This window comes from Eptesicus fuscus, chromosome 14 (assembly GCF_027574615.1).
Source record: "Eptesicus fuscus isolate TK198812 chromosome 14, DD_ASM_mEF_20220401, whole genome shotgun sequence".
NCBI lineage: Eukaryota > Metazoa > Chordata > Mammalia > Chiroptera > Vespertilionidae > Eptesicus > Eptesicus fuscus.
Genome location: NC_072486.1, coordinates 69,545,562 through 70,698,994, shown reverse-complemented (window position 1 = coordinate 70,698,994; position 1,153,433 = coordinate 69,545,562). Strand labels below are relative to the sequence as shown.

The window sequence follows — 1,153,433 nt, the reverse complement described above, 5'->3', positions numbered from 1 at the left end:
GCTGGGGTCTCAGCCTGGCCAGGGTTTGATCACCTTCCAGCGGTGGCAGCCTGGGGTCTCAACCATTGAGTCACACCAGCCAGGAAGATATGGAGGAATCTTAAATATTTCTTTTTTTTATAATATATATTTTATTGATTTTTTACAGAGAGAAAGGGGAAGGGATAGAGAGCTAGACACATCTATGAGAGAGAAACATCGATCAGCTGCCTCCTGCACACTCCCCACTGTGTATGTGCCCCCAACCAAGGTACATGCCCTTGACCAGAATCAAACCTGGGACACTTGATTCTGCAGGCCAATGCTCCATCCACTGAGACAAACCAGTTAGGACTGTCCAATATGCTAAAGAAAAAACCCTATCTAATAAAGAGGGAATATGCAAGAGAGGGCATTTGGGGGTGACTGGGGTATCAAGGGAGGGCAGTTAGGCTTTGATCGGGCTGACAGGGGAGTGGTTAGGGGGTGATCAGGCTGGCAAGCAGAGCAGTTAGGGGCAATCGGGAAGGCAGGCAGGTGAGTAGTTAGGAGCCAGCAGTCCTAGATTATGAAAAGGATGTCTAAACAGGCAGTCAGACACCCCCCAAGGGGTCCCAGATTGGAGAGGGTGTAGGTTGGGCTGAGAGACCCCCCCCCCCCGCCGTGCATGAATTTCATGCACCAGGCCTCTAGTATTTCATAAGCATTAAACCCTGACAACAGTTGCATTTTACATCCTTTAAAGTCAGAGGTAAAAGTGAAGCAGAAATCCATTAACTTAAGCCTCTTGCATTTCTGAAAAGCAACACGGTTAGTATTTCCCTACAATGGCTGATCAAATGGAGCTAATTCTTGAATCCATTAAATATACACACCTGAACTATAAATCTTGTCTTTTGATACAACCTAAAGAGAAAAACTCATATCTCCTTTATGTGGTTCAATGTCACTTCTGAGAAGTCGTTTTTTTTTTTTTTTCTTATTGTGCGTATAAAATTAGGATATTACCAAGACGCACAATCAGACTTTTTAAATGTAAGATGAAATATTTTCCAAAAGTGCAACAGCAATTCAAATAAAACCCCAAGAAATAATGCATCCATGTCCTTCTTTTTAAGAAATGTGTAGCCCCTCATACCATAAAAGAAAAAGCAAATAAGCCTCCAATCCATTTAAATGCTCTGTTCAAAGAGAAGTTACCCAAGTAAAAAATCAGACCTGCTCTACTGCTTAACAAAAATTCTCTCAAAATAAAAATGAAAATACCATGAGATACACTTCTTATTAAAATGTGATATAAAATTCCAGAGCAGCCATTCTTACTTTTATCCCAAGTGTCATATTTCCATCATAAGAATTGAATTTGAGATGCAGTTTGAACATTTTTTAAAAGTCTCAGCCTGCTAACGTCCTAGAAGTGGGCCCTGTGGGTGACCTCATTATTCAGTTTTAAATTTAGCAAAGAAGGAACTGACAGAGTGACAAGGACCATGGGCAGAGGTGGCATCAGCGGAAGGCAGAACCTTCTGGAAAGAATAGACTCTGTCATCTCTGTGAAGAGCTCAAAATTAGAAGGCCATAACTGAAACTTGAAGTATTCCAGGGCTTTTGTATATTTGGTGCTGAATGACAGTGTCTACAATTTTTCTTTCCTAGAAAGCCTGGTTATTAAAAATGAGGTATCCAACTAAGACTTGCTCATCACAATGAAATGAGAATAATCTGTTAAAAGAGGTTGAAGAATTTTTAAACCAAAGGCTGGATTTAACTGATGTCACTGCTATACTTTTCTGTTTAAAATTTGTACTAATATATTAAAACTTTTGAAATAGCATGTAACATACAAAACATTCAGATGACAAAAAAATGTAACTTTGATAGTGTTTAACAGTCCAAACTGATATGCTATCTCCACATTTAAGCACTTTAAAAAAAAATTATGCACCCAAAAATTATTCTTGGAAGAGCATAATGCATACCACTTATTTTACCAATGCAAAACCTAATACTCAGAGAATTTGATGTTTCATCTTAAAATTGTTAACCAGCCCAGCCTATGTGGTTCAGTTGGTTGAGTGTCGTCCCATGCACCAAGAGGTTGCTGGCTCAATTCCTTAACAGAGTAGAAGATGGAATGAATGGAATGATTTCAGCATTTCCATAAAAATTATGAGGTCATCTGATAATAAATTGAACATTTAGATAATTTGTTTTTATTGTTTGTTCTTTCTTGTGTTAAAATAAATTCTTAAAACTATAATTTTCCTTTTCTCTAAATATTAATTAAAATGCAATGCTAAATTTTGTATTAATTTTAATAATCTTTTAGTTAGAAGTATATTGTAATTATCATTATAATTTCTCCTTTCTATCAATACCCCTCCATCTTACCACGCAGGCCAGAGTGTGCATGTGGCTTGTCATGTCTGCATGCACTGAGTTGTCACTTTTTCTTTTTCCCAAATAAATCCTTTTTGATGAAAAACACCTACTCAACATTATTCTTCAGTCGACACATTAGAGTTTGCTGTAAAACAGTATGCCATGTTACGTCCGCAGCAGGCTCATACTTCTCTAATTTATTGTCACTGTTGACTGCATCGTTTCCTTTTGCGGTTGACTCAATCTCATGTTTTCTGCAGTAACATGCCGTACAGGTTTTTAGCTTTGGAACAATAGGCTACACCACATAGTCTATGTGTGTAGTAGGCTATACCAGTGGTCGGCAAACTCATTAGTCAACAGAGCCAAATATCAACAGTACAACAACTGAAATTTCTTTTGAGAGCCAAATTTTTTAAACTTAAACTATATAGGTAGGTACATTGTTATTAACTTAATTAGGATACTCCTAAACTGGCCTTTGCTAAAAACTCAAGGGGCCGAAGAGCCTCATGTGGCTCGCAAACCGCAGTTTGCCGACCACTGGGCTATACCATCTTGATTTGTGTAAGTAGACTCTGTGATTTCACACAAGGGCAAAATTGTTTAATGACACACTTCTCAGAATCCATCTTTGTCATTACAGAGCACATGACTGTATACCCAGTCAGTCAATCCCCAGACACCAAGCCGACTCTGGAATTTATACTTATTTGCTTATTCATTCTCACTCCAAATAAGTTAACCGTGTGGCCCCAGCCAATCAGATATTTTACATTTTCCTCTTTCTTGTTTTTTATTCTTTGTCCTATAAAGCTTACTGCCTTATGCCCCATTTTGCAGTTCTCTGAAAGGAGACTGTCCACTCATGAAGCATTAAAGTCTGTTTATAACACCTGAATTGTTGTTTTTTTAAAATAATTTTTCATGGATTTAGTGACAACAATGAGATATGAAGCTGACTGCTAAAGGTAATGGGACATTGAGCTCACTGCTCCTCTTCACATTAGGGAGGGCTGTGGGAAAGTCACTCTCAGATTTGCGCTCCACTGTCTGGCAGCTCTGATATATATAAAAACAACAACAACAACTTTAAAAACATGTATGTGTATGTACATGTGTGTATGTGCATTTATGTGTGTATGTCATGCTGATATAAACAAAACTATTGTGCTACTAGTTATAAAAAGGCATCGCAATACAATTATGCACAGTATATAATATTTGACAATGATAATAAACAGCTATGTTACTAGTTTATGTGTTTCACACATTTGGCCCCAGCAATGGTATCTGAAACTGACTAATAAAGGTGCATAGGCCACGAAGATGCACAGGTCAGGCTTCACTGAACCCTTTGAGTGATATATATTCCCCCCCAGCAATGTTCTGGGGCACTGGAAAAGTTGTGGGGCAATTACACAGGGACTCCACAGCAGATGCCAGCCATTTGTGAACTCAGAAAGCTTCAAGAAAGTCCACAGCGTAAGCAGCGTGGGGACTTTCAGCAAATAAAGACAAGAAATCAGATTGCTTTGACCATCAAAATCTACACAGGCACACATTGGACCATGAAAAGCCATTAGGGTATCTGCCACTATAAACAAGTATTCTAGTGAAAGGAATAATATATCTAAGAGGACTCTCAGAAGCAAAGCTGCAAAATTAATGGGCACAGGTCGAGCCCTTGAAAGCTGTTAGAATGCTATGAGCTAACTCTGAGACGCCCCTGCTAGAATAAGTTGCTCGTAGAGTATGTTGACACCGGGTCACTCACCTATGTTAAGAAACTTTCAATGCAGTGAGGTACACTGTAAAACACTACAAAATCCCCAACCAAATACATATCCCCTGTAGGCGTTAACTTGTTTATGAGAAACTCAAAGTTTCGCTCAAGAAACGGTACCCTCATGTTTCAAAGAATTGAGCACGCCATCGGCTTATTTTATGCATAAGAACATTAAAATTCATAATGGAAAAGTTTCTGAATTCCGGTACACACGGGGGCTACACTTTCTGCTTTAAACCCCATTCGCTTGGAAGCCTGCAGATTGCATCCTGGGAAAACTGGCAGAAGTGCCAATGGGTGAGACTTCTTACCAAGTGTGCGCGCCTGGGGCTCTGTCGTGCCTGGTCAGGGAAGGGAGCTAACATTTTGTAGTGTCTTTTTCAATCTTATGAATGTGCTTTTGGAATACTCACTGGTGGGCATCAATCCTTCCCGAGGGACAGCTACTGCCTTCCTGCTTGTCTTGTTTTGTGTCCTGAGAACTTGGGCTGGCTTTCTGCCTGATTATGTCATGCAGGCTGTTAGTTTTTGTGTGTACAGTCAGCTCAGATGCTATGATTGGGCCCCAAAATATGCTGAAATAAAAATGTGAGTTGCATTTTTTTCTGGCGTGGGTCCTCCTTACTGTTGCCAGCACTTGGGGGAATTGTCCAGGTTTTTCTCATTTTTTTTTTTTTTGCTCTCTGTAGGAGTCATTTTGGGCCTTTGGGAGGATAATAACTTTTATTGTATCTGTTAAGAATTTGTCAGCAAGAAAAAGAATTTAAGATAATGGTTAGCTGTTTAATGCCTCATGAGTTTTCATGAGTAATTTAAACAACAAGTTAATAGGTATAAGTAAGATAAAGTTTTGTGATTGAGTGATAAAATTTATAATTGAATTTTTCAACAATGATTATGTGCAATATTATATATACTTAAAAATAGTTTCCAAACTGTTTTTGGTAACTTGAAACCTTAAAGGGATAAGACTGAGAAAGTTAAATGATAGATATTCATTACATATCTAAATCATTTCCAAATTAAATAGAAAACTGAAAAATTAATTGCTGAATATAGGTTTATGCACTGTGGGCTCTCTTTTACAGAGTACCTAAATATGTTTTGGTCTGTTAGTAAATATGTTTTGTGACACATTGAAAAATTTACTATGAGGAAAAATGTACTTCTAGAAATTATAAAATGTATTTATACATTAGCCAATTTACAGAATGTTAGCATAACAGACAATACACAATTTCCTTTTCTTTTTTTATTGTCTAAAGTTTTACATATGTCTCCTTTTCCCCCAATTAACCCCCCCCCCACCAGCCATTCCCACCCCAGGCAAGCCCCCACTGGCCCAGTGTCTGTGTCCATTGGTTATGCTAATATGCATGCATACAAGTCCTTTGGTTTCTCTCTAACTCCAACCCCCTCCCCGACCATTTGTCTCTGCACCGTTTCTTAATTGTTAGTTTTTATCAGGGGTAATAAATTATAAGGGTTAAGATCTAATCAACACACGTAATTAAATCTACTTAGAAATAATAAGGGTGCAAGGAATCAACTGTGTAAAAATTAGGTAAAGTAGGTAAAATGCCTGTGTGTTCAAAAAGAGAAAACAAGCCAAAACCAGTTTGGCTCAGTGGATAGAGCGTCGGACTGCGGACTGAAAGGTCCCAGGTTCGATTCCGGTCAAGGGCATGTACCTTGGTTGCGGGCACATTCCCCAGTAGGAGGTGTGCAGGAGGCAGCTGATCGATGTTTCTAACTCTCTCTCCCTCTCCCTTCCTCTCTGTAAAAAATCAATAAAATATATTTTTAAAAAAACCACAAAAAACAAAAAGAGAAAACAAAAACAAAACAAAAGATGTAATACAAAATTTGAATCAATATAGAAAATGTAGATTTGTGGGAAGGATATTTTCTATGTGGTCATGTTGGCTAAATTGAAATGAATTTGCATAAGCTTTTTAAAATACAAGTTGTAATGTAAAAACTGCACTAGTGCAAAATTAGAATTTTTGTTTTTCTCTGTTAAAAGAACAGGTTTCTTAGATTATTGGTCTGCTCTGAATAAGAAACTGTAAGCAAAGGGTGTTTTTGATTATTTGATTGTTTTTAACTTTTAGGTAACCTTCCTGGACAGCAAAGAATTTGTGTCTTACAAAATAACTTACTGTGTTTCACATTATGTTTATAATATCTTTGATGACTTAGGAAACCCAGTGTTCTCAGTATTGAAAGAGCTAAGTTGTATTCACAACTGTGTAACATTCTCTTTCCCTCCAGTCTTTGTTACTTTGTTTATATACATATTTTTTTAAAAAAAAAAAACTTCCCCAAAGTCTAATTCTAAATAAATTCTTTTTGACATCAAACTAATTTGGGGATTTTATAGAGGGTCTCAGGAACATCTTAAAGAATTTGTTTCTCCCACCATATAATATTTGGTATGTTACATTATCTGGGGAGCACTATCAAATCAGAAATTATGTTAAACCTTCTTAGGTTATATGTGTATGCATATCTGATACTGATATAAATAGTCCATAAACTGTTTAAATTCTATAGAAATTTGTCACTATCTCATTGTCCAACTATTATCTTAAATTATTTCCTGCCGAGGAAATAACTGCATTTTCTTATCCAATGAATTCTTAACAGATTTTTAATCATGGGCAGTAAGTCTTATCATTTACAGATAGTTCTTATTTCACTCTGATGTTTTTGCAAAAGTGAGGCTCACTGACATCATTGCCAAATTTCAAGGTGCTGAACCTTGGGTACCTACTTCACAAATAAAGAAAGCTCCCCCTGACATTTGTATTATATAAATGCAGGGGCAGCAAAATCAAATTCATGAGGAATAGGAGTACCTGACATTAGGGCAAACTATTTTATCTAAAAATGTCAGATCAAGAATATTTCCTTCTATTCCTCCTTTTGTCTGTAACCATCCTTACCCTAATTCTTACACCATATAATTCTTTGTCTACCTTTGCCTTGTGCTTGCCTGGAAAGATAATACCATTATTCACATATATCAGGCCATTGCAAAAGTGGGTCATGTAACCTTCAACTGACTGTTGGATTTGCTACTACGTTAGTAGTTCTTTCTTTCCCTCACAAACTTCTCCCTGATTTCCAATGCCTCCCTTTCTCAGGACAAACTCACTGGATAACCACTTCTGGAGAAACAACACACAGCCACATGATGAAATACATAAACAGGCCAACTGGCTCAAAAGAGTATCTCTCTCTTTGGGATTATTTCTTGACCTATTTGATTCCAGATGGTGTGGGTCATGGGGGATCCTGGCTCAGGAGTGCTCTCCAAACCATGGACATTGTTTAATTGCTAATAATTATTATTACCTCCCTAATATGCTGTATTCTCTCAAAAGTTTTTAAATACATTTGGGCAACTATCAGCCAACAGGTGGTCTCTCTCCAACAGGAATGACAAAAAAGGAGCAGGAGAACATAACTAGCTCCAAGACAGGAGCCAGATATCATCTCTCCTAAATACTAAATTGAGATCCAAAAGAGGCAATAGTAACTAAAAGTCACACTAAAGCCAATATTTTTTTTTAATCAAACCTCTTAAATGGTCAAGAGGATGTTCAAATGAGGTGTCAACAAAAGAATATTCAGCCTATAGAATCATCTTAATAGTTTATTTGATCCAAATTTTAAGACCATTCCTGGAAGCAAAATCTCAACAGATTGAGAAAATACTCAAGAAAATTTCTGTTTTGCAGCTTATCTTATACATTAAAGGAGAAGACACAAGAAGGGTTACGTGAAATTCAGCAGTGGTAGATTAAGGAGACAGGAGAAAGCAAAGCAGGAAACCTCTAGAATTTGGTAAAAAGCAAAATGGAGTGACACATGCATTGGTTACATTGGTGTGCAAAGGATAGTTCATAACATTTACAGTGCATAGAGGTGGTATGCGGGCTGCAAAGTAACAGTGAGGGGTTCTGTGGCCTTGTGTTCTGTAGTCTTGTGCTTTGGTGCCTTTGAGGGGAAGGAAAAGAAAATTACTCTATCATTTCAAAGGTATGTTTTCTTAGATAGACAAAAACAATAAACAGGCTCACTTAAGGTGAAAACAAACCTTTGTCAAGCACGATACAGGCCTAGGCTGTGACTACCCATCATGACCCACTATAGTTAGGAATGTTTTTAATGTAAAAATTATTTTCAGTTACAGTTTACATTCAGTATTATTTTGTATTAGCTTCAGGTATACAGCATAGTGATTAGATAATCATATACTTTATAAACTGCTCCCCCCAATATCTCCAGTACCCACCTCAGAAGATCTAAGAAATGGATTGATCAGGGGGAAACCCGTCACCAGCCTGCAAAAGCGTGGGAAGTTGATTGGTCAGTTTGAAGAAGTGCCTGGTCCTGCCCACGCCTGAGATAATATAGTCCCAGTTTATCAAAGAAGCTCTCTGTCTCTCGCACAGTAACACGTGCTGCCCCTGTCGTTTGCATTTTGTCTCCATGGCTGGGATATGGCCCTTCCAGAGACCTGGGGCCCGTGGCAGACTCAGGGGCCTGGCCACAGAGCCAGCTGAAGTGCAGTGGGGAACCGACTACACTAGCCAGATATGACAGACATGGACTGAACCAATGGCACAAAATGCCCAATCCGGCCTTATTTCTGGGCCTGACGGAGACAATATTTGACTTTTTCTATGCAGAGGAAAATGGGACACTTTTGATTTTGCTTCTACAATGAATCTTACCATGAAGCCTCAACCTCCCACGGTGAGTGTCCTGAAATGCTTTTCTTGTGATTCAAAGGACTCCATTTCTAACGGCAGTATATTTTTTTCCTTATTGTCAAAAAACCAAAACTCGAAATCCAAAGCAAATTTCTTTACTGTAATGTATAAGAAATAAGTAGCTGGTCATTCAGATATTCAAAATATAATTCTCATATAAATTTGGTCTTTGTCCAAGATTCCTGGCTCCCCAGCTCCCCAAACCCTTGGAATTTCCTAACAGGTAAGAACAAGGGGAAGCATCTTGTATAATATTTGGTCTCTTGCCCTCAGTTTCTGAAATATCTTCTGAGCCTTAAAGGTGAAATATGAGTTTTGTTATTCATAACATGTCCCTTTTCATTACACCTGGATTATATTAATGAGGTGACTTTAGGAAAACACCTAAAAATGGGTGCTGGTTGCCAGGGGAACCAATTGTGACTAGAGGGTTGGAATTCTTATTCCCATCCCCTGATTTCTAGGGAGGGGAGAGGTGCTAGCGGTTGAATTAATTACCAATGGCCAAGGAGGAAATCAATCATGATTATGTGATGAAGCCTTCATAAAACCTAAAAGGGCAGGATTTGTATTATTTCTAGGTTGGTGAACAAATGGAGATTTGAAGAGAATGGTTTCCTCAGAGAAGTTTGGAAGCTCCGTGTCCTTTTCTTATACCTTGCCCTATGCATCCCCTTTATCTGGATGTTTCTGAGTTATATTCTTTTATAATAAATGAGTAATCCAGTGAGTAAAATGTTTCTTTCAGTTTTGTGAGCTGCTTGTGCAGGGTGTTGTTGGAATCTCTGATTTATAACCAAGTCAGAAGTACAGGTAATAGCTGTACTTAACAACTGAAGTTGGAGGAGGGGGTGTGAATGTGTAGACTGAAGCCTTAACCTGCGGGATCTTACACTATCCTCAGGTAGATAGAGTCAGAATTAAGATGAATTGTAGGACACTCAGTTGGTCTGGGCAGTGTCAGCTCGTGTCTGAGAGAATCGCTTATTGGTGGTGAAAACCCTGTCACTCCCAGACACTTCTATAAATATTTTTTTCTTACAACCTTTTGCTCATCTTGCAAGCACTGAAGAATTTTGTTAAAATAGTTTCTGTTTCATTAAAGGAAGGGTAAAAGAGTATGTAGTACAAATATATTTTTAATATTTCTTAATAGTTTCCTTAAATTTGTATGTGGTAATAAGATTGTCAGGTAGAATATGAAGAATTTATTTCTTATTTTATATAGAATTTTTTAGAATAATAAGTTTATTTAAAAGGTCTTGAGAATCAATGTGCTATTTATCAATTTGCATTGTACTTTCAGATCTTTAATCTCTGTCATATAAGATATATTACTCAAATCTACATTCACATTTCAGTTGAATTTTTAAGTCTCATATAATTAATCTTCATTCTATATAGCTACTATAGTTTACCTTTCAAAGTTATATTTGAAAACATTTGTTACTTTTGAAGTTAGCATAAAGAACAGAACAACAGTGAAATAGCTTTTTCTGTTTGGTTTTACAGTAGCAGATCCAGTAATTCTTTCCACTGTTGATCTTTGTATGGTTCAGTACAGGATATTGATTACAGCAAAACTATTTATATATTATTTTCCTTGTCAAAACAAGTTGACTCATCTGTGGTTGAATAAACACTAACCACAAGTAGATTCTGGGCAAAATTAGCCCCCAAATTTATTCATGATTGGTTAGTGTTGATGCATGATTGGTCATTTAAATGAGCAAAAATTTCTTGGGGAGTGCTAATCCAGTTTTAGATTTTTCTTTAATTTGTCTTTTTATGAGTTGTGTAGGCCTAAAATCTTTAGGAGCACAAAATACACAGTAACTTTATTACAGTCAGCTTCTTCTAGGAAGTATAAAATGTGAGTTGATATATTTTTCTAAATAGGTTTATCATAGAGATCAGTTGGCTAATAGATGGTGGAAGCAGATTTAATACAGTAGTCAAACTGTCATCTTATTAAAAGCAAAACTGTTTCAAGGTATAAGGTTTCACCCCTAGTATTGGGTCATGATACTTACCTATAAAAGATTGCAGAATATAAATTACCCCATGAACACCCGTTCCCCTTATTTGGAAAAGAAAGCCTGAAGTAATGTATAGTATTCACTTGCAAATAAATTTCAAAAATATTAATTAATCAATTAATCAATAAAAACTAAGACCATCATTCAATCATTCCTAAAAATGGTGTTATTGTGAGAGATAGAATGATTTATTTATTGAAGATTATACTAAAACTAGTGAAAAAATACAAAAATTTCTAGGTTGAAATGATTAATAGTGATTTAAGTAAATAATAAATTGGTGTGGGAAAGTCTATAAGCTTTACAGTAATATAATCTTAAAAAATATGATATTCCATCACACCATTTACTCTATCTGCAACCCTCCTCATATGAGTTCATGGCAACTCAGACCATGCTTTGGCCAATAAACAATGGACTTATTCTTGAGGTCACTGCCATTTCACACCACAAAAAAGATGCTGCCCACAAACTCTCTACAGCCCAACCATATCCCACTCTCTGTCCTGCTGTTAGCCCTGTCCAAACCAACAGGTTTTCTTACCTGGAACCCTAACTCTTCTTTCCTTGCCTTTTCACTGTCCATCCCTATGGATCAGCACAGTTCATTTACAATATTAGTTTGATCATTTTCATCCTGACAGTGATGTCCTTTCTCAAAAAAAAAAAAAAGTCCTTAAAATTGCCTAAAATTCCTACATGTTCTGTCTTTTATGACATTTTGTGATATCCTTTCCTGCTGCTCTCCCTGTTAAACACACCTTTTAATACACACTGCCTTCCATGTAATTTCTGAGACATGCCAGGCCAGTGTCCGCCTTGTTCCAATGGTCCTCCCTGCCTGGAGCGCTGTAGCCTGAAATAAATGCTAAATGATCTTTTCCTAGAGCTTTGAAATATGCTTTAGCACTTGACAGTCTTCATGAAGGCGTACCCTAAGAACTCTATTTTCAGTTTAGCCTGACTCCTGCAGTTATTTTCCCATTGGGAACTCCAAGTTGTACAATGTATCCATTATTCATTTTTATAAGTGCAGATACTCCATTGCAGGTATAGACAACACTTTTTATCCATTCACTGGTGTTGCTTCCCCCTTTTGAATTCTGTGAATAGTGTTATGAACTTGTGTATACTTGTATTTGTTTCAGTTCTTTTGGTTGCATATCTTAGAATGAATTTCTGGGTCATATGTAATCCCATGATTAACTTTTTTGATAAAACTCCAAACTGCTTTTTTAATGGCTGAACCATTTTTGCTTTCCCAAAAGCAAAGTATTATGGTTACAATTTCTCCACACACTTCCCTTTTGCGGTCCTCATCGAAGTGCCAGCGGTCAAATTGAAATTCGGTCCCTTTGTAACTTCTGACCTGAGCCAGAACTAAAAGGCTTTTCCATGCATCTTCCCACATTTGCAGGAAGATGAAGCTTTCTCCCCTTTTTATTTTATTTTATTATTTTTTTAATTTCTTTATTGATTAAGGTATCACATATTTGTCCTCGTTCCCCCATTCCCATCCCACCTCCCTCCCCACACATGCCCCCACCTCCCTGTTGTCCTTAACTGCCGGTTAGGCTCATATGCTTGCACACAAGTCCTTTGGTTGATCTCTCCCCTTTACCCCCACCCTTCTCTACCCTCCCCCCGAGGCCCGACAGTCTGATCCATGCCTCCTTGTTTCTGGGTCTGTTCTTGTTCATCAGTCTATGTTGTTCATTATTTCCCCTAAATGAGTGAGATCATGTGCTGTTAGAAATACACTTATAAGAACCGAAAATGAGACAAGCAATAATGGTTATGGTGACAGGCAAATGAATCGGTCTGTAATGAGTTTCTTTCTGGGCCAACAGTTCATTTGAGACCCAATTTCAATGTCCAACAATTCCTTATGTGTACATGTCAGCACTGACATTTCAGTTCTGGATGGTGGACAAATGGTGGTAATGCAGGTCCGACTCTCTCTGGTTTGGTCCTGGGCAATCTGCAGTGATGCACAGCTGCTAACTGCTAGTATGGGAAGGCCACGTCAGTGTCTTCCATCTCTGGACTGCTTCTCTTCTGTCTTCATGGCTGGAGTAGTCCTGTAGATTCCTCTCTGTTGCTGGAATCCACATGGTCTCGGAGTTGTTTTCTGAAAATATACAAACATATTCTTGACCAAAAGTTAATAAAGGAATATTTTCTATAAATTTGACTGGGGATCCTTTTTCAATTTTTGCCCAAATGATTTTCCTCTGGCTTGTTTTGTCACCTTGTGTGTTTTTCATGGGTGTCTTGCGTTTAGCCTTACAATTAATTTTCTAAAGTATTAATTTTCTAGATGTAATTTACTTACAAGATATTTTTCCTTACATGATATTCCTCTACTATCCCTTCCTTTTTTGATTTAAATGTTAGGAGGCTTTTGAAAATTTTATAATGTAGTCTTGATGGCTTTTAAATTTTAATTTTTTGCACTATAATATTACTGTTTTAGGTTCATTATATGGTACACAATTTTATCGTGAGATGAAGTACCAATAAAAATTTTAGTTGACACTTTAGGAACACCTTTTTGAACAATGTTTGATCCAGGCGCCGCTGAAAGGATGATGAAGTTCAGGTTGTTGAGGACATTACCAAGGGCAGCAAATTGGCAAAATACGCCAGGTTTACAGGAAGAAATATGTCATCTACATTGAGAGAGTGCAATGGGAGGAAACTAACGGTACAACTGTGCATGTGGACATTCACCCCAGCAAGGTGGTTATCACTGGCCTAGAGCTAGACAAAGACCGCAGAAAGCCAAATCTCCCCAAATAGGAAAGAAAAAGTGCAAATACAAGGAAGAAACAATTGAGAAGGTGCAGGAATAAAGTAACCTTATGATAAATATCATATGATCTCACACATTTGTGGAATATAATGAACAACATAAACTGACAAACAAAAACAGATCCAGAGACAAAGAAGCATCAATCAGATCGTCAAACCTCAGAGGGAAGGTAGGGGAGGGTGGGGGTAAGGGAGGTGATCAACCAAAGGACTTGTATGCATGTATATAAGCCTAACCAATGGACACAGACACCAGGGGGGTGAGGGCATGTGTGTGTGTGTGCGGGGGGGGGGTGTAATGGGAGGATAAGGACACATATGTAATACCTTAATCAATAGAGAAAAAAACTTAAAATGAAAAAAACACACACATTTCTCCACAGCCTTGCAAACAATTATGTTCTGTTGGTGTTTTTTTTATTTGTTTGCTTTTAATCATGGTCATCCAGTGAGTCTGAAGTAGTATCTAATTGTCATTTTGATTTGCATTTACCTAATGACATAAATGTTGAGCATCTTTTCAAATGTTGTCGGCTATTTGTATTCTTCTTTGGAGAAATATATTTTTAAGTTTTCTGCTCATAGTTAGGTTGGTTTGGTTGTCTTTTTGTTGAGTTGTAAAAGCATTTATATACTATGGACATTAGACTTGATGTTTTTCAAGTATTTTTTTTTCTTATTCTGTGGCATTTTTATTTGCATTTTCTTGACAAGATCCTTTGATATACAAAAGTTTTTACTTTGGTAAAGTCAAATTTGTCTACTTTTGTTTCTCATACTTTTTGTCTCATATCTAAGAATCCATTACCTGACCCAAGGTCCTAACAATTGACCCTCAGGTTTTGTTATTTTTAAGGCTTTAGGTCTTAAATTTATTTTGTTAATCCATTTGATTTAAGTTTTATATATTATGTGAGGAAGAGGTCCATATTCACTGTTTTGTATGTGGATATCCCGTTGTCTAAGCAACATTTGTTGAAGCGAGTACTCTTTTCCCACTTAATGAATGGTCTTCACATCCCCTTAGAAAATTATTTGACCATATATGGATTGGTTTATTTCTGGACTCTCAATTTTATTCCATTTATCTATATAACTATACAAATGCCAGTACTACATCGTTTTGATCACTTAGCTTTGTTTTAAGTTTTGAAGTAAAGAAACATAAGTACTCCAGATTTGCTAATCTTTTAATTAAAGATACTTTTGTTTAGGCGGGGGGCTTTAAATTACATATGAATTTGAGGATTGGTTTTTTCATTTTTGTGAAAAAATAAAAAAGGTTTGGGGGGGTTTAGTAGGGATTAATTGATTCTATAAATCATTGTGGACAGTATTACCCTTTTAACTAAGTCTTTCAATAGGTGGACACTGGTTGTCTTTTCTTTTATTTAGGTGTTGAATTTCTTTTAGCCATGTTTTATAGTTTTCAGTATACAGTTCACTTACCATCTTGGCTAAATTTATTTCTAGATAGTTTGTTTGTTTAGATGTTATTATTAAAGAAATTGCTGTCGTATTTTTTTGAATTGTTCATTGCATATTTATAGAAATATAATTGATTTTTTGTGCACATTGATCTTGTATCCTGCTATTTTGATGAATTTATTAGCTCCAGTGGCTTTCTTTTGTAGTCATTGGAATTTTCTATAGGTAGTACTATGCCATCTGTGAATAGAGAGAATTTTACTTCCTCTTCAGTTTACATGCCTTTTATTTATTTTTATTTTCTAATAATTTCTTTCTAGAACTTCCAGTACAATGTTGAATAGCAATGGTTCAAGAGGCATTCTTGTGTTGTCTCTTTACAAAAGAGGGTAGATAATTTCCAAAATTATATAAGTATTGGCAATAAAATTGAAATGCAAATATTTAATTGGCGCAGGGAAAATATACATAAGAAAAAATATCAGAAATGAGAGCTGCATGTGGACTTGGGTATAATTATTCTAAATTATGGCTGCAAATTTGGCACTCACTTTTTTGGTATCCAAAGAAAATCAGGGAAAATCTCAGTTTATTGTTCAAGGAAAATGGCAGAACAGATAGTTAGACAAAAGCAATTACTTCCCTGATATCTTCATTGATAACCCTTTTTGTTCTGTGAATTGTTATACAGGGCACTCTAAATAATGCAGTTGGTAATATTCTCAAATACTGTGCTTTAAAATAGGTCAGTAGTGAAGTTTTAATAGATTATTATAGGAAGTGTTAATGTAGCATAAAGACACAAACCATTAAAAGCACTAGGAGGTATGGAGAGAAAAGAAGCAAGATACCGTGGTTTTAAAGAACAGAGCATATCTTTGTGATGCTGCCCTAATGACAAAGGAAACGTGCTGGGCAGGCACGGGATGAGACTGTCACTAGATCAGAGCATCTGCTTTCCGCTGAGAACAGCTTGGTTTGTGTCCTGACTGTCAGTAGGACCAGTGGGGAGGGAGATAAAGGAGATACATAAGAGGCAACTAATCAGGAAATCAAACCTTAGAGAGTGTAAAAATTTGGCAAAATGTACCAATTCCTTCAAATATATTCAGTCCTTAAACTTGTTGAATTTGAGATGACCGACCCGTTATTCATTTTTGTACATGGTTTTGTTTGTTATGTGTCTTGCCTTGTTTTAATAATGTCATTTTGCCAATATACCTGAACACCCAAACATCTGGGCTGTTATCATTTCAAATTCACAGCTAAGGAATGTGATGGTTTTTAGGATACAGTATCACTCATTTAATACAAAATTGTCTGACTAAATGAAGACATCTATTAAACAAATCAGTTCTCGCTGAAGCATGGTCTGAAATGTAAGTAGTAAATATTAAATTCAGCTGTGTATAGATTATCAACAGTTTTTATTTATTTTTATTTTTATATTCATTGAGATATAATTGACATATTAGCTTCAGGTATACAACATAATGATGCTATATGTGTACATATTATGAAATGATCACCGCGTTTTTATTTCTAAAGTACTTAGGGAGGTGTTTCTGATGATAGTCTACTTTTTCCTGTCTGGATTTTGCTCCTGACAAATCACAGTAATTGTGTGAAAGCTTCCATAAAAAACTATGAAAGAAGTCATATGCTATTGTCTTCTTGTGAGAGGAATAAACATAGGGACTAAAGATAAAAGGAGGATGAAGTATCATGTGACAAATCAAAATTAATAAAGTATGATGGTTTCTCTTCAAATTTATTTAGCTCATCTTTATAGGAATATAAACTGTAGGGGAAGAGCAGTGTGTTCAATTTTATAAGGCAAATTCATGTGTTCTTGAATCTAAAATGGGAAGGATGGAAGGAGGTAGAGATAAGTAGGAATGAAATGATAATTTGGGCAGATACAGCTTTTACAGTGAAAGAGTTTTTAAATATTGCTTAATTTGGCTCTGTTTTATTGGCGGTTAATTAGAATATCTAATGATTTTTACATATCAAAGATCTCAGGAGTCGCCCTAGCCGGTTTTGCTAAGTGGATAGAGCGTTGGCCTGCAGACCAGAGGGTCCCAGGTTCGATTCCAGTCAAGGGCACATGCCCAGGGCTGCGGGCTCGGTCCCCAGTGGGGACATGCAGGAGGCAGCCAATCAATCAATGATTCTCATCATTGATCTCTCTCTCTGTCTCTCTCTCTCTCTCTCTCTCTCTCTCTCTCTCGTGCTCTCTGAAATCAATAAAAATATATTTTAAAAAAGAACTGAAAAAAAAAAGATCTCAGGAGTTATTTACTTTGTGGCTTGTTTTAATTATTTCATAAAAGCAAAACTAATAAACTAGTTTATTTAAAATAAATGGTGGGTACATTTCAAGACACTGCAACTCAGTGAATATTTTTAACTCAAAGACTCTACAGAGCAGAGCAAAAACATATCCAGAGATAATTAACTGCTGTTTATAAGCAGGTTTTTTACCCATTCAGTTTTATGTATACTGTACTAGACCCTTAAATATAGCATTTTCCCTCATCTGTCTATGCCATAGAAATATACAAGGTTATTACCAAAGTCATGGCATACTTTTACTGATGTTCCCCCCACAGAAAATTTGAATCCTAAAATTCAAGGAAAAGGCATATTGTAATAAACTTAAGGTCATTTCTGAGTTGGTGATTAATTAGTGTCAGTGGTATACACACAACTGGATAGAAAACACATAACTAAGGCACACTTAGACCTACTCAGTTAGAAACCTTGGGACAAAGTTAAAACATGTGCATGTTGAAAAGACGTTCTTCAAATGACTTAGAATGATAATGATCCAAGACCCAGTATTACTTACAAAACAAGCACATAGAAGAGGATATACATCAAAGAATAAAATAAAAAGTATATAACAAATAAGATAAAAAGAAACATGACACAAAAATGAAAGTAATATGGCATAAAATGACAGGATTACCAGATCCAAGTAAACCTGATGAGAAAAACATCAAATAGGATTTAAATCTAAAATTGGGCAGAGCATTTATCTTGGAGTGAAAATAATTGAGGTAAAAATTCCTGTCTGTATTCAACTTTTAACCACTGCAGTCTGCCACATATTTGATGCTCAATACATATTTTCAGGGCAGACAAATGCTCTCTAGCTAGTAAAGTACAAGTGAATTCACACAGAAGTGGAGGAAGCACTGATTGTACTTGTGTCACTGTACCAGGTATACTCAGAGCCCATGTGCTGTCCCAGATGCCTGGCAGTTCACGGGACAACAACGTGTGGGAGGCAAAGTGCAGCTCTTTCCAAGAAGGCCACCAGGAGAGTCCAATGCAATTGTGCCAGGACCACTCCTAACCTCCATCAACAGTCTCACCATCTTAGGGCGTTCCCTAATGTAACCAAAAGCTCTGCAAATGTGTGGAGAGATAATTAGACTGCAATTTACAATTTGAAATAAACAGTGCTTGAACATTTTTTGTACGAGTTAATTTGCATGATGTCCTTTAAGCAAACACTGTATTTGCTATGTCTTCTTTTAAACATACTGACATCAATAGTTTCTGTAAGTATGTCAGTATGCAATATTTCTGAAGTTACCCCTAATTGTCAAGTGCTTAATGTGAGTAATGCATACAATTTTAAAAGCCTGTGGATTGGAGAATAAAAATCTAATGTCGAATTTCCTATTTTAGATTTCAATCTCTACTTTTAATTAACAGTATTATGGGGGGAAAAATGCAGACAATTGAATTAGTTTTAGCTTTATTTTCTTCAGATTATTATAAACCAATGTCATTATTACAAACTATTTTCTTCAATAATATAATGTTTGTTATTTAATCTTAAAAAGTCTTATTTACATGTATAATTATTTCCCCTTTAACTTTGATTTTTTTTGTTCTTTCCCTTCTGTACTTCCAGTCTCCTTTCTTCTCTCCTCCTCCTCCTCCTTTCCCTTCTTCACCCCACCTCTCTCTCTCAAGCAGGGGTCCTCAAACTTTTTAAACAGGGGGCCAGTTCACTGTCCCTCAGACTGTTGGAGGGCCAGACTATAGTTTAAAAAAAAACTATGAACAAATTCCTATGCACACTGCACATATCTTATTTTGAAGTAATAAACAAAACGGCAAAAACACCCACATGTGGCCCGCGGGCCTTAGTTTGAGGACGTCTGCTCTCAAGAATGAACACATATGCACACTCACACATAGACACACGCACACATTCACATAGTCACAAGTACACAGTCAGTAAGCCTCCATTAAGCAGAACATATGAGGGTACTATCTACAATAATAAAAGCGTAATATGCTAATTAGACTAGACGTCCTCCTGGACGATCTTTTGGACGACCTTCTGAATGAAGTCCGGGCTGTGAGGGAAGCCCAGGTCCTGGGTGCCGGAGGGAAGCTGGTGCCAGCAGCCAGGGGAAGGAAGGCCTACTCTTGCATGAATTTCGTGCATCGGGCCTCTGGTATTATATAAGGTAGTACAGTGAGTAAAAGGAAACCCTAAACATCCTAACAGCCCAATTGATAGTAGGGATTAGTGTATAAGTAATACTAAGGACATAGTACCTGCCAGGTCTTATATAATTTACTTGACTTATCTCACATTTATTAAAATCTCTTGGTGTTTGTGTGCTGCCTTGGAAGACAGCATGGACGGTCATTTTATTTTAGACAAACACAAGAACACTGAAGCCCAATGAGGTTCAAAAATAGACCCAAGGCCACACAGCTGGTAAATGACTCAGGTTGACAATAAATCCAAAATTTGTCAGACTTGGAAAGCCCACACTCATTCCCCTGACATGACTGCTTTTCTCCCTATAAAATAGTGCCATATATATAACTTTTTTTTTCCGGACAAGTGGGGGAATGGCTGGCTTTGTCTAGATCTGGCATTACTTAAATATACCTCTCCACTGAGGACCCTGGCCCAAATTTACCTAATCATATCTAACTTACAAAGGTTGCCAGGACAGATTTTATAAGACAATAAAATACTAGAAAAAAAGTTAAATGTGTTATCATTATAAACCAAATTTACAAACAGGAGCCAACTTAAGATTAATGCCTTGATTTCTCATAATAGAAAATGAGTCAAGTTCTTGAAGCTAAATATATCTAATGTTTGTTCAAACAGAAATACCTCCAGCCCATACGACTTACTACACTGTAATTTTCTTATCATACCAAATTTAATCAGCTAGCTATGAAATCACCTTGCAATTATAACAATGTGAATGAAGGATAAATATTTTAATGATGAAACTTTATTTCTGAGTGTGATAGAAAAAAAGATGAAAAATATCTATAGTAAGATAGATGTAGATTTGTATCTCAAATTTGACATTAACACCTTGATCCTTGACAATGATGTAAACCAGTTGAGGAAGTCTGCTTATCTGTAAACATGGGAAGAATTCTTACAATCTGAATGTGTTTTAGTGTGAATTAAGTAGATGATATTTTAATGTACTAAGCACTCTGCTAGCTACAAGTATCATTTATTGGTGTATACTATTTACAACATTTATAATAAATTATTAAATTAATGTTTTTATTAGTTACTCTGCTCAGAAGAAGGACTATTTGTTTGTTAGTAGTATAGTTTTGGTTCTATAGACAGTCAAACTCATAGAAATTATACAATTAAAAAATTCTGATTGGTCAAGCTCCCATCTTTGGGTACGGTCCCAAAAGTTTGGACATTTGTGTATCTAACAGTAGGAAAAATAGTGTCATCCTTATCTAAAAGGATGGTTAATACTATCTGCCAAATATCATTATTCCTGGAAACTTCCTGTGCAGTAAGAAGGTTTAGGAGTTCTCATTTAACACCAGTGAAAGTCTAGTATCCCATCTACTCTCAAGTAGTAAGCCAGAAACAGGATAAATTTGGTTTTTGAAGGTCATTGATTTTTATAGGAATTTGGTAAGTATTTCACAGTTTAGCTTACACAGTATTGAAGAACTAAGAAATTTAAATGTGGTTTGAAGCAAAATGAGACATGCCAATCAACCATGTTGGCTTTTCAGTCAGTAGTGGCTTAGAAGAGGAAATTAGAGAAATATGCTATTTAGAGAGTTTATTCTAGTGAATATTGACCCATTGTTTCTCACAATAAGGAGGATAATTATTTAAATTACATTTTAACTGAAACAATATCAGGGCTACTTGGTTAATTACATGAGCATTGAAGCATACAGATCTGAGTTCAAAGCATACAGACCTGAGTTCAAATATTGGCTCTTCTTCCTAATAACATATGACCTTAGCTTCAGAGAATCAAGGCTCAGTCCCTCACCAGTGAATTAGGGAAGGTAATAACCAAAGTTGTTTTAATAATAAATAAGTAAAAACCTATATTTAAAATGTATTGACCCATCTGGAGTTAATCAATTATTATTATGGATAAAAATCTGCTTATATCCATTTCACCCAACATTATTAGATATAATTGATAGATAATATTGTGTAATTTTAAGATGCACAACATGATGTTTGAAACATATATATTATAAAATGATAGCCACAGAAAGTTAGTTAACACATCCTTCACTTCACATAATTTTTCTGTACTTGCTGTTTAATATTCTTACCATAATGAGAATGTTAAAACTCTACTCTCATAGCAACTTTCAAGTATATATTACAGTATTGTTAATTATAGTCACCATCCTATATAACAAAAGGCTAATATGCAAACTGTCCCCCAGGGTGTTCGACCAACCTGGAGTTCAACCGCTCGCTATGATGTACACTGACCACCAAGGATGTCAGTGTACGTGACAAGGATGGCGCGGAATGAAGGACCAGGAGGTGGCACAACATGAAGGAAAGCTCCGGCTGGCAGCTGGCAGCCAGGGGAAGGAAGACCCTGGCCAGCAGCCGGAAGGCCCCGATCAGCCCTGATTGCTGGCCAGGCCTAGGGACCCTCTCCGTGCATGAATTTCATGCACCAGGCCTCTGGTGCTGTATATCAGACACTGAGGCTTGTTCATCTTATAACTGAAAGTTTATACCCTTTGAGCTATATCTCCCATTTCCTACCTCTCATACACTAGCAACAGCAACCACCATTCTACTTTCTGTTTCTAAAAGTTCAATGTTTTTAGATTCCACATATACCAGTAAGTTAGATCATACAATATTTTTTTTCTTTCTAATTTCACTTAGCATAATGCCCTCAAGGTCCACCCATGTTGTTGCAAATTACAGGAATATATAGTTAATTCATCTATAAAATAGTATGAAAAATGTGATATGTATCACATCCATTTATTATATATCACATATATATGTCACATTATCATATATTATATAGGTGGGAAAAAGTAGGTTTACAGTTGTGAGTACACAAAACAGTTTCTTCTTGTATTATTTATTAATTATTGTACTATTTTCCATATGAATGACTATAAACCTGCTTTTGCCAAGCCTTTTATATAATACCAGAGGCTTGGTGCACGAAATTCGTGCACTTGGCGGGGAGGGGTGTCTCTCAGCCCAGCCTGCACCCTCTCACAGTCAGGACCCCTCGGGGGATGTCCACCTGCCGGCTTAGGCCTGCTCCCCACAGGGTGCCATTAGTCGGACAACCTTAGAGCTGCTGTGGAGACGGGAGAGGCTCCTGCCGCCACCGCTGCACTGGCCAGCCATGAGGCGGCTTCTGGCTGAGCAGCGCTCCCCCTGTATAAGCACACTGACCACCAGGAGGCAGCTCCTGCATTGAGCATCTGCCCCCCTGGTGGTCAGTGCACATCATAGCAACCAGTCATTCCCGGTCGTTCCGCCGTTAGGGTCAATTTGCATATTACCCTTTTATTATATAGATAGATACATAGATATATGGAAATTATATGGAGTATATACAACAAGTCTTAAGAATCTTGGGGGCAATCTTAGCTTCTGCTTATACCTGAGACTTTTAAATTTATTTGTTGTTAAATGGAACATTATAGTTCAGAAAGGAATCTCTTCATTATTTCCAAAAATAATGTATTTGTAGAAATAATTATGAGTATAGACTTGTGGCATTTAATGAGAGTAATGAATTATGTCTTCAAACTGATAGACAATATTTCTGTCACCCAGCTCTAAAATCAGTTTTAGAGGTCAAATCACATGTAAATAAATAAGTTATCTAGAATCTCTTGAAAAAACTGGGATGAATTGTTCATTATGTTTTATCTATATATAATTTGGATGTATGAAGATAGATATATATTTGTATGTATATACATATATCACTATATATATCATACATTTTGATAAGGTAATATCACTATACCATTTCTAAGTAATATAGTAAATGTTCTTAAGTTGTTCTATGTAATAAAGCAATATATATCTTTTGTGCTATAACACATCTCAGTGGCACTAACATCTGTTAGGAATGAACAGAAGTGAGAAACCAACATTATAACAGAAGAAGATAAAGATTTTGAACTATTTTCAGAATAGTAGAATTTAACTATTTGTGTGCTGAAAGACAATTAAATTCATACCCACTTATTAGTATATGGTGTTTATATACAATAGAGAACAAACTTCTGCTTAACAATGTATATCCCTTCCCAAGTTTCCAAAGTTTAGAATTAGATGGAATTTAATACTTTACTTTGAATATGTTATAAGAACTTAAGAAACTACTTTTAGAGCTAAAGTTTATCCATTCTAATACTGGGTCTCTGATAGTATCACTGTCAGGTAGGAGACAAGGTAATTTACTATGAGAAGCTAAACAAATTTTAATACTCTCTGGAGTAACTTTTGCTTATTTGTTTATATAAAACTTTTAACACTTACTCTATTCCATGAACTGGTCCAATTACTTCCAATGAATTAACTTACCTAATCTTCACCACAAGCCTTTTAGTTAACCATATTTGGTCAAAATATAAAAAGTTACCTGTATGTGATTTTCCTTCTTATTATTAAACTAGAGGCCCGGTGCACGAAATTCGTGCACTGGGGGGGTGAGGGGGTGTGCCCCTCAGCCCAATCTGCACCCTCTTCAATCTGGGACCCCTCAGGGGATGTCCAACTTCCAGCAGTTGGATATCCCTCTCACAATCCGGAACCACTGGCTCCTAACCACTCACCTGCCTGCCTGCCTGATTGTCCCTAACCCCACTGCCTGCCTGCCTGCTCACCCCTACCTTGATCTCCTGCCAGCCTGATTGCCCCTACCTTGCACTCCCCTATCAGCCTGATCATCCCAAACTGCCTGTGCCTTGGCCCCCCGTCTGGCCTCCCTCTGGAGGCACCACCCCCATAACCCCAATGCTGCTGCCACTGCAGCTGGTTATGGCTGCCTGAGCCTTGGCCTTCGTAGCCACTGCGGCTTTGTCTGGAAAGATGTCCGGAAGACAACCACTCTAATTAGCATATTACCCTTTTATTAGTATAGATTTGGGGACCATTACAACCACGCAGAACTTGAAGAAAACACATGGCCCTGGTCAGTTTGGCTTAATGGAGAGAGCATCGGCCTGTGGACTGAAGAGTCCAGGTTTGATTCTGATCAGGGGCACACATGCCTGGGTTTCGGGCTCAATCCCCATTAGGGGGCCTGGGGCGGCAGCTGATCAGTGATTCTTTTTTTTTTTAAATATATTTTATTGATTTTTCACGGAGAGGAAGGGAGAGGGATAGAGAGAGAAACATCGATAGAAACATCGATGAGAGAGAAACATCGACCAGCTGCTTCCTGCACACCCCCCACCGGGATATGTGCCAGCAACCAATGTACATGCCCTTAACCGGAATCGAACCTGGGACCTTCCAGTCCGCAGACCGACGTTCTATCCACTGAGCCAAACCGGTTTCGGCTGATCAGTGATTCTTATCATTGATGTTTCTATCTCTCTCTCCCTCTCCCTTTCTGAAATTTTAAAAAAATATATTTTTTTAAAGAAAACACATCATCTTCACTTTGGGCTTTGTCATCTTACAATATCCTTTGTGCAGTGTTTTAACTTCCCTCAACTTTCCTTTACCCACCTTTAAAGTGCAATCTATTTTGGGGAAGATGATCAGGAAAGTGATTCCAATGGGTAGAAGTTTTTTTTGGAGGGGATGGGTCATGAAGATATTTAAAAATTGAGCATGGTGATGGTTGTACCACTCTGAATTTACTTTAAAAAACCAGTTCATTGTACACTTTAGGTGACATGTACAGTATATGGGTTATATCTCAACAAAGCTGTTCTTTTATTTCTTTTTAAATAAAGACCAGTCTTATAATCAGTTGCAGATGTTTTCAGAGGCCCCTCAAGATTTGCTCACCATGTCCCAAATCACGGCTGTGATTCCCAGTTGCCTCCAGTCCTGGTGGATCTGGATGGTGTGGTTTGCAAAGGAGAAGGTGGCAAGAGGCTTATGGAATTTCGGCAACCCCATTTCCCCGGTCTCCTCATAGGGCACCAGGGCCATTCCCACTGGGCCAGCTCTGCTCCCTTTAACCTGTTGGGCAAAAGAATCCTGCGTGCTCTGGCCAGAAAGTGCATTCTTTCTTAGGTGGCCCGGATGCTTTTTTTAAGGTCATTTTATGGATTCAAAAGAATAAACAGAGATGTGGAAAGCTTTTGTCAAAATCCTTTCACATGGTTCTTCCAGTCTCATGGGAAATGAGATGTGGCTCTGAATTCATCCCAAAGTGTGTCTTTGGGCAAAAGCACTCAGAACGGTACAACTCCTGCAGAATGCCCCACACACTTTGCTGTCAGGACTCAGGGGGGCTTGAGGGTGAGCGAGGCGGCAGTGCCAGCACAGGACCTGGGAGAAGGTAGCGCTTTCTACACTGCCCAGGCCACGTGGACTACAGCAGTACCTGCCCAGGTGGGCAGGGTGTTTCTGCTGTTTTGTTTTGGTCTGGCCTCCACCCCGTCAGCCACGGACCTGTGCCTGCACTGAGACTGAATGCTTTGATGGCCCTACTTTTTGGTGGACAGTGGATGCACTCCCAGAGACTGGCAGTTAGACTCTGGTGGCTTCTGAGTCCCTTGCGGGGAGAGCCCGGCCCTAGGTCAAGAACAGACTCAGGCGTCCTCGGCCAGGAGGCCTCCTTGGGCTAGGGGCCGCCACAGTTTGAAGGCTGGCCATGACCCCAATCCTGGCAGGGGTCTCCTCTGGGGTGCTGGCAGGCCTGGTCTAGGGCTGAGGGCGGTTTAGAGGCTGGTCACGACCCCGATCCTGGTGGGGATCTCCTCTGGGGCGCTGGCAGGCCTGGGTTAGGGTCACTGGCGGTTTGGAGGCCGGTCACGCCCCCAATCCTGTTGGGGGTCTCCTCTGGGGTGCTGGCAGGCCTGGGCTAATGGCCACCCTGGTTTAGAGACTGGTCAAGCCCCCGATCCTGGTGGGGGTCTCCTCTGGGGCGCTGGCAGGCCTGGGCTCTGGCGCCGCAAAGGGAGAGGTTCCTGAACCTGCTTCCCACACACCTAGGCTAGGATCCATCTTGTAGGAGGCGGCTTCAATGCCCGGGGTCGGTGACCAAGGTCCTCCTGAGCCTCGCTTTCTGGGCTGCAGTCCCACGTCTCCCAGTGCCCCAGCCTCGGATGCGCCCACGCAGTTGCCCCCACCACCAGCCACCTCAGCGCAGGCCACAGCAGCTGAAGCCAGCCTCTTGGAAGCCAGGCCACCACACCCACCACCCCTAGTAGCTCTCTGCTGCTTGCTCTGTGCCCTGTCCACTGGGGTCGGGGAGTGCTCCCAGCCCAGAGGCCCTCCCTCCCTCCGCAGTCTGGCTTGGGAAGCTGGCCTCATGCTGGGGCTACTATGCCAGCATGCCCACTCGGCTACAATGGGTGTGACACGGGCCCCATGGAGGCCAACCTGGAGAACGTGGACCCCAACTCTGCATCCGGCTGCTGCAGATGGCCTCCGTGGTCAACTACCACCTGCTCCTTCCATTGGCCCCATTGATCCCTCTCAGCACCAGCCATTTAGGCGAGGGTGGCGATCGCCGGGGACCCCGCCCCGGGAGGCTGCTGGCCGTGCCCGGCCACGCACGCCCGGGTCGCGATGCAGCCATGGACCCCAGGGAGGCTGCTGGCAGTGCCCGGCCACGCCCCCCCGGGTCGCGATGCAGCCCTGGACCCCGGGGAGGCTGCTGGCCGTGCCCGGCCACGCCCACCTGGGTCGCGATGGGTCCCGGGACCCCCGGGAGGCTGCTGGCCGTGCCCGGCCACGCCCCCCCGGTCACGATGCAGCCCTGGACCCCCGGGAGGCTGCTGGCCGTTCCCGGCCACGCCCCCCCGGGTCGCGATGCAGCCCTGGACCCAGGGGAGGCTGCTGGCCGTGCCCGGCCACGCCCCCCCGGGTCGCGATGGGTCCCGGGACCCCAGGGAGGCTGCTGGCCGTGCCCGGCCATGCCCCCCCGGATCGCGATGCAGCCCTGGACCCCGGGGAGGCTGCTGGCCGTGCCCGGCCACGCCCCCCCGGGTCGCGATGGGTCCCGGGACCCCAGGGAGGCTGCTGGCCGTGCCCGGCCACGCCCCCCGGGTCGCGATGGGTCCCGGGACCCCCGGAGGCTGCTGGCCGTGCCCGGCCACGCCCCCCCGGGTCACGATGCAGCCCTGGACCCCCGGGAGGCTGCTGGCCGTTCCTGGCCACGCCCCCCCGGGTCGCGATGCAGCCCTGGACCCCGGGGAGGCTGCTGGCCGTGCCCGGCCACGCCCACCCGGGTCGCGATGGGTCCCGGACCCCCGGAGGCTGCTGGCCGTGCCCGGCCACGCCCCCCCGGGTCGCGATGCAGCCCTGGACCCCGGGGAGGCTGCTGGCCGTGCCCGGCCACGCCCCCCGGGTCGCGATGCAGCCCTGGACCCCGGGGAGGCTGCTGGCCATGCCCGGCCACGCCCCCCCGGGTCACGATGGGTCCCTGGACCCCCAGGAGGCTGCTGGCCGTTCCCGGCCACGCCCCCCCGGGTCACGATGCAGCCCTGGACCCAGGGGAGGCTGCTGGCCGTGCCCGGCCATGCCCACCCGGGTCGCGATGGGTCCCGGGACCCCAGGGAGGCTGCTGGCCGTGCCCGGCCACGCCCCCCGGGTCGCGATGCAGCCCTGGACCCCGGGGAGGCTGCTGGCCGTGCCCGGCCACGCCCCCCGGGTCGCGATGCAGCCCTGGACCCCCGGGGAGGCTGCTGGCTGTGCCCGGCCACGCCCCCCCGGGTCGCGATGCAGCCCTGGACCCCGGGGAGGCTGCTGGCCGTGCCCGGCCACGCCCCCCCATCTCGATCCAGCCGGGGAGCCCGGGAGGCTTCTGGCTTTTCCCGACCACGCCCCTCTAGGGTTGTCATCGCTCCCCAGGACCCAGGGAACTAAGAGGATTTGGCGGCCGCCATCTTGGTTTTCTCAACGGCCAGATAGGCACCCGGAGTCCCGCCCCCTGCCTCTCGCAGGCCCAATCATGGGCATAGCAGAGGTGCGGTCAATTTGCATGTTACTCTATTATAAAGTAAGACTAGAGGCATGGTACATGAATCATGCACCAGTGGGGTCCCTCAGCCTAGCCTGTGGGATCAGCTGAAACTGGCTCTCCAACATCCCCCAAGGGGTCCCGGGTAGTGAGAGGGCACAGGCCAGACCAAGGGACCTACCGGTGCATGATGGGGGCCAGGGAGGGATGTGGGAGGTTGGTCAGCAGGGAGGGACCGAGGGACAGCTCCAGGATGTGTCCCGCAAGTCTGGCTCAGTCCCTATTGGCTGGACCCCAGCAGCAAGCTAACCTACTGGTTGGAGTGTCTGCCTCCTGGTGGTCAGTGCACATCATAGTGAGTGGTTGAGCAGCCTTAGCATATCATTAGCATATTATGCTTTGATTGGTTGACCAACCGACCAACAACCGGACAATTAGCATATTAGGCTTTTATTACATAGGACTAGAGGCCCGGTGCACAAAATTCATGCACTCGGGTGAGGGGGTCCCTCAGCCTGGCCTGTGCCCTCTCGAAGTCCAGAAGCCATCAGTCGGACATCCTTAGCACTCCCACGGAGGTGGAAGAGGCTCCCGCCACTGCCACTGTGCTAGCCAGCCGTGAGCCTGTCTTCTGGCTGAGCAGTGCTCCCCCTATGAGAGCACACTGACAACCAGGGAGCAGCTCCAGCACTGAGCGTCTGCCATCTGGTGGTCAGTGTGCATCATAGCGACCTGTCATTCTACTGGTCGGTTGATTTGCATATTAGCCTTTTATTATATAGGATAAAATAAATGACATTTCAAGAGTATTGGGTGGGTATGATGTGGAGGGGATTGATGGGGGAAAAAAGGAACAGGTGTAATACTTTCAAAAATAAAGATAAGCCCGGCCAGTGTAGCTCAGTGGTTGAGCACTGACCTATGAACCAGGAGGTTCCAGTTTGATTCCAGGTCAGGGTACATGCCTGGGTTGCTGGTTCGATCCCCAGTAGGGGTGTACAGGAGGTAGCCCATCAGTCAGTGATTCTGATAATTGATGTTTCAATCTCTCCCTCTCCCTTGATCTGAACTAAAAAAAAAAAAAAAAACCAAAAAAAAAAAAAAAACAAAAAAAACTGAAGTAAAGATAAATTTTAAAAAAGTATTTACTTGAAATATAATATGCTAAGAGTCTTTACTTTTATGAAGTTCTGATTCGATTTTAAGAAAGATAGATAGCTTGCTGGTGGTTAAATAATGAATGGAACTGATTGCATAGTTAGGCATTTTCTTCATATTCTTCTCATTCATTTTTCTCTGTCTTCCTCATGCCTTCACTACCAGATTATCATCCCCAAAATGAAAGGTAGGAAGAAAGAATGAAAAAACCAAACTGAAGATTATGTCATTTTTCTCCACTACATCAACTACTTTTGTTTGGCTTGGTTCTTTGTTCACTTTGTGTGTTTCCAATCCCATGTTCCATCCAAAACAAACAAAATGTTTTTATGTGACAGTGATATTCCTCATGTACCCTTTAAAATAATTTTGAAAAACCTAATATTCCCTTTTATGTTTTAGATGCCTTCTATAATTTTCCATTATTAAAGTGTAAAAGGTTATAATTCATACATATTGTAATTGATGACATGTTAAATAAAAAAATTAACATATTTCTTTTTAAACTTGGATAATGGCATCATTAGACCCTGAGACAGTTATGTGGTGTTAAGCACTTTATTTTGGAGAAATCAGGAAAGCAGATGAGGGATTGGGGAAATGAGGTAGTTGGCAGAAGAAAACAATAAAGGGTGTGTTCATGCGTGGGTTACTGTTATGCTCAACAGTAGAACAACTGTTTCAGCTTCTTTTGAAATCGTTTTGAGAGACTGACCGGTACGTATATTGCAATTATTGCATTGAAGGGCAAGAAACATGGCTTATTCATCTACCTCCTTCCCCCAGTGTGAGATGGTTTCTCCTGAAGACAGTAACTCCCCATCTTGTCCCTGCCTTCTTAAGCTTGGGTCCAGCAAACTCCTATAGCCAGAGGAATCTCTAAGGCAGAGAGATGCAAATCTGAGGCAAAAAACTCTCAGTGTGCACAGGACATACCCACCAAATGGCAGAAGACACTTGGGTGGTCCAAGAACTAAGGGTCTCATTGAATTTCCATTAAATGTTTATTAGATAAAAAAAAATACTTTTAAAGTAAAATTTTAGTATTCAAACTATAACCAAAATTGTTATCAGTCCAGAAAGAGCAAAACTTTTTTTACTCTTCAATTGCAATTGACATTCAATATTATTTTATATTAGTTTCAGGTGTACAGCATGGTGCTTAAATAATCATAATTTATGAAGTGACTCTCCCCAATAATTCTAGTACCCACCTGGCACCATGCATAACTTTTACAATATTACTCACTATAAAATTTACATCCCTGTAACTATTTTGTAACTACCAATTTGTGCTTAATCTTTTCTCAAATAGTCCCTCAAAACCTCTTCCCTCTGACAACCATCATTCTGTTCTCTATAAGTATGTCTGTTTCTATTTTGTTTGTTCATTTATTTTGTTCTTTAGGTTACACATGTAAGTGAAATTATATAGTATTTGTCATTTTCTTCCTGAACATTTTCATGGAACATAATACCCTTTAGGTCCATTCATTGTCACGAATGGTAAGATTTCACTTTTTTATGGCCAAGTAATATTCCATTGTATGTATATGTACTAACTTTTCTTTACTCAGTTGTTCATTGATGGGCTCCTGGGTTGCTTCCATATCTTGGTGGCTTTTTAGTGACTGACTTCCTGTAGATGACTTGATTCCTAAAACCTTTTTCTTTGGTTTTCACTGCTCTCTTCCTCTGATTGACTCCTAGTCAACCTTCAAGCCTTTCTTCAGTGTCAACACTACAAGAAGTCTTCCCTGATGCCCTACTTATATTAGACACTCTGTCCCCTTACAGCTCCTAATGTGAGAACGCCTAGTAGCATGAATAATGATTCTTTTCCACAGGTCCATGAGCTCCTTGGTTTTGCTATCTATGCAGTCTCACTGCTGAGAACACACTGCATTCAGTATTTATTGAAGAAATTAGTGAATGGGTGAGTGGATGTTGAATAAATCAAAGCATATATGTATCACATACTTTGCTTGCTTAGATTTCATCTCATCACCCTTTTATATAAGGGCTATTAGGATTCAAATGAAGTGGCAGCAAGAACCATTTCCTTTGGTCTTAACTTGAAATTTATTCCAAAAATAATAAATAGTACAGAAGTGTTTTGTTTTTAGAAACCCCTATATATGATTTTGCTTACATTCAAGAAAAGAAAGAACAATATATTCACGAGATTCAGCAGTTTTATAGTTGTTTTATTTTGTTTTTCTATCATGTTATAGCACTTGAATGAACTTCCTATCAGATGTATTCGGGTGAAATATTTAGATTTGTTATCATTGATCAAAATCGCTTTAGAAGAAAGACACTATTTTGTTAAGAAGACTACTTTTGGAGCTATGTTTTTAGTTTGTATATGTGCAAGTTTATATCCAATCTAAAGCCAGAGTAGCTGCTTTTGTCTTTTAACATCATTAGTTTTCTCACAGTGCTGTTGTTTCTTTAATAGTTGAAGAAACATTCCAAGAAACACTAAAACTGTGTTTGTAATAATTGCATTGAGTAATTTTCAGAGCTGCACATTTGTTCGAAAATAACTAACGATGTTGGACTTCTTCCAGGCATCATCATATACAATTGGAATATTTATTTTTATACAGTCAAGCAATGTAAACACATGTCTTCTTTCTTAAAGAAAAACTGTCTTAGTTCACCTCACGCATAGACTTAATAAACTCTCCAAAATAAAGTAGTGGAGGTTATTGCTTTGCACAGTTGTATCAGCCTCATTAGTTTCCCTACATAGCTTGAAATGGTTTCCTGCCAAATTAAAAATGTAGGTCATTCAAAGGACTAATGGTGCTAGTTTAGCATGAAGTGATTTCAAGCTTATGCATATCCAAATATTTATCTTATTCTGTTGCAAACCTCCTCTCACAATGTTTATAATTTTATATGTCACTTTTATGAAATCATATATAATTGCATTGTTAGAAACATATGCTTTACATGTTCACCAGATTATGGAGTTTTTAAGGCAATAATTTTCAGTGTATGACAAAGTACTAAGAACTTTTCCCCTTTAGTTTTATGGAATAATTTTAATAATTTTTTGAGTTCCAAAAGTGTATTCCATAGAACACTACTTTTATTGTTTGTTAGTATTGGGCTATTTTAAGGAGATACAAATGGTCAAGTAAATTTAGGAAAGTATTAGTTAAGCTCTTTTTTGTGTGTTTCAATACTGCAAGAAGTCTGATATATGCATTGACAAATCTCACTAATGCATCAATGACAATAAAATATTTTAAGCTTTTCATTCCTCAATTCACTTACCTATTTAAAAGTATTTATCATCATTAACTGCTCATGCTATTTTGTTTCAAAATTCAAGTTTATTATCTAATTATTAAAGATTTATACAGTTGTATACTTAAATATTAAAAAGTATAAAAATGTATAAACTAAAAACTTTACTTATGCTTCTCCATACTCTTTTTCTCTGATTCAGGTATTCACTGTCATTAAATACTGTCATTTTTATATATTGAAAAACATGCACACACATATCACATTTATATACATACATATATATGTGTATATAAATATATATGCAGATATATATAAATACATGTTTTTCCTTTTAACATGAAGATGAACTAATTCACAGAATTTAGTGCATTCATTTTAAAGTTTTCAGAATACATTCAAGTTCTAGTCATGCTAATAAAGGCAGAATGTTCTTTTGTATAGACATAATATGCTGTTCTTTTGATGTAAAAATTTATTGAGTCTATCCTGGATCCATAGACGTTTAGTAAGTTGTTTTCAGTGTGCTACTACTGTGAACATTCAGTAACCATGTTCACACATTATTTCACACATGTGTAGTATATTGGGTTGATTTTCCTAATGTAGAATTGCTGAGCACAAAGTTATGCATTTGTAATTTTGATAGATATTAACAAATTGCTATTTGTAAGGGTTAAGAGAAAGCTTGTTTCTACACAAACTGGCCAAGATTATTTACCAAATTTTAAAAATGTATTTTCCAGTCTTTTCTCTGATTTAAAACTGTCTTCCTCATTATGTATTCTTTTTTTTAATGTTCTTATGCATGCTGGTGTTAATATTTAATGTAGGATTTTTGAACTGAAAGCATTAAGCAAAGTTTCTTTGTAGTTTTATTTTTTATACAATTTTGGCTACATATTGGTATTAATGTTATATTTGCTTCACAAAATTTGGACAATTAAATTAAAAACTAATTTCTGACATAATTTAAATAAGATCAGCATTGCCTACCTTAAAGAGTTGGTTGAGTTCTCCTGTGAAAGCACTTGGTGGTGGTGCGTTTCTGGTAGGCAGCTGTTGGTATAATTTCTGTATTGGGTGGAAATTGAGTGAATAGATTGCATCTCTCCAGGAGACAGTTTGGGTAAATTATATTTTACTAAATATTATCCTCTTAATGATGGCTTAAAATATATTAGTAAATAATTGGGCAATTATTTTTTCATAGCTTTACTTTTATCTTAACTTTTTAAGCATTTACATATTATCTTTTTAAGTAGTTGTGGTAGCTCCTAATTTTATTGTTAACATACTTTTCAATGTAAAAATTATTAGAAATGTTTATTAAATATCTTTATTTTTTTAATCTTTCTTACATGCTAGCTTCTGCTCATAATATATATATATATATATGTATATATATATATATATATAAATTTGTTCCATCTCCTTTTTAAAGAATACTTTCTAATTGTTTTTCTTGCTCAAAAGTGATTTATTTGCCAAATCATGGAAGCCCAATGTGTGAGTCTACAAACTAGCATCCTCCCTGATCTGACCCTTTCTTTTATTTTTCAATTACAGTTGACATTCAATGTTATATCATTTTCATGGGTAAAGCATAGTGGTTAGACATTAATATCCCCCAGATAAGTCTAGTACCCACCTGGTGCCATACATAGTTATTACATTATTATTCCATATAATAAAAGGGTAATATGCAAATTGTCCCCTTGACTAGGAGTTCAACCAGAGTTAGACCAGGGGGCTGGGCCAGCCCACCAACGCCTGGGGCCCCACCCTCCTAGGGCCCCACCCCTGATCTGCTTCCCACACCCTAATCAGGGCTGGGCCAGCCGGCCAACCTACCGTGTTCCTTCCCCCATGCTAGCCCAGCCCGATTGGCCCAGATCAGGGTGGGCCAGCTGGACCACACCCCTGCACGAATTCATGCACCGGGCCTCTAGTTGACTATATTATCCATGCTGTACTTTATATCCCTGAGAAAGAATAAGTTGGAGGCATCTCACTACCTCATATCAAACTCTACTATAGGGCTATAATGATCAAAACAGCATGGTATAGGCATACAGGTAGACCCACAGATAAGTGAAACTATGTGTCTGGGTACCTCATTGTCGTTTTGATTTGCATCTCTCGGATGATTAGTGACTTTGAGCATGTTTTCATATGTCTCGGCTTTCTGTATGTCTTCTTTAGAAAAGTATCTATTTAGATCTGTTGCCCATTTTTTGATTGGATTGTTTATCTTCCTTTTGTTAAGTTGTATGAGTTCCCTGTAAATGTTGGAGATTAAACCCTTATCAGAGATAACATTGGCAAACATGTTCTCCCATGCAGTGGGCTTTCTTATTGTTTTGTTGATGGTTTCTTTTGCTGTGCAGAAGCTTTTTATTTTGATGTAGTCCCATTTGTTTATTTTCTCTTTAGTTTTCATTGCCCTAGGAGCAGTATCAGTGAAGATATTGCTTCAGCATATGTCTGTTATTTTGCTGCCTGTGGATTCCTCTAAGATTTTTATGGTTTCCTGTCCTACGTTTAAGTCCTTTATCTATTTTGAGTTTATTTTTGTGTATGGTATAAGTTGGTGGTCTAGTTTCATTTATTTTTATTTTTATTTTTTTGCCAATTTAACATCAATACAGAGTTTCTCTTTGAGTTCTGAGATGTGAGTATCCTTTTGGAAATTCCAAATGAATTGAAATTCAATACATACCAAACTGGCCTCATAAACTTCTCCTTATTTGCAGACATTTTCTCATATCTCCCATTGTAATACACCTCATCATTTCCATCCAAATCTGGAAGGCAAAGGTCTCAGACATTGTCATTGTGTTATCCCACTCTCCATAGTTATTCCATTAACTGAGTACCCAACAAGGGAGTGTCCTGTGCTCAATTTCTACTACTGTTACTCTAAAATTAATTCTATTTGTTGTTATTATCTCTGTAGTTATCTACATTTGCTATTATAATATCTTGTTTATCCACATAAGTTATGAGTTTTCCAATATTTCCTTAGTGCTCATTGTACTTTTTAATAGACATTAGTTTAGTTCAGTTTTAGTTTCATAGAAATATGAAGAGGAATGTGAACACATGTTCTTTATGGACCCAGCCTTCACACATGCATAGTCTCCTACGTTATTAGCATCAGCCACTGGAGTGGTACATGTGTTACAATTGAACATACATTGAAACAGAAGAGCTTAGATCTAGTCATAGCTCTGCTATGTGTTAATTACTTTCTGCACCTTTTTCTATATGAGTACAATTTCCTAATATTTAAAATAGAGTTAAAGTTATCTGTGTTGCCTACCTCCTGGATACCTGTTGTTCTGTTATTTTGAAGCAAAGTCGGGGCATTATTCTTTATTGGCTATGTGAGGTGAAATATTCAATCTAGTGATATGAATAGTTTAATTTCAAATACATATTTATCTAGAGAAATCCTAAATTAACTATTTTTTTCCAACATGTAAGTCTAGTTTACAGAGGTTACAGCTATATGAAGAAACATATATATTGTACACGTATACCTTAGAAAAGCAGCAGTTTGTAGAAGTTTTCATGTGAACGCTGGAGCCAAACTTCTTGAACTAGAATTCTGCTGTGCCACTTAATACCTTTGTGTCCTTAGAGAAATAGCCATTTGTACCACAGTTTTCTCATCTGTAAAACAGGGATAATAATGTCATCTACATGGTAGGGTATTAAAAAGGATTACATGAGTATTAAGCTGCCTGAATTATGCTTCTCAATTATAATATTAATTATTATTACTTAGCTGTGCATTTGTAAACGTGTAAGGAACTTTATGCAGCAGTTTGATGTGGTGTAGTTTTTCTTCCCGTCTGTTGAGAAATAGAGTATAGTGTGAAAAATGTGGACAAGAAGAGAAGTCTAAAATAACATGTGTAAGAAAATGATGCCTTGTCACATGCAATTTATCTATTTATTATGCTATACACATACTTTAACTTACTCAAGACTCACAGAGCTAATTCATTTCTTTACTTCTTTCTTTATCCAAATCTCTTTGGAAGAAGGATATGCAGTCAAGGAAACTAAGTTTGTTATTCTAGCTCTACTGGCTACAGTATCTTGGTCAAATCCTTAAGCTTTTGTGAATCTCAATCTTCATGTTTATAATTAAGGTTTATTATGGGAATTTAATAAGACAGTTTGTTTTTCATGAATACTACTTTAGGACATAAGCCATAAAAAAAAAACTAATAACTTCATTAATAATGAAGATGATGCCCAGAAAGAAACTCACTACAAACTGATTCATTTGCCTTTCAGCATTAAAAAAAATAATGATGATGATGATGATGAGGAGAAGAATAATAAGGTGTTTATTATTATTACTAGGAGCCCAGCTTGAAATCGTGTGGCACCGCCCACCCACCTGCAGCCCTGCCTTGACACCCGAACCTGTCCATGCAGAGCTCCAGGGCGCCTGGCCCAGCCCCCAAGCCCTGTGGCCTTCTCTGGCTGCTTCAAGCCCCGCCCTCAGTCCCTCCTTCTCTGGTCCCACCTTCTCTGTCCCACCTCCCCGATTCTGCCCCATCTCAGAGCAATGCAGAGGCTCCACCCATCATGGCGCCAGAAGAGAGCGTGGAAGCCTCCTGCCTGCTGCGCTGTGCTCCTTCCCCTGGCAGGTGGGCCGCAGGGCACTCAGAGTGTGAGCAGTGGGTGGCGAAGGACTGGTGAGGGGGGCGCTATGGGCTCTCACCCCTGCCCTCCCCAACATGGCATGGTCCCGCCTCCTCCCAGTGCCTCCCACTTCTGCCCCATCTCTGGAGCAGCACCCCAGCTAATATGCTAATGACCTGGTCATTACCCATTACAGCATCCCGACCATTAGCATATTAGCTCTTTATTAGTATAGATTATTAAACATAGAAATTGTTTGGGGTTCAATAGTTCATTTTCTTAAGGATTTTAAACATTGAATCAGAAGTGTCCCTGGCACATGGTGGGTGATGACTGAGTGATTGAAGAACTGGATGAATGGGAGAGATCCTTGTGATACTGCAGAATGAAAGAACATAAGAACGTGATGTGTGTGGATGAGGCATTTCCAAAGCTCCCCTTGTTCTCTAATTGCATTCTGGTCATGCATTAGAAAATCAATTAAGCAGAGTATTTGCAACTGGCCTATTCCTAATTAGCAATATATTGAGTATTTAAATATTTTGATGCAACAAATAAAATACTTTGATCCATTAAAAAGCACACCTTGCTTCCAGATGCAATATGTGAAATTCTTAGAATTGTCAGAACTCAAGTATTGATTGCTCATTGACAGTGCTACACAAAACTTTCCACTTAATTATATTTCAGTTGTAATAAGAGTATTATCTTTAAAATAGATGATCAAACTTTTTGAACCATCATTTTTTTGATGTTTAAACTTTCAATTTTGTGGCTAAATAATCTATCTATGTTGTCCAAATTATTTTGTTGTTGTAATCATTTTGTTAAATGTCTCTGACAGCTTGATGCTAAATTCTTCTAATGTGAAGATTATAATTTTTTTTAACTTTTTCCCATTGGGGAATATATAAAAATATATAAAACATAGTGTGCATCTCAAGTAATTATTAGAGTTGACAGTCATTTAACTATAACCCCACACAAGCAATAGGGTTATACCAACACTCAATATCTGCCTTTATTTAAGTGGATTCACCATAAGTTTCATATGTTATCAAGTCACTCACCTTTTTGTTTCTTCAAGAGAGTGTTGTAAAGAAATGACATAAGGATAGCTAATAATACCAAGGACAATGATGGACTTTAAAGAAAAGTCTTGAGTCAATTGAATAGCCATAAGAAAAACAACAACAAACAAGTAAATAAACAAAAAATTGAATTCTCCATTAAATGAAACACAAAGTTTATATGAGCAGAATAATTTTCTTAAATGTGACAGATAACAAAAATAAACTTTAAGGGGATAGTTCCATGATATAGGATAGCAGAAGAGATCTTACACATGATTCAAAATATGCTAACCAGGTAAGAAAAGATTGATAGATTTGACTTCATTACAATTAACAATTTCTGTTCATCAAGTAAACACTATTAAGAGAGAAAAGGTAAACAGTAATAAGAAAGAAGATACTTGCGCTAAATATATTTAACAAAGTACACATATCCTTAATATAAAAAGGGGAGTTCAAATTAATTGTAAAATGACAGTCCAATTTTTAAAATGGGGAAAACAATGGATTATTTGAAAGTTTCAAAAATCCCCAAATAAAGTAATAACACCTTTAGTTGAATATAATTCACAGAGGAGGATCGTGTATTTCACTGCAGGGAACACATTATCAAAAACATTATGTAAAGAATGTCAACTGCTCAGCTGATTTTTCTCTGAGTCCATGTAATCCAGGTAGAGTTCATGACTCTGCCCGGTGAGGAAGAGAGAATTACTTAGGTAAGACCACATCACTCTGTGGGGATGGTGGCAACTGCTTCTGTTTGGTGTGAAAGATTGTACACTAATAAAACAAACTTAATGGACTAGGTCACTCTTTTTCAATCACCTTGTTAAAGTTTACTGTTGAAATACTGGCTCTAGGGAGTTACCATTCATTCAGTTTGTTTGTAGCCTCTGCCTTGTATATCAGCAGGACTATTCTTTTTTCCTCAGAAAGATGAAATTGCTACAGCACAGTGAATCTCAAATAACAAAGCGATTTTATTTTTAAAACACTGTTTGAAGACTTTTTACCACAAATAATAGATTTAAAACAGATTTAAGACTGTGATTCATGTTATTTGTTTAATTCATACTGGGATTAAAGGGATCCTGAAGGTAAGCAGTGAAGCTCTGTAATAAACAAACTGCATAGAAATGTCTAACATCACAGAAATACCCTATTTTATGAGTCTTATCTATTCATTGATAATAAATAAAAGAGACCAATTATTCTCTATTTTTCCATATAGTGCTATTTTATAACTAACAGAACCTTCAACTAATGGCTGTCAACTTTGATATCATTATTCTTTTTCCAAACTCACAAATAATAAAGAGTCAATGACTATTATGATATGTTTTTTAATAAACCTAAAATTTTCTGTGATTCACATGGGGATTATTCCCTTTAGGTTCATACTTGTTCTGTGTCTTTTATCTTTCCCTTTGTTCCCTTTCCAATGAATTCCTCTCCTGTGATTGAAGTGCTACCCCAGCAACTAAAACCTATAATTAAAATTGACATGAACCCAAAAGAAAAATGGGTCAAAATCCTTCAGCCAGCACTTCAAAAATTATTATATAAATGGTTCATAACTATATTAAAAGATACCAAAATTATCTAGTTTTTAATATTAATTAATTTATCTATAATGTGTACATGAAGTGTATTTTTTATGACACAGATTATTTATTATTATTTACATGGTAGTTTGTTAGCACCCTTTCTCAATTGCTTACCCCTGGGCTAGTATTACAAAAGCCAAGTGGAAAGATTAGTGTGAAGAGTATGATCTTACACATTTATGATTTATAAATAAGTTCACTTAGAAAAGGACAGTCAATTTTATTATCAAGCTAGAGGTCCGATGTATGAAATTCGTGCAAAGGCTTGGCCCTCACAGCCGTGGTGGCTTGCCTTGGCCCTCACAGCCCCAGCTTTGTCTTGAAGGTCGTCCAGAAGGACATCCGGAAAGTTGTTCAGCTGTCTGGTCTAATTAGCATATTATGCTTTTATTATCATAGATTGTTTATGTTGTGTGATTGAGTTGTGCAAGTTCCATGTACTATATTTTGGATATCAGTCCCTTATAAGATATATCATTTGTGAATACATTCCCACATTCAGTAAGCTGTCTTTTTGTTTGGTTTCAGTCATAATGGCTATTATAAAAAAGGTAACAAATAACATGTGTTGGTAAGAATGTGGAGAAAAGGGAACGCTTAAGCACTATTAGTGGAACTGAAAATTGGTGCAGCCACTACAGAAAATAGTATGAAAATTCAAAAAACAATAAAAAACACTAAAAGTACTAGTATACCATACAACCCAGCAATTCCACTTCTTGGTATTTATTTGAAGAAAACAAAAATGCTAACTTGAAAAGATAGAAGCAACCCTATGGTCAGGCAGCATTATTACAATAGTCAAGATATGGAAACAAACTAGGTGTCCATTGATATATACTAGGTGTACTGGTTAACAATGGTGGATTTTGTAATAAATGAAAACACGATAATTTCAAGAGAAGCATCAAAAGTACTTTATTCAAAGTAATGTCCATTACTAGTTACACATTTCCCCCATCTTTCAGGTAATTTGTGGATACCGTCCCAATAGAACTTTTCTTGTTTTGAGGCAAACCATTCAGAGACCCAATTTTCCACCTCTTCATATGTTTTGAAGTGCTGCTCAGAAAGTGCGGGTGCCATCGATCAGAACAAGTGGTAATCTTGAAGGAGCAAGGTCTGGTGAATACAGTGGGTGGGTTATTACTTCCCAGGCAAGATCTTTTAACGTGTCTTTAACTGGTTTTGAAGTATGTGATGGTACATTATTATGAAGTAAAATTACTTTGCCGTGTCTTCTGGAACATTCTGGTCGTTTCACAATCAAAGCATGGTTCAAATTATTTGTTGTCAGTAGTGATCAGTATTAATGGTTTCACCTGGTTTTAGAAGCTCATAATACACCACACCTTCCTGATCCCACCAAACACAGAGAATTGTCTTCTTTCCAAAGTGATGTGGCCTTGCAGTCGATGTTGATGACTGGATCAACCCTTGATTTTGTGCATTTGAGATTCTCAAAATAAATCCACTTTTCATTGCCAGTAACAATTTGATGCAAAAAAGACTTTCTTTCATGCCGTTGAAGCAACATTTTACTGATGACTTTTGGGTTTTCCATTTGTCTTTCATTCTGCTGATGTGGCACCCATTTACCTTCCTTTAAAATCTTTCCTATTGCTTGTAAACAATTGGAAATTGTTTGCTGAGCAACGTTTAATCTTTCTTTAAGTTGTTTTTGAGTTTGACATGCATCTTCATTCAATAATGCTTGTAATTGTTGGTCTTCAAACATTTTGGTTGACCTAGATGTTCTTTGTCTTTCACATAGAAATCATCACTTTTAAAGCATTTAAATCAGTGTTCACAAATATCTTGAGATGGAGCATGTTCACCATAAGCTTCCCGAAGTGTACAATAACTTTTTCTTCAAAATAAAGTAATGAATTATAACTTCCGCAAATGCTCTTTTTTTTTTGGCACAAAATTCAACATTTTTAAGTGTAAAAATATCTATGATGTTAACACCTTCAGCAAATTTGACTTTTGAAGTTTTGAAGTTTGCTGTCAATACAATAAAATAGCACACATATCAAATCGCATATATATCAACATATGTGTAACTCCATCTATTGAAAAAAATCTGCATTATTAACTGGTACACTAGTAAATGGGTAAAGAAGAGGTGGTGTATCTAATCTAATAATAGACAAATATGCAAATTGACCGCACCTTTGCTACACCCAAGCCACGCCCACCAGCCAAAGCCACGCCCACAAACCAATCAGGATGACTATGCAAATTACCCCAACAAAGATGGCAGCTAATTTGCATATCAAGACAGTGTCGAAAGAAGCCAAGAGCTGCAGAAGGGAGTAAAGCTTCGAAGAAGCAAGCAAGCCGGGGGGAGTGGGGGGGAAGGAGAAGGGAGGAGAGAAGTCAGGGCTGGGGGTGAAGGGAAACGCAGGTGGGCTGGCGGAGAAGGCGGGGCGGGTGACAAGGGAGGAACGGAGGCGGGGTAGAGTGCAGCAGGAAATCCTATTGCAGGATTTTTCCTGCAACGGGAACACTAGTATGTATATAATTTAATTGATGTTTTATATATATATATATATATATATATTATTGATTTCAGAGAGGAAGGGAGAGGGAGAGAGAGACACAAACATCAATGACTAGAGAGAATCATTGATCAACCACTCCCCAAACCCCTCCAACTGGGGACTGAGCCTGCAACCTGGGCATATGCCCCAACTGGGAGTCCAACACATAACCTCTTGGTCCATAGGTCAACACTCAACCACCATTTAGCCATACTGGCTGAGCTATAATGAAGGTTTGTGTACAAATAAAGAAGAATGTAATCTTGCAATTTTCAACAACATGGATGAACCTAGAGCAAGCATGTCAAACTTGTGGCCCACAATGAATATTTTTGTGGCTCAGCCAATATAATGGTATGTAAGAAACGTTTTAATAAACATTTCATAACTTAATTTTTATAATATCCTGTTATACATAATTATTAATAACAAACTACAATGTTCACTAATGACTGATTACTATAATTGTGTTGCATTTGTTACGGAAATTTCCAGATGACCAGAAAACACACAACAGTACTCAGAAGATTTAAGGAAGAACCCTTTATCTTGCAGATGTACTAGTACAGTGACTCAGGGGGTCAGTTCTCCAAATCCTGAGTGAATCAATATGGAGGAAGCCTTCCCTTTATGTCAGGCTTCAGGACCTTTCACAGGCCTTGCAGCCCCGCCCCTGCCCCGTGGGTTGGGATGAGGGAAATGAGATTATACTCAGAGGCTTGGCCTACCAGGCACCAGCCCCTCCAGGGATTGTAAACTGGTTCTGCAAGGCAGGACAGGTATCAGGTTACTGGCAGATTCAGATAGCCCTCAGATGTCTTATTTCCCCTTCACATTCACTTCCCTTATGCGCCTTGTGCGCAGGCGCACCATTTCTCTCCACTAATACCAGCAGCGAGTATTTTAGCAGCAGATGGCCACGTCATTAGTCTTGGACTGACTTGTTTGGTGTGCCCAACAGGAAATATTTTGCTTTTGAGAACAAGAAGAATAGGTTTATTTGCGTTACATTTATTAATTTGTGCAGTTATTCTGTGTCTGGTAAGTGAGTGTACAAGACAGAATATTAATTTTTATTAAAATGTTCTATTATTTTATGTTAATGATTACTCATTTATTTTAGCCCTTTGTATTCAGCACGTCTCTATAGAAACAAACCTGTGATTCTATGAAAATTGAAGTTTTTTTTTTTTTGCAGCCCACATAAACTTAAACCTTGTTTATTTGACCCATGTTAGACTTTGAGTTGGACATGCTTGACCTAGAGGGTATTATGCTAACTGAAATATTTCAGACAGAGAGACAAATACCATATGGTTTCACTTACATGTGGAATCTAAACACACACACACACACACACACACACACACACACATGAACAAACAAAAACAGACTCACAGAAACAGAGATCAAAGGGATGGTTGTCAGAAGAGTCAAGGGAGGGGCATGGGTGAACAGGGTGAAGGGGAATATAGTCAATAATGTTGTGATACATTTGCAGTGACAGATGATTACTAGAATTAGGTGGATTGTCACACTGTAAGGTATAAAAATGTCAAATCACTATATTTTATACCTGAAACTAACATAACTAAGATAATACTACATACCAATTTTTTTTTAATTAAAAAAAAAGAAAAAGTACAGCCACATGATAGGACATAAGCAGCAACTGACTTTGGCCTGCACCTCCCAAGTAGCCCCAGAACAACTTCCCAGGGTGATATTTATATCCTTCTATAATACAGAGATTTTTTAAACTTCATATTTTTTAACAAAAACTGGAAACAAGTTGATATTTTCAATAAAACTGATATTTAACAAGTTAGTTGTGCAATTAATAAGTAATGATTGAAAACAAATGGAAGAAAAAATTCAGAAACTATAAATTTAATTTTGCTTATTCATTGGCCAAATAACAAAATGTAAGTTCACTACATACATGATTTTTCATAGCAAGCCATTGTTATGCATGCCTTTAAATACCTGGTTAATGTGTCACAACTAGATTTTTTTAGCAACTTCACTGGACCATATTGAACCTTACTGAATAAATATAACAGTGTTGTTTAAGATGTAATTCACATACCTCAGAATGTGCTACGTATTGTCAGTAAGATATGCAAAATCATATTTTAGATGGAGGCTCTTTTATACAGAAAAGTAACTAAAGGAAACAGAATTAGTAAGAGGGCTAGTACAATCACTCAGACAAAGAAAGATTGACATGTACCGTATTTTCTGGCATATAAGACGACTTTTTAACCCAGGAAAATCTTCTCAAAAGTCGGGGGTTGTCTTATACGCCGGGTATCATCTTATAGGGCGGGTATATCCCAAACTCTATATTTTAACTGGAAAAGTTGGGGGTTGTCTTATACGCCCAGTTGTCTTATACGCTGGAAAATACGGTACATATGGGCAATGAGTTTGGAAACAGGAAGGCTTGAAATGTTTAAAAATGAAAATGAAAAAGTGACCAGTTGTTTATGGCAAGAGTGCAGGAAGAAGTCATTTGTGACTTTTAACTTTATGAAAGAACTAGAGGCCCAATGCATGAAAATTAGTACAAGAATGGGCCTTCCTTCCCCTGGCTGCCAGCACTGCCTTTGCTCCAGCCGGAGCCGCCTTTCTGCCTTCACTGCGGTCCAGAGCCACCTTTCCACCATCCCACATTGCCCAGAGGCCCAGAGCTGCTGGGGCAGTGCGGAACTCTTGTGTAGTTGCCCCAGGCCACTCGGCACCTGCGTATGCAAATTAACCCATCATCTTTGTTGGGTTTATTTGCATACTTATTCCTGATTGGCTGGTGGGTGTCACGAAGGTACAGTCAATTTGCATCTTTATCTTTTATTAGTGTAGATGTATCTGAGTCAGAGTCAATAATGCTTTGAGGATGAATTGTAGAAGTTTCAAAAAAAAGATAGATAATATAAATTGAAGGGTTAGAGGAAGACTCATAAGCAGTAAAATTGACTTTTAAGATGGGCAAAAAATATTTGTACCTTGAGAATATTGTTAATCCTATTCCTTATCAACAAGAATCATGCATTTTTTCTAATGACAAATGGTATTCATTGCATAGAGCTTGTAAAATATGGAAAAATACACAGAAAGAAATAAAAAGTACTGGTATGCCCCAGAGACAACATGTGTGATTCCTATTCAAGATATTGAAGAGAAAGCTTTTAACATGTGATTTTAATGTGTTTAATACATTAATTTGCATTGATCAAATCATATGGAGATATAGTCAAGCAGTGAAGGGCTGACTGATGATCCTCATGGGATTTTTCTTCAGATATACTACCACACACTTAGATCCATTTGAGAAATGGTTATTCCACCTGAGAAAATGGGGTATTTTCATATCCCCATAATTAGTGTTCCATATTTTGGAGTTTTCAAGAAGAAACCTACTTGTTATAAACATTAAGATACCCTTGGAATGCTCATCTGAGAACAGAATGCAGTTTTAAAAGGCTGGTTGTCAAATATATGTTGTTAAATTAGCTTTGCACAGTGACCTCTGCACTGTTACTTTTTCAAGTTAAAATTATTCTTAAAATAAAGTTTTCTAAATTCTAATTTTAATATAGTTTTTCTAGTTGTTTGAAATACTTAGGTTTCATTTATAATAATTTAATATGTGGATTAAATTATTATAAAAATTTAAAGAACATATTAATCATTTAAATGAGAAAAGTGCTGAAAAACTCATTCATTTAAAAATATTTCAACTTACTACTAATGTGTTATTCATTATGAACTCTGAACTTCCATTATTAAGATATGAGTCTGGCCACGAGCCCCTGGGTCCGGGTGAGGCCTCGAGCACTTAGGTCCGGGTGAGGCCACGTGCCCCTGGGTCTGGGAGAGGCCATGCGCCCCTGGGTCCGGGTGAGGCCATTTGTCCCTGGATCTGGGTGAGGCCTCGCGCACCTAAGCCCGGGTGAGGCCACGTGCCCCTGGGTCTGGGAGAGGCCATGCGCCCCTGGGTCCGGGTGAGGCCATGTGTCCCTGGATCTGGGTGAGGCCTCGCGCGCCTAGGCCCGGGTGCGGCCACGTGCCCCTGGGTCTGGGAGAGGCCACGTGCCCCCGGGTCCGGGTGAGGCCATGTGTCCCTGGATCCGGGTGAGGCCTCGCGCGCCTAGGTCCGGGTGAGGCCACACGCCCCTGGGTCTGGGAGAGGCCATGCGCCCCCGGGTCCGGGTGAGGCCATGTGTCCCTGGATCCGGGTGAGGCCACGCGCCCCTGGGTCTGGGAGAGGCCAAGTGCCCCTGGGTCCAGGTGAGACCATGTGTCCCTGGATCTGGGTGAGGTCTCGTGCACCTAGGCCCGGGTGAGGCCACGCGCCCCTGGGTCCGGGTGAGACCACGCGTCCCTGGATCTGGGTGAGGCCATGCACCCCTGGGTCTGAGAGAGGCCACGCGCCCCTGGACCCAGGTGTGGCTGGGTCCCTGGGCCCGGGTGAGGCCACGCGCCCCTGGGTCCGGGTGAGACCACGCGCCACTGGACCCGGATGAGGCTGGGTCCCTGGGCCCGGGTGAGGCCATGTGCCCCTGGATACGGGTGAAGCCGGATCCTGGGTCCCGGTGAGGCCGTGTGGCCCTGGATCCATCCGGGTGAGGCTGGGTCCCGGGCCCGGGGGAGGCCACGCGCCCCTTGGGTCTGGGTGAGGCCACGTGCCCCTTAGTCCGGGTGAAGCCGTGCCCCTGGGTCCGGCGGAGACCAAACCAGAGGGAATCGGACCTCCGTTACCACCATTTGTCCACCATCCAGAGCTGAGGGGTCAGTGCTGACATGTACACATAAGGAACTGGTGGACATTGAAATTGGGTCTCAAAAGAACTGTTGGTCCAGAAAGAAACTTACTACAGACTGATTCATTTGCCTGTCAGCATAACCATTATTGCTCGTCTCACATTCAGTTCTTATAAGTATATATCTAGTGACATATGATCTCGCGCATCTAGGGGAAATGATGAACAACATAGACTGAGGAACAAGAACAGAACCAGAAACAAGGAGACATCGATCGGACTATCGGGCCTCAGAGGGAGGATATGGGAGGGTGGGGGGAGGGGGAGAGTTCAACCAAAGGACTTGTGTGCATGCATATGAGCCTATCCAACGGTTAAGTTCAACAGGGGGTTGGGGCATGCGTGGGGAGGGGGGTGGGATGGGAATGGGGGGATGAGGACAAATATGTGACACCTTAATCTATAAAGAAATTTAAAAAAAATTAAAAAAAAAAAAAGATATGAGTCTGAATGCTGTGAAATCAACTTTACTAACATAGGAAATATTTAGGATAAATGGGTGGCCATACATCATCAAAGAAGATTAAAGTACATTATTAGTATTAGGAAATTCTGTTGGTAACAGGTATAGTTACAATACAATATTAAATCTACCTTTATAGTACAATTGCACTGAGAATGGTTTGACAGATTCTTATCAAGTTAAACAGATTCTATAAAAACCAGCAACCTCATTTTTAGATTTTATCTAAGAGAAATGAAACTTATGTTCAAACAAAAACCTTTCCACAGAGATTATAGTAGCTTGGTTCATTTTTGTCAAAACCTGGAAAGAATGTTCAATGTGTAAGTGAATAAATGAACTGTGATACATGTATGCAATGAAATAGTGATTCAACAGTGAAAAGAAACAAACCAATGATACATAACACAACAGCATGGATAACTCTCAAATATATTTTTTAAAGGTAAAAAGGCAGATAGAAAAGGATACATCCAATATGGTTCTAATTATATGACATTCTTAAAAAAGAAAAACTGTAGGAACATAAAACATATAAGAACAGATCAGTGATTATTGAATTACAGCTGGGTGTAGGGATTAAAACACAGAGGCACAGTGTAATATTTTGTAGTGATTGAAGAGTTATGAGTACATTTTTCAAAATTCACAAAACTATACATCAAAAAGAATAGATTTTCCTGTATGTACATTATACTCCATAAAAGAAAATTATTTTTAAAATTATCCTAATTGCTAAAATATTACTTTAAAAATAAAAATGCTACACTTATGTTATTGACATGATATATAATAAAGTATGCCTTACTATTTTAAACTCAATTTAATGTTATATGATATTAGACATTTCTCCTAGTACATAAAGATGTTAATACCAGTGAGTAAAAAGTTGAGGTCATTATAACAAAAGTAGTTACTATTGACTATGAGGCCAGGGCATGACACAGTGGGATGAGCAAAACATACAACTAGAGAGAAATTTAAATTCCAGTTCTGACATATTCTTGCTCTATGACATTGAAAGAATCACTTTGCCTTTCTGAGACATGGTTTCATTGTACATGGGGTTAAACTATTAACTTTCTTTGTTTATTATAATAACTAGAGGCCAGAATTCGTGTATGGATGGGGTCCCTCGGCCTGGTCGGCGATTGGGACCATCTGGGCTGTGAGAGGTTGGCTGGGGGGAGGGGCCGTGGGAAGTTGGCCAGCTGCCTTGATTGGAACCATCAGGGCTGGCTGGCTGTGGGGAGAGGCCATGGGAAGTTGGCCGGCCAACGGAGGTTGGCTGTGGGAGCACACTGACCACCAGGGAGAAGCTCCTGCATTGAGTGTCTGCCCCCTGGTCGTCAGTGTGCATCATAGCGACTGGTCGACCAGTCGTTTGGTCATTCAGTCATTCCATTGCTTAGGCTTTTATCTATATAGATTAGATAAGATAATGCTATACAAGACCCTCAATAAAAATGTTTCCTAAATATCAACTCTTTCCTATTTTTTAGGGATTTTAAATTATTGGCAATGTTTACATATATTTTCAAAAAAGGCCTGGAAATATGGATTACTATATAATAAGTCAAAAAGTCACTTGTAGTGCACAGTTAGTTCAAATAAAATGTTGAAAAAATTTATTTTAACTGATTGCTTTATCATTCTAGATTAATATTATTTAGTAGCTTTTAACTCAAAGGTAATGACTCTAAAGTATAAGTTCAAAAATAGAAATTTAAATATTCTCTTTAAGTACCTATTCACAATCATAAGCGAACAGATTTCTGATCTCAATAAAATATTTTTCTAAAACTATATTCTATTATCTCCTATTTATTTTTTAAAGTGTCATTAAAATTGATTAAATGTTTGTATTATTTTCTACAGGAATCTCAGAAACTCTATTCCCTCACCATGAGAAAAAGTTTGACTGAAGAAACAGGAGCAATATCAATGTAATACCTATAACCCTACATCCAGGGAGTATGAAATGCTATAAAGGAGAAGAGAAGTAGTAAGAAATAAAGTCAAGGAGATATAAGAAAGAAAGGCTCAGAACATGTTGGACATTGGTGGGCGTTTTTAAGTAATTTTAGAGATACTGAAAGCCATTATTATTGGAGGCAGTTCAACAGAGGAGGGATAACATTTGTTTGCCATTTAAAAAAAAAAATCACACTAGCTTCCACGTTGAGAATAAATTTTAAGGAAACAAGGGTAAAAATCAAAAGACAGTTAGGAAATTACTGCAATAACTCAGGTGAGAAAGAGTGGTGCCTTAACCACAGAGCCTTACAAGATTAACCAGTTACTGGGGGGAAATTGCATGGAACCAATAGAGAAAAGTTTTGTAATGGTCTGTATGAGTAAGTACATGATGTGAGAGAGAATGTAGGGGAAATGAAAATTACAGAAAAACTAGAGGCCTGATGCACGAAATTCATGAAAGAGTAGGCCTTCCTTCTCCCGGCTGCCAGCACCAGCTTCCCTCTGGCACCCAGAACCCAGTCTTCCCTCCAGCCTTGGCTTCTGGAAGGACGTCCAGAATGATGTCTGGAATGACATCTGGTCTAATTAGCATATTACCCTTTTATTAGTATAGATATAAATATAGGAGACATTATTAAAATACTAGATGCTTGCACAAAGATAAGTGTGGGAACCACACCAGATTCCTCAAATGTCCAAGGCTAATTAGAGCGTAGAGGCCTTGTTGATAGTATGCCTGATGGCCAAGGTTGCTCTGAACATAGGAATCTTAATAAAATGTCCAAGGCTGAGATACCATAAATATCTGCAAGGCCACATCGATCCCACAGTACGCTGTGCCCTCTGTAATCCAAATGATTGGTGTCACTGTTGGCAACTAGCCTTCTTTGTCTCTGGAGTAGTTATACAGGCTCCTGACTAGCTATTCTGCTAAAGAGCAACTAGGAAGGGAAAAGACTAGGGAGCTCAGATGGAGCTGAGAGCTGATCCTGCCATGATGTAAGGCTAAGAGCTCACAGAGAGCTCAGGTATAGCTACCATGTTAACCAGCCAGTGTGCTGGGCAGGAGAGACAGGAGAAGCTGCTGAGCCAGAGAGCTCAGGTACTGTTACAATACAAGGCAATGAGTTTAGAGGCAGCGTGTGGCTGCTCAGATAATAACTGTGGGAACAGAGACTGCTACTACTATGTGGGAAAGATAGGTATTTACCAGCCGGTGTATGGCTGCCTGATTGGGACACTGTTATGAAGGACTATCTTGTCTAATGGCTTCTGGCCACTGGCTCCTGCAATAAAGACTCATTCTTATATACCCTCAACTTCTCATGGCTTCTTCATCTAAGACCCGGTGTCTAAGGAGGTCCAGTCCCAGTAAGGGGGACTCAGACCCAACACCTGTAACTAGTGAGCAGAGGATAGGGAGGAACATGGGCTAAGTTCCCAAGTGTTAGTACAGTGGGCAGGGTTTGAGAAGGGACCTGCCTTGGCATAGTCGGGAAGAATTTAGAAGAATATATGGACTCAGAGCAACGCAGAGCAGCGGTGCTCATGCAGGGCTCCAGCTATCTCTGACAATAAGTAACAAAAAGAAAAAGTAAGAAAATAAATACTAAAATATGCTCTATAAAGGAGAGCTAACAATATATAGAACAAACCTCACAACAAATGTCACTTTAGGAAACCTGCCCATCATGGCCAAAAGTAACTGGACACTCTTGCCCACTAACATGGCTTCAGTGAGGTCAGCTGTCAGAATGATATGACTCCCATCAATGTTACCAGATTCATGGGCCATGGGGGCCAACCTAAAATGGTTTTGAGGACTATTCAGAGAATATTGAAAGTTACCAGAAAACAGAAGTGAAGTATTTTTCCCCTGAAGATTTCCAGAGCAAGTTTTGCAAACTCTTTTGAACCTCTGTGGAAATAGACTGGACTGTGTTCTGTTCTGGATTTGAACAGTTAGAACCCCCTGAGACCTGTAGGAATTGCTAACAAGCTCTTAGCTGCCTCCATTGCTCCGGTATCATTTTCAGAAAGACCAATTTGTTGCATCTGTGAGCAATGTACTCTACACAAATATCTTTTTTTATGTTTCTTCTCTAATTTATCTCAGCATAGCTTGTGAACTATTGAAGTTCTTTGGCCTTTATCAGGTAGAAATAGGAAATCAAGAAACTCTTTTATTTCCAACACAGGATTTTTTCATTACTTTGAAGCTGTTTCATATTCTGTTTTAGGAAGTTTTGGTAGGTTTTGTTTGTTTGTTTTATTTCTTTAATAAAAAGTGAAGGCTATATACAGCTGTTATACTGTTATAATGAATTATACTTCATAGGTGTTATGCTGCTGTAGCTACTTATGGTCAACTTGGAAATTTTAAACAAGTGGCCTTTTTGGCATTTATAATGTATGCTAATTGTATATTAATTTCTGTTTACATTAAACTATAGATAAAATGTAAATTATAATAAATAGCAATGTGTTTTCTAAAATTTAATCATAATAAAAAATACACTACATCAGACTGTAGGGGAAACTTAAGAAAGTGGCCAGATACAGTTTTATAGCCTTAAAGTTTTATATACAGTTTTATAGCCTTATATTTTTTAACATTTTCTCAAAAATGTTAAAGAATATAAGTCCTTCCCACACAAATAAATACTCCAATTAAAAAATGGGCAGAGGACTTGAAGAGATACTTCTCCCAAGAAGAAACAAATAGCCAACAGGTATATGAAAAGATGCTCAACTTCATTAGTTATTAGGGAAATGCATATCAAAACTACAGTGAGATACAAGTCACACCTGTTATAATGTCTATTTTCAACTAGAAAGTGAAACCAGAATTCACTGTTGGTGGGAATGTAGACTGGTACAGACACTTTGAAAAATAGTATGGTAGTTGCTCAGAAAATTAAGACCCAGCAACCCCTCTTCTGGGTATCTACCTCAAAAATTTGAAAACATTTATTTGTAAAGATATACATACCCCTATGTTCATTGCAGCATTATCCATGGTGGCCAAGACATGGAGACAACCAAAGTGTCCTTCAATAGATGATTGAATAAAGATGATGTGGTACATATAATAGTATACAATAGAATACTACTCAGACATAAGAAAAGATAAAATATGCTGTTTGTAACAATGTGGATGGACTTTGTTAATATCATGGTAAGTGGAATAAGTTAGTCAAAAAAAGCTAAGAGCTATATGATTTCACTCATATCCTACCTAATAATAGAGTAATATGCAAATTGACCGTACCTTCGCTACACCCACAAGCCATGCCCACCAGCCAGGGTCACCAGCCACGCCCACCAGGAAACCCTCGCAGGGACGCTGGGGTGCAGCCGAGCCCAAGGCTGGGAAAGCCTACGCCAGAGGCTTTCCTGGCCTTGGGCACCAGCGGGGAGCCTGCACGGATCGCAGGTAACCACTGGGGGTTGGCTTCTGCGATCCTTAGCAGGGACGCTGGGTGCGGCCGAGCCCAAGGCCGCCGCCCGGGGCCAAGCCCCGACCCTGAAAGAAGGCAGAAGGCGGTGGCCACAGCCAAGGCCTGGGTCCCCGGTGTCGGCAGAAAACTGGTGCAGGCAACCAGGTGAATGAAGGTCTATTGCATGAATCTTCGTGCAAATGGGCTGCTAGTATGGGATATAAAAGGGAAACTCATAGACACAGACAGCAGTATTGTTACCAGAGGGATGGGGGATCAGGAAGTAGTTTAGGGTAAAGGTGGCTAAATATATGGTGACAGAAGATGAGTTAACTTTGGGTGTTGGGGACACAATGCAGTATACAGATTCTGTATCATAGAAATGTACACTTGAAACCAATATAATCTTATTATCAATGTCACCCTAATAAATTTAATAAAAATATAAGTAAATAAAATTCCCAGCTTTAAAAAAATGGGAAAAGAAAAACTCGCAAAATAAAAGAAAGAACAAGATAGGAAAGAACAAAGACAAAAGCAAAATTCAACAATGTAAAGATTGGGAAACAGCTGGTATATAATTAATAAAAATGATTTGTTTTAGTAAAAATGTATTCAAAAAGACCAATTATCAGACAACTTAAGGGAAAAGATGAAAACATAAATTATAAAAAAAATTAAGAAGAGACAAGGAGGAAGTAATCATTGAAACAGAATACATTCTTTTAAGACTCTAAGTTCTCTCTGCAATATATTTGAAAGATAAAATGATCATTTCCTAGGGAAATATGATTTGTTAAAACGAACCTTATTATGGATTAAAGCCTAAGTAGGCTAATTTCCATTTAGCATATATTAATGTGTTAAGAAACATCCTCACAATAAATCATCAAGCCCAGGTACTTTTGAAGGAAAATTCTAATAAAATTTCAAAGACTGGATAATCCCTGTGTTTTTCCAACTTTTCCAAGCTCATAGAAAATAAAGGAACACTTCTAAATTTACACTTAAACCTGATAAAAACAGTTAGAAATAAAAATTACAGACAAATTTAACATTAATACTGATTTAAGTTTTAAAAATATTAGCGAACAGAAGACAACATCCAACTAAGAAACTGATATACCGTAATCAAGTGGATTTATTCTAGGGATAAAATGTTGATATAATATTAGGAAATTCTCTGCTAAATTTTAATTTAGCACCTTATGTGTTGGAGATCCATAAGATCAGCCCCAGTTGGATGATTTGCTAGGAGAACTTACAGAACTCAGCATACAGTCCATCATTTATCACAGGGTCATGACAGAAAGCACAATCAGCAAAGGGAAAAGCCCTATGGGACAGAGTCTTGATGAAACCAGGTGCATGTTTCCGAGTTCTCTCCCAATGAAGTCACAGAATCGGTGCCTATTTCCCATAACGACAAGAATTGACAACACATGTGAAATGCTACCTATAGGAAAGTTCATTAGGGACTTAGTGTCCAGGGTTTCTAGGAGGGGCTGGTCACACAAACACCCTCTGCCTAGGCTGTGTCAAAATTTGACTCCTAGGAGAAAAGAAGGGAGTACCCATAACCCATGTATAACCAACCCATAACCCACATAGGTTATACAAACAGGTTAGGCACAGTGAGCCACTCTTATCCATTAGAGGGATAATAATCCCCGCCCCCCCACTACCCCCCCCCCCCCCCCCGCACCACCACCACCAAACCCAAGTTCCTGGGCAGGGCACAAGCCAGTGGTCAAACTTCTAAGCAGGCCTTTCAGTTACAATCAGATCTGCTATGTTAACGCTTTTTTGCCGCTTTATTAATAGATCGAAGGAGATTTTCTCCACAGGGGATGGAAATACCTTTGCATAATTTGTAACCATTTCGGGAAAACAAACAAACAAATTAAAAAACACCTTCAAGGAAATAATAAGTGATGTTTAATTTTTTAACATGGCATGCATAATTTAAATAATCTTAACCCTAAAACCAGTATTTTACTAAGTACAGAAATTCAAGTGATACTTCCATTAAAATTCTTTAAAAAGATACCACACGCTTCTCATTAACAGTCAACATATTAGCAGATATTAGCCAATGCAAAAATTCAAATTAGTAGGCACTGAATTCAGATGGGTTCATTAGTGAATTCTACCAAACATTTAAGGAAGGACTTGTATCAATTTTCTATAATCTCTTTCAGAAGACAGAAACAGAGGAACTGCTGTTTATTCATCACTTGAGGCCAGCGTTACCCTAACACCAAAACCAGTCAAAGACATAAGAAAAAAGAAGCAAAACCTATAGATCTATATCTCTTATTGAGAAGGTTAACCCTATTTTGTAAAACTACTGTTTGAAATTCTCTGCTATTTTTTAGACAAATATTCTGAAAAAACAACTTTGCTTTCTAGCCTGCTTGCATAATAAGGAAGATAAACTAAGCTGTCTGACCTTGTAAGGCCAGAGACTAGATATGCCCATACTCTCATGCCATCCCGGATGTATTTTTCACTTGGATAGAACTGTGTTGTTTTCAAGGCCACAAGAGAGATAACCACTAAGCACACATAGGGGTGACTCTTTAATAAAAAGGGTAGTTCTGCTTAGAATTTGAATTAATTTTTCTCTAAGCCCACTGGTGAATAAAGTGTGACTCCAAACTCTCTGAATGTTGTTTAATTTTTTTTCCGGTTTTCTGCAACATTATGAACAAAGATGCAAAAAAATTCAACAAAATAGTAGCAAATCAAATTCAACAATTTATTAAAATAATTAAACAAGAAAAACAAATAGGATTTCTCCTAGATATGTAAGGCAGGTTCAATATTTGAAAGTCAATTAATGTAATCCATAGCATCAACAGGTTTAAAAGAAAATTACATGTTAATGTTAACTGATGCAGAAAAAGGATTTGACAAAGTCCAACAACCATTTCTGATCAAAGTACTTAGTAAACAAGGAAAAGCTTGATAAGGAATATCTACAAAAAACCTACAATTAAAATCACTTAGCGGTAAAAAACTTAAAGCTTTCCCGTAAGATAAAGTATAGGACAAGGATGTCCCTCCTCTAACCACTCATTTTCAACATTTTACTGAAAGTTCTAGCGAATCGATCAAAATAAAAAAAAAAAAAGGGAATAAAAGTTATACTGTCTTTGTTTACAGATAGCTTGCCTATCTATATGGATCATCTGAAAAATTGACACACAAAAAGAACACCTTGAACTAATAAGTGATTATAATAAAATTACCATAAACAAGATTAACACACAGAAGTTCATCACTTTTTTATATACTACCAATTAACAAGTAGAATTTGAAACACAATACCATTAACATTAGCACAAAAAATATACATAACCAGGGATAAATCTAAAAAAAATGTACAATAGCTATATGAGGAAAACCAAAAATGTTGAAGTAAAAAAAAAATAAATAAATATAAATATATTTCAGGTTCATGAATAAGAATACTCTATATTCAAAATGTCACTTCTTCCCAACTTGATGAATAGACATTATACAATCCAAATAAAAATCCCAGCAAATGATATTGTGGGTATCGACATAGTGCATTAAAGTTATATGGAGAGCCAACAGACACAAAGTAGCCAACAGAAATAGCACTAGGCAACCTCAAGACTTACTATAAATCTACAATAATCAAGACAAAGTTGTATTGATGAAAGAACAGACTACGATTGATAGAACAGACTAGACCCCAGAAACAGACAAAGAGTAGAGAAAATACAGTGGAGCAAAGATTTTGCTATGAACCAAAAATTGCTGTGTCAGAACAAGATAAGCACCACATGATCTCACTCATATGTGGAATCTGATGACCAAAGTAAACTTATTAACAAAATAAGTCTAGAGACATAGAAGCATGGAACAGACTGACAAATTTCAGAGGGAAGGTGGGGGTAGAGTGGTGGGGAGAGATTAAACAGGGGAATTTATATGCATACTAGTAGCACATTTGCACGAAGATTCGTGCAATAGACCTTCATTCACCTGGCTGCCTGCATCAGTTTTCTGCCGGCACCGGGGACCCAGGCCTAGGCTGTGGCCACCGCCTTCTGCCTTCTTTCAGGGTTGGGGCTTGGCCCCGGGAGGTGGCCTTGGGCTCGGCCGCACCCAGTGTCCCTGCTACGGAATGCAGGAGCCGACCCCCTGGTCGTTGCCTGCAATCCATGCAGGCTCCCCGCTGGTGCCCAAGGCCGGGAAAGCCTCCGCCCGAGGCTTTCCCGGCCTTGGGTTTCACCACACCCCAACATCCCTGCAACAGTTTCCTGGTGGGCGTGGTTTGGTTGGTGGGCATGGCTTGGGCGTAGCAAAGGTGCGGTCAATTTGCATATTTGTCTTTTATAAGGTAAGATATGCATAGCCTATGGACACAGACAATAGTGTAGTGAAGGCCTGGGAGGGGCAGGTGTGGGCTGGAGGGGTCAATGGGGGAAAAAGGGGAACATCTGTGATATTTTCAACAATAAAGATAAATTTTTAAAATAAATAAAAAGATTGTTTTAAAATATAAAGAAGTACTAAATATGGGCAAAGACTTAAGCAGAATATATAAAAATGACAAATAGGCCCTTAAATTGTAAGAAAAGTTGGTAACTTTACTTATAATAAGGGAAATATAAATTAAAACTATACTGACATATTGTTTTTACTTACAAGAGTGAGAAAATTTAGAGAAATTACATGGATGGATGGATGGATGGATGGATTACTGGATAGGTGATAGATAGGTAAATAGATAAAGTAATAGGATATTACAAATCACTCTGTGATGAGGTTGTATTGAAAAACAACAACACTGGTATAAATTGCCAAGGGATGCTAGTTTGCACAACTCTAATGAAGGGAATTTGGGAATATCCATCAAATCTACTTATTACCATTTGCCCCAGTAATATTTCCTCCACAAATGTAATAGGAAGACACATCCTCATTATTTGTAATTGAAAAACTAAATGTCCAAACATAACATATTAGCTAAATCATCAATGTATGTAGACAGAATGGTGTCTTTAGCATATTTAAGTAAAAAAAAGTTCAAAGCAATATAGATATGTTCCATATTGTGTTAAAAATATGGTGTGAGGGGATCAGAAAATATGCTTCTGTCTCCTCTCTAAAAGAAAAAATGGGAGTATAGTAATAAACCAAAGCTGCAGAGCAGTGGTTACGCACAGGCAGATGGATGGGAACATAGGTGAAAGAATAGAACAAATGAAGGGGTCTTCTTTTGGCAGTTCTGTACATATACATTATGGTCTGGTTCTGATTATAGAAATTATGTTAAAATTTTACATAAGTGGGAGGGAGAGAGAGAGAAAGAAAAAAATCAATAAAAGCAATGAAAAGTTGTAATAATCTATAATAATAAAAGCATAATATGCTAATTAGACCAGAGGACCTTCTAGATGATGCTTGGGCTGTAGCTGCAGGATTGAGGAAGCCGCCACGGCTGTGAGGGATCCAGGCAGCCGCCCCTGCTGTGAAGACCTACTCTTGCACAGATTTCATGCATTGGGCCTCTAGTCCTCTATAATAAAAGCCTAATATGCTAAGTGTGTGGTAGAGCGGTCAGCCGTTCAACCAATCAAAGTGTAATATGCTAATGATATGCTAAGGACACTCAACCACTCACTATGACGTGCACTGACCACCAGGGGGCAGACACTCTGACTGATAGGTTACCTTGCTGGTGGGGTATGGCCGATCAGGACTGAGCAAAACAGGCCAGACATGCCCTGGAGCCCTCCCGCAGTCCCTTCCCAGCTGGCCAACCTCCCGTGTCTCTCCCTGGCCCCAAATGTGCACCGATGGGGTTCCTTGGCTTGGCCTGCACCCTCTTGCAATCTGGGACCCCTCATGGGATGTTGGAGAGCAGTTTCAGCCCGATCCCACAGGCCAGGATGAGGGACCCCACTAGTGCATGAATTTGTTCACCAGGCCTCTAGTTGTAAATAATGCTGCAATCAACATGGGAGTGCATGTATTCTTTCTAATTAGAGTTTCAGGTTTCCTTGAATATATTTCCAGAAGTGGAATCACTGGGTCATAAGGCAGTTCCATTTTTAATTTTTTTTTTTTCTGTGAAGTGTTTTTTATTATTTTTTTAAATAAGTCTTTATTGTTCAGATTATTACAGTTGTTCCTCTTTTTTCTCTCCATAGCTCTCCTCCACCCGGTTCCCACACCACCCTCTGCCCTTACACCCCCCACTGTCCTCCTCCATAGGTGTTCGATTTTTGTCCAATCTCTCCCTGAACCCCTGACACCCCCTTCCCCCCCAAGAATTGTCAGTCCACTTTCTTTCTATGCCCCAGATTCTATTATATTCACCAGTTTATTCTGTTCATCATATTTTTTTACTCGATTTTTAGATTCACTTGTTGATAGATATGTATTTGTTGTCACTTTGTTGTTCATAATTTTTATCTTTACCTTTTTCTTCTTCTTCCTCTTCTCAAAGAATACCCTTCAGCATTTTATATAATACTGGTTTGGCAGTGATGAACTCCTTTAGCTTGTTCTTATCTGTGAAGCTCTTTATCTAACCTTCAATTCTAAATGATAGCTTTGATGGGTAGAGTAATCATGGTTGTAGGTTCTTGCTATTCATCACTTTGAATATTTCTTGCCACTCCCATCTGGCCTGCATAGTTTCTGTTGAGAAATCAGCTGAGTTGTATGGGTACACCCTTATAGGTAACTAACTGTTTGTCTCTTGCTGCTTTTAATATTCTCTCTTTGTCTTTTGTCTTTTGCATTTTAATTATGATGTGTCTTGGTGTGGACCTCTTTGGATTCCTCTTGTGTGGGGTTCTCTGGGCTTCCTGGACTTATAAGTCTATTTCTTCCACCAGGTTGGGGAAGTTTTCTGTCATTATTTCTTCAAATAGGTTTTCAATATCTTGCTCGCTCTCTTCTTCTGGCACCCTTATAATTCGGATGTTGGTATGCTTGAAGTTGTCCCAGAGGCTCCTTACACTATCTTCATATTTTTAGATTCTTTTTTCTTTTTGCTTTTCCGGTTGGGTGTTTTTTGTTTCTTTGTATTTCAAATTTTTGACTTGATTCTTGGGATGCTCTAGTCCAGTGATGGGCAACCTTTTGAGCTTGGTGTGTCAAACTTTGCCAAAAAACTGAGCCTAACTCGGGTAGTGTGTCACTTTGAGGAATAAACTAACTCCAAGACTCTAGTCACAAATGTTTCATCCTCAGGAGCAGCAAATGTTTCATCCTTGGCATGCAGCCCTCTCAGCGGCCGCGTGTCAGAAATGGCTACGAGTGTCAGTGCTGACACGCGTGTCGTAGGTTCGCCATCACTGCTCTAGTCTGCTGTTGGATCTCTGTATACTATTCTTTATTTCAGTCAGTGTATGCTTAATTTCTAATTGGTCCTTTTTTCATATCCTTGAGGATCTCACTAAATTTCTCGGAGGTTTCTAGAAGATTCTTGAGTAACCTTATAACTGTGGTTTTGAACTCTATATCTTGTAGTTTGCTTTCCTCCATTTCTTTCATTTGTGACCTGTTTCTTTGTCTCCGCATTTTGGCTGCTTCCCTGTGTTGAAAGGGTGGCTTTGTGTGCTAGGTGTCCTATAGGGCCCAGTGGCTCAGCCTCCCCAGTCACCTGAGGTGGATACTCTTGGTGCACCCCTTTGTGGGTTGTGTGCACAGTCTTGTTGTAGTTAAGCCTTGATTGCTGTTGATATCTCTGGGTGGAATTGACCTCCAGACCAATTGGCTGTGTGTCTACAGTGGGAGAATTGCTGTGTTGGAGACACCCTTATAGGGCAGGACTTGCTTCAGTGGGGCTTTTGTGCTTACTGAGTCTGCCTCCTGAGTGTGTCTCTTGTGGATCTGAAGAGTTGTAATCTGGTGTGGTCTCACTTTGACCACTGGGTGCCCTGGCTCTTGGATCTTCAAGGAGGTGGTAAGTCAACCCTGCCTGAGGCCACCCAGCAGGAGCTACAGAGAGATCTGCAGTTTCCTCCTCTTAATTTGGGGGTTGGAGGTGCCCAGATGAGGCACAGCTGTGAAGCAATGCAGGTTGCTGATGAGCCTTAGGCCATCTTTTGGAAGCTCTGGGGTTCTTTGACCCAGCTGCAGCTTGTAAGGTTAGGTTGCAAAAGGCCAGGCCATTCATATGCAAGTGCCTCTGCTCTCAGCTTGGGTGGGGTTGTAAATTGGATGGGACGTGGTTTCAGGGAATCATGGGGCGGTGCAAACAGCAATGGTTGCCCATTAGCCCTGCCTCGGATAGGTCTCTGGATCTCTGTGTCCTGTGGCCCCGTGCAGGAACAATGAACGCTGCGACCACCTCTGACACAAAGCCGCCCTCGTGTTCCGGCCCGATGCCAGACAGTCTAGTTTCTCTCCATATGAGTCTGGGTCCCCAGAGTCTCACCCGGTACTGGAATTCAGAGCAGTCAGGAGTTTGTATCTCCCTCCTGATTGAAAAAGACCACAGCGTACTCAGTTGCCAGCCCGTTTCCGTGCGCACCTCTGTATCTTCACTCTTCTGTACTTCTGTACCTCCTACCAGTCTAGATGTGCTTTTCTCTTTCCTTCTTGCTGTAGAACTTCCTCTCAGCCAGCCTTCCCGTGGTTCTGGATGATATCCGTTTTTTCTTTCAGTTGTAGTTTTGATATGGTTGTGTAAGACAACAAATTCAGGTGTTTACCTTTGCCACCATCTTGGTTCCTCCTCCCATTTTTAATTTTTTTGAGGAAATTCCATACAGCTTTCCATAGTGGCTGCACCAATGTGCATTGTCACCAAAAAGGCAAAGGGATTCCCTTTTATTCACCTCCTTGCCAACTCTTGTTGTTTGTTGATTTATTGATGATAACCATTCTGACAGGTGTGAGGTGGAATCTCATTGTGGTTTTAATTTACATTTCTCTGATGGTTAATGACATTGAGCACCTTTTCGTGTCTATTGGCTGTCTGTATGTCCTCTCTTCAGAAGTGTCTATTCAGATCATCTCTCTATTTTTTAATTGGATTGGTGTTTTTTGGTGTTAGATTGTATAAGTTCTTTTTAAATCTTGCATATTAACGCCTTTTCAGACGTATCATTGGCATATATGTTCTCTCATTCAGTGGGCCATCTTTTCATTTTGTTGATGGTTCCCTTTGCTGTGCAAAAAACTATTTAATTTGATGTCGTACCCTTTGTTTATTTTTTCTTTTGCTTTCCTTGCTGGAGGATATATATAAGAAAAAATATTGCCATGAGAAATGTCTGAGATTTTACTGTCTCTGTTTTATTTTAGAATTTTTATAGTTTCAAGTCTAACAGTAAAGTCTTTAATCCATTTTCAGTTTATTCTTGTGTATATTGTAAAAAGGTGGTCTAGTTTCATTTTTTGCACTTATCTGTCAAATTTTCCCAACACCATTTATCTTTAACCCATGTTCTGGCCTTCTTTGTTGAATATTAATTGACCATAAAAGCAGGGGCTTATTTCAGGGTTCTCTATTACCTGGTATGTTTTATTGATATAATAGAGGCCCAATGCATGAAATTCATGCAAGAGTAGGCCTTCCTTCTCCTGGCGGCCAGCACCAGCTTCCCTCTGGCACCTGGGACCTGGGCTTCTCTCGCAGCCCCAGCTTCATCTGGAAGGTCATCCGGAAGGATGCCTGGTCTAATTAACATATTACACTTTTATTATTATAGATGTAGTTGTTTATATGCCAGTACCATTCTGTCTTGATTACTATGGCCTTGTAGTATAATTTGATATCAGATAGCGTGGTTCTCCAACTGTGTTTTGCTTTGTCAAGATTGCTGTGGCTATTGGTTTTGTTTTTGTGATTTCACATAAATTTTGGAATATTTGTTTTAGTTCTGTGAAATATGCCATTGGTATCTTCCTAGGGATTGTGTCGAATCTATATATTTCTTTGGTTAGTATGGACATTTTAATGATATTATTTTTCCCTGCCCATGAAAATGTTATATGCTTCCAGTTACTCATATTTTCTGCAATTTCTTTCTTCAGTGTCTTACATTTTTAAAATATAGATATTTTACATACTTGGTTAAATTTACTTGTAGGTATTTTATTTCATTTTGATGCAATTATAAATTGGAATGTTTTCTTAATTCCCTTTCTGATTCTTCATTATTGGTGTATTAAAATGCAACTAATTTTTGGATATTTTTTGTTTCATGCTACTTTATTGAATTAACTTATAAATTCTAGTAGTTTTGTGGTGGAATCTTGGGTTTTCTATATACAGTATCATGTCATCTATGAATAATGACAGTTTTAATTCTTCCTTTTCAGTTTGGATACTTTTTATTTCTTCTCTGATTGCTGGGGCTCAGACTCTCAAAATTATGTTGAATAAGAGCGATTAAAGCAGATATGCCTGTCTTGTTCCTGCTCTTAATGGGGGAAAAAGGAGGACCTATGTAATACTTTCAGCAATAAAGATTAAAAAGACAGTTAACAAGATTATGGTTTTCTTGAGGAAAAGGCTTTTAAAAATACCTATTAGTAAAAAATGTACCAGGCCCATATGATTTGGGGGGAGTTCAAATTAAGTTTCATAGAACAGAAATACCAATGTCATAGAAATGTTTATAGCACACCAAAAATAATCAATCCATCATTAGTGTAACATAAAGCTTGACAAATATAGTACATAAGAAATGTGAAGAAATTTTAGTAATGAAATTAAATACAAAAATTTAATAAAGTAAGATAAAATTGAATTCAATATAAAAATTCACAATAATAAACTTAGACTTATTATAAAAATGCACTTTTTAAAATTTTAGGGATCTTATAAATGCAAATTAAGAATTATGTTAAAACAATGTTGTACAATAGTTGAGTGCTTAAAAAGCATTTGATGAATTTGAGTAAATATTTTAAATAAAATTTTAAATAAAATTGAACTATAAGAAAAATGTCCAAGTATGTAAAGAAAATATTTTCCAAAATTTACACATCATCTAAATCTAAAACTTTGGTCATAAATATCAGAACCAGAAATAAGACATTCATACTTCTTATTAACACAATATTTTTAGTATATTCTAAATTTTCTAGCCATTTCTGTAAGAGTAGAAAATGGAATTAGTAGTAAAAATACTATATAAGAATAGAAATAATTATTATAAATAGCAGATCTTTAGAAAACCAGGGTGGCTGGATAAAAATAAAACCTTCTCAGATCACACAATATCTCTGTGTCCCCAGCTACCATGTTGGCTAATTCTGGGAATACCAATATTTCTCCAAGGAATTTCAAATACTAGTACATTTTAGCAGTGTGAATTTAATATGCAAGATGAAGGAACCAAGGAGATATATTCTCTGGATGTTATCAAGCAGTTTATAAGGCCAGAATGATGATATCCCTAAAAGCAGCAGTAGTCATTTATTTTATACTAGAGGCCCGGTGCATGAAAATTCATGCATTGGAGAGGGGTACCTCAGCCCGGCCTGCCCCCTCTCACAGTTCGGGAGCCCTCAGGGGCAGGTGGCAACGTGGTGATCAGGGGAAGGCGATGCACCTTCACACCTCAGATGCTGCCACTGCTGGCAGCGCAAGACTCGGCTGGCCCTGAGTGGCTGGGCAGCTGCCATCTGAGGCTTGCCTTTACCTCGGGCCAGCTCTGGGCAGCTGGGGGGCTGAGGGGACTAGGGGACTCTGGAGGCAGGTGTGCACCTGCCGCCCCAGTGGGACTGAGGGGACTGGACACCACCATCTTGTGGCTGTGGGCGCTTCCATCTTTGAGGGCGTGGCAGTCAATAAGCATATTCCCTCCTTATTGGCTGTGGGCGCCACCATCTTTGAGGGCAAGGCAGTCAATTAGCATATTCCCTCCTTATTGGCTGCGGGCACTGCCATCTTTGTCATGGTGTGAGGGTCAATTAGCATATTCTCTCTTTAGATAGGACTAGAGGGGTGTCCCTCAGCCCAGCCTGTACCCTCTTGCAATCTGGGACTGCTGACTCCTCACCACTGGCCTGCCTGCCTTCCTGATCAACCTTAATCACTCACCTGCCTGCCTGATCGCCCCTAACTGCTCGCCTGCCTGCCTGTTCCCCTAACTGCTCGACTCCCTGACTGATCACCTCTAACCACTCTGCCTGCCTGCCTGATCACCCCTAACCACCTCTGCATTGGCCCCCACCACTGCATCTTTGTCTGTAAGGACATCCGGAATGATGTCTGGAAAGCTGTTCAGCTGTTCAGTCTACTTAGCATATTATGCTTTTATTACTACATTTAAAACTAAATCTTTAAAAAATGCATTTGAAGTATTTAGGTAATTAAAGATGTAACTTCTGTCTAAATTTTTTCCATTTTTTACACCAGAATTGTAAAGATAAATCTGAATTTCACATTGTCTGTAAAGATAATTACTCCTTTTGTTGTAAATAAATTTAATTAACTTTAAAAAATATTTTCTCCCTAAAAATGTAACAGAAAATAAAATAAAATAAAATAAAATAAAAACACATTGATTTCATTTTGGCATTACACATAAATACAATTTTATTAATGTTTGCTCAGAGTATTATGATATTTTTACCTTATCTATAATAAGCCATTTTTATTTCTCTATGTGTTCCTCATCAAGACTATATTTAATGTGTGCATAATAGTTCATAGTGTTGGTGTTGATGATTTAGCAGTTTAATGTTAAATACAATTATTTCTAAATTTAATGCAATATGTACTATAAGGAAACATCTTTGTGATAATAAACTTTTTATTTCTCTTGAATTATTATCTTTAAAAATAGAAATGAGCCTGGCCAGTGTCACTCAGTAGTTGAGCATCAAACTATGAACCAGTAGTTGAGCATCAAACTATGTATTCAGAGTTCAATTCCTGATTAGGGAACATGCCCAGGTTGTTGGCTGGATCCCTAGTAGGGGACATGCAAGAGACAGTTGATCCTTGATTCTCTTTCATCACTCCCTCTCCCTTCCTCTCTGAAATCAATAAAAATGTATATTAAAAATAAAAATAAAATCATTATAGATTGTTGAATTATTATGATAACTAGAGGCCCAGCACATACAAAATCGTGCTCTGTGAAACTCCCTCCTCCCCACGACTGCTCTGCAAGGCTCCCCCAACCCCGCAACTGCTCCATGAAACTCACTGCCACCCAGTCACTGCTCCGCAAAACTCGCTGCCACCTGGTGACTGCTCCGCTAAGTTTGCTGCCCCTCCACAAGCATCCCACCGCCGCCGTCACTCAACAGTCCCTAGTCCTGCCCGCCACCACCCTCTCATGGCGAGGGGCTCGGGGGCCAGCGGGGGAGGGGGAATATCGAGAGGTGCTCCATGCACCTCATGGTGATCAGTTGTCCATTCGGGTGTGATGGCACCTGGCTCTTTATATATATTAGGATAAGTTAATTATATTAAAGAAAACAAACATCTTATGGCTTTTGCTATATAATGCCATTTATTTGGAACAAAAATGTAGAATTTATAAATTCTTCTTTGTAAGGAATATGTATACTAATATCACCACAATATTTCTAGTATACCTTTTTATAATGTCTGCTTTAGTCAGTGTAAAATATCTCAAGGTAGTATTAATTTGCATTTTTATTAATGCTGATGAGTGCCAATAATCTTTACTTTCATATAATGTGGATTGAGTAATTTTTTAAGTTGTTTATCATTATAAGTAGGCAAATTAAATGATGAGTTGCATTCACCTAAATAGTTAATTGCATGTATTTTCCTCCCTAGCTGGTATGGCTCAGTTGATTGGGAATCGTCCTGTGCACCAAAAGACTGCTGGTTAAATTCCTGGTGTCCAGAGTGTAGGTTAGATCCACATTAGGGGGTGTGCAGGAGGCAGCAGATTGGTATTTCTCTCTCTCTCTCTCTCCCCCACTCCTCTCTAAAAATAAATAAAAGAAAAATTGTTTAAAAAATAAAATAAATTGCATTTTCCAAGACAAGTGAGTTATTAAAGCAAGGACTTGAATAGGCAAAATTATCTGCAATTCTATTTTAAAATGCATTTAATTTTTGTTTCTTGTGCATTTATTGAGTTTTTATTCTTAGCTGTACAGCATAAAATATTTCTTACCTTATCAAAGTGATGTATGTCTCTTTGGGTATAGATCCTTTAAAGAATATGACACTTTAATGAGTATGACATATGAGCTCTTACCAGTCTGATTTTTAACAGATCAAGTTAAATTAAATAACAAAGAGACAGGTGCCATATGGTAAACTCCTAGGAGAAATTACAGTACACTGCTACACTTATTATAATGGCCCCTTATGCTCATTCTTATATGAAATAAGTGAAAATGAAGAATCATTATGAGCAAAGATAAAAGCATGGTAGAGAATATTATTATGTTTAACAAAATCTATTCTCTTGTATTCATCTAATTTAAGTTTTTGTGACGGGCTAATGTGGATAGAATGTAGTAAAATTCTATAGACTGTAAAAATCCTCTTGGTCTCATACTTCCAGTTTTTCCAGGTCATTACTGCCAGAATTATGTTAAAGATAGAAATCTGCTTTAAAATGCAGAAGTCCAGCTCTGGCTAGTGTGCTCAGTGGTTAGAGCACTGGTGAGGTACCAAAGAACCACTGGTTTGATTCTGGATCAAGAGCACACATCTGGGTTGCAGGTTTAATTTCCCAGCCTGGTAGGGGCATGTGCAGAGGCAACCAATTGATATGTCTCTCTCTCACACAGATGTTTCTCTCTACCCCACTCTTCCTCCCTTCCACTTTCTCTAAAAATCAATGGGAAAAATATCCTGAGGTGAATATTAACAAAATCAAAGGCAGAAGACCTGCGCCTGGCTGTGAGTAACCTAATTTGCCTCTATGGATATGACTCTCTCCGCCAACCCTTCTTCTATCTGACTATGGGACTCCAAACCCTCCAAACCACCCCCTTCTCTAAATTGGTTATGCTTTAAGCCTTTGCATTTTGCAGATTCTTCTTTTCAGAATGTCCTTTCTCACCTCTATTCATTTTCTACTGCTGCTCTAACAAACTTAGTGATTTTAAAACAACACAAATGATTGTCTTACAATTCTGGAGAAGTCTAAAAGTGGGTCAGCATGTCTGTGAAGCACTGGCGTCTCCTGAGACTGCTTGTCTGGGGCTCCTTTCCTTTCATTCCCCTTCCCGAAGGAGCACTCTTCCCTTCGCTCCACATTTTATGCATGAACTTCTCGCCTGAGGACTGTGAAAACTCACTAGTTTGAAAATTAAAAACCAAGAAACAATAGATTATTGTCAAAATACCTAATAGTTTATTATGTCACAGAAGTCAATTTCAGGGGGAAACGAGTCAAGCTTGAAAAAACAACATACATGGTAAAACTATAACTTGGGAAACTGAAACACACAACCAGGAAAAGGTTGTAATGTGGGTGTCGGGGAATCCTCATGCTGGAGAACTCTTTATTATGAAGATGTCCTTCTGGCAAATGTGTCCTTCCAGTTGCCAAGGGGAGGCTACTGCCTAGAATGCCCCATAGTTCACATAAACGAAAGAGAAAGACCAGAAGCTTTCCTGAGGAGCTTGAGGAAGAAATGAACTATTAAGATGTTGTTGCTAAATGTTCTCCGGCTGTATGTATGGATCTGAAACAGGAATTTTGGGGGTAAAATAGGACAGGTTTAGGAAATTTTAGAAATTTTGGAAATTAAGGGTACCATAGAGGAAGCACAGGGCTGTAGAGCAGCAGAAGGTATATTTCCATAGAATAGGGGAGCTGAGAAGCTGCAACAGGTACATTTCCATAGAATGAGGGAGCTGGGAACAGCAAAAGGTCTATATGTACAAAATAAAGAGAAGGAAGCCCTTCATCTAGAAGGAGAAGAAGAAAGCACAAAGGGAATAGGAAAACAATAAGGAAGGAGCAGGGAGAATCTCACATGAGGTTCAACCTTTGAGCCCAGGAGTTACTATGGTAACCAGTCTAAGGGAATAGTGACCCATCAGAGGGATATCAGGCACCAGGATCTGCAGCCTTTATAAGCCCTAGGGAAGAGGAACCCAGTGGGACCCTTTTCCCCTCCCTACTTGGGAGTCAGTTCTGTGGGACTCTTCCCTCTCCCCACGTGGGAGTCTGTACTTGTTCTTCAATAAATCTCCACCTTTGCTATACCACTTTCTGTCCGTGTATTCATTCTTTGATTCTGGCAGACAGAGAATCTGGGTTCCAGTCCAAAAATTTGGTATTAGATCCAGGTTTCTCAAACTACACCACAAACATCATGACAGTAATGATTCACGTTGATGATGCTGAAAAATGTAAGGCCTAAGCCACAGCCAGGGGATGGAGGATTTGTGGGAGTAATTTATTCACCAAAGAATGACATGCTACGGAGCCTTGATGTCCTGGTGGCTGAAGAACATATGACAATAAATGCCTGAGTCGATTCCTATACTCTGGGGCTGAAACATGCACCAGAAAGCCATTTGAAGTGCCATTCCTGACATTTTAAGGCCAAAGGACAGTGGCCCTGAACCCATAAACAAGCACCCAGGTTTGTTTTCCTTTGTATTCAGCTTAATGTAGAAGTAAAATTAGCTTTTTCATGAAGTCAAAGCAACACAGGATTTTTTTTTTTTTAAATGATGTGAGTGGAATTTGAAACAATGATAGAACATAAATATTTGCCTCTGGGAAGAAGCCAAAAAGACGAGATAACGTTTGTTCAAAAAATTGTCAAGTCCAGTTCAGTGCTAAGCTGGTATTTGGAACAGAACAGCTATGGGAAAATGTAGAATGAAGTTACGGAGGTGTACAGCCTCTGAAGTGAAAAGGAAGCTAATGGGAATGACAGACATCTGTCATTCCAGGATTTTTGCCTAAAAGTTGATGAAGAACAGGAACAGGGCCCTCTCATCAGCGTGGGTGGAGAAAGGGCACCCAAAAATCCAGTCATGAGGTGGAGGGATAGTCTGCAGCTTGAGAGAATGGGAGCAATCATTAGCAACTTCTTGGAGTTATACGAGAATACACACCTTTCTCAAGCCGCTTTTGTATGGATGCTGACAAAGTAGTGACTGTCCTTGAGGTAAGTAATGATCTCAGAAGTCGTTTACCTATAGCAGGAATCCTTGACGACAATTTAAACCTTTGAGAAAGACACCCTAACTCATAGAGAGCTGCTTATGAATAATGCGAAGTTGCCTTTTAGATTTAAAACTTTTTCTACTGATGAGTTTACCTAACAATACACCAGCTTACCAGGCTTCGATGACTATTGACCAACAGACCCGATTTTTGAACAATTAAATCTCACTCTCAAGGCACACCTGGCAACTTTACTGCTGTTAATGATTCTTAAAATTGACTATAAGGCAGGGCGAGGCCTCTACTGTTATCTAGTTTCTAGTGTGAGATTCAGGCTCCTGCAGGGAGATTGAAACCAGCTGGGGTTTCCCAACAACCTTAAGGTAGTTGTAAAGGAGATTCTCTTTAAGATTCTTCCTGTGTCAAAACTGATGCTTTACCACATGCAGTGGCAACACCTGTTTGCACCCCTGACAACCTGCCTGTGGTCATGTCCCCGGTTTCAACTTTTATAATTACAGTAGAATTCTTATTTCTTCTAAGGAAGGGGCAGAGGCAATTTAGGAATGATGGGGCAGAATGACAAAAAATAAAACTCTAGAATAAATGCTTTACCTATTTGTAGGATAAATAGCATTCTTTTAAAACTAAATGAAGCTAATGTTTTGTCCGATCAAGCTCAAATTCACTTTTGGATCAGAAGCACAATAAGGGATTTCTAAATTTCAGTATCCTCTCAAATACAGTCAAAATATTACTCCCACACAAAATAAACATATTGTGTCCTAATTCACCTATTATGTCTGTGGCCTATTAGTAGAGTCTTTTTAGTAATATACAGAAATTACTGATCTTACTTAGGTGAGTAGATTACATAAAAATTAATACTAACTGAAATACACTTGAAATAACCAACCCTTTTCGACTAGAGTAAAGATTACAGAATAAGACATAGTAGTAGTAGCTTTGCATATGATCCAATTACTACTTAATAACTTATGCATATGTAATTTGCAAAGTTCAAAACATTGCATCATACTTTTAAGTATGTCTCTGTCCTTTATCATGACATTTACTTTAAATGCAGTAATTCTTTGAATCTATGATTCACCACTATTTTATAAGCCAATAAGAACAAGGACATTATGCTTTTTAAAATGACAATTATTTATTTTATTTTAAAAATTTAGTTTCTATTTTTTTTAAAAAAACACAAGATGGTTAGACAGATCATACATTAAAATAGGTCACATTTTGCATATATTAAAATAAAAGCATAACTAACATTAATTATTTCATATGCCTAAAATTTTTCAATTCTGAGACCAACTCCTGAATCAACTCCAATTCTTAACCATTAATGTCTGTGTTTTTCCACAAATGCTATTTTTTTCAAGTAAGTTATTCATTAAGCATTTCTAAAAGATTATTGCTTTTTTAAAATATTACATCTACAGGAAAGCCATTATTTGTCTTGGAAATTAAATTAAAGTAGGTAAAGGAGAAAAACAGTAAAGGGAATGATTACCTGAATGAAAATTTCTTAAGCTGAAATTAGTGATCTAGAAGATTGAACCAAAAAAATCCTCTGTGAAATCATTGCAACATTACAAATAAAAATAATATATCTGAGAAAAGTTAGTAAGATTTGAGGATATATAAAAAATTATATCATTATTCAAATAGGAGTCACAAGAAGACCTAAAAGAGAAAGATGAGGATGTACGAAATAATAGAACAATTGTTAGTGCTGAAGAAACAACTCATCAGGTTAAAAGTCCCAATGAACACCAGGCAGGATGTACAGTTATCTCCATTAAGGCATATCTTAGTAACATTTTAATACCAACATTAAAATTTAAAAATGAACATATGATCTTCAAAAATGTTAGAATTAAAAATATACCAGTAAATTTTAAATATAAAAATCATTGCTTATGACAACAGAACAGTTCCTACAAAAGTATGTGGAAAATGATTAAATTGATCCTATAATACTATAGTGTGTATGTCAGTGGCATAGAAATATTTTTCAAGACTAAGGAAGTTTATTTATCACCAGCATACCTGAAAGAATATACTGAGATGCTTCCATGCAACAAAATGAATTTAAGAAAGTATAAGAAAGGTAAAAAATGATAGTAAACAGAAAAGAAATCATAAATTACAAGTACTTCCAAATACTCCTATATAATAAAAGGGTAATATGCAAACAATCAAAGCCTAATATGCTAATGATATGCTAAGGCTGCTCAACTGGTTGCGATGACATGCACTGACCACCAGTGGGCAGATGTTCCGACCAGTAGGTTAGCTTGCTGCTGGGGTCTGGCCGATCTGGACTGAAGGAAATGTGCTGGACATATCCTGGAGCCCTCCCTCGGTTCCTCCCTGGCCCAATTGTGCACTATTGGGGTCCCCCAGCCTGGCCTGCGCCCTCTCTCAATCCAGGACCCCTCAGGGGATGTCGGAGAGCCAGTTTCAGCCTGATCCCGCAGGCCACTCCCCTTGGGAGGGCGACAGACACAGGGCTCATGGCTGGTGAGCACTGCTGTGGCAGCAAGAGCCTCTCCCGATCAGGACTGATTGGGCGAGAGCCCGTGGCAGGCACAGTGGGGCCAGGATGAGTGGGAGCAGCAGGTAGGAGTTTCAGACAGCGTTGGACTGTAGGTTTTGGCCCGATCCCTGCAGGCTACCCTGAGGGACCCAACCCATACACAAATTCGTGCACTGGGCCTCTAGTTGTTAATAATTCTTGTTTAAAAACTTAGCAATAAATAGTTCTTAAAATCTCCAGTAATTTCACAGGTGTGGTCACATGACTAATTTTTTCTTTGCTCTGTTAACATAGTGAAAGATATTGACAGATACCCTAACTTTTTAAATATTTTATTTTAATTTATTGTTTGATAATGTGAGAATTTAAAGTTATAGATTTTCTATTAAAGCATTTTTAGCTTGATTTCATAGGTTCTATTATGTAGGGTTTGTTCATTTTTTTTGTGTGTGTGTGTGTTTTTAATATTTTTATTGATTTTAGAGAGAGGAAGGGAGAGGGAGAGAGAGATAGAAACATCAACAAAACATTGATCAGCTATCTCCTGCACACTCTCTACTGGGGATCAAGCCCACAACCAGGGCATGTGCCCTGACCAGGAATCAAACCATGACCTCCTGGTTAGTGGGCCAATGCTCAACCACTGAGCCACACTGGCCAGACTATGTAGGGTGTTTTTTTTATCATTGTTTTCTATGTATTTTGATACATAAAATTTTAGTTCTTCTTCAACCCAAGGATTATTTGAGAGGGAATTTTTATTTTTAGGAAATTTTAATGTAACCATGTTTATTAAAAATATGCCTAACCAGTGGTCACGGACAACAGGGGGGCGGGGGCATACGTGGGGATGGGTTTGGGATGGGAATGGGGGGATGAGGACAATTATGTGATACCATAATCAATAAAGAAATTTAAAAAAATAAAATAAAAATATGAATATACATTCAGTCAAATTATGAATATACTTTCAGTCAAATAGTATAGTTTAATTTCCAATTTTAGTGATCTCTCACCCTATTGATTATTTTTTCTTTCATTGAGAATCTGGACTTTTTTCTATTCTAGTATTTAAAGGTTTATAGTTTTACAAATTACTTTTAGTTTTATAATTTATACCACTTACCATAATTGCATTTAGCCTTAGTTCTAAATTTAAAGCTTAATTATTACAATCATTGGAGTTATCATTTAGAAATTTATTGGCTAGATTTATTCTTTGAATAATGTCACTTTTATTCCCTTTTTTTTCTGTGAATGGCCTAAGTATTATAAATTATTCAAAAAATTGATGTATTCAACTAACTCAAAAATAGTGTAGCCATAGATTTTATGTACACATAATAGTTTATTTAACTACTTAAGAATGGTTACCTTAAACTATTATGTACACATAATAGTTTAATTAACTACTTAAGAATGGTTACCTTAGTAAAGAAATTAGTGTGCAGATTAGTAAATTCAATATATGGTACTAAGTTTGATATACCAGTATGTTAACTGGCTAAGGTATTTTAGAAACACCCTTCCCTTCCCCCGACATTAATGGGACCAACTAAGAATCTACTCATCCTTGTATGTGTCTAATATTCAGGCATCGATCTCCATGCTTGACTGTGAAAAGATTTAGTCTAAAGAGGTTTGGTCTCCAAAACCCACCCCTAAAATATAGTCACATTTGCCTTAGGTAATCTTTCATGAAAAGTGATTTTTTAAAAAAAAAAATTGAATTTATTGATGTGACATTGGTTCACATAGCCATAAAGGTTTCAAGTGTACAACTCGATAAGCCATTTTCACACTGCATTATACTCATCATCCCAAGCAAAGTCACTTTCCATCTGCCATCCCCACCCCCTTGGCATTAAGTGAATTTAAGTTTTGAATAAGGACTGTATTCTTTCAGGAACACTGATGGTTAATAAACTTTCTGAGTTCTTGAAAGTCTAAAAAATATTTTAATCATGTTTGCCCACTTAATAATTTACTATAGAATTGTAGGTTCAATTTAATTTTTCCACAATATTTTTGTAGCCATGGATCTGTTTTTATTAACTTTGTCTCCAATAAAAATTAAGTTTACAGTAGCATTTTATTGAATAATTGCATTATAGAGGAAAAGAGGAAAAACTGAGAATAGAAAATAAAGTAGAATGTTTCTAATATCCCTGTTTCAGAAAATTAAGTCTACTGGAGACTAACCAACCAACCAAACAAAACATAATAAAGGACCTCCAAATTCACACACTTTTTTTATTTTTCATACCCATCTTCAAGGTCTCAGTGGATAGATCATTTTGACAACTGCGAGGCTGAAGGGGAGTACAACCCAAGCGGGTTTCATCATAACAAGTATGGCCTTAGACCACACATTTTGTTTCTCTCCTTTTTTTGTTTGTTTGTTTAAGAGATTTAGTGACAATTATTTATCACTTTTTCCAATTCTGATGTCCTATGAGTCAGTATCTTGGTGTCTTTGAAAGTTAGAATATCTTCATATGGACACAAGTGATAAGGGAATAGAATTTGGAGGAGACAGATATGGGTTGAATCTTGGCTTTTTCATTTACTACTCATATGACTGCGGAAGTCACATACACTCTCAAAATCTTTGGCTTCTCATATATAAATAAAAGTCACATTTTAAAGAGTTCTTAAGGAATTTATGGATCATTCATACAAAATGCAGAGGCTCTTGTTAGTCACACATAAGTACTACAGAAAGGTAGCTTTTATAAATGACTATTTGCCCATAATTGGAGTTTAGGCACTTGACTATCAAATCTTTAACGTTTAAGCATAAATTATTGGAAATATTTCTACAAAGGATTGTCCTTTATATCCTCCATGAACAGAGTAACATATCAGGGTTACACTGGGTCAGAAGGACCCTGGCTTCATAGGGCTGGTGCAGAGAGCATACAAAAAGAGATAGGCAAACAGCCACCTCTGCTCCAGGCCACACAATAAAAGAGAAACATGCAAATTGACCGTACCATCCCATCTAATAAAAGAGAAACATGAAAATTGACCGTACCTCTGCTACGCCCACCAGCCACTCCCACCAGCCAATCAGGAGCAAGTATGCAAATTAACCCAACAAATATGGCAGTGGTCACAGAGCTGGAGAGAGCAGGAGGCTTGGGTTGCCCCTGGCAATGGAGGAAGCCAAGCTCTCTGCCCGCCCTGGCCTGCTCTGGCCTCTGCCCAAGGCTACAAAGTTTCACTTATAGAAGATAAATAAATCCCAACAAAAATGGTGGCAGCCACAGAGCTGGAGACAACCGGAGGCTTGAGTTGCCCTGGCGATGGAGGAAGCCAAGCTTCCCACCTGCCCTGGCCAGCCCTGGCCTCCGCTCAAAGCTACAAAGTTTCAATTATAGAAGATAAATAAATCCCAGATACCAGGGCCTCTGCTTGGGTTGCCGGGGGGCGTGGTTGGCCTGCAGACCACCACAGGCCCCTAGCCCAGGTCGTCCAATGCCCCAAAGGAACCCCAACTCTGATCCAGGACATCCTTCAGGGCAAACCAGCTGGTCCCTATCCGTGTACCAGGCCTCTATCCTATCTAATAAAAGAGTAATATGCAAACCAACTGTCATTCCAACACACAAGATGGCTGCCCCCATGTGGTCAAAGATGGCCACCACAAGATGGCCAGCAGGGGAGGGCAGTTGGGAGGGACCAGGCCTGCAGAGGAGGGCAGTTAGGGGTGACCAGACCTTCAGGGGAGGGCAGTTAGGGGTGACTAGGCCTGCAGGGGAGGGCAGTTAGGGGCAATCAGGCTGGCAGAGGAGGAGTTAGGCATCAATCAGGCTGGCAGGGGCGTGGTTAGGGGGTGATCAGGCTGGCAGGCAGAAGCGGTTAGGGGTAATCAGGAAGTCAGGCAGGTGAGCAGTTGGGAGCCAGCAGTCCTGGATTGTGAGAGGGATGTCCGACTTCCCGTTTAGGCCCAATCCCAATAGGATAGGGCCTAAACGGGAAGTCGGACATCCCTTGAGGGGTCCCAGATTGGAGAGGGTTCAGGCTGGGCTGAGGGACACCCCCCCCCCCCCCTGCACGAATTTCATGAACCAAGCCTCTAATCTATATATATAAAAGCCTAATATGCTAATTGTCCCCCCGACCGTTCGACTGGTCGCTATGATGCGCACTGACCACCAGGGGGCAGACACTCCAACTGGTAGGTTACCTTACTGCTGGGGTCCGGCCAATCAGGACTGGATGAGATGGGCTGGACATGGCCTGGAGCCCTCCAGAGCTCCATCCCCAGCCCCTGTCGTGCACCAGTGGAGTCCCTCAGCCTGGCCTGTGCCATCTCACAATCTGGGACCCCTCAGGGGATGGCAGAGAGCCGTTTCAGCCCCAATCCCCACAGGCCAGGTCAAGGGACCCCACCAGTGCACGAATCTGTACACCGGGCCTCTACTATCTATATATCTGTTTATACATCAAGGCTTCTGTAGGATTTGGGGGAAAATTCAGTTTTAATGGTTAAAAATAAACAAATAAAAATCCAAACAAATATCAGTACTTACATTTTTTTTCATCTTTTTTAGACATTCCATAAATTTCACATATTTAATACATACATGTTGTTAAGTTATGACATGAGTGTATACTGTGAAAGCATCACTAAATGTAGACAATGAAAATTTTATCACTTCCCCATAGATACTTATTAACAGCAGAAAAAGCTGTAGGAACTGATTGGTACATGAAATAAATATGTATATTAAAAATCGTTTTTCTCGAGATCTTGCTCTTTGTGTCTTTTTAGGTTTCCTATCCCTGCTAGGCAGAACAAAAGAAAGTCTTATAGAATTTTCAGATGACCTGCTTTTCGACAAAGTTTGCTGATAAACGGACTTTGCATGCCAGTCTAATCCAATCAGTAAGGATCCATGTAAATGAATAATAGATGAGCCCTTATTCTGGTCTAAGCAATAATGAATTATGAGTTTGAACCAACAATTTTGCAAACTGATGTATAGTCACACTTTAGTTGGTGCTTAGTGAATAAAGAAAGACACGTAATAGAAACTGACATAAATTTGTACAGATAATGTATCAGTTAAGGCCCCAGCAGAAAACATATGGTCTTCAAAATGTTTAACTGAAGTAAGTTTCATAGACAACTCTACACAGAGGTGAGGGTGAAGTTAAGGTCACCAAGAAGAGATAAACACCCAGAAACCAGTAACAGCATGAAGCTAGGACAATCCTGGGTGGAAGGTGAGTATCTCCCAGAGCCCAGCTCCAGCTAGGTCTCTGGAGGAGGCACAGCCCTCAGGATTCGTGAGCACAGAGGAAGGGAGCCATGGCCAGAACAGTAAGTGTAAACACCCAGACCAGTCTTCCCTCATAGCTTTCATCTCCTTCAAGAGCCTTCCCATTGGCTGAATCCAACATACAGCCAGACAACAAGGAAACTCACAAAGGCTGAAACTCCCAGAGCACAGATGAGGGCAGAGAGGGGTGAGAAAAAGGATAATCAGAAAATAAAAAGAAGTAAAATGTGGTTGGATTGCAAGCTTAATTTTAAAAGTGCCTGAGAGTGATACTATAAAAAAGATGACAAAACTTTTCTTTATGGTAACTGTTTTGCAATATGTATGAAATTGCTTCATCCACCACATTTCAGCTTTCGTATTTTTAAATTCATACAAATGCATGCAATAAAATGCAATTACAGTTCAATTAAAGTCCCAGTGCAATTAAAGCACATAGAAAAGATATAAAATTAATAAATAAAAAAAATATAAACATAATGTTAAACTATTAAAGAAAAGTACAGTTTTATTTTAATATAACTTTGAGCCAGTTCATGCAACATTAAACCTTTTGTAAAGATTTCTGAAATTAGCTTGGCAATGCAAACCTTTTTACTGAGGGGAATTAGATTCAAACATCCTTTCTATTTAAGGGATTAGCAGTCTCACTGATGACTAGTCAATTGTTGAGGTAAGTAGAAATCTAAACCAAGAATGATTGCTTAAGTGCACGATTCAATTTTGGCTTACATTACAAGTTAGAGAGAGCACTGTGAGTTAATCCTAACACTCCGTCAAACAGTATTGAAGTGCTATATGCTTGTCTACTATGTTAACCCTGGAGGAAAAAAAATCCTTGAAATCTCAGTATATATATTTTTTGTTCATTTATATGGAATAGATTATTATTTCTGCCAAGAGGCAAGAGTGTAATAACCTGATTAGCCATCCAAATAGTCTATTTATAAACATTTACCCTTAAATTAAAACACAGAATAAATTAACCCCATGAAGGTACTAAACTGCCCAATTAATTTGTTACTTAATCTGACCAAATTATTTAAAATATAACAACCTGATTGTACCTCCTGAGACTTCAAAATATGACTTTTTTTTAAATATATATTTTTTTATTGATTTCAGAGAGTTCGGGAGAAGGAGAGATAGAATCATTGATGGGCTGCCTCCTGCACGCCCCCTACTGGGGATCAAGCCAGCAACCCGGGCTTGTGCCCTTTGACTAAAATATGACTTTTATAAATCTAAAACTCAAATTAATTTATTGTGATTTTTAAAATAACTTCCTTATACTTTTTTATCATGTCTTAGATGCACACAAAATAACCATCAATAATAATAGAAGAGTAATATGCTAATTAGACCAGACATCCTTCTGGATGTCCTTCCGGATGACCTTCCAGATGAAGCCAGGGCTGCAAGGAAAGCCTGGGTCCCAGATGTCTGCCAGTGGCTGGAAGGAAGCCCGGGTCCCGGGTGCCAGAAGGAAGCCAGTGCTGGTAGGTGGGGGAGAAAAAAGACCTACTCTTGCAGGAATTTCATGCATCAGGCCTCTAGTCCTAATAATAAAATAGTGTTCTCTATATATTCTTATTCCATAGATCAGTGGTCAGCAAACTCATTAGTCAACAGAACCAAATATCAACAGTACAACGATTGAAATTTCTTTTGAGAGCCGAAAACCGACTTCTGCGCATGGGCCACAAAGTTTCAATTGCACTGTACATGTGCGCCCACACATGGTATTTTGTGGAAGAACCACGCTCAAGGGGCCAAAGAGCCGCATGTGGTTCGCAAGCCGTGGTTTGCCGACCACTGCCATAGATGTTTGATAGACATATATCTAAAGTAATCATAAAAAGAAGGCATAAACAGCCCTGGCTGGTGTGGCTCAGTTGGTTGAGCATTGTGCCATGCACTGGGGGGTTGCCAGTTCCACTCCTGGTCAGGGCACATTCTCAGGTCATGGGTTCAATCTGCACTGGATTGGGGTGCGTGCAGGAGGCAACCGATTGATGTTTCTTTCTCACATGGATATTTATTTCTCTCTGTCTCTCCCTTCCCTTCCTTTCTCTCTAAAATCAATTATAAAAACACATAAAAAAGAAGGCATAAACAATTCTACTTTTACACACAAGGATCCTTTCCCTATTTAAGAGAATCCTTATGGAAATTGTGAATTCTATATACATTTATAGTATACAATGTGATGTGGGGGGAGGGAATAACTTAGAAACCCTCTGACAAAAGATTATATAACTATCAAATACCATATCTTAAATAGTTTTGCTTTTCAAGCCTGTTGTTATAATTCATTAATGTTGTGTTTTATAAGGTAAATACAAAGGAAATTTTTAAGCACTCATTCTCTATACCAGCTAATTTCTGATTTTTTTGAATAAACAGATTTTATGATTAAAATTATAAAATAAAGGCATATAATGAATTCTGCTTATTAAGCAGTATGCTAAACTATATATAACATTTAAAAAAAAGATGATGATAAAGAAAAATATTATCAAGATATATTAACCCTGTGTAGTAATGGCTTTTAGTAAGATATTATTAAAATACATTTTGTGCCAGTTTTTGACTGTGTTAAAAATAATAAATGTTTAATAACATATCAAACAACAGGCCTCTGGTATTTTGTGATTCAAATGTAAATAAAAATAGCTTATTTTGAGTGTTATTTGAAAGTCAACATTTGCAAGTTGCATGCATATTCTTTGTCTCATCAATTTGTCTTATAAAAATGAACCTTAATGATAAATTTGAACAAATTATCAAAACATATGAACAAGATAGCTTATTACAACATTAACGATAAAATTTTTAAAAACTGGAATAAGTTCATGTATATAGAATGGATTATTACTTCTATACAATTCAGTACTAAATAACTGTTTAAAATGTTGAATTATAAATATTAATGTGAAAATGTCAAATTAAAGACTGTGAAATGCAAAGCTCATTTAATATTTGTATAGAATGACCATTCTGTATGTACTTTAAAAAACTAGAGTCATAAATATGCTCTATATGTATACACAATTATAATGATACATAAGAATGATTTAATGCCATTACTTTAAGAATATAGGTATTTGAGTGGTTTGATATCAGATTCAGACCTTTAAGTTTTACTTCAAAATCTTTTATAAAGTTTAGTGTCAACTTTTCATTTTCTAAGCCATCTCCATGGCTTGCAATAAACATAATTGGTAAGAGGAAATTTGCTTTCTAAAAATATTGTCTTATGGTTGGTTGTTAGGTATTCTCCCCTGCCTAATTTTGGAAGAATTCTTTGAACCTGAATTGGCATATTATATCATGTGGTTAAAAATTAAAATTCATTTTTGGAAATTAAAATAGAAAATGAAAACATGAAGCAAAGAACTCAGGTTTCCTACTATTAATAAAACTTGCATCAAACATTCTTGGAGCTTCTTAATGAGACCAATAAAAGATTGATAAATGGAGGCATTTGGGGGGAGGGGTTATTAATGCACAGAACTAACAGTGACCCAAATAGAACAAACTTTCAAAATTTAATGTGTTACTAAATTTTGCCTGATGAAACTGAATTCATTAAGAATAAGTGCTATGGCCAGTGTGGCTCATTCGATTGGGCATTGTCCCATTCACTGAAAGTTACTGGTTTTATGGTTTGATTCCTGGTCAAGGTAGATACCTAGGTTTCTAGCTAGATCCCCAGTAGAGGCAGCCAATAGATATTTTGCTCTCACATCAATGTTTCTCTCCCTTTTTCCCTCCCTATTCCTCTCTGTGTCTCTAAAAAGAAAAAAAAAAAAACAACAACAATAAAAAGTAAGCATGAGCATAAGTAGAATAGCATTAGGTACCTGTAGAAAAAGCCTAGGCCAAGGTCATATAACCAGTAGTGTTCTGACAGTTTCTCAAAAGACTGTGGGGCTTCTCCAAAAGTCCACCAAATATGGCAATTTAAAAAGTTTAAATGTAAATGAGATTAACTAATTTGTGGTATAGCTATATCGTGGCACAGGGTAATGGTGAATTAGTGTAACAAAATACCACAAGTATAGGAAGATGCCAGTTATCCAGACAGAAATAGTCTTAGTTGTGGGAAAAAACAAACAAAAAAAAACCCAATAACCCAAAAAAACAATTCATGATATTCTCATAAATAATCATCTTTTCCTTTTTTGTTAAAAATTAAGCTTGCAGGTCTTACAATTTATATTACTTTATAAATATATTAAAATTAGAAATAGCAATTATCTTTCCATATATAAATTACAAATTAATACATCATTTTTTCTAATTATAAATTAGAAAATTAGTTAACTTCAGCATGAACTCAATACCTTTCTATGAATAGATGTTTATCTTCTGAATTTAACAAAACTGAAGAACAGTACTAAGCTTAGAATATTTTAATAAGATTCAAACACCAGATGAGACCAGCTGGCCAAACAGCCTGAGCAGCTGGTCAAACAGCTTCTAAATTTCTGTCAACTTATTCACAGAAAAATCCCAGGCATGATCCTGGTTAAGTGCTATTTGAGTTCTATTGAAATTGTATTCAGTTTTATTGAGAAAAATATTTCTTTCTTTAGTGCTTCATCCATAGATAAAATAAAATAGGTTTCTATTTAATGAAAATAAGTCTTGCTACTACTACTCAAGGCTTGAAAAATACAATCGTGAGCAAAAGATGAACAGAAACTAATAAAAACTACAACAAATTATTTTCTTTTTTTATGACTTTAATATATTTTAAAGTTTACAATTATCTTTCATTTTATTTATTTTAAATCTTTATTGTTGAAAGTATTACATATGACCCCTTTTCCCCACATTGATCTCTCCCATCACACCTCCACAACCTCATCCCAGGCCTTCACCACTCTATTGTCTGTGTCCATAGGTTACACATATGTGCACACAAGTTTATTGGTTGATCTCTTCCCACCCACCATCCCCTGTCTTCCCTCAATAGTCTGTTCCATGCTTCTCTGTCTCGGGGTCTATTTTTGTTCATCAGTTTATGTTGTTCATTAGATTCTACATATGAGTGAGATCATGTGATACTTATCTTTCTCTGACTGGCTTATTTCACTTAGCATAATACTCTCCAGGTCAATCCATGTTGTTGAAAATGGTAAGTTTTTTTCTTTTTTACTGACAGGTAGTATTCCATTGTGTAGATGTACCACCGTTATTTTAATCCACTCATCTGCTGATGGGCACTTCGGCTGTTTCCAAATCTTAGCTCTTGTAAACTGTGCTGCTATGAACATAGGGGTGCATATATTCTTTCTGATTAGTGTTTCTGATTTCTTAGGATGTATTCCTAGAGGTGGGATCACTGGGTCAAATGGAAGTTCCATTTTTAATTTTTTGAAGGAACTCCATATTGTTTTTCACAGAGGCTGCACCATTCTACATTCTCATCAACAGTGTACTAGGGTTCCGTTTTCTCCACATTCTGGACAACATTTGTCATTTGTTGATTTGTTGATGGTAGCCATTTTGACAGGTGTGAAGTGGTACCTCATTGTTGTTTTGATTTGCATCTCTTGGATAATTAGTGACATTGAGCATTTTTTCATATGCCTTTTGGCCTTCTGTATGTCTACCCTGGAGAACTCTCTATTTAGGTATTGTGCTTATTGTGTAATTGGATTGTTTATCTTCCCTTTGTTAAGCTGTATGAATTCCCTATAAATTTTGGAGGTTAACCCCTTATTGGATATATCATTGGCAAATAGTTCTCCCATGCAGTAGGCTTACTTGTTATTTTGTTGATGTTTTCTTTTGCTGTGCAGAAGTTTTTTATTTTGATGTAGTCCCATGTTTATTTTCTCCTTAGTTACCATTGTCATAGGAGATGTATCCATAAACATATTGTTACAAGAGATGTTGCTGCTAATAGTTTCTTCTAGAACTTTTATGGTTCCACATCTTACATTTAAGTCGTTTATGCATTTTGAGTTTATTCTTGTGTATGGTGTAAGTTGGTGGTCTAGTTTCATTTTTTTTGCATGTACCTGTCCAATTTTCCCAATACCATTTATTGAAGAGACTATCTTGACTCCATTGAATGCTCTTGCCTCCTTTGTCAAATATTAATTGAGCATAATGGGTTGGGTCAATTTCTGGGTTCTCTGTTCTGTTCCATTGGTGTATATGTCTGTTCTTATGCCAGAACCAGGCTGTTTTGAGTACAGTGGCTTTGTAGTATAACTTGATATCTGGTATTGTGATCTCTCCAACTTTGTTGTTTCTCAAGATTGCTGTGGCTATTTGGGGTCTTTTTTGGTTCCATATAAATTTTTGGAGTGTTTGTTCTATATCTGTGAAATATGTCTTTGGTATTTTAATAGGGATTTCATTGAATCTATAGATTGTTTTGGGTAATATAGACAATTTAATGATGTTGATTCTACTAATCCATGAACATGGTATATTCTTCCAATTGTTTATATCTTCCTCTATCTCTTTTTTCAACATTCTGTATTTTTCAGACTACAGGTCTTTTATCTCCTTGGTTAAGTTTTTATTCCTAAATATCTTAAGTTTTTGTTGCAATGGTAAATGGGATTGTTTTTAGTTTCTCTTTCTGAGAGTTCACTATTGGTGTATAAAAATGCTATGGATTTTAGGGTGTTAATTTTGTATCCTGCTACATTGTAAAATTCATTTATTAAATTTGGTAGCTTTTTTTATGGAGTCTACTGTACATAGTTTTCTATACATCCAATTTGGATGCCTTTTATTTCTTCTTCTTGTCTGATCACTTTGGCTAGTACTTCCAGTACTATGTTGAATAAGAGTGGTGAGAGAGGGCATCTCTGTCTTGTTCTTGTAGGTTTGTCATATAAGCCTTTTATTATGTTGAAGTATGGCCCCTCTATTCCCACTTTGCTAAGAGTTTATATCAAGAAAGGGTGTTGGATTTTGTGGAATGCTTTTTCTGCATCAATTGATATGATCATGTGGTTTTTACTTACAATTTGTTTATGTAATGTACTACATTTATTGATTTGTAGATATTGTACCACCCTTCAACCCAGGAATAAATCCCACTTGGGTTATGGTGTATGAACTTTCTAATGTATTGCTGAATACAATTTTTTTAGAATTTTCTTGAGGATTTTAGCATCTATGTTCATCAGTGATATTGGCCTGTAGTTCTCTTTCTTTGTAGTATGTTTATCTGGTTTTGGGATTAGGGTGATGCTGGCCTCATAGGAAAAGCTTGGAAGTGTTCCTTCCTCTTAAACTTTTTAGAGTAGTTTGAGGAGGATAGGTGTTAGTTCTTTGAATGGTAAAACTTCTCCGTGAAGCCATCCTTCCTGACCAAGGCATTTGTTTGCTGGAAGTTTTTTGATTACTGCTTCAATTTCATCAGTAGTTATCTGTCTATTCAGATTTTCTGATTCTTCCTGATTAAATTTTTTAAAGATTGTATTTTTCTAGGAGTATGTCCATTTGGTCAAGGTTGTCTAGTTTCTTGGAATAGAATTGTTCATAGTATTTTTTTTTTTACGATCCTTTGTACTTCTATGGGGTATGTTGTTAGTTCACCTCTTTCATTTCTGATTTTGTTTATTTGGGTCCTCTCTCTTTGTTTCTTGGTGAATCTGGCAAGAGGTTCATCAATCTTGCTTATCCTTTCAAAGATCCAGCTCTTGGTTTTATTGATCTTTTATAATGTTTTTGTTTCTTTGGTCTCTTGTCATTTATTTCCACTCTGATCTTTATTATTTCCTTCTGTTTACTCTGTGCTTTTATTTTTGCTCTCTTTCTAATTCTTAAAGTTGTAGTGTTAGATAACTTATTACAAGTTTTTCTTATTTTTTAGGTAGGCCTATAGTGCTATGAACTTCCCTTTCAGGACTGCTTTCACTGTGTCCTATAGATTTTGGATTGTTGTGTTTTCATTGTCATTTGTTTCCAGGATGTTTTTATTTCTTCTTTGATCTCTCTGGTAACCCATTCATTATTTAATATCATGCCAGTTAGCCTCCATATGTTTGACTGTTTTTTAATGTTTTTATTGTAGTTGATTTCTAATTTTATTCCATTATGATCTGAGAATATTCTTGATATGATTTCAATTTTCTTGAACTTGTAGAGACTTAGCTTGTGTCCTAACATGTGATCGTCTAGTATATTTGAAAATGTCCCATATGCACTTGAGAAGAATGTATATTCCATAGTTTTGGGGTGAAATGTTCTGAAGATGTCAATTAGTTCCATCTGATCTAGTGAGTCATTTAGGATTGTTGTTTCCTAGTTGATCTTTTGTCTAGAAAATATATCCAATGATTTCAACGGGGTATTAAAGTCCCCTACTATGATTGTATTGTTGTCTATCTCTCCCTTGATACCTTTCAGAAGTTTTCAATGTATTTGGATACTCTTGTATTGGGTGCATATATGTTTACCAAAGTTATATCTTCTTATATATCAATATATATTGTATCAATCTCTTTATTATTGTGAAGTGGCCTTCATTATCTCTTGTTATGGCCTTCATTTTGAGGGCTATTTTTGTCAGATATAAGTATTGCTACTGCAGCTTTATTTTCACTTCCATTTGCCTCGAGAAGTTTTTTTTTCCCCATCCCTTCACTTTCTGTCTGTGTGAGTCCTTTGTTCTGAGTGGGTCTCTTGTAGACAGCAAATATATATATATATATATATATGGGTCATGTTTTCTTATCCATTCGGGTACCCTATGTCTTTTGATTGGAGCATTTAATCCATTTAACATTAAGATTATTATTTATAGGTACCTGTTTGTTGCTATTTTTATTCTTTATGCCTGTGTTCCTTCCTCCCCTTTTATTCGTCTTTTTACAATAGTTCCTTTAGTATTGCTGGTTTGGTGCTAATAAACTCCCTTAGCCTTTTTTTTTTTTTTTTTGTCTGTGAAGCTCCTGATATCCCTTTTAATTTTGAATGATAGCCTTGCTGGATAGAGTATTCTTGGATTCAGTGTCTTGCTTTTCATCACTTTGTGTACTTCATTCCATTCCCTTCTTGCCTGATGTGTTTCTGTTGAGAAATCATTTGATATTGTAATGGGAGATCCCTTGTAGGTAACTTTCTGTCCCTATTCTGAAGCCTTTAAGATTCTTTCTTTGTCTTTTACATTTACCAATTTAATTATGATATATCTTGATGCAGGTCTCTTTGGATTCATCTTGATTGGGAATATATGTGCTTCTTGGACTTGTGGGACTTTTATCTTCCTAAAGTCAGGTGAGTTTTATGTTATTATTTCTTCAAACAGGTTTACTATTCATTGTTCAGCTTCCTCTCCTTCTGGCACCCCTATAATGTGGGTGTTGTTTCATTTTGTGTTGTCCCAAAGCTTGCTTTGACTCTCTTCCTGCTTTTTAATTTTATTTTTATCTAGTCGCTGCTCTGCGTGGGTGACTTTTCCACCTTGTCTTCTAACTCGCTGATCCAATCCTCAGCTTCTTCTACTCTAGTGTTGAAACTTTCCATTGTGTTCTTTACTGTAGCTATGTCATTCTTCAGTTCCTCTTGGTTCTTACTCATGTCGGTCTATTTCTCATTCAGCTCCTTATAATTTTCATTGAGTTGCATGTATTCATCATCAAGATATTTAGCACTTTATAATTATTACTCTGAATTATGTCTATGAAAAATTAATTTCCTCCATTTCATTTAGTGCATTTTCTTGTGATTCTTCCTTTTCTTTCCTTTGTCTCCCATTTTTCCTGTCCCATTGCATTTGTTTCTATGCATTAGATCAAATTGCTATGCCAACCAGATTTTTGGGGGTGGTCCTATGTAGTAGGTGCTTTGTGGGATCCAATGTTGCAGCCTCTCAGATCTCCTGAGCTGGGTGTTCTAGGAAAGCTCCCTACTTTAGTTATTTGGGTTCTCCTGATGTAGTTAGGTCTTTAATGTCATTGTCCCATTCATGGATGGAGTCTCTTCACAGATTATCTGAGTATGTGACTCACCCCCGACTTCATGCAAGCTGTTGTAGATGTACTCAGAGGCCCAGAACTCGTGGGATGTGTTGCCTGACATCTCACTGGCTTGCAACTTACTGTGCAGTCCTGTTGCCTGCTGCCAGAGTGGTGCACAATTCTTTGACTCACTGCGGGGTCCCTGTGAGGACTCACTGTGGGGTCCTGGAGCCTGTGGCTGGGCTGGGGTGCACTATGCAACTCTTAGCGTGACTCTGGCCAGTGTGGCATGCATTCTGGGACTCATTGCAGGGGTTCTGGAGTCAGCAGCTGGGGTGACGGGGGTCCTGATGATTGCAGTTGAGGTAGCACAACTCTGGTGGGGTTGGGTGCTCTCTGAGGCTCACTGAGCAGCCTGGAGTAGTGTCCTAGGCTAGTCTGGATGGTGCTGAGGCTGCGCTTCTAGTCGTGGCTGCTCTCCCCTTTAAGATGTTCAAGATGGCATGATTTCTGTGCCAGAGGCATGCAGCCCAGAGAGTGCCCACTGTGGTAGCAGGGGCTCCCTGTCCAGAAGAGCCTGATTCCGGCAAGATCTAACTGTCCCTCCCTCACACACACATACCCACCAGGAACATCCCCTCTCACTCACCTACTCACTCACACTTTCTCCCTCACTCCAGTCCTGCCGGCTGCCACGTTTTAGCCCTTCAACAAATTATTTTTTATTTTAGTGAGAAAATATGTCCCATGGAACTTTTTAAAACTCAAAATCAGATGAAATTTAAACTCTTCTTTAAAGATTTTATCTCCTTTAAAAAAATCAATTTTTGTGGACTCTCTAACCCAGATATCATGTCAAACAACAAGAGGAAATTTTGAGAATAGCCCTATGTCTCTGGTAATACTTTCAAATCCCAGATCCCAGTTAATATCGACAAATCCCACTTTTCTTATATTTTATAACATGAGAAAAACTACCCTACATTTTGAAATTTCCGGACATCCTTCTAATTGTATAGAATAAATAATTTTTCATATATATATTTTTTCAAAATTAAATTTTAAGGATTTTCTATAACCAGAAATTTTTAATATCCACTTTATGTTATAATCATTAATTCTTACCCATTTGTGTATCCTGATTCACTCAATGAGTGTTTTATTGCCTAGATGGATAATGACTTTCAACTCCAGTTTTTCAAAGGGCAGGCATCTAACATTATAGGCCTGTCATTCTTTTGTCCACCATATTCTGTCATCACAAATTACAAATTCAGATCTCTAAGGCCAGTAATCATCATAAAGACCAGGTATCTTTCAGTCGTGGCTACTCCACAACTAATCATTGTTATTCTCTCAGACTGCTAGCAGCATCATTCAGGGATGACTAACTCTGACTTTATTTTATTCTATGAATCAGAAGTGGTTATGGATTATATGAATACTCAATATTGAATTATATGAATTAAATGTCAGCATCCAGTTAGAGATATTAATAACAGCCTACGTTTTACTATAAGGGTTAGTATAGGTTTGAATTAGATATAAAGCAAAATATACTGAAAAGTACATATCAGAAATGTGCTTTGATCCTTAATCTTCTAGGTTTTTTATTTTATTTTATTTCATTTCATTTTTTCTTAGACATAACATTTATTTGTTTTCCAAGTACAACAGAAATAGAAACATTTATACATATATATATATATATATATTAGAATAAGAACAGTTTATGTTAATTTTTATAATTTGTGTTCCTTCTGTTAGTAGTGCCTGATTCTATTAAAATTAACAAATTTAATTTCAGTACTATTTTTAATGAATAAAAAATCTGATGAGAGGCTAATTTGCAAAGTATTCAAGAATATAATTTTATAATAAATCTTTCCAGTGTTCGCTGTAACTGCATTACATGAAATGTTTCCCTTCACAGAAACTCGGAACAGCTCTTACAAAATTAGGCGAAGCATTCTGTGTTCATCTCTGGCGAGCACTGAACGAATACCACTCACAACTTCCTAAACGGAAACATGTCTTTCCTCACAAAGGATCTAAAAGTGCTGCCTCCAGAGCATAAACCACACTGATATGCTGTATGGTGAGTGGTTACTATCCGGGACCTCTCCTCTCTTCTCACACTCGTGAACCCGTCTCATATGAAGCCTAAGAGAAAACTAAAGACATTGAAGAAGTGAAACTCAGCATGCTCCACTCAAATATTTCTAAGATAACCATTCTAAAGCAAAATTGGCAGATGTCATCTCTTTTATACACACACATACACACAAATGAAACAACACACACCAAACGGCAAATGTTGCAGTTCAATCATCAGATGGACTTTCAGAGGCCAAACATGTGACAACAGCAATAGTTCAAGTAAATCATATGTGAAAATTTAAGCATGCCACTTTTAAGTTATGACATAAGTGAAAGGAGCTATGATCTTTGTGTGTCAGTTAGAAAGATTAGGCATTATCTCCAAATGCTAATCACTTTACAGTCATCAATGAGACTAATGTATATAATTTTGCATCTTGCACGTGTAAAAGCAGATAAAATATTGAATGTAATTTATAATGTATTTTACCAGCTCAGCATATAGGATGCAAATAGATTATATCAAAGTAGTAGACAGAGGCCTGTGCAAACCCTGCAAAAATAGTATTTTGGGTTTCTGCTACTTAAAAAACAAACAAAATCAGTTTGCTCTTTGGAAGTGATGCTATTCAAACTGCCACAAAATACAAAGGGCTGCAAAATGTATACCATTCCAACAACATGTACTTATTAAATAAAGATTTGATATAAAGAATATAAATGAAGCCTTTAAGTAGTTGTTTTCTACATGCATATCATCCCTTATTAAAGAAAATAATATGTGAAAAAAGCCATTGGTAATTGCTTTGTCAACAGTTATAGAAAATGCCAAATCTCTGCTAACAAACTCCACTAAGTTGAGCACTAAAGGTCTCTGCAGTTTTGTACACATAATTTAAAATATTGTTAATGTTTCCATTGGTAATGTGACTTGGAATATGACAATCTTCATGTGGAGGGCAATGATCCACAGTTTGTGTTTAATTTCTTAGGTGTGAACAGTTATCCGGAAGAACAGCACCCTCCATCATCACTAATCTGTACCCCTCTCCTGGCAGCTCCGGGTTGACTCGAGCCACTGCCCTTTGCCCTCTCATCCTCCTGTGCTGTCTCTATCATCCTTTTACAAAGGTCAAGAAAGAGTTCCTCAGTTCTTTCGTTCTGTTTGGCTGATGCGTGATAATGTTTTGCTCCCACAGATTCCACATATGATTCTGCTTCCTAACTGCAAACATGTCTCTCCTTTTCCAAGTCTGTTGTATGATCAACTCTACATACACAGATTTCATTTCCCAGCACTTTCTGTAGTTCTTTGACCATGTATTTTACCTTCTGAAAAGAATCTTTGTCTGTTATATCATAAGATAAAGTAGTTTCGTTTCAATCTCTGTAGGAAATTTGATCCAATATATGGAATCTCTCTTGACCTGCTGTAACCCATATAGCAAGGTTTACTCTTTTCCCACCAGTATTTAACCTCTTTGTTAAGAACGATGCCTGCAAAGTGGTGATGTGTTTGTCCTTGAACTCACCGGTGAAGTCTTCCCCACGCTCTGAGCTCCCTGCAGCCCTTGCAGTGCCTTCACAGTGGCAGCCTGCACAGGCCCCTTCGCACTGGCCCCCTGACCCAACCCCCCTAACCTAACCCTGGGTGCCCTCTCCACTGTCTCCTGGGGTGGGGTCTGGAAAGGCCCAGGGAAGTCTGAGAATGAAGGGCCCTAGCAACCACCTCAGGCAAAGGACAAAAGGTGAACTCTTCTAGGTTTTTTATCATTTCAATTACAGTTGATGTACAATATCATATTAGTTTGCTGTTTGAATCAGGTCACTAGAAAAATTTTGAAAGATAACCTAATTGCATTTATCAAAGTTATTGACACTAGAAATTAAGTAATTTGTTCTCACTGCTTTTGCTACAGTTTTATTATTAAACACTGGAGATAGTCTAACCAGATAATCAATACTACAATTAATTATTTCTAGAAATACTGACTTAACATGAATTAGCCTGAAACCATATTCATTGACTTTGGTATATAACTTTAAAACCTAAATAACTTAATTTCAAACACTAGATAGCATATCAAAGAATTCAGTTGCTTAGAGTTATAAACTGGAACCTAGTTGATCTTTGAGGTCTTCTCAGATAAATGTATTGTTAAAAATGTGATATCTCATTGATATTTTAATACTATGCTTGAGTTATTACAATGAATGATCTGAGTTGTTAATATGGGCTGAACAAGCAATACAGACTCATATTGTATGTGGTTTAAGCCTGAAAAGATAATACTATTTAGGCTATTTGACCTGTAAAAGACTGTTTCTAATTTGTAAATTATGGACAGTAATATTATTTACCTCTTAAGTTTTTATGAAGGGTTAAAGTAATATTTATAAATTGTTTTTATAGCATTTCGATTTTAAAAGACCTAAGTCCATACTTAGTGATCATTCTTATGGGCATATTTCTTGATTAGCATTCTTTTTAAAAAATTATCTTTATTGTTGAAAGCATTACAGATGTCCCCTTTTCCCCCCCACCCCCCACAATTAACCCTCTCCATCTTGCACCTCCTTCCCCCAGGCCTACCACACTATTGTCTGTGCCCATGGTTTATGCATATATGTTCTTTGGTTAATCTCTTCCACTCCTCCACTCCCCTTCCCTCTGAGATTCATCAGTCTGTCCCATGATTCTGTGTCTCTAGATCTGTTTTATTCCTCAGCTTATTTTGTTCATTATATACTACATATAAGTGAGATCATGTGATACCTGTCTTTCTCAGACTGGCTTATTTTGCTTAACATAATACTCTCCAGGTTCCTCCATGCTGTCTCAAAGGGTAAGAGATCCTTCTTTTTTACTGCTGCATAGTAATCCATTGTGTAAATGTACCACATCTTTTAATCCACTCATCTACTGATGGGTCCTTAATACCTCAAAATGTTCAAAAATTCTACGTAAGGTATAAAATATATATGAGCTATATGTGTCAAAATATTCTGAGCTTCCTTAGTACTTACACCCTAGGGGTGGGGGCACAGGTAGCAGCTTTACTAGTGCTATTAAGAGAATATGGAGCCCGGCTGGTGTGGCTCAGTGATTAAGCATCAACCTATCAACCAGGAGGTCACGGTTCGATTCCCAGTCAGGGCATATGCCCCCGCTGCAGGCTTGATCCCCAATAAAGGGCATGCAGGAGGAAGCCGATAGATAATTCTCTCATCACTGATGTTTCTTTCACTCTGTCCCTCTCCTTTTCTCTCTGAACAGAAGGTGAGTTCAGAGTTTGGTGGTGAGACAAATATTATGGATAGGTAAACAAGGGCGAAGTTTTTAAAGAACTTGTAATTCATATGGTTATTATCAATGTTTAGGGCAGAAATAAGCTTTTGTATGATATAAACAAACTTCTTAGGTGATTATTTTTAAATAGAATATCGGATGATGAGTTCCAATGGTTTGGATAGTGAGTGTTTGTGGTATAAAGAAGTATAATTTGAAAAAAGAGAGACCAGTTAGGAAGCTGTATATACAAAAGGTGACAGAAAGCTAAGTTAGTAAATTAGGGCATGGGAAGGAGAAGACGAAAGCAACCCAGGAGATGAACAGAAAGCACAATTGATAGCACTTAATGGTTCATTGGAATTTTAGATGGGACTAGGGGAGCAGCTAACGATTGTGTGTTGTAAAAACAAAGTAATTTCATTCATTAGGGTAAAGACTATAATTTGGACAAAATGAGCATCAGATCAGTTTCGCTTATAATAAAATTGTCAAGGAAAATGATCTGACTTTGGGTGGTGGGCACATAATACAATATACAGATCATGTATCATAAAAATACAATATACAGATCATGTATCATAAAAATGTACATAGAAACCTATATGATCCTATATGTCACCCCAATAAATTTAATTTTAAAAAATTCCAAAGACAAAATTGTGCAACAGAGATGCAAACTTGTGACCTACCTCTATAACTATTCAACATGATGTGGAATGCATTTTATTACATATGTAAGATTGTGTGTCTTTTGCTGATTTCCCCCATTCTTTATTTCATCCATATATTTCACATATAGCATGTTTTGAACTATTATGACTCAGTACAAATCAAAATCCAATACTCTTTTTTTCTCTTCTAAAGTTTTTTTTTTTTTTTTAATTTCATTCAGTGAGAGTAATCTTCCTTATCATTGGATGCAAATACTGCCCTTTTACTTTTTTGTGTTTATTCTCAAATACTACCACAATACCAGCATCTCAAAGTTGCTAATAAATAAAAATGTCTGGTCCTTTGTGTTAATCATTATCTAGTGCTTGACTCTGGGTTAAATCTTCTCCCCTCCTCTAGTGTTCTGATTTCTACTCTTCCCTGGTCCAATTGTAACTCTTGCTGGATGTAGTTCTATCTTCTTATAGGAATTAAGCCAGAGGATAGTGGAGAGGTAGGGACAGACAGAACAATTCTAACTTGGTTGATGATATACTAAGTGTTTCTTCCAAGGTTTCCTGTTGTAATTATCTCTCCTGAGTTCTAATGCTATTGGTAAAGGCCTTGAATGACAATTTTGTAAATATCTGCCAAACTCTCTTCTTTCTCTTGAGGATCCCATCCCTTCTAGACAGTAATCTTAGACAGGACAAGAGATGACCACATTCACCTCTCCCTTGTTGCCATGTCTTGCCCATGGTAAACTTCCCCACTGTCTCAGCAATCACCAGGATCTAAGGCTGTTACCAAAACAGCATGACTCCCTCAGCCCCTTGCCCTCAAGCATTTAATCAACCAGGCCCTTTTACCTAGCTGTTTCCATGGAGGTCAGATTCCAAAGGAGCAAATTAGCCCTTCCAGGCATGAGTCAGGCACCAACCTTTCTCCATAGTAGAGGAAGGATATTTCATAACTTTTCAAGCAATTTCTTCAAACTTTTCTCAGAAAGTTGTGTGTTCTATTGCCCACCATGTATCCTCTACTGTGGGTAAGAATCCAGGGTAACAGTCCTCCAAATAGAACTCTAGATTATTTTCTTATTTCTCCAATTTTCTAAAATGATTTATAATAGCTAAGATCTGGAAACAGCCCAAGTGCCCATCAGTAGATGAGTGGATAAAAAAAGCTGTGGTACATTTATACTATGGAATACTACGCAGCAGTGAAAAGCAGAATATCTTACTCTTTGAGACAGCATGGAAGGACCTGGAAAGTATCATGCTAAGTGAATAAGTCAGTCAGAGAAAAACAAGTATCACATGATCTCACTCATATGTGGAAGATCAGTAACAAAATAAACTGAAGAACAGAGTGGATCCAGAGACACAGAAGCATGGAACAGAGTGCGGAATCTTGGAGGGGAGGTTGAGGAGGGTGGGTGGTGGGTGGGAGGTAATCAATCAAAGACCTTATATGCATACATTCATAACCCCTAGACATAGACAATAGAGGGGCAAGGAGGGCTGGAGGGAGTCAAAGAGGGAAAAAAGGTGACATATATAATATTTTCAACAATAAAGAATTATTAAAAATACATAAATAAGTAAATAAATAACTAAATAAAATACTTGACAACTTTGAAGAATTCCAAAGACAAGAAATAGTATTTTCTAATGATGCCATTATACATTCTGAATGTATATAGGTATGTATATACATTCTATCTGTATGCATATACATCATATATATGGTGTGTCTTACACACACTTACATTAGTATTTTGTATGTAAGGTAAGAATTGCCTCATTCTAACATTATTTAACATTGTTATGTCTTTTATCGTCAATCCCTTATAGAAAAACATCCACACTACTACATGCATGAATTAGGAGCTGCGGCTACAAAGCCCATTAAAACATGATTAATTTCTGTCCTTGAAGTCTGAAAGAGAGGTATATGAAAAAGAGCTATACATGCTGTAAAGGAGAGATGAACAATGCATTGTGGAAGTAGTGAGGAAGAAATAGGAAGTTTTTAAATGAAGGTAGTTAGAAGAAATTTCAGAAGCTAGAGGCAAAGGCCATTTGGAAGCTAGAGCTACAAAACCTGTAAGAACATGATTAATTTCTGTCCTTGATGTCAGGAAAATAGGTATATGAGAAAGAGCTATAATGCTATAAAAGAATACACTGTGTTATGGGAGTGGAGATGAAGAAAGAGCAAATTTTTAAAAGAAAGTAGTTAGATAAAATTTAAAGGTAAAACAAAATTTGAGTGGAACCTTACAGAATTTATATGATTTAATTAGTGCATTTCATCTCCTCCATAATTGGAAAGATGATTTCTACCTTCCATTATTAATTACTCATTTCTGATTAGAACCAAGTTACTAAAATTAATCCAGATAAATACATAGGAGTGTTTTAAGAGAACAACCTTTGTGTCTACTTATCTTCAACTATTCTTTTTAGGATATAAGAAAAGTGTAATTTTGGTAGATGGAAAAAAAAAGCCCCATTGTTAATTAATCTAAAATGAAATAAGTCATTACATAATATTTTCTCAATATTTCCTTCAGTTGCCCTAGCTGGATAGAGCATCAGACTTGGGAGTGAAGGGTCCTGGGTTTGATTCTGGACCCTTGATTCTGGCACATGCCCAATAGGGGCTCAATCCCCAGTAGGGGGGCGGGAAGAGGCAGCCGATCAATGATTCTCTCATCATTGATGTTTCTATCTTCTCTCCCTCTCTCTTCCTCTCTGAAATCAATAAAATTATATTTTAAAAAATTAAAAAAATATTTCCCTCAGTTTATTTAATTACCATTTACCATTACATAAACTATATATGAAACTACTAAAATGGTTGTGGTATTTCCTGATTTTTTTAAAGCGCTGACATTGAATAATAGTACTTTATGTAAACCTCATATGCCAAAAAAATTTTTCTCTTATTAAAAAGAGATAACTTTTAACATGGATTAAAAACCGCTATAATCTCATCTGGCATTTAGTAGTACATAATGGATGCTGAATGGGTTGGTGGATAAAGAATGAATGAATGAATGAGTCATGCTCCATAAGATTTAATTAATATAATTAATATGAGCGTGATGTTTTGTGTGTAAATTATATTTTACGTAGCTATAATACAGTCAAAGAAACATATACATACCCCTATTTACCCATGTGAGATTGACTATGTAGCTGACATTTGTTTCCTTTTCTTCCTCTGATTTTTTATATGGCTAAGTCTTCATCAGTATGCTTGCTGTTGCTAAGATAAGTACTTTTCTGTATTTTTATTGCTTTTTCTCTCATATATATGTGCATAATATGTGTGTGGTTGAGGAATGAAGGAGAGTAGCTAATGTCTCTTTGTCTCCCTCTGACCCCCCCCCCATCAGTCTCTCTCTCTCTCTCTCTCTCTCTCTCTCTCTCTCTCTCTCTCTCTCTCTCTGTGTGTGTGTGTGTGTGTGTCTGTCTCTCTCTCTCTCCCTATCATAGGTATAACACTGGCCATGAATACCATTGTTTTCTATTTTTTACCTCTTTGAAGTATGTATTGAGTAAATATTTAAAGGAAGGGTTGAGGAGGGAGGTAGAAGAGGGTATAGGGGGTATAAATGGTGATGGAGGGAGACTTGCCTTTGGTGGTAAACACACAACACAATATACAGATGATGTATTGCAGATTACATACCTGAAACAAATACAATTTTATTAGTTAATGTCACTACAATAAATTCAATTAAAAAGAATAAATGAAACGTTTTGCACAAAAAATAAAGATTATCCATTTGAAAGCCATCGAATTATCAGCCTGCTCAAGTCAGCTATGTTTGGGTCCAACCCGTTGGAACAGGACACTGTGAAGCCGTGTTGCACACCCTGCTGAAATGAGAGATTATGTCAGTAATTAGTAAATTACCACCAGGCATGAAGAAGTCATTCTAATTTACTAACTGCAAAGAAAAAAATCAGAAAACTCACAAAACGTTTTATTGATAGGATTGATGATTTTAAAATGAGAGTGCTTGGAGAGTGCTTCAGAAGGCATTGTGTGTGTATGGATACATGCACATTTGTTCTGATATTACAGTCATTACAGGTAAGTTTCATTTTGTTGTTAATCACTGCTGAAAAGGAAAGCTGGCTTACTTTGTTTTAACAGAAATCAATCAGATAAAACTCTTCTTTTATCAATATGCAGACAGCAGTTTTTCTCACAGGATAGAAAACAAATCAGCACAGAAGAGGAGCCAGCCCTACTGCAATAAAACAAAAATGGTGTGTGCTAACACAGACATAGGTGAAAAATAAAATTAATGGACACGAGGAAGCAAGAAATGTCAATGTCAGCTCTCACTGCAGTGGTTAAAGGTTACCCAGTTTATAGGAAATCTATGATTGAGTCTCATTTCTTGGAAGAATTTTGTTATACCCAAAGGGAGAGTTAAAGGATTACTGCTATTATCACAATCAAAACACCAGGAATGAAAACCCCACTGGGAAAACAAATGTTTTAATAATCCACATTAGTAACACTAAAGTAAAATGTCATGAATAACCAAGCTATTTCAACTTTTAAATCCCACACTTGGGCTGGCATTCTAAATCAGACAATGAAAAGATCCCTAGAGCCATGTGCTATTAAAACCAAATTCATTTCCAGAAAGTGCTCTGCTGTAGTTTTACTATTCAAAAAACACTGTGGACTAAGTTTAACAGTATTGACATGGGGTTTATGGTTTCTGCTCTCTCTTATATGTTCTGTATGGATAGTAGGCTATGAATATGACTACACTGACTGATTTCCCCACAGATTTGTAAAATCCTAACAAAGCTATTGTTAAATTAATAGTTGGTTGCATTAACACAGGCATGTTATGTGCCAATGCCAATTATAAAACAAAGAATAGATTCTTTTAATTTCCTAAGAGTAGCAAAATGAATGACTATAAAAATCAGATGGAGGAAGCCAATAAGTGTTTTTTTTTGGAAGATTTAGAAAGCTGAAATGAAAGAATGAAGTGAAATATTTGTCAACAATTTCTTGAAGGTCAGGTTTAACAGCATCAACTAATGCCTTTCAAACAACCTGCTCTAGAGGATCATAAATTTAAGAAATAAAGTTGGTATTGTCTTGAACAGTGACTTTTACTAACCTCAATAAAGCATATCCAAATGCTATTTCAACAGAGAACATCAAAGTTAATCAACTGCTTTTGCAACCCCTTATTGCAAAACAGTGAATCACTACCTTTTGCATGAAAGAAAAAGCAAATGGTGTGAAGACAAGGGATCCCACCCAAGTAATTAGATTAGGTTGGCATAGACCAGCCAGCAGCTGACTGCAGTATTTTGAAAACACTGTTTTGGTTACTGAAACCATAAAAATGAGCTGCAGTTTGAAATGTGCAATCTTTAACCAGGTCATTTCAAGAGTAAAAATACTGAAACTTAAGAACAAAAAAATATGTATCCCTCTGCTGGGTTTGATATTGTTAAGCATTCTCAACATTTGAATGAAGCAGCAAAATAATTAGTCACCTAAATCTATTTTTGGCTCCTTTTCCAATAAGTGGACACTCAGTTGAAAGTGAAATAGGTAATAAATTATAAATTCAAATGCCCCTTTCCACGTAACAGGCACATAGAGAAGGAGTTGAATTACTATTCAATTCTGGAATAAGTCTAAGCATATATCTGGAATAAGTTGTTCCACCCAGATTTCTGTAAAGATATGAGTAACTGTACAATAGTAACAGGCTTTAACTATTGCTGCCAAGAAATTTACACAGTCACCTGACAGATTCTGGAAAAATGGCAGCTTAAGGTGCATCTGCTAAATTGCCATAAACATTTCAAATTATCAATAGCAAGAAAAATGTTATCAAAGAAATATTAAAAATTGATTGAGTATAGACAAATGCTTCTCAAATGATGCTTGATAAATCTCTTCTCAGATGAATTCCTTTCCAGCTTCAATAAGTAAACTGGCAGATGGGGTTTTTGTTGCAGTACAATCAGGAATAACACCTGCAAATTAAATCAAACTCCGATTATCAGGTCAGCTAATGGTCTGACAGGTGCAGGCATCAACTATCACCTATAAAAATTAAGACCTACCCATACTCACACAGTTTGAGCATATTTATTTAATATGTAACTGGAGCCAACACTCATTAGTTTAACATTTTAACTTAAGTCATTTATAAGAACCTTCTTTCCTGGAAATTTGTAGACAGCATTTCATAAAAAGTACAGATGTGATTAACTTAACTATATAAAAAGGATAAAACAGATTTAGCAATTTATGGAAATAATGTAGGAGGGGATATAAATAGCATATCAGTGTTTACTATCAACTATCAATACTAATATGTATTCTTTTTAATAACACAGATTTTCCTAAACGAAGCATATATGAAATATTTAACCCTAACCTCTATTGTTAACGTTGGCCTTTCTAACTAAACTGGAACTGACCTGTCAATCTCAACTTATCAGACTACATTGGAGATAATGAAGAAAAAAGTTAAATGCTCTGTAAAACAGCAAATTGATATCCTTAGATATGTTTCTTTCAGAGCATTTTAATTCCTTCTACAAAAGATTACTTCCTTGGTTTGTGAATACATAATGAATAAAAGGGGGGGATTTTCTTTTACAATAATTTTCTCTGGCAGTAGCTGAAAGGAAGGAAGATTCATTCAACATCTATGAAAAAATTAAAGTGCAAACCAATAACAAGACAAATAGTAGCCTTTTGTAGTCCTCTTATATGTTGGAGAAGACCTACCTTAGGTTTTGTGAATAGTGTTATTGCAGAAGAGTATATCAGATGTAAAGAATAAAAATGTATTAAGTGATACATTTATTTATATTTTATCATACACTTCTATTAAGAACATATGCATAAAGGGCCACAAAAGCAAGAATTAAACCACAACTGATGTATTACAGACCTTGGAGGAACTATTATTGAGGAATTGGCATAATATATTACCAAATCTTCAAGAATAATAAAATTCAAACTCCCCTGAATGGAAATAGGATATAAGGGTAGGAAAGAATACTGATCAGTGAGACCAATTCTGTCTCCTTAAATTGTATCTCACCTGTGGGAGGTTCTAGGTTACAAAAAACTCTTCCTTTTGTTCCTCTTAGTTAAGCTGATAAAATCTGAAACTTTCAGTCTTCCCAAATACAAAGAACTACTCAAAAGTAAACATTATAAATAAAAACAAAATACTCCAGTTTACAAAATAGATCCCCATGTTTCCATAGTTAAGTTTCCATAAGGTCCTCAGAGTTTGAGGATTCTATGCCAACCAATTACTGTCAGTGTGGTTATCTCTGGTCCCCAAAGTGCTTGTATAACCTTTTAGTTACTTGGGTGCTTTTACTTTCAAGCTCCTACCTAGTCTCCACATTCGAAATTAGCATTTCAGCAATTCCTCAGCAAAATTTGTCCACCAAACATCTTTATTCGCTAAAGTCACTATCAAGGGAATAAGAGACTCATTCTTTGTCTTGATTCTCTCTTAGTTTGGATTGTATGTGCATACTTCACACCTGGGTATTCTTCAAGAGATGGGCCCCGTGAATAATTTCACTTTCTCCTAGGATCTCAAATTCAATAAATTTTTAAAAAAACTGGCTCTTCTCTGAGTTCAAGTCCAATTACAAAACGAAAACAGAAAATACAACTGGCAGCTAAAGATTCGTTGCCTCCTCATGTGTAAATAAGAAATCATAATGCAAATAGTCAGGGAAGCATGCTCGACAGCCAGAGGCAGGAGTTGAGGGAAACTTTGAAGAAGGTGGACATACCACTAGGTCATAAAGAATGAGTTGTACAGGCCTTCCAATAGCTGGCATTAGAGGACAGTCTAAGCAGAGGAAATAGCATGTAAGAAATATTGGAAATATACTTTTTTTCATTGAGCAACCCCAAAATCATTTTATAGCAACATTCATTTAGAAAATGGAGATGTTTCATGTAGCTGGGACATGGACAATTAAGAGACTAATGGAAAATCAAGTTGTGGTAAGATTGCAATGGCTCTTTTATATCATACTCAGTAATGTGGACTTTATGCTTTGGGCAATGTGTGAAATATAAAGGTGTTTTAGATTTTATGTGTGTTTAATTTTTGTTTTTTAAATATTGTTAGCAATTGTATTTTAATTATTGTATTTTTTAAATTTCGTATTCAATTTTGTGTTATAGAAAGATAACTTTAGGGACTGTAATGTATTGGTGTGATGAAGTACTTATGGTTAGTTAAGGGATAATAGCTGTAATTCACATTATTGTGGTCTGAATCAAAGAGGTAATGAAAGAAAGGAAAAAGAAAATGTATATGATATTCAGAATGTATTATGTAAGTAAACAAGAGTATATATAAAGTTTTTGAGCAATTTATATATTTTGATAATATTTTTACATTAAAGGAAGCTTTTTATTCTATAGAAATTTTATACTTATTGTCCAAACTATGTGATGAATGAGGTATAAATATGTTACATTTCTAATAAATTTTATGAGAACCCATTATACATTTGGGGCATTCAAAATACAGAATTATACATGAACCCTCACACATTAACATATTTCATATACACACATTGCAAAAATTGGAAATCTAGAGAAAGATAGAGGTAAAACTAAAATAAAAAATTAGCTAAGTATAAATATAAAATCTTCCTTAAATAAGTAATCTTGAAGTATATAAAATTATATATGTAGAAAATGCTTATAATTAGTGTATAGTATTATGTTCTGGCATGATATGAATTCAGGTATGTTCAAATTAACTAATGATAAAACAGGCAGCCTTAGAATTCCTGTACAGAATAAGAAAAGAGATATGCATGCTATTTACATTTTCCACTGCAAGCAGATTTCTAACAATATGTTCTGCCTCACTCATTTTATAGTCTATCCTCAAACTGGCTTCATCATGGTGAGCCAATCTTCCATCTTAGATGCTCTACTCATGCTTCAAATACTGAATGAATGAATAAGACATGGGGTCTCTTCTTCAGGACCTTACCAAATGATGCATGAGGCCAGCGTGTGGCAGGGATGGTGGGATGAGGCACAAAACCAGTCCCATGTCCTGACTTACAAACAAACACTGAAAGTGATAGGAACTTTCAATATTTTGTAGATTGTTGCATTGATCATAATGTTTAGTGATAAGCGTTGGGGTGGGTGGAGAGGGTCAATGTGGGAAAAAAAGGAGACATCTGTAATACTTTCAACAATAAAGATACATTTAAAAAATGTTTGGTGACTGGCATTTATAATTGAAATAGTGGCAGCAAGCAGATGTGTACGGTTTGGAATTTTGGCTCTGCAAGTTGAACCAATTTTAGGCTTTCATGTGTTAGAGTTTGTCACGAGGTTCTGTTAGAAGATGCCATAAACTTAGTCAGGTCAAAGAAGAATGAGAGATATGTTGCACATCTAAAAGCAGCTTTCTTTAATGATGACAGTCTACAGAATTGGTTATGATTACAAATATCCAGGGAAGATGAATGATTCAGTAAATCCAATAGTCCACATTACTTGAAAATATTCAGAATGTATAATTCCTATACTGTGTGTTCCTTGAGGCAAGAGCCATGTCTTTTTAATCTTTTTGTGATCTAACACATGCATATAGAAGATCCTTCTTGAAGAAAAGAATACAGGACCATTAATAACTAAAAATATGAACATGCCATTTATTTCATACATCCTGACTAGTTTCAGTGTATTAATGTAGTATTATTGTTATAAATATATAAATGTTGTGCAATCTATGGTCAGAAAATATTAACTAGATACTAGAGGTGTTTTTTTCTTTAGTCCTGGTACTTATCATCCCATGGCAAAGTTCAGTAAAGGTTACTTGTTTATTTAGTTAGGCTTAACTTTGATTAGCTTCTTAAGATCAGAAATAGAGTTATCTATAGTAAGTAAAGTATGCAAAACATACAGCATTTCTTCCCATTTGAGATTTCTGTGTCCTTGTTAAAATTGTTGATGTACAGTTCCTACAAGTCCTCTGTGGCATCTGGGTAGGAAATATAGAAGTTAGAAGTAAGTGTTCAAGTAATAATTAGTATCCAAGTGTAATTTCTATGGCTTCAAGAGTCTCTATACACCTGTTTTATTGCTCATCTCCCCTTGATTTTCTTGGTTTCCATCTAATTTTCCCCTTTTACTGTCAGTTCACACATAGAATTTATGTTAAAAATGTGATCACTTGAAGAAGTTCAAGGAGATGCTGGCTTTTGTGCATGAAATACAGCAAATGATTGGTCCCCGCAGCTCCTGCAAAGAAGTCGTGTAGCAGTGCTGCTCACAACAAGAATTCAGCAGCTCTCAGTAATGTCCCTTTGTTGTTTATTGAATATTTCATTATGTATGAGGATATGCTCTAACTTTGCTTACCAGACTGCTTCCTTTTGCTAAATTTCACAATCTTAAAGGTCTTGGGAGTTGGAAACAACTGAACGCCCTGTTGAGATTTGTGACTGTCACCCGTCTGGTTAGAATTACTCATAGATTTTGTAAGAATATCAGCTAGGCATGGCTATCACTGTCAGTTAGGATGGGCATCAAGCACTTTCTGCACCTAGATCACTGTGCCAGGTGGTACTTCGGGAACAATAATGCACTTCAAAGTGCCAAACATTTGTTCTGTGCCATTTTAACTTAGGACTGGGAGAAGCATACAATAAAGTAGAAGTTCCTATGAGAATAAAACTCCTAGAAGCAGCTTTCTAGCCCAGGGCTCTCTTATTTACATATTAGAGGCCTGGTGCATGAAATTCATGCACTCAGCAGGGGAAGGGGGCATCCCTCAGCCTGGCCTGCACCCTCTCGCTGTCTGGGAGCCCTCAGGGGATGTCTGACTGATGGCTTAGGCCTGCTCTCTGCAGTTGGGCATCCTTAGCGCTGCCACGGAGGTGGGAGAGGCCACTTCTGCTGCTGCACTCTCCAGCTGTGAGCCTGGCTTCTGGCTGAGCAGCGCTCCCCCTGTGGGAGCCCACTGACCACCGGGGGCAGCTCCTGCATTGAGCATTTGCCCCCTGGTGGTCAGTGCACATCATAGCGACCGGTTGTTCCACCTTTAGGTCAATTTGCATATTAGCCTTTTATTATATAGGATAAGAACAAATCAGTTCCTCTATTTAGAAATGCCTATTGTCTAATATACATTTATCCATAGAGACCATTAGTTTGTTTACTAAGATGCAGTTCCCCTTCTGCTACTATAGCACTTTATTGAAGTGCTATTTGATTGTTTAATAAGAGGGTCCTTTAGGAGCAACATGAGCTTAATTTACATCACAATAACAAGGGGTCTATGATAGATTATTCAGCAACTAAGTGATAAATGGTTACTAAATAATACATAATGATGGATAAGTGTTATTTGTCCTTTAAAACTTCAATTATATCTTATAACCACCTGTGTTTTGCAGGATATACAGAATCTCTGAACATGTTCAAAAGACAAAAGTAGATCTCATGGGGTCAAGACTTGATTTCTCACCTGGCAATGGCAGTTCTCAATCCTGCCACTCTAATTCATATAAATTACCTTAATTCCCTATATTCTCTAGTTTATTCTACAAACTCAGTTGTGTTGTTCAATCTGTATCCTCACTATTATGTTAAGAGCCCCCTTGAGGTGTGTCATCTCTTGTCTTCTTGGGTTTCCTTTCCTAGTTCTGTTATGTTTTTCAAATATCCTACATATCCTTCAAAAATCCCATATTAAATCCCGTCTTTTCAATGAAGGCTTCTCAATTCCCAATTCAACGGTACTTTTTTTCTTTCAGATCTATTCATTCCTTTTGTAATACTTTTGAAGTGACTTATAAACATTGTGAAATGGAGAATAATTATTTTTTAAGAATTTAAAAACCAGCCTGGCCAGTGTGGCTCGGTGGTTGAACATTGACCCATAAACCAAGAGGTCATCAGTTTGATTCCCAGCCAGGGCACATGCCTCGGTTGTGGGCTCAATCCTCAGTAGGGGACATGCAGGAAGCAGCTGATCAATGATTCTCATCATTGATGTTTCTCTTTCTCTCACTCACCCTTCCTCTCTGAAATCAATAAAAATATATTTTTAAAAAGTAAAGTAGATGAAATGTAGAGGGAGTGAGAAAGGTTTCTGTGAAGGTAGCAGCTCAAGTCTTCCTTATCCTCTCTTAAACTCTAAATCATCTGCATCTTACAAGAAAATAGCTTTGACCCCAGAAGGTCAGTGTCCTAGACCTAGAATATCTTAGACCTCAGAGCTTCCAGGAATCTAATAGGGCCAGCAAGTGCAGACAGCGCAGACATTTTTTCCCTGTCCACTATAAATAAACATGCAACAGTTATAGCACCAGAATCTTCGAAAGGAACAAATCATTGATTAAACACAGGTAAACTGTCCTTGGGGTACCAGATCTCTTGGCATACTGGAGTGGATAAGAAGCTCAACAAGTTTGCTGTTTTCTCTTCCCTGGCTATAGAGTTGAGAGAAGGCATGAAGATTAGACAGGAGAGAGTCCACCTTCATACATCTGCCTGAAGAACAAAGTCAGCCATAGATCCTTGTCTAGTGTGCCTTCCAGCTCCACAAAACACAATATAAGTCGCCCAACATCAGGACTTAATTTCCAAAGCTCAAGCTAACTAAAATAAAATGTATTTATAAAATAAACAAACACAAGTCCATGTTTTTCTCTAGATTCCAATGGGATCTTGGGGAAGTCACAATTAATACTATGTCTATGCTCTCTGCCTTGGATTAGAATCAGTTGAGATTGACAAAGGAGTGCTCATGTGAGTGGGCTTCTTAGGGTACCTCTGGGATAAGCATTTCCCGAGGCCTCCATGGGAGAATGATGTATAGTAGAAAGCTCTATTTTCATGGAATTATACCCCTCATTTCCAAAATCCCATGTCCCTTAGTCCAGTCATGAAAGAAGTGTAGCTGGGGTTTCAGTAGAGCTAAAATCAAAGTCAGTGTCCAGAGTTTCTCTCCCATGTTTGAGCTGGGTCTAGTTCCACATTGGTCTAGCTTAGCCTGCATTTATCCACTGCAATCCATTACTCCACTGTTCTTGGGGTCCACATGGCCAAGGGCCATAGGGGTGAATGCAATAGAGTAGGAGCAAAAGAGCCCCATAAGCCAACAGCCCAGTGCAACAAGAAAGTGAATGTCTTTGTTTCTGGGATTATGTATTCCCAAATTTTTGCTACCCTTGCAATGGCCATGCCCATTCCGGCCAATCGTCTCTGTCCCTAGGTGTGATTGACAGGCAAGAACCTTCTCTAGTCACCCTAACTTTACTGAGCATGCATCTGTCTTTCCTTTGTTGGATCCCTCCCCCAGTGTTTTGCAGGAAACATGCTCATAACCTCTGGCCTTCTCTATTCTCCTTTCTTGTTATTAACAACTAGTTCATTACAATGGTATTAAAAGTATCATTTATTTTACTAAAAACATAGATACTCCAGGATAAAGTTTAGATGTGCAGTAAAAATAGGTCTGTACCCCAAATTATATAAACTTTCTCAAACACCTATGTCAATGATTAGGCTCTGCACGAGAGTCTGTCTCTATTAAAGTCAGGTGACCAGAATGTATCTGTATACGTACAAAACTCCCAGAAGGAACAAGGATGGAGAAAGCTGAGTTACACATGCCAGTTATTTCCAATATTCAGTGATCAGATAATTCATTCTACCTTTATAATGAAAAGATAATGGATGGGGCAAAGGCTTAAGGGTTTGAAGAGAAAATGTATCATAGGTATGTGGATGACCCACTCTCCCAGCATCCCACTGCTACCTCAGTTCTAATATTCAGTAATTGGTAACATAGCTATTGACATTTTAAAAGGTTATATACAAATGTCTTACATAATTAAGAATATCTTACCTAATAATAGACAAACATGTAAATTGACCATACCTCCGCTACACCCACAGCCAATCAGAGTGAGTATGCAAATTAACCCAACAAAGATGGCGGTTAATTTGCATATGTAGGTGCCAGCCCCCTGAGTCCCGGGAACATCCTCGGCACCCAGGTCACTCCGAGGTAGGCCCCTTGTGGGCCCTGAGCAACCTGGGAAGGGCCTGAGCCAGGGGGCCTGTGGGCAGGGCCGAGCCTGCAATTGGAGCCGAGGGGGGCGGAGCCGGCGATCGGAGGGTGCTTTAGGCCTGGCCAGGGTTGGAGCCAGTAATCAGAGGGAGCTGGGAGTTCCCTACCCAGGCCTAAAGACTCTGGCCAAGGCTTTAGGCCTGGGCAGGGGCCAAGCTGGTGATCGGTGTGAACTACAGAGGAAATACCTTTTCTGACTGCTCATTGGCTAAGCTCCCTGTATGCCACTGGTAATAGTCTTAGTAACTTGGGTAATAAGAATCCAAAAAGGTGATCTAGGGTTTTTCCACTACACTCTTGGAGAAAAAAACGAAGGTCCGCTGCTGGAGGGTTAAGAAATGTCATATCCTGCTCTAGCTGGTTTGGCTCAGTGGATAATGCCTCGGCCTGCCTACCACAGGGTCCGGGTTCGATTCTGATCAAGGGCATATACCTAGGTTGCAGGCTTCTCCTTGGCTAGGGCCTAGGTCAGGGCTCATGCAGGAGGCAACCAATCAAAGTGTCCCTCTCACTTTGATGTTTCTCTCTGTCTTTCCCTTTCTCTTCCACATTCTCTAAAAATCAATAGAAACATATCCTCAGGTGAGGATAAAAAAAAAAAATAAAGAAATTTCATATCCTATGAAAGACACATCTTGAAAATGCCTAAAGAAAGTTGTCATTTTTTCTTGGTGAAGGGACTGGAGTCCATGTTGATAAACACCTTGGTGGCTGTGGTGACTGTCAGTGGCTGCAGCAGCGGGGTGATGGGGCTGGTGCCTTCCCCTGATCAGCCTGGTCACCTCCCACAAAGGGAGGCTAGACTGCGACTTAGGCCCACTAAGCCATCAGTAGGACATCCCCTGAGGGCTCCCACAATGTTAGAGGGAACCCCCCCCCCCCAGTGCACAAATTTCGTGCACCGAGGCCCTCGTATTTAATAAGAAAATCACAGTGCTTACAAACCCTAGTGAAAGACAATCTGAATAAGACATAACTTGAATAGTATTAGAAGTTTTTATTATAATATAACAAATTTAAGTGTAGCAGTTTTATATTTCTTTAAAAATATGTTTTTATTTATTTGAGAGAGAGAGAGAGAGAGAGAGAGAGAGAGAGAGAGAGAGAGAGAGAAGGGAAAGAGAGATAGAAACATCAATGATGAGAGAGAATCATTCATCAGCTGTCTACTGCCCATCCCCTACTGGGGATCGAGCCTGCAGTCCATGCATGTGCCCTGACCAGGACCTCCAGGTTCATAGTTTGATGCTCAAACACTGAGCCATAGTGGCTGTGCTAAATGTAGCAGTTTAAAATGGTTTCATTTATTATCTCACAAGTAAAATACATCTTATGTTAATTTCATTTAATCCATCCTGTAAAAGATCATTTAGTATTCAATAAAGTATTCAATTTTTTATTAAGACCAGGCTTTGTACAATATAAGTTTGGAATAGAAATGATCTTGCTTCAAATTCAAATCTACTTCTTAGAATGTAGTGTTGTATAAATTACTGGAGTCTAAGAAACCCATTAAAAAAATAAATCCAAGTTTAGAAGTACTTTACAGAAGAGTTGTGAAGATAGTCTAGAGAGTTTCCATATAGCCTGACCACAGTTTCTTCTATACCTTCAAAAACTTTAACTGAGGTGTGCTAAAACTTTAAAGAGTTTAGATGAACAAAATTTATTTGAACCAGGGAGTCAAAGTGGAAGTGGTTAAGAGAGTTCCAATAACAGGAGCTGTAAGAGACATTATGTAGAAAAGACAGAAGCAAAGTAAGAAAATTTTGATTGACTGGCTATAGCATAAAGCCTAAGTGGCTGGTTTTGATTGGCTGTCCTTAGGTTTCGATTTTGTAACCATGAGGCATTTGCAGGTGTAGATTTTGATTTGCTCTCGTGTCCACCAGGACATTAGAGCCACCTCAGTCTAATGGTCTCTTTGTTTAATTAATATATCCTATATTGGTATAGTATATTTGGCACAACAAATCAACCAATATTACTAGATTTTTAGTAAAGTCTATATATTTCCTTAGCTTTTACCTGTCTTAATTCTGTTTCAAGATCCTATCCAGAATAACACATTACATTTAGTCATCATATCTGGTAGGTTCCTCTACATTGTGAACATTTCTTAGCCTTTCTTTGATTTTGATGACCTTACAGTTTTGAAGAATACATGTAAGATACTTTGTAGAATAATCCTTATTGGGATTTTTTTCTGATATTTTCTTGGTTAGGCTGGAGTTATAGGTTATTGGAAGGAAGACCACAGAGGTAAGGTTCCATTCTTATCACATCATATCAAGTATACATGCTATCAAAATGATTTAGCACTGTTGATGCTAAACTTAATCACCTGACTGAGGTAATGTTTGTCAGACTTCTCCACTGTAAAGTGATTCTTTCCCTCCCCCCCTTTCATACTGTACTCTTTGGAAGAAATTCACTATGAACAGCTCATACATAAAGAATAAGATTAATGCTCCATCTCTTTGAGGGAGGTGTATCATAAATTATTTTGAATTCTTCTGCTAAGGTTATTTATTTATCTCCTTTATTCACTTATCTGATTATTTGTTTCTATCAATGTAGGCTCATGGATATTTTTTATACTTTGGGTTATAATTTAGTATTACATTATTTATTACTAGAGGCCCGGTGCATGAAATTTGTGCATGGGGGGCGGGGGGTGTCCCTCAGCCCAGCCTGCACCATCTCCAATCTAGGACCCCACTAGGATCGGGCCTAAACAGGCAGTCAGACTTCCCTCTCACAATCCAGGACTGCTTGCTCCCAAACGCTCACCTGCCTGCCTACCTGCTTGCCCCTAACCACTTCTGCCTGCCAGCCTGATCAACCCCTAACCACTCCCCTGCCAGCCTGATCGACACCTAACTACTCCCCTGCTGGCCCGATTGCCCCTAACTGCCCTCCCCTGATGGCCTGGTCACCCCTAACTTCCCTCCCCTGCTGCCCTGGTCACCCCTAACTGTCCTCCCCTGTTGGCCTGGGTCCCCCTCAACTGCCCTCCCCTGCAGGCCTGTTCACCCCCAACTGACCTTCTCTGCAGGCCTGGTCCCCCCTAAGTACCCTCCCTAGCACGCCTGGTCCCCCCTAACTGCCCTCCCCTGCAGGCCTGGTCCACCCCAACTGCCCTTCTCTGCCAGCCTGGTCACCCCTAACTGCCTTCCTCTGCGGGCCTGATCGCCCACAACTGCTCTCCCATGCTGGCCATCTTGTGGTGGCCATCTTGTTTCCACATGGGGCAGCCATCTTTGACCACATGGGGGCGGCCAGCTTGTGTGTTGGTGTGACAGTCAATTTGCATATTATCTTTTATTAGATAGGATGTTGCTCAAATTGTTCCAGCTTTGGTTATTGGTAACACTTTGAGGTGGCACCCATGTCCCTTGACATAAGGTCATAATTGTGCTTTTATTTTTTAGCACTTTCTTACTTTTTGGTACTAAAATATTCTCTGGGATCATCTAATATTCTCTCCACTCATTTCCAAAGTCACTTAGGTCAGAACCATTTCAGCCTATCTTCTTACATGATGTCATATCAAACTTTTGTCATGCAGCAAGATTCATTTGTCTCAATCCACATTCTGTTCTGGGATCTCCCTACTCCATAGATGACTTCTTAAAATTTGCAGACACTAGAATTCAACTCTGTGTGCTGTAAAGTTCTCTGACTTTTGACAAATTTATAATATCTAGTATCTGTCATCCAGTATCATACAAAAGAGTTTCACCACCCCAAAAGTATCATCTGTGCTTTACCTGTCCAACTTGCAAACTACCTGTAAATCACTACTCTATTGACAGATTCAATAGTTTTGCATTCTCTACAAACATATAATGCAATCATGCAGCATGTAGCCTTTTCAGACTGGCTTCTTTACTTAACCCCAACATGACAATGATAATTTTTGTGGCTTGACAACTATTTCATTTTTATTGCTGAATAGTATTTCATTGTTTTAATGTTCCACAAGTTACTTGCCTATCTACTTATAAATTGGCCTAAATGGCCATTTCAATTGCTTCCAGTTTTTGGTGCTTAAGACTATGGCTGCTATAAACATTCACTGGCAAGTCTTTTGTGTGGCCATATGTTTTAAAAGCTGTTGGATAAACATGGAGAATAACAGTTGCTTTACCTTATGGTAGGTATGTTTTCCTATTACTTTACATCCTCACTAGCAACTGATGTTGTGAAGTGTTTTTATTTTAGCCATTCTAGTAGGTGTTTATTGATAACTCATTACTTGAATTTTCAGTTCCCTCAAGCCAAATGATGTGGATCATATTTTCATATGCTTATTTAGTATCCATACATCTCCTTTGCTATAGTGTTTATATGGGTCCTTTATGTGTTATTAATTTTTTAGAGTGGTGTTTAATAGTTCATTGTATATTTTGAATACAAGTCTGGTACATAAATTTCAAATATTTCTCCCAGTAGTGACTTGTCTTTTCATTGTCTTAACAGTGTTTTTTACAGAGCAAATAATTTAAATTTTAATAAGGCCCAACTTATTTTTTGTTATTGTGCTTTTGTTATTATATCTACAAACTGATTTCTAAAATCAAGGTCACATAAACTTTATCTTACGTTTTCTTTTAAAAGTTTTAGTTTTTAATTTTAAGAATATGCTCTATATTGATAATTTTTAGGTAAGGTTTAAACTGCATTAATTTTTAGTTTTGCATATGGATGTCCAAGTGTTCCATAATAATTTATTGAAGACTTTCCCCTATCTATTGAATTTTCTTTTTGCTTCTGAGAAAAACAACAACAACAAAAAAGCAAACAAACACATTTTTACTGTTCTATTTTTGGGTTCTCCATTCTGTTTCATTTATCTTTGAATCTCTTATTTCCTCCATAATGGTATGTTGATTGTTTTAGCTTTGTATTAAACCTCAAAACATAGTAGTATGAGTCCAGAAACTTTATTTTCCTTCTTTAGTAATTTTTTGGCTATACTAAATCTTCTTCCTTTCCATATAAATTTTATAATCAGTTTATCAATATCTATAAAATAGCCTGCTGAGATTTTGAGTGATATTGCATTGGATCTATAGATCAAGTTGAGAAGAATTAATATCTTAACTGTTTTGAGTCATGTTTTCATAAATATGGTAACTCTCCATTTATTTTGTTCTTTTATTTTTTTATCAGTGTAGTATTGCTTTTTTCATATATATCCTGTACATACTTTGTTAGATTTATACCTAGGTATTAGGTATAAAAATAATATTTAAAAAGTAATCATCTGCCTCTCAAATTTTCTTTGACAATAATTATTTGTCATATCTAATCACCTGAAAATATAGCCAGCCTAGAATACTGTATTTCAATAAGATACTGAGTTCTTTTCCTAACTTCTTACTCAATAGCCAGTTGACATGAGCACCATGGTTGCTTCATTCTGGAGGGAAGCTGACTGTTGCTTTGCCCATTTTTCCTACTAAATGTCAATCAATGGATAGGGTAACTCATATTAGGACCATATGTTTTTATTTAAATAACCATAGTGTTTAAGACACAAATAATACTGAAATAAAAAGAATAATTCTGTTGGTTTTTATTATTGATTACCTATTTCAGGATGCTCTAATTCAGTCACCTCTTGCTCTTTCATTAAACCAGAATACATTAAGTATACATTTATTTAAATATTTTAAAAGGTGGTAAATCTATTCCATATGACATAATCCAAGTTTGGTTCAGTCACTTGTGGTTTTTCTAATAGTATTTAACTTCAATTCGTCATTGCCATTGTTTGAAATTATTTTATAGTTGTAGAAAATCTAAGCACCCAAAATTCAGACTCTCATTTTCAGATATTAAAATAAAATAATTACATGGGATGACCAAAGTTGTGTGTGAATCAGTCATAAAAAGGAAAATAAAAATTTAATTACAAATAAAAGATTTTGTTTCACAAAGTTCTTCATTATTCTTATTTTTTCAATTATAGTTTTACATTCAATATTATTCTGTATCAGTTTCAAATGTGCAGTATAATGATCCGATGATCATGTACTTTACAGAGTGGTCCCCCCTATATTTCAAGAGCCCACTTGGCCTCATACATGGTTATTACAATATTATTGACTGTATTCCTTATGCTGTAATTTACATCTCTGTGACAATTCTGTAGCTACCAATAACCCCCAAAATCTTTCCCTCTGTCAATAATCACTCTGCTCTCTGTATCTATGAATCTGTTTTGATTTTGTTGCTTATTTTGTTCTTTAGATGTTTTACCTTTTCATAATTTAAATAAAACTTAAAATGACTTAATTCAAAGCTTAAAAGAGGAAAATGACAAAGGAACATTTTACTTTTATTATACAATGTTGTTTCTTCTCTGACAATGGGTTATGAAGTTGAAGGGTTTTTTTTCCCCCCATTCATTTACTATATGGATTACATAATAACAATAATATAAGCTTAAAACCTAGCAATGAGTCAATAAATTTTTGCTGGAAAGCTGGAAGTTATTAATTTTATAAATTTTTTTCATAACTCTCCAATTCATCAAGATGGAATGCAGCAATGCAGATAGAATTTGGGCAATGCAAATGGAGTATAGTCATTAGGAAGTAGTCAAGAGCCATTCCACTTATAATTAAATGTGAATTTCTCAAGGTTTTATTTTTAGGCTGTGGCGCCTTCCAACCACTTTTTGTTCAAGTCTTCTTTGAGCTTTATATCTGCTTTATGAGCTTTTTACTCCATCTTTGGAACAACTAATCTATTCTTATTTCCTTTTTGCAAACTACTGGTGAAGGAAATGAAACTGTTCATGAGACAATAACTCTAATTGTGCTCTCATTTTTCAATCTACAGTTGCTTTGAACTAATTTTCATATCTTAAGCCCAGATTTGATAGATGAATATAAAATTATTTATTATGACGATGACTAAAATAGAATTCCAAGAAGTAAAATGATATAGTTTATCAAATTCATGCCTCAAAAATATGTTAAAAATGCCTACAATTAGATGAATGAACTGCTTTTATATCAAACATTTTAAAACAAATAGCAAAAAACTGAATTACTCATGAGTCTGAAAATGTTTCCCTTCTCCTCAGACTTAGCACCAAAATTAAAATACTAAAAATGTAAAGATTTCAAACTAAGGATTCTAGAAATATTTGAAAAATGAATATATATTAGTTAAGTGTCTTCACAATAAGAGCTAATTTGAAATTTTATGTCTTTAGCTTTACATTATATTACAGCAAGTATATATAAATTACAGCAAGTATATATATTACAGCAAGTATATATATTTATATTACAGCAAGTATATATAATGCTGACCAAGTCATTGGGGTTTTGGGTGATAATTAAATATTAGAAATAATATTCTATTCCTGATACTTTTCTGGTTTACTGAAAGATCATTCAGATTACATACAGATATTAATTTAATAAACTACTTGGCAAACCACATAATTTAATGAGAATCTTACACTAACATGGTAACTGCATGATTCCCATATGAGCATTTAGAAAGGATGAGAGCACTATGGAAAAGAAATCCATCTTATAGGTACAACAATTGTTTGGTAATGAACCTACAAAGCCTGTAGCACAAGCAAATGATCTGGATGGCAATGGTGATGATGTGTTTAATCAGTTCAGTTGAGTGGCTTTTAGAGAAGATAAACACACTGGAAATGTGTTTTAAAATGTGTAAAGAAGACAGGCGTATTGGTTTACTGAACATAGAATTTAATTTTATATGATTTTTGCAACTAGCATTTATAAAGATAAAATAGATATTTATGACTAGACTAATCCCATATCAGGCTCCCAAAGGGCAACATGTATTACTAACAAATTTTTATTTCCTTTTATTTCCAAAACTATCATATGCCATGTTGCCTAACAGAATGTGAACAAGAGCCTTTTTCAAACTCCTTATTTTTTAAATCCTTACCTGGGGATATGTTTCTATTGATTTTAGAGAGAGAAGAAGGGAGAGGGAGAGAGAGAGAGAAAGAGAAACATCAATTTGAGAGAAACCTCAATCGGTTGCCTTCCAATGCACCCTACCAGTGATCGACCTTGTAACCTGGGCATGTGCCCTGACCAGGGATTGAACCCACAACCTTTTGTTGTACAGGACGATGCTCCAATCAACTGAGCCAAACTGGCCAGGGCATACTCATTTTAATGATGTTAAATATAATTAAGATGAAACCATGGTCAGTGTCTTAAAGTCTAAACTAAAACACAAGAAATGAATTAAATTGGATTTAAACTTATAATAGAAGGAAAATATTTCTAAAGAAGAACATTCTACATATTAAAATTAAACACTATTAGAAAAATCACAAGTGATGATTTCATGGATATCCTTTATCAGATTGAGAGTATTTCCTTCTGATGTTTGTTTGCACAGATTTTTTTTTATCATGAATAGTGTTCAACTTTGCTAAGTGCATCTTGCAGCTCTTGAGAAAATTGAGTTTCTTTGTTTAATATAGTTACTTACATTGATTGTTTTTCAAATGCTCCCCAACTTTGCATCCCTACATTAAAACTCAATGGCATGAGTTATTTCTCTTTATAAAAAGTGGTATGCTTCACCTCTAAAACATTTTTTTTTTACTATGGCTTCTACAGATGTTTTTTTTTTAAATTAAATTTATTGAGGTGACATTGCTTAATAAGATTATATAAGTTTCAAGTGTATATTTCTATGATACATGATCTGTATATTGTATTATGTGCACCAAACCCAAAGTGAAACCATCTTCCCTCATCACATATTTGACCTCCATACCATCCTGAATGCACCCAATCTTGTCTAAAACTTTATTAAGCAATGTGTGTCAAAATTTATCAAATATACTATTTAATAATTTGCCTTTCCTATAAATTTGTTTGGGGAGTTTAGAATCATGGTTCCTCTGTCTGTTTTGATAAATTTTGTTTGTCAAAGTGTTTGCCTTTTTCAACTGTGTTCAAATTTATTGGCATACAAACCCAGACTAATTTTCTGATGGAAAGGAAGGTGTGAGTGAGGGAGAGAGAGAAACACCAGTGTGAGAGAGACACATCAATTGGTTGCCTCCTGCACATGCCCTGACCCTGGTGGGTATACAGCCTGCAACCTCAGTACATGCCCTTGACCAGGAGTCAAACCCACAACCCTTGGGTCTATGGGCTGATGCTCTAACCACTGACCAAAATTGGCTAGGGCTTTCATTTTTTTTTTTAATAATCTGTCACTCATATGTAGAATCTAATGAACAAAATAAACTTATGAACAAAATAGATCCAGAGACATAGAGCATGGGAGGAAGGAAGAGCTTACCAAGGAATTTATATGTATGTATACATAACCCATGAACAGAGACAAGAGTGAGGTAGGCCTAGGGAGTGGGTGTGGGGTGGAAGAGGTCAACAGGGAAAAAGGGGACATCTGTGATGTCAACAATAAAGATAAATTAAAAAAAAAGGCAGCAAGCCTTTGGTGCATGGGACAATACCCAACCAATTGAGCCAAAATGGCCAGGGTCTATTTTTCAATTGTAGAATTTAGTATGTTTATATTTTATATAAATACTGTATAGATTTTTGTCTATCAGCTCTAGATATTTGTTTCTTATATTTCTCATCTTTTAAACTTTTTATTCACCTTAATTTTTATTTAATTTTCATCTTAATTGACTTTCTAGATATACCTTTCCAACCATTTTAGTGGTTGCGCTCTAAAATGAAATAGGTATCTTTAATTTATCATTGTCTTTTCAATGATACTATAATGTATAAATCATAGAACAAAAAGTAAAATTCTATTTATCTCCTGCATGCAATTGATGCTCTTGTTGCTCTATCTTTTAAATCTGTATATATTGTAAACCCCATAAATTTATATTTATGAATTGTTATTGATTTTAACATTTTTATTGCTATTATTTTTAGTTTCATTATTTCATGCACATAAATATTTGATAACATTTAAAATAATTATGAAGTATGTTTGCCTATATATTAAATAAATATATATATACATTATATATAATTTTAAAAATATATTTACTGCATATTTAATTTACTGCATATTTAATCTTTCAGTGCATTTAATTTTTTTTTTTTTTTGGAATTCCAGTTCATTTAAGAAATTCATGTTTATAATTTCACCCAATTCCTTAATAAATCATGTTTTCTAAAATCCCTAAATTAAAATGGTAATGTCAATATGCTACTAACATTTTAACTATATCTCTTTTTTCTAGTTCAGAAATAATTTAATTTAGTTTTTAAAAATCATAAAGTGAAATAATGGGGATGCTGGCTACATGCTTGGATACTCAAATGTTTAAATGCTTTAGAAGTGTGGGAAATTACACATCCCTCCACAAATGTGCCTGTTCTAGGTAATTTTGCAATGTTAGCCTGTACTCTGTGAATTGTTTAGGGAGTGTGATTTATTGACATAATGTATTCATAGGGGAAATGTACAGATGGAGTGCAAGCAAGGAGTTGAATAGGAAAAATATTAAATACTAGAGACCCGGTGCACAAAATTTGTGCACGGGGGAAGGGAGGTTTCCCTCAGCCCAGCCTGCACCCTCTCCAATATGGGACCCCTCAAGGGATGTCCCACTGCCTATTTAAGCCTGAAACCACCACTAAATGGGCAGTTGGACATCCCTCTCACAATCCAGGACTGCTGGCTCCCAACTGCTCGCCTGCCTGCCTGCCTGCCTGATTGCTCCTAACTGCTTCTGCCTGCCAGCCTGATCACCCCCTGACCACTCCCCTGCCAGCCTGATCACCCCCTGACCACTCCCCTGCCAGCCTGATCGATGCCTAACTGCTCCCCTGTCGGCCCAAGTGCCCCTAACTGCCCTCCCCTGATGGCCAGGTCACCCATAACCGCCCTCCCCTGCTGACCTGGTCTCCCCTAACTGTCCTCCCCTGTAGACCTGGTCCCCCCAACTGCCCTTCCCTGCTGGCCTGGTTGCCCACAACTGCCCTCTTCTGCCGGCCATCTTGTGGTGGCCATCTTGTGTCCTCATGGGGGTGGCCATCTTTGACCACATGGGGGAGGCCATCTTGTGTGTTGGAGTGATGATCAATTTGCATATTACCTCTTTATTATATAGGATATCTGTTAAATAGAGGTAAATCATCTTAATAAACTTATTTAGCATCAAGAATATGGAAAATAAGCAGGTGACAAAAGTTTGGTTCTTGAAGTTGGTACAGCAGAATATGTTAGTGGCTGGGACCCTAGCTAAGCCATCTCTCATTTCTGCCTGTACACAGACTTGTCTAGACAAGGTGATACAGTCCATTATTGAGATCGAATACAGAGAAAGTCTGAAAAAAAAAGAAATTACATTTATTACCTCTTAAAGATAATGGACTCTATTTGGGGGAGAAAGAGGAAGCAGACTCAGATGAGAAGTGTTCAAAATAAAAGCTATCATGCAGAGAGCACATAAATCCTACCACAAAGCACATTGAGAGTTAATCCAGTATGCTCTGGCACTCTCACCCATGCAAAACAGAGACTGTTTTTAAGTTGAGAATGGAAAAACTTTTATGTGTTAACTAAAGGCCCGGTGAATGAAATTCATGCATGGGGGGCTAGGGTCCCTCAGCCCAGCCTGCACCCTTTCCAATCCGGGATCCCAGATCTCACAATCTAGAACCACTGGATTCTAACTGCTCACCTGCCGGACTCACTAATGCTCCTAACTGCTCCCCTGCTGGCCTGATCCCCCTAACTGCTCTCCCCTGCTGGCTTCATCTCCCTAACTGCTCTCCCCTCCTGGCCTGATTGCTCTAACTGCCTAACTGCTCTTCCCTGCCAGCCTGATCCCCTTAAATGCTCTCTTCTGCTGGCCTAACTCTTCTGATCCCCCTAACTTCTTCCCCCTCTGGGCCTGATACCCCAAACTGCCTAACTGCTCTCCCTTCCTGTCCTGATCCCCCTAAATGCCTATTTGCTCTCCTCTCCTGGCCTGATCCCCCTAACTGCCTATCTGCTCTCCCCTCCTGGCCTGATTCTCCAAACTGCCTAACTGCTCTCCCCTCCTGGCCTGATCCCCCAAACTGCCTAACTGCTCTCCCTTCCTGGCCTGATCCCCCTAACTACCTAACTGTCACCTTCTCCCTTCTGCCTTCTCCCACAACGTCACCTTCTCCCTTTTGCCTTCTCCCTCTGCCTTTTCCAGCAGTGCAGGCCTTCTCACCTTCTCCCTTCTGCCTTATCCTGCAGCGCTGGCCTTCTCACCTTCTCCCTTCTCACAGGGTGCTGGCCTTCTCCCTTCTCCTGAGGTGCTGCCTTCTCCCTTCTGCCTTCTCCCGCAGCCTGCTGATCAGTGAGAGCATCTTGACTAGTTTGCATATTACCCTATTATAAGTATAGATTAGGCAAACTGCTAGTTACGCCTCCCAACTTTCTCTATTCTCTTATGTGAATCAGGAGTTTGACCTTCATGGTTTGCTTCAACTCAACTATTTGGCCTGCTAGCTCCTCCTACTTGAGTAAAGCCTATGCAAAGTATAAGAAGGGGAGAATTTAGGGTATTTATTTCACAATGTCTTCCCTGGGGCCTCAGGTAGGCAGTGGTTCCATGCCTTTACCTCTGACTACATCTCCTGTACAAGTGACTGCCACTATATCTGCAATTATGTCTGGGTTCTTATAACCGCTCCCTCTTTGTCCTTGTAAAGAACTTTTAAACTTAATTTGAACACTAAAGAAACTGCCATAAAATATATTAACATAAATACTAAGGGAAATAATTGAAAGTTCTAGTCAAAATCATAAAGGATTTTATTTTTATATGTTGTGTCTTTCATTTCTATTTTTCTCCAATTACATAAGATTTTTTTCAAAATTATGAGGTTTTTTAAATATATATAAACCCAAGATTAAACATTGCTTCTCATTTTTATCATAAATATACTATGTTCATAAGCAAAAAAAAGAAGACTTGTAAGGTTCTATATGTTTTAATAAAATTTAGGAAAAGAACTACATTATCAACATCATTTGATGGGAATTATACCTATGTAGTTTTGTTTAAATATGTGAACTTTTCACTGTAAATTTTTTTTTTCACTTTCCTCATGTTCTTTCATTATGGGAGCAGTTAGGGTAAGAAACACACTTTGAAAGATTATATACCTTTTGCCCCAAATGAATTTCAGGAATGTATCATCTAAGAAGAAGGAAGCACTTATAAGATGATGCTCCCTTCATGAAGGGAAAGGTAATCTCTCAAAGAACTATCCCAGGAAAAAAAAATTAAATAAAAGAATTTAAAAAACAAAATGAGGAGATATATTATAAAAAGCGATAAGTAAAAATGACCAGAAAACATTTTAAAAATTGTGACATGTGCTATCACATAGATATGATTATCAGTTCAGACTCATACAAGTCATAGATCTTAACCAGAATCTAATTTTATGAAATAAATTGAAGAATAGGATAATCAAGACACTCTAACAAGGAACAGGGAAATCAAGAACATCCAGGGGCTCCCCAGGTACTTCTTTCACCCTTCTCTGGCCCAGAGTAGGTGAGGCCTCGAAGTGAGGTTTGTGGGGTTCCTCACATAATGGGAAGCATTTACTTAAAAAAACGTCTCAATTTTACACTGTGATGTTCCCCAGGGATTCATGCCTCGTTGAACCATAGATCATAGGTCTTAGATACTAGGTAGCATCCTTTAGCCAGGATCATTTATACTAGGACCATTTTAGAGATAGAATATCTTTCTCCTGGCAAATATCATTAAGCGATTTCCTTGGGAGTCTAGTTGACAGAAAGATTAGACCAGGTATTATGCTTTCTTATTTTACTTCCCTAGACACATTGGAGTGAATAAATAGATTATAGTTCATCTATTTTAATTCCTTCCTCTGAGGACATAAAAGAAAATGCATTAAGAATTGTAAATTAAAAGATTCTTATTCAATTAGAAGAAAATTTAATCGTTTAAGATTCCAACTCTATGGATTCAGTTATACTACTTTGTTAGATAGAGAATAGCTATGAAACACAACATTGCAATATGTGATGATCTTATATACCTAGATACAAAACATAGAGTGCTTAATTAGTTATAAAAAAAAACTATATACAAAACATGAAGTGCTTAATCAGTCATAAAAAAACTAGATGCCCATTCGTGCACCGGTGGGGTCCCTTAGCCTGGCCTGTGGGGATCGGGCTGGAACCAGCACTTCAATATCTCCCAAAGGGTCCTGGATTGAGAGAGGGCAGTTCTCAGGTGATGCACCCCAGAATCAGGCTCCCTCCTTTCTGGTTACGGGTGCGTCACCAGAGAACTGCAGCTGCCTAGTCACCACAGCTTGGCATCCCCTGCGTTGAGTGTCTGCCCCCTGGTGATCAGTGCATGTCATAGCTACCGGCTGGTCAGCTGGTTGGCCAGTTGCTTAGGCTTTTTATATATATAGATAGATAGGTAATCCTATAAATATTTAAAATATAAAACTAGGGTTCCAGATGCAGATAAGATAAACAGATACCACCTTTTATCTCTCACTGAACTCAACTATAAAAACCAGGCAGAATAGAGAGCTATTTGAGGATTCTAAAAAAAAAAACACCATGATCAGTGGTGAATTGACATTCTAGCTAGGAAATACCATTTTCTAATAGAATCAGAGGGAAAATAACCCATCAAGTGGAGATATTCCAACACAATTACTGCAAAATCTCCACCTGACCAGCCAAATAATCAGCTTAAAAACTATAAAAAAAATGTTGATCTAACCCTTTATTGGTTAATGATTCTATTATGGCTGATGAGTTTAAAATCCCCTCATTTAATATCATAACATCAAAATCGTATATTTGCACACAAATTGGTCCCTTGAACTAGATAAATATTGTAACAATCAACAACTGCCTTTTTCCCTATACTTGGCAATGACTTTTTTAAAAATACTCTTCAAAGAATTGCCTTTGTTTTTAACTAAACTAGAGCACTAATTTCTGTTCATGCCAAGTTTATATATTTATTTTATGACATTTAGTAGAAGGTAATTTTTAATGTAAATAAATATCATTCCTCTGAATAAATAAAAATATACCCTGCAAAACACAAATATAAATGTCTATTATTATTAGGAAAAAAGAAACTGTCATAGAAATCATTAAATTTCAAAATTTTCAAAAAACTATTAATATCTCACTACATGTAAGCTGCTGGGCAAAGCCCTTCTACATCAGGTTCACTCTTCCCAATAATCTTTTGCTCCTCTACTAGTAAATTTATTTTTTCCAGAGCATATCTTGAATGTTTTACCCAATATACTAGTAGTATAAAAAATGACCCCCAAAAGCATCAATTTCTTAGACACCTGCTATTTAAACCTTAAAAAAAATGAGAACAGATGCAGTGTCTATTATAATTTATTAAGGTTTCATGGAAAAATAATACATAAATAGTACATACAGATTGTCCTTGAAAAAAGTAACTTCATAGTAGACTTTCATATTCTCTTTGATAAAGTGCTTTGTTTTATTTCATACATCTTAATACAATATTCAGTCAATTAATTATTGTGTGGGCAGTGGTTCCCTGATACATAAATGTGGAAGAAAAAATGAATACTAATTTCATTACATCATATTTTAGAAAACCCATGATTTAAGCTATAATTTGCCAAACATTTTATTGAAAGTGTGTTTTTGGCCATAGCTAATTTCACTCAGTGGATAGAGCATCAGCCTGCTGATTGAATGGTCCTGGGTCTGATCTTGGTCAAGGGAATATACCTCCATTGCCGGCTTGATCCTGGGCCCTGGTCTGGGAATGTGGGGGAGGCAACCAATGTCTCTTTCACATTGATGTTTTTCTCTCTCTGTCTCTTTCCCCTCCCTTCCACTCTCTCTAAAAATCAATGGAAAGCCCTGGCTGGTTTGGCTCAGTGGATAGAGCGACAGCCTGCTGATTGATGATTCCTGGTCAGGGCACATGCCCAGGTTGCAGGCTGGATCCCCGGAGGGGTTGCATGCAGGAGGCAGCCAATCGATGATTCTCTGTCATCATTGATGTTTCCATCTCCCTCTCCCTTCCTCTCTGAAATCAATAAAAATATATATATATTTTAAAAACTCAATGGAAAAATATCCTTGGGTACGGATTAACAACAACAAAAAAATCTTAAAGTAAGTTTTTGTAGGAGGTAACCATTCATGTAGAAGTTTCTTTTACTGCCACAGGTCAAATGCTCATCAGGTTGACTTCTACTCTGTCTGCTTAAGATATCATCAGAAGAAAAAGGCAAGTGATCAATCTCTCTCTCTTTCTCTCTCTCCTCCCTTCCTCTTTCTCTAAAATCTATAAGCATGTCCTCGGGTAAGGACTAAAAAAAACAAAGTGTGAAATGGGATATTGAGAGACATCAAGGAGAGGAATCAGACCTCTCCACTGTAGCCAGAGGCATCGGATATGAGGATGAGACACTTTCTGTGATTAAGGTCCATCATCCCAATCAGTATCTTCTATTCCTAGATTGTGAAGGATGAATTTGCTTCACTGTATTAGCCCTTTTATAGTCAGTACAGAAAATGGAATTCTGAATAGCAACTGCCAGTTGGTTGTAAGAATTATAAACTAATACCAATAAATGTTATAATTCTGAAGAATTTTAAATATATTTCTAAAATGAAGCAATCTATTTTTATTTACCATTTAATTCATCATCTATGGGCATGACAGTTAAATAACAAAGTACGTAAGGTTGTCATTGTGCTTTTAGTATTTAAAATGAATTATTAGCTTTTGTAATATTTAGAATGATTTCATGCATCTAAATGTGAATAAAAAATGAAATAACTAGAGATCATTATATATTTTTTTAAATATGAAACCCTAATGTGACATCAAAATGTCACAATTCAGAAAGTACATTAGATTGTTTCTCACAAGATGATGCACTCCCAGAATCATAGGTAGTGATCCTTTAAAAATCAGCACATTGCCACCTCATGAAAGCTTACATCATCCTGATGGTTCCTTGCAGTCTAAACACTGTCACTGCAGGGCTGTTCTGAACATAGCCTGAGGTCCCAAAGTGAAGAAGGACACTTTCGAGGCCTCTGCTGTGTTTGGAGAGAATGAGGTTAATATCTTCCCTCAGCTGTGAGTATGCGCAGGCCCATGTCATTGATACACAGACAGCCAGGGAGAGGGAAGCAACACTGGAAATTACTTTTGCCCTTTGCCTTTTGTCAACAGTATGAGGAATATATCTAAGAGGTTAAGACGATTTAGCTTGGAAATACAGCAAAAGATTAAATTTCTTGTTTTTTCTCCTCTTTGCAGACGAAAACCCATCTACTACCTTGAGGGCAACAACTTGTCTTTGAGATTCAACTATTTTCTCCAGGGAACTATAAACACTAACTTGATCTTTATTTAGCGGTTAGCTCTACACTGTAGCACATGTACAAAATTACAATGACGTTGTAGCCGCTCTCTTGAGTTTCCTCAGCACCCACAGAGAATAATATAAGTGATATTGAACTAATCACATCCATCTTTCAATTAAATCTTTATTGTTGAAAGTATTACATATGTCCCATTTTTCCCCCATTGACCCCTTCTAGACCGCCCCTTTCCTCCTGTCCCAGGTCTTCACCACCCTACTTATTGTCTGTGACCATGGGTTATGCATATATGCATATAAGTTCTTTGGCTGATCTCTTCCCACCCACCCATTGTCCCCAGCCTTCCCTCTGAGATTCCAGTCTGTTCCATGATTCTATGTTTCTGGATCTATTTTGTTCATCAGTTCAGTTTGTTCATTAGATTCCACCTATGAGTGAGATCATGTGATACTTGTCTTTCTCTGACTGTCTTATTTCACTTAGCATAATACTCTCCAGGTCCCTCCATGCTGTCTCAAAGGGTAAGAGATGCTTCTTTTTTACTGCTGCATAGTATTCCATGGTATAAACGTACCACAGTTTTTTTATCCCCTAGTCTACTGAAGGGCACTTGGGTTGTTTCCAGATCTTAGCTATTGTAAATTGTGCTGCTATGACCATAGGAGTTCATACATTCTTTCAGATTAGTGTTTCGGGTTTCTTAGGATATACTAGTAGTCCTAGAAGTGGGATCACTGGGTCAAATGGCAGTTCCATATTTAATTTTTTGAGGAAACTCCATGCTGTTTTCCATAATGGCTGCACCAGTCCACATTCCCATCAGCAGTGTATTAGGATTCCCTTTTCTCCATATCTTTGCCAGCACTTGTCATTTGTTGATTTGTTGACGGTGGCCATTCTGACAGGTGTGAAGTTATATACTTCATTGTCATTTTAATTTGCATCTATCTGATGATCAGTGACTTTGAACATTTTTTCATATGTCTCTTGGTCATGTGAATAACCCCTTTGGTGAAGTGTCTATTGAGGTCCTTTGCCCATTTTTAAATTGGCTTGTTTGTCTTCTTTTTGTTAAGTTGTATGAGTTCCTTATGTATGTTGGATATTAACCCTTTATCAGATGTAATATTGCCAAATATGTTCTCTCATACAGTAGGCTCCCTTTTCGTTTTGCTGATGGTTTCTTTTGCTGTGCAGAAGCTTTTTATTTTTATTTTTTTGTAGTCCCATTTGTTTATTTTCTTTTTAGTTTTCTTTGCCCTAGGAGATGTATCTGTAAATATATTATTATGAGAGATATCTGAGATTTTGCTGCCTATGGTTTCTTCTAGGTTTTTTATGATTTCATGACTTAGATTTAAGTCTTTTATCCATTTTGAGTTTATTCTTGTGTATGTTATAATTTGGTGGTCTAGTCTCACTTTTTTGCATTTGTCTGTCCAATTTTCCCAAAACCATTTATTGAAGAGACTGTCTTGACTCCATTGTATATTCTTGTCTCCTTTGTCAAATATTAATTGAGTGCAATGGCTTGGGTCAATTTCTGGGGTCTCTGTCCCATTCCACTGATCTATATGCCTGTTCTTGTGCCAGTACCAGGCTGTTTTGAGTACAGTGGCTTTGTAGTATAATTTAATATCTGGTATTCTGTTCCCTCCAACTTTGCTCTGTTTTTCTCAATATTGTTGCAGCTATTTGGAATCTTTTTGGTTCCATATGAATTTTTGGAGTATTTTTTCTAGATCTGTGAAATATGCTGTTGGTATTTTAATAGGGATTGTATTGAATCTATAATTTGCTTTGGGTAGTGTGGACATTTTTATGATGTTAATTCTATCAATACATAAGCACAATATGTGCTTCTACTTGTTTATATCTTCCTCTATCTCTTTTTTCAATATTCTGTAGTTTTCCAAGTACAGGTCTTTTACCTTCTTGGTTAAGTTTATTTTAAAATATCTTAATTTTTTGTTGCAATGGTAAATGAGATTATTTGTTTAATTTCTCTTCTGAGAATGTATTATTAGAGTATAAAAGTGCCATGGATTTCTGGGTATTAATTTTGTATCCTGCTACATTGCCAAATTCATTTATTAAATATAGTAGTTTTTGTGGAGTCTTTAGGGTTTTCTATGTACAATATCATCACATCCATATTTTTTGTTTTTTCAATAGCTCATTCAGTAGTTCAGTCAGTCTTTACAATTGTCATTCAGCAAGAATCAAGTATATGACAGACATGTAGGTATCCAGGAAAAGCATGTAGGTAATATCTGCTCCATATCTTCTAGGTGTTTAGTGCAGGGAAAGGGGAAACATGTGAGCAAATAATCAACATGTGACTCACAAGTAGAATGTTAACAGTGTGAAAAAACAGTGGAACTGGAGATACAGATTTCTAATACCCTAAATCCTACATATTTTTACACACACACACACACACACACACACACACACACACACATACACACACACACATGACAGAGTCAAGAAAACAAATAGTTTCTACTTGAGCTTCATAGACTAGCATCTTTTTTACTAAAATATCCAAATAGACTCATGGTGATTGGCATTGGAACACACAGAGGATATCTCTCTGTGAGAATAGTGAAATATGCCAGAGCAGTCTTCTTCTTAACAAAGCCTGCCTTTAGGAGAAACTAGTTAATCAGAGCCAACCTACAGCTTGGGTATTATCAGAGCATAATAAACCTGGGGAAGGCAAATACCCAAAGCCAGCCCACTCTAGCCTTCCATGTGAGAGGAGGAAATAACATCTTCAACTCATTTTGGCCACCCTTTCCCAAGTAAGGGGAAGAGAAAAAAATGAGAAACACTTATGAAGTTCACAGTCCAAAGGCGTCGTTTTTCTAAAAGTCTGAGGCCTAACCATACGACTCCAGAATGCTTTCCCCACATGTTACCACCACATCACTAAAAGCCTACTTAAACAGTTTCTTTTACTAATTACAACAGGTCCTACAATCAAGAAAAATCACAAGCATACTAGAAGTCAAAAAAACATAATTTGAAGAGACAGAGCAAGCACAGGCAACAATTCTAATTGACACTCACTTACGGAAGATTGATGTGCACTCACACCAATGCATTCACGTTGGTCAAACTAATCATCTTTGAGTTAATGTGCCTTTAACTAATGTACTTAGAGTTCAAGTCAGCTAAAATGTTCACTTACAATGCATATAAAACAGCACAGTATTTAGTCATTCTATTAGATTGTTTGGGCTGCTGTCACAATGTACCTTCCACAAACCAGTTGGCTAAAACAATAGATATTTACTGTCTCACAGAAGTCTGAAATCAGTATTTTTGCAGGATTATTCCCTTCTAAGCATTGTAAGGCAAAACCTGTTTCATCCCTCTCTCCTAGCTTCTGGCGTTTTCCTCACAATCTTTGTCATTCCTGGCTTGTAGGTGGCATTCTCACTGTGTCTTTATGTCATCTTTTTGTGTGTGTCTTTTTTCGTCATATTAATTTTTTTTTGTAAGGACATCAAACATACTGATTAAAAGACTACCCTACTTCAACATGACCTCATCTTAATCAATTACATCTGCAATAACCTTATTTCCAAATAATGTCTTATTCTGAGGTACTTCAATATCTGAATTTTAAGAAAGTATAATTCATCTCATAACAGTCATCTTTACTTTCAACTTCTCACTCAACATCTATTAAAGTTAACAGAATATGTCTCAATTTAGTTATGTTCCAAGTTTAAATTAATATTTAAGAGATTATTTTTGCATTGCTCTCACTGATGAGTGTGGATGTATATATTATATACATATATACACATTTATATATACACAAGTATACATTATGTATAAATATGATAGCGTAAACAAAAGTAATATTTGTTTCTCTTCTCACCTTAATAAAACTGCTAGCATTATTTTGTTTTTACTAGAGGTAAGAGTTATCATAATGCAAATAAATAATCCTATCTAATAAAAGAGTAATATGCAAATTAATCATCACTCAGCTACACCCACAAGCTACGCCCACCAGCCATGCCCTCCAGCCAATAGGAGCAAGTATGCAAATTAACCCAACCAAGATGGCTGTGGCCACGGAGAGAGCAGGAGGGAGGCTTGGGTTTCCCTGTTGATGGAGGAAGCCAAGCTTTCCGCATACCCTAGGTGGCCCAGGACTCCACTTAAAGCTACAAAGTTTCAATTGCAGAAGATAAATAAATCCCAGATACCAGGGCCTCCGCTTGGGTCGCCAGGGTGTGTGGCTGGCCTGCAAACCACCACAGGCCCCTCGCCCACGCCACCCCACACCCCAAGGGAACCCCCACCCTGATCCGGGACACCCTTCAGCGCAAACCAGCTGGCTCCCACCCATGCACCAGGCCTCTATCCTATCTAATAAAAGAGTAATATGCAGATTGACCAGCACTCCAACACACAAAATGGCTGCCCCCATGTGGTCAAAGATCCTGCCCCCATGTGGACACAAGATGGCCACCACAAGATGGCCAGCAGGGGAGGGCAGTTGGGAGGGACCAGGCCTGCAAGGGAGGGCAGTTGGGGGCAATCAAGCCTGCAGGGGAGGGCAGTTAAGGGGTGACCAGGCCAGAAGAGGAGGGCAGTTAGGGGCAAACAGGCTGGCAGGGGAGCAGTTAGGCATCAATCAGGCTGGCAGGGGAGTGGTTAGGGGGTGATCAGGCTGGCAGGCAGAAGCAGTTAGGGGCAATCAGGAAGGCAGGCAGGTGAGCAGTTGGGAGCCAGCAGTCCTGGATTGTGAGAGGGATGTCCGACTGCCTGTTTAGGCCCCATCCTACCGGGATCAGGCCTAAACAGGCAGTCGGACATCCCTTGAGGGGTTCCAGATTGGAGAGGGTGCAGGCTGTGCTGAGGGACACCACCCGCCCCCCATGGACAAATTTCCTGCACCGGGTCTCTAGTAAAAAATAAAGTTAAAAATTTTTAAATGGAAATATCTGCTCTGGTGAAATCCCTATTTAGCCTGTACTAAGACGTACATGTAAAGCTCATATTTTAATATAACATATATAGTTTTGATGTTCATATCATAAGATTTGTTTTCTATGTAATTATAATAAAATATATCATTTTGCACATAGAAGAGCACATTAATCAGCATTCACCTTACCACCTTTCCAGATATATTCATTCTGGAGTTCTTAAATACCTTAGTTATGAAAAGTAGAACATATCAAGCTAATAAATCATTCCTGGGCTTATAAAGTCATTTCATGGCTTGCCCTTCAGAACATATTTATTAACAATGACAAATATACTCAATACCAATTCCCAGCTCTCTATACTACCAATGTAAATTATTAATAGATAACATAAAGACAAATGTTTAATCTACCAATGTGTTATTTTATTCCCAGGTGCTGAGACATAAATATAAATAAGAATGTAAATTTCTAAATCTTAAAATAGGTTTTCCATATTAAAAGAGCCTAAGTGTCCTTCAGAATTCAGTTCTAGGTTCATGTATTTACTCAGTCTATTGCCAGAGGGAGTGTGGAAGGAGAAAATTTATTTGAGAAGAAAATTAGATACTCACTTGGGGGAGTTGATTGAATGCTGACAAAGTGTCAGCAAGTTGTTTCTTTAATTTATAGCTTTAATCATAGAAAGTTGGCCAGAGCTTAGAAATGTGCGCATACTTTAATGGATATGCCAAATTTCACAGGGCTTAACATTAAATTTTGCTCAACTGAATTATTAATACTATATTCAAAATTAACTCATTCATTCATTTCTCCATTATATAATTAATTACTAGAGGCCTGGTGCACGAATTCATGCACGGGTGTGGTCCCTCTGCATGGCCTGCTGCATTTGGGCCAAAATCTGCAGTCCAATGGCACCTGCCACTATTGCCTGCCACTCCTGCTCATCCTGGCCCTGCTGCGCCTGCTGTGGGCTCACACCCAGTCAGTCCCAATCAGGAGAGGCTCATGATGCTACAGCGTGCTTGCCAGCCGTGAGCCCTGTGTTTGGCGTCCATCCTGAGGGGGTTAGGGGAGGGCCCCGAGATGTGATGGGCCCTCCAGGTGGGCAGTGGGATGCCCTTGCCAGCCGGGATCTGGATCTGTCCTGCTGATGTTCATACTGGTTGTAGAGAGCCACCTGGTGGCCACTTTTATATAATTTTTTCCTTGCGGAGCACCTAGGGAGGGTAAACGGCTGCAGTGCCCAAGGCCAACTTCCAGGAGGCTGGTGGCACTGTTGGGATCATGCTGGTGGTGCTGGTCCATTGGTGCCGGGCCTGTTCTCCGGAGATTGGACCTGCAGGACTGAGTGGCTGCCACCGTGCTGGTGGGCTGCCTGGACAGGTCGGTCAGCTGAGCATCCTGCATTGAGCATCTGCCCCCTGGTGGTCAGTGCACATCATAGTGACCGGTCGACTGGTCAACGGTCCAGTTGTTTGGTCATTCAGTCACTTAAGCTTTTATATATAGAGATTGAATACACACAGTACTTTGGAGCTCTGATTGCCCCAAAGGTTAATAATACAATGGGAGTGCATAGCAGGAGCTTTCATTCTGAACGACTTCAAGGAAGGCTTTCCAGAGAATATGATAAGTCTAAAAGGATGATTAGGAACTAGCTAGATAAAGTCAGCTGGGATAGGGGATACATTGTTGGATGATGTAAGGATGTAGATGTTGCAGGCAGAGAAAATAACATATAAAGATTTGGAGCAAGCAAGAACATGGCACATTCTGACTTGAGCTAGCTGGCATGTAAGCTGGAACATGATATGAGGTGGAACATGATGAAGATACATAGCAGTTCATCCATGTTCAGAAAATTAAAATGTATAGTGATTGAAATGGAAAGCCATCAATGAGGTTTAATCTGTGAAGCTGGTAATCAGATTAGCATTTTAGAAAGATCACTTCAGCTACAGGGTGGAGAATGTGCTAAATGGAAGAATAAATAGAGGCCAGAAGATTGCAAGGTTGTTGGTGTAAAATATAACAGAGGTGCTTTTCGCCTGGCAACTACGCTATAGATAGCAAAGATACTAGTTTTGAAAGTACATTTTGTGCTGTTGTTGTGAGTGGGGGGGGAAAAGAATTCAAGTCAAGTAATATGGAAGCTTTGTAGTTTTGGAAAGAAGTGATTATTCTATCCAAACCAAGAATGGCAAATCAATACTGATTTGCACAACTGCAGTCCTTTGTCTCAGTCTATTTGGATTTGCTGTTACAAAGTATGACAGACTGGGTGCCTTATAAAAAGCAGAACTTTTTTTCTAACTGTTCTGGAAGTTTGGGGATTTCAAGACCAAGACACCAGCAGATTCCATATCTGGTGAGGTCCTGCTTTCCGGTCCACAGGAGGCATCTGCAAGTGGCACCTGCGGTGGCAGAAGGGACAGGGAGCTCTCTCAGACCTCATTTATACGGGCACTAAGTCCCCCTCCCAAAGGCCCCATCGCCAAAGCCATCACCTCGGGGGCTAGGATTTCAACATGTAAATTTTGGAAGGAAGCAAACATTCAGATCAAAGCAGCCTTGTTCTAAAAAATGGCATTATTTAAAAATTATATATGTATGTAAAGTGTTGATATTAGATTCAAGAGGTGATACCAGTGATAAGAATGCCACAATTTTGGCAACTAATCCTCAATTTTTCCTTTTATTTATTTGGCCTCACCATATACTCCGATACTCTCTCCAATCCTTCTTATACTAGATTTCACCATAATGTGTTGTTTTACAAAATGCTTTACAATTTACATATTAAACTCACCTATTATAAGTATAAAATCAATATTTTCTTACAAAACTTACACAATTGTACAATTACCATAATCTGGTTTTAGAACATTCCTTCACCTTAAAAAGGTGCATTGACTACTTTTCAGTTAACCTCCAGTCCCACATCTCCCTCAGTACAACCAATAATCTGTGTCTAGCTTCATAGTTTGCTTTTAAGGGCCATTTAATATGAATTGAATTGTACAACATGCAGCCTTCTGCCTTAGTATAATGTGTATGGATTCATTCATGTGGGGGCATGTTTCTGATCTGATGAACCAGGCTGTCAGCATCTTCACCATTAAGTTTAGTGATAGCTGCTGTTTTTTCATAAATGTCTTTTACCAGGTGGAGGAAATTCGTTCTACTCTTAGTTTATCGAAAAGTCTGGTGTTGTCAAATGCTTTATCTGTATCTATTGAGATACAATTGCTGTTCTTTGTTCTATTAATATAGTATATTGCATTAATTGATTTTTAGATATTAAATCAACCTTGCATTTGACTTGGTCATAGTGCCTAATCCCTATTACATGTTACTTACTTAGTGAATTATGCTAGTACTTCATTAAGGATTTTTGCGGGTATGTTCATGATGGACATTAGACATTAATTTTATATTCTTGCAATATATTGTTCTGATTATTGTATCAGGATAATAAATACTGGCCTCAGAATAAATTAGTTGAAAAAGGTTCATTTTTTTTAAAAGTGTGTTAGTGATTTGGTATTATTTCTATTTCAAATCTTTAATATACTTGATATAATTCATCAATAAAGCCATAGGAGCTTTACTTTGGGGGAAGATTTTTAATTAATAATTTTATTTCTGAATGTGTTAGTCTACATATGTATTTTATTTCTTCTTGAATTGGTTTTGGTCATTTGTTTACTTTGAGGAATTATTCTATTTTAACAAAGCTATTTAATTAATGTCCTTCAATTTTCACAACATTCCTATTTCAATTATAATAGTCAGTAAAAACATCTTTTAAAATGTTATTACTGGTATATTTGTTGCTAGTTGAAATGGGCTCTTTTCATGTAGTTGTGAGAAAAGCATTCCCAAGGATCCACACTTGGGAGGGGGGAGGTAGTGATAAGATTTATTGGGATTGAAATGGAAGGCTGCACCCAGGCTCCTAATGTCTCCTCTTCGTCCGTCCCACTGGGAAACAAGTCCAACCTCGTCTTCACCAGGCCCAGAACAAAGGCCAGTGTCCAAAAACTCTCTGCCATGACTAAGCGTAGGCCAGGTTAGTCTCTGTCCCTGTCCAGCTAATACAGTCTCTGCTCCTGGCCACGCTCATGCTGGCACTGCATTGCTATACGCAGGTTCGCACTTGGAGCTGCTCTTGGAGCCCACACAGTTGCAGGACCCCAGGCAGCTGCTAAGCCCGCATGGCTGCTATGCAGAGAGAAAGGGGAGAGTGCACACGACTGGGTGAGAGAGAGTTTTGTTCATCTGTATTCTACTTTCTTGGGCTTGGGAAGGACCATGTGCTTTTTCAAACTAACCAATCAATTTCCCAATCCTCTTGGACTTGCATTGGGTTCCTCTCCCAGCCAATCCATTTCCTAGAATTTTCTGGTTCTGTGTTTCTTATCCAACCCCATCTTTTTTCCCAGGCTAGGTATGGCCCTTAGGTTGCCATCTTAGTTCCTACTGTGCATGCCTTAGAAAAAGCACTGTCCTCTTCACCATCGTTTCTTCTACTGCGCATGTGCCTAGCAGAGGCATTTTCCCTTTATTGCTTATTCCTTCCCCAAATAATAGCCTGGGCGGGTGAAGTGGTTGTACCCTAGAGAGATTGGAAAGCTGGGCCTTCCTCCTAGGGGTGTTAGGCTCCTTGGCCAGGCAATGCTGTAATCCCCTGGGGTGTCTTGAATGGTCTATATTGCCACCTGAAGCTTAGTTTGTATCATAGTGTTAATTGTAATTTCTATTTCAGGTGTAAATATTCTAATCCTACTATCTCAGCTTTTCTTTGAAACATTAACACATTTCTGATTTTGCTGGGTCCAGTCAGCTTTCCCTGTCAGGATTATTTTGGAAACAAATAGAGCACAGAAAATCTTCTAGAAGCACATAGTTGCTTAACATCCAAATTGTATAAGAACTTTTTAAAGATTATTAGCTAAAGTGTTTAAAACCATTTTGGAGTATGTAATATTATTGCTTAAAGTAAAATGAGTCTCATCACTCTTGCTAACCAGTGATGGCAAAATTTCACCTATTTTGAAGGTGTGACAAATTATTTAAAAACAAACAATGAAAGCCCTAGCCAATTTTGCTCAGTGGTTAGAGCATCAGCCCATGGACCTAAGGGTTGTGGGTTTGACTCCTGGTCAAGGGCATGTACTGAGGTTGCAGGCTGGATACCCAACCAGGGTCAGGGCATGTGCAGGAGGCAACCAATTGATGTGTCTTTCTCCCTCACTCACACCTTCCTTTCCACTCTCTCCAAAAAACAATGGAAAAATATCCTTGGGTTAAGATTAAAAAAATAAAAATAATTTTTTAAAAAATGAAAAAGTTAATAAAAAGCAATGCTGAGTTGAATAGAAATCTAATTTTACAGTTTAAAAGAGTATTGCCTTTTAAGAAGATGGTATTCAACTTTGGATATAATATATCTGAATAATCTAAATATTTTGATTAATGTAAATGTATTTGAAAATTTTTATACTTGGTTTTCAAATTTATGAATATTTGTTGGAATATTAAGCTATATCAATGTGAGGAAACAAAAATATATGGGAAAGCATTAGAAGCTGAACTAAAAAATCAAATTGGGGGAAAACATATTTTCTTTGTAAAAATAAAATGTGGATAGGCAGAATTGAAAGATTAAGGAAATGAGTACAAAAACAGTGTGTATCTTCAATCAATTTCTATTGCTAAAGGAATAAAGCAAAACACTTCCTCAAAAGCTAAGTTTCATTTATAATATTTCTTGTTTTTTAAATATATATTTTTACTGATTTCAGAGAGGAAGGGAGAGGGAGAGGGAGAGAAAGATAGAAACATCAATGATGAGAGAGAATATCATTGATTGGCTGCCTCTTGCATATCCCATACTGGAGATTGGGTCCGCAACCCAGGCATGTGCCCTGACCAAAATCAAACCATGACCTGCTGGTACTTAGGTAGATGCTCAACCACTGAGCTACTCTGGCTGGGCTATAGCATTTCTGGTACCTAATTTACTTTCAAATTGAAAATTTGAAGCAATAGGAAGACTACATGTCACCATGCAGGAAACTGAAAGTAACTGAACCATAACTAAATGTATATAAAAATATTAACTGTATTAAATATACAATGTGCATGTATATTGTGGATGATGTCAACACGAGTCATGTTGTCTATGATATGGCTGTGTGAACAAAGTTTTATCCCTTGTCCCATATGAGCACCACAAACCCTATAACAGTATATGATTTTGTGAGTCTTTGCTGAACATCTGCCCCAACCCAGGTGTAATTGGTCACTCTCTCTTTTTACTACATAGCAAAATTCAGATCTCTACTATAGCTTAATTCACAAAATGATTGCAACAACAGATTTACATGCTTCTTTATTTTTTGTAAAGTTTCTGAAGGCTGTGACCACTTCCTATTCTATTTCAGATATTTTTCAGACCTTTAACACTTACACAATGCACAATGCAATGCCTGATAAACTAAGCTCTACTAAAGAATTAATAGTAAATGCATGAATTAAATATATACAGCATATATCCCCATAAAATATTCATCTTCACTTTCTGGACTAAATTAAAGATGAAGTTCTTGTCAATACATTTATTTCCCATCTGTAGATGTATCAATATTTTAAAAATATATGGATAAGGACAAGCTATGTATGTAGATTGCTATCTACTCATGTTCAAACTCTATTTCTCTTCCTTAATTTGTTTTGTGACTACCCCACTGAGAACAATCCAGTGTCACTTAAGCCTAAGTGGGTATGTGGAGAAATGAAGTGGTGATTTCTTCCAGGTAACATCTAGTACTTTATTGCTCATTCATTAAGTAAGCAAGTGTCAGCAACTAACATCAGAATACATTTCCAAGTAAAATGTTATTTCACTGTTTCTAGATATTGATACTGACATATCAATGGTACCATGACTAAGGAAAATGTAGAAATTTAGGTCATTGTACTTTGGAATCTTTTCAAAACTTGGTTCATCCAAAGGAATGCATGATATTTCCTTTCCAATAGCTCTAAATAAAAATAGTGCCTCTCTCTCATTGAACTGTCTTACAGACTTTGCCCCTGGAAAAGCTGTATCTGTCCCATAACCTTTAGCATAGTGCAAATCTTTACCTCAGTCACTCTGAATTATTCAACATCTTATAACTTGAGATCCAAACATGCTGGGGAGAAAGTATCCACTGTCACTATGTGAGAAGATTAGCAAATCCTTTCCATAAAAACAACCATACAGATGGACAAAATTTATAAAAACAACCATTTTAGCATTCTGGATATCCACCAAAGCTTACATATAATATGGGAAACATTTATTCTTAAAAATTGCTTAATATCAGGTAGGAACAATGGTCAGTACAAACAATCACTGAAGAAAATAAGGTGACATTTGGCAAGTAGACATAACTCAATGAGCTGTGAAAATCAATTAACCAAATATAGTCTGTTCCAAAGAAATAAAAGATACAAATGAATAATACATTAACCATTTTTTCTTCTTCTTTTATTGTATTTATTTTGTAATTTGTCCTTATTGTTTAAAGTATTACCGATGTCCCTTTTCCCCCGCATCGACCCACCCCTCCCAGGCCTTCACCACACAGTTGTCTGTATCCATGGGCTGTGTATATCCTATATAATAAAAGGCTAATAAGCAAATAGACCATCCAGTGGAACAACCGGAACAACTGAACAACCATTCGCTATGACGTTTGCTGACCACCAGGGGGCATGTTCGAAACATGGCAGGTGTTGGCCATGGTGGGATGGTGGAACAAGTGAGTGGGGGCGCCAGACCAAGACGGGGCACCAGTCATTGTCATTGGGGCGAGCCTCTGATGGTTACTGAAAATTATTTGCTCCTGTGCGCCGGGGTCCTGCCCAGCGCTTGCACCTGCTGCTGGCACCAGCCCTGCTCACACCCGCAGCCAGCACTGGAGCCACTGCTCGCACCCACTGCCAGTGCCCAGCACCAGTCCCGATCACTCAGTGCCATCAGTGGGTGTGAGTGGTGGCTGCTGGCCTGATCACCCCTGAGGGCTTCTCCACCACCCCCTGTTCCTGAGGGTCAATCGGGGCAGCAGCTGCTGCTCACACCCATTGACAGCGTGAAGCAATTGGGGCTGGCACCAGCAGCGGGTACAAGCAGGGCTGGTGCCATCAGTGTATGGGAGCGGTGATAGCAGAAGCAGGGCTGTTGGTAGACAGGGGACCGGGGGCCAGGGCGAGAGGGGCCAGGCAGGGGTGTGGAGGATGGGCCAAGACCTGCCCCTGTGCCTACTGCAGCCTTGTGACCCACAGTTCCTTTCAAGGCGTACGAATCCGTGCACTGGGCCCCTAGTATGCATATAAATTCCCAGGTTAATCTCATAGAATACTGTGCAGCTATAAAAAAGAAGGAACACTTACTAGTACCCTTTGAGACAGCATGAAGGTACCTGGAGAGTATTAGGCTAAGTGAAATAAGCCAGTTAGAGAAAGATAAGTATCACATGATCTTATTCATGTGATACTTATCTTTATGTGGAACTTAATGAACAAAATACTTTAAACTTTAACCCAAGTTTGTCCTAAATTATACTTGCTAGACAATAGATAATAATAGAAAATTTTCATGCCTTTTCCCAAAAAATATTTTATATTTTAACTTTTATTGTTGAAAGTATTACATATGTCCCCCACCCATTGACCTCTTCTAGTCCACCCCAGGCCTTCACCACCCTATCTTATGTGTCCACAGGTTATGCATATATGCATACAAGTTCTTTGGTTGACCTCTTCCCACCCACCCTACTCATCCTTCCCCCTGAGGTTAGACAGTCTGTTCCAGGCTTCTATGTCTCTGGATCTATTTTGTTAATCAGTTTATTTTATTCATTAGATTCAATTTATGAGCGAGATCATGTGATACTTATCTTTCTCTGACTACTTGAGAGCTAAGTGTGCAGGGACAACACCCTGCCTACACATACATATACAGAGCACACACACATTCAACTACATGTATGTAGCTATTAGCAAGTGATAAATGAAAATAATAAAAACAAATTTTAGTTTATATATGATAACTATTTTAGGATGGTTTTATATCAATTGTAAAGTTTCAAATTTTTTTAAAAAATCTTAAACCCAAATAGTTTAAGAAGCAGTCATTACAGTATAGAAGCTGAGATTCAATCATGGAGAAGTCCTCAAGGATGTTTAAGCCTATAATTCAGGGGCTGAGGACTCAGCGCCAGTTACTAATGACCTAAGAACATCTTTCCAGACAAAATGTGTGACCAAACTCTTCTATTCAGAAAAATCATTTCCCTTGAGGTATTTTACTATGCTTATATTATGTTTAGATTTAGATTCTTTTTATCATAAGCATTGGTTGGGATAGATTGCTATTAATTGCAAGGCAGAAAATATATATCTAAAGGTAACTTACTATCAAAGTAACTTACTAGGAGTTGACTATTGCAGAATTGATTATTTCAGGGTGTCTTGATGCCAGCTAAGGCCGAAGCTCTCCTTAGGTTTTTGCTATTCTTGGTGTAACCACTTTCCTCCTCAGGCTACCATTCATGGTTATATGATGGCTACTAAAGTTCCAATCATGATATTTACTTAAAAACGTATCTAAAGACAGAGAGAGGGGTAGGTGGGATGTAGATAGATAGATAATGATTTTCTCCTTATTTCTTTTCTTTTTACTTCTTCATTGTTTTCTGGTTGACTTAACTTCAAATTATTTTTTAATTAGGGAGATAAATTTTCAAATCACACATGATTCTATTTATTTTGTGTCAGACAGTGTTTAGCACATTGTTTCTTCAAATGATGAAATTAAGATGTTATCCTATATAATAAAAGCCTAATATGCAAATTGTCCCCTCAAACGGGAGTTTGACCGCACACTATGACACACGCTGACCACCAGGGGGTAGAACATGGTGGTGTTGGTGGCGCAAAGCTGGCAGCGGGTGGCAGTGGAAGTGCTGCTGGCCCCGATGGACCCCAACAAGAGCGGGACCATAGGGGGATGGTGGAGCAGGTGAGCAGACAGCGCCAGGCCAAAGCAGGTGTGAGCAGGGCCCAATCGCCCTGCTGATTGCCCCGCAGACAGTGACCAACAGTGGTGGTGGGGAGGTGCATGGGGGCCTGTGGGCCCAGGTGCTGCCCAGGGCCCAGAGGTCAGCTGGGACCTGCCCTTCCACGCCAGATGTTCGCACTTTGATTGCCTGCCAGGCCTAAGGACCGTGCCCGTACATGATTTTCGTGCACCAGGCCTCTAGTTAGAATATAAGGAAGGAATGGATGTTGGTCTGGTGAATAACAGTGCCTGCCGTTGTGTGCTTTATTTTAAAACAGAAACTTGATTTAAAACATTTTTGAGGTGACAAAGAGCAACTCATGTGTAATAGCACTATAAAGTAGGAATGCTAATCTCAGAAGTTATGAGAGGTAATGTGAACTGGCAGGAAGAAAATGGAGACAGAAACATGTAGACTATATTCTGATCCTTAAAATTCATAAGTATCTGACCTACTAAGCTGAGACATGGAATGCTCATCCAGAACATGGCAAAAGGAAGAAGCTACGCCTGAAATGTGAAAGAGTATATACTTGAAGACTTTATGATGGTTACAGGAAAGCACAGAGATAATGAAGGAAATACTCTTCTAATGACACACTTGGTAATTTTGAGCAGATCATAAAAAAAAAAATTATTTTCTAAAAGAGCTGCCATGGATCTAGAGTCTGTTGGGTAAGTGCTTTATTTACTGTGAATTGCTAAGAAAGTTGCTTTGCAATTCTTAGTTCTAACAATCAAAGGGACTTTTTAGAAAGGGATAGTGGAAGTTATGTATTTACCTCTAGGAGTTACTGCTGTTCTGAATAAAAAATGCCTTTGTGTAAGCAGCAAATCCAAGCTAATTTGGGGGCCACTGTCACCACCAAGAGTGCCAAACAACTGCTGGGTTATTGTCAAGAGCAACTGCTAAGATTGCTTGATGGAAATAGTAGTGGAAGTCTCATTGTGGGGGGTTGAAGGTGAGCCTAACTACTCCTTTCAAAATATTCAGAACATGTTAACTTGAGAATGAATCATCTCGTATAGCATTCTTATTTGGGGATTGGGGATTAACATTGGTTGATATTTCATTGTATCCTCAATGAGAAGAGAAAAGTACACTGCTTAGAAAGAATCCTGGTAGAATAAGAAACCCAGAAACATCTATTGAGTTTTTAGATTATCCATATGGACCATAAAATCTGTTTCAGATTGCTGGACAGAAGCATGTGTCCTGGAGAAAGGACAATACACATATGAATAAATAGCTTATTATTATCATCATAATTCATTTTCATAATTAGACTGATGGTAATCTTGAAGTGTTTTTGGTGATTTAGTTCACATTTGCATGGACTCTGCAAGTTTTTTTAAATATGTGAAAATGTGTGCTACAGTGATATTTTTAACACCAAGTGTTCTCACCAGAAAGCAGGCATTTTTTTAAAATTCTCAAGAAAATTAAATACATTAGATTATGGCCCTGGCTGGTGATCTCAGTGGTTAGAGCAACTGCGGAGCACCAAAAGGTTGAGGGTTTGATTCCTGGTCAAGGGCATGTACCTGGGTTGCAGGTTCGATTCCCTGCTTGGTTATGGCACATGCAGGAGGCAACGAATCAATGTGTCTCTTTCACATCCATGTTTCTCTCTATCTCTCTTTGTCTATCCCTCTATCTCTCTCCCTAAAAATCAATGGAAAGAATATCCTCAGGTGAGGATTAAAAAAATAGATTATGTTCATAATGCTACCATGATTAACTGAAAGAGTAAAGCACAACTATTAATAATGTATGTAAGATATGCAAGTGATAACATATTTAGGGATAATCTGTTTGCCCTTTTGACATGAATTTAGGATAAGTTAACATTAATAATGCCAAGATATTTGCCTTGTAAGAAGCCATTGTTTATTATTTTGACTTGAACAAATTTAAGATTGTGAATATACTTCATATTCAAGCACTCATTTGGTTTCAAGCAATACATTCCTAATATGGTTCTGATAATTGTTTAGTGTTATCATCTCCATTTTTTAGAGTTTCAGTGAGCACACATAGCTAAAAGTGGCCCTGCCTTTCTAATGCCCTGTTGCCCAGATAGACCTCAAAAATAAGATACAGTGTCTCTAGGAGGCAATACCCTCTCACACTGTGATTCTCAGCATCCACTGTGTTCAAAATGTCTCTTCCTTTCCAATGCACAGAATATCGCTTACAGGAATTTCACGTGCTTTTGCCAGGTTAATTTTCAATGTGGTTCTTCTAAAACTTTACAATGCAGAGTGCTTGTGAGTAGATGCAAAATACACATTCTGACCATTCAAGCACTAAAATGCCTAGGAAAGTAAAAAGAAAAAATGACATGCAATCTGGCCTTTTGAATGTGTATTGTTGGTAAAATAAAATCATGTCTCCTGACCTTTGTCTAATATAAGATCCCTTTATTTTTAAAGCTGTTCCACATGCATTATATTTTTAGTATTAACATACTTGCCAGCATCAACCATACTGGACAACATTAGTGAAAGCAAAATTTCCACCATTGGAATTTGATTGTTAAAAAGCATAACAATGTATGTTTGTTTAATGCATATATTTTACACATACACACACACACACAGAATTTCTGACTCCTAGGAAAATGTTCATTTGATCATAGTTTAATTAGTTGTTTTTTATTTGTTACTGGCTGAATGTGATCTAGTAACCCCCATTTGAGAGTTACTAAGGGCCAGTAATCTATACAATTCAGGTATTGATTAAGTCTATTATTTTCTTCTGGAATTGTTTTATATGACAAGGAATCTTACCATGCCAAAATTATTCCACTACTTTTGCTATTCCTCCTCCTCTGTCTCTACTTCTTTTTCCTCTGCCTTTATCTCTCTCTTTAAATACAGTTGAGTTGTTAATTTTCTAAGGGCTCTAGCATATGACCTGTGCTTACCTGGATTAACTATAAAATCTGTTCAAGATGAAGGTAGCCTCTCTCCTTCATATGTGTATGCAATAATCCTAGGCAGTTTCCTGTAGGCCACAATATACTATGGATTTGTCCCATATTTTGTCATCAGCTGATCTTTAGTGCTCCTTGGGTGAGCAATCCATAATGATTATCATTGTTCTTTTTCTTTTATTTGACTGGGCTCTTTTCTAAATTAATTTTAATTTTATGGTTGACAATATTACAGATGTCCCCCCTTTGCCTACCTCCACTAACTTCTCTTATCACAATTCTTGCTTGCAATTCTGTGCTCTGGTATTATTAAATCTTCAGTCTGATAACTCAATACTGATTGCCAATACTGAGAGAGATATATATTTTTTCCATTATATTGACTATAATTGCTTATTTCTACAAGCTCTAATCTTGTCCAGTTTTTCATTTATTTATGGTCAGTCGGTATTTTTAATAATTGATAATAAGTCATAACCCACAAAACACTTTTAAAATATAATGACCTACACTATATTTAGTGTCAGGGGCCCACTTTTCCCTGTTTTGTCGGGAAGCGAAGGTAATTTATTTAATTTATTACTAAGAGTTGTATGACTGTAAATGAAAGGTGTGGAGGAGAGAGAGAGAGAGGAAAAAAGAGAGAGAGAGAGCTTCTCACACAGAAGAAACACTTTGAGGAAAGGCTTAGGAGTGGAAGATTGCAGAGCATGTTAGGGAAAATGCTAGTGGCTTAAAGCAGAAAATGTTAGGGAAAATGCTAGTGGCTTAAAGCAGAAGTGCATGGGAAAGAGAAAATGTGGTTCCAGTTAATTTAGGACAAATTGCAGAAGACTTATCAACATCTTTAGGCAGTGGAGTGGACTTAACATTTACAGTTTTTAGGCAAATTTAGAGAGTAGTTGGGAAACTCATAGTCAAGGCCATAGTCAACCATCAGTGGAGATTTAACTCTAGGACACTGATGATTAGTGCATACTTGAAAAAATAAAGTAGTATATTTTAATTTAGGTTTGAGGTTCAACTGAGGCATTTGTGTAACAGTTTAAGTTTGAGGTTTGATAGTCTAACTTTGGGGTTCAACAGGGACATTTGTATAATGTCCAGTAATAATTCCAAAATATGAATATGGACCCTGGAAAGATATTCTCCATTCAGTTTTATTAACATGGACATTTATTATTTTCTCTAGTGCTGCTAAGTATTCTAGAAAGTGCTGCACATTAAAACCTTAAATATTAATTTATTCATTTGAAATGTATTTAAACCACTTCTAGGTGTCCATCTATATCACTGAATCTTCCATTAAGGTACTTGAGGATAGATAGTCTTCAAGCTTAAAGACCCACCCATGCCCACATACACATATATCACATATATTAAAATAATATATATATTTTAAATCTTACACATAGAGGTGAGAATTATATAGGTTATTTCCATTTATGGAGCTAATTACAGTTACAACAATGAAATTTATAAAGGAATAATAAGGAGATAAAAACTATTAAGAGATAAAATATATATATATATAAATGTAACAAGTGAGATGCCTACTGACTGCAGAGTTGAAATTTATGATCCAGGATTGGCTTTTTTCACCAATTTTTTCTTCATATTTTTCAGAGACTAGAGCCAGCTAGCATCACTATTTTCTTCACAGAATTTTTAATGGCTTCAATATGATTTCCAGGCTAAATTTTGCCTGAGAGAACTTCCAGGGCTTGAAATTGGTGTATTGGATTTTGCACATGGAACAGATCAACAAATTGCCACCATTATTGGTTAAAGATTGCTCTGCACTCATATTGAGTAAAAGCATATCTGAATGTCATTTGCAATGTCATGAGCATAAGATGCTCCTTTAAGAGATCAAAGAACATTTGATTTTTAAAATAAATTAATCATTTAAATCTTTGTTTCTAATAAAGCTAAAATCATTATAGTAATTAATGTAACCACACTAGTTGAGTTGAACTATAAATAAAAAGTACCTTGACTTACGTCTAATTTTCTGAGGGTAGTATTGGATATTTGTTTTCTGAATTGATAATTTGGCAATTCAATTAACCTTTTGCACATGTTATGTACTGGGATAAGCAATTTACATTTGCCATCTGTTTCACTTTACAGAATCAAATTAAATGATGATATTACTATCAAATGAAAGGGATTTGGATATGCTATATAGCCACTTCATTTACTTATATTTTTAAAACAATTCAAATAATATTTAATGTGAAGTTAAGTGTGTATAATCTTCATTAGGTATATCATTTGATGAGAGCACAATTTTAGGTTATATAAGAATACATATTTTAAATATCTTTTCCCCATTCTTGACAGTTTGTTTTACTATTGTTTCTAAACTTATCACATTAATTTATTTTAATTTACTTTATTTTATCCATCAGCATTTATCCCCTCTATGCCCTCTTCCACCTTCACCCCCTGCCACAATCACTAACTATGCTATTGCCCAAGTCCATGAGTTCTTCCTCTTTTTTTCTTTCTCAATTCCTCTTCTGCTCCCTGAATCTCACCCGCACCCCGCCCCCGCCCTGACACACACACACACACACACACACACACACACACACACACACACACACCAGAGCTGTCTGCCTGCTCTCTATTTATGAATCTGTCTCTATTTTGCTTGGTAGTTAAGTTTGTTCATTAAATTCCACATATGAATGAAATAATATGGTACTGTCTTTCTCTCACTGGTTTATTTTATATTTATTCAATAAATGGTGTTTGGAAAATTGGACAGATCCATAAAAATAATAAAACTAGACCACCTGCTTATGCTTCACAAAAGAATAAACTCAAAATGGATTAAAGACTTAAATGTTAGACTTGAAACCATAAAAGCCATAGAAGAAAACATAGGTAGTAAAATCTTGGACATTTCTTGGAGCAATATTTTTTTCTAATATATCTCCTCGGGCAAGGGAAATAAAAGAAAAAATAACCAATGGAACTACACAAAACAAAAGAGTTTTTGCACAGCATGGAAAACTATCAACAAAAATGAAAAGACAACTCACTGAATGGGAGAACATATTCACCAATGGTACATCTGACAAAGTGTTAATATCCAAAAATTAAAAAGAACTTATAAAACTCAACACCAAAAAAAAAAAAACACAATGTAATTTAAAAAAAAAAAAAGGGCAAAAGACCTGAATAGTCACTTCTTCAAAGAGGACATACAGATGGCCAATGGACATATGAAAAGATACTCAATGTCACTAATCATCAGAAAATGCAAATTAAAACTACAATGAGATAACACTTTACACCTGTCAGAATGGTAATCATCAATACATCAACAAACAAGTGTTGGTGAGGATGTGAAGAAAATGGAATCCTTGTGCACTATTGGTGGGAATTCAGATTGGAGCAGCCACTGTGGGAAGAAGTATGGAGTTATCTCAAAAAATTAAAAATGGAACTGCCTTATGACTGAGTGATCCCACTTCTGGGAATTTATCTGAAGAATACAGAAACACTAATTCGAAAGAACATATGTGCTCCTATGTTCATAGCAGTATTATTTACAACAGCCAAGATTTGAAAGCAGCCCAAGTGCCCATCAGTTGATGAGTGGATAAAAAAGCTGTGGTACATTTACACAATGGAATACGACTCAGCCATAAAAAGGAAGACAATTTTACTCTTTGTAACAGCATGGATGGACGTGGAGAACATTATTACATTAAATTTTGTATAAATGTTTTTGTATTAGTGGATATTATTTTATTAAAATTCCCATCTGTTGGTCCAGAGAAAACAAATAATATAATGTCATTTTGGCCCAATGTTTCTAAGCCATGCAATGTTTATTTTGTGTCATTCTATTTCATTTTAGGAAAATCCTGATCTCTAGCATCTTACCAGTTCAACTTTGGACTTTCTTGTGCCAACACAGGTTGCATCTCTCTCTCTCCCCCATTCCTGAAAGTTATTCACACATAGTATGTTATTGATTTTAAAGTTAGTATTTCAAGTGTTGGAGTAGATATTTGAGTAAATACAGAATCATTCTACTTTATGTTTATATTTATCATATCAAATTTCACTAACCATCCCTCCAAATATATTTACCTCTTTGTAATGCCTGTCTTGAGGTACACCTTTCGGCAATAAAAGCTTCAGATAATAAGTACCTAAATATCTAAATTACTTAAATAAAAACTCACCATGTGGTATTAGAAAACATTGTATCTGTAAATTTTATGTAGAAACTAGAGGCCCGGTGCACAAAATTCATGCACTGGGGGGGGGGTTCCCTCAGCCCAGCCTGCACCCTCTCCAATCTGGGACCCCTTTGGGGATGTCCGACTGCCAGTTTAGGCCCGATCCCACAATCCAGGACTACTGGCTCCCAACCGCTCGCCTGCCTGCCAGCCTGATCACTCCCCTGTCAGCCTGATGGATGCCTAACTGCTCCCCTGCTGGCCCGATTGCCCCCAACTTCCCTCCCCTGCAGGCCTGGTCCTCCCCAACTCCCCTCCCCTGCCAGCCTGGTCACTCCTAACTGCCCTCCCCTGCTGGCCTGGTCACCCCTAACTGCCCTCCCTTACTGGCCTGGTCGCTCCTAACTGCCCTCCCCTGACAGCCATCTTGTGGCAGCCATCTTTGACCACATGGGGGTGTCCATCTTGTGCGAGGGTGTGAGAGTCAATTTGCATATTATCTCTTTATTATATAGGATAAACACTATTAAAGTATCTTTAGACTTTTGAAAATGTAGCTATGTAAAGTATCATCGAATCACTCAATTATTGCCAGAGTAGTCTGAAAACATTCCAACAAATGCTTCATTTATTCTTTTTTTTTTTTTTTTTCCTGACTTAGTATGAATTTACTTTCACCTGTATCCTCATTAATTTATCTTTCTTTTTCTGGCCAATGTGAATCAATTGAGCAGTACACCAGACTGCATAATAAAGATTTCAGAGAAATATTGATAATGTTTATACCATTAAGTGTCCTTTTACTCATAAATATCAGACATCTTCTTAGTAATTTTATTCATAGTCTATTTTTATTCTAGGAACATTTTATAGAAATAAATATGTATTACCCTATAGAGGAGTGGAAAAGATACCCTCACATGGAAGAAATGAAATGTTTTGAGTTTTACAAAGACATTCAAATAGACTGAAGCTTTGGTGATTAAATTGCCTATCTGTAGCCAGGATAAACTTATTTTCAAATATTTCTCCTTGCTTCAAAATCTACATTCCCATAGGTTAAGAGCCCCAAATAATACAATGTACATTTTCATTCTCCAGTGATAAACAATTTAGCTCTCTTTAATATTTCATTGCAGATCTGTTTGAAATTTGTGTCTCTGAAATGATTTCTTGAAGGAATTAAATAGCAATTTGGAGAATTTTATGCATAATATTTTTGGATACTGCACACAAAATAACAGATCCTAAATTCACAAATTTTAAGTAAAGAAAATACACCAGGAAATTCTTGCAGGAAAAAGAAACCTCATTATTCAATAGCTCTAGTTTTCTGAAATTTTAAGCATTGAGTCTCAAATGACTTGGGTCAGTTTGGAAAAACACACACATAAAGGCACTGACAACAGTTTAAAATATAAGCATGAGGCTGAAGGTAAAAACGTCACCCATGTTGTAGTTTACTTGTAGTTGCTCATCACCTAAGTTCAGTAATTTTTCTTGTTGAAATAGTTATAATAATATTTACCTTAGGGGACTTGCAATAAAATTACATGAGCAATAAAATAGCTAGAAAATAAACTAATTATTCTTAGCATTTTTTTGTGTCTGTGCTTTGGTAGTCTGTCATTAATTTTGTAAAATTCTCAGCCATTATTACTTCAAATGTTTCTTATTTTTCTTTATCACCTTCTCTTTTTGGTATTCTCATTACAAATATATTATAAACTTTGAAATTGTTCCTCTGTTCTTGGGTATTTTGGTCCCTCTTTTTCATTCTTTCATATGTTTGCATTTAAGTTTTAGAAGTTTCTATTAACATATCTTCTAGCTCACTGATTATTTCCTTAATATATCCAGTTTACTGATATACCCATCAAATGTATATTTTTTATTTCTGTTGTATTGTTTTGATTTTTAGCATTTCCTTTTCTTTCTTATAATTTTCATGTCTCATACATGAGGTTTTAGAGTATCTGTCTAGAAGTTAAACTGTTTGGTTTCTTGTAGTGGTATTCGATGATGACATTTCTGTATTGTTTTTGTTTTTGTCACCCTTGCTGTCAATGAATTTTTCTAAAGACTCATTAACTAGGGTATGAGCATTGTAATTTTTAATCTGTAATCCCACTGTCATACAGCACTCTGACTGATGTGCTGATAAGGTGTGAAGGGCAGGGGAAGTATCCTATAGTCCTCTGGTTAATTGTCATCACACTAGTCTACACTGAGCCTCTAGCCATTTGTCAATTAGAATTTAAAGTCTTCCTTACCAACATTGGTTCCAGCTTGGGCTTCTGCTCTTGGGCTGCTATTCCTGGGTAGTTATGGACTGATAGCCACCTGTCTCTCATTTTTCTATTTTGGAGGCAGAAGTTTGCCATGTGGCCTCAATTCTGTGACGGATCTAAGAAGAGCTGTTGATTTTCAGTCTGTTCAGTTTATTTTTCTTGTTTTGAGAATGGAAGTGATGACTTCCAAGCTCACAATATGTCAGAGTAGAAAACACTAGATTTTGCTTTTAATATTTAAAATTTCAAAACAAATGATAAAATCCTTAAAAAGATTTACCAAAGTAAAACTTCAATTAGTATATTTTTATTATCTGCTTCAATATCTTAGAACTTAAAAGGTAACTGGATCATGAAAAATGTTAAGATATGAAATGTATTTCTCTTTGTCTTAGGCAATTGATTCTTTACTATAATTCATCATCTATAGAAGTAAAAATTTACAAGAGTGTTCACTGCTTATTATCAAAGAAATTTAATGCAATGTTAGTATGGATTCAGGTTTTGCCATTAACATTTAACTTTAATGTAGATTTTGGAATGATTTAACTAAGTGACTGGAGAATTTCAGTTTGCTTCAGAGAACATAAGAATCTCTTGTTTGGCTTTAGGAACTTATTTATTAGTAAAATTAAAACGTAAGTCCTAAAGTTCAGAATACTTTGAAAGTTTAGAATAAATAAGCAAATATTTTTTAAATGTTGTCATGACACTTGTACCCTACAACTTGCATTTTTGCAAATGCTCCATAGGTCTGGCGCCTGCAGCAGTAAATGGTTTAGCCATCAACTTGTAAATGATTTCTGAAATTTGTTGGAGGTTAATTCTTTGCCTCATTGGCCCCCCAAAATGGACAAGTAGTAATTGATTTTGATGGCATTCACAAAGTACCTCCTCTTACTGAATAATAGGGTAGCACTCACAGATATATCCCCAGGATACAGGAAAAATTAAGTTTAGAGGTGTCATTAACAGTTTATTCTTATGCATTAATTCAATCAACCGTCAATATTTGTGTTGCTTTAGGGAAACTACCAATTCTAAAGTGTCAAAATGGAGAGGAACCAAGATGGTGGTGTAGGTAAAAGCAGTACTCACATCCCCCCACAACCATACCAAAATTACAACTAAAATACAGAGCGACCATCATTCAGAATTGCTGGAAGTCTGGCTGAATGAAAGCCCTAAAACTAGAGAATTAAAGAAGCCACCTTAAGACTGGTAGGAGGAGTGGAGGTGCAGAACATGTGGTGTACTTTTAATTGGGAGGGATATCTTGGCTGCAGAGGTATCCCATGAGGAGCAAGGGGTCCAAGCCCCCCACCAGAACCATCAGGCCAGGGTTCCAGAGCTTGGAAGAAAATTCTCCATAACTTGGGTCTGTTGAAAAACAGCAGTGAGTGTAGCTGAGTAAACACAGACACTGTTGGAGTCCCAGGCAGTTCCTCTTAAAGGGCCAGCACAGGGACTTACTCAGACTTACTCCCTCTGAGCTCCAGCACTGGGGCAGTGGCTTGTGGGATCCAGGGACATAGAGGATGGAACTGTATTGTCTGCCATCAGAGCAAGAACTTGGGGGTGGCTTTCTCCTAGAAAGGGCTACTCGCAGGGGTCATTGTTCCTACACTGAGACCTCCCTCATCACAGAGCTGACTGGCAGCCATATCTAAGTTTCCACAAGCCTGGTCCACACTGTTTTCTCTGCCCTGGTGATTCCCTGAGAAACCAACCCACCCAATTTGCAGCTCCACTCAAGCTGTTTCGCAGTGGCTTTTCCATATAAATGGCCTGTACTATCTCAGACTTTCCTAAAATCTCTCAAAGAAGTAGCAGCTGGACTCAGCATGCCTCATACCTTTTGATGAGTGGCCCAAGACCTCACACAAGCAGCAGCTTGCCAAGATTTATAGCTTGGTCTCTGCTAGGAACCTCCAAACCCAACACAAGTAGCAGCCATCTTTAGATCACTCTGTAGCTCTTGCCTAATGGTCCCAGGCAGCGCACAGACAGTGGCTGACTTTGCACCTCGCAGGAGGCCCCAGAGCCAGTGAACTCTGTGGACAGCTTCAGACCACGTGAGGCTACAACCCTACCACATCCATGAGCAACATACACAAGGGGCAGACTCGGTGAGCACCAAAGCCCCTCTGAAGCAAATCCTGCTCCAAAGGGGTGTCTCCTGCATAACATCTCTTCCACTTTAGTCACAGCTGGTCCTCACAGCCAATTGGCCTGGGGGTCAATTCCTTCCAGTGACACTAACGACAATCAAGGCTCAACTACAACAGGATAGTGCACACAGCCCACACAGGGGCACACCTAGAGTGCCCAGCTCAGGTGATTGGAGCGGCTAAGCAACTTGGCCCCACAGGACACCCACTACATAAGTCCACTCTACCAACTCCAGGAGACATAGCAGCTCTATCTATTATATAGAAACAAACATAAGGAAGCATCCAAAATGCAGAGACAATGAAACATGTCACAAATGAAAGAACAAACGAAACCTCCTGAAAAAGAACTAAAAGAAATGAAAACAAGCAAACTGCTAGATATAGATTTCAAAATAATGGTTATAAGGATGCTCAAGGAACTTAGTGAGAATGTGAGGGGACTTAGTGAGAATTTCAAGGAACCTAGTGAGACCATCGAAAACATGAAAAAGGACCAGTCAGAAATGAAGGATACATTAACTAAAATGAAGAATAATTTGTAAGGAATCAAGAGTAGAGTAGAGTTTTCTGAGAATCAAATCAACGATTTGGAATATGAGGAAGCAAAAAACACCCAATCAGAAAAGCAAAAAGAAAAAGAATGAAAAAATAGGAAGATAGTGTAAGGAGTCTCTGGGATAATTTCAAGTGTACCAACATTCACATCATTGGGTTACCATAAGGAGAAGAAAGGGAGCAAAAAAAATTGAAAACCTATTTGAAAAAATAATGACAGAAAACTTGGTGAAGGAAATAAACTTAGAAGTCCAGAAAGTGCAGAGTCTCAAACAAGTTGAATGCAAAAAGTCCCACACCAAGACACATCATAATTAAAATGCCAAAGGTTAAAGTCAAAGAAAATCTTAAAAGCATCAAGGGAAAAGCATTTAGTTACCTACAAGGGAGTGCTCATATGACTATCAGCTGATTTCTCAACAGAAACTTTGCAGGCCAGAAATATTGAAAGTGATGAATAGCAAGGATCTACAACCAATATTACTTTATCCAGCAAAGCTTTCTTTTAGAATTGAAGGTCAGATAAAGAGCTTTACAGACAAGAAAAAATAAAGGAGTTCATCACCACCTAACATGAAATGTTGAAGAATCTTCTTTAAGATGAAATCAAAATAAATGAACAAGTAATCTAATGAACAAAATAAACTGATAAATAAAATAGAACCAGAGGCACGAAAACAAGGAACAGATTGAAGAATCTCAGAGGAAAGGGGGAGGGATGGTGGAAAGAGATTAACCAAAGAATTTACATGCATATATGAGTTACCCATGGACACAGCCAATAGGATGGTGAAGTCCTGGAGTGAGGCTGGATCCAGGTGGAGGAGGGCAATGGTGGGGAAAATGGCGACATCTATAATACTCTCAACAGAAAAGATTTTTTAAATTTGTTAAAAATTAAAGTGTCAAAATGGTTTATATGCTTTACCAAGTATCCTACATTTAAATAAAATATCCTAAAGAATATCTAGTCACTGTTTAAAATACACCAGAATAGGTGTCATGATTACCTCATTGAAGTAATGAACTTAATATAGCTCATCATTACTGTTGAATATGTATCACACAGAGTTAGAAGGAATATAGCCAATATTGAATCCACCATGGAAACTACGGTAGTCATTACAATCAACTCATTACCCCCAAAGATATCTACTTTGAAATTTCTCAAACATTTAAATATGTCACCTTACCCCTGTCAAATATATTACCTTACCTGGTAAATATGAGTAATTAGTCATCTTAAAACAGAAAGAATATCTTGGTTTATCAAAACAAACACAATATAATCCCTGGGGGTCCTAGTAAGTGAATGATGAAAGCAGGAGGATTGGGGTCTGAGAGAGTTGAAGGTGCTATGCTTTTAACTTTGAGGGTGGAGGAAGGAGTCATGAGCCAAGGCCTTCAGAAGCTGAAGAAGAAAGAAAAAGGACTCTCCTCCTAGAGTCTGTAGAAAAATGCTGCTCTGTGAACAACTGGAGGTTAGCTCCGTGAAACCTATTCTGTACTTCTCACTTGCAAAGTATAAGGTAATGTCTTTGTATTGTATTGAGCCACAAGGTGTGATAATTTGGTACATCCACAATAGAAGATATATAGGCACATAAAGTCTAAAAATTCTAGGGTACTCTTTTCTATTTAATTCTAGGATACTCTTGATGACTGATGACAACATGATGATAAATCATTTTTAATTTATTAGTGTGTGAAAAATAAATCTTATGTATAAGCTAACAATCAGATGAACTCTTTCTATGTAGATTTTATTCCTATCTCCATTTTACAGATGTCAAAACAGAGGCTTTGAGAGTTTATAGAACTTGCTTTGATGGAATTAGTATGACCAGAGTTTCAGCCTAACAAAGGGAGTGAGATATTTTACAGATGCCAAAATTATTTATTTAATTATTCTAAAAATAATGAAAAACAATGAGCTAAAGAGTCTTCTTTTCCCGTAATATGAGAAAAGATACCAGGAAGGCCACAAATGAGAATGATACTGTGCCTGTCCTTAGAAATTTACACTCTAATTGAAAATCGTACAATCCGAAATGTTCAGATGAATGTTTGTGTCTGTAAGTATTATTCTGTGTTCAATAATAACCCTTGGCTTAGTGTTTCCACATTTCAATTAAATAGTTGGGTGGAATGTATCCAAACAATAAGGGGAAATATCAAATTGAATCCAGAGTCCATCATAACCTCAAGTCTCCCTTATCTAGGAGGCTTATTGCAATGTATTCTCATTTTTTCCATTTAAATATTCACTTTCAGCATCTTTCATCTGGTGAAGGTTTGTGTTTGGTGAAGTGTGATGACTATTGGAGCCAAATTGACCTCTGAACGATTCAAGATATGGAGTAATTCAGAGCACCAGTTTCCTCATCGATAAAAATGTTTACTCTAAAAGTGATTTAATAAAGTAATGGGCTTTAATGACCCTATATTAGAATACTGCCAGAAATTCAATAAATAAGGTCACTGCTATTTTGCATTTTATATATTTTTAAAGTAGTATATGCTCCACTTTTATCTCAGTTTCCAGGCCTTGTAAAATATAATTTAGATCATATTCCTGAAAGTTGTTAGTATGCGTTATTAGTATCACTAACCAAGTTTGCCTGATTAAATCTTATCCCCTCTGCCTATCTGATGTCATTTGTAGGGAAGTAAAGGATGCATTGCCTCCCTTCATGCTCCTAGTTCTCTGACCTGCGTTTGACAGAGTCACGCTCTGGGCCTTTGAGGCTGAAGAGTCACTAACAGGTCTGCTTGATAGAATGGCTGGGGTGGAATTGCTCCTCAGCTCCACAGCTTTGCTTGGAGACTGTGACTGCTCTCTCAAAGCTGCCTCAGAGCCAGCTATTTAAACAATGGCATTTCCCCAAAATAGGCCTTTATGACAATTCTCCTCTCTAGAGTTGGGGCTACCGACTCAGTGAGCTCAGTTTATTTTCCTTTACTTTGCTGATAGCTGTCAGAGTCCTTTCAGAAATGCTGCCGAGGATGGAGTGTAGTTTTCTTCCTTGGCTACCTTTTAATAGGAGCAGTTGGTTTTCAAAAAGGAAATATAACAGAAAAACATTTTCAATAGATTCTAACTTAGTAAAATTTGTAATAGAATTATGGTCCTTTTACATTTTACCCTTGACATGTTTGGAAAGGTCTTTTTATTTTATGTCTTTTTGCTTTATAATTTTTAGCAAAAATGCAGCACCATATTTTATTTTAATATGCTACTCTCTATTCATTGCAGTATTTTTTCCTTATGATTCACAGTCTTATACTTAATTCTAATTGACTAAATATTTTAATGGATAAATGAATGAATCAAAACATAGAACATTTAGAACAAATTTAAAAATGTTTCCAGAATCTGATCCACTTTGTACTTCATCTGATTACTGTAAAATTCTACTTTATATTTTCCCAACAGCAAATCCATCTTTTATATTTGAGTCAGCTGTATTCACTATAAGAGTTTCTCAGTAGGTCTGGATCTAAAAAAAATGGAAAGGATCATTTTTCAGTACTTCAAGGGCAGTGTATTAGGAAAGGCAGATGGTATTTTCTCAATGGTATTTGTTAGCACAAAATATTATTGTGTATTTACTTTTAATTTCTTATTAAATATCATATGCCATAAGTAGCAATGATTTCTCAGTATAAGATAGTATGTTTTTGATGATGCACAGTTTTTAAACAGTTCATAATCCTATATAATAAAAGGGTAATATGCAAATTGACCCTAATGGCAGAACAATCAGAACAACCAGTTGCTATGATTCACACTGACCACCAGGGGGCAGACACTCAATGCAGGAGCTGCCCCCTAGTGGTCAGTGTGCTTCCACAGGGGGAGTGCCGCTCAGCCAGAAGCCAGCTCATGGCTGGCCAGCCCAGCAGCAGTGACAGGAGCCTTTCCCACCTCCATGGCAGCACTAAGGATGTCTGACTGCCAGTTTAGGCACACTCCCCCCGGGCTGCCAGAGGGATGTCTGACTGCCAGCTTAGGCCTGATCCCCTGGAGAGCAGGCCTAAGCCGGTAGGTGGATATCCCCTGAGGGCTCCTGGACTGCGAGAGGGCACAGGCCGGGCTGAGGGACCCCTCCGAGTGCACGAATTTTCATGCACCAAGCCTCTAGTTATTAATAAATGAATCAGAAAATGAATGAATGGTGTAAATTTACATTAACTTGTAAAGAAATATTATAAATGTATTATATAAAAATTAAATTAATAGATTCACAAAAAAGCTTTTCTAAGAAGCTATATTACTATAGTTTGTACATATGTTCCTAATTATGTTAATGGCATAAATAGGTATCATTGTGATCATATTTATTTTATAGATGTAAAAAGAGAGTGAAGATCCAATATGTGTCCACTTTCAGGATGTTTGGTGGCAAATATGGAGTGATTCTCATTATTGGTAGTGCATTCAATATCTTAATCAGATTTTAATGTGACTAAGGAAGAAAGTGCTTTGATGAAATATCTTCTAATGAGCATAATTTTAACTACTGGTGTGACCTGTTATTTTCCATGTAGAGGTACAAACTGCATCACATTAAGAGCAAGCAGGCAGCTTGGTGGGTGTGGCTCCATGGTTGAGCATCAAGCTATCAACCAGGAGATCAGGGTTCCATTCCTGGTCAGGGTACATGAGGGGTTTGTGGGCTCTATCCCCAATACGGGACGTGTAGGAGGCACCCGATCAATGACTCTCTCTCATCATTGAGGTTTCTATCTCTCTCCCCCTCTCTTTTCCTCTCTGAAATCAATAATTTTTTTTAAAGAGCAACAGGCAAATTTCAATGAACCAATATCCTATCTGCATAAGGTAGACTATTATACAGATTCCTTAATGACCCCACTTCACAATATTTCTCGGTCTCTCTAGGGTGTGTCACACACATAATCCTCTTCTGTCCTTTTGCTCGTTTTCCTCATTGAATTCCCTTCTTCCAGAAGCCACTTGAGATTGTATTTTGCTGCTGCTCTTACCCTCCTCTACAGCAAAGGACTCAGATAAAAGTCCTTTTGTTCCCTGATCTGTCATGTGCCGAGCCATGCCCTCTTCCACATAAAAGTGGGAAGAACTCTCCTTTCTCTACTTGCCTCACACTATTACCTGGGCACCAAAAAGGAAAAAAAAAAAAAAAAAGCTGCATTTTATGGAGTCCTTTCTGAAAACAGATGCTTTATTTGCCTTACACAGACTCTATCTTTACAGGTTTTCTCCAAACAACATAGCCATGAGGTTGTGGTGTACAGAGCACGTCCACTACTTGGGACAAACCACACAATGACTTCCAAGGCTTCATATGACAACCCCCTGGAAAATCTTCTGTTTCAACAGTAAACACTCTACCAGCAGCTCCGGGTGCTTCATTCGCTCCTTCAGATCAGACCAGTATTTCAGAATTAGAGATAAGGGGCAGGTTAGGCTGCATTTGCACTGCACTGAAACTTCATTGACAGGAAAACAGGGCCCATAGATGATTTATAAACTTGTCCTGTTTAGAACATAGGAAAATGCTAATGAAGGAAATTAACAAAAAATTCTTGCATGGTATTTTTTAGATCTTGTGCCAGGAACATTTCATATTTTTCTGAATTCAAGGTTTTAACTAAAAGAAGCCTGAGGGCTTTATGGCCAATTCCATAATAGGCTGAGCTACTTAACCTACTCTTTTATTCAGTTCTTTTAATAAGAAGATGATTTTGCTTGCCATGGCAGCAATAAACTCTGTAAAATATGTTTGTATCCTTATATAGTCTATTTTTGATATGTTAAATTAATACCAAATATTTTTTTAAAAGAACAAATTCTCAATTGTGCTTTAATGATATATTTCTCTAACAATTTAAGCTATTCCCATGAATTCAATGCAAATGTGAAAAATGGTATTTATCTTATATTAAAAATTTCATATTATTTTTCTCAAAACATTTTTAGATTCTTACTCATTTATTGGACTAAAGGTATAATATGAATTAGTATATGAATAAATAATAATTACATGCCTTTTTAGCTTTTGACACATGAAATAACATTAGCACATATTTTTCTTCAATTTTGAGATGACTAGAGGATTTTCCTAAGAGGCAACTGTAATTACAAATCTACATTTTATAAATACATATGGAATACATTTATCTATCTGTTTATCTAATTATATATCTGACTATTTGTTTTTCTGTCTACCAATGTAGTTATCAATGAAACCATAAAAAACAAATAAATGTAAAGTGAGAGAAGACTGAGAACAGATTTCTGAATAACAGCATCATGGAAACAAACTCATGGAATAAAGGATATGTTGTTAAGTGGTAACAGTCATATAAGAAACATTTTAAAAAAACGAGAGAGATGCCCCAAACTGCAGTATACATTCCCTCAAAATGTTTTTGTATATTGTTATTTATTTTTAATATTGGTTTTTGCCCTGGCTGGTGAGGCTCAATTGGTTTAGCATTGTCCTGTGCACCAAAAGGCCGCTGGTTCAATTCCTGCCCGGGTTGCAGGCTTGATCCCCAGTAGGTGGCGCAAGCCTGCAGGAGGTAATTGATCAGTTTCTCTCTCACATCAATGTTTCTCTCTCTCACACTTTCCTGTCCTCTTTGTCTAAAACCAATAAAAACATATTTTTTTAAAAATATTGGTACCTTTATTGTTTGTAGTCATAGTTAAAGCTGCCACTCAACTGTGCCACCTTCCTGCAATTATGTAAATATCTTCTTATTAAATTAAAGAAAGTCACATAATTATTTTCTCCACTTATTTTAGGAATGTAAACAAAAATTAATGTGCTCCTTTTTGTAAATAATACAATTTTGATGTGTTTCCTTTGACCTAATTGGATGACACACTGCAATTCAGGTAGAAAAATTTTCTGTAGTTTTAAAAATTCTGCATTATTTTCAGAACTATAGGCAAAGACTTAGCAGCACTGACTTGTTTGAGAAAAATATAAGGCTTTCAAGATGTGGACATCTAATACTAAGCAGGCATTGCTCCAAGAATTTTACTAATTAGGCTACACTGTGTTCCATTTATTACAAGTCTTCCTTCTAATGAATCCATCCTCACATTCATTGTATTTTTATAGACTAGAAGGAATATGAGGAATGTTAGCTAAACACCTATGTATTTTATTTGACATTTGGACAGGTGCAGTTTTAAGACCATTCAAATTGATTAGATTTTCTTAAATGTCATCTGTTGTGAAGCATTATATATTATCTTTTAATCACATGTAAAATAAGGGTTTATAAATAATATTATTTGTTTAAATACAGAAACGAAAAATATATTTGTGTATGGCATTACATTTGATACCAACCATGACTTGATTAAGACGATAATAACAGTACACGTGCTTTGCACAAACATTAGTTCTAAAAAGATTTTGCAGAATCCCCAAATCTTTCAAGCAAGTAGATTTGTCTTTGGCTTGCCTATTTTCACTAATCATAAGTGGCAAAGCATCGCTATTCATTTTCCTTAAGTCAATCTTATAAACTCCCTGGGCTTGAAATAACCAATTAGTGGGAAAACACTGAAGGGAATTCAGATATCTTCCTTTTGAATTTTAGCTGAACTTTCACTTATGGCTCTTGAGAGCCTGTAAAACAACATTTCTGTCTGGACTTCGGTTGAACTCTGTTAAAAATTCTGAAGTTTCATGTGCATACTTTTCACTTTGCTAAGAGTTACAATAAATTTTACCAAACAAACAAACAATCCAATTAGAAAATGGAGAGAGGTCCTGAACATACACCTCTCGCAAGAAGACGTAACAATGACCAACAAACATATAGGATCAGAGGGGTAAGCTCAGGACAAGCTGCTGCTGCCCACTGCTCCCCTAGTTGCAAGTCTCATGGGGACCCTTAGATTCTAGTGCAAAGTTAAAAGTTCATGTTCAAGAAGGGTCATGGGCATGCTCTAGACCAGCAGTCACCACCTGGTGGTCCGTGGACCATTGGTGGTCTGTGAGGTCCGAAAGTTTGGCGACTGCTGCTCTAGACCAAGCCCATCCTGGGTCTTTGTCTTGAGGGTTTTTATCTCTTTCCTGTGGGTGAGAATCTTGGGGGAGGGTTTCAGCAGAATAGTCATCTGCTTTCCAGGTGGGTTTTTAATATGCTGGTGCATCAAATTTAGCATATAGTGGAATTTGGGATTATTCTTTGGCCAGCTTTACTTGGGCCTGTCTGGCTCTAATCAAGTTTTTATTTGTTCTCCTGACTTCATCTATTCTTGCGTTTGACTGGCACAAATGGAATTAATTTGGTCTCTGTCCTCTATCTCCCAGACCTGGGTCAGGGTGTGTGCAGGAGGCAACCAATCAATGTGTCTCTTTCAAATTGATCTCTCTCTCTCTCTTCTCTCTCTCTCTCTCTCTCTCTCTCTCTCTCTCTCTCTCTCTCTCTTCCCTCCTCCTTCCTGACTTAAGCTATACATGCTCTGGTTAGGGAGGAGAGGTATAAACCAGTTGGTGTCCTTAGGGAAGATAAAATCTTGTGAATCACTAACTGGCTGTAAGTTGTTCAAATTGCTTGGTCTTGTTGAATTAGGTTGTCTCAGTTTCCCCATTCCACTTACCCAGTAATTTTCTAGTTTCTTACTATCCTGCCTCAGTAGGAAATGGATTGTTTGGCATTCCACTACTCTCCCTGACCTGCTTTGGTTTGAGCAGGGTTCAGTGGCGGTAGTGAGCTGATACATGCACTAAAAGTTAAAGAGGCACTACCAGTTGGCCTACTTTTGCAGGGAAGGTGCACACTGGGTTGAGGAGTCTTAACTTCTCCCCCTCGGATCTGCAATGAAGTGGTGTGACTCAGTGTGAGTCACAAAGGGATCTCAGTGAGAAGCTGAGCATATACTCCCATCGAATCATCATGCTATATCTCAGAAAGGCCTTCTTGATGAAAAAGAAGAGTATCATAACATAATATACAAACACCATGAATACAATAGAAAATAACTAACTATACCCAAAACAAGACAAATCACAACTTGAATGAGAAAGGACAATAAAATATGTTAACAATAAGGTAAGTCAGAAGTTGAAATCAAGTAATAAGGATTTTAAAGCAGACATAAAACATGCTTTAAGCCCTGGCCAGTTTTGCTAAGTGGTTAGAGTGTTAGCCTGAGGACTGAAGGGTTGTGAGTTCAATTCCAGTTAAAGGCACATACCTTGGTTGCGGGATAGCACCCTGCCCTGGGTCAGGGTGTGTGCAGAAGGCAACCAATCAATGTGTCTCTTTCAAATTGATCTCTCTCTCTCTCTCTCTCTCTCTCTCTCTCTCTCTTCCCTCCTCCTTCCTGAAAAAATATTCTCCAGTAATGATAAAATAAATAAGTAAATAAATAAATAAGTAAATAAATGTTTTAACACATTTGCTTGAAAATTGGAGAAAAATTAAAATTTCAGAAAAATAAAAATTGTAGAACTGCAAATTAAATTTAAAATAATAATGAGGTCATGGACTTGTTCAATAATCGAAGGAGATTGAAAATGGTATAGCCAGTGAACTAGAGGACAGATCAATACAATTTACTCAATCTAAACACACAGGAAAAAATACACTGGGGGAAATAAAGATGAGTTTCAGGGTTCTATGGGATAATAAAAAAAGAGCTAATATTCATACCATTGAAGGAATATTATGTGAGTCCTTAGATATGACATGTATGGTTAAGAAAATGAAAGAATAAGACTGCGACAATATTGAAGGAAATAATGGTGACAGCCCTGGCAGGTGTTGCTCAGTTGGTTTCATGCCCCAAACGGTTGCTGGTTTGATTCCAGGTCAGGGTGCGTGCCTGGGTTGCGGGCTTGATCCCCGTAATGAGGTATGCAGGAGGCATCAGATTGATGTTCCACTCTCACATCGATGTTTTTCTTTCTCCCTCTCTTTTCCTCTGGTAATCACCCTTCTGTTGACTGAATTTTTAATTTATAATAGTCAAGAACTGGACTCAGTCAAAATCAATCATAATTCTTTAAAGCTTTATGGTGACATTCAGAGTCTATGTATGTCTCCTACTTGCATGACAGGCCACTAAAAGTCTTGGTGAACAAAATCAGATTTCTATTGTGTCCTGTTATAAAGAGAACAGATTCTCATTGAATTCACGTAAACAACCATATTGTCATGAAAAGTAAATAATATTCACTAAGAGTTTCTAAATTCTAGAGGGATCAGGTAGGGAGAAATATTAACATTTTAATATTGCTTATTAAGGTATAATTTACCCAATTGCTTTAAAAGTTAAGTTTCCTTAATAGTAACCACTATTCAGATATGTGTGTTTAAGTTGAAATTAATTTAAAAAATCAAATAAAATGATAAGTTGGATTTCTCAGCCTCACTAGCCATATTTAAAGTGCTCAGTAACTATATGTGTAGAGAGCACTATCAGAAAGTAAAGGTCTAGCTGGTTTGGCTCAGTGGATAGAGTGTCAGCCTGCAGACCAAAGGGTCCTGGGTTTGATTCTGGTCAAGGGCACATACTGGTACCTTGGTTACAGACTCCTCCCCAGCCCGGGCCCTGGTCAGGGCTCTTGCAATCGATGTGTTTCTCTCACATCGTAGATGTTTCTCTCTGTCTTACCCTCTCTCTTCCACTCTCTCTAAAAATCAATGGAAAAATATCCTCGGGTGAAGATTTAAAAAAAAAGGAAAGTAAAATATAAGCAGGTAAGACAGTCTTGAGGTATCTGTGAAACCATAGTAGTGATGTTTCTTCTTCATCTTGAACAGTAATGATCATAGGCCAGATAGTGAAAGGTAGGGGAAAGATGATGCCTTTTAAACTTAAGGAACAATGTGTGCCCAGGTGTCCAGGTGTGGAGTAATGGAAAAGAAGAGACTGCTCAAGGACCTGCAAAGCATTTCATATGAGCAGGGCATACCAGTGGGTTGTGTGTGTTACAAGTTGAAGTTGGAGTGTTAAACAGAAAGCAAATCATGAATGACTTTGCATCACAAACTAACAATTTAGATTTTCCTCCTAAAGGCTGTTTTTAAATGATACAAGTAGGAGAGTCAGGAGATATAATATACGCCTTTGAATGATTGCTCTGACAAGAGCATGAATAATGCCTTATTGGCGGGCAGCACTGGAGGAGATGACCCAAGCAGTAGGCTGCTAATGATGTAATATAAGAGACAGCATAGCTTAGGCAGAAACAGTAGAGCTGGGTAAAAAGGGAGTTTCCAAAATGATACATAAATGAATTAACCAATCAGTGAAAACAACACAGTGCATTTTCCTAATATTTATCGTTAAAATGTACATGCACTTTAGCAAGATCTCATAGTATATGTTAATACACATGACATCTGTGTGGCAAAATATGCAAGTGGCAATCTTTATAACAGCTCGGCATTTTTGACTTTCTATTTTTAGAGGCCATTCTTCATTATACTGGAAAAGCAATATCTATCAAATAAAGTTTAGCACCAAGTTGTTACATAAAATTAGTACAAGTTGAAAACATGATAAAAAGCAAAATACTTGGAAGAGTATGTGTAATCGCACTCAATAGTTACATTTCTAGAATATCAAAACTGAATATTCACAATTAATTTAACCAGAAGGTATTTAGAATTGAACTCACAAGAATTATACCACAAGCTTTTCAAATTTAGGCCTCAAAATGAATGATTGAATTATTCATTTCACAAGTATTTATAGAGAATTTCCTAGGTGTATTTTTCATCCAGGAACTAGATGTGATGCAGATGTATTTTCCATTCTGATTTCAAGGTTCTGGAATATCAAAATAGAAAATCTACCAGGATTTTACTAAATGGGTTTTAGAGTTTAACTCAGAAAAATTGATATAAACACTTTCTAAATTTAAAGTTGAATTCAGGTCATTGTGTTATTCAGTTGTTTCTTACAAAAAATATTCATGAAGCCCCTGTGATATGCACTATGCCACCAAGAGCTAGTAATAACAATGAAGATATATTTCCTACCCGCAGTGAGTTGCAGGCTGAGCTATGGCTTCTGTGCTGGCAGGAAGCCTTTGAAGAGTGCTTTGTACTGTGCTAGGAGATTCTGATATGTTTCCTTATCTTACAACTTTGCATAAGATTGGTTGAGCTATGTATGTAGAAACAAAGTGAAAAATTCAGGGGAAGAAAATTCTTTTCAATGCCATAGATTATAAGCGGCAGAGCTTATATTCATATTCAGGAGTAATCTAGTATTTCCCTGTACCATGAATTTTAAAGATCATAATTTCCTTCCATTATAGTCAGACATACTTTTACCCAAGTAATTAATTCACCTTCAGCTACTCTAATTAAAAAAAAAAGAAATGTGAGATTGATAGAAGCAAGAGCATTATTACACAAGAATTCTGAAAAGGATTTGGTAATCTTATCTTGGAAGGTTTGCTAGCAATACTCACGTCCTTTCTACCAGAGAAATTAATTTTCCGATAAAAATGGAAAACTGCCATCTGATCAGCCAGATGGCCATGCAGTGGCAGCATTTTCAGATCCAGGGCATATCAGTTACTCCCCACAAAGTTTACCCAAGTAAATAAAGAAAACATGGGTTATTAACTTACTAAATGTGATAGACATTTTACCAAACAGTCACATTTTTCTTCAACTAAAATTAGACATGAAAATGCCAACCCATATTTTCATAGGCAGCCTTTAAAATAGTATGTACCTGATTAAATGAAACAAAAGTGGAATTTTTTTTACCTATATTCTAATTTCCAAGGCAATATCCCCTGAGCAGAAACAGTTGGTTTAAAGGAATCTCCTGAGTGGCACAACACACCAACAGACTAAAATTACTTTCCAGTATGTCACCTTCAAGCTGGTGCCTAGTTCCTGTCTTCTTACCTTATGCTTGCTTCTCATTCACATATTGTGTTTGTTGCCTCGAATAGCATCAGAAGTAAAAAAAAAAAAAAAAAAAAAAAAAAAAAAATTTTCACTTTTCTGTAAAGTTCCAAAAATAATTCCTTGGGGATCAATTGTCATTGAGGAGTTTCATTTTCCTTTATTTTTATATTTTTAACAATTAAAAATCATATGCTAAGTGGCCTAAATATTGATGATTGCTAATATTCTCCCCTAGAGAAATATACTAAATTTCTAGGTTTCAAAATCTTGGCATAGACAAAGATGTATCTTAAATGCCATATCCTTCATCAATCACTCTTTAATTCTGTCCTTTGAACCTCTTTGTTTCTGGCTTTCAGATTTATTATGTATTATTGAACCTCAATGGGCAATTGCTAATTACTAATCTATAATATTTTAAGGGCAAGTATATTACTTTATATTTTTATATACCAATTTCAAACACTTCAGAGCGTTTTAGTAATAACATATCTTCAATAAATGTACTGAACAGAGAGACTTAAAATAACTATTTCATTATTTTCTATTAAAATAAATTTTAATCTTAAAGATACTCCAGAAAACTACATTTTTTCTTACTATCATAATTCATAGAGTTTATTGTTTCTTCCTCAAAAACAAGTATTATAAGAAGGGTAATTTCACTGAAAACAATAGATTATAACACTTTGTAAATTATATTTAGATTTATACTGAATAAAAATAATGTTAGTTCCTGCATTGTTCCACTTTACAATATGACCATGTAAACTATTAAATATGTTTCCACACAAATATAATTTTTAACATGTCTTAAAGCCTATCAATTATCATTTAGTTTGCTTAATTTTATATATTGGTTGAACGTGAATATGTCAACCATCTTGATAGAGTCATAGTATTTGAATCCAAATTCTTAATATAATTCTGTGACTACTTATGTAACTTGACGTTTGATATCTAGAGAAATATTGTTAATATCAATGAAAGTTACATTTCAAATTGCAATCCACTTAAAACCAAAATATCTAGATGAAAAGAAGGGAAAGTAAAGTAATGACATTATCTGAAGCCTGTCAGCCATTCATATGTTTCAAAATTGGCTAATAAGGTGGTGGAATTTCCAAGAAGTCATTATTTCATGATGCCCAGAGAATGCGTGGTGAGAGACCACCTTTAGTGTACCATTGGAATCTCTGAAAATTAGCAGTCAGACAATGAGAAAATACTGCGTGAGGCATTCACTCCTCAGGATGAAATTATTAGGTTTTAACATTATTCTGGAGAATCAGCATATCTGGGGTTTAGATGATGAATGCCACAACCACCACCTGAAATGTTAGCCAAACCAACCATCAGAGGATTGATAAGTTGTGTTCCCTAGGTAAAAAAGAGTCTGATGTCAGTGAGCACTCAAATTCATCATTATTATGTGAAAATTGGATGGGGTGAAAGAGGCTCAGAGAGCAACTTAAGTAGTTCAAATTGGTAAACAATGTAATAAATGATGTAATGTGTCATTTTTATATCAAAACAAGTGCAAATTTATTATGTAGAGGAAAGCAAAATTAACATGACTTTCTCACATTAAAATGTGGTTTAAAATAAATTTCACAATACCAGGAAAAGGAATCAAATTTCAGCTTGTACGACCAGCCTTCCAGGATAAAATATGTTCACTTGCCTCTGCATATATTTCACCACAAATATTTGTAAGCCACTGCTACAAATTGTTCCAGTATTAAGACATAGTGAATTTTTCCTCAAAATATTGAGGCTGAATGTAAGAAGTCAATATTAAGAACTATGGAGAAACAAGGAGGCATGGATCAGACTGTCGGGCCTCAGAGGGAGGGTACAGGAGGGTGGGAGTAAAGGGGAGAGATCAACCAAAGGACTTGTGTGCAAGCATATAAGCCTAACCAGCGGTTAAGGACAACAGGGGGGTGGGGGCATGTGTGGGGAGGGGTGTGGACTGGGAATGGGGGATGAGGACAAATATGTGATACCTTAATCAATAAAGAAATTTAAAAAAAAAGAATTATGGAGAGTCTAATCTCCAAAATTTATAGGAAACTCATACAACTTAACAAAAGGAAGATAAACAACCCAATCAAAAATGGGCAAAGGACCTAAATAGACACTTCTCCAAAGTGGACATACAGAAAGTCAAGAGACAAATGAAAAAATGCTCAAAGTCACGAATCATGAGAGAGATGCAAATCAACAGCACAATGAGGTACCACCTCACACCTGTCAGAATGGCTATCATCAAAAAATCAACAAACGACAAGTGCTGGCTACAATGTAGAGAAAAAGGAACCCTCATGCACTGCTGGTGGGAATGCAGACTGGTGCAGCCCCTGGTGGAAAACAGTATGGAGTTTCCTCAAAACTTTCAAAATGGAACTCCCATTTGACCCAGTAATTCCACTTCTAGGAATATATCCCAAGAAAACAGAAACACCAATCAGAAAGGTATGTGTACTCTATGTTCATAGCAGCACAATTTACCATAGCTAAGATTTGGAAACATCCTCATTGCCCATCAGCAAATGAGTGGATAAAAAATAGTGGTACATCTACACAATGAAGTACTATGCAACTGTAAAATAGAAAGAACTCTTATCATTTGCAACAGCATGGATTGACCTGGAGAGCATTATGCTAAGCAAAATAAGCCGGTCAAGGAAAGATAAATATCATATGATCTCACGCATTTGTGGACTATAATGAACAACATAAACTGATGGGGAATAAAATAGATCCAGAGACATAGAAGCATCGAACAGACCATCAAACCTCAGAGGGAAAGCAGGGGAGGGTGGCTGTAAGAGATCAATCAAAGAACTTGAATGCATATAAGCATAACGAATGGACACAGACAATAGGGGTTGAGGCCTGGGTTGGGGGGCTGAGGCAGGCTGGGAGAGGTCAATGGGGGAAAAGGGGAACATATGTAATACTTTCAACAATAGAGAATTTTTTAAAAAAGAACTATGGAGCGTCTAAAAATTTATTTTACTTGCCAGTTAATAAGTTAGCATGCTACAGGTTCATGAATGCTGAGTTTGTGAGTAGCCTTTACAAATATAATGATTATACATTACATCAAAGACTAATACATCCATGAGTTATTGATAATCTTTCACTACCTGAGGTAGTAAACCTGTGACCCAGTGTGGGGAAGCATGGGACTTGGTTGGGAAGTCTGTAAGGAGGATTCTCCGAAAGGTCGGGGGGGCTTTAAGGTAAGGTGACCAGATTTTAAAATTGGTAAAGTGGGACACCATTGACCTGGGGAGGGGGGGGGGTTCTTGATTAAAAATTTGGTCTATATGGAGCAACAAAAATTTTCATAGAATGCAAAAATAGTATTGTAATATATTTTTTTAAATTTCAACATAAGTACAATTTACAAATAAAATGAATAAAAAAATATGTATAGTATTATTTTATTCTTTGGCATATTTCTCATTTGAGTGAATTTTTTTTAGTAGATTGCTGTCGTTGTTTAAAAGGTCATGAATTTGCCGTAACGTAAGTCATAAGTGTCACTTTCAAGAACGGCGCTAGACTTTTTTGCCACCACTCTAAAATATAAATAATGAGTACTGTCTGCTAAATTCAAGAAAATTTATGTATTTATGAAATAAATAAATAAATTACTTACCTAAATTATCTGAATAGCTGATTTGTAATGACATCACTTGTTTAACTAGCTTACTAGCACGCAGTACGATGTGTATCATCTGAGAGACAGTTACAAAATGTTTTCGTCGTTGCCAATCCCAAAAAATGCCATTGTTCATTAAGTCCGAACAATGGTGGTCGAATTCTAACAACTGATCAACAATGTGAACTTTGATAAGCAGTTCTCGATAATCAGTTCTCAATAATTATTTGTTATTATTAAAGTTTAACCTTATAAAATTAACAAAAATAATGTAAAACGCATATCCTGGCTAAATAGTCACATGGCTTCCGAAAACCATATATTCCCTTCCTGTTCTCCTGCCGTTCCCTAGCTTGTCATGCATTCTTTCCAAAAATCGGGACTTTTTTAAAACGCCGCGGGACGCAGAACAAATTGTTAAAAATCGGGACTGTCCCGCCAGAAGCGGGATGTCTGGTCACCTTACTTTAGGGGGACCTTGCCGAAGGCAGAAGCCCCTGCCTTGACTTTTCCAAACAAGTCTGAGCCCCTGATTGTTTTTACTGGAATCTCTATGTTTAGTCTTTAGACATGACATTATAGAAGCATGTACTTTCTCAAGGATACTTACCCTGCTGATTGTATCTAAAGATTAATTTTAGCCTAAGGAAGCAGGTGAATGGGCTGCTGGTTCCCATAGCCAAGCAATCCCTTAGGCCCCTCTTTCATAAAAACATGTGTCAGAGTAATCATTCATCTGTAGCTAAGGATCTGCTGGTCAGCTCCAGCAACCAAGGGTGTGGGATGTTGGTATCTTCTGTGAAATATCTCTATATATAAAAGCCTAATATGCAAAGAGTCCCCGCAGGTGGGAGTTCGACGGACCAGGCTCACTATGACCTGCGCTGACCACCAGGGGGCAGAGTGGAACAAAGGAAGGTCCCCACCAGAGGCCTACAGCCAGGTAAGGGAGGTGGGGAAGGGAGGCCACTGCCAGCAGCCAACAGCTGCTAGGGACCCTACCCGTGCAGTAATTTCATGCACTGGGCCTCTAGTTTTTATATAATACAATGTATTTGGGGAGCATTTTAGGATAACATTCTTAACAAAGTCAGTGTTTATATCAGTAATTAGAGTCAATCCTAAAGAAGTGTTTCAAAAAGCCACCTGGTATCAATTAGTTCTAAGAGTGTTTAAACACTTCACTTACATGTTTTACACAGTTGTGTCACTAGTTTAAATACTATATCTATGATGTTCACGACAGAGTTTTCCAGTAGCTTTTAAAATTGCATAAATTATACTCTATATTTTAGACTAATGCATTATCCATTGGGAATATGTTTCATTCTGTGAATGAATACATACCTGAACTAAGTGTTTAAACGCTTGCATTTTCTCTGAAACATTATGGTGTACTGCTGTTTATGGAGAGGGAAGGGAGCATGTTGAAATATTCATTCAATCTTAATAAATATTTCATCAAGAATTACTAAAGCAGTTGGCCTAAACATTGATTCATACTAAATAATTATGTTCAAACACTATACTGCAGGTTTTCTCAGTGTAGAGCCCATTGAAAAACTACAACTAGACTCTTCTAGATAGAGTTTATGAGAAGCATTCACAAATAGAAGGATTATATATTACACCAGAGGCCTGGTGCATGAAATTCGTGCACTGGCGGCGGGGGGGGGGGGGGGGGAGGAGTGTCCCTCAGCCCAGCCTGCACCCTCTCCAATCTGGAACCCCTCAAGGGATGTCTGACTGGTAGGATCGGGCCTAAACGGGCAGTCGGACATCCCTCTCACAATCCAGGACTGCTGGCTCCCAAGTACTTGCCTGCCTGCCTTCCTGATTGCCCCTAACTGCTTCTGCCTGCCAGCCTGATCACCCCCTAACCACTCTCTTGCCAGCCTGATCAATGCCTAACTGTTCCCCTGCCAGCCCAATTATCCCCAACTGCCTTCCCCTGACAGCCCGGTTACCCCCAAATGCTCTCCCCTCCATATTTCCTCTTTATTAGATAGGGTTTTTTTCTTTAATATATTGGACAGTGTACCTGCCGTGGTCTTCACAAACCAGTAAAAATGTAAACCCAAACTAAAAGTGTCATAAAATAAACTTAAAACAGGAATTTCATGAGACCATGGAAAGGTGATATGATGTGGTTGTTTCTTCCTCTTTTCCTTCTTTCTTTTTCTTGATGTCTCATCTTTTGTCCTTTCTTTCTTTTTTCCTTTTATTCCTTTTCTTTCCTCTCTCTTAACTTTTCCATTGGTAGAATTGTCAGTACTTGAATCTGTCTTGCTTCCAGAAGACAAAGAAGAGGGAAACACACAGTCATCTGAAGAAAAAGATGATCTATGTTGGGATTGGTGGTGTTTCTGGTTTTGCTCTTTTCCCGGTTTGATTGTCATTTCTTCCAGCCCCGGCATCTTCAGGACTTGTGCGTGGGCACTTCTTATTCATGTCTACAAAACCTCCCTGCCTTGGTGAAAACTGTAGGGGAAAAGGCCTTCCTGGGTGGGCTCAAGCCCTGCTCAAGGTGCTGAGGAACCAGGGCAGGGAGCACCCACCACCGCCCTTGCAGAGCCAAGGGGTACTCTCCAGTAATGTAACTGCAATGTCCCCGTTTGCCTTCAGAAATTAGGTGTAAGTTACTTCCAATGTGAAACCCAACCTCAGACATTTCCTTTGTGGTTTCTAAAGATTTTAAACAAAACCCATTTACCTCCCTAACCTGGTCAGAAGTTTCTACCCAATGGGAGAGGTTTGCTGGGCAGCATCGCCCAGATATCACAGCCCATCTCCAATCACTCGGCTGGCAGCAAGGGAAGTTCCAAGGCTATAGTGTGTGGGGGGGATCACTCCATGGGGGTGCAGCCTGACACCCCAGGCTGCCTCTGGGAGGGAATAGCTCTGGGGGGCGCAGCTGCCTCCCAGGCCTACACCCCTGGCTGCAGATGGGAGCTGATTGCTGGGGGGGGGGGGGGGCGCACAGATGGGGAGGTGTATAGGCGGCCCGGGGCTTCTCGCAGGCCCACAGCCTGGGCAGAGACAGGCAGCAGATGGCACCAGTCATGCGTGGGTGCCTCACAGGCCCACAACACAGGCCAATACTGGGAGACGATGATGCCGGCTGTACGCACGCCTTGCAGACTCACAGCCCAAGCCGGGTCGGGCAGCAGATCACCAGCCCAAGCCAGGGTGGGCAGCGGATCACGCCAGCCATGCGCATGACTCTCAGGCCCATGGCCCAAGCCAGGGCAGGCAGCGGATTGCGCCAGAAGTGCACGGGCACCTCGCAGGCCCGCAGCCTGCACCCCGGCGGACAGCGGATCACGGAGGCCGTGTGTGGGCATCTCGCAGGCCCAGGGCTGGGGCCGGGGCTGGGAGAGGATCGTGCGGGAGGGCACATCTGCCTCCCAGGCCAACAGGCTAGACTGCTCACTGCCTGCTCTCAGCGGCAGCCTTCCCTGGAACTGGGGTACTCTGGCGGGTCTGAGAGGACTGGGTGCCACCATCTTGTGTCTATGGGCACCGCCATTTTGTCGTGGAGTGACGTTTAGTTTGCATATTACTCTTTTATTAGATAGGATTATAGACTAATACATTCATTAACCTTTGAAAATGTGTTTCAATTTTAGAGGAAGGACATACGTGACCCACGGTATGGAAGTCTGTTATCTTCTGTGAAGTGTGGTTTTATAATGCCAAGTATCTAGGGAGCATTTTGGGATATTTATGACATTGATAGGACAGGTTTCATTTTGGAATTAGAGTCTGTGCTAAAACACTTTGCCAAAAATCTCACGTTGTTCACAATAATCCCAAGAATCCAGACAGGTTACACTACAGGTTTCACACATTTATGCATCTCCCTGAACACTAATTGTTCCAACAGGCAAAACTGGTATTTGGAATGCTGGTATGTTCTGTGAAGTATTGTAATGCCACCTGTTGGGGATTCATGTGGGAATATTCATGATGTATTTAGTAGTTGTTTCCATAAGTAATTATAGTCAATGCTGAAAAGAGTTTTCCAAAAAGCCGCTTGCTATGAATTAGTTCTCAAATGTTTAAACACTTCACTTGCATGTTTGACTTACAATTATTCAGCTAACGGAAACACTAAATAGATGCTCTTTTAGACAGAGTTTTCCAGTAGCTGTTACAAATGTATTGATTATCATTTATGCTTTAGAGTAATACAGCTTTACCTATTGTGAATATGTTGGACTCATTGAAAAAATACAGAGGTGAACCAAGTGTGTGCAATGCTCATATGTTCTGTGAGATCCTATATAATAAAGCGCTACTATGCAAATCGACCCAATGGCGGGACCACTGATGGAACGACTGGTTGCTATGACAAGAGAGAGGCAACTGGCAGCAGCAATCAGGGGGCAGGGCTGGCCGGTGGGCGGTGCCAGGCTGCCAGCCAAGGTGAGTGCCAGTTGGGGGGGGGGGACCTGATCACCCTGCCCGCTGCCTCACAGACTGGCCCAGATCACCGGCCAGGCCTAGGGACTCTACCCTATATATTGGGAACAGTCTCTTAGATTTAAAAATTAAAACCTGGCAAGGCTACTATAACACTGAAAAAACAGGATGATGCAGCGATGACTTGCATGGACACTGGCTTGCACATTTTGTGGTCAGCCCTGATTCTGACACTTATAACTGTGTGACAAAGCCAATTACTTAACTTCTCTCTGCTTCAGTTTTTCCACCTGTAAGATGAAGAAAATTATACTACTGCCTCAGAAGGATCATGTTATGTACTATTTTTTATAATCAAGGCAAAAAAAATTTAGTTGCCCATACAACAGCAAGATGCCTTTCACCTGTATGAAAAGTATGGTCACTGGTGCATGCAGCATCCCAGATTGTGAGAGGGATATCAGACTGCCGGTGTGCAGGGATTGGGCCTAAACCGGCAGGCTGGGCTGAGGGGCGCCCCCCACCCCCAGTGCAGGAATTTTGTGCACCAGGCCTCTAGTATTATAACATAGTGCCATTAACTGAAGGTGCATGTTGTAATATTCATTTCTTTATTCATACATGTTTCATCCCATAATTGTAGTCTGAGCTGGAAACAGTTTCTGAAACCCTCTTTATAGGAAATACTTCACTGCAGGGATTACACAGTGCACAGCTATTTGAAACACTAAAACTCTACTGTGGTAAACAATGTTTGATGGTAGCATATACAAACGTATGGATTATTCTTTCTACTTTACCTTTTGAAAACATGCTTTACTTCTTGAAGGAATACATAGTGGGACCGAGTGTCTGGAATGCCACTATCTTCTGTTGAGCTTATAATAGACTGCCATGTAATGGGGGAACATTCTGCAGTATTCAATACTTAGAAGTATTCCATTTAGGAATTCTAGCCCATGCTAAATACAGTTGGTGAAACACTGATTAGTACTTAATAAGTATGAATGTTCAAACACTGTACCACATGTTTTCCATAATGGAGCATTTTCACCAGTAGAGGTTCGACTTTGAGTTCAGATAAAACAAATTTGAAATCCTGGCTCCAAGAATGAAGAGGCCATATGGCATTTGAATACATTACTTAACTGTTTTAGACACCTTTATCTATAAATGTATGAAAATAAGGGCAAGAACTTCATAGGAGTATTGTGACTCTTGTATTTAGACTAGAAAAATAGTCTCACATACATGTGCTTTTTCCCAAATCCTGTGGTTGTAGAGTACATTTTAAGTTCTTTGTTTATCAAAATAAAGCCGGGTTTTGAAATTAAAAATGTCATTAGTCTTTCCTCTCTGAAAACCCCAGTTCTCTGTAAATCACTGTACTTTTACTTTCAAAAATCTATTCTCCATTAAGATTTATAACAACTGATTAGAATATCAATAACCTCTTTTTTTTCCTTTGTTCTTTTATCTATTCTTTCCTAATGTGGAGGAATAAGTTCCTATGAGGTGATGATTGCCATTGACTCTTAATAGAAATAAGGAATGCATTAGTTTTCTAGGGCAAAGTGACACAAGTGTTGTGGCTTAAACAACAAAAATGTTTTGTTTCACAGTTCTAGAGGCTAGAAGTCCAAGGTCAGCGTGCTAGCAGTGTTGTTTTCTTCTGAGGACCTTGAGGGAGAATCTGTTTCTGGCCTCTTTCCTTGCTGCTGGTGGTTTGCTGGTGCTCTTTGGTGTTCCTAGTTGAATCACTCCAACCTCATGTTAAAATGTCATTCTCGTTAAGTGAGTGGCCATGTCTAAATTTCTCCTTTGTATAAGTACAGCAGTCATGTTGGATTATGGGCTTAGCCTACCCCAATATAACCACATCCTAACTAATTACATCTGCAGTGACTCTATTCCCAAATAAGAAGGCATTCTGAATTTGGGGGAGCACAATTCAACCCATAACAGGCTACAGGGAGAAAAACTCTCCCAGTTAATACATTTGTAACTGTCTTGCTATGAATTATTCTTAATAATTAATTCACTATAGCTTGCTGTTACCAATGTAATTCTAATACTCTTAACTTATAGCAGAAATTCTGGTTTCTACCCAAGGGGTAGGGATGTTCACATCCATCTTTTAATGATGCTATGCTTACATACATATGTCTATAGAGGAGCTATTAGGGAATAATTGGCTCCTACACCAGAGTCACGTCAATCAATCGCTGCTAAAATGTCCAACTCTAGCTCCCCAGGAGAAGCAGGAAGCAGGTTCTGGTTAGATAAAGCCAGCCATCCCCACTACAGAATCAAGCTCAGAAGGACAGAGGCACCAGGACTCAGCAGCACAAATCCAAACTGTCTCCTGTTGGGGGATGGGGCGGTGCTAGCCAAGCCTGTAGGAAAGGGGCAAGTCCTTTGTGTCCCTCCAGATCCACTGCTCTGATTCTTATTTTTATAGGGTTTATACTTTTCATTTTATATTTATTGTAGTTAGCCAGTCTGAAACTATGAAATTGGTTTGAGATGTTACACTACTTACATAATTATACATTACTAGAGGCCTGGTGCATGAAAATTCATGCACTGGAGGGGGGGGGCATTGCCTTTCACAGTCTGGGAGCCCTCAGGGGTGGGAGGTGACCCAGCAATCAGGGGAAGGCGATGCCCCCATCACACCTCTGCTGCTGCCACTGCCGGCAGCACAAGACTCGGCCAGCCCTGGTTACCTGAGCCTCAGGTGGCCCTGGGTGGCTGGGCAGCTGCCACCAAGGCTTGCCTGCTCCTTGGGCCAGCCCTGGGCAGCTGGGGGGCTGAGGGGACTGGGGGACTCTGGAGGCAGGCACACGACAAGGCCGGGCCTGCCCCTAGGCCTTGCTGCACACCTGCCACCCGGTGGGGCTGAGGGGACTCGGCGCCGCCATCTTGTGGTTGTGGGCGCCACCATCTTTGAGGGTGTGGCAGTCAATTAGCATATTCCCTCCTTATTGGCCATGGGCACTGCCATATTTGTGACAGTGTGAGGATCAATTAGCATATTCCCTCTTTATTAGATAGGATTATATACAATACATACACACCTAATAAGTAGTTCCCTGAATCAGAGACAAACTTTCATTTACAGAATATCTTGTGCACTCCCCAAGTTCCAAATCACCACAGAATGAAGGATTGGAAGCAGATGTTGACAGTATGCAGTATGTATTTCAGGATGTGTATCACTATAGAGTAACTACAAAGCTATGAAACTGAGAACTTATATAAAGAACTGGTACATCCACCTTTCTAGAGTTAAATTGATGTTTGGTTTGGAATATAAATACATATTCTCATAAAGAGGAGAAGATCTCTAGGTTTACAAAACCTCAAATCTAAACAATTGATTACCCCAGTTGTCCTACCTGACCACACTTTCGAATGTGGAAGGGTTTATGGGTTGTGGCTAACTTGGGCCCACTCTACATTCTTTCTTTGAAAGGCTCTGGAGGAAGTCCAGGCAATCTCAGGAAGTGGTGAAGGAGGTTATAGCTGGATACCAACATCAGGGAGCCTTGAACTTTTAATTGAACTTCCACCAGTTCAGAGCTACATGAAAGATGACCCTTGTACACAGTGTGGTACCCCCCATGAACATCCAGGTCCAGTAGACACAGCCACAAACTGAATTGTGAAGCTCCAAACATCTAGTTCAAGTCCAGTTACACATGTCTAACATCAACCTGCATCAGAACCCTGCCCAAGTGGGCCCAGAACCAACACAACTAATAGTAGGCTTCAGACTACACCTGAGTTTGACCCAACTAGACACACAAGTAACAAACACAAGGGGGGAATCTGGCAGGAACCAGACCCTGCTGAAAAAAAAAAAAAAAAAAAAAAAAACTTGTCTCAGGAAGTGGGATGAGGGGCAGGGTTTTCACAGTAATTCATACATGGTAATTGAGGTCTATCCTTATAGTCAGCCATACTGAGAGTTAAATCCACCCATGAATGGACCAACAGGATTCAAGATTTAAATATAACAGGAGAGTGCACATAATCCACACAAGAAATATTCCTGGAGCACCTAGCTCAGGTGACCTGAAAGATAGTACCACTGAGACCTACAAGATACATACTGGTACATCATAAAGCAATCATAACAAGTTTGGGAACCATAACAGATTGAATCAATAAACAGAGACAAGCACAAAAAGGTAAACAAAATGGAGAAACAAAGAAATATGCCCCAAATTGAAGAACAAGAGAAATTCCCAGAAAAAAAGAATTAAATGAAATGGAAACAACCAAGATACCAGATGCAGAGTTTTAAATAATGGTTGTAAGAATGGTCAACCTTAAGTATGAATGGATTATCTCGGTGAGAACTTAAAAAGATAGTAAGCATTACAAAGGACATCCTATATAATAAAGAGGTAATATGCAAATTGACCATCACTCCAACACACAAGATAGCCACCACCATGTGGTCAAAGATGGCCACCACAAGATGGCCAGAAGGGGAGGGCAGTTGTGGGTGATCAGGCCAGCAAGAGAGGGCCGTTAAGGGTAACTGGGCCAGCAGAGGAGGGCAGTTGGAGGTGACCAGGCCTGCAGGGGAGGACAGTTGGGGGGGACCCAGGCCTGCAGGGGAGGGTAGTTTGGGGGGACCAGGCCTGCAGGACAGGGCAGTTGGAGGCAACCAGGCCTGCAGGGGAGGGCAGTTGGGGGTGACCAGGCCTGCAGGGGAGGGCAGTTGGGGGTAACCAGGCCTGCAGGGGAGGGCAGTTGGGGGTAACCAGGCTGGCAGGGGAGGGCAGTTAGGGGTGACCAGGCAGGCAAGGGAGGGCTGTTAGGGGTGACTGGGCCAACAGGGTAGGGCAGTTGGGGGTGACCAGGCCTGCTGGGGAGGACAGTTAGGGGCAACCAGGCCAGCAGGGGAAGGCAGTTAGGAGTGACCAGGCTGGAAGGGAAGGCCAGTTAGAGATAAATTGGCTGGCAGGGGAGCAGTTAGGCATTGATCAGGCTGGCAGGGGAATGGTTAGGGGGTGATCAGGCTGGCAGGCAGAAGCGGTTAGGGACAATCAGGCAGGCAGGCAGGTGAGCAGTTGGAAGCCAGCAGTCCTGGATTGTGAGAGGGATGTCCCAGATTGGAGAGGGTGTAGGCTAGGCTTAGGGATACACACCCCCATTCATGAATTTTGTGCACTGTGCCTCTAGTAGAAACAATAAAAAAGAACCAATCAGAAATGAAGAATACACTAGAAGGAATCAATAGCAGTTTAGATGAAGTGGAGGATCAAATCAGTGACATAGAGAACAAGATAACAGAAAGCATCCAAGCATTGCAATAAAAAGAAAAGATTTTTTTTTTTAATGAGAGTCTAAGGTACTTCTGGGACAACATCAAATGTAACAATATCTGTATCATAGGGGTCCCAGAAGGAGAATAGAGTGATCAAGGGATCAAGAGCCTGTTTGAAGAAATAATGGCTGAAAATTTTTCTAACCTATTGAAGGAAAAAGACACACAAGTCCAGGAATAACAAAGAGTCCCTATCAAGATGAACCCAAAGAGGTCCACACCAAGACACATCATAATTAAAATAGCAAAGGTTAAAGATAAAGAGAGAACCTTAAGAGCAGCAAGAGAAAGACAGTAGCCTACGAGAAAGCTTTAATAAGGCTGTCAGCTGATTTCTCTACAGAAGATATTCAGGTCAGTAGAGTTTGGCATGTACTCAGAAAAGTACAGGACATTGAAAAAAGAATTAGAGGAAGATACAAACAAGTGGAAGTATATACTTTATTCATGGATTGGAAGAATAAGCATATTGCATTAAAATGCCCATACTACCCAAAGTAATCTATAGAATCACCACAACCCCTATTAAAATACTAAAGCATGTTTCACAGATCTAGAGAGGATATTCCATATATTTATATGGAACCAAAAAAGATCCTGAATAGCCTTAGAAATCTTGAGAAAGAAGAAAGAGGTTGAAGGGATCACAATACCAGATATCAAACTATACTATAAAGCCATTGTAATGAAAACGGCCTTGTACTGTCACAAGACTAGACAATGGAACAGAATACAGACCCCAGACACTGACACCAATACAGTCCATTAATATTTGACAAAGAAGGCAAGAATATACAATGGAGTAAAATAGTCTCTTTAACAAATGGTTTTGGGAAAACTGGACAGACGTGTGCAAAAAGATGAAACTAGACCACCAACTTACACCATACACAAAAATAAACTCAAAATGGATAAAAGACTTAAATGTGAGTTGTGCAACCATAAAAATCCTAGAAGAAACCATAGGCAACAACATCTCAACTAGCTCTCTTGGCAATATGTTTGTTGATAATCTCTTTGGGCAAGGGAAACAAAGGAGGAAATTTAAAAAATTGGATTACGTAAAAATAAAAACTTCTACACAGCAAAAGAAACCACCATCTAAGTGAAAAGGGAACCAACTGTATGGGAGAACATATTTGCGAATAATGCAGCTGATGAGGGTTTAATTTCCAAAATATATAAAAAAAAAAAACACTCATACATCTCAACAAAAAGAAACAAGCAATCCAATTAAAAAATGGGCAAAAGGCCTGAAAAGACACTTCTCCCAAGAGGACATACAGGAAGCCAATAGACTTACGAAAAAGTCTATAATCACCCGAGAGATGCAATTTAAATTCACAGTGATGTATAACCTCACACCTGTCAGAATGGCTTTCATCAATAAATCAACTCTCAACAATTGCTGGTGAGGATGTGGAGAAAAAGGAACACTAGTTCACTGCTGGTGGGAAGGCAGATTGGTGTAGCCACTATGAAAATAAGTATGGATGGTCCTAAAATATTAAAAATGGAACTGCGACTTAACCCAGTGATTCCACTTCTAGAAATATATCCTAAGAATCCTGAAACACCAATCAGAAAGAATATATGCACCCTTATGTTCATGGAAGTACTATTTATAATAGCTAAGATCTGGAAACAGCCCAAGTGTCCATCAGTAGGTGAGTGGATAAAAAAGCTGTGGTACATTTACACCATGGAATACCAAGCAGTGTAAAAAGAAGGCTCTCTTGCCTTTTAAGACAGCCTGGAAGACTTGGAGACTATTATGCTAGGTAAAATAAGCCAATCAGAGACAATTATCAAATAATCTCAATTATATGGGAAATCTAACAAACAAAATAAACTGATGAACAAAATAGATTCAGAGACATACAATCATGGAACAAACTGATGAATCTCAGGGGCAGGGGGGTAGATGGGTGGGAAGAGATTAACCAAAGAACTTATATGCATACTAGAGGCCCGGTGCACAAAATTCATGCACGGGGGCATGTCCCTCAGCCTTGCCTGAACCCTCTCCAATCTAGGACCCCTTAGGGGATGTCCAACAGCCTCTCACAATCCAGGACCACTGATTCCTAACCGCTCACCTGCCTGCCTGCCTGATCGCCCCTAACTGCTCCCTGATGGTCTGACTGCCCCTAACTGCCTCTGTCTCACCCCGCAATCGGGACCCAGGATTCCCTCCTCTGGCCTGTCACAGGCATCCAGGACCTGGGCTTCCCTCCCTCTGGCTTGCCACAGGCACCCAGGACCCAAGCCGGCTTCACCCAGGCTGGCTGCAGCTGCAGGGGACTGTGACGGGCAGCTTTGCCTGGGCCACAGCTGCAGGTGCTGATGCCCGTGACTGTGGGGCGGGTGGATTGTTTCTCTCCCAGGACACAGCCTGGCCAGTCCCCATTCCTCTCTCTCAGCTCATTTGTGCCTGGCTGGTCCTCATTCCTCTCTCCCCAGTGTTGAGTGTCTGAGCCTTTATGGTGGGAGGGCGTGATGACCATTTGCATATTAGTTCTTTATTACATAGGTTATGCATAACCCTTGGATACAGGCAATAGTGCAGTGAAGGTCTTGGTGGGTACAGGTGTGGGTGGAGGATGTCAATAGGAGAAAAGTGGACATTTGTAATACTTTCAACAATAAAGATAGATTTTAAAAAAGAATCAGCATGTGACATTTATTTTCAGTGTTTGCCTTACTTCTAAAGGAGTCACTATCATGGTATAAGTTAGCAAGCTTTTCCATTGGGCCCATGAGAACTAGTTTGCTTCAGAGAAAGTCAACCTTGTGGTGCACAGTCTGCCCATTCTCTCACTGCATTTGGCAATAGGATAATTTGGCTTGGTACAATGTTAAATGTAAACTTTCTTTGAAAAAACAAATTAAACAAAAAAGAAAAAATGGAACTGCCATTTGACTTAGTAATCCCACTTATAGGAATATATCCTAAGAATCTGAAACACTAATCATAAAGAATATGTATACTCCTATGTTCGTAGCAGCACAATTTACAATGGCTGAGATTTGGAAACAGCCCAAGTGCCCATCAGTAGGTGAGTGGATAGAAAAGCTGTGGTACATCTACACAATGGAATACTACACAGCTGTAAAAAGAAGGCTCTCTTACCTTTCGAATCAACCTGGAGCAGTGGTTGGCAAACTCATTAGTCAACAGAGCCAAATATCAACAGTACAATGATTTAAATTTCTTTTGAGAGGCAAATTTTTTAAACTTAAACTTCTTCTAACTCCACTTCTTCAAAATGGACTTGCCCAGGCCGCGGTATTTTGTGGAAGAGCCACACTCAAGGAGCCAAAGAGCCGCATGTGGCTCGTGAGCCAAAGTTTGCTGACCACGTGCCTGGAGGAACCTGCAGAATATTAAGCTAAGTGAAGTAAGCCAGGCAAAGAAAGACAAGTATCACATGATCTCACTTATATGTGGAATCTAATGAACAAAATAGACTGATGAGCATAGTAGAGCCAGAGACATGGAAGCATGGAACAGCCTGTTGAATCTCAGAGGAAAGGTGGGAGGGGGGAGGTGTGAAGAGATTAACTAAAGTACTTACATACATATATGCATAAGCCCTGGACACAGACAATAGTGCAGAGAGGGCCTGAGAGGGGATGAGAGTGGAGTGAAGTGGAGGTGGTCAATGGGGGATAAGAAAGGGTGGACACCTGTAATATCTTCAACAATAAAGACAAATGAAAAAAATAATACTAATGATATATGTCACAGAACTAGAACAAATATTCCAAAAATTGATATGTAACCACAATAGACCCTGAGAGCCTCAGCAATCTTGAAAAAGGAGAACAAAGTTGAAGGAATCACGCTACCTAATGTGAAACTATCAAAACAGCATGGTACTGGCCAGTAGTAGGCATATACTAGTAGATCAATGGAACAGAATAGAGAGCCCAGAAATAAAGCCATGCTTTTATGGTCAATTAATATTTGACAAAGAAGGCAACAAATACAATGGGGTAAAGACAGTCTATTCAATACATGGTGTTGGGAAATTGGGCAGAAAAAAAACGAAACTAGACCACCAACTTATACCATACAAAAGAATAAACTCGAAATACATAAAAGATGTACGTATAAGTCACAAAACCATAAAAATTATAGAATAAAACAGACAGTAAAATTGAGACTTTTCTCGTAGCAATATTTTTCTCTGATATAGCTCCTCAGGCAAAGGAAACAAAAGGAAAAATAAACAAACGGACTACATAAAACTAAAAAGCTTTTGCACAGTAAAGGAAACTATCAACAAAATTAAAAGGAAATCTAATGAATGGGAGAACATATTCACCAATGATACATCTCATAAGGAGTTAATTTCTGAAATTTATAAAGAAATTATAAACTCATCACCAAGTAAACAAACACCCAATTACAAAATGGGCAAAGGACCTGAATAGACACTTCTCCAAAGAGGCTAACTGCAATAAGTATAAAATGAAAAGTATAAACCCAATAAAAAATAATAATCAGAGCTGTGGAGCTGGAGGGAGGCAAAGGACTTGCCCCTCTCCTACAGGCTTGGCTAGCACCACCCCATCCCCCAACAGGAGACAGTTTGGATTTGTGCTGCTGAGTCCTGGTGCCTCTGTCCTTCTGAGCTTGCTTCTGTAGTGGGGATGTATGGCTTTATCCAACCAGACCTTGTGTGCAACAGATGGTCCACAGGCATATGAAAAGATGCTCAACACACTAATTACCTGAGAGATGCAAATTAAAACCAAAATGAGATATCACCTCAACACCTGTCATCAATAAATCAACAAACAGGAAGTGCTGGAAAGGATAAGGAGAAAAAAGAATGCCTGTGCTCTGTTGGTGGGAATGCAGACTGATGCATTCACTGTGGAAAACTGCATGAAGTTCCTTCAAAAAAAATAAAACAGAACTGCTTTATGACCCAGTATTTCACTTCTGGGAATATATCCGAAAAACCTGAAACACGGATTAGAAAAAATATACGCACCCCTATGTTCACTGCAGTTTTATTTACAACAGCCAAGATCTGGAAGCAGCCCAAGTGCCCATCAGTAGATGAGTGGATAAAAGAGCTGTGGTACATTTGCAGAATGGAATACTACTTGGCAGAAAAAGAAGGAGGAAGAGGAGAGGAGGAGGAGAAGATCTTCCCTTTTGTGACAGCATGGATAGACTGGAGAGTATTATCCTAAGTGAAGTAAGCCAGTCAGAGAAAGACAAACACCATAGGACTTCACTTATATGTGGAATATAATGCACAAACTAATCTAACAGACAAAATAGAAATAGCATCATAAATAAGATGGGGATAAGTGGTGGTGGGAAAAGACTTTACTTTGGATGGTGAGCACACAGTGCAGTATGCAGATGATGTGTTATTTAGTTGCACACTTGAAACCTGTATCTTTTTACTAACCAATGTCACCCAAATCAATTCAATAAAGAGGGAAGAATCAGATGTATGTGGATCAGTCAATCTGTTGACTCAATGTTGAGGAAGATAAAGTTAGCAAATAAGATAGAATTTCATACAATTTATTCTAAACGTAATTGTGTTTGTGTACTATTTGAAAATATTCAAGTCTCCTTAAAAAAACTACAAAAAGTCATAATTGATAACCTATGTAAGTATTAAACAACTATAGAAATTAAGCTGGTGGCGAGGGAAGTAAAAGCAAAAATAAACGAATGGAACTATATTAAGCTAAAAAGCTTTTGCACAGCAAAATACACTGTCAACAAAACAAAAACACAACCTAATGGGAGAAGATTATTTGCAAACAACATCTCTGACAGGGGTTAACATGCAAAATATATGACAAACTCATACATCTCAACAATAAAAATATACAATCCAATTAAAAAATTGGCAGGAGACTAGAACGTAAGACATACAAATGACCAACAGAGACTTGGAAAGGATGCTCCACTTCAATAGCTATGTGAACCAAAACTACAATGAGATACCACCTCACACTTGTTAGAATGGCTAGTATCAACAAGACAAGTAATAACAGGTGTTGGAGAGATTGTGGAGAAAAAGGAACCTCATTCACTGCTGGTGGGAATGTAGAAACAGCCGCTATGGAAAACAGTAGGGCTGTTCTTCGAAAAAATTAAGAATACAGTTACCATATGACCCAGTAATCCCTTTTCAGCATAACTACCCCCAACATTGAAAACACTTATTTGCAATGATATCTGTACCTTTATGTTTATCGCAGCATTATTCACATTTCCCAAAACAAGAAAACAACGGAAGTGTCCCTGGATAGAGGACTGGATAAAGAAGATGTGGTACATATGCACAATGGAATAGTACTCAGCCATAAGAAAGGATGAAATACCACCATTTATGACAATATGGATGGGTCTTGAGGATATCATGCTAAATGGAGTCAGACAGAAAAAGTCAAGAACCATATGATTTCACGCATATGTGGAAAATAAAACTGAAAGCAACAAATGAATAAACAAGACAAACAAACACACAAAAACTCATAGACACAGACAACAGTATGGTGGTTACTAGAGGGAACGGTAAGTAGCAGGTCGTGAATGGGAGAGAGGGTTTAGTGCATAAGGAGGGAAGGAGCTTTGACCTCGGATGGTAGGTGTACAATGCATTATACAGATGATGTATCGCGGAATGGTACACTTGAAACCTATCTAATTTTATTAACCAATGTCACCCCAATAAATTTAGTTAAAGTTTTTAAAAAGAGCATATATAATATATCTGAAGCATAAGGTAATTTTTTTCATAAATTATTTCATAAATAAGTAATTTACTTGAAAAAATAAGCTGGTGGCTTATGAGATATAGGTAATAAGTTGTGTTATGGTATGTAATGAATAAGAAGTAAACAACCTTGGGAGGTAAATAGAATATCTAAGTATTTTCAATATAAATCACAAATTAGTAAACGTTAAGACATATTAAAGGCAAGTGGAATAATTTGAACAAACAATAATGTTACATTTAAATAGAAATCATTGGGAAGATCAAGTCGTAACCTATGATTATGGCAACAATAGGCTGATAGCTGTTATCTCTAAGTTGGCCATCTGTTTGTGACTCTCACTATGTGCCAATCTGGTCCCTCGTGGACTCTGTCCAAGACACAGCTAAGACAAGTAACTGTTCAGTAGAAGTTAGTGACCTGTACCTGTGACCAAGACAACTTTCTCACATATCTCCTGGACAGGGTAAGTATATTTGTGTTGGCACCTTTATTTTGTTGGGCTCCTTTCTCAAATTTTAAATTTAGTCCCCATAAACCACCATCAGTTGAGAAGAGTGGCAAGGCATAGGGAGATACAGACACAATGTTGTGTAACCCAGGATTCAGGCAATTCAATTTTTCATCTTACTGTGTTTCTTTCTCCTTGCCTCTTGCTTTATGTTTTTAACAGATAGTATAAACCAGTGGTCAGCAAACCGCGGCTCGTGAGCCACATGCCTCAATCAGATTGAGGACGTTTTTAGCAAAGGCCAGCTTAGGAGTACGCTAATTAAGTTAATAACAATGTACCTACCTATATAGTTTAAGTTTAAAAAATTTGGCTCTCAAAAGAAATTTAAATCATTGTACTGTTGATATTTGGCTCTGTTGACTAATGAGTTTGCCGACCACTGGTATAAACCATGTGACTTAAGAATTTTATTTGGCCTGAGAGCTGTTCTGTTCCATAACTCTTGGAATAGCTTGCCTGATAGTGTGGTTTGAGGCTTTTATTACATAAGGACAATTTCCTGCCCATCATTTAATTATAAAATAATACTATGCATTATTTGTTGGACATATTCTATAATAAGAAAGGGCTATGGAAGGCATACTAAATGCATTAAAAGGACTATCATGATGCAAAGTGTAGCAGAAAGGGATGAGGATTTATATTTATAGAGAAATTTAGCATTTTAAGTATTGTTTTGTTTCTAAGAGAATGTATTACTTGTTTAATTGAAGATCAATAAAAACAATGACAACATTCTTTTCTTTGTTCTTACTGAGCATTTTTAATAATCAGATTAAATCCTTAAATCAGGAATATGTTATTTCATTATATTTGACTATGGCATTTGTTCCATTAATTCTAGTCTATGCTTCACAGATGCCCTCTCACACTTGTTTCCACAGCCACACTAGTTTTCTGTGCCGTGCCAGCACAGCCAAGGGTTCGGTAAGCCTGAGGGAGGGCCAGCGAAGGATGTAGAAAAAACAGACAAAGAGAATAAGCTGGGTCTAGGTGGATCTTCCTGTGCCTGGCTGAGGCCACAGAGAAAAGATCCAGACTGCAAGCTGAGCCTTTATTTTATCGTCAGAGGTAAACAAGGTAGTGGTCACCATAGTTACAATGTTCTTCTGAGTTTCACTTGTTTTGGCAGCACTTGCTGCACCTCCCACAGCCCATTAGCTACCCCAGGAAGGATCTAGGGAGTGTCATAAGGTCAAGCTTAATTATGCTAAGAGGGCTGTGCCCTCTAAGCTGGGACTTGTCTGTGGCTTTGCCAACAGGTCAGTCTGAGGCTTAACCCTTTAGCTGCTCCCTACAGTTTTCTTTTGGTTACACATATTCATCATGCTCCTTCAGACTTCCTGATCATTGTAGAGTTTTTTTTTCTTCTGCCTGAAACACTCTTACCTTTGCTCGTTGTCATATTCTATGTCATATATCAGCTCATAAACTTTTACTTACCCTTATTTTATAATGTACTAACTTCCCTGTGGTGCACTTAATAATTGTGATTATTTGATAAATATATTTATTTGCTTCCATACTGTGCGCTTCATTGGGGCAACAATTATATATGAATTTGATTACCATTATATCCCAATAACCAAATACATTGCCTGATAAACAGAAGGTGATCAATGAATAAAGTCATAAAATTTTCATTAGAGATTAATAAGATGAAAGTCAGGAAATAAGTTCCTTGAATTTAGTGGCATGGAAAGTTTCAGGAATTAAAAGTTTTCTGGACTGGTGAGGTAGAGTTCAGATTCCAGTGCATTGAAAAGTTGGTACTGGAGTTATTGGAATAGTAAGTATAGAAAATTTATTTCGGAAGTTTGGTTTTAAAGGAAAGGACAAATATTAAGAAGTGCCTGAAGCTTGAGTAGGATTGAAAAATGTGTTTATTATTGTTTGTCTTGTTAATTTTAAATCTGGGTAAGTACGTGTACATGTTTCTTAGAATAACCTAATAGAAAGAGGCAAATTGGAGATGTGGTAGCAGGAGAGGAGAATATAAATCAAAAGAGTCCTAACGAGGTTAAAGAAGAGTATAGCGCAAAAATGGAGATACATTGTCATGAAATTTGAAGAAATGTTTTACACAATTGTAACAGAGCTGAAAGAAGAAAGGTGCAGATATTTTGATAGAACACTAAGGACCATCTTTTAAAAAGCTGAAGACATAGGGATATGGTTGCAGGTTAAATGTTTAAAAATGTAATTTAGTTTTCAGTGGTATTTGTAAATAATTAGAGAACTTAGTGATTTTTTAAAATAGCAGGATTACCATATTTAGAGTCTTATTAAGTTTGATGACCATTACTTAAATAAGTAATCCTCAATGAAAAATATTCTCCCGAAATATTCAGTATATTAGTACAAGCATGGAGAAGGAAGGGCTGCAGGCTCTCAGCACTGTCCTATAATGAAAAATTAACAGGATAAAATGCCTTCAGGAAATTGAAAAGAAACGATTGGCATGATAGGCATTAAATTTAAGCAGGAAGATGATAGATGGTAAAATCCATCTGTTAATTACTATCGTATTATAATTAATCTTGATGCAATCTAAGTAATATGCCTTAGTCTTTTCCTCTTCAATTTTTTTTTCTCTTGGATAATTACTCTCAATATAAAGTAAAGATTGTCATTATTCTAAGTACTATTATTATTCTTTTGGGAAATTATATAGGAAATACTCTGAGTTTTCAAATTACTTTATGCAGATTTATCTTCATTAAGCTTTCACATCCATGAATGTAATATATCATTTTATTTGGTCAAATTTCCTTTATTTTTTTTTACTGTGATTTCCAATTTTCTTAATAAATTTTTGTACATCTCTTGCTAAACTTGATTTTTTTATGCCTTGTAATTTTAGTTTTGGGGTAAATAATAACTTTTTCTAAATTATTCTAAATTTTTATGTATAGAAATACAAATGATTTATATATTTTGCTCTTATATGTAGACACCTTGCTAAGCTTTCTTTGTAATTCTGGCAATTTTCAGAATTCTATATAGGCAAATCATCACTCTTAAATAATGACAATTTGATTACTTTATCCCTTTTGTTTTGTTAAAATCTTAGTATTATTTTACTTATAATCTAGGAATGATATGCTGAATTTTCTTTGCAATTTACTTCTGAGTATTACTGTGTTTCTGTTATGGTTTTTTATATGGCTTAGGAATTATTTAGTTGTAGTATACAAACACACACACACACACACACACACACACACACGTACACCCACATACAGGGACTGGGAGGTCAAATGCATTTTCAAGGTATATTCCAACTGTTTGTGGATTGTTGTCTGAATTTTGCTATGTACAAAATGTCACCTGTAAATAATAACAGGACTTTTTTCTCCCTTTATAAATATTATGCTTTTAAAAAAAATTCCCATTTTAATATAGTACTACAATAAACATTGAGTAGAGGAGGAGATAGAATGCATCCTTGCTCCTTCCAGAATTAATTGGGAAATTTCTCAACTTCTATGATTTTTGTAGAATCTGAGAATCCCTGCCTCATAAGTGTAGTTCTTCCTTGCTTGAAAAGCACATAAATCAACATTTTTATATGCTCATTTTAGATATTGAGTAGTGTTCCCTACCTTTGTTGCAAGTTATCTGACATATCAGCTAAATATATATCTTCCAAAGTCACATAACTGACCTGTTACTGGGCTTTGGGAGAAAACAATTTTAAGCACTGAGCTATCACAAAATTCTGAAAGTTAAAAAGCTATTATGTCATGATTAATATCAGAGAGAAATACTAATTAGGATGGAATAGCTCAGAAGCATATACTGATAAAATGGAAATGGTATACACAGGAGCATGTTGTCCTAGCAACAGAGGATGGAGGCTATGAGGGGTGTTTGTTTGTGGACAACATTATAGCTCTCAATTTTCTTTGGTACTAAAGACAGAAACCATAAAAAAGTTTAAAACACTGGATTTTGTAATATCTCTAAATTTCAGAGATGTGAAAATAATAATTGAAAGAACCAAAAATTGCTTTTATTTTCTGGGAAGTATATCTATTAAAGTCAGAGATCTAGAGTTATAGGTCAGAAAATTACCAATTTAATGGATAAACAAAGTACCTAAGGTACTTTTTATGGAGACACTTACCTTCTATAGCTGGAGAGCAGACTATACTGAAGACCAGGAAATCAACCTGACTATAAGAGTATCATAATTTTAGAAAAGTATATATTCACAGCTTCAACAAATTGCTGAGGTGGGGCCCTCACATGAAAGGAGTTGGACTTTGGGAAAGGATATAGATAGATAACCTTATTAATGCTAAACCCCTAATTCCCATCTGTAATGTCAAAATAGGTGAGGCTCCTTCTTAATGAGTCCTCTATAAATGCCTTACAAAATAATATTTGTCCTCCTCAAGACTTTCTCCCAGTTCTATCTTGGTAACTTGCCAATGGCAAAGGGTCTTGCATGGTTCACCAGGGGGAATGCATTCTCCATTAGGGAAGGAAATGACTCCTCCTTGAAAGGAACTGCAGGACCTGAATAAGATACTGGTATACCAATAAGATCATGTGAAGCATGACTAGGAGTGATGTCGAAAGTCCTAAACCAAGGAGAGTGGAAAAGAAATCTCAGTAAGGGAGACTTTGTGGATATAGGGACAATCCCTATCTTAGTGTTTGATACCCCTGGAGCTTATGCTAACACCGTGCTAGAATGGCACTTAAGAGACTGGCAAAAGTAATGGCCCTCAACGTATGAAGTGTAAATGTCAGAACTTCCTTGGCAGAATTTTGAGAAATAAATCAAACACATATTAGAATAAATATATTTTTAAGACCCAAACACCTACAAGATGACTACGTTCTTTGGGAAATTCCAGAAGACATGTCATTTACTGAAACAATGAAGAAATCATGAATGAATGGGACAATTATTTCACTTAGAGGCTCATAAGTAATGACAGCTGATAATAGAGGATTATATTAAGAAACTGGGGTTTATCAAAGATGAACCAAATAGATATGCAAAATAGAAGGGGGCAAAAGCTGATCTATAGAAAGCTAACCTATACCCTATTCTATCATTGAGATTGCATTGCCTAAAATATCTCCTCAAATATAAGAATTTAAATATGAGAATATTAAGAGATAGTTGACAATGGAAGACTAGGCATAAAATATACTGAGAAGAGCTAATTTACATTAATGTTACAGTTAGTTTGGTCAGAATCTTCAGAGCACCCAAAATGATTGTTCAATTAATTGTGCTGCATTATTTTCTGAATTGTCTTTGAGTTCCAGGTCAAATGAGTCATTGCTTTACTTGAGTTTCACTTTTTTGTAAAGGCCTTAATCAGTAGTTGAGGTTTACCTTAGTGCTATACTATCTCTTTTTTTTACTATTTTCTTTCTATTATAATTACCTCCTTCCCTATTATATAAATGAATTATTATCTCTCAAAATACACTATCTATTATACTGTGGCATCTATTTCTGGTTATAAGTGTTTCGGTAAATTTCATAATGTGCCTGCACTACCCATATGTCTAGGTTAAACAATGATGATCAAGCTGTAGGTTCCTTTACTGTCAGACACTCACAGATAGGTAATGTGGAGTTTATCAATAAAAAGGTCCTTACAAAAACGCCTATGGTTGAGTATATTTGTGTAAATTTACACATTTTAAGCAAACCTATGATGTGCTTTTCCTAGAGTAGAGCTAATTTTTACATAATAAGGAATTAAGATTTTTGACTATAGTATAGTGCTAGTAAGCTTACTTCCTGAACCCTTTATTTTTTTACAGATTCAATATCTATTTGATAAAAAAAGAGAATCTTTGTGAATTTTCCTGTGAGCTGGCATGCATGCATAGCACATTCCAGCTAATTTGACTACTGGAATGGTATTACATGATCAGACTCATCTCTCTCCAAGAATGCTATGCTGAAGTACTGTGTTAAATCTCTGCTATTGCAAAATTGCAATACTTAGTAATAAATATGTAGATTTGAAAGACCATCTACATGATTCTTTGTCAAGGGATTTTTTTCCATTTGTTTTGTAAAAGTGTTTTTTTATATTGTTCTACTTATCTAATTCAGATGTTTTATCTAAATATTATCATAGTCTCAGAAATCCAGTTTTATTGAAGTCAAAATTAGTTCATAGGTGCTAAATCAAAATGCTTATATAAAGCAAAATATATTTTAAATAGCTTTCTAAATGCTTCTAACAAGATTCTAAATATGTGAATTTGAAGTTCTTAATACCTCTCTTATATATCTTATATTCTATTTCCATAGTTATGTTTTATAAAATTTATTATTATTTTTATTAAGAAAAAATGTGGTTAGATCACAGAATGCTATGATTGCACAGCATTATTTTCTCAACATCTCTTTAGGTTTTATCCACAATCCTCTGAAAATCAATTTCTTATGGATAGCCACCAATAATTTAAATTGTTCATACAATAATTTTCTTTGTTTAAAATTAGAATTAAAAATTCACATCACTAAATTTAATAAAATGCTGGTAACCTATATTTCTTTAATAAATATGGCATTCATATAACACAGAAAACTGTGCTTTAAGACTTTTATTTCCATTTGACTTAGAAATGGTGATGACCGTTTTCCCACATATCTCTCACTATGGATGCTCTGTATCATCAAATTGAATCAGCTATCCCATGGAAATGATAGATATACTGATACTGTTAATAACCTGATTATTATTTAATGTAAAAGGAGCAAAAGGAAGACTAAATAATATAGGCATGCCATTTATACAGCTTTGTCAGGAAGCCGCAGTTAACATTATCCAAGTTTCTTCCCCACAGATTGCCAGGGGAAGGGGCTGGACAAGAGACGCATGCCCAGTAAAATCTGGGTGATGTGGGAAAGTAATTACCTGTCAGTCACACCTGGGAACAGGTCACTTTCCAGAATAGGTGTGACCACTGCAAGCGAGGGAAGATTTGATATTTGAGTTCCTAAACGAAGGGAGTTCTCTCTTGCCCTTGCTCTCTTGGGACTCCTGTCTTGCATTTGCCCATGGGGCTCCTGGCCACGTGGGACCCACACCATGGACTGAAGGACTGAATTTAGCCTGATGCTACATGGGAGCCAGCTCCACCATGGAAGGGAAACTCTGGACACTGGCCCTACCTTTGGGTCTTCTGGAGCCCCAGCTGCATATATTTCAGGACTGGTTTAAGGGACATGGGACTTTACAACCCAAAGAATATAATTTGATGACAATAAAAACCGTTCATTCTCCCATGCAAGGCTTAGAAAATTCTGGCAACAATACTACTGTGGGCTTCATTTGATACTATCAGAATTAACCAGTGTGTGCAAATATCTATAACTTTCTGTCTTGAGTACTGGAAAATAAAACTGGGAAGAAAAATGATCATAAAACTAGAAATAAAATGATCAAACTTTTACCTTCAATGGCCCCAGTATTTCTACTGTGGATAATGCAGATAATTTCGTCTTTTATGTTTCTTATTAAATTGCCTAACAGATTTTTTTTACGTTTTAATTAATTAAAAACCACAAATTTAATTAATTAAAAGACAGAAATAATGAATTAAAAGTTAGTTAAGAAAGCAATGCTAACATGCCTTTCACTTGGAAATAAACCGAGTGTTATTTTTCAATCATACCTAAAAGGCCACTGACTGCAGATGATTTTCAGACAAGGTGTACCAAAACCTACCATCTTTTTCTCCTAAATTGCATATCTCAGGCAGTTTATACATGATAATCTCAGAGCAGACAGAAAATGAAATCGGAAGACCAATTGCTTCTTGAACCCTTCCTCAGAAACCACACAAAATTTATGTCTGTGAATTATATAGGTCAAAGCAAATCCCACAGTCAGTGGACAGGGAAATAGTAATCAACCTGTAATGAGAGGAGCTGCAAATAATTTATGGTCATTTATTTGAATCTTCCACTCAAATGACTCTGAAGATGACTCTGAGCATATTATGGAAATAAATGTGTAATAATTAACTAGACAAAGGGAATAATTAGAGAAAGGGTATTCAAGTCAGAATATAATAATAAGCATATGGTATGCATATAAAAATTACAGTTACTGGGGAGAATAAATGGCAGCTGAATATGCAGACCTTTTGTGCACCTCCTCTCAAGGCCAGACTAGAAATACAACTACATTGGAGAACATTCACCTGGAATTACCACGTGAAGTCCAGCTGAGGAGACTTATACTGGGGAAGGACAGAAAATACCTGAAGACTAGTAGGAAGGGCGAGGTTGCAAGAAGAGTTGACCCAGCTCCCGGGGGTGGCAGGCCGAGAGTGAGGAGGGAGCTCTAGGCTGAGTGAGGAGGGTCTGTTCCCTCTGAAGACAGAGGCCCAGGACTCAGGCTGGGCTCCAAAGTCCGGAGCACAGAGCTGACACCGCGGCCATGTAACATCCAGCCGAGAGGGGTTGCAGGGCTGCTGACCGCGGCGAAGTCTGGAGCCCATAGACTGGAGCCAGTTGGGGAGAAAGCTGCAGTTTCAGATTTTTGGTTTGTTTGTTTGTTTGATTGTTTGCTTGTTTGTGTGAAGGACACAGCACAGGACTTGTCATGTGCAGCTTCTCCCCTGAGGCTTTGGTGCAGGGAGGGAGGTGTGGACTTGAGGTACCTAAGGAGAATCTGGGGTGAGAAGCATTGTGGGGAAACATGGAAAAGCAGCATCCAGGAATCCTGCATTTGGTCCTGTTTTTTTGAGGAAACTATCTGCTCTATGTAACTGCAGGGCGGGAAAAGGAAAAGAAAAAAACCCTCCCTAGGGGATACAGCTCACCCCACCCTCAGCATCCCTGCCTGCCACACCCTGCATTTTGACCTTCTCAGAGAAAACAAAAGCCTATGAGTTTACACAATTTCAGGTGCTTCAGTGACTGGATTGGGGGAGGGGCCGTCCACCCCACTATCCTGGGAACCTGATAAAAACTGCAGGATTCCAGCCAATCCCACTGGACTGTATACAAGGATCTCTGCCCAGAGGGCAGAATCATATTTTGGGTCACTCATGGAGGAGTAGCTCTGGGACAGGGAAACACACTCACTACATTCCCTGAAAGTTAAACAGCACCTCCCCGGGCCTAAAACCCTTTCAGAAACAGACTTTTGAGTGATTAAGACTGACAGCCTGCTTAGCAGGCAAAGGCAGGTAAAGGCAGAGCCTGGGGCACAGGGGAACTTTGCTCATCCAGCCCTGGGCCCTATGCTGCTAATAAACCCTCTTTGAGGGCAGATTGGCCGCTCCTACTTGCAGCCAAGTCCTATGGAGACAGACACAGACGGTGGATCGATTGGAGCTTCAAGCAGGTTGCTGAAAGCCAACGGAAGACAGTTCCTGATAGGGGTTAGCACTTAAGTACCTCGCAGGAAGCACAGAATTGGCAGGCAGAGCAGTCAGCCACAGTCATCAGAAGAGTGAGATCCAAAAGGAGCCCCATGGGGCACTAAACTGCTGAAACGAATGCCACTTCACTTCTTTTTTTCTTTTCTGTTCTTTTTTCTTCTCTTTTAAAATTTTTCTCTTTCCTTCTTTTCTCTCTTTTAAAATTTATCTTCTTTATCTGCTTTATTGATTTACTATTATTCTAGTCTCTATTGTTTTGTTCATATATCTATCCTTTTTCTACTCCTTTTTTTTTCTTTTTTCTATTTTCACTACTAAATTTTTTTTTCCTTTTCTTTGTCTCCTGCTTTCTCATCTTTTTTTCCTTTTCCTACTTTAGGTCTATTTGCCTTCTTCTCTATTTTCCTTTTCAAATTTCTTTCTTTCTTTTTTTTCTTCCTCATTTATTTTAAACCAATCACCTTCCTTATTTCCCCCAATTCTTTATCCTTATTTTCTCTATTTCAGCTCTCAAACAACATATTCCTTCCCCCACAACTTTTTGCTATATTTTGTTTGTTTGTTCTATTTTCTCCTTGTATTTTTTTCTTCCTTTCTTTTTAGTCTATCGTTCTTGCTATCTTTTCTCTTTCATAATTCTCTCTCCTCTGGTGGTTGCTTTTTTTGGTACTGTAAGGGTCATGTGTATGTTTTTGTTTTGTTTCTTTTGTTTCATGTTTTGTTGTGTTGTATTTTGTTCTGTTCAATCAGCACCTCCACAACAGCTTTCACAATGTGGTTGGGGGTGAACCACATAGTCAGCCTGAGAGTGGACTCCATTCATGAATAGGACAATAACATTCAAGGCCCAACTCAAACAGAAGAACTAAAATAACTCAAGCAAGGGGCCTTCCTAGAGCACCCAGCTCAGGAGATCTAAGAGACTGCACCACTGGGTCCCACAAAACAACTACTACATAAGACTACCCCACAATGTCTGGGAGGCAGAGCAGTTTTATCTAATACATGGAAACAAAAACAAAGGGACAGAAAAAATGGGGAGACAAAGAAAAAATACCCAAATGAAAGAAAAGAAGGAATTTCCAGAAAAAAAGAAGAAGAAAAAAAAAAATGAAATGGAAACAAGCAACCTGTCAAATAAAGAATTCAAAGTAATGGTAATATGGGTACCCAAACAATTCAGTGAGAACTACAAGCAACTTAATGAGAATTATAAGGGTCTTAATGAGAGGTACACCATTATGAAAAGAGAGAGTAAAACAAAAAACAAGAATCAATTGGAAATGAGGAATGACAGCTGAAATAAAGACAACCTGGAAGGATTCAACAGTAGACTAGAAGAAGCTGAAGGCTGAATCGGCAAATCAGAAGACAAAGTAGAAAAACACACACATTCAGAGCAGAAAATGGAAAAACAACATAAAAAGGAGGATAATTTAAAGGAGGTTTGGTACATCATGAAATATAACATTCACATTATGGGGATATCAGAAGGAGTAGAATCTGAGAAAGGAATAAAGAACCAGCTTAAAGAAATAATGGCAGAAAATTTTCCTAATCTGGTGAAGGAAAAAGTCACTCAAGTTCAGAAAACACAGAGAGTCCCAATCAAGATGGACCCTAGAGATCCACACTCAGGCACATTATAATTAGACTGGCAAACATTAAAGAAAAAGAAATAATCTTAAAGACTGCAAGAGAGTGACAGAAAGTTACCTACAAAGGAGCTCACATTAGACTGTCAGCTGACTTTTCAATAGAAACACTTCAGGCCAGAAGGGAATGGCACGAAGTGTAAAAAATAATGAAAATCAAGGGACTGAACCCAAGACTACTTTATCTAGCAAGGCTATCTTTCAAACTCAAAGGTGAAATAAAGAGCTTCACAGACAAAAAAAAAAAAAAAAAAAGGACTAAAGTGTTTATTACTGCAAAACCTGCACTGCAAGAAATGCTAAAGAGACTGCTGTAAGAAGAAGAAATAGAAATAGAAGAACACAGGAATAAAGAATAAGAATGGCAGTAAATAAGTACTTATCAATAATAACCTTAAATGTACATGACTTAAATGCTCCATTTAAGACATAGGGTAGCTGATTAGATAAGAAAACATGACCCATACATATAATGCAAGAGACCCACCTCAGAACAAAGGACTCACACAGAATGAAAGTGAAGGGATGGGAGAAAAAATTACCAGGTAAAAGGAAATGGAAAACAACAACAACAACAAAAAAAAAATGCTGGGGTAAAAGTACTCATATTTATCAAAATAGACTTCCAAGTGAAGGCCATTACAAGAGATAATGAAGGCCACTTCATAATATTAAAAGGATCAATACAACAAGAGGATATAACTCTGGTAAACATATATGCACCCAATGCAGGAGCATCCAAATATTAAAAAAAAAAAAAATCTGGAGGATTTTAAGGGAGAGGTTGACAGCAATACAATCATCAACACCCCACTAACATCACTGGATAGATCTTCTAGACAAAACAAAAACAAACAAAAATACAAGGAAACAGTGACCCTAAATGACAAACAAAATCAGATGTAATTGATATTTTCAGAATATTCCACCTGAGAACTGCAGTATATACATTTTTCCCAAGTACACATGGGGCATTTTCAAAGATAGACAACATGTTAGGACACAAAAATAAATGACAAAAATCATTATACTCAGTGGACAAAAACTAAAAGCATTTTCCCCTAAGAACAGGAACAAGACAGGGATGTCCACTTTCACCACTCCTGTTCAACATAGTACTGGCAGTGCTAGCCATAGTGATCAGACACTCAATTAACATTTGACAAAGGGGGCAAAGATAGTCTCTTCAAAAAATGAAGTTGGGAAAATTGTCAGGTACATGAAAAGAAATGAAACTAGACCACCAACTTACACCATACGAATAAACTCAAAATGTATAGAAGACAAAATATATGTTGTGAAACCATAAAAAACTTAGAAGAAATCATAGGCAGCAAAATCTCAGACATCTCTTGTGGCATTATGTTTACCAATACATCTCCTAAGGCAAAGGGAACAAAGGAAAAAATAAACAAATGGGACTACATCAAAATAAAAAGCTTCTGCACAGAAAAAGAACCATCAACATAAGTAAAGACAGCCCACTACATGGGAGAACATATTTCCCAATGATCCATCCGATAAGGGGTTAACTTCCAAAATATATAAGGAACTCACACAACTTAACAAGAAGAATACAAATAATCCAATTAAAAATTGGGCCAAGGTCCTAAAAAGACACTTCTCCAAAGTGTACATACAGAAGGCTAAGAGACCTATGAAAAAATTCTCAAAGTCACTTCATCTGAGATATGCAACTTCAAACAAGAATTAGTTATCACCTCAAACCTGTCAGAATGGCTATCATTAACAAATCAACAAATGACAAATGTCGGTGAGGATGTGGAGAAAAGAAACTCTAGCACACTGTGGGTGGGAATTCAGATTGGTGCAGCCACTGTGGAAAATAGTATGGAGTTTCCTTAAAAAATTAAAAATTCAACTTCAATTTGAGCCCATAATCCCAGTTTTAAGAATAAATCCTAAGAAACCAGAAACACCAATCAGAAATAATGTATGCACTCCTTTGTCCATAGCTATTGCTTACAATAGCTAACATGTGGAAACAACCCAAATTCCCATCAAAGGATGAGTGGATAAAAAAAGCTGTGGCACATTTACACAGTGGAATACTACATGGCAGTAAAAAAAAGACCTCTTACCATTTGCATTTGCAACAGCATAGATGGACCTACAGAGTATTGTGCTAAGTGAAATAAGCCAGTTAGAGAAATATAAGTATCACGTGATCTCACTCATATGTGGAAACTAATGAACAAATAAAATGATGAACAAAATAGATCCAGAGATATAGAAGCATGGAACATACTGACGAATTTCAGATGGAAGGTGGGGATGGGGGAATGGGTGGGGAGTGATTAACTGGGGAACTTATATGCATATATGCATAGACCAAGGACACAGACTATAGTGTGGTGAAGGCCTGGGAGGGGCAGGTGCAGGATGGAGGGTGTCAATGGGAAAAAAATTAAAACAAAAAACAAAGGGGACATCTGTAATACTTTTAACAATAAAGATAAGTGAAAAATAATAAAAAATTAAAGTTACCTAATTTTAGAATGTCAAGAAAAAAATATGGCACATAAACTTCACAACATGTATATTTTTTTGAGATATGAGAAATTATATTTTTGCAAGTGTATATTGTAATTGTACTCTGAATTATTAAACAACAAAGAGATAATGTCATATGTGATAGCAAGTGCACAGGTGCAAAAGAAATTATTGTGAATATTTTTCATAAAAACTAAACTTATTGGCTACATGCTAAAGAGGCACATTTGATTTATAACATCCATCTTACCTCTTTCCATTCACTTATAAAACAAATATTTCAAAAGTCCCCCTAGGACAGAGATATTAACAAAAATTATATATATATATACTAGGGGCCCAGTGCATGAAATTCGTGCACTGGGGAGGAGTCCCTCAGCCCAGCCTTCCCCCTCTCACATACTGAGAGCCCTCAGGGGATGTCCTACTGATGGCTTAGGCCCCCTCCCCATTGGGAGCGGGCCTAAGCCGCAGTCTGGCCTCCCTTTGCAGGAGACCACCAGGCTGATCAGGGGAAGGCGCCAGCCCCATCACCCCACTGCTGCAGCTACTGCCAGTCACCGCAGCCATCAAGGTATTTTCATCAACACAGACTCCAGCCCATTCACCATGAAAAAATGACAACTTCTTTAAGCATTTTCAAGATGTGTTTTTGATAGCATATGACATTTCTTTCTTTATTTTTCTTTTTATCCTACCTGAGGATATGTTTCCATTGATTTTTCCCCCTTCCCTCCGATCCCAGGCTCTGCCCCTGCCCAAGCCTAAAGCCTCTGCCCCAGGCTTTAGGCTTAGGAAGGGGCCCCCTGCCCCTCCGATGGCTGGCTGGGAGTGACCTGGGTGCCGAGGAGGTTCCTGAGACCCAGGTATGTATGCAAATTAACTGCCATCTTTGTTGGGTTAATTTGCATACTCACTCTGATTGGCTGTGGTCATATCGGAGGTATTGTCAATTTACATGTTTCTCTATTATTAGGTAAGATATATATGTGTATATCCATCCCACAAATTCTAGTAAAGTCCTAATAGAGTAAATATTTTAATAAACATTTGGCTTGACAGTAATTGAACTACCATCTTTTTAATGGTAGAAGAAAATTCAAGTATTTTGAGCAGGTTGCATTATTCAGAAATCAGGCAGAATAATAAAGATGGCCTCCCAAGATCAATTTCCCATGGTATACCTGCCCTGATCTGAGATACTATGAATTTGATAGATTTTATTCACATGATATGGATACATTAAATGTCACAACGGACTTTAAGAAAGGGACATTATGCTACATTTTTCTGACCTATAGACTGTGAGCTAATAAATTGGTATTGTTTTTAGCTCCTAGGCTTATGTTACATTGTGTTAGCAGCAATTGAAAACTAATGTATCCAGGAAAAATTAATATTACCAAAAGAAAAAATACACTAAAATCATCAATCTTTGTTACCTTATTCTTCTATATGCTATGCAAAATAATAATGGATTTTTAGACTGTAGATTCATAATGTTTTTTTAAATTGTAGTTAAATAATATTAGCCTATTCCCTACAATTCCTTGTCAATACTTATAGGCTGCAAGGCAAAATGTCTGGCTTTTTAAAAGGTAACAGCTATTCTTAAAAAGTTATATCAATATTAATTTAAGAGGTCTTTGCACAAAAGTTAATATTGATATATTGATTTTTGTTCTTCTCATTCATTTACTTTACACAATATTTAACACTCATCAGTTTAAATTATGTATGTGAACATTTGAGCTTCTAATAGTTATCAATCATTCACAAGATGAATGTAAATGACAGTTACGCAATGTATGCTTTAGATCTGCAGAACAAAGAGATTAAATCAAATGTAATCTAGGTGACTAAAAGGTTTCCACACTAAAAATACCACTAAAGACTTTTATGTTTTTTAATAGAATATGTTTCTTTCCCAGGGCAACTATTGATCTGTGTACTACTCTCTTCCAATAAATGATTTCACATTAAACTCAACTCAGTTCATATATTTATCATATTGAACACTTATCATCTTCATTTTAAATGACTGGAATTTCCATTCTTACATTTTCCCCAAGGTTTAATTAAATTTTAGCTCCCAAATGAAATATATATTTTCTATCTACCTAAAGAAAATTCAACTCCACATTACAACTTATATAAAAGTCCTTAGCAGGGACAAGTTTATAAAAATCAAAAATAGGAGAAAAAAACAAAAAGGCTAAAACACAGTAAAAAAAAGGAAAGACATTTTTGTTATGAGATCAGACATGTAGGTAAGAAATGAATCATGATAATCTCTGAAAAAGATTTTATGTATGAGAGTAAGTCACATATAGAGAGGGGATGTCATTTATACTTTGTAATGCTCAGTTGTGCTGTTGTACAGAACAGATCCTCTATGAGAATGAGTTTAGGAAAACATATATTGTTCAGAGGCTAGAGATATTCTACTACAAGGAATAGAGTTCATGTACTCCCACCATAAAAATAAAGATTTCATAGTTTATCAGAGAAACAGTAAATGGGTGAGACGTGGTTGGATTCAGGTATCTTTTGAAGAGTTGCAGGCAGGATTAAAGCTGATGGCTTGGGGGCAGTTGATTGGTATAAGAGAAATCAAGGATGACTAACTTAGTTTGGATTCCCCCAAAAGTAGACTCTGAGAAAAGGATTTGATTTCAGGTATTTTTAGAGGAAATTAATGTCATTAAACACACGTGAGAGAGTGAAGACAGTGACGCAAAGCAATTTAAGAATGTGTTAATTTTGAGATTGATTCTCCTGGGACCTCTCAGGAGTGTACAGAATGTCTCCCAGAATAACTCACATAAAGGTCAAGAGAATGGGCAATTTACCCACCACATTCTCTTCAACATTGATTGTCAGTGGTACCTTGGGATAGTCTCTGCCCCACCAACCTACCCTCCTACACTTTGGAGCTGTGGTTACTCAGGTCAGACAGTTACCTGAAGTCACATGATGCTTTATTGGGCAGGAGCTTGGGGCTCCAATATTATGGTGTATCGTGGGGGGATGTTACCAGGGGAAAGACAGGTGAGGCACTGATTTAGAAAGTAGGTAAATGAAGTTTTCAGTTTAAGATACATTAAGTAAGAGGCATTTTAAGTAGATAAGTGTATATATGGTTCTGGTCTTGCATATAGAGATAAAGGTCAAAAAATATAAATTTAGAATGTATTAGCTTATTAATGGTTTTAAAACTTATAGAGCTGAATGAGATCAACTATGGAGAAAACATATATAGAAAAGAAACACAACCAGTAAAGAATTAGACAAGGGGCAATATTATATTTAATGTTAGGGACAGAAGGAGGATCAAGAAAAGGAGACTGTGACATCAGTATAGTCAGGAAAAAGTTAGAAAAGATTCAGAAGTTAGACAAACAAAGCTTTATAGTAAGATAACTGCTGAGTCATTCTGACAGAGTGAACACACTCTCACAAAAGCCTTCTTTCTCACATTTATACCCTTTCTTTTTTTTTCTTCATAACACCCATCGATACCTGAGATTATAAATGGTATTTGTATTCTATGACCCATTATCCTCTCTAAAATGTAATTTTCATGAAGCCACAGACATTGTCTTGATGACTGAACTTTTTAAAATTGGTTTTCTTTAGAGAAAGGAGGAGAGAGAGAGAATGTGAGAGAGACACGTTGATCGGTTGCCTTCCTCATGCCCCCCGACCAGGGATTGAACCCTCAACCTAGGTATGTGCCCTGACCAGGAATCGAACCCACAACCTTTTGATGTATGAGATGACACTCCAACCAAATGAACCACAGGCCAGGGAGATGACTGCATTTTTGTGCCTAGAATAGTGCTTAGCACTGGATTTCACAGTTACTAAATATTGGCTGAACAATATAATGCTTAAAATCACTGATGGTTAATTGAGCAGCAAGCCACTAGAAAAGTCAAAACATTAGAAAGTAAAGACAGTGAGCATGAAAAATGTGCCTGAGTAGTTTTGCTATGATGTGAAATAAAAAGGAGCAGTAGCTAAAAAGGAAGGGTTGAATTTTGCATCAAGGAATTAATATTTAGTATGTCTTCAGAAATGTTCACATAAGAGGAAAAACTGATGATGGAGTAAAAGAGCTAAGTACAGGAGATGCCATTTTATAGACTAGAAAGATGGGGTCCCATTATAACTTGAGGGTCCATATTTCTAATGAACCTAGAATAAAAGCAGGATTTGTAGGAAAGATACTGGTAGACTGATACGTTTGAGGTGGAGAAATCAGATTGTTATATTGCTGCTGCTATTTTCTTGGTGAAATAGAAGCATGGTCATCAGTAAAATTATGAGAAAGAAGTTGTAAGACTGTTGAACATCTGATGACATAGGCGATGATGTGACAGTGATAGAGAAGAGAAACTAAATAGACTAGGAATATGTAACCATTCCTCAGAAACACTTTTGAAGTCACAGCCCAGTAGTAGTGATTCAATAAAAGACTCAGGTATAGTCATAAGATTGTAGAATAATTTCTGTCACCCACCTTTTATAACCACATCAACTGGACTCCATGATCACAGGACTATATCTGAAAGAAGTGCAAATCTCCAGCTCTGTAGTTCTTAAGGAAACACAAGGACAACAAAGAATAAATAAGCAAAGATATTTCACAGAATGCCTGGCAATTTACACTCAAAATTGTCAAGGTCATCTAAGAAACTGTCACAGTCAAGAGTGGCCTAAGGCCATACAATAGCTAAATATAATGTAATAAGGACAAAATATTCCACTAAAGTCACAAGTGAAATATGAGTATAGAATGGATGATATAGAATCTCTAACCCTGTTGCTTATTCAAGTAGGGAAAAATAGGTTATAGTTGTTCATTTGGAAAAGACATGATTATTACAATAGCTTTATTAACTGAAAAGAATGTCATAATGGCACAGTGCACTTAGGTATCTATATATATAAAAGCCCAGCGATTGTTATGGTAGAACAACCAGAATGACTGGTCACTATGATGCACTCAACGCAGGAGCTGCCCTCCGGTAGTCAACGCACTCCCACAGTGGGAGCGCAGCTCAGCCTGAAGCCGGGCTTACGGCTGGCGAGTGCAGCAGTGGTGGTGGGATCCTCTCGTGCCTTTGTGGCAACACTAAGGACCCCTCGGTAGATGTCTGACTACTGGCTTAGGCAGACATCCCCTGAGGGGTCCCAGACTGCAAGAGGGTGCAGGCTGGGCTGAGGGATGCCCCCCTCCAGTGCATGAATATCATGCACTGGGCCTCTAGTGTGTAATTTACCAACCTTCATAATTTACACATTCTTATAGTCTATTTGCTATACTCAAACACACTTTGGCACAGAGTTCTTTATAAACTCTGGGTTTCATGTAATCACAACTGTAAATCTTTTGCTTGGCTCATATGCATAGATATATGTATATATAAATGCTTAATATTTTTTCATATTTCATTAAAACATTTGTTTTCATGCATTTCAGTTGATATGACAGATTTTAAAAACTATTGACTAGTTATAATTTGGATTCATAAATGTAAAAATTACACAATCTTGGAAAATGGAATAGCCTTTACTCAATTAGGCAACAGGGTTAGAAATTTGATATCAATATTTTACTTATGACTGGAGTAGAATATATTGTCCTTGCTATAAGCTTTGCCCTGAAATAACTATAATTCAAATGTGCTTGTGGATTTTCATATATCATCAGCATAATACAGGTGCTTGTACATTATTGACCCAGGATTTGGATGAGTTCCCAGTCTCAAATATTTCAGGATTCCTAATGGTAACTAAAAGATTCCTTAAGATTTGTAACTCTTCTGTGGAAAATGCTTATATATAAAACCCCACTTAAATTTTTCAAAATTATGTTTTCTCCTATTCTACAATACAAAATGGCAAAACCGTAACTGTCATTCCTTGAGGTAAACATTTTCTTTGGAAGACAGTATTTCTCTGGAAGGAAGTATGGGCCAATACATTATATCTCCCACTACTTTTATTTAAACTATACTCATTTCACAGCTTTATGATTAAATTATGCTTGAGAGTACAAAAACCTACTCATCTCCATTTTCTCATGGAGATAAAATTTATTTAGAATTTCCTGAATAAATTTTATTATATTTAAATCATATTTCCCACTATTTTTGCATATCTATATTTCTTCCTAAATTAACTATCAGCTAATCCATATACACACCAAACATATCCCTGCTTTGAAGATTTTTTCCATGTAATTTCTTCTACCTTGTAGATCTAGATTCTCAAATTCTGCTCCATCTCATATTCATATTTTCTCCACACTATCAGACTCAAATCAAATATAATCTCATTTCATAAAGCTTCTGGATGTGTAAGGAAAGCAATCATTCAGCCCTTTTATCTATCAAATAACTACAATTTTATGCCACATTTGTGACCCACTTCTGACTTTTTATTATGACCTTTGTATTTACATTTCTCATCATTTTATCTAATAAAAGAGTATTATGCAAACTGACCATACCTCTGCTACACCCACAAACCACGCCCACCAGCCAATCAGGAATGAGCATGCAAATTAACCCAACCAAGATGGCTGTGGCCATGGAGCTGCAGCAAGCAGGAGGCTTGGGTTTCGCCGGCAATGGAGGAAGCCAAGCTTTCCACCTGCCTTGGCCTGCCTTGGCCTCTGCTTAAGGCTACAAAGTTTCAACTATAGAAGATAAATAAATCCCAACAAAAATGGCTATGACCACAGAGTGAGCAGGAGGCTTGGCTCTGCTCAAGGCTACAAAGTTTCAATTATAGAAGATAAATAAATCTCAGATACCAGGGCCTCCGCTTGGGTTGCCAGGGGGCATGGCCATCCTGCAAACCACCACAGGCCCTTTGCCCAGGCTGCCCCACACCAAAGGGAACCCCCCTCCCAATCCGGGACACCCTTCAGGGCAAACCAGCCAGTCCCCACCCGTGCACCAGGCCTCTATCCTATCTAATCCTATCTGATAAAAGAATAATATGCAAATTGACCATCACTCCAACCCACATGATGGCTGCCCCCATGTGGTCAAAGATGACTGCCCCCATGTGGACACAAGATGGCTGCCACAAGATAGCCAGCAGGGGAAGGCAATTGGGAGGGACCAGGTCTGCAAGGGAGGGCAGTTGTGGGCAATCAGGCCAGCAAGGGAGGGCAGTTGGGGGTGATCAAGCCTGCAGGGGAGGGCAGTTAGGGTTGACCAGGCTGGCAGAGGAGCAGTTTGGCATCAATCAGGCTGGCAGGGGCGTGGTTAGGGGGTGATCAGGCTGGCAGACAGAAGCAGTTAGGGGCAATGAGGAAGGCAGGCAGGCAAGCAGTTGGTTGACAGCAGTCCTGGATTGTGAGAGGGATGTCCAACTGCCCATTTAGGCCCGATCCTACTTGGGCAGTCAGACATTCTTTGAGGGGTTCCAGATTGGAGAGGGTGCAGGCTGGGCTGAGGGACACCCCCCCCCCATGCACGAATTTTGTGCACCGGGCCTCTAGTCTTATCTAATAAAAAAGTAATATGCAAATTGACCATCACTCCAATACACAAGGTGGCTGCCTCCATGTGGTCAAATATGGCTGCCACCATGTGCATACAAGATTGCCCCCACAAGATGGCCAGCAGGGGAAGGCAGTTGGGAGGGACCAGGCCTGCAAGGGAGGGAAGTTGGGGACGATCAAGCCTGCAGGGGAGAGCAGTTAGGGGTGACCAGGCCCACAGAGGAGGGAAGTTGGGGGCGACCAGGCCTGCATGGAAGGGCAATTGCGGGGGGTTGGGGACCCAGGCCTGCAGGGGAGGGCAGTTAGGGGTGACCAGGCATGCAGGGGAGGGCAGTTAAGGGCAAACAGGCTGACAGGGGAGCAGTTAGGCATCAATCAGGCTGGCAGGGGAGTGGTTAGGGGTGATCAGGAAGGCAGGCAGGCAAGCAGTTGGGAGACAGCAGTCCTGGATTGTGAGAGGGATGTCCAACTGCCCATTTAGGCTCGATCCTACCAGGATCACCTACCAGGACCAGGCCTAACCGGGCAGTCGGACATCCCTCGAGAGGTCCCAGATTGGAGAGGGTGCAGGCTGGGCTGAGGGACACACACACCTGTGCATGAATTTTGTGCACCGGCCTCCAGTAAATGAAATAAAAAGAAAACAGATGAAAATGATACCAGGAGAGACAGAACCAAGTTGGTGAAGATGTGGGAACTCTGTAAACAGTTGGTGGAAATGTAAATTGTTGCAGCCATGATGGAAAACAGTATGGAAGTTTATCCTATATAATAAAGAGCTAATATGCTAATGGTTAGGGTGCCCTCACACCATAATGAACGTTCAGCAGGAGGCTGCATGCACGGTGGGGCAGAGCCGCCAAGTTGCTCAGGAGACAGGGTGGAAGCAGGGAGGCGCCCAGAGGAGGCAGGACCATCCCATGGCAGAAAGAGCAGGCGTGAGAGCCCCTAGTGCCCCCCTCACCAGTTCTTGGCCACCCACCACTCACACTCAGTGCACTGGCTGCCCTCCTGCCAGGGGAAGGAGCACAGCACGTGCACCACCAGGAAACGGCACTGGAAACTCCACAGCAGGCGGGAGGCTTCCACGCTCTCCTCCAGCACAATGCTCCAGAGACTGGGTGGAAGCAGGGAGGTGCCCAGAGGAGGCTGGATCAGCCCAAGGTGATTCCTGGGACCAAGTGCAGGGCTTGAAGCAGCCAGAGAAGGCTGGAGGGGTTGGGGGCAGGGCCAGGCACACTCGAGCTCTGGGTGGAGAGGTTAGGTTGTCAAGGCGGGGCAGTGGGCAGGTGGGGGGGGCACACGCGGATGGGCAGAGCCACACAATTTTGCATGCCGTGTCACTAATATATATCCTATCTAATAATGGAGTAATATGCAAATAACCATCACTCCGCTACACCCACGATTGGGCAGCGGGAGGCTGGGGGGTGGGACTCGGGGTGGCCTATCCAGCCTATCCAGCTGGGGGGCGGGACTCAGGGTGGCCTATCCACTTATGAGTCCTGCCCCCTGCACCTCTCAATGGCCGGATCCGTCGCCACCGAGGGGAGACCCCTCAGCGTTCATGGGTCGGAGCGGTGGCGGCGGTGGTGGCGCCCCCAGACCCGCAACACTGAGGGGTCTCTCTGGGGGCGGCAGCGGCAGTGGCAGCAGCGGCGGCAGTGGCAGCAGCGGCGGCAGCGGCGGCGGAGGCGGCGGTGGCGCCTGGACCTGCCTCCATGCACCTGCACTGGGGGAAGGCCTGGTCAGCATCCGCGGAGGCTGCTTCAAGGGCAAATGAGGGAGGCAGGGCCAGACCCCAGTGGCTGCAGCTGCTGTGGAGTCCGGGGAGCCAGGCAAGGCTGGACAGGCAACCTCAGGGTGGGCCTGGGGGTGGGTCCAGTGGCACAGCTTGACAGCAGACAGCAGGCCCTGCTTGGCTGTTGCTGCGGCAACCCAGGAGCAGACAAGCGCAGCTGCAGGCAGCATCCAGCAGGGCTTGCTTGCCCATTGCTATGGTGTGGAGCAGGCAAGCCCCTGAGAGAGCAGAGAACCACAAGGAGCGGCCCTAAGCTGTCAGCAGGACATGCCCTGAGGGCTCTTGGATGAGAGAGGGTACAGGTTGGGCTGAGGGACCACCCGTGCATGAATTTCATGCACCGGGCCTCTAGTATACTATAATATTCATCAGAGTAGAATCTCCCAAACCGAATAGTATATTATGCTGCATATAATAGTCACACAGAATGAGTAAGAATAGCATATCTATAGATGTTTAGACTAGATGGTTTGTGTAGTTATTCATAAAATATCTATAATATTCATACAAAAATGTAGCTCTAATATACAGAGAATTGTGGCATATGAGTTATTTATTGAACCCTCTATTTTTAGGGTAGAGGATATTTTATCACATGATGCATGTAATTATCTTCATTTATAAAAAGGGCACAAAAATACTTTAAAAATTCTTAGCCCTGCTTGGTAATTGAAACATATGTAATGGATTACATATATAACTTATTATATATGTAACATATAATTTATATTATATATAATTATGTATACACAAAGTTATATATTAAATATTTTATATATTAAAATATATATTATATATATTAAATAAATGTTAGATATCTCTGTCCTTCCACTAATAAAATTTAGTCCAGCACTCTGTCACCTTTCACAGATATCAATGGTCAGAACTGGATTGTTGTTTCTTTACAGTTAAGAATAATAAGTTTTTTGGCAGATTTTTAAAATCACAATATATCAGCTGAGAAAAACAATAACACCTCCCTGTTCTAAAATACCCACTCTACAAAACAAAATTAAAAAATGCAATAAACATGTCTATAATTCAAATTATTTTCAATTGAAATAAAATTGATGGTTTGTTTGGAATTGTGATGTATGTCTTAACAAATAATTGTTATTTACACCAGTTTGTGCTGTATGCTACAGGGAGATATGTCCACCACATTTCATAAACTGTTTTCTCCTCCCCACAAAGAGAAGACTTCTCTCTCCTACTGCTTTTTCTCTGGAGTGTTTCAAATTTTTATTTTGATGTTTAACAGCCAAATTTCACTGCATTCAGCATTTCAGCAGAAGAGGCACATGGTTTAGGACAGTAAATATGCAGGATATTTTGTTTACAGTACTCTTTTTGACAAAGTTCTCCATTTTGTCAGCTATTTTGGCTACAGTGGTCTCTGAAAAGAAACATTCCAATGTCTATTCTATTTCATCTTCTCGTTTTATTTCTCAAAACCCAGTGCCCATTAAAATCTAGCACAGCATACTTATGACTTTACTCATACATAATAATATTCCTTCTTTAAAAATTCTGTAAATATTTATAATAATAAAAGCGTAATATGCTAATTAAACCGGACAGCCTAACGACCTTCCAGACGACCTTCTGGATGAAACCAGGGCTGCGAGGGCCGAGCCCCTTGAACAAATTTTGTGCATCGGGCCTCTAGTATTTCAATAACACTCTATCCATTCTAGGTATTATGAGCATTTCTCTAAAAGCAGATAAATCATATAGGACTAAATCACCTCCCTGTGACCTAATAAATGGGTTTTAGGTTTGGGTTAAATTTATTCTCATTGGGATTTGACTTATAGATCATAAGATCTAGTTCTTAAAAGAAATACAGAATCGTCAGTAGCTATCAAAGACATGAATTTTCTCTCCAGGCCTCAAGTTATGTCCATTAGTCAATGTCAAGTATAAAACAAAGAAAAAAAGAAAATTTAGTGCTTTATTGCTGAACAAATATATGATAGAGTTCTTTAAATATCAAATTTACTGATTGCTCTTACCCACTGAAACCTAAAATAAGGAAAAGAAGTCTTTATACTCCATTGATGCCATCATTACTTTTTATAGTTTTCATTCATTCATAAAAAGTATTTATCCTTTGCTGCTTTGTGCCAGGTGCTAAGTTATGAGCAAGGATACAACACCAAATAATTAATTTCTTTGCTTTAAAGAATCTACAGATCTGATGAGAAAAATAGAGTATAAGTAAATAATTGATAAAATGTGATAAATGCTATCTTAGAAACTTGTATAAGGATTATGGGAGATTAGCAAAGGATCAACTAATTTGACTTTAATAGGATAAGGCCAAACAGGAGAGCTAGATTTAAAAAAAAAAAGTGTGATGCCGATTTTATATATAAGATAAAATGGGGTCTTAAAAGTTATTTTAATAGGTATTTAAATATTTTGGATGTTGAAAAATGGCAGCAGGAGTAAGTGGAAGCTCACAGACATGCTCCCAGGACAAAACTGGAATTATAACTAAAATACAGAAGAACCACCCTGAAAATCAACTGAGGTCTAGCTGAAGGAAATGCTGATAACCAAGGAGAAAAGCAGAGACCACATAGAGACTGGTAGGAAGGGTGGAGGTGTGAAAGGCTGACCGGGCTCCTATAGACAGCAACTGAAGTTCCTGATAGATATCACAGCTGTGGGGGCTGCCACTGAGAATTCTGGGTTCTAATCCCCAAGCTGGGCCCCCCAGCAGAGAGCACCAGAACTGATAAAGGTGCACACATAACATCTGTTTGTGAAAAACTGGGGTACTGTCTGCCAGGGAGAAATGGCTACAAATGCAGGAACCCTCTTAAAGGGCCAAGGCACAAAATTCTTGTGCAACCACTCACATTGTGCCCCAGCAGAGGAAGTGCAGGGTGGACTGGAGCTGTGTAAACATAAGCCAGAGTTGGGGGATCCAGAGATAGAGCTTGGAAGGCAGACACCCCAGTTTTCTGTGATGAGTCATTCCCTCATGATGTGAAGGTCATCTTTCTCAGGCAAACCTGTACTATCCTGACATTTTTTGCCTGGGGGAAAACAGTTGACCCACCCTATTGGAAAAACTCCTGCCCCACCCTGTGGAGTTTCTGAGGCACATTAAGAGATTGAGAATAACAATTAGCCTCCAAGTGGAAGCAATTGTCGCACAGAGTTGGAAAACCTCTCATCCCATCTGTGGACGATTGTTTGAGGATACTCCAAACTGAACTGAATTAGTCTCCAGGCAGAGGCAGTTCTCTATTGCAGTGGTCACCAACCAGTGGTCCCTGGAGGTCCGAAAGGTTGGCGACTGCTGCTCTAGAGGATATGAGTCTTTGCCTGAACTAATTAGTCAGAAACAGCAGTTCAGGTCCCCACCACAGACACCTCAGACTGCTCAGTGAAGCAAAAGCCAGCAGGACCCCAAGTGCCTGCAGCTGACACCTTCGGGACCAGCCATCCTGATCATTAGCTTTCTCCAAGCCAAAGCAAAACTTTGACATGATATTTTTGTGAACTATCTTTCACCTTCTTCTCCACTCTATTTAATAGCTTCCTTTTCAAAGATCATTCCATACATTGCTTGCTGCTTTATAGGTGTCTTTTCAGAGAAATATATATCTTACAATGTTCATATATATTCTTATATATATCTTATAATAAAGAGTAATCATTAGTGCATATTTTAGATGAAAGATTATAGCAAATAATATAGGAAAGTTCATTGTTAAACTGGGAAATCCATAAATTGATAGTTAGTACTAAAAATTATAAACTTAACTAAGGAGGTAAAAGATCTGTGCTGGGGAAACTACAGGACATTGAAAAAGGAGATAGAGGAAGATATAAAAAAGTGGAAAGAATATACCATGTTCATGGATTGGTAGAATCAACATCATTAAAATGTCCATACTATCCAAAGCAATTTATACATTCAATGCAATACCCAATGAAACACCAACAGGATATTTCACAGACTGAGAACAAACTCTCCAAAAATTTATATGGAATTAAAAAAGACCCCAAATAGCCACAGCAATCCTGAGAATGAAGAACAAAGTTGGAGGGATCACAGTACCAGATATCAAGCTATATTACAAAGCCACTGTTCTCAAAACTGCCTGGTACTGGCACAAGAACAGACATATAGATCAATGGAACAGAACAGAGAACCCAGAAATCGACCCCAGCCATTAAGCTCATTTAATATTTGACAAAGAAGGCAAGAGCATACCATGGAATCAAGATAGTTTCTTCAATAAAAGGTATTGGGAAAATTGGACAGATACATGCAAAAAAAATGAAACTAGACCACCAACTTACACCATACACAAGAATAAATTCAAAATGGATGACAAACTTAAAAATAAGATGGGAAACCATAAAAATCTTAGAAGAATCCATAGGCATCAACATATCAGACATATCTCATAGCAATATCTTTACTGACACATCTCCAAGGACAATGGAAACTAAGGAGAAAATAAACAAATGGGACTACATAAAAATATAAAGCTTCTGTACAGCAAAAGAAACCATCAACAAAACAAGAAAGCTCACTGCATGGAAGAACATATTTGCTAATGTTATCTCTGATAGGGATTTAAGCTCCAAAATTTATAGGGAAGTCATACAACTTAATAAAAGGAAGATAAACAATCTAATCAAAAAAGTGGGCAAAGGATCTAAATAGATACTTTTCTAAAGTGGACATACAGAAGGCCAAGAGACAAGAAAAAATTCTCAAAGTCACTAATCATCTAAAAGATGCAAATCAAAAGGACAATGAGGTACCATCTCACACCTGTCAGAATGGCTATTATCAACAAATGACAAGTGTTGAGGATGTGGAGAAAAATGAACCATTGTACATTGCTGGTGGGAATGCAGACTGGTGCAACCACTCTGGAAAACAGTATGGAGCTTCCTCAAAAAATTCAAAATGGAACTCCCACTTGACCCAGTAATCCCACTTCTAGGAATATATCCCAAGAAATCAGAAATACCAACCGGAAAGGATATATGCACCCCTATGTTCATAGCAGCACTATTTACAATAGCTAAGATTTGGAAACAGCCCAATTGCCTATCAGCAGCTAAGTGAATTAAAAAACAGTGGTACAGCTACACAATAGAATACTATCCTTTCTAATAAATAGAGAATATGCTAAAGATGGCAGTGCCCACAGCCAATAAGGAGGGGATATGCTAATTGACTGTCACGCCCTAAAAGATGACGGCGCCCACAGCCACAAGATGGCAGCACCCAGTCCCCTCAGCCCCGCCGGGGTGACAGGCGCGTGGCATGGCCAGGCCCGCCCCCAGGAGGGTCCAGCCCTCCACGGACCTGCCTCTGGAGTTCCCCAGTCCCCTCAGCCCCCCAACCGCCCAGGGCCGGCCTGAGGCACAGGCAAGCCTCGGATGGCGGCTGCCCAGCTGATGCCCAAGGCACAGACAAGCTTCAGATGGTGGTTGCCCAGCAGATGCCTGAGGCCCAGGCAAGCCTTGGATGGCAGCTTCCCAGCCACCCAGGGCCAGCCCAAGGCTCAGGTAACCAGGGTTGGCCGAGGCTTGCGCTGCCAGCAGTGGCAGCAGCAGAGGTGTGATGGGGGCATCGCCTGCTGCCCCTGAGGGCTCCCAGACTGTGAGAGGGGAAAGGCCAGGCTGAGGGACCCCCCCCACACACACACTCTAGTGCATGAATTTTCATGCACCAGGCCCCTAGTGCTATTATAAAAAAGAAACTACTCTTACCAATTGCGATAGTATGGATGGATCTGGAGAACATTTTGCTAAGTGAAATAAGCCAGTTGGAGAAAGATCTCACTCATTTGTGGAATATAATGAACAATACAAAGTGATGAACAAAAATAGATTCAGAGATATAGAAGCATGGAACAGACCATCAAACCTCAGAGGGAAAGCAAGGGAAGGTGGAAGGGGATGTGTAAGAGATCAACCAAAGGACTTATATGCATGCATATAAGCATAACCAATGGACACAGACAGTAGGGAGGTGAGGGCATATCCTCGGGGGGCAGGAGTGCGTAGGGAGATGTCAATGGGGGGAAAAGGAGACATATGTAGTATGTAATACTTTCAACAATAAAGAATTTAAATAAAAAATAAGAAAATAAAAATGATTTTAAATAAAATTTGCTAATCTAAAAATAATAAAGGTAATATTTCCAAGGGAAAAAATAGTATACTGTAAATTGAAATTTTTTTGAAAATAGGTTTGATAAAATGTTTCTCAACCATAGACATAGCCATAAAATTTGACTTTGACTTCTTCATAGTAATTTATTCAAAGTACGTAATGTAATGGAAAAATATATATCTGAAGATATTCATTGCTATATCATTAATAATACATAACATAAAGATCATAAATGTACAAACTTTACTTTGGGCTCATTAAATTGAAGATATGATATACCCATTTGATGTAAATTTTATTATCGTTATTATAACTTTAACTAGAAGCCTGATGCACGAAATTCATGCAAGAGTAGGCCCTCACAGCCCTGGCTGCCTCACGGCCCTAGGGTCCTGCCCCCCACTCACGGGTCGTTCAAAAGGTCATTCCACTGTCAGGTCTAATTAGCATATTAACTCTTTATTATATAGACTAGAGGCCCGGTGCACGAAATTCGTGCACGGAGGGGGGTTGTCCTTCAGCCCAGCCTGTACCCTCTCCAATCTGGGATCCCTCTCACAATCCAGGACTACTGGCTCCCAACTGTTTGCCTGCCTGCCAGCCTGATCACCCCCTAACCACTCTGCTGCCATCCTGTTGGCCCCCAACTTCCCTCCTCTGCCGGCCTGGTCACCCCTAACTGCCCTCTCCTGCAGGGTTGATCACCTCCAACTGCCCTCCCTTGCAGGCCTGGTCCCTCTCAACTGCCCTCCCTTGCAGGCCTGGTCCTTCTCAACTGCCCTCCCTTGCAGGCCGGGTGCCTCCCAACTGCCCTCTCCTGCTGGCCATCTTGTGGTGGCCATCTTGTGTCCACATGAGGGCAGGATCTTTGACTACATGGGGGCAGCTATATTGTGTGTTGCAGTGATGATCAATCTGCATATTACTCTTTTATTAGATAGAATAGAGGCCTGGTACAGGGGTGGGGGCCAGCTGGTTTGCCCTGAAGGGTGTCCCTGATCAGGGTGGGGTTCCCTTGGGGCATGGGGCGGCCTGAGTGAGGGGCCTGTGGTGGTTTGCAGGCTGACCACGCCCCCTGGTGACCCAAGCGGAGGCCCTGGTATCTGGAATTTATTTTCGTTCTACAATTGAAACTTTGTAGCCTGGAGTGGAGCCAAGCCTGGGGCTCCCTCTGTGGCTGGCAGCCATTTGTGTTGGGGTTATAATTAAAACTTTGTAGCTTAAGCAGGTGGGCCCGGCCAGGATGTGTGGAAAGCTTTGCTTCCCCTGTTGCCGCCGGCAACCCTGGCCTGCTCTCTCAAGCTCCGTTCTGCCGCCATTTCTGTTTGAATTTGTTTACTTTCTATAATTGAAACTTTGTAGCTTGAGTGGAGGCTTAGGCCTGGCAAGAGCAGGTGGAAAGCTTGGCTTCCTCTATTACCTGGGAAACCTTGCTCTCTATGGTGGTAGCCATCTTGGTTGGGTTAATTTGCATACTTGCTCTAATTGGATGGTGGGCGTTGCTTGTGGGTGTGTCGGAGGTATGGTCAATTTGTATATTTGTCTATTATTAGGTAGGATAGTTATAACTATAAGAAGAATTAGTAATAACAAAATGTTAAGTAAAATAATTGAAAATTACAACTGTGTTTCTAATGTTTGTACAAAATTGTATCAAGTTTTTTAAGGCCTGTCAGGTGATGTGATTATAAATAATTTTGCTATTATGTTTTGTTTTGTTTTTCTTTTTATTTTTTATAAATCTTTATTGTTCAGATGATTATTACAGGTGTTCCTCTCCCCCCCTATAGCTCCCCTCCACCTGATTCCCCACCTCACCCCATACCCTTACCCCCTCGCCACTGTCTTCATCCATAGGTATAAGATTTTTGTCCAATCTCTTCCTGCACCCCTCAGACCCCCTTCCCCCTGAGAATTGTCTGTCGCCTCTCTTTCTATGTCCCTGATTCTATTATATTCACCAGTCCATTCTGTTCTTCAGATTTTTTTATTCACTTGATTTTTAGATTCACTTGTTGGTAGGTATGTATTTGATGTCTTTTTGTTGTTCATAATTTTTACCTTTACCTTTTTTTTCTTCTTCCTCTTCTTAAAGAATATCCTTCAGCATTTCATGTAATCCTGGTTTGGTGGTGATGAACTCCTTTAGCTTTTTCTTGTCTGTGAAGCTCTTCGTCTGACCTTCAATTCTGAATGATAGCTTTGATGGGTAGAGTAATCTTGGTTGTAGGTTCTTGCTGTTCATCACTTTGAATATTTCTTGTCACTCCCGTCTAGCCTGCATAGTTTCTGTTGAGAAATCAGCTGACAGTCATATGGGTGCTCCCTTGTAGGTAACTAACTGTTTTTCACTTGCTGCTTTCAAGATTCTCTCTGTCTTTTGCCCTTGGCATTTTAATTATGATGTGTCTTGGTGTGGTCCTCTTTGGATTCCTCTTGTTTGGGGTTCTGTGTGCTTCCTGAACTTGTAAGTCTGTTTCTTTCATCAGGTGAGGGAAGTTTTCTGTCATTATTTCTTCAAATAGGTTTTCAGTATCTTGCTCTCTCTCTTCTTCTGGCACCTCAAAAATTCGGATGTTGGTACGCTGAAAGCCGTCCCAGAGGCTCCTTACACTATCCTTACACTTTTGGATTCTTACTTTCTGCCTCTCTGGTTGGGTGTTTTTTGCTTCCTCATGTTCCAGATCTTTGGTTTGACTCTTGGGTCGTGGTGATGTACAGTTGAGTTTCTGTATATTCTTTATTTCAGACAGTGTATGCATAATTTCTGACTGGTCCTTTTCCATTTTTTTGGTATTCTCATTAAGGTCCTTGAAGGTCTCTTCAAGTTTATCAGCAGTTTTTAGAAGATTCTTGAATAACCTTATAAATGTGGTTCTGAACACTGTGTCGTCCATTAGTTTACTTTCCTCCATCTCTTCTATTTGTGACCTGCTTTGGTGTCTCCACATTTTGGCTGCCTCCCTGTGTTGATGGAGTGGCTTTGTGTGGTCAGTGATCTATAGGGGCCGGTAGCTCAGCTTCCCCAATCTCCCTAGGTGGTCACTCTTGGTACCCCCCTTTGTGGGCTGAGTGCAAAGTCTTGGTGTTGTTAAGCCTTGATTGCTGTTGGTACACTGGGAGGATTTGACCTCCAGTCCAATTGGCTGTGAGGATCAGCTGTGTCTACGCCAGGAGACAGCCTTATTCAACTAGACTTGCAAAATTGTAAAAGCCTCTGTGCTCAGCTTGGATGGGGCGGAGTTTCAGGGTGGAGCCTACAGCCTTGGCTTCCCATCAGCCCTGCCCTATGAGGTTCCTGGGTCTCAGTGTCCCTCAGTGTCCATCTGTACTCCCTGCAAGCACCTCTGAGAGAAAGGCACCCTGGAGTTTCGCCCGCTGCCAAACAGTCTAGTCTCTCCCCCAATGAATCTGGATTCCCAGATTCTCGCCCGGAACTGGGTTTCAGTGCAGTCAGAACTGGGGTTCAGCGCAGTCCAGAGCTTTTGTCTCCTTCCCACGAGGGCAATTCAGCGGCACAGTCAACAGTCCGTCCTCTGCGCGCATTCCCGTGAGCACCTCCGGAGCTCTGCCTTTCGCCGCTCCCCTGAGTTTCCGCCTTACAGCCCAGATTCCCCCAGTATGAGCTTGGGCCCCCAGATTCTCACCCGGAACTGGGGTTCAGTGCAGTCAGAGCTGGGGTTCAGCGCAGTCCAGAGCTTTTGTCTCCTTCCCACTAGGGCAATTCAGCGGCACAGTCAACAGTCTGTCCTCTGCGCGCATTCACGTGAGCGCCTCTGGAGCTCTGCCTTTCGCCGCTCCCCTGAGTTTTTGCCTTACAGCCCAGATTCCCCCAGTATGAGCCTGACTTCCCAGGGTCTCGCCCGGAACTGGGGTTCAGTGCAGTTGGAGCTGGGGTTCAGTGCAATCTGGAGCTTTTATCTCCTTCCCACTAGAGAATGCCGGCCAGGCACTCAGCCACCCCGTCCTCTCCAGCTCAGTGTCTCCGCCCGTGTCTCCGTACCTCAGGCTTTTACGGCTCCTCTGATTTTCCTTGTGGTTTTCTCTTTCCTTCTAGTTGTGGGCGTTTCAGTCAGCCAGCTTTCCTGTGGTTCTGGATGATGTCCGTTTTGACTTTTAGTTGTATTTGTGAAATTGTTGTGTGAGGCTGCAGGTTAGGTGTTTACCTATGCCACCATCTTGGTTTCTCCTTGTTATTATGTTTTGTTATAATGTATTTTAATTTTGTTTGATAGATATTAAAGCCATATATATGAAAAACTAAATTGGCACATGTAGCTGCCCTGTAAGCTCAGGATAGCCTCCTTTATGATTCTATTGCAATATTATTAAGGACATTAATTAGTTTTCAGTTAACATATATATTTTTAAAATATATATATTTTTTTATTGATTTATTAGAGAGGAAGGAGATAGAAACATCAATGTGAGAGCGAAACATTGATTGGGTGCCTCCTGTATGGTCCTTACCAGGGATCGGGCATGAAACCCAGACACGTGCCCTGATGGAGAATCAAACCAGTGTGTGTATGGGATGATGTCCAACCAACTGAGCCACACTGGTCAAGGTCACAATTAACATATATTCTTTCCTTAACCCTACCAGACCTGAGTCCCTGAACCTAACTCTCCCCTATACCTGGGCTCTTGAGCATTAAAGCGAAAAAATCAACATGATATAGAAAAATGTTAGTTACATGCAAACAAGTGGTTAGAATAAGATGGAACTTGGAGATATTGTAGAAAATAGGTACTAGGCAAAGTACAGAAAATTAAGTAAAGCAGTATAGCAGCAGATTCAGAAATTACCAAAAAATTGGTACAGCGGTCTGGTAGCCTTAAATTAAAATTTTGGTTACAGAACATGATGCAACCCAGCAAGTTCAATTTCCCTTCAGTGACAGAGATGACTTGATACTCTTTGCAAAATTATTATGATAGTATTACCATTTATGAACAAGCCTAACTAATGACAGAATTGGGCACTTATTAATTACTTGCTTTCAGATTTTGCTAAAATCATTTGCAATTTCTACTTGCATATTGGCCAAGATCCACTTTGATTCATTTAATGTTATGAAAAGTTTTGTGTAGGTCTATGTTTTATTTGCATGAACAGAGGGCTATTTAAAAGACAATTTCATAATTAGATTTAAGATACTATCTGAAACACAGCAGCACCCTATGAAGACCACACTAAAAAAGAAGCAGGGCATACTTTTATATCGTGGAGAATAGTTACAGCTTCTCTGATTTCTCATAACATTAGTGTATAGTATTGTTAATACATTTAAGAAAGTTGTCCTAATTTGAGTTCCAAAAGTTGCTAAGTCTTTTCTTCCTGTATTACAAATGGAGAGACTAGCAAGTTAATAATTTACCTACAAACATCTCTAAATAAGTCACAATTTAAGGAACTAAACTGAATAGTTACCCCAATTCCCTAATTTGAAAGGAAGGAAAAAAATACAGGTATAATTGCATTATGTAGAGATAGACATGTAAATAGATGACAGACCTAGATATAGATATGTTTCAGCTGCCTTAACAAAATACTATAGCATAGGCTGGGTGGCTTACACAGCAGAAACATATTTTCTCACAGTTCTAAAGGCTAGACATTAAATATAAAGGTACTGTCAGTGTTGGTTTCCGGTGAGACCACTCTTCCTGGCCTGTAGATGCCCACCTTCTTGCTGTACCCTTACTTGACCTTTTCTCTGTTCGTAGGGGTAGGGGAAAGGAGGGGGAGAGAATTAGAGAGAGGGAGAGGGAGAGAGAGACAGATGTATCAGGTGTCTCTTCCTTTTCTTATAAGGACACCAGCCCTTTTAGATTAAGGCCTCACCTTTATAACCTTACTCAACCTATTTTATCTCTTTATGCACCCTATCTCCAAATACAGTCACTGTGTGTGTGTGTGTGTGTGTGTGTGTGTGTGTGTGTGTGTGTGTGTGTGTGTGTGTGTGTGTTATTACTCTGTTTCTGGGAAAAGGAAGGCAGGAAAGCATTACAGAATACAATTTTTAGAATACCCAAGAAAGGTGTGACCACACTACATTTTCTTTCATTCCATGTCCCATTGTGAGCATCACCAATCTCCTATTAAGTCCCCATTTCTCTCACTAATTGGGATAAGCAGGCAGTCATAATCAGCACAGATGGAACACATTATCATTTGATTGAAACCTCACCCCAATTGTATGGTAAGTTTTATTGTTATATTCTGGAAACGCACTAGAGAACAGAAGTAGTTTTCCTAATTGGCAAGCTTTTCTAATTATGCCATGAAGAATGATATCCTGACATAGGAGTTAAAGAATTAGAGTGTATGCATTAATTTTCTGGAAATGTTAATAAAACTTTTTAAATATTAAAAGTAGATTTTTTATTGATAAATGTAATTTTATAAAAGAAGGAATATTGTATCTTTAAAAAATGATTATTAATGAAACTTCAACTAACTGCTCAAAAAGAAAAAGGAAGTGCCCTGGCAGGTGGCTCAGTTGGCTGGAATGTTGACCCACACACCAAAAGGTTTCTGGTTCTGTTCCTGGTCAGGGCACATACCAGGGTTTTGGGTTCACATATCAGGATTTGGGGTAAGTACAGAAGGCAGATAATTGATGTTTCTCTGTCACATCACTATTTCTCTCTCTCTCTCTCTCTCTCTCTCTCTCTCTCTCTCTCTCTCTCTCTGCCTTTCTCTGTAAAATCAATAAAACATATCCTCAGGTGAGGATTAAAACAGCAAAAAGGAAAATAAAGTAAAATAAGGAATATCTATTAGTAGCTAAAATAATTTCTAACTACCACTAAAATTAATCTATTCTCAATGTGATTATTTTTAAATAATGAATTTTAGTATCAAATTGTGCAATGATTCTTTAAATATAGGCCAACCAATCCATCCCCTATCAAACTACATACTGTTATCTTAAAATATCAAGTGGCTTTTTTTACCCCTAATACAAAATACACTATGCTATTGAGAGCAGTGACTGGCAAGGCATTTATTTAGGCCCAGTTGCTTTTTCACTTTGAGTGGCTAGTTGATATCTTGTCCCTATTTAAAAATGAACAGTTGAAGTATAAGTCCTGTGACCCATAAAATTGCAAGTGATGTCGGAAGAAAATCAGGAAAATAATTTTCTATTTATGCTAACACTTTATATTTTTTTATTGTGGAGTTTATCGTATTACATTCTATCTATTCTCATTTTATATCCCTTACATTCTGTGATTTTTTAGAGCAGATAGGATGTTAATTTATCATGTTACTTCTAATCCAGTGATAGGCATGCCGTAGATACTTATTTCTTGGTTGGAAAATGAAGAGAAACAAATTCTAAAATTTTAGTAGGGTCTTTTTTCCCCTCTTACACTTATAGAATGTACATATAGAGTACTATAGAAATCAGTATGTCTACTTTAAATTCATAAAATACATTCAAATTAAATTCAAACAATATGAAGAAGTTGAGAGGTTCGGAATTTATTTGCTTTTTCCTTCATGCTTCATTGTGAAGATCAGTGTCATTTTAGATTCATCAGACCTATTTTTAATGACTTCTGTGGTGCATCCCAAAAGCTGTACTTTTTAAATGATTTTTTTCCAAAAGAAATCGCTTGAGCTATCAGTTGCTATTATTGTAACAATAGTACTTATTAGGCCGGGCCAAGAATGGCAATGTAAAGTAGAAAGCATGTTCACCAACAAATAGTTCACTTCTACCACCTTCCCCATGCAGCATCACTCGTGTCTACCTCTCAGAGCTCCTCCCACAGACCCCATGCTAGAGGGGGTCTGAAAAAGGATTGCATCCTGTTGACTTAAACATATAATGCCTGACTCCCAGATTTCCCTGCAGTAATCATACTATTTACCCACTCCTCTTTTCCTGACCTGTTTCTATGTACCTCTCTTGACTGTCTTACCTGCAGAATATTCCAGTCTTTTTCTGTTTAGCTATGCCCATCATCAAATACTAGTAAAAACATAGCATTTGAGGAGAAATATGCATGATATAATCTGTGTGTGTGATTATGCACTCAACAGATCATGAGAGTAAATCATTGAGACAACTGTTTTATCTTCTTGTGGCTGAAAGTAATACTATTATTACATTTGTCTCTGTGAAACTCAGGTGTGGATTTTCAATTTTCCACACCAGAGCTGTACATAGAATTTTCTAATCAAAGGATATTACATCACAAGGATCTTTACATTTTCATCTGTGGAACTGTTTCAGGATAGTTCATCTTTCCTGAAACTGGGGAAGATAAAAGTAGAACTGTGTTGACTGAGTGGGGTAGGCAGGGATCCCAATGTCTAATTTTGCATCACCATTTTGGCTTTCCTTGACCCTCCAGTGGTCACTATCTTGCCCAGTTTAAATAAAATGAATATCTTCTCTGGATAGTTAACATTTGAAGAAAACTGAGGCCCAGTGAGATGTAAATGAGTAACAGAACCAGGACTAAAAAATAGGTCTCCTAGATATATTTCTAGATATATATATCTCTCATGTACAATCTCTGAATGTTCACGTAAACAGGTATTAATTTTAAGCCAATGCCACAGGTCTGAATCTCTATATTTGTATCATTCTTCCTCGTTCTCTCAAGCAAAAACATTGCTACAATACCAGAAAAGGCTACCATTTAGTGCCCAATTTTAATTGTCTGACCGGATACCCTAAGAATATTACATATCAATAAAGTATCAGATATGGTTCGAACAAGAACACAGTAACTTACAGAGAGATGTTCAGTACTCCGGACTTAAAAACAATACAAAACCTTTATATCCTTTACTTTTCCTCTTCTCATATTCCTGAGAGTCAGTTACTAACATGCTTATTTTAAAGATTAAAAAGAGATTTTTAAAATCGTACATTTTCTAAGTAGCAACATTTAGATTCAAACTCAGAAATGATATAAGCAATCTCAATGCTCTTCCCTGGATACCGCATTATACCAAAGTCATTTTGCTTTTACTTTATATGCATTTATGCACAGAGCAGTGGAATCTCCCAGAAACTTTTCCTCTATTCCATTAAGTTCAAGAATACGAAGTTTCACGTATGCACAATTAGCAAATTCTAGATATCTACTGTACAACATTGTGCCTACAGCTAACAGTACTGTATTGTACACTTAAAAAAATAAGAGATTTTGTTAAAAAATGTATCTCATGTTGATTTCTTACCACAATAAAAATATAAATAAGGACTAGTAAAGAATATCAATTGCTCTTCTTAATACATGTTATCCTCTGCAGAATACAAACTATGAATAAAGATTGTGTTTTAATCAAAAAGCAAAATAAAATTGCATTATTTTTATAGGCTATGTCCCATGTCAAACAATAAGCCCATATTGGTACTTATATCTGGAGAAATTTTAAACTTTTTTTCTTTAAGTTTACTTGTACTCTGAGTGATATAGTGGGGAAGGGCATGTAATGAGAATAGAGCCACAGTTGTCTAATAATTATTCACCTTACTAACTACAGATAAGACGTTTTCTTACAGACCCTGGGAAACTGGAAGATGGCACCAGGCTGTAAAAAGATAAGATGCCTCGATGGGTCCATTACTTAGAAAATAAAATACATTTTGAGAACAGACCAAGGACAGGACATGCTTTGATTTGGTTGCTATGCCCGGACCCTGACTCCATCCAGGAGTTTTTCTCAGGAACGCTGACCATTCTCCGGTCCCAGGAACAGGCTGAGCTGTTAGTAACATCATAGAAGTTAGCCACCTTGTTATCGGACTTGGAGCTCCTGAAGGCCAGACTGCAGACCCTCCCCTCCCCTTTCCATGTTACACTTGCTGCGCATGGCTGCATGTAGCTATCTTCTCCCTCGTGTGTATAAAAATCATCCACCTGGTGAGAGGGTCAGAGCAGAATTTCCAGAGTGACCGACTGCTCTCCCCATATTGCCCACATTATTGGAATAAACGCTCATATTTGATTCAACCCTGTCTCTGCTCAATTGGCTGAAGTAGTGACAGGCAACCTGGACCCCTTGGTTGTCTGGTTACAAGTATATCAGAACACCTTTCTCTTAACTTAATACACTTATATTCAGCCTCACCAGCTACTGTAAGATATTCATACCAATAAACACGGTAAGATGTGATCATTTAACAGACACACACACACTCACCCACTTGCTTTAATTTTGTATGTTAAAATCACACTCGAGTTTTCTCAAGCAACTCATCTATTTGTCTGCTGTTTCTAAAAGCACCTCTGACTTCTTTTCCTTGAACGAATATGATTTATACTTAGAGTTGGTAAAATTATGTGGCTTCTTTTCTATAAAAACTCAGTCTCTTGCCAAATTCACTTTCCATTTTTGATTCAAAATTGAAACATGGTCTTTCTTTTTCTGTGATTTTTTTCTGTTTTTATTAAATTTATTGAGGTAACATTGGTTAATAAGATTAAATACATTTCAAGCGTCCATTGCTATGATCTATGTATTGTAGTATGTGCCCAACACCCAAGTCAAATCATCTTCTGTCACCATATATTTGATCCTCTTTACCTTTTACTCCCCATCGGTCCCCCTTCCCTCTGGTAACTGCCATACCATTGTCTGTGTCTATGAGTTTTTGTTTGTTTTTCTTGTTTGTTAATTGGTTGATTTCAGTTTTATATCCCACATATGAGTGAAATCATATGGTTCTTAACTTTTCCTGTCTGACTTATTTTGCTTAGCATGATATTCTCAAGGTCCACCTATATTGTCGTAAATGGCAGTATTTTATCCTTTCTTATGGCTGAGTAGTATTCCATTGTGTATATGTACCACAACTTTGTTATTCAATTATCTATTGCAGGACACTTTGGTTGTTTCCATGTCTTGGCCACCATGAATAATGCTTCAATGCATATAGGGGTGCATACTTTAAACAATAAAGATAAATTTAAAAGGAATTTCTAATAGATACACAGAAGAGGGGTTGCTGGGTCATATTATAACTCTATTTCTAATTTTTTGAAGAACCACCATACTGTTTTCCATAGTGGCTGTACCAGTTTACATTCCCACCAGCACTGAATCAGGGTTCCTTTTTCTCCATAGCCTCTCCAACACTTGTTACTACTTGTCTTGTTGTTACTACCTGTTAGCCATTCTAACAGGTGTGAAGTAGTATCTCATTGTACTTTTGACTTGCAATTCTCTAATAGCTAGTGAAGTTGAGCATCTTTTCATATATTTGCTAGCTATTTGTATGTCTTTTTTGAAAAAGTGTCTGTTCAGGTCCTCTGCCCAATTTTTAATTGGATTGTTTGGTGTTGAGTAGGATGAGCTCTTTATATAATTTAAATATTAACTCCTTGTCTAAGCTATTGTTTGCAAATATCTTCTCCCATTAAGTTGGTTGCCTTTTCCTTTTGTTGATGGTTTCTTTTGCTGTGCAGAAGCTTTTCAGTTTGATATAGTCTCATTCATTTATGTTTGCCTTACTTCCCTTGCCATGGGGGTCAAATTCATAAAATCTTCTCTAAAACTAAGGTCCATAAGTTTGCTATCTATGTTGTTTTTTTCTATGTAATTTATTGTTTCAGGTCTTACATCTTTGATCCATTTTGACTTATTTTTTTTAATATGGGGAAAAACAGCAATCTAGTTTCATTCTTTTGCATGTGACTTTCCAATTTTCCCAGCACCATTTATTAAAATGTTGCAGCAATGTACATATTTATTGTAATCCCCATAAAATCCTAATGACATTTTTTTTAAAGAAATAGAACAAAAAATCCTCATATTTGTATGGAATCACAAAAGATCCCAAGTAGTCAAAGCAATCCTGAGGGGAAAAAATGAAACTGGGGGTATCATGCTTCCTGACTTCAAATTGTACTATAAAGCAAGGATAATTAAAACAGTATGGTATTGGCAGAAAAACAAACACATAGTTGAATTGAAAAGAATTCAGAGCCTGGAAATAAATGCACATGTATATGGGCAACTAATTTTCAACAAAGAAGTCAAAACAAAATAATGGAAAAAAGAAAACCTCTTCATTAAATGGTCCTGAAACATGGTCTTTTGTTGCCAAAATGTTTCACCAGTAATGGTTCTTTCTCCACCAAAAAATGTAAGGCTAAGATAATTAGCAAAGTGCAAGAAAGTTAAAAATATATTCTTTTCTATTGTATCTTTTGTCCTTTATCCCTCACTTTTAGAGTTTTTGTATACTTCGGATATTAATTTTTTTGTAGTATATGTCTTAATATTTTCACCTAATTTGTCATTTATCCTTTGACTTTACTTATGCTGTTATTTTCATGTAAATGTTTTGTTTAGTTATTTTATAATAAAAAATAACTTCCTTTCCGTTACCAGAGAATAAAATACCAAGTGTCTAAAGAATATGCAATTGAACAACATGTCAATGTAGAATGTAATGTAACAGATTTAAGGAAAAAGTTATTAAAATCTAAATTAAAAATAAAAATATATATAATCTTGTCTAAACTTTTAGCGAATATGTCTAAGTATGAAACTTATTTTTCAGAAATTAATTGTTTTAAATATTTATGTAGATAAAGTAAAACTGTAAGATATAAATCTCCTGTACTATAGATTGATTTTAGGTGTTCTATTTTCCTTGTTTATTTTTGTCTATTTGATCTATTTTCTTTTTTAAATATGTTTTTATTGATTTCAGAGAGGAAGGGTGAGGGAGAGATAGAAACATCACTAAGAGAGAATCATTGATTGGCTGCCTCCTGCACACCTCCTACTGGGGATCGAGCCTGCAACCCTAGCATGTACCCTTGACCAGATTTGAACCTTGGACCCATCAGTCCATAGGCTGACACTCTATCCACTGAGCCAAACCAGCTAAGGCTAATTGATATATTTTCTACTGAAAGAACTGAATCAAGTGTCCTATTATTAGTGACTTTCCTCTAGACTTCATGAAATACCTGTAGTATCCTTTCTAATAAAAGAGTAATATGCAAATTGACCATACCTCCACTACAACAACAAGTCACGCCAACCAGTCACACCCACCAGCCAATCAGGAGCAAATATGCAAATAAACCCAACCAAGATGGCTGTGGCCACGGAGAGAGCAGGAGGGAGGCTTGGGTTTCCCTGGCAATGGAGGAAGCAAAGCTTCTGCAGCCCTGGCCAGCCTAGGCCTCCACTCCAGGCTACAAAGTTTCAATTATAGAAGATAAATAAATCCCAACAGAAATGGCTGCCGCCACGGAGCGAGCAGAAAGCTTGGCTCTGCTCCAGGTTACAATGTTTCAATTGTAGAAGATAAATAATTCCCAGATACCAGGGCCTCCCCTTGGGTTGCCGGGGGGCATGGCTGGCCTGCAAACCACCACAGGCCCCTCGCCCAGGCCACCCCACGCCCCAAGGGAACCCCCACCCTGATCTGGGATACCCTTCAGGGAAAACCAGCTGGCCCCCACCCATGCACCTGACCTCTATCCTATCCAATAAAAGAGTAATATGCACATTGACCATCACTCCAACACACAAGATGGCTGCCACCATGTGGTCAAAGATCCTGCCCCCATGTGGACACAAGATGGCCACCACAAGATGGCCAGCAGGGGAGGGCAGTTGGGAGGGACCAGGCCTGCAAGGGAGGGCAGTTGGGGGCAATCAAGCCTGCAGGGGAGGACAGTTAGGGGTGACCAGGCCAGCAGAGGAGGGAAGTTGGGGGTGACTGGGCCTGCAGGGAAGGGCAGTCGAGGGGCGGACCCAGGCCTGCAGGGGAGAGCAGTTGAGGGGGGGACCCAGGCCTGCAGGGGAGAGCAGCTGAGGGGGGGACCCAGGCCTGCAGGGGAAGGAAGTTAGGGTTGACCAGACCTGCAGGGGAGGGCAGTTAGGGGGGACCAGGCCTACATGGGAGGGCAGTTAGGGGCAAACACGCTGGCAGGGGAGTGGTTAGGGGATGATCAGGCTGGCAGGCAGAAGTGGTTAGGGGCAATGAGGCAAGCAGGCAGGTGAGCAGTTGGGAGCCAGCAGTCCTGGATTGTGAGAGGGATCCCAGATTGGAAAGGGTGCAGGCTGGGCTGAGGGACCACCCCCCACCCCCGTGCACAAATTTTGTGCACTGGGCCTCTAGTTAATTTTATAAAAGTCATTGTGTTTTTCTTTGACATCATTAATGCTTGTGGTCTTGAACTCCATTTAGATATTATATCTATTTAGATATATAGGAACCTGTAGTTCCTATTTGCCTATTTTTTTGTTTTATTTTTTGTATTTAGCCTTTCTGAGTGACTTTATTTTCCATGTATATCTAATATATAACAGATATATGAGTTTTATATTGTAGGGCAAATTGAAAGTCATTTTGTATTAATACTTTCCTTTACATTTATTGCTATTACTTAATAAATTTTGTCTTGACTCCTACCAACATTTTGTATAATATTGTGTATTATTATATATACTATGGTTTTTTTTAATGATGAGATTTATTTTTTGCTCTTTTGAAAAAATAATATAAGAAGGTTTGTATTTTTGTTCTATTGAAGACTTTTGTGCTTATACTTTTTTCTTTATTTTATTTTTTCATCACAATTTATCCCCTTTATACTCTCCTCCACCTCTACCCACACTTTTCCCACTGCCATCACTGTTGTCCATGTCCATGAGTTATTTCTCTTTTTTTATTTTATTTTATTTTTTGGTGTTATTTTTTTTTAAATCCTGACCCAAGAATATTGATTTTAGAGAGAGTGGAAGAGAGAGAGAAAGACAGACAGAAACATCAATGTGAGAGAAATACATCAATCGATTGCCTCCTGCATGAGCCCTGACCAGGGCCCAGGCTGGGGATCCATTCAGGCTGCAGTCCAACGCTATATCCACTGAGTCAAACTGGCTGGGCATATTCTCTTTTTTATACATATACTCTTGAGCGAATGATGAAATATTTTGAACAGCATACATAAAGAGAAAAACAAAAGCTCACATATGTCAACAATTTGCTAAGTATCTAATTTTTTTCTCTCAATTTCCAATTGAGCTTTGATCAGTAGGTTTGACATTAAAACCTAAGATAAAATCAGCACACTCTATCCCATGATAAGAAGAGTTATTTGTTAGAACATTTTTGTTCTAGCAACATATATCCAATTTTATTTCTGTCACTGTGATGTATAAGACTTGTTTTCTCAAATTGCACCCTTATAACTTTGGCAATGTAAAAGCAGGATGACTATACTTAATAATAGTGTATTTCATATTTAAAAGATGCTAGAGAGTAGATCTTAAAAGTTCTTATCACAAGAAAAAATTATAACTATGTATGGTGATGAACAGTAACTAGACCTATTGTGGTGATCAATTTGCAATATATATATATATAATTATATGCACACCTGAATCTAATATAATGTTATATATCAACTAGAGGCCTGGAACACGAATTCATGCACCAGGGGAGTCCCTCGGCCTGGCCTGCGGGATTGGGCTGAAACCAGCTTTCCAACATCCCCTGAGGGGTCCTGGGTTACAAGAGGGTGCAGGCCACACTGAGGGACTCCACTGGTGCACGATTGGGGCCAGAGAGGGATGCAGGAGGTTGGCCAGCCAGGGAGGGTTCATGGGAGGGCTCCAGGGCATGTCCAGGCCATCTCAGTCCCGATAGGCCAGACCCCAGCAGCAAGCTAACCTGCTAGTCAAAGCGTCTGCCCCCTGGTGGTCAGTGCATGTCATAGCGAGCAGTTGATTGGCCTTAGCATATCATTAACATACTAGAGGCCTGTTGAACGAAGAGATTCATGCAATAGGCCTTCCTTCCCTTGGCTTCCAGCACCGGTTTTCCTCCGGTACCTGGGACCCAGGCCTTCGCTCGGGCCAGAGTCTACCTTCTTCGTCTTTGCTGCAGACTCCGGCCTGAATCTGCTGTCTTCATCTTTGCTGCAGACTCAGGCCAGAGTCTGCCATCTTCACTGCAGACTGCCGTCTTCATCTTCATGCAGACTCCGGTTGGAGTTTGCCATCTTCATCTTCGTTGCAGACTCCAGAGTCTGCAGTCTTGTCTTCACTGTGGCACTCAGCTCCTGTAGATCCCTTTGCCCCCAGCCGCCCTCCCTCTCATAGCAGGCATCCTGCCCCGCCTGGCCACTCTGTGCCTGAAGCAGCTGGGCAGCTTCCATCTTTTGCCTTTTAATTTGCATACTCAATCTGATTGGCTGTGGGTGTAACAGAGGTATGGTCAATTTACATGTTTGTCTATTATTAAGTAAGATTACGCTTTGATAGGTTGAACAGACGACTGGACACTTAGCATATTAGGCTTTTATTATATAGGATTATACCTCAATTTGCAAAAAATAAAAGATGTACAAAGAAAAAGTGAAAGATTTTTTGTGAGGAGAAGTCTAATTATAGAAAAGCTATTTCATTTATCTATTAACCCTTTGCACTTGGATGTCGAGTGTGACTCGACACGGTTAGCAATAGAATAAAGGAATCGAAAAAAGCAAGTGAGTGCAAAGGGTTAAAAGCCAAGGCAAAATAGACAAACCAAAAAATAAAAAATAAAACCTAGAAATGGTAAATATGTTGCTACATTACTGTATAAAATTAGCTGCTGTATATAATGGAGCTTAAAATACATGTAGTACTAAAACTACATTAAAATAATGTGAACTTGAAAAGGGTAAATGAATTTAAAGTATTCCAAATGTTTATTATAGAACTGGTAAAATGAAATTATTTTTATTGACTACAATATTTTAAAATGCATGATATATGTTTGAAGTAGTGGCTCTTAATGAGAGCCCATTTTGCCACCAAGTGGTATATTACTATTTCTGGAAATACATTTGGAAATCATAATTGGGTGCCATAGGCATCTGAGTGAGTGGAATCCAGTGATGCTGCTAAATATTCTGTAAACCTAAGAGTCTACATAACAGAGATATATTCAGACCAAAATATCAATAATGTCAAAATGTAAAACATCTGCTTCAGAGCTACCACTAGTTAAAAGAAAAATGTATGAATAACAAAGGCAGGGTAGAGAAATATAATAAAAGATCTCATTAATAAAATTATGGCAGAACAAATGAGGTTAATACTTCTGGCTGGGTAGCTCTGTTGGTTGGAGCATCATCCAATGCATCAAGGTTGCAAATTCTATCCCTGGTCAGGGCACATACAAAAATCAACCAATGAATGCATAAATAAGTGGAACAACAAATCTCTCTCTCTCTCTCAAAATAAATACATTTTAAAAATTTTTAAATAAAAGAAAAAGAAAACAAATAGGAAGATGATAGACATAAACATAGCTATATCAGTAATTAATATATATGTAAACTAACTAATCAAAATAAAAAAGAATAATATTTGAGACTAGGAAACCAAAAATAAATAAACATAATATAAGGCACAATCAAAATATAAACATTCAGAAAAAATTGATGACAAATGTATAGTCATATGATGAAAACACTGACCAAAGTGTATCTTTTTTAGCTATACAAATTTAGACACAGAATATTTTAAGGCAGGAAATATTAATTGAAAAAATAGGTATTTCATAATGATAAGATAACTAATTCAGCAGGAAGACATCACAATATCAGATTTATATCTATACTAATAAAAGGGTAATATGCTAATTAGACTGGGTTGACCGGACATCTTCCAGTTGTCCGGTCCTCCTTCCGGACAAAGCCACAGTGGCGGGGGCCAAGGCAGAGGGGTTAGGGGCAATTAGGCCAGTAGGGGAGCAGTTAGGGGAGATCAGGCTGGCAGGGGAGGGCAGTTAGGGGTGAACAGGCCAGCAGGGGAGGGCGGGAAGGGCAATCAGGCCAGCAGGGGAGGGTGGTTAGGGGAGATCAGGTCAGCAGGGGAGGGCGGTTAGGGGAAATCAGGCTGGCAAGGGAGGGTGATTAGAGGCGATTAGGCCAGCAGGCAGAGGGGTTAGGGGAGATCAGTCAGGCAGACAGGTGAGTGGTTAGGAGCCAACAGTCCCGAATTGCAAGAGGGATGTGCAACTGCCGGTTTAGGCCTGATCCTGCAGGGCCTAAACCAGCAATTGGATATCCCCCGAGGGGTCCTGGATTGGAGAGGGTGCAGGCTGGACTGAAGGACCCCCCCACCATGCACAAATTTCATGCACTGGGTCTCTAGTGTTTATAATATAAATAGCTTTGAAATATATTAATCATAACTTGGCAGAACTAAAAGGAAAAATAAAAGAATCTAAAATAATAGATGAGATATTAATGCACAACCCTTTAACAGAAACAAAAGTCATTTGTCAGGTTTATAAAAGATCTGATTAACACAATTAGTAAAATTGACCTAATTTACAAATATAAAAAATTGCATTCAACGTACAGAATTGAAATTTATTTCAAGTTCTGATAGATTGTTTACCAAAGTCAAGTGCTTGCTAATCAAGTCTCAAAGAATATTAAAGTTTACAATCATTGAGAAGTTGTTCTTTGACCAGATAGAAACTAAAGAAGACAAAGATAATAAAAAAATAAAAGAAAACTCTTATTTCATAGATAATAATCAATAGACTTTTATATAGTCTAAAGATCAAATAAAAATTTGCAATGGAAATTCTTTAAAAATATTTTAAATTATTTATACATATTAAAATGTATAGCTTTTACACTTATAGTAATGTTATAGTAATGTTCTCTTTCTTGATCGGAGTTCTTATATGGATGTGTTAAATATGTGCAAAGTTTTTATGCTTTATATTTATGATCTGTGTACTTTCCTGTATATATGTTATATTTAAATAAGAAGTTACTAATCTATTCACTATAGCCTCAAATGTCAATTGCTTTCCCCAGTTTATGAACATACATTAACATCAAATCATAAAAATTAATGAAGAAAAACTTGCTCTAAAACTAAACTGATATTATTCTATTTAGGTCATTTTCATTTAATGTAATTATATTTGGGTGTATAGGTATCATCATACTCTGTTGTTGTTTTTTTTACAGGTTTATGATTTTCTCTTTTCTTTTTTTTTAATTTATCTGTATTGTTGAAAGTATTACAGATATCCCCTACCCTCCCCCCATTTACTTTGAAATATAAAGGATGCATAGACAATGAGTAAAAGTTGATTGTAGTGTCACACATAAAGGTAAAGTTTCAAGAAAAGAGAAGCACATAAATGAGTGTGGTATGAACACAAAATGCATTATGAAAGGACAGAGAACAGAGACGGGAGAGGGCCATTTATGAATGTTTGGAACTTTGTAATAATGGGAAGACAGTAGAGAGTCTTAAGATGACTTAAGGTTTGCACTTTTTACATTCCACTTTAGGGTATAGAGATTAGTTAGGAGACTCTTAGCCATAAAATCAGCAGTGATGCTGACTAAGGTAGGTATGGTGAAAGGAGAGCCTTGAGAACAAAGAAGAAAATGAGAATATAGAATCAGTAATAGCTGTTTATTGATTGAGGAATGAGAGTCATAGTAATGAGAGAATATATGATGGTAGCCTGGACTCCAGCATGATCATTTAGTATTTATTGAGAAGACATACAGAAAAAGCAAGTTCATAAGTGTGGGTTTGGATAAAGTTGATGTGACACATTCAAAAGGAGATGTCTAATAGTAATACCATTGTAATTAGCTCATTATTAATAACTAGAGGCCCGATGCATGAAATTCGTGCAAGGATAGGCCTTCCTTCCCCTGACTGCTGGCTTCACAGCCTCACCCCCCACCCATACCCACCTTGGCCTGGTGCTGCCTGCATCCACTGCCACACACCCCACCAGTTCCCCAGTTCTGCAGAGCCCCCTGATCCATCACCCCATAGAGGGTGTCCTGGGCCTCCCTCTGCTGGGCAATCATGGGGTGATGGCGCCCCCCCGGACCAATTGTATCAAATTGTATCACAATTGTATCACACTCGCCTTGGCTGACCTGGTGCCAGTGCATGTCATAGCTTGTGGTCATCCTTCTGCTGTTTGGCCGTTGGGTCAATTTGCATATTACACTTTTATTATTATAGACTAGAGGCCCGATGCATGAAGATTCGTGTAAGAATGGGCCTTCCTTCCCCTGGCTGCCGGCACTGCCTTCGCTCTGGCCCAGAGCCGCCTTTCCGCTTTCCAGAGGCCTGGAGTGGCTGGGGCAGTGTGGAACGCCTCTGGCCGCTCAGCACCTGCATATGCAAATTATCCTGCTGGCTTTGTGGGTTAATTTGCATACTCACTCCTGATTGGCTGGTGGGTATCATGAAGGTATGGTCAATTTGCATCTTACTCTTTTATTAGTGTAGATGGGAAAGAAACAAAGGGAAGGTCAAATATTTTAGGCATGTTATTTGGGAACCACCTGGCCCATTCCTTGAAGATCACTAGGGGAAAGGGGTTCAACAAAAGTGATATAGACACATGCTTAATGAAGTTGGGGTGACTAGGAAAAGTGTCTGTCTCACCTGTGAACAGAGATTGTTGGCCAGAATGGGGGTGGCCACTGCAAGCCCATAAAAATTTGGGAATACATAATCCCCCCAAAAAGGAATTCTCTCTCTTGTGATTATTGGTTCTTGGTTTTCTTAGCTTGGTTCATGGGGCTCTCTCATTCCTGCTTCCATGCATTCACCTGTGTTTTCTCCAGAGCCATTGTGGTCCCACGGAGCCCACATGCAATGGACTGATGGACTACAGTGGAGAACACAAACTAACCTAGCCTGATGCTGGACTGGACTCTGCGTCAACATGGAAAATAAACTCTGGACAATGGCTGATTTTAGCCCAATTGAAGCCACAGCTACACTTCTTTTATGGAGGTACTGAGGGAGAGGAGAACTCAGAAACTCAGGGATTTAATTCCATGCAAATAAAAATCACTGTTTCTCCCATGTGGGTCTCAGAAAATCATTTTTCTCAGTATGTAGCATTATGAGAGGAGGCAGGTTCATGTGTATGCTCTCTACACTTTTTATTGCTTTCACTGATTCTTTTTTTTTCCCCTTCTCATTTTTCTCTCTCTGTGAGTTGAAATTCAATTTAAAGCAAGGTAAGAATGAATGAAGCACTGAACCCAGCAAGTGTACCACCAACATACTTAGGGTTTTCAATGACCAATTTTTAACATTGTTTCAAAGGAGTGAAATATTAGTATTCATCTCACATTGCAAGTAAGCTGAAAAAGCACAGTTACACTTTTCAGTCTGCTTGTTTTTATTTGAAGTGTAAACTCACAAAATGTAGTTATAGAGAGGAATACAGAATGCACAGAACCGAAACTGGATTGTTTCCTGTTAGATTCAGGACCTATGTACTAGGCACCTACTGAAATGGTTTTAATTGGATTTCATAATGTCATCCATTTTAATTGGTTGATTAATCTGCATAAAAGGTATTCATGTCCTAAACAGATATTATATAGAGGGAAGGGATGAGGAGAGAGTATTTCTGACTCTTAGTTCATACATTAATCCTTTGTATAAAAACAAGCCAAATGTAACATTAACCTTAGTTTTTGAGCCCTATAATTCTTTAATTGAAATAAAATATGAAATAAAATGCTTAAAACATTTTAGACTATGTTCTGCAACTTCAAATATATTTTACCCAATTCTCCTATAAATAAGTGGGGAAAATGTCAAAACCCAATTGTTATGTAGACAAATATTTCACTGCTGAGCTCTGTGCCACAAGGGGAAGGATGTGTTGCTCAGAGCTGGGACATTTGAAGTGTGTCTCCATCTGAGGCTATTGTCTGGGGACTGGGACAAAATGTTTGGCCCCTCCTGCAAGCCTGGCTGGTACCACCTTCAATGAGAGACTCTTTTGGTCAGTGCTCCTAAGCCCCAGTGACTCCACCCTGTTGAGCTTGCTCCTGGAGAGGGTGCACGCAACCTGAACCTGTCCCACACACCTCCTGGGGGAGCTAGAGTTGAAGATTCTGACAGAGCCTGAGTAGTTTTGCTCTGGAGTAGGGGCCACTTTCCCCTCATTGAGTACCTAACCACAGGATCCTCAGGAAGAGAAACGGATAGTCCCATTCTTTCCGACCCCAGTCACTCCATCCTAACAAACTCATGAGTTGTGGAAGGGTCTGCGCCTCATGGCCAACCTAGGCCCACTTTACAGTCTTTGTTCAGAAGGTTCTGGAGAAAGCCCAGGCAACCTATGTGGGAGGCAGAGCAGCTGACAGGTGAAGGAGTACCTCAGGGAGCCTCGGACCTTTTATAGATCTGCCCGCAGGTCTAAGCTGGAGAAAGTTGACCCTTGTCCACAGACTGGCCTTTCCCATGCACCCCAGGCACAGTAGATGCAGCTACAAACTGTGAATAGCATGATAGCACCACAGAGGTAGCCCCAGGCAGATTACACACAACGTCTGACATCCACCTGTACCTGAATCCTGCCCGAGTGGATCTAGAACCAACACAACCAGTGGTGGTTTTCAGACCACACCAGAGCTCTACCCAACTAGCCACACATGCCACACACCCAAAGGGGGATTCTGGCAGGAATCAGACCCTACTGAGGACAATTCCACCTCAGAAGACAACCCATTCGCAGCTACTCATACATGGTGATAGAGGTTTATCCTTATAGTCAACCAGTCTAAAGGGTTAACAGCTAACAGTATTCAAGACACACTATATCAGAAGGATGTACATAACCTACAAGAAACAGGAAACAATTAAGTGTTGATCTAAAAGAAACAATCTAGAGGCTAAAAAAGTATATAAAAAAAACAATGAAAACAAGAGCTGGTTCTCTGAAACAAACAAACAAACAAAATAAGATTGATGAAACTTTAACCAGACTAATCAAGAAAGAGAGAGGACACAAACAAATAAAATCAGAAATTAAAGAGAGTTAACAACGGATACCACAAAAATATAAAAGATTATAAGAAAATACTATGAACAACTATACACCAACAAATTAGACAAACTGGGTGAAATAGATAAGTTATTAGAAACATACAACTTTCCAAAATTGAATCAGGAAAAATCCTAAAAGCTGAAAAGACCAATTACAATTAATGAAATCAAAGCAATAATAAAAATTAAAAAAAAAAAAAAAACCTTCCACCAAACAAAAGTTCTAGACCAAATGGTTTCACCAGAGAATTTTATCAAACTCTCAAAGAAGAGCTAACACTTATCCTTCTCAAATTAACCCCAAAAATTTAACATCAGGAACAACACAGTGATCAGTTTTCACCACTCTTACTCAATATCATACTGGAAGTACTAGCCACAGCATTCAGAGAAGGAAAAGAAATAAAAGTCATCAAAATTGGAAAGAAGAACATAAAACTGTCATTATTTGCAGATGTCATTATATTTTTATATAAAATACCAAAGACTCTACCAAAATAACTACTTGACTTAATAAGTGAATTTGGCAGAGGATACAAAATTAATATTCAAAAGTCAGTGGCATTTTTATACACACAAAAAATGAACTATCAGAAAGAGGAATTAAGAATACAATCTCATATACTATTCCAACAACAACAACAAAATAAGGTACCTAGGAATAAATTTATCCAAGCATGTAAAAGACCTATATTTGGAAAATTGTAAGATATGGAGGAAGGAAATTGAGGAAGATACAAATAAGTGGAAGCATAGAGTGTGCATGGATAGGAAAAAATTAACATTATTAAAATGTCCATACTACCCAAAGCAATCTATAGAATCAACACAATTCTTTTTAAAATATCAAATGCATAGCTCACTGATCTAGGACAAATGATCCAAAATGTATATAAAATCACAGAAGACCCCAAAAAACCTCAGCAATCTTGAGAAAGAAACAAATTTGGAGGTATCCCAATACCTAATACCAAGCTATCATATATGGCCACAGTAATTAAAGCAGCATGATACAGGTACAAGAGTCGGCATATAGATCCATGGAACAGAACAGAGAGTCCAGAAATAAACTTTTGCTTTTGTGGCCAATATTTAACAAAGGAGACAAGAACATACAATGAGGTGAATACAATCTCTTCAGTAAATGGGGCTGGGAAAATTGGACAGGTACATGAAAAAAAATGAAATTAGACCACCAATTTATGCCATACACTAGAATAAACTCAAAATAAATTAAAGACTTAAATGTAATTTGTGAAACCATAAAAATTCTAGAAGAGACCATAAGCAGTAAAATTTCAGACATTTCTCTTAGCAATATTTTTACAGATATATCTACTCTAGCAATGGAAACTAAAAATATAAACAAATAAGAATACATCAAACTAAAAAGCTTTTGCACAGGAAGAGAAACCATCAATAAAATGAAAATATAACCCACTGTATGGGAGAACATATTTCCCAGTGACACATCTGACAAGGGGTTAATTTCCAAAATATATAAAGAACTGACACTACTCAACAGCAAGAAGATAAACAATCCAATTTTAAAAATGGGCAAAGGACATGAATAGAGGACATACAGGTGACCAATAAATATATGAAAAATGCTCAACATCAATAATCATCAGAGAGATGCAAGTTACAAGCACAATGAGATATCACATCATGCCTGTCAGAATGGCTATCATCAATAAATCAACAAGAAACAAGTGCTGGTAAGGATGTGGAGAAAAGGGAACCCTCGTGACTGCTGGTGGGAATGCAGACTAGTGAAGCCAATCTGGAAAACAGTACTGAGTTTCCTCAAAAAATTAAAAATGAAACTGCCTTTTGACACAACAATTCCACTTCTAGGAATATATTCAAAGAAATCCAAAGCATTAATTCAAAGTATATATGCACCCCTTTGTTCACTGCAGCATTATTTACAATAGCCAAGATCTGGAAAAAGCTGAGTGCCCATAAGCAGATGAGTGGATAAAAAAGCTGTGGTGCATTTACACAGTAGAATACTACTCAGCCATTAAAAAAAAAAAAAAAAGGAAATCTTACCTTTTATGACAGCATGGATGGACCTGGATATTATTATGCTAAGTGAAATAACCCAGTCAGAAAAAGGCAAATACCATATGATCTCAATTATATGTGGAATCTAATGAGCAAAATAAACTGATAAACAGAATAGAACAAACTGTCATCTGTGAGAGGGGAGAGGTGAATGAAAGAAGGTACAGGGGTTAAGCATATAACACATAGGCATAGACAACAGGATGGTGATAACCAGCAGGTAAAAGGGGGGTGGAAGTAGGTAGAGGCGGGCAAAGGGTAGGAAAATGGGGATTGTAGGAGAGTTTGTTTGGGTTGATGAGCGCACAATGCAGTATGTAGATGATGTTTTGTTGAGTTGTGCACTTGAAACCTGTATGATTTTGTGAACTAATGTTACCCCCAATAAATTCCATAAAATTTTTAAAAAGGAAATAAAATTACAAAGAAACTAAAGTCCAGAGTTTTAAATTAAAGTCTAATATTGCTCTATCAATTAACATATAAAAATATTCACTCTACCATTTCTATTACCATATAAGACATGAGTACCTTCTTTCATAGAAACTCAAAGGTAGTTTATTGTTTGCAGAGAATAACACCAACAAAAGAGCAAATGATCCTTCCAGGAGACAGCCAATATGCAGAGGGTGATCAAAATAATGTTTGTCAGGCTACTTACTCTTAGTCATTTTTTTCATTTCACTCTGAAAGATAAATCACTTGAGCAGAGCAATGCTCTTTCAGAGGAAGTCTTTTCCTTAAACTCCGTTTCAAGTTTCTTAAACACAGGTGCAGTGAGGAATCAGTTAATAGTTTCCAAATGGAATGTCTATACTTTTAGGGGAGAATCTGTGACAAGCATGTCCATGACTCTTAGTTAGATCCCAGCACTGTTGATATTCCTGGTACAAGCTGAGAGGATAAAGTTAATGGATAGAATTGTGTCCATCCATAAATCAATGTGGCTGTCGTTGGAGATAGGGCATTTGAAGAGATAATTAATGTTATACGCAATCATAAAGTTGGGGCCCTAAACCAAAATGACGGATGTCCTTATAAGAGGAGAGAAAGACACCAAGTATGTGGGCACAGAGAATAGGCCTATAAGGACATAGCAAGAAGATGACCATCTGCAAGACAATGAGAGAGACTTTAGAAGCTTAAGCTGCTAAACCTTGATCTTGGACTTCCAGCTTCCAGAACTTGGCTAAAACACATTTCTGAATTTTAAGCCATCCAGAGGGTATATAACTAAAACACAATAAATATTTGTTTGTCCTTGAAAAAAAATCACTATTTTCGCAAGAAATATCAGAATCAATAAAAACTTTCAGACACCATATATGTGGAAGGCAATTTTCAAGAACCTACATCAAATCCAAGTTCTTGTGATTTTTTTATTATTAACTTTTTTAATTTAATAAATCTTTATTGTTTAGATTATTACAATTGTTCCTCTTTTTTCCCCCATAGTTCCCCTCCACCCGGTTCCCACCCCACCCTCTGCCCTTAGCCCCCCCCCCCCAAACTGTCCTCATCCATAGGCATACGATTTTTGTCCAGTCTCTTCCCGCACCCCCCACAAACCTTTCCCGCCAAGAATTGTCAGTCCACTCCCTTTCTATACCCCTGATTCTATTATATTCACCAGTTTATTCTGCTCCTCAGATTTTTTTATTCACTTGATTTTTAGATTCACTTGTTTATAGATATGTATTTGTTGTTCATAATTTTTATCTTTACCTTTTTCTTCTTCTTTCTCGTCTTAAAGAATACCTTTCAGCATTTCATATAATACTGTGGTTTGGCGATGATGAACTCCTTTAGCTTTTTCTTATCTGTGAAGCTCTTTATCTAACCTTCAATTCTGAATGATAGCTTTGCTGGGTAGAGTAATCTTGGTTGTAGGCTCTAGCTATTCATCACTTTAAATATTTCTTGCCACTCCCGTCTGGCCTGCATAGTTTCTGTTGAGAAATCAGCTGACAGTCGTAAGGCTGCTCCCTTGTAGGTAACTAACTGTTTTTCTCTTGCTGCTTTTAATATTCTCTCTTTGTCTTTTGCTCATGGCATTTTAATTATTATGTGTCTTGGTGTGGTCCTCTTGGGATTCCTTTTGCTTGGGGTTCTGTGCGCTTCCTAGACTTGTAAGTCTATTTCTTTCACCAGATGGGGGAAGTTTTCGGTCATTATTTCTTCAAAGAGGTTTTTAGTATCTTGCTCTCTCTCTTCTTCTGGCACCCTCATCATTCTGATGTTGGTATGCTTGAAGTTGTCCCAGAGGCTCCTTAAACTATCTTCATATTTTTTGGATTCTTTTTGCTTTTTGCTTTTCCGGTTGAGTGTTTTTTGCTTCTTTGTATTTCAAATCTTTGACTTGATTTTTGCAATCCTCTAGTCTGCTGTTAGATTTCTGTATAATATTTTTTATTTCAGTCAGTGTATGCTTAATTTCTAGTTGGTCCTTTTCTCGTATCCTCAAGGGTCCCGCTAAATTTATCAGCCTTTTCTAGAAAATTCTTGAAAAACCTTATAACAGTGGTTTTGAACTCTATATCCAGTTGTTTGCTTTCCTCCATTTCTTTCATTTGTGACCTGCCTCTTTGTCTCCACATTTTGGCTGCTTCCCTGAGTTGATAGAGTGCCTTTGTGTACTACGGTGTCCTATAGGGCCCAGTGGCTCAGCCTCCCCAGTTACCTGAGGTAGAAACTCTTGGTGCACCCCTTTGTGGGCTATTTGCACAGTCTTGTTGTAGTTAAGCTTTGATTGTTGTTGGTATCACTGGGAGAAATTGACCTCCAAGCTAATTGGCTATGAGGATCAGCTGTGTCTACGCTGGAAGAACTTCTGTGCTTGAGACACCCTTATGAGACAAGACTTGCAAAAGCCTCTGTGCTCAGCTTGGATGAGGTGGAGTCTCAGGGCAGAGCAGACAGCATTGATTTCCCATCAGCCCTGCCCTAATAGGCCCCTGTGTCTCAGTGTCCTGTGGTAATCACTGCAAGCACCTCTGAGAGAAAGCCTCACTCGAGTTCCGCCCGCTGCCAGACAGTCCAGTTTCTCCCCGAATGAGTCTGGGTCCCCAGAGTCTTGCCTGGAACTGGAGTTCAGTGCAGTCGGGAGCTTTTGTCTCCCTTCTGCTTGAGAAAACCAGTCACGCACTCAGTTGCCAGTCCTCTCCGTGTGCGTCTCAGTACCTCTGCCTCCTGCAGCTCCTCTGAGTCTCAGTGTGCTTTTCTCTTTCCTTGTTGTTGTAGAATTTCCACTCAGCCAGCCTTCCTGTGGTTCTGGATGATGTCCGTTTTGTCTTTTAGTTGTAGTTTTGAAATTGTTGTGCGAGGTATCAGTTTAGGTGTTTACCTATGCCACCATCTTGGTTTCTCCTTTTATTAACTTTTTAATAAATTTACCTTTATTGTTGAAAGTATTATAGATGTCCCTTTTTGTCCCCATTGACTCCTTTTAGCCCGCACTTGCCCCCTGTCCCAGGCCTTCACCACACTATTGTCAAGTCCATGGGTTATGCATATCTATATATATAAAAGCCTAAGTGACCATCCAGCCATTTGACTGTCCAATTGGTAACTATGATGCTCAATGACCACCAGGGGCAGACACTCAACGCAGGAGCTGCTGAGCTGCAGTGACTTGACAGCTGCAGTTCTTGGGTAACACATCACATCTGGAACCAGAGAGGAGGGGGCCTGATTTTGAGGTGCATAACCCGAGAACTGCCCTCACGCAATGTGGGACCTCTTGGGGGATGTCAGAGAGCTGGTTTCAACCTGATCCCCGCAGGCCAGGCTGACGGACCCCACTGGTGCACAAATCCATGTATTGGGCCTCTAGTATGTATATAAGTTCTTTGGTTAATTTCTTCCCACCCTCCCCTCTTCCCTCTGAGATTCATCAGTCTGTTCCATGTTTCCATGCCTGTGGTTTCCACTTCTGCATTGAGCGTCTGCCCCCTGGTGGTCAGTGCGCATCATAGCTACCATTCAGATGGTTGGACAGTCAGATGGTCGGACAGTTGCTTAGGCTTTTATATATAGAGAGAACAGAAACCCAGTTAGATGAATTGTCTTCACTCTAGAGGCACATAAGTATAAATGCAGGTTTAGAAAAGTTGAATAAGTTGTGAATAGTGAATAGCAAGTGAGAGTTTGAATGTATTTCTTCCAAATGCAGAACCTGTGCTTTTCTATTATGTCACAATACCCCTTATATGTGCTCATTCATTAAGTGTGAAATGTTTCATATTTCCCTATAGATATCAAGTAAAATTTTGCATATGAAATTTCTCTTTAGTAATTAAGGAGCTAAATGAACTCTAAAAGTTTAGCAAATATTTACTAAATGCCAATATGGTGGGCCTATTTATAATGTATTAGGGTACAACAGTAATCATGAATATAATATTAAACCTTATGCAGTTTATAATCAAGAAGGCACAATATTTTAATATTTAATATTTTGTTCCTATGAGAGAAATATTATTGATTATATAGTATATGTTAGGAGACTTTAGGTTTAGACAATATGACTAAGGGTCATGTGAAACAAATACACACAATGAAAAGACATGAAACTCCAAAATACTCTATATTTTGAGCATTGCCTACAGACTTAATTGTTGCAAAGTGACCTATATTGATTTTTGTAATTTACAACTAATAGATTATTTTTTGTAGATGTGAGTAGTCTCTAATGGTTGTCAAAGATAAACCATTACCTGAATGTCCACCTACCAGGTTAAAATAAAAATACATTTAATCAGATTGAATTCTAACTTATCTCTAAATATTGATTATCAAGCAAGCATAAAAACAATTATTTAAGTTGCTTTGTAATCTGGATAAAGTTTTAGTCACCTGTTGTTTAACAGTTTAGACCACATTTCTCATGAATAATTTATTTGATATAAAATGTACATATGTTGGAAACAGTTTCAGTTAACCTCATTGGCTTCAGTCAACCATAATCATAATCCTCCAATTCAAGACAACCCAAGAACATTAAGAAACAATCCTACTTTGTTATTTTTAATATTAAAAGGCACAAGGTTTCTGAGATTTTTATACTTTCTTCCTGGATAAGTAAATACTATCTCAAAGATACGTTAGAAAATTTATATTATTGAACGCCACTTATTTAAAACACAGACACACAAATAAAATATATCTAATATTCGTAATTTTAATTTAAAAGCCAATGATATTTATCAGATATAGAGATAAGTAAAACACTTTTGGATGCCATTTATGCAGAACTTTCTAATTAGAATGCTAACTAAATACCCTTCACATGTAAATTTCTGATTAAGGAAATTAGAATGGAACGTAACCTACCTAATGAGTACTATAAATACCACATTGCATACCTTAAAGCATCTACCATTCAGGAATATATTTTTTGAGTTCTTATGAACTGATTAGATAATAATTTCTGCAACATAACCTATAAAACAAAGGTGCTGGAATTACAATTAAATGCATGGGCCTTTACAACTGATTCCTACTGTTCCAAAAAGATCCCAGAAACCAAAACCATAGTTTAGGCAATATGTTAATGATTAATATTCCTGAAGCTTCCATTATCTTTTTAGAGATAGCATCATGTAACTTGAATAGAAGAAATGCCAACAGTGACTAAATTATCCTCACTACTCAATTTAAGAACAGAAGAAAGCAGTTGGCAATTCTGTTCTTGATCTGATGAACAACCAGAAGCTATGCTCAGCTGGATGCTGGTCTGGATGAGGTGACTAGAATCAATCTATATAAAATGGTCTATTATGACTCAGCACAAAGAACATGAAAATATACCACAATCTAGGAGATTTTGTATCAGTTTGTATTCTTACTTAGAATTTCATGTTAATTTTTTTTAATTCCCAAGAATCTTACTAAACAAGAACAATAGAGCAACAAATATCTTTCCCGTAATACATTTAATTTGGAACAAGTTTTGTTTGAAGAAAAAGGAAGCCAAAGCAAATGCTATTGATTAAACTTCTTATCCACATAATTTACCTTAGTAAGGTGCAACTTAAATTGTTTATTGACTAACTGAATATTAATACATATTTTCTTCTTTTTTTTTTTCTTCCAGAAGGAAGAGTAATGTTATTGCATGCAGAAACGAGCCTGTTAATAAGTTCTCAGGGTGACAAATTAAATGCTAATTAAATGCACAGGTTAATATAAACATCCATACTTCTTTTAGGTTATAAAAACCACTTACTATAGCTTAAGTAGTGAACAATTTACACATGTTATTGGGAATGTCACATTAATTTATTAAAATGAAATTCAATCATTATTTACAAACTATATAAACTTGTTTATTTAAATCAGTACAATGAATATAAAGCCTTATTATGTGTTTAGTCTACTCAAAAGGACACAGAGATATGGGATATCCTGAGGTACATTTTTGATAACCATTATCTGTGATTCTCAACTCAACGTGGAATTTGAGATTCTAATGGTTTCTACTTTTCTCTATATTCTCTGTTTTATGTAGTCCAATATCTGCTTCAGTTCCTTTAAGGATCTTTAATTGAAAATCATCTTCTTAAAAACATAATTGGGGGTGGTTCCTAAATACCTCAAGAGACAGCAGCAGATATCTAGCCTACCATATATTCCTTGGGATGACAAAATCCACCATCTTCAACTCTACCTTTTCATATGACAATGGCAAGAAGTGCCTTTAGTTACAGTAGTAAACAATTAACCAATTACTTAGAAATGGACTCAACACAAAAGTGTCATTGCATCCTATTGATCATAAGATGTGAATATAAAATTCAAGTGTGGTCTAGCTCTTCAACGATCATAAAACCATTCCCAGCTTCCCATACTCTTATCAATTACAGGAAGTTTAAACTAGTAATGCTGAATTCACAGATAGGTTCTGTGTGAAGGCTAAGGTGAAATAAAGTAGCTAGTCAGAAAACTTCTTCAATAAAACAATTATCAACCTTGGGATCACCATACTGAAGTGGTGTGAATAGACAACTTGATTCTATTGGTACTCACCCGTGGAAATGGGGGAATCCCTTTCCCCTGAGAGCTCAGGGTTGGGTCCTCATGTTATCTCGAGGCAAGAAAGGATTCCTCTTTGGAGCCTTGGTATCTGTCACTCCAGACATTCAGAAAGTATCAGCTGCCTTCAGAAAGTTGATCTGTGCTGCACTTTCTTAGTTTTGAAGGATTGCCATTATTATGTATTACTCTTCCTTTTCTACATTTATCCATTTTAAAATTAGCCTTTGGAACTTTGGAGATGAACAGTGAGCGCACAGGGAAATCAGACCATAGATGGATTTTGATTTCATTTCTATTTAACCAAAGAAAACTTCAACTAGCCTAGGAGCATATGGAAACTTAATTAAGCTTCATTATCCATCTCTAATGCTCAAAGCAAATATTTTAATTTTAAAAAGCACTTAAATCATCTGCTTGGGAGCTTTGAGGGTCAGCTGTTGCTTCCATTAGTTTCAAGTCTCTGATAAATGAATGTCACAAAGGAAAAGATACTGTATCTTACAAGAATTAATTCTGTTGTATGTAAACAATCTGGAATGTGTACGATTCTTTTCAGGGACATCAGCAAGATGGCATAATGGTAAGCCTCAGGCCCTCCTACCTGTACCCCTACACCCACCAGGAGACATTGACTCAACAACAATGCACAGACCAATTTCCTTTGCAAATCTTAAAACAGTTAAGAGGCTTCTGCACCCCAGGTGAGCACAAAACCAGCCATACTGAAGCTGATAGGAAAAAATTGTGGCATTCACTTACCATAGTCCCTCTCCCTGGCTAAATGCTGCATGATACATAGGGAGAAAATTCCCAGCTCCTAACTTCTTCCTGAGAAGAGAAGACTGAAACAATAACCCATTGTAGAAATAGTTTGAGGAGCTTGGAAGGGACTGGTTTCTGTCTTGCCTGTCTTGGAGTGCTGATGGACAGAGCATACTCAGTGCCCTGAGGCCAGTGAGAACAAGCATGCTGGGCAGCTTGCTGCTCGACCAGTGGACCTGCAGTACAGGTGATAGAGGCCCACACAGCTCAGCATGTTCATGTGCAGATGGAGGCAAATTGGAATGATGCAGCTGCAAATCAAGGAGCACCAGGATTTCTGAGAGCCACCAGATGCTGGGAGGGGCAAGAAAGGATTCCGCTTTAGAGCTTTCAGAAGGAACATGGCTCTGTGGGTACCTTGATATGGATGACTAGCATTCATAACTGAGATAGAATTAATTTCTCTTGTCCAATGATATCTGGTTTATGGTCATTTTATTTTCAGGGGGTACCCAGCAGTGGTAATGGGGGAATCCCTTTCCCCCTTGGTGCTCAGGAGTGGGTCCTTATGTTATCTTGAGAAAAAGAATGTTCTGAGACTCACACGGGAGGATAAGTGATTTTTATTTGCGTGGAATTATATTTCTGCATTTCCAGAGTCCCATTTTCCTTAAGCCAGTCCTGGAAGATGTGCAGCTGGCATTTCAGCTGAGCTAGAAGTAAAGCCAGTGTCCAAAGTTTATGTCCCAGGGTGGAGCTGGTCCAGTGCAGCAATAGGCTAGTTGCAGTCCATTAGTCCCTTGCTTGCAGTGGCCATGCCTACTCCAGCCAATGACCTGTTTCCAGGTGTGACTGGCAGACAATCACCTTCGCTGCATCACACATACTTTACTAGGGATATCTATAATATTCAGCTTTCTTTTTGCTCCTTTCCAGGTATTAATAAATTAGCTTAATACCCTATTTAAAACAATGATTACAAAATTATGTTGATGGTATATTGAAGGAAAGGTTTTTATACTATTGAAATAAAGTTACTTTTCATCCAAACAAGATTTTTTAAAATTAAGATGCCACTGGAAAACACAATAAAACCACTGAGAGATTAACTAAAAACATGTATAGCTAAGAAAAGAACAAAATAAATAAGGCAGAAAAAGCCAAGAACCATATAATTTGATTCATATTGATGGGGAAACTTAAGAAGTTATAAAATTTTAGCTTTCATTATACAGTATAGTTGATAGCCTTGGTAATTAATGCATGTAGAGAGGTATTGTTCCAGGGACTGGAATGTATGAGTGGACCTGCCTGACTTCAGGAGACCTGCAAGCAATTTGACCTTTGAGTAAGTGACCAAGACATTATCTGAACCATTGTGTCCAGGGAGAGAACATCAGCTGCCCAGGATGCAGACAAAGAATCACCCGTCAGCAGATAAAGGGATGCTTGGAAATTCCCTGGACTGAAGCTTTTATCTCTTTAACCTTTTCCCCTGAATTCCAAACCCTTTACCTACACGTTTCTTCTCCTTATAAAAGGGAGTCAGCTTGAGGTGAGGTGTAAGATGGTCTTTTAGGGTCCATAACCAGCCATCTTCACAGATCATCAGCCATCTGAATAAAGCACCCGTAAAAAATTCCATCCTCATCTCTGCTTACTGGATCTGGGAGTAACTGGGAGCAGGAAGGCCGGTTTTTCTGGTTTCATTGTCCTGGGACAGGTTCGGGATTCTCTGGTAAGTGCGGGTATTTGACAGGAGTCTCCTTGGCTGCCTGGACTGGGGGGCCCTGGGTGCAGATTTGGAGACTCCCTAGCAGCTGCCAAGTGATTTTACCTGGGGACTCTCCTCCAACACGCAGCACTTCCTGTCGCCTTACCTTTCCATTGAATTTCTCCCTTTCTGGTTCAGGATTATAGTCTTGGGTTATGATTTAGATTAGTCATCAGGAATTAACGTGCCTTCGGGTCTGATTTGTGTGTAATTACAGAGCTCTGTCTGGTAGAATGGGGGGGAAAATTCCCGTTCCAGGAAACAACCCTTAGGGCAGTTTTGGCTGATAGATCAACCTACAATTATAAACCTATGACTAAAAGGAAAATTATTATTTTTTAACTATAAGTGGTATGTTTTCTGCCTCTGGATGGCATAACTAATATTTTATTGGACTAGAGAAATTAAATATTGCCCAGTGTAATATTTTATTGGACTAAATAAATTAAATATTGCCCGGCTGGTGTGGCTCAGTGGTAGAGCATCAACCTATCAAACAAGAGGTCATGGGTTCAATTCCCAGTCAGGGCACATGCCCAGTTTACAGGCTCAATCCCCAATAGGGGTCATGCAGGAGGCAGCCAATCAATGATTCTTTCTCATCATTGATGTTTCTATCTCTCTCTCTCTCTCTCTCCCTTCTCTGAAATCAATAATTAAATATAATTAAATATTAAATATATATATTTTTAATAAATTAAATATTTACATAGATTAAACAGGATCCTGTGGTTTGGACAAAATATTTAATATTTAAAGCAGTCTAAGTTTGATTGCCTTCTTTTAAAGTTATTATCATAAAATATGTGCTTTTTAAGCCGGTCTACAAAAAAAAATTATCTTTTGGTTAAGTTTGTTTGACAACCTTCTCAAAGTTTAAATTTTAAGAGACTTTTTAAACCCAGAAATGACTTTGAGTTATTCCAATGGGCCCTGGAATACCTTAAAGATATGTCCTTTCATTATAAAAGAGAACTTTATGAATTAAGTAGGCCTGTTTAAATGCTTGAAACTATCTGGGAAGCTTTGACAAATAAAATAATAATAAATTATAAGAATAATAATTACTAATAAATAATAATAGCTATGTTCTATTTGCATACATATATTTTTATTAAAATGCATATTCTAGAAATTTCAGTCTGCTCTAGGAAGGCATTTGCAGAGTCAGAGCCAAGTTCAAACAAAACTCTCAGGGGTAGCAGGTGTCCTGTCAGTGAGAAGAGTGACGGTTATTGTAATACTGCTTAGCTCACGTATAACACAGGCTCAGGAGAACACTGGCCGCTGAACAGATTTTTAAATGACTATACTATCCTGTCCTGCCATTAGAGTTATTTTGTCAAAGATTAGGGAAATGGGATAAAATACCTTATGTAAAAGGTTTTATGACTCTACATAATTAAGATGAAAGATGAAAAGGAAATAGATTAACAGTTCAGAGAAAAAAGGAACTTGCCTGTGGTAGATAGCAGAAGCTCCAAAGAGAGGGACAAGGAAGACCTGGATGGTATGCCTACTGCAAACATGGTCAGGGTTCCACGGCCCCTCCAAGCCTGGAGATCTTCCTCCTTACTTGGCTGTGGGAGCTGGAGGAAATGAGCCCGAGCAGGTCTCTCCATCCCTAACCTGCCAGGGAACCACATTCGATGGAGGACCAGCCCCTACCTGGGCAGGGCAATACCCTTTGCAAAGACTTCCCGTGAGAGTGGGGCCAGAGGGCCAGACCGCTGGATATTACTGTACACATCCTCCGATTTCCTCATCGGACTGGTTAAACTGGAAAAACTCAGTTCCTTCTTATAGGGATGATTCTGATAAAATGATTGACTTAGTTATGACAGTTTTTGCCACCCATCATCTCAATGGGTCAGATATACAAGCCTGACTGAATATCTTCCTTAGGGGGTTGGGAGGTTAGTGTTAGATAAGACAAATGAAGAGACTCAGAGACTGCACCAAGAACATCCATGTGGGACTCCTGACCCTACTCAGGCAATGCCTTTAACTGAGTCCAACTGGGACCCTTATGAGAACGTCCTTCTATCCTAAAGCAGAATAAGAGGACATCCTTGAGGGACTGGAGGAAGGAGTTCCTTTGCAGAAAAGTCTGAGTATGGTACAGGCGGTACAACAAAAGCCCACAGAAGACCCCTCTGAGTTTCTTGAAAGAATCTGCCAGGCCTATAGAAAATACACTGCTTTGGATCCACAAACCCTGAATAGGTTAGAATGGTGAGTCTGACCTTGATCTCTCAAATGCACCTGACATCAGAAACTTCAGAAGTGAGAGGGAGGAATAGGAATGAATCCTTCCCATTTGGTAGACATTGCCTTCACATTTTATAATATCAGAGAACAGGAAAAGGCCGAAGTGGCCAGTATTTTGGGGGAAAAGGTATCCGGGCAATTCCATCAACAGCAAGAAGTGCCTGACCCCCATCTAAAATGCTTGCCACTGATCAATGCGCATATTGCAAAGGAGAGGGGCATTGAAAAATGAGTGCCCGAAGCGAGGGAAAAGGGTCCAAGTCTGAGAACTCTGGGAAAAGGAAATAGCTCTAATGATGTGTGACCAAACCCAGGGGTTCAATTATTACAGAATCTATTAAAGTCACCTCCCAGGAACCTCGGGTAACACTAACAGTCGGGGGACAAAGTATAGCCAGGGGTGGTCAGCCTGCTTGAGAGTCATGACAGCCACCTGCCAGCTTTGACGGGAAGCTGAAAGTTTCCCTTGGGGCAGCCTATCCCCATGTAGGCACTCCGCCAAGTGTTGAGCTGCCTGCTAGAGCAAAAAGGAAATTTGCGACTCACTGTTGGAAGAATGGACAGGTACCAAGCAATTCCTCTCAACAATCCCAATGTCTCCCTCAAAACTGTAAGTAAGTTAAACCCTGCCTCCCTGCTCCTGGGCCAACTCTGCCCTGCTGATGCATGACTGTGCTGAAATCATTGATGAGGTGTTTTGTGTGTGTGTGTTTTTCTAGCAGGATTGATTTACAGGACCAGCCTTTAAAAGAGACAGAATGGACTCTATATGCAAATAGAAGCAGTTATATGGACAAAGGAGACAGAAAGGTTAGATGTGCGGTTATGACTTATGAATGTATAGTAGAGGTTGAGGCTTTATCACTTGGGAACCTCTACTCAGAAAGCTGAACTGATTGCATTGACAAGGGCACTAGAATTGTCACACAAAAGAATGTGTATACCGACTCGAGGTACACTTTCCTAATTTTGGATGCACATGGTTCGATCTGGAAGGAAAAATAACTATTAACCTCCAATATAAAGGAAATTAAGCATGCAGCAGAAATTTCAAAATTATTAGAAGCTGTCTAGGTATGCGCTGTCCCGGGCATCAGTAAGAGGATACTGAGGTGGCTAAAGGAAACAATCTGGCCAATCAAGCAGCATTTATAATGCTTTTGGTACCTGTTCTAGACTTGTCAGAATTTGACCCTGAACATTTGCCTGCAGACTTGGAGAAAGCTAAGAGCTGACGTTCTGGTGAAGAAGATCCCTATGGCGGATGGAGGAAGAATAAGAAAGGAGTTACACTGCTTCCTGAACACTTAGTAGAGCCAGTCATGAAGCATTGGTATGAGACCACTCGCTATAAGGGATTCTTTAACCACCTGTATCAACCTGGCTCACAGGTCCCGGAATTTCTAAGTCCATGTGAAAAGTAATAGCTTGATGTGCTATTGCCAGAAGAACAACCCCAAGACAGATCCCCATCAAAAGAAGAAGGGGATTAATACCAAGGACAATGCCCCTTTGAGGACTGGCAAATAGACTTTACCTAGATGCCGAGTGTCTGAGGGTGGAAATATTTGTTATTCTTTTTTGAAACCTTTTCAGGATGAGCCAAAGTCTATCCTACTAAAACTAAGAAATCTTTGGAGATAGTGAAAGCCTTTCTGAAGGAAATAATTCCCCACTGTGGTATATACAGCAGCATCTAGATTGATAATGTGCCTGCTTCTGTTTCAGAAATTACACAGAAGGTTAGAAAATTTTTAGGAATCAAGTGGAGACTTCACATGGCATGGAGACCTCAGGTATAGAGAGCGCCTGGGAAAGGCCCCTGAGCTGATTGTGAATCCAGCAGTGCCCGGCAGAGCCATGCCCTGGAAACATACCTTGCCAGAGGCAGGTGTATTGTCAGCCTGATCTTCAGCTCAGGCACCAGGGGGTGGGTTTCATTATCTAAATCCAACCAGGCACCAGGAACAAATGCGATTATCCGGGCCCACCCAGAAGTGACTATTAACAAAGAAGCCACAAGAATGCACATAATCTTCTTTGTCTTGGGCTTTAGTAAAACTTCCTGGTATTTTGCTGTATAAAATAAATGTGCTGTATCACCCCTGGGTCACTGTCTCTCCATCAGAGGACAGCTGTCCCACCGGTCCCCAGCTTTTTCCTTCTATCTCTGTGTCTGTCTCTTTCTTTCATTTTCTCAATCCCCAGCTGTCTCTACTCAGGAACCAGACCGCTCTCTAGCCTCGCTGGTTGTGGAAAAGAGAGAAATATTTATACTCAGACTTCTGTGTCAAGACACTCATCCTCATTTGGATCAAGTTTGTACCATTTCAGGCAATGTTTGGGATGGGAGTTATGTATGTAGATCAAGAAGTGAAGATAAAGAACTATAAACAGCATTCAAGTCTGACCTTAGCTGTCATTATCTTGCTTATAATAGAGACCTCTGCCCCACAGGTTCGATGCATTCCTTTGAGCATGGAGTTAAGGTATTACTCAAGACTTGGAAGACAGGATCCTCAGAGAGCCAACTAGAAGAAAAATGAACTGGATCTTAGGACATACTAGTCACCACCCCAACCAGGGTGAAATTGGCAGGAATAAAACCGTGGATTTATCACACCAGAGTAAAGAAAGTGCTAGAATAACAATGGACCACCAAACCACAAGACCTGAAAGTCATCTTTCAAATACAATTACATATTCTTTTCATTACTTCTGTTTAACCCCATGTTATGGAGAACTTATGCTTTTCAAATGAGATGAAGATATTAGCAAAAAAAAATGTTCTAAATATCTGCAACTTTAGTCTTTCAGGAGGAACTTACGTTGAACAAACTTCCACTTCACATCTTATAGGTGATTGTACTCCCCTGGGAAGCCTTCAAAATTATTCTTTGTTTCAGCATATTAATAGGACTATGACCTACTCCAATATTTATTATTGGGGACCTGTGGCAACTCTAAAGGTCAGGGAAATGTTTTCCTTAAAAGTCACTAATGTCAGCCCAGCTGGAGAGTGTGTAACTTCTTTTCATCTCTTTCAGTGCCATAGCTTGTTGTTGCTTCCAATGTTCCCCCTCATGTGGATCTGCAAATAAGTGTATTCCTAAAACCCTTAGGAGACTTTCAGTGCTAAGATACATGTTCAACAGCAAAATGATTACTTTCATCGGAGAGTAATCTCATAGATATGGTAGTGAAAGAACAACAGTGTGGAATGATGGGGGGACTCAAGAAATTAAATATCTTTAACTTTAGTTATATAGTTAATAGGCTTGGTGATGAATTCAGGTAGAAAGCTATTGTTCCAGAGACTGGAATGTATGAGTGGACCTGCCCGACTACAGGAGACCCGCAAGCAATTCGACCTTTGTGCCCCAAGAGGACTGCAAGTGACCAAGACATTATCTGAGCCATTGTGCTCCAGGGAGAGAACATCAGCTGCCCAGGATGCAAACAAAGAATCACTGGTCAGCCCTGGACAGTGTTTGTTAGTGGTTAGAGCATCAGCCCATGCACCAGGATTTGATTTTCAAGGGCACATACCTGGGTTGAAGATTCAATCCTCAGCGCTGGTCGGGCGCATGCATGAGGCAACCAATCAACGTGTCTCTCTTACATTGGTGTTCTCTCTCTCTCTCTCTCTCTCTCTCTCTCTCTCTCTCTCTCTCTCTCTCTCTCCCTCCCTCCTTTCCACTATCTCTAAATACCAATGGGAAAAATATCCTCAGGTGAAGATTAACAAATGAACAAAAATAGAATCACCAATCAGCAGATGAAGAGATGCTTGGAAAATTACTAGGCAGTAGCTTTTATTTGATTAACCTTTTTCCCTGAATTCCAAACTCCTTACCTATATTTCTCTTCTACTTCTAAAAAGGATAGGCCTGAGATAAGATATAAGCCACTCTTTTTAGGGTACATAACCTGTGCTCTTCTCAGATTGCTGGCCATCTGAATAGAGCACTCATAAAGATTTAATCCTTGTCTCTTTAATTAATGGTTCTGGGAATAACATGCAGCACAAACACCGACTTTTCTTGTTTCAATATCCTATTAATACAAGCCTATGTGGTCATCACGCCCTCAAGCCGCAACAAACGATCACCGGAGGCTGTGTGTGCAACAGGCACGTGCAGGTGGGCGAGGGCTTGACACTGTGTGTGTGGCACAGAGGTGAGGCTCTCGGCTCCACCCGGTGCGGAGGCGGGTCCCGTGGTTCTGGCCTACCTCTTTGAGGCAATCCATCCAGAAGCCCCGAATGGGTGGGCGGGGCCTACCTCTTTGGGGCAATCGATCGCACTGTGAGAGAGCACAGGCCAGGCTGGGGGACACCCCCCTCTGAGGGCATGAATTTCATGCACCCAGCCTCTAGTGTGAAATATAAATCTGAAAGTAGCCTGGCCAGAGTGGCTCAGTTGGTTGAGCATTATCCTGTGCCCGAAAAGGTTGCTGTTTCCATTCCTGGACAGGGCACAAACCTGGGTTGTGGGTTTTATCCCTGGTAAGGGCGCGTACCAAAGGCAACCAATAGATGTTTCTCTCTCAAATTGATGTTTCACTCTGTCTCTTTCTCCCTTCCACTCTCTAAGCGTGTCCTTGGGTGAGGATTAAATAAATACACCAAAAACAAGCCTGAAAGCAACAAATGAACAAATATATATAAAAGGCTAAGTGACTGGCTGATAGGTATGACGCTCATTGACGACCATGAGGCAGACGCTCAATGCAGGAGATGCCGAGCGACAGCAACTTTGCAGAGTGCACTCTCACACTCCGGGATCCCTCAGGGGATGTTGGACTGCTGGTTTTGGCCCAATCCCCACAGGCCAGGCCAAGGGACCCCACCTGCCAGAGGGACCCTGCTCACTCCACAGACGCCCTTCAAGCCCTGGCACCACCACAGGTGCAGCTGGCCAAGGAGGGACCATGGGAGGTTGGCTCCAGGGCGTGTCTGACCCATCTCACCCTGTCCTGCTCCACTGGCCACCTTCTAATTAATTTCCTTTCAATATGCACGAATCCGTGCACTGGGGACACTAGTAAAGTTAATAGTTAACTAGAAGTGGTTGACAACTTTGAAAGGGACTGGTGTATATGAGTGCTGCTAATGAATGCTCAATTGAAATGGATTTTTTTTAAAAAAAGAAAGGAATTGAAAAAAAAAAATAAGAATATATAACATTTTTAAGAAAGTTGGTCCTAATGGAGGAAATGGAGTATCACTGGAGAGGAAGTGGAATCCCAAGAAGGATTTTGTTTGCTTTGTTTTAAGATAGGAGAAATGATTATGTATTTGATGTACCTGTATCATCCAGCAGAGCAGGAGATTTTGATGATTGTGATATCTAAATGTGTCTCCCCAAATACACATGTTGAAACCTTAACCCCTAAAGAGGTTGGTATTCAAAAGTGGGGCTTTGGGGAAATTCTTAGGACATGAGGGTGGAGACTTCCTAAATGAGATTAGTATTCTTATAATTGTTTTTGTTCTGATTGATTTTAGAGAGAAAGGGAGGGAGGGAGACAGACCAAGAGAAACAAACGTCTATTTGTTGTTCCATTTATTTATTCATTCATTGGTTGATTCTTGATGTGCTCTGACCAGGACTGAACCCCCAACCTTGGTTTATTAAGATGATGCTTTAACCAGCTGAACCACTCAGCTAAGGCATAGTGTTCTTATAAAGATTTTTCTTCTCTTTCACTATTTGAGGACATTGCAGAGAATAATCTGGCTATTAACCAGGAAGAGGGCCTTGACCAGGGTGTAGCCATGCTAGTGACTTGATCTTAGACCTTTTGTTTGTTTTGTTTATTTCTAGATTCCACAATAAGTGAAATCATACAGTATTTGTCTGACATTTCATTTAGCATAATGCCCTCGAGGTCCAACTATGTTGTCTTAAATAATAAAATTCCTTCTTTGTAATGGCTGAATAATGTTTAGATAGATACATATACCATATATCAAAAATTTTCTTTATCTATTTATTCATCAATGCATATGTAGTTTGCTTCCCTATCTTTGCTAGTTTAAATAATGCTGCGATGAAGTGGGGGTACAGGTATCTTCTTAAAAATATTTTTATTGATTTTAGAGAGGAAGGGAGAGGGAGAGGGAGATAGAAACATCAATGAAGAGAAAGAATTATTGATCAACTGCCTCCTGCATGCTCCACACTGGGGATAGAGCCAGCAGCCTGGGCATGTGCCCTGACCAGGAATTAAACTGTGATCTCCTTGTTTATGGGTTGACGCTCAACCACTGAGCCACACTGGCCGGGAACAGGTATCTTTTTTACTAGTGTTTTGTTTTCTTTAGATAAATACTAAGAAGTAGAATTGCTGGATCATATAGTCATATATATATATATAATTATATATATCATATATATTTATTTTTTTTTTTGAGGACTCTCCATGCTGTTTTCCATAGTGGCTGCAGAAATTTACATTCTCACCAATAGTTCCCTTTTTCTCCACATCCTCATCAACACTTATTTCTTGTCTTTTTTATAATAATCATCCTAAAAAAATGTGAAGTGATACCTCATTTTGTTCTTGATTTGCATTTCTCTGATGATTGGTGATGCTGAGTGCTTTTCCATGTGCATGATAGCCATCTGTATGTCCTCTTTAGAAAAATGTCTGTTCAGATTCTTTGCTCATTTTTAATTAGATTTTTTCTATTGGTTTGTATGATTTCTTTAAGTATTTAGGATATTAAGCCCTTATCAGACATATGATATGCAAATATTTTCTTCCCTTTGGTACTTGCTCTTTTGGTAGGTTTTTCACTCACTATCATTTTTTGTTTGTTTGTTTTCTGTTAATCCTCACCTGAGGATATGTTTCCATTGATATTTAGAGAGAGTAGAAGGGAGGCAGATAGGTTGAGAGAGAGAAACATCAATGTGAGAAAGACACATCAATTGGTTGCCTCCAGCATGCACCCTAACCAGGGTCAGGAATTGAGCCTACAACTCAGGTACATGCCTTTGACCAGAATTTAACCTGGGACCCCTCAGTCTGCCAGCTTATGCTCTATCTACTGAGCCAAACTGACTAGGGCTCACTAGAATTTTTTTTTAAACATTTAAAATATATATTTTTCTGATTGATTTCAGAGAGGAAGGCAGAGGGAGAGAGAGAGAGAAACATCAATGATGAGAGAGAATCATTATTGGCTGTCTCCTGCACACCTCCCACTGGGGATTGAGCCTGCAACCTGGGCATATGCCCTGGCTGGGAATTGAATCGTGACCTTCTGGGTCATAGGTAGACGTTCAACCACTGAGCCACACCAAGTCAGGCTGCACTCACTATCATTTTGAAGAAGTTTTTTGGTAAAGATGATACGTTGATGTAAGACAAAGAAAAGTATGTTGCTAGTGTGGCTTCACCATTTGCTTGTTGTGTGAACTTCAGTAAGACTCTTAAAATTGTGTTCTTGATTTTTGTTGATGAAGGACTCTATTGCTGTGGATTTTAACTTGTTTGTGTGTACTTATTTCTCATTTATTCATACTAACATATATTTTTTTATTTTTTATTTTTTTATTTTAAATATATTTTATTGATTTTTTACAGAGAGGAAGGGAGAGGGATAGAGAGCTAGAAACATCGATGAGAGAGAAACATCGACCAGCTGCCTCCTGCACACCCCCTACCGGGGATGTGCCCGCAACCAATGTACATGCCCTTGACCAGAATCGAACCTGGGACCTTTCAGTCCACAGGCCGACGCTCTATCCACTGAGCCAAACCGGTTTCGGCAGCATATATTTTTTAATTAAACAATTAAGGAATTTACCACCATAAACAAAAATGAAAACATTACTGGTAGCTAACATTTACCTCTGTATTCTCCCTCTATCTCTCCCATTGGCTCCTCTCTGGCTCTTAAATATACCACTATTCTGGATTTTATGTTGATTGTACCCTTGCTTTTTTTCTTAATACATGGTTTGATGACATGAATAAGTAAATCTAAAAATAAATTGTCAAGCTCTGAATTCCTCCTTGTGTTCAAATGCAACAGTTCCCTATAAGTCTCATCTCAATTGTTTTTGCAAACACTTTCTCTATATTTTAAGTCTGTCTTTTTAGTTTCTTTGAGCTAACTTTTGATGAACTGAAGTTCCTATTTTAATGTAGTTAATCTTTTTCATTTGTTTAGAAATAGGTATATTGATACTAACAATACCAGTGGGAAGTTTTAACAAATTAAGGTTAATAAAGTGTCTACTATAGTGTCTGACACAGAGTAATTGTTTAGTAAATTATAGGTATCCATTTACTTTCCTAAAATGTCAATTCTATTCTTGCTTATTACTTTACTAGAGGCGTGATGCATGAAATTCATGCAAGAGTAGGCCTTCCTTCCCCCAGCTGCCAGCACCACCTTCCTTCTGGCACCTCACAGCCCTGGTTTCATCTGGAAGGTCGTCCAGAAGGACATCTTGTCTAATTAGCATATTATGCTTTTATTATTATAGATACTATAGATTATTAATTATGCCAGCTCATTTTAAATGTAAAAATTGTAACATAGCATCTGAGTACAAAGCATTAAATGCAAATACATATCAAACTAGAAGCCTGGTACATGAAATTCTTGCACTGTGGGGGGTGGGGGGGAGGTGTGTGCTTCAGCCCATCCTGCACCATCTCCAACCTGGAACCCCTCAAGGGATGCCTGACTGCCCTCTCACAATCCAGGACTGCTGGCTCCCAACCGCTCGTCTGCCTGCCTGCCTGATTGGCCCTAACCATTCTGCCTGCCAGCCTGATCACCCCCTAAACACTCCCCTGCCAGCCTGATCAACACCTAACTGCTCCCCTACCAGCCCAATTGCCCCTAACTGCTCTCCCCTGCCAGTCTGGTTGCCCCTAACTGTCCTCCCCTGTAGGCCTGGTTGCCCCCAACTGCCCTCCCTTGCTGGCCCGGTCACCCCTAACTTCCCTTCCTTGCCAGCCTGGTCACCCCTAACTGCCCTGCCCTGCTGGCCTGGTCACCCTAAACTGCCCTCCCCTGCTGGCATGGTCACCCTTAACTGCCCTCCCCTGCCAGCCTGGTTGCCCCTAACTGCCTTCCTCTGCAGGCCTGCTCCCCCTCAGCAGTCCTCCCCTGTAGGCTTGGTCACCCCCAACTGCCCTCCTCTGCCGGCCTGGTCACCTTTAACTGCCCTCCCTTGCAGACCTGATTGCCCCCAACTGCCCTCCCCTGCAGGCCTGGTTCCTCCCAACTGCCCTCCCCTGCTGACCTGATCACCCACAACTGCCCTCCCCTGCTGGCTGGCCATCTTGTGTCCACATGGGGGTGGCCATCTTTGACCACATAGGATCGGCCAGCTTGTGTGTTGGAGTGAGAGTAAATTTGCATATTACCCTTTTATTAGATAGGATTACTGTTTGTAATTATATTGTCACTTACCTGCTTCATGTTTGCAAGTTACTGAGTGTGACAATGAAACACACACACACACACACACACACACACACACACACACACACACACACACACGTTAGCACAGTGGTTTTTGTCAAAGAATGTTATTTTACAAGTTATAGTAAGCAACTCACATTAACATAAAGAAGGAAAGAAGGAAAAAGAATGAAAGGATGGAAGGAGGGGAGGGAAGAAAGGAAAATGGAATGAAGGCAAGAAGCAGGAGCAGGGGGAGGAGAGTGAGAAAGAGGACAGGAAGGAAGGGAGCAGAGCAGGTGGAGGAAGAAAGGAAGAAGTAACTATACTGATTCCTAACGTGTTCTCCAAAAACCAACCCACCATAACTGATTGCCTTAGGCCTATTTACAAATTTTCAGATAACCTTTCAAGTAAAGGCCCTCTTACAAAATTAATTGATTTTCTCATTATAAGCATGTCTTCTGGGAGTCTACTGCTATGAACAATGAGGGAACTCACTGATAAAGTGTGCCTTTTGTCTGCTACACAATTGCATGTGTCCCACCCCGCACCCCCATAACACTCTTTAGCTTTATAGATACTCCAGAGGCCCAATGCACAAAATTCGTGCAAGGAGCTTGGCCCTCACAGCCTTGCCTCAGCCTTCATAGCTGCAGCTTTGTCTGGAAGGTCATCTGGAAGGTCGTTCAGCTGTCTGGTCTAATTAGTATATTATGCTTTTATTATTATAGATATTGTTTTAGTTCTACAGATTTCTTTAGGTTTGAAATATTGTATAACAAAAATTAAAGTTAATGAAAACTTTCAAACACATCATTTTACCTCTATTTGACAAATCCTCAAACTATAAAGGGAAATGAAATCTCAAATTATAAATATGTTATTAGGACCTTTTGCAAGGTAGTTTAGTATTGTCCTTTTCATGTAATTTTGTAGTTCTTAGATAGTTTCGAGGTGAGAAAATATCCCTGCTTCTTTTTTTTTTTTTTTGTCCTTTCTCTAAGTATGTAATAAATATATATATTTTTTAATTTATTGTTTAAGGTATCACAAATAGTAGTACATACGTCTCTCTTTTATTTTTTTCCCTACTGACCTTCCCCCAGCCTCTCCTATCCCCCTGCACTTTCCCGTGCCCCCTCCCCGCCCCCGGTGTCTTGAGTCTGTTGGTTGTGCTTGTATGCATGCATACAAGTCCTTCGGTTGGTCTCTTACCCTGCTTCTTGAGGAAGAAACACACAGTCAGGCCAAGAACTCTGAAGAAATCTGTGCTCCAAAACCTCCTAATTTTCAAAAGTTATATTTGATCAAATTTCATAAGAACAGAAGATGGGGACACCTTTATAAAACACAAAACCTTTCCATTAATAAAATGAATCAAACTAAATCATGCTTTTTGACCTTTATCACAATTTGGAGAACACTAATGCTGTGGCTGGTAACAAGTCAATCATTTATGTAATGATATCCATTAGCCCTCATAGGTACCAAAGGCATTACTCATGTCTATTAATTCCATGCCTATTAATCAGGAGCTTTGGCGAAGCTTCGCTAATTTCATTCCCCTGTGCCACCAGCATCATTAGTAACATATTACTCCCATCACTCAGGAAGCTTCCTGATGAACCTCTGCCATTGCTTGACATGTGTTACCTCCCCGGCATTATTAAAAGGTGCTGTTTTAATATTTACATACACAACCTAATTGTTTTGCAACTGAGAGCATTATAAAAATAAATCTGCCATATACTAGTAATGTATGAAGTAACAAATAACTCACAAATGTTTTACAGGAATCAATTAGCCCAATTACTCTGCGGTTAGTACGTGACTTGATAAAGGGTTTAACAAGGTCTGTACTTCTTCTAGTTGCTGGACTGAGAGTTTTCAAGCCACTAATCCAATTTAGAATTAAGTTTGATCTTCCACAACTATTCACAGAAAGTAGAAGTGGAAAGTGACTATTAACAGATATTCAGCATATTTTCTATACTGCTTTATAACCCATGGGTGAAAGCTTAATAGGGGAACGGAAAGAAAGTTAAATAATGGTGACCCCCCATAAACATAGGGAACTGATGAAGCATTTATCTTTAATATACTTGAAAATGTATGAAACTTAAAATATTAAAAATTAAATAGCAGAATTCTGGGACTGTACTTTATAAGCCTATGTGAAGTAACAAAAATCCTATGAAAAGTTTTTTTAAATGGACATCTTAAAAATTATCTCTATAAAAGTCATTATAACCTTACCACTGCCATTCGAGCATCAACCAATCAAAAGGACAGATTGCAGTAATGACAATAAATGCAGTGGATTCTTAGTGGGCTAAATATTTACTTGCATTATTCATGTAATCTCAACAATTCTGTTTCATGGGCTCTATTATTATCCATGTTTTATAAATTAACAAACTGAAGTTTAGAAAAGTTGAAGCTCATACAACTGTTGATAAAGTTGGGATTCAAACCCAGATCATCCCAACTTGAGAACCAGAGAACACTGCATTATCAACCAAGTTCATATGCTTTGACCTAGTAATTATAATTATGATAATATAACCAAAAAAGTAATGAAATATATTGAAATAGTTAAATAGTTGAATCAACATTTTAATAACTAAGTTATTTAAACATCTGAATGTGTAAAAAGTTATTTTTTAAAAATATCACTTTTAAAATATTAAAATAAAAATTTTGTGTACACATTATCTTTATTTAAGGATATTCATTTTACATTTTTTGAATCAATATTGGTCATGCAAATATATTCTAACAGGTAAAATGTGTTATGATCCATTTCTTTAGTCATACCAATAAAATATGATTTTCCCACTTATCTTATGCTAGGGGCCCAGTGCATGAATTTGTGCACCTTGAAAGGAACTGAGGGCTATGAGGCTGTGGTGGGCACCAGGGCGGGTCTCGGCCATCCTCCGCCCCCGCCCGTTCAGCCCCTCCCACCATGGCCCCCCTGTTCCCTCCTGCTAGCAGCCCTGCTTCCACTGCTGCCCCCACAGCAGTGCGAGCGGGACAGCACCAGCAGTGGGTGCAGAGGCGGGTGCCGGCCTTGATCGCCCCGCAGGAGCAGGGGAAGTTGAGAAGCACTGAGGGGAGATCAGGGCCAGCAGCCACCGCTCGCACCTGCTATCTGGGTCAGCGCCGGGTGCTGGAAGTGGGTGCAAGTGGTGGCTCCGGCACCAGCAGCAGGTGCGAGCAGGGCCAGCGCTGGCAGCAGGTATGAGCACCAGGCAGGACCGTGGCATGCAGGAGCAAAGAATTTTCAGCAATCACCAGAGGCTCACCCTGATGACAGCAATTGAGACCCCGCCTTGGTCTGACACCCCTGCTCACCTGCTCCACCATCCCGCCGCAGCTGACGCTTACCATGTTCCATGCTCTGTCGCCTGCTGCCGAAACTTGCCATATTCCACACACGCCCCTGGTGGTCAGCACACGTCATAGCGACTGGTTGTTTGGTTGTTCCACTGCTTGGTCTATTTGCATATTAGGGTTTTATATATCCTATATAATAAAAGCCCAGTGACCAAAATGGTGGAACAACCAGAACGATCAAAGACCAGAACACCATGGCCCCTTGCCCCGGCTGGCCCCGCCCCCCAGGCAGGCAGGCAGAGGCATTTAGGGGTGATCATGCAGGCAGGTGAGTGGATAGGGGCGATCAGGTAGGCAGGCAAGTGGTTAGGGGTGACCAGGCAGGCAGGCGAGCAGTTAGGAGCCAGCAGTCCCAGATTGCAAGAGGGTGTAGGCCAGGCTGAGGGACCCCTCCCCCACTGTGCATGTATTTTGTGCACCGGGTCTGTAGTCTATATATATAATAGAGAAATATGCTAATTAACCAGGACACTGTAATGGGTCGACCGGACAGGAGGTTGTGCACGCAGCGTAGGGGGAGGGGTGGCAGGGGCCTCTGCGCCTGTGCTGGGGGAGGGCCTGATCAGCAGCAGCTGGGCTGCTTCAAGGGCAGCAGAGGGAGGCAGGGCCAGACCAACGAAAATAACAATTATTCTCGAGAGTGGGCGCCGCCGCATGATTTTGAATCATGTGCTGGGCTCCTAGTATCCTACCTAATAAAATGGTAATATGTAAATTACCATCACTCCGCTACGCCCACGATTGGGCCAGAGGGAGGCACAGGGGGTGGGACTCAGGGTGGCCTGGGTAGCCAATTGGGCCCGCAGGACGCTGAGCTCGCGTCGCCAGTGGCGGCGCGAGCTCAGCATCTGTGCCATGGCTGTGCTGCGGAACAGAAGGGACCTCTGGGGCAGTGAGCTCACGTCCCACCGCAGACCATCAAAAGCGGGGGAGCTGGGTGCCTGTCTGCTCCGGCACCAGAGGCTTCCGAAAGGCCTGGTGCACCAGCGGACAGGCACCCAGCTCCCCCGCAATTGAAAGCGAAAGCGTGTAGGGGACCCTACACATGCATGATTCAATCATGCACTGGGCCTCTAGTAGACAATAAAAGCCTAATATGCAAATTGTTCATCTGGGAGTTTGAACTTTTGCTATGATATGCTCTGACCACCAGGGGGCAGTGTGGAACATGGAGGGTGTCGGCGATGTGGCACTGGCAGTGGGCAGCAATGGAGACGCTGCCGGCCCCGATGGGCCACGACGAGAGTGGGACCATGGTGGGGTGGTGGAGCCGATGAGCGGGAGGCACTAGGCCAAGGCAGGTGTGAACAAGGGCCCATTTACCCTGCTGATCGCCCCACAGATGGCAACCAGCAGTGGTGGTGGGGGGCAGGGCTGCTGCCCAGCTCCCAGGCACTGAGGGAGCCAGGCAGGGGGCCCGGCCCTGATTGATCATCCCGCAGGCGGGATGGTGGACCGGTGAGGGGACAGTGCCAGGCCAAGACAGGGTGCCAGGCAGGGCTCTGGAGCAGCAAGGCTTGGGGCACAAGCTGGGGCTGTGAGTCTGGGGGCACGAGCTGGGGCCCGATCCACAGAGGCCACCCCGAGGGATGTCACCCATGCATGAATTTGTGCACCAGGCCTCTAGACTATACTAATAAAAGGGTAATATTCTAATTGGACCGGGAGACCTTCCAGATGTTCTTCCGGACAAAGCCATGGAGGTGGGGCCAAGGCAGAGGCGGTTAGGGGAGAAAAGTCTGGCAGGGGAGGCAGTTGGGGACAAGCAGGCCGCAAAGGGGGGGCAGTTAGTGGCAAGCTGGCCAGCAGGGGTGACAGTTGGGGGTGAGCAGGCTGGCAGAGGGGGCAGTTGGGGATGAGCAGGTCAGCAGGGGGGAAGTTGGGGCAAGCAGGCCAGCAGGGGGCCATTTGGGGGTAAGCAGGCTGGCGGAGGGGGCAGTTGGAGGCTAGTTGGCCAATGGGGGTCAGTTGGGGGTGAGCAGGCCAGCAGAGGGGGGCAGTCAGGGCCAAGAAGGCCAGCAGTGGGAGGCAGTTGGGGGTGAGCAGGCTATAAGGGGAGGGCAGTTGGGGGTGAGCAGGCCAGCAGGTGGAGACAGTTGGGGAGAGCAGAATGGCAAGGGGGGCAGCTGGGGGCAAGGAGGCTGGCAGGGGGGCCAGTTGGGGGCAAGCAGACTGGCAGGGGGAGGCAGTTAGGGGTGATCAGGCAGGAAGGGGGGGGCAGTTTGGGTTGATCAGGCAGGCAGGCATGTGAGCGGTTAGGAGCCAGTGGTCCCAGATTATGAGAGAGATGTCCGACTGCCAGGATGTCCCTGTGGGATTAGGCCTAAACTGGCAGTCGGACATCCCCTTGGGGTCCCAGATTGGAGAGGGTGAAGGCTGGCTGAGGGACACCCTCCTGTGCATGAATTCGTGCACGAGGCCACTGGTATCTTAATAATTGTTATTCTCTGTTAACCCTTTGCACTCGCTTGCTTTTTTCTCGATTCCTTTATTCTAATGCTAACCATGTCGAGTCACACTCGACATCCGAGTGCAAAATTAAAGATGTTATAAAGATTTTTTTTGCAGTATCTCAGAACACAAATAATCAAAACTGTTTCTAGCCCAACCAGAAAATATTGCATATAGTAACTATTCATTTTACATGTTCAGCTATAGTTGAAAGAAAGTCTGAAAACATGGAGGGTGGGATAGGGTGCGTGGAGAGAAGGACCAGATTACCATCAATCTCTAGAGTCATTTCTTGGCCTGAAGCATCAGGACATAGGGTCTTAGAATCCTATTTGAAACAGTCAAGACCATCCTTTTACGAGGACATTTTGGTGTGCTGTGAATGAGGCTGTGATATAAAACCAGAATTTTAGGAGGGCAAAAATCACATTGGGATGGGTTGGAGGCACAAAATATCTTTCTGGCAGAACTTTCTTGAGGTTAAAAAAAAAAAAAGAGGAAAAGTCTACATCTTCACAAACTGGCCTTTACCTATATGTTGGTTTAGTTCAGAATATTTCCATGACCCCCAAATCCTAAATGTTGTTAAATTACATGTAGAAATTGAAAACCTAAGGGAAAAAAAAAAAACAAACACAAATGATGGGATAGATTAAAAATATCTGTTATAAATTAAAATTATATCATTAAAGTTTAAAGCATATTAGACACAACCAAAAAAATAAGAATGAATCAAGCACTTTCTGTAATTGGTCCTGGCCAACATATGGTGAGATGGAAATTTGCCTATGGAAAACTTGTTGGGAATTAATTTTAAGATCAACCTTGTCAGTGGTGAGGAGAGTAGGGTGGATCAGATGAAGAGGTTCAGCTGCCATACAGTTGAAACAGCAACCTCACAGGAGCCCACAAATTCTGGGGCTGAGGTGTCCTCTAAGGAGTACCGAACTGAGTCACTATGTCCAGAGTTGTCACATTCACGGGTCATTTTATGTAGGCTACCCAGGTAGTATAACCTTGGGGAAAGCTGAGAATACTTTTTGATGAGGGACACAGCTCTAGACCATCAGTGGACAACACTTCCAACAGCTGGAGGAATGATTGTCTCATCACAGTAGCCATTATTGCCACTTTCTGATAAGTTATTCCTGACAAGGGAGGTGGGACACTCATCCCTTCACTCTATTAAATGTATACAAATGCAGGTCTATGCAAATGCATAGGAGTAAAAATAACAACAGCACTAGCTGGTTTGTCTCAGTGGATAGAGTATCGGTCCACATACTGAAGGGTCCCAGGTTCGATTCTGGTCCAGGGCACGTACCTCAGTTGTAGGCTCTACCCCGGCCCTGGTCAGAGTGCACTCGGTAGGCAATCAATCGATGTGTCTCATTGATGTTTCTCTCTCTTTGTCTCTCCCTCTCCCTTCCACTCTCTCTAAAAATCAATGGAAGGATATTCTCAGGTGAGGATTAACAACAAAAAAATAATAATAATAAAAATATATATACATATAAACACATTCATATACACACACTAGATGCATTATCCTATCTAATAAAGAGGGAATATGCTAATTGACCATCACACCCTCACAAAGATGGCAATGCCCACAGCCAATAAGGAGGGAATATGCTAATTGGCTGTCATGCCCTCAAAGATGGCGGCACCCAGTCCCCTCAGCCCCACTGGGGCTGCAGGCACGTGGCACAGCTAGGCCCACCCCCAGACAAGTCCGGCTGCTCCACGTGCCTGCCTCTGGAGTCCCCCAGTCCCCTCAGCCCCCCAGCCACCCAGGGCCAGCCTGAGGCGCAGGCAAACCTCAGATGGCAGCTTCCCAGCCACCCAGGGCCGCCCGAGGCTCAGGTAACCAGGGCCAGCTGAGGCTTGTGCTGCCGGCAGTGGCAGCAGCAGAGGTGTGATAGGGGCATCACCTTCCCCTAATCGCCAGGTTGCCTCCCACCCCTGAGGGCTCCTGGACTGTGAGAGGGGGCAGGCCGGGCTGAGAGAAACCCCCTCCAGTGCATGAATTTTCATGCACAGGGCCTCTAGTTGTTATATATGTGCTTATGCATTTGTATTATTAGGTGATATTAACTAATTGAAACACATTTATCTTTGAAAAAAAATTAAGTTTAAATACCTCTCCTTGGCAAGTGTAATCTCAATTGTTAAAGGAGATTCTATAGTACAAGCTTCCAAATTTATGTTTCTATTGCACAGAAAGGAAGGATGACCTGTTGCTTTTCATTTTTTTTTTTTTTTTTTTTTTGCCTGAGAGATTGTACATTCCAAATTTATTCATAGAATGTCACTTTCTTTCTAAAGTATTTTGGAATAAGTCCAGAAAATTATTTTCATAGAAATGAAGTAAGTAGAATCTAGTCAGTTGGCATGTTTTTTGGGACCAATAATTTATTTCAATCCCAAACAGAAAAAGAAAGATCTTTTGCTAAAATGACTTTATCACAAGAAATGTTCATGGAAAGTTTTATTATACCAATAAACAAGTTAATTTCTAGAGATGAACACTTTAAAGAATTTTTTTGGCCTGGCTAGTGTAGCTCAGTAGTTGAACATTGGCCCATCAACCAGGAAATCATGGTTTGATTCCCAGTCAGGGCATATGCCCCAGTTACAGGCTTGATCCCCAGTAGGGAGCATGCAGGAGGTAGCCAATCAATGATTCTCTCTCATCATTGATGTTTCTATCTCTCTCTTCTTCCCCCTTCCTCTCTCTGAAACCTATAAAAAACATATTTAAAACATTTTTTGTAGTGTAGCAACATATAGTACTGCACATAAATTAAACAATTTTATATATTTGACTTATGTATAAAGATTTAAAGCCATCATCATAATCAGAAAAAATAACTCCAAATGTTTCTTCCTGCCACTTTGTTGCAAAAAAGGGTTTATAGTATACACCTCTAATGTATTACCATCTACCTTCAAGTAAAATTATATCATCCTACTAGAGGCCCGGTGCACGAAATTCATGCATGGGGGGAGTGGTGTCTCTCAGCCTAACCTGCACCCTCTCCAATCTGGGACCCCTTGGAGGATGTCCGACTGCCTGTTTAGGGCCTAAACAGGCAGTCAGACATCCCTTTCACAATCTAAGACTGCTGGTTCCCAACTACTCGCCTGCCTCCTTTCCTGATTGCCCCTAACCATTCTGTCTGCCAGCCTGATCACCCCCTAACCACTCCCCTGCCAGCCCGATCTATGTCTAACTGCCCTCCCCTGACACCCCAGTCACCCCCAAATGCCCTCCCTTACATATTCCCTCTTTATTAGATAGGGTTTTTTATTTAGCATATTGGACAGTCCTAATTGGTTTGGCTCAGTGGATGGAGCATTGGCCTGCAGAATCAAGGGTGTCAGGTTCGATTCTAGTCAAGGGCATGTACCTTGGTTGGGGGCACATACCCAGTGGGGAGTGTGCAGGAGGCAGCTGATCGATGTTTCTCTCTCATAGATGTTTCTAGCTCTCTAACCCTTTCCCTTCCTCTCTGTAAAAAATCAATAAAATATATATTATAAAAAAAGAAACATTTAAGATTCCTCCATATCTGCCTGGCTGGTGTGACTCAATGGTTGAGACCCCAGGCTGCCACCGCTGGAGGGGTTCGGGCCCTGGCCAGGCTGAGACCCCCTGCCCAGGCTGCCATCTCAGCCTGGCTGGGGATAGCCCTGTGGGGGTTTGCGGCTCCAGCCCAGGCTGCCTTCACTGGCCTGAGGATCCCGCATTGGATGTGCACTGCCCTGCTGGCCTGAGACCCCAGCCCCAAGCCTCTGCTACTTGCCCGGATCATGCTGTTTGGGGGTGGGACGCTGCTGTCCTGAGACCCCGGGCCCAAGCCGCAGCCGCTTTGCCCCAGATCTTGCCAGGGATCACGCTGGGTGCTGGTGCCTCCCAGCCGGACACCCCGGGCTGCCGCCACTGAGCAGGGATTGCTGTGTGGGAAGCAGGCGCCTCCCAGCTAGACACCCTGGACTGTCACTGCTGGGCAGACTTGGGGACTCCACCGGGGCTCGGGGCTAAGAGGACTGGGCCCCGCCATCTTGTGGCCATGGGCGCCGCCATTTTGTCGTGGAGTGACGGTTAATTTTCATATTACTCTTTTATTATATAGGATGTAATTTTTTTTCTAATCAATAGGGCTAGAGGTTTATAATTTCATTGAAAAATATGTGTATTATGTTGTTGTTGGTCAAAGTGTTGTAAAAATATCAATTAGGACAAGTTGGTTTTGATTTCAGGATTGTCTTCCTGAATTTCTCTATCTAGTTTATTTTTATTGAAAAAGAGAAATTGAAATCTCCTGCTATAATTTTGAATTTGTTCATTTATTTTTGCATTTCTATCAGTGGTTGTGTCACAAGAACTCAGACTATTTTTCCCCATGCAGTTGCATACATGCACGTATTGATGAGTAGTCAGCTGACTAGTAGGGATTCACCTGCACATTTCCCTGGATGTTCTCCCTGCAAGTCTCTCGCTTGTGCTCTTCCCTGTGTATTCCAGCTTTCTCTGTCACCCTGGACTCTCCGTGTCAGGGGCACTCTGCCTGGATTCTCCCCCGCACCTTTTTTTTCTTTTTTTTTTTTTTTATGAAACCTGAGAAATCTCACAAGGATATTAGCTATGACAATGGTAGGACTCCCCCCATTTATTTCCTACCTCTCAAGGATCACTGTCTTCTATCGCCTGATATCTTGTGCCTTGCAACCCATTGCATTATTTATTTAGTCTGGTTTATGATTGTTTTAGGAAAGAGAGTAAATCTAATTCCTTAAATCCATCTTGTTCAGAAGTGAAGGTCAGACACGTTTATACATCTCTGGGTTTCTGTCTTCTCTATACTCTCTATCAATTTATGTAAGTATCTGAAACACTTTATCAGTCATAAATTTTTTTCTGTTTGAGTCAAATGAGAGTTATTAGTCTTTAGAATGTCTTTGGAATGGCCAATTTTCTTCATGGCCCAGTATATAAAGATTAATTTATTAATCATTCATTACATATTTATTTAACTTCTGTCCTGTGTCACGGGCTGCTATTGGTGCAGGAGAAAAGCAGGAAAAAACTCAAATGGAACCCCCTATGAAACTAAAGCTCATATTTAGGAAGAGAAAAGGGACAGACAATAAAAAATTGATAAAAGTAATGTATTAGATAAATGCAATGGTAAGAGGGAAAAATGCTACTAATCATACACAGTTTTTAGGACTTTAGGTAGAAGAGTTCATAATGGACTCACTGAGAGAAGTTGACATTTGAATAAAGACTTGAAGAATGTAAGAAGGTACACATGGAAACCAGGGAGAGTTTTCTTGGGAAAGGCTTTGTGTTCTTGAGGAAAGGATATGCCTGTCAAAATTGCAGATTCATTATTAGAGGTGGTCTCTAAGCCTGGTACTCACAGCAAAATTAAATTACACTACTCTTTACTAAATTGAAAATAATGTTATGGCTTTTTATAGATGTCATTTATGACTATAAGGAAAACATTTATAAACAACTAGCAAAATCTCCTATTGATAGTATTTTGTTAATGTGCTACCTAGTACTTCCTATACAAATATTTCATTTTCTTTTGATAATCACTATCTGTGATTGAGACAGAAGTATTAGTATTCCCATTGCTAGATGGCAAAACTAGCATTCTGAAAGGTTGGAAACTTTAGTAATCTCACTCAGTTAAAAAGTATCAGATCCACGATTTCACCTCCAGTCTTCTGCCCTGAGAACTGGTGTTGTTTCTGTCCCATCATGTTGTATCACATTGCTCTCTAATCCTCCTGCAACTGGGTGCCAAGATACATTTCTGTACATTAAATATTCCAGCAGCTAAGGTGCATACCATTAACTAAAGAGTTATAAAGAGATGTTCATACAATGATAGGTATAGAAATGTGAACATATCACTGAAACTACTCTCGCTAGTAAAGCTTTGAATTAATAGCCTTTTAAAAAAAAAAAAAAAAATGAATTCCTCCAGGATATAGAAATATGATGACTGATTACCACAGAGTATCATTTATTTTCTCTTAAAAATATCAGACTCATTATTACATTTCCTCATATCCTTTTTCCTTTTGTGTCATTCTGCTAACACTTAGCTAAATGCAATTTGTGGTCCATCTTTTTAATGTTTACCTTTGAATGGGTGAATGTATTTATATTCCACGGAACTTCAGTAGCTCATTAAAATTCATAGATATGTGTGTATATGATTTTTTTTAAATATAGGATACTTAATGTATATTAAAATGTTCTAGTTGCCATTATGTTTATCATTTTGAATTATAGAGAAATTTGGGTTTTTCATTTACTTCTATACAGAAATGAACCTTCCACATAACATTAATATCAATATTACTTTATTCCACAAACTTTTATAAACATTAAGTGATATTAATTCATAGTATAATTCAATTAAACCTAGGATTCCTTTCTTTCTTTTTTTAAATTTAATTTTATTGTTTCCATCACCATTTATCCCCTCTATGCTCTCTACCATACATTCCCCTCTGTCCCTTCAATTGCCACACTAATATCTATGTCCATGAGTTCTCTCTTTTTTATTTTTTGTTTAATCCCTCACCACCCAAGACACCCCTCCCCACTCCCCACCCCACATACATACAGAGCTGTCTGCCTGTTCTCTATCTATATCTATTTTGCTTGGTGGTTCACTTTGTTCATTAAATTCCCCCTATGAGTGAAATCATAGGGTATTTGTCTTTCTCTGACTAGATTATTTCACTTAGCATAATGCTCTCCAGGTCCATCCATGCTGTCTTCCTTTTTACAACCGAGTTGTATTCCATTGTGTAAATATACCACAACTTTCTTATCCACTCATCTACTGATGGACACTTGGGCTGTTTGCAGATATTGGCTATTATAAGTAACACTGCAATGAACATAGGGTTACATATATTCTTTCAAATTAGCATTTCAGATTTGTTCAGATTGATTCCCAGAAGAAGAATCACTGGGTTAAAGGCAGTTCCATTTTTATTTTTTGAGGTAACTCCTACTGCTTTCCACAGTGGCTGCACCAATCTGCATTCCAACCAACAGTGCACAAGGGTTCCCTTTTTTCCACATCCTTGCCAACACGCTGTTTGTTGATTTATTGATGATAGCCATTCTGCTAGTTGTGAGGTGATATCTCATTGTGGTTTTAATTTGCATTTTTCCTGATGATTAGTGATATTTAGGTCTTTTGCCCATTTTTTAAATTGGATTATTTGGTTTTTGGACTTGAGTTTTATAAGTTCTTTATAAATTTTAAGCATTAACCCCCTTTCCAATGTATCATTGGCAGATACGTTCTCCAACACAGTGGTTTGTCTCTTCATTTTGTTGATGGTTTCATTTGTTGTGCAAAAACTCTTTAGTTTGATGTAATCCCACTTGTTTATTGTATCTTATGTTTCCCTTGTCTGAGGAGATATATCAGAAAAGATATTGTTAAGAGAAATGCCTGAGATTTTACTGCTTAAGTTTTGTTCTAAGATTTTTATGATTTCCAGTCTAACATTTAAGTCTTTAATTCATTTTGAGTTTATTCTTGTGTGTGGTGTAAGAATGTGGTCTAGTTTCATTTTTTTGCATGTATCTGTCCAATTTCCCCAACACCATTTATTGAATAGACTATCTTTAGTCCATTGCATACTTTTGTCTCCTTTGTCAACTATTAATTGACTATAAAGGTGTGTATTATTTTGGGGATCTCTTTGTTCCACTGATCTGCAAGTCTGTTTTTATGTCACTACCATGTTGTTTTGGTTACTATGGCCTTGTAGTATAGTTTGATATCAGGCAGGGTTATTCCTCTAACTTTGTTCTTCTTTCTTAAGATCGCTATTGTTATTTGGGTGCTTTTGTGGTTCCATACAAATTTTTGAAACATTTGTTCTAGTTCTGTGAAATATTCCATTGGTATCTTAATAGGAATTGCATTGAGTCTGTAGATAGCTTTAGGTAGTATGGACATTTTAATTATGTTAATTCTTCCTATCCATGAACACAGTACATGCTTCTACTTATTTATGTATTTCTCAATTTTTTTCTTCAGCGTCTTATCATTCTCTGAGAAGAAGTCTTTTACATACTTAGTTAAGTTCTTTCTTGGGGTATTTTATTCTTTTTGAAGCAATTTTGAATGGGATTGTTTTTTATTTTTATTTTCCCTATCTGATGGTTCACTATTGGTGTATAAAAATATAAATATTTATGAATATTTATTTTTTATCCTGCTACTTTATTGAATTAATTTATCATTTACAAATTTATCATTTATAAAAGAATTCATTTATTATTCATTTATTCATTTTTGGCAGAACCTATCTGTGAATAATGACAGTCTTACTTTTTCTTTTCCAATTGGATGCCTTATTTCTTTTTCTTCTCTTATTTCTGTGGATAAGACTTCCAGTACTATGTTGAATAAGAGTAGTGAAAGCAGACATCCTTGTCTTGTTCCTGTTCTTAGGGGGGAAACTTTTAGTTTTTTCCAGTTGAGTATGATGGTGGCTATATGTTTATCATAGATGGTCTTTATTACATTGAGGTACATTCCCTCTATGACCACTTGGCTGAGAGTTTTTACTAAAATGGGTGCTGGATATTGTTAAATAATTTTTGTGCATCTAATGATATTATCATGTGGTTTTTTTATCCTTCAATTTGCTTATGTGGTATATCACGTTTATTGTTTTGCAGACAATGTACCAACTTGCATCCTGGGATAAATCCCACTTGATCATGGTATATGATCTTTTTCATATATTGCTGACTTTGATTTGCTATTATTTTGTTGAAGATTTTAGCATTTATGTTCCTCAGAGATATTTGCTTATAATTTTCTTTCTTTGTTATGTCTTTATCTGGTTTTGGAATTGGGATAATGCTAACCTTGTACAATGAGCTTGGGAGTCTTCTCTCCTCTTGATTTTTTTTTTTTGAATAGTTGGAGAAGGATAAGTGTTAGTTCTTCTTTGAAAGTTTGATAAAATTCACTTATAAAGCCATCAGGTCCAGGACTTTCTTTTTGAGAGTTTTTGTTTTTTATTACTGTTTCAGTTTCACTAGTTATAACCAGTCTATTCAGATTCTCTGATTTGTCTTGATTTAGTTTTGGAAGGTTGCATGTTTCTAGGAATTTATACATTTCTTCCATAGCGTCCAGTTTGTTGTCATATAGTTAATCAAAATATATTATTGTAATCCTTCGAATCTCTTTGGCGTCCGTTGTTACTTCCTTTCATTTCTGATTTTATTTATTTGGGTCCTTTCTCTCTCATTTTTTTTTTCTTAATGAGTCTGGTTAAAGGTTTGTCAATTGTGTTTACCTTTTCAAAGAACCAGCTCTTGGTTTTATTGATCTTATGTATTGGGGGGGGGGGGTTGTTTGCTTTTTTAGACTCTGTTTCATTTATTTCTGTTCTGTTCTTTATTATCTCCTTCCTTCTATTCACTCTGGCTTTATTTGTTGTTCTTTTTCTAGTTCCTTTAAGTATAAAGTTATATTATTTATTTGAAGTTTGCCTTGTTTCTTGAGATAGGCCTGTAATGCTGTGAGTTTCCCTCTTAGGACTGATTTCTCCTGTGTCCCACAGATTTTAGATTGTTGTGTTCTCATTTTCATCTGTTTCAACATATCTCTTAATTCCTTCCTTGATCTCATTGTTAACCCATTCATTAGTTTTTAACCTCTTATTTAGTTTCCATGTCTTTGTGTGTTTTTCTGTTTTCTTCTTGTGGTTCATTTCAAGTTTCATTATGGTGAAAGAAGGTACTTGATCTGATTTCAATCTTCTTAAATTTATTGAGACTTGTTTTGTGTCCTAACATGTGGTCTATGCTAGAGAATGTTCCATGTGCACTTTAAAACAATGTATATTCTGCTACCTGGGATGGAATTCTCTGAAAATATCAATTACATCCATTTGATCTAGTGTGCCATTTAAGGCTGCCATCTTCTTATTGATTTTCTGTTTGGAAGATCTACCCATTGATGTCAATTGCTGGGGTGTTTCTCAGCATCTAGAAGGGTTCAGGAACCTGGAGAAGGGGCTGCACATAAATTAATAAAGAGAGTAAAAACATAAATTTGAAAGGCATTCTGGGGAGCCAGAAGAGACTTAGCTATAGTAACCAAGTTCTCCAAATCTCTGGACCCCTAGCTTTTTATTAACACAAACTAGAGGCCTGGTGCATGAAATTCATGCATGGGGGGTGGGGGTTGTCCCTCAGCCCAGCTTGCACCCTCTCCAATCTGGGACCCCTCAAGGGATGTCCGACTGCCCATTTAAGCCTGATCCCGGTAGGATCGGGCCTAAATGGGCAGTCAGACATCCCTCTCACAATCCAGGACTGCTGGCTCCCAACTGCTTGCCTGCCTGCCTTCCTAATTGCCCCTAACCACTTCTGCCTGCCATCCTGATCACCCCCTAACCACTCCCCTGCCAGCCTGATTGATGCCTAACTGCTTCCCTGCCAGCCTGATTGCCCCTCACTTCCCACCCCTTCAAGCCTGGTCATCCCTAACTGCCCTGCCTTGCAGGCCTGGTTCCTCCCAACTGCCTTCCCCTGCTGGCCTGATCCCTCCCAACTGCCCTTCCCGGCTGGCCATCTTGTGGTGGCCATCTTGTGTCCACGTGGGGGCAGCCATCTTGTGTTGGAGTGACAGTCAATTTGCATATTACTCTTTTATTAGATAGGATTGCCCTAAAGCAAAGCAGATATACATATCAAAGGTAAGGTTTGGTATACAGTAGGCATTGTCAGGTTGAGGGAACTTCCTTCAGCTGTTCCAGAGGCAGGCAATAATATATGCAGATTTTCAGGTTTGGGGAAATGCTTTCAGCTATTCCAACAGGAATAATATGTATCTTCAGCCCTGCTGAAGCCTCAAGGTCCACCAACCTTTTGATGAACTTCTTGCATTTATGACCTGCTGGAATTAGCCCCCCCAGCATATTCCCCTTCTTTGTTTTAATAAATTTAACAAGAATGTATGTCATTTGCAGAGTTTGGGGCCTTCTAAGATTTTTAAATTCAATGGAAAGGATAGAGTTCTATCATGTCCCTTTAAATTGTTTCCAGGCATGTAAGGAATCAGTCTGCAGTAAGCTCCTTTCTGGGCCGACAGTTCTTTGAGTCTTCTTCCTAATCACTGTCTCCTGTGACATGAGGGCAATGATATTCTAGTTCTGGATGGTAGACAAACGGTGGCAATGGCAATGCAGGTCCGATCTTCTTTGGCTTGGTCCTGGGCAACTTGCAGCGACACACAGCTGCTGACTGCTAGCATGGCAAGCTTCTTCACCATCCCCATCTCTGGAATGTTTCTCCTTTGTCTCATCAGTGTGTTGCTTGGGGCCACTACTATCTGTGGCTGGATAGTTTGGTTAGTTCCTCTCTCGGATCCATTGTTGCAGGAATCCACACAGGCTTGGAGGAGTTTTCTGGAAATATATAAGCATATTCTTGACCAAAGGTTAATAAAGGAATCCTTCTATAAACTAGACTCAGGATTCTTTCATTCTTGCCCAAACTATTTTCCTTTGGCTTACTCTGACACCATGTGTGTCTTGCCATCAGCATTACAAGTGAAAAATAATTTTATTTATTTTTATTTATTTTTTTAAATTTAATATATTTTATTGATTTTTTACAGAGAGGAAGAGAGAGGGATAGAGAGTTAGAAACATCGATGAGAGAGAAACATCGACCAGCTGCCTCTTGCACATCCCCTACTGGGGATGTGCCCATAACCAAGGTACATGCCCTTGACCAGAATCGAACCTGGGATCCTTGAGTCCGCAGGCCGACGCTCTATCCACTGAGCCAAACCGGTTTCGGCTGAAAAATAATTTTAAAGTAAAAATTTTAAATAATTAAGGCTTGATGTAATTTACTTACAGGATATTTCTCCACTATCCCCCCCTTTTTTGATTTAAATAATATTAAGAGGCTTTTTGGAAATCCTGCAATTCAGTCTTAATAGCTTTTAATTTCATTCTTTGGATAGAAATATGACTGCTCTGGATTCATTGTATTATAAGCAGCTTTACTATGAGATGAACTATCAGTAAAAAATTAGTTAATGCTCCAGGAATAGTTTCCTGCCTAGTACAACTAGGTTCCTTGAATATTCACTTATTTTAATTTGCCAATTTAAATCAGTCAGAAATAAGGCTTATTTTCTAACTTTACTTGTCCTTGGCTGTGGACAGTAAATGATACTAAATCATTTCTGCTATTAGTCTTTGAGTAATTTCACATAAGCTTTGTTTAGGGAGGCAAAAACACAAATTACTTACTTTTCTTTTTGAGGCCTAATATATTAACTTTTAATTACAGTTTTTCAGACATTTGAAGGAAACCTCTCTATTTCCTCTCAGAGTAGTTTCTATGCCACCTTCAGAGAGTTTCTTTTTAAAAACCATTTTCTTTCTTTTACATCAAGCAACTTACATGGTTGCTTTTGAGATGCTGGCTAATGCGGCTATGCTTATATATTTAAGTGACTATCTTTATATATATGGTGACTACTATTGATTAGATTTAATGCTTGAATAATATCCTTCAGTTTACCCTGTAAATATTATTGGAAGAGATTTAAAAATTTCTCCTTTTTATTAAGCTTAAAATTTATTTTTAAACAGTATTCTTTTTGGCTCATTTGCATATACAGAAGGATTATGAGAAGTCCCAGTAACTTTTTCAGAGGACTTTATTAGAATCTAATTGCTTATAAAAATATTGGCTTCTCATATAACTTAATTTATATGAAACCTTGATAATATTTAAAAAGTTAATTTTTTAAAGTAATTGAAGTAGGCATCTTTATTGAAAAAGCAAATTTAGTAAACATACATCTGACCCATGAGGAACAAACGCCGCCCCACCCTCAGCCTATTTGAAGTGCAGGTTAATAGGGCTTTTTGTATTTTAAAATTTTGTTGCTTTTGTTTTTTCTACCCTCCCTCTGCCAGGGCCCAAGGTGAGTGGCTGCAAATTAAATTTTGTGTGTTGGCCCTTTAAGAAGGTGCCTGCATTTCTAGCCATCTTTTCCTGGCAGACAGAAACCCTGCTACTTTTTACAGCCAGATGTTATCAGAGCACCTTTTCCAGGTCTGGTGCTCTGGACTCTGGAGCCATTTGGTGTTTAGACCCCAAACTTTTCAGGGGAAACCTCCCAGCTGAGATATCCCTCCTGAACTTCAGCTGCTTCCAGTGGGAATCCTGCCAGACTACTTGCACCTCTGAAGTTCCTACTGGTGTCAATATGACCTCCTCTTTAAGTCTCTTTTCTTTCTTTCTTTCTTTCTTTCTTTCTTTCTTTCTTTCTTTCTTTCTTTCTTTCTTTCTTTCTTTCTTTCTTTCTTTCTTTCTTTCTTTCCCCCTTCCTTCCTTCCTTCCTTCCTTCCTTCCTTCCTTCCTTCCTTCCTTCCTTCCTTCCTTCCTTTCTTTCTTTCTTTCTTTCTTTCTTTCTTTCTTTCTTCTTTTTTATTCATTGATGAGAGAGAGAGAGAGAGAGAGAGAGAGAGAGAGAGAGAGAGAGAGAGATATTGATTTGTTGTTCCACTCATTTATGCATGCATTGGCTGATTTTTGTATGTGCCCTGACCGAGGATTGAACCTATATAATTTGCATATTGGACAATGCTGTAATCAACTGAACTACCTAGCCGGGGCAAACTAAGGATTCCTTAAAATTGTAATCTCCAATATGTATTTTTCATAGATATATTAGCCAGCTGATTAGGTGCATCAGCTGACAAGTTAACAAGAAAAAAAAGCAGGTATTTAGACTTAACTCAAAAGTCTAACTACAATAAAAAGGTATATAAGAAAACCCCTGCAATATAACAGGGTAATTGTACAAGATAATAATCATTTCATTGGTGTTTTCTCCATCTAATTATTGTACTATATGCAATTTTAAGAATAACTTGTTTCATGCTATATTGGATTCTATATGGTTATAATAAATTTTGTTTTATGATTCTAGTACATTATCATATGATTATTTGTATAAATAATATGGATTTATATATATATATGTCTGTATACATCTGTCATTAGATTATAAGTCTTTAAAATATAATATTAAGTGCAGTTAAATTTTTTATTTGACTCTGTTATTATTTTGGGAATTGCTTTTCCATACTACCCAGTGATTAGCATTATACTTGGAAGGAAGTGTCAGGCATTTGATTTATGTTTCCTCAATTGGAATTCTGATTTTTTTTTCCTACTTAAGAAAATATATGTTTATTTAAAGTCTTGCTAATTCATTTATGACTTTTTTAAGATAAAAAATGTGTCTCAGCAACTGGACAACACATTTGTGAATCTTGATGAAACACAGTGATTTATGCACACAAAGCATGTAAAACATAAATGTAAAGCAAATCAGATTCCCTCATAATAACATGGAGGAATGTCCTGATCTGGGATTTATACTCACAGAGACAGTGGTTATATCCAAGAAAACACTGAAAGTTGAAGGTGGACTTACAGCCCTTTTAAAAAACTACTTTATTGAGATATAGCTGAAATGTTAAAGTTGTACCTATTTAATGTATATAACAATGAATTTAGGAATACGTACAATATACAGTCATGAAAACATAACCACCATCAAGGTTATAAACAAATCCATCACCTCCAAAACTTTTCTCTTGCTCCATTATTTTGAGTGTGATAAGAACAATTCACATAAGATCTATCTTCTTAGAAAATTTTAAGTATAAAATAAAACATTGTTAGCTATTGGTGCTACACAGTGTGGTAGGTCTCCAGAGCTCATCTTGCATAACTGAAATTTTGTGCACTTTGACCATCACCTCCCCATGCTCCCCTCCTCCCAGCCACTGGCAAACCTCCATTCTATTCTCTGGTTCTATGAGTTTGACTATTCAACTGAAACTGTCTTTGAACAACCTAATTCAAATAAATATGTATACCACAATAATAATTATAATTAGCAATTTCTTATTTACTGTATAAAATTAAAGTTCTTTCTGATGAAACACCGACACTCAAATTTTAAAAATATTAGAAAATGTTATGTAGTGATAGTGGGAACAAGTAAGAGTAGGTAGAGAAACAAGCTAAAAACCCAGAACTTAGATGGAAGGCAGCTTAGGGGGAAGAAGAAAAGTCAAAAGAAGCATTTCCATTATAAAAAGTGGACTGACTCAAGGTAAAATCAGTCCTTTTTCCAGTCTATTCCTCTTTTCCTGGTGTTTCAGAGACTCAGAGGATTTTATTTTTAGTCCTCACCTTGAATTATCAAAACCTTAAAGCATAAATAATTACAAATTATAAGGAAATTTTTGATAACGCCAGTATAATACAGCAATCCTTTTTCAGTTTCTTTTTTTTTTTATATTTTATTGATTTTTTACAGAGAGGAAGAGAGAGGGATAGAGAGTTAGAAACATCGATGAGATAGAAACATCGATCAGCTGCCTCTTGCACACCCCCTAATGGGGATGTGCCTGCAACCAAGGTACATGCCCTTGACCGGAATCGAACCTGGGACCCTTGAGTCCACAGGCCGACACTCTATCCACAGAGCCAAACCGGTTTCGGTCCTTTGTCAGTTTCTTAACTAGGTTTCTTTTTCCTTTCTTATGTCTAATTTAATTATTTTCACTTTTACTATTATATCATATTGATATTTTCACTTTAGATGCAGCTCACCTTTTATATATAACTAGTAGCCCAGTGCGTGAAATTTGTGCACATTAAAAAGGGGATTAATTAGAGGAAATATTTTAATATTGCTATTTGCCCTTTCTCTATAATAGAAGTGTCAGAGATGAAAGAAAATTAGTAAAATGTATATGAAAATCTCCTTCCTGTCAGAGTCTGGGGCATGCCGCAGGTCCCAGAGTCAAGTCCCCACCTGCTGCACCTCAAAATCGCGTGAGACCCAGACCTAGCCAGCCCCACACCCATTGGGTGAGATCCAGACCTGGCCGGCCCCACCCCCATCAAGCCCCGAAGGGTGAGGGGCACAGCCTCAGGTCCCCCAGCCCAGTTCCGGGGCGGGGAGCATGGCCTGAGGTCCCTTGGCCCGGCACCAGGGCGGTGTGGCCTGAAGTCCCCCATCAAGCCCCACCGGGCGGGGAGTGTGGCCTAAGGCCCCCTAGCCCAGGCCGGGGTGGGGGGGGCACCTTGAGGTCTCCTGTCAAGCCCCACCAGTTGGGGGGCTGCAGCCTCAGGTACCCCAGCCCGGCGCCAGGAGGGAGGGGCGCAAGCTCAGGGCCCCTGTCACGCCCTGCCAGGTGGTGGGTGTAGCCTCAGGACCCCATCAAGCCCCCCTAGGCCTGGGGCTCAGCCTCAGGTACCCTGGCACTGGGCTGGGGGCACAGCCTGAGGTCCCCTGGCCCGGGGCGGGGGAGCAGCCTGAGGTCCCCTGTCAAGCCCCACCAGGCAGGGGATGCAGGCTCAGGTCCCCTGCCCCGGCCCAGTGCCACACAGCCTCAGGTCCCTGCTGATTGATCCTTAAGGCTCATTATGGGAACTTGGCCTCCGCTGTGGGTGCAGTCATCTTGTGCTCTGGAAACCCCGCCTCTGCTGTGGGCGCAGCCATCTTGTGTTACAGAAACCCTGCCTTCACTGTGCTTGCCGCCATCTTTGTGATGGTGTGACAGTCAATTTGCATATTCCATCTTTATTAGATAGGATGTGCCTTGGTCAAGAATTCACACATTTTTTATGATATTTTTTTTCTGATACTTTCACCTACTTAAGGTTCATCTTTTTAAAAAATATATATTTTTATTGATTTCAGAGAGTAAGGGAGAGGGAGAGAGAGATAGAAACATTAATGATGAGAGAGAATCATTGATAGGCTGCCTCCTGCATGCCCCCTACTGGGGATGGAGCCCGCAAACCAGGCATGTGCCCTTGACGGGAATCAAAACCAGGACCGTTCAGTCCACAGGCCGACACTCTATCGACTGAGCCAAACCAGCGAGGGCTTAAGGTTCATCTTAATTTCAAAGTCATTCATACCAAAAATGTAAGTAATATAGAATTCGAGATAAGCCTTCATTTTTAAATAGCCTTTTCTTTTCTTTTCCACACCATACAACCCCCTTCAGTGCTCACAGCCACATGCAGGGAGGCTGAGCACTGGTTCAAGGCTGCAATTAATCCGGCATGGGTACACCATGAGAGTAAACAGCCTTTTTTGCTTTTCTGTTTTAAGGACTTCTTTTCCTTCTCCCTTCACTCCCAGCTTATAGAGTCAGAGACTTAAATGTAAATTTAAATCACTTCAGATGGATATTTACAAAGTAAACAGTAAGTCAGAATTGCCCTAGGATGAGACACTTACATGTGATATCAATCATCCTTGACTGTTTAAAATTTATTTTGTTAATATCTGTAGGTTGGTGGTGAGGAGGCTTAAAAACGTCATGAACTGAATGCATAAATCCAGAAAGAAGATGTGGTAATTTATAATGAGAAACACAACCAAGTGGGCCCCTTGACTGACCCAGCACATCCTCTTTGTATGGACAGACTACGTGGGAAACTAAGTGATGAGAGTTTTGCTTGGTTTATATTGACTCAGAACATTTTAATTAAGTGAAAGACATATTAAATGTGACTTTATAAACTCCTCTTTCATACGCATTGCTAAGCACGTCCTCCCTTCTCCCTAACATTTACACAGACAATTTGACATATAGGCATACCCATGAAGTATGGTGGGTTTTGTTCCAGATCACCTCAATAAAGCAAATATCGCAATAAAGTGATTCATAATGTTTTCACTGGTGAAGGATCTTGTCTTCAACCTGTAAAAAATGTAGCATCTATGAAGTGCAATAAGGTCAAATGAGATAACACGAGGTCTGCCTTTACACACTTACATACATTTAAACGTACACACATGCAACTAGATAAAATTCTTAAGGAGGCGATAGCCTTAGCTTGGAAGTTATTCAAGTTCTAGTAGGCAGCCCTAGCTGGTTTGGCTCAGTGGATAGAGTTTCTGCCTGTGCACTGAAGGGTCACGAGTTCGATTCTGATCAAGGCCACATGCCTGGGTTGTGGACTCAATCCCCAGTAGGGGGCGTGCAGGAGACAGCCAATGGATAGTTCTCTCTCATCATTGATTTATCTATCTCTCCCTCCACCTTCCTCTCTGAAATCAATAAAAATATAGGTTTAAAAAGTTCTAGTAGGCATATTTCTTGCTATAGGCTGAATGTTTGTGTCTTTCCCAGACTTATATGTTGAGGTCGTAATCCTGAATGTGCGGTTATTAGGAGGTGGGGCCTTTGGGACATGACTGGGTCATGAGGGTGGAACCCTCAGGAGTGGGATTAGTGCTCTAATAAATGAGACTTGGAGAGCCCCCTACTTCCTTCCACCACGTGAGGTACAAGAAGTCTGTAATCTGGAGGGCCTCCCCCACCCCCTGGTTTTGGAATTCCAGCCTCCATAACATTGAGAAATAAATTTCTGTTCTTGTAACTCACGCAGTCTGTGGTATTTTGTTACAACAGCCCACGTGGACTAAAATATTTCCCTATTTTTAACTTCAATGCACAATCATTTTCCCTTGGTTCCAAGATCACGGGGATTAGCCACCTTGTGACCGAATCCTCATGACCACAGCACTTTTGTTTTTGTTTTTATATTCCAAATAGTGTTTCTTCCCCTCTATCTTTCCTTTTGCTGACTTAGTTTATTCAATTTATTTATGTTGTACTTAATATAAATATTGCTAATATAAAGACATTATATTAGCACTGATATATTAAAACTGATTGCATGACATTAACCTAATGCAAACCATGTACATCAAAACTCTAACTCAACAATATTCCACCTTCATAATTGTGATTGTTAATTTATTCTAATATTTACTATTTATTACAAGGGAATTTCATATTGTCTTTTCTTCTTTTACATTTTAAAACCTATTTAAACTAAATTTAATTTCCAACTTATTATTGTGGGGATAAATGACCATAATTCAGCACAAGTTATTCAAGTTGAATATCTGGCAGTGGCAATGTTCTATTTCTTTTTCTGGAGGGTTCTTATGTAGGGGGTGTTTCTTTATTCTTTGTAAATACTTACCAAGCTGTATAATTAAGATTTGTACATTTTTTACATGTAAATAATACTTTGATAAAAATGTATTTTAAAACTTTTGGGGGTGAGCTTTAATTTGTACAATGGAACATTTTCTTGCAAACACTTTTAAGTTTATAAACAGCATTGTTAATGATGTTTAAAATGCACATTTCTTCTGGATATTAATAGAGATAATTATATTTAGATTTATATGTTTATAGAATTTTTAAAGGTAGAAAGCACTAGAATAATCTCTTCCAAATTATATAAAAGAGCAAAGGGGACTTATATAAAATTATAGTGTTAATTAGTAGAAGAACTAGAATTAGAAACTGGCTCACTAGATAATAATTATTTTTTTATATATTTAAAGTTAACATCTGGGTCACTGCAATTTAGCTTGCTTGGGAGAACAATCAAAGAGACACTTCAAAGAGGATAAATAAAAGCTTATATAAGATGAAAATTCTGAAATAGTTGGTTATCTGTAGTTGTTTAAACCTCATTTTAATGTACATTTTATGATTATTATATTCTCCATGATCTGGATTTTTTTATATCATGGGCTACCACAAAGTATTATAAACAGTTATGAAGGGTAACCATATCGTGTTGCCATCAACCTCATGATGAGAAGTAACAATCTAGCTCTGGCCATTATGGCTCAGTTGGTTGGGCATCTTCCCATGCACCCAAAGGTTTCCAGTTCAATTCCCAATCAGAGCACATACCAGGGTTGCAGTTTCTATTCCTGGTAGGGGGCATACAGGAAGCAGCCGATCAATTTTTCATTCTCACATTGATGTTTATTTCTCTCTCCCTCTCCTTTCCCCTCTCTCTAAAAATCAATACAAAATAATAATCTGAAATTTAGGTGATTTTACCAATTTATTAGGCTTATTGAAAGAAAACATACTTTGTGTTGAAAGTACATTTTTTAATGTGTATATTGTTTACATGTAATCTAATTTAAGTTTATTCCATTGATAAATGTATGGATTTCCTTTTCATTCTGTGACCTCATGTTTTATTATAAGCCATCATGTCTGTAATAGAATTAAGGAAGCTCAGGCTGACATATAAGCTAGCACTCTCATCTGGGACACTCAGAGGTTACCATAACATTGTAACCTTTTATAGAACAATATATCATTAAACTGGAACTTTTTCCAATAGAATATTATAAGAGATAAAATACCTAGTAAGTTTCCAAAATGATCAAACATTTATACAAGAATAGCATATGCTAGGCTAAAAATAAAGGCTATTAATAAAAGCCTTTATTCAGTACTGCTGTCATCAAATCCATCTGTCCCTGTGAGGACTCAGCGTGTTCATTCTGGTGCCAAGAGAGCTGTCCTGTGTTGCAAGGACTTTGAAGGACCTACCACCCGTGAACACCGTCATCTCTCTGTGTTCTTTCAGTTGGATGACTGGGGCCAAACAGAAAACAACAACAGCAACAATAAAATCTGTCCTTTGAATTGAGGATCTTCATGCTAGTATCATTCAGTTCCAAGAGTTTGTTTGTGTGTGTGTGTGTGTGTGTGTGTGTGTGTGTGTGTGTGTTTAAGTTTCAATGTGTAATTTAACCAGCAAATACCTCAGCTGCATTGTCAAGAAAAGGGGGCTAATTCACTTTCACTTTGTGTGTGCTATGAGGTGATTTATTTGAAAGCATTGAGGAGGAAACTGGTCTTGCAAGGTGTGTCAGGCCATAAAAATTGTGAACAATGCACTACTCTAGGGGCCAGCGGGAGGGGGGGGGGAGGGAGGTCATTATCGCTGGCCCCAGGACAGATCATCAGATATGGCCTGGGGACCCCCAACACCTGGGGGCCTTCCTGTAAGCCCACAAAAGGGGGCAGAACCATATCTGCGAGACAAAGACCCCAGAAGGTTATAAAAAGTGAAGCCCTCTGCATGTTTCTTCACTCTGATTTGGAAATTATTCCCGGAGCCCACTAGTGTTAATAAACGGGGTCCCTCCCTTTCTCTAGGAAGCGTGCTTGGTATTTTGGTCTTCTGCAACAGCACAACATAATTATCTTGAGGTTTTAGTAATTTTGAAGACTAGACTCTTTGAGAGATAAAACGTCTTGAGAGAATCCATTTCAAACTTCTATCTGATGAGTAAATCTCTGCTGCTTACTCATGTGTATTCATACATGGAATATTTATGGCAATTTGGACCTCATTCCCCTGTGGATGAAAAGGGGCCACATGCTAACCTGACAAGCTCAGGGAAGGCCTGCAAGGCGGTCTGGCAAATTCAAAGACCTAAAGTAACCACATAGGATGGTCTGAAATGAAAACTTTAACTAAAAGCAGTTATGGTGGGTAGTCCCATCCTAGGCTGGTATCTTCCCTGACAAAGGTCAATCTTTACCTTAACCGTTCCTATTGTCTTTTTGCATCTACGATAACATACTGTTGGAATGTCAAAGTAATTTTCCTTTTTCCAGGCCTCTCAAAGCATAGGCACTACTCTGTAGAGACCACAAATCCCCTCATTGAGTTAATTATTGACTGTTAACTATCCTGAATCCACCTAAGAAAAATAAGTACCGTATTTTCCGGCGTATAAGACGACTTTTTAACCCAAGAAAATCATCTCAAAAGTCGGGGGTCATCTTATATGCCGGGTGTCTTTTTTTTTTTTTCTTTTATTGTTTAAAGTATTACAAATAGTAGTACATATGTCTCCTTTTTTTTTTTTTTTCCCCTTGACCTCCCCCAGCTTCCCCTACCCCCCAGCACATGCCTTCATTTTTATTTGGTGTGCGTTGGAAGAGGGGTAGTCTTATATGGCAAGTATATGCCAAACTCTATATTTTAACTGGAAAAGTTGGGGGTCGTCTTATACGCCGGGAAATACGTATTCATTTTACTTTTTATCCAATCCCAGAGGTTTCCCCGATTTTCTTTCTCCTGCTTCCCTAATCTGTCACCAATAAAGTTCATGTAACCCACTTACATCTCCTCTTTTGATTCTAAAGTGTAAAACAAGGTTAAAACAAAAAACAAAAACAAAACACCATTCTCCAGAGCATTATCCCAATACGTTGAGATTTGGCTTCCTGGCAATTGTCAACAGTTTGGCTCAAATAAACTCATAAAAATTCTTCCAGGTTTGAATGTTTTCTTACATTAACACTCCAAAGTGGTCTATTTTATTATTACCTACAATTTTTAGAAGTGTTGTCTTTTATTAAATAGAAACAATAATAAATATTTCTATTGAATGTCAGTTTAACTGCCTTAGTTTACACAGAACAAATTTTAACATTTTTCAACTTAATTTAGTTCATAATGATACAGAATTTTTAATTTTTTTTTATTGTTTAAAGTATTACAAATAGTAGCACATATGTCTCTTGGCTTTCTGAATGTCCTCTTTTGAAAAGTGTCTATTTAGGCCCTTTGCCCATTTTTTGATTGGGTTGTTTATCTTTCTTTTGTTAAGTTGTATGAGTTCCCTGTAAATTTTGGAGATTAAACCCTTATCGGAGATAACATTGGCAAATATGTTCTCTCATACAGTGGGCTTTCTTGCATAATGATACAGAATTTTTGAACTGAAAATATTTTTGAATTTTTTCCAGTTTCTTTGTCTGCTGGAATCGAAGAATGAATCCACAGACAGAAGGTGGTATAGCAAAGGTGGAGATTTATTGAAGAACAAGTACAGACTCCCACGGGGAGAAGGGGAAAAAGTCCCACTGACTTCCTGTTTCCATGGCTTATAAAGGTTGTAATTCCTGTGTCCTGATATCCCCTCTTATTGGTCAATATTCCTTTTCGAATTGGTTACTATAGTGACTCCTAAGGCCCTCCTCCCTCATTGTCCTCCTATTCCTTCTGGGCTTTCTTCCTTCTTTTTAATTTTGTAAATATAGACCTTTATTTGGCTACTTTCAGTTCCCTTGCGTATGGAAATATACCTGCTGCTGTTTCTTTGTCTTATGGAAATATAACTCCATCTGCCTTCCTTGGGTTATGGAGATGGATCTCTTGATGCTTCCTTATCTTATGGAAATGTACCTTCTCCCAGTCTGTAGCCCTGTGTTTTTCCCATGGGCCCTGTTGTGCAGCGAACGCAAGTGAACGACCACTGGAGTCCAGACCAAATTAAAGTTTAGGTAGCCTTTATTAGCCGGCCGGTGACTTCTCTGCCTTTCTCCACGCAGGGAGTCCAGAGAGCAGTCCCAACCCTTTGTGCAGGATCACTTTTAAGCACATTTACCACATCCTGTTTTTGCAGAACAAGCAACCCAAGACAAAACAGTTTTTCCCAAGCAACATCAGAGTCATGCCATTGACGACCATGTTATTTACAGGGTCATCCTGTTCTTCAGAAAGCTGACAGTGTTCTATGAAAGAAGGCCTACATGCTGGGAAGGGGCCATGAGACCGTATCTCAAGGCCTGGCCTGGTGTCAGCACTGACAACTCTATCTGGGGCATAGTCCATGGCCTCTCTGGCTATCCCTGCTCTCCCCACCAACGCCCCCCCCCCCCCACACCCCGCTTTTCTGCATCAAAAATTCCCACTCTCTAACAGGCCCCAATTCTAAAAATTCCCTAAACCTGCCTATATTTCCCTAAAAGTCCTGTTTCAATAAGCATTTATTAAATGTTAATTCAATTATCCAACTATACCTGATATAATCCCCATCCTAAATGGTCTAAGGTGGGGGACAGATAGGAACATGTCATTAAACACAAACTCCCAAAACAGGAAGGCTAGCCATTTGATTTTTTACTTTCTGCCTGATCAGGTTGTTCTTTCATCTAAAAGTTTCCTATCAAGTTTGCCAGTTCAAATCATTATTTAACAACAAAAAATAATGATTTGTGGGGGAAGCCAGCAAAAGAATGTTATTTAAGGGTTTTGGTGAAGCCCCAGGAGTTGATTTTTCTTTCTTGTAATGCAAAGGCACTACTTAAGCTCTTGGTTGCCCAGGCTTCCACTTCCAAAACAGCTATCTACAATAAACAAGTTGCCAGGCACTTGAATACTTAAAGAGCCACTCCCCCCCACACACACTCTTCATCCCCAATGTTCATTTGTTTTAGAGATCTTGTTTGATTTCAATAACTGACCACTTTGAAACAGGAATTTTAGGGGAATATAGGCAGGTTAAGGGAATTTTTAGAGTTGGGGATCCATGAAAAAAACACAGGGCTACAGACTGGGAGAAGTTACATTTCATAAGACAAGGAAGCCAGACGTAGTTACATTTCCATAACACAAGGGAGAGGCAACAGTTACATTTACATAAGACAAGGAAACTGGGAGTAGTCAAGAGGTCTATATTTCTAAAATAAAGAAGGAGGAAGAAAGCCCAGAGGTAATAGGAGGACAATGAGGGAGGAGGGCTTCAGGAGTTACTATAGTAACCAATTCGAAAGGGAATATTAAACAATCTGAGGGGTTATCAGGGCACAGGAATTGCAGGCTTTATAAACCATGGAAACAGGAAGTCAGTGGGACCCTTTCCCCCTCTCCACTTGGGAGTCTGTGCTGTGAGATTCTTTCTCCCTCCCCACGTGGGAGTCTGTACTTGTTCTTCAATAAATCTCTACCTTTGCTTTACCATCTTCAGTCCATGGATTCATTCTTCGATTCTGAGGGACAAAGAATCCAGGTAACCATCCTGCCCAGGGGAACACTGTGTGTCCCAGTCCAAAAATTCCATTTCAAATTGAAGCCCTGTTTTTCTCTTCCTGAATTTTATTTTATTTTATTATTTTTTATTGATTTCAGAGAGGAAGGAAGAGGAAGAGAGAGATAGAAACATCAATGATGAAAGGGAATCATTGGTTGGCTGCCTCTTGCACGCCCCCTACTGGGGACCGAGCCCGCAACCCAGGCATGTGCCCTTGACCAGAATCAAACCTGGGACCCTTGAGTCTGCAGGCTGACGCTCTATACACTGAGCCAAACTGGCTAGTGAAAGATGAAACAGAGGGCCGGAGACCATGGGATACCAGGATACAGGCTTTATTGGAGATCACCCTGCCGGCCGCCTTCCAGAAGGGAAAAGGGGAGAGAGAGAGCATGTGCTGGGGTAAAGGCACCTTTTAAGGGGAGGAAAAGGAAGGGACGGGGCTTAGGGCACTCAGCACACGCTGATTGGTGGTTTCATATAAGGCACATAATTAGGCACCTAGGGACTTAGGAATCAGGGGTTTAGGGTATTTGGCAGGTGCTGATTGGTGGTTCAATGTACAGTCCACATAAGGTGTTCAGGAATGTCCGGCTGCAGGTGGAGTTTACGTCATACTCCGTCCATCAGTTGGGGGAAGGGAGGATCTATCATTCCAGGCTTTTGTTAATATTAAAAAAATTGAGAGTCTGGGCAAGGTCAGGGGGTGGAGGTCCATCTTCTGTAACTGCTTCCAGCTGAGAGGGGGCGTTGTTAGGGGCGTCTACCCGGGGTCTCAAGGATTCTGGTGTTAGGTTCTGAATTCAGTGTCAGATAGATCTCCCCCACCTTCTGGTTGGCAAACGCCTGCATTCTGTTCTGCAAGAGACTAGTGAAACAACGCATGAGACAAGAGCCAAAGAGTAAAATTAAGAGTATAGATACCAGTGGGCCTAATAATGGGAAGAGCCATGGGGTAAGTGAGAGAAAAACAGGTAGTGTTTTCCATGCTGGATGAGGGGTGCAGCAGTATGATTTCCCCAAGAGACTGGTTGGTGAAGTCTTGAGAGTGATCCTGTTGAGTCACTTGTGGGGTAAAAGCTGGTCCTGAGGCTGCCACAGCATCACTTGTCTGGTTTTGCTGCTTGTCTGGGCCTGCACCCTCCAGAACCTGTCATAAAACCTTCTTGTTGTTTTTTTCAAAAATAAAAATACAATAGACTAACTGCTATGTGAAGTAGCATATTACAGGAGAAAAGTGGTGCCTAACTAAATTTGAGAGAGTTAATCAAGGATATAAAGTGGAATTCATACTCTGTTAAGAATGAGAAATATCATTTAAAAGGTGGGAATTGGCATTCTAACAGGGAAAAAGAGTATGCACAAGATGTAGAGTCAGACCATATTCAAATACTTCAAATATTTCAAACCACTTATACATTATTAATCTTTTTTTTTTCTGAAATCTAAACAGCACCATTTTATGTTTGTTTTGTCTCCTTTGCCATGTTTTTAAATATGTTAACAACAATTCAGGAGCTTTATGCTTTTTCCTACATCTCTTCTTAACAGGGGACAGAGTTCTACTCAAAACCGGGATGAACAACTGGACAGAATCTATACTCTATCTCTCAGCCAATGTAGACATAGCCCCCAATAGTCAGTCTTTATCTGTCCCCATAACTCATCATATCTGACACAAAAGGGCAGTTCAGATAATCCCTCTCCGCATAACCCTCGGTATCTCAGCAGGTGTTGAGAAGGCTAACCCCTATTTTGTAAAACTACTGTTTGGAATTCTCTGCTTTTTTTTTAGACGGTCTCTTATTCTAAAAAAATAACTTTGTTTTCTAGCCTGCTTTAGCCTGCTTGAATAATAAGGAAGATAAACTTAGCTGTCTGACGTTGTAGGCCAGAGACTAGATATGCCCATAATTTCAATGCCATGCCAGGTGCATTTTTTAATTGGATAGAACTGTGTTGTTTTCAAGGCCAGCAGCGAGATAACCACTAAGTGCACATAGGGCTGGCTCTTTAATAAAAAGGTAAGTTCTGCTTGTAGCCTTGCTTAGAATTTGAATTCTTTTTCTCTAAGCCCACCGGTGAATAAAGTGTGACTCCCAACTCTCCGAGCATTGCTTGATTTATTCCGGTTCTCTGTAACAGTGTCAGGACTGGCATAGGGGCCTTAACCACTGCTCTATCATATTTTGAACTTCTGTCTCAGGACTTACAAGAAAGCCTAGATGACATTGCCAAAAGTTTAGTTCCCATTCAAGATAAATTCACTAGGGGCTGTCACCCTCCAAAATCGGAGAGGACTAAACCTCCTAACTGCAGAGAAAGGGGGTCTATGCCTCTTTCTGGAAGAAGAATGTTGTTTTTATGTCAATCAGTCTGGCCTAGTCAGGAATACTGCCCCCAAATTAACAGAAAGGACCACACAATTAGAGAATGTCAATCAAATTCATGGGACTACTAGCTAAAGAATATAAATTGGTATACCTGGCTACTTCCCTTTATAGGGCCATTAACATTCCTATTCCTAATCCTCGTTTTAGGCCCATGTATTCTGTATCATTTTTCTTCTCTTCTTTCTTTCAGGACTGCTTTGATCCTTCACTAACCCGTTTCTGAGGGAAATCATGCTGCTACAATCCCTCACTCTAACCATGAGGAATCTATACAGTGTTCCAGCTGACTACAATAAAAGTCCTTCCCCTTATGATCTTGACACCCCTCCCCCCCTCAGCAGGAAGTAACTACGGAAGAAATGACCTCCATCCCTATTCCATAAAACAAAGAGGCTGGAATGTTAGGTTTGATAAAATAATTGAATTGATACTCCCTCCCCTGGGAAATTGACCTTTAGATCATTTCACAACCAATCCTGAGGATTGCTTCTCTGAGAATCGGGGATAGATGGTGACTTCCTTCTTCCCTTTTGCTTAGACCACATTCCATTTGCTAAGACCAGTAACTTTCCCCTCTGGACTTGCCCAGGATCTGGATCCCCCCAAAGATTTCCCCACTGAAAAAGAGTTTTTAAAATCTCTGTTTCCCAGTCCCCAGTACTGGCACCATTTTGGGGCTCAGCCCACCTGATTTACAGATTACTTAATAAATTTATAATTCTTTACCACTTTTGGCCTCATGCTTCGCTCCTTTGAGACCCTAACATGTATCATGTAGAAAATACAAATATACAGATTAATCATCATTTTATTCTCTTTAAGACATTTTAAATCCAATTTGTGGGTTTTTGGTTCATATCAAGTGATGAACAGCTTATGAGAAGAACGGCTGAAATCTATTTAAAGTGATATTAAGAAAAGAGTTGAGGTGTCTTAAAAGTATCTGTACACATAAACTACTAGAGGCCTGGTGCACAAAATTTGTGCACGAGGCGGGGGGGCTCCCCTCAGCCTAGCCTGCACGCTCTCCAATCTGGAACCTCTCAGGGATGTCTGACTGGTGATCAGGCCTAAACCCAGTCATTCCTGTCACAATCCAGGACTGCTGGCTCCTCCTAACTGCCTGCCTGCTTAATTTCCCCTAACCACTTCTGCTTGCCAGCCTGATCGCCCCCTAACCACTCCTCTGCTGGCCTGATCCACTCCCCTGCTGCCCTGATTGCCCCCAACTGCCCTCCCCTGCTGCGACCCACCTCCTCTGCCGGGACCCACCTCTTCCATGCTGCATGGAGCCGTGGGACCCCCAGGCCTCACTGCATGGAGCAGCTGCCGGGCCCTGCCTCCACTGTGTGTGTGGCCATCTTGTGATGGCAATCTTGTGACAACCACCTAGGCTATTATACATATAGATAGGCCACTAAGAGGTAATCTTGAGGTTGACTTTGGTACAGATAAAAAGCAATGTGTTTAAAGTTTCTAGCTTATTGTCATTTTGATTCAGAAAACTGTATTTCTTTGTAATCCCTCTCCAACAAAATTAAAGATGCTTTTTGTTAACATGGAATAAATTACTTAGTAAATATTGCAATATTTTTTTTTCTTTAAAAGAATTTGATCCCATCATCATTTATTCCTTCTATGCCCTCTTCTATCTCCCTCCACTACCCTCCTCCCTGCAATCACTACACTGTTATTCCTGTCCATGAGTTTTTTTTTAATTTTGGAAGGGGATTGGCTTTCTCAGATAGGTGATTTTGTGGGTTGTTTATGAAGCAAGTTGGGAATCTGGAACTCAAGTTTCATGCAGAAGTAGTAAGTGACTAAATGTTCTAACTGTTCATCAAAATAGGACTAATAAAAACACAGACACACACAAAATACAATGTTATAGCCACACAATGGAACACCAAGAAACTATTAAAATGAGTAAGATCCTATCTAATAAAAGAGTAATATGAAAATTGACTGTCAGTCCAACACACAAGATGGCCACCCCAATGTGGTCAAAGATGGCTGCCCCCATGTGGACACAAGATGGCTGCCACAAGATGGCCAGCAGAGGAGGGCAGTTGTGAGCGATCAGGCCAGCAGGGGAGGGCAGGTGGGGGTGACCAGGCTGACAAAGGAGGGCAGTTGGCAGGGGACCCAGGCCAGCAGGGGAGGGCAGTTGTGGGGGACAGGCCTGCAGGGAAGGGCAGTTGGGGGTGACCAGGCCTGCAGGGGAGGGCAGTTGGTGGGGGGGACCAGGCAGGGAAGGGCATTTAGGGGCAATCAGGCTGGCAGGGGAGGAGTTAGGCATTGATCACGCTGGCAGGGGAGTGGATAGGGGTGGTCAGGCTGTCAGGCAGAAGTTGTTAGGGGCAATCAGGCAGGCAGGCAAGCTAGCGGTTGGGAGCCAGCAGTCGTGGATTGTGAGAGGGATGTCAGACTGCCCGTTTTGGCCCAATCCCGGGCCTAGGAAGTCGGACATCCCTCAAGGGGTCCCAGATTGGAGAGGGTGCAGGCTGGGTTGAGGGACACCACCCCGCCCCTGTGCACGAATTTCATGCACCGGGCCTCTAGTATTAATATAATTTGATATAAGAACTCTTAAGTGTGTGTCCAGATTTAGAATTATAAGAGTCTAGAAAATTGTGTAGACTAATATCCTATTTACATGTTTAATATATTATCTTAATACTAGGGGCCTGGTGCACGAAATTCGTGCACTGGAGGTTGGGGGTCCCTCAGCCCAACCTGCCCCCTCTCACATACTGGGAGCCCTCAGCGGATGTCCTACTGATGGCTTAGGCCTGCGCCCCACGGGGAGCGGGCCTAAGCCGCAGTCTGGCCTCCCTTTGTGGGAGGCAACCGGGCTGATCAGGGAAAGGCACCAGCCCCATCACCCCGCTGCTGAAGCCACTGCCAGTCACCACAGCCACCAAGGTGTTTTCATCAACACAGACTCCAGTCCCTTCACCAAGAAAAAATGACAACTTTCTTTAGGCATTTTCAAGATGTGTCTTTCATAGGATATGCATTTCTTTCTTTCTTTCTTTCTTTCTTTCTTTCTTTCTTTCTTTCTTTCTTTCTTTCTTTCTTTCTTTCTTTTTTATCCTCGCCTAAGGATATGTTTCCATTGACTTTTAGAGAATGTGGAAGAGAAAGGGAAAGACAGAGAGAAACACTTGGATTGGTTGCCTCCTGCATGAGTCCTGATCTGGGCCCTGGCCAGGGAGGATCCTGCAACCTAGGTACATGCCCTTGATCAGAATCGAACCCAGACCCTGCTGTCTGCAGGCTGAGGCATTATCCACTGAGTCAAATTTGCTAGGGCAGGATATGACATTTCTTAGCCCTCCAGCAGAGGACCTTCATTTTCTTCTCCAGAAGTGTGGTGGAAAAACCCTAGATCACCTTTTTGGATTCTTATTACCCAAGTTACTAAGAATATTACCAGTGGCATACAGGAAGCTTAGCCAATGTGCAGTCAGAAAAGGTGTTTCCTCTATAGTTCACACCAATGAGGGCTGGGCCCTGCCCAGGCCTAAAGCCTCTGGCCAAAGCTTTAGGCCTGGGCAAGCATCTCCAGCTCCCTCTGATCACCAGCTCAGCCCCTGACCAGGCCTGCCCAGACCGAAAGCCTCTTGGGCAAGAGTGGACCCCCATCTCCCTGCCCAGGCGATCGATCATGGGGGGGTCCACTCTTGCACCAGGCTGAAGCAACCCCCAGCTCCCTGCGATCGATTGCAGGGGTTCTGCTCTGGCACCTATGGCCTGGAGTGGACACCCAGCTCCCTATGATCAATCAGAGGGGGTCCGCTCGTCCCCCAGGCCGAAGCAGATACCCAGCTCCCTGCGATCCATTGCAGGGGATCTGCTCAGGGCACCTATGTATGCAAATTAACTGCCACCTTAGTTGGGTTAATTTGCACACCCACCCTGATTGGCTGGTGGACGTGGCTTGGGCATGGCGAAGGTGTGGTCAATTTGCATATTACTCTTTTATTAGGTAGGATATAAATAGGTAATATGCAAATTAGGCTGGGACGCCATAACGAGACAACCAGACAGGAGGAGGTTGCGCATGCAGGTGAGTCCCGGAGCAGAGATGGAGATAGAGACAGGGGGGCCTGCCCAAGCCGGCGTGGCAGCTCTGGTGTCCCGGAGCGGACACAGGCAGGAGGGTCGGGGGGGGTCCTGGGGCTGGCTGAGCTGCTGCGTTGGCTCGGGCTGCCCTGGAGCAGACCCAGGCAGGAGCGCAGGGGGGACCTGGGGTGGACGTCAGGCACGGGTCCCAGCCACCCGCAGTGCCAGTCAGGTGTGGGTCCCGGCTGCCCACGGCATCAGTCCGCCCTGATTCCTGTGGTGCCTGGCGCTGCGTGAGTCAGGCACAGGTCTCTGCCACCTGCGACGGAAGTCCGGCCTGTCTGCCACAGCACCCCACAGGGCAGGAGGTGGGGTGCCTTCTGGTGCGATTTCAATCGCACCCTGGGCCTCTAGTGTGTTCATATAAATTGTTGTTTACATTTAGCCAGATTAGAAATGATATGCCACATGTTCCTGAGGAGTGCTTCTTGAAGAATTGAGTGTAGATGGTGACTTCCTTCTCCTTCAGATACTACAGAGATAGCAATGTACCCTTTCTGTTTTGTTTTGTTTCTTAATAATAATCTTGGGATAGAACTAATTTAAAAGAGGGAGGGGAGACAAGAAGTAACTTAACCTTTTCACAGAGAATGGTGTTGGAGAAAACAAACCCTGTGGCTGGAGGAACTTAAAAAAAAAGAGACAGAGAACAAGAAGAAACACCCAAAGTTGTATCCTACTTGATGTTATTTATGTACATGGGTACATATACCTTGAAAAAATTACCCCAAAAGGTGGATAACTTTCATATGATTTTATTTCTTTAGAAGTTGGAAGAGGAGCTCAATGTTTTGGCAAGTTGGTGAGCGAGTGGAGATGGAGAGGAGCCAGGTCATACAGACCAGGGCTGCCACTGCCATGTCCATCGCTGCAGTGTCTGAGCCTTCATATCCTGTATGGCTCCTCGTGCTCTGCCACCATTAGTGATGAAGGTCACTGAGGAAACGGTGACACCAAAAAGAAGGCATGTGTACTAACAGAGGATGGTTCCTCCCTGATGTCTCTAGCATGAATCTGTATTTCAGCTTTAAAGAATTATTTTCTCTAATCAACATTTCTAGTATGTTTTTATTACATTTTTATTATACAGGATGATGTTCTCCCAGTATGTAAAACACTGCAACAGTTCCAAAGCTATGTTACCAGAAAAACAAATGGTAAACAAGAGTATGAATATGCGAGACATGACAAAAGGAAGGTTACAAGGAGGAGAAAAAGTCATAGAAAATAATTTATAACATAATATAATGGAGCAGGTTCTTTATGGATTTAATTTTTTGTTTTGTAATAATATATTTATGTGCTTATCTTCCCTAGCAGGTTTCAAAATCCTCCTAAATGGCAGCACTCTTATCTTAACAGTGTTTATATCTTCAGTGTCTGGTAACATTACTACATAAAAATCTTTCAATAAATATTTGTTAAATGGATTCATACTTAATATAGACCTTTTAGGAGTCATTTTAATGACTATTGGTGATTACAGTTGAACACTCTATTTAAGTAAACAGATTTGACACATGTTTTACAAAAATATATTAAAATTAGGTATTTGGAAATCTAGAATAAAATCTGGAATAAAAAAGCATAAATTTAGCTTTTAAATATGTGGTCTCAACTATTTTGTGTTAGACTTAAGTTGTTATTTTACATAAATGTAAAATATATAGACCTGATAAAACATTTTCCTCTTTTTAAGAACAAAAATGTAAGGACAGAATGACAGTTTCAATTAGTACATTGATTACAATCTCAAGATAAACCAGAAATAAAATGATGACTTTGAGAAAATTAATTTTTACCCTCTCTTATTTCAGATTTTTAAAAAATATATTTTTATTGATTACAGAGAGGAAGGGAAAGGGAGAGAGAGATAGAAACATCAATGATGAGAGAGAATCATTGATCGGCTGCTTCTTGCACACCCTCTACTGGGATTGAGCCCGCAACCTGAGCATGTGCCCTTGATCAGAATCAAACCCAGGACCCTTCAGTCCACAGGCTGACGCTCAATCCACTGAACCAAATTGGCTAGGGCTCTTATTTCAGATTTTTAAAAATCCTATAGATTCCTAAAAGAACTAAAGGAAACTTTGACACAAACATTTTGTAGGCCATATCTTCTGCAATTGGGTGAAGCTAAGATTTGGAGCCAAATAACTCACAAGGGCCATAAAGGTCTAGCTACTTATTCTCTTTCTCCTCAGTCTCATTTCGCAAAATTTCCCAACTGTGTCCTATTCTCCTTCCAGGGCCTAATTCCTTTCTGTTCCCTGGACACACCAGGCAATCATTCTTGCATACTGTTCTCTCTAACTTGAATATTCTCCTATTTCTCTGTTCCAAGGCAAGTCTAACTCCTGTCATCCCCTCAAGCCCCACACGTGTTTTTCTCTCACATTCAGATTCTTTGCCAAGTGAAATCTCCATTCTTTTAGATTCAGTTTAAGTGAAATCTTTCTTAAAGCCCTAAAGCAGGAGTTGTTTTTCCACTCTCTGAGCCTACACTTTCTATTTAGCATGTAAGTTAAATATCATCATTAGTCAGCATCTATTTCTCATCCTTTAAGCTTGGGCTTCTGAAGAATAGAGAGTGCTATGTTATTCATCAATGCGTCCCCAGGCCCAGCACATAGAACTCAGTGGCCATTCAGTTTGTTGTGAATGATTATGTGAATAAATAAATGGCAAAGCAGAAAACATGGTACATACTAGTAAACCTGAAAACTAAATTTAAACAACACCCAAGCAATTAGATATAGCATGTAGAAAGAAAAGATCTGCAGAAATGGATTGAAATGAAAACATTAAGAATAACATAACATATTATTGGACTTGCCAATTCTTCTTGCTTTAGGGAATTAGTGTGTATGAGAGTCAAATGTATATATTACTCATTTAGCATATACCTTTATACACTGTCTTTTATTAAATGATGTTCCAAGGCAGTGATTTTCAACCTTTTTCATCTCATGCACACATACACTAATTACTAAAATTCTGAAGCACACAAAAAAATATATTTTTTGCCAATCTGAGAAAAAATAGGTATAATTTTTATTCATTCACACTGAAGGGATATTGTTGTGTTGCCTATTGTCGTGTTTTTACTTGACAATGTAAGAAAATAGAGCTCATTGCCCCTGACTAAATAGTCAGGTATTACATCTATTCAAAATCCTTGGTTGGAAATTGCTGTTCTAAGGGCTTTTCTTTTTTAAAAGCATTTTGTAAACTCCTTGAAATTAGTGGATGTTTTTCATCTAGTACTACATTTCTATATTTTCTGGAATGTGACTGAACATAAGAAAAACTCCCAACTCTGAATTTTAAATTTAGGAATGGTTCATTTTTCTAAGGAAATCACTTCACAATTTTCATGTCATAATAAGTATTATGGATTGAATTATACCCCCCCCCCCCAATACTCCACTCCAATTTATATGTTGAAGTTCTAACACCCAGTATCTCAGAATGTGACCTCATTTGGAGATAGGGTCTTTGCAGAGGAAATTAAGTTAAAGTGAGGTCACTAGAGTGGGGCCTAATCCAATATGACTGATGCTGTCTAAAAAGAGGAAATGTGAACAGACAGATATGAATGGAAGGAAGACGATGGGAAGAGACATAGGGAGGAGATAACCACCTATAACTTGAGGAGATCTGATAAAACTGGCATCCTTATAAAAAGGGGAAATTTGGACACAGAGACAGGATAGAGGGGAATATGATGTGAAGCCATAAACAAGCCAAGGAGAGAAACCTGAAGCAGATCTCCCCTCAGAGTCCTCAGAAGGAACCCATCCTTGCCAACATTTCGATCTCGAGTTCCTGGCCTCAAGAGCTGAGAGACCATGCGTTTCTGTTGCATAAGCCGGCCATTCTGTGATATTCTGCTATGGCAGCCAAGCAAACTAATACAGTCAGCAATGACTTAACTACATAAGTAATATAACAAATTCCAATTCGTTGCGTCTTGCCTTGTTTTGGTAATGACCTCCCTGATTTATTTCAGTTATCCAGTGTATATCTGTATTAGTTCATATGTGAAATATTACCTGAAGATACTTTTCTTTATATTTTCTCTTTTCCATTTCAACATGTAAGATTGGACTTTTGAAACTGAAACTGTTTCTTATTTAGAAATATGAACAGGATGACCCTGAAATAACAATGTTTGCAACAGACTTTGTTGACGATCCTTAAGGAGAAAGGCAATTGAAGAAATCAAATGGAAGTCAGACATCCGGAGTCCTCAGGGAGATTTTCGTGACTTTTCAAAGTCCAGTTATTTCTTCCTCTTTATAGTCTTGTTTCTCTACTTAGAAAATGATGGTATTTTTTCCACTAAATCACATCAATTATTAACTGCGATGGAATGATATTTCAGAATTATGACATCATAAAACTCATTAAAAGCCACTTCACTGTTCAGTTAATATAGGAGTTGGATTAATCATGAAATAATTAAGTAAGTTATATAATGGAACTTACTATATTAGCTGGTGTATAAACTGTTGACACCTAACTTTCATATTTTACCAAGACCTGTAAAGATATAATGGCAAATATATAGTAACAAAATACAGCCTGTTGAAATGGCTTTAGATAAAGCAATTCTTTTTTTGTAACATCAAAAAGTGAGGTAATAAAGGAGGTGCTTTAAAATGTACTTTTTCTTAAATTCCTTGTATTTTTAATAAACAATCGGCACTTTTCTCAATAATATGTATTTCTAATCTAAGAGCTTTTCTGCAAAAATGAAAATTGAATATTTTATTGAAGAATACAAATCTCATTGCAAAACACCTGCTTTAATTCCAGTTATATGAAATATACATGAGTTGAGATAAACAGCTGGTTGGTTTTGATTAAACTTGATAAACCTCATTACTTTGGCTTTCCATTTTCATGAGAAAGCTGAGAATGGGCAGAGGTAATTCTCAAAGTCAGTCTGGTATATGGTGGTGGTATTTATTTTCTAGGGCTGCCATAACAAAATACTACAGATGGTAATTAAGCCACAGAAACTTATTTTCTCACAGTTCTGGAAGCTAGACATCCAGACCAAGGTGTCAGCAGATTTGGTTTCTTCTGAAGTTTCTCTCCTTGGCTTGCAGATGATTAAATTCTCTCTGTGTTCTCACATGGGTTTTCCCTGGTGACTCTGTGTGTCTCTCTTGTTATAAAAATACCCGTCAGGTTGGATTAAGTCCTACTTTAATGGCCTTGTTTTAACTCAATCATATCTTTAAAGGTTCCATCTTCAAATATAGTCACATTCTGAGATCTGGGAGTTTGGGCTTCAATATATGGATTTGGAGGGACACACTTCAGCTCATGGATTGGTGAAAAGGATTCTGGATCCTGCAAATTCCCCTTCTTTTATGTAAAAGGTTAATTTCCTTCTCTAGAACTTCATGTAGCCATTAATCTGCTTAATGACTGACAAATTCGTTATTAGGCAGTAGTAGTCTTTAGAAAATTCTTCTTATATTCGGTTTCACTGCAACTTCTATTTTTTTCTATTAGTCAAATTAGGAACTATTTATCTTCCTCAATTCTATGCTTACAATGTCTCCTCTCCCAAAATTTCCCCAAGTAGCTCTGGTATATTGAAACATTGTTCTTATAGAATTAAAATAGCTGTTTCTTATTATGACAGTTCTTAATAATGAGCTTGTAATGAATATAGATATAATCTCTGACCTAATGAAGCACACAGTATTCTGCAATAGAAAGATAATATTTTAATCACCACACAAATAGATCATTAAAATATATAATAAATGCTATGATGTAAGTAAGCAGGGTGATAGGAGACCTTTATTAATAATCAAATGTGCTGAAATTTAAAGAATGTTATTTAGAAATAATTACATAGAGAAATCATGGAGGAAGAATATTCCAGGCCAAAAAAAAAAAAAAGAATAGAGAAACAGAAGATTAGAATGGCTTAATGGAAGTCTCAAGGGGAACTTTTAGAATTTAGATTTATGAAACTAGTGGTATTTGATTATATTCATTGAGAAATGGAAGTCCTGAAAAAGAGCTATTTTAAGGAGAAAGATTTGGCATGAATAATGCTTTGAACATGTTAAATTTCACATGTTTATTAGATATTTAAGTATGAGGTTCAAATAGATAGTTAGATATATAATTCTCTTAAGGCATAAATTTGGAAATCATTGGCTTGTTTAAAAAATACATAAAGGATAAGTTTATATAAAGATATATACAGGGTGGGACAAAAGTAGGTTAATAGTTGTTCATATGGAAAATAATACAATATTAATAAATAATAATACAACAATAAACTCTGTGTTTCACATAATCACATCTGTAGACCCACTTTTGCTCCACCCTGTATATATATTAATAATATAAAGGTATATATTATTTAAAAATACATATATAATATAAAGGCACATATATATATATATGTGTGTGTATATATATATATATATATATATATATATATACCTCCATGTAGATTCTTACATTACATATAGTTGCTCAGAAAATGTTTTAAAAATGTGGATTGAAACTCAACAAGAAGATGCCACTATAATGAATTCCAGCAGATCAATACTTAAATAATGAAGTTAATCTCCAAAATATATATAGCATTTATAAAATTCATCATCAGGAAGACAAACAATCCAATTAAAAAGTGGGTAAAGTACCTGAACAGACACTTTTCCAAAGAGGATTTACAGATGGCAAATCCTATATAATAAAAGCCTAATATGCAAATCGACCAAATGGTGGAATGAATGGGAGGCGGGAGGCGGGGCTGGCGAATGGGTGGCACCAGGACAGCCAAGGTGGGTGCCAGCATGCAGAGGGAGGGGACAGCTATCTGGGGGCGGGGCTGGCCACTCGCTGGCCAGCGCCATCCCCTGATCTGCACATTTCTAAGGAGCAGGCCTAAGCTGCAGTCGGACATTACCCAAGGGCTCCCAGACTGCAAGAGAGTGGAGGCCTGGCTGAGTGACCCTCCCCCAGTGCCCGGATTTTTGTGCACTGGGCCTCTAGTAGACATATAAAAATGTTCAAGTTCACTAATCATCAGAGAGATACAAATTAAAACTACAATGAGGTATCACCTTACACCTGTCAGAATGGTTACTGTCAATAAATCAACAAACAACAAGTGTTGGCAAGGATGTGGAGAAAAGGAACCCTAGTGCACTGTTGGTGGGAATGCAGACTGGTACAGCCACTATAGAATATAGTATGTATTTTCCTCAAAAAGTTAAAAATGGACTAACTCTCTTTTGACCCAGCAATCCCACTTCTGGGTGTATATCCTAAGAATCTCAAAAGATGAGTCAAAAAGAATATATGCACCCCTATGTTCTTAGCAGTGTCATTTACAATAGCCAAGATCTGGAAACAGCCCAAGTGCCCACTAGTAGATGAGGAGAAAAAAGTTGTGGTACATTTACACAATGGAATACTACCAGGATGTAAAAAAGATGGAATGCTTATGCTTTGTGACAGCATAGATGGAACTGGAGATAATATGCTAAATGAAATAAGCCAGTCAGAGAAAGGCAAAAACTATATTACCTCACTAATCATGTGGAATCTAATGAACAAAATAAACTGATGAACAAAATAGAACCAGAGGCATGGATACAGGGAACAGCCTGACAAATATCAGAGGAGAGGGTGGTTTTGGGGTTGGGGTGGGAGGGGGGGACTGGATAAAGGAAGGTGAAAGGATTAGCTAAAGAACATATATACATAGCTCATGGACATAAACAGTAGTGTGGGGAGGGGGAAAAGGGCTGGGTGGAGGGGAAGAACTGGTGAGAAAACGGGGGACATCTGCAATAAATGTCAACAATAAAAATTTAAATTAAAAAAATTAAACTTGAGGTAAGTAGATCTTAGTTAATGGATCATTATTTATCTGACGGCTTTTAGGCTGGCAAAGTATTTTTATTCATGTTTTGTCTACTAGGTAATAGAAATCTGCATAGATGCTGTGACCTGCCAGATACAGTAAGTGAAAGGAGCTTAAAGGGGCAGAGTGGTACCAAACCTGAAAGCTTTGGCTTCCTAACTATGTGCAATGTAAGTAAATGATAGATTAACATAAATAATAGTATATATTTACCCGTATTTACTTTTGCTTGTGACTAAATTTAGCCTGCATAAATAAAGTTGAATCAATAGATTTAAAATGTTCCACAACATTGATTTAATTGCATAGGTGGGAAGGAAAGAACAATAAAAGATAGCCTTGGTGTTGAAAATGTTGGAAATGTTACTGAACTCTTTTAGTTCCATTTTTATGAAATTTTATAATTTCCACGGGGACTTAGAAAAGCTACCATTTAGTCAGGCTCTTACTAAGAAGATATTTATAGTAAAGAAAACAGTGAATTAGAATATAACAGAATATACAATAAAATTGATAGATTTATAACATAAAACAGGAAGTAACATTTCAGTGGCATTTTGAAAGCTGTATAAATCTATGGGTTAACATAAAGAGGTTCAATGTAATAGGTCAATGTCTATGTCATTGATACCTAAATTTCACCTTTCCCTGAGATACTCTCCATTTCAGGAAGGCAAAATAGCTGTGTAAAGAAATGGGAAAGAGCGTGATGTTTTGAGTAAGAGTAAGGTCAGTAAAATGTGAAATTAAGGAAGAGAGCAGTGGAAAATGAAGTTGGTAAACTGCAATGAGGCCATAGTTTGAAAATCTTTTTCCTGTTATTTGATAAGTACTTACTACCTGATGTCAAATTTAGTTTCTTAAAGTAGCTGAAGATTCAAAATTGCAAATATGGTTGATTCTATGAAGTTAATCAGATAAGGTTTTGATGTAGTCACAATGGCTTCCCAACAAATAGTCATCCTTCTCCCCATCCCGCATTCGAACACCAGATTCTTTACTAGGGTGATTCAGATATTCTGTGGAACATACTCATGAAAGGTGACCACAGCCACAGGGTATATCGTTTTTACTATGAGGTAATCATTGTAATAACATACCTTATTATCATTGATTAATGTAATCCAGTATTGCCCTGGCCAGTGTGTCTCAGTGGTTAGAGCGTCGGCCTGGGTACCAGAGGGTCATGGGTTGGATTCCTGGTCAAGGGCAAGTTCCTGGGTTGCAGGTTCCATCCTGGGCCCTGGTCAGGGTACATATGGGAGGCAACCAATTGATGTGTCTCTCTGATATGGATGGTTCTCTCCTCTCTCTCCTTTCATCTCCCTTCTACCCTCTATAAAAATCAATGGGAAAAATATCCTCCCATGAGGATTAACAAAACAAAACAAACAAAAAAGAGGAAAAGAAAGTGGTTCAGTTTCTTAAGTGAAATCCAAGGGAAATAATTTTTTTTTTTTTTTTTGTAATATCTCTCTCTCTCTCTCTCTCTCTCTCTCTCTCTCTCTCTCTCTCTCTCTCTCTCTCTCTTTCTGTTATAAAGAGGGCCAGATGCACAGGATGGGAATCCCTTTTCTTTTTTGCTTTTGGGTGTCACTGAGTGAGGACATGATGTTAGGGCAGCTCCAGCCCCTAGTGACCACGACAGAAGAGTCACTGGCATACTGAGAGTGGCAAGACAGAAAATGGAAACTGTATGGGTCCTTAATGACATCACTGAGCAACCCTTGAACATATGCTTCTAATTTACAGCACATGATACTGGAAAGGAACTACTTAGTGATTAAGAGTTTGGCTCTGAAGACGTATTCTTTGAATTTAAAACACGGTTTCCATGTTACTAGCTGTGTCACCATAGGAAAGTTACTCAACCACTCTGTGTCCTTGAGACAAAAATAGTGCAGCAGGTCTGTTTCCCTCAGGCCTCTCTGTTACCATTGTGACGGCCCTTGGTCAAACACTGAAAACTAAACCACTGGAATGCTCTCATAGTTACAGGGTACCTATGGTTTTCTACATGCTCAGAGCAGTGGATCAAGATGAAGCAGGTTGCTAGCATGTTTAAAGCGGAACACGAAAGTTCCTTACATGCACCTCCTGTCTAGTTTGGAGGGTTGCACCATAGATGCTCTTTGACTCCAAGACTCAAGGGAACTTTCCTGGACAAAGACATCTCACCATCCCCTGTATTTACAGCAGAGAGGAAGATATGGGATCCCCACAGAGGAATCCAGGAAAGCTTCCTTTGGGCTTCTCTAGCCCCTGCCTATGTATATGTATACACTTGCCTTGCTTTTCCTACACTTTATTCTTTCCTGTAATACATCTTAGCCATGAGTATAATTTTATGCTGAGTCATGCGATTCTGTGCAGTGAATCACTGAGTGAATGGACAGGTGAAGTATGGAAGATGCAGCCCTTGATTGCAATTATGTGACATAAAGTTTTTACCTTACAAGTATAAAAGAAATATATGGGATAGCTATCATTACCTTAAAAAAACTTTTTAAAGTGAATTTTAGCCCTAACTGGTTTGGCTCAGTGGATAGAGTGTCAGCCTGCAGACTGAAGGGTCCTGGGTTCAATTCCAGTCAAGGGCACATGCCCGGGTTGCAGGCTCCATCCCCAGTGGGAGACATGCAGGAGGCAGCCAATCAATGATTCTCTCTCATCATTGATGTTTCTACCTCTCTCTCTCCTTCTCCCTTCCTCTCTGAAATCAATAAAAATATATAATTCAATCAATCAATAAAATGAATTTTAGTGGCTATTCACTTACTCAAATAGAAAACCTCTACTACTTAAGGCTTCCTACCTTAAAATTTTAACAAAATCTGAGCTTTCTAAATGATTGGCCTGAAAAAAAAAGGTCCATTGATGAGTGATGAGCACAGCCAGACAGAGCTTCAAAGTGTGTTATAATTACTGAATTTATGTCAAAATTATTATTTGTAGGTTCATTTTTGGTTGACAACAGAGAAACGGTTTCACTATAGGATGTAGGATGCCTATCCATGAAAATACTTTAATGCATTAACATTGATAAATTCAGAGTTTGCCTTAAAGCAGTTACACTGTTAATCATTTAATTAAAGAACACAAAATGTAATATTCTACTCTAATGAAGCAAGTGAGCAGGTTCTTACACCATCACGAAAACTGCAACAAGAGCTGACTGAATGTATAAAAATACCATCTGTGCAGAGAAGACATTTACCAGTTTGTATGATTTTCTTCTCAATAGCCCCCTTTTTCAGGGAAAGTGAATTTTATTTCAATATAATGTGTGAGTTGACTGCTGCAGAAGTCCATAACATGGGAAATAGACACATTGAAAAACCTAAGATTGATTGCCTTATAAAAAGCAGAAACACAGCATGTGCCAATAAGTATGTTTAAAAGCACAGAACACATACTTACATTCACCAGAGGTTCAGTCTCAGATTATGTGTTCAGGGCAGTCATATTCAAACATTATTCATATTAGACAAGTTTAAAATGACATAACCTAATAACTAAAGATAAAAATAGCATTTGATGTTAAATTCTTTCATAAAGCATGAGCCATCAACCTAAGTTAATGCAATGGAGATTTATAATATAGTAATAGTAAGCAGTATCTGCTTGTTGTTTTGCACTGTGTTTTTATATTCTCCTAAAGGCCCAGTGCATGAATTTGTGCATGAGTGGGGTTCCTTGGACTGGCCGGTGATTGGGGCCGATCCGAGCTGTCTCACCCAGTCCCAATGTGGGCAGATCAGGGCCGGCTGGCTGGGGGAGGGGATTGACCTCGGGAGGTTGGCAGTCCACAGGAGGTTGGCTATGGGAGTGCACTGACCACCAGGGGGCAGCTCCTGCATTGAACGTCTGCCCCCTGGTGGTCAGTGAGTGTCATAGCGACTGGTCGACTAGACCTAATGGTTGCTTAGGCTTTTATATATATAGATACTTTATTCCAAGAAGATTAAAAGTATTAATATTAAGTGGGATTTTACTCCTATCAGACAGTGCACATTGCACTGTGTGCACTTCATAATGATAATGATAATGATCCTATATAATAAAAGCCTAATATGCTAAGTGTCCAACCGTTCATTCAACCATTTGACCAGTCGTTATGATGCACACTGACCACCAGGGGGCAGATGGTCTGACCTGTAGGTTAGCTTGCTGCTGGGGTCAAGCCAATCAGGATTGGGCGAGATGAACTAGACACACCCTGGAGCCCTCCTGTGGTCCCTCCCTGGCCAGCCAACCTCCCGCGGTCCCTCCCCAGCTGGCCGACCTTGATCGTGCACCGGTAGGGTCCCTTGGCCTGGTCTGTGCCCTCTTGCAATCTGGGACCCCTCAAGGGATGTTGGAGAGCTGGTTTTGGCCCGATTCCCACAGGCTAGGCCAAGGGACCCCACTGCTGCATGAATCCATGCACCAGGCCTCTGGTAAAATAATAAAAACAGTGAAAGTGAATTTTATTTCAATATAATGTGTGAGTTGACTGCTGTTTCAATTGAGAGGCATTGAAACACCTTTAGTTTATAAGTCTATTATTTAATATTCACAATGATCATGGACATGAGGGAGAACCAGTGTTACCAAGTTTTCTGGGGCCCTTCTTCTAGACCAGTGATTCTCAACCTTTCTAATGCTGCGACCCTTTAATACAGTTCCTCATGTTGTGGTGACCCCCAACCATAAAATTATTTTCGTTGCTACTTCATAACTGTAATTTTGCTACTGTTATGAATCATAATGTAAATATCTGTGTTTTCCGATGGTTTTAAGCTCTACAGCAGCGGTTCTCAACCTGTGGGTCGCGACAACCTCATGTTGAGAACTGCTAGCAGAGTCGCCTAAGACCATCGTAAAACACAGATATTTACATTACGATTCATAACAGCAGCAAAATTACAGTTATGAAGTAGCAACGAAAATAATTTTATGGTTGGCGGTCACCACAACATGAGGAACTGTATTAAAGGGTCGCAGCATTAGAAAGGTTGAGAATCACTGTTCTAGACTCGATGTTCTGCCAACCCCTACCTTTTTCCTGATGCTCCCTGGCCCTAGGAGAAAGAGCTGCCTCCTGCAGTTATTATATTTAAGTTCATGCTGGGATCTCATTTGCCCTCTAACACCTTAGTATTCAATTTGCTATATAAAATCTCCTCCATTGAATTCCTAATGTGGTTTCCATTTTCCTGTCTGGTTTGTGACTATTGCAGTCACACATGATTGAAATCATGTATTCCTTTTCCAAATGCAATTCAATTCCATTAAAAAAAATATTATTTAAGCCCTTGCCAGTTTAGCTCAGTGGATAGAGCATCAGCTTGGGGACTGAAGGGTCCCAGATTCGATTCCCATCAAGGGCACATACACAGGTTGCTAGCTCGATCCCCCGTAGGGGGTGTGCAAGGGGCAGCTGATAAATGATTCTCTCTCATCATTGATGTTTCTATCTCTCCCTCTTCCTTCCTCTCTGAAATCAGTAAAACAAATATATTTTTTTAAATATTATTTAAGTCATAACTATAGACAGGCACTCTTACTAAGGTACAGAAAACCCAGTCCTCAGAATAGAGACCTGAGAGCAGGCTCTCCCGGCAGACTGACCCGGTCTGTCTGCTCTTCGGCTCTTACTTCAAGCCACACCCTTGAGTCCTCAATACCCACAATGACATTTATGCAATTCTGAGAGCCTGACGTGCAGCTGCTAATTATCACCACTCAAAGAAAATATTTTAATTCTGCTTCTTCTAACCTTATCACTTAATTTTATGCTTTGTTTTTTGAGGATATGCTTTTCATCCCATCTCCTTTAGGAATAATGTTAAATCTCTTTTAGCTGAAAGGCTACTCATACAGAAAAGTAATAAGGCATTGAGGGAAGTTTTAAAAGTCCTTAACCAGGCATAATTAGGGTGAACACATATGTAGATTTAAGCAATATTTTTGAACTATTTTCTCAACTTAGCATTTGTTAAGATTTTTATTATCTTTATTAATACAGCATTAAAATACATGTCTCTATTCTGCGATGGTCTGTTAGTGAAGCTATATGAATTAAAAGAATTCTTATTTTAAAATATGTTCAGATCTGAAAGAAGGCCAGCAAATAGCTATCTCTTTTTTTCTGATTCTTTTAAGCACAATTTCTGATAATTACTTTTAAGTTCAACATGCAGAGTACAAGCTGAAAAATGAATTACCCTGGATACAAATGGCTAGAGGGCACTGTTTTCAGTGTTAGGGGCGGCAGGAGGATGATTTGATATTGCTTTCTTGCCTGATCACTTGCGTCATGTCATAATGGGCCAACTAAAGCTTCCATGCAGCCAGTTGGCATTTTTAATAGGAAACATGGTAAATTATGTTAGATATATGTGAAATAATTGTAGGAAATAAATTGAGAGTTCTATGAAAGTTCTCGCTATAATAATTGTGTAGCTTTTATGTAGAATAAGTCTACTAATTATGTTATTATTTTGGAGACACTTCTTTTTTGCAATGTACCTTTTTGTAGCAATCACCTCATAAGCAGTAAAGTCATGTTAAATGTAGATTTAAATACCAAATTCAAACACTCTAAAAGTTTGATGATGGACATATAACTTGCCCTTATTTATATTTACCATTCTATATGGGCACACATGATACCATTTATTCATGAAAACAAGATGTCAAAAATCTTCCTAAAAAAGACTTGCTTTATAAGTTCACAGTTTCAGAAGGTTCAATTATATATCACTCTATGAAGCATAATTTTTAAGATCAAATGACTATTCTTCTAAATCAATTTCACTGCTGAGTCCACATTTTTTAATATATGTAGAAAAACTGTAATTTTTTTGGTTTCATTAGCTGATAACCTTATATACAGTTGAATGACTCTTTAGATATTTTGAGAAAGAAATCATTTATTTTTAATGTTTTCCCCTGCTGTGGTACAGACTAGAGTGCAGAAAAATCCCTGAAGTGGAATGAGGGGTAGGAAGATATAAAGATTGACTAGGTTAGTATTTCAATATATACCTCTCCACATTAAGAAAAAATTTAATTTCACTATCTCTCCTCTTCCCTTCCATTACCCTGCAATCCTATGAACTGCTAAATCCTCTCTGTATCATCTCCTTTTCAACAGTCATCACTTATAATTTTTACTACCTTAAATAGTTGCTATTATGTTATCCAAATATTCACTGACTATAAATAAAGTGGACCTAATGGCCAATAAACATGAAGTCAATGCTTAGAACTGTACCCCACTCATAATAGCTATTGAATAAATATTTGGTGAATGAATAAAAGGGAAAAAGCAATGTTGCAGAAAATTAGACTTAAGAAGGATGTACAATAGAAACACTTTAGAAAGCACAGTATCAGAATCATTTATTTTAGAGCTGAAAGAGATTGTAATTCAATGGAGGAAACTTTTGATTTACATAAATTTTGTGTACATATAACATTTTAGAGTCATCATAATTACAAATAATATTTTTATGAGACAGTATAAAGATGAGGACTCATTTACAAATAATAAAACCTCATCACTCATTTAAATAGTTATTTGCTTCCTATGTATACATTTGCCCATAGCTATTGGTATAGTTCACTTATATTATTCACTTGCTCATTCTCCCTCTGTTGATTGAGAGTGCTTTTGCTAAGCTGAGGAAGATGGTTTCCTGACCCAGCTCCTAAAGTTTTGATAATCCTGTACCAAATACTAAATTTTGCCACTTACATTTCATGTTCTAATTAGCAAATCATTATTACTACATATGGCTTTTCATTCTGATGACCATGCATTCTATTTATTTTTGTTGTAGAAGACCGAAGAAACCCAAGCAACGCTCAGAGAAATGGAATTACACAGCTTTATTATGCCAGCGGTCTCAGAGAGTTGCCTCTAGAGTCTGAGCAAACCAATATGGTGGAAGCCCTTCTTTTATCCCCTTTTGGTTTCTTTGTCCCCCAAATATGGATGGGGACTTCCGAACCTTTCCTGGGCTTTGCAAAAAGCCCTGTGGGTTGGGATGGGGGTCTTGAGATCATATCTAAGGGCCTGGCCTGGCACCAGCGCTGATAACCCTCTCTGGGGGTTTTGTATTGTGCATGGTTCATGGCCTCTGTGGAGAAAGGGGCAGTGACTTAATTATAGGTTATCAAGGATGTACATTAGGTTACTGCACAGATTCAGATTGCTAGCCTGCCAAACATTAGGGTTACATTGGAATTAGCCTTTTAGCCTTCTCGTTTTCATTGTTACAATGGTTAGCAATGCCAGGTCTTTTGATAGAGGTAATTCCATTACTGGTAAGTGAAGATTCAGGTTCTTTCTCTGTATAATCGCACACCATACATACTGGTCCCCTTCGTCTCCTTGTATGTCTTTGGGTCTTACAGTAATATGAAACCACAACCACCTCCTGGCAAGAATGAAAAGAGAGTTGCCAAGTTCTCCTGATCTCAGAGGAGAGGATATCTAGTAAATGATCTCAGGGCCGCAATTTCCATAGAGTTTTTCTGACCCCATAAATCATGAATGATATATTCCTCCAAATTCTGATCTTCATTTTTATTTCTGTCTTAAATAAAACGTATTTGGGTGTTTTCTTTCTTTTCTTAAATTATGACTGCTTACTTGATCATTTAAACTGAGTGTAGGATACATATAAGAAGTCACTATTTTTAATTCAGTTGAGAAATACACGTGTTTAGGACTAAAACTAGGTTCTTATATCTATGTTTCTCTTTCACACTACCTTTCAAAATTAGTTTTACATATTAACTACTAAAAACCTTTCTCAAATTATCAATTAAGCTTATATTTAAGAAAAGCATTTCCGTTTAACATCTATAACACTTAATAGTTCCATCCTTTTCTATAATTTATGGGACTCTTTATTCTTTCATTTATCAAATGTATATCCAGTGTGTCAGTTCTGTGCCTTTGGTGGTCAAAACAATAAAGAATAATGCAAACATTCACGGTACCATGTTGATACTGTGAATTCTTCCTGGGTCAGTGATGGCAGTTCTGTGGTACCTTTTAAAGCGAGTCACTGAGGTAAGACATTCTTTCTTCATGGTGATGGGGCAAATGAGCTTTTATCTTTCCTGTGTGTGTGGTTGTGTCAAGCCTTTGGGCAGCCTTTGTGGCGTACCCTTGCAAGTTAAATCGACCAACATCTATTCCAAACCCCTTCTCTCATTTTTTTCCCTACTTGGAAACGGAAAGTACTTAAATTTCTCAACTTCCTTCTACACTTAAGGGTAGACATATAATACAATTTTAGGAATGGGATACAAACAGAGGCTTTCTGTGATATGATCTGGGGAAAGTTTTCTTTCCCAGACAAAGCAAAGAGATGCAGCTGAGGTTATCATTTTGATTATTCATTTTTTATTGCCTTAAAGTGGCATATTATGATTGGAACTCCAAGATCATCTTGTGACAGTGTGGTCAAGGTCAGCAGATGGAACCAAAAACTATAAAGAGTGTGAGTTTATAATGGTATCGTTAAGCAGCTCATCCAACATCACCAATTGCCTCCTTCAGACTTCTTGTGAGTGAAGAAAATAAAATCTAATTTTGTTAAATCATGAAGGTTAGGATTTCTTTTACTTGCAGCTGAGCACATTCCTGATTGATTCATTGTACAATTGCGGGTAACTTGTTCTTTTAAACCATTTCACTAAGTGTTGGACAACTGAGGGGACATTGCTGCCTTAGAAAAATATAATTTTGTCTTCTAAGATGTCTTACAATTTATCAATGAAAATCACATGTTATATTTTAAATGCATTAGAAATGATTTAGGTCAAAATATGTGAGTTATAGACAGTATTCAATAAATAAATGGAAGGCATTTTAATTTGATATATTTAATAGGGGGGCAACAGAATTTTTTCTCCTTAGAATATAACACTTATTGAAAAAAGACAGGAGGTGCAAATAAATGTGACTGGCGATATTTTTTTCTTTCCCCATAAGCCACGATGTGTGGAACTAGAAGCCAATTTTCCTTCTGTGCTCAGAATTGAGCCTGGATAGCTAGAGAGAGCTGAGCACATTCAAGCAGAATAAAAATGCTGTGCCATCAAAAGACTCTGGAACAAAACCTTAGCAAAAGAAAGTATGCAAAAGGCCTACAGATTTTCAATACTTATAGACTTATAGGGAAGTAATATTTCAAATTTTTCTTGATAGAAGGGGGAGAAGAGGAAAAAGGAGAAAGACTACATTGTCACCAAAGAATAAAGGCACCAGGCTTTATCACGCTATTTGTATTAATTAAAGCAGAATTAAGTTTAATAGTCTTTCAACTATACTACTGTTAGAAATTTTGAACAGAGTTGGACTTTAATTTGTAGTTACTGGAAATTGATCAGTTAACTTAAAAATTATGTACCAGTAGTGACTAATAAATACACACACATCAAATATTTTGAACATAAAATATAAAACTATAGGTATTCCTATCTGATGTAAACATAGATACCAATTTTCAAAGTTAATAATATGTTTTACAGTTTTTACCCAGAATTATTGGATAGCAATAATAGCAAATTATTATCTGACAAATTATTCAACCCAATTTTTATTAAATAAGAACTCTTTCTTTCTCTATTCATATTTATTAGTTTATATGTTCTTTAATTACAGTACATGACTGAAGTAATAAGGATAGTGATCATAAACAGTTTGGCTTGAAAAAGATAACATTCTTTCTATGTAGGTAACTTAACTTGTGGGAGCATTGCATACATGGACATGTAAGTAAGGTTATCTTGTAACTTATTATCCAAACTGGACAATTATGAGGGCGAAAGGGGGTGTTAAATGGATGGAGCATTGAAAGGCAGGCATAAACTGTGAGAGTCCAGGCAATCCTAGAGGCATGTTCACCCTAGTCACTCAGGGTGAGCATCCATTAATTTATTACAGGAATATTGGATTGCAAGATCTGTTACAGGAATTAGAAGATGCACATCAAATGCACTTTATTGTTGAGTGTTGTTATTTACTTTCATGTTCATAGAAAAAGGTTAGTCAATGGAATGAATTACAACAACCTGTTTCAACATTTTTAAATGTGTCTTTTAAAAATATTCAATATATATGGTTTTTTATCTAATCACTTCTTTCTAATCATTCTTATGGTATCTGATACTATATAATTTTTATGAGAATCCTATATAATAAAAGGGTAATATGCAAATCGACCAAACGGCGGAACAACCGATAGTTATGACGTGTACTGACCCACCAGGGGGCAGATGCTCAATGCAGGAGCCGCCCCTTGGTGGTCAGCACACTCCCACAGGAGAAGCGCCACTCAGGCAGAAGTCCTGAGCAGGGCTCACTGCTGGCGAGCGTGGCGGTGGCGGGAGTCTCTCCCACCTCTGCTGCAGTGCTAAGAATGTCTGACTGCCGTCAATTGGACATCCTCCGAGGGCTCCTGGACTGCAAGGCTGGGCTGAGGGACCTCCCCCCACTCCCCCTACCCCGAGTGCACAAATGTCATGCACCGGGCCCCTAGTGTACCTATAATTTTACAACAAAAAAGGATAGTTTGCATAAAAAGAAGAAGAAAAAAAGAAGGAATAAACCAGGAATAAATTTGATTACATACAAATGGGTAAGTAGAAATAGGGAATGGATAGTAAAGTCTGTGAAATTCCTTTGAGGATGTCTTTTCATATCTTTTTGCCCTCTGAGTTATATTAATATTTTTTATTATTTTTTTTAAGTATGTTTCTTTTATTGATTTCAGAGAGAGGAAGAAAGATGGAGAGAGGACTAGAAACATCAATGATGAGAGAGAATCACTGATTGGCTGCCTTCTGCATGCCCCCCTACTGGGGATTGAGCCTGCACCTGGGCATGTGTCCTGACCAGGAATCAAATCAGGACCTCCTGGTTCATAGGTTGACGCTCAACCACTGAACCATACCAGCCAGGCTGTATGGATTTCTGATCTTATTCTTTTTCATCTTTCATAAATTACTCAACACAGGCCTGATGATAAAAATATATGCCAATAAAAATAGAGCATTGAAGTTCTCATCTAAATAGTTTAGCAAAAAATAACTTTCAACTGACATTTCCAGATACCTTAATTGATGCAAGCATTTTTAATTTTCTGTTTTGAATTCAATTATCTGGACAACTGCATAATCCACTTTTATTTTGAACATTCAGATTCAACAAATGTTTGTATACATGCCTACAGGTGACACTTTGGGACTCACATTTCAACACTGTTTTCATCATTTTACCTTTACAATAATCGCGGTTTTTTTCCCCTATTTTACAATTAAGGAAAGTAATTCTCACCCTACCTTGCTACTGCCAAAGAGAACTTTTGGACTTAGGGCTTGTTGTTAATTAGTGACTACTTCTTTATTTTGCCTCTTTTGTAAACTGTAAGAAATTATTAAAATCTAAGGAGATTTTAGGTCAGCTTGTTTTTAAATAAAATAAAAATTTGAGCTATGAGTTATAGGTTTATTGTAGAAGAGTAGTGGTTGCAAAATAATCGAATACTGAGACATGTAACACAATGGAATACTTGAAGTGCAATATTGTAAACTTTGTTTGCCTTTCTAATTCTTATTTGTCTCTTGCAATAGACTAGTACCGTAGTCGGCAAACTGCGGCTTGTGAGCCACATGCTGCTCTTTGGCCCCTTGACTGTGGCTCTTCCACAAAATACCACAGCCTGGACGAGTCTATTTTGAAGAAGTGGCGTTAGAAGAAGTTTAAGTTAAAAAAAGTTTGGCTCTCAAAAGAAATTTCCATCATTGTACTGTTGATATTTGGCTCTGTTGACTAATGAGTTTGTCGACCACTGGACTAGTACAATGAAATTCAAAGGGGTATTCTCAGGAAGGCAGCAGTTCCTTTGGTAAGTAGCCATTAAATATATTATATGGTCAACTAAACTTTATGTAAATACTTTAGAATATATTTTATTCAACTTTCAAACACAAGGCATTTTTGGTGGGATGAGAAAATGAAAAAAAATATTTTTCTTATAAGGGGAAATCTTTATTTAAAAAAGAGAAATAGCATTTTTTTTTTAACCCAGCAATTCCACTTTTAGGAATCTATCCTATGGAAATATATGTGACACCTAAGTATTTGTGAACAAAAAATTGTATTACAAACTATCTGTAGCCTTCATCATTATTTAAATATTATTCTACTTTTACAATTATTTCTCATTTTCATAAATGCATATCTTGGGACATATTCTCTTATTTCATTCTACTTTCTTACTCCCAAATTATGTCTCCTAAATAACCGTCTACTTTACAGTCCTGATTTAATTGTTATATAGTGACTGCAGTGGGTTGAATCATGTCCCCCCAAAAGTATGTTGAAATACTAACCCCAGGTATCTGTAATGTGACCTTACTTGGAAATCGGCTCTTAAAAGATATAATCAAGTTAAAATGAGGCCTTACTAAATGTGGTGGGCCATGGATCCAGGAACAGGTGCTTTATTAGGAGAGGGAGATTTGAAGACACACGAACACTCGCCAAGGAGAGATAAGTCTTGTAAAGACAAAAGCACACCTTAGACTAGTGGTCGGCAAACTCATTAGTCAACGGAGCCAAATATCAACAGTACAATGATTGAAATTTCTTTTGAGAGCCAAATTTTTTTAAATTTAAACTTCTTCTAACGCCACTTCTTCAAAATAGACTCTCCCAGGCCGTGGTATTTTGTGGAAGAGCCACAGTCAAGGGGCCAAAGAGCCGCATGTGGCTCGCGAGCCGCAGTTTGCCAACCACGGCCTTAGACTGATGCAGCCATGACATGCCAAGGATGGCCAGCAACCACCAGAAGCTGGGAGATGCAAGGAGTCTCCCCTAGGGAAGCTGCAGGAAGCGTGGCCGCCAGCCCTTTCGATGTAGGATTTCCAGCCTCCAGAGCTGTGAGAAAAAATTATGTTGTTTTCACCCACCCAGCATGTGGTATTTTGTTATAGCAGCCTTAGGAAACTAATATGGTGACTAATAACTTGCTCTCTCCTGCAATCAGATTTTCATATGCACAGTCCAAGAATCTCTCTGTTTTTTTTCACCCTAGCCAGTATTCCCTGTCTGTCCAATCAGAACAATTCTGGCTGAAAACAGCCATCCCTAAATAACTGACACATTGAACTCAGATGAACCAAGAAAACAAGAAGTTACATTTTCATACAACTTTTGCTTTGAATTTATAGATCTTATTTCTACTGCCTACATTAACTCTTTTAACAGCTTCATTACAATATAATTAATATACAAAAATCTGCCTATATTAATGTGTGAAATTTGATGAATTTGGGTATATGCAAACATCCATAATACCATCACCACCATGATCAAGGTAAAAAACATATACAATACCTTCCAGTTTCCCTATGTCCATTGTTTTTTATTTTATTTTATTTTTAACAGATAAAACTCTCATTTTGAATTCATCCTGAGACTCTCTCAATGTATTAAAGGCCCCACAGAGTCTACAATTGCCATCACAGAGCCAGGGCCTCTCAAACCCTGTGGGCCTCATTATAGAATGACCTTGCCTTCCTCTGTAAGTGTCAGACTGGAAAGTATTGACCCTGAAATCAAAGCATCCATCCAGCTCAGTGCTTTTTGACCATCCTGAATACCCAACGCTAATGAAAAGTGTTTTATTTTTTTCCTCCTTTCATAATGTGAAAATAGAACACAAAATAAATTATTCCTAATTAGTAATTGTGTTTTTAAACCTGTCCAAATATTGTTCTAAGAAGTTCTGTATGTTTATGGAAAAAAAATACATAAGTTTCTCTACTAAAGAAAAGCTAAAATTTATAGCACAGAGAAATATGAAATCGAATTAAGTTGACACTATTACAGAGAGAGTATCTGGGCACTGTTTGTCAGTTTCTAAATTATTTTTGCCTTGTGCATTCCTTCAAACCCTGGACAATAGCAAGTGGGCATAATTTATGACACACCCAGCGGGGGTTATTTTCTACTAAATTAACCACAGCAAATGGAAACAACAGCAAATATTCTTCCTACATGAGTTCAGGTATAGAATTAATATCATTGACATACAAGATATCACAAATGGACAAAATAATAATAATAAGAAGAGTATTTTCTATGGGGAGTTATTACTAGAATTATATTTGTTAAACCACTTAGAATATGTTATGTACAGTGTAAGACTATTGCTGAGTATAATTAAAAGTATTTATGCTTATATCATTCAATTTTGAATCCCACCAGCACTTTATATTTTCCTATTTGTTTCTTTATATTATTTTAGGCCTTTATTGTCTTGCATCTGTGTCAGTGAACTTGGATTTCAAATGCATCACAAACAAAAGACAGAAACCACCATTTTAAAGAAATCTATCAAATGCCATAATATTTTTGCAAAATAATCAAAGTAAAGCCATGATCAGAAGCAGGATACATGCTAAATAGAAGCACTTTGCACATGAATGTTTTCAGGTTGGGTCAATATTCACCCCTTGATTACTAATACCAATATTAATTCATGACAGTCTGTCTTTCTGGCCTTGTTTCTTACAATTTTAGTACATTAGCACCCCACATACCCTCATAAGGAATGTAATAATGTATTGAAATGTCTTCAATGCCAAATACATCTGGTGATGATGAGCCTTTTATATATTCAGCTGCACAACTAGCTCCATCTTCCTGAAAATTCATGAATCAATTACTTTCCCAAATGCCTTAGCATATCATTCTGCTTTAGAAGAGTTTATATTTTTATTCTGTATTTAAGTGAGGTAAGGGGGAGAGGGAAAGTATTTGAATTAATAACAGCTATGATTTATTATTTAGAGAAGGTAAATTATTTTTCACTTAGTAACGTAGCAATAGATTAAATGCTAACTAGGTAAGGCTATGTATAGGTCTGATTGGGTCTACATGAATAAAAAAAAACCTTTTATTTAAAGCATTATTATGCAGATTGATATAAAGAAAAGCTGAAGCATTTCACCTCTAATATATATTTTATGCACATTTTTTTCTTTTCTTCTTAGAGTTACATAAATAAGTTTAGCTTGGCCTTAGTAGAATATTTCTCATAACCATGGGTATGTGCATCATCACTGAGACAAAAATTTTGATAAACACCAGTGAGAATAAATAGAACATCTAAATGAAGAATTAACTTTTTATAGTTTTAGCAAATTTATCAAGCTTATAGTAGAAATTAACGATTTAAATTTTGGACAAATCTTTAAGGAACAAATAACAACATTAAATCATTTATATGTCAGAAAATTATTTCAAATAAATTATAAATATATGATAACTTTTTAAAAATACATTTTTATTGATTTTTTTTTTTTGAGAGAGAGGAAAGGTGAAGGAGAGAGAAAGAAGCATAGATGTGAGAGGCAAGCATCGATTGGTTGCCTCCTGCATACCACAACCTGGGCATGTGCCCTGACTGGGAATCGAAACAGCAAACTTTTAGTGCTTGGAACAATGCCCAACCAACTGAGCCACACTGGCCAGAGCAGATATGTGATAACTCTTTAAGTCAATTTTGGAAAAAATGTTTACAGCCTTTTATTTTTCTCAACCAAGTTCACAAGTGCATAACATTATATCTCAGTTTGAATTGTTTAACTTCACTAAACAGTTTAAACTGGCTGGGTTGGAAATAACATTTTTTAAATGGTGATGACAGTTTAGCCGAGGCAGAGAAATTGGCATGCAGAAAGTAAATGGGGAAAAAAAAGAGGAAAGGGAATCATTTAGTATCTTCTTAGTCATTTGAGATGGGTATATAGTAGAATAAAAGGACGATGCTTTTAAGAAATGAGCCCAGATCCTATAAGATCTTAATTGCCAAAAAATTAAAATGTTATCAACAGGGTATGAGGAGACTCAAAAGAGTTCAACCAGAGAAGTAACAGAATCAATTTGCATTTTTTAAACATCATTATAAAGACTTTACTAAGAATGGATTTGAGGAGGAATTGGGATAGGGAGAGGTGGTTTGTAAGTTTAAGTAGGGCAAAGCACTTTTTCTTGAATAATTTTTCCTCTAATAAATTTGAATCTTGAATAGTATCCTCAAATGATTATACCCATATCACAAGTTTTTATGGATTAATTGGACATTTAGAAGTCTGCATTCTAGCCCCAGAAGTCTGAAGCAGGATTTGGAGAAATATTCTGGACCCAGGTTTATCCTAATGTTTGCAATAGAACCAGGAAATTCAGAAGCAAGCAGGACACCATTGTTGTCTATGATGGAAACAATCTACACTAATAAAAGAGAAACATGCAAATTACTGTCACTCCGCTATGCTACCAGCCAATCAGAGTGAGTATGCAAATTAACCTGAAAACATGGCGGCAGCCCCGACCCCCCGCCGCTCCGTGCCTGTGGGGATCAGAGAAGTCAGGCACCAGTGCCTGAGGCTGGCTGCAGCCCAGGAGATGAAGAAGCCGCCTGCCCCCTGATCCCAGGCGGCAGACAACAGCAGAAGCCTCACGTCCGCCTGCCCCACGTCCTGGGGGAGACAGAGAAACCGGGTCCTAGGACCCGAGGCTGGGTGCAGCCCGGGAGACAAAGAAGCCACCTGTCCTGTGAACCCAGGCCGCAGCCAACCAGAGAAGTCGCCCACACTGCATCCCAGGGAAGACGGAGAAGCCACCTGCCTGCGGTCCCGGCACCGGCACCTGGGGTTGGTTACAGCCTGGAAGACGGAGAAGCTGCCCACCCTGCAGTCCCGGGCACCAGTACCTGTGGCTGGCTGTGGCCCAGGAGATGGAGAAGCCTCCCACCCCGCAGTCCCGGAAGCCAGCACTTGTGGCTGCAGCCCAGGCGAAGCCACCTGCCCACCATCCCCTGTGGCTATAGCCGGCCTGGGAGCCTATGGCTGACCAGAGGGAGGGAAGCCCAGATCTCAGGTGCCTGTGGTTGGCTGGAGGAGGGAATCCCGGGCCCATATGCGGGGCTGAGGCAGAGGTTGTTAGGGGCAATCAAGCCAGCAGGGGAGCAGTTAGGGACAATCAGGCTGGCAGGCAGAAGAAGTTAGGGGCAATCAGGCAGGCAGGCGAGTGGTTAGGAGCCAGCAGTTCTGGATTGTGAGAGGGATGTCCGACTGCCGGTTATCCCCTGAGGGGTCCCAGATTGGAGAGGGTGCAGGCCAGGCTGAGGGACACCCTCTACCCCCCACCCTTGCACGAATTTCATGCACCGGGCCACTAGTACAGATATAATCATCAATTTATTAAGAGTCTAGGAATAAGTGTCTTGAAGCAGCAGGCCAAGTGCAATTGAAAAAATCCACTGATTTGTGACTTTTGAAGCTCTGAGGGATGCTTTGTCAGACGGGCAGGGACCACCATTCTTTATTCTAAGGCCTGAGACCTGTCTACAGTGGATGCAAATGAAAACTTGTTAAACGTTTCATATCCTCTCCTACGAACACATGCACACACATAATTATACAAAACTAGAGGCCCAGTGCACGAAATTCGTGCACGGGTAGGGTCCCTAGACCTGGCTGGCGATCAGGGCCGATCTGGGCCTTCCAGCTGCCAGCTGGGGCCTTCCTTTGTTCCTCACCGCCCCCTGGTGGTCAGCGCACATCATAGCGAGTGATTGAACTCCTAGTCGGTCTCCTGGTCGAACTCCCAAGGGGACACTTTGTATATTAGCCTTTTATATATGTAGATAACAGAGTCCAGCCCTAGCTGGTTTGGCTCAGTGGATAGAGTGTCAGCCTATGGACTCGAAGGTCCCAGGTTCAATTCCAGTCAAGGGCACATACCTGGGTTGAGGGCTTAATTCCCAGTGAGGGCATGCAAGAGGCAGCAAATCAATGATTCTATCTCATTATTGATGTTTCTATCTATCTCTCCTTCTCACTTCCTCTCTGAAATAAAAAATATATATATATATTTTTTAAAAAATAACAGAGTCCAACTTAGAGTTTAGAAAATAAAAGATGACTTTAAATTTATGGTTAGGAAAAAATAGTGTTTACTCCAAAATGGAATTATTGGAAGTCATATAGTCTTATCCAGACAAGGTACAACAAAATCAACGAGCAAAGGTGCTCTCTGGGAGACAAGTTATATGCTGTTTATGATTTCCAGTTTCCTAAGTATACCTTTGCTTAGTAATTATTCTATATAATAAAAGCTTAATATGTAAATCGACCAAACGACAGAACAATTGGTTGCTATGATGCACAATGACCACCAGGGGGCAGATGCCCCTGGTGGTCAGTGTGTTCAGCCAGAAGCCAGGCTCATGGCTGGCAAGCACAGCAGTGGTGGCAGGAGCCTTTCTCGCCTCGCTGCAGGCGGGTGGTAAGGAGCAAGGGGTCCCAGACTGCGAGAGCCCAGACCGTGAGAGGGATGTCTGACTGCCGGCTTAGGCCTGATCCCAGGAGGGGTCCAGGACTGCAAGAGGACTCAGGCTGGGCTGAGAGACCCCACCCAGTGCACGAATCCCATGCACTGGGCCTCTAGTTAGCATTTAATAACTGATTATTTGAGAAGGATATGCACAAGACCAATGTCAGGCTATTGCTAGATCTTAGGATAGACAACTCACAAATATGTGAAAACTTCTCTTGAAATTAATACCAAGGAGTAAAACTATCATTCTTTAAGAAAAGAGAAAACCACTTCCTAATTCCTCCATGAAAGAAAGCAGGGTGTCTAGAGGCCAAGTGTGAGATACTGTATTTCCCCTTCCTTTTGTTAAGGATCTGTGCTGTGTCATGGCATGGCATGTGAATGAAGGTTCAGGCAAGACTGGGGTTAGGAATATGGCAGCTTGCATGAGCAGCAGCAGAAAATGCTCAGTGGAAGATCATGTAGGTTAAATGTTAATTAGCCTGATTCCAGTCAAGGGCGTGTACCTTGGTTGCGGGCACATCCCCAGTAGGGGGTATGCAGGAGGCATCTGATCGATGTTTCTCTCTCATGGATATTTCTAACTCTCTATCCCACTCCCTTCTTCCCTGTAAAAAATCAATAAAATGTATTTTTTTTAAATGTTAATTATCCTCCTCATTTTTCTTTCTAAGAAAAAGAAAATAATAGGTATCATCTGCCATCAGGCAGGATGCCAGAGAATATAATTCTTCAGGCTTTTCAAGCCTGCACTCAGCATAGGTTGGGTGAATCCTAAAACAATAAAACGGATGTGCTTATAAAAAGGGGAAATTGGATCACAGAGACTGGGCAGAGGAAAAACAAGGTGGAGAAGCTTAGTTCCCTCTGTTCATTTTCTCCTTTGTTACCCTTTCCCTGGTCGGCAAACTGCGGATCGCAAGCCACATGCGGCTCTTTGGCCCCTTGACTGTGGCTCTTCCACAAAATACCACAGCCTGGGCAAGTCTATTTTGAAGAAGTGGTGTTAGAAGAAGTTTAAGTTTAAAAAATTTGGCTCTCAAAATAAATTTCAATCATTGTACTATTGATATTTGGCTCTGTTGACTAATGAGTTTGCCAACCACTGCCCTAGGAGATGTATCAACAAACAATTTGCTGCAAGTTATGTCTGAAATTTGCTGCCTATAGTTTCTTCCAGGATTTTTATGGTTTCACAACTTACATTTAAGTCTCTTATCCATTTTGAGTTTATTCTTGTGTGTAGTGTAAGTTGGTGTGTCTGTCCAGCTTTCCCAACATCATTTATTGAAGAGACTGTCTTGACTCCATTGCATGCTCTTGCCTCCTTTGTCAAATATTAATTGATCATAATGGTTTGGGTCAATTTCTGTGCTCTCTGCTCTGTTCCATTGATCTGTATGCCTGTTCTTATGCCAGTACCAGGCTGTTTTGAGTACAGTGGCTTTGTAGTATAATTTGATATCCAGCATTGTGATCCCTCCTACTTTGTTCTTCTTTCCCAAGATTGCTGTGGCTTAAAAGCTTCTGCACAGCAAAAGAAACTATCAACAAACAAAATGAAAAGGGAGCCCACTGTATGGGAGAACACATTTGCCAATGATACATCTGACTAGGGGTTACTTTCTGAAATATATAAAGAACTCATACAATTTAACAAAAGGAAGGCAAACAATGCAATTAAAAAATTGGCAAAGGGCCCTGGCCAGTGAAGTTCGTTCAGTGGATAGAGTGTGGGACCATGCACTGAAGGGTTGAGAGTTTGATTTCTGGTCAAGGGCACATTCCTGGGTTGCAGGTTTGATCCCTGGCCCAGGTCAGGTGGCAACCAATCGATGTGTCTCTCACATCAATGTTTCTCTCTCTCTCTCCCCCTCCTGCCCTCCCTTGCACTCTCTCTAAAAAAAGCAATGAAAAAAAATCCTCAAATGAGAATTAACAAACAAAACAAACACACAAAGAAACAAAAATTTGGCAAATGACCTAAATAGACATCTCTCCAAAGAGGACATACAGATGGCCTAGGGTCATATGAAAAAATGTTCAAAGTCACTAATGATCAGAGATACAAATCAAAACAACAATGAGGTACCCTCTCACACCTGTCAGAATGGCTACCATCAACAAATGACAAGTGCTGGCCAGGATGTAGGGGAAAGGGAACCCTAGTATACTGCTGGTGGGAATGCAGACTGGTGCAGCCAGTATGGAAAACAGTATGGAGGGCCCTCAAAAAATTAAAAATAGAACTGCCATTTGATTCAGTGATCCCACTCCTAGGAATACATCCTAAGAAACCCAAAACACTAATCAGAAGGACTATATGTACCCTTATGTTCATAGCAGTGCTATTTACAATGGCTAAGATCTGGAAACAGCCCAGGTGCCCATCAGTAGATGAATAGATAAAAAAAGCCATGGTGCTTTTACACAATAGAATACTATCTATAATAATAAAAGCCTAATATGCTAATTAGACCCAACGTCCTTCCAGACGTCCTTCCAGATGACCTTCTAGACGAAGCCAGGGCTGTGAGGGAAGCCCAGGTCCCGGGTACCAGAGGGAAGCTGGTGCTGGCAGTCGGGAGAAGGAAGGCCTACTCTTGCATGAATTTCGTGCATCGGGCCTCTAGTGCAGTTATAATGAGGAAGGGTCTGTAACCCTTTGAGACAGCATGGACAGACCTGGAAAGTATAATGCTAAGGGAAATAAGCCAGTCATAGAGAAGTATCACATGATCTCACTCATATGTGGAATCTAATGAATAAAATAAACTGATGAACAAAGTAGATCCGGAGACATAGAAGCATGGGGCACAGTGACAAATATCTGAGGGAATGGGGGGAGGTGTAGGGCAGCAAAAGATTAACCAAAGAACACATGGAAACAGACAATAGTGTAGTGAAGACCTTGGTGGTGTGCAATTTAAATCTTATGAATTGTTCATTTCTGGAATTTTTCATTTAATATGTTTGGAATGCAGTTGATCATGGATAACTAAAACCAAGGAACACAAAACTGCAGACAAGGTGGACTACTGTAAAAGCAAGTAGTTATATACCGTTTTTTCCGGCGTATAAGACGACTGGGCGTATAGAAGGTTTTCCTGGGTTAAAAAGTAGTCTTATACGCTGGAAAATACGGTACTCAAATATTTAGTTCATTAGTTGTTGAATTCATATATTTGTAAGCTGGGACAAAGGAGAGGAGATTTAAGCTTATTAGCTTAAATCAGAGCCTTTTTTTCTTAATTTGAAATGTACCAGAGAAGCAACTGACCATAAGTCTAATCACAATGAACAAAACGTTTGAGAATAATTGTAAGTTTTAAACTTGAAATAACAGAATTGCCTTTTAGAGCAAGGAGAGCAGAAAGCAGAGGGAGAAATTGTTACCTTATTAGCCAGCAGGTTGTGCATTATTATCTATATTTCATAAATCTTTTTGTTGTTTGTTTATTATTTTAATTGTTTTGTGTCTTTTTACTTTTGTTTCATTTAAACCTACTTTATGTTTTATATCTTGTCAATGGTCTCATCATTTAATGGAATTTCTGTGCAAATAATTTAGATATATCTGTATTTTTCAAGTATGAGAGTTTTATTCCAACCAATGTGACACATTATTGGGTGCCTACTATGTATCAGGAAATATTGTTGGAAGTTGGAACCCATCCAGTTAAAAAAGACCAATATCTCTTTCTAAAAAAATATGAAAATGTTAGCGGCTGTCAATAGGTCTCTGGCCTGAGATAACCTCTGGCCAGAAACCGTGCTCTGTGCCCCTGTTCTTGTCTTGCTTGTAAGAATGAATTTGAACAAGAGACAACAAATGGCAGCAAAAGCAGGTAAGGATTACTTGTAGGATAGAAATACACTCAGATGGGACCTGAGTGGGCTAGTCAGCTGCCCAAAATTCCAATGAGTGCCCCCCAGTAAGTCTCTCCCTCTCTTATTTCTAAAAAAAAAAAAAAATAATAATAATAATAATAATAATAATAATAATAAATAAATAAAATGTATCTTTACGTTATAAGGGTCCTTCATCCAGGAGCTATGGCACCGGTTAGGCCACATCCTGGAGGGCTCTGCTCACGAAGGGGCCTGCCATCTCCGTTGTCTATTTTCAGTTTGTCACATCTCACACTTAACTTGCTCTAAGCCCCAGCTGCCTCTCCCAGCCTCTCTGAGCTCATATATTTCTATCTGCCTACTCTAACAAAAAGAATTATGCACTGTTAGACACTGAATAGAAAAGGGAAACATGTACTTATTCCTTTTCACTGCAGAGTTTTTAATATCCTGACAAAATTTATGGCTACTATCAATTCAGAGTTTAAAATGCAAATCCAAATGGAAACTGGGACCTGCATGCTGGGATTGCAGAGAGCCAGGCTGTATTGGGAATGAAGGCCTTGCAGATGATGGATGGTGACAACATTGTTTCATCTAATGAAGTGGCTATTGAAGCTTAAAAGGGCAAAGATGACAAGGGGGGACGGAGTGCTTTGTCTTGGGAAGAAGCAAAAACTTCACAGGATTTTACCAAGAAGACATGAACTCACTACTCCTTTTTGAACTTCATTAATCTTTTCAACGAAAATGTATCTCATTGTCAAGCAGCTTGATAGCCACTTTGGGAAAATGCTCTGCTTCTTTGTAATAGAACCAATGCCTTCATTGTCCCAAAGCTCCAGTGATGTTCAACTTTCACGACAAACTAAGAGCAGCAGTGCTCTGGAGAAGCCAGTGTGAAGATGCCAACATTGTGTGGTTGGGGCAGGCAAAACTTTTGCCTGCGGGGCAGTTTTTATTCTATTAATTTGTTTCTGAGAACAGCAACATATGGCAGAGAAAAAGTGTTATGAGAATTTTTATGCAGAGATGCGTATTCCTGAGTCAAAGAGAGAAGCTTTGGAAATTGTTCTAGTGAATCATCTCTGTAGATTGATTTTAAGGTTTAATAGCACAGACTTTTTGTGAAGTCAAAAGGCTAAACGAATGGTCGCAACAACAAAATGTATCATGAAAACCCATACTCTTAAAAGCAGTCAAATCATTTTACATCCTCAATCCCCAAAGCTTTGCACAGTCCCAATTATTATCTATTTTTATACAAAGCAAGCAGGAAAACAACACAGGTGAATTTCCCAAGACAACTTCCTTTGGAAAATGTTCAAAATCCAGCACTACTGAGAGGCGCAGAAATGGAATCCTGGGGAACCCGCTAGAATGGTAAGAACTATTAATCATGCTCTGTTAACCGTGATTGTTTTATTCTGATTAAAGAAAGCACATTCTAATCTGGCTGGCAGGGGCATGCAGGACCTGGGAGCTCATGGGGGAAATGCAGCTCTTCCTCCCCATTTGGAGCTGCTATTATCATAGAAAGATTAGCAACTTTGTTGCAGAAACCAGAGCCAAAAACAAGAATCGCCAGCCCTTTGAAGACCCCTGTCCTTTTGCATATTTCTAAACCCTTTGAAGATCTCCAGCCCCCATTAGCTGTAAATTGCCCATTTGGCATACCCTTTGGCTACTTCCCATGTAATTTTTGTCCTTTGATATCAGCAGCCGGTTTGTGGTGGAGTGCAGAGCAGATTTGTGTGGATGACCTGCCGCTCGCCCATACTGTCCCCAGTATTGGAATAACTGCTCATAATGATTCAACCCTGTCTCTGCTTAATTGGCTCAAGTAGTGACAGGCGGCATGGACCCATTGTCTGGTTACACTACAGCCCTCTTTTAATTTTAAAATATGGAAAAATATGGAATTTGGTTAGCAGAAACTCATTTTTTTTTAAATTAAAACATATGAACAATAACAAAATATTTTTTAAACAAATACTGTATGATTAATCATTGTTTTTCTTTTGGTTGGGATGTGTAGCCAATTAAATCATTTTGGCATTCTAGCATACGCACTTGTATCACACTTGGCTTTCACAAGGTCTTGATATTTTTTAAAAAATATATTTTTATTGATTTTAGAGAGGAAGGGAGAGGGAGAGAGAGATAGAAACACCAATGATGAGAGAGAATCATTGATCAGCTGCCTCCTGCACACCCCCCACTAGGGATCGAGCCCACAACCCAGGCATATGCCCTTGGTCGGAATCAAACCTGGGACCCTTCAGTCCGCAGGCCAACCCTCTATTCACTGAGCCAAACCGGCTAGGGCACAAGGTCTTGATATTTCTTGTCTTTAAAATGCCTATGTTGCCTTTGAAATCACAAATACTTAATTTCCAACCCCATTTCCCCCCTTAGATTCCTGCATCTGTTTGGTGGGTGGAACTGGATTTACATCAGTTCTAAACCTTTAATGACAGGGATCACAGACTACAAAACAGAGCCCAGAATGCCAAAGGCAGTGTGGGGGAGGCAGCAAATGAGGATAAAGCCTGCTGCTGGCCTAATCCTTTATCTTAAAAATGTAGCATGGTGTTCCTGGGGGTTATGATTATTCTAGAGTTCAAAAGAGAAGTTAAAAAATCTGAGTTACCAGTTATATTTTATTATCTTGATTAAACTCATATGAATAGACCAGAATAGAAATGCTACTCAGATCTGATTGTAAATGTGATCATACTGAATAAACTAGTGAAGTAGAATGTTAAAAATGAGAAAATACATGGAAAAAAAGTATGTCCTTTAAATTTTAACTATATTGTTTCTTAAATGTTTCCTGAAATGTAACTGGCAGAAAGATTAATCCATGATACATAGTTCTTTGACTATCTTTGTCAGGGAGAATATAAGTTAACTAGAGGCCCAGTGCATGAAATTCATGCATGAGGCATGAGGTGGGTGGTCCCCTCAGCCCAGCCTGCACCCTCTCCAATCTGGGACCCTTCAGGGGATGTCCAACTGCCAGTTTAGGCCCGATTCCACAGGGACATCCCTCTCACAATCCGGGACCACTGACTCCTAACTGCTCACCAACCTGCCTGCCTGATCACCCCTAACTTACCCCCTGCCAGCCTAGTCGCCCCCAACTGTCCCCCCCCCCCGTCACCAACCTGGTTGCCCCTTACTGCCCCCCTGCCAGCCTGGTTGCCCCCAACTGGCCCCCCTCCCCCTGCTGGCCTGGTCACCCCATGCAGCCTGCTGCTCAGTCATTTGGTCGCCCCTCACTAACCCCCCAGCCGGCCTGGTCGCCCCACGCAGCCTGCTGCTTGGTCATTTGGTCGCCCCTCACTAATCCCCCTGCAGGCCTGGTCGCCCCACGCAGCCTGTTCGGTTGTTCGTTCAATTGTGATGGTCGCTTAGGCTTTTATATATATAGATTGCCAAATTTCAATTGCAAAGTTATTTGAAACCAATTTTTCTTTTGCTCTCATAGTTTCATTAAATCGGCATGCAAATGCAGGTAATCACACTATTGTCACATAGATCAGGGAATTTAAAATTTAGTAGATCTAAGATGGAAATTAGACAAATGTAATTTATAAATGTTTCCTCTTTTATATCACTTTTTTTCCTCAAAATATTATTAATAACAAACTTTAAAAACTATAGTGTGTTTTCCCCCCCAGTTTTTAGCTCTTACATGTGAAGAACTTAGAAGTTTTTACTCCTCTCCTTATAACAAAAAAAAGCTGGACAAACTCCTCTTGAGCCAGTCAGAGAAAGAAGTTTCCATGGGCAAATACAGAAAGCCACAGGGTGTTTTTCTGGAGTCAAAGCCCCTGTGGTTGGAACTGAAGCAGAATTTTTAGACTGGAACATGCGGTATTCCCCTGGGCAGGATGTCCTGGATTCTTTGTCTTCTGGAGTCGCAGAATGAATCCACGGTCAGAAGGTGGTATTGTTGCAGAAGACCAGAGAAAAACAAGCAACGCTTTAGAGAAAAGGAGTTACACTGTTTATTACGCCTGCAGATTCATTGGAATAACTTCCCAAGTCTGAGCAAAGTAACATGCAGGGAGCTTCTCTTTCATATCATTCTGGTGTCTTTGTACCTCAAATATGGATTATGCTTCCGGTCCTTTTCATGGGCTTTGCAAAAAGGCCCCAGGTGGTGGGGGTCTCCAGGCCATATCTAATGGTCTGGCCTGGCACCAGCACTAATAACCCCCCTCCGGGACTGTGGACTGTTCATAGTTTATGGCCTCTGTGAAATGTGAGCATATAGGTAACAGGTTCTGCAAGACCAGCTTCTGGGAAAGAGGCAGTGACTTAATTATAGGTTATCAAGAATGTACACTGGGCTTGCTGGCACAGATTCAGATTGTTAGCCCCCCAAATATCAGGGTTACATTGGAATTAGTCTTTTTAGCCTTCTCAACATAGCATTGTATTTATATTTCTATCAAAGCACTTGTAATATGTTTGGTAGTTAGACATATGTCTATCTCTAGCATTAGTTTATGCATTTTTTATTTTATATCCTGTATTTTGCTTTGACAATATTTTGTAGCAGTGTCCTTACTGTCTTACTGAAAAAAAAAAAAAAAATGCCCTGTGCTACCGCAAAAGTTTCAGGGTGTTGAAAATACTTTTTTTCCTTATAGAAGAGACATGAGAAAACCAATATTTCAGTTTTTACATGTGCAATGTATTTGTTAGAATAATTTTATATAGGAGTAATATTTTGACATATTGAAACTGATGTTTCCAAAATCGTTTTGTACCCTTACCTCTTCCTCCACCTTTTAGGAAGAATTGGTAACTTTCTATATTCACTGTTTTCATAGGTAGAGCATCCACACTGCCACATCAAAAAAGAAATAAATAAACCTTGAGATAATTGTCTTGGAAAAAAGAGTAATTTTTAACTTTTGATAGAAATGTTTAAAGTGTTTCCAAAATCTAAATTTCTGTTTCAAATGTTAAATGTTAAAACATAATAAATCAGAAACTGCAGTTTTTAAAATTAAAAAACAAACAACAGGGTAGGTAATGCAAAGTGTTAAAAGAGTCAGCTTCTGATCTCCCAAAGTAATCTAAATCACCTTTTGGAGAGGAGAGTCAAGGGAAAAAATTGGGCTAAAAGAATCAGGAAATGTGAAACAGGTATGGCCTATGTTCAGGTGAAGATGTTTTCACCAGATAAAGATACATAAGTCCCCCGAATTTAAGGAATTTTGAGAAGGTATAAAGAGATGTCCCAATATCTGGAAAAAATGATGCAATGTGAATCACATTTTGATTTTGTTCTATGTTGTGACTTAGCAAGATTCTTTATGCAAATTGCTACCAAAATCCTTCAAATTATTGACAAGTTCTCCCCCTTTCTCCCTTTCAAGAATGCAAATTAAAACATTAAGAAAGTAGTGAGTGATGTAAAATGGACTGAAAATGTGTTGGAAAATGTAAACCTTGGTCTATGTTTCAGTACTAATTATGAGAGAATCTTAAAAGCAGCAAAAGAAAAGCAGTTAGTTACCTACAAGGACCTCCCATATGACTGTCAGCTGATTTCTCAACAGAAACTTTGTAGGCCAGAAGGGAATGGCAAGAAATATTCAAAGTGATGAAAAGCAAGGACCTACAGCCAAGATGACTCTACCCAGCAATTCTATATATATATCTTGTTAATTATTGAGATATATAAATATATATATTGTTCATATTATTATATATTGTTCATATTCATATATATATGAATTATTAAACCTAAAAATAAAAATAAATGAAGAAGTAATCTAATGAACAAAATAAACTGATAAATAAAATAGAACCAGAGGTATGGAAACATGAAACAGACAGAGGATAGGTGGGAGGGGACCAGGAAGATATTAACCAGCAAACTTATATGCATTACCTATAGACACAGACAATAAAGTGGTGAAGGCTTGAGGTGGGGTGGGAAACTGGTGGAGGAGGGCAATGGGGAGAAAAAAGGGGGAGACATCTCTAATACTCTCAAACATAAAGATTAAAAAACTAATCATGACATGCTTGGCGCTTAAAATTCTGAGTGCATAGAATTATAATTCTCAGAAATACACAGAACATTTTGAACAGTCTTAAGACATTAAGAAAAACAAGATTTTGATCAATTTGGTAAATTTATTATTTGACAAGTTAGGAAAAAGCTGAATGTTCTCGGATGAATTTGTGTTCCGTGTAATAATTAGGCTGATGAGGGCTTCAGGGAATCGTTATTGAACAGTCTACTTTCATTTTCAGCACACTGACCTGACTTTAATTAATGGCAGTGGGTATGATGTTACAGATTTGACATTAATAGGAGCCTCTTTCTGGTTATTGTAAAATTGAATCTCATTCTTATTTTAATATAAATTTGCGTAATTATTACCTAAGTTCAGTGGCTTAATGTTCTCATTGCCATTTGATATTTTCCTGGTTCTTGGTATGATAACTGATTTTCAAGTGAAATATAGATAATTTGAGTATTTCACTATGAGATGCTTGATGTTATTTAAACACTAGAGGCCTGGTGCATGATTTTCATGCATGGGGGGCGTCCCTCAGCCTGGCCTACACCCTCTCGCAATTGGGGACCCCTCAGAGGATGTCCCACTGCTGGTGTAGGCCCGATCCCAATTGGGCCTAAACCAGCAATCGAACTTCCCTCTCGCAATCTGGAACTGCTGGCTCCTAACCGCTCGCCTGCCTGCCTGCCTGATCACTCCTAACCACTTGCCTGCCTGTCTGGTCACCCTAACCACTCTGCCTGCCTGCCTGATCATCCCTAACCACTCTGCCTGCCTGCCTGATCATCCCTAACCACTCTGCCTGCCTGCCTGATTGCCCCTAACTGCTCGCCTGCCTTCCTGATCACCCCTAATTGCTCACTTGCCTGCCTGATTGCCCCTAACCACCTCTGCCTCAGCCCCCACCACCGCTGCTTTGTTGGGAAGGACGTCTGGAATGACATCCAGAAGGTCATTTGGCTGTCCAGTCTAATTAGCATATTACGTTGGTTTGTTTTAACATCACAATGTCAGGACAGAGGGGGGAATGTGATCTATTTACCACTGAATGGGGTAGAAACCCAGGACCTGTGGGTCTCCATTGACACAGGAGAGGGAAGAGCTCCTCATTATTGAGTGGCAGGGGAAGTCTTGGGTTCTTTGAGGGCTCCACGATACCACTGGGGAGCCCACCTTGTTACTCCAGGGAGGTGATGACAATCCCAGCTCTTCACGAGGCTTCCTCTGGCTCCCACCCCAGGTGGAGGAGGAGAGGTGCTGCATTGCTGCCAGGTTGGGGGAGAGGTGCAGTCTCACCTTGTGGTCTGCTCTGGCACTTTTCCGAATTCATGTACAGTATGTTGACATCTACTTTGTGAACTGCTCTGCATATACAGGCATATCTCTGAGGTATTGTGGGATCCGTTCCAGACCACCGCAATAAAGCAAGTATAATGATAAAGCCAGTAATCTTTGGGCTGGTGGTGGGTCTTTGCCTTCAATTTGTGAAAAACAATAAAACAACAACAAAAAAGCAACAACAACAACAACAACAACAAAAACACACTGCAACATCTGTGAATCACAATATAGTGAAGCGCAGTAAAACGAGGTAAGCCTGTATGTCACACTTCAGTAAAATATGCCCCTACTAACCATCTGGTGGGGTGAGAGTCCATGCTCCTTGCTCAGCCTCTTTGACACCACCTCAGAGAGTGAATTGCATCTGGTTACAGCCCTTGTAGGAGCGGAAGTCTAGGCATCAGTGATGGTTAATTTTATGTCAGTTTGGCTGGGCCACCATTCCCAGAAATTGGGTTAAACATTACTCTGGATGTTTCTGTAAAGGTGTTTTTCATTTGTTTGGGATGAGGCTGACATTAAAAATGGTAGGCTTTGAGTACAGGAAGCTGCTCTCCACAGTGTAGGAGGGCCTCAGCCCGCAGGTGAAGCCTTGCCAGAACAAAGACTGACCTCACTTAAGCAAGCTGGAACTCACCCGCAGACTTCTTTGGACTGCAACTCTTCCCCTCGTCTCCAGCCTGCCAGCTTTCTCCATCAGATTTGGGGTTCGCCATGCCGCCACAACCACATGAGCCAATTCCTAAAATTAAATATATTTCTTTATCTGTGTATATAAGCATCTCGTTGGTTTATTTGGAGAACCCGGACTAATACAGAGTCCTCCCTGCCTTTGATGGAATGGGTAAAGATGGGGATTTATTTTTCCTGTGGTGTTTGGGTAGAGTAGAGTAGTTATTCTCTAAAAGTTTTTGTCTTGCCAAGTTGACCCTTTAATGATCCTTTGGCTAGAGAGAACACACATTTTGAGTGGGGGTGCCCTACAGGTAAAGAAATACAACCTACCTGTGGGGTTTCTGGGTCACTCACCCTAGCAAGTCTGGGATAAGGAGGCAGCAAGAAACTCTACAGAACTGACCACCATGTGGTTTCTCAGTTCCTGTAGCTTATATTTTGTATATTTGTCTATCTAATCTAATAATAGACAAATATGCAAATTGACCGCACCTTCGCTACACCTAAGCCACGCCCACCAGCCAAGCCACGCCCACCAACCAATCAGGATGAGTATGCAAATTGCCCCAACAAAGATGGCGGCTAATTTGCATATCAAGACAGCGTCCAAAGAAGCCAACAGCTGCAGAAGGGAGTAAAGCTTCGAAGAAGCAAGCAAGGGGAGGGGGAGGGCGGGGCGGAGGCGTGGCCGGGGGAGAAGGGCGGGGCGGAGGCGGGGCCGGGGGAAGGAGAAGGGCGGAGCGGAGGCGGGGCCGGGGGCAAAGAGAAACACGGGCGGGCTGGAGGAGAAGGCGGGGCGGGTGACAAGGGCGGGGCGGAGGCGGGGCCAGGGGTGAAGGAAAACAAGGGAGGGCTGGAAGAGAAGGCGGGGCGGGCGGGGCGGAGGCGGGGCCGGGGGTGAAGGGAAACGCGGGCGGGCTGGAGGAGAAGGCGAGGCGGGTGATAAAGGTCGAGTGGAGGTGGGGCCAGGGCCGAAGGGAAACGCGGGCGGGCTGGAGGAGAAGGTGAGGCGGGGGACAAGGGCGGGGCGGAGGCGGGGCGGGGGAGAAGGGAAACGCTGGCGGGCTGGAGGAGAAGGTGAGGCGGGCGAACAAGGGAGGAACGGAGGCAGGGTAGAGTGCAGCAGGAAATCCTATTGCAGGATTTTTTCCTGCAACGGGAAAGCTAGTCTCTTATAATGATTATGCCTTTACCTTTTATATTTTCTTTACTGCTTATTTCTTCTATCTCTTGATTTCTTTTCTTTGTTGTTTTATTTCTCTTTGCAATATTCCTTATTATTTGAGTTGAATTTAATCTCCCTGGCACAAATTGTCACTTAATCTTAACTACTGACATGAGTCTTTTAGTATTTTTATATTCTTTACTTGGTTCAGTAAACACTTTCACAATTATTTTCTTGTTTAGTATCCATTTATACACTGAGTAAAATTTCTGTTTTGATATCTTTCTTAATGTCATTCAATACATGTTTAAGAATACTTAATTATCTTGAGGTTTTCTGTTACAGTTTTCTCTACTTTATAATTTGAGGGGATTTTTTATCAACTTGAATACTTTATTATTTTCTATTTTCTTCCTCTAGCACTTTATGATACTGTCTATTACTTTTTCTTATATTGAAATTTCTAATATTTTCCTGCAACATCAATAAAATATATTTCTGTATAAGCAGTATTGAAGAATATTACATTTTTTAAATCAATGTTATGGTTTTCTGCTGGTACAAGAGCAATTTTTTTAATGGATGACTTTTTTTTGAGAAAGAGAATATTGCACTTTCTATTTTTTTTAATATGGGGATATTTTAATATTTAAGTGCTCATTATGATAAAAAAAAGGAAATTCAGAAGTACAGTGATTTAAATTGTACTTGATAATAGTCATTTAGGATGTTTTCAAAGGCTTTCTAAAAGCCTAAATAAATGCCTTCTCTCCCTCTCAAAAACTAAACAACCAGTAAGACAATGTCTTAATATTTTCAACACTTATTAGGCACAACGAATCTTTTCAAAAATAAAGGTAAATGTTGTGGATTCTTTTTATTCCTTGAGTCCCTTATACCAAGAGTCACACTTAAGTACTCGGTCTACTGCCCTTGTAGTTGATTCTGCCCATATGTTTTCTCATGGTTTTTATTAGTGTTCTATTACCACCATAATTAATCTCCGTATATTTAACAGATTAACATAGCTTAAGTTTCAGATCTCAGAGTTCTGTAGACGCCAGATTGGAAGCTGGTTTCTCTGCTCTGGGTTTCAAAGGGCCAGAATCATGTTTGCCAGCTTGGCCATCATTGGGAGGAGGAGGGGGGTCTGAGAAGAATCTGTTTCCAAGCTCACTCAGAATTTATAAAGTCCAATTCTGTGATGGTCTTAATCCTGAGCTCCTCGTACTCCTGCTAGGTAATAGCTGAGTACTGCACTCTGTCCCTCAAGGCCCATTGTTTTGGTCATTTAAACCTAGAACCCTGAATCTCAGAACAGCAATCATGCAACCAATCCTTCTCAGGTTTGGAACTTTGTGGTTTCTCCTTCAGCTCTCTTCTGCTTCCAGCTTGAGACAATTCTCTGCTTTTACGGATCATGCGTAGGATTGGGTCCACCTGGATAATCTAGGATAGTCTCCCTGTTTTAAGGTCTGTAACGTTAAATATACCTGCAAATTCCCTATTGCCTTGCAACATAACATTCATAGGTCCCAGGAGATATCTTTGAAAACCACTCTGCCTACCACATCATTACTTTAATTTTAAGCAGCTCATTTAGATAAACATCTCTCCAATTTCATCATTGAAATCCTTCAATATCCTCCAGTGAATGTTACTTGCTTTACTGAATATTGCCCAATAAATGTATATTACACTCATCAAGCACATAAATGCATATGGAAAACCCATTCAAAATTCTTTTTTCCATAGCCTTAAATGTCCTTCAGTGTAAGAGGTCCTATCCCAGGAGCGCCATGCTCTAATTTGTTAGTCCAAAAAACCAATCGGGGAGCCAGAGGGCAAGGACATAGCCTTTAGTACTTACTAGTACACAGGGGAAGACCTGATGGTGGCCAGTCAGGAAAGTTTTGGCATTTGGCCAGGGTCGGGCAGGGGCTTATCTAGCAGAGGAGAGGGGGAGGGTGCCATGCTTGGAACAGCTTGGTATAGGCCAAGGACAAACATAGAGTCTGGTGAGACTTGTTGACTGTCAAGGACCTGGGAAGACACCTGGGGATATGCTGCTCTGCTCCTTGTGGCCGCTGGCCAGGTGGACACCTTTCACCTAACTGGGAGGGGTAATTAGGCTGTATCCTCACGTGCCCTACACTCCACTCGGATATCGCCCATTCCACCTCACAGTCCATGCACCAGTCTTCTGGTAGGGGACCTATGTGGTTAGGGGGTTAGCATCCAAATCCCACACATGGAGAATAGGCTGCAAGCAGAGCAATAGCCTCAGGAGGAGGAGACTCACAACCACTAAAATGGTGTAGCACCTCCAGGAGGTAAGAGAGTTCCACCAGGAGGTGAGGGGGTCAGTGCCCAGGGCAGAGATGGTGTGGATCTCCGTTCTCAAGGCCTGCGGGGCTAAACTGACATTGTGTTCTGCGTCAGGTGTGTAGGCGCAGCACTCGGACCGATGAGAGCACAGCTCCCTCCTTGTGCTGCAGTCAGCAAGTCAAGTGCCATCGGGTTCTGTAACACTGCCTTGCTCATCTGTGTGGTTCAAGGCCTCAGCCATGTGGTCTGCTAAAACCTGGATCTCATGTTATGTCCATATGTTCCCTCCCTTGGGGGAGAAGATGGCAAGGGGTAGAACCGCCAGAGTCCCAACATACACGGTCCCGTGCCAGACCGTGTAGACATCCCAGTTACGGGAGACAGTCGGCAGAGTGGTTACCACCCATCCGGGGATATAGGGGCTTCCCCAAGTGCAGCGCTAGATCCAAGTACAGGGGAACTATGGCCATCCACACGTCCCACAGACCCAGAGGGTCCCCCAAGGGACAGAAAATGCGCCCACCCCTCAGCTGTTTTCCCAAGAGGTCTTGGTCAGAGGATGAATGTATTCCAGCATTGTTCCTTAAGTGTGGTGTTTGTTGTGGAATTATTCTGGCTCTCTATACCTGAGGGGGTCTGACCCCACAATTCTACCCGCACCACAGTCAATCTCACACAGGATACTCTAGCCAGGGTTGAGCGCGATCGATCTGTTCGCAGACAAGGTGGAAGACCTCATTGCACAAGCGGTTGAAGTCAGGGACAGGGTCATCGCACAGGCACAGGCGGCTCCATTCTGTCTCATTGTTGGGGTTAGTGCAGGAGGGGAGGACAAATGCTGCTGACAGAGGAAACTTGGAGCATATCCAGCGGTCTGAATGGTTGGCCACCCTGGCCAGGGTACATGCCCATTAGTGGAACAGGTTCCCTGTGGTCAGACTAAGGTGGAAAGAAAGGTGTTTTAATGGGATTAGCAAAGGCAGATCTTTCCCATCTGGTAACACCCATGCCAGGGTGTGATCTTGGGTTAGTATGGTCACTGTTGCTGGGGGTGAGGCTGGCTTGGTATACCAGGCCCATGTGGAGGTCGAAACCAAGGGCGCCAGGCAAACCTGCCACAGAAATGCTATGTATGTTCCCCTTGGCACAGTATGCATGGTGGGATTATGGCATGCTAGGGTGAGGAGCCATGTCATAGATACTCCTGGGATCAGGGTCAAGTCCTCCTCTAAGCCCTCACCCTAAGGGGCCAACAGGGAGCACCAGCTTAAGCAGTTCATGGCCATCTAAGAACCTTTCGCCCAGGGGGAATGTCACAAGGAGCCAGCAAAAGTAGATTGTTCTGGGATCCCACCCCTGGCCTCAGGGCCTCCTCTGCTATAGCTATCTGGAGGCATACAGGGAAAGTCTGGCGCCATGTTAGTATGTTGACTGGGGGCCATTTTGCGGCCTGAGGTCTCTCACTCAGGGCCCTCAAGGTGTCATGCAAGCTGGTAGTCTAGCCCTGTAGACACTGGTTGCCCACCTGCAAGGCATCTTTGGGAAGGCCATTGTTCCCCTTGGTGAGCCTTGCTCCCTTGGTGTTGTACGGGAGGTGGAAGCACCAGTCAATGTTGTGATCTTTGACCCATTTTTGGACTCAGTGTCCAGTGAAATGGGTGCCTTGGTCACTCATGAGGGTCTCCGGGGTACCTACTGCATGCAGCACACGGTTGCTTGAGAGCCCAGATGGTGGTTCATCGTGATGCCTTTGCACCTGGGCACACGGGAGCAGACCTGTAGCAGTGTCCACACAGGTCATAGTGTACCAAGCTCCCTCTGACCGGGCAGTGGCCCTATGTAGTCCACTTGCCAATGCACCAGGGGTTGGTTGCCCTTGCGCATGTGCCCTCCCTCAACTGGCAGAAGGCTTGGGTGCCTCTTTGCACGGGAGGGGCACACTTGGCCAGAGGCCACTACATCCACCCCCAGGCCTTCACCACGGCCAGCCCATTGGCAGGCCCACATGTTTCATCTTCTGGTGGAGCCAGGCTGCCATCTCTTCAGCGTGGGCCTCCTCCAGCCAGCGGATGCATGCTAGGTCTTCAGCTTCCTCATTCCCTGGGCACCGCAAAGGGGCATACCCAGTCTCATGATAGAGGATGACGGCCTTTTGAGCACTTAGTAGACAGGTCCTGCCGAGATCTGATCCCCAGAGAGGCTTTCCAGCCTATAGCCATGAATCGGCTTCCCACCTAGAGAGCCAGAGAGTCAAGCCTCAAACAACAGGTCACTGGTGGTCTGTATAGATCACCAGTGACCCTGGCTCATTGACAGTCACCAACCACACCACCCAGGGCCCATCCCATTGATTGCTGTGTCCTTCCTCATCTTCCATCCAGATACTGTCCGTCTGTGGGTGGTACACCACCACCCTCCAATGGGGCTGCTGTCCCTTACAGGACCCATCTGTATACCAGGTGGATTCTGGTGTGAGCAGTATGCCTCTGTCACGGGGATGGTGGAGGCTGTCAGCAGGGGAGTCTTTAGTGGTCACATAGGTGATGTGGCCAAGGAGTTCTTGCAACTCTGCGCTTAGGGAGCTCATGCTGAGAGTCCTTCTCTGTGTCAGGCACATGCTCCTCATTGTCAAGGCGGCAGAATGGGTGGTCTGGCTCTAGGGCTGCCTCCCGACAGGGTAGATCCAACCCAAGATTGGGAGGGCAGTCCCCACGTGGACAGGTGCTGGTCCACTATTGCTCCCACGGCAATGAGAACTTTGTAGCCACAAGGCCTTGTTCAATGGGACTGTAGTGGCTCTCAGCCCCTTTCTATAGTGGGGACCAGAAGCCTATGGGGACCTATGTTTTGCTGTGCTTTGTCCAGAGCCCCAGCCATACCCCTTATTGACTAATGAACTCATATGCATAGGCCATGGACAGACAATAGTGTGTGGAAGGCCTGGGGAGGGGAAAGGAGTGGGGTAGAGAGGGTCAATGGGGGGAAAAAAAGGGACATCTGTAATACTTTCAACAACAAAGATACATTTTAAAAATAATAATAAAATAAAATTCAGATTATATAAACTGCTTGGATTGATGTGTTGTTGTTTTGTAATCTACTTCACTGTAATTTGGATGCTTGCTCCATATAGTTAATTGTTAATTTGATATTTAGATTTAACTCTACCATTGTACTAATTGCTTTTCAATTTTCCATTGTCTCTCCCTACTCCCCCTCCCCCTTCTTGGTTTCCTGCCTTCTTTGGGGTTTATTAAGCATTTTTAGAGTTGCATTTGGTTTCCACGATGGTCTCCTTAGTTACACTTCTTTTTATTACTTTTAGTTGTTCGAGACCTAACAGTATGTATCCTTACTTTCTCAGAGTCTGTTTTTAATCAAGTCTTCAAAACTTACACTTCATATCTGACATTTCACCCTTCTCAATTTACACCACACTCTTCCTATTTTCCACTTGCAGTTTTCATTTCCTACTCTCTGTTTACCACTTTACAGATGTAATAACCTTTACACTCCATACTTCTATTTACATTTCCCATATTTTTTGGGTGACTATTATGCATGTTTTTAACTTCCACATATATATTTTAATACCACATGTTGGATTATTATTTTTGCTTCAAATAGTTTACTTTTTTCCAAGAAAATTATAAGATGAAATTATATTCTTTGTAATTGCCCATATTTCTAATGTTCTTCATTCTTTTTCACAGGTGAAATTTTCCTTATGGTGTCATATTCCTTTAACCTGAAAGGCACTCTTTAGGTTCTATTATTTGTGCTTACAATGAATATTCTTGCTATTTGGATATCTGCTACAGTATTATTTTTTAAAAAGGTTTAATATTGATATAGAATTACAATTATAATTGTTTTCTTTCAGCTTTTTAAAAGATTTTATTCTATTGCTTTCTCATGAGAAGTCAACTGTCATGTTATCCTTGTTTCCCAGTAGATCATGTATCTTTTATCTCTGACTGCTTTAATTTTTTTTCTTTAAATCTGGTATCCTACTATATGACTCCTATGAGCTTACACATGATTCTGTTTATAATTTGTCCTGCTTGGATATGTGATAACCATAAAATTCTGTAATAGGTCATTATATCTTAAAAATTTATTTTCTAACTTAACTCTCATTCTGGCCCACCAATTATATGTAGAATAGACAATTTGATTTGTCCCATATTTTACAAAGACACTTTTAACTGTTGTTTTCTTCACATTTATTCTGTTTTGATCATTGATATGTCTCCCAGGTTTATTTTATTTTATGTGATCATTTCCAATCATATGGTAAGGTAATTCAAAATTTTTTATTTTCTGATATTGTACCTTTCAGATACAATATTTCCTGTTGATCTTTTTATAATTTTTATTACTTTGCAGAGATTCTTTATTGATTTAGTCATTAAGAATATATTTTTGCTTATTTTCACATATTTCAGATTATTCTTTAGTATTTTAAATTATTTATCTGCTATATCCACTATCATTTGGTTCTTCTTGGATTCACTTTATATTGTCTGTTTTCTATTTCCTTGATTATAAATCATAGTTTTGTTTCTTCATAAATCTATTAATTTTTTATGAAACATTGGGCATTTGGGATAATATATTGTAGAAGGTCTGAGTTTTATTATTTTCCTCTGAAGAATCTTTTGATTTTTAGTATAGCAGGCAATTGAAATAGCAGATGATCACTTTGAACTTGTGTCCCTGTTTTTAGTTTTCCGAGCTCACTCTACCTTTGCTGGGCTCAATTCCCTTGTCAACTTTGTCAGGGCTTACTTAGAACTTGTTAAACAGGTATGAGGTATGATGCTTATTCTTAAGTTGTCTGTAAAATATTAATAATATTTAGAGATACATGTTTGCTATGACACCAAATTCTGATTTTTCCTCCTCAGCTCAGCAGTATAACTATGCTCTGCTTGGATTTTTCCTCTCTGTGCCACATTGAGAGATTATCCCAGGTCATGGAATTGTGATTGAGGGTTCATTAGTGTCTCTTCTTCTTCTTCTGTGTGTGTGTGTGTGTGTGTGTGTGTGTGTGTGTGTGTTCTTTCAGACATCACAGTCCTGTACTGCCTACTGTCCATTTTCTAAAAACTCTCATAAATTTAAAAAGTACTATAATTATTTATACTGCTCAGACCAGTTTTTTTTTCCGGACTGAAAGCAGATTTCTTATTCATCTTTTACAGTTTTTTTAGAGCCCGTGAATAAATTATTACTATTTGCAGCAATGAAAGTGCTATTGACATAAATAAAAATTTTAAATTACTATTTTTATCAATTCTATGCACATAAGGAATTACAGTGAAATAGGAAGACTTTTAAGAGTCCTGGTAAGGGCATGGTTTCTCTAAAAACTGAAAACCTGCTCCCATGACTATCCCAGACATTAGCTCAGGGAGATCAAATTGGATTAAATAGCAATTAATTGGCAGTAATATGGGGTGCTGAAGAAATGTCTAGTATTATGAGAAGAGTTCATGACTCATTTATATGCAAGCACAAAGGAGGGTGTTGGTACATCATACATTATCATAATTCTTGCATTGCTTATCTACATCAATTATAGAGACAAAAGTCTCAACCATGCCAAATATATTTTGGACATGCTTTTTGCAGGAAAAGTGCACAATTCTATTACTGGGTTTATGAACCAATTGTAGGGTGTATAATTCTGTCCATAATTGCAGAACATCAACCTTAAAAGACTAAGAAAATAATTCTTCTGAGAAATAAAAACGCATCTCAATTAACGTTAAATACAGGCTAATCTCAGGACTTTGGGGTTCTGACCAAAAAGTTGTCTCTTTCCAATAGGGCCCATAATCCTCGTTGCCTCTTTTTATGAATCCTGGTAATGTGATAACGTGATAGCATGTTGGCATTTTTTCATTGCTTAGTATGTAGACTAATTCTTGAATATGGTCAACTATCAGGAGTTTGAGAAAATGATACTAAAATAGGAAACACTTCAGTAGTTTTGCTAGTTGCCTGAGAGTCAGTTTAAAAGTAAGCATAGTAGTGAACAAAAGAATATCTTATTTTGTCCAGCTCTGTCATTTAAAATGTACTGTTACTTACTAATATATTTGACTTCGCATTAACCTGGCGGGTAAGATGGTCAAGAAAGATTATTCCCTTTTTAGAACTGAGAAAAGAGGTGAAGTAATTTGCATCAGTCCTCACAGCTGGCAGAGTTTAGTTAAGGTTTCTGAATCCAAATGAAATGCTCTTTCCTTTCTACTACACTGTCCTTTACTCTAGCAAATATTCCCTTGGAGAGATAGAAAACAATCCCTCTGCCGCACAGGTTTTCATGCTATTTAACTTTACTTTAGCTACCAGTCCTTTCTGTTTATTCAGATTTCTACTTGAATGGCACACTGATGATCCTATTACAGAGAGGAATGCGTGCTGCCTTACCTTTATGGGACACAACCTGCAAAAATTGCTCTGGCTATAAAGTTCAATATAAATGCAAAATATCATTAGCATTATTATTGTGCAAGTATTCAATGGTTAATAAAAAACATTCTTTCTCCCTCATGAAGCAGCTATTATTCGTAACCTATATGATACTGAAATAGCCGCCATTCCACCCAATTTCATATCGCAGTGGAAACCCTTGTTATCCAAATAATTGGGGTCTTTTTTGAAACAAGACACTGGCTTAGGGAACAGGAAAGGAAAATGGCATTCCATTCATTCTTGCTCATTAGTTGGAATTCTGGGATGATGTGATCTGAAGGTTGATATAATGTGTACTGTCTCATTACTTTAAAATTTTAAAGAAAGATTTGTAAATAGAATACCGTACTTAAAAAAACACACACAACTTCCCCCAAATGTGTTCATTTTGGAGTAGTTAGAAACCACAATATGAAATGTTTCATTTTAATTAAATTACAAAATCTCCAATTAAAAGCATTTTATTATTGTGGTTAAAAGTAACCTGCAAGTCATAAAATTGCATTTCCTTTAAAAAGACAGAATATCATATAGCAGATTTATTAATATGGTATCTCAGTAGTAAACTTCTATAGTGCCTCCCTTAGCATTCACAACATAGTTTAACTCTCAGTGAGAATATAGCCAATTATTTGCCAGAGGGAAATTAGAAAGTTTTGGGGACATAGATAACTGTTAAAATCCCAGCTTTGCCACTTACTATCAGTGAGACTTGATACAAGTTACTGAATCTCTCTAAACTTCAGTTTCCTAAATTTTTAAATATATTTTTTTATTGTTGATAGTATTACAGATATCTCCCATCCCCACCCCCACCTACACTCCTTGTTACCCCTTTTCCCAGCCCCTACCCATCCCTCCAGGTCTTCATTACCCTATTGCCCGTGTCCATGGGCTATGCCTATAAGTATGTAAGTTCTTTGATTTATCTCTTCTCATCCCCCAAATCCACATTGAGGTATGTCTGTCTGTTCCAAAGCCTCCAGGCTTTGGATAGTCTCCTAATTTTTATTAAAGAAAAATAAGATTAACATTTAAGGGGTTAAATGTATATTAAAATATATAATATATGCAAAGTGCCTCTGTTAAAAAAGATAAAAATCAATAGTAGACATTATAATGCTTACCACTGCTATTTGTATGACTTATGAGAAACAAAAAACAAGTTATGTTTTCTGTTTCAACTAGAGGCCCAGTGCATGATTGAATCATGCACGTGTAGGGTCCCCTACACGCTTTCGCTTTCGATCGCGGGGGAGCTGGGTGCCTGTCCGCTGGTGCACCAGGCCTTTCAGAAGCCTCCGGCTCGGCGGAGGCTTCTGAAAGGCCTGGAGATGGAGCAGACAGGCACCCAGCTCCCCCGCTTTTGATGGTCCGTGGCGGGACGTGAGCTCGCTGCCCCAGAGGCCCCTTCTGTTCCGCAGCACAGCCATGGTGCAGACTCTGAGCTCGTGCCGCCGCTGGCCACGCGAGCTCAGCATCCCACCAGCCCAATCAGCTACCCCGGCCACCCTGAGTCCTGCCCCCTGCGCCTCCCACTGGCCCAATCATGGGCGTAGTGGAGTGATGGTAATTTACATATTATCATTTTTTTAGGTAGGATATTCCCAAAAAGTCAATAAAAGTTGAAAAACCTTTTTGATACCTTGAAATAATGAAAAGATTAGACAATGGTTTCTGGCTTGATGCCCAAACCTTTCACTTTAGTTCACATGGGAATTAATCTTGATATGAAAAGAAAAGAAAAACTGTTTTTTACTCTTTGAAAGAAGGGTGCTCTAATAAAATGAATATAACATTGTATCCTACATCCTACCTGTTATCCTTTATCCTTAAAAACTTTACTCTGGAGGATTTATAACACACACATATAACACACATGCATGCACACTAAGGCATCCTGTATGTTACTTTTCTTGAATTTTCAAAGTAACTACTCATGGGAAAATTATTTGATGAATATAGACATATTTTTTTTGATTATTTAGTAACAACAACAACAAAAAGTTTTCTGCTAGCTGAAAGTTAATAAAAGTCAAGGCTGATTTGGGAATTCATGTAAAATGCCTACAGTCAGCTGTATTATAAATAATATCACATATTTTTGTATGTTGCCTCATGTTCCTAAGCAGTATTGTGTTATCTAGAAGACAGAAAGAAAAAGTAAAGTTCCAGGATGCATTCTAGAGTTATGACACATATAAGAAATTTATGTGTTTATAATCATTTACTCTTTTTTAAATAATAGTTTATATAAAATGCTTCCCTTTTTTGTCTCCCCCAACATTCAACTGTTTTTTTCTAGCTTTATTGGGTCATAATTGACAAATAAAAAGTGTTTATATATAGGGTATGCATTGTAATAATGTAATATATGTATATTTTTCAATGATCCCTACATAAGGTTATTTTACTCATATACCACATCACGTAGTTACCAATTAGTTTACTTTATTTTTGTGGTGAAAAACTTATGCTCTCTCTTAGCCAATTTCAAGTATACAATATAGTATTACTAACTAGTCACCACACTGTATATTAGATCCCCATAATTTAATCATCTTATAACTGAAAGTTTGTACTCTTTGACAAATATCTCTCATTTCCCTCAATTTCCAGATCCTATTATCTATCATTCTTTTCACTGGTTCTATGAGCTCAAATATTTTATATTCCACATGCAAATGAGATCATACAGTATTTGTTTCTATGTCTGGCTTATTTCACTTAGCATTGCATTCTCCAGGTACATCCATGTGTTAGCATATGGCAAGATTTATTTCTTTTTTATGGCTGAATAATATGCTATTATATATATACACTAGAGGCCAGGTGCATGAAATTCGTGCACAGTTGGGGGTTGTCCCTCAGCCCAGCCAGCACCCTTTCTAATCTGGGACCCCTCGAGGGATGTCCAACTGCCTGTTTAGGCCTGATCCAGGTAGGATCAGGCCTCAATGGGCAGTCGGACATCCCTCTCACAATCCAGGACTGCTGGCTCCCAACTGCTCGCCTTCCTGCCTTCCTGATTGCCCCTAACCACTTCAGCCTGCCAGCCTGATCACCCCCTAACCACTCCCCTGCCAGCCTGATTGATGCCTAACTGCTCCCATGCAAGCCTGTTTGTCCCTAACTGCCCTCCCCTGCAGGGCTGGTCACCCCTAACTGCTCTCCCCTGTAGGCTTGATCGCCCCTAACTGCCCTCCCTTGCAGGCCTGGTCCCTTCCAACTGCCCTCCCCTGCTGGCCATCTTGTGGCAGTCATCTTGTGTCCACATGGGGCAGGATCTTTGACCACATAGGGGCAGCCATCTTGTGTGTTGGAGTGATGGTCAATGTGCATATTACTCTTTTATTAGATAGGATAGAGGCCTTGTGCATGGGTGGGGGCTGGCTGATTTACCCTGAAGGGTGTCCTGGATCAGGGTGGGGGTTCCCTTGGGGTGTGGGGCAGCTTGGGCGAGGGGCCTGTGGTGGTTTTCAGGCCAGCCATGCCCCCGGGCAACCCAAGTGGAAGGCCCTGGGATCTGGGATTTATTTATCTTCTATAACTGAAACTTTGTAACCTTGAGCGGAGCCAAGCCTCCTGCTTGCTCCATGGCTGCCACCATTTTTTGGGGATTTATTTATCTTCTATAATTGAAACTTTGTAGCCTTGAGTGGAGGTCTGGGCCTGCCAGGGTGTGCGGAAAGCTTGGCTTCTTCCATTGCTGGGGAAACCCAAGCCTCCTGCTCTCTCCATGGCCGTAGCCATCTTGGTTGGCTTAATTTGCATACTCGCTCCTGATTGGCTGGTGGGCGTGGCTTGTGGGTGCAATGGAGTGATGATTAATTTGCATACTACTCTTTTATTAGATAGGATAGAAAATGTCTTTATTTATCCATTGATGGACACTTAGGTTTCTTCCATGCCTTAGCTATTGTAAATAATACTGCAATTAATGTAGGCATGTAGATATCTTTTCTAGCTAGTATTTTCATTTCCTTTGGATAGATTCCCAGAAGTGTAATTGCTAGGTCAAATGGAAGTTCTACTTTTTACTTTTTGAGGAGCCTTCATGCTGCTCTTTTCAGTGGCTGCACTAATTTATATTCCCACCAACAGTGCATAAGGTTATTTTACACTTTTCTTCACAACCTCACCAACACTTGTTATGTCTTGTCATTAAAAAAAAAAAATTACCTTTATCATTGAAAGTATTACAGATGTCTCCTATTTTTCCCTCATTGACCCCATCCACCCTGCACCCACCCCTCCCAGGCCTTCACCACACTATTGTCCAGTCATCTGACAGGTGTGAGGTAATATCTCATTGTGATTTTGATTTGCATTTTCCTGATGACTAGTGACATTGAGGACCTTTTTATATACATGTTAGCCATCTGTATGCCATCTTTGGAAAAATGTCTAATCAGGACCTATCCCCATTTTTAAAGTCAACTATTTGTTTGTTTGTTTGCTGTTGAGTTGTATTAGTTTTTTCTATTTGGATATTAGCCCCTTATCAGATATATGATTTTCAAATATTTTCACCCATTTGTTAGGTTGTCTTTTATTTTGCTGATGGTTTTCTTTGCTGTGAAACTACTTAGTTGGATGCAGTCCAACTTGTTTGTTTTTGCTTTTGGTGTCTAATCTAAAAAAATCATCAATGTCAAGGAGCTGATATGTTAAATTATATACAAATATTAATCCTCAAACTGGACACAAAGTCATAGCAGGAGGTAATGAAATAATGAATTCATTTATTCTGAGGTGAGCATGTTGGTGTTATAGTAACCTCATGTTTTTAAAAACTGCTGAACTATTAAAAATATAATCACATTTTTATAATAGATTTATAGATTTTTATGAGTATGAATCATTTTTTAAATTTCTAAGTGCCTATAGAGTGAATATTTTTGCATATGTTATAATATTTCATTATGATGACTCATTATAAAGAGGAACTGATTGACCTAGAAATGTATTATAAGTCTCAGTAAACAAACCCATGTTATTTTAGTGCTGGGATTATGAATTGCATATATTTCTGATAATGAGCTAAAAATCTGGATAATGTTGAATCTATGAACATGTTTTACTTTCAGGAAACTACTTGAATGAAACTTAAGAAATGAGTCTCAACCATGCAGCAAATGTTAATTCTGGGGTCAAAATTTTAATTCCCTTCTCTGATTCCTTCACACAGCAAGACTAGTTTGTGTGTGAAAATGCTGTGTTTAAATTGTTTTGCTCAAATTAATAGTAATCTTACTCTTAGAGCCCTTACAAGGAGCACTTACTTAATTATTAAAGATTTATTTTCATTATGCTAACATTAATATTTTGTTACCTGGCATTCATTACACCAGTCATTTAGGAAAAAAATGTAGATGATCCATATTTGGTAGATCATGTAATAAATAAATTAATAGATCTGAATCTCCTTTGTAGAATACCCCTCTCTCATTTTACTCTTAGAAATTTGACACTTAAAATTTGAAGTGATTCAGCCAAACGTGTGTAGTGTAATGTGGGTAGAATCATGAATCCCAGTGTATCGCTTATTCTGCACTTCAAATAGCAGGGAATGACTTGAGTACACCCTTGATTGTATACGCAAAGAGAAAGGGTAGCTTATAGTAATTTAGAGCCTTATAAGAATTAAGCATTTCAATAAGATTACATCTAATAAAATCCTATCTAATAATAGACAAATATGCAAATTGACCATACCTCCGACACGCCCACAAGCCACACCCACCATCCAATCAGAGCGAGGATGCAAATTAACCCAAACCAAGATGGCTACAGCCACAGAGAGCAAGGTTTCCTAGGTAAGAGAGGAAGCCAAGCTTTCTGCCAGCCATTGCAGGCCTAAGCCTCCACTCAAGCTACAAAGTTTCAATTATAGAAGGTAAACAAATTCAAACAAATGTCGGCAGAATGGAGCTTGAGAGAGCAGGCCAGGGTTGCCGCCGGCAACAGGAGAAGCAAAGCTTTCCACACACCGTGGCCGGGCCCACCCGCTTAAGGCAACAAAGTTTCAATTATAACCCCAACACAAATGGCTGTGGGCCTCGGAGGGAGCCCCAGGCTTGGCTCTGCTCCAGGCTACAAAGTTTCAATTGTAGAAGGAAAATAAATTCCAGATACCAGGGCCTCTGCTTGGGTTGCCAGGGGGCGTGGCCGGCCTGCAAACCACCACAGGCCCCTCGCTCAGGCCGCCCACACCCCAAGGGAACCCCACCCTGATCAGGGACACCCTTCAGGGCAAACTAGCTGGCCCCCACCCCTGTACCAGGCCTCTATCCTATCTAATAAAAGAGTACTATGCAGATTAATCATCACTGCAACACACAATATAGCTGCCCCCATGTGGTCAAAGATCCTGCCCCCATGTGGACACAAGATGGCCACCACAGAATGGCCAGAAGGAGAGGGCAGTTGGGAGGCACCTGGTCTGCAAGGGAGGGCAGTTGAGAAGGACCAGGCCTGCAAGGGAGGGCAGTTGGAAGTGATCAACCCTGCAGGAGAGGGCAGTTAGGGGTGACCAGGCTGGCAGAGGAGGGAAGTTGGGGGCAAACAGGCTGGCAGCAGAGTGGTTAGGGGGTGATCAGGCTGGCAGGCAGAAGCGGTTAGGGGCAATCAGGAAGGCAGGCAGGCAAGCAGTTGGGAGCCAGCAGTCCTGGATTGTGAGAGGGATGTCCGACTGCCCGTTTAGGCCCGATCCCTGGGATAGGACCTAAACGGGCAGTCGGACATCCCTCAAGGGATCCCATATTGGAGAGGGTACAGGCTGGGCTGAGGGACAACCCCCCTCTGTGCACGAATTTTGTGCACCGGGCCTCTAGTATGTTAAATAAAAATACATAAAGTTTAAATCAAAACTATGTGGCACATATGTGATATTGAAGAGACAGAAGTAGAAGGCTAGGTAGTCAAGCACAGGACCATGGCGGGAGGAAGTAGAACTGGGGAACCTAACCTACCAGGGAGTGTTGCTAAGGCAACCTAGCGGGCAGCTGGCTGGGGAAAGAAGGGCGAGCTGAGCGTGGGAGTCATGAGCTTTAAAATGTATGGATGTTGCTAAAACAGGCAACTTGCATATAACCAATCACAAGGCAGTGAGGCCTATACCAATCCCAAAGATGTTACTAAGGCAGAATTATTTGAAAGAACCAATCAGAAGCTATCAAGTATATATCTATCTTCTAGACAAAGAAGCACTACTCTCCCTCCTTCTCTCTGTGGCTCACTGGGTTCCTGGCTCTCCTATGGCAGGAGATATGCTCCCCTGCGCCCACGTGGCTTATGGCCATATGGGATTCCACACATGGACTAATGGACTTTAGTTAGCTTGTATGCTGACCTACACCCGGCTGCAACATGGAACGGAAGCTCTAGACACTGGCCTGCTTTTGGAACCCCAGCTGTTCCTTTTCCAGCACTGGCTTCTCTCAATAAACTTTGCTTCTGCTAATCGTTTTTGTCTGTGAATTCATTCTTTCATTTTGCCAGACAACAAACTCGGACCTGACCACCACATTTGGGTTTCAATATGTGACATAGGGTAAAGAGGGAGTACTATATCTAAGGGAAAGTGGTAAAAATTGGCTTAAAAATCTATTTTACCAATATAAAATGTGAACAATCTAGGGATTATTTTTTCACCCAGAACAACAGACAAGAAGCTCAGCATTCAGAGAACAGAATTAATTTCTTCAAGTTTAGTCACACTTAAATTATAGAAATAACTGAATCCTCATTGCATATATTCATGGATGTTAAAATAAGTGTGAAGATCTATCAGGAAATCTTTGGAGGCCTTTGTGTTCCCTATGGAGTCAACTCTTTTTTTTTCTTGCCCATAGCAAGGGCCCTGTTTCTATGAGTACTAAAGAAGATATACTATCTCTATGAATATAGTTTTTTTTTTTTTTTACTGATCATAGGTAGAGAAATCGATCATAGCTAGAGAGAAGAGAGATTTTAAAAATGCATGAACTGTATGTAGTCTAATTTTAGGCATATAGATCATTTGTTCCCATATGATTTAAAAGTATTGGTATTCTATAGGTTTATGGCTACATCTTTCAAAGGATACATTTCTTTCTTTTTATTCTTTGCCTATTCCAAAAGTGGGCCATCGTTTATTTTGAACAGTTTATTGTTATGTAAGTATATTATAAGAAAATAAATAATAACTAACTTTATGAGCTTTTAATATGTGCTATACCTAGTGTTCAATATTTGATATATATTACCACTTTCAATGCCTCCCACAAACCTGTGGGGCAAACACTATAGCTAGCATCAATTTAAAAATTGACAAAGTGGGGCTTCAAAGGTCTTAGTAACTTGTTTAAAGCCAGAAAGCTAGCAGATGCTGGAATCAGGACTTAAACTCACACAGACTGAATCAAAAAGTCAACCTGTAAATGATTATGCTATGTTAAATGTGAATATATTGATCATTTAGTTGAACAATTTTCATGAATCAATGATAACTCCATGCAAAACATCTAACTAATAAATAAACTACATATATCAGTAAGAATTAGGTTTGGATATTTATAAGAGTAAGCCCAAATAAATAGTGACTAAAACAATTTTCCCTCTTTATTAGCTACAGTCACCATGCTGTACATTACATCTCCATGACTTATTTCTTTTATAACTGCAAGTATTTTTCCTTAGATGCTGATCACCCATTTCACCCACTCTCTACCTCTGGCAACTACCAATTTGTTCCCTGTACCTATGAACTTGTTTGTTTGTTTTATTTGTTTTGTTTTGTTTTGTTTTGTTTTTTTGGGGGGAGGGTTAGATGCTACATATAAGTGAGATCATATAATATTTGTCTTTCTCTGTCTGACTTATTCCATTTAACATAATGCCCTCAAAGTTCATCCATGTTGTCACAAATGACAATATTTTCCTTTTCATGGCTGAATAATATTCCATTGTGTGTATGTGTGTATACAACATGTTCCCCCAAAATGCATACACACAATGTATTTTAATAAACACTGCCTTATAATTATGCAAAGTGTATAATTACTTATATATTATATATCTATGCACCCATTGATGGACACTTAAACTGTTTCTATGCTTTGGCTATTGTAAATAGTGCTGAAATAAAAATGAGGATGCAGATATCTTTTTTAATTAGTATTTTCATTTTTTGAGATAAATACCCAGAAGTGGAATTGCTATATCACATGGTAGTTCTATTATTAGGTTCCATACACTTTTCCATAGTGGTTGCAACAACATACAATCCCATCAACAGCACGTAAGTGTTCCCTTTTCTCCACATTCTTACCAATACTTGTTACTTCTTATCTATATACTAGAGGCCTGGTGCACAAAATTCATGAACAGGGGTGTGTGTCCCTCAGCCCAGCCTGCACCCTCTCCAATCTGAGACCCCTCGAGGAATGTCTGACTGCCCATTTAGGCCCGATCCTGGTAGGATCTAGCCTAAATAGGCAGTTGAACATCCCTCTCACAATCCAGGACTGCTGGCTCCCATCTGCTCCCAACTGCCTTCCTGATTTCCCCTAACCGCTTCTGCCTGCCAGCCTGATCACCCCCTAACCACTCCCCTGACAGCCTGATTGATGCCTAACTGCTCCCCTGCCAGCCTGTTTGCCCCTAACTGCCTTCCCCTTCAGGCCTGGTCACCGCTAACTGCCCTTCCCTGCAGGCCTGGTACCCCCCAACTGCTCTCCCCTGCAGGCCTGGGTCCCCCCCAACTGCCCTTCCCTGCAGGCCCGGTCACCCCTAACTGCCCTCCCCTGCTGTCCTGATTGCCCCAACTGCCCTCCCTTGCAGAACTGGTCCCTCCCAACTGCCCTCCCCTGCTGGCCATCTTGTGGTGGCCATCTTGTGTCCAAATGGGGCAGCCATCTTTGGCCACATGGGGGCAGCCATCTTGTGTGTTAGAGTGACGGTCAATTTGCATATTATTCTTTTATTAGATAGGATTAGATAGCATAGAGGCCTGGTGCACGGGTAGGGGCCGGCTGGTTTGCCCTGAGGGTGTCTCAGATCAGGGTGGGGGTTCCCTTGGGGCGTGAGGCGGCCTGGGTGAGGGGCCTGTGGTGGTTTGCAGGCTGGCCACGCCCCCTGGTGACCCAAGTGGAGGCCCTGGTATCTGAAATTTATTTATCTTCTATAATTGAAACTTTGTAGCCTTGAGTGGAGGCCTGGGCTGGCCATGGTGTGCAGAAAGCTTGGCTTCCTCCATTGCCAGGGAAACCCAAGCCTCCTGCTCTTTCTGTGGCTGTAGCCATCTTGGTTGGGTTAATTTGCATACTTGCTCCTGATTGTGTGGCTTGTGGGTGTAGTGGAGGTACGGTCAATTTGCATATCACTCTTTTATTAGATAGTATATAAAAGCCTAAGTGACCAAATGACCTAACAACCGGTCGACTGGTCGCTTTGACATGTGCTGACCACCAGGGGGCAGACACTCAATGCAGGAGCTGTCCCCTGGTGGTCAGTGTGCTCTCACCAATGGGCACCAGACACTGGGCTCACAGCTGGCCGCCGCAGCCCAGAGACCACAGAGGAGAGACAGGGAGCCTACTGAGCATCAGTGGCAGGTGCAGCGGGGCCAGAATGAGCAGGAGCCGCAGGCAGGAGGTGCAAAAAGTGTTGGACTGCTGGTTTCGGCCTGATCTGTGCAGGCCATGCCGAGGGACCCCACCCACCAGTGCACGAATCTGTGCACCAGGCCTCTAGTCTTTTTTATAATAGCCATTCTAACATGTGTAAATTGATATCACATTATGATTTGAGTTTTCATTTCCCTGGTCATTAGTAATGTTGAGCAACTTTTAATGTACCTGTTAGCTTTTGTATGTCTTCTTTAAAAAAATGTCTATTCAGTTGCTCTAGCTATTTAGGGTATTTCGTGGTTCCATACAAATTTAAAATTATTTGTTCTATTTCTAAAAAACTGCCATTGAATTTTTGACAGGGATTGTATTGAATCTGTAGATGGCTTTTTCATAGTATTGACATTTTAACATTAATTCTTCTAATTCATGATAAATTATCTTTCCATTTATTTGTGTCTTCTTTAATTTCTTTCATCAATATCTTATTGTTCTCAGTATACAGATATTTCCTCTCCCCTCCTTTGTTAAATGTATCCTAGGTGTTTTATTATTTTTGATATAATAGTTAATGGTATTGTTTTCTTCATTTCTCTTCCTCATAGTTTGTTAGCATTTAAGCCAAGTCCTATCTTATCCAAGAATCAAAGAATATTATAAAGCCAATCAGTGCAATTCTTAACAAACAAGATAGTGTACACAGTTTAGCCAATCAATGACTACATTCAAGTCAGGAAATGTTCTGAGAGAAAGGAAATGGACATTGACATAGCATATGCTCAAAAAACATAATGCATCCACTGCACAGCACATAATCAAAGTTGAAATCCAGGACAGTACATTTAACATTTTCTTGGAAACATAGGAAAAATTATCAAAGGGGGGGGGATTTGAAGTTAATGGCTAATATGATAAATTAAATCTGGATGGGGAACTGGTGTAAGCCTATCAAAAGAGCCATTTCAACTAGTTCAGAAAACCAAGAGTAACAGGTGTTTCCCTCATTTAAATTCCTTCCACTTACGTTATGTATACCATTCACTAGTCAATTCATCCTGTGCTGTTTTGTGAGCACAAGATGTATTGTTTTTAGATGTCATTTACAATGTGTATTGTTCATTTTAAAAGGTATTTTTAGAGAGAGAGGAAAGGATAAGGAGAGAGAGAGACATCCAATATGAGAGTGAGACATTGATAGGCTGCCTCCTGCACACCCTCTACTGGGATTAAGCCTTCAACCTGGGTGTGTGCCCTGAATGGGAATCAAACTGGCAACCTTTTGGTGCACAGGGCAATGCACAACCAACTGATCTACACTGGCAAGGGCTGTCCACTAATTTTTATTCTGCTTCTCCTAAATAAACTTAGTCATTTGTAAATAGAAATGCACTATATTATATAATATAGAATCTCATGATGTATTAGAAACAATTTAGTATTGAAAGTCAGTATTTTTTCTACATTCAGTTACTGGCTCCACTGCTTAATAGCTCTTTGATCAGAAGTCTTTAGTCATGTTAACAAACCAAGTAGCCCAAACTGGATAAACAAAAATGTGTTGTTGTTTTTTCATATTCCCTAACAAATAGAAAAGTAGAAATCATTTATCTCATCCCAATATTTATCAACAATAAAAACATGCTGTTTGTCTTACAAACATAACCAGATAGCTCTTATGTCTAAATATTCATCAATATACAACATTTGATTTTTTAATGTGTATTTTTACTACTGACTTGAATATCCTTGGGAAAGTCATTTAAATTCTCTGAGTCTTTCTTTTGTATTTGAAAATGACAAAAATAATATCTTAATACATTTTAATCACATACCTCCCAATGTATTCCTCAGAAGAAAAGCAAACTGATACATATTACTATCTTTATTTTCAAGATGAAAAACAAAGGCATTCAAGGTTATGTAACTTGCCTAAAATGAGTGAGGAAAATGGGATTTGAATTTAAGCAAAATCTTAAATATCTTTAGTTCCTAACTGAAATTTTTCTAATGAGTTAAATCATTCATAGGTTTAAATAAAACAAAGATTGGGAAATAAGTGAAATAAGATAATCAGAAAAATAAATGATTGGGAGTTAAGAAAAAAGCAGTAGCATGAATATTTCTAGTTGGGCTATACTCTATGTTCCCAAATCTTGAACTATGAGGTAATTATAATTGTCATTCAACTTGAATTTCTATATTGGAGAATTGCTGATATTTAAATAGAGAATAAAAACAGAGCTCATGTCTTCTATTAAGTTGATCAATATTTTTACATGTGTCTTTGATTTCTTAAAAAAAACAACTGTAAAAAAATCTAGACTGCATTCCACTAATTTTAAAAATTAAATATATAAACTAATTATTTAGCATAGCTAACATCTGCATATATGATTGTGTATAATTTGCATGCAAATCAGTAAAGGATGGTTCATACTACCAAAACTAGCTCAAGCTAGTTTTGGTAGTGTTTCTACCTTACTTTGCAAAGTGAAAACATGTTCTTCTTAGGAAAAGTGATAAACATGTTTATTTAACATGTTAACAAAACAACAGCTTGTTTTGAAGGTGTTGTTTTTGATAAAGTTATAAAGTGGAAAATCCTTTTTTTACCTGGAAAGTGCATAATGTAAAGATGTTTGCAATGGAAAGAAAGCATGGGGATACCATAATAAGGATCTAAGTGAAAGGAGTTTTTAGGAGTAAAATAGGCAGGTTTAGGGAGTTTTAGAACTAAAAGGGTCCATGGGGGAGGACTGCAAAGCTTGGTGGCAGGGAGCTGCCAAAAGGCATGCATTCACAGAAAGAGAAAAGAGATGCCACAGGATAAAGGGGAGAGGAAGATACCCACTTACAGAAGACAGGGGAGAGCCACAGGGAGTAGAAAAACAAAAGGGAGAAAGAGGAAAATAGATTTTCACAGGGAATAGACAATTCTCCCACAGGAGGGGGAGAAAAAAAGGGGGACCCCACGTTGGGTTTGAGCTCTGAAGCTGCTATAGTGACCAATCAGAGGGGATATCAAGACACAAAGAACTGCAGCCTTTATAAACCTCAGGAAAGAGGGACTTAGTGGGCTACCCCTTTGGAACCCCCTACTCATGTGGGAGTCTGTGCTTCTTTCCCAATAAATTTCCACCTTTTGTCCATGGCTTCATTCTTCAAATCCATTTGGACAAGGACCCGGGAAAGAAACCACGTTTGCATCCTGCCCAGAAGAAAACCACGTATTTCAGTTTGATTTCCGCATTTCATAAGCTATGATGCCTGGCTCTTACAACTCCCTGTTCCCTTAGTAAAAGTTTTAGCATTATGGCCTGCCCAGTCACACTGTCATTGAGCTTTGAGCACAAAACATTCATCTCCCCGAACCTCTCATGGAGAATTAGATATTCTGCAGATGGAAAAATGCTAACTGTGACACAATTTCAATGTCCTTGTCAGGAAGAAAAATGAAAATCTTGCTAGTAGAGTTGTGACTCAAAGGCGGCTGTGACTCAGACAATAAGAGGTTGACCATTTCTGATAAAGTAGTGTGTCCCTAATGCCCTCTTGCCTTCTTTGTTTACTACCTCAGCTGGTTGAACAAAAATAATTGTAAATATTACACTAAGGAAGAGTGTGCTTGTCATCAGTGACATCTCTCCATATTATCTGCTATTTTGTGTCCTAAATTTAAACTTAGAAACCCTATGCAGTTTTGAGAGACAGAAAGTTAGGGCAGAAAATTTAGCTAAACTGTAAAAGCGTAACTGTCTCTAACAGATGATAACCCATATGGTTTGTACTGTATATATAGATTGTCTACCTGGGATAAAGAATGATGATGATGATGATGATGATGGGTCTCTGGAAGCTAGAGCAATGATTTTAAGTAAAATTTCTAAAGCAGAAAGAACATCAGAAATAGAAGTCATAGAAACTAGAGCATACATTAGGCAGACCTACAAAATGTGTGGAAGGGATTCTGCTGTGAGTCAGGAAAATCAGAAGTTCCATGGCTCCAACACATAGGTATACTTTCAACAGTAAATATTAAAAGACAAAAAGAAGACATTTGTTTTCTAGCAGATCAAGAAATAAAGCTAGAGATGACAGGAATAATTTAAAAATTAAAAGGAGCACACCAGCATGTGATCGAACTTCAACCTATATACCTGAAGGTCATAGTTTGATTCCCAGTCAGGGCACATTCTCTGGGTTGTAGGCTCAATCCCCCAGGGGGTGGGGGGAGGGGAGAGGGAGGAAGGCATGTAGGAGGCAGCATATCAATGTCTTTCAACCCTCTTTCCCTCTCTCTGAAATTAATAAAAAAAATAAATAAATAAATATTAAAAGCAATAGTTGTGCATAAAAATATTACTAAGTCTCTCCTGAGATGGGTGTTCAAATGATGTAACATTGATGGCCTGAGCCTAATAAAGCCATCAAAAACTATAACTGCAGGCATTGAATTAGTAACATTATTGTAAGAATTACATAAATATACTAATCACAACCAGAAAGGTATAGAGGACTGATCTCTGTATATGGAAGGGATAGAACAAATAAAAAAGATACTGATATTTGTACCACCACCACCATCAACAACAACAACAAAAAAACACACCAAAAAATTAAATTATGTCACATGATAGCTGCTATAGGAAAAAAAAAAAGAGGGATAGATGCCTTGAAAATGACTGAGAAAATGAATAGTATAAGTATTATGCTTTAAAAATTAAATATAAAATTATGCTTTAAAATTAAATATAAAATGAAAATACTACAGAGGTATACACACATGTGTAAGTATGTATGTGCATGTGTGTTCAGTCATTATATATGAAGAAACATTGAGAAAAAATATCATGAAATTCATAATAAATAGAAATATCACTCATGACAAAATGTGTGTATTATGTATAGATAGCTTGAAAGAATATTTGGATATAATAGAAAGTGAAAATTCAGTCCATGACAGGGGGAATGAAAACAACAAAGTACCCCAACTGAAAACATGTCATACCAGCACTACATAAACACTGGTGTAATCCGAATAATCAGAAAAAGCTATGAATGCCCTGGTACGAAAACCAAGTCTTGCATTGCAACTATACATAGATTGTATTTTTATTTATTTTATTTAATTTATTTGGGAGACATGGTTAATAAAATTATGTAGGTTTCAGGTATACAAATCTATGATTGATCATCATATAATGTACCGTGTGTTCACTACCCCAAGTCAAGTCTTTCATCACCATTTATCCCCCATAGACTCACTTCTACCTCCATCCACCCCCATTTCCCTCTGGAAATCACTATGTTGTTGTCTGTGTCTATGAGGTTAGTCATTGGGAGTGAAAAGAAAAGGTAACAATAAGGTTTTTAGAAGAGCAATATTCAAAATACCATAAATGGAATAATGGAGACAGTTTTCAGGATGGCCCTTAAAAAATATAAAGTTGTAAAAGCACCAATTTGTGGATATTTAATAAAGATAGATACTATTTGGGGGAGGGAAACTCTGAAAAATGTGATAACAAATAATATTTAACAGCACATAAAATAGATAAAACTAAATGCAATCTTTATATACCTACATCAGACCAAACTGTAAATACCCACCAATATAATATCAGAGGATTGGAAGATACCATGAAATATTACAATATCTTTTAGAAAGATTTCTGATTAATCAAATAATATGTGGCTAGTAATGTTACTAAAATAAAGTCCTTGTGGCCAGTGCTTGGAAAGGCCAAAATGTCAGAGTTGGATTAGGGCAGGCGTCCTCAAACTACGGCCTGCGGGCCACATGCGGGTGTTATTGCCGTTTTGTTTTTTTACTTCAAAATAAGATATGTGCAGTGTGCATAGGAATTTGTTCATAGTTTTTTTTAAACTATAGTCTAGCCCTCCAATGGTCTGAGGGACAGTGAACTGGCCCTTGTTTAAAAAGTTTGAGGACCCCTGGATTAGGGAAAGGTTTATTGATTGAGAAGGTACAACTAAGAAGGTGGGAGACAAACTGGTTCCTCAAATCCATCTTACCAAAGTGCAGAGCTCAGGCTTCTTTTATGTCAAGGGAAGGGGAAATGGGAGGGGCAAGAAGTGATTGATCACCTCAGACATCTGGGCACCAGCAGGGGTCCAAGAAAGACTGTGCTAGTTGATGTGAATCTCATCATGAGGTTCCTGCAAATCTTTGATAAGTAATCATTATTTTTGTACATATTTCTGTTATATCCTTTGGAGGTCAGAATTCCACTAATGATTAGTATGTCTGTGTGCAAGACTAAGCAGAAGCTATTAGCCTGAAGGCCATGGGAGCAAAGCAGCCTTGAACAAGAAGAAGTCAGAAAGACTGAGTATTTCACTCTGTTACAATAAAGAAACCCTTCAGGAAATAGAGGAGGAGGGAGGTTGACCAAAACAATCATGTGAAAGGGGGGAAGCTCAGAAAAGTACTGGAAATTTCATGGTTCAATTGGAGAGAAAAGGAGAGGAGATTTGTATTGACTTTGGGGATTAAATAGAAAATGTCACTGAAATAGCAGGCTCATTTCACAACAAAAGATAATTATTAGATGAGATTTCAAACAGCAACTAACAATGAATGTCAATCATACATTTGGGCAATATAGATTTTGCAATACTAGTAGCATAAGAAAATTATACCCATTTTGCCTTCGCAGAAAAAGGGACATTATATACAATTACTAGATTAACATAAGAATATAAATTGTTGAAAAAAGAATATAAATTGTCTGCAAATAATCTGTATAGAGAGAATTTAAATTGAATTTAAAGGAAAGTATACTCTGTAATAAAAACCCATCTTAATAGGAGAAAAACAAACAGCAGTTTTATAATATGTGTACCTGCTATACAGGGGAGAGACCCAGAAGAATTAAGTAACTCCTTGAAATGGCCCAAGCTACCTTCATATATATATATATAAATCAATAAATATATATATATATATATATGATTTTATTGATTTCAGAGAGGAAGGAGAGGGACAGAGAGATAAAAACATCAATGGTGAGAGAGAAACATTGATTGGTTGCCTCCTGCATGCCCTCCACTGAGGATCAAGCCCAAAACCCCAGCATGCCCTGACCGGGAATCAAACCATGACCTCCTAGTTCATAGGTTGATGCTCAACCACTGTGCCATGCCAGCTGGGCCCAAGCCACCTTCTTAAATACCATCTCCAACTAATGACAAAAGAAGACTTTAGAGGGTAAGGAGCCAATTCTGGGAGGCTGTCAGAAAAAAACTCATCAAATAAGACTATGGTTGTTATTCAGATTTAGGTCCTTGCCTTCTCCATCGATAAGGGTTTCTAGAGATTTAGTCATCCTTCTCTTTCTGGTACAGATAAGAAGACACCCTTACAGATGGAGGTTTGCTTTATAAATAGAAATGTCTCTTGCAAAAAGGTAACTTTTGTTGGATTTTCAGAGCTTTCCCTATGCCTGCTGTTTCTTAAAAATAATCAGCTTAAATTAATTCTTATTCCAAAGAGGCACATCTGGGGTAGAAAATTCTGCTGTCTTCAAAGGATTAATAGCAGAATATTTTATTGACTAGAGGCCCAGTGCAAGAAATTTGTGCACGGGGGGCGGGGGCATCCCTCAGCCCAGCCTGCACTCTCTCCAATCTGGGACCCATCGAGGGCAGTCAGACATCCCTCTCACAATCTAGGACTGCTGGCTCCCAACTGCTCACCTGCCTGCCATACTGATTGCCCCTAACCACTCCCCTGACAGCCTGATTGATGCCTAACTGCTCCCTGCCAGCCTGTTTGCCCCTAACTGCCCTCCCCTGCAAGCCTGGTCACCCCTAACTGCCCTCCCCTACAGGCCTGATCACCCCCAACTGCTCTCCCCTGCAGGCCTGGCTCCCTCCCAACTGCCTTTCCCTTCTGGCCTGATTGCCCACAACTGCCCTCCCTTGCAGACCTGGTCCCTCCCAACTGCCCTTCCCTGCTGGCCATCTTGTGGTGGCCATCTTGTGTCCACATGGGGTCAGTCATCTTTGACCACATGGGGGCAGCCATCTTGTGTGTTGGAGTGATGGTCAATTTGCATATTATTCTTTTATTAGATAGGATAGAGGCCTGGTGCATGGGTGGGGGCTGGCTGGTTTGCCCTGAAGGGTGTCCCAGATTAGGGTGGGGGTTCCCTTGGGGAGTGGGGCGGCCTGAGCGAGGGGCATATGGTGGTTTGCAGGCTGGCCACGCCCCCCTGGTGACCCAAGTGGAGGCCCTGGTATCTGGAATTTATTTATCTTCTATAATTGAAACTTTGCAGCCTTGAGCAGAGCCAAGCCTTCTGCTCACTCCATGGCCACAGCCATTTTTGTTGGGATTTATTTATCTTCTATAATTGAAACTTTGTAGCCTAAGCAGAGGCCAAGGAAGGCCAGGGCAGGCGGAAAGCTTGGCTTCCTCCATTGCCGGGCAAACCCAAGCCTCCTGCTCTCTCCATGGCCGCAGCCATCTTTGTTGGATTAATTTGCAAACTTGCTCCTGATTGGCTGTTGGGTGTGGCTTGTGGGTATAGCGGAGGTACAGTCATTTTGCATATTACTCTTTATTAGATAGGATGATATCATTATCAAGGGGAGAAAATAAGCAATGGGTAATTGAGAAATAGATACTAATTGCCTAGCTACAAAATAGAAGATATTGATTAGTACAAATGTAGGTAAAAGTGGTGTTGCAGAAGACCAAAGAAAAAATAAGCGACGCTTTAGAGAAAAGGAGTGACACTGTTTATTTACACTGGTGGACTCAGGAAATAACTTACCAAATCTGTGTAAAGTAACATGCAGGGGGCTTCTCTTTTATATATCTTCCATGGGTCTCTGTTCCGCTAATATGGATTATGCTTCCAGTCCTTTTCACGGGCCTTACAAGAAGGCCCCAGGTATTGGGGGTCTCCAGGCCACATCTGATGGTCTGGCCTGGTGCCAGCACTAATAACCCTCCCTCTGGGGCAGTGCACTGTTCACAGTTTTATGGCTTCTGTAACAGTTTCTGGGAAGGAGGTAGTGACTTAATTATAGGTTACCAAGAATGTACACTGAGCTTGCTGGCATGGATTCAGATTGTTAGCCCCCCCAAATATCAGGGTTACATTGGAATTAGCCCATTTTAGCCTTCTCAGTGGTCCAAAATATGATTAAAGTGTGAATATCAAGCCTTGGCAAGCTAACTTACAACTGCTTAGATAGAGAATTTGGGATTTACTTAGTTGTACATGTTTCCATTTTAAGGAAAAATGAGGGCAGAACTTAAAGACATCCATTCCTAGGTCTTAAAGGCTGGATATGCCCAGGTTTGTCTTGTCCTTAGAGAGATGTATTTATTTATATTCTCAAAGGTTAGAGTGAGGATGCTACCCATATTGTCTCCAAAGGGCAAAGATTATTTTTTCTTCTCTCTTTTCAGGAGGTGCCCAGGAAGCAGCTACCTCTTTCTCTTGCATGCCAGCAGAGAAAACCCCCTTTCCTCTGCTTGTTGCCTATGTCACAGATGCTTTAGTAAGATATTTGACTGGGTTTTTATAAACTTTTTTTTATTGATTTCAGAAAGGAAGGGAGAGAGGGAGAGGGAGAGGTAGAAACATCAATGATGAGAGAGAATCATTGATCGGCTGCCTCCTGCACACCTCCTACTGGGGATCAAGCCAGCAACCCAGGCATGTACCCTTGACTGGAATCAAACCTGGGACCCTTCAGTCCACAGGCCGACGCTCTATCCACTGAGCCAAACCAGCTAGGGCTTGACTGGGTTTTTATTGTGTCACCAAAGGGGTTAAAATAAAGATATAGTGAAATGCATTGTTGTTACCGAACTTTGTGAGTTAGAGGTCTGCCGTGTTCAGAGAAGCCAATGTGTGAAGCAACAGGATTTTGCAGAGAAAATATTTATTTGTCCAGTTTCAAATAAGGAGACCAGATCCAAGGCTCAGGTCAGTCTTTCCAAATAAAGACAGAGCAAATTTAAAGGGTAAAATTTAGGACAAACTATATCTATATGTATATTTATTAATTCTAACTCAGGAGTCCTGATTGGACAATCTGAGTATGTCATCTAAGGTAAGGAAAAGGAAAGATGAGGGAAAGAATAGTTGAACTTCAAGTTGGCATGGACTGATTGGAAGAGATCTAGGTGCCCAGCTAAGCACAAATTGCTAAGGTACCCCTTATTTCTGAATACAGTACTGTCTTTGAAGACCGGGTCTGGGCACAGAGGTTCCTGCTAAAGGAGAATTTTAGTTTCTACCATTCTAAGGGTTAGTTGGAGTTCATTTATGGTCTTTCTGTACCTGCACAAGCCTCTGGGCCCAGTGTGTCTGGCGAGGTCTGGTGATCTTAGAGGCATTGTGAGGAGACCTGACTGCTGTTATCTCCCAAAAGGCAAAATAAACTAGGAGAGAAAAACAAGTATTGGGGTCTGGGGATCTGGTTTCAGTGTTAGGACTGTGTTTCATCATCATATGGAACTTGTATCTAACCTCTAATCCCAAAGCAAATAATAGAGAAGTAGAATGGACTGTTGAAAGTAAATATAAAGAAAAAAGGTATCTTCAAAATAAATTAATATAAGTACTGCCAGATTTCAACAGGTTAAAAACCATAAAGATATATTATCTTCTCTAATATAGATACCTATTTCCCATATCTTGCTATAATAACTCCACCTACAAAGGTAGAATTAGGTCTGTTTATAGAGGGAGAGGTCCTCGTCTCTCCCAGTTGCTGGTGGGGGATGGAGGGTATTTCTTGCAGTATCATGAGTAAAGAATTTTCTGAGAGTGGCACAGGAGGATGCAATATTGTGGAAAGCTTTATTTCTGCGGAATCAAACTCCTGAGTTTAAAGGTTTCATTTTCCTCAGTCCTGCCAAGGAGGAAGTCCCATTTTGCCTTTATCAGGGCTAAAATCAGAGCCAGGATCCAGACTTTCCTTTCCGTGCCTGCACAGTCCAACATCAGGCTAGCTTAATCTGTTTCCACACTGCAGTCCAACAGTCCATTGCATGTGGGGTCCATGGGTCCACATGGCTATGGAGGAAACACAGGTGGATTCAAGGAAGCCAAGAGTGAGCCAAGAGTATAAGAGAGAAAAAGTGTTTGTTTAGGATATTATGTATTCCCAAGTTTTCCTATGCTTGCCCTGGCCACCCCCATTCTGGACAATGATCTTTTTTCCCATGTGGGACTGACAGGCAAGTACCTTTCCGGTATCATCCCAACTTTATTGGGCATGCATTTGTTTTCCCTTTGTTGGATCCCTCCCCCCACTGTTGTCCTGGGAATAGGCTGGTGGCTCCTGGAGTACAAACTACAGCTTCCTGGTGAAGCTGTGGAAATGATATGCCTATAATGCCTGGCCTCCCCCCTTGATCTTTTCCTATTAATAACTAGCTAATTACAATGGCATTAGGTCTACTACTTATAGATAAATTGCGAATTAAAGGACAAAAACTACATGTGACTTCTAGATGAATGATAGCCTAGAGCAGTCCCTCTGTACAAGCAGGGTAACGGTGGAAATATGTAATTCCTATGAGACAATATTTGACATAATTTTCTAGACAGGTTTTCTTTGGGGGAAGAGTGTTCATATTCTGTTTTATATGTCATAATTTAGAATTTTATGGTAGTAGTTACAATAAAAAAGCTTGCTGATCTTCACTTCAGAACAGTTTGAAAAATATGTGATGTATTTAATATGTATAATTGCTAATTTCTGTTTCTTATTCTAAAAATGATTATTAAACAATCATAGAGGAACACAATATAATTGATGTTTTATTAGAATAAATTATTTTTTCAAACAATTTTTGAAATATGGTTATAGTTATAGATCAATATGTAAGCAATTATAAGATTTATTAATCTACTGACAATCCTTTAGCATCAACTCATTTATATGTGATGAAGCTTGCTAATGTTTTGGAACAATCACACTGACAGTTATATTACTTAAAGGAAATAACTTGTTTATTACCAAACAGACATCCTTGTATCAGTAATTCTTAGTCATTTGTAGCAATGACTTTATTTTTAGTCTTTAAAAATATAGCCAAATGTTTTACATTATTTTAGGTACTATATAGAAGTAATTGCTCTCTCCATGTATTAATTTCTGAAATACTGCCATCTTGTGGTGTTCTTCATAGAACCTCTTAGAGTCATTTATTGTAGACTTCTAGTGAAAACAAAATTGCCCTCTCATGAGATAGACTCAAGTGAGTACCTTAGAACCTGGAGAGTAAAACTGACCTTATCTTATTAATTATGAAATATTTCTTTAGTATCATCTAAGTGGAGAATTATAATGTAATATTTCATAGCAGAAAAGATAGTATATCTTACTTATTTGCCTATACATTCTTTTTTATTATTAAATATATTTTTATTGATTTCAGAGAGGAAGGGAGAGGGAGAGAGAGATAGAAACATCAATGATGATAAAAAATCATTGATAGGCTGCCTCTGCACACCCCCTCCTGGGGATTGAGCCCACAACCCGGGCATGTGCCCTTGACTGGAATCAAACCTGGGACCGACCCTTCAGTCCACAGGCTGACGCTCTATCCACTGAGCCAAACCAGCTAGGGCTCTAAATACTTTTAAGATCAGCTTAGATTTCCTCTGGTATCTGAAGCAGAAGGAAGCATTTTCAATGTGATGCTAGGGTAAAATGCCCTTAAGCTTTGAGCATTGAAACAGTTTTCACACAATAAGAGGAAAACTCCTTATGCAGCAACTTTACCTTTGTTTTCAGGACACTTATTTTCTGCTGTAGAAATTAATGTGAGTACTATCAATGAACTCAACCTTGTAATAAGCTCTGCTTATGTCTGTGCCAAGTGTTTGGTGTGTTTCTACATCCAGTTCTAAAAAATTCAAGTGCTTTTATTTTTCACTATGAACCTGTAGAGAAACCTCAGTTTTTTTCCTCCAGGATTGAACCCTGACCCTGAGACATAATCAAGAATATTGTTATCCTTCCTTTTTATGTCTTCAAATGCTCAATTTCAAAATAATCAGTTTTTTTTTCATTTATCATTACTGTTGAAAGTATTGCAGACGTCCTGTGTTTTTTTTCCCCTCATTAACTACCTCCATCCTATACCTACCTCTCCATCAAAGTAACCAGTTTTAATAGGAGAAAAAACATAATAGTTTTGAACAAGTACCAGGGCAATATTGTGAGACCAAAATAATCTGCTTACATGTGAATGATACACCCTTTATTGTTAATATTTTAGTTCAAAATAACATTTGAATATAATCCATAATTTTATAGATAATAATTCAAGCATGATTAGAAATGACAAAATTAATAAGAATCTTGGCAAAATGCCACTTATAAGAACATATTATTTTTCAATAAAAATAATACTGATATTTCATGATATTAAATTATAACTCATGCACATGACATTAAATACATACACAGAAGACTCTTTACATACTACAGTTGTATGTAATATAAATGCATATTATACCTGAAAAACTATCTATATTATTTGCATTAATCTTAAAATATTACAGATTCTGTTAATAATCAACATTTCTAGAAAACATGATGACTTTAAAATAATTTAAATTTCTTTAATTTAAGTCTTTTTCATACACTGATGAACAAAAATAGATCCAGAGATATAGAAGCATCTAACAGACTGTCAAATCATAGAGGGAAGGCAGGGGAAGGTGGGTGGGTGGAAAGAGATCAACAATGAACTTGTATGTATGTATATATGCATAACCCATGGACACAGACAATAGGGAGTAGGGGTGGGCTGGATGAGGTCAATGGGGGACAAAGAGGACATATATAATACTTTCAAAAGTAAAAATTTTTAAAAATTGAAATAAATATATCTATAATATTTAGATATTTGTACACATGTATTGCCATAACTTCTTAAAAATACATATATTCATATATTTTAACAAGTATGCTTTATGGAAGAAAAGTGGTTCTAAATATAAAACCAAGAAGATGCTTAAAAACCATTAAATGCATATATGCATAGCACATGGACACAGACATAATGTGCTGAAGGCCTGGGAGGGGCAAGTGCAAGTGGAGTGGATCAATGAGCAAAAAAACAACAAAGGGTATATCTGTAATATTTTTAACAATAAAGATAAATTTTAAAAAATATGTATTTGATTAATGCCCAAGCAGAAACTCACGTGTTCTAATAAAAGGTAAACTGGATCTGCCTTGAGTCTCACACCTTGATTGTCCCTGTTCTGAGGTGTGCTCACTTCTCCCTGGAGCTGGTCCTGCAGGTGTCAGCTGCAGGCACTTGGGTTCTGCTGGCTTTTGCCTCCCTGGACCATCTGGGGGGGTCTCTGTGGCAAGGACCCAAATGCTATTTTTGACTAATTAGATCAAGCAAAGACTCAAAGCCTCCAGAGACTGGCCTCTGCCTTCAGATTGATTGGATTCTGTCTGAGTAGCCTCATGCAATCAAACACAGGTGGGGTGTGACCTTTTCAAATAGGGTGGGGAAAGTGCTTCTGCCTGGAGTTTAGTTGTTATTGTCAGTTTCTTAATGGGGCCTCAGAAACTCCATAAGGTGGGGCAAGGGGTTTTCCAATAGGGTAGGTCAGTGGTCGGCAAACCACAGCTCTCAAGTCACATGTGGCTCTTTGACCCCTTGAGTTTTTAGTAAAGACCAGCTTAGGAGTACCCTAACTAAGTTAATAACAATGTACCTACCTATATAGTTTAAGTTTAAAAAATTTTGCTCTCAAAAGAAATTTCAATCATTGTACTGTTGATATTTGGCTCTGTTGACTAATGAGTTTGCTGACCACTGGGGTAGGTTAACTCTCACCCTCAGGCAAAAACTACCTGTATAGCAAAGGTCTGCCTGAGAAAGATGACCTCTGCATTGTGAGGGAATGACTCAGCAGGTTGTCTACCCTCCAAGCTCCAACCCAAGAGCCCCCAACCCTGGCTTATGCTCACACAGCTCCAGTCCACACTGCCCTATCTCAGCTGAAGCCGATGGTGAATGGTTGCACACAAAATGTTGTGATTTGACCCTTTAAGAGGGTGCCTGCATTTCCAGCCTTCTCTCCCTGGCAGACAGCACCCTGCTGTTTTCATTTTTTTTTAATATCTTTATTGATTAAGGTATTACATATTTATCCTCATCCCCCCATTCCCATCTCAAACCCCTCCCCACACAAGCCCCCACACCCCTGTTGTCTGTGACCACTGGTTAGGCTTATATGCATGCATACAAGTCCTTTGGTTGATCTCTCCCCCTTACCCCCACCCTCCCTCACCTTCCCTCTGAGGTTTGACAGTCTGATCAATGCTTCCCTGTCTCTGGGTCTGTTTTTGTTCATCAGTTTATGTTGTTCATTATTTCCCATAGATGAGTGAGATCATGTGATACTAGAAATACACATATAAGAACTGAAAATGAGACAAGCAATAATGGTTATGCTGAGAGACAAATGAATCAGTCTGTAGTGAGTTTCTTTCTGGTCAACAGTTCTTTTGAGTCCCAATTTCAATGTCAAACAGTTCCTTATGTGTACATGTCAGCAATGATATTTCAGTTCTGGATGGTGGACAAATGGTGGTAATGCAGGTATGACTGTCTCTGGTTTGGTCCTGGGCAACCTGCAGCGATGCACAGCTGCTGTCTGCTAGTATGGCAAGGTGTCATCAGCGTCTTCCATCTCTGGACTGTTTCTCCTCCGGCTTCATGGCTGGAGCAGTCCTGTCAATTCCTCTCTGTTGCAGGAATCCACATGGTCTTGGAGTTGTTTTCTGAAAATATACAAACATATTCTCAACCAAAAGTTAATAAAGGAATCTTTTCTATAATTTGACTTGGGATCCTTTTTCATTTTTTGCCCAAATGATTTTCCTCTGGCTTGTTTTGACACCATGTGTGTTTTTCATGGGTGTTTTGCTGTTAGCATTACCAATGAAAGTTAATTTTCTAAATTAAAAATTTTCTAGAGAAAGAGAGAAACATTGATGTGAGAGAGACACATTGATTGGTTGCCTCCCCCACACACCCAACCAGGGCTGAGCATGAGCCTGCAGCTGAAGTGCATGCCCTTGACCTGCACGGAATCTGGGACCCTTCAGTCCGAGGTCTGACGTTCTATCCACTGAGCCAAACTGGCTAGGGTGAGTCTAGTTTTAGAAAGGCTGCTGTTAGATACCTGGGCTGGTACTGACTGAAATCATGGTCATACCACTTAATAGCCTTTTGACTTTGGACAAATTGCTTAACCCAAATTGTGTTTCTTTTTATTTTTCATTTGTAAACAAGATATTATAATAGAAAAAAAAAATTTCTAGATGTAATTTACTTACAGGATATTTTTCCTTACATGATATTCTTCTACTATCCCCCCTTTTTTGAAATAATTTTTTTAGTGCTTGGAGACAAGTTAACACATCTCTTGATATTTTAGAATTACAACAGCATATTGTACAATTATCCCAAACAAACTTACAAACTAATTCTTTGAATGTCTGGCAGCAATTTAAAAAGGACATGAAAGGATTAATCCCTTCCATTGTGTAGAGGGCCTCCTGGGAAGGCACCTGAGCATTCTATATTGGCCCCTCTTGCCCTTTTGGCCAACAGGGACCGTTTTCTCACAATCCAATTGCCCACAGCTGTTGCTTGAGCTTTCTGTTCATGCCACGGTTGAAGCCTTGTGGTGGCTGGTACCATGGATCTGTCTGTCGCCCAGTGGAGTGAGCTGGGCCCTCCCTGGAGAAGAAACCTGGGTTCCCCAAGATATGTGATCAGTGCCAGGGCCCCGCCAGCAGGCGAGGGGATCCCAAGTCAGGTGCTGGGCATGGAGGCTACGGGGGCATAGGCTACCAAGGAGACAGAACCTCACCTCACATCACCTTGCTTGGCCCCAGAGGATGGCTGGTTAGCCAGAGATGGGTAAGATTCCTCAGGGAAGGAACAACCTAAGACAGGCACAGTCGCAGAGGGGCCATCAGGAGAGAACTTGGGGGTCAACAGAGGTGGGGCATAGACCCTCACCTCCTCAACTTTGAAGGGGCCTGAACCCTCACCCCTTCTGAGGGAGGTCTCCTGCCCCAATGGCTGCTTTGCTTCCCATGCCCAGCTCAAATTGGGACCCGGATAAACAGACAGAGACTTGGCCGACAGCAGCTGCCCTCTCACTGCAACAAGACTTGTTTTAGTTGTCTTGTGCCCATGGTGTGGGGAAGTGGGTTTTTGATATCTAAATCCAGCCTAGCACCAGGAATGCTCAGGGCCTACTCAAGAATGCAAATAATCCTTTCCACTAATATTTACAGGGTAAAATAAGATTGTTGTTAGAGTATTAAATTTGACAGTAAAATAGTAGTCAAGTTTTCAGACTAATTTAAATTGGCTAATTGAAATAAGCGAATATTCTAGAAAAATTAATTGTACTGGACAAAAAGTTGTTCCTAAAGTGTTAACTAAAATTTCTATTGGTAGTTCATCTCATGGTAAAATTGCGTAACATGCAATGAACCTAAAGCAGTCATATTTTAGTGTAAAAATTAAAATTTAAAAGTTATCAAGACTGCATTAACCCTGCTGTTTTTTACAGCCAGATGTTATATGGGCACCTTTCTCAATTCTGGTGCTCTCTGCTGTGGGGCCCAGCTTGGGGATTAGAACCCAGAATTCTCAGTGGCAGTCCCCATAGCTGAGATATCTCTCTGAAACTTTAGCTGCTGTCTGTGGTAACTCGCCCAGCCCTTTTGTGCCTTCACCCTTCCTATCAGTCTCTATGTGGGCTCTTGCTTTTTCATCCTTGATTAACAGGGTTCTCTCCATCTAGTCTTCAGTTGATTATTCAGGTTGGCCTTTTTGTATTATAGTTGTAATTCCAATTTGGTCCTGGGAGGGTGTCTGTATAGTACCCACTTACTCTGACATGATTTATAGTCTATCTATTTAAATCCAAGAGTCACCACTTGTAAACAATGTTCAGCAAATGGTTTGCACATGATCACACCACATCACATCCACACACAGTAATTGGTTCTGTTCTTGTGTGGTATAACTTTCTGGTGCAGTTTTAATGACCCCCTGGAGCAAATTTAATGACCCTCGCCCCTGATACTGCTGTTCTCACATGCACTAAGCCATGCCCCAACCATGTGCATTGGTTTATTCACAGTGACTTGTGAATGCAAGCACTTACTAGACCTATTCAGTATAAATTTAAAATTATAGTAATACATATAGAAAACTTTTCTGTGAAATTAAACTTTTTATACATACTTAGTTTTAATTACACCAACATGTCTACATAAGTAAACTAATTTGTGAATTTATTAACCTAAACATTCAGAAAACCTACTTTATTATATAATGGACTTTTGGTTTTAACAGACATCCCTTCACCTGAATGAGTTTGTTATATAGAGGTTTTACTGTCCTTACAAAGACATGAATTACTAATGATTATTTTTGAGCAAATTGGCATAGAAGAATAGTTTATTCTTTCTAAATAATTAGAAATGATTAATCTAAAATAAAATTATTTTAGATTACATAATTATAAAGAAAATATTTATAGTACAAATATAGATTTATTCATCCATGTCATGTAATAGTGGAGAAAACATTTGAAACCTAAAGGAATTAAACTTTGAAAGTAGAATGCCATTTGTTGAAATCCTCTAGATGTGGGAATGTTGCTGAAATAACTTTGTACTAAACAACTTGCCAAAATAATATTTATCCTTCTGAATGTGAATTTCAAAAGCATAAGAATTTTTGATGTGTTGGAAAATTAGGTCAGATTTTGTGGAATCGGCCAACTACTTTAGCAACTCCTGTACAAGTTTTCAAAGTTTGAGTCTACAGCTTCCTGAAGGGATGTGTGGACTTCAAACCGTTATTCAGTGTATAGACTTCAAAACATTATTGGCAAGCTGCACACTTTAAAAGGCTAACAAACAGTGAATGAACTGAATTCTGGGAATGAAAAGAAATGTGGAGTGTTTCCTCTGCTTGCAGAGTCACTAAGCCAGAAATGGGAATTAGAGTCCATAGGAAGAAAGACAGAGTGGGGAATTTGGCATTGATTTGTTCAGTCATTGAGCTTTTGCATAGTGCCTGCTATGTGCCAGGTGCCCTGCATTCAGAGCGATGTGTCTAGAAGTTAAACTGAGTAGCCTTTGAATTCTCATCAGGGTGCTCGTTTTTGTCTTTTTCTTTCTATATCAAAGTTGCAAACACTACATCCAGATGCTTAACAATAACATAATCTTTGTTTTTTTTTTCTGTAAACAACAATGAACTTCTAAAATTTGAAAAAAATATATTGATTTTATTACCTTTAGTTAATGCTTTATGTTTGGATTCAGAAAGTATAGCTACAAATATCTACTGTAAAGAACCACAAGTGTTTCCCTGAAATAAAGCAATAACCAACCCATTTTCTTATCACACTTGTTTATCATGCTGAACAGAATATGGAGTTGGATATTTATGGAAATGAAATTAATTGGAAAACCAAGTATTTTTCTAAAATCCTCTGTACTTCCCCTAGATCTTTGGTGATTTATAATTTTACCATTTATGCTGCTATTCTCAAATCCCTTTTATAGGGTCTCAGAATAAAATAAAATGTGTGGATAGAGATAAGAGCTTTTCATGTATATATTTTGACTGTTTCCTGTGCTAAGGTTACTTTAAAGAAAAAGAAATATAAGTACTTGGAAAAATGTCAGCTCTCTAGATATCATCTCTTTACATAACTTCATGCTTGTCTAATAATAAAAAAGGAATATATCATTATTAATTTAAAAAATCAATACTACATGATTTTTTTCAAAGAACTTTTAAATGTAACTATCATTTATCTAAAGTCTATATCCTATAGTTTTAATAACTTGTTTTATAAAAATAAAGTTTTATTTTCTAATGCTCATTTAACTTGTTAAACTTTATTTTCTTTTATTTAGTTCACAAAACATATTTAGAATAACTTATTTTAATATAATAACTACTTCCATTATTTTATATACTAATAATTCCATCTGTTAGCTCTTTCTTCTTCAAATACTTCCATGAAATATAGCAAGAGCACATGAAAGAAGAAAACATTTTGGAAGGCCAAGTAAGACTGCTTATGAGATATAACTTTTGATCACTAAGTTGTGTTCCTGGCTTTGTTGTTTTAATTTTCTCTGTTGAGGTATTTTTAGATGTAAAATTCATACTTTTAATCTTTTCCCACCATCTGATCTTTACCTAAAACAGCATTTTTCAAATATAGTATTTCTATTTATTTATACAAAGTTTTAATACAGTTATTTATGAGCAATTTTACATTCACAAAATATTAATTTTCATATTATTCAATTCAGAATCATGTTATATTATTTCAAATTATAAGTATTCTATAAAACAAATTATTAGACATGCAATATTAATATAGTATATATTTATAATCATTATGATAAATTCTAGATTTTATAGTGGTTTTCTATAAGTAAGGAAAATCGTTTTTGCATGTTCTGATTATAAAAATGACTATTATTCTATTGATATATCCTATCTAATAAAGAGTAATATGAAAATTAACCATCACTCCACTACACCCACAAGCCATGCCCACAAGCCACAACCACCAGCCAATCAAGAGCAAGTATGCAAATTAACCCCAACCAAGATGGCTGCGGCCACTGAGCAAGCAGGAGGAAGGCTTGGGTTTCCCCGGTGATGGAGGAAGCCAAGCTTTCCGCACATCCTGGCCAGCTGAGGCCTCCACTCAAGGCTACAAAGTTTCAATTATAGAAGATAAATCCCAACAGAAATGGCGGCAGCCAGGAGCAAGCAGGAGGCTTGGCTTCGCTCTAGGCTACAATGTTTCAATTGTAGAAGATAAATAAACCCCAGATACAAGGGCCTCCACTTGGGTCGCCGGGGGGCATGGCCAGCCTGCAAACCACCACAGGCCCCTCGCCCAGGCCACCCCAAGCCCCAAGGGAGCCCCCACCCTGATCTGGGACACCCTTCAGGGCAAACCAGCCGGCCCCCACCTGTACACCAGGCCTCTATCCTAGCTAATAAAAGAGTAATATGCAGATTGACCATCACTGCAACACACAAGATGGCTGCCCCGATGTGGTCAAAGATCCTGCCCCCATGTGGACACAAGATGGCCACCACAAGATGGCCAGCAGGGGAGGGCAGTTGGGAGGGACCATGCCTGCAAGGGAAGGCAGTTGGGGTCTATCAAGCCTGCAGGGGAGGGCAGTTAGGGGTGACCAGGCCGGCAGAGGAGGGAAGTTGAGGGTAACTGGGCCTGAAGGGAAGGGCAGTTGGGGGGGACCCAGGCCTGCAGGGGAGAGCAGTTGGGGGGCACCAGGCCTGCAGGGGAGGGCAGTTAGGGGCAAACAGGCTGGCAGGGGAGTAGTTAAGAATCAATCAGGCTGGCAGGGGAGTGTTTAGGGGGTGATCTGGCTGGCAGGCAGAAGCAGTTAGGGGTAATCAGGAAGGCAGTTGGGAGCAGTTGGGAGCCAGCAGTCCTGGATTGTGAGAGGGATGTTCGACTGCCCGTTTAGGCCCAATCCTATCGGGCCTAAATGGGCAGTCGGACATCCCTCGAGGGGTCCCAGGTTGGAGAGGGTGCAGGCTGGGCTGACGGACACCCCCCCAGCATCCCCCCCCTGCCCCGTGCATGAATTTCATGCACTGGGCCTCTAGTATTAATATAATTTGAAATGTAAATATAAATATTTGTATAATAACAAACTAAAAAAGATATAAATTAATTCACTTATGAGTCTAGAAAAATTACTAGTGAAAGTTGATCAATATATAGCACATAAATAATATGGCTGTGATTGGGCATCTGATAAATTATTTTTTTACTAATACCCTTTATTGCTTTTTATAGCTTAACAAATATAGCAACCTATTAACTTAGTTGAATTTTTAAATACTTAAACTGAACATAATCATTTTTTACCCATTTCTCTTATTCTAACTAATTTAAAGATTCTTTTTTTCTCCTTCAGCCTGGACAATGGATTAGAATACATTAACATTACAATAATTTTATAAATTAATGTATATTATAAAATTGGCAATTTTAACTTTCATCTGCCCCAGCAAGAATGACTTGTATGTATGTTTGTTTGTTTTGTAGGTTTCTGTTTATAAAGCATCTGGATGAGTTGAAATTGGCTATTAGCATTGTTATTATAATGAGGTTTTATAAAACAAAATATAGGAAACATAGGAACATATAACAAGAGACTTTTAAGTGAATTGCAATATACCAAAAATTGAAACCATTCTTAAAATCCTCAGAAGTAAATTAAAAGTAAGATTATAAAACAAGGTAGGAGAATAAAATGAAAAAACAGAAACAAAAACAAAAAAATGAAGATATGATAAAAATAGGTATATGAGATAATAAGTTTATGGTTTAAAATTAATCAATGCTTTTAAATAATAAAATATCTTGTATCTGAGAAAACAGAATCAGTGATTTTGAAGTCAAACTGAAAAAAAAAGTTTCTGGAATGAAAAAGCAAAGCAAAATAAGAAAAACAAGACCTAATATATGAGGGTAACTAGTATGATGAATAATTTAAACTACAGAATAAACAACTATATTTTTTGCCCTTCAAATAAGCTTCCTTGCATATCCATTTTGTGTCTCTTGTTGACATTTGAAGATTAGTCTACAGCTGTTCTTATTCTATATATGTTCACTAATAAGAACAATATAAATGTAGTAATTAAGACTCACTCTGTAATTAAAATGATTGAAATGAGTTTATTGTAGTCTAAACCATCACTTCAATTATATACCCAACTCCGTGTTTTGTCCCTCACTTTATCAGAGATTTGGTAAGTGGCCAATATACCAGCAAGAGGAAAGAGGCTTAGTTTGCTTTTTCTTTCACTCCTTATTTTTCACTCCCCTTATCCCACCCTCCACCACCTTGTTTTAATCATCTGCTAAAGAGAAAATAAGGTAAAAGGAGATTAAAGAGATGATCTTTTTTTCTGGTAGCCATTCCAATTTTGCTACCTCATAGAACACAGCTATATTATGTTTTTCTAGAGACTCTGTAGTAACTTCCCCATTGAAAAGTTTCTTGGTATGAAAGCTCCCCCCAGTTTTGATTGCTTACTGTGCACAAACTCCAGATTTCACTCTCTACAGTATATGCCACAGCCTCTGTCTAAAGGGGACACTTTGCCTGGTGACAGCCATTTGGATGGAGCATTAGCAAAAGGGATCAAGCGCAGCTACTTTTTGTGGCATCCACACAATCTAAGGTATAGTCATATCCACTGCCTATTCCACAGGGAGGCCTAGTGGCTTCATCTTTGTTCCCCTCTTTTCCCTGTATGTTATCTGATTTCCTAGGAGCATATGTTAGGCTCTCTGAAGAAGTCTCTTAGCTCAGTTCCCATGATAGTTTCACGGTAGCCCTATGGACCAGAATGAGATGTCTAACATTTGTGTGTATCCTTGAAATCCATGAACAATTTTTGTGAACTCATTCTCATGAGGTAACTTGGGAAGGAAAGACAAATTCCTTCATTTAAGGTGAGGTGTTGGGAAGGGAAAGGAAAAGCAACGTTTTTTAAATAGGAAGGAAGAATAATATAGTACTCTCAATGTTAATATTCCTATTTCAGTATATGCATGATCTTTTTTTTTTTTCTTTATATCTTTACTAGTAGCCCGGTGCACAGATTTGTGCACATTGAAAGGAAATTAATTAGAAGGTGGCCAGTGGAGCAGGATGGGGAGAGACAGGCCAGACACTTCCTGGAGCCAACCTCCCGTGGTCCCTCCCAGGCGTCTGCAGAGTGAGCAGGGTCCCTCGGGCAGGTGGGGTTCCTTGGCCTGGCCTGTGGGGATTGGGCCAAAACTGGCTCTCTGACATTCCCCAAGGGGTCCCAGAGTGCAAGAGGGCACTCTGCAAAGTTGTCATACAGGGTGTGGAATGCAAAGGCAAGTGTGCAATAAACCAGATTCAGGGCTGACAGTGCCCCAGCAACAACATAACCCACAGCCGAAGGTGGAATCACATGGCCCCAGAAGGAATTGGGCTTCCTCCTCTCTGGTTTTGGGGTGCGTCACTCAAGAACTGCCGTTGCCAAGTCACTGCAGCTCAGCAGCTCCTGCGTTGAGCGTCTGCCCCCTGGTGGTCAGTGCGCGTCATGGTGACTGGTCGGACAGGTGGAGGGACACTTAGCATATTAGCCTTTTATATATATGGATTGTTGAGAGCATAACATATGTCTCCCTGTTTTTCCCCCCATCTCCCTCCTCCACTTGGATCCTGCCCCACCCCAGGCCTTCACCACCTATTGTCTGTGTCCATGGGTAATGCATGTATGCATGTAAGTTCTTTGATTAATCTCTTCCCATATACCCTCCCCCCATTCCCTTTGAGATTTTCATTCTGTTCTATGTTTCCATGCCTCTGGCTCTATTTTATTCATCAATTTATTTTGTTCATTATACTCCTTGTGCATTTATTTTTAGATTCAATTGTTGATAGATATGTATTTATTACCATTTTATTGTTCTTATTTTTAATATTTATTTTCTTCTTCTTCTTAAGGAATACATTTTAACATTTCTTGTAATACTTTTTCTTGTTTTGAAGCTCTTTATCTGACCTTCAATTCTAAATGAAAACTTTGCTGGATATGGTAATCTTGATTGGAGGTCCTTGTTATTCATCATTTTGAATATTTCTTGCCACTCCCTTCTGGCCTGCAAAGTTTTTGTTGAGAAATCAGCTGACAGTCATATGGGCACTCCCTAGTGGGCAACTAACTGCTTTTCTCTGGCTGCTTTTAAGATTCTCTCTTTGTCTTTAACCTTCGGCATTTTAATTATGATGTGCCTTGGTATGACCTCTTTGGGTTCCTCTTGTTTGGGATTCTCTGTGCTTCCTTGAACTTAGTGAGGATTTCAAGGAAATTAGTGAGAACATCAAAGACATGAAAAATGACCAGTCAGAAATGAAGGATACAATAACTGAAATGGAGAATAATTTACAGGGAATCAACAACAGAGTAGAGGAAGCTGAGAATCAAATCAGTAATTTGGAATATGAGGAAGGAAAAAAACAAACACCCAATCTGTTAGAGCAAAAAGAAAAGATAATCCAAAAATATGAAGGTAGTGTAAGGAACCTCTGGGACAAGTTCAAATGTATCAACATTTGCATCATGGGGGTACCTGGAGGAGAAGAGAGGGAGCAAGAAACTGAAAACCTATTTGAATAAATAATGATAGAAAATTTCCCCTACCTGGTGAAATAAATAGACATACAAGTCTAGAATCTTATTAATATAAAAAGTGTTCTGAGGGCTTACCAATGCCTAGTACTTATTACCTAGTACAGCATTTTGCTCTACGTTAGCACCTCACATTTACATGATATTTTCAGTGTATAAAGTGTACTCACTCTCATATTGTCATGCAAGCTTCACAGAAAATTCTAAGAAAGAGGCAGGGAAGACATTTTAATTCCAGATTTACAAGTGAGGAAACTGAAAACAGAGAAGTTAAGTGATTTGCTATGGCTAAAAAGCTATATAAGTCAGGAGGAAAGTCTTCTTAAGTCATGTATGCTATCATTTACAATTTTCCCTCAGCCCAAATTAATTATGATTAATATAAATATAAAGCAATTAGTTATTTTGATTTAATTTGATTATTGAAGTTTCATAATGCTAAAATGAGTATTGGAATATTTGTGCCATATGTTAATATATAATTTTAAAGGCACAAAAGGAAAACAGAAACAATACATAGCCATGACTGTCAAAGTTTCCTGATAAAGCTTCCTGATAAAGCTCCACTTAAGTAGATGCACATGACTGAAACATTTCAAGCAAGTAGGTAACTCATACTCCACTTTGCTTATCTTATTTACACATGTATGTATGTATTTGTTTGTATAATTAATACATGTTAAAGTCATTTTCATTACATGTGAAAACATTTGTAAATATTTATTTTATATTAATTTTAAAAATATGTTTTTTCAAACAATGAATTAAAATCCCCCAATATGTCATTTAATACTAGAATCCAGTTCTTATGGATGCACTAAGCTTATTTCATTTAATTGTATTTAAGTAAATCACAGGTATAATTTACTAACAATGTTACAAATAGAAATTCCACTACATTTTTCAAATTCTCAAATCATGAAAAATTTTATTTAAAACAAAGCAGAAGCTCAGTTTTTGTGTATGTGTGTGTGTTTAATAATTTCTAATTAGTATTACCCGGAATGTGTATAACTGTCATATTTTTTGTAGATTTTTCTCAACATGAAGTTTTACTTAAATGTCTGCATATGTCTAATTTTACTAGGAAATATAGAATCTATTAGATATTAGATAAGTAAATCTTAGGAAGAATATCTACTCTGCAGTTAAGAAAAAAATCAAATATATTCTGTTTGCTTTGGCAATCTATGTGTCATTTCCCCCCTAAAGTTAAAGAACTACCACAACCAAATAGCATACAGATATTTGTCATTAATTAAATAAGTCTATTTGTGTACTTTATACTTTGGGACAAATGTCCTCAAATAGTAGATGATAGCAATCCTCTTGGCCTCCTGCCTGATGAGTTTCTGAACTAGTTGCCAGAGTAGAACTCTTACTTCCCTCATACTTACCACTTACTTCCCCACCAGATATTCCAGTTGAAACAGCAACCGCACTCTCAGCTCATAAACAGTGTGATATTTAAGGTTAAATGAAAGAAAATGAGGTCTTCACAGTACACCATGAGGAGACTAGTTTTAGTGAAACTGGTAACCACCAAAGTGACAAATTGTTATAAAATTCTGTATATGTATGTGTGTGATAGCATGTTCAGGAGAAGTGCTCAAAAAACAAAAATTGAATTTTCATTCTTCCAGCTTTCCCAGAGAATGCATTTGAAACAAGCAAGCTTTTAAAGTTCTTAGACTTTCTCAGTCTAGAATTCGATATTCTTTCAAGCCATTTCTTATTTACCTATACTCCCAGGAGCTATAAAACTGCCCAAATATAATATTTCTGGTTCATGGACCTAGGATAATGCCCAAATTATAGAATGTATTGCAAGTTGTTTTTTATAAACATGAAGACATTGAAACTACATTCATTGTAAAGCAAACCAAAATCCAGTAAGTTTGAAGGTAAGAGTTGGAGATTTAGCTGTAGCCATCAGTGAGCTGGAGAGGACTGTTATAATAAACATGTCTGAAATAGTTGATTTTTGTTTTTATTACTTTTTTGTCATTCAACAGCTGCTATTCAAAGGAACCCTCTGTTCTAGTGTAAGATATAATAATTTGAATATATTAGATATTCAAATAAGCACATTATTATCATAAGTCCTCTGTGAAAGTTAAAAAATATATATAGTTTTCCTTCATTGAGTATTTATTCTACATAATAACAGGAGAGCAAAACATCTTTGTGACTTTTACAATGCCATTGAGAATTAATATGTTAATTAAATATTTTGAAGAAGCATGGTATATGGTTGTTTACTGTTGAAGTGATGGATGAGACCACAGGAAAATGAGGATATTTCTGGCTTATTGTAATACACTGTTCTTTAGAAGTCCCAGTGACTAAAGAGATTAATCGCCAACATAGCAAATTAACTTAATGTACCAAATTATTTATCTTGGTGTGTGTTTTTTATGAGTTAAATCCCTCTAGTTCCTAGTTTTAGGGCATTCAGTTCACATCAGCTAGATCAATAATAGAATTCATTACCTTTCTTACCTAAGAAATTTAGAGGTAGTACTGGTTCAAGTACAGTTGAGTTTTTGGTGCAAATAATACTTGATGACGATTTTCCTGATTCTTCGACATTTCTGTTCAACTGGTTTAACTCTCAGATTCTAGAAGATAGCCCTTATTTATTTTTTATTTTTTTGTTAATCCTCACCCAAGGATAATTTTCCATTGATTTAGGGAGAGTGGAAGAGAGAGGGAAAGACAGAGAGAAATATTGATGTGAGAGAAACACATTGATTGGTTGCTTCCTACACAAGCCCCAACCAGAGCCAAGGCCAGGGAGGAGCCTGCAACCAAGGTACATGCCTTTGACTGGAATCGAACCCAGGACCCTTTGGTCCACAGGCTGACACTCTATCCATAGAGCCAAACCAGCTAGGGCTAGCCTCCATTTTTATAACCTCAATGCAACTAACAAAGAGCATTTTAACAACAAAAACAAAGAACTACTTAGAGTTCATAATTTTAATTGACTACATTCACACACACAGACACACACACACATCTGTACGTGTGTGTGTGTCTGTGTGTGTGTGTGTGTGTGTGTGTGTCTTATATAGGAGCAGGCCAAAGTAAGTTTATAGTTATTTGTATGGAATAAAAGTATAATATACAAGAATAAACTGTTTTGTGTATTCACAACTGTAAACATACTTTTGCCTATCCCTGTATATATTTGGTTCTGAAGGACTAATCATAGTCTCATTTAGTCATAACATCCAGATTCAAATACAGAATTTTTGGGGTGATGTTAAGCATATATGTAAGTCATATGCATCTGATAACTTGTAGTTAAATTTTATTTCTTTTCAGCCACAAAATATAATCCACATGGCACCATTCATACATAGCACATTATCCTAAAATATAGAAAAGAAAGGAATCCTTAAACTAACAAAATTAAATTTTGTTTTTGTTGCTTTTGTTATTGTTTTGTATTTTTACATAATCTGTATGCCCTATTTGTTCTTACCCATCTTGAACATACCTGAGATAAACATACAGATGGCCTTCTATTTTGCAAGGTGTAATTCTCAGTGGCAATATCTTGTAAGCATGGTTCAGATGGGCAGGCAGACTTGGCCTAACTGCTTTGTGAGGAAAAATGTTTTGTAGAACAGGTTAAAAATACAATTTCCTTAAACTTTTATCAAAAATATAACTTTGAAGGTTTTTTTTTTTTTATCAGCTTCTTAGTTTATTTGTTTTGATTGAAATCCAAAGTCTATTAAGCAATGCTTGCAATCATGCCCAATTACACTCCTTGGACCTAATTTTCTGTCTAGAAATTTCTATCTCTAATCAATAGGCTTCTGTGCTCTGTTTATCTGATTAGGATTCAGGTTATGGTTTCCATTTGGAAACCATGAATTTTAATCTCTGTCCTGTGAAATTCAAAAGATGGCCTGGTGGGTTAGGAGGCACAGGCTGCATGTCTCCTGCAGTGTTAGGCAGAGAGTTCACGAGAGAAGTTGTATTAAGTAAGTCCAAAAAAATGGATCCATATCTAGGTTGAATTAAGTAATCTTGGATTGCAGGACACAAGAATAAAATGTTCTCTTTAAAACAAAACAAAACATTCTTTACACTTCAGAAAGGTTATTTTCTTAGCTTTGGTCCTCTAGGAAACAAAACTGGAGACAGGAATTTAGGTGACAATATCTTATTAAAAGGTGCAAGTTCAAAACTGTGAGTAAGTGAGACAAAGGGAAGACCTACTGACTCTCCACTCTATTTTGCTACTTCCTTATGTATACGCTATTGTTTATTCTTCCACAAGAATCTTTAAAAAACAAAACTCGCTCTAACATGATCTTTTAGAAGATTCATTTTTTTACTATACAGGTTATTTTATTTAATTACTTTTATTATATGTCTATCTTTAAAATCTCTATCTAATGCATCACTTTGTTTTTAATGGTTGTAATGACAAGAAGGTATAGTCCATTTCCAGAAAGAATTGTGAAATAAAGCTAAATTATAAAGTCCAGAATATGACAAAAAGTGGTCATTTATTTCATTCTCAATTTGCTTTTATCATCAGTGCTACTTTAGATGTTCTTCTTCCTCTCTATTGTGCTGCCTTACGATGTTTTAGATCTCTAGCTCTCCATTTCCCATTAAAAAGAAGAGTTGCAAAAATGTGTGTGTTTTTTAAATATCTACCATAGTCTCAAACTAAAATATACACTAAGACAAACATGTACAGTGGAAATATTATCTGGCTCTTAAAGCTTACTCTGTATTCTATTATGCTTAAATCATTACTTTATTTCACTTTTCAAGGCTCTCATGATTATCCTTTTATATTATTTCAGATTTTTTGCAAGGCTTTCATAATAATTTATGTTTGAATAATTTTTTATTGGAGTAGTATAGATAGAAAGAAATTGAAAGATTTAAGGCTTATTTGGAGGTAAAGAATTCATAAGATTACATAATAAAGTACGTGAGAGGAATTAAGGAATTGTTAGCTTAAGTATCAATAGTGACTCTTTTTTTTTTTTTTTTTGTAATTTCCTGTGGTACAATCTAATTCAGATACACACAGGTCTGTTCCATTATTTCAACTTTTGATTCTAATTTGTTCAGGTTTCGTTAATATAGTTTTGAGTATTTTTGTATCCATTAATTAGTCCCTAGAATTGCTCAATCTCCATGTGGAAATATAGTTTGATCAATGTTATTTATTATTTAACCCACCAGCTTCTGCATCTTATGGTGCCAGAACCATAGAGCAATTTCAATGGAAGCCTGAACCATTTGGGGCCATGCATTTATTTTAGATTACATGTGGGGAATAACAAATATATCTGAGGAGTTAAGTAGAGGATATAAACCATCCAAGTGTGATAATTTAAGTGGTGAAGAGGAGTTATGTTTATAGACTCACTGATATATTTTAAGATGTGTTGAAGGAACACAGTTTGGCTGAGGGGATTAAAAGACTAGCAAGACAGCAAAAATTATTGCCTATGAGAACTTGCAAAGCTAGTGGTTGTTTTTGACGAAGCCCAACAATCAGAAGCAAATAACACAGAATCTCATATAATAAAAGTGGAACTTTTGAATAGAACACGAGAAATTTTTGGTGACTTGGCACAGGAATATAAGCTTCAACATTTATAAAAATCATTAGGACTCATTGAAATCATTAGTCACAAAATAAGCTACATTCTTATGGACAAGATTCTTTCAATGTGGGAAATGGCCTAGATAGAAAAAAGATAGGATTGGTTTTATGTTTAAGAGTATCATTTTTATTATTTAAAAATGACATGATTAATGGATTAATAATGATATTTCTACACAAATCATGAAGGAATTTGAAAAAGGGCTTGAGGAAATCCTTATATTATTTAACTTCATAGAGCTGAAGATATTCCTGTTTTTAACAAACCTATGTCAAGCTTATTTTTGTTTATTGTATAGTGATAAAAATATTTTGTTTCTCTTTATTTCAAGGAAATATTTAAAAACACACCTCACAGCTGTTGATGGATTCTTATTCAAGGTGAAAGAGCACCAGTAACTTTTGAAGGTAACAGAAAAAGACAAAGAAGAGAAAAAGCTTGGGTGAACATTTTCTGACATTTGAAAGAAAGTGGTAAGAGAGGAAACCAACTCAAGTGTGATATAATTATAATTGAGACAAGATACCAAACACACACAAAACTTTAAATTAATATCATGGAACAGATACAATTTTCTTTCAGAGTTTATTTCTATGTTCCAAAAAGTGACAGTTTATCTGTTTATATGTACCTCCCACAAAGTGGCAGTGCCAAGTTTTGTGGGAGATTAAACTTGGTCAATTTGGGAGACAGCTTTAATTTAAAAAATACAAAATTGTTTTTTAAATTTATATATGGCAAAGGATATCTATTTAGAAGAAACACTGAATGATATTTAAAAACAACACCAAATGATATTAATAAAATAAAAACACATTTAGATATTGTATTCAAACAAGCTATCCAAACTAATGAGAAACAAACTGAACTATGTTCCACCAGTGATCTGTAGATCAATGTTAAGCACGTTAATATTTATATAAGTCCCAGAAAGAGAAATTTGGGAATGAAGGCAGCAGAAAAAAAATAACTAATTCCCCATAATTTTCAAAAATTGACAAAATTTCTAAACTCAGAAGCAAGAATTTCAGTAAATATCATGTGCATGAAACAAGAAGAAACTGCACTGAGGCACATTGCATTAAACAACTTAATGCCTTCCCTCTGAGATTCATCAGGCTGTTCCAGGTTTCTATGTCTCTGGGTCTGTTTTGTTCATCAGTTTATTTTTTGTTTATTTTTATTTTACTTTTTTGTTAATCTTCACTCAAGGATATTTTTTACATTGATTTTTAGAGAGTGGAAGGGCCCTGGCTGGTTTGGCTCAGTGAATAAAGTGTCAGCCTGCAGACTGAGGGGTCCCAGGTTCGATTCCAGTCAAGGGCATATGCCGGGATTGCGGGCTCCATCCCCAATAGGGGGCATGCTGGAGGCAGCTGATCAATGATTCTCTCTCATCATTGATGTTTCTATCTCTCTCTCCCTCTCCCTTCCTTTCTGAAATCAATAAAAAAAAAAAAAACAAAGAGAGAGAGAGTGGAGGAGACAGATTGAGAGAAACATCGATGGGAGAGAGATACATCAATTGGTTGCCTCCAGCACAGACCCCAACTGGGGCCAGGGATCAAGCCTGCAAACGAGATACATGCCCTTGACTGGAATTGAATCAGAAACCCTTCAATTCTCAGGTCATTGCTCTAACCACTGAGGAAAACTGGCTAGGGCTTATTTTATTCTTTAGATTCTAATATGAGTGAGGTCATGTGATACTTGTATTTTTCTGACTTATTTCGCTTAGCATAATGATGAATCTCAGAGGCAAGGAAGGGGTGGGTGGGAAGAGATTAACCAAAGATCTTGTATGCATATATGCATAACCCATGGATGTAGACAATCCTGTGATGAAAGCCTGCAGGGGGAGGGGATCAATGCGGGGGAAGGGTACATCTGTATTACTTTCAACAATAAGGATAAAACAAAACAAAACTATTTAACACTAGTGATGAAAAATCTTAAAAGCAGCTGAGAAAAAAGACACATTGTCCAGAAGAGAGGGGCATGTCTAGAAGAATAAAGGATGATGATAGAATTCCTTTTGAAATGAGGTAAGCCATAAGGTTGTGAAGCAACATTTTTATGCTTCTGAAAGGAACTTTATATTAAGGGAGTCCTTCAGGTAGAAGGAAGATAATACTAGATGGAAATCTAGATATATAGGACAATGATAATTACTGCAAATGATAGATATACAGTAAAATAAAATATACTTTTCCTACTTAAAATGTTTTTTTAGGTTTCAAAATTTAAAGCAAAACTTATTTTGACAATAATGTGGCCTTATAAAACATGTAGAAGTAAAATGTATGACAATGACAATGTCACGTTAGGGGAAACTGAATTATGCTGTGGTATACTTACACTATACATAAAATGACATAATTTTATTTGAACATTGACTATGAAACCGCTTATATTGCAAACCCTAAAATGATGACTGAAAAATCAGAAAGAGTCCTGACCGGTTTGGCTCAGTGGATAGAGCGTCGGCCTGCGGACTGACAGGTCCCAGGTTCGATTCTGATCAAGGGCATGTACCTTGGTTGCAGGCACATCCCCAGTATGTGCAGGAGGCAGCTGATCGATCTTTCTCTCTCATCGATGTTTCTAACTCTCTATCCCTCTCTCTTCCTCTCTGTAAAAAATCAATAAAATATATATATATGTGTATATATATATATATATATATATATATATATATATATATTTTAAGTATATTTTATTGATTTTTTACAGAGAGGAAGAGAGAGGGATAGAGAGTTAGAAACATCGATGAGAGAGAAACATCGATCAGCTGCCTCTTGCACACCCCCTTCTGGGGATGTGCCCGCAACCAAGGTACATGCCCTTGACCGGAATCGAACCTGGGACCCGTCAGTCCGCAGGCCGACGCTCTATCCACTGAGCCAAACCGGTTTCGGCTCAATAAAATATATTTTTAAAAAATCAGAAAGATATAGATGTAAAAAAGCTAATGAAAGAAATAAGAGTAATACAAATAATTCATCAAAAATAAAACAATGAAAAAGAGAACAAAACAGATGAAAAAATATAAAACAATTACTAAAATATTATATTTTGATCCAAATATATCAATATCACACTTTGTAAAAATAAATTTTAAGTAGATTTAATCTATAAATATTAAATATAAACAAGAACTAATTTTCAGAAAAAACAATGAATATGTCTTCATGACCTAAGATAGTAATGGATTTCTTAAACAAGATATAGGTAGTAGTAACCATAAAAGAAAAAAAAAATGTGTTGAAACAAATTGAAAACTTCTGTTCATCAAATAATATTGATAGTGAAATAACAACAGTTATTTCAAATGTGAGAGAAGATATTTTATTTTTAAATATTTTTTATTTATTTCAGAGAAAGAGAGAGAGAGAGAGATAAATCTTGATCGGCTGCCTCCTGCACACCCCACACTGGGGATGGAGCCCACAACCAGGGCATGTGCTCCAACTGGGAATCCAACCGTGACCTCCAGGTTCATAGGTCTGACACTCAACCACTGAACCATGCTGGCTGGGCTGAGAGAAGATATTTTCATAATATAACAGACAACTATTATCTATAATATATTTTAGAAACTCTCATAAATCTCTGTCAGAGAAAAGACACAATAGAAATATGGGCAAAGGATACGATTTTTATAAAGTTTTCATGCTAAAGAATATTCCAAGAGGACAAATAACATGCAAAGATACTCCACTTAATATAGTCCTGGAAGAAATTAAAACTTCGTGGTAATATCATTAAATACCCAACGAGACAGTTAAATTTAAAAATGGACAGTAAAGTATCAATTTTGCTGATGATGAACAATCCAAATTCTCAGATACTGCTGGTGAGAGTATAAAATTCTTTATATAATTTTTGGTCAATATTTGGTAGAGTTGAACATACACACACTCCACAGCCTAAAATTTTTACCCTAGGTATATACACAGGGACATGCCAAAATAAAAATAGAATATTATGGTAAAATATCAGAATCTTTACAGCAACACTACTTGTAATAATCAAAAAGGCTATCAACAGTAAAATGGAAAATTAAATCCTAGCATATCCACATAATAGAATGATATATGACAAATAGAATGAAAGATCCATTATGTGTAACAATAGAACTGAATCTCATAAACATAATGTTGATTGAAAGAATCCAGGCACAGTTCAGTATCTTTTGATTTCATTTATACGAAGGGCAAAAACAGGTAAAACTAATCTGTTCTATTAGAGGTCAGAATAGTGGTTATCCTTGTGGGTGGTAGTGAGTGAAGGAGGCACTGAAGGTTTTTCTTGAGTAATGGAAATGTTCTTTTTATTCATGTAGGGAATGATTACATAGGTGTGTTTAGTTGTGAAAATTCATCTCCTCTTTTTTCTCTTCCTCCTCCTTCAACCTCTTCTATCTACTAAAATGTAATGTACTGTACAGTATAGAAAAAAATGCAATTTATATTTCTTATAGAGAATTTAGAGCTTAGCCACATTATCTAGACGCTGATTAGTTGGGCTGTAGTGGACTCTTAGGTGATCGTTCGGGGTATCAGCTGTGACTGTCTTATGTAATTTGGTTTATCCTCAGAGCACTTGTTTGATGAGTAGTTCCACATTCAAAAATGGATATTCGAGGGAAAGAAATAATTTTAAAGTTTTTAAAAATGACTTTTAGAAAGAGAGAGAGGGAGAGAGAGAGAAAAAGAAACATCAATGTGAGAGCGGAACATTGATTTGCCTCCTCCACACCCCCTACTGGGGATCGAGCCCCGCAACCCAGGCATGTGCCCTGACAGGGCATCAAACCAGCAACCTTTGGGTGCACAGGATGAGGCCCACCCAATTGAGCCACACCAGCCTGGGCAAGAGGAACCAATTTAAAACTCTCAATTACTATCAGCATTGCTCAGCTATCTAGGGCAGGGGTCCTCAAACTTTTTAAACGGGGGGCCAGTTCACTGTCCCTCAGACCGTGGGAGGGCTGGACTATAGTTTAAAAAACAAAAACAAAACTATGAACAAATTCCTATGCACACTGAACATATCTTATTTTGAAGTGAAAAAAACAAAACGGCAAAAACACCCGGCGGGCCGGATACATGTCCTCGGCGGGCCGTAGTTTGAGGACACCTGATCTAGGGTTATGTCTTTTTTTGTTATTTTTACATGTATTGCTTCCAGGTGGTTAATTGAAAACAAGTGGCATCATAAACAATCTTGACCAAATATATGTGAATATGAAATCTAAGGTATTCAGGCATATATAGTCCAGTTACCTATTATGATTATATTTTTAAATTGTTGAACTTTTTGAAAAAAATACTGACCTAAGTAATAAAGAAATTATGCAATACAGATAAGCAAGATTAAAATAAAAAGCAACCTGTAGTTTATATTCTATGGGAAACTCCCCTGATAGTCTATTTATATTAGGTTTGCCTTGATGTACACATTTTTGTATCATCCTGTATTATTCTTTTATTTATTTTTATTTGTAAATATATTTTCATTGAGTTCAGAGAGAAAGGGAGAGGGAGAAAGAGATAGAAACATCAATGATGAGAGAGAATCATTGATTAGCTGCCTCCTAGACGCCTCATACTGGGGATGAAGCCCACAACCCTGGCATGTGTTCTTGATCAGAATAAAACCTGGGACCCTTCAGTCCACAGGCTGATGCTCTAGCCACTGAGCCAAACTGTCTAGGGCTCTTATTATTCCTTTAAGTGCTCAGAGACATTGATGAGTTTTGAGCATTCAACAAATTTATAAATAAAAATAGTGAGGGACATGCTGCTATGGTAAGGAAATTTCTTATCTTTATACCCATTAATTTGAGTTATGGAGTGATGGACTTTTAGTTGGGTTCAAAGGCAAATCAATGTCATAAAATTGTGCCCCCAAAAGCTCTTCTTGAATATCAGCCAAATCATGGAATATTTGGCAGAATGCCCAGAGCTTTCTTATAGAATATAACTTTAACATTATAACTTCAGAATTTCTTAAAATGATCAGAAAAACAATTTAATGCACATGTTGCCAGTAAACTAGGAAACTGTAATAACTTTATTATTCTGACACTAAAGGCCCAGTGCACAAATTTGTGCACGGGTGAGGTCCCTTGGCCTGGCTGGCGATCAGGGCCAATTGGAGCCATCTTACCCAGTCCCGATCAGGGCTGATGGGGGCTGGCTAGCTGGGGAGAGACCACAGGAGGGCTCCAGGGCGTGTCCGGCCCTCTCACCCAGTCCCGATCGGCCAGATCCAAGCTAACCTACCGGTCGAAGCATCTGTCCCCTGGTGGTCAGTGTGCATCATAGCATCTGATCAAGTGGTCTACCAAAGGTCAACCAATCGGTCAGACACTTAGCATATTATGCTTTTATTATATAGGATTCAGAAGCCAGTTGTTATAGGTCCCAGTAGCTCAAACATGTTTAAATCAGACAATAAGTTGAATCTCTTAGAAAACTAAATTATCCACATCAAGAGAATGCACTGACCACAATATAGTTCCTATTGTATGGTCTGAGAAGTTTTAATGGAATGTGAGGGTTACCCAAGGTGTGAGTAGCCGAAACTAAAAGGAGTTGACAAATAGAAATTGAATATGGTTAATCTAAACAAGTGGATCAAACTGGAATGTGGTAAATATTTAGAGCTCGAATCCTAACTTCACAAATATTTGAGGCAGAGAGATGCATAGAAGGCAAGGATATTCAACAAAAATCTTTAGAGAATTTAGGAGAGGACTTGGACAGGTATTACATTGTTGGGCTTAGAAGTATCTTTCAGAGTAAATAATGGGTCTGAAAAATGAAGTCAGACAGAGCAAACAAATTTCCATGTTTAGAATTTAGAATATTTTAATCCTATCCAGTTTAAAATTTATAATGGCACATCTAGGTGTTGTGTCTTCATTCATTTATCCGGCTTAGTGCCTCGTTGACCCTGATTTCATTTTTCTTTTTGTATTCTGATAATATTGGGTTTTTTTATTTTCTGCATTAAAAAAAAATATTTCCCTGGAGTTTCTCTTAGAAAATATGTTAGAAATTTTGTATCTTCATGTCCCTTGAACTTTTTTCTTCCTTATTTTTATCTATTGCCTTCATGCTATGTATTAGTTAGAATATGTCTTCTGCAAATAATTCGCTCAAACTGCCTCGGTCTAAAAAGCAATTTATAAATCCATCTAAGTGGAATGTCAAGAGTACTGCTGACGACTCCGATGGACCTGATGCCCTTTCAAAGCACCAGAACTTGGTTCTTAATGTCTCTTAGCTAAGCTTTTCTGAGTGTGTCTTTCTTAGCAGAAAATATTCCTCCTTGTGGGCTCAAGAGGGCAGCAGCAGTAGCTTTAGAGACCTTAGGAAACAGAGAAACTGGGAGAGAAAGAAAGGAGGATTTTCCAAAGAAAAATAAGATGTTACCACAATCAGTAGAGGGTATAAGTGCTGGTTTGAAAACAAAAACAAAACAAAACACCAATAGTCAAAGAAGAATGTACACTAATTTGAACAAAGTCTTGGGCTCACTAATGTTTCTCTTCAGTGTTTGTTGTTCTGTGATGTGCCTCATACTGTTAGGCCCCTAGGACAGACAGTGAATATTCTCTGGCTGAGATGCTTCTCCATTCGCCTATCCTCGTCAGCCATTCGAGAGCTCTGTCTCTCTTTCTCTGAGTCTCACACTCACTAATCCTACTTTTGAGAATCAGTATCTCATCCACGCTGCTTGATATTTTTAATGTTGATTTGCTTAGTGAATTTAGGTAACACTCCAAATGTTGATACCAATGTTGGCTCAGGGATATCTCTGGTCAATCATATCCATTATCTTTCCCATTAGTCTGCTCCTGTCTGTTTGGAGCTGTGGTTTCTTTTTTTATTCAAATCTACGGGTCTTCTCCTATAAGCCTAGCTTTTCTATTTTACATCCTTCAGTTATTTCTAGGGATTTGGGCCAAGATGAGTTGGATATAGCTCTGTCTACTAGTCAATTTTCACATTTTGTATTTATTCATAGCAAGAAAATATACACCATACCACCTACTTCTCCCATATTCTAGATACCTTATTCTTTCCAAAAACAATGTTATGGGGTTTTCTTTATTGAGATGAAAACTGTTTTAAAACACTTACTGGTAAGTTCTTATGCTACTTATTGTAAAATATTAATTTTTTATAACATTCAACTTATTGCCTTTTCTTTGCATATTTATTTCCTCTTTTACATGTATGTGTTTTACTTTGAAATATGGTTTTCATTTATATAGAGCACTCAAATTATTTCTCCAGGACATATTAAATTATGGTAAATGTCAAGAAATATTAGATTTCAATTTATATGCTTGTGAGATTTCAGGGAGTTAGGCATTTTTACAAGGAAAATGTATTTATTTATATAAATATAATTAATTGAATTTTTATTATTCTCCTTAATTATTATTTAAAATATGTATGTGTTAATATTCATAGATGTCTCTGAATGATTGCATTTAAGCTATTTTGGGGAAAGGAGAGATGTGCTTTCTTTAGTTCTTTTTAAGCTGATGTTCTATATTCTTTCTGAGTTTGTTCATCGTTGGAATTCCAGAACAGTTTTTATATCTAGTATTGTCCTCCACAGTAGGTGCTGGTTCAGCTGAGGTAGATTTGTACAGCATTTAAAGCTCAGTCAGTATAATTTACAGTGTTCCACAGTGCCATTTCTCTTCCTATGTGTATAGTATAGAGTACTTAATAACCACATACATTTTTAAAAGCATGAGAGCTAACAATTCCACTGGAAGGAATTATAAAATTATCACACATTGACTAATCCATTTCTGGCAAAGCATTAAAGACCCCAAAATAAATAAATAAATACTGAGTGGAGGGTCTATTGCACTATTTTTCATGCAGGTAGTAGAAAATCTACAAGGATATTACATTAATGACATGTATAATCACAACAAAAATATCTATATATATAAAAGCCTATGCAACCAGCCAACCCTCTGACTGGCCGACAGGCTGGTAGCTATGATGCACACTGACCACCATGGGGCAAACACTCAACTCAGGACCGGAAACCACAGTCAAGGAAACATGGAACAGACTGATGAATCTCAGAGGAAAGGGGTGAGGGGAGAGGGCGGTAAGAGACTAACCAAAGATTTTATATACATACCAGAGGCCCAGTGAATGGATTCATACACCAGTGGGGTCCATCGGCCAGGCCTGTGGGGATTGGGCCAAAATCAGCTCTTGGATATCCTCCGAGGGGTCCTGGGTTACGAGAGGGTGCAGGCCAGGCTGAGGGACCCCACTAGTGCACAAATCTGTGCACCGGGCCTCTAGTATAATTATAAAATCCTTTCGGATTATTAAAATACTAGGTATACTATTGACCATTTTATTTAATGAAGCTCATAGTTAATTAAAAATTAAAAACTTTGAAACATTTTCAGCAAATGCCAGACAGAAAATAGACATTTAATGAACTCAAATTTCTATTTAGTGCTCAAATAACAGGAGATTTAAAAGCAGAGTATTGCCTAGGGTTTGTCTGCAGGACCTATTTGCTCATTATAGCAGGTATAGAATCATGTCAAGTTTGCCCTTTCATGAATCAAATAATCACTATTTTCTGATTTTGCAAGGAGTAAGTGTGTCCACCATCACAGTACATCTAGGGTTGGACAGATACATTGTTCTGCTGTGAAAGACTTGACAATCCTAAGTGGTTATTTTTATAAAAAAATGATCTTGCTCTGACCGGTCTGGCTCAGTGGATAGAGTGTCGACCTGCGCACGTCCCAGGTTCAATTCTAGTCAAGGTCATGTACCTTGGTTGCAGGCACATCCCCAGCAGGAGGCAGCTGATTGATGTTTCTCTCTCATCGCTGTTTCTCTCTATCCCTCTCCCTTCCTCTCTGTAAAAAAAATCAATAAAAATATATGTAAAAAAATGATCTTTATTGTGAAAAGTACTACAGATGGCCCCCTTTTTTTCCCACTGCCCTTCCCTGACCTTCACCACACTATTGTCTGTGTCTATGGGTATGCATATATGAATAAAAGTTCCCCGCTTAATATCTCCTCACCCACCCACCCCTGACCTCCCTCTAAGATTCATCAGTTTGTTCTATGTCTCTGGAACTATTTTGTTCATCAATTTATGTTGTTCATTACATTCCACGTATGAATAAGATCATGTGATACTTATCTTTCTCTAACTGGCTTATTTCTCTTACCATAACGCTATCCAGGTCCCTCCATACCATCTCAAATAGTAAGAGATTCTGCTTTTTTATAACTGCATAGTATTCCATGGTGTAAATTACCACAGGATTTTTTATCCACTCATCTACTGATGGGTACTTGGGCTGTTTCCAGATCTTAGCTATTGTAAATAACACTGCTGTGAACATCAGGGTGCATATATTCTTTCTAATTAGAGTTTCGGGGTTCTTAGGATATATTCTTAGAAGTGGGATCACTGGGTCAAATGACAGTTCAATATTTCATTTTTTGAGGAAACTCCATACTGTTTGAGGAAACTCCACCAGTCTGCATTCTCACCAGCAGGGCAAGAGGGTTCCCTTTTCTCCACATCCCCCCTTCCCAGCACTTGTCATTTGTTGATTTGTTGATGGTAGCCATTCTGAAAGGTATGAGGTAATACTTCATTGTCATTTTAATTTGCATCTCTCTGATGATTAGTGACTTTGAGCAATTTTTCATGTTTCTTGACCATCTGTATGTCCATTTTTTAAATCTCTATTTAGGTCCTTTCCCCATTTTTGTCTTCCTAAACAGTCTGGTGCTGGCACAAGAACAGGCATATAGATCAATGGAACAGACCAGAGAACCCAGAAATCAGCCCAAGCCATTACCCTCAATTAATATTTGACAAAGAAGGCAAGAGCATACAGTGGAGTCAAGACAGTCTCTTCAATAAATGGTGTTGGGAAAAGTGGACAGGTACATGCAAAAAAATGAAACTAGACCACCAGTTTACACCATACACAAGAAGAAACTCAGTTTGGATAAAAGACTTAAGTGTAAGTTGTGAAACCATGAAAATCCTAGAAGAAAACGTAGGCAACAAAATCTCAGACATTTCTCATAGCAATATGTTCGCTGATTCATCTCCTAGGGCAAGGGAAACAAAGGAGAAAATAGACAAATGGAACTACATCAGCATAAGGGGTTCTTAATTGTCTTCCAAAATTATACTATTTAAGCACTTAGTTAATAAAAATATAAAATTTTATGAGTGTTTTTGAGAGCCTATTGGCACCAGATCCCCATCTGCCTATTTGAGACCACCAGACTTTTATTTAGCTTGAACAGCAAGTTTGAAAAAGCCCAGCAGGGTTGCTCACTTAAGATTAGAATAGCACTTTTTTATGCTGCTCTATGAATAGTGTAGTATCAAAACTAAGAATGAAACAAGTGAATTAGACTATGATAAAATAAAGTAACCATGTCAATTTTGCCTTTGCCATGCCATATACAGTATATAGTCAATATAAAGTGTGAAATGTCTGATCACATCATTGTTTTGATGCATGAGAAGAAACAACTTGTTTGAATCTCTTTAATTTTCTTATTGAATTAACTTGGCGATTTTGTAAAATGCAATCTAAAAAGAGCAGCATGTTGGCTTAAAAATATATTTTCTAAGCAGAACAGTTAAATGGGAGTCAAGGAAATTGTATATATAGCTAAAGAAAAATAAATTTTTGTGAGCCCCAATGGGGAAAGATTACTGAGCCATAGAAGGAAGTACTAGTAAAATATCATGTAAATACAAACTAATTTATTTTTCTTGACACATATCTTAGAACAAGGATGAAAATGTTTAAGGCTCTAAGTCCTTTTGTGTGAAAACAATGTTATTCCCATAGAAACCAGTAGAGTTACTATTAAATACCACTCTGTGAAGGAAGACTGAAGATTCCTTTCCAGGATATTTCCAGAACTTTAATGGAAAAGAGATGAAAGACATGCTAATCTAAAACCAATTAGACCCCATTACTGGTTAAAGAAAGACATTTAGAGTTGATTGGACCATGAATGGTACCCCTGGCAGAATTTCTGAAATGTCTGTCAACACTTCAGTGTGAACTCCTCCCAATAAACCATCTGCATATAAGTTACTTGAATTGCATTAACAGCAACTTGTACAAAATCGGTGCAGCAAGCAGGAAGATTTATGTGATCTGCCTACTGAGATATTGTATCTCATATTTCTTAAACAAAACACCTCTTAATAGTCACATACCTTGTTTTTTATTAATGATGTAGCTGTGTCTTTTTAAGCTAGAAAATAAATAACAGCACAATACCATGAAATCACGATTTGCCAAATCATGTAAGAGTGTACATTCTTTCCTCCTTTCACTGTATTTCCCTTCCCCCACCCCCCACCCCAAAAAAAAATTGAGCTTTGTCACTAGCCCATTTTGAACTACAAGGGCAATCCCCCTACATGTTTCCTTTAAAAAAAATCAATTTTCTATAGCTTAATTGCTATATTCAAATTCAACAAATCACTGGGCAATGACCTAATCATCTGATGTTGATTTTTGAACTTAAGATATTATTTTGGTAGCAGCTATAATTTTAGTTTATTACTACAATGAAAACTGTTTCTCTTCAGGCCATTTTAGCCATGTCATATTACTTGTACCATAGGAATTGAGCACAGGGGGACCGATGGCCACTGTAGACAAGGATTTGAAGTTGGTAGTGGTTGGATCATTAAGGATGGAATGGGCAACATAGGTGAGATGGAAAGCATTACTTTTTGCCTCCACAATAATACTTGGTTGTTAGTTTACACAGAGATTCACACTCCTGTATAAACAATTATAAAAGTAAGCATTTGAAAGAGACCTTAAAAATTCTGTTAGCCGCAGATGCCTACATGTGCTTTAATTATATTGTGGGTAGAGGGTTTTCTTTGTTTTTGTTAGGTTTTATTTATTTATTTATTCATTCATTTATTCATTCATTCAAGAAAAGGGGTTCTAGGACCCTCACTCCTAGAGATCTAGAGATTCTGGACCATATATCTGTGATAGGTCTGAATAGCTGAGCTGTTAAATCTCCTCATATGATCCTTATGACTAGGTTTGGAACCATATTTTAAAATTAACTCATAACTAGTTACCTGATACTTTAGTTCATCTAAATATGTGTTTGATATTTAGAATATGCTACATTTCTTTTCTCATTTGACAGAAATTGTCCTGCAGCATGGGCTTATCAGCATTATGATAACATGAGATGGGAGGATGGCTGCTTAATTTAATAAAAACACATGGAAATACATGTTTGTGTGTGCATGCGGATGTCTGTGTGTATTTCCATTCAATCAACATCTACTTTCATAAAATTAATTTGACTTCTTAAAAATTTGAAGTTTGTGACTGGAAATGGACTAAAATAAATTTGGACCATGTCTAATGTAACATATTACATTGCCTAACATTAACTATTACTTTTTCTATCAATTCATATTTTAGTAGGTTGATTTTGCACTTTATGTAGCATTTACTATCTGCCAAACTCTTTTTGGAGCACTTTACAAATATCAACTAATTTGATTTTAAAATAACCTTATAAATTAAGTGTTATTTTTATTACTAGTACTGGTGAGGAAGGTGAAGTACACGTGTTATTATTTTTATAAACCACACAGATGATAAATATTAAATTAAACCAGGAAGATTTAATTTCAGGTACCCTGTGACACCTGAGTCTGGGTTTGAATTCTGTGCTATACAGCTAGACGGAGCTTCAAAACATAGATGGGGCAGCTTTATAACACTGTGCTAATTAATATAATTTCAATTTGAAATGCCTAAAACATTTCTCTTTTAAAATAAAAATTGTCAACTTATATTTAATTTACAGACTAATGGAATTTAAATACATGTGATGGCCCTATCAAATGATCAAAGCTATTCTCATAATTCACATGGTCATAGCAAATACTGCACAGAAAGTCAATACAGAAATGCATAGGAAATTAGTGCAGAAAGGAAAGATCTGACCTACTGTTCTCAAATCTTCAGAAATTCTAAATGAAAGGTAAGTTCTCATTCCTCAATGGTCAGTAATAGATGTCACTAAAAGTGTTCCAATTGATATAATTTAATGGAGGCTCCATGACCTTATTCCAGCTTCAAAAGAAAAAAGCTTTTTATCTTCTAAAATGGCATATATCCTTTTACTGTGATTCAAATATTTCTCAGAAACCTCTAACTTCTAGAATTTTTATTAGTTATATGAAGCTTATTACTTAAGAATATAATTATCAGTAATTAATATTTATGATTTTAAAAAATTATACTTGAAAATAGATTTTCTTCTCACCTTCCCAATTCAATCTTATACCCAAAGGTATGTATTTAGAATGTAATATATATTTTTCACCTAATAATATATTGGAACAACTTTCTTTGTCAGCATGTATAAATTTATCTTGTTCTATGTAATTGCATCCTTACACTCTATTGATAAAATGTACTATAATTCATTGCCATAAAAATAAGTTAATTTTTTTCTAATATAGTGATGATGTATACACATAGTAATAATTTTCAAATGGTCTAAATATTTGAAATATTCGAATATTTAAAATTTCAAATATTTGAAAAAATATTTCTAAAGAATATAGAAGTCAAAATAAAGCCTTCATTTTTCTCACTCACAAAGGCATACAGTGCTAAAAGTTGCTGTTTTAAAACCTACTAATGTTTATATCAATCATATACTTGTGTATACATGTATAAAATGTTTATATCTATCTTGAGCCTGTCTGCTATTTATTAATTTTTAAGAATATTTGCTGTACCATCAAACATTAGAACACTTGCATCTTTTTATATGTTTACTAGAGGCCTGGTGCACGAAATTTGTGCAATCAGCGGGGTTTCCTCAGCCTAGATTGCGAGAGGGTGCAGGCCAGGCCTAGGGACCCCACCAATGCACGATCAGGGCTGGGGAGGAACACAGGAGGTTGGCCAGCCAGGGAGGGATCATAGGAGGCCTCCAGGGCAGGTCCAGCCCATCTTGCTCAGTCCCGATTGGCCAGACCCCAGCAGCAAGCTAACCTACCGGTCGGAGCATCTGTCCCCTGGTGGTCAGTGCACGTCATAGTGAGCGGTTGAATGGCCTTAGCATATCATGCTTTGATTGGTTGAAAGGCCAACCGGATGACCGGACACTTAACATATTAGGCTCTTATTATATAAGATATCAATTTCAAAGACAGGAAGAGAGAGCGAAAGAAAGAAACATTAATGAAAGAGAAACATCAATTGACTGCCTTCTGCACACCCTCCACTGGGGATTGAGCCTGCAACGCAGGCATGTGCCCGGACTGAAAATTGAACCGGTGACCTCCCATTACATGGGTTAATGCTCCACCAACTGAGCCAAACCAGCCAGGCAGAACATTTGTGTCTTAACTGTAATTGCCTCTTAAAAGGCGTACTTTCATGATTTGACTATTATGTTAAAAGTAGAGGCCCGGTGCATGAATTCTTGCATGGGTGGGGTCCCTAGGCCTGGCCAGCAATCGGGGCCAATGGGGGTCATCTCTCCCAGTCCCAATCAGGGCCAATCAGGGCTGGCCAGCTGGGGGGAGGGACCACAGGAGGTTGGCCAGCTATGGGAGGTTGGCTGTGGGAGCACACTGACCACCAGGGGGCAGCTCCTGCATTGAGCATCTGTCCCCTGGTAATCAGTGTGCATCAAAGCTACCTACTGGTTTATCGGCCAGTTGGCCAGTCATAATGGTCACTTAGGCTTTTATATATATACTAGGGGCCTGGTGCACGAAACTCATGCACTGGGGGTCGGGGGTCCCTCAGCCCAACCTGCCCCCTCTCACATACTGGGAGCCCTCAGGGGATGTCCTACTGACGGCTTAGGCCCACACCCCACAGGGAGTGTACCTAAGCCGCAGTCTGGCCTCCCTTTGTGGGAGGCAACTGGGCTGATCAGGGGAAGGCACCAGCCCCATCACCCCGCTGCTGCAGCCACTGCCAGTCACCGCAGTCACCAAGGTGTTTTCATCAACACGGACTCCAGTCCCTTCACCACGAAAAAATGACAACTTTCTTTAGGCATTTTCAAGATGTATCTTTCATAGGATATGCATTTCTTTCTTTATTTTTTATCCTCACCTGAGAGTATGTTTCCATTGACTTTTAGAGAATGTGGAAGAGAAAGGGAAAGACAGAGAGAAACACTTTGATTGGTTGCCTCCTGCATGAGCTCTGATCTGGGCCCTGGCCAGGGAGGAGCCTGCAACCTAGGTACATACCTTTGATCAGAATCAAACCCAGACCCTGCTGTCTGCAGGCCCAGGCATTATCCACTGAGTCAAACCGGCTAGGGTAGGATATGACATTTCTTAGCCCTCCAGCAGCAGACCTTCATTTTTTTCTTCAGAAGTGTGGTGGAAAAGCCCTAGATCACCTTTTTGGATTCTTATTACCCAAGTTACTAAGAATATTATCAGTGGCATACAGGAAGCTTAGCCAATGTGCAGTCAGAAAAGGTGTTTCCTCTATAGTTCACACCAATGGAGGGCAGGGCCCTGCCCAGGCCTAAAGCCTTTGGCCGAAGCTTTAGGCCTGGGCAGGCCCCTCCAGCTCCCTCTGATCACCGGCTCAGCCCCTGCCCAGGCCTGCCCAGACTGAAAGCCTCTTGGGCAGGAGTGGACCCCCAGCTCCCTACAATCAATCGCAGGGGGTCTGCTCCTGCCCAGGCCAAAAGCAGACCCCCAGCTCCTTGCCCAGGTGATCAATCGCAGGGGGTCCGCTGGTGTACCAGACTGAAGAAACCCCCAGCTCCCTGCAATCGATGGCAGGGGGTCCACTGGTGCACCAGGCCAAAAGCCTCCAGCGGGGACTTTTGGCCTGGTGCCGGAGCGGACACCCAGCTCCCCGCTTTCGATGGCAGGGGAGCTGGGTGTCCGCTCGTGCACCAGGCCAAAAGCCTCCAGCGCCTCTCAACGGCCGGATAGGCCCGCCCCCCCATGCCTCTCAAGTGCCGGATAGGCCATACCGAGTCCCGCCCCCCAGCCTCCCGCCGGCCCAATCGTGGGCGAAGCGGAGTGATGGTTATTTGCATATTACCCTTTTATTAGGTAGGATAGATACTATTCCTTGATTTATAAATTATAACCAGGCCCTGTTGCTTATGTCAAACATTGCTCCAGTAATTATCCACACTTTTTCCTTCATCCTCAATTTTTTTCACTTTTTACTGTATCATTTCCATGAATACGTAATCCTACTTTTCTTCATTCTGAAAAAAAAAAGACTGTTCTTATCCCTACTTTTCACACAAGCTACTATGTTACTTCTTTCCTCTACCTTGCAGCAAAATTCCTTTGAAGAGGATTATACCTATTTTCTCCAGTTTCTCTTTTTCGATTCAATTTATCCTATTCATGATAATATTAATGGTATTAGCATTCATATTCATTACAAAGCATTTGGTCTATTTCTAAAAAAGTTTTTTCTAATCACAAGGAACTTGTGCTTATTCACATCTTTTATAATTACTGATTTATTTGGAATCACTTGATAGGATGCATTTTTTTTTTCCAAAAGAAGTCTCTGCTTTTTAAGAGTGTTTAATTTATTCATATTCATTATAATTGCTGATTTATTTGAAATTACTTGAAACATAACATTCTTCTTTTGTTCTTCCTTCATTAACCTTCCTTGGCTTCTCACACTAATTGAATTTCTTTGACTTTCATTTTTCTTACTCTATTGGTTTAGATAATATATACATCTACACAGATCGAGTTTTTCCCCCTTAAATTTTACAACAAAAATATATGTGCATATTTTCAGTAAATTAAAAGCTTGCTATAATTTTCTTTCAACTTTCTCTTTGATAAAATCTATACTACTAATACCTAAAATTTTAATTTTGCTTTGCCTTTAAATACATTAAATTGTATTATTCTAATTACAATGTGTTAAAAATATAGTTATATGGATTACTTATATACTTTACCAATTTACTTGCTTATCTATTCTCCTTGTAGCCCTTTCTTTATTCTGTGATGCTTTCTGATTTCCTTTCTGGAATGTATTCATCCTCTGAAAGTTTATGCACTTTCAGATAAATCAAAAAATATTTATTTTTCTAATGAATGACAGACTGTTTGGAGATCTTTTCTTTTCTACTCCATGAAGAATTTCCATTCTTGTTTTCAAGATGCAATATGTCTCTATCCCAATATTTAAGGATAAATACTTCCTTTTTGACAGAAGTTGTCTTTGTTTCTGAAGTCAGCTAAAGTATTGAGAACATTTCAAAAAAGTACTTTGGCACTCATATTTGAGGAAAATATTAAGAGAAGGTAATATTGCATCTTTGCTATGAAAGAGTTAAAGGATCAGGAAACAATTCTTCAGATATTTAGTGCCCTTTCTTGAAAGATAACTTCTGTCTTCATCCCCTAAAAATGTAAGTTGAGGAAACAGTTAAATCACCTCCCTATCCCTAGTCCCATCATGAACAAGACTCCTCAGCTTGTTTTGTCTGCAAAGTTTACTCCATTAAGTCACTATGTCTTATCAACTTATCAAATGGAAAAAATTGACCTTGTTCCAATCACCTAAATCACCAATTAAGACTTTTCTTTGGTCAAGGATAAGCTTGTTATTCAGTGCTTTAACTTGCTTCTCTTATTTCATATGGTATCTTCTTTTAATATATTTGTATTGAGTTCAGAGAGGAAGGGAGAGGGAGAGAGAGATAGAGACATCAATAATGAAAATAATTGATCGGCTGCCTCCTGCACACCCCCTACTGGGGATCAAGCCCACAACTGGGGCATGTGCCCTGACCAGGAATTGAACAGTGAACTCTTGGTTCATAGGTTGATGATCAACCACTGAGCCACACCGTCTGGATGTTCATATGGTATGTTCTTGATTCTCTTCATATTGGATCTCTCTATATAATTAGCATGCATTGCTGAGTATATTAGTATTCTATATGATTATATACTTGAGAGATACAGATATTTAGGAAATATTATGCATATCCTAAAAGCCATAATCTCTGTTCTAACTCTCAGATTTCCTTAATTTCTTTTCCTTAATTATAAATCATCCCCTCTCAGAGAAAGCATGTAAGTAAAATCATTCATTAACTATACATTTTCAACTTTGAGATATTCTTAATTTTAAAATTTCTTGGTTCACTTTTTCTCTTTTTCCTTGCCTCTTTATATTGTTAATTTTTAAAAAATTATTCAAGGTATGCTTTTTCTTTCTTCTTTCAGTTCTTCACAACTGTTTCCTCAACATATGTTTTTAGGGGATGAAGAATGCTAATTAACATTTCAACTTCTTTAAGCTCTTTTTTTGTGACTACAGTTATCATCACAGATAATTTTTCAATATATTTCATGTGCCACATAACGATGCTTTTGTTAAGGATAAACTGCATCCCAAACAGATAATCTGGTAAGATTACAATGAAGCTGAAAATTCCTATTACTTAGTGATATCATAGCCATTGTAATATCATAGTAGAAGGCATTATTCACTTATTTGTGGTGATGCTGGTATAAACAAACTTACTAGTAGTGTGCTGCCAGTCATATAAAGTATGGTACAATTGCAGTAGTAGGCCATACCATCTAGGTTTGCATAAGTACAAGCTATTGTACTTATTCACACAATGATAAAATTGCCTAGTAATGCTTTTGTCAGAATATATCCCTGTGATTAAGTGGAGCATGACAGCAATGTAAGAGGCAATAGCAATTGTCTGGGGAAAATATATTTTTCTCTACCCTTCTAAGTTCCTCTGGCTGGCCGAAACCGCTTTGGCTCAGTGGATAGAGCATTGGCCTGCGGACTGAAAGGTCCCAGGTTCGATTCCGGTCAAGGGCTTGTACCTTGGTTGCGGGCACATCCCCAGTAGGGGTTGTGCAGGAAGCAGCTGATCGATGTCTCTCTCTCTCATCGATGTTTCTAACTCTCTATCCCTCTCCTTTCCTCTCTGTAAAAAGTCAATAAAATATATTAAAAAAAAAAAAAGAATAAGTTCCTCTGGCTGGCCTAAGAATTAGATAAACATAAAACAGATTAAGAGGAGACAATAACCAAATCTAATAAATATAATTATGTGTATATGTATGGGGGTCCCATGAGAATATGGGGCCAAGGACAAATCTGGCAAGTAAGACTTATATGCCATCGTGAGCTGAGGAGAAAGGGTGTTTGTGATTTGGGACTTGGAAGATGAGGAAGGCAATTCACATTGAGATGGAAAAAGAAAAATGTTTGGTAAGCAAGTGTTTGCTGGTCCATGAATATACAATGGGACACAGTGTAGACTCTACTCTAGACCCTGTGGAGGCTGCCCCATCACACCTAGCACAGATTCTTGTAGACATCTGTGGTGATAGCTCTGTTCTGGGAACAAGACCTGTATCTAAGTTCTTTTAGGCAGGTAACAAGGAAAACTTCACAAGTCTTCTGTTTGAAAAAAATAAAAATCAGCCTACGTAAACCCTCATGCAAAAGAGACATTTTGAGGTGGCAAATTTTGCTCCCCTATTCAACCATATAATCCTCTATATTTGTGTAAAACTATCTTATTTTTACTTAAAATAATAAAACCATGTAATGATTGTTTTTATCTGAAAATACTATGACAGTGTCTGAATGTTGCAGTGTTACCAAAATAATTTATTGATGTCTTTGTGGTGAAGGAAAGATTAAACATCGAAAAGAAGCATTGTTTTAATTTTCAAGAGGAAGTATTAAGGCAAATAGAAGTATGCTTAGAGGCTTCAAGTACAGTGCTCAGAAAATAATTATTACAGTAACAACTTCATTAAAAATAAAAATGAGCTCATTTAATTGAATTACTTGTAATTGCTAATCAATTAGAAACACTTCCAGAAAGGTTATGGCATTCTTGGGTTTCAGGTTAGATAACTCTCAGGGGAGAGAAGGTTCATTAACAGTTTTCTATTTAAAGATGAAATAAATTAAGACCTAGGATTGTAAAGATTTTTATAATTTCTTAGAACATTTTAATAAAATATTAAGAAAAGGAGTACAAAATCTTATCTTTTCTCCCAAAATAGGAATATAAAACAAATTTCTGCAGTATTCATGGTTAGAATGTAGTTTATATCTAAACAATACATGGCTAGGTAGTACAATTGTAAATAAAAAATATTTATTTATATTATGTAAACTGGGTTTTTTAAAATCAAAATCACATCTTTCATTAATAATCCAGAATTGGTTGCAGTTTGAGGACTCTGCAGCAAACACAAGCCCTATATACTGTGATAACACCTCAAGTACTGTCTACCAGTTGAAAGACCCTGGTGAATTAATTTAACACTGCACTTCTGTTTCCTGATTTATAGAATGAGATTAGTAATAGTAACTGCTTCTTGGTTATTCTGAGAATTAAATAACATATGTACAAAGTTCTTAAAACAGTACTTGAGATTTGAGAAATATTTAGTAATTTTAGAGGTAGCTTTTGTTGATATTTTATTATAATCATTATTATCATATTATATAATAATTGATATTTTATAATTATAAATTATACAAACAATATATTTACATAGTTACATTATATAATCCTATATAATAAAGAGGTAATATGCAAATTGACCCTCACACCCTCACAAAGATGGCAGCCCCCATGTTGTCACAAGATGGCCACTCCCACATTGTCACAAATGGCCACCACAAGATGGCTGCCCCATGTCATCACAAGATGGCTGCCCCCATGTGGACATAAGATAGCTGCCCCCATGTGGACACAAGATAGCCACCACAAGATGGCCAGCAGGGGAGGGCAGTTAGGAGGGAGCAGGCCTGCAAGGGAGGGCAGTTGGGGGCAATCAAGCTTGCAGGGGAGGGCAGTTAGGGGTAACCAGGACAGCAGAGGAGGAAACTTGGGGGCAACCCGGCCTGCAGGGACGGGCAGTTGGGGGGGACCCAGGCCTGAGGGGGGGGGCAGTTAGGGGTGACCAGGGGAGGGCAGTTAGGGGCAATCAGGCTTGCAGGGGAGCAGTTAGGTATCAATCAGGTTGGCAGGGGAGTGGTTAGGGGGTGATCAGGCTGGCAGGTAGAAGCAGTTAGCGGCAATCAGGATGGCAGGCAGGCGAGCAGTTAGGAGCCAGCAGTCCTGGATTGTGAAAGGGATGTCCAACTGCCCGTTTAGACATCCCTCGAGGGGTCCCAGATTGGAGAGGGTACAGGCTGGGCTGAGGGACACACACGCCCGTGCATGAATTTCATTCACCAGGCATCTAGTCACATATAAAGGGCAATTATCACTCAGACCTCTAAGCACAATCTACAACTTTCCTCAAATTCTTACCTTGTATGTCTCTCCTCCAATGAGGCAGCATCCTTTTGCAACCCTACTATACTATTTGATTATCTGTACATCTGACATGAGGAAAACTTTTCAAAACAAGCATATACTATTATTGTTTTTCTCTCCTACTCCTTCTTTCTTATGCTTTATTTGTGGGGACTATATAGTTAAGAATTTTAAAACAACATCATTAGCATCCCCCTCAACATACACATACACACATATACAGACATTTCTCTTTTCTTCCATGTTTTCTTCTCTCTCCTAAGAATTGCTCTCTTTGAATAAATGTGGAAAATGGTAGGTAACTGAAAGGTCAATACTTTGTCTGGAAGAAAAGGATCAGCAAGCAGCCAAAACAAATTTGGTTGCTCAGTTTTCATGTCAAAGAAGACTGATTCACTGACTCACTGTATAGGCTATAAGAAAATTTGTAAGCATTTTCTACCTTTTCTGTGGCAGCCTCTATGTAATGAGAGATGAGGGGTGGGGAGGGGGACAAGAAGGGAAAGTGAGAAGTAAAAAGAAACACACTATGTAATGAAGACAAGCTTGGTAAATTTTTCACAATAAAATTGCTAAGACTTGGATGTGGTGAAACTGGGGAAATGACCCGCAGGTCTTGCTGTCCACCACCATGAAAGCCAAACTCATGAAAAAGTCACTGGCATGAAGGAAAGTGGTATATTCAAGATGTCAGAAACTCAAGAAGATAGGGAAAGGGGACTTCTGGCCTCAAAAACCCATCTTAACCTCTCTGGTCAAGCCAGTGATTCTTATAGGGAATTAATGGAAACTCAGGAGAGGGAGAATTCCTAGGGAACATATGGACATACCATTTCTCTTGAGAAAGGTAACAGCAGGGGGAACTGAAGGGGCTGTTGTGAAAATCCTTCTCAAGCTCACTCTCCTCATTCTGATGTTATCTTTCTTCAAAAGGACATCTGTGGATTTATGGTGGACACCTGCAGTTTTACAGCTGGCACCAGTCCTCCTTTCCCTGGAACAGGCTGCTCTCAGCTGTAATGAGAATTTGGCCAGAGGTGAAAGCAAAGGATTGATTTACACTCTTTAAGAAAAAACAGGGTTAATAATACACTTTGAGAAAACACAGAATACATAAATTTGATCACTGAATTAGTTAATGTTAAAATGCTAAATCATGGTACTACTCCTGACTGTCAATTCTAGCTCCATTCCTATGGTGCCTTTTTTTAAAATCTTCACCCAAGGATATATTTATTTATTTTTTATTATTTCAGAGAGAGGAAGAGAAAGAGAGGGAGAGAGAAACATTGATTGGTTGCCTCCCATACTCACCCTGATTGGGGATCAAACCCACAATCTTCCCTAACCAGGAATTGAACCACAACTTTGGGAAGAAACTCCAAACAATTGAGCCACCCATCCAGGGTTATGGTGCCTTTTAAGGGTTGGATTGTTTCACTATGTTATGGAATAAGTGCTCATGATTAAAAGCAAAACTTTTAGCATCAAACAAAGGCATCTCTAGAGGCTTAGGCAATGTTTTTCCACATTTGCTAAAACAGCAGGCAATCACTTTGAATACACAGTATATCAAAAGGTTGATAAATAATGCAGTTTATCTGAGTTTTAGACTACCCTAAAAGAAGAAGAAAACCTATCTGTAATTCCTTTACTCATCCCTTCACCTAGAGGGGCGTGGTAGTCTGACGTTTATTGTAACCAGGTAGATTGTTGATAAATTTTGGTAATACTGGTTTCTGCCTGGGAAGAGGTATTACCATAAGGTACAACAAAAAGAGGTAATAGTCATGCAAATACCTTCCTATTTGGCTAAGATCTGATCTAATGCTATATGATTACCTAGTACTACTATAGTTAAGGAATCTAAAGATTTCTATAGACTGGCAATTGAACTAGCAGTTTCATTAGCTATAGTTATTCATTCTTTAGAGAGATTCTGTGGGACATGTTTTGGGCTGCTATTCCCCACCAGCGTAAAAGCTTAAATCCAAAGGAACATTAATCTCCATTTGATAGGTTTCCTAGGAGGTCTCTCTTAATTTGTTCAAACAATTTGAGAGTGCTAGTCCAATGTTGCGTTCCATTCTGTGGGCGAACAGTCAAAGGTGTAACTAAAGTTCCAGGAAAACATTGGTGAAAGTCTTTTTTGTTCCATAGGCAGTGCTAAGCCCAAGGTTTTTGTTTTGTTTTCGTTTTTGGTTTTTGTTGTTGTTTTATGTGTATGTGTGTTTTGTTTGTATTTTTGTTTTTTTTGTGTTTTGTTTTGCAGCCACAAACACATATATATCCTTCAGGGGTGCATTGCATTAGAGTTTGTTGTTGCTAGAGCAAATGCAATCTTAGACAGCCAATCTGAATAGTATCCATTGTTTGTTTTTTGAAAAAAAACACACACATATTTCTAAAGGTGCATTTTCACTTTCTGGAATCTTAAGGATGGGATATACTAGTACTTTATCTATATGAGATGGATGAGGTTATCTTAAGGGAAAACCAAACACTTGCATTATTGCATGGGGGCAGAATTCCTTCCTCATTTCGAATTATAGAAGCTATTATTCAGAATCAAGGATATCATATTTGGGCTGTTCTGTAATGTTTAGAGATGTGACAAAACAAGAAGGGAGTTGTGAAAGAGAGTGGCTTCTGGCTACTTGTACCCAGTAGCTAATTCGCTGGGCATGGTGGGAGCTTTCGGATTTCACTGCCTTAAGAGTACAAGGTGGGATGGAGGGAAAATTCCAGACAGGAAAAACTAGTGTGTCACCATGGTCTAAACAGGAACTACGTTTAGAATGACTGATCCAACAGAGAGATAGATTAGCTGAGGAAGCCATAACTTGGGATAAGCGTACAAAGTTATTTTTGTCCAAGTGGATGTCTGTGGAATTAGAGAGCATTTGAGGAATAAGAAGAGTAGCACTGTTAGTTAGCTTTAGCTGAGCTCTGTTTCTTAAAAAGGATTTTAGCTCCCCTTCGGGAGTGCAAATCTACCTCTCTAGCCTGGAACTTGAGCCCTCCTCTAGTGGGGCTTTTTTTCACCAGAGAATGGTGCACCCAGGATTTCATGCCTGCCTGCTTCAGAGATATATGAGGGAGGGGTGTCCAGTATGTTCCAGGGACCAGTCCACTGTTCTGCTAATTGTTGTTCTGGACCTTGGGTCTTCCAAGTTTTTTTTATTGATTTTAGACAGAGGGGAAGGAAGAGGAAGAGAGAGAAACTTTGATGTAAGAATGATACATCAATTGGCTGCCTCCTACATGCCCCCTACCAAGGAATTGAGCCCATAACCCAGGCATGTGTCCTGACTGGAAATCCAACTGGCAACCTAGGTGCATGGGATGATGGGTGCTCAAACACCTGAGATACACCAGCCAGTACAGGTCATCCAAGTTTTCAGTAGAACTCTGTCACCCGGCTGGAATGGGTGTAGTGGTTGCTCTATGTCTATGGGGAAAGAAGACCTGGAAAGAGCAAACTTATGTAAGGTTAACAAAACTTGCCCTAGGTATTGTACCTAGTGTTTATTTTTTGTTTCCTGTTTCAACTCAATGGGTGGAGTCCCTACAACAGAGGTTTGGAAGGATCTCCCAAGTACGATTTTAAAAGGACTCAATTTGAGCCCACTTCTAGAGCTACCCTTAATTCCAAGTAGGGCAATGGGAATCATGTGGTCCCATTTCAAATATGTCTCCTGACCCGGCTTTATCAAACTTCTCTTCAAAGTATGGTTCTGTTTTTCTAGTAGGCTGAAGTCTCCCAAATGCATGTAATTTCCATCAAATCCGCAGCTAATCTCAGATATAAATGATGGTCCACTGTTACTCTGAATAATGTTCAGGAATCCAAATCTAGGAATTATTTCTTTAAGTAGAATTTTTACCACCTCAGTTTTCTGTTTGGATCTAGATGGGTATGCCTCAACCCATTCTGAGAAGGTATCTACAAAAACAATAGGTATATGAAATTCCCAGTGGTTTTAGGCATTGGGGTAATGTCAATTTGCCAGTCTTCGAAGAGGAATATTTGTTTGTGTTGTGTCCCCTTTATGGCTGGCTTACATTCCATCTTGATATTATTTCTACCACATAATTGGCAGCCCTGTGCTATTCTTTGAGTAGTCTTCTGCAAATGTGGTCCCTTTAAGTAAGGCCAAATTAAGTTAGCTATATCCTGCCCATAGTGTGTTCCTTCATGAAGATGTTTCAGGACTGGGTATACCAGAGCCTTGGGGAGCAGAATCATGAATTCCATGGCCATTGATTTTCCACAAGGAGCTAGAGCCAGTTTTAGTAAACCCTCATTCATAGGCCCACTCTTTGCCCCGCTCTGTGTAGTGAGATTTGAATTCTAACACGTCTAAGAGGGCTATTAGAACCCCTATCAATAAAGTCTCCCAGGCTGCTTGATATGCTGCCTTATTGGCTCCTGGTTCCCTCTGGTTATATGGGAATTGTCCTTCTGATGCCCTGGTGAGGGCAATTAGCACAGCTTTTAGCACTCAGGTGCCTGTAGGTAGGGCGTATGCCTCTATTACCTTGTCAGAGGTCACCACTGAATACCCGGCTTTTCTTTGTCCAGTTTCCATAAAGCTGCTTCCATCAGTGTATAACTGCCAGTCGAAGCCTATCAGCGGCTCATCTGACAGGTCTGTTGTTTGGAGTTAACCTGGTCAATAATTTCTAAACAATTACGTTGGGGGTCTGAGCCTGCCTCTGTGATTGGAAGAACAGTGGCTGGGTTTAACATAGCGCTTGTCTGCACAGTAACATTCAGGTTGTATAACAGAATGGCCTGATATTTGCCCATTTGTCCAACTGTTAACCAGTAACACCCTTTTGCTCTAGCAGGGTGAGCACCTGGTGGGGCACAAACACTGTGATGGACTATCCCAGGGTAAACTGTTCTGCTCCCTGGAGGACATTTCAGGTTGCTACCCTGCTCTAAGGCAGGGGAGCCATCCTTTGGTAGTATGATCAAATGTAGAGAAATATGCTATGAGCTATGGGGAAATCTCTCAATATCTGGTTAAGCATCCCAAGCCCAATTTCCTGCCTCTCATGCACATACAACTTGAAAGCCTTCTAAGGATTGGGCAATCATAATGCAGGGGCTGAGGTTAGCTTTCCCTTTAGAGTTTCAAAAGCCCTCAGGCATCTTGCATCCCATTTCAAGGGCTCTGTGTCAAGTTCTTTCAAAGAATCATAGAGTGGCTTAGCTATTAGCCCAAAGTTAGGGATCCAAATGTGGAAGAATCCTGCCATTCCAAGAAACCTCCACAGTTGTCTCTGGTTCTTACAGGTGTTAATGGCAGCCATGGCTTGCTTTTGGTCTGCCCTAAGACTTCTCTCCCCTGGTTTCAAGTTTTCAAATAAGATAGCTCTTGTTTGCAAATTTGAGCCTTGTGGTGAGAAATATTATATCCACAGGATGCAAGATGCTTAAGAACTTTGATGGTATTTTCCAAACAGGTCTTATAAGAACTACCAGTTATGAATAGGTCATCAACATACTGGAAACGTTTCCAGAATCCAACTGTAGATCTCTCAAGTCCTTGGCAAATAATTCTCCAAAAACCATGAGGAAAATCTTAAATCTTTGTGGCAACATAACCCAACAATATTGGGTAGTAGTCTTATTTGTTGGATCCTGTCATTCAAAAGCAAATAACAATTGAACCTGCTCGTCAACTGGAATACAAAGTAAGTATCCTTTAAATGTAAAACAGAGAACCAGGTGCTGTCCCCTTGTAGGGCTGTCAGCAATATGTAAGCATCCGGCATAGTTGAATGGATGTCCTGAGTAATCTCATTAATAGCGATAGGTCATGAACAAAACAGTATTCATCCAAATTTGGCTTTCTAATGGGCGGACTTGGTATGTCATGTGGTGATCTGCAAGGCCCAATTAGTCCAGAATTTAGAAATTTGTGCAGGATGGGTTGAATCCTTTCTAAAGTTTCTTTTTTTAGCAGGTATTGTTTCTACCTAAGCACAATTGCCTTTTCCTTCAGCTGATTGGATACTGAAAAAAAGATTGCCCACCCCTGTGTCCCATTGGCCCATGCAGCTTTACTTATTTGCTTGTATATCTTTAGTGGGAACATATCCTCCATGGATCCTCTGGTTTCAACAAGGAACATCTGGAACTTCAGTGCGTGTTCCGGGGGCACGTGTACGTGGACTTGCTGCTTTCCTGGGGAAACAGTCACTTGAGCATGTACCTTGCAAAGCAAGTCCCAGTCCAATAGTGGAATTGGGCAGTCTGACATATAAAGGAAGCTCTGTGTCAGGTTAAGGCCTCCCAGTTGGCACTCTAATAGCTTGAGGAAAGCTTGCTGTTGTGGTTTTCCTGAGACCCCAGTCACTGCAACCGAAGCAGAGCTTTGCTGCCTTCGTTTGGTATTCAAACCCAAATAGTTTGCTTCAATATTGACAAGAAAGTCTATGGGTTTATTCCCCACTGTCAATTGTAACCAGGGCACTTTATGGGAAAATAATAATGGGCCAAGGGAGACCATGGGCCTGGTCATTCTTCATCCAAGTCCCCTCCCCATTCAACCATCACATTCCAAGGTTGCTTCCTTTTTGTTTCCTTAGAATATTTCTGTCGCCATTTCTAGGGCATCCTCCTTCCCAGTGCAGTTTCTCCTCACAATAAGCACACTGATTTATGTCTAGAGACTTTGCTGCTTTCTTTTTTTTTTTTTATATATTTTATTGATTTTTTACACAGAGGAAGGGAGAGGGACAGAGAGCTAGAAACATCGATGAGAGAGAAACATCGACCAGCTGCCTCCTGCACACCCCCTACCGGGGATGTGCCCACAACCAATGTATATGCCCTTGACTGGAATCGAACCTGGGGCCTTTCAGTCCGAAGACCGATGCTCTATCCACTGAGCCAAACCAGTTTCTGCTGCTTTGTTTCTTTCATCCCCTTGCTTTCCCTCCAGGTCCTTGATTTCTACTCTGATTGTCCTGTGCTATCTTGTCTCTACGAAGACCGTAGCCTGCCTCTGCTTCTTCCTCTGTCTCTACGGAGCACATTGTAAGCAATATCAGCCAGCTGTGATGGATTCATTCCCATTGCCCCATCCAGCCTTTGAAGCTTTCTCCTAGTATCTGAGGCACTCTGGCTCATGAAGTTCATATTGACCATTCACACATTTTCAGTGGTCTGGGGGTTTATATCTAGTAGACCTTGTATCTAGTAGACTTGATAAATTCTCTCTAAAAAGGCAGAGGGATCTACTTCAAACTTTTGTTGTACTGCCTGAACCATAATGAGGTTATTTTGCTTAGCCACTGCTTTCCTTAATCCTTTTAATATGCATCTCTTGTAATGATCCAGGTGTACTAGGCTTCCACTGTTTGGATCCCAATCAGGCTCCAGGAGAGGCACTGCCCCCTTTGGATTTGAAGTCCCTTTGGGATTCTCTTAGTGAAGCTGATGGGCTTCCTCTCTGGCCTTATCTATTACTAGTCTTCTTTCAGCTCCTGGTAGCAGGATGTTCAAGAGCACTGGTACATCAGCCTAGTTAGGTGCTGAGTAGTGAAAATATATGTAATTAAATCAATCATTTGCTGAGGGTCCTCTCATTAAGAGGCATTAAAATTCCTCCAGTTAAGTAAGTCTGAAGTTGAAAATGGGGTATGGACCCAATAACACCCCATAGGCTGGCCCTGTTGATTAATGCCTCCAATTGGGAATTGTCTCAGTGGATATTGCCCTGCTTCGGTCTGGAGACTCCCTGATCCAAATTAGGTGCCCTATTGGGTCCTAGAAGAGGAGACCATCCCCTCATCATATAAAGGAGAGGCTGTGGTGGCCCAGTTCCCTGGTTTCCAAGATCTACTGGGGAGATGGGGGTGGCAAGGACAGGTACCTTACACCTCCCTACTTCAGTGCCTCAAGGTTCAGGGAAGCCAAAAGAGGCATTTCCTCATCGTACTTTTCCTCCTGTGTCTCGCTGTCTGTAAGGGAAGATTTCAGAGCACTTTCCTTGTGAACTATTAATTTATTGCTTTTCTTGGCTTCATTTTTTATGCAGACATAAAAGCCTGTATATAAGGTATCTCATACCATTTCCCAGACATTTGACAGAATAATTCTAACTTCAAGATAGTATAGTAATTCAGAGAACCATTCAGGGGCCATCATTCTTCTGACACCAAAACATACATTGGTCAGGCCCTATTACAATAGAAAATCTTTTTTTTTTTTTTGTCATTGGCCTGTTTCCATAGGTAGACCAATCAAGTAAAATGCAGCTGAGGGGGCTGCCTTTTGGGATGGACTACATTGTTCCCATGATTACTAGCCAAGGACAGAACCAGTAAAATGGGAAGGGTGTCATTTTTGCAGAGTAATGTTGTACTGGTGCTGGAAATACAGAAAACCAACAAAGAAAACTAACAAGATAAAAACCCTATAAACTATATGTAATCAGAAAAGCATTCAGAACTCAGAAATCCACAGATAACCAGACCAGAATAAATACTCTTAACAGATTCCAATATAAGGGGGAGAGGGGTCCGGATTTTTACATCACAAAGCCTTGACCTGCTGAGCACTGCCCATTGATTCCTATGGAATCCCAGATGGCAAATAAACCCAGATAGCAAGGGCAGATGACTTCTGGTCATGCATACTGGAGCCTTACCCAGTCTTAGGATCATCATCCCACCAGTAACCCTTTTCCTTCCCCCAGTCGGGCTTAGCAGGGGAACCTTATCCAAAGGCCAAAGACTTACAGGGGAGGGGGTGCCACTTGCTCCTGGCTGACTCACTGAATTTGAAACAAGGGAAATGACCTTCAGGTTTGGCTGTCCACCACCAGGAAAGCCAAACTTGGATGAGACAAGTGCTGGCAAGAGGAAAAGTGGTTTATTCAAGTGGCCAGCACCTAAGATGGGAGGACTCATGTCCTCAAAAGCCCATTTTAACATCTCAGGTTGAGCCAGCAATTCTTACAGGGAATTGGTGGAAAAATTCCTAGGGGGAGTGAAAATGTGCTGTTTCTTTTGAGAAAGGTAAAGGGAGGGGGAAATGAAGGGGAGTCAGGCAGCTCCTTCTCAAGCTCACTCCCCTCATTCTAATCTTACGTTCCTTGAAAAGAACATCTATGGATTTATGGTGGACACCTGCAGTTTTATGGCTGGCACCAGTGATTCTTTACCCCAGAATAAGCTGCTCTCAGCTGTAATGAGAACTTGGCCAGAGGTGTGAGGACAAGATCGATTTATACTCTTTAAGAAAACACAGGGTTACTACAAGATTCTGACATTCTCCTTATTCTAATTTTTAGAATTTGGGGTTTTCATTATTTTGTATGTATTTATAGGTATTTTAGTAGAGTGGTGGAAGATGTTATATTGGAGGTTATTTGTTCTCAAATATTGTATTAATTTGCAAGATTAATAAGTCTAGATTTCTGAAGTATAAGAAAATGTTAAAGCTTGAAACAGATGTGCGTGTGTGACAGAGATTTTACATTGTAAGTTCTGTGTGTTCATATTTAAGAGAGAAATAGAAAAGAAGAAAAAAATAAAAATAAAATATTTAACAAAAATTTTGGTTTCTTGGCTAATCTTTGTCAGCAAACATCACCCAGCTGATGCATATATTTATTTTCTCTAATTTAAAAAATATACCTCAGATCAAGGCTTATGACAGTTGAATCAATTTTTTTTCTATAAACAAAAACAATTGTGACTTATCACAAGCAGTCTACATGATTTTATGGACTCAAAAATACCTAAGGCAAAACAGTATTTTACAGAAACATTATCTTGTTAAACAATTGACATTATACAGTCATGCTTTCAGTAACTTGTTAACAAAAACATTGTTTAAGTACCAGCTGTGTACTCTTATAAATAGTCCATCTTGGAAAGGATCTGGTACATCTGATATCAGAGACCAATAATTAGACAAAAAGATGCCAACATATTTTGAAAAATACCTGATAACGCAGATTTAAAATTACCGCCAATCATCTTAAAGTTGTCTTAGAAGAAAAGATATTTGAAGAGAACATTTGAAGATATATGCAACCCCTGGTTTTTCTGAACCCTAAGAAACTTGTGTGTGTGTGTGTGTGTGTGTGTGTGTGATAAATACTCTGTCATATTGTTGAGATCTCTTGATAAATCTAATTTGTATGCCTTAAATAAGAAACATTTATTATAAATAAAAGGCAAATTCAATTCAGAAGCGGTTGGATGAATGCTTAAGGGCAAAGTCTGGTATGTTTTATATAAGAAGGACAATAATTTTTTTTTCTTTGTTAACTTTTCAATATTTTTAACATCTACATTGGCAACAACCACACTCATATAGAAGAAAGTATTCAATAGATACTTCATGAAAGGAATAATGTGCTTATTTGTATTCATATATATTATGCCTTTCTTATAAAAAGATTTGTTAGGTTGTAGTGATTGATAAAATACAGCATTATAAAATACATTTATATCTTTTATAAATCATAGTGATGTAAGGCAGAATCAGGAGAGCAGCTGCACACAATGTCATGAAATTATCTACAATTTCTAAAGTTGGGTCTTTGTTTAAAAAATACTTTATTATTTTTATATGTTAAATTATCTTAGCAAAGCATTAACGGAGAAATGTTTCCCCAAATCTACCACCCACCTGTACCCATCCTTAATTTTCTTTTAAATATACTTTATTGTTTAGTTTAGATTTACAGAAAATTTGAAAAGATATAATAAGGATTTTTCACATAACCTACATTCAGTTTCCCCTGTTATTAGTATGATATATTTATTATATTTTATGAATGAGTTTTGATACATTGTTATTAACTAAAGTCTATACTTCTCGCAGGCATCCTCAGCTGTTTCCTAATATCTCTTTTCTGTTCCAGGATCCCATGTAGGAGCTCACATTATAATAACTTGCCATGTCTCCTTAGGCTTTTTTTTTGGCTGTGACCATTTCTCGGATTTCTATGTTTTTGATGATCTTGACAGTTTTAAAGTATTACCAGTCAGATATTTTTTTAGAACATCCGTTTATTAGGATCTGTTTACTGTTTTTCTCATGATTAGAATATGGTAATGTTTAGGGGAGAAAGGTCACAGAGGTAAAGTGCCGTTGTCATTATATTACATTAAGGGTACCTACTATCAATATTAATTATCACTGTTAACATTGACCTTGATGATCTTGCTGAGGTAGTGTTTCTCCACTGTTGTGTTGCTTTTGTTCCCCCGTTTCACATGACAATCTTTGGAGGAAAGTCACTCTGGGTGGCAAATATCCGAGTGGAGACTTATGCTGAAACTACTTGGGTATGTAGTACAGACATGGATGACTTAGGATTCATCTGCACAGAAGATTTTCTTCTCTTCTTACCCATTTTTAAAATTCAGTCATTTATTTATATCAATATGCACTCATGGATATTTATTTTCTGCTTTAATTGATACGATCATATGGTCTGTTCCCATAGTTCATAATTTAATTTTCAAATGTTGAACCAGCATTGTGCATCTTCAATAAATCCTTCTGATTTGTGATGTATAATTTTATATATTTATGAATTTATTTTGCTAACATTTCATCATTAATTTATTAAAAACATCATCCCTGTTGATATATTGATCAAAGGATAGAAAACTCGGTATATAAAAATTGCTATTAAAATAGTTCAAAATCCCCATGCTATAGTTAAAGAAATTCATTAATCATTAATCTAAAATCAGAAAATAAGCTAAAGTAAAAATAGATTTTAATTAGAACATGTTCTAAATTAAAAAATCTCCACTGAAAAACATGTTGATCTCAAAAAGATCATTCTAAGGATAAGAAAAGCAATAATGGCATACATAAGGACTGTAATCCTTAGGTAATTTTTAACTTTTAATTTTAAAAATCATCACTTGACTAAATTACTAGGAGTCTTAAATGTCATCAAAATTATCTTCTCCTTCATTTAATACTTTTGTTGGTAATATTACTATAATATGATAACATCTTATTACATTTTCAATCTGTTCTATAAATATTTATATTAATTTTCTTTCACATAGACTTAGGTAATGAGTTTTTCTCTTCCCTATTTCTTTACCTAAGGCAGTGGTCGGCAAACTCATTAGTCAACAGAGCCAAATATCAACAATACAACGATTGAAATTTCTTAAACTTAAACTTCTTCTAATGCCACTTCTTCAAAATAGAGTCTCCCAGGCCGTGGTATTTTGTGGAAGAGCCACACTCAAGGGGCCAAAGAGCCGCATGTGGCTCTCGAGCCACAGTTTGCCGATCACGGACCTAAGGCATTACCCTTACCCAGAAGTTTTGACTTCAGGTTAAAGACATTAGTACATTAGTAAAATGTTTTTTAAGTGTTTTTCCCTAAGGCAGTGGTCGGCAAACTCATTAGTTAACAGCGGCAAACCACGGCTCTCGAGCCGCAGTTTGCCGAACACTGACCTAGACCATTTCTTAATTGATCAGATTTTAGATTTACCAAGGAGAAGAGAGCTCTTGTGTATTGTCATCCTTGAGTTCTGTTAGTTTATATCTAATACTTGGAAAAGATTTGAGTACAATATTCTTGGGTTGCACTTTTCATCATTCAGAATTTTTCAGTTATCACTGCAGTGTTTTCAAGCATGACACGGTGTTAGAGAAAAGTTTGAGGCTATGTCGAATGATTCCTCTTTTTACAAGCTTTACCCCATTTGTTTACTAGAATAATTATTTCCTCAAACTTGCATTTCTATAGCGTTTCTCTATAATAATGAAGAATCATAGTCTATATGATTTTATTTTCACCTAGTTCATTCTGTTTATTGCTATTTTGAATTAATTTTATTTTCTCATGTTATTTTTTGTCCACAATTTTATTATTTAAGTTTGCAAGGTTAATTTTCATTCCATTTCCCCTTTACATTCTGTCTTATAGATATTGTTTTATTAAATTAAAAAAAACAATGCTATTTTTATTATTTAAATCATTTGGGGGAAATTTTCTTTTTTTTTATAGCTTATTTAAACTACTCTGCACTGTGGCTAATATGATCCTTGCTTTTAATTTATATTCATTCATTTTCATTGTTACCATTTTATTTCTTTTCCTTTTTCTCCTCCTTAGACAACTTTGTCCAGATCATTTCTTTACTATTTGACATATCTTGACCATGTTCTCAATATATCTTTACTGCTATCTTTCCTTGCTTTGTTACTATGTAATATCAAGTTAGTTTTTGTTGTTTTATGCATACTTCTGTAGCCTGGAAGCATGACAGGTAAAGGAAAAAGCTTGAATGAAGCGGTATGCAATCCTTGCTAGAAAAATCCAAATTCTGCTTTGGTTTCTATAATGATGTTAAATGCCACACACTGTGTTCTCAATGCCTGCCATAGAAGTTGGCACATTATAGATGCTCAATAAGTGATTATTGAGTGAAATAACAAATACATATCTTAGATGAGAATGCCGATCACATAATTGGATGTTATTATTCTTCTGCTACAGACTGTTTCCCCTATTAATAATATAACTTTATTTATTTATTTTTAAATATATCTTTATTAATTTCAGAGAAGAAGGGAGAGGGGAAGAGAGATAGAAACATCAATGAGAGAGAATCATTAATTGGCTGCCTCCTGCACGTCCCCTAATGGGGATCAAGCCTGCAACCCAGGCATGTGCCCTTCACCGGAATCGAACCTGGAACCCTTCAGTCCACAGGCTGATGCTCTATCCATTGAGCCAAACCAGCTAGGGCATTAATGATATAACTTTAAATTCACACTTCAATTAGAATGAGCAGACTCATGCAATGCTATGCAAAACTGAAACTGGCACACACTGCATTCACTGATATTTTAGTAGCCCAAGCAACGCACCTGGCAGAGCCTGGTAGTGGGGAAGAGATATATCTGCCATCCTTGAGGAGGTACTAGAAATACCTGTGGAAAAGAGGGATATACTTCTCTGAGTAAAGGGTAGAAATATTCAGAAACAAAAACACATTGTGCCTTAAGATGTTTCCACTCCTTTAATGTAGGCAGCCCTTGAAGTTACCAGTCTTAACATGTATAAGGGCTCAGCCTCAGATCTTTACCGCATTCTTCATATTTGAGGCTAATATTAAGAATCGTCTGGCCTCTGCTTGCCTACCTTATGCCCCCTGGGTTTATAGGCTTCAATAATCATGACTGTCAATACCCTTGGCGGTTTTTCCAGTTTCTAGAATCATGCGTTACTTTGCTTAGCAGACATTTTTAAAAAGTATTTTATTTTTAGTGTTCATTTATTTTACTATTTTTAAATGATACTGTGATGTAGTTCAGTTCTGCCATTTTATATCTGGTTTGGGCTCAAATTTTCACAAACATCTTGAAAGCAATAATGTGTACTCTGGTAATCGTTCATACTATCATCTGTCAGCATTACCACCTTACCTATAAAAACATTTTATCCAATGCATACTCTCACTTATCACTTAATATATGATACATTCTAGATGGTTAGTACAGTGTTATGCTTCTGTTTAATTAAAGATTTATATTCTTTTATAAAAGGTTAGCAGTTGGAGCATTGGCCACGTGCATGGGAGTTGTAGAGTCGGTTCTGGTCAAGGACATGTACCTGGGTTGCGCGTTGGACTGCCTGGCCCAGGTCGGATTGTGTGTGAGAGGTGACCAGTGGATGTGGGTTAAAAGAGAGGCTGTATGGTCACTGGACAAAGATACTCAACTTCACTAAGCTTAAATGTTCCCCTATGCAAATTAGGGTTAGCAACTAAACACTCTACAGCTTGTAATAAGCTTCTGGTAAATAGGCCCCAATAAAAAAACACAGATTTCCACAAAATCAAAATTATTGGAATCACTATCACCACAAAAAGGGTCTTTTCTGAGAGCCAGGGGAAAGTGCAAACAGTGTAGGTTAGGGGCAGAGTAAGAGCATAATGTGAGGGTGGGCCTGAGGAGACATGCCCCTGAGAAAAGCAAAAATAAAAAACAAGAGCCCAGCAATGGAAGAGAGACTAAGGACCCCATTCGACATTTATCCAATAACCATAGGAAAAAGAATCTGGAGAAAGGTGCTGAAATGTGAAGAATCCCTTCTATTTTTAAATTCAGCATTATTTTGAAATAGCTCAGAGGGGTTTGAGTGACAATTCTCTAAAACTATTTTTAAAAATTCCTTAAAAATATTTTATTCTCTTTATAAGAATATTTATATTGAAATCTGGGAATTAATTCTCAAAAAAAATGTTCATTATTGGAAACCAATTATTATGAGCCCTCACGAAGAACTTGTTATAGCTATAAAAATTAACCAAGGCATTGTTATCTAAAATCTCCTCTTGTTTCAATGCAGAAGTAACAATGACTGTTAATGAGCAGTTTAATGCCTCCTCTTTCATAAACTAAGAGCAATTAAGAAAAGACATCTCCTAAAAGGCCATTAGAAGTACGAGATATTTTTAAAAGCTAAAGATTGAAAACATTATATATGCAGAAGTCCTAATAAACTTATGAAGAGTGAATTACACTTAGTCTTCCAAAAAGTGAATACAATTTACATATATACTTATTGTTGCATTGTTATTAATTGCAAAACTAGAATCAATGTACAATCAATAACTTGTTTAATTATGATAATCCAAAGCAATAACATATTATTTGCTAATTAAAAAGTATAAGGTAGATCTAAGTGTATAGGTATGGGGAAAACTCTAAGGTGAAATAGTAAAAGGAGTAAATTACAGATTAGTGTGTCTGTGTATATATGAATATCTATATCCTATATAATAAAAGGCTAATATGCAAATAGACCAAACAGAGGAACAACCAAACAACTGGTCACTATGACGTGTGCTGACCACTAGGGGGTGCATGTAGACCATAGCAGGCGTCGGCCACAGCGGGATGGTGGAGCAGGTGAGCGGGAGCACCAGACCAAGGCAGGGCACCAGTAGCTGTCATCAGGGCGAGCCTCTGGTGGTTACTGAAAATTCTTTGCTCCTGCGCATTGCAGTCCCACCCAGTGCTCGCAGCCGCTGATGGCACTGGCCCCAATCACTCTGTGTGGTTAGCAGGTGCCTTCAGCATGTGGGACCAGCAGCAGAGTGGGGCTGCTGGCAGACAGGGGACCAGGGGCCATGGCAGGAGGGGCCGGGTGGGGGTGCAGAGGAGGGACTGAGACCCGCCCCTGTGCCCACCACAGCCTCATGGCCCACAGTTCCTTTCAAGGTGCACGAATTCATGCACTGGGCCCTTAGTATAACTGTGTATCTGTGTATATGTGTGGGGGTTATATAATGATTGTATAAAAGATGTGTGTATGTAAATAAATGCTTACATGCACTTGTTTATGTTCATAATATTTCTATAAATATACAAGAAAATATAAAAGTAGCTACTCAAAGTAACTTGAAAGGTGAGACTGAGAGATCAGAATATTTTATTTATTTATTTATTTTTGTTTTCTGAAGTTTTTATCAAAGTATATTGACAGACAACATTACATAAATTTCAAGAATACATCATTATCCAACCTCATATACTTTACAAAGTGACCATCATGATAAATCTAGTAACCGCATTTCACTGTGCAAAGTTATCACAATACTATATTAACAATATCCCTATGCTATACATTGCACCCCCGTGATGTCTTTACTTTATAAATGTAAGTTTGTACCTCTTATTCTCCTTTAGCTTTTATCAAAAGATTTCAAATTTTATTTTATAGCAGTTTAGTAGCTGTTTCAAATCTTACCGTGCATGATATTTTTTTCTCACAATATTCTGTTGTAGTTATTTACTTCCTTACATGGAAAACTTCATGTACACCATTCCTCCCCACTACCTACAACAGCACATCTCTCATTTCAGATGGAGACAAGAAAGGCTGGATAGTTCCCCTCAGTCCTGCTCAGTGGAGGCCAAATAAGAGGTGGGAACAAAAGAAAAACAACACACAATAGAAAATCAAGCAATTGAAATTAAAAACTTACTTAAATTTAAAGATCTTAACTTATCTGTTGTTTTTTTTTTTTTTTTTTTAGTTTTTAATGGTAGGTTTTATTATTTCATATGGCATTTTTAAAAGTGAATTAAAATGATAGGTAAATAAACTGATGATAGATATACTACAGGAAAAACAAAAAGGATACTCTACAATACGTAAGATTTTTATATGATTGTTTAAATCTAGATTTGAGCTTTGAAGAATTCTTTCCACTTTGAGAAGCTCAGTGAAAGGAGTTATGTTTTTATTCCCAGTGCCAATTTAGACATTTACACTATTGACTTAGGCCTATGGAAGACGGGCATAAGTGAGTTTATCTGCTCTGCAAACTCAAACTCCACTGTATTGTTTTTTAATCTACTAGTGACCCGGCGTGCGAAATCACGTGGTCCCACCCACCACCCACTGCCCCGCCTTGACACCCTAACCTCTCCACCCAGAGCTCGAGCCCACCTGGCCCTGTCCCTGACCCCACCGGCCTTCTTTGGCCGCTTCCAGCTCCGCCCTCAGTCCTGCGAGTCGCCTCAGGCTGGTCCTGACTCATCTGGGCGCCTCCCCGCTTCTGCCCCATCTCCGGAGCAACGTGGTGGCCCTGCCCCGTCATGGAGCCCGAGGAGAATGTGGAAGCCTTCCGCCTGCTGTGGAGTGTGGAGCGCTGCTTCCTGTCAGCTTGCGCGCTGTGCTCCTGACCCTGGCAGGTGGGTGGCAAAGGACTGGTGAGGGAGGCACTAGGGGCTCTCACCCCCGCCCTCCCTGCCACAGAATGGTCCCGCCTCCTCTGGGTGCCTCCCCACTTCCGCCCTGTCTCTGGAGCAATGTGGTGGCTTCAACCCCCTGCACATGCAGCCTCCTGCTGAACGGTCGTATGGCATCATGACCATTAGCATATTAGCTCTTTATTATATAGGATACTGCAGGGAAAGAATTAGCAAGTAAATGATTGGGTTTATAGTAACTTGTCCTCAAATCTAGTCTCTATTAATAAAAGTAGTACTTTTTCTTAATCTGCTTTCTGTTTGTCTTAGCTCTCAATTAATTTAAAACTCAGGAAGGAAGAAAGGTGGAAGCCCTTTTCAAATAGCCCATACAGTATAAGTATGTGTTTTGCTTTCATGGAAAATAAGCCACAGTTGATGCTATTTTAACAACAAATAATAACCTCATAGTAATCCTCAAAATAATAATCAATCATTCATATTCTCTGACTAAAATGAAATAAATCTAGAATTGAAAAAAGGTTTAAAATTAAATTTACCAATCAAAAAAATTAAAAATAAAATAATTTTCATAGATAAGAAAATATTATTTTCAAAAAAACACCCAAATGAATGATGTTATAACTGTTCAAAATGTAGACTAGTTGAATCAATGAATATAATATTTTAACAGAGCCAATTTTGTCATTTACAGATTAATTCATGCATCCTGAGTATTCTGAATTAATATGGATATTCGTTCCAGATATTTCACATAACAATTTATCTTTTTTTTTTCTAGATGTATCACAGTTTATTTATGTACTGAAGGACATCTTGGTTGCCCCCAAGTTTTGGAAATTGTAAATGCTAGTAAAACATTGGTGAGCAAGTTTTTGGGTGAACATAAGCTTTCAACTCCTTTGGATAAATTCCAAGGAGCCTGATTGCTTCATCTTATGGTAAGAATATGTTTAGATTTTGCAAGAAACAAAACAAAACTGTATTCCAGTGGCTCTTTATAGAGGTTTTTTAAAAATCTTTATTGTTGAAAGTATTAGAGATATCCCTAATTTTTTCTCCATTGAGTCCCTCTACCCAATTTCCATCCCACCCCAGACCTTCACCATACTACTATCTGTGTCCATGGAATATGCATATGTGCATATAAATTCTTTGGTTAATCTCTGCCTGCCCCTTTCCCCACTTTCCTCTGAGATCCATCAGTCTGTGCCATGTGTCCATGCCTCTGGACATATTTTGTTCATTGGTTTATTTTTGTTCACTACTAAGTTACACATATAAGTGAGAGCATGTGATACTTGCCTTTCTCTGACTGGCTAATTTCACTTAGCACAATATTCTCCAGGTCCCTCCATGCTGTCTCACAGCACATAAGTCTAGGGGGAGGTCATTGTGCATTTAATGTGCCTTAGGCTTGCCTCCTCCTCTTAGCTATAGGAACTACTGTATCTGTCAGAATGGTTGCAGCATGCTTCCTTTTTTAAAGGAGAAGTATTGAAAGTTTTATATATGTCTCCTTCTCCCCCCCCATTAACCTCTGCTAGCCTGCCCCCAATACTTTCACCAATAAATATTAAAATAAATAAATAAAGAAATAAATAAATAAATAAAAGGGAAGTGTCATAGAGATTTCATCAGTTTCTGCTTAGAATATGCAATGGATCTGAAATAGCATTGTACAAGTTGACTTAAGGGAGTAGGAAATATTTTGATTGCTAAATATTAAAGATTTTTGTCACTCTAAATAAGTTAAACATTATGCCAATCTATATAATAAAAGGATAATATGCTAATTAGACCTGGTCGACCAGACATCTTCCAGACGTCCAACTTCCTTCCAGACAAAGCCATGGTGATGGGGGCCAAGGCAGAGGTGGTTAGGGGCAATCAGGCCATCAGGGGAGGGCAGTTGGGGGCGATCAGGCCGGCAGGCAGAGGCGGTTAAGGGCGATTGTGCAGGCAGGTAGAGGCAGTTAGTAGCAATCATGCAGGCATGCAGGCAAGTGGTTAGAAGCCAGTGGTTCCGGATTGTGAGAGGGATGTCCCAGATTGGAGAGGGTGCAGGCCGGGCTGCAGGACAGCCCTCCCCCTGTGCACAAATTTTGTGCACTGGGCCTCTAGTAATAATATAATTTCCTGCTTTTTGGAGTGTACCTTAGAATGGCATAAGCCAATGAGAATGAAGCCCCATTTCTGATCTAATTAGTGATGTGATCAAGTTGGGAGTTGTTCTGCTCTGCTAGACAGAGTTGAAGATTTTATTCAAATCAGTTCATGGGGCTGATGTGGCATGTGTTTTGGACAAAAGATAGGGGAAAACTGTGGGGGAAAAGAGGACTGGTATGGTATACATTTTGCATATTGAGATTATGTTTGAGACCCAATGGGAAGTCTATTATTTTCCACAACAAACACAGGGAAATAACTATAATTATAATGGGATACCACCCTGCCAATGTGTCTCAGTTGGTTGAGTGTCATTCTATGAACTAGGAGGTTAAATTTTGATTCCTTGTCAAGGCACATGACCCAGTTGCAGGCTTGATCTCCAGTAGGGGATGTGCAGGAGGCAGCTGATCAATGTTTTTCTCACATTGATGTTTCTATCTCTCTCTCCCTCTCCCTACCTCTCTCTGAAATCAATAAAAACATTTTTTAGCCCTGACTGGTTTGGCTCGGTGGATAGAGCATCAGCCTGCAGACTGAAGGGTCCCAGGTTTGATTCCAGTCAAGGGCATGTACCTTGGTTGTGGGCACATCCCCAGTGGGAGGTGTGCAGGAGGCAGCTGATCATTGTTTCTCTCTCATCGATGTTTCTAACTCTCTATCCCTCTCCCCTCCTCTATGTAAAAAAATCAATAAAATATGTTTAAAAAACAAACAAACATTTTTTAAATGAGATACCAAGATAGTCAAGTAGTAATCCAAAATAAGAAATTAATAACAGGCATTAATATGAATAGATCAGAGCCATATCTAAATGAAGAGATAAAGCCTGAACCATAAGTATATTCTGCCATGGAATTCTGAAAGATAAAACAGGGCACCCCACACCCTTTAAAGAGCCTGGTGTATTTGGATAAGTGAAGCTTTAATTACTCTAACTACTTAAAAACCATCTGTAATAATTTGACAATAAATCATATAATATAAAGTTACCTTTATTTGTTTTTATAGAATGATATATTTTTTTAGTGCTATTATGGGTTAGGCACTGTTTTAGCATCAAGGTTATGAAATAAACAATTCAGACAACAATCAGAGCTAATGGACATTATATTCAAATGCACAAGACAGACAATGAGTAAACAAAACAAAAAGGTACATATCAAAATATAAAGGATGATATATGAAGAAAAACAAGGTAGGATAAGTAGATTACTGTATATGCTGCTTAAAATAGGGTGACATGAAGATGACATTTGAATATAAACTTGAATGAAGTTTGAGAGCCAGTCACACAAATTTCTGGGGGAAGAATCCTACCTAATAATAGACAAATATGCAAATTGACTGCACCTTCGCTACAGCCAAGCCACGCCCACCAGACAAAGCCACGCCCACCAGCCAATCAGTGAGAGTATGCAAATACACGACCAAGATAGCGGTTAATTTGCATACGCTGAGGGAGGGAGGAGTGAAGACTGAAGAAAACTTAGAAGGAAGAGGGAGGAAAAGCGGAAAGCAAGGTGGCTGCCAGAGGGAAAGCCCGGGTGGGCGGGGCGGGGCAGGGCGGGGCTGAGAGGAGCAGGGCTGGGCGGAGCGCGGCGGGCGGCAGCGGCGCGTGTGTGCAGGCGCTGCGGCTGCAACGGTGGCAGCAGCGGCAGCGCACGCAGCCGCAGCGGCCGCTTGCAGGATTCTTCCTGCAAATAGGCTACTAGTCCTATATAATAAAAGCCTAATATGCTAAGTGTCTGGCGTCCGGTGTTCCGTTCAACCAATCAAAGCGTAATATATTAATGAAATGCTAAGGCCACTCAACTGCTCACTATGCCGTGCACTGAACACCAGGGGACAGACAGTCAACTGGTTGACCAGTCGCTATGACATGCACTGACCACCAGGGGGCAGATGCTCCGACCAGTAAGTTAGCTTGCTGCTGGGGTCCAGCTGATCAGGACTGAGTAAGACAGCCTGGAAATGCCCTAGAGCCCTCCTGCAGTCCCTTCCTGGCTAGACAACCTCTGGCATCCCTCCCCAGCCTCAATCATGTACTGGTGGGGTCCCTAGGCCTGGCCTGTGCCCTCTCACAATGCAGGACCCCTTGGGGGATGTCGGAGAGCTGGTTTCGGCCTGACATTGGAATGACTGGTTGCTATGATGTGCACTGACCACCAGGGGCAGACACTCAACACAGGAGCTGCCCCCTGGTGGTCAGTGTGCTTCCACAGGGGGAGTGCTACTCAGCCAGAAACCGGGCTTACAGCTGGCAAATGCAGCAACAGTGGTGGGAGCCTCTCCCGCCTCCACAGCAGCGCTAAGGATGTCCATCTGCCAGCTTAGGCCCGCTCCCCACGGGGTGCAGGCCTAAGCTGTCAGTTGGACATCCCCCGAGGGCTCCCAGACTGTGAGAGGTTGCAGGTCGGGCTAAGGGACTCCCCCCTCCCCCAGTGTGCACAGATTTTGTGCACTGGGCCTCTAGTTTTCCAGATAAAAGAAATATCAAGAGCTAAGATCTTGAATGGATCAATAATTGACTTGTTTGATAAACAACAAGGATTCCACCATTTACTAAGCATGACAGAAACAGGAGCTGACAGAGAAGGGGTAAGGAGATGAATCATATACGACAATTCAGGCAAAGGGAAAGTCTTTAAATTTTATTCTAAATGTGATGAAAAGCTATGGAAGATTAGGGTTACAAAAATGAGATCACCTGAATTAAAAAAATGGTCACTATGTATTCTCTGTGAATAATAGAATCTAAGGGAGGGAGATTTATTCAGGAAGACCAATTAGGGAGTGATTATAGTAGTTTAGGTAAGAGAAGATAATGATCTTATGCCCTTAAAACTTGTGACCTGCCTTTTCAATACTCATTCCCTGTGTGTATGCTTGTTCGCAAGTACTCAGATAGCTTTTTCATTTAGAGGTAAGAGAGCCAATTGAAACAGTGGGTCTGGAAAACATACCTAACCCAAATGCAGCTTGACACCTGCAATGTCTCGAATGGTTTCCTTATCACTTGCCAAAACATTCCCCAGTTACTATTTTGCATTTGCTTCATAACACATTCAGCATCATCTTCTGTCATCTCTGGACCAGCTGTTCTGATTGTGAAACTTCAAATCGTTTCTCTAATCACAAACCTCCCATGACTGTGTTTTAAATTTAGAAATCAAGAACAAAACACATATGAGATTCTAGATTTAACAGCTTGTGGCTTTTAATGGCATCTGTCATCTTGTCTTTGAAAAGCTATTTATCATCACAATTCCCTATTATACTCTTTTGAAATGGTGGCCCTCGTAACTTCTTCACCCAAACATTTTATATAAACAAATCACTAGGATGAGAATAGGAATATCATATTTGATGAAGAACTAAGTTCTATGTAATTTGGAAAAACGTAAAGGTATATGGCCTCCGGTACTTAGACAAAATTAAATATGGGATTTCCCCTTACATTTTAAAATACTAATTCCCAATATTATTAGATTACACGACACCATGTTAGCCACGTTTTCAGCTTCACACAGGCAAGGACACGTGACACAACAGAACAGAGTGGCAAGTAAGAGTAAGAGGGTTGATATGAATGGCTTCATCTTTACCATTGGGCATGAACATCATGCATATGGGCTAACATTTCCTCAACTAAAAATTTCAAGTAAGTTTATTTAAGTTCCCTTTAGGTCTGAACATTTACACATTCCTGAGCAATAAAAGTAATTGTCCAGGTTAGTTCCCCCAACTAAATGATAGCATGGATCAGTAAGAAAAGAATAGATTCTATCTTTAGTTCTACTAGTTCAATGCAATTCATTACCAAGATAGATTTTTACTCTTGAAGGGCTTACAAAATTAATAACATACAATACAAAGTAATTTAGTTTATGGTAGTTGTGCAAGGTGATTTTGTACCATACTTCAAGAAAAATAAATCACTGTTTTTTACAAATTTTAAGAACATAGGTCTGGTAAGATTTTAAGATGAATGTCAGGTTTGGGGTTTGTTTATCCTTCCACCTGCATTAATTCATAAGTTTTCCTCTCCTCTTTCTTTCAGCATCTCCCCAGTGCTGCTCTCTAAGGAGTGTCAAAGTTTGTTTGGTAGCAGTAGATTATATTCACCATGAGAATGTCATTAATCTCAAGATCTTGCCTGTCTAGAGACAGTCAGACTTTCCTTCAGGGCCCTGCCATCTCTGTCTCCACAAATCCACTTCTACAAGCTCTTTGTCTGAAATAAATAAGGCCACTCTGTGAAATGTCACATGCTCAGAAGTCCTATTACTTACTGCTTTCCCGCCTTATTATTCAGTTTGCAGAACCTTTATAGACCACGTCAGTGGAAACTATGAGTAAACTCCATACCTATTTATGGGATGATAATTTGAGACATTAATTTGCAGACCCTTTCCCATCTACAAAAAATTAATATTTAATTTTAGAGGGAAAGGTTTGGTGTAAGACAGAGTATAACAATGCAGTATATGTCCACTTGCTATTGTGTTGTTTTCTGTTTTCTGAGTGATCGTGATTGATGCATCAGAAGGATAAAGCGAGGTACTCTATTCATCCCTTAAGGTAGCTAACCTGGCATCTGCAGTGAGATGGCAACCAGTGTGGACATGAGCTTTAGCAGAGAACTGAGTTAGCTGGTTCTACAAAGTTAGAAATAAAGAGTGAGCTTAGTTTTTTCAAGGAAAGAACAGATCATCTGTCATAGTCATATCCATGTTCAAGTCAAAATTAACTTTCTAAAGCTTCATTAGACCGCAAATAAAATGCAGAGGACCAAAGGAAGATGCATGAATGCTACATGTGTTTTTATTCATTAACTAGAGGCCTGGTGCATGAATTTGTGCACATTGAAAGGAAATTAATTAGAAGAAATACTTTAGAGGCTGGGGAGGGACTGTGGGAGGTTGGCTCCAGGGCGTGTCCAGCCCATCTTGCCCAGTCCCAATCTGCCAGACCCCAGCAGCAAGCTAACCTACCGATAAGAGCGTCTGCCCCCTGGTCAACCAATTGATAGGACACTTAGCATATTAGACTTTTATATATATAGACTAGAGTCCTGGTGCATGAAATTCATGCATGGGATGTGTGTGTGTGTGGGGGGGGAGGGAGTGTGTGTGTCCCTCATCCCAGCCTGCACCCTCTCCAATCTGAGACCTCTCAAGGGATGTCCAACTGCCCGTTTAGGCCCGATCCCAGTCGGACATCCCTCTCACAATCCAGGACTGCTGGCTCCCAACTGTTCACCTGCCTGCCTTCCTGATTGCCCCTAACCACTTCTGCCTGCCAGCCTGATCACCCCCTAACCACTCCCCTGCCAGCCTGATTGATCCCTAACTGCTCCCCTGCCAGCCCGTTTGCCCCTAACTGCCCTCCTCTGCAGGCCTGGTCACCCCTAACTGCCCTCCCTTGCCAGCCTGGTCACCCCCAACTGCCCTCCCCTGTAGGCCTGGTGCCCCTCAACTGCCCTCCCCTGCCAACCTGGTCACCCCTAACTGCCCTCCCCTGCCAGCCTCATCACCCCCAACTGCTCTCCCTTGCAGGCCTGGTCACCCCCAACTGCCCTCTCCTGCAGGCCTGGTTCCTCCCAACTGCTCTCCCCTGCAGGCCTGGGTCTCTTCCAACTGTCCTTCCCTGCAGGTCCGGTTGCCCCCAACTTCCCACCTCTGCCAGCCTGGTCATCCCTAACTGCCCTCCTCTGCAGGCTTGATTGCCCCCAACTGCCCTCCCTCACAGGCCTGGTCCCTCCCAACTGCCCTCCCCTGCTGGCCTGATCGCCCACAACTGCCCTCCCTGGCAGGCCTGGTCCCTCCCAACTGCCCTCCCCTGCTGGACATCTTGTGGCAGCCATCTTGTGTCCACATGGGGGCAGCCATCTTTGACCACATGGGGGCAGCCATCTTGTGTGTTGGAGTGACAGTCAATTGGCATATTACTCTTTTATTAGATAGGATGTCCAATGATAAGAAGTATCACTAAGTTATCTGAATAATGACCTCAATTATTCATTTTTTTTTTCTGATTAAATACACCATTGCATGCTTTGTAAAAAGAAGGTGTGGGTGGAAAGGCTGTTTTGTTTGATTTTTTTTTTTTGTCAGGGAGATTTTCCTGTAGTCTTCATTATACTTAGACACCCTCATCACCTGAAACAAAAATATGACGAATACCTTATTAAACTAATCCAAAATATGCAGAAATATATGTGTAACTAGAGGCCCGGTGCACAAAATTTGTGCATGGTTGGGGGGGCCCTCAGCCCAGCCTGCACCCTTTCCAATCTGGGACCTCTCAAGGGATGTCCGACTGCCGGTTTAGGCCCCATCTGGGATGGGGCCTAAACCGGCAGTCGGACATCCCTCTCACAATCCAGGACTGCTGGCTCCTAACCGCTCACCTACCTGCCTGCCTGATTGCCCCTAACCACTCACCTGCCTGCCTGATTGCCCCTAACTGCCTCTGCTTGCCAGCCTGATCACCTCATAACTGGTCCCCTGACTGTCTGGTTGCCCCCTAACTGCCCCCCCCCTGCTGGCCTGGCCACCCCCTAACTGCCGCCCTGCTGACCTGGTCTCCCCCTAACTGGTCCCCTGCTGGTCTAGTTGCCCCCTAACTGACCCCTGCCAGCCTGGTCCCCCCCTAAATACCTCCCTGCTGGCCTGATCGCCCCCTAACTACCCCCTTGCTGGCCTGGTCGCCCCTAAATACCCCCCCCTCCGCCAGCCTGGTTACAATCTAACTGTCCAGAAGGAAGTTGGATGTCCAGAAGATGTCCAGTTGACCCAGTCTAATTAGCATATTACCCTTTTATTAGTATAGATGACATAAAGGGGATATCACATTATCAGTTTCCTTGATGTACAGTCACTATGTTTATGGTGATTCCTATGTTAACTTCTGATTTTGGCTGTCAATTTTACATCACCTGTCTTCCCTGTACACATTAGTTTCATCTATTATGGCAGAGTGCCAATTATTTTTGTACTATAACTTGTTAGAATTTAGTAACCTTAAGTATGGATGAAACTAAACAAGGAAAATTCAGAAAAATGAATTCATAAAACTTATGACTAGGTTCTAAGAAAAATACACATAGACATTTATAAAGCTAAACTTGTGTGCAGATATATCTTATTTGAAGTGATGAGAATTGCCACACAGTTTATAAAAGCCACTGAAATTAGTTTGTTATGTCCTATGGATCTTGGGATAGTTCAAAATAGGTAAAAAATGCATGAACTATATCATTTTATTTGCTATACTTGTATTTTTCAGTGTGTTTGTTTCTAATTGGCTATTTTGAAATTGTTTGGTATGTATTTATATTGTATTGATACTTGATATGAACATTATTATATTTATTTTAATAATAGTTAACCAGAATTATAATTCAATTATGTCAGATAAATATTTTTATGCATTCATTTTTATGTAGGTTATTGATACATCTATATGACTTTTTTCACATTTTTATGTAAGTTGGTTTGGTCTGCCAACTTCTATAGTACTCAGAATTGTTTTTTAAAATATTTGTTTTGTCTCAAGGGTAAAATGAGTCAAAAAAAATATTGATTAAGGTATTTATTACTTCACCTAATTATCTGAATGGAATTCCTTTTAGGGTCTAACAATTTTGACTATTCTGTCCATATTAAAAAGTCAGTCCATTTAGCTTAGCAAATATTAATTTGAAAATCAATGAGAATTGTATATCTTAAATCTAACTGTTCACTACTAAACTGTTTTTCTAATTTATAAAATATTTTCAACTTATCTAAAACAAGAATCATTTTAAAAATCATAAAAAATAAATTTCTGCATAAAATCAGATATTAGTTCAGTTGATTTTTGATATGTTCATTACCCTGGAGTGACCTCAAGTGTGTACTCCTACTGGTTTACCTGGTTACCCGCTCACTTTATCGTCTCTCTGTTATATTCTTAGGTAGGGCACAGCTCTCTGGTTCCCATAATTTATATTCCCACCAACAGTTATATCTATAGAGGGCTGCCTCGTTTTTTTTAAAGACAGTGCCAAATTGCAGATTTGTATAGGGAGGGCAAATGTAGGTTTATAGCTGTATGTGAAACACAGACTTTATCCTTGTATTATTATTTATTAATTATTGTATTATTTCCATACAAAATAACCTACTTTTGCTTTACAGTGTATTGGATTTAACCACAATACTAAACTCACCTGTATTTATATCTTCAGTGACCCTAAGTTTAGAACCACATAGTAATTTGCATTTAATAAACATAAGGCTAATGATTTTGGATAAATAAAATATATTTGATACTAGGAGTATCTTTAAATAGCCGAAAGAGAAAGGATGTGGATATCACATTGGACATAAATTAGGATTCAAGGTCTGATCTAGGTAGTGTTTAGTTTCCAAATGTAGAAATACAAACTGAATTATAATATGACCTTCCATTCTATCATTCTATCACTTAGACACAAAGTGAACTATCAGGCATTTAAAAGGTTTTCTATAAGAGTAGCTTTTTAATTTAACTTTGTTATAGATTTTTAAGGTATCATCAACTTGGTTTTTATATTTCAAGTTATAAATAGAATATTTAGAAATACAATAATCCACAAAATGATTAGGCACCCATCATTACCAATGGCCTAGTGATTCAGAATGGTCATCATTCGATAAATTAGGTTCCCAATTGCCATAAACTAGAGATAAATTAAAACTCAAGAATCATTTTAATTTTAACATAATTTGATCTTAAAAAGTTAGTAATCATAATGAGAGTATCATAATGATTTTAAAGAAGATTTCAATTAATTTACCATGCGAGCTGGAGAGGAATGAATTGCAGCTCTAAAATAAAACAAAATGTTTTTTTAGAGTTAATGCAGCAAAAATTGTCATAGTAAAAGCAATCACACTCATAATTTCACCAGAAAAATAGTAGAAAACCTCAAAAAAATCAAGTGACTTTTAGCATGACTACAGAACATATTTTTAATAATAAGAAATATAAAGGCAGATCACTTTTAAAAATTAATATTTATTTTCAACAATTGTATTAGATAAAAGTAGTTTAAAATAAAACTTTCTGAAATGATTATTTTAAAATATTATTGCTTGACATTTTATGATCTGCCATATCCCTTAAGGCAACACATTTAATATTTAACTATTTTGTTTGGTGATTGTCTGCATAGATCTACATAAAATGAATATTATACTATACCTTGTGTACAATCAATTTAAACACTACATGACTTCTTATTGTAAGGTTTTATTAATTTAGCTCACTCATACCATTTTCCTTTTAGTATAATTATGCCTCAATTTTTGCTTAAAAACATTGTGTTTCCATGATGACTTTTCAAATATTGTTCACGGCTGAGCCAAGAAACGTACTCTGATTACATTTCCTTCCTTTACATTTATTATTTTACTGGAGTTAAAAATTGCCTGCCTTCCCCCTGCTTTGGTTTTTTTTTTTTTTTTTTTAACTTATGAATGTCACCCCTCACACACACTCCCGAAGCTCTATAAAATGTCTCATTATAACATTTCCTTCTGATCACAGCTTTCATCTCACTTTCAAGCATGCTTTATTTCCCTGAACACATGCCTCGTGGAGACATCTGACCTCTTACTAAAATACGATCTTTCTTCACTCTAGGCATACTCTACAATTATCACACAGATACTTCCTTTTGCCTCTGATATTTTCATCTCTCTACTGTGTTGTGTCTCTGGTTTCCTGGATCACAGTTCTATGTTGGTTTATTTCTTTGTTTTGATAGAAATCATCCTCATACAGCTTCCTGAAAAAAATATTTAAGAGAGTCAAATTTTCTATTCTTGAAAAGTCTAAAAATACTTTTCTTCTTCTCTATGTGTTAGATGATCTGAATGCATAAAGAATTTTATCTTAGATATTTCCCTTAGAATTTTGAAAATTGTTCATAATTCTTATTTCTTTGCTTCATTTGAGAGTCTGATATTCTGATTCATCATTCTTTATAGTTGACATGTCTGTTCTTTGAAATGTTTTTGGTGATTTTAATTGTGTCTTATTCATCTCATTAGTGAGTGAGGGTCTCACACTCTAGGGATGTCTGAACATAGGACACTTAACACTGAGCAGAGGAGATGAACAGCATTTTATTAGTCACATTCACTCACAATTGAGGGTAGAAAAGTACTGCAGGTCCACGGGATGGGGAAGGGGTGCACTCGGATACAGTGTGAACAACAAGGGATGCTCAGTAGAATAAAAAAGTTGAGATGCACTTCTTTAACATGGGAGGATGTTGGCTTGTTGGAATAATTCTGTGGGCTGACAAGGAACTGAAATCCCAGGAACTAGCACCTGATTTTTTTTTTTTTATAAGAAGGGCTGTTTGACTAGGAGACCTCATTTGCAGAAGCAGAGTGGGATGGAGGGGAGGGCGGCTCACATTAGGCCATTTGAGGCACTCGTGATTTTACAAATGTCAAGGCAGGGGATAATATTAATACCCTATTTAGGAACTTCCCCTTAGTTTCTGTGTTATAACATTTCATGGTATTATCTATAATAATAAAAGGGTAATATGCTAATTAGACCAGATGTCCTTCCAGACGAAGCTGGGATCAGAGGGAAGCCGGTGCCAGCAGCCATGGGAAGGAAGGCCTACTCTTGCACGAATTTCATGCATCGGGCCTCTAGTGTTTTAATTAGAGTCTATTTTTCATCCCTGTGCCAAGTTATTTTTGGACCCTATCAGTCTGGAAATGTATGCCCCTATTTATAAGCATTGTTTACATTCTTTCTTTCAATGATTGCTTTCAGAAGTTCCTTTCTTTTAGTTTCACTTTTCTCCTTTTGTTCAATTTTTATTGTTATTGTCTTAATTAGGTAGTTATTAATATGAGTAATAGCAAAAGAACAAAGGGGAGGCCAGACATTGTAAGCATGGTGATCTGGGCAGCTTCACCAGGAAGCTACAACTTCAAGCTCCCAGGAAACCACATTCTCTGCAGATCACTGGGAGAAGGGATCGAGCAAACTGGGAGATGGGTGCATGTGCAGTGAAGTCGGGGTGATATAGGGGAGATACTCGTCTGTCAGTCTCACCTGGGAAAAAGATAATTGACTAGAAAGTGAAGCCACCACAAGTGTATGACATCGTGAAGGGTTCATTGGTGAAGCACCTGGCTAATCTCCAGCCCTCTTGCTTTGCTCCATGGCCCACACCTGCCTATTCACTCATTACAGCCATATGGCCATGGGGACTCGGCACACAGGATGCTGGACTGGACAGTGCTTTAATATGGAGCAGAGCCTCTGGGCAGTTGCCTTAATTCTTGCCCTGTTGAAGACAAGCTTGGACTTTTTCCATGGCAGGAGAGGGAAAAGTGACATTGGAAACCCAGGGGTTTAATTCCAGGGAAATAAAGATCACTCATCCTCTGGTGCAAATCTCAGGAAATTCATTTCCTTGCAACAGTGCAAGAACTCCACTTCCACTGGTAACAGATGGGGACACAGAGGACACCCCACTGGTGACACTATCTGCCAGATTTTTTATTAGTTCAACTTCCCTAATTCTCTTGTATATGTCCTCCTATTGAACATCACCCTGTCTTCTTTTACTTTTCCTTGAGAGATAAGACTTGACTTTTCTTCCAATTATTTTACTATTTTTATAAATGTTTTATTTAAAATTTCCAATATCTTTTTTCTCTGAATGATTTTAATATTGTTTAATAGTTGTATCTTTTCCAATCTTTCTGAAGATATTACTAATATGTTTCCTTCCATCATCACAAGTTCCTTTGCTTTCTATTTGCTTGCTTTGTCTATATAATTTGTCCTTAAATGTTGGCAGACCATTTATATTTACAAATGAAACACTAAAAATTGATTGGAAACTCTATGTACATTGAATTTTCTGTCAGGCGGTCAGGTCTCCAGCCTTGGTGGTATAAATCTGGATGCTGTTTTTTAGGCTCTGCTTAGGCAAAAAGGTCTATAGTCGCAGATTGATGTAATGCAAAATGTACACTTCCACCTTGTGTGCCTACAGTGGGTATAGTACCTGGAGGGCCAATATAGACTGCCTTTTATTTAAAAAAAAAAACAATTTTCCACCAAGCTCTCATTTTTGTATCACTACTCATGCTCTCACAGTACCAAATATGGCAGTTCCTAAAGCTTTCCAAAGGTTATGCTGGGTTTTCATTGGTACTCCTTTGCCTTTCAATCGTTCAGAAAATATTTCTTTGCTTCCCTTCTGGGTATCAAACAGTATACCAAACTCTGTCAATCAGGGCATTGGAGGTGTCCTATAAGGTGTTTGTATAAAGCAATGAATTCAAATTTAAGAGTCAGTCTTCTTGCATGATAAGATTATTCTATAATCCATATTAAAACCTTTTTTAAAAATAAATGAGTTGGAAAAGCATCTCCCAATATTCACTCTAGATACAATTACTAAATTAATCTTCCTTACTCATATCTTTACTAAAAGAGTTTCTGTTTCTTCATTTCTCACCAAGTAAAATGTAGCATATTCAGCTTGACATTCAGGCTATTGGCAAATACGACCCTATCATACTTTCAGCCTTTATATCCCAGCACTACTTTAGGTACTATTTTCTAATGTACTCGGATTACTCACCATTTCTGCATACACTACCTCCCCCTGTTTTTTGCACACTTTCTCTTTTATTTTCTCACTAGAGGCCCAGTGCACAACATTCGTGCACTGGGTGGGGGAGGTCCCTCAGCCTGGCCTGCGCCCTCTTGCCATCCAGGACCCCTCAGGGGATGTCCGACTGCCAGCTTAGGCCCACTCCCTGGGGTCCTACCGGCTTCTGGCTACCAGCTGGGTACTCCCTCCCTTCCCTCCATTACCTGCCACGACCACCACCACCGCGCTGGCTGGGACCTCCCTCCCTTCCCCCGGCCAGCCTGCCCCCTGACTGAACTCCTGGAAGAACTCTGGTCAAGGAAACAATTTGCATAATATGCTTTTATTATATAGGATGTTGGGTATCCACCTCAAGTTTTCTCCTCTGACATTTTTTATTAAACCCTGTATATTTCATCCATGGAGCATTTTCTGATAGTTTAACTGAACAAAAAAAAAAAAAAAATTGAGGTTCAGCTGGCTGCCTGTGGTGATGAAAGCCAAACTCATGAGGCAGGTGCTGGTCAAAAAGGAAGGAGATTTTACTTAGGAGCCACATGACCTAGGAGAATAGTGGACTCCTGTCTCCAAGACCATTCTGCCTCCATCTCAAAGATCATCTCTTTTTCCTTATAGGAATAGAGAGTGGAAGGCTTTTATTTCCTATCCAATTATCTTGCTAGTTTTGGGCCCACCCAGGGCCTTATCCATTCATCTTTCTAGCTTTTGGTGCACTCGGTGTAAGAACCTCCCCCTGCTGTCATCTTCTCCAATGGGGGAGACTCCCTGGAGCTTCTACTGATTGTTTATGGATACAACTCCCCCCTTCAAAACTCTGGATCCTTGTAATCTAATCTTACAAGAGTAAATGGATGATGGTCTCATCTTCTGTAGTTTCTTCCTGCTGTTTAAGGGCATAATCTTACCCCTCTCTGAGTCCAGAGATCTTCCTGTCTACGAAAAGAAGAGGGGGGTTGAGAATAGAGGAAAGCCCTCACTTGAGGGATAAAGATTGTTGTCTTCATAAGGTGGCATATGCGGTGTCTAGAAGATGGCACTGGTGAATAAGGGAAGCCTGTGGACTACTTTATATGTCAAGAGACAGTGTTTCTGATGGGCTTTCAAATTAATACCTATTGTGCAGACAAATAATCAAGTATTTATGTATGCCTAGTAGTGCAGAGGAAATTATGATGAAATCAGAGAGTAGAGAGACTAAAGGATCCCCATGATCTAATTCTGAGTGGGACTTTGGGTGGCATACCCAACAGCAGGATACATTTGCAAAGGAAGCCCTGTCTGGAAAATGCAGAATAAAACAAAAAATAACATTGTCACATAGCTTTAGGAGGCACTGTCCCTTTCTGAAAGAGGAATTTTTTTTCCTATTGATTTGAGAGAGGAAGAGAGAGAGAGAGATAGAGGGAAACATCAATCACTTGTCTTTGCCTGCACCCAACTGGAATTGGACATGGGATCCGGGCATGTATCCTGACCAGGTGTACGGGACGACACTCCAACCAACTGAGCCACACTGGCCAGGGCATTGAAAGAGGGATTTTAAAACTCCTTCATGAGTGCAGGTCTAGCTTTCCTTTGCCATATCGACAGCAGCAGCAGGATCCAAGTCCTCCTCAGGCAGTGCCCACTTTATCCATGTGTGGTGGGTCCAAGGCTTGATTCCCATGAGCTTAGGGAAGAGTGTGTTATCAGCAGGATGTCATTTAGGGACCAATCCATTGCACAGCTAACTGCTGTTCAGGACCTGAAGTCTTCCAGGTCTTTAGTAAGGCTTGGTCTCTGGGCTAGAACAGGTGTAAGGGTTTGTCAAACAGTTACATGGAACTATAATGAGCAAACTTGTGCAAAATTATTAGTGTTTGCCCTAGATGTTGTACATATTGTTTGATTTTGATTCATGTTTTAAATCTAAAGGGGGTATTCTTAAAACAGAAACTTGGAAGTATCTCTAATAAACTATTTCAAAAGAGTATAATTTAAAAGCAAGGCAATTGGGAGTGCTTGGTCCCATTTCAAATGTGTTTCCTGGCATATTTTCTCAGCGTCTTCTTTATTGTGCTGTTCATTTTCTTAGTCTACCCCACAGATTGGGCTCTCCAAGGTGCATGCAGTTTCCAATGAATCTGTAATGCCTGTCCTACGTTTTTGGAGATTTCTAAATTGAACGCTGGTCCATTGTCACTTTGAATGCTCTAAGGAAGTCCAAACCTAATGATTATTTCTTTGAATAGAAGTTTTGCTACCTCAGTTGCCTTCTCAGTTCTACAGGGATATGCCTATACCCATCTAGAAAAGGTGTCTATAAAATTGATTCAAATATAAAGTTTCCTGTGGTTTTAGGCATCTCTGTGAAGTCAACTTGCCAGTCCTCAAATGGGTTTAATCCTTTATAGTGTACTCCCTTGCCTGTTGGGGCACATTCTGATTTAGGGTTCTTTTTGGACATATTTGACAGGCTTGGATAATCTCCTTAATGGTCCTTTGTAAATGAGGGCCCTTCAAATATGGCCAAATGAGATCCACTAAAGCATCCTTTCCACAATGGGTCCCTTCATGTAGGTATTTGAGGCTGGGATACAGCTTCAGGGAGTAGATCATACCATGAGTGTTGAACTTCCATATAGAATGTGGTTCAGTGTGAGAGAATCGCTATTCACCGGCCCACTTCTCAAATCATTCTGTGTAATGGAGTTTAAAATCTGACAAGTCCAGGTGTGGAATTCTTGTCTTGCTGCTTTATCAGAAATTTGGTTTCCCTGGCTTGTTTGGGAACCAACTTTCTGGTGTCCTGGGCAGTGCATTATGGTAGATGCACTACCTCTAGAATTTGAAAATCTGTTTAGCATGTTTGATGCACTTATTCCCTAAGGTGAAGAGCCCACTTATTCCCCAAGGTGAAGAGCCCTATGGCATGGACTGCCATGAAGGGATATTTAGGGTCAGTGTAGCTGTCAGTATTTTTTCCCTGGGATAATTCTAAGGATCTGGTGAGGGCTATCCGTTCAGCCTTTTGTGCCGAGGTTTCCAAGGCAAGGTCTTGGGAGTCTATTACCTTGTCTATGGTGACCCCTGGGTACATGGCTTGTCGTTGACAATGCTCTGTGAAGTTGTTCTCATATAATTTCCAGTGAGGGTCTGCCAGTTGCTTGTCTAATGGATTTGGTCTGCTGGAATAAACTTTCTCAATGATTTCTAAGCAATCATGTTGGAGGTCTGAGCTTCCTTCTAAGTCCAGGGGTAGAGTGGCCAGGTTTAAGGTAGTGGCGGTTTGGAAGGTAACATATAGGTTGCCTATTAAAATTGCCTGATATTTTCCTATGTTGCCTTCTGTCAGCCAATACCCTCCTTTCTGTTCCAATAAGGTTAGGACCTGGTGTGATACAAATGCCATAGTATGTTGCCCCAGAGTGAATTTTTCTGCTTCCTGTAAGATGTCACAAGTAGCTGCTATTGCCCAGAGGCATGTGGCCATCTTTTGTAGTGTGATCTAGTTTCTTTGAGAGATAGGCTATGGGTTGAAAGGTTCCTAGGATCTGGGTTAGTACCCTATATCCAATTCCTTGTCTTTTATGAATTTATAATTTGAAAGGTTTCTGTAAATTGGGCAATCCCAGTGTTGGAGCCCAAACTAGCTTTTCCTTCAAGGTGTACTAGTAAAATGTTGCCTAACGGTCTCTTGTCCATTCAAGAAGTTCAGAGTCTAGTCCTTCAAAGAATTATACAATGGTTTTGCTATAAGTGCAAAATATGGAACCCAAACTTGGAAAAACCCTATAATACCTAGGAATCCATGAAGCTGCCTCCGGTTCTCTGGGATTTTTACTGTAGCAATGGCTTGTTTTCTATCAACCATCAGGCTCCTAGTGCCCTGTTTCAGTTGGAATCTCAGGTGTGCGACCTCCTGTTTGAAAATCTGGTCCTTGTGAGGCAATAGCTTATATCCTCTTTTGCCAAATGATTCAGGAATGGATGGTGTTGAACAAACAGTCTTCATAAGTATTGCTAGCTCTTAGTAAGTCATCTACATATTGCAGAAGAATTTCCGATTTCAATTGCATTATATCCACATCCCTGAAATCTTTTGCTAATCTTTCCCCAAATATGGTTGAGGAATTCTTAAGTCCTGTGGCAACACAGTCCATTAGTATTGGAGCATGGCTTTAGTTTCTGGGTCCTGCCGTTCAAAGGCAAATAACAGATGAGCCTGTTCATCTATTGGAATGCAGAAAAAAGCATCTTTCAAATCTAGGACTGAAAACCATTTGATATCCCCGGGCATGTGGTCAACAACCCTTAAGGTTTGGTCACCGTCAGGTGAAAGCCCTGGACAATAGCATTTATAGCCCTAAGGTCCTATACAAATCGTATTCATCAGAGTGAGGTTTTCTACTTTTATTTTTTGTTAATCTTCACCCAAGGGTATTTTTTCCATTGATTTTTTAGGGAAAGTGGAAGAGAGAGGGAAAGACAGAGAGAAACATCGATATAAGAGAAACACATCAATTGCCTCCTGCATGAGCCCCGACCAGGTCCCAGGCCGGGGAAAAGCCTGCAACCAAGGTACGTGCCCTTGACTACAGTCAAACCCAGGACCCTTTGGTCCACAGGCCGACACTCTATCCACTGAGCCAAACCAGCTGTGTTAAAGGCTATGTCCACCATCTGGAAGGGACTCATTCCCAGTGCCTTGTCTAAACGTTTGAACTTTGTTCTGATATCTGGGGCACTTTGCCCAATAAACATCATGTTTACCCTCTGAACATTTTCCCGTGCCTGAGGGTCAGCATCAGTGTGTTTCTGTTAGGCCTGACAGATCCTTTCTAATAATTCAGAAGAATCTTCATTTGGTTTCCATTGAACGGCCTGTATCATATTCAGGCTCTTTTGTTTAGGCACCCCTTTCTTAAGCCCTTCCAATATGCACCTTTTGTAATGTCCTAGAAAGGTTAGGTCCCAACTATTTGGGTCCCAGTTGGGCTTTGTAAAGGGAATTGCCGACGATGGGTTGGGGGTCACATTGGGATTCTTTTGATGGAAGCATTGAGCCTCATTAGCTTTATTTACAACTAGTCACCTTTAATCTGCCATTTGCAGGAGCTAAGGAGAGCCTGCACATCAGCCCAGTTTAGATGGTGAGTGGCAATAATGGAGATGATAAGGGATGATATTTTCTGAGAATTCTTCCAACATGAGAGGTTAGAATTCTTCTAATTCAATAAATCTGAAGTGGAAAATGAAGCATGGGCTGAATAGTAGCCAGTGTGCTGTCCTAGGTTTATTCTACTGATAGGGAATTGCCTCAAAGGGGATTGGCCTGCTCTGGATACAAATTGAGTGCCCTGGCCAAATTGGGTGCCCTGCTGGTCTTGAGGGAGAGACCATCCGTTCATTATACAGAGGTGGAGCTGTCACCCTCTGGGCCCTATTTCAGGGGTATCTAGCAATGTGGGGGGAAGCGGGTGGTGCAGGGGAAATCCTCCTGCTCCTTGTCCTGGGTCCCCAGGTTCAGGGAATTATAGAGACTCATCTCCTCATTTTCCTTTTCTTCCTGTGTCTTACTATCAGGGAGGGGTTTTGAAGCCAATTCCCTTCTCTGCATCTTTAGTTTGCTCCCCTTCTTTGTCAAATCCTTATTGTGTAAAGACATAAATGCCTGGACATAAGGAATTTTGTTTCGTTTCTCTGACCTTTGGCAAAACAATTCCAACTGTATGATAGTATAGTAATTTTGGGAACTATTTAGGGGCCATTTTCCCCCATGGTCTGAAGTACACACAGGTCAAGCAGTGTTACAATAGAAAACCGATTCCTTTTTAGTCTTTGGATCATAGCTGTACATGGACCAATCTGCAAAAATTTGGCCCAGTCCGCTCCCTTCAGGAGTCAAAACAGAAAAACCCCTGATGGCATGAAAGTACAAACCCAAAACCTTAACTATAACAAGACCCCAGACAAAGAGGAAACATATAAGTAAAACTCAGACCCATAATGACATGATTCCACGTGAGTGCTCACAAACACGTCTTACTGTCTTATCTCCTGCTAACCCATGCTCCAAGCAGTCCTAACGGGACCCAAATGGCAAGAAGTCCAAGCGGTAGGGAAAGAGGACCCCAGTGTGCACACGGGTTCGACGCATCCAGTCTTGGAGTCATTCCGCTCCCCAGAAACCCATTTCCTTTCACCAGCTAAGCATTTCAGGAGGCTTCCACCTTGAAAACAAATGAAGGGAAATTCTCTGAGAATCGCTCTCAGCAGCTGCTGGAAAATCCCACAGTCCCACTCCAGGGTTGGCCTGCCACAAGCAGCTTGGAACCAAGCCCGGGCCCTTCAGGACTTACTGAGACCCATGCGGTCCCACCAGAATCACCAAAACTATAACCAAAAACTGCAGGTTCAGCTGCCTGCCACAAGGAAATCCAAACTTGTGAGGCAGGTGCTGGTGCAAAAAGAAAGAGGTTTTATTCAGAAGCCACATGAACACTCTCCCTCCATCTCAAAGATCATCTCTTCTTCCTGCTCAAACCCACAGTTTGTATAGTGATAGGGAAGGGAAGGCTTTTTTTCTATCCAATTATCTTGCTGGCTTTTGGGGAACTTGGGGCCCTATCCATTAATCTGTGGATGAAAAAAAAAAAAAAAAAAAGGCCACATTCTCACCTGACTAACTCAGGGAAGGCCTTCAAGGCAGTTTTGCAAACTTAAAGACCTAATGTAACCACAAAGGATGGTCTGAAATTAAAACTTTATCTAAAAGCAGTTTATAGTGGGTAGTCACTTCCTAGACCACTATCTTCCCGGCAAAGGTCAATCTTTACCTTAACTGAGCCTATTGTCTTTTTGCCTCTGAGATAACATCCTTGTGAAATGTCACTTGTAACTTCCCTTTCTCTGGACCCTTCAGGGCACAACCAAATAAGCAGGACAGAGACCATAAATTCCTTCATTGTTATTGTTATCATGTTAATTCTTGACTGTTAACTATCCTGCACCCCCACCTAAGTAAAAGAAGTATGTGTCTATCATTTTACTTTTTGTCCAATCAGAGGTTCCCCCCACCACACTCCCCTCTCCTTTCTCCCGCTTCCCTCCTTTGATTGTAATGTATAAAACAGGGTGAAGAACTGCCATTCTCTGGAGCATTATCCCAATCCATTGAGGTTTTGCTTCTCTGCAGTTGTTGACAGTTTGGCTCAAATAAAACTGACAAAAATTCTTTACAGGCTTGAATGTTTTTACATTAACAAATCTTTCTAGCGTTTGGCGTGCTTGAGCCTGGTCCATTTATAGTTCTAGCTTTTGGTATGCTCAGGCCCTATCCATTCATACTTTTAGCATTTGGCATGCTCAGTATAAGGACCTCCCCCTGCCACAATCTTAGCCAATGGTGAAGACTCCTGGTGCTCTGACTGTCCACAGTAACAACAGTTTTATCCTTATCATCTCTTTTCCCTCTAACTTTTCCTAATACATATTTTAATGTCTTTTGTAGTATTTATGGTATTCTGCCTTTTATTATATACTAAAGGCCCAGTGCATGAAATTCATGCACGGGGGGAGGGGGTGTCCCTCAGCCCAGCCTTTACCCTCTCCAATCTGGGACCCCTGGGACATCCCTCTCACAATCTGGGACTGCTGACTCCTAATCACTTGCCTGCCTGCCTGCCTGATTGCCCCTAACCACTCTGCCTCCCAGCCTGATCACCCCCTAACCACTCCCCTGATGGCCTGATTGACACCTAACTGCTCCCCTGCTGACCAGATTGCTTCCACCTGCTTTCCCCTGCAGGGCTGAGGGAACTGGGGGCCTCTGGCTGGATGAGGCAGGCCTGAGGGGACTGCGGGACTGAGGCTGGATGAGGCTGGATACTGCGGGCACTGGGTGAGGCAGGGCTGAGGGGACGGGAGGACTGAGGCTGGATGAGGAGGGGCTGAGGGGACTGGGCATCACCATCTTGTGGCTGTGGGTGCCACCATCTTGTGAGGGTGTGGTAGTCAATTAGCATATTCCCTCTTTATTAGATAAGATATATATTTATACTGGATTATAAACTCCTTAAGAGTATTCCTCATTACTTATAATCTGTGTAGTTCATACCAAACTGTGCTGTACTTAATAGGCATTTAAATACTTATTGATTTGCATTTGACTTTCAATGCCAAATTAATAATATAATTTTTTCTTCCAAAACAAAAACTTGGCTGGAAGTTTTGTTGTTGTGTTTTTTTTTTTCTCATAAGTATTGTGACTTCAGCCATTATGCTGAATTTAATATCTTTTTTTTATTTCCAACATAAGGATATTTTGAAATAACAATGAAGCCTCCAGTGCAAGTATCATTACAGAGTTTCTTCAGAGGTAGGAATTATGATAAGGTGTTTGTTACATAAATATCAACTTAAACTGAACTGCCAGGAGGCAGAAAAAACACACAAGTTGTCTTCAAAACTAAGAAGGGCCTCAAATTTTCAATGCTTCTCAGAATTCATGTCTCTAAAAAATATGCTTTGCTAAGCCACTAGTTTTATCCTATTGGCATGTTAAATGTTTAATGCAATTCATGATTTGTGGTATATGTGCATGTGTGTACAATTCATGCACACACTACAGGTTTTCTTTTAATCTCACATAATAAAATACAAAATCTATATTGTATTAATACAAAGTTTAATAACAAACATGATATTTTTCACCATTCTTTGTGAATAACACAATTACATGGCTTATAAGGAATGTTAAAAATATCATAATATATTAATTTAAAGCTATTTATAGATTATTTACATTTATGCATAATTTCTGTCAAGTTCCTATCTCAATTTTTATAATGCATCAAGTTCCTATACTGCAACACAGTGCAAAATATACATCTTAATTCACCTTATTATATTTATTATCTTTTTATTATATAAAATTATTTGGTATTCTTTTATGACTTGATCTATTTCTAACAGAGATGTTATTTTACAAGCCATGACTACACATACATCAAATTGAGTATTTCTTGTGGAAAAAAAAAAATCTTAGTATATGTAGGATGACTAGAGTGAGACTCAAGATCCTGCAAAAAAACAAAAAAGGGATGAATCCATAGTCTTTTCTTCCCATCAGCACCACTCCTGAGATTAGATTTTGGCCATTCCATTTCCAATTCAATAGCTATTTTGGATGAATATTGTGTCTTTTTCAGTCCCCATTACAGTTTCTGTGATGAGTACATGGTATAGAAACGTTAATGTTTTATGTATTTCTGACAGTAGTAATGTACAATTCTATTTTGACCTTTCCAGTATGATTTAGATCGATTAGCTGGGCACTTTATTTCTTCCTTTGTCTATTACTCTAATAGTCTATTAAAGAAAAGGGCAAAATGATCAATCAATCAGACTTTGTAATGTGTTAGATAATAGTCCTCCAATGTTGCTTAGTTAAGATAGACATATGCTCATTGTTTAAATACATCTATAAATATATTCATGTCAGGATAGGTGTTATGTTTTTATAATTTTTTTCTTCTGAATTATAGTTTTGTTTAATACCTAATCTCATACTTTCCATTGCCAGTTATGTATTTTAATTAAAAAGTTGTGGTTATTAGCTTCTAGCTTATAGAAATTAAAAATTTGGGGTATTCTTTTTTTTAACTGAATGTAAAGATTTCTCTAGGTATATTGGACAAGGTTTCTAGATGTTATTTCAAAATAACAAAATGTCTTGATTCTTTACACAATGAATGGTAACTAAATTGAGTATTTGAATGCAGACTTTCAAATTATTTACTTATGATAATTCAGACAAGGAGGAGAGAAGGACAATTTGAGTCTCTCTTATATGAAAAGTCAACTGAGTATTGTATAGTTTAAACTGCTTGGTTCATATTTGTTCACATAAAGGTAACTCTGTACTGAAAATCAGACATTTCACTCTAAAAACTAGAAGCAGTATCAAAATCACTGCATTAAGAGTGGGAGAGACTAGTAGGTAGTGTCTTGGGTCTGGCTCACTCCTAAGGAAATCAATTAATAGCAATACAGTGATTAACAGCACTGTAGGCTGAGTTCCCAGAGTCAATACTTTCCATTTTCACCACTGCAGGGATTTCAAAAAAGAAATACAAAATGTTATCATAAAGTTCAAATTCGTGTTTTGCCACCTACTTGGCAGCCTTCAAAGCATTGCAAATTAGTGTGGGTCACTGCTTATATATTCCAGGTGACTATTATACTTTTGATTTCCAGTAAGAGCATATTATTTGAATATTTGGAACAAAACATGTAGTGCATACTTATTTCCAAAGTGAAATTTAAAAAAGTAATACTATCTTATTATTTTTAGAGTCCTTAACATGGTTTAAGTCACTATAAACAAAAAGAACAGGATTGCTTCTCTTGTCCCCTGGTAATTTTTGATATCCACTTGATTTTCCAACACAAGGTAGATTACAACATTTCATTAGAAAAAGGAGAAGGGGAAAGTAGAAATTGAGTTACAGCCTAATACATACTTGTGTTTATATGGAGATAAATGGTGCATTTAAACACATAAGACACATACCTGTAACCCTAGCATCATCGCTTCCTGAATTATCCTAAGAAGAAATCTGGGAGTCATTGTGATGACTTTGTTTACTACACCATCTATATCGAGCCTATGCTGCATCCTCTCCTTATCATCTCTACTACCATCGTCTCCCATTACACTCAACAATATTCGTCCAGTTCCCAATTTGTGACAGGCACTGCCTTAAATTTCACCTGGATTTTTATAACAATTTATGTTGCTCATGCTTCCATCCTTGTCTCATTTATGACATTCACTGCACTGACATTTGATGACTTTGATGTCTCTAGACACAGGTTCAAAGGGCTTCAGATACTTTTAATGCTTGGATTTATAAATATTAATGTAATCACAAATTGCCTAAAGAATTGGCCACTGATTTTATGTCCAATAGAAATTTTGTTATTGCCTGGAGAATATTCAAAATTACTTAACAATACTCAGAAATTCATGTCCTGGATTAAGTACATTGTTTGTATGGTGTTTATGCCTGGACTTCTTTAACTTTACTTTGAAGTTGGCTAATTTCTTCTATTCAATCTCCTTAACCTATAAATCTAGATTACATAGCCCATATAACCCTACTATTTGACTCCAGAACAACCAGATTACATAGCCCATATAGCCCTCCTAAGATCACTCCTTTCATTTTAGCATTTATCACATTGCATTTAAATTTTATTTTAAATAAGCTTTTTAGCTTGAGACTACTGAAGAATCACATGCAGTGGTAAGAAATAATACAGATACACGTGTCCTTTATCCACTTTCCCCTTATGGTAACCTCTTGCAAAACACAGTGTCACAAACAGGATGTTGATATAATCCACCAATCTTACTCAGATCTACATGTACTCTTGTGTGTGCGGGGGGCGGATGGAGAGGGGTAGTAGTTCTAAGCAATTTTAACACAAGTGTAGGTTTGTGTATCACCACTATAGTTAAAACACACAAAGTTCTATCACTGAAAGAATTCCTCAGGTTGACCATTGTTGTTTTTAATATTCTGTGTTTTAAACTGTCCTAATTGAATACTAAATTCCATGACACTGGGCTACTGGTAGTTTTAATAAATATTGAATATTAAATATTTTGATTGGATATATACACATATATATGTATGTGAGTGTGTGTGTGTGTGTATGAATAGATAGACAGACATATACATAGAGCACACAAATATCTGTATACAGTTCTTTGAATTGGTGTTTTGTTAAGTTAATTTTATGAAAGTTCTTGTCAGTATTTTTGATTCACACATTCAAACATTTGGTTTTTGTTTAATATAATAATTGGAATATAATTCTGTAACAAAGCATGATCTTGGGAATGTGTGTGTGTGTGTGTGTGTGTGTGTGTGTGTGTGTGTGGTGTGACTCTAGAGCTTTGACCCTAAAAAGCTTAGTAGAACTTGTGGTAGCTTAGATAAATCATGAAATGCGTGATTTAACACTTCACATGATTTCTATTATTCACAAGTATTTGAATTCATGCTGATGCTTTGTGCTAAATTCAGTTAGGCACCAAGATTCGGAATTTGGGTGCATCGATATTTTCCGCTTTTCTGTTTATTTGCTTGTTTTGGTTGGTGATTACCAGAAGTTGCTGTACATGTTTGCTGATAATAAGAAATGTTTAGCATTCTCTATCCAGTTTCTCTTGATTCAAACCCTCCATGAAAATTAGCTTATTTGCATTTGGCTTTGTCATGATAAAATTATCTTATTCCTTTGAGTTTAGTCCTTTCATCATGGATACAAATCATTGTGATCGGGTTCACAGAGATGTTGGCTAGAGAATAGGCAAGATCGGGCTAATTCTGGCTTAGTAATTAAAACCAGCCACCATTGCTTGTAGAAGATTTAGAATTGGTCATCAAACATCAAAACCTGTCTGCATATCCTCTAATTGTTAACTGTTCCCTGAGGATGGAGGACTGTTTCTTGCATTGCTTCTGAGAAGAAGACTCAGTAATCAACCAGACCTCTGCAAACAGAGCCTCGGAGGTTCCTCATGTTAGGACTAGTGTGAGTGTGAGGTTAGGGTTACCAGAGGAATGTTTCACTGATGGTCAGCAGGCATTTTTCTCTTCCATATTTCAATCATGATATGAGATTCAGAATGGTGAACCTGGAAGGGGCATCTAAAACCCCGCATTCTCTGGTTCCATTAATGTCCCTGTCATTAATTTTGTGCCAGAGTCCATAATAAAACAGACTGAAATAGAATGAGGCAAATCCATTGATTAAGAAGAAATGGTGAGCTTCACTTATCATAAGAAATATAAATACTTTGTATTATCTCCTCACATTTTTATTCTCTTCCTGAAGCTAGTAATCAATCATTATTTGTACTATGATGTTCACTATTCTTTAACACAAGAAAATGAGACAAATGTTTAAAAATTCCCAACATTATTTGATTTAAACCATTTGCTAATATTGGTTTACTCTTTGTATAGAAACATTTTAGGTTGTAAGTGTATATTCACGAATGTGTGTATAGATATATATTTGTTGGAGTTCAGTGGGCAGTTTCAAAATGATGTAGTCTTTGACAAAGAGTTATTGATGAAGAATTGATAATGAGTTCTCAATTCCATGAGCAGATTATGAGAACCCACATTGGATTCTCTGCTTTCCTGAGAGTCCTGTGACTACCTTTTCTGAATAAAAAATTGATTCTGGGTTCTCAAAGAGGACATGAAAAACACCAAAAACACTTCTGGTCCTAATCTTGATTCAAGAGATGAGAAGAAGAAATTGATGATTAAATGACATTAAGGTTGGCTAAGATGACTTGTAACAAGTTACACTAAACAAACAGGAAACTACTGTCTGAAGAGAAAAGTAATGGATTTTACTCATATGAAGACCTGTTTCTAATTTTTACATTTTCTTTTAAGCTCAATGATGCATAAACTCTTTTTGTGGGAAAATGAACCTTAAAAAAGTTCCTCTTTGATAGAAGATTTCCCTGAGTATTTTAATATTTTGATTATGGATAAACAAAGAAAGAATGTTTGTGAGACTTTTTTTTTTTTTTTTGCCTATCTATAAAAAAAGTAAGAAAATGAAATGGGAAAAATATTGCCTTGGCTTATATAGTGAATTCCTACAGGAATCCTTCATATACCTAGCTCTAGACCAAAGGCTAATGGAGACCTTGACCTTGAATGTTCATGGCATAATACATACAGCTTGATAAATCAAAGCTCTTCCAGAACATCTTGGGAAATTTTAATAACTATAGGATCCTGACTGGTATTAATAATTTTCCAATTAGGTTAAAATATATTTTAATAATATAGAGCATGATGGCTTATTAATAGGTTTTACATTTTTAAAATGTTTAAAATTTTATGTGAAAAACTTTGATAACAGTGCTTCAGAAGAACACACTAAAGTCCAGCATACTTACATAATATGGATTGAAATATAAAAGAGAAAATTTCAGGTTTAGGTTAGGATTTTATCATTTTTAGTCATTAGTTTGAGCATTATAGAGAAGTATTGTAAGAAATTGATTTCACATATTTGAAATACATGATTAAGAGTAGAAGGGCACTTTAACTAAAAGGTGATACTTTAAAAGAGTTCTCCATTAAAATAGAACATTTTTCTTGGGTTAACAATGATATTATTAATACTTCAAGGTTTTGCTTGTACAAGTTAAAAGTATTATAAATTATAAAACAAAAATAAATATAAAATATATATATATATTTTTTATTTTATTTATTTATTTTTTTTTACCTCACCAAAGGAGATTTTTGGCTGCTTTTTGTTTTTAATTATTGCCCCAGGATATTTTCCCATTGATTTTTCGAGACAGTGGAAGGGAGAGGAAGAGACAGAGAGAGAGAAACATCTATGTGAGAGAGACACATTGATTAGTTGCCTCCCACACAGGTCCCAACCAACCAGTGCTAGAAATCCAGGTACTGCAACCGAGGTATGTGCCTTTGACTGGAATCAAACCCAGGACCCTTCAGTCCATGGGCCGATGCTCTACCCACTGAGCCAAACTGGTGAGGGCAGCACCAAAGCAATTTCCTTGATCAAGAGGTAAGTGAATGATATTAACAGGCTACACATTTTATTTACCTATTTTATACTGTGTTTCATAAGTGTAGAATGAGAATTTAGAGAGTCTGTGTTGGTGAGGGTAACCTAAGCTTTAGTAATAAATATACACAAATGTTAAAGACTCGAGCAAAAAACAATATATTTCTCTCTTTATAACAGGCTAAGGCTGGTCTCCCAGGTCAGTGAGAAAAGATGTGTGTATGTGTGGTGATTGTGGTGGAGGGCTGAGGGTAAGGGTCTTAAAGTCTTCAACACGTGGCTTTTCCATTCTAGGCAACAAACAGGGAAGAGCATGAAGGAGAGTACATAGAAAAATTTAAGGGTCTGTCCTAAAGGTAGTATAACTATTATTGTTCTTCATATTACTGTACTTTGATTATAACTTAGTTCCCCATTTCTTTCACTCTTTATTTAATAATCATGTGAACTTGAATAAGTTGTATCATCTTTATTGGGATCAATTATCCAAACATTTTTGTTTTCTTTTTATTTTAAAATTACAGATTATTATTATTTTTTTAGTTTTGTTAATCCTCACCTGAGGATATTTTTTCCCATTGATTTTTAAGGAGAGTAGAAGAGAGAGGGAAAGACAGAGAGAAACATCGATGTGAGAGAAACACATTGATTGGTTACCTCCTGAATGGGCCCCAACCAGGGCTCGGGCCAGGGAGGAGCCTGCAACCAAGGTATATGCCCTTGACCGAATCGAACCTTAGACCCTTTGGTCCGCAGGCCGATGCTCTATCCACTGAGCCAAACCATCTAGGGCTTAAAATTATAGGTTACATTCAATATTTTCAGCATCTTCTCTGACCACAATGGCATGAAAATAGAAATCAATTACAAGAAAAAAACCCTGAAAATCATTTTAACTGATAAGATAGTCATTGCACTTATGTGAATCAGTAAGTCCTCTTGGACTCCCACACAAGCACATGGAGGCTAAATAACATGTTACTTAACAATGAATGGGTTAACAATGGGATCAAGAAAGAAATCAAAAGATACCTTAAACAAATGAAAGTGAGAACACAGCAACACAAAATCTATGGGACACAGGGAGAGCAGTCCTAAAAGGGAAATTTATAGCAATACAGGCCTACCTCAAGAATCAAGAAAAATCTCAAATCAACAATCTATCCTTACACAGAAATAAACTAAACACACACACACACACACACACACACACACACCCACCACACACCACCACCACCACCAACAACAACACCAAACAATGTTCAAAGTGAGTAGAAAGAAGGAAATAATAAAGATCAGAGTGGACATAAACAAATAGACTCTAAAAAAATACAAAAGATTATAACTTAGTTTGACCACTTCATTCAACTGCAATAAAGGTCAGAATAGCAGTTTTTGCAATGTGCCCGGGTGAAAAATAAGAGAAAAGATTTTGGTGGATTGCGAGTAGCTTCTGCTATGCAAGCCAAAGTGCATCACTAATTTCTGGATTCAAGTTGTTCTTTATGCCCAAGGACCCTAAATATTTTAGGAGACTATTTAGGTTCCTCATAAACATGATCAGTTCTTTCTTTTTAGACTACTATACAGCATGCATTAAGCAGAGAGCAGCCTTTTAGCTCTTACGCGCGCACGCGCGGAAGAAGCGCAATGAAGAATTTGAAAGCTAACCCTTCTGATCTGGGGCACCAGTTTGATTTTTCTCCTGAACAGTTATCTGTGCGGCATCATTCCAGAGAAAGACATGGAGGCGGGGGAGGGGGGAAGTTTGGGGAGGGGACTTTCAAGGGGGAGAGGCTGCAGGCTGTAGCAGCAGAAAGAAGTGGTCTGTACTCAATCATTCTTGCTGTACGGAGCAGTCACAGCTCAGACACCTGTCCCCTCTTATGAGAAAAAGGTGCTGGTTTAAGAGGTGGAACAGTAGGAACAACAAAACTCTGCTGGGAAATTAGAGTAGAAGCAGGCAAGAGGACTTCCATCGTCTGACAGCCAATGTCTTCTTCAGGCCTGCTTCTAAAACTTCTCTGTCCTTTGCAGGAGTGTCAAGAAAGCACAAAGATTTCAGACTAATCGCAATTAGAGTCCCTTAAGCACTTAGCCATCTAGTTCTGGATTACCTTTCAAGATTGCTCCTACACTTTGAAGAGTCTTCTTTCTGCATTGTTCTGTTTTGCACTTCTTAAAGGTATCATGCCACTTGTTTGGAACATCTCCTCCTTTTCCCACCCCCATCAGCCCTTCAAATCGTTTTAGCTGGTAATTGCATTCTTTAGACCTCAAAACTCTTGATTTTCAGCATCCTAGACTGAATTAGCTCTCCCAAGTCGGGACTGCTCCTGCTCCCTTAGCAATTTGTACTTTCCCTTTGAGACAGTCATTGCACTTACGTGAATCAGTGAGTGCCTGACTTCCCCTATTAAATTGTAAATTCCCTGAGGACAGGACTGGAGTAACTGCAGTATATTTCTCAAGGCGGACAGAGCATAGCTCTTAGCATTCAGGTGCTAATAGTTTTGAATAAATAAGTTTTTATTATATATTTTCCAGTATATAACACATATTATTCAGCACTTATACTGTAGACCAGTCACATATCTGAAGCATTTTTTTTTTTTAAATCTTAGAGTCCTTAAGCTAATTTCAGAAAATCCTCAGGGCTCAGAATTGAAGACATTCTGATTCATTTTACTTTTTTAAAAAATTATCTCTATTATTGAAGGTATTAAATATGTCCCCTTTTAAAATCAAATGTTTTCTAAACTTTTTATTTCAGCTGATCAAGCACAATAGAAATGAGAACTGAATGTGGTCTCTCTCTCTCTCTCTCTCTCTCTCTCTCTTTCTCTCTCGTTCTCATAACCAATCTGATAACTGACATGGTTACTGAGTGAGAAATGAGAGGGTAGCATAACCTGTGTGGATATGCTGGACAAAGGGATGATTCATGTTCAGCCAGGACAGAGTTGGGATGGTGCAAATTTTTATCATGCTTCTCAGAACTGTGCACTTTAAAACTTATGAATTGTTTATTTCTGGAATGATTTATTTAATATGTTTGGACTGTAATTTACTACGGATAACTGAAACCTGTGTGACTTTGGAGGAATATGTAGCCTCTCTGTACACCTAGCACCTCACTGGTGATAAAATGGGATAAAAATGATCCCTCTCATATGGGCTGTTTCATATACTATATGTTCTCCTCCAGCTCTTCCTCCAGCTCTTCCTTCCCCTTTTTTTACTTTCTTATTAATGTGGGGAAACGTATATAGATGCTATTATTTATTTCAAAACATGGTGTCTGAAAGTTTGAAGTAAATTGGCCAGTGAAATAAAAACTCTACTGATGTGTTAATTCAGTATTATTTTGTTACACTACACTCTTGAGTAATGGTTGTATATTCAAATCTTAAGCCAAAATCATGATTATATATTTTAAAAAGCATTTCTATGTGCTGGGCACATGAACAATTGAAACTGTTTAGGACCTAAATATTTTATCAAGACTATATTCTTAGTCTCAAATGGAGTAATGTTGAAAAGTACTAATTATATCTAATCATAGATTTGGCATCTCAATAAAATTAAGGAAAACTGTATTACTAAACAACATTTTGCTTTATATAATTTACCTTTTTTTCCAATAAATGCTGATCTACTCTACTTAAATCAAACCTGTATATACTTTTTGCAAAATGTAATATTTTTCAAAATAAGTATCTTATAAAAATGAAAGAAACAAAATAGGCAGCATACAAGAAAAACCACTTTAGTACTAACCAGAAAATGTTATGTGTGATGATATGTGCAACTATTAAAAGACTATGTTTCAACTGGAATGAGCCAGCTTTCGGCACCAATCATAGGCAAGTAGCTCTGTTCTATTATGCCCCTTTATACTGACTCTTGGTCAGTTATATGATTTGTCCAAATTGCCATAGTATTCATGGTGTTCTGCCAAAGCATTTAATACTATTTTGAATGCTCTAAAGTTTTTTTTCTGTAAGATTGGTAAGTATTGCATAGAATTTGGCTGTTATAATTATAACTTAAAAGTCAGTTGCAATATACTTCAAAACTGAGCATCAGTAGCCTAGATTTTTTTTTCTTCTCACACTGTACAGAATGTCATTCTGATTATAATGTTTAGTCAAGATAACAGATTATAGTTATTCCACAGCAAGCAATCATAGCAATCAATTTGTCCAGGTGTGCTTATGGAAGATATATGTTATCATCTATGAGAGAGACAAGAGAGGAAGAGAGAGAGAGAAAAAATTTTATATTCTAAATCCTGGAATCCTGGGAACCTAGGGGGGAAAAGATACTTTACATAATAGTGTATAAATAATGCTGGCTGGTGTGGCTCAGTGAGTGGGTTGGGCATATTCCTGTGCACTGAAAGGTTGCCTGTTAGATTCCTGGCAGGGGGCCAGAAGCAGCCAATTGTGGTTTTTTTTTCTCTCTCTCTTCCTCTTTCTTCCTCTCTCTCTAAAAGCCAATAAAAATATTTTTAAAATAGTGTATAAATAACATTTGAACATATCATTACTAAGAAAAAAGTCAATATTATGTTTTCTTTCCAAATTTATCAGCCCCTTTAAGACATATACAATACCACTGCCATCTTAAAGTCCAGACCTAAGATATACCTATCAAATATTGAAAACCAAAGTTGTATTTTCACAGCTTCAAACCTGTTTTCAGCAAGAAAGTAGAACTATATATATGCTCCCTATTCTACTCCCCATGTAACTGAAATGCCTCATGGACTCCATTTACTTAGCAAGACACACCCACTATTGGGCTCAAAGCACATATCTGCCACCTACTTGTTGTAGCTTTGGGCAAATTACATTTTTACTTTACACCTATTTCCCAAATACATGCACACCATCATATTAATTATAGTACAGTACCTATCTCACTAAGTTCTATGAAGATTAAATGAACAAATACTTTAAAGCATTTACCACATTTCTAATAAACTCATATTGCTTACTAAATATTATTATCAACAATAATGAAACAAAAATATATTCATTCCTTTTTACTAGTAGTCTTTCAACAAAACTCATATTCCTGAGTCCTTCAATAGTCTCTTAAAGTAATAGATCTATATGTGCAATATTTTAGCTAAATTAAGGATGATGGAATAAGAATTAATATAGGCAAGATAAAATTTCAGGTTAAAGATTTTAAAAAGAAAGCAGTTTTGTGGTACATTTTAAGTAATTTAAATTTTAAGCAAAATAAAATTACTGTTCTTATTTTTAAGTGCAACTTAAAATATTAACAATTCATTTTTAGAAGATTTGATGAATTCATGCAAACAATTTAGAACCCCAGTAAACTGTTTAAGTAGTATTTAATATGGTGATCTTAACTTTATTACATGATAATCAACAGACATGCACGCTCCCAAGAACTCATATACTATATCACAGAGCATGCAGCTATCAAGTATTTTTTGAAAATACAATTAAAATAACTGAGAAATTATTTTTATGGATGACATAATCCAAATGCAGAAATGCATTAGAACATCCTCTGCATATTTCAGAGCTTAATGATCCATCTCATCTTCATTCAGCATTTTTCAGCTACTTTTGCTTTAAAGGATAGAAGTAATTCTGAAATCATCTTTCATACCAACCCAATATATCTCTATGAATCACAAGAGCTAGAGGAAATGTGTAAGCAAACCATGCCATGACTTATCCCACAGACACTGTACTCATGACTTCCATTTTGTTAAATCATCAATACACTTGACTAGAAATAGCATTTGTCACAGCTTGTCATGCTCTTCCCCTTCATCCACGTTCTTCCACTTTTCCTAAATTCCTTTGTGCCTCAGTTTCCACTCTGCAGCTTCCTGTGCTGGCTTCTCCTCTTTCTTCTCTTTTCTCAGAGTTGAAGTGGTCCAGAGCTCAGTGCACGTTTCTCTCCAATTTCCCCTTGAAGGTCTCATTCATTCCCAGAACTTTAAGTCCGACTTCTGTGCCAGCAAATCTAACATTTGCATCTCCAGTTCAGATTTTTCTTCTGAAATCCAGAACCTGCCAGCTTACATAAGAGTTATCTGATCAATATGTCTATCTTTTTGTAACACCTTCAAAATATTTCCAGAACTTGACCTTTTCTCACCACCTTCACCAAGGAAAGTGAATCTATACCAAGGAAATATTGTGGAAACAGGGAAGTGAATCTATACCAAGGAAATATTGTGGAAAGAGCATGGGCTCAGGCTCAGGCACCCCTGGGTCACAGCCCAACTCAGTCACTTGCCTAGTTGAATGAATTCATGCAAGATTTATCTCTCTGAGTCTCAGTTTTTCATATATCAAAGGGGCTGTTGTTTAAGTTAAACATTACATAGAACAGCACTTGTGACATGGTAGGCGTCAATGAAGGGGACCCTGGGTGATTGTTGCCTCACCGCTGTATTCAGGTGCGTTGGCCAAACTTCACTTCAGATGCATTTTTTCAAGCAACCTGATTTGAGGTCAGGGCCCAAAATAACAGTGGAAACACAAAGGATCAGCTCTTAATTCCTTGATCTTTGGACAATGTGTAGACTGAAGTAAACGAAACATTTCTAATTATGTATGCTCATGTTAGGAATACAATTTATTTATGTATATTGATGTTTTTATTATTTCAGAAAGCTTGTGGAACTCTCTTTTTATTATAAAATGAATTATAACGTCCCTTATGTTTTATCTGTAAGCAATTTTCTTGCCAGCAGTTATGACATTTTTCTTTCCTTCTAATTAATCTTTCCTTTTTTTTTCTCTTGACTTTTTAACTTCTGTGTTCACTAGGACATCTCTCACAATATTCGATATGTGCAGTGACGGAAGTTTTCAGTATTATTTTGCATTTAATCAGGCATTTGAAATATTTTGTGCAAACTGTGCAATGCAACATCTGGACATTTTAAATTCTGATTTTTTTTTTTTTACATTTTCATGGTCATAAAATAAGCCGACTAATCTTTCTGTATACTTTCAAATTATTTGGCCATATAGAGAAGATATTTTTGAAATACAGTTGTGTCAGTCACACTTTTAAGGGGAGAAATCTTTTATAGTTATGCATCAGTAATAAACCAACATAACCTGGCATACTGATGTGAATATTCACAGATGTTTTCCCAGTGCAGTGCAACCACACAATAGAATTCTATGTCTGAAGACTAGAAGACTATGTTATTAAACTCGTTTTGAACAGTTGACATTAAGAACTCTCAAATGTTCGACTTATTGTAAGCAAGTCATCCAACTTCTCAGTTCCTGTTATTATTTTCCCATCCTATTCTTTTGAAAATAATTGACTTTCCTGCATTATTTTATCTTTTTTAAAGCTCAAGGAGGGCCCTTCAAAGAAGCATACTGGGGGGAAAAAAGCTTCAAAGAAAAATTGAAACAAATCTGAAACTATGTCAGAAAGCTGAGAGCCGCTGAAACACAGAAGATGTTCTGGTTTATGGAGGCCTGCCTGAATGGAGCTGGGCTTCTTCAGTAACTGTTTTGGAGAGTTATAAGCAGCCGTGCATTCACGTAATCACGTCTTCCAACCCTAGTCAAAGAAGGCTCTCTCCATTGTAGTGCTACAGGCATTTGGCATCACATTGGCGACCTTTTGACCCTTTCCTCTAAGAGACACCTCATTTAAACACATGTACTCCTTTCTTAACCCTGTTCTTCTTTCTAAAATGACAAAGAAAGGGAACAACCCATTCAGCGCTATCCCCTTCCCTCTCCTCAACTCATCCCCAGTCCAAGGCACAACCACAAGAGATAGCTAGGAAATGTTATTAATAATTTGGAAATTATGCAGGAGTCATATAAAAATTAGAAGACTGATGTACATTTTTCCTCAGGTTGGTAGTGCATAATCCTTTCTCAATCTACTTCTAAACAACAGGCTACTGAATACATAGGTGTTTAAACCACTTTAATATGTCTTCCTATGTTGTGAGTCATACATATGGCCACAGCTCACGGGTTTATTATTCTGCTCTGCGTGGCATCCACTCCCCAGTAATAGTATTTTGCAGGCAGCCTGGCTGATCCGGCTGGTTCAGGATAGCTTCACTCATGGGGCTGGCGCTTGGGAAGGAAAAGCTGACGGCTGAGCTCAGCTGGATTCCTCTTCGATGTGGCTTTAGGGCCTCTCCAAATTGGCTCCCCAGCTGTGTCGTTGGATATATTTCATGGTGACTCAGTGTTCCAAGAGGCTAAGACAGAAGTTGCTATTGTATCAGAAGTTAAAGCAAAAAGTGTCACTTTTATTGGTCAAAAAGTCTTGAGCCAGTGCAGATTCAAGGAGACTAAGAATACACTCCAACTTTCAATGAAAAGAGAATTAAAGAATTTGTGACATTCTTTTATCCATCTCAGGGCACCACAGACGTTCAGTGCTTAATAACAATTTATGGGATATTTCATGCCCTTCAATTTGGTTCAATGTACATATGCCAATTACTAATGCAATGCTGCACTTGTCAGACAGAAACTCATATTTTAATATAGTCACTATATTATATAGCAGTTCCCTCCTTTATCCTGCCCCCTCTCCATATCATGTTATTGAGTGAATGTGAGGCACTAGCCTGAGGACTAAAACATTTGTAAGTGATATATAGTAGGAGTTGAAGATTATTTTTGGATAGTTAACAATGTGGCATATATATTCAGCAGTGGGTTGACCAAGTGTTATTTTAGAGTGATAAATAAAAAAATTGCCAGTGGATAATGATCCGCACATAACCTCTCTGAACCCATAATCTCCTTTATTCTTAGAAGACAAAGGTATGAACAACATAAACTGAGGAACCAAAATAGAACCAGAGTCATAGAAACATCAAACAGACTGCTCAACCTATGAGGGAAGGTGCAGGGAAGGGCGGGAGGGTGGAATGAGGGGGTAAGAAATCAACCAAAGGACTTGTATGCATGCATATGACCAAAACCAATGGACACACACTGGGGGCGGGGGGCAGGGGCCGGGCGGGGAGGAGGAGAGCACGTGCTGGGGGTTGGGGGTGGCCAGGGAGAGGTCATTGGGCGGGGGGCGGGGGGGAGGAGATTTATGTAATATTTTAAACAGTAAAGAATTTAAATTAAAAAAAGAAGAAGAAGAGACTAAGGTAGCAGAACAAGAGTTAGCTTGTTTACCTGACTGTAATATAATAGAATTATGCAAAGGTAAGAAAGAAGGAGGGGACAGGCCAGGAGGGAGTCAAGAAGGGGGAAGATGAAAGCCAGAGGAGGGGTGGAAGAGAAAAATACAAAAGAAATTTTAAAAAGAAGAAATAGAAAAAGGAAACTTCTCCTGGTTACTTCTTCATCTCAGACACAAATAGTGTGTTTCTTACCATGCACCCTTCAACACAAAATAAGCTTTGATGCCATTATGGCTCTCCCCAGCTTTATTATTTTAAACTAGAATTAACTATTAAAAGGGAAGAATCATTTGTTTTGTTTATTTCATGGCATTTTCAGTACTTGACACCAGGCTAGAAACTATACTCATATTAAGCACAGATTATATGAAAGAAAAAATAATTCAATCTAAACTTTTGAGCAAGATGGGTTATAATAAATAGATCACTCTTATTGACTTTATTGTTATACTAATTGTACCATTTTATATATCACCTTTGTAAATTTCACCAAAGAGATGAAAACAATATTAAAATATGTAAATACTAGAGGCCCGATGCATGAAAATTTGTGCAAGAGTAGGCCTTCCTTCCCCCGGCTGCCAGCACTGGCTTCCAGCAGGCACCAGGGACCCAGGCTGGCTTCCCTCCAGCCCTGGCTTTGCAGGAAGGACACCCGGAATGACATCTGGAAGATGTCAGGTCTAATTAGCATATTACCCTTTTGTTATTATAGATTTGGAAATTGGCAGGTTCTTTTTGCATTCTTGATAACTGATTGCAACCTTGGTTGAGGATATATCTAAGAAAGGAAGGTGAGAATATATTGAATAAGCATTACACTAACATTTAGAATTAGTCATTTTTTTCACACTGCAGTTTCTCATATTTATCACAAAGCTTATGAACCAAATGAAGCCATCATTGACCTATAAGATAATGCTACCCATTTGTGTAGCAAAATTGTGACTTGCTTGTAGGCCTCTATTTTGGGAATCTAGAGTGAGAATGCCATTAGAAGGAAGGCTGTTCTCAGAATCTTAGGTCATTAAAAACGAATCTATAGAAATCTATATTGAGGATCTAAAGGCATCTTCAATTGAGCATGAACATGAGTATAGTTTAAGAAACACATTATCTCTAATTATATACTATTTTTTTCTATAATGTATCATATAATGTAAATATGTATAGATACATTTTAGGAACATAAACATCAAAATGTTATGCAAATCTAAGAATACAGCTTAGCAATTATAATTGTAAAATTATATAACTAATAGACATGATTTTTAGAAAGTAGTTATCATGTTTACTTGACCATGATTTGGTACTTGTGTTGTAGTTTCTGAAATCAATTATAATAGTATATAACTATTTTGAATAATCCACATTTGAAATGATCAAATTATAATTACTTTATAAAAAATGTATTAACTACAAGCATACTGTGCTTCACTTTGCTTTGCAAATATTATGGGTTTTTTTTTTGTTTTGTTTTTTACAAATTGAAGGTTTATGGCAACTCTTTGCTGAGCAAGTCTATCATTTCCATTTTCAACCACATTTGCTCACTTCATGTCTGTGTTACATTTTGGTGATTCTAGCAACTGTATTTCAAACTTTTTCATTATTATTACATTTTTATGGTGATCTCTGATCAGTGATCTTTTATGTTACTGTTTTAATTGTTTTGGAGCACCATGAACTATGACCATGTAAGACGTGAACTTAATAAATGCTGTGTATATTCTGACGGTTCTACCCACAGGCTGGTCCACTGTTTCCCTATATTTGGTCCTCCCTATTCCCTGAGCCACAACAATGTTAAAATTGGAACACAAAATAACCCTACTATGGTCTTTAAGTGTTCAAGTGAAATAAAAAGTACACGTCTTTCACTTTAAATCAAAAGTCAGAAATAAATATGCTTAATGAGGAAGGCATGTTAGAATCCGAGTTAGGCCAAAAAAAGGTAGGTCTCTTGGGCCAACAGTAGCCAAGTTGTGAATGCAAAGGAAAAGTTCTTGAAAGTTCTACTTCAGTGAGCACATGAATGGTAAGAAAGTGAAACAGCCTTATTGCTGATATGGAGAAAGTTTTAGTGATCTGGATAAAAGATTAAACATTCTTTAAGCCAAAGCCTAATCCAGAGCAAGGTAACTCTTTTCAGTTCTATGAAGGCTGAGAGAAGTGAGGAAGCTGCAGAAGAAAAGTTCAAAGCTAGCAGAGATTGGTTCCTGAGGTTTAAGGAAAGAAGCTATCTCCATAACATAAAAGTGCAAGGTGAAGCCAGATGTTCTAGCTAAGATAATTAATAAAAGTGGCCACCCTAAACAACAGATTTTCAATCTTGAAGAAACAGCCTTATCTTGGAAGAAGATGCCATCTAGGACTGTCATAACTAGACAGGAGAAGTCATGCTTGGCTTTAAAGTTTCAAAGGATAGGTTGCCTCTCTTGCTAGAGGCTAATGAAACTGGTGACTTTGAGTTTAAACCAATGCTCATTTATTATTCAAGAAATCTTAGGGCCTTGGGAAATTATGCTAAATCTAGTCTGCCTGTGTTCTGTAAATTGAACATAAAAAGCCTGGAGGACAACTCATCTGTTCACAGCACAGTTTATGAATATATTAAGCCCAATGTTGAGAACTACTCCTCAGAAAAACATATATTTCCTTCAATGTGTTACTGCTCATTGACAATGCATCTGATCACCTGAGAGCTCTGATGGAGATTTACAATGAGATTAATGTTGTTTTCATGCCCGCTAACAAAATATCCGGGGGTGGGTGGGTATGTAGGAAGAGATTAACTAAAGAACTTGTATGCATATATGCATAACCCATGAACACAGACAATAGTGTGGTGAAGGCCTGGGGTAGAGGGAGGCAGGTGTGGGCTAGAAGGAGAAAATGGGGGAAAAGGGGACATCTGTAATACTTTCAACAATAAAGATTTAAAATATCAGAAAAATAAAAAGATATTACTCAGTGGAAAAAAAATCCATTCTGCAGCCCATGGATCAAAAAGAAATTTCAACTTTTAAGTCTTATTATTTAAGAAATACATTTTGTAAAACTATAGTTGCCATAGATAATAATTCTTGTGATGGATCTAGGCAAAGTTAATTGAAAACATTCCGCAAATAATTCACCTTTTTAGACATCATTTAGGGCATTTGTGACTTGTGAAAAGACATCAAAATATCAGCATTAACAGAAGTTTGGAAGAAGTTGAGGAAGTAACTGCAAATGTGGTGAAAATAGCAAGAATATAGAATTAGAAGTGGAGTCTGAAGATGGAATTGAATTGGTGCAATCTCATGATAAAAACTCTTTTTAAAGTCCTCACTCAAGGATAAGTTTGTTGATTTTATAGAGGGAGAGGAAGGGGGACAGAGAGAGAGAGAGAGAGAGAGAGAGAGAGAGAGAGAAGAGAGAGATACATCAATGTGAGAAAGAAACATTAATAATTTGCCTCCTGTACATGCCCCAACCGGAATCAAGCCTGCAACTTAGGTATGTGACCTGACCAGGAATTGAACCTACAACCTTTATGGTATATGGACCTGCACTCTAACTCACTGAGCCACCTGGCCAGGACTCATGATAAAACTTTAATGGTTGAAAAGTTCCTTTTTATGGAGGAGCAAAAAAAAAGTGTTTCTTGAGATGGGATCTACTGCTGTTACAGATGCTGTGAAGATTGTTGAAATGATAACAAAGGGACTATTCCAGAAACTTATTTGATAAAGAAACAGCAGAGTTTGAGAGGACTGACTCCAATTTTGAGAGAAGTTCTATGGGTAAAATGCTATCAAACAGCCACCCCAACCTTTAGCAAACACTACCCTGATCAATCAGTAGCCATTAACATCAAGGCAAAACCCTCTCCAGCAAAAATGTTATGATTTGCTGAAGGCTGAGATGATGGTTAGCACTTTTAGCAATGAACTATTTTTAAATTGAGGTGCGTGCATTGATGTTTAAATACTATTGTGCAGTTAATAGACTTACAATATAGTGAAAACATAACTTCTATATGCACTGGGAAACACAAAAATGCATGTGGCTTCCTTTTTGCTATACTCACTTCATTTCTGTGGCCTGGAACCAAACCTGCAATGTCTCTGAAATCTGCCTATGCTGTAGAATTTAACTACAGCTTCTTCTTTATGTGTTTGTGTGTAGTACTAGTAGTTGTCATTGTTGTAGTTAGTAGTAGTAGTACTACCACTACTACTACTAGTAGTAGTAGTAGTAGTAGTAGTAGTAGATTTAGTAATTTCTTTTGGAATTCATGGAGCTTATTCATGTTTAATACACCACTATGTGTTTATTAGTGGTTTAATATGTTTATATGTATCATTTATTTCAGAGAGGAAGAAACAAGAGAGACTATATTTATATAGCACTGATATTTTATTAAAGTCATTCCTAGAGGGAACAGTCTCTACTTCACTATATATTTAGAAGCTTATGATTCTTTTTTTGGGGGGGGTTCAGAGAAAAAAATCAAAAGAAGACAGCAACTCCTTCAACTTAACACACATACATTTCAGAAATTAATCTCATAAATTCTCTGGTACTTGTATACAAGAAATATACTTTATGTAGGAAATTTTGGAAACTGCCTATTTTTTGGCCTGCTTACCACTACCAACCACTCTATTCAAAGTTTTACTTACACATTCCTACTGCAGAACATTCTCAATTAAGTTTTAGAATGATTAAAAAATATTTTTTCTTCTCTCTTTTGACTCTATAGCTAATTTACTTTCAAAATTTAAATACATGGGGGATAAAAACATATGCAGAGATGGTTTGGTACCATATATGAAAATTAAAATGCTCAAATAACAATTTCACAATATTAAGTTAATGCTTAAAATAAATCCATGCATATATATTTTGGACAGATAATGAATGTAGTGCATCTTATATGATAGTGTTATGCTACGGGCTAGAGAAAAAAAATAAACATATATTTGTACATAGTTTATGAGATTTCCTAAGGAAAAAAAATTTATTGTTAATCAAAGTATACTCTGGTGACTTGACATATTTCAAATATTATTACTTCCAAAATTGCTAAGAATTTTTGTAGGTTAAATCAAGAACAAAATAAAATTTAAAATAACATCACTATTTCAAAGTCAAATAAGAATTTAATTATTTAATCAAACATCTCAGAGAATCCACTAGTCATTCTATAGTATCCTTGACATATAAAAATTTGACTTTTTAAAACAAGATGCAATCTTTCTTATCATTTTCAGGAATCTACAGGGCAAAATTCTGACATAATGAACCCAAACGTCCTGTTTGTTACTCTCAGTTTCTTGCAGGTGTAGAGAAAGGGTGGGCAGGAGTTGGCAATTTTACTATAAATCCTAAAAATTTCACTATTTGTATCACACAATTACATAATCATTTGCTTTTATTTTCTGTCTTCTCCATTAGAATAAAATTTTCATAATAGTGAGGATTTTGTTTTGTTGACTAACGTTTTCCAAGCATTTAGAGCAGATCTTTCCCAATAAAAGGTCCTCCATAAATATTGGATGAGTAGATACATAAACACAGATAGAAAGTAGAGTGTGGCAGAAACTATTGACCCGGCACATTTGCCATGGGCTACCTGATATCACCTGTAGCTACAGTCAGTTTCCACCATGCTGACTGCTTCTTAACTTGAGGCCCTCCATCTGCCCCCCTTTTTGCCTGAGGGATTTCTCTAGCACCACTGAGCTTATTCCCCACCAGCAGATGCAATTCTGTAGTGTGCAGGTATCACCCTTGGCAGCAACTCTCTACCAATGCGGGATGAGAGTTAATAGGTAAATGTTAGAGTCTACCCACCCTGTGATAAGACAGTTCTGGAGTTTATTCCACAATGTTCCTCAGCTGGCCACCACACCCCAGCAGGATTGTGCCTTAGCTGCCCTTAGGAGCAACTAACTCTTGAATACATTCCTTAATGTCTTTTCTCTGTCCCACTTTCCCCAATTCTTCACCTGTGTTTTTCAGGACTGCACTTGGAAGAATCCAAACTATGGACAATTGATGGTGATATTTCCTCTGGGCAATGCTTACCATTTCATCAAATTGACCTTCATCAACAAGTGCATAAGAATTAAACTTGCATATTTTGGTATACATCTGAACTAGAGGAAAATATCAATAGTCATCAAAATTATACAATAAATATATTTAGTCAATACTTAAATAAAGAGTACTAATAGATTTCAAATGTTTTGTGCAGAAATCTGTATTAATCCTTATGCTTTATGTCAGTGCCTATCACCCTCCTACTTCGAAATGTCCTTCTGGACTTAAATTGTAGAGAAGAACCCATTTTATGCAAAACATAGGTTATATTAAGTCATAATTAAGAATTATCTTTCCCAGAGTTTAAATAATTATATTTCAAGACATAGTTAACACATGGAAGAATGAAGTCTTTAATCTTGTACATTTCTTATCAACAAGAATTTTCAGACTTCTATATAAAACTTCCAAATATCATTTTGAATGTTATTAGTTTTCCACTGAATTTTCAATTCTATTTTTGAAACATCTCTCCTTGAAAAGATAAACTTTAAAAATGAAAATGAAATTTAGAATGACTCATTTTAACTTTAAATGAGGAATAGCAAAACCAATATATGATTTTGCACATACATAACTTAGCAGTGGTACTTTTATATTATGTGATTTTGTAAAATAATGTAAAAAAGATCCATCTTACTATATAATAAAGAGCTAATATGTAAAATGGTCATCACGCCCTTGTGCCCTTGCACCCTCGTGCCCTCACGCCAGGGCCGGGGGACCTGAGGCCATGCCCCTCCGCCCCGGTTCTGGGGCTGGGGGACCTGAGGCTGTGCTCCCTGCCTGGAAGGGTTTGATGGGGGACCTGAGGCTGTGCCCCACACCCTGTGGGGCTTGATGGTGGTGGGGCCGGCTGGGTCTGGGTTTCACACGATTTCGAGGCGCATGCAGGTGGACGGGGACTTGACTTTGGGTCCCATGGTACATCCCAGACTCTGACAGGAGTGAAATTTTCATATACATTTTACTAATTTTCTTTCATCTCTGACACTTCTATTATAAAGAAATGGCAAATAGCAATATTAAAATATTTCCTCTAATTAATTCCCTTTTAATGTGCACACATTTTGTGCACTGAGCCACTAGTTTTATTATAAAAAACATATTATTAGCTAACGCATATGATGAAAAAGTAAAAAAGAAAGGTTCTACATTTGATGAGGGGATTTCTATCTCAACATCTCTCTATATATGTTATTATAAGAAGATAGTATCAAAATTACCATACCATGTTGCTAAATTAAGTGATCATAATGGATTCATCAGTGTTAATGTAAACCCCATAGTACAGTGTTTGAGAAAAACAGACAATTCATTTCACTTTTATGTAATAGCTCTAAGTTAATAGTCAATGTTTACAAGACAACTCTGTTCTACATGAGATTTCAGAGACTCAGAGATCTTATATCATGTTGTAGCCACATCCCATTTTCATGTGTTAAAGCTGAATCAGCATGGGTCTAACTATTCTGTCATTGGAAAGGAGAAGGTTACTGTCTTGAGGATTAAATGCAGAAGTAGCAAACATCACTTCTTCTCATCTTCCATTAGCAATCACTTAGTCACATCTTACTGCAAGAGAAATGGGAACTAAAGTCCACTCACATTATCAGAAAGAAGCAATGGCATATTTTGGAGGATCACTAACTTAAATCTTCCCTAAATAAATGGTTAGGGATTAGTCACTAATAGATATAAAAATATTCTATGTAATTTTAGAATTCTTAAGATTGGTATACATTTAAAAGAAGGTAAGTATAGTATTTATCCCCATTGTGTTTGCTTAATAAGTGTTGAGCTGCTCTTATGAACAAGGATTTTAGTTTGTAACAAAATCAAATCTAATTTATGACACCCTTTTAAAAAATTGATGTAAAGCAATTAGTTTAGAAAAACGTCTCATGTAGACATCTGTAACTTCTTGAACATAGATTCGTTTCAGAATTATTCAGAATCACTCTGATTCCTAACATTGCTAGATTTTTGCAAAAGCTGAAATATAAAAAGTGCAATTACTGCACACATTCTTCCCTGGTGGTAAAATTAATGACACTTGTATGTAGGCAAAGATAGCTTCATTTTTCAGTGAACTTATGTATACTTTAATAACATAATAAATAAAATCCCCAAATCTCCTATTACTACCCCTTAAAGAGCTGAAAATATCAGTAATTTTATCTTCCAACACATTATATTATACAGTTGGAGACACTGATCAGCCACTCAAAGAACATTGCTATAAACATTTACCTGAACTTTGTATTGTCATACATTTAAATATGTAACACTATAAATATAATTATTATTTAATAATGATTTCTAAGCTTTAAGTTTCAGAAACAACAAGCTTTTTTGCATTGTTATATTATGTGGAGATTCAAAACTATGTTTAAAATTTATGATTTGTTGATTTGTGTACAAGACTACATACATAGCACTAATTTTATAAAATGGAAAGCCAGCATGAGTCAACTTGATTAGTCATCTAGATTAGTGAAATAATTTTACAGTCATACTTATTGTTTTAAATGAAACAGACTAATGGCATGAGCATAAAAATGCAAGGGTATTTATCTAGTTTACTCAGTGTGTAGATTGTATTATTTATTCATGATTCTTCTTTTCATCTTCCCTCTTGCCATGATTTAATGTGTGTGTGTGTGTGTGTGTGTGTGTGTGTGTGTGTGTGTGTGTGTGTAGGAGGGGTGGGAATCTACTTTTCCACTAACTTTTGCCTGAGCCAGATAATTTTTTCTGACTGGTAAAATGCAGACAGAACAACGTTTGCCAGTACCAAGCAGAGGTTTTTGGAGACTGTGTGTGTTTTCATTCCTGACTCTGGTTTTTTTGTCTTCTACCATGAGAACATGTCTCATGTAAGATATGCTCCTTCATCCTGGTTCCCATAGCCAGGAAACATGTGGAGCAAAGTTTTACCTAATTTGCAACCTATATCCAAGTCCAGCAGAGTCCAGAAGAGAGAAGCCCAGTAGAGCTCTACAACAACAAACTCTTAGACATTGAAGCAAAATCTATAATAATAAAAGCATACTATGCTAATTAGACCAGACGTCCTTCCAGATGACCTTCCAGATGAAGCCTGGGCTGCGAGGGAAGCCCGGGTCCCAGGTGCCAGAGGGAAGCCGGTGCTGGCAGCCAGGGGAAGAAAGGCCTACTCTTGCACAAATTTCGTGCATTGGGCCTCTAGTATAAATATAAGCTATTATAAATGTCTAAGTTGTCAGTTGAATGGTATGTATAATTATAACAAAACCAGACCAATACAGAAATTATTACCAGCTGTGGAACCAAACCTGAAATATGTGGCACTGACATTGGAGATACATGGTGGTCAGCCACTAGACTGTTTCTGTTGATAAAAAGTTTTCAACCCATGTATAATAATGGAACAAAATTTGACAAAACTGTACCCGGCAATAACTTGGAGTAGAAAGGTTCCTAATGAGGGCACAGAAGTCCCTTGATCTGGAGTGATGTGGGCTAGTTCTGAGCAGAAATAGAGTTGTCTCATGTTTCTATTTCTCCTCTTTCATTCTTTCCCTCTTTCATGAAAACCCCATGACCCAGATGAGAGGTGCTCCTTCAGTTTGTTTACCAAAGTAGGAAGATACATCAGACAGACAATCCTAACACTCAGCTTATCGCCTATCCCAGCTGAAACTAGGAGAAATAATCCTAACAAATCACAGTATAGCTAAGTAAAGAAGCAGTCAAAAATTCAGAGATCTATAACAATTATCAAATGTCAGTTGCTGAAACCCACTGGGTTTCAAGGGAATTTATTAGGTAGCGCTATCATAGCAAAACCTGATGAGTTATACTCAGACAACCTCCCAAGTTACTCCTATGTCATTATTAGCAGCAGCATCACTTTTACTTTATTTTGACAATGTTTTCTTAGAAAGTACATTATTTACCAACAATATTTACACTTATTCAAGAATAATTTCAAATACATTTTTATGGCCCAATGCTTTTTAATATAAATATTTGCAAATAGGATGACTATTGCTTCATACACATCCATTATATTTCTCAAGTGTTGCTTGGTTGGGTCTAAAATTTATGTTAAAGCATAATCTCAAGTCTTCAATGAGCATTAGATATTCTGTGTTTAAACTTAAAATTATTTAATGGAAACATTTACTTAAAAAACTAAATCAAAAAAATAAATCTTAGTTATCTTCTCAAATTTGGAAACTTAATTTTTTAGACAAAGTAATTATAAATAGAAAATAAAATAATACACTAGAAGTGCTAAGAGACATATTATAGTGCAGATATTTTTTCTAAACTTAATTCGATGTGCTAGAATATTAGGTATTTTAGTGAAATTTATGCAATTAGTAATTTACTTTAAATAATCTAAAAGATTATATATAATCAGATATTTAAATTTTCATGTCTACTAGCAGAAATGTATTATGTCATTAAAATATTTTTAAAACAATAGGGTTTTATATTTTCACTTTTGTACAATAATATTTTAAGTAGTAATGAAATCATTGTATATATAATCCACTTAATATTTATCCTTTTATAATTGTGTATTTATATTGCTGCCCTGTATTTTATAGAATCTTCATACAGATAATAATTTTAAAAAAAACAAGTATTATTTCACCTAATAGATGTATGTGTCTGGGATATCAGTTTAGATTCATGAAAAGAAAATTTAGTTGTTGGTTTCAATCAGTGTTTGAGCCAATTTTTTAAAATACTTTCTAAGTTAGCTGGTGTTTGAATTGCACATAGTGTAATATTCTCATTAAAGTCACACAAGAATAATTGACCTAGAGATGATGTTTTAGAAGGCAGTGCTTAAAAGAATTTAGACTAATGAATTACAAAGTCACTCACAAAATCAGTTATCATCTATAAAGGATCTCTTTGACAATTTTCCTAATGTTCCAATTTTAGATTAGTAATAGATGGGTTTTAAAAGCTACCACAATCAGCCACATGCCTCAGTATTTTCCAAACAAAATAAAATATTGTATATTAAATCACAATTCCCATGGTGCTTAAAAAGGTAAATTTATTTCAAAAATGAATATAATAGTTGCTGTATGCAGTATTTTTATCTAAATTTCAGGCTACAAAAATAGTAATAAGAAGATGAAATATAAAAATAACTTAAACTTTTTCTTGTATAATGATTATTAAATAACTTCTATATCTGATTCGAATAACCTGGTTTTCCTGAAGGTGGTTTTTATCCTGTACAATCTTTATATTAGGTCAATTCAGTAACTCTTGCACTGATTGAATATTATATTGAAATCTCACTCTATTTATCAATGGTGCAAGAGTGAAAGAAATTTATTTTGTCTCTATTCGCTCATTTAAATGTGTATCTCATTCATTCAGTTATTGTGAGTAAAATTACTCAACACAAAGCAGAGTATCTAGTATAGAATAAGCATATGTTTGTACCTTTCCATTTCACTGGTAAATTCCCATCTTATCCATATGTGATCACCAACTTTGTTTCCAGAGATCTTATTTGTTAGTGATAATTTTCTCCTCATACTTAGCACTGTCTATGACGAGTAGACAAAATATTCTGATGCTACCTTATACAAAGGAGACCAACATGTGTATGTACACATGTACGTTACAATTCTCAACATGTATAGATGCAGCTATATTCTTAGAGAAATGTATATGGATATGTATGTGCATGTGTGTGTGTTTATGTATCAAAATATTCATATTATTGTGTAAAAGGGAAAAGGGCATGCTTTGTAATTGATAATACAGGCACTTTGGAGTGCAAATGACAAAGAAATAATAATAATGTATTGTTTTTTATCCATTTTTGAAATGACTGTCCTTGTCAAATATAAATTAATCAATTTTTTAAATTGGACCATAATTAAAACTCAAGTTCTTAACAAAAGCCCATTTTGAGGATTGTAGCAATGAAAATGAACACCAACATTTACTAGGGCCTAAATCTTTCCTCTGGGGGAAATTCTCTTGCCCATTGTTTGCCATGACCCCTGGCTCTATACTTTGGGAAATTCCTCCTTATCCAGTATTCTCCTTGGCCATATCTGAAGTGAATACTTGAAGCATGCCATCTGTGGGGACCCTGTTTAGAGTGCACCAGATGGTCAAGGACACTCTGAGCCTGGGACTCATAATCAGAATGTTCAAGGCCGAGATACCATACACAGGGCATCCAAGAACTATGTACAGGTGCACAGCAAGCACAACAATCTCACAGTCACTGTACACTTCTATAACCCAAATGATCAATGTCATTGTTCACAACTGGCCAGAGTATGATACATGTTATTGACTAGCCAGTGTGCTGGAGAGATGGAGCTGAGAGCTGGTACTGCTACGATGTAAGGCTAAGAGCTCAGATACAGCTACCATGTTAACCAGCCAGTGTGCTGAGAGAGAAGCTCAGAGGTAGTTACTATGTGAGGCTACAGAGACCGGCCACTGTGCTGGGCAGGGGAGACAGGAGAAACTGCTGAGCCAGAGAGACAAGAGAAGCTGCCGAGGCAGAGAGCTCAGATACCGCTACGATGTGGCGGTGAGTCTGGAGGCGGCGTGTGGCTGCTTAGATAATAACTGTGGTACAGAGACTGATGCTGCTTTGTGGGAAAGAGATGTATTTACCAGCCACTGTAGAGCTGCCTATATGGGATTGCTGTGAAGGACTGTTTTGTCAGATGGCTATATGGCCACTGGCTCCTGCTGAGAAAGCTAAAAAGGACTAATTCCAATGTAACCCTGATATTTGGTGGGCTAGCAATCTGGATTTGTGCCAGCAAGCCCAGTGTACATTCTTGATAACCTATAACTAAGTCACTACCTCTTTCCCAGGAACTGGTCTTGCAGAACCTGTTACAGAGGCCATAAAACTGTGAACAGTGCACTGCCCCAGAGGGAGGGTTATTAATGCAGGTGCCAGGCCAGACCATCAGATGTGGCCTGGACACCCCCAACACCTGGGGGCCTTCTTGCAAGGCCCGAGAAAAGGACCGGAAGCATAATCCATGTTTGTGGGACAGAGACCCCAGGAAGATATAAAAGAGAAGCCCCCTGCATGTTACTTTACTCAGATTTGAAAAGTTATCCCCTGAGTCTGCCAGTGTAAATAAACAGTGTCACGCCTTTTCTCTAGAAGCGTTGCTTGGTTTTTCTTTGGTCTTCTGCAACAACTGTTCCCTGACCGAGAAGCCAACTGCGCTTGGCATTTTTGGCCTCTGGTGAGTGGACCAGGCTTGGGGCCTGGGGGCGTGGGATAGGCCTCCAGGAGGTGCGCCCTGCTGATTTTAGCAGAATTGAACCGGGGGACTCCAGGCGCTCCCGGACCTCAGCCTAGGACCCGGCCAGCATCTGGAGAAATGCACAGACACCTCTGGACCTGTCGACAGAATCGGTAAGGTAGGGTCTCCAGTCAGTCAGGCCCACTCCGAAAGAGTGGAAGGGGGAGCTTGATCACCTTCCCGGAAGTCATAGGACTTCATCAGTTAAATTGGTCAGGAATCAGGAATCGGGTGGACTGTTTTTTTAAACTCTGAGTGAATGTCTGGTGAAAGTGTGTGAGTGTGGAGGGAGAGGGCCTGCCCTCTCTTATCCTTTGTGTGGCTCCATGACCGTGGTTACAGAGTCTGGGTGGGCCCCAACCTGCATTTCCGTGATTTGTCATAAGGCATAACGGTGACTCACCCCCACGTGGAGGTGACCAGGCCCGGGGTTTATACGGGTGCACCTTAGTTAAAACAAATCTAAGCTCCCAAGGGATGTGGCCAGGTGGTCATCTGAGTGAGGATCTGTGAAAACAGGTCACCCCCTCCTTTGTCTGTTTCTCGCCACTGATCATCATGGGGTCAGGACAAAGTAAACCCACTGTTCTCAATTGCATGTTGAAAAATTTTAAAAAAGAGTTTCAATGGGGATTATGGTATTAAAATGAACCCCAAAACACTGAAGAAATTCTGTGAATTAAAATGGCCAGCCTCCAGGGTCGGCTGGCCCTCGGAAGGCTCTTTAGATGAAGGACTGGTCAGGTGGGTCTGGAATGTAGTTATGAAGGACCCTGGACACCCAGATCAGTTTCCTTACATAGATGGCTGGTTAGAAATTGCTCAAACCTTGCTGCCTAGGGTCCAGTTCTGCGTGTGTAAGAAGGGACAGAGTAAGGTTTTATTAGAAGGAGAAAAGAAGCAGGCAGGACAGGAGGAAGCAGAAGAGAAGCAGGCAGGACAGGAGGAAGCAGAAGAGAAGCAGGCAGGACAGGAGGAAGCAGATGAGAAGCAGGCAGGAGAAAAGAAACAGGTCCCTCTGAAGGGAACCCAACCCTCTGTTCTGCCAGGACCCCTTGAGGAAGTCCCGCCAGTTTTACCACCTCCATATGTGCCACAGGCAGCACCAAGTGCTCCCCCTCCGGTAAGGAAGGTCCACAAAGTCTGGAAACACTGCCCCCCTTCGTTTCTCCTCAACCGGGCTCTCCAGAGCCAGTTGGGCGGTGCTTGCGTTCAGCCGATCAAGGGCCCAAGCCACAACCAGCATGTCAGATGCCTCTCAGGGAGATTCAGGGTGCCCAAGTGCTTGGTGAAGATGGGACCTTGCAGGAGGGAGGGCCAGTCTATTATTATCAGCCCTTTACCACAAGTGACATCCTGAATTGGAAACATCACACCCCAGCTTATTCTGAAAAACCTCAGGCCACGGTAGACCTCCTAGAAACGATCTTCCAGACCTAGAAGCCCACCTGGGTGGACTGCAAGCAGCTCCTTTTCACATTCTTTAACACGGAGGAGTGCATGAGAGTAGTAACAGAGGCTCCAGACCCAGGCCCCGGCAGGAATATTAGATACAGACAGATGGGCAAGGGAGGCCTTCCCAGATGAGGAACCCGATTGGAACCCAAACTCAGAAGAAGGAAGGGTCGGGCTAGAAAGATATCAGCTGGCCTTCCTCCAGGGGGTCAGGGCCGGAGCCAAGAAGCCCACCAACATGGTTAAATCTCTGAGGTTTTCCAGAAGCCTGATGAAATTCCAGCAGCTTTCTATGAGAGACTATGTGAGGCATACCGGGTCTACACCCCCTTTAAACCTGAGGCCCCAGAAAATCAAACCATGGTAAATGCCGCTTTTTTAGGCCAAGCCCAGCCTGATATCAGGAGAAAATTACAGAAGCTGAAAGGGTTTGCAGGAAAAAATGCTACCGAACTGCTTGAGAGAGCTAACAAGGTTTTCATCAACCGAGACAGTGCAGCAAGGAAGGAGGAAGAAAAGAAAATACAAAGAAGGGCCAATATAATAGCAGCAGCTTTTAGAGGCTCAGGCTCCCAGACAGATCAGAAAGGGAAGCAAGAATACAGATCAGGGGAGAAGGAAGAGCGAGCCTGAGACTAGACCAGTGTGCCTATTGTAAGGAGACAGGACACTGGAAGAACGGATGTCCCAAAAGGCAAAGTAAGAAAACTGGGCCCCCTTTTCCGCCCAGTTGCTATCAACCAGAGCCACTCGAAGCAGATCTCATTGGGCTAGCAATGGCTGATTCCAGCTAGGACAGACCCGGCTCTTTTCAGCTGGGCCCCCACGAGCCCATGGTCAGAATGAAAATTGGGGGCCAGACTGTGAATTTTATAGTTGATACAGGAGCTGAGCACTCAGTAGTCACACAGAAAATAGTGCTTCTCTTGGGAAAGGAGGTCACCATTATTGGAGCTACTGGGGACCAGACCTGTAGACCATTCCGCAGGCCTCAGCAATGCCAACCTGGCGGCCATTCAGTGATTCATGAATTCCTGTACTTGCCAGACTGTCCAGTGCCTCTAATGGGTAGAGACCTTTTAGCCAAAATGGGGGCAGAAATCACTTTTGCTCCAGATGGCTCAGCACAGCTTCGCCTAAGTGAGGAGACCTCCCCATTGATCCTGTCCCTATCAGTGCCAAGGGAGGAAGAATGGAGACTTTATACCCCCCAGTCAAAGGCCTCACCATTAGAACCTGAATTAGAGAAAGATGAGCCAGGCTCGCCATCCTCTTCAGGGTGATCCGCAAAGGGTGTTTCTGGTCAGAGGTCACCTTCCATTCAGGCTGGGCGTCACTCGGCTGGTGGGCTGCCTGGTCTGGGTGGAAGGGAATCCTCCAGGCCTGGCTAAGGACCATGCCCCGGTGCTAATGGACTTAAAGCCTGGGGCACAGCCTGTTAAAATCTGCCAATATCCAATTCCAAGGGAAACGAAGGCTAGGGACTGAAAGAAAGCAGGCAGTATGCGCCATCCCAGTCCCTTGCACCTGGCGGCAGATTCGGGAATTCCTGGGAGCGGCGGGGTTCTGTCGAATTTGGATCCCAGGGTTTTCAGATCTGGCTAAACCTCTCTATGAAGCTTTAAAAGGAGAAGAGAAGGCACCCATCGACTGGGGTCCCAATCAGGAGAAAGCCTTCATCACCATGAAGGCAAAGCTCACTGAGGCCCTAGACTAGGGCTACCAGATGTGAAGGGAGACTTTAATCTTTTTGTTCATGAGAACAGCAGAGTAACCTTAGGAGTTATAACCTAGGAGTTTGGACCCTGGCAAGCACCAGTAGCCTATCTCTCCAAGCAGATTGACCCAGTAGCCTCTGGATGGCCCCCGTGGCTCAGGGCCCTTGCAGCCATGGCACTGTTAGTTAAGGAAGCGGATAAGCTTACCTTAGGACAAAATTTAAATGTAAAATACCTCATGCTGTTGTCACCTTGATGGAAGCAAGGGGGCAGCACTGGCTGACTCATGCTTGAATGACTCAGTATCAAGGGCTGTTATGTGAGAATCCATGGGTACGATTAGAAGCAGTGAGAACTCTTAATCCTGCCACCTTTCTACCCATTGCTGAGGGGGCCCCTGAGCATGATTGCCTGGAAGTCCTAGAGGAGGTTTATTCCAGCCGGCCAGATTTAATGGATAGGCTCCTACCAAACCCAGACTTGGTGTTGTTCACAGATGGCAGCAGGATCTTAGATGAAGAAAAAAGACAAGCCAGATATTCAATGGTATCAAACCTTGAGACAACAAGGCACAGGCCCTGCCTGAAGGATGGTCAGCGCAGAGGGCAGAACTTTGGGCCCTAATAAGCATCCTAGTACTCAGTAAGGATAAGTGTGCCAACATCTACCCTGACCTGCGCTATGCCTTTGCTACCCTGCATGTCCATGGGGCCATATATAAGGAAAGGGGCTCCTGACAGCCGGAGGAAAAGGAATCAAAAATCAGAATGAGATTTTAAAGTTACTAGAAGCAGTCTGGGAGCCCAAGGAAACAGCCGTCATCCATTGCAAAGGTCACCAGAAAGGGAAAGACTCAGTGTCAGAAGGAAACCAACGTGCTGACGCCACAGCCAAGCTGGCTGCTAAAGAACAAGTGGCACCGTCATGGATCATGTTGGCCCCCAAATTACCTGAACCTCCAAAATACACCCCTTAGGAAGAGGAATAGGCCCAACAAGAAGGGGGCAAGAAAATGAAGGAAGGCTTGTGGATACTCCCAGATCATAGGGTCTATGTCCCAGAACAGTTAGCCCATAAGGTAGTCCTCCAGCAGCATGAACTCACTCATTTAGGAAAGACTGCCCTAGAAGCTTTGTTAGGCAGGTACTACCTAATTGCCCGTCTTCCCTCCTTGTGTGCCTCAGTTTCTCAGCGTTGCCTCCTCTGTGCTCAGAACAATGCCAAACAGGGTCCTGTGGGACCAATAGGAGTTCAGCGCTGTGGGCAAGCTCCTTTTGAGGACTTAGAAGTAGATTTTACAGAAGTAGGGCCTAGCAGAGGGAATAAATACCTGCTAGTCTTTGTTTGCACCTTTTCAGGCTGGGTTGAGGCATGTCCCACTTGCATGGAAAAGGTGAGAGAAGTCACTAAGGCATTGCTGAAGGACATAATTCCACGGGATGGAATGCCTCTGGCCATAGAGTCTGATAATGGCCCAGCCTTTGTAGCAGAAATAGTACAACAGGTAGCTAAAGCTTTAGGAATTAAATGGAACCTACATACAGCTTACAGGCCTCAGAGTTCAGGGAAAGTAGAGCGCATGAACTGGACTCTAAAGCAGGCTATGGCTAAGCTATGCCAAGAGACAACCTTACCCTGGACAGATATCTTGCCTCTTGTACTCCTGCGAGTATGCTGTGCCCCAAGGGCCAGCTACCTTTAGTACAATAGGTAGCTAAAGCTTTAGGAATTAAATGGAACCTACATACAGCTTACAGGCCTCAGAGTTCAGGGAAAGTAGAGCGCATGAACTGGACTCTAAAGCAGGCTATGGCTAAGCTATGCCAAGAGACAACCTTACCCTGGACAGATATCTTGCCTCTTGTACTCCTGCGAGTATGCTGTGCCCCAAGGGCCAGGGTAGGTTTCTCGCCCTTTGAAATTCCATAAGGTAGACCCCCTCCATTAATTCAGCCAAAGGGAGATTTGAAGGAAATAGAGAACTTAGAAATCCAGGAACAACTACAAGGACTTGGAAAAACTGTCTTTGAGGTCCACAGATGGGTTATTGAATGATTACCCAGCTCCCTAGGAACAGCTGTACAACCTTATGAACCTGGAGACCAGGTTTGGATAAAATACTGGAAAAAGGAGCCCCTCAAGCCTACCTGGAAGGGACCCTATCCAGTCATATTAACCACCCCCACAGCTCTCAAGGTTGCAGGACTGAATACCTGGATCCACCACTCCTGGGTAAAGGCAGCCCACCAGCCGAGTGACGCCCAGCCTGAATGGAAGGTGACCTCTGACAAGAAACACCCTTTGCGGATCACCCTGAAGAGGATGGCAGACCTGGCTCATCAACCTGCTCCAAGGAATTCAGAAACACCCTGTTGAATTCTTCCTTACACTAATCTTTCTTTCTTACCTCCTCCTAAAGGTAATATGCTCTGGTATTTCTGGATAATAATTGGTTTTATCTTTCTAATAATTCTTATTTTGTCTTTTTATGAGTGCTGCCGGAACCCGATACTAGTACCGGGAGAAGAACTCATCTGCCCTTGCTGGGACACAGAAGCACCATAAAATTACTGCTTCCCACACAGCAAGGAAACAAAGGCCTCATCATGAATTGTTGGACTACACCTTGTCATGCCATCCTTGGCTACATCTGCCTTGCAGTAATAGCCATAATACTACTCTTTGTCCTAACAGTTCACTGCTGTGGACCCGCCACTGAACAGAAATAGAGGGAATAACATGCTCCTACTAATAATATTAGCTAGCACATACTTGCCTCCCATAAGGGCCACTGCCACGTGTCCTTGCTTAGAAACTCTCTACCCAAATATGCTAGACCGGGTAGTCTACGGGAAAACCCAATCAAGCCAGATATTTGTTCGCTATACTTATCAGCCTACGGCATGTTATGACTCTGCTACCAAATGCATGTGGGGGGAAGAGGGAATTGTATTGGACTGAAAAAATAATAGGACCTGTCACAGCCAATGTGCAGCTAACTAATGATGCTCCTATTTGTTTCAGCAGTACCCAGGGTCAACATCCAACAGATTGCCTCCCAGATGAACTATGCAATTCTACCCTCAAGGTTGAAAACACTACCTACCCCTGGCGCCCCCCTGCAGGAACATTCTACGTGTGTGGGACCGCTGCTTTCCTCTGTCTGCCTGCACACTGGTCAGAAATGCCTTTAAACTTCATATGGTCTTACAAACCAGAAGAATTCCCTACAAACCCCTCCAAGAGGAAGAAACAGGATGCTAAACCCTTGGTCATAACCTCTTTTCAGCAGGAAGCAGCTAAGAGCGGTCATCGTCCATGTTCACCATAACATCCCGTAGTTGTTGTACCGCAAGGCTAAGAGAAGATTGTGTGACAAAGAGGGGGAAATTATAATGATAAATATAAAAAGGGCTAATTCCAATGTAACCCTGATATTTGGTGGGCTAGCAATCTGGATTTGTGCCAGCAAGCCCAGTGTACATTCTTGATAACCTATAATTAACTCACTACCTCTTTCCCAGGAACTGGTCTTGCAGAACCTGTTACAGAGGCCATAAAACTGTGAACAGTGCACTGCCCCAGAGGGAGGGTTATTAACGCAGGCACCAGGCCAGACCATCAGATGTGGCCTGGAGACCCCCAACACCTGGGGGCCTTCTTGCAAAGCCACAAAAAGGACCGAAAGCATAATCCATGTTTGTGAGACAGAGACCCCAGGAAGATATAAAAGAGAAGCTCCCTGCATGTTACTTTACTCAGATTTGGAAAGTTATTCCGTGAACCCGCCAGTGTAAATAAACAGTGTCACTCCTTTTCTCTAAAAGCGTTGCTTGGTTTTTCTTTAGTCTTCTGCAACACTGCAATATAGACTTATTCTTATACACCCACATCTTCTCATGGCTTCTTCGTCTAAGACCCGGCATCCAAGAAAGTCCATTATTGCCATCGATCATTTAGTAAATCTTTGCCATTACAAACATAGATTATCATTTTAAAAGTCATCATATAATATATATATAATATATATATACATATACATATATACATATATATATATATATATATATATATATATATATATATATATATTCTGCCATCAACATCACATATTTTTGTGTTTTTTTGCTGAGGCAGAACCTCACTTCAAAAAGTCACTTTCTTATATTAGTTAGGGTACCAACTAGCTTTCTATATAAGTTAGGAACTATATTTAATAATGAGACAAACACTATGCTTCAAATATCCTCCATCCTAGCATTTCAATAAAGTAAAAAGGAATGTTCAAGAAACCAAGTACCTTATGGTAAATATATAGATAATGCAAAATATGAAAGTCTGATTGAGAAGTAATGGGAATAAAATATAATGAAGGTGATGTCCCATGTAAAAAAAAAAGAAAGAAAGAAATAGAAGATCAATCATGTCTTTGATAATACTGGCATTGTACTTTTAAAAATTGTGAGATAGTGTTACGGAATTTTTGGACTGGAACCTGGATTTTTTGTCCGCCGGAGTCAAAAAATGAATCCACGGACAGAAGGTAGTATAGCAAAGGTGGAGATTTATTGAAGAACAAGTACAGACTCCCATATGGGGAGAGGGAAAGAGTCCCACAGAACAGGACTCCCACGTGGGGAGGGGGAAAGGGTCCCACAGACTTTCTGTTTCCCCGTGTCCTGATATCCCCTCTGATTGGTCAATATTCCCTCTTGAATTAGTTACTATAGTAAGTCCTGAGGCCCTCCTCCCTCATTGTCCTCCTGTTCTTTCTGGACTTTTTTCCTTCTTTATTTTGTAAATATAGACCTTTTGGGGCTACTTCCAGTTCCTTGTGTTATAGAAATGTACCTATTGTTGCTTCCTTCTGTTATGGAAATGTAGCTGCACCTGGCTTCCTTGCCTTATGGAAATGTACCTTCTCCCAGTCTTTAGCCCTGTGTTTTTTCCATAGGCCCCAATTCTAAAAATTCCCTAAACTTGCCTAAATTCCCCTAAATTTCATGTTTCAATAGGAATTATGCTTACATAACTAAAACTTCCTTCAGATATCAAAGAGACTGATGAAAAAAAAAAAAAGAGAGAGAGAGAGAGCAAGGTTTCAAATAGAACAAAGAAATTGTTTTCCTACTATTGAACCAACATCTTCATACAATCCTGGCTTTTTAGATAAATAAGTTAACAAAGACATCCTTTAGAAATGGTTACTGATACTTTCCCCCTGAATCAAATAAAAATAAAAATGTTATGTATTCAGAAGTTGTATCAATAACAATTAAAGACACCCAAGGCACTCCAAGAGTGGAGAGAGAGGCAAGTTGGAGTGAGGATTCCCTAAATGAAAGCAGAGGGGAAAAATTATATTATTTTTTAAAGCAATCAGCTTCAAACAATTGATTTTTACTAATAATAAATAAGAACATTCTTAGAAAAGCAAGTTCAATGAGTCCAGGAAATCACAATACCACTTTCAGAAATAATTCCAGCTGGATTTTCTAAGTGTTTATATGGTAAAGGGGGGAAAATAGGCCTTCTAAACTCAGAGCTACATAATAATGTGAAATTTAAATCCACTAACGTGAAAATAGGAAAAGAACAATTAGGACAAAGGCAGTTCAGATGTGCACTTCTCCTAGAATAGAAAATGGAAGAACTGCCTTTAAGATATATTTTGTACTTAATGAAGAAATAAACAAAACAAAGCCTCAATACTTTATTTGAAGGTAAATGAAATAGATTAAGTACTAATGATAGCAATTAAAGTGTATAATACCTTTTACATTTCATTAATATTTTATATATTTGTCTATTGGTTACAGTAATGCATCCAGTATGGAAAAACTAACCCCTGTCTTAACTCTGACCCTGGCTTCTCATTATCTTCCCAGAAGCATCAACTGTTGTCAGTCCTTGATAGTGCACTCAAAGATATTTAGGTGTATATAAGCATATATTCATATACATTTATACACATATGCAAATTTGTACACTCAAAAGTAGCCCACTATCACCAGTAGTCTGTATATTGACTTATTTAATTAACAATATACCTTGAAATTTTGTAAAATTATGTAAAAATAGATGTGGAGTTATTGTATTTTATATTCTGTATTCTTTTAAACCAATACTATTATCAGTTTAAAACTAACACACACACACACACATCACACACACACACACACACATACACTCACACACACCTCTGTTGTAGCTGTACCATAGTTAGATATTGTAAATTATCATAATGAAACAAATAAAATAATATATTTGCTGTTAAAGGGTATGTGAAATCTTAATTTTGATAAATATTTCTAATTGCATTATAGTTGAACTCCTGTTAAAGAATTTACCAGGCGACAGGAAAGTATATGCACAGGAGTACCTGAAGATACAGGAAAAACCCATTTATTTCCAGATGTACTAGTACCGTGACTCAGGGGAGCCTGTTTCCAAATCCTGAGCCAACCAATATGGAGGAAGCTTCTCTTTATACCCTTTGGTTTCTTTGTCCCCCAAATAAGGATCAGACTTCTGGACCTTTCGTGGGCTTTGCAAAAAGCCCCATGATTTGGGATGGGGGCCGTGAGACCACACCTAAAGGCTGGGCCTGGTGCCAGCGCTGATAACCCCCTCCGGGGGTTGTGTATTGTTCATGGTTTATGGCCTCTGTAAAATGGGAGTACTTAGGTAAACAGGTCTTGCAAGACCAGATAATTAAAGAAGGGGCAGTGACTAGACTATAGGCTAACAGGAATGTGCATTAGGGATACTAATTAACTAGGTACAGAGTCGGGCTGCTGGTCTCCCCCCCAAAAATGTCTTATTTTCCTCATCACTCCAAAACATCAAAGTATGATGGTGCATATCAGCCCACTCTTTCTGAGTATGCTATCAAAATCTCAGAATAAGTAATTAGAAAAAGAATATTTAAAATTAAGTAAACACTTTATTATAATATGCTAATTATAAAATCAATGTTTGACACTATCTATTAGATGTTTTATATGAAACATTTGTTATAATGAGTGTAATTTAAAAGAAATGGAGACTCATGAAGTAATGGAGCTTAAATGATCTTTCTCTTCAGCAAATATACTCAACAATCATTTACAATATACATATCAGCTTCTTTTAAACGGGAACTGTGATAGAAGCTCTAAGTGTGATAGGAATTCAAGCAGTTATTTGAAAAAGAACTCTAACATTTACATAATCTTCTGGTACTGAAGTATATATTGTTTTACATTAGTGTTATTTACTTAAAAATCTATAAAAAGTCATCTGACTCTTCCATATATTTTTCTTATGCCAAAGCCTATTAGAGTGTTTGCAGTGAAATATTAAACCCTTAGGTTATAAAACTTACAAATGAGCCATTACTGTCTATTAGGTCAGTCCAGATGGGCCATCTCTTGGTTAAAATAGCTTATAATAATTCAAATATAAAAATATCAAGCCCATATTGTAATGATTTACTATAAGAGATCCCATAAAAATAAAATGCATACATTTTCCCAAGAAAACTTGTGAAATTTTTGAAAAATATTTAATTTCTAAACACCTTTAAAAGTATTGTATTTCAAGATTATTCTGCAGCTGTAAATTTTTTAGAATGTTCTATATTTATAGATTATTCAAATGCTATTCTAATTTATTCCCAGTTATGCAGGAACAAGTTGTGGAGGAATTATTCTAAATTATACCTAAGGCTGTAAAAACAAGACCAGAGATAAAGATGGAAAATTAGCAATGCTGTGAAGAGGAAAAAGCACAGAACTGAGAGTCCTGAGATCTGGGCTCTGCCACTAACTAGCTCTGTAATCCTGGCAAGGATATTACCGAAAGTCTTCAGTCTTATTATCTCCCCCAAAATAAGCTAAAAGTCTAATTTCTAAGGACAATCTCTGGGATAACTTGAGTTCACAGATACATTTAAATTTCACTGATTTCTACTCTAACTTTTATTGTTTCTTTGCTTCCACTTGCTTTAGGCTTAAATTATTTTCATTTCCCTAGTTCCTAAGGTAAAAGCTTTGATTGTTGATTTTATATCATCTTTGTTTCCAACTTATTTCATGCTATAAATTTCCTTTTAACCATTACTCTTGCTGCATCTCAGATTCTTTTTCATTGTATTTTTATATTCACTTCAAAATATTTAAATTTATGTAATGACTTTTTTCCTTGACAATAGATTATTAGTAGTATGCTGGTTAATTCCCAATTATTTGGAGATTTTCCAGTTATTTTTCTGATTTTTAGCTCTACTTTAATTCCATTTTTCTGAGAACATAATTTGTATAATGTCTATTTTAAAATTTGTCAATATTTTATGGCCTTATTGGTGAATTTGCATGTGAATTTGAGAATAAATTAAATGTATATTTTGTCATTGTTGGATAGAGCATTGTATAAATGTCACTTAGAACAAGTATATTTATAGCGCTATTAGGTCACTATACCCTACTGATTTTCTTTTTGTGTGACCTATGAAATTACTGAACAAAAGGTACTGACAAGGGTATCTAATGGTCAGTGTGGATGACACCAGATTTCAAGCACTCTCGTAAGGGACACATTCAAGAGGCAGACTCAGTGAGCAACAAAGCCCTACTGGGTCTCCAGCATAGCAATTCTTCCGTTATTGACACAGCAGGTCCTCACAGTCAATTGGCCTGGAGGTCAATTCCTCCCAGTGTACCAACAGCAATCAAGGCTTTTAACTACATCAAGACTTTCCACTCAGCCCACAAAGGGGTGTACCAAGAGCGACCATCTAGAGTGATTGCGGAAGCTGAGCTACCAGCCCCTATAGGTCACTGACCACACAAAGCCCTCCATCAACACAGGGAGGCAGCCAAAATGCGGAGACACCGAAGTATGTCATGAGTAGGAGAGATGGAGGAAAGCAAACTATTGGACGACACAGTGTTCAGAACCACATTTATAAGGTTACTCAAGAATCTTCTAAAAACCACTGAGAAACTTGAAGAGACCTTCAAGGACCTTAATGAGAATACCAAAAAAAAAAAAAAAAAAAAAATGGAAAAGGACCAGTCAGAAATTATGCATACACTGTCTGAAATAAAGAATATACAGAAACTCAACTGTAGACCACCATACCCGAAGAGTCAATCCAAAGATCTGGAATATGAGGAAGAAAAAAACACCCAACCAGAGAGGCGGAAAGAAAGAAGAATCCAAAAGTGTGAGGATAGCGTAAGGAGTTTCTGGGATGGTTTTAAGTGTACCAATATCTGAATTTTTGGGGTGCCAGCAGAAGAGAGAGAGCAAGATACTGAAAACCTATTTGAAGAAATAATGACAGAAGACTTCCCCCACCTGGTGAAAGAAATAGACTTAAAAGTTCAGGAAGCGCACAGAACCCCAAACAAGAGGAATCCAAAGAGGACCACACCAAGACACATCATAATTAAAATGCCAAGGGCAAAAGACAAAGAGAGAATCTTACAAGCAGCAAGAGAAAAACAGTTAGTTACCTACAAGGGAGCACCCATATGACTGTCAGCTCATTTCTCAACAGAAACTATGCAGGCCAGATGGGAATGGCAAGAAATATTCAAAGTGATGAATAGCAAGAACCTACAACCAAGACTACTCTACCCAGCAAAGTTATCATTCAGAATTGAAGGGCAGATAAAGAGCTTCACAGATAAGAAAAAGTTAAGGAGTTCATCACCACCAAACCAGTATTATATGAAATGCTGAAAGGTATTCTTTAAAAAGAGGAAAAAGAAGAAAAAAGTAAAGATAAAAATTATGAACAACAAATACATATCAACAAGTGATCCTAAAAATCAAGTGAATTAAAAATCTGAGGAACAGAATAAACTGGTGAACATAATAGAATCAAAGGCATAGAATGGGAGTGGATTGATAATTCTCAGGGGGAAGGGGTGTCTGTGTGGGGGTATGGGAAGAGACTGGACAAAAATCATACACCTATGGATAAGGACAATGGTGGGGGGAGAGGTAAGGGCAGAGGAGGGGGTTGGGAACCGGGTGGCGGGGAGATATAGGGGGAAAAAAGGAGAAACAATTGTAATAATCTGAACAATAAAGATTTATTAAAAAAAAAAAAAGGTGCTGACATTTTCCACCAAAATAGTAGATTTGTCTATTTTCCTTCTATTTCTATCAGATTTTTTCTTCATGCATTTTGACACAGTATTTTGGGGTGCATGCATTTTGGATTTTTATCTTTCTGGAGGAATGATCCCTTTATCATTATTTAATGCCCTTCTTTATCCCTGATCTCCTTCTTGTTCATGAGTCTGCTTGCCTTGAATTAATATAGTTAATTCAGATTTACTTTGCTTAGTGTAAGCATAATGTATTTTTCTTCATCCCTTTGCTGCAAGCAGTTACCTTTAAGATCAATTAATAGAAATATAAAACATATTTTATTTTAATTCATTTACTTCTCCTTTGTGTTCTTTCTTTTTATGTTGATCTAAGTTTCTGACCTATATTTATTTCTTTCTGCCTTTAGAACACCTAAGATTTTCAGGGCAAGTTTGGTTAGCAAAGATTCCCTCAGTTTTTTGTTTGTATGAGAACATTTTTTTTTAATTTATCCTTCTCTTTTGAAAGATGGTTTCAATACATATAGACAGTTTTCAAAACTTTAAATACTTATAACTACATACATTATACTTAAATATTTCATTCCACTCTATCTTCTCTTCCATGGTTTCTGATAAGTCCACTGGAATCTTATGTCTTCATCCAAAGGTAAGATGACTTTATTCCTCTGACTTATTTTAAAGTTTGTTCTTGTCTTACTATGAAATGTTTCACTGTAGTGTTTTGTTTTTGTTTGGTTATTATATTTGTGTTTTTTTAGTATTTATTCTGTTTGGTGTATGTCATCAGTTTTGGAAACTTCTCAGTTATTATTACTTCAAATGTTTCTTCTGATCCTTTCTCTCCTTTTTCTCTTCTGGTATTTATTATACATATTTTACACTTTTAAAATTGTCCCAAAGTCCTTTAATACTCCATTTGATTTTTTTCTCGTTCGTTTTTTCTTTTTGTATTTCACTTTGGTGTGGTAGTAAATTGTGAGGAGCGGGAGCATTCTCTAATCTTCTAATTAAATCTTATTATTTTAGTGACCTGTTTTGTATAGCTGTGATCTTCATATACCTTTCTCCAGTGGAACAGCTTTTCCCCCTCTGCCACCTATTTCCTTCCCTGGCTACGGTGTCCCAAAGGCCTGCTGGCTCTGATTTTGTTTCCCCTCTTAGTTAAAATCTGAAGGCTATATGGGCTCAGAGATTGGATCAGAACTGAGCTCTGCTAAACTCCTTCCCCTGGAGAGTATGCCTTAGTGATGGTGAAGGCTCTGGGCATGTAGGACACTGATTACTCCCCACCTCTCCCTATCAGAGCTGTGAAGGCATCTTTCTTGGATCTTCATGATGAGGAGCTGGTGGGATTCCTGTAGGCAAAGCCCGCAGGAGTATTAGAATCTCCTAAGACTGTGGTCTTGAAGACTTTCTCCCTCTCCCATTAGTTGACATTTCAGCCTTCACAAGTGTTCTAGTGCCTTCTATTTAGATGCACCTGTTTCAACAGAGTTGGGGCTCTGCAACCTCAGGGCTCTGAAGTGTCCTAGATAGCATTGATTTTCAGTTCTCCCAGCTTTTTCTCAAAAGGATGATGTGATGATCTCCAAGCTTTTTAGATGGAAGAGATGAAACTCAAAGTGTACTTGAGTGCTTTTAGATATAGCATTCTTAACTAGGCATTTCCAAATGCCTGCTCTATTCTTTTTTCTTTTCTTTTTTTTAATCAGAATAGCTGTGTAAGTAACATCAAGAAGCTCCTTAGAAAAAACAGATCCCTAGAAACTCTCTTTCAGAAATGTTGTGATCCAAACCGGTATTAGTAAAACACTTCCCCGGGTGATTTTTTAGAACATTTTCTAAAAAATAAAAACTATTTTTGGCTAGAGCTATCAACTCAAAATTCTCTATTTTCCACCTATTTTAATGCCTAACTTACAGCTTAACTCATTTTAAAGCAGTTATAATGACCTTGAATAATCTATTGTCCATATTCTTCTAAGAATTTTGTCCCACATAATACTATAATCAAACTTTTGGTTATCACCCATCTTTCTCAATCACATTTGACTGGAATCAAGGTATTTATTAAAATTCTAGAAAGACCTTCAAAAGATGATACATGGAAGTATTAATCAGTTTCCTTAAAATGATAGGAGCAGTCCATTCATTTCATTGGTAGGAAGGGAATACCCAAAGACACATTAAAATTCCATATGACTTCCTTCTTAGCAGCCACTATGGCAGCCAAAATCACTGGAGCTTGGCCTCTCTAGGCCAGTAGGGCCTCTCCTCCATGGTCCTGTGTGTCAGGACTGTTTCCGGAGCCGCCAGTGAGGCTTTGATCCTCAAGTCAGTCACTGGTGACTGGTGCCCTGGAGCCCTTGGGGCAGTGTCGCTGACTCAGGCCTGGGTGGGCCAGCTCCACAGCTAGTGTGGCGCCTGCTGCTGATCCTGTCGCAGATTGTCCTCATGCAGAATGTCTGTCATGTCTCTCTGGGCTGGCACTGGTGGGCCGGCTGGTGTGTGTGCAGAGGACCCTTGCTAAACCAGATGTCCCACGCTGAGACCCTGGGCTTTCTTTCCACCTCTCTAGGCCAGCTCTCCATGGTGTCCTTCTTTCTCAACTCCCTCACCTGTGCCCTCAGTTTGCTGTACTTCATCTGGTGAGGAAAGCAGTGTCTGGATGTCACTGTCACTGTCCAATTCTTCCATTCCTCGGCTGCTGGTTCTATAGCTCCCTGTCCCCCTGGTACTGATCTGGGAGCTGGTCCAAGCCATGTGCATTGCGCTTATGGTATCATCAGTGAGTACCTTGCATGCAAACAGCTAAAATAGATTCTGCTCAGCCCCTAAATCCAATGACTACAGTTTGGTCCATTGGACACCCTGCTGGGCAGTTTATCTGCTCAACACCTTGGGCTGCTTTGACCCTTTAGATGAGGTCCAGCCGAGGTCTGAGAGGAACCCTGGAAATGGGAAGTCTCTGTTGGTGTGTGAGAGATAGTGAGGCCCTTACAAGAAGGCAAATGACAGACAGAGTCACAGCTGCAATAATGACCTCTGTCTGCTGAGCCCTTGGTATCTGGGAGGTCAGCAAGGGGACCTGAACTTGTTTGTGTCTGCAAGGTCAGCAAAGGGACCTCTTTCTGGGTAATAACAGGATTGGAAACATGTTACTCTTGAGCCACCCTACTTGTAACTAGCCTGTTATTAAAAAAAAAAAAAAAAATCAAGGATATCTGATTGAAGCAAAGTCATCTGTCTTACCTCCCTGGGAATAGCTGTTCCCTTTGTCATGTGATTGAACCACAGATAATCTTTTAGAAAAATATTTGATGTCTGGACCCATAACCACAGAAAAAGATGTAGGTGCAAAGTATTAGACTGCTATCACAGGCTGGACTACAGATGGGGCACCAATCACAAGGAAAATGCACAACTTATATGCAGCCACCCATGAACACATGACTAACTTCCAATTCTCTGACTGAGTGCCCACCATGATGCCATCTCTCAACATAGTAGTCCTTAGGACCCAGAAAAGAGTCCCCATATCACTCCTGTCTAACCTTCATAATAGTTCGTTAGAAGTGACCAGGCCCCTCAGCTCCCACTGGACTTCAGTTCTGGCAATAGTTCCTTTTATCTGACTTATTTGGAAGTTTATAGTAGAAAGGGTACCCAGAGTGAGGAAGCCCAAGCTTTCACCTCAACCTACACTGATAGTGCAGAGGGAGAAAGGAGTTTGCTGCTAAGTTATTTCCTAGGGGTGGAGTATTTTTTGTTAGGGGCTTGCAGGTGTCATTCTTTGTACCTAAATACAGTATTTTCTACGGGGTAAAATATCTCATAGCAAAAAATGGTAAAAATTAATTAAGAAAATATAATTGAAGGTTGATATGTAAAATGAAGTTAGGGATCACACTTAATACTCTATTAATATAAAATTTTACTCAGAGCACACTTGACCCATTTTATATAATGCAAAGCTCAGCATTTAACTCTGGCTGATTAATGAAATATATTAATTATTCAAAACTGAGGCTTATAGTTTTCATGTAAATATTGTTTATTGTTATAAGCAATATGTGTATATGTCTGTGTATTTACATGTTGACATCTATATTTTCCATCAGATTAAAGGGATGGAATATTTTGGGTGACAGGAAAAATGAAAGAGAAAAGTGAGAGGAAACACGAAAGCTATGCATGTGAAAAGCCTAGATTTTTATTTTCTTCCAGGTAAATCTAAATGAAGAGATAAATCTGGAAGGCGCTTGCTTTTTCTGCTTTGGGCTCTGAAGTTCTCAGTCCTGCAGAGCATGTTCTCTATCCCCAGACCTTGACATGGAGAAGGAAAAATTTTAAATCAAAGTTTTGTACTACTAAAATATTAATATTCCAAGTTTCAGAAGCCTGAGGAACAGGTGATGTCACTGGGCCCACAATCTATGAAAAATCTTAGCAGAGCCCTAGCCAGTTTGGCTCAGTGGATAGAGTATTGGCCTGCAGACTGAAGGGTCCCAGGTTCAATTCCAGCTAAGGGCACATGCCAGGGTTGCAGGCTTGATCCCCAGTAGGGTGCGTGCAGGAGGCAAGCCGATCAATGATTCTCTCTCATCATTGATGTTTCTCTCTCTCTCTCCCTCTCCCTTCCTCTCTGAAATAATTAAAGAAATATATGACAGTAATACTTTCTTATACCTAAATATGTTTAGGATAAAATGGTGGTAGCCTTGACTAAAATATTTAGAGACTTTTGCCCTATAAAGAGGGCCTAAAATGAGGAAAGTGTACTTTAACGTATTTTGCCAATGGGGGGAGATAGGGGAGTTGAAATAAAATTGTGGTTAATTATGCACATATGCACAAAATGACATAGTGGGCTTTGTATGGTGTACTGCCTACGAAGTACAGTACTAACAAAGAGTGTAAAACAAGGTGTGAATCAGTAGCGTGGCTGTGACTGTGAACAGCAGCACTGAGAAGATGCTTCCCTGGTCTCACAGGGTGAGTACGAGCTCATTTAAAGTCAGCAGCTTAGCTAGCAGGTTGTCTTCATGGTATATAATAAAAATTTCTGGATAAGAATAAGGAGATAAAACTTAAATCATAGTACATGGTACTACAAAAAGGTTTCTTATCTCACCTAATTTAAGATTCATAACTAAAGCCTGGCTTTAGTTATGAATCATCATGACCTCAGAATCTGAGCCAGCCACAGTCATTCAGCAATCTAATTTTATACTCAGTGGGCTGGAATACGTTTTATCATTCTGGAAATGTTCTGGTTCATCCAGGAAACACTGGTTCTTGTATTTTATCTTCTTAAATAGAGAATAGAGTAGTAGTGATCATGCCGATGAAGATTGAGTTCATTTAATGGTTTTAAAATGTAGACTTAAAAAATCTTGCTAATGAGAATAATCTTCTTTAGTTATTTTTCCAGATGCTTGGTAACAACTCTTCTCTAGTGTAATTTATCCTGAGATATTTGTTTCTTGAAGTTTTCCTGATTAAGAGAATCAGAAGTACTTAGAATGCAATTTATACTCCTTTCTGTTTTAGATTGATCCACAGCACAGACTGATTTAGAGTTAACTCCTAAATTTTAATTTTATGCTATCTTTTACAAATTTTTGTGTATACTTAATATTCCCACCCTGTAACTTGGTTTTATTCTGATGCAATACTATTCAGCATATCGATAACTAATGACATAAGAATGTTCCATAACTTTTTAAAAGAGTTATATTAGAGTTCTGGTCAAGATGGCAGTGTGGCTAAATGTAGCACTTGGAACCTCCCACAACCACATCAGAATTATAGCTAAGATACAAAACAACCATCCCAGAAACTGCCGGAAATCTAGCCGAGGAGAAGTCCTACAACAAAGACTACAGAGAAGAAGCCACATCAAGAATGGTAAAAGGTGCTGAGATGTGGAACCAGCTGGTCCCACACCCATGTGTTGCAGATAAAAGTCAAGAGGGCTAGCTTAGCTGCAGAGGTCCACACTGAGGAGTGAGGGGTCTCAGCCCCATACCAGGCCCCCCAGCTGAGATTTCCCAGCTCAGGGAGTGGGGAGGCTGCACCACTGGGCCTTGTAAGACACTTACTACATAAGGTCATTCTACCAATACTGAGAGATGTAGCAGCTCTACCTATAACAAACACATGGAGGCAACCAAAACGAGGAGACAAAGAATCATGCTGAAAATGAAAGAATAGAACAAAACTCTAGAAAAAGAACTCAACAAAATGGAGACAAGCAATCTACCATATGGAGAGTTCAAAACACTGGCTATAAGGATGTTCATTGAATTCACTGAAAATTTCAACAAAGATGTATTAAACATAAAAATGAAGGTAGAAAACATAAAAAAGAACCAGTCAGAAATGAAGGATACATTAACTGATATAAGGAACACATTACAGTAGAGTAGATGAAGCAGAGGATCAGACCAGCAATTTGGAAGATAAGGAAAAAGAAAACAATCAGAACAGCAAAAAGAAAAGAATTCCAAAAAAGTGAGGATAGTTGAAGAGCCTCTGGGACAACATCAAGCACACCAACATTCACATCATGTGGGTGCCAGAAGGAGAAGAGAGAGTCCAAAGAATTGAAAATCTATTTGCAAAAATAATGACTGAAAACTTCCCTAACCTGGTGAAGGAAATAGACATACAAGTCCAAGAAATGCAGAGTCCCAAACACAGGAACCCAAAGAGGCCCACACCAAGACACATCATAATGAAAATATCAAAGGTTAAAGACAAAGACAGAATCTTTAAAAAGAAGCAAGAAAAATGCAACTAGTTACCTACATGAGAGTTCCCTTAAGATTGTCAGCTGATTTCTCAACAGATAAAGGACAGATAAAGGACTTTACACAGTAAAGCTATCATTTAGAGGAGAGGCGTGCCCAGCCCCAGTGGAGGGGGCCCAACAGAAAATTGAAGACCAGAAGGGATTGGCACAAAATATTCCAACTGATGAAAAGCAAGGATGTACAACCAAGATTACTTTACACAGTAAAGCTATCATTTAGAATCAAAGGACAGATAAAGAGCTTCCAAGACAAGAAACAGCTAAAGGAGTTTATCACCACCACACCATTATTACAAGAAATGTTAAATAGTCTTCTTTAAGAAGAAGAAAAAATAATAAATGATCAAAAATATGAATAATAAAATAGCAATAAATGTATTAAAAAAGAATTATGTATCAAGGTTCTGGCCCTTCTGTAGATATATAAGTAATACATTTGCAAATGGAGTGATTAATTATACTAAACTCCAGATTAAAAAATGAGCCCCAGCCCTGGCAGCTTTGGCTCAGTCGTTGGAGCATCAGCCCGTGGACTGAAGTGTCCTGTGTTCGATTCCAGTCAAAGGCACATACCTTGGTTGCCCAGGTCAGGGCACGTGTTGGAGGCAACCAATTGATGTATTTCTCTCACATTGATATTTTTCTCTGTGTCTCTCACCCTTCTTTCCACTCTATCTAAAAAAAAAAAAAAATCCATGGAAAAAATATCCTGGGGTGAGGATTAACAAAAAACAACAACAAAAAAGAGGCACATTCATAATTACATAAAACATCTGCATACTTTGAATGAGGACTTTGGGTAGAAGAAGAAAATAAAGACTATAGTTAGAGAATTGGGTGTATGTGGATAAGATTGCTAAGGAAAAGTCAACTGGGAGCAATCCCCTGGATTAAATAAAAAGTGTCTAACACTTATGTTGATGAAAAAGGGGTTCTATGGGGAGTACCCTCACAGGGTGACCTGATCATAAATTCCTAACTGGGCAGGTCATGGTGGGTAGTCATGCCCAGACCTATAAAGTCTTTAGGGAAATGTTCCAAGCCAGCCCTGTCCATTATTCTTGTGCATCTAAGTGAAGACACCTTTGAAACACCAGAAGTAATACCCCTCAAAAGGGGCATCAACCCTCAAAAGATCACATAATCTTGTTAACTAGTCTGTAATCCCATCCCCATCTTGCTTCTTTCCACCTCCATGTAATCTTCCTTACACCCTCTTCTTAATTTCAAATGCATAAAAGAAGCTGTAAAATTCTTATTTTTATGGAGCATTTGAGATCTTGCTTCTTGGCATATATTGTCTGTTTGGCTCAAATAACCTCTTATGAAAAAAATCTCTACAGGCTTGGATGTTCCTTATATCAACAATTACATAGATCTGAAATCATATAGTCCTTTTAAAAAAATATTGTTTAAACTCTCCACCACAAAGCTGCACAGAGTAGAATACTATGGCTGAAGCAGAAACACAAGAAAGATAAGAATACCCTTCCAGCCAATTATCTGCTCTTTTTCCCTTGCAGTGCCCCAGAAATATTGCTAAATAACGTGAATTAAAAATCTATTATTCAGCTTATTGTCACATTTCTATAAGCTTATCTGAAGCAATTTTTTAAATTCTTTTTTATAAAAATTATGACTCATCAGTGCTTTTAGAAGTGCCTCTTAAAGATGATGAGGTAAAAAATAATTTTGATGTTTATTAATAACTAGAGGCCCGGTGCACGAAATTCGTGCACTTGCAGAGGGGGTCCCTCAGCCTGGCCTGTGCACTCTCGCAGTCCGGGAGCCCTGGGGGGATGTCTGACTGACAGCTTAGTGGCCTTAAGCTGTCAGTCGGACATCCTTAGCATTGCCATGGAGGCGGGAGAGGCTCCCACCACAGCCACTGTGCTCGCCAGCCGCGAGCCCGGCTTCTGGCTGAGCGGCGCTGCCCCTCTGGGAGCCCACTGACCACCAGGGGGCAGCTCCTGCGTTGAGTGTCTGCCCCCTGGTTGTCAGCACACATCATAGTGGCTGGTCATTCCACCATTCAGTCATTTGCATATTAGCCTTTTATTATGTAGGATACACTGTAGATGAGGCCCCCTAGAATCATAAGAAATGCAAAAAATTCACTGTTAACTCATTCTCGAATTGCCCCCACTTAAAATCAAATTGCACCCCCCCATGGTGATTTTAAGTGGGGGCAATTCGAGAATGAGTTAACAGTGAATGAGTTAACAGTGAGGTGTGTGCTGCACCTTGGGAACCACTGGGCTTGACACTTTTCCTCTCTGAGCTTCATTTCTGCATACATATGCATATACCATGGGAATTGTAATCTCTTCTCTGCCTACCTCACTGCGTTGTCATGAGGAGGTTCTGAGCTAATAAACCTAGAAATGTTTCATCAAGTAAGTGATGTCTAAACAGGAAGGGATTGTTATTTTTAAGCTCACGGGTACCCTTGCAGGTAGCAGGTGCTGATTAGGGGAGGAGGGCATGATTGTTTCCTGGGACTGTAGCTATGGAAGCTTTGCAGAGGGTTCCACAGGCCTCAGAGGGGTGGGCTCTGGCCAGCAGCCCTGTAGTGGTGGTCGTCCCTGGAGGCACTGGCAGGGGGCAGGGAGTTAGGGGGATGCTAGGGGGGCAGCGAGGCCGAAGGGGAAGTAACTGTCAAACCTTCCCGCTTGGCACCATTCTTTAGATTGTATGTGTCTGTTTCACAGCTGTACCTGCTCAGGGCAGGGTTCCAATTTCCTGGAGCTGGGTGGGGGCCGGGCCAAGGCAGAGCCAGGCGGGCTAGGAGGGCGGGTTTAGCCACACCCCCAGCGAGGTTCAGCGCACTTCCACTGTGGAGACTACTCTGCTATTGTGGTGGGGGTGGGGGAGAAGTGTCTGACCTTGGGGGCCTGCTCAGGCCTGCCTCCACCTGGGTCTGGAGTTGTAGTTGTAGGGAGGAGAGGCGTGCCCAGCCCCAGTGGAGGGGGCCCGGCAGCAGCGGGCCATGGGCCCCGGGTGCCTTGGGGGCACTGAAGGGTGGTTGCCCGCGTGCTATTGTTGTGGGTGCCCCTGGTGGGGGTGGCGGGGGGGGGGGGGGGGAAAAGATCAGGAGTCTGAGGTGCGGGCTGCAGCTACTCCCGAGGCTGGGTCTTCTCCCTGTCCAGTCAGCCTCCCCATCCCCCTGGGGGTGTGGGGTCTAGGGTAGGGTGTCCATGCAGGGGTATTGGAAGAGCTCCCCGTGGCCACTTCCTCTTCCTTCTTTGCAGTCCAGGCTCCTGTCAGGCACTGTCCTCAGACCCCCAGGAACTTGGCTCCAGCGGCCCACCCCCTGCTGCACGCGCAGCCTCCTGCTGGTCTGTCAATATGCAAATTGGTGGTTACTGGGACACCATAATGGACAATTAGCATATTACCTCTTTATATGTATAGATGTTTAAAAGATCAAACCCATAAAACTTGAAATAAAGTAGCATTCTATGGGTAAATGTGTTAATACCTTAGAATTAAGAGTGGAATTGGATTGAAGCATGTTGTCACTGAAACTACAGGTATAAAATGACATAGAACCTCACAGACAGACACTAAACAGGATTAACAATTCTTCACGATACTTATAGGAAACTGATTATTGCCAAAGATATCGCAGGTTGTCTGGAAGTCCAGGTCTCTCTGTTGAATTAATGTTTCTGTTATTTAACCTATTTATACCCTGCCTAATGAATAAAGTGATTTGGATTTAAAGTAATTACAAGAGGAATAATTGAGTAAATTAGCTAAGATCTAAAAGTAGGCAAAATATGGTACACCCATGCAGATATCATTCCTTAAAATAATTCATGAGGTCCTATACCATTTTCAGAATTGAAATAAAAATTAGGATGAGTTTACAAATGTCTAACGTAAGAAGGAAAAGTAATTATGTTAATAATAGTGTCCATGGCAAAGTACCTACCTTTCCAGTGCTTACAGTGCAACCTGTGAGATCAATGCTTAAGTATGCAATTTCAATCTGTTGCTTAGATATTTTGATAAATTGGTCAAAACATGTGACCTGGTGTAGTACAGCATAGGAAACAATGGCATGCACTGGAATGATATTGGAGTAATCAAGATAACCAAGGGAATAATTGTAGGGGGGATAGAGAGATACTGTATTAAAGAGGTAGCATTTACAAAATTTGTATGAAACATGAAGAAAAAGAAGGAACTGAGAAAAAAGAACACTACATCTTTGGTAGATTGCACCATTCTCTAAGATTAAGAAACAGGAGGAGGAATGTGTTTTGAGGGAGAAGAGGTGAGTACATTTTGGACAAATAGAGTTTGAGGCTGTGTAGGAAAAATAGAACTATTTCTGGAATTAAGTATATTTTTCCCCATGGGTGTTCTGAAAATGTGTCATCCAGGTAGACACCTTAGAGGGTTGGGCTGTGGATAATTTTCTTCTCAAATCTTTTGGATTATTATATTGCAACCTTCTTTCCTTTGGGAATTAATGGGAATGCTATTTCTACCTCTCGCGTCAGCCTTGTAATTACTCCTTCCCAGGAGGAGTGATTTATCTGGTTGGTAGAATGACAAGAATCTCAGAGCACTTGGTATTCTTCCTCCATTATTAAGGGTGGAGGTGGTAAAGATGACTGTTTCTATGTTGTTTTCCCTTTTCCCTTTGAGGCTAGCTTTTGGCCACAGATAATTTCTCATGAAACTAGGTTTCATAAAATAACCAGGTGTCCAACATTGTTCCAATTAATAATGACTGCATTGTGGGTTATTTTTAGGTAGCTGTTGGAGAGTAAAGTTTTAGACTCCAAGACAGATAATATTGAACAAAAGCTTGATCAGGAGATATGCTATTTTGCTCCTAAATTGAAAATAGTGTCTCTTAAGTAAGGTTCATGGATATTTGTGGTTATTGTTAAAGGTATACATACTGGATTCTATTCCAGATCTATTTTATCTGGATTTCTGTGGCTAGAGTTGGGAAATATGCATTTTCACTATTTCTTCAGTAAAATCTAAGTACCTTAACATTGAGAGACAGTTACCAAAATGCTACTCTAGACCTTTTTGAGTACAATGTATACCATTCCTTCTTCTAAATACCCCAAATTCATCCCAATGAGAGAGTGTGTTTGAGTTCTTTGGGGGTTAAAATTGCACCCCTATTACTACAAGGTCTTGAAGATTTGAAATATAGACACAAAAATCAGATTGGCATTAAAATATGTTTTCTTTCTGGGAAAACTAGATAAGATAAAAAGCTGCAAAAATAATGATTTCTGCCCTGGCTGGTGTGGCTAGTTGGTTGGAGCATCATTCCATACACTGAAAGATCATGGGCTCGATTCCTGGTCAGGGTATAAACATAGGTTGTGGGTTCAATCCTTGGTCAGAGTGCATACAGGAAGAAACCAAACTGTGTTTCTTTCTAACATCTATGTTTCTCTCTTTCCCTCTCAAGAACCTAGATGCCAAATTGGTCTCCTCTGGGTGAAGTGGGAATGTGTGAGGATGACTGGCCAAAGTCTAAATTAAATAAGAACACACAGACACACACACACACACACAAACACACACAACACATTTAAACATTTTAAAAAACTAAAACCATGAAGTGTGGTTTCCTATGACACATTAGAGATTATCTAGCCTCCACTGAAGTCAGAATGATGAGGGAGAAAAAAGAAGCATCAGAGGAAGAGGCAAGGGTTGGTCACCCCATTGCTCCCTCCTCTGGACCCTACTTTTTCCTGGATTTTCATCTCTTACACTCCAAACAATATTGCAGGAGTCATCACGTGGCTACTTACAAATCCCACTCACTGGGATGTCTCACTCAACACACTACCATTCATATGTCAGTTCTTCCTCTACAACTGAGTTAAAGATTAAAGACACAGGAAAAGAAGCACAGTAACAAGAACAAGATTTTATTTATATCCTATATATGCATAATCTGGGCCCATTGAGGCAAATGGGTGGGGTATTCTGACAGTTTCCACACTAGAGAAAACTGGTCCAGAGCTTGGGTTGGCCAAGTTAACCATCTAGCCAGGAATGGCACAGTTGATATATGCAGCAATCTTAGATTCTCCCCACTAGTCTCAAGTCCAGTGTACTGCTCAAATTGGCTCATTTGCCCCTCACCCTCAATCAACCGCCACCCCTCCCCCACCACACACCACCCACCACACACACACACACACACACACAAATCCCTGAGGTGTGGCCCTCGGGCTGATGTCAGAACGTGAGCAGGTTAAGCTTCACTTAATGGGACTAAGCTCCTTTTCAGTGCAGCAAAGTCCATGTATGAATACACACAGTTTGCATAGGAAGATCTGCTCCTAACTTATAGAGATTAGTCATAAAATTGATTGGTTGATCTTATGAATCCCTGGGCAGGTGCCCCGAATACAAAGCTAACATTCGCCATGCCCAGAGCACAGGCACAGCTGCTCTGAGTAGGAGCCTCCAAACACAGTCCTGGCTCCTCCAAACAGAGAGGGATACCCTAACTTGAGGTTTGGAGGCAGGTGTTTTTGACTGAGAGTAGAAGTTTCTCTCTAAAAATGCTTGGTGCTATCCCCTACAGCACTCCTGTTTTGGTCAGGGGAGCCCAGGTACCCTGTATGAATGAGGGTCCCTAAGCATATCCAATCATTGCAGGTTTTGCGTTTTCCCCCATCACTCAACCTGTATAGTTGGGCTGTATAGTTGCATAGTTGGGATGCAAGTGATCTGATGACACCTGGTGACACAGTGGCCTCTCATTAGGTGAGACTTTGTCCCCTGGGAGTATACCACCTGTGTAATGGCCAAGTGGGCCCCAGCTGTGCTGATGGAAGGTAGAAATAACAGGTCTTCCTATCATGGGAGGAATGTTATCTCCCCACCACCCTACTCCCCATAGCATCATCGGGATGCTACACAGGTGGGTTCCAGGTGCTGGGAAATAAAGTACAACTACAAGAGTGTCTAAACTCAGGGGCTGGTGCTAGGACTTGCATCAATGCTGGCTGTGGTGTAGGCAGGAGAGCCCCTGTGGACTGATAAAGGGTGGAAACAGACATGTCTTGTGACAAACCTTTATTCTGCATGGTGGTGGCTGTTCCCAGTGTAGGAGGTTTCCTATGTCCAGGTGGGCCCCAGGTGTACTGATGGCAAGTGTGAGCACTAGTACCTCCAAGCATGGGAATGATGTTATCCTCTCCCATCACCACACGGCCTGTGTTCTGGACAGGTGGCTTCCAGGGGACCATATTTAAGGTGGAGCCAGCAGTGTACCTAAGCCCTGGTGTGGTGCATGCTCCTCCTCCTGCAGCAGCCAGGCTGCGTCAGGGTGGGTCCCTGGTTACATGGCCAACATGAGATATAGAAGTGGTGCTTCTTAAGGCCACCTCTAAGGTTGATGCTATGTATCCCTGTGAATAAGTGGGGCCTGGAGTGGACAAAAAGACTCTTATCCAGCCTAGACCTCTCAGCTCTTTCAACTACTACTTGTAAAAAGATGATGCCACACACTTTTTCCTATTCCCATTCTCCCCCTAAATTATCAATGTCACCCTTAAAGTGTGCTATCAGGATTGTGTATAGAGGTAAGCTGATCAGAAAAGTTTGGAGTGTGGCTACTATTTCCAGTAGTAGAATTCCTTAGATCAGGACATTATCTTTTGATGAGTGCAAATAAAACTAGGGTTTTTTGGGCCACTTTATGAAAAATAAGACCTTTTTTTTATTACACAAGCAATTTATGTTCAATATAGAAAACTTGGGAAATAGAGGTAAGTAAAAACAAAACAAAAAAAGAACACTAATATAAAATTCCACATCCCACGTGCTACTTTTCAGATACAGAAGGATCACTTTGTCATTTGACTCAGGCATGTGTCAGTTTCCATGCCCCGCAGTGTCATGAGTTCCTAAGTCCATCTCTGAAGGTGAGTGCTCTAGATGCCTGTGAGTGAGTGGGGCCTGGAGAGGACATACTGACCCCATAGCTCCACCAGCCAGGGGAGCTGCAGGAACTGTAACAAGGAGTGGGCCTGCAGATGTCCTGCAAACAGTGAGCTACACCCCCCAGGGTTAGGAGTCTTGGTGGCAACTCCAACACCAGCAATAATGGATGTGTCAATGGGGAGAATATGTGGGTTGTCACCAATGGCCAGCTGAGCGTTGCCAGTGGTGTCAAATGTGGAATCTGGCGATTGCAAACCTGCACTACCTGAGTGCGTTATGCTGCCCCTGGCTGGCTGGCCTATAGGAGAAGTTGGGCCCACACCTTGTGCTGAGGCAATCACTCTTCCCAACATGAAAGGGTTTTTAGTCTGTTGCCCAAGGGTCCCTAAAGTGGGCTGAGCTGTGGTTTGGGACCAATGGAATGGATTGAGGTAGAACAGGGGTTCTTCAAGGCAGGTGGGCTGGTGGAGGTGCTTCACACTGTATTGGGTTTGGTAAAATAACAGGAATCTCATACTGGGGTTGGGAGAAGATATGCTCATTACAGCACAGGAAGGGCAAGTAGTGTCTATTTTAGTGATGTCATGATCTAAAGTAGTCTGAGATGTCAAACTGGCAGGTACCTTGGCTGTGATAGTGGAAGGGACAGCCACAGAGGTGTCGGGCTGGCAGTAGAAACAGGGGTACTGGTAGAAGGGACTTGGAGAGGGGGTGGATAAGACAAAAGGAGGGGGGAAATCTCAGAAATGTCAGTGATTTCTTTTGGCAGGAAGGTAGCTGGGAGGAGAAGGTTGAGGCCCTAGGATGTGTGAGGAGGTCAGAAATAGGACATACCTACATTAATAAAAGAGAAATATGTAAATTGACCATACCTTCATGACACCCACCAGCCAATCAGGAGGGGATATGCAAATTAGCAGGACAAAGATGTTGGTGGCCCCACCCCCCAGCTGCTCCAGGCGCAGAGCAGCCGGGCAGGGCAGGACGCCTGCTATGAAGGGGAGGGTGGAGGGTGGAGGGAGCAATAGGAGCTGCGCTCCAGCCAGAGCGAAGCGAAGACTGCAGACTCTGGCCGGAGTCAGGGAGAAGCCTGCAGACTCCAGCCGGAGTCAGTGAAGACTCCAGCAGGAGTGAAGGCAAAAGGCAGCAGCCAGAGCAAAGGCGTGGGTCCCGGGTGCCGGAGGAAAACTGGTGCCAGTAGCCAGGGGAAGGAAGGCCTATTGGACGAATCTTCGTGCAACGGGCCTCTAGTTGTAGTTATAATGGAATAAGATTAATCTGCATTCTCATGAAGTGGAATTTACAAAATATGATTAGAATTAAGAGAATCATTGTGAGCAGCAAGAGCAGAGTGAGGGACTTTATCTGTTTCCTGTACAATATTTGGTGTCAGAGAAGGTAAAGGGACAAACAGGTTCTGGGGAGAGGCAACGTGGTCAGCCAAGTTGGCAGTAGTATCAAGGACCTGTCCAATTTGAGTGGCCAGGGGCAGGGTGTTTGCAACCACTCAGCCAGATGGAGAGAAAGAAGGGACAGGCTGAGTGGTGCTGCAGTAGGCCATGACTTCTGTTTTGTCCTCCAGGGTCTTTTTACTCTGACACAGTGTTCTCCAAGGTGCCCAGGTTTCTGTCAACAGCAAGGCAAGGCAGCTTAAGATGTGGGGGCAGGTCACCTTGATCCCACAGCAGTGGTGGCAGCAGTAGCAAAAGCGGCATGAACATTTTGCATTTGCAGGGCTTCCTGCTGCAAAGGTGCTCGTTGTTGGGAGTAGCATCTCCTTACCCAATGTTAGTGAACCTGGAAAGCTAGGTGGATGGTCGTCACCCAGCACTGACTGTGGGGAGCAGAGTGGGGTTGGGTCAGTGTTCAGGGGAGGCAGGACATCTCCCACAGGGCTGTATGAGCTTGTGACCACTTGACCGTCAGAAGAGGAGCACGTGGGAGACATCTCAAGCTGTCTTGGGGGTGCTTAGGATTGAGGTCCAGAGGCCCAGGACTGTGCATATGGGAAATGAAAATTTGTTCTCCAGGGGCCTAGATGTCAGTGGTGGCTCGCCACTGCTCTGAAGCTTATTCCAATCATCCTGTCTGTGGTCTCTATGGGATCCTCTTTGTTCTTTGCCATCCGTTTTAAGGGCTCTTCTTGGACTTTCACCTCCATCTCCTTTGGGCACTGGAGTGGGATGGTCCAGGCTTCACAATCTTGACTACCTGCTCTGGTGGTGAAAGTGGGAGAGAAAATCTGTGCCCTGGAGGAGGGATATTAATGGTACTCAAGTGTCCAAACATCATGGAACTAGGAGCAGACAGGGCAGGCTTCTTTGGAGGGTCCTTCCAATTCACCAAGGGAGGGTCCCCAGAGGAGAGCACCTGGGCTGCCGGAGAGGACACCGTATCTTTGGCTGGATGCAAAGGCCAGATGGTAAAGGTGCAGGATCCTGGTGGAACAGCCTGTGACCAGAACCAATGGCAGGTGCCAGAGCAGCGGGTCGGTACTGGCCACGTGGGCACCATCACAGCCGACAGGGTAAACCACTGGATCACAGCCACCAGGCAAGGGACAGTGGCGGCGAAATGACAGACAAAATGTAGAAAGCCAATTGCCCATCTGGAGCCAGTTGTGCACCAAACGAACCCGAGAATAGAGTAGAAACGGGGAGAGTTTCTCCTTTGCTTCCCACTGTTGCACTCTGTCATGCACTGAACTAACTTCAGCCAGGAGCTTCTGATGTCTCCATGGCAACGGCAATGGAGAAAGGTGCACAGGAAAGTCCCTCACTGGAAGGGAGAGATCAAAGAGCAAGGAGCGGGGCCTCAACTATTGGCCAACCCCTTCATGACTCCCCAGCACCGGGACCTCCATCTGTGGGTAATAGCTGTGTGGCACCTGATGTCCCTTCACGTGGACTCTGTCGGACCATGGAGGAGGCCCCATCCTCCCGACCTCGCCCTGTCTGACCTCCGGCTCTGCAGGTGCTTTGGCACCTTTCCCAGGGACCAGGAGGCCAGAGCCTGCTCAAAGTCAGTGCTGGAGCCACCCAGATCCTGCCTGGTCGTGGCCTGCCTCCTTGGGGACCTCCCCAGCTTCCCTGTGAGGCCTGGAGTCAGGTGCACTTTCTCCATGGCCGCCTTGGCCACCAGCCTCACCAGCCAGGTGTGAAAGTGGGGAGCACGGAGCCCTGACCTGACTGAGTGCTACATGCCGCCACAGTCCTTCTTGGAAGGCAAGTTATTTCTTCACTTCTTTTTAGAAACTTGGTAAAACAACTTTTAAACCTAAGACCATTCCTCAGCTCATACAGTTAGTAGCTGCTTGGTCAGGATTCAAACCCAGCTTGTGATCACAGAGCTCCTGCTCTGGACTGCGGAGTTTCCTTATGGTATATTCATCGTATGTCTTCCTTCCTTCCTTCCTTCCTTCCTTCCTTCCTTCCTTCCTTCCTTCCTTCCTTCCTTCCTTCCTTCCTTCCTTCCTTCCTTCCTTTGTAGTCCATAGGGTACTTGGCACTGTTTCATACCTAAAATTATCACAGGCCTTGCCCAATAAGAGGTCCTTAGTTCAACTCAGAAATTAATCATACTGGCTTCTAGTGCCAGATGTAGGTCAAGGACTACCATTTTCAGCATAGCACCATCCCGTATTTCTAATTGAGACTTACAGTCCAGATTTTCTCCTTGGTCTAGTTTGAAGCATCCAAATATATAAAGATTATATTCTAGATAAATTGTGATTTATCCTGAAAGATATTAACCAGTGTGTTATTCCATATGGATTAGAAGCCACTTTCTCAAGCCTTCCTGGAATATGAATTGTAAGGACTCTCATTCATGTCTAGAAAGCAAATACATTATTTATTGCTAGTTAATAATGGAGCAATGTATTTTATTAAAGTAAGTGCAATACAAGTCGATCATTGTGAGCATGCCAGCTGGATCCACTCTTCACTATACATCATTGGTACCTAAATGTACTATAGATATTTTTATGCCCAAGAGAGGAGCTATATACATCCATGGGTGTCCAGGACAAGGAAGGAGCTGGGAGCTCCACCATGACAAGAAATATTTGAAAAATCCTGGCTTGCACATGACTTTATCTAGTTTGAATCTTATTATTTTAGTTTACTTTATTGGCATGTTTTTTTCACTTATGGGGCTGATATTGTGCATCATGCATACGACATGCAGGAGTTTCAGAACCAAGAATCATATAGATCAGTAAAAATATTTAAATATATATGTCTGGTTAAAAATCTATTTAAAATAGCATTGGACATAATTAATATATTACAAAATTAGTTTTAGCCCTCCACTCACAAGATAACTTTTATAGTATGTCAAAGCAAATTTGAACTTTCATCCCGAACAAATTTTGAGGTTGATAAGACACAAAAGGTTTTGCTTAGATCCAAATTCTGTTTGAAAAAGGAAGAAACATTACATGCCCTTTTGAATCTCTTCAGAGGATATATATATATATATAGATACCCATGAATCTGTAATTTGGGCAGGGATCGTTTGGACAACTCTTTTTTAAAATATATTTATTTTTGCATTATACACTTTACATTGAGTGCTTCAGAAAATATAATTACAATGATTTCAAAGGGCAATCCCTGGATTAAATAACTAGTCTCTATCATTAACTTCAATCAATGTTTAGAAATGTATATAGGCACTAAGTCAGCTAACGAATAAAATAAACAAAATAATTGTCGAAACTACAAATCTCAGGGATGAGGAGAATACTTGATCAGTTAAGTCACTTTGCCACTTCGTTTTTTCAAATACATGATCCACATTGTTCCAATTAAATATGTCTCCACTCCAAGAGTTAAAGTAGACTGCTGATGCTAAAAACTTAAGGCTATGATCTTTGTTACCTTAAAAAATTCAGTTTAGTACAAAGAAATTCATAAAGAAAACTTCAGGACTCTTATCAGAGGCTTTTGGTAGTTGTCCTACACTGGTGTACACAGAGGTTCAGGTAAGGCTAAGGAGAGTGTTTCCCATTGAAGACATCATCAAAGAAACAGGTGAACTAGGCAGCCTATAAACTAGCTAGCCATCAAGAAGTTACCAATAAAGGACTCATATTAGTAACTAACCATGTTTTAAAAGCCTTAGCCAATGTTATAAAACAAAAACTCCCAAAATATTTAGAGTATTAGTTATGAATGCAAACATAATTGATTTTTGCCTTCTCTACGTAATTGTCTTGAAATGCTAAAAATGAGCTCCAACTGTGGTTCTTTTGAGAAGCTGCAGGTGCACGTGAGATGATCTACTGCTTTGCCTTCTCAAAGTATTCTTCGGAAGCAGTCAGATGCGGCTTGATCGTTGGAGAATCCGGGGTCCAGCTTGCTGGGCAGACTTCTCCATGGACTTCCACCAACTGGGATGCTTTCACCAGGCGGAGGGTCTCTTCCACGCTCCGGCCCACTGGGAGGTCATTGCCACTCACGTGCTTGGTGACTCCCTTGGGGTCAATGATGAAGAGACCTGTTAGTGCAACACCAGGACCTTCTCGCAGCGCACCGTGGTCTCGGGAAATCTGCTGAGTCAGATCTGACAGCAGTGCGATGTCCACGTGGCCCAAACCACCCCTCTTCCTCCGTGTGTTGCTCCAGGTGAGATGGCTGAAGTGGGAATTGATGGGAACTGCGACAACTTCCCAGTTCACAGCATGAAACTCATCGGCTTTGTCACTGAAAGCAGTGATTTCTGGAGGACACACAAAGGGGAAATCCAGAGGATGGAAGAAGAGCACCAAATACTTCCCCTTAAAGTCACCAAGGCTTAGTTCTTTGAACTCTCCTTCAACAAGGGCTGTGCTCTTAACATAGGCTGCATGCTGGGTGGTGGCAGGAGCATGGGGAACTGTATGAGGAACTGGTGCTAAAGCCAATTTTTCTCCACTGGAAGCAGACCACAGTACATCTGTCAAGCATGTTCTTCTTGAAGCAGCAGGCCTAAGGGCTTCAGAGGCAAAGGTGCCCCAAGGAATGGCACTCACATGTCGGCCAACCATAGCCCAGAACAACCATGGTCCCGAGCAACCTTCCCCCTGCGACCACCATCTTCAGTGCAGGCGGGAGCGCCTGGACAACTCTGTTCACACAGCACTTGCGGGAGCAGCACGGCTGGGTCTGAACGCTCTTTCGAGATGGTTCACTCCCATACGAAGCAAGTTGTTGGCTATGCTTCTTCACAGGAACTTCCCCGGGGGTCACTTGCTCTTCCCCACAGCTCAATTTCAAGTCAAGCTTCAAAAGTGACAGAAGATGGAAAATTAACCATCATTTTTTAGATCATTTGAGGAGACAGTTCACTAAGGAGCAGAGACGTTGATGTGGTCTGTGCTTAGTGTGAACTGGGTACCCAACAGCATTCCTTTATCAAATATAAGAAGTATTTATAGGATGAGGCTTCTACAAGTCCTGACACTACACCCTACCCCATCCCTCCATAAAACAGTTTCATCTGCATATAGTTACACTTCCGTAAACCGATTTGTGCTACACTGTCACACCTTCCTCAAAGCATATTTATAGTCTCATGACATTGCCTGTTACAATATTTATGCAGCAAAGGAGTTTTTTTTTTTTTTTTTAAGTTTTGTTTGACAAATGGTTCCCGTGATAGGCTTAGATTGGCTGGGTGGTACTACTGCAATTATACAGCCTTATTTGAGACTAGGACAGAATGAAAATCCTGCCAGTGGTTATAAATTCAACTTTATATCTCATGATCTACTTAGTCTAGAAAAAGAGGAGCATGCATTCATGGGCAATAGCTAAGAGATTGACCAGATGTTCAGAAATTGAAAGCAGATGGGCAAATGATATTATCTATGAATGTGCCCACATTGCAAGAAAGGTTGTGCCTCATTTAAAACTCACCTAATTCTTTTCTGGATCAGAGTCTCTCAGTAATTGCATGGACAAAATGATTCATTCTATGTCAATCAGCCATATTCCTCAGGTATCGGGGTTGACTAATAAGTTCTTTTAATAAATAGCTATGGTAACAGAGTTATCATTTATACTTCTACTTTAACATGGAATTCTCACCAAGCATCCAATATGTTCACATCAGCAACCAGCTCTGAGATCCACATGTATTCCTGTACCCAGAGCAAAATGAAAGAGAACTGGTACAATATGGCTATACAGCCTCTATTGGCCAACAGAATGCAGCAGAATTGATGTGCCATTTCCAAGCACACATACCAAAGAACCTTGCTTGTTTCTTTTATGTAATCTTGCCTCATTGCCATGTGCACAATCCCAGGCTAGCCTGTTGGGGATTGAGAGACCATGTGGAGCAGAGATGACCTTTCCCAGTTGAGGCCATCATAGACCAGCCTAACTTAGCCACCAGTAGCTGACTGCAAATGCATATGTGAGCTCAGCCAAGACTAAAAACCCAATCAGAGCCAAGCACAACTAGTGTACTAAGACTCATAAACTATTTTTTTAAAATATATTTATTATTGAAAGTATTCCAGATGTCCCCCCCTCTTTTCCTCATTGACCCCTTCCACTCCACCTCACCCCTGCTCCACCCTGGTCCTTCATGTCACTACTGTCTGTGTCCATGGGTTATGTGTATACTAGGGGGCCGGTGCATGAAATTCGTGCACTGGGGTTGGGGGGTCCCTCAGCCCAACCTGCCCCCTCTCACATACTGGGAGCCCTCAGGGGATGTCCTACTGATGGCTTAGGCCTGTGCCCTACAGGGAGCGTACCTAAGCCGCAGTCTGGCCTCCCTTTGTGGGAGGCAACCGGGCTGATCAGGAGAAGGCACCAGCCCCATCACCCCGCTGCTGCAGCCACTGCCAGTCACCACAGCCACCACAGCCACCAAGGTGTTTTCATCAACACGGACTCCAGTCCCTTCACCAAGAAAAAATGACAGCTGTCTTTAGGCATTTTCAAGATGTGTCTTTCAGAGGATATGCATTTCTTTCTTTTTTTTTAATCCTCACCTGAGGGTATGTTTCCATTGACTTTTAGAGAATGTGGAAGAGAAAGGGAGAGACAGAGAGAAACATCAATGTGAGAGGGACACTTTGATTGGTTGCCTCCTGTATGAGCCCTGACTATGGGCACCAGACTGGGGGGCATGCAGGGACCCCTGGGCCGCACGCAGCGGTGGCCGCCGGGGTCTCCACACCCCCCAGAGGCCAGCAGCCAGACCCCCATCGTGGACGCCAGGCTGGGGGTGTGGACCCAAACTACCTCTTGGTGCTGGAGCATTCCCAAGCGTCTGGGGGCACTATGGTGACACGGGATGTTCCCGCCCGCCCCCAGCCCGTTGGCGCCTGCACCTATAGGCTCGAAGTGGCCAGGGGGTGTTCTGGAACCCCTGCCTCTCAGGACCTAAGCAGGGCCTACAGGCTCGGAGCAGCCTGGGTCCTGAGGATGTTTGCGGGACCCAGCCCCTTGGCGCTTGCACCCTTAGGCTCCAAGTGGCCAGGGGGCATTCTGGGACCCCTGCTCCTCAGGGTCTAAGTGCGGGACTACAGTCTTGGAGTGGCCTGGGTCCGGAGGATGTTTACGGGACCCAGGCCGCTCAGCGCCCGCATATGCAAATTAACCGCCATCATGTTCGCTCTGATTGGCTGTGGGCGTAGCGAAGGTGCGGTCGATTTGCATGTTTGTCTATTATTAGGTAAGATGCATATAAATTATTTGGTTAATCTCTTCCCACCTCACCCCTTTCCCTCTGAGATTCATCAGTCTGTTTCATACTTCTATGTCTCTGGATTTATTTTGTTCATCAGTTGATTTTGTTTATTAGTTCCCACATATAAGTGAGATCATGTGAAACTTCTCTTTCTCTGACTGGCTTATTTTGCTCAGCATAATACTCTCCAAGTCCCTCCATGCTGTCTCAAAAGGTAAGAGATCCTTCTCTTTTACAGCTGCATAATATTCCACGATGTAAATGTAGCACAGCTTTTTATCCACTCATCTACTGATGGGCACTTGGGCTGTTTCCAGATCTTAGCTATTGTACATAGTGCTGCTAAGAACATAGGGGTGCATACATCCTTTCTGATTGGTGTTTAGAAATTCTTGGGATATATTCTTAGAAATGGGATCACTGATTCAAACGGCAGTTCTATTTTTAATTTTTTGAGGAAGCACCACAGTTTTCCACAGTGGCTGCATCAGGCTGCATTCCCACCAGCAGTGTTCCAGGGTTCCCTTCCCTCCACATCTTCACTAGCACTTGTTTTTGGTTTGTTGATTGTAGTCCTTCTGGCAGGTGTGAGTGGATACCTCATTGTCATTTTAATTTGCATCTCTCGGATGATTAGTGACTTTGAGCATTTTTTCATATGTCTTGGCCATCTGTATGTCCTGTTTGGAGAAGTGTCTATCTAGGTCCTTTGCCCATTTTTTTAAATTGAGTTGTTTGTCTTCCTTTTGTTAAGTTGTATGAGTACATCTGATAAGGGGTTAATTTCCAAATTATATGAAGAACTCAAACTATTTTTTTCTTTTAAACCATTCATTTTTTTAAAATAAAACTATCTCTTTACTTGTTAAAGGTCTATTCATATTTTCTGTTTTCTTCTTTAAGTACTTGCTAGGTATTCACCAGTGAAGCCATCTGGGCTGGGCTTTTCTTTCAAGGAGCACTGACATTTTTATTGTGTTGGTTTTTCCTCTGCTGTATTCCAGCAGTTACAGTGGAATTTTGCGATAAAAATGCTCTTGGATCAGTTAGGATCCCAACAGGAAATGAATGGCCTACTGAGCAGGCCCTACTCTATTTAAGATAATTCAAGGAATGTTTAATGAAGGTCAAACTTAACAGGTCTGATCAGGTAGGGGGATCTTAAGGGATAGTTTAGTTGCCCAGGTCTAGCAACACAGGATTTTTTACCCTGAAACCGAAAGGGTCAAGAGGATAAAGTATTTACCGGAACCTGGAAGAAGAGAAGAGCTGTGTCCTCCTTACAAGGGACATCGTCATCCCAAACCGAACAGAAAGGGATCCTCAACTTTACTTTCCTCCTTCTGCTTTTTTTTTTTTTTTTTTAACACATTTTGAGATTGAATCCAATTGGAAGCCAGAGGGTGAAGAAGCAATTCATATGGTAAAACAGATGACACTTCTGGGGCAGAGAACAGGGCACAAAAGGAGATACAATCTATCTGAGAAAACAAAAACTTGTTATAACTAGTATACTGCTCAAGGATATTTGCCTATATATTTGAATGGATTAGTGAATGGGATATATGTTGCTGTATGAATTGTTTCAGCCACTCTGAAGGCAATTTAGAAACATTCTTTGACACTTAAAATATTGGATTTCATATCTCAGAATCTTAACTAAAGAAATGCTAGTACTAGTGAACCAGGAGGTGAGTTCTAGAAAGATAACTAAAGAGATAAATTTGGTCACCAGATGAGATTAGTGTAAACTTTAAGGATAATCTACTTTTATCTATATATATATTTTTTAAATTAAAAGGATATTTTGTATATGTAATGCCTAGGTAATTAAAAGGTAATTTTAATTATAGAAAAACTGCAATAATTTTAGTAGAATCAAGTTAAAATAATTTCTGTAATTAATCATTCCATCCATGCGGCTCTTATGTTCCTGGCAACCAGAGCAAAATAAAGGATGTAAGAGATTACGTAATATTAATTGTCTAATGAAAGGAAATAGACCAGTGGAAATAAATGTTTTATTTTTCTTAAGCTCCTGAAAATATTAAACACTGTGCTCCTGTAAAAATTTATTTTGTATAAACTTTTATATAAATAACAGAAATAACTTTCAGGGTACTATCTTATTAGAAGTTTTAAACCTATAGAAAAAAACACTCTTCTTTGTAAAACATTTTCTTGCATCAAGTAGTTAAAAATGATAGACATTATTTGAAGGTTCAGTGAAGCAATTAATGTAATCTAAACACATTATATTCAAGTAGCATAATCAGAGTAAAGACTAAAGATACCATATTTTAGTTGATTTTGTTTAATGTTATATATATTATTTACATGGAAGTGTCTTAATAATGACATTATATAACTTCACCTTTTTATTAAATATTTTCACCAAAAACAATTGTAGTCCAACAATAAACTGACACCAAATTATAGCGGATGATCTGTTGTGGTTTTTCAATTATTTATCTTCCATGTATGGGAAGAAGAAATAATTTAATAAATAACGTTCATTGCTGTCTTTCACCACTCTTTTTTTTTTTTTTAAATCCTCACCCAAGGATATTTTTCCATTGATTTTTAGAGAGAGTGTAAGAGAGAAAGGAGGAGCCTACAATGGAGGTAGGTGCCCTTGATCGGAATTGAACCTGGGACCCTTCAATCTGCAGTCTGACGCTCTATCCACTGAGACAACCCAGCTAGGTCTCACCACTCTTATTCAATATAGTACTGGAAGTCTGAGCTACAGCAATCAGATAAGAAAAAATAAAAGGCATCCAAATTGGAATGGAGCAAGTAAAACTCTCATTATTCACAGATGACATGATATTGTATATAGAAAACCCTAAAGATTCCACCAAAAAACTACTAGGTTTAATAAATGAGTTCAGCAAAGTAGCAGGATACAAAATTAACACCCAGAAATGGATGGTATTTTTATATATCAATAATTAACTTTCAGAAAGAGAAACTAAAAATACAATCCTATTTGCCATTGCAACAACAACAACAAGAAAAAATAAGATACCTAAGAATAAACTTAACCAAAGAGGTAAAAGACTTATACTGGGAAAACTATAGGACACTGAAAAAGCAAATAGAGAAAGATACAAACAAATGAAAGAATATACTGTGTTCATGGATTGGAAGAATTAACATCATTAAAATGTCCATACTACCCAAATCAATCTATAGATTCTACATGAACCCTATTAAAATAACAGTGGCATATTTCATAGATCTAGAACAAATACTCCAAAAATTTATATGGAGCAAAAAAAAAAGACCTGAATAGCTGCAGTAATCTTGAGAAATAAGAACAAAGTAGGAGGGATCACAATACCAGATATCAAACTATACTACAAATTCATTGTAATCAAAACAGTACGCTACTGGCACAAGAACAGGCATATAGATCAATGCAACAGAACAGAGAACCCAGAAATTGACTGAAACCTTTGCGCTCAATTACTATTTGACAAAGGAATACAATGGAGTAAAGACAGTTTCTTCAATAAATAATGTTGGGAAAATGGACAGGTACATGCTAAAAAAATGAAACTAGACCACCAACTTATACCATAAACAAGAATAAACTCAAAATGTAAGTTGTGAAACCATAAAAATCCTAGAAGAAACTGTAGGCAGCAAAATCTCAGACATTTCTCGTAGCAATATGTTTGCCAATACATCTCCAAGGGCAAAGGAATCAAAGAAGAAAATAAGCAAATGGGACTACATCAAAACAAAAAGCTTTTGCACAGCAAATGAAATCATCAACAAAATGAAAAGGAATCTCACTGTATTGGAGAACATACCTGTCAATGATACACCTGATAAGGGGTTAATTTCCAAAATATATAAAGAACTCACACAACTTAACAAAAGGAAGACAAACAATCCAATTTAGAAATGGGCAAGGCAATGGGGGGAAAAGGAGACTTATGTAATACTTTAACAATAAAGAAAAAAAATGGGCAAAGGATCTAAATGGACACTTCTCCAAAGAGGATATACAGATGGCAAAGAGATATGAAAGAGATATTAAGACTCTCACTAATCATCAGAGAGATGAAATTTAAACAACAATGAAGTATCAGCTCACACCTGCCAGAATGGCTACCATTAACAAATAAAAAGCAATTGCTGGTGAAGATGTGGAGAAAAAAGGAACCCTGGTACATTGCTGGTGGGAATGCAGACTGGTGCAGCCACTATAGAAAAGTGTATGGAATTTCCTCAAAAAATTAAAAATGAAACTACCATTTGACCCAGTGATCCCACTTCTAGGATTACTTCCTAAGAATTATGAAATACCAGTCAGACAGAATATATGCACCCCTATGTTCTTATCAGGGCTCTTTACAATAGCTATGATCTGGAAACAGCCCAGGTACCCATCAGTAGATGAATGGATAAAAAAGATGTTGTATATTTACACAATGGAATACTATGCAGCTGTAAAGAGAAGTATCTCTTACCCTTTGAGACAGCATGGAGGGACTTGGAGAGTATTATGCTAAGCAAAATAAGCCAATCGGAGTATAACATGATCTCACTCATATGTGGAATCTAATAAACAAAATAAACTGATGAACAAAATAGATCCAGATACATGTAAGTGTGGACCAGGCTGATGAATCCCAGAGGGAAGGAGGTGGGGGAACAGAAAGAGATTAACCAAAGAACTTATATGTAAATATGCATAACCCATGAACACAGATAATAGCATAGTGAAGGCCTGAGTGTGTGTGTGTGTGTGTGTGTCGGGGGCGGGGGGGAGGTTGGAGGGTGTCAATGGGGGGAAAAATAGGATATCTGTAATACTTTCATTATTAAAGATAAATTTTAAAAAATAAATGCTTTACTGGGACTGACAAAAAAATAACATACAGGCCACAAAAACATGATTTATTACAAAAAAGGAGATTATATGACTTTTCTTTGTATGTAAATCTTCTCAACTTTATATTCAGGGACATCACCATAGCCAAACTAGTTATGGAATAAAATACAAAGGCAGATATATTTTGATGGTTTCCAAGGATTTTATAGCTGAAAACACCAGATGGAATTGTTGTTCTTATAACATAACCTTTTGTAAAGGGTTGTATTTAACCTGCATACAGATACCAGAATCATAAATTAAATCTGAGAAACATAAATAGCAAAATATAAAAATAAGATCTCTTGTTCACATAAAAAACATTAAGACTATGACTATTTGAGCCATAACTTCTGAATTTACTATAACAATTTAACTTCTTTGTATCCATAGTTATTTGATTACATATTTTGGTAAATAAAATATTCTAGTAATAGTTTTTTTACATTTCACATATACAAACATTTGCAAAGAGATCAAAGTTTAACACAATGCATTAAATCTTTTTAAAATTGTCATGTAGTTCACCATCACCTCAGTAAAAAACTTTAGGAATTGGAAAGTTATATTCATGACTCTCACCTCTCTATACCAACTTTGCCCCAGATGGCAACGAATATATATATATCTTACAAGACTTGAAAAACAGAAATTAGGGAATAAAGTCAAGTTTATAGAAATTTAAAAAGTAAAGATAATAATATTGAAGAAAATTTTATTTACTAAGTGAATCAAGCCTTTATTTAAAAAATTACATATAGATATATACAAAAGTATAAATCAATTTGATAATTTAGCTGTGGGAATTTCTAAAGACATAATAAAGGGAAAGGTAATTCCTTGCTGAGTCTGGATGCTACATTACCAGGATTGAAAGACAAGAACATGGTCATAATCAAAGGTGTCAAATTCAACAACATGGCATCAGAGAGCTAAACTGGGTCTGAGTAAGTGGCGAGAGGAGGGACCTAGGTAGAGAATTCTCATTAATGCAGTGTGATGGAGGCTGACTAGATTGACAGGGGCATTTAGGTGAGGATGTGCTCAATAAGAGAAACAAAGTGCCTGGGGTAACAACTGGCACAAGTCAGAGGCAAGGCAAGATTTAGTCCAGTAGAACATTACTGCAAGGAGACCTTCAAGCAATGGTGTCATCCATTAACAAATCACTTGAAATCTATCTAAAAATCTCTTTCCATATCACACCACGTCTTCACTCCAGACAAATAGACAATGAATATTAATTGCATTCTTGATGTTTGATTCACCTCTAGAGGGTGAGGTAAGAATCTCAGCAATGGGGGGTTTTAGTGGAGTCCTGACAATGTCAACTCATGGGCCGGTGCTTAGGAGGACAAGGCTTTTCTGCATGGCAACCATTCTCCCACTCTGAAGGCAAAGGGTTTCCCTAAATAAGATTTCATATTTTCTTAACATATGAACTCAGTCCAAATAACGTTATCATATTACCTTCTCCAGTCCAAGTAACTTTATAATGTTTCATTATCTTCTCCAGCTTAACTAAGAATCACTTATTTAAGAATCAAGTTGTTATAGTCTATCTTCCTTTAAAAATACAGATATTGCCCTAACCGGTTTGGCTCAGTGGATAGAGCGTCAGCCTGCGGACTCAAGGGTCCCAGGTTCGATTCCAGTCAAGGGCATGTACCTTGGTTGCGGGCACATCCCCAGTAGGGGGTGTGCAAGAGGCAGCTGATCGATGTTTCTAACTCTCTATCCCTCTCTCTTCCTCTCTGTAGAAAATCAATAAAATTAAAAATACAGATATTAAGAGCAGTGTCTGTTCAAATCCTCTGTCCATTTTTTAATGGTATTGTTTTGTTGTGGTGGTGGTCATTGAGTTGTATGAGTTCATTATATATTTTAGATACTAACCCCTTATCAGAGGTGTTGTTTGTAAATATCTTCTCCCATTCGGTTGGCTACCTTTTGATTTGTTGATGGTTTCTTTTGCTGTTTAGAAGTTTTTAGGTTTGACATTGTCCCATTCATTTAGTTTTGCTTTTACTTCCCCTTGCTTCTGAGGTCAAATACATAAAATCCTTTCTAAGACCAAGGTCTGTAAATTTAGTACCTATGTTTTCTTCTATGTAATTTATTATTTCAAGTCTTATTATTAGGTCTTTAATCCATTTTGAATTACTTTTGTGTATGGTTACAAATAGTCTAGTTTCATTCTTTTGCACGTGGCTTTCAAATTTTTTTAACACCATTTATTAAAGAGCCTTTGTTTTCTACATTGTGTGTTTTTTGCTCCATTGTCAAAAATTATTTGCCTATATGCATATGGGTTTATTTCTGAGCTCTCAATTCTGTTCCACTGGTCTGTGTGTCTGTTTTTCTGCCAATACCATGTTGTCTTGATTATGATTTTATTCATATAGGGGATATAAAACCAAAAGCAACAAATGAACAAACCAAAACTCATGGACACAGATAACACTCTGGTGGTTTGGTTTCCAGAGGGATAGGGGTGAGGGAGGTAGTAAAGGGTAAAAGAAATAAACTATGTGGTGATGGAAGGAGATTTGACTTTAATTGCATTTGACACAGTGCAATCTATAGATGATGTTTTATGGAATTGTACACTTAAAACCTATATCATTCTATTAACCAAACTAGAGGCCCAGTGCATGATTCATGCACTGGGGTGGGGTCCCTCAGCCCGGCTTGCACCGTCTCACAGCCCTCTGGGGATGTCCCACTGCAGGGAGCAGGCCTAAGCCGGCAGTTGGACATCCTTAGTGCTGCTGTGGAGGCAGGAGAGGTTCCTGCCAGCACCACTGCGCTCACCAGCTGTGAGCCTGGCTTCTGTGGGAGCACACTGACCACCAGGGGCAGCTCCTGCGTTAAGCATCTGCCCCCTGGTGGTCAGTGTGCGTCATAGCAACTGGTTGTTCTGCCGTTTGGTCGATTTACATATTAGCCTTTTATTATATAGGATATAATCCCAATAAATTTAATTATTTTTTTAAAGACTGATATTGAGAGGAAAGAGATAATATCTATTTGACCTGTCTTGGCTTTAAATAAATCAGATTATCTGACATCACCTTGAGATGCCTATTATCTAGATTTTACAAAGAACAGTGGAAAATTAATTGGCTCAAGGTCAAAAGGGAATGAAGGAATTTGAACTTAGGTCTTCCTGATTCCAAATTTTTGTTTATTTTTTCTAATAAATTATAATTTCTACTAAAATAAAGCACCTATTTAGTACTCTATGCTATAAATAATGTTATACTGGATTGAATAGTGTCCCACAAAAATCCATGTCCAGCTAGAACTTCAGAATGTGACCTTAATTGGAAACAGGACTATTGCAGATATAATAGTTAAGATGAGGTCATTACTGGATTATAGGTGACCCTAAATGCAAGGTTGATGTCCTTATAAGAAGGTTATGTAAAGACACAGAGATACAGAAACACACACACACACAATACACACACACACACACACACACACACACACACACACACAGAAGAACATGTGAAAACAGGCATGCCAAGGATTGCCAGCAACCAGCAGAAGCTGGAAAGGAGCTTTCAGAGGAAGCGTGGCCTTGCTGATAGCTTGATTGTAGACTACTAGCCTCCAGAACTGAAGGGAATAAATGTCTGTTATTTTAAGTCACCAAACTTCTGGCATTTTATAGGCTGCCCTAGAAAATGACTACCAAGACAATTAACAAAGAAGGTATAACTTGCTTGTCACATTGCTAGTAGAAATGTGTTCTTTAACTAATAATTATAGGACATTTTAGAATCTTGTATTTCCTTAAAACCATAATTAAAATAATCAATTATCAGTCAAAGTTTTCTTATTGTTTTGTGGGTTTTTATTTTTTATTGCCTATTGCCTCATTTGATTATCTTGTTCCCCGCTTATAGCCAACCCCAAGCACTCAAACCAGTATATTGTCTTTGCTCAAATATTGTTTGGAGAAATTATTTAACAAAGAGTTGGCAAAATTCATCATTGAAATTATTAGCTTAGATGTTTGGAAAAGTTGAATAGATGAAAGTCTTAAGAAAATTTTTGGCCAAACTTTGAAAGAGATTCAATGACTTTTCCTTTTATGTATATTAAAAACAAACAAACACAAAAACATAGAAATATGATGAAATGGCTAAAGAATTAAACTCGATTATATTTCCTCACAGCTACTGCCACTTCATCCAATACTTTCCAAAAAAGCAAGGTAAGATCGAAACATATGATTTGAAGAAATAACTCTGAGATTTTCCTATGTCAGTAAAAGAGAACTTATTATCAGAAATATTTTCACACGGAGTAGGAGCCAGGTCTCCAGTGCCTCAAAAAAACCTCAATAAAAATAAAAACTAGAAAACTAGCTACTCAAATACAAGTTGATAAAGTTTCTGTATATTAATATCTGAACTTTAAAAAATTGCAAAAAGACAGAGTTCTTTGCAATTATGACATTACTCTTCTTCAAGGATTTACCTGGAAAAAATACGAACTGATTTGGAACTAGCTTCTTAGAAGAGAATTAGCAAATTTCCATATAAAGAAAAAAGAGCTCTACACAGGACCAAAATAGAAGAGCTATCCAACACCATTAATTTAGTGACTAATTCCACAACCACACTTTTAGATATATTCATATGCTGTATTTTTTGGTCTCTGATATTTATGTTTAAGTCAGCTATTGAAATAGTGTGTCTTTCACAACACATCTTTTCTGTAGTCAGTAAAACTGTTGTTTTTTTCACAAGGTAGGAGGTAATAAAACTCACAACAGCCAAAACAGAGAGGGAGAGATCAGCTAAATCTACTCCTTTGCTTTCTATCTCCTTGGTTCTGCTCCTCTGTAAAAAAGAAAAATCCTCTCTTGCTTTCAAATATTGAACATATGCAGTAGCCATTAACTCTGTATCCCACAATTTGTCACTTTCAATCAAGCTTGAGCAAAAGGACTGCAATACCATTGGATATATGATCCAATAAACTAAATTGTCTTTTTGTGTGTTTTTTTAAGCCCACTCATTCCCGTAGTTGCTCTGAATCCTAGAAGCTGGGTCCTTGGGATTGCTGAGCTTGGTAACAACACATGCAGGAGTCCAGAGCATCTTTGACGTTAACATTGCCGGACGAGAGGCATCTATCCTGTACACAGAAAGCCCCATGGGGACAGCTCATTTTCTTTTACTCTGTAACTTACCATGAAACACATTATTCCCACAACTCAGCATTAAAAACAATTAATTTGTCCACAGTTGGAAGTTGATATAAACTCTGCTTACAAATTAATTGAATTTGATTAGTTCCACTCAGGTCCCAGTGTTTTTGACAAGTTAAGGAAGAATTTCCAAGTGGGTAAATTTTTTCATCTGTTTTGACATCTCATATTATACAGTACTTGCACAATGGAGATACAACATTGTCTATAGACATTTCCAGTAAAATATGCCTTTGTGTATAATGCATATTAAACTAGCAAGCAAAGTTTTAATTAACCGCTATGTATAGAAAATAGAATAAAACCCAGGTTATACTTATGAACATGTAACCCTAGGCAAATTGTTTAATGTCTCTGTGGCTAAAATTCCTCCCTCTCTGAAAACTCTAGATTAGAAGATATGCTCTGGAATATCACACTTTATGGACTAATAACTGTGTTATTAGAATTGAATTGGATACATTAGAAAGCAATCTGAAATAAATGCATCCTTAAAGCATATAGATTGTTAACATTTTATTTTTAAATATTATAAAGCAAACACGTATTTTTTAAATTGAATAATGTTAAAAGATGTTTCGAAAATAACAACATTCTTCTTGGCCTTCTTTATCCCCTAATCTCACTTCATACAGTCAGTAACTTTCAGCACTCTTGCATATGTCTTCTGCCATTAATCTCCATATTTTAAGTAATAGGCTTATACACTTATTTTTATATGTATAAATTCCTAGAATATTGATTGATATCCTAGTATGAGGTACTTAGCCCTTTGGAATATTCTTTCAACCCTATATTCCAAATCCCTTACCCCTACCCAAGCTATCAATATTGACATTGTTGAATGTTTGCATTACTATTGACTATATAATTACTAGAATTAAGTATCTATTTCTGTAAAATTTTTCTCTGGAATTAAAATTACTAATTTTGGTTACCTGTCTCTGTAGTTGATTTTCTTTTAATTTTAGAGAGGGAGGAAGAGAGAGAGACAGACAGACAGACAGAGAGAGACAGAGACAGAGAGATGAATGTGAGAAAAATATTTTGGTCGGTTGCCTCCTGAATGCATCCAACCAGGATGGAGCCTGAAACCTAGGTATGTGCCCTGACTGGGAATCCAACCCATGACTCTCCAGTATACTGGACGATGCTCCAAACCACTAAGCAACCCAGGCCAGGGCTCTGTAGCTAATGTGTAATGTGCTCTAACAGATCTGTCAAAAATAATAATAGTTGCAAATGCCCAGGCATATCATTTTTTTTTTTTTTACCTATAACACCAATTTTCCACAGCTCTCTTCCTACTCTAATCTCCCCTGTTCAGCTTTAAATATTGAGAATTCCTTCCAAAATTCACCTTTGAGACTCTCTTGTTTCATGGATGTAATCTCTTTTTTTGTCCCTTCCTTGCATATTCTCCAATCTCTTCTGAAAATGATGGATTATAAGAAATATAGCATCTTTTTTATTTCTTGCATGTTTAAAAATGTTATATTGCATCCTCTCATTTGAGTAAATTTTTCCAACTATAAATATTTCTTTTCACCCTCACTGGTCTCCCTCCTCAGAACCCATAGGGAACAGTATTGAGTGCTACAGTCTCATTCAAACTACAAGCACACCCACCCTAAGGCATGAACCCCGATGCCTTCCAGCATCCATCCTGCCATGGCCGGGATACACTTAGGTAGCAGCCAGAGCAATGTGACTCTAACAGTAAAAGTTATAACCTCATCAGCCTTCATGCCAGTGAGAGAAACAAGAGGTTTACAGAACCCAGAAGGTCCCCAATGCACAAGCTGCTGTTTACCTATACAGATAATTATTCATGTTCCAGATTTTGACCTCACCTAATTTTTCATCTAATATATCCTTCAGGGTAGGGCCACAGGTTGGCTAACTTCTCCCCACAAATCTGCCTACTTACATATAATGTCGTATTATACTGAGTGCACTGGGATTTTGGGCTGTGTTTTTCATGCCTCAACAGACATTTCTAATTATATCATGTGTCTATTTAAAGACTTCACAGAGAAAGAGAATGTCCTTTCCTTACTATCTTATACACAACAGTTGATAGTAAACAGAATCCTTTTGTGTGCGTTTGTCTACTCTCAGTATTCTGAGTTATATTTTTTAAGGCAAACAATCTTTCCCTTAGATTGTTAGCAGACTTCTAAAATATTAAGTTGAAGATGCTTATTATATTTATTGTCAATTTAACTTCTCTTCAAGTTTACCCCTCAAGGTTACAAAGTAAACATTCAGGAATTTGAAGCCATTACTCCCCAACATCTCGGACCCAGTATTGCTTTTCCGTTCCATTTTAAGTTTGGATGTTTGCTTTGGATATCTGTTATCAGGGTGGACTTCACTACAGAGCAGGCAAATTAGTAATCTAATCATTTTTCTGAGAGTGTCCAAAAGCTTCAACATAAAAGGCTGAAATAAACCATTCACAGGTAGAAGTATCATTGCAAGAGATTTATTTTTGCAATCTCAAAGTTTAATATAAGTGTCCTAGGAAACAAAATGTATAAACCGACTGCTCAAATACCAAGATGCTTGCCCTCAAACCCTCCCCACCACCACCAAACATCTTTATGTGGTAGCTAACGGACTATATTATACTCTATCTTCGAGATATGTGATTGTTTAGCATAAAACAGTTTATTGTTTTATTTTTAAAATACAAAATGCCAATTATGTCAGCCAAATTGGAAAAAATATATCAAGATCTGCTTATTGGCCTGTTTTCCCGATTTTTGATAATTGACTCTTCCTATAGTTTATTGTCTTTTTTATAAATCCCACTCAAAGATATCTATGAGCTCATGGCTACTTTAAACAATTGAGTAAAATGGAAAATTGCCAAATAGAAACTAAATAAAAATTTATTTTCAGGATAAACTGCTAAGTTAAAAAAGAAAGAAATAGAAGAAGTACATTCCTAAGAGTTTATATATTGACAGTTCTCACAATTTTAACTCACCTGACAACTTTCAGCTTTTTTCTTTTAACTTTCAGCTTTTAATCCTCATTCAGGGACATTTTTCTACAGATTTTTTTTTCTTTCTTTTTTTTTTTTTTTTTTTTTTTTTTTTAGAGAGAGAGGGAAAGACAGAGAAAAGAGAAATAAGAAATATCAATATATCAATGTGAGAGAAACACATTGATTGGTTGCCTGCTGCAACCAAGGTATATGCCCTTGACTAGAATTGAACCCAGGACCATTCAGTCCACAGGCCAATGCTCTAGCCACTGAGCAAAACCATCTAGGGCTTAATTTCAGTTTTTAACCTCTATTTTCAACATATGTTCATTGAGTAATAGTGAGATTATAAGCATAAGAGAAAATTTCTAAGTTACTGTCCTTTCTGATCCATTGACTTCTTCTATGACCTCCTGTCTTGACACTGTTGGACCTCAATTTCACAATCTATAAAACTATTCCTATTATTTTTTCAATTGCACCAATTACTCAGGTCTTCAAGTACCTTAGGGGAAAAAAAAGAGATGACACACCTATTCCACCTTTTTATAGTATGCAGCTCAAAATAATGCAGGCTTTCTGTATTGCTTAAATCACTATATAATCTAAATTTTTCATATATTATATATTTAATAATTTTTATGATTTTATATAAGTTAAAAATATTGTAATACTGATGTTAAATCTAGATTTAATCATATTTAATCTAAATTTAAGTAATTAAAAATACAATTGGATAACTATAGAAAACATTATAAAATATATGATGACAAAATTATATTTTTACAATAAATGTTAAAAAAAATGTTCTTCTTGGAAAAAAAAAAAGAAATTTCTCTTCTAGTGGCACTGAAGAAAAAGATAAAACCTAGAATTCTCACTACAAAATATAACCTCCATTGACCCCTTATAAAGACTCAAAGTGCTATTCTCCTCTTTGCAGACAGGAGCATTTAAAATCGTGGTAATGAATATTGGGAGTTTCCCCCTAAAAAGACAGACAGAGAAAACATCATACATAAATTAGGTGCAACATAATATCCAACTATACTTGTGTGCTATCATCTCAACTTCTTCCGTCTTTATGCCTTTAGATGGCCTCTACAACCATTGTAATGAAGATCCCTAGCATTTTCTCCAAGCCTTCTTTGTTTTCCCTACTTAAATCTTAAATGTTGGTACATTAATACAGCAATACCATGAAAGCATTTGAAAATTTATTTTATTACTAATTATTAGTCATGGGATCAGTTCCATAAATATTAGTCATGTTACAATGGAAAAGTTGCTTTTATTTTATTAAAAGTTGAAACTTCACCCTTATTTTTAATTTAATTATTTAAAAAAATGCTTTCCTTGAGTGTTGGTACATATAACTGGATATTCCCGGTTTTAATGAATTAAGATCATTAAGTTAAATTAAGAAGGAAAAATCAAGCACATGTGCACCCATTGCAACAGCCACTCTACGTGTACTTTTAAGAAAGGCTTCCTCACCAACCACAGAAATTGGGTAAAGACAGGCTGAACTCAGCTTTCCTCACCCCTTAGCTAGCATTTGGAAATCCTACATTCTTTCCTTTTAAGGTGACTAATAGTACCTCCAATATCTTCTTAAATTATTTATACACCAGTTATTAAAAACCAGAAAATAACAAGTGAATTCCAAGTAAAAGGTAATTTATTATTGTGAAATATCTTATGTGTAACTTGGCAAGAATAAACTAGATTTTATAAAATAGATATTGGCTGGGATATTAATTGTACATTAATTTTATAATTGATGTATAATTAATATAATATACTTGTAACAGTATATTTGCATCAACACAAATACAATATGATTAGTAAAATTGAAATGCAATTGGATCAAACAATTGAAATACAATTAATACAATAATTTATGTAATTAATACAATATATTTAAAGAGAGCAAAACTTTCTATTGATGAAAAAATATCTCTGGGTTGAAAGATCTAAAAATTATTTTCCTAAAGAGTTTCTCTCAAAGCATTTAATTGCAATTTTGTAGCCTTAAGCAATGAAAATACACATATAAAATTAACTTTTACTTAATATGACCCAAATTTGATCAACTTAAATATTAATTTACAGTACCTCTAGAATCTATCTAAAAGTGTTGTTTGAAGGATTATCAAGAGGAGCAATTATTTCTCTAAATTATAGATATTTTAGGTTATTTAATATTTGTTCAAAATGCTATGCTTTATTTTCTCCTCAAGGCTATTCTGAAAATCTCATTTCTTAGATTGGCTAAGGGTTAAAAATATTTAGTAAAACTATCACACTACTATACCTATATATCTAGATAGATAGATGATAGATAGATTTTTAAATTTTTTTTTCACTTTACTTGCATGAGAAAATAGCTGCAAACAATGTGGGATATACTACAATGTGACCAAGAGTCATAGCCTTAGATTAAATTGTCAGGAGCGTCCATCTATCAGGCAAGCAAAATGACTCATATATCAGGTTATTGATTTAACTTTATATACAGTATTTTGGTGTTGTTATATGAATAAGAGTAAAGAGAAAATAGTTCCTGGTAAATGCAATTCAAATTTTGTAAATTAGGGATGAGTTACCATGGTGCCTAATTTTACTAAGCAATTAAAATGAAATACATATTTTAACTGTGTTGGATGCTCACCCTCTTGCCATAATATAAAATGATATCCTCAATGCTGCCTATGTGGCTTTATCATCTTAATTGTTAATAGCCTTAGGAAAGAGTTTAACCATCAATTACCGCTACCACTTGCCACTTTGTGCACCCCCCTCCCCCATCACAATTTGGACACTTCTAATGGAGGGGACAGCACAGAGAATTGACTTTTTTTTAGACACCTCTCTCTATAAACAATTTGGTTGGCAATTTAAGTCTTGGTATCCTTCCATAGTGAATCTTAATAAGTACAAAAGAGAAGAAATTGTTTAGGATATGGGTGTACTGCTGCTGTATAACATTAGGGCAGAAGAGGGTTAGGCACATTCCAGTTATATATGATGTCTAGCTAGCAATCAATATTTTGGAATTAACAAGTCTACATGGATTGGGGTGGGGGGTGGAGGAGGAAGAGCAGAACATATAGAGGGAAAATGGTGATGCCCCCAATAAATAAATAAATAAATAACAAGTCTACCTTAGTTCCATATTGCACCTCTCAATTGTGTGAGATGGCAATTTTGTTGAAAATTTGGGGATTGGAATTTTATCTTTAATTCTGAGTGTTTTGACTTTTGGTGAATCTTCACAGATAATTTAAAAGGAAAATAAAATGCTATAGAAGCACAACTGTATTATAGTCAACTAACTATCAAAAAGGAGATATAGAATCAACTGAAAACTAGCTGGAGAGAACCCTGATAACCAAGGATAGAAAGTGTGGACTGTATAGAGATTGTCTAATCAGCTTTTGAGTCCCCACCATAGACACTGCCCCTGAAAGCACATCGAGGTAAAAGCCAGTGACACCCAAAGCACCTGCAGCTGACACTTGCAGAACCAGCTCTGTGTGGGAAGGAAGTACAGCTCATAATAGGGAAAATCAAAGCATGAGACTCAAGGTAGACCCAGTCTCTTGGCTAAGGAGTCCCTGACCACTGGACTATTAGGGGCTTTAACCTCTCATACCTCAATCAGGTGGCCCAGGGACAGAAATGGGCCATGATTTACATTAATCTGCACTAGAGACGCTCACAGAAGGTCTAGGATAGACTTACCAAGGGACCAGATTCAACAACATCAGACCAAATCCAGCAAGACTCATAAATAGTGGACCCAATTTATCTGTATAACACTATGACATTGGTGTTAAAGTTCACTGGACACCAACAATCAAGTCCCAATTATAACAAGAGTGCCCAAATAACAAGAGCAAGGAGCATTCATAGAGCATCCAGCTCAGGTGAACAAAGAGATTGCATCACTGGACCCCTCAAGACACTTTCTACATAAGACCATACCACAAAGACTGGGAGGCATAAGAGTTCTACCTAATACATAGAAGCAAATATAAAGAAACATCTAAAATGGGGAGACAAAGAAACAACCCCCCAATGAGAGAAAAGAAAGAATCTCCAGAAAAAGAATTAAATGAGATGGTGGCAAACAACCTATCAGACATAGAGTTCAAAGCAATGGTTATAAAGATGCTTAAGGAACTTAATGCAAATTACAACAGCATGAAAAGGGAAATAGAGATCATGAATAAGAACCAGACAGAAATAAAGAATGATATATCTGACATCAAGAACACACTGGGAGGTATTAAAGGAGATTAGATGAAGCAGAAGATCAAATAAATGAATTGGAAGACAAGATAGAACTAATTACCCAATTAGAGCAGCAAATAGAAAAAAAAGAATTAAAAAGCAGGAAGATAGTTTAAGGGGCTCTGGGACAACCTGCAATGTAACAACATCTGCATTATAGAAATACCAGAAGGAGAAGAGGGTGAACAAAGAACAGAGAACCTGTATGAAGAAATAATGACAGAAAACTTCTCCAACCTGGTGATGGAAAATGTTACACAAACTCAGGAGACACAGAGTCCTAATCAAGGTGAACCTAAAGAGACCCACATCTAGACACATTAGAATTAAAATGGCAAATGTTAAAGACAAATACAGAATCTTAAAGGCAGCATGTGAGAGACAGAAAATTACCTACAGAGGATTTCCCACTAGAATGTAAACTAGCTGACTTCTCAATAAAACATACTTCTGGTCAGAAGGGAGTGGCATGAAATACTCAAAGTAATGAAAAGCAAGGGCCTAAATCTAAGACTAATGTACCCAGCAAGTCTATCATTTAAAATTGAAGGTGAAATAAAAAACATTCCAGAAAAAAAAATAAGTTAAATAGTACATTATCACCAAATCAACAATGCAAGAAATGTTAAAGGGATTGCTTTAAGAACAAGAAAAGGAAAGAGAGAGGATCATATGCATAAAGAAAATAGCAATGGCAATAAATAAATACCTATCAATAAGAAAATATAACACTTGCAATCATATATACACCCAATATAGGAGCAACCAAGTACATAAAAAGACTCTTGAGGGACATTAAGGGAGAGATTGAAAGCAATACAGTAATAGCAGGGGACTGTAACACCCCACTGACATCACTGCAATGATATTCCAGACAAAAAATGAACAAGTAAACAGAGCCCTTAAATTACACACTAGATCAGATGTATATAACTGATATTTATACAACATTTCACCCCAAAGCAACAGAATATACATTCTTCTCAAGTGCTCATGGAACATTCTCAAAGATAGATCACAGGTTAGAGCATAAATTCAAGAAGATTGATATTATACCAAGCATCTTCTCTGATCACATTGACATGAAGTTAAAAATCAACTACAATAAAAAAAACCCTCAGAAAGACTCAAATACATGAAGGCTAAATAGCATGTTATTAAACATAGGGGATAGGGGGTAGAGAGGGGGAATAAGGGGAAATGGGAGATATCTATAATACTATCAACAATATAAAATAAATTTAAAAATAAATAAATGAACAAACAAACAAACAAATAAATAAATAAAATCAGATAGCAAGGAGGGGAAAAAAGGAGATGTGTTTCCTTTTACTTATTGATTGATACTAACATGAAGATTCAAGTTCCACATTAACATAAAATTGTGTGATGCTCTTTCATGTTGGCTAATATTAGAATACTAGAGGCCTGGTGCATAAAATTATTGTACTCTTGGGGTTTAGGGTGGGGTCCCTCAGCCCAGCCTGTGCCCTTTCGCAGTCTGGGAGCCCTCAGGGGATATACAACTCCTGCAGGGGTGGGAGAGGCTCCCGCCACCACTGCTGCGCTTGCCAGCTGTGAGCCCAGCTTCTGACTGAGTGGCACTCCCCCTGTGGGAGCACACTGACCACCAGGGTGCAGCTCCTGCGTTGAGCTTCTGCCCCCTGGTGGTCAGTGCATGTCATAGTGACTGGTTGTTCTGCTGTTCAGTCAATTTGCATATTATCCTTTTATTATATAGGATGTTTGCTAGAGTATAAGACAGCCATTCCTTTGAAAATATTTACACCCTTATACACATACACATTCACAAACATTCATACACATTCACACATAATAAACTATTTTGTATGCACTACTTCTGAAATCCCACATTGAAGATAGTAATTAACAAAAGTTTCACTTGAATTAGCAGATGCTTTAATCAATGTCATGGAGAACAAATTTGCAGATTTCTTTATCATGGTAAAAAAAATAAAAATATAAAATAAAATACAAGAATGCCAGAGAGAATAAGTATAAGAAAAAATTTTCCAATAAAGAATAATAGTTATATCTTAGAAAGAATCAGAATAAATCCCTAGAATTATATAATCTACTTGGATTGAATAATAAAGAAATAGAAAACATGAAAATACCAATTATGAATAAAGAGATTGAATCAACTCCCAACATAGATACATCCAGGACCAGATGGCTTCACTGGTAAATTCTATCAAATATTTAAAGAAGAATTAATGCAAATTCTTCTCAAAGTCTTCCAAAAAACTGAAGAGTAGGGAACACATCCAAATTCATTATACTTGGCCAATATTGGTCTCGTACCAAAACCCGACAAGGACACTACAAGAAGAGAAATTTACAGGCCAATATCCTTGATGAACTAAGATATAAAAATCCTCAACCAAATATTAGCAAACTGAATTCAACAGCACATTAAAAAGATCATACCCCATGAGTAAGTGGGATTTTTTCCCCTGGAATGCAAGGATTATTCAAAATTCATGAATGAATAAGAGTGATACACTATATTAACAAAGTGAAGGATGAACGTCATATAAGCATCTCAAAAGATACAGAAAAAAAACATTTGACAGAGTACAACACACTTTCATGATAAAAACTTTGAACAAATTAGTTATAAATGGGATGTATTTCAACATAATTAAGGCCATATATACCAAGAAAATAGCTATCATTATTCTCAATGGTGAAAAGCTGAAAACTTTTTCTCTAAGATCAGGAACAAGACCAGGATGCCACACTTACCACTTCAATTCAACATAATGCCAGAGGTCCTAGCCAAAGCAATTAGGAAAGAAAATAGAAAGACATCAAATTGGAAGTGAAGGAGTAAAATAGTGTCTGTTTGCATATAATATGATGTCATATATAAAAAATCCTAAAGACTTAATCAAATAAAATGTTAGAATAAATGAATTCAGTAAAATTGCAGAATGAAAACATTAATGTACAAAAACCTGTTACATTTTTATACTATGAGATTAAAATATATCAAATATCAATCAGTTAGTAATAGTAAATGCTGTAGTGGGGCAAGCAGCTGAATTCAAACTAGTCCAATCTTCTCCTCCCTTTTATTTTCTCTTTCACATATATATTCACAACTATAATAAGATGTTAGCTAAGGGGGAGGGATGACTAATACTTTTTCCCTTTCCAAATTTGACTCAGGTAAAGGGGCTCTCTTCAAGCCCTGGCTGGTGTTGCTAAGTGGTTAGAGCATCAGCCCACACACCTAAAAGTCTGGGTTTAATTCCAATTCGAAGGCACATACCTGGGTTGCAGATCTGATCCCTGGCTCCAGTCAATGTGCATGCAGGAGCCAACCAATTGATGTGTCTCTCTCACATCAATGTCTCTCTCTCTCTACCTCTCTATCCTCCCTTCCACTCTCTCTAAAAATCCATGGAAAATATATCCTCTGGTGAGGATTCACACACACACACACACACACACACACACACACACACACACACACACACACACAGAGGAGCTCTCTTCAAGGAAATAAAGGGAAACTAGGAGACTCACTCAAAAGGAATGGGGTGGGTTGGATAAACAAAATGGAGACTGGCATTTTATTTCTCTCACTAGACGCCCGGTGCACAAATTTGTGCACAGGTGGGGTCCCTTGGCCTGGCTGGTGATTGGGACCGATCGGGAGGAGGAGGGGTGCAACCAGCCAGGGAGAGGGTCAACAGGAGGTTGGCCGGCCACCAGGGGAAGGGACCGTGGGAGGTTGTCCTGCCGGCCGTGGGAGGTTGGCTGTTTGGCTGTGGGAGCGCACTGATCACCAGGGGGAAGCTCCTGCATTGAGCATCTTCCCCCTGGTGGTCAGTGCGCATCATAGCAACCAGTCGACCAGTTGTTCGGTCGTTGGGTTGCTTAGGCTTTTATATATATAGAAGATAGGTGGTTATCTTTTTATATGGTAGATTGTGCTTTGCCTCTGTGCTCATTGTGCTTATTTGAGACTTGAAACACAGTAGGTCAGAGAAGTGTCCACAGAACTGGCTGCAGTGTACACATTGGTAAGACAAGTACATATGAGTGTGCTTTGGGTCAAGTATGAGGTATTGTGATAGTGGAGAGCGGATTGGCCAGAGTGCAGGCTGATCACAGACAATTTTCAGAGACAATGAACTATGCAGTTGGAGGTTCCCTGTGATCCTCGCATAAGAATCACACATGCAGCTAAGCATTTGGAAACCTGCCCTCAGATAGCCATTGTCATTGAAAAATTCTCTCCCATTCCTGTCCCATACCCCAATCTGCTGGTGGAGCAAACTATAAGAGAAAAGAAAGATGGTAAAAGGAAGCTCCTGCCTTTTAATTTAGGAGATGGATAGTCTTCCTAGTTCCTTATTGGTCTTTTCAAAGAAATTTGCCTTAATAACATTATTGGGATTGGTTATATGCCTCACTGTCTTGTGATTGGTTACATGCAAGCTGCCTGTCTTAGTAATATCCATACATTTTAAAGCTCCTGTCTCCCACACACACACCCTTTTCCCCCTCTCAGTTGGGGTGTCTTAGTAAGTCTTCCTAATTGGGATCCCTGTTCTATTTCCCTGCCCCCATGGTCCCAATTCCTGACTACCTAGCTTCTCTCTGTCTTCTCATGGCACAAGTCTAAACAAGTATGGTTAAGAAAGGAGGAGGTCACAAAGCTTTAAACTGACTATGGATTAGAATTTTTAAATAGGCTAGACTAGACTGAAGTTTAGGAAAATTGAAAGAGATTAAAATCTATGGGATTTTTCCAAAGCTGTCATTTGGGAATGAAGAAGAAAAAAAAAAGGAAATTCATCAGCATTGTAAGAGGCAGTGATCAAAGAAGACTAAAACCATTTCTTTTTTGTAGTCCAGTGATTACAGACAGTTTAATAAATTAGTTAAAGTAACTGCTTGCCAAAAAACATGAATAATGGAAAAACAACCTATCATTATCACTTGTACCAAAACTCCACATAATAATTTTGACCGCAGTCTTGGAAAGAACTATGCTAAATAATTTCATTCAGATAGGTCAATTACTTAATAACCTAAGAATGGGGGCTGAACTCTTTACAGCTAACATTGAATGACAGGCCCTAAGTTTGTCTGCTTAACAAATTTCTATTTTAATTAAAGAAGCTAATGTCTAATAACTAGCTTTAGCATTTTAAATACTAAATTATCTATTCAATCTGTGACTTGAAAATTGAGGGTTCCAACCAATTATCTAAATAAATATAAAGATATTTCTAAATATCTTCAAAGCTTTCTAAAGACAGCTTTGGGCTAGTCTATAGGTCTCCTTAAAACAGCTCTGCAGGTTAAGAGGTGATGACAATTCCTGGAAGCAAATGCGGTCTCATGCTTTTATGACTCTATTTGCTTTGCCTCCCTGAAAGCACAGGGATCACCCATCTATCAGGAACCAGAACATGCATTTACCCAGATCCTAAAGATTCATGATAACATCATTACCTGGGGCAAAAGTGCTAGAGCCAGGCTGCCTGAGACCAAATCCTTCATGTTTATGTCATTTTAGGCAAGTTACTTTAAATGCTATGCCTCAATTTCCTCATTTTTATGAAAGGAGCTAATAGCTATTTTATTTAAAATGTTTTTATAAAATAGAAATTTAAATAATGTACTCAAGTCATTGAGAATATTAATGTTAAACAAAACACCAATTATGAGTTGGTTCTAAGCAACTCTTGCCAAATACCAACTAAGATAAACATTATTGGAGAAAGATAAGAGAAAGGGATGAGTATATATTGCCCTTATATACTTATATACCTGAGCCACCTTATTTTAACACTCTGACATTTTTCTGGAGTATATTTCAATATTCATTCAACTCAGTATAAAATGAATAATAAAAAAGATTGCATAGGCATGCCCTTATATAAAAATATATATGATACTTCTAAAATTGAATGGTAGCAGAGTTATTTTTCCTCTCCTAACAAAAGGATATATAATTCCTTTTTTAAAAACATGCAATAAGATTATATCCTTTTTCACTTTTATGTATAAGAAAACAAAATATATTGATCAATTAAAACCATATTAGACAAAAAAGGTCTATAATAATCTCTCTCCTTTAAATATTTTACATTGTATTATTATGATTATAGAAGCTCAAGCTATCTCAAATCTTATTTTTGCAATAGATAGAAGTTAAATTATAAAAGTAATTTAGAGGACTGTGTGTAAACTATTGTGGAGGTAGATTTTCCCATCCTATAGAATTATCTTTTCTCTGTAGAGCAAAATACAGTCAATTAGCATTTACCAATAAGAATATAAGAATAGGTGGTCAAAAACTATACAAAACTGATAAAATTTCCAACTAAATACCCTATTTCTAGTGGCCTGGTCAGGATATTGAAGAAGACACCAGGCAGGGAGAAAGAGAACAAGAGATAGAGGAAAAGAAGGAGGAAAGAAAAGGGGGAGGGGAGAGGCAGAGGAATTTTAATGATAGATGCAAACAAAATAGATTACAATTTCCAGTCAGTCATGGACTGAGGGTTAGTGGGAATAAATGAACTTTGTACCTCATTTCTAACCTTCTTAAGAATAGTAGAATGCTTGGGATAATTTTTAATTGGGAAAATCGCATCCAGTTATACCTGGATTTGTAAATGTCCAATGATTGCTTTTCATATGGAAACAAATACTCACAAAAATGTTTTTTTCATTTGTTACATACATTGAATACAAACCCTCTGTGTTATATAGCCACTTACTGAATTTCAATTTTCACTGGTTTGGGAATTAGAAAGAAAATTTGAAGGAAACAAAATGTGCCCATTTTACCTAAATTCAAAGTACACAAAGTAGTATAGTATTCAGCCAGACAGCAATTACATTCGGAGTTCTCACAACATCTTAATGCAAATTGTTGGCCCTCTGCCTCAGGAAGAGCATTCCCTGAAAGAGATGAACTGGAAGCATGTGTGGACCACTCCAGATTAAGAATGGCACCCTTATCATTCCTCACCCAACTTTATACCTTCCAAGTAATCCTTCTTTAGAACATGCCAATTGAGTACAGCTAAAACCCACCAATCAGAAGCTTAACAGTGAACACCTCTGATACCTGTGTACAATCTGCTTGATACAGTATGTGAAGCATAGTAACCTCCATCTTGTGTAAAAAACTGCTGTTTGAAACTCTAACCCTGCTATGGCTTCTGTAAACGCTTGCTTGCTTAAATAATAAGGAAAAAATAAGACTACTCCCATTCCAGAAAGGCCATAAACTATGCCCCAGACAGAGTTGTCAGTGCTGGCGCCAGGCCAGGCCTTGAGATATGGTCTCACAGCCCCATTCTAGGACACAGGACTTCTTTCTCAGAAGGTCCGGAACTCTCCTTCCAAATTTGGAAGACAAAGAGCTGAAAAAAGTACAAATAGGAAAGACTTCCACCATGTTGGGGCCCAGAATTTGACAGAGATATTCTACTCTGAGCCCACTAGCGCTAGCGTAATAAAAGACTCCTAATTAATTTGGCTTATTGATTAAGGCATCTCATGTGGGCTCACTGATTTACAATATAACACATGAACCAATCAACATTCTACATTTATCTTAACTCAGTACTTTTCAGATGGCAAAGTTGAAAAAGCAAATCCAGAGTCATATTGAAAGATCTTCCTGGAGTAGACCAAATAAATGGAACTTTGAAAACCAAATTTTCTTAAATATGTAAGCATTACCTATGGATTTTATTGATAAAAATCCCTAGAAAATTAAAATCAAATGTAAATTTTTTATTATGGGTACCTATAAACATTTCAAACATCCTAAACAGCAGAAAAAACATATTGTAATAACAATTAATCCAAAAAGATTTAAAATACATCACTTACATAAAACAATCATGGGAAGTATATGTCTCCATTGTAGCTAATATTTTGTTCATAATTTTGTTTATAGCTTTAATTGTTTTGATATCTTTTATGGTTCTACTAATATGAATTTGATATTTTATAAGGGGTTATAATATTCTTACTAGAAATGAAGGTAAAGAATACAAAATCAAACTAACCAAGGATCTACATTATCCATGTATTGAATCTTGCTCAAAATACAGTATTAGAATTTTTTTTTTTTTTTGGTGATTCAAACCCAAGACACTTGCCACCAAGCTATAATTCTTACTAACAGTTAAACTTATTAAAATGTAAAATGTAGGCACCCATATCCCAAACATATAGAACAGGGTCTGAAAATATTTGTTAAATTTATTAATTAGTTTTTTGCTTAAGCATTTATATGCTTTATTTTTGAAGCCTAGTTTGAGTCTTAAAATACTATGAACCATTCATTTGAAAAAAGTTTTTACCAGTATTATAAAATCCATTGCCCAAATATCAATAATATTTTACCTGTTCTGCCAGCACTACTAAAATTGTACGCATGACTCATTAGTACTTTATGATAATTCATACTATCATTTAGAAAATTCATCTCCTGGATGAGGTCTTCCCTATCAGTTCTCCTTTTTGATCCAAGGAAACACTTTGATCACAATATTTAATCTTTTGTTTTCTATTTGCTTGTTGCTTGAGACAACCAATGCTGATTAACAGTTGGATCCGAGGTTAATCTGAACCATCTACTTATTGCTATTACTTATCAAATTCTCCCTTTTCCTGGACTAGTCATGATTGCTTCTGAAATACATAGCATTATGGTCAGTTCCCAGTGTTTACTAGTTCCTGCCTACTACAGTCTATATGTTTCTACAACCTGCTTTTGTATCACAAGTACTTTGATTATCCTTTATTATCTCTTTCTGAGTGTGTATTAGTTAGGGTAAGTAATGTTAGCTGTGTGATAAACAACCTTGAAATCTTGGAGTATTAACAAGATAGAGGTTTATTGCTCACTCATGTACAAGTACAATAGGGTCCCCAGGAATGGGAAGAAAAGGTTCTGATGTGTGAAGAAATTCAGAGAGCCTGTATAACTGAAGGTTAGCTATCTCCACACCGAGCTTTAAATACACATCTGATCAACCAAAAAGAGAAAGAAAGAGGTTGTGGAACAACTTAGAATTGCCTAACACAGGAAATGACACATTGCTTCTGCTCACATTTCAATGGTGTCAACCAGTCATATGACTCCACCTATAATCAAAAGGACTAGAAAATATAGTTTAACTATGTTCAAGAAAAAGGAAACTTTGAACAATCATCTGGCCAATATTTCACACAAATTTCACATAAACTCATGGTCTTATTCCAAATAAATTCAACTTGTTCCAAATAAATATTTTTTTAATCATTATCAGCTTGATGCAAAAATTGCTATGGCATTTCCAGTGTAAGTTTTCACACTACTTCCTAAAAGGATGTTAACCCTGAAAAAAGTTGTTGTTTTTTTATTCCAGATAATCCTACCTAATAATAGAGTAATATGCAAATTGACCGCACCTTCGCTACACCCACAAGCCACGCCCACCAGACACGCCCACCAGGAAACCTTCGCAGGGACTTTGGGGTGCGGCCCAGCCCAAGGCCGGGAAAGCCTCCGGCCTTGGGCACCAGCGGGGAGCCTGCACGGATTGCAGGCAACCACCGGGGGTCGGCTCCTACGATCCTTAGCAGGGACGCTGGGTGCGGCCGAGCCCAAGGCCGCCGCCCGGGGCCAAGCCCCAACCCTGAAAGAAGGCAGAAGGCGGTAGCCACAGCCAAGGCCTGGGTCCCCAGTGCCGGCAGAAAACTGTTGCAGGCAGCCAGGTGAATGAAGATCTATTGCACGAATCTTCGTGCAAACGGGCTGCTAGTCCTATATAATAAAAGGCTAGTATGTAAATCAACTGAACAGCGGAACGACTGGTCACTATGATGCACACTGACCACCAGGGGGCAGCTTCTCAATGCAGAAACTGCCCCCTGGTGGTCAGTGCACTCCCACAGGGGGAGAACTGCTCAGCCAGAAGCCCTGAGCCAGGCAGTCGGACATCCCCTGAGGGCTCCTAGACTGCGAGAGGGCGCAGGCAGAGCTGAGGGACCCCACCCCCACCCCGAGTGCACGAATTTTGTGCACTGGGCCTCTAGTGAAAAGATATAAAAGATCCTTCCTAATTTTCTCTTTACTGGAGACAGGGATTCAGCTAAAAATTCTCAATTCCTTTTAAATATAGAACCGAAGTAAAATCCAATATAAAGGCACTCGGGATAGACACAGGCCAAGATTACTGCAATGACTGGATCAGTTTCAGCAGTGTTGTAATGGAAGACAGGGTGGGCAGAAGTGGGTTTACAATTGTGAGTATGTAAAACCAAGTTTATACTTATATTATTATTTTTTAAGTATTGTATTATTTTCTTTTTTTAATCTTTATTGTTTAAAGTATTACATAGGTCCTCCTTCTTCTCCATTAACCTCTTCCAGGCTGCTCCCATCGCTTCCCCCCGAAGGTCCTCTGAACACTGTAAACCTACTTTTGCCCCATCGTGTATATAGTTAAGATTATGAGTTGAAATTTATTTTTTAATTTAGTGTGTCATGCCATGTACTCTTTTCTAAAAAAAATAGTAACAGGGTTTTATTGACAACTAACTCTTTCTATTACTTTGACAATAGTTATTTTGGTTTTGGGTTAAAGCCTTTCTAGGCTCAAATGAGATGAATGATGACTGGACCTAGTCATTTTTTAAATATACCTTTGACTATATTATGAAAGATGGTCTGACTTTTTTAGCCAAACTGTATCAAAAGTTTTCTTTCAAGATAAATAGAAAGTTGTACTGAAGATATACTATATTCTCTTATAGGGAGAATTTACCTTAGCATACTAATGCACAAATTGTTACAAAATCCTAAAACTTTAGTAACTAGTTTCAGGTTTCATTTTTCCCCTCACACTTTGAAGGGAACATATCACTTATTTTTATTACAGAAGCCTGAAATTCTAGAAGTTATTTTGTGTATTTCATTTGCGGGACCTTTTCTATTCCCAAATTCATTCATATGCAGAATTACCCATAATATTCTGAAGAAAACAGGATGTCATTCTCTAAATGAAACACTTGGAAGGAGGATATTTCTATTTCAAGCCTCCAGTTTATTTTAATGTATTTGCTGATGGAGCCAAGATTTGCAAGAACAGTCCCACATTCTCACGCAGATTCTAAGTGCAAAAATCTACGCCATGACCTTTGTATTAACAGACACAATATATCCTTAAAAACAGAGTATTCCAGCCAAATGTGCTAGGGCCCTAGTAGCTTCCAATCTAAGCACACATTACTATGAAAAAGCTTCAGTCTTGAGAAGAGTGGCTTTACACAATTAAATGTGAATTAAGAAATTTTAAAAAGCAAATGCCAAGCTTAAAATACATTGTCAGAGTACCAGAATCAAAAATAGAGTGAAAATATACGCCTCATCCAAAGCAGTTTTTGTCTACCACTTATTTCCTGGTTTATCATCATCAAGGTGCTTTTGTCTCCTCAATCTCCATGTCTCCTGCGTACACTTCTCTATCTCTATGAACAGCCCTCAGAGGAGACTTAGAGGAAGACTGAGTTTGTTATTTACATTCTGATTGCACAGTTCCTGGCATGGGGTCAAATCAGTGACTTAGTTTCATTTCTCTCTGCTCAAGCTCATTCACCGTACTCTTCTAGGGCCACAGAAGGAGATAAATAATTACTAGTCCTTTCACAGTAAACTATGTAATAGCAAAATAATTGAATACCTGATGTTTTATTAGGAAACTAGTGGCCCAATGTATAGATTTGCATACGTTGAAAGGAAATTAATTAGAAGAAATATTTTAATATCGCTATCTGTCCTTTCTCTATAATAGAAGTGTCAACCAAATTCACAATCGACAATGACATGGGTGCGATTGGTGTCAGCGAGAGCTTTATATGTATCATGCATGCAGGAGTCAACTTAGCCTTTTATATATAGAGAATAAACTTGCTTAATTAGATCTGCTTTCTGATGTAGCTAAACTTTTTCCAGCCCAGTGAAGCATCCCAACTTCTCTTTCAGGTAATTGTCAGCAACACAGCAGTAAATATCAACACAAAGCAGATTATTATTGTAGATCACGCAGGGAGAACAGAGGGTAAAATATTTAACTTCAGCAGTGTTTGAGTATATTCTGCACAGTGAGAAAACCTGAAGTCATTTTCAAGGTCCACCATTTCTTACTTCTTTTCAGTCAGGTCAAGTTTCTAAACTTTCTAAATCTCCATTTTCTGGCTAATGAAAAGAAAATAGGATTCCACTGAGTCTCCTATCTACCTATTCCAGGACTTCTGTGAGAATCAAATAAGATGAGGCATGGGAAAACACTTCACAGACATTTAGTTACAGTGTAAAATGTTTCCACTTGGCTATAAAGCAAGTCGTGTTCCTGAGCTGAAGAAACTGCTAGGAGGCTAGTCATCGCTAGGAGAGGAAGCGGGCGTTGCTACGTGACGTCATTACCCAGTGTATACCGTCACAAACTAGTAGATCCCTGTGGGTGACTCACTTTATTTAGTACATCAAACTTATGATTTAGATGACACAGGTATTATCTACAATTTTCAGCTGAAGAAATGTATATATATGGAGAATTAAAGTGATTTAGCCTGTGTTCAAGTTAGTATATCCCAATGTCAGCATTTTATAAAACTGATCCTTTGCTTGGAAATCCTATACTTTTTATTCACTACATTAGTGATTTTCAGACTGTCTTCTGCAGTGATATGGGTCTCTGGAAAGGAACTTTGGGGTTTACCATAGTATTGTCCCTTACTTCAATCAAAGCAATCCCATGTCAATTGGTTGTTTAAATTTGGATTTGATGTTGAGATTACATGAAAAAATATTTTTAAAATAGTACTAGCAGTTAGCAGCTGTGCATCACTGCAGGTTGCCCAGGACCAAACCAGAGAGAGTCGGACCTGCATTAGCACCATTTGTCCACCATCCAGAACTGTAATGTCAGTGCTGACATGTACACATAAGGAACTGTTGGACATTGAAATTGGGTCTCAAAAGAACTGTTGGCCCAGAAAGAAACTCACTATAGACTGATTCATTTGCCTGTTACCATAACCATTATTGCTTGTCTCATTTTCGGTTCTTATAAGTGTATTTCTAATAGCACATGATCTCACTCATCTAGGGGAAATAATGAACAACATAGACTGATGAACAAGAACAGACCCAGAAGAAAGGAGGCATGGATCAGACTGTCGGGCCTCAGAGGGAGGGTAGGGGAGGGTGGGGGTAAAGGGGAGAGATCAACCAAAGGACTTGTGTGCAAGCATATGAGCCTTACCAGTGGTTAAGGACAACAGGGGGGTGGGGACATGTGTGGGGAGGGGTGTGGGATGGGAATGGGGGGATGAGGACAAATATGTGATACTTTAATCAATAAAGAAATTAAAAAAAAATAGTTCCAGTAACTTAAGCACACAAACAACAGGTTTTTAGTATAAAGCACTGTACTATGTCTTGTTTATTTTACCAAATAGAGACCACTCAAAGTGATTCCTGGCTAAAAAGTTAATCTGTGCCCAGAACTCAAGATATTCAAATTTGAGTCTGATGTACTGCTGGCTGCACCAAGAATTGTAAGATTGAGATATTTTTAAGGCTAACTGTGTTTAAAGATCAAGTGATAGTTGATTTAATTTATTAGATTTAGCAAATGTCTAATTCACCTATTGGGGGTCTATGAGAAGGGCAGATGAATCCCTCAATGACAGGACCCTGACGTTGCCACAGCTGATTGAATTAAGAGTGATCTCTGACCTAAGTTGGGCCAATTTAATTACTTTCCACACATCGAATCACATAGGTATAGCACGTTAAAGGTGAAAGTTGAGTGACATAATAATAGCATAGCCTCACAAACTACAAAACTGCGCAAGTTTCTGCTCATTCTGAAACCTTTATTTTTTCAATGTTTCCTTTGATTCCTTGACATTCTTTTTTAAGTTACCTCAAGCTTTTGTTTTTCCTCTTTTGCAACCAAAAAATACCTTGCTAAGAGAGTAGTAATTTAAAAAGGTATTTGTGGAAACAGTTGTGTTCTGTAATTCAGAGATTTTTTTTATCCTTCTTTATTAATGAGTTCAAGGAAAATACTTATTACTGTTATATTTTATAGTAAGTCATACTGACACAGGAATTTGGGGGGTAAAATAGGACAGGTTTAGGAAATTTTAGAAATTTTGGAAATTAGGGGGACCATGGAGGAAGCACAGGGCTGCAGAGCAGCAGAAGGTATATTTCCATAGAATGGGGAAGCTGAAAAGCTGCAACAGGTACATTTCCATAGAATGAGGGAGCTGGGAACAGCAAAAGGTCTATATGTACAAAATAAAGGGAAGGAAGCCCTTCATCCAGAAGGAGAAGAAAAAAGCCCAAAGGGAATAGGAAAACAATAAGGAAGGAGTGGGGAAAGAACCTCACATATCCCATGTGAGGTTTAATCTTTGAGCCCAGGAGTTACTATAGTAACCAGTTTAAGAGAATAGTGACCTATCAGAGGGGATATCAAGGCACCAGTATCTGTAGCCTTTATAAGACACTAGAGGCCTGGTGCAAAAAATTTGTGCACTGGGACTGGGGGAGAGGGGTCCCCTCAGCCCGGCCTGTGCCCTTGTGTAGTCTGGGTCACAGGGAGTGAGCCTAAGCCGGCAGGTGGATATCCCTCTCACAGTCCAGGACCCCTCGCTTCTTACTGCCTGCCTGCTTGCTGCTCCCTACCGCTTGGCTCCCTGCTCCTTAGTGCTGTCAAAGAGGTTTCTGCCACTGCTGCTGCACTGGTCAGCCATGAACCAGGCTTCTGGATGAGCGGTGCTCCCCCTGTGGGAGTGCATTGACCACCAGGGGGCAACTCCTACATTGAGCTTCTGCCCTCTGGTGGTCAGTTCATAGCAACCAGTCATTCCACCATTCGGTTGATTTGCATATTAGGATTTTATTATATAGGTTAGGGGAAAAAGAACTCAGTGGGACCTTTTCTCCCTCCCTACTTGGGAGTCCATTCTGTGGGATTCTTTTCCCTCTCCCCATGTGGGAGTCTGTATTTATTCTTCAATACATCTCCACCTTTGCTATACCACTTTCTGTCCGTGGATTCATTCTTCAATTCTGGCAGACAGAGAATCTGGGTTCTAATCCAAAATTTCCATCTCAATAGACCCATGAAAAACTATAATAATTTTCTACTTTATTTTATTTGTATTTTAACAAATGCAAATGATCTACTAGCAAATACAGGTAAAATTATATATCTGTGAAGCCTATTAAATAAATGACAATGTTTTTCAGATATTAAGTTTAATTTCACTTTTCATAATTTCTATTGCTAATCTTAGAAATTCATTTCTACATTTGAGGAATGTTTAGTTTTTATACAGTTATTACTGTGCTAAATATTTGAAAATAGATTACTTAATTTTACAATATTGTCTCAAATATTATCATTACTGCATATGACATTTTATCTAAGTACACACCCTAAACTAAGACTATTCTTAAATGATCACTATTTGAAGTAAAAATCCATATTTTACATTATACTCTATTAGCAGAAATGTAAATTGTACAAAATGAGTGATTGTATATAAAGGAAAATCTTACTGATGATTAAACTTCTTAATTTTACTATATTTTGCAGTATATTATTTTATTATCCTGAGGAAAATTTCCACGTTTTTTAGAACCCATTATTGTTCAATTAAATAGACAATTTGAAAAAAAAATTATCATGGTAAACTGCTAAATTGGGCAATTCTGAAAATCTTCTAATCATTTTTATGTTTTGGCCTTAATAGTTTTACATGATTGCATTATGTTCCCTTGGCTCATCTAGCCATCAATTCACAATTTATTGCAATAACCTCTTAACTATCCTCCATATCTATTGCTCCTTTCTTTCTTGTTACCCCAAGTCCAGTGCAATCTGGACCTAACCCATATTAAGAAAACAATTTAATACTGTTAGTAGTCATTCAAGGTCCTCCAACTTGATACTAGCTGGTACAATACAAATTACTTTTATAGAGCTAAGCATTTGTAATACATTTTCTAGAATTCTCATAATAATCTTGTTAATTTATAAATCAGGTACAGTAAGAGATTAACAACAATATCCTATATAATAAAACCTTAATATGCAAATAGACCGAATAGCGGAATAACTGGTCGCTATGACACGCACTGACCACCAGGGGGCAGATGCTCAACACAGGAGCTGTCCCCTAGTGGTCAGTGTGCTCCCACAGGGGGAGCGCCGCTCAGCCAGAAGCTGGGCTCATAGCTGGTGAGCGCAGAGGTGGTAGTGGGAAACTCTCCCGCCTCCACGGCAGTGCTAGGGACCCCTTGGGGGATGTCTGCCCGGGCTTAGGCCCGCTCCCCACAGTCGGACATCCCTTGAGGGGTCCCGTACTGCGAGAGGCACAGGCCAGGCTGAGGGACCCCCCTCCATTGCACGAATGTTGTGCACTGGACCTCTAGTCTAATAATAAAATAGAATAACAATTACCTGTAATAAAAGTGTCATATCTTTCTATAAAAACAAATTATTGTATTGTGCTCATGCTTCTTCTTGTAATGAATGAGATATTATTAAGTAAAATAAGGGTTCCTTGAATATAAGCACTGTGATACTGCAACAGTTGATCTGATAACCTAGTGGACTACTAAATGACTAAAGGCAAGGTGGTCTGCATTGTGGAGAGAAACACTGGACAGTGTCTTGGATTAGATGGAGTGAAACTACATGGAATTTCATCTTGCTATTTAGAATAGCGCACAATTTAAAACTTGTGAATTGTTTATTTCTGGAATTTTCTACTTAATATTCTTGGATTACAATTGAGGGCAGGTAACTAAACAGCTGGCAAGAGAAGCTATGGATAACGGGGGAGCTGCTGTACTGTTCTCAGATGAAACATATAAGAGAGTGAGAAAAATAAGAGAGGAGAAGATGCCATAAAACATGTGCATGCAGATAAAGTCCAGCCTCAGTCTAAAACCATGAGGAGCTCTAGTACAGCAATGTCCTCAGAGCCATCTTACCCTGAAGCAAACTGCCTGCCACAACCTGAGGGAGAGCCAAGGAAAGAATGGAGTTCAGTTGTTAGTAACCAACATCAATCAGAAGGTAGGACATGGGTAACCTCCAGTAAAGAGGACCTTGGCAAGGCAACAACAGTCTACCATGACCACCAAATGCTTCCAAAGGTCCTGTTCTGAGAAACGGCAAGGTATAATCTAGAAGGAACTTGATTGTGGCAATCAGATTAACCTGGGTTCAATTCCAGCTCTGGAATTAAAATTTTGGGTTAACTTGGACAAGTTATTTCATATCTATCAACCTGGGATTATAGGGATTTAAAGCTTTTATCACATAGTAAGCACTCCATAGCTAATAAGTGTAAACGTAAAATACTCAAAACTGTAAAGATTTTTGTAAGTTTATTTGAGCCAAACTGTCAACAATTGCTGGGAAGCAGAATCTCAACGGATTGGGATAATGCTCCAGAGAATGGCAGTTTTTCACCCTGTTTTATACATTACAATCAAAGAAGGAGATGTAAGTGGGTTACATGAAATCCCTTGGTGATTAGGGAGGTGGGAGAAAGCAAAGGGGGGAACAGAACCTCTGGGATTGGATAAAAAGTAAAACGATAGACACATACTTCTTCTATCCAGGTGGGTACAGGATAGTTAATGGTCAACAATTAACATAATAACAATGAAGGAATTTATGGTCTCTGTCCTGGTGCCCAGTCTCTTTTGGTTGTGCCCTGAGAGGTCCCATAAAAGGGAAGTTACAAGTTACCCTGACATTTCACAAGGATGTTATCTTAGATACAAAGAGACAATAGGCTTGGTTAAGGTAAAGACTGACCTTTATCAGGGAAGATACTGGTCTAGGACATGACTGCCCACTATAAACTGCGTTTAGTTAAAGTTTTCATTTCAGACCATCCTTTGGTATTACTTTAGGTCTTTGAGTTTGAAAAACCATCACGCAGGCCTTCCCAAGCTAGTCGGGTTAGCATGTGGCCTTTTTCCCCCCGTTCACATAAGCATTAATAATACATGTAAAATCAAGCAATTGGTGGCTTTTCTAATATCTGTACCAATACAAAGAACATTTATTTGATATACAAAAATAATTTAAAATAATTAAAAGTAAATATTTGCTGCAGCTTCTCAAAAGAATGAAAGAAAGGAAGAAAGAGAGAGAGAGAGAGAGAGAGGAAGAAACACCAATAGGGATGGCATACCTGATACTTGTCAAACTGTTTCACCATCTTCATTTTTTTAACTCTTTCCTAAAATCTAAACCACAAGGCAGCTGTCCCTAAAGTTTCAGTCTTTCCTTTTTCCAGATTACCCAAGCTACCCTCCTTTATCAGGCCACCTTGAATTTTACTTTTGCATTAGCTTGCTAGTGTCACCATAACAAAGTACCACAAACTAGGTGGCTTAAACAACAGAAATTTATCTTCTCACAATTCTGGAAGCTGTAAGTCAAGGTGTTAGCAGGGTTGGTTTCTTCTGAGGCTTCTCTTCTGGATGTGTAGATGACTATCTCCTGTGTTTCTTCACTTGTCCAAATCTCCTATTGGGGGTCTATGTCCTAATATCTTCTTATCAAGACACCCGTTATATTGGATTAGGGATAAGCCTAATTATCATATTTTAATTTAATTACCTCTTTAAAGACCAAATCTCTAAAATATGGTCACATTCTAAGGTACTAGGAGAATGGACTTCAACATCTGGATTTTGGGGGGACACAAGTCAGTACTTAACATCTACACTTGTCCTGTAGCTAATATTTACCAGAAATTCTCTGTTCTTTTTAGAGGCTCTCTGTTTTTTTCCAGTGTAACTTCTATTGAGCTTTCCTACTTCACAACTTTTGCTTATTACTCTCTATTGTGATGCATATAAAAATGACCCAGAAGTCACTTTGATACAGGAAAACTATTTTGGGTACTTCTTAGGCAGGTTAGAGTAAGTAAATATGAATGGTCATAAATTAAAAATTTTCCTATCACATTTTATAATAAAATAGATTTTTAAATGATTTAAAATGGATCTTATAGTAAAACATCTCATTGAGACTTAGCATTGGCAGTAGTAATATATGTTAAAGTTGACAGTGGTCATGTTACCAGGGATGTGAGCAAGAGCTGAAAGAACTTATTCTGTGAACCTGAGAATAATAGTTGAAGACAGTATGATTATTTCACCTTTTCCTCAAAGTTTTGTTTTATTTTAATTTAAAATTCAAAGTTGAAAATAGAATGAATACTTGAAGAGATGGTATTTGCTTTATAAAATGTAAAGCTCCTGCAAACAAGATTACTGAAAAGAAAATTACTAGATCAAGATTATTGTGTATATTTATATATCATGTCATAGCTCTATAGAGCTTAGTGTTATATTTGCCTGTATCTGGTGCCTGAAGGCAGTGCCAGGCCTGAACAAACAGCGAATCAGAGAGAGGATCTCTGATATTTTTTTAAAATATATTTTTATTGATTTTAGAGAGGAAGGGAGAGGGGGAGATAGAAACATCAATGATGAAAGAGAGTCATTGATTGGCTGCCTCCTGCACACCCCACAGTGAGGATCGAGCCCGAAACCCGGGCACATGCCCTGACCGGGAATCGAACCAGTGACCTTTTGGTTCCTGGGTTGACACTCAACCACTGAGCCACACCCAGCTGGGCTCTCATTTTTTTTTTTTTTTTTTTTTTTTTTTTGGGAGTGGCAGCTACTGGCTGACTAACAGGAAAAGGAATCACTCCTCTGGGGAGTATATTGTAATCTCCGAATCAGAGGAGTGGAAATCTCACTTGAAAAGAAACAGCCTAAGGATCAAAACCAAGAGCCAAACAATTAGGCAAGAATAGAGGGTATCAATTTACAAAATATTTAAAACAAGAGAGAGAGAGAGAGAGAGAGAGAGAGAGAGAGAGAGAGAGATCTAAGACCAGTTGTTGATATTTTTAAGTTAATACATTTTCTTTTGTAAGAGATATTCACCATATTTTCTTTTTATTTAATGAGTAATTTTCCAAGGTCTGCCTAAGTATTGCTAAATAATCCAAAGCTTTTTATTCCTTTATTTCTTTCCAAGTATGAATTTTTAAATTGAGCTCAATGGCTCAGACCCTTCAGAATCATTATTAACTTACTGGTCTTTATTTATTAATGAATCTTCCTTACATCCTTTGCTCCTTTTTCTCCAAAGCGTTGGTAAAATATTCTCTTCAAACCCTTTGGCTATCATGAATTATTTCTGCCTTTTTTTCTAGTACTGAAAATACAAATAACGTAGCATTGCTTTCTTGTGTTTTCTTTACCTTTTTTTTTCCATTTTCAATAACAGCTTTCATTATAATATAAACTAGAATCAAAATAAGATTCTTATAAAATAACACTAATGACTCAACTTGTACAATCCTATCTAATAAAAGAGTAATATGCAGATTGACCATCACTCCAACACACAAGATGGCTGCCCCCATATGGTCAAAGATCCTGCCCCCATGTGGATACAAGATGGCCACCACAAGATGGCCAGCAGGGGAGGAAGTTGAGAGGGACCAGGCCTGCAAGGGAGGGCAGTTGGGAGGGACCAGGCCTGCAAGGGAGGGCAGTTGGGGGCGGTCAAGCCTGCAGGGGAGGGCAGTTAGGGGTGACTGGGCCTGCAGGGGAGGGCAGTTGGGGAGGACCAGGTTGGCAGGGGAGGGCAGTTAGGGACGACCAGGCTGGTAAGTGAAAGCAGTTAGGGGTTACCAGGCCTGCAGGGGAGGGCAGTTGTGGGTGACCAGGCCTGCAGGGGAGGACAATTAGGGTGACCAGGCTGGCAGGCAGAAGTGGTTAGGGGCAATCAGGCAGCCAGGCAGGTGAGCGGTTGGGAGCCAGCAGTCCTGGATTGTGAGAGGGATGTCCCAGATTGGAGAGGGTGCAGGCTGGGCTGAGGGACACGCGTGTGCTCACACGCACACACACACATACACACACACCATGTATGAATATTGTGCACCGGGCCTCTAGTTTGTTATAATTATCTATATAATATTTCCAATCCATTTGAAAATATCTATATATATATAAAAGCCTAAGCAACCCTTTGACCCTTTGACCAGTAGCTATGACATACACTGACCATCAAGGGGCAGACACTCAACACACAGGCATGGAAACATGGAATAGACTGATGAATCTCAGAGGGAAAAGGGGGAGGGGGGAGGGGAAGAAGAGAGTAACCAAAGATCTTATATCATTACTAGAGGCCTGGTGCATACTGGTGGGGGTCCCTCGCCTGACCTAAGGGGATCAGGCTGAAACCAGCAGTCCAACATCCCCCAAGGGGTCCTGGATTGCAAGAGGGCACAGGCCAGACTGAGGGACCCTAATAAATGTATAAGAACCATCTAATTTATGATGGATATATCTGTATGTATATAAACATATATATAGTACTTTCACAGGTTGTTGGTGGCACTATATACTAACACTAGCAGCATATACTAGAAATTTTTGACAAAGCATATAAAACAGATCTTATGTTAATCTCACTTAAAATATATGTATATTTACTGGAATATATTTAACTAGATTCCCTTTCTAGACTAAGGCACACCTTCACTCCTGCTTTGGGTAATATTTACTGCTGATGGCTTTTAGCTGCTTCATTCTCAGGAAATTGTCCTCAGCTGAAAAGAATATTTTTTTTTCAAGGTCACATCTACCTCCTAGAGGTCAACATGCATCCAATGGCTGGTTGATATTGGAATATAAACACCTGGTGCTCTTGCCTAACGGTGGAAAAATTCTGAAACATTGTCCCATCTCCAAAGCATTCCTACGATCCACTGAGACTCTTGATGCAACTAAATCACAGTTCCCTTCTCTCCTCTGCCCAATCTTGCTTCTTTCGCTCTTCAACAGATGTTAACCCTGAAGGTAGTTTCTTATAAGTTTTCAGCATAAAAATCTCAGTTTCATAATCTATTCCCCAGGCAAACCACCATAAAAGTGCTGTTACCATGGGTGGTCCAAGGAACAGACTCTAAAACAGGATTTTTTACCTAGACCACCTGCCACCCACATGCAAAGTAAGACCCTATTGGTTGTGGGTTGTTCATGCCACCATTAAATTTTGCCAATAGTTAACATATTATCTTTGAGATAAAATAGAGATGCACTGGCAGGTATAATAATATTTGTGTTTGTTTTTTAAGTTTCTTGAAAGTGTCAATTATAAGTTTCTTGAAAGTGTCAATTATAAGAACAATTGTATCTTGATATTTCTTGCTAGTTGTCCTGTATATACTGAAGGAAGATATTAAAAAGTAGAAAATAATTAATCACCAAATATAAGTAAGTGTGCAAGACACACTTCTTTGGAAGCATAAAAAGAGATTCCCCTCCTATAGCCAGAAGGCAGAAAAACCTAAGGGAAAAGTTCACCACTTACTTATAAAGAAAGAAATCTAATGAATTGGACCAAGGCCTAATTACATGAGTAGCATAGTTCGGGGAAGGTAAACTCTTAGTCCACTCAATACACTTCATGTTTTCTGTGCCAAACATGGTTGGGAAAGAGTAGGGTATTAGATCAAGCTTGAGGACATCTATTTCACTGCACTTACAAGCCTTGAGATTCTAGACTCCACTGAACTCTCTCTCTGGACCTGCAGAAGGGGCCCATTCCTTACTGTTAGAGGATAGAGCTACCTTCTTGTTTAAAGACATAGTAGAAGCCTCTGCCTTTCAAGACAACATGTGCACTCTTTAGGATCATCCCCCACTTCCCATCATTTCCAACCACCAATTATTAAAGGCAAATAATAAAATAACCACAGGAAGTTCTGGGCATTCTCCTATGATACCAAATATCTTTGTTGTGGAAGGTATGATAATTGTCCCCATTTCTCCCCCATTGATCCCCTCCACTCTGGACCCCTCCCAGGCCTTCACCACTCTATTGTCTGTGTCTGTGTGCTATGCATACATACATATAAATTCTTTGGTTAATCTCTCCCCATCCACCCGCCCACCCCAACCTTACATCCAAGATTCATCAGGAAACAATATTAACATGCTGCTCTTGGAAGTATGGGGAAATTAATGGCCGACACTATGTTAATAGAACTGCCTGTAGCTGACTCTGAAAGAAAGGATCAAAAAGCTCAGAGAAGTACCCATGTTAGAGTATATATACTGTGTAAGGCTGAAAAATCCACTAGTTACCTGTTCTTCTAAAGGACTTGAAGGGCACTTCATTTACCAAAATGGTAAAGAATTCACTAGTAAGAGAAACTCTAGCATTAGTCTAAACCTCAGTGGCTGTTTTCCCCTATAATGGGGCTGATAGTAATAGATTCTGATGTAGAATTAAGCTCACTGACAGCAATGAAGATTGCCCACGCCTCCTCTCCTTCCCCCTACACAGGGTGAAAAGTATTTAACCATCAGGAGCAAGTGGAGTTAAAATGATCCTAATGAGAGACAAGGTTGTCGTGAAAGCCAAGTAAGCCTGGTTGAAAGGAGGTATGCATATGGTTAATAGAACACAGTCTCTAGGGTCAAGAAAGATGGACAGCCAATGAAGTCATTGTTCAGTTCATACAATCAAGGTGAGAAGGGAGAAAAAGAGGGAGATGAATGGAGAAAACTCTCAGGAAATTGAAGCCTACTGACTCAAAGTCAGTATATTTTGCCAAGTTTATGGACCTGAGCCTATTTCCAGACCCTGATCCTATTGACAGAGGAGATGCAGAGTTCTCAGAAGGAAGAACCCAGCCACACCACATCAAAAGTATATGCCCAGCCCTGGCCAGGTGGCTCAGTTGGTTGGAGAGTCGTCCTGTACACCAAAATGACTGCAGGTTCCATTACTGGTCAGGGCACATACATAGGTTGTGGGTTCAATACCTGGTCAGTGCTCATATGGGAGGCAACCAATTTATGTTTCTCTCTTACATTGATGTCTCTCTCTCTCTCTCTCTCTCTCTCTCTCTCTCTCTCTCTATCTATATATATATATATATATATATATATATATATATATATATATATATCCCTTCCCCTCTCTCTAAAACCAATAACCATATCCTTGGGTGAGGATTAAAATATAATTTTTTTAAGTATGTGACCCAGGCCCCATGGCATTTCCACTGTTGCACTGATATCTCTGACTTTAACCTATGGCCACATGGAGTTCAGTCTCATATCAGCAGTTGATAGAGGAGAAAAAAGAGCAAGCTTTGTTAAGAGATAGGTTGGCCTCATATGTGAATGTGGGCTAAAATGGTCTGCTGCTGTACTTACTGTCCCCCTGAAGACAACATTAAGGGGTATTTTTTCAAATAGCAAAGCTTCAGGTGGTATGATGAGTTATCACTTTGTGTAGAAAGAGAAGTGACCAAAGGTGAAAATATTTAAGGACACATGAAGTCACAATTAGTGTGGCTCATTGGTCAAGGCCTAGAAAGAGAACAATCTGAAGATTGGGGGGATATAGGGAAGAGGAATGTTGATGGTATTATTGAAGTGGGCACAAAGTATGAGGTTCTTTGTTTGTATTTCTTATTAACCCTCACTAAAGAATAGCCACTACAGAAATGGAACTAAAACTAAACTAATGGGAAGACAGAATTACTTGACCACTAATTCGGACATGATCAGCCAGCCTCTGTCATTTTCTATGGCATAGCAGTCACAATAAATTTACAACAGATTCATGGTTGTAAAGATAGAAGAAATGCATGGGGAAAACGGCATAAGTTTCCACTCGACATAGCTAATTTAGCTCCTACTATTGTTAACTTGCCAGTCACGTAGACCAACACTACGTCCTGATATGACATCCTACCTAAAGGAAACAAAGCAGACATTTGGTGGCATGTTGGTTATATCTGACTCCTTCCACCCTGAAAAAAGTCAAAAGCGAATTCTGAACAAAAAGAATGCACATGAAGTGTATAGGTTTGGAGTGAAGTCAGAGGAATGGTGGCATGAAAGCACACCTTGTCATCTATCGCTGAAATTTCAACAAGTTAACCAACTATAATTCAACAAAGAAATTCCTGCTCAACACAGATGAACACCTGAGAGACCTGCGAACTGAAACATTGAAACATCTAAAGGTGGGTAACCAGGAATAAATGGGGAGACCAGAAGGGAGGAAAGTGCATATTCCCTGCAGATGTAGCCCTGAAGCTCGTGGTGCGGTAAGCCAGGAGAGGGGAAAAAGCAGGAAGTAGCAGGTACTTCCTTTGTCCAGGAAGAACAGAGAACTGCCCGAGGGAGGTGGTGGGGAGTGAATTTTTGTCACCAGAAAACTTTCATTGCAGGAAATACTCAAGGGAGTAAGTCTACCTGAAATAAAGAACATAAAGTCACAACACTATGAGTAAGATAACCAAAAATCTTACAGCATAAACAGGGATAATTTGTGACAACAAAAACATAAAAGAGGGGAGAGTAAAGGTCTGAACTGTCAAAGAAAGATGAAGATTAAATGCACTCAAAAGAAAAAACAAATAAACTTTGGTATATATGCAACTTCATTTTTAATAAAGCTAATCGTAATCACACACAAAAATCCCCAAACTAGGATACGCAGCTTAAAAAAAGAAGAAACAGCCCTAACTGGTTTGGCTCAGTGATAGAGCATTGGCCTGCAGACTCAAGGGTCCCAGGTTCGATTCTGGTCAAGGGCATGTACCTTGGTTGCGGGCACATACCCAGTAGGGAGTGTGCAGGAGGCAGCTGATCAATGTTTCTCTCTCATCGATGTTTCTAACTCTCTCTCCCTTCCTCTCTGTAAAAAATCAATAAAACACATTTCAAAAAATAAAAAAAAAGAAACAGAGGAAAGAAGTATGGGATACCACCCAACAAATACAACAGACAGAAACATAAAGGAAAAGAAGCAACGGAGGCACAGAGTTCCCAGAAAACAAAAGGTAAAATGGCTCTAGGAAGTCCTTATCTATACTAATAAAAGCGTAATATGCTAATTAGACCAGACATCCCAACAACCTTCAGGACGAAGCTGCCGCAGCAGGGGCCAAGGCAGAGGCGGTTGGGGAATCAGGCAGGCAGGTGAGCAGTTAGTGTCAATCAGGCAGGCATGCAGAGTGGTTAGGGGTTGTCAGGCAGGCAGGAAGAGTGGTTAGGGGTGGTCAGGCAGGCAGGCAAGCAGTTAGGGCCAATCAGGCAGGCAGGCAGAGTGATTAGGGGCAATCAGGCAAGCAGGCAGAGTGGTTAGGGACAATCAGGTAGGCAGGCAGAGTGGTTAGGGGTGATCAGGTAGGCAGGTAGGTAAGTGGTTAGGAGCCAGCGGTCCCAGATTGTGAGAGGGTGCAGGCCGGGCTGAGGCCCCCCGTCCCATGCACAAATTTCGTGCACCAGGCATCTAGTGTATATATACATGATCCAGGAATCATGCTTGCAGGAAGAGTGAAAATCCTACATATAATCTCATCAAATGCTTACATCATCATTTGAAAAAAAATTAAGTAAATTTCCAATGTTGAAACACATAAACTGAAGAGAGAGAATTTTTTTTTAATTTAAATTCTTTATTGTTTAAAGTATTACATAAGTCTCCTTTTCCCCCCATTGACCTCTCTCCATTTACCCCCCCCCCCCCCCCCCCCCAGAACATGCCCTCACCCTCCCCTCATCTGTGTCCCATTGGTTATGCTCATATTCATGCATACAAGTACTTTGGTTGATCTCTTACCCCCTTAACCCCTGCCTTCCCTCATAGGTTGGACAGTCTGTTTGACGCTTCTATGACTTTGGTTCCATTTTTGTTCATCAGTTTATGGTGTTCATTATATTCTACAAATGAGTGAGATCATGTGATATTTATTTTAAGAGAGAGAATTGTTATCCTTGATCTCTCTGAGTTACATTTTTCTTTCCACCATGCATCACAGCCTTTCCATACTTGCACCTAGATCAAAGGACTGAACAAACAGAAAGAACAGCAGAAGTACACTCTTAGGAATGGGTGACCAAGATTGCACTTTAGGGTTTCATTTGTATACAACAAAGTTCACATTTGTTTTGATATTGACAAACTGAATTCAACCTAAATATCCATTATTAGGGAATCTATATATATAAAAGGCTAAGCGACCATCGCATCCGAAACAACCGAACAGATGACCGAACAGGCTGTGTGGGGCGACCAAACTGGCAGGGAGGTTAGTGAGGGGTGACCAAACAACTGAGAAGCAGGCTACATGAGGCTACCAGGCCCGCAGTGGGGACAGATGGGGGCGACTAGACTGGCAGGGGGAGGCCATGAGGGGTGACCAGGCTGGCAGAGGAGGGCAGTGAGTGGTGACCAGGTTGGCAGGGGGGACATTTGAGGGAGACCACACCAGCAGGGGGTGCAGTAAGGGGCGACCAGGCTGGCAGGGAGGGGCAGTTGGGGGTGACCAGGCTGGCAGGGGGAGGCAATTGGGGGCAACTATGCCTGCAGAGGGGGCAATTGGGGGTGACCAGGCCAGCAGGGGGGGCAGTTAGGTGCAATCAGGCAGGCAGGCAGGTGATCAGTTAGAAGCCAGTGGTCCCGGATTGTGAGAGGGATGTTCAACTGCTGGTTTAGGCCTGATGCAGAGCGGGCCTAAACTGGCAGTTGGACATCCCCCAAAGGCTCCTGGATTGGAGAGGGTGCAGGCTGGGCTGAGGGGACGCCCCCCCCCCACCCGTGCACGAATTTCATGCACCGGGCCTCTAGTTAGTTATATAAAATATGGTATATACACATAATGCATGAGCGTGCAACCCATTTAAAAAAAAATTTTTATTGACTTACCCAGGTTTTAGTAAGTAATAGCATTTATCCTAGAACGTAGAAGTTTGATATCTTATCCAATGAGCTCTCCTTTACCAGATAGCTGGAAATTAGTCTTTATCTCCTTAGACATCACACACCAGTACCTTCACTCTTTCACTCTAATCCATGACATGCCCTTCCAAATTAAGTATTTTAGGTTGAAAATGTAACCAAGTCCCGATTAGTAATTGCTACATGTGTATCTAATTCATAAACAAACTTAAATCTGTTATTTTTAAATACTAATTCATTTTTCATCTTGTTTTTAAAGTACATAATGGCATGAAATAATCACTATATAACAATATGTAAAATGTAAGAATAAACCTAAAATGTATAGCAAGGTTTTACTTATAAACATATAATCTCTGGATATTAACCATAATATAATAAAATTTGTTGTACATTTTATTTCCTTCTTGTGCTTTTCCATATTTTCCAAATAGTTTTACAATTTTGTAGTCTGAAAACAAAAGTTACATTAAGACAAAAATAAAGAAATGTAAGCAAGAAAGAATGAAAAAAAAATCTAAAGGAAGTTAAATAATAGAAAGCCCTGCTCAAGATCCCTTGTGCACCTGATTTGAAACATTTTAAAAAGTCTTTATTGTTGAAAGTATTATATATGTCCTCTTTTTTCTCCCATTGACCCCTTATCTCCCACCCCCACCCCCGACCCCAGGCCTTCAGCACCCTATTGTCTGTGTCTGTGTCCATGGGTTATGTATTGCATATATGCATACAAGTTCTTTGGTTGATCTCTTCCCACTTACCCTCCCACCCCTGCCTTCCCTCTGAGATTCCACAGTCTGTTTCATGCTTCTGGGTCTCTGGATCTATTTTGTTCCAACATTGTAAAGACATTATTGGAAATGGTGTTACTTTGTTGAGCATATTTCTATAATCTCTAAGTGAACTGGAGTAAATAACATTTCTCTTTAGTGAATGCTAGCAAAGTAGCTCTCCGTGGAACAAAATTTTCTTGAAGTAAAAAGCAAGGTCCATTAGCATTTACCCAAAAAAATTTTTTAGTACACTAGGTCAAATGTAAGCAGAAATTGCTTCTAAGGCCTGATATTATCTCATTCAATCTCACTCCTCACAATTCTTCTAAGTTAGTTACCAGTGAAGTGAAAATGAATATTTGTCACACTCTTTCTCAATTTACAAGAAGCTAGAGCTCTACCATCCTATATAATAAGGAGGTAATATGCAAATTGATTGTCACGCCAACATACACAATGGCCGTCCCCATGTGGTCAAAGATGGCCACCCCCATGTGGACACAAGATGGCCTCCACAAGATGGTCAGCAGGGGAGGGCAGTTGGGAGGGACCAGCCCTGCAAAGGAGGGCAGTTAGGGGTGACTGGGCCGGCAGAGGAGGGCAGTTGGGGGGGACCCAGGCTTTCAGGGGAGGGTGGTTGAGGGCAACTAGGCTTGCAGGGGAGGGCAGTTGGGGGTGACCAGGTGGCAGGGGAGCAGTTAGACATCGATCAGGCTGGCAGGGGAGTGGTTAGGGGATGATCAGGCTGGCAGGCAGGCAGAAGCAGTTAGGTGCAATCAGGCAGGAAGGCAGGCGAGCAGTTGGGAGCCAGCAGTCCTGGATTGTGAGAGGGATGTCCAATTGCCCATTTAGGCCAGATCCCAACAGGATTGGGTCTAAACGGGCAGTCATACATCCCTCTAGGGGTCCCAGATTGGAGGTGGTGCAGGCTGGGCTAAGGGACACACACACACACACACACACACACACACACACACACACACACCCCATGCATGAATTTCATGCATGGGGCCTCTAGTAATGCATAATAAGAAATAAGCCGAAACCGGTTTGGCTCAGTGGATAGAGCGTCAGCCTGCGGACTCAAGGGTCCCAGGTTTGATTCCGGTCAAGGGTATGTACCTTGGTTATGGGCACATCCCCAGTAGGGGGTGTGCAAGAGGCAGCTGATCGATGTTTCTCTCTCGTCGATGTTTCTGACTCTATCCCTCCCTCTTCCTCTCTGTAAAAAATCAATAAAATATATTTAAAAAAAAAAGAAATAAGTAAGGACTTACATCAGGACATTTATTACTTAGAAAAGCCCCTTTGGTTTATACTTTTCAATCTGTGTTCTGCTACATTAAAGACAAAGCTACTCCCTTGAATTTTAGCACAATAGGCATAAATAAATAATACAGTGGACATAATGCATGATAACTATGTGCATCCTTTTTTTAATGCAATGATTCTTTGAAGTAGCTACATCAAAAGTCACAATCACTTCCTGTTTACCTCATCCCTTACATGAAGTTTATTATTGCAGTCCCTCCGCTCATCTGTATAGTTAACAAATTTTGATATGTTAATAAATACTCTTTGTTACCTGAATAAACAAGTTCAAAATGTCTTTGAAGTTACTACCATATTAAAATAAGCCATAAAATCAGAAGGGAAGAAATTATTTGTTTAATGTCTAATACATTTAATGAAATTTGACCATACCACTTAGTTTCACAGCTGATATCCAGTAACACACTCAAAATAAGACACACTTCAAGGACTGTTTGTTCATGGAGGGTTATTTACAAAGAGTGAAAGGAGGGGAACCACGGAGAGTGCATCTCATGTAGTGAATAGTAAGCTGGAGATCAAAGGGAGGAGAAAGACTAGTTTTGAGGATCTGGGAGGAAGGCGTCCTATTGAATCAATAGCCTTGGGAGGCGCAGTAATTTTCAATTGAGAGGCATAGCCAAGGGAAGGCATCATAGCAGGGGCAACACCAGATTAAATAGCCTGATCCCATTCTCCTGATCTTCAACTTCCTGCTGTGGTTGCCTGTTTTCAAAATCCAATCTAATACAGAAGGTATAATCTAAAAATTTCTTACTCTAAAAAGTTCAGCTTGGCCGAAACCGGTTTGGCTCAGTGGATAGAGCGTCGGCCTGTGGACTCAAGGGTCCCAGGTTCGTTTCTGGTCAAGGGCATGTACCTTGGTTGCGGGCACATCCCCAGTAGGGGGTGTGCAAGAGGCAGCTGATCGATGTTTCTCTCTCATCGATGTTTCTAACTCTCTATCCCTCTCTCTTCCTCTCTGTAAAAAATCAATAAAATATATTTTTAAAAAAATAAAAATAAAAAAATAAAAAGTTCAGCTTGTTAGGACAGAGAGCAGGGAGAGAAGGATGCAATGTGTATCTGAAAGGTCAAAAGGAAAACACCCCACACAATCAGTGAACATTTTTTCCTTCTGCTTGAACATGTATAAATTTAAAAGGCTAATATGCAAAGTGTCCCCTCAGAAGTTTGACCAGGAGACTGGGAGTTTGATCGCTCACTATGACATGTGCTGACCACCAGGGGGTGGCGCAGAATGAAGGAAGGCCCCGATCAGCCCTGATCACCGCGGCCAGGCCTAGGGACCCTACCCATGCACGAATTTCGTGCACTGGGCCTATAGTAAAAATATAATGTTCATAACCATAATAATACCAAGTTTATATTGGGGTAGGTCTTTGGCTGATTTATATGTATTTTTAGATAATTCAGACTACCTTTTAATGAGGTTTCATCTAATACAATGTGATAAGATATCCAGAGTGGAATTTAGTTTTCTGGGGATTTACCAATGCAAAGCCTTCTATATTTCCAAGAATAAAGTCAGGGGGAAAAATGTGTGCTTTACATTTTACATTTGTTTAACCAGTTTAGAAGAGTCTACATTGTTAAGGTTCAGTTTAAATTGCTGTCAATGTTATTCATGCTCTTATTTAATAAAGCAGTTAGATAAAGTTGTTTTTTTTGGGTTTTTTTTTTTTTGTGAAAAATAATTGTTCCAAGCTCCTCTCCTCAAGTCTTCCTGAGTCGGGTTATTTTTCCTGAGCAGGATGCAAGGGTGATTTCTGAAAGGAATAATAAAGAAACAGGGCTAACTTAGCAGGGGCTAACAAAAGAAAGCTCATTCTACAAGCCTAAACCTTGCACAAACATGCTCATCCTTGTGTGATTATTTTACAGAAATGACTGAAAACCGTAATTCCTGCACAGCCCCCGGAGGAAGGACGGCTGACTCCTGAAGAAGGACAAAGGGCAAGGCCATAAAACTAGGTCCTGTTACGTGTGTCAAGCAGAAGCCTCGTCTGCAGCTCTCCCTGAGTGCATAAAAAGCCTGCTCCCTCCCCATTCAGGGCTGACTCTTTCTGGAGTCAGTCCACCTGCACCCAGGTGCCTTGAATAAATATCATTTTGATTACCCTGAGCTTTGAGTCCAACCCCGAACCTTTCGATTTCTTTCCCGGGTCCTTGCCCAGATGGATTCGAAGAATGAAGCCACAGGACAAAAGGTGGAAATGTATTGGAAACAAGCACAGACTCCCTTGTAGGGATGGGGGTCCCACAGGGGGTAACCCACTAAGCTCCTTTTCTAAAAGGTTTATAAAGGCTGCAATTCTTTGTCTCATCATACTGCCTTCCAATTGTTAGAATATCAGCTTCAAAGCTCAAAACCCACGTGGTGCCCCCTTTGTCTCTCCCCCTTCAGTCGTAGAGTTCTCTATCTCCTGTGAAAATCTATTTTCCTTTCTCCCATTTGTCCACATTTCTCTGTCCTCTGTGAGAGTTTGTTTCCTCTTTCTCCCCGGACCCTATGGCTTGTCCCTATCTTCTGTGAGTGGATGCCTTTCTCTCCCCTTATCCTGTGGCTCCTCTTCTCTCTCTCTCTCTCTGTGAATGTGTGCCTTCTGGCAGCTCCAAGCCCTCATCTCTTCAGTCCTCCCCCATGGACCCTCTTTATTCCTAAATCCCTCTAAATCTGCCTATTTTATCCCTAAAACCCTGTTAGAATGTCTGTTAGAATTTTTTTTATCTTCTTCACTCTACATAACATTCTTGTATTTTTATTTTTTAATTGTCAAATCTGAGATATTTATTAGTTTGCCAGGACTGCCCTAACAAAATATCCCAGACCATGTACCTTAAACAGCAGAAATTTATTTTCTCACAATTCTTAAGGCTGCAAGTCCAAGATAAAGGTTTCTTCTGGTTATTCTCTGCTTGCCTTGCATATGACCACCATGTATGTCCTCACACGGTCCCTCTAAGTCTGCATTCTAATATCTCATAAGAACACCAGTCATATTGCATTAGGACCCACCAACATGGTCTCAATTTTCTTTAATTACCTCTTTATAGGCCCTATATCCAAAAACAGTCATATTCTGAGGTACTGGAGATTAGGACCTCAACATAAGAATTTTGGGAGAACACATTTCAGCCCATAATAGGTATTATCTATTGACATCTTACTAGGAAAGATAATAGGATTGTCTTTAAATATATATATATTATTGATTTTTACAGAGAAGAAGGGAGAAGGATAGAGAGTTAGATGAGAGAGAAACATTGATCAGCTGCCTCCTGCACACCCGCTACTGGGGATCGAGCCTACAACCAAGGTACATGCCCTTGACCAGAACCGAACCCAGGACCCTTCAGTCTGCAGGCCGACGCTCTATCCACTGAGGCAAACCAGTTAGAGCAGGATTGCCTTTCGAAAAAAAAAAATTTTATTTACCTAGTAGCACCACACAAGCATTCTTTCTATTTTCTCATATATCCAATATAGTTACATGATAATATTCTTAAATCAATATCAATGTTCACATTATTAATATCATGTAAACCTATTCATAGTGAACTCTAAAATTATTTTTTTACTTCCCTGAAAAATTCTTCCTTTTCTCTGAAGTGAAAAAGCTATCAAGCTATCATTTTTGTTTAGTTTTCTAAGCAATGATATTATTTTAACTCAAAACTCTTTTCTAATTTTAAAATATCCTATCAATACATTCAGAAGCATGTGAATTTCATAAATGTTATCTTCTGGGGGCAGCCTATCCTGGGCCTTCTGACCTGCTCCAGGCCTGTGTGTCATTCGGTCCTGGTGCCCTTCTGGGACCTACTTTTACCGACACTGTAATTCTTCTTCTTGCCCCCTTTTAGTTGGGTCCCTCAGATCCTGTATCCCATGTTCTTGTGCTAGTTCCTGTGCGCCCTGATTTAGGTGAAGCATCTTCTCTAATAAATTCTTCAGAATAATAATACAAAAGGTGATAATTTTTAGATCTTGAATTTGTAAAACTTCCTTTATCCTTCCTTCACAGATCCTATCTCCTCACACATGGCTGAAATAGAATTCTAGTTGCAAAGAACTATCCTTCTGGATTTTTTTTTTTTTATCTTAAGTTTTACATATGTCTCCTTTTTTCCCAATTGACCCCCCACAACCATTCCCGCCCCGGGCAAGCCCCCACAGCCCCAGTGTCTGTGTCCATTGGTTATGCTAATATGCATGCATACAAGTCCTTTGGTTGCTCTCTAACCACCACCCCCCACCTCCCCTGCCATTTGCCTCTGGATCTATTTTTGTTCATCAAATTATGTTGATCATTATATCCCACATATGAGTGAGATCATGTGATATTTATCTTTCTCCGACTGGCTTATTTCACTTAGCATAATGCTCTCCAGTTCCATCCATGCTGTTGCAAATGGTAAGAATTCCTTCTTTTTTACTGCAGCGTAGTATTCTATTGTGTAGATGTACCATAGTTTTCTAATCTACTCATCTGCTGATGGGCACTTAGGCTGTTTCCAAATCTTAGCTATTGTAAATTGTGCTGCTATGAACATAGGGGTGCATATATCCTTTCTGGTTGGTGTTTCTGGTTTCTAGGGATATAGTCCTAGAAGTGGGATTACTGGGTCAAATGGGAGTTCCATTTTTAACTTTTTGAGGAAACTCCATACTGTCTTCCACAGTGGCTGCACCATTCTGTATTCCCACCAGCAGTGCACAAGGGTTCCTTTTTCTCCACATCCTGGCCAGCACTTGTTGTTTGTTGATTTGTTAATGATAGCCATTCTGACAGGTGTGAGATGGTATCTCATTGTAGTTTTGATTTGAATCTCTCGGATGATTAGTGACTGAGCATGTTTTCAAATGTCTCTCGGCCTTCTGTATGTCCTCTTTTGAAAAGTGTCTACTTAGGTCCTTTGCCCATTTTTTATTTATTTATTTTTTAAATGTATTTTATTGATTTTTTACAGAGAGGAAGAGAGAGGGATAGAGAGTTAGAAACATCGATGAGAGAGAAACATCGATCAGCTGCCTCTTGTACACCCCCTACTGGGGATGTGCCCGCAACCAAGGCACATGCCCTTGACCGGAATCGAACCTGGGACCCTTGAGTCCACAGGCCGACGCTCTATCCACTGAGCCAAACCGGTTTCGGCCTTTGCCCATTTTTTAATTGGATTGTTTATCTTCCTTTTGTTAAGTAGTATGAGTTCTTTGTAAATTTTGGAGATTAAACCCTTATCTGAAATAGCATTGGCAAATAAGTTCTCCCATGCAGTGGGCTTTCTTGTTTTCTTGATGGTTTCTTTTGCTGTGCAGAAGCTATTTATTTTGATGTAGTCCCATTTGTTTATTTTCTCCTTAGTCTTCATTGCCCTAGGAGCTGTGTTGGTAAAGATATGTCTGCGATTTTGCTGCCTATGAAGTCTTGTAGGATTTTTATTGTTTCCCTTCTTACATTTAAGTACTTTAGCCATTTTGAGTTTGTTTTTGTGTATGGTGTAAGTTGGTGATCTAATTTCATTTTTTTGCATGTATCTGACCAAATTTTCCAGCACCATTTATTGAAGAGACTGTCTTTACTCCATTGTATGCTCTTGCCTCCTTTGTCAAATATTAATTGAGCATAATGGTTTGGGTTGATTTCAGGTTCTCTGTTCAGTTCCATTGGTCTATATGGTTTTGGAATTAGGGTAATGCTGGCTTCATAGAAAGAGCTTAGAAGTATGTCTCCCTCTTGAATTTTTTGGAATAGTCTGAGGAGGATAGGTTTTAGTTCTTTGAATGCTTGGTAGAACTCCCCTGTAAAGCCGTATGGACCAGGGCTTTTGTTTGCTGGAAGATTTTTGATCACTGCTTCAATTTCTTCAGTGGTTATTATCCTTCTGAATTTTAAAGGTTTTTTTTTTTTTCATACATTCTCAATTCTAGTGTTGCTGTTGAGAAGTCTGGAGCCAGACTTCATTGAGACTTTGTGTGTATCTGTCTTCTCATCTTTCTGTCTGGAAACATGTGTAATTTTCTCTCTACTCTCAGTCTCTTTAAATTTTGTAGTGATGCGTCTTTCTGAGTTTGTTTCATCTTTTTGTCAGGCATGATTGGAAACTCATGTCCTTTAATTTTAGGACTTTTAAAAAAACATTTCCTTGACCATTTCTTCCTCGTTCTTGTTCACTCTGCACTTCTTGGTTTGTTTATTAGATCTTGTGGACTGGTCTTCAATTTTTAAAATATATTTATAACATTTTATATAATTCATAAAATAGTGCTTGTATACAAATTCACACAAAGTTGCTTGAGGGCATACAATTTCCAAAAATGTCCTGGGCTTCTGTTGCATTCAGTCTTCTAAGGATACACTCAAATCAATGGTAAACTGCAGACATTATGTGATTGTTTTATTATCTTTTATACATTTTTAGTTTCTATTGTGGACGAAAGAAAAGGCCACATGGTAACCTGAGTAGCTCTGGAAAGGCCTGCATGGCTGTTTTGCAAACCCAAAGACCTAAAGTAACCACAAAGGATGGTCTGAAATGAAAACTTTAACTAAAAGCAGTTTATAGTGGGTAGTCATGTCCTAGGCCAGTGGTCGGCAAACTCATTAGTCAACAGAGCCAAATACCAACAGTACAACGATTGAAATTTCTTTTGAGAGCCAAATTTTTTAAACTTAAACTTCTTCTAATGCCACTTCTTCAAAAGAGACTTGCCCAGGCCGTGGTATTTTGTGGAAGAGCCACACTCAAGGGACCAAAGAACCGCATGTGGCTCGCGAGCCACGGTTTGCAGACCACTGTCCTAGACCAGTATCTTCCCTGACAAAGGTCAATCTTTACCTTAACTGAGCCTGTTGTCTTTTTGTATCTAAGACAACATTCCTATGAAATGTCAGGGTACCTTGTAACTTTCCTTTTTCCAGACCCCTTGGGGCACAACCAAATGTGGCTGGGCGCCAGGACAAAGACCATAAATTCCTTCATTGTTATTGTTGTCATGTTAACTGTTGACTGTTAACTATCCTGTACCTGCCTAAGTAAAAGAAATGTCTATCATTTTACTTTTTATCCAATCCCAGAGGTTCCCCTCTTTGCTTTCTCCCGCCTCCCTAATCTATCACCAATGGATTTCATGTAACCCCCTATGTCTCCTTCTTTGATTGTAATGTATAAAACAAGGTGAAGAACTGCCATTTTCCAGAGCATTATCCCAATCCTGTGAGATTCTGCTTCCCAGCAATTGTCGACAGTTTGGCTCAAATAAACTCACAAAAAATCTTTACAGGTTTGAATGTTTTTACATTAACACTATCATTGTCTTTTTAAAAAATATATTTTTATTAATTTCAGAGAGAGGGAGAGGAAGAGAGGGATAGAAACATCAATGATGAGAGAGAAAGAATCATTGATAAGCTGCCTCCTGCACACCCCACACTAGGAATTGAGCCCACAATCTGGGCACATGCCCTGACTGGGAATCAAACTGTAACCTCCTGGTTCATAGGTCAAAGCTCAACTACTGAGCCATGCTGGCTGGGCTCTATCATTGTATTTTTGTTCTCTCCTAGAAATGTTTTCAATTTTATTTTCTACATTTCAATCAGAAATTGTTAATATATTTTAAGTTTCTAAGAGTTATTTTATGTTATGGATTATGGCTATATATATATATATATATACTCTATATAATAAAAGGCTAATATGCAAATCGACCAAACGGTGGAACAACCAGTCGGTATGATGCACACTAACCACCAGGAGGCAGATGCTCAACGCAGGAGCTGCCCCCTGGTGGTCAGTGTGCTCCCACAGGGGGAGCTGCCACTCAGCCAGAAGCCCTGAGCTGGGCTCACGGCTAGCGAGTGCAGCAGCGGTGGCGGGAGCCTCTCTCGCCTCTGCAGCAGCGCTAAGCCAGCAGTCGGACAACCCCCTAGGGCTCCTGGATTGTGAGAGGGCATAGGCTGGGCTGAGGGACCCCCAAGAGTGCATGGATTTCATGCACTGGGCCTCTAGTATATATATATATTTCTTGACTCTGAAGCTAATAGTTCTTCCCCACCCCCCCTGAAACTGTCTCTCTTTAGTCTAAGTTGAATCTTCTTGTTGTTGTTAATGATGGTTCTCTCATTTTCAGTTAAGACGCTTCTTTTTATATCTGGTAATCTTTGTTTTCTCAGATATACCTATAGGGGACTATACTAGTAAATTAACTTTGATGCCATGAACCTGTGAGTGGGGCCCATTGACTGTACTTAGTTAAGCCATTCCTTTGAGGGCTCACAAATGTCAGATTAGTTTGGTATTTCTTTAGGTAGTGTTTAATATTTTGATGACATCATCACATTTTCATCTCTGTCCTCTCAATGACCATTTAATTTTATATTCACATGGCCTATGTAGTGTTGCCATATGAATGATCAGCTGGTTATATGAAATAAGCATGTCCCTACATAAATTCTCCTACCCTCTCAGGATATTTATTTTTTATCTACTCCTCAATTTTGCTTTGAGAAACTATCATTCTTCTGATTCTTAAGATTAGACAGACTTTTTTTCTGTCTCCTTCACCCTGTAGCTTCATCTAATATGCCAATAAATCCTATTTATTTCCTTAAATAATCTCTCAGGATTTCCACTTTCTCTGCTTTCTTGGTATCTCTATTGTGGTACATCTGCATGCCAATGAAATCCAAGTTCAATAAACATGAGGTCATTCAATAAATGTGTGTTATATTATCCAAATGATAGATTTCACACAATCAATCATCCATTCAGAAATGAATTTTGAAAATGTTTTAACCTCAAATTAAGGTAAAATCTGCTTCAATTAATATAATCTATATATCAGAATTTATTGATATCAGAAAGGGGAAGGCGAAGAAACATGAACCAAGTGAATAAATGGTGTTTTGTTATTAATTACATCACTGATTTAATTCATATGGCCTTTGAAAAACTTTCCCCAAAAATTAATTATTAAACTCATGCATCTATTAAGGTGAAAGGATATCATTGCTTATTCAACATAGATTAGTTTATTCAGTACCTACTATGTGTCAATTATTGTGTTGGCATTTGGTTGGATTGTGCTTAGATGAAGATATAAATTTGAATGAGAAAATTAGAATGTGACTACACAATCTTCCAAGTCTTGTAGGAATGACAAGCTTTTACAGAACAGTATGTGATTAAGCTGTGCTAAGTGTTGTAATAGAGGTAGGGATGAGGCACATAGAAGATAAAGAGAGTGTTATTTTAAAGTCCATTCAGCTAGACTTCTCAGGGAAGCAAGTGCTTGAAATGAGTACGGATATTATAAGGGAAGACATTTCAAGCAAAGGCATCAAATAATGAGATAGGATACCATGTTTAAGCAACTGTGTGTTTAATTCTCTTTTCAAAATTCATCATTATATTTCTATCACCTGGGATAGATTATAGCACACTATATACTTATGAAAATACTAGAGGCCCAGTGTATCAAATTTGTGCATAGAAGGGGGGGCAGTTCCCCTGAGCCCAGCTTGCACCCTCTCCAATCTGGGACCCCTGGGGGATGTCTCACAATTTTGGACCGCTGGCTCCTAATCGCTCACCTGCCTGCCTGGTCACCCCTAACTGCCCCCTCCCCTGCCAGCCTGTTCACTTCTAACTGCCCCCCGCTGCTGGCCAGGTTGCCCCCAACTGCCCCCCCACCAGCCTGGTCACCCCTAACTGCCCCCCTGCTGGCCTGGTCACCCCCCACTACCCCCCCCCACCAGCCTGGTCACCCCTAACTGCCCCCCCCCTGGCCTGGTTGCCCCCAACTACCCACCTCTGCTGGCCTGGTTGCCCATAACTGCCCCCCCCCCCCCGCCGGCCTGATCGTCCCCAACTGCCCCCTCCGCTGGCCTAGTCACCCCTCACTGCCCCCCCTGACAGCTTAATCGCACCCAACTGCCCCCCCTGCTGGCCTGGTTGCCCCCAACTGCATCCTCCCACCGGCCTGGTCACCTCTTACTGCCCCCCTGCTTGCTTGGTCACCCCAAATGCCCCCCACTACCAGCCTGGTCACCCCTCATGGCCCCCCTGCCTGCCTAGTCACCCCACACAGCCTGCTTGTACAGTCATTTGGTCGTCCCTCACTAACCCCCCCTGCTGGCCTGGTCGCCCCATGCAACCTGCTTGTTCAGTTGTTTGGTCATCCCTCAGGCTGGCCTTGGGTGGCTGAGGGGCTGAGGGGACTGGGTACCACCATCTTGTGGCTGTGGGCACCGCCATCTTTGAGGGTATGGCAGTCAAGTAGCATATTCCCTTCTTATTGGCTGTGGGCGCCACCATCTTTGTGAGGGCATGATGGTCAATTAGCATATTATCTCTTTATTAGATAGGATTATTGAAAATTAATTAATATAAATAAATGAACCATACATAATAGTTTCAAACAACAACAAAGAAACATACAAGGTCATATCCTTGTTTTTTTGATAGATGTCATTTGTATTTGCTTTAGAACTGTGCTCCGGATGCTGTAGTCCCCGCCCCCAGAATGATGAATAGCCCTGTGGAAAACACAGACTCATGCTTGTAGCACATAATAGAACAATCTGTAAAGTATGTTGCAAAGTAGAAGGTGTTGTAGAAAGATCTCTGAATCAGAAGTCAGGAAACCTAGGTTCCATTATCAGACTTATTTCTAATTCACTATGTGACCTTTTTAGAATCAATTATCATTTTTATGTCCCATGTTCTTAATTTGAAAGAGTGACATGTACTAGATAAGAACCAATTTTTTTTTTCAGCTCCTATTACACGTCAGTAAAATGACAAATACAACATTTCTCCTGCTTCTATTTCTTTATAATTGTGTCTGGCAAGTCATTCTCTTTGTTCCTAAGGTCAGCACAAAAGCCAGCTTGACTCTCTTGTGAACTGCCATAAAATTGTATTTCTAGCTCTGTTAAAGTTAGATGTAGAATAAAATTTAGAGTATTGGTTCTGGAGCCAAACTGCTTGGTTTTTGATCCAGCTTTGCAGTTTCTTTACTAGCTGTAAACCAGTAATCTTGGAAAAATTATTTTAATCTCCTCATCTATTTACACAGCTCTTGTAGAAAACAAAAGTAAAAGAATCTCATTTTATAAGGCCAGCATTACCCAGATAGCAAAACCAGACCAATACTTTTATGGTCATGGATGCATAAATCTTTATTAAAACATAAGCTATGTATCATGGAAATATACACTTGAAACCTACATGATCTTGTTAAACAATGTCACCCCAATAAATTTAACAAAAGAGTCTTAGGGCATACAGTCAATAATATTATAATAACTATGTATGGTATTAGGTGGTTACTAGACTTATCAGGAATATCACTTTGTAAGTTTTATAAATGTTTAACCACTATATTGTACACCTGCAACTAACATAATATCGTTAAAAAATAGAAAAAAAGTATAGCAAATCTAATCCAGTAATATGTAAAAGGAAAACCATAAACAAGTTTATTTGGGTATGGCATGTTGTTTAATATTGAAAAATCAAATAATAATAATTTATTTTACCATATTATCAGTGTAAAGAAGAAAATTGCATTATTTTGTAAGATACCGAAAAGTAATTTCATAAATTGGATATTCATTTATGATAAAAATACTCAGAATATTAAGAATAAAAGGGACTTTTCTTAATCTGGTATGGTAATCCAGAAAAAAAATATACTGCTAACATTATACCTAAGGTAAAAGACTGCATGCTTTTACTCTAAGATCAGCAAACATAGCAAGAATGTCTATTTTTAACACTTCAATTAAACATTGTGTTAGAGACCCAAACCACTGCAGTAAGATTAGAGAAATAAATAAAAGTCTTACAAATAGGAAAATAATTAAAGTCATCTTTGTATGTAGAGCATAACAACATTTCTATTAAAAAATAAATAAATAAGTAAACAAAGCAAGGATACTACAAAAGATGTATTAATCAGTTTAGCAAGGTTGCATGATACAAGGTCAATAAAAATTTGATTTTGTTTTTATGTACTAGTAAGGGACAGTTTGAAATGGAAATTTTTATAAAACACTTTATAATGACATTCAAAAATATAAAGTAATTAAGTATGAATTCATAAAACACTCACAAACTATAAAGAATTGCTGAGAGAAATTAAATAACTAAATAAATAAGAGCCATAATATGTTAGCTCATCATAAACTGATAATTATTCCCAACTGGTCTATAAATTCATTGCAATTCCAGTAAAATTTCCATAGGCGTTTTATATAGAAATTAACAAGATGATTCTGCAATTTATATGGATATACAGCAGGCCTGGTGCAGGCAAACAATTTTGAAAATATGAACACAGTAGGAGGACTTAGGCTGCCTGCTTTTCAGACTTAGAAAGTTACCTGTTATAAAGTTACTACTGTAGTCAAGAATGAAGAGTATGTAGGTAAGAATACAGCTATAGGAGAATGGAGCAGAACACAGAATCCAGAAACAGATTTACATACTTACAGCCAATTAATTTTTAAAAGTTACCAAGGAACTTCTGTGAAAAATATTTGATAAATGAAACTTCATTTTATCAAAATGAAGTTTCGTTAAACACTTCCAAAGCAACTATAAATAAAATGAAGAGGCAAGCCATAGACCAGGAGAAGGTATTCACAATACATGTGTCAAACCTTGAATTTGTATGATGAATATTGAAAGACTACTGTTACAACTCAAAAATAAGTAAATGAGCCAATACAAAAGAGGCAAAAGATTGAAGTGGATGACTCATAAAAGTTCTACAAAAGTGGACAAAATGCACATGAAAATTCTCAACATCATTTGTTATCAGGGAAATACAAATTAAATCTATAATCCCATACCAACACATACGGATTAAAATAACTAAGATTGTAAAGCTTGACCATGCCAACTATTGGTGAAGTTGTGGAGCAACTAGGGGAGTATAAATTCTATAACTACTTGGAAAAACACTTTTGGCAGTTTGCTAAGTAATGAAACACATACATAATAAAACCTAGCAATTCCTATGCTGGGCATTTACCCAAGAGAAATGAAGATATATATTCCAAAAAGATTTGTAAACAAATCTTAGGACCTCATATTCAGACATTAAGGATATAGCCCATGATTGATTTTATATGAAACACTAGAAAAGTCTAAATTTATAGTGGGGAAAAAAAACATTAGTGATTTCCTGGGGTTGATTGTAAGAGGTTGGATTGACAGGTAAAGGACATGGGGAATATTTTTGGGTGATGAAAGTTTTCTGTAGTTTGATTGTGGTTACACATTAAAATAGACACATAAATGAGAACATTTTATTGTATATAAATACAACTGAATTAATTTGATTTAAAATAAAGGTTTCTGGGGATGTGTTTCACATGTGATCTGAAATAAAGTCAACTAATCATCTCTAAATTTATCACATCCTTCATATTCTGTGGTGTAAATTCGACCTGGGCGAGCCCTGAAGCTGAGCTGGTCTTAGCTCCACTCTCAAGCAGTATGTTCTTCTACAACAAATCCAACCTGCTTCATAATGGAAGCCCCAAACTTAGTGGAGGAAAAAAATCTGTGTCCTGAAATGTATCAGCATTCCAGCTGTCATATTTGCTCTGGAAATACATTTGCTGATATTAAAGTTTGTATTTAGAAGATACACTCGGGTTAAGCTATTCATTCATTCATTCTACTATATTTCAAATGAGAAGTCTCTATTTGTATATTTAAAAAATAGAAACGCGCTACCCAGTCTGGCTCAGTGGATAGAGCGTCGGCCTGTGGGACTGAAGGGTCCCAGGTTTGATTCTGGTCAAGGGCATATACCTTGGTTGCAGGCACATCCCCGTTAGGGGGTGTGCAGGAGGCAGCTGATTGATGTTTCTCTCTCATCGATGTTTCTAACTCTCTATCCCTCTCCCTTCCTCTCTGTAAAAAACCAACAAAATATATTTAAAAAATAGAAATGCTTAGAATTCTATAAATGACCTATGATAATATTCTATCCCACCTGAAATATATTTTCATGGTGATTTATAGAGACTCATAAGGAAACTCTATCAGAAATATAGTTTAATTTGAATTACCTTCAAATGTTTGCCCCATCTTCTTTCTGGTTTTAGTAATCATCTCCTTTCTTGGGTCCATAAGCACAAACCATATAATTATTAATCATTTTCCCATATAAAACATTTATTTTTACTATGATGTCTTTAGACATCATAGTATTTTTTAATGATCCTGTTGGCACTTATTAGAAGTGTTTGCACATTATTGTAAACATCAAAATTCAGGCAAGCTCTACTGATACTCCATCAGAAAAGCAAAGTATATCCAGCTTTCAACCCATAAAAGTGGGAACCACAATTTATAGTTGTGAAATTGTACTTTTCAAAAAATGGCTGCGACCATATTTCTAGTCCCATGGGATCTTCTAAAATCTTGCCACCCCTCCATTGAGTGGTGGAGTCTATGTATCCGGCCCATCTTGCTCAGTCCCGATTGGCCAGACCCCTGCCTCTACTCTTTCTATGTTATCCAGACAATTCATTTGTGATGCCCAGCTAGATTATACACACACTAAAGTGACCTTGTTGGACTGGATGACTTATAATCAACTGTATTTGTTTATAGATCCAATTTTAAAACCTTTGGTAAATTGAGCATTAATTGTGACATTCTTATAGCATATTTTTAAAATCTACATTTATGACTCAGTATAATATCCATTAGTTCAGTTACTCAAACTTCAACATTGCCATTTTGGGTGTTGTAAATTATCTGCAAATTTTCTATTTTGCTTAAATCAGTATAAAATTGCATGTAGCTGGAGATATCCCTGTTGACTGTACGTATGAACAGGCTCAACAGCTTGATGTAAGCCTTCTAAAGATTACAACAGCTTGCCTAGACATAAAAATTCAATGATGAGCATATTATATAAACTGAAATTGATGAGAGAATAGATCTATGTAGGATACAGACAGTTTGCAGCTTGTGACATAAAGTCAAATATTATATTTTTCTTTCATAAAACACATTTCTTTTTTTACATATATTTTATTGATTTTTTTACAGAGAGGAAGGGAGAGGGATAGAGAGTTAGAAACATCGATGAGAGAGAAACATCGATCAGCCGCCTCCTGCACAATGATGAGATCGCCAAGAGTTGGAGCAGAGGAGTGAATCAAACCTGTTTGTTTCCTTAATTTTCCATTTCCGGTATACGGCTGTATACTGTAGACCCAGCCTGGTGGAAAAAGAAATTGTTGCATGAAAACTACTTTGGCCATAGTCCATATGGAAGAAGAGAATTTATAGGAAGAATGAATAGATTTGAAAGTTTTTGCCTTGTTACAAGCACTTTATCTTTACTTACAAAAGTGACTAGTAAACTTTCCATTGACTCAATATAGAAGACATTACAAGTATTTCAATTCTTATTTTACCCTATGCAGTTAAACTTTCTCACTCAGCAAACAGCAACACTGTTTCTCTGGGAAGAAATGTCATTTTTTTCTCATCCAAGCTTTCCACCTCATTATCTAAAAATGACTCATCTTGTTAGGATCACTCACATTCCAATACATCATTATGCTTCTCTTCATCTTTCCATTAAGGTCTGAATTAATTTCTCTTTCCTCTTTGCTGCCATGTTACATTGTTTATACCTTCTGTAATAGCTTTTACTTTCTTTACCACCTTTACCATATCAAAGGATCCTTGAGGGTCTGGACCCTGCCATGTTAGACATCCTGTGACAGATTTTTCTTTATTATAAATACTTGATAAATGTGTTGAAAAGAAAAATGATTGATTCGAACTCAACCCTGGTTTCATAGTGTTATCTCCAAGAGTTAAGAAACTGCCAAGTGATATCTGTGGTACAATATAACACAAAATCCTGAGTCTATGACTTTTATGCACACATTCATCTTTACTCGTGTCTATATACAAAAGATAAACATAGCTTTAAATCCCATCCATAATTATATTTATGTATATTCTTTCATACTTATTTTATCATAATTTTGATTATGAAGAATTTTTTCAAAATATCTAACTTTCAGATTGACTTATTCAAGTTATCATTGTTACTAATAGCAACCTACTGGTCATATAGAGGTTTACTACATATAAACAACAACTAGAATGACTAGAATAGATCACTAGGATGGAAGTTTATACCTAAACTAGAGGCTTGGTGCAAGAATTCCTTTACCAGTGGGGTCCCTCAGCCTGGCCTGCATGATCAGGCCAAAACTGGTTCTCTGACATTCCCCGAGGGGTCCCGGATTGCAAGAGGGTGCAGGCCAGGCTGAGGGACCCCACTGGTGCACCATCAGGGCTGGAAAGGGATGTGGGAGGTTGGCCAGCCAGGGAGGGACCACGGGAGGGCTCCAGGGCATGTCTGGCCCATCTTGCTCAGTCTCGATTGGCCAGACCCCAGCAGCAAGCTAATCTACTGGTTTGAGCATCTGCCCCTTGGTGTTCAGTGCACGTCATAGCGAGTGGTTGAGCAGCCTTAGCATATCATTAGCATATTACGCTTTGATTGGTTGAATGGGCGACCAGACACTTAGCATATTAGGTTTTTATTATATAGTTTCTTAAGCCTTTGAGCAATGAGCCCTGATAAGTCACTGTAACTGTATATCCATTATAAAGGTTATTTTATGTAAATTGATCTTTAAAAATTAAATCTTTAGTATGTGTCATTCATTATTTTATAAGTACTATGATAGTTTGTATCTTTGAAATATAATAATATTTCCCCATATTTTATAGTTGTGAAATTGTACTTTTCATAAAATGGCTGCAACAATATTTCTAGTCCCATGGGATCTTCTAAAATCTTGCCACTCCTCCATCAAGTGGTGGAGTCTATGTATCCTCCAAGTGATCTTGGACAAGCCTTTTGAGGTAATAATACAGTGAAAGTGGCATTATGTGATGGCTGAGGTTAGTCATTAAAGCAATATAGCTTCTGTTTGGCTCCTGCTCTGGATGCCTACCCTTGGAATCAAGCCATCATGTTATGAGGAAGACCTGGAAACATGGAGAGGTCTACATGGAAAGGAACTGAGGTCACAGGCCTTCAGCCCTGTTTGAGCTCTCACCCAACCACTAGCACCAACTGTCAGCAATGTGTGCTTATTATCACACTAGAGGCCCGGTGCACGAAATTCGTGCATGGAGGGGGGTTCTCCCTCAGCCCAGCCTGTACCCTCTCCAATATGAGACCCCTCGAGGGCAGTCGGACATCCCTCTCACAATCCAGGACTGCTGGCTCCCAACTGCTCGCCTGCCTGCCTTCCTGATTGGCCCTAACCGCTTCTGCCTGCCAGCCTGATCACCCCCTAACCACTCCGCTGCCAGCCTGATTGATGCCTAACAGCTCCCCTGCCAGCCTGTTTGCCCTCAACTTCCCTCCTCTGCCGGCCTGGTCACTCCTAACTGCCCTCTCCTGGAGGGTTGATCACCTCCAACTGCCCTTTCTTACAGGCCTGGTCCCTCTCAACTGCCCTCCCTTGCAGGGCTGATCCCTCACAACTGCCCTCCCTTGCAGGCCGGGTGCCTCCCAACTGCCCTCTCCTGCTGGCCATCATGTGGTGGCCATCTTGTGTCCACATGGGGGCAGGATCTTTGACCACATGGGGGCAGCTATATTGTGTGTTGCAGTGATGATCAATCTGCATATTATTCTTTCATTAGATAGGATAGAGGCCTGGTACAGGGGTGGGGGCCAGCTGGTTTGCCCTGAAGGGCGTCCCAGATCAGGTGGGGTTTCCCTTGGGGTGTGGGGCGGCCTGAGTGAGGGGCCTGTGGTGGTTTGCAGGCCGGCCACGCCCCCTGGTAACCCAAGCGGAGGCCCTGGTATCTGGAATTTATTTTCCTTCTACAACTGAAACTTTGTAGCCTGGAGCAGAGCCAAGCCTGGGGCTCCCTCCGAGGCCCGCAGCCATTTGTGTTGGGGTTATAATTGAAACTTTGTTGCCTTAAGCAGGTGAGCCTGGCCGGGGTGTGTGGAAAGCTTTGCTTCCCCTGTTGCCGGCGGCAACCCTGGCCTGCTCTCTCAAGCTCCATTCTGCCACCATTTGTTTGAATTTGTTTACCTTCTATAATTGAAACTTTGTAGCTTGAGTGGAGGCTTAGGCCTGGAAATGGCAGGCGGAAAGCTTGGCCTCCTCTGTTACCTAGGAAACCTTGCTCTCTGTGGCTGTAGCCATCTTGGTTTGGGTTAATTTGCATACTTGCTCTGATTGGATGGTGGGCGTGGCTTGTGGGTGTGTCGGAGGTATGGTCAATTTGAATATTTGTCTATTATTAGATTAGATGGTTTAGAGACTAGCCTTCCTCGCCAACCCCTAACCACATTACATATTTATGAGCAAAATGAATCGATTGTTGTTGTTTAAGGCCATGGAGTATTGAGGTGGTTTTCTGAAAGGCAACAGTAACCGGAACAAAAGTGAATAAGTACTCATAAGAGGTACATCTCCCATTAGGGAGCATTTCCTTGTGATGTGCATGTGTCCTCCAGAATAGCAGTGTTTGCTTTGTTTGTTTGGTTTGCATATTCTTGATCCTTAGAACAGGGCTTGGCCCATATTATTCAGTATATAAGTTAATAATGAACTTATAATGAAATGTATACTGTATAAATCAAGAATAACAAAGTCTTTTGAAAACATGTGATAAAAAATGTTTGCAAGGTGAAATTTATCAGAATATTATCCAAATTTATGAAAATGTTGGTATACATAAGAATTAAAAAATATTTTATAATTAAATATTTTATCATTAAATATTTTATAATTAAAGCTATATGAATCCAAAAATATGACACATACCTTAATGTCATATTCTTTTGTATAAATTATTTGTTGATTGATTTGAGAGAGAAACATCAATTTGTTCTGCTTATGTATGATTGGTTGATTATTTATTACTGGTTGATCATTTATTATTGGTTGATTCTTATATGTGTCCTGACCAGGGATCAATCCCTCAACCTTGGTGTATTGAGATGATGCTCTAACCAACTAAGCTACCTGGCCAGGGCATCACATTCTATTCTTGTTTCATTTCAATACTAAGTATACCAGTTAATAATGCAGATATTTTTCAACAGATGGAGTTACACATATGTTGATATATATATGCGATTTGATATGTATACTATTTTGTTGTATTGACAACAAGCTTCAAAACTTCATATGTCAAATATGCTGAAGGTGTTAACATCATAGGTATTTTTACGCTTAAAAATGTCAAATTTTGTGCCAATAAAAAGAGCATTTGCAGGAAGTTATAATTCATTATTTTATTTTGAAGAAAAGTGCTGCTGAATACTTTGGGAAGCTTATGGCGAACATGCTCCATCTCAAGATACTTGTGAATGGTGGTTTAAATACTTTAAAAGTTCGATGTGAAAGACAAAGAACATCCAGGTCAACCGGAAAAGTTTGAAGACCTACAATTACAAGCATTATTGGATGAAGATGTGTGTCAAACTCAAAAACAATTTGTAGAAAACTTAAACATTGCTCAGCAAACAATTTCTGATTCTTTACAAGGAATGGGAAAGATTTTAAATGAAGGAAAATTGGTGCCACATCAACTGAATGAAAGACAAATGGAAAACCGAAAAGTCATCAGTAAAATGTTGTTTCAACGGCATGAAAGAAAGTCTTTTTGCATCGAATTGTGACTGGCGATGAAAAGTGGATTTATTTTGAGAATCCCAAATGCACAAAATCATGGGTTAATCCAGGTCAACCATCAACATTGACTGCAAGGCCAAATCGCTTTGGAAAGAATACAATGCTCTGTGTTTGGTGGATCAGGAAGGTGTGGTGTATTATGAGCTTCTAAAACCAGGTGAAATTATTAATACTGATCGCTACCGACAACAAATAATCAATTTGAACCATGCTTTGATTGTGAAACGACCAGAATGGGCCAGAAGACAAGGCAAAGTAATTTTGCTTCATGATAACTCACCATCACACACTTCAAAACCAGTTAAAGACACTTTAGAAGATCTTGCCTGGGAAGTATTAACCCACCCGCTGTATTCACCAGACATTGCTCCTTCAGATTACAACTTGTTCAGATCGATGGCACGCGCACTTTCTGAGCAGCACTTCAAAAAGTATGAAGAAGTGGAAAATTGGGTCTCTGAATGGTTTGCCTCAAAACAAGAAAAGTTCTATTGGGATGGTATCCACAAATTACCTGAAAGATGGGGAAATGTGTAGCTAGCGATGGACATTACTTTGAATAAAGCACTTTTGATGTTTCTCTTGAAATTATCATGTTTTCTTTGATTACAAAATCCTCATTATTAACCAGTACACCTACTATGCATTGTGTTGACCCTCGGCAGTATTGCTAAGTTTGTATACCAATTTTTAATTTAGGTATCTGTATTTCATTCACTTAAAAATTTACTAGTACCTGAGATATAGGAATTGATTTACATATCTCAAAAGCATATTTTCATGTGTTCTTTCAAATCTATAATAATCAAAGTGTTATATGCTAATTAGACCAGACAGCCAAACGACCTTCCAGGCGTCATTCCAGACGTCCTTCTGGATGAAGCTGTGGTGGCAGGGGGCAAAGCAGAGGTGGTTAGGGGCAATCAGGCAAGCCATTAGAGGTGATCAGGAAGGCAGGCAGAGTGGTTAAGGGTGATCAGGCAGGCAGGTGAGCAGTTAGAGGCTATCAGGCAGGCAGGCAGAATGGTTAGGGGTGATCAGGCAGGCAGGCAGAGTGGTTAGGGGTGATTAGGCAAGCAGGCAAGGGGTTAGGGGCGATGAGGCAGACAGGCGAGTGGTTAGGAGCCAGTGGTCCCAGATTACAAGAGGGATGTCCAACTACCAGTTTAGGCCTGATCCTGAGGGGTCCCAGGTTGCTAGAAGGTGCAGGCTGGGCTAAGGGACCCCCCCCTCCCTATGCACAAATTTCGTGCACCGGGCCTATAGTATGCATATAAATTCTTTGGTTAATATCTTCCCATCCCCATCTTTTATGCTACTCTGCTCTGCAATTCAATAGTCTGTCCCATGCATCCATGCCTCTGGACCTATTTTGTTCATCAGTTTATTTTATTCATTAGATTCCACATATAAGTGAGATCATGTGATATTTGTCTTTCACTGACTGGCTTATTTCACTTAGCATAAAGGTCTACAGGTTTCTCTATGCTATTGCAAAAGGTAAGAAATCCTTCTTTATTATAGCCACATAGTATTCCTTTGTGTAAAAGTACCACAGTTTTTTTAATCCACTCATCTACTGATGAGCACTTGGGCTCTTTTCAGATCTGAGCTATTGTCAATAACTCTGCTATGAGCATAAGGGTGCATATATTATTTTTGATTAGCATTTCAGGATAATTAGGATATATTCCTAGAAGTGGAATCACTGGGTCAAACAGCAGTTCCACAGTTAATGTTTTGAGGAGACTCCACAGTATTACCTATAGTGGCTGCACCAGTCTGCATTCCCACCAGCAGTGGACTAGGGTTCATTTTTCTCCACATCCTCACCAGCAATTGTTTGTTGATTTATTGATGGCAGCCATTCTGGCAGGTATGAGGTGATACTTCACTATAATTTTAATTTGTTTCTCTCTAATGATTAGTGACTTTGAGCATTTTTCATATGCCTCTTGGTCATCCATATGTCCTCTTTGGAGAAGTGTCTATTCAGGTTCTTTGCCAAGTTTTTAATTGGATTTTTTTGTCTTCCTTTTGTTGAATTGTATGAGTTTTTACATATTTTGGAAGTTAACCCCTTATCAGATGTATCTTTGGCAAATATGTTATCCCATATTGTGGGTTCCTTTTTCATTTTGGTTTATTTTGATGTATAGAAGCTTTTTAGTTTGATGTGGACCTATTTGTTTATTTTTTCATTTGTTTCTCTGGCCCCCAAACATGTATTGGCTATGTGAGATGTCTGAGATTTTACTGCCTATGTTTTCTTCTAAGCCTTTTATGGTTTTTTGACTTACATTTGTCTTTTATCCATTTTGAGTTTATTCTTGTGTATTGTGTAAGTTGGTGGTCTAGTTTAATTTTTTTACATGTATCTGTTCAATTTTCCCAACACCATTTATTAAAGAAACTGTCCTCACTTTTTTATATGCTCTTGCCTCCTTTGTCACAAATTAATTGAGCATAATGGCATGGGTCTATTTCCGGATTCTCTGTTCTGTTATATTGATCTATATTCTGTTCCTGTGTCAGTACCAGGCTGTTTTTAGTATAGATGATCATAATTATGATCCCTTCAACTTTGTTCTTCTTTCTCAAGATTGCTGTGGCTATTCAGGGTCATTTTAGGTTCCATATAAATATTTGGAATATTTGTTCTAGATCTGTGAAATATTCCAATAGTACTTTAATAAGGATTGCATTGAACCTATAGATTATTTTGAGTAGTATGGACATTTTAATGATGTTAATTCTTCCAATCCTGAACACAGTGTAGTCTTCCACTTGTTTTTATCTTCCTTTATCTCTTTTTTTAAGTGTTCTATAATTTTTTGAAGTTAGGTCTTTTATCTCCTTAGTGAAGTTTATTATTTATTTTTTGTTGCAATGGTATATGAGATTATTTTTTATTTTCTCTTTCTGAGAGTTCATTATTTCTGTATAAAAATGTCATTGATTTGTGGATGTTAATTTTGTATTCTGTTTTTTGCCAAATTAATTTATTAAATCTAGTTATTTTTTGGTTAAGTCTTTAGGATTTTTTAATGCACAAAATTATGTCATCTGTTAATAATGACAGTCTTAGTTCCTCTTTTCCAATTTGGATGCCTTTTATTTCTTCTTCTGTATGATAACTATGACTGACTTCCAATGCTATGCTGAATAAGAGTAGTGAAAGCAGACAGACCTGTCTTGCTTCTGTTCTTAAGAGAAACATTTTTTAGTGTTTGCCCATTGAGTTTGATGTTGGCTCCAGGTTTGTCATATATGGCCTCTGTTATGTTGAGGTATCATCCCTCTGTTCCCCCTTTGCTCAGAGTTTTTATCAAAAATTGGTGCTGGATTTTAACAAATGCTTTTTCTGCATCTATTTATATGTTCATGTGATTTTTATCCTTCATTTTGTTTAAGTGATGTATCACATTTATTGATTCACAAATATTGTACCAGCCTTGAATCCATGAAATAAACCCCATTTGATGATGGTATATGATCTTTTTAATGTATTGCTGGATCCCATTTGCTAATACTTTATTGAGGATTTTAGCACCTATGTAATATTTTTTCTTTGTAGTGTCCCTATCTGGTGTTAGAATTAGAATAATGCTAGCCTCAGAAAAAGAAGTGTTCCTTTTTGAATTTTCTGGAATACTTTGAGGAGGACAGGTGTCAGTTCTTCTTTGAATGTTTGGTAAACTCACCTGTGAAGCCATCCATCTAGGACTTCTGTTGGCTGGGAGTTTTTGTTTTGTTTTTTTTTTGTTTGGTGTGTGTGTGTGTGTTGTGGTGTGTGTGTGTGTGTGTGTGTGTGTTTTATTACTGCTTCAATTTCATTATTTGTTATTGGCCTCTTCAGGTTTTCTGATTCTTCCTGATTGAGTTTTGGAAGATTGTATGTTTCCAGGAATATGTCCATTTTGCCCAGGTTTTCTACTTTGTTGGAATATGGTTGTTAATAGTATTTCCTTACAATATTTATATATCTGTGGTGTCAGTTGTTACTTCGCCTCTTTAATTTCTGATTTTAATTATTTGGGTCAACTCTCTTTGTTTCTTAATGATTCTAGCTAAAGTTTCTCCAAACTCATTTATCTTTTCAAAAAACCAACTCTTGGTTTCATTAATCTTTTGTATTTTTTTAAATCTCTATGTCATTTATTTCTGCTCTGATCTTTATTATTTCCTTCCTTGTACTTACTCTAAGCTTTTTTTGTTGCTCTCCTTCTAATGATTTTAGTTGTAGAGTTAGATCTTTTATTTGAGCTTTTTTGTGTTTCTTGAGATAGGCCTGAAATGCTAAGAACTTCCCTCTCAGGACTGCTTTTGTTGTGTTCCATAGATGTTGCTTTGTTGTGTTCATTTTCATTGTTTTCCATGTAATATTTTATTTCTTCCTTTATCTTCTTTAGTAACCCATTTATTGTTTAATAACATGCTATATCACCTCCACATGTTTGAATGTTTTTGAGTTTTTTGGTTTCCTAGTTTTATGCCATTGTGATTTGAGAAGATATTTGTTATGATTTCAATCTTTTTGAACTGGTAAAGACTTATTTTGTGTTCTAACATGTGACCTATCTTTGAGAATGTTCCATGTACACTTAAGAAGAATGTATATTCTGCAGCCTTGCAGTAAAATGTTCTGTAAATATAAATTAAATCCCTCTGATTTATTTTGTCATTTAAATCTGTTGTTTCCTTGTTGAATTTTTGTCTAGAAGATCTATCTAATGATATCAGTGGGGTGATAAGGTCCCCTACTATGACTATAATGCTGTTTATCTCTCCCTTAAAGTCCTTCAAGAGTAGGTTGTTGTTATTGTTTTTTTATAATATATTTATATGCTCCTATATTAGGTGCTTATATGTTTACCAGGGTTATGTCCTCTTGTTGGCTTGATCCCTTTAGTATTATGTAATGACATTCTTGTCTTTTGTTATTGTCTTTATTTTGAGGCCCATTTTGTCAGATGTGAGTATTGCTACCCCAGCTTTTTTGTTGTTTCCATTTGCATGGAAATTTTTTTCCACTCCTTCACTTTCATCCTGTGTGTCTTTTTTCTGAGGGAGTGGGGTCTCTTATAGACAGCATATTTATGGGTCACGTTTTCTTATTCAATTATCTACCTTTGTCTTTTGATTGGTGCATTTAATCTATTTACATTTAAGGTTATTATTGATAGGCTCTTGTTTATTTCCACTTTTATTCCTTATGTCCATGTCCCTCTCTCTCTCTCTATTTCTTCCTTTTCTTGAAATTGTCCCTGTAGTATTTCTTGAAATGCTGGTTTAGTGGGAATAAACTTCTTTGGCCTTTTGTTTTCATCTGGGAAGCTCCTTGTTTCACTTTCAATTTTGAATGATAGCTTTGCTGGATAGAGTACTCTTGGTTTCAAATCTTTACTTTTCATTACTTTGAATACTTTATGCCATTCCCTTCTGGCCTGTAGTGTTTCTGTTGAGAAATCAGCTGACAGCTTTATATTAGCTGTCCTGTAGGTTACTTACTTTCTTTCTTGCTGTCCTTAAAATTTTTTGTCTTTGTTTCCCATTTTAATTATTATGTATCTTGTTATGGGTCTCTTTGTGTTCATTTTGATTGGGATTCTCTGTGCTCCCTGAACTGGTGTGATCTTTTCCTTTTCCAGGTTAGGAAAGTTTTCTATCAATATTTCTTCAAACAGGTTCTCTATCCCTTGCTCACTTTCTTCTCCTTTTGGTACCTCTGTGTTGCAGATGTTGCTCCATTTAATGTTGTCCCACAGTTCCCTTGCACCAGGGGTGGGGAATATCCAGCCTGTGGATCATATAAGGCCCACAAAATCATTTAGTCTGTTCCTTCCAAGGCATTAGGAGAAAGTTAATCAGATATTTGACCAAATATAGCAGGCTAATTTTTATAGTTCATAATTTTGCATGGACCATGAATGATGTTATAAATATCTAAAAGGCCCTTTGCAGAAAAAAGGTTCTCCACCCTGCATTATACTGTCCTTGTACTTTATAAAGATATTTTCTTTTTGCTGCTGTATTGGAGGTATTTTTTTTTTTCTACCTTATATTCAAATTCACTGATTCGGTCCTCTGCTTCATTTAATCTACTGTTGATTACTTCCAAGGCATTCTTTATTTCAGCTATGTCATTCTTCATTTCTAACTGGTTCTTATTCATGGTCTCCATGTCCTTTGTCATGCTGATGTAGTTCCTACTGAGTTTCTTATTCTCATTAAGTTCCTTGTAGTCATCACCAAGTTTTTTGAGCATTTGTATAACCCTCTGTTTCATTTACCTTTTTCTGGAGATGTCTCACGTTTTTTGCCTTTTTTTTTATTTGGGGCCTGTTTCTTTATTTTACCATTTTCCCCATTTCTTTCCATTTGTTCCTGTGTATTGGATAAAACTGTTGTATGCCTCCCAGAGTTGGTAGGGTGGTCTTCTTGTGGGACCCAGTGTTCTTCTGAATTGGGTACTCTAGGACTGCCCCTTGTGTTGGTTATATGCACTTTCCTTTTGAATTTTGTTTTTGGTTTCTGTAGTTCAGTAGTGGCTTGGCTCAGCCCTCAGGCTTGTTGACTGTGAGTCTCAACCCCGACCACATCATGCCAATTGTTATACAAGTGCTGACAGTACAAAACAAGACAAATCTGAAAATAACACACACACACACCAAACAGTAACAATAATAAAAACACCAAATTACTAAAAAACAAACAACAACAAAAAACACACAAAAAATGAGTACTAAGAGACCCGAGACCCAAATAATTAAAGAAAAATTTAAAAAAATGAAAATAGAGAATATGAAAGCAAAGAAAAAGTGACAAGAAATAGAATAAGTATAGAAAATAAAATAGAGGAAAAATAAATGAAATAATAGTAATAATTTTAGAAGAGTAATATTACTGAATAAAATAAAATATAGAATAGGGAAATCAAAACAATAAAAGAAAGAAAAAATAAATAAAAAAATTTAAAAGTAAAGAGAAAGAGAAAAAAGACTAAAATAAAAGATAGAAATAGGGGAATATGAAAGAAAAAAGAGAAGAAAGAAAACAAAACAAAACACCCCTTTGGAGCTGCTATTTGTGTTGCTCCCTGGAGTTTGCTCTGATGTTGTTGGATCTGGGCCCTTGGTGTGTCCGTCCTGGGCCTCCTGGGAAGTTCTCTGGTGCAGGCCAGTGTGAGTCAGTGTCCCTGCCTGACCCTGGGAAACCTAATGGGAGCCAGGCAGGACAGACCCCAAGTAGCCCAGTGGGTGGGGCCTGCATAGCCCAGAGGCTGAGTCTGCCTGTGACTCTTACCTTGAATGTCTTTGTTTTGAGCTGCTCTCCCCCTTCGCACGGGGGACTGGGCACTGTGAGGGTATCCTGGTTCCGTCAGGATGGTTTAAACAGACTCACACTGGGGATGGTGTCCATGGCTTATAGGAGGTGTGGGCGGGCATTTCCTCTCCTTCCAATGCCTCAGCTCTTCCTGGGTCCCTGGCATCCCCTTGTCTCCACCCCATGTAGGAGGGATGTTAAAAGAAAAGGTAAAAACAAACAAACAAAAAACCCAGCCCCACTTGGCTCTCTTATCTTTCAGCCCCGCCAGCTCGCACTGGACGAGGCTTCGTCACCAGTCCAGATGTCTAAGTCCCTCACGCTGCCAGGCCCACATGCATGGGCACAGGTTTCTAGCCCAGAGCCACCCCACAGGTGCGGGAAGAGATGCTCCTCCTCGCCAGAGGTGGGAAACATAGCTCCTCTTATCCAGAGCTGCTCCCTGCCAGGATTCTTTCAGAGGATAATTGGACCCTCTGACTCCCTGCAGGTGAATGGCTCAGACTCCTCTGCCAGTCTGAATGTCTGCTGCCTGGCCCCTCTGCAGACACCCGTCAGGGAAAACTTCCCAGGTTGGTGGTGTAACCGAGCAATCACTCTTTGCCTGGTCTGAGTCTCCCAGGTGGACTGACCCTCCACTGATTCCCACTGCCTGACGCTAAGTGGACTCTCTCCCCCTCTCTGTTGCTCTGGGTTGCGGATCCCTGTGTGGGGCTGAGACACCACACTCCTAGGCAGCAGCGACTGCACTGCTGCACCTTCCTTCCGGCCTCCGAGCCACGCTGAGCAGCAGCACAGGTTCGCTCATCCTTTGTGCTTCTTCTCTGTCCCCTGTCTGCTCACAGTAGTTCAGATCAGCTATTTTTCAGCTGTTTTTTCAAGTCAGGTGTTCTGCAGTTTCGCCACAAGCCTGGTCCAGTGCTAGGAGCAAGCAGACAGAACTTTCCTAGGCTGCAGCCATCTTTCCTCCTACCCATGGACAGCTTGGTTTTAAAACCAAATGTTTAGCAGCCTCATCCATACAGACACTATATTTTACAGACACACACTGCGTTTTAAGTTGTTGATACATTATTTCATATAACATATAACACATAAATGATAAATTTCATTTTGTAGAGGTATTATATTTTAAAACATAAGGTAGTTTTGAATGGACAAACACCCCAAAATATACAAAACAAAATGCTAATATCATTGAATGCAAAATTTATTGCCTCTTCTGATATTTATCAGAATTTATGAATAGGATAAAAATACACCCTAGTTTATTGCAAGGAACTATTGAGTTGAAGAGAAATTCAATCCGGGGTTCTATTTTTGAAAATGTAGAATACAAGTAACTAACTGGCTAATAATTTTCCAGACTATTAATACTTTACTTATAATAGCCCAAATAATTTACTCAAAAGTGTAATAAGGATAAAACCCTATCATTCTTTCACTGTCTCATATATCCATTGAATCACCCAATTTTACCTGTTCCTCATTGTGAATACTTCTAAAGTATTGAGAAGTAATACTTAATAGAAGAATTGCTGAGATCTGCCTTGTGCTTGTATTTTCTGACACTGCTTTCCTGAAACTTACTGCTTAGGAAACAATTAATTAGTTGTGCATCCTCCCGTCTCCCCAACATAGTGTTGATGCCCACATCCATGCTTTTGTCTATGCTTATGTTTATGGTATGCCCTGAATGCTGTCTTCACCTGACAAAAAACTGGCTCCGCAAACTTAAAATTCACTTCAGGAGTGTTTTTGGTATCACCAAAGTGGCTGGCCCCACTTTCAGAGATTTACAAAATAAAACTCACGTGAGTCAGCATATAGGTGTAATCACCACAAGGATTTATTACAGCGAAGTAGCAAAGATATATGGCTAGCTCCTATGGGGAAAAGGCAGTGTCTGCAGGAATTCGTGAGGTGGTTTTCTTATGCCATCCTATGAGATGACAGTAAGGAAATGCAACAACACGTGTGCGATGTTCTGCCCAGGACACCCATGGGAGACCTGGCTGGAAGCTGGTCATGAAGTCACCCTCTCCTTAGCATGCACTAATACTCCAGACTCCCAGGAGGAGAGAAGGTGTTCTGCTTAAACCACCTGTTTGCATAGCTGAGGCCCAGGAACCTTCATCTGCTAACTGTTGACTGTGAGCCAACTTTCCAGGAGCCAACCCCCAAGGAACGATCTTTCATTCAGGCCTCCCTAAAGAGAGCCCTTGGGACTGCTATGGTAGCTCTTATCTGCACAGGAGGTAACACCTAAGGATTCTCAGTCCTGGAGAGGTAGTTGCTGATTTTCAGTGGCCCCTCCTTTATGCAACCAATCACTCATTGCTGCCTAATTATTGTATCACCTTTGTATCTTCTTTCCTAATTATTGTGTCACCCCTGATATCTTTTTTCTTTCATTCATTTTTCTCCTTTTGCCCCTGATACCTTTTTACACAAAACTTGAGAAATAGTAGACACTTAGAAAAAGCCCATTAAAAAATGAAGTGATAGATCAAGTCCCTTTTCATGAACTAACCTTTAAATCTATATATCTCACCCCCTTTCCCATCACCTTTCTTTCATGAACAATTCATTCCTAATATCATTAAGTAAGACTAAGCAAAGTATGTGCCTACATGTGAGGTGGAAAGGAGGTAGGTTGAGTTGTGATGGCCCAAAGGTGGTGTTAGAGCTGTGTAGGGTAAGGAGGGATTCCGCAGGGTAGGAGTGTTCCAGCACAGGGTGTTGAGACCCAGCATGGCGAGACAGGCGTCCCTATGGGGAGGCAACCCAGGATGTTCTCAGAGCCTAGAGGGGTGAGGGGCGCAGTCATGCAGGGGGTGGCCTGACGCACACTTTAGCTTCTTAGGGCAGGGAGAGAAGGGTGATGACGCAGGGGTGGACAGTGGCAGCAGTGTCTGAATGATAGTATTGGAAGCTACATATGGGAATAACTGGCAGCAGTGAGTGATTGATTGCATAAAGGAAGATCAATAAAATAAGCAAACATATGGTGGACAGTGAGAAATAGGATTCTCACTGTTAGAGAAAGATACTACAACTATGGCAAGGAAGAAAAGGAGGTTGGATTGGGAATATCAGGGTGAATTTATGGTTTCTAAGATGGAGAGAGGCAAAAAGAGAGAGATATATATTTATCTAGATATCTAAATTATATTTATAATCTAATAGGCTACATATATGTTGTTATTCTCTATGGTCCTGCTATATGAGTACAAGAGAATTTAAATTTTTTTTATATCCTTTAACCAAATAGTTCACTAGTTATTTTGATGGCAATATATTCCTCTGTTAGGGAGAGAGTTATTAAGTAAATTGGATATGAGTGTCGGTGAAATGTATTATTGCTCTTGATTTCTAACAGGTTTTTATAGGCTTTTACTTTTCCCCTTTCAAGATTAATTCACTGCATCTAAGAAAACTAGAAGTGAAATTGAGGATCTAGGACAGGATACTAATGTCCAAATGTTTAATATTAAAAAATAAATTTCTAGATCTGGAACTGTAAACTCAAGCCTTCCATTCAGCCATACTCTCTCCTGCATGTAATGCTTACTGCAACCTCTGTCTAAACATGCCGAAATGAAAGATAGCATCTTCTTTCCCTAAATAAGTGGATAGAGTGTTGGCCTGCAGACTGAGGGGTCCTGAGTTCAATTTCAGTCGGGGGCACATGTGGGTTGTGGGCTCAATCCCCAGTAGGGGGCGTGCAGGAGGCAGCTGATAGATGATTCTCTGTCATCATTGATGTTTCTCTCTCTCTTTCCCTCTCCCTTCCTCTCTGAAATCAATAAAACCATATTTTTAAAAATGTAGTTACAGTCTCAGGAAGTTGGATGAATGTTGGAATTTCTAAATTCTTTCTCTTCTAACTTTGCAATTCCATGCAAACAACACCTGCTTCCCCTATAGTATCTTAACTTCACATCACACATTGTCCCAATTTCTCATTTCATATATTAGATGTTTTATATGCTTATATATTACTAGAGTCCCGGTACACGAAATTTGTGCATGGCGGGGGGTGGGGGGATCCCTCAGCTCAGCCTGCGTCCTCTCACAATCTGGGACCCCTCAGGGGATGTCTGACTGCCAGTTTAGGCTTGATCCGGGTCCCTGCATGCACCAGTGACCATACTTTTCATACAGATGGAAGGCATCTTGCTCTTGTATGGGCAGCTACATTTTTTTGCCCTGATTATAAAAAGTAGTACATAACATGATCCTTCCGAGGCAGTAGTACCATTTCCCCCATCTTATGGGTGGAAAAACTGAAGCAGAGAGAAGTTAAGTAATTGGCTTTGTCACACAGTTATAAGCGTCAGAATCAGGGCTGACCACAAAATGGGCAAGCCAGAGTCTACGCAAGTCATCGCTGCATCATCCTGTTTTTTCAGTGTTAGAGCAGTCTTGCCAGGTTTTAATTTTTAAATCTAAGAGACTGTTCCCAATATATAGGAATGCATGTTCATCCCCATGTAGAATAAACAGGATGTGGACAGTTTGGAGATTCTTCTGATGAATTAGGATTAAGCAGCCACAGATCTCTTTTTCAAATACTGAAGAACTACCTTCCTTGTTTAACTGGGTGTAGAATGTAGCAGTTTATAAGCTCTGACATAGTCACTTGCAATCCAGGACCCCTCAGGGGATGTCCGACTGCTGGTTTAGGCCTGATTGGGATTGGGCCTAAACTGGCAGTCAGACATCCCCTGAGGGATGTAGCAGTGAGCCAAGCGACAGGTGGCCAGGGAGGAGCCCGAACCAGAGCCGGGTGCTAGACCGCTCATGTCATGCCGGCCCACTGCGCCTGTTACCACCACTCCCCACTCGGTATTGCTGCCACAGAGTTGGGAGAGGCTCCAGCCGCCACAGCTGTGTTCGCCAACCGCGAGCCTGGCTTCTGGCTGAGCAGCGTTCCCCTTGTGGGAGTGCACTGACCACCAGGGGGCAGGTTCTATGTTGAGCATCTGCCCCCTGGTGGTCAGTGTGCATCATAGCGACTGGTTGACTGGTCGTTCTGGTCATTCTGGTAGTTCTGTTGTAACAATGGCTTGCCAGTGGTTCTCAACCTTTCTAATGCTGTGACCCTTTAATACAGTTCCTCATGTTGTGGTGACCCCCAACCATAAAATTATTTTCGTTGCTACTTCATAACTGTAATTTTGCTACTGTTAATGAATCATAATGTAAATATCTGTGTTTTCCTATGATCTTAGGTGACCCTGCTAGCGGTTAGAGAAAGATACTACACTGTTAGAGAAAGATACTACAACTGCTGCGACATGAGGAACTGTATTAAAGGGTCACAGCATTAGAAAGGTTGAGAACCACTGGCTTCGGCTTTTGTAGATATACTAGATATAGTGTTTTAAATACATTTAAAATATTTATACAATTCTTTATGGTGACTTCTTATAATAAAATTTTTTGCTAGGGTAGAAAAACTGAGCTTCCCAAATTTCTTTATTCAGAGTACAATTCAGATTTCAAAAAAAAAATGCTATTGAAAATTAGACACATATAAACCAAAACACCAAAGGCAATTATTTTATAATCATTCTAATAGTGTTGCTCTCCCCAACTCTACAGGCACAGAACTCTTTTTATAGCCGGCAGGAATTCTGCCCCCACAAAAGTTTCACACAAGGGAAAAAGAAAAAAAAACCAAAACATTAATAAGTAGAACAAATTTTAATAAGCTCTCTCAATAAGTATTTACCTGAGGGACTGGAACAGCTGCAATGCAAAAATCTTGCACTTGTAAGTGATCAATAATACCAACGTGTTAAAAACTGATTTTCCACCTCTAATTTGCCCCCTGCTTTCTTATATCACAGGAACAATGTGTGATCACCATTCATGATATCATACATATTTTAACAACAATAAAAATATTTTTATATCAAAACAACCACTGTGTTCCCTCATAAAGACAACTATCCCATGGGAGTAATATTTGGCGCTGTAACATGATGGCTAGATTTTGTAAATCTACTTACAAAGTTTATTAGCCTTACAGAGTTCTAATCACATAGAATGTGACCTGTTTCCCAGAAGCACTATGGAAACTTTAGAAGTTGAGTCCATTTCATTATATAAAAAATGTCTAAGTTCAGTGTGTGTGTAATAAAGTTCCTGAAAATGGGTTATTTATAATAGATGTTCAAGGTCTAAAACTTAAAAGGGTGAAGATCCTTTGAAGAGGACTTTGAAAAGGACTTTGATAGTATTAATAAAGAGAAAAACAGAAGTTAAGTTTAGGTTGAACTTATCTTTTTAATAGTGGTCCAAAAAAAGACATAGGGTCATCGCCCTTTCCATGATGACCATATTCTAGGAATATTGTGAGGTATTTGAAATCTCGAGTATATTTTAAGCATTTAATTAGCTTTACCTATGTTGTAACTTTCTCCCCCCACCACCCCACCTCCATATCTTACCAGTATGTCAGATTTTATTTCCCTAAGGAACATAGAAAAGAAAAAAAAAAAAAGATCCCTAGTTGGTGTGGCTCAGTTGGTTGGATGTTGTCTGTTCCTTGGACCAAGGGGTTGCTGGTTCATTTCTCAGTTAGAAGACATGCCTGGGTTGTGGGCTCGATCTCCACTAAACAAGAACAAAGTTGGAGGGATCACAATTATGGATATCCACTATATTGCAAAGCCATTGCAATCAAAACAGCCTGGGACTGGCACAAGAACAGGCATATCAATCAATAGAACAGAACAGACACCCCAGAAATTGACCCAAGACAATATGGTGAATTAATATTTGACAAAGGAGGCAAGAGCATACAATGGAGCAAAGAGAGTCTCTTTAGAAAATGGTGTTGGGAAACCTGGAGAAACTTTAAATGCAAAAAAAAAGAAAAAAGAAAGAAACTAGACCATCCATTTATACCATACACAGGAATAAACTCAAAATGGATAAAAGACTTAGATGTAAGTCATTAAACCCTAAAAATACTAGAATCACACATATCACATAGTAGTATTTTCACTGATACATCTCCTGGGGCAGAGAAACAAGGAAAAAATAAACTAATGGGACTACATCAAACTAAAAAGCTTCTGCACAGCAAAAGAAACCACCAACAAAATGAAAAGGAAAGCCATTGTATGGGAGAACATATTTGCCAATGATACATCTGATAAAGGGTTAACTTCCAAAATATATAAAGAACTCATACTTATCAATACCAGAAAGACAAACAATCCAATTAAGAAATTGGCAAAGGACCTGACTAGACAGTTCTCTAAAGAGGACATAGAGATGACCAATAGAATTGTGAAAAAATGCTCAATGTCACTAGTCATCAGAGAGATGCAAATTAAAACTTCAAGGTATCACCTCACACCTGTCAGAATAGCTAACGTTAATAAATCGACAAACAGTAAGTGCTGTGAGAAAGTGGAGAAAAGGGAATCCTAGTACACTGCTGTTGGGAATGCAGACCGATGCAGCCACTATGGAGAACATTATGGAGCCTCCTCAAAAAATTAAATATTTGACCCAGTGATCCCACTTCTAGGAATATATCCTAAGAATCCCAAAACATCAATCAGAAACAATATATGCACCCCTATGTTCATAGCAGCGCTATTTACAATGGATCAGATCTGGAAATAGCCCAAGTGCCCATCAGTCGATGAGTGGATAAAAAAAGCTGTGGTATGTTTACATCACGGAATACTATGTGTCTGTAAAACAGGAGCTCTTTTCCTTTGCAACAGCATGAATGGACTTGGAGAGTATTTTTCTAAGTGAAATAAGACAGAGAAGTAAATATCACGTGATATCACTTATATGTGGGATCTAATGAACAAAATAAACTAAGGAATAAAACTGGTCCAGAGACATTGATACCTGGACAGAATGACAGATCTCAGAGGGTAAGGGAATGAGAGGATGGGAAGAGATTAACCAAGGAGCATATATATACATATGCATAGCCCATGGACACAGACAATGGTGTTGGGAAGGCCTGGGATGGGGTGGGGGCCTGATGGAGTTGGGCAAAGTGAGGGTGGGTGGGAGAGGTGACATCTGTAATACTGTCAACAACAAATAATAGAAAAATAATCAATGCACATAATTTTAATCACTGGCTAAATATTCCACCCATTTAATAAGTTGATTTCTTTCTTAATTTAGAATTCTTTTTCTTTCATAAAGATGATATTGTATTTCAATAACCTAAATACAGGGTTATTAAACAAAGTGAAAGTGGTCAAAAGGTACAAACTTCCAGTTACAAGATGCATAAAACCTGGGGATGTATTGCTCACCCTGATGACTGCAATTAACAGTTCTCATCACAAGATAAAAATTATAATTATGTGTGCTGATGTATTTCAACTAAACTTACTGCATTAATCATTTATATATACATATCTATCTATCTATCTATCTATCTATCTATCTAGATATATATATATATAGATATATATATATAGATATATATATATGCGTAATATGCAAAGTGTCCCCTCAGAAGTTCCACCCACTGGGAGTTTGATTGCTTGCTGTGATGTGCACTGACCACCAGGGGGCCAGCTTGGAACGAAGGGAAGCCCCAGCTGGTAGCAGGCAGCCACTAGGGACCCTACCTGTGCATGAATTTCATGCACTGGGACTCTAGTATGTATGTGTGTGTGTATATATATATATATATATATATATCTCCTATCTAATAATAGACAAATATGCAAATTGACCATACCTCTGACACAGCCACAAGCCACGCCCACAAACTACACCCACCATCCAATCAGAGTGAGTATGCAAATTAACCCAACCAAGATGGCTACATCCACAGAGAGCAACGTTTCCTAGGTAACAGAGGAAGCCAAGTTTTCCGCCAGCCCTTGCCAGGCCTAAGCCTCCACTCAAGCTACAAAGTTTCAATTATAGAAGGTAAACAAATTCAAACAAATGGCGGCAGGATGGAGCTGGAGAGAGCAGGCCAGGGTTGCCGCCGGCAACAGGGGAAGCAAAGCTTTCCGCACACCCTGGCCAGGCCCACCCGCTTAAGGCAACAAAGTTTCAATTATAACCCCAACACAAATGGCTGCCGGCCTCCTCGAAGGGAGCCCCAGGCTTGGCTCCGCTCTAGGCTACAAAGAGTCAGTTGTAGAAGGAAAATAAATTCCAGATACCAGGGCCTCCACTTGGGTCACCAGGGGGCGTGGCCGGCCTGCAAACCACCACAGGCCCCTCGTCCAGGCCACCCCACACCCAAAAGGAACCCCCACCTGATCCGGGTCACCCTTCAGGGCAAACCAGCTGGCCCCTACCCCTGTACCAGGCCTCTATCCTATCTAATAAAAGAGTAATATGCAGATTGATCATCACTGCAACACACAATATAGCTGCCCCCATGTGGTCAAAGATCCTGCCCCCATGTGGACACAAGATGGCCACCACAAGATGGCCAGCAGGAGAGGGCAGTTGGGAGGCACCCTGCCTGCAAGGGAGGGCAGTTGAGAGGGACCAAGCCTGCAAGGGAGGGCAGTTGGAGGTGATCAACCCTGCAGGAGAGGGCAGTTAGGGGTGACCAGGCAGGCAGAGGAGGGAAGTTGGGGGCAAACAGGCTGGCAGCAGAGTGGTTAGGGAGTGATCAGGCTGGCAGGCAGAAGCGGTTAGGAGCAATCAGGAAGGCAGGCAGGCAAGCAGTTGGGAGCCAGCAGTCCTGTTTTGTGAGAGGGATGTCCGACTGCCTGTTTAGGGATCCGACTGCCCACTGGGATCGGGCCTAAACGGGCAGTCGGACATCCCTCAAGGGGTCCCATATTGGAGAGGGTACAGGCTGGGCTGAGGGACAACCCCCCTCTGTGCACGAATTTTGTGCACCGGGCCTCTAATATAAAATCATTATGTTGCACACCTAAAATTAACACAATGTTATATGTCACTTATATCTCAATAAAAAATAAAATAACCGAATACAGACTCTAAGGGAGAGTTGTCTGGGAAATGGATCTGAGAATGTAATGAGATATACTAAATGTGCCTTATGCAAAATGTATACAAAATGTATAATCTAGAAATTGAAATGTGTTTATCACTCTAGGTAGTTAGCATAGTTGGTTAAAATGTGGGATGAACAGATGCAATGATCTCTTCTCCATGACCACTGACTGATTTCCTGCCCTGGCAGAGACCTCATGGAGATGTGCCATGGAGATGAGTAAGTTGGTATGCACCTGTCTGTGCAAATTAATCACCAGGACCAACAACAACAACAATTGGCAAAGAGGCTTTAGTATTGCAGATATTGGTGTGTTTATAGACTTAAAAGGCTACGTGATTTGGGGTCAGAAGGCCTGGGAATGAGTTAGGATACTGCCACTTAGTTATATCATATAATCATAGAAAATCACTTAGCCTCCTTGAACTTTGTTCCTTTTGGATAAAATAAACATAAAAATAAAAACCACATCAGAGGGCCTTTCTGAGAATCAACTATAAGTACATCATAAGTAATGTAAGCACATTGTACACTGAAAAAGTACTATTTACACAGCTCTACACAATGTAGATCATTTGTCTCATTGTTATGGTAATTTGTTTTCCATTGCACATCTTGGTAGTAAGTCAGCTTGATTCTCTATCAATCTTTTGGAAAGTTACCATAATAATCTATAATGGGGAACAGGTGCATGTTAGTTATCTAATTAGAGTATTCATTCAGTCATTCAACAAACATTCACTATATTTCTACTATGTGCCAAGTACAATGGCAGATACTGAAGATACCATTGGTATAGTGGACATCGTTTTGAAGAGGTTAGGCAATGGTTCCTGATTCAAGCTGATTACTTGAGGACCTGAGAAAGAGAAGCATGAACCATGACCCAGAATCATGATAAAACACAATAAACTCTGTACACTGAAAAATAGCAAGAAAGACTGTGAAAAAAAGCTAATTTTCAGGTGAGTATGAGATGAGGCTTAAATGGTAGAGGAAATTTAGTTTCTGAAAGTTCTGTATGCTCTGTGAATGACTCATTTCTGAAAATGTTCAGATACTGACAATTATAAGTGCATAAAAAACATACTCTAAATAAAAGGCATAATATAGTTTGCAAAAGAAAAAATAAAACTGACCCTATCTTCAGGTGACATGATTGTCTATATGGAAAACCCAAGAATTAATAAGGAAATTCAACAAAATTGCAGGTACAAGATCAATACACAAAATCTATTGCATTTCTATATACTAAAAATGAACGTATAAAAAACGGAATTAAAAAAAACTCAAAATACTTTTCACAATTCCTCAAAATAAATTGAAATACTTAGTATAAATCTAATAAAACGTATGGGATCTGTATCCTGAAATTTTCAAAATCCTGATGAAATAAATATAAAAAAGAAGTAAATAAATGGAAAGACATACTGTGCTCATAGGTCGAAAGACTTAACATAGTAATGTTCATTCCCCCACATTGACTTACAGATATAATGAAATGTCTATGAAAACCTCAGCACCCCCAAATTGATTTATAGGTGTAATGCAATGCTGTTTAAAATCCCAGGAAGGCACTTTGTATACATAGACAAGTTTATTCTAGACTTCATATAGAAAGGTAAGGACCTAGAATAGCTAAATCAATTTTGAAAAAAGAATAATAGAGTATAAGGAATAATTTTACTTCATGTTAAGAGTTACTTTACAGCTACTCTCAAGAAAGTGTCCTTTTAGTGAGGGCATAGACACACATAAATGGAACAAAATAGGGAATCTAAAAATAGATCACAAAAATATACCCTACTGATTTTTGACAAGGGTACAAAAGCAATTCAATATAGGGAAAAATAGACTTTTCAACAAATGCTGCTGAAGAAACTGGATAGTTATAGGCAAAAAAAACAAGGGGGAAGGGTAGTGGCCTTAACCTAAATCTCAACACCATATATGAAAATTAACTCAAAATTGATCACAAACCATAAACTTAAATCTTTAGAAAAAAATAAGAGAAAAAGACAGAGTTGATAGACTTGATACCAACAGCATGATCCATAGAGGAGAACAAATCATAAATTGGACCTCATTAGAATTAAAAACTATTGCTTTGCAAAAAAATATCTTGCGAGGAAGAGGGAAAGACCAGGAAAATTGTTTGCAAAGGTCAATTATTTAGAATATAGAAACAGCTCTCAAAAGTAAAAAACAAAACAAAAAAACAATCTAATTGAAAAGTGGGCAAAAGACAGGAACAGACATTTTGCTGGAGAATATACAGATGGCAAAAATGAACATTTAAATGTGTTCAGCAAAATTCGCCACTAGAGAAACGAACATTAAAATCACAGTGAGATGTCACTATACATTATCAGAATGGCTAACATGAAAAATAGTGATGCCAAATGTTGATGAGGATGCTGAGAAACCAGATAACTTTTGTTGACTGGTGGGATATAAAATGGTATATCTACATGTGTGATAAAATTAGACAGAATTAGCCCAGCTGGCGTGACTCAGTGGTTGAGCATCAACCTATGAACCAGAGATCAAGGTTCAATTCCTGGTCAGGGCACATGCCTGGGTTGCGGCTCCATCCCCAGTAGGGGGCATGCAGGAGGCAGCTGATTAATGATTCTCTCTCATCGTTGATGTTTCTATCTCCCTCTCACTTTCTTTTTCTCTGAGATCAATAAAAATATTTTTTTAAAAAAATTAGAGAGAATTAAGTATAATACATAAAATTTAGTGTACGTAGTGAAATCTGAATAAGGTTGGTAGATTGTGTGAAAGTTGATTTCCTGGTTGCATTATTGTACTGGAATGTGTAAGATGTTACCTTTGAGGGAAACCAGGTGATAGGTATAAGGGATCTCTATTCTTTCTCACAAGTGTATGTGAATCTATAATTATCTCAAAATAGTTTTTAAAAGTCACTCTAGGTACAGTAAGAAGATAGACTGCTAAGGAAGGTGAAATATACAGACTTATTGGGGGGGGGTGCTTGGTGGGGGAAGCAGTGGAGAACAGGACATGGTCTATGCTGACCACCAAGTTTCTTCCTTGGGCTTTATTTATTAGGAGAGAAAACAGAGCAGACAACTGGAGAAGATGGGGTTCTTGAATTCAATTTTAATCTTGCCGAGTTTATTTCCCATCAGCCAAGCAGAGTGTACAATGAGAACTCCAGAAAGAAGAAGAGGAATCCCTGGGCAAGGGAAGCACATAGAATGTTCTGCTGGGTTCTGTACACATAATCTTCATCATCTGCTGGATTCTGTAGCCATTATCTCCAGGGCTTGAAAGTCAATTCAGTTCAAGATTATACTTCACCGTCCACTTAATTTATCAACCAAGTACAGTCAACAAGTCTTGAAGAGGTAATTTTCAGGTAGAAATTAGACATCTCTTCTTAATCAAAATTTCCAAAGGCCGTTATTATAATAATAATTATTATTATTATTCAGTCATCTACATTTAATTTTCAAAGGCATTTCAACAAGAAACTCTCCACATCTCATTCCATTTTCATCAAAATGCAGACTGGAGCCTGAGTAATATATCTAATTGCTAAAAAAAGTGGGTGGGGAGTCGGGGACTTGAGGATATTTCTGTGAGCTGGTTCCCTGCAGGCTCACTTCATTTTGATCCTTCACCTTTCTAAAGCATCCAAACCTTAGGGATAGATTTAACTTCCCTCCCTTCACGCCATCTAGTGGTTCCATGTGGTGTCTGTTTGGTTTTAAGGACGATTCCTAATGACTGGGGGGGCGGGGTGCACGAAAAACAAAACGGTTGGCCACGACAATTTCCTAATCTCAGCATCACATCACTGACTCCTCACAAGGACACCTTTAACTACTCTCGCCGTTCGGGATGTGCACAGAGATGCGCGGAGAGGATGAAGGGGGCGCGCGCCCACAGCGGCGCACGTCCCTGGACGCTGACATGTAGAAAAGGGTTCTAAATCCTTCCTTGTCATTCGCAAAGGACGGGAAAAGGAGTTGTGGCAAGACCTAGGCTGAGGACACTGCCAGACTTTTCGACAAGTTGGAGAGATGACGTAGTAACCTCTGCAACGTGAACGTCTGGCTTGAGCAAATAAAAAGAAAGAGGAAGAGAAAAAAAAAAAAAAAGCTCTTAAAAATTCTGCCGCGGGGCTTGCAGGGCTTGCTCTCCCCCCCCCCCCCCCCCAATCCCCCACCCCCCCGCCCCCGCCAGCAGCCCCCAGAAGACAACCAATTCCTGCGCGTTCCGCTCCGCTCACCGCCTTCCCAGCTCCGCTCTCTCTCTCTTTCTCCTTTTCCCACGCTTGCCTGGAACCCGGACCCAGGGAGGCAGAAGCAAGGCACCGGTCCCCTTCCTCCTCTCCTCCAGCAAGCCACCGCAGCCCGGCGCGTGCAGCCTCCCTTTGTTCGCCGAGGCTCGCTCTCCTCCCCCGGCAGACCCACCTGGATGCTCTCCCTAGGTGACATTTTGCGCCGGGGCTGGTGGGTGGCTGGGGTGGAGCGAGAGGAGCCCGAGGGGGCGGGGGCGGAGAAAGGTCAAGCCCAGGGAAAGGCGGGGGACGCCGTGCACAACCTGCGTGGCGGGGCGTGCGCTCGGTTATTTATTTATTTTCTCCTTCTCTATTGATCGCACGAGCTGAGCGGCGCAGGGAGCCTGGGGACATGCAGGACCACCCACTGGCGGGGAAGCAGCCAGCCGCCCTCCCGCGCACCCGCGCTGCCGAGCGCCTCCAGCCTCCGCGCTCCGGCGATTGCCCGCGCCGGCCCCGGCTCCGGCCCCGCAGCGCCACGGCCGCCCCGCAGCCCCGGCGCCCCGCCACCCCGCACCGTGCAGCTCCGGCCCCGGCGACCGCCCAGGCGCAGTAAGTTGGCAGGAGCGAGTCCGTTCGGTTCGCCTCCCCCGCACCTTTTGAACTTGTTGCTGCCGCTCTGCCGGCCTGCGTCCGGCTTTTGGAAGGTGAAAAGGAGGAGGGCAGCTCGGAAGGATGGGGGAAGGGGAGGCAGAGCTCGCCTGAGCTTCGTTTATGCTCCCCGGGCGCCCGGATTCGGCGGTGGGCGAGCTGCTCCCTCTGCTTCTCCCTTTCCGGGGTGCACGGCGAGGAGAAAGTCTCTATGCAACTCAGCCCGGGTGCACGCGCGGCCAGGCATGTACCGCAGGCGAGGCGCGTTCTGTGTGCAGACCGATGCTGCTGCTGCCGCCGAGGCGGTGGCGGCTGCCAGCTCCCGGGCTCTGTAACTGTCGCGCTGCACCTGAGCTGAACTTGGGAAGAGCGTGAAGGGGCGATTGGACGAACGCTCTGGGCAGACACGACGGGTGCTTGCCGACGAGGGGAAGAGGATCGATCTCTACGGACGCCCCCCCGCCGCGCCCGCCCCTCTGCGCTCCCATCTCTTGAGATTCAGCCCCAGGGACCGAGGTGGTCACCGGACTCCCCAAGAGACGTGGGGCAGTGGCTGTGGTTGATCGCGCCTGGGAGGCTACAACAGGTCGCCTTTTGGAGACTCCTTTGGCGGGAAGGGCCACTTGAAAAAGGAAGGTTTGAAAGAGCCGAAGGGCAGGTGGGAAGCGTTCCTTGATCCGTCAAAAGAAGACCCCTGAGTGATCGTCCTCGGTTCTCTCTACCCCACTGCACAAGGCACACTCACCCCCCCGTTCGAGGAGAAATCCAAGACACCTGTTTGAAGACACTGCCGCGTTTAAGGCCACCTGTGTGCTTGTCGGCACCAGGAGTGGCCTGGCCCAGCTGCTGGGAAAGGTTTGGGCGTGATTGCTAGGACGCTGTGTTTTCCAAATAGCTGTCTTGGAGGGAAACCTGCCCTCCTGAAAACTGTGACTTGGCCAGGAGCCCTGCCTGGGAGGAGGAGTGATCCCTCTGGGCCACCTTCCTCTGGAGCATTTATTTACTCGACAGGAGGGAGTGGGTGGTTGGGGCCCCTTTGAGCTACCGTCCAGGCCCCATCGCCCTTCTTGCCTCCACTTCAAGGCGCCATGGCTGCAGGGGTCGCAGCATGGCTGCCCTTTGCAAGGGCGGCGGCCATCGGGTGGATGCCCGTGGCCTCGGGCCCCATGCCAGCTCCCCCGAGGCAGGAGAGGAAAAGGACTCAGGACGCTCTCATTGTGCTGAACGTGAGTGGCACCCGCTTCCAGACGTGGCAGGACACCCTGGAACGGTACCCAGACACCCTGCTGGGCAGCTCCGAGCGGGACTTTTTCTACCACCCGGAGACGCAGCAGTATTTTTTCGACCGTGACCCAGACATCTTCCGCCACATCCTGAACTTCTACCGCACGGGGAAGCTGCACTACCCGCGCCACGAGTGCATCTCGGCCTACGACGAGGAGCTGGCCTTCTTCGGCCTCATCCCCGAGATCATCGGCGACTGCTGCTACGAGGAGTACAAGGACCGCCGGCGGGAGAACGCCGAGCGCCTGCAGGACGACGCGGACTCGGACAGCACGGGCGAGAACGCGCTGCCCACCATGACCGCGCGCCAGAAGGTCTGGCGGGCCTTCGAGAACCCCCACACCAGCACGATGGCCCTGGTGTTCTACTACGTCACCGGGTTCTTCATCGCCGTGTCCGTGATCGCGAACGTGGTGGAGACGGTGCCGTGCGGGTCCAGCCCGGGGCACATCAAGGAGCTGCCCTGCGGGGAGCGGTACGCGGTGGCCTTCTTCTGCCTGGACACCGCCTGCGTCATGATCTTCACGGTGGAGTACCTGCTGCGCCTGGCCGCCGCCCCCAGCCGCTACCGCTTCGTCCGGAGCGTCATGAGCATCATCGACGTGGTGGCCATCCTGCCTTACTACATTGGGCTGGTCATGACGGACAACGAGGACGTGAGCGGGGCCTTTGTCACCCTCCGGGTCTTCCGTGTCTTCCGCATCTTTAAGTTTTCCCGCCACTCGCAAGGCCTGCGCATCCTGGGCTACACCCTGAAGAGCTGTGCATCCGAGTTGGGCTTCTTGCTCTTCTCGCTCACCATGGCTATCATCATTTTCGCCACGGTTATGTTCTACGCAGAGAAGGGGTCTTCCGCCACCAAGTTCACCAGCATTCCGGCGGCCTTCTGGTATACCATTGTCACCATGACAACACTAGGGTAGGTGCCAACGAGGGAAACGGGATGGAGGTGGGATGTATGTGAGGTGATTGCAGACCCACTGAAGTTGTATAACATAAGTTAGAGGAAATCATTTTTCTCTCACTATCTAAATGGTGTTGAGGAACTCTGTTGACCTATGAAGTAGATATGATATAGAGATGAAAGTACTCAGGGAGTTGGGTACGGATGGCTGACAGTTGATAAATACGATAAAGAAATTTTAGAATTCCTGAATGTAAAGGCGGATCATCAATATTATATGTATGAATACATGAAAACATACTAAGAATGAAAAACACAAAATCTGTGCCCCAATAAAGGTATAATTAGGCACCATACTTATTGAAATGCCCAAAAAATGCTCCAGTGTATTCAAGTGAAAAGTTTTCATGTGCATTTGAAGTATCATTTTTATAGGAATAAGTAATCTTGGCATGCATTTTCCCTCTAAGAACTATAATTCTTATTTTACATTATAAAATATAAGTTATAAATATCATTATAAAATGATTTTGTAATGCATATGTGCCTATTGCTGCATATGCATGTTCATTGTGGCTGATAAGTTATTCAGTTTTAGAACGTCAGGGCTGAAACTGATGAACTCTATAAAATGCAGTGGAATGATATTTGCAATATATTTAAGACTCTCGGATCATAGTTTCAAAAAAAGAAGCAAGTGACTGTCATCCACCATTTTTTGAGAAACTAGAGAACCCATCAGACAATGGGCCCATGACCACTCAATAAATGTTTAGAAGATAGAGCAGTATCTGGTGAGATTGATGGTCACCAAGGGCTGGTTGTGTTACAGAAATTTGTGCGTTCTAATTTTCTTCTAGAATGCTTTTGCGCATGCTTTTATTGGGGATAATGGTGTTTTGCAGGCAAAGGGGCATCTTCTGAATTAATACTTTGAAAAAATTTTAAGCTGGAATTAAGACTTTTTACATTGGAGCAAAGAGAAAGATCTGAAATGATTAGTAATATTCAGCAAACTGCAGAAAAGTAGCAGCGTTTACATATTAGAGAATCTAATAAAATAAGGTGGTTAGAGCCTTGTACTTTTATGAGTTCTTAGATAAGACAAGTAGTGATAGTGCCCTTTCTTCAGCTTTATGCTTCTTTTCTGGCATAATTAATCAGTCCAATAGGGATTTGGTAATGGCTTCAAGAAAAAAGTTATTCCCAAGGCTGCTTTTTCAGTATTGTTTTTCTGGCTAATTTAATTGGTTTTTTTAAAATGATAATGTGGTTAAAATCAACCTAATTTTTTTAGACATCTTGTGTTGAACAGAGTTTCTCATGTTGTCATCTAGCCAACTAATAGAATATGTTATATGTGAAGAATTTTTGGCTAAGTAGGAAATTATAGTACAGTAAAATAAAATAACATGACTTTCATTTAGTCTCACATGTTTTTGTAAGTTCTACTGGTGCATTTTCAAAAATGAATTAGTGAAAATTCATATTCTGTTGCTTGTATTTCTCTTTTATCCTGTTGGTAATTTTGTGACAAATTTTGAAGGAGATTCAGAATAGTGTAGGTGCTTAATCCTTATCAAGGGGGATATATATTGGTCATGTTGTCTTTTTGTCACTTGAAATACTAAGGAAAATTGGATAGTGCAAATCAATATCAGGATTTCAAATTAGAAGTGCATATGAATAAAAAAGGACTCTGTGTCAAGAGGACATAAAGAAAGAAATATTAAATGGAAATATATTTTTAAAAATCTAGTGTCAATGGCAGTGTTTTTCATGAAGTAGAGCAGTATCTGGTGAGTCATTTTAATACTATATAATGTCTATAAGATTGAATATAGGCATTTTTATAATGAATGTGATGACATGGTAATTTCACCAGCTGGAAGTTCTATTCTAGACATGTGAAGTTAGTATTATTTTAAAATGTGTTTCCTGAAATGACTTTTAAATTTTTATTTTATTTAGAATTTTATCTTTGTTTTCAGGAGAACGATGAGGAAATGCTAACCATTAATGGCATTATTATTATATAATAAAATGCTTATAAGCATCTATTTCTTGAAATAATTTAAGAAACTGAATCATGATGCCTGAGTAAAGTCTATGAAATGGATTTAATTCATATGATTCACATGTAAGTGGATTAGAAGAATAAAAATACACTTTCTCAGAACTTGGAAGCAAAATGGGAGTTACTTTGAAGATTTAAGTTTCATTGAAATTGACAAGTTTAATTTTCATAAATTAAGCTAATTAGTGATCCTGATAGGATATAGTAGTTATAGTTTTAAGATGTAGAAATGTTGTGCAGTCAAATACAATCCACTTATTGGAAAATTATATGAACATTTAACAAAGCATATGTTTTATAATATAGCACAGTTTCTTAGGAAAATGTCTTCTGTTTCTCATCAAAATATATTTATAATGCATTTTATAAATATATATATATATTAATTCTGCCTTTTTTTCCTTATCTTTAGTTGCATTGTGACTCAAAGCTTTATTTAAGGATAGAAAACATTTGATAAATCCATTGCCTGAATTTATTTTTTACTTTGTAGTTTTATACTTATACGATGAAATATAAGGTATAAAACTTTCTGGAAAATATGTGTAGTTGAAGCTAATATCAAGCTGTATCTGATAGATGACCAAGAATTTCCCATTACACTTTCTGAGCTCTTTTTATATGGCCATTATTTTTAATGGAGTTAATGTTCATTAATTAATGATAATAGAAGTGAAAATGGAATCCTAAATAGTGCTTATCCAAAGTTTCAGCTCATGCAAACATCTATACTAGTAAGAGAGGAAATAGCCAACAGCTTTGTAATTCATAATTGACAGAATTATCTCCTCCCTCTCAGATCATTTTAGACAATGTTCAGGTCTTTTTGTCTGAAGAAATGGGTCTTTCTTAGAACTATTGTATATTCACCTTTCTTAGAACTATTGTATATTCACCTAATTATTTTTGTGCTGGCTAAAATACTAAGTATATCATTATACTATAACTTAATCATGCTTGTTCTAAATGGAATTATTTAACTTGCTGGTAAAATGAATACTTCAAAGTATAATTTTAAGCCTTCCCATTTCCAATTAATTAAAGCAGAAAACATTAAAAGCATAATTTTTAAAAGTTAAAAAAAGATCCCACTTGGTAATGGTGTATGATCTTTTTAATATGTTGCTGGATCCCATTTGCTACTATTTTGTTGAGGATTTTGGCGTTTATGTTCGTCAGGGATATTGGCCTGTAGTTCTCTTTCTTTTTAGTGTCTTTATTTGGTTTTGGAATTAGGATAATGCTAGCCTCATAAAAATAGCTTGGAAGTGTTCCTTTCTCTTGGATTTTTTTGGAATAGTTTGAGGAGGATAGGTGTTAGTTCTTTGAATGTTTGGTAAAACTGCCTTGTAAAGCCATCTGGGCAAGGGCTTTTGTTTGCTGGGAGTTTTTTTAATACTGCTTAATTTACTCAGTAATTATTGGCCTATTCAGGTTTTCTGATTCTTCCAGATTCAGTGAATTCTAAGAAACCCAAAACAGCAATCAGAAAGAATGTATACACCCCTATGTTCATAGCAGCACAATTTACAATAGCTAAGATCTGGAAATAGCCCAAGTGCCCATCAGCAGATGAGTAGATAAAAAAGCTGTGCTACATTTACACCCTGGAATACTATGCAGCAGCAAAAAAGAAGGATCTCTTACTCTTTGAGACAGCATGGAAGGACTTGGAGAATATTATGCTAAGTGAAATAAGCCAGTCAGAGAAAGATAGGTATCACACGATCTCACTCATATGTGGAATCTAATGAACAACATAAACTGATGAACAAAATAGATTCAGAGACATAGAAGCATAGAACAGAATGCTGAATCTCAGAGGGAAGGTGGGGGAGTGGGGGGGGTTGGTGGGAAGAGAGCACCCAAAAAACTTTTATGCAAATATGCATAACCAATGGACAAATACAATAGGATGGTGAAGGCCTGGGGGGGGGGGCAGTGGGCAGGGATGGGCTAGAAGAGATCAATAGGGAAAAAGTGAACATATGTAATACAACAATAATTTTTTTTTTAAAAGAAGCCAATAAAAGAAAGGATGTCAGATTTTTCAAAACAGTGTTTAGATTGGCCATGCATATCTGTATCTCCATACCATATCCTTCCTTTCTGTGCACATCTGTTGACCTGCATTAGGCCCTGACTACCCTACCTCCCTTCTTTCCATAGTGTAAACTCTAATTACTGCCTTAAACTGCCTTGGGAAAAAAGGACCTGAGACTCCTCCTTTGTCCTAATGACCTTTTTGGCGATAGCTTCCAGGCCTTGTTTTTCATGCAGGTAGTAGGGTAGAACTTAAATTTTGCCAAATTTAGGAAATTTCAAAGTGGTCACCAATAATAAAAAAACCAAAAAAAAAAAAAAAAAACAAAAAAAAAACAAAACACAAAAAACTAATGTTGTGACAATATATTTAACAAGTTCCAGCTTCAGTTTATCATTGTACCTCAGGTGCATGATGTTTGAGTGAGAAGTGGTATCAGGTGGCATTAAATAATTGGAGGAGATTTTTATGTTAGGTAGTATTTGCATTTTGAGTCATGATTGCTAACCATTTAGACCAGTGCTTCCCAACCTTTTTTTGGCCATGCCCCACCTAAGCATCTCTAAAATCCTGATATCCCTCTGCCCCCGACATATAATTCTTATTATTCAAAACGTGAACACCTATTCATGTGGAGGAAACCTAAAAGGCCACTAACTTGGTTTAAACAAGCTTCCAAAGAACATGGCATCCATGAAAGAGAAAAATAAAAGAATGAAAGGTCAGTTGAAGTCCTGAGGAAGAAATCACCAAGAAACTGTTTAAAAAGTATGAAGTGATATGATAAAACTAGTGGCCCGATGCACGAATGAAGATTCGTGCACGAATGGGCCTTTGTTCCCCTGGCTGCTGGCACCGCCTTCTCTCTGGCCTGAGCAGCCTTTCCACTCCGGCCCAGAGCTGCCTTTCTGCCTTCCCATGCTGCCCAGAGGCCCCTAGTGGCTGGGTTGGTGCAGAACGCTAAGCCATCTTTGTTGGGTTAATTTGCATACTCACTCCTGAGTGGCTGGTGGGTGTCATGAAGGTACAGTCATTTAGCATGTAACTCTTTTATTAGGTAGATAGCTAATAAAGTTTCAAAACATATAATAGAGAACTGAAATGCATAAATATGTCACAATATATATTCATATACTGAATATGAGGCCCCTAGATTAATAAGAATTGCAAAAAATTCACTACTAATAACTCATTCTCGAATTGCCCACCCTTAAAAATCAAACCCTGTGGGGTATGTGCCCCACATTAGGAACCACTGATTTAGAGCCTTTAAGAAACAAAAAATAGGTAATGTATTATTCATGACATAAAACTTAAGAACTTGGAAGTGTCATTTTTGCAGACATTACCTCTTCTTTAATTTAAAAATAAAGATATTTTTAATATGGGAAAGAAAGTTACTATGTGGTATTTCTGTAAAGTTTTGTTTAGAATAAACTTCATGACTTAATTACATAAATCATTCTGATTTCTGAACAAATACAGGAAAACATTTATTTGTAGTATACATTCATCAGAAACAAATATGGTAGAATTACTGGTACATCTATGCTCTCAGAAAAAACTTAGTGTAGTTGTCTATAAGACTTTCAAACACTAGCTCTATAATATTTGAATTTTAATAGGTTTGTTAACTTGCTATTTTAAAAAACAAAAAAGCAAAATAATTTTTCTTTGTGATTTTTCTAACAAAGTAGCAGGGAAATTCCCTTTTTTAGAATGACATAATTGGAGTGGGATTTTGTGTGTGTGTGTATGTGTGTGTGTGAGTGTGTGTGTGTGTATGTTATAAATACCATATACACAAATAAGTATATTAAGTGTTTTATTTGTTATCCTATATAATAAAAGGATAATATGCAAATTGACCCTAATGGCGGAACCACCAGGAACTACTGTTCGCAATGACATGCACTGACCACCAGGGGGCAGATGCTCAACACAGGAGCTGCCCCCTGGTGGTCAGTGCGCTCCCACAGGGGGAGCTCCGCTCAGCCACAACCTGGCTCCCAGATTGTAAGAGGGTGCAGGCCGAAGGACCCCACCAGTGCACAAATCCATGCACTGGGCCTGTAGTGTTGAATAAAAGTGGTGAAAGCAGACATCCCTGTTTTGTTTCTAATCCTAAGGGAAACACTTTTAGTTTTTGCCCATTAACTATGATATTAGCTGTGGAGTTGTCATATATGGCCTTTATTATGTGAAAGGATGATCCCTCCATTCCCACTTTGCTGAGAGTTTGTTTTTTTTTAAATAAAAAATGGGTGCTGGATTTATGTCAAATGCTTTTTCTGCATCTTATTGATATGATCACATGATTTTTATCTTTCATTTTATGTGATGTTTCACATTTAGCTGAATTCCAAAACTAGATAAAGATATACATATTTTTAAATGAGGACATTTAAAAAATGTATGCATCTTAATTTCTTTTATAAGCATGTATTTTGTTGACAGACAGAGGTATGTTTAGAAGAGATAATGTGTTCTCTCAGCAGAGTACCTTAGAGACTGTGCCATTTTCTCATTTTCAGTGGGTCTATGATATATTTTTTTCTTTTTAGGATTTCCCTTTAGACTAAAGATTGACTTGGTATTATACTTATTTTTTGTATAGTTATTTCATTCAATTCTGATGTCGTGTATTTTGCATTTGTGTAAACTTTGCTCTCAATTATACTCATTTTTGAAAATAAGTTAATGAAGACCAAATTTCTTTTGACCTAATTTCTGAATTCCTGATAATAGGAAAATTTGCAGTTATTTATTTAAAACAAATCATTTTATACATGCAAGATTTATTTTGTGGATTGCTCATAGTTACGCAATTAAATAGCAGCAGGATTATTTGAAATTTCATTTTTGACTCCTTTTTTTGAAGGCCTTAAGACATTATATAAGAATGTACACTAATAGCAACTTGGGGGCTACTGCTGATGCTACAGGGATAAGAAAAGGAATACATTTCCTTTATACGCCATTAATATGCATTTCTCTCCTAGCTCTACGGTCTGTGACTCACCCCACATTCTTCAGTATCACTGCTTGCTCTATATTCATTCACACAATACTGAGGTTTTTCATGGTGATTTCTAGTTGATATAATACACCCATGTGTTCTCATCTGGTGAACTCCTAGACTATTTGTCAGCAAACTACCTGGCCTGATGAAGGAGAAAGAAAATCAAAATTTTTTGTTTGTTTGTTTCCTAAATCACCTGAAAAAATCTTTGGCCTGTTGGTTGTTAAAACTCTACAATTTAACTTCTCTTTCATTGAAAGAACATTCACTGAAAAAGGAGTATTATTTTTCCTTCAGAGCTCTAATAATGATTCACTCTTTTTTCTCTCCTCTCCCTATGTCTTACATTGTTTTATGGATATATATATATCCATATACTGTTTTCCCACTGGCCCACTGGTTTCAGTAGCTAGACTTGTAGACTTGACAGTGTGGGATATGGTCTGATATTGAAAATAAATCCGGAGATAAAATACCATCTACCTTTCTGTGCACATCCGTGCTGCTCTTGGCTTCTGTAGATTTCGTTGGAATTTAGTTTTCTCCTTTGAGAACCAGCCTTTAACATTGAACTTCTCCATGAAACCTTCTCAACCTCCCAAGCCTATATAATGTGTAGTTGGAATACTCTTGACATTAATAAATGCTTTTTTATATACAAAGTGTGGTTTTACTTCTTGCCTTCCTAACTAGATTGACAGGCTTTTGAGGTTTGGATTTATACCTTTTGGGACTTATTACCCACGAGCTCAATACTCATATGTAGAAAAATCTATATTAATGTGTTGCCGATCATGGCATGAGATGATAACTGCACACCATGGAGAGAGCTCCATAGCCAGGGAATTGTGCCACCTCAACTTTACCAGTAATCTACTAATCTAATCTTTCCCTTTGTTCAATGTTAAAAAGTGAACTTTATTATTTGAACATTTTATCTTTGAGTGTACTACAACATACTCTTTTTAGTTTAGGGAGGGCTATGAGACTTCTCCATTTTTGGTAGTAATTCTTCTGCAAATATTAGAATTAATAGTTGTCAGTGTCTTTTTCCTTAATCAGTTTGCTTTCTGGTGAAGGCTGGGTAAAGTGCAGGTGCCTCTGGGAATCATATGGAGATACCTTATAATGTAAGGGAATCAGCACAGGAATGCACCGCCTTCTCTTTCCAGCTCGGTGTCCTAGCTAAATATTAGCAGGCAAGGAGCCCGTAGGTGAAAAAATACTTTGATGACACTTTGTGACAAGGAAGGTGTTCTTTCTCTTACACAGTAAACACGAGGTGGCACTTTTTTCTTTATGCAGGCCCACTCATTTACGAATAAAATGGAATTGTTTAAAAATAGCGAACTATTATCTGTAAATGACATAGAAGATAAATGTAGTCTCTCTCGGGAAGAAGTTCCTATTATAAGAGATTGAAAGGCAGGTATACAAAATACATGTAGCTACATATCCTGGCATGGTGCAATCCGTTTTGCAGTGGAAATTTTGACAAGTCTGTTATGTAAAGAAGATTCGAATCATGAAGAGTGTGGGGAGAATAGGTGGTGAGTTATCAGAAGTTAGTAATGAGAAAAAATAACACTGAAAGTGTAAGATGACAGTTGAAATAATGTCTAATAGGATGGGAAGGTTTTGTTCTAAAAGTAAAGGGTCTTGCCTTTTTTGTTTTTATGTGTGCCTGATTCTTCCATCTTCCTCACTTTATTCATTTTTAAGACTAACAGGAATAGTGCTTTTGCAAACCCAAAGCTTTATCAGTAGCATGTACTTTTAGGAAATCAAAATGTGACTCATAGAGCTCAATTCAATTTAACATATGTTGTTGATCATTTACTACCCCTCATTGACCTCAATAGTAAACATAACTGCCAACTTCCTAACCTTAAGAACTTTGTAGTCTAGTGGGAGAGGCAGAAAATAAACATGTAAATACTATGTAATTCTAGGTACTGGTGGCTGCTATAAGCAAAATAAATCAGGGTAAGAAGTGTATTATTTTAAACGAGGGGCCCAGTGCACGAATTTGTGCACCTTGAAAGGAACTGTGGGCCTGGATGCTGCAGTGGCATAGGGGTGGGTCTCAGCCTATTCTCTGCACCCCCATGCCACTGCCGCTCCCACATGCTGATGGCGCTGGCCCCTCTCGCACCCTCTGATGGCGCAGAGCAATTGGGGCCAGTGTAATCAGCAGGTGCGAATGGTGGCTGCTTCCCTGATTGCCCCTCTGGAGCAGGGGGAAGTGGAGAAGCCCTGAGGGGTGATCGGGGCCGGCAGCAACTGCTTGCACCCGCTGATGGTGCCGAGTGATCGAGGCTGGCGCCGGGTGCCAGCAGTGGGTGCAAGCTGCAGCTCTGGCACCAGCAGCAGTGCGAGCGCCAGGCGGGACCATGGTGCATGGGAGCAAAGAATTTTCAGTAACCACCAGAGGCTCGCCCCGATGATGGTGACTGGTGTCCCGCCATGGTCTGGCGCCCCACTCACCTGCTCCACCATCCTGCTGTGGCCGATGCCTGCCATGTTCCACACTCTGCCGCCTGCTGCCAACGCCCACCATGTTCTGTGTGCACCCCCATCATAGTGACTGGTTGTTCGATTGTTCTGCCATTAGGTCTATTTGCATATTAGCCTTTTATTGTATAGGATAGGGGACAGACAAGGCATTTCCAAGGGGAATATATAAACTGATGGCTAACTGCAGGGAGTAGAGTGACTTCTGTGAATATCTGGATGAAGAGTTTTAGAAGAAGAGAGAAAAGAAGTATAAAGAACTCAAGGTGTAAGGAGGCTTGGTATATCTCACCTAAGGTCGCTGTAATTGAAGCAAAGGGAGGGAGGGGCTTAGTAGCAAATGCTATCTGAAAGGTAGTTGGGACAAGAGGATGTAGGATGTTACAGGCCATAATCAAGACTTCTGGTTTCATTTAAGACATAATGGGGAGATATTAGGAAGTTATTAGCATACAGGACAGGATGTGATTCTGTGTTAAAATGAGCACAAGGTCTGAAACATTTACATTTTTTCCAATGGCCATTCAGCATGTATAAATCCTCATCCTTTGTTAGATTTGTTATATTTACCTTACCTTAAAATTTACATCCAGTTATTCATGAGATTTTCCAGAAAAATGGAGTATTTTATTAGAATACATGATTAAATTATCCCTATCTGACAAAAATAAGACTACTTCAAATGAAAAATGATTTTTTTTTTTTTTGCTGAAAAGATAAAATTGGTTCTCAATAGATATGGAGCTATTTTGGAAATGACTGAAGATTATTATTTATTTTGAATATAGATTTGCAGATTTACAGTTGTCAATTCTAATGTCAGTGTTCAAGAATATCACATATACTTTGGATTCTATTTAGAGAATTTTCATTTATTTTTTTCTATGATTGCAGCAAGTACATATATATTCTCATCAGGTTTTGTTATTTTCATGAGTTTGAAAGAAAAATGATTTCTATGTTTTTAAATCTGAAAATTGCCAGAGGATCTGTATTTTTTTTTTTTTTTTTTTTTTTACTCCAAGGTAAGTTGGGACCCTGTGTGTAGCCAATGTATAATGAAAACTGACAGAGACGGTGCTTTGGTTAGGATCACCATGCTGCAGAGTAAAACATAACAAAGAATGGAAAATTGGAGAGAACTTAGGTCAGAAGAACAGGAATTGGATTAATAGCATAAAAATAAAACAGATAATTATGGCAGCTTCCCAGATGAGCAACTTGTGAAAACAGTTCTTGAATGTAAGGGAATTCAGTGTGGCATCTCACTTTTGTATTCTCCTTACAACATCTGCTCTCCAGGTAATTCTCCATCTCGCCCAATAGTTCTATACAGCGGTTGTATTTGTGATGGAAGAAACCAGGATTTGTGAGGGCCATCACAAGGAAAACGTGCCTTTGCCTGTTATGAAGTTGTTAATGCAACTTCACTCATAATTAGTATCCTTTGTTAATTTTGATGGGGGACTGGTTTTCTTTCATCTTGCTACAGAAATTGAAGCTAAGTATATAGAAATGTTTAATAACTTTAACTATATGTTTCAACTTAAGGCCAACCATATCCAATAGAATAATATGAAGAATATCAAACCGGAAAATATCTCCCAAGGCTTTGATTTTTTCATTTTTGTGAAATTAAGAATGAGAATTGGAGTTGATATTCAATTGGTTTTCTGATATTTCATAGTATTTTATAAAATGACACTTTTTTAGTATATTTATAAAATATAACTTTTTGCATACATCTACAACCAAGAAATATTCATATTCTCCATTCATATTGTATAGTTTTTTTCAGATTACTGTAGTTATAAAAATTATGCTAATTTCCAGGTATCTCATAGGCATTCAGAGGGGATACATCACTATGAAATAGGATATATGAATAAATGTCAGGGGAAATTACTTTTATTTTAGGCAATTCTTAATTATGAAAATGAGTATTATTTTCAAAGCTTTATAGGTAATGTTGCAATTTTTTAAGTTTGTAAAAAAAGGCAATTCTTTTATTTTTATTTTTTTTAAATACATTTTTATTGATTTCAGAGAGGAAGGGAGAGAGAGATAGAAACATCAATGATGAGAGAGAATCATTGATTGGCCGCCTCCTGCACGCCTCACACTGGGGATCGAGCCCACAACCTGGGCATGTGCCCTTGGCTGGAATTGAACCTGGGACCCCTCAGTCTGTGGGCCGATACTCTATCCACTGAGCCAAATCGGCTAGGGCAAAAGGCAATTCTTTTAGAAAGCATAATTAACTTAGAGTGTATATATATTGACCTGTTGTCTTTTTAAAATATAGCATCTGTGCTTTTGGCTTTAAAAATTGTATGAATTTGATGTGAAATGTCAGAAGATAACAGTAAATATCCTAATAAAAAGAAGAAGAATGTAATTTAGAAAATGGTTACAAACCCTCCTTTATGGAAACAAAGCCCTTTATTCAGGATTGGCATGCTCCTAAAGTGCCTATTGATTTTGCAAAGAACTTTATTATTTAAATGTAAAATGTCCAACTACCTTTATAATCACCTAAATGAAAAGTAAGATTATTTTATTTCAAAAACAAAGGAAGTCTTCTTCTTCAGTCAAATATCAAATTTTGGCAAAATGCTCTAATATATACTACTTTATGCCAAACTTTGAGTTCATTAAGAAATCACTTTATAGATATCCACATTTCTTTTACTTCTGTCTCCTCATTACTTCCCACATTATTCAGTGCCCAGTTTCTGAATCTATACCTATTGTTTTAAATATTACTAAAATATGTGTGAATGTACAGTGTGTACTCAAATATACATATAAGAAACACAAGCACACATATGCATCAATACAAAATGTATGGCTATGTATTATGCGCATGTGAATACACATACCCTCTTCTTTTATTTTTCTGAGAAAACACAAAATGAACTATTGATGATAATACTTTTAAGAAGTTGGGTATGTGGGAGATAAGAAGAATCATTTTATATTTCATTTTGTACCTTTTGTTATTTTTAAAAAGGGTTTTTTTCATCAACTTATAGAACTTCTGTTAAAAGAGGGCTCTTTGGTAATTTTTGGGGTCTTCTCTCTTTGTATTTTTCTATATGAAAACTTTTTGAGATGTTATTTAAAAGTGGAACCCTCTCCTACCATAACCCTTTGATGTTTCACTCAAAAATATCCTAAATATATCACAGCTGTTTGACGTTGGTCAAGTTACTTAAACACTGTTTGCCTGAAATTCCTCATCTGTAAAAATAGGTGAGCCATATCTACCTCATAGCGTTTATATGGAAATTAAATGTAAATATGTAAAGTTCTTAGAATATTACCTTCTATGTAGGTGCTATATGAGATATTGCTATTATGTTATTATTATTAAATATGGGATATTAAAATAATATTAAAGGTAATAGATTTTTTGCATAAGAAAATGTAATAAAGGAGCAGGAGGAAACTTTGGGAGGTGACAGATATGTCCATGGCCTTGATGGTGGTGATGTTTAGTCACACACTCATCAAGTTGTAGACACTAAAAATGTGCAGCTTTAGAGATAGAAGAAGGAAGGGAGGGAGGAATGAAGAAAAGCAGGTAGGGAGAGAGGGAGGTTCTCAGTAAACTACAAATAGAAGGAGAAGAGGAAGTCTCTAGTGGCCGTCACCCAGTAGACAATTAGGCAGAACATGATTGTTGATGATGGAGAGTTATTAACTGAAAACACATCTTAAATCAATAGGTATTTCCTATTAGGAACTGGAATTTTGAGTTACCATACCAAACGTTTTTGTTGTTAAAAATTCTACAGTTAATAAACTTGGATACCAAATTATAAAAATTCTCTGTCTCTAGCAAACTTGTTTTGACGTGAAATACTTAATCATTTCTTTCTTATTGCTTACTCTGCCGATTTGCAAAGAGGATTTGAAACAATTTACTGTCAAATGAATCAAAAAGATTAAATAAACAACTGTTAAATATGAAGGGGAAATGATGGAGAATAAAAGTTACATTAAATGAAGCGCTACTGAGCGTAAAATAAGTTCTGATTTTCCTGGCAGCTAAAGAAAAGAAGCAAAGTAAAGTAAAAAAGAAGCAAAATAAAGCTCTATTTATCCAATAAAGGAAAGTATCTCACTCCCTGAGGAGCAGAGCATGCTTTTAAGCAATGTAATGAACCAATAATTTCACAAATTATTTAGAACTATTTTTTATTTTGGCCATATATATATATAAACTTTCACAATGTAAAGTACATAATAACACTGTAAGAATACAAAGGTGTTTTCAAAGGAAATATAAATGTCTTGATTAAAATATACTTCTCGATCATTATAAGGTTCATATATAGTGTTTAGCAAATTCTTAGTGTGGACTAAAGATCACCAGAATTAGGGTCACCCAAGATACTTATTAAAAATGCAGATTCTTGGCATTCACCTAAAACAATGTAAATAGTCTCTGGAAGTGGGAACCATGACACCTGCATTTTCACTTCTCACATCAAATTTTAAGAACCACTATCTGGAAGAATGTATGTTGAGCCTGTCTCTACTGTTATCATCCTGGAATATTATTGACCTTGAGTTGCAATTTTGAAAGGGGGTAAAAACAAACCATTTAAAATAATGAACTTGACAAATTAGTGAAAGTGCTAGTTTTCAATATTACTTAATTAACATGTCAATAAGGTAGAAATTCAATAATCCTGAATATAGGTGGTAACCTGATTCTTTATTGCAAAAGCCCAATCTGATCCTGTGCTGAGGAATAAGGTTTCTTGGATGATATCCATTAGTGTCAGTGTTCTAAGAACCGCTGGAATAAGGAAGACACTGCTTCCTTTTGGGAATTTAGGACTTTGAGTTTTAATGTTATTGGTTTCCTAACACTGTCAGGAATAGGTGGACTGAGCTTTCCTAGTGTAGGCACAAGTTAACTGACCAGTTGATCATAATGAAAATAGGAAACACGCAGTCAGATATTAGAGGCTCAGAAGAAGGGAAGAGCTTATGAGAAGCAAGACAGCACCATGTCTGAACATGATCTGAAGCTCATGAGATGAGAATTTACTTAGGTCAATATTTTTTCTCTTTTATTTTCTTCTATATAAGCAGAGAGTTGATTTTAAAAGGCTTTACTTTCCAAAGAGGGTCATTTTTAGTCACATGTTAGAAATTTAAATCGCAGAGGAGTTGAAGATAAAACAACAGATGATTGGTGGATTCTTATATTGTAATTGAGCATATGGGAAGTTGCATGTAAAAATTTGCTGAAGGGCTGATATGACATTGAACTTTTCATGGCCGTTAGCATGTCCAAACTGAAGTATGCCATACACCTTTTCCCACGAGGCCTAAGAGTAAGGAGACCTGGCTTGTGAAAGTGATCGACAATTAATATGGCCAGGAGTTGAAATTCATTTCCTGCCTTGGAGGATGGTATCTCATTAGCTATGGTTACCGGATTTCGGGTCATCAACTTTTATACAAAAGGAAACCTATAGTCAGAAGTCATGTTTCAATCATAAAAGTGCTGATAAATACTAGTGTACTCTCAGGCAAACTCAAGTGTTCCTTAGTGTTAAGATGAGAAGGCGAGACATGACATTTTGAAATCTTGGTTTAAAGTGAGATTAGATCAGTGGTAGGCAAACTCATTAGTCAACAGAGCCAAATATCAACAGTATAACGATTGAAATTTCTTTTGAGAGCCAAATTTTTTAAACTTAAACTTCTTCTAACACCACTTCTTCAAAATAGATTCGCCCAGGCCGTAGTATTTTGTGGAAGAGCCACACTCAAGGGGCCAAAGAGCCGCATGTGGCTCGCGAGCTGCAGTTTGCCGACCACGGGATTAGATGATGCAGGTTTATACCAAGTCAGATAAATAGGTAAGAGTTTTATAAACCCTCGTAAGGCCTCTCTTCCTGAACATAATATATCTGGATGGAGACGAAGACATACACACACACACACACACACACACACACACACACACACACACACACAGGAGAGAGAGAGAGAGAGAGAGAGAGAGAGAGAGAGAGAGAGAGAGAGAGAGGTAAGGATGTAATCTGACACTTTTAATGGAGTAGGAGAGTCTACTGTTTATTGGGCCCCTGCTCTGTGGCAGGCACCACCCCCACAGACATAAACCATGTTATTTTTTCATACAGGGCATTGATTGCCCCCCTCGCTCTTGCTTTGCCACATTTCAATTCCCATTGGCAAGAGAAAAGAAAATAAGCTAAATAATTAATAAAACGAAAATGACAAAACCAAATTAAGAACATTCTACTGAAAACATGTTTAAGCAGCTAGAACTAACATTAAAAAAAAAAAAAAAAAAGCAGGCAAACTCTTCTAGCTAAAATAAAAAGCTGAACCCAGAAGCAATAGAAAATGTTCTGAGAAGCATGTCTGGGATTTTTTGTGAGAATGTTTTAAATATTCCTTTATTTAAAATAAAACACTTTTACCAGTTTCCTCATTATCTTTGTCATTTGTTCTCTCTCTCTCTCTCTCTCTCTCTCTCTCTCTCTCTCTCCCTCCCCCCCTCTGCATATTATATTCCCTATACTTTTTTAAAAAGTAAAGTTACATACATGATGGACTTTAACTTCCCAAAACTTTACTATTTCTTAAAATTAAGGATTTTGTTTTATATACCATAGGACAGTTACTCATTTTAATAGTTTAACATTGATACATAATATTTTTCCTAAACTATTTTTGGTATTCCAGTTTTATGGTTTACCTAATGTCCTGTATATCATTTCTTTTTAAAAATTTTTCTTTTTAAAAAAAAATCTTTATTGTTGAAAGTATTACATTGGTCCTCCTTTTCCCCCCATTATCCTCTTCTAATCCGCTTCTTCCGCCCTCAGGCCCTCACCACCCCATTGTCTGTGGCCATGGGTTATGTATACATACATACAAGTTCATTGGTTGATCTCTTCCCACCCACCCTCCCCTGCATTCCCTCTGAGGTTCAACAGACTGTTCATGCTTCTATGTTTCTGGGTCTATTTTTGATCATCAGTTTATGTTGTTCATTAGATTCCACATGAGTGAGATCATGTGATACTTATCTTCCTCTGACTGGCTTATTTCATTCAGCCTAATATTCTCTAGGTCCATCCATGCCATTGCAAATGGTAAGAGTTCTTTCTTTTTTATTGCTGCATAGTATTCCATGGTATAAATGTACTGTATCTTTTTTATCCTCTCATCTGCTGATGAGCAATTATTTCACCTAGCATAATAACCTCTAGGTTCATCCATGATGTCACAACTGGTAAGATTTCATTCTTTTTTATGGCCAAGTAATAATCTATTGTGTATATGTACCACTCTTCTTTATCCACTCACCTATTGATGGGCACTTGGTTTGCTTCTGTTTCTTGTTTATTATAAATAACTAGTGGCCCAGTGCATGAAATTCATGCACGGGGGCGGGGGGGGGGGGGTGTCCCTCTCCAATCTGGGACATCCCTCTTGCAATCCGGGACCACTGGCTCCTAACCACTCACCCTCCAGCCTGCTCGCCCCCAACTGCCGCCCCCCCCCGTTGGCCTGCTCATCCCCAACTGCCCCCCCCTTGCTGGCCTGATCACCCTAACTGCCCCCCCTACCAGCCTGCTTGCCCTAACTGCCCCCCCCCCGCCAGTCTGCTTGCCCCCAACTGCCCCCCCCGCTGGCCTGCTTGCCCAAACTGCCCCCCCCCACAGGCCTGATCACCTCCAACTGCCCTCCCCTCCTGGCATGATTGCCCCTAACTGCCTCTGCCTTAGTACCACCACCATGGCTTTGTCCGGAAGGACATTTGGAAGGTCTCCTGGAAGGTCTTCCAGTCTAATGAACATATTACCCTTTTATTAGTATAGATGCTGCAATAAACACAGGGGTGCATTTATTCTTTCAAAGTAGTGGCTTGAGTTTCTTCAGATATATACCCATAAGTGAAATCACTGGGCCAAAAGGCAGTTCCACTTTTAATTTTTTAAGGTAACTCCATACTTCTTTCCACAGTAGCTGCACCCATCTGCATTCCCACCAACAGTGCACGAGGGTTCCCTTTTGTCCATATTCTTGTCGACAATTGTTTGTTGATTTGTTGATGATAGCCATTCTGACAAGTGTGAGGTGATATCTCATTGTGGTTTTAATTTGCATTTCTCTGATGATTAGTAATGTTGGAAGCATGTCTGCATTTTAATATGAAGTCCTAGGACAGTGGTCGGCAAATTCATTAGTCAACAGAGCCAAATATCAACAGTACAACGATTGAAATTTCTTTTGAGAGCCAGATTTTGTAAACTTAAACTTCTTCTAACGCCACTTCTTCAAAATAGACTCGCCCAGGCCGTGGTATTTTGTGGAAGAGCCACACTCAAGGGGCCAAAGAGCCGCATGTGGCTCGCAAGCCGCAGTTTGCCGACCATGGTCCTAGGAGAATATCAGAGAAAATTCACACAAAAAAATCATGTCCCTGATTAGCTATGCCAGTAAAATTCCTTATGTTTTTACCAAAAATTTGAGTCTTGAGACACAAAATGAATAAATACTCTTATCTTCCCAAAGAAACCATGAACAGATGTCCTTCCCTTGCACCTTAGGTCCCACATAAACATAAGCCAGTTAGCACACACACCATGCTTCCAAGTTCTGACCTGCTATGAAATCTGGAATATTAACAACAAAATGATATTGTAACTGTGTGTGTGTGTGTGTGTGTGTGTGTGTGTGTGTGTGTTTGTGCTTTTTGTTGTTGTGGGCTCAAAACACATTCAAAGCAAATTTTTGTAAAGGTGTCACAGTAGCCAAGTTCAGGCATTTTAGGTTTAAGGGAAGTAAAATTAAAAGAGGATACTCTTTTCCCCAAGTTAAGGAGAATTTCTTTAAAATCCAGCATATTGCTAAAGTCCAAAATTTACTTGGTAAATTAACAACAAAATAAGTTTAAAAGCTATAATATTCTACCCAAACCAGTCCCAGATATTGTTTAGCAACCAAGATGCATATTAATTTTGTTGTAATTTTTATGCCAAGATATATTTCAATTGTCTGTGATTTCTGCTCATTTTTATTTTAGTTAGTTTAGAAGAATCTGTTTTATTGAAGAAATAGACATGCACTTAAAAGATAATTTGTTTCTTAGCCTATATTGTATTTGTTTATTTGTAGTATCCCTAGAAACAAAATAAGAAAAGAAAATCCATGGATCTCGAATGCCCTACCTGTACCTTGGTGAGCTTAGGGTGCCTCAGTGCTGACAGAGGGTCTCTCTTCAAAGAACCTCAGACTTCAGTTGAAATCTCCCCTGCCTGGAGGTTTTATAACAATGCCTCGAACATTGCTTTGCCAATCATAGATGTTAAACAGGGATTTTCTTTTTTTACTGTAGAATTACAAGTCCAACCGATTTTAGGAACTTATATCCTTCACAATGCAGTACTTTCTGGCTACTTCTCGCTCAGTTATACATCCTCTGGCACACAAATATCTACATACAGAAATAAACTTCCCCCAGATACAAAGTCTTCCACTTAACATACATTAAAAAAACACATGAAATAAACTTTTAGACTTTTGACACTTTCGGTGTATGCTGATTGATTCCTCTGTACAACTGTTCCCTGAATCTTGATTCAATTTCCTTCACCTTCAAAAGAAATCTACATTTCTATGCTATTTCTCTCATCTCTATGCTGTTGGGTCATAGATATACAAATCTATCCTGAGCCACTCTTCTGAGCTTTCAGACAATAATTTCCAGATTTATGCCATCAGGAAATATTATGACCTTGTTTTTTATAGACAATTAGCATAAGAAATTTCCATATAGAGAATATTTCCAAGTCTAATGCAAAATCATTAAACACGGAGTATTGTAAGGTAGTACATTACTCACTACTCCATGTATTAAGAGCTATGAAAAGAATACATATATTTTTAAATTTATTTTTTTGTATATGCTAACGCCATTAGAATTTGGATGTTTCCTGTATGACTGATGAGAAGAATTCTCAAGCTTGTCCAGGGTCACCAGTAATGGGTGCCATGACTGATTAGTGTTGCCAGCCATGGTGGGGTTGTAAGAGAGGTGTTTTTTTTTAACCTAGCTTAATCAAAGTCTCAGTGGCAGAAAAATGCCGAGCATATTCTGGGCACAGTGAGTAGATTTATTTGGCACTCACATATCTGTTGAATGTTGACTGAGCAAAAATCTGGAATCTCTTGTCACTTTTTGAATCTTAATTCTGCTGTGAATGGGTTTGAAAGTAATTATTGTAACACTAAGAATCCCTTCACTTATAAGTTACGTTTGTTTTCATATTTTTACCTTTTCTTTTAAAAATGTTTTGACCTTCTTAAGTGATTGATAAATGTCCATGGGATAAATGAAAATAAATTAAAATATCTTTCTAAATGCATAAATATTCTATTAATATATATGAAATTGGAGAAACAATTCTATCAGGAGGATGGAATAGAGACTGAATTTGATGACATTTGAATCTTGATTTATGGCTTTAACACTTGAGCCCCCCAACTAGTCTGCGATACATGACATATTATTTGACCTCTCTGTAATACTGTGCTCTGTAACTATCTCTCACCATCACTTTAAGATTGGCATTTGTTAATAATTTATTAAATTGGTGTACGTTAGGTGTTGCATACAGTTGAACATACTGGAGCCCTGTTGTTTAACAGAAACAAACCTGATGCTCAGAAATACAGAAAAACAAAAGCACAGTCACACACAAAACCTAGCAAGTAAACACAGAATCCAGATTTCATTTAACTCAATTTATGGACTGTTACTATGTGCCAGCCAATATACTTGGCACCAAGAAGGAAATATATAAGTATGAGAGAGTAAGTTCTGTGCAGAGCTGGGATTTTAAATCCTGGCTCTTCTCACTGGCTGACTTTTCAGAGGCTGGATGCAGTTTAAAATATATTTGTGTTTGAATGATATAAAATGGGTGAGGAACTTTTTATGCTCTGAAATGAGCGACTGTTTGCCTGGGTTGGAAAGAACAAAACTCACCCGTCAGTTCTTGTAACCATCACAGTCTGTGGAGCATATGCAATTGCAAGGATATCTGAACATGTTTTTTTCCCATATAAGTGTCTCCTTTCCTCCTTTTAGGCCTATCCTAGTCATTAGAGAAGAATCACTATGACGCATGCACGCTAACTTGTGAGCTGATTCCTATACCTGTTGTTTTCCTTTTCATTTTTTGTTAGTAAAGCACAATTGGTATTTGCTTTTTTCCAAAGAGTTTAAGATCACCTATATCCATTGTTTTAAATGATGCACAACATAAATCAATAAATAATGCAGTCTTGCCATTGGGGATATTATATTTGCTCTCTACTATAAATATATTGTTTCAGAGATAATTACATTGAAATATATTGGATCTTTACTGTAAATTTTCTAGTTATATTTTGAAAGGCACATTTCTAGGAGAAAGCAGTTCATTCAAATATTACTTCTTGATTTTTTAAATGCTTCAGCTCCCTTTGTCCTAATTAATTTTCACTCGTTGGCAATGGTATCTAAATCCTCTTTGATTTCATCTTGGTTGTTTATGCGATCATCTTCCACGATGCTTACATAAATTCAAATGGCATGTTCATTAATAGACATTTAAGGGAGATTTTTCAAAAGGTAGTTCTTTATCTTCTTAGAATAATAGAATTTTGAAAGTAAAATTTTTCTTGTAGATCACCTAGTTCAAATATTTACCAATTGAAAGTCTCTCTTTCTAATATATGGCCTTCTATGAGTTTTTTGACCATTCTGGCTAATTGGAAGTTGATTTCTTTGCAGCACAAATCAAATTCTTATAAAGTTGTTAAAAAATTGGCATGACACCTTCCTCTGTCACCCATTTATCCAAACAATGTTTTAGGGATTGACCAGAATAAAATGTTTTCCTTTTCACTTCCTTTCCAGGACTATACTTGAAGAGAGTTATCATGCTCCTCCTTAGGATTTTCTCTGCTAGAGTGGACTTACCAAAATCACTCAAACTTTGCCATGTAATGTGATTTCTGGGCCCCCCACCCTCACCCATTGCCTTGATCGCAAGTCCTTTGAAGTTGATCTAACTGGAAGAAAGTACATTGAGATCATGGCCTACTATGACACTGACAAGTATCTCTGAATAGGGCCTAAATACAATGACTTGTATTGATCTTGTGGTAAAATAACAGGTCTTATATTTTTACTATAAAACCTCTTCTTTCTTCACTTATTCTGTTTACTACTTGAGGACACATTTTACCTGATTTTTAAAATTTCATTTTATGAGCTAATTAAAATGCATTGTTTGAATGTTACCTAGCTTCATGGCTCAAACTTCTCCATGAGTCTCCATTATTATAATTATATTATAATAATGAAACAGAACACACAATAGATAATGTTGTTCTGGAAAAAGCTAGAAAGGAATCCTTCTCATCAGTGGAGTGTTTATCCAGATACTTGTCCTGAAAACATCTATCCTGTGCAACCAGGATAGATTTAAAATTTAAAATTCAGTAGGGCAAGGAGGAGAGCAGGAAAGAGTATATTAGAAATCCTAATTGAATTGTTCCAACACCCATGGCTGTTCTGGCTCTGTTTGACCGGAGGCTGAGGTTCATTCAAGATTCTGATGATATTCCCATTTAGTCCCTAGGAGGATCATCAAAGTCTGTGCCTATTAAGACAACTGGGATGCATAGAGGAAAAGAGTTAGACACATGCAGCTTTCCTGTTCCTCTTTATTTGATCATATTCATTCCAAGGGATAGATTGCAATCATCATCATCAGCGTCATGACAGAAGCTCACGTTTAATGAACAATTACCCTGGGTCAGGTGCTGTACTCAGCTCTGCTTTACATCCATCGTTTCTCATTACACGCGATTCTACAGCATAGACATCACTTTATGTCGCAAGCAAACAAAATGCGACTTAGAAAGAATTAATGTGGGTTCTTCTGTCTCCAAAGCATGTACATGTATCCACAGAAACAGGTAGGCTCAGAAATGATTTCTATTTGTCAAAAAATTAGTAGTCTGGGTGTAAATTGTCTTTCTGGAGGTAGAAATGCTATAGAAAAGCCTTGATTCAAAATGTGTTAGGACCAGCAGTGAGAAAATAAATTTTCTGCTCTTGAAGTATATTTACAAAGACTATTTTAATCAGGTATTCTAGGAATGTGTTGCTTTGGGATGTGGAAGTTTTCTAATTGAAGTGACTCAAGACAACACACAATCTTCAACACAGCAGTTCTAAAATAGTTAACATGTGGTGACAGGAGAAGATATGACTTTGGGTGGTGAGCACACAGTGCAGTATACAGCTCTTGTAACATAGAAACCCACACCTGAAACCTTCATGATCATATTAACCAATGTTACCCCAATACATTTAATTAAATATTTAAAAAATAATAAATAAAATAGTTAAGTGAAAAGGTGAATAGGTTGTGGAGCCTTCTTTATTTTATTTTATTGCAGAAGGGAAAAAAAATCCTGTAGGATGTTTCCTAACACCTTCTACTTGAATTTATCATCCAAGCATCTTTGAAATAATACATGCCTGGGTAAAATGCACATTCATTATAGCAAAAAGGTTTGTTTGGGTCACTACTTTAGAAATAGAGCTTATATTGAATAGGAGGAGAAGTTAGTGGTAGACTCTCATCTGACTTACTGGTTGGTGTGATATGTCAGCAATAATGGACATATAGTAAGTCTGAAAATGATGTTAGCCTCCCCTTGATAAATGGACAAGCAATCTTTTGAACAATATGTTTTCCTGGAAGTAATTTTATTTATTGAATTATCTCTCACTTATAAAATCACTAATTGTGATTGCAATATAAAATAAAAAGATATAATTGCAAAATACACATTTACAAAGGCACTTTTTATCTAATTTAAGATTTAGAGAGAACAAATTTTGGTTATAAGAAGCCTCTTAGAATGGTTTTAGAGTTTAATGAAAATTAATTAGGACTTGTGATTAAAAGCCATTCTTATAATGAGATAATTTTGAAAAGCATTAATGTGGTGATGATTTGCAAGAAAAATATGCTTGCTAGGTAAACACTTGGCCTGTTAATTTACATTTAACTTCTCTATATTTTCATATATATATACATATATATGTGTGTGTGTGTGTGTGTGTGTGTGTGTGTGTGTGTGTATGATATACATATACACTGAGTGGCCAGATTATTATAATCTCTGAATGCATAATAATCTGGCCACTCAGTGTATAGCATATATAATAAAAGGCTAATATGCAAATTGTCTCCTTGACCAGGAGTTCGACCAGCAGGCAGGCTGGCTAACCGCCCATGTCCCTTCCACCTGGTCAGGCTGGCTGAACCACATCCATGCACGAATTCATGCACTGGGCCTCTACTATATATACTGAGTGGCCAGATTATTATGTATCCAGAAATCATAATAATCTGGCCACTCAGTGTATATGCATATAGATATAGATATAGATATAGATATAGATATATACACACATACATATATATATATTAAACATGTTCATAGATATATACACACATACATAAAATATATTTGCAAGGTATATGTGTTTTTATCTTGTAGTCTGTCTGCTTTATTATAAGCTTATGGAGGTCTGGACCTATATCTAACTTCATTTGATCTAATACTCTAGACACTGAGTACATTCTTTTGCTGTTTTTTTTTATGTTGGTTTTGATAAAAAATGCAGTATTCTATTTATAAAGGCACATTATCTTGGCTTGAAGATAATGATTTTCAATATGTAGCACTAAGAATTCATATTGATGCCAAGGAAGCAAACTCAATAAAACATCAGTTTAGTTGAGCTTTGGCTGCAAGATTATTATAATGTTCTGTTTCAGTAGCTATTAGAAAATATCAAGATTATATTATTTCATTTTTTCAGCAAATATTTGAGTTTCTGCTCTGGGCATGCTCTTCCTATGTGTTAAGGATACAAAAATTAATGAAGCGTATGCCATAGTGCAGTCTCATACACACACAAAAGCAGACATGCATATACACACACACAGAAAAGATTATTCTACATTACAAAGAGTAGAATTATAAACTTATGCCAGAGAATTATGGGAGCCCTGGAGAGGGGTACTTTATCCAGCTTGGAGTCTTATGGAAGGCTTGCTGAGAGAGAATCTTGAATGAAATATTTAAGGATGAGTATGGGCTATCAAAAAAATGAGGATGGAGAGTGAGAAGATCATTCCAGATGGAGGGAATAATAGAAATAAATGGATAGAGTATTATTTTAGCAATAATATAATTATTAAGTACTAGAGGCCCAATGCACGAAATTCATGTAAGAGCAGGCCTTCCTTTCTCCGGCTACTGGCACCGGCTTCCCTCTGGCACCCGGACCTGGGCTTCCCTTGCAGCCCCGGTTTCGTCCGGAAGGATGTCCGGTCAACTAGTAATTAACATATTATGCTTTTATTGTTATAGATTATGTGTTTAATATTATTATGTGCTAGTAACTATACCAAAGATTTATATGGATTCTCTAATTTATCCCTTAAAACAACCTTTAGAGATTAAATGCAGTTTTTATAACTATTTTGAATGTGAGTAATGCAAAGTTAGAGTCCAAATGTAGGAAAGCTGTGATTCAAAAGCAGGCAGTCTCACTCCAGAATTCTTGCTATACAACCTTGAATTTTGGATTGGGCCCTGCCTGATAATTCAGAACTGCTAAAAACTACTCCCCCTGGAATGATACTCAGACAATTGGGCGGTAGACCCACCAAAAGGGTTCCTGGGAATTGTTAAGGTCAATACTGAATACTCAAGTATAGCCTAAAACATTTTGTCTTTTTCTAATGTATAGTACTAAAGATTTAATATATTTTTCATACATTGGAAAGGTTGGCATATCTCCTTCTAGTGCTGAGTATTTATATATAGCCATTCCATCTTCTTTTGACAGGGCCAGGACTGCATTCATGTACAGCAATATAAGAGATCTAAGTATTGAGTTTCTTCCAATTCTAGAAAGTTGTGTTCACACCATGTTTGTCCACCTGAAGTATTTGATATCATACTTCTAATTGTGACTTCTGTTCTACAGATTATCAGAAAGATTCAAAGTTCTGGATCTCATTAAGTATAATTCCTAGAAACATGCACAGAGGAACTCTTTATTTCAATTTCATCTCTTAAGGTGAATTTCCGACTTAGAATAATTCTCTTAAGAAAGACTTAATGTTAATAATTAGCTTCATATTATCCTTAATTTTTACAAAAGCAGAACTCATTATGTGCCTATAGTAAAACCTGGGAATACTAATCATTTATTTGAAAAAGCCTCTTTTAGTCCACAGTGAAATAGCCTAAGAAGGGATTCTTTATAACCATTCTGGTTATCTGAGTGTGCTCATCACATAAGTTTGGAAGAATACTTTAAATGTAATACTGTTCTACACGTAGTCACTGAGAGAAGCAGTTTTTGAATGCTTACAAAAATGAAGAATCAAATACTTGAGGTAGTCTTTGGAACTGTTGGCCAGGGTGAAAGAAACCAGAGCCAGATCTGGGAATTAGACATCAATAAGAGAAGGGAAGAATGAATGCCCAAACACGAAACCTTTCATTCAGTTAGCAATTGTTTTCTAAGACTATTTTAAGCTATTGGTTTTTAAGAATTGCAATTTTGACTATGAGATATGATTCCATTGATCTTTTTTTATTAGTTGCAAGCTCTGATTTAACATTTATATTTTCATGGTGCCTTTTAAAAATCAGTTTATTTTTAAAGAGCTTCTCTATATCAATGTTATTTTTCAGAAACACTTATCTTTTAAACTTTTCTACTTATGGCTCTTTTATGAATAGCTATCATTTCTAATGGAGTTTGAAGCCCCCTGGCTTCTAACCAAAATACTCTTGAGACTTTTTTGTATTTGTTGAATAAGAATCATTGCAAACAATATTAACTTTTTATTTTTAAATTAATGCTCTTTTAAGGTATGTTGATACATGAAAATAAAGTTCAGCATTGTCCAGTAGAACTTTCTATGATGATGGAAACACTACATCTATTGTGTTTAATGGAGTAGCCACTAGCCACATGTGGCTTTTGAGCACTTGGAATGTGGTTAGAGTGACCAAGGAGGAATCCGACTGTTAATGTTATTTAATGATTTAAAATTTAAATAGTCACACATGACTAGTAGCTACCTTGTTGGATAGAGCAGTTCTAGTTACTAAAACTGCATGGCTGGTTAATTTCATTGTAAAATTTGGATAATTGCTGAAAGGGAACTTAATTACAGCACCCTAACCATGAAACTATGCTATGTTGGTTTTGAAAACAAAAATAATAAGTTATCACATTGAGAACAACCAGAAATATTAAATATACCAGCCCACTGACTAAACTCTTCTGGCCACTTCATTCTTCAGTGCAGCTCTTTAGTGATTGATGAGGTCATGATTTTAAATTACATGTGCAGTGTGATTTGGATGATGGATGACTGAGGTTACTTCCTTATCCAGCTTATACATTTCTGGTGCTCCTGCTCATAATCTCTAAAAATAAGTGTTGAGAACCAGTCACAGAAAGTTTTCCAAGATGAGGACATTGATCTAAGCTGTTCTTTTAGTTTCTGCTTTAATGAATTCAAAACAACATTTGTTAGGAAAAATCAGGAAGTGTTTTTCTCAAAGCCTCATCTTGGCAAAACCACACAGAGAATTAGGATCCACTTTTATTCTGCTCACGCAAGTTAATAACAATTGAGCACTACTTTAGACAGTGTAGCTCTTAAGCTGTGTCTGATATAACGATGGGCTCTTGACGAATCACTCATGTGAATGGAAGTATTGAGGACAGATTCAACGTTTAATGCAAGATATATCATTCTTTGTTATCGTTTGGTTCTGGTTTGTTTTGTTTCCTTAGTGATACCATGAAAGAAAGAAACAGGCAAATGCCATTCACAAACATAAATAAATGAGCCCCAGTAAGTGAGTTAAGTGCTTGATAAGGACGGAGATTGTCAGAGCTATCACACAGGCACGTGTGTGTGTGTGTGTGTGTGTGTGTGTGTGTGTGTGTTAAAACTTTTGCAAGTGAAAGTTATCATGGATATCTGAGGCTTTCCCTACCTTGTTCTTTTAATGATATTCACATATTAAAACATCACATCTGTGTAGTTTAGCCTTTGATTCAGCTATGAATAAGAGAAAACCTGAAGTAAAAATGACTTAAGAGAGACATTTCTTTATTTCTCCAATACATAGAGCATTCCGGAGCAATGTTGGCTATTTCTTCATCAGAGAAACAATTGTTTTGTCATGTTCTCCACCAAATTCAGCCCCTGGCTCCTACCTTATTGTCAAGATGGCTAATTGAACTCTAGATGCCACATCTGCATTCCAGACAATAAGAAGGAAAGGCAAAAGGGGCAGAGTCCTTACTCCCTGTGTCTTTGAAGAGATTTCTCAGTAGTTTTCACACAATAATTTTAACAAGCCTGCATATAGCCAGGCATACCTATAAGGTCACTGATCCAGGGGTTTTTGTAAGAAGAGATGGAACATGCGTGTCCCGAGATTAAGATTTCCTTTTGAAGATGAATTTTGCACTAGTTTGACTTTGTCTGATTTATGGTAACAGACAGTTATTTTGACTGTTATATACAAAGCTCTGCAAGTAAAATTACATAACTTGCCAAGGATATATACCCTGGTTGCAGCAAAGTTAGCAATAAGAATGAGCAATGTAAAGGAGTTGATCCCATTGATTGGAACAATGAGGACAGACCTTAATACAAATAGGCATAATAAGGGACACATTCTTTTAAACAATTTGGAAAACATTATCTTCACTAGATTGACTTAGAATGGACTAATTCATTTTAGTTGATATTTATAATATAGTTGATATTTTATAATTCCTTTTTAAAATATTTATTTTTATTGTTGAAAGATTTTCCCCCCTTGAATCCCTCTACCCTGCACCTGCCCCTCCCAGGCCCTCACCATTCTGTTGTATCCAGAAAATAAGGGGCAGGCAATAAAAGAAAATTCAAACTTACAATGAACTCCTCACAACAAATAGATGAAAGAACTAAGTGGTATTTCCATACAAATGAATCATAGAGAGCCTTGAGTGCTTGATTTGTGTTCTGATTGCTGATTTGACAGGAAGACTTAGAGAATAAACTAAGAACATTTGGATTGTTATTTAATAATACTACTATATGTTGTTTTAATCTTAGTATTGTCAAAAGCCTATTGTTTATGTTCACAATACATTCATTATGAACGTGGATAGTAGTCAGAGAAAGTAAACACAGACTGGTGAACATATGCTAAAGTTATATATTTTTTGTGTTGTTTTATAGTTACTGATGCATTGTAAAATATTGTCATAAATTGAAAAAAACTAATTATAGTTACAGTGAAAGTGTTTATCATATAGGAACTTAACTGACAACTAATCTTCCCCACATACTCCAAGTTCACTAAAATTCTGATATAGACCACCTTTGCATTGAGCACAGTAGACACAGTGTCTATGGCCAACATTACTTTAAGGGGGCTCATGAAAATGGTTTAACTACTTTCAAAATAAGAAAAAGGGAACTTTTAGGTAAAAAAATTAATATATATTATTAGTATATTCATATTTATACTTACACAATTGTAAAAAATTATTTTTTAAATTTTTAAAGGATGAAGAAGCCCACAAGGCAAAAGTCCCTAGGGCTATGAAAGTTACATCATATCCCAGGATAGACAAATAAGAATCTAAAGAAATACCTTCATTCAGCATAATGAATTATGATAACAATCAAACAAGAACACTTATCAAATGTTAAATAAAAATTCTTTAATATTAATTATTGATCGAATGATGTTGTATTTTACATAGACTAACTCATTTAATCCTTACAACAAGCTTCTGAGGCAAGTGATAATTCTCTTATAATCATTCCCAGTTTGTGTAGTCTGCCATTCCTTCACCTGTAGGCAATACCATGGTGATATCTGCTTTAAGCAGCAAACCTGGAAATGCTGCAACCACTGCATTATTATCTTCTCAGTAAAGCAATGAAGCAGAATTAGTCATCAGGTGAATGTTGACTATTTCCTTTCCCACTTACGCAAGATCTACATATTTTGGTGCATTGCTATCCAAAAGCTTTTGAACAGGCTTTAAAGGTGGGTGTTTTTTTTTTTTTTTTTAATTAAACGTTAGAATTCTCTCTGCCAACCTACTAAATCTTGGCATTGCTTACTTTGTAAATAAGTACTATAGAAATTGCCACCATGTTGGGTCCAGTTCCATGACAGCAGTTTCTTCAGAGGAATAAAATATGGCCACCTCTGAAAGTTTACCATTGCATTGCTGTCTTTGCTTGGTATAGTATTGGGTTTTTCTTAACTTAAAATGTTTGCTCAAGTTATGCAAATAAAGGTAGTGTGTGTATAATCTAAAATTCAAATGAAGAGCAAGTGGACTGTATCTCTAATTAATTAACAAAAAATGACCAAAATATGTGCTGCCTCCATATTTGGCATAACTCCCAAAGGCTTCCTAAAACAGGGAGAGAACATGGAGGACCAAAACAGGTAACCAGATGACTACAGTATTTTTATCAAAATTCGTGTTTGCTAGAATCATCTGTATAATTTCAGTATCTTTGCGTTATGTATTTCATCTCCAAATACAGCTTTAGGTTACTTGGTAGAAGTTAGAACAATAAGCTGCACTTAAGTTAATATTTTGATATATGGTTTTAAGGTTATATCTCTTATACATTTATATATAACATATATAAGGCTATATCTATCTCATACCTTTATATATGACATATATGATACAGATAACTATTTACCTAGCTAATTCTTTCACAATAATCAGTATCATTAGTGAAGACCACTAAAAGTTCAAACCAGTTCTCTAACAATTTATCTAGCATTATTACTATAATATAATGAGTCAGTAATTGCATATCCTATGCACTCTAATATTAATGCACTAAACATATTATTATCAAAGGGTCTTAAAATGTTTTATTTTTATATGTGGTTGAAATTTTTGAACCTAAAAGAATGACATAAAAACTGCTTATTAATATTTTTCTGCCAGAGAATATGTCTTCTTATTAAAACTAATGCACAAACTGTATTAAAAATATTTTTCTGAAGTAAGAAGTTTGTCTGTGATCTTATCTGGAATGCCACCTGTAACTATCCCAGGAGTACAGCCAGTTTATCAGAATGAATCATAAATTTGGAGAGCTTCAGCACACCTAGGCTAATACTCTTATTTTATAATATGAGAAAAATGAGATGTGTAAAGGTGAATTGATTTTTACAAGTTATCACACAACTATTTAGAGGCAGAGATGGAGGACAAGGACAAAAAAGGTACTGGGACCTCCATCTCCTCACTGCCACCCTTTACAATACCCACTGTTTCTGGTGTGTCATGCCATGCAATTCAAAGTTCTATTGCTAATAAATTTGACTTTGTTTGACAGACACTTGTTATAAAGAAAAGATGGATATGGGTAAGTAAAAAATGAGTTGAAAATTGTCTTTTGGCAATAACATTTCCATAGATTAGAGCAGGGAGAGAAGACACAACTACGTCATGAAGGGAGAAGATACTGCGATTTTCAGGAAAGAGTGGTTGATGAGCTTGATGTCCAGAGATCTATGGTCAAACTCACTTATAACAGCTACCTTTACCCGTATGGGTCATTAAACAACAAAATTGGTGATCTTTTGCTGCAGACCTAGAGAGCTTCATTTCCAAACAGAGTTGTTATTACCTTCTTTGGAATTAGGGATTAAAGGTTAAAGATAATACCATTAAATACCTGTCCTTGCAAATCAGAGAAGACATATAGCATACTAGAGGCCCGGTGCACAAATTTGTGCACTGGAGGGGTCCCTCAGCCTGGTCAGCAATCAGGGCTGATAGGGGCCAGCTGGCCTGGGGGGAGGGATCATGGGAGGTTGGCTGTGGGGAGCACACTGACCACCAGGGGCATTGAGTGTCTGCTCCCTGGTGGTCAGTGCACATCATAGCCACCAGTCGTTCCATCAACTGGCCCTAATGGTTGCTTAGGCTTTTATATGTAAACTAGAGGCCTGGTGCACAAAATTTCATGCATAGGTAGGGTCCCTAGGACTGGCCGGCGATCAGAGCTTATCTGTAGCATGACTGCCATTCGGTCAATTTGCATATTAGGCTTTTATTACATAGGATACATGTGCTTTCCTATAAATGTAGAATCTTAAGTCATTTTTAGCCTACAAAGTACAATTTAAAAAAAGAGTTTGCTTATTGCTTCTCAGTAGTTTGCCAAATTCAAAGTTTTGATATTGTCACAATTAGGGTATTCCTTTTAAACTCTAACCACTCTTTGGACAATTGCAAGATTTAGAACTATTTTCATGGAAATTTATCCCAAGCAGGAGAAAATAAGTTTAGTGTCTGCCTTCGTAAGCATCTTTAGATGGGTGTGCTAGAGATGGCATCTTTCTGCTCCCATTCTGAATACACACACACACACACACACACACACACACACACAACACACACACACACACACCCATCTTCTGTGTGTCAGTGTTTCTTTTAAAATAATGCCTGCACAAGTGAATAACGGTAAAAAAAACCAAACTGATCTGATCAAGAAAAGCACCGTGGGATCCTCTTTTCTCTCAGGGTCGTTGGAGAGGATTAAATATCATAATACATGTAAAGCACTTAGCCAAATGCCTGTCACAGAGTAAGAACTCAATTACCGTTATTAATTGTGATTGCAATGATACGTTAGCAGTTTGGTTAATAAGGCTTTTCTTACATGACACCTAAAGGTATTCTGAAGCAACTGTGCCAAATTATACTTGCACCAGCATTATAGGAGAATGCCCATTTCATCTGTTACTACCCCATCAGCATAGATGGGCACTGTTTCCTCAGCCTTTTTCACACCTCTGCTATGCAGTAAAATATACAGTAAACCTATTTACTCATAGCAGAAATCGAAGTAATGATTCTAACATACGCATAAGTAGGAGAAGTTCAACATTTTGAAACAAAATACTACAGCACAGAGGAAGGATAATGGCTTTTAGAATGATGGTTATTGAGACAATTTTCTTAATTATGGTAAAAAACAAAGTGAATTACACCTGCTTTCTGTCTTTGTTTCTGTTTTGCTTTTCTTGGATGGAGACCTACAACAGTGTTCTCAAAGTGTGGTCCCCAGGCCAGCAGCATTGGCATCACCTGGGGACTTGTTAGAAATGCTGAGTCACTTGCCCCACCCCCGACAGTTAATGTTAAGAGCCACTAATGTATAGATTGGCCTATCTCTCTTCTTCCTTTCCTGTTTCTCTTATATTCTCCCTTCTCTTTCCTGCCACCCTTTTCTCCCTTTCTCCTTCCAGCTCCCTCTCTCTTTCTCCACCTTTCCCTTTCTGCTTCTCCTTTCCTCCCTCTACTGTGAATTGGTGTTTGACGCTAGTCATTGCATTATTGTTAAACTGGAGAGGTTGACTAATTTGACTCAAATACTCAGTTGATTATTGTAAGAGCCTCTATGGGAGTGCATGCCTCCTCGCCTTCAGCCAGTCTTCTTTCCACTGCACTGCAGTCTGCTAATAGGTGGAGATGCTCTTGAAGAATCCTTCTATTGTCAGGGTCCTGGAAACACTGTCTCTTTGAATATAATAGAATTTTTCAAAGCCTACTGATTTAATCTTTCATGCCTAAAATCCAGACGCTGTGTTGTATTCTAGGTGAAAGATTGCAATTTCTTTATTATTAAAGGAAGAATTGTGTCTTCCTAGCTATAATTAGTTACATCAGCCTTCACATCAAAAAGATAGTAATTTTCTGAACCAGCATTTGAAAGGTAGCAAGAAAATAATTTTGCAAGTGTCTTTTTCAAGAACATGAAAATTATGAGGCTGTAGATTCAAATTATTTAGTTGAAAATGTGTCCAAGTTAAACCAGAAATTAATTCATATTTTTCCTATCTTCTATTTTTCTGTGGTCCTTACTATATTGCTGTGACATTTTTTTCTCATGCTGAAGGCTTCATGAGGAGATGGCTAGATATGAGATAAAGTAAAAAAAAAAAGAAAAAAAAAAGAAAAAGACAACCTACAATAAGGGAAATAAAGCCGATGGCATATCTCCAACCCAGAGACAGGGAGGGATTTTTGCTTAAATCTTAATGAAGCGATGAGAAAGCCTTACCTGGTTTTCTGCTTCCCACTTCAGTCTCCTTTCCACTCAACCATGAGCTCTTTTTTCCTCAAAACACAGTTCCACCTACGTATTCCTTCTCAAAATCCTCAGTGACTTTGCAGAGTCTGTGCTCATCACTCTATTCTCAAACCTCCAAAATATTTTCTCCCTAGATTTCTCTATCTAAAGTCCATGCTTGTCTGTCATAAGTATAGGCCAGGTTTCCCTGGAGGCATCTGTGCTAGTAAAAGAAATATAAGCTGTTAGCAATAAACTTCATTATGGCTAATTTAATTTTGATTCTGTGAGTAGGGTCTTAAATTATGAATTTTAATGCTTTCTGATGGCAATCCCGTTTGTAAGACTATTCAAACTTTCCTGGCTTTCACCTTTGGCAGGGTTCTTAGCATCCATGAGAATGGTACTAATCGTAATATGTGAACAAAATGCTTTTATTATTACTTAAAAAAAATTATTGTTGAAAGTATCACATATGTCCCCTTTCCCCCTGCCCATTGACCTTTTCTAGCCCCCCTCTACCCCCCCAATCCAGACCTTTACCAACCTATTACTGTGTCCATTGGTAATGCATACATGCATACAAGTTCTTTGTTTGATCTCTTTCCAACACTCCTCCTCCCACCCCTCCACGGCCCCAAGATTCGACACTCTATTCCATGTTTCTATGTCTCTGGATCTATTTTGTTCATCAGTTTACTTTGTTCATTAGATTCCATATATGAGTGGGATCATGTGATACTTGTCTTTCTTTGACTGGCTTATTTCGCTTAGCATGATACTCTCCAGGTCTCTCCATGCTGTCTCAAAGGGTAGGAGATGTTTCTTTTTTGCTGCTGCAACAGTATTCTATGGTATAAATGTACCACAGCTTTTTTATCCACTCATCTACTGATGGGCACTTGGACTGTTTACAGATCTTAGCTATTGTAAATTGTGCTGCTATTAACATAGGGATGTATACATTCTTTCTGATTGGTGTTACAGGATTCTTGGGCTATATTCCTAGAAGTGGGATCACTGGGTCAAATGGCAGTTTCATCTTTAATTTTTTGAGGAAACTCCATACTCTTTATAATGGCTGCATCAATCTGCATTCCCACCAGCAGTGCACTAGGGTTCCCTTTCTTCCAAATCATTGCCAGCACTTGTCACTTGTTGAATTGTTGATGGTAGCCATTCTGACAGATGTGAGATGATACCTCATTGTCATTTTAATTTGCATCTATCTGGTGATCAGTGACTTTGGCAATATGGAACATTTTAATGATGCTAATTCAACCAATCCATGAACATTGTATATTCTCCCACTTGTTTATATCTTCCTCTATCTCTTTTTTTCAATGTCTTGTAGTTTTCTGAATACAAGTCTTTTACCTCCTTGATTAAGTTTATTTCTAAGTATTTTAATTTTTTTTGTTGTTGTTGCAATGGCAAATGGGATTGTTTGTTTAGCTTCTCTTTCTGAGAATTCATTTTTGGTGTTTAAAAATGCCATTGATTTCTGGGCATTAATTTTGTATCCTGCTATGTTATAAAATTCATTTATTAACACTAGCTGCACTGCAAGAAATGCTAAAGAGACTGCAGTAATGAGAAGAAAAAATATATAGAGAAAAACATAGCCCAAATAATTAAAATGGCAGTAAAAAATTACCTATCAATAAAATGGATAAGTGCTCCAATCAAAAGACAGAATAGCTAAATGGATATGAAAACATGACCCAATTATATGCTGTCTACAAGAGACCCACTTCAGAACAAAAGACTCACACAGGATGAGAATGAAGGGTTGGAAAAAAAATTTTCACGCAAATGGGAATAAATAAAAAACTTGGATAGCAAAACTCATATCTGACAAAATAGACTTCAAAATGAATGACATCATTACATAGTACTAAAGGGATAAATCCAACAAGAGGATATAAATCTGGTAAACATATATGCACCTAATATAGGAGCATCTAAATATCTAAAAAACCTTCTGGAGGACATTAAGGGTGAGATCAACAGCAATAGAGTCATAGTAGGGGACTTTAATAGCCCACTAACTTCACTGGATAGATCTTCCAGACAAGAAATTAACAAGGAAACAGTGACTCTAAATGACACACTGGATCAGATGGATTTCAATGACATTTATAGAAAATTTCATCCAAAAACTGCAGAATATACATTCTTCTCAAGTGCACATAGGTCATTCTCAAAGATAGACCACATGTTAGGACACAAAGCAAGTCTCTACAAGTTTGACAACTGAAATCTTTTCAAGCATCTTCTCAGATAACAAATCTAATTCCAAAACCAGATAAAGATACTACAAAGAAAGAAAATTACAGGTCAATATCCCTGATGAATGTAAATAATAAAATCCTCAACAAAATATTAGCAAATCATGCCTTACTCAGTTTGGCTCAGTGGATAGAGCTTGGTCTGTGGACCAAAGGGTCCCGGGTTCAATTTCTGTCAAGGGCATGTACCTGGGTTGCAGATTCCCGGCCCTGGTCCAGGGCATGTGTGAGGCAACCAATAGATGTGTCTCTCTCACATTGATGTTTCTCTCTGTCTCTCTCTCTCCCTTCTACTCTCTCTAAAAAAATCAATGGGAAAAAAATGTCCTATACACACACTCATAAATTGGATCTAGCAATATATTAAAAAGATCATATGTCATGACCAAGTGGATTTATTCCAGGGATGCAGGGCTAGTACCATATTAGCAAATCAATAAACATAATACATCATATAAACAACTTGAAAGACACAATCACATGATCATATCAATAGGTGCAGAAAAAGCATTCGACAATATCCAACACCAATTTTTGATAAAATCTCTCAGCAAAGTGGGAATAGAAGGATGATACCTCAACATAATAAAAGCCACATATGACAAACCTACAGTGAACATCATACTCAATGGGCAAAAATTAAATCATTTTCCCTAAGACTAGGAACAAGACAGGGTTGTCCGCTTTACCATTCTTATTCAACATAGTACTGGAAGTTCTAGCCACAGTGATCAGACAAGAAGAAGAAATAAAAGGCATCCAAATTGGAAAAGAGGAGGTAAAACTATCATTATTCGAAGATTACATGATATGAATAGAAAACCCTAAAGACTCCACCAGGAAACTACTAGATTTAATAAATCAATTTGACAGAATGCTTTTAGAGTTGTTTTAGGATGATTAGCACATAGTGAGCCCAAATTGATCCTCTGCAAAGAATTTAGTGGCATTTCCATTAGCGCTGGAAATCCTGTGTTGCTTTTTGGTCTATTTTCAATGCCTTCTCTTCCATAAAATACCATGTAGACATTGCCTAACAAAATGTACAGTTCTTTTATGACCAAACTTCACTCTATTTATTGGTAGTCAACTATGCTCTTTTATCAAACACACCCATGATTTTTAATTAAAGATTAATAGTTTTTGAACAGTTCTTTAATCATTGTTTTTAGCTCTTTATGGTGCCTTGTCTTTAGGAAATATCCAATAATAGTTGATGGATTGAGTTTTAAATTTTAAAAAATTGAACATAAAATAGACACAATTTAGAAGACAGTGAAACAAATCAGATGTAATATTACAAAAAGACTTGTCATACTATTATATAAATTATATTTAAGATAAGTTCATTAGTTATATTTTCCTACCATTTTAAGAAACAGATGTATTTTTAAAATGTATCGCACACTTTATGAGGCATGTTTTTCATGAACTAATAACTGCCAACTTGCTCAAAAACTCCCCTATGAAATTCCATGTTTACATCTATAGTGTATGTCTGGAGGGACTGCTTATGTGTAAAGAACTTTTATATGTGTTAACTTTTATATCTACATATTTTATCTCTAATCCAAATATTCTTTATTTCCAGTAACTTAAAAAATATGACAAATCATGAAAAATCCTCATAGATAGTACAGACAGGGAAAAGTAGAGATAAATCTAGGAATAGGAAAAGGCAGAGAAATAGAGATATACACCACTTTTTAGATTGGTCATTTAACACTTGCAGGACATTGTGTTGTCATGGAGTAAACTTCAGATTAATAAAAGTGAACAGAAAGTGAAAATTACACAAAGTTTGATAAAATTATTAAATCACAAATCATATATGAGTAGCAACTATTAGAATCAGAGAAATACACACCATTTAAAACATGTCTATAAAAGAGTAATATGCTAATTAGACCAGACATCCTTCCGGACAAAGCCACAGTGACAGGGGCCAGGACAGAGGCAGTTAGGGACAATCAGACCAGCAGAGGAGAGCAGTTAGGGGCGATCAGGCTGGCAGGGGAGCCATTAGGGGGTGATCAGGCCAGCAGGCAGAGGTGGTTAGGGGCAATCAGGCATGCAGGCAGGCAAGCGGTTAGGAGCCAGCAGTCCCAGACTGTGAGAGGGATATCCCGGATTGGAGAGGGTGCAGGCTGGGCTGAGGGGCCCCTCCGCCCCCATGCATGAATTTCATGCACTGGCCTCTAGTATATTGTAAGGCTAATTTTTCCTGACAAATTGCTAATACCACCATAAATAGGGAAGGCCAAACTCTTACAGTATAAAGCAAAATCTTTCTCCTAGATAAGAAATGCACATTGTAGTAGTTCCACGTGATTATTGATCTTGAAATACATTATGGCTTCTGATGGAATATCTTCTGGCTTCTGATATCTAAGGTAGAATACACAGAAAAGAATTTTGTAAAACAATTTCAAAAATATTTCTAAAGGAATGATGGAAATTGAACCATGAATTTCAATTATCTAAATTTAAATTGGAGATTCTCTGAGGAACAGCCTATCTAATGAAGAGGGAATATGCTAATTGACCCTCACACAGTTGCAAAGATGGTGGCGCCCACAGCCACAAAATGGTGGCGCCCAGTCCCCTCAGCCTTGCCGGGGCCGCAGGTGCACAGCAAGGCCCGGCCTGCCCTCAGGTGGGCCCAGCCGCTCCATGCGCCTGCCTCCAAAGTACCCCAGTCCCCTCAGCCCCCAGCCGCCCAGGGCCGGCCCGAGGCACAGGCAAGCCTTGGATGGTGGCTGCCCAGCTGCCCAGGTCCACCCAAGGCTCAGGTAACCAAGGCTGGCCGAGGCTTGTGCTGCTGGCAGTGGCAGCAGCAGAGGTGTGATGGGGTGTCACCTTCCCTGATTGCCAGGTCGCCTTCTGCCCCTGAGGGTTCCCAGACTGTGAGGGGGGGCAGGCCGGGCTGAGGGACCCCCCCTCCAGTGCATGAATTTTCATGCTCCGGGCCTCTAGTCCTATATAATAAAAGTCTAATATGCTAAGTGTCTGGTTGTCTGGTCAGCCATTCATCTAATCAAAGCGTAATATGCTATTGATATGCTAAGGCTGCTCAACTGCTCACTATGACATGCACTGACCACCAGGTGGCAGATGCTCCAACCAGTAGGTTATCTTCTGCTGGGGTCCAGCCAATCAGGACTGATCGAGATGGGCCGGGAAAACCCTGGAGCCCTCTGGTATTCCCTCCTAGCTGGCCAACCTCCTGCGTCCCTCCCTGATCCCTGTTGTGCACTGGTAGGGTCCCTTGGGCTGGCCTGTGCCCTTTCGCAATCCAGGACCCCTCAGGGGATGTTAGAGAGCTGGTTTCGGCCCAATCCCGCAGGCCAGGCCAAGGGACCCCACTGGTGCACGAATTTGTGCACTGGGCCTCTAGTGAAATAATATGCTGTAATATATAAGCCATTCTACAAATAATATGCTGTAATATGTAAGCCATTCTACAAATCATTAGATATGTCTCTAGCTGAATTTCAAAATGAGTTAGGCAAAATGTTTCTAATAATTTGTAAATGACAGGAACTATACAGAAATATTAATTAACACCCTTAGTGAAAGTCCTGGTTAAAACAATATTTGTTAATGGCTGGTAAGAAATACATATTTTCACAATAGCTGAAATGGATGTTAATATAGATTAATAAAAGGGTAATATGCAAATTGGTCATGATGCCCTCACAGTAACAACTGAACAGCAGGCTACGTGGGGCGACAAGGCCAGCAGGGGAGGCAGTTGGGGGAAACTAGGCTGGTGGTGGGCCAGTTGGGGGTGACCAGGCTGGCAGGGGGAGCAGTGAGGGGCAACCAGGCTGGCGGGGGGGCAGTTAGGGGTGACCAGGTTGGCAGGGAGGTGAGCAGTTTGGAGCCAGTGGTCCCAGATTGTGAAAGGGATGTCTGACTGCCCATTTCGGCCGGACATCCCCCAAGGAGTCCCGGATTGGAGAGGGTGCAGGCTGGGCTGAGGGGACCCCCACCCCCATGCACGAATTTCGTGCATCGGGCCTCTAGTTATTAGAATAAATGTGCTAAGTATTCATTACTTATATAATTGACTAAAAATTATTTTAGGAGATTGAAATTACCTAACTGCATATTAATACAATTGAATTTTTTAATTCAAGGGAATATTAGTAGTTTATAAATAATATTCAGTAACAAAATTAATGAAATATGTCACTGGATCAGTTGGTTGGAGCATCATCGAGTACACCCATCAGAGTACATACCCAGGTTTCAGGTTTGATCCCTGGTTGGGGCTCCTGCAGGAGACAACTGAGCGATCTCTCTTTCTCTCCTTCTCTCCCTCTTTCAAATCAATAAAAAAATTTAATGAAACATGTATTTACTGAATAGCCCCAGAATCTTGCACTGTAGTCTCCCAACCTTGGCAAAATATATTTATTCTTAGAGGAAATTAAACTGCATTTTAAATAGTGAAAAAGAAAGAATATTCAGACCTAACTCAAATTTGGTCACGCTGAGGTTTTGATTAAAATTAAAATCTATTCATAGGTTCACTTTGAAAACCCAAGATGTGTTTAAGATAAGAAGTAAGAAGTTTTCATGACTTATGTGATGTTCTTTTTTTTTTTTTTTAGAATAAATTTTTTAAATACATATTTTATTGATTTTTTACAGAGAGGAAGTGAGAGGGATAGAGAGTTAGAAACACCGATGAGAGAGAAACATCGATCAGCTACCTCCTGCACTCCCCCTACTTGGGGATGTGCCCGCAACCAAGGTACATGCCCCTGACCAGAATCGAACCTGAGACCCTTCAGTCCGCAGGATGACGCCCTATCCACTGAGCCAAACCGGTTAGGGCTGTGATATGTTTCTTTCCACCTCTTGAATTTTTTTCACAATCTGGTATCATCACATAAATAAACATAGCTCCTGTTAGCTTCATTCTCAGAGGGAAAACAAATCTTCCTAACAAACAAGAGGAGCTTACATTATTATAACTAGCCTTTTCCTAGTACTTAGCTCTTCTTTCAACAGGAGAATGATCAGGAAAGGTGAATGCTTTTAGAAGGTAGCATGTGCGGATTTTTGTTGTTACTGATTTACAAAGTGGTAACAGCATGCACATTCGAGAGTAGTGATGTACCTACCTCAAATGTGTAGTGCCATGATATTTGGGTAAGAACTACAAGCAAGATTGCTTTCTCTTCTTCTTGAGAATATTTCCAAGAACTGAAAAGTCTCCATCCTTTTCATTTATGTAATAGAAAAAGGTTGAACAAGTAGAGAAAAGTGTTTAAACATGTCTTTGGGGTCAGAAACATGTTGCATCAGAGCATATATAAGTAATGTTGCATAATCTACTCAGGAAACATGCCTCAGCCATCTGAGTGGAACATACCGGTGTGTGAAAATGAGAGTTGCTCTTCAGAATTGGAGCAAGCTTTAATAGATGCTGTGCAAGCTCCTGAGATTAGACACCGTGAAGACTTTCGGGCTATTTCAATAACAAATGGTATCTGTGCATCCTGCATTTCTCTACTTATTTATTGAACAGATAATAGGAAATAACTACATTCTTTGTGAAGCCATAAATACTATGGCAGAAGGATATTAAATGCACTGAGATGTGAAGAAGAGCTAAAATGTGTGGGTTTCAGAATTTTATGAAGCAAGCCTTTTTTTTTTTTTCATGAGTACATGGAAAGTAAACAGATATATTTGACTTGTTTATGTGAACAATTACCAATTTAACATTGCAGCTGCTGAAATATGACTATCTTAAACCCCAAATAACTGCTTTTTTCTGGAATAACACTTGATGAAGGGGTTTTCAAAAAAAAAAAAAAAAGAAAAAGAAAAAGAAACCTATCTCTTGGTCTTCAAATGATATAACATATTTTATGATAATAAAGGTAGTTGTGTGTCCATGGTTCTCCTAATCACCGTATGGCTCCTATAAAGGTCACAGGAGGGCACTGGCTCCTCTCGTCTATGCTTTATCCTGTTTATGGAAATAGTTCCAAGGACCATGCTGAGATGATACATTACCCTTCTTAAAGCAATCAGCATGAGAGCTCTCTCCGTTTGTCTTCTGAGGGCTTAGCAAGACTTTACCATTATTTTTTAATAGATGAACAGAAGTTCACGTAAAGATAAAAGGATAGGATTAAGGTTTCAAGAGGCACTGGCACTGTATTTTTTATTATCACAAACAATTACTACTTCAGATCATATGGGTCCATATAATTTGTTCATTCAATTGTGATTTTCAGTTGCTGTTGATTACAGAAACATGTCTTAGATGTGATCACTTTGGTTTCCTTATCAAGAAGTCATATCTATATTGTTCAGAGAAGTGTAGGGTAGGAGGTAATGGCCTTAGAGGCAGGTGCATTAGGAAGTTTGTACTTGACCAATTAACAGGTATGTAAATGACACATTACCTAACTTCTCTGAGACTCAGTTTCCTTCCATAATTAAAACAAGTATTATTTCCTAAATTAATTTGAACACACTTCAACCTGTTTCTGAGACATAATTAAACCGAGCAAGTATATGTTGAGATATATTAACCTCAAGAAAAAGAATAGGAGAGGAGGTGGCAGCAAATGAACGGTTAACATAAGTTTGTAAGGGATGGGAAAAATGTGGACAGTGGTGAATGGCCCACTAGATAAGCTAAGACTTCCAAAGAGAACACCAACAGAAAACAAACCAATGTGTGCAGCAGAAAGCCATAAAGACTCAAGAGGTGGAAGTACAATGAATATACCAATCTTTTTATTTTGGTATATTAGAAAGACGCTTCATTGTCTACAATCATAGGGGATTCTATGCAAAATCATCTCATGCATATTTGCCTTTACATGTGCTATGCCTTCTGCTTTTCACTCTGTAAACACTTGTGTATTTGAAGGACTTCTGTTTCTTCAAATTTTATTTCAATTGTTACTTCTCCTGTGGCTCCTTTCCTGACTTTCCCAAGAGGAACAGCTTTTTCCACGTTTCAGAGCACACGGAGCATTTCTGTGGTACAGCACAGGGAGAGGATGAGAGAGGACATAAGAAGGAGGATACCATTAACAACACACAGTGTTAATTCAGGATTAAGAAGAGCTTTAAAATGTGCAATTAAAGAGTAAATGATCTCTCAGAAACTAAGACACTTATATTAACATTTTTAAAATTAAATATCTTCTGTAACATCAACAAATAAGTAAATTCATAGAACTTATAATTATCTTTGTTAGTATCACACCATATATTATTTCCAGTTTCCAAGGACGATGAAGAGTGACTTAACTCGACTTGCCCTACATTATGTTTTTCCTTAAAAGCAAAACAAAAATGCTTATAATGGATAATTGACACTTGTCAACTATTATTTGTATAAGACTCACATCAATATCTGGCTTTAAACATGCAGAATGACACAATCAGAGCACTGAGTTTGTTTCTGTGCCTTTATTTCCCCCTAAAAATTACTAGTAAATATAATTGTTTGAAAAATGTGATTAAAGAAAAGCAAAAACAGAACATTAAAATAACACTTTGCAGTTTACAGTTTGGTTAGTGGGCACTGTGGCTCACTATGCTGTCACTTTCACAGTATGAATATATTTTTTCTCTTTTTTATTCAGGTTCCTGATAAATAGAGCATAAATGCATGCCACATCCTCTTGTTAGCAAAACTGTGCTCTTTGGTAGTTTTTGCTGACATATCTATAATTCTTGATGGAAGTCTCCAGGGGCTGAGTGGCCTCTTGATAAGATGAATATTTTAAAGATCTTTTGAAGGTTTTCGCAGTGGTCTTTATTTTAAGAAAAATCTCAGAACAATATAAATATTTGCCAGAATTTTCCATTATAATTATAGTAAGGATTTTAATGAACTATTGAGTCATTTGGGACACAATGGGACATTTTAATTTGAAGAAGTTGGGAATGAATCCAAAGTTTCTAAACTGCTTCTTTTTAGTAATAGCAATGGCCAATATTTATTGAGCACTGACAATGTTACAGTAACTACCCTGAATGGATTATCTCCTTATATTCTTAGTACACTACGTGACATTACCCACATTTTTTTTTAGGTGAGGTGACATACAGAATTGTAAAGTACTTGCTAAGTTCATGCAGCTAGAGTGTGACTGTGTAGAAGGGATATTTGATTATTGTAAGGGATATTTGATTAAGTTGTGGATATTTAAAAACTGACATTCATGGCTGAGACAAAGGACATCTATACATGTGGCCTCAAAGAATTACCTAAACTCCTAACTAATTTCCCCAGGTATTGTTCTCTGCCTGACTCATTCAGTCATAGTTCTATCTCAGTCCTGAATGGGTGAGCATGAAGAAGCATTTTCATAATTGGAATTATAGGGAAAAAAATCTTCTAAAGTGAATAGATATTGATAATAGTAAGGCTAATAACCACAGAATAAAATGAATAAATGAACATGTGAATGGATAAGTGGATAAGGGGATGTCTCCACCAACTATTTTAACAAGATCAGAAAGGAGATGTTTTGGTATATTTTAGTCTGATGAGATCTTTCTAATCATTTTTCACAGATCTCAGGCTTCCAGCTGACAGCATTATTTGATCTAGAAGCATCAAATGTGACATAGGGCAGTTAAAGACATTATTCCGAGGGCTCTTACATTGCAGGAATTTGAAAAAGTGAATTCACTTATGATAGTTTGTCAATCTATTTGGAACTTTATTAACCATCTGTGCACCCATGGGGCCAAAAATGGTCTCCCTTACATACTTCCATTTTCCTTTGTGATCACATGAAAATTTCACTGGGAATATTCTTTATCTGGTTTGGCAGAATTGTTGGATTGAAGCATTCTTAGAGGTGCTTGTGGAATAAAAATGTATTCTATTACTGCTGATTAGGAAAAATATCTTAAACGAATGAATTGTTGTTCACTCTATTATCCTAACAGCTAAAATATTTATGTGGTATAGATAGATCGATAGATGGGTGATAGATAGATAGATAGATGATACATAGATAGATAGATAGATAGATGGATAGATAGATATATAGATAGATAGATTTATATACCTACATATCTATATAATGAAAAATAAATAGTGAAAGGCAGGTTTTAGTATTAAGATAAAGACTTTTTGGGAGGGAAGGCATTTGTTAAAACATTTTTTTGTAGGAAAGAAATATTACTAGAAGTTTAAAAGTACATTGTAATGCAGTAACATTACATTACATAGAAAGCATAGCAGTAGTTGATTTAATTCAAACCACATTTTCCGTTCCTTCTGTTTTCCCTTTCAGTAGTAATTACAAGATGTGGATGGCAAAGATAGAAACACTTCTTGAATTGGTAGCAGCTGCATCTTTTATTGAATGCTGTAGACTGTCTTGTCGGTGGCCTCTAAATTACTTCTCTGTCTGTCCTTGCTGGTGGAATACTCAAGCTTTGTTATTCCTTAGAAAACTCTGCTCAAGATGTCTATAGGGATTTTTTTTTTAAAACTTAAAGAACAGTGTCCTTCTTTGGAAACATGCAGTATTTTTAGAACCTTGTGATAATATACTGTAAGGCATAAGCCAACAGTTTACACGTCTCTCTCTGTCCAGGAAGTTGAATTATAACTATTCCTGGGAATTTAAACCTTTATTTTAAGCCTTTGTGAGGACACTTTTATTTTTTTCTGTATAAATACGAAAAGGCATATCCTCATCTTCCACTCACTTCCAAAAGATCTGTATTGGGTAAAACAAATAAGCAAAAACAAACAAATGCAGGTGAAAGGAGAACTATTCAGATTGAGTGAACTCATTTCTTATTTTTAAATTACTTTTGTGAAAGCAGATTATGGATAATATTTATTTATTTTACAAACACATTTTTTAACTCATTTAATTGTTTAAGGTAGAAAAGTAAGAGCAAAGACTATATGGACCTCTTCTTTTCCTTTAACTCTTGGTTTAAAAGGCTAATTGGTAAAATGGATAATTTATAGACAGAATGGGGGAATAAATGCATAATCATATTAGTACTAGTACTTAGTAATTCTTTGGCATTTCACATATTTCATTCTGATTATTCCACAGTGCAATGAAGAAGAAATTATAAATCCATTTTTTTTTGCACAGGGAAGCAGATTTTGGAGGCTGGACTAGTCATTCATCCAGCTAATGTGTCAGGGCTGAGATAAGCAATGGATCTATAGACAACACAAAGAATGCCTGAATAATTACAAATGTGTTGACTGTATACCTTACAAGGCAAACAGTACATAATTATAGTTACTCACCAAGATACATATTATGTGTTTTGAAATTTATAATAATCTCTACATAGAATACAAGCATAGACATCTACACTAAATATGAAAAAATAATGAAATGTTATGAAAAGTTGCATTTGCCCATTAGCAACATTGGAAGTTTAAGTCATAGAGGTCTTTCTTTGCTGAAATGTCAACAGTTGAGACTTTGAAGGGAAAACATACGGACACACACACACACACACACAGACACACATACATGACTTGTGGAGAATGTGAAAAGTACAATTATTGGAAAATATATAGAAGTAAATTATCAGTTTACTAATTGATTAAATCTTATTCCAATGTAAATGGCTTGTAAACGGGAAACACATATATTAATATGACTTATTTCATATCCATGCAAACTTGAAAGAATTGAATTTCCTTCAGCATTTCCTTAAGGTTTCTGTTATTTCTAGCCCCTCTCCCACCATGGAACATGCAAGCTTGATTCCTACTCATACTAGTAAAAGCAGACTTTAGGCAGACCCAGTATTTTCTGTGGACATTAGCTAATTCAAAAGAAACAGTGTTTGAGTTAACAGTTACCATACTAAACTGAAAAAATCCTGCTTATACATAACCTTTACAGTGAAACCAGGAATAACAGAAACCCATGGTACTTAAATTTTCCAAAGCAAAGTAGAAAACAGAAGCAGAGTGATACCTAAAATTTTCAATTGCCATAAGAAGTCTTGGTATTAGTTACTTTGCCAGACATAAAAAATAACCCATTTGTTATTTATGACATATTTGACATGTTCTGGTATCACTCAGGGAATTACCCCTGAAGCCCCCAGATGTGAGAGTCACTCTGGCTCTGATAATGCCCCCAGCTCACCATGCTGTAAAGTTTATGGTCTTAAACCATTGTTGCAAATGTAGGGAGTCAAGCAATGAGACACCGAGTGCCTTGTGTTTTTGCTTTTTTTTTTTTTTTAATCCTCACCTGAGGATATTTTTCCCATTGATTTTTAGAGAGAGTGGAAAGGAAGGAGAGAGAGAGAGAGAGAGAGAGAGAGAGAGAGAGAGAGAGAGAGAGAGAAACATCAATGTGAGAGAGACACATTGATTGGTTGCCTTCCATATGCACCCTGACAGGGGTGGGGATAGAGCCTGCAACCAAGGTATGTGCCCTTGACCGAAATCAAACCTGGGACCCTTCAGTCCAGTCTGCGGGCCAACACTCTATCCTTTGAGCCAAAGCGGCCAGGGTGCCTTGAGGTTTTTGTATGAGCAATTTTTTGTTTGTTTGTTTCTTGTTTTTAATTCTTAATATGTGTAAACTTAGTGACTAGCTTCAAGTTGGGAATAAGCATTTTGCTAAGATCCAATAATGGTATACATTTTAGAGTACACAAATCTTTAAAGCAAAGGAAAGTATATACAATAAACTGTAGGTCTTTGGCATCTCATTGCTATTTAGTTTATATTAAACCAATGGCTTATATATTTGATATATATTCTTACATATATTGTGTTTAACTCTTGAAGAAGTTTTTCTGTACATGAATATTCAGTATAAGATATAATTTAAATGATGTTTTAAATTGCAATAATTATATTTATCATAATATTTATAATTCCTTTTTCCTTTTCATGTTCACATCAATTTCCTTGCTAGGTAAATTATTGGATAAAATTTAAAATTACACCTAGCCTGGCTGGTGTGGTTCAGTGGTTGAATGTTGACCCATGAACCAGGAGGTCATGCTTAGATTCCTGGTCAGAGCACATTGCCTGGGTTGCAGCTGGATCCCCAGTGTATGGGAAGTGTGTCTCTCTCTCTCTCTCTCTCTCTCTCTCTCTCTCTCTCTCTCTCTCTCTCTCTCTCTCTCTCTCTCTCTCTCTCTCTCCTCCCCACCTTCCTCTTTCTGAAATAAAAAAAAAAATTATATCTATATTCACCTTAAAATAGATAATTATTACCTTATTTGGTATTTTGGAACAATAAACTTAAACTAAAATCTGGGTGAATTTCTAAGGCTAAATGATCTCATCAGTGATTGCTTAAAATTATACTTCAATAGTTATTAAAAGAATGAATGAATAAAGTCCTAATATTCTTCCAAAATAATAGAACTTAGGTTTTTCTTATCATATGTACCATGGATTCTATAACACTCCACAATTTGCAAAGTATAACAATAAGTTTACAATTCTTACCTACTCAACTAAAAACAAATGAATTCAATAATCAAAGCTAATTGTTTAATACCCAGTTCTCTGAGGAATCTTTCATTTTATCTTTTATAAGTTTTTTACTACTTTGGTGACAAGTGGCATTAATGATCACCAAAAGCCTATTCTAATTTGTAGCCGACTGAGAAACAGCTAATACTGGTTAAGAGCAACAATGTAACTTCCTTTGGGGGAGGATCCCTATGACCAATTAACATCATGATGCTCTCTCCCCAAGTCATTGGGGGGAAAAGAGTCTTAGAAATTGTAACTTAGAAATTGTTATCTGAGCTTTCATATTTAAGAATGACTATGGAGATAGATGACTCTGCTGTATATTCTTAGATAAGACTCTTTTCCCCAGAAGTAAAAATCAAACCACTAGGAGAAAGAGAAGTTATCAGGACAACTACAATTTAAAAGATAAACAGGAATAAGTGTACTTTCTCTCTCTTTTTTTAAAATTTCTTTATTGATTAATGTATTACATATGTGTCCTTATCCCCCATTGCCTCCCATCCCTCCACGCATGCCCTTACCTTCCTGTTGTCTGTGTCCATTGGTTAGGCTTACAGGCATGCATACAAGTCCTTTGGTTGTTCTCTCCCTCTTACCCTCACCCTCCCCTACCTGTCCTCTGAGGTTTGACGGTCTGATTGATGCTTCTCTGTCTCTGAATCTGTTTTTGTTCATCAGTTTATGTTGTTCATTATATTCCATAAATGAGTGAGATCATGTGATATTTATCTTTCTCTGAATGGCTTATTTCACTTAGCATAATACTCTCTAGTTCCATCCATGTTGTTGCAAATGGTAAGAATTCCTTCTTTTTTACAGCAGCGTAGTATTCCATTGTGTAGATGTATCACAGTTTTTTTAATACACTCATCTGCTGATGAGCACTTAGGCTGTTTCCAAATCTTAGCTATGGTGAATTTTGCCACTATTAACATAGGGGTGCATATATCCTTTATGATTAGTGTTTCTAGTTTCTTGGGACATATTCCTAGAAGTGGGATTACTGGGTCAAATGGGAGTTTCATTTTTAGATTTTTGAGAAACTCCATACTGTTTTCCATAGTGTACTTTCTCTTGATGCTACATCTTTGCATTTCTTTACAATGGTAACTACTTTTATCTGTTTTTTTTTTTTTACTTTTGATGTTATAAGAAGTGACAGAACTACCTAGGTTATAGACTAGCAATTCATTATTAAGAAGTGACCATAGCGTAGATGAACTTTCGATCTCTCAGAGTTGAAGAAAGTGGATTATGTGAATTAATGTCATACTTAAAATTTTTATTTAGCAGTGTGTCTGTGTTTCCCTTAGGGAAACCTCAGTGGTAGTGTTTGCTAGGTCTGGTAACGTTCTGGAGGGATGATAGATTAGCAAATGTTGGGTTTTGGCCATATTTGGCATGAATTTCTGAAATTTTCCTCACCATATTAGAAATTAGGTGTGTTCAATTAGACCTGGAAAATTAACAAGATTTAGGACTAACAAAATCAATAGTATCTGAGATGAAGAACAGAAACTAGACAAGTCATCAGACTAGTAGGTAATCAAAGAGTAAGAAAGTGCCATAGGGTGTGAACAGATCTCAGCCTGGATAAGATCCTGGCAGAGTATTAATCAGAGGAGAATGTGTGGCGTTCCCCCAGTTCTGGACAGGTTCACCATCAGAAGTGGGGCAGACTAAATACCTGAAACAGAATCAGCTAACATCATCTTCTAGAATCATTTGGGAGAAATAATAGCCACATAGCCTTTTCTATAACTTGCCAGAATTCTGGTCCCTACTTCAACCTTCTATGACTGTCAATTTTTATGTCCTCATGTATGATACCTGTGTGCTTGATAATATGACCTATCCAAGTTTTTGTAATCAACTACTGCCTGTGCCTATTTTTCTGAAGCACCTTTCACCGAGTTCCTACAAACAATGCTTAATGTTTATATTCACTTTCTTAAACCCAAAGAACCTAGCAGATATCACACAGCCTTGCTGATATTTTTGTGTCACGTCTTCCATTGTTCTCACAGTTACTATAGTTGGTGAACCAGACTGTTCTCTCCATTACTCAGAATCACACTACGGAAATTTATCCCTTGCAAAATGCTGAAAATTAAAGATGAATAAATCATTAGGTTACATTGCCAAAGCAGAGTTTTTATAGACACATCAAAATTCCAGACATCTGGAAGGAGTAGGCACACCTTGAAACCCACAGAAGAGAAGTATTTTTTTAAAAATCCATGAAACATCAACAATCAGTTTAGCTTCAAGGGGGAAAATTTGGTAATATTATTTCTTTATCCCCAAAATTGAAATATATTTATGGGTGATAAAGTCATAATGTATGCTTAAGGAAAACTAAAAGTATCTCCAGTTTTAGAAATTTAAGAGATAAAACCATATTCTTTGTCATCTGCCTTAATGTATCTCACAAGAGATCCAGGTGTTTCTGGTTTCCACACCACTTTTCTTTGCATCTATTAAAATTCCAAATTTACTCTGAGAGAAAGAAAAATGATTCCACTTTTAGGATTATTTAGCTAGCTATGTGATTCAGAGGTAATTTTCAGATTTACATTCTTATCACTACTTCTGTAAGCTCAATTATTTTAACAAGGCCTTTCCAATTCCCCCTAATGTTTTCCACAACTACCTTGAGCTTAGATTTTGAAATAACTTATATCTCCTAGACTTTTGAAGCATTTAGCATTGTGCTTGTATGAAGTTCCTCTTTCTACATGTGAAGTTTGGTAATAGATTTAAGGATTTTCTTTTTCTTACTGTGGATTTATTAAACTATAAGCAAAGCCAGTAATATAAATTTCAGGTTTACATTTGACAGGATCTTTTCAAATCATGTTGATATATTGGCTATTTTTTCTGGTTACCATAAAAAAGGGCTAACCAAACCTTAAAATGGTAAAGTTTCAGTTGTGTAAGATAAATAAGTTCTACAAATCTGCTTTGTAACATAGTATTATAGTTAATACCGTAGTGTACACTTAACAATTTCTTAAGAGAGTAAATCTCACTTTAAGTGTTCTTACCAAAATAAAAAAAATATATTCCTATTGGTCAAGCTTTTTGTTTGGCAAAGAAATGGTATAGCTTTTGATTGTAATGAATTATGGTGCTTGATGTCTAAGATTTTAAAAATCAGATCATGACATACTAATTGCAAATCATTTTTGTAAATCATTTATATATTCAATGTTTTATATATTATATAAATACTAGAGGCCTGGTGCACGACATTTGTGCACTGGGGCGTTTCTTAGCCTGGCTTGTGCCCTTTTGCAGTCTGGGAGCCCTCGGGGGATGTCTGACTGACGGCTTAGGCAGTGTGGGGAGCGGGCCTAAGCCATCAGTCGGACATCCTTAGTGCTGCCACCACTGCCACTGCACTTGCCAGCTGTGAGCCTGGCTTCTGGCACACTGACCACCAGGGGGCAGCTCCTGCATTGAGCATCTGCCCCCCTGGTGGTCAGTGTGCATCATAGGAACCAGTCGTTCCGCCATTCAGTTAATTTGCATATTAGCCTTTTATTATATAGGAGTAGAGGCCCAGTGCATGAATTTGTGCACAGCTGGTGCTCGGGCAATCGAAGCCGGCCGGCCTGGGAGGAGGGACTTAGGAAGATGGCTAGCAGCAGGAGGTTGACTGTGGGAGTGCACTGACCACCAAGGGTAGCTCCTGTGTTGAGCATCTGTCCCCTGGTGGTCACTGTGCATCATAGCTACTGGCCGGTCATCTGGTCGTCAGGTTGTAATAGTCACTTAGGCTTTTATATATATAGATTAGAGGCCCAGTGCATGAATTCATGCACGGGTGGGGTCTGGCTGGCCCGGCCCTTATCAGGGCAGATTGGGGCCAGGTCTGTTGAGAGGAGGAGACAGCAGGAGGTAGGCTAGCTGGCCTGCCCTGAGCAGGGCCTATTCAGGGCCGGGTCAGCCAGTGGGGAGGGGCCGCGAGCTATTGGTCAGTGGGCTCTGCCCCCGATCAGTGTGGTGGGTGCTGATCAGGGGTGGGGCCAGATGTGGGGAGGGGCTGTGGGTGGTGGGCCAGCCAGCCCCACCCCTGAATGGGGTGCAGGGGGCTGATCGGGGGCCAGCGGCCCAGGAGAGGGGCTGGGGGTGGTTGGATGGCCAGCCCAACTCCTGATTGGTATGGGGGGTCGATGGAGGGCGGGGCCAGCCAGTGTGGGGGCCGTGGGGGGAGGGGCTTCAGGAGGTTGGCAGCTGGCCCCACCCCCTATTGGGGTAACGGGTGGCTATCGGGGGTGGGGCCAGCCGGAGGTAGGGGCTGTGGGCCAATTGCAGTGGAGGGGGCCAGGGGAGGGGCTGCAGGAGGTTGGCCACCAGCCCCACCCACTATCAGGTGAGTTTGCTGGCCGCAGTGGGCATCATAGCGACCGGTCGTTCTGGCCATTACAGTATTCCTATCGCTGGCTTTTTATATATATAGATTATATATTTCAAACTTCTGCAAAAAACTATTAGGAATATTTTACATCAATCTACTTTTTTATGAATTTTAAATATCCTGAGAAAAATAAAACCATCTAAACATGGCATCAGATCCTTGGGTTTGTAATTGTAAGTTAGATTGTTTGTAAATTAATATTTTATTAGCCTTTAAAATATTTAAACCACAATGTATACATGTCCTAACACATAGAAATTTTGTGTCCTTACTTATTCTCCAAAAAAGGAATGCATTACTTTTTCTTTTTGCACTCTGCTGTGCATAGTGTGAATTATGTATTTTTTACTATGAACATCTCACTGTAATTAAAAATTCCAATTTAAAATATTTGGTCCTAATATGACTTATAAGCTCAGGTTACCAAAGATTTAAAGATGGTCTTAGGGTATGGCAAAGTGAGACAGATTGGTTTTCATCCTTCAACTTCTCCTAGTTTGATTTGTGTGAATTTATGATTTGGCTGAGATTATAGTACATGACTTCAGAAATAAAATTATCTTTGGAGATTATTGCTCCTGTGCATGTGTAATTAATTGCACTCATTGTCTCTAGAGCTGTAAAAAGCCACAGTTTTATGGGAAGAGAATAAAGCCAAAGATTTTAAGTCAATCAGTTGGAGAGAGTTCTGAGATGTTCCAACCATTAGTTTTGTGAAAAACTTTAAGGAACACAATTTTCCTGCAGTCAGCCTAGGTTAATAAAGTAGTAAAAGCTATACCACGTTAAGTAAACAAGCATTCACTAAGTACCTGCTGTGTACTTGACACTCAAATGTGTGAGGGCTGTAATGTAAGAGTTATGGAATGTTAGATTTTGAAAGAATTTTGTAGAAAATCTTGGTCCAATGTTTCTACTTTATTGTTGAGACCTAGAAAATGCTAGTGACTTAAGTTCTCACATCTAAAATTAACGTCAGTACTAGAATTAGAATGCACAGGAGAAAATGCAATTAAATGAGTGAACCTAAGAGCTCAGAGTAGGTGTTGGGTTGTCTAAAGATAGTAAAGTGTAACTCTACAAGTTATATAGTGATGCCATAGTAAAGTCAAGGAATGATTAAATATAAAATTTGATGTTATTGTTATAATATAGATAATAATCCCCATCTTTTTCAAAAATTTCCATATGAAAAAGTGAACAAATTATCTGTTGCTTAAGGTCATTCATAGTGACTAATGTGCTGAATTAATTATGATTTTTATAAAACTTTAAATTTAATCAAAACATCAACACATTCATATGTTTATGCACCATACCTATTTGCTCCGATGGCAATGCTTACAGCTCATTGGCTTTAAAAGTACCTTGAAATAACTCCCTCGTGGCCTAAACCCAGAAGTTGGAAACCAAATAAAGCTGATGAGAAAGTTTTCTTTCAGTGGCATATGTAACATTTTTAGTGCTTCAGGACTCTTTTAGGCCTCACTTCATGGAGAGCAGGAGACATTTTTAGCAATGTAAACAAATAAAACTCATGGTCAATGCTGGCACCCCAGCTTCAAAAGATGCCTTGGCTTTAAATGCTTAAAAATAAACAAACAGGTCACCATTAATTTATCTCATAACAATCTAGAAATTAAAAAACTAGCCTTCTATCAATGTATGCTAGGCCTCAAATTTGGTAAGATTATCTGTATTTTAAATTATTCACCTATAATTTAGAGACAATTTTATGCTTTTGTTAGTAGATTATGTTAGATTTCCTTTCACCTACTATTTTTAGCCTTTCCCCCCCCATGACATCACTACATGGAAACATTAGAGCGTTTACTTTTATATTTTGTGAGCCATAATTCCCTTCCACTAACCTAGTTAATAGAGATAATTCTAACACCTTTCTTCCTAAATAAACCCTAAGTTTGTTGTTCTGTATTTTTCATATTTCTTACAAGGCTCTAAATATAATCACAGACATTCCTCCAAAATCATCATGGAGTAACAAGGGAATAGCCATAGAGCTATTTTTTTGTTTTTAAAGGACACATTGTAGGATAGTAATATACTGTACCAAAATACACTTTTGTTAAAAATCTAAACTAAAAATAGGACACCGACATAAAATTTACTATTCTATTCCATATATTACAGTATATTTTTTTATTTACATCAGGCACAGGTTTTGGACATTTAAATTTCTTCAAAATATTGAAGAAATTTCTTTAAAGCTTTTTAAAATATTGGCTATGAAATAGAGGGAGAATGGAATATAGAAGCAAATTCTCTGCTTCTAAAGGTAGGTTACAATATACCCGAGGGAACACGTAAAGTACAGTATATGATTGTCTAACCACTATGCTGTACACCTGAGACCAATACAACATAATACTGAACGTAAATGATAACTGAAAATTCTAAAAATAAATAATTAAAAAAATAAAGGTAAATCACAATAAATAACACAATAGTCAATTCACCTGAAATATGGCATGTTTCATATCTTCTTCCTGATTTAAGCCTTTGAAACAAAATTGCTTTGGAATCATTTAAAAATATTTTTGATAGCTATAATTCCAAGTCATGCTTTAAATATTTTTGTAAACTAGAGAATAGATTTAATATAATTATATGTATCAAATTTATATTAAATCTATTCCCTAGTTTACAAAAATATTTAAAGCATAAAGTCTTATACGTAAACATTTCCCCCCTCATTTAATATAGTAGAAGTCATATAATCAATATTTATGTTTCTATCTATATATGCCAGCTAGTGTCATAGCATGTTTTAAACCATGAAATATTTTTTTAACATACAAATTTCAGTTGGTCAGCACTTAGTGTCCTGATACCAATTCCAGTGTGTGGAGGGGTTTTTCCCACACATAGAACAAGCAATGCTTCAGATGCCAGCTGGATGTCCTACCATTCAACCGAACCCCAACACTATCTATCCTGAGATGGCATCAGATTCCACAGGTTAAAGGCTCTGTCCTACAAGACTATAGCCCTCCTTCCAACTTCAGATGTCAATTACACGCTCAGGTACTTGTATTTCTGACTCACTGACTAAAAATCAGAGGTTTCCAAGACCATTCCCTAGGGTTGAATTAATTTGCTAGAGGTGTTCACAGAGCTCAGGAAAACATTTTGCTTACTAGATCAGTGGTTTATTATGAAGGGATACAGTAACTCAGGAATAGCCATGTGGAAGAGATGCATGAGGCAATGGATGGGGAAAGGGCTCAAAGCTCTCGTGCCCTCTCCAGGCGTCACTCTCCTTGAATCTCCACCTGTTCACTAACCTGGAAGCTCCCCAAACCCCATCGTTTGGGGTTTTATGGAGGCTTCATTAAAGAGGTCTGATTGATTAAATCATTTGCCCTTGGTGATTGAACTCAACCTCCAGCTCCACTGGCAGCCTGCCCTCATCCTTTGGCGCTTTCCAAAAGTTGTCTCATCAGAATAACAAAAACGCTTTCATCACCTTCAACACAGGGCAGCGATTTTCCCCCTTTTTCATCTCATGGCATACATAACCTAATTATTAAATTCTGCAGCACACCAAAAATATATTTTTTGCCAAGCTGACAAAAAAGAGGTAAAGTCATTCACACCGGACGGCTATTGTTGTGTTGGCTGTTGTCCTTTTTTTATTTGACAACCTAAGGGAAAAGAGGTCAGTGCCCCCAACTAAATAGTCAGGTATTGCATGTTTTAAATTTTTTACTGCACACAGGTTGAAAATCGCTGACTTAGGGGATATCCAAGGGTTTGGGAGGGAGGGGTGAACCAGGAACCATGATGAAGACCAAATATGTAGGTTAAATATATTTTGGTCATCTGAATGACCAAGAATTTTTTTCTTATAAATTACAATATTGTAGGATTAAATATTAAAGTATATATTAGTGTATACTATGCAAATACAGAAGTAAGATAGTATTTTTTTTTCATTTTTAACAAGAAATATCCTGAAATGAAAATTCAGAGTCAGTCAGTATCACCTCAAGCTCCTTGGTCAGTTGGTATCATAATTACAAACAATGAGTAATTTTAGAACTGTAAGTATGTGCCAGGCACTAGAGATACACAGAAGTTGAGTCATTGACACACATGTAGCACAGTAACGTAAGTGTAATAATGGATTGCATGGCAGTGTAGGGGTATTGCAAAGGAAAGAGGGGTCATACTACAGAGGGGAGTTAAGGAAAGATTCACAAAGGAAGTGTCATGTTAGTCTGGCCTGGTAGAATGAATGTGATCCTGCCAGCTGGTTAGGATTGGAAAAAGCATAGAAGGACTAGCAGGTGCGAAACCTAGAAGTATGAGAATTTGGTATGTCTATGCACAATTTGGCCTGTCAACATGCATGGTTCAGTGAGTGTCGAAGCTTATAGTGACATAGGCAGCAAACTAGGAAGATGCCTCTCCACTCTACAAAAGGACCTTTACTTTTTCCTGTCAAAGACAGGGACTTACAAGGAATTTCAAGACAAGAAGTTATAATGTGACTGTACTTAAGAAAATTGATTGAAGTGGATTGAAATTAAAGCAAAAATGGGAAGTACGTATTTATTGTAATCGTTTAAAACGAAGAAAATGAGCCCGACTAGTATGGCTCAGTGGTTGAGCATTGACCCATGAGCCAGGAGGTCACGGTTGATTCCCACTCAGGACACATGCCTAGGTTGCAAGCTCAATCTCCAGTAGGGGGCATCCAGGATGCAGCCGATCAATGATTCTCTGTAATCATTAGTGTTTCTGTCCCTTTCTTCTTCTCCTTTCCTCTCTCTGAAATCAATAAAAACATACTTAAAAAAAAAAAAAGAAAGGAAAGAAAATGAGAGTGAAGATGTACTAAAGGAGAGAGATGCATTTAGAATGTAGAAACAAAAGAATTGACCAGCGGAAAATGGGTGTTGGAGGGAGGAATGCACTTACTTGTTCTGTCTATAACCTGCTTGATATATTCAGGTATAAAATAAGGCAAAGAGTGAACAGCAGGTTTGTAAAGAACAGAAGTTCATTCTGGGGTATATGAAGGCTAAAGGGTTTGTGGAGAAGTTTGATACTTAAACTAAATACTTTATGGAGGAAGAATTGTTCAGTGGACCTGTGCAGCTGTGCTTAGAATCCGGGTCCCAGGTGCAGTGTGTGAGAGTGCCCAGTCCTCAATACCATCCTAGCCTTAAGTGCTATCCTTTCTATTCATGTATTCATGCATTCATTAGTCTATTTACTCAAGACATCTGTATATTTTGTTAGATAGGCACATGGATGTAGCATTAATGATCACAACCCAGCCTTCCACTATTTTAATTTGTTAGGGGATACGAAGAAGTAAACGAACACCCACAGTGCTGTGTGGTAAGTGCAGATTTACTACATGGGAAAATGGTAGTTTATGGTTTGTATTTATTTGATTATTAAGACAAACATTTCAATAATTATTACATAATTATATTTCTATGCATGTTTTTGTGTGTACATCTCTGGACAACTTATTTGTTAGAAAACCAGTGATTTTACACATACTGTAATTTGTCTAAGATCTTTATTTTGTGATATTAATATTTGTTTTGTGAAAATCTTATTGTGCACTTTTTATATTTGAATATTATTTGGTTATGTTCCATTGTTTAAACTACACACATGTGTTTACACTTTAAATTAAAAATATTTCTGATAAAGATGGAGATTACATATGTGAAAAAAAATGCATTGGGCCTGGTGGGGAATATGTACATCAACACTTTTCATTTTTATTACTTTTCTTTCTAGTCCCTTTCATCACATATAGTGTCTAATGTTCTAGTTTTATCCAATACATTTGTTATTACATGCTTCATACTTCATTGGAGAAGAATAAATTCAAAGATGTATAAACATTAAATAATAAATATGATAAATATATTGGAGGCAATGCATGGTTTTGTGTGGCTGGTGAACTGCACCCATAGAAGAAAGTCATGACGGGGAGGTAAACTATGTCCATTTGTTAAGGGTTTGTTGTGCTTTAGTAAGAAACTTAATCATGTAGTGTTTTGGATGTTTTAATTTTTCTTTGTTTCACATTGAGAAATGCCAATCATTTTAATAATAAGAATAATATGGACACACAGTTAAAAATTTAAAAGATGCCTCTTTTCATATAAGAGACAATGGACTAAAGAAGAAAGATACTGTACATATTACTACGTAGTTATTTCACTGCTAGATGGAGTTATTAAAATCTAATTTATTCATATGTGCGTGCATGTGATTGTGTGTGATTTCTAAAAATTGCATGTTGAGTGTTTATATTTTGTAGGGAGGCATACAGGGTGTCTGGTAAAGATGCAGAACTTTTATAGAAAGTTTATTGAATTCAGACAGATTAGTGCCTGTCTGTGTTGATAAAAAGTGATAAGTGAGAACTGAGAGCAGAACATCTGCTGGACAGCGACCGGGAGATTCCAGTCATGTTTCTCCTCTAAAAGTCAATACCTCCATTCTAACAATCATGCCTTTTTTTAAAAAAATTATTTATCATCAGTTCTGTTGAAAGGTAATTATTAGTAACAAGAAAAAGAATGAGTCAAAGTAGTGAAATCTATGTCTTAAAAATTAAAAACATACTAGTGTTAATAAAGTGCATACTGGCTATAAATATAAAAAATGAATGATTAAAATTAAGATAAAGCAAAAAACATATATTTGTCAAGCAGCACAAGTTTTGGAGTTTTATGTTTTCATTTTGGACATGCTGACTATGCTCGTTGTGAGACATATATTATCAGAACTATAAATGACAAGTTGAGTTTGAATGAGTATAACAAACATTTTAAGAATATCTTTTAGGCTGAAGGAAGATACAAAAAGGGGCTGAGAGATTAAAAAGTGGGAAAAGGGCAATTTGGATAATAAAACAAAAAGAAAAGGAAGGCTGATGGAATGGTTTAATCCATACTATAATGTTTTGGAACCTATACATTGTATAGTTTATATAAGATCCAAAGAGAGGCTATCATAAAATATCTGGAATATCTTCAAAGTAATGATATACTGGAAAAGGGAACTAGAAATAGGAGGTGGAAGTTAATGATAATGAGTATAGCTCAGATTAATTGTTCCTATATTATTTATTTAGTCATTCTAAATTTTTCAACATAATAACTTGGCAAGGAATCATTACTTCTCTGGGAACCAATTCCATTTTTTATGGTAAGCCTGTGTGAGAAACAATTTAAAATATCCATTTCACCATTAATTAATTTTTGTTTCCAAGTAAAGAAAGCTTAATTTTAGGTGAAATAAATCAGTATTACAGTGCAAAAATCTTTTTAAAAAGCAAAATTGAAACCATCCGTCCATAAAATAATCTGATTTCATAATACTTTATGTCAGATATAAGCTACTTTTGTTTAATAGGCTTATACGTTTTAGAAATATAGGGAAATTAACACTCACTTATTTTAGATTCCTTACTTTGCAGGTGAGGAAACAGACCCAAGCATATTAAATGCGTCCCAGGCAGTAGCACATCTTGTCAGTGGCAGGACTAGGACACAGCCCAACCCCCTTCCCTTGCCCAGGGCTCTTTTGGCCTCATATCATTGACCTGCATGTCATATATTAAATTTAGAGTATTTTAAAAGAAATGGTTCATAAAGAAAACAACATGATTTCCAGTTACTATAATGCCACTTATTTGTCTTGAGATGGTTATTCTAAGCTTGTATAGCGTAAATAAGATGTTATGTATACTTCCACATTTTACCCATTTAAGGAAGAAAATGTTTAATGTTGTCACTGCTATCATCTAACATTTAGAAAATGTTCATGTCCTGTTCTTTGGGTGATGGTCATTATAAGAATGAAAGATGGCACTCCGCTCTTTGTAAGCTAGTTAGTTGTTAATATTTTCTCTGACTTGAGTAAAACTCAGTAGTATTATTGGCAAAATGTGTAATAGCATTGTCTTTTGAGAACAGATCATTTGTTCCAATAAATGACTTTTTGGTGTTGGATCAATGAATGCTTGGCTTTTTATCTATTGCCATTAAACTGAAAATTTTAAACTGAATTCTAGGTATTACTAAAAGTTATCCTTTACTATAAATGTAATTTTCTGATCTATAATAAAAAATGAAGTAGTTCCGACACAGTGATTTGATCAGTATGCTGGCTTTGATTAGTAGGTTAAAATAATGACTTTCAAGAACAACTGTTAGTATTTAAAAATATAATCAACCATTTGAAAATAACAGTGTCAGCTTGGTGTGAGATCGAAGGAGACTCATATGGATGCAGTGGTGTTGATATGTGCTGTGATGAGAGGTCGACCTTGGTCATAAAGGAGCCCGCTTCTTGCAGCAGAAATACAAAGCTGACATCAGAGAGAAAGCGGGAGAATAATAGTTCAATTACCAGCGAAATGAGGAACTTTGGTTTTCAAAGTTTTTCTTAATTGTACAAATTGCTTTCTTTAAAGACAGAAGTTTGATAAATGACATGTGGTTGGGCTCACATAAAAGCATAAATAAAAGCCTCTCTGGGCACATTTTATTTTAAGTTAATATATTATTAAAGTATTTTGTTATACATAAATTTAATTATTTATATTGAGTAAATATATGAGTGTTTATTCATGTATTAAATATGCACTTCCTAGATTAGGAAAGACTTGCAGAATACATCTGTGCACAGATGTTGCCTTCTCTTCTTTTGAGCTGCCTGAGAATAGCACTCTGATAAATTGAATGTAGCCTTTTTAGTATAGTTCGTTAATAAATGTTTTATTACTTTATGACAGAGTGGAATAGAAAAATGACACATTATATATTTGATCATGGACATCTCGTCAAAAAAGGCACAAATTCTGACTTATTCCAAAAAATTAAAAAAGAAAGGTGATTACATATAATATTCACATTAATTTATTTCTTTAAGAGGTGCTTATATATGCATAAACATCCATACATATTTATAGTTATAGGAGTAAAATCAAGAATAGTCAGTAGCCTACAATTATAGAGAAAATATATTTTATTTTGTTTTCAAAATGGAGAATTAGAAGAACTCTTTAAGAAAGTTGTAAAGATAATTATAATAGTCAACCAGTATAGGGATATAAAATAATACATAAAAATAAATATTTATTAAGTTTGTTCTGTAACATGTTCTACAAATATGTATTAGGAACTTAGTTCTTTACAGTCTGTTTTGTCCATAAGAATGTAACTTGCAGGAAAGCAGTGCTATATTCTGTCTTGATTACTGCTTTATATCTTGCACTACTAACCATAACAATGATGAATGAATGAATGTCAGGTACTGAACTGTGTGATAGGTGTATGCTGGGGATCAAAAAAAAAAAAAAAAGTCAGTTTTCTTAATGTCTAGCTGAGAGAGTGAATGTAGGAAAAAATTCAAGCACAGTATATAGTTAATGAAAATTATGTTAAGTGATTGGAAGAAAAATGATTTTTTTTTCAGATTTGAAAATGTTCTTGATAATAAATCTCTCTTCCACATTGCCATAAAATATGCAATCTACAAAATGCACTAAATTGCTAGTGCATTTTTCTGGTAGTTATATTCTAGAATTAAGGGTGTGAATTAACATGGTTACCCATGTTAATTCACACCCTGTGAATAGTGACCTGTTTGCATGAAAAGTCTCTAGGGATTGCAGGTGGTATTGCACAGGTACTGCATCAAACCTTTAAGATGTTCCAACATGAGTTTTTACACACAACTCTAGGAGGCAACCTTAATTATTGTTAATTCAGAATGTTTTTATCTTCACATGTACCTAAAATGTATCTTATAGACTCGTTAACATTTAGAATTCCATCTCCCCCTCCACCTGTATCAAGAGTTGCTCTCCTAAAACAGTTATTAGGATGATTCACTTTCAAGACTATAAAAAAAACTTTGTTTACTGGAATCATTCCCAAATTTCAGCAACTAAAGAAATTTATGAATTAATAAAGTTTTAGGAAATAATCAATTCTAATATGAGGCACATAATATGCTGTTGGACACCTTTATAGCCTTCCTTGTAAATACTCAGCTCCGCTTTAATCATGAAGAAATGGAAAAATATGCAAGCGTATATTTTTGCAAGAAGTACATTATAGAGAGGATCACTCTCACTATAGAAGGTGCTTTCTTTTAGAAAGTTTTAAGCATAACCTTCTTTTAAAAAGCAACCTGTTCCAGATCATTTGAAAATGCCTGTAATTTATTTTTTAATTGAATTCTATATAAAACTTTGTGAAAATATTTATTACATAACATGATCAACTTCCCACTGGCTCCTTTCTTCCTTGGTTGAGTTTGAGAGCATGCCACGGCAACTATGTTCCTTTATCTACAATCTTGATGACCCAGATTCCGTTGAGTACCTCACAAGATCTATAAGACATATATCTTAGTTTCACTCAGTTACTTTCTGCAATTATTCTGCCTACTACCGCCCTTGTATTTTATTTGTATTTCATGATGTAATACTATGGCCTTTGCAACTGGTCTTGGAGGTCGCATCTTTCAATAGCTCAGTGTTTAGTGATAATGCTTCCATTGCTTAGTTCCATAGAATACAAGACAGCTCTTATGAGGTGTTACAAAAGTATTTCCTAAGTGCTTAGGCAGTCAATTCATTATTAAGTTTTTACTCAGTATTTGTTAATGAGTATTGAATATTAACTTTGTGCTGGACTCTGCATTCTTTCACTTCATTTTTAGAACTACCCTATGGACTAGATACTATTATTCTCATTTTATAGGTGAGGAACCTATAAAGTAAGAGATAAAGTATTTTGCTAACAGCCATATAGCTAGTAAATAGCAAAGCTGGGAATCTAATAAGTATTGTCTGTTTCCAATGTAAGCATGCTTAAGGTCTGTGCTATGAATAGATGGGTATGTTGAATTACAGCCTCAAAAAGAGGTATTTTATCTTGAATAATGAATAAATGCATGAATGAATGGAGTGAGGGAATAAATTGGTACATAAAATGTATCTCAATACTAAGGAAAGGCAAGAAAATATTATCAAGAAATGTGGTAAATTTATAATCTATAGGTTCATTTTCATATTTAGGTTCTTAGCTTCAAAATAGGGAAATAACTGTCTGGGTTTATGTAGAAGGATAAGCATACTACAGTGTTTTCCCTCAGGAATGAAGAGTCTAACTATACATTCAAATTTGTTTTAGTTAGGTATTCCTTTTCATATAAATTATGCAAGTTAACACATGATACTTTAATGAATACTATGTATTTAACATTTGTAAACCTCAACTTTTAGTACTTTTTAACACATTGTGTTTTTGTCTCACTAAAGTGATTTTGGAAATGCCATAATAATATCTCACTAGAAATTGTTCTATTGGTTACTTATTTTCCTGGTCTTAATTCAATTCTGAATCTTCTTAATCAGCTAATGGGAACCCACTGCAAATAAAATAGTATCATGGAAAATAAAATAATATCATGTGGTCAAATGAAACTATAAGATAATCAAAATATAATTAGCTTAGTATGTATTTCTATCCATACATACTTTCTGATTCAGAACATTAATATGAATTGTTCTTGTTATTTAAAATTTAAGCTAAATCTCTCAAGACTGTTTTGATGCTCTTTTTATGAAAATTCAAAATTTAATGAATTTTACAGGAAAAAATTCTTGCTTTTCCCAGTAGAAAATGGAGGATTTTTGTACAATGAAGTGAGAACATATTTTATTTTCTGGCCATTTTGTCATTAATACCCCTGCTTTCTCAAGTCATTTTTTTATAATGAATGAATTATTTTGAGCTCCAAAATTTGCAATGATTTGATTAAAATCTTTCAAATTATCCTCAAACTGACCATTCTAGATGCCAATAACATTGTATATAGGCCATGAAGGCAGTTCTCTCTGCTATTATCAAAACAATTAAAGTTATTTTAGAACCCAATGAATTTCTGAATTTAGAAAAATGTGGAAAATACTTGCTGACTGTTCTGCAAATGTGTCCAGGATCCATGTTGTTTAATTATTCATGACTTTAAAAGTAGTATATATTATAATTTATTTTATATCTTTAGATTATTAAATAGAATGCAATGCTCCATTAATATTCACCACTGACCAGGGTTTTTCATTTAATAATATCTTTTGCTTTGCTATAAATAAAACAAGATCTATTGAGGGAGTATATTGATCCAAGCTCTAGAACTAACTATGTAGCTTGGGTTTTAACCCTAGCTCCGCATTCGCTAGATATGTGTACCTTGGGCAAGTTGCTTAAACTTTTTATGTGTCACTGTCTTCCTCTGTAAAATGAGTATCATGAAATACCTACTGTAGATGGATGTTGTAAGGACAAAATGAGTCCATCTATTTTAAATAATCAGAAGAGTGCCTGACACATTTTTTAAAAATCAGTAAATGTTAACTAACATTACAATTCTCAATACAGATTTTTTTGTCAAACTTAAACACAAAAGCTGCTGAAATTTTTTAAAAATCACAAGAAATTTGGTTGTGTATTAAAAAAATGATGGGTGAGTTCCATTTTAGAATGTGAAAAAATGATAGAACAATCATACAGGTGCAAAGAAATGAATATATGTAGGTATTTGGCTATTTTGTTATTTTTTATGCTACTGTTTCTAAATAAAGCCCAATGCTTTCCACACCTCAGACAAGATTTAAAAAATAGATTATTCAGCATCAATGTTGTGAATTATGTAAGATCCACATACAGACCTAACTGAAATGAGGAATGCATAGATTTAAAACTGATCTGAAGATAAAAATAACAAGAACATTAAGTTGAAAATAACCTTTTTAAGAAAATTGCTCTGTGCAACTCTTTTGTTCTTTCTTAATCATTTTTTAAAAATTATAAAACAATATTATTGGCCGGTGTTTTAGCACACCATGCCTAGTTATTAGAATAATATTGACTATATTCCCTAGGATGTACTTTACATCCCCATGGCTGTTGTGTAACAACAAATTTATACTTCCTAATTCCTTCACCTTTTTCTGCCCACACCCTCCAACACCCTTCCCATCTGGCAACCAACAAAAAGTGCTTTGTATCTATGAATCTGTTTCTATTCTGCTTGTCCATTTTGTTTGTAAGTTCAATTGTTGATAAATATGTATTTATTGGCATTTTTGTTCATATTTTGTGTCTTCTTTTCTTATTATTTTTAAATAAGACCCTTTAACATTTCATATAATACTGATTTGGTGGTGATGAACTTCTTTAGCTTTTTCTTGTTTGGGAAACTCTTTATCTGGCCTTCAATTCTAAATGATAGCTTTGCAGGGTAGAGTAATCTTGGTTGTAGGTCCTTGCTTTTCATCACTTTGAAAATTTATTGCCACTCCTTTCTGGCCTATAACGTTTCTGTTGAGATATCAGGTATCTACCTTGTAGGTAACTAATTGCTTTTCTATTGCTTCTTTTAAGATTTTCTCTTTACCTTTAACCTTTTGCATTTTAATTATAATGTGTTGTGGTGTGGGCCTCTTTGAGTTCATCTTGTTTGGGATTCTCTATGCTTCCTGGACTTGTATGTCTATTTCCTTTACAAAGTTAGGGAAGTATTCTGTTATTATTTTTTTCAAATAAGTTTTCAATTTCTTGCTCTCTTTCTTCTCTTTCTGGCTCCCCCAAGTTGGTACACTTGAAGTTGTCCCAGAGGCTCCTCACACTACCCTCTTTTAGGGGGGATTCTTTTTTCTTTTTGCTATTCTGATTGGGTGTTTTTTCCTTCCTTAGATTCTAAATCTGTGATTTGATTCTCTGCTTCATGTATATACTGCTGCTTCCCTGTAAATTATTCTTTATTTCAGTTAGTGTAACCTTCATTTCTAACTGGTTATTTTTTGTGCTGTTGAGGTCCTCACTTAGTTCCTTGAGCATTCTTATAACCAGTGTTTTGAACTCTGCATCTAGTAGATTGCTTATCTCTTTGTTGTTTAGTTCTCTTTCTGGAGTTGTTTTCTGTTGTTTCATTTGGGCCATGTTTCTTTGTCTCCTCATTTTGGCTGCCTCCTTATGTTTGTTTCTATGTATGAGCTAGAACTGCTACAGTCTTGGTAGTATGGCTTAATGTAGTAGGTGTCCTGTAGGGTCCAGTGGCACAGCCTCCCTAATCACCCCAGGTGGGTACTCGAGGTGTGCTAACCCCTCCATGTGGGCTGTACACCATCCTGTTTTAGTCATCTTAATTGCTATTGGCACATCAATGGGAAGGATTTACCCAGGCTGATCAGCTGCAAGGACTGGCTGTGACCACTAACCACCAACTTCCAACCACCTTGGAAGATCATGGGCCCACCACACAGAGCAGGACTTAACTTCAGCAGGGCTTTGATACCTGCTGAGTCTGCCCTTGAGTGTGTTGCTTATAGAGGTGGTGGGGTGGTGGTGCTACCATATGGTCTGAAACTTTCCACTGACTGTGCTGGCCCTGAGGCCTCCTGGGAGGTGCCAGCCAACATCAACCACTGCCTGTGTTCTGACCTGGATCCACTTAGCAAGACGTATGGAGCTCACTGAGGCTAGATGCTGCTTATATGAGAGATTTTATGAAAATATGAAGCATAATCAAAGACAAGCCATTCCTATGGAAAAGCCACTGGAAACAGCTTGAGTAGGCTCCCATCGTGGGTGTGGCAGGGCCTCAGGGAATCACCATGGTGGGGCAAACAGTGTAAGCCAGGTTAATGGAGACTCAGATATGGTGCCTGCCTGTTGTCTCTATGGAGGGAAAGGTACATCAAAGGAACAGTGGCCTCTGCCAGCATATCTGTCTGGGAGAAAGCTGCCCCTCCTCCAGCCCATGCTGTGATGCAGGACGATTCCATCCCTCCGCATATACTCTGGTACCTTTCAAGCTGCTGTCCCCATGCTGGAGCTCAGAGGGAATAAGTCTGAATAAGTCCCTGTGCGGGCCCTTTAAGAGCTGCCTGGGACTCCAGCAGACTCAGCCTCCCTCAGCTTCAATTCTGGATGGTTTTTACAGCCAAAAATTGTGGGGAATTCTCTTTCTGGCACTAGAACCCTGGGCTGAGGGGCCTGGTGTGGGACTGGGACTCCTTGCTCCTCAGAGGAGACCTCCACAGCCAAGTTATCCCTCCTGATTTTTATCTGCCACATGTGGGTGTGGGGCCAGCCCATTCTGCACATCTGACCCTCCTACCAGTCTCAATGTGGCTTCTTCTTTATTTTGCATTAATATGTTATAGTTTAGTCGTTGTTTATTATTATAATTGTGATGTGAAAGATCAAGGTAAAGGACCTTTGTTTTTATTTTAAAAATGTATTTTTAATGTTTGTACATTTTTAACTTGGTATTTTAAAACATTATTTTGCCCTGGACCTGGGATCCTAGGAGTGCTACTTTATTACAACAGCAGCAGCAGCAACAACAACAACAACAACAACAACAAAGGGAAAGAGGGAGTGAGTATGTGTATTTGAGGGAGGGATTAAATAGGTAGATTCACTGGCATTTACTATATTTATTGAAATAATCTAGTATGTGTTTTTGCTTTGTTTTAGCTTTTATAACATCACAAGTAATGAAGAAATTAGCAATCATTATAAAGTAGGAAATAAGCTTTAGGTTGATCTTCTGAAAGAACATACAATAATTTGTCATATTAAAAGAAATATGTCATCATAATAAATTATCCCGTGGCTCCCCTGAAAATAAGTGAAAGAATTCAAAGGACTCTGAAAAATCACCCTGACTTATTTCACTTAGCACGATAGTCTCAAGATCCATGTATACGATCACAAATGGCAGTATTGCATCCTTTCTTATGGCTGAGTAGTATTCCATTGTATGTATGTACCATATCTGGTTTATCCAATCATCCATCAAAAAGGTTAAAGGATTCAAATATACTATATTGGCAGAAGGAGACTAAACTTTGATTGGTGAGTACACAATATACAATGTGTATATGAGGTATTATAGAATTGTAAACTTGAAAATTACATAATGCTATTAACCAATGTTACCCCAATACATTTAATTAAAAAAATAAAATAAATCTCCTTGATGCTTGAGCTGCTCATTGAAGTACCATCTAAGACTTTAAAATATCTTGATTTTATCCCATTCTCTCTAGCAATAGCCCCCTCTTTTGCTCTCTGTTACTCCTTATAATTTCATATGTATCTCATTTTCCTGTTCTAATTTCAGTTTCTTAACCTAGTATCACCTCCTCTTAGGGGGCAGGGATGCTGTGAAGGCATTATAGATCCCCCTCTTACCTGATCTTTCTGTTTCCTTTAACACTTTAAATACCAGTGCCCCCTCCACCTGCAGGCCCTGGTCAATTTAAATTGATGTTATCATTGCTAATACCTACTGCAGTGGTATTAGTAGAATGTAAAGTAAGCAAATTACCATCAGGAGCAGTTCTCTATCTCCCACCAAATTAAAACAATAATACAATAATTATAATCACCACTTGTGGAATTATCTTTTAGAATGTTCCTAACTTTAAACCAGTGATCAACTCCTATTACAGCATAACAAAGTTGATTTTTCAGCATTGCCAAATGTGAGACCTAAGGCAGTATACCACATATATTTTATTCATGCTCAAACATCAATGTTACATTTAGAAACAGGTTTGAGGAGACTAATTATGTCCAGTAAGAAAAAGTAGGTAAATGTGGCTGACATTTCTTGGAAGGTTCTTCATTAAATGTAAGAAACCCAAATGCAGTTAGCTTTTTTCATTTAATCAAGTAGTGTTTCCAGTATAACTGAAAGGCTATTGAAGCCTTTCTATCTTGTTCTTAAAGGCTTCACTGAATGTTTAATGCTCTGGCATCCCTGTTTGGAGCTTCTTTTAAAGGAGTCTTTCATAAAACTTGGGACAGAAACCAGCTCTAGAAGACCACATGGAGAGCTGGACAAAAGAGAAACAAATGATAAAAGCTCAGTGTTACCGGTGGTTGCTTAAAATGTCTCTCTTCCCTCTTTCTTTTTTATTTTTAATTGAGATTAATCACTGACCTATTTTTGTTTATAGAGCCTACATAGTTGACAATTTTATATGAAAGGTCACATAAAACCATTTTATAAGTGAAGAGAGAGCTAAGTCTTTTGAAATTAAACACACAGAAATTTAGGGAATATAATAAAGACTTTTTTTTAACACATTCAAAATCACTTCACTTCGCATACTATTTTAACTTATGTAAATCAATACCCCCATCCAGCGTTGTTGTGCACAGTCTTCAGTGTTTGGGGTATCTGCAAAACTGAATCTTCACCACAACATCCCGTAGGTTATTCTCTGATGATTGGAAGAGCATGGGGCTGGAAGAACAGGGACCTGGCTCTGATTCTGCTGCAGCCACTTGCTTATCATGCTGTGCTGATGTGTTAAGGAAAGAGAGGCTCAGCAGGATTAAGATATCTGTAAGAGGGGGTTAACCATTCCTTGATTTCTTCATAGGTTTATTACAAGAATTAAATTAAATATTGTTTTCAAATTGTAAAGTAATTATAATAATCAGGGGCTGTTATAACTACATATTAATTTATCTAATTACATTCCAATGAGTCCTCACTGTCATATGAAGGTTAGCTTCTTTTCACACTCAGATCAGCCACCTTGCAGTCAATCACTAGAAGAAATAGATAAAACATGGACAGATTCTTAGAAATGTAGCCCCATTGTTGATAATCAATCCAAACCTTAATCAAACCAACAAACATAATTTCTATTTAAAGCATTTAGGACCTTTGCTATAATAGCACAGTTTGAAGGGTAAGAAAAACAAAGGAAAATATTTGTGGAAGGAATTTTTTTTTTTCCGGAATACCAGTGATTGCATAAATTTTGACTCTTGGAAATTTAACTGATCATATTATACTTATTAATTTGTTGTGATCAACACTGATATTTTCACTAGCAGTTCCATCCATCATAACATTTTGGAGCTGGATTTGGTAGAATTAGCCATCAGCATTAATAAAAATAAATTATTGATGCCAAAATTCTACTTCATTTTAAGCATTTGTAGATACTCTCTAAGGGCCATCTTCCAAAATACTTTAAATTCTGTACCTCACACTTTTTGTGAATTCTCTTTCTGTAGGCCTGGTAGCTCTTATGATATTGTTTTATCAACCTAAATGCTTTATAATTTACCAAATAATGTCAATTTTTAAAAATAAAATATTTTTATTTTATAAATTAAATACTTATTTTACAAAATATTTTTCAATAAAATAAATTCAATGAATGTTTTCCATATTCTACATATATACTTGATAATGTTTTTAAATTGACTTTTGTTGTATAAATAATGTTTTAATTATCAACTATCAAAGTACTTACTTGGTTTATTCAGTAGACATATGCATTAAAAGTTTTCTATACAGAGTTTGGTATGATGCAGACACTATTCTTGTAGGCAACAGACCTGGCTTCTGATTCTAACATTACTATTTTCTTTAATTGCTTTGTAATCTTAGACAACATTAACTATTGTTGACTTAAATTTTTTCCATTGCAAACCATATAAAAAGTCCCTTATTACTGCTCTATTCAAGAATATACTAGCCCTGGCTAGTGTGCCCAGTTGATTGGGCATCACTCAGTGCACCAAAATGTTTCTGGTTCAATTCCTGGTTGGGGCACATGCCCTGGTTGCAGGCTCAATCCCTGGTGTGTGTGTGGGAGGGGGTGTGTGTATGAAGGAGGCAACAGATTGATGTTTTGCTCTCACATCATTGTTTCTCTCTTCTCCCTTCCTGTCTCTCTAAAAATCAATAAACTATTAAAAAAAAAAGAGTAGACTAGAAAGTTAATATGGGAAAACCTAGAAAAAAATATAAACATTAAATGTATGATTAGATTATATAACTTTAAGGTTCTTCACAATTTTGAGAGTCTATTATTCTATATATAGAATTATTCTTTAACTGTAGGTCATCATCATATTTCAATTATTAAAGAAAATGTTTTTTTTTATTTTATTTTATTGTTTTGATGAAGTTTATACTTCATTGTTTTGCACATTTATTTTTTATACATTTACTGAGCATCTATCATATGCCTAGCACTCTTCTAGGTACTAGGGTTACATTTGTGGTACACACACAAAATTATTTAAATAGCAGAAAGTTCTAAGTGCTGTTGAAAACATAAAGCAGAGGGAAGGAAAAAGGGGTCAGGTTACACTTTTAAATTAGGTGGTCAGATTTTGCCTCATTGAGATGGTAGCAACTGAGCAAAGACTTGATGTAGTTTAAGAGAGTGCACAAGCAGATATCTGGAGGACAACATTCCAAGAAGGAGATATACTAGTGCAAGCCTTTAAAGCATAAGTATACCTGATGAGTTCACTCAATAATAAGGAGGTTGAATGGCTGGAGGTGAATGAATGGGGTATCATTAGATCAGAAAAGAAGTGAAGCCTGATCTTGTAGTCATAGTAGTGCCTTGTTGGTGCTTGTAATGTCTTGAGATTTTCTCTGAGAAGAGGAACTAGCAGGGAATTTGCAGCAAAGGAAAGACTTGATCAGATTTAGATTTTTCAAGGATCACTCTGCTGTGCTGAAATAGTTTGCACATACATGGAAACAGGAAAACCAGTAAAAATGTGATTATAATAATTATCAGAGTAATAATGGTGGGTTGGTATAAGGTGGTAGAAATGGAAATTTTGAGAAGTGATTGGCTTCTGGATATATTTTAAGATATAACAACAGGATTTCCAACAAATTGAATGTGGATGTGAGAGAAGGGAAAAAAATGGAATGAAGCCAATATTTTCATCTGAGCAAATGGGAGGATAAACCATCCATTTAAATGAGAAATAAATTAAAAAAAAGACTTTCCATTGAATGGGTATGTAGGGACAGGGAGAATGAGAAGCTCAGTTTTGGACATGTGGATTTGGAGATATCTATTTGACATTTCCATGGATCTATGAGGAAGACAGTTTATATATGAGTTGTATATATGAGGTAGACAGTTGTATATATGAGTTTGAAGTTCAGAAGACATGTCTGAACAAGAAATCTGAATCTGAGTGACAGAGGCATATTGATGTTATTAATAGTTATAAGATAACTGTTCTAGATGTGGGCAGAGAAAAGGAGAGGACAAAGGACTGAGATTTAGGGAACTTGAGAGATCTGGAAGAGGAGGAGAAACCAACAAAGGAGATTGAGATTAACAACAATGTTATTGGGAGAGAACCAAGAGTATGGTGTTATGGAAGCCAAGTGAAGAAAATATATCCAGGGCAATACACTTTGTGTTAATAAGTCAAATCTGGTAAGAGCTAAAGAGTGACCATTGGATTTAGCAATTTGGAGGTAAGTTGTGATTTAAGAGGGGAGAAAAACAGCACTTTTGCTGATGGTGATCATCTTTAGTACATAAGAAAAAAATAAGAATCCAGAGAAAGGGGAGTAAATTCCATTATGTGGTTCTTGGGTATGTGATAGTAAATTGTATTTAGTGCACAAGGGAAGGTTTTAGAGAGGACTAAATATCATTTATCTCCAGAATGAATGGGAGAGAGAGAATATACTGTATGTGGCTATGATAATTTCTGGAGATTCTTTCTAATTGCTTTAATATTCTCTTTAGAGAAGGAGCAAAGTCATCAAGTGGGAGTGGAGTTTTGGGATGGAGGGTTGGAAATTTAAGAAGAAAGGAGAACATATGGAATAGTCCTCGAGGATAGTGAAAAGTACATGGACCAATGAAATATACTATGTGAGCAACATTTAGGGGTCCTTCAACAGTTTGTCAAGTAGAATTTAAACTGAGAGCATTGAGAGCTGTGTGTTTCTGCATGCCTATTTAGCTGCATACAAGTAGATGTTCAAGAGGCAGTGAGTTAGATTTAAGCAGGATTGCAATTATGCCTAGTAAAGGAAATTGAGGGATGTGTGTAGTTTAATTGACTGAAGGTCTGAGTGGGATCAAATGATTGTTAGACTTGAGATACTTGATTAAATAACCTGGAAAGACAGGGAATGATTAATGGTCAGAGAACTGGATCCATAAAACAAAGATTATGAAAGTATGGGTACTGCTCTTAATTAATAGGTTTAGAAATGACCAGGGAGTTGATTGGCTGACATAATATGGAAACAAGATGCTTAGAGGAAAGAAGAGCAAGCAATCAAAAGGCCAAATTTCAGGTAGGATCATATATGTATATATTGAAATTGTCAATAACTAAATCAAAGTCATATTGGACAAAGTTAGGAGCTACAAAAGTTAAGAAACATGGAGAATTTAATTGAAAGGTCATGAAATGACTGCTAAGTGAAGGTAATGAGCAATATAATCTGATAACAGGAGATTAAAAACTAGGATTTACAGGGAGGGAATAAAAGTGGAAAAGAAAGAATCATAGCAATGAAATTGGCCATCTTTCACTGTGACTTCTTTGATAAAAGGCAATCTCTTTTGTGGTTTTTAAATTTTTATTATGTCTAGCATAATGTGGTAACCCATTAAATAATAATGACTTTGATGCCCACCCGGTGTGGCACAGTTGATGTGGAGTCTTCCTATACACCAGGAGGTCACTGAATCAATTCCTGGTCAGGGCACATGTCCGGGTTGCAGGCTTGATCCCCTGTAGGGGCCTTGCAGGAGACAGCTGATTGATGTTGATGTTTCTCTCTCATTGATGTTTCTATCTCCCCCTCTTCCTTCCTCTCTCTCTAAAATCGATAAAAACTTATTTAAAAAAGAAGTAATAAATTTGACCTATGTATTGATATTTAGAATAGAGAAGTGTAGTAATTCAAACATGTGTCATGAAAAATACATAGCTGAGAGATGCCAGGGAGAATTCTTTGTTATAGAGAAAAAGTATGAAAGAATAAGGCAGGTGTTGGTTGCAGTCACAATTTCTGAGTTGCAATTTATGAGTTGAGTTCTTCATGAAGGTATTTTGCCTCTAAAAAGGGAGTAAAAGCAAATACCTTCCAGAGTTGATATGAGAGGTAAGTACAATGATTTTTATAAAGCACTGGGCACAAAATAGACATTCAATTAATATTAATTTTCTCCTTCAAAGCAGAGAATCAAATATTGAACACATTTACAGGGTACTGTAACAAAGACAGACTTCTGAGGTAAATAATTTTTATTTCTAACACCACTGATAAACGTTTTGTGAACTCATTCATACGGTACTTCAATGACTTGAGAGTGTGTTTGTGGATTCCTAGAGAGTTTTCTTTTTCAATTTCTGGCTTTATATTACTTATTACAACACCTACTTGGAACAACAATCAGAAGAAGGGGAGCTGGACATTTCATTCTCTTTTACAATTAATATTAAAGCAAGTGTTAATTTTTCATTTTACTTTTTAAAATTATGTGGATATATAATTAACATGATAATGAATAGCATGTAAGCATATAAAATTATGAACTATTTACAATGTTTTATGAGTAATGGAATGCATATAATTCAATGATAATATGACAAGTTTAAAGACAACATGCATTTTCTATTAAAAATACATTCATGTTGAATAAATGTTATTTAAAATATAGTTGAACATATAAAGAATTTAAAAATTCATTGGGATATATTCACAGTATTTTATGATCAATGAAGGAAGTAATAAAAAAAATGACTCAAGAAAAATATGGATACCGTATAAAGTGATATGGTATCATATTGGGACAGAGGCTGGAGTTTATTCCATACAGTTATTTGGGGTACCTAAGACTCTGCCATCTCCTAGAATATTGTAGCCCTTGTTGAATTCTCTACATGTGACCAGTAAAAAAAAAGAAAAATGTAAATGAGATTGCATGAAGGATTTAAATAGGTTTAAAGGTCAGGCCTCAAAGTGTTGAGCATCATGTTTGCTGACATACTATTGGCCAGAACTAGTCATATGGTCACTCAAATGCAAAGGGGCTGGGAAATATAGTCTAAATGTGTGCTAAGGAGGAGAATTCATGATTCTGGGTAAACTAGATAGTCTATTCCAGAGTTGATGTTAACTTAGGTATGAACTCCGTGGCACTATAAAAATTGTAGAAAAGGTATGGATCATTTTAAGCTATTTGGGTACTAGATAGTCAGACAATTTTCCACAGAAGAAATGGACCATTGAAGTTATGCTTTGTGGGACACAAAGAATTTGGTTTGTCACAGAAGGGTAGAGTATGTTTTCATGGGAGCAAATAACATTGAGAGGAGAAATGAACTTATGTAGTTCAACAATGAAATTAATCTGAGGGGGGAAATGGCTTTAATTACTGGGGCATAGGAAATCCTCAGACATAGTTAAGTTGGACCAGGCTAAAGTTTATATTGGATCCCAGAATGAGCAATTGTGTGATGATTTGGAAGTTATATTTACAGTTATGTTATTTTAAACCATAAGGGATATAATGTTGATAATATAATTAAGGAATTTCTAGCAAACACAAGTATAATCCTGAGTTCTAAGGTTTGAATTTTTTACTTTATACAAATCTGAGTGTAGAATTATTTTATTTATTTTTTATATTTTATTGATTTCTTTACAGAGAGGAAGAGAGAGAGATAGAGAGTTAGAAACATCGATGAGAGAGAAACATCGATCAGCTGCTCCTGCACACCCCCCACTGGGGATATGCCCGCAACCAAGGTACATGCCCTTGACCGGAATCGAACCTGGGACCCTTGAGTCCGAAGGCCGACGCTCTATCCACTGAGCTAAACCAGTTTCGGCTGTAGAATTATTTTAATGTTATATTTAGGATAGTTTATTTTTATAGAGAGCTATGTGTAAATATGTATATGTACACATGCAAATCAATACTTATATTTATTAGTCATGCAAGGGTTAGTCTCAACTATCATTCTACACATCACTAATCCATAAGGTTTTAAAGATGGGAAGACATTTTGAGGTAATCTAGTCCTAAGTAGTCAAATGCCTTTTGCAGGGATTCACAGTTAATGCTAAAGCTAAATGTAGAACCAGGTCTCCTAAATCCTGCAGTTTAAGATTCCTATGAAGGAAATAATATTTTCTATTATCTTAACTACTAGAGGCCCGACACATGAAATTCGTGCAAGAGGCTCGGCCCTCGCAACCCCGGTTTCATCCGGAAGGTCGCCCGGAAGGATGTCCGGAAGGTCGTTTGGCTGTCTGGTCTAATTAGCATATTATGCCTTTATTATTATAGATACTACCTAAAGTATGCATATCTAACATAGAAAGGTTCTTGACTAGACTGTCTTATTACTTTGAAAAATAGCTTAATTTAGTTACAATTTAAGGAAAAATAGAATAACTAATATGACACACAAGTAGATATACATTATAAAGCAAATTATGAAGAACAGACTATACCGCCTACTCAGAACTGAACTAGACAAGATAAAGTGTGTAAGAACCGATATTGCAGTAATGAGTGCACAGCTGTTTAGGAATCTGTTGCCCAATAGGTCCTTTTGCTGGGACATGAGGAAAGAATTCCAAACGCACACACATGGAGAAGTTTAAACGTGATGGTAAGATTTTATTTGTGAATTAAGGGGACTTAATACTCCCTGGGGGACCTAGTGGGTGGGCAGACTGTAGAAGCACCGCCACGAGGCTTTGGTGAACCCTGCATATATCTTCTTGGTTTAGGTAACGGACAAAGCACCATTGAAAGTATGCAACCTGATTTTCTAATTTGCTGAGGTCTTGGACTGGGCCCTCCTCCCTGTAAGTTCTATTGGGGTTTCATGGTCTCTCTCCAAACCAATTACTTTCTCACACTAGGCCCTGTCCCTCTGTTTTGTCACCCTGACCCCCATTGCGCATGTCCAAAAGCTTCATTACATCATCCAGTTCTCACTGTGCATGTGCCCTGCAGAGGAATTTCCTCCCCCACCTCTGGTACTGGGCCTTTAGCATTTCTAAGGAGGATTCTTGTCCCCTTTTCCGGGACCAGTGACAGCCCCCCTCTGCCCCCCAGAGTGTGTAATGGGACTGTTACTTGTTCCAGCTTCCCAGTTTATGAAAATTGTTTCATTCCCTTTTGCTTTCTTCTTTAGACTAATAACTCTTAACTGCCTATGTTGACACTTCTACTGAAATGCAGGGAACATTATTCATAGACTAAAGAAAGGAAACTAAAGAGAACAGCACCTTCATATTTAGCCTCATATTGCATATTTACATATTTTAATCATATTTCACTTCCTTCCAAAACAGACTTGGGGCTGTTTATAACAAGTAATGTTAAAATAACACAGACACAAAATAAGACAGGATTGGGGACTGGTGGAATAATACCAGGTTACGCATTCTAGATTACTAACATTGGGGGTAAACTTTTATTTAGGACAAATGTTTGGCATTTACCTTCTTAGCACTAAAGTAAAAAAAAAAAAAATAGTATTACTTGGCAAAATACTCTATTAGTTAGTAGAAAGGAGGAGCAAATGGGTTCCTTTCCTCTCATAGTTTGATTTCTAAGAGGAACTTATTTTGCAGTTATTCCATAAGGCAGTTTTATAAGAGGTGGCCTGAACATCAGTCTATTAGTACATACTGAACTTCTGTTTCTTGCCTGGTTCTCTGCTGAGTTCCTGGGACACAGAGATGAAGTTGAAGCATTCTTACCCTAAAGGAGCTCACAGCTAGAATGAATCTAATTGGGCAGTAAATGGAATAAATGAGTTCTTTGCAAGACATAATGACAGCCCAGAGGAAAGAGCGGTCAGCACAGTCATAGAGAGAAGACCTCACAGGGAAAGAAACATTGAATTGATCTCGACTCTGAATAGATCAAAGATTAAAAGAGATATGAGCAGAACTTTCACTTATTTTAAAATAAAACCGCACAATGCATAATCATTTATGCAGATATTTGTGAGAGAATTCCTTTGGGGAACTTAATATAGTTTAGATGTATAAAATTTAGGAGGACTGGTTGGATAAAAAGTACTAAAATTTAAAGAATGAGTGATTGATTAGTCTCTTTTGCCCTATGTCAGGTCAGTGTAATAGGGCATCTGTATTCTACCTGGTGGTATGATTCTCTACCATGAAGTACTGGAATTGAGACTGCTCAATTTTTTTTTTATTAAAGTCTGTATTATTTTCAGTTGTGGTAAAATACATACAACATTAAATTTACCATCTTGACCAAGTTTAAGGGTATAGTTCAGTATTAATAAATACATTTATACAGTATTGTTGTGCAACCAATCTCCAGAACTTTTCTATCTCCCAAACTGAAACTCTTTACCCTTTAAAAAACTCCCAGCTCTAATTGGTTTGGCTGAGTGGATAGAGTGTTGGCCTGCGGACTGAAAGGTCCCAGGCACGATTCCGGTCAAGGGCATGTACCTTGGTTGAGGTGTGCAGGAGGCAGCTGATCTATGTTTCTCTCTCATCAATGTTTCTAACTCTCTGTCCCTCTCATTTCTTCTCTGTAAAAAATCAATAAAATATATATAAGATTTGTAAATATTTTACCCTATTCTTTAGGTTACCTTTTCTCTTTCTTGATTCTGTCTCTCAAAATGTTTTATTATAACTCAGCTCAAAGGAAAAACCAATAGCTGAGATTTATGAACTAGGGAAGAAAAACCTTTTTTCTTGGAAGAAAATAAAAATTTGAATTACTAATTATTTCTATTCATTTTTACTTTGAAATATTAGTTATAAATGCTCATCTTGACAAGAATGAGGTTAGGGTCTTTTAAATCTATAAGCCTAAAACAGATTATTATGGTGCGCCATGTCATATTTAATAAAAATGAAAAGACAGCCTTGGCTGGTGTGACTCAGTTGGTTGGAGTATCCTCCCATATGCTGAAAAGTCATGGGTTCAAGTCCCAATAAGGGCACATATCCAAGTTGTGGGTTTGGTCTGGCGCATACCAGAGGCACCCAATCAATGTTTCTCTCTCACATCAATGTCCCCCCCCCCTCTAAAATCAGTAAAAATATATCCTCAGGTGAGGATTTAATAAAAAGACAATAAGAATAAACTGTAAAATTTTAACTCTTACAAATATAAAAAAAATGTTTTTGAAAAAAAGTAGTTTCTTTAATTGTTTTTGCTCTTCTCGCTCTTCTTCTGTTCTCACTCTCTTTAAATTATTCTATACTGTTCTTGTTAAGCTATTGCCTTGTCTCTCTAATACATAGTCTAGCACACTCTCTTGATAAAAATGTAAGAGAATCTTCTTTTAGATATTCCCCTGCCTAACCTAAACAGACATTAATAATTATGGTCATTTTTGTAGTACTTACTAAGTACTATTTTGTGCTCCCCTCTGAAAAGAAGCAAGAAATGAGAAATTGCTTCCCACATTGTTGTTGTTTTTTTCTTATAAAGATTTAAAATCCAATGGAGGAACTTAAAGCAAAATATGGATGAAATATGTATGCTGGCCTCCAGTGTCCAATAGCTATGTTTTAATTTTGTATTGAATTTTTTGGGGTGACATTGGTTAATAAAATTATATAAGTTTAAGGTGTTGAATTCTATGATACATCATCTGTATATTGTACTGTGCATAGTGTATGAGTGACCTTTACCCTAATAGGTAAGCCCAAATTTTCACACTGTTCTGAATAAGTTGTTTCTAACAGGGGTTAAGTTAAAACATGTTAACTTACTTTCATTGATCCATACGATCTGTTGTTTTGATGACTTTTCAACACCCCCCCCCCCATAGATAGTTATTGCTCCCATAGACAGGGTCTCCATCCTTTAAATACTCAAGTAGTCTGAACAGATTTGGGGCTGTGTGTATACAATTATGATAAAAAGAGGCCTCATTCTCACCCTACTCTTTAACACCTAACCTGGGCCTTCAGCTTATGTGGATATACACACTTAATTCAGTGGTAACTGTATTGAGGGGCTGAGTAAGCTCAAGAAGGAAGTTCTCATGCTTTACACTAAAAGGTACATTTTCTAGATGAATAGAGGATAATTGAATACTCTAATTCTGCCTTCTTGATTTCAAATATGGTGAGGATTTCTCTTAAATGTCCCAAACCATCATTTAACAGAATGAGGTTATTGTTATAGATGAGTCTGGCCACAGTTTTCCACCTCCTATGGACTGAATGTTTGTGTCCTCCCTCCTCCCTGCCCCCCTCCCCCCCCCTATTACCATGTTGAAATCCTAACTCCCAAGGTGATGGTATTAGGAGGTGGGGTCTTAGTGCTCTTATTAAAAAGGACTCCAGAGAGCTAGTTCATTTCTCCACATTGTGAGTTTACAGCTAGAAGGTGCTATCTGTGAACCAGAAAATAGGCTCTCCAGACTCCAAATGTTCCTGTGTCTTGATCTTAGAACTGTGATAAATAAATGTTTGTTTTTATAAGTCACCCAGTCTATGTTATTTTGTTATAGCTGTCCAAAACAAAATAAGACACCTCCCTAGGAAGGCTTATAGAATCATGCAGGGGCTGACCAGCAGATGAATGGATTACTCCAACACAACATTTGCTGTGAAAGAGAGGTCTAAGGGACTGCCTGGCTAAAGGAACCAGGCAGCCTGGATCACCTGCCTCATTAGGCTTTTATGGTAGCAGCAGTTTGAGATAAAGTTTATCTTTTAGATACAATCAGTAGGGTAAGTAATATTGGGAGAGCAATGTGTTTGTAGTGTCCTTTAAGCAAGGACACACAAAGATTAAGCAGAAGGATTCCAGTAAACACCCGGGGGTCTGCACGTGCACAGACTTGTTTGGAAAGGTCAAGGAATATTAGGGCCACTGCCTTCAGCACTCCCGTAAGTCAGAATTCTGATAAACAGGGTAGGCAGCTTTCTGCACACTTCCCTTTTCTCAGAATGTCCTCCTTACAAACTTTCCAATCAAGTCTCATGTAGTCCCCAATAGAAGCATAGCTTCTGGGGACACTGACTTACCTTGGAGGTTTTTCTCTGGCAGAACTTTAAGAAGCCATTCCTGATCATTTGACTGATTTAATGCCTCTCATGATTATTTTGTTGCTCAAAGGTATTAAAAGGTGAAAAAGCTCTCAATTTAGAACCAAATAATATGGGCAATGTGCCTTGACAAAGATAATATGTACCTTGATTAAAAGGCTAGGTCTTCTTTTCTTTCTTTCCTTTCTTTCTTTCTCTTTCTTTCTTTCTTTCTTTCTTTCTTTCTTTCTTTCTTTCTTTCTTTCTTTCTTTCTTTCTTTCTTTCTTTCTTTCTTTCTTTCTTTCTTTCTTTCTTTCTTTCTTTCTTTCTTTCTTTCTTTCTTTCTTTCTTTCTTTCTTTCTTCCTTCCTTCCTTCCTTCCTTCCTTCCTTCCTTCCTTCCTTCCTTCCTTCCTTTCTTCCTTCCTTCCTTCCTTCCGTTACATAGTCACTCTCTGGTTACTCAGATTTGCCCTGCTGCTAAACCTTTCTCAAGTCACTTCACGAGCAATAAAGAAAAGCTTTTAAACTTCTATATTATTGACAACACCAGGGAAGTGAATTTATTCACCAAATATTTTGAGCAGCTATTTAAGCCCAGATACTTTCCTAGATACTTTTATGTGTCGCTGGACAAATTGTACAATGACTCTTTCCCCTTGAGGCTTTAATTTTACTATTATTGATAATTTGTCATTGTTTTCCTATCTTTTACTACTTTTTATCTATAGTCCATTGCAGATATCATAAAAACAATGAAATAATATTTATTATTTCTTCCATCTAGTGCTTCATCAGTTTCTTTACAAATGGAATGGGCAGTAATTTAATTATTATTTGATATGTATATGTTCTATAGTATATGAATTTGTCAACATTACTTAATGGATAAGAATTTTGGTAAGTTTTAACATTACATAAATAAGGTTTTATAGAATTTTCAGGCATATGTAATAATAACATTTTATGAAGAACTTTATTAGCACTTATAAAAACTATTAGGCTATTAAAGTTTTCATCTGTTGCCTTTAAATGCAGGTGCTGTCAGTGTTTCATTCAAGAAAACAGGCACCATTTTTATTGAGTGAGCATAGTTCATTTTCTCAACCAGTTTATTTTATTAAATTGCAGGACCCCATGCTAATACAATGTTAGGATTGCAGATTTTAACCTTCATAACTCAATAAAATGAAAAGTTCGAGTTTTTATAACTGCATTAATATCCTTATATTTCCTGTGTCTTATAATAAAGTATACATTTAGAACACTAACCAGCAATTCAGGAATTATATATAATCAATGTTGGACAAGTTAATGTTACTAAGAGGATCTGAACTTTCATATTCTCTGATTTGTTTCTAAATTTACAACTTCACAGTGCACTAATGGAGACATTTTGCATTTAATTTTGTAAATTTTATGAAGCCAACAAGAACAGATAATAAAGGTGGAAAAGTTGATAGTGATTATTTGAGTATGATGACTATTTCATTAGCAAATTTAGAAGCATCCTTGTGAATGTTTAATCAGTGTGTGGGGTTTCAGAATGCTTATAACATATCCATATTATTTCTACCTTAACTCCTTAGAAAAGTTCACCTTAGAAACAGGTTTCTATTTACATGATCGCCTGTAACTGAACACCTTTTAACATGTACTGAAAATAAAATCTATGGCCTCAACCTATTGTGGTTTCAGTCATAGTTCTATTTTGACAAATACTATTTTAAGCAATATATACCCAGGTCTAGTATGTATATGCAAATGTTAAATCACTTATAAATGGCAACAACACAAAAATTAGTTCAAAGGAAAATCTGTAACTGGTATATATTCCTATTAAATGTTGTTGTAAAGTTATTTAAATGTAGTTATTGGAATGTAAATGAATTTTAATCTTTTTCACTGGAATTTACTTCCTTTTTTGAGGTATAATGACTAATCAAATTGTATTTCTTCTAAAATTCTTGTAGAATTATCTACATTAAATATGCAAAGTATTTTATTACTGTAGTAAAGCCATATAATTTTTAAAAACATTGTTATGTATTAGGTATTATATATTATATAAAATTTATTTTATACTTCCTATTATAGTTTAGATATTATATTACATATGTTGTTTTATAATGTATAGTCATAGTATAGGTCATATATATCATATATATGTGTTAAAAATTTATTCATTTTAAATTGGATCACATAAAAAAACAGGATAATGCACAGACACATACAAACAAAACCCAAGGTTATGATCACAGTTTCTCTCTAAGCCTTCAGCAATGTTGGCAACAAACAAGATACTCTGTGAAGAAGCTGGTAGTGAAATTGCAGTGATTTAATGGTTTTATGTATTGGCTCTTGTTTGGAGGTCAGGTAATTGGGTTCAGGGTTGTGGACTTCATATGATTTATTTCAAAGTTCAGCTAAAAATGCACCTGGTAGGCAGTTAGCTTCATTGTGTGATTTGACTTGAATGATTGTTTGTGAAATATAAAATGAAACAGGAACAGCTTGGGGGGAAATGGAAGAAATATGACCAATAATCAATTAAGATGCCTAATAGATATCTAGTAGGCCGTTGAATAAATGGCCTAGGGCGTAAGACAGGTTTGAGCTTTTTGATATTTAAATATTTTGTGTGACAAAATGACAAATATTCTTGTAGCCACTTTTTTTCATGCAATGCCATTAATTTAAAGGCACAATGACATGCCAACTATGGTTATTTGGATATGGATATTTTGCAGACATTTCCTCAAAAATGAATGACGTGAGCCTGTCATAACCACTATGGTGAGTTTTATAGTTCCCTAATACTTAGAGAGTTTTATGATAAGGTTGGTGGTGATGTTGGAAATGTGGTTTTTATATATATGCATTTTATAATGAAATGTGTCAACATTTGAAAAATGAGTATAACTCAGGGAACCGATATTTTGCAAATGCCCAATGCAGGATGTTATAAAATTATGCATGGCTAAAAGGTCCATTTAAGTGCAAGATAAAGAAATGGATTTAAATGTGAGAGAATATGAAAAGTTCCTTGATATGGTTTCAGATTCTGCCTTGCAACTACCTTTTTAGAAATTGCCACTTAAGATTTGGTATAGTCTCAGATAATAATATCCATAGTTATCTGAAAATGCTATTATAATACACCACCCTTTTCCAAATGTATATCTTTATGAGGCACAATTGTTTTCATATATTTCAACCGAAAGAACTTATCTGAATAGATTGAATACAGAACCCAGCTCTCTTCTATTAAGCCAGTCATTAGATTTGCAAAAATTCAAAAAATGCCACTCTATAGGAAATATAGTTATTAATATAGTGTTTTCATGATAAAATGTTATTTATTTGAAAATAATTTGTTTATAATTGTTCTTTTAAAAACAATTAATAAAAATGTTCAAATTAAAAATTTTAATTGTATTGGTTACTTTGGAAGGGGCTTCTGCCTCAATTCTAAGGGAAAAATAAAGTTTAGCCATTCCCCATTCACTGAGGTTTACTTTAGATAATCTTTTGGCCCTTTACATAAGCTGTTCATTTCATAAATGCATGTGCACACATAAAAAGAGTCATGTGACTAAGGAGACTCTGACTTGATATAGGCAAATAGCTTTAAGGGATATTTTATTTTACTTTAATAACTTTAATTAAAAATTTTCTAAAGAAAACTCATAACAAACATTTTATATAAGATATGTAGGCATTATCCTATCTAATAAAAGAATAATATGCAAATTAACCACCTTTCTACTACACCACAAGCCACATCCACAAGCCATGCCCACAAGTCAATCAGGATTGAGTATGTAAATTAACCCCAACCAAGATAGCTGTGGCCACGGAGCAAGCAGGATGGAGGCTTGAGTTTCCCTGGCAATGGAGGAAGCCAAGCTTTCCGAACACACTGGCTGGCCCAGGCCTCTGCTTAAGGCTACAAAGTTTCAATTATAGAAGATAAACAAATCCCAACATAAATGGTGGCAACCAGGGAGCTGGAGAGAGCAGGAGGCTAGGGTTGCCCCCGGCAATGGAGGAAGCCAAGCTTTCCGCCTGCCCTGGCCTGCCTTGGCCTCCGATTAAGGCTACAAAGTTTCAATTATAGAAGTTAAATAAATCCCAACAGAAATGGTGTGAGCAGGAGGCTTGGCTTTGCTCCAGGCTACAAAGTTTCAATTGTAGAAGATAAATAAATCCCAGATACCAGGGTCTCCACTTGGGTCACCGGGGGGCGTGACCGGCCTGCAAACCACCACAGGCCACTCACCCAGGCCACCCCACGCCTTAAGGGAACCCCCACCCTGATCCGGGACACCTTTCAGGGCAAACCAGCTGGCCCCCACCCATGCACCAGGCCTCTATCCTATCTAATCCTATCTAATAAAAGAGTAATATGCAGATTTACCATCACTCTAACACACAAGATGGCTGCCCCCATGTGGTCAAAGATCCTGCCCCCATGTGGACACAAGATGGACAGCACAAGATGGCCAACAGGGGAGGGCAGTTGGGAGGGACCAGGCCTGCAAGGGAGGGCAGTTGTGGCGATCAGGCCTGCAGGGGAGGGCAGTTAGGGGTGACCAGGCTGGCAGAGGAGGGAAGTTGGGGGTGACCGGGCCTGCAGGGAAGGGCAGTTGTGGGGGACCCAGGCCTGCAAGGGGAGGGCAGTTGGGGGGAACAGGCCTGCAGGGGAGGGCAGTTAGGGGTGACCAGGACTGCAGGAGAGGGCAGTTAGAGTTGACTAGGCCTGCAGGGGAGGGCAGTTAGGGGCAAACAGGCTGGCAGGGGAGCAGTTAAGCATCAATCAGGCTGGCAGGGGAGTGGTTAGGGGTGATCAGGCTGGCAGGCAGAAGTGGTTAGGGGCAATCAGGAAGGCAGGCAGGTGAGCAGTTGGGAGCCAGCAGTCCTGGATTGTGAGAGGGACGTCCAACTGCCCGTTTAGGGCAGTCGGATGTCCCTTGAGGGGTCCCAGATTGGAGAGGGTGCAGGCTGGGCTGAGGGACAACCCCTCCCCCCCAGTGCATGAATTTTGTGCACCAGGGCTCTAGTGTAAATTATAATATTCTTTAGCTTGGTAAGTATATAAAATATATTCAAATGAATGATATTAAGATACATATTTTTGGAAGGAATGAAGAAGTCATCGAGTTGATATCCTGGTCAACTTAATCATTCTTCTTAAAAGCATATCAGCCTAAAGCATATCAGCCTAAAGTGATGCTCCTTTGCTTGCGTTTTATTGAAGCTTACTAGCATACATGTATTTTCTAGCAGGAAACTCATACAGTAGAAACTACATCCTCATCTATTTTTTTTTTTTTTTTACGTGAAATGTTAAAGGGTCTTCTTTTTTTTTTTTTTTTTTAACCTTATAGTCTTTATTTCTCATCTATTTTTATCATTATCATTTCCAAGGAACTTCTACTCGATACTGTTTTTAAATCCTTAATGAAATTTTCTTATAAATTAAAATATCTCTATTAATTGAGCAAATTTACATAGGTACTTAGAGAACATTGATTTTATTTTTGTTTTTTCTAAATTATTCTAGTAAGAAGCTTTTAAAGTCTTATGTTTTCCAGGCAAGAGCTTCTTTATAGGTAAGATATCAAACAACTCATTTAGAAAGGACAAACCAGTCTCAATAGGAGTATGAATTCTGTGATTTCTATGTGTTTACCTACAACTGAGGGATGGCACCTAATTCTTTATGCCAACCCATATCAGTAATGAATGGAAACTACTGAGATATTATATGCACCCTGAGCAGATGGAATGCCATAACTGGTGATGTAATTATAACTTTTTTTTTTTTTACAAAGTCATGAAATAATATATTTTCTCCTAGATGTACCTTTAACATCATCCTAATATATAAAAACCCAGGATACATAAAGACTGACTGAAGGCTCAACCGAACACAAGAAGTCAGTCCTGCAGTCAGTGCTGGATTGCTGTGGCGACCCAGCACTGACTGCCAAGGGGGCTGCAGATCAGGCCCAGAGAGAAGCCCAGAAAGAGAGGCAGGGTCTGATCCACAGCCTTCGTGGCAGCTGTTGATTAGCCATTGCCTCTCTCTTTCTCTCCGGGCTTCAACAGCATTGCACCTCTATTTATCTCTGGGCCTCCTCGGGGGCTGCTAATCAGACCCACCTCTCTGATCAGGCCCAGAGATAGGCCTGAAGATGCTGACTGGCATAGAAAACAACCAATCAGAACCAAATCTGGGTAAACTGTGAGGAGCCAATGGCAGACCTCTCATAACACATGTACCCCCTTTTTCAAGTTTATTCTTTCCTTAATGCATTCTTCTTCTAATTATACTATGTAAAATTGTCGAAAGGACAAACATTTATTAAACATTACCAGAAATTCGAATCAGTGCTTAGCAATTTCTTTTCACCGTAATACTGAAAATTACAAGTTATTATTATCCAGTTTTAAAATTGATAAAACAGAAGACCAACCTAGTGTTATTAATTGGAGGGGCTGGGATTCAAAGTCGGTATCTTATGACTCCCAAGTCAGAATCATACCCATTACAATCTGTTCTTCCTATTTTACACTGAGAATCTTAAGTGATTTTCATGCTTCTATCCTAGCAGTAGTTTAAATCTCCCTAAGAATGCCTCCCTTAATAAGAATCTCAAATTAACTCATTCATGTATGCAAACATTCAATCGTCTAACATTATTGTAACAAATAAAATATCTCAAGTATTATAACCGATTTTTAAAAAGTTAGATAATTTTGCTTCCTTCCTTCCAGAGGATCAGAGTCAAATGAGGGAGATAAGACCAGTGTTCCGTCAATATAGGCTGTATATTACTTCTACAAAGCTGTCACAGCAAAATACCATGACCAACAGAAATTTCTTTTTTCAACAAGAGCAAGGTGTTTGCAGGTTTGGTTTCTCCTGATACCACTCTCCATCGATGGCAGACAGCTACTTTCTTGCTGTATCCTCACATATTCCTGATGTCTCTTTGCCTTCTTATAAGGACACTGGTCTTATGGATTAGGGTCCCACCCTTTTTGCCTTATTTAAATTCAATTACATTTTTAAAGGCCCTATCTCTCATTGCAGGAAAGAGCATTGGGTTTCAACATTTGAATTTGGCAAGGACATAATTCATTGTATAAACAGGCAGCAAATAGAATTGTCTTTAGTTATCATATTTAACAATTGTGAGTTTTAAGAAAATACTATGGGTGCTTAGAAAATTGAGAATTCAGTATAGACAGATGGTGATTCTGACACATGCTAGAGAAAAGGAGATATAAACTAGAACTTGATGGATGTTATAATCTGGGGCAGAGGGGAGTGACACAAGGGACAGACTATTTCTTATGATGAAATTAATCATAAGAGTAAATACTTATGTAGGAATTAACAAGATAGGAAAATGTGTGAGTACAGAGAATGAGGGCTTTGGAAAATTATCTCAAAGTTGGCATTAGGATAGACCTTAAAGGTAGAGATGTTTCTCTACTTCCTTATTCACCCTCAGCAAAATCTAGCAGAGATCTTGGGTTGTTTTGTTTATAATATCAACACATAATTCTAAAGTGAATGGATTCAACACTAAAATGGCCAGTTGGTGGTAGATGAGGTAGACCAGTGGTCGGCAAACTCATTAGTCAACAGAGCCAAATATCAACAGTACAATAATTGAAATTTCTTTTGAGAGCCAAATTTTTTAAACTTAAACTTCTTCTAACGCCACTTCTTCAAAATAGACTCACCCAGGCCGTGGTATTTTATGGAAGAGCCACACTCAAGGGGCCAAAGAGCCGCATGTGGCTCGCGAGCCGCGGTTTGCTGACCACTGACATAGACAATTACCTTTGTCTGTTGCATTGAGTTCAACCTTTTCCTTTTGTTTAAGGTTTCATTGTGCCCGTCCTTCAGCATTTCGTCCTCAGAAGTACTGTGTTTCTACTAAGATATTATCAATACCACCCCTAATTATAGACCCTGTATCTAAATCTTCCCCTGTGCTCCAGAATTTATCTTGCTGAAGTGCTCTACCTACCCAACTTCTCTTCATTAATTGTTTTGTAAGGGCAATCTTCAAGTTCAGCTGCTACTGGGGTAAGTCTCGCTGGGGTTTGTAATCAGTGAATTCCTAACTACATTCGGCAAAGTATTTGACAATATGTTATTTGGCAGAGATCTTTGGCTATTCCATGCAGGCAACTCTTGTCTTCACAATTAGAGGCATGAATTTCATTTGCTACCTCCTACATTGCATCGTGCACACAATCGGTACAAAAGCCATTCTGTAGAAATAGGTTAGATATTTAAAAAGAGAGAGAAAGAGAGCCCCTCAAAAGTCAGATATAAAAGTTGCACAAATTTAACAGAATCTACATTAACTCTATACAAAAATGATGCCTGTGGGGCAATATTATTTGGCTCTATGTGACATTCACTTTGAAAGCAGACTGAGTGGCTCTAAGTATTTTTTTTTCTGATTTATATGATTATGAACAGAGTGAAGTTTGATTTTTTTCTTCTGTCTCATTAACCCTTATTTATATATCCTCTTTTCATTAAAAGGAATGAGGCCATTATTACATACATTTTAAATTTAAACAAAACTAAAATTTTAGATTCAAGAAAACAATTAATGGAGCACTTAAATTCACAGCTTTTAAAAAATGGAAACGACTTTTTACCTATGTTACTTCATCAAAGACTTAAGGTGATGTGATCATTTTTCTACTTTGTGTTATTTATGAGCATATTATTGTAAGAAGTAGGTAAAATTTTTTGAAAACATTCGTTCATGCAATATCACACATCTTTGTTTAATTCAAGTTAAGTTCAGCTCAAATATCTACCCTTTTCCTGTAGACATACATATGGTAGGACTTTTAATATTGGTTATTTGTTTTGGCAAAAGAACCCATGCTTGTCTGTGTGACTGCATACACGTTTGGTGGTGGTTACACAATTAGAACGTGGTCCCTCTGTTTTGACTGTCAAAATAACCTTTATTTCTGCAAGTTGAAAATTACTATGTAACCCAAGTGGTACAATGCGTGATCTAACCTTGACTCCAAGGACTACTAAATTGTTTTCAGCTCAACCTCGCTTGTATATTCTCTTTTCTTGGTATAAGAAGAATTCAGTCATTTTGTTTTGTTTTGTTTGTTAATCATCACCTGAGGATATTTTTTCATTGATCTTTTTAGACGGAGTGGAGGAGAGAGGGAAAGACAGAGAGAAACATCGATGTGAGAGAAACGCATTGATTGGTTGCCTCCTGCATTTGCTCCGAACAGGGCCTGGGCTGGGGAGGAGCCTGCAACCAAGGTACATGCCCTTGACAGGAATTGAACCCTGGACGCTTTGGTCCGCAAGCCGATGCTCTATCCACTGAGCCAACCGGGTAGGGCCAGAATTCAGTCTTTAGGAATAATTTTTTGTTGCATTCTTGGAGTTAGAACAATCTCCCCTCTTTTTTTTCCCCTCTCTAATGAATACACCTTAGAAATAAAACATAAGTTAATTTCTCAGTAGATTATCTGCCTACATTAAATTTTCAATAAATGACCTTTCTGCACTTAAAAGGAAATTTTGTAAAAACCATTGATTTGAGGATGGAGAATTGGGACTTGAGGCAGGTTTGGGACAGGTGAAAAGAATGAGCAACACCACATGGTGAGTGATTTGCATGTTAAGCCTGTTGCATGAAAAGGAGAAAGCAATGAGTGAAGATTGAAAAGCAGAGAGGCAAAAGAAGAGGTACTTAAAAACACAGCTTCAACAAAGCATATTTCACATACTGATTTGCTGTAATTGCCATTGATCCCTATTTGGCTCATTAATGTCACCAGAGAACTTGGTAGCAAGGAAGTTCCAGAGTAAGTTATATTCTATTGAAAGATGATTGTGCAGCTGACTATTTAATTACCTTAAAGAAGTCTAGGCCATTTCTGCACTGTCACAACTTAATAGGAGGATTTGCAGTCTTCGATAAGTCTTCAGCCTTCTTTGTGAATGCAGTAAACACCATGGCGCTGTGAAAACTTCCTGAAGAAGATACACAAAGTACAGTAAAAAAACGATAACCCAACCAATCACCTTCCATCTTATAGAACTAGAGAAGGTTATAACTGCAGTGATTCAGCATTACCTGTCTGGGGGGACTTTATCATTTGTTCTCATTTGATCCTGAACTTTTCAGTCTGAAATTATAATTACACCTGTAGTAAAAGAAAGTGCTGCTGTAAAATATTGAGGTTTTTTTCCCCCCTCTAAATTGTGATAGTCCAGTACTCCCTCCATAAATGATTTTCGGGGACTCTTGTAATGTCAGGGTACTTATATAGCCCGACTCTACTCATTTCAATTTCTTTAAAAGTTAAAAGTTACATTTCTCTGGTGTAAATCCCAGACCACCTTATTGGTGCAAATCATTGATCTGCTTGACATCTTACAATGCGGAGTCCTAGTCATTTGAAGGTTAACTGAAGGTCTCAAAGGGCATTTAATTAGGAAAAAGGAGAAAACGAAAAATAAATTATTTTCAAGGCCAGGAAAATGGTGACCCTTTGCAAGAAGCCTGGTATTTAATTATATTCACACAAAATATGTAAATAGAATGTGAATGCTGCAGCATATCAATAATAGCAAAAGCAGGAAGTCAGCCGAGAGGCCAGTGCTCTAATAGCTGGCAGGACCCCTGGGTCCCAGCTCTAGCTCTGTAATAAGTAGATGACTGACCTTTCAAAAGTCATTTATCCTCCCTGGGCTCCAGCCTCCTCAAGTATAAAACAGGAGGTGCTGTCGACGTCTGCCTAAGGTTCCAAAAGCCTGTAATTCTATGACATAGGCTGTACGTTATGGCCTCCTATCAGGATCATTTCAACAACGAAATATATTTGATCTTTGGAAATGACACAATATATGTTCAGCTTCTCTGTTGAACACTACCATAGGTCGCCCCGAGGGTGAACAGAACAAGAAGGTCCAAGCAGAATATTCCCTTTGTAAATTATTCACTGGAGATGGGGAGGGAGAATGACTGGGAAAAGGAAGAATGAAAAGGGAAGAGAGAGAGATTTGTCTTTTAGAGAGACTCTGGGATGCATCCTTGGGTGTCTAATAAATTTCTCAATTATGCTCCCAATTAAACTTCTGATCTTTCCCACAAAATCTCCTCTAACTACATTTTAGTGATCTCAGGTAATGGAAACCCCATGCCTCCCGTTCCAGGTGAAACACCTTAATGGTATGCTGACTCCAAGACCCTTCGCACCTACCATGTGTAATCTATGGCTTTATGTGCAAAATATGTCCATAGACCACCCACTTCTCACTGCTACCACACTGGTCAAAGCCCTTGCCATTGCTCACCTGCATCATCGCAAAAACCTCTTAACCGGAGTCCCTGCTCCACCCTTGCTCCATTTCAGGCCAGAATTATCCTGCCAAAACCTGAGTTTGACTATGTTACTTCTCCACTAGAGCTGCTCACTATCTTCTTGTTTTATGCAGCCTAAAATCTAAAGGCTTTATCATAGACAAGGTGGCCCTACATAACCTTCTCCTATTCTGGCACTCGTCTGTGACCTATCCTTACCTTTCTTTCTGCCCCACTGGTATGACTCCGCCAGCTGGTCCTCTTGCTCACTTTCCGGGCCTCACTGGCCTTCTTACTGCTTTTCTTATTCCCATAGCATTTAACGGGCCTTGGCACTCACCGTTCCCTTTGCCTGGAACACGTTTCCCCAGATACCCGCTTGGTTAACTGTATCACCTCCTCTAAGTTTCTGCATCACCTATAACAGTGTCTGGTACATAGTAGCTACTCAGTAAATATTTGTTGAATGTATTAATCTTAGATGTTATATGTCCACCACTGGGACCTGTTTTACTTTCTTAGTTGCTAATTCATCCAAAGTAGGTCTAGTTTTAAAATTCAGTATTGGCTTTGTATTTTGTGTTGCCAGGTTTTCTTGGGGGGAACTCACCATTATCCTATGTGCCATCGATAACTCTGTACTAAGTGTTCTCTAGAAGGACGCCTGGTTTAGTAATGGAGGCAATTTTTTTAAAAACATATTTTATTGATTTTTTACAGAGAGGAAGGGACAGAGATAGAGAGTTAGAAACATTGATGAGAGAGAAACATTGATCAGCTGCCTCCTGTACACCCCCCACTGGGGATGTGCCCGCAACCAAGGTACATGCCCTTGACCGGAATCGAACCTGGGACCTTTGAGTCCACAGGCCAACGCTCTATCCACTGAGCCAAACCGGTTTCGGCAATGGAGGCATTTTTTAATACCCAAATTTCTCTTGAGAAAAGCAGTGAGAAGTGGAATAGGTCGACTTTCAAAGCAAAACCATCCAGACTAGGAGGCGCACCTTACTGATGGGACAAACTGAGATTAAGCCAGGAGGAGGACAAAGATTATGAGAAGCAAAATAGATAAGTTATAAATGACACTAAGAAGTTATTGGGATACACAATTGATATTGTCAACAAAGGTAAATAAAGATATAACATGATGGTGACATTATGACAAACTAAGGTGAAGTTCACAGCTGTTACTTATCTCTTTGTATTTTGCTTTGCAATAGGGAGGGGGGAGGGAGAGAAGGAAGGAGGGAGGGAGGGAGAAGGAAGGAAGGAAGGAAGGAAGGAAGGAAGGAAGGAAGGAAGGAAGGAAGGAAGGAAGGAAGAAGGAAAGGGAGGGAGGAAGGGAGGGATTATAGTACTAATTCAAGAGTACTATATACAAAGCCTGCTTTTGAGAAGTGTCCAGAACCAAGGAATCACTTCCTGATGTAGGCAGCGAGAGTGCAAGGCAAGGTAGAGTCGTCCTGATGGGTCATTGTATCAGACAGTAGCGATCCAGCAGTCTTCATGCTGGGGCAGGACCTGCAGGACTAAGAGGATTGAAAATCCAGTCACAACACAGCACGGAGGTCAGTGTATCAGCTAGAGCTCCTGTTCCTCTTTTCAGTCTCTCCTTAGAGAGGACAGCAGATGAAGGTAATGTGTTTGCCTTTATTTCAGTCAAAGGTTTAGTCAGTGCTCTAAACAATCCTGCCTTCTCCTGATTAAGGTAAGGGCAGAGGTGCTGGGCCCATAGGGAATGAACACGGAGATGAGAAAAATACTGGCATTCAATTTTACAATTATTTAATACTTTTTGACATGCATGCTTAAGGCTACAGAAAAGAAGGAAATGGAAATGCACCTGTAAGAAAAAGATAAATAAGATTTTCAAACAGGACACATGTGTTCTAAATAGAATTTCATGGAGGGTATTGATGAAAATTTCTGGCCCTGGCCAGGAAGCTTGCTTGGTTAGACTGTCATCCCAATATGTCACAGTCCTGGGTTCCATCTCCCATCAGGGCACAGGCAAGAAGCAACCAATGAATGGATAGTATGCATAAATAAGTGGAACAACAAATTGTAGTGGTTTTTTTTTCTCTCTCTCTCTCTCTCTCTATAAAACACACACACACACACACACACACACACACACACACACACACACACACAAATAATTTAAGTATGGAAAATAGATGTTTAAGGTAAAGAATCATATATGCATTAAAAAAACTTGTAAATATAATTGAAAAAAATAAAATTAACTTTGTACTAATTTAAATAGGAATAAAATAAGACTGTTTAATAGACATTTAAAAGTATTATTCCAAAATTTACTTAAAATGTTAAATTGCAAGAGAAGGTGATCGCTAGGAAGGCTCGTAGGGGTTTGACAACTGTGTCCTTCCTTCCTCGTAAGTGATTTTAGACAACTGAATTAAAGTAGAGATTATTTTAGTTAGCAAACAGCATTGTGTTAAATCACATAGTCCCACAGAGAGACAAGAGATCCTTGAGTTGTTTATAAGCAGGGTGTTGTGCATAAGGAACACTGGGCTAGGAGTTCAGGAAATTTTTATTTAGACTCCTTTACAATTTTTAAGGGAGGCAAGCAATAGAATGATGATCTATTAAATGTATCTACACCTAACTGACTTTTTTCTAATGTTTTTATTGATTTCAGAGAGAGGAAGGGAAAGGGAGAGAGGGGTAGAAACATCAATGATGAGAGAATCATTGATGGGCTGCCTCCTGCACGCCCCCTACTGGGCATTTACCCTGACCTCCTGGTTCATGGGTCGACACTCAACCACTAAGCCACACTGGCCAGAACACAACTGACTTTATATTTCTTTCTCATGTAAATTGTCCACACTGAATCCAAACTTCCAAATCTAGGAGGTTACTTGCCTTGCTGCTACTGAGAATTTACAATGCAATAACTACAACAGACACAGTTTTTCCATGCACCATAGGTAACTTTATGTCTTCAAGACATGATCTTTTTAAAATCCTCTTCCAGTGTGGCAGCAAGTGTATCAGTCTGGATATGGCCCTGGGATTAGAAAGGTAGGAGTTTTTATCTTTACGGAATCAGAGGCAGGAAGTGTGAATGGAGCCAGTAGTGGGACTAAAGAAAGAAAGGGATTAATCAGCCCTAGTCCCCACCTTGCAGTCAGGGTGTTTAAGACAAATATGTGGGGAGTGCTGGATTACACAGCTGGCCAACAGGATATATGATTAATGTACCAGTAAAGCATATATTAATTTTTAATTCTATTTAAAGTTTCAAAATGAGAGTAAAAAGGTCATCTTGGTTAAAGTTCAAATGGTATTGGTAGGCTTAGCCTTATTTTGGGACTTTTTATCTTTTTTAAAATTAAAAAAAAAATTAAATTGCTGTTGAAAAATTTTAAATTATAGTTTCAGGTGTATAACCCTGTGATTAGATATTTATATCACTTATCAAAGTTATCATCCCAATAAATCTAGTACCCATCTGATGCCATATGTAGTTATTACACTATTTTTTTACTATATTCCCTAAGCTGTAACTTATATCTCTGTGACTATTCTGTAACTACCATTTTGTGCTTCTTAATCTCTTCACCTTTCTTACTCATTCCCCCAGCCCCACTCCCATCTGGCAAAGGTCAAAATGTTTACTCTATGAGTCTTTTTCTATTCTGCTTCTCTGTTTTTTAGATTCCACATATAAGTGAAATCATATGGCACTTGTCTTTCTATATCTGACTGATTTCACTTAGCATAATACCCTCTGGGTCCATCCATGTTGTTGCAAATAGCAAGATTAATTTTTTTATGGCTGAATCATATCCCATTGTATATATGCACCACTTCTTATTATTCATCTATAGATACTTAGGTTGCTTCCATATCTTGGCTAATGTAAACAATGCTTCAACAATCATGGGTGTATATGTCTTTCAATTTAGTGTTTTGGGTTTCTTTGGATAAATACCCAGAAGTGAAATTACTGGGTCCTTCTTTGTCTCTTGTTATAGCCTTTGTTTTAAACTTTATTTTTGTCTGGTATAAGTATTGCTACATCAGCTTTTTTGTTTTTATTTTGTTTCCATCTGAAGTGAGTTGCTTGTAGACAGCAAAACAGACAGTAAGAGTCATGGTTTTTTATCCATATAGCTTTTGATTTGAACATTAAATTCATTTGCATTTAAAATAATTGTTGATAGGTATATATTTATTAACATATTATTCATGTTTTTATCTTTTTTTTTCTTATAATATTGGTTTGATGAACTCCTTGGTGGTGATGAACTCCTTTAGCTTGTTCTTTATTTGTCCTTTGATTCTAAATGACAGCTTTCCTGAATGGAGTAATCTTGCTTGTAGGTCCTTGCTTTCCATTTATTTGAATATTTCTTAACAATCCCTTCTGAACTGCAAAGTTTTTATTGAGAAATTAGCTAACAGTTTTATGGGGACACCTTTATAGCTATCAAACTGCTTTTATTTTGCTGCTTTTAAGAGTATTTCTTTGTATTTCACCTTTGACAATTTAATTCTGATGTGCCTTGTTGTGGGCCTCTTTGGGTTCCTGTTGTCTGGGACTCACTGTGCTCCTGGACTTGTAAGTCTCCTTTCTTCACCAGGTTAGAGAAATATTCTGTTATTAATTTTTTTCAAATAGGTTTTCAATTTCTTTCTCTTTCTCTTCTCTTTTTGGCAGCGCCATGATGCTAATGTTGGTACATTTGAAATTGTCCCAGAGGCTCTTTACACTGTCCTCATTTTTCTGGGTTCTTTTTCATTTTTGTGGTTCTGATTGAGTGTTTTCTGCTTCCTTTTGTTCCAAGTCACTAAGTTTGATTTTCTGCTTCATCAACTCTACTGTTGACTCTCTCTAATGTATTCTTCATTTCAGTTAGTGTATCCTTCATCTTTGACTGGTTCTTTTTTATGGTTTTCATGTCCTTTTATATTTTGTTGAAGTTCTCACTAAGTTCCTTGAGCAGCCATATAACCATTGTTTTGAACTCTGTATCTGGTAGTTTGTTTGCCTCCATTTTATTTAGTTTTTCTTCTGGAGATTTCTCCTATTCTTTCATTTGGGACCCGTTTTCTTGTCTCTTCATATTGGCCACTTCCTTATGTTTGTCTATGTATTAGGTAAAGTTGCTTTGTCTCCCAGACTTGGTAGAGTGGCCTTATGTAGTAGATGTCCTATAGGACACAGCAGTGCAGCCTCCCCAGCCACCCAAATTGGACACTCTATATGTACCCCCACTGTGTGGGCTGTGTGCACTGTCCTGTTGTAGTTGAGGCTTGATTGCTGTTGGCAAGTCACTGGGAGGGATTGACACCCAAGTTGATGGCTGAGAGGACCCGCTATGACTACAGTGGAGGAGCCAGTGGGCTGGGGCCGATCCACAGAGTAAGAGTCACTTTAGTAGGGCTTTCGTGCCCACTAAGGCTGCCCCTTGAATGTGTCACTTGTGGAGGAGGTTAGGTTGTAATCTGGTGTGGTCTGAAGCTGTCCACTGGGTGTGCTAGCTCTGGGGCCTCCTGGGAGGACATCCCCTCTGCCCTGTTGGGACCATCCAGCATGAGCTGCAGAGTGATCTGCAGGTGACTGCTACATGTGCTGGGCTTGGAGGTGCCTGGGAGAGGCCAAGCTGTAAACCAAGGCTAGTGCCAGGGCTAGGGCCACTTAGCAAGTAGTAGGAGGCCAGGTGCTGCTTGTTTGAGAGATTTTATAAAACTCTGAAGCATCAGCCAAGACAAGCCATTTGTATGGAAAAACCACTGGAAAGGGCTTGGGTGAGTCTAAAAGTTGGGTGAGGCAAGGTCTCAGGGAATCACCAGAGCGGGGCAAGCAGTATAAGCCAGGTTGATGGAGACTCAGTTATGGTGCCTTCCTGCCACTCTGTCTAGGGTACAATGGCCTTTGCCAGCACTTCTGCTTAGGAGAAAGCTGCCCTCCAGTTCTCACCCTAATACTAAACAATTCAGTTCCTCCCCATATGTCCCTGGTACACTTTTTGTTGTTGTTGTTAATCCTCACCTGAGGCTATTTTTTTCCATTGATTTTTAAAGAGAGTGGAAAGGAGGGAGGGAGATGGGGGGTGGGGGAGAGAGATGTGAGATAAACACATCCATTGGTTGCCTCCTGCACTTGTCACAACAGGACCAGGGGATTGAACCTGTAACCCAGGTACGTGCCCTTGACTGGGAATCAAACTCAAAACCCTTTGGTGCACAGGCCAACGCTCCAGCCACTAAGCAACACTGGCCAGCGTTGTCCCTGGTGCCTTTGAAGGTGCTGCCCCATCACTAGAACTCAGAGGAGTGAGTCCGTCAGTGCACAAGCCCTTTAAGAGGAACATCTGAGGCTCCAGCAGCCTCTGTCTCACTAAACCACAATCCCTCTGGTTTTTAGAGCCAGAAGTTATGGGGACTTCTCCTCCCAGCACTGGAACCCTGAGTCAGGTGTTCTGATATGGGGCTGGGTCCCCCTCCCTCCTTAGGGGAGGGGGAATCCACAATGATGTGGGGGGACCAGGTTGACTGTGTGTGTCTTCACCCCTTCTACCAGTCTTGATGTAACTTTTCTTCTTCTTTATAGCCTTAGTTGTAGGACTTCTTTTCAGCTAGATTCTAGGCATTCTAAATGATGGTTGTTCAGTAGTTTAGTTGTAATTTTGATGTGGTTGGGGGAGGTTCTGAGTACTACCTTTACCTACCAACTTACTACCATGTTGTAAAAAGGTATCTGTGTGTGTGTGTATGTGGGGGGGTATTTACACAGTCCCTTTTAAAATGTTTAGGGCCTATAATACAGCCAGGGTTTGTTTTTTTTTTGGTGAAGTTCTGGACTTCTCCAGAATATGTAAATATTTCTTTCCCAAGTTCTCGGTGGAATAAATCCACTCTATGTAGCTGCTCTTGCTCCCAGCTGGAGCTCAATTTGTGAGAAAACAGTGAATGTAGTTAAAAGACAGCTGTCCTAGAAAAATGCAAACCAGTTTGTTTCTAACTTGAAGTTCTCTAAACTTTTGTTTATTCATTTGTTAAAAGAACAAATTGGGTCAAATTATTTCCAAAATCTAATCTTCGTCATTACCGCGTGACCGTGGGTAGTGACCAATATTTTGGTCATGGTTCCTCATCTGTTGAATTAAATTGTGGTATAATAGTTGTTAACCTCATCCATCTCTTCTTTCCTCCCTCCTTTCCTTCCTTCCTCCCTTCCTCCCTTCCTCCCTTCCTCTTTCCTTCCTTCCTTCCTTCCTTCCTTCCTTCCTTCCTTCCTTCCTTCCTTCCTTCCTTCCTTCCTCCCTCCCTTCCCTTCCTTCCTTCCTTCCTTCCTTCCTTCCTTCCTTCCTTCCTTTCTTCCTTCCTTCCTTCCTTCCTACCTTCCTTCCTTCCTTCTCTAATAAGTGAATGAGATAGTGCATGAAAGCACTTTAAGAAATTCAAAATGTGGTCTTTGTAAAAGATTATTAAAATGTCTAAGGGAGTATAGGTCAACAGTTACTGAATGCATGTTTTGTACCATGCATATTGCTTATGTGTTTATATTATCTCATACTGACTTAGTAAATCTACAAGGTGATTATCACATATGTGCTGCAGATGAGAAACCTGGAATTCAGGGGTGTAAAGGGATATTTTTAAGGTAAAACAAATAGCAGAATTTGAGATTCAAACTCAGGTGTGCCTGATGCCACTCTGCCATGCTCATTTCCCATAGCTTTAAGAGAAGGGAACCAAAGGGATCAAGGCAGCCAGGGTTTTCCTGTTCTGCTGAGGCTGAATGTAATGACTGCTCTTCTGTTTCTTTTGAAAAAAGATGAAGGGGATCTGAATAGCTACTTCCATGGGCCAGAGCCGGCAGATAATTTTGAGACTGGTGTTTCTTTTCCCTTATGATATTTGCATCATTTTAATGTCTCATCACTAGAATCCTGAAGTTTTAATAATTGTTCTAAAGTAGGTGTTGAGGAGAAATTGCCTAGATGGGGAATTTTAGGCATTATTTTATTTTTTATTATTTTATGTTATTTTTTATTTTTGGGTGAGTCCCTATGACTTTTGAGACAAGTCCTGTTGAGACTTAATTCAATTTATCTTGCAAGGACATAGGAATCTAAGAGTATTTCTGTGAATCAATGAATTTAGAAGATAAAAACAGAAAAATATACAAAGAATAAGATAGGTAACAGATTAAATAAGCAAATATTTTTATTTTTTTAAAAATCTATTGGGGTGACATTGGTTAATAAAATTATATCTTAGTTGTACATAGGACATGCCTATTTTTTAAAAAACAAAAACCTCAAAGATTACTTAAACAAGCCTTTCTCCAATGAGAACTTCTGTAGTTAAACTAATTTAAAAGTACAGGAGAGGTTTCCTTGCTAAATTTTAGAAGTGTAATTCTAATTACTAAATAGCTATGGGTTTGATTCTCAGAAGAAAGCCTGGAGACTCAGCTTGCAGTTCCAATTAGTTTCAGAAAATAGTGACCAGTTAATTTCATAATATTTAAGTTCTATGGGATCTTTGTTGCCAGAGTGTGAAAAGGCCTGGAATAGCTGTTTTGTTTTATACTAACTCAGCTGGGAAAGCCATAACCAGGAATGTCACACCTAAGTGTCTATCAGGCTGTTCACCTTCCACCATGATTGGGCTCAGATTGTGGCACCATGTCACGGCTCCTTTGATCCAAAGCCCTTCAGGTTTGGCTTTCACCTCTCTCTGGCTCCAATTGAAAGAAATTTCCAGAACATAAAGGTCATGAATTCCTTAACCTTTAATACTTTTAATATATTGCTGTTCAGATTCTTCTTGCAGATCCAGAGACAATTTTTCTTGTTAGTGATGAAACTACTAATTGCTAGTTGAGAATAGGGTAGAGATTTTTACTTTTTTATTATCAGTGTAACTTTCTTGGTTTTCAAGTTATTTCTTGATAGTTTAAATAATTTTTTTTGGATGGAAGCCAAACTACTACATTGAGAGAAACCAATTCATGTATCCTTAGCTTAATTTTTAAAAATCTATTTAAGTGCTTCTTAGTAAACATGCAAATGACCAATTATCTTTTTTATTTTAAAAGTTAATTTTCTTTGCCAATGGAAATCTGATTGCAAGTTTAAAAATAGTTGACAGCATTTTTATTAATAAAATTTACAATTTTAGTCTTCTGGAAAGTATATACTAGTAAAATCTGTACTCATTTAAATTTTCAGTAGCATCCACTTTTTAAATATTTCTTTATAATTCAGTTTTGTTAATAGTATTAATGTCTTCATCAGAAATGTGACGATAAGCCAAACCTCATGGAAATAATTATTGGTTTCCATTAAGAATTTAAAGATTGAAAAGGAAAGAAGACTATAATGAAGACACAGAAGTCTTTCATGGAAGACAAAGGACAGAACTAAAATAAAGAATTCATTTCATTGAGGAGAAATTGAACCATTGTGTTCCTCCTCAAAAATATTTCTACTTCATTAGACTTCAGTTATTGATTGTCCTTAAAATATTATACTTTCTGTGGATAGCCTGCAGCTACTCATTCCCCAAACTAAACTGGAGCTACTAATTGGACACATCTGAGTATTTTAAAAAATATATATTTTATTGATTTTTACAGAGAGGAAGGGAGAGGGATAAAGAGTTAGAAACATCAATGGGAGAGAATCATTGATTGGATGCCTCCTGCACACCCTCTACTGGGGATGTGCCTGCAACCAAGGTATATGCCCTTGACCGGAATCAAACTTGGGACCCTTCAGTCTGCAGGCTGATGCTCTATCCACTGAGCCAAACCAGTTAGGGCAGTGGTTGACAAACTCATTAGTCAACAGAGCCAAATATCAGCAGTACAACGATTGAAATTTCTTTTGAGAGCCAAATTTTTTAAACTTCTTCTAACGCCACTTCTTCAAAATAGACTCGCCCAGGTCGTGATATTTTGTGGAAGAGCCACACTCAAGGGGCCAAAGAGCCGCATGTGGCTCGTGAGCCGCAGTTTGTGGACCACGGGGTTAGGGCCACACCTGAGTATTTTGAGGGGCTGTTGCAGTAAAGATGGTATTTGGTGTTGGTTTTATGATCTTGGTTATTCTTTTTTGATTAATATATATTAGCTAGACTTTAAGATTTGCCAATTTTTGGGGGTTTAAATAAATTAGTTAAAATAGAAAGGAATTTTAAAAAGCTTAATGATTTCAAATTAATACTTTATTAGGATCAACTCAAGTTACCTAAATGTGCACCATTCCACTTTGTTGTTGTCTTAAAAGAAAACAAACAAACAAACAAAAAGCACCCTGCAGAGTATGTGGCTAATTAGTTATCTTTCATATTTTGCCTCAGTTTATTTTCAGCTGAGTGAAGTTAGAGAGATGTCACACCAGTGACTTGTTTTATAAGAAAAAAGGCACTATTTTAATCTTCAAAAAAGAACAGCTTGCAGGGGTCAATCTTTTAAAGTATATGCTTCACTGGTTGCAATTATTAATCCATTTCCTCCAGGAAATATATGAAATTAAATATTAAAATAGAGATCTAAACAGTGCTGCGGTCTCAGGGCTTCTGAGAACATGATTTCCTTATCAGCTCAAAATAATTGGCCTTCCTTTCTCCAAAGGTACAATCTTGCATGAATAGGAAATCCCTTGTTCTGTTTTTATACTTCATCATTTGGGCTTTATTTACTGTTAGTATTTATAGAAGTTCATTTTAGTAGAAGTTAATGTTTCTTGCTGGCATAGTTAACTGCTAAATAAAAGTTTTGTTTATTAAAAGGAAACTTTCACATTATGCTCAGTTTGGCATTGGTTCACTCAGCTACCAATATTTATTTACCACCTCTCTATCATGTGCCAAGCACTACTCTGATTGCTTAGAATAGTGAACCAAACCAGGCACACGATCCTCATGAAGCTTATTATTGTTATGGAAGGTAGAAGATAACAATAGACACATAAGATAAGCAAATCACATGATCTGTTAAAAGGTGATAAATCCTGTGGCAAAATTTAAGAAGAAAACGCAGACAAGAGTAAGGAGAGTCCTGAGTGCCAAGTGTGTGGGGGTGGGCGTAGGGTGGGGAGGAGAGTTGCAGTTTTAAAAAAGATGCTCTGTTTGTCTTATAAATAATGTGACATTTGGACAAAGAGGTGAAGGAGATGAGGCATTTAGCACTGCAGCATGCCTCCAGGAATAATATTCCAGACGGAGGGAAGAGCTAGAGAGCAGAGCATCTCCAGGAGTGTTTAAGGAGCAGAAGAGTTTTCCTAGAGTAGAGTAAGCAAGGGGGCAACAGCAGAGATGAGATAAGGGAAGGACTCCAGGGTGAGGCCCTATGCAGATCTTGGAGGGCATCATTTGCTATTGTGGGTCCCAGTGTCTACTTTGAGAAAAATGAGAAGCTACTGCAAAGTTTTGAGCACAGAGTGATATCATCTGATTTATTTGGATTCTAGAATTTCTAATGCATTATAACTGAGTTCAGATAGATGCAAAATTACATATATTACCTATGGAAATGATAGATATCTTAGTAAATAATGCAGCTAATAAGAATAGTAATATTCATAGTAAATACTATTATACAAAGCATTTCTATATGCCAAATACCTCTTTTTTTAATGTTTTTTATTTTTAAATTGTGGTTGACATACAATATTATGTTAGTTGCAGGTATACAACCCTGTGATTAGACATTTATGTGAACTTATGAAGTGATCATCCCGATAAATCTAATACCCATCTGACACCATATCTGGTTATTAAAATATTAACTATATTCCCTATGCTGTACTTTCCATCCCCTTGACTATTCTGTTTGCTGGGTAGAGTAATTTTGGTTATAAGTCTGCTTTTCATCACTTTGAATATTTCATGCCAATCCCTTCTGACCTGCAAAGTTTCTGTTGAGAAGTCAGCTGACAGTCTTATGGCAGTTCCCTTGTAGGTAACTAAGTGCTTTTCTCTTGTTTCTTTTATGATTCTCTCTTTGTTTTTGACCTTTGGCCTTTTAATTTTGATGTGTCTTAGTGTGGGCCTCTTTGGGTTCCCGTTGTTTGTCGTTCTCCTTGTGTCCTGGACTTATATGTCTGTTTTCTTCACCGGTTTTGGGAAGTTTACCGTCATTATTTTTCTAAATAGGTTTTCAATGTCTTGTTCTCTCTCTTCTTCTAGCATCCCTATGATATTCATATTGGTATGCTTAAAGTTATCCTAGTGGTCTCCTTAAACTATCTTCATTTTTTTTTTTTGGAATCTTTTCCTGTTTGCTGTTCTGATTGAGTGTTTTCTGCTTTCTTATAATACAGATCCTTGATTTGATTATCTATCTGCTTCATCTACTCTACTGTTGATTCCCTGTAATGTATTCTTCATTTCAGTTTGTGTATTTTTCATTTCTATCTGGTTCTTTTTGTTTCTGTCTCCATTTTTATGTTTCCTATTTCTTTGTTGAATTTTTCATTGAATTCATCTACTCTTTCCCTAAGTTCATTGAGCATTCTATAACCAGTATTTTCAACTCTGCCTTTGGTAGATTGCTGCTTTCATTTTTTTTTTATTTTTTTGTGGGGTGTTTTTTTGTTTGTTTGTTTGTTTGTTTGTTTTGTTTTGGTTGTTTTTTCTTTCTTTTATTTATTTTCTTGAGATTTATTATGTTGTTTCATTTGGGGCATCTTTCCTAGTCTCCTCATTTTTGGCTGCCTTCCTGTGTGTGTGTGTTTTTTGTTTTGTTTTGTTTTCCTATGTATTAGGTAAAGCTAATATGTCTTCTGGTCCTGGTAGAGTTGTTCTACTTAGTAGGTGTCTTGTGGGGCCCAGAGGTGCAACATCTGTGAATACCCAAGCTGGATGCTCCAAATATGCCTCCCTCCTGCCCCTCATGTGGGCTGTGTGTACCCTTCTGTTGTAGTTGAGCATGCATTGCTGTTGGCATGTTACTGGGAAGTATTTACCCACAGGCCAATTGCTCAGAGGACTGGCCATGACCATAGTGGAGAATCAGCTGTGCAGAGGCCCACCCCACAAAGCTGGACTTACTTTAATGGAGCTCTGGTGCCTGCTGCATCTGCCCCATGAGTGTGTTGCTGTGGAGGTGGTTGATGCACTGGCTCTGGGGCCTCCTGGGAGGTGCAAGCCAAGGTCAGCCGCTGCCTGTGCCCTTCCTGGGTCTACACTGTAATCTGCCAATGGCTGCTACTTGTGCTGAACTTGGAGGTGCCTGGGAAAGACCACTCTGTGAACCAAGGCCAGCTGCTGCCAGTGATGGGCATGGACCACTTAGCAAGAGATGCTACTTGTTTGAGTGATTTTAGGAAAGTCCACAGCTTGAGGCAAGACATTTGTATGGAAAAGCCACTGGAAAGGGCTTGGGTGGGTCTGCAAGTTAGGTGGGGCAAGGTCTCAGGGAGTCACCAGGGCATGGAGAAGACTGATAGCCAGGTTGATGGAGACTCAGACATTATGCCTTCTAGTCACTTCTGTTGGGGGAGGAGGAAGGAGGCTCAGCAAAGGAACAATGACCTCTGCCAGCACTTATGTCTTGGAGAAAGCTGCCTCTCCAGCACTCGCCTCTCTAGCTCTCACCCTGATGCCAAACAATTCACTTTCTCCCTATATGTTCCTGGTGCCTTTCAAGCTGCTGCTGCAATGTTGGAGCTCAGAGTGAGCAAAGTCCAAGTGACTTCAGCAGCCCTCTGTTTCACTCAACCACATTCCCTGCTGGTTTAAACAGCCAGTAATTATGGGAATTTCTTTTCCTGGTACTGAACCCTCGGCTGGGTGCCTGGTGTGGAGTTGGGCAGGAGGGGTAGGGTGGCAGGGGGAAACCTCTGCAGATGAAATATCCCTCCAGATTTTTAAGGAACACATGTGGGTAGGGGACCAGCCCACCTGTATCTGTGCCTCCTACCAGCCTCTTTGTGGCCTCTTTTTTATAACCTTAGTTCTAGGACTTCTGTTATGCTAGATATCTGATGGTTCTGAATGATGATTATTCTGTAGTTTAGTTGTACTTTTGATGTTGTTGTGGGAGGTTCAGAGTACCTCATTTACCTATGCCGCCGTCTTGACCAGAACCCCGATACAGACTTCTCTGTTTTATGGGTTCTGATTTAATCTTCTCAACATCCTGTCAGGAGTTAACTATTATTATCCCCATTTTACATAAGAGGAATGTGAAGCACAGATAATTTAGTTCCTGGCCTAAGATCACTCAGATATAAAGGGATAGAGTTAGATTCAAATCTGGGCATTAGAGTGTGTGCTCATAAGCTGAACTGTTCATATATTGAAACAACGATTAGTTATAGGAGACGCCCCAATAGGAAAAGCTAAGGAATAGCTCTCATTTTAGAATGAATTTTGTTTCTTTACAAGGAAAAGATAACAACACTGTGAAGTGTTGAAAGGGAGTGATTATATTACTTCAGATGGTAATATAAGATATGGTGATGCTGTCTGAACAGACACGGGCTCTCAACAAAAGTTTATTTCTCCCTGGTGTTCCAAGTCTCTCAGAAGCCTGCTGCAGCTTCCCTTCTTACTGTCTTCCCTCTGGAACACAGGATGAAGTGGCCCTTCTCTGGGGCATGTCTATGTCATAGATGATGGCAAAGAGAATGCCAACCTATAGGCTGCCTCTTAAATCTTCTGTCGCCTCTGCCCGCCTTTCATTGGCTACTTCTGAGTTCAACAGAGCAGTGTTCTACACACATCCCATGGGGGCAGGACCCAAAGAGAGGGACGTGAAATTGTGAGTAGCATCTAATCTACCACAGTGCCACTGCCTTCATTTTAATCATGGTTATGTACCGTGCAGCTGCTAATCTGCTGACAGTTTTCAGGGCTGGACCAGCGTACAAATAAAGTAGCACACAATACAGCTAATGTATTCCTTGGGATGGGAACTTGCTTAGGTGATCCAAACCAGTGCCTAGAAAGAGAACCCTTGTGAAGAACTTTGATTGACCAGTTTCCTGATTGGGGTTCAGTGGGGAGATGATGGGGAGGTGTGTTCATCTGGATTTTTCTCAGCAAATGGGTTATAAGAGTTCATACAACCCATTTCTTATGAAGGAAGATAGATATCCTAAAATGTTTGTTGGTAAGCTAAACTTCAACTAGTTATATTTGGCTCACAAAGGTAGAGGATTTGTAGGACCTAAATTATAAAAACAAAAAAACCCTATTATGTCAGTATTGTGTCTTTCTGCCTTTATTACAGGATATATGAAATATCATAATGCATCCATTTGCACATTCCTCCCTTAGAATGTGAGCTCCTTGAAAACAAGGTCTGTGCATTATAAGCTTTCGCTATTTACCACCTAGTGCTTGGCAAATAGAAAGTAGTCTCAATTCACAAAATGAATGAGTGAATGAATGAGTGAATAGTGCAGGCGTCCTCAAACTATGGCCTGCGGGCCACATGCGGGTGTTTTTGCCGTTTTGTTTTTTTTTTACTTCAAAATAAGATATGTGCAGTGTGCATAGGAATTTGTTCATAATTTTTTTTTTAACTATAGTCCATCCCTCCAACGGTCTGAGGGACAGTGAACTGGCCCCCTATTTAAAAAGTTTGAGGTCCCCTGGTCTAACTTGAAGCCAGGTTAATTTATTTAATCAAGGTTGTCCTGAAAGCAAGGAGTGTGCCAACGATGCCAGTAGTTTAATTTTTGCTATTTGTGCTTCATTCCAAATAAGTGGGGCAACAAGATTGATTTTCTCCGTAGAGAAGGGATGGTGCTGGAAGACCTTCCATAGGAATAGGCTGTTCAGGGAAAGTCACCACTTTAGCAGGACACAAAAGAGAAGCCTTTTATACGTTAGAGAATATGTTTTTTGTTGTTGTTTATTTGTTTGTTTGGTTGGTTCATTGGCATCTTCTCAGAAAGACTCGAGTGTTGTTTTAGATATGATGTACAAGTTGTGTGGTAGAAATTTTCTTGAGATTTAGATAATTTTATGAGTAATTTACCCTGTTTACTTCTTGAAATTTTTGTTTTTCTATGGATTCTCCAATGACCAAGGTATTCAACTAATTTAATTTTTCTTTATTCTTCTTGCCCCCACATCTTCTCACTTCTTTTATACTTCTAGAATTGCTATAAATCAAATTGATCTGAAAAGGAAAATGTGGAATTTTCTCATGAATGTGGAATATTCTCATGAACAGTTGCTTAATATTACTCTTGTTATTCTATGCAATAAATAAAGGTTATTTTTATATAAAAATGTTATGTTTTTATTGATTTCAGAAAGAGAAAGTGAGAGGGAGAGAGAAATAGAAACATCAACGATGAAAGAGAATCATCAATCAGATGCCTCCTGTACACCCACTACTGGGGATCGAGCCTGAAACCCAGGCATGTGCCCTGACCAGAAATTGAAACGTGACCCCCTGGTTCATGGATTGATGCTCAACCATTGAGCACACCCTTGGGGGAAATTAAGGTTATTTTAAAAATCTGAATTTATTTTGTTTTGTTTTTGTAAAAGAATTTACTTCGATATATATGTTAACTATGTTTTTGTTGTTTTGTTTTATTTTATTTTGGTTTTTAAAATGAAACATCCTCTTAGTTTGTAGATCTAGAAAAAAAATCATTAAATTCCAAGTGATTTTCAACTTTTTACAAAGAACAATACTATCTTATTAAATTGTAGACCCATTAGATAACAACTCATTTGTTTTTCATTTTTGAAAGTATAATTTTAGAACTTTGACTTAAATAGTCTAAACTATGAATAGGAATTTGTCTTTCGATTTTACTGATAAATTCTCCTAATAGGTATCTTTTTCCATAGAGGAGCAGGAGTGCTAAATTTATCACTGTCAAAAACCCCAGGTTCAAAGCTATCTCTCTGCTCAGTCTCCAAAATGGAATAGCTGCCACTAGCCTTTCAACTACAAGTCTTTATGAACCTGGACTTTGTGGACTGAAGTTAGAAGTCTGTCAATTGAATTCTCTTTTTTGTAAAGTTTTACTTCAGTTTGGTGACCTTAGCTTCATTTCCCCTCAGGGATCCTTTAACTTAAATAGAATATTCTTTGGAAAATGATACCTTTCAGTGATTTGAGCCTGAGTTCTACTGGAATTTTCCTATTACTTGACAATGCTCTAGTACTTTCTTCTTTCCATGTCTAATTAATTATTAAATTGGGAATATAATTAACTGGATTTTTATGAACATTATTTATATGCTGGCAGTTTTTCATCTTATTTTTGCTTTCTTCTGATAGAGTACTAGGTTTGTTAATATAAGTGTAACTTCTTTCATTCTTTCATAAAGAAGGCAGAAACATACAAAATCTGTTCTTTTTGCTAGTTGAAGAGCAGAACCTGCTCCTAGGCCCTGCTCTCATTTCTAATAGCACATTTCAATCCAGAATAACCAGTGTACATATATCATCTCCCTTTAAAAGGCAGGAAACTCTTTTATAAGAAGTGATTCATATGCAAATATGAGAATCTCTTTACTTCCTTCTTAGAATGTACTTAGCTTTGAGTTTCTTTTTCATTTTTGAAATTGGTAATAATGAACTTAAATGTTCTTCTGGCATATCTATACTATTATAAGGAGGGACCTTCTGTAGTTTTAAGATTTGGTCAAGAGCTATCTCCACACCAGGAAGAAAGTGGTCATTAATATAAACACCTCAAGATTTAAATATTAGTTATTATATAGCTTCATAATTTGAACATTTAGACCTGTGGATACATTAGGCCATAGACAACATTCAAATATCTAAATGTTAACAAAACATTTGTCTGACTACACGTTTTTTAAAATTAATTTTTTTTGTGTGTGTGGGTATTGTAGGGGAAGGAAAACCATTTTCCTCTATTCTTCTAGGTTCCTGACTGAGACCCCTCCCCCACCATAATAAAAGACAGATAAACCGGAGGAAAAAAATAACAGAAACTTAATAACATCCTACCTTATAATAGAGAAACATGCAAATTGACCGAACCTCCGCTACGCCCTCGATTGGGCCGGCGGGAGGCTGGGGGGCGGGACTCCGGGTGGCCTATCCGGCCGTTGAGAAGATCGAGATGGCGGCGCCCAGTCCTCTTAGTTCCGGGGGTCGATGGGAAGATCGCCTCCCCGGGAGGCGAGGCCGGGCTGCCCAGCCGCTCCCGGGGGTCCCTGGGGAGATCAGCAACCAGGGGGGCATGGCCGGGCCCATCCAGCCACTCCCAAGGGTCCCTCAGGAGATCAGCAAAACGGGGGGGCATGGCCGGGCCCTCCCAGCCGCTCCCCGGGGTTCCTGGGGAGATCATCAACCTGGGGGGCGTGGCCCCTGGGGAGATCGGCAACCTGGGGGGTTGTGGCCGCCCTGCCCAGCCACTCCCGGGGGTCCCTGGGGAGATCGGCAACCTAGGGGGGCGTGGCCGGGCCCATCCAGCTGCTCCCGGGGGTCCCTGGGGAGATCGGCAACCCGGGGGGCGTGGCCGCCCCACCCAGCCACTCCCGGGGGTCCCTGGGGAGATTGGCAACCCGGGGGGGCGTGGCTGCCCCACCCAGCCGATCCCAGGGGTCCCTGGGGAGATCGGCACCCCAGAGAGGTGAGGCGGGACATGCCCAGCCCCTCCCAGGGTCCCTGGGAACATTGCAGGCATGTGGTTGCTGAGACCCAGACCAGGCCTCTGGCCACAGATTCATAGCTTTGCGGAGACCTAGGGCAGGGATCTGCCTCATCTGCAGAGAAACAGAGGTTCTGCAGTGCCCCCAAGATGTGGGTGGGCCCAGCCAGGGATCAAGGGGAATGGAAGGACTCCTGGCAGAGGGGCAAGGACCCTCACCCCTGAGGCAGGGGTTGAGGGGTGGTGCCACCTCAGTGGAGGGGTGCTGCACTGCAGGGTACTGGACTGACTGACGTGATTCAGAGAAGCTCCCAGTGCTAACCAGCCTCGCTCAGGCGGCCTTCACACTTCAGAGGCAGTGACTCCTGCTCCTGCCTTCACCCAAAAGCAAGCTCACGACACCCTGCCCCATAGCAGAGCATGCCTAGGCAGTGAGTGGGAAGCCTTCCACCTGCTTCTGAGAAGGGGGGGGCAGTAAAGAATGGGGGGAGAGGAAAGAATGTGGAGCATCAGCAATGAAGAGGTGCTTGAGAAAGAGGCTCGGAAGCCTGACTGGAAGGTTTGTTCTGTTTGCTGGGCGGCTGCCCCTTAGGAAGCGCAAAGAGCATGGCTCTGAGGGCTTCCTGTGTGCTGAGTCAAGTTCCACAGCCAACTGGAATTGGCCTCAGTTTCCTGGTCTATAAAATGGATTAAGCGTGTCCCAGTGCCTTCACTGAGCTTTGATGGCCAATTGAGATACTATATAAAGAAAACGAGGGAAGAAGTGAGAAAGAAAAGGAAGGACAAGAAACACAAAAGAAAGACTGAAAGGAACCTGTAAACCCATTGTCACTTAAATAGGGAATATAGTCAATAGTGTTGTAATGATGGTATGATGCCAGGTGGGTACTAGAAATATCAGGGGAACACTTTGTAAAGTATATGATTGTCTAACCACTATTCTGTAACTAATATAAAACCTGAAACCAATACAAAATAATGTTAAATGTAACGAAATGAAAATTGGAGTGAAATTTTTATAAATTTCAAAGTTTAAATTAAAGCTGTAAAGGAAGGAAGGGGAGAATAAAAAGTGTTTTTCATTTTACCACTTCATTAAAAAGACAGTTGTCTTTATATGGTGCTTTTATACTTTTCTAAGTCATTATCTCATTTCAATTTCCGGGCAACTTAAAGACAAGATAAGTATTCCCTCCACTATTCAAAGAAAGGAAATTTTGGTGTCTGGTCCTAATGATTCAATCGTCAAGACCTTATTGTAAAGCAGGGTTAGTAAAATTTTCTGTGCAGGGTCATATCTATACTAATAAAAGCCTTGGGGGTGATCAGGCCAGCAGGGAGGGTATTTGGGGGCAATCAGGCCTGCAGAGGAGCAGTTAGGGGGCAATCAGGCCAGCAAGGGAGCAGTTAGAGGGCAATCAGGCAGGCAGGTGAGCGGTTAGGAGCCAGCGGTCCTGGATTGTGAGAGGGATGTACAACTGCAGGTTTAGGCCCGATTCCCGGGGAATCGGGCCTAAACCTGCAGTTGAACATCCCCTGAGGGGTCCCATATTAGAGAGGGTGCAAGCTGGGCTGAGGGACACCCTCCCCAGTGCATGAATTTCGTGCACCGGGCCTCTAGTTGAAAATAACAAGTTGGCCCTTGCCAGTGTGGCTTAGTTGAGTGAGTGTCTTCCTGTACACTGAGAGGTTGTCGGTTCGGTACCAGGTCAGGGCACATGCCTGGGTTGTGGGCTCAGTCCCTGATAGGGGGCATGCAGGAGACAACCAATTGGCGTTTCACACACATTAATGTTTCTCTTTCCCTCACTCTCCCTTCCTCTCTCTCTCAAATCAATAAAAACATATTTTTAATAAACAGCTTGTTAAGAAGTTATTAACTGAGGATGTCTTAATCAGAATTTACTTGGAAATTTATCTTTTTTAAAATCTCCTATCTGTAAACTTTGCATGGCACAATATTTATTACATACCATACAAAGTCTTTTTAGATCAAAGAATCATTGTTCAGTTCCATTCCTTGTTAGTTTAAATGTACCGGAACAATGGAGATATGCTTTTTCAATATGTTACATGAATTTATACCAGGGCTTCATAACTGAACTGTCAAAAATCCTAAATTCATCAGAGACTGCTTTATTTTTATATGGATAAAAAGATATGAGTCTCCATTCTATTACATGAAATGTCATCATAATATTACAGTTAAGGCTAATGAACCATTCTCTGGCATTTGGAATTCCAGTTAACATAGCATTTTCCTGATGAAGCTCAAGTTTATAAATAAATTAAGCCTGTTTGTGTGGGTGTTGTAATGATCATGAAATTATTTCTCAACATTATCAAATAACCTCTTTCTGCCCCCAATTAAGGCTAGCATGATCACAAAAAGAAACAAGTCCTATTCATTTAGTCAAAATAAGACATGTAGGGCTTTAAGGGAAAAATAATCCTATAAGGAAAATTAGTTATCATAGCAACTAATTTTCTTATTGAAGTATGAGTTGCATATTTGGCTTAAAACAAAGTTTGTTTTTTATCATTCAATCCCAACCAAGCACATTAACTACTACACACTTGATATATTTCTACTATATATTTCTACTATGAGTAGAAGTACATTTACATTCAATATTCCTTTCTTGTCTCTCAAACAGCAAACTTTTTTAAAGAATCAAATTCCCAGTGATTTTTTTTTTATCTGTATTCTCTTTCTTCTTGAAATTTTATTGAATTTTAAATGCATTCCCTTTATCATAAGAAGGGCACTTGCTGTCAAAAGAGGGGAGGTCCTACTTACACTGTGAGCCAAAACCAATTACAAAAAGAAAATCCTTGCAAGAATCTTTTGGCAACTGTAGAGGAACTAATTTCAGGTTTTCTTTGCCTTATTAAACGTGTAATTGAAAACCTCAAATATGTTTACTTAATGGTAATTAATATCCTTTTATTGTTATTTTTAAGAGAATTGTCTTATATAAAAATAAAATATAAATATATATTAAATATAAATGTGACATAATCTATAACATGAATATAAATAGAAAATAATATTTTCTTATATATATATATAAATATATAATAATATTTTCTTATATATATATAAAATATACTAGAGGCCTGATGCACGATATTCATGCAAGAGTAGGCCTTCGCAGACCCGGCTGCCTTGGCCTTCGTAGCCCTGGCTTCGTCTGGAAGGTTGTCTGGACAGTCGTTCTGCTATTCGGCTGTTCGGTCAATTTGCATATTACACTTTTATTAATATAGATATGTATGCGTGTGTTATATTTGCATACTATTGGGATTCCTAGACCTGAACTCCCCCTCTTGAAATATTAGACTGAATAATGATATAGCGTTTTAGCCACCACCCTTTTTATTTTAATTACTTAGTTCATTTTACTTTATAAGAATGATGAAAAACTCTGAGCTCTATCAGTTTTATTTCAACTGGATGCTAAAATGATAGCATTCAAAATTCATGTATACTGAGATTTATTCTAATCCCTACATGTTTGTTATCTCTTTTAAAGCATTTAGATGATTCGCTGTCTTTGTTTGTTTGCTCCGATCTTCTAGTATTGAATTGACAGAATCTATAGCTCAGGTTTTTTCTGTCAGAGGAAATCAGCTTCTTCGTTTATGTCTTCTATTCTCACAATGTCTCTTAATGTTTTGACTCCAGCTGAAGTTAAGGTGTTTTCAAACTAGAATTAAATACTTTATTTAGCATTGGATGTGGTATTGAAGAAAGTACTGAAATTGAAACCTGAAAAAGTGGGTTCAAATTGTGGGTCAGTCACGTATCAGTTGTGTGATTTTAGATAGGTCACTTCACTTCCATAAGAGTTACCTTTGTCTTCTGAGGATTTTGAGAAGGATCAGAGATATATAGGGTTTAGATTTAATATTAAAATAAAATATGCTACATGAATTTATACCAGGGCTTCATAACTGAACTTACCATATGTAAGTAAAGCATTTGTCTCAGAATATTATAATTTATTCATTAATTTAATGCATGAAAAATATATCCAGAAAAGGTAAACAACTAGAAGTGTAGTGGGCTCAAGGTTTCATAGCCAGAAATAATTTGTGCTAGGATTATTAAAACCTGATTATCTCATCCCTTAACTAGTTTACTAACACATATTATATTTCATTTTCCAAAGTCAGTCAATAGTGTGTTAGCAGTTTTCCTAGATGTTACATAATTTTTAAATACACTAATTTCATGTATGTGTCATTCCCTATCCAATAAAAAAGACTATATTGTGTCAAGGTAGTAGTTTAAGGAGTCAGACGTCAGACAAACGTAAGTTTATATTTAAGCCCAACACTTAGATTCTTAAACTCTCTAAAACTTAACTTTATTTGTAAGAATGGGAGCCAGTATATTTATTTGGTACTATTATTTTAAATGTCATATATTCTAGGAACTTAGGATAGTCTATCATATTTCCATGGCTTTGCAAATGCTGTTCTTTCTGCCTGGAATGCTCTGATAAAATCTATATACCTAGAAAACCTCTGTGTACTCTTTTATCTCTAAAGGTATGATGTCCTCAATAATGCATTCTGTTGTATCTCAGCATTGGCTCAATAATGCTGTTAATATTTATTCTGTATTTATAAAAAGTCTTTCTTGTCACTCTGAGTAAATCCCTCAATTAATATTTTATCATTGTCATTTTTTGTGTATGTGAAAATGGTTATCTGTTTGTTTAGTACAATGTTTTGGTCAAATATATTTTCAATAAAATCAGAACCTTTCTTGACTTTAAAAAAAAATGCCTTCTGTGCTGCAGCCAGCCAGCTTAGGTGGCCCTCCTCATATGCTCACACTGAATATGTAATGTGGCCCCCACTAAAGCAATTAAATGATTGGCTTATAGCTTTTTGTTTGTTCGTTCTTTCTTTTTTAAATACTCATCTGAACATATATTTTCATTTGTTTGAGAGAGAGAGAGGAAAAGGGAGAGAGAGAAAGAGAAACATTGGTGTGAGAGAGAAACAATGGTTGCCTGGACTAGGGGATTGAACCCACAACCTTTTGGGGTACAAGACGACACTCCAAATGAATGAGTCCCCTGGCTAGGGCTGTTCACCCTTTCTTAACTAAACTGTATACTTTCAGAGGAATGAATGATGTATACGAAGTACTAGATAACTACTTAGTGAATGAATGAACATAGGAAGCACCTAACCCTAACATTTAAGGCAAAGAAAAGTATTAATTTACCTTTTCCCTACTTTTTATTAAAAATAAAAGCTATATATGGTATATAAATATGATTTTTAAATTATTTATATATACAGTATTTAAAAATTTAACATGATTACCATATGCCATGATTAACATTTTGAGGGATAAAAAGATGACATTAAAGTTGCAGAAATAGCCCTGACTGGTTTGGGTCAGTGGATAGAGCATTAGCCTGCAGACTCAAGGGTCCCAGGTTCGATTCCGGTCAAGGGCTTGTACACATCCCCACTTAGCGGGTATGCAGGAGGCAGCTGATTGGTTTCTTTCTCATCGATGTTTCTAACTCTCTCTCCCTCTCCCTTCCTCTCTGTAAAAAAATCAATAAAATATATTTTTTAAAAAGTTGCAGAAATAATAAAAAAGCATTTGTTATATGTATTTTTTATTTTCTTCTTTAATCATCACCCAAGGACATGCTGAGAGAGAGAGAGAGAGAGAGAGAGAGAGAGAGAGAGAGAGAGAGAGAGAGATTGATGTGAGAAACATCCATCAGTTGCCTTCAGAACACGCCCCAAATTGGGATCAAACCCCCAAGCCAGGTATATGCCCTGATGGGGAATGGAACTGGCAACCTTGAGGTGTACACAACACTCACCCAACTGAGCCACTCTAGCCAGGCATTGCTTTCTTTCAATAGGAACAAGCTTTGACAAAGACATTTGTAATACAAACTTTAGATTTAGCAATTACAAAGTTTGCTTTGATTACACTCACACCAACTGCAGTGAACGATTTTCTCCATGGAATATTTTGTGGGAATTAGGAATAAGCTACAGACTCCCTTTAGTGGCTGCTATATTTCCTCTAGGCACACATAATACGTAGGATTTTAAGTAAATATAGTAATTTAACAATACAATACAATAATTATAGAAAAATAGTTTGTTAATTATATATGATAGTTGAAATAATAGGTATTATTATTATTAGAACAAAACTACATGTAAAACAGGCTCAAAAACTGTGTTGTTGTTGTTTTTTTACTGGATTACATAGCCATATAAATTTTTAGAGATAATTTTGCTTTTAACATATCTCTAAGAGGTTATTGTGAATTAACAACTCAAAAATGCCAACTATCTAAAAAATGTGGCAAGAAATATGGAAAGTTTCCTTGAATAATTTGGGTATTTTTGTTATTGTTTAAGACTTGCTTTTTAAAAATATAGACTCTCATATAATGGAACTATTCTAGGCACTGAGAGGGTGATAAAATCTTAGTTGTAATATTACTTTTCTCAGCAGCAAATGGCTCATGTCTTCTACTTTAATCTACTCTGGAAATTTATATGCATGTTTAAAAGGAGAACTCATTTATAACTGAAAATACAATAAAACTGAGATAAGTGGCCAGAAAATTTTAATAGTTATTTAAAGGAGGGAAATCTCTACCCAGGCATGTTTTTAATATAAGAAATGTTTAATGTGCTTTTTTCTTCAAATTAACTCTTTCTTAAGAATGGAGTAAAATGATTCTGACATATAGCATAGCCCAGGAAAGCATGACATTTGTCTATGAACCATGGAATTTTCTGTCTTGGTAAGGTAGTTGAGATTGAAAATACCATTGATAACATTTTGGTTATTGACCTACAGCCATGGAAGAAGTCCCTCATCCATATGTAATAACATATGTCAGGGAAATAGTAATGATTACTGAATTACTGTTATTACTGTTCTTTGGTTGATGGAATAATGGCAGAGAAAAGTTACATAATATGTCATGCGTTTAGATCATAGCTTGTCAATTTCAGCTTAAATTTCATGATCTTAGCTTCCTTGCCAGTTCATTATACTGCTTCACAAAATAATATGTCAAATATTGTTTATTTCAACATAAAATAAAATATAAATCTACATCTGTGGGTGACTTCCAGGGGAATTTCAAATTTGCCTTTTTTAAAGTCTTTTTTAAATTTTCTACACACATAACCCATGTCTCTCTGTGACCTGAAAAATCTTTCTAAACAATTTCTCATTTCTCCTTGTTGAGTAAAGATGAAAATAGACTTTGCAAGTGCTTGCGTTAGTCAAGACAACATAGTTTTCTGCCCAATGAAATGTGATTGGGGGAATTGTGTGTGATATCTTGGCAGGAGCAGAGAAGCAAATGGAAAGCTTCCAGCTTAGAGGGCTGAGGCACAAAGTCAGCCTGACTTGCATTGCTGTCACGTGTACAGTAGCTGCCCTGGAGTGTTTCAGACACTAAACACCCTTTATGTCCATGAAATGTAAATTTCCCATGAGTACTAGCTGTGATATTATTATATGATACTGAGCTTTGGGATTGTTTGTTGCTGCAGTGTAACATACACTATACTGACATATATATATTTTTTTGGAAGGAAATATTACTTATACAATATCTGCAATAAATTATCTAATATGTGAAAATATTAATTTATAAGAAAGTAAAAGTATGGCAAGCATCAGAACACCATTTCAAATTGTAGATAATTCTCAGAAACACCTACTGCATAAAGAAAAGGACATTGATGGTCATAAATATTTAATATGAGAATATTAAAATACCTTTCAAGAATTGCTTTCCCAAAGGACTATAAATAGTAGTAGAAACAGAACCAATAAGGACCAAGTTTGTGTGTTGGAGGATGGCATTGTCTTTGTCCATTCATCTGTGTCTTCCCTCTGCCCATTTATAAAGCGCTGTATTTGTTCTGAAGTGAGTAGGGTCTCTAGGTCAGGGAGCCCGTGGATGATGAATTAGATCCTGGCAACTTGAGACCTGCATTGCCTTCTGCAGCAACACAAATCCCTAACAACAAAAAACAAGAACAAAGACAATGTGTAGGAATTGAAAAATTCAGTTAAAGGTGTTCACACCTAACTCATCATTAGATGGATAATATTTAATAAATTTTACTTTTTGTAGTTTTGCTCTGAGCAATTTTTAGAGGCACAAACGTATTGATGATATTACATTAATTATGTTAGTAAGGAAAATATCCAGTTGTTATTTAGGCATTGACTACTTTAGGGAAAAATCATGGCCACAGTATGTAGAAAACTGACAAAGAAATATAGATATAACTCCTTTCTCTAAACCAAAACTGAGACAGCATTCTGTCCTATATATGTAATCAGGTTTTCAGAATTAAGTATTCATATGTGTTATTAAAGTTGTTTTAGATGTATTCATCTCAAGAGCACTGACAGCTTACCAATAATAATACATTATTTTAAATTCACAAAGTGGTTTCTTAAGTTGTCAAAACACCAAAGTTGAAAGGTGTTACAGAAAATTTAAAGATATAGAAAATTCACAGACAATGTTGCTAAAGAAATTAGGTAACAAAATATACCATATAATAAAAGTCTTATTTCATGAGAAGTAATTATATACTGTAATTGCTTTTTGCTCAAGGGGATTGATACACAATAAATATAAGACTATTTATGGCTACATTATGCCAAATTCTTTTTTATCTTTTAATTATAATTTTTGCATTATATAGAGATAAATATAGCATAGTCAGTAGTTTTCTATGATTAATTTACTTGACTTTATAGTTCTACCTAGAATCCAATCAATTTTGTCATACAAAACACATTTTTATTTTTCCTTTAGGAGTTCAAAGAATATATCTGATTATGAAGCATCTTTTTTAAGAGAAAGTTTTTTTTTTAATTCAAGAAAGTAAGAAAATGCCTTTAGAATCTAAAAATAAATAATCTTCTACTCTCTCCATATAAACTTCTCATTGTCTAAAGCCTAAATATGAAATCGAGGTTCTAATTAGTCAAATACAATTAGGGAATTTAAGAGCAAAAAAATTAAAATGTTCTTGCTGGGAACAAGAATACAGTAAATTTTGTTAAGCTACTGAGAGACTACAAGCATAGGAAAATATTCTATTCATCTTAGAATAATTACAATATATTTGCTATAACAAATGAACTGATAATATTTATTATTAGAATTCAAATATAAATGTAGTGACTTGGTGATTTTTTAAAAAGTCTTGCTGCCACATGTTGCTAAAATTTCATTTTGAACAGGAACATCTGCTATGTAATCTCTGTCAATGTCTAACCTTTTGCTAATCTGAGTTAATGTTCAGCATTGACATGCAAAGATATATATATACATATGTATATGTATATATATATATATATATATATATATATATATACATATACATATGTATATATATATAATTGATTTTTAGAGAGCAGAAGTGAGAGGGATAGAGAGATAGAAACATCAATGAGAAAAAATATCACCAGTCAGCTGCCTCCTGCATGCCCCCTACTGTAAATCAAGCCCACTGCCTGGGCATGTGCCCTGACCAGGAATGGAACTAGCAACCTCTTGGTTCATGGGTTGATGCTCAACCACTGAGCCACACTGTCTGGGAAATTTAGGTATATTTCCAGGAGTGTATTTTTATAAAATAAATAAAGAAATGCATATCCTATGAAAGATAACATTTTCATATAACTAAAAAGTAGCTTTAGCAGAGTAATAATTAATTGGATTATATTGTAGTATTGTGGAGACTACAGCTGCTTTCTAAAAAGAATTTATTTTGGTTTTGATAAATAACGTATATTACCCATAATCTTTCTTCTTTTCTTCTATTCATAGTTTGAAAATTAGCTTTCAAGGTCACTCAATAGATGTATTTGCTGGTCACATCACTGCCATCATCTTAAATGACATTATCCTTCAGATTACTAGTCACATCTAAGTTTGTAACTGATCTGTGACCCATATGACTCTAAGGTATACATGTGACTTTTGTTTCTCTTGAAGAAAATATTTACGAGTGTTTAAAGGTTTAAATGTTGCAGAATTGTTCTGGAATTAATTTAAATGATACCATACTACTCTTCTTTAAAAAAAAAAATTGCCCCTGGGATTTTTAATGCATTATTTAAGGTACTACTTTTTTTTTTTTTCCTTTCTCCTTTTGTTTACTGGCCAGATTTGCTTTCTGTCTTGTACATTTCTGTGTCAGCCAACAGAGCATCCAGGCTGCAAAAATTGTTTTTATACTTGTTCTTATTCTTCATGGTATTTTTGTCTTTTCAGCATATTATGGTCACTCATTTATTTACACAGTTTACTTAATTAAAGAGAATAAACACTATCTGTGAATAATATTAAAACTAGGCTTTTCTTCTTGGTTAGCAAATAGCAATTTTTTAAACAAGTGGAGGCCTTTAAAAGTATGAGAAACCACATAGTGCAGTCCTCAAGTTCAGCATTAAAATGTTCTAAAGTTTAGTAAAAAATCACCCATCTAGTGCCATATGATGGCAGAATGAGTGACAAGACTTTAGTAAAACATTGGCTATACAAAAATAGGCAAGCAACATTTGACCTCACATTTGATGTATGTATGTGTATTATACAACCATATCTTACCTAATAAAAGGGTAATATGCAAATTGACCACACCTTCGCTACACCCAAGCCACGCCCACCAGCCCAAGCCACGCCCACCAGCCAATCAGGGTGAGTATGCAAATTAACCCAACCAAGATGGCGGTTAATTTGCATACATAGGCTCCCTGAGCAGACCCCCTGCGATGGTCTGCTCCGGCACCAGGCCGAAAGCCTCTGGTGGAGGCTTTCGGCCTGGTGCACAAGCGGACCCCCTGGGATTGATCACAGGGAGCTGGGTGTCCGCTCTGGCACCAGGCCAAAAGCTTCTGCTGGAGGCTTTCAGCCTGGTGAACGAGTGGACACCCTGCAATCGATCACAGGGAGCTGGTTGTCCGCTCCGGCACCAGGCCGAAAGCCTATGGCGGAGGCTTTTGGCCTGGTCCCAAAGCAGACCCCTGTGATCGATCGCTGGGAGCTGGGTATTTGCTCCGGCACCAGGCCGAAAGCCTCCGGCAGAAGCTTTTGGCCTGGTCCGGAAGCAGACCTCTGCAATCGATGGCAGGGAGCTGGGGGTTGCTTCAGCCTGGTGCAAGAGTGGATCCCCTGTGATCAATTGCCTAGGCAGGGAGCTGGCGGTCTGCTTTTGGCCTGGGCAGGAGCAGACCCCCTGGGCAGGCCTGAGCAAGGGCTGAGCCGGTGATCAGAGGGAGCTGGAGGGGGCTGCCCAGACCTAAAGCTTTGGCCAGAGGCTTTAGGCCTGGGCAGGGCCCAGCCCTCGATTGGTGTGAACTATAGAGGAAACACCTTTTCTGACTGCACATTGGCTAAGCTTTCTGTATGCCACTGGTAATATTCTTAGTAACTTGGGTAATAAGAATCCAAAAAGGTGATCTAGGGTTTTTCCACCACACTTCTGGAGAAAAAAAACGAAGGTCTGCTGCTGGAGGGCTAAGAAATGTCATATCCTGCCCTAGCCGGTTTGACTCAGTGGATAATGCCTCGGCCTGCACACAGCAGGGTCTGGGTTCGATTCTGATCAAGGGCATGTACCTAGTTTGCAGGCTCCTCCCTGTCCAGGGCCCAGATCAGGGCTCATGCAGGAGGCAACCAATCAAAGTGTTCCTCTCACTTTGATGTTTCTCTCTGTCTTTCCCTTTCTCTTCCACATTCTCTAAAAGTCAATGGAAACATATCCTCAGGTGAGGATAAAAAATAAATAAAGAAATGCATATCCTATGAAAGACAACATCTTGAAAATGCATAAAGAAAGTTGTCATTTTTTCTTGGTGAAGGAACTGGAGTCCGTGTTGATGAAAACACCTTGGTGGCTGCGGTGACTGACAGTGGCTGCAGCAGTGGGGTCATGGGCCTGGTTGCCTCCCACAAAGGGAGGCCAGACTGCGGCTTAGGCCCACTCCCCATGGGGCACGGGCCTAAGCCATCAGTAGGACATCCCCTGAGGACTCCCAGTATGTGAGAGGGGGCAGATTGGGCTGAGGAACCCCTGACCCCAAGTACATGAATTTCGTGCACTGGGCCCCTAATATTTATATATATGTGTGTGTGTGTGTGTGTGTGTGTGTGTGTGTGTGTGTGTATGTATGTATATATATATATGTATATATATATATATATATATATATATATATGAATATATATGTTTGTGTGTGTGTGTGCATATATATACATGTTGTGTGTGTGTGTGTGTGTGTGTGTATGTATTAGAGGCCTGGTGCATGAAATTTGTTCACTGGGTGGGGGGGGAGGGTCCCTCAGCCCGGCCTGTGCCCTCTTGCAGTCCGGGACCCCTCAGGGGATGTCTGCCTGCCGGTTTAGGCCTGCTCCCCACAGGGATCAGGCCTTAGCCAACAGTCAGACATCCCTCTCACAGTCCCGGAGCCCACACTCCTTACAGCCTGCCTGCTCGCTGCTCCTTATCACTTGGCTCGCTGCTCCTTAGCACTGCCGTGGAGGCGGGGGAGCCTCCCGCCACTGCTGCTGTGCTCGCCAGCTGTGAGCCTGGCTTCTGGCTGAGCAGTGCTACCCCTGTGGGAGCACACTGACCACCAGGGGGAGCACACTGACCACCAGGAGGCAGCTCCTGCGTTGAGTGTCTGCCCCCTGGTGGTCAGTGCACATCATAGCGACTAGCCATTCTGGTCGTTCCACCGTAATGGACGCTTAGGCTTTTATTATATAGATGTGCTCATGCATGTAAACACACAGATGTGTGTATCATATTATTCCTATATATCTCAACTGAGAAGAAAAAACTAGAATGCAAAACTTAATTTATGGGACATTCTCTGTCAGTATTAAATAAGATTTAATTATTAAGAAGGCAAAGTGCACTTCATCCTTCATCTTATACTCCAGATCATTTTAGTCATGTGCTTGCTTTTATGCAAATGAGGCTATATTAATGAGATAAGACCTACCTACATTACCAATCTGATTAAAATTCATATGATGAAATGTAACAAAGTTTGTACGTACTGCATTCTGCCTTCTCTGTTATATAACCACTGATAACTTTTCTAAATTAGTATAAATAGGAAGAAAAGACAAACAGAAAATCAAAATCTGTCAACGAAGTTCATATGTAAATGGTGTTACATTGTTAGTCACTACCAGCCCCTTCAGCATAAACCATTCTCCCTCCTTCCGTCTACGGCACATCCTTTCATCAGACATCTGAAACGTCTATGCCTGAATAATACATTCTATAATTTTAAAGTGAATTTTTGTGGCACTATTGTCATTATTATGTAGCATACTACATACTACTTGAAACATCATACCTTTACAAATCATATCCACTGGATAACTTTGATCTAAATCTCTTTTATACCTTCACACATAATCTTTTTAGAACTTTGATTTTCATACCTGCAAGATATTAGACAGGATAAAAGTTACAGGCTAAGTAAAACTAATTGAAAATAACACTCCCAGCTATTTTGAGAGCAAAATTTAGATCTGGCTCATATCAATGCCACTCACATGCAGCTAGTTAGAACTTAACCAGCTGGCCATAACTACCTGCAAAGAAGGCTGATATTGTAGTCTTAAGCAAGGGGCCTTAAGCCTAGCCCACACCATATATTATAGAAGAAAGAGGTGAGTATTTAGTGAAAACTAGCAGTCTTCCATACCTTTGTCCATCTTTCCTTTGTGTAAAGGAAGTCAATTATACAGAACTTCGTTTAAAGCATGGATCCTATCATTTTGTAACAATGACTTTCCCCAAAGCAGGAATCCCTTATGTGTCTCTGAATACATGCTTAGCTCATGGCCTGGACAAAAACAACAGAAAGCAACAACAACAAACAAAGGAAAATAAAACCTCCATAAAATACAATATTAAAAACTGTCTTTGAAGTAGGTGATTACTAAATGTTGGTTGAATGAATGAATTTTCCAACTTTTAAAATATTCAAGCCATCACCAATCACATTTACCCCCAACCTAAGGAGGATTAGCAAATAGATGAATGCTGAAAAGCAGCAAATGTGTCTTCTAATTTGGCATAGAAATAAGATGACTCAATTCTTCCATATTCTTAAGTCAGTAAAACAGCCATCAAAGGCAATAACTTAGGCAGCAAAAAATCCACAGTTCCAACAGATATGGTGTTTTCATTAATGTTCTAGAAATAGCTGAACTGTGAACCATTTCTAGTCAAAAACTACATGAAAGGTTTTGAGGAAAGAAAATTGTATATCATTTTATCTGTCATATGTGAGTGTTTCATATGTTTCTCCATTTCTTTATATATATATATATATATATATTTATATATATATATATTGATTTCAGAGAGGAGAGGAAAGGGGAGAGGGGCAGAAACATTAATGATGAGAGAGATTCATTGTTCGGCTGCCTCCTGCACATCCCACACTGGGAATCGAGCCTGAAACTCGGGCATATGCCCTGACTGGGAATCGAACCGTGACCTCCTGGTTCATAGGTCGAGGCTCAACCACTGAGCCAAGCCGGCTGGGCTTTACAATGATAGCTCAGTTGGCTTATGCTCTGGTTTCGTGTTCTGTGTGGAGCTATTTTCATTCCAGCAGTTATTTTCAGTCTCAACTGGAAATGAGTGCAGTGGCCACCTGATGATACTGATTCCATCCAGGCTTCTTTGTATTCTACGACTCAGCACACATTATTTTTAGTTTGACACTTCCTTGTATTGATCTAAGAAATTCAGCGCCAGGCTCACCTTTTCTGTCTAGCCTCTTTCTGTCTAGCCTCGGGAGTCTGCCTGGAGACACAGCCATTAAAATGTAAGCTTGATGGGAGGACAGACAAAGTAGGAAGCATTTGTACATTGTTTACCTAGGTACTCATCACGCTCTGATTTCACCGTGGAAGAGACACTAGAGTATTTCAGCAGAAGGAGTTGTTTCTCAAGAATGAAAGCCATATTTACTTTTATATTTATTCCACATCCATCGGTGAGGCCTGTGATAAATGATCTCGGGCAATTAATGCAGCTGAAGGTTAGTCGTTTCTCTGCCAACATCTTTCTCCTTGGCTGTTTGCCACCTCCTTGCCTCTCTCTCCTCAATGGCTTTTCAGAGCACAGGGTTACCTTGGAAGTCAAACAAGTATTTCAGGATTGATTGAGGACCACAGGATGTGGCCCTGAGCAGGTTTATGCAAAGGGTCCCAAAACAAAGACTACATTCAGTTCCACATATTCTTTGGTCATCAATTAGCAATACTTCTTGAAAAGCTAAGAGTTAGAGTTGAAGACATCCCTTTCTTCTATATTTAGGGATTCAAAAAATCTGTAGAATTCTGTATTTCTCACCTCCCCCTCCCCCCCCCCATTAAAGTGTGTTTATTGATGGCAAAAATATTTGTGGAATTGAATACTTTCTCCCCATAAAGACCCCAGTGCATAGGCCCACTGGAAATTGGCTTTTACCAAACTGTTTGTTCATGAAGAAGGAAAGTTCTCCCAGGCCTATCTTTGGCAGGCAGTCTTTTTTGCAACTTGCCATGCTGTTTTAAATTTGCTCTTCAATACCATTGACATGCCAGCTTCAGATAATGATGGAAAGATCCCTGCCTCCCCACCTCCCCCCGCCACCCCCCTCCATGCTGCTTCCCCCCAAAGCTCTCAATCTCAGATGAACTCTGAGCTCCAGTGCTGGGGCTGCGCTCCAAAGGCGCCAGAGACCTAAGGAGAGGACCTGCAGGGTCTGGCATCAGTGGGGGAGGGGGAGGGGCAGCTTTCTCCCAGACAGAAGTGCTGGCAGAGGCCACTATTCCTTTGCTGAGCCCTCCCCGCCCCTCCAGAGTAGACAGGTGGGCAACAGATCTGAGGCTCCATCAGCCTTTTCTGTTTTTATTTTAACCTAAGAACTAAAGATAATTTACCTGTATATTCTCCTGACAAAATGCTGACAGTTTCACAAATTCCTATGTTGTATGCCACATTTTATTATTCTTTGTTCTTCTTTATTGTCTTAACATGCTTTATGAGAGAGCTACTCTCCAGAAATTTTCTTGAAGGGAATGGTGGATAAAATGTTAAAATATTAACATTAATTTAGTAAGTATCTGCAATCAAAGTATGGTACGAATGAAAGGATGTTTCTGTCTTCACCAACCTCAGGTCTTTGGTCAATGTAATTTTTTTTTTTTTCAGTGAGTCTATTTTAACTAAATCACTGTGCCCATCACTACTTGTTTTATTTTACTTCTGGGCACTCATCACCGTCTAAAGTACCATATTCTTTATTTGTTATCTTGTTTGTCCTCTCTCTTCCCCCAACAGAATATAAACTCCTTGAACATAGGGACATTTAATATGTTTTGTGTACTACTAACTTTCCAGCAGCTAAAACAGTGTCTGCCATATAGCAACAAACTCTCACTAAGTATTTGTTATATCAATAATTTAAGGACATACTGAATGAATATACATGTGATGTTTATTTGAAATGCATGCTATTTATGAAGTTTTCCAAATTATTGTCAAAATATTTTGGTATAAGTCAAAGTTTATGTAACTTAATTTTGCCTATTAAAGGAAGTAAAGATGATGACTCAAAAATAGCTAAAAATGTAAAAACTTATAATTATGTTTTCCAATAACTAATTTAATGAAGAGTAATTATTTTTAAATCATTTTTACATTTGAATGACTTACCTTTTTTCCTATATGTCATTGCATAAACCAAATAGGGACTTTTACAGTAAATTCCTTGGCACCTGTTATTTCACATTGGTATTCCCCTCTGTTTTCTCATTATGGAAGCTATTAAGAAAGAAGCATGAAATCCAAATTCTATTTTATAAATTGAGTAAGAAAATAATTCTTCAAAACATCCAGATGTTTGGACTAAATGGATAATCTCTGTTAACTCTATTTTTTTCCTTATATTTTATTGATTTTTACAGAGAGGGAAGGAGAGGGATAGAGAGCTAGAAACATCGATGAGAGAGAAACATCGACCAGCTGCTGCCTCCTGCACACCCCCTACTGGGGATGTGCCCACAACCAATGTACATGCCCTTGACCGGAATTGAACCGGGGACCTTTCAGTCCGCAGACCAACGCTCTATCCACTGAGCCAAACCGGTTTCGGCTGTTAACTCTATTTTTTAACATTTGAGGATTTCCTTTTGTTCTTTAATCATCATCTTTTTTTATTTTTAATCCTCACTTGAGGATATGTTTTTAATTATTTTGGAGAGAGAAGGGAAAGGGAAGGAGAGATAGATAGATAGAGAGAGATCTCTCTCCCCTGTACACGCCCTGACCAGTCATTGAACCCACAACCTTTTGTGCACAGGACAATGCTCCAATCAACCGAGCCTCCCAGCCAGGCAAGGATTTATGGGTCTACTTCTTCAGTGAGCATTGAAAGTTCCATTTATTTTAATTCTGTGATGTAAAAATACACCGCTTTTGAATCCGTGCCCTATCCAATCTTAGTAGGATGCTGGTGATAAGAGATGATTAGTTGTATGAATATTATTATTGTTATCATTAATGAAAATTGTATTTTCTTGGTCATCATTACAAATGGATATCAGTCATCATTGTATATTTATATATTCAAAGAAATTATAGAAGAATTTTAGGCTAAAATTCTAATATGTATAGAATGGCTGTTGCCTGCTTTCCATAGATTATTATAAATGTGTTTCTATTTTTAAAGTTCTGATATATTTATTTTTTTATAGATTGTGTTATAGTTTGCATGTTTACTAATTAATTGTGGGGGGAAATGGTAGTTTAAATAATCTGATATCTATTTTAAATTATCGGTGATGTAGAAAATGTTTTGGTGATGTAGAAATTAACCCCTGCTCCAAGGAAAGTATTTTTAGGTAACTGACTAAAAGCCAATTTTTGCAATATATTTTTTTAATTGCAGTTTACATTCACTATTATTTTGTATTATTTTCAGGTGTACAGCATAGTGGTTAGGCAATCATAAAGCCAATTTTTAAATTCAGTTGTGTAAAGTTATCTATAATCAATAAAATATACCTGCTGATGCAAATGAGAGTCTAGTAGGAGATGTTTTGGCCCTACAGTATCTGCATAATTCATTGTTCTCTCCCTGGTGCCAACGTGGGGTACTGAAAAAGGAGATGCCAATTAGGACATGCTGGGCAAATGAATGTGTGTACAAACCTCCCCTTCTCATCAAGCCAGAGGCCTGGGGCTCTGACTCAGGCTGGAGTAAGGGTGGGGTGTGGTAAGGGTGTGGGTGGAACCTGTTTGTAGTTTTAGGGAGGAAGCAAAAGGGAACCAGATTGAGTCCCAAGCCAGGAAGTTTAGAAATACAAGGGCAGTTGGAAAGACTTAAATCTTTCCATCTGCCCTTGTATTCCAGGGGAACTAACTGAGCAAGAATCACACCCCAGTGAAAATTCTGCATTAGAACCCAGTCCAGGTGAACTGAAATCAAGCTGCTCATCTGGGCTTCCATGGGTATGGTCTCAGAGATGTGTGTATTCTGTTTTGGTATGAGTGATATCTTTTTGATGGTAATATAAAATAGATTAATATTAACCTCTTATTGACTATACATATGTGTATTCTGCTGCTAGATTTTATTCCCTGCTTTAGAACTTGTATGTATAAGCATTTTAGTACCCTGTTGTTCTGTTTAATTGTCTATGGCTACTGAGAAAAGAATAAAAGTAGACAATATATAAATAATGCATTTTTATTAAAGAGAGCCCAGCTGACTTTAATGAACACAGCTGAATGAAGATTTTACATTGTCCAATAGTGAAAGTGATGGGAGTAGGTTGTTCACAGAGCATGCTCCATAAGATGAGCTTGCTGAATTCAAGAAGTCCCTTATTTAGTAATTACTTACATGTGAAGTTGATAAAAATTATTTCATTTTAAAATCATTATTCATATTAATTTAAATTGTTAATTTAATTCAGAATGTCAACCTGATTTTGATTGGCTTTGCTGAAAAGTGTAGCATTTTAGTTATTTTAGGTTTATAGCAATTACTAGCTTTCCCGTTGCAGGAAAATTCCTGCAATGGGATTTCCTGCTGCACTCTACCCCGCCTCCGTTCCTCCCTTGCTGCCCGCCTCGCCTTCTCCTCCAGCCCGCCCGCATTTCCCTTTGCCCCCGGCCCCGCCTCCGCCCCACCCTTGTCACCGGCCCCGCCTTCTCCTCCAGCCTGCCCACGTTTCCCTTCGGCCCCGGCCCCGCCTCCGCCCCGCCCTTGTCACCGGCCCCGCCTTCTCCTCCAGCCCGCCTTCGTTTCCCTTCGCCTACGGCCCTGACTTCGCTCCTCCCTTCTCCTCCCCCCGCCCCCCTGGCTTGCTTGCTTCTTCGAAGCTTTACTCCCCTTTGCAGCTCTTGGCTTCTTTCTACACTGTCTTGATATGCAAATTAGCCACCATCTTTGTTGGGGCAATTTGCATACTCGTCCTGATTGGTTGGTGGGCGTGGCTTGGCTGGTGGGTGTGGCTTAGGTGTAGCGAAGGTGCGGTCAATTTGCATATTTGTCTATTATTAGATTAGATAAGCATAAGAGGTATTTAATATAATCTATGTTTAAATATATTTATGCAGCATAGAAACAGTTCAAGCCTATCCTGGTTTGTGGAGGCATTTATATAGAGCCTTCTTAAAGCCTTTATTCAAAGCCCTGGGTATTTCTCAAGTTTCAGTTCAAGAATTGGCATCATGAGAAATTCCCTTGGTCAGCTATTAAGGAAAGAGAGCTCATTTGGACTTTTTATGTCATCATAAATTCATGTTCATTGTCCTTATTGGATAAATGGATGGGAATGGTTATTTCCTATGAGAGTCTTTAAGGTTAAATTAACTAATGAGGGGGAAATGAGCACACGTTAGTAATTTGTCAAATCAAATACTTTCTGTTTTATTTTATTTTACTTGGCTTCATAGATATAAGATCTTTTACTAACTACTAACAGAAATGTAAAATGCATAAGACATAATCAGAGATCAAAAATGACATACTCCTTGTTTATAAGGGTACATTTATGATGATGATTCTGATCACCATGATAATTTCTATCACTTGTGGAGAACTTACCAAATGCCAATGGTATGGTATGTGGTTGACACTTGCATATTTTATATAATTTAATCTTCTAGTAACTTTATGAGAGAAGTATAGACATTATTCCTGTTTTACACATAAGTAAACTGAGTCTTAGCTCAGGTAATTGAGGTAAGTTCACACAGTTTTTGCAAAGTGGAACTGGATGAGATTCAATGTAATCCCTATGCTATACACTTTCCCTTAAATATTATACATGTACATTTAAGATACATTATTAACTAACATATTCCAAAGAGAATTTTTTTTGCTTTTTTCATTTTGTTCATCAATAAATAAGTATATTTTTCTTAATTTTTAACTTATTCAATAATAGTTATGTATCATTCTCTGGATAATTTAAAATTTAAGAAAAAAGAGAGAGAGAGAGCTCATGGACATGGACAACAGTGTGGAGATTGTGGGGGAGAGGGGGTTCGGTGGAGGTGGAAGAGGGCATAGAGGGATAGAGGGGATAAAAGGAAATGGAAAAAATAAAATAATAATTTGAAAAAAAAGGATTAGTTTCTTCCATATTCACCCAAATGCATCCAAATATCCTATATCCAATATATCAAATATCAAAAACTGGTTGTGGCAAATACAATGTTTTAAAAGAGAAAATCTTTAAGAGGTTATTCTCCTCTTATAAAAATAAAAACCTCAATCTTCTTCAAAACAAGACCTATAATAGTTAATTTCCAGATTCATTATTTGAATGTTCTGAGTAATTTTGTCTTCATATTTATTAACTTGTCCTCTGTGCCATTTTATGGAAAAATATTACCCACTTCCACACTGGTTTTCTTAGAGGAATGAATCTTTGGCTGTTTGAATTTATCCCATAAAAGTGTTCTGAGCACCATTCTTGCTCCTGAATTACTTGTGTTACAAGCAGTTAGTTCATAGGCACAGAGCTGATTATTCTTATCTAACATAACTACTGTATATAGGATGCTAAAATTGGTAAATACCAATATCACAGAGCTTAGGGATATGGTATCATTCCTAAACTACTTACCAGAATTCCCTGTGCTATAAAGAGTCCAGTGGTAAGAATATTATTTAATATGTAAATTAACATATTTATTATCATAGTATATTGCTTTTACCTTTTTTCTCCAAATACTGCAATGGGAATGTTTAACATTCAGTATGAAAAATGAAAGTTAATAAGGCAGTTTGATAGCCTCAAGTTCTCTTCTTTTGTTTTTCTGAACTGTCCAAAATACACAGATATTTTTTAATTTATGGACTTGAGTTCATTTCGCTCTAATGGCACTCACTATGTAACCTTGCACAATAGTCCACTTCTGTGAGCCTTAGTCAGCATATATTAAATAAGTATATAATATATAATATCATAATAATAAAAGGACAAGAGGCATCATGACCAAAACAACCAAATGACCAGTCACCATGAGGTGCATGGAGCACCTCTCAGGCCCTCCCCTGCGGCCCACAGGCTCTGATCACAGCAAGGCTGGGGGCCGGGGGGCGGGCGAGGCAGCGGGCAGGTGGGCACGGTGAGGCAGGTGCAGCGAGAGGTGCAGTGAGGCAGGTGCAGCTGGGCAGGGAGTGTGCTGGTGGGCGGGGCCGTGTGATTTCGCCCACTGGGCCTCTAGTGTATTACATAAATATATAGATGGATAATAGTAGTACTTATCATACTTTTTAGAAGAAATAAATCAGATACCAATATGTTAATTGCCCAGCACAATACCAGGCTCAGAGAGAACACCACTAAATATTTGTACCTTCTATCTAATTAGCACCGAAAAAAAGCATGGAAAAAATGTTGCCTTTAACTCTTAAGTAATTTTTCAATGACACAGAAATCACAGTTTTTCTCCCTCACTATAGTCACTCAAATTTTTGCTCTTCAAGTAAACTTCCTATTTTACTTAGGGCAACCTTTTATATTCACTTAGAACTTCCAACAGCACAAATCCCTGAATTTCAGCCATATATTGAGGTAAATAGATTACAAAAGTTTAATAGCTGAACTTCCAAATAAAGTCAGATTAATAGGTACAAATCGACAGTCTGATCTGGCCACATGCTGGCAATTACTTACTTAATTTGATCCATGTAGATAGCTAAATTAGTCATTGTCAAGCCCAGTATTAACTCTTTGACCCAAATGTACATTCTGTGTTGGTCACGTTAATCATAAGATCAATTGGTTTTCCTCCCAATTGTTAAGGACATTATGTGAGACTGAATTGAGCTTTACAGACTCAACTGGTGTGCCTCAGCTAATAGTTTCCTGATTTATATCCTCAGGGTCAAGAAGCAGATTTGTGCTAAATGTTCATGGCACCCTGCTGACCTAGCCTGGAACAACTACAAATGATTTACTCTTTGGACTGGGTATAATAGTTATATTGTTAACATTAATAATAAAATTTTTTTCTGTGATTTCAACTGGTCTGAATTTATATTTTTAAGTGGGCTTGTATTTTTAATGGGATAGGATGATTATTACTTGTGAGTTTTTGCTAACATCAGAAAACAGTGTGACTTAGAGCCAACTCAGTTAATTAGAAGGTAAGTGTTCAGTACTCCTGAGTTTAATTTAGCGTGTGTGTGTGTGTGTGTGTGTGTATGTGTGTGTGTGAGTGTCTGTTCTAATATAACATTCTAAATGATTTCTGTTTATTTAACAAATGTGAGTCATTGGTCATAGGAACATTAAATGGCAAAGGCAAGAATCCTCCAAGTTCATGCCTGACATGCCACAGAACATCATGACTATATTACACAAGACCAGCACCTGTGGCCTTTTGTTGTTATTATTTTACTGAGTGATTTGTCTAGTTAAATTACTTTACTGTCTTCTTTCATCACTGTTTAATATGTCTCCCAAGGCTTTGGAAAGCCAAGTTATCCACATTTAATTATTTTCCATTTTCTTTAAGTTAATTTTCCTGAGTTGTTCCTGCATTGCTTATCTGATTTTTTTCTAGTTTACCTACATGTTCTAGGAATGAAGGCCTTTTATCTATATATACATTTCATTTCCCATAGAACAAATAATTAAATATTATTACCTTAACTTTGCACTATGATAAGATTGATAGCCAATAGAAGAGTAAGCATTTAAACTGCTAATATTAGCAAAATTCAAGTTCAGTTTGAAATCTCTCATTAAACTCATTCACCAAAGTAGAAATGTTATTTTAATAAAGTGAAAAACATATACAAAGTTATTGTGAAGTCCCTGGTATGTATGGCTACTCTTTGAAACAGATTCTCCACTTATCTGGTAAGTAGTCGGTACTTCTTTCCCTCTTTCTACTGATATATTTAAGATCTTTGACCACAACTACAAAATATAGAATAAAAAGCTAGAAATTATAAAGGATGTGATTTTTTTCTACTGTATTATTATGCTTCCAAAGTTAAAGCTCTAAACTTTTAATTGTATTTTAAGTAGATTCTACATTTTGCTAAGTTTAACACTGCACCTTAATTTCATTAATATGTGTTAATTAACAGCTAACTTACAACTTTTATTTATCTACTAGAGGCCTGGTTCATGGATTCGTGTATCGATGGGGTCCCTCGGCCTGGCCTGCGCCCTCTCACAATATAGGACCCCTCGGGGGATGTTGGAGAGATGGTTTTGGCCCGATCCCTGCAGACCAGGCTAGGGACCCCACCGGTGCACGAATCTATGCACCAGGCTTCTAATATGCATATAAGATATTTGGTTAATCTCTTCCCTCCCTCCTTCCCCCCCCTTCCCTCTGAGATTCATCAGTCTGTTCCATGTTTCCATGCCTGTGGTTTTCACTACTGCGTTGAGCATTTGCCCCCTGGTGGTCAGTGTGTGTCAGAGCTACCGGCCAGTTGACCAGTTGCTTAGGCTTTTATATATATAGTTTTATTTTGTGAACTAGGCCAAAAGTCTAATGAATGGCAATTAGATGTTCAAATTCAGGTTGTAGTTTTAGTATTTCTATTAGATTGGTTTACTTAGATAGTCATATATTCTGATAATTTGTATTCTTAAGAATTTTAAGGAAGTACAAAGTACTCTATAGCTATTGCAAGCATTTGCATTCTTACAAGGTAAATTTATTGTCTGAAAATGACATCATTTATAGCATTTTCAGATCATGGTTTCATTTGATATAACTTCCAAAGTTCTCACTATACTCTAAACAGGCAAAAACAAACAAACTAAAAGACATTAACTAAGTATTTGATTGATGTTCATAGTGATTTTCCTGGTTGTTTCAGTCAGTTCATTTTCACTGCTCTTGGTTATTCTTCTAAAATTTCTGATTGTTTTATTTCCATTTTATTTATTTTTAATATGCTTTCATTGATTTGAGTGGGAGAAGGGAGAGAGAAAGAGAGAGAGAGAGATGGGATGAGGCCACAACCTAAGCATGTGCCCTGACTGGGAATCAAAACAGTGACTTCTTAGTGCATGAAACTGAGCCACACCACACACCAGCTGGTCTTTACTTTCTTTTTAATGCAATTAATTGTATTACCACTATTATTTTTTAAATATATTTTTATTGATTCCAGAGAGGAAGGGAGAGGGAGAGATAGAAACATCAATGATGACAGAGAATCATTGATCAGCTGCCTCCTGCACACCCCACACTGGGAATCAAGCCTGCAATTGGGCATGCATCCTGACCAGGAATGGAACTGTGACCTCCTGGTTCATAGGTTGATACAACCACTGAGCCATGCGAGTTGAGCACCACTATTATTAACATAAAACCATAAGCCCTTTTTCAGTATCAGACACCATTATTTGTCTGAACAGTTTTAATTACAGCCGTTTTACTTCTTTTATCTCTTGCTATTTTAGCTGCTGGAATTATTGTACTGTTAACAGAGTGAAATTTAAATACTACTTTTTTTATCCTACTGGGGGAGGAGATCTTATCTTATATCAGGACTTATTCTGATTTTTCATTCACCCAGAAGTTTATATCCTTATTCTTCCTAGATTTGGGATCATATCACACATTGTCACATATTACTCAGGAAAAAAAAGAGAGAGAGAGAGAGAGACTTTTGGATATATATAGGTAGTATGAGCTACAATATCCATTGGATTTCTGGATTTTATTGTCTGAACCCACCACATATTCACAGTAGGTATGGATGTTGATACACGAGCATATTTTACAACAGCTACTATAATTATTGCTATCCCAACTGGAGTAAAAGTATTTAGCTGATTAGTAACACTTCATGGAGGTAATATAAAATGATTTCCAGCTATATGTCAAACTCTAGGCTTTATCTTTTTATTTACAGCTGGAGGTCTAACAGATATTTTCCTTGCCAACTGCTCACTAGATGTTGTTCTTCATGATACATATTGTATACTAGCACATTTACTATGCATTATCTATAGTAGTAATAGTTGCTATCATGGGGGATTTGTGCACTGATTACCATTATTTTCATGTTATACATTAGCAAAATCTGGGCAAAAATCCATTTCTTGGTCATATTTGTAGGCATTAATATAACGTTTCCCCCCCCCAGCACTTCTTGGCCTATCAGGAATACCAGGATGCTACTCTGACTATCCAGACGCTTATTTAACTTGAAATAATGTATCATTTGTAGGCTCATTCATTTCACTAACTGCTGTTATACTTATAGTTTTCATGATATGGAAGAATTTGCATGTATAAAAGAAGTATTAATAGTAGAATTACCTACAACAAACCTTGAATGACTGCATGGCTGTCCCCTTGGCATCACGCATTTGAAGAACTCCCATATGTATAATCCCTAAGAAAGGAAGGAATGAACTCCCTTAAACTGGTTTCAAGCCAGTGCCATACCATTATGTCTTTCTCCACAAGTAAGATATTAGTAAAATTTACATAACTTTGTCAGAGTTAAATTATAGGTGGAACCCTTATAAATCTTTATGGAATACCCATTTCAACTAGGTTTTCAAGATGCAACATCAACAATTACAGAAAAACTGTTATACTTCCCGCGATCATACCTTAATAATTGTTTTATAATTAGCTCTCTTGCACTATATATTATTTCACTTATACTGACTACTAACCTAACTCATACACGTACTATAGATGCACCAGAAGCAGAACCAATCTGAACAATTTTACCAGCCATTATTTTAATTATAATTGCTCTACCCTACCTGTGATTTCTTTATATAATGGATGAGATTAATAATCCCTATATAACTATTAAAACTATAGGTCACCTATGGCACTGAAGTTATGAATATATAGGCTACAAGGACATTAACTTTGATTCATATATAATTCCCACATCTGATCTAAAACCAGGGAGCTATGCCTCCTAGAGGTTGACAGCCAAGTATTACTACCCATGGGAATAACAGTCCGCATATTAATTTCATCTGAAGATGTATTGCATTCATGAGCTATTACCTCACTAGGATTCAAAACAGATGCCATTCTGGATTGCCTAAATCACACACCCGACCTATCCACTCAACCTATCCACCCGACCAGGTTTATACGATGGGCCATGCTCTGAAATTTGCGGATCTAATCATAGCTTCATGCCAATTGTCCTTGAAATAGTCCCATTAAAATAGTTCAAAAAATGATCATCCTCATTACTATAATTTAATTAAGAAGCTAATTAGCACTAACCTTTTAAGTTAGAGATCGGAAATCTAAATCTTCTCTTTTTTTTTTTTTTTTTTTTTTTTTTTAATATATTTTATTGATTTTTTACAGAGAGGAAGGGTGAGGGACAGAGAGTTAGAAACATCGATGAGAGAGAAACATCGATCAGCTGCCTCCTGCACACTCCCTACTGGGGATGTGCCCGCAACCAAGGTACATGCCCTTGACCGGAATCGAACCTGGGACTCTTCAGTCCACAGGCCGACGCTCTATCCACTGAGCCAAACTGGTTAGGGCCTAACTTTTCTCTTAATGATATGCCTCAATTAGATACATCAACATGATTTATTACAATTGCATCAATAATTGTTACATTATTTATTTTAATACAACTTAAAATTTCAAAACACTCTTATTACTCAAACACAGAACCCCTAACAACTAAATCACCAAAACATTCAGTCCCTTGAGAGACTGAATGAAAATCTATTTGCCTCTTTCATTACTCCTATGATAACAGGCCTACCTGTTGTCATTTTAATCATTATATTTCCAAGCAGGCTTTTTCTCAACCAATCAGCTGGAGAGTCAGACCTACCTACCTACCTACCTACCTACCTACCTACCTACCTATTTACCACATAAGCAAACAAAGAAATAAAAATTGTATGTGGCAAACAAACAAATTCTGGCTTTTCATTAGATGAGATGAAATGAAAATTCACTAGTGTTTTCTGTTCACTTTTGCCCATTTTTATTTTCTAGTGTCATCTAGAAAATAGATCTCTCTTGTAGTGCTTAGGGTCAACACAAAATCAGAAGCAAAGCACTCTTCACTCTTACCATCCAAAACCTCCTTTGCACCTCCAATGCCTCTGCTATTGCTACTCCTTTGGGATTCTGGTTTTCTTTTCCATTAACTCAGCCTAATTCAAACTTTAAAGTCCAAGACATTTCAATTCTCTAACCCTTTCCCCTCTGCCTCCATAAATGCCTATACTATCTTGCAAATACATACATTTAATTTTCTTAGGCACTGCTTACCAGCTAGAATTCAAGATCCATAAGGGCAGTAAACGCATCTCGGTCATTAGCGAGTTCAGCACAGTATGGATACATGCACGTTAGGCTCCATTCAGAGGTTGTTGAATGAAAAAAATAAATGAAAGAATGAATGAATAAAGTGGTCTGATTACATTTATATTAATAACTTAAAGTTAGCTAGGGACCTCTCATAAAGTCAACATGTATCATACATCTGTAATCATTTTATAGCACATGGGGCATATTTTTATTAAAGTTTATACACACACACACGATTTTATGCCCAATGCTTGGGAAAATAATAACTAAATATATCATCCCCCACCCCTTGAAAAAATAGTGTTGACTTTCGTTTGCATATTTATTTTAATATACCTGATAAATTTCTTTTTTGAATAAGTTTTAACATCTATTAGTCCCCTCATTTACTAGTGCGTAGAATAAACCTTTAGCCCATCTTCATTTAAAAAGTAAATAAATTGTCATATTAAGAGATGTGATTTTCTTTGGAACATGAAAAGAAGCATGGGGGCCACTTTTACATCTTCCCAATGCTTATTATACATTGTTCGCCCATAGTGCCTCCATTTATACAGTGTTAGGTATATTTTACCTTAAAATATGATGTATAGGAGGGAATAAAAAGGTTCTTTTACAACATTTTCTCCCTTTTACTGAATTATTCATCCAAATTCAGGCAAAATATGAAGCATGAAGTGATTTGTAATAAATTTTAGTGGTTTTACTTCTGTAAATCCCTGAAACATAGCATCTACTTAAGGATCCTAAATTGATTTTATTATCAAGCATATGAATGATCACAAACCATATATAAAGTTATTTGACATTTTAATTTCCTTTCTTTTTATTTTATTGTTATAATTTCTTTTCCAGTATTATCTCTTTTTTTAATGTCTTCCTGGACTTTATAAGGTGTATATTAGTCAAGTGTCTGTCATTCCTAGTGTCTATATAATTTTATTACTCATTGTCTATTTAATATGTAATTAACATTTCCCCTTATGGTTAGATATTGTTTTATATTACCATGCTGATTAGAAATTTTAGATATCATAAGTCTTTACCTATTTAAAAATATTTTTATAAGTTATTTACTGTAAACAAATTTCTGAACATCTTATTGCTGCTTTAAAAGAGTTTAAACAGTTTTAAAATATCTTGAGATACATATATATTTTTTCTCTTTTGCCTTCCAAATATATTTTATAAGTCATTGTATCTCAACCAGCTGATATTTAAGTTATTCATTTTTCTGAATGCATACAAGTACAGGGAAAAATGTCTCTGAATACATATTTATATATTACTTTTAAATTTATTACATTTTATATAAGTATATTTCCTTTAACAAGAAAATAATTGCACTGACCTGGTAGAAGTGATCATTGAAAAGGAACACTAGTAAATTTTTTAAAACAAACTAGAAGGAAATATACTTTGATAACTGTTCTGGAAATAATATGAAACTTCTATGATTTTCACTTACTTTTGAAAAAAATTATTTACTTACTGTATTCCAGGAACTGAGCTGGATGTCTGAAATACAAAGATCAATGAGCTACAACTTCAGCCTTGCTGACATATAGCAGATCCACTTCTATAAACGTGGCTGCAAGAGGTGCCTGAACATAATGTTTTATGAGGGAATTGGGGGAAGTTGGTGAAGGCTCCACAGAGGAGACAATATTTGGGCTAGCTCTAGATGTCCGAATAGTAAAGGCAAAAATAAGAAAAAGAAACAAATGCCAATGTAGGCAGTACATTTGTATACAGATAATGAATGGGTGTTTGTTTTATTTATTTTTGACATGAAAAAGAGGTATGGTTCAGGCCCACCTTGATATGGGATGGCTCAGATCGTGCTAAGAAGTTCAGTAATTAGTGTAAAAAGTGAGCAAAGGAAGTTTTTAAATAAGGGAGTGGCATGCTGTTTATAAAAGAAAGTACTATGGAGAATGAAGCAGAATATAAAATAAACTGGTGGCAAGAAAACAATGAGGAAACTGCTAGGAGAGGCCCCCTGGATGGCATCCACATCTCAGTGATGGGGGCAGTGGAGATAAAGAAGGAGGTGATGGTGCCCTGGGGATATGCTGATTGAAGAGGGGAGAGGGGAGTAAGGGCCTGAGATTGCAAAGAAACCTTATTGCAGAATGAGTTCCTTCCTCAATGAATTGCCTGTACACCATCCTCTGCTGGGACCCCTGTCCTGAGGTAAAGCATCCCAGAGACAGGATGTCCTGATTGATAGACAATAATTAAAAGAGACGAGGATCTACAGTTTTCATTATATTTCATCTTGGATTCATAGATAAACTAAAAAATTGCAAGCTAATGTGTTTTTGGGCACTTTTCTAGAAAGTGATGTCATGCTTTAAATCAGATTCTTTAAGTAGATTATAACACAAAGAGCCCAAGACCAGTAGATAGTCTGAATATCCTTTAGTTTTTCTTAGGCTTTGTTTGTATTTGGTCTAGTCTTTAGGGCAGGGTGGAGGGCAGTGTGGCAGAGAATACATGCATCTAAGTCAGAGAACTGGTTTGGCATTCTGGCTCTGCAAAGATGCTGTTCGACCTTGGCAAAATTGCTTAGCCCCTCTTAGCTGCAATTTCTTCACCTATAAAATGAAGAGAATAACATCTAGCTCAAGTGTGGGGATATTAAGTAGGACATTTTTAGCCCAGCACTTAGTAGAGTGGCTGTTCAATAGAAAGCACTCGGTAACAGAGGGAAATAATGAACATTGTTGTTTGTTACCTTTAATAAAAGGCAGTTCCAATTTTGCTTCAGATCTCTGCCCTCCATGAAGCCAGTATTCATCAGTCTACCTAAAGTCAATCTTCTTTGAGCTCTTGCATGTACATCCTCTTGATATCTACCTTACTTTAACTTAAATTGTAGTGGATGTGCCATTGTCTTATGCAGTTTATTGGATGCTAGTGGCCCAGTACATGAAATTCATGCACAGGGGTGTGGGGGGGGGGTGTCCCTCAGCCCGGATTGTGAGAGGGCACAAGCCAGACCAAGGGACCCCACTGGTGCATGGTTGGGGCCAGGGAGGGATGCGGGAAGTTGGCCAGCCAGAGAGGGACCGCAGGAAGGCTCCAGGGTGTGTCCGGCCCATCTCGCTCAGTCCTGATCGGCCGGACCCCAGCAGCAAGCTAGTCTACCAGTTGGAGCATATGCCCCCTGGTGGTCAGTGCACATCATAGCAAGTGGTTGAGCGGCCTTAGCATATCATTAGCATATTACGCTTTCATTGGTTGAATGGCCGACCAGACAACCAGACACTTAGCGTATTAGGCTTTTATTATATAGGATAAGGACTTTATTTATCTTGTATTTCCTTTAGTGTTGGCTAGTGTACATACCAAAGAGTAGAAGCACAAACAATGCAGTGGAGTCTGTGGGTGGAGTCTATATTGTACTCATGGAGTTTATAATAAATTCAAGAAAAAAAGAAGTGTATTAATTGAGTGAATGATCATGAGCTTCTGCACTGGAAAAAAACTTGGGTTTTACTTTTTCTCTTTAAAAAATAAATATTAGATGTTCTGTCATTTATGTGATATAATAGAAAAACTTAAGATCTTTATATAGTGTTAAATATTCTATATTTGCAAAAATGTCATGTAACTAAACATCTGGAAAAACTTACCAGCAAGTGTATACATAGTTTAAAGATTTGGTTTTTATAATGTTATTCTTCACATAATTTTCACATATGGTTTGCTAATAGGTAATTTATCCCTAGCTAAATATATACATTAAAATTTCAATAAGGCTTTGTCTATGAAACACTGACAACTCAATTACATTATCTTAAAACACTTCACAGGGCAGCAGCAAAAATAGAAGTCAAAGTATTTCGACTGTCTAAACATGATTCTTCTGTTTTAATGTCTTTTTTTAAGTTACATCTGAACACAAAAGCTTCTGTATCAACAATTATGCCACAAATATCTAATTGCAAAAGGGTTGTACAATAAGAAAGACCACTGAGTCTCAGGGGAAAATTTAAAAGTAATCTTTTGTGAATCTTTTTCAGTGTACAAAGTAAACAGCAAACAGCTGACATTTCAATAAGGCAGACGGGTGTTATCACAGTTACAGCTGTCAAACCACAGCTTTCCAGAATCACCAGAAGTGAATGGAGCCACCGTTCATAAATAAGCCCTTTCTTTATCATAGCACCTATCACGCTCTATTTCAACCGGCTAGTGACGTTTCTGTCTTCTCTACTGGAATGCGATACGCTCTTTCCAAACCATCTTTATACTCCGAGAGCCTATCAAGTACCTGCACATGGAAGGCATTAAATTATTATTTATTGAATCGATTAATGATGTAAATACTTACTTTGCTAATTAAACAATCACTGTGTTTTCCAATGATTTTCAAACTTTAAGGTGCATGAAAATGACCTGCAGAACTTAGTTTGAAAATGCAGACTCCTAACTCCTGCCCACATAGATTCTAATCCAGTAGGTTATGCTGCCTGGGAATGTGCATCTTAACTAGGACATCAATGTTTCTGTTTCCAGAGCAAAGATTGATCTTGAAAAACATTGATAGAATGTCATTCACATGATTGAGGACTCTATTCAGATAAACCTCAGCAAAATCACTGGGCACTGAATGTACGTGAGAGAAGGCCTGAGCTGATTCTGGAGCCACACTGGGGAAAACCTTGGCTGAACTTTCTCCCATTGGGGCCTGTTAGATATGTGAGGTCAGTATGAATAGAAAGTAAAGCTAAGGACAAACTTGGCGGTGTTAGCAGACGACAGGACAACCTAAGGTTCCAGATAACGTCCATGTTCCAACTGGGTTACACTGGGGTCACTATCCAATGGGTTCAAACCACGACAAAAGCTGGGAGCAAAATCTAGTTGAGACAATGGAACAGCCTCTTAAGGTACAGACTATGCAGGCTTGCTGACACCAGAAAACTCTTTGAGTGTGACTTTTGATGCCTCAGTAGACCTATCCTCCCTGAGTTCTTATTTTAAGTTGCTTTTCTCAATGTTAGTAGATAGGAGCTAGCAAAATGTGTGCTGCTCCCATTTGAATATGCTCTTAGATACTGGCCATGGTGGAAGGTTTGATCTTCTAAAGCATTTATACCTTCAGACTCACCCCAGAATCTATAGAAATATTGTTCAGATGTTTGGACTCTAAGCCAGATTTAATAAGTCAGAATCTCCAGGGAACACACAATAGGAAACAGTTTATGTCTGGTCTTTAGGTGTTTCAGATGATTCACCTAAACAGGCCAGGTGTGGGAGCCATGACGCTGAAAAGCCTTCATAGATATTTTGTTAGTGAAAAAGTTGTATTTATTAAGAGTTACATCCCCTCCCCCATCTTTAGCCACATGTTTCTGCCTCTTGCATTCAGCTCCTCTCATCCATCTCTTAGTACCTCCTGTCCAAAATCATTTTGTCATAGACTTGCTTTTTTAGATATTCTAACCCTCTCACCGTAATAGTGATTTCCTGTACTCCCTTTTCCATCAGTTTTCAGTATAAAGACTTGGTGTTTCTTTCTCTGCACAATTTATACCCTAAAGTTGTGTCCTATGTCATACACGCCCCACCCACCTTTTGTGCACATGGGTAGTTGGCCTACTTGTCAAAAAAAATTAAGGCCCAGTGATTCTCTGTATCTCAACAAATAAGCAAGGTCAGTACTAATCTTAGGGTGTAAGAAAAAGGTTCAAAGCCGAGAAAGCTGATTTTTAAAAAAATGGATTATGGGTTTAGAATGGAGCAAGACACCTAATACATTTTATATCCTGACTTAGTTTAACAAGATTTCACCGCTTTGGAATTCATTTGTAGAATGGTTATAGCCTCCCATTGGCTCGGTTCTCCCATTTATTCAGCGACTGTAAATAATAGCCATCAGCAAAGCTTTTGAAATCTTCTGATGAAAGGAACTCAATTACGGGAGCTTCCCCCATGCATCCCTTTCCACAAAATGGTTGCTGACCAGAGAAACCAAGGAACAGCAAGCACAGTAACCTCAAAGCTAACACAGTCCAGTTTAGGAGACTCATAAATGTTTATTTTCTATGTACTGAAATTTAAAAATATATTTTTTTTTCTCCATTTAATAGGGTAGAGTGTATTTTATCTTAAGTTGTGAGAAATGCTGGAAAAAAGAATGTCAAATCAGTTTCATCAGGTGAATTAATGCCACAGTAGTTTCTTTCTTTGGTTACTGCAAAGCCAGTTGCTGTTTTAAGGCTATTGGTCACATGCTACTGTGCCTGAGAGTGAAATTTTTTATTGCCATCTAAAGATGATTTATTTTGTTAGTTAAAAGGGGAAACTTTGATAAATAATTCCAGCATTTGTTTTATTAAGGTTTCTGTGCACTTAAAATGCACTGCCAATTGAAAAAAAAGTATGTGGGTGATCTTTTTGTGTAGTTTACTTATATAACCTACATATTTTAAATTCTTATACCAGTTAGCTTGCAGTGGGTGAGGTCATAATCTTAATGAAGGGTTTTGTAAACCCTCCTTATAATATTATTGTTGAGTTAAGGAACCAGTACTGCTCCTCTGGGGAAGGGTGCTTAACTGGACCAGTGTGATACGTAAAGTTGGGAAGCGTAACGTGAAATATAGAATATACCTGACTTAGATAACAATGGATTTGGAGTTAAAAAATTTGTATTAGACCTTTTTGTCATTTATTCACTTTCTTATGTCTGACAATGTTAATATTCAGTACTGCACAGAATGCAGTAAACAAAACAAAAAACGACATTGCTTATTGAGATCAAGTAACTGTTGGGCATTGTATGTTATATTGGAAATGTAGCTGTGTTTTCAGCCTTCCAGGACCTCAAAAGGCATTTGTACATAGAATGTAGGTGTAGATGTAAGTGTAAATGTAGGTGTAAGTTTAAGTATAGGTATAGGTATAGGTATAGATATAGGTATAGGTATAGGTATAGGTATAGCTATCGTTATTGGTATGGGTCTGGTATGGGGATAATTTTAGGTATAGTTGTTAGTGTAGGTATAGGTATAGATATAAATAAAAGGATAGTTAAGGTATATGGCATTTATTTTCAATAACACACAGCTTATACCTCTTACTTTTTATACTGTTCAGGTGACAATTATTTATACCAGTAATATACCCTATTTTGTGTATTTTATATATTTTATATATTTATATATGTAAGTCATTATTTAAATTCATGAACTTTTTGTACCCAAGAGAAGATTTGTTTGCTTGTTTTATGATATTTATTTTCTAGAATAGCTTAAGTATTGTGGATATACAAAAATATTTTCAAGTGCTTGAAGTGTTTATTTTATTTCTAATTACTGTTTTATTATTTTAGGATGTATTTCATAATGCACTGCCAATTTCCTTTACTTATTAAAATAATGAGAGTATGCTTTTATCTATTTAGAGGCATCATTATGTGCAGCAGTGTCTGTGATATTTTCATAAAGAAATCATCAATTTAGAATGGACATGATGGAAATCCTTGGTTTCCTAGAAAAATACATTATTCATCTACTTTTATGTTATTTTTATTTTTTTCTCCTAAAGATGTGTGAAGCAATTAGGTGATTTTCTGTGCCCTTTCTTATAAATCGCTACTAAGTTAATAAGTGGATCAAAGGCTAAAGCATACTTATTGCAAGGGATAATTTTAAGATATAGAAAACTATCTACTTTATCATTGATACCAGTAGCTCTGAGTTTGTCAGTATCTTTGAAACATTATCACATCATCAGTATAAATGATCACCTACAACAATGCAATATTCACCCCCTCCTCTACTTACTTTGCTTTGATTTGGTTCCCAATGTGGGAAAGACGGTTATTTTTACCTTCGGTAGCTTTTGAAAGATAATTGCATTTTTAGGAGTGGAGAGCTGGCGTGTGAGACGGAGTTTTGTGACATATGAAAGATTAATAAGATTAGAAATCACATACTTAATCTTATGGTAACAATAATGAACAGTTTATAAGATATTTAATAATATAATGGTCTCCTGAAATTCTCTCTTTCCTAAATTATTATATTCAATGTTTTGTGAAGATTCCAGGAGATTGTGTTAAGAAATGAATTCCCTACAAGATTCATGATACTCTTTTAAAGCTTCAAGATTACACTTACCATTTTTGTTTAAATGCCTAATGTAATTTGTTTCATTTTAAGTGTCCAAACTCAAATTTGTGACTAATACAGCTTTATGAGCCTTATCTACTTATTTGTAAAATGGTCTTTCAGTGAGTATGGTAGAAAGAATAATTGTCCCCCACAAAGATGGCAATGTCCTAATCCCCAGAATCCCAGAATCCAAGAATATGTTGCTTCACATGGCCAAAGACTGACCTTAAAATCAGGAGAATAACTGTATTATCCTGCTGGACCAGAGCTCTTTCCATAAGGAAGAGAGAAGCAGAGGAGTCAGACACAGAAATGGCATCTCGAGAAAAGACCCAATTGGCCAGTGCTGGTTTTGATGACAGAGGGGGGTCATTGCTCAATGAATAAGACAGGCATCTAGAAACTAGAAAATGAAAGGAAGCAATTTCTCCCCTAGAGCCCTGGGAATGAACACAGCTCCGTGAGACCCATTGTCAGATTTCTGACCTCCATAAATGTCAGATAAAAAAGCCATTAAGGTTTGGTAATTTGTTACAGCAGCAAAAGGAAACTAAATGATTACTGGAGTCAAAGATAGAAGCATTCTTCTGATGTTTCATGGAGAGTCCATGGAACAATATTGCTGAATTCCCGTATTTGGGTGAATGTGTGGCAGGGGTGCTTCTCTGAAACTTTGCATCATTCAGAATCTTTGGGCAATATAAATAGCTCTGTTGGCTGAGGACTAATGCAGAGACGGGGTGGATGAATCACAGAAGTGATTCAGCCCTATTGAATCAGAATACAGGCCTATTCTGTATTTTGGCTCAGGGTGTCATGATAGAATTGCTTAAAGCCTTCAAGAACCACAGTCCTGGCAAGCCTCTGCATTACTGAGACGCAGTTATATTGGGTGCTACATGCGCAGGCTAGGGATATGCTAAGAAAAATAGCTTATGAAAATAGCTACAGTGACTGACTATGCCAGTTGGGAAGTGGACCTTAACTCAATCAAGGATGAGCTCCTCACCCCACAACCTGTATTTCTTTTCTGAAATTAACTGAATTCCATGGACGAAAACCATTAAAACTCCAAAGCCAGAGTTTGGAGATGCGCTATGAAGTATCTAAAGATTCCACTTTGAGCTTATTTATCAGTTAAACAGAGGTTCTCAACCTGAGCACTATTGACATTCGGGCCAGCTAATTTTTTTTTTTATTGAGAGTTTTGCAGGTGCCCCCCATTTTCCTCCTTTCCCCCGCTCCCCCTCAGTCTGACTCTCACTGCCCCAGGCCTTCACTGCATGTGCCCATGGGCTATGCATGTATTCCTATAAGTTCTTTGGTGAATCAGCTAATTCCTTATTGTAGGGGGTTGCTCCTTGCAATTCAGGGTGTTTGGAGGTATCCATGGCTCTGTCCACTAGATGTCACTAACAAACCCCTACTCCAGTTGTAACAATCAACAAGGTTTCCAGATATTGCCTAATGCTCCCAGGGGGGCAAAATCACCTCTGCTTGAGAATTACTGGATTACAGTATTTGAGCACTTAACTTTCTTTCCGTCTTAACGGACCTGTATTTAAATACTGTGTTTTCCCTAGACCGCAGTCATCATGGTAGGGTCTCTGTTATGACATTACAGAATATCGTCCTGTGGTCTCGTGAACCATTTGTAAAACCTCCCTGATTAAATATTCTCCTCTGCTAGATTTCTCCCCATTGACTTCTGAAGGCACCTTCCCTGATGGGTGCAACCTGATGGATACCCATAGTCCTATTAATCTGCAGTTTGTTCCCATCTACTAGAGCCTCATTTCTGACAGTCAACTTTATTTAAAAATGAGAAAAAAACTTCATCCATACGCATTCTTATTTGCACACATAAACACAGATATCACTACCACCCACAACAACCATGGAGACTCTATTTAAAAGTAGCAGAAACCCACTTGAAAAAGCTTATGCAGAAATGCAATGCAAAGCCAAACAAAATGAAAATGGGTAACTTTGGTTAAATGTAAATTGTCTCAGAAAATCAAGGTGTGCGGCATGGCTTTGGGTTTGCATACAGGAATTGGGAGGTGGTCAGGACCTCAGGGAATGGTGCACATCCTTTTTTCATCTCTGTCTTTTCCACATTTCCATGGTTCTCTCTTTATGCTGATTGGCCTTCTCTTTTTCAATGTACACTTGGCAAGATGGCTGAGTCAAAACTCCTAAGACTTTGGAAGCTGTCCTTCCCAGAGATTAGCTCTAAGTAAATGATAATATCTTAATCACAATTCCAAGTTCCTCAAAGAAAGAATTTGTGACCATGGGTGTGTGGAGAACAGTATTTCCTGGCAGGTAAAAAAAAATGCTCCAACAGATGACAGCCACAGATTGCTTAAGAAATTTACCCAAATCACCTGATTGCCAACAAGAAATACAATTTTCTATTTTTTAAAAAAAGTATAACATTTATGATTGAAAACAATTCAACATGCTGAATTATAATTTTATGAAAGCATTCTATCTATATAAAAGGCTAAGTGTCTGTCCGACCCATAGCTATGATGTGCACTGACCACCAGGGGGCAGATGCCCAGTGCAGGAACTGCGAGCTACAGTGACTTGGCAGCAGGTGTTCTTGGGTGATGCACCCTGGAACCAAAGAGGAGGGAGCCTGATTCCTCACAGGGCCCTACAATTCCACCTTCAGTTGTGGGTTATGTTGTTACTGGGGCACTGTCGGCCCCAAATCTGGTTTACTGCACACTTGCATTTGCGTTCCATACCCTGTATGACAGCAACTTTGCAGAGTGCCCTCTTGCACTCTGGGGCCCCTCGGGGGATATCAGAAAGCTGTTTTTGGCCCAATCCCCACAGGACAGGCCGAGGGACCCCACCTGCTGGAGGGACCCAGCTCACTCCACAGACACCCTTCGAGCCCGGCACCACCCCAGGTGCGGCCGGCCAGGGATGGACTGCTGGAGGTTGGCTCCAGGGCATCTCACCCAGTCCCACCCCACTGGCCACCTTCTAATTAAATTCCTTTCAATGTGCACAAATCCATGCACCGGGTCACTAGTGTAAAATAAAAGCACATCATCTATGGGAAAAATACACAATTATGTAATTATATATAAACACTCAATTGCAAACATTATTTATCAGGGAAATTATCAAAGCAGTTTTGTCCAGCTACAGACAATTATTATTTTCTGCTTAGGAAAATAGAAATTTAATATCCTTTCTGCATATAAACAAATGAGTAAAAATATCAAGATCTTTTAAGAGCATATCTAAGGTTTTTTGTACATTACTGAAACTAAAGTAAAAAAAATTTTTTTTCAGGAGAAGCAAAGGATAATATAATCTTTGTGTGAAAATACAAAGATGATTTTTTTTTTCTGTAAAGCATGCTTGAAAAGTAATATTTTAACAGAGAGCATACAGGAAATTTTAAAATACTAAGACAAAAAACTGGAAAGTTTGGACCTTTATGTTTTCCTAATAAGGATGCTCTGTTTTATTTTCTGACAAGTTCACTGACAGAGCTTAAGAGGTGATGTAACTGTAAGTGCACTTACCTGTCAGCCAGGAATGAGTCACTCTGGAGTTTACTAAAAATGACATGATCAACATGACATAATGAACCCTGGGGAGAATTTGAAGATGCTGTATGGCAACAGACCCTCTCATTAGTGTCAGAGGTCTTATTAGTACATGTCATTTTTCTCATCTTCACAGCGTTGCTGGAAGAATACAGCAAACACCATGTCTCTACACTTGTGACATCTTTTAATGTCTCTATGTCTTAATTTTTAAAAAATGGCTTATAGCTTGTTGAATGTTCTAAACCTATTTTAAAGACGAGGAAATAATGTAAAGCAAGGGAAGTGAGAAAAACCCATAGACTTTGTGGTGAAAAAGGAGGAAGAGGTGTGCTAATCCACTGAATGGAAAGCAATGCTTGTTCCCTGTCAGTCTCTATAACTCAGGCGGTAACATCCTCCAGGGCAAGAGCCTGTGATTCAGACTAGTGTTCTAACTCAGCTCTGCCAGGGACAACTCCTGTTACTCCTAACCTCTCAGGGATCCATTATTGACTATGTGATAGAGGAAATGAGTTCTAGGATCTTTTATTATTAGCATGGACTTTTTGGGGGGCCCTTATGAATGTGCCCCCTTCTCCTTTCCTTCCTCCTTCCCTCCCTTCCTTCTCTTTCACTAACATTCACGGAGCAAATAGCAAATCCCAGGCATAGGGATAGGCACTGCAGATAAAGTCAGGACTTCATTCTCTTAATGTAAAGAAGTAATAATCTTATAAGTCTATATACAAAACACTTTGGGGAATGAATTGAACAAAATTTGGATGCTCTTTATTTGCAGTTAACGAGATGATGGAGAGAAGCTGCTGGATTTGTGATTTAAATACTTCCATCTAAATTTCATACATAGTCTTGAAAAAAGCAAAGGATTCACATTTTCCGAAAGGACCAGAAATGAAATTATCTAGGAGAGCTGTAGTATTTTAAAGGCCAAAGCAAGTAATAAAGAGTGCGTTAAAGTAAGTCCAGTATATCATGTGTTATTTTCAATTTTAAAGTTAACATTTACCATGTGCTACTGCAAGCCAACTTTACAAAGCCTGTCACTGCTGATATCTAGCATGGTGAATCCCCGTGAGCCCCTAATGTCTTCTCCTGACATTTCCTCAAGAGTGACTGATAGCTAGGCCGGTCCAAGTGCACTGAGTGGTGTGAATTGATACTGGTACAACCAAGGCTTAAAAACAAGCAAGAGTGATGGAAAATGCAACTTACTGAAAGGTGGCATCTTATTCGGATGACTTGCCAAAAATACAGCATAGTTTTTATGTGAGATTAAATAAGTAACCCATTTCCATGTATATATGCATAAACATTTCAGGTAAAAATGAGTAAATAAGCACTAAAGTATATCACTCACATGTACATCACTATAACGTTATAGCTGCCAAATTCATAACAATAAATGTCACCTCAAAATCAAATTAAGAGAACAGATTTTTTTTAAAAAAATCCCATCTGATTTATCAGGTAGTTACTGAACTACTTGTCATCAGATGACTAACTTGTCTTCCTGAAGGCAGAATCATGACACTTACTAGAAGTAAAATGGTGGCAGGAGTATCCAATCCGTTTCAGGGGAGTGGTTCAGACATCAGGAAAGCTCCTGGGGAAGTACCATATGTTAGGGAGACTATAAATTTCATTGAGTGTTTATTGGTTTCCGCCATGATATGGGAGGTACTGGTTAGGGATAAAAACAAAGGAAAATGCATTTGTTTGTAGCTGTCATTTATCATTTACGTGCTTTCTGGTAGGTACATTTGTCTTGTGGAGGAGGTAGTAACGTGCTACTTTAGAATTCAATTCTCATCACAGACAAAATATTTTCATATAATTTGTTTTTCCCCAGTGGAACCGAAAAGGTATAGAGATCTGGTGAAATAACTAAAAATAACTAAGGTACATCAATTATTAATCAAAATGGATCAAATTTGGTTTTTCTTCTTGAACACAGTTTGTTTTTTTTTCCTCCTGTCAAAGAAAAATTATTTGAAATGAAATTTAAAGTAAGAGCTCTTTTTTTTTTTTTTTAACCCTCACCTGAGGATATTTTTTCCATTGATTTTTAGAGAGAGTGGAAGGGAAGGAGGTTGGGGAGAGAGAGAGAGAAACATAGATGTGAGAGAGACACATCGATTAGTTGTCTCCCACATGTACCCCAACCAGGGCTGGGGTTTAACCTGCAATCCTGGTACATGCCCTTGATCAGGAATTGAACTTTTGACCCTTCAATGCAAGGGCTGTTGCTCTAACCACTGACCCACACCAGCCAGAGCCAAAGTGATATCTTTAAGATGTGCATTATTTCTTCTAGGAATTTCAAAATCAACCTAGTTGTACAACATAAAATATGTAAATGTCCCATCATTTAAAATTCTCCTTTAGTGCATTAATATAAAACCTTATGATTTCAGTTAATCCCTTCTGCTGCTTTTGAAGCAGTAACAAAAGATCAGCTTTTTATGGTGTGCCCATTATATCAACTACACTGGGTGTACAGGGAGAGAATTCAGCTGTAGGTCAAATAGCTTAAAGACATTTTTTAAAAAGCAAAGCATATGCATGCTAAAATTTTAAATAACCTTTCTTGTTAACAATGGAAATATGTGACAAAGTTGTTCATGATTAATAGCAAAATTAATGGCTTAGGCAATAATTGCTAAGGAGTTTATAGGAAAAGATCACTTCACTGAAGTAGTAAGCTACACATTAATCTGAAGTTATGAATTGAACCGAGTAATGAAAGATAGAGCCAGGACCACGGAGTCATTCTAGGCTCCAGAAGAGCCAAGACAGAAAGATAAGAAAGTAAATTGTTGTTTTTTTTTAGATAAGAGTGAGTATGGCTATATGAAGGATATAGTGCAGAGTAGAAGACTATAAAATTAGCATAGCGATGGGAATATAATGGCTCTTGAATGGCCAAGTGATGTTGACTTTATTATTTAAATCAATTTTTCCCAGAGCACAAGTCTTTGAAACTTCCAAAAGTTCTATAAGATGTGACAGCTACTCTTGCAGGTGAGATAAAAACAGGAATGAAACTTAGAAGTTCAGTGTATTTGGGAAATTCTCAATTAAAAAAAAAGTGAACAAGTTTTCTCATAGGAGTTCTTTATAGAGCCTTTAATAATTATATTAATGTGCATTGTGAAACTGCAAGAAGAGGATATATGTTAAATGAATATTCAAACATGTTTGACTATGAGATTCTTTTCCTGCGGCGCATCACAGCTTAGGTGTACATGGGACAAAATTTAGGAAAAGCATTAATGTAATGGCTAATTAATGGAAATCCACTGAAAAATCTATGAACAATTCAATGAAATGTTAAAGTACTTTTGACGCATAATACATTTTTAAGAATTACTGAGGAGTATGGTTAAAAGCAATCTCCAGTATCAAACATTAATATTTTTTATATAAATTATTTTTGCACCAGGAAAAGAACTAACAATTGAAGAGTTATTAGATACTAAATAAACCATAATCCCTCCAGGGTTAATTTGTCCAGATATGTGTATATTTTCAAATTACTAAGAAAATATGTGGTTCATTTTTAACATTTGTTTGATATATAATATTAATAATTATTCAATTATCCACAATAGGAATATATACACATACATTCATATGCATACATATATCTAGAGAAAGAATAATCTCAAGGTATTAGTACAATACCTTTCGTTTATATTTTAGTAGCAATTTAATTCCTTTTCATTTAAGTTATTCTTAAAATTCTGAAGCAGCATTGTAGTGCAGTTTATAAGACACCAAACAAGTTGTTTAAGTTGATAGGAAAAGAGAAATTCAGGTTATTGCCTATTAGTTGACATTTTTTATCTGAATATTTTAAATAAATGCTTCCTGTTAGGTGGCTAGCTAGGGTTTTTTGTTTTTGTTTTTTGCTGTGCAAGACTTAGATAAATCAATGTTTCCAGGATATTTTTGGCATTACAATATAGTATACACTGTTTTATTCCTTAAACTGATTTATTATGTTTCAGACATTTTCTAAGGCAATTTTATTTTCTTTTTTTCAGGACATGTCCAGTACTTAATCTATTAGACTGAATTCAATTTTTTCCTCTTGTACTAAATTTGATTATGACTCTATAATTGTCTTCTGCTAGAAAAGAAATAGACAATACAGAGCAAAAAGCTCTATTTGAAAATCTTCATTCTTCATCATTACTGATATTTTTTATAAAAGAATTTATTTTTATTGATTTCAGAGAGGAAGGGAGAGGAAGAGAGAGATAGAAAAATCAATGATGAGAGAGAATCATTGATTGGCTGCCTCCTGCATGCCCCCTACTGGGGATCGAGCCAGAAACCCAGGCATGTGCCCTTGACTGGAATTGAACCCGAGACCCTTCAGTCCACAGGCCAACATTCTATCCACTGAACCAAACCAGCTAGGGCTGATATATATATTATTTTAGGTTGAGAATGGTCTAATTTTGCCACACTTAAAAAAGAACACAGACTCACTCTAATAGCTAATTTATGTAGAAAATATGGTTCCAGAGGCAGAAAACTTAAGATATTTTAAAATAATAAAATGGATTATTCTATTTTAGCTTAGATCAAAAGCCATTTGGAATTATTCCAAAAGTTTCTGGCAAACAGTCACAAAATACTTAACAATTTTCAAATTATCATTACCTCCCACTTGATTATTTTCTATTGTGGGTCATTTCATTAAGGTTTATTAAGTGCACTTATTTCAATTTCCTTCTGAAACCCAGTTCCTACGAAGATTGCTGGTGCCTGTTGAATGCACGTGAATGACCCTAAGGATACCTTTGTTACTAGACCCTAGTGTCTCGTTTTGACCTCCTCATCTCCCATAAACTTTTGTGCTACACGGCAGGCAATCAGTTTTACAGCCATTCCTCTATACTTCTCCCCTGAAACTGTACTGCCTCCACTAATTTATGCCCACTTGGGGAGTAAAACCTTAATTGTTGAAGCACCACCCATTTGATTATTTTCTACATCACTGTCTCCTCCATTTCCTTGATACCACTCTCAATGGCCTCTCTTCATCCACCATATGAAATACCCCCATATGATCATTCTCCCACCCCATCATGACATCTAGCACTTTCCTATCACTCTCTTAGTCTTCTCCTTATTTATTAGCTGCTCCCACACTTCTGTCTTTATTCCCCTTCCTAATCAGCTTAAACTACATGGATTATCATGTCAGTAAGTTTACATCAATACCCATAATTCCTCTGCCTCACTGGCTTTGACCTACTGATCATGAAAATCATTGATCAATAAATGAAGCCAACTATTTGGTTTATCTGTCCTGAATCTTGCATCTGGGCTCAACTAGATACAATAACAATGCATGTCAAACTAGTGCCACTATAATTAGTGTATATTTATTAATCTTCAGTGGACTGTCATTGCCATGTAATCCTAATACATGTTGTCTCTTCCACCCCTCTGAAAATATTACTTCAAGTTTGTTCTATTCTCTGCAAACCTCCAACATCCCTATTAGTTAATTCCCTGCAGATAACTAGTTTAAGCAAGAAGAAAACAAAACATGAAACCCTCTTACTTAGACAAGTTTTCAATTTGATACGGGAGACAGATAAGTCAACAGAAGGAACCTTTTTGATAGCAACTTTCTCAAAGCCTCACTACTTTCTCACTTGCATCTGCCCCATTCACTCCTTATCCCAGCATGTATTAAATTTAATTAAATATTTTTTTAAATATATTTTATTGATTTTTTACAGAGAGGAAGAGAGAGGGATAGAGAGTTAGAAACATCGATGAGAGAGAAACACCGATCAGCTGCCTCTTGCACACCCCCTACTGGGAATGTGCCCGCAACCAAGGTACATGCCCTTGACCGGAATCGAACCTGGGACCCTTGAGTCCGCAGGTCGACGCTCTATCCACTGAGCCAAACCGGTTTCGGCTAATTAAATATTTTGAGTCTTCTGCTTAGCTGACCACATCTTCCTTCTTGCAACACTTGTTTTTCCCCTCTACCAACATATTTTTTTGTTTTCCTCCTTCCTCCTTTAACCCACCTTCTCAGTGCCCTTTGCTTGCCCATTTTTCTGTACATTTTTGTTAAATTCTGAGATCTTATAGGCTCAGTCTAAGGCCTCATCTTCCCTTTCCATTCTGTATTCGATCCCAAGCCAGTTAATCCCAGAAGTGGCTTCAGCTCAAAACCATTCATGTCAATGACTCTGATTATATTTGCAGTCCAGTCCTCTCCTGACCGCCAGAGGAGTATATCAGCTGTTTTCTAGATATCAACACTTTGATGTTCTGAAACACATCAAAATCAATATGTCCAAAGTTACACAATATTGTATCTCTGCCTTCCATTATGTTTCATTTCTTAATGGAAGAGACACCATTCACCTCTTTACAAAGGCAGACACTTGGAATCGTTTTGAACTTCTTCCTGTATGTACCCTTTATCCAATCCATTAGCAAACCTTATTGATTTAGACTCTAAATATATTTGAGTCACACCATTTCTCAACATTACACATACATACAAGTCACCCACCATCTTCTCTTGACTAGACGACTTCATTAATGTCCTATCTGGCCTGCTCACATCTTCTCTTAGGTTTCTCTCTCTCTCCCTCTCTTCCCGTTTTTCTTTTTGTATGACAACCAGAAAGGACTTGAAAGCAAATTTTATTATTAATCTTTTTTTTTGCTTAAAACTATTCTACTTCACCTGTGCTCTAGAAACAATAACTTTTGTCAGTTCCTTTAATGTGCTCTTCCCTATCTACTTCAGGGCCTTTGCACATATTCTTGCCTCTATTTCAAAGTACCCCTTCTCTGCCTTCTCTCTTCCTATGCATACCTCCCTCACCATCACACCTGCCTACTCCTTTTTATGATCTTGACTCAAATATCACTTCTTCATAGGAATTTCCTTTGACTCTCCATTTGACTTCACAGTATCCTGTAAATGTTTTTCCTAAATGCTGGTTTAACTACTAAGTATGTATTGAAACGAGACAATGTTATGAGAAACCATCAGTTCATTTCAACAAACATTTACTGAGGGCCTACTATATGCCAGACCCAATTTATGCTCTTGAAAACCTCATCATCTATCATAGAAGGTATCGCATTAATTTTTTTTTCTCAAAAAAAATAATGCAGCCCTGATTTCAATTGTTTTTCAGGTACCTACCATGTATGCCAGGCACAAATGAAGACATGAATCCTGCACAGGAGGGATTCCTACTATCAGGGAAAATAGTTTTGTTATAATATAATGAGCTGTCTATAATGTAGGTATTTAGAAGGGTTGGCTGGTGAGGGAAAAGTTGGGATGAGCCTGATAAGTATTTTAAAATAAATACTCCCCTGATAGACAGGACATGTAGTTCCTAATTCCATGTTATCACCGAAAGTGATTGTGCCCTTCAGGCAAGAAAAAGTTTAGTCTGTAGAAATGAAATTTCAAAGGGACATACAAAATCATACATTTGCTTTGCTTGGTTGTTAGAATAAATCTGAGTTAATCATGCCCCATCCTCCTTATCCCTCCAAGCTTTTCATTTTTTCAGATGACTGAAAAGATTTATTGAGACCTTACGGCTGTTCACTCCCTAATAAAGTTCTCCCTCAGTCATCCTGCTAATTTGGTTGACTGGTCTATTTTTAAAAATTAGCAGTTTTCAGAAACAGCCTCCAGTATTGTGGCTGTGAAAAATCTGTTGAGAAGAAATAAAAGGCTAAAACAAAATCTAATACTGTAAGCAAGTATAAATTTTTTGGAATGATATACGATCCTGTGTTATGCCAGTTGGGTCCCTGAGGCGGGAAAGAAAGCAATCTGGTTTTCTGAAACATTCAAATTTCTCACCTAAGCTCAGCTAAGAATACATTATGGGGAGCAGAGTAAAAAGTCACCATTTTACCCCTTAATTTACAGTGCCAGTGGGAATAGCACAACACAGAATTCAAAGTTCAAAGAGAGAAAACGATCTGGCTTATGGTGGATAGAAATTTAATTTCTTTGAACCAGATACCTAGGCCCTGCTGTGAAGATTTAACACTGGGTAGTCTAGACTTCCTTTAATGCTCTTTTATAAGTTTCAGAAATATGATAAAATATTCACTTAACGCACTAAATAGCTACTTGGTAAATGCTGATCTAAGAAAGGATCCGGTTGGGTTATGAAGTATTTTACTTGTTTTAAGATAGAACAGCTTTTTAGATTGTCCTTCATTGACCCCAAGGTCATTTCTACTTTCTGCCTCAGTTGTGATATTAATCTCTCTCTTTCTTTCTCAATCCTATTAAGAGAGAGTAGAAGCTTAACTTTATCATCTCAACGCCAAAATCTCAGCAGGCATTTACGCAGATATAAAAAAGGATGCCCTTCAGAAGGTTATATCTTCATGGTGATAATGAAGAAAGGGACTAACATTAATTATCATGATTTCACAAAGTGGAGTGTTTGATAAGATTTATAGCACATTTTATTATTTTCCAAATCTGATAAGCAAAAAAAAAAAAAAAAAAAGTTAAGGAGAAAATATCTTGTGATTAAAAAACAAAGTAGCTCAAGAATAGACTAATTTTAGCAATCGAGGTCTACTTTTAACTAGGCTTAATACTTTCCAGTTCATCAGTGGATTTCAACCCAAGCTGCTTATTAGAATCACCCTGGACAGAAAAAGGAGCAACTTTTAGAAATATCTATTCCTCTGATGCCCACTAGTCAGGAGACAGGCCTAGGCCTACCTCAGTACCACAGGGGGACACTGCATGCTTCATGGTCAAGGACAACTTCAGTAGAAGAGGTGCATGTCCTGGAGTGGAGTGGGAGAGAGAGATGCTTGATGACATGGGCATTTTGATTAGTTCCAGGCGATGTATTCATCCAGGCTTGAGAATCACTGACTACTGAATCCCTCTGCCTTTTATTTTTTTAAATCTATACTGTTGAAAGTATTACATATGTCCCCTCCCCACTTCCCTCTGCCCTTTAAAAAAATGTACTTGAGTGAGTGATTCCCTGCATTATATTTTCTTCTAAAATAATATTGTTCTTTTTATCAAGTTGGAACATATTGCATTTCCTATATGTATCAGCCACAAGTCATTTTTAAACTTGCATCACTGTCTATCCTGAAATAAAAGGTCTACTACTAAGGAGGGGCACTAGGGTCTCTTACAGTTTCATATTCCCATCTGCGATGCATTGCTGAAGGGGCTGCTGAGGAATTTCCCATGGCTTTTTTATTTTGGGAGAACAGTATTAAAATGATTGGTCAAAGAAAAGAAAGACTTTTATCTACAAGTGATTTCTGCAAAGTTTAAGAATATTTAGAATACATGCTTAGAATACAAATGAATTCCATTTTCCTGGCAACATATTACAGGCATTTGTACATACAAAGGAATCCTTGTTTAATCAAATTGACAAAGCATCAGGGTCCAATATGAGGCCTTTCTTAAAGCTGAACCAAATACATACACATTTATCTACACTAATAAAAGAGTAAGATGCAAATTGACCGTACCTTCATGACACCCACCAGCCAATCAGGAGTGAGTATGCAAATTAACCCAACAAAGATGCATACTCAGGTGCCAAGCGGCCAGGCACGGGGTGGGATGCAGGGATTCTGCACCACTGCAGCCCCAGCCACTCCGAGCCTCTGGGCAGAATGGGAAGGTGGAAACGCGGCTCCAGCTGGAGTGAAGGCGGTGTCTGCAGCCAGGGGAAGGAAGGCCCATTCTTGCATGAATCTTCGTGCATCAGGTCTATAGTGTGTGTGTGTGTGTGTGTGTGTGTGTGTGTGTGTGTGTGTGTGTGTGTATAGTAAAATATGGCAAGCTGGTAGCCCAATATGATGTCATCTCCTGTGAAGACTCAGAAAAAAATTTAAAATCCAAAACACCATCAGAAGCTGATGGTCACAACCTATGATTAGAATCCAATAATTAATTCTACTATTCCACAGACTATTGGATCCAGATTAGGAAAAATAAACATGGCTGGCTTAAATAAACTTCACTCCCAGTGTTCCTCACTGCCTGAAATAAAATGTAGAAAGATACTCCTCCTACCCGACCACTACCCCTGCCACCTTAAGCCCTAGTAGCTGGACCATGGCCAGAGAATATAAAATTGAAGAGCCATTAGTTTTGCATAATGGTTAAAAGTACAGTTCTCTGAATTTGAGTATTGGCTTTGCCATCGTCCTGCTGTTTTACCCTAAGGAATTTCCTAATCTCTACAAATCTGAGGTTCTTTTTTAAAAATTAAAAGAGATTAACATTAGTACTGTTATGCAAACTATATACAGCTAATCCATTAGAACTTTTACTTAATGTCTAGCATAGAATAATTGCTCTATAATTAGTAATGATTAAAGCTGCACTGTAAGAAAGCTATTTTTATAAGTAGGCATTGTACCCATTTTATTTTTACTTCTATTTAGAGATTTAAAATTACAGAAAACAGAGAGGAAAAAGAATTTATACACTCTCCCTCCTGTAGTTAGTCGGTCAAGAGAAGAAACTCAAGACAACTTTGCCAGGTAGTTCTGAGGTGCTCAAGAATTATTTGCAGAATTAAAGAAAATAGTTTTTTTTTTTTTTTTAATCATTACCCGAGGATATTTTTTCATTGATTTTTAGAGAGAGGGAAAGACAGAGAGAAATATCGATGTGAGAGAAACACATCAGTTGGTTGCCTCCTGCACAAGACCCAACCAGGGCCCGGGCTGGGAGGACCCTGCAACCGAGGTATGTGCCCTTGACCATAATGGAACCTGGGACCCTTCGGTCCAAAGGCTGATGCTCTATCCACTGAGCCAAACTGGGTAGGGTGAAAGTAGGTCTTGATTGGAGGGGAAAGGGAAAGGAAAACTTAGCAGTGGTGTCTCCTAAAAGTTTCCCAGTTACTTCAGGAGTTCAGCTTCAGATAACTAGTCAGGAGACAGTCATACCTCAGTACAACAGGAAGACACTGCATGCTTAATAGTCAAGGACAACTTCAGTGGAAGAGGTGCATATCTGGAGTGGAGTGAGAGAGAGAAATCTAAAAAAAGCATCTGATCTACCTGCAAGTAGGCAGTGAAGCAAAATCCATAACCTTGTCATCTTGTCTCTTGATGACTAAGGAGGCAGGATAAATTTTCACTATCTGAAAATAGGTAAGAGGGGGGGAAATGAATTCAAATTAAGAAAAACTATAAAGACCAGAGGAAGAGAACAGCATCTTCAAAATGATTGAAGGCAAATATATGCCACTGAAAACCATTAATCTAGGAATCAAGCATTTACTATATTATTTGGCATACATAAAATCATGAGCTATGTGAGACACCAGAGATTTACAACAGAAAAAATTGGGAGTGCTGAGTGATAGTGCTATAATAATGTCAATATACTATAATTTTTACAATAGCAATTTTAATTATTAATAACTAGAGGCCCGGTGCATGAATCCGTGGGGTCCCTCGGCCTGGCCTGTGGGGATTGGGCTGGACCTGGTGCATGGATTCATCCAGGGCATGTCTGGCCTGTCTCACCCAGTCCCGATCAGCCGGACCCCAGCAGCAAGCTAACCTACCGATCAGAGCAACTACCCACTGGTGGTCAGTGCATGTCATAGTGACTGGTCGAATGGTCGAATGAATGGTTGGACAATTAGGCTTTTATTATATAGGATGTGACAGATATGCAATCCTATCCAAAATAAAACGTATCAATAAAAATAATGTTATTGAAATACATTTTTGTCACTGAAATACATTTTAAGTTATGAGATTATATTGGATATTGTTAGACTTCCTAATTGTAGCATATGCACTTCAAATACCTGCCAGTGTAGTTAATGTTAGATACAGCTAACTGAGAGGTGATGCTCAACCGTGGACAACAACAATGATGTCACGGTCCTTTCTGTGTGAATTGAGTATTGGTATCACTGTTGGCATGGTAATTCTGTTGATAATTCCCTCTATTCTAGGGACAATGACACTAAGGCTCAGAAAGGTGAGACAATTTACCTAGAGGTGAAAGTACAGGACAAAGCCCTGGTCTGTGGCCAAAACATGTCAGCATTTCCAGTGTAGTGACCTGCACACATGCCAACCTTGCTGAAATTCCGGGTTCTCTTTTGAGTAATGGAGACCTGGCCATCGTCGTCACAATGCTACTTTGTAAGAAAAGCGATGTGAAAGTGTTTTAAACATCTTCCCCTGTTATTGGCTCAGATTCTCTGTGATCACGCTAGGAATCTTTTCTCAGGATCCATTGGTGATTGTTCAATATTAACCAGGTTGAGAGCTCACTGTTTGGAAACACTCTTGGGTGAGAATCTGGCATGAATCACACTTACTCCTAGATCTCCATTTATACAGCATTCCCATTTTCAGTTATGGCTCCACAAATGCCAATTATCATTTCAGGCTGCTCCTTCTTTACTGAGGTATCCAGCCATGGATTGCCAGGCTATTCTAATTACAGCCTAGCTAGCAAGATAGAACCCCTCCATCCACAATCTCAGTAGTGGCTACCTCGGCACTAGTGCTCCCCCCAGGAAAAGTGCTGGGAGGTGGTCCCTTAGGGAGTCCTACATGGTAGGGGATCCCCTATCAGAAGCATGGCTGCTGGGATACTCAGTGAAGAGACCCGCAGGATGGCAGAAGGGCGGAGGCTGTTCAGTACATCTTCTTTACAATCCTCAGGAAAATTACTAAGTTCATGAAATGCTGAATGTGGGACAAGAGGAAGGGGTGGATCCATTCATCTGCGCCTTGTATGTGTAGCATGGTTGACATTTTTGCATACTCTAGTGCAGATATGCCAACATCTGGACCTGCTTTGTCTCATAAGTGATCTAAATACCCTCATGAGTCTTAGGATTCTGGCTAGTAGAAAATGAATGTAAAGTTCTCAAACTTTTCTTATTTAAAAGCTTTGTTGTTGTTGTTCTTCAAATGGTTCAAAACAGTCTCAAGAAAATATGAACTTGTATGCATATATGCATAACCGTGGGCACAGACAATGGGGTGGTGAGGGCCAGGGCGGGGGGAGGATGGGAGCAGGCTGGAAGAGGATAATGGGGGCGGGGGGAAGGAGGATCTATGTAATAGTTTCAACAATAAAGATTAAAAGAAACAAATAAAATAAACAAGTCCATGCCCAGAAAAAAGAAAATATCTAATCAATTCAAATGCCAAATCCTACTCAGGACTGTTGTTCTATTTCCCCCCAGTTATCCTTATGAGCTGGGAGAAGAATCCATTGCCCTTGGGCTATATTCTGAGTTTATGCTGGCCGACCCTCATGTGGTATAGGGACTCATGTGGTATGGGCTGCCCTTTCCTGTGGGCATCTGGTATTGGTGACAGCTGAGGCATATTGACCCCACTTTGGTTGTCTGTGCTGTGTTAGAAGCCCCTAATTCTGACACTACCCATGGAGGAGAATCATGAAGTTCTCATCCTTCCCTCTGAATTCTCTGGACTCTGCCTCTTTTTTCACAGATTCAGAAAAAGCTGAGGGTCAGATTCTTTCTTCCATCTGGCCCGCTTAGCCCATAGCCACAGCTGCTTTCTTATTCCATTGGCTGCCCTCTGGACCTCAGTTCAGCCCTTTCTCTGAACCCACGAGGACCTGCAAGATTTGGGGAATTTCTTCTATCCCCAGAGTTAAGATAGAATATCAGAGTACATTCACCGCACTGCCATCTTCCATCTGTTCAAGAGGATCCATAGTGACTGCAAGGCAGTCTGCCCCAGACGCATTGATGCTTCCCCCAGACATTTCTGAACTGCTGCCACGTAGCTTCAGTGCCCTGCTGAATGTGGGCCTTCTCTCCGCAGCTTGAAAAATCATTGTGGGTTATGCCTTGAGAAGAAAGAAGCAAATCCCTTGCAATGGGACTTAATAAACCCATCTGATCATTTTCAGGACCTTATTTTTTTGGGTGTCTGACCTCTGACCTGATTTCTTCCCTACCCCGAACTACTCCCCTAGACCAGAAGGACATTCTTTTACTTAACATCCTGTATTGTATAATCATCCCTCCCAAAGTGGCACGTGCCCTTCTTTCTCACCTGGGACCATAACATTGGAGAGGTTGCAGGTGACTATGAGTATGAGCTCAATGTTGTCTCCAATGTTTTCCATGTACATTCGATTTCATGCAAGAATCTAGAGGAGACAATTCTTTAGAGATGTCAGAAATAAACCATCAGACCAAACTTACAGCTTAACTCCAAAAGTAAAATCGTACTGCCCTCTTAAAGACCAGTCTCATGCATCATAGTGAAATTAATGCCTGGGTCTGTTGGTTTGCTTTTCTACCATAGAGCTGCTTACAGAGTCTTCCTATGGTCTGAACACTAGAATCCACCACCGTTTAATACGGGGCACAGTTGAAACTAGACTAACTTGTCTTCCTTTCCCCACCATGACAGGCAAGAAGTATTTCTCTCTCTGGAAGAACCCGTTATACTCAGGCCGCATTACTGGCTGTTATAACAAAATGATATATTTTATTGAAGTGTTTACTAACCCTTCCTGTTCTGGTACACATCACTGGCATTTTAAAATCGGCTTTCTGTCAAAGAGTAGTTTTACTGTTTATTTTCTGTCGGAGCATTTTGACTCAACTTGAACAAAATAAGATATAATAATTTTGAGTACTAGTATATAAATTCTTATAACCTTTTCTGATAAATCTGCTTGTTTTACATTAAGTATAACTCTACACCACTTTTCCTAATTCTCCTCACTTGTTAAAAGTATTAAAAAGGCAGCTTATCCCATAGGCTACTCAACGAATGGTTAATTACTCTGTATTTTCTCTAACTCCTGGCTGTAACAGTGCCATTGAGATGGACAATACTCTTACAGTTTGTGTTGATATCAATGACAAGGTTGATGCGTATTTCAATAAAGGCTTAACTATCAAGTCATGGAGCTTAATGGCTGGGAAGAGCAGCTTCAGAATCAGATCCTTAGGATTCCAGTCCCTGTTGGGTTTGGGATCCTGTGTACGTGAATAATGCCTCTAAGCCTTAGAGTCTAAGGTGATGGTCTCCAAATTGTAGATGCTGTTTATTGTTTGACAGAACTGAATGGAGCCTACATCAGCTAGAGTACGTGAAGACTCTGGTTTAGCATAAGACCTCAATAGAAAGACTGAATATATTATCTAATGGTTTGTCAGATACAATTTGCAGCAAATAATTAAGATGGGGATATGAGCACCATGCAAATTAATCACAGGAAATTGAAGTGGTGGGCTATTTTGTTGCATTTGCTTCTATTAAAGGTCATCAGCCTTCCTCTGGCAGCCAAGAGCAGATTCCACAGGAAGAAAGAAGTGTTTGATCTGGAGCTATGTAGTGTCTTAAGATGTCTCCTGAAATAGATTCCCTAGTTAATATACAATGCCTTACTGAAGATTGATTTGACCTCATCATTTACTTCATAAGCAGAGTTTATAAATCAGCCCCGTGTAAGAAATCTGAATTTAGCTACAAGTGAAAATAATAGGAGACACCAAGTTACATAAACTTAAAATAAATATCCAGCTTACTTGACAGTAGACGTGAAGTCAAGTTGAATCTGCCCCTTAATCTAAAGGCAAATTAGTGAAGGACATTTTTTCCCCACAGCTTTGAGACAGAGCTAACGATACTTGTGTGCTAGTGCAGCCTGCCTTTTGCTAGTTAATTCTCACAGTAAATATCTATTGCTATCATAGATTTGGCCTGAAAAAAAATATTTCAAGGCACAGTTTACTAAAAGGGGGAGCAAATTGATTTCATTTTTATAGTGAAAATTCAGAATCATTTCTCTCTCCCTGTCCTTTTCCAAAGGTGTACATAATTAGATCATTTTTATTGCATGTTTATGTATATTTTCCCTCTTCCTTATGCTCTCCTCTGCTGGGTTTATATTTCTATAACAGGTGCAATCTGAACATACAATTAAGTGGAAAGCACAATAATAAACAGTCATTTCTTGGCTCCTCCCCTCCACCTACTTTACTAGAAATGCATCTTGTCCTACACATTCCCATTATACAGAACATTTTGCTACTTAGTAAAGCCATCTTGGAATGAACATGCAGGATATAACACACACACACACACACACACACACACACACACACACCCTGAAACTAATATAGCACGGTCTGTCAAGGCCACAGATATGTGATGCTTTCTTGAGACGTTGTGTCTCAATATTTATTCAGTCAACAACTATTTTTTGAGGCATTGAGATGCTCAGCAATGTGATAAGCAGTGATAAAATAGTTGAAATAAACACATGAATTCTGCCTTCACGGGGACTCCAGTGCTAACATCACCTACTTAATTTACAGCTACCCCTGCTGTACATTCTAGCTACTCTCCTACTGTCGAAATTTTCCATTCTGGTGCGCTGTCTCAGTGTTTTCCATGTAACAACTCAACTCACATTTCCCACTGGTTATTTAGCATAGATAACATCGCTGTACTTTGGGGGTGCTACAAAGTCCCATTCTCATGTTTTTGATGGTACCATTCACTGACATAGCAATCTTCTTTTCATAGATGTGTGGGAATCCCATTAATCCTTGCCCTGTTGCCATGCTAGATCACGTTTCCACCTGGGATATGTGGAGTGAGCAAACTGACCTTCTCAATCACTCAACTGCTGCCTCTCTTATGCATTATTCTTAAATTCCTTCCTGAATTTCAACAGCTTTCTTTTACTTTCCTCTCTCCCTTTATAGCATTCAGGGAATGAATCATTTTATAGTCCTCATCTCAGATGAAAAATGAGAGTTGTCCAGAGCCTTTAGGGAAAGAGGAAGTCTTCTGGGTTTCTTGGCCTTTCATTATTTTTGTTGCCCATAAGCCTAAGTTTCATATTTACCATAAATAAGTAGAACTTGTACTTTGGCATTATCTGATGCTGGACTTTAATTATGTCTTTTGACAGACATCAAAGATTGGTCACTTTAGCCATTTCTCTTTCTCTCTCTCTCTCTCTCTCTCTCTCACACACACACACACACACACACACACACACACACACACGAGTCTTTGGTCCCATTCTTGAGAGCTGAAATATGTGCAGAGGTAAGTAGGCATAAATGAAACAAGAGCATAAATAACTGTTAGTTTTAATTTCTAAAATGCATGGCCTCAGGATAAATCTACATTTAACACCACTAAATGTATGCTCATTTATTTTAGATATGTCTTCTGAGTCAACCAAAACATTAGTATTTTCACTATGACAGACCTTCAAATATTTGAAGCCAGTCATTACTTGTTCCTTTAAAATTTTGTCCCTCAGTGTAAATATCACTGATTCTTTCAAGCAGTTCTCAGATGATAAGATTTTCATTGCTTCACCCATACTGATAGCTTCTTTCAGGATATCCTGGTGTAGTAATGCCTCTATAAAGATTGCCCAGAGTAGCAAACTGTGCATGCAATTATATTGTCTCCTCTGCAGTCCCTTCTTTGTCAGTCTGCTCTCTACATTGCTCTCACACCTGTTATTCTAAGTCCAAATGTAATTATTTCTGCACTACTTAAAAACCCTTCAGGGTTCCCCACCAACTTCAAGGCCAAATCCCTTCATCTGACTTCTGTGGCCTTTTTCTGGATCCTGCCTGTTTCTACCTCCATCTTCCCCGCTGCTCCCCAGCTGCTCCTTCAGGCTGCAATCTCACACCTGTAGCAGCGGCTTTTCAGAGAGAGAGCAGACAGGGGATTTGGGGAGGGTGAGAAGGGGATATTAATCAATATCATCCGGTGGCTTTTCAAACTATCCATGTCCCTTTCTCCCTTCCCCAGCAGTGGTGCTGAGTGTGAATGCAGTGATGATCATTGTTCACACTGAGAAGGCATCATGTCCCCTAGTTGCATTAAAATAGATCAAAGATGAAGCAGCTCTGCCCCCTCTACCTGTGCGCTATTTCAAATCCAAGTCTGCCTTTTGAATTCTGATCCTAAGGGCAGTTGTGAGGCCAAGTTTCCTGGGATAGTTGAACTAAAAACCACAGGAGGGCTCTACCTGAGGGAAATGGTAATTCTTACTGGTTCTGCTTTGTGACTTATTTTTCCCCTTTAGTGATATGAGGACATTATCAAAGGGATAAAAGCAGGCCTGGAACGTCCATCTCTTTGAGTGGAGTGTTTGCAGAGGCACGGAGTAGCTGAAGAGTCCAGTTCCTGACCCCCGGTTGAGAACACTGTCTCTCCTGAGCAGGGCCTCATACTACTTGGTTCTCAGCAGAGGATAAGGCTCCAGAAAATGCCATGTCTTTCTTGTTTCTCTTTCCTTTCTTGCATCTTCCTCATCCACCCTCCCGTGAACAGCGCATAAATTCAAGGGCAATGAAACACAGTGGCAACTACGCTGTAAAGGAGAAGTGGCTCAATCAACAGCTCGTATTCTGGTTGTAGTTTATGGCTTGTTTACCTTTGGATAGTGGCCTCTCCTGGGGACACAACCAACAGAGGCCCCAGCGTGATGCTTTGACCTAATTAGTGTATTTTCCCTGCTGTGTAAAATGATCCTAGCGAAAAACTAGACCTTCCCAGGTGTGAGCTATTACCTTGAAATAGCATTGGCCACCTGCACTGGTCTGTGGTCATTGTCCAGTAGTAGATGTCAGAGGACACATTGTCATTGTCTCCTAGTCAGTCAAGACTCACAGGACTGGCAGCCTTTTTTTTTTTAAAAGAATGTAATATATTTGCATCGTAGAAACTATTCACATCTACTCTGTTGTGGAAAAACATAAATAATTTATATTACAAATATTAAAATTCATATGAAGAATATAAAAAAATAAATTTTAACCTGTCTACCCTCTCATTCCTTCTAGTTTACATTATATTTTAGAAAGCCAGTGTTTCTTAAAGCTTAAAAGTAACCAGATACATAGTAAGGAAATAATTTTCTTTTTGCAGGAAATAGCATAAAGCACAACATAACTATGGTTACAACAAATTAAGAACCTAATTAAAAATTAATTGTGAATTCCTACAATTTAAAACCAATCAAAACTTAGATTGGATATCCTATATAATAAAAGTGTAATGTGCAAATCAACCAAACGGCAGAATAACAAGTCAACAGCGGCGGGGCCAGCAAGCAGGTGGCACCAGGCCAGCGGGCAGAGGGAGGGGACAGTGTTGGGGAGGTAGCAGGTGGCAGTGACCATTGGCAGAGGGGTGGTGGGGGAGGGGGCAGGGCTATCCCCTGATCGGCCACCCCATTGCTTCCCGCAGAGGAAGCCCAGCAGGAGGGCAGCAGCAGGGTGATGGGGTCGGCCGGGTACCCTGATCGCCCATCCAGTCACCTATTGCAGAGGGAGGCCAGACTACAGCTTAGGGGAGCGGGCCTAAGCCATCAGTAGGACATCCCCTGAGGGCTCCCGGACTGTGAGAGGGTGCAGGCCGAGCTGAGTGGACTCCCCCCCACAAGTACACAAATTTTTGTCCACTGAGCCTTTAGTATAATAATAATGATAATAATAGCCTGACCAGAGTGGCTCAGTGGTTGAGCATCGACCTATGAACCAGGAGGTCATGATTTGATTCCTGGTCAGGGCATATGCCTGGGCTCAATCCCCAATGTGTGGTGTGTGCAGGAGGCAGCCTATCAATGATTCTCTCTCATCATAGATGTTTCTATCTCTCTCTCCCTCTCCTTTTCTCTCTGAAATCAATAAAAATATATTTAATAAAAAATAATAATAAACAACTCAAAAGGTATCTAAACCACTAAAGTGACCTTTAATTCCTTCTGGCATATATAACTACTAGAGGCCTGGTGCACGAAATTCATGCCCAGCCTGCACCCTCTCTAATCTGGGACCCCAGTAGGATCAGGCCTAAATGGGCAGTTGGACATCCCTCTCACAATCCAGTACTGCTGGCTCCCAACTGCTCACCTGCCTGCCTTCCTGATTGCCCCTAACCACTTCTGCCTGCCAGCCTGATCACCCCCTAACCACTCCCCTGCCAGCCTGATTGATGCCTAACTGCTCCCCTGCCAGCCTGGTCACCCCTAACTGCCCTCTCCTGCAGGCCTGGTCCCTCCCAATTGCTCTCCCCTGCAGGCCTGGGTCCCTCCCAACTACCCTTCCCTGCAGGCCCGGTCACCCCCAACTTCCCTCCTCTGCCAGCCTAGTCACCCCTAACTTCCCTCCCCTGCAAGCCTGGTCCCTCTCAACTGCCCTCCTTGCTGGCCTGATTGCCCACAACTGCCCTCCCTTGCTGGCCTGATTGCCCACAACTGCCCTCCCTCCCTTGTAGGCCTGGTCCTTCCCAACTGCCCTCCCCTGATGGCCATCTTGTGGTGGCCATCTTGTGTCCACATGGGGGCAGGATCTTTGACCACATAGGGGCAGCCATCTTATGTGTTGGAGTGATGGTCAATTTGCATATTACTCTTATATTAGTTTATTAGATAGTATTGGGTACATGTATAGACAACCTCCATGGAGCTCATCCTCTATGCCCTTTCCCATCTTCCCTTTCCAATGTCTATTTGTTTGAATATTTGGGCAATGGATGTGTTTTCCTAACCTATTCAAACACTGTACAGTTTATTAAAGAAAATTCACACCCAGAAGTTAGAATCTGCTACCATGTGATATCTGGTCTAATCAGATGAAAATGTTAGGGAATTGATCTAAGACTAGAGTGAGAAGGCTGAAGTGTTGAGCATAATCAATTATAAAATGAGTACACACTTGAGAATTATAGTGCCTGGAACCAAATTAAAGAGACACACAAATAGTAAGAGAAAGGAAGTCCATAAAACTGTATTATCTTTTTGAGATTGATAACTATTGCTGTTATCATACAGAAAAAGAATACCTTATTTCCAGTATAAATTGGCCATCATCAAGGTTGACAAGCTTAAGAGGCATGCAAAAAAAAAAAAAAAAGCAGAAAGGATACAGAGGACAGAATAGACAAAGTCTCATAATCGATTTTAACATGGACCATGATTTAGGAATGAAGGATAATGTATAAATAAAATAATTATGACACAATAATTGAGTTAGGAAATGGAGAGTAGTAGATAAAAATAATTAGGTATATTATGTAAATACAATCATTAGAATGAAAGACTTGATTAATAAGAGTTGTCCTGTTTGTTATTCACAGACTTGTATCAGAGAGAAATCTCAGTGCATAAGCTCAGATATTCAAATACACAAGAAACACACTTTTGTTTGTATTTTTCTCTCACTAAACTTAATTTGTACTCTGGGCCCCAGTTCTATCAAGTGGCAGAAAATCTCAATTAGCCCTAACCAACTCTCCTCCGGGACTGTGTCGACCAAATGCCAGGTGGGGGCCATCTGCCCTCAGTGTCATCAGCTATCCCTGCTGGCAACCACTGAGACTTTCTCCTTTTAGTCTCTGGTCCCTGGTCCTTGCAGGTTGCCATTGCAGCCTCCATATCCTCATTCTAAGGACATATTAAGCCTGCTGGCTCTCTGTGCATTTTTTTTTTTTTTTTACTGGATAAATTCTGCTTCTCTTGCACTGCTCTAGGCTAAGGAAAGCTGTGTGAGCTGCTGCCAGCCCGCAAGCCTAGTCCAATCCTGCTTTTCGAGAGCTCCAATTCATCTTAAGTTTCTGTCATCCTTTCCCAACACTGGGGCTTGTTCTGTGAGCTTCAGTAAAGCAAATACCCTTTCTCATTGATGTCACATCTATCTAGACTCTTATTTTTTTGCCACTCTTTTTTTTTTATCTTCCTAGCTGATGGAATTTTGCCCTAAAGATGGAGCTGAGGTGGAAAGAATAACCACTTACACTCACTCTACATTCTTTCAAATATTTTGGATTTTGAAACTCAAAATCTAATAGCTAAGCCTTATTTCTTTTTATTTCTGATATGCTGGTCACTACTTGGAACATTCTAACTATCTGAATTAGAGGAAGGGAAAGAAGATGAAAAAGAATACGAAAGACAGAAGTCACATTGGCAATATTATACTATACTAAATCCCTAGAGATAATTTTCATGTGATCAGATGAAATTAATTAAACCTATATTATGCATTTACTTATATGATACTGAATTATACAGAGACATATTTATTTCTCCTACTTACGTAAAAACTACTGAAAAATGTAGCAAATATGTCTGTAGATTTAAAACTGTTTTTTTCTTTTAGTAACCATTGGAAACAAATGAAGTTATCGCATTAGAATGCAGCTCTGTGTAGTCAGATTCTGAATAGCTAAACAAATATAATCCAATTTCATCCAATAATAAATGTTGGAGTGCCTCTGATAATGCATGCCTCTTAGATAATGTTCTCTAACTTAAAGAATTAGAAGTTGAAGAGCTGAGATTCTGGATTGTTCTACATAATGAATACCTGGAAAGTTTGGCTTTCATTTTGCTCAAAGAAGGTTAGGTATATGCTTTGGAAACCAGATGAGCAGCTGTCATGCTTGGCAAGGTTTTATGAAACTGAAAAGACTTTATAAAAGACCAGCCCACCATCAATCAAAGGTATCCATAGACAGCTTCCTTTCCACAGGAAAAATTTTGGCTGTGTGGTAGCAGCATATAATCAAATGTTTAACTTAGTACCCAGAATATCACAATCTTATACAATAAAGAGGTAATATGCAAATTAACCCTCACGCCCTCACAAGATGGCTGCCTACAACCAGTCTGGCAGGGGGTTAGTGAGGGACAACCAAATGACTGAACAAGCAGGCTGCATGGGGCGACCAGACCGGCAGGGGTGGGGGGCAGTAAGGGGTGACCAGGCTGGCAGGGAGGGGGTAGTTGGGGGCGACCAGGCCAGCAGGGGAGGCAGTTAGAGGCGACCGGGCAGGCAGGCAGTGAACAATTAGGAACTAGCGGTCCAGGATTGTGAGAGGGATGTCCAAATGCTGGTTTAGGATCCCTGGGATTGGGCCTAAACCAGCAGTCAGACATCCCCCGAGGGATCCCAGATTGGAGAGGGTGGAGGCTGGGCTGAGGGGACCCCCCCCCCATCCCATGCATGAATTTCATGCACTGGACCTCTAGTATAGATATAAGCAGTACCAGCTATCATGGGGAGTTGGCTATAGTAATTGCATGATTTCCTGATACCCTCCTGGAACATCTTACACTAATTGGTAGGATTCCTGGTGTATCCACTTGATAATAAAGTATTCACTCATTCATCCTGAAGTGGAATCATATTATGTAAGTCCATTTGACTAATGTGTGCCAAAGATAAAGTCAATAATCAGGTGTAGGATAGTTACACTAGATTGATAGATAGATATGGATATTTAGAAATTAAGACCTCCAGAAAAGATTTCTTAAAGTGCTTTTTATGTTTATTTTTTTATTTTTCAATTACAGTTTACATGCAGGATCATATTAGTTTCAGGTGTATACCCCAATCGCATTAGAATGCATTAGATTTATGTAACTTACTAAGTGATCATCCCAATAAATCTAGGGCCCACCCAGAAATCATACATAGTTATTAGAATATTATTGACTATATTGCCTATGCTGTACTTTACATTCCCATGACTATTCTGTAACAACCAATTTGTATTTCTTAATTTCATGCCTTTTTCACCCACCCCCCAACCTCCCTCCCATCTGGCAACCATCAAAATGTTCTATGTATCTATGAGTCTTTTTCTGTTCTGCTTCTTTGTTTCTTTTGTGTTTTTTAAAGATTCATTTGTTGATAGATATGTATTTATTGACATTTTATTGTTCCTATTTTATAGTTTGTTTTCTTCTTCTTCTTAAAGAAAACCCTTCAACATTTCATGTAATACTGGTTTAGTGGTGATGAACTCCTTTAGCTTTTCCTTGTCTTGAAAGCTCTTTATATGTCCTTTGATTCTAAACAATAAATTTGCTAGGTAGAGTAACCTCAAATGTAGTTCCTTGCTTTTCATCACTTTGAATATTTCTTACCAATCCCTTCTGGCTTGCAAAGTTTCTGTTGAAAAAAATCAGCTGACAGTCTCATGGGAGCTCCCTTGTAGGTAACTAATTGCTTTTCTCTTGCTGCTTTTAAGATTCTATCTTTGTCTTTAAATCTTTTGCATTTTAATTATGTTGTGTTTTGGTGTGGGCCTTTTGGGAATTCCTCTTGTTTGGGACTCTCCATTTCCTGGTCTTGTATGTCTATTTCCTTTAAACAGTTAGGGAAGTTTTTTGTCATTATTTTTTTAAATAGCTTTTCAATTTCTTGCTTTTTCTCTTCTTCTTCCAGAACCCCCATGATATGCTTTGAAAACCAGATGAGCAGCTGTCATACTTGGCAAGGTTTCCCATAACACATACTACACAATTCACAGATATTTATTAACTTTTTTATTCATGTCAGAACCGTGTTCTAGAAACTTAAATCTTGTTCAGCATGGCTGGATCTTAGTTCAAGAAGGTCAATAGTGGAATAACCATGCCTGATGCTTCTTTGTTCCATATATGAAATATTGGGCTGAGACTCAAGCTTCTATTTTATAAAGGAAGCAGACATTGTATTTTGAAATAGATCTTCCTTGAAATTACCATTTAGGGGAAATTAGTATACATTGTGCTTCAAATATGTGTTATAGGTGCCATTTTAAAGGAAATAATTGAAATAATTCTTTCAGGATCTAGAGCCTACAAATTAGAATAGGATTTAAATTGGTATTTAAATTGGTGTTTTATTCATTTTAAAATATTTAATCAAAATAGTGGTGTTAGGAGGAACAATTGAGTTCCAAATACAGATGTATGTTGGCTCTACAAAGGTACATTCATCATTATACTCTGGTTTCTCTTTGCATTTCACAAGTCCCTATTGTGTGTCAGTCAAGATGGTAAGCTTGGGTCAGCAGTAAATTAACTAACACAACCTCCTCTTCGGAATTTATAACCTTGGTTTATATGTGAACCTGTGTTCTTCACAGTTTGTTTCTTGAAATTGAACCATAAAAATTTATCTTCCTCATTGATTCATCAGTTATATCCTATGCTTAGGTTTTTAGAGGAAATATAAACTTCAAAATGAGATTTGGATGTAATTAGTTCCTAAGTAGCCTCTTTAAAAAAAATGTATTATTATTGATTTTAGAGAGAGGAATGGAGAGAGAGATAGAAACATCAGTGGTGAGAGAGAATCACTGATTAGCTGCCTCCCACATGCCCCCCACACTCCCTATACTCCCTACTGGGGATTGAGTCCACAACCCAGGTATGTGTCCTGACAGGGAATCAAACTGTGACCTCCTGGTTCATAGATCCATGCTCAAGCACTGAGCCACACTGGCTGGGCCTAAGTAGCCTGTTCCATATTCTCTCTTGCATGCCACCTGGCCAAAAAGGAGTGTATGTGTAGATATCAGGGTACTTTATTTACCTCTTAGAATTCCTACTCAAACCAGAAGGCAGAAGGGCATAAATAACATTCATAATGCAAAGTATTTTAAATATAATTTAATCTTTGAAGATTTGGAAAGCACAGAGGATATTATGAAACATTTTTTCAAACACCTGTAGATATACTGAATGTTAGATAATGAGTTCCTTTTGATATATCATCAACTAAGCCATACTGAATTATAATTCCTGGATTCTTTAAATGTGTTTACTTTTAGTGTAGAACTATATTAATTAGCACCTAGTATAGAAAATGAAATTCTTAAGTTAATTATTAGTTTAGCCCTCATTAAAGAATTGTTAAAAACAAATACTATATTTTATATCAATATTTTAGGGAAGGAAGAGTAACAAGAATAAAATACAATTTAATCTTTGACTTTTAGATGAGGCTGTTTACAAAATTAAAACGGAGGGCTAGTATTTTTAGATGAGGGATGATTAACAGTTTTGAAAAACATGAGAATTTATTTCATTTTCTTAATCAAGATAGAAAGCAAGGTTTCCTTTAGATATCTGTATGTTTTTAAATTCACTTTGCTGTACAGAAATTATCTGAGGGAATGAAGGCAGATGATGAGATATTAACAAATTATTTTTTTAAAAAGAGTAGTTGACTTAAATGTGTACTTAGAACTTCTATGTCATTTCTTTTCATCCATATTCCACCTAGAGCTCCTTTGTATAACCCGCTCCCTGTGGGAACCTCTGACCCACTGAACTGTGCTTGCTTGTGCCTCCTCCTGAAATGAGCCCATAAGTATTCTCTGAATCCCAAGGTCTTAATGATCCTGGTGAGCTTTTATAGATTCCTGCTTCTCATCTGTCTAGAATTGCTTTTCTCTAAAGAGACCTCTTATTGGTCTATCCTTGGGGGGAAAAGTCTCTTTAATATCTAGGGCTGAAGGTGTTCTGTCTCTCTATCTGTAGTCAACCTTCAGTTGAGTAAGCACAGTCAGAACCTTTTTCCTTCTTGCTGTTGATCCAGCTTCCAGGACCCTTACTGACAGAGACAGGAAGATAAAACACAGCAAGTCCTCCCTTAACATGGTAGACAGACTCTTGGAAACTGTGACTGAGTTAAATATGTCACACAACCAAGTTTACCATTGGCTAGTGGATATGAGCAAGGGTTAAGTTCCTAAGGCATAGTTCTGGTCAAGAAACCTCATCAAACTTCTAAACAAAGACACAAAACACTTGTTTTAACTTTATTTTTATTGTTGACAGATGTCCCCATCCCCTCACCCTTTCCCACCTCCATTCATTTTTCACACCCCCTTCCCTCTGGCCATCACCACATATTAATCATTTAAAAATCAATGGGAACTATACATACATTTAACAAATATTAAAACAAAACAAAACAAGGAAGATCATTCTTTTCCAATCTGCTTATTCCAGTTCAGGGTCCTCTCCAAACATCTCAGGGCTCGAGGAGGGTACTCACCCTGGACAGGACGCCATTCCTTCGCGGGGCCACTGCATCCATACCCACACCCGCTCAGACCAAGGACCATGCAGACACGCCATGTCACCTCATGTGCACATCTTTGGGATATGGCAAGTAACTGAGTGCCCTGAGGAAACCACACAGCTATGGGGAGAAGGTGTAAACTCCACACAGACAGTGGCCCCAGCTGGAAATTATTTTTTTCCTCATCAACATAATAAGGAATTTGGTGTTGAAAGAAACCATGTTATTCAAGGACCTGCTGTGCATCTCACATGACATTATAACTAGCAATTTCATGGAAGACAAAGTAAATCAACCCAATTTCCTGGCTTTGGGAAAACAGAAAACTGGTTAATGAGGTAATAGGGAATTTTACAAATATTTTTGAATTGAAAAACATTCTGTAACACCAGGGAGATCTACATTTGAATCCTGACTCTTTTCTTTCCCATTATGTGAAAATGTCCAATTTACTAGTAGATAATTTCTCTGTTACATATTTTGTTCTCCTTTGTTAATGAAATACATCTAAAAGTTGTTAGGGGAATTAAATTAGTATGAAACTTGTGAGAGATATATTAGTATGTTGCAGACAAGGGACTTTAATATATATTTCCTTTATTTGTTGCAGCAACATGTGAGCACAATCGTTTTATTTTATTCTTCAGGAAATAGCTCTTTGATTTTCAGGATCGTTTATCCAAGTCAGAGATTATTTTGAATACTGAGAAAGAATGATTGGTTGGGCTTTGTTTACTTTTTCTTTTTATAAAGAATGAATATACTCTTCATAATAGTCTATAAACTAATAAATGACTTATAGAAATAAATGAATATCTAACAGGCAACCTTGATAAAATGGGCCATAGAAAATTCTTCTTTATACCACATGTAATTAACCTGTAGAAGATTTTCTTACACCTAGTTAGACCTGCTGTTTCATGGAAGACAAAGTAAAATCAAACTAACTTCTGAGTGGGTTTAACAAATGGCTAGGTATGGGATTAGGATTAATTAAGGGAAATATCATTGTGCTTCCAGGGTAAGCTTATCAGAAAATAATGAATGAGCTCAATATTTATGGTTATTATGCTCTGCCATGGCTGTAAATTTCTTTCTGGCATTTTGGCCATTGTTATAGGTTTGTGTAAACTACCAGCAAGTTGGAAGCCAGAGAAAGGTGTCTCTGGTTTCCACCTCTTATCTTTTCTCCTTGGATAACTGACAGCCAGGGAGGCCCATTAAGAATCAAGAAGAAGGCCCAGTTTGTGGGGAAAAGTACCACAGACACGAATGTCTACTTTCTTCTTAATGAAACAGAGACTGTAGCACCACAACTGTTTTCTAGCATCTAAAGAGAAAGTTTAGAAGTTCTAGCATCAGAAGATACTACTTATAGCCAACCAGCGAATCCCCCAAGAATTGTGCAATGAGGAAAACCCCACCCACCCACCCACATTAACAATTAAATAATTGAAGGAAGCATGTGGTCTGAGATCTCAAGCTTGCAGTGGATGGGTTCAAGGCAGGCAGCACATGTGTTTTTATTGATTTTACAGAGAGAGGAAGGGAAAAGGAGAGAGGGAGGGAGGGAGAGAGGGAGGGAGGGAGGGAGGGAGGGAGGAAGGGAGGGAGGGAGGGAGGGAGAGAGGGAGAGAGGGAGGAAGGGAGAGAGGGAGGGAAATGAGATAGAGCCCCTATTGGCTGTCTCTTGCATGCTTCCTACTGGGCTTTGAGCCTGCAACCCCAGCATGAGTCGAGACCAGGAATCAGCCCGACAACCTCTCTGTGCATAGAACGATGCTCAACCAACTGAGCCACACCGGCCAGGGCTGAGTTTGCAACTTTTGATGTAAAACAATCTTACTTTAAGTGAGAAGGAAAATAATTAGTAGTGACTTTTCAGAATTCCACAGAATGACATGTAAAAATAAGTGGGAACCTAAAAATGTACAGAATGAAGAAAGAGAATAGCAAATCATTTTTGAGGCAACATATAATTAACCTTGGAACATGATTTACATAGCTGGAGAGCCATTGATCGCTGGGTGTGTTTCACACAGCACACGTAAAACAATAGTGACAGACACCCATCCAAGAAGTCCCACAAGGGCATTGTCAGGAGCACCAAGTGGCTCAGAGCCTGATTCCAGCAGCGCCTTCTACACAGCCATCGGTGCCCTTGTGCAGAGCTGGCCAGTGTGGCCAGGTGTGCCCATCACCTCCAGCTCTTGTTTTAAAGTAAACAAGAAATAGTCTGAAGCTATTTGAATGTTTAGTTAAAAATAAATCAAAAGAAGAAACACAAGGTCTATAAATGTTCTAAGAGTCATTAATTGGCCACATTGCTTATTTTGTTCTGTAAGAAAAAAATGTACAAGAGTGTATGTACAGGTGTGTGTATGAGTATGTGGTGTGTGTGTGTGAGAGAGAGAGAGACTCATTCTATCTTTTCTGAGTATTTCTGGGCTAGTGGCTCTTAGTCATGAAGTGTCAAGGGTGACAGACAACCTCAGGTGTGTAGCCCCAGAGAAAAGCTCCCGTGCTTGCTTTTTCACAACTAATCAGGGTGAGGAATGCTGCTGAGACATCATTTCTGACACTTGCTCTCCCACTCTCTCCCTCAAGGCAGTGTTATTGTGACAGACCAAAGAGTGTGGTAGAAGGAATTCTGGCTTTGAAAGATTAGATAGAATTTTCCTCCCCTTCCCAGGCCCTACGCCCTCAGAAAAACTTGACCGTTTCCCTGGTTAATAATACCCAAGGGTGGGGGTGGGGGGTGAAGAGGAGTCCTTTACAGGAAAAGAATATGAATAAGATACTGTGGTCTCAGCCTCTCTCTGTGGCCATCATCTCCCTCCTACTCCTGCTCGCTCCCTATAAACTCCTTCTGACTAGTCACTCTATGCCTGGTTTTTCCCAGCCATGCCAATAAACGCCAAATTCATCCTGTTGAATCATTTATACTCCTTATTCTTAATAGTTTCAAAGATTGATCATATCATTCCTCAGTTCCAAAATTTCCAGTGAGACATAGTTACCTGCATGGCATTTGATGTCCAGTGTGATATTGGAGTCCACTTTTCCAACTTCATTTCTCACTGCTTTTTTTTTTCCATAAGCCATATCCGTGTGTGTGTGTGTGTGTGTGTGTGTGTGTGTGTGTGTGTGTTGTTTTTTTCTCAACTGGAGTACTTTTGGCATTTTTTTGAGGACGATATTTTGTTGTGTGGCACTGATTACAGAATCATTAGCCTGTTTGGCTTCAGCACAGCAAATGCAAGCAGCACTCTCAGTCATTGTGACAACCAAAATTCCTCCATCCATTTCTTAACTCCTCTCGGAGATCTGTTCTTGAACTCCCCTTGCTTTCCTGCCTCGTTTCCTTGATCATGCTGCTTTCTGACTTGAAAGTTACTCCCTCATATTTTCATACTCTAACTCAGGATGCCTTAATGAAATTACCTTGAGCCCTAGTTCAAAGCGATTTCTCCTTCTGCCTGAATTCCCAAGGCAATTCATATTCATGGAGTGTCTGCCACACACCACTCAGTCTTGTTGCTTACTTTACATGCGTGATTTCCACTTAGCATTGTGCTTCCCTTCCTCTATCATCTTCCTCCCACCAGAGAGCAAGTTGGAGGTGAAATCTAAGCTCTCTAATCTTATCAGACCTTGAGAATTCAGCTTCTACCTTAAGTGCAAAGCACCTACGGCAATAATTTGACTTAGTCATTGCCTAGACTTGCCCTTTCATTTCTTACCTTCTGTTCCTGACCATTAGTTTTTAGAGTCAAAGCATCTGATTTATCTTCTTATTTCCCAAGGAGCCCAGTAGAGTGCACTGAGGTGGCCTCAAAAATGTTTGCTGTTAAAAAAAAAAATCTGGATACTGAAAAAATGATTAATATGTCCCAATTTTATTTTTATTTTAAAGCTCAGGACAGTTAAAAGGAGTCAAGATATAGAATGTTGAATATTGGTCTGGGGTGGAGATAGGTAAGAACAGCTTAAAAAATCAAAACTAAAGAAACTAATTCAATTATTCAGCTTTTCACACAAATACATAAAAACAATGTCATACTATAAAACCAACATAAAATGCCAGGAAAAGTTTCACATTATGAGGATATTAAGGGTAACGATTCACAGCACATTAAGAAGGGCAATTTCACAATTCCCATTACTGTCAATGAAACTCGTGTGGTAAAATTCACTCATACCTCAGTGGAAGCATGACTTCAACATGCTACTTTTCATAGTGTGTGATTTTCTCCTCTAATTTGAAGCAATTTTATTTTCTGCCCACTTCACAAAGAAATGTCAGGCTGAGTGAGTAGAGCTTTGACATTGAATACATTTCTTCACACATTGTACTTAACAGTAAAAATTTATTCTGTTATCCTTCATATCATCAAATAAAGGCAAAAACTTAAATATTATTATTTTTAAAATATATCTTTATTGATTTCAGAGAGAAAGGGAGAGGGAGAGATAGAAACATCAATGATGGGAGAGAATCATTGATTGGCTGCATCCTGCGTGCCCCACACTGGGGATTGGTTGAGCTTGGACTTATGAATCAGGAGGTTATGGTTTAATTCCTGGTCAGGGCACATGTCCAGGAATCAAACCATGACCTCCTCCTGGTTCATAGGTCAAAGCTCAACCACTGAGCCATGCCGGCTGGGCTGAAATATTCTTTTATTATTTAATATTTTCACCTTTGAAAATAAGAATCTATATATAAATGACAGTCATATAATATCTTAGTAGAAATATTAAATTTTAAAAATAAATTTCAGTATATAAGAAAAGCCATTTGTGTTCCTTTAAAATTTCAGGATGAACTATATATTGGAAAAGATTCAATATTTGGATTCTGTGTTCATTTTAAATTATATAAATCAAACATAGAATAGTGGTTAAAAGAACAGTCTCTGGAACTAGACAGTTCAGAAATTGGCTCTATTGGTTACAAGTTCTATCATCTTAGGTAAATCATATAATATTGCTGGGCCTTTTTAATTAATTGAAGTACTGGAATTTCTACCTCATAGATTGTTATAAGATTAAAATGAATTGATAAATTAAAGCATTTTTAAGAGTGCTTAGCACATGAATAATACATAATAAATGCATTATCAATATTATCATATTATTATAAATATTGTAGCTATTCCATTGAAATATATAAGATAAACTGATAATTTACTATTATGCTCTTTCAAAATATATTTGACATGATTAGTCTAGTTTATTGTACACTGGGGTAAAGGATATCAAGGTAACACAAATGTTATATAATTATTTTAGAGAACTTGATTCGTAAATATCAATAAATAACCAAGAATGGGACATTTCTAGCTACTGAAAGGCAGTGGCCATTTCTTACTGGATTCTTCATCTTTATATGCTCTGACCAGGAATCGAACCATGACCTTCTGATTCATAGGTCAAAATAACACTGGCTTGGTACATAGTAAGCACTCAGTAAATATTTGTTTAATGTATTAACCTTTCTCAAAAAAAATCAACTTTATTTCTAATTTTCTCCATCTAGTCAACACCCCCAATCATCTTTAAACATGTCCCAAGGCCTTTGATCTTTGTGTTCCATATGAGGAACAGTTTGAACCCCCACCTGATCCGGGACACCCTCCCAATTTCTCTATACAGCACTTCTAGTCTACCCTAATCTCTGCCTCCTCCAACTTCTCACGACCAGATTCAGTGCAATAAAATTTAGCACTGCATTGATTTAGTGGCATGTTGAATTTGACTCCAGCTAGATCATATGCATCTAGAGGGCAGAGATAAATTTGATACTTCTTTTGTATCATCACACAGGTGATTCTCAACAAATATTTATTGATTGGTAATACCAACATACTAAGATGTCTTCTTATGTGCCAAGTTCACCTCTCTATTCAATTATTCTCTTTTTGTTTCAATGATGGAGTATATTTTTCTAATGTTAAAGGAAGATCTTCAATACTGCAAGTTGTATACCATGATATCCTATCTAATAATATACAAATATGCAAATTGACCATACCTCGACACACCCACAAGCCACACTCACAAGCCACACCCACCATCCCATCAGAGCGAGCATGCAAATTAGCCCAAACCAAGATGGCTACAGCCACAGAGAGCAAGGTTTCCTAGGTAACAGAGGAAGCCAAGCTTTCCGCCTGCCCTTGCCAGGCCTAAGCCTCCACTCAAGCTACAAAGTTTCAATTATAGAAGGTAAACAAATTCAAACAAATGGCGGCAGAATGGAGCTTGAGAGAGCAGGCCAGGGTTGCCGCCAGCAACAGGGGAAGCAAAGCTTTCCGCATACCCTGGCCCAGCCCACCCGCTTAAGGCAACAAAGTTTCAATTATAACCCCAACACAAATGGCTGCCGGCCTTGGAGGGAGCCCCAGGCTTGGCTCCGCTCCAGGCTACAAAGTTTCAATTGTAAAAGGAAAATAAATTCCAGATACCAGGGCCTCTGCTTGGGTCGCCAGGGGGCGTGGCTGGCCTGCAAACTACCGCAGGCCCCTCACTCAGGCTGTCCCTTGGCCCAAGGGAACCCCCACCCTGATCCGAGACACCCTTCAGGGCAAACCAACTGGCCCCCACCCCTGCACCAGGCCTCTATCCTATCTAATAAAAGAATAATATGCAGATTGACCATCACTCTAACACACAAGATGGCTGCCCCCATGTGGTCAAAGATCCTGCCCCCATGTGGACACAAGATGGCCACCACAAGATGACCAGCAGGGGAGGGCAGTTGGGAGGCACCGGGCCTGCAAGGGAGGGCAGTTGGAGGCTATCAACCCTTCAGGGGAGGGCAGTTAGGGGTGACCAGGCCAGCAGAGGAGGGAAGTTGGGGGCAAATAGGCTGGCAGGGGAGCAGTTTGGCATCAATCAGGCTGGCAGCGGAGTGGTTAGGGGGTGATCAGGCTGGCAGGCAGAGGTGGTTAGGGGCAATCAGAAAGGCAAGCAGGCAAGCAGTTGGGAGCCAGCAGTCCTGGATTGTTAGAGGGATCCCAGATTGGAGAGGGTGCAGGCTGGGCTGATGGACACCCCCCCCCCCCCCCGTTCCGTGCATGAATTTCGTGCACCAGGCCTCTAGTATTTTATAATAAATAATAGCTCGCATTAATTTAAGGAGATACTGTTTTATCCTAATTTAATATAGATAAGGAAATTGAAATTTCAAAGGATTAAATTACTCATGATCGCACAGGTTAGAAATGGATGAGCCAGGATTCAAACCTAGGAAGTTTGGCCTCAAAGGCCACACATAAAAGTACCAAATGATCCCATTGGCAGACACCATATGACCATCTGCCACCCACTTCCTTCTGAGAGTCCATCTGCATGAGAATCAGTGTCCTGGTCCTCTAAAGGCAGAGATGGACATAAAACTTAGTTCTGAACAACGGGATTAAAAGAAAGGTCTTCTGGGTCTTTATTTTTGAACTTTATAAAAAAAAAAAATAGAAAGATGTGTTACAAATAGGCCCAGTTTTCTGTGGGTTTTTTCCCTAATTTTAGATATTGATGTAGAAGAATGCAGTGTTTTGAGATTCTGTAGCCACCTTGCAACTGAAAAGAGGTCAAGAAAATCAGAAGAAATGACTCATGGGCTACACACTTTTAAGTTTCTGAAACAACCCTGGATAGCACCTTTCTTATGAATGCTTTGTACTCTAAGAATAGTAATCTTTATTACTTAAGCACCTTTTTGTTGGATATTTTTAACTGCAGGTCAAAACCTTCTAACAGTTGAAAATATAAATTTCTAAGACTTCTTCACCTATTTGATCTTGTCAAAAAGAAAACATTTTACTTCTTTCAATCAGTAAAATAATATTCTCATCTGCATATTTATAAGCATCTTAAATTATTTTGGGTTTTTATATGGATATGATTGTATTTATATGACCATAGTGTCCCCATATTTATAAGCATCTTAAATTATTTTGGGTTTTTATGTGGATATGATTGTATTTATATGACCATAGTGTCCCCAAAACTGTATACACACAGTTGGGATAATTATAAAAGCAGTGTTTATTAAAATACATTTCATTATCAAAATTGAGGTATCAGCTGTTAAAGTGTGTATACTTTTTTGAATATATATATGTATATACACTGATTTTATATATATATATATATATATATATATATATATATGAAACAAATACAATTCTATTTTTCTTTAAGTTTGGTTTTCACTAATTGTTAGATTACATCACCCATTACCTTGATTCATGAATTTTCATTTTTAATAAATGTTCTAAATTGTGTTGGCAAATTTGGTGAAGAAAATTTTAAGGATGTGAATCTATTTGATTTATTTGACCTTTTTATATCATAATTTGTTAGGCAAGTGAAAGTATATTTTAGTTTCCTTCCCTTCCTTATAACTAAATTGAACTTAAACTTGTATTAATAACTTAGTATCTGTCATGTGGACTTCCCCAGCCCCCTCTCACCTAAATGAACATAAACTATCATGTATGAGGAAATATAAATATTTTCTCTATTTTAAAAATTTTGTCTTCATACAATACCATATTTACTCACATTGCCTTACTGGTGTTTCCCTGAGCAGGTTGAAGATAAGAATTATCTATCACTTAAAGATATTTTAGATTCTATGTAAGAGAGGGTAATATGTTCCCAGTTTGTTTTAGTTTTTATTTTAATTTTTTTGTTGTTAATCCTCACTCAAGGATATTTTTTCCATTGGTTTTTTAGAAAGAGTGGAAGAGAGTGTGGGAGAGGGAAAGGGGGGATAGCGGGAAGAGATAGAGAGAGAGACAGAGAGAAACATCGATGTGAGAGAGACATGTTGTTAGGTTGCCTCCTGCAAGTTCCCAGACTAGGACCAGGGATTGAATTTACAACCCAAGTACATGCCCTTTACAGGGAATTGAATCCGTGACTCTTCGGTGTTTGGGCTGGCACTCTAACCATTGAGCAACACAGGTCAGGGTTGTTTTTTTTTTTTTGTTTTTATTAAGAGATAAACATTTTTTATATTTGAAAAATGCATCATCATTTAAAGCTAAGAGTTTAATTCCATTGTGATAAACTGGATGCAAAGACTTAGATTTATTGAGCATATTTGCATATATGCATAACCCACAGATACTAGTGTGGTGAAGGCCTGAGGGAGGAGGTGTATAGTGGAGGGGTTCAATGGGGGCATAAAAGAGGGCATCTGTAATACTTTCAACAATAAAGATAAACTTTTAAAAATAAAACACATTAATAGAAGGAAATGCATGTTTAAAAATCATCCCTTGGAGAGAATTTCAATTGAAGGAAACAAAGTAAATGAACAGAAAAACTCCTTAGTTAAGCCTTCTATTCACCATCTAATTTACCTTCAGTACCTTACTATCTGTGATGTCAAAATGCATAACACTACAGCTTGCTGAGCCCATTTCAAATCTGAATCTAAGATGACAAATTGCTAGTTTCAGCCTTCTATGAATAAAACAACTGAGCTTACCTGAGCTTATATACATATACTAGAGGCCCAATGCCCAAAATTCATGTAAGAGTAGGCCTTCCTTCCCCCAGCTGCCAGCACCGGCTTCCCTCTGGCCGCTGGCAGGCACCCGGGACCCGGGCTTCCCTACCAGCCCCAGCTTCATCTGAAAGGTCGTCCAGAAGAACGTCCGGTCTAATTATCATATTATGCTTACCACTCTATTTAATATGAAATTTGGGGGGAAAAAACAAATTGGTAGGAATTCCTACAATGAGGCATTGTGTAATGTCCTCTGAAGATTCTACTACATGTATGACTTAAGCACCTGTGCTTGACTCAAGGGAAGAAAATTTCCATCCTCCACCTAAGTACATAATAGAGACTCAATAAATGTTTGTTGATTTGAATGCATAGCTGGTGGGGTGGGATGGGGCACTAACCAGCTACCATGTGCACACACTGGAGCTCTTTATTCCTGGCAGGGTGCATCCTGAAGTCAGTGCCACATGATCTGATTTAGAAGTATTAGGAAGAGAAACCAAGGAAATCAGATTTTGCTCAAGGTAACCTAAGTAGTAGGCTGTGGGTCTTGTCTGAGCTATAGCACATTTCCTTCATCTCAAATTTCCATGAAAGGAATGAAACTTCTGGTCCACTGCCAGGGAGAGAATGACATTAAAGTGATGCTTCTGACCCCTGTCCTGCTCAGCCTTCCCTGAGGAGGGGCGGGGGGGGGGGGGGTTACTACCTATTGGTGAGGCCCAGGAACCAGACATCCATGCGGGTCCTTTGAATAAAAGTAGAGAGCAGTCCTCTATAATTCTCACTCTCATTCATACTTTCTGTCTCTCTCTCCTCCCCTCACTCCCTTGTCCCTTGTGTCTCTTGCCTCTTCCTCAAGCCAAATATTACTCCTCCCTTTGCTTCCAGTCTGTCTGTGCCTCAAGAATTTTTCCGTTGCAATGGCCCACTTTGGGTTTGAGGTAGGAGGCCTGAATTTTCCATTGTTGCATAACAAAGTCAGTGCTATATCTAGATGCTTATGTGGAATTGGTTGGACTCTACAGGAGGAAAAGGGTCAACAGCTCAGCTCACCTTAATGTCCAATAAATCACTAAATCCTAGGGAACATCAGATCTCAAGAAAGAAAATATTTAGAAGAATGGTTTGGTGAACTATGGGGAATTTGAATGACAAACACTTTTGTTATATAATTCTATGCTGAAGTGAGAAATCAATAATGTTTTGTAGCTTATTTAGATGTTTCTTATAAAATTGACATAATAAAAATAACAATAGGCATTGTTGATTTTATTATTATATTATATTATTTAATACTATACTATAACATTATATTATATTACTAGAGGCCTGATGCACAAATTTGTGCATGGGTGGGGTCCAGTCGGCCAGCCCCATTGGGGCCTATCAGGCCGGGCCGGCCCAGGGGAGGAGCCCCAGGCAGTTGGCAGGCCAGCCCCACCCCCTGGTCAAACTCTGGTCAAACTCCCAGTCAAGGGGACAATTTGCATATTACCCTTTTATTATATAGCATTATTATATAGGATGTTATATGTCAGGTGCTGTACTATGTGTTAATACATTTGTTATATCAATTATTCCAAACACCTTCAAACTACAGACTGACAAACTCCTATTAGTAAATAATGACTGCAGGTTTGTTGTAGACCGGTAAAGCCAAATGAGTGACATAAGGTTTATACATAGTAGCTACACACATGGTTGCGAGGACGTCACTTCCCTTCCAGGCCCATTTCAGACTTTACTAGTCAATCTCAACACGTCACTACCAATCAATCTGCATTGACCCAGAAAGATGAAATCTTTCTCCAGCCGGTCTTACGATCAGCTCAGATGGGTCTAAACTATTGATTTCCTCTGCTCAGATTCACTTAAAGTTTTAGAAATCCTAATAGCTTAGAATAATTTCCCAAATAACAAGTCATAGGCTAAGCCCACTGTACTGACAAATTAAGAGAATCCTATTTAGTAATCTTCCTGTTTTATGAACTGTTTGGATGGTATTTATGTCTGTGATCATCCAAACTTTAACCGAAATCAATAAAAGCTTTTTATTCATAAAATACTTTTTAATTTGTTATTTTCTTCCTATTTAAAGGCTCAGCTTACAGAGGCAGGAAAGATGTGAATGTAGAACAGACCGATGACGTCTAGTAAACTACATAACGTTTTAAAATTGAAGGGCTTTTGAGCGCAGTGACTTGGAGCACAAGCTTTGGTGTAAAGAGCTCTGGGTTCAGGATCTGGCTCTGTCTTTCTATTTGCTGTGTGAGTGACTTAACCACTCTCCTCTTTGATTTCTTCATTTGTAAAATGGAGTTAATAGTATTCATTGCATGAGCCTAGTGCAAAGATTGAGTGAGAGGAAACATTTGAAAACATTTAGTATGGGGCCTGCATACATGTAGGCAGTTATTTTTATCTATTATTGCATTTTAATACTCAAAGACAGAGTTGATTAAGTGGAGACCCTTCAAACCAGGGCCCTCGCAGAGAGATTGGCAGCCCCTCAGTATCTTCCCATTCAGCTCCACTTTTGTCTCATTTCCATGCATGGCTTTGGCTATAGCATTTCATTTGAACAAGGAGTAAAATGATGCTTTCTGGTTTAAGTGGACTGGTCTAAAGAAAGGATATCCCTCTGTAAGTAGTGACTACATGCATGACATGTAGCTTCTCTGAAACGCATGTCTATATAATAATGGCATTACTTTGAATGATCTATAATAACCTGTACAATTTTCAAAATCTATTCTTTCATTGGTATTAATTATTTAGCATTGATTTAGCACTTCATACTTTCATTCATTTGTGCTTATCTTTGGGTTTTTAACAATATAATATCTTTATATCAATAGAGTAGCTGGAGAAATCCAACTATTTCTGTTATTTTTTTGCTTGCTTTCTCTCTGGCAATATCAGAATAATTAATGCAATTTCATTTCTATGAAATTGATTACTGTATTAGCTACAAATTTTAAATTATAGTCATGTTATTAACATGTATAAAGCAGCACAGTAAGAATAAATTTAGTGTAGTCTTAACCTTTTAGAATGTGTTATTGAAAACTATATAAAATTTTATCAAAGAGAGAAGATGCCAAAGTGTTTGATCTCATTAATATTTTACTTTAGATGTTTGTGCTTTTGCTTATGTGTAATTTCATATAGAAAGAACCTATACTATTTATCAGGTTCTCAAATTGTCAATGACTCCCAAGTCAGAAACTCTTCCCATTACTTCTTATCTGCTTCCTATCAAATCCCAGTGTTCTTTTCCTTCATATGTTCCTCAAATTTTACAGTGACAAATAGGAACACAGAAGTGGGGATTTCAAGCTCCTAGTGCAGTGGTCAGCAAACCACGGCTCGCGAGCCACATGCTGCTCTTTGGCCCCTTGAGTGTGACTCTTCCACAAAATACCATGGCCTGGGTGAGTCTATTTTGAAGTGGTGTTAGAAGAAGTTGAAATTTAAAAAACTTGGCTCTCAAAAGAAATTTCAATTGTACTGTTGATATTTGGCTCTGTTGACTAATGAGTTTGCCAACCACTGTCCTAGTGCCTTATTCTATCTCAGGTAAATATGCATATATACATTTTTAAAGTAGGATGTAATATTTATTCTTTCATTAAGTGATTACTTATAGAGCACTACATTGGAGAGGGTTCTTTGTCCCAAATAACAAAGCTAAGTGTGGCTTATTTAAGCAGAAAGAGAGGTTATGAAATGATATTAGGCAATTCACGGAATAATTGAAAAATTTGGAGAACCAAGCATAGGCTTAAGCAAGTCAAAAATTATACCCCAAGTCATAACTCAGAACTAATCTGATAAAGAAAAGACAATTAAGAGAAGAAAATGTTACCTGTTCCCCACGTTTGAATACTAACTCTCCAAGCAATGTTTTTGTGGCTGTCTATACAAGGAGAACCCCAGGTCACAAGCCTGGGCCCAAGACAAAAGGATGCTGGGGAAGTAAATATTTAACATTTTTACCTTCTGTATGTCAGACAGTCTTTGATACCCATTAAGACTCATTAGATGAGATGGCCCCTACAGCCTCTGAGTGGATTCAGATGCTAGATGGCTAAAGTGAGCATCACCACATCCACCATAACCACACAGTGTGTTGTCAGGTCCTATGGCAGCCCTGAGAAAATTAAAAGGAATAATTCACATTTCTTGTTTTCAAGAGGAACAGAGTCTAGTTAGGGTGATCACGGCTGAATGTAAAGTTTGAGTCTAATGTGATAGGAGGTTTGGGGTCATAAAACAAGAACCTCAGACTGTGAGGATGAAAATATATAGCAGAATTTTTTAAAGCTGCCCAGTTACTAAATTGAACATTCCTCCTACATAGAAAATCCTTAGATTTCCATCTTTGATTCTTCTCTTTCACATCTTGAATTTAATCCACTAACAACTCCTGTTAATTCTTCCTTTAGTTTGCATCTGGAATAGTATTATTATTTTTATTAGTGGTAGTAGTAGTATTTCCTAACTCCTACTCTCTTTGCAAAACAAAACAGCCAATATGAACCAATTAAAATGGAAATATGAGCATGTCCGTCAGAACCTTCCAATGGTTCTCTATCTCTCCCAGAAAAAAAGCCCAAATTCTTAGAGTGGCCTATGAAGCCATACAAGTACTGGCCTGTCACCTTCACCACCATGGCTGGGCCACTTCCTCCCTCACTCCCTGCACCCTAGTCACATTTGTATACTGACTGTCCTCCCACCATAGGAGGTATGTTCCTACCTATGATGCTTAATCTCTGCCCTCTGTTCCCTGTGCCTAGAATGCTCTTCCCTAAATTATTTGCATAGCATCTTCCTTCACCTGCTTTAGTCTCTACTCAGTTATACCGTGTTAGTGAGCCCTTCCCTGAACACCCTGTTTAACATTTCAGTGGCTGCGCCTACCTCCAGCATGGCACGCCCCATCCCACTTCCTTGCTTTACATTTTTTCCAAAACAGTTATCACTGTCTAGGGTTTTATATCATTTATTTATTTATTTTATGTACTAGAGGCCTGGTGCATGAAATTCATGCACTCGGGGCAGGGAGTGTCCCTCAGCCCAATCTGTGCCCTCTTGCAGTCTGGGACCCCTCAGGGGATGTCCAGCTGCCAGCTTAGGCCCGCTCCCCAGGGTATCAGGCCTAAGCTGGCAGTCGGACATCCTTAGCACTGCTGAGGCAGTGGGAGAGGCTCCTGCCACTGCCACTGCACTCGCAGCTGTGAGCCCAACTTGTGGCTGAGCGGAGCTCCACCTGTGGGAGTACACTGACCACTAGGGGGCTGCTCCTGCATTGAGTGTCTGCCCCCTGGTGGTTAGTGCGCATCATAGCGACCAGTCGTTCCAGTCATTCTGCTGTTAGGGTTAATTTGCATATTACCCTTTTATTATATAGGATTATTATATAGGATTGTTTGTATCCCTCCTCTAGAATGTAAGCTCCAAATGAGCAAGAATTTTTTTTTTTCTCTCTGGTTAGAGCTTTCACTACAGTGCCCCAAATATAATAAAAATCAAATACATTTTATCAAGTAAATGAGTAAAAATGCCTACTGAAGGGTAAAAACACATAGAGATGTCCCTTTCTGCCTTACTTTTTCTCCTTGTGCATCAGAATTTATTCTCCTAGTAATTTAATTTCAGAATCCTCAGTCCTGTGAACTCACAGTCCAGGAATTTTCCTTCTCCCCCAAATACTTCTCAGCATAAAGATATTGTTCCTGTCCTCCAAATAGAGAGAAAAGGACAAGGAAATAGCGTAATAAATACACTGCAACTGCATCTTCTCCTTGTCCTTTTCAATGCTTCCTTCCTTTTGTTTCTCTCTGCTAGTGATTCTCATCATAGGATTTAATCTACGCGGAAACATAAAGGCTCCCAATTACAAGGGAATATTTCCCTTGTTCAAACGTGGGCAATTCTTTCCCTGAGTGTGTCCTAGGCCACCCACTTCCTCCATACAGAATACATTATTTTCTCTGTGTAGACTTAGTGGAGCCTTCCCTAGATACTTTTATTAAATGAATACTATAGATCAGCTCTCTTTAGGAGCTTCCTAAGCTATAATGTAATTGAACTCAAACAACACTAATATAGCTCTAAATTATCATCCAATATTACTGTTTAGAAAACTGAAATTGGCAATATAGTCAGTGTCCCCAACGTCAGGTGTCTAGTGAGGACCTTATATCCAATTCATGGCAGCCTGACTCCCAAAATGGTTCCTGGTTGCAAATATCTCATTAGGCATCATGTTGCTTCTCTCATCGTTCCAGGTTTGTTCTTAGCCCCCAAAGTCATCCTGAAGTTACTAAAAAACTTAAAAGGATTTGTTTAGTCATCCAGACCTTTTTATTATTTTTACCAGCTATTCTCAACCTTTTTCGTCTCATGGCAGGCATTAAACTAATTACTAAAATCTGTGGCACACACATTTTGCCGATCTGACAAAAACATAGATATAATTTTGATTCATTCACATCGGACAGCTATTGTGTTGGCTGTGGCCATTTTTTTTTATTAGACGATCTAAGGGAAAAGAGGTCAGTGCCCCTGACTAAATAGTCATGTTCTTAAAATTCTTGTGGCTCACCATTGTGCCTGCCATGGGACGCGGGTTGAAAATCGCTGATTGAAATTAGACTCTAGAATATAAATTACAGAAAAAACTTTCCATTGTGAACACCTATAGGAGGTACGTTACAAAACAACTACAAACAGCTGTGGAGGTATCAAGACATTTACATACTGATGCTGATTGTATTTTCAACCAGCTAAAAAGAAATCAGAGGCAATCATCCTAATTTGAGGTTTCTGCCTGCCCTGACCACTTTCTTTCAATCTAAACAAAAAGGAGCACATAGAGTCAACAGGATTGAAGAGGTTTGACACTCTGTTTTACAAATTCCACTGAGACACATCGTTCTTTTCTTTTTTTAAATTTCTTTATTGATTAAGGTATTACGTATGTGTCCTTATCCCCCCATTGCTCCCCACCCCAACCCACTCATGCCCCTACCCCCCTGTTGTCTGTGTCCATTGGTTAGGCTTATATGCATGCATACAAGTCTCTTATTAGACTGTTAGAAAAAAACGGATACCTTCTCAGATACTTAAAGCAGCACCCCTTTTTTCCTGCTTTGATATATTACTTGAAAAGAGGCGGGGGAACATGTCCCCTGTTTCTACTTCACACTCTATTGTTCAACCTAATATGTGACTTTCATTCTGCTGTCACCCAGCTGGTCCTTCTGCTGTCACCCAGCTGGTTCGTGTTCCTGGGTGCCCAAAGTCCCAGGAGACAGGGTGCTGCCTCCAGGCCTCCTCGGTCCTGGTTAGTGTCATTAGCATCTTCTGCCCCAGGCACCCCAGCTTCAAGAACTTTCTACTCTAGCCCCCAGCTCCTACACTGATTTGTACTATTGACAGGAGAGCAGCTAATTAGCCTTGGTGGCTTGTCAGCTGCCACCGAGGTCACTCTGCTTCTGTACTATTTGTGGAAAATATCCACAGAGCAGGCACATTTCTCTAGGATCCAAGAGCAATGTATAATGACTTTTCCCCCCTCAGATTAAAAACTGAACAAACCAACATTTCCTCCATCACTGCTGTGTCTTCAAGCAGCTAGACAGAACTGATATTGCAGATATTTTGCCTCCCCCCCGCCCCCCGCCCAGTTTCACTTTTAAGACTCACAGTTTAGATTCTTCCATCAATGCAACTGTTCAGACCTGTTTGGCTCTGTCTGTATTTTAGTCTCCATTTGATTCATGTTATTATTTGCACAATGTGGTGGTTTTAGATACCACATTGGGGAGGCTGCTAAATATTTGAGCGGCTATTTGAAATTATGTAATTGACAGAGACTTCTACTAACTGTCAAGAGCTTTCTAAGAGGTGCAGAATGCTTTTTCAAAGGAGACTAAATATGTGTGCAGATTCATGGAAACTGTGTTATTGATTAGGTTTCTTTTCCTGAGCAGGATGCAAGGGTGATTTCTTTCCCGGGCCCTTGTCCAGATGGATTTGATGGAGCCGTGGACAAAAGGTGGTACTTATTGGAAGGGTGGAAATTAATTGGAAGCAAATACAAACGCCCATGTAGGGAGGGGGTCCCAAGGGGTAACCCACAAAGCCCCTTCTTCTAAGGTTTATAAAGGCTGCAGTTCTTTGTCTCTTCATGCTCCCTTCTAATGGGACCCCTTCCCCACTTTATGATCCTATGCTCTTCAATTTGGTCACTCTTTTTGCAGAATATCAGCCTCAAAGCCCAAACCCCATGTGGCGTTCCCCCTCCAACTCTCTCCCTTATCTTGTAACATTGCTCTATCTCCTGTGAAAATCTGTTTTCCTCTTTCTGCCATTTGTTGGCATTTCTCTGTCCTCTGTAAAAGTTTGTTTCCTTTTCCCCCATACCCTGTGGCTTTTCCTTATCTTCTGTGAAAGTATGTCTTCCTCCCCCCTTATCCTGTGGCACCTTTTTCATTCTCTGTGAATGTATGCCTTCTGGCAGCTCCAGGCCCTCACCTATGCATTCCTCCCCTCCCCCATGGACCCTCTTTATTCCTGACTCCCTAAACCTGCCTATTTTATCCCTAAAACTCCTTTCATTATTTTTGTAGTATAGAATGCTATTTTTGTTAGAAAGAAACAGATTTCTGCCCTTATTGAATTTTTCTTTTGTCACCTTATAAAAATCATAATATTCCCACCGCCATATGTGTAGTTTTTCATTGCAGATCTAATAATCAGTGGGGATAATTAGTCAATTCAAGAAATTTTATAATATAATCAAGAAAGTGGATCCTTACATGCATTCCTCTTTAAAAATAACCAAAAGGACAATTATTTTTATCAATCGGAATGGAGAATAAGTTACTTAGGATATAAGAAATGTCAGAAATAAAATAAGATAGAATTCTTCTCAAAATGCCATGAGATATGTTAGAAGATGCTAACAGATTTTAGTATTGATTACTCTCTCTACAAATCATTTCATTAGTATTCTTTTCTTAGCACACTTCAAAATGTACTGTTTAAAAAATCTCAGAAGAAAAGGTGTATTTTTGTTTCTACATTTGCTTTTGTTTTATTTTTATACTAGAGGCAGGGTGCACAAAATTTGTGCATGGGGGTGTCCCTCAGCCTGGCCTGCACCCTCTCCATTCTGGGACCCCTTGGAGGATGTCAGGTATTGTGCCTAAACTGGCAATCAGACATCCCTTTCACAATCCGGGACTGCTGGCTCCTAACTGCTTGCCTACCTGCCTGCCTGATTGCCCCCTAACTGCTCCCGTGCCAGCCCATCGCCCCCAACTGCCCTCCCCTGCAGGCCTGATCACCCCTAACTGCCCTCCCCTGCCAGCCTGATTGCACCCAACTGCCCTCCCCTGCTGGCCTGATCTCACCCCCAACTGCCCTCCTCTGCTGGCCTGATCTCATCCCCAACTGCCCTCCCCTGCCAGCCTGATCATCCCCAACTGCCCTCCCTTGCCAGCCTGTTCGCCCCAAACTGCCCTCCCGTGCTGGCCATCTTGTGGCAGCCATGTTGTGATGACGTGGGGGCGGCCATATTGTGGTGGCCATCTTTGGACGACATCACGCGATGCCACCTAGGCTTTTATTATATAGGATGCATTGGTCTTAAGGCCTTCAATGGTTATTTAAATTTTGATATCTGAATTGAAATCCTATAAACGAGGTTATTAAAACTGAGGAGAATAATATAAAGAGTATCATCTTTTTAAAAGAAGAAAATCCAACACAAATCTTTTCATTCTGCTCTTTTGTATAAGTTCTAGGTCCCGAGATTCATTAAGCTTGTGTCTTGTTGAGAATAATTTTGAGGATAAGTGAGCACTTTAAACATCACAGACAGTGCAGATCATAACTGTAATGAATCTCTGACCTGGAAGAAATATTAGCATTTCTAACAATGTTATTTTAATAGAATAATATTTATCAGCAAATAACCCCATGAAATGCTTTGGGAAATATACTGTGATAGAAAATAAAATAATATACACTCTCTGCCCTTTCTCTTTGTGGCTGAAATAATCATCTACCTTATTTTATTCTTTATTATTTATTCTTTAAGGGATAATAATCCCTATTTTATCATAAAATGTGCAGCCTCTTACTATGAAAAAGAAATAAAACAAGAATATGATAACTAGAAAGGCACAAGAGAGAAAAAAATGGACTTTTTAAATAAGAACTATAATGCAAAACCATACCACTGTAATTGATTTTGGCATTTTCAATGGAGTGCACAAATATTGAATATGAAAACAAAAAGCTGAGAACACTAGCTTTTCTAGGAACTAGTTGTTTGTTGCTCTTCTTTAATCCTGTTTTGCATTATCTACTTACCCCTACTTACTTTCTTGCTATCTGCATGTCAAGCTAAGATAGGCAAAGCTGAAGCTGCTACCAGTAGCAGAAAACCTCAAAGCTTATAACAACGTAAACTATGTTCTATTGTAAAGTCCTGTGGAGGCTGGTGAAGGTGGCATGCGACGTGCTAGTTTGTTCTGGTGTGCGCTTTTTCATGTAATCATTCTCCCGCACAGGCTCAGATAATTAAATGGTGACTTAATTTTACACTTTGGCACATATATCCATTGAGACCAAGGAATTATGTCTTTTCAATTTTAATAATGTACTCTGGACGAATATAATAATTAAATCTCTCAAAGTAAATGGAATGGATACTATTTTTAACTTAATGTGCTTTCAAGTTTTATTTTAAGGAAGTTTTATTTTTCACATTCGAAATCTATAAATTCAGATACATAGGTATGTAAATGAGCATTAAGCTTTTATTTTAATTTGCAAACTACTTTGTATCTCAAGTATTACAAGTTATACATTGTGTTAAGCAGAATTCTTCCATATATTTAGGTCATCCATGTGGTTCTTTCACATTTTGATCTGACCTAGTCTAAATGAGAGACACATTCTTTAAAACTGGTTACAACAAAATCATTCAGCTGTCAGTTTTCTCTCTTTACTCTTAGGTTGAGCATTATAGATTCAATTTACCAGCAGCCACAGTATTTGATTTACAGAAAGAAACAAAGTAGGCATCTTTGATTGCCACATCTTTAACCACTTTTATCTTGGTTTATCAAAATTGAAGGTGACAGTGCTGATTATATTGTTCTGGGGAAAAACTGCTGGTCGTGGGTTGCACTTTTTACCACACAAGTGAAGCCTCTGAATACGGAAAACAATGTCAGTCCTTTCTTGAAGGATCACAATTGAAGCGTATGTTTTGCAGTAGAACACCCTGACTGCATGCATAGGATAATGCACACATTTCTCATTTATTTCTCTTGCAGTTGAGCCTTTTTCTTTCAAGAAGAGCATGAGCCATACCGCCCAATAGCATATCACCGAACTGCTTGGTTTCCCCCTCACTGTCAATTAAACTATACTATTTTGTTAAATTGGGTTGCCAGGGGCCCTGCCTCTGGCTGAGTCCATCCTGGCAAAGCAGTTAGTTTGATTTGATTGATCAAGGTTAAAAAAAAACGTTCATTTCCGGAGAGCCAGACCAATAGTCTAACTAATTATGTGCACATGAAAATTTTTACCTCATTTGTTTATTCCTTAGTTATTATGTGAATAGTACACAATACATACCTTTTGGGGGCCCTAGCAAGCTATTGCATGAAGAAGCAGATATATGCAGAAACCAAAGTAGCTGTTTGGAGTATAGTGTAGAAAAAGGAGTGATTCGCCTTAGCTGGTTTGGCTCAGTGGATAGAGCGTCGGCCTGTAGACTGAAGGGTCCCAGGTTCGATTCCAGTCAAGGGCACATGCCTGGGTGGTGGGCTTGATCCCCAGTGGGGAGTGTGCAGGAGGCAGCCAATCAGTGATTCTCTCTCATCATCCATGTTTCTATCTCTCTCCCTTCCTCTCTAAAATCAATAAAAATATATTTTAAAAAAGTAAAGGAAAAGGAGTAATTAATTCCCTTAGGTGGAGTGACTCCCTTCTGTCATGTATGATGGTGATATCTTTGGGGGACCGTTATAAAGCCTACCACTGTATGGTAAAAGGAAAAGCATGGCAATATGATGAGAATGATGTAAGGTAGATGCTTGGGATTGAGGAGGAGGAATTATATCTGGTAGACATTTTGACTGGAAATATGTCAACCATTTATTATCCATAGTTCTGTAGGTTAGAGGTCTGAGTACGTTTGGCTGGGTTTTGTACTCTGAGCTGAAAACAAGATTTCAGCTATGTCCGGCCCTCACCTGGAGTCTGTGGGGAAGAATCGGCTCCCTAGTTCCTTGAGGTTGTTGGCAAAATTCAGTTCTTGTGGCTGTCTTGGTTTCCTTGCTGGATGAGGGCTGGGAGCCACTGTATAATCCTTCTTTTCCATGGGGTCCTCTCCATCCGTGAGGTCAGCAATGGCACTTGAAGTCCTCATGCATCAAACATCTCCTCCCCCCCAGCAAGTTGTGACAACCAGAATGTCTCCAAACATTGCCAAATGCCTTCAAAACACTGCTCTAGAAGGTGTTCATTTTAATTAAGCAGTCACTAAAGATAACTCCAATTAGAAGTGGATATACCTGAATAATGAGAGAGCCAATGGAGGAAAGAGAAGCTGTTTCTTGATGGCATCACTGGGAATAGAAACATTTGAAGATGGAAGAAAATAAACCTAGAAAAAGATGGACAGTAATATTGTTCACAGGTTTTGGAGGAAATTAAGAGAAGCCTCCAGCCAGTGATGTCATAACCTATGTTATTCTTTTTTAAAAATATGTTTTTATTAATTCAGAGAGGAAGGGAGAGGGAGAGGGAGAGAGAGAGAGAGAAACATAAATAATGAGAGAGAATTATTGTTTGGTCACCTCCTGCATGCCCCGGGCTAGTGCCCTGACCAGGAATCGAACCCTTATCTCCTGGTTTGAAGGTTGATGCTCAACCATTGAGCCACACCAGCCTGGCAGCCTATGTTATTCTTATCATTGGCGGTTAGAACATGAAACTGTTTGTCTTTGTTCCTAGCTGAAGACAATCCTCCTGCTTGTGTCCTAGATTCTAGCCATTCTCACCTTCTCAGGATCATTGCTCCAGCAAAGCTCCATTTACTCTCTCTCTCTCTGTGTCAAATGGTCCCTCTATATAGCTTATTCCTATAGTAAAATTATTCAAATGTCTGTAAACAGAGCTTGAATCCACAGACAATAAGGGTATGTGCTTAGTTTTCTATTGCTGCCATAACAAATTACCTCAAACTTAAAACAACACAATTTTACTTTCTTACAGTTCCAGAGGCCAGAAGTCTAAAATGCATCTTTAAGGGATAAAATGAAAATGCCCGGCCATCTTTCTTTTATCCCCTTTCGTCTGGAAGTTCTAGGAGCGAATTCGTTCCCATGTCTTTTCCAGCTTGTAGAATCTGTCTACTTCCCCTTATGGTCCCTTGTCCATCTCTTCATTATTCCAACCTCTGCCTCCCATTATCCCATCTGCTCTTATGACTTGCACTCCATCTTAGAAAGATCTTTGTGATTTCAACGGGCCCACGGGAATAATTTCGGGCAATCTCCCCATCTCAAGATCTTTAACTTTGTCATATCTACAAACTCCCTTTTGCCATGTAAGATAACACATTAAGATAGTCCAAAGATGAGCACATCTTTGGGGAAGTGTTATTAAGTATCAATGTACAATAAATGAAAAAGTAAGGCAATATGATGAGCATGCTGTATGCTAGATGCTTGGGATTGAGGAGGAAGAATTACATCTGGTAGACATTTTGAGCACGAATATGTCGAACCTTGGTCATGATATGTGGAATAAAAATGATCGGCCTACCTGTCAGTTCTTTTATTCTCAAGACTGAACAAGAATGGGATCAGTGACCCTGAGAAGGGTAATGCACTGTGCTAGTTGCTGTTCACTCCATCTTATTCTCATTTTTATGAATCTCCTAGAAAATCTAGCAGTTTAATTTCTGGTGCACTTGGAGGCCATCAGGTATTCTTTAAATGCAGCCTCTCAAGAAAATAAAGTTCATCAGAACCATCTGGCAAGTCTACATTCTCAGGGGAGCACAGTGGCAGGCCCAACCTGCTTAGGATACACATTTCATGCAAATGTGTGAGACACAAATGCTACTGCTCTCCTGTGTGAAGATGGCCAGCGAAGGTCACTTTATTGCTGTGCGTCCTATTATTAGCCAGATGAAAGTGGCAGTCTGTTTACTTCTTTTTGTCACCTGAGATCAGTTTTATAATAAGCCATGCACAACACATTCTACTAAGCACTGACTCAGTAAAGCAAATTATTGTAACCAGAAGTGGGTGTTGATGCCTAATACATGTAAATGTTGCTAGAAACCATTAGACATAAAAGTTAGCTCCCAGATGGTAGCACCATCTGGAACATAAATTTATAAAGGTACTTCTGTAGTATTTTTGCAATGAAAAATCAGGCCTTACTGAGAATTTTCAATGGCCACTTACGCGAAGTTCACCGTTAACATCAGTGTTGATAAATGACATTTTTGCATATATATACAAACTTGTATTCATCAAGGTAGGCTCTTGAAGCTTCAGGCCGCTATTAAAGAAAAAGTGTGCTGTAATCTAATTGGTCTCTGGGAGAATGCATACAGCTGGTTTAGTAACTGGGATTTGAAAAATGTTAATTTCATGTAAGTACAGAAAACAGCATTTGTCTATTAGGACTTTTCTCTTTTTTCCCCCATTTAAATCCTTTGTAAATATTAACAAAATACTTAATTCTCTCTTACATTCTCATTTCACAGGCAGATGAATAAGAGAAAGAGAATTAGTACTTTATTTACAGCTTTAAAGTAAATAATCAATGGAGCTCCCCCCTACCCCCCGCTGTAATCTAATATTCTGTAAAGCAGGTAGGGAAATGAGAATGGCTTTGTCTGAAAACTGTCAGAAGGAGTGTCCTTTCATTTTATTTTTAAAATATATTTTGATTGCTTTCAGAGAGGAAGGGAGAGGGAGAGAGAAATATAAACATCAATGATGAGAGAGAATCATCCAGCCATCCAGCAGCTGCCTACTGCACACCCACATTGGGGATCGAGCCTGCAACCCAGGCATGTACCTTGTCTGGGAATCAAACCCTTATCTCCTGGTTCATAGGTTGACGCTCAACCACTGAGCCACCATGGCCGGGCAGGAGTGTCCTTTTACATGGCATTACCTTGTCCATGATGCAGATCTGTGGCATCCCCCAGACAGAACTGTAGTAATGTTTTTTCCTACGGATAATTTGCATGATAACTCCCAAATTTATACTTATAATATGCCTTTTTGGATAAAAAAAATCAACTGAATTCTATTTAGAAACTTAATCTTCTATAGGATATTTTTAGAAAATTGTATTCTTTTATGGGTATTTAAAAGGCCAAACAACAACAAGCTTATCTATATTCTGTGATTTTTATTTACATATTTATGTATTGCTTAACATTGACTTGTTTCCACTGTTGCCATTTTCTATGGAATGAGAGTTGAACTTTTGGGCTGAATTTCAATGCGATCTCTCTGAGAAATGTGCAATGAACAGCAGACAGATTGATTTCCTAGAAATCTGTCATAATGAGATTGCACAGGAGATAGGCTGAGCTTCCAGCTTTTCCTTCATTTATCCCTGACTGAAAACAGGGATACTGCTGACCATGAACTCCCACTTCCCCCTTGTTTCCATATTAGAGCTTACTTAGGAAACATGGCCCCCAGATGATGAGAGAAGATTTTGGAAAGATCTTTATGCATATGATGTGTATAAACATAAACACACACACACACAGTGCCTCTCATGTCCCCCAGTATGAAAATTAAATTGAAAACTTCCTAACTTTTGATTCATTATGCATTTATTGGTATACATTCCTCAAATGTCAAGCATGAGTAATTCACAAAACATAGATGAATTGAGTCCTCTCATTTGTGAAGCTCAGCACTTCATCTTTGTCATACTTCTGTAATGGAATAGGCTTAGTTATTAGCCGAGTATGATTTTATAGAGATGTGTACTTGAAAGTAAAATAGAATTCATGATCCCATCCATGAATGGCATATTTAAATTCTGTTCACAGCGAATGCTACATGTAATCCCGTTTTGGAATGTTAAATGCCTTTAGTGGATACACAGCTTTTTAGCAATAAATATGTCTCGCGTGTTCATTCTTAGTTCCCCGGTGCCAGCTAACTTCAACGAAGGGATGTGGGAGAGTCTAACAACACTAATATTGTTAGAGGAGTCATCTTCAGTCAGTGCTCAATTTCAGTAGTAGAGGATCGGGAGCTCAAGTCCCAGCTCCGTTTCTGTCTTTCGTATCTGCCGGTTGCATAGGATGTTTCCCTAGCAAGGTCGAGCAAAATATGACAGCAGCAAAGGCCAAATTAGCAGCGCTGAAATGTGGCCATGAACTGGAGTGACATGTAGATCAGCACAGATTCCTCCCATCTTCTCTGTTAGACCAATGGCGAGTGTTTTTCTGATTGAAATAATTATAAATCTGATATAAGTCTGCATGAAACTAACATTAGTATTACTCAAAGCAGAGGCTAAAAATCTATTTTCTGTCTTATAAAGTAAAGAAAAATAGGCACATGGAACTTTTAAGTCCTATTGGTAGCGTAAAAATGTCACACTTGGCATGTTGGTTAAGAATAAAGGTTAAGAGACTTGAGATTATGGCTACTAATTTATCTCCAATGGTGGGGGGTGTAGGAAAATGTTGTTTTACTTTCTTAGTATTGAACACAGATTCCTAGAGTGACATGATATATAAAATTATTTTCTTCTAATAATAACAAGATTAATATTTCTTCTATACTTGTGCATAAAGTTAGTACGCATAGACCTCTCTTTCTAAGAAACACCAATGCTATAACAAATTAATAAAGCTTAAACCTTGCATAGCGCTGCATCACTACTGCCACTACAAGCTACATCTACTCAAAACAAAGGAGTAACATTTGTTCACGTGGGAAATGAGTTGTGCACTGTCAAATATTTTCCAGCCAGTAATGTTGGGACATTCAGCCCTGAAGGCTCCTACTTTATTTTCACTGCACAATCAAGCACTTTAACATAAGTGCTTGCCTATTTGTCTCTTCTCCAAGTGAGCTGATGTCAACCTCTTTTCTCTTCAGATTAAAATATGTTAGGTCATAGATCTAAAACCATAATAACATGTTTTCAAACTTTATTATGCAAGGGCTATTCTTCCCTTTGTAGACTTCTCTTTACACGTTTCCTCATCCAATTTCCATAAACATTTAAACTAGAGGATTTTTTGTTGTTTTTGCTTTTAGAAAAAATGGTGACTAGAATTGGAAAGGAACTAGGTGACTTTTACTTTCCATCCAAAACTTAGTTTATTGCTCTATAGGAATTAATAACTAGTCCAGGAAAGGTACAGAATAGAAACTGTTATAGTAGACAATGGGGAATAGAGAGAAATAGAAGCCATGGTAACTCAATACATTTGTTATATTATACATGTAATATTATATGACATTATGTATGTCATATATAATATAAGTAAAATGCATTCAGTTTAGCTACTACATGAATTGGTAAATTGGTCATAGAGCTTAATAATTCCTCATGTGCATTCAATTAACTTAAATAAGAAAAAATATATGTTTCTGTGTGTGTAATATTAAAATAATTAGAATTTATAAATGAACCATCAATTAATAGATTCTAAGGACACTGGTCTTGGTTAACATGCTGATGGAAATTCCATGTAATCAGCTTTGACAGCAAATTATAGGCAAACCATATTTAGCTACTATATAACATGTAATAAGGAAATTTTTGAGTGAGCCACTATGTTTTAATATGGTAAGAAAAACTATATTTATTCTTTATTAATAGTACTTTTTGAAAATTAATGAGAAAGTTATCTTTATTGCCTATATGTACCAAACTAAAGATAGTAACTTTTTCACATTATATATTGTCAAAACAGAGTAATTCATTGTGGCAGTTGTACAAATAATAGTAATTTATGTTTATCTTGCCTGGAATTATATGCTCCTTCAAATGTGTGAAGGAAAAGATTCTTCAAAAAATTATCTCCAAATAATTTCTAAATATAAAATGCATGAATGGAATAATGACACCACAGACCTGGAATCACTTACATTTGAGACCGAAAAATACACTTTTCTTGATTTAAGTAGCATCCTAATAATCAGTGCCCAGCAATCTGAGCTCTTGACTTTCACTATCTGCCTGTTTCACTCATAATCAAGCTATTTAATCCCTCTATGACTTTAATTTAGTATCACCTCACAATCAGTGTCCTCAGGGTCTGCATCAATAGGAGACTGATGATGACAAGGTAACACTATTCCTTTGAAAATTAACCCTATGGACAGGATATTAAATTCCACCCTGGATTACAAAATATCAGAGTGAACATCAAATATTTTTGTAGTACTTTTTATTGAGTACTGTAAAGTGCTTGAGTGAGGTGTAATAATACGATATTATTCAGTAGAGCAAAAATGTAGGGCAAAGAATCACACACCTTCAGAGAGGTGGGGAGTCATGCATGGTAAAATCCTCGAAGAACATGTAGCCAATGACAAAACAACAACTAGACCAGGAGTGAACATTTACTCTTTGTCAAATATTATCTCAGTTGACCCTCAAGGAAGGGTGGTAGAGGGGGTCAGAGTCACTTGCCTATCTACGTATTCTATTCTTATTTTTGCCAAACATGACTTCAGTCACATATTCCCCTCAAGGCCTTCACTTTTGACCCTCAAGGACCTGGTTTTAGATACCAAAACTAACCATTGTACATTTCACTCCATAAAAATTATTGCTATAAGAAATGGCAATTCCTTTCAGACATTTTATTCAGAAACATCTCATGTTCAGAAAGGCAAAGGGGAAACAAAAGGGGGGGATTAAATGTTTCTGAACATTATGCTCTTAAGAAGCAAAATGCATTTCTATTTTCTTTAACTTGGTTCTTTAAGTTGTACATAAATATGTAGGAATATATTCTAGTGTGTATGTTACTGGGGAAAAAATCAAGAAAGTCAACTAACATTTTTTAGTGACTACTATGCCTGGGGCACTTCTCTTTATCATTTTATTTCCTCCTCCCTTAAATAAGGACCTTGATAATGATCCCACGTAATGCTTGCTACACAGTAGACCAGTTGCTCTATCCCTGTCCTTAATGTGACTTGGAGGGCAATGCCCCGGTTCAGCTATCACCAGGGAGGTAGAAGGCCAGGTGACATGAGAAAGCTAAGTGTGGACCTTGTGACCTTAGTGGTGTTTTTTAAAATGGCAGAGCCCCTTTATTTACGTTTTCATGTTAGTCAGATTGGTGCTGAAGAAAGTTGTTAGTAGTGCCATTTTAGAGGTAGAAACTGAGGTTCGTAGAGCTTAACTGGACGGCTCCAATGTTAATAACAGATCATGATGGAGCAATGCCTGGAATGCATGGAAGGAATGTTCTTGCTCTTCTCTTCCAAGCTGGCTCATGTTAGCAGTAATCATATGGTCATCAGCAGTACAGTAAATAACAGAAAATGTGACATGCTCATATACACATTGTGTAATACTGTGGCAATAGAACACTACTGTATGTTCATCATAGCACAAGTCTGACCAATTTGGTTACATTTACTTAAAATTAAAGACAGAAGAGCCAAAATATGGTAAACTTCCCACTGAATCAAATCCCAGTGCCTCAAATCGTTTACTGAAAATTGCCAGATAATGGATATGGGAGTATGAAAAATGCATCAGTTTTTAGAAAACAGTTGCTTTACAAATGTTAACATTTTTAAGCTTCTATGAGGACCCAGCTATGTAGGTGGTTGAGTGCACAGAACCTGCATTTAATTAACCCCATTCAAATCCGAACACCACCATATCCCAGCTGCATGACCACGGGAAAGTCACTTAACCTATCCATGCCTCAGTTTTCTCATCTGTGTTCATCGTTTCTGTCTGATGGAGTGTGGAGAGCAGCTACAGCATTTGGACAGGTTCAAGCCTGGGACTAATGAGAGGGCACGATCCTCTTGTGGCAAAGCCACGTGCAAGTCCCAGCACAATTATAGCCAAAGCTTAGAAGCCACTGTAATGCCCAAACACAGCAACTATTCATATAGTTTGGATATTTCTTTTCCTTTTTAATCATAATTTCCTATTTATATTTTACTTGGTTATGTTGTCCTTGAACATTGGTCAGCATAAATCTCTTTTGAAAAGAAAGAGCATAATGGACACATATAGTTGTAAGCTTGACCTTATGGTCCGAACCTGTAGCCCCATGTGGCTGAGTGATATAGGCTGCAGGAGGTGCAGCAAGTAAACAAAGCTTGATTAGGTGCATGTGATTGAGTAGGTTCTAAAGCCAGGAGAACGTTGTAACCACGCCCTTACTTGGCCTCATGGAATCTGACTATAAAATAAAGACTGGGCTTTCAGGCCATGTCCCTGTCTCTCCATCAGAGAAGCAGTGTCCCGCCGAGCCTCAGCTTTATTCCCTTGTCTGTCTTTTCTAAATCCTTCATCGCCCCCCGCCCCCCTCCTCAGGTTCACCCTTGGACATACTGTCGTGGCACAATGGAGTTGTTGTGAGGCTTTTTACACATAAACCAACTTAAACAGTTCTTGGTACAGAGCAAGACATTGTTAGCTATCACTAGAATCTAAACTACTGAGAACAGAAATTCTTTTCTGTCCTCTTTACTACTGTAATTCCAATGTGCGTAACAGTTCTTGGCCTAGAAAGATACTTTCAACTACATGTCAATTATTGATATTATTTAGTCAAATAAACTAGGCAATGTGGAGCTAGCCAGCCCATTCCATTCTAGTCATATCATGAACCTTCTAAGCCAATTAGTACTTCAGAATGAATTGAAGTACTAACTGCCCTTATTCACATTATACAGTTGTTTTTGTGCTATATGGTATGTGTGCATGTGTGTCTGTGTGGGAAGAGAGGGGAGGGATGTGGGAAATTCTGCTTTTTTATACATAACCTCACTAATTTCATTCTTACTCCCTTCAAAATATGTGTCCATTATGCTCTTTCTTTTCAAAAGAGATTTATGCTGACCCATGTTCAAGGACAACACAGGCAAGTATAATATAAATAGGAAATTATAATTAAAAAGGAAAACAAATATCATAAGAATAGTTGCTGTGTTTGGGCATCACAGTGGCTTCTAAGCTTTTGCATAGCCCTTAGCTTTTTCAGATGCCAACCAACAGGGCTGGCTGGCCTCCTCTCATGACCATATGGTATATTAGGTAGCCATCTCCACAGGACATTTGTGGGAAGTGGTTAAATTGCTCTGTAACCCCAGCATATTTCTCCCTCTGGACTAACATCATTGTGTGAATGGGAAGATGCAGATATGTTAGAGAATGGCAACAAAAAAAAGTTGAATCTGTTAACGAGTAGAAGCTCTCACACTATCTACTACCTTCCTATAAGCTATCTAGCTTTATATATATCCTATATAATAAAAGTCTAATATGCAAATAGACTGAACAGCGGAATGACCAGTAGAATGACCGGTCGCTATGATGCGCACTGACCACCAGGGGCCAGACGCTCAACACAGGAGCTGCCCCCAGCCTGCAGGCCCCAGGCCAGCCATGACGGGTGCCAGCGGGCACCCCTCAATTGCCCCGCTGGTTGCCTTGCAGAGGAAGGCGGCCAGTGGCAGCGGCGGAGGTGGGGTGGGCTGGCGAGCAGATGGCAGCAGGGGGCGGGGCCAGTGAGCAGGCGGTGCCAAGCCAGCCAAGGTGGGTGCCAGCGGGGGCCCCCTGATCTCCTCGCCAGTTGCCCCACAAATCAGCCCTGATCACTGGCCAGGCCTAGGGACCCTACCCATGCACGAATTTCATGCACCAGGCCTCTAGTATCCTACCTAATAATAGACAAATATGCAAATTAACCTACCTCCAACACACCCACAAGCCACGCCCACCATCCAATCAGAGCGAGTATGCAAATTAACCCAAACCAAGATGGCTACAGCCACAGAGAGCAAGGTTTCCTAGGTAACAGAGGAAGCCAAGCTTTCCGCCTGCCCTGGCCAGGCCTAAGCCTCCACTCAAGCTACAAAGTTTCCATTATAGAAGGTAAACAAATTCAACAGAAACGGCGGCAGAATGGAGCATGAGAGAGCAGGCCAGGGTTGTTGCCGGCAACAGGGGAAGCAAAGCTTTCCGCACACCCTGGCCAGGCCCACCCGCTTAAGGCTACAAAGTTTCAATTATAACCCCAACACAAATGGCTGCCAGCCTCGGAGGGAGCCCCAGGGTTGGCTCCGCTCCAGGCTACAAAGTTTCAATTGTAGAAGGAAAATAAATTCCACATACCAGGGCCTCCGCTTGGGTTGCCAAGGGGTGTGGCTGGCCTGCAAACCACCATAGGCCCCTCGCTCAGGCTGCCCCACACCCCAAGGGAACCCCACCCTGATCAGGGACACCCTTCAGGGCAAACCAGCTGGCCCCCACCCCTGTACCAGGTCTCCATCCTATCTAATAAAAGAGTAATATGCAGATTGATCATCACTGCAACACACAATATAGCTGTCCCCATGTGGACACAAGATAGCCACCACAAGATGGCCAGCAGGAGAGGACAGTTGGGAGGCACCCAGCCTGCAAGGGAGGGCAGTTGAGAGGGACCAGGCCTGCAAGGGAGGGCAGTTGGAGGTGATCAACCCTGCAGGAGAGGGCAGTTAGGAGTGACCAGGCCGGCAGAGGAGGGAAGTTGGGGGCAAACAGGCTGGCAGCAGAGTGGTTAGGGGGTGATCAGGCTGGCAGGCAGAAGCGGTTAGGGGCAATCAGGAAGGCAGGCAGGCAAGCAGTTGGGAGCCATCAGTCCTGGATTGTGAGAGGGATGTCCGACTAACAGTTGGACATCCCTAGAGGGGTCCCAGATTGGAGAGGGTACAGGCTGGGCTGAGGGACAACCCCCCTTCATCACGAATTTCGTGCACTGGGCCTCTAGTGTGTGTGTGTGTGTATATATATATATATATATATATATACTAGTATGTATATATACTAGTATAATTATCTCACTAACTATGTACTAAGTAGGTTATAGAGGCATTGCAAACAGTGAAGCACTAAACTGTAATTTTAAGGGACACAGGAGAGAGTTGCACAGACCATCTACAAGGCAGTTGGTCTTGGTAGGGTGCTATGTCAAGCATGCTGGACAAATTGATGAGGCATTGAGTAAACTCGAGGAACATAGGGCAGAAAGGACTAATTCAGCAACAATTAGATGTTCCCTCTAGACTCCATACTTGTAAGGTGAGAGCAGCATGAGTATCTATAATTATTACAAGACACACAAATTGGGGTCAAAACTGAGTTGTTTTGTTTTTTGTTGTTTTTTTCAAAACTCTGGTCTCAGACCTCTCAATTTATTTCTCATCACTAGCCTTTCATTATGAAATGCTCAGAGTAGATTTTATCCCTTTTATATGAATGCTAACAAAATAATAATTATTATCATTTATTAATTATGTATTACACATTAATCCATCAACAATTTTGAGCAAAAATAAACAAGAAAAAGACTTTCTAAAATCAATTATATTTATAATCTCTAATTATATTTATAATATCTATGCTAATTCTTAGAATTGCTCCTAAAAGTAGTCAAAATGAGAAATATGGCTTAAAACATTTGCACTAATTATCACATACTACAAATATAGAAGACATGGTATTGTCATAACATATATGACACTTTCAAATTGTGCCTTTACCACCCATAAATGTTCACTTATGTCACACAATGAAATTAACCTTACAACACCCATAAATCATCACTTAACCATAGTAGCAAACCTTCTGGTGTCAGTAGTAAGCTCTGCTGATTTCCAGGTAAAAAACTTGTCAATGAAATAACATTTTCATTGTACTGTAGGGATATTATTGGAACCATGTCCTACTAAAATCTACCCTGAAGAAAGTGGAAATTAATTTAACCTCAACTTAGATAATAAATCATGGAAAAGATTTCTTTTCATGAGCACTGTGAAAAATAAAGAACTTTAAAAGATTTTAAAATCTCCGATGATCTGGGTGAAGATTTGCATAAATATTTTGAATAATATAATTATAGCCGTAAGACAAAAAAACGGAGTTGGAAAAAAAATTCCTACTAACAATTCATATCGCTAACTCTCTAACAATTTCTTGTTCTGGCCTCCGGCCATCATGTTTTCTATCAGACGAGGGAGCAGAATCTTTATCTCGTCCTTAGACAAACCAGAAAAATAACCACACTGGAGATTTTATAATTATATCCAAGTAAAATAGAAGGAAACTCGATCCTCTCTAATTTAATAATGTATTAAACCATTAATATTTTCTCCTCATTATGCATTTTTATAGGAAGGATCATACCTTAGAGTCTTCTCTTTGGTTCAAGTGATAAAATTCATTTGAATTTGATACTAGCCAGAGAAATAAGTGTTTTCTGCATCTTTGCTGTAGGGAACAATTGAAACAAATGTATTGAAATTCATGACTCACACTTGACTACAGGCAATATCAACTTAAAATTCAAGGTTGTAGTGTTGCAGCTGTGTTATGAGGCTTCATGCATACAATTTTATCAACAGGAAACAAAGGAAAAGCAAAACCTCATAACATTTTTCCTAAGAAGCATAAAATACATCCTTTTAAGACACAGCTATGTCAGTGTTTGTTTCTTAGAAAAATGTTACAAATTTCTGTTTGATGTCATTGCTAAGACAGAACATACTCAGAGATAAAGTAATATTTCAATTTTAATTACAGATGTAGTAGATCATTGTTATCTTCATTCAGATTTCACCAATGCATGTATTTGATTAGAATATTGATCATGCTGATGTATATAACAATAAGGTTAAGATGAAAATTATAATGATGTTTATAAAATTTCAGCTTTCTCTTATAATGAAAATAGCCTAATATTTTTTAAAAAGGTATATTCTCAATTATACAAACTTTTGTTTTATTAATCCATGGAAATAAAATAGTATATTCTTTAGCTTGATTTTGAAACACTTTTTACTTTTAGTGAGTTTGTGAACTGGAAAGGCAAGAAAGAAGTATAAGAATAGACAATTACAACAGAACTAGAATAAATGTATTTAATAACAAAGGAATTTTTAAATATATTTTTATTGATTTCAGAGAGGAGGGTAGAGGGAGAGAGAGATAGAAATATCAATGATGAAAAAGAGTCATTGACCAGCTTCCTCCCACAGCCCCCCTACTGGTGATTGAGCCTGCAACCAGGGCATGTGCCCTGACAGGGAATCGAACCATGACCTTCTGATTCATAGGGAAATGTTCAACCACTGAACCACACTGGCTGGGCACAACAAAGGCCTTTTTACTCCTTAAAACAAATCTGTAATGATCTTCAAAATATGTGTCATTGTTTTCAACAGTACTTCTTTGATGGGAAAGTAATTTTAAGAAATATTTTAAAAATATATATTGTGGTGTTTTTCTAGCGATTTCTAAAATGTTTATCCTAGTAATTCTCAGAACAAATTTTCTGATTTGTATAAATACCCCTCTAAAAGGAGAAAGAGTCAGACTACTCAGATATGGAAGGGGCATATAAACCGTTACACAAGGTGGAAATGGGATGGTGATGAAGACTGATACCTGCCCAAAGCCTACACTTCTGTGTGGAACTACAAAGAATTTTATTCATAAGAAAAGACTTTAAATTTTAAACTGATAAGATTGCCTTGTCTTAGAACATATTATCCTTTGACCATATAGGTCAGCTTTCAAGTGGCAATTAGATGTGTAAATTGAATATTGACTGTAATTAGATGTGTTCAGATGCTAAATTTTCTTCTTCCAAAACAGAATGAAGGTATATTAACCCTAAAATCTGTGGATAACTACAATGTAGGAAGAGCTGCAGTATAGAGATTACAAAGTGTTCTTCTTTTTTGATAAAGGCATCATTTGAGAGATTTTGTTATACATCAGCAAACGTCCAGGAGACACATGATAGAAACACATTGTTTGTCAATTAAGGATTAGATACTATTTTGAAAGATGTTGTTTTGGTAAAATGACATGATATAGGGATTTGTTTTATAATACTTTGAGACAGAGTAGTTAAAACAGATGGGCAAAAATCATAAAAACTATTGAATCTGATGATTTTATGAGAATTTGGTTTATTTTTTCTCCACATTTTTATGTTTAATGTTTTTCATCATAAAGTTTTTGTTTATAAAGATATATTTTAAATTGATTGTTAACATTCATAAATTGATAATATGCAAGCATTTGTCATACTTGACATCATATTTAATTCTCTTATCTATGTACTGACATTCCTAAGTTTAGAATTATATGAGGAAACTATGTCTTGAGTTCTTTCTTATCAAAATAAACTTTTTTTGTGACATTTTGTAAATTCCTAAAAAATTGTGTTTGGAAAGCTCCTGGACATCTATAAGCCTCCAAAAAAAAATATTTTCTTTTTACTTTTAAAGGCCAAATTTATTTTTTTCAACATTCACATACATTTCCTATTCCACATAGCATCTAAAATTGCAGTCCATACACTACTCAAATTAGTTCTAAATTCGAATCTAGGAAGTCTTGAAATGAGACTCTTGTCATATTTCTCAAGTTTGTCTATAAACTTACTTACAAATGTTTTTCTCCTAGAAGTAATCACTAGATAGGTTAATTGAATTAATTAAGCTATACAGCTGATATAATTAAACTAATTGGTTAATCTTGCTAAACTTAAAACTACATAGTTTTTGGAGCAGGGAAGATCAATAGTCTACTTGAAAATCCATTTTTCTTTCTCCTTCCCTTATTCACAATGGCAATGAACCCAACTAAAGGACATATTTCACAGACTTCCTTGCTGTTATATTTTGAAAACAAGTTATGCAACTTCCAGGAAGTCTTTTTTATTTTATTTACTTTATTATTATCTTTTTTTCATAATTCTTTATTGTTGGAAGTATTACATATGTCCCTATTTTTCCCCCATTGACCTCCTCCAGCCTACCCCTGCCTCCCAAGTCCTCACTGCCCCACTGTCTGTGGCCATGAGCCATGCATATATGCATACAAGGGCCTTGGTTAATTATCTCCCGCCCACCCACCCTCCCCCACCTTCTCTCCGAGTTTCTGCATTCTGTTCCAGGCTTCCATGTCTCTGGATCCACTCAGTTCATCAGTTTATTTTGTTAGATTCCACATATGAGTGAGATCATGTGATACAGGAAAGTCTTTTTAAAGAGAAAATGGGTGCCTTTTTCTTTGAGATTTTCACTGCTACTCTAAAGGTAGACACGATGACTCCAGCTCAAACTGGTATTTGGAAATATACACTGTACCCTTAAGAATTTTATTTTATTTTTAATAATAATTACTATCGCTAACATATATTGAGCATATGAACAATGATAGCTTGTGTGTGATTAACTGTTTCACTTATTATTCATGACCCTATAAATTAGATTATGTTATTGTCTTTATTTAATAGGGGGAAAAAAAGGCATGGCATGGTTAAGTGATTTGAGAAAATTCACAGTTTCTTAGAGGAATAGCTGAGATTCAAACGCAGGGCTGCCTGACTTGAATGTATAGGTTCTTAACCACTGGGCTATAGAGCTTTCTAACCTAAAGCCTTTATATTTTAGTTAAGGATTGGTTTTTAAAATTTTTAATTAGCCTTTATACTGACACTATCAGAGACTAAGAAAAAATGTAGTATTTGCAACATGTCTTGAAAGGTGTGTGGCTTTCAACAAGAAGAATGTTGAGGGTAGAAACACAAGAAAATGAAACATGATGATTTAGAATTTGTGCATGTTGAGTTTAAGATGTCAGAATGACAACCAAGAGGAAATACTCAACAGGCAGCTGGAATATGAATCTGGACCCGTCAGCTATTCGAAATGTCAGAATTAGACATAAAGACCTGTTTGCTATTTACTTGGAAGTAATAGGTAAAACAGTAGAAATATTTGAGATTATCTGCAAAGAGAAATAGGAATCTGAAAAATAAGGTTGGTGAAGGATTCTTAAAAACATCTCCAGTTAGAGAAGGAGGGAAATAAAGAATATAGCATAACAGAGATGACTCATTCAAGTGAGAGGAGGGCAATCAGGAGCAGGCAGGGTCAGAGCAGCCAAGAGTAGGAAGAGTGGAAGAAAGAAACAGTCGTCAAAAATGTTGCACATTCCATAGAGCAGGGATTCAGAATTTGGAAATGAGAAAGGTAACATCGAAGAAAACAATTTAGGTAAAACTAGTAAAATGAAAGCCTGCTGGTGTTGGACTCCTTAATTCATACAAAATAAAGAATTAGACACACTAAATATAGAATACTGTTTCTAGAAGTTTGACAAGAGAAGGAAGAATGGGTATAAGCAGGTACCTAAGAGGGAAGAAGAATCCAGAGATTATTTTGTTGTTATTGTTTTGCTTGTTGCTGTTTTATTTATTTTAGCAATGGATAATTTGAGTATATGATAGCTGAAGAAAAAAATAACCTAGTCAAAACAAAACAAAAATGAAAAAAAGACAAAATAGATTTGTGAGGAGTGAGGCCGTAGGAGACAGGAACTCCAGGAGAGCAGCGGGAGAGGTGTGCTTTAGAAGTGACAAGGCGATACTGCCTTGGAGATAGGGAATGCGAGCAAAGGAGGAACACAGAAAAGACACACTGATGTGACTGTTATGAATCCATTTGCTTCTGAATAGTTACCATCTACTCCTTCCTTCCGCTTCTAGATTCAGGAAAGGCTTGTGGCTATCCTAAGATTTCAGGGACATGGACAGGTGTCTCTAGTCTCTTGATGCCACCAGTTACGAAGTTATTTTCCATAATTCTATGAAAGCTTTACATGTGTTTTCTTTCATGTAGAAGTGTAATCTATTTTATTATATAGGAGGAGAAATACTCATCTCCAAAAAGCAACACAAATTTACTAAGTTGAAATACATTCCAACAAATTTTTTCTAAGATGAAAATGATCATTTTCAACATTACCAGTTAAACTTACTTATTACACCTTTTAATACTTCTTCCTCTCTAAGTGCTTTCTTGTTTCTAATTTCTTTTTATAACATGTTAAATAGGTAATATATATAGCTCTTGCAGAATGTCCAATTAAAAGATAGAATCTACCATTTATATGACTACCTTATTTTATTTTAAAAAGTTATCGTGTTTTTTTTTTTCTATTTTAAAACAAAGCTGACCAGGTGACTCAGTTGATTGGAGCATTGTCGCATGCGTGAAAGGGTTTCGGGTTCAATTCCTGGTCAGGGCACACACAAGGGTTTCGGGCTTGATCTCTGGTTGGGGCACGTACAGGAGACTGCCAATTGATGTTTCTCTCTCACATCGATGTTTCTCTCTCACATTGATGTTTCTCTCTCTTTTTGTCTCACTTCCTCTTTCTCTAAAAAAATCAATATACATATTCTTGGGTGGTGATTTTTAAAAAGCTATCAAAATGAGAGCTCTTTGGTGTTTTCTTCTTCATAATAAAATAAATTATGTTCTAAGATCCAATCTTACATGTGTTATACACACACATATGTACATATATGTATAATTAAAATAAAAGAAAATAAAATATGTTCTAGTAGCATTTTAATCAATATTGTAAAAACTGTTAATGTTGATGTTTTTATTTTTAGTTGTGGAAAATTTAAAAAATAATCTTTCATTTAACCATTAACATTTTTTTACACTAACTGGTGGGTTTAGAATTATGTGAATGAAGAAATTGCTGAGGTTCTATTCAGGACATTATTTCTTCAATGTACAAAACTCATCTAAATTTCAAATCTTAACATGCCCAGAGTTAATTATGCTAGAGTAAGAAAATCTCTATGGTCCCCTCAAATAATACCAAGAAGCAATGGACTCCATGACAACATGAAATATCAAAGTGTAGAATGGAAATGCAGTGACTGCCCAGGAACTGGGACAATGACATATGAACATAGCTTTTCACAAAGCACAAAAGAGGAGAATCGTAGTCCTTGATTTTCTTGGACAAAAGAGTGACCTGCAGGTGTTGCACAGAACACCCACCTCTGCTGGATTCCCTGTGTGCCAAAAGCATGCACTATATATGCGGGAGACAATCAAGCTTTTCTGTTTATCAGACTGAATATAAAAAGGAAAATTCATAACAATTGCCACCTCACCAAAGAGGCTGCCCTGACATTCTTTCTAAAATAGTAACTTGCAGACCCTTTACAATGTTTTATCTTTCCTAGCACTTGTTACTACCATACATATGTTTCTTTGATTTCCTCTCTTCTCTCTCCCTTTTCTAGAAAGTAAGCCACATGAGAGAAGGGAGCTGTTGGTGTTGTTCACTGCTGTATTACCAGCACCTAACATATACACTGAGTGGCCAGATTATTATGATCTCTGAATGCTTAATAATCTGGCCACTCAGTGTATATCCTATATAATATCCTATATAATAAAAGGCTAATATGCAAATTGTCCCCCCAACCACCAGGAGTTCAACCAGCAGGCAGGCCGCCCAACAGCCCATGTCCCCTCCCCCTAGCCAGGCTGGCTGGACCCATGCACAAAATGAATTCATGCACTGGGCCTCTAATATATATATATATATATATATATATATATATATATATATATATACACACACACACACATATATATACATATATATATACATATATATGTATATATATATGTGTGTATATATATATATATATATATATATATATATATATATATGTACACACACACACACACACACACACACACACTGAATGGCTAGATTATTATGCGTTCAGCAATCATAATAATCTGGCCATTCAGTGTATGTGTTCAATGGATATTTTAAAGTGCAAATATGAGTAAATGAATAGATCTGATATATTAGGACTCATTCACCCAATAGTTTATGTATTGTTATGTAAATTTATCTTAACATAATTTGTGATGAGCTGATCTTAAATATAAGCTATATGATGATGAAAACTATATCTATTGTATTTGTGTGTTTTTGTTTGTTTGTTTTGGTTAATCCTCACCTGAGGATATTTTTCCATTGATTTTTAGGAAGAGTGGAAGAGAGAGGGAAAGACAGAGAGAAAGAAACATCGATGTGAGAGAAGCACATCGATTGGTTGCCTCCTGCAGGAGCCCTGACCAGAGCCTGAGCCAGAGAGGAGCCTGCAACCAAGGTACATGCCCTTGACCGGAATCAAACCTGGGACCCTTTTGGTTCGCAGGCCAATGCTCTATCCACTGAGCCAAACTGGGTAGGGCTCTATTGTATTTGAATGCTGTAAACACAACCTTTGAGATATACATATTTCTGGGGAACAAATCTTTTTCAGATTAACACCAGATATGTTTGTTATATGTATAAATACATGTTTATCTCTACTTTATCATGACTGCCTACCAAAGTTATATGAAAAACTTCATAGAAATTTTGGAAGCCCAAGAGTGAACAGAGGAGTGGTAGTTGACTTAGAAGACCGGAAAACCATGAAACCTAAACCCACAGGAGGCAGAAGCCAAGAGGATGTAAGGTGACTAATGCTGCAGATCTCTAGACACACTCAGAAATTGCAGGTACCAAATTCCTTGGAAGATTGAAGGGTAAGGTCAGGCAGATTTAAACTTCAGGAAGGGGAGGTGTTAGTCAACCAGGGTACGAGGAAAGCTCCAGAAATTTCATCTACACAAACATTGAATTAGAAGGCCAATAAATAGATGCATGGACTCCAGATGCAGGGAGAACATTCAAATGAAAACAAAGAGATTGAAAATTTCTCTGCTGAATGGTGAGAAGTTCCAGGTTTCCTTCTGGGTCTGACTCATTTATTGCCTTCTTTTTTTCCCTCTGGTTTGGATAACTCACCAAATTTCCTGAATCAGTTATAGTGATTGAAACAATGCAAAATGAATTTATAAAGTACTACTACCTACCAATTCTGTCCTTAAAAAAATATCTATCTATATATAAAAGCCTAAGTGACCATTACGACTGGTCGACCAAATGACCAGACAAACAGCCGGTAGCTATGACACGCACTGACCACCAGGGGGCAGACACTCAATGCAGAAGCTGCCCCCTGGTGGTCAGTGCACTCCCACAGCCAACCTCCCACGGCCAGCCAACCTCTCGTGCTCCCTCCCCCGCATCCAGCCAACTTCCCAGCCCTGATCGCCAGATCAAGACTAGGCGAGACAGGCCCTGATCGGCTGCGATCGCCGGCCAGGCTGAGGGACCCCCACCTGTGCACGAATTTGTGCACCATGCCTCTAATGTGTGTGTGTGTGTGTGTATATCCTAAAATACATGGAACTAGAACTTGAGAAATGCCAGACATTACAACGGAAAATCAATGTTAACTTTCAGTACCAATTTAAATGAATGAACTATTAAAAAATCAGAGCTACAAAGGAAACATGCTGCCTTGGGACAATTTCAGTGCTCTTGACTGACATAAGTGAATTGGAACTATAAGAAGAATCAAGGCTGCAAATAGCTTTGAAAGCCATAAATTGTAAAATCAATATGCTGAGCTACTGGAAGCCAATGTGAAAAGCACAGTACACGAGCACTCTAGTGATCCAGCTTGGCTCCCACCAATGCCTGACATCTGCATTCTATAAATTATATTTCAACAGGTTTGGCTTTCTCGCCAAATAGGCCTATAGCTCTTAATAGAAATAAGAAATGTTCATTAAGTAAAGGAGAAGAAGAAAGATAGCCTTAATATTAGAACAAGCAATATCCCCTGGAACCTATATGATCCTATTAACCAATGTCAACTCAATAAATTAAAAAAAAAGAACAAGCAATATCAGAAATACTGATCTCAATATCAGAAACTGACCTAAATGACTTTTCTGTGAGCAACTGAGCACCAAAGTTCAAGATAGACGATGAACGACTATTTGAAAAATTGAATATCAGGAAGAATAAAGGATGTGGAAGAAATTAGTTGGAATAAGTAAAAGAGAGAGAAGTAGAACATCTCTAATGTCACTGAATTTCACAGAACCTAAACAAGAGATCCAATTGCGATGGCCATGTACAGTCTCCCAAGCCCTCCCTTTCCTTGGGGTCCTGTGGGAAGACGCTGTATGTGGACAGCATCACCATCGTTCTGCTGAATATCTTGGAAGGGCAAAGTAAGGAAATACTGAAACCACACTCCACCTCGACTGCCTAGACTTCCCTCAGTTAAGAACTTTTTCAAATAATATAGAAGAGATCTGAAGATTTTACGTAATGAGTTAAATAGATATAAAATCAGTTATTTATGATGGAGACACCAATGCAAAAGATGCAACTTAAAAGCGGGGCCAAGGAAGTAGTACCAGTAGCTTTACTTTCCTAGTAGGATTAAGGATATATTTTATTATTCAAATGTTTGTAAAAGGTTACAGTATTTATAATTAAAATGAAATATTTGTTAATGTAAGCTAAAATTGTTGTTACCATCATTCTATTTATGTTATGTTTATTTAGTAATTTTATATCTCCTTTTATGAATTTTCTTATTGATCCATATATCTGTGTTTGCAAAAAATAAAATGTTTAAAACCTTATAACCCTTTACAACTAATATACATAAGAAAACAACATAATCAATTATGACTTCTTTGAGGTATCTAGCATGCTAATTAAACCCAATGTATATTTTCCAGTCTTTTCAAAAAATAAGTACACATTCAATTAGTCACTCTAAGTAATCTGTCCAATTTTCCCCTACCATTGGAAAGTTAGATCATTAGGCTAAATCGACAATTATGGGTAAATGTTAACAAATATCCTGATTAAAATGTCCACTTTGCTAGAAATAAATCCATTCTTCTGCATATATATTAATATTATTTATTTTAGCCAAAATAATCCTATAGTCCCATCTAGAATAGTTTACATTTGTGTAACTAATATATCATATATAAAATATTTAGGATAAATAGAAATTAATTTGTACATAATATATATAACCTGCACACTTATAGATCATTCTGCTATCATTTTTTTTAATTTAATAAATCTTCATTGTTCAGATTATTACAATTGTTCCTCTTTTTTCCCCATAGCTCCCCTCCACCCGGTTCCAACCCCACCCTCTGCCCTTACCCCCTCCCCACTGTCCTCATCCATAGGTGTACAATTTTTGTCCAGTCTCTTCCTGCACCCCTCACACCCCTTTCCCCACGAGAATTGTCAGTCCACTCCCTTTCTATGCCCCTGATTCTATCATATTCACCAGTTTATTCTGTTAATCAGATTTTTTATTCACTTGATTTTTTAGATTCACTTGTTGATAGACATGTATTTGTTGTTCATAATTTTTATCTTTACCTTTTTTTTCTTCTTCCTCTTCTTAAAGAATACCTTTCAGCATTTCATATAATACTGGTTTGGTGGTGATGAACTCCTTTAGCTTTTTCTTATCTGTGAAGCTCTTTATCTGCACTTCAATTCTGAATGATAGCTTTGCTGGGTACAGTAATCTTGGTTGTAGGTTCTTGCTATTCATCACTTTGAATATTTCTTGCCACTCCCATCTGGCCTTCATAGTTTCTGTTGAGAAATAAGCTAATATTCGTATGGGTGCTCCCTTGTAGGTAATTAACTGTTTTTCTCTTGCTGCTTTTAAGATTCTCTCTTTCTCTTTTGCCCTTGGCATTTTAATTATGATGTGTCTTGGTGTGTTCCTCTTTGGATTCCTTTTGTTTGGGGTTCTCTGCACTTCCTGGACTTGTAAGTCTATTTCTTTCACCAGGTGGGGGAAGTTTTCGGTCATTATTTTCTCAAATAGGTTTTCAGTATCTTGCTCTCTCTCTTCTTCTGGCACCCCCATAATTTGGATGTTGGTACGCTTGCGATTGTCCCAGAGGTTCCTTACACTATCTTCATATTTTTGGATTCTTTTTTCTTTTTGCTTTTGTGGTTGAGTGTTTTTTGCTTCTTTGTATTTCAAATCTTTGACTTGATTCTTGCGATCCTCTAGTCTGCTGTTAGATCTCTGTATAATATTTTTTATTTCAGTCAGTGTATGCTTAATTTCTAGTTGGTCCTTTTTCATATCCTCGAGGGTTTCGCTAAATTTATCAGCCTTTTCTAGAAAATTCTTAAAAAAAACTGATAACCATGGTTTTGAACTCTATAGCCAGTCGTTTGCTTTCCTCCATTTCTTTCATTTGTGATCTGTTTCTTTGTCTCCGCATTTTGGCTGCTTCCCTGAGTTGATAGAGTGGCTTTGTGTGCTAGATGTCCTATAGGGCCCAGGGGCTCAGCCTCCCCAGTTACCTGAGGTAGACACTCTTGGTGCACCCCTTTGTGGGCTGTGTGCACAGTCTTGTTGTAGTTAAGCCTTGATTGTTGTTGGTATCACTGGGAGGAATTGACCTCCAGGCCAATTGGCTGTGAGGATCAGCTGTGTCTACGCTGGGAGAACTTCTGTGCTGGAGACACCCTTATGAGACAAGACTTGCAAAAGCCTCTGTGCTTAGCTTGGATGGGGCGGAGTCTCGGGGCAGAGCAGACAGCATTGGCTTCCTGTCAGTCCTGCCCTAATAGGCCCCTGTGTCTCAGTGTCCCATGGTAATAGCTTCAAGCACCTCTGAGAGAAAGCCGCCCTCGAGTTCCGCCCACTGCCAGACAGTCCAGTTTCTCCCACTTGAGAAAGCCAGCCACGAACTCAGTTGCCTTCCCTCTCCACGCATGTGCCTCGGTACCTCTGCCTTCCACAGTTCCTCTGAGTCTCAGTGTGTTTATCTCTTTCCTGACAGTCCAGTTTCACCCCGTATGAGTCTGGGTCCCCAGAGTCTTGCCCAGAACTGGAGTTCAGCGTAGTCGGGAGTTTTTGTCTCCCTCCTGCTTGAGAAAGCCAGCCACGCACTCAGTTGCCAGCCCTTTCCGCGAGCACGTCTCAGTACCTCTGCCTCCTGCAGCTCCTCTGAGTCTCAGTGTGCTTTTCTCTTTCCTTCTAGTTGTAGAATTTCCACTCAGCCAGCCTTCCTGTGGTTCTGAATGATGTCCATTTTGTCTTTTAGTTGTAGTTTTGAAATTGTTGTGGAAGGCAGCAGTTTAGGTGTTTACCTATACCGCCATTTTGGTTTCTCTCTCATTCTGCTATTATTAAAACTCTATTATAAGTTAGTCCTCTTCAATTGATATATGAAGTCTGATATGGGTTTAAATTATATATATGTTAATATAATGTATTTATTCTACAGGATACAAGTTAAAGATTATTAACTGTAGTAGAATAATAGTTATATTATTTAATTAATGGGTTTCTTTTTTTCTTTTTGAAAAATGAGCATTTGTGCAATTTATGCAATTATGCAAATTAAGCTACAAACCTCCAACTGAAATAAAAGTCATCATAATATGCTCTAAATAAATAACATTAGCAAAATTCCACACCCATTATGAAGAGTTTCTCTATCTCTGATGGATTGTTCATCTTGCTGACAGAGGCATATTCTGCAAAGTTATTTCTTCATGTTGCATTTATAGTGACGCCAATAGAGATGAGAATGCTTTCATTTCAGTTGCTGTTATTTACTCAGTCACACCCTTAAAAAAAGTAATGCTAATCTTGAAGTGGTGGTACTTTATATAGTTTAAGAAAGCACTAGGCTCTTGTCCTATCCCAAAGGGATATAGGAGTATATAAGATTTAAAGTAGACCTGTAAATTTAAGAAATTAGTATACTTAAATTGCTATCATGTATGGTCTATGATAATTTTGGCAGAAAAACTGAGACTATCGATTAACATTTTCTAAAATAACTCAGTCTAGCATACAACCCTAGGTGAGTCAGTCAGATGTGCAAAAAGAAAATGGAGAACCAGACAAGTCACCTTGACATTCTGTAAAAAAAGAAGGACCCTTATTAAACTACACTTAAAACTTTGACTTTGTCAGGGTGACCTAGAAGCTTGAACACTGGGAGGGATACCATAATACTTTATCTCAACATCTACCAGGCAGAGGGCAAGCTGGCCATTAGCACAGTAGTCACAAGAATCTGAAATTTCAGTAATACTCTAGTGTCTATAAGCTTGGGTGGAAACAAAATTGCAATTTTATTTTCCTCCAAATCTTGTTGATTTAAAATTTCTCTCAGTTATGAATATAAGCAGCAAACACAATAGTGTCACTATACTACTATGGCATTATATCATACTAGAGGCCCGGAGCATGAAATTCGTGCACTGGGGGGGGGAGGGAGGAGGGGTTCCTCAGCCCAGCCTGCACCCTCTCCAATCTGGGACCCCTTTGGGGATGTCCCTGTGGGATCAGGCCTAAACCAACAGTTGGACATCCCTCTCATAATCCTAACCACTCGCCTGCCTGATTGCCCCTAACTGCTTCTGCCTTCCAGCCTGATTACCTCCTAACTGCTCCCCTGCCAGCCTGATTGACACTTAACCTCTCCCCTGCCAACCTGATCGCCCCCAACTGCCCTCCCCTGCCTGCCATCTTGTGACAATGTGGGGACGGCCATCTTGTGATGACATGGGGTGGCCAACTTGTGACATGATGGTGTGAGGGTCAATTTGCATATTACCTCTTTATTATATAGGATTATATTATAGTAGTTGCACTCATAAAGAGTTATACTCATCACTGTTTTGTGACCCAGGTGGTTATTACACCCAATCCTAGATAACACCTTATTTGATCTGTTGATAACAAAACCCATTATGATTTTAATTTTTAATAAATAGTATATTAGTGCTTTTGTTGTAATCCCATATATGTATTTTATGCATTTTAGAACTCTATTCAGAAAAGGAGTCTATATCTTTCACCAAAATAACAAAGGAGTTCATGGCACATAAACAGTGAAGATGCTCAGAACTCAGACCACAAGTTAAGCAGTACATCATATTACATCACCTCTCAGGTGTTGAATGATTTTTCTGCCATACTCATGTGTCTCTAGTCTGTACCTTAAACACTCCATAGGAGATTGCAAAAGTGCGAAATAGCCACAAAAGGATTTGGAGTGATTTGATGAGGAATTGTTTATTAAAAAAAAAATCCAAATAGCTCAGGAAATATTTCTTTCCATGGTCAGCATTAGTCATCACCATCTGGCGAAAAACTGCTGCTAAAGCAAATAAATCTGTCATCTCATTGCTGAAGTTATACTGCATTTCAGAGAATGACGGGACAAAGTATGTACCAAACAGGCCACACCTACAAACCAAAACAAGGGACATAGTGAATGCCCAACATCAAATGACTGAAGAACATTTATTGGTATTTCACATTAATAAGAAAATCTGCCACCCATTGTTCTAATGTAGGAATATCAAATACTTCCAAAACCTCAAAAATAAGCAGAGAATTTATATTGCAGGTGTTGAGTATAATTAGATTCTGAATCATGTTTAAGAAACAAGAACACGTGTCACTACCAATTGCTGAGTTCATTGGGTTGTCGATACCATGGAAAAGCAAGAAAATTTCTTTTTGGGTGAAACAACATTCCCTGAAATGTAAGTGTATCAAATGATTATGGGACAAGTAGTTATTGGGTGTCCACTCTGGGCAAGGCACTGATGTGTCATTCCTACAGCAACAGTACAGATGTATTATTACAGACAGTGCAGTATCTTAAAGAGAGGTTTTCTAGTAGTATAAGAAGGTGTGAAGAGATAACATACTTGGTTGTTATGATAGGTTTGTAGCCTATCACTCATAATTAAAGGCAAGTTTTTTTCATGCTTCATTGAACTATGATAAAAAGACTCATCCAAGGCATGTGGGAATAATAGTCTGGATTCCTAATACATAATAGAGCAAGTTCTGTGCAGAGGTTCACAGGAAATAGTCATGATTTTTAAGTGTTAAAGGCATAGTAATAATACCAAATTTCAGCAAATTATGTGTTGACTTATTTTATTTTATTTCAGTCTCTTTGAAATTATTGGGGTGACATTGCTTAATAAAATTACAAGCACATTAGTTTATTTTTTTAAAACAAACCTTCAGAATTTTGCCATCTCTTTATTTTCATTTTAATTCTCCTTCATGTATTTAAAAATTTTAAAGCAATTAGGGAAAGTTTGAAAGCATTTCTACCTATTTATGTGAAAACTGCAATTGTTTAAATAATACAAATAATCACAACCTTGAAATTATAGTTTATGTTCTAATAAAATATATATAATGCTAACAGATTTCATGTAACAATAGGAATTTTAATAGAAGTATTTGGCCATTTAGAATAAATCATGTGTAATCAAACTTCTCATTAATAGTTCTGTGCAAAGTATAAGTTACAATTCATGTTTTCAAATGGGAAAAAGAAAAGTTTTCTTTATGCCTCACATAAGTTGATCGCAGACCTCAGTATTTTCTTGGCCACACTATTTCATGACCATCAGTCAAAAAAGAAAGTAATTTAGTTCTCTAGATTTTAGAACACTCCAATTCTCACCTCTATTCATTCTTGTGAAATGAAAATCTAATATAAAGTAAAATACACATGCACTCAGAAAATTTTATATGCTCTAATAAAATAAAATTGTAGCATAATGTGTGATTTAGAAAGAACATCTAGGGTAGGTGGATGTTTCTATAGTCATTGTATAGACCAGCTGGTGTGTACCACACCAAAATTTGGTGTCATATTTCTACCAAACCATGATTATATCCTATCTAATAAAGAGGTAATATGCAAATTGATTGTCACTCCAACACACAATATGGCTACCCCCATGTGGTCAAAGATGGCCGCCACAAGATGGCTGGCATGGGAGGGCAGTTGTGGGCGATCAGGCCAGCAGGGGAGGCAGTTGAGAGGGACCAGGCCTGCAAGGGAGTGAAGTTGGGGGTGATCAGGCCTGCAAGAGAGGGCAGTTAGGGGTGACCAGGCCAGCAGAGGAGGGCAGTTGGGAGGAACCAGGCCAGCAGGGGAGGGCAGGTAGGGGCAATCGGGCTGGCAGGGGAGCAGTTAGATGTCAATCAAGCTGGCAGGGGAGTGGTTAGGGGTAATCAGGCAGGCAGGCAGGTGAGTGGTTGGGAGCCAGCAGTCCTGGATTGTGAGAGGGATGTCCCAGATTGAAGAGGGTGCAGGCTGGGCTGAGGGACACACACCCTATGCACTAATTTTGTGCACCGGGCCTTTAGTGTGTATACACACACACACACACACACACACACACACACACACATATGCACATGTACATAAATATACATATATACTGAAGCTTCTGTTTCCTTCCCACAACTTTTCCGAGCCCATCATCCTATAAGCATTTATAGGATAATGATTAATTCTTAACAATTCAATAAGAAACTAACAAAGAAACATGCTACCATCTGCAAAAGAGAGAACTGTAAAATTGAATCATAATGCTGACCATGGAAAATATTCTAATAAAGAAGGTGCTATCCTTTTTCTCAAGGAATTTAAATGAGAACATCAGTAGTCATTTCCTTTTAATAGAAAAGCAAATACAGAAACCTATAAAAAGGCTCAATATATATTATCAGTAATGACAGAATACAAATTAAGGCCATAACAGGTAGCATTTGACCCACTATATTTGCAAAAATTAAGAATTTTAACATGGCTAAGTGTTGGTGAAGATATGAAACAATATGAACTCATATGTTGGGAGTAGACATTGATGCAAGCACTTTTGAAACTCTTGCATATTTTTATCAGGAGATATGATCCAGAGCTCTTTTTCTTTTTTCAGACACAAAATAACATTTATTTTTCCGAATATTTTTTATCTTTAGTTGGTGGGAACCAGAACATTCAGTACGGAATACAATAATTGGAGGGTACTTCATTTCTCTGCTATCAGTAATGGATACATAATCTCCACAGAAAATCATCAAAGGAATATTGCAATCAAAGCTTTATTTAGTTTTTTATCTTTATTATTGAAAGTGTTACATACATCCCCTTTTCCCCCAATTGATCTCTCCCCCTTCTCCCTGCCCCGCCCCCACCCCCGCAGGCCTTCACCACCCTATTGTCTGTGTCTATGGGTTATGTATATATGCACATGAGTTCATTGGTTGATCTCTCCCCTTCCCCCTCCCCTGTCTTCCTCTGAGGTTTGATAGTCTGTTCAATGATTCTATGTCTCTGGGTCTATTTTTGTTCATCAATTTATTTGGTTCATTAGAGTCCACATATGAATGAGATCATATGATACTTACCTTTCTCCGACTGGTTTATTTCCCTTAGCATAATGCTCTCTAGGTCCATCCATGCTGTTGCAAATGGTAAGAGTTCTTTTTTTATAGCTGTGTAGTATTCCATGGTATAGATGTACCACAGTTTTTTAATCCATCACAAATCAATAAATGTGATACATCACATAAACAAACTGAAAGATAAAAACTACATGATCATATTAATAGATGCAGAAAAAGCATTTGACAAAATCCACACACTTTCTTGATAAAAACTCTCAACAAAGTGAGAATAGAGGCATCACACCTCAGCATAATATAAGCCTTATATGACGAACCTATAGCCAACATCATACTCAATGGGCAAAAAGTAAAACCATTTCCCATAAGAACAGGAACAAGATGGGTGCCCATTTTCACCCCTCCTATTTGACAGTTCTAGAAGTGCTAGCCATAGAGATCAGACAAGAAGAAATAAAAGGCATCCAAACTGGAAATGAGGAAGTAAAACTGTCACTATTCGCAGATGACATGATATTGTCAATAGAAAACCCTAACGACTTGATCAGAAAACAACTAGATTTAATAAATTAATTCAGGCCCTAGCTGGTATGGCTTAGTGGATAGAGCACCAACCTGCAGATTAAAGGGTGCCAGGTTCGATTCCAGTCAAGGGCACATGCCCAGGTTGCGGGCTCGATCCCCAGTAGGGGGCATGCAAGAGGCAGCCAGTCAATGATACTCTCTCATCACTAATGTTTCTATTTCTCTCTCCCTTTCCCTTCCTCTCTGAAATCAATAAAAATATATTTTAAAAAATAAATGAATTCAGCAATGTAGAAGGATATAAAACTAATACACATAAATCTATGGCATTTTTATACACCAATAATGAACTCTCAGAAAGGGAAATTAAACAATCCCATTTACCATTGCAACAACAAATTAAGATACTTAGGAATAAACTTAACTAAGGAGGTAAAAGACTTGTATTCGGAAAACTACAGGAGATTGAAAAATGAGATAGAGGAAGATATACACAAGTGGAAGAATATACCATGTTCATGGAGTGGTAGAATCATTATCATTAAAATGTCCATACTACCCAAAACAATCTATAGATTCAATGCAACCCCCATTAAAATACCAATGGCACATTTCACAGATGAAGAAGAAACTATCTAAAAATTTATATGCAATAAAATAAGACCCAAATAGCTGCAGCAATCCTAAGAAAGAAGAACAAAGTTGTAGGGATCACAATACCAGATATCAAGCTATATTACAAAGCCACTGTTCTCAAAATTGCCTGGTACTGGCACAAGAACAGACATATAGACCAATGGAACAGAACAGAGAACCCAGAAATCAACCCAAGCCATTATGCTCAATTAATATTTGACAAAGGAGGCAGGAACATACAATGAAATCAAGACAGTCTCTTCAATAAATGGTGCTGGGAAAATTGGACAGATACATGCAAAAAAATAAAATCAGATCACCAACTTACACCATACACAAAAATAAACTCAAAATGGATAAAATACTTAAATGTTAGATATGAAACCATGAAAACCCTAGAAGAAACTGTAGACAGCAAAACCTCAGATATCTCTCCTATCAATATGCTTACGGATACATCTCCTAGCACAACAGAAACTAAGGAGAAAATAAACAAATAGGACTACATCAAAATAAAAAAGCTTCTGCTCAGTAAAAGAAACCATCAACAAAATAAGAGAGCCCACTGCATGGGAGAACTGATTTGCCAATGATACACCCAATAAGGGGTTAACCTCCAAAATGTATAGGGGACTCAAACAACTTAACAAAAGGAAGATAAACAATCCAATTTAAAAAACTGGGCAAAGGACCTAAATAGACACTTCTCCAAAGTAGACATACAGAAGGCCAAAAGGCATATGAATAAATGCTCAGTCACTAATCATCTGAGAGATGTAAGTCAAAATTACAATCAGGTACCCCCTCACACCTGTCAGAATGGCTATCATCAGCAAATCAACAAATGATAAGTGCTGGAGAGGATGTGGAGAAAAGGAAACACTGCTGGTGGGAATGCAGACTGGTGCAGCCACTGTGGAAAACAGTTTGGAGTTTCCTCAAAAAATTAAAAATGGAACTCCCATTTGACCCAGTGTTTCCTCTTCTAGGAATATACCCCAAGAATTCAGAAACACTCATCAGAAAGGATATATGCACCCCTATGTTCATAGCAGCACAATTTACAGTAGCTAAGATTTGGAAACAGCCTAAGTGCCCATCAGCAGGTGAGTACCGTATTTTCTGGCGTATAAGACGACTTTTTAACCCAGGAAAATCTTCTATTCGCCCAGTCGTCTTATATGCTGGAAAATACAGTAGATCCAGAGTTCTTACAGGAGCATAGTCCGCAATAGCATTAAACTGGAAACATCTCAACATCTCAAATATCCAATTGAGAAATAAATCATGATATGATTATATGATGGAATATTAAGTGATTATTAAAATTTACTGATCTATAGGAATTACATTCAATGTTCATAAATCATAAAATAGTAAAAAATTAAACAAGCAAAAAGTGTCATTTAACTACATAGAGAACAGTATCATTTTTAGAAAGTTTAAAAATCAGCAAAATGAAACTATATGCTATTTAGGGAAACATGTTGAGTAAGAACTATAGTTTATCCTGGACAGTGTGGCTCAGTGGTTGAACATTGATCCATGAACCAGGAGGTTCGATTCCCAGTCAGGGCACATGCCCGTGTTGCAGGCTCAATTCCCAATAGGAGACAGCTGATCAATGTTTCTCTCTCATCGATGATCCATTCTCTCTATCCCTCTCCCCTCCTCTTTCTAAAATTAATAAAATATATTTTTAAAAATAAAATTTAAATTTAAAAACTATATTTTAGGCAATAAAATCATTAGAAAAACAAAGCTGAGCACAGCTGCTTCCTTTGGCGGGGAAGATGGCATCCAGAAGCAGCAATCAGGTAGCTGCAAGCGGCAGTGCTGGACACTAAGTTAATTGAAGATTGTTAATTTCAGGTGTGTATTTCATCTATTACGCTGCATAGTTTAATATGCATTACATATGTGTTTTTTAAGAAAACAGTTTAAACATTTATTATGTCACATGAAAAAGTCTCTAAAAGAGCAATATGTAGAAAGCATTGCAGAGGAGTTGCAGTTATAGTGAAGAGAGAAACCACCTGGAAACCTATATTTAGATCAGAGTAACATAAAAAAAATAATAAAATTTGATAAGAGATGGGTCTGTATAGGACAACATCTCATATCTTATGGACAGCTTCATTTACCTTAAAAATACGTTAGTGTGCCAAGGAAAAGCCCATTTAGACAAGTCTAAAAATATTCAAAGTCCCTATTAGATAGCCCTGCTGTGGTATCCAAATGATATTTTAATCTTCTAAAATATAGTTGGGGTTGTATTCTAATGCAGTTTAAATTCAACAGAAATTTGTGTGCATGCCATGCTATTTTATTTTATAGTCCTCTAGACTAATGCATCCTAATAGGAAATGATTATATCATTGCATGTTAGAGTGGATATGTCTGAAAATTGTCAAAATATGTGTCAGTCAGTATTTCAAGTAGGACCGAATGGAACCGCTTAAACAAGCTTGCTGAAGTTTGGCCCATAATTGTAATTGTACCCGTGTGTTGCGAGTTTTACTTCCCACTGCTAGTTGATCACCAGAAGACATAAATAGCCATGGAGTGTATAATTGGTGCTGTGTTGCCACAAGTAGTTATTTAAATTCAGCTTCTCTCTGCTGCCCTGGAATCGTGTGCATTAGTAATAATAAAGCTGCTGAAATAAATAGATGCTTTAGGAATATAATCAAATTCTTGAAACGTGTTCGTTTTATTTATGTTTTCTTCCTGGCACACTAACCTGGAAAGCCTTTGTGTTTGCATTTTATAAAAGTGAACATTTAAGCCTATTTTAACAGGCTGTGGATAATGTGGGTTGTTTTAAGCACAGTGTTGTTCTGAAAATTAATGAGATTAAATGTTCCATTAAGAGACCACAGATATAGCAGCCCACTCTTGGATACTTTAAAGCAGGATAGAATGACAGTTTTTTTTAAAAAAACCCAATTCACTATGATTCAGTTCCTCGATGAGACCTGCTTTATCATCGTGAGATAAGAAACAAGCCTTGTCAGGCCAATTTGCTCACATCCCTTCCAATCTGGAAAGTAGGGCTGTAATGTCACTGACCCAGAACTATGCAGACTGCTCATTAACATAATGGCCAATCAACCTAATGCATTTTAATTGCCTTAACTTTTACCTATCCCCAGCAAGGAAAAGGAAATGTATAAAGTTACAATTTTAGATTTGTTATGGGTAGACCTTCAGTTGAGATTCTCTCTTCCTGAATTTCATAGGCCAAATGTCACTTGGAAGAAGCTTCATTCACTTATTCTGGCCAAGGTCAAGACTGATAGGTGCGTTACCAGAAAGAAAAGTGAAGACAATAGTCCAAAATATTTGACCCATGATCAGCTCCATCCAGCTTGGGGGTGGTGCCTACCTGAGTTTAGGAAAAGCAAGGTCTCAAAACTGTATTTGTTTTTTTTCTTTAAGGCAGCAGGAAGGATAAGAATTTCATAGTCTTTGAAGAAGTAAAATATTCATCGGCCATATTATGGTTTAACAAAAAGCACACCAGGGACACGTGATATAGCCAAAGAAATGCACCAGAAACAGGCAAAATCAAATAAAGAACAGGTCAAAAGACAAGTAGATTCATTCTCAAAGTTGTGGAAATAACGAAGGTAAGATGGCTGTTAGAAGCAGAGGTTTTATAAAAAGAAAAGGGATCGTCTGGCTCAAGATGTCTGAGCAAAATCTGTTCTGTAAACCTACATTACACTCCTTGAACAAATTGCCTTGGTAGACTCTGATGTTGTAGGACTTGGATCTCGAACCTCAGACTTCATTGGTAGATTCTAGCCTTTCTCTGTACCCTCTTTGTGTCACTCTTGGTCCAAGTTGTGGTCAGAAGAGGCCACATATTCTAAACGGACTCACTATTGCACAATGTGGTACTGCCGCCTGCTTCTTGAAACTTTTCTTAATCCCTGCTCACTGTGACCTTTCTCTTCTTCAAATCTCTGTTGTACTTTGTTGCAATTATTGTTCTCCGGTCTGTGTTATAATTATCTTTGTCTTACCTTCTCTATAAAATGTTAACCTCCCCAACAGCTAAAATTACAGGAAATTTGTATGCATACCATGACTACTTAGTGCAATCACTTGTTGAGCTGCATAAAATTCATTACCCAACCCCATGCAAAGATATTAATCTGGCTTATTGATGATGATGATGGCATTTGAGTTTGCCTAGATTCTTCTGAAGGCAAGGATAATTTATAAGAACTGTCATATCTCTGAGACTATACTAATATCCTTCCTCTGCTAAATGTTATGTCTAGTTGGAAAAATACTGATTAATCCTTCTGTTACCTAGACTGAAATATGAAGTGAAAAGAAAGGGTACTGCAAACATTTAGAGATAAACAATGACCACAGACGAGCATTAAATTCCATCAAAAGCTCTTTAATTTCATTACTATCAATTGCCAGCAAGCTCCCAAGATCAATCTCGTGTAATGCATATGTTAAGATCATCTTGCCCTTAAGGACCCTTTGAAGGGTCAATATGGCCACAACTGGAAGACGTATTCATAAGTCCACCTGCATGAGAGGAAGACTTTCTGAGAGAGCTGAGTCCTCAGCATGCTTAAAGAGTGAGTTAGCAAGTTGTATTGCATGAGATCAGTTTCCCATGTTTATTTAAGTTATGATTATGTTAATAGGTCTTTAAAAGATTGAGATTTCTATTTCTCTCAAGTCAGGAGGCTCTGCTCCACAAAGTCCTCAGAGACCCAGGCACCTTCCAGACATCCAAGGATCGATCCATCATTATCATGTTCAAAGATGGCAAATATAGCTCCAGCAAGTGCCGCCATGGCCCATGAACAACAAACAAGTAGTGAAGGTTGGAGCACAACTTTTGTTTTTGTGTGTTTTTTTAATCCTCACCCGAGGATATTTTTTTTTTCCCCATTGATTTTTAGAGGGAGTAGAAGGGAGAGGGAGAGACAGAAAGAAACACTGATGTGAGAGAGACACACCAATTAGTTGTCTTCTGCATGTCCCCATCCAGGGCAGAGAGCCTGCAACCAAAGTACGTGTCCTTGACCGGAATCGAATCTGGGACCCTTCAGTCCACAGGCCTACACTCTATCCACTGAGCCAAACTGGTTAGGGCACAACTTTTGTTTTAATGAGCAGTCCCAGGAGCCCAGAAGTGTACAGGACATTTCAAACTGCATCTTATTGACCTAAATCAATGAAATAGTCAAGCTTAACACAAAAGAACTTGGGAAAGTGATTTTACTTCAAATGAATATGTGCTTGGGTAAAACTCAGAGGGTTTGCTGTGGTGGGAGGAGAGGAATTTGGATATTAGAGGGTACCTAACAACATCTGTCACAAAGTAGTGCAAATTTTAAAAAAGGATATTTAGAGAAATAATGAAATAAGAGTAGAGGAAGCAAAAAGTCTTAAGTTTTGCACTTTACCTTGTTTAATATCACACCCTAGCCAGTTTGGCTAAGTGAATAGAGCATTGGCCTGTGGACTAAAGGGTCCCAGGTTCAGTTTCGGTCAAGGGCACCGAGGTTGCAGGCTCGATCCCTGGCCCTGGTCGGGGTGCGTGCAGGAGGCAACCAATCAATGTGTCTCATTCATCATTGATGTTTCTATCTCTCTCCCTCTTCCTTCCTCTCTGAAATCAATAAAAATGTATTTTAAAAGATCACTTCAAAGAGATACTCATTTACCAACATTTTAAAGTATCAGGTACCATTTTCATTGAAATAGGCACATTATAGGGCACAGTAGCTCCCAATAGAAAAACATTTAATCAACCAAATGAGAATAACACATTAAAGGGCACTGTGGAAATCCAAGCGTGTTACTGTCTACCCATGGGAAATAAACAGTTTTTCCGTGAAGTTTAGGCTGATCAGTGTTTAAAGTTTTTTGTGTTTTTTAAATCACTTTTAAAGAGGCCAAATGAGACTATTTTCCAGCATGGTCACTTGAAAATATAAGCAAAACTATTAATATACCATTGAGATGATAGAAAAAAATTTCTTTGGGACTAGCATAAGAAATCTGTGATTTGACTTGCATTCAAAATTATGGGCAAGAAGCGATTTGTCCACATGAGGTTTGTATCATAAATTATATTCTAATTGCCTAGCCTGCCAAGTTTCTATACTGCTAAATATTCAGCAGAAGCAAAGGGAGAAAACCTCATTATATACTGAGCTGTATTTAAATGGATTGTCTGATAAGGGAGATTTTATAAAGCCAGCTCTAACAGACCTATGGAAATGAAAGAGTTTTGAAAACATTCATGTATTTTATTGTAAATAAACCATAATGTTTATTTATTTATTATTTAACAGGATTAGACAAAGGCAGTTTTAATTGCATGACTTTTTTGCAATTAAAAACAAATAATACATAATTTGTATTATTCTATAACTTTTATTTTGTAGTTAAAATTCCAAAATAAAGGAGAAAATCACATTTTCTTAGTTTAATAATCAGTAGCAAAAAGACATCTTACTTCTATTTTGTTATGCTGGATTTGGATCTGTATAAAGTGCATTTAAAGAGGTACAGCCTCTTTTAATTTTTCAAAGTTAAAACTATTTTCAAGTAATAATTTTCATCACAGAAATTCTTATAAGCCATGTGGAACTTTTAATCACATGGTCTCTTTATATGGTCTGTCCTTCCTCAGTTTGCTCCAATCCCCTCTGCACAGGTCCCATCCCCATTATACATCTTTCTCTTAGAGCAAAACCTACTTACATGCTGTCATGAAAATGTTTTAACAGTTCCCACCTGGAAACATGCCTACCATTTTTGCCCTCCACATGTGCTTACCTGAGCTGTCATACAGGACATGCTTTTTTATTATAGGACTCGGACTTCACTTTATCTCTCTGACTAGATGAACTATTTCTTGAGCACTCAGTCACTCACTGCCTGGTTAATTTTTGTCCCACTACAGCCCCCAGGTAGCACAGGGTACTCAGTACATAGTGAATGCTCAAAAAATGCAACACCTGTGGATGCAAAAGAAGGTAGCACAGATAAATACTGGATTCTATCGGCATGTTCATAAAATCATTTTTTGTATGTGGCCTCTTTTAGTTTTAAGCAGGTGTTTTGCTCTGTGTCCTCTTATAATTATTTTACTAAATTAGATATTGCTTTCAGAGCTCAGAGAAGGTCCCTAAACTGCATTTTTGGCAAATTTTGGTGTGAATTAAGAAGGTTTTGTTTGGACTAACAGCATCTAGAGATGGGAAGTGACTGATTAGTCTGTGGCTCACAAAACTCTAGCAAGGTAGGACTGAGCTTGGCACGGCCTCTATTTAGCACATCATCTGCACTAATCGTCTTAAACAATGTCAGTGTTCCTGTCCCAGAAGCACTGCTGCATTTCCATAATTACTTTATAGTGTTTATTCTTTTCTTCTATCCGGTTATAAAGGACCGTGTGTTTTCTTGGACCATCTAACTTGATGCAAAGCCCTCTCTGTTGAAGCATTCTTGTAAAATGTGTGAGCCGCATCACAATTTCCAGTGTTAGAAGTTCCCAAGGGTCTGTACTACCTTGAAATTCTTCCAAAGAAACACTTTCTGGATAAGCTGTTAAAAAATGTTAAATATGCTGGGGTAAATCAATATAAAAAAAGAAACTGAACAAAACAAAGAATTCAACAAATAATAACAAAGGCAAAATAAGACCAAAACTCTAAGTTATTCAACTTTCCAAAAAAGCAGAAGTTCGTCAAATTACATGACTTGAAATTTTGTCTCAGTTCATAGGTAAACTTTGCTTTTCTAAAACACATGCATCTATGAGTTATGATGAATATGGTTCAAGTATCATTACAGAAAATACTATACCTATAACGGCAAAGATGTGAATAAATAATATTACTTTTGATTCACTTTTCATTTTATCATACCAAACTTTTGGTTAAAGCTTGATTTGTCTTTTGGGTAGAATTTGTTCTTTTTTTGTGTGAAAAAATAAAGTGCTAAATTAACAAGGATTCCTAAGAACTCCTCATGTGTTAGCCTAAACCATAAAGCTATGTTTTAGGTATTTTTTAAAGTAAGATTTGTTGGTCCTTGTTCTTTGTTTCTTAGTTGCACTAATCTTTATACTTCAACACACTAGTATGTCATCCGGGAGAGCAGACATTACAGCACAGTAATGACCTTGCCAAGGACCAAGGTGTGTCTTAAAGAATTATAATCTCTTGTAACTCGATTTATGTGATTACTGTGTAAAACAGGACTTGCTCAGCAATGATGGATGGCAACACTGCAGGTATTGACTGATCTTTAGAAATATTTATATGACAGGCCCCTTAAGGTTTTGTACATTGTAGGAGAGAATAACTGCATAGAGGGGAAAACATGAACTGTGATTCAGGTTCTTGAGCAACGCACTTAATTATCATATTTCTTTCTTGTCCAGTCTAATAATTAAACCTCTACCAATGCAGTAGAAACAAGTGGCCCTTAAATAAATGCCCTTTTCCCCTTCAGAGCATCGCCTTTGCAAATAAAATAAAATAAAATAAAATAAAATAAAATAAAATAAAATAAAAAATTATAAAAATATATATATATATATATATATATATATATGATTTTAAAAAAAGAAAACTCTTGAATAATTTGAAAAGGTGGAAAATATATTTAAAATCAAAACCTACTGCCTACCTGGTTTGGTTCAGTGGATAGAGCATCGGCCTGCGGACTGAAGAATCCCGGGTTTGATTCCGGTCAAGGACACATGCCGGGGTTGGGGGCTTAATCCCCAGTAGGGGGTGTGAAGGAGGTAGCCAATCAATGATTCTCTGTCATCATTGATGTTTCTATCTCTCTCTCTCCCTCTCCCTTCCTCTCTGAAATCAATAAAAATATATTTAAAAAAAATAAAATAAAAACCTACTTTAATTAGTTAGCTTCTAAACTCAATATGCTCTCTGATATATTTCCAGTCTGGGAATTGCAGACATACACAGACATTAACATAAGAAACTCATTTAGCCTATGCTGACAGTTCTGCTGCATTTACAGAATTCCAACTCTTGCTTCATGAGATCATATATTTCCATTTCCTTCTGTGGCTTTCTGTATTTCCCTGGATATTTCAGATTTTTTAAAATATTCACTTTTAGCCCTGGCCAGTGTGGCTCAGTTGGTTGGGCATTGTCCTGTGCACCAGGAGGTTGCCAGTTTGATTCCCGGTCAGGGCACATGCCCAGTTTGTGGGCTGGGTCTCCGGTAGGGGGCATGAAGGAGGCAGGCAATGGATGAATCAATGTTTTGTTCTCACATCAATGTTTCTCTCTCTCTCCCTCTCCTTTCCTGTCTCTAAAAATCAATTTACATTTTTTAAAAATCTTCACTTTTAAAATTTAATTTTCCATTAAATATTCATTTCAGTGACTGAAAGAAAAATGGTTTGACAAAGTTTTTCAGGAACATATACTTTAAAAATGTGTCATTAAACAAAAAGCATATTCACAAAAAAACTATAACGTGTTTGTAAACAGTGCTTTGACTAAGCTGAGCAAATATGATGTAATTATAAACATCTTCATTTTTGACCCTACTTCCCCAGCTGGAAGTGGAATTCACCAATCCACCTCAAGGTTTGGTTGGCTGAGTGTCCATTGAAGGACTCTGTTTCTTTTCTTCAAAAAATACATAGGAATGCAGGCTAATTCCAACATAGCAGCTGCTCTTCTTCAGTCAGCATCCAAGCAGTCAGCGAGCTTCTTTCCTGTTAGGTTTCTTGGGTAGAAGTTGGAGTGTGGTTCTTTGTATGCCCCAACTGCAGGAGAACACATGAAAGTTTTCCTAGTGGTCCCACTAAGTGCTGTGTCTCCTGACCTGTGGTAGGAGCCCCTCTCTCTCTCCTTGGTGGAGACGGGAAGGCTCACAACACAACTGTCTCCAGGGAACCTGCTCTGCCAATCTCACATTTTGTATCTACTTTTCCAACACAATACATGCTTGAAGGAGGTGAGGCAAAACTGAGTTTTCAGTTTTTGTTTTTTTGTTTGTTTGTTTGTTTGTTGTTGTTTTGGTTTTTTTTAAATATATTTTATTGATTTTTTACAGAGAGGAAGAGAGAGGGATAGAGAGTTAGAAACATCAATGAGAGAGAAACATCGATCAGTTGCCTCTTGCACACCTCCTACTGGGGATGTGCCCGCAACCAAGGTACATGCCCTTGACCGGAATCGAACCTGGGACCCTTGAGTCCGCAGGCCTATGCTCTATCCACTGAGCCAAACCAGTTTCGGCAAGTTTTCAGTTTTGATGTATCTATTTTGAAATATGTGCAGGACATGAGGGTATTCTTCCTTATCTTCCACCTCCTGGCTTAGGGTCTAGCCTGAAATCCACTTGAACATCTTGCTGAAGTCAATGTTACTTACTGCACTTCAACCACTTAGCAGTTGTTTTGCAAGCACCCTACAGTGGGTCAAATTTCAAAGAGGAGAGAGGGAGGGGGAGGAAGAAGTTCATGTGTTGACAGCATATTGAGTCATTTTTCGCCAATTCATATTTAGTTCTGAAATAAAAATTAAATGGAATGTCCAGGATAAAAGTAACAATAATTCATGCTGATATTGCAACATTTATGTTTTAATTTGAGATAACAAATTCATTTCTAAAGTGAGAGGTAGGGTAGAAAGCTGTGGCCAAGAAAACCTGGGAGACTTGTGTATTCTCAGTCACTCAGTCTTTTCAGATGTTCTGATCTCTCTTCTACCTTCCTTTTCATCCATAGCAGATGTAATTTCTTTTTTTTTAATTTCTTTATTGATTAAGGTATCACATATTTGTCCTCGTCCCCCCATTCCCATCCCACCCTCCTCCCCACACATGCCCCCACCCCCCTGTTGTCCTTAACCGCCCATTAGGCTCATATGCCTGCACACAAGTCCTTTGGTTGATCTCTCCCTTTACCCCCACCCTTCCCTATCCTCCCCCCGAGGCCCGACAGTCTGATCCATGCCTCCTTGTTTCTGGGTCTGTTCTTGTTCATCAATCTATGTTGTTCATTATTTCCCCTAGATGAGTGAGATCATGTGCTATTAGAAATACACTTACAAGAACCGAAAATGAGACAAGCAATAATGGTTATGGTGACAGGCAAATGAATCAGTCTGTAGTGAGTTTCTTTCTGGGCCAACAGTTCTTTTGAGACCCAATTTCAATGTCCAACAGTTCCTTATGTGTACATGTCAGCACTGACATTTTAGTTCTGGATGGTGGACAAATGGTGGTAATGCAGGTCCGACTGCCTCTGGTTTGGTCCTGGGCAATCTGCAGTGATGCACAGCTGCCACATCAGCGTCTTCCATCTCTGGACTGCTTCTCTTCTGTCTTCATGGCTGGAGTAGTCCTGTCGATTCCTCTCTTGCTGGAATCCACATGGTCTTGGAGTTGTTTTCTGAAAATATACAAACATATTCTCGACCAAAAGTTAATAAAGGAATATTTTCTATAAATTTGACTGGGGATCCTTTTTCAATTTTTGCCCAAATGATTTTCCTCTGGCTTGTTTTGTCACCTTGTGTGTTTTTCATGGGTGTCTTGCTTTTAGCCTTACAATTAATTTTCTAAAGTATTAATTTTCTAGATGTAATTTACTTACAGGATATTTTTCCTTACATGATATTCCTCTACTATCCCCTCCTTTTTTGATTTAAATGTTAGGAGGCTTTTGAAAATTTTATAATGTAGTCTTGATGGCTTTTAAATTTTAATTTTTTGCACTATAATATTACTGTTTTAGGTTCATTATATGGTGCACAATTTTATTGTGAGATGAAGTACCAATAAAAATTTTAGTTGACACTTTAGGAACACGTTTTTGTCCAGTACAATTAATTTTTCTAGAATATTCACTTGTTTCAACTAGCCAATTTAAATTTGCCAGAAAACTTGATTACTATTTTACTGTCAAATTTATTACTCTAACAATAATCTTGTTTTACCCTGTAAATATTGGTGGAAGGGATTATTTGCTTTCTTGAGTAGGTCCTAAGCATTCCTGGTGGTAGGCTGGATTTAGATATCGTAAACCCACTTCCCCACACCATGGGTACAAGACAACTCAGACAATTCTTATTGGAGTGAGAGGGCAGCTGCTGTCGGCCAAGTCTCTGTTGGTCCAGATGTAATTTCTTTAAAATACATATATAAAAACATACCAAGTTGTCCTACACATGAGCTCCAAATGTCCTTAACTATACATCACTCTCCTGCCAGAAACATTAAGTATGAAAGTACTAATTACAATGATTTTAAGATTACTCAGAAACATCACCAAGCAGCATCCCAAAGTGCACAAACCAGTTAAGCACATACAAAATTAGTACTAATCCAGTTAGAATACAAAATGAAAACCATGGATTTGGTGAAGCACGGGGCTTGGTTGGGATGTCTGTAAGGAGGATTCTTCGAAAGGTCGGGGCCTCTGAGGGGACCTGGCCGAAGGTGGCAGCCCCTACCTTGACTTTTCCAAACAAGTGTTTTGCTAGAATCTCTATGTTTAGTCTGTTAGACCCGACCTTGTAGAAGCATGTGCTTTCTCAAGGATGCTTACCCTGCTGACCCTAGTTCAGTGGTCGGCAAACTCATTAGTCAACAGAGCCAAATAGCAACAGTACAACGATTGAAATTTCTTTGGAGAGCCAAATTTTTTTTAAACTTAAACTTCTTCTAACACCACTTCTTCAAAATAGACTCGCCCAGGCCGTGGTATTTTGTGGAAGAGCCACGCTCAAGGGGCCAAAGAGCCGCATGTGGCTCGCGAGCCGCAGTTTGCCAACCATGGTCCTAGTTCCAGCTGTTGTGACAATAAAGGCCAAAGGAGGCAGGCGAACAGGGCTCCCTGGTGGCCATAGCCAAGCAGTGCCTTAGCCCTCCCTCTCTTTCACAGGAACATGTGTGTCAGAGTAATCATTCATCCGTCGCTCAGGGCCTGCCGGTCAGCCCCGGCAATGGATGCTGTCTCAAATATCTGGAATTCTGCAAATTTACACGCATACTATAACAAAGTAGATTCTAGTATTAAGAAAACATTACAGTTCAATATCTATTCCATTTCACCACTTTTTCTCCCCCCTACCCCTTTCCTTTGCCTTCCTGCATTTTGACCTTTGTTTCTCTTTAAGATGATGAAAACTTGCCCACAGTTCTCATAATTCTTCAGGATGCTCTATATTTAACTTGTTCTTTATCCTGAGGTTCCCAACTCCACTGAAAATGCACCCACTTCTTACAAAGCCTACCGCCTTACACAGTCTGGGCACGGGTGCAGAGGAAGCCACATTAAACAGTAGTAACGGAAAACAAAATAATATGAAAGTAAGTAAGGACCTTGGAAGGGACCCTTGCTAGCGAGGAGCCCTGGAGCTTCAGTAGCTCCTCCTCAGATCCGCCTCTGCATCTGTGTCTGAAAAGCCTTGAAAAATATTTTGCTCCTTTCCTCTATCTTTCAAATACAGGCATCATTAGAAAGCTGCTTCCTTCTGTCTTTCCCCTAGGTTATATAAGAAAAAATAATGAGAAACTCGTTATTTCAGATCTTCAACATCTGATTCTTAAGTGAGTGTTAACTATAAAGGCTACATTACAGTAATTAAGTACCTCTTTTGGTATGCACAAATATATGATAGTGTATAAAAACATGATCTTGGCACATTCAACACTCTCACACTTATGATTAATTATGATGCCGAAATAATATTACTATGTCTCTTAAGATAATTCTCCAGTTCAAAACATGCAGTAAATAGAACAACCTTGAGTTCTCATTTCATTATTGTGCTAACAAAATTATTTCAATACAATGAAGTTGGAGCATGTTAGCTTTCTAGTGTTTCATTATTATTTTACATCAACCTTAATATTATAACCTCAAGAATATGGATCTACTTTATCATTCATTGAAAAAAAAAGCCTTTATGTTGCTTCTTATTGTAAATAACTAAATTTACAACACTTGTCCCTCATGTTGTATTTGATGGCAGTTAATTGTTAGTTGGTTTTAATTACACATCATAGTCTTTGTTCTGGAGACAATCCAAGGAATAGATCATCCTGGAGTGTAATTTACAGAAGCAGTTTCTAGGCAGCCTGCCATACTAAAGACCATGTGGTACAATTGTCATTAAAATTAGAAAAATATTGGTATATATGTTTGAATTAAGTATCAGGAGTAGTTCTATAAATTATAGAAACCTCTGCAAAGTATTACTAAGGTTTGAGGTCAGCCAAAGGCCTAGTTTCTAAAACCCAGATGCACTTCTTGTATCTGTGGTAAATGCTGCTTCTGCTGGTAGAATTCTGGATCATTCACGGATATTGATATTCTCTTTTATTAGCAGGTGAGTAGGTGGGTAAATACTGTTAGCATGTGGTTATTGCATAATACACTAAGATATATTGTCCCATCACAAAATATTGAGCTTTTTTAAAAAATAAAGGGCCCAAATTCTGGTTAATATTTTCTTCAGTTCAGGCTAGCATTTTACCCATTTAGAAAAATACAAACAATGCTCAGACAGTATTTAAAGTCATAAAATCATTCTTACAAAGTACAAAACAACTGCTCTGCTAGATACCACTGAACAGCATCATTAAACATTATTTTTTATTAATATTTTGTTTTTGAAACTTGAAAAAAGTATGTCAGACAAAGATTAGCATGAGCTGGTTGGAGATAAAAACACCACGCACCCTTTGGAAATAAAAGGCATGTCTTCTCTCTTCTTCTCATTGATACCGATCTTAGAAATCTTCAAAAACAAATCTGAGGGCAGAGAGCAAACGAAAACAAGACAGAGAAACAGAGCTTGCGTTTGCTCAAATGAAACATCCAGCTGCAAGTGCAGCTCCGGAAGCCTCGATCCGTTTTTATTTTACCGTTATGCCAAAGCAAAGTTCTTGTCTAGGAAAACGTAGGAAAATATAGAGAAACTTTCTATTTGTGATAAAACAACAGAAACATATTTTCGGTGTTTTTTTCCTCCCTGAAATCAAGTTTTATCAGTCGATCAAAGATCCAAGTTTAATAAAGCCCCTTGCCACTGGACCTCTAGTAGCTTCCACACTCCCCAGTTCTGGCAGCTGTTTTCTGGCCCTGAAGAAACCCCCGGAGACACTAACTGATCTGTGAATAGCTAGTAGAGCAGTAAGAACTCTGGACTTACAGAGGCAACACAACAGATAAATGAGGAAAAAGTACTGGTGGACATCAGTAGGTTCATACGGATGGGCATGTCTGGGTGGTGCTACTTGCCCTTATAGCACTGATGCGGGTGTAGTAACCTGGTTATTATTTAACAGGAAAGGGGGAAAGGGAAGGCTAAATAATACAGGCGTGCCATTTACACAGCTTTGCCAGAAAGCTGCATTTAACTTTCTCCCAATCTGTTCCTGCTGATCACTGGGGGAAGGGACTAGACAAAGGCCGTTTAGATGCATGCCCAGTAAGGTGTGGGTGACTTGGGAAGGTGATACCTGTCCATTACACCTGGAAACAAGTCCATGGCCAGGATGGGCGTGGCTACCGCAAGCCTGAGAAACCTGAATACATCAACTTCTGACAGAGAAGCTCCAGGTAGCAGGGTCCTGGGACTTCTGCTGCACTGGGCTGGGCTCCCTGCGCCCCTGTGAACCATGGCCCTGTGGGGCACCCGGCATGGACTGAGGGACTGTAATCTGGCTTGAATGCTGACCTGCAGCCGCTGCAGCATGCGACAGGCACCGGGGACACTGGCCTTCCTTCTGGCTCTGCTGGAACCCCGGCTGCACCACTTTCAGGCCTGGTTTGAGGGCCAGGGGACCTGGGAACCCGAGGAATGTAACTTCACGCCAATAAAATCTTCGGCCGCATCCCATCCTCCCGTGGGCGCTTCTGGAAATTCTTATTCGGCGGCGGCGGTACCCCAAGAACCTCCACCTCGGCCCCCATGAGCCACTGGGATGTTTGATTCTCCGATAACAGCACCTCCTTGTTTGACCTTCTAGGATGAAAGCACATTTGACGTTAAAATCAGTTTTCTTATCAAGAAAAGTAAATAAATAAATAACTTTAAAATTCTATACTAATTCAATTGACTAAAAGATTATAAAAAGTCATTCTTACATTATATCTGCTTCCAAAAATTTGAACTAATAGTTGCCTTTTCTTTCAAAATTCTGTTTTTTTAAAATTGTTTCCCCCTCCCCCCAAAGTTTGGATGTAAGAAGAAATACATGAAGAAAGCAAATATTTTTTTGTAATGAGAAGTATGGGATTATAGTTATATTTAATAAATATTGAGCTCAATTCATGTGCCATGAAATGTGCTAGATGCTGGGTACTCAAAAATAAACATGATTCATGCCCTTCAGCAGCATATAGACAAGGGCATGGGCTGGTTAATTGGATTAGAGCAGGATGCTAAATGATGCCAAGATCATAGATTCCACTTATGGACCAATTAGCTTGTCTTTATTCAATGGCCATAGATTGCATACAGATTAGATACTTTCATGGGTTTGTGCACTTCCACTCTATCTCTTGCCAAGAGGAATTTAAAAGAGCATACAGCAAAGATATATAGAGTACAGAAACGCAGTGAAAGATAATAGAAAATGTTTCTAGAGACTGTATTTCATCAGATTATTCAAATGTACAAAATTGTATTTCTACTTTAGCCTATGAAACACGTGCAAATCAAATGTACTGATTAATTCCGTAACCAGGAAAATATGTAAAACTGTAAAATTATTTTAAGATGGTAAAAGTAATTTAACAATTCTCTAATTCATTTATTAGAATCCAAGCCTCAAATATGGAATCTAGATTTAGGGTAACAGATACAAATATACAAAGGTAATAATTTGCAGAATTGAGAGATTTCTTAGTTGTAGATAAACTATCTGTAGACAAATTTTCCAAAATAGAATTATCAATTAAATCCATTTAAATTTTCTTATCTACATTATTTGCATGTGTTTAAATGTTGTTGGAATCATAATAATAATCATTTTATTTATTCATTTTCTGAGGAAGTCCACAAACAAAAATAAACTAAGGATGGAATTTCTGACTAAATCCAAAAGCTGTATTTAAGCATTTATATACACATTACATATTATATATACATTGTTTTATAATAACAAATTAATCAGTCAACTTAATTGATTCATTAAACATTTACTCAGACTGGTTATTTGACATTATTTAGTAAAAACATACATGATCATGCACATTATTCTTCATCTTTTAATACATTATATTAAATTTTAGGAAAATTGTTTTTCTTAGTCTTGTTCTTCTAGAGTAAGGGACTTGACAAGAATAATAGGATGGAGATGTTGGATCTGTATCCTTTTCTGAATAGGATTTACATTATTTACCAAATTTGTGGAGAATGGGCACATCTGAACTGACATATGTGGCAGAAACTTCTGTTATCCCCAATATCTATCCTCTCCTTTATTACTAATACTGGACTAATTTTTAGCTCGGCATATGACCACATAGAATAAAGACTACATCTTTCAGTTTTCCTGCAATTAGGCTTGACCAAGAGATGAAGTTCTGGACAGTGCGATGTAAGCAGAAATTTCGAGTATGCAATTAATAAGAAATTTCCTTTATGGGTAGGGGTATGTCCATTTTTCTTCCTCCTCTCTGTTGGTGGGAATGCGTATTTGATAACTAACATTTCATCAGTCAGTTATCTTGAAATATGAGGTGACCTTGAGAAGGGGGTCCTAGGTCTTATGAAAAATCAAGATATAATGTATCTGGATCCCTTGTCTCATGGGACTTCTATCAGCCCTACATCTCTTAATTATGGATTTCCTGGTGAAAATAAATGCATTCTTTTTTTTTCAGTTTTATTGAGAAGTAATTGACATACATTTTATTTAAGTTTGAGGTATACCTCATAATGGTTTGATTTACATATATTGTGAAATGATTACCACAATAGGTTTAGCTAATATTCATAACTTCATCAAAATAAAAGAAAAAATATCCTTGTGATGGAAATTCTTAGGATCTGCCCTCCTAACAATTTGCCTATATAGCATACAACAGTATTAACCATAGTCATTATGTTGTACATTCAATCCTTAGTACTAATTATTTGTGCGTTAAATACCCATGCCTTATTTATTTTATAATTGAAAGTTTGTACCTCTTGACCCCCTTCACCCATTTCACCCACCCCACAACCCCATTTCCCCAAAATATATTCTTATCTTACATAAGGCACTGTATTTTTTTAGATATTTTAACTTGCATTTCAAACTAATCCTATATAATAAAAGGCTAATATGCAAAGTGTCCCCTCGACTGGGAGTTCAACCGGGAGTTCAGCCAGGGGGCAGCACCAGCCCGCCAACCACCCATGGCCCCTCTCCCAGGCCAGCCCCATGTCTGATTGCCCCTCCACCCCAATTGGGGCAGGCTGGCGGACTCCACCCATGCACGAATTCATGCACCGGGCCTCTAGTTGTACATAAACAATATATAAAAAAGCATTTTAATATAACAAGGCAGTGTTATTATGTAATATGTTTACATTGATTTTTATAGTAGCATTTCATAAACATAACTCATTGGGGGTAAATATAAAATATTTGAAAGTTTATTTTGAAGCTACATTGCCCTGATTTAATAAGCTTGTTCTCTTTAATATTGTTAAGCAGTATTTTAAGTCTGTATTGCTACTTTGATTATTTTAATGAAATTCACTTTTGTTTGGTTATTTGCCACCATGCAAACAAAGGCACATTTACAAGATTTTTAATTAGTGTTTTGTTAAAAAAAGAAAATCATCTCAAGTAAGAATTAGTTGTTTTTTTCTCTTTTAAAGTTTTGTTTCTTAGTAGTTTTAGAACAAATAAAAATATTTTTTTATAATTTAAAATATTGTTTTTTCTATTTCAAAGATCATTGTTATCTTAGGGGAGTCTGCCTCCTCTCCCCCAGTAGCTGCTGGGGGTGGAATTCTTGCAATATCCCAAGAAAAGGAATTTTCTGAGACTTGCATGGGAGGATGTATATAGTGGAAAGCTTTACTTCTGTGGAATTACACCCCTGGGTTTTCAAAGTTCCATTTCCCTTAGTCCAGTCATAGAAGTGTAGCTGGCATTTCATCTAAAATCAGACCCAGTGTCCAGAGTTTCCGTTCTGTATTTGCATAATCCAATATAGCATCAGGCTAGCTGCAGTCCATTAGTCCATTGTGCGAGGGTACCCAATGGCCGTGCGCCAACACCAGGAAGCCAAGATCACAGCCAGAAGCACAGGAGCCACATGAGTTCCAAGAGCACAAGAAAGTGAATTTCTTTCTTTGGGGGATTATGTATCCCCAAATTTCCACAGGCTTGCAGTGACCAGGCCCATTCTGGCCAATGACCTCTGTTCCCAGGTGTGACTGACAACATGCTCCTTCCCTAACGCTCCCTACCCCTTACCCTCAACTTTACTGGGCATGCATCTATCTCCCCTGTGTTGGAATCCTGGGAAGTGTGAAACTGCAGCTTTCTGGGGAAGCTGACCTGACATGTCTGACTGCCCCCTTCGATCCTTTCCTGATATTAATAACTAGCTAATCACAATAGTATCACTATGTTGTTTTTGATATCCACAGTTTTATATTCTATCAGAAAGCTGTTTTTTTTTAATTAATTGTAGTATATTTCTGTTATCTAGGAATCTGAGATTTTCAATCAGAAGTAAGTACTTAACATCATCCAAGTCTCTAAATAATAACTGTTATTTTTATAACATTAAAAATGAATGCAGAGATTTTGAAGGTTTTATACTCAAATGAGGTTACTAGAAAGATGGTTTCAAGGAAATAGCTGTGGATATAATTCTTCCATTTATTCTGCCCTCTGGCTTCAACATTCTACTTATTCACAGCAAGGTGGAAAGAAAAGTGATATTTTAAAAATTAAATTATATCTTCTGAAATGATTGCCCTAGCAATTTTTTTCTAATGGTCTTTCACTAATGGTCTATAAGGAAGCCAGGTGACAGATGTTAACTAGACTTATAGCGGTGGTTATACTAATATTGAATCATTATGCTGTACACCTGAAACATATATAATGCTATGTGTTAATTATGCCTCAATAAAAAATAAATTAAGAATAAATGTAAAAATAAATGAAAGGAGGCCAAAATAAAAATTAATCTAAAAAACCACAAATGCCTCAAGTTTCACAATGACTTTTTTAATGGTTCTCTAAATTATGTAAATTACTTTAGAAATTGATCCCAACAATAAGTAAAATCATTGAATTATAGAGAGCCTTCCAGCCATCTGAATATACATATATATATATATGTATATATATATATGTGTATATATATATATATGTATATATATATATATATATATACATATATATATATACTAAGCAACCAAATGACCAAGAGACCAGTTGACCAGTCGCTATGATGCACACTGACCACCAGGAGACAGACACTCAATGCACAGGATCGGGCTCCCTCCTGTCTAGATAAGGCCTGCAGGGATCAGGCCGAAACCAGCTATCTGACATCCTTCGAGGGGTCCTGGATTGCGAGAGGGTGTAGGCCAGGCAAAGGAACTCCACCAGTTCACGAATCTGTGTACAGGGCCTCTAGTAGGAATTATATCACCTTTTCTGCCAACATTGTGGCATCTACCAATCTTAACACCAAGCAAAATCTATGAATCTACTTTGACCCTCCTCTGAATGCATACACTCAGGATGAAAGTTATTTCTTCTTAAATAGTCCCCAGCCCCACTGTTTCCAGAGACTGGCACTGAATATATATTAGATAAAATATTGGAAACTGACAAAATATTAGAAACAAAACATATTTGTGAATATGCATGTTACACAAACTGTCAAAACATGAAAGATGTTTCTGCCAAGATGTTTATAAATCAGCATAAGGAATGTATTGATGATAATTTTTATTTTACTTGTAACTATACTTATAATGTGAAAATAACATTTTCCAAGAGGAGTCTAAGGAAAAATGATGACTAAATATGATGCAGTATCCTAAATGAGATTCTGGAACAGAAAAAGACAGCAGTTGAAAAAGGAAATTTGAGTAAATTATGGGCTTTGGTTAAATACAATGTATCAATATTGCTTTATTAATTATAAAAAATGTTCCACGTTAATGTAAGATGTTGATAATGGGAAACTGGGCGTAGGGTGTAAGGGAACGCTCTATACTCTGCAATGTTTTTATAAAATTAAAACAGTTCTAAAATTAAAAGTGCAATTTAAAAAAACATAAAAGATTATGTTCTAGAGATAAGCATTCAAAAATAATTTCTTATCCAACATTATAATCGTCACTTCAACTTATGAACTTAAATATCAAACTTTTCACCTCCTTTGGCAGCACAGTGGAAAAGTTAGATGGCCTGTTAACCGTCAAATGGCATCTTCATTTTTTTTTATGTTGTTTATGGACATTTATTATACTTGTGCATGGAATGGTAGGTGTTCCTTAACATGTTAGTAAGTTGCTGCAAATGGCATTAGTTTTGTTGTTTATTTCAATACAACATAAAACAATCCAATTGCAAAAACACTTGCCAACTATAGTCATATACTTAAAGTGGTTTTCACCTCTAATTAAGAAAATAATTCCCACACTTATTTCAAAAGGTATACAATACCTAGGACTCAGTGTTTTTACACCATCAAGGATAGACTTTGGTTCTTTCTTCTAGCATCCAAACACTTGACAAACAGCAGAAGCTGTGGAATAGTGTTAGTGGTGAACATATTCTGTCTCCTACATTGGACCATCTCCATATATATAAAAGCCTAAGTGACCAGCCAACCGGCTGGCCAGTAGCTATGACACACACTGATCAACAGGGGGCAGACGCTCAATGCAGAAGCAGAAACCACAGGCACAGAAACATGGAACATACTGATGAATCTCAGAGGGAAGGGGAGCAGGGGGAGGGCGGAAGAGATTAACCAAAGATCTTATATGTATATTAGAGGCCTGGTGCGTGGATTTGTCCCCCATTGGAGTCCCCACACCTGGCCTGCACCCTCTCTCAATCTGGGACCCTTGGGGAGATGTCAGAGAGCCAGTTTTGGCTTGATCCCTGCAGGCCAGGCCAAGGTACCCCCACCGGTGCACGAAACCATGCACCAGGCCTCTAGTCGCATCATAAACCTCTACAGAAAGCCAGTCCCTTTCTCTCCTGTCACTTTTAAGCTTAGGTATTTGAAGTTTAAAGTTTACACTTTCCTATGTAAACTCTCCTACTACTTGGATCACTAGCACTAATATTCAGGCTGAGGCCTTGAATCTTTCCTAACCTGAAAGATTCCATGTCAGTGACATAGGATGATGGTGGCATATATTGTGCAGCATATTTAGCTGTCAGAGATAGCAAGGTGATGTGCTCTCCATGTGTTAAAGCCAGGTGATGCTCTAAGTACTCTACATGTGTTAAAGCCAGGTGATGTTCTAACTACTCTATATGTGTTAAAGCCAGGTGATGTTCTAACTACTCTACATGTGTTAAAGTCCATATTTAACAAACATGTTGAGGTTGGCACTATTATCAATTTTAGAAAAGAGGAAACTGAGGCCAGACATTTTAATTCACTTGCCAAAAATCCCAGCTATTGAGTATTGGAACCAGATTTTGAACCCAGGTAGCCTGCTTCCAAATTCTCATCAAACACTGCCTCCCAGAATCATGACAGTGCATGAAAGTATCCAGGAAAGCATTGTCTTAGGATCATTAAAGACCTAAATTCAAGCCCAGTCTTTGCTAAAAGTCCTCAAAACTGTTCATCATTAAATTTCTTCATTAATAAATATATACAATTTAACTAGATGCCAGTCTCTCAAAGATTAATTATGGTGAGGGGACTATTTGACACCATATCTTTTAATAACCCTCCATAAATTTCAAAATTCTCTACCTAATGAGCACTAAATTCTTCAACATTCAAAATCATTTTACAACTGTAGCTTTGAATATATTAATTTCTAGAGCACTTTAAAGGCTTGGCAAACCTTTCACAAATTACTAATTTAGCCATGCTAACCAGATTTCCTTATTTCAGCCTCTGTCTCCCACATCAATTTTTTTTGTTTGTTTCCTAAAATTTTTATTTCTTTTTTAAAATCTTTATTGTTGAAAGTATTACATATGTCCCCCTTTATCCCCGACTTCTAACCCGCATGCACCCCCCCACCTCATGCCTTTACCATATCAATTCTTCACAGCAGCCAGTAAATCCTTGAAAACCTAAATCACTCCTCCAACCACACCTTAAAATAGCTTCCCATTTTCAGAGAAAAGCCCAAATTCTAAAATGCTCTCTAAGCCCTCACATGATTTAGCACCCACCCCCATCACACACACACACACCTCAGAGCTTCTTTCTGACTACTGATTCCCTTGCCCATTCCTTTCTGACTAGTGTCCTTACTATTCCTTGAACATGTCAGGAGCACTAAAGCAGGGCATTATAGTTTTTCTCTCTAGAGCATTTTTTTCACCTGGAGAACTCTATGGCTCATTCTCACTTTCTTCACAATTCTTCTAAAAAAAGAAATCACCTTATTAAGGAAACTTTCTTTCCTCCAAATCATTCTTCACCCTGTGCACACAAACCCTTGTTACTAAGCTTTGTTTTCCCCCAAAAGACAATCGCTGTCTAAAATTATTGTAGACTTAATAGTTTATTTGATTTTTATTTGTCCAGTCCCCCAAGTATGTGATCTTCTTGGGGGCAGAGACTAGTTTTGTTTACTGAATATCTCCAGCACTTGGTCCATCATACAATTTTCAATAGCTAGTGATGAATGAATGAATGAATGAATGAATTTAAGTGTGTTGTATAACTTATGCAGTGTGTAGTAGAATTTACTTGCTAATGATATTTCTTTTCATCCTTGGTAATTTATACATCCCAAGAATGATTTCTACTTGATTTGAATACAGTAAATTATTACTATCTCATTCACAACAGAGATACATCGCTTTACATTCTGATAGTGTTATGTTATTTTTTTTTTATTAGTGGGACTATGTGTGAATGTTTTTACCTTTTTGAAGTTGTGTTTGCAACTGTAATATGAGGATAATAACACCTATCTTGGAAATTCCATTGGGGACATAATCTTTAGATGATATTAAATTAGTGTTATATGAAAATGTCAGGCTAATATACAACTGTTCATCATTAAAGCATTTATGCCCCTAATAATACAATCCCAGACCCACCCATTATATGGTAAAAGCCCCACCTTCCCAACCTGGCACGAATGGAACTTCTCCAGTTATCCTCATTTTTATTCGATTGGAGCAACCTGAGATAAATTACCCTTGCCCTAACCCAGATGCGTGAATCACCAATTAGTATTATTTATTCATACCAGTGCCTCCCTTCATTGACATTGAATAATGGAGAGTTGATTGTGTTTAGGAAGATCAACACTCCCATGGTTTAATTCACATTTCAAAGCAGAAAACTCACCAACCTTCAAAACAATAAAGTAGAATTAATGCTTTTAAGTAAACACAAAGCAAGTGCAAAATTTTTATCTACATTGAAAATTGGTAATTACATTAATGAAAAATATATATTAAAAGTAAGGAACTGATAGAATAGTAAGCAAGAAATATTTGTGAATATATAGTTGGTTATTTAGTAAATATGAGATATTAAGCATGAATTAAATATAGATATTAAGGTACTTATATGTTATGGTCAGCTTTTTTTCAAATAATTTTTTTTAGATTTGTTAATAAACAAAAAAAAAATTATTGAGTCTGTCTGTCTACATTAGCATCACATTAACTTCTTCTAACCTTCAGAAATTAGAAAAAGGTAGCAATTATACTCTTAACAATTTGCTTTAGAATCAACTAATTAATCATTCATTGTCCATGACACTAACAAGTCATTAGTCTTATGGGGGCTCATTATAAGAAGCAATATGTAGACAGGTTCATTTAGATAGCCCTTTGTGAATACTGATGAGGTTATTTGTAGACGATATATGCATGTTAGGATCAATTATAACAGATTACTGAGGGTTTCTTTTTCTCCTTTTTTATAAAAACAAGAAAAATAGACTGTCTAAATCAAGAATTATAGTTTTGAGATGTCTTTGAAGTTTCTTTTAAGTGGATGAATGAAGCAATTTTCTAGTGAAACCCAATTATTACATCTTAATATCTTACCCTGAGTGGCTCACAATATTCTAATGACTGTGCACACACATTTGAAGCATGTTTTAACAAATTTACATTCAGAAGTTTTCAACTATGCAAAACTTTGAAGCCAAGCGATAAAGGCATTAAATAGTGATAAAACATCACTATTTTTCTTCTTTCTCACACATATACACACATATTTTTTTATTTTCTTAATTCATTTGGCTATTACATTTTTTTGCCATTTATGATAGATATAAGTTGTATCAGATTTAGGTTTTATCTATGTGAAGTTAAAGAATTTAACATTTTTATAGACTCAGGTACTCCATTTTAAAACACACGATTGGTCTGATTTATTTCAGTGAAATAACCCTCCAGTTTCATTAAGTTAATGGATTAACCAGTTGCTTTGGTTTAAATTACTATAAATTAAGTAGATGAGTCTGAAGATCTAAAGAATCTTTGTTCTATTTTAAATAGTTGTAACACTTGGATGTTATTTGTTTCCTAATTGCCTATTGTTCGCACATGAAAGTATAGAAAAATGTGTCATTAAGATAAAATTTACATTTAATATGAAACCAATTAAGTGATTTAAAATATTCATCAAAGTCCTCATCAAATAAACTTAGTGTATACTTCAAGAATTATTTTGAAGACAGTTTTATTTAAACCATATCATTACTCTAGCCAAACACACTAACATACTAACAATTTAAACCCACTAATAGGTATTTAAATGTGAGTTCATTAATAGTAATGGCTTAGACTCTGCCCTTGAATGCTCATTGCTTTCACTGAGGGCAATAGGACATGGAAGGACTAGGCAATGGGTATAATGATTATTTTTATCTATTATGTATTCATAGGTTCTTGGACAATATGTTGCAAATATAAATAAAACAAATTAAATCTGATTTTCCTGATAAAAAACTGGGGTGATTGAAAATTTTGCCAATGACCAATAACTTGCTCACATTCTTACCCATCCACATCAAAAACCCAGAGGCACAGAATACTTTGTAACTGTTAAAACAATGAAAAAAAAAACTGTCAAAGACCACAAAATCAATTGTGAAGCAGAAGCCATAGTTTGGTTTTCTCAAAGTCAATATCTAAATTGCAAACACCCAAGTTATAAGCATCCCAGAAATATGTGTCACAATATAACCTGGGGATTGCTATCTGTTCTTATGGATTAAATCAACATTACACTTAGTCAATTACAATTTATATTCCTATCTAATATAAATATGTATAAATATTTATTAATACTTCAGTACCCAGTATGTAAGCTTTTTTTTAACTTATTATAAAGTAGTTTTTATTGCAGCAAATTAAATACTGAATGTGTATTTTCATGAGGTTAGAAGTCAGGAAGTTCACTCTTACTTGAAATACATTCTCATTTTGTTCCTTTTTTAAACCTATTGTTCCCGTGTTATATTATTTCATAAGACTAGAAAGCCTCCAACCTGTACTTTGTGCTTTTTGCACATCAGAAAAGACAAGTCGTTTGGAGTTGTTCTTGCCCTTCCTGGTCACTTACCTCCCTCCAGCTGAGCTGACCTGCTCAGCTTCTCTCTTCATGCTTCTGCTTTCCTGCCTCTGCCACTTCCTCTTCTATTTTCCTGACCTTCAACTTCACTTCACATCGAAGTTATTGTTCATGGCTGAGTGGAAATGCATGCATTTTGTGAAGCATTTTCTCATTTCGGCATCTGCAAGCGTATATTCCTTTCTTTGAGGTTTTATTGCTGTATCAGTCAGAATCCACTCAGAAAAGCAATCCATGCCAGTGGTTTACCAGAGATAATTTAATTAACAGTTTGTTTAAACAAGTATGGAGGGCAAAAAGGAGAGGGGACCCCTGAGGTTATGAAAAGACAGTAATTGCAGGAAGGAGATGGCATTTCTAGATCCAGGAGTACAGACGGGAGAGGTTGGGATCTTGAAAACCTAGAAGCTCATAGAAAGGTCTGGTGGGGCTGAGACCCACACCTTTGGAGGCCATATGTTCCGCTATTGGTGGTGCTTCTGGAAGTCAAAGACAGTCCCCCATAGAATTAGGATGTGGGATTCTGAGAACGAGGCCCCCCCCCGCCCCCAGCTTGCTGAAGCTTGCATTTGCTTCAGAGATCGAGAGGGAAATGGAATATGGAACTAACTGATGTGTGAAGGTGAAGACCCAATTGCTGTGGTGATGTTCATAGAAGCAACATCACCCCAAATCTCTCTGGATTAGAAAAAAACTAACAGGGAGCTAACTGGCAAAGGAGAAGTGATCTCCAGCATCACCAAACAGCTGAGAAGGGTGGATTTGACACAGAGAGATAATAACTTAATAACCAGCACCTTAGCATTTTATTATACCTCTCTCATATACTTAGCTTTTTCTTCCTTCTAATGTAGTATTCTGTATTATCTTATTTTCTATCAGTCTCTAAGATCCTTGAGAATAATATCTGAATAGGATTAATATTTTGATCTCATATTGTTGAATAAATCAAAGGCCTTTCCTTTTCAGTTACAAGAACTGAATATTTTATTATAAAAGAAGATCATTAGAAAATTCGTTTTGTTTGACACTTCAAATAATTTGTCTAGGATTTTATTGAGTATGCTTATGGTAATACATGTATGCAAACACATGCACACAAGAGAGTGTTCTTTTTAAAAGTAATCTTGTAGTAGTCTATATGATTATTTCCTTATCCCTCTCTCCTTGCTCTCCTAACGGAAAGTGAGAGCAGAATCCCAGAAAGAGACCCTAGTGGTATTCTAAAACCAAATCAACTGAAGGAAGAGGTTATGTAGGTTAGGGCATGAAAAAGCTGGGGAAGAAACTGAGGTTCAGGATCAAGTATCAGTTGCCAGCTATAAAAATCGTCACGTGGATGTAGAGTACAGCATCCTATATAATAAAGAGGTAATAGGCAAATTGACCGTCACTCCAATACACAGGATGGCCGCCCCCAGGTGGTCAAAGATAACTGCCCCCATGTGGACACAAGATAGCCACCACAAGATGGCCAGCAGGGGAGGGCAGTTGTGGGCGATCAGGCCAGCAGGGGAAGGCAGTTGGGAGGGACCAGGCCTGCCGGGGAGGGCAGTTAGGGGTGATCAGGCCTGCAGGGAAGGGCAGTTGGGGGGGACCAGCCCTGCAGGGGAGGGCAGTGGGGGGAACCAGGCCTGCAGGGGAGGGCATTTGAGGGGACCAGGCCTGCAGGGGGGGACAGTTGGGAGCTACCAGGCCTGCAAGGGAGGGCAGTTAGGGGTGACTGGGCCAGCAGGGGAGGGCAGTTAGGGATGACCAGTTGGGGGGGACAAGGCCTGCAGGGGAGGACAGTTAGGGGCAACCAGGCCAGCCTGGGAGGGCAGTTGGGGCGATTGGGCTGGCAGGGGAGCAGTTAGGCATCGATCAGGCTGGCAGGGGCAGTGGTTAGGGGGTGATCAGGCAGGCAGGCAGAAGCAGTTAGGGGCAATCAGGCAGGCAGGCAGGCGAGTGGTTGGGAGCCAGCAGTCCTAGATTGTGAGAGGGATGTCTCAGATTGGAGAGGGTGCAGGCTGGGCTGAGGGACACCCCCCCAATGCACGAATTTCATGCACTGGCCCTCTAGTCTATATTAATAAAAGCCTAGGTGGCCCTCGTGCCCTTGCACCCTCATGTCATCACAAGATGGCCACCCCCACGTTGTCACAAGATGGCCATCAGGGGAGGGCAGTTGTGGGCAACCAGGTTGGCAAGGGAGGGCAGTTGGGGGAAACCAGGCCAGCAGGGGAGGTAAGTTGGGGGCCATTGGGCCAGCAGGGGAGAGCAGTTGGAGGCCACCAGATCGGCAGGGGAGGGAAGTTGGGGGCGACCGGGCCAGCAGAGGAAGGCAGTTGGGGATGATGGGGCTGGCAGGGGAGGGCAGTTGTGGGCGATCAGGCCAGCAGGGGATGGCAGTTGTGGGTGATCAGGCTGGCAGGGGAGCAGTTAGGTGTCAATCAGGCCAGCAGGGAAGTGGCTAGGGGGTGATCAGGCTGGCAGGCAGGTGAGTGGTTAGGAGCCAGCGGTCCCGGATTGTCCCTTGTTGGATCGGGCCTAAACTGGCAGTCGGACATCCCTGGAAGGGTCTCAGATTGGAGAGGGTGCAGGCTAGGCTGAGGGACACCGGCCCCCTCAGTGCATGAATTTTGTGCACCAGGCCTCTAGTAAAGAATATAGTCAATATATTTCAATAAATACTTATGGTGTCAGATGAATATTGGAGTTATCCAGTTGATCACTTCATAAGATATGTAAGTATCTAATCACTACTATATGTTGGACACCTGAAACTAATATAATAAAAAAAGATGAAAATCTTTATTCTACTCACATCCGTAAATAATTCACTGGCACACATCCCTGTACACACAGCCTGACTCTCCAAGTGCTAAAAGTTGAGCTCATGAAGGTGAGTTGGCTGAGCTCCATTAGTATAAATAGTTTGTATTGAACTTTACAGAAGATGGGAATTCTGCTGTTGACCCACAACTATATATCCACATATACAAAATACACATACATAAGCTCACAAGTGTGGGCCCATAGCTGGTACACTTCAGCGTCAGGAAGACTTTTAATGGATAGAATGGTTTTACATGGAGGTCTTTCTATAACAAGTAATTTGGACAAACCTTAAAGAAGTGTTGCATAAGGATTCTATATAACACTCTAGAGGTTCTGAGATTTGTTCTAAGAAGTGGCATTATAACTTGTCAAATTTTCATCCACTCCAAAGGAAACCATTTGTCCCAGTGAAATAATTTTATGTATAGCATATGAGGTTTGCATGTGAGGTTTTAATCTACAAAGCAAGGATAAACTAAGAAAAGGTTATTCATTTTAGAAATTACTGACTACACAATGACTTTTATTAAAGTAATCCTGTTGCATATTTAAAAAGCAATTCCATTTATGAAAATTGAATTTGCATACAATTTTACAGGTAAAGTTTTTGTGTGAGAATTGATCAATTATGTACTCAATATCCTTTTTGAAGGAAAATGTTATTCTAAGTATAGTTGTTGAGTTAGAATTGCAACTTCTTTAACTTTCTGTTTTGTTCACAAATACTATCCATAAGCTGAAGTTCAAGTTATAATTAATATCAGTGAGCAGTGAAGTGTCAGCAAAACATTATTTAGTAACTGACTTCTAAAAAAAGCAGTATAACAACAGTAAAAAAAAAACCAACAACACACAAAACACAGGATTAAGAATAATATATAGTCTCTTGCATTTACTAGCTATGTGACTTTAGACAAATTATTTAATTTATCTGAACCTCTCAATGTTCCAAATAAGGAATTTAATCTCCATCTATTAAATTGGTCATGCAGATTTTAAAAATTAGGATGCCAAATACTTAACACATAATTTCAATAAAGGGGGCCTATTATGAATGCACTGCTATTGTCAAGTTTAACAACTTTTATATGTCTTTATTGCTTACTTATACATGAATAACATAAGCTATTCATTTCAGGAGTGGATTTAAATATAAATCCTTGCCCTAGTTGGTTTGGCTCAGCAGACAGAGCATCAGCCTGCAGACTGAAGAGTCCCGGGTTCGATTCCGGTCAAGGTCACATGCCTGGGTTGCAGGCTCGGTCCCCAGTAGGGGGCTTGCAAGAGGCAGCCGATCAATGATTCTCTCTCATCATTGATTTTCCTTTTCTCTCTCCCTCTTCCTTCCTCTCTGAAATCAATAAAAATATATTTTAAAAAATAAATTCTCTTCTATTTAATAATCAGTTTTTAATATCATACTACTCTTCTTAGCTGAAACCTCAATGTGCTGTCAAATAGCATATTTCTTTTTTAGGTTTTACATTAGTATGAGCTACAGGTCTTCTTAAAAGATTCAAACATGCATTTTGTTCCCTGCATTTCATACACAGTTCTCTTCAGGAATGCTGCTTCCAGTCATTTATTAGCAGCATGTCCTATGGGCTCTGCATAGTTCAAGATTGTACAGTCATCTATGCTTAAAGAGAGAGCTTTTTAAACAGGCATCTCGTCAGGACTTAGCTAAAGGGAATCACCTAGTTACTCCAAGATAAAGAGAATGAAAGGCCAATGGGATAATATATGTAAAGTGGTCTTCAGAAAGAAACAGAGACATAAACAAGACTTCCCTTCGCATCCTCCCCTGGCTTTTAGAAATGAGTCAATCTAATGTGCTTTGTTACGATTGCCATGCACATCATTCACTTTCAAATGCTGCTGCATGTCCTAGAGAAAGGTGTGGTTCAACATGTTACACTAAGAATCACTCCTGGTAGACCAGAAAAGGTAGATAAATAAAAGCCATGGCCCTAGCCGGTTTGGCTCAGTGGACAGAGCATCGGCCTGCAGACTAACGGGTCCCGGGTTTGATTCCAGTCAAGGGCACATACCCAGGCTGCAGGCTGGGGCCCCAATAGAGGGCATGCACGAAGCAGCCAATCAATAATTCTCTCTCATCATTAATGTTTCTATCTCTCTCTCCCTTCCTCTCTAAAATCAATAAAAATATATAATTTTTAAAAGTCATGAATATTCAGGTTCTTAATGTTCTAAAGCCCCAATCTGATAGAGCTGATTTACAACATCAGTCAAATCACAGCACAGCAAGTCTTAGGTTCTGTGTCTCTAAAATCTGGTAAATTTAGTGCTGGTTTCATGAATAATAAAACAAATCTCTGTAAAGTATTTGTTTGACACTATCTAATAAAGGGAGTCCTTGTGTTCTGCCAATTTTCAGTAATGCTACTTGCCTTTGTTACTTAGACATACCTGTCTTATTGAATTCGTATTCTGAAATCATAGTATTTTTTTTCTTACTAGATTGAAGCAACCAGAGATAGAAAACTCAGAGCATATGTAGGCAAACCATACAGATGGGAGGGTAAAAGAGTTTCTAAGCCATCAAATTCTGTAGTACCAGCAAATGCCTTTTAAATGTAGGCTATGTGCATGAATAGATTTTAAATAAAGCCACTTGAAAAGCTGAGGGAAGCTAAATAGCCCCTACCCTAACCTGCCGAGACTTCGAGTCATGGTACTACAAGCCATTCCATAAATCTGGAACCTTTCCTGGCAAATTGCTGTATCAGACTGGATTATGAAAGCATAATTTATTGGTAGGGACAATTCAAAGGGTAGAGAACAACCTCTGATTTCCTTGGGGATGACAAGAACACATGTAATTCTTGCAAGAGATACACAGTTCAGAAGGTATGCTATCCTCTATTTATTCCCTCTTCATCAACTAGGTTAGTCAGATTATAAACCTAATTATTTATGCTAATTGATTTCCCCTGTCTTCACAGCTGTACATTTCTAAGTCTTGAGACAGAAAATGATTTGAGTATCTATGGATTTCACATATCTGATATCTAAACAAGAATATTATGGTGTAGCCCTGGCCCATTTGCTCAGTGGTTAGAGCGCCAGTCTGCAGACCCAGGAGTCATGGGTTTGATCCCTGGTCAAGGGCACATACCTCAGTTGCAGGTTCAATCCCTGTCCCAGATCAGGGCACAAGTGGGAGGCAATCAGTCAATGTGTCTCTCTCATGTCCATGATCTCTCTCTCTCTCTCCCTCTCTCTATCCCCCTTCCCTTCTACTCTCTAAAAATCAGTGGAAAGAAATATCCTCACTCCCCTGGTGAGGATTAAAAAGGAGAATACTGTGGTGTAAACTGTAGCTTTGGAGTTTCCTTGAATCTTCATTTCCAGTTCTTAAATCTTTAAAGATACCAATTTATTTTGTGTTTCCTAATATCCTACTGGTGTTTTAGCATTTGAAATAAGTGACCAAGCAGATTAGTAAATTATCTCTACATGTAAATTTGAGACAAGGAGAATATAGATACAAACCCTAGCTCTCATTCAAAGTCATCTCAAATGCCAGGCCTTCCCTACTCACCCAGGAAAAAGAACCGCCTGCTCAGAACTGCCCTGATTCTATGAAACCAGCTACTTCCCATCTCCGATTACAGTTACTGTGTACATGTTCACTCTCTTCCACTAACATCACCTCAACTTTTTATTGTTGTTCTTAATCCTCACACAAGGATATTTTCCCTTTGATTTTTTAGAGAATGGGAGGGAGGGGGAAAGACAGAGTGAGAGAAACATCCATGTCACAGAGACACATCAATTGGTTGGTTGCCTCCCACACAACCCCGACCAGGGCCAAGGACCAAGCCTGCAATGGAGGTACATGCCCTTGATGGTATTTGAACCCGGAACCCTTCAGTCTGCAGGCGGATGCTCTATCCACTGAGCCAAACTGGCTAGGGCTAAGTGCAAGGAGACACTGTTACTACTTACTTCTGTGATAATGAGCAATGCTGTCCTGGATAAACTGGGTTTTATGGTCACTATACTCACAGGGGACTCTTCATGATTTGACCATGGCCTCATTCTTCCCAGCATCATTCTTCATCATGCTCTCATACCACGCTGAGCCTCAGTCAGGCTGTATTATTTGCACTGCCCTGAGGTGTGGTGATCTCTGTCATGTCTAAACCCTTCAGGATTCCACTGAAGTGGCAGTTCCTATCATGCCTATAAATGTTCCTCCACTCCACTTCACTATCAACCCTGCAGGACTGTGAACAGGTCTGACTGTCTTTGCTTTTTCTCCACCTCCACCCCCCAAAAGAGTGTTTGGTTTATTGTAGGCATATAATTAATTGTAGTGTTCAGTGAAATTTTTAAAAAATTAATGATAATCCTAACTAGTCCCCCAAATGACATTCTGGTGTGAACGCGAAACTAGGACATAAAATTACATGCATTAAATCTGGCTTCAAAGTTCATATCTCAAAAGTGACTAATGCATGCCCTTTGTGTTTTAACTCACCAGTAGTATTTAGTAATTTTTTTTTTAAGATAAGCACTGAAATATTTCTAGAAAGTCACCACCTGTCCTTCAAATTGAAGTAATGACATTTCAGGTATTGTAAATTATACTGTGACTAGAGGCCCAGTGCACAAAATTCATGCACTGGGAGGGTGTCCCTCAGCCCAGTCTGTCCCTCAGCCCAGTCTGTGGCAGGGGCAATCTGGAACCCTTCTGGGGATGTCTGACTACCAGTTTAGGCCCGATCCCACAGGGCATCCCTCTCACAATCCAGGACTGCTGGCTCCCAACCACCAGCCAGCCTGCCAGCCTGATGGCCCCTAACAACTTCCCTGCTAGCCTGATTGACGCCTAACTGCTCCCCTGCCAGCCCGATCGCCCCCAACTGCCCTCCCCTGCTAGCCCGGTAAACCCCAACTGCCCTCCCCTGCAGACCTTGTTGCCCCCAACTGCCCTCCCCTACAGACCTGGTCCCCCCCCCCAACTACCCTCCCCTGCAGGCCCAGTCCCCCCTAAATGCCCTCCCCTGCAGGTTTGGTCTCCCCCAACTGCCCTCCCCTGCTGGCCTGATTGCCCACAACTACCTGCCCCTGCCAGCCATCTTGTGACGACTATCTTTGACCACATGGGGGCAGCCATCTTGTGCAAGGGTGTGAAGGTCAATTTGTATATTACCTCTTTATTATATAGGATTGTAGGTATTAACTTCAGTTACTGAAAGCTATGTGTGTGTGGTTTTTTCTTTTACATTACCACTTTATTCTAACTGCTTGGTTTTCTGCCATGGAAAAGTGTTTTACAAAAATTCATGGAGACAAAATTCGATGTGCGCTTTTAATAATGAAAAAGATTTACAGATATTTCAGAGCAAATTATTATTTATTAACCCTTTGCACTCGCTCACTTTTTTCTCGATTCCTTTATTCTAATGCTAACCGTGTCGAGTCACACTTGACATCCGAGTGCAAAAGTTAAGTAAATAAAGTTTGAGTATGTAGTACTCTGTGTATGTTTGTGTATCTTTACATGAACAAGCAACTTAGGATTTATATAGTATTTATTAAAGCTGACATGATTTTTACATAAAAATAATCATAAGCCAGAGTATACCAATAAAACATTGTGAAACATCTCAATGAGAAGTGGAAATATGTTTATTCTTGGTAAGCCAAAAATATTTTTGTTAGATCAAGAAGAGTGGAATATGAAAAGTATGGATGTTGCCCAGCCGGTGTGGCCCAGTGGTTGAGTGTTAACCTATTCCCTGGGTTGGGGGCTCGAACCCCAGTGTGAGGCATGCAGCCAATCAATAATTCTCATCATTGATGTTTCTATCTCTCTTTCTCTCTGAAATCAATAAAACATATATTTAAAAAATAAAAGTATTGATGTTTCATGAGAAAATTTTAAAAAATGATTTCTTTTTTGAATTTCAAGAATTAGAGTAAGCTAATTCCTAAGAAGTCCTAAGTGAAAGAGAGGTAAAGAAATGTACTAAGAATAATAATGTAGTAGGAGCTGAGAAATAGGAGTAGAACCTGATAGTAAAACATGATGTTGAACCATTATATTGCTTTTAAAAGTTTTTGCTTTAATTTCATGCTAATTTTTAAAATAAATCCTTAAATGCTATTCCTTTGACACTTAGTCTTCAGGCAGTACTAAATATAAAAATAACCTTCATTTGTTTAGAAATGTAATTTCATTTTGCATAATTACCATCAAAACTGCTATTATGGTAGAGCTTTGTTAACTCATACTAATGACAGGGAGACAATTGCTGAATTTCTCAAATTATTAAGTATGTAGATAAATATAATAAAAGTCATGGATTTTTCATCTCAGGTGTATTTTATTCATTTATTTTCACAGTTTAAGTTTATTTCTTAATTATTCTGATAATATTAGGACTAATCAGTATTCTAATGCATATTTTATGAAACTTAAAATACTCAGACGACATGCTTTCTTATCAACAAATTGCCTGGGTTAGCTAGCCTAGGGTACAAAATTATCCTAAAGTATGAGAAATAGCATTAGGATAGCAAAATTAATATACACTATACCCGTCTTGAGGACCTCACACTCTAATATGGAATGTAACTTGTAATTCTTTTATAATACTTAATATTTATGTGTTCCTGAATTATTTCTTTAGTCATTCCGAATCAGTGAGGTATTATTATAATGTATCTTAAACTATATTTTAGGCTAAACAGCTTCTATCTTATGTTAGTTACTGTTGGTATAACTGTTAGTTTTGGATAGTATAAAATAAATTCCCAGAGTCTGGGATGCCTATAATTCTTCCCCCAAATATTTGTTTGCTATTCTGTACAAATTCAAGTTGTCAACCAGTTGAAAAAAAATTTTTTTAAATTACATCTATAAGCTATAATTGGGGGAAGAAACTTTAAAGTATATAGCTCCAGAATGGAAACTGAGATTTTCAGATTCTGAACCTGAGTCATAAAATGTACCCAGGCGTGACCCTTACCCCTTTGAGTCTCCAGAATTTTAATTAGCGTCGGAATTCTAATCTTTCTGGGAATGTTCTGATTTTTATTTCAGGGCACTAATGGGTGTTCAGGATGCTCTGACTATATAGTCTTAAATCGACATAAGGAAAATAAATTCAAAATCCCTGCTTACAGTTCTGAGGGTATAAGAAGCATCTGGCAGGAGATCCCAGGCTTTTCCCAGGTGTCCAGATACCTGCTGAATTCATGCCTTTGCAAAGTTTGAATTGACCTACAAACCTCTCTACACCCTTCATAGAATACTCCTTCTCCGTTAACATTGTACAGTCTTTTACTCACTCATGAAAGCAAACACCATGTGCTTGTGTAATAGCATTTATTCATTCAGTAATCATCTGCTAAATGATGAGTGAAAAAATAAAACCTATCGTAAATGCTCAGTTGACCCCCACTTCCTTGGCAAGGCCAAAGTGAGAAGTTTATATTTGTTTCTATGCATATAATCCCGTCTGAGTTCTCCTTTTGAAATATTTTAACTTTCTGATGTTAACAGCCCCATTGTAACTTCATTGTGTTTGTTGTGTTGTTCTAATACTCAGTCTGGCCAACCACGTTTGCTTACTCTTCTCTGACGTTTCTTCTCCTTTAACAATTGATATTCCACCCTCATCCTGGGATTTCCTATAGTCTCTAAAGCCTTTCTCACAAGAGAACAGAAATCATTGCTTTTTTTTTTTTTAAGTCATTGCTTTTTACTTTGACCCGATGCATTATCTCCAGGTCATGCTTCTTGCCATGCTGATATATGAGTGTGATCTCTCATTCTCATTTATGAATTTTTATGTACAATTCACCAGGCATTAATTTCTGATACTAATTTAATTCAGAATTCAACTAATCAATACTGATTGTGCATTTCAGAGAAATGGCAGAGTATAGAAGAAGGAGAAATGGATCTTTAAAAAGTTTGGGATGAATCTGAGACTTAAATTTGTATGGCTCTGGGGGAAAATAATTCCATGCAATTCTTCTGAGGTTGTTGCCTCATATACAGAAGGAAGATTATACTTGAAAGTAAAAAAAAAAAAAAAAAATTTAAATGTAAGGATTTGAACTTTACCTTACAATAAAATTCTTAAGAAAGTTTCTTATCTTTTTTTTGTTCTGGTTGTACCTAACAAAAGACTCCAAATATAGTGTTCAGGACCCTAGGCACTCTCAAAGAAAACAAATTTAATTAGTACGAGAAACTTGAAAAATAATATTTTATTGATTTGTTTTTATTTTTTTAAATAAAGTTTGTCCAATAAACCAATAAAATAACTGGCTCAGAAGTTGAACTGTTGTAGGGAGGGGTGTTTTAATCCTAAAATATCAAGTTTTGATAGTCATTCATTGTAAAAATGTTTACCTAAATTTATAATTATCCCCCTTATAGTTTTTAAATGCCATGATATTCATGCTAGGCACACTTCTTTTTCAAATACAGGGAAGAATGCCTTTTTTAGTCTTTCAATTTCATTTGTAATTTCATTCTTTGCCAGGAGGACAATAAGCTGAACTCCCAAATAACCATCTGAATCAATTTTGAAGAGAAGGTAATGTGTCTTTCCTGAAAGTACATAAAATATTTTACCTTAATTCAATAAAAACAACAATGGATCATTTTAACATTTATAACCAATAGAGCTTATGACACTGTAATGAAGTACATCAGGTTCATTGAGTGATTACGCCGGCACTTTATCAAGTATGCTCAATATGCTGGCCGAGTTGTCACATCCGTGTATTTACCTGAATGTAGACTGTTACACAGTATATAATAAATTCTCTATTTTATGGCCTTCTGGGAACTGAGGGAAATGATTCAATTAGTAAGAACATGTGAACTGAAGGAAATTAAATCAACTTTAATAAAAACATCTATAAATCATCTTGCAAGCGAAGTAGAGTGGTCATTAGGGGCCTCATTCCTGGAAATTAATAAAACATTTCAAGGGTCATATTTTTATAACTTCTCGCATGTTAGTTGGATTCAGCTCAAGGGCATCCCTAAAACTACCAATCACCTGAGGACTCTGACTTTCGGAACATGTCTCTAATGAGGTTGCTAGGTATGCATTAGTCCTGTATATGGAACTCAGCCCCAGTAAGCATTGCAGCAAGAGATATGTGAATTTAATGCATCATTGGTAGGAAATGCATGCAGAAACTTTTTATTTCTCCTAAATACTCAAGGTTTCTTTGACCAAAAGTGTTTTTCACACCTTTAACCTGTGAAGGTCCCATTCTTCATTCATGATTATGGGAGTGTAGATGGTTTATATTGCCTTTTTAAACGTTTATGTATTTTTTTCCACTTTTCTAAAATAAACATTTTAAACAAAGCAAAAATACAAGTATGACATGTTTATTTTTACTGCTTCCTCCCTCCTTCCATCTTCTTGCACAATTTTACTGTGCTCTCAGGTAATTGCTACTTACAGTTTATTATGTACTAGAGGCCTGGTGCACAAAATTAGTGCACGGGAGGGTGTGTCCCTCAGCCCAGCCTGCACCCTCTCCAATCTGGTACCTCTCAAGGGATGTCCGACTGCCTGTTTAGGCCCTATCCCAGTAGGATCAAGCCTAAACGGGCAGTTGGACATCCCTCTCACAATCCAGGTCTTCTGGCTCCCAACTGCTCGCCTGCCTGCCTTCCTGATTGCCCCTAACCGCTTCTGCCTGCCAGCCTGATCACCCCCTAACCACTCCCCTGCCAGCCTGATTGATGCCTAACTGCTCCCCTGGCAGCCTGTTTGCCCCTAACTGCCCTCCCCTGCAGGCTTGATCGCCCCCAACTACCCTCCCTTGCAGGCCTGGTCCTTCCCAACTGCCCTCCCATCCTGGCCATCTTGTGGCAGCCATCTTGTGTCCACATGGGGGCAGCCATCTTTGACCACATGGGGGCAGTCATCGTGTGTGTTGGAGTGATGGTCAATTTGCATATTACTCTTTTATTAGATAGGATTCTTCTAGAAGTGTCTGTTAACATAGAGAGAATATATACATATTTTATGCTAACACATACATAGCCTCCATATCTAGGACCATATTATACATACTATTCTATATTTTTCACTCATATTATTAAGTGGTATGTATTACTATACCACATTATTATAAAAATTTTACTTTATTGTCTAGATTGTCTACACCATAATTTGTTCCACCACTTTTCTTGGTAAATGATTTCATTATTTTTATAACAAGATTACATATAATTTTTCTTTAATTTTCTAGTATATTTATAAGTTATTACCTTAATTTACCATTTTTTAAATAATTGGAAGTTTTGGTGTACGATGAGGTTGCCTATGTATTAGCCTAATTAGTATTTTAACACATTTTCATGAATAACTCAGAAAGAAAGCCCAGGGTCCTTTCCCTTCTGCTCCGCCACTGCCCTCCCCCTACCACCTCCAGACTGTAAACTTCAGCCTCTGACGGTTCTGGAGGGAACTCAATCATGCTGGGAGTCACGTACTTCCCCCGTGTGGAGCTGCAGATCTCATAACTCTGATGGGCTTGGTTCTCAGTTTGTTCCCACCTGTGTGATATCTTCTAGAAACCTGTCATAGTTTGTTTGTTGAAGGCATACCCTCACCACCCTAAGAGAAATTCAAAAGGCATTGGCTAAAGCAATGTAAATAAATCACAACTTTCCTCTGTAGAATTATTCCATATTTCTTCTAGCACTTTAGAAATTTTGAGAGCAAAGGCGTCTTTAACTAGTAGTTTAGATTGCCTTTATACTCATTACAAGATATAAAAATTGTAAAAGGCTCTATGCATCTGTCAGGACCCATGTCAGGGAGCCGCCAGCTCTTGAGGCATTTATTGGTCTTCCTCCTGGTCAAATGTACTTAACTCTTTGTGTTCCCATAGTTCTTTTTAAAATTTTTTTAAAATTCTTTATTGTTGAAAGTATTACACATGTCCCCTTTTTCTGCCATTGACCTCTCCCAGCCCACCCCTGCCCCCCAGCACAACCCTGTTGTCTGTGTCCTTTGGTTATGCTTATATGCATGCATATAAGTCCTTTGGTTGATCTCTTAGCCCCCACCCCCTCCCAGCCACCCCTGCCTTCCCTCAGGTTTGACGGTCTGTTCGATGCTTCTATGTCTCTGGATCTACTTTTGTGCATCAGTTTATGTTGTTCATTATATTCCACTAATGAGTGAGATCATGTGATACTTTTCTCCGACTGGCTTACTTCTTTACTTAAACTTGTCTTGTCGCATTTATTGCACTCTGCATTGTTCCATAATTGTGCTTATATGTGTTTTCTTCCACACTGGACCCTTGGTTAGTTAAAGATCAGGACAATGACTAATTTACCTTTATATTAATAGCCACATTAACAAGAAAAATAAGAAAATATCTATCATATGAATAAATGGATGACCGTATGTTTATCTGTGTGAAGTAACGTAAGTAATGGGCAGTAAGTAGCAGATAAGTTTGTAGAGCTGAGATATTTATCCAACTCTTTTTAAGACAAAGAGTTGCTGGGACCTAATTGTGGAAAGTGACACAACAACACACTCTTTTAAATGTAGCTGTTTTTTGTTATCATGCTACACAATAATGTATTACAACAATTCAGATATACTTACATTTTCTCTGTGATTTTATTACTTTTCTGCTACAAAGACAAATACTGTGCCAGTCCTCTGAGGCCCTCGGGGAAGGGGGAATGATTTTCACAGTAGTTTATACAAACACTGCTCTTTAAATTGGATCAGGAAAGCTTCCTTTAAAATGACAGCAGTTATAGGACTTTGTCTCTCAGTTGCAAAATGAAATTAAAATTTCAGTTTTTCCTAGCTGTGGGGAATAATTTAGAAATTAGATGGGAAAGAACTTGTTACATCTGCAGAAAAAGTTCTAAAGTGATTCATTATAAAAAAATGAACTGTTGACATTTTAGCAGGTCACTTAGCAATGAGCTATTCTAGTTTAGGGTTCTTGAATCAAGTTAATCATATATACCATTTTGACAAAATGTTAAATCATGGCCATGGAAAGTATTATATGTCATTTGAAAGTAAACTAAATTGAGATGAGTCAGTTTCCTCTCCTTCTCCTTTTACTCCTCCTCTCCCTCCTCCTCCTTCTCCTCCACCTCCTCCTCCTTCATCTCTCCATCTTAATATACTCAGACTAGCCAGCACCTTCCAGAGCATGGAACAGATGTTGGCTAACCTTATAGTGATAACCCACAATAAGTAAATGATCCCCAACGATGATACAAACGTCCCTGCAGTGATTGCACTTTTCTTTGCAACCATGGCTGCAGGATTACAACATTTTCAACTCTATACTGGCATCGCCTCCTTCCTAGTAATACATAATGGTTGCAATTTGACTACTGTTCTCTACTTCACAGTTTCTTAATTTCAATGCATTGATATATATGGCACATGAGAAAGTAAAGCTATAGGATTTGGGGGGACCTCGAAATGGACTAACATGTTTATAAGCCTCTGTAACTAACTACTTCCTACACTCTTTTTCTACTAATAACTACCATAGGACCCAATGCAAAAAATGTAGCTATTATGAATTGATGTCTCCTAAAAGCAACATTTGGACAAAGTTTCTGCTTAATATTTTCCTCCTTTGCTGTTACTAGCTTTCAGAACCAGGAACTTTCGGGAAGGTAGTGTACAGCAAATGCGTGCAGTGAATGTTTATCTGAGAGTGCGTGGACCCGTTTTGAAACTAAGTCCAGGGCATACTTCGACTCCTTGCTTGCCTGTCCCTCTTAGTTTCCTACGATACCAGTTATATTGTTTGAGATTAGATGTGTCTAACTTTGAGTTTAAATGAGAAAGATGTTCTCCTTGTGGCTTATTCAGCAACGAAACTAAGTGTCTGAATTATTGGAATGTAAAAGATGCCAGGATATCAGATATACGTGGGCCATTTCACCTTCACCCTGTTCCTCTCTTACAGAAAGCTTTTCATGGCAGCCCTCCAGCTGTTCCTCTTCCAGTTGAATTTGAAGTGCTCTATTGCCTTGGCTAAATTTCAACTATGTCAGTAAAATCCCAAAGAGCAAATCAAGCTAGCAGCAAAAGTACCGTTCCTCCTAAATAAATACACTGCTGGCCCCTGAATATGAAAGAGACATCCTACCATCAGGATTGTGATATAGTCAGTTTTAATAAAGGCAGTCATTTCCTCATGCAGAGGCTTTCCATTGTTTCACTGGAGTTGGAGCTCAGTTTAAAGGAGCTGCCCGGCTCGCTGGCAGGCAGGCAGTGCTCAGAAGCCCTTGAGGAGCACACGCCTGGCGCTTCCAGTGCAGCCAGCATCACTTCAGTCGCCTCTATAAAGTGCCAGAGACTCGCCTCGAAATGGGCGCAATGCACGGTCCCCTAGGAACTGATCAGGACTAAATCCACAGCTCATAGTTCCCGGGTGACTTCAGCCTCTCTAAGAAACCAATTTCTTTCTCTTCTGAAATATTATTCAAAGCCTGTAGTTCCTGATGATTATATCCACCAGCCTTCTTTGTAGTATCTAAGTAACATTGTCTTCACTCCGAAGACTACATCCAAATGGCCAAGAGACAGGGAAAAAATGCTCAACATCACGTATCTCCTCCCCCATTCTCACTCTCTCAGCTGATTACCTTGATGTTTCTATCCCTCTTTTAAAGAAAAGCAATCAGGTGATAATTTGCTAAATCGTCCACCACCAAATTTACCATCCTGCCTTTGTCTTTACCACAGAATTCTCTGTACTCCTGGTTCAATGGATGACGTGTCCTTGATGCTACTGAAATTCAGCAGCTTAAACTACATCCCACACCCACCCCTCATGCACTCAAAGTCCTTGCTCTTGTCATTTATTTCATCTTTCTCCTGTACTGATTGGTCATTCTCATTGGCATACAAGCTTTCTCCAATAACCCCATCTTAGAAAAAAAAAAAAAACATTGATACAATACCCCCTTTCAGTTGCCACCTTTTGTAGAAAAACTCTTCAAAATATTTTGTTCTATTACTTTCTTTCTTGATATTTTTACAGTCAGCCTTTCAAGCTCACTCTCCTGAAAACTCTCTTTTCTCTTCACAAGTAACATCAAAACTGCTTATTCCAATGGTCAATTCTCACGTTCCATTTATGTGATAATCCCTTTGACACAGTTCATTATTACCTCCTTTACAAAGACTTGCATACTTTGCTTATATGACACAATACTTTTCTTGTTTTCACCCTCTTTGACTAGTTCCTCCTTTAGTTTCATTTATTAGTTCTTTTATTTTCCGAGAAATGTTGGGAGTTTCGCAGTTATTTGCTCTTGGGCCTCATCTTTCTTTCATCTACACTTACTCTCTAGGTGATCTTATCTAATCTCATGACTTTAAATATCGCACAAACTCTCAGGCCTGGAGCTTCAAAGTCTCTGAGCTCTGCTCGGCTGTCCAATGGGCATATCAAACAGAAATCTTGATATATGTGATATAGGGGTTAAGTCATACTTTTTAAAATTTATTTTTAAAAACCAGAAACAAATCAAAGAAAATGGTTTGTTCTAAATACATTCTTCTAAATCTATTCAGTGATTGTATCAATGTCAGTTAAATTCTGAATTTTTTCTATACTTTCAATGCATTATTATTTCTTTTAAACTAAAAGATAAAATCTATGTCATCATCCTTTAAAATTATCACTACAGAGAAATAAATCAAACAAATAAGCTCACATCTATGCAAGTTTAATTTAAAATATAGACAATAAAACTTAAAATCATTTAAACGTAAGCTGGATGTTATTTTTAAAATCCTAATAAAATTGATAATATAACTTAAATTTATGATATCTTGGTTCTGAAAGCCTGTCCTTTTGATAAAAAAAACAAAAAACTTATTTCACGAAATTAGTTGTGACACATATGATTTGAGAAAATCAGGATTAAGTATTAACAACAACAACATGAAAGTACTCCCTATTTGAAATAAAAAGATCATAAAGTACAGTGTAATCTATCAGTTGTGAAAGTAAACAATGAAATAAAATAACCCAGTTTAGAACAATACATATGCTTTTTACATAAGTCATAGCTAAGACAAAATAACTGCAAAATAATTATGAATAGTAATGAGAGAAGGAAATGTTCATAGGACAGTATAAAATGAAGGCATAGGATAAGCTACTACATAGTTATAAGATCTTAAGGATAAATGCAGCCCAGGTCGATGTGCTCAGTTGGTTAGAGCGTCATCCTGTACACCAAAAGGAGGTGGGTTCAATTCCCAGTCAGGGCACATGCCTAGGTTGTGAGTTCCATTCCCAGCTGGGTTGCATGATGGGGGCAACCAATAGATGTTTCTCTCTCAGATTAATGTTTCTCTCACTTTCTCTTTCTTCCTCTCTCTGGAATCAATAAAAATATTGTTTAAAATAATAAATGCATATGTAAACACACACTCATTCACACTTCCTTAGGATATAAAGTAAGTGTTTATAGTAGTTCCCAGATGGAAAATCTTTTCTTCTCTGCATTTTTTTTTTGTCAGTAAGTGTTCTTTGTTTTAAGATCAGCAAAAGTTAATATCAATACATTATTTAAATAAATCACTACACATCTTTAAAAACTTAAGTCTCAACCCATTTACAACTTTACTTGATTTCAAGGACTTCCAAAGTCTACTCCACTTACCAACTTTTCATAATTTCTCTGACCTCCCTGTTATGTGAAAACTATTCTAACCAAAGAGGTCTACCTTCTGACCTTGGGCACATTCTCACCTTTAGCCAAAGTTATAATGCTGTAAGGGCTGCTCACTTTTTTTCTCTCCACGAGACCTTTGAGACCATCACAACCTTTTGAGATTGTCCTCTCTATAGACTCTCATAGCACTTCCTATGCTGTTTATCTCACACTTGACAAAAGACTCCTGGCATTGTTTTTATTTCAGTAATTGTAATCCCTGAGTATAAGAGATATGCTAAAAGAAAGAGTAAATATCCTGCACTTACCTCAGAGCTCTACATCAGATTTGGGTGGTGTTCTTAATAGTGATGACATGTATGTGAACTAATACATTGCCATTGCTAATGTTTGAAAATAAAATTTATTTTAAATCAAGATATGGATATGTTTAATCTCAAATAAATGGGAAGTATGTTGGTTGCATGGGAAATGAGCATAGGTCACATTAATTCGATAACTGGATCCACAAATCCCACTCTCGCTTCCTGTCTAGATCTGTCTACGGCCCCTCCCCTCCACCTCGGCATATGCTGTGTACATATTTGCACAGCCCTCTCTGTGTGGCGCTTTAGCCTCTGTAAGTAAGGGGAATTAGTATCTTGAATACCAATTACAAAATATGACACTGGTTCAATAAAAACTGGTGTGGAATAAGTAATGATCTCCTTTTGAAAGTGACTAGTTTAAAGAAAAATTGGCAGTTAACCCACACATAAAAGTGAAATGGGAAGGTCAATAAAATGTTTCCAACTTTCTGTTTCACTGGGTCATCCAAAGCTCACGAATTTTGAAAAAAAATCTTTGTTTTATTTGACAATGTGACATAATAGGCTAGAAAATAGATATTAGAAATGTCTGTGGTATGAATTTCCTATGCATAAATGTCCAAATAATTCAGCTAGATGCTACCCAGTCAAAAAGGTGAAATGTAACTCCTACTCCTTGAGGGTAGGCTGTTTGGTAACTTGTTTTCTAAAAGTAGAATATGGAAGGAGCAAGGAACAACTTTACACTGGAGAAACCTAAACAACACTGCTTCAGCCATGTGATCAAGGGTAAAGCCATCAATGTAAGTCCCACTGATAGCATGTACCATTATGTGATGTGATAAGAATGACATTTTACCTCTATGGTCTTTCTCCTAAAAACTCTAATTTTAGTCTAACCCCAAGAAAAAGAGCAGAAAAAGCCAAATTGAAGGACACTCTACAAAATACACATTTTTGTATTCCTCAGAACTCTGAAGTTCATCTAAACAAAGAAAATCTGAGAAATTTCTTCTGTCTAGAGGACACTAAGGATACATGGCGACTAAATGTAATGTGTGCCCTAGATGGGATCCTGGATCAGAAAGTAGACATTAGGTAAAAGTCATCACTAAATAAAGGATTGACTTCACTTTTCTTAATTGTGGCAATGTGCTATAGAACCTAAGGTGTTAACAATAATTGAAACTGGGTGAGGGGTATATAGAAACTCTCTGTACTACGGGCAACTTTTCTGTAATTCTAAATCTGTTCTCAAATAAAAAAGGTTATCTAAATTTGTCTCTTATAGTGTCCACGATAGAATAATGCTTGATATTTATAGTAAATCCCTCACATACCACATCAAGTGGGAGGGATACATAATTTTTGATCTGTGATATGCAAGAGTCTTTAAATAAAAAGTGTGCTGTTTAAAGAAAAAAGTATTCCAGAAAGATATTCTACTACTCCAGCAATATTGTGTTTTATGCATGGTCTTTGGTTTTAAAGAGTTGTAACTGCTACAAATACAGTTAAAACACATGTCTCAATAAATAAGAGGGAAAGTGGATGGATCCCAATAAAACCTTACTATTATAGGAATCTTCTGGAGAATTGTGTGCTGTATTATATATCCTTTGGATATTTTCATGCTGCTGTAGCTAAAGCATAACTGGCTTTTCATTATTCCCTTCCACAAATTCCAATATATACACATTCTGTGTGCTTTTCTCATCTGACATACATAGTTCAATAATGAAGTTTACTTCAGCTGACTTGTATGCTTTTAGTTAGAAATGGTTTCATATTGTTTTTCTCTTTACTGTTCCATTACAATTTCTAATTTCTTTGGAAAAAATAGCTATTGGTATACTATCTTACAAAAACCATTTTGTGCAATATTTAGATGAGCATACGTTTATTTCTAGTAAAGTTTATTTTGGATCTGGAAGGTAATGTAGAGTTCACTTGCTACAAAGTTTTCATTCTTCAAAGGAAGACACTGAGGCAGATAGGGGTAAATCATTTACCTGACTTGGGAGGACCCCAAATAGAGTAGCTTTTCATCGCACATCATTGGTATACCAGCTCTGACTGTGTTTTTAAAACATGTCAAAATTTAGGAGTGACATTACAGTTTTTCTTAATTAGAGCCTCAGACATTTGGACGATGCCTCCAGTATTAGATAAAGGATCCATATATGGAGTAAAGCTCAAATTCACACACTTCATACAATGTCAACTACAAGAAAAGTTGTACTCAAGAAAGCTGTCTCCTAGAAGGATGGTTGTCTACACAGGCAACATTTAAACCACTTTAATAGATGAGTCAATCAAATAATAAGTTCGTCCAAATAATAGGTTGACATTCCTGACTCATTTCCTTGAGTGGGATTGATGCTGCTTCACTAAAGTAGAAATGTTAACAGCTTGCATTGATCAACAACTGAATTAGTCAGTCTCTGTCCACGTGGCTGAAAATTATTCTGTAAAGGCAAAACGGTTAACTTGTTGACTTGTTCGTTTCAAATTGACTTTCCTATACCTTTGTACCTGGTAACCTCTCCTTAGGTCATTGGAAATTATTTTATGTTTTATTAACAAAAGTTCAGGATGGCAGAACTTAGAACAATATCATTCATTTACCCTCTCTCTGTACCACAGCCTGTGCTCTAGTTCACTTTCCACACCCCCCATACTATTTAAACTGTAGTAAAACAAATTACTAGCAAAAAAACCCACACACACCAGACATATAAAATGCAAACTATTAATAGATTAAAAAGTCATATAAGTATTCATCAAATTGCTATTAAATTTTTAAACCTATACTGTGGAGAGCGGCTACAGTGTTTGGACAGGTTCAAGCCTCGGACTAATGAGAGGGCATGGTCCTCTCATGGCAAAGCCACTTGCAAGTCCCAGCTTGAAGGGCATAGCCCTCCGAACCAGTGGTCCCACGTGGCTAAGCGATATGGGCTGCAGGTGGTCAACAAGTAAACAAAGCTTGATCAGGTGCATGTATGGCAATTGAGTAGATTCGAAACCCAGGAGAACGTTGTAAACATCTTGACAATGCCCTTACTTTGCCTTGTGGAATCTGGCTATAAAATAAAGACTCAGCTTGTAAGACATGGTGCTGTCTCTCCATCAGAGAGGAGCATCCCACCTAGCCCCTGCTTTATTCTCTTGTCTGTCTTTTCTAATCCTTAACCACCACTCCCCACCCCACTCAGGTTCACTCATGGCTGTGCTGGCGCGGTGCACTATACTCTCATTTGCTGTACTTATCTCAACTTAGATGTGTAAAAGGGGAAAAAGAGGAGAACCCTAGCTTCTTCAAGTAGAGCTGCTATAGAATAGGTTCATCATTCCCAATCTAGCTGATCATTAGAACCACCTCTGGGAAACTTTTTAAAAGAGAGGTACTCCATGAGTACATTTATTCAGATGATGGAGAAGGTGGGACTCTTTCACGATACAGACCAAGGTATGGAATGCCTCATCTTCCAATGGGACCTCATAAAATTCACAAAGATCAGAGAGCTGACCAGTCCAAGTTCCAGAGCCCTCAGTCTGGGGGAGGAATTTCTGAGCTCAGGCGTTAGGCTTACTTGCTTTAAGCACATATGGCCCTTCAGGAGATGGCCACCAGGACAGGCTATATAGTTCACTCTTTCCCTGCTGCCTTGGCCACAAGCCTGGAAGCACCAAATGATCTGAGAGCAGGAGGAGGATCTTTGCCTCAGTGGTTTGCATACACATGGTGTGGTAATTCTTTTGTCGGGAGGAAAGAGAAATGGGCCAGATTGTGTCATCAATATTCAAAATTCTACAAATATGTGTATATTGCTAATAAATTTACAGGCCTCCAGGGCAATTCATTGGAAAGCATTTTATAACTGAGTCTTATAGTCAGCATCTTTCACTATAATGCCTTGAAAATTTACCTTAAACATATATACCCTGTTAATCATTTATTGTTTTAATAGATATTCCTGTGGCTCATATTTTTAAATGCTTTGATATCAGGAACATGGGTCAAATATTTGCTTATTACAGCTTGGTGAATTAATGAAACTAGAAATCAAACCGGAGATTTCAGGTCCCCAGGACCCACCTCTCCATTTTGAAAGGCAATAAATAAATCAAAGACAGTGTCAGTCATCAAATAATAACAGGATGTTGGATAAGATTCAAATTCATTGCAGTAAGCGCTTACCACACAAATGGTAATTTCATTTCATTTTCAAGTGGCAACACGTTTTAAGTATTTTAAAATCAGTTTTATAACTGGTTTTGGGAGAAATGGTCACAGCACTTGACACTATTCACTAGGCTAATTATCATGTTGTAGGATTAGCACAAATCAGTTTTAAAAGAAGTTGACTCATTTTATTCCTCTCCGCTGCACAGGGTTTCTAACGTATTGATTCTGCATAACTGTGAGAAAAATAATAAAATTGCTATGATAAGTGCCCCAACTTCTAGCACAGCGATAGTATCACGTGAACAAGACCTCATGCTAACACAGTCTTAATTGAAATGACCTATCCATTCCTGCATGATCTATTCAGCTCACTTCAGCATGTTTCTCTTTTGCTGTTGTTGATGAAATGTTTCCTGTCAGTGTTGATGCCTCCAAGAGCCAGTGGAATACTCTTATTCCTAAATAATAGTAGTGGCATCTTTACCTTTTTCAGCAAACTATTGATAGCATCTGATACAATTTGGAAGCCTGAGCACATGGCTTGGGAAACATGGCTAATATTAAAATCATGGCTGCTGTTAACAATTCTTTGCAGTAGGATGCAGCAGATGACTGCTACTTATTGCTCACTTGCCATGGGTCAGACAATGTAATAAATAATTATAGCTGTTATCACAGTCCAGCAAGGCAGGAATTATCCTTGTTAACCAGGTCATTTGACCCTACTTGCTCTTGACAAAGAAAATTTTGATATTTTTCAATCCAGAAAAAAATTCGCCCCAGTATCTCTTTCACACACACACACACACACACACACACACACACACACACACTCTCTCTCTCTCTCTCTCTCTCACTCACACACACACACACACACACACACACACACACACACACGGCCACTCATACAGGTCTCTAAAGTAGTGAAGTCCTAGCCAGTTTTTCTCAATGAATAGAGTATCGGCCTGCAGACTGAAGGGTCCCGGGTTCCATTCTGGTCAAGGGCACATACCTAGGTTGCAGGCTCTTCCCTAACCTGAGCCCTGGTTGGACGAATGCAGGAAGCAACCAATCGATGTGTTTCTCTCACATCAATATTTCTCTCTTTATCTCTTCCACTTTCTCTAAAAATCAATGGAAAAATATCATTGAGTGAGGATTTTAAAAAAAGAAAATTTTAGAAAAAGCAGTGAAAAATATTCTAAACATTCACTGAAGTTTTCTTGCAGAGCTTAGATAGTTTCTATTCCGTGTATCTCAGAGATTCTTCTAAAAAAGTTTAAGCAATGTTATCTCCCAAACTCCCAACTTCCTTTGTTCTCCCAACATCAGTCCCTCTGGCCTTGTTCTGTTCTATCCATTCCTCTCTCTCTAGCCACTTCTCCTGTTTCCTCCTAGTCCAGTTTCTTACTCTCCACAATTTCCTCATTTTTCTCAGGGGGCAAGCCCTCCTCTATCTTTTCCAGTTGTCCTCTTGTTACATGTCCTTTTCCAGTTCAACAAAGGACTAGTAACTGTCTGCTCTAAGAGACAGGAGATGAAGGAGGGCATGCAAACCCTTTATTCTACAATTCTTGCCACATTCTATTGCATAAGTAGGAAAAATGAGGTTAAAATGAGGTTTTGATAACTGAAGTTGCTTGTTTAGCTGCTTAAGTAGTTAAAATGCTACTGTTTCAACAAGAATTTGAATAAGATGGTCCAATTAGAATTTTTTGTTTGTTCCACTATGTAGCACTGTTTTATTGTGGAAGAAATTTTATCTAAATCTATAAAGTTTAAAAATCAAAGATTGTTACCTTATATGTAGGATGTGTTCTTTATTAAAAATCCCTATTGATTTTTTTAAATCTGTCTCTTTTTATTTTATCTTTCTTTTTTAAGCCAAGATTGCATGGCCATCTAAACACCTAATTTGCAAAGAAGCCTGAAAGTTTTTTCTTAATCAATCTGCCTTCTGAATAATAAATATTATTGAACACAACTGAATTTTTACTCATTTCTGATATTGTATTTTAGGCAATTATTATCTCTGAAAAAGTTTTACCTTGTGTGAGCCTTTTGGTTAAATGTGTAATTGAGAGAGATCACCATTCTAACGGAAGGATCTTATAATTTTACAGAGACCGCACAAGGAAGTGATGATCACAGGGTTCCTGAGAAAGCAAATATTAGATTGCTATTAGATGACCAATTTGAATTGTGAGTTTTGACAAGTAAAAAATATTACAATTTGTATGAAAATATTTATTCCTCTCTGAACTGTCTACCCTCAAAAAGTAAGTTTTGCTTAAAGCAGGAGCATCTGTGAAACATAAATTTCTTTTTTTTAATATATTTTATTGATTTTTTTACAGAGAGAAAGGGAGAGGGATAGTTAGAAACATCGATGAGAGAGAAACATGGACCAGCTGCCTCCTGCACACCCCCTACTGGGGATGTGCCCGCAACCAAGGTACATGCCCTTGACCAGAATTGAACCTGGGACCCTTGGAGTCCACAGGCTGACGCTCTATCCACTGAGCCAAACTGCTTAGGGCAAATTTCTTAAAATTGATAATGTTCTCTGCAAAGGCAAATGTTAATATGTTATCAGCAGTAGGAAAGCAGGAGAGTTAGAGCTGAGAGGATTAGTGGAAATTCTAAAGAATGGCTCATGCCTGGATTTCATTATATAATAGACTCAACCTGTACACAATTGTGAGCAAGGATGTCATTTAATTCAGATGTGTGTTTTAATAATTTTTCCCAACAATAGAGTTATAAAAAGCATTATCATTATTAAAATATCTTATTTGTTTTGTTTCAAATTGAAATTTACCTAAGAAAACAATTTTAATTATGTAACTATTAATAAATGAACAATTAGTATGCAATCACAAGATTCTGAAAATATTTTCATAGAGAATTAGAATCATCCTAAAGGCTCTTAATTATCTACTTTTTTTCAGTTTTTGCTTTATGGATTTCAGAGAATTAGGGAGAGAGAGAGAGGGATAGAAACATCAATGATGAGAGAGAATCATTGATTATCTGCCTCCTGCATGCCCCCTACTGGGGATCGAGCTCACTACCCTGGCACTTGTCCTGACTGGGAAGAGAACTGTGAATTCCTGTTCCATGGGCCAATGTTTAACCACTGAGCAACACTGGCCACACTTATTTACTTTTAGCATCCTCACTTGAGACTATGCTTATTGATTTTATTTATTTATTTTTGGAGGAAATTCACATTTTTTGAATTTTGTGTGTGTGTGTGTGTGTGTGTGTGTGTGTGTGTGTGTGTTTTAATGAAATCTTTGTTGTTGAAAGTATTACATATGTCCCCATTCCTCCTCCATTGACCTTTTCCAGCCTGCCCTCACCCCCCACCCCAAGCCTTTACCACCCTATTGTCTGAGTCCATGGGCTATGCATATATGCGTACAAGTTCTTTGCTTGATCTCTTGTCAACCAAACACCCTCCCCGACCTTCCCTCTGATATTCTGCAGTCTGTCCTATTCTTGTGTGTCTCTGGATCTATTTTGTTCATTAGATTCCACATATGAGTGGGATCATGTGATACTTGTCTTTCTCTGACTGGCTTATTTCACTTAGCATAATACGCTCCAGGTCCCTTCATGCTGTCTCAAAGGGTAAGAGATCCTTCTTTTTTACTGCTGCATAGTGTTCCATGATGTAAACGTATCACAGATTTTTTATCCACTCATCTATGATGGGCATTTGGGCTGTTTCTAGATCCTAGCTATTGTGAATTGTGCTGCTATGAACATAGTGGTGCATACATTCTTTCTGATTGGTGCTTCAGATTTCTTAGGATATAATCCTAGAAGTGCCATCACTGGGTCACTCAGTTCCATATTTAATTTTTTGAGGAAACTCCATACTGTTTTCCATAATGGCTGTACCAGCCTGCATTACCTAGGGTTCCCTTTTCTCCTCATCCTTGCCATTTGTTGATTTGTGATTTGTTGATGGTAGCCATTCTGACAGCTGTGAGGTGATACCTCATTGTCATTTTAATTTGCATTTCTCTGATGATCAGTGGCTTTGAGGATTTTTTCATATGTCTCTTGGCCTTCTGTATGTCTACTTTGTACAAGTGTCTATTTAGATATTTAGCACATTTTTAATTGGATTGTTGGTCTTCCTTCTGTTAAGCTATATGAGTTCCTTATATATTTTGGATAGTAAGCCTTTATCAGATGTATCATTGCCAAATGTGTTCTCCCATACAGTGGGCTTCCTTTTCATCCTGTTGATGGTTCTTTTGCTGTGAAGAACTTTTTTATTTTGATGTAGTCCCATTTGTTTATTTTCTCCTTAGATTCCTTTGCCCTAGGAGCTGTATCTATAAACACATTGCTACAAGAAATATCTGAGATTTTGCTTCCTATGGTTTCTTCTAGGATTTTTATGTTTCCATTACTTACATTTAAGTTTTTTATCCATCTTGAGTTTATTTTTGTGTATGGTATAAGTTGGTAGTCTAGTTTCTTTTTTTTTTTTTTTTTCATGTACCTGTCCAATTTTCCCAACATCATTTATTGAAGAGACTGTGTTCACTTCATTGTATGCTCTTGCCTCCTTTGTCAAATATTAACAGAGCGTAATGGCTTGGGTTTATTTCTTAGGTCTCTTTTGTTCCATTGATTTATATGCCTGTTTGTGTGCCAGTACCAGGCTGTTTGAGTACAGTGGCTTTGTGGTATAACTTGATATCAGGTATTCTGATCCCTCCAACTTTGTTCCTTCTCAAGATTGCAGTGGCTATTTTGGGTCTTTTTTGATTCCACATAAATTTTTGGAGTATTTGTTCTAGATCTGTGAAATATTCTGTTGGTATTTTAATAGGAATTGAATTGAATCTGTATATTGCTTTAGGAAGTATGGGCATTTTAATGACATTAATTCTACCAATCCATGAACACAGTATATTCTTCCACTTGCTTATATCTTCCTCTATCTCTTTTTCAATGGCCTGTAATTTGGGGGGTATAGGTCCTTTTTTATTTTTATTTTTTTTACTTTGGTGATTTTTTAAAAAATTTTTATCTTTATTGATTAAGGTATTACATATGTGTCCTTATCCCCCATTGCCTCCCCTCCGCCCCCCGCCACTCACATCCCTCACCCGCCTGGTGTCTGTGTCCATTGGTTAGCCTTACATGCATGCATACAAGTCCTTTGGTTAATCTATCCCCTTTACCTCCACTCTCCCCTTCCTTCCCTCTGAGGTTTGACTGTCTGATCAATGCTTCTCTGTCTCTGGATCTGTTTTTGTTCATCAGTTTATGTTGTTCATTATATTCCACAAAGAATGAGATCATGTGATATTTATCTTTCTCTGGCTTATTTCGCTTAGCATAATGCTCTCCAGTTCCATCCATGCTGTTGCAAATGGTAAGAATTCCTCCTTTTTTACCACAGCTTAGTATTCCATTGTGTAGATGTACCACAGTTTTTTAATCCACTCATCTGCTGATGGGCACTTAGGCTGTTTCCAAATCTTAGCTATGGTAAATTGTGCTGCTATGAACATAGGGGTGCATGTATCCTTTCTGATTGGTGTTTCTGCTTTCTTGAGATATATTCCTAGAAGTGGGATCACTGGGTAAAATGGGAGTTCCATTTTTAGTTTTTTGAGGAAACTCCATACTGTTCTCCACAGTGGCTGCACCAGTCTGTATTCCCACCATCCGTGCACGAGGGTTCCTTTTTCTCAGCATCCTTGCCAGCACTTGTTGTTTATTGATTTGTTGATGATAGTCATTCTGACAGGTGTGAAGTGATGCCTCACTGTTGTTTTGATTTGCATCTCTTGGATGATTAGTGACTTTGAGCATGTTTTCATATGTCTCTTGGCCTTTCTTATGTCCTCTTTTGAAAAGTATCTATTTAGATCTGTTGCCCATTTTTTGATTAGGTTGTTTATCTTCCTTTTGTTAAGTCCAAGTCCTTTATATCCTTGGTTAAGTTTATTCCTAAGTATCTTAATTTTTGTTGCAATGATAAATTGGTTTTTTTAGTTTCTCTTTCTGATAATTCATTGTTGTATTAAAAAGCCATCGATTTCTGGTTGTTAATTTTGTATCCTGCTACATTGCCAAATATTCTTCCATTTGTTTATATCTTCCTCTATCTCTTTTTCAATGGCCTGTAGTTTTTTGGAGTATAAGTCCTTTATATCCTTCGTTAAGTTTATTCCTAAATATCTTAATATTTTGTTGTCATGATAAATTGTTTTCTTAGTTTTCTCTTTCTGATAATTCATTGTTGTATTAAAAAGCCATCAATTTCTGGGTGTTAATTTTGTATCCTGCTACATTGCCAAATTCATTTATTAAATATAATAGTTTTTGGTGGTGTCTTTAGAGTTTTCTAAGTACAGTATCATGTCATCTGTGAATAATGAGAGTTTTATTTCCTCCTTCCCAATTTGGATGCCTTTTATTTCTACACTAGAGGCCTGGTGCATGATCAGGGCAGGGGACAGACTGCGGGAGGGCTCCAGGGCCGTGTCCGACCTAACTCGCCCAGTCTTGATCAGCCTGACCCCTGCAGAAAGCTAACCTACTGGTTGGAGCATATGCCCCCTGGTGGTCAGTGTGTATCACAGCGACTGGCTTTTATTATATAGGATCTTTTCTGATCACTATGGCTAGGACTGTAAGTACTATGTTGAATAAGAGTGATGAAAGCAGATATTCCTGTCTTGTTCCTGTTCTTCAGGGAAATGGTTTTAATTTTAGCCTATTGAGTATGATGTTGGCTGTAGGTTTGTCACTATATTATGTTGAAATATGATCCCTCTATTCCCAATTTTCTGAGAGTTTTTATCAAAAATAGGTGATGAGTTTTGTCCAATTATTTTTCTGTGTCTATTGATATGATCATATGATTTTTGTCTTTCAAATTGTTTATGTGATGTATCATGTTTATTGATTTTTAGACATTGTACCAGCCTTGCATCCCTGGAATAATTCCCACTTGGTCATGGTGTATGATCTTTTAAATATATTGCTAGGACCAATTAGCTAATATTTTGTTGAGGATTTTAGCATATAAGTTCATCAGGGATATTGGCCTGTAATTCTCATTCTTTGTAGAATCTTTATTTGGTTTTCGAAATAAGCTAATGTGACTTCATAAAAAGACCTTGGAAGTGTTTCTTCCTCTTGGATCATTTGGAATAGTTTGAGGAATATAGATGTTAGTTCTTCTTTAAATGTTTGGTACAACTCCACTCTGAAGCCATCTGAACAAAGACGCTTGTTTGCTCGGAGTTCTTTAAGTACTGCTTCTATTTCATCAGTTGTTATTGGCTATTCAGGTTTTCTGAGTTGGGTCTCTTGTAGATAGCATATAATTGGTTCATGTTTTTGTATCCATTTAGGTATCCTATGTCTTTTTATTGGAACATTTAATCTATTTATACTTAAGGTTATTATAGATAATAACCTGTTTATTGCTATTTTAATTCTGTATGTCTATGTTTCTCTATTTCTTCTTCTCATAAGTCCCTTTAGCATATCTTGCCATGCTGGTTTGGTGGTGATAAACTCCTGTAGCCCTTTTTGTCTGTGAATCTCATTATTTCAGCATCTATTTTGAATGATAGCCTTGCTGGATATAGTAATTTTGGTTTCAGATCCTTGCTTTTTGTTACCTTAAATACTTCATGTCATTCCATTCTGGCTATAGTGTTTCTCATGAGAAATCAGCTGACAGCCGTATGGGAGCTCCTTTGTAGGTAAAATTGCTTTTGTCTTGCTACCTTTAAGATTCTCTCTTTGTCTTTAATTTTTGGCATTTTAATTATGATGTGTGGGCCTTTTTGGGTTCTTCTTGCTTGGGACTCTCTGTTACTTCTGAACTTGTGTGACTTTTTTCTTCACCAGGTTAGGAAAGTTTTCTGCCATTATTTTTTCAAGCAGGTTTTCTATTCCTTGCTCACTTTCTTCTCCTTCTGGCTTCCTATGATGTGAATATTGTTACTTTCATGTTGTCCCACAGCTCCCTTAAGCTGTCCTTCTGGTTTTTTTAACTGTTTTTTTTCTTTTTGGTTCTCTGATTGAGTGATTTTTTTTCTACCCTACCTTCTAATTCACTGATCTGATCCTTGGCTTTCCCTAATTTGCTGTGTATTCCTTCCAATGTGTTCTTTATTAGTGCTATATTATCCTTTATTTCCAATGGGTCTGTTTTCAAACTTACTATATATTTCTCTGAATATTAAAAAAAATAGAGATAATTTCTTCTTAGAGAAAGTCTCTGAGGATATTCAATACTAGTAGAGCTTTCCTTGTTCTGAAAACTACTTTAGAGATCTTTCAATATTTCTATAAACTCCTCCCCTCTTTTCCTTCCATGTGTGTCCAATCAAATATTTCCTAGATATAAACTAAGTATTTAAATTCTAATACTCAACATTTCTCTGAAAGAAAAAAATGTCTTGCAAAATTAACATAGTATTTCATGCAAACACTATGTGCAGAAGTTATTTCCACTTCTTATCCATCTATCTCTGCATTTCTACATCACTGCAATAGTCAGTATAATCTAACAACACAGTAGATAACCATCTTCCTAATCTACCCTCAGTGACATTAAGCCAGATCTCCTAGAAAAGATTTGGGAGCATCAAATCTTATAGGATTATTTGAACATTTGAGTAATAAACATGTTTTATAAGTGTTACGTAAATAACAAAATGAGGATTAAATATTTGAAGAAAGACTTTAATTATGTAAATTACATCAATAAAACTTCCTTTTTTGATTCTGCAAAACTTCACTTTTTAAGATAAAGTATTTATCAAATTAGCAGTGAAAGTTAAGGTGAAAGAATCAAGTATATGTGTTAGAGTCTTTTTGTACCTCTATTTTGCAGGTAACTGGTCAGCCAGCATAGAATTGATGCACGAGGAACTGGAATGTATTGCTTAGCAAGCATGACTTTGAAAACAAGGTAGAAGTTATTGGTTTTAAATCAGTTTAAAAAAATACTCATAGTTGTTAAAAAAAAAAAAAAGATAAATTTGAAATAAATCTTCCTTAGACTAACAAGTCCTTAGAGCTCAAAGTTTATTGATTTCCAAATCCAGGATTAACTTCTTGACTCTGAGCTGACCATATACCAAGAAATATGCTTAAACAAGGGAAACAACTCATGGTATATGAATAGAGATCTCTCAAGAAATTAAAATAAAAACATGCCAAATTGAAACATAACATATTCATGACACATGTACATGTTTAATTTTCTTCCCCAAATTTTAAAAAGATAAATGTCAAATATCAATCATCTGGCCTCTGTTTATGCCTCCCAGTAGGACCCAACAATTCAGGAAAGCAACGATATCTATTTTGAAATCAAATATATTAGCATGGGCCTCGAAGTGCAATGGCAGTGTGTTTGACTCCAAAAATATTAGTGTGGCCCAATACTTGTTTATTGAGCACAGTTTAAGCCCTATCAGTGCAACAATTTTTATGAATTGGAAAGGAGGAGATAGGTAGAATCGGGGCACTCTTGCTAGAAGAGATAAGTTAGAATCGGGGTGTTCTTCCTTTCTTGGATTTCAGAGAATGACGCTACTTAGCAATGGGAGAGCAATCATGCTATGTGCAACTTTCAAAGTGATTCACATCAATTATTTCACATGGATCTCTTAATAACCCTGTAAATTAAGAGATGGGAGGTTTAACTGTTTCTCTTTTTTAAATTAGAAATCCAAAACTCATTTAAGTGATATCCCCCAAATCACATGATTTGTTATGGATGCAGAAATAGAAGCCACCAGGTCTTCCTGACTATAAGTTTCTTTTACTGTTAAATATTCCTTTACTTTTAAATAGTTCTGCCTTTAAGAGAACATCTTGCAGAAGTTCACCCTGACAGCACTCAGATTGTGAGTTGGACAATAGAGTTGCTAAACTTTTGGATAATAAATTAATTCATTGAGTACTCAAAAGATTATGGTCTACATGGATAGGAATCAATATGCAATACAGAATTTAAGTTAAATTGAGTACATAAGATAAATTGTCCATTCTATACATTAGTATATGGTATAATATGTATTGCAAGCTACCTACAACATAATCCTATCTAATAAAAGAGTAACATGCAAATTGACCATCACTCCAACACACAATATGGCCACCCCCATGTGGTCAAAGATGGCTGCTTCCATGTGGACACAAGATGGTCACCACAAGATGGCCTGCAAGGGGGGGGGGGGCAGTTGTGGGCAATCAGGCAGGCAGAGGAGGGCAGTTGGGGGACCACACCTGCAGGGGAGGGCAGTTGGGGACAATCAGGCAGGCAGAGGAGGGCAGTTGGGGGACCACACCTGCAGGGGAGGGCAGTTGGGGACAATCAGGCCTGCAGGGGAGGACAGTTAGGGGTAACCAGGCTGGCAGGGGAGGGAAGTTAGGGGTGACCAGGCTGACAGGGGAGGGCAGTTAGGGGCAATTGGGCCGTCAGGGGAGCAGTTAGGCATTGATCAGGCTGGCAGGGGAGTGGTTAAGGGGTGATTAGGCTGTCAGGCAGAAGCAGTTAGGGGCAATCAGGCAGGCAGGTAGGCAAGCAGTTGGGTGCCAGCAGTCTTGGATTGTGACAGGGATGTCCAACTGCCCTCAAGGGTTCCCAGATAGGAGAGGGTGCAGTCTGGGCTGAGGGACAACCCCACCCCCACCCCCATGCATGAATTTTGTGCACCAGGCCTCTAGTCTTAAATATAAATATCATGTATTTTAAAATGTTTATACTTTCATCTTGTGGAATCTTAGCCAATGTAAAATAATATTCATATTTTTATCATTTTATTCTTCCTATGAAATATAGATTATGTTATCAAAATCAGAAATGATAACAATCATAACCAATGTGCTTCAGTGATTATAAACTATAAGCACTGGCAATAAAATAAAAACAATTGAAAATAAATTATTTAATATACACGGAATTACAAGAAATCCATTTGAGTGCTCGGTAGTTACTCATACTTAAGTCTTCATTCTGTTAAATTAAAATGAGTCTGAAAAGGTCAAAGATAGAGAGGCAAATTGTGAATTAATCAAACTTAGCCAGCCTTGGAGTTACTTGGCCAAAAACCCTGGACTTGCATCATGAACTCCAATAAGAGCACAAGGGCTGAAATCATTCTCCATTATACTCTGTTCTCTGAGCAAGTTCTGCCTCTGATCTCACTTTCTAGGAAAGTATATTTTTGCAGGTCATGTAGTCCATGAACCTCTTTTTTTTCTCTCGCTCTCTCTTTTCAGTTCTTACTGCAGAAGAATCTTCACTTTGCCTATTGTTCTGGCAAAATGACAAGCAGAGACTCTGCCATCCCATAGAAGCTATTAGAACTCTCAGTTGCCTCTGCCTTTTCCCTCTGTGGTTGCTCTTAAAGGTATAGTGGTCGGCAAACTCATTAGTCAACAGAGCCAAATATCAACAGTACAATGATTGAAATTTCTTTTGAGAGCCAAATTTTTTAAACTTAAACTTCTTCTAATGCCACTTCTTCAAAATAGACTCGCCCAGGCCGTGGTATTTTGTGGAAGAGCCACACTCAAGGGGCCAAAGAGACGCATGTGGCTCGTGAGCTGCAGTTTGCCGACCACGGGTCTAGTACATCTAGGGGTGATGTGAGTTTCAAAGTCAGCCCGAGGATGCGGATAAATTATTCACTCATCTTAAAAAGTACTTCACTTAAAATAACTCTAGACAACTAAAAAAATTGCTATTCCTCTATATTTAGTTTTAAGTGTAAAAACAGACTAATAGGTGCTTCCTGAATGTTCTTAATATTGTCAGTGGTATAGAATGTCATCACATGATTGATGCTACATTAACACTGACTTGAGTCTTGAGTAATATATTAAGAATGTGAGACAGTCAGCTTTGTTCACCTTTATGTGTCCTAGAGATTTTTAGATACAGCCCTTCTTAGAATGGAGAGAAGCAGACATATTTCAGACAGACCTCTGGCCTGAGACTCTGCCACAAACAAGTTGTGTGACAGTACCAAGACACCTAAACTCTTGGGGACTCAGTTTCCCCATTTTTATTTTGAAGCCGCTGTTCCAACTATATGACCTTTAAGGTGTTTTCCAGTTTCCTCGGTTCCATAAAGAAGAAATGTTTCCCTCAGCTGGCATGGCTCAATGGTTGAGCATTAACCTATGAACCAGGAGGCCATGGTTCGATGCACTGTCAGGTCACATGCCCGGTTGGTGGGTTGGATCCCCAGTAGGAGACTTGCAGGAGGCAGTCAATTAATGATTCTCTCTCATCATTGATATTTCTGTCTCTCTCTTCCTCTCCCTTCCTCTCTGAAATCAATAAAAATATACTTTTTTTTAAAACAAAAAAAGAAATGTTTCTCTATCCAGCAACTGGGTTCTCTAGGGAATTGCATAGAAGTGGCTGGTTGGTTTCCCAACAGAGCATGTGTTTACCTGGATAATCAAGACCCACTTTAGGAACTGCAGGAGGAATCCAGAGACTCATTCAAAATAGCCAAGCTCTCACTTTTATGGAAGTTTGCCTTTTTTGTGACTATTTTTATAGTGTGCCTTTTATAGTGTCAGAATGAAACTGACCCAAATCAGTGTTAGGTGGAGGAGAAGGTATGGGGGGAGGAGGTAGATAATCTTATTTCTGACTAGATGAACTGATCACAAGCACTGCTGAACCCATCTCCTCCTTTTCCTTTTTATGCTCCGAGGGAGGTGAGCCAGGTTCCTCTGTAGATTACAATGGTGTCATCAGTTTATATGTGGGGGCAATGAGGATAATCCGAAAGCCCTGCCTCCTCCACAGTGGCTCCTCTTCCAGCCTGCCTTTCCCCTGCCCAGCTGATGTTTCCCAAGGGGTTGATTTTTTTCCAGGTCACACAAGGGAGGTCTTGCCTCCATGAAACTCTTAGTGGGAAAGGAAGGTTATACAGCTGCACCTTAGCAGTATGAGCTCATCAAATATTTGTTGAATGAATGAATTAAAAATAAATCATGAAAAGAAGACTGGGGCTCTTTTTTTAAATTAAATTTATTGGGTGACGTTGGCTAATAAAAAGAACGAGGCTCTTGTAGCTTTCTCTCAAGAAGTAGGAGGATCATTTACCAGAGGTTGGTGAAGGGGAACTGATATAGAAGTTATGTTTTAATGAGTGGGGGAAGGGAAGAGGGGGCTGTTACCAGGGCCAAGTTCCATGGCTAAGGTTTGATGATGAAGACTGTAAAAGGGACTGGGCCAGAAAGGCTGTCAAGGGAAGTGAGGAGCAGCAGAAGAGAGGAAAGTGAGGGACACCCCTTGGAGGACTGATGGAAGGGGGGCTTCTAGCTCATGGACCCTATGGCAACATTTTGTCTCAACAACCTTTTCTATTTGGCTGTAGCGGTTTAGATGTCATCCTTTTACTAAACTTTGGATTCAAAAGAAGCACTTAGTTGGAGGAACTGAATTTTAACAAGGTTGGTAACTCAAGGAAAACTGACCCTACATCCATTAAGATGTCAAAAGGCAGAGAAACACGGGCTGGCCCCTTTGAAGTGAATGCAGAAGCAGTACATTAGCTGTAGACATGGAGATTCTGAAGGGAAGGCCTATTCAAACTCTATTACTAGTATAATTGAGCAATGTTGGAAATTGGAAAGCATGCCGTTTTAAAGGGGACCTCTATCCTGATATCTGATTTAATAAAACATCCCTTTCTGTTCTACAGATCAGTCATGATTTATAGAAAAGTCACCATTTTCAATAGAGAACACAGGTAAAATATGTAGTTAGGTTTAATGGGAAGAGAAAGTATGAGAAAGCAGAGACATGGAGAAGAGAGTCATTTTCTCTAAACATAACAGCACATTCCCACTGAGGCTTCAGTCTTTGTACACCCAGTGTCTGTGTGTTGATTAACACTGTGGTAGTGTATCTGTTATTACTCAACTGACACGTTGCCACAAATTATAGCTAGAGCATTGTAGTGCATTACAGATGCAAATACCATTTAAAATAATTTCTTTCCTTTATACCTAGAGGATTGGGAACTCAACAGCAGGCTTTCCCTTTACTCTAAAAGCATCCATCCTGCTAACAGAGTAAAAGAGCTGTTATTCGGTTCATGCTGAGTTTTAAATGTAATGTGTTAGAAGGTGTTTATTCTCTCACAGATTAGCTCCCATTATCATTAAAGGGAGATGCCTGAACAAGTACTCCATGAAGCAGTGAAAATATCATCTTCTCAGGATGCTTTTTGGGGAAATACTGTCTTTCAGAGAGAATTCTTTTCTTAACCTCAGCTATCATAGTGTCATACCTATACTGTCTGGTCTTATTTTTTTTCTGTAGTATTGGCAAAACAAAATAGAGATAGCCATATCAAAAATGATCATAATAAAGGGCATAAAATAATAAAAGATAATTGGGAAGAAGAGATCAAAGTATGGATAATTTAGCAATCTCCCCTGAGTGCACAGCCAATCTCACACATAGCTGGAGTCAGAAGCTGCCTCTGCAGAGGGATTTCAGATTTCCCAACACCCATTTCCTCTCCCCCAGAACCAGCCCTCACTGATCCTGCTTGTTCTATTGCCTTTAGTGGGGAAGAGGTAACATTAAAAGTGGAGTTAATTTTCAACTTAAAATACCCTAAGAGCAAGATGGTGTGGTAAGGCATGCAGTGAATAGGATGATTATTCCCATTTTACAAATAGGGGGGAAAATGAGGTAACATGAGATTCAATGACATGTCAGAAATTGATCAGAGATTATTATCTCTTAGTCCAGTGATCAGAATAAAATGGTTAGAATTGCCCTGTTACTCCATTTCATATTTTGCTTTAAACAGGGAGATCCACAAGATGTGGTCAAACTGAAGATACAGAAATAATAATATTTAATTGGTTAGATCTCATTGTGGGTTGATGTATCTGCTGCAGATTTTCCAAGTGGTGCTTGTATTTAACATTTCATGTTAAGAAACAGGAAATAGTTTTGCACCAAGCACTTTGTAGTCAACCACAGTAAGCTCACAGTTTTCACTCACACATGCTCTTCAAGGTCTTCAGGGATCCATTTCATGATAAAGCAGACCTTCATAACTCTCTGGCTCTAGATCAAGAACAATTGGTCTTTATGTTTGTGGAATCTTCCTATCAGTTTGAAAGACAACAAATTCTGAAGAAAGTAAAAGTTGCTTTCATATGGATTTTCCAAGTCAAATAAACATATGAATGGAGTTGGAAAAACAACATGGAAACAGCATTTCTCAAATAGAAATAGCGAATTTTAAAGGATTAAACTTGGGTGTTATGATCAGCAGTGGACCAGGTCTAGGAAGTTAGAAGTATACACACACACACACACACACACACACACACACACACACACACTAGCACAAAAGTAAAGATTAAAGAGATTTTGTAATTATTTATTGTAGGGAACTGAAGATTTAAAAATGTCAATGAACATTCAAGTACAATAAAGGCTCATACATTTCTTTTTCTATTTATTCAAGGTTTTTAGTAAATGCAGGACTAATAAATTTTCTCTTTATACTATTTTCAAGAGAGAGACTCTAGGAAAGAAAGGGAATAGAATACTTGTTTGGAAATATTTGAACAATTTAAGAAAAAATGATTTCCATTATCTGTAAGCATATTTAAAAATTCTCCCAAAATAAATTACTACATAATTGCAAAGCATTCATATCTATCAAAAGTAGAACCCCTAGTAATGAAAAATCTCAACATATGGCTATATATCTCCCAAGTCATTTATTTGTTCATATATTCTTATTCATTTATTGATAAATAGTTATTGTTCCAGGCACTGTACTAGGTATTAGAGATATAAAATTGAATCACACAAAGTAAGTGGAGAAAATTGGAAATTGCATTTTTACCTTGTGCTAACATTATACCTGTTAGCCAGAGATTTTTATGGGCTAGAACTCATCAAACTTTCTCAGTACACAGAAATACAAACTATCGCATTGGCGTTCTTGTAAGTTAGCTTTCACACTTTAAAAAATTGCTGCACAATCCTATATAATAAAAGCCTAATATACAAATTGACTGAACAGCAGAACAACCAGTGGAATGACCGGTCACTGTGATGTGCACTGACCACCAGGGGGCAGATTCTCAATGCAGAAGCTGCCCCCAGCCCACAGGCCCCAGGCGGGCCAAGGCCGGTGCCAGCGGGGCGCCATCCTCCCCACCCCACCCCACCCCTGATCACCCTGCCAGTCATCCTGCAAATTGGCCCTGATCACCAGTCAGTCCTAGGGACCCTACCAGTGCATGAATTTTGTGCATCGTGCCTCTAGTACTATTATAAAACCCACATGATTTCTCATTAGCATTTAGATTTTTTTAAAGGCATTCTTCTTTTCTTCCTATCAAACTATGTCTATTCTAAATTATTCATCTAATATTCATTGAATGTTTATCTGTGCCAGGCACTTGCTGTGCTGAGGTGCTGAAGAGTTGAAGATGGATGACACAAAAAACTTGCCCTCAAGCAGAGCAGTGATGGCACTTCCTAAAGATTCAGAGAACTAGAGACAGAATCTTAGTACTGATTAGAATGCACTTCTCTTCTTCTACCTTCTTCAGAGATTACATCAGCCCAGTTTGACACAGGATACAAAATACCAAATGGGAAATAAACTCTAAATATATATATATATATATTGCAACAAATGTCCATGCAGAAGGAAAACAAAAGTTTTCTATAAGTATCTGCACATCCAAGAATGGAATGTTCTCTTATATTCCCATATATGTAAATTATAGTGAGAGCCAAGTATATTAACATTTGTGGTTAACACACAATGCACTATGCAAATGTTACATTATAGAAGTGTACACTTAAACTTATGGAATGTTATTAACCAGTGTCACCTGAATAAACTTAATTTAAAAAATCCTATCTAATGAAAGAGTAATATGCAAATTAACCATCACTCTGCTACATCCACAAGCCACGCCCACCAGTCAATCAGGAGCAAGTATGCAAATTAACCCAACCAAGATGGCTGCGGCCACGGAGCGAGCAGGAGGCTTGGGTTTCCCCAGCAATGGAGGAAGCCAAGCTTTCCGCACACCCTGGCAGTCCCAGGCCTCCACTCAAGGCTACAAAGTTTCAATTAGAGAAGATAAATAAATCCCAGGTACCAGGGCCTCCACTTGGGTCACCGGGGGGCATGGTGGGCCTGCAAATCACCACAGGCCCCTCGCCCAGGCTTTCCCATGCCCCAAGGGACCCCCCAACCTGATCCGGGACACCCTTCAGGGCAAACCAGCCAGCCCCCACCTGTGCACCAGGCCTCTATCCTATCTAATAATCCTATCTAATAAAAGAGTAATATGCAAATGACCATCACTCCAACACCCAAGATAGCTGCCCCCATATGGACACAAAATGGCTGTCACAAGATGGCCAGTAGGGGAGGGCAGTTGGGAGGGACCAGACCTGCAAGGGAGGGCAGTTGGGGGCGATCAAGCCTGCAGGGGAGGGCAGTTAGGGGTGACCAGGCAGGCAGAGGAGGGAAGTTGGGGGCAACCGTGCCTGCAGAGGAGGGCAGATAGGGGCAAACAGGCTGGCAGGGGAGCAGTTAGACATCAATCAGGCTGGCAGGGGAGTGGTTAGGGGTGATCAGGCTGGCAGGCAGAAGTGGTTAGGGGCAATCAGGAAAGCAGGCAGGCAAGCAGTTGGGAGCCAGCAGTCCTGGATTGTGAGAGGGATCCCAGATTGGAGAGGGTGCAGGCTGGGCTGAGGGACACACCCCCCATGCACAAATTTCATGCACCGGGCCTCTAATAATAATATAATAACCCTACCTGGTTTGGCTCAATGGATAGAAGGGTCCCAGGTTCAATTCCAGTCAAAGGCACATGCCTGGGTTGTGGGCTTAATCCCCAGTAAGAGTCATGCAAGAGGCAGCCAATCAATGATTCTCTCTCATCATTGATGCTTTTATCTCTCTCTCCCTCTTCCTTCCTCTCTGGAATCAATAAAAATATATAAAATAATATTAATATAATTTACATTCAAAAGTAAAACAAAATTCAATTGCTCTCGACTAAAAGAATCCACCCAAGCTAATTTCTGTTGAATTAAGAGAATGGGCAGTGTGTTTACTATATGTGAAGGAGTAACTAATAATGAGAGATTTCTAAATCCACACTCTTTATAAGGTCATACTACCTATACCTGTCATTTATATTTTTAAATTTCTTTATTGATTAAGGTATTACATATGTGTCCTTATTCCCCCATTACTTCCCACCCCACATTCATGCCCCTACCTCCCTGTTGTCTGTATCCATTGATTAGGCTTATATGCATGCATATAAGTCCTTTGGTTGATCTCTCCTCCTTACCCCCACCTACCTTCCCTGAGGTTTTATGTTCTGATTGCTGTTTCTCTGTCTCTGGATCTGTTTTTGTTATACCTGTCATTTATAACTCCTTTGAGCACCTCATCTTTTGGTCTGTAATTTCCTAAAGCACTGTTTTGTTTTACCAACTAGGTAGTAGGTCCTTGACTCTGTGGCTCCCACATCTATTACAATACAATCTGCACACTGGGAACTCAATACGCTGTTTCTGCTGTCATGGCTGCTGATGAGGCTGATAAATTATCATCTCAATCTATCTCTAAACAGAGAAATGGCCTGCATCTGTCCGGGATGATTTTAGGCCACCTGAGAGCACAGAGATTAGATCACTCTGAAAAAGAAAAATGATTCTCCGAGTATTTATTGGCTGAAGTGAGGTTTTAAAGAAGTGGGCTTCAATTAAGTACAAGAGAAAAGGATATTCCAGCAATTTTTACACACACAGTATGTGGCTCAGAGACTGGTGGGAGTGGGGTTCCTATTCTGAGCATTGTTAATTTCATTCTCTTCCTCGAAGAAAAAGTTTATTATGCAGATTGCTTAGGCAAAAGCTGGAGGTCTTCCGGGATCATCCCATCCTGTGAGGTTTTGGCCTTGATAAGCAGCTCACCCTCTCATGGGCCTTGATGCTTAATGTCTTCATGTGGGAATTACTCCCAGCAGGGTTAGTCTACTTTCCTGCTGAGCTGAAAAAAGGATTCAAAGATTGTCCTTGGCCGCAAGTACACACCAAATACAAAGAGGAGCTTAAGATCTAAGAGGCAGGCACTCACATAACAGTTCAAGGGATTAACTCAACTAGATCGTTTAGAGTAAATACAATATGTCCTTCCTGCTACTCCTGGCCAATTTTAGAACACCTCACCCATCAGAGCCAGGGTTCTCAAACATTGATTGGCATCAGAATCAACTGGAAGGCTTATTAAGCATAGATTGCTGGCATCTACCCCAGAGTTTTTAGTTTAGTAATCCTGAGGTGAGGCCAAAAACCTGCATCTCTAACATTGCCAAGAGATGCTGGTGCTGCTAATCTTGGGACCACACATGGAAACTATGGATCTGTGGAGTTAGCCACAGAATGAAACCTAGCTAGAGGCTGCCTCTTCCATCGAAGGCTCTGCATTTCCTTTTTTGCAGCTTCCTGGTTTCCTCAGTTTCTTTTAATTCCCTTCCTCCATCCATTCATTTACATATTACATGAAATGTCTAGAACCTATAAAGTCCTAATTGATCCCACATTTAGCCAAATGGTACTCTACATTCACTAAAACTCTGAATGTAAAATCAAGCACTACATTGCTGTACACCCACCCAGAGATATGCAGGCCCTTGGTCTTCTGAGGGCCTCAGGACCATGAGGCCACACATTCCTGGTGTCTGTTGATCCCTACTGGCTCCTGATACCATCCCCTACAATATTTTGATCTTTACATACTTTAAACCAGGGGATGATTTTGATTGGGGGTAATGATAATCCTATCTAACAAAAGAGTAATATGCAAATTAACCACCACTCTGCTACACCCGCAAGCCACGCCCGCAACCCAGTCAGGAGTGGATATGAAAATAAACCCAACCAAGATGGCTGTGGCCACGGAGAGCAGGAGGAAGGCTTGGATTTCTGTGGCAATGGAGGAAGCCAAGCTTTCCGCCCTGCCCTTGCCGGTCTAGGCCTCCACTCAAGGCTACAAAATTTCAATGATAGAAGATACATAAATCCAAACAGAAACGGTGGCAGCCACAGAGCTGGAAAGAGCAGGAGGCTAGGGTTGTCCCCGGTGATGGAGGAAGCCAAGCTTTCTGCACACCTTGGCTGGCCCAGGCCTCTGATTAAAGCTACAAAGTTTCAATTATAGAAGGTATATAAATCCCAACAGAAATGGCTGCCGCCACAGAGCAAGCAGAAGGCTTGGCTTTGCTCCAGGCTACAAAGTTTCAATCGTAGAAGATAAATAAACCCCAGATACCAGGGCCTCTGCTTGGGTCACCGGGGGTGTGTGTGGCCGGCCTGCAAACCACCACAGGCCCCTCACCCAGGCCACTCCACGCCCCAAGGGAACCCCCACCCTGATCTGGGACATCCTTCAGGGCAAAACAGCTGGCCCCCCACCCATGCACCAGGCCTCTATCCTATCTAATAAAAAAGTAATATGCAGATTGACCATCACTCCAACACACAAGATGGCTGCCCCCATGTGGTCAAAGATCCTGCCCCCATGTGGACACAAGATGGCCACCACAAGATGGCCAGCAGGGGAGGGCAGTTGAAAGGGGCCAGGCCTGCAAGGGAGGGCAGTTGTGGGTGATCAGGATAGCAGGAGAGGGCAGTTGGGAGGGACCAGGCCTACAGTTGGGAGGGACCAGGCCTGCAAGGGAGGGCAGGGGGGGGGGGACCAGGCCTGCAGGGGAGGGCAGTTAGGGGTGACCAGCAGTTGTGGGTGATCAAGCCTGCATAGGAGGGAAGTTGGGGGCGACCAGGCCTATAGGCAAGGGCAGTTGGGAGGGACCCAGACCTGCAGGGGAGGACAGTTAGGTGCAAACAGGCTGGCAGGGGAGCAGTTAGGCATCAATCAGGCTGGCAGGGGAGTGGTTAGGGGTGATTAGGCTAGCAGGCAGAAGCAGTTAGGGGCAATCAGGAAGGCAGGAAGGCTAACAGTTGGGAGCCAGCAGTCCTGGATTGTGAGAGGGATGTGTGACTGCCCATTTAGGCCCGATCCTACCAGGATCGGGTTAAACGGGCAGTCGGACGTCCCTCGAGGGGTCCCATATTGGAGAGGGTGCAGGCTGGGCTGAGGGACACCAGCCCCCATGCACGAATTTCATCACCGGGCCTCTCGTAGTGAATAATATACAACATTAACCATCATTTTCAATTTTGAGGGAAAAACATGGACATTTTTTTTCCTGTTTTGTTATTTCTTAATATAAACTTAACAATGTTTGGCAAAGTCTTCTACTCCATGAAAATCAAACATTTCAGGTCAATTTCTTACAAATTAGACAGTGAACTCTATAAAATCCAACTTTGTGTCCAAGATTTAGTTTCATATGACTTTAGAGATTAAATTATGGGTGTAAAGGACACTTTGTGTGGTTCCAAAGAAATGTAATTTAAAGGCTTATTTAAATAGGTATATAGTGTAAATCAAATGTGAGGATAATGACAGTTATTTCAGAGAACATTTAAGTCAGATTAAGTTTCTAATTCAGTTGCACAATATCCCTGGATATGATTATATATGCCAGAAAATTTGCTGGCTGTTGTATAGTACATAGTTGTTAAATCACAAACCCATAAACAAAATTCAGCGTGTTTTTTTTTTTTTTATTCTGGAAAAAAAAAATGACATAGGTTAATATTACATATGTTTCAAATGTACAAAAAAAGGAAACAATTCAAAGATGATAGCTTAAAATGCATTAAACATACTATATTATTTGTAACTAGAGGCCCGGTGCAGGAAATTCGTGCATGGAAGGGGGTTGTCCCTCAGCCCAGCCTGTACCCTCTCTAATCTGGGACCCCTCGAGGGATATCCGACTGCCCGTTTAGGCCCGATCCAACCTACCAGGATCAGGCCTAAACGGGCAGTCGGACATCCCTCTCACAATCCAGGACTGCTGGCTCCCAACTGCTTGCCTGACTGCATTCCTGATTGCCCCTAACCGCTTCTGCCTGCCAGCCTGATCACCCCCTAACCACTCTGCTGCCAGCCTGTTTGCCCCCAACTTCCCTCCTCTGCTGGCCTGGTTACCCCTAACTGCCCTCTCATACAGGGTTGATAACCTCCAACTGCCCTCCCTTTCAGGCCTGGTCCTTCTCAACTGTCCTCCCTTGCAGGCTGGGTGCCTCCCAACTGCCCTCTCCTGCTGGCCATCTTGTGGTGGCCATCTTGTATCCACATGGGGGCAGGATCTTTGACCACATGGGGACAGCTATATTGTGTGTTGCAGTGATGATCAATCTGCATATTACTCTTTTATTAGATAGGATAGAGGCCTGGTACAGGGGTGGGGGCCAGCTGTTTTTCCCTGAAGGATGTCCCGGATCAGGGTGGGGGTTCCCTTGGGGTGTGGGGCGGCCTGAGTGAGGGGCCTGTGGTGGTTTGCAGGCCAGCCACACCCCCTGGCAACGCAAGCCGAGGCCCTGGTATCTGCAATTTATTTTCCTTCTACAATTGAAACTTTGTAGCCTGGAGCAGAGCCAAGCCTGGGGCTCCCTCTGAGGCCGGCAGCCATTTGTGTTGGGGTTATAATTGAAACTTTGTTGCCTTAAGTGGGTGGGCCCAGCCAGAGTGTGCAGAAAGCTTTGCTTCCCCTGTTGCCAGCGGCAACCCTGGCCTTCTCTCTCATGCTCCATTCTTCCGCCATTTGTTTGCATTTGTTTACCTTCTATAATTGAAACTTTGTAGCTTGAGTGGAGGCTTAGGCCTGGCAAGGGCAGGCGGAAAGCTTGGCTTCCTCTGTTACCTAGGAAACCTTGCTCTCTGTGGCTGTAGCCATCTTGGTTTGGGTTAATTTGCATGCTCACTCTGATTGGATGATGGGTGTGGCTTGTGGGCGTGGCTTGTGGTGTGTCAGAGGTATGGTCAATTTGCATATTTGTCTATTATTAGATAGGATAATGAATCCTAATTTTTAATTTTTAAACAAGGGGGGTTTAAAACTGAGAAGAACAGTATTAGAAATTGCTGGCACTTTAACAATTTTTGAATGAAAGACAAACTGGAATTGACACGTGAGACATAGCAGAATACTGTCTATGTACACTCTTTTGTACCAAAATCTTGTATATGACTTCAAGGAGATTGATATTAAGTGAAAAACAGCAAGCAAGAAAAAAAAAAAAAAGCCTCCAACACTATTTGCTGTCCTCTCATTTCCTAGGGCCTCCAAAGAGAAGCATATAAAGAACAATAAAACAATTACCTTCTGGTGAGTCAGAGGAGGAGTTCTTTTCACAAAGAGTAATCCTTAAATCAAGTGCTGGCCTGACTGCCCCAGAGTGCACGTGCACACATAGTCTCCATTTCAACCAGCTTCAGATGGCCAGTGCTTCAGTGTCCTTAGAAAGGAGGTGTGAGCAGAATCCAGCTCGAACCCTCTCTCTCCTCCAGGAGCACGGGGGAGTCTGCTCAGAGAGAGAAGGAGGCTGGCTGTGTGGACACTGTTTCAACATCTAAGCTCCCTTAAAATAGATAGGTCACTAGTCAGAATCTTGCTTCTTTTTTTTTATCACTATTTCAAAGCTTTCTCTGTCAGTTTTGGTTTTGTGTGTGTTGTGTGTGTGTGTGTGTGTGTGTGTGTGTGTGTGTGTGTTTAAGGATTTCATTAGATATGTAGCTCTGGTGTTTTATTCACTATGCCATTTCACTCACTTTATGGAGATGTAGAATGAGGACTTGCTACTAAAGCACTGATTGGGAAGAGAGGATTTATTGCACACGTGCACAGAGCAACAATAAAAAAATGTGCCGCAAACAACCTAGACTTACAGTATTGATAAAACAGATTTTCCTGTAGAATAGACATGAAGTATAAATCTCTCCAAGGAATTGGTGACATGTTAACATTGCATACAGGTGGAGATCTGTCTGTTACCTTAATACCAGTTGAAGATTTTGCAGTGTTATTCACTGACATTTTACAGGTGTGACTGTGAATATTGTTAAATCAAAAACCGCTAATCTATTAAAGTTTCCAATTTTTGAAGTTTGTAATCCAGGATTTTATTTCAGAATCTTGCAGGCGGCTGCTAGTGTTTTATTTTTATTTTTTTATGTACAGTAACATATTGTTTGCTCCTATCCATGAATAATACTTGCCAGAATGTTTTGTGTCATTAAAAAAACACACAAAACTACATAGAGATATCTTCAAAACCACATATAAAATAATGCCATGAAACAATTTGTATATGTAATATCTCAATTCTCTTCCATGCTTTTAATCATCCTGTTGGCCATTTGAGAGATCCCTTTGATTTCCCTCTTCTACTACAAAGTCCGTCTTCTCTAAGGAGTGCTTCCTAACTTGACACCTGCATTTTTGCTGTTTTGACATTTTGCTGTTGCTTAATAACCTACTTGCTATACTAATAACATAATTCCAGCTTTCCTAATAAAGGCATTCATATTTTTAATTGATTTACATGTTTCTTCACCTGCAGCCTCAGCTCCATGAGTTCAGAATTTTGTCTTCCTTTGTTTTTGAATTTCAACTAAGAGATTATTAACACTTAATAAGTGCTGAGTAAAAACCCTTTGCATTAAATTTCATGTCAAAAACCTGATTCCAACTCATGCCTAATCCTATGTTATGTGGCAGTTGTCCAGGCACCTAAGAAATAATGAGCAATTTAAAAAAGAATAATTCTTAAAAAAAACTAAATTCTTTAGTTTTTAAGAACTAAACTACTGAAGAAACATAGGATTTGAATATTAACGCCTGGCTAGTTTTGCTCAGTGGATAGAGCTTTGGTCTCTAGACTGAAGGATCCAGGGTTTGATTCCAGTGAAGGGCACATCCCCGGGTTGCAGACTAAAGGCCCGGTTCATGAAATTCGTGCACAGGTAGGGTCCCTAGGCCTGGCTGGCGATCAGGGCCGATTGGACCTTCCAGCTACCAGCCTGGGCCTTCCTTCATTCCACGCCGGCCCCTGGTCATCAGAGCATATCATAGCGAGTGATCAAACTCCCGGTTGAACTCCCGAGGGAACACTTTGCATATTAGCCTTATATATATAGATAATTTTCCTGGCATGTTTAATTATGTCTTCATATAGTTTGGAACTCAACAAAAGGGTGCATGTACTCTAAAACATTCAGATCTGATTCTTATAAAGTCTGATTTTATCCCAGGTTTAAAAAATAAAAATAACTAGGAAACTGTGTAAGGGAGTGAATATAAATGACCCTGATGAATCACAAAAAGAGAGGTGTTGCAATCATAGGTATAGGAAATGACAGTCAGAAAAGGACAACCATCACACCCTCAAATTACAGCATGTCTCATAACATTCACGCTCTGAAAACCTATCCCTCCTACACACAGACCCTCCCTTACCCTAACTGCTTACCCCAGAAATGGGGTGACATTAATCCCTTATTTTAAGCTCAGGATTAAATTAATTTTATCCATCTGTGCATAACTTGAGATTCTAGGAAGAACTAAAAGGGATCTGTATGATATATGAGAACAACTAATTAGCCACTCTGTTTCTTATAATATTTCCACTTGAATGATTCTTTCATTGAAAATAATGGTCTATTTCCCATGGTGAAACAGATTGAGTCAGCTGTTCCCTGGGCTTTTCAAGTGATGAACTGATGCATTTGTTCTTTATTTGCAGGATAATTTGAACCTTAAGTTCCTATTTTTTATAATGTCTGTTCCCTTGAAATATCTATTTCCTTTGTGAGAAGCAAATGCAAATATCTAGGAAATCATTATATCCAGAAGGCCATAATAGTATAAAAAGAGGTAGGTAGTTCAAAAACATCATGTCAAGACCCTTTGGTTTATAAATTATCTGAATAGGTAAATGATTGATAAGTGATATAGCCAGAGTTCATAGAGTAAATACTTTTTTCTTGCATTACTGACATGTAGACCTACATACTGATTTAAAAAATGTAAGTGTTAATGCAGCCCTCAGAAGTTGTCACCTTTTATCAACACATGATTAGCCGTAAGGCCATAACTTTATTCCTTGATGAAGTCATAGTCATAGTGCTACCATTAGTGAATTTATGTATTTTCTAATATTTTAATTCAATTTTATGATGATAACCATATTTCTAGTGGTAATGATCATAATGAATTAGCTGAGCACTTCCTATTTTTTAGGCGTTGTGCACACACCATCTCACAATTGATCTGATAAACAATCCCACGTGATCAGCATTAGTCCCAAGAGTAATGGAATTCTCTCATTCTATAAATGAGAGCAAGGCTCAGGCAAAATAGAGAATCTTCTCAAGATCATACAGGTAGAAAGTGTATGGCCGGGGACTTGGGACTAAATATTAGCCATCACTCTTGAAGATTTACTCTAGAGGCTACCATTTTCTGATGTTGCATCTAGTTATGGCAATATTTTCTAAGTGAAGAAAATTAAGGAAATGGTCTGATAGGGACAAAAAATATACTCAGGAGCAAATGGGACAATATATCTGAAATCGAAATTCTGTTGGAAATTATAACTGTGAGATAGCTTGTGCTTCAGCTCATGCCATGCAGCCCAGTCTACCCTTCACTGAGCTGCCATACACTAGCATTTGGCTTCGTAAAAGTAACTGCGATCTTTGAAACTCGTGATGCTAATCCTTCACGTCAAAATATGAGTTCATGAATTATTTTTCTAATGATATTTATCAGTAGGTTACTCAAGGACATAATAAATAGTAACTCTGATCTCCTAAGGACATATTAGGGAATACCCACAGTCCTTTGGAGCAGAAAGTTCTCAGGTGAAGGACAACGTTAACATCAAAATAAATGCTTCAATGTTGCATTCAAAAGAACTTTTTATGGATTGTGTTAGAACTGGAATGACTTTCCTGTTTCTCTACTGAAATCATAATGTGACTATCACAAAATAATTTTAAGCAAATAGTACATGTGGACCAACATTGTTGGGTCACTTAGTTAAAATTTAGCGTTAGTATGGTTGACTCATAAATAATTCAATATTAATATAAACACTGCTGGTTTCTTCAGGAAAATCTTTTTCTCAGGTTTCAGGAATAATTTTTGCAGTCCATTTTTATTACACAAAGGCCTGCCACAAATTAATCAGCAGAAGGAATTTTAGGTATTTGGTAGTTTTAAAAGGCTACATTTAAAAGACTGGCTACTTGAAGTAGAATAATGAATCAATTTTGATTTAAAATATTATACCTTTTTAAAAACCTTTAATCAAGTAATCAGGGGAAAGGTGACAGTAAAATATTGGAACTAGTAATTTTTAAAAGCCAACATCATCTTAAATGATAGGGATTCATTTTCTATAGAGCCCTTTCTGGGCTCAAGGTCAAAACTTTAATATGGTAAGCAGCTTAAGCTAAAATCTTTTGCACTTTTTTGAGGTTTGATGTTTGAAAGAGATGCAAATGAATGCTAAGACAGGGGAAGTCTTGCAGAATTAAATTTTAAACGCTGTCTTTAGGAAATCCTGTCTCATTGAACTAAGCAACAGGCTGAGAAATCAAGGTCATTCATTTAATATCCCCCTGCCTGAAATTTTCGACATGATGTGATTCTCTCATTGTCTCATATTTCAAGTGCTGAATAATTGCTCCAATCTGTTGAAATCATAAATGTTAAAGGATCAGGGAGATAATTCTAGCCCAACTTACTAATTTTAGAGGAGAAGAAAATGGAACTCAGAGAAGCTGTATGTGACTTGCCTGATGCCGCAAAAATAGCAGCGGGCAAAATGTTCAATTGCTACACTAAATGTTGACTCGCCTGTAAGCCAGCCATTAGTACTGCCATGTCTCAGCAGCTTTATAAACAGTAATACTGATTAACTATACACCAATATGTTTGTGTCCAGTGGATCAATGTTTCTAAACATTACCTTAAGAGAATATAAAAATATTCTACTATTGCCAAAGAGTGTTTTGGAGTCCATTTGCAGAGCCAGATTTTGCAACATTTGTGCATTAATTTAGCTATTACTTAACAGTGACTGAGAGCCTACTATGCATTGGGCATTGCAAATAAAAAGGGAAATGCCACTCTGACCTTATTCTCAAGGACGACAAGAGAAGTGAAGATGGACAGAAGGAGAGGTGAGTAGGAAACACAGATAATAAAATTGGAAGAGTAATTTGATTCAAGGCATGGAAGAGAAGGTGCAAAGGGTAAATATTAATAATGAATTACATATGCCGTATCAGGTACTAGTCTAAGCATTTATGAAAACGCCTCCTCAAACCAGCACTCTATAGAGTGTAACTATTCTCATCTTTATTTCACAGATGAAGAAACTGACACCCAGAAAAGCTGCACTACTTCCCCAAAGCCACAGGGCTGGGATGTGAACCCAGACTTCTCATTCTTAAACACTCAGCGATCTGGCTTTTATAGAATAGGTCTGATGGCTGGGGTGCCTAAGGAAGTATTTCTAAAGTAAACTGGGTGTGAAGAAGTGCAAAAATGTATATGAGAAAGGGAGAAAGACAGTCAGGTTCTTTATTTGAACGGGCCGGAGAATCTATCATAGAGGCAAGCATTCCCCACATTGGCCAGGTTGCACACAGCTCTTTGGGAGTTATCAGCACAACGGTAGCAGTTGAAAATATGAGTGTAGCCACGGTTGCTCAGAGAGAGCATACTGAGTGATAAGTGAGGTTTTCTGAAGTACAGACACCCACATTCAGGGAAATAGCACAGAAAATATATCACCAAAATTGACTGGGATGAAAAAGTCAGAAAGGAAAAAAAAAGAATAAAACATGAGAACATTGTAAAAGATGACGGCATGTTCCACAGTGCCAGCTTCGAAGTCAAGGAATTAAAGGACTAAAAATGCCCACTGAAGTTGATAACAGGAGGTTATTCAAGTGGTAGAGTAAAAGGCCATTGTGTGGTATGCTGAACCATGAATTTGGGGCAGAACAGGAATTAGTGATGAGATGGACTCCTTGCTGAAGAAACTTTATTGTGAAGTGGAGAAATAGTAGGAGTTGGGGAAGCAAAAAGGAGTTTTCTTGGATATTACATCTATCTCTCTCTCTCTCCCTTTCTCTCTCTAAAAGATCAATAATAAAAAAGAATATGGGCTTTTAAAAATGTTTGCTTCCATCATTTGAGCCATAAAAAATGTGTTGCAAACTCTAAGATTAATTTCATAAAATAAAAACTCAGATATAGTTTAGTAAATATATGTAATACCAGGCACTGCTCTTGGCTCTAAAGATCAGTCATGAGCAAATATGGACACAATAAAAAATGATTTGGTGGAAAAAGCAAATACATCAAATCATTAGAAAATAATGAAATATATTAAATGCCATTTATAGATTCTAAGAGATAAAGCATCTTTGTGAAAAGGTATTAGGGAGCTATAATCATGTTCTGGAAAATCTTCAGCCTATGTGCAACACGAACAAATTTGAGTTTGAAATATCAGGCAAAACAACCGTTTTAGGTTATTGGATTATATTATATCCTGATTGAGCCTTTTATTGTTTACCATAATTAGAATTTCTGTTACCTGTGTCTCATCTAAAATAGAATCCCAACATATTTGCTAGAAAAAAAGCTTAATATTATTATTTTCCTCAGTAATCAAATAATACGTTAAACTATTACTCGTTATCAGAAAATGCTGTCTCTAAAAGTTGAAAATTCTATAAGGATTTACATGATGTGACAAGAAAGAAACAGAAGGAGTGCCTGTCTGGCTGCATGAAGTCAGTCCAGAGACGCTTGAAGAATACTATAACACGCTACAGCCAGACTCTCTTAGAAATGTAATTAAACTTGCCCCCTTTTCACCCTTGGTGAGAACATGCATGCAAGTTCAAGAATGTCTTAGAAGAAAAATATTGAAGCGGTGAAAGTCTTTTCTTTTACCATTAAAGCCTTCCCACCTGTATTTCCTGTCTCAGATCACTCCACAGTTCACGTAATTGCCCGGCATATGAGATACAATCTGTACTCGTTACTTCCCCAAACCCACATCAATCACTGAGTCCTTTCAATTCTACTTCCTTCCTCTATGTTCAGCCCATCTATCATTGGGAGCTCCACTGTCCCTACCTAGATTTGAGTTATCATTTTTTATGCCTCGAAACTGGTCACACTGCCTTCAGTTCTGTGCCTTCCTAATTCACTTTCCACACACATAGGGATCATTCTGAAATTTAAATATAATATATTTTTTAAAATATATATATTTTTTTAATTTTTGAGAGAGATAAACATCAGTGTGAGAAATATCAATCAGTTGCTTCCCAAAGGCACCACAACTGGGGACTGAGCACTGAACCTGGGCATGTTCATCCTTTACCAGGAATCAAATTGGTGACATTTTGGTGCATGGGATGATAATAACTAACTGAGCCACACTGCTCAGGGCTTTTTTTTTTTTTTTTTTTTTTAATAAATGTAATACTTTCAATGCCTTGCAATCACCAACATATTGAAGTTCAATACCTCACCATCTTGTACAAGATCCTTAACAATCTGACTCAAGTTTCCCTTCAGACCTATATTCAGGAGAAACTGAACTACCTGCAGTGTTTCAAATTCTCCAGGCACATTCCTGCCTCCAAGCCTTTGCAGAAGCTGTTCCCCCTGCTTGTCAGACCCTAACTCCATCACTCCCACCTCTTTACCTGGCTCACTCCTACTCATTAATTTGTCCCCATAGGTGTCGCCCCCTTCAGGAATCCCTTCAAAATGCCCCAAAGCTGAGCTAGGTATTTCTTATATGCTCCCCTTGCAGCCTCTACTAAACTCATCAGTACAGTCAGAAACTCTATTGCAATCTCCTGTTTACATAGCTATGTTTCTACTTGAAGCTACTTAGGAATAAAAAGTGTAGCTTCATTACTTTTATGTGTACCCTAACAGAAAAAAAAGAATAAATGAATGAGAAAATTATATATATATGAAAACACTTCGACAAATAACTTTCTCTCTTCAAGCATCTGTTTTCTCATCTATAAATACACAGTACTACCGAAAATATCAAAAGAGATAGTTAAGCTAGAACCCATTAATAATAGCAGGGCAAATATATAATGTATGTTAAATTGTTGTAATTTTTGTTCTTATTAATGTTCCTTATGAAATTGATGCCATGGATGAGCTGCTTTTATGAGAGGCTTGAGATGGAATACTATATTCTTCTTGTGTAGAATTCCATATTGCAGATCTGGGCTGTCCCATTCACATTTTGACAGCCCATCAGCCAAAGGATTCCTTGGAGACAACCACAACAGTAGTTCATGAATTAATGACTGGTTAGTAAGAGTTTGCTTCAATAAATTAGAGCTGTTTGAGTAATAAAAATGTTATTCAACAAGGATATGAATATATATACATCAGCAATACAGTTCTTAATAGATGAATGTAATGGAATTAGGCTTAACCTCAAAAAATATCAGAATTAATTTAACTCTTTGGAGTATTCTCCATAGAATTACTTGTGGGTTGAAGGTTTTAACTAAGAAGGTTTTATAAAATATGAGAACTGTCAAGAATCTCTAATAATCCTTATGTAGTTGTATAAGCCTTGACCATCTGATTCTCAATTTTTATGTGCCTAATTATTACCTAAGATTTATAATAAAATATATAATTAATGTTCCCACTGCTAGAAATTCTGACTCAGTGCTCTGGGGTAGGGCTGAAGAATTTGCATTTTAATGAGAACTTCAAATGATTTTGATACAGGTTTTAATCAGTTCACCCTTTAGAATCCACTCTGAAAAAAAGTGCTCATCTTCATTCTTATTTTCTTACAGAAGACACTGTACTTGTAATCATACTTAATATAATCCCAAACATGCCTATTCATGTTGAGTAACATTTTTAGATGCTTTTAATAGAGCAAATCCTGTACTCATTCATACTCAATTTAAGTTCCAATAATATAAATAATATATTTCTTCTATATTTTCAGTAGGACTCTTTGTATTATGACTAGATACCCACAGAATAGACAAAAATAACATAGTTTTCTTGTGACTATGATCCTATTACTGGCATTATATTAGAAAAATAGAGGCCCGGCGCACAAAATTTGTGTGCAGGTATTGTCCCTAGGCCTGGCCTGCAATTAGGGCCATCTTCCCCAGCTGCCTGCAGCCAGCCCTGCCCCCCGCCACCACTCACCCCTGGTTCCCTGTTCACCATCTGGTGATCAGTGCCTGATAGCCAGGGGAAGGGATTGAGAGGTCGGCTGTTCTCACCCACTTGCCGGCCCTCCCCCACTGCAGGTGGCCATCAGGCAATAGGAGCCTGCCGGCCAGGAAAAAAGACAAAGAGGTGGTCAGTGTGCCTCAAAGTGACAGGTCCAGCAGTCATTCTTGTCATTCTGCCATTAGGGTCAATTTGCATATTACCCTTTTATTATATAGGATGGAGTGGAAGTCCTGAGCTGGACATGAGGACACGCTCTGCCACCAACTCAGTGCTCTTGGAAAAGGCACCTCTTGGCTGTGGACCTCAAAGTCCATATCTGGGCAGAAAAATTGTACTAAATACTCTTCAAAATGCTTCCCAGATTGAAGGCTATGACATTTTCATGCACGTTAAATCATTTTAATTTACAATAACTCAATTTTTACATCTGGCTATGGTTGTTAATTTAAATTTAAGGAGGAAATATAGGATATTTCCAAGAGGATTATTGCACTATATATCCTAGATTTATATTTAAATTTAAGGAGGAAATATAGGATATTTCCAAGAGGATTATTGCACTATATTACTTATAGTTTATCCATCACAAAAAAAAGAGGTACTAATACGTAGTAAAAATAATTATTCTAGGACTGCAACAGTCTCACAGGTTGCATCTCCAGTAAAGGGAATGGTGGCAAGGCCATATTGGATATCCAGCCAATGGATAAAATGATCAGTTGATATGGTCTTATAGATAGCTTTTCTGTGAAAAGTGTGTTTAGGATCCAAAGTCCTGACACAGTTGGTTTAGGAAATTCTGTTTGCAAGACTCATTGTTCATAAGTGTGAAGTCACAGTTCATTCTCTGGACAAGATTGAGACTTCTCTGTTCCCATGATTTTTCAAATGAAATATATGTCTGTTAAGTCAGGAAAAAAGAGGCTGCAGGTCTCCATTTTAAAAAACAATACAGTAGAGAACTTAACAAGATTTTAGCTACCAAGGTGAGGGCATCCCATAAGTCCTGCAATTACATGCAAATATTTGTCTTTACATGCAAATATTTTCAGACAAACACAAATATCTAAAACGAGTATATGTTTTTCTCCTCCCATTATAAGACATTGCTTATAATTGCTTCCTGACAGGATAAGTATGCAGTATTGCATACTTATTAAGATTTATATTTCTGTCTGCAAAGCTGGTTACAGATTTTAAATCTTATACACTGACATCATGGGTGCCATCATGCCAGTAGAGAAAATCAATGCTTATGGAATTAAGTTAGATATCCTATCTTAAAAAAAAAAAAAAAGAAAAAAAAGAGTAATATGCAAATTGACCATATCTCCGCTACACCCACAAGCCACACCCACCAGCCAATAAGGAGCGAGTATGCAAATTAACCCAATCAAGATGGCTGCAGCCACAGAGCGAGCAGGAGGCTTGGGTTTCCCAGGAAATGGAGGAAGCCAAGCTTTCTGCCTGGCCTGGCCTGCCTTGGCCTCCGTTTAAGGCTACAAAGTTTCAATTATAGAAGATAAATAAATCCTAACAAAAATGGCAGCAGCCATGGAACTGGAAAGAGCAGGAGGCTTGAGTTGCCCCCGGCAATGGAGGAAGCCAAGTTTCTGCAGCCCTGGCCTGCCTTGACCTCTGCTTAAGGCTACAAAGTTTCAATTACAGAAGATAAATAAATCCCAACAAAAATGGCTGTGGCCATGGAGTGAGCAGAAGGCTTGGCTCCACCCCAGGCTACAAAGTTTCAATTATCAAAGATAAATAAATCCCAGATACCAAGGCCTCTGCTTGGGTCACCGGGGGGCATGGCCAGCCTGCAAACCACCACAGGCCCCTCGCTCAGGAGGCCCCACACCCCAAGGGAACCCCCACCATGATCCAGGAAACCCTTCAGGGCAAACCAGCTGGCCCCCACCCATGCACCAGGCCTCTATCCTATCTAAAAAAAGCATAATATGCAAATTGACCATCACTCAAACATACAAGATGGCCACCCCCATGTGGACACAAGATGGCCACCACAAGATGGCCAGCAGGGGAGGGTAGTTGGGAGGGACCAGGAATGCAAGGGAGGGCAGTTGGGGGCGATCAAGCCTACAGGGGAAGACAGTTGGGGGTGACCAGGCCAGCAGAGGAGGGAAGTTGGGGGTGACCAGGCCTGCAGGAGAGGGTAGTTAGGGGCAAACAGGCTGGCAGGGGAGCAGTTAGGCATCAATCAGGCTGGCAGGGGAGTGGTTAGGGGGTGATCAGGCTGGCAGGCAGAAGTGGTTAGGGTCAATAAGGAAGGCAGGCAGGTGAGCAGTTGGGAGCCAGCAGTCCTGGATTGTGAGAGGGATGTCCGACTAAATGGGTAGTCGGACATCCCTCGAGAGGTCCCAGATTAGAGCGGGTGCAGGCTGCGCTGAGGGACACACACCCCCGTGCATGAATTTCATGCACTGGGCCTCTAGTTTGTAATTAAGATTACAATATGTAACATCAAACCAGGTAAGCATTCATTTCTTTCATCTTTCCAGTTACAGATACATTGTATCAATGATACTCGTAGAGGTCTTGAATTTAACTGTATACTCATAAAGAGTTAATTTAGCACTTCCCCATGTAGGTTCTTAGTAATAGACCCATGAGAAGAAAGGTTGGCATACATCATTTTCCAATGAAAAGCATTGCAAAAATATCCAGAATCCTTTACATAAAATTTTTCTCAACATAAATGGAGGAACTAAGTTTAATGTCTTTGATGTAGACAGCAAATAAACCCTTTCCACAATCTGAAGATTAATGTTGCAGAGAATTCAGTAGGGTTGCATGAAGGCTGCTGTTTATTAAAGTAAAAATCTCAGGTTTAAAGCTCCATAAGTATTTTGTGATGAATTAATAATCATTTGACTCTAGAGCTACTGAGTTTCTAATGAGACCGGCCAGATTCTTCATCCTTGGCAAAATGTGCATTCCCATTATTAGGATAACAGACTAATCAGAAAGAAGTCTTCTTGAACTTCAAATAATTCAAATTACTAGAAAGGAAGGAGAAATTGAGGGATTACAATTCCTTTCAAAACCCATTTGTATCTTACTTGAGGACAAAAGTTTCATTATAATAAAACCCCAGGACCTCCAAATGAGTGACTTAAGATATATGGCAAAGATTCCAATTGTGGAAATACTGCTTTAAAGGACAATTAACTATCAAGCTTAGAACAACTAGGATCAATGTTGAGCTGTGGACTAACACTCGGAATCTGGGTCAGGCTGCTGAGTCTCTCACTTTCTTTGATTTGTTACCTGCAGCAAGCTACTAAAGCTCTCTGCATTTTCAGTCCCCTATCAATAAAATTGAGATAATAAAAGGACCTACCACTTAGGGTTGTTACGAGGATAACATGAATTAATTTATTAATTGCTATGTAAGTGCTTGCTATGGTAAAGATGATGAAGATCATTATGAATTATTTGGTATTTTGAAATTGATTATTTATCTGGTCCATAAGGGAAAAGTATGTTTGTTTTGTTACTGTTTGTTTCCCCTGGCACTTCTCAGAATGCTCAATGACTTTGTATGAGTGAATGACTCTTCTCTGTTTCTCACCAGCACCACCAGCCGCTGGAAAGAGTAAGAAAACAGGGATAGAGTAAAAAATAAAATGTTGACGTTGGGCCATAATTTTGATTTCAAGTTGATCCAGGAGGAAGTTTGCATTGATGAGTACATTACTTTTTTGAATTTATTCCTGCTATAATCATTCCTTCTATAGTAACATATTTCTGAGGTTACCACTCTGTATGTTTCAGGTGGCATTGTCCTTAACCACAATATTACTGAAGAATCTCTACAAAGAAGTGGCTGCTCTGAATCTAGACTTGAGTCCTTGATTAATCTGGTTCCTCAATTAACAATAAGAGAAGCAAAATAACTTCCAGTGTTGTGTTCCTAACAATATAATTTCTAATTGTTAATTGTTGCCTCTGAACACTATTTAATTATTTCCTGATGTTATCCCCTTATTTATAAACTAGAGGCCCAGTGCATGATTGAATCATGCATGTGTAGGGTCCCCTACACGCTTTCACTTTCGATTGCGGGGGAGCTGGGTGCCTGTCCGCTGGTGCACCAGGCCTTTTAGAAGCCTCCGGCTCGGAGGCTTCTGAAAGGCCTGGTGCCGGAGCAGACAGGCACCCAGCTCTCCCGCTTTTGATGGTCCGTGGCAGGATGTGAGCTCGCTGCCCCAGAGGCCCCTTCTGTTCCGCAGCACAGCCATGGCGCAGACGCTGAGCTCGAGCTACCACTGGCGATGCGAGCTCAGCGTCCCGCTGGCCCAATCGGCTACCCCGGCCACCCCGAGTCCCGCCCCCTGCGCCTCCCGCTGGCCCAATCATGGGCGTAGCGGAGTGATGGTAATTTACATATTACCATTTTATTAGGTAGGACTAGGGGCCCGGTGCACGAAATTCGTGCACTGGGGGGGGGTCTCCTCAGCCCAGCCTTCCCCCTTTCACATACTGGGAGCCCTCATAAGGAGCGGGCCTAAGCCGCAGTCTGGCCTCCCTTTGTGAGAGACAACCAGGCTGATCAGGGAAAGGCACCAGCCCCATCACCCCGCTGCTGGAGCCACTGCAAGTCACCGCAGCCACCAAGGTATTTTCATCAACACGGACTCCAGTCCCTTCACCAAGAAAAAATGATAACTTTCTTTAGGCATTTTCAAGATGTGTCTTTCATAGAATATGACATTTCTTTCTTTCTTTTTTTTTTTTTTTATCCTCACCTGAGTATATGTTTCCATTGACTTTTAGAGAATGTGAAAGAGAAAGGGAAAAACAGAGAGAAACATCAAAGTGAGAGGAATACTTAGATTGCTTGCCTCCTTCATGAGCCCTGACCTGGGCCCCAGCCAGGGAGGAGCCTGCAACTTAGGTACATGCCCTTGATCAGAATCTAACCTGGACTCTGCGGTTGGCAAACCTAGGCATTATCTACTGAGCCAAACCGTGTAGGGCAGATTATGACATTTCTTAGCCCTCCAGCAGCGGACCTTCGTTTTTTTCCCCAGGAGTGTGGTGGAAAAGCCCTAGATCACCTTTTTGGATTCTTACACCCAAGTTACTAAGAATATTACCAGTGGCATACAGGGAGCTTAGCCAATGAGCGGTCAGAAAAGGTATTTCCTCTGTAGTTCACACCTATCTCCTGTGATCTCAGGCTCTGCCCCTGCCAAGGCCTAAAGCCTCCAGCCCTTGGCAGGGGACCCCCAGCTGGCTCCGATTGCCCTGCTCTACCCCCAGCCAAGGCTGCAAGCCTCTGTTTGAGGCTCGGGCCCTGGGCAGGGACCCCCAGCTGGTTCTAATCACCCACAGGGAGCCACAGTTGGTGCAATCGCCCGGCTCCACCCACGGCCAAGGCTGCAAGCCTCTGGCTGAGGCTTGGGCCCTGGTCAGGGACCCCCAGCTGGCTCCAATCACCACAGGGGACCCCAGCTGGTTCCAATGGCTCAGCTCCGCCCCCAGCCAGTGCCGCAAGCATCTGGCAGAGGCTTGGGCTCTGGGCATGGACCCCCAGCTGGCTCTGATCACCCGCAGGGGACCCCAGCTGTCTCAATCGCTCGGCTCCACCCCCAGCCAAGACCTAAAGCCTCTGGAAGAGGCTTGGGCTCTGTGCAGGGACCCCCAACTGGCTCTGATCGCCCGCAGGGACCCCCAGCTGGCTCTATCGCCCAGCTCCATCCAAAGCCAAGGCTGCAAGTCTCTGGCCAAGGCTTGGGCTCTGGGCAGGACCCCCAGCTGGCTCTGATCGTCCTGCTCCTCCCCCAGCCAATGCCGCAAGCTTCTGTTTGAGGCTCGGGCTCTGGGCAGGAACCCCCAGCTGGCTCTGATCGCCTGCAGGGGACCCCAGCTGGCTCTGATCACCTGTGGGGGACCCCCGCTGGCTCTGATCTTCCCCTCTGATCTCCAGCTCCAATAACCCAGTTCCAACAACTGCTGCTCTCCGAGGCTGCAGCCATCTTGGTTAGGTGTATTTGCATATTCTCTTTCTGATTGGCTGGTGGGCGTGGCTGGTGGGCATGGCTTGTGAGTGTAGTGGAGTGATGATTTGCATATTACTGTTTTATTAGATAGGATAAAACTTAATATCCCACATTGCTCAATTCCCTTCAGAGAATGTTATTATTAGTACAAAACAAAATTAATAACTCAGACTGGAGTAAAGAAACCTGTAGTCGTTGGCTTGTTCGCAAGCCTGTCTGCTCCTCCCCTAATGCTTCTGCATCAGAAAGAAAGAAACATAATCAATATTTAAAAAAAAAATAAAGTTGACTTTGCATCAATAAATGCAAAACACTGGCATACTGGAAAATTTCCCTGTTTGCCAACTATATACCCAGCAGATGTTACTTAAAGAAAATCTAGCCCAGCCAATGTGGCTTAAAGTTGAGCATCGATCCAATGAACCAGGAGTCACAGTTCAATTCCCAGTCAGGGCACATGCCCGGGTTTCAGGCTCGGGCCCCTGTGTGGGGTGTGCAGGAAGCAGCCAATCGATAATTATCTCTCATCATTGATGTTTCTATCTCTCTCTCCCTCTCCCTTCCTCTCTGAAATAAAATTTTAAAAAAATAATTTAAAAAAAAGAAAATATAGTTTGGAGAATAGAAAAATAAATATTTTAGCTTAAATTATTTTTTACACTAAAACACAGTATAATATCTCTTTAAGATGAATCTCTAAACTCCCACTTATAAATTGATATTCTGAGTTGAGGTGGATTTATAATTGGATAGTGCTGCACAGGACTGCAAGCGTAATGGGTTGATTGAGCTGTGATGGAGACAGGGAACCTTTCAGATGGGGGTTGGTGTTTATTTGACAAATGCTAATAACGGTTGAATAAAGGTCACTGAAATACTCCAAGCATTGTCTCTGTTAGGTCATAAATGAAGGGCATTTAGGAAACCACCACTCTCCTCTTGTGTAATTACTTATTTTAATTGATGTTAACATTTTGTAATTAATTTGTTTGTGGTTTGTGAGAACATAATTTCAGAATATCTACATAATATAAGGAAACTAGAGGCCCGATGCGCAAAATTCATGTTGCGGGGGGGGGGGGGTCCCTCAACCTGGCCTGCGCCCTCTTGCAATCCAAGACCCCTTGGGAGATGTCCAACTGCTGGTTTAGGCCGATCGGGCCTAAACCAGCAGTCAGACATCCCTCTCGCAGTCCTGGACCCCTCGCTCCTAACCGCCCACCTGCTTGCTCCTTACCACTTGGCTTGCTGCTCCTTAGCACTGCCAAGGAGGTGGGAGAGGGTCCTGCTACCACTGCTTTGCTTGCCAGCCATGAGCCCGGCTTCTGGCTGAGCGGTGCTCCCCCTGTGGGAGCTCACTGACCACCATGGGGCAGCTCCTGAATTGAGCGTCTGCCCCCTGGTGGTCCAGTCGTTCTGGTCATTCTGATGTAATGGTCATTTAGGCTTTTATTACCGTATTTTCTGGCATATAAGACAACTGGGCATATACGATTTTCCTGGGTTAAAAAGTCGTCTTATACGCCAGAAAATATGGTAAATATCTATGCAGCTTTGAGCACAAGTCACTTCACCTCTAAGATGGAAATACCGTATTTTCCGGCGTATAAGACAACTTTTTAACCCAGGAAAATCTTATACGCCCAGTCATCTAATATGCCAGAAAATACGGTATATAGACTAGAGTCCCAGCGCATGAAATTCATGTGTGGGTATGGTCCCTAGGCCTGGCCTGCGATCTGGGCCATCTTCCCCAGCTGCCCACAGCTGGCCCCGCTCCACACAGCCACACACTCCTGGCTCCCCATTCACCATTGGGTGATCGGTGCCTGACTGCTGGGGGAAGGGACCAAGAGGTCAGATGTTCCCACCTTCTCACTGGCCCCGCCCCCGTCCTGGGTGGCCATCAGGTGATCGGAGCCTGCCGGCCAGTGAAAGGAACCAAGAGGTGTTCAATGAGCCTCATAGTGATTGGTCCAGTGGTCATTCTGGTCATTCTGCCATTAGGGTCAATTTGCATATTACCCTTTTATTGTATAGGATAGAGGCCTGGTGCATGGGTGGGGGCTGGCTGGCCTGCCATGAAGGGGGCCCTGGATCGGGGAAGGGGGGGTTTCCCTGCTGGGGGGTGGAGCCAGCCTGGGCAGGGGCCAGTGGTTTTCAGGCCAGCCACACCCCCTATTGGGGTGGGAATCCCTGCTGGAGTTCAGGGCTGACCTGGGCAAGGGGCCACCAGCGTTTGCAGGACTGCCATGCCCCCAATCAGGGTGGAGGTCCTCACTGGGGTTGGGGCCAGCCTGGGCAAGGGGCCGCAGGTGCTTTGCAGGTTGGCCATGCCCCCGGCTTTGTCAGGAAGGAAGACCGGAATGATGTCTGGTCTATCCAGTCTAATTAGCATATTGCCCTTTTATTAGTATAGATTGGATGCTTGTAAATTGGCAGTCCAACTCTAGCAATATTTGAGTTTCCCCCTTTATTTCTGATAAGTTTTGCTTTTTTCTCTTTGCTCTCTCAAAACCAATTAACTTGTACTAAATCTCATGATATCCTCCTCTATATCTATATATAAATAGCACATTATCTTTCTCATTAAAGATGTTTCTCAATTAGGGATCTTATCATTGTTTATCTATTATAGTTTTATTACTATTATAGTTTCCACACAGTGTAACCTTCATCTTCATATTTCTTGAATTCCAATTACCAAGCAGTATTTCTTGCACAAACATAACAACACCTATGCTGTTCTTCAAACAAAGTGTAACTTTTTCATTCCTGGCTAATATCCAAAGCAGTATAAACAGTTGGTATTTTCTAAAAATGTCTTGTGATAGTAACGTTAAAAGTTTTGAAAAATCAAAGTGCCCCTATGATACAAATACCACGGTAGCAACTTGGTGGAGTCTATCACCACATTGCCCATATCTCTACCTCCTTTCCTTGTCTGTGACTGTAGCCACTCCCATTCCTCCAACACCCATACTGCACTCCACCTAATAGCTTCCCCAAAACAGAGCTTATAAGTTCCTCTGTGTTGCCCCTAACATTCAGATAGTTATGATATGATTGATACATGGGCTATGTGTCCCCAAACACCCTTTCCTTGCTCAGCACTGACTATATTTAGCCTTTATTTGTGATTAATAAATCTACTTAGCTTTAGAGCTTTGAATTGAAGAGAGAAGCTAAAATATGAATGAGAGAAAAGGATTTTTAAAAAGAAAGTTATTAGGTTTACTAAATGAATTAAAACTGAAATCAGAAAATGTGATATGGAGAGAACCTTGGCTCAACTTGGACAGTTTGTTAAGCTCTATATGTGTTCCTGGGACTGATGAGGGAGGGAGGAAGGGAGGGAGGGAGGGAGGGAGGGAGGGAGGGAGGGAGGGAGGGAGGGAGGGAGGGAGGGAAGGAAAAGAAAAAGGCAAAAGGTAAAGCAGGCTGACTCTTCTTGGAAACAATTCCTAGAATAGACTAGCTTTTCATACTTCTCTCACTCTATGCTAGAAAAATGGGCAGGAAGCAATTTAGGTTTAGGTTTTTATTTTACATAAAGCCTCATGGCAAGAAACTACTTCTTAGAACTCCTTTGCATGTTCAACATCTGTCTTTCCTTTATAACCTACATAACTCTTTCTCAATGAACCATCTTCCATAATATACACCTCTTAAACATCTGGCTAAATAAAACCAATTATACTATTAAAAATAAACCAGGATTTGCAAAATAATATGTTCTACTAGCCTCAAAGTCAGATATTTGTACTTCAAACACTGCTTGCATTTTTTACCTAGAGTTTGTTTTCTTTTTCTCCTCCCCCCTCCCTGTTATTTACTCTTTTTTTTTTTAATTTCTTTATTGATTAAGGTGTCACATATTTGTCCTCATCCCCCCATTCCCATCCCACACCCCTCCCCACGGATGTCCCAACCCCCTGTTGAACTTAACCATTGGATAGGCTCATATGCATGCACACAAGTCCTTTGGTTGATCTCTCCCCCCTCCCCCCACCCTCCCCTATCCTCCCTCTGAGGCCCGATAGTCCGATCGATGCCTCCTTGTTTCTGGTTCTGTTCTTGTTCATCAGTCTATGTTGTTCATCATTTCCCCTAGATGAGCGAGATCATGTGTCACTAGAGATATACTTATAAGAACTGAATGTGAGATGAGCAATAATAGTTATGCTGACAGGCAAATGAATCAGCCTGTAGTGAGTTTCTTTCTGGACCAACAGTTCTTTTGAGACCCAATTTCAATGTCCACCAGTTCCTTCTGTGTACATGTCAGCACTAACCCCTCAGCTCTGGATGTTGGACAAATGGTGGTAACGGAGGTCCGACTCCCTCTGGTCTCTTCTCTCAGAACTTGATTAGTTCTGAGGTAAAAGTAGGTAGTGGTGACAAAAATAGTGATAAAAAAGAACACTAGTGAACAGAAATGCTTAGATTCCTGACCGGAAAAACCCAGCTTTGGTTTCATGACTAAATCTTATTGGTGGTGTTCATTTGCTTTACCTTGCTCCACGCATCAATTGGTTAAATTATTTTTTATTCTTACCATATAAGCTTAGGCAGAAGCTGAGGGTGGGCTTATCCCTTGACTTTCCCCATCAAAACGATGACTGATTTTTTTTCAAGTAAATTAAAATACAGTTTATTGAATGCTTAAAAAATGTCCAAGCACCATCTGTTAAAAAAATATTTTTCTACATTAATATGAAAGTATTACATGTCTAGGTTTGCAGGCTGTGGTCTTGGACTAGAGAATAGATTTCAAAGGCAATTCATTTTATACTGGCACTATTTGCAAAAACAATGAAGGAGTGTATGATTTCTATATATATATGGTTTGTATATGGTTTATTACTTATACAAATGCCTTACTCATACACTATGCAATACAGTGCCTTACTCAGTGTGGCATATTGTGATGATTTGTTACAGTTTGGCAGCTTGGGAAAGTGTCAACATAATCTATATAACCAGTCTAATAAAATAGTTTGAAATGAGAACTAAGGAAATATACAGTTATCTGGATTTTGCATATATATATATATATATATATATATATATATATATATATATATATATACACACACATATACATATATACATATACATATACATATACATATACATATACATATACATATACATATGCATGCCAGGGATGACCTGCAGACCCTGAACAATGGATGAATGATTACTCTGACACATGTTTTTGTGAAGAGGGCTAAGGGACTGCTTGGCTATAGGAACCAAAACAGCCTCATTCACCTGCCTTCTTAGACTTTTATTGTAACAACAGCTTGAACTAAAATTAACTATTAGATACTATCAGCAGGGTAAGCATCCTTGAGAAGACACATGTGTCTGTGGTGTCCTTTAATCAAGGACGTTTAAAGACTAAATATAAAGATTCCAGTAAAATACCTGGGGGCTCAGACTTGTTTGAAAAAGTCAAGGCAGGGTCTGCCACTTTTGGCAAGGTTTCCCTAGAGGCCTCCGACCTTTCAGAGAATCCTCTTTACAGACTTTCCAACCAAGCCCCATGCTCCCCGCCCCCCCCCATATATATATATTTGAATATATATATATATATATATATATATATATATATATATATATATATATATATATTTAGTTTGTATGTAAAACAATAATAATGTTCATGGTGGTAAAGTTGGATAAAGAAAAAAATTGAATGAATCAATATTTTGATGGTTTCTTTCTTCTTTAATATTATGTCAAAATATTTTTCGATATCGTGCAATTTAAAATACAATATTTTAATTACCGCATAGTATTCCATCTTACAAATCTACTTAGCACTTATCCTACTGTCAAATATTTAGGTTGCTTCCCATGTTTTTTATCCATAAGTAATGTTATGAGGAACAACTTTGTGCTTTTGATTACTTCTAATTATTTCCTGGGATTTTAAGGGATTGCAATTTCAGAGAGTGTGAATATTTTTGTAGTTTCCATATTGCCAAACTAGTTCAAAATTTTTTTTTTACAAATGTAGACGAACTCCAACAGCATATGAAAGAAGCCCAGATACCACATTCTCACTAAAATTAAGGGGTCTTTTTTGTTATTGTTCAATTCTGTAAGTAATGAAAGGTTTCCTTCTAAACCTATTTTCTTTACTCTCCCAAAAAACAGTCTCCTTCATTCTTAGGTCAGTAGTAGAAGCCAAGAAAAATCCACAGAGGATTCAATCTGATAAAGACTGAGGTGCTCATTGCAGAATGTCTTACTATTTTTAAAAAAATAAAAAGAATATTGGTCCCAATATCCTTATAAAGAATATATAAAAATGCAATAATGATTTTTCATTTTAACATTGGGAGATTTTAAATCATCATTTTCATACTTTAGGAATAGCTAAATGACAAACTAGGAAGATAGAAGAGAATAATAGTAGTATAGCTGGAAGGTCATTTGATTTTTTTCCCTTTTGATTTATAAAAGTTTTTTTATTCACAATTTATTATGAATGTGCCAATTGTAAAATATGTCATTCCTGGAATGTATGTCATTTCTACCATTCTGTTAAGTGACTTTCTCATGGCTGCAGGGATAGGAATGCATACCTACTTGCCTGTCATTTCAGTCTGTGCTAAAAAATAAAAAGTTAACTGCTTTTCTGTTGCTTTAAAAACTTTTTTAAGAAAAAAACATTTTTGTTAACTTTTTACTAATTCAAAAATACCTTGCAAATCACTGAAACACCTACTTAAAACTCAACTCATTTTATATGGCCACAAAAATGCTAATTTAGCACATAGATCTTATCACTCTGCTTGCCCCAGGAGCCTACTGTTACCTAGTAATTGCTTTGTAATTATTTTCTATCCTCAACAGGTGAATAATAGGATATACCACCTAAGAAATTAAATTTACATCTGTTCTTCTTATAAAATGAAAACTATCCCTGGAATGAAATGAAATGAAAACTATCTACTCTAAAATGAACACTTTAATAAAGACGTTTTTCCAAAGATGTACTGTTCATATATTTCTAATTATACCTCAAGTCGAATGAAGAGCTTTTATTTTCATCATAATAAACCAGAAATAAACTATTGAAAGAGTATAGTATCAAATTGTCCTAAGTTTGTTACAGCCAAAATAAAGTTAGACATTAAGAAAATGGTGGAGCAGGGACCTACATATGGATATGCCAGCAAATCTGGGAATGCCTTTAGTGGCCTAAGGCTGGACACCCTGGCTTTATCTTTGACATTGAGAAGTGTGTGGTTGAAGAATGAGTCCTAGACACCATAGATGCCACAGTGTCCCCTTGGTTATATACCTTTGTCCGTGGATAACAGTTTACATAAATATCCCCCTGTCTCCATTCCATTTCTCACAGATACTAATCAGTCATTCTATTTCCATCCGGGTTTGAGTATCAGCAGACCATAATCCTTCTCAGGAGGCAAAGCAAACTTAAAGACAGAAAGAACAGGAGAGAGTAAGATAGTAGAGAAAACAAGTGAACTTCTCTTCCCCCCTCTTCCTCCTCCTGCTCCCCAAGCAGACCTTCAGCAAAGCAAACCTGACGCCTGAGAACCAGCAGAACCCACTCATCAGAAGCAAAGCACGGATTATTATTCAGTCAGCGCCGCACTGTTTACAAACACCTGCCCCTGTTCCAAGTGCCTCATGTTTTCTTTTGCTTCTTGAACATAGTTACAATTCACCTTTTCTTACAACTTGTGTTCTATTAATATAGCTTTCTTTTACATTGTAAGAAGCCATTTTATGCTCTCGACTTTTACGCAGCCAGAATCTGAAACTTAACTTCCATAACTTCAGTGTATGGGCTTGTTTGTTTGTTTTAAAATATACTTTTATTGATTTCAGAGAGGAAGGGAGAGGAAGGGAGAGGTAAAAGCATCAATGATGAGAGAGAATCATTGATTGGCTGCCTCCTGCTCACCCCACACTGGGGATGGAGCCCCCAGCCCAGGTTTGTGCCCTGACCCCGAATCTAACCATGACCTCCTGGTTCATAGGTCGACACTCAACCACTGAGCCACACTTGCTGGGCTGGGCTATTCTTTAAGACACGATGATCAACCTCAGAAGGTAGTGGGCTCCCCAGTCCTGAAGGCACTCAGAGAAAAGCTCAGTGACCTCCATGTAAGGAGAGTTAATGGTCAGGTATCCCTAAATATAGTAGAAGACTGGACTAAACAATTTCTATTTTAACTTCAAGAATTTATATAAGATACCTATTTCCAAAATGATTTAACCTGACCGACAGTAAAATATATACCATATTATAAGTCTGCTAAAGTAGAATCTGAAACTAAAGCTTCGGGGACCTCAAGATTAGACAATTCCAAATGTAAAGTGTTATTAGATGTAATAATGAGGAATACGCAAGAGGCAGTGTTTTCTAAGCGTATTCATGTTGTTCTGAAGATACTTGCTAAGTGTGACCAGTGTCAATATGTTGTGTAATTTTTAGAGCCAGTTTAATGTTTCTCTTTCTAAAAGCAAGTTTATAGTCTGTTTCTCAGTTACCTATAGAAACTGTAGAGAAAACTTTTAGTTTCTGAATCCGTCAACCTTTATATTATAGGCCATCCACACAGACAGTGCCTTGCACCCAGTAGGTATGCCATAAAAGTGTCTGAATTGAATTAAAGAGTCTCGGACAGGAAGTTCTTATCCAATCCCACCTTAAAATGTCTGAACACTCACTAAAGAATGAAATATATATATATATATATCCTGCGGGAGGTCTAATTGGATTATAAAAGAGAAACAAAACAGAACAATAACGAGCAGAAATAGCCACAGATCAGTCCCTCTGTGTGGAGAGAAGCTGTCCTCCACCTACATTTCTTCCTCAGAGAAGAAGAATGTGGCTTTAGCTTTAGTATTCCGCTCAAATAGAGAGGAGGTAAGATGAACTAGCAGGAAGCTATTTGCCTGGAAACCAAAATTGATATATCTTAACAATTTATCAAAGTGTTAAAGAAAAGAAGAAGAAGAAGAAAAAAGCCCTGGCCCTCTAATATGTAAGGGTAATATATCTCACTCTTCACCTTGAAAGTGCAGTGTAACTGCTCGGCATCTCTTCTCAGTGGCTTTTTCAGAACCTTGGTCCTCGGCCCCTCCTGGCCCAGTGCTGCAGTGCTAATCCCTCCCTCCCTACCCCCCCCCCCAAAGATCCAAACACCTCTCCATCCTGATTTGTTTTTGTTTTTTGTTAATCCTCACCCGAGGATATTTTTCCCATTGATTTTTAGAGGGAGTGAAAGAGAGGGAGAGAAACATCATTGCAAGAGAGACACATCGTTCTCTGCCTCCAGCAATCCTGGACAGGGCTTGGAATCAAGCCTGAGACCCTCTCGTAAGTGAGCCAAGCTCTGTTCTAATCACTGAGCCACACCAGCCAGGACTATCTTGATTTTTTTTTAAATCCTCTGACTCTTTTCCTATTAGCTCCTCCAAGTTTTATTATTTCTAGCAAATTTAAACTTTTCAATTAAGATGGTTTTTTTAATATATATATAATGTTTGCGGTTCTCATTTTAATTCTCTGCAGTTAAGCCTCCTTCCTCATCTTGTACTGATATTGTTGGTTTTTTGTGGGTTTTTTTTTGCTGTTGTTGTTTGTTTTTTTAAATACTTATATTGATTTCAGAGATGAAGGAAGAGAGAGAGAGAGAGAGAGAGAGAGAGAGAGAGAGAGAGAGAAACATCAATGATGAGGATCGAGCCCACAACCCAGGCATGTGCCCTGACCAGGAATTGAACCGCTACCTCCTGGTTCATAGGTTGATGCTCAACCACTGAGCCACCCTGGCCCTGCCTGATATTGTTTTAAGGACACAAATGATCATCTGCTCATTAAGTTGGTGTGTGTTTGGCTTCACCTTTCAGCAACATTTTCTATTATTGGTCACTCCCTGATGCTCTCAGCCTTGGATTCCTTCTCGCTGGTAGGTCCTGAGTGTGTTTCTAAGCCTTTTGACTCCTCTGCCTATTTGGCTAGTACTGTTCTCTGCACCCAGTCCAGAAAGTGCTCTTTTCCCTCCACATCTGACCTTTGCCCTCATTTTGTTTCTTTGCACCTTCATCCTGGGAGATCTTACCCACTCCCAGACTCCTGAGAATTAAATTCAATGTGCTAGTAAATCTCTAAAGAATATACAGTATATACACAATCAAATAAGTAATTTTCCCCTGATCTCTTCATCTCTTGGTCAATTATTGTTTTATCCTTGGCCCTACTCCTAACCCAGCAGCTGTTTTATTTAGTGATTTTTAAAAAGTTTTTTGGTGTGTGTTTGTTTTTTTTTTTAGTTCTTTATATCTTTCCTTTTCTTTACTTTTTTCCAAGCTCACTTTCATAAGTTATAAAATCCAAGAAACTTTCAGAATGGCTTCCTGTGGTTTTCTTAGCTTTTATACTCTAGACTCTCATCTCTCATCCTATCTGGTTTTCATTGCTCCCCTCGCTCTGGATGTGTGTTTCCTGTGTTCATATCTTATTTCCCAACTCCACTGTAAGCTCCTCTATAACAATAAAAGTGTAATATGCTAATTAGACCAGCCATCCTTCCACATGAAGCTGGGGTTTGTGAGGAAAGCCCGGGTCCCAGGTATCAGAGGGAAGCCGGGAGAAGGAAGGCCTACTCTTGCAGGAATTTCATGCATCAGGCCTCTAGTATTATTTATTTGCAATACAACCTATAGACCTAGCAGAATGTCTTACCCATAGTTAATATTGAATGCATATTTGCAATCATGACAGTAATTAGAACTCAGTCAATATTAAGAGCACAGATAAGGAATATAGTGTACCCTTCCTTCCATTACTTCAGATCCCTACTCTGACTAACATGCCCCACTGTAGGACTCAGCCTGTGTTCATCACCATTTTCACTAATTTTTCTTGATAACTAGTTTCATTTATTTCCCAGATTTGTATTCAAAAATATTATTTTAATGCATTTATGTTATTGATATGATATTTTTTTAATTTTTAAGACTGAGGTATAATTTGTTTATTTGGAACAGGAATAGATTAGATAGATAGATAGATAGATAGATAGATAGATAGATAGATAGATAGAGATAGATGATAGATAGATGATGATAGATAGATAGATATATAGATAACAGATAGGTAGATAGATATAGTTATAGATATAGATAGATATATAGATGTCTGTATGTACTTATATACACACATATATGTGTGTATTACATCTTATATTATTTGCCTAGTGCTACCATAGCAAAGTATTAAAGAGTGAGTGACTTAAACACCAGCAATTTATTTTCTCACAGTTCTTGAGACTAGAAATCGGAGATTAAGGTGTTGGCAGCATTAGTTTCGTCGGAAAGATTCTCTTCTTGGCTTGTAGATTACCATATTCTCCCTGTTTTTTCACATGGTCTTTCCTCTGAACCTCTCCATGTACAAATTTCCTCTTCTTATAAGGACGCCATATTGGATTAAGGTCCATCATAATGATATCATTTTTTTCATTTTAATTTAATTGCCTCTTTAGACGCTGTCTTCAAACAATGATATTTTAAAATACTGGGGATTAAGATTTTAACATATGTATTTTGGGGGAACAAAACCCAGCCTATTTCTCTCTCTCTCACTCTCTCTCTCTCTCTCCATATATATAAATTCAAGTAAAAAACAATTTTGTGAATACAAGAAACTTAAGGTAAGACATTGAGCTTGAGGACAGAAAAACACACAAAAATTTACTCAACCATCCAGCCTAATGTCTAAAGAATGCAGTTGGGAAGATGTCCACCACAGGTATCAGAGAGGTCATAGCATTCAGCACTGCCATCTAAGTAAAGAAAAGGAAGTAGTTAATACATCCAGTGGAATCTCAGAGTGTGTTAATCATATCATTTTTTATTCCCTTGAGAAATTCTCATAAAACTGAGGTAAATATCTGGAATGAACAATTGTCAGACACATGGAACGCATGCTTTAATAATAAGAATAAGCTTTGTAGCCTCTTCGGGGGCATAAGTTACCTTTGAAATTGCCTCACAGACATAGCCTGCCTTGTGTATCAACAGTTTAGCATTCCACACAGATCCATTTCCCAAGACTGTTCCTAGACCTGGGTCATTTATTGATTGTGTTCAGCTACAGCTTTTACTGATCAATTTTAGTCTCCCATTCAGGTGGCTCTTTCAGCACATTTTAAAGTTTTCTTGCTGGTACAACTGCTGTTTTTTCTTAGGTAACTCATGTTGTAATTTTGCAAACTGACTCTCTCAACAATAAGAAGAAAAGCATTCACTCAGCTAAGATGAATTTTGTGTTCAATGCCATTCTAAACTATCAGTGAAAAAAAAAACTGAACAAACATGTTAGTACTTGAAACCAAAAGCAGTGGAGGCAATATGAAGGAGTCCATTTAGGAATTGGCTGCCTGCAGAACATCCTCCTGTCGGAAAGACTCACCCCAAGTGCCGCTTGAGCCGCACCCTCACAAAAATATGGTGTGACTCAGTGATCCTAATCCACCCTGGGAATCCTGAACACATGGTCCCACTTTCTTCACATCTCTGCATGTGACATTATGCAAATTGTACATGAACAAACATGCGTACAACACACACACACACACATACATGCACTTTGGGTGAAAGATGAAATATTAGCTCTAAGAAAAAAAAACTGAAAATGTGTAATTGTATCTGGCTTCTTTATTTTTTTTTTACTTTTTTAAATATATTTTATTGATTTTTACAGGGAGGAAGGGAGAGGGATAGAGAGCTAGAAATGTCGATGAGAGAGAAACATCGACCAGCTGCCTCCTGCACCCCCTACTGGGGATGTGCCTGCAACCAAGGTATATGCTCTTGACTGGAATCGAACCTGGGACCTTCCAGTCCGCAGGCCGACGCTCTATCCACTGAGCCAAACCGGTTTTGGCGTAATTGGCTTCTTTAAAAAGAATACCTTATTAATGTTCATGATTAGCATTGAAATGAAAAAAAATATTTAGTGACAGTAAAAGAAGGGAGCCATGCAGGGTGGGGCAAAGGTGGGCTTACAATTGTGAGTATACAAAACACAGAGTTTATTCTTGTTTTATTATTTATTAATGATTGTATTATTTTCCACATGAGCAACTTTAAACCTGCTTTGGTCCCACCCTGTAGAATGACAGGATTTTTTCAGGAATATCGGTAGGAATTAGAGCAGAACTTTTTTCACCCAGAGGAACATACCCTCTTTAGGGTGGCAGCAGATGAGAAGATTTGGATTAAGCAGGACTTTTTGGATCTATAAACATACCTTGGCGTTCCTGATGCATACATAGTGTGCCTTCTCTTCTTGGGAATGACCCAATAATGAAATGACATTTCTAACGCTTGCTTTCTGTGCACATAAGGTGTGGGGCAATAAAAAAGAAAACATGCTGATACATATTAGAGTAGCAGACAGCTCACCTCCGTGAAGCCAGATCTGTCCCCTGATGACTCACAAGGAAAGCTGGACCAGAGAGCGTAGGCTGAGAAGGGGGACCAACAGGAGAAAATAAGGAAAGTCATTACAGCTGACGAAGGAGTTTAATGTGGTCCAATTGGAAATGTTTTAAATATATGGAAAGGGGGAGCTTTGTGATTTTGCTCGCTTGACAGACGAGACTTGGGCAGACAGAATAAATAGAAGAAAGAGTACAAAGCAATATATTACACCAGGACTTTGTAGAGGAGGCCAGGCTTTGAAATTCAGGGAGACGGGAAGAGGTTTAGTTTGCTCCTAGTATTAAGGAAGTGATAGATCACATGCCCTGGGCACCAAAGGGAGAAAGGCACGTAGGAGACAAGTAGAGGCCAGGTGCTATTTGTATAAGTAGGTAAAAAATGAATTCCAGGAAGTAGAGCAGGGAATCGAGAAGCTGGGTCAGGGAGCAAAGACACGCGCAGTCAGTGAAGCGTTTTAGTGCTCAGCGGCTTGAACCAGGGACCTAGACCCAAAGTGATATTTGATAGCCATGGTTGTGAATCTTAATTCCTTAAGTGTTCGTCTCTAGTAAAGTGGGTGATCTTTCCTGGTGTCTATGAGCCATCACTGGCTATATTCATTTAGTCCACATTCAGGAGAAAACTCCCCAGGTTTTACCGGATTAAATTGGCAGCTTTTAAAGAGGGAGCCTTTAACAGTCAGATGGCTCAGTCTAGTTTAATCTATCAATTCTGAGTTGATGCTCATAATTCTTTCTCAAGAAAAGTGCAAAAGGCTACTCTCCTTGATATCCATATGATCCCCCCCCATATATAAGTATTACATGATCAGATTCATAAATATCTCAGATGTCATCTATAATAATAAAAGCATAATATGCTAATTAGACCAGACAGCCGAACAACCTTCCGGACATCCTTCTGAATGTCCTTTCAGACAACCTTCTGGACGAAGCCAGGGGCTGCGAGGGCCGAGCCCCTTGCACGAATATCATGCATCAGGCCTCTAGTACAATATAGAACATACAGTGCCTGTAAACATGCACAAATGTGTGCATATAAATGCATAAAAGCCAGGTAATTATAAAATAATGACAACACACTTTTATTCAATGAAAATCAAACCTATATATTCTAAAGTTAAAGTAGTAATATTGACCCTCCATCATTTTTTTCTATGTTTATTTTCTTTAAGTACTGAAGTTCCTATCATTATTTTTTATCTTTGTTCTTGTCAAAGGACAAAAGAGATCTTTGTTTACACTTAACCCTCACCAAAGTCTTTATTTACAATTAAACTGGTAAGATATGGTGTTATTATAAAAATTACTATAAATTGAACTTGTATCAGAAATTGTGAGAAAGAAATCTTCCATGACTCGCAAGCAATTAATTCTCCCTTTTCTAAATTGTGTAAGTTTGTACAAGTGTTTTGCATTTTGCAGACAAATTGCCAAATAACTGGAGATATATTTTTAGTGTTTTGCAGTATTTTATTTTTAAGATTTTGACTGCTTTCTCAATAGTTTCCTGACTTTGAGAGAATTTTTCTTTTTTCCTTTTTCTTCTCATTTCCTACCAGGGTAGCATTTTAAGTAGGTGTTATAAATCTCTGCCAACAGCACATTCACCGCCCGCTTGAATGGTTTCATTTAGACTAGGACTACCCTTACTTATTTGAAGTCTCTTCAAGATCTTTTTTATGGTGAAATAACACTTTGTTTTCATTAAAGAATCAAAAACACAACTTCCTAAAAAGCCCTCACAGTAACTACATGTAAATGATTTCTTTGATTTTGGAGTACATTCAATATTATACCATATTATTAAATTAACTTTAAATTTCTACTTCACATGGAAATATGGATTTTTTTGTTTATTTTTTTTCAAGCAGAGAAGGTGGCATTTTCTGAATATCTATATATTTAATATGTCTTCTACTTTAGCTCTCTAAATTCAACATGCTTGATGCCTGGGTGCTGTAAACATTTTCTACAAAGGCAAACAGTGTGCTGGGATTTTGTTTTGCAATTTTAATCAAACATTTTCTAAATACAAGTAATGAGTATGGTGTGTTTTTTTCTTTAAACTTCCAAGACCTCTAATTCAGGCCATGAATACTTTTTAAAAATGCACCAAATCTAGCAGAGAAATATATTGGGTCAGAGACTCAAAAACGGAAAACAAAATAGAAATCTTTCCCAAATTCATTTCTAGCCTAGCCAAGTAGACACCAAGCCATGCTAATTTTTTCAAAGGTGTAATAATATTTCAAAATTTTAGCCTCAGGCAGCAATATACTATTCTTGAGATGTTTCCAGATGGGTAATAATGGCTTATTCATATGGTTGTCAGTAACTGGAGAATGCATATCCTAGTGACTTACAGGATTTTTTCCCCAAGTGAATTCATTTCCTAACAGATATATCTACCTTTGTGGTGGTGGAGGGGGCGGGGAGAGAAATGAATCAGAGATGAAATAACCTTTCTCGTTCAACTTTTTTGGTAACATCAGTTACTTTGTCCTCTCCATATAACAATGAACGATAACCACTTTCATTTTTATTAAAGCTCCTCTCTTCACTGTTAATATAACAGCATTCAAATCTGTAAAGAATTTGTGTGAGTTTATTTGAGCCAAACTGTCGACAATTGCCAGGGAGCAGAATCTCAACGGATTGGGATAATGCTCCGGAGAATGGCAGTTCTTCACCTTGTTTTATACATTACAATCAAAGAAGGAGATCTAAGTGGATTACATGAAATCCATTGGTGATAGAATAGGGAGGCAGGAGAAGGCAAAGGAGGGAAACCTCTGGGGTTGGATAAAAATTAAAACGATAGCCCTGACTGGTTTGGCTCAGTGGATAGAGCGTCAGCTTGTGGACTGTAGGGTCCCAGGTTTAATTCCAGTCAAGGGCATGTACCTTGGTTGCGGGGACATCCCCAGTAGGGGTTGTGCAGGAGGCAACTGATTGATGTTTCTCTCATCAATGTTTCTAACTCTCTATCCCTCTCCCTTCTTCTCTGTAAAAAATCAATAAAATATATATTTTTTTTAAAAAAAGTAAAATGATAGACACATACTTCTTTTTACCCAGGTGGGTACAGGATAGTTAACAGTCAACAATGAACATGATAACAATAACAATGAAGGAATTTATGGTCTCTGTCCTGGTGCCCAGACACATTTGGTTGTGCGCTGAGAGGTCCAGAAAAAGGGAAGTTACAAGTTACCCTGACATTTCACAAGGATGTTATCTCAGATGCAAAAAGACAATAGGCTCAGTTAAGGTAAAGATTGACCTTTATCAGGGAAAATACCGGCCTAGAATGTGACTACCCACTATAAATTGCTTTTAGTTACAGTGTTAATTTCAGACCATGCATTGTGGTTACTTTGGGTCTTTGAGTTTGCAAAACCACCATGCAGGCCTTCCCTGAGCTTGTCAGGTTAGCATGTGGCCTTTTTTTAGTCCACGTCACAATGTCCCATTTTCATGAAGCATTACACTGCCTTCATAATAATGCAGCACAGCTCCCACTGTGTGCTGTTGCAGGTATTCTTATCACTTTATTGTTTTCGTGCTTCAAATAATAGAAAATAATTTAGCAGTATTCACAAATTCTAATCCACAGATGCCTCCTATAGATTTTGTGGTAGACCCTAAAATCCCCTAAAGTCTGAGAACCATGTCTAGAAGCTAAGGCTATTTTGCATATAATTTTAAAATATGTTATACGTTTGTGTTCATGTCATTTGTTAGTACTAAAAGGTCAGTATTCTTTTAACATATTTACTCTCCTCAGCTGAATGTTCATATAGTTATAATTTGTAGGACATTATTCAATGGTCCTTATGTAATACAAATTCAAGTTAAATTCAGTCAGACTTTTACCCAAGTCAAGTGAGGAATTAGTGGCATTTCTAACTTTAAGTGATTTTCCAATTATTTCATTATGTCCTAACTGGTGTGTGGAAGGTAACTTAAAATCATCTACCTCATTGTACCTCACCTTTTGTAATCCTAAAAACCAGAATTAAAATGTTATTAGTGAATTGTTTCCCTTTGAAGGGCATGTGCAATGATCATTTTTTTTTATTGCAGTTAAGAATAATAATAGAGGGAGATGACTATAAGCACAAGCAGGAGTCCTGACCTCTATCCGGTCTATTAAAACTGAAGTGGTCCAGATGAAACCCAACACTGAATTCCATCAGTAGGAGCAAAGGCCCTCGCGAGTTCATTTGGTTCTCAGAGGTCTCAGGATTTCTCCCCGGGCCCCTGGGGACACACGGATGAGCCTGTTTTTCCTGAACAGGTCCCTCAGGTGCACTCTAGGATGAGAACCTTAGAGGCCTCTTAGTTTGGGCCCATCATCTAAAACCCTGAATCTAATAGGAAGCTGATTATAGAAGCACAGCACTAGTTTCCCATGATTTATCGGGGAGGATGGAACCTAATTCTGTTTCCCAGCAGCATTCTCTCCCACCCTCTCCTGACATCTGTGGGTGAGGGAGCACCCACTTGCAAAGAAAACTACATTCACTCACCAATTACAAGGAAAGCTTTAAAAGTGGGTGGAGGGCGGAATGGCAAGTAGAAAGGAACAGGAAGAGGGCTGAATTAATTTATATTTTTAAACTTTCCTTATCTAACTTCTTTAGGTGTGGGACATAATTATCCACCTGCTTATCTGGCAGTATTTTTTCCCCCCAATAACCCTTCATATACCAATGTCTTGGGGCTTCAGAGCATGATCTCTTGTGCTAAGTTTGAAAATAAAATGAAATAATAAAATAAAATAAAATGTGTGGTGTCATAAAGCAACACAATAACACATGCATCAGAAAACACCTCCTCATGAGCCTACCCAGAAGCACCCTCCTGAGGACACAGGTCAAAGCTGACAGATATTATTTAAGCATAAAATGAGGAGCCAGCTCACATGTGTGGGCAGTGTTTATTTTTACAGAGCTAACGAGTTGTGCAAAGCTAGACAATCTTTTCTTTCTAAGATTAGAATTTAAGGTAACATAAGAAATGGATAACCTTATATAATAAAAGCCTAATATGCTAAGTATCGGTCATCCGATCATCGGTTCAACCAATCAAAGCATAATATGCTAATGATATGCTAAGGCCGCTCAACCGCTCGCTATGATGTGCACTGACCACCAAGGGGCAGATGCTCAATGCAGGAGCTGCCCCCTGGTGGTCAGTGTGCTCCCACAGGGGGAGTGCCGCTCATCCAGAAGCCAGGCTCATGGCTAGTGAGTACAGTGGCGGCAGCAGGAGCCTTTCCCACCTCCACAGCAGCACTAAGTATGTCTAACTGGGGAGCAGGCCTAAGTCATCAGTCGGACATCCCCCAAGGGCTTCCGGACTGTGAAAGGGTGCAGGCTGGCCTGAGGGACCCTCCCCCACGAGTGCACAAATTTCATGCACTGGCCTCTAGTAGATTATAAGTGTGCACTAGACTAATTGTGTATTAGGATATGATAAATTCATTGTGTGAAATAAAGGTCTGAGATGAATGATGAGTATGCAAAGAATAAATAGACATTTAGACTTCAAAATAATTATTAGCACTCTCACAAAATATACACTTAATATATAATAAAATATACAAAATATATTGAATAATTTGGTAGACTGTTTGGGGAGGGGAGGTGGTGGATTTTTTTAAACCACGAGACCAATAACATTTGATAACCATACACTACAAATGAAAGCATTGACATGGGGAAAGTCAAGATGAAGAGCTTTCCAGCTCACTGAGCCTAAATCTTCAAATGCCAGGGCAAGCAGCAGGCAGAAAAATCAATTTTATGATAGGTACTCTTTTATTTTAACATATATATATATAAAAGGCTAATATGCAAAGTGTCCCCTCAGGAGTTCGAATGGGAGACCGGAAGTTCAATCACTCACTATGACGTGTGCTGACCACCAGGGGGTGGCGTGGAACAAAGAAAGGTCCCACTCGGCAGCCGAAGGCCCCAATTGGCCCTGATCACCAGCCCAGCCTAGGAACCCTACCTGTGCACGGATTTCATGCACCAGGCCTCTAGATTAAATATAAAAGCTTGCCTCTTAGAGGAGTTTATTTTATTTTAAAAATAATTCATTTTGTAGGAAAAATAAATGCCACATTTTTATTTTTATTTTTATTTTCAAGTGGAGAACTGAAATATTTCCAAATGGATTCTGTTAATGCAGGTGTCATGTTTGGAGTCAGACCTTGGGCAAGTGGCTTACCTTCATGATCCTTCAAAGTTGATTTCTATCTAAAATGAGGATAATGATAGTACCAGCTCCATAAAGTTGAGCTGAAACCTGTGTGGGGATATTCAAGTGCGCAGTAAATGGTTTTGTTATTATCTTATTATTACTTTTGCCATTTTACACACGTCTAGTTAGGCCTCTGAAGTTCATGTGTTGGTTTTGTTCCTTGATTTTCATAAAGGCCCTTAACTTCATTTACTTCACAGATTGATCAGTCACCAAAAAAAAAAAAAAAATGCAGATTCTTGTCAGAGGTTTCAGACTTCAAATCCTTCATATTAATCCTTATCAAAAGCCTGGCTGTGGCAAATATTAATGGGATATTGAAACTATCCATTCATTTATTGGAGGGATTTTGAATGTAAGGGATGGACTTCTGGGAATAAAGAATGTCTCTAGTTCTGCAGTTCTACATCTTATTTTCTATTAAATATACTGCAGCTGTAATTTTGTTTCTTTGATTTTAGAGGGAGAAGTTCCAATCACAGCTGTCATCTGATTTTTAAAAGGATATGATGGCCCCAAAGCTTCATTCCTGTGAGATCTTTTGTATATTCTAATTTTACCCCTAGATCACTCCAGGCCCTCAGAAAATTATATATGGGGAGTGTAGTGGTCTTTTATAGAATTATTTATTGAATTAATTTTTGGCATTATGTCATTGTCATCTAGTTTCGGTGGCATTTCTTATGTAGATCATTGTCTGGCATAACCTTTACAATAACGTTTTACAATAGTCTTGTTGGGAGGACTTGACAAGGTAAATTTTACTGAAGCCTCAGTGTCATGAAAAGTTCTGAACAGCTATCTGTGCTGATCTTATAGACAGGTAAATATTTTTTGTTTAAATCCATTCTCCAATTCACATGTACATTTCCATATGAAATTTATTATGGATTGATTATTTTCCTAGCAGGATACTGCATCACTTAGACTTCTCACACATTTTCTTTGAAAAAGTGCAAAAGGAATAGCCTTTTTCATAGTATATACCAACACCCGTGTTCAATGTCTTTCAGTAAAGTTATGCCTCAGCTTTCCACCCATATACTTACGATTCCAAATAAAACACTTCTTTATAAATTTGGTGAATGCTTATGAGATATTTGGAGATTTTTTAGGTTAAAACCATAAAACGATATTAAAGTGCTCTCTTTCATAGCTTGCTTCATTCTGAGTTATTGCCCACTGCATATCACAGTCGGCAAAAGAACGGCTTGGCCTACTAAGGGAGACAGTAAGCTTAATGGAAATTGCCTCTCTGGTGGGCTTAGATTCTAGTCCCGACTCTGCACCTTCAGGCAGACATCTATCCTCCTTCACGAACAGAAGGCAATCCCACTACATCTATACACCTCAGATGGTTGTGGGTGGATAAATAAAATAACACAGTGGAAAGTGCTGTGAAAAACACTATAGAAACACCAAGTATTGTAACAACCCATAATTTGAGGAAATATTTACCCAGCTACCTTGCTTAATGCAGAATCATCACCATGCTCAACCTTATACTTTTAACCTGTGGTTAAAGAGCTCTCAAGCAATAGACATTTGTTCAGTCTGTTATTTAGTCGGCCCTCACCACCTATTAGTAGGTGATTTGGGGCAAGTTTCTGAGCCCGCCTGCCCCTTAGTCCTCTCACAGGTTGTGGAGAGGAATAAATGAGATAAAGCCGGTAAAACCCTTGGTTCAGTATTTGCCACCGTGTGTGAAATTTAATAAATTTTAGCATTTGTCATTAACACGTAATTTCTTTGCCTTGTCCTGAAAGTTAATAGGCATTACAAAATGAAACCCTCTTATTAAACTAAAATATATACACTAAGTGTAAGTGGTTTCATATAATAGCAACGGGTGGCTGCCAAGATTTTTATAAACAATCATTAATGAGATTCAAGGCACTGATTAAAGTTTAATGAAAAAAAGATTTAATTTAAAAATTGCTGTTCAAAGTATCCTAGCCATCCAATTTTAGTTTAAGGCAGAGGGTATGTTGAAAAGACATCGATGAGGCCTCTGCTAGCATCTTGTGCTGATAGCTGTGTTCAGTCACCAAACACACACTCCAACTGCACGCGGACAACTCTGAGAAAACGTGGTACTCAACACGTCCTCTTCTTACATGAAGGAGCAAATGGAGTGGAATGCTTTATTGTAGTTTTAATTACATATACAATTTTACAAAAAGTGGACAGAGTTTCTTTTATGTAAAATCCAAAAGATATGTTGGTAACATCTGGCTGCAGTATGCATTCCACAGCCTTTGTTCACAATCTCTGCAATGCATTTAATCTAGTTGGAGAGAATTCTACAGATTGAAAGAGTAGAAAATATGAATGTGTCTATGTCTAATAAAAATAAGTTCATTCATTTGATCTGGAGAAAATTAAGATGCAAGTCATTAGATGCTGTTAGTGAAGTGCTAGTATTTCACTAGTATTCATTTCTTATCAATCTATTCTATGGAGATATTTATGAACTTCAAAAAAGAGAAGGAAATGTCTAGTGGGGTTACAACATGATCCTGATGAACACTCTTGATACTCATATTTCCTGGGAGAGTAGGGAGTTATCTATTGTCAACACACACTGAGAAATATCAAATATAACAAGCAAACAGTTTTCGCTAACGTGTTCATGAAAAACAGCCATCTTAAACACCAGCAAAAACAGTTTGACTATATAAGAACAAATATAGAGTTGTTTCACGGAGATTCTGTGAAAACTTTGTTTAGTTTAGCTAAGCACCAAGATGACATGAAAGAAAAGCTCCTTTCCTATCAAATATTCCTTCCCAGAGCTGGCCCTGGGATCCAAATAAGAAGCAGAACGTGACAGCAGATCCAATCACAGACTAATTTAGCTCTTTGTTGTTCCTTAAGAATACTTAATTTGGGGTAGAAAAACCTCCTGATTGATTCCCCAAGCAGAATTAACTTTAAAATGCACGAGTAAGGAGCTAAGTAAATTTCTCTACCAGATGAGGTCTGCAGGTATTGTCCTTTTATATATTAGAGGAGAATGTCACAGAATCCTTTCAAATATAAACTCCCTGTCACTTTCCACTGTTATTAAAACCAGGCCAAGCGCTTCTGATAGGAAAGCCACTTCCTGCCCACAAATATCCTTGTCAGTATCCAGGTAAGAAAAACTTACCCAAACAGTTTTGTCAGCAAGAGATCTTCGTACCACAGGCTTTGTTAATGACTAGAGGCCTGGTGCACAATATTCATGCACTGGAGGGGTTCCCTCAGCCTGGCATGCACCCTCTCACAGTCCGGAACCCCTCAGGGGATGTCCACCTGTGGGAAGCAGGCCTAAGGCAGCAGTCCAGGACCCCTCTTGCAGTTCAGGACTCTTTGCTCCTTACCACCCACCTGCTTGCTGCTCCTTACCGCTCGGCTTGCTGCTCCTTAGCGCTATCATGGAGGCGGGAGAGGCTCCTGCCACCACTGCTGTGCTTACCAGCCATGAGCCCTCCAGAGGCTTCTGGCTGAGCGGCGTTCCCCCGTGGGAGCACACTGACTATCAGGGGGCAGCTCCTGCATTGACTGTCTGTCCCCTGGTGGTCAGTGTGCATCATAGCGACAGGTCATTCTGGTTGTTCTGCCATAACAGTCGCTTAGGTTTTTATTATATAGATGTTCTATAGCAACAGATTTATTGAATCCCATCTTGGGATTAAATAAGCAAAAGGGGTAACCAGACCATGACTCACACCCAAAGTATAAATGTGACCCCACAGAAAACAAATATTGGCTTTCTGATCCCTTGCTCACTTTATTAGAAGGAAATTAATTAAGCCTTTGGCCTGCAGTCTTGCCCCTCGATCTATTCCTCATGGAGGAAGGGGGAACATTTTCTCACATACTAGGGCAGTGCAGTTCCTCTACTCAAATACTCTGTTGACCACTATTAGCTGCTGCCTCTGGATGGCTGCACACACAGGTACCAGCCTCTACCAAATGGCACTCTTCTCTGTGATTCATGAGGAACTTTTCATAACCAGAGAATTCATAGGGCAGAGTTTTCACAACTCTATTAAATAAGTGCATGTTCCCAGGGGGCCCCAATGAACATCCAGGTCATCTGGTAAACCCTTTTACAAATAAATTGGGTGATCTCATCACCAACCAATATAATGTGAAACTCTGGTAGTAGATCTCAGAAAATCTATATTTTGAAAAAGTTCTCCAAAAGAGAAGCATATAGTAAAGTCACAAAAATAGTTGCTGAATTCATTCTTAAGCAGATAGTACACAGTGCACAGTTCGGCATTTGGAAATCTCAGTTTACACCGCAGCCCTTTTCACGTGGTTGAACACTGTCTTTATTGCCCCAAACATACAGAGACAGTTAAAGAAATCCTTAAACATTCAACAGGCTGGAGCTGGGCATGTCAGAGTGCACAGTGTAGCTCTAGGGAAGGTGTTGCCTAAGTCTCCTGCACCCAAGCATAGCAGTCCCACCTCAGTCGCCACTAAAATCCATAATGGAAATCAGTACTTAAAAAAATCCCTCTTAAAGACATTATTGTGTCATTGACAATATCTCAAAGAATACATTGGACCTTAGAGATAGTAAGGTCAAAAAATGATCTCAATGATATTTTTATCCCATTATTTTCAGAGGGCTGAGTGTAAAAATAACTGAACTTTAAAATGATCAAGTGAGTTTCCGCTTAAGACTACACTATGAGTTCCTCAAAAGGTAAAGCAACCAGCATGTAAAAGGCACTCAAATATTATGATCCGGAAGGAAGAAAGGAATGAAGGGAGGCAAGAAGGCAGGGAGGTAGAGGACTGAGAGACAGAGGAGGACTCTCCGAGTGAATGAAAGAATGAATGACTTATTAACATAGACTTTTTATTTGCCTACTATTTTTACTATGTGTTAGTTCCTCTTCAGTTGCTACATAATAAAAAACCAGTAGGATCATCCTGGCCAGGTGGCTCAGTTGGTTGGAGACTTTTCCCATACATCAAAAGGTTGTGGGTCCATTTCCCGGTCAGGTTTGATCCCAGGTCAGGGGATGTACAGGAGGCAACCAATGGATGTTTCTCTCTCACATTCGCTTTTTCTCTTTCTCTCTCTCTCTTGCTCTCTCTCACTCTCACTCTCTTTCCCTTCCTCTCTCCCTAAAACTAATCTATAATAATAAAAGCTTAATATGCTAATTAGACTGAACGATCTTTCAGACGAAGCCAGGGCTGCAAGGAAAGCCCAGGTCCCAGGTGCCAGAGGGAAGCCAGTGCCAGCAGCTGGGGGAAGGAAGGCCTACTCTTGCACGAATTTTGTGCATCTGGCCTCTAGGAAAAACGTATCTTCAGATGAGGATTTTTTTTTTAATATACACCAGGATTCAGTGTATATTCTAAATAACTCTATGTCCTATCTGGAAGGATCAAGCAATGCTCCTGTGGTTATATAGTCATATTAAACATGTGTCCAGAATTTTATGTGCCAGGCACTCTACCAAGGATTCTATGTCAACCTGACAGAAAACGGAGACTTGGAGACACTAAGTAATGAAAACTGAAGTTCCAACTCAGTCAGTCTATTTCTGGCACTCTTAAACTTAATGACTATTCTATGTTTCTTCCCAGGTGAGAAAGTGGAGGAGAGAATGGAATAAGAGAGATCATTTAGGTTACTGAAATATCACATGAAAGATGAAAAGGACCTGAACTGGAATGGCAGCAGAGGAATTGGAAAGGACTTAAAGGGAATCTTGAGAGAGAAAAATGAGAGCACTTTATCCCTGATTAGATGTGGAGGAGGTGAGGAAGGGGTATTGATAAGAGACAGGAAGGAGTCAAAGATCAAGGACTCTGGCCCAAATAAGGAGAAGAATGGTATATCCTCAACAAAAATAAAACCATAGAATCAAGAGAGATGTGTGCAGAGAAGAAATGCTTTCATGTTTAGTTTCAATAAAAGATTTCATGGATACAATAAGATTTCTAACCAGTTAGTACTCCACAATGAAAATTTGGGAGGAAAGTCAGCCGATGAAAATGCTCTCTATGGAGTACGGAAGGACACCTATATGTTGTTAAGTTTCCCTTCATGAAACGCCCTATCACCACTTAGATTGCATTCCTGACTGAGGCCTTACTCTCGGGAGGTGTGTAGACTTCTTGAGCCTTAAAGGGCTCTGCAATGATCATTCCACAATGATGGACAAAGACCTGGAAACCATCTTTTAGGAGAGTGAGACAACCCAAATAATTTCCCTCCTAGAGATATTGGGAGAGTATTCCCAAACCTACAACTCCTTTTGTTTTCAATTTTCAGAGTCAGGGTCTGGTCAGTCTTGTTTTGTCCATGAGTTGCCTCGTTTTCTTAGAAGGCAGCTTGTGCCAAGTTGCCGGAAGCTATGATTTAGGTAAGGAAGCACCAGCCTCTGTCCCTAGAATCTCTCTGCCCTGAGGACAGTCTGAGCTTGGTGTGGGAGATTGTTTGCAGATCCTAAAAACTGCCTCCACAGAAGTATTTAGCTTCCCCTGGAAAAGGTGAATTTTCCTCCACTGAGAATGCATCAACTCCAAACCGTTGGCACTTGTAGTTCTGCAATAAATGCATTATTTATTTACATTTTTTCCCATTCGCTATCTAAATTAAGTTATTCTACTGAGGTAAGTTGATCTGTCCCTTATGACTTCAAGTTTACTATTGTTGATTTTTCTCTTAAAATTAGTAACATTTGTGGAAATATTAGCTCCAGCCCTAAAAGGTAGTTACTTTTATTTTTGAATAATGTAAATGTTCATAAATTCAATGCACATGTGTGGCAGCTCCATATATTCTTAGTGTTAAATGATCATTCCATACAGGGGAGAATCATGTTTAAGTAGTTCTTTCTGTGGAGTTGCTGAGGCATTTGACAATGGAATGTTTAGGTTTAGAAACTGACACACTGTTTTCCAAAGGCCTTCTGTATATTGCATGCTCACAAGCCACCTTGTTCAGTTGTTTCAATGCTCTATCAGTATTTGTTATTGTCAGGTTTTACTGGGCGGAGTCAGGGGAAGTGCTTTCATTTTAATGTGTGTGTTTTTCACTTTAGTCAAATAGTTGTTCAGATTTTTTGCTCATTTAAAAAAAAATAAGTTGTGTGTTTTCTTATTGAGAATTGAGAGTTCTTTGTATATATTCTTTTATAGTGTATTTTCCTGCAAATATTTTATCCTAGGCTATCCTTTTCACTTTCTTAACAGTGTCTTGTAAAGAGCCAAGGTTTTTAATTTTTATGAACACCAGTTTAAGTAAGTTTTCATTCCATTAATAGTCATGCTTTTAGTGTTATACTTATAAAATATTTTACTATCCAAAATTATGAAGATGTTTTCTAAATTTTTTAACAAATGTTATTTTTTTACACTTTACATTTAGGCCTCTGATTAATTTGATTTAATTCACTTTTGCATATGATATTAGGTATGGGTTAATGATCACTTTTTTTTGGAATGTATAGTTATTCTAGCACCATTTGATCAAAGGATTACTATTTTCCATAAAATTGCCTTATACTAGGTCTTGAAATCAATAAGTCTTCTATCTTTGCTCTTCTTCTTCAAAATTATTTTTGGCTGTGCTGGAATTTCTGGCATACCCAAATAAATTTTGAAATTAATTTATTCATTTCTACAGAAACAATCTTCTGACATTTTTCCTGAGATTACACTGAAACTCTAGACAAATATTGGAGAGAATTAACATTTTAACTTAACTTCCTCAGTATATTTCTCCATTTATTTAGGCCTTCTTTGATTTCTTTTATTAGTGTTTTATGGTAATTAGCATACAAATCTTGCACATTTTGTTAGAATTACACTTATATATTTCATGTTTTCATTGCTATTTTAAGTAACACTTTTTATATTTCTAATTACTAATCCATAGAAGTAAATTTTATTTTGTATATTAACTTTGCATCTTGTCATCTTGCTAATCTCATGCGTTAGTTCTAAGAACATTGATGTATATTCATTGACATTATCTATGTGGACAGTTATATTGTGAATAGAGAAAATTTTATTTCTTTGTTTCTGATCTACATCGCTTTTTTTTCTCCCACCCTCATTGCATTGGCCTGTAAAAGAATGAATAGGAATAGTAGGAGCACACATACTTGAAATTCTGATTCTAGAAGGAAAGCATTTAGTCTTTCACAATTAAGTATGATGTTATGTCTAGGTTTGTAAGAATTCATATTGGATAAGCACATGATGAAAGCTTCATGTCAGAGGGTGGGCTTTCTTTCCAGAAGTTTACACACTGAATAGTTATAAGATGGAATCTCACTTCAGATACCTAAAAGCCTTCTTAGTCTTAGTAATCCTAAAGAAATCATCTAAATATTATTTTCAATGATTTAGTTCTACTCTTTCAAGTTCAAAATTTATAATACTAAAATTAAATATAGTCCCATTAACTCTTAAAGTTTTATTGGGTGTTTAAAATATTTAAATATAGCTCATTGGAATAAGTTCTACTGAAATACAACTTCTGTAGACATAATATTAGATGTTTAAGAATGACAGAATTTCCAAATGGATCTCAAACTTTATCAGCCTTTAATTTTAAATAATCTAAGGAGTATTCATTCAAAAGAAAAGAAGTAGACTGTGAAAGTAAATTGTAAATTAATTTTTTCAAAATACAGGAGACAATGATGTGTCTAATTACTAGATGAGCATCATTGTTTATATTTAGGCATTATTTGCCATCACTTATTAGGGATTTGGGAAAATTGATTGTAAATTTTCTTTCTTCTTAATTCTAAATAATTTCATGTGGTTTTTAAAATTAGTATAATATGCAGAAGTAGGAAAAATATCTTAATGTGATTTATGTGTTATTTCAATGAATATTTGTTAATTAAACAACTGAATGCATCAATGTCATTTATCATTTTAATAAAAGAAGAAAATATTCTATTATATATAACTCTTTAATTTGGGGCCAGTATTATTTAAGCTTTTGTATTTGTATATTTTTATTGAGATTCACCTTTTATCTGATAAATCACATATATTTTTTAGTACTATATATTCAATGAGCACTTGAAGCAGTTTGGTTTTTTTCTATGCAGATTCTTGTCCTAGGTGCTGAGAATGCAAAGATAAATGAGCCACAGTGTCTTCGTTCTTAGAGTTTATATGCTTTTCTATTGAGTGAATAGTATGCCTGATACTACAGAGATAGAACTCTAAAAATGTGGAGGAGACACAGAGGATCCAATGAACAATTCTTTCTAGGGAAGTCTGCTTAGAGGAGATGCTATTTGAATGGAATCCCATAGGTGGGAAAAGAAAGAAAGAAAGAAAGAAAGAAAGAAAGAAAGAAAGAAAGAAAGAAAGAAAGAAAGAAAGAAAGAAAGAAAAGAAAAGAAAAGAAGAAGAAAGAGAGAAAGAAAGAAAGAGAGAGAGAGAAGAAAGAGAGAGAGAAAGGAGGGAGGGAGGAAGGGAGGAAGAAGGGAGGGAGGGAGGGAGGAAGAAAGAAAAAAAAGGAAGGAAGGAAGGAAGGAAGGAAGGAAGGAAGGAAGGAAGGAAGGAAGGAAGGAAGGAAGGAAGGAAGGGCATTTGTAGAATGACATACTAGTAAGCAAAGATGTTTTAGTGTTAGGTAAAGTGGTTTCCAAAACACAGCTGACTCTACCTTGTAGGACAATGATTGCAGAAGCTGGCTATTGTTAACAAGAGCTAATCTATGGATCAAAAACGGAGATCTAGCCTTCCTGTTTAGCATCCAATTCTCCACCAAAAATAAAAAATAATAATAATAATAATTAAAAAATGCAGCTGACAGCTAAAGAAATCTAACTCTATATTATACTGGTAACATAGAATTCAAGAGTTGTACATTTCACAGTCCTTTAGTACTGTAAAACAGCCTTTCTGCCTTTCCTCACACACACACACAAAAAAGTCCCTGTAATAGTCCATTACCAAAAGCAGTACAACTTCTCACCACCAAAGAACTATAGTAACCCTTAGCATACATAATCTCTCCTCACTTACCTAAATTATGGGTCGACCTGCTCACATGTGAGGCCAACACAGAATTCCATTCGGTGATTTTTTGCAATTTGATTAGCCCGAAGAGGTGGGTAGGAGAAATCTTCAAATATAAAACTGTCCAGTGAAGATAAGAGCATATAATTTAGGACATGCAGCCGCAGCCGGCATTAGTTATTGGTCTTCCCTGTGCACCGAGCACAAGCTGCAGAGCTCCTTGCCTGCTGACAGAATTATGGCCTCCACTTTTAGCCCTTTGTGGTCCCGATGTAAATAATAAAGTCATGTAAACCGCAATAAAGGAAAATGTCAACATCCTCTACATTTATCAGATTTCCCCATTCTAGAGAATTCATGGGTGCTAAATATATTGTTATGGAAAAATGTTGGACCTCAATGATCATCTAAATGTGGCAAAATTTCTGGTGTTGGGATTAATCTGTCACCTCTTTTTTTTTTTTTTTTTTCTGTCAGTGCAACATTGAGCTTTAGTGTACATTTTTCCTTGTTTCTTTTCTTCTTTGTCACCTCACCCCAGCTGCAAGGGCTTCCTACAGTCATCTATCCACTATGCCTGGATAGAGCTGCGTGCTTTCCAATGTCCATGACCCAAACTCAGCATTAGGAAGTTGTGGAGATGCTGAGCAGAGAGAGGTTAATGCAGGTAATGGAAATGAGGGCACACACACCCCCCTCCCCCGCTTAAGCTACAATAATAAAACTTGAGTATTTCACAGCCTTAGGAATATTTCATTAAAATTTTATTGCGTCTGAGTTTATAACCTAAAACATAAAGGAGACATATGAAGAGAATCTCCTTTAGGAATGGATTCGGCCTCAAAAACAACCATCTCTAATCTCTTTAGGAATGAAATGTTCAAAATTCAGAAAGATATCCACTGCAAATGTTACATAGCTCGTTTTCTTATCCGGTTGTTTCTATGGAAGCATTTTAAAGTTATTCTTGAAATAAAGTATAGCAGATAAAAATAAAGACTCTGGATTCAGAAGCAGTTTGTAAGAGCAAATATTGTGCTTAGAAATCTATTGAAAAGTTCCCTTCTACTCCTGAGAGAAAGATAAGAAGGAACTCAATACGAATTGTAGAGAGCTTCAATTATTATTAACCTGCACAGAAATATTTTTATAGAGGAAAAAATTTTCTTGAAAAAATGACATAGTCAGAATATGGAGACTGGTATAATAGAAAGAGCACCAATTAAGGAATTAAAAGACTTGCTTGAGTTTTTTTCAGTCATTGACATGTGACCTACTAGAAGTTATTTAAGTTCTCTGACTCTCCATTTCTTCATTTATAAAATTAAAACATAACAGAATCTCTATTACTATTTAATGGGTTTCTATGAAGTTCAAGTACAGTAATAAATGTGGAAGCACCTTTTACAGCTTTTCCACTTAGATGGAATCTCTGGTATGTGATCCTTCTAAGAAACAACTTCTCCAATATCCCAAGTGGACACTGGGTGAGTCAGAGACCCCGAGCACATCATTACCAGCAGTCAGGCTTTCAGCTCTCTGAGCAGTAGGCAAATGTGGTCCTGAGTTCTAGTCCCATCCGGTGTACACAGATGGCATTTACAGTTGACCCCAAGCTCTGTGTTTGATACGTATCATCTTTGCAAGATTGTGAGAAACAGCATGGTGCTGTAGAAAGAGCAAGATATCATCAATGAGATTGGCTCAAGTCTTGACCCCAAACCTTGACCTCCTGCTCTGACTTGTTGGGTAGAGTCAGCCAACATGTGTTGGCCTTCTCCAGACCTACCACAAATCCCCACGTTGATAGTATTCCTGTCACATGAAAAAAGTATTTGCTAGATGCTCACCATAATAATTTTATCTCTACCAGCAAAGGTAGCATTGGATATTCTAATCTATATAGTAAGAAATACAATATAAGTCATACCCTTTACCCTACATGGAAGCTTAAGATTTAAGACTTTTTTTAAAAACAGTTAGTGAGAGATTGGTATAATATATGGGCTTAATAATTAAATAAGCCTGAATTTAGGTCCCAGGCTCACCATTTGTTGCCTGTATGCCCTGAATCTTATTAAACCTCAGGTTTTTTTAGATATAAAATTGGAGTGATTCCTTAAGCCATACCTAACAGGATCATGTAATTAAATATAGTAATTTAAAAGAGGAAGTGAAGGCTTGATATTTAATGCATTCTAAAATGTAAATGATTGCTATTACTCTTTAGGTATCCTGTAAGTACTACTACACTCTGAGTGGTTACTCTTATTCTCTACTATTATTCTTAAGTGAGCCTTAATAAGGATGCATTACCTTTTCTGTCCTTTTACCTTAGTATTTCTAAACTAAGGTGGAGTCTCTTAGTAGAGAATCCAATTTACATTCAATGCTCTCTCTGGCAATTAAAGTGGAAACAGGTGCTTCTTGCATTCTTGTGACATGAATATGCAAAAGTTTGATTTATTTTTATTTATATAATTGTGCTTTAATCATTGTGGAAAGCAGACTGAATAGTTTTCAGTACTGTGTTAAGTACATAATGTAACAGGAAAATATATTTTCTTATGGTGGATCATCTTTCATTTAAGAATTATAAAAAACAAAACATTCATAAAGATAACCTCTTAATCATTCTAACATATTTTTGATGTGGGTAGAATGTTAATATACATTATTGACATAAGAACATTATTTTGCAGATTATTCCTACCCTATGCATTTGAAATTTACTTCTCTCCTGAACTGCAAGCAATCTTTGATATTACATTAATGCAATTTTTATTGTTCTACATTTTTATTATTAAAATTATTTAAAAATACATTTTTGAAATCTTTCCACATCAGCACATGTAGGTCTACATCAGTGCTTCTCAGCAGGGAAGTTTTGGCCTCCATGTGACATTTGGAAATGTCTGGAACAGTCACACAACCATGACCACTATCTAATTCCAGAATATCTTTGTCACCCAAAAAGGAACCCCATTAGTACTCATTTCCCACTGTCCCCTCCTGCAAGCCCCTGGCAACCACTAATCTACTTTCTGTCTGTATGGCTTTGCCTGTGTTGCACATTGCAGGTAAGTGGAGTCATACTATTTGTGACGTTCTGTATCTTTCACCTACCATCATCTTTTCAAGGTTCATCCATGTTACAGCATCGATTAATTAGTACATCGTTCAGTGTTAAAGCTGATAATATTCCATCATATATAAAGAGATATATATACACACACTAGAGTCCCGATGCATGAAATTCATGCAAGGGCCTTGGCCCCAGCCCCAGCCACCGCCGCCTCCCCCGCCGCCCCCGAGGCCGGGCGCCTCTGCCGCCTCTGCCTCAGCCCCTATCCGCTGCAGCTTTGTCTGGAAGGAAGGACATCCAGAAGAACATCCGGTCTAATTAGCATATTACGGTTTTATTATTATTGATAGCACTTTGTTTATCTATTCATCAATTGACAATCATTTTGGCTTGTTTCTACTTTGTGGCCTTTCTTACTAATTCTGCTATTAACACTCATATAAAAGGTTTTGCATGAACCTATCTTTTCCATTCTCTTGAATAGATAATTAGGAGTGGAATTGCCATATCGTATGGGAATTCAATATTAAACTTTTTGAGGGACTGCCAAAGTGGTTTTTAAACTGGCTACATTTTACATTTCTTCTAGTACTGTGTAAGGGTTTTAGTTCTACAAAGCCACACCAATGCTTGCTATTTATCTTTTTTATTATAGCCAGCCTAGGAGGTGTGAAGAGGCATTGTTTTTCATTTTTCTTTGGTTAATGATGTTGAACATATTTTCATATACTTATTGGCCACTTGTATATCTTTCTTTAAGAAATGTCTATTTAAATCATTTGCCCATTTTTTAGTTATTTGTGTTTATATTGTTACATTGCAAGAGTTCTTTACATATTCTAGATACAAGTTCCTTACCCAATAAATGACTTACAAATATATTTTCCCACTCCATAAGTTGTTGTTTTTCTCTTTCTTGATTGTGTTATTTGAAGCAAAAAATAATAATAATTTTCTTGAAATCTAATTTATATATTTTTTGTTGCCTATGCTTTTGGTGTTGCATCTAAGAAACCATTGCTTAATCTGAGACCATGAAGACTTTTTCTGTTAATTTAATAATTTTGACTCTTATATTTAAATTTTGATCCACATTAAGTTAATTTTTGTATTGAGAATGCAGAGGGGTCCAACTTTGTTCTTCTGCATATTGATATCCAGCTGTCCCATTACTCACTGAAAAGACTATTCTAACCCTGTAGAATTTCCACGTGGAAATCAATTGACTATAAATATTAGAGTTTATTTCTGGAGTCAATTCTATTCCATTGTTCTACAGATGTCTATTTTTATGCCAGTAACACACTGTCTTGATTATTGTAGATTTATAGTAAGCTTTGAAATCAGAAAGGGTGAGTCCTACAACTTTGTTCTTAATTTTCAAGATTGTTTTGACTATCCTAGGTTCCTTGAATTTCCATATGAAGTTTAGAACAGCTTGGCAATTTCTGCAATGTAGCCAGCTGTGATTTTTATAGTGATTGTGCTGAATCTGTAGGTTAATTTGGGGAATATTGCCATTTTAACAATCCAACCCCAGATGTCTTTCCATTCACTTAGGTGCTTAATTTCTATGACGTTTCACAATTTTCAGTGTATAAACCTTGCACCTTGTGCTTCTTTTGTTAAATGTATTCGTAAGTGTTCAATTCTTTTTGAAGATATGGTAAATGGAAGTTTTTCTTTACTTTTTTAAATTTATCTTTATTGTTGAAAATTGTACAGGTGTACCCTTTTTTCCCCCCATTGACCCCCTTCTAGCTCACCCCTCTCCCCCCACCCCAGGCCTTCACCACACTATTGTCTGTGTCCATGGGTTATGCATACATGCATATAAATTCTTTGGTTAATCTCTTCTCACCCACCTTCCCTCTGAGATTCATCAGTCTGTTCCATATTTCTATGTCTCTGATCTATTTTGGAATTGTTTTTCTAATTTTCTTTTTAGATTGTTTGTTGATGGTGTATAGAAATACAATTATTTTTGCATATTAATATTATTTCTTGCAATGATACAGAATTTGTTTATTAACTCTAGTAGTGAGTGAGTGTGTGTGTGTGTGTGTGTGTGTGTGTGTGTGTGTATTCTTTGGGGTTTTCTGCATACAGGATTATGTCACCTGTAATTAGACATAGATTTACTTCTTCCTTTCCAATCTGAATGCCTTGTGTTTCTATCTTTTGCCTAATTGCCCTGATGAAAAACTTTACTAACATGTCTTTTTCCTGATCTCAGGGGGAAGCTTTCAGTATTTTACCATGAAGGACAATGTTTTTCATAAATCTCCTTGACTAGGTTGAGCAAGTTCCCTGCTATTCCTAGTTTTATAGGTGTTTTTATCATGGAAGAATGGTGGGTTTTGTCAAGTTCTTTTTGCATCTGAGATGATCATGTGCTTTTCTCCCTTATTTATTGATATTGTGATTTTTATATATTAAACCAGCCCTGCATTTCTGTCAGGCAGTTAGTTTTCACTGTGGTTACAGGCTAATGGTCCTGGGGAGAACAGAATGTGGGTAGGTAGAGTTAAAACATGACAAAGCTTACTTTTTTCATGGATATTCAGGTTTTCATCTTAATAAAGGATCCCCAGGTTGTTACAAACCTTATGTTAATTTCCAGACTTCCGAAAAAATGTATTTTGACAATTTCATCAGAGTTGTCAGTGCTTTTATGGAGGTGAGGTTTTCAGAGGTCCTACCTTGCCATTCCCACGGACATCAATCCACTAGTGCAATCTTAACGATGATGGTATTGAATATTCAATTCAAACCATTTGTAGGATAAGGAAACTACAGAGTCTCAGTTTTATTTTCTGGTTCTACCCACTCTTAATAAACCATATTATTATTTATCTCTGTTTACCCCTTTATCCCAGATAAATATTTATTCATTATTTATTCCTTCAAATGTTTATTCTGTGATTTCTATGCTCAACACACTGTGATAGATTTAATAAACAGAGATTATTCCCAATGTGATAAATAAAACATGTGTGTAACTAAAATGTAAGTCAAACATGATAAATCCCCAAAAGGGGGGAGAGGGAGATACAGATAATGTGATTTCAAAGAAAAGGGTGAGGGAATATTGCTCTCTCCTTGGAGAACAAGTAGAAAAAGGTTACATAGAGGCTGTGAAGGTTGTTTTGATCATGGCATGAGCAGGATTGGAGTATGCACAATGGAGGAAGAGCATTTCAGACAGAGGAAACAGTAGGAACAGTGGCATTGACATTAAGAAAACACTAGCCCTAATCAGGAAAAGGGAAGTAGCTCTATTTGACTGCAGTCCTTAGCGTATCTGAAACAGAGTAGTGACAAGATAAGGCTGAAAATGATGAAGCCCAGACAAGGAGTGCATTTAATGCCAGTATAAAGAATGTGGTGCTTGTTCCTATAGGAAGCAAGGGTTGTTGAAGATTACATGACTAGACCTGTACTCCAGAAAAATTGATCTTCATATGTCAATAAATATTTGCAAAATCTGGTTGAGGGATATACCATGATCAAACGTAATCTAGCATCAGGCTAAAAGACAGCGGTGTAAACATGTAGGAAGCGGGCATCCGTGATCCAGCCTCAGCATAGTCACTACTCCATGTGTATCTGCGGCTGTACAACTGGACAGACAGCAGCTTTTGTAAGAATGTATTAAATGTCTTGTTTTCTCCATAATTCTGTCTCCGAGTCCGTTATTTGAATTCGGACAGGTGAGCATTTCTCACAAAAAGGTTGAAAATTGTAAATTGAATGACCAGCTAGCATAGAATGTAGGATAAAGAACGGATGGAGGCACCAGCCTCCTGATTATCTTACAACTTATTTTAGATATACTTGCTTTTCAAAGTATATTATTCTTGCAGCCAATAATCTTCTGTTACATGTATTAGCAAAACTGAAAGTCCCCAGCAACAAGAAGCTGAGTCGAGATAAATTATCCAGAGATTTCTTCCATTTGCAAACATATAGAAAGGGTTTTAATGGTGTTGACACGTTTTCTATTCACAAGGCCCTTGGTTATGGCACTTCCCTCTGATCTTTCTAGTCTGATCTGTAGCACCTCTGACTCCAGCACGGTGGGTTTACATGTCTCTCATCTTTTGTTTCCAGAAGCCCAATGTTGAACTTCAGTATACTCGTCACAGTTCTTATTGTTTGTTTCCCTCCATCAGCTCACTTCAGTTGTCAATCATCTATTGTTTCTCCCAACCTTACAGAGCTACATGCTTTTCAGTACAGTGGAACCTCAGTTCTCAAACTTAATTTGTTCTGGAAGGCTGTTCAAGGAGCGACTTGTTCAAAGACCAATTCATTTTTCCCCATCAGATATAATATAAATTTAATTAATTTCCAGACCCCCAAATGATTTCCTGTTTTAACCTTTCTTATCTATAGTACATGTCTCATGTAGCATTTAATTTATAAACAAACACTTCTTTTCTTAAATGTATTGAACCACCTCTACTAGCCTTAATGAACCAGTTTCAGCCCTCATTCCAGGGGTGTCCTGAGGCGGTCCATATGCAGAGTCTTCCCTTTTTCACGTGTCACTGACTGCAAAATGCTGTCACTGGCTAACTGCTTTTCTTTGCTTGACATCAACAACAGTTCTTCTACCTCTTCCATGGCCTGTGATCACACCCTCAGCAACATTAGCACTCTTGATGACCTATTTATGTTTTTAAATTGTGCTAATTGTCCATTTTGCCAGCAAAATGAGAAAAAAGAAAAGAAAAACAAAACACACACACATACAGACACAAATATTCACAGCCCAGTTCCCTAAGATATTAACAAGACAAGGTTTAGCTCTAAACTGACTCACACTGGCACAGTCTCTCCTATCTTGGTGGCCTGAGAGACACTTTTTGTCATGCTGATGACTCAGCCTACAAGGTTTGTTAGGTTGAGAACCAAAGTTTTGTAGGACAACCTAGACACTTTTTCAATGAACAACTTGATTAAGAACCACGTCGTTCGAGATAGGATACATTCAATAACCGAGGTTTGACTGTATCTTACTCGCACAACCACAGCATGAGGAATACCAGTAATCTTTAATGGTAAAAGTTATATATGGCCACCAACTCTGCAAAACTCCTAAAGTTGAAAAATTCCTTCACAGTTTGGACTAGTGGCTGATGTAGCACAGGCAATCTTCCACACTTCCAAAGGCCAGTGTTTAGTTCAGTTAGACTTCTCAAATATTGGCTTTCACGACAAAGTAACCTTTATTAAAAAACAACCAACCAAAAAAGCAAGTAACTAATCCGATAGATAGTGTGCCCTAGAAGGAGTTGGATTTTTACTGCGGGCATGTCTGTCACACAAAGAAATTCTGGCTCTTTGTGGCGTTTTTTCCTACTTAGGGTGCGATATGACCTTGGTTTTCAGCTGGTTGCTTATTATTTTTTTTTAATATGCTAGGAGTGCAAAGCAGTCCATAGTATTCTGGGTATTTTTCTTGCACAGTTAAGGCTGCAATCCTACAACAGCTACTGAATCACTCTCTTGAGGACTTTGATAATGTTCATAGCTTATTAAGTAAGCTTATTAAGACTAAGACTGTATAATAAAAAAGCTTCCGTTTCCCCTGTGATATCTTAGAGCATAGATTGACCAAAATGGTTAGCGCACATTTCCCCTACATTGAAGACAGGGAGAGGGTTACACAGCACTCTGTCAACCCTTACATAACTGTTCACACTATTTTGGAGCAGCCTTGAGAACTTACAACCTATTTCTTGGCAATCAGAGCAGCCTGAGACTTAGCCAGAAATGGGTCTACCGATGTGGTCAAACAACTTTGGGGAAGGCTAATGCAGACAGTGCACATATCTTGGCGTTACCTATTCTTTTCTACAATGGCTGTGCAGAAACACTTTCCTCTTTGAGTTTTGTAGCTTTGGAAACACGTGGAGACACTGCTGATTTTGCAGTGCAAAACCACTTCTGAAAAATCCTCTCATCTACAACGTTTGCAGTAAAGGGAACTTGAGGACACAATGTCCAGGTGGAGTTTAAGAGGCTGTCTCTGTGCACCACTAAATCTCTTCCACACAGGTCTGGGCACATAATGTTCTTCTCTTTTTTTCTTTTTTTTTAATACATTTTATTGATTCTTTACAGAGAGGAAAGGAGAGGGATAGGGAGTTAGAAACATCGATGAGAAAGAAACATCGATCAGCTGCCTCCTGCACACTCCCCACTGGGGATGTGCCCGCAACCAAGGTACATGCCATTGACTGGAATCGAACCTGGGACTCTTCAGTCCACAGGCCGACGCTCTATCCACTGAGCCAAACCGGCCAGGGCTGGGCACATAATTTTCAAAATGAAAATGCAAGGCCTCTTTTACAAAAAAAAATAATATAAATATATTTTAAAATTTCAAAATATTTATAGCTGAGCTTTAAACCAAGTGTAAGGCTTTTTTAAGCACAGGCCACATGCCCATAAAACCGCCTTTCTTCCGTGCGCCCTTTAACTGTAAATGAAAAATGGTGTGAAAGTCATCCATCTTGGACTTAAAAGTCCATATCCTGCACATATAAATAGAAATACTGCATGTTTAAACACACACTGCTGTTTTGCAATAGTTTGGAATCTATATTAGTAATTATATTTCCATTATTGCAAAACACTTATCTGTTTGAGTACCTACTATGTGCTAAGTGCTTTCAGATATGTTCTCATATTTCCTCCTTACAAAACCCAAATACTCAGTGTGTGACTAAACTACAGGAAATGTCTGAATCTACCACCCTTACCTTGAAGCCACAGAAAGAATGATGCAAGTTGGCAAGGCGGGTACCTACAGCACCTGCTAGGTGAACCAGCTGCACTTCTTGGGATTCCTGAGGCTTTTGGAACCATCTTTGGAACATTTGAAGAATAAGAAACGAGATCCCTTCTCAATAATGGAAAATCTCACCGTGCTAGGACAAAGCGCTTTATGCGGAGTAGCTGGTTGTAGCCTCCTCCATCCCAAATTGAGGGAGAACTAAAGAATCTCCTGGACTGGTGTTTGGAGTTTGTCCAACTCAGATAGATGCCCAGGGATCACTGAGAATATCAATATAGTGCAGTCTGACTCCGCTGTGGAGTGGGCTGAGATTCTGCATTTCCAACAAGAGATGCTTGTACTGCGCGTCTGCAGACGTTGTTTGAAAGGCAAGACCCAGAAGCATCAAATCAATCACCTGCCCTGAAATAAACACGGTAGATGTACTATGCAATCACTATTCATGAGGAAACTAATTGCTTCCCCAGCTTTGTGTAGTCATTCCAAGGTTATATCATTTTTTTTAAAGACGCTGCATTCTCCCTTGTTAAAAAAATGGATGTGTTCACACTAAAGGGGAGCATTAAGAGCACGCTGCTCATCTGCTCACCTTGCTTTTATTGCTTTGTTATGTAGATCAGTGTATTTTCGGGATTAGGAACCAGACTGCCCTTTTATTCTGTTCACCCACTCAACTGTTGTTCTTAGAACAAACCCAACCTCACATCTGTCTAAAGCCATTCCCACATCAGTTCAAAAATGCCCATCTTGCTATTACAAAGAAATCATCAATGATCTAAGTTCCACTTCTAATAAGGAGGGAGGATAATTGCTTACGAAACGAACTGCCCTCCAGCCCACAAAAGCCCTTTCGAGGTACTGAACCACTAAATGAAAGCTAGTGATGGACAGGACTTCCTTGATGACAAATGGCTGGGTCCCTGTATACGTTGTATGCTTTGTTATTTAATAAACTCCAGACAGTTTGCAAATAGTGGTTAACTATCACACACATCATCTGTCATAGCTTTGGTGCTTTTCTAAAATGTGAAGCGGCAAACAGTTTTGTTATAAATTAAAAACTTGGTATTAAGAAATAGAATCTTAAAGAAACCTGAGGTCACCGAATATGGCTTTTCAGCAGCTGTAGATTTCCTCTGGCCCGCCACGGGAGATTTGTGATTTGGCGCCCTATATTTTCGGGGGCTCTAGGTTACTAGAAATGAACCTTTGCTGAAAGGATGTGAGTGCGTTTTGTGAAATTTATTTGGTTAGAGAAGTATATTCAAGGGGCAGTAGAGAGGATTGTTCTTAAAATTCTAATCTGTGTCCAGAGCACCGCGATTGAATTGTTGAGATTTGAAAGGAACAGAGGGGTAAGGATACAGAGAGTCAAGCCTGCGAGAGAGCTATATAAAAATATTTCATTTTCTGTTCTCCACAATGAAGTGAAAAACAGACTTTGTCCCAAGGTGAGTCTCCTGACAAAGTAACCTTTCGAGTCTTCCTTCTAATGATATTTAAAATATCAGCAAAGGTTACAGAGGCTTGGAATCCTCACAGGCTCCCGCAGGGGCCTCCATGGGAAAAGCACTGACAGGTTAGCAGGCAGAGGAAAGGATGTCCCGCAGGAAGAAATCTCTGGCCCATGGTGTTTAGGCTCCCGGGGGAGTCAGTCCTCTGCAGCCACAACTCTGTCAAATGTTTTCTTACCAGAAAAAGTGTGCTTCCGTACCACCTGTCCGTGTTCTCCAAACTCCCAAAGGGGCCGCATCCAAAATGAATGCGGAGGCTGAGTTCTTGCTGCTTTCCCAATCCGCCCTAGAGAATGCGAAGCCAATGGCTCTCTCTACCCGCGATGTGGCTTTTGTGAATCGCTTACCACGAATGAGCAAATAGAGAGCTATCACGCCATTGCTAATTTGTCCCCGAATTTGGATATGAAGTGTTGATAAACAAGTCAGGCTGAATTTGAACAAGCACTGTATCTGAAAAACACACACCATAACTTGTCTTTCAAATCCTCTATGCCCAAACACTTAAACTCAGAGTTCATGAAATAAAGAGCTAATGGTGCACTTTGGTTCCATAGCTATGTCTCCTCACAGCACTCATTTTGTGAAAAGTAGTGTTTCCCATTAAATAAAGTAATTAAGAGTCATTCAGCTGTGAAGGAAATAACACATAAGGTGTGCTGCTAACGTTCTAAATAAATTATGAAAAAAATATGTTCAAAGATCAAACAACCATATCTATTTTACTGCATTTCAAGTGAGACATGCATATTTGTCTTATAAACTTTTTCACATTTCCCCCTTTATAATGTTGCGTTAACTACTCAGACTCTTTGCTGCATGCACACAGTAAGATCCCTAGCATCCATAATTTACTGGCAAAGCATAAGTCTTAAGAAATAGGCATTTTAATTGTAGAGATTAGATCCTAAAAGGAGGAGGCCCTTCTTATTGTATGCTTAAGGATCTCTGATTATTAACCCTTATACTTTTTTAATCTACAAGAAACTTGATAAAGTCAGGAGTACTATAGTTGCATGGGTCTCAGTTACTTTTATAGGCATTTGAAGAAAGATGTCAAAATTATTGAATTTCCATTGATTAGTTGGAAAAGGGTTGCACATTATTCCTGGATACTGTTTCATACACTGTTTTATAAATTTAAATTGTAAAATAAAATATATTAGAAATAAACTGCTCCTTACAGAATAATGTGCATCTGAATCTAAGAAAAGCATGAAGATAGCCACAGAAGTTGGGAGAGGTATTCAGTAGTTTGTACAGTAGACAACTGGGTGTTTAGCTTAATTTTCAATTCCTTTTTTTTTTCTGGGATGATTAGGGTTTAGGGGAAATCTACTAGCTATTACACAGTCACTTATCCAATCATCTGTAGAAAGATACTTGGGTTATCTTCATGTCTTGGCCACCTAGGATAATGCTGCAATGAACATAGGGGTGCATATATCTTTGCAAATAATTTTTTTTTTTTTTAGTTTTTCAGGTAGATATCCAAAAGAGGGATTGCTGGGTCATATGGTAACTCTATTTTTTGTTTTTTTGAGGAACCACCAAACTGTTTTCCATAGTAACTGTACCAGTTTGCATTCCCACCAGTAGTGAATGAGGGTTCCTTTTTCTCCACAATCTCTTCATCACTTGTTTTTACCTATCTTGTTGATAATAGCCATGCTAACAGGTGTGAGGTGGTATCTCTTTGTAGTTTTGATTTGCATTTCCCTAATAGCTAGTGAAGTTGAATATCTTTTCATATATCTGTTGGCCATGTGCTGTCTTCTTGGGAAAGATCCCCTGCCCATTTTTTTTATTGGATTTTATTTTTGTTTAGTGTTGAATTGAATGAGTTCATTATATATTTCTAATTTTAATCTCTTGTTGGAGCTGCTGCCTGTAAATATCATCTCCCATTTGGTTGGCTGCCTCTTTGTTTTGTTCGTGGTTTCTTTTGCTGTGCAGAAGCTTTTTAGTTTGATAGAGTCCCATTCATATATTTTTGCCTTTACCTCCCTGCCTTTGGGGTCAAGTTCACAAAATGTTCTCTATGACCAAGGTCCATAAGTTTAGTACCTATGCTTTCTTTTATTGTTTCAGATCTTATATTGAGGTCTTTGACCCATTTTGAATTAATTTTTGTACATCGGGACAAGGTGTAATCTAGTTTCATTCTTTTGCATGTGGCTTTCCAATTTTCTCAGCACCATTTATTGAAGAGGCTTCCTCCCCCACCCCCTAATCAAGTGTTTTTAGCTCCTTTGTCAAAACTTACTTGCCCATATTTACGTAGTTTTATTTCTGGGCTCTCAATTCTGTTCCATTGGTCTGTGTGTCTGTGTTTCTGCCAGTACAATGCTATTCTGATTATCATAGCTCTGTAGAATTTGAAGTCAGGTAGTGTGATATTTTCTCAAAAGTGCTAGCTTTATTGACTGTTTCTGGGAACTTGCTAGGGAATTGTCTCCAGAGCTTATAGAAAATTTAATTGAATTTTTTGGGTGAAATTGGTTAAAATCATACAGGTTTTCAGTGTACAACTCTATAACATCATCTGCACATTTCATCATGCACTCACCACCCAAAGTCAAGTCTCTTTATGCCACCATTTATCCCTGCTCTGCTTTTTTTTTTTTTAACCTACCCCAAGCCTCTTTTTCCTCTAGCAATCACCATACTGTTGTCTGTGTCTGTATTTGTTTGTTCGCTTAATCCCTTCACCTTTTTCTCTCAACCCCCCAACACTCTCCTATCTGACAGCTGTCAGTTTTCTCTCAGTATCTATGAGTCTATTTTGTTTTGTTTGTTAGTTTATTTTCATTAAATTCCACATGAGTGAAATCATATGGTATTTATCTTTCTCTGACTGGCTTATTTCATTTAGCATAATACTCTCCAGGTCCATTCGTGCTGTCACAAATGGTAAGAGTTCCTTCTTTTTTATGGCTAAGTAGTATTCCATTGTGTAAATGTACCACAGCTTTTTTAATCCACTCATCTGCTGATGGATACTTGGGCCACTTTCAAATCTTGGCTATTGCAAATAAGACTGCAATGAACAAAAAGGTGCATATATTCTTTTGAATTAGTGCATCTGGTTTCTTCAGATATATTCCCAGAAGTGTAATCGCTGGGTCAAAAGGCAGTTCTATTTTTAATTTTTTGAGGAAACTCCATACTGTTTTCCACTGTGGCTGCACGGATCTACATACCCACCAACTGTGCTTAAAGCTTTACTTTTCTCCACATCCTCACCAACACTTGTGATTTGTGAATTTATTGACGGTAGCCATTCTGACAGGTGTGAGGTGATATCTCATTGTCAGGTTTTTTTTTCTGCCATTCAATAATTTTTTAATTACAGTTTACATAAAATATTTTATTAGTTTCAAGCATACACCCCATTGATTAGACATTATATAACTTATTAAATGATCATACTGATAAATATCATATTCATCTTACACCATACATAGTTATTAGAATATTATTGACTATATTCACATGGCCATTCTGCAGCAACCAATTTGTACTTCTTAATCCTTCACATTTTTTACCCATCTCCCCAACCCAACTCCCATCTGGCAACTATCAAAATGTCATCTGAATATATGATTTCATTTCTGGTCTGCTTGTTAGTTTATTTTGTTTTTTAATAGAAATGTATTTATTGCCATTTCACTGTTCATATTTTTTATTGTTTTTTTTTTCTTTTTCTTTTTACAGAAGACCCTTTAATATTTCATGTAATACTCATTTGGTGGTGAGGAATTCCTTTAGCTTTTTCTTGAATGGGAAGCTCTTTATTCCATTCTAAAAGATAGTTTTGGTGAGTATAGTAATTCTGGTTGTAAGTCCTTGCTTTTCATCACTTTGAAGATTTCTTGCCACTCCCTTCTGGCTGCAAAGTTTTCCATTGAGAAAATCAGCTGACAGTCATATGGGAGCTCCCTTGCAGGTAACTAACTGCTTTTCTCTTGCTGTTTTTAAGATTCTCTCTTTGTCTTTAACCTACAGCATTTTAATTATGATGTGCCTTGATGTGGGCCTCTCTGTGTTAATCTTGTTTGGGACTCTCTGTGCTTCCTGGACTTGTATGTTTATTTCCTTCACCAGCTTAGGGAAATGTTCTGTCACTATTTTTTCAAATAGGTTTTCAATTTATTGCTCTGTCTCTTCTTCTTCCAGCACCCCCATGATACAAATATTGTCATGCTTGAAGTTATCCCAGAGACTCCTTACACTATCTTCATTTTTCTGTATTCTCTTTTTCTTTTTGCTGTCCCAAGTGTGTTTTGATTCTTTATAATCCAAATCACTAATTTTATTCTTGGCTTCATCTACTCTACTGTTGATTCCCTATAAATTATTCTTCATTTCAAATAGTATAGCTTTCATTCATGACTGGTTCTTTTCTTTGGTTTCTAAGTTTGTTTGTTTTTTCATGATGTTTAAGTTCTTATTGAGTTCCTTGAGCATACTTTTAACCATTGTTTTGAACTCTGTATCGTGTAGTTTGCTTGACTCCATTTTATTTAGTGCTTTTTCTGGAGATTTCTTCTGTTCTTTCCTTTGTGACATGTGTCTTTGTCTCTGCATTTTTGCTGGTTCCCTATTTATTTCTTTTTTCTTTGTATTAGGTGGAGCTACTATATCTCTCAGACTTGATATTTTGGCCTTATGTAGTAGGTGTCATCTAGGGCCCACAGGTTCAGCCTCCCCAGTCACCTGAGCTGAGCACTCCAGGTATCCTTCTCTGTGGACTACGTGCACTGTACTGTTGTAGTTGAGCCTTGATTACTTTTGGCATCACTGGGAGGGATTGACTGCCAGGCTGATCAATTGTGAGGACTGGCTTCAACTACAGCATGGGAGCTGCTGTGCAAGAGCTGACCCTGTGGAGCAGGACTTGCTTCAGTGGGACTTGGTGTTCAACAGGTCTTCCCCTTGAATGTGTTGCTTGTGTAGATTATAGCATTGTAATCTGGCATGGACTGAAGCTGTACACTGGGTGCACTAGCTCTGGGCCCTCCTTGAAAGGTCAGCCACCACCTGTGCCTTGATAGGGCTACCCTGCATGAGATATAGAGTGATCTGCAGATGCCTGCTACTTGTGTTGGGCTTGGGGGTGCCCAAGAGAGGCCAAGCTGTGAACCAAGGCTGGCTGATGCTAATGACACACCTGGGGCCACTTAGCAAGTGGTATGGGACACATTAAGGCCAGATACTGCTCGTTTATAGTTTGTGAACCTTTGAGAGATTTTAGGAAAGTCCACAGCAGGATCCAAAACAAGCAGTTTGTATAGAAATGGCTTGGGAGGGCTCACAAGTTGGGTGGTATGGGTTCTCAAGGAATCACTGGGGCAACCAGTGTGAGCCAGGTTCATGGCACCTGTGTATTTGCTCTGTAGTGCAAAGTCTCAGACAAGAAGCAATGATCTCTGCCAGTACTTTTGTCTGGCAGAAAGCCACCCTTCCAGCTCTCACCCTGACACCAGACAACTCAGTTCCTCCCCTTATGTCTCTCGTGCCTTTTGAGCTGCTGCTCCAGCAATGGAGCTCAGAGATATTGCGTCTGAGTAATTCTGCACACTGGCCTTTTAAGAGGAACTCCCTGGGACTCCAGCAGTCTCTGTCTCATTCAGCCACAACCTCTGCTAGTTTTTGCAGGCAGAAGTTATGGGGACTTCTCTTCCTGGCACTGGAACCCTGGCTGGGGTTCCTTGTGAGGGGCTGGGGCCCCTCACTCCTCAGGGGGTACCTCTGAAGCTGAGATATCCCTCCAAATTTTGATTTGTATCTGGCATATCTGGGTGTGTTTTTAAATGGTGTTTTCTTCTCTAAGATTAATTAATTTTTAGAAACAACCAAGTATTCAATAAGCAAAGTATGATGTATAAATTGAGGATCAAAGTTAGACAAAGAATAGAAAGAAACTATAAATCAAGTAGACATGTATTCCCACATGGTTTACAACTGGATGAAAATATAATTTCTAAATAATAATTACAGAGTAATTGAAACTAGTTATAGCTTTCAATATTGACTCTTGATTTCTACATATTTTTAATTACTGAGATTCTTTCTCTACATTCCATATATTCTTAACAATTATAACCCGTGTTAGACCACCTGTTGCAAAGATGTTTCTATTTAAATGTATATGAAATGGAGAAAGGAAAGTAAGCACTTAGCTAATAGTTCTGTTGTCCATTATAATAAGCAACTTTGCTCTAGTTCTGAATCTTTGTATGTGTATCATCAGAGAAGTTGACAGGCGCATTGTGAATTTCACGAGTTTCTCCCAGACCTAGAGAATTTGACTCTTGCTAAAATTAGTGTCATGGTAAAGAATTGCAGATCTGTACCACCTGAGCCTGTTTTTCGCAACCAAGTGACTGTGCAGATTTCTGGGTGGATTACAACAACCAGCAGTGAATCTCATTACTACAAACAGGAACCCTAGAGTTTTCATGAGAACACGCAAGAGAAGGCACCTTAGTCCCAACCAAGAGCTCTCCAAGAAGTTGCCTTAGTTTCATGCTCAACTTATGTCTGTTTCTACTTTGCTGACTCTTATTTTGTGGTTTTGAAATGTCCCTCATCCTTGACCTGTTTATTCCTCCCTGGACTATAAGGGTATCAGGGCAGTCTTAGTTACTTTCATGTTCTCAGTGGTACACAGAGAAGGTTATGAATAAATCCTAGGGAGGGATGGAGGGATGGAGGGAGGGAGGAGGAAGGGAGGAAGGGAGGGAGGGAGGGAGGAAGAAGGAAAGTTTACTGGATTTCACAGGCTTAAAAAAATTGGTCTGAAGTCAAACTGCTGAATGAGAATCCTATTTGCCACTTATTAATTAAGTAACTTAAGGAAAATTTATTTTCTACCATTGGGCATCAATGTCTACAATTAAACAATTTGGTTACAATTTGTGCCAATCTTAAAAGGCTATTATAAGGATTAAATGAGATAACACATATAAAGGTATTAGTATAATATTTGTGTACCATGTACTGTTCTAACTGTAAATAGCTCTATATATTTTATTTTTGTACTACTCTGACCCGGATGTGTGTTTGTGTGTGTGCGTGTTTGCGTTAAGTTATACTGTAACTTGCATTTCACAAAATGGGTCACACTTGAGCATCCTTCAGACCCTGATATCTAATAGTCTTAGCCCTTCCTGTTCTTAGGTCCGTCCTTGATTCTCAGCCCTTTCTGTTTTTAGTTTCACCTTGTCTGCTTGATTTTCCAAACATCTGAGCGCAACAGCTGCATTTGCACATGCAAATGACCATTGGGTTAATCATTTGAAATAAAAGAATTAACTAATCTCGGTGATTACATTAATCATTGTATATTAACCCCACCAGCAACATAAATGTCATGTTCAGAAGACATGATGTAAATTGCAGGCATGCCACATGGGTGACTTATATTTCAGAATCTCACTGTCATACTGCCCTTTGGGGAAACCTGGGCCATGTTAAACATAAACCAGCTATAGAAAGATGCTGCTGATAATTATATTCTTTAAAATAACATCCAAAATACTAACTCTGTGCTACAGCATAATGCTATATAGTAAAATTGCAATGAATGTGTGTTCCAGATTTTTGTAATGAAACTGCTTTAAGCTAATGTATCTACTTTCTTACCTTAGAACCAGAATCAAAATATGAGCCAAGTGAAACTTCTATAAAACATAATTTCATATCTAAATTTACAAGATTTTCTAATTGAATTTTAGATACCAAAAGGTGTGTTCACAAAAGCCTTAAGTATGCAGATGATATAGACATCATCTAAACTCTGTCTCAATGATTATTAATCTAATTTTCCTCTTCCTAAAATAATGTCCTTCAAAAAGGATAGTTTCTCAACAAGTCTAAAATGAATTACAGCTGCATTATAAATGTTTTGTTTATTATAGAATTTTACCAATTATTAATATAATATTTAGTATTTCTAAGGCTGCCATTGTTTCACAAGAAAAAGACATAACATTATTTCATTATTTCTTTAATGCAAGCTTTTATTGACTTCGCCTAGCATGTATTTTATCTACAAATCACATTAGTGATTGATTTACACTGATCTAGGAAAGGCCTTTTCAATTACAATTTAATTTGGTATAAATGAAGTTCAGGCACCAACATTTTGTTATATTTCAGGCCAGAGACATCCCTTAAACACATAAGCAAAGTATTTATTTCTTATATTCCCTATTCTCACATTAGAGATTTTGAGAAAATTTTCCAAAGAAATCCCAGAAGTTGAAAGTCATTATTTTTTTTACTTTCTCTTATCCTAGGTGTTTGTTGTATGCCTGAGGAATATAATGATTATTATAGTAAGAAATTAAAACAAGACTAAACTTTTTACTCTAACATCACCTGGCCTTATGAATTAAGAATATATGGATGTTTCATGAGGGTAAACATCTTCAATAAGTTTCAAAACATACATGTTCAAGATGTGTTATTTTAGATATACTATGTGAATAGTGGATATGAAGCAGCTAGCTATTCATGCATGCGTTTAAGAAGTCGGAAAAGCAATCACTGCTGTAATAAATAGTATTTTGTGCATGCAAACTGAAAATATAATTTACAGGCATGAAATAGAATTTGTAGCAATGGCAACAGAAATGAAACAACCAGGATAGAGTCACAAAATTGGGTTCCTTAAAGAGCATTAACCCACTGTCAGGAAGCCTTAATTTTATTTTTATTGTTGTCATGACCACTGTTAGCATGTTGTGACCTTTTGAAAAGTAAATATCAAATTATGATTTTGTGAAACAGAAATATAAAAGCAAGGTTCATATCTGCCTCACTATTACAGTATGTGGGAAAGAGGAGGCTGAAAGGATTTGTTTTGCAAATAAATATTCAAGTGTTTTTTTTATTCATAATGTTGGTATTTAGGCGCTATGAGAATACTTCTAATGTCTTAAGATAAAAATTTTCTAATTACAAAATAATTATTAAGATTGCCTCAAATGATGAGATTCTTGAGAATAATTTTATAAACAAAAATATGTCTATTAATAATGAAAAGTAAATAATCCCAATTAAGTAATATTTAAAAATTGGTGTCATGAATGTTTCATTTAAATGCTGTCATTCATTCTCTCAGATGAAAAACAGGCAGAATTCTAACTGCAAAAGAATTCTCTTACTCTTAAAAGGCACACAGTCCTTTTCCTTCATTTACCATCCATGATATCGAGTCCATGAACGAATGTAATTTGGAGTTCAGAGTAGACACTGAGGGCAGGGACCATGCTGATCTTATCCACTGGTATGTCTTTAGCACAGTTCTTAGTAATAGGAGTCCTGTTCATATATTTTTTTATATATTTTGAATAAGTGAAGGAACTAAACTAAATCCAGGAAAACCAAACATGATAAAATCATTTGTCATTTTAATATAGAAGAATGAAGGTTCCTACCAGGTTGTATCCCTGAAAAGTCCTAATCCAAAGAACTTAAACTTCTTAGGAAAACTAAGCAAATTATTATCAATTTATTGCCCAAATTTGTAAAAAAAAAAAAAACCTCATGATTTTAAGAATTACTTCATTGATAGGAATGGAGGGAAAACTAATATGCCAAGTCAGAATTCTTTAATCCAAAAACGTTGGATGATCCTGGGCAAAGAAAAACCCTAATATGCAAAGGTCTGATGCTGGGTAAACTCAGACTCATCGTGGGTAAAATAAAAAAGTGACTTTTTAACATACACCTAAGGTATCGTGCCATCCTGGGCCTCTCTTCCCATTCTGACAAGTCACTGCCTAATCTTTCATTTGTGCTTCGCTTACTAGTCAACACACTGAAGGATGTGGCGTCGACTGTGACGGTGCCTCCGGAGACCAGGCCTGTGCTTGTCTGTAATGCAGAACCCAGAGGCTCCCAAATACCAGTCCATCTACTCTGAAGTCTGGGATGAATATTTTGCTTATCATGGGAGTAAAAATTAAGCAAGACGGACAGTGAAGAGAGCTTTCTAAAATGTTTTTTTTTTTAATAAAGATCTAGTCTTTACTACAAAATGATTTTTCTTTTGTAAAATAATGGTGATAGTAAATGCTCAGCTGTGTTTTCAAGCAGGAAATCGACTTGGTCAACTTTGCTGTGGCCAAGTACAAATAATTAAAAACATGTAGACAGTTGGTAATAGAAAAACCATCTAACTGAATAAAAAGAAGAAAATAGGAAGTGTTGCATGGCTTTATGCAGATCAAAAAAATAATAATAAAACCAAGAAAACAGAGTAGATTTTAGCATCTTCCTTTACAACTGCCATTGACAGATGACAGCACAACGTCTAGAAGTGCTGTAATAGAGTTTCTTCCTCTTTTGTTCATTATTTCTGAAAGAGTCCAGCAACCTCTGATACTTCTGTGAAGAATGGCATTCAGTCATGTTTAAAAATTGAAAGGATTCTGCTGTCTCCTTTTTATTTTTTATAATGAAACTAGCCTTTTTTCTCAGACTATTTTCTTTATATAATAAATTTATTACAATCTAAGTTATTATGAAAAGTCTTTTATACTACTACTAGAGGCCTGATGCATGAAAATTTGTGCAAGAGTAGGCCTTCCTTCCCCTTGCTGCCAGCACTGGCTTCCCTCTGGCCCCAGCTTGATCAGGAAGGACATCTGGAAGACATCTGGTCTAATTAGCATATTACCCTTTTATTATTATAGATATATTACAGTAGATTATAAGAAAAAATAAAAATTCACCTTTTCCAAAAATAAATAATCTTCTACTTAAGCAAACAGTTTAATGCCATGTTATATTGGATTTTATATAACCTAGAGCTAATGTGTCTGAGTTTATTTTCAATGAACTAAACATATGTAAAACTTATTTAAAAGAATGGTTTCATTAGTAAGACATCAACATCAAAGTTGATGAAGACTAATAGGTTTGCAGGACATGCAGGCTAATATATTTGCATTTACAGGATTATTTTTTAAGAGAGGGCACCTGGTGCTACTGCAAAATAGATACTGTCAGATTTTATATGGGAGTTTTTACTCAAAGATAATTTATCCAAGGATCATCAAGTAGTAATTAATAAATACATTAATCCATATGAAATTATTATAGCTTTATCTGTTAATAAGTAAACTAACAAATGAATAAATGAAATATATCCTAATTTCCCACGATATTCAGGGGGTTATTTAGCAGAAGAGTTAATGTCATTATTTTATTCTCTTAGGCTTTAAATTAACTCTTCCTTTTTCTTACACACACATAGACTTTAAACTCCCTTCCTGTATATCTAGACATTTTTAGGTAAACAAAACCAGTATATGCCCTGTATTACCAAAATTGAAAAAATTCTCGTTTGAAGAATTGTTAATTTTCATATATCAGTGAAATAGTTATTTAGTATCTTCAATCAGTTCTATAGACTAGAAGCATAAAGTTGAAGACTTAAAAGTCTTTGCAATCAAGTGTGAGAGAAATAATACATATTCAAAGGGTAAAGTAATAGATGAGTAATACTATGAGTTACAAGTTTAGGCAGGGGAGTGGCAAAAAATGGAAAGAACTGAGAAAATAGACATGGATTTAAATCCTGACCAGGACAATAGTTGGCTAGTATATAACCTTTTGAACCTTTTCTTTTTAATATGTGAAATGAGGATACTATAAATTTCATAAAATGATCATTGTGGAGATTAGAAACAGGGCCTGTTAAAGCCTAGCATTGGATCATGTACATAAAGTAGAATTTGTAAATAAGTGTTTATTATTACTAATCGTATACTTCATGGCACTAATCGTTGTAATTGTATTTAGTTGTGATTTTTTTCTCCCTTCAACATCTCCCTGCCTGGAAGCTTTGTTTATACTTCTCTCACAACCGTTACTCTCACTCTGCCTTGATGATAAATGCTCTAATATTAGTGAACTGTATGAGGGCAATTATTCCAATTTTCTCATATTTGTATTCTTCAGAGCAGTGGTCCTTTACCTTTAATCACCTAAAGATCTTGTTACCAAGAAGATTCAGTTCTGGCTCAGTGGGTTTAGTCAGGGTTTTGAGATCTGCATTTTCAACCATGCTTCTGGTCCCTCTGACCACATTTTGACTACCAAGGCCCTACAGCACTTACTTTGCCTTGCATATGGAATATACTTGATATTTCTTGATTAAAAAGATAACATGAAATGTGCAATTTACATTGTCAAATTAATTACAAAACAATCATTTTGTAAGCTGTTCAAAGGAAGAAGCTATAGAAAACTTTTTGGAGTAGGTGAGAATTTACCGAGGCCCTCAGGAATTACAAATATGTTTATGGTTCGAGCGGAGGGCAAGAAATCCTAGACTTGTACAAGAATAAAGCCAAATTGTGGAGGGAGCAAAGCACAAGAATGTTCAAGGATTAGTACAGCCATTGTGCCCAAAGTATAAGATTCGACGTTGTTAAAAATAAGTTGAAAATATTGGTTGACACAATTGTTTGTTTAAAAAACAGCGTTTTTTAGCAGTGTGTGAAGTGATTACCATGTTTATAGAAATGGGAGGTGGTGTGTAAATGGTTGATGGTGAAAAAAATGAAATACGGACGTTCAATAAGTTCTTAGATTTAGCTTCTAACTTTATATTCAGTTATACTTCCAGTATTTAAATTGACATCAAATATAAGATAGCCTTACATAACACTCCCTTTGCTATGTTAAATCATATTATAACTAAGCCTAAATTAGACTGTATATAACTTGGTTTCAAGGTAAATTTATTTCTCTGACTCTTCTACCAATAAATACATTAACTATGGTACAGCTTTCCTGAATTTAACATCTCCAGCAATTTTACCACCTGAAAAAAAACCAAAATAATAACTTTTTGCATTCTATTGGAATATTCAAATTTAGCACATAATATCATTATTTTCTCATCCTACCTAATAATAGAGTAATATGCAAATTGACCATACCTTCGCTACTCCCAAGCCACGCCCACCAGCCCAAGCCACGCCCACCAGCCAATCAGGGTGAGTATGCAAATAAACCCAACCAAGATGGCTACAGCCACAGAGAGCAAGGTTTCCCAGGCAACAAAAGAAGCCAAGCTTTCCACCTGCCCTTGCCAGGCCTAAGCCTCCACTCAAGCTACAAAGTTTCAATTATAGAAGGTAAACAAATTCAAACAGAATGGTGGCAGCCATGGAGCTTGAGAGACCAGGCCAGGGTTGCCTGTGGCAACAGAGAAAGCAAAGCTTTCCGCACACCCTGGCAGGGCTCAGGCCTCTGCTTAAGGCTACAAAGTTTCAATTATAGAAGGTGAATTAACCCAAACAGAAATGGCTGCTGGCCTTGGAGCATGCAGGAGGCTTGGCTCCGTTCCAGGTTACAAAGTTTCAATTATAGAAGGTAAATAAATTCCAGATACCAGGGCCTCTGCTTGGGTCACCAGGGGGCATGGCTGGCCTGCAAACCACCACAGGCCCCTTGCTCAGGCCGCCCCATGCCCCAAGGGAACCTCCACCCTGATCTGGGACACCCTTCAGGCAAACCAGCTGGCCCCCACCCATGCACCAGTCCTCTATCCTATCTAATAAAAGAGTAATATGCAGACTGATCATCACTCCAATACACAATATAGCTGCCCCCATGTGGTCAAAGATCCTGTCCCCATGTGGACACAAGATGGCCACCACAAGATGGCCAGCAGGGGAGGGCAGTTGGGAGGCACCTGGCCTGCAAGGGAGGGCAGTTGGAGGTGATCAACCTGCAGGGGAGGGCAGTTAGGGGTGACCAGGCCGGCAGAGGAGGGAAGTTGGGGGCAAACAGGCTGGCAGGGGAGCAGTTAGGCACCAATCAGGCTGGCAGCGGAGTGGTTAGGGGGTGATCAGGCTGGTAGGCAGAAGCGGTTAGGGGCAATCAGGAAGGCAGGCAGGCGAGCAGTTGGGAGCCAGCAGTCCTGTATTGTGAGAGGGATGTCCGACTGCCCGTTTAGGCCCGATCCAGTGGGATCGGGCCTAAATGGGCAGTCGGACATCCCTTGAGGGTTCCCAGATTGGAGAGGATACAGGCTGGGCTGAGGGACAACCCCCCCTTTGTACACGAATTTCGTGCACCGGGCCTCTAGTATTTAATAATATTGCAACTAAACAGTTATACATAAAATTATTAATAACTCATTGGGGAAGTAAGGAAATCCAATATTTCACATAAATAATCAAAATGTAAAAATATAATATAGCATTTTTAATATATTTTTGAAAAGCAATTTTAATTATATTGTAAAAGCATCAACACACTTTTTGATCAAATTTATAAGGCATCACAGAAAACCACTCACTAATATATATCTCAAAGCATCTAATTGCAATTTTGTGATTCAATTCCAGGAGGAATATAGAATGAGACTTGGCCCATATTGTGTGGTATTAACATCTAACTACAATATATAGCTGCCAGAAAATTAACAGAAGTGTAGCCCTCATAAGTGATGTCTAAGATCAAGTGATTTAGTGTATTGCATCACTTAGAACCAATGAAGCAAAGTAAGTAATTGATAGAAAAAATTAAAAAACATAGTAAAATTGCAAAGCAAGGCAACTGCTATTAACAGAAAAATGTAATGCTATCATTAAAGACATTGTGTGCAATCTCCATTCCAATTTTTACATCTCTGGATTTTTCTCTAAGCTTTGCAAAAATATTATCTACTATCACATAATTTTAACTTGAATTCAAATGTAAAATAACAATACACTTTAGAATCTTATTATAGGTTTCATACTTATGCTACAGTATTCTATATACAATGTCAATATTTCAATTAATTTCTTGCCCCTCCCCCTTTTCTAATCTGAGATAGAGTAATTCATTTAATTCAAATAGAAAGTCCCAAGGTAAGTGTCCATTAATTTATACTACATCTAAGGGAGAAAAAATAATTTTCCTTGTGAAAAACTTAATAGAAATAATATAAAATTTTAAATATTATTGGAATAAGTTATATTTAGAAGCATATCTAAGCTTTTTGAATTGTGAAATCTGGATGGGGGCAAGAAAATTGAGGAAATCATGAATGTGTTAGATGAAAACAAGTACACATATAAAAAACTTGAAAAATTTTGAATTCATTGGTGATTTTTAGTTTTATAGTTTATTATCATTGATCATGATAAATTCTCAATATTTTGTCCTAACTTTGAAAATGGAAAAAAAGTTTTTATTTCTTTGTTTTATTTTTGTTGTTGACAGTATTACAGATGTCCCCCATCTCCCTCCTTTACCCCTACATCCAACGCCCACCCCTCCCCATCCCAGGCCTTCACCACATTATTGATTGTGTCCATGATGTTTGGTTAATCTCTTTTCATCACCCCACTCCCTCCCCTCTGAGATCTGTCAGTCTGTTCCATGCATCCATGTGTCCAGACCAGTTTTATTCCTCAGTTTATTTTGTTCATTAGATTTCACATGTATGTAAGATCATGTGATATTTGACTTTCTCTGACTGGCTCATTTCACTTGGCATAATACTCTCCAGGTCCAATTATGCTGTTGCAAGAGGTAAAAGGTCCTTCTTTTTTACAGCCGAGTACTATTCCACTGTGTAAATGTACCATAGCTGTTTTATCCACTCATCTATTGATGGGCAACTGGGATTTTTCCAGATTTTAACTATCTATACTAATAATAGGGTAATATGCTAATTAGACTGGGAGACCTTCTGGGAGACCTTTCCAGATATCCTTCCAGACAAAGCCATGGTGGCGGGGCCGAGGCAGAGGCAGTTAGGGGCGATCAGGCCAGGAGGGGAGGGCAGTTGGGGGTGATCAGGCTGGTGGAGGGAAGCAGTTGGGAGCGAGCAGGCCAGCAGCGGGGGACAGTTGGGGGCAAGAAGGCTAGCGGGGTGGGGGGCAATTGGGGATGACCAGGCTGGCAGGGGGCCAGTTGGGGGTGAGCAGGCCAGCAGGGAGGGCAATTGGGGGTGAGCAGGCTGGCAGGGGGGCCAGTTGGGAGTGAGCAGGCTGGCAGGGGGCAGTTGGGGGCAAGCAGGCCAGCAGGGGTGGCAGTTGGGAGCAAGCAAGCCAGTGGAGGGGCAGTTGGGGGTGATCAGGCTGGCAAAGGGGGACAGTTGAGGGCGAGAAGGCCAACAAGGGGGCAATTGGGGGCAAGCAGGCTGGCAGGCAGAGTGGTTAGGGGCAATCAGGCAGGCAGGCAGGCAAGCGGTTAGGAGCCAGCGGTCCCAGATTGTGAGAGGGATGTCCCGACTGCCGGTTTAGGCCCAATCCCGCAGGGGTCCCAGATTGGAGAGAGTGCAGGCCAGGCTGAGGGACACCCCCCTCTCCCCATGCACAAATTTTGTGCACCAGGCCACTACTTCTATATAATAAAAGTGTAATATACTAAGTGTCTGACCATTCGACCAGTTGCTATGATGCACACTGACCACCAGGGGGCAGATGCTATGACTGGTAGGTTAGCTTGCTGATGGGGTCCAGCCAATCTGGACCGGGCAAGAGGTCCAGACATGCCCTGGAACCCTCCCTTGACCCCTCCCCAGCCCACCAGTCCTGATTGGCCCCAATCATTGGCCAGGCTGAGGTACCCCATCCGGGCACAAATTTGTGCACCAGGCCTCTAGTTGTAAATAATACTGATATGAACATAGGAGGTGCATATATTCTTTCTGATTGTGGGATTGCTGGGTCAAATGGCAGTTCCGTTTTTTATTTTTTGAGGAAACTCCATATTCTTTTCCACAAGAGTTACACCAGTCTGCATTCCCACTAACAATATACTAGGGTTTATGTTTTTCAACATTCTTTTTAAACTACGTTTATGAAATTGCCTTGGGAGAATGTAATTTTAAAGATATAGGTAAAGACATATGAAACACAAAGGTACACACTAAATTTTGTAATGTTTGCAATCTAAAACAAGAACCTATTTTTTTAATTCTTCTAACAATGTTTATACTTCTTATAGCTTTTTTAAAAATGTAGCTTTTGTTTTAAACTAAATATCATTATTAAGAATATATGGTCTACAATTAATACTTAACTATTTACTTTTCTTGCATTTTCTATCTTATTGCTTCACAAATGAATAATTTGTAATTTTGCCTGATCCATTTTGTTTCTACATAGAAAATTGGACTCTAAAGAGATTAAGTTACTATTCTGGATATATAATAAAAAAATGTATTGAAATCCCACTTTGCCGTTAAACACTGTAGTGGAGAATGCATAAACAAAGGACATGGCCTCTTTTTTTCAAGTATTATATAATTCTTTTAAGATGTAACAAGAATTCAAATAAATAAATGCCAGTTTTCATTGTTTATAGTAGTATATACAGGGTGCCCCCCCCAAAAAAAAAAAGTGTATACACACTTTAAAAGCTGATAGTTCAATTCTGAAAATGAAATGTATTTTAATTAACACTGCCTTTATAATTATTTGTGTGTGCGTTTTGGGAGAGATCCTATAGATATTTCTAATGAAATGTGGGTTCAAAGAGTGACCAAAGTTAGATGATACTAACCAAGGTGATTCCTGAGGCGAATGAGCTTTGCATAGTGCATATGGATAGGTGGCTGTGGTACAAGTGCCATTATCAACTGACACTATTTGATCGACCAATAATAACAAAAAGTAGCATATGTCTAAATCAGTCCATAATTAATGGCACCAATGTCTTCTGGAATACCAGAATTTATTGTAAAATGAATTGTTTTACAATAGCGTGGACTGCACATTAAGACACAATTGCATTCAAGATATGAAAGCTGATTCACTGTGTGATGTTGGACAAATTACTGCCTTTCTATTTGTAGGATTTTCTTTCTATTTCAAAAGGAAGATTATAGTCTCTGCTTTATGCAACTCATAATGTTGTTTGGAAGATCAAATGAAGTTCACAGTAAATATGCTTTGAAAAGCGCAAGAAACTAAAAAGATAAATTGCTAAAACTAAAAAATCCTGAAGAGAGCCTCATGCTTGTTTTCTCATGATCCTTGTTCCCTTCCAGTGCTGTGATGTGCACTCCACAAAGGCTCAGTCTCTTTGAGTTTGTCTAGTGTCTTATGTAGAATTGGTCAACATAGACTCCCGTCTGTGTAGAGTACAATTTTCAGCATGCACCACAAGGCTCTTAGATTCCAATATAGCTTCAAGTAAGCACTTAGTACAGAGGAACCTAGACAGAACTGGAAATTGAATTCACTGTTTCCACAAACCCTCAGTAAGCATCTGCAGTGTGTCCAACATTGTGCTTGTGATGGGAACACAGAGAAGAACTACGGTTCCTACCTTTCAGGGCTTTCCATCTAGTTGAAGCAAAAAGCAAATGAACAAACATATCACATCCAACTTTCAATATGATTACATGTATTGTAGTAAAGAGGTATTTGACTTAAAAGGTTGCAGTATGATTGATAATGTTGGTTTATGTCAATTTTTCAAATGAATACCTATTCTGAAGAAGAAAGTTGCTATTAAATATTATTCACTATAAGTTTATTTCAGCTCTAAAGGAATTATTCCTTAATTTGATTCATGTGTTAATGTCCTTCTAGCAGTCAAGTTTATAAGCCTCTGTGAACTAACCATTTCTCTTCAAGTGATATATTTTGGTCTATACTATAGTTTAAGGTGGGAATATTATGGTAATGGCAAATGCCTTAATCAAATATTTTCACACTTATAGAATTGTATATAGTCACTATGCAAATGCATTTATAACACAGTACAACTAATATTAAAACCATCTATTAATTTGTTATAAATTGGTGAGGAGAGTATCCATTTATTTTCAGACACATAATAATTGCTATTTCCAGCGCCTTTGCTAGAGAGGTCATAAGTAATGCAAAGTTAAGACTTTAATTAATCTACAGTAAATAGTAATTTGGAAAGTTAAAAAAAATTGTGAAGTGAGCCTGGCCGGTGTTGCTCAGTGGTTGAGCATCCACCTATGAACCAGAAAGTCACAGTTTGATTCCCAGTCAGGGCACATGCCTGAGTTTCAGGCTTGATCCCCAGTAGAGGCCATGCAGGAGGCAGCCAATCAATGATTCTCTCTCATCATTAATGTTTCTCTCTCTCTCTCTCTCTCTCTTTCTCTCTCTCTCTCTCTCCCTCTCTCTCTCTCTCTCTCTCTCTCTCTCTCTCTCTCTCTCTCTCTCTCTCCCTGTCTAAAAAAATTGTGAAGTGAAAAAGTTTGATATAAAAAACACACATGCTGATTCCAACAATCTTTGGCTCTGGGGAAATATACCAACATTTATAAATATATATAAATCTGAGAGTGCCTGATAGCAGTAAATGTACAAGGATATGGAAAGGAGAAAAACCACATTATAAGACATTGACACATTATAAAGAAGTAAATAAAGACCCCAAATCATTAATACAGAGGCTTTGATTGTCACTTTTTATGAGCTGAGAATAATGCTGAGAAAGATAAAGGTGTAAAAGCAAACAAATTGGCAAATTAAATATTCATGCTATCTCTGAGCATCTTAGACACTTTAGACATAGAGCCCAGGTATTCTTTTTTTAATATATTTTTATTAATTTCAGAGAGGAAGGGAGAGGGAGAGAGAGAGAGAAACATCAATGATGAGAGAGAATCTTTGATTGGCTGTCTCCTGCATGCCCCCAACTGGAGATCAAGCCCACAACCTGGGCATGTGCCCAGGACCCTTCAGTCCAGAGGCCGACACTCTATCCACTGAGCCACATAAGCCAGGGCTAGCCCAGGTATTCTTATAGTCACTGCATCAGACACAAGAGTGGGCAAACCAGTGTAGACATTCTATAGTGCAATAATCAAGGGAATATATTCATTACCAGGCACTGAGGCAATGTTGGTTGTGATGCTGCCAACCAACTGTGACTGTCCCCACAGAAAGTCTCCTTTGAGGTCATTTTAATTCCTTAATGATTGTTTCTCCAGGTGAATAAATCAGATTTGAGATGAGGTATACCTACAGATCTGTGGTTGAACAGACTAAGGATGCCACTTCCCTTGGCATATATGTGTCATAAAGAAGACAACATTAATAAAATCAGAATGAACCATGTCCCTAAAGGGAAAAATAATTATCTCACTTATGTGCCTAGGAATTCTAGTGGCTATGGAGGAAGCATATTCCTTAAACCCATCTGTTTACTTCCAGCCACGACATAAATGGATAGCATCCCTGGGAACTTCTACATTTAAATCCATACTTACCACACTCTCCACACCAATACTTCATGCAGCTTTTCTGAATTAATCCAATACATTTTATTGTGTTTCTACTTTGTGCCAGGCTCTGTTCTTATGGGCTGATGAATTACAGATAAAAAACAAAGTCCCAGAATGTAGGGACTCATATTCTAGTCAGAAGATGAAAACAGTAAGTGTGTGATGATAATGTAATGAAGTTATTATGAAAAAACTAGTAGCCCATTTGCAGGAAGAATCCTGCAAGCGGCCACTGCGGCCGTGTGCACTGCCGCTGCTGCCGCCTTTGCGGCCGCCGTGCCTGCACCCACGCGCCACTGCTGCCCGCCCCGCCCTGCCCCGCTCTGCCCCCCTCTGCCCCGCTCCACCCCGCCCGAGCTTTCCCCGCCCGAGCTTTCCCTCTGGCAGCCTCCTTGCTTTCCACTTTTCCTCCCTCTTCCTTCTAAGTTGTCTTCAGTCTTCACTCCTCCCTCCCTCAGTGAATGCAAATTAACCGCCATCTTTGTTGGGTAATTTGCATATACTCGCCCTGATTGGCTGGTGGGCGTGGCTTTGGCTGGTGGGCGTGGCTTGGGTGTAGCGAAGGTGCAGTCAATTTGCATATTACTATTTTATTAGGTAGGATGGGCAGGGTATGGGAATGAATGATACAGGAGCTCACGGAAGAGCTGTCTGATAAGATGTCAATCAGGAATGGTTAAAATAAACAAGAAGAAAGAACCATGCGCATATCTGCGAGAAGAATGGTCAAGGCAGTGGAAATAAATTCAATGCCCCGAGGCAAGAAACGGCTTAGCCTGCTTGAGTATCAGAAAGAAGGCTCAGGTGGTTGTTCCAGAGTAAGCAAGGATAACAGGATGAATCGTAGTTGGGGGAGAGGACCTAATTTGGGGGAGAGGACATAATACAAATGATGTCAACTTTGTAAGCTTCACATCAAACTTTTGATTTTACTTTGAGTGAGGTGGAACTTAGCTAATCAGATTTATATTTTAATTAATTTCTCTGACAGCTGAATGATTATTAAAGTGTAACAAGATCAAGATGGAAGCTACAAGTTAGTTACAAGGCTGTTGCAATAGCACAGGTGAGCGCTATATGGCCTTACCTCAGGAGGGTAGTTGATATGATCAGACTAGAAAAGATTCTGGATATATCTGGGGCCTTTTGGATGGACTGTGTGATGTGTGAAAGAGGAAGAGTAGATGTTTCTAGTCTGAACAACTGGAATATTGGTGCTGTGTTGGAACATACGGGTAGAAATTAAGTTGGGCTTTGAACATATGAAGTTTGAGGTGTGAATTGAGCATCTAAATGGAAATGTTGACTAGGCTGTTGTAGTTTAGGGGAGAAGCTGGAATTGGAGTTATAAACTTGGGAGTCATCAGAATGGATATGATAAATAAAGACTTAGGAGTGAGTGAGTGCACCAGCGGAAAGAAGTCCCAGCACTGACATTTGAGGGAGCTGAGGATGAGCATACAATCTTTGCATCTCTCTCATTAAGAAGAAAGTTGTGAAGAGACAATAAAGCAGTTGTGTCACCATGCTCAGCATTGACCCATGTGTATGTAAGCGATTATCAAGTCACCCTCAGAATGATGTGGCAGACCCATGGCTTACTGACCCAAGTACGCTGAGGCAGATGCTCTTTGATCAATGCAAATTCAAAAACGATATAAAAGACAGAATCTTCGTGCAGAGACAATGGTTTAAAGCAAGCAGGTCAAACTCAAAGGCTAACACGGGCCAAATAAACAAGGTTCAAGTTTATGTGGGCTGTAAAAAAACAAAAGCTTCAATTTTCATAGAAACGTAGGTTTATTTCAATAGAGACATGCTGAATACAAAGGGCTGAAATAAATGAGTAATCGTTAGCATAAAATAATAGAACATTTTAATAAAAATTAATATTTTTTCTTGAACATTAACTTACCAGACACTGAATAACTGCACAAATAATAAGTGTAATGCAAATAAACCTATTTTTCTTGTTCTCCAAAAGCGAAATATTGCTTATTGTGTCCAAGAGTAATGACGTGGCCATCGGCTGCTAAAATATTTGCTGCCAGTATTAATGGAGAGAAATGGTGCACCTGCGCATAAGGCGCATAAGGGGAATGAGTGCAACATGATTATAGTAATCAGTTATTAGCGAACGTTGTAGTTCGTTATTAATAATTATGTATAACAGGATATTGTAAAAATTAAGTTACAAAATTTTTATTAAAATGTTTCTTACATACCATTATATTGGCTGGGCCGCAAAAATATTTGTTTTGGGCCACATGGAGCCCGCTGGCCACAAGTTTGGTATGAGTGGTTTAAAGAATCAAAGTGGCTGCTGCATTTCTTTAATGGGCAAAAAAAAAAAAATTCCCTTTTTTCCAAACAATCTAACATTGCAGTTGTCAATTTCCATTGCCCTAGTTATAGAAATGTCTAGCTATGATTCAATTAAATCTATGCCTTCAGACATGAATGGTAGATAAATTGTTATACCAAAAGCTCAGATGTTTTTATTTCATAAAAACTTGTTAAAAATATTTTTATAAAGAAACCATGGGGAAAACATAGTAAATAAAAATATTCACATAATACTAATTAAAAATCTTTTTCTTGCTTATGTCATTGGGGAATTCCCAAACTACTGGATGAGTGAGGATTGTGGAATCTCAAAGGCTAGGTCATATATGCTTTTCACAAGATGATCTTCTAAGATAAATCACATGAGTTTTAAAATATCTAAGCTAAAGTCCTGCATTTTCATTTGTTTTTGTGTTAATATGAGAATGATTCTTGCCAAAAGCAGACTACAACAATATTTTAAGGAAGATCATGAAATTAGGTTATGTGCCTGCTAATGTTATATGTATAGGGCTAAGTACATCTGCTAACTAAATCTGTAAATTAAAAAATATTAGGTTTAGCAATCATATCTGCCTTAAGAATCTGCATTTTCAGAGAAATTAGATGTATTTCTAACAACTGATTTCAAATCTATTGATAGAAAAGAACATAAATATCTATTATCTTGAGAAATTTCTGGAAATGTAGATCCTTTTTTTCTTTTAGGTGGCACTAAATCAAACATAGGATATCATAAAATACTGCTTTTGCACATTTAAATAATATTTACAATATTTATTTATTGTGTCATTATTTATCCAGCTCTTTTTTCTAAGATGCTATTGGATTTGTCTAGAACTAAAAATATGAACATACTATATTAAGTAAGCCAGCATTCAAGTAGTCACAACAATTTCATTTGAGGCCTAGTGATTTTTAAAATCAAAAGTAGTATCTAAAGTTACGGAAGCTCATTACTTTGCAAAGGCTTAAAATAATGCAATTGTGAAAGACCACATTAAAAATATAAGCATTTATATGAGTACTTTTTAGTTTTTAGGAGGATGCATAGAAAAATTAACATTAGACTTTTCTTTGGCAGGAAATACAATTGCATACCCTACTTGATGCAGTGCTTTCTAAAACAACATATTTAACGATTTTATGGAGTTAGAATCTGGATTATAAAATAAAGGAATGACTATTGTTTGGTCTACATATTACATTGTAGAGACTGGCTTTTATATCTATGAGTAGAAGATATGGAAAAGTAATTTTATATATGCATAGTTTATTTAACAGTTCATAATAAGAACATCAAATACAAATAGTTCATTATTTTCAAGTTAACCTAGATATGGGGATTAATACATATTTATTTGTATTAATTTGATCAATACAAATGCAAAAAATATATATAAGAAGAAGATTAAACTCTTTATCATACAAATGTACAAATTCTGTTTTGAATAATTCTTACTAAGGAATAACAGAGAAAGATTAAAATGATAGATACCTTATGTGGTAAGCACTGTCCTTATTTTATTCATGTATTCAGTATGTTGCAGCTTCAGAAAATGAAATCATTAGGACAGTCTCAATTCATGATGTCAGGACTCCCAGCTCGATTTCAGGTTCTTGCCATTACTCTAACTAAGGCCTCAATTTTCTTAGAGGATAAGTGGAATTCTGTATATTTTTATAACCTCTCTGGGACATAACATGGTTTCTATATGATTAGAGGAGAGCAATTCCAGTAAATTGTATTCATAACGCAGCATCTGCTATTAAAGTCTCCCAATTTTCTATTACTTAAAAAAAAATAAGATGGTACAGAATATGTCATAATTCTGTGATTTGCTATCATTAGGATGTAATTTCAGTAGCCTATATGCATACATGCTAAACAGTGGGAAACAAGGGTATATTTCCAGAAAATAAATAATTGTCTTGCATCTATATATACCTTGCTTCTAAGAAATTGAAAGTAGTTAAAAGAAATAAATTTTTAAAGCCAGAGACAACAACCTGTAAATTACAGTTACTACTTTTTTCAAAGAGGTGAACTACACATGTACAGCATAAGAAAATAGCTCTCTCTGGAATTATTTGAAGAGTAAGAGGAGCATTCTGAATATGTCTTTTACCACTAACATATGGAGGTCTTTCCTTTTCATTATAACAAAAAAATGGTATTTGATCAAATTGCCCACACCACATTTAGTTTATTTTATCCATTTGATTTTATTTAATAACTAGAGGCCCGGTGCACGAAATTTGTGCACGGGGGGTGGGGGAGGGTGTCCCTCAGCCCAGCCTGCACTCTCTCTAATCTGGGACCCCTTGAGGGATGTCCGACTGCCCATTTAGGGATCGGGCCTAAACAAGCAGTTGGACATCCCTCTCACAATTCAGGACTGCTGGCTCCCAACGGCTCACCTGCCTGCCTTCCTAATTGCCCCTAACTGCTTCTGCCTGCCAGCCTGATCACCCCCTAACCACTCCCATGCCAGCCTGATAGATGCCTAACTGCTCCCCTGCCAGCCTGTTTGCCCCTAACTGCCCTCCCCTGCAGGCCTGATCGCCCACAACTGCCCTCCCTTGCAGGTCTGGTTCAACTCCAACTGCCCTCCCCTGCTGGCCATCTTGTGGTGGCCATCTTGTGTCCACATGGGGTCAGTCATCTTTGACCACATGGGGGCAGCCATCTTGTGTGTTAGAGTGATGGTCAATTTGTATATTACTCTTTTATTAGATAGGATAGAGGCCTGGTGCATGGGTGGGGGCTGGCTGGTTTGCCCTGAAGGCTGGCCCGGATCAGGGTGGAGGTTCCCTTGGGGCGTGGGGCAGCCTGGGTGAGGGGCCTGTGGTGGTTTGCAGGCCTGCCATGTCCCCAGGTGACCCAAGTGGAGGCCCTGGTATCTGGGATTTAGTTTCTTTGATAATTGAAACTTTGTAGCCTTAAGCAGAGGCCTGGGCAGGACAGGGTGTGCGGAAAGCTTGGCTTCCTCCATCACCGGGGGCAACCTTAGCCTCCTGCTCTCTCCAGTTCTGTGGCTGCCACCATTTCTGTTGGGATTTATTTATCTTCTATAATTGAAACTTTGTAGCCTGGAGTGGAGGCCTCGGCCGGCCAGGGTGTGCGGAAATCTTGGCTTCTTCCATCACCGGGGAAACCCAAGCCTCCCTCCTGCTTGCTCAGTGGCAGCAGCCATCTTGGTTGGGGTTAATTTGCATACTCACTCCTGATTGGCTGGTGGGCATGGCTGGTGGGTGTAGCAGAGTGATGGTTAATTTGTATATTACTCTTTTATTAGATAGGATAGTAGCCATGATTTATTTATTGCCCTCTATATAATACACAGGCTTTATAAATTAACTCACTAAAACCTTACAACATCACAAGGTGTTATTTACCATCTTACAGATGAGGAAACGGGCATGGAGAGGTTAGGTAGCTGGCCACGGTTCACACATTGAATAGCTGGGTTAATATCTTGCTCTGTTACTTTTAGAGGCAGCCTTTGAACCCAGGACTCCATGTTAAACAGTTGACATCTACCTGACTGGCTTCCTGGAGTCTGTTTGTAACAAGACACCAAGAATGTCCCATGACTGACCAGGACTCACGTTCTCTCACTGAATGAGGGTGAATTTGTAATGTTGGCATAAGAAGAGACTTAAACCCTTAGCCATTCTTACACTGGTCATCAAGCTACAAGAAAAGTAACTTTATTAGTAACAGAACAGTTACCAGTTAGCTTATCAATTATAAATCATACAAATAAACCTTGATTTATTGCCCTTTTAAATATTGAGAGAAATGTATTTTTCCCTTCTCAGGTGAAAAAGAAATTGAGGGTTAGGATATCTATCTTTCATTTTAAACTAACTGCCTTATTACCCTTATAACTGGTTGCTCTTTTACTAGAGCTGCTTAAAGGAGAACAATGTTACTGGTTATAAAATTCCCATTTAGGCAAACTTGGCAGGTAGGCCCAAAGAGATTAGTTTATTTGAGGAGGCTGGTTTTTCATGCAGAGAAAAATCTATTTTCAATCATGGACCATGATATTGAGGCACAACCTGAATCTACAATCCTATATAAAAAAAGGCTAACATGCAAATCGATCGAATGGTGGACCAACTAGTCGCTATGAAGTGCACTAGCCACCAGGGGGCAGACGCTCAACACAGGAGCTGCCCCCTGGGGGTCAGTGTGCTCCCACATGGGGGAGTGCTGCTCAGCCAGAAGCAGCTTGTGGCTGGCGAGCTTAGTGGAGGTGGCGGGGAGCCTCTCCGGCCTCCACGGCAGCACTAAGGATGTCTGACTGCCAGCTTAGGCAGGCTTCGAATGACAATATTCATTTGCTTGCCCAGGCATAGGTATATTTATTTAAAAATCAATCCCTGGACCAAGGACACTATTTCTAATCTCCAAAGCACAGCCACTTTATTCAGGAAGCTACTGTTTTATGTCTAAGTAAAGTGGTGTCTGGATCATACTTCTAATTCTCTAACTTTTCTCTTGATTGATGAGTTTATTTATTTGCTAATTTATTCACCTATTCATTTTTTCTTTTATTTAACAAATACATAGTGATCAGATATTATCTGTTAGAGAAGGTGTATATAAAAAATGTACCAAAAAATCTTACCTTGAGGGGTGGGAGTTGAGGTTAGATCCAAGATTATAACCACAAACAGCAGAAGTCATGGCACATAAAAATGTTATAGAAATTGAGTGAAAGGAAGAACTCAAACTAGCTGCAAAATCCTCATTACTATTATGTAATAAGCACTATTCCTCATTATGAAATATTTATGTTTGCACTAAAAGGTCTAGAGCATGGTTCTTTGTATTTTAATAATGCTTCACAGGCTATGTTTGCTGTGAATGCTATTATTTTTGCATAATTAAGTAATGAAGCAATTAGCACAGCAGGCACTTGTCAACTAGATAGTGGTTAAAATTTGTGATTAACTACAATTTTTTGCTGTCTTTGGCAATATTCTCCTTCCTACCAAGTGAAGCTATACTTTTTTTTTTCACTCTGAAGAGATTGAGTGCCCACATAGTTCAGGCTTTGCCTACATCATGGTATAACTAAATGAGTCTCGGCCAAAGGTCTCGAGGACATGAAAGCATGTATTGAAGAGCTCTGTGAAGATCTGTGACGTTAACTGCTAAGAACATTGTTTAAGTTTAAAAACATGGAGGAATAAGCACTATGCAGGCTATTTAATTGGCAGTTTACTCCTCTACAATCACCAAGTATATCATAGCTCCTCAACTCTTTTACACTGTGCATCCTCTGGCAAGCTGACAACCTCTACAGTTAGGGACTTGCAGAGCTATGAGCAGGGCAACTCCTCTTATAAAATTCACCTGTGTGACTCCATTATGCAAACTACCTGAAGAGAAGCCAACTCATCCAGACTTTAGGCCCACCATGTAACTTCACTCAACAGGCATTCATCATGGACCTGCTCTGGGCCAGCACATTGCTCAACTATCTATGCCAAAAATGAGCAGGACGTAGAATCTGCCCTTGAGGAACATACAGTCTAGACCAGTGGTCGGCAAACTCATTAGTCAACAGAGCCAAATATCAACAGTACAACGATTGAAATTTCTTTTGAGAGCCAAATTTTTTAAAATTAAACTTCTTCTAACGCCACTTCTTCAAAATACACTTGCCCAGGCTGTAGTATTTTGTGGAAGAGCCACACTCAAGGGGCCAAAGAGCCACATGTGGCTCGCGAGCCCAGTTTGCCGACCACTGGTCTAGACAAATTAAGTAGCTAAGTTTAATTCATAGTAAATCACAATGCTAAATGAACACAGAAAATGTTTCATTTCTGTCCATTTCTTTTCTCTTTTTGCCCCCACTTTTCCAACAAATAGTTATTATTAGTGAAGTCATGATTCAGGATCCTAGGGTGGGATGTACCAAGGTCCTCTTCATCTCCCTGTGAGACAGAGGACAGGTGGGGTACAACCAGTCCAGATCTTCCCAGGAAATATGCCTGGGATAAGTAAGTTAACTTGAGTTATTCATTGTGTATGTGAAAAAGGACTCCATCTATGGTGCATTTTTTACTAAGTCAGAGTTGGGATGATTGAAGTGTTTGGAGTGTTTGAATCCATATCAATCAATCGTCCTAAGAGTTATGATAACCATCCCTGAGTTTTAGGATCTAGTGTGAAGAGATGAGCCCTTGGGTGGCTTTTGCTGAGAGGTTGAAAAAAAGAAAAAGAAAAGACCCAGTGGAATACCTGCACCAAAGCAAAAAGAAAGTATAAAGAAGCAGACACTGGAAGATAACCATTCTTCAAAAACACAAGCACAAACACAACTGGTATAAAAACCAGTAAAGACAAACCAGAAAAAAAATCAAATTAACATTGAGATGTTAGATTATATTGGCTTAAATGGTAGAGAAGAAATAATGTGATTGCAGTAAAGTCAAGGTCAGAGCAAAAAGTTTGACAGGTCAATCTAGGATGAAGGTCTTTCCTCAGCATCTCTTAGACCTGTGCTGGAAAAGAGCTTCTTTCTACATGCTGCTTTTATTTTTTTTTCCTTGTATTGTTTAAGTCTGAAACAAAGTATGAAAAGTTATAAAACATCTTCAATGTGGACTGTCGGTGATTAACACTCTATCTGAGCTTCCAGAGAGTGAGATCTGTAAGACACACTAAACAAAAAGCCAGCTGAGGGACAGATATATTTAGTATCACAAATTTAAGATAACCCCTACCTGCACCTCCAGGGATATGGTCAGTTTCATAGTAGATGTAGCAGAAAACTAATTTGCAAAAAAAAAGAGACATTTCCCTGACATTCAGGGAGGAATTTTGATTATCTACCTGATGACTAAACTATTCACTTTACCAATTCTCAAGCTTATACTCTCAAGGGTTAAATTTCATCTAGAGCCTAAAAGAATCCCTTAGGACAGGGGCCAAGATGATATGTATACAGTTGTCAGTGGGATAACAAGTAATTTCCTCCCTAAGGTTTTGAGAATAATAGGTCCCATTTGTAAAATGTGTGCTCATACTGAGGAGGCTTACATATCTCCCTCTACTTCAAAATGGAAAGCTCTCTCTAGAAACCTGAAGAGTACTTGCACCCAGCAGGTTCTTCATACATGCTCTGGGCTGGTATAGAAATGAACAGACCATTAAAAGTGTTAAAGATGTGTAGATTATTTAAAGTCATACCCACCATTGGGAGAGATGGTTTACTGAGTGTGTGTGTGTGTGTGTGTATGTGTGTGTGTGTGTGGAGAGAGAGAGAGAGAGAGAGAGAGAGAGAGAGAGAGAGAGAGAGCTTATAAAAGTGAAAAACAAAAATAAACAGGTTGCCACTTTGCCTGAGTCCTTTTCTTCTTTAATGATACTCTGCTGAGTGTTTTTTGTTTGTTTTTTGTTTCGTTTTTTGGTTAATCCTCACCCAAGGATATTTTTCCATTGACTTTCAGGGAGAGTGGAAGAGACAGGGAAAGACAGAGAGAAACACATCAATTGGTTGCCTCCTGCACGAGCCCTGACCAGGGCCGGGAAGGCGCCTGCAACTGAGGTACGTGCCCTTGACTGGAATGTAACCCTTTGGTCTTCAGGCTGGCGCTCTAGCCACTGAGCCAAACCGGCTAGGGCAGCTGAGTGTTTTTAAGGTCATTTTTCCAGAGTGAATTTTGCAGACTAGTTTCCCTTTGGTGTCTCATGTATACCTGAGAGCACTTCAAATGCCAGCGTGAACACACACACCCTGGTATTCCTGAAGAAAGCGGGACCACAGCCGCTTTGATGGCATTGATCTCGGGAAGAGATCTCCTCCTTTGTAGTAGAAGATAGAAACTTTCATCATTTTTTTTTTTTTTGCTTTATTTTCAGAGGAAGTGCAAGTGAAAAAGAATAACTCTGGAGGACAACAGAATCAGGAGTCTTCCTTTACTGTGGGATCCTAGGGAACTGCTTCTTTCCCTAGGATGCATTTTTAAGTGCCAGACAACAAAGCTTCAGAACAGTAAAGCTGATCTTTATAGTGAATAAAATGTTCCAAAAGATATGAGGGCACAACTACGGTGTCTGTCCTTTCACTTTAAACTGTGATGCTCCCAGCTCTGGCAGGGAGCAGGGCAACTCTACCCTCTCGGGGAAAAAGCTGTATTTCCCCCATTCTTCCCATTACTGTTGATCATTTACAACACCATGAGCATAGTGGGGTTTTTTATAGATTCATGTCAATAGTTGTCTATCATGCTGAATTATTATACTCAAGATACAGGAAATATAAGCAAATTTCATTACAATCTTCAGTAGCAGATAATAGCAACACGTGTTTCTAATCCAACTCATCCATACTTAAAACAGACAAGTTTGTCTTCCTTGTTTGGTTATGCGTTTGGCTCATGAGGGGACGTATTCTATGGCAGCCAGCAAGTGCAGCCTCTGGAAATTAATGCTTCACACAAAGGGGTTTTACTACCTTCAGGGCTGGAGTTTGTGTCCAAGCCTTAGTATCACTAATGTCCCACTGTGTATGTATAAATATATTTGAGGCCCTATGCACAAAATTCATGCAACTGTAGGCCTTCCTTCCCCGGCTGCCGGCACCAGCTTCAGGCAGGCACCCAGGACCCAGGCTTCCCTTGCAGTGCTGGTTTCGTCCAGAAGGTAGTCCAGAAGGATGTCTGTTCTAATTAACATAATATGCTTTTTTATATATACTACAGGCCTGGTGCACAAAATCCATGCATGGGTGGAGGGGGGTTCTCCTCAGCTCAGCCTGCACTCTCTCTAATCCGGAACCCCTCAGATCCTAACTGCTCACCTGCCTGCCTTCCTGGTCACCCCTAACTGCCCCCCTGCCAACCTGATCACCCCTAACTGCCTCTGCCTGCCAGCCTGATTGCCCTAACTACTCCCCTGCCAGCCTGATCGCCCCCAACTGCCCCCCCTACTGGCCTGGTTGCTGTCAACTGCCTCCCCTGCCAGCCTGATTGCCCCCAACTGCCCCCCCTACTGGCCTGGTTGCTGTCAACTGCCTCCCCTGCCAGTCTGGTCACCCCACAGAGCCTGCTGTTCAGTCGTTACTGTGAGGGCATCCTGACCAATTTGCATATTGCCTTTTTATTAGTATAGATACTAGAGGCCTGATGCATGAAAATTCATACACTGGAGAGGGGGGTCCTTCAGCCCAGCCTGCCCCCTCTCACAGGGGCAGCAGACGACACCCACAGCCAATAAGGAGGGAATATGCTGATCGAGTGCCATGCCCTCAAAGATGGTGGTGCCCACAGCCACAAGATGGTGGTGCCTAGTCTGCTCAGTCCCACCGAGGCGGCAGGCATGCGGCAAGGCTGGGCTCACCTGGAGGCGGGCCGGTCCTTGCCGTGTGCCTGCCTCCAGAGTCCCTGAGTCCCCTCAGCCCCCCAGCAGCCCAGGGCCGGCCCAAGGTGCAGGCAAGCCTTGGATGGCGGCTGCCTAGCCACCCAGAGCCACCTGAGGCTCAGGTAACCACGGCTGGCTGAGGCTTGTGCTGCCAGCAGTGGCAGCAGCAGAGGTGTGATGGGGGCGTCGCCGTCCCCTGATCGCCAGGTCGCCTCCTGCCCTTAGGGCGTGGCACTTGATTAGCATATTCCTTCCTTATTGGCTGGTGGGTGCCACCATCTTTGTTGATGGCATTAGGGTCAATTAGCATATTCCCTCTTTATTAGATAGGAGGTGTATATGTATATATATATATATATATATATATATATATTTATATAGATAGATAGATAGATAGATAGATAGATAGATAGATAGATAGATAGATAGATAGATAGATAGATAATTAGAGGCCCTTTGCATGGGATTTGTGCACTGGTGGGGGGCATGGCCTGTGGGAATCGGCTCGCTGTGGGAGCACCGCTCATCCTGGTAAGCCCAGCAGCTGTGGACCTGCCCTCTGAGCAGCTGCTCCCGCTGCAGGAGCAGCCGCTCATCCCTGTCAGCTGAGTGGTGCTTAACCTGTGGGAGTGCACTGATCACCAGGGGCAGCTCCTGCATTGAGCATCTGCCTCCTGGTGGTCAGTGCGCATCATAGTGACTGCTCGACCAGTCGTTCTGGTTGTTCTGCCGTTTGGTCGCTGGGCTTTTATTATATATATAATTTTACTTAATATTCTTAATACTGAAAAATTAAGAAAGAAAGGTAAATATTCCATATAATCTCATATCCACACATATGCATCAAACCATTTCCGACACATTCATATTTTAGACTTATGGATATTTTAAATGTAGCTTTTTAATAACATTCAATGTTTTCAAAGACTGATTATCAGCAATATTTCTTCCTTCCCTCTGTGGTTTTAACCTACCCTCTGGAGCATGTTGCTGAAAAGTTTTGTAATATATTGAGCCTTCACTGAAATTTATTGTCCTTTTCAGATGACACATATAAATATCCTAAATGAAACGTTGGCACCACCATGAAAGTACTAAAATATGTCATCATTTGTCTCCAGCAATTTCATATTTTACATGTGTTTGATGTTAATGTGAAAGTTATATTTGGGCTTAATAAATATATGGTAGGAAGAAAAGTAAATGTCAATAAGCTTCTTGAACCATTTCATTAAATGGTTGTGTTGCATAAAAATACATCATAAATATAAGAGGAATTGAGAAGTCTTGTTTATCAGCATTATATAGTTCCATATTTTTAAGTGATTTATATTTCTATAAATGTATATTTCTATGGAGAACAGGCTAATCTTTTAAGGCAAATTCTTCAAAAATGTGTCACAAGAGGAAAGGTATTACGTGAGTTGGGAATGTGGTTATTACTAATAGCTCGTGCGGTAAACCTTCCCCTGGCTTCTTGCCCTGAAAGATGTTGTCCAGACATTGGAGAGATCAGCTGAGGACCAGTTTGATGATGTGATCTCTGTTTTTTGCTACATGGGATTCATGTCTCCTAGGAGGACTAGAGAGTGAAGACAAGGGAAGAGAGATAGCTGAGGAATGATATTTCTACAACCAATGGAGGCAGGTTATCCAGAGAACTGAAATGGAATCCGATTGAAGTCCTCAGGGCTTCCTGTAGGCCAGCTGTCTAGTTAACCAAGCAGATGCAGTTACTTAGACTCTGTGTAGATTGGGCCTCAGCGCCTTCAGGGGCTGTCTTTTTGCAGTAGTCCCCAGTTAATCCCGTAATGACGAACCCAAGAAGAACACATGGGGAAAATGAAATAGGATTGTCTTTCTGGAATGGCTACTCCAAAAGGCCTTGTCCCCTTGATTCCCTGGAGCAGACAGGAAAGCTTTCCAGCCATGCTTTTGAGAGACCAAAATAATCTGCGCCCTTGTGTACATCACATTGATAATAGACATTTTCTCCAAATATCTGCTTCTCTTTTCCTCTGGGAACCTGAATCCCACTGATTTTAATTGGACTTCTGCCTGGTCACCCCAGGAGAAATGCCCCCCAGATGCAATGAGCTGATGGATAAAACTTCAAAATGTTGCTGCTTAATATCCATGCAGTGGCATGAAATGAAATAAGACACTAGTAATGCTATTATTACATCACTGAAATAAAAAACCTCTCCTGAGAAGTTTTCTCTTTTTTAGCACATTTCATACTTAAAAATTCAATTAGTATAAGAAAATTTCCTGGAAAGAATAACCAGCACTCTGTGTTCTGAAGCAGAAAGATAAAAGATAATGAAAAGGAAAAGAAAGGAAAGAAAAGCACAGCCCTCTCAGATCCACCAACTGACACGTAGCCTGGAAAGCCAGCCATTGTCACGCCCTACAAGATGACAGCACTTAGACCTTCCTGGTCCTTATGGCTGCTGGATTCCGATACCTAGTTTAAGTTTATATAACAAAAATGCTACTGATTCAGAATCTAATTAAAATATTTCTGGAGGTTTGCTGTGGAGAGCCTCTTTCTTAAGTGCTTTATTTTCTCTATATCCTTATGAAAATGGAATGGCCATTTTTTTTTATCCTTTCCTTATTATATCACAAATACATCTCAGGATCAAAGATATTGAGTTTTCCCTCAAAGAGAAATGTGTATTCAGAAGTGTCTTTCTATATAATAAAAAAATTAATTGTATTGTATAAAATTTTATTATATATAATATACTAGAGGCCCAGTGCACGAAATTTGTGCATGGGTAGGGTCCCTGGCAGCTGCTGGCTGCCAGCTGGGGCCTCCCTTCCCCGGCTGCCACCTGCCGGCTAGGGCCTTCCTTCGTTCTGCCCTGCTCCCTGGTGATCAGTGCATATCATAGCAAGCGATTGAACTCCCAGTCAGTCAAACTCCTGAGGGGACACTTTGCATATTAGGCTTTTATATATAGAGATAGTTTATTTATAATATGTTATATGTAAAATTTTTATATTTTATAAAACATCTTTTTATATAAGTGTTTTTTTTAATTCTATGAAATATACGGCATGGATTTTGTTAAATACTTTAAAGAGAAATAAAGATGTTTCAGTGCAGTTTAACATATTAATTTTCTCTTCTGTTAGATATTCCACCTCTTCAAGGCAGGAATCATATCTATATATATAAAAGCCTAAGCGACCATCGCAACCGAACAGACAACCGAACAGGCTGTGTGGGGTGACTAAGCCGGCAGGGGGGTTAGTGAGGGGCAACCAAATGACTGAGCAGCAGGCTGCGTGGGGAGACCAGCCCAGCAGGGGGGTTAGTGAAGGGTGACCAAACAACCGAGAAGCAGGCTGCGTGATGCGACCACGCTGGCAAGGGGGTTAGTGAGGAGTGACCAAATGACTGAACAGCAGGCTGCATGGGGTGACCAGGCCAGCAGGCGGGTGCAGTTGGGGGCAACAAGGCTGGCAGGGGCACTTAAGGGCGACCAGGCTGGTGGGTGGGCAGTTAGGGGTGACCAGGCCAGTGGGGACAGGGCAGTTGGGGGCAACTAGGCCAGTAGGGGGGCAGTTAGAGGTGATCAGGCAAGCAGGCAGGTGAATAGTTAGGAGCCAGTGGTCCCAGATTGAAGAGGGTGCAGGCTGGGCTGAGGGGACACCCCCATGCAAGAATTTTGTGCACTGGGCCTCTAGTTTTATTATAATAGTGAACATTTATAAACAATCTAAGAATTTACAAAACATTTTCACATACATTATCTATTTAAATTAACTATCTCTCAATAAAGTAGTCATTGTAGATTAAACAATTGTATCCTAAAGAGGTTAAGTGGCCCTAGCCAGTTTTGCTCAGTGGATAGAGCACCAGCCTGCAGACTGAAGGATCCCAGGTTGGATTCCAGTCAAGGGCACATGCCTGGGTTGCAAACTCAATCTCCAAATAGGGGCATGCAGGAAGCAGCCAATCAATGATCAATGTTTCTATCTCTCTCTCCCTGTCCCTTCCTCTCTGAAAATCAATAAATATATATATATACTGAGTGGCCAGATTATTATGATCTCTGAATGCATAATAATCTGGCCACTCAGTGTATATCCTATATAATAAAAGGCTAATATGCAAATTGTCCCCTCGACCAGGAGTTCAACTAGCAGGCAGGCCGGCCAACCGCTCATGTCCCCTCCCCCTGGCCAGGCTGGCCAGACCCCATCCATGCACGAATTCATGCACCAGGCCTCTAAGATATACATGTGTTTATATATATATTGAGTGGCCAGATTATTACACATTCAGAGATCATAATAATCTGGCCACTCAGTGTGTGTGTGTGTGTGTGTGTGTGTGTATGTGTGTGTGTGTTCATTTTTTTATTTTTTTAAGAAAAAAGTTTAAATGATTGGCCAAGATTACACATCTGGAAAACAAAATAATTAGAAATTTAATCATGTTTTGTGATACCAAAATCACATGCTTTTTTCCACAATATATATCAGAATTCTTACAACAAAATTTTGAAGTCTACAACAACTTTTACTGTATGGTGCTCTTCAGATTTCAGAGTATGACATTGAATAAGATGTGTCACAATGCCCTAGCCAGTTTGGCACAGTGGGTAGAACGTCGGCCTGTGACCCGAAGGGTCCCGGGTTCGATTCCGGTCAAGGGCATGTGCCTCAGTTGCAGGCTTCTCCCCAGCCCAGGCCCTGGTCAGAGCACATGCAGGAGGCACCCAATCAATGTGTTTCTCTCACATCAATATTTCTCTCTGTCTTTCCCTCTCTCTTCCATTCTCTTTTAAAAAAATAATAAAGATGTGTCACAAAATCATTTGAGGTACAAACTGTACCAAGTTTTGCACATAGTAGTTGTGTGAAAAAAAAGTTTGCTAATTAAATGAATGACAAATTTGAAGCAGCATATATTGGAATCTTTTACCAAATAAGGCACTACCTTCTAAAGCTATTCTGTTGTTACACATACCAGTGGCCCGGTGCACAGATTCGTGCACATTGAAAGGAAATTAATTAGAAGAAAGATCCATGTGGTAATTATATTACTGCAAAAAATTACATGTCAAAATAGTATATATAATATAGTATTATAAAATTAAAACATGCATACGATTGGCACCAGCAAGAGCTTTATATGTATCATGCATGCGCGAGTCAATATTTATTTTTAAATTGCCAGTGCACGTCATATGTACCAGATGGCCGGCTGGTCAGATGGCCGGTTGGTTGGATGGTTGGATGGACAGATGGTCGGTCACTTAGCCTTTTATATATATTGATAGTTTTTGCCCCTAAGTAAGGATGAGAATATTAGCTATGGGAATGCAGTTAAATCTTGTGAGTGACATTATCACAATAAGATAAAATGTAAAAGTGGGCTCCATAAAATAGGCTGCAATTTCTGAATTTCTACATAGAGTAAGAAATATTTTAACTTGTGATGCTAACTTTATTATACAGTATATTTTTCCATATCTTTCTCAAAACTATTAACTTAAAATATATATAATGCACAATTGGGAAAGCAATATTTGTCACCACAGGTGTGTATGATTTGGTCAAAGTAGTTGATATTTACATCTTAAATTATATACTTTCATTTTAAATGTCTATGTGGGGTTTTAGGAAAATAAATGGCTTACAATCAGAATTTGGAAAAATCATTTCATCACATTAGAAGCCAACATCATTTAATTTATTTTTAACTTTATTTTCATTGTTGACACAATTAAAGAGTGTGTCTTTTTAAAGACCAGTCATGCTTAGCAGACTGATAAATAAGGGTCACAATAATTTTTTTCAAACATTGAATTTAAATATACCTTCTATTCTAAATTATATACAGGCAGCACAATTGTGCAAGAATGCATAACAGAACAATATTAAATACTGTAATCATGAGTGAAACAAAAATAATTACTACCTACTGTCAAAAATAGAGAATGTTTACATGGTATATTCATTTTTAATTATACGAATGCAAGAAATTTTTAAAAGAAAATAATTATTTCATCATAAAACATTAATTTAATACAGTATTATTATTATCAGCTATTTTCAAGGCATATTATGAGGAAAAAACATAAGTAATCTAGGCTTATTTCCTCATATTATATTACTAAGTCATCTTGAAATTAAATTTGGTAAAAGTATGTATATTTTTAGATTCCACATATGAGTGAAATCAAATGGTACTTATATTCCTCTGACTGGCTTATTTCACTTAGCATAATGCTCTCTGGGTCCATCCATGCTGTCACAAAGGGTAAAATTTCCTTCTTTTTTACAGCTAAGCCATACTCCATTGTGTAAATATGTGTTTTTAAAGAAAGATACACTCAAAGATTAACTAACTTATATCCCAGTTCTTAGGAAACTGAATGAAAAATCTGTAAGGACACAACTTATATTTTTTTGGGAATTTAGGACAAGGATTTCAGAATAGTAAATACAGAGAAAGAATATGATGAGAGTAATAGATGACCATTATACAGTACATGGGAAAGCCATCCATTTCAGGGACATTTGTGTTTTCAGCTCTACTGGAAAATGTATTTGTCAGATATTAGAACATAGTGGAATTTCTGAGGGCCAGAGATTCCAGTTGGTTATATTACCAAATAAGATCTGATGATTCTAAAAAGGTAGATATTGTAAATGATAGACCTATTAACTTTATCAAGGAAACTGGTAGGAAAAATGATCTAAACATCAATTTACAAACATCTAGAAAATAAAAAAATGCCAGGAAATGGCCATATTTAATTTCTATAATACTTAATGTTAGTATAAAATATATCACAGCAGCTTTGGCCAGTGTTGCTCAGTGGTCACAGCATTGGCCCACTTTTTACTGGGATTCCAAGATGGTGGTGGATTAAGTGGAAGCTACACTGACCTTCTCCCAGGACCAAACTAAAATTACAACTAAAATATAGAAAAATCATCCTGAGTAACCAACTGAAGACTAGCAGGAGAGACCCCTTATAACCAAGGGCGTAAAGAGGAGTCCATCTCAAGACTGGTAAGGAGTTTGGAGGTATGAGAGGGTTGGCCGGGCCCCCACAGGCAGCAGCTGAAATGCTGGAGGGATATCTCAGCTACAGGTGGTTTCCCTTGAGAAATCTGGGGTCTAAACCCCAAGCTGGGCTCCCCAGCCCAGAGTAAGAGAACCAGGAAAGGTGCCCATATAACAGTTGGCTGTGAAAAGCACCAGATGTTCGGTCTGCCAGGGAGAGATGGCTAGAAACACAAGCACCCTCTTAAAGAGCCAACACATTAAATTTCATTTGCAGCCGCTCACTTGGGCTCCAGCAGCGGGAGGGAAGAGTGAACAAGAGCTGCTTGAGGAGAGTCTGGGGTTGATGGCTCTGGGGCGGGAACTGAGAAGACAGCCACCAGGATCCCTGTGCTGAATCATTTCCCCATACTGCAGGAAACATCTTTCTCAGGCAGAGCTTTCCCATCAATGCAGCTTTAGCCTAGGGGGAAGCAATAGCCCCACACTTTGGAAACCCTCTTGTCCCACCCTGTGGAGTTTATGCCCTGCTGAAGACTACAGCCTGAGGCTTACTAAGTGACTGAGACTAACAGCCAGTAGGCAGAGGCTGATCTCTGGGTGCTCTGAGTCTTTGCCTGACCTGCTCCTAGGCCCAGGGATAGGAAAAGCAGACCTTGGTGTTCAGCTTGGTACTTTCTTCATGCACCAGCAGAAAGAGCCACAAGCTGTGGATCACTGATAGCTCCTAACAAGGTATTTAAAGTCAGTCAAAAACAGAGTCTGACATTGGCCTGCACCAGAGACCTCAGAAGAGTCCTAAAACCAATAAACCCAGTGGTCAGATTTAGACAACAGAGCAGGATCCAATAAGCTGCAGAAGCAGTATATACACAGGAAGATATTGGCAGGCTCCAAACCCTGCTGAGGCAAATTCCACTTCACGTGAGAAGCACCTACATAGCAGCCTGCACAGTGTGTTGGGGTTGAGCCTTACTTTCAGCCAGCTTGGGGGTAAAGCCCACAAATGAATAGGCTAATAGCAATCAAGACTCCATTATAATAGGAGGGCCCACACAACACGCACAAGGGATATTAGAGCAACCACGTCTGGTGATCAGGGCGACTGTACCACTTGGTCCCATTGAACAACTACAATATAACACCACCCTACCAAGAATAGGAGTCCTACCAAACCTACCTAATACATAGAAACCAGGCTGCCCAACAGGCAGCCAAAGTGAGAAGACAAAGAAACATGTCCCAAATGAAAGAACAAGAGAATTCTCCCAAGGAAGAGCTAAATGAAATGGAGGTAAGAAATTTATCAAATATGGAGTTTAGAGTAATAATTACAATGTTGCTCAACAGCATGGAAAAAAATATAGTAACTTTAAAAAAATGATGAGTCAGAAGTGAAAAATGACATAGCAGAAATAGAGACTACACTGGAAGGAATAAATAGTAAATTGGAGGAAGCTGAGGATTAGATTAGCAAATTAGAAGACAGGGTAGAAAAAAATAACTCAATCAGAGAATGAAAAAGAAATTAAAAAGAGTTTGAGAGTTTAAGGGAGCACAGGAGTACTAGAGAACCTATTTGAAGAAATAATGGCATAAAACGTCCATAACCAGGTGAAGAAGAAAGTCATACAAATTCAGGAAGCACAGGGAGTTCCAATAAAGAAGAACCCAAAGAGGCCCAAGCCAAGACATATCATCAATAAAATGCCAAAAAAAAAAAAAAAAAAAAAATTAAAGACAAGGAGAGAATCTTAAAGGCAGCAAGAGAAAAGCAATTTGATGCCTATAAAGGAGATCCCATAAGGCTGTCAGCTGATTTCTCAACAGAAACTCTACAAGCCAGAAGAGAATGGCACAAAGTATTTAATGTAATGAAAAGCAAGGTTATGAAACCAAGACTATTATGTTCAGCAAGGCTATCATTCAAACTAGAAGGTGAAACAAAGACCTACACTGACACAAAAAGGCTAAGAGTACATTACCACCATACTCTCATTGCAAGAAATGCTAAAGGGACTGTTGTAATTAGAGGAAATAGAGAGAGAAAAAAAAAACATAGGCAGATAGAATAAAAATGGCAATAAGTACTATCACTAATAACCTTAAATATAACTAGATTAAATACTCCAATCAAAAGACATAGGGTAGCTGAATGAATAAGAAAACATGACCCAATTATATGCTATCTACAAGAGACCCACCTCAGAACAAAAGACTCACATAGGTTGAAATAGCCTAAATCAGTGGTTGGCAAACTGCGGCTCTCAAGCCACATGCGGCTCTTTGGCCCCTTGAGTTTTTAGCAAAGGCCAGCTTAAGAGTACCCTAATTAAGTTAATAACAATGTACCTACCTATATAGTTTAAGTTTAAAAATTTTGTCTCTCAAAAGAAATTTCAATCGTTGCACTGTTGATATTTGGCTCTGTTGACTAATGAGTTTGCCGACCACTGGCCTAAATGATAGTGTGCACTGAAGTGATGCTAGATTGAGAGTATTTATTTCATCTGATGCATCATGAAGTAAGAATCTCTATACTAGGTCTTAAACTTGACTTACAACATGACTTTTCCTGTTTGTAGTCCTACCCTTCTGCACAGTGATTCTACCCATTGATTGAATATATCTGAATTCAAAGCTTGTGATTATAATTTGCCTTAATTAAACATCATATCAACCTTCAGGGCACAGTGTGCTTTCACTCTATCAGCCCCAGGCTGACTGTCTGCTCTGACTTCCCTTGAAGCCAGCTCTCTGTGACGGCCTGGAGGGTTGAGGACAATACCTTCAAATTATTAAATCACAACTGCCAACATTCCACAATAACCCATGGAGCACAGCCATCATTTTTATTTTCTGGCTCACAAGGTGTTTGTTGTCTGTATATTCCACCCTCTAAGAGTCCTCTCACCTTCCTCTCTTTTTACAACTACATTTATATTTTGTTAGGAAAGGAATTAATTAGTTTATCATATTGAAACTAAGGCTCTTTTTATTTCTATTAAAGTTAATAAGGCAAGAATTGGTTGACAATTTTTGGGAGCGGAAAGCTAATTAATTGTATTTACGTGACTGGCTTATGATTCATGTCTAACTGCTGTTCAGTACAATACTACTAATGTACTTTTACATATTGATTTTGTTGTAAGTTTTTATTCATTTTAACACTCAACTCTGTGTGTGTATATATATGGTATTTATAGTTTTATGCTCACTTAATTTGGAAATATACTCATAACTTTTAACAAATTTAGTGGCAACATTGAGCAGAACATATAGATTTTATTCCCATGTATATAGTATATGGTTAGACTTAGGTATACACATAGATATGGATATGGATATTATACATATAACAACAGGAGCCTTGCCTTACCTACACAGTCATGTTCAAGTTTGTTTAATATTCAGTTGTAACATTAACAATGGCAGTTAATTATTTATTATTTTTAAATAAGTGAATGAATAATTTCATACTTCTAACAAAATATATGATTTTTTAAAATCTCATTTTCTTTCCTCTGAAATACTTCTTTTGTTCTCTAGTATTTGTCCCCATGAAGAGAGACATAAAAACCTGGTGGCACATAGCAGAGGCCCAATAAATATTTAGAATTAAAAGAATGAATAAGTAAAGTAACAATAATCACAGATTGGAATAAATGAGTTTGTATACTACAGATCAAAAAAAAAAAAAGAAGAGAGAAGATCAATTTAAAAGATAAAGAGAAATGTGGTTCAACTGTGGGTGCCATGGAAATAGAAGTGAAAACTAATTGCAAAGTAGCAAGTGGAAGAAAAAGAGAATAAAATGAAGGAATATATGTTAAGTCAGCGGTCGGCAAACTCATTAGTCAACAGAGCCAAATATCAACAGTACAACGAATGAAATTTCTTTTGAGAGCCTAATTTTTTAAACTTAAACTTCTTCTAACTCCACTTCTTCAAAATGGACTCACCCAGGTCGTGGTATTTTGTGGAAGAGCCACACTCAAGGGGCCAAAGAGCCGCATGTGGCTTGCAAGCCGCAGTTTGCCGACCACGGTGTTAAGTGAAGCACATCAAAATAGAGAAGAAGGGTGTGAGTAGATAGACAAGAAAGTAAAAAACAAATGCACAGTCAACCTGGCCAGTGTAGCTCAGTGGTTGAGTGTTGACCCAGAAACCAAGAGGTCACTGGTTTGATTCTCAGTTAGGGCACATGCCCTGGTAGCAGGCTCGATCCCCAGTAGGGGACGTGCAAGAGGCAGCTGATTGGTGATGTTTTTCGGTGATGTTTCTATTTCCTCTCCCTTTCTCTCTCTCTAAAAAATCATATTTTTTTAAAAAAATAAGAGCATAGTCATTGCAAGATGAAGAGAAAGAAGAGGGATCCTAAAGGAACAGATAAGGCACAGCAACAAGCAGAGAGGAGCTGAGACGGTGTGAAAATGGAAAGAAATGCAGCCTCAGTTCAGGAGGCAAAGTCTGTGCCTCCAGTATATATTGATGAATTTTGATTGATTTTGAATTTTAAATTTGATATTTTCCTTAAGCATTTTAAAATAACAAAAATCCATGTAGATTAGAAGACCTGAAAACCCTGAAGAACTAAACTTTCATAACTCTATATGTACAGTGTATTACTACAACTCCAAAACATAACTGCATGTATTCCAACGGGAACAGCATTTCTATAGGTCATGCCTGTGTGTTTTATAACTTTACTTATATCTCTTAGTAACATACAAAGGCACTGTAAACTGTATTTTAATTTTCCAGAAATTATTTAATGATATTAATATAATAAAAATGTATAAATCACCTAATCACATTCATGATGTTTTTCTTAACAAATTGAAATATACTTATTGTACAAACAAATCCAGGCTCAATAGACTCACTGACAGTGGAAGGAAAGAGCTTAAAGGTAGACTAATCCTAACCCCTCATTTAAAAGTTGAGGGAAGTGGACCTACAGATGTTAAGGGATTCTCCCAAGCACCTGTAACTGATTAGTGGCAGAATAAGGTACTAGAACTCAAAATAAAACTTCCTTTCTCAGTTATAATCAAGATATATAGTCTTGTGATTTTTTTTTCACGTAGATCTATGTTGTAAGAAATTCATCATTATTTGCATGTGAGAACTGGTAGCACTTTTAAAGCCCTATGGCACTTTTTTGTAATATGAAGATAGTAAAAACAATGAAATCCTTTACAAATAATAAAAAATTCTAATATTAGTAAGACAATCAATGCATATTTTAAGTAAATATTTGGAGAGATACATGGGGCAAGGGGAGAGGAAGACAGGGAAGAGACAGAGAAGAAGAAGAAGGAGAGAGAGAGAGAGAGAGAGAGAGAGAGAGAGAGAGAGAGAGAGAGAGAGAGAGAACACTAACTTTTCTCCAAAAGACAAAGATATTTCATTGAGAAATAAAGGAAATTAATTGACTTTGGGCTTAGATTTAATTAAATTTCATGTTTATGAGTTCATAAAAATTAAATAAAATAAAGACAAGGGATCACCAGAACTCCATATAAGGTTTCATATATTGAGTACAAATTTTAAAAAGAGTAATGAAAATTAGAATTTGGGAGGCTCATATTTTGTAAAATTTCTTGGTCTATAGAAATTATTCAAGATTTCTTCTAACTTTGATATTCTAGTCGAGTTCACCTAGCCCTGTACTACCTTTATACGAATAAAGGGGAATGCCAGTATATTTCATAGTGGATATGACTTCTTCGTTCTTTTGATATTCACTCATCTAGATGTAATTATGTTATATAGTGAGTCTGTTTTGAAATTGTCATTAGAATCTAGGTCACCTAATTCTTAGCTCAGATCTTCTTCCATCTCAGAGAAAATAAACCCCAAGAAGACAGGAATTTTTGTTTAATTTGCTTATTGTTATATCTTCCCCAAACTACTGAGCACACTGTAAGTATTCAAAATGTTCATGTTGATTTAATGAGTGATAAACCTACATCATTCTGCTTTACATTGGCATACAATTTCCTTTTTCTAAATTTTTAATGTGAGTTCATGAATCATTTTAAGACAATCAATTATTCAAGGCACATTTTCATCTTCTTTAAAATAAGTAACTTTGTTTAAGTCTTTACAAAATTAAAATATTTGGCCCTCATCAATACCTTGCACATTGTTGACATTACCAATATACTAATAACTCTGCCTATTTTTTGGTGCCTAATATGTTTCAACCTAGTTTATCAAAGCTATTAGAAATTCATTTATTTTAGTGTAAAGGAAATTGTCTCACTATCCTCCCCGCCCCCGCCCAATTATTCCTTATAAAATCAAGTCATTTCATATATAAGTAGGATTTGTAAAAGCTTTTCTGTTGCAGATAGTGCAAACTAATGAGACATGGATCAGAGTAGGAAAAAGAACTAAAAGGGTAGAGTAACAATATGATTCTGCTCTTGATGTCTTTGTGCCTCTTGAATTAGCTGTCCATAGTCCCTCAGGGATTTTTAAAAAGCAAAAATAAAAAGGTGGAAAGACAGATTCCTTATTAACTCATAATGTAGAGACTGTGATAGTGGAGATAACTGGTCAGAAACCCAGATTTCCATGTGCAGTCTGGGAGAATGGACCTTGAGAACTATGAAGACATTTCTGAAAATGATCATAACCAGATTACATTTGGGGTAAATGGAGATGAACTCTTTTTATGTGGTTCCATAAGCTAGTCCTTAAGGTTGGTTTTGGAAGGCTCACCACCTCAAAATCATTATCTTTTCATTTATCATTTCAGTTCTTTTGGCTGGAGGGCTGAAACTAGGCATGGGGTTAGTTTGGAGAGAGGAAGAAACAAAGATATCATACCACAAAAGAAAAACAACTTTTAAGATTTCCAGAACCTTTATAATTTTCTAATCTTGTTATTATAATTTTTATACCATCTTTTTTTTTCTCTTAGTGATTAGCAAGCAAATGTTTAGTATATAGAGGATGTATTTTTGGTGACAGCAAGATCAGAAATGGCTAGAGAAACTCACCCTCTCTACAATCTTTTTTCATGGAGAAGAACCCTCTCCCCTTCCCCTCCCCACCCCTCCCCCACTTAGGGACAGTGGAGTACTCAAAGCTCAAAAGGGGAAAGATATGAGACCAAATCTCAGTGACTTTGCAGGACCTGGATAAAGGGCCACTCAGTGATCTAAACTGGGCAAGAGATATGCCTTCATTCATTCATTTGTCCCCTAGCAGGCAGTATCATCCCTTTCATCCAAAGCTTGAGTTTGGTGTCGGAAAATATCAAGCCATGAGTCCTGACTTTTGCAACTAACTAGCTGAGTGACCTAGTTGTCCATTACAGATGTCAATGAGCTCATATAAAACAATAATATTTTTTACATTGTAGATTTATTGTGAGTTTAAAAAGAGATGTTGCTCAGCATGCATTTATTCATAAAGCAAGCAATACTTACTCACCTACCATGGAGCACTTACTATGCTATAGATTGAGGATACACAAAAACTCAAGGCCTGACCTCAAGGTCACACAGTACAGAAAGGTCATTGAGAAATCAATAGAGAAACACAGTAAACAGTGAGAATGAGTGCAATAGAGGGTGGGACAGAAGTAGGTTTATAGTTGTGAGTATGTAAAACAGAGTTTATTCTTGTATTATTATGTATTAATTTTTGTACTTTTTTCCAAATGAACAACTGTAAACCTACTTTTGCCCCACTCTGTATAAATAGAGCAGTATGGGAATACTGAAGAGGGAGCCATTAACTTTGCTTAGGGAAAGTTAAGCAGTAGTTTAATAAGTGTGATTTTGTATATGTTCTCTTTACCCTACTTTAAAATTGTGGCTTAAATGTATTTTGACCATGTCCAATTCTGATTTCTTTTTACAAGGTTTCTTATAGTGAGTGCTCAACAAATGTTTATAATTAGCAATTATTTTAATACTGTTTTTCATTAAGTTGTATTGTATTTCAGAGAAATCAGGGAGAGTTGAAATCTCTCATGTGGATCTTCAGCCAGACTTAATACCAAGTTGTGCGTAATTGTTTCTTCAAATTCTAGTATGATTCCAAGAATGCAGAGTATTTGATATTTTCAATGAGAAAAATCTATTTTACAGAACGCAAAATATCATAATCATATTTAATTAAGCAGGTGCTTGACTAAAGATATAGTATACTTTGAACATAAAACACAGTGAATGTGAGGAGTAATAGGCACATATATTCATTGCTGGTTGGCATGTTAAATGTTATAATTATATGAAGAATGAAATATCAAGCAATCATCTATAATAATAAAAGCCTAAGTGGCCATTGCAACCGAATGGACAACCAAACAGGCTGCATGGGGAGACTAAGCCAGCAGGGGGGTTAGTGAGGGGCAACCAAACAACTGAGCAGCAGGCTGCGTGGGGCAACCAGGCCCACAGGGGAGGGCAGTTGGGAAACACTAGGCCAGAGAGGGGGGGCCGTGAGGGGCGACCAAATGACTGAACAGCAGGCTGCATGGGGCAACCAGGCCTGCAGGGGGATCAGATGGGGCAACCAGGCTGGCAGAGGGGGGCAGTGAGGGGCAACCCGGCCAGCAGGTGGGGCAGTTGGGGGTTACCAGGCCAGTGGGGGGGGCAGTTAGGGGAGATCTGGCAGGCAGGCAGGCAGGTGAGCAGTTAGGAGCCAGCAGTCCCAGATTGTGAGAGGGATGTCCTGTGGATCGGGCCCAAACCAGCAGTCAGACATCCCCCGAGGAGTCCTGGATTGGAGAGGGTGCAGGCTGGGCTGAGGGGACACCCCCCCATGCACGAATTTCATGCACCAGGCCTCTAGTCTATATATATAAAAGCCTAAGTGACCATTACGACCAGTTGCTATGACACACAATGACCACCGGGGGCAGATGTTCAATGCAAGAGCTGCCCACTGGTCAGTGCACTCCCACAGCCAGCCTCCCACCATCCACTTCCCCTCCACCCCAAGCTGGCCCTGATCAACCTGATTGGGACTAGGCCAGACAGGCCCCAATCAGCCCTGATCACCAGCCAGGCTAAGGAACTCCACCAGTGCACAAATTTGTGCACCAGACCTCTAGTAATTTATAATTCACAGAATCTTTGACTCAACAATACTAATTCTAGGAATGTATCCTACAAACATACTGGCCTTTTGGGAAGTAATATTTGTATAAAACATTTATTGTAGTGATTATAGTGGTAAAAGATTAAAAATGTTTAACACAGTGGGGGTCTGGGTTATTAAATATTAAATAAATTTTAAGTATTGCCCATAATGTATTTACAACAGTTATTGTCAATGGAATACTATGCAATGGTTAAAAAGGATGAGAGCAAAATATGTACTGATATAATGTCAAAAAATCAGCAAAGTGCACATTTGCTCATGTTGCATAAAATCATTAGTGCAGAAAGATATAGAAATATAGACATAAATATAGATATAGCTATGGATATGGGTACACACATATATCCATATAATCTTAAATATGAATAACTTTCCCAAAAAGGATACATAAGAAATACAATGATTACAGGGCAAGGAGATGAAATAGAAATATTCACTTATCACTATATACACTTTTATTTTTTTTTGAACATGATATTAGGTGTCTGTATTATGGATTCAAAATGCATTAAATGAGTTAACAAAAGAAATATCTAAAACCCAGAATATCTTCCAAACCATATTTATGATAATTGTCATGTTGGAAAGTATTTATGTAAATTCACAAGAGTTATACATGTTAATTCATTTTTATATTTGTGTAGAGGAAAGATTACATTTTATCTAGAGGGAGAATATTTTTTCAATTCTTTAAATTACTCTTTCTCAATAAACTTCAATTACTTTACTCCAAAACAAGCAGAGTCAGCTATAAAAAAGTGATGAATCCTATATTTGATAGCATAAATGAGGCATAATGATCAAAGAAAAAAACTTTTGAAAAGAATGTATGAGCTACTGGATCTTTGGGACACCAGCAGTAATTTATATATCATTACTTATTCACGGCTGCATTCCTAATTACTCCATAGAAAAAAAGAAATAAATATTATACTGTAGTGATTACTCCTTTCATCATACAAGGGAAACAATGCTGATATAGGCACATCTTAAAGAAATATAACTCTAGTCTACAGAAAAAATGTTTATATACAATATTTAAAGGTGAATGTATTAATAGCAAAAGCATATTTCTTCAAGGGGCATTGAGCTTTCCAGTAAACTCTTGTGCTCAATTATTCCTAGAAAATGTATGTAAACAAAGTCAATTTAATACTACATTCTAGATTTTTCATGACCTACTTGCTTTCTCATAGACATTTGTGAAAGTACATCCTATATAATAAAGAGGTAATATGCAAATTGACCCTCATACCCTCACACAAGATGGCTGCCCCCATGTGGTCAAAGATGGCCACCACAAGATGGCCAGCAGGGGAGGGCAGTTGGGGGCAATCGGGCTGGCAGAGGAGTAGTTAGGCGTTGATCAGGCAGGCAGGGGAGTGGTTAGGGAGTGATCAGGCTGGCAGGCAGGCAAGCAGTTAGGAGCCAGCGGTCCCAGATTGTGAGAGGAATGTCCACAGGGATTGGGCCTAAACAAGCAGTTGGACATCCCCTGAATGGTCCCAGATTGGAGAGGGTGCAGGCTGGGCTGAGGGACACCCCACCCTTAGTGCACGAATTTTGTGCACTGGGCCTCTAGTTCAAATAATAATAGAGAGACCACTACTGAACTGTATAATTATGGTGGTAAATTTTATGTTTCTTTTTTAACCACACTATTAAAAACAAAACAAATGGAGATTTGGAAGAGAGAAAAGGGGGAGGGAAAATTTGCTTCTTTGGTGTGAATAATAATCTACATACTAGCTACAAAATGCCTAAAACATACACAGTATCATTTGACTACAATATAGATTATCTATCTACTAGTATCTATCTATCTATCTATATATCTATCTATCTATATATCTATATATATATGAAGAGGTAATATGCAAATTAGCCAGGACGCCTTAAGGCATCATGACTGACTCAGCAGGAGGCTGCATGCGCAGATGGGCGGGAGTGGACTGCATGCCACCCCCAACCCCAGCGGCCACGGGGAGGCTGAGGCTGGGGGCGGCCCAGAATGGAGACACAACACACAGTGGTTCCTGCTCTCAGCCGCCACGGTGTGGCTGAGAGCAGACCCCCAGTGGATACACACAGGGGCATGCTCTGAGCCTCCATGGCACAGCTGGGAACAGGCCCCCAGTGGACACACACAAGGGTGGGGGCCTGTTCTCAGCGGCCAAGGCATGGCTCGGAGCACACCTCCACCCCAGCGGACACACACAGGGGTCTTCTGTGCATGAGCTGCAGAGGAAATACCTTTTCTGACCGCTCATTGGCTAAGCTCCCTATACGCCGCCACTCACAGTGTTCTTGGTAACTTGGGTAATAAGAATCCAAGAAGGTGATCTAAGGTTTTTCCACCTCACTCCTGGAGGAAAAAACAAAGGTCCGCTGTTGGAGGGGCTAAGAAATGTCATATCCTGCCCTAGCTGGTTTTGCTCAGTGGATAGAGCCTCAGCCTGCCAACCGCAGAGTCCAGGTTTGATTCTGATCAAGGGCATGTACCTAGGTTGCAGGCTCCTCCCTGGCTGGGGCCCAGGTCAGGGCTCATGCAGGAGGCAACCAATCGAAGTGTCCCTCTCACATTGATGTTTCTGTCTGTCTTTCCCTTTCTCTTCCAAGCTCTCTAAAAATCAATGGAAACATATCCTCAGGTGAGGATAAAAAAAAACAAAAACAAAAGAAAGAAATATCATATCCGATGAAAGATACATCTTGAAAATGCCTAAAGGAAGTTGTCATTTTTTCGTGGTGAAGGGACGGAGTCCGTGCTGATGAAAACACTTTGGCGGCTGTGGTGGCTGGCAGTGGCAACAGCAGAGGGTGATGGGGCTGGTGTCTTCCCCTGATCAGCCCCGTCACCTCCCGCAGAGGGAGGCCAGACTGCAGCTTAGGCCGGCTCCCCATGGGGACTGGGCCTAAGCTGTCAGTAGGACATCCCCTGAGGGCTCCCAGACTGTGAGAGAGGGCAGGCTGGGCTGAGGGACACCCGCTGCTGCCCCAGTGCATGAATTTCGTGTACCGAGCCTCTAGTATATCTATGTCTGTGTATATTCAATCTAATTCATCTAATTATATAGAGCAATTCTTGATTGCACTTACTCATACCACAAACTTCCCTGGTTTTCCATTTGTTTAAAAATTATATTTAGTTCATGCTTTTACAGAAGTATTTTAACAAAAAGGGATAACTCCTAATATTCTATCAACTCTTACAAATTACGTATAAAATGTATTAAGTGTTAAATGTAGATCCATACTAGAAGGTATTTCTTTCCATGGCTAGTCTGGCTTTCCTAGCAATCAATTGGGGTATACTTATAAATACAAATTTTATTAGTATTCTAAGCCAAGCAAAATTGAGAAGATGAACATGCAGAAAACATGTAAGGATATATTCTGGAGGCAAATGTGTATTCATGCTTTTTAGGTTATGCACATCATGGTCTCTTCACATTACTGTGGACTAGGTATTTTACCAAATGAACCATAGAAAACTATTTTTTTTTCATAATTTGTCACTGTAAAGCAAATGTCTAAATCTGAAATGATAGAAATGAATCTTTCATGAAATGTTTAAATACACAGAGCATACTGAGATTAAGCATTTAGAATTCACATCCAAGTGTATCTCTAATGTGTTTTAATAAGGTCATGAATAATGAAGTAATTTTATACAATGTGTAAAAGCTGTGAAGTGTGGCGTTCAAGTGATATTTATCTATGAGGTGTATCCATTTTATGCCTCTCTTTTCATAAATTTCATTTCCACTTGTGGAGTCGTGTCATAGGCAGACTAATTAATATGACTTATCCTGTGGTTAAGCTTGAATCTTTTTCACTTTTCTTTTATCCTTTCACTTTATGCAAAATTATGATTCCTTATAACACCTCATTTATCTCTAGCATTCACCCTAGGGAGTCCCTGGTGCAGAACAACTAGGAGGTATATGTAGGAGAACAACAATCTGGCAGCCTCATCATAAAACGTGATATGTTAGCTATTTCCCTTTCCAAGGGACCCATCCAGCTGAGACTGTACGAGGCCTCTGGGCCACACAAGCAGAGGCAGCAAACTCACGTCCCAAGGAAACTTTTTTGCCAAAAAGACAGTGGGAAATAGCGCTTTAACAGAGCTTGCACAGAAGGGGGGAGACTCCATTTTCTGGGAGTTTGTCGTGTAGGAGAAATAAACAGCTACAGCCATGTGACAAGAGCAGATATTTTTACTGGACCGGATATGCATAGAAATGGAATTCACTTCCATGCATTGTTACTGCTACTTCTGGGAAGATTGTTCATCTCTGATATGCAAAGGTCATCTTAAAAAACTGGATAGGCTAGTGTCAAAAACAGTAAAGAACAGCCCTAACCGGTTTGGCTTAGTGCAGTGGTCGGCAAACCGCGGCTCGCGAGCCACATGCGGCTCTTTGGCCCCTTGAGTGTGGCTCTTCCACAAAATACCACGTGCGGGCGCACATGTACAGTGCAATTGAAACTTCGTGGCCCATGCGCAGAAGTCGGTTTTCGGCTCTCAAAAGAAATTTCAATCGTTGTACTGTTGATATTTGGCTCTGTTGACTAATGAGTTTGCTGACCACTGGCTTAGTGGATAGAGCGTCAGCCTGCGGACTGAAGGGTCCCAGGTTCCATTCCGGTCAAGGGCATGTACCTTGGTTGTGGGCTCATCCCCAGTAGGGGGTGTGCAGGAGGCAGCTGATGGATGTTTCTCTCTTTGATGTTTCTAACTCTATCCCTCTCCCTTCCTCTCTGTAAAAAAAATCAATAAAATATATATATTTTTAAAAACAGTAAAGAATAGTTTGAACATGTTATTAAAAACAGATTATTTTGCCCATAACAGATGTGAAAACAGGCCTTGATAAACACACATGTCAAATTTTTTCTGCTATTATGGTACTGGCCCTCATTTGAGTCTACAACTGGATCCCAGTAGGTAGGAAGATTTTTACTCTTAAGTTATGTTCTTTAGGCTTGTGCTTTTAGGCAGGCAGCTGATTTTCGATAATGGATGTTTTATATTACCTGGGTTTACTCTTGATCAGTAAAACACATTCTGATGGATTTTGCTAATATTCATGCTTTAAGCTTGTTATGGAACTAAGAGAAGCTAACTGGCCTGGACACTGGTTAACCTAATACCATTAGAATTTTACCAATACATCTAATCAACCTCACATGATGAAGACTGCAATGGGTTCTCAATATTTCAAACAAGAGATCAATTATTTTCAAGAGGAAGTGGTATTGGTAGTGATAGTTGGTAGCTCCAAACAAGTGTGAAATTGAGTCTGCCTTGTTCCTGCTATAACCACATCTAGAATATTTCCTGTACTTTTGTCCTCTCATGGTTTAGAAGCAGACCACTATGCAGAATGAACCCCAAAACATGAAAACAGATGAATTATTTCATTGTCTTAACCAAACAAATTTAATCTGGCAAATACTTATAATACATATCATGTCTACTGGGTCACATGGAGCTTAAGCATAAATAATAAGCAATTCATCCTAGTACATGTGATTGAAATTGACATTACTTTAAATTAAATTATTTTCTATGCTAAAATTAATTAATCATCCATATCAGCAGCACCATCATATGCTTCAGCATTCAACCCTTAAAAAATACAGGTCCTGAGTCTTTACCTCCAAACAGCCAGGGTTCTAGCCTCAACACACCAAAAACTAGTGTTTCCTTTGCACTTGTATTATAGTCCTCTTACTGCCTTACATTAAATACTATGTTATAAGTCATTGAATGGCTTAACTGAAGGTGAGCTCCTTACACACACATTCATTTCACAGTTGTGAAATACATAATGAGCATAGTGGGATGGGTCTGCCGCCACAGGAATGTGCTGAGTACTGGAAGAATGCCAAGATGAGCAAAACTGAACCCTTACCTCACACTTAAACACCAGTAAGAGAGGTAAAGTATATACTGAGATTGCAACCTTTCTTTGTATGAAATAATCCTCAATATCAGACCAATAGAATGAGTAATGTCTCAGTGTGTTCAGGCTGCTATAATAAAAACACAATAAACTAAGTTGTTTATAAACAACAGAAAGGATTTCTCACAGTTCTGAAGGCTGTGAAGTCCAAGATCAAGGCACCAGCAAGTTTGGTAGAGCTCCTTGCTGGTTCATAGATGACCGTCTCCTTGTGTGCAAAACTGGCAGAACGGGCCAGGAGGCTCTCTGGGGTCTCTTTTCTAATGTCACTAATCCCAGAAGGGCCCTGCCTTTATGATCTAGTCACCTCCTCAAGGCCCCATTTCCAAATACCATCACACTGGGTATTAAATTTCAACATACAAATTTTGTAAACATTCAGTCTATCGCAGTAATTTTCACCAGTACTGGGGATTTGTAAAAAGGAAAGCCCTGGCCCTGGACAGTATGGTTCAGTGGGTTGGGTCCATGCACCAAAAGTTGCAGGTTTGATTCCTGGTCAGAGCACATACCTAGATTGCAGGTTCGATTCCCAGTCCAGGTGTCTCTCTCTCTCTCTCTCTCTCTCTCTCTCTCTCTCTCTCTCTCTCTCTCTCTCTCTTTCTTTCTTTCTCTCTCTATCTCTCTATCTCTCTCCCCCTTCCCCTTTCTCTAAAATCAATAAACATGTCTTTCAGTGGGGATTTTTTAAAGGAAAGCCCGGATGCCTAAAATTCTGAGCTAGATGGCAGAAAGAGAAAATAAATAAATATCCCACTATTTGGAGGGAAAGGGAGCAAAGAAAGATAGTTCGAACTTGAGAGACTTCACAGTTTTCCTCTGGCCATGCATGTCTCATCTATGCAAAGGTTTGTAGATGGCCTGTCTTTGGGCTATACCTCTAGGATGGGTGATCTAGCTAATACTTACCATGTAAGAGAGCTGATAGGACCAGCTCCCTCTTTAACACTCTACTAATCTTGACTCTGAGTCACAACTACTGCTATAGATGACACAACCTGTGGGTTCCTTGATCGGAATTCTTGACCCAAGAAGCATGGTAATAAAATCAAAGACACCACCTGCAAAGAAGTATTTGTGTATAAAATTATGCAGCATTGAAGTTAAGCATATACAATGGTGGGAAATAACTGGCCAACGCATGGTTGTCTCATACATTTAAGTTGCAATTGCGAAACTTTTCCTTGATTAAGATGTTGTACAGTTGATTGCATACCATAAGGAGGAAATGGTAAGTAAATTTGCAACTGTCCTTATATGTCAGTCCAGTGAGTCATTCAATTTAAACAGAAAACTAACTTCCACAAGGCAGAGTTAGCAAGGATTACTTTTAAATTTTCTAGTTGCTTCAGAGATCAGTGGGAAATATTATCACACACACACACACACACACACACACACACACACACACACACACACACCGAGACTGTAGGTTTCATGTGGGTAAGATATTATGGAGAGTCATGTTGATATGTAACAAGGAACATAACTTGTTATAGATATATATCCCCCTACCACAACACATATGTATGACAGATTGGTACCTTTAATTTTGATATTGAGATTCTACTATTTATTTTTTAACTTGGTCATTGGTGTCCAAAACAAAAGCAAGTTTTAATCCTCATCAGTTCTGTCTTTCTTCTAATTAAAAGCAGTGACCCTGCCATTGCTGCTGAGTGGTTGAGCATCGACCCATGAGCCAAGAGGTTATCATATTGATTCCCAGTCAGGGCACATGCCTGGGTTTTGGGCTCGATCCCCAGTAGGGGGGTGTGCAGGAGGAGGCTGATCAATGTTTCTCATCAATGTTTATATTTATCTTTCTCTTTTCCTCTCTAAAATCAATAAAAACATATATATTTTTTTAAAAAGCAGAGACCATTGTACAGTCTTTTGACTAAAACGCATACATTCTTTCTTTTTTAATTTTCAAAAGAGAAACAATGACCAGTCATCTGGAGAAAGCATTTTAATCAAGAAAAATGTCCATTCCTAAAATAAACCAAAAGTAAATTTGAAAAGGAATCTTTAATTAAGAATGGATCATTTCTTTTCCCTATATATCATGACCTCTTATTCTTCCCAGTTGGTTGGATTTTACATTAAGTTTGTTTAGCCCTAATTTGTTATAAAAGATAAACCATCCCATTATTATTGATTAGGATAAGACTGCCAGCATGGCCTTGAAAAACCATTATATGCAAACATGCAAACACTGATCATTATAATATGAACTGAATCATGCTTGCATAGAAATGTATTAATGATATTAGTATACTCATTAAAGAATTTTATGAAAAATAGATTGTGTTGTGATAAGTTCCGTAGTTTCAGTCAAGGAATACAGTGCTCTCAGATTTGATTTAATAATGTATTTATAAAATATGCATCTGTACACATATGGCTTTTTTCCTCCCAGAATTAAAAAGAAACCATTGCTAGAACTTCTCCTAGAAACTGGAAGGAGTAAGTAGAGTCTTAAGTGTCACTGTCTTTAAATCCTATTTAAATTGAAAACTTTCTCAAATTATATTTGGATGAGGCTTTTTAACTTTAATATCCTATATAATAAAAGCCTAATATGCAAATTGAATGACCAGTCGCTCTGATGTGCACTGACCACCAGGGGGCAGATCCTAAACTCAGGAGCTGCCCCCAGCCCACAGGCCCTAAGCCAGCCAAGGTGGGTCCAGCGGGGGCCCCCTGATCACCCCGCCGGTAGCCTCACAGATAGAACCTGATCGCTGGCCAGACCTAGGGACCCTACCCATGCATGAATTCATGCACCGGGCCTCTAGTAGTTTATAAAGGCAAGTGGACTAAAAATATCTGAACCTAATGATGACCTTTTGGGGGGAGGTAGGGATGAGAACAAGAGGATTGACTCCTAATGCTCAAAATGGGTCCTTGCATTGCTCCTAGAAGCTGAAACAAAAACTTTATTCTTCTAAAAATTTGCAGTCAAGACGCATTTTAATAATTATATTTTTTAGACACAAAATATTCTAAGATGTTGTTGGTAATGATACTCATGGGCATAAGCTCCTGAGGCTTAGAGTGAGGAATACCAATCAATAAAAGAAGAAAGGAGGATAGCAGGTCTACGAGATCCACCCAAGCCTTTGGTCATGGTACTTCAAATTACTACACTGGGCGATACCTGAGAAAATGAACGAATATGATGAGGAATCTCTTAATGATGACCTATTATGACTGGACTTTAAGCTTTACCCATCATCCTGACAGTGTCTGTGGAGTGGTGTTCATTTTTATCTTACTGCACAGTGTTTGGTAAGAGATACAGAGAATTGGTAGATACTCCATATATGTTTTTTGTAAAGGTTAATTGAATAAGCATTATAGTCTTCTACTAAATACCTCCAAGAATTTAGAATAGTGTGATTTTTAGTCAGTAAAAGTCTTGTTATTAAAACGTGAAAATTTAACTGCAACGTGTGATGTTCCTCGGGGCAGGATGATTCCCGGGTCCTTGTCCGGTGGAGTGGAAGAATGAAACTACAGACAAAAGGTGTTATAGTAAAAGATGGAACTTTATTGAGAAACAAGCATGGACTTCCATGTGGGGAGGGGGAGAGAGTCCCACTAAGTCACTTTTTCCTACAGTTTATAAAGGCTGCAGTTCTTTGTGCCCTGACATCCCCTCCGATTGGTCACTATCCCCTCTGATTTGGTCACTATAGCAGCTTCAGAGCTCAAACCTCACGTGAGGTATGTGAGGTTCTCTTCTTCTCCCTTATTGTTTTTCTATTCCCTCTGGGATTTCCTCTTTTCTTGCTGAATGAGGGGCTTTCTTCCCTTTATTCTGTAAATATATACCTTATGCAGCTCCAAGCTCCTTTATTCTATAAAAATGTTCCTTCTGCAGCTCCCAGCTCCCTTATTCTATGGAAATGTACTTTCTGCTGTTCCCAGCTCCCTTATTCTATGGAAATGTACCTTCTGCAGCTCTGTAGCCCTGTGCTTTTTCCATGGACCCCGTAATTCCTAAAATTTCCTAAAACCTGTCTATTTTACCCCTAAAATCTCATTTCATTATCACAATTATTTTGATATCAGGAAATTCTGTATAACTAAGCCATATCTATATCCCAGCATATTGCCCGAATAAGCAATGCTTCAATGATGTGATTATATTTCTTTCCTTACAACACAATTCTATACAATGGCTTTTTCTATTGCTTGTCCCTGTCATAGCCATGCTTTGCAAAGGTAAATAAATAAAATGTATGATATTTATAACATCTGAGGAGAGACAAACTGAGCTTACATATCAAATAAAAATATTTCCTCAATTTATTTTGTTCCTAAATACAGATGAAATTATGCTTCGAATTCTTTTAACCTTTCTTACTCCAAATAGCAGTCACATAAATAAAATGCAACTATGCACCAAATCACCCATTAAAGCAAAAGAACCTACATAGACTTACAACTGGAGGGTAAGAGTACAATAAAGATCTGACCAGGATCATAATTTCTGACACCTATGCATTTTTCCTCCCATGGATTCCTGGGGTTTTTAACTTGCAGTGCCTGCCAACACATTGACTGACTCCTCTAAATGCTGACATTTTAACAGATGGCCAAACTTTGTTTGTTTATAATGGTGACTAACCAAGTTTATAACTAGAACTATCTACACTAATAAAAGAGTAAGATGTAAATTGACCGTACCTTCATGACGCCTACCAGCCAATCAGGAGTGAGTATGCAAATTATCCCAACAAAGATGGTGGGTTAATTTGCATACACAAGAGCTGAGGAGGCGGGGCAGGACGCTTTGGTCGTCGCCATGGCAATGACACAGGCATTTCCCACTGCCCTAGCCGCTCCAGGCCTCTGGGCAGCATGGGAAGGCGGAAAGGCAGCTCCCGACTGGAGCAAAAAGGCAGTGCCAGCAACCAGGGGAAGGAAGGCCCATTCTTGCACAAATCTTCGTGTATCAGGCCTCTAGTATTAGTGATAATCAGGAATTTTTGAAGCTCTCTGCCATCTGGGTCTGACCTCAACCTATGCAAGAGCAGACTCCTCTAGACTGTTATCTGATATGCAATATGATTTGGAAGGATGTGTTAAAAGCAATTTAATTTATTCCTCTTCTAATTCCATGGAGCACCTTCAAAGTACTTGTTTAAGAGAAATAATCACGTGTAACTTTTCTTACTAATTAACCTACTTTCTTTCAACTTTAGTTAACAAAAAGGAGAGGTTACAAATTAGATTAGTTTATAATCAAAGTCACCAATCAAAAATAAAAAGAGCAAAATGACTGGGATTTTTCATAAAGTGATTTTATGCCACCCCTATTTGATTGATCTTTAAGTTTTTTATTTTATGAAATAATGGGACAAATTAACAAATGACAACTGCATGACAGTGTTCCAATTTTATGGTGATTTTGCTTATCTATGATAAATAAAACTTTAAGAAAAACTGCCAAATATTTTTAAACTTCTACTTTTTAAGTTTACTAAATTTTTAAATTATAAGAGCAAAACAGCTGGCTATAAGAATAAAAATACAATGCATAAAGAAAAATAATAATTTATCCAAACCATTCTCTAATTTCTTCTCCCCAGTTAACCAATACTAACCTGCCTATATTTACTAGTATATTTTCTCACTTTTCTCTCTGCTCATACAAATGTGTTTACATACATATGTATGATTACAAGTATATGTTTATCTCTCTGTAACATGACATGGGTTTCTTGGCACTACATTGTGCAAAAAATTCCAAACTAATGTGGCCATGAAAGAGGTTGTTGTGAAAACACAAACTTTGCAATATGTCATGACCTTCAGATGCAGTTTCTTCCCAATCTTTCAAAAGTCAGCAATTCGTTTCCTCCCCATTATCTACCATTAATGCTTCCAGAGCACTTTAAAGCATTTGTGCTCACTGATCCAATTACAGTTCTAGAGTATTTGCATAGGAGAATGGAAGTGTAGGCATGGGAGTTAAAGTCTCCATGACCTTTTTTGACCTAGAGTGGTTTCAATACTAAACTTCTTTCCAACATTAGCACCTATGTGCAAGCATACATATGCACACATGTACACATGCCTGCACATACATTTTGGTTCCTATGAGAGAATTTTAGGCAATTTCTATTGTCTGCATTAGTGTTTTAGGGTTTTTTTTGTTTGGTTGGTTGGATTGTTTGTTTTTTGTTTGTTGTGTGTGTGTGTGTGTGTTTTTTCTGGTTGGTTGGTTGATTTTTCAACCTTCTTACCATAGAAAAGAGAGAAAATGAAACAAAGTTATAAAGAAGCTTCAAGAAATGCATATTTAGCATCAACGCTTAAAAGATAATAATTATCTAATTAACACCAGCCAAGAATAGAGCTGCCCATATTTTAAGATACTAAGTTTCTTGCCCTTGTAGGTTTTTAAGTAAAAGTGCAATCACCATGAGCCAAAGATAATTATGTTGGTAAGAAAACCTGTAGTTTATGTCTAGCTCTATAGCTTCTATTTCAGGTTTCATCTATGACTTTCCAGTTGCCTTGGCTATCATACTAGTGATCCAGTGACTATTCTAAGCCAGGGAACTCTGTAGGAGAGATATATTTGGAGGTACGTAAACTCTGCCATGACTCTCAAACCAAATAGTAGCAGCATATTTACCAATTCAGCATCTTAGAGTCACAGTCCTCATCCCATGAAAATATAGAAGGTTATCTATTGTCGGAGATGTTGTATATCATATTTAATTAAATTCTGTTCTGGATTGTTGTTGTTTTTATTTTATAGATCCATGAAGTCATGTTTTAATTTGACAGATTTTAAAGCCCAGAGACCCATAATGCTGATAATCTTTCCAGAAAAGTTGAGTTTTGCGTGGATCGCAGTGGCACTCCAGCTCATAAACCTAATTACTTTTTCCCACTCAGGTTATAGTGCAAACAAATGGATATTTAAGTGGGTAATGAAGTTGAAGAAAATAATCTCTGTGTATCATCCCAATAAAACAAACTATTGCACAATTGCTCAAATAATCTGGTTTTATGAGTTGGTTGGTTGACAAATTGATAATTATTTCTGTCTTTCTGTTGTTCTAAATTTTAAAAATAGATATATAAGTTGAATGTGCCATATCTACCTCTCTCCTAGCCAAGATCCAAGTTCAATTTGTTTTACATGTACAACTTTACTTGAAATATCAATGCCCTTTTCATTATCTTAAATTGGGTTAATACCTCATTAACTCAGTTTAAGTTTTATTCTACTGAGTTGCATGTATGTATAGCATACAAACAGATTCAAGCCCTTTCTTTTCTTCCAAATATAGTCAACAGCTTTTATTCCTGCAGGGTATGGAGGGAAGGTGTACTTGGCAATAAAACCAGCATAAAATTAGTTAAGGAGGAAAGAAGGGGAATTGGGAGGTTTTTCGTGCTGCTTTTACTAATCTAAAAGAAATCACTTGGAGTCATTTACTTTCCATTCTCTTTACGATAATTGACTCACACAACCCATCTCTTTTTCTTCAAATAGTTCTGCAATGATCAAACTAGATTGAATTTTCTCTGGTTGTGTCTTTTATTTTACAACCACAATTATTCAAATAACAAATGGGAGAGTCGTCCATAAGCATGTACACCCAGTCAAGTATAAATCTGCAATTGTTCCATTACTATTTACAGATAGTATTTCATATATGGTCCATACTTTTGCAAATAACTGAATATACTGAATATTAAGTTCTTGATTAAGCAAATACAATTTTGTATTAGCCAGAGAGTAATACTGGAGGGGAGGACAAAATTATTAAGAAACTAATGTTAAGTATAACAATATACTCAGAATTTGAAAAAAAATTATTTTAAGAGTTCTAAAAGGTTTGATAATTATTCACATCTGAGTGCATAATGCCAGTCCAACATTATATCATGAAATATTTTTAATATTGAATCAATCTGGTAAATTGTTAGACATAATTTTAAGTATGCCAGTTTGGGGATTGAGGGGACAATCCTATCTAATAAATATGGAATATGCAAATTGACTGTCGCTCCACAACAAAGATGGCGGCACCCACAGCCAATAAGGAGGGAATATGCAAATTGACTCAACAAAGATGGAGGTGGCTGGACTGGGATGCTTGTGTCATCACCATGGAGACGATGCAGGAGTTCTGCCCCACCCTGGCTGCTCTGAGCCTCTGGGCAGCGTGTGTGCACAGGCATGGAACAGCCAGAGCAGGGCAGGATGCCTGCTATGAGGGGATGGCAGGGGGTGGAGGGAGCTACAGGAGGGAGGCAGAGCTGGAGCAAAGGTGGAAGGCGGTGGCCAGAGCGCAGGCCCAGGTCCCAGGTGCCAGAGGGAAGCCAGTGCTGGCAGCCAGGGGAAGGAAGGCCTATTCTTGTATGAATCTTGGTGCATCGGGCCTCTAGTTCATATATAAAAAAAACATTGTGATCCATAACACTGAAAATCAGGAATGAACAGAAAGACCAAAATCAGATCAGTGAGGAAAAAAGTGAATTCCTGCCACATAGGATTAAAACATGTAGTTGGCCAGTTTTAAATACCTACTATGTGTTAGGTGCTCAACTGATTTCTAAAAATACTAAGATAAAAGATGTGGTTATTTTACTTAATATACAGTCTAGTATACGCAGAATAGTACAGTTCAGATAAAACAGGGCCACAAAATGTAAAGGACACCTTAGGTCACCCTTAGGACCTTCAGATTGGAGTTTTACCTCCCTATTTGATCAAGGATAATAGCATATGGTCCTGATTTCCTTGTTTGTTGTCCAATAGTGAGATAGGTGGAAACTCTTGCAGAGACATCCCAAAGGCCTACCATCTGGACCCAAACCAAAGTTTGCTGGCTGAGTCGGCATAGTTAGCCTAACTCTTAACTACTAGGTCCTTTCACTCCATTCAAAACCACACTCCCTCAAAAGACAATGCCTCAGCCAATCTCTTTTTACTTATCACTTATTTGTAATTCTCCAGGTAATTCAAGGGGGGGCGGAAATCAAACTTAGGACATTGACAGTAAAGAAATTTTAGAGCCACATGTATTCAATGTCTCAATTTTTAATTCATTTTTTTAGCTACACAGGGGGAGCGACAATGAACAACTGAAGAAAAAAAATGGGAGGAGAGAGAAGAAGAGACAAAGAAATAAAGAGAAAGAGGACTATTAGGTCCTGCAAAAGACTCCATGAGGAGAAAATCTATTATGAGCTGACTTCAATCGACAAACCTATGACTTAGGCATAGAGTAGCAGACTAATTTTAAGCTTCATCTCTTTTTCCTCTAGTACAACAAGACTCTGGCTGTAGCAAGAAGCGTGGGCTTTGATTTTTCATTTTAAATTTCACAAGGAAAAACTCAGCATGGCTGCTAGTTAGAGCAATGTGGTCCATCTACAGAAATTCTTAACTTTGGGAGATATCTAAGATTCTAGTAAAAGCTATGGCCCACCCCAGAAAACCGCGGGTACACAAACACATGAAGTCTTTTGCCTGCAGCTTTACAGCGTCTCAGAACCCAGGCAGCCATGCTTGGATCCAGGCTCAGGGTAACATGTTCTCTCATAGTTGCATTTCCAGTTAATTACCGAGCTGAGAAAGAAGAACTCTGGAACTGTATGTATATGAAAATCTATGAAGCAGCATACTGGGTCAGATTAATGCGTGCGTGTAATAAGCAGCTAAGAAACACCACACTGGGTGAGGTTAACGGCTTCCGGCCCCATATGCAGTTTCTCAGAGTGGTCTCTAAGAAAAATAGGAGAGCATAAGAAATACCTAATGATTCTCATTTTATCTAAAAACATTCAAGTTCTTCAACTAAATATATCTGACCTTCTCTTAGTAATCCAATTTTTATCTTTATTCAGCAGACATGAATATGCCTAAACTTGCCTTATTATTGAACTTCAGGAAAAAAAAGGAAAAGAAATAAAAGGGGACAAAGAGACAGCTGGGCCAGGCATGTCACCCCACTTTGACCTCAGCTGCTTTCCTTCACAGAAACACAAATCCTTTTCTTGGGTGGGAGAAGGCAAAGATGAAACTCAATACCAAAGTAAACTTATTGTACGACAACCCCAAATAGAACCAGAAAGAAAATGCCTTTAAATACCTCAGTAACTAAAACATTTATTACTATGCCTGACTGACCCAGAGGAAGAATAGTGGCATTGGAATGTGTCTCTAATCCTCAAAATAAAATCAAAATTCACTGAAGCACTCTCAAATAATGGCTTACTAGAGTAAAAACTGTGTTGAGAATAAATGTTTTATGGGATAGAGTTGTGCATTTAACCAGTGTGCCTATGTTCTCAAAAGGAATGGATTTTCTTCCTTGAAAATGTTCACACATCAATGGTAACATAAAATCCCATAATTATCTTCTATCTTTCTAACACTGTGTGATACCCAGATGTAAGACAGCTGAGAATTACACAATATCAGCACACATTTCACACAGGTCATGTTCTGAGAATATCTATTTTGCCCCCAATGAAAAGCACCTGTGGGAGGCAGGAGTGGAGGGTCTGCCTGAAAACCATGAGTTGTTTTAACAATAGATTTTAAAAATAATTACCCCTGCATTAAAAGTGACCAAAAAATAAAATTTGAATACATTCTAATAGTCCTTTTAGTTATGATGTGTCTTGGTGTGGTCCTCTTTGGATTCCTCTTGTTTGGGGTTCTGTGTGCTTCCTGAACTTATAAGTCTATTTCTTTCACTAGGTGGGGAAAGTTTTCTGTCATTATTTCTTCTAATAGGTTTTCAATATTTTGCTCTCTCTCTTCTTCTGGCACCCCAAAAATTCGGATGTTGGTACGCTTAAAGTTGTCCCAGAGGCTCCTTACATTATCTTCATATTTTTGGATCTTTTTTTTCTTTTTGTTTTATTGGTTGGGTATTTTTTGTTTCCTCATATTTCAGATCTTTGGTTTGATTCTTGGGGTACGTTGATCTACAGTTGAGTTTCTGTATATTCTTTATTTCAGACAGTGTATTCTTAATTTCTGACTGGTCCTTTTCTATTTTTTTGGCATTCTCATTAAGGTCCTTGAAGGTCTCATCAAGTTTCTCAGCAGTTTTTAGAAGATTTTTGAGTAACCTTATAAATGTGGTCCTGAACTCTATGTCGTCCCATAGTTTGCTTTCCTCCATTGCCCCCTTTCGTGACATGCCTCTGTGTCTCCGCATTTTGGCTGCTTCCCTGTGTTGATGGAGCAGCTTTGTGTGGTAGGTGACCCACAGGGGCCAGTAGCTCAGCCTCCCCAATCACCCAAGGTGGATGGTCTTGGTACACCCCTTTGTGGGCTGAGTGCAAAGTCTTGGTGTAGTTAAGCCTTGAATGCTGTTGGTACCCTGGGAAGAATTGCATTTCTGATGTTCTAAATGTTTAACATAAAACAATCAAGGTGGCTGATTTGGATGAAGAGTACAATTGCATTGTATTGGTTTCAGGATATTAGTTCAAGTCTAACAAAATTTTCATAGAAATATGTTTAATGGCATTAACTTACTGCTGAATGAATAGTGCTCTCCGGGATTTGATAGTATAAGGCTCAAGAAAAGATTATTAAGAAGACATACAATGTACTTTTATAAAAGATATTTGCAGGAAAGCATTAGATGATACAGAAAATCAATAATGCCCTAGTGCCAATTTCAGCAACATTAAAATTACAGTGCTCATTGATATTTATGATGATAGAGCTAGCAAATCATTTCCTTTTTATCTTTCAGTACATTGGCATCTTCCTTTGTTATCTAGGGCCAGTTGCAAAATGTAATCAGTTCCTTTTCAAAGTGTTTTATAAATGATCTCCTTTCTAAACAGTTCTCAGAGAAGACCTTTAGCGGCACATTCTTCCTAGTTCAGTGTATAAAAGGATTGGTAAACTTCTTTCCTTTTAGAGATGCCATAATAATTATAAAATATTAAGACTTTTAAAGTAGATCTTAGCAGAACCAAGCAAAGAGGATTTAATAAACAGAGTTACTCATCTTTCTTTCCTAGAAGAAATTAAGAATGATGGTCTAGCCTCATTATCTCACATGTGTAAAACTGAGGTCCAAATAATAACAAATTGCCCAAGAGTGGAATTCTATATAAGTCACGAATTACAAATAAATCTCTTGAATTCTGTTAATGTCTTTCTCCAATATCACCCAAACTATCATGCAAACAAAAATATAAAGCTTACAATTATTTGGCTTCTGAAGTAACTCCATGAATTTTTCTAATGTGCTAACATATTATCACCAATGGTTTTAGATAAATTCATAGAACTAGAAGAGAATATAACGGATATGGTGATATATTGTTTCCACCATTTGCTGACTTAGTGCTCTGGCTACAAGAAAAACAAAAGCTATTTGACTATATATCTCACTTAGGAGGCTTCTCCATGGGTAAGGAGAGGCAAAGAGAGGCCCCCAAGTGGTAGAACAGAGAAATAGCAACTGCGGAGGAAACCCTTTCACTGGTGGCTCCTGTGAATTGTGAAGTCCGCTGCACTGATAAGTAACTGGGAAAGGCATTTCATATATTATCCTGTGCTAAAGCTCCCGTGGATTTTCCTTTTCCACCATAGCCAGACTAGTATGCACAAACACGTGCAATAGCAGCAACATTAAGGTAAAAGGTGAAGATAAAAGTTTCCATCCACTCCTAATGGAATCTGTTTCAACAGATGACACTGTTTCAACAGATGACTCTACTGCCCATGAACATAAAGATACTCATTATCTTTAAGGATTTCTGTGGGGTCCCAGTCCTCCTGAGCTTAGAAAATCATGGGTAATAATGCATTTGACCTAAAAAAAAAATCCAATTTCTTGTTCCATCCAGACTAGTGCCTTATTTTTCATACTCACATAGGCTTCCCTGGACTTCATTTTTCAGGTCAATACTGAGAGACAGATAGAATGTTCACATCCTCTCTGGGTGATCCCTTCTATTCTTATGCTGAAATTACCACCTATGCTCATTAACTCCCAAATCAATCTGCAGATCAGACCTACTATGGGCTGAATCCGTGGTCGGCAAACTGCGGTTCGCGAGCCACATGCGGCTCTTTGGCTCTTCCACAAAATACCACAGGCCTGGGCGAGTCTATTTTGAAGAAGTGGCATTAGAAGAAGTTTAAGTGTAAAAAATTTGGCTCTCAAAAGAAATTTCAATCATCGTACTGTTAATATTTGGCTCTGTTGACTAATGAGTTTGCCGACCACTGGGCTGAATTATGTCCCCCCAAAATTCATATTCTGAAGCCCTAACCCCTTTCCCTCAGACTGTAACATATTTAAGAGATAGGTGCCACCTTTAAAGATATGATAAAGTTGAAACACTTGCTCAAGCTTAATCCAATCAGGTGTCCTTATAAGAAGAGGGAATTTGGACAAAACGAAGAGCTACTAGGGGCACCAGGACACCGAAGAAACAGAAGCAGCTGGCCATCGGCAAGCTCAGGAAAAAGACCCCAGGAGAAACCAAATCTGACAACACTTTGACCTTGGACTCTTAGCCTCCAGAACAATAAGAAACAAATTCGTGTTCAGTCATCCAGTCTGTTACTTTGTTAGGGCAGCCCTACCAAAGCAATGCAAGATCCTTATCTTCAGCTCCAGGCCCTAAATATAACAGCATTCTAGTTATCTCAAACTGCATGTTTCATAACTTCCCTAAACCTAATATGTTGAGAATTTAATTAACTTTATTTTACTCAAAATTTGTTTCCTCTTTTTATTCACATACTGATAATAGGCATATACATCTAACCAGTTGTCCAACCAGAAATCTGGGAAATCGACATTGTTGCATTTAATTTCTTCAGCCACCATTTCTGTTTGGTTACCAAATAATGTTAAATCTACAGATTGAAAACCTATCCTCTTTCTTCATATCATTATATCTCTCTTAAATGCTTCATCAACCTACTCACTGATCTCCTGTCTTGTCCCCTACCCTAATCAATCCTTTGCATTGTCATCACAATGAGCTTATGGAAATGCAATCTTATGATTTCATTTCCTTGCTATAAATCTTTCAATAGTTTATCACAGCCTAAAAAAATAAAAGCAAGTTCTCATTATGGCATCCAATGCCCCCCATGACCTTCAGACCACATCCCACATCATCTACCTTACTCGGTCTGTACTCCAGGCATCCTGAGTAGTTTTGAATGTGTATATTAATTTTCCTCCATACATTTGAGCAACCTTCCCTTCTTTACCTGCCTACCTCTAATTTATCTCTCAAAAGTCAACACAGATAACACAATAAAGAGCTTTACTTATCTGACCTGCCACAGGCCAGCCTCATATAGGTGCCCCTCTAATGAAATCCAAAGGCATTTTGTGTATATTAGTATGTTTTATGTATGTTATTACCATAATAGACCTTTACCAGTGAACCTAAGGTACTTGATTTAAGTCTTTGAAAACTTTGTATTTGCATCCCGAGGCTCTCATGTGAGTTCAATCAATGTCAGTGAATGCAAGAATAAATTAAGGGATGAAGATATGAGTGCAGGTTTAGACATGTTAAATTTTCTCAAGAATTTCCTGAGGGAAAGCCATTAATAGGGCCAGTTATATTCTATATGTCTGAGAATTTTCTTAGATAAAAATTTTCAGATAAACAATCTGATCCCTCAAGTTGTTACATTTTTCTACTCCTATTAAAAAATGCAACCGCAGCCTAAAGGTTTATTGGCATATCTTTCCTAGTTCAGCAGTTTCATAAACTTCTAGCTTCATGGTCAACCACTATGTGCCCACAAAGCCCAAGGCCCTCAAATTTAATATTACTTCACTTTTCTTATATCCCACGAGGGGTATCTATGTGAGGGGAAGGTTCTTCTTTTCTCAGGAAAGTAAAATAATAAAGCATGCCTTGATAATAAAACTGATTTACAATAAATAATGCCTCAATGTATGTCTTCAATGTAAAATAAATAATGCCTTTCTAGGTTATAGAGTTACCTGTAGTGTTTTCTCTCTCTGGCTTAACACCGCAGTTATTTTCCCATCCTTAATTAGAAGTTTAAAAAAAAACTTTCTTTACCTGTAACTTTTTTTGAAACCTGACCTTGTCCACTATCTCTTTTCTTACAAGTCTTTCATCAAATCACAGCTTTTTCACTTATCTTTATTTAGAATCAGTACAAATTGTTCAACTTTGTTCAGATAACTGAAACTTGCTAACCCCTTGGGTCTTTTAACTTTTGATTCATTATTGATTTTCAATTACTTCTCTGTGGTGGATGCATGCTTATGTGCACATAAACCTGAGTCTCTGGGACATGTATAAGCATGAATTGTTGAGACTTCCCATCTGCCACACACCTATTCCATTTCAGTCAGATGTCAGGAGTGAGAACTACCTCAAAGGTTATTCTGTTCTCTCATACCACTTTTGTTCATTCCTCAACGATCTCATTTATCATCTACAATAATAAAAGCATAATATGCTAATTAGACCAGACGTCCTTCCAGATGTCCTTCCAGGACAAAGCCAGGGCTACAGCCGTGGGATCGAGGCAGCCATTGCGGCTACAAGGGAGGGATCCAGGCCCGCAGCTGCGAAGAGTTACTCTTGCATGAATTTTGTGCATCAGGCCTCTAGTCCTATATAATAAAGAGGTAATATGCAAATTGACCCTCACGCCCTTGCACAAGATGGCCGCCCCATGTGGTCAAAGATGGCTGCCACAAGATGGCTGGCAGGGGAGGGTAGTTGTGGGTGACCAGGCCAGCAGGGGAGGGCAGTTAGGAGCAACCAGGCCTGCAGGGGAGGGCAGTTTGGAGGGACCAGGCCTGCAGGGGAGGGCAATTGGGGGTTAATGGGCCAGCAGGGGAGGGCGGTTGGGGACAATTGGGCCAGCAGGGGAGCAGTTAGGCATTGATCAGGCTGGCAGGGGAGTGGTTAGGGGTGATCAGGCTGGAAGGCAGAAGTGGTTGGGAGGCAGCATTCCCGGATTGTGAGAGGGATATCCTAAACCAGCAGTCGGACATCCCCTGAAGGGTCCCAGATTGGAGAGTGTGCAGGCTGGGCTGAGGGACACCTCTCGCCCCAGTGCACAAATTTTGTGCATCGGCCCCAAGTAGTATTATAATGAGCTACATTTTTGTTGTTTCTTGACTGGTTTGTAAGTTATCTAAGTGTAGCATCCACTTATCCCCTTTTCTATTCTTAGCACTAAAACAATGTAGCATTTAGAGATGCTTAATAATGGTGCTGTATTGAATTGGGTTTGTCAGTTGCTTTTGTATTAGCAACATTAAAGGATTTTCTTTGATTTTTTTTCATAGAGTCTTGTTTTTAAATGATTTCCTTTCTCTTCTGCAATTAAATGGAATTTTATCATTAACTGAAAAGACATTTTGGATGTATTTCACTTTGTTTAATTGCAGTTTAGGCATCACTTAGTCCCACTGTGCTCAGGTTTGCATCATTGATTTAACTACACCAACTTTAGTTTCTAGATGTCTTTAAATTATATGGATTGTTTGTCTTTCTAAGTTATAGAGTTACCTGTAGTATTTTCTCTCTTTGGCTTAACATCACAGTTACTCATTTTAGAATATAGGAATTCTACATTGACTACAAAATCATATTTCTTTAATAGTGCATTAAATATTATTATCTGACTCATTTGAAGATAGATGCACTCCAAGAAATCAAAGATGACTTAAGAAGTGAGCAAAAATCCTGATAAATGATTTACATTTCTCTTGGGAAATACTGTATAAATATTTGCCATGGTAACCAGTCTGAATTTTCTAGTTTTCTTGCAACATTTTCTTCCCTATGTCTATAGCTATTTCAAAACAGAGACTAAAATGACTAATCCTACAAATCCAACAATTTGATGATGCGAGATAGAAAGGAGAAAGGAGAAGTCTGGGTGGCACAGTCTATGTGAGAACTAAGAATGGTACCTTCTTTGAAAGAGCTACCTAAAGTAATCAAATCTGTTGGTTGTGGAAGGACAGAAACCTCAGGTCACACAATCATAACTAGTGAAAATAAACATTATATGAATCCAATGGGCACTCACTATGGAAAAATCATGATCATGGGAAGCTGAAAGCTGCTATTCTTTGCTCATCTCAGAGACCCTGGCAGTGGTCATGCTGCCAGGATTTAAGGGCAGCAGCTGACTGGAGCAGACTTTGGAAGTGAATGGAGACAGAAATCACAGGTATAGGGCCTTAGAATTGCTGGGTTTTTAAAATCAATATTTAGTGGCAATAGAGACAGTGCTACAAAGAGGACATCTGTAAATAAATGGAAATAGTTACATGACTGGCATCACCAGGTCTGTGAGTAGCCAGTCACCTGAGAATGAATCAGTTCCAGGAACAAGTAAGTCAAGAAACTGATCCTATCCAGGAAAGAATGAGGAAAATGAGGTGTTGACAGGCCACTCTTTAAAACTTTTAGGACAGTTGGTACATCTATACTAATAAAAGGGTAATATGCAAATGTGTCATGACACCCTCACAGTAACAACCGAACAGCAGGCTGCATGGGGCGACAAGGCTGGCAGGGGGGTTAGCGAGGGACATCAAACAACTCACCAGCAGGCAAGGGGGTTAGGGAGGGACAACCAAACGACTGACCAGCAGGCTGCATGGGGCCACAAGGCCGGTGGGGGGGACAGTGAGGGGTGACCAGGCCAGTGATGGGCCATTTAGGGACAACCAGGCTGGCAGACAGGGGCTGTTGGGGGCAACCAGTCTGGCAGGCAGAGGTGGTTAGGGGTGATCAGGCTGGAAGTAGGGGGCAGGCAGGTGAGCAGTTAGGAGCCAGCGGTCCCAGATTGTGAGAGGGATGTCCAACTGCCAATTTTGGCCCGATCCCAGGGATCAAGCCGAAACCGGCAGTCAGACATCCCCCAAGGGGTTCTGGATTGGAGAAGGTGAGGGCTGGGAGAAGGGGTGCCCCTCCCCGCCATGCAAGAATTTTGTGCACCGGGCCTCTAGTCCTACATAATAAAAGGGCAATATGCAAATTAATCATCACTCCGCTACGCCCACTATTGGGCTGGTGGGAGGCGCGGGGGGTGGGACTCGGGGTGGCCGGGTTGGCCGATTGGGCCGGCGGGAGGTGCGGGTGGGCTGGATGCAATCGGTCCCTGTGGTGCTGAGTGGCAGCCTAATGGGGATGGCCGGAGGCAATCAGTCCCCGCACCGCTGAGCTGCAGCTGAATGGGGCTGGCGGGACGCTGAGCTCGCCAGCAGTGGCGAGAGCTCAGCGTCTGTGCCATGGCTGTGCTGCAGCACAGAAGGGGCCTCTGGGGCAGCGAGCCCATGACCCCGCCCCAGCTGGCCTTGCAGCAGGAGTGAATGGGCCTGTGGGGCCCAGAGCTCAACATCCGCGCAGCAGGGGAGGAACCAGAAAAATGGATCTTTCCAGCTCCTGATGCTGACAGCCCTATGGGTGCCGGGGTCCTCCACCTGCAGCCCCCAGTTGCAGCCCATCAACCCCAGTCGCAGACTGGAAGCCCCCTGCCAGCAGTCCAGACGGGACCAGTGTGGTGCCGCGGTGGTGGGTGTCAGCGGGCATGCTACAGACATCAAATCACTGCCACCGAGGCCACCCCCACACACACACTCGCAAGTAGTATGGTCCAAGGGGTGACTCCTAAGGCAAGGCTCCTATGGCAGCTGATGCTCACCATGCCAGGTGAGGAAGCCAGACCTGAAAGCCCAAGCCCCCGCGTACCCGAACTGCAGGGCGTCGTGGGCCAGGGCCTTGAGGAGGCCCCAGGACAAGCATCTTCCCAGAGGCTGTGCAGAAGGAGGGGAGGAACCTCTGGCTAGAGGCAGGGGTGAGGGATGCTGGCGTCTTTGCAGGCCAAGACAGGGTTGAGGGACCACACACACACACACACACACACACACACACACCTGTGCACGAATTTTGTGCACCGGGCCTCTAGTAATATTATAATAGTTATATTAGTTTCAAGTGTGCAATATAGTAATTTGACATTTTCATCACTTTGAGTTCCAAAACTCCCTATCCAGCTAGTCTTTGTGGCAAAGGACAGAGGTTGATGTGTAGTCAAATTTGTATGACATCTATCCTTGGTGGTGAGAACTTGTAAAATATCCAGTACTGATCTAAATGATACTTTAAATAACAGGAATGCAGATATCCAGAAGATAGAATATAGGAACCCCGACTCCCAGAGACATCAGAAGCATAAATTAAATGAGGTCTATCAGCTTTTGGATGTCATCCCCAGTGATTATATATGATGTTAGCACTACTTTCGTTTTTGCTTTCAAAATACTAACATACTCTAAACACTAGCTTCTATAGGGGAAAAATGCAATATGAATGAGTTCTTTAATTAATAAGCTGATTAATGTAGGCTTATGTTTTAAAAGGATATTCAAGCTTATTTCTAGGTCAGTAAGAATATGTATATCTGTGTTATTTTAGGGTTAATAAATTAATGAGTAGTCCATATAGTTTAATCAATGTTCTATCTATATATTTATTAGAAATAGAGAATCATTAACAATATAAAAATGTAATTGGGATTTGTTTTAAAAAGGGAAATAGAATAATTAATTTGTGAGCCATTTTTGTTGAATTGTGAGTGCAATAGATGGCTCTAATGAATTGTGACCAAGGCTGATCCTTCCCTTCATTTATTGAAAATAAGCCTTATCTGAACAGAGCACATGCCCTGTGTTATTAGCATGGGTTACATTTAAACTTCATTATGATTCTTGAATATTAACTATAATATGGTTAGGGGAATCTGACCTTAGAAAGAACATCACTTACATTTATCATAGCAGCTAAGGAAGTATAGTGCATTCCCAAACCCCTGTTGCATTTGATGGCACAGGACTTAATACTACAAAGATGTGCATATGTTTTTATTCCCTAGAACTTTTATACCATATATATAATATCACATATATGTTTGTGTATATGTAAATACACATATACATGTATGTATGTCTTTTACATTTTAGTTCTCTATATATACATATACATATAGATATAGTCCCTCCTTACAAGGGCATATTATGAATATAAAGTCCAGTGTTTTGGTGTGTGTGTGTGTGTTATGTGTGCTTGCTTTAGTTCACAACATAAAACTTTGAAAACTTGACCCAGTTGTACTTGAGATTAGAGTTACACTTGTTAGGTAATAATACTTTCTGGAAATTTTCTATTGCTGTGAAGCATTAAGCCCTTCCAAAGTACTAAATGTGGTGGGAAATATACACAGACAACATGACTAGGCAGTTACAGAGCTTACATAAACAGTGGTGTTTCCATATTTGTATATTTTCATCCTGTATATGTTATTCCATCTGGTAGCCTATCCTGAGGCTTATTTTATCACCCTACTTGTCCCATAAAGTATCTTGAGATTTCTTATTGAAAGAAACAATGAAAATGCTAATTAGTTATATTTTTCATCATAATCTTTTTTTGATATTAAAGGATCCCTCTCCTTTTCCTGTTCCTGTACTGCGCTCCACTTCCAACCAGTCTCATTGCCCCAAAGCTATCATTTTTAGACTTCTAATATTGTTTTCTGCTCACAGGGCTTAATAACTACTTTTTAATGGATTCTGTTTACTTTGGAGGCAGGCATTTTGGAGAATTCAGCTTATATTTGGTCAGGATTAAAAACTTCTATGTGGCTTTGGGGCCTTTTTTCTTAGAAAATTAAAATTGTTTAATCTTTTGACTGAAAGAGGAACTGAAATGATTCCTTTTTAAAATTAGACACTTGAAATTTGAAAGGGATCACAAAAGAAGACAATCTTGCATGTATTTAAATTTGTAGACAGAATATTTAATGTACATAATTATTTTAGTTATTTTTTTTTTACCTGCTTTAAGAAAACAGCTATCTAACCAAGCCCTATAGGTCAATGGGAGAAAAGGGGGAGATATGTAATGGTTTTAAAAATAAAGATTTAAAAAATAAATAAAGAAAAAAGAATAACCATGGAGTTCAAGTTGGACAAACCTTTTGAAAGCTTCTTTTTTAAACTTAAAATTATCTCCATTTCTCTCCTCGCTTTAGCCAAGAAAAGCCCATCTAAATAATGATTCAAACAATGCTAAATTCAATACCCTGAAAGGGATCTTATTTATTCACCAGGGACCCAGTGCACGAATTCATGCACCTTGAAAGGAACTGTGGGCCGTGAGGCTGTGGTGGGCACAGGGGCAGGTCTCTGCTCATCCTCAATGCCCCTCCTATCACTGCCCCCCATCCTCTTTCTGCCAGCAGCCCCACTCCCACCACCACCGCTCCCAAGCACTGATGGCACCGGCCCAATCGCTCTGTGCCATTCACGGGTGGAAGCGGGGCCGTTGCCAACAGCAGGTGCAAGAGATGGCTGCTGGCCCCGATTGCTCCTCAGGACCAGGGGGAGGTGGAAAATCCCTGAGCGATCAGGGCCAGTACCAGGCGCCAACAGCCGGTGCGAGCAGGGCTGGCACCGGCAGTGGGTGCGTGCGCCAGGTGGTACCATGGTTCACGGGAGGAAAGAATTTTCAGTAACCACCATAGGCTCACCCCAATGACAGCAACCGGTGCCCCACCTTGGTCTGGCACCCCACTCACCTGCTCCACCATCCCGCCAATGCCAATGCCCACAATATTCCGCACTCTGCTGCCTGCTGCCGACACCTGCCGTGTTCCATGCACACCCCCTGGTGGTCAGCGCGTGTCATAGCGACCGGTTGTTCAATTGTTCTAGGCCATTTGGTCTATTTACATATTAGGGTTTTATAGAGAGAGTTGCTCACTTAAACATGTGTTGCTCTTATGCCTCTAGTACATATGTAGATTGACCTGGTCACACAGAGTCATCCTATATAATAAAAGCCTAATATGCTAAGTGTCCAGTCATCTGGTGACTTGTCCACTGTTCAACCAATCAAAGCATAATATGCTAATATGCTAAGGCAGCTCAACTGCTTGCAATGGCATGCATTGACAACTAGGGGGCAGACAGTCAACCAGTCAACAAGTCGCTATGACATACACTGACCACCAGGGGGCAGACGCTCTGACTGGTAGGTTAGCTTGCTGCTGGGGTCTGGCTGATCTGGACTGAGCTAGATGGGCCAGACATGCCCTGGAGCCCTCCTATGGTCCCTCCCTAATCCAATCATGAACTGGTGGCGTCCCTTGGCCTGACCTGCACCCTCTTGCAATCTGGCACCCCTCGGGGGATGTCAGAGAGCCGATTTCAGCCAAATCCCGCAGGCCACTCCCCTTGGGAGGGCGCCAGATGCAGGGCTCACAGCTGGTGAGCACTACTGCAGTGGCGAAAGCCCACATCAGGCGCAGTGGGGCTGGAATGAGCAGGAGTGGCAGGTAGGAGCTGCGAGGTTTCAGCCCAATCCCTGCAGGCCAACCCGAGGGACCCCACCCATGCATGAATTCGTGCACTGGGCCTCTAGTTTCCTCATAATGAGGATACTGGTAGATCAAGATAGAGGAAGACGTCTGAGATGTTTTAAATTTAGCTAAATATAGATAGAGATTTTTAAAAGAAAGATGCATTTCATTTTAGATATGATTCATTTACATGTGAATGAATATTTATCTCCTACAGAAGAATTTAAAGGATAGCAGTCACTAAATGAGAAACAATATTCAGAGAACAACAGTCATCATCTACAACAAACTTCCATAGTCCAAAAAAGAGGCAAACAGGAAAAGCACTGTGCCAGGAGGTTGAGATACAAAGAAGAAAAATCTATCATCACCACCTTTTTACTGCATATGTGACCGGCAAGACAAGATTAATACAAACGAGCATTCTCTTCATTTTCTTTCCATCTTCTGAATTCCCTTGCACTTTATCAATATAGCTTTTCTACATTTACTGCCACCTGCCTTGTTTTAGTTATTGCTACATACTCATATATCTTAAGCCCATGAAAGTAACAACTTGAGTCTGTTTCATTCAGGTATAATACCAGACAGCATGCCCCACAGCAGAGGGCCATAACAAGTACTTAATGAATGAATAAAACAAGTTACAAGGTAAAATAACACGTTGCCACACACATGGGATCATTGATCAACTGTCAGATTATAGAGGCTTCTCTGGCCAACCAGGCCATTTTGTCTTCCAGCCCACCGCCTCTCTAACCACTTGTTTTGTTTCATTTGCAAAGCCTTTATTGCTGCATTTTATTATATTAAATAGGAATTTTGTAAGCTCTTTGGGAGAAAGGAATTTGTCTGTTTTATTCACTGCTGTGACAATCCCTTTATTTTAGAGCACTACCTTAAACAGAGAAGTAGTTAAATATCCTATATAATAAAAGGCTAATATGCAAATAGACCAAATGGTGGAATAACTGCTATGACATGCGCTGACCACCAGGGGGCAAGCACAAAGCATGTCGGGCATTGGCCACAGCAGGATGATGGGGCAGGTGATCGGGGGCACCAGACCAAGGCGGGGCACTGGTCATTGTCATCAGGGCGAGCCTCTAGTGGTTACTGAAAATTCTTTGCTCCCACGCGCCAAGGTTCCACCCGTGGCTCGCACCTGCTGCTGGTGCCGGCTCTGCTCTCACCTGCTGCTGGCGCCTGGCATGGCCCCGATTGCTCGACGCTGTCAGCGGGTACAAGCTGCAGCTTCCAGCCCCAATCACCCCTCAGGGCTTCTCTACCTCCCCCTGCTCCTGAAGGGCAATCAGGGCCAGCAACCACCTCTCGCACCCACTGCCAGTGACAGCCCCGCTCACACCCACTGCCAGTGCCAGAGCCACCACTTGCACCCGCTGCCAGTGCCTGGCACCAGTCCCGATCACTCAGCACCATCAGCAGGTGCAAGAAGTGGCTGCCAGCCCTGATCACCCCTGAGGGCTTCTCCATCTCCCCCTGCTCCTAAGGGGCGATCGGAGCAGCAGCTGCCACTTGTACCCGTTGACTGCTCCAGCCCCACCTGCACCTGCTGCTGGCACTGGCCCCAATAGCTCCATGCCTTCATTGGGTGCGAGCGAGGCTGGTGCCTTCAGCATGTGGGAGCAGCAGTGGCGGGAGCAGGGCTACAGGCAGATGGGAGGGGGGTAGGAGGGGGCTGGGCAGGGGCGTGGAGGATGGGCCGAGACCCACCTCCATGCCCACCGCAGCCTCGAAGCCCACAGTTCCTTTCAAGGTGCACAAATTAGTGCACTGGGCCCCTAGTTTGTTGAATAAAGAAAGAAGGTTGAAGGGAACAGTGATGGCTTTAATTTGAGATAAAAATGGATTCATGGCAAGTCATTCAGATTAAGATACCCAAACACTAGGTCACAAAAGGCAGGCCCCCTCCGGTCTTGAGGCCCCTGATGGATATGTTCACATGGTAGTACCAGTTGGTGTATCTGTTGGACTATCAATAATTCCATGCTGGTTAGTGTCTTAAGATAAAATCCCATAGTTCACATCCAAAGACTGAAATTAACCTCGCGTTTTGAACAACCTATTTATAAGCAGTTTTCCAAAGGAGACATATCAAAGCAGCATTTAGGTGGGATGCGTGACCCTTAAGAGTTGAGATTCTCTAAGACTATGCATTTCTGAGTCCTGAACTGAAATTAAGAGTCCCAAGTCCTCTACAGCTGCTGAATCATTGAGGATGCTAGGGTTTCTGTGTCTCAGTTCCTTCTCCCTGGATGGAGGTGTAAGGGGTGTAGAAGAGGCAGACTTGGATTATAAAATCCCGACCAGCTGTAATGCTTCCAGATTCTACTATGGTCAGTGAAAAAGGATTTGACTCAGAGGAGAAGAGGGGAGGGAGCAAGATCATGATGCTCTAACTACACATTCCCTCTGTACACACAACTATTCACCTGCACCGACATCTGTTGACATTCCTGTTAGAAATGTTCACAGTGCATCAGTAACAAGCAATTCCTAAACCCACCTCTATAAAATGAAGAAGTAAGCTTTTTGACTTTAGTATAAAGTTACTAACTATCTTTATACTCAATTTTTATCAAACTGTCATATGTACATAACTGTGATTTGGGCTTCATACTTTCTAGCCTTTGGTCATAACTATTCACATTTTCATTATTGAGTATCAATAAGCCTGTTTGTCAGCAACATTTCTAAGAAAAAAAATACAGGTAAAGTATATGAATGCCAGTTTTAAATCAGATATTAAGGATTGTATTTAATACCCTACATGGAAATATCCCTTGCTGAATGTCCATATGAAAGGTTTTATTTATCTCATAATAACATAATTAGGCTAACTAAGGAACTAATACTATCTTGGAGATAATTTAATGGAATTCCAAAAAGGCATAGTTAAATTTTAAGTAGATAATAATGCAATAGAAATTATACTATTTAAAAGAAAATGATAAAATCCTATATGATGTATTAAATATAAATTAACTTTAATTAGAGTTTATTGTCTCATTTTCACAAATATAATCTCTAACTCTGCTAGAACATGTTATAACTAAGTAATTAATTTCCTGATGCAATAGTAACCTTCCTTCATTCTTCTTCTTTAAAGTCAAGAAACACAAACATAATTTCACAAGTTTCTGTATGTTTTCTCTAAGTGAAGTTTGTTTTCAATATGTCAATTATTCCCCTCAAAGGTATGTGGAGTAATAAATGAAAATATAAAAAAATATAATAGTGATAATACATCTGTTGCAGCACACACTAAATTATATTATGAGGACATTCAAAAATTAAAAATTAGCAATCTTGTGCTAGCTTCAGCAGTACATATACTAAAATTAGACCAATAAAGAGGAGATTAGTTTGTCCCCTGAACGAGGATGACATGCAAATTTGTGAAGTGTTCCATATTTTTAAAGAACAATTAAATGAAATGGATGAAATAGAAGCAACCAAAATACCAGATGCAAATTTTAAAATAATGGTTATAAGGATGCTCAGGGACCTTAAAGGAAGAATGGATGACCTCATTCAGAACTTAAACAAAGAGATAGCAAGCACTAAAAATAACATGAAAACCATAGGAAAAAATCAGTCAAGCAGGGCTGGTGTGTCTCAGCAGTTGAGCATCAAACTTTGACCCATGCACCAAGAGGTTACTGGTTGGATTCCCAGTCAAGCCACATGCCTAGGTTTCAAACTCAGTCCCCAAGAGTGCGTGTGCAGGAGGCAGCCAATCAATGTGTCTCATCGATATTTCTATCTCTTCCTCTCCCTTCCTCTCTTTCTCTCTCAAAAAAAAAAATCCATAAACATATTTTTAAAAAAAGAATGAATCAAAAATCCTATATAATAAAAGCCTAATATGCTAAGTGTCTAGTCAACCAGTCAGCCATTCAACCAATCAAAGCATAATATGCTAATGATATGTTAAGGCTGCTCAACCATTTGCTATGACATGCACTGACCACCAGGGGGTAGATGTTTCAACCAGTAGGTTAGCTTTTTGCTAGGGTCTGCCCTATCAGAACTGAGTGAGATGGGCTGGGCACGCCCTGGAGCCCTCCCACAGTCCCTCCATAGCTGACCAACCTCCCACGTCTCTCCCCGGCCCCGATCATGCACCAGTGGGTCCCTCAGCCTGGCTTGCACCCTCTTGCAATCCTATCCCTTGGGGGATGTTGGAGAGCCGGTTTCGGCCCAATCCTACAAGCCAGGCCAAGGGTGCACAAATTTGTGCACTGGGCCCCTAGTAAAAAATATAATATCTGAAATGAAGAGTACACTAGAAGGAATCAACAGCAGGTTAGATGAAGCAGAGGATCAAAGCAGCAAATTAGAGTACCACATAACAGTAAACACCCAAGCAGAGCATCAAAAAGAGAGAGAGAGAGAGAGAGAGAGAGAGAGAGAGAGAGAGAGAGAGAATTAACAGAAATGAGGAAGCCCTGGCTGGGGGGCTCATATGGCTGGAGCATGTTCCATGCACCGAAAGGTTTCAGGTTCAATTCTCAGTCAGGGCACATACCTTGGTTGCAGGTTTGATTCCAAGTCAGGGTGCATCTGGGAGGAAACCATATACTTGGGTGAGAATTTAAAAAATTAAAAATAAGAAAAAGAGGAAAGTCTAAGAAACCTCTGGGGCTATCAATGGATTTCTCAACAGAAACACTTTAGGCCAGAAGGGATTGGCATGAAGAAATTAAATGCCAAGACTGCAACCAAGACTACTCTACCCAGCAAGGATATTTAAAATTAAAAGCAAAATAAAGAGCTTCCCAGATAAAAAAAAAAAAAAATTAAAGGCTAAAAAAGTTCATTACCACCAAACCACTATTGCAAGAGATCACATTGCGGACCAGTAGTTTTATTGCTACCTTTACCCAGTGGCCAGATAAGTTTCTATTGAACAAATAAAAAAAAAAAAACATTTTACATAAATGTTAAAGGCACACTTTAAAATTAAATACTCATTGCATTTTGAAGTTATTTATTACATGTTCTTACAAGCTACTACCTTTTTAAAGTATGATACTTTGTAAAACACTGTGTTATATGAAGCTAGAATTCTCGTGATCCATCTGCAATGTGTTAAAATGACTGCTTTAAGAAGAAGAAATAGAGGGAGGGGGGACATAAGTATAAAGAAAAAATGGCAATAAATAAGTACTTATCAATAATGCCCTTAAATGTAAATAGCTTAAATGCTCTAATAAAAGACATAGGGTAGCTGAAAGGATAAGAAAACAAGACCCATATATATGTTGTCTACAAGATATCTACCTCAGAACAAAAGATTCACACAGGCTGAATATGAAGGATGGGAAAAATTTTCCATGCAAATGGAAACAAACAAAAAAAAAAAGCTGGGGTAGCAATGCTCATATCTGACAAAACAGACTTCAAAACAAAGGCCATAAAAGAGACAAACAAGGTCACTACATAATGTTAAAGGAATTGTTCCAACAAGAGGATATAAACCTGGTAAACTTTTGGATCCAATATAGGAGCAACTAAACATGGAAAGAAAATCTTGATGGACTTTAAAGGAGAGATGGACCAGAATACAGTCATAGAAAAGGATTTTAACACCCCACTGTCATCAATGAATATATCTTCCAGACACAAATAAAAATCAATAAGGAAACAGCAACCTTATATGAAAAACTAGATTGGAAGTGTTTAATTGCTATTTAGAGAATATTTCATCCCAAAGCAGCAAAATATACCTTCTTCTCAAGTGCACATGGAACATTCTCAAAGATAGACTGTATGTTAGGACACAAAATAAGTGTTAACAAATTTAAGAAGATTGAAATCATACAAGCATCTTCTCTGATAACAATGTGATGATACTAGAATTCAACTAAACTAAAAACACTCATCAACATTTAAACACATAGAGGCTAAATCATGCTATTAAACAATGAATGGGTTACCAATGAGTTCAAAAAAGAAATAAAAATTTACATGGAAACAAATGAAAATGAACACACAGCAACCCAAAATATATGAAACACAATGAAAGCAGTCCTGAGAGGGAAGTTCATAATATTACATGTTTACGTCAAGAAGCAATAAAAATCTCAAATAAACAATCTAATGCTATACATAAAAGAACTAGAAAAAGAACAACCAAAGAGCTCAGAGTAAGTAGAAGGGAGGAAATAATAAAGATCAGAACAGAAATAAGTAACATAGAGATTAAAAAACAATACAAAAGATCAATGAAAACAAGAGCTGGTTCTTTGAAAAGATAAACAAGATTGACAAACCTTTAACCAGACACATCAGGAAAAAAAGAGAGAGGGCACAAATAAATAAAATCAGAAGTGAATGAGGAGAAGTAAAAACTGACATCACAGAAATACAAAGGATTGTAAGAAAAATACTATGAACAACTATTTGCCAACAAATTGGACAACCATGGAAAACAGTTAAATTCCTAGAAACATACAATCTACCAAAACTGAATCAAGAAGAATAAAAAAACGTGAATAGACCAATTACAAGGAATGAAATTGGAGCAGTAAAAAACAAAAAACAAACAAACAAAAACTCCCAGCAAAAAAAAATGTCCTGGACCAGATGGATTCACAGGCAAGTTTTACCAAATATTCAAAGAAGAACTAACACCTATTCTCTTCAAACTATTCCAAAAAATTAAAAGAATGAAGACATCTAAGCTCTTTTTTACAAGGCCAGCATTATCCTAACTCCAAAACCTGAGAAGGACACTACAAAGAAAGAAATTATAAGCCAATATCTCTGATAAACATAGATGCTAAAATAAATATCAACAAAATGTTAGCAAACTGGATCCAGCAATACATTAAAAATATTATACACCATGATTAAGTGAGATTTATTCCAGGGATGCAAGATTGGTACAATATTCACAAATCAATAAGTGTGATACATCACATAAACAAAATGAAAGATAAAAAATCACATGATCAGATCAATAGGTTCATAAAAGCATTCGATAAAATCCAGCACAAATTTATATTAAAACTCTCAGCAAAGTGAGAATAGAGGGATCATACTTCGACATAATAAAGGCCATTTATATATTACATGTTCTTACAAGCTACTACCTTTTTAAAGCCAACATCATACACAATGGGCAAAAATTGAAAGTATTTCCCTTAAGATCAGGAACAAGACAGGGATGTCCACTTTCACTACTCTTATTCAACACAATATTGGAAGTCTGAGCCGTAGCGATCAGAGAAGAAGAAAAAAATCAAAGGCATCCAAATTGTAAGGAAGGAAATAAAAGTGTCATTATTTGCAGACGACATGATATTATACATAGAAAATACTAAAAATTCCACCAAAAAACTACTAGATTTAACAAATGAATATAGCAAAGTAGCAGGATACAAAATTACATATTCAGAAATTGGTGGCACTTTTAAACACAAATAATGAACTATCAGAAAGAGACACTATGAAAACAAACCTATTTACCATTGCGACAACAAATAATGTACCTAGGAGTAAAATTAACCATGGAGGTAAAAGACATGTACTCAAAAACTATAGGGCCAGCCAGTGTGCCTCAGCATCAACCTGTGAACCAGGAGGTTTGATTCCCAGTCAGGGCACATGTCCCGGTTGCAGGCTCCATTCCCAGTGTGGGGCATGCAGGAGGCAGCTGATTAACGATTCTCTCTCATCATTGATGTCTCTCTCTCTCTCTCCCTCTCCCTTCCTCTCTGAAATCAATAAAAATATATTTTATAAAACTATAGGACACATAGCCCATGGACACAGACAATAAGGTAGTGAAGACCTGAGGAGTGTAGATGCTGGGAGGAGGCGAGTAAAGGGGGGAGGGGGGAGAATAGGAGATATCTGTAATACCATCAACATAAAATACATATTTAAAAAGTAAAGAAAAAGCACCATCAGAGGTAGAGAAGACACATCCTATTGTTTCTGAACAATGTAGGCTTTCTTTACATCTCCCTTTCACACGTCTCTTTATACCAGTTGATAGGTAAAAGTTGCACTTGCACTCATTTCCTTCAATTATACAAAATCTTATACTTGAATTTAAGAGCTTTTCTGTTGGCTGAAATAGAGGACTCTGCTTTAAAAATATATAACACTATAAAACATTGAAGAAAAAATTAAGGAAAATACAAATTAGAAGCATATAACATGTTCATGGATTAGAAGAATTAACATCATTAAATTGTCCATCCTACCCAAAGCAATCTATAGATTCAACACAATCCTTATTAAAACACAAATAGCATATTTCACAGATCTAGAAAACATATTCCAAAAATTTATATGGAACCACAAAAGACCCCGAATAGCCTCAGCAATTTTGATAAAGGAGAACAAAGTTGGAAGGATAACAATACCTGATTTCAAACTATACTAGAAGGCCACTGTAATCAAAACAGCCTGGCACTGGCATTATACTAGTAGATCAATGGAATAGAACAGAGAGCCCAGAAATCGACCCATGCTTTTAGGTCAATTAATACTTGATAAAGGAGGAAAGAGCATACAATGAGGAAAAGACAGTCTCTTCAATAAATGGCATTGGGAAAACTGGACAGGTACATGCCAAAAAATGAAACTAGACCACCAACTTACACCATACACAAGAATAAACTCAAAATGGATAAAAGATTTAAATGTAAGTCATTAAACCATAAAAATACTAAAAGAAAACATAGGCAATAAAATCTCAGACATCTCTCATAACAATACTTTTGCCACTTTTATCTCCTTGGGTAAGGGAATCTAAAGAAAAAATAAACAAATGGGACTATATCAAAATAAAAAGCTTCTGCACAACAGAAGAAACCATCAACAAAATGAAAAGGAAACCCACTGTATGGGAGAATATATTTGCCAATGAGACATCTGATAAGCAGTTAATTTTCAAAATATATAAAGAACTTACATAACTCAATACCAAGAAAACAAACAATCCAATAAAAAAATGGGCAAAGGAATTGAATAGATACTTCTCCAAAGCAGACATACAGATGGCCAAGAGACATATGAAGGAATGCTCAATGCCACTAATCATCAGAGAGATACAAATTAAAACAGCAATGACACTTGCCAGCTTGGCTCCCATCAACAAATCAGAAACAATAGGTACTAGCGAGAATGTGGAGGAAAGGGAACCCTAGCACCTTGTTGGTGGGAATTCAGCCTGGTGTAGCATAGTAGAAAACAGTACGGAATTACCTCAAAAAAATTAAAAATGGAACTGCCTTTTGACCCAGTGATCTCATTTCTGGGAATATATCCTAAGAATCCCAAAACACTCTTTGAAAGGATATATGCACCCCTATGTTCATAGCAGTACTATTCACAATAGCCAAGGTCTGGAAACAGCCCAAGTGCCCATCAATAGATGAGTAGATAAAAAAAAATCTGTGGTGCATTTGCACAATGGAATACTTCACAGCCATAAAAGAAGAAAATCTTGCCGTTTATGACAGCATGGATGGACCTGGAGAGTATCATGCCAAATGAAAGAAGCCAGTCAGAGAAAGACAAATACCATAAGATCTTATTTATATGTGGAATCTAATATGCAAAATAAACTGACAAACAAAATAGAAATAGAATCATGGATACATAGAAGAGACTGAAGTCTTTCAGAGGGGTGGAGGGGGTGGGGGACTGGATGAAAGAAGGTGAAGGGATTAGTGAAAGAACCCATAGACACAGACAGCAGTGTGGTGGTGGCCCGAGGGAAGGAAGGGTGAGGGCTGGGTGGAGATGGGCAAAAGGTGTGGGGGAATGGGGCCATCTGTAATAGTACCAACAATAAAAATAAAGTTTAAAAAATTAGCAATCTTTCAGATAAAGGTTTTTTAAAGTGTTTGACAGTACTAAAAATAAATTAAATCTAGGGCCGTGAGTTGAAATAGAATGTAAAATAGTTTAAGACCACTATGGTGCACTGTTCTTTCTATTAGACATCAATACATACAAAAAGCACAAAGACTTCATGGAACCAGTCAAAAACTTACCCCAGCTCTCCACTAATATCATAAAAACTGGTCATGCTGATTAGCCATTTAAATGAGTATTGAATGACACAGCAGTCTTTCAATGTTATACAGCTATAGCTAAAGAAAACTTCAGAGAAGCAAGGAATTAATTATTTCATTGGGAAATGTGGTTGTAACATGTATCATTTAAGATTTGTTAGCTATATGGAACACATGCCCAATTAAAAGTACTTGAAGAAATAGCCATTTATTGTCTCTCTCAATAAGAAGTCTGGCGTTTGGCATTCCCATGGTTGATTTAGTAGCTATGATGTTTGTTCCACTATTCTGCTCCACCATCATTTGGTATGTTGATGATAATGCTGCTTAAGGTTTCAAGATAACTAAAGCAGTTGTAAGGGTCATGTCTTCAGAGAGCAACTTTCAAATGAATAAAGAAGTCAGTCTTTTCATGTGTCAGAGACTTTCAGCAGACTCTCCAGCTCTCTTGTTGGCCAAAACGGCTTTAATATCCAATTCATAAATCACTTGTTGGCAAAGACAAATGGGGTTCCCATGACTGACTTAAAGAACAAAATGGTTTAGCCCAGCTGGCATGGCTCAGTTGGTTGAGCACCATCCCATGCACCAGGAGGTCGCCAGTTTGATTCCAGGTCAGGGCACATACCTGGGTTGCAGGTTCAGTTCCCAGTAGGGGGCGTGCAGGAGGCAGCTAATCAATGTTTCTCTCTCACCAATGTTTCTATCTTTCTCTCTCCCTCTCCCTTCCTCTGTCTGAAATCAATAAAAACATACTTTAAAAAGAATATAATTATCTCTTAAAACACTAGCTGGGTGGCCTTTATTTGGAGAACAATACTATCCCATGCCTGATAAAAAATTGGCCTTCTTCAGGAAAGAAGAAAGGGATATGACTATGGAAAAAGAAAACACCAATATCTGCCACAAAATTATACATGACAATTTTTCACCTGAAGAATCTGATAAAATTCTGACATTTAACCAATTCTGAAAGCAGAGAGGCTAACTGAGAAAATTACTCCCTCCTCCCAGCAATCTGAGGCAAGTTCATACCAAACACCAAGCATAGTGCCTGTCTCTCAGTGCCTGTGTGATGAATAAATGAAAAGGGCCTGCAATTGTTGTTTTGCTTTCTCTAATAATGTTACTGTAAGTGGAGATGACTCATTGGCATTTCTTAAGCAAGTCAGCATGGGGACACACTAGCAATGCTGAGTGTCCTAGAGACTTTGTAGGGTCCAGTGCTGAACGATGTCAGGGGAACTCAGAAGTCTTTTATTCTCTGTGAAAAGGAGTAACATCAAGATAAGTCATTGAAAAGATGCTAGTAGTATTTTTATAGTCAGTGCAAGAAGCAAACACTCAAAACAAATGTGTTATGTTTTATAGATACTTAGTAAAAGGGATAATTGTTTAAAGTATAAAAATTATATTACAACAGGCATATGTTACATGTACAATTTCAATGTGTATAACACAATTAGAACATTCTATGCTCAGAGAGAAAAAATGATTAAGGAGCATGAAAATTTTGAGGATAGCTCTGTAAATCAATGACCAGATCAGATATGCATACTTATTGACAAAAGCAAGTTCTGATACAGAAACTTAAATAAGGTAGAGGAGAACTCTGACTAATCAAAATATTATTCCCTTCTGGCATTTATTGAAGAAGAAAAATAAACTAGAAGTGGAAATAACATTTCAGAGATTCAACAGACTTGAGTTCTGGAAGATTAAATGTAGGTAAAGTAATGAATGGTAGGAGTAGTGGAGTAAATCTAGTTGATTCTATTGCAGCTTGTATAAAATAAACTGTTCTTTCTCTTTTTATTTCATTGCCTTTTTCTGGCTTCTTATTTGAGCCATTGGGATAACAGAGGCCATCTCCAAATCCAGCCTTTATTTAGTTAAAATAGAATAATAAGAAAATGGACTACTTCATCATCACCTAAAAGCAAGGGATTACTACTGATTTGCTAGAAAGCCTTTCTCAAGATAAGGCTGAATTCTGTACAAAGCATTGAACTCTGTGTGCATGCTAATATGGAGTAGCCTTACACCTAGGGCCCTCAAATAGAGCAAGTTCATCTTTGTTAAAAAAAATATTTTTTTTAATTTTTCGGGGGGGGGGGGGTCAAAGGGTCTTTATTCTTTTAGATCCAGAGAAAAATTCTAAAAGATGAAAAAGAAAGTATCACAAAACAAAGCATGATGTTAGTCAAAAATAATAAAATATATGGATAGGATTTTATGCTTTAAATTTTTGTAGTATATTTAGTTCACGATAGATAATAATTACACATCTTGCAATAGATGAAGATATCAGTAGAGGCATATGAAATTGTACTCTTGAGCTCCAAATGACTAAGTTGGAAGCATTCAAACTCCAAAAAGGGACGATTCAGAGGCTGTAACGGGCTTAGTGCTATTTAAAGTAATGAAGCACTTTCTCTACTTTCTGGATTCATTTCACCAAATGATTTCCTCAGCAGGTCAGATATAGATTTGCAGTAAGTGGAAAACATTTTCCAGGAATAAAACAACCGATTCCTAAGGAGCTGCTAACTTAGGTTTTCAAAATAATACATTTTTTTATTATTTTGGTCTGACATGCCTTGGTTTCTCAGAAGGCGGTCACTGATAGTCTCAAACTCTCCCTGACCTTGCCAGATCCTATACTTCATGTGTACTGAACACTCCCGAGAGGGCGTGACTGCTAGCTGTGTGACCCTAGGAAAGCTACTCAACTTCTTGTGCTTCGTTTCTTTGGCTCTAAAAGATTAATAATAGTACCTACCTCATGGAGCTGTGAATGAGGATTAAATCAGTGCTTTTGTTAAAATGCCTTGGCACAAAGGAAGTACTCAATAAACCTCAGCCTTTATTATCCCTGTTATATAACAAAGCTTTCCCCTGGTATCAATAATGATCATTTTGCTCAACTTTTTTTCTTACAAGCAAAGCCTCGGTTCAGAATGCCTAAGTCTCTTAGATCTGAAGAGGAAACAATTTTGTTTCTAATGCCTAACCCTTCTCAGTCTGGCCTCACAATGAGAAGAACTAACTGAAGCCATCTCATTCTATGCTTTCCAGAGCATTTTACATTCATTATCCTTTTGGATCTCTCAATAATACTATGCAGGACATACAATATCAATTCTTATTAGACCAATTTTTAAAAAGGGGGACAATAAAAAATAGAGTAATGCTTTGCTTAATGGTTGTGCTGCTACCCAATGGCAGAGGGCCCTAAATGCCAGAGTTTAGAACACCCAGTGTTCTTTCAACTATGCAAGTTAAGATAGTCTAAGATTCCACTGGAGCAAATGAAACCATTCTATTTATATTAACAAAAGTCCACACTTTATTCAGATTTCCCCAGTTTCCCCCAAATGTCCTTTTTTTGGTGTAAGATCCCATTCAGGATATGACATTACATTCAGTAGTTGTTTACTTACTTACTTTGAGTAAACCAATTTCTCAGATGTCCTTATCTTTTTTTTTTTTTAATATATTTTATTGATTTTTTACAGAGAGGAAGAGAGAGGGATAGAGAGTTAGAAACATCAATGAGAGAGAAACATGGATCAGCTGCCTCTTGCACACCCCCTACGGGGGATGTGCCCGCAACCAAGGTACATGCCCTTGACCGGAATTGAACCTGGGACCCTTGAGTCCGCAGGCCGACGCTCTATCCACTGAGCCAAACCGGTTTCGGCTGATGTCCTTATCTTTGATGACCTGACAGTTCTGAGAAGCACTGGTCAGGTATTTTGTAGAATGTCCCTGAACTGGGATTTGTTTGATGTTTTTCTAATGATGAGACTAGAGTTATGGTTTCTGGGGAGGATACTACAAAGGTAAAGTGCCATTCTCATCACATCATGCTATCACTTGGCCTATCACCAATGATGTTAACCTTGATCCGGGCTAGTGTTTGTCCCCTTTCAGTACTATACTCTGGAGGGAAGTCAACACACACACTCACACTTAAGGGGTGGGGAATATCTACATACATTATTTGAAAATCTTTTGCATGGGAGATTTGCCTATTGTAATGTATATATTTACTTATTCAATCATCTATGTCAGTATAGATTCATGAATATTTATTTTATAGTTTGGGTTATAATCCAATGCTACTTAATTTTTTACTCGAATTGTTCCAGCTTTGGTTACTGGGAGCTCCTTCAGTTGGCTCTTCTGTCCTTCTGACATCCCCAACCATTGTGATTTTTTTCTGAGCACTTTCTTTTTTGTGTGTGGCGCAAGATGCTGCAGGCTCATCTTGCGTATTTATAGCCCTAGTCCTAGAGTAAGTCATTTCTCCAAGGAGCCCTGCTTCCTTTTACTGGAACCAAGATCTGGGCACTAGGTTCTCCCATTCTAATTATTTTTTAGCCACACAGCACTAACAAAGATGCTTCATTCTGGCTGCACCAATGTGAACTGGGAACTTTGGCAAAAGAGCTCAGCTCCAGAGAACAGTAATCCCCCAAATTACTTCTGTTCTTTCAAAGAATAGGTAAGTCTAAGCAGACACAAATAAACAAATAATTTCCATTATAAACCTGGGCATCAGGTTTGCAGTATTGTAACCAACACAACCTAGTTACAACAGAACTGCAGAAGGATCCTTAGAATAACAGTCATTTGTGGGGGCGGTCATCAGGGAGAATACTGAGAGTATCTTCAGCTTTGCCACATAACAAACACAGCATGGTGTACTCCTGAATTTCATCCATGATACTGAATGTATGTTCATGCTGGCTGCTACGTGATGACAATTCTGACACAGATGATCATAGGTAATTATTTCTTCTCCATCTTCCTCTTTCAAAGATTTGTTTGTGATCAGTCTAATACAAACAAATGTTATACACACACTGCACAGCCAATAAAGTTCAGCAAGAAAGACCCATTCTCCAGGCAACTGTTACCCCAATTAGGATATTCCTTTTCCATACAGTCCCCACACATGGCGACGCCATTAACAGGGAAGCACTAAAATATATTTTTATTAAGTTCAAGATAGCACACTCATTTTAGTGTCCTGGGCCTCATGGCTTAAGCAACTGCATGTAAGTAGAAGTTATTTTCAAGGAGACAAAGAGTTGTTTTGTTTTGTTTTAATTACAAGAAGCTCTCCTGGAATAAGAGTATATGTGAATTTCCTTTTAGGTAATGAGAACTGCAGCAGATTGGTTAATATATTTCATCCTATTTTTACCAGCTTCCATTTTAAGAAGTCAGAGGTTTTGTAAGATAAACCAACTTTCAGCTACATAGGAAGTTACATATTCTGGGTAGATATCAAGTGCTTCTTGGTAGTTAGCATGGGTAGACACTGGTAAACCTTAAAGCTCAGAGCAGTTTGCAGCAAGGCCCAGACACAGCACAGATGAGTGCTGATAAAGGTAGTCTCTAGATATGTCTAAAACAAGACTAAGAGAAACATGAACTCCCTCCCTCCTCTATAGGAAAGATCACCCTTACAGATTTGGTTGTTAAAAATTGGGCAGTTACCCACCTAAAGAAACACATGATCATGTAAGCTCTTCTTCAACATCATTAGAACTGTCATGGTCCAACATATATATATATAAGCATTCGGGGTGGGGTGGGGTCCCTCAGCCCAGCCTGCGCCCTCTTGAAGTCCAGGACCCTGTGGGGTATGTCTGACTGATAGCTTAAGCCATCAGTCGGACATCCTTAGCACTGCTGCAGAGGCGGGAGAGGCTCCCGCCACCACTGCTCACTGACCAGCCATGAGCCCAGCTTCTGGCTGAGCAGTGCTCCCCCTGTGTTGAGCATCTGACCCCTGGTAGTCAGTGTGCATCATAGCAACCAGTCATTCTGTCTTTCAGCTGATTTGCATGTTAGCCTTTTATTTTATAGGACTAGAGGCCCGGTGCATGAAATTTGTGCACAGTGAGAGGAGTGCGACCCTCAGCCCAGCCTGCATCCTCTCCAATCTGGGACCCCTCAAGGGATGTCTGACTGCTCATTTAGGCCCAATCCTGGTGAGATTGGGCCTAAATGGGCAGTCGAACACCCCTCTCACAATCCAGGACTGCTTCTCCCAACCACTCGCCTGCTTGCCTGCCTGATTGCTCCTAACCACTGCTGCATGCCAGCCTGATCACCCCCTAACCACTCCCCTGCCAGCCTGACCGATGCCTAACTGCTCCCCTGTCAGCCTGATTGCCCCAAACTGCCCTCCCCTGCCAGCATGGTCACCCCTAACTGCCCTCCCTTGCCAGCCTGGTTGCCCCTAAGTGCCCTCTCCTGCTGGCCTGGTTGCCCCCAACTGCCCTCCTCTGCAGGCCTGGTTGCCCCCCCACAACTGCCCTCCCCTGCAGGCCTGATCACCCACAACTGCCCTCCCCTGCCGGTCATCTTGTAGCAGCCATCTTGTGTCCACATGGGGGTAGCCATCTTGTGTGTTGGAGTGACAGTCAATTTGCATAATACTCTTTTATTAGATAGGATATACTGTATACAGTACATTCATGCAGGAGTCTGTCCAGGTTCTCTCAAATACTTCTTTTCAGATTGTATTTGACAATATGTGCATAATACTTGGAAGGTGATGTGATGATATCAGATGCCAGAATTTGGAAGTCTAAGATAAATGCATGACCACAAAGATGAAGACAGAAATATCCAAATTCAAGTGTAGCCAACTCCTGCTCTATGAGTATTTGACACTGCAAATTCTGGTTTCATTTAGCACTACAGTGTCAACTCCATATCTGCTGTTATGAAAGCAGTTTCATTTCTACTCCACAGCTTTATTTGAGTCCTGATAAAATGTGTTTTGTTCTACATATGGGAATAAGTTTTTTGAAAAAGAAATTTCTAAAAAATATTCTGACCAAACAATTTTTCTTTAATTGAATTTATTGGAATGAAATTGGTTAATGAGATTATATATGTTTCAGGTATACACTTCTATAATACATTATCTGTATATTTTATTGTGTGTTACCACTCCAAGTCGAATCTCCTTCCATCACCATTTATCCCTCCTTTGCTCTCTTTCATCTCCCCTAGCCCCTTGCTTCTGTCAATCACCATACGGATGTCTGTCCATGAGTCTTTCTTTTTTTCTTTGCTTAGAACTCTCCCCTACTATGAAAAAGTGAAAAGCGATACCATTGCAATGGGAAGGGAACCTCTTTCTTCCCCTCTTCCTTCTTAATCAAGAGTTGTCCTATCAGAATCTCTTTCTGCCTTTCCTCTGAGTCCCTTATAAGGAAAAGAAGCAAGAATTCCTAGACCCTAAAGAGCATATTCAAGAGACTGAAAAGATTAACCATTCCCCTCCTCCCGCAGTCACTCCTGCACAGTAAGCAAAAAGTAGTTAGAAATCTTCCTCTCAAACAAAGGTCAAGAGATTAGTGCCTGAGGAGACAGATGGAGGATCTTTACCTCAAACCTGTTTGCAGTTCTGGAGCTCTGCATAAGAATATCTGGATTCCAAATGAAGATGGAGTTATAAATCATAATAAGCAATACACTAATCATGGTGTTTTCATAAGATTAAGGGCACAGCCCTGGCCAGTGTGGCTCAGTTGGTTGGGCAACATCCTTTGCACTTAAAGATTGCTGATTGGATTCCCAGTCAAGGCTTATGCCATACATGGGTTGTAGGCTTGATCCCTGGTAGAGGTTGTATAGGAGGCAACTGATTAATGCTTCAATCTCACATCAATATTTCTCTTTCTCTCTCCCTTCCTCTCGCTCTAAAAATCAATTTAAAAAAACCACCATATCCTCAGGTGAGGATTACAAAAAAGACTAAGGCCTGGCCCATGTGGCTAAGTGGTTGAATGTCAACCTATGAACCAGGAGGTCACGGGTTTGAATCCTGATCAGGGCACATGCCCAGGCTGTTGGCTCAATCTCCAGTGTGGGGCATGCAGGAGGCAGCTGATCAATTATTCTCTGTCATCATTGATGTTTCTGTTTCTCTCTCCCTCTCCCTTCCTCTCTGGAATCAATAAAAACATATTTAAAAAAAGATTATGGGCACATAAATACATAATCTTTACAATTGGTGAGATTGGGATTGAAGTTTAACTTTTAAAACACTTCACCTTTTTCAAACTTTATTTCTTTCAAAAGTATCTCTTTTGTTATTGAAGTTCAGCTCTTTAATCATACTATTGGTTACTATACTTATTATTTTTTAATATTTCAAGAAAAACTATTTTAAATATAATAATGTTACATGCAATAAACATTAATATTTCAAGGAAAAAACATTTTAAATATATTATCAAAACTGTACTAATATAGTATAATATCACAAAAGTTGTAGGAAATATTAAAAATCTGCAAATAACAGGATTACTTCTATTATATTCTAAAATATTTTTTCTCTGACTTTTTTAAAATATATTTTATTGATTTTTTACAGAGTGGAAGGGAGAGGGATAGAGAGTTAGAAACATCGATGAGAGAGAAACATCGATCAGCTGCCTCCTTCACACTCCCCACTGGGTATGTGCCCACAACCAACGTACATGCCCTTGACCAGAATTGAACCTGGGACCCTTGAGCCCGCAGGCCAACACTCTATCCACTGAGCCAAACTGATCAGGGCTGACTATTTTTGTTCATCAGTTTATGTTGATTATTATATTCCACAAATGAGTGAGATCATGTGATATTTATCTTCCTCCAACTGGCTTATTTCTCTTAGCATAATGTTCTCCAGGGCCATCCATGCTCTTGCAAATTTTAAGAGTTCCTTCTTTTTTACAGCAGTGTAGTATTCCATTGTGTAGATGTACCACCGTTTTTTAATCCACTCATCTGCTGATGGGCACTTAGGTTGTTTCCAAATCTTAGCTATTGTAAATTGTGCAGCTATGAACATAGGGGTGCATATATCCTCTCTGATTGGTGCTTCTGGTTATTATGAATTATAATATTAAGTATGTCTTTGATAGTAAAATAAGAATAGACAAATCACTGTTCCAAAATGGAAGTATGGGAAGCATTATGTCTTGACCTTGAGGCAGAATCCTTACTGGAACCCACGAATGCGCTCCTGATTCTCAGGTACAAGGATGAAGTGGCTTTCCTAACAGTGAGGACTGCAAAAACTAGAGCTATGCTGAGTAACAGACATGTTTATCCCTGAGCTAATAACTAATGTAAAAAATTGCAAGTGAATTACCAGTCAATTTTAGCGAAAGGTGATGTAAATTATATCAGGAGTCCACAAACACTTTTCTATAAAGCACCAGATAGTGAATACTTTCAGCTTTGCAGGCCATAAGATTTCTCCCGAAACTACTCAGCTCTGCTGTTGAAGCATGAAAGCAATAATAGAAAATAGATAAATAAACAAGTGGAATTCCAATAAAACTTGATAGGCACTGCTATTTGGATTTCACACCATTTTCAGTTGTGAGGAATTATTCTTCTTTTGAATTTTTTCAGCCATTTGACAATTTAAGAACCATCCTTAGCTTGCAGGCTGTACCAGAATGTTGGGATGACCAAATTTACACATGGAACCTTGCTCTATTTAATAGAATCTATTAGGAGGTCTTTGCAGGCCCTGGAGATCTTGTACATAGCAACGAGTAATTCATTGTCTTCATCTCTGTGCTTCTGAAATCATGTCTGGCATCCTCATTGTTTAAAGACTCCAGCTTGATTCCACAACATAACCCTCAAAGAAAAAAAGTTTCAAGAGTAAGACTCAAGCCTGTTTATGATTTAAAAAATCTGTGATACTCTGCAAATACTTTTGTCTATATTTCCTATTGTTAATATTCTCAAAAAAAGAGCTTATAAGAATGAGCACGAGGAAGGGAAGTCTTAGCTCCTTATGCCAATAGCCAGATCCTGAAAATGAAAAAAATAAATGTGTTTTTGCAGATGGGATAGCTCAGTGATGGATCAAAACTCCACATAGTCAATCCTCTATCCCACTGGTAACTTCTCTGCTTTCCCATTCTTCCAGATGCTTTGGAGAACTGTATCAATGTTAAAATACACACGCAGCATCACTATATTACAGTCTTATCTTATGAAAAATGGGACTATGAGCTGAAAAAAAGTGGGCTTAACTCAAATATTCACTTGCAATATCACTTTGCATTTTTGTTTCTGGACAAGAAAAAATTCAATACAGGACACAAAATAAAAACATTCGGCAAGCACAATACAGAATATCAGGAAATGTTGGCATTGCTTTAGTTTTGCTTGTCACTAATTTCATCACAGTGAATAATACTACCATAAAAATTTGATTCTTTTTAAAAAAATGTTATGCCTTAGATACATTCATTGAAATAATTATTTAATTTTTTTCTTTGAACTAAAATGTTCCCAGCTCAATAATCTGAGCCTAAAGTTGCATCTGAATAATTTGGACCTAATATTTATTTGAAATATATAAAAAATTCCAAATCAGAAAATTTATGATTCAGGTTGCCCCTCATTTTACTTAGAGATCAATATTCTGGTTTAGTAATTATGATTAATATGAAAAGTTGGTCATAATCATCGCTCTTTCTCTCTCAAACTACTTGGATAATGTATTTGAAGATTCCAATAATGTGCTTCTTTGTAGCATGGGATTTGTGTGAGTCAGCTTCATTTTGCAGTCTTGTTTTTACTCCTTTGAGGCAAATAAGTAAAATGAGGGTAGGAGACAAAGCAACTTTTATCTTGGGAATATTCTTCACTAAGAAATTTTCTAGAACATCCTTCAGCTAAGCAGCATGATTCTTGGTCCTCTATCAATGCTGTGGAGAGGAAGATTTTAGAGGTTTCTACTAGTGCCCATCTCTCAAACCTTTTATAGCATCTGCTGAAGAGGGTGTACAAGTTCCGGTCAAATCAACAACACTGCTGTATGCTTCCTGATTTTTCTGCTTGATACCTTGTAAATTCCAGCACAAATCTTTCTGCATGATCCTGGCATTAGAAAATGTTCTTTTTTCAACAATAATATTTTATCAAAAAATGGAAATACTGCTTAATTTCAGTGACAGGCATTCAATAAGCAAGTGTGTGCCCTGGCTAAAGAGCTAATGTATTTATTATGCAAGTATAAGGCATGCAGAAAAATACCTTCTTCTGAATGACTTTTAACTTTGCTTTATTCTCTTTTAAATAAAAGCATTCATACACACAGAGATGGTTCTATTACCTCTCAATGCAATACATCTTACAAAAGAAAGTAGTCCACACATAACTCCCAGAGAGGTCCTGACATGCAGCATTTAGTTATTTCCTAGTGTCACAGAATGGGTGGCCTCGGTGCAGGGGGGGATCCATGTGCTTACAGACAAGCAGCGGCACCAGAGGGCCAACCACATCCAGTGACATAGTTCTGTTGACATCAGCGTCGTCTTTGCCTACCTCCCATCCAGTGAGGGCAGGAGACTGGAACAGCACACAAGAAGCAGAACGGAGACAGATGTAAAGCAGAAACACATCAATCAGGGTGAGGATGCATTTTAAAGTTGATTGACAATTACTTTTATCCAACTGAGAAATATTTATTGACCACCTCTATGTGCCAACCGCTGTCCTAAGCCAGGGGAATACGGCAGTGAGTAAAAGAGACCTTTGCTTTCACGGAGCTTGCATTTTTCTGGAAGGAAGATGTGAGAAACAGAAAGAGGCAACATAAATAAGTAAAATATATATTATATTATAAGGTGATTGATAAAAATGCAGAGAAAAAGAAAACACGAATGAGTAAAAAGAGTTGCGAAGAGGTATAGATGTTGGGGTTTTAGTTGCGCTGTAGTCCAGAAAATACATACTGAGTTGACATTTAAGAACTAATGGCCTTGGACATCTAGGGAAAGAGAATTCCAGGAAAGTGCAAAAGCCTTGAGGCAGGAGCATGTCTGGGTCTATGAGGAACAGAAAGGAGGCTAGTGAGTGGCACTAGTACAGAATGAGGACAGGGCCTTGCTAACCTGGGGCTCAGCTAGCATATGGCCTTGTAGACCATTCCAATGATTCTGGCTTTATCCAGAATGAGATTGGAAGTTAATGCAAAGTTTTAAGCAGAGAAGTAGAAGCTCTGATATTTCTAACATCTGTTTTAACTAGATCTCTGGATCCTAGACTAAATTGGTCTGTGAGGGACAGGCAGAATAACAATAATCCAAGAGAGAGAAGATGGTGGTTTGAACCAGGGTGTTGGCAGAAGTGCAGAGAAGGGATTAGACACTAAGTACATTTCAAATGTTGAGCTGACAGACTGTACAGTGAGTATAAGAGAATGAAGGCTATGAGGGCTCTAAGGTTTTTGGTCTGAGCAACTTGCAGAATGATGCTACCTTTAACTAAATTGGGGCAACAGAACCAGTTTGGAGGATTAGAGTGGAGTTTGGGGCATGCTAATGTTGACATGCTTACCAGATATCAAATGGGCATGACACATAGGCAATTGGGTATATGAGTCTGAAATTCAGGGAAGCAATGTTGCCTGGAGATGTGCTTTTGAACATCATTCGCATATGAATGTTAGAAAGCTGGTCACTGGATATGATCTCCAAGGGAGTGAAGAATATGAATATAAAAATAAGTGTCTTGGTGCCGAGAGCTGGGTCACTCCTGGGCAAGGGGGCTGATGCAGTGCAGAGACTGAGTAGCAGAGGGCAGTTAGGTGGGAGGGAAACCAGGAGAACGCAGGGTGCTAAAGCCAAGTGAAGAAGGAGGAGCTTGTGGCCAGCTGTGTCCAATTCTGTGAATGAATTGAGCAAGATCAACACTTTGATCTTAGAACAAAGAATTGACTCTCTGATTCAGCAACTTAGAACACCTTCAAAGGAGCAGTTTGGGTGAAGTGGTGGGGAAGAAAGCACTGGAGTGCAATAGAGAGAGAATGAGAGGAGATGAACTAGAGATGGCAATACTCTTGAGGGAAGTTGCTTAGGGGAGGAGAGAAATAAGGAAGTAGCCAGAGAAGGAAGTGGAATCAGATGATGGATAGTGGGAGAGAGATACCATGTGTATGTATGGATGGGGGGAAAGTTGAGGAATGGAGTGGGAGGAAGGTGTTACATAAAGGCCGTTCCTAGTACAACAAATGTCACCATAGACGAATGATCTGCACTCATGTGACTTCTGAAATGGAGGCTCTTGGCTGTGATGCTTTGTGAATCAGTTAACTCCAAATTCTCTGTTACAGATTTGGGGTAGCCATCTTTTATTTTTGTCTTCAAGTTTCATGCCCAGAAGAGTCACTTACTGTAAGGAGAGGAAATGTTAGATTAGATTATGTTTATGTGACATAAACACTCTGGCAGGACCCAAATTCCCCAGCCTTGGCAGGCAGGGACAGTAAAGAAAAGAGATTTCCCAGGAACAACCCTTTAAGAAAAAGTCACTTTTACTCCAGACTCTAAGGCCCTCTGCAAAGGACCCATCCCTTCTGCGAGTAGCGAGGATAGAATTATTATCCAATAAGAGAGTGCCTTGCTGCTTGGGATTGCTGACTTATGTGGATGGGCACTTCGAGTGCTCGGTTCTGTCCAAGCTGCAGAGCCTGGGAGAAACTGCAGCCCCTCAAGGGCATTCTGTACTCTGAGGCTGCCTCAGCTCTTTTCATTACAGTGAAACTCCTCTGAGGGACGAAGCTTATCTCCTATTGAGTGTTTGTAATGTGATTGAACATATAGCTTCTGGGCAACCCACTGTTTTGAACTCCAAAGTACATTATTCCCCCAGAGGAAGAAAGGAATTTCTATTCATTTAATCAAAGGAAGAGTAAACCGATGAAGCTACTAAAATAACTATCATCCAAAAGAAAAAATTAGCAAAAGAACCATAAAAGGCAAACATGAAATGTAAGTATGTTAGGTTGTCATGTCTGTTATTCATCTTCCTGATTCCAGAATTTTAACATACAGAAGTACCAACCTTCATATGTTTTCAAGATCAATCCAACAACATATAAACATTTACATTTCTAGTCATTTACTGGGGTCTAGTATAGTATAATTTATTCTTCTGTTTATATTTACAAAAAGGGGTTAAAGGAAAATATATTAATAATCCTATTATTTACTCTTATAGCACCATGTAATTCTGCTTGAAATGAAATGGTTGTAATTTTTACATTCATTTATATCCTACTCTGATCAATGTTTGTCTCCATTAGATGGTAAGCTGATGATGGCAAGGACATATTCCCCATCAAGGCACCATTTTTTCCTCAGTGCCAAGCATAGTACTTAGCAAATGAGAAGTGGTTAAACCACATTTTTTAATAGATAATAAGTAAAGAATGAGGCAAAGAATGGAGAGATAGGGAGGAGAGGTAAAATGGGGGGAAGGGGAGGAAGGAAAGAAGTAGGGACGTAAAATAGCTGCCAGTGTGTGGTTGTTGCATTTCCAGCTCTGTATTGGCTGTTTTATATGTGCTCCCTCAATTAATCCTCATAAAAGTGCAAATATTGTCATCCCTATATTACAGAAGAAAAAACTGAGACTCAAAGTCATTAGGGTCACAAAACTAGGAAATGGCAGCTGGAACATTGTCCTGTCTCACTCTCCAGGGCATCTGTCTCTTTCCTTTCTACTAAACTGGGACAACAGGGGTAGCAATTCGGCAGAGAAAAAGGCCAGAAAGGAGGTGGAAAATTTAAACATTTAAAAATAGACCAAAAGGATCTTCTCTGTCTACTTTCTAGGAATTAGGCCCAGATACCCACTTGCTTAAGCCCACTTGTGCCAGTCTTTAGCTTGATGCAGTTCTCATCCCCATTTTCTCAAACTTTAAAACTTTGTTTTCTATCTCTGCACATTGGTGGGGCGGGGCTATCCAAGCTTGATATTTAAGGGGACAGTTCTTTCTATGGGACACCTATACCAAGGAACAGTCCTTACAGACGGTCTTTACCAAACATTGCCATATGCATATGGACTGTACAGTTTGGGGCCTGGGTTTAATTGTTAGGCACCATTTACAAATAAATAATTAGGACTTTGAAAATCTTTTATGGCAAAGAAAAAGATACGGACCCAAGTTGGAAGAAAAGTCTCTTCCTGTGTTAGCCGGGCTCTAGCGAATGATGAGTCCAAACTCTGCTTCCCTCTGTTCCCGTGGATCTATAGATGCTTTTCCATCATAATGCTGTACAGCTCCCAGTTATGAAAATGACTAAATCGACAAGGAGTTACAAGGACCACTGCAAGTCTATCCTATGCTCATGTTACTACCTACCTTGATACCTCCAAGGCGCTGAGATGTTCACCCTTGCCCTGTGGTAGCTAACTGAGAACTGTGAAGTTCATCTTCAGCTTTGGGCATGCTCAGAAGTCACATGACTTACTGTTCCAAGGAAGAGAATCTCGGTAAAATGCAGTTTTAATAGACAGTCTAGACTACCACTGCTCCTCAAACTACCTGCCTGTGCAATGATGCCTACCTGCTCATGTTCTATTGTGTTTTTCTGCCTTTGCTCAAGATTTTCCTCCAGGCTGAAATAGCATTTAGTAACCCTGGCAGCTTGCTCAAACCCTACCTAACCTTCAAGGTCTGGTTTAAATCTAATCTCCTTTCTCTGAATTTCTATAGCACTTTTGATTTAGAGAGAGGAATATTTGGAAATAGAAAGCATGCTAAGTTTAACGTTTTATATTTTTCTCTGTGTATGAGATGATGAGATTTCTCACTTTACATCAGACACATTTGCTGACAGAGTGCCAGTGATTTGTCATAGAAGCTGGTACTCTACCACACTCCCTGCTGCTTTTTAAGAAGGAAAGGAGCCAGGCTGGTGTGTCTCAGTTTGTTGGAGCATTGTCCCTTACGTCAAAAGGTGGCAGGTTCGATTCCTGACCAGGGCACATGGCCAGGTTGCAGGTTTGATCCCTGCTTGGGGTTCATGCAGGAGGCAACAAATTGATGTTTCTCTCTCAGATTGATGTTTTACTTTCTCAAATCAATTTTTTTTTAAAAAGAGAGGAATTAGGCTATCTTTAAATTAATATGCTTTTAATAATTCTAAAATGTATATTCCTTCGAGTAAGACTATAATGGAGAAAAGAAAAAAATGGCAAGTGCATATTTAAACAATCAATACATTTATTGATGATGATGATGACGATGACAACAGTGGAAATGGAAATTTCATTTTCTTCTGCTTGTCTACAGAGCCCTTCACTTCCTTCCCTCTATATTTAATACCCTCAATTCATTTATTTTTAATAAAGTTTAGGATGATATAACACTAATCAGGATACATATAAAAAGTACACTGAGTAGTTTACAGATGGAATTTGATGACTACACTACCATGAGTTGATTTCAAAAAAGGGTGTAAAATGAAATGCCAAAAGTAATCAAAGAGTCAACTAATCCTCATACAAAGGTCACCACTGACTCAAGTTCCATAGCACATCAATCCTTTTATTTAATAGTCTCAAAGGAAACCAGTTCCGGGAGCATCAAACAAGGCAACAAGCCAGAAATGTCATTATCTCGAGCAACATTTCTGTTGCAAAGAGCTACCTAAATTAAACTATATATTTTTTTATTTGGTTATATTTTTTCTAGACAACTCTATATAATGGTATTCTCCATATAGTTTGCAGACATCCTTTGTTGGTATTGAATACTGTAGGTAAAAGAAAATAATTTTACTACATATTTTTTCCTCAACAGAAAAAAATTTTGACTGAGCTAAAGGCTAAATTAGCATTTTGCTGAGTGCCAGAATCAAATTCAATTTAGCCATTCCCATTGCTAAATAGGAGTGGCCTGCAAAGACCCCATACATTCCTTTGATAGAAGCATTATTGTGACCTTTTGGGTCATTTTTCCATGTTGGCCATGTTCTAAAACTGTGTGGACCTAAGCCTTAAATTGTCTTGCTTGATGAGAAAGTAAAATGCTTACAGATTATTAAGTAAATATAACTACTTAAATATTTAAAATGTATATGCAAATAATGGCATTATCCTTTTTTTAATTTTGAGAATATTCTAGTTTATACAGCTTTTGAACTGCTGAATCAGTGCAAGTGTTATTTTGTTCACCTAAGTAGAGAGAGTATTGAGAGGAATCAATCTTTCCTAAGCACTGATAAAAGAGTGACTTTGCATTCTAATTACAGATATGGCTTATGTGTTTTCTCCTTTCCAATGAGATTACTACAAGGTAAAGTAATCAGAGGACAGCTTTTTATACTACAGATGATAATTCTGGCATTACTTGGCTAAGCATCTTTCCAGTGTTGATTTTCAGAATACCAACCTCGAAAACGTAATATTGTTTCTGCCTAGATAGATAAAATAATTCCTTTTAGATTTATCTAGGTGTGAGAGAACTGTTTTATTATAATTATTTGTTTTAGAAGCTAAAAAGCTCAAGGATATTTAAAAAGAACACCTTATAACAAAGAGTCCTAGTCTGATGTGATGTGCTACCAGGTTTTAACAGTGAAGAGTGTGAATTTTTGCTATATACTCTAATAGGTAAGTCATGCATATGGTGATATACAGATTATATTTTAGAGAGATTTCATAAAAACGTGAGAACACATAAATGGCAAGAGTAAGGAAGCAGTAGTTTTACCCCATGAACCAAATGTCAGAGAATGAAAAGTAGAAGCTGAGAGGATAATGATAGGAAAATTATAAGAATAACAATCAACAAAGCTATGAAATATAGTTAAGGTGGAATTAGCCTATTATTAAACAATAAAATATAGTCAGCATGGCCTGAGATTGAAGAAATATTGCTAACATCATGTATCAACTACTCTCAAATAAAATTACTAAACATTTAGAAAGTAATAGAGTTTTTATTAGTATGTATTGTTCACCCAATTGTGGCTGTGAATTTTTAAATATCACTATATTTATACCCTAAAAAAAATGTTAGGGAATAATTATTCAGATTGCTCAGAGCCCTCATACTTTAGGGAAGAATATTTGGTTATATAATTTATTTTAAAAATCTACTTGGAGTCACTTATCTATCCCAGCGCAGCAATTATAGATTATTTAAGAGCAAGCAAGCCAGAGCCAGATTGCTGGGCTTAAAGTTTCAGTTCTACTCCTCACTAGTGGTGATATTTTTTTTTAAATTCTTTATTGTTGAGAGTGTTACAGATGCCTCCTCTATATTTCCAGGCCTTTACCACCCCATTGTCTGTGTCCATAGGTAATGCATTTATGCATATAAGATCTTTGGTTAATCTCTTCCAGCACCTTCCCCCCTTCCCTCTGAGATTCCTCAGTCTGTTCCATGTTTCCATGTCTCTGGTCCTATTTTACTCATTAGTTTATTTTGTTCATTAGATTTCTTTTCTTTATTTTGATTTTTAGATACAATTATTGATAGATATGTATTTATTGGCATTTTATTGTTCATATTTCTTCTTCTTTTTCTTCAAGAAGACCCTTCAACACTTCATATAATACTGTTTAGAGTAAACTTGGTTGTAGTTCCTTGCTTTTCATCACTTTGAATATTTCTTGTGATTCCTTCTGGCCTCCAAAGATTATGCTGAGAAATCAGCTGACAGTCCTATGCGTCCTCCCTTATAGGTAACTGACTGCTTTTCTCTTGCTGCTTTTAAGATTCTCTCTTTGTCTTCAACCTACGGCATTTTAATTATGATGTGTCTTGGTGTGGACCTCTTTGGGTTCATCTTCTTTGGGACTCTCTGTGCTTCTTGAACTTGTAAGTCTATTTCTTTCACCAGGTAGGGGAAGTTTTCTGTCATTTTTTTCAAACAGATTTTTAATATCTTGCTCTCTCTCTTCTCCTTCTGGCACCTCCATGATATGAATGTTGGTATGCTTGAAGTTGTCCTAGAGGCTCTTTACACTATCTTTATATTTTTGGATTCTTTTTCTGTTTACTGTTCTGATTGGGTGTTATTTGCTTCTGTGTATTCCAAATCATTTATTTGGATTCTCAGCACCCTCTACTCTACTGTTGAATTCCTGTAAATTATTCTTTATTTCAGTTAGTGTATACTTCATTTATGACTGGTCTTTATTTATGCCGTTGATGTTTTCACTAGTTCCTTGAAGTTCTCACTAAGTTACTTGAAATTCTCACTAAGTTCCTTGAGCAACCTTATAACCATTGTTTTAAAATCTATCTGGTGGTTTGCTTGCTTCCATTTCATTTAGTCTTTTTCTGGAGATTTCTTCTGTTCTTTCATTTGTGACATGTTTCTTTGTCTCTGCATTTTATCTGCTTCCCTGTGTTTGTTTCTGTGTATTAGATAGAGCTGCTATGTCTCCTGGAATTGGTAGTGTGACCTTGTGTAGTATGTGTCCTGTAGAGCCCAGAGGCTCAGCCTCCCCAGTCACCTGAGCTGGGCACTCTAGGTGTGCCCTTGTGTGGACTGTGTGCACTCTCCCATTGTAGTTGAGCCTTGATTGCTACTGGCATCACTGACAGGGATTGACCTCCAGGTGTATCAGCTGTGAGGACCAGCTGCAGCTATAGCAGAAGAGCTACTGTCCAGGAGACACCCCTATGGAGCATGACTTGCTTCAGTGGGGCTTTGGTGCTCACCGCATCTGCTCCTGGAGTGTTGCTTGTGGATATGGCAGGGTTGTGATCTGGCATGGTCTGAAGCTGACCACCAGGTGCACTGGCTCTGGGGCCTCCCATGAGGTGAAAGTCAGCTACTCCCTGTGCCCTTCCTGGGGCCACCTGCCACAAGCTACAGGGCCATCTGAGATGGCTGCTACTTGTGTTGAACTTGAAGGTGCCCAGGAGAGGGGAAGCTAGGAACCTTGGCAGGCTGCTTCTAGTGCTGGGCCTGGAGCCACTTTTTGAGAGGTATGTAGCATGCTGAGGCCAGCTGCTGCTAATTTGAGAGATTTTAGGCAAGTCTGAAGCCTGAGCCAGGACAGGCCATTCATATGGAAAAGCCACTGCAAACAACTTGGGAGGGGCTGCAAATTGGGTGGGACAGGGTCTCAGGAAATCACCAGGGAAGGGCAAACAGTGTGGGTCAGGATGATGAAAACTCAGATATGGTGCCTGCCAGCACTTTTTGTCTGGGAGAAAGTTACCTTCCAGTTATTGCCCCTACAGGCAATTTAGTGTCTTCCTGTATGTCCCTGGATCCTTTTGAGCTACTGCCTAATACTAGAGGTCAGAGAGAGTGAGTCCAAGTAAGTCTGTGCACAGGCCCTTTAAGAGGAAATGCCTGGGAATCTTAGTAGCCCTACATCTCCCTCAGCCTCAATCTCTCCTGATTTTTACAGCCCGAAGTTACAGGGACTTCTCTTCCCAGTACTAGAACACTGGGCTGAGTGGTCTGGTGTGGGGCTGGGACCCCTTGCTCTTCACAGGGGACCTCCATAGCCAATATATCCCTCCTGATTGAAAACATGCTACACAGCCCTAGCTGGTTTGGCTCAGTGGAAAGAGCATAGGTCTGCAGACTGAAGGGTCCCAGGTTTGATTCTGGTCAAGGGCATGTACCTTGGTTGCAGGCACATCCCCAGTAGAGGGTGTGCAGGAGGCAGCTAATAAATGTTTCTCTCTCATCGATGTTTCTAACTCTCTATTCCTCTCTGTAAAAAATCAATAAAATATATATATTTTTAAAAACATGCTACACGTGGGTGTTGGAACAGCCAGTGCCTTGTCCCTGCTCCTCGTACCAGCCTCACTGTGGCTTCTTTAATTCTTTAATGGAAGGGCTTCTATCCATCCAGATTTCAGGCTCTGAATGTTGGTTGTTCTGCAGTTTAGTTGTAATTTTGATGTGGTTGTGGGAGGAGGCGAATACCATGTATACCTAAGCTGTCACCTTGACCCTCCTCCCCTAGTGGTGATAGTCTAGACCATGTTTGGCAAACTCATTAGTCAACAGAGCCAACTATCAACAGTACAAAGATTGAAATTTCTTTTGAGAGCCAAACTTTTTTAAACTTAAACTTCTTCTAATGTCACTTCTTCAAAATAGATTCGCCCAGGCCGTGGTATTTTGTGAAAGAGCCACACTCAAGGGGCCAAAGAGCCGCATGTGGCTCGCGAGCCGCAGTTTGCCGACCACGGGTCTAGACAATTTACTAAACCTCTCTGTGGCTCATTTTTCTAAGTTTATAAATAATTATGATGATGACGATAACTATCATTTTTATTATTGCTATTATTATTATTAATCTACCTTATAATGTTGTTATAAGGATTAAATGAGATTGTATATGTAAAAACAAAAAAACAGTAAGAAATAGTGCCTGGAACACAGTATGCTCTCAGTAAATATCAGCTATTAATGACTACCATGAGTTATGAGCTAATTCACATACTATCTCAACTTAAAGTAATGGATGAAGTCATACTTGCATAAAAATCATTCAACAAATATTTACCGTATCCCTGCTGATACCAGGCTACCGATTAATTGGCTAGACCTTAGAGTGAATCCTAATGTTGGGCCCAGTGAGTAGGCAAGGTTTCTAATCACAATCTACACTAATAAAAGAGTAAGATGCAAATTGAATGTACCTTTGCAATGCCCACCAGCCAATCAGGAGTAAGTATGCAAATTAACCCAACAAAGCTGGGTGGGTTAATTTGCATACGCAGGCACTGAGCTGCCGGGGGTGTGGGGGGGGGCACGGGATGCTTGCGTCATTGCCATGGTAATAACGCAGGCGTTCTGTACCGCTCCAGCCACTCCGGACCTCTGGGCAGTGTGGGAAGGCGGAAAGGTGGCTCTGGCCCCAGCGAAGGTGCTGCCCACAGCCAGGGGAAGGAAGGCCCATTCTTGGACGAATCTTCATGCATCGGGCCTCTAGTTACCCTATAAAAAGAATTTGTTATTGGAATTTGGCATGTATTTACCCCCCAACACCAAAATAACAATTTTGTTCTTTGGGTTCAAAAATGGGGAAACAAGAAAAAACTACAACTCTGGCTTTGTAGTTCAGTGGTTAGAGCAGTCTCAATACACCAATGTTGTTTGTTCAATCCCCAGTCAGGGCACATATAAGAATCAATCAATGAATGCATAAATAAGAGGAACAACAAATCAATGTTTCTCTCTCTTTCTCTCTCTCTTTCTCTATTTCTCTTTCTTTCTATCTCTATGTCTCCCTAAAATCAATCAATAAGATCTTTAAAAAAACAAACAATGATTCTTCTATAATTCTTTCCTATACACTTAGTTATTTCTTTCATGTAAAAATTTATCTAAATATGTTCAATATAGCATTATTTATAATAGACAAGATATGGAAGCAACCTGAGAGACTAAAGATAGATGACAGGATAAAGAAGATGTGGTACAAATATACAATGGAATTTTACTCAGCCATAAAAATAGAATGAAATCTTGCCATCTGAAACAACATGGATGCACCTAGAGGGAATTATGTTAGTGAAATAAGTCAGACAAAGAAGGGCAATTACCATATGATTTCGCTTACATATAGAATCTAAATAAAAATAAACAAACAAAATAGAAAGAAATACCAAGAACAAACTGATGGTTTCCAGATGGGAAGTGGATTGGTGGACTAGGTGTAAAAGGTGAAGGTATCAAGAAATACAAATTGTCCCTGAGGCGACTCAGTTGATTGGAATGTCATCCCATATACTAAAAGGTTGTGGGTTTGATTCCCTATCAGGGCACATACCTAGATTGTGAGCTCCATCCCAGTTGGGGCTTATACAGGAGGCAACCCATCAATGTTTCTCTTGCATCAATGTTTCTCTCACCCTTCCTTTCACTAAAAGAAAGAAAGAAAGAAAGAAAGAAAGAAAGAAAGGAAGGAAGAAAGAAAGAAAGAAAGAAAGAAAGAAAGAAAGAAAGAAGGAAGGAAGGAAAGAAAGTCAATAAAACACATCATAGGATGAGGGTTAAAAAAAAAAAAGACAAATTACTAGTTACCACATAGTCACAGGGATGAAGTAGAGCATAGGGAATATAGTCTATAATATTGTAAAGGCTATGTATGGTGTCAGGTGAGTACTAGACTTATCAGGAGATCACTTCATAAGGCACATATGTACTTGTAAATGTTTAACGACTATGTGGACCTGACATTGATATAATACTGAATAACAACCTCAATTGAATGTTTTAAAATTAAAAACAAAAACACATTAAGTTTTTTAAATGTGTTATATAGGGAGAGCAGGGGCAGACTGGAGGGCGTCAATGAGGAAAAGAGGGCATATATGTAATACTTTCAACAATAAAGAATAATTTTAAAAATTAAAAATTAAAATGTGGTATATACACACAAAGAAATAATTTTCAGCCTTAAAAAGAAATGCAATTCTGATACATGTTACAACACAGATGAACTTTGAAACATTATGCTATGTGAAATAAGCCAAACACAAACGGACAAATATTATATTACTAGTAGCCCATTTGCAGGAAAATCCTGCAAGCGGCTGTTGCGGCCGCGTGCTCTGCCGCTGCTGCCGCCTTTGCAGCCACCACTCCTGCACCCGCTCACCACTGCTGCCTGCCCCGCTCCACCCTGTTCCACCCCGCTCCGCCCCGCCCGGGCTTTCTCTCTGGCAGTCACCTTGCTTTCCGCTTTTCCTCCCTCTTCCTTCTAAGTTGTCTTCAGTCTTCACTCCTCCCTCTCTCAATGTATGCAAGTTAGCCGCCATCTTTATTGGGTAATTTGCATACTTGTCCTGATTGGCTGGTGGGTGTGGCTTTGGCTGGTGGGCGTGGCTTGGGCGTAGCAAAGGTGTGGTCAATTTGCATATTACTATTTTATTAGGTAGGATTCCATTTAGATGAGTTTTTAAAATAGGCAAATTCATATATATAACAGAGACTATCAGGAGCTGGATGGAGGAGGGAATGATAAGTTATTTTTTAATAGGTACAGAATTCCTATTTGAGATGAGGAAAAGTCCTAGAAATGAATAATGCTGATGGTTGCACAGCATTGTGAATGTGCTTAATGCCAGTGAATGTACACCTAAAAGGGTTACAATTGTAAATTTTATGTTATGTATTTTTACCACAATAAAAAAAGAATATCAACCCTTAACATTTTTTAATTTAAAAGTTTCTAAAATAAATAAGAATTTAACTTAGGAAAAAAGAAGACTAGTTGAGATGGGAGGTGATTAAAGTCTAGAAAATGAAAAAATGGGATGGATTCAATGAGTGGTATATCCAAACTATAGCTCTATCTTCAGAGGCAGAGGAAATGTTCATTCACTTATTCAAAAGCATTTCTTGAGCTCCTCATTTGTATGAATCAGAGTGGTAGGTTCGGATGACACAGAGATAACCTGAAGTTGAGCTCAAAAGAAACTAATAAGTGATGATGACTTAGAGTAAATTAATAATGACAACATAGGGTAAACATATGAAACAGAAATAAAACGATGTTGTTATGGGATCAATTGACGCTATATGAAATGTTATCCCAAATTGAGTGATAGCCTGTTCAGTTTACAAAGCCAGAGCTTAGTCACATGGAATACCTAACTAAATTTATATCTAGTTAAATGTCTGTAATGCACAGAAAAAAATTAGGATACTAGTTATACATATTGGCTATAATAGCAATTTTTGCCACATGGTAGCAATTTCTGCTACATGGTTCCACTCACAATGAAGATTTAAAGCTTACAAAACTCCCTGCTTGCCCAGTGGGGAATGGTACAAGAACTAAAGTAGGCACTAGGCAAATTTAGGATGGGATTTAGGATGCCTAATTGGCCATATTTCAAAGGAGTGCTATCTTTCTAAATCAGTTGCCCGGGAGGTTGTATTACTTCACTTTGTGATAGTTCACTGTCTTAGCTCTGCTTATACAATTCTAATATAACAATGAAAAAAGTAGAAAACAGCCTCAAATGTGGAATGTGGGATCTAGATGTCCTCATTGGTCCAGTGATTTTGGGGGGTTGGGCTGGGGGGGGGGGGGAGGGGGAGGGGGCTGCATTGGCACTGTTGAGAAATTCTTGAATAGCTGCTGTCCAAAGAGACAAAGCATCTGAGCATGAGTCAAATTTTCACACATGCCAATTTTCACTGGCACACAAGCTTCATACAAGCCTCACTGCAACCAACTATTAAACCAGCAACGAAGTCAGACAGCCCCTGCCCTTCATCAGCAATGTCCTCCGGGAATTATCCAAGGTCAGTGTTCTTCCATTCTTCCTCCTGCATGACAGGAGTCAGCACTGAGACGTCGCCTTCCAGATGGTAATGTCCGGGACGCTGGCACACTGCCGTTCAGATGCTGTGACCTCTAGTGGAGAAGAATCACCTGCTATGGAACTGGGTGTTGTTGTTGTTGTTCACCCTTTATAGTTCAAATAACCCGGAGCAATGTGGCGAGATGGACAGCGTTTGGCTGCCAATCTGTTCTTTTAGACAACTACAAGGGGGAAATGACCTGAGCCCACTCATCGGCTGTAACATCCAGAACAGTTATCATATCGCACTGGAGCCTAAATGGTTGCCCTAAGCTCAAGAAGAGAAGAAAGTGCATCCCCAGAGGGAGACGTTGGATATTTATCCGAGGTCTGTGGCACTGGGAGGAGGAAAAGTGCTGATACATCGCAGGTAGCTCAGGCGGCACCGTGGTGTCAGCAATGTCACTTGCGCAGGGCAGATCCACCTTCCGCAGTCACCCACCAAGGCTCTGACAGGACTGGCCCCGGGCCAGGGGCGAGCCAGATCCTATCTTGTAGCTACATAAAGCCGCTTCACTTCACCACTGGCCCGGTGCTCTCGGACGTCTCATGAGAGATTTGACAAAATGCTATGCTCACTTTAGGAAGTCATCCACAGCTCTGACGGTTTCCCCAGGCATCTCTGTATTGCCAATAATACAAATAGCAATAGCTAACACTTACTGAGCTTTTACTGTATGCCGGGCACTGTGTGCTAAATTTATATTCATTTCACTTCACATAGTAATGGCTATTGGCCAAATACTATCCAGTTCTGTCTACTTTCCTTCTAATAGAATCCTGATTGAAAACGTCTAGATAAAGAATATTACCTTTTACAACCTCTCTCAGTTTATTCAAGAAGAGCAAAATCAATATCAGCTTAATCAACCATACCATAGCCAAGGAGCAATTTTTAGAAAGAGACACTTCTAAAATATCAGAATTTCATAATAAATTCTGGTTTATTTATGGATGATGCATTATGCAGGATGGTAGAATTCCCAAGATTTTTTTTTCCCCCCAGGGGCTTCAGTGAATCATTTAAATCTTTGAATTTCAGTTTAAATTACAGAAATGGTTCTTAAATCTTAAAGCCCTGGTCAGGTGAGTTGTTTTTCTTATAATGTGTCTATTCCTGCTCAATGAGAAAATTCACAGCCCTGAGTATTTATGTAACAAGATTTCTGCTAAAGGAATATTTAATAGCTTTTGACCAGACTGCTGATTTCAATGGCAAGCCATAATCATTTCACAGATAGTAAGGAAAGAAACACAATATAATAAGGGCATAATATAAAGCATGTCTAAATGTCCACATTTTGAAACTTATGTATGTTGAACTTCAAGAAAATTGGTAAAATATTTGCTATTTTTAGTCAACCAAAAAAGCAAACCTGGTTAAATCCTGTTTCTCCCTTATTATTTGGTTGACCTTGAGTAAATTACTTAATTTATGTAAGTTTCCTTGTCCCTACATATATTATACTACATTCATGTGGTTTAGAAATAATATATGTAAAACACAGCAAGTGCTATTGATAGCAAGAATTATTGCCACTTTTTAGCTTTTAAATATACTAAATGAGAAAGTCCTCTAAAATGACTGAACATGTAGGATAATTTTAAACCCTATTTTAAAGGAATTAATATTTCAATTTCTTTAAAATTGCCTATTAATGTTCTCTTTGGAAATAAAAAAGTGATTTACTAGATATGAATTTACCAAAAGCAAATAGTTTTTATTCAACAGAAACAGGATTAGGTTATGTCTGAGATCCTTGTACAGTATGAGAATAGAAAAAAAAAATTAATGGAAGTAACCCAGAGACCCAAGTTCTTGTCTGTGTTCACACACTTTTCCTGGAACCTTGAGTAGCATCACTTCTGAGACCTCAATGACCTAAAGTGCAAAAATGAAGGGTTGAATTGGATAATCTGTATGTCTTCTAATATCCCATATCCATGTGCTCAAAACCACAATTCCATCAGCAGAAATTAATTCCTGTGGTTGTAGATATTGGCAAGCAATATGGTACAACAGAAAGAACATACAGTTTGGAGTCGGACAAAGCTGAATTCCAATCCAGCTTTGCTTTCCCATTGCATGACCTTTGGCAAGTTACTCACCTTCTCTGAGGCTGTTTTCTCACTTGTAAAATGTTGATGATAGCTACCAGCGTGGGATGCTGTGAAGATTAGAAATGGTATAGATATTCAATAGTTTGTCTGGAATTCAATTAATCTTAGCTATCATTTTCCAGAGTCCTCTAGTAAAATGCAAATGCATTGGGAAGGAGGATTTTTCAGGTCATTTGTGGTTGCCAGGAACAGAGAGCCACTCAAATCCAATAAATGAGAGATGTGAAGCAGTCTTATAAGGTTACTAGAGGCCCGGTGCATGAAATTCATGCACTCGGGGTGGGGGGTCCCTCAGCCGGGCCTGCACCCTCTTGAAGTCAGAGAGCCCTCAAGGGATGTCCGACTGCCGGCTTAGGCCCGCTCCCCGTGTGGCTTCTGGCTGAGTGACGCTCCCCCTGTGGGAGCGCACTGACCACCAGGGGGCAGCTCCTGGGTTGAGCATCTGCCCCCTGGTAGTCAGTGCGTGTCATAGCGACCAATCATTCCACTGTTTGGTTGATTTGCATATTAGAAAAAAATTATCTATCCTTTTATTATATAGGATAGATAATTCCATGGATCTCAAGACAAGGATCTGGAACAGGAAATTGAAAAGGAACAAAGGTCTCTCTCTCTCTCTCTCTCTCTTTCCTCATATGATGTGTGTCCTTCTACCAGAGCATCTGTTCTGTTTCTCTCTCCTCTTTCTTCCTATTCCAGCTCTAATATCCCACAGTTCCCTGGACCTACTACTGTCTCTCTTATCCCCACAGGGGTCCCTTACTTACTAACTTCTATTTCACTGACAGCTATGGAGCAGAAAGTCCAACCAGAGGATGGGGCATGCAATCCACTGTCCATCTCATAGAGTTCGACTGTGGGAAGACACTTTGGGATAGGTACACAGCAGAGGCTAGTACCCCAACGTAAAACTAGTGCAGAGGGTAATGGGAAAGGCTTGTTACCACCTTAACATTAATTTACTGATGTAGGATGTGCAGAGTTGGAGTTGGGATAGAAATAGCTTTTGTGGAGCCTGAAGCTTATATTTTGAGGCCCCTCTTTAAGATAAGAAAAAAATAGAGTAATAAAAACAAAATTTCATAGAAAAGTAAATATTTACTTAGTATTAGAAAACACAACAAAATATACATTTTAAGAAAGTTGAATAGTAACATAAATGTCACAAAATCTAGAAAATATTTATATGATGAATTGCTTATCAGACATCTATAATACCTTTTTCCTACCTTTTTTGGTTTCATACTTGAAGATCGCCTCCTTGCATAATAACAATAGTTGTAATATTTTCTATAGAAGAATATGAACATAATTCAATCTTTTTTATAACATGGTTGATCAAAATTTGTTTTTCTCTAACTGATCATTGAGATGCATAAAATAGACATTACTTTTCTACTATTACAGGTTTGTTTCCTAAAAAGGCAAAAATTCTGCCTTTCTTAATGTAACACAGCAGAATTCTACTTTAAAATTTCCATTAAAAGTGTGGTGAGGGCATGTATGGGAGTGGGGTGGGGGGCAATGGGGGGATATGGACACATGTAATACCTTAATCAATAAAAAAAATTGAAAAAAAATAAACATTATAAAAAAGCCTATGATACAGAGTACCCTGAATTACTAATAGGAAAGCACTTGTCTTTTGACTTGGTGTTAATTAGAACTGAATCTTTTGCTTACTACTTTACACATCTGATGATGGGAAGAATTTTCCTCAGACTAGCTTCTGGGTAGTCTAGGAGAAGCCCACCTGTTACCTGTGCCAAATGATGTAGAATAAATTTATATGTTGGTACAGATTTTGCCTTGCACTTTTGGGTCAGGTTCAGGGAAGTGGCACAGAGCGTGGTAGGTGTATTCCTGGAAATAATTCCTATACCGGTACAGCTATAACAATAACTATTCATGGAAGTAACTGCAAGTCATATAAATGTAGTCCATAAACTTCAACTAAATATATGCCCAGCTCAACCCTTTTGCCAGATCCCACAATGTTCCACATTCTCTCATCATAGGGCAAATATGAAGGAGGGGAAGTTGACGTGGAAAGAGGCAGCACTAACCTAGAGTGGTCACAATATCTTACTCTGGAGAATTAAACAAAGATATACTTGACCCTGAACACATTAGTAGACCCCTCTCAGACCCCCGAAGTTTATGCTTTGTTAACTGCCTCTCCTTGGAGCAAACAAGGGACAGTCAAGCACGCCCTATGCTGCGGAGGACAACCAGCCAGGCTGACACAAGGGTTCTGGGCAATCGAGGAGAGATGGCTGATCAGATACACAAAGTGACAGCCAAGACCAGCTTCACCTATTACAGTGTTGTGCTCAGGGGTAGTTCTACATTGCTAGCCTCTCTCAGGTGTCTCTGCTGTAGCAAGAAACTAGTCAACTTTGTTATCAGAACATTGCACAGGAGGAATTTCTCCATCGCTAGTGGGAGTGGGAGTGGGGTTCTTGGGGCGCTGCTGGCATAGGAATTTCCAGAGGCCCCCCCAGGAGGATGAGATGTGGTGGAAAGCTTCATTTGTGTGGAGTCACATCCCTGGGTTTCCCAAGTTCCGTTTCTATTAAACCAGTCCTGGAAAATGTGTAGCTGGGGATTCAGCAGAGCTCAAAGCAAAGCCAGTGTCCGGAGTTTCCTTTCCATGGTGGAGGTAAGTCCAGCATAGCATCAGGCTAATCACAGTCCACTCGTCCATTTTGTGTGGGGTCCACTTGGTTGTGGGCCATGTGGGCGAGTGAAGAGCAAGAGAGGTCTGCAAGCCAGCAGCCAGGCACGAGCAGCAAGAAAGAAAGGGCAAGAGAGCAAGAAAGAACCCCTCTGCTTAGGAGATGAACTGTCAGATCTCCCCACACTTGTAGTGGCCACCCCTACATCCCTACTCTGGCCAGTGCCCTGTTCCCAGGTATGACTGATAGGCAAGCACCCTTGTATGTCATTTAGACTTTCCTGGGCATGCATCTATTCTTTCTTTGTCTAGTGCCTTCCTCCTGGATCTATGGGGAACAGACCTGGAGAGTATAAAACTGCAACTTTCTGGCACATATGGCATGCCTATATTATTTGGCCTTCCCTTTGCTCCGGCTTTATACCTAATGGTACTATATCCAAACTCCAAGTTCACAGGAATGAATCATAATAAGAGGAAGATACCTAGATAATTTCAGTCCACTGTGAGGACAGCGAAGTATGACAAATAGTTCCCAAGGGCTTTTCAAACTTCTATCATAACTGGTACAGGAGGCAGATACATATGTTTGCACACCAGGACTAAGGAATTATTTTTATTTGCAGACATTTATAATTGCCTTGCCATTGACCGAGCTATGAAATATTCAAGTCTGAGCAGGGAGCAGGTAATTTAGTGCAGCAATATTTTCTCCTCTGCTTCATTATTAAAATTGAATATAATTTAAATTATACAGTAAGGCAATTGCAAATGTTTTAGCCAGGAGGACACTGCACTCTTTAGCCTCCTTTGAAGGGAGAGACAATCATAAACAAGATCAACCATCTTCACAGTTCTTTGGGTCTGGGTTGATTTTGCATTTTCTCCTGACATGCACCCCAGTTCTGAGAGCATATGGTCATACCAAGAACACGTGTCCTAGTCACCATCACAGCTTAGAACGGTCTTGGTTTAGGAGCCTTCTAAGAGTGGTATTTAGATGATATCAAGAAAATTAACAAGCCGAGGTTTTCTGGTCTGTTGAACAGATGAGAAAACTTAGTGTTAGGAAGGTGAACTAGCTCACATAGCTGGTAGATAGCAGCATTAACATTTGTACCCAGGACTGGCAGAGTATGTGTTCTTCCTCAGTTTATTCTCAACAAGCTCACTAAAGCCAGAGATCGAGTAATGATAATATCTGTACAATTTTATAAGACTAGAGCTATTACATTTCTTTCTCTGCTCTGCTTCTTACATTTACATTAGTCAGTTCACGCTACTATGTTCTAGGGTACACATTTTTCCTCTTTCTACAGTTTCTCACTTTTTTTTTTTTTTTATTTCTCTGCCACAATTCAGTTCAATAACCAGCTACAGGTCCCTGAAGTGATGCTAAGGTTAAATTTCCCGAACAGATTCAGGTTCGATCCCAGCTTGCTTCTTGAAATCTGCCTGGTTCAGATTTCAGTTCTGCCATTAGCAATACAAGTATATTTTCTTAAACTAGACTACAATTAGAAAATTATTGTACTAAAAATGTTTCTTAGTCATATATATATATATATATATATATATGATACAAAAATATAAAATGCTTATTATATGTTATATTTTATATACATTTACTTATAATTTATAAATGATAAAATTAAAATGGCAAAGTAAAGTTATAAATTGTTTGAGAGATGTCATATTCTCAAACCAAATATACTGATTTTAACATTTGATCAACGATTCAAAGAACTGATTTCCTCATTATATTGTCCATGTACTTTTAGATATCTAGGTTTATGTTCCACATCTTATGCAACATTTATTATTTACTCATTAAAACTGAAGGCCAGTATATGCAATTCAACTCTGTATTTGAATGACTTGCATTTACGTTACCAGAATGCTTAAAACAGTTCAGTATCTGATAGATGTTCTTTTCCAAACTTAATTTAAGGATACCTAAGGCCCACATTCAAAGAAATAGCATTCTGCTAGGAATACAACTAAAATCAGGCAGGCTGTGGAGGGTCATGCTAAAAAAGGACACTCAGGATTCCCCAAGGTAGGTGCATAAAGAAATAGCCATTCTTGTCACTGAGGATTTGACATGAATTCTTTGTATTTCTTTAGGAATAAGTGAAAGGCTTTAAATGGGTCTTGTGGTTCTATAAATTCTGTTCCGATTTAGTTCAGGGAACATTCTGATTGTATTCCTTGAGACTGGTATCTGAGCAAAAGTAACTCATAACAGATTTGTAGGAGTGAGTTTCATTTTTTAAATTTTGGTTCACTTTAATATGAGGATCCACTGAAATCTGTATTTATAGTTAGAGTCATAATTTATTTTATTTTAAAAACATCTTATAATCAGACAACTCAATAAGTGAACAAATCAAAATATACAAGTAAAGTAGACAGTAAAAGAGCTTATTGTGTAAAAAAGATTCTAAATAATGGTAAGGAGAATGAAAAAGACTGCATATTTATGCTGTGCACAGTAGTTGATGTGCCAGGTGCTTCCTCCCAATTTAAAAGATTAAAAGTTGATATGCTTAATCCATTTTGAGTTTATTCTTGTGTGTAGTGTAAGAAGGTGGTCTAGTTTCTTTTGTTGTTGTTGTTGCAAATATCTGTCTAATTTTCCCAACACCATTTATTGAATAGACTATCTTTATCCCATTGTATACTTTTACCTCCTTTGTCAAATATTAATTGGCTATAAAGGCATGGATTTATTTCTGGGTTCTCTACTCTGTTCCATTGGTCTATATGTCCATTTTTATGCCAGTGCCATGCTGTTTTGATAACTATGGCCTTGTAGTATAGTTTGATATCAGGTAGCATGATTCCTCCAACTTTCTTCTTCTTTCTCAAGATTGCTGAGGCTATTCTGGGTAGTTTTTAGTTCCATATAAATTTTTGAAACATTTTTTCTAGTTCTGTAAAATATGCCATTGATATATTGATAGGAATTGCATTGAATCTGTAGATTGCTTTGGGTAGTATGGACTTCTTAATGATGTTAATTCTTCCTATCCATGAACACGGTATGTTTCCACTTATTTGTATCTTCTTCAATATTTTTATTCAGTGTCTCATCATAATTTTCTGAGTACAGGTCTTTTACATCATTGGTTAAATTTATTCCTAAGTATTTTATTTTATTTGAAGCAATTGTGAATGGGATTTTTTTTAAGTTTCCTTTTCTGGTAGTTCATTATTGTTGTATAAAAATGTGACTGATTTATGTATATTTATTTTGTATCCTGCTGTTTCACTGACTTCATTTATCAGTTCTAGCAGTTTTTTGGTGGAATCATTAGGGTTCTCTATATACAATACCATGTCTTCTGCAAATAATGACAGTTTTACTTCTTCCTTTCCAATTTGGATGCCTTTTATTTCTTCTCTTCTGATTGCTGTGGCTAGGACTTCCAGTACAATGTTGAATAAATGGTGAAAGTGGACATCCTTGTCTTCTTCCCGACCTTAAGGAAACACTTATAGCTTTTGCCCACAGAGTATGATGTTGGCTGTGGGTTTGTAATATATGGCCTTTATTGCATTGAGTTATGTTCCTTCTCTTCCCACTTTGCTGAGAGTTTTTACTATAAATGAGTCCTGGATTCTACCAAATGCTTTTTCTGCATCTCTTGATATAATCATGTGGTTTTTATCCTTCAGTTTGTTTATGTGGTGTATCATGTTGACTGTTTTGTGGATATTTTACCAACCTTGCATCCCTGGAATAAATCCTGCTTGATCATGGTGTATGATCTTTTTTAATATATTGCCAGATTTGGTTTGGTATTATTTTGTTGAGGATCTTAGGAGAAAACATAGATATAGTAAAATCTCAGACATTTCTCATAGCAATATTTTTTCCTAATATATCTCCTCTGGCAAGAGAAACAAAAGAAAAAGTAAACAAATCGGACTACATTAAACTAAAGAGTTTTTGAACAGCAAAGGAGACCATCCACAAAATGAAAAGACAACCCACTTAATGGGAGAACATATTCGCCAATGATACATCTGATATGGTGATAATATCAAAAATTTATAAAGAACTCATCAGACTCAACACCTAAAAAAGCAAAAATTCCAATTAAAAAGTGGGAAAAAGACCAGAATAGAAACTTCTTCAAAGAGAACATCCAGATGGCCAATAGGCACATGAAAATGTGCTCAATGTCTCTAATCATCACAGAGATGCAAATTAGAACCACAATGAGATGTCACCTCACACCTCTCAGAATGATTAGCATCCATAAATCAACAAACAAGTGCTGGTAGGATGTGGAGAAAGGAAATGCTCATGCACTGTTGGTGGGAATGCAGACTGGTGCAGCCACTGTGGAAAACAATATGGAGTTACCTCAAAAAATTAAAAATGGAACTGCTTTCCAACCCAGCAATACCACTTCAGGGTATTTATCTGAAGAAAACTGAAACACTAATTCGAAAGAATATATGTAACCTTATGTTCATTATAGCATTATTTACAATAACCATGATCTAGAAACAGCCCAAGTGTCCATTAGTAGCTGAGTGGATAAAAAAGCTATGGTAAATTTATACAATGGAATACTACTCTGCTGTAAAAAGGAAGAAAATTTTACCCTTTGTGACATCATGGATGGACCTGGAGAGCATTATGAAAAGTGAAATAAGCCAGTTAGAGAAAGACACACACCATATTATTTCACTCATATGTGGAATTTAATGAACAAATTGAACTGCCAATAAAAATAGGGAAAGACTTATAGATAAAGAGCAGGAAGACAGCTGGGAGATGGAGGGATTGAGGGGGGGAAAAGGAGAGAGAGAACTCATAGACCTGGACAGCAGTGTGGTGATTGCAGGGGTGTGGGGGTGGAGGTGGAAGAGGGCATAAATGGTAATGGGGGGGAAAGTTGATGTGATCAGTCTCAGCTGATGCTTGTTGCCCTACTCTTTGTGAACATGGGCCCTAGAAAGACTGATATAAGAAAGCTATTGCTTTTTTTTTTTTTAATCCTCACCCAAGGTTTTTTATATTGATTTGAGAGAGAGAGAGAGAGAGAGAGAGAGAGAGAGAGAGAAACATTGATTGCCTCTTGAATGTACCCGACTGGGAAAAGAACCTACAACCTGGGTATGTATCCTGACTGGGAATCAAACCCACAACCTTTCAGTGTATAGACTGGCACTCCAACCAACTGAGCCAACTGGTATTTTTTCTTCTTCATTTTATTTTATTTTTTTATATATGCTAGGTCTAATTTGTACTTGTATTTATGTAGCCTATTTCATCTTTTAAACTTTCAGTTTTGTGGTTTTCCTTTGACTTTGGGATTGCTGAAATATATACTGGTATTTTTAACTTGATTTTATAGTCTAGGAAGAATATAAATGAACAAAAGAATATTAGATAGAAAGAACAAACAGAAATCATAATGAAAAGTATAAAACAGTTCCACCTAAGAAAATGAATTTTATTCTATTTTAAGCCAGAAGGAAATGAAAAGAAATAGGTATCTTGAATTGGAAGTTCAAAGACCACCTGAACCATACTCGGGATCGATCTCAGTTTGCTTCCTGAAGGACTTTTATCTCACCCGTAAGGTCCAGAATGCCTGGGTTCAGGTTTCAGCTCTGCCACTGATGATCATGCACTTCTGTCTGCAGAGCATCATTTGTAAATAGGGGCGAACATGTGGTCAGGCTCACCTGCCCCTTCTCACCGCTCCTCAGATTGCCTTTTGGTTATTTAACCCCTCTAAGCCTTTTCTTCCTTATCTGTAAGGTAGGGCGCTAATAGTACTTACCTCATGTGGGGTTGTGAACTTATTATAAATGTTTTCCATATAATATTCTTAGCATAGTGTCCAAAAATGTTATTTATTGTTTAGCCAAAGTAGACTAAAACTTCCAGAATCGCAGGAACTCAACCCTTTATAAGATGAGTTCCTTGAAAGCTTATTCTGCTTCCATGTGTCAAATCATCTCCAACAGCACCTGGATAAGGTAGTTTGGAGTAATAACCTCCACCACAAACTGCAACATAGAATGAGTGACTATGCTCACCTCACATTTTAAAGATTAGGAAACAGTTTCAGAGAGGTTATGTACTCCATGTCACTGGGCTGGGAGGAGAGAGAGCTGAACTTGACTACACATGTTCTAATTACATGTCTGGCCATGATTAAAATGAAATAACTCACAATCATCTTTTTTTCCAATAAAATGCCATCAAGTGGAATCTCACAGGGACAGTGCGGGTGGGAGAATGGGTGGGAAGAGATCAACCAAAGCACTTGTATGCATCTATATGCATATCCCATGGACACAGACAATAGTGTCGGGAAGGCCTGGGATGGGGAGCAGGTGTGGGCCAGAAGGGGTCAATGGGGGAAAAAGGGGACATATGTAATACTTCCAATGATAAGGATTTTTCTTTAATACCATCAACTAGGAAACAGTAACAAGGGGCATAGTACACTTGTATTTACAATCTTAGTACAATCTAAGCGCTTTTGTTTTTTTAGCAAAATCCATTCAAGTCACAAATTTGGTCAAATGTGCCATCTGAGAGGGACATGGACAGTGACAAATTCCTCCAAGTAAAACTCTCATTCATTCAAATGATCCTGTCCTCTCTTACTAATATAAATTTAGTTGCATCAGATTTTTCCTGAAACAATTAAAAGTTGCAACTGGGCTTGTAGACCTCATTGTAATTGGGAAGTTTTGCTATAATGATAGTTATGTGAACTACAGTCTTCTTTTTTTCTTCTTCATTTTATTTTATTTTTACAATAGTGAGCTACACAGTCTTAAATGTGAGAGTAAAGACCTCAGAAGTTCTGGTTTGTAGTGACATACTATTCTTGCTTTGGATTGATATGAGTAGCAAATCCAGACATAACAAATTTTACAGCTCTGTAATAATATTGACTTGATAGCAAGCCTTTCTTCTGTGCAATAGCTTATTCCAAGAGAACTATATAATATTTTTAAAAGCTTTTTCTCATATCTGGAGGATAGCACATCTTTTACAGTGCTTTTTGAGCACATCGATTGTTATTTAATCTCTCATGCTAATAGACATACAATTAATCCAAGAACTTCAAACATTTGATATATAACTCTCAGTCCTACAGTCCTTCAGTTTCTCAAAAAGAAGTTCACTTGTCTTCCAAAAAGGAGTCCTTTCGTTCCTACATGTTTTCATTAAGAATGGTACTGATATGTCCATTCAGAATTTTAATTTACCATCTAAAGTTGGTCAGATAAAGCTTTCTTTACATGATAAGAAAGTTCTGACAAAGAAATAAATTACTGTTTTTATCTGATTATGTAAATAAAAACGTGTTTTTTACAGAACAAAATACAATTAACATATGAAAGTGTTCAGCTCTGATTCATAGATTTGTTTATATCACAACACAGATTAGCCAACATTGTGCTTGCAAGTAACTATCCATACAAACAACTAATCACATGTATGTAGTTTATCAGTTGCTCTTTCTCACCTTTGAACTCTTGTTCTCAGAATTGCATATTAATGTGTGGTCATAATAACTTAACAATATTAAGATACATTTTATCTGTTCTTTCTGTATCATCCTGTTTGCTTACATTTAATATTTTGGCATTTACCTTTCCCTGAGGGAAGGAGCATGATGGCATAATAAAACAGAACATAAAAATGGAAAATCTCACTTCAGTAGCCATTCCTAGACTTTGGGAATTGAGACATCCTTCTTGTCTTGTTTTGATTTTATAACATGCACTCATTTTTTTTATTAGAGATCAGAATTAAGTATAAATTAAGAATTAATTTATACTTAATTCTATTGAATTAAGTATAAATTAACAGAATTAAGTAGAAATTAAATCACACAAAAAACTTTTTGGAAATACATAAAGGCTCTTGATATAAAGACATACTGATACACCAGAAATCAGTAATTGTGAATCAAGGACTTAGTGTTATGGCAGAAATCAGGCTGGCAGGAAGCAACAAGCCAGACGCACTCGGAGATTCAGAAAAGGACTGTTTTATTTGATGCTTGGCTCAGCAGAGTCCTCTCCAGAGGCTGAGCAAACCAATGCAGCTGGGAGCTGGCCTTTATACCCCCCTAGCTCCTTTGTCTCCCAAATATGGACTAAGCTTCCAGACATGTCCTTAGTTCCTTTGTCTCACATGTATGGCCTAAGTTTCCGGTCATTTAGGGAGCCTTCCAGTTTGGGCAGTTTGACTGATGCAGGCGAGATTGCAGGAACCAAGGAAGGTGGTCAGGGTAGGATGATTTAGATGAGAATTTTCCTTTCTCTTTAGAGCCTGAAGATAGTGCAGACCAAATATACCAAACATGCCCCTCACGCAGCTCTCTCCCTTTCCATGGCATTCACCTTCTGGGACATTAGAGATAGAGAGCACTGCCATGACTGATCAAACTTGACTGATTAAGGAGGCTCTGGGCTGGTAGAGGCAGTTATTATGAATCACATCTCTGCTTGCACAGGACTGGGATTTATAACAAGATTGTCTCTGTTGCCCCAGTTTGTTTTCTTCTGTTTTAGAGAGGTTAAGATTACTGTCGTGGGGGAAAAATAAAGTTGTGGAACCAGGTAAATGAGAAAGAGTAGAAAACATTGCTACACTTACCTTCTTGCTTTTAGTTTATAACCCTTAACTGTTGGCGGCTCTTCTTACCTGAATCTGTTAGGTCCTGAGAGTGAGATCCTCCTGCTCACAGAATAAGACATTACCATGTGAAGGGTGGATGTTCCGGATGCAAAGGTGCAAAAACAGCTGAAACAAACTTATTAAAATTATTCTCAGTCACTTATGTGAGTAATTATAATTACTGATGGATTACTCTTTTTTGAGTAGGAAAATTGAGAAGAGGTTAAAACAACACATCACATATGTCATGAGGAAGATCAGAGAGCTTAATATTAACCTATATCAATACAGCTCCTCGTCCTCTTTCATTAAACGGTGACATATAAGTGGGTATATAGTGACAACTCAAAGAAACCAAAATTATATTAAATCCAACATGTAACTTTCTACACAAGTTCTCTACTTGCAATATTTCATGAAAACCAGTTGTAGTCTCATTTGACTTTTGTCATTAATTAATTATTAGGGAGTTAAACTTGTATCCATACTTAATCAGACTAGTTTTAAAAACTACCTCTCTTTTAATTGGAAATTTGTTTGAGTTCACTCACAAATAATTTGCTGAGAGAACTTTCTTACTCTTCCATTCACTTAGTAAGTTTAAGCAAAATCCTACTCAAAATTGTAATATTTCTAGGCTAGCAAGAGTTCATAATTACCTAGATCCACTCTTGTTTAAAATCTTCTATAATCTTTTGGGATGTTTCAACAAGAAGAACTCACTAAGAGAAAACAAAACAAAACATTTTTCACATTTTTCCTTCTAAAATATAAAATAATTAGCATTATACTATCTATAAACAGTAAATCAAAAAGCATAAGTAAAGTTAGGAAGTTATATATAAAAACTTGTGTTTTTTTCTGATTTTATTTGCTAGATTTTAAGATAAACAAAATATGTTGGCCTCATTCCCCTTTTGACTTCCCTACATTAATTTGTTTGCTGGGTTCTCTGCTCTTTTCCCTGCACAGAGGGAGGTTTCAGAAATGCATATTGACATGCTCACTGCAGGCTTATGCTGACGGAGAATTAGCCCTCCATTGTGTAGCAGTCAAGTTCTATTTAGTGGTTTGACTGTGAAGATCAATACAGGGTCTCTAAGGCATAATGGCTGGCTCCATTCACTCTTACTAGACAAACAAACACCCTTTTAAAAGTCAGTTCATGAAAAAAAGCTTTTTGTAGGCACAACCAGCTCTGGGTAAAATTTTTCAACAGTCCAAGTTTGAATTTCAGTGCTGCAGGCTTCATTTCTGGCCCCTTTTCCCTTTGAGTGTGACTTCTCTCCAACTTTCCCCCATTAAAACCTGCCTTTAAGAAACAATTTGATGTAAAAATTCAATCCCAAAGAACCATACATGAGTTCAAAAGCTTAATGTGTTACTACTCTCAGAAGAGTTGTATTTTAGCAAAGACAAGAATCCTTAGGCAGATAAGTCTCTAATTGTGGAATTTAGTAATTCGAAGAGCAAGAGAGATGGAGTTGGCAGGAGGTCATCTCAGTTTGATCATCACAGAAGTTTACACCACCTACTCATAAGACCACCCCTGCTGCTAGGAGTTGCCTGGCAATCTCTTAACAACACATCCCTTCTCATTTATTGCTTTGCTAACTCCTTTTTACTCTTCTAGATTCAGTTCAAGTCTTGCCTCCTTGTGGAAGTATTTCCCCAGTACACTCAACTCTCAAGGAATCCCACAATCATTTCTATTTTAGTAGTAATTACACTTATTTCCTATGTTGCCTCTCTCCCTACTGCAAGTCACTAAGAACGAGGACTGCTGTTTTTAATTTCTGCCTTCCCACACTTAACAGAATGTTTGGAACACAGCACATCCTCCCACAACCCCTGTACCAACGTTACATAAATAGCAGACAACAGCCAGGGCAAATCAGCTCATTCTCCCTTTTCTCTACTCTACACCCAATGACACCAGGCATTCAGTAATGGGCAGTAGTTGAAACGGGGCAGATAAGGTGAAATATAGAGGCTCCTCTACTCTCTTCCCCAAGAAGTTACATTTCCTAAAGTCAAGAATTACAAAATGTTTGAAAAACATGTTTAGCAGTATTGAGGTCAAGTTTTGTTGAATGATTTCAAACTCTTCTATAGGAAAGCACTTACTCTCTCCAAAATGAGCTGACTACACAGAGAAGGTCTCTCTAAGTCAGGGATTGGCAAACTACAGCCTGTGGATTAAATACAGCCCATCCCCTGTTTGTGTACTGCTTGCAATCTTCAAAGAGTATTTACATGTTTACGTGGTTAGAAAACAATCAAAAGAACATTTCTGGATACATCAAATTGTATGAAATTCAAGTTTCAGCGTCCATAAAAAAAAGTTTATTTATTTATGGACACTGACATTTTTACTGGATTATAATCACCCTCATTCATTAATGAATTACCTAGGGTTATTTTTGCACTCCAATAACAAAGTTGAGTAGCTATAAGAGAAGCTCTATGTCCTGCAAAGCCTAAAATATTCTAAATGAATATATTAGGAACCACAGAGAAAACCTAATGACATTATTTTCATATCTTTTTATTTATTTATTTTTTTACATCTCTTTTTAAAAATAACTCAGAAACAACTGAAAATGAGGAAAGGCTATTCACTTAGGCTTGAGGAGAATAAACTATTGGGGAGTCTCCTCTGTGTGAACAGCAGAGGGGTAAAAGACTTAATTAACAATTGTTTCCAGTAGAAGTTAGATCAGATAAATCATGAGTGTAAATAATAACCTTAGGCATCTTGGAGATAGGAGAAATATACATAGAATCTTGAGATATTGAGTGTTCAACTATTTGTTTACTAGAGGCCCGGTGCATGAAATTCCTGCATGGGTAGGGTCCCTAGGCCTAGACCAGTGATGGGCAACCTTTTGAGCTTGGTGTGTCAAACTTCGCCAAAAAACTAAGCGTAACTCGGGTAGTGTGTCACTTTGAGGAAAAAACTAACTCCAAGACTCTAGTCGCAAATGTTTCATCCTCAGGAGCAGCAAATGTTTCATCCTCGGCATGTGGCCGCGTGTCATCAGAAATGGCTACGCGTGTCAGTGCTGACACGCGTGTCATAGGTTCGCCATCACTGGCCTAGACTATGATCAGAGCTGATCTGTGGGCAACTGGCAGGGTGATCAGGGTCATTGCTCTCACCCGCCTTGGCCTGGCGCCGCCCACTCACCTGCTCCACCATCCCGCCGCAGTCCTGCTCTCATCAGGGCCCATCGGGGTTGGCAGCACCTCCACTGCTGCCCACTGCCAACGCCACATCACCAACGCCAGCCATGTTCTGTGCTGCCCCCTGGTGGTCAGCGCACATCTAACTCCCAGTTGGTCGAACTCCTGCCCGAGGAGACAATTTGCATGTTAGCCCTTTATTATATAGGGTTGCTCTAACTTCTTTCCCTAACTGTGAGATCTTTGGGTGAGGAGAAGACCAAGTATTAAACTTATTATCTGTATCAAAGTACACCACTTAATATAGGAACCAGATAAATTTTTGAGGAAGGAAGAAAGGGAGAAGAAAAAGAAGAAAAATAAACTTAAGAGAAATACTTGCTTTTAGCTTTATTGTTTAACTTCTTTTTCTTTTTTTAATAGATGGAGGTGATTTTATCCAAGCAGACAATTTTATTTGTATTTATAAAACCAATAGCAAATATTTCAGGGACTACTTCAGGGAATGTTACTTCTGCTATTTCAAGTTTAGGCCTCATAATGAAAATCAATCATCCTTGATCACAAAGTTTCTGCTCTTTAGAGGTTAAAGCATTGTGTTGTGAAGGCTTTACCCTACAACTGTAAATAAATTGTTATCATAAAACCTCATTAGTGGTAGAAACATCAAGTTGGCAACCAAATCTTAAAAATGTATTCCAGCTATCTCTGGTAATGAAATCTATAATGGAACCACTATGTTCATTCTTGTTTTTAATTTAAAGCACACATCATATTTTTCATTTTATTGCCCAAACCCTCATCCACAATCTTATATTCTGCTTTATACGTACAAATATTTTTCCTTTATTTAAATCTGTGACTAACAGCCAGGCTTTGACATGTTTAGCTATAGACTTTCATTGTTATAGTAATAACAAACAGGAAGCAAATCAGATGACAAGACAGCCTGGGAAATGCAGCACTTGGTAACTAGTAAGAGGCATAACTATTAGCAATGTAATTAGCTAGTTATTAATAATAGAAAAGGAGTAAAAGGGAGGCCACACATTATGAGCATGGCCACCTGGGCACCTTCACTAGGAAGCTCCCCAGGGAACCACTGGCCCATTCCCTGCAGACCATGGGGGATAGGGAAGATGGACGCATGTGCAATAAAGTCGGACTGATGTAGGAAAGGTGCCTGTCACTCAAACCTGGAACAGCCTTGGCTGGTGTGCTCAGTGGTTAGGGCATTGGCCCGCACACCAAAGGGTGGGCAGTTAGATTCCAGGTCAAGGGCATGTACCTGTGTGGCAGGTTGGATCCCCAGTCCAGTTGGGAGGTAACCAATCAATGTGTGTGTCTCTCTCACATCAATGTTTCTCTTTCTCTCTCTTTCTCCCTCCTCCCTTCCCTTCCACTCTCCCTAAAATTCAATGGGAAAAATATCATCCAGTGAGGATTAATAAAAAAAAAATTAAATGGATCTTTGTTTTAAAACAAACAGACAAAACACACACACACACATAAAAAACCCTGGGACAGAGATCATTGGCTAGAGGAGGTGAGGCCAATGCAAGCTCACAAAAATTTGGGAATACATAATCCCCAGACAAATGAATTTCCTCTCTCTTGTTCCTCTGTCTTTGCTCCTGCCTGTGTTCCCTCCACAGCCATGTGACCCTAGAAGCCTCATGGCCCATGACCATGTGGACCCCACATGCAATGGACTGATGGACTACAGCTGGGAACACACGCTTAACTGGCCTGATGCTGGACAGGACTGTGTAAATATGAAACAGAAACTCAGGGCAATGGCTTTAATTCTAGCATTACTGAAGACAGAACTGAACTGTCTGCCATGTACCTGTGTGGCTGGATGGAGGGAGAGCGGTCTTGGAAACTCAGGGGTTTAATTCCACGCCATAAATGCCAGTCATTCTCCTGTGCCTGTCTCAGAACATTTTTTTTTCTCGTGACATCACAAGAAGCCTACTTACACCAGCAACAGGTGGGAACACAGAGCGCACCCCACTGATAACATCACAAACAGGAACCCAGGGCTTTCCCCACAAAGCTGTGCTCTGCCCACCCGCCATGGCTACTGCCAAGGTCCATTCTGGTTCCAAGATGTCATGACCCAGATGCAGACCTGTTGTTTTGTTGATTGACTCCCAACAGAAAACAACAGATATAACAAGAAAAATAACAACAACGAAAGCAAAAACTCTACCAGCACACAGGTGCGTGAACAACTAAACTAATTGTGGAACTATATTCATTTTGAAAGGTAACTTGGTTTTACATATATTCACCTGTCCTTAAAATATGTAAGGACATTGGTACTGATGGCATCCTCAGTGATCTGTTGAAGGATACAACGCTGAAGTGATTCATTCTAATTAAGAGCTTCTTGCCAGCACTTAGATACCACAGAGCTTGGAAACCCGAGGGGCCGGCATTTATTACACATCGGGCCCATTTTATACAAGTAGAACATTTTATAATCATCAGATCTAATTAGACATCTTTATAATATTGCTTCGTGTTTGGCATTTTTTCCCTCATTCTGTCAAAACAGATATTTTTGGTTCTTTAGTTTATTCTCAATTTACAATGGATTGAAATGTACATCTTTGACAAAAACTGAAAAACCTGGAGCCCACCCCTAACTTTCCCTTCATACTTAAGCAGGAAGGTGGATATGGCTGAGAAGTCTCAAAAATGAGAATAACATGACACATGGCACCGCTACCCCATGAGGTCCTATCACTACCAGGATTCGAATTCTAGCAAAATGTAATTTTCTGCTTTTAGGGGGAGGGCGTGAGTTCACCAACAAAGGCTCTACATCTGGTCATGCTGTCTTGGAACGAGAATGGACTTTGGCCATGAGCCACGGTGGGTGGGCAGAGCATAGCTTTGGCTAAAAGCCCTGGGTTCCAGTTTGGTTATGCCTCTTACTAGCTAGCAAGTGCTGCATTTCTAGGCTGGCTTTTCATCTGATTTGCTTTCAGTTTGGCCAATGGGACCACTGGTAGGAGATTGGAAGGGGACGGGAGAGGAGTCAGGGTTTTTGTCCTCCGTCTTTGTATCTTCTAAGACAGTAGCTGACCCTCCTTGGTGGCTCTAGTTCCTCTGTAAAGGCCTGGTAAGGACCCTTGGTCTCAGCAAACTTTCTCCTTGTTTGCCTCTCCATCTTCACTGTAGTTGTGGCTTCTGGCTGCTGCCTCCAGGTTATCTGTAGTCTTGTCTTGTGTTTCAGTCTCAACAACTCTGTTGCCCAAGCCCTTCATTCCCTTCATTAAGTCCATTCTGTGCTAAGTGCTTGAGGTGATTTCTGTTTTCCTGCTTAGACTCTGAATACAAACAATGCTTTTTTAAAAGTGAGGTATTTTGCCTATAATTTAATCTTATTGCCAAAAAATCAGTGTAGATAAGAACATATGAAGAGATGCAAGAAATTATGCATTTAATTACTTGACATGTGGGATATATATTTTAAATTTTTTTTAAATTTTAATTTCTAGTTTCAACTTGTTTTTGAATAATTTGTTTACCCTTTTTTCTTAAAATGAAACTTCAGGAAAAATAGGTGTGTTTTTTTTTAATAGAAGAGTCTTCTAGTTGGTTTATGTTTAAGCAGATGTACCTTTTGTTTCATTTTTATTATTGCATTTTATGCTGTTATTTTAACAAGATACAATCAGAATGTACCACTGGAACATTTCCATATAGAAATCTGACTAGTTAAAACTATAAAGACATGAATTTATTTAAGATCTGCTTCATTTATATTTGTCCAGGATATGTCCTAATTTGCATAGTTAATAGAAAGAATGACCATTCAATCAATGCTTTAATCTCCTAAGAAGAAGTAAATGAATCTGAACATAAAATGCATGTTATTTTTATGTAGTTTTAGGAAATAATTCTGTCTCACATTGATTGGAATAGAATTATTCTCCAAAGGCTTCTTTAATGTAAACATAAGCCCTTGGATTTATCAAAACCAGTATGTTTAACGATATAGACACTTTCTAGGTTAGTTGAAGACTAGAATTTTCGTGGAAATGCCTGGCTCCCTTTAGGAAGTTAAATCACAGCTTCTCTGAACAACCTTTCTTTTACATTTAAACACCTGTGACTATTTACATGAAGTAGAATTATATTAAATTATTTATGCTTAAAGAATTTTGGAATTTTTAGGAGGAAAAGAGTCCCTGTTCAATGGCAGGGCAGAGCAATGCATAGGTGAGGAAGGAGCAAGGCAGGCATAGGAGCTAGCTGTATGGCTTGTGAGAAACTGCTCTGTGGTGGGAGTTCCAAACTGGATCCTCACCTCCACCTCAGAGCAGGAGGAACCCAGGTCCTGCCCAGGCGGGCAGCTGACTGAAAGGTGCCAATTCATCAATGGGATTGCCATTAGATCATGATATACACCAAATGTCTGTGCCTCCCGGCCTCTAAAAAATCTTAAGTTAAATCTTTTTTTAAGTAAATCTTTTTTGTTGAAAATATTACATATGTCCCCTTTTCCCCCCATTTCCCTCTCCCACTCCTCCCCAAACCTTCACCACCCCATTGTCCATATCCTTGGGTTATGCATATATCCATATGAGTTCATTGGTTGATCTCTTCCCCCCTCCACCCTCCCTGCCTTCCCTCTGAGGTTTGACAGTCTGTTTGATGTTTCCATGTCTCTGGGTCTATTTTTGTTCATCAGTTTAATTAAATCTTAATACCACTCAATGTGACGGCATTAGGATGTGGGGCCTTTGGAGGCGATTAGGTCATGAGGGTGAAGTCCTCTTGGGATTACTGCCCCAGAGAGCTGCCTCCCTCTGCCACCATGTGAGGACATCCCCTGCAGAAGGGATACCACTTGTGTTTGCAGCAGCACCATCCCAGTCAGACATGGCTGCTGCCAAAACAGAGCCTAATTCTCTGGCCCATCTGAGGGTTGTCTTATCTCCAGTACAGTTAGATTTTTGTGCATTCTCTTCCATAAACGTAAGATGTAGACAATAGGCAGCGAAATTACCAGGCCTTACTGGGCACAACTAGAAAAAAGGGACATGTCAGGTCATTACTGGGTAATCCATAAGTAATTTTAAAAGTACAATCCACAATCAGTACAGAAATTCTTAAGACATTTTAAAGACTCCATGAGGCTAGTAATAGCTAAAATCAGGTGTAAAAAAAAATGAAAACTTTCCCCATAAACAACTCCACTTCATGCTTTTATGCTGCCTTACTACACCCTCTTCTGAAACTGGCACTGACATAACCCTAGGGACCAACTCCTCCTTCTTCCATGGATGGCCAAGGCACCTAAGAGTCTTTAAATGGATTTTAAGCAATGAATTTTGGTGATATCAGCAAATGGAATAGGTGGCTGGTTATAAGAAGACCTGCTAATGAGCATAACAGTCAAAATGGCATCGGATTTGGCTCCTTGGGTGACAGCAGCAGCGACTTGGAACCTTGCACAGCGGGATGCTTCCTCCAACAGAGTTACCTTTCAAAGGACAGGAAGAGATGGGAGCAACCGCAGCAGGCAACTGAAGAGAGCCCACAGTGTGAGAGCAGCTGACAATGTTGAAAATGAAACCCTTTGGATGCAAGACCAAAACACACATCCTTTGGAGCTGGTGCCATCAACCCACAGCCAAATTGCCCTGGCATTCACTGGGACCTTGATTTACGTGATGGATTAACTTTATTCTGGTGGAAGACAAGCATACCTCCTCCAATATCCTCTCAGGGCACAACCGGAAAGGACCTTGTTGAGAACAATAGATAAAAATCAATGGCATTTTCAGAGAATTGCTATGCTCACTATCTAAGATTAGCATCCTCTGAGAGATGCTAGGAGAGGTCCGGAGAGACCCAGGATAATATGTGAGAGTCAAAGAACCAGCAGTCATATGCACCCAAAATGTTTGGCATTTAAGGATAGCGAAATCTGTCAAATGTGGGGGATTTGCATATTGAAATTCTGGCCAATACATACTGGTTAAGCGTGTGACAATGAAAAATAGGTAGAAACTGGAAAAGTGTCACGTCTCTCAGCTTCTCTGTTCATTTAAAATCATGTAGGTTAAAAATGATCCCTCTGGGTATAAAAAGTAAGATTAATTGACTGTAGAACTAGGTTATTCTGGGCATATCATCTAAGTATCTGAAGAGGAATTTAGACAAATTGAGGAGATGAGATGGTTCTGGGCATGAGAGGAAAAGGAAACTTGGTGAAGAGAAAGAGCAATATGTGTGTATTCCCCTTGACTCTCTCCCATATTTATTGTTTACCATCAAACCTCTCCCTGGAGGATTTATTTAAGCAATAACCAGTTATTGAGTTTCAACTATTTGCTCAGCAATGAACTTGGGTTTGTAATGATGACATGATCCTTGACCTCCTGGGACTCATAGTTTAATGGGAGAAAATAGAACTGTAAAAACCTAATTGTACTCTATTAGTTGCAAGCAGCATTGGAGGCATTGAAGAGGGAGGATGTTCCTTTTATTGGATGGAGATAAAATAGTCAAGAAGTTCTTCAAATAAGGACTGATGCTGGAGCTTTATCCATGTAAATTAGTTCACCCAAAGGACTTACACAAAGGGGAATGTTCTACTAAGAACAGTATATGTAAATAGAAAGTTACTTGTTCCAACTGGAACATAGAGTATGTGTGGGTGGGCAGTGGAGGATGGGTGGCGGAGTCCTGAAGGGCTGTGTGTGCCGTGCTAAGGAGCCGGAGCTTTTTCCTGCAGGTGATGGAGAGACAATGAAGGCTTTTATGTGGGAGACTGACATGATCAGACTCTACGATATGTGAGAGTGAAAGGATGGCTCCAGGCAACAAAAACTAGGAACCAGATGCAAGTTAAAATATTTCCGGTGGTCCCACAGCTGGGAAAGCCAGCCCTGCGTGTTTTTTGTTTTTGAATGTGTGTCTCACAAAAATCAATGTACAATTGTTTTCATAACTATTTTAATGAAGAATAAAGTAAGTGTTACAAATGTAAGCTCTGAAAAGCATACTTTAAAAGTATTTTTTAAAAGAGACTATAAAGACTTTTACTGATAGTATTAATTTAGGTTAAAAAAAAACATTTTATTAGGATACCAGGTTATAAACATATGTTTCATGTATTATCTTTAAAGCCTCATTTGATCATATAATAGGTGTTTGGTTTTTTTAAAGCAAGAGAAAATATAGGAAACAAAAAAAGAACTTGTTTTTGGAAAAGACACAATCTAGGGGAACACAGTAAGCCCTACTGAAATCTAATATTGAGCTTGAAGTATAAATGTGAGAAGATGTAACACTAATCCCATTAGCCTTTTCCTTGATTTTCCCCTTTTCTATACACTAACCAAATCTTTTCATTCCCCCTAATTTCCACAGTGAGGGTCTTGGGTAGAGGGCTTCATGTTTGAAATTATGCTTTAGTTATATCTCACATTATAGAAATTCACTTATCCTTCTAAAGGAAATAGAATATGCTTTCAGAATTATTTTGCATCTTTTTGGAAACACCGTGATAATAGATAATCTACAAAATGGTGAGGTTAGGTCCTATTCAACTATTTCTAGAGGAATAAAATGTCCAAAATAGATCCTAAATATTGACTGTATACAGGCAAAGAAAAGGAATGAGTACGGGTAATTTCCTGAAAATACTCTCTTAGCTTGTGAAAACCAAGAGGGATTCTGGTTTGTTTTTAAACTTTCATTTAGGTTTTTATGCCCCCTAGTGGATATTTGGTACTTCTGTAGCTGTGAAATAATGACATTTTTACAGCCATCTCCTTTTGTGTGTTTAAACTGATTATATCAACAATATATGACATTGATGTACAACCTAAATATTCAAACCACACAACTTTTGATAATTTAATGAAAGCTCTCAAAACTGTCAGGAAAATGCCTATGAAATCATAATTATCATAGAGTCCCCTGACCCATCAGAATTTTATCCATGAATTCCTTAAGAGGCCATGGACTATTGGCTAAGACTACTAATTAAGGTGTGGGGTCCTATTGCTGCCCCTTTCTTTTAGTAAATGCTAAGATTGCTAATGTTCTGAAAAAATGAAAAAGGAAAAATATAATTTTAAATAGCAGCTCAGAATTTGGCTTAGATTTAAAGAAACAAGAAAGAACATAAAATTCTTCAAATAACTATATGTACAATACAATCCCCCCAAAAAATCGCAAGCCTTCAAGACAGGTAAGATAGAATAGTGGTTGATCCTTGATCCTACAGGCAAAAGTTGGAGACAAAATCAAGGGAGTTTTTAGACAAACACTAATTTTAAAATGTCAAATAGAAATCTATTCTAGAAGTAAGACCAGGGCCCCCTCTGGCAAACAAGTTCTGTACCACAAACAGGTGTTACACAGCAACACTCTAAAAGAAGTCATTTGCTATTTGCAAACATTGCAGCCGCTATAAAAATTATCCATCAAACTATGATCTTTCTAGAATACCAAGTGGATGGCAGAAAATCCATGAATAACATAGCTAGTGAGACCCTAAGGGGTCGAATTATTAATTGAGAAGTGATCCAGCTTATAGGTCAGAAGAAATTATTTCTCAGACCTCTGTGAGTACCAGTCAGGTCCAGGAGAAAAATTCAAACACAACATCGGTGATTACAATACACATACGCACACAATCAGCTAATAGCTTTCGCCAGGATATTATTGTACATACTCACTTTTATCTACGTTTTTAAGGATACTGTCTTAGTCTGTTTGGGCTGCTATACCAAAATACCACAGACTTGGTAGTTAATAAACAGGAGTTTATTAACAGTTCTGGAGGTGAGAGTCCACTTCCTGGCTCAGACTGCCTTTTTCGCTGAGTCCTGAGATGGTGGAGGGGCTAGGGATCTGCAGGATCTTTTTATAAGAACGCTAATCCCATTTATGAGAGCTCTGTTCTCATTACCTAATCACCACCCGAAGGCCGCACCTCCTAATATCATCACATTGAATATTAGGATTTCAACGTATGAATTTGGGGGAGACACATTCAGACATTTCATAACAGATACCTATTTTTCAAATATATCCCCAAATACTGGTCCATGTCCCATATGAAGTTGTTGAGTGTTGCTTTAAAAAAAAAAAAAGTAAACTAATGTAGTCATTGAAATATATACAGTATTTGCTGAACCAGCACCTGCCCTATACAATGTACAGGATGCTCCTAGACTTCTGTGCAGCTGTGCAGGATCTATTCACTCTATTCCTTATACGTGGAATTTTAAGACTTTGTAAAAAAAGAAACAGGGAGAGTGAGAGATTGAGTTACAGCTTATTTTCAAATCAGCATTTCCTTCCTGCTGTTAAAGATCTTTTCTATTTTCCTGATTATTTATAAAATGCATGCTTTTTGTTTCCTCTATCATACCTCTGGGAACTAGTTTCACAGGTAGAAAGTCATGACTAAACTGGGAAGGTTTGCCTTATATAACATTTCTACTCTATCAAATGAGACTATATTTATACTCTTCAAAAAGAAGAGAAGAAAAATAGAAACTCTATGAATAGGACCAGGAAGCCAGCAATATTGTGTTTGAACTTTATGTAAGAAACTTCATGGAAATAGTTTTCCATTTAAGATCTAAAGACAACCACTCTAGATACATGATTTCTGGAGAAATGACAAAAAGGGGGAACTTGAGTGAATATTACTAAAACTTGGTTTATAATGTATTGCATGCACACACCTTTCAACCTATTTTGATATTACTTGATAAATTGGGAAGATGGACGGATGAATTGATAGTTGGATAGATAGATTCAGTCTACTTATATGTCTGAATTAACCAGATTTACCCATTTTTGTGGCACCAAGTGCATGCTGAAATATAAGTATTTTACATGAAACTTTGGATACTATTGAGATTAAGATAGTCAAAAATTAGCAATTGAATCTCTTCTGAAGAATTGGTCCTCCACTCAATATGATCTTTAACATATGGTAACATTGTCATTGTAGCCAAGTATTTGGGAGCAGTGTGTACAAATTTCGATTTAATGGTTTTATGTGAATGACACCTCCATAGTGTACCTTTTAACTGATGTGAGGAGGAAAGGGAGCAGCAAACATGAGGTTTGACAGATTTTCAGGGTGAAAAGGGTCAGAAAGAGACTGGAGTTGCTTTAGCTGGTGATCTAAGAGAAAGAGGGAAAAGGTAGAAGGTGCAGAGGAAGGCAGAAGAAGAATGGGGAAAGCTTCCCTTCAATAAGCAAGGTTCAAGCCTGCTCATTTTTATTATGTACAACTTCTTGGCAGGTATTCTTTTATATTATGCTATCCTCTCTCCTTAGTTGACCTTAGAAGACCCTATAGTCTTTGAATCAATTTTATTTAAGTATTTTTAAATGTGTCTATGAAAATGAACCATATATTTATAGTGTCAGTGTAACTCTTTGGCAAATGGATTTTTGAAGACTGAAAACATAATATTAAAGTCTGATTAAAAAAATCACAGAAAAAGCAGAATATATAATATTGCTGGGCTTAGCATAAATTTAAGAATAAGGAGTCAGGAAAAAGGCAGTGTGTTTTCATATGGAACAAAGAATGAAATACCAACCAGTACACAAGTTGCCTAGGATACAAATAATCATTAAAAGATGACAGTATTGTAGGCACTATTTTATTAAATGATCATTTAGCCAAAGCAAGTGTCACTTCTCGTGATAAAACTTTCTATTCTACATCTTTCCTCCACTGAGTTTCAGAGATAGGACACCTGAGGTATACAATGCTGTGTTGCTTCTTACTAAGAGTTTGAATACCAGTTAAAAGGCCCCTGTTAAACAAACGGAAACAGCTGGTTTTGCCAGAGAGATGGATATTTCCTGTCCCAAGCAGATTCTGTGCCCAATGGCATCTTCATGTATAAAAATTACCTGCTTTCATTTCTCAAAGTCATTCCTAAAGAAGGAGAGAGACAAAATGGATGCTGTGAGAACAGATGCAAGTCACACCGTGTACTCCTCATTCTTCTCCAACATACCCAGAGTAGTAAAATATACCTAAAGCATTACAAGTACTAACAGCAGCCCAATCTTAAAAAGGGGAGGAGAGCAGGCAGAAAACCCGAAAGGGTGATGTATGCAGGACACGGGGATGTGTGGAAAGAGGCAGCGGGCTCCTTGGGAATCAGCCCAGGCTCAGGCTGTCATTACGACAAATCACAGGACAGCCTGGAGGACCTTCAACACCCTGCCCATTCCCTCTCTTGTGCCTTCTCACCATCGCTCTCCGCCTTGGCCTCACAGCTTAGAGACCATCCTAACCCGCTCTAACGTGAGAACAAAAGGATAAGAGAGGATGCTCTAGCTAAGGAGCCATTTCTTCTCCCCTCTCCTTCCCACCGTAATCATTGCGGTACTGACCAGGCATCACCTGCGCTCCTCTTCCCTTTCTTGATTGTGAAGGAATTTTGGATTACAAAGCAAATAATGATAGAGGTAAATTAATAAATATAATGGCATTTGGTGCAGATTTGCTTAGCTTTATGCTATCAAACCTCCCTTAAGTATCTGTTACCTCTTTTTCCTTATGGAACCTGCTAGGCTATGGATGTTCTGCCTTTCAGCAGGCTGGTTCACATCATTACTTTTTACCATTTCATCCCAAAACAAACAAGATATTTCATTATACCTATTTCCCCCCTCTGGATAACAAGTGCACTTTCTACTTTGTTTATTTACATTATGGTTTCTGTTTACATTCAAGAAGGAGCTGCAGTGATTTTTTTTTTCTCTAGTTGAATCCCAGGCACCTCATCAAACATTGCTTTCCCAGGGAAACCTGCTGTATCAGTTGACCCAGAATCCCGTTGACCAAGTCCCTCATAATCTATTTTCTCCCTTCGGTTAGCTGCAGCCCTTCTGAGTGCATGAATCTCCACTCCCTATCCCTCCACCATCTGCTACCTGAATCTGCCAGTCTTCTAGCTGCTTATTGTCTTACGATGTGCATGTCAGAACCCCCAAATTGGTGAGCTTGACTTCCTGGCACATTGCTGCGTTTTTCCACTTTTCTATTCAGGACCACTAATTGCTGAGATGTGGATGCATACCAAAATAAAAGCAATTCATTGTGTTCTGAATAAATAAAAAGTCTTACTGAGCTTTGGGTCCATACTATACTCATAGGCTCTTAATTTTAATGATTACAAGTATGCTGGCCTGGCTTACCCGATGACATAGTGAGCCTAGAATACAAAAAAGTATTTAAAAAATACTAATTTTTAAAAATCTCTTAGAGAAAGGCAGGAAAGATTATTATGATAGATTCATTTAGCTATTTCAGTTTATTTTATTTTATGTACTTGTATGTTAAAAGGCTTATTTTAATTACATAGACTCAATGCTTGTCTTCTTTGGCCATACCAAATAGTCGAGTTTCATTTACTTTCCTTTTGAGAAACACTTTGTAGATCCTAATTGGTAGACGTTTAAATGAGGAAAAGAGGCTTTTGAAAAGCTGCTCAGTGTGTGTGCACGGGGTGGTATATGTGAGATTTGATTTCTCCAGGGCCTGCTGCATGATCAGTGCAAAGGGAAAGATGTTTACAAAACAGGGCTGGGCACTCAATGTGACTTTGGCAAACACGGAAATTGGCTCCTGTGCACACGGCATTATATAAAAAATTGATCTTGCAATTCTACTGACATGTCGCTATAGCAAGAAAGTTTTCAAGCCTTTTGGTCTCATCTTGCGAACTCCTTTAGTTTTCACCATTCCCTCACTACGATAATCAGACTATGGTCTCGCTCTCCCAGTGGACTACAAAAGGGTGTCACATTTCATATGGACACAGCCTCCCAGTTCTAGGGTTATGATTATTTTTTATGATAAATTAATATTATCATTTTGATGCCAAAATCTGAGGGCATTTTAGGTCTGATGAATCAGCTCAACTACTGCTCACCCATAAACACTGACAAGCATGAGTAACTGGGCCTTCGACGCAGAGGACCAGAGCCCGGCCTGGGGTCACCGAAGGCGGTGCTGGTGAGCATGGCCTGCCGTCGCTCTCCCCAGCCTTTCCCGGGCCAGTTCCTCAGAACTCCCATCTCCATACTGACACACCAACGTGTTCCCACACAAACAACGGTGATGTCCCAGATCCCCCTTCAAGATATAATGTCTCCCCAAATACTCCTAAAGGCCCTTGGAGTCAGGATTCCAATACCTGAGCTCTACTGAGCCCTGCTTCTAAGGACTAGACCCTCAGAGAGAGCCCCAGGGAGCAGGGGTAGTTGGGGCTGTATGCTACAGCTGGGAACTTCTGCAGTAACAAGAGCAGAGTTTCTTCTTGCCCCCGCCGGGAGAAATGAACTCCTAGGAGAACTGTGTATGAGTGAGGTAGGGAAAATGCTTTCATTCAGCTAATATTTACTAAGAGCCTGCTTTGTGCTAATGAGACACAAATAGAACAGTCCCTAGTTATATTCTAATGTTGGCACGGCAGGTGGGGAGTCAGAAAAGAAATACATGAAAAAATTAGAAAATATTTTGTGTTAAGTACTGTGAAGGGAATCAAATGGGAAAATGTCAGGAAGAGAACAAGACCACATGGAAAAGGCAGCCAGAAATAACTTCTCGAATGGAGAGACCTTTCAGGCCCAACCTGAGTTATGATGATCTGGGCCTGCACGTGTGACAGAAAGCCAGATGGCCAGTGTGGCCGGCGGGCAGCGAGCTTGGTGGAAGGTGGTGCGCAATATAGGCAGGAACGAAATGACATAGATCCCTCAGAGAAAAAAGCGAGGAGTTTGGATTTATTTTCATTTCAAATCTATTAGAAGGTGAAGCAAAGTAGCCACAGTCCAATCTCCATGTTTAAAACCATTCATCCTGGCTGCTATGTTGGCATGCATTAAAAAGGGTTAAATGTGGAAAAGAGCGTTCAGGTAAGAAGCTATCTCCATGGCTCAGGCAATAGATGATGACTTGGTTTACTGCGGGAAAATAGAGCCTGAGGAAAGAGAACCAAATAGGACATAATTTGGTTTGGTCAGAGACAAGACTAGCTGAGAAATGAGGTAAGGGGACTGAGGATTGGGTGGCTGTTTCCATTTTGATGTATCAGTGGTCAGCAAACTCATTAGTCAACAGAGCCAAATATCAGCAGTACAACAATTGAAATTTCTTTTGAGAGCCAAATTTTTTAAACTTAAACTTCTCCTAATGCCACTTCTTCAAAATAGACTCGCCCAGGCCGTGGTATTTTGTGGAAGAGCCACACTCAAGGGGCCAAAGAGCCGCATGTGGCTTGCGAGCCGCAGTTTGCCAACCACGGATATAGGTAATTGGATGGTTTGCAACTCCATGAAATTAGAGGTGATAGACTGTGTGGGAGAAGCAGATTTGAGGGGAGCAGAGGAAGTGGGGGAAATGAACATTCCTTTTTGGCTAATTTAAGTCGTAATTGATTCTTAAACATCCAGAGGCAGGGATTTTCAGACCAGACCACTGAAAATATGAGCCTGATTTTTAAGATAAACATCAGGACTGTCCATGTAAATTAGAATATCAACAGCACGTAGATAGTAGTTTTAAGCCAGGAGATTGGATAAAATCACAAAAAAAGGGGGGGGGGGTTATATGGAGAAGATAAAAGGACTCAAGTTTGAGACCTACTAGTAAATTAGCTTGAGATTTAGAAATCAGTTAAGGGGAAAGGAGTCAGAGAGAAGATAGAGAAACAGCCAATGAGGTAAAAGCACCACGAAGGGAATTTTCTGATACTGAAGCCAACAAAACGTGTTTCAAGGAGAGAGAATTCAACTAAACAAACACAAATGAGAGACTGAGTAAGATTACCATGTAGAAATGGTCATTGGGTTTCACAAGTTGAAGGTTAATGGGACCTTGAAAAGTTTATTCTTAAGTGTTTATACCTGATGAAAGGAATGGGCTGTACCACTTTTTCTATTTAAATTTTATAACCAATCCAATGTTGAACAAAATTAAGTGAAAAAGTGTGTTATCTAGCCTCTAAAATTTAGCATATAAATATTTATGATTAAATAAATGTAAAGAACTATGCCATATTATAGGAAGAACAAATTGAAGAGCTATCATTAAATCATCTGGCTTAAAATATTTTCCAAGCAAAGAGATCTCTAAATGTTAGAATTAATTTCTGCAATGTTCAAAGATACTTTTTTATATTCACATGTTTTTAATTTCTGGCTTACTAAAGTCTTAAACCATGTATATTGTAGTCATGAATTAGAGATAGATTGCTCCAAAAAATCATTTGGCTTAAAGCAAAAAGATATTTTTAGCAGGTGGAAATAACTTTCTGTGACTTAAAACTATATATTTTTTTCCTCTCTAACCCAGGTATGGTGACATGGTACCAAAAACCATAGCAGGGAAGATTTTTGGATCCATTTGCTCGTTGAGTGGGGTCTTGGTCATTGCTCTGCCTGTTCCAGTGATTGTATCCAACTTCAGTCGGATCTACCACCAAAATCAACGAGCAGACAAAAGGAGGGCACAAAAGGTGTGTATTCAGCCCTGTGTAATAATGATTTAGCATCTCCCGCTTCTCCTAGTGAGCTTTAAAAACCTTTACTGGCTACTAAGTGTTCCAGATTCGGTCGATAGTTGCATCAGTCAGCACAAGCTGGTTATACTACAGCAAAAGGACCTTAATATCTCAGTGGCTTAACACAACAAGCAATATTTCTCAATCATGCTACAAGTCAATTACCGGTCCAGTGATGGAAACTCCATCTTGACAGTGTACTTCTGCAATCATTTATGCAGAAGTAATTTCTGAATCACACACTGACTCCTAAAGCCTCCTACTGGAAGTGAGCCAAGTCACTTCCATCTCTATTGCATTAGCCAAAGCAATTCACATAGCCATGTGTAACTTCAAAGTGGACAGGGAAATTCAATCCCACTATGCAACTAGAGGCAGAAAGAAAGAAATATGTAGCGGCCAATACTAATGACAGTAGCAAAATCAAAGATAGATACTTGGCAAATTTTATTAGAATCAGATTTCTAGATCTGATTCATCCAGTCTCTGTCCATCAGGTTTAAGCTGGTGCCCGTAGACAAGGGCTATTAAAGGGCACCAAAATGTGTCTTGGTTATTTTACAAATTTGACACAGGAGGAAGGAGAAATCTGATCACTTGTAGCTAAGTTCTATTCCTGGCCCAACCATTTACTGTTTCTCTAGACTTCACACCAGTTAATTAATCCCTCTAAGAGTAAGCAGGGTGCATGCTCATCTACAAAATGAGGGAAACAATGCCTACCTCACGCTAATACTGAAGTAGGTATTGTTTATAGATTTATAAAGATTTATATGCAAATGTTTATAAATATATATAAGCTTTTCAATTTAAACATTTGCTAATGATTTACTATGTGCCAGATATTGGTTTAATGTTTTTCAAAAGATAATTCTTAAAATATTACAAGTATAAGCATTAGTTTCGAAAATAGTTTGTGGAATAAATTGAGAAATTCTAAGGTCACATACTTAATAAATTGGAGAACTGTCATTCAATTCAATCCAAGTCAATCCGGCTCCCACATTCATTATACACAATGGTAGATTGCCTCTCAGAAGAACTGACTAAATGTTAGTACACTTCCTTTACCCATTCTTTGTCAAAATAGTCACCTTCAGAGCCAGGGCCCTTATTGTTTAAAAATAATTTTGGAAATTTTCTTTGTAATTTTCTCAGGACTATAGTGCTAGATTTTCAGTATTCTTAACTTTTTTAATAACCAAAAAAACATGTATAACCATGACCAACCTGGGTACTGTGGTATAACCACAAAATATCATGAGAGATTTTTGTGTACCAGTTCATAATTGGATGTGTAGGTAATTCCAGATTAGGATTTTAAACGAGCAGACATAGTAAATCATTAGCAAATGTTTAAATTGAAAAGCTTATATATATTTATAAACATTTGCATATAAATCTTTATAAATCTATAAACAATGCTTTTGAGCAATGTCAGTCTCTTTGGTAAGTATAAAATTTCATAAAGTAACACTTTGGAAAGTTCAAGTTAATCAGTACAGTCAACATAGCATGTTGTTCAGAGAACTTGTTCATGTCCATTGTCAGAGATCCTCTTCCTCTCCAACGGAATCACTCTTTAAGCTTGATAGTGTCTTGCTTTACAGAATCCCCCTCCCTTTTTCACAAGTATCTAACCTTTAACTAATTATTGTAGAGAGTAATAATAAAAGTAGTTCAGTTATCATGAATATGTAGATCTGATAATCCAGTAAACAGGGAGGGTTTTTTTTAAAAAAAAAGCACCCACTGGACAATTAGAGTCTCACACAGGGCACAACTTTGGCTACAGGAGTTGGAGGAATTTCCACCAGGAACTATGCACCTCAGCTGGGGCTCTGGCCACACTTTAAAAAACTTTCTACTGGGCACACAGGGATAGTGTTTACAATAACAGAAATCTTGCAAAAATCTTAGCTCCCCAGTACCCATCAATCTCCATTCTGGAAATTCCTTCTTTAATATAATAACTATGAATATTTTTTCATTGTCATAAAAAAACTACCTATATGAAAACTGTAGGAACTACAAATCTGATTATCAAATAAACCAATCTCAAAATACATGTACTTTTTTCAACTTGGACATCTGTAACAAGCAAGTCAATAAAGAAAATCTTATAATATTTTAGAAGCCTTTTTGCCTACAGAAATTTAAAATGCAAAAATGTTTAAATGTGATGTAAATAAGTACATCAAATTGAAAAACATGTTTTATGAATGTTTTTCAGTATCTTTAAAATATCTTCTATATCCTGTGTCTGCCATAAAGCAATGAATTTTGCATATCATGAGTACTAGAAAAATTGGCTAGCAGAAGCCAAATATAATAACCTGGTGTAAATAGTCTGTAATCAGTAAACTAAACATAGTTCTCTAAGAAAGAGCAGTGGATATGGAACTAAATAAGTTGCCAAGGGATACGTCCTGTTTTCTTCCCCAGGAAAAAACAAACAGAATAAATATTCACAAGGCTAAGATAGTTTAGATTCATCTGGAACTAGGTGATTTAACAAATACCAAAGGTATGCAAAAATAACCATCTAATTCAGCCAAGCAAGGAGTCCAGTCCATTCAATAAAAAATCAGTCAAGTGGAATAATAAGTAATATTATAAAATGATTTTTTTAGACCAGGTTTTGTGATGTTTGGTTCCATTGCCAACTCTGAGCTCAAGAAAAAAAAAAACCATGAAATATACACAATATGCATTTGAGAACATCCCCATCATCACTCAGGAATACTTTCTCTCTTCTAGGTTCTTCCCACTAGCAAGTACTCTTTTTGCTTTCACTACCTGTTCCCACTCTTTAAAGGGAATGCATCATTTACTCCATTTCTATCAGCCCTTGATAAATTCTTAACAAAACACTAACATGTGAGTGAATACAGGTATCAACTGTAACATCTCTCCCCTACCCTCATTGTTAATTATACTTTAATATATTTATTTATTCACTCCATTATTCAATAAAAATTTATTGAATAGAACATAATAGCCAAAGTGAAGTGAAGTTGATACAATGACAGGTGGTAGGGTTGATATTTTGAAGCAAAGAGCTTATCCTGTTTTAAAATTCAAATCACATCATTTAATCATCTGCATACTTACAAGGCTAACTGGTGAGTAATTGTCATGCATAATAGTAATAATAATTATAATTTAATAATGATAATAGCAACAACAACAATCCTCTCTAGAGTTTCTAGTATGTCCCAGGTTCTTTATACATGTTATTTATAACTTCACAATTAATTTGCAAAGGAAGTGTTATTATTTCTACTTTATAGATGACTTGCTCATATTCACACACCTATCTACACTAATAAAATATAAAAATGCAAATTGGCTGTACCTTTGCAACACCCACCAGCCAATCAGGAGTGAGTATGAAAATTAACCCAAGAAAGATGGTGGGTTAATTTGCATACACAGGCGCCTAGCGGATGGGGGCGGGGTAGGACGCAGGCGTTCCGCACTGCCCCAGCCACTCCGGGCCTCTGGGCAGTGTGGGAAGGTAGAAAGGCAGCTCTGGGCCAGAGCGAAAAGGTGGCTCCGGCTGGAGTAAAGGTGGTGCCGGCAGCCATGGGAAGGAAGGCCCATTCTTGCACAAATCTTCATGCATCGGGCCTCTAGTTGATTAATATATGAAACAAGAATATTCTGACATTATTAGAACTATGAATCTTTAGGGATTTTCCTATAGATAATTCCAAATACAGTGAGAAGCTTGGAATCAATGAGCCAGTTGATGTACAGTCAATGTGCAATGTAACGTATTTTCGGGCATATAAGACGACTGGGCGTATAAGATTTTACTGGGTTAAAAAGTCGTCTCATACACCAGAAAATATGGTAGTCCAATATATCTAATCCATTATATCTAATCCCATCAATATAGTCCAATATACCTTATTTTCTGGTGCATAAAGCAACTTTTTAACCCAGGAAAATCTTATACGCCCAGTCGTCTTATACGCTGGAAAGTACAGTAAGTGTATTATTTTTACTTTTTACATGAAGATGTTGACTTTCACACACAAAAAAATATGCTATCAATATTCAGTATGCCATTTATCACATTCTACTATGGTGGTTCTCAAACTTTAGATTCATTGGAATTATAGAAAGAGTTTGTTAAAATTCAAATTGCTGGACTCTACCCCCAAAGCATCTGATTTAGTAGTTTTGGAGTATAGCCTGAAAATTTGCATTTACAACAAGTTCCCAGGTGATACTGATACTACTGATCTGGGGACCACACTTTGAGACCCATTGCCTATACATTCAGCAATGTCCAAATTAAAAAAAATACACACACACACACACACACACACATACACACACACATACACACATATATAAAATTTTCTAGAATATTTAAAAGGCAAGAAATAACTCTTTGCTGGAATATGAAAATGATCTCTTTTAAATTTTCCACTATTAATAAATATCCTTAGTCCCTACTTCAAATCCCTGCAGATAACCTAATTTTATTATTTTTCTTGTGTTGTGTTTTGTGCAGTTTAATAATCTATTACCAACACATGTAAGAATCTATAGATTACATACTTCTCAATATCCACTCTACATTTAATTCTTATTGAGTTACTTACCTCTTTTCTTAATTCTCCATTCCATCCCACCACTACTTAATGTGGCCACCTGGTAAACTCATACTCAGGGTTCAAGACTTACTTCAACTATCACCCATTCTATGAAGATTTTTCTGAATGGTATGGACATCATTAGTTGCTTCTTCTCTTCTCCTACAATATCATGCACACTCTATTATCATGTATTACACTCTATTCTCCCTCTTCTCCATTGTACTGAGTGCACTGCCCAACATAAAACAGGTACTTAATATTTGTGTAATGACTGAAAGAATGAACAGTGAGGTCTTGTTCGCCTTGACACGTCCTCCATTCCTACAGTAGGGTGGACATTACTAGGACCAATTAAAAATCATATTGGGAAGCACAATTTGTCTCTGATAACTGCCTACATCCTGTTTCGGTTCTACCCTCTTTCTACATTCAGTCTTTTTGTTGCTCTCCCATTCCACTGACCTTTCCTCTGAGCCTTCCAGTGTCCCTTCTATGACCTAAATCCCAGCCCAGCCTTGCCATCTCCAAGATTAACAAGCTTTAGAGCTGGGAACCTGCACTTTCTCCCACTGACTTACTTCCTCTTTCTTTTATTATTATTTGGCACTAACTTGTCTCATTTCTAGGGGAGTGATTTTCCTTATCAAATGGGAAGATTTCAGTAAACTCCTTAAATTAAATTTTTAAAAGCTCATAAAGCTTAATATGCTATCTCCACATAAGGCATGTTACTAAACCTTAATATGTTATCTGCATATGAGGCATTTCACTAAACCTTAAATGAAAGCTACAAGTATAAGTAAAATTTCCCAGATAAAAGGCACAGGAAGTATGCGGTCTCTATTTGAGAAGTAAGGAAGTGCCTCAGATTACAAGGGATAAAGCCTTCTCTATCTCACAAGTCTGCCTAGGATACCTTTGCATTTCAAAAGTATTGAAAACACTGTGATTTGGTAAGAAGAGGATCTAATATAATGTCTCTCAATGTACATCATACCTCATTTAGAAGATAGAACCCATTTAAGAAAGTCACTGTCTCAAGGGTCTGGGGCTTGTACATCTTTCTCTGACTGGCATTCCAGCCACTGTTCCAGAAAATGCATGGTGAAGTTTACATAATGTCATTTGGTGCAATTGAAAAACAACCAACTTGCCAAAAACCCTTGCACAGTAGCCTCTGAATGCTCCACAATGAAGGATTCCATGTCAAATTAGTTGGAGAAAAATTTCATACTGTATTCCCCTCTCTACTTCACAATGTGATCTTTTGTGAGAAATCCAACTTCAAAGAAACCTACTTAACCTCTCAGCATTTCCCAAACTTTCTTTATACACACATGTTAATTTATTTCAGAGAGGAAGGGGGAGAAAGAGAGAGACAGAAACATCAATGATGACAGAGAATTATTGATTGGCTGCCTCCTGCACACCCCTTTCTGAGGATCAAGCCTGAAACCTTAACTGGAATCAAACCTAGGACCCTTCAGTCTGCAGACCGACACTTTATCCATTGAGCCAAACCGGCTAGGGCTCCAACACTTTCTTGACCACAGAACCATTTTGCTTTTAAAACCATCACTTTTACCTATAACATATACTAGTTTTATGGAATTAACTTTGAGAAACCCCCAAATTTAAGGAATTAAGAAAAAATAAAGTTATGAAAAATTGGGATGCATAGGAAAAATGTGCTTATGAGACAAACAATTTTTTTCCAGCACCATCAATATTTCTCAAGGCAGATTAGGAATTTGAAAATAACTGCAAAGCTATTTTTTATACTGACAGTATGAGCCTTATTTTTAATTAAAATTTGGAAGCCTCCTATTTTTCATATAGGCTTAATATTTACTGAAATCTTGCTCTAACTTCCATAATAGTTGCTAGTACTTGACCATGCAAAGAAGTTGTATTTCCTACAGGGCTGGGGGTAGCAGGCTGGGAGGAGTACATTTCCTCTTACTAGTGAACGGCGCTCTTTTAACCTCCCAATTACTCAGCCAGAGTTGCCAAGATTGTCATAATGAGTGGAACAGAAGTAAAGTGATTTTCTAAAATATCTTTGTAAAGGAATTTCTCTCAATTACCTACTGGAAACAAAGATATAATCACAGGTCATCAAGGGGCTAGCATTCAAGAGACATTTGGTGCGGTGCTCTACAAGAACAATTAAGCCAATTAACCCAAAATGAAAGATAATTCGTCATTGAAATTGAGATGAGAAGTGTGTGTTTTTTCTAACACAGCACATGATTAGCAAAATGGTTATTCTGTCTCTAACATAACTGCTTCTTTTTTCCTAAGCTTTAGAGCTACTTCTATGGTAGTGGTTGCCACCATGTGCATGCTTTCCATGAGAAAGATGTTTCGTTTTTCTTTGCTGGACACTATTTTTGGTTAATTTCTATGTCTCCTTTATGAAAGATATACTGTGCCCTAATACTGCTGCTAAATGCAGATGGAATGGCATAGGCAAGACTAGTAACTATGATAGAGTAACTATGATATGAAATTAGTTACCATCAGTAGTTGCAGAAAGAGAGAGGGAGAGAGGAGAAGGAAGCAATGAAGAAAGGAAGGAACAAAGAAAGGAAGAAACAAAGAAAGGAAGAAATGAAGGCAGGAAGGAAGTGTTAGAAATAAGGTGAGCCCCACAAGTCAGGGGTCCTGGTAGAACACAAAACATACTCCGGAGCCAGGCAGCAAGGCAAACATCTTTACTTCTACATAGAAGGGTGAGCACACATGGTCTGGAAGTGCACGCACACAGAGCAGGTGGTCTGCTCAGATTTATAATCCCTTATGCATGTGATCTGTGCTTTGCTCTTGATTGGAGCTCAGGCACACAGTCTTTCACGATTGGCTAATTCAAAGGGAGGGGTTGGCCTTTGCTGTTTCAAGGTGGCAGCCCCCAGGGGAGCTGCAAGCCATGTGGCCAATCTGGCAGCTGCCAAGTCACACAGTCCAAAATGGCGGCTATCTAAACTGTTCTTTGACAAAAAAAGATGACGTGTTTATTCTCATAGGAAGGGAGGGAAGGGATGATGGAAAGGGGGAGGGAGGGAGGGAGGGAGGAAGGAAGGGGAAGAGCGAGGAAGAGAAACAAAAAAAGGCATTGACTGTTCCAGGGGACCAATGAGACTTAGGGACTGAAATTCCAACAATAACCCTTTTCTGAAAGTGAAATGTGTATTTAACTTACTTATTTCTGAATTTCTACCATCAATTCTACTAGTAAGTCATTTCCAGGTGTGCTTGACACTTGCCATTGTTTTGTTGAGTTTGGCCTGAAGTCCTGGCTGAGCAGCATGGCCTTGAAATTAAACATTTCTAACTTCCAACTTCATTGTGTAGTATTGTCTCAGTATTTTAAGTGATGTAAATATTATACCATCAGCAAAGAGAAAAATTTGTCTGTTTTTCCCATCACTTATAAATGTGATCTTTCTCCAAAGTTTTATTTTAACCTGGAATTGGCACACAAGAAGAAATTCATGGAGGAAGAGAAAGGGAGTCAAGTTGAAGCTAGATGTTATCTTAATGCTATTTTGAGAGCTTCAGACATTTCAGTGTTACTTTTAAATGCTGTGGTGAAGGGCCATCTTGGTACTACAACTTTGGAAAAAATTTAGTAAAACACACACACACACACACACACACACACACACACACTTTAGTCCAGGAATACTTCTGCTTCTAGAAATTTGTCTTGCAGATAAGCTCAAATAAAGGATGCTTCATTCATACAGTAGTATATTATACATCCATAAGCAAATGGGGTGGATCTACACATGTAGATATGGAAGGAATTCCAAGCTGTATTAAATGAAAAGAGCTGAGTGTAAAAGTGTGAAATGTATTCTCCCAACTGAGTAAAATATACATGTATACACACGTGCATGTACTTATATTTGCTTTCATATACCTAGAAAACCTCTGGCAAGATGCTCTAGAAATAATATTGTGAGTGATTGACTCTGAAGCATAGGAGTAAGGTAGCTCCAGGGTCCAGAGAGACTGACTTTTTTCCTGCATGTTTGTAGTATTAAAGTTTTATCACATATATATATATTAATTTTCCATTTTTAAAATCTAGATCATTTTTAATTGTTATTAAAAAGAATATTTCAGGGCTAGAAACCAAAGGTGATATGGGAGGGGGGGGGTTGTGTAGAAAGGAGAAAAAGGGAGTCTTTATAGGATAATTTTACAAAAAATTTTTTAGCCAAGATATCCCAGTTGCTTCCTTACACACCCGTGCTAGATACATGTCATATAAGTAGAGTGGTCACCAGAAGATTGCTCTCCAGGAAGTCAAAATCAGACTCATTCCATGACAGTTGGAGCAGATACACAACAGCAGTTCTAAAGGAGAATGAAATATTGGAAATCTGGCTACACAGTCAGTTTGCTCAAAAATATCACTTTGGTGATCTCTCTGTCAATGTGAGCAATTCAACTGACCACCCAAAACCCTCTAAATTGAAGAACATTCTCTATACATAAATGCTTTTAAAATTAAAAATAATAATGTTAGTCTCTCCAGCAAGGAGCACTATGTTTATTTCAACAAATTTAAAGGTGAAATAGAAATTAGGTGAGCATGTTTTTGTGTGGACCTGTGACACAAAAAATTTAGTGCAAAAATTTAGGGATTTTTCTTAGAAGCCCCTATTATTCAGCATGGGTTCTACACTGGACAATTTAGCAAACTAATTGCAAAAAAAACCCACAAAAGTTTCTATTTGAAGGCACAGATGTTAACTAAATTTTGTTTTGTTTTGTTTTCAAGGGATAGAGGGAGGAAGAAAGGAAAAAAGGCAATTGGTTTCTGAAACTTAATTACTAATTTTTAAAAGGACATTAATTTAAATAAAAAAGAGTTGGCAGCTGGTTTGCTGGGTCTTTATTTCATTAAGTTACTCAGATTGGGATAAAAGTGAAAATATAAGTAATATAGCTAGCTATTTTTTTTCTCTTAACACTATTGACAGAAACAATAATGAAATAACTTGATCTTACTGTAAAGACTTAATTACAATCTTTAAAATGCATAACCCAGTTCCAAAGTAGTTAATTGATCTTGCCGATATGTTAACTAAAATAAAGCACTCATATTGTAACCAGATGGCTTCCGCCCTGGGTGCTGGCCCTGGACCTTTCACAGGTCAAAGACCTTTCACAGATCAAGCAACCTACAGGCTCTGACTCATTTGAGAAAAATTTCAAGACACAAGTCCAGGTGAAAGTGACAGTAAATTTATTAACATTTGGGACAGTGAGGCAAAGGAAGGACCCCTGGAGATAGGATTGGGGATAAGACCAGGATGAGCTGCCACTGCCCATTGCTCCCCTGGGTGCAGGTCTTGTTGGTACCCTTAGAGCTTAGGGTAGAAGAAACAAATACACGCTTGAGGAAAGGGGGCATGGATGCACTCAAAGAAGCATGTGCTGGCATCCTTTGTCCTGAGTGTTTTATCTATTTTCTATAGGCCAGAATTTTAGAGGAGGTCCCAGGGGAGGATCTCAACAGAATACTCATTGGATTTCCGGGTGTGTTGTTTAATATGCTGATGTATTAAAATGAGTGTATAATGGAGTCTGGGGTCATTTTCTAGTTAGTTTTGCCTTTATCTTGGATTAGTCTGGCTCTAATTGGTTTTGTTATCTACTTCCCTGACTGTAGTGATTTAAACCATCTGCTCTTAGGCATCTTTCATTAGGGAGATAGGGTCTTATGATTTATTACTGAGCCATTCTGGCAGTTTGTTCAGCCATTTGTGTGTTTGTTCAGCCATTTGTCTCAGTTTCCTCACTCCACTTTCCAGGGAATGTTCCTAGTTTCTTAACCTGCCTCAATCTGATGAAAATTTAATTGTCAGTAATTACAAAAAGCTGGCATGTTTTTAAACATATGTATGCTGACATTGGAATTATACAAGAGTATATGCACTGTTTTAAGAAAACAATTTGTTGAGTATTAACAGGACATTCATTTTCCTTCTCCTATAGAAAGCCAGACTCGCCAGGATACGGGCAGCCAAAAGCGGAAGTGCAAATGCTTACATGCAAAGTAAACGGAATGGTTTGCTCAGTAATCAACTGCAGGTACCGTCAAGCAACTCACTTTTTTTAATGCTCAATTTGTTGATGTAATATTGATTTATTTCTACTTAAGCAAATAATTTTGTTGTGGGTAATTATGAAAATGGCTACCGAAACAACAAAAGTGCCATTTTTTAATAACCTCTCCTTACAGTCTTATTGATGGTAGCAGATTAGAAACTGGGCTATGAAATATTGCCAGTGAATCATGATTCTCATTTGTGATTGGGCAAGATTTTTACACACTCTGACGTAACCATGTACGATGTTATGATTTCTAATAAGAAATATATATTTGTTCTTCTTCCTGCTTCTGGCACTGAGCTCCTACATTTCTGGAATTTCCTAAGAGAGGAAAGTTAAAAAGATGTCTTTTGTTATGATAATGAGGTGGCTTCAGGACCTCACCTAAGGTTGGTGGTTGGGTGCCAGGGGAACCAAGTGATTGGAGGGTTAGAACTTTCAGACCCACCCCCCAACCTCCTGGGAATGGAGAAGGGTTGGAGATTGAGTTCAATTACCAAAGGCCAATGATTTATTTACTCAGTCGTATCTAAGTAATGAAGTCTCCATAAAAACTCAAAGGAAGGGAGTTTGGAGAGCTTTCTGGTTAGGTAACAGGTGGAGATTTCGTTGCCAGTGGAAATGGGGTCCTTTCACGGAGTTGCAAGAGAGGCATTTTCGAGGACCCACGTATGGGAGGCTAAGATGTAGTGGTAAGATTTATTGGAATAGAAATAGAAGGCTGCCCAAGGTTCCCGGTGTCTTCTTTTTGTTCATCCCACTGTGGAAAAAGTCCAGCCTTGTTTTCATCAAGCCCAGAAGAAAGGCCACCATCCAAAAAGTCTGCACCAATGGTTCAGTCCATGTCAGAGCTTACTCCAGCTTAGCTTTTGTCCCTGTCCAGCTAGTAGCCTCTATTCCCTGCTGTGCTGCAGCTGGTGCTGCAGTACTGTATCTGGGCTTGCAGTTGGAGCCCCAGCTTGGAGCCCTCACTTGGAGCTCACCTGGCTGATGGGCCTCAGGCAGCTGCTAGCCCACATGGCTGCTATGAAGAGAGAAAATGTGAGCACATGAACCCACAAATGTGTGTTACGAGGCAAGAGTTGAGAGAAAGCTTGACTTTTTAAAGCTTGGATTATATTATCTCAGGCTTGGGAAGGACCAAGCACTCTTTCAAAATAACCAATCAATTTCCCAATTCTTTGCCAGCTTGTGCTGGGTCCTCCTCCTAACCAATCCATTTCTTAAATCTTCTGGGGTTCTGTGTCCCTCATCCAATTGGATTATTTTCCCAGGCGAGGTTCTGCCCCTTATGGCCACCATCTTAGTTTTTACTGTGCATGCCTCATAGTGGAATGACCTCCCCCTGCACCATCTTGGTTTCTACTGAGCATGTGCCCAGCAGAGGAATTTCCCCTTTGTTGTTCAATTACTTCCCCCACCCCTTAGTCTGGACAAGTGGGCTGGTTGTACCCTGAGGAAAGCTAGTCCTTCCACCCAACACAGGAAAGGGAGAGGTGGTAATCCCTTTGGTGGGGTAATGCCGTGATCCCCTGCGTGCCTGAAGCTGTCACTTCCAGACTTCATTAGGCTTATTGTCCAATTCAGCTACCTGGTTTATTAGGCATGATGTCTGATTCAGCTTCCTAGTTGATTAGGCTTCTTAATGTCTGATTCCCTTTGCTCCCTTCCTTTATTAATATCTAGCTATTTATGCTCGCAATCTGAGAGAGTGGCACACTCAGAGAGCCCAGATGCCCTCGCCCTTTTCACATACCTTGCCTTATGCATCTCTTCCACTTGGCTGTCCCTGAGTCACATTATATGCTTTTATAATAAACCATTAATCTAGTAAGTAAAATGTTTCTTTGAGTTTTGTGAGCCGCTCTAGCAAACTAATCAAACTCAAGGAACAGATTGTGGGAATCTCTGATTTATAGTCAGTTGGTCAGAAGCACAGGTAAACTGTCCCACTTGCAATTGGCATCTAAAGTTCAAGGAGAGGTCACTGGAACCTCTAACCTATAGCCAGATGGTCAGTTTGCAATTGGAATCTAAGGTGGGGAGAGGAGCGTGAAGGACAGTCTTGCAAGACTGAGCTCTCAACCTGTGTAATATGATGCTGTTTCCAGGTAGACAGTGTCCAAATTGAGCTGAATTGTAGGACACCACTAGTGTACAGACCACTTCACTGCTTGATGGTGTTGGGGATAACCCCCACCACTTCGGAGTTGGGTTTAGAACCCCTTTTACATGGGAATGGTAAAAAATGCTCAATGACTCAAATACCTAATTATTTTTTTATTTAAAAATTACTTATGTTCCTTAAAGTTCATATGAGTGGGAGTAGGGGATGGCATGATGTCTCCTTTTATTTTTTTAATGGAGAGGAACACCATATAGTGTTATAAATATCACACAGTATGAAATACAATTTGAGAAACCACTTTCAGCTCAAAACTTAAAACTTTCTTCTCATATTTAGGATTCCAATAATCGTTACTTACAAAATAGCTTTTATTTAGGTGAGCATAATGCCATTGCCAGGATTATCTAAGTATTAGATTAAATTTTATTACCCAAAAATAATGGCTCTCAGGTTTTCAAAGTTAAGTGGTAGTTGAAAGAATAGAAGATATTTAAATTTTCTGTTCAGGGAGGCAAGTATGAAAAACCAGACTGCTAATTTGAAAAAAAAAATGTAAATAATGATTCTCAGACTTAAAAGCAACTGCCAGGCTGTGCCTTTCTATCTAAAATAAATAATAATAAAATGCTGACATTTAATCTCAAGATTATGCAGTTGCGGTTCTCATTGTTTGCAAATAAGATAGAAAAGACTCTGTCTTCTCTGTGTTCACAGTCCTCTGAGGATGAGCAGGCCTTTGTCAGCAAATCCGGCTCCAGCTTTGAAAGCCAGCACCACCACCTGCTTCACTGCTTGGAAAAGACCACGGTAAGGAACCGGCATCACTGCCCGCCCTGGTCCTCACAGTACTCCCATTTGCTTTGTGAATACTCGGTCCTCCTAGGAAGGATTTCCCTGCCCGCATCACTAGAAAATAGAATAAAGGACAAAAACGAAAGAAAACAAAACACGAAATTACTTTGAAAGACTGTTGTGACATTTCCATTTGGAAAGTGTTTGATAGACTTATTAAAATGTTGTTAAACTTAGTGGCTATCCTCACTCTAGTCTAAAATACTAGTTTAATGCGGATGGAAAGTTGTTTTCCAATAGCCAATTGCAAGTCCTATAAAATATAATTTACCCTGTCCAGCTGGGGTTGCTCAGTGGTTGAGCATTGTCCCATGCACCACGAGGTCACCAGTTCGATTCCTGGTCAGGATACATGGCCAGGTTTTGAGTTCGATCCCTGGTAGGGGGCATGCAGGAGACAGCCAATCGATGATGTTTCTCTCTCATCAATGTTTCTACCTCTTTATCCCTCTCCCTTCCTTTCTCTGAAATCAATAAAAATATATTTTTTTAAAATGTAATTTACCCTGATTTTGAAAATGCTAATTAAATAGGAAATATAATGAAGTTCAAGTGTTCCTGACATCTGGATGAAGGGAATATTAATAGCAATAATACAAAATAGAGAATGACTAAATATAAGCATTTCTTCTTTTTTTAAATATATTTTTATTGATTGCAGAAAAGAAGGGAGAGGGAGAGAGAGATAGAAACATCAATGATGAGAGAGAACCATTGATCAGCTGCCTATGCCCCCTACTGTGGATCTAGCCTTCAACCCGGGCATGTGCCCTTCACTGGAATCAAACTTGGAACCCTTCAGTCCGCAGGCTGAGGCTCTATCCACTAAGCAAAACCGGCCAGGGCAATATACTAGTAAGCATCTCTGTAATTCACAGGTATAATGAACACAGATAGTAAAATTATTTGTTCTCATAAGAAAAAAATGGTGTTTAATCAGTGTGGGGACTCTTTGGCTGAGGATTGAATGTGCATTTGTCCATTTATAGGCTCCCAGTTGGACCTCATCTTTAGCAAAGTCATCCTTTCCCTAGCTGGCTTGTCAAAAGACGTCACAGTGTGTGACCACAGAGCAGAATGAAACTTTCACCATATTTGGATCAAGTCTTCTCACTCATCAGAGATGCATATTTGTGTTCTCAATTCCAATATATTGCCCATACATTTATTCATTTACTTTCATTTACCTATATAGTCATTCAACAAATACTAGTATGTATCACTGGCCTACCATGTGCCAGACAGTGAGCCAAGATATGCCGGTAAGTCAGGTGTGGTCTCTAACCCATCAGTCTGTATGTGTGGGCCAAACCACGGCTATTCTTAGGAAGGGCAGTGAGCAGCAAAGCAACAATGGGCCACAGTGCAGGGGGCAAAGAGGATGGAGCCAGAGGGTACAGCATCAGACAAGGCTTTCTGGAGGAACCTGAGTTCAGACCCACAGGTGACTGAGAGCTAGTTAGGCAAAGAAGTGAAGGGGCTAAAAGGTGAAGTGACCCGAGGCAGGCTAGAACTTGCTCTAGGATAAGGTGACCAGATTTTAACATTGGTAAAGCGGGACACCATTGACCGGTGTGTGTGTGTGTGAAGGGGGTTCTTGATTAAAAATTTGGTCTATATGGAGCAACAAATATTTTCATAGAACGCAAAAATAGTATTGTAATATATTTTTTTAAATTTCAACATAAGTACAATTTACAAATATAATAAATAAAAATTTATGTATAGTATTATTTTATTCTTTGGCATATTTCTCATTTGAGTGAATTTTTTTTTTAGTAGATTGCTGTCGTTGTTTAAAAGGTCATGAATTTGCAGTAACGTAAGTTGTAAGTGTCACTTTCAAGGCCAGCGCTAGACTTTTTGCCGCCACTATAAAATACAAATAATACGAGTACTGTCTGCTAAATTCAAGAAAATTTATGTATTTATGAAATAAATAAATGAATTACTTACCTAAATTATCTGAATAGCTGATTTGTAATGACATCACTTGTTTAACTAGCTTACTAGCACGCAGTACGATGTGTATCGTCTGAGAGACAGTTACAAAATGTTTTCGTCGTTGCCAATCCCAAAAAATGCCATTGTTCATTAAGTCCAAACAATGGTGGTCGAATTCTAACAACTGATCAACAATGCAAACTTTGATAAGCAGTTCTCGATAATCAGTTCTCAACAATTATTTGTTATTATTAAAGTTTAACATTATAAAATTAACAAAAGTAATATAAAACTCATATCCTGGCTAAATAGCCACATGGCCGCCGAAAACCGTGTATTCCCTTCCTGTTCTCCCGCCGTTCCCTAGCTTGTCGTGCATTCTTTCCAAAAATCGGGACTTTTTTAAAACGTCGCGGGACGCGGGACAAATTGTTAAAAATTGGGACTGTCCCGCCAAAAGCGGGACGTCTGGTCACCTTACTCTAGGAGGACTTTGAGGGCGGTGGGAGGGAGAGAGTGTAGCATAGCACACGAGGAGACAGAAAGGCAGTGACTAGCTCATGCTAGGTTTTCGAGGCACGTGCAAAAGTTTTATCTTCATCTCAAATGGAAAATAATTTGAGGCTTTAAACAGGGAAATTACAGGATTGTGGCTGCATTTTAAATAAAAATATGGACAGGTCCTAATGTAAACCTTTGACATTTAAATAGTAACATTAATAAGAGAATGTATTTATGACTATCTTTTCCTTTCCTTTCATTTTAATTTTTTTTTACTGTTTTACCAGTTAGGGCTTTTTAAACCAAAAATTATTTAATACCAATCGATATAGTTTAAATTGAGCTGCCTATAAATATACATGGAAACCAGCGGCAGAATGACTTCTTCACTTCCAGTCACTGAGGAGACAAATTGGAACCTCGTGCGTTGTAACTTACATTATGTGTGTGAGATGTGCATTGCCAGAGAAGAAAACAGAGTTTGAATCCTTATTGAACTATATTTTTTCTAGAAATTTAATAGTTAACATAAAACTCTATCTTCTCTAAACATATTTTTCTTTGACTTTCAACTGTAGAATGTTAAATTTCGTTTACTTCAAAATGCTTGTCTCAGCAAAGAAATGACAAAATGAGTAACTAAAACAATCTATTTCCTATTAGCCAGTGAATTGCTTCAATTGTTTTGCTAATGGTTAGGCTGAGAGATAGTTAAGTGGAATTCTGCATGTGCAAAGTCTCTCATTATAAGACTATTCCCACGGACACAAAGGAAAAAATAGTAATTGAAGTCATTTTTTAGTAGCTTAGACCAAAAATATTTTCCTTTATACGACTGAGGTAAAAGTCTTCCATAAGCATTTTAGGAGACAATGCTTTGCTTTAAATATCTTTAAAGCAAATTTTACATCATGTTTCTCTAAGATGGAGAATATAAAATTATTTCCATCACTGTTTGCTTCTTGGCTAGAACCCTAAACACAGGTAGAGATTCTGAACACACCTAGTGATGTATCACAAAGATAAGAAAGGAGACCTGGAAAGTTCAGTTCTAACCCCTTCTGAGTCAGACATAAAGTGACACATTTTGCAGATAAATATATTGTATTTGTTTAACTAATAAGTCATATATTTCTCTCCCCTATGAATTTTATAGGAACATCTAAAGAAATGGGAAGTGTCCTGGGTACCTTATTTTATAATTTAAAAATGTTTTCAATTCCATGTGGAAAATATTTGCTTTTATGTAACAGACAATCTAACTTGGATTAAAATAGTCTCTTTTTTATAATTTCAATTTGTTTAAAAATAAGTCAATGTGAATTTACACATTTTTGTGGGTGTTATCTATATTCATTTTCAAGTTTTTTTCTTTAGCTTATAATCTCCAGTTTAAATAAATAAATGATATTTCAAGATAAAGTTAGCCTACAAATAGATACCACATCAGCCTTCATGTGTCAATCTCAAGGTGTAACTAGAGAGATGTTATTTTCCCACAAATGCCAGTATTAGGTAGCTTTGATATTCTAATCTTTATAAAAATGGTACTAGTTGTCCATTGCATAGTCTACATGTACATGGACATTGTTTTAGTTTCAAAAATAAAGCTATTCATTTGCTTTTTAAAAGTTAAAGTGTGTTTCTGTCTTTCTTCACATTTTCTTCCACCTCTGGAACAGAATCACGAGTTTGTGGATGAACAAGTGTTTGAAGAAAGTTGCATGGAGGTTTCGACTGTTCATCGTCCTTCAAGTCATAGTCCCTCTCTGTCCTCACAACAAGGAGTCACCGGCACTTGCTGTTCCCGACGACACAAAAAAACTTTCCGCATCCCAAGTGCCAACGTATCAGGAAGCCATCGAGGCAGTGTGCAAGAACTCAGTACCATTCAGATCAGATGCGTGGAGAGAAACCCGCTATCTAACAGGTAGATTTATCTGTGTGGACACACCCCTGTGCTGGTCCCCAGAGCATATCTCCAGCTGCAGTTGTGTTGCTACATGTGTGGCATCTAAATCCTAGTTCCTAGGGTTTAGAATGAGACCAGACTTAGACTGTAACAAGCAGGAAAATGGATCTACTGTAATATTCCTTGAGTCATAGAGTAGTTGTAGCGATATTAAAAGAACAGAGAAAAGATAAGGAAGGCAGGCAACCACAAATGTATGTCTACCTCTTCAATTCCACAGCTGTTTCCTATTTGAACAGACACTTATATCCCCAGGAGCCCCATAGGTAAAAACAAATCGCTTGAAATGATAGTTAACACTGCTGAAAGAGACCAGTGAAACTGACATCGATATGATTAAAAAGTATTCAACAGCACCTGTAAATAAATCAACAGTCACTGTGACAGTAAGAACTGAAACTATATCTACACAAATCTTTTGAATCAGTATACAATTTTGATCAAAAAAAGTATTTTGGCCACAATAAACACAAAAATCAATCCAATTCAAAGGAAGATAAGTGAAATGCTAAAATGGTTATAAGTTTATGGACAATTGAAGTGAAATTTTTCTGTTGGTGTTTTCCCTTTGTTTCTCTTTATTTGCTTGATTTTACAAGTCATTAAAAAAATCAATTTGGCCCAAATAATTTTACTTTGTTCTTCAAATGAAGTAGCTTTTCTTTTTAGAGTAACAACCATTAATTCAGTGCCATTTCTTTGTTGGTATCCAGTAATGTTTGTGGAAAACCTGAATGAGATTCTGAATTCAGGTTATGTTGATTTACATCAATCAGATATCTCTGGAACCAGAATATTAAATGTTGGAGCAATGAAAGATTTCTGTCTCAAAGATATTCTACCACTGCAACATAGAAAATGGAGAAGTGCTTAGAAAGAAATTTTTAGGCCATAAACATTTAAATTAAGTTTTCCATGAAAACAAAATAGTTTGAAGTTACCAAGTATGCCCTCCTTTTTCCTTTCCCCCTTCCCACTCCCCACTTAGAGTATTAAACTCATGCAAGAATACCACTTGGGAAAGCCTTTAAGTATTAGTAATGGCTAACTTTTTTGGGGTTCTTAACATTTGGATGTTACTAAGTTGAAAATTTTAAGGGCATCCTATATCCCAAAGGGACAAGATAGTGAAATGATGCTGTGGTCAAATAATTGAGGCTTATCTACAGGATATATCCCTTTCATAATGGTATCTCAAACCTCTCAGAGATTCAGTCTTAAAGAAAACTATTTTATTTTGCTCAATTCAGTGTTTCAAAAACCTACCTGATCCTGTTTCTTGCATTTTTATATAACATTTTGTTTGAAAAACACTGATGGAATCAAATTTAGCTGGTTTTTACACATTCACTTATGATTAAGGACCTGACTAATGTTCACTTTAACATATAGAGTGGGGTAAACATAGGTTTGTAGTTGTATGTGAAACACAGAGTTTCATTATTATTTACATTATTATTTATTAACTAGAGGCCCAGTGCATGAATTCGTGCACGGATGGGGTCCCTCGGCCTGGCCACCGATCGGGGACATCTTGCCCAATCCCAATGGGGCCATCAGGGTCAGTGGGCCAGGGGGAGGGACCATGGGAGGTTGGCTGTGGGAGTGCACTAACTACCAGAGGGCAGCTCCTGCATTGAGCATCTGCTCTCTGGTGCTCAGTGCACATCATAGCAACAGGTTGACCATTTGTTCGACCAGTCCTAATGGTTGCTTAGGCATATATATATATATATATATATATATATATATATATTATTGTATTATTTTCCATGGGAAAAACTGTAGACCTACTTTCACCCACCTTGTATGTTAAGGTTTTGGTGCTTCCTTTTTTAAAATCATGGTGATTATTCTTATACATTTAAAAAGTAACTTATAAACCTGACATCATGTACACCTCTATTGTAGGCAAAAACATTTTTAAGTAAACAACTTACCTTCTTAAATCTATTTTCTTCCCTCATCAGCCGATCCAGTTTAAATGCCAAAATGGAAGAATGTGTTAAACTAAACTGTGAACAACCTTATGTGACTACAGCAATAATAAGCATCCCAACACCTCCAGTAACCACTCCCGAAGGAGATGACAGGCCAGAATCTCCCGAGTACTCAGGAGGAAACATTGTCAGAGTGTCTGCTTTGTAGACAGTTGGAATCAGGTCTAGGGGAATTTGAGCCCTGGCTGTGGAGAGAATTCCAATGTGGAAGAAAGAAGACAAGATAAACATTTTGCAGCTGGAAACGGCAAAGCAAGAAGGTTGGTAGTGACATAAAAACAAAGCTTCCAAACTAGAGGATGGAAATAAAACCACCAAATGGCATTTCTTTAGAGTTTGACCTGTTGTACCGAGGAATAGTCTGTGGCCCTTTGGCTTTGTGAATGAGCACAATGAAATGCCGCCTATTGATGCTTCTTATGACCAGAACTCTTTTATAATAAAATAAAATAAATCTTTGAACCTAATGTTCCAGTTGAATGCAAAACAAACAAAAAAATATGGAAAACATTTTGATAAAAATTTTTCCTGTTAAAACCATGAACATTGGCTATGATGAAGATTATTGCATATTGAAAAATTCACGCAACACATTTGTATTAACTGAAGGAAACCATCATAATGCATGCTAGAATTCTTTGGAGTAGTGATCTCAGTTTCCTTATGTTGTCTTCAGAATAGGCATGATAAACTATAAATGTAGAGAGGGGGAATTTCTGTGCACTTGCTACAAGCTGGATGTTCATGTCCCATGGTGGGCTGTGCAAATAAACTCCTATTGGCACTGCAGCATTTCTCATGGGGATGCTCAATAATAAATCTAAAGCGTGCGGATAGTGCAGTATTATCATTTTACCTTGCACCTAGATACTGTTACAACTGCAATAATTCATTATACACCTGTTGTATCAGGAATCGGGATTTTTGTTGTGAGACTTTCCAGATTTTCATAAATTCTGTAAGAGCCACATTCATAGAAACATGTCTAGCGTGGCCAGGTTTTAGATAACTTTTTAATGCCAACCTCTTGTGTCATACATGTTTCTCAGTAATATTATTTGATCCACTGTGTCCCTCTGACAGTGCATTTCTTGTTCCTGTGCTAACCTTTCTTTTGGATTTATTGTCATCAACTGGACTAACGTTTTGTAGTTCAATAGACTTTCCTACTTTTGTATTCCCCAACAAATCATCTTGTAGGTCGATTATCATCAACAATCCTCTCGTCAAAAATTAGGAAAAAGGAGTTCACATCCATGAATTATTTCTAACCTCTTTGCTGTCATGGAAAAGCCCAATTATTGGATATATTACTGTATGTTTCATACAAAGAGCTGGCTGGGACTATTATCATAGGATCAATGATCCCAGAATCTCACTTGATGTATTATTTATTTTGCTTTAGATCTGGAATAAATTTTGAGAATAACTCATGTGAATTGAAATGTAGAGATAAACTGAAGTGCTTTGTGTAACAATTTTTGATGAAAGCACGCTTTCTATGCCACTGGAAAGGCAAACCAAGTTTATCTCAGAAAGGTTCCTGTATATGGCAAGGAGTCATTTTCTCCACTCAATCAGGAGGACAGGAGTTTGATGATGCAAAGTTGATCTCTATGTACATTTCAGTAAAAAGTCTCAATACTTTTTCACCTTTAAAATATATCAGCAGACATGTCTGCACGTGACAGTGTAAAAATGTTTTATGTCAAATGAAAAGTTTTGTTTATTTCAAACCACCAGTGTAAGGAATGAAGTTTAGCTTCCATTCATGGAACAAATTAATAATTATCCCTCTACTGTAGAGATTTTTAAATGCTTATCATAATTTATCATAAAAAGGAATTAATCCAACTATTTTTGAGTGAAGCCAGAGATTCTTGCTTCCCATTTCTAGAATTGCTTCTAGAACAATGCTGTGCACACAGTAGATTTTAATAAGCATTTGCTGAGCGAAAGGAAGACAAACTCTTCTCTCTCTCGGGAAGAATTGCCTTTATTTATAGAATGTCTTTTAAAAAGTTACTAACCTTCCTGGAGTGTGAATACTAATGATTATATTAACACCTGCCTCATGCCACTTTATGCTTCTAGAGCAAATATATAGTGAAACTTCTTTGACGACATTTGTTGAAAATCTTTTTAAAAGTAGACTAAAGAAACCACCATCGAGAATACCTAGGTCTTTTGATTCCCAATGAGAAGTTCTATTTTCATGTTCTGAATATTACATTTTTAAAATGCAGTTCAGTTAGATCAGTATTTCAGTTGACAATTCTGCCTCCTTTTCAACTTATCGTTTATCCCAAACTATTACTTTGTTTAGACTTTTTGGAAAAGAAAAAGAAACTTTTTGGTGTTTTAGGTGATTTAAAAATATACTGTGTTGGTGGTGAATGACTCTTGATGACTGTGTTAAGTGCATCTGTATTGTAAGTGAAATGTAATTATTTCTGTGTGCCATATGGAGTAACCAAGGTCATTGTTTTTGGCAATTTGGTTTGAAACTCATATGTCTTTATTTTAAAGGGTAGCCTACTATCTGCATTATGCTGGAAAAGTAGACCTTTGGAGAATACTTAAATAAAACATGTGCATGCTTGAACAGGATGACATGGCTGGCTGTTGCCCTTTTTTCTTAGACTTTCTTCTTTTCCAAAACCTAGAATGTGCCACACTCCTAATGCGTATCTAGGAGAGCTCTGTAACATGTACTCCAAGAACCCATCAATTGTTACCGTTAACTCTAGTCTAAACCAGCGGAGAGAGTAGTTCTGCCAACAATGGGAAGTCAAGTAGTCTTGTTAACAGCATTTAAAGATAAAAGAGTATCACTGCTTTCAATGGTCTTTTTTGGAAATATCTTGGCAACTCCAACTCCATAGCTACTAATTATGATAATTTAATTTTGTTGCAAGATTTTATTGGTCATTAAAAAAAGATGTAGTATAGTTAAAACCAGTGGTGTGTTATACATGATACTATCAAATAGGGCGCTCTCTGCAGGGCGTGACCACAGTTTATTAGCCTGTACCCTACATGCCACTGGCTTCTTGCACAGTGTGGGCCAGAGAGGAAGCTGCTGCCTGAACCTTATAAACTCCTTGACCTCCACTACTTGAGTTAAGGAAAGAGCCGTTATGAGGTAATAACTTTGGTCAGAATTCAATAGATTCTTAGTCAAAGACTCTTTTCTATCTAAGAAAACAGACAGGGTGATTTATTTGTTTGTTTATATGTGTCTCTGTGAGTATGCATATGTAATATTCATACACATACTCATAGGTTTGTATTCATTTTTTAAAATATGCACATACCGATGGTTGGTGGCTTCTATCCAGTAAGGGACAAAAAGTTTAAAAAAAAATGTTACAAGATAATTAGAAGAACAATACAGAGTAAATCATTTAGAAAAGACAGTGATTTTAACTAGTGGTCCTTCTGTTAGATAGTCTCTATTTTTTTCTTTATTAATTCTTTTTCCTTACGGGCTTTGATTTATTGAGATGTCAATCTTGCATTAAAAAGGTTCAATATACCTCCCTATTCCTTCAACTTAGCTACAATGTGTACTTGGAAAGAGCCTCCAGAGAGTTATATCAATGTCTGCCAGCAACAGTGCTCAAAAGAATAAAAAATGGTTCTTGATATAAAATAAATGACTCCTCAGAGATTCATAAGAAAGGCATCTCTTCCTAGGGTGTTAATAGCTGTTTATTTTATTAACTCACAGATATAAAAAAGGGTTAGCGCTCTGTACTGTTTGAACTTCACCAGAATTTTCAACACAATTGTGCAGACACTATTTAAAAAAAAAAAAAGTTTAAATTTCTATCTACCTGGGCTGGTTTTATTTAGGGTGGCAAAACATTCTCTAAAGAGAAAGATTTTTTACTTGTGAAAAATAATTACTTTTTTGGAATTATTATTTTTGAATAACACACTTGCTTAAGATAATTACATAATACTAGAAGCCCAGTGCACGAATTAGTGCACCAGTGGGGTCCCTTGGCCTGGCCTGCGGGATTGGGCCGAAACTCGCTCTCCAACATCCCCTGAGGGGTCCTGATTGCAAGAGGGTGCAGGCCAGGCTGAGGGACCCCACCGGTGCACCATCAGGGCCAGGGAGGGATGCAGGAGGTTGGCCAGTGGAGAGGGACCACTGGAGGGCTCCAGGACATGTCTGGCCCATCTCACTCAGTCCCAGTCAGCCAGACCCCAGCAGCAAGCTAACCTACCAGTTGGAGCGTCTTCCCCGTGGTGGTCATTGCTTATCATAGCAAGCAGTTGAGCAGCCTTAGCATATCATTAGCATATTATGCTTTGATTGGTTGAACGGCTGACTGGATGTCTGGACACTTAGCATATTAGGCTTTTATTATATAGGACTAGAGGCCCAATGCATGAAATTCATGTAAGAGTAGGCCTTCCTTCCTCTGGCTGCCAGAACCAGCTTCCCTCTGGCACCTGGGACCCGGGCTTCCCTCACAGCCCCGACTTCATCCGGAGGATGTCCAATCTAATTAGTATATTACACTTTTATTATTATAGATATTTCTTGCAAAAAGTTTTTGGTGTAAACAATATTAGATCTATCTTGTACCTTCTAATCCTTTGCTCTCTACTGCTTGCCTTTTTCCTTTCTTTCTCTAGAGCACTAGTAATTCTTTTATTAGATTATTCTCCCTCTTTCCCTAATCATTTTTTTTCCTCTGGTTATTCTATGGAAATCCAATAGATGACTTCTCTTAATTCTACATATAACTCAAATCCTTGAGCATGTAGGATGTGCCAGACATTGCATTAGGTGCTAGAGAAACAGAGATTTAAAGTTCCAGACCAAATCCTCCTCAGGCAGTTATATAGGAAAAATAGCTTAGAGTACTCTCTGCTTCACACTGCTGTTCATAATCTTATCCTACAAGTATTCTCCTTTCTGCATACTGACAGTCATTTGGCTACTTCAATCTCCCAAAGACCTCTCTTCAACAAAGGCTGCATCAAGATAGTATTCTTCAAAGTTCTTTCTAAAATCTCCTCACATCATTAAAGTTCTCTTTCTGCAGTCCATTGTCCTTCTATTGGAGGAGGGGTTGCAGAAAAGGACACCCATATCCTGGCCTACCTGCTTGGAGAAAGATTGGAAAGCGAGCCAACACAGAACAAAACAGAAAGGAGGCAGAACTTCACATTTGGATTTTTATTCTAATTTAACCCAGAATTTTTTTGTTGGATCAAGTTAATTCCTTTGTTAGAGCTAAACATTGTAACACCAAAAGGTACTTACCTTAACTTATTCAGTTTTAATAGTCAAGCACCAATAAATTGCTCTGTCTGAGATCTCCCAGGTTCCCTGTACCACAGAGGACAAAACCCTGGAAGAGCACAATAGGGAACTAGTATTGGGATGTGGGAAAGAGGATTGAAACAGCCAAAGCATGGACCTGGACCTCAGATAGATGAATCTGTACATTTCCTTATCAAAGGCACTGGATATAAAAATTCCAAAAGTAAACTGTCATGCACACACAATGCTACATAAGATTTAATCTGGATTGTAAAATCCTAATGCAGCCTTTCAATATACAGTTTCTTTCTTCCACAGATTCGTAGTGAACCCTAAATAATAGTGATGATAGCAACCATAAAAATATGACATTGTTCCTGCGCAAGGGTTGATGCACATGGGAGACAAAACTATGACGTTGACTTTTAGAAAAGAAAGCTTTTTATTGCTGAGTGCACACACAGGAGACAGAAGGCACTGCTACATCTTCTGGGGTCTGGACAAGTTTTAAAGGTTAAGGAGGACAAGGTGGCATGTGGTAGAGCTGGCCTAGCAAATTTTGATTGGAGTTCTTTTGGAACTTGGCCAATTAAGGTATAGACTAGAGAGGTAAGAGAAAGCACGAAGGAATTCCAATCAAGGAGGGTTTGATTGGTCAGTTCTGTATCTGTCCATAGTTTCTGTCTCGGCACTGGATCTTCCATATTGAAGGAACTTTCCCTTCACAAAGGGCTCTGGTGGCCACACTTCTGTTACTTGAGTTCTGTATCCTGAAGATTCTAGGTTCTGGGGTCAACTTGAGGACAGAGGGAGCACCTGGGCAGTACTGTCTCCGTGAAAGAAGGATTACATTACCCACACCACCCTGCTGTAAGGAAGCAGAGCCAGCGTTCTGTTTCAACAACAACAATCACCATGACTGCTAACTTTTACTGGGTCCTAAATATATGCCCAGGAACTGTGCAAACCACTTTAGCATATGTATCATTCCATTAGCCACGTTTCCTTGGAGACCAACCCTTTAATGCTGTACAATGAATTCTCCTAATTCAGAAAAAAATACACATTTTTAAAATTAAATCATGTATTTTTGTGATGTGATGGTGTTCTCCTTTGTAGAAATATTGATGCTATTTATTCTTTTAGAGTTAAACAGAAGTGAGAGGAAATGGGGGGCAGGAGGAAGCTGGGTTATATTCATGCTCTGTTGGTTGCAAGGCCATCATCAAGGACAATCAATTTTTCTTCCCATTTTCTTAGGTCTAAATTTTTTTTTTAATCTCCAAAACTATGCTATGAATAGACTATTTCTGATTGAACATTGGTGAATAAAGATAAAATGAAACCTGACTGACAAATAGATTGCCATTCTAATTGACAAAGGTTTTTTTTTCCAGCAACTCCATATCAGCACAGTACACTCACGGAGTTAATATTCCAGTGTGAGAGCTTCCATCCTCTCTCACTTGTCTCCTTTTTGTAAAACTATATTTTATTGATTTTTTACAAAGAGGAAGGGAGAGGGATAGAGAGTTAGAAACATCGATGAGAGAGAAACATCGATCAGCTTGCCTCCTGCACACCCCCTTCTGGGGATGTGCCCGCAACCAAGGAACATGCCCTTGACCGGAATCGAACCTGGGACCCTTCAGTCCCTAGGCCGACGCTCTATCCACTGAGCCAAACCAGTTAGGGCATTGTCTCCATATTTGAACAAGGCCTGCCAAGATGTGCAAGCAGTTGGTCAGGGCTGCAATGATAGCCTCAACACAGAGTTGACCCATAGTCCACATCCTGGAGCTCTTTCTCACGGAAGAGAAAGATTTTGGAATTACGTCAAAACCACAATTGCCACCCTTAATTATCTTTTGTATCTTCCTCAAATTATGGCAGGCAAAAATTCTGTAGCACAACAATGGCATTTAATAACATGCAAAATACGATTCAGATAGGCAATGCAATAGCATAATTCAGTGTCTCAAGTTAATATGATACAATAAAAATTTCTTAGATTTTAGAATTTTTTCACCCTCATAAAGAATTCCAAAATTTTTCTGTAAGTTGTTGATATTTTTTATTTGCTCTTAATAAAATAGAAAGCTTCCATAAAGGTATAAACACAGACATCTGATTTACACAGAACTGTAAAAAATTTAATGTACCTTTTAAAATGGTACTTGGGGTATAAGTACTTGTCATAAAACTTCTTCCTTGTGTTTCATCGTTTGCTTGTTTTATGTTCCATGTAGCACTGGCCTATTAATAATATCTTTTTACCTCTCACCTCAATGTTTCTTTTCTTACTTCTCAAAAGGTAAATGTGTTTATCACAAGTATTAATGTTGTGTCCAAAACTTCTTTTACATAAAAAATTAAGGTGCAAATATGATTTAAAAGAAATGTATCAAAAGTTTAATATTACTTATGGTTTATCATTGTCAAATCCTGTTGAACATGATGATAACTTACAAATATTTGCCTCAACGACATAAAGTGTCTTCAAATTGTTTTATGAAAGATAAAAATTCTCATTTCTGTTATTTTCCAAAGTAGGAATATACAGCAGGTAAACTCTAATATAAAAATCACACTTTAATTTGCAAAGGAGGGACTTATTGAATATTCAACAGCCTTACTAGTATCTAAAACAAAATGCACAAGCCACTAATGAGAGACTAAGAAAAAAATGGAACCATGAGTGACTGGAGGAGCCTGAAAGTATATGTCCTTTGAAAAATACAGAGCTTGAAAGACTGGACAGAATTCAACATCCCATCAGTTTCTTTAGCTAGGTTATCTAGAATCCAATGCATTGGCAAAGTTCTGAGAACTTAGTTTGATTACACTGTATTTACTATGAGATATGGATTATAAATTTTGTAGGATTATCTGAAATTAATTTGACATTTCCCTCATTACCTCTAGCCTCAAAGTGTAAGTATCTGAACTTTGAAGTTAGACTGAATACTAAAATGATTATAATAAAGTCAAGTAAGGAGAATAGGGTTAAGTCCATAAGTCAAAAAGTGAGAGTATTAATGCCTCACTTTATGTGTCTGAGTCTCTCTGATGAATACATTTCTATAGTAATCCCTGACCATATCAAAATTTAAATACAAATGAGCTTTAGAATGACTATGGTTTCTTTTTAATCAGTTGTACATTTAATCCCTTCTCCATTTCTTCTTATAACAGAGAAAATATACTGATGCCCTAAATGTATTGTAAGAGCACAGTCTCAACAAATGTTTTTTATAATATAAGAGAAAGCCAAAAATAATAATAATAAATTAACTTAAGCATCCAGTGCACTTCTCATAATAGAAACATATAAAGTAATATAAAATATTGCTATAAAAATATAAGTTCTTGGGAGCTTTCTTATACATACATTTCTATTTTTAAATCATAGATTACCATATAATTTATGTAGTGGTTTTCTTATGAAATTCTTTTATGTCTTAGATAAAAAGGAGAGAAAATGAGGGAGGAAGATATTTAACATATATACACACACACAATGAGACAGGCAGAATGTGGAGTTCCATTTATCTTACTAACTGGTGCATTTTAATGAAATGTGGAAGGAAAATTTTTCTTTGCCAGTAACCATTATAGTTTCTGGTGGTTTTTTCTTTGTTGATTGTAAAAAATTATATTATAGCTATGGGTAGGCTTTTTTAAGCAAATCTTCCTGAAAAGAACTATCAAAGTAGCGTTCTTAGGATTACCAAACAGCATTGTCTTTTTTCTAAAGCTTAAATACTGAGAGTGCTGAAACCTGCATTAGCTGGTACAGGAAAGAGATAAGATAGCAGTGATTTTGAGTGCACACCTGAAGTGAAACTAATAGTTTATTCACTTGCAAATGTATTGAGAATCGGTGCCTTATTAGGTTACTTTTAAGTAAAGCAACCCATAAATTAAAAAAATAATAATATTCCACTTCTTAGCTAAATTTGTATCAAACATTAAGGTAATCATTTCTGTTAGTGGGGTTGTGAAAAGCAAACTATGCTTCTATTTTATTACCATGAAAGTAAAAAAGACACCAAGCATTTTGAAGTCTTGTTTTCTAAATGTATCTATGAGCTTCTGTGCTATTCTTCTCCCTACTTTTCAACTGGTTAGATCTCTCTCTTTGGACTTTGTAATTTATAAGGATCACAGAGATATACACACGCCCACACTATCCAGTCCATGTTAATCGCTGTACATGACACCATGTGGAGATCTAGAAACAACGTCTTCCACTCAAATGGAATGTTATAAATACTTCCAGGATGTTAAACAGTGTGAAATTCACCTCAGGAAAGTTGTTGGAGCATGGATGGGACCTGGAGATTATTATGCTAAGTGAAATAAGCCAGTTAAAAAAAGACAAATATCACACGATCTCACTTATAAGTGGAATCTAAAGAACAAAATAAATAGACGAACAAAATAGGTCCAGAGGTATGGATGCACAGACAGAATAACAGACCTCAGTGGGAAGGGAGAGAGAGGTTAGGGGGGCAGAGGACAGGAAGAGATTAACCAAAGAATAGAGAAGCATAACCCATGGACACAGACAATAGTATGGGGAAGGCCTGGGGTGGGATGTGAGGGTGGGGTGGAGGGGGGCAAAAAGGGAGCAAATGAGAGACATCTGTAATACTGTCAACAATAAAATAAATAAAAACATTTTAAAAAACACAATTGTTGGACAGTATATTGCCTGTAGTTTCAAGTTATGTAAATTTCAAGAGCTTTCTAATAAGGAAGAATTTTTAAAGGAATGGTTCTTGCATTATATGTCAGCTATGACTAAAACTATTGCAAAGGAGCATATGGACACTCAAGTTGTAGAGGAAGTCATTCTGTTCATTCATTTCCTGTGTGAGTACATTGAATGTTTCAGGCACTGTGCTAGGTGCTAGGATGAAATGATAACAAGATCCTGCCCTTGTTGATATCATAGGAGAGGAAAAATAACTTCCCCTCCATCCTTCTGAGTGCTCAGCTGAGACTCTCTATAACAAAGCACAGATTAACAAGAGAAAAACAAATAAGTTATTAGTGTGTATACCTCAGGGAGAAACCCAGGGAAAATAACCCTCTGAGGTGGTCTAGAATTCAGGATTAAATAGCATTTTATTAGGGAAAGGAAGAGTTGGGGGATGTAGGCCTCTTAGAAGAGAGTAAATGATTTTTAGGGAGGAAGAATAGGCCCTTAGAAAACTAGATGGGAGTTATGATATTATGTGGCAAAGTTTGTCCCAGGGTGATGTTCTCTTCTCATCCCTCTCTTAAGACAGAAGTTGATATAATTCCTGAGGAGGGGACTTATGACCATTGAGTTCCTTTGGAGGAAGTATGTTTATGCAAGTAAGAGAGTTCAGAGAAAGCCTGTCCCTTTATTTGCTGTTTTTCAAGTGCCTACAGATCAAAATAATCACTACATCTGAAAGGGCAGAGCAGGACAGCACAAAATGTACTGTACCCTCCATCCTGTGTAACTATGTATATGACTCCCTTTTCTGAGCAGTTACCTGACCCGGCCTTAAACCTGCCAATTCAGTCCAAATTAGGCAAACTGCACAGTGCCCCTGTGTAACCAGACCCCTGACCCTGCCCCCTGACCAATCAACGGGGCCACAAACGTCCCCCCGCCCACTGCTTTGGACCCCCTATAAAGTCTTTGTTCTCCCAAAGCGCGCTCTCTCTCTGCAGCAGCACCAGTGATTGTTGGAGATGGGAGCTCGTGCTAGCAGGAATAAAGGTTCTTATGCTTTTACAGCAGGCTTGGCTCCTTCCTGGTGGGTTCTTGGGGACCCTGAACACTGGGCATAACACAACAAAGAGGCATGTTTCGGTATGGCATGTTCTGCTACCCTTTGCTATCTATCATGTCCTTGATGACTTGGACCCAAAACAGGTAGAAAGTTAAGGAACCTAATTTAGAGCGAGATACATTCTAGAAAAACAGTATAGTGCTCAGATCAGCAATGAAATGGTGATGGGGTGGTGGGAGGTATTAATAAAGTGTTGAAGAAAAGGCCTCTAGGTAAAGAGAGACACACGAGAACTACAGAAGGAAGAGCCAGCCACGCAAAGAGCGCTCCGGGCCTGGGAAGCACCCATAGATTTTCTCTGTGAATATAAAGGACCAATCTATTTGATTTCCATAAAATTCATGGATTTTAATTGTTTCCTTCTACTATCTGTTACTTCAGGCCTTTGTGTGATTCAGGGGCCAAATTTTTCTAGTTGTTTTGAAATAATGAATAGTTTATCATTCGTGGTTCCTGTATCTTTCCCTTTCATAGTTAAGTGGCAAAAATAAAGGTCTTTCAGTAAAAATGTCAGCGAACGTTTATTCACTAAGCAACCAACAGGAGCCATTTATTGCCTCGCAATTTTCTGCTGCTATTAGGATAACCGTTTCCCAAGCGAAGGACCTGAAGTCAAGGGGAGTTAAGTAACTTGCCCCAGCCACAACACTGGTAAGTGATTAAGATGGAATTCAAACCCAGGTCTGACAGCAAAGCTGAACTCTTCCCCCTGTAACAGACTCTCTCATTATTAAACCTGCATACAACACATAATTCTGGTTTCATCACTTAAATACAAGTGTAGGAGCATCTTCTGTTGTTCTTACATCTGTATTATTGTGTTTTTTTATTGTTAAAATGACCACTAAGTATTTTTTTTTTTATTCTGAGGACATGCTTAGAGAGGAGAAGTGGAGGGGGAGAGAGAGAAGGAGGAGGAGGAGGAGGAGGAGGAGGAGGGGAAGAGACAGCAATTGGGTGGTTGTCTTCAGTATGTGCCCCAACAGAGGATCTAACCCACAACCCAAGTATGCACCCTGACCAGGAATCTACCCAGCAACCTTTCAGTGCACAGGCTGATGCTCAACCAACTAAGCCACTCTGGCTGGGCACTTCTAATTATTTTTAAAAGCCAGAGTTCATTAATTCACTTTGTTAATTCAACAAATATTGATTAGGCATTGCTCTGCTAGTCACTTGAAATAAAACAGTGGAAAAGACAAATATAATTTCCTATCATTGTAGTGTTTGTATCATTGAAAACGCTATCATTAATCAAATAAACGTATAGGTAATATGTAATTGCAAATTGTGGCAATGGAAAATAATGGGCTACTACAAAAGAGATAACAGAGGCATTCTCATTAAGATTTAAGGTGCAGAAAAGTTATGTTTGAGGAATTGGCATTTATTTGGTCCTAAATGAGAAGTGGGAATTATCCAAAAATTAGGAAAAAACATTTCAGGCAGCAGACATTAGAAACAAAACTGTAATTCACAAGACAGAAAAGGTCTTGTAACATGTGCAAACCTGTTAGAAGGCCTGTGTAGTTGAGCCAGAGTGAGTGAGAGGGGAGTGACTATTAACTGGAAAGTGGACATGGCAAAGGACATGCATGAACTTATAGACCCCTTCACTCAAGGATTTTGGACTTTATCCGTAGTCCAGTGGGAAACTAGGAAGAATTTTGAGCTGTGGAGTGACAAGATCCATCTTATGCTTTTAAAGGAACACTCTAGTTGCTGTACTGAAGAATTGTTGGGGGAAAGGACACAAGAGGAAGCAAGGAGACCAATTAGGAAACCAGTTCAGTGACTCCAGTGAGAGAGACGAGATATGGCAGATTTAGAGCAGCACCTGAGAAAACTAGACAATTTAAGGGACATTTTGGAGTTAAAGTCAAGGAGACTTGGTAGTAATTGGTATCAGCATGAGCAAATTCTAGAAAGCTGTTAATTTCTGATTTAAATAGCTGAGTGGAAGAAAGTGTCATTTGATGGAATGATCAGGAATTCTGCTTTGAATATGTCATGAATCACCCAAAGAGGAAGGGGCAAATAAAGCACTAATAATAAAAATTAGTAGATATTTATTAAATGCTTAGTATTAATAGTTATTAAATATTTAACTGGGCCAGCCACAGTTTTTAAGAGCTTTAAATGTATTAACTCATTTATCACCAGAAAAGCCCTATAAAGTATTTACTACTAGCTTTTCTAGTTTATAGATAGAGTCATTTTTTCAATAAACATAGAAATGTCACATAACTTACCTAAAGTCGCACAAAAAATAATTTGCAAAAGGTGGATTGAACCCCATGTTGCTGACTCTGGCTCTGAAAATGTACCCACCCCTGAGGTCTCTCTCTTTGGTCATTAAGTAAACAGTTAGATCCAGGGGTACACAGCACAGAAGAGGATTCGAGAATTATTCCTTTTGGGAATCAACATCATGTAGGAAGTATTAAATCCAAGGGAAAGGAATAAAGTGGAGAATAAGGGAAGGATTCCTGGAAATACCCAGGAGGAGCTAAAAAGAAGTCTGAGAAAGAGTAGCCAAGAGATGGTGGAAGTATGTCAAGACAAGGGAAGGCTCAACTCAAGGAATGCTGCGGAAATGTCTGTCGGGTAAGGCACGGACTGAAAATGGTGGGGCCATCTGGCACCAGAGGGGTCATTGTTCAACTGAACAAAAGCACAGGACATGATGTAGTGAGCACAAAACCGAGACCGAATTAGAGACTCAAACATTCTTGAGCTGCTTGACTCTGAAGGACAGCTTTGAGATGAAATTTCTAAGGGACTAGGGGTGAAAGGGGGTGAGATTTATATTTTCTCCATTTGATGGGATGTAATATGGCACGTTCCAATCTGGTGGATGGGAAAGGAAAAGTTGGAGTTGCAGGAAAGAGAGGAAGAATGTAAATAGTGAAAGAAAGGAAGACATGGTCCTAGCCTGTTTGGTTCAGTGGATAGAGCATCAGTCTGCAGACCAAAGGGTCGGGGGTTTGATTCTGGTCAAGGGCGCGTACCTTGGTTGCAGGCTCCTCCCTGGCCCCGGCCCTGGTCGGGGCTCCTGCAGGAGGCAACCAATTGATGTGTTTCTCTCATATCGATGTTTCTTTCTGTCTTTCCCTCTCTCTTCCACTCTCTCTAAAAATCAATAGAAAAGTATCCTCAGATTAGGATTAAAAAAAAGAAAAGAAGGAAGGAAGGAAGGAAGGAAGGAAGGAAGGAAGGAAGGAAGGAAGGAAGGAAGGAAGGAAGGGAATTAGAGGGCAGAAGAAAGGAGAAGCCCTGGGTGGGAAGGCATTCTGTGTGGCAGTGTGTGGCTGAGCATGGAATAGTCACTGAGTGTGCTTCCTTACTGTCCTCTGCTTGTGCTCACCAAGGGTTTGCTTCATCACCTGGTAACCAACTTGCCCCCCACTGCTCTGAATAAAGGAGGAGTGACCTAACTCTAAAGAGCACCTGGGAACCTCTGAAGCACAGAACTGGACCAGCCATGTGTGGCACTCAGCAAAACAGGGAAACAACTGACTTTTTCATCGGCTTCCTCTGAATTCCCTTCTGTTTTCTCTCATTCCCCGGTGCTGGCCAATCCCATGGATGAGAAGGAATCCCTGTGATCCAGGGAGATCATTCAGGAGATGTCATCTCAGCTATAAAGCCACCCACCCACCACCCAAGGGCCCCTAGGTTTTCTTTCCTGAGACCCTTGCATTGGTTCAGATCTCTGAGTGTTGTCAGCAAGTGTTAGGAGGAACACGACCTCATTATCATAACTCACAGGAAGATACAGATGAGGGATGCAACTCCCAGCATATTTGCAATTGAAAATAGACCACTTAGACCTAATGAGTCTCTAGAGATATATTAATGTTGAGAGAGAAGATGCATGTAGTCCCTGAGTATTCTCAAGGGAGCTGTCTATTCTGCCCAATCTGCTTATCAATCAGGATGGCCCTTTATACACAGAGGCACACCAGATACACACAGGCACACACACACATGCAGATACTCAGACACATGCTAATGCATTGAAACATGCATATTTATCTACAACATGCACATAAACACACCTATGCATGTAAACACACAAAAAAAAACAGATACACATGTGCACACAGTGTGTGCTAATATACCTAAGTACTGTGTAGTTTTTTACATTGAATACACCTTTTTCAATAACACAGATTGCCATCTTTATTTATCTTCTCATCAGTCACAAAATGTATGATCCCATCCATTATTCATTAAATCAGAGTTTCCTACTGGTGTGCCGAACTTATTTGTCCCAAATCTAGTTATGATATATTTTTTTTACATAGTCTGCACCCGTGGTCGGCAAACTGCGGCTCACGAGCCACATGCGGCTCTTTGGCCCCTTGAGTGTGGCTCTTCCACAAAATACCATGGCCTGGGCGAGTCTATTTTGAAGAAGTGGCATTAGAAGAAGTTTAAGTTTAAAAAATTTGGCTCTCAAAAGAAATTTCAATCGTTGTACTGTTGATATTTGGCTCTGTTGACTAATGAGTTTGCCGACCACTGGTCTGCACAAATAGAAAATCTCCCTCACTTTTATGGGATATGCCTGACTTAGGTATTCTGTCCAATTGTTTCCCATAATCACTATTCAAACTATGTATTCTAATTATTTTTTAAATCAATACTCAGATTTTATTGCATCTTTAAAATACCATAAATAAGTCTGAGGAATCATCCGGCTGTTTCTATAGCTCGACAACTTAGATCTTATTCATCAGCCTGCTCAACTGTTCCTTTTTCAAAAACATAAATACCATCCAAAATTGTTCTAATATCCTTGCTGAATCAAAGTGCTGAATTTAATAAGTTCAATGTCCCTTCTTTCAAGAACTAACTTCATCTTCCTCAGTATTTCTGGGCTTGAAATACTGAACAGGCAATGCCTGACCTCATCTGAACCCTGAGGATGTATTCTTCAACCAGGAAATGTATGAGTTCAACAAGTGAACCATTCTCCTGAACAACGCATTGATGGGGAAGTGAGCGTACACAGACCTCATCTTGTAACAGAGGCCCAGTGTAACACCTTGATCATGTTCTGTACATGACTGCAGATAGTGTGAACAGTGACCAGTTCCTTTCTATTTTCCCACCATTTGCCAACCAGGAGCCTCTTCTTCTCGTTTCCTAGGAGACTGAGTTTTACACTGATGTGATTGAAGTCCCTCCACAGGGTGTCTGTGGGGCCCTTCACAGTAACGGTGTGTCCTGTCAGAGTGATGTTGACATTTTCTGATTGCTGAGAATGGTCTTCCTCTCTATAGATGGGACAAAGAGCTACATATTCTAATGTTTTAGTTACAATTGAAGTAAGATTTAAAGTCCAATTTAGATTTTTTTTTTTTTACCAAACCATATTACATGTGTGTGTGAAAGAGATAGGAGAGAGACAGTATAGCTGGCTAGTGGGCAGGGCCGAGAATATGTAAAAAACTCTATGTTAGAGCAAGGAGTTTGGGTTTATTATTCTAAGTGAATTAGAAAGCCATAGAGAGTTTTAAACAGAGGAGTGACAAGAACTGATTTTATTTGCAAAATACTACCATGGCTATACAATGAGAATACTTACAACAGTCAGAGAAAAAGGTAGGAAACCCAGTAGGAGGCAACTGCTATGGTCCAAATGAGAAGAGAGGTAGCTTGAGCTCGAGTGGGAACAGTGGAGATGGAGAAAGTTTGGTAGATGCAGGAAAGATATTGAAGGAAGTGCTGACAGACTTGCTGTGGGATTAGACATAAGATAAAGAGGCGCTCAAACAACTGGGTGGATTTATTAAAAAGAAAAGGCTGGGAAAGAAGCAGGGGGAATCCAGAGTTGTTAGCCATGGTACATTTTAAATTCATGTAATCTGTGTGGAGATGTCAAAGAGCAGCTGGAGCCCGGCCAGTGTGGCTTAGTGGTTGAACATGAACCTATGAACTAAGAGGTTATGGCTTCAATTGCGGTCAGGGCACATGCCTAAGTTGTGGGCTCCATCCCCAGTAGAGAGTGTACAGGAGGCAGCCAATCAATGATTCTCATCATTGATATTGCTATCTATCTCTTCCTCTCCCTTCCTCTCTGAAATAAATAATTTTTTTTAAAAAAGAGCAGCTGGATATATTTATAAATCTGGGATTTCAGGGGGATGTCAGGGCTGCAGACAGTCGTATAAGAATTGTGAGAATGGAGGTGGTGGATAAAGGATGGTCCTAGAGGATGTTAGTAAGGTAAGCATACACATAAATAAGAAACCCTGAGCAGCCGGGGACCCTCCAACATTTTAAGGCAAACAGAGGAGGAGGGGCAGCAAAGAAAATAGTAAAAACTATCAGTAAGAGATGAGATATAGCAACAGAGAGATTTTTCTTTACCGGTTTTTATCAGTTTTACTAGTATGTGAAACAGCTGAACAGGAATACATTTATTTTATGTGCTTCCTCCTACAAAAGCTAAGAATTTGGGCAAGGCATCGTGGCGGTATTAAAGGTATATCCACAAATTCTTTGCTACTTCTCCCTCCAAGAAGTGGAGCTGAATCCCCTCTCTCCCTCATCCCCTACCATCACCCCTGTAAGCCGCATTAATGAATCACTCCTGGTTAACTGAGTTTATAAGAGTGATAGATAGGCTAACACTTCAAGATTATAAAAAGACTGCAGCTTTTATCTTGGGTGCGCCTTCCCACTGTCTGGGATCAATTGCTCTGAGGCAGGCTGGCTGCTCTTTAGTAAGGTGACCCATATGGGGAGATAGTAAGAGCCCCAATGGAAAGCTACTATCCACTTGCCAGCCATGTGAGCGAACCATCCCAGAAACGAACCCTTCATTTCCAGTCAAACTCCCTGATACTGCAGCCTCATCTAATATCTTCATTAGAGACCCTGAACCAGAGCCACCAGCTATGTGGTTCTCTCAGAAACTGTGAAACAATGTTGTTTTAAGCCACTAACTTTTGGGGTAATGTTAGGGAGCAATGGGTAACTAATTCATCACCAGAATGGAGGCAGAAAACGCTATGTAACTATGTGTGATAATCTTCCCCATCTAATGTTCTCATTGCTTTACTCCTAAGGAGGAAAAAAATCAAATCTGCTAAATGTATTTGGGGAGACCAGAAATGATATCTTTTTTTTTTTTCTCCACAGAGAAATGCAATCTTGTGGCATGGGTCCATGTGTTTAACATCTTCTGCCTTCAGCTATTTTGGTCAAAGCACTGCCTCCCTCAATTAGTATTGCTGGTAATAAAACTATAGCCCTAGAGATAAGTGTCAATACACTGTGGGTTTCACAAAGAATTTTCCAAAGGAATTACTTTAAACCCTCGCAGTCTCCCTGAAATTAGAAGGTCAAGATCAAGAGAACACAGAGAAGGTAAGGAGAATGAAGAGTCGTGAGATATAAAGGAAAAGGC

At 38.6% G+C, this 1,153,433-nt stretch overlaps 2 protein-coding genes, 1 long non-coding RNA gene, 1 other non-coding gene and 3 pseudogenes across 5 annotated transcripts; 3 read left to right on the top strand and 4 right to left on the bottom strand.

Annotated features, from left to right (window-relative positions):
* The first annotated feature begins 53,381 nt into the window (after positions 1-53,381).
* LOC129151392 (ADP-sugar pyrophosphatase-like) lies at positions 53,382-70,179 on the top strand (annotated as a pseudogene).
* A 21,466-nt stretch (positions 70,180-91,645) lies between these two features.
* Positions 91,646-158,487, bottom strand: LOC103295960 (ras-related protein Rab-21-like; annotated as a pseudogene).
* Positions 158,488-515,854: 357,367 nt separating this feature from the next.
* LOC103300694 (thioredoxin-dependent peroxide reductase, mitochondrial-like) lies at positions 515,855-592,687 on the bottom strand. Its single transcript, XM_054726055.1, has 3 exons — positions 592,478-592,687; positions 516,697-516,836; positions 515,855-516,650 (listed from the first exon to the last, which is right to left on the bottom strand). Exons 1-3 carry the CDS (start codon positions 592,685-592,687, stop codon positions 515,855-515,857), a joined length of 1,146 nt encoding a protein of 381 aa, XP_054582030.1.
* A 17,043-nt stretch (positions 592,688-609,730) lies between these two features.
* On the top strand, positions 609,731-1,135,356 carry KCND2 (potassium voltage-gated channel subfamily D member 2). Of its 2 annotated transcripts, XM_054726521.1 has the most exons (7): positions 609,731-610,845; positions 1,114,543-1,114,705; positions 1,125,376-1,125,476; positions 1,127,860-1,127,875; positions 1,128,353-1,128,427; positions 1,132,600-1,132,847; positions 1,134,860-1,135,356. In XM_054726521.1, exons 1-7 carry the CDS (start codon positions 609,731-609,733, stop codon positions 1,135,035-1,135,037), a joined length of 1,896 nt encoding a protein of 631 aa, XP_054582496.1. In that variant the 3' UTR covers positions 1,135,038-1,135,356. The 2 variants fall into 2 exon arrangements, with proteins under 2 accessions (XP_054582496.1, XP_008155805.1); XM_008157583.3 differs by lacking the exon at positions 1,127,860-1,127,875 and having other exon boundaries at positions 1,125,376-1,125,471; positions 1,128,335-1,128,427.
* LOC129151466 (uncharacterized) lies at positions 680,766-716,275 on the bottom strand. Its single transcript, XR_008558155.1, has 5 exons — positions 716,210-716,275; positions 705,684-705,840; positions 703,079-703,148; positions 702,857-702,975; positions 680,766-680,938 (listed from the first exon to the last, which is right to left on the bottom strand). It is a non-coding gene; the product is annotated as an uncharacterized LOC129151466 (long non-coding RNA).
* On the top strand, positions 1,050,627-1,050,733 carry LOC114228377 (U6 spliceosomal RNA). Its single transcript, XR_003614523.2, has one exon. It is a non-coding gene; the product is annotated as a U6 spliceosomal RNA (small nuclear RNA).
* LOC129151465 (protein Churchill-like) lies at positions 1,062,009-1,062,320 on the bottom strand (annotated as a pseudogene).
* Positions 1,135,357-1,153,433: the final 18,077 nt, after the last annotated feature.

Coding starts and splice junctions, on each gene's coding strand:
- KCND2 (XM_054726521.1), top strand. CDS start 609,731: ATGGCTGCAGGGGTCGCAGCATGGCTGCCCTTTGCAAGGGCGGCGGCC. Junction 1,114,706..1,125,375: donor ACAAAAGGAGGGCACAAAAG/GTGTGTATTCAG, acceptor CTTCTCCTATAG/AAAGCCAGACTCGCCAGGAT. Junction 1,128,428..1,132,599: donor ACTGCTTGGAAAAGACCACG/GTAAGGAACCGG, acceptor CCTCTGGAACAG/AATCACGAGTTTGTGGATGA.
- LOC103300694 (XM_054726055.1), bottom strand. CDS start 592,687: ATGCTCAAAAAACTTGGTGATGACTACAAGGAACTTAATGAGAATAAG. Junction 516,837..592,477: donor TCAGTGAATTTGAATATAAG/GTAGAAAAAAAA, acceptor TCACTTTTGAAG/CTTGACTTGAAATTGAGCTG. Junction 516,651..516,696: donor CAGCCGTGCTGCTCCCGCAA/GTGCTGTGTGAA, acceptor CCTGCACTGAAG/ATGGTGGTCGCAGGGGGAAG.